The 1,086,105-nt window shown below is 42.1% G+C and overlaps 1 protein-coding gene and 1 non-coding gene across 13 annotated transcripts; one reads left to right on the forward strand and one right to left on the reverse strand.

The window, feature by feature from the left end:
- Positions 1-144,434: 144,434 nt before the first annotated feature.
- On the reverse strand, positions 144,435-144,590 carry LOC144602468 (U1 spliceosomal RNA). Its single transcript, XR_013548447.1, has one exon. It is a non-coding gene; the product is annotated as a U1 spliceosomal RNA (small nuclear RNA).
- A 66,089-nt stretch (positions 144,591-210,679) lies between these two features.
- LOC144602325 (leucine-rich repeat-containing protein 4C-like) lies at positions 210,680-934,529 on the forward strand. 12 transcript variants are annotated; one of them, XM_078415291.1, is made up of 11 exons: positions 210,680-211,467; positions 338,943-339,032; positions 480,588-480,678; positions 535,216-535,291; positions 613,094-613,145; positions 660,929-661,148; positions 661,903-661,966; positions 685,123-685,179; positions 693,152-693,266; positions 770,460-770,605; positions 931,937-934,529. In XM_078415291.1, exon 11 carries the CDS (start codon positions 931,987-931,989, stop codon positions 933,907-933,909), a length of 1,923 nt encoding a protein of 640 aa, XP_078271417.1. In that variant the 5' UTR covers positions 210,680-211,467; positions 338,943-339,032; positions 480,588-480,678; positions 535,216-535,291; positions 613,094-613,145; positions 660,929-661,148; positions 661,903-661,966; positions 685,123-685,179; positions 693,152-693,266; positions 770,460-770,605; positions 931,937-931,986; the 3' UTR covers positions 933,910-934,529. The 12 variants fall into 12 exon arrangements, with proteins under 12 accessions (XP_078271417.1, XP_078271414.1, XP_078271418.1 ...); XM_078415288.1 differs by lacking the exon at positions 693,152-693,266; XM_078415292.1 differs by lacking the exon at positions 693,152-693,266 and having other exon boundaries at positions 210,680-211,119.
- Positions 934,530-1,086,105: the final 151,576 nt, after the last annotated feature.

Below are 1,086,105 nucleotides of genomic sequence, written 5' to 3' on the forward strand. Positions count from 1 at the left end.
TCAGTCATAATCACAATGAATGGCGGTGCTGGCTCGAAGGGCCGAATGGCCTCCTCCTGCACCTATTTTCTATGTTTCTATATAAGAAAATAGAATAGTGTACACCATATTTTGTTTTGTTCATTTTGGTTTGCTTTTGTAGAAAGCTAAGATGATTTTGAAAGAATGTATTGCAAGCATGCCGGTGAATTGTATTTATGGGTTTAACTAGAACAAGCACTTGCACTCGGTGAAATTTACAAAAATAAGATGAAGCCAGATTTTAAGTGAGCACCAAAGTTGTGAAATTAAGGCTTGATACAACAAATGTTTATTTATTACAGAAAGATTGGCAAAGTGGGAAAAGATGAGGGGGCCTTAAATCCCACATATATGTCCCTGGCAAAGTAATGTATGAACTGAACGTAACTGCAAGCTCAGGAATCCAACAAAGAATATAGGAAAGTCAAACCAAGAGGTGATAATGCATGTATGAAGTAAAATAGAATTTCCTTCCTTCCAACCTTTTCATTACTGATATCTCTTCTTTGTATTCTCTTTGACCTTAAAATGAAGTGAACTGAGCCAAGTTGTATCTAATGTTACAGGAAAGAACTGCAGATGCTGGTTTAAACCAAAGATAGACAAGAAATGCTGGAATAACTCAGCAGGACAGGCAGCATCTCTGAAGAAGGGTCTCGAGCATGAGATAAAAACAGAGGTAATGAATGATATTATTGGCAATTTCAATAACAGATTAGATACAACTTGAAGATAGACACAAAATGCTGGAGTAACTCAGCGGGGCAGGCAGCATGTCTGGATAGAAGGAATGGACAGCACCCTTGGTCAGGATTGAACCCGGGTCTCTGGCACTGTAAGGCAGCAACTCTACCACTGCACCACCCTAAGATTTTATATTTATATTTTTATTTATTTCATATTTATATATTTGCGCATTCCTTATGGAGGAAGTAAAACAATGACTTTCATAGGCCCTTAATTTTAAATGAGGCCATTCTTGGAAAATTTGCAAAGAACTTGAGGAAAGATGCCATCAAATTACATTACATTAAAAGTCACTCAGAAATGTCAGAGTATGAGTAGGATTTATAAATCAGCCCAATTTTTAGGTTATTGAAATTTCCCTCTGCAGTTGGAACATTAATGTTCCAGCAACATTGTCCCTATTTTTGATATAAAGAAAACATGAACATCGACATAAGAAGGGTAAGGACTATAGATTATTTTAATATGCTAATTAGAGGTTTCTCAAGATGTTTAATGATAACTTGTAAAAGTAGACAGCGCAATCAGATTTAAATGAATTTTTAGAGGAACAAAGCCATGAGGATTTTGTGACAACCCGAATTCCATTATAAATGTAAGCAAAATCATCCTACTCATATCTATCAAATCATTAAAGCAAAACAATAACTTAAGGAAGAAAAGGAAATTTGAAAAATTATTGCACACATTTGGAGAGAATTAAAACAGTGTACACAAAGGTAAAAATGTGGACAAAATTGAAAATTACATTGGCACCTTTCATTTATCCTTTTGCCCTACTTCCATAACTTGTCCTACTTCCATAATAACTGCATTCATCTTCACTCCAGTGACTCATGCTCTTGTTTCACCTACTCCTTGTTCTCTGGTGGAATGATTTCAAGATGATCGTGCAGATTTTTGCAGTATTAACTTAAGCTATTTGAGCGTCGCATCTCCAGCTATTATCTTCTTCCATTTTAGATCGAAAGAAAGGGAAAAATGAACTCTCATATATCTCACATATCTCACATCTTCAGGCCGAAACAATGAGGGTCTCAGCCAACAAATTAGATTGTAACACAAATTAAAAGAACAACCAAACTGACAACAGGATTCCATGGAAAACAATGAGATGAATGGCAAGTTAATTTGTTTTGGTGAAGTAACTGAAGGGATTTCTTTAGTGGAGGCAGCAGTAATAATCTCATGCTCTTCTTCAAATATAGCCATGGAGTCTTTTATATTTTTCAACTCCAGTCTTTAACCTAGTTACTTCAATTGTCAATGTCAAGGCTTTTGAACGTTAGTCTTTGTAACGTCTAATGAATTATTTTGGTTGGAAGCAGTACAATTCATGGAAATAGTGTGTGGATATTTCATCTGGTAGTTGGTTTTCCAAGCACTGTAGGAAATAAAATGGTTCTATTATCAGGAGGTTGAATATTACATTTAATTGATTCAATCACAAAAATACATTGAAGTATATGATTGCACAACAACACCCAAGATCATTGTAACAGTAGGATGCTATCATTTTCATTACATTAAGATCAGATCTTCGAGACAGGAACAGAACCGGCAGGCAATTGTTAGAGTTCTTATGAAGGTTTGATTCTAAGTAAACAATTATAATTGAGAGATAAAATAGGATTGAATGCCTGATAGGATCAATATAGCATGTATGCAATGTTATTCTAATTTGTAATCATCTAAGTATAATGTATTGATAGAAAATATTCATGATTTATTGATAATTAATGAGTTCTGACTGAGATGATGAATTGTATGAAACAAATTCCCTCTTCAGCAGCAATTGTGGCATTGCAACACTAGTGTCTGAATCTGTGGCATGAAACAGTCACGGTGCATCATAAACGGACGATAAATAATTAGCTAAGAATAAGATCAGTGGCAATAGAGTTAAGTCCTGTTGTCACTAACTCAATACCTGTTGAGGCATAAATGATCATATATTTCATGGTACAATCGTATAGACTACAGTGCTAAGCATTGTAAGAGGTTTTATGCAGTCTTTTCTTGAGGAGATTAAACGACTTTGAAGAAACGATAAAAGAACACTTTATACATTCTCAGAGAAAGGAAAAAGAATGACTGCTTAAATGCTTTATTCCTGTTCACCGTTCTCTTAGTTACAGCTCATTAAATATCTTCAATAGTAAATCTATTGACTACATCCTAATCAAGGTCAATAACATTGATGCGTGTAGGAAGGAACTGCAGATGCTGGTTTACACCGAAGATAGACACAAAATGCTGAAGTAACTCAGCGGGACAGGGAGCATCTACATTGACATAGTTACTTGAATAGCTTGATGGGTAAGAGCACCAACAAAAATGATACAAAACTGAAAACATTCAGGGGCATGAATGAATGAATAAGTGTATTGGCCAAGTATGTGCATATACAAGGAATGTGCCTTGGTGCTCCGCTCACAAATGACAACACAAACATACAGTTAACAATTAAGAATAATTGCAGCTCAAAATTCAATTACTAGTGCTTATTTCCAGAAACTGTGCATGCACGTTATTCAAGTTTTTGTCCCCCAAATCAATTGCATTGGTTAATGATTCATTTTCAGTAAAGGAGTCATTATTTTTGTTAGATTTATAAGGGTAATGGAGTCCAGATGTTGAATGTGGAGACATCAGTCTATAAGTGCATCACCAATCTTTTCATCATTCCCTTTGTTACTCTAACAAATGGTGCTGACCTAGTTAATTTGCCTGTTTGGACTCCATGCAACTAAATTGATTTTAAACATTATTTCTCTCCGTTCATTCGTAAAATGTGGATGAAGGAGAGAATTAGACTAGATTCCACCATTCACGAATGCAAAATATGTGTCAAATCCCAAACCATTTGCAGTACATTCTCCATGTTTCCCTTGCATTCCCAGTCTAGCAGCGGAGGAGGTCCAGGACACAAAGGTCAGTATGGGAATGGGAAGAGAAGTGAAAATAGCTGGCAACCAAGAGTTACAGTAGGCCTTGGCAGACCAAGCGCAATTGTTTGTCGAAATGATCGCCAAGTCTACGCTTCCCTTTCCTGTCATTTCATGGGAAAGTCATGAGATTAGCGCAATTTGCAAAACCCTTCCTCCACAATAATTCTCAACACCCTGCCGGGATGCGTTCTTAGTTCCCTACTATACTCCCTATTCACCTCATAAATTTACCTCGAACTCCATCTAAATGTTGGCTGATGATACCACTGCAGTGAGTTGAATGATCAGACAAAGTACAGGAAAGAGATCGGGGGCTTAGAAATGTCGCACAAGGACTACTCCTCAATGTCAGCAAAATGAAAGAGCTAGCTATTGACTTCAAGAAGCATGGTGGAGTACATGCCTCAATCAGCATCAATGGTTCTCAAGCGAAATGGTTTAGAGCTTCAATTTTCTTAATATTAATAATACCAATGATCCTCCATGGATGGCAAAATTGATGTGACAGCCAAGAAGGCACACAAATGCCTCCACAAGACTGAGGAAATTTGGCCTATCTCCAATGATTCTTACAAACTTCTACAGATGCACCTTAGAAAGCATACAGTTGGGTTAATTCACAGCTTCATTTAGGAACAGCTCTGCCCAAAACTGCAAGAAATTGCAGAGAGTTGTAGGCTACACCTACAACTCTCTGCAATTTCTTGCAGTTTTGGAAAAGCAGTCAACATAATCAACGACTTGTCCCAGTCCGGTCATTCCTTCGTCAGAAGGAATGGCGCTTGAAAGCAAGCACTGCCAGACAGGAACAACTTCTTCCCCTCTGTTACCAGACTTCTGAACTGGCCCTCCATAAGCTAGGGCACCATATGATTTACCTCTACCCCATTGTGGATATTGGATGTTGTCTATGGAACTGCTACAAAGCTGAGAACTATATTTTATTTTCTATATTTTCCCCTTTGCTATATCTATAGTACTTGATTTTGACTTGATTGTGTTTATGTATAGTATTACCTGATCTGATTGAGATTGAAACAATGTTTTTCACTGGACCTTGGTGAATGTGATAATAATAAACCTAAACCTAAATATCCCGCAGGTTGGCAGATGACGATTTGCCTGATATTCAGTCACTCGATTTTACAGATATTGGTTATTGTTGTCACATGTACTGAGATACAGTGTAAAGCCTTGTTTTGAATGCTCTCCAGGCAGATTATACGCGAGACGAGTGCAAACCTACTATACATGAGCACAACAGGTAGTGCAAAATGAGAATTGAAACAGAGTGCCGAATATAATGCTACAGCTACAAAGAAAATGCAGGTTACCAAATAAAACTCTTGGAGAAAAAGTACCTGATTGGACAGGTACATGGATAGGAAGGGTTAAGAGGGATATGGGCCAAACCTGGGCAGGTGGTGTAGATGAGGCATCTTGGTCAGCATGGGCAAGTTGGGTCGAAAGGCCTGTTTCCATGCTGTATTACTCTATGACTCTATGTTTCAGATTCACAACCATATTGTGCAGTTTGGTGCACTGGTTCCAGCAGCTGAATAAGCGAGTAGTCTCAACATTGTCAGTGACAAAGATGATAGCTGCTTCAAATTTCAGTTTCAGGAGGGTTATTATAAGCATCAACCAGACTGAAGAAGCCATTACATTTAATGTCTTGTTCAACCAAGGGAGAAGGAGAAAAGTGTAGAGGGAAACAAAATGTAAAATGCTGGAGGAACACAATGGGTCAAGCAGCATTTGGGGAGGGGATTGACAGGCAATGTTTCCAGCCGAGACCCTTCTTCAGACTGAAGAGCTTATCCTGTTAATCAACCTTAAGCAGCCGTCTCCACCTTCCCCGTCCCCTTACCTGTCCCCATTTGTTTGTTTTTTAAATCAGTTATTAGCCTCTATTACCCACCTGCCTCATTTTTCCTCTTTCACCTCTCTATCTTCCATTTGCTCAATGTATCTGTTGTCCTCCTCAGTCCACCTGTCAACTCCTGCCTCCTGTCCCATCACTCTCCCTCCCCTCTTTATACCTGCTATCTCCTATCTCCTGTACCCCCTATCTCAGTCTGAAGAAGGGTCTTGACCAGATACGTCACCTATTTGTTTTCTCCAGAGATGCTGCCTGACCCGCTGATTTACTCCAGCATTTTGTGTCTATCTCCCCTATCCACTTTTGTCTTGATGCAAGGTTTGAACCCGAAACATTGACAATACTTTTGCCCCACTCTTGCTGTTCATCCCATGGAGATCCTCCAGCAGATGGACTACATTAAGTTTTAAACTGAAGATGGTACAGGTGAATGGTGAGAAGTACAATTTATAGATTGCCTGCATGGACATGGGATTGATGCATCTCAGGTTCTCTGGCCAAAAGGACGCTCCCATTTTTTTGCCTCATCTTTAATCAATCCCATCCATTGAAAATGTTATTGACACAACACCTTTTAACCTCTCTAATGCACTATACACTTGACCTGGTCTGTAAGTGGATCTGTGTTTAATAGTGTAAATGAGTAAATAGGATTGCTGTTAAAATAACACCACTCAGATAAATTTGCAACAATGTTTTATTACTTTCAAGACAATTTTGACTAAATAAGGAAAATTACCCCCAGAGTAATTTCTGCACCATTAGTTCTAACACAACCTGAGAAAAAGCTAATTCCAGCATGAAATTTTAGCTGAATGTTCTTCATTTATGTTTCATGGACATTAAGGATTAGATTTTATTGTTATTGTTATTGCTAAACCTGAATGCATTGGATTGATTGAACGCAAAGAATAGAAAAACAAAGACACAAGTGACTGCAGCAAAAAAAATTAACCGCTGGAAGAACACTAATTCTATGTTATCCCATTTTCCCACTCCCAACGCAAGGGGGACAATTTACAGAGGTCATTTAACCTGCAAACCCACACGTCTTTGGGATGTGGGAGGAAAGCGGAGCACCTGGAGAGAGTCCATGAGGTGACATGGAGAACGTGCAAGCTCCATACAGACAGTAGCTGATGTCAGGATCAAACTCAGGTCTCTTGTGCAGTGAGGCAGCACCTCTACCAGCTGCTCCACTGTGTCGTCCTAATTATCTTCTAATGTCAAATAGGGCAACACGGTATGTTAGAGCGGCATGGTGGCGCAGCGGTAGTCTTGCTGCCTTACAGCACCAGAGCCCCAGGCCCGGGTTCGATCCTGACTACGGGTGCTGTCTGCATGGAGTTTGTATGTTCTCCCCATAACCTGCGTGGGTTTTCTCCGAGCTCTTCGGTTTCCTCCCACACTACAAAGACGCACAAGTTTGTAGGCTAATTGGCCTGGTACAAATGTAAATTGTCCCGAGTGTGTGTAGGATAGTGTTAATGTGCAGGGGTCACTGGTCGGTGCGGACTCGATGGGCTGAAGGGCCTGATTTGTGGAGGTAAAGGAATAGTTGATGTTTCAGGTCAAGACCCTGCAACAAGACTGAGAGGGTAGAGGGAAGACAACAGTTTGTAGCAGTGCATGGAAGGGGTGAGATAGAGACTGGTTGGTTGGACTGTCGTATGAGGAAAGATTGCAAAGACTGGGCTTGTATTCACTGGAGTTTAGAAAGATGAGAGGGGATCTTATAGAAACATATAAAATTATAAAAGGACTGGACAAGCTAGATGCAGGAAAAATGTTCCCAATGCTGGGGGAGTCCAGAACCAGAGGCCACAGTCTAAGAATAAAGGGGAGGTCATTAAAAACTGAGATGAGAAAAAACTTTTTCACCCAGAGAGTTGTGAATTTGTGGAATTCTATGCCAATTAAGGCAGTGGAGGCCAATTCACTGGATGCATTTAAAAGAGAGTTCGATAGAGCTCTTGGGGCTAGCGGAATCAAGGGGTATGGGGAGAAGGCAGGCAGGGGTTACTGATTGTGGATGATCACCCATGATCACAATAGGTGGCGGTGCTGGCTCGAAGGGCCAAATGGCCTCCTGCACCTATTTTTTTTAATGTTTTCTATGTTTCTATGGTAGGCATCAGGTGAAACCAGAAGAGGAGGTGGGGGAATGATGGGAAAACTGAGACAGATAGGGGATGGATAGGAAGAGGAGAGGATTGAGTCAAAGGCTGCTAGATAGGAAGAAATATTGTAGATAAATCACAGGTGGAAATGTTAAATGTAGGAAAAGAAGAAAAAATAGACAGATGGAGCCAAGTGGGAGAGAAGAGGGAAACGGTGGAAACTGAGATGAAAGGTGAAATTAGACAAGGGAATGATGCTTGGCAAATGGAACTAGATGGGGAAGGTATAGAAATGGTAAAATAAGAGAGAAGAAACACAGATAGATAAGTATGTGGGAGTTGGACAGGTAGAATAAGATGAGGTAGGATGATCAGTTCAGGGAACAAGGGGTGTGGGAAGGAATGGGGAAGGTGAACAAATAGAGAGAGAACCTGAATGGTCTGGTGGGAGTGGGAAAATAACACCTTGGAGATGGGGATGGAGGGTTACTTAAAATGGGAAAGCTCAACGTTGGCTACCCAAGCGGAATATGAGGGGCCATTCTTCTGGTTTGCATTTGGTCTCACTATTGCATTGGAGAAGGTCAAACACAGGTCAGTGTAGGACGGGAAGGAGAGTGGACATGCAAATGGAAGCTGAGAGTGGCCATTGTGGAAATGTATTACTCGGTCTACGAAACGCTTGGTCTTGCCAATGTAGAGAAAGTTACTTTGTGAGCACCGAGTGTAATAGACCAGGTGCTGAAAGGAGGCAAAGATTAATATATACCTCTCCAACCTGAGTAATAATGGAGATTGTGACAACAGAAACTTACTGCTGCTTATCAATCATATGGTGGAAATTAATGATTGATTAGTATAAAGGCGACTTTAATTAATTACCTTCTATGCTTTTCCACCTACCCAACTAAAAGATAATTTGAATTGCAGGGGATCTTGGTTGAGCTGATTTATCCTACAGAAGATTTTTTTCTGTCAAAGCCTAGTAGGCCACCATACCAAGTGTTTTTCGATTGGTAGGAACCTGATGGTGGGCACTGACATGGTGAGCCAAAGGGCCTGTTTCTTCACTGAATGACTCTAAAACTGAATAATGTTTCTTGATACATTACGTATTGCTGAACCATGCATTGCAGAAAATCTAGAGGTTTACCAATTTTCCACCAACTTCCATCATTGATCAAAGTTTGCCATCTCATGTGGTATAAAATAAGCATTCATATGCACTTTGAATTCCTGGACTACCAGGAAAGATTAAAGTATCTTACCACAATGAAAAACGGTAAGTGCTAGAGATCGAACAACTGAACTAAATGGTCAAATCTCCACCTCCACAGCGGGAAATTATAGTAGCAGGGAAAAGATTCTCTTGCTTTCTATCCTGATAGAATACGAAGGAGACCCAGTCACCTGCCAGAAATCCTGCTAATGCTTGGTTTATTATCTCTCATGAAGCACGGTCATGAACATCTGTTTTCTAATAGCAAGGAATCACAGATTGCAGTTAGAAAAGTGGTTGTGAAATGTTCAAAACTTTGAGACATTTAGACAGAGCATGTAATGGCTCCCCATCATGTGGTAGTTAACAACGTTTCTGGTGCCTGCAAAGCTGGCACCTGTGACTTCATGCAGAGCATAACACGTCTGAGAACGGCCCCATCTCCTGAATTTAGGATGGAGTCAAGGCCATAGCAAGCTGGCAGCATGAAATCCTGACCTGGCACACTTCCATCTATAGTTTAGTTTAGTTTAGTTTAGTTTAGTTTAGTTTAGTTTAGTTTAGTTTAGTTTAGTTTAGTTTAGTTTAGTTTAGTTTAGTTTAGTTTAGTTTAGTTTAGTTTATTTTAGTTTAGTTTAGTTTAGTTTAGTTTAATTTAGTTTAATTTAGGTTAGTTTAGTGATGCAGTGTGGAAACAAGCCCTTTGGCCCACCGAGTCCACACAGACCAGCGATCCCCTTACACTAGCACTTACCCTACACACTAGGGACACTTTACAATTTTTACCAAAGCCAATTAACCTACAAACCTGTACGTCTTTGGAATGTGGGATGAAACCAGAGCACTTAGTGAAACCCCATACTGTCATGCGGGGAATGCACAAACTCTGTACAGACAGCACCCGTACACAGGATTGATCCCGGCTCTCTGGTGCTGTAAGGCAGCAAATCTACTGCTGTGCCACCGTGCTGCTGGGCTTTCAGGTCAGGTCAATTTCAGGTCTAATGATCGCATATTTGCACGTTAGATTTCAAATCCTTTTTAATGTGTGCGCTGTCAATTTTTTTCCCATGTGCTGGAGAATCTTCAGTAAACACTCATAATGCCCATTAACAATTAACGTCTCACTTCATTTCTTCCAGCATCTTTACATGCTCGCTGTGGCCCTCTCAACCTAGAATTCCCTAAACCTCTTTGAACTCTATTAAAGTCAAAATCAGCCAGCAAGGATGATTTCTGCTTTCAGACATGGCTTCTCCCTTTCAATGAACGGAGACACACAAGGATTAAAATTGTAGAAGACATACTTAAATAAATTAGGCGCTGGCATGTCTGAAATTCACGACATGCAATGCTCAATATTGAAATTGTAGCTGATTAGAATAAAGATGCCAAATGTTAATTAAAATACTTCTTTATTGCCAATGGATGTGAAGGGTCATGTCCAATGATTTGCAGCAGGCAGCACTTAGGTATTAGCTTTAACTAGTTTGTAAATCACGTACCAGTTAGAAAATGAGAATTGCTGTTTCTGGAAAAATAGAAGTAAATTTGAAGCAAGGTATTCTATCAGTTTTAAAATATTTGATAGTTCATCTTTCTGTATATCATTTTGTAAAATTTCATTCATATCCCATAAATTAGATGGGTAGGCTGGATTATTTTGGACCTGGTCCAAGTTGCTGTCTGTGATACTTATCTAGCGGCAGCTTCTTTAATCAGGTATGAAGAGGTGGATAGGTAGACATTTTGCCTCCAGAACTGACAGGTGGTACACAGAAAAGGAAATAGATGACATTTTGGGTCGGGACTGTGCATTCTCAGGCTTCAAACTCAGAGTGCCCCGAAAGCCTTCAGCAGCCTACCAGAAGTCAAAGGTGCATAAAAATTATTCCAATGTTTAAATAATTGAGAAAGTTTAAAAAATACAGTTGGTAAAATATATTCGGGAACAGATTCCCCCTCTCCTTTATGAGGAGTCTGAACAGTCCTTCCATAAGCTCTCTCTCCCCTACCTTATTGTGAACTTTGGACTTTGTTTCTGAAACTGGAGTGTTTATAATAATAATAATAATAATAATAAGCATTTATTTTATATAGCGCCTTTCCAGAAGCTCAAAGCGCTTTACATACACAATCATAACATAAAAACAAACAGACAAACTATCCTAACGGAGAAGCGGCGAATAAACAACGCCAGCGTCCTCTCACGTCAGGGTCCGGCAGTAGACAACAAAAAGCACAGGACACACAGATACAATTTTTACACAAACAGCCATCACAGTGATTGCTCTAGGCACACCCTCACTGTGATGGAAGGCAAAGTCTTATCTCCTCCTCATTTCTTCTCCCGTGGTGCCACGAGGTGATCGAGGCTCCCAACTTTTTGAAGCTGATCTTATATAGGTGTATATAATCATGAGAGGAATAGATTAGGTAGACACGCAGAGTCTCTTGGCCAGAGTAGGTGAATCGAGAACCAGAGGACATAGGTTTAAGGTGAAGGGATAAGGATATAATAGGAATGTCAGGGGTAACTTTTTCACATAAAGGGTAGTGGGTGTATGGAACGAGCTGCCAGAGGAGGTAGTTGAGGCAGGGACTATTGCAACGTTTAAGTAACAATTAGACAGGTACATCGATAGGACAGGTTTAGAGGGATATAGGCCAAACGCAGGCAGGTGGGACTAGTGTAGATGACATGTTGGTCGGTGTGGGCAAGTTGGGTGAAGGGCCTGTTTCCACGTTATATGACTCTATGACTAACTATATTATACTCTGTTTCTTTCTCTTCCCTGTACCAATGGTATTTGATTATATTTATGTGGAAGGCATGCAAAACAAAGCTTTTCACTGTACCTCGGTACATGTTACAATAATAAACCTAACATAATTAAATCACTAAAATGAAGTCACGTAATTAAGGCACTTATGTTTGACCTCAGGGCCCAAGCAACCGGATGTCTCCCATTTGTTTGCCAGCCATCCTGAAATATAGCTGAAACAAGGTTAAAGTCCATCTGGACTTCCTCTTCGCCAAACCACTATTCCGTTGTAGGCTCAATTATGTGTTTAATGGCCAATTGTGCTGATATCAAGACATCCTTGATATTTAGCTGCACAAGATGTCCTGTAGCCTTCAACATAATTTGGCCCCATATCCAGCAACAGTTGCTTAATGGACAGTGCACCTACTCTTAAAGCAATTTGATTTTTTGGATCATCTCAAATTGATCTGCAGCAGGGCAACAGATACTTGTATATTCTGATGATACTTTTATACATTTGGCGATGGTACAATGGTGGAGCTGGGGGAACTGCTGACTCACAACTCAAATGATCTGGGCTCAATCATGACCTCCAATACTACTGAATTTACACACTCTCCCCATAAAAGCATGGGTTTCTCCTTATCTTAGTTACATTTCATGATGGCTGGCAAACAGATTTGTAGACATCCGATCGCTTGGGCCCTGAGGTCAAAAGTGAGTGCCTTAATTACGTGACTTCATTTTAGTGATTTGATTATTTTAGGTTTAGGCTTATTATGGTAACATGTACAGTGAACAGCTTGTGTTGGTAACATGTACAGTGAACAGCTTGTGTTGGTAACATGTACAGTGAACAGCTTGTGTTGCATGCTATCCAACCAGTTCTTCCCACATCCCAGGGATGTGCAGCTAGCAGGTTAAGTAGCCACTGTAAACTGTCTGAAGGGTATAAGTGAGTGGGAGAATCTCGTTAAAGTTGATGAGAGGATAAAATGGACTCAAACCCAAAGTGCTGGAGTAACCCAACGGGTCAGGCAGCATCTCAAGATAACATGGATAGGTGATGATTCGGGTCAGGACCCTTCTACAGACTGTTAACCAACATCTGGTTCCTTGTGTGTCTTTTATGGTAGACCAGCACCTGCAGTTCTTTGGGCATGTCACCTATCCAATGTTCTACAGAGATACTGCCTGACCCGCTGAGTTAATCCAGCACTTTATGTCTATTTTTGCAAACCAGCATCTGCAGTTCTTTGTGTCAACAAAATGGAATCAGTGCAGGATTACTGTACCTGGGTTCTTGATTGTCATTGCCAAATTGGAGGACTAAAATTCGTTCCCATGTTGTGTGACTCTACAATTCTAAAAGTATATATATGACAAAATTTGAAGTGCAACAAAAGATTAAATAAACAAATTTCTGGGTTGATGAGCTTGAGATATAAAGAGTGATTGAGTAAATGTATTATGCATTCTCTGGAGCTTAGAAGAAAGAGTATGAGTTAATCTTATGGAAACTTCCAAATGTTAAAGGGGTTCAACAGGGTGGATGCAACAAAAATGTTTCCCTTAGTTATACCGTCTCGGTCCACAGACTACAAACTACAGTCTAAGGATATGTGACATGCTACTTAGGAATATGACATGAGAAATTTCTTCACACATCGTATAGTCGATTTTTTTAATCATCTAACCCAGTGGCTGTCGACAGTGGGTTATTTTGGGATATTAAAATATCATCTTGGGATATTAAAATAATCATGAGATATGGATTACAGCAGGATAAGAGGCCTGAGGTAAAAGATCAGTTATGATTTCAACGAATGGCAGAGCAGACTCAGAGAACCCAAGCCCCTGCTCCTGTTCATAATTCTTACGTTGCAGTTATACAGGCAGAGCTTGAGGAGTTTTGGCAGCTTGGGATTATACATTTTATTGAAGTACCCACATAGATATTTGGACAAAGCATCAAGCAGATCATATCCAGTCCACCCGTCTGCTCATCAGCTTGCTCACAATCATCATAGCAGCAGAAAAATATTTCATCAGGCGACAATGTTTTTGCCACGGATGCTCTGTTTGGTATTCAACTTCCTAGTCAGTTCCCTCCAGACCTCTGTGGCACCTTCATCTAGATATGAACAGTATAGCTGAACATTAGAATTGAGACAAGTAACTGCCCAAGACTTAGAAAAATATATAATTTGGCAATATTCCAATTAACATTGAATTCAATGGGAAAAGAGATGAAGAAACTTTAGGGCCAGGAGCCACATATGGCACAAGAGAAGGTGGCTGTGGTTTGGGTGGATTAATTAACTCAGTGCACGGCTATTGCAATGGGATTTTCATAGCCTCAAATACATTTGGCTGATCATTTTCCCTGCGTGAGGTCAGAAACAGGGAGCTCAAGAATTATAGCAGGGGGGTTGAATTGTAGCCCCTCAGTGAATGAAGGACTTTATGTTGATATGAGCCAAGATCTAGGAAACATCCAGACTTGGACTGAAATAAGGCATAACATTTATGCCACAATCACACGAGACTCGCCAACTACATCCATGAATAAGCAACAGATTCAATAGTTGAAAATTAAATAATCAACATTGATTGGAAATTTTACTGGTCGAGAGTGTTTTATTGACATATGTCCCAAAACGGACAATGAAATTCTTACTTGCAGCAGCGCAATGGGTCCGCCACAATATAAACATTGTACTCTGTAAACACCATACTGAACAAGTGTGTGTGTGTGTACACATTTAGATTAATCAAAGCAATTAAAAGATGTAAATTAACTGGAACATACATTTTATGCCTCTGTCTTTTATCTCCATTCAAATGAATGGAGAAACTTATTAGTACAGAGGCCTCAACACAACACTGAATAGTCAAGAGCAATTTTAAGATGTTTGAGTTAATTGTTTCCCTGGATTTTCGAGTTACTCTATTCCTGTTGTACGTTTGTGCAGTGAAAGTATTATCCTTCCATCATGACTTCCGCTCACAGGTTGTGTTCACCTCTTACTGCACAGCTGACAAATGTTAGTGACTCAGTGGGTCAGCCAGCATCTATGGATGGAAGGAATGAGTGACGAGACCCTTCTTCAGACCTGAAACATCAGCCATTCCTTCTATCCAGAGATGCTGCCTGTCCCGCTGAGTTGCTCCAGCATTTTGTGTCTATCTTATTGAGCATCCTGAATGCCAGTAAGTTTGCAATGACTCCTCCTGATTAGTGTGTAGGAAGGAACTGCGGATGCTGGTTTAAACCGAAGATAGACACAAAGCTGGATAGAGCTCTTAAGGGTAGCGGAGTGAGGGGGTATGGGGAGAAGGCAGGAATGGGGTACTGATTGAGAGTGATCAGCCATGATCGCATTGAATGGCGGTGCTGGCTCGAAGGGCTGAATGGCCTACGCCTGCACCTATTGTCTATTGTCTATTGCCTCAGATGGCAGTGGAGGCCAATTCTCTGAATGCATTCAAGAGAGAGCTAGATAGAGCTCTTAAGGATAGCGGAGTCAGGGGGTTATGGAGAGAAGGCAGGAACAGGGTGTAGATCAGTGCATGTTCCTTTAACATAGTGACCTCACCACTACTAACCACTCCCCATTGTCTTTGGTATAATTGTAACTTCCCCACCTCCAGCTCGCTCTCTAGTGCCAGTGATGACCACGGACAGCTAGGGCATAATGTATGTGCAGTGTTATGAATAAACTTATATATAGTAAAAGACTCTGCCTACGAGTGGCATCCTTTTACATGGTGTCAGATCGGTAGACTTGCGCCTCCTGTTTATCGGTTTTTTATTTTATTATTTGTTTCTCCCAATTGTGTCCCCTCCTTCCACTTTGCCATGTCTTCCTCGTGTCGTCGTCCGGACACGCTCGTTTTCGATGAGGACATCGTGCACCGCTGGACTGTCTTCCAGCGGGACTACGAACACTATATAGCCATTGCCCATCCTGATGCGACTGCTGCGATAAAAGCCCACCTGCTCCTCAACCTGGCTGGTCCGGAGGCAATGGAACGCTATGCGTCGTTCCAATTCGTCCCTCCAGAGGACCGCTACGACCCGGTATGTCTCATTGCTAAGTTCACTGCCCTGTGCGACATACCCACCAACAATATCATCGAACGTTTTAAATTTTTCTCGCGGCGTCAGACTCCAGGGGAGCACGTTGACGCCTTTATTGCATCTTTAAGACATATGGCTCGGCGGTGCCGCCTTCAAACGATTACACCCGACGAGATGATCAGGGACGTCCTGGTCAACGGTCTCCTAAACTCCAGGCTGCGGGATGAGCTCCTAATGAAGCCTGACCTGTCGCTTACGGACGCAATACATGCCGCACGAATGGCCTCTGCTGTTGGCTCAGTATCCCGGCAGGCCCCCCAGGACATAAATTTCACCAGCCGCCGGCGATTGAATGACCCACAGCCCAGGGTCGCCCCCTCCGCGCCCACTATGGCCACCCCTCGCAGATGCCCAAACTGCAACTTCTCGTCACACAGGTATAACATTTGCCCAGCGCAGGGCAAAACTTGTAATTCATGTGGGAAGCAGAACCATTTTTCTGCAGCCTGTCGTTCTCGTGGGAGACCTGTCCCTGCTCCTAGAGGGAGTCTAAACAACCTTGCAAGCGATAACGCAACCGGTTCCCGGTACCAACATGAGGTCCTCGATGGCTCAGATACGACTTCCTCCCATGGAGACTCTCTGGTGTTTTCGCTCTTGGGAGCACCTGCATTGATAACGGATCCATCCGTGCAAGTTACAGTCAATGGACACTCCTTCCCTGCCAAGGTCGACACTGGGGCGTTTGCCAATGTTATGTCTGTGGGCCTCTTCGAGCAGATAAATTCGGGGGAGAGGGTTACTCCTGACAACTCCCGCCTCCATGCCTATGGGGGAGGCGTTCTGATTGCCGTGGGAAAGGCAACGGTTGTCTGTACTGTTCTGGATACCTCTCGGCCCCTCACGTTCCTCCTGCTAGCATCTGAAAACGTCACCCTGCTGGGCGCCCGTGCATGCCAGGACTTTGGTTTGGTCTCATTTCACCGCGACATCCACCTGGTGCAGGCCCCCATGGACCCCCTGGTCGAGTACCCTGACCGATTTGATGACGTCCTGGGGAAGCTGCCCTGTGCCTACAAGATCGTTGTGGACCCGGGGGTCGACCCAGTGGTCAGACCGGCCCACCGTGTGTCTTTTGCCATGAAGGGCCGCGTGGAGTCCACACTACGTGGCATGGTGGACTTGGGCATCCTCAAGGAGGTGAGTGCCCCCACCCAGTGGGTCTCCACCATGGTGGTCGCTGCCAAGAAGGACGCGAGCGAGATCAGGATCTGCATCAACCCCAAGGACCTGAACCTGGCTATCAAGCGCCCGCACTACCCCATGCGGACGGTGGAGGACGTCGCGGCACAGGTCGGTCCAGCCACAGTTTTCTCGGTCCTGGATGCCAAGAGCTCCTTTTGGCAGATCCCGCTGGACGCACGTTCCTCCTTCCTGACCACCTTCAGCACACCGTTCGGCAGGTTCCGTTTCCTCCGCATGCCTTTTGGTATCAACTCGGCAAGCGAGGTTTTTCAGCGTACGATGGAGCAGCTGTTTGCTGGGTTGCCGTGCGCCATCATCGTGGATGACATCCTGGTGTATGGGAGGGACATTGCTGAGCATGACCGACACCTCCGCCAAGTCCTGGACAAGGCTCGTGAGATAAACCTCAAGCTTAATCGAAGGAAGTGTCGGTTCCGCGTTGCGGAAGTCACCTACGTAGGCCACGTTTTCACGGCGGGGGGCCTGAAGCCAGACCCCGAGAAGACGGCGGCGATCACCGAAATGCCCGCTCCCACTGACGTGCCCGGCCTGCAGCGCTTCCTGGGCATGGTCAACTACCTGGGTAAGTTCATACCCGACCTCAGCGAACTAAGTGCCCCCCTGAGAGAGCTGACCAAGAAGGACAATGCCTGGGTCTGGCTCCCTCACCACCAATCGGCCTTCGTAGCCCTGAGGTCCAGACTCGCGCGGACCCCGACTTTGCGGTTTTTCGACTTAAACAGGCCAATTGTCCTCACCTGCGATGCATCTCGGTTCGGCCTGGGTGCTGCCTGCCTGCAGCTCTACGACGACCGACAGCTGCCCGTCTCCTATGCCTCTCGAACAATGACCCCTGCTGAACAGCGCTACGCGCAGATTGAGAAGGAGCTCCTTGCCGTGGTGTTCGCTTGCTCCAAGTTCAGAGACTACGTTCTGGGAAAAACTTTCACCATCGAAACTGACCACCAGCCGCTGGTCTCGATTTTAAACAAGCCCATCCACGCAGCATCGTCCCGCCTGCAGCGAATGATGCTGCAGCTGCAGCGTTTTCAATTCGAAATCGTGTACCGCAAAGGTAAGGAGATGTTCGTGGCAGACACTCTGTCCCGCGCCCCACTACCTTCCATTTCCCGCCATCCGTACGAATCGGCGGACCTGATGGTGTTGAACGTCAACATTGTTCCATCTTGGCAGCTGCAGTCCCTGGTCACACACACTGCCGCGGATCCGGACCTCCAACAGCTTGCGGGCGTCATCCGCCGTGGCTGGCCTGAACGACGGTCTTCCCTGCCGGCTGGTGCCGTGCCCTACTTCCTGGTTCGGGATGAACTGGTGCTGCACGCGGGTGTGGTGGTGAAGGGTCACAAGGTTGTGGTGCCGGCTGCGCTGCGCGATCACTACTTCCACACCGCCCACAACGGACACCCAGGGGTGGAGGCCACGTTGTCCCAGGCCCAAGCACAGTTTTACTGGCCTGGCATGGTCAAGGAGATCCGGGACAGGGTCTCCGCCTGCGCTGCCTGCAACAGCCTATTACCTCATCAGCAGCGCCAGCCTCTCCTGCAGCAGCCGGCTCCCGAGTTGCCGTGGACGGCTGTTGCCGCCGATATTTTCGAGTGGCGTGGCAAACACTACCTGGTCCTGGTGGACTCCTACTCAAGCTGGTTCGAGGTGGACCTGCTGCCGTCCCTCACGTCTGCTGCCGTCATCGGGAAGCTTCGCCGCCACTTCTCGACCTTTGGTTCCCCGGCATCTCTCCAGTCCGACAACGGCAGCCAGTTTACCAGCGCGGAGTTTGCTGTTTTTGCAAATCGCTGGAACTTCCGCCACATCACCAGCAGCCCCGAGTACCCGCAAAGCAATGGACTTGCAGAGCGCGCTGTCCGCAGCGCTAAGGAGCTGATGGAACGTTGCCGGCTTGACAGTTCGGACTTGTACCTTGCCCTCCTCAACCTCCGCAACATCTCCCGGGACCCCGCGCTCGGTTCCCCTGCGCAGCGCCTCCTGTCCCGCACCACTAGACCCCCCATCCCCGTCTCCCAGCAATCCCTGAAACCCACGGCTCGGAGCCCTGCCGCTGTCAGGGAGCGCATCACTGAGAAGCAGCTCATTCGGAAGCGCTCCTTTGACAAATCGTCCCGTCCCCTTCCACCTTTGTTCGCTGGTCAGGTTGTCCGGATGGAGTCGTCCTCCGGCCACCACCGGCTGGCCGTGGTCGTCGGCAATGCTGACTCTCCACGCTCGTACCTGGTCAACTACGAGGGCACCGTGTACCGTCGTACCCGCCAGCACCTGATGCTGGTAAACGAACCTGCACCGCCCCCCGCGATCCCGTATTCGCCTCCCGTCCACTACAAGGTGCCTGATGTGCCTCCTGCTCCGGCACATCCGCAGTCGCCCCGGCTACCTACCCCTCCCTCGCCTGTGCGTGCATCGCTTCCCAGTCCTCCTCCTTCCCCTGGTTCCCCGGCCTCTGTACCCGCACCCGTTCATGCTGCTCCTTCGACCGGCGGGGATGGTGGGTTGCGCACCCGCTCTGGGAGAGTGGTCAGGCCGCCTGTCCGGTACGGTGTGTACGAGTAGTCTGCTTGTAGTTTGAGCCTAGCGCATGAGCCGTGGTCACTTTGTTTCCAAGAGGAAGGATGTAGATCAGTGCATGTTCCTTTAACATAGTGACCTCACCACTACTAACCACTCCCCATTGTCTTTGGTATAATTGTAACTTCCCCACCTCCAGCTCGCTCTCTAGTGCCAGTGATGACCACGGACAGCTAGGGCATAATGTATGTGCAGTGTTATGAATAAACTTATATATAGTAAAAGACTCTGCCTACGAGTGGCATCCTTTTACACAGGGTACTGATTGAGAATGATCAGCCATGATCACATTGAATGGCGGTGCTGGCTCGAAGGGCCGAATGGCCTCCTCCTGCACCTATTGTCTATTGTCTATTGTCTAAAAAGCTGGAGTACCTCAGCGGGACAGGCAGCATCTCTGGAGAGAAGGAATGGGTGATTGTTTGGGTCCAGATAATTCTTCAGACCCATCTGAAGAAGGGTCTAACCCCGAAACGTCAACCTTTCCTTCTCTCCAGAGATGCTGCCTGTCCCGCTGAGTTACTCCGGCTTTTGGTGCCTACCCTCGTGATTAGTCGGTGATTTATGCAAATTATCTCAACACCCAAAATTACATCTATTATTTAAATTTAACATGATGACACACTACACAAGTTTAGTTTAGTTTAGTTTATTTATTATCAAATGTACCGAGGTATAGTGAAAAGCTTTTGTTGCATGTTAACCAGTCAGTCAGCAGAAAGACAATTCATAGGGCGGCACGGTAGCGCAGCGGTAGAGTTGCTGCTTTACAGCGAATGCAGCGCCGGAGACTCAGGTTCGATCCTGACTACGGGTGCTGCACTGTAAGGAGTTTGTACGTTCTCCCCGTGACCTGCGTGGGTTTTCTCCGAGATCTTCGGTTTCCTCCCACACTCCAAAGACGTACAGGTATGTAGGTTAATTGGCTGGGTAAATGTAAAAATTGTCCCTAGTGGGTGTAGGATAGTGTTAATGTACGGGGATCGCTGGGCGGCACGGACTTGGTGGGCCGAAAAGGCCTGTTTCCGGCTGTATATATATGATATATGATATGACTACAATCAAGCCATTCACAGTGGACAGATGCATGATAAAGGCAATAACGTGAATAATGTTTAGTGTAAGATAAAGCCAGTAAAGTCCGATCAAAGTCCGAGGGACTCCAATGAGGTATGGTAGTTCAGGATTGCTCTCTAGTTGTGGTAGGATGATTCAGTTGCCTGATAACAGTGGACAATAAGGGGCTGGTAATCTATAACTGAGGTGCATTGAAATTTCCACTCTCAGAACTAGAATTCTCTGCTCTTGAGTGTAGTAGAGACTAGATCATTAGATATATTTAAGGTCGAGATGTCTAACTATTTGAAAGAAAGATTGAGGATATGGGGAACTGGCACAGAAGGGAAATTGTGGCCAGTTATGATCATATTAAATGTTGGAACAAGGTCGAGGCGCCTGCTGGACTACCTCTGTTCCTATTCTTTGTGCTTTTTGTTTATTATGTTGCAAATTAAATCTTGTCCAAACACCGCTAAATTACAGCATCAAAATTGAAATGAAATGAATGAATATGTGCAAAGGTTGGATGCAAAAATTGGAGTATGATATGGAGATCTAGACGATGTAACACATTTAAATAACGTGTTCATCCCTACTTAAAATTAGAATCTAGCAGTAACATAGGAATAAAAGAATGATTACTTCCCAAAGCAATTAGAAAATCTAACTCCAGTGTGATTCATGATCTGTTTAATATAATATTGATGTAAGTTTGTACATACAGAAAACTATCGACAGCAAATAATAGGCAAACAGGCAAATGTTGGCTGTTATGGGCATGTTGGGCTGAAGGGCCTGTTTCCACGCAGTATCACTCTATGACTATGACTAAATGAGCAGATGATGTAAACAAGTTATTTTTTTTTAAAAAATTGACCCAGATTTGAAGAGGCTGGCTATAGATTAATTGGAATCCATATCTCCTACGGAACCAGTCTCTCGGGTGTTGGTAGGGGGAGGTGGTTGTAGCGGGGAAGTAAGCTACAATATTTCAGTTCTGGTTCCAGATCAGATCAAAAGGGGCCGAGAGTCTGGTAGAAGAGTAACGAGGAGGAAAAATGTATCTATCATGCCAAGGAAACCTTTGTGAGCCAATATATTTTTCTTGAAGTTCAGTGTCCAAGACTGATGTTAATACAGATGGGATCAGGCCTGGGCTCTACAATTTTCCTGGTTTTGAATTCCAGCTCCCTTGAGTAACCATGCACTAGTTTCTGCTCATTTGTGCACATGAACAGCTGAATCCCTTTGCCCTTTGACAGCACTTGTTCTCTCAATATTTGCCATGTATTTGTCCACTCGTAGTTTTTTTGCCTTTGCAATTTTCTGTTCTCATCGTTACAACTGTATATCTTCATTTTTAACATCACCGGAACATTTGGATGACAATTGCATAAATGTGCATGGCGAGAGATAAAAATCATTGGGCAATATCATTCTCATGAACCTTCAATAAAAGGAATTTTCTCTTATTCCTCATTTCTCTGTCTCTACCTTCCAGGCAACTGCAGCACGCTGTGAGGCCTCTCTCTGCACAGCAGGCCTTTTTTTAGCTTTTCAAAAGTACTTTGTAGTTATTGTTTTTCCTGCACATTGCTCTCGACCTTTTTTTCAGTTTCTTTCCCAAATATCTATATTTTGTTCTTATGAGCTATGACAGATTCTATTGCACGATTTTCTGGAAAGCCATCCATATTCTAACAACCATTTATTGATGCAAAAACAAATCCTCCTTGCAACATTGTTTCCTGTTGACTATCTTACATTTTATTTCAGCCTTTAAACCCCTTCAGCTGCTGCACAGGGAGGAACCACTGTCGCCACAAATGCATATCCAGAATCAACAACCCAGTCAATACAAGAAGAAAATCAGAAGCAGCACTAGTGTTTATTCCTTCATCCCAATCTTTGATGCCTCGACTTCCACTTCTCTTCAAATTTCTGATGATCATTCGCTTGTACATGAAATAATGGAACAAATTTCCCATATCAATGTTCTAATATAAAGTCTCAATTAATTAATCCATTATTTTTAACCGGCAGCTCGTGTATTTTTAAGAACAAAAAGTTCCATATAGAGTCATAGAGGGATACAGTGTGGAAACAGGCCCTTCGACCCAACTTGCCCACACCGGCCGACATGTCCCAGCTACACCAGTCCCACCTGCTTGCGTTAGGTCCACATCTCTACAAACTTATCCTATCCATGTACCTGTCTAACTGTTTCTTAAACAGTGGGATAGTCCCAGCCTCAACTACCTCCTCCGGCAGCTTGTTCCATACACCCACCACCCTTTGTGTGAACCCCTCAGATTCTTACTAAATATTTTCCCCTTCACCTTGAACATATGTCCTCTGGCCCTCGATTCCCCTGCTCTGGGCAAGAGATTATGTGCATCTACCCAATCTATTCCTCTCTTGATTTTATACACCTCGATAAGATCACCCCTCATCCTCCTGCACTCCAAGGAATGGAGACCCAGCCATATATTTACTACTTGTAATTTGCCTTTACCATTCATTTCCATACTGTTGGTTCTTTTACATAATTACATTCCTAAGGACAGGTGTATTAGGAGCAGCCGAAAGATCTATTAAGAAACCACTGTCTGGGACTCTTTTGTTAACACATTTTCATAAAAATCTGACATCAGTCTGAAGAAGGGTCTCAACCCGAAACGTCACCCATCCCTTCTCTCCTGAGAAGCTGCCTGACTCGCTGAGTTACTCCAGCATTTTGTGATACCTTCGATTTGTACCAGCATCTACAGTTATTTTCCTACATAATATTATTATACATATCATCACAGCCGCGCTTACACCAAGGGAATTCATAAATTAAATCTAATCGGGATGATTTAATTTTGGTTCTGTGTATTCTGACCTTTAACTGATTATGCCAAATAATTCATTTGCTAATCATATCTATTTTGCTGAAGTCCACATTCAAATTGGCCCGTACAGTGAATATACTATCTGGCATTTTCTCATGATTGAAATATACAATTCACTCAACACCAGAGTGGTAAGGAAGGTAACAATGAATGATGTGCATACAAACCAGACAAGGAATGCCAATGAAGGAAGGGTTTAATGTAAATGATGGAAGAAAGGAAAGGCCACTGCAATGCAAAACGGTGTGGATGCCATTTACTCAAAATTCTGTACAAGGAGACAAAATAATCCTGAGTAGAGATAAGGAGGAAAATGGTTGTTGGGGAGCAGGGGAAGGTGGGGTGGGATTATGGGGAAAGGGTTGGTTAGGTGATATTTTAGAAATTGGATAACTCAATCCTCGTACCATTAGGTTGGAAGCTACCTAACTACAATTTGAGATAATTGGGCTAGCCTAGAAGATTAACGGCAGTGGTTCATTTTATAGATGCTCATCTGTGTTTTTCACTGAGTACCCTAATTTGCTGTCTGAAGATGGGTCCTGACCAGGAACGTCACCAATCAATATTCTGCAGAGATGCTGCCTGACTCATTTAGTTACTCCAGCACTTTGTGTCTTTTTGTGTAAACCAGCATATGCAGTTCCTTATATCTCGAAGGTTTTAAACCTTTTACTAGAAAGGTTCATAATCTTGCACGTTCCAAGAAACACACTCCTAACCTCCACTCTCTTCCAATTATTGATATCTCCTCCCTGCTAAATTTTCGCTGCAGTCTTTTTAAGGCCTTTCCTGATGTGTTGAACCCAGAATTGTCTACCATATTTTACCAAAAGGCCGAACACAGATTCAGAATAGCTTGACATGATCTCTCTTCATTAATATTCAATGGTATTTATGCACCAAGAAGCTCTTGTGCATTTTCAATCACTTTGTCAGATGACCCAGTCAGTTTAAGTGATCTGTACATTAACAAAAATATTGTCTGATTGTTGCACTATACTTCCCAAATTGGAACCAATTACAACCTCATCTAATGCAGATGAAAAACAAAAATGCTGAAGTATTTTAGCATCTCTGGAGAGAAGAAATGGGTCGAGACACTTCTTCAGACAGGGAGTCAGGGGAGGGGGAGACATAGAGATATAGAAGGGTACAAAGAAAAGGTAAGGTGTGAAAAGGACAGATCAAAGCAGGCGATGCTCAAGGAAATGGACCATGGTCCATTGTTGGCTGACAACGAGGTGACAACGAGGCATACAAACAGTAAAATTAATCAGGAGAACAATGCAAATGCAGTGCACAAGCCATGGCAACATCCTCGTAAACCTTCTCTGCACTTTTTCCAGCTTGAGGGCGTGCAGCGTAGGTTTACTAGGTTAATTCCCGGAATGGCGGGACTATCCTATGTTGAAAGACTGGAGTGACTAGGCTTGTATACACTGGAATTTAGAAGGATGAGAGGGGATCTTATCGAAACGTATAAGATTATTAAGGGGTTGGACATGCTAGAGGCAGGAAACATGTTCCCAATGTTGGGGGAGTCCAGAACCAGGGGCCACAGTTTAAGAATAAGGGGTAGGCCATTTAGAACAGAGATGAGGAAAAACGTTTTTAGTCAGAGAGTTGTGAATCTGTGGAATTCTCTGCCTCAGAGGGCAGTGGAGGCCAATTCTCTGAATACATTCAAGAGAGAGCTAGATAGAGCTCTTAAGGATAGCGGAGTCAGGGGTTATGGGGAGAAAGCAGGAACGGGGTACTGATTGAGAATGATCAGCCATGATCACATTGAATGGCGGTGCTGGCTCGAAGGGCCGAATGGCCTACTCCTGCACCTATTGTCTATTGTCTATTAATGACATCGTTCCTCTACCAGTGTGACCAAACGTGAACACAATACGCCAAGTGTGGCCTTACCAACGTCTTGTACAACTGTAACATAACATCCCAACTTTTATACTCAATGCCCTGACTGATGAAGACCAGTGTTCCAAAGCCTTCTTGACTACCCTATTTACAAATGGTGCAATTTCAGGAAATTATGTGCCTGTACTCGTAGATACCTCTACTCTGCAACACTCCACAAGGCCCTACCATTCACTGTGAAGGTCCTGCACTAGTTTGACTTGCCAAAATGCAACACCTCCAACTATTCAGCATTAAATTCCATTAGCTGTTTCTCAGCCCACTTGCCAAGCTGATCAAAAGCCTGGTGCAATTTTTATCAAAACCTCTTTATATGTTACGCTCATAAAGATGTTTTGTATGTTTGACCCCAAGTCTCACACTCTGAGTAAATATACACAATGAATGGGCTGTTTGCAGATGGACATTTTCCCATTTTAGATGACATCTAAAGAGGTCTGAAACTCAAAAATAAAATTTATTTTACTAGGTTTATATCTTGGTTAAATATTGGGCATTTCAAAATAGTGACATTGCTTCTAAAGTTTTTTTCCAAATGTTCTTAAACCCACTATTTTTACAACTTGCCATTCATTATTCAGTCTGAAGAAGGGTCTTGGCCTGAAACATCATCTATTCCTTGTCTCCAGAGATGTGCCTGATATGCTGAGTTACTCCAGCATTTTGTGTCTATCTTCGGTGTAAACCAGCATCTGCAGTTCCTTCCTACACATTTCCATTTTTTTTAACCTGCAATAACTTGGCTCGGCTTGGTTCATCTTTTCCATGAATCTTCTTTAAGCTTCGGCCGAGGTGGTGACATACAGGGTAAAGGAAACTGCAGGAGATTCCTCATCCATTTATTTGATATTGGCATACATATCAATTCAATAGGGGGTCACTGGATAGTAGTCAAAAACAGGAACCTTGCATGATTTCTTTTTCCCTTGCCCAATGTAGCCAGAGTGAATTGCAGTGATCCCTGATGCAGAAATTAGCTAATTCCTCACTGACTAAATCTTGGCCTTTCAATGGGGAAACATTCTCTGGTTCTCGTCTTTACATGTAAACCTTTTTCAATTACTGTCATTTCAGTAATTCTCAAACCTTCCATCAATCTATTTAAATGTGGCTTAAACTGAAAGTGAACAGTTGATTCATGCAATGAGAACATATTCAGATGCTGGGTCAGAAAAAAAAAAATGATTACAACTATTATTACAAAACTGCTTTCACCCCTTTAATTTCAGGTTGTTGTTATTTGTGGATGTGCCATCTGGCATTGAACTGTGTTTCATCAGATAATCTATTTATTTCCTGGTGGGTCCATTTCTGAAATCAGCCTGATACACTGTGATCATTCCATGGTAGTTGTTGAATATATGAAACAGAGATGGAATTAAATTGGGGAAAAACACATATAATTCAGCCGTTTGTGTTGAAGGTCAATGCTTCCAATAAATTGATAAAAAAATACTTACGTCTATGTTTACACAAACACAGACCTACAAAATATTTTCCTGCACAAAGAATTCTAGCTGCAAATCTTCGAGATTACTTGGAGTTAATAATGCTAACAGAAAAAATGTAATTTACTTTGAATTGTAAAATTATTTTAATGGTTGTACCTAAAATGTTTTGAATACACATTTAGTTAAAAAGGCTAATTTATGTGTTGCAGGCAATTTGTTTCATTAAAAGTCTCACTGAATAATAAGACTCCGCATGTACATCTTTCATGAACAAGTATAAGTATCAAAATAATTGCATGACTTCATTCAGTGGCAGTTAATGCCGACAAACCTCAGCTCCACCACGTCTGCCATTTGCATGATCTCATTAAAAAGTATTCTATCTTTCCGAGTCCTTACCGGGATAACAAGAGCAAGATTTCTTTCATTCACTCCACTCTTCAAATTTTTTTTTGACTGAAGCAAATTGATGGCAATTTTATATTTCTGTTTGCAGTTCCAATTTCACAGCTCAGTGCAATCTGGGACTGCAGAATGATTCTGATGCAGCTGTGGAAGCATTTAACAAAATGAATGGCAGATGGTAAAACAGTTTGTGGCAAACCAGTAATTCTAATTATTCCAACAAGACATGGCATGATGTTTCATCATGACGCAGCTGTAGTTAAATTCAGCTAAAACACTTGCACATGTAAAGGTATCAGAATAATGATTTTCTTTTTAGTGTAAAATCAAATTTAAGCAATTTCAAAAACCATTGTTTCAAGTGCAGAATTCACCCTGAGCCTGAAACATTTAAGACAATGCTCTAATACTCCAGAAGATTACTAGCTAAATTGTGTTATGGTAACAACTTCGGGAAACATATTTTCCTACATCAATGCACTTCTTAATATTTATGAAAGTACCATTGTATCCTCCGATAAATAACTTGCAGCTTATTATGGGGAATTGCAAAGCAATTATTTGCGAGTGAAAATGATGCACAAGAGGCTGCAGATACTGGAACCTGGAGCAAAAATCAAACTAATGGTGGATAGGCACAAAATGCTGGAGTAACTCAGCGGGTCAGGCAGCATCTCTGGAGAAAAGGAATTGGTCGCGTTTCGGGTCGAGTCAGGGAGGGGGACACTGGAGGTACGGCAATAATGGTGGAACGCGGCGTTAGTACCTGTGGGGGGGGGGGGGGGGGAAGCAATTGTTGATGTTTTGAGTCGAGACACTGCATCAGGACTGAGCGTGGAGTTATCCAGCACAAAGAGAGGAGGGAGACAGTGGCTTGTAGGTTATTGATGGACCAAGGAGGGATGATGGGCAGAGGAAGAGGCAAATGCATCATAGCAATATCGTCCATTAGCTTGAAGAAATACCATTTCTATTCAGCACTTTATCACATACATTAATTTCTATTTATTATGTGTAGTAGCTCACCGCACAGAGTGCGATGAGAATATTTAGAGACGAGATATTTAGTAAGGCACTTGAGAATATCCTTTGTAGTAGCATGGATAGGATGTAGTAGGTTAAGATGTATAGGATCCAAGGTGAACAGGCTAATTGGATACAAAACTGGTTTTAATCTAGGAAAAACACAAAATGCTTGAGTAACTCAACAAGTCAGGCAGTATCACTGGAGAACGTGGACAGGTGATGTTTTGGGTCGGGACCCTTCTTCAGACCGATTTGGAGGGGGTGAAGCTTTAATCTGATCCATTAACTCATAAGATCAAAATATCTGATTAAAATCTAGATTAAAATCTCTGATCTTAATCTCTGATTTTAATCTAACCCATTCTGAGGAAACAGGGAAGTTTCATGTTTGAATCAGGCACTCATTTCATACCTCACTCAGTTTTCAGGTTCTTCAAAGTTGATAAAAAAAACAATTGGTTCATGAAGTGGCAATTTGAACTTTCGCTTTCAATATTTACATAAAGTTTCCTCGTACTTGCAGACCCTCATTGGAGACCCACGGACATTGGATAACCCCTGGACTATCTTTGATTGGAACTCATTCGAGGCCTTCGGACTATCTTTGATCGGGCTTTACTGAACTTTAGCTTGCTCTAAACGTTATTCATGTTAGTCCCTTTATCATGTATCTGTACGCCGTGAATGGCTTGTTTGTAATAATGTATTGTCTTCCTGTTGACTGGTCAGCACACAACAAAAGCTTCCACTGCATCTCAGTACACGTGACAATAAACTAAACCCAAACTAGTCCTATGATTATTACCATCCTTGCTAGAATATTGAATTGGACAATCTAGAATTTATCAGAACAAAATCCAAGCCCCAGTAAAAAGTATCGATCACTTAATTAAATTGGCCAATTAATCAAATTGATCTGAAAGCATCAGTCCAGTTTCCTCCAGGCTTATATTATTGATATATTCACAGCCTATTCAATGGACAAATGACCATGTTCTACCCCCAATTTCAGAATGTTAACTTGTCACTAGCTGGCTGAGTAACTAAGGTTTAAAATAGCTTGGATGACAATGAGCACACCCTGACCTCAGTATAAGAAGGAGAACAGAACAATTATAGGATACGTCACCTGCCTATTGACAACAACCCTAAAGCTTGGATTTATGGCCATAAACAGAAATGCAGTGGCAGTCAGTGTCGGCCAATAGTCTGTCTCCCGTGATGACTGACATCTACTACAAACCTACTGCCTCCCATAGCTATCTTGACTACACCTCTTTCCACCCTGTTTCCTGTGAAGACTCTATCCCCTACTCCCAATTCCTCTGTCTACGCTGCATCTGTTCCCAGGATGAGGTTTTCCATATCAGGGCATCGGAGATGTCCTCATTCCTTGGGAAACGGGGGTTTCCCTCTTCCATTATAGATGAGGCTCCCACAAGGGTCTCCTCAATATCCCACAGCTCCTCTCTTGCTCTCCTTCCCCCATTTATAACAAGGACAGTCCCCCTTGTCCTCACCTTTCAGCCCATCAGCCGTTGCATACAACATATAATCCTCCAACATTTTCGCCACCTCCAATGGGAACCCATTACTGGCCACATCTTCCCATCTCCTCCCCTTTCTGCTTTCCGTTCCCTCCGTAACTCCCTGGTCCACTCGTCCCTTCCCACCCAAACCACCCCCTCCCCAGACACTTTCCCCTGCAACCGCAGGAGATGCAACACCTGTCCCTTTACCTCCCCCCTCGACTCCATCCAAGGATCCAAACAGTCTTTCCAGGTGAGGCAGAGATTCACCTGCACCTCCTCTAAACTCATCTACTGTATCCGCTGTTCCAGGTGTCAACTTCTCTACATCGGCTAGACCAAGCGCAGGCTCGGCGATCGTTTCGCTGTACACCTCCGCTCAGTCCGTCTTAACCTACCTGATCTCCCAGAGGCTCAGCATTCAACTCCCCCTCCCACTCCCAATCTGACCTTTCTGCCCTGGGCCTCCTCCATTGTCAGAGTGAGGCCCAGCACAAATTGGAGGAACAGCACTTCATATTTCGCTTGGGTAGTTTGCACCCCAGCGGTATGAACATTGACTTCTCTAATTTCAGATAGTCCCTGCTTTCCCTCTCTATCTCCTCCCCTTCCCAGTTCTCCCACGAGTCTCCCTGCCTCTGACTGCATTCTATCTTTGTCCCACCCCCTCCCCTGACATCAGTCTGAAGAAGGGTCTCGACCCGAAACATCACCCGTTCCTTCTCTCCAGAGATGCTGCCTGACAATAGACAATAGACAATAGACAATAGACAATAGACAATAGACAATAGACAATAGACAATAGACAATAGGTGCAGGAGGAGGCTATTCGGCCCTTCGAGCCAGCACCACCATTCAATGTGATCATGGCTGATCATTCTCAATCAGTACCCCGTTCCTGCCTTCTCCCCTTACCTCCTGACTCCGGTACTTAGCGACAAGTCGGTAAGTACTTGAGAGTTTTGAACTATAACACCTTGTATGGGTTACTTAAAAACCAAGCTTCACTGTAACAAGGAATAAACCGGATTTACTTCCAGTTTACTAATAGCTGTAATGCCTACTAGATCAGCGGCAGGCTCTTCAACCTCACCTGCCTCCGAGCCAAAACAAAAGTACATGAAGCTCTCATCAGAGACATGTTGTTTGCCGATGATGCAGCAGTTGTGTCCCACACCCAGCAGGAACTACAGTCACTGATGGACCGCTTCTATCCGGCTTGCAAGGACTTTGGGCTGACCATCAGCCTGAAGAAGACGAACGTCCTGGGACAAGATACAGAGGCTCCGCCTGTCATCACCATCGACGACTACAAACTCGATGCCGTCCATCAGTTCACGTACCTCGGCTTCACCATCACCGACAACCTCTCCTTGGACACAGAGATTGACAAGAGGATCGGGAAGGCAGCTACAACTCTCGCTCGCCTCACAACTCGAGTGTGGACCAATCCAAAGCTGACAGTGAAGACAAAGATAGCAGTCTACAACGCCTGTGTTAACAGCACGCTGCTGTACAGAAGTGAGACATGGACTACATATGCCAGACTGGAGAGAAGACTCAACACCTTCCACCTTAGAAGCATCCGCCGTATCCTGGGTATATCCTGGCAAGACAGAGTGTCCAACGCCGAGATTCTGTCTCACGCTGGCCTTCCCAGTATGTACACTCTACTCAGGCAATAGACAATAGACAATAGACAATAGGTGCAGGAGTTACTCCAGCATTTTGCATCTACCTTCGACTATATCTGGATATTGTTAGTTTAAACAGCTTACTGATTTTTTGTCAGATCACACATTTATAATGACAGATTATGTAAAGACACGCCTGCATTATTGAAAATGGCTCTGAAAAAGTACTTGTCTCCACTCAATTTTCTGATTGACTTTGTGGCTAACTCTAGGTTATGAAAGTGGAAATGAACCCAAATAATACGTGTTAATCAACTTGAATGGTTTAATCACCTTGAGAATCAAGATTTCTTTTGAAGTATACATGATTCTGGTACAACCAGCCAATACTGCAGTACAAGTTCCTTATTTCTCAATTCAGTGACAGCTCCTCTGAACAGAACTTAACATTAGGAATCGGCCACACATTCCCTTAAGCCTCCTTTGTATTAATCAACATCTTAGCCGATCTGATTTTGCTTCAGCTCCTGTTCTGTTTCTTTAACCCACCTCTCCCTTTCGTTCTTCCATAGAAAAAAAAAAGAACTGCCTCAGCTCTGAATTTATTCAATGATTCATTTTCTACAGCTCTCTGGGGTGGAGAATTCCAGAGATTAATGATCCTCAGAGAACATGGGTTAGCTCTGAGATCTTCGATTTCCTCCCACACTCCAAAGACATACAGGTTTGTAGGCTAATTGGCTTGGTAAATGTCAAAATTGTCCCTAGTGGGTGTAGGATAGTGTTAATGTGCGGGGATCGCTGGCCGGCACGGACCCGGTGGGCCGAAAGGCCTGCTTCTGCGCTGTATCTCTAAACTAAACTAAACTAAAAGAGGGTTTTATTGTCTGACTAGTTATGGGAATAAGAGATCGAGCATCTCGTTACCCTGTAGAGATGGCATTATTTTCTCCATTAGAGAACAATTGCCTCAAAATTGGATTTCACCCATTATTGGTGCAGTAAATGGACGCTATATTTTGCCCTCGTATCGGATTCACAAATGCCTACCACACACGAAAAAGATACAAATAGGGATAACTTTACTTTGAAAACAAAATGATCATGGCTTCCTTTATTTAACCCCAGCTGCATGATCATAGACTTAAAGCTTGCAACTTTTGATTCATTCACAAGCTGCCCACTAGATAATGTGTCAGTGCTCATATAATCATCTTCCTTTGGTAGCCCAGCTGGTTGTCATGGAAATAAGAACAGTGGAGGGGAGAGGAAGTGGATGGAAAGCTGAGCAAATACTGTGGGCAGGAAGCAAAAGTGATGATTAGATCTCCAAATGGAGACATTTCCAACACTTGGAGCATGCGACATTGTGGCGCAGCGGTAGAGTTGCTGCCTTACAATGCTTACAGCGCCAGAGAACCAGGTTTGATTCCAACTACAGGTGCTGTCTGTACGGAGTCTGTACATTCCCCCCCGTGACCGCGTAGGTTTTCTCCGAGATCTTCTATTTCCTCTCACAATCCAAAGACGTACAGGTTAATTGGCTTGGTATGAAAGTAAAATTGTCCCTAGTGTATGTAGGATAGTGTTAATGCGTGGGGATCGCTGGTCGATGCGGACTTAGTGGGCCAAAGGGCCTGCTTCCGCGCTGTATCTCTAAACTAAACTAAACTCTAAATATACTATGCACAAAGGAACTGCAGATCCTGGTGTATACCGAAGATAGACACAAAGTGCTGGAGCAACTCAGCGGGTCAGGCAACATCTCTGGAGAACAAGGAAGGGTGACGTTTTGGGTTGGCACTGAAGATGGGTACTTTTTTCTCCAGAGATGCTGCCTGACCCGCTGAGTTACTCCAGCACTTAGTGTCTATCTTCTAAATACACCTTTGCCCTACTTGGTGTGCGGGGTGATTGGAACTATTATTTCCAAATACAAATGTAGCTTCTCTTAAATTAGACGAGTTGCGCGCACGGATCGAACACCATTGGGACATTAAGAAATGCTGTGTTCTGGCCTACACGGAGACATGGCTGGAGACCAGTGTACCCGACTGTGCCGTCACTCCGGAGAGTTTTTCCGTCTACCGACAAGACAGAACGAAGGACTCAGGCAAGTCGAGAGGAGGGGGAGTGTGCTTTATGGTTAACTCTTCGTGGGCCATGGATGTCTGCGTTTTAACTATACACTGCTCCCCGGTTCTGGAGCTGTTGACCATTAAAGCTAGACCTTTCTACCTCCCCAGAGAGTTCAGTTCAGTCCTCCTTACTGCTGCTCACATCCCCCCAAAGGCTGATCAATCTCTAGCCCTGGACGAACTGTATGGGATTGTAAATGAGCTGGAGAACTCCCATCCTGAGGCTGCGTTCATTGTTCTGGGAGACTTCAACAAAGCCAATATGAAGAAGGTTCTCCCCAAATACTTCCAACACATCACTTTTCCCACTAGGGGAGAGCAGACCCTGGACCATTGTTACACCCCATTCGGAGACTGTTATAAGCCCCTCCCTCGCCCTGCTTTTGGTAAGGCAGATCACTGTTCCATTCTACTGCTGCCTGCATACAGGCAGAAACTTAAACAGGAAAAACCGGTTTCCAGGGTCATATATAAATGGAACAATGAGGTTGATGGGGCCTTACAGGAATACTTTGACACAATTGACTGGCAAACGTTTGAAGACGCAGCAGAAGGCAATATTAACGAATACACAGACTCTGTCTTAGGCTACATAAGTAAGTGCATCGATGATGTGGTTCCAAAAGCCACCATCTGCACTTACCCAAATCAGAAACCCTGGGTCGGACGGGAAATTCGTGCTAAACTTAAAGCACGGATTACTGCATTCAACTCAGGCGACCTCAACGCCTACAAGGTAGCCAGATATGACCTCTGGAAGTCCATCAGGAAAGCCAAGAGAGATTACAGAAACAAAGTGGAATCTAACTACTTCAGGCGCATGTGGAGTGGATTACGCTGTGTCACAGACTACAAAGGGAAAAACAGGAGCACTGTTCAGTCTACCGCATCGCTCTCGGACGAGCTTAACACCTTTTACGCCCGGTTCGATGCAGGCAACACAGTGCCCACCATGAGTCCACAGGTGTGCAGGGGGACTACCACACTGTCCTTACAAATGGTAGACGTGAGGCAGTCCTTCAAAAAGGTCAACAACCGCAAAGCTCCAGGGCCGGATGGTATTCCAGGGCGGGCCCTCAGAGCGTGTGCTGATCAACTGGCAGAGGTGTTCAGCAACATCTTCAACCTCTCTCTGAGTCAGTCTGTGGTTTCCACCTCCTTCAGAGCATCCATCATCGTTCCTGTTCCTAAGAAACCAGTAACCTCCTGTTTAAATGACTACCGTCCTGTCGCACTGACATCAGTCATCATAAAGTGCTTCGAGCGACTAGTCAAAACTCACATCTGCTCCTCTCTCCCTGACACCTTGGATCCTCTTCAGTTTGCATATAGACTAAACAGGGCCACGGACGATGCCATCGGAAGTGGCGGCGCCTAACGGCAGCGGCTCGCTAGCAGTCTGTTCGTCTTTTTTCCTTTTTTTTTTTGTTGTGTGTCGGTGTTGGGATGGTTTTTATATATTTTTTTGGTTGTGTATGTGTGGGAGGGGGTGGTGGTGTGGGGGGGGGGAACTTTTCTCTTCCTCACGGCGCGGGGTGCGGCTCGGCTGCGGGGCCTAACATCGCCCGGTGCGGCTTGGCCGCTGGACTTTACATCGCCCGGTGCGGCTTGGCCGCTGGACTTAACAGTGCCCGGTGCAGCTCGGCCGCGGGACTTAACATCGCCCGGTGCGGCTCGGCCGCGGGACTTTACATCGCTGGTGCGGCTCGACTGCGGGACTTAACATCGCCCGGTGCAGCTCGGCTGCGGGACTTAACATCGCCCGGTGCGGCTCGGCTGCGGGTCTTTTCATCGCTGGTGCGGCTCGACTGCGGGACTTAACATCGCCCGGTGCGGCTCGACCACGGGACTTAACATCGCCCGGTGCGGCTCGGCCACGGGACTTAACATCGCTGGTGCGGCTCGACCACGGGGCTTTACATCGCCCGTTGCGGCTCGGCCACGGGACTTAGCTGCCCAAGGCTTGGTCGCGGGCCTTTCATCGCCCGGTTCGGCTGCGGGACGTTTCAGCGCCCGGTGCAGGGACTGTGCGGGTCGGTCGGGGACGAGCTGTCTGTCCGTGGGCATGGGGAAGAGAGTGGAAGTTTTGTTGCCTCCATCACAGTGAGGGGGTGTTTGGAGTCACTGTGATGGACGTTTGTGTTGGGGTTATGTGTCTTGTGTTCTTTTTTTCTATGACTGCTATGTAGTTTCGTTCGGTACTTCGGTGCCGAACGACAAATAAAGCTCTGTTATACCTGTTATACCTGTTATATATATATATCGCCATGGCAATACATACTGCGCTCACCCACCTGGACAAAGGAAATACATATGTGAGAATGCTCTTTATTGACTACAGCTCGGCATTCAACACTATTATTCCCTCAAAACTTGTCCCCAAGCTCCTTGATCTTGGACTGGAGACTCCCATCTGCGGATGGCTATTCGATTTCCTGACGGGCAGGCCCCAGGTGGTGAGAATTGGCAGCCACACCTCGTCCTCACTGATCCTCAACACAGGCACACCACAGGGCTGTGTGGTCAGTCCTCTCCTGTACTCCCTGTTCACGCACGACTGTACTGCTAAGCACAGCTCAAACATCATCCTAACGTTTGCTGATGACACAACCATCTTGGGTCTCATCACAGACAACAATGAGACGGCCTACAGAGAGGAGTTAAAGGCACTAAACAGCTGGTGCCAGGAAAATAACATCTCTCAATGTCAGCAAAACTAAAGAGATGATGGTGGACTACAGGAGACAGTGGGGGAGTGGACACCTCCCCATCCACATCAGTGATGCTGAGGTTGAAAGGGTCAGCAGCTTTAAGTTCCTCGGTGTGCACATCACTGAGGACCTTTCCTGGACACTGCACACGGACACAATAACAAAGAAGGCCCACCAGCGGCTCTTTTTCCTGAGAAGACTGAGGAAGTTTGGCATGAACGCCAGCATCCTCACAAACATCTACAGATGCACCATCGAGAGCCTGCTGACGGGCTGCATTACAGTCTGGTACAGGAACTGATCTGCCCACAGCCACAAATCACTACAGAGAGTGGTGAAGACGGCACAGCACATCACTGGCAACTGTCTCCCGGCCATTCAGGACATTTTCTACCGGCGGTGCCTGCGGAAGGCACGCAGCATCATCAAGAACCACAGCCACCCAGCACGCAGGCTGTTCTCCTTGTTACCGTCAGGCAGACGATACAGGAGTATGGCTGCGTGTACCTCCAGACTGAAGAACAGTTTCTACCACCAGGCCATCAGGCTTCTGAACTCATAAACACATTTCACATCATATATGTTGATTATTTTAATATTGTCTTTTTACCTTACTAATGTCATTTTTATCTTATTTATCCTTGGAATATTACTGCTGAGGTGACCCGTTGTCGTGTCAAATACATTTCATTGTATCGTTGACCCTGTAAAATTATTATTATTATTTACGGCTGTGTCCATTTCACCCTATTTTGGCACTTACTGTTTTCCATCATGTGTTGTTTGTATTATTTTATTGGATAAATGATCCCTTGCTCGACACTGCCATTTTTATGTTCACTACCTGGAATGCTTTTCTCGAGTCTTCTTCACACTATGTTTGAAGCATTCTCTACTGTTTCTGTCTGTGTGGACATTGTGTAACTTTGCCTCTGCAATCTTTGTCACAGTTATCCAATCTCTGCCTCACTGCTAAATGACCAGCACAGGCTTTAGCTGTTCCTGCAGCATTCAGAAGACAGCTTTTAAATCACTATCCTCCTGAAAGAGCCTATTATTTTCTTCCCATTCGCTACCAACCGCCTCCCATAATTTACTGCTCCCATGTTGTAACTCAGATGCCTCTGCTCTGAAGTAACTGCAGACATCTCCAGTCTTTTCCTTTCATCTTCTTGTTCCTGTCTAATCAATGAGAAACGTTCTAGCCATCTCTCAGTAAGCTCATCTTTTCCCTTTGGTATTTTACCTCTTTAAGTTAACACTGTAACTTGTTTCTTTAATTGCTCTTCAACACACTTGAAAGTTTCACCTGCCCTTTCTGGTAGCGTTTCAATTTTATTTCATACCTGCGGTAATTCGAGTTATTGTACCGAAATGTTAAAAACGGCACAGCTTGTGCTGTGCTTGTTATTTTTTTCTTCGTTTGGGAATTTCCTCAGCTTGTCTGACAGGTTAGACACAGCCACATTGATTTTGGAATGGAATGGAATACTTTATTGCCACATGTGACAAGGCACAGTGAAATTCTTTGCTTGCATACCCAAGGTGTGCAAATAGCAGCCATCTACGGCACAGGCAAAGTTACACAGTATGCCGGCTCCTCCTTTGTTGTCCCCCCCTCTCCCAAAGCAGTCCCCCCGCGCCGGTTCCCCATTGTCCACTGTTCTCCCCCCTCTCTCCCCATTGACCCATTGTTCTTCCCCCTCCCTCACAGTGGTTTCCCACAAGCCGGGTCCTCCATCGCTCCTCCCCTCCCCTCCTCACGGCGGTCCCCCCACGCTCTCATCGACCGCTGACCGAGGCCCCATTGCTGCCGAGGCTCCGCTACCGCCGAGGCTTCACCGCCGAGGCTTCACCGCCACTGCCAAGGCTCTACTGCCGGCACCATGGCCCCGTTGCAGCCACCGAAGCCCCACCGCTGCCGACGCCCCACCGCCATGAGGCTTCACCGCTGCCGCTGCCGCTGCCACCGCCGCTTAACGACTGCTGAGGCTTCACCGTTGCCAAGGCCCCACCGCCGTCAATTTGTACCTATTCTTTCAAAAGACCCCTCTGTCAAACAGGGTTTCACAATACCTTACATTGGCCCCCTACTATTGCTGCACATTGGTTTTGATTTGTAAGTTGTATCGTCCATGATATCTTTCACTGTGCTCAGCCCTGAACCCTCCTAGATGCACAGAGCTGTACAATTCAGAACTTTTTTAGAAAGTTTATTGAAACTTAGTCACCAATATCGTGTAAAGTAACACACATACCGTAGCACATGTAGAAACTGCAAACAAAGTTATATGTCGAGAGATGCTACAAATGAAAATAAAATACCATGTGATGCTACACTTTTGTGTTGCTGTAACTTACAACATTAGTTAAGAGTTAATAAAGCTAACATCAACTCCCAGCTAGTTAGCCCCAACACTAATTCTGAACACAACTCACTCCATTGATCAAAAAAAGTAGTTTCTCCCTCGAAATCTCTGTTAAAAGGAATAGAGAGAAAGTTGCCATTGTATGTGATTAATTGTACAGAATGCTCAATATTGACAGGGAAGGATTGGCTCTGGAGCTGGCACTTGACTTGCCCTTTGTCTGCACTTAGTGGAACGTGAAACATAGGACTCATAACTATCTGATATTTAGTGTGCATACATGGTTATCTGCCTGCAACAAGCTATCAATAAGAACACAAAGTGCTGAAGAAACTCAACAGATCAGGCAGCACCTCTAGACTTTACCAAAGGTCGCAAAGTGCTGGAGCAACTCAGTGGATCAGGCTACTCAAAAGGACATAAAGTGCTTGTGTAACTCAGCGGGTCAGGCATCTGCAGTTCCTTGTTTTCACAACCTACCATTAAGTCAGCCCCCAAAGATTTTTCAATCAATAGTGGATAAAATACTCCAAGAAGTACCAAGGTCTTGTGTTAATCAGGATGATATCTTTCTCAACCTTTGAAAGTCCTGGATACTTGGCAGATTAGTAAAGCACATGTATGGTTGGCATCAGATAACTATTCATTTAGGTAGTCCATTCAGGATTCAGAATTGATGAGAATAAACAAAGATTAATCCAGGAATAGGTGGTGCCTATCTTGAATGCAAGATCTCCATCAGGGTGCTTCCACGCTACTTGACTTTTTATGTGTTTGGGCACCATTTTGAGTCCATTTTCCGGGTTTCTACATAAAGATTAGCTCAGACTCTGGGGTAAGGAGAAGCAAAGGGCATAAAAGCCATTTGAGGGAAAAAAAACTACAATTGAATCTTTTTCTGTTCATTATAATTGGGAGAACCCTTCATGACTGCCATATGAAGCCTCCAGTTCTGAGGTGGGCACAGTAACTACCCGTACTATGGAATCGGGCCGTTTAGTTCAGTTCAGAGTTAAAGCATGGAAACAGGCCGTTCGGCCCACCGTCCACGCTGACCATTGATTACCCATTCACACTAGTTATAGACAATAGACAATAGGTGCAGGAGTAAGCCATTCGGCCCTTCGAGCCAGCACCACCATTCAATGTGATCATGGCTAATCATTCTCATTCAGTACCCTGTTCCTGCCTTCTCCTCATACCCCCTGACTCCGCTATCCTTGAGCTCTATCTAGCTCTCTCTTGAATGCATTCAGAGAATTGGCCTCCACTGTCTTCTGAGGCAGTGAATTTTACAGATTTACAACTCTCTGACTGAAAACGTTTTTCCTCATCTCCGTTCTAAATGGCCTACTCCTTATTTTTAAACTGTGGCCTCTTGTTCTCGACTCCCCCAACATTGGGAACATGTTTCCTGCTTCTAACGTGTCCAACCCCTTAATAATCTTATATGTTTCGATAAGATCCCCTCTCATCCTTCTAAATTCCAGTGTATACAAGCCTAGCCGCTCTAGTCTTTCAACATATGACAGTCCCGCCATTCCGGGAATTAACCTAGTAAACCTACGCTGCACGCCCTCAATAGCAAGAATATCCTTCCTCAAATTTGGAGACCAAAACTGCACACAGTACTCCAGGTGTGGTCTCACTAGGGCCCTGTACAACTGCAGAAGGACCTCTTTGCTCCTATGTCATTCTAACTAGTTCTATGTCGTTCTCACTTTCGCATCTATTCCTTACACAATAGTGGCAATTTACAGAGGCCAATTAACCCACCAACCTGCACGTCTTTTGGATATGTGAAGAAACCAAAGCACCTGCAGGAAACCCACGCAGTCGCAGGGAGAACCTGTGAACACCACACAGACAGAATCGGAGTCAGGATTGAACCTGCTCGAGCAGCTGCCCCATCGTGCCATCCCAACTGCACCTGTTTTCCACACCCTCATCTTCATTAACCTCAGAGGTTCCTCATTACAAGCATTTCAATCTCAGGAAGAATTGTAAAATACAATTTTTGAACTAAAGCAGGTCATATCGTCAATGGCAACTGTATAGATGCACTGATGGGATATGCTGGAATCACGCCTGGACTGCTCTATTGAGTACTGCACAATGAAGCTGAACCACACAGTCAACACACCATCACTGTTGCATCATGGAAAAGGTAAAAACTAACTTGGATCAGGACATTTTATATTTGCTAATACTTGATAATGATTTTCCAATTACACTCAAAGACAGTCATGCATAGAGATGCTTCCTTATAGAGCCATAGAGCAGTACAGTACAGAAATAGGCCCTTCGGACCAATTCACCCATGCCAACCAAGTTATTTAACCAAACAAGTCCCGTTTGCCTGCACCTGGCCAATATTCCTGTTGTGGCTATACAACATATTGGTTGGACACACTTGGAATATTTTGTGCAGTTGCGGTCACCACACCACAGAAAGGATGTGGCAGTGCTTGAAAGAGTGCAGAAGAAATTCACTAGGACGGAGGGCTTTAGTTATAACTAGAAAAGGTAGACCTATTGGGCCCAAACCTCTCCTGCATTGGTCTAGCACCCTCCCCTCCCCCACTCCCCACATCCCCCCTTCCCCTACCCCCTACTACCCGCTTCCCCTCCCTCCCCCCACTCACCCACTCACCCACTCCATTCCCCCTCAACTCCCCTTATCCCCCTTCTTCCCCTCCCCCCCCCACTCACCCACTCCATCCCCCCTCAATCCCACTTATTCCCCCCTCCCCCTCCCCCCCACTCACTCACTCCATCCCCCCTCAACCCCCCTTATTTCCTCCTCTTCTCCATTTGTAATTCATTAAATTGAAAATGAATGTGTACATATCTATGTAAATAGTTAATTGGGCAATTTTATATGCTGGAACAATTACTTGACAATACAATTTATGTATATAAATAATGCATTGTTTCCATGGGTTTACTACTCTTTTCAAGGTGAAGGGGACTGATTTATATGGAGAGCTGTTGTGCCTTCAAGAACTGAGTGTTCTATGGGGTATGACTGTGATACTTTATTGTACCAGCCATGTGTCATTGAGCAGTTGACTGATTAAAAAAAATGTTTTGTTTGTAACTCAGTTGCCTTGTCCTTATTGATCTTGTTAAATGGTCGCACTAAAATGAGACAGTGCAGTCTTGGCTGGAATGGTCTCATTGGGATATAAAACATTGTTCTCTGCCTTGACTTTACTTTAGAGATACAGCGCAGAAAAAAGCCCTTCAGTCCATTGAGTCCACAGTGACCAGCGATCACCCCGTACACTAACAATGTCCTCACACGAGGGAAATTTACAATTTTACCAAAGCCAATAAACCAACAAACCTGCACATCTTTGGAGTGTGGGAAGAAAATTCTAACACTATTTGCATCAACAGCGCCCCGTGATCGTGAATCCAATATTCTCACCACTTTGGCATTTAAAAAAAGATTCTTCTAAATTCCCAGATGGATTTCTTGCCGACTATCCTCTATTGATGGCTCCTTGTTATGCGTTCCTTGCAAATAGAATCATTATCTCTATCATTCCATCAAAACCTCTCGCTATTTTGTACATTCCCAATAGGTTATTCCCAGCTTTCTTTTCTCAAGGAAAAATAACTGAGGTCTGTTCATCCTATCTTGAAATGTATTGTTTCCACACATTTGTTATCATCCTCATAAATCTTAGCAAATTTCATTGTTTTGCTTAATTTTCAAATTTCCTGTTTAATTTCTTTAGTTGCAAAATTTTAGTTTCCTTGGGATTATAAACACTTGTTCATTAAACTTTTTTAATGTTTATAAAGTAATTAAACTAAGCATGTATTGATAATTCATATTGAGAAATGACAGAATCATTGAATCAGAGGAGCTTATGTTTTATATCCCAATGAGTCCAAGAGGGATCTGTCTAACCCGTCTCTACCACAGCTCTTGGATTCCAGACTTGACTATTACGTCAGTATACTTCTAAATGTAAAAACGATTCCCATTTCTTTCATTGATGCACTATTTGAGTTTTAAAACCATACCCTTAAATCCAAGCTCGCCAGTTACTGAACTCCCTGAAAAAAAGGATTTTGTGCAGGCCCCTCCATTTTATTCATGCAATTTAAATCCCTTTCAACCTATTTTATTCCAATGAATACAATACTAGCTAATCCAATTTTTTCTCAGAACAAATCTTCAATCCTGCCAACATCCTCATAATGTATGGTGTCTATAATGTTGTCACATCTATCCTATAATGTGGTAATCAGAACTATGAATAGTAATACTCCTGTTGTGGCCTATTGTTTTATGCAATCTGAACAAAAAACTGCCCTTGCTACCTCGAGATATGTTTTCATGCATTATAAAGATGCCTCAGTATATTTTAGAATCCTATCATTTATTCCATATTATCATGTTGTGCTACTTTTCATTAATTGAGCCTGCTATAGTTGTATATAATAATTTCAACTTGCATATTTCTATCCATTTATATCTTCCTTCTCTTATTGTTTTCTTTCTCACTAACCATAACATCTTTTCTGATAGTATCTGCCATCCTATTACATTCGCCCAAAGTAATAACATAGAAGATCTTTGGGTCAACTTGATTTTATTTGCCAGTAATTTTGTTCTCTCTCTTTGATGTTCTCATTTCCTTCTTTATTTCCTTTCCATTTTCCCTTGCTAAGTTCAAGATAGGGCGGCACAGTGGTGCAGCGGTAGAGTTGATGCTTTACAGTGCCAGAGACCTGGGATCGATCCTGACTATGTGTGGTGTCTGAACAGAGTTTGTACATTCTCCCCGTGACCTGCATGAGTTTCCTCTGGGTACTCCTGTTTCCTCCCACACTACAAAGATGTACAGGTTTGCAGGCTAATTGGCTTGGTAAAATTGTGAATTGTCCCGAGTGTGTAGGATAGTGTTAGTGTGCATGGATTGCTGTTTGGCGTGGATTCTGTGGGCTGAAGGGCTTTTTCTGCACTGTATCTCTAAACTAAATTAAAACTAAATGAATAATTGATACTGTCTACCCTTTTCAGTTTCATTCACCACTGATTGATACTAGTCATCCAAGAGTTCTAAGTTCCATAGTGCTTTTCTGGTCTTGGGATGGCAGCATTCTGAAACCTCACTATCTCCTGTTCGAATGCTTCTGAGTACTCTGAAAAAAATAAACAAAATGCCGGAGTAACTCAGTGGGTCAGGCAGCATCCCTGGAGAACAGGTGATGTTTCAGGTCAGGACCACCATTCCTCTGAAGACACGTTCTGACCCAACATGTCAAATATGCTGCCTGTTTGCTGAGTTACTCCAGCACTTCACACTTTTTTTTTGTAAACCAGCATCTGCAGTTCCTTGTTTCTACATTCAACTGCTCTGACATTGATTTCTCTTCAACTAGCTTTCTCTAGTCACCTTTTACTAAATCATAAGTTCATAAGTTCAGAAATGATAGGAGCAGAATTAGGCCATTTGGCCCATTGTCTACTCTGCCATTCAATCATGGTTGATCTATCTTTCCCTCTGAACCCCATTCTCCTGCCCTCTCCCCATAACCCAACCCCTGCCATCCATACTAATCAAGAATCTATCTATCTCCGCCTTAAAAATATCCATTGACTTGGCCTCCACAGCCTTCTGTGGCAATGAATTCCGCAGATTCACCACCCTCTGACTAAAGAAAATTTTCCTCATTCCTTCCTAAAGGAACGTCCTTTAATTCTGAAGCTATGACCTGTTTAGTTTAGAGATACAGCGCGGAAACAGGCCCTTTGGCTCACCGGGCCCGCGCCAACCAGCTATCCCCGCACATTAACACTATCCTACACACACTAGGGACATTTTTTACATTTACCAAGCCAATTAACCTACATACCTGCACGTCTTTGGAGTGTGGGAAGAAAACGAAAATCTCGGAGTAAATCCACGCAGGTCACGGGGAGAACGTACAAACTCCGTACAGACGGGTCTCCGGCGCTGCATTCGCTGTAAGGCAGCAACTCTACCACTGCGCCACCGTGCCGCCCTAGGTTCTAGACTCTCTCACTAGTGCAAATCACAACTCAACCTGTTAAAATACTCAATTCCTCAATTTAGAATGTACTTCCTGGCTTACCTTTGTTTTTTTTTCCAAACCAATGTTAAAATATAATGGACTTGAATGATGACTATTCCTGCCTATGCATAAAACAGCTTCATGTTTGAAATCAAATTTCAGAACGGCTCCCACTCCTGTTGGATTTGGTATGCTAAGTTTTCACGAATGCTGTTGAATGCACATTCAAAGTAAAGTGTTTGCAAAATGTGGGTATTTTTTTTGTACAAGTTAATCATTCATAATAATAATAATAATAATATTCATTTATTGTCATTGCAACGAGTACAACGAAATAAAAAAATAGCCAATCCTGACGGTGCGTACAAACATATATGCAATAAATGCAAAAACAAATAAATACATAAATACAATTATATTAAGTACAAGATTTTTTAACGGTGTTGCCTAGTGCAAAGGTAGTGTTCAGTTCTCGTATGGCCCTGGGGTAAAAACTGTTCTTAAGTCTGTTTGTTCGGGATTTGATCGACCTGAAACGTCGACCAGAGGGCAGATGAACAAACAGACGGTGGCCGGGGTGGGATGGATCTTTTATTATTTTGCCTGCTCTACTGAGGCAGCTTAGGCTGAACAGGTGCTCCAGGGAGGGCAGTGAGCAGCCGATGATCTTCTGGGCCGTCGTGATGACCCTCTGAAGGGCCTTCCTGTCCTTTTCTGAGCAGCTGGCATACCATGTGGTTATACAGTATGCCAGCACACTCTCGATGGAGCAGCGATAGAAGGACAACATGAGCTTCTCCTGCAGGTTGGTTTTCCTGAGGATCCTCAGGAAGTGGAGTCTCTGCTGCGCCTTCTTTACTGTGGTGATGGTGTTGGTAGACCAGGTAAGATCCTCTGCGATGTGCGTACCCAGGAACCTGAAAGCGGGTACCCTTTCCACACAGACCCCATTGATGTAGAGTGGGTCGTATTCTACACTGGTTTTTCTAAAGTCAATTATAAGTTCCTTTGTTTTGGAGGAGTTCAGGACCAGATTGTTCACTGAACACCATGCTGCCAGCCTTTGGATTTCATCCCTATAGGCTGTCTCATCTCCTCCTGAGATGAGTCCAACCACAGTCGTGTCATCCGCGAACTTGATGATGGTATTGGTGGGATGGGTGGGGGCGCAGTCGTGAGTGTAGAGGGAGTAAAGGATGGGGCTCAACACACAGCCCTGTGGTGAGCCGGTGCTCAGTGTAATGGTGGAGGAGAGGTGAGGGCCTATTTTGACGGTCTGGGGGCGGTTGGTCAGGAAGTCCTTGATGCATTGGCAGATGGTTTGGGAAAATCCAAGGTCGGAAAGTTTGGTGACCAGTCTGCTCGGGATGACCGTGTTAAAGGCAGAGCTGAAGTCGAGGAAGAGCATCCTCACATAGCTCCCCTGGTGTTCAAGGTGGGTCAGTGCAGTGTGAAGAGCAGTGTCGATGGCATCCCCTGTAGACCTATTTGCTCTGTAGGCAAACTGGTGTGGGTCGAAGGTGGGTGGGAGGCTGGCTTTGATGTGCTGCAGGACCAGTCTCTCGAAGCACTTTGTGATGACCGGTGTGAGTGCTACCGGACGGTAGTCGTTAAGGCCGCTGATGACAGACTTTTTCGGCAGTGGGATGATTGTGGCGGACTTCAGGCAGGGAGGGATGGTGGATTTTAAAAGGGACAGGTTGAAGATTTTTGTGAAGACCTCAGATAATTGGTCTGCACATTCCCTCAGCACTCTGCCCGTCACACAATCGGGGCCTGCAGCTTTCCTGGGATTCACTGCTCTGAGCACGCGCTTAACATCATACTCCTGCACAGTGAAGGTGTTGCTGTCAGGTGCTGGAGAGGGTGTTATGTCTGCCACTATACTTCAATATACTTCAATGTCTGGCAATGACTTTGCAGAATTAGAAGCAAGGGCTTTGAATGTATCAGTTCTTATGCAATGCCAAGAACATTTTCATGTGAGCCAATGTCTTGGCCAAGTGATTTTATTTTAGAGAAGATTAATCTGTTCAGAGTTTTCAGATTTAATTTAAGTTCATTTTCTAAAACTGTCCCTCCGATAGATTTAGAATAATGATGCACCATTGCATTTATATGACTCAGACCTTTCAAAAGGTGTTCTGGATGTATGAGTCAGTATCAGCGATAGAACAATGTTTAAATATTCATTGTGTTTGCGTTTAAATTAATACTGAGTGAGCCCCAAAGCCAATGTGATTTGCAGCTAAAAATCTGTAAAGAATGTAGGCATGTAGATCAGAGTTTAATGCTGCACTTCAATAGCTGAAATATTCATCTTCAAAAACAGCTACTTAAAAAGTTACAGCAAAGAAGATTGACACCATAAATAATGCTATTTCCATTTTTAAAATGCAGAATATATGTAAAATAATGACAAAATCCTGTAATATTAAAAATTGCATAATGCACCATGTTATTGATCTCAAAGTCACTGAATATTTTACATTATTCCACATGACTAATATACCCCAGTGGAAAAAGCTAATTCAACTTTAGCTCACACTGGGAAGAGAGGCAAGAGAAATCTCCGGAAGACATTCACATGGCAATCGATTCCTCTGAGCAGCTCCCACCAGGTTCCGACCAACCGTGGATAACCTGGCGCACTCTCAACAGACTGCGGACAGGCATGGGGAGGAGCAAATCGAACATGCTGAAGTGGGGATACACTGAAGATGCGGCAGACTGCGAGTGCGGACGGGGCCTCCAGACGATGGAACATCTCCTGAGCTGTGACATGCTGCATGACACATGCACGGTAAAGGATCTTGCAGAGGCCAACGACGTGGTACTAAAATTTGCTCGCTATTGGCAAACAGTTGTGTGATAACACAAAATAATAATAGCTCACATTCAAGGTAATAAGGTGCACTGATAAAATGTGCAATGTTATTTCAGAACTGAAGAAAATTGCATACAACGTATTATACACTTCTACACCCAAAGTTAATTATTTCAGTCAAGTCAAATGGTGGCACGGTCGTAAAGTTGCTGCCTCACACTGCTGGAGACCTGGCCACATTCCTAACCTGACGAGTGTTGTCTGTGTGGAGTTTGCACGTTACTGTTACTGCTTTGGTGTTTCCTCTTACATCCCAAATATGTGCAGTTTTGTAGAATAATTAGCCTCTGTAAATTGCTCCTAATGGGATAACATAGAACAAGTGCGAATGGGTGATCATGAGTTAGCACAGACATGGTGGGCCAAAGGGCCTGTTTCCATACTGTATAATTCAAGTTAAACTCAGCAAGGCATAGTTTTTTTGGCAAAATGTTTAGTTCCAAACCTCAAAGCTCTGGTTGTATCCTTAAATTAATCTGCAGTGCAGTTCTTGTGAGGCTAACTCATATCCAAATAATTTGAAACCACCTTTACCATGAGATTGTTTCATGACACATTGCAAGAAGATCCTGTTCAGTGAAGTTAATGAGAGTTACTTGTATCCACATGTAATTATTGGAAGATATATTGCAATTTAGGAAATGGCAAAATTAAAATGAGCTATCAGCGATGTCAAATATAGTCCTTTAATATAACGTTATTCAAAACCATCTGAACTCGGCATTGAATAATGTCAAGTTATTGTTAATTAAAAGGATATTCTAAAATGCAGTCATTTTGTGTATTAAGGATCTATTTACATCACTCAGGCCACAAAGCGTATAGCCAGTACAGATCTCAAAGATCTCATGACCCAACAGACTGCTTGTATATGGTTAGTGCTAAAATATTCTATACACACTATGTTTAATTTAACAAATCTGGTAGCTCAGCTTGCTCAATCAAAGAGTCGAACAGATGTTTCTTACAAATTAAATTATGGAAATATGTCAGATGTTATTTTAACAACATATCTGTGTGTAACGCTTTACTTTAGTGGATGTATTCCGCTTATATTTATTTCCCTTGAGGATGAGTCCTCAATATCAGAACAAGTGTAGATATTAGGGCATTGGGCCAAGCAAATTTTTAGGTTTGATTTTGTAATAACTAGTGCAATTGTTTTGTGCTTTTACACACAAAATAAATCAAGTATTTTGAAAACTGATGTGCATGCATTATGACTGATTTTTATATTCTTTTGTTGAAAGGATATACAAGCGAAGGTGCTGAAAGTTACGAATCTAACATGTAAAAGAGAAGACGTGGAATTTTCACCATTTGCTCACAATTGCCATTTCATGAATAAGACCAATAGTTTGAAATCTTTTTCAAAGTTAACTAATGAAATCATAAAAGTTATATTTATCAGAAAATGTTTTACCTTATTCTGGAATTATATGTTTTAAGCAATCAAGAATGATTTTGAATGTTTTGATTGCATTATTACCAGTCATAAGGTCATAAGTCATAAGTGATAGGAGCAGAATTATGCCATTTGGTCCATCAAATCTACTCTGCCATTCGATTATGGCTGATCTATCTCTCCCTCCTAACCCCATTATCTTGCCTTCTACCCATAACCCTTGACACCTGTACTAAGCAAGAATCTATCTATTTCTGTCTTAAAAATATCCATTGATGGCCTCCACAGCCTTCTGTGGCATAGAATTTCACAGATTCACCACCCTCTGACTAAAGAAATTCCTCCTCGTCTCCTTCCTAAAGGAACGTTCTTTAATTCTGAGGCTATGACCCCTGGTCCTAGACACTACCACTAGTGGAAACATCCTCTCCACATCCTCTTTATCAAAGCCTTTCACTATTCAATAAGTTTCAAAATCTCATTCTTCTAAACTCCAGTGAGCATAGGCCCAGTGCCGTCAAACGCTAATCATATGTTAACCCACTCATTCCTCGGATCATTCTTATAAACCTCGTCTAGACCCTCTCCAGAGCCAGCACATCCTTCCTCAAATACGGGGCCCAAAATTCCTCCCAATACTCCAAATGCAGCCTGACCAGCGCCTTTGTCTTTCTGCATCATTCATAGCATCTCTCATTCTTTGAAATGAATAATTCTAAGAAGATAAATTTCAGAAAACTCTTGTAAGCTCTCAACATCTAGCACATAGAGCAATTACTTTTCCCAGCCTAATCAAATATGCCCTTCGGCATTTTAGCTTGAACATGTGAGCTCCCTCAACAGCACATGGTTTACTAAATAATGTCCAAATCATGTCAGCAACACCAAAAATTCAGAATACATAATTCAGTGTTTATTTAACTTTGTAGTTAAACTACAAAGAAGGGTGCTGTGGCACAACTGGTAGAGCTAATGTCTTACAGCACCAGAGACCCAGGTTTGAGACCCACCTTGCATTCTATCTGTGTGGAGTTTGCACATTCTGACCATGTGTGTTTTCTTCGGAAGCACTGGTTTCCTCCCACATCCCAAAGACATGCGAGTTTGTAGGTATTCGTCCATAGTGAGTCGGGAGTTGACGAGAAAGTAAGATAACATAGAACTAGTGTGAGTGGGCAATCTGTGGTTGTCATGGACACAGTGAGCCAAAGGGCCCATTTCCTGTATCTCTAAACTAAACTAGTGAATTCATTTTAACGATACCCAAAGAAAAGATCACCTTACAAGTAAACCCACGTGGTTCAACCTAAATGCTGTTTGGAAGCCTCCATTAGTCAAACGAGAAACATAGAAAAATACTTGAGGAAATCAAACTATTTAATTAGCATGTTCCAGCATTCTGCGAAAAGGTTCTATATCCCCCAATGGCAACACATTGAATTTAAGATATTTTCCAATGTGCTTGATCTGCAAATATTTCCATGTGTAAAATATCTTGGCAATCCCTGAACCAGTCAAAATGTTAATATTTTCATTATATTTACGTTGATATTGAAACCTCCAATTTTCCATTTACAAACTTGAATTGTCCATGCACACAATTTACTGATGTGTTTTTGACTCGTTTTTTGAAAACCCTTAACATTACAAAAAATCAAACTAAATCTATCATTTATCATCTGAAGTGAATTCAAACCATTTTTTAGGGGTAACAATATTTAGAATGTCGGTATTTTGTAACAAGATGTATAGTTTCAGACATAACTGGGAATAGTTGGTCATTGTTGATTGAATCTTGTCTCTGGCACTGTCTATGTAGCCAGGAGAGCATTTGAATCATCTTCACAGAAGATGGATTAATGTTGGACTCTATTGAATGGAATAAGATCTTTTGGAAGCATGCAAGGTAGGCTGGGCCACAATGTAGCCTTTCAAATTTCACTATAATAAAACATCCACGCAAGAGTAATCCAAGTTGAAGCATGATCCATTTCAATATAGCAGCTTATTTTCAAGTCTACCACAAATTCCAGATCACAGAAGTGCTGGGGGCACTCAATGTGCCAATGTACTAACAACTTCAATTGCATACAGAGTGATCACAGAAAGTAAAAGATGAAGTAGGAGAGCAGAATGACTCATTTTTTTCATTAGAATTGATTTATTGGGTCTGAATGCAACACCCACTCTGGGAGCTGGCACATCATGAGAGAGAGAGCCTGCTCAGCAGAACAGTATTGGTGTTCCAGCATGAAACGTGTACTCTGGCCCAGGCTTTGGAACAAGAGGATAAAATCCAATTAACTTGCAAAAGAGCCATGCATTGTAAGACAAGAAACTTTGCTGGGTACGGTGGGTGGAAAGTCCAAAAGCTCATGATACACCCAAACAATATCAATTATAGAACTGCTTTCAAGATTCCATCCTTCTCCCCTGCTTTGGGATCAGAGAAGGTAGAATACTCTTGGTGATTTCTTACTTGACTTTACCCACTTTTGCACACAATAAGCAAATCATCAGAGAGAAATGCTAATTAAAAAACATTTATTCCAAAACAGATGAAACGGTGCCGTTCTACAAAATTGATGATGACACCACAAGAAGTTATTTTGTCTTTCGGGTTAAGCTGAAGAGTACATAAACCTTAATATTTTTAAATTTCATTTCATTTCTTACTTTATTTTAAACTTCCATGAAGATAGATTGTTTTACATTTTACCAATAACCTGGACTACTTTCCGACAAAGAACAATTTTCTGCTTAATGGCCATAAAACTTAAATAATGAAATAATCAATATTACACGCTTATGATGATATTTTGAATCATTTTGACCTTTGCTAATATTGAATCTGTCAATACAGCAATGCAAAATACATAGTCATAAAGGAAAATTAATCAGAAATTACAATGGTAATCATAATGGTACTTGTATTTTTAAGTTTTCAAGCAATTTAGGAAATTAGTATCAGAAAGGCCACCAAAGCTATTAAGCACAACTCCTTCAGCCATTAACATTCATATAAATCACTAAACCAGGTTTGAAAGACACAGCCTTCAGGAGAGGTTAAAATTCAAAGGTTTAATGGTTGAATGATTTCTTTATTGTCACGTGTAGCGGGTACAGTGACATTTTTTTTGTATGCAGCTCAACAACTATCCCCGTACACAAGTACAATCCCTCTGCTGGTACAGAATGTACAGAACGGCCCACTGAGTTCATTTGCAAGAGGTGCCATTTTGGTGCTATTTTGCCATCCCTGCTGCAGCTGGCCACAGAGGCCCATAGCAGACGTCGCCTCCATCCTGTGAACCGATATCCCTCCCCACGCCTGGCCCTCTTCAGCCCTTGTACCATGGTGGGTGTCCTGCAGCCGAACTCGAGGGCACAGAAGGCAAGTCCCCCTCCCCCCCACTGTTCTTCTTACCAGGCCCTTTGTGCAGTATCCATCCAAAGAACAGAGACTTTTCGTACAACCTCTCTTGAAAAATGAATCCATTCGCTGGAGCTGAGCTCCTGTAAGTGCTGGTGAGGGATTAGTATCTGATTTGGCCGCTTGATATCGAAGCCCGAGTGAAAGGATTGAAGCAATTTCAGGTCTGACAGTTTTCAGATGTGAAATGACCAAGTACTTCTTTTCTCTTAGTGAATTCTACAAAGATTTGTATCAGATCAGTGTGTTTTCAATTATCTTTGCAATGTAAGACATAGGACCATGAATTTTGGGATCATCCAGTCTATTTTATACATATAATATGGCCTCAGGATAAATATCTATTTTGAGATACATACCAATTCTTCCAGTTCCCAGAGAGTCTGGTAAGTGTTTACCAGATGATTTGGGCGCAGAAGTGAAATGGCCAAAAATTGATGCCAATGTCTTGCATTGTGCTTATAAGATCATAAGATCATAAGACATAGCAGCAGAGTAGGCCATCTGGCCCTTTAAGTCTGCTCCGCCATTTGATTATGGCTGATATATTTTTCCCTCTCAACACCATTCTCCTGCCTTTTCCCCATAACCTTTGCACCCTTACTAGTCAAGGACCTATCAATCTCTGCTTTAAAAATACCCCATGGAATGGCTTGGTTCCACAGCTGTCTATGGCAATGAATTCCACAGATTCACCATCCTCTCGCTGAAGAAATTCCTCCTTTTCTCCATTCTAAAGGTACGTCTTTTATTCTGAGGACTTAAAATGTTCCCTCAACAGGAAACATCCTCTCCACATCCACTCTATCAAGACCTACCATATCAATACCTCTCATAATTTTATATAAACATAGCACAAAAAGTAAGGAAATTTGTGTTTGGTAGATTATTTCTTTGTTGTAACAATGCTTCTTGGCAATAAATCTTATACCGTTGGAAAGCCTGCTTATTTCCCTTTTAAATGGTGCCACATTTGTAAGGAACATGCATTTGTGGGATGAGCAGCAGAGCTGTATGTGGGTTGCGCCCATGAAAAATCTGCCAAATCTTCTCTGCCAATGCCAAACAGCTTATTCTGCCATTGACTTGTTCGGTGTTGTTTGGTGGATTGGATGATTGAAGTCTGAAGAAACAAGACATATTGGCAATTTAACAATTTATTCATTTAATAAACAGGAGCCTCAGTAGTGTGTGGAAGAACCATACACAGCCACAACAGCCTGGCACCTCCTCCTCATGCTGGTCACCAGCCTGGTCACACACTGTTGCGGGATGGCATCCCATTCTTCAACCAGCATTTGTCGCAAGTCAGCCAACGTGGCTGTGTTTTGGTCACTCTGGCACGGACAGCACGCCCAAGCTGATCCCACAAGTGTTCAATGGGGTTGAGGTCAGGACTGCTGGCAGGCCATTCCATCCTCTCCACTCCCAAATTCTGGAGGTAGTCTCTGAGAAACCCTGCTCTGTGGGGGCGAGCATTGTCATCTTGGAGGATAGAGTTCGGTCCCAGACTGTGGAGATATGGGATTGCCACTGGTTGCAGAATCTCATCTCGATATCTCTCTGCATTGAGATTGCCTCCAATGATGACAAGCCTCGTTTATCCAGTGAGGGAGATGCCGCCCCACACCATCACACTGCCTCCACCAAAAGATGTTACTCTATCGGTGCAGCAATCAGCATAGCGTTCTCCGCGTCTTCTCCACACTTTGACCCTATGATCCAAATGCCGTAGGCAGAATCTGGAATCATCGCTGAACATAACGTTCCTCCACATGTTCAGGTTCCAGTGCACGTGTTGCCGACACCAGCGCAAACGGGCCTGACGGTGAAGGGCAGTCATGGCAGGCCTCCTGGCAGTCCTATGAGACCGGAGATCGGCTGCGTGCAGTCTGTTCCGAATTGTCTGTGCAGAGAGCCGTCGGCCATATCGTCCTGCAAACCTTGACTGCAAATCTGTAGAATACAGCCTACGGTTCCTAAGTGCTGACAGGGTGAGGAAACGGTCTTCTTCGGGTGTCGTCTTCTTGAGACGCCCACTTCGCGGCCTGTCTCTGACATACCCCGTTATATGGAACTTGGCCTTCACTTTGGAGATGGTACTAGGGCTCACTCCAAATAATGCCGCAACTTGGTTTTGCGGAACACCAGCTTGAAGTTGCCCTATCGCATGGGCCCTATCCAGATCAGCCAAACGTGGCATGCCGATTATTGGAGCAGACACCTACTGACCACTGTAGCAGGGCCCATGCTCACAGATGCTGCCAATCAGGTGCCAATCAGGCACCTGATTGTCAGCACCTGGGGGTACCAGAAGCTCAAAACAAGAGTCAATAGCAACAGCAGAATAAGCTGTTTGGCATTGGCAGAGAAGATTTGGCAAATTTTTCATGGGCGCAACCCATATACTCAGCTCTGCTGCTCATCCCACAAATGCATGTTCCTTACAAATGTGGCACCATTTAAAAGGGAAATAAACAGGCTTTCCAATGGTATAAGATTTATTGCCAAGAAGCATTGTTACAACAAAGAAATAATCTACCAAACACAAATTTCCTTACTTTTTGTGCTATGATTTTTACATGCACTTGTGAAGAGAGCTGACAGATACTTAAAACTGTTCATTAAAGAGACTGCATGACACTTTGATAACTACAAATTGCTCTAACTGCCTCTTCTATCTATCAATCAATTAAACAGGAGTAAACATACATTAATGCCAATTTTAAACACTGCATAAATGCACCATTTCATTTCCATTACTTTGGGAGGTGTGAAAAGGATTAGGAAACATAGACTTTTAAGGGTACCTTGTCAAAATGTTAACAATATGCAAAGAGCAATTATCCTGCAGATTCTTTGAGGGTTCAGTATGTGGTGAAATCCTTTTTATTCCATTAGTATGAGTCACCAGGAGAAAGAGAGTACAGAAAACTTTTGTTTTAACAGACTTTTTATGAGGGAGTTTGGTTATATGGTAGCCATCCGAGCTACCAATGGCTATCCGTGGGCCATAACTATTAACTCCGCTGATTCTCACCTCTCCCCTGGCCACCAGCAGGCCAGGCTGTCAGCTCACCTAGATTTCAGGCTCAGTTCCGGACCAAGAGTCTGACAAAGGGTCTCTACCCAAAACGTCACCTATCCATGTTCTCCAGAGATGCTGCCTGACCAGCTGAGTTACTCCAGCACTTTGTGTCCTTTGCGTATTAACCAGCAATCACATTTGTTTGTTTCTCCTACTAATACAATGATAAAATCATACAATGATAGACAGTGTATAAAATCATGAATGGAACACATCAGGTAGATGCACAGTCTCTTGCCCAGATTAGGGGAATCGAGAACCAAAGGGCATAGGTTTAAGGTGAAGGGTGAAAGATTTTATAGGAATCTGAGGGGTAACTTTTTCACACAAAAAGTGGTGGATGTATGGAATGAGCTGCTGGAGGAAGTAGTTGAGGCTGGGACTACTGCAATGTTTAAGAAACAATTAGGCAAGTACATGGATAGGACAGATTTGGAGGGATATGGGCCTAATGCAGGCGTCGAACTAGTGTAGATGGGACATGTTGGTTGGTGTGGGCAAGTTGTGCCGAAGGGCCTATTTCCCCACTGCATGACTCTATGAGTGTAATACCTTACTCGGTTATAACGGACAATCAGGAAAAAAGCGGACATCATTTCCCCCCCCGCACCATGGTCAGTTATAACAAGAGTTTAATGTACTTCCTCACAACCATTATGCTGTGAGTTCCTTGATCTGTGTGCATAATGCATGAGACACCAGAACAGCTGCTACAGGAAGTAAGGACAAGATTGTTAGGTGAACTTGCATCTTTCCTCTCCGCTACCCAGGACATCCCATCCCCACTCCACCTTCTCCGTGAGGACCTCAATAATCACTTGCAAGAAAGTGTGTCCATTCAATAGCTTGTCACGGCTTTTCAGACAGAAAACATAACACTTTCAGTAAAAAATGGCTGTGAGGAGCCCAAAGATACTGTTTCCCAAAAATATATGTCATCAGACCATACTTACGAGTGCCCAACCCATAGATTTCTTTTACGACTGCATTCTCAAATATTGGTGATCAAAAAATTAGGATGAAAGTGGGCAGTCAATCCAGTCTTTCAAATGGAGTAGTTGTATCACCATCCATTTCACAAGTCCCTTGGAGCACAGGAGAATGAGGGGTGATCTGTATTAGGCCATGAGGGGAGCAGACAGGGTAGATGTACATTTTTTTGCCCAGTATAGGGGAATCATGAACCAGAAGCTATTAAGCACCTCAAAGTTTAAGATGAGAGGGGAAAAAATTAATAGGATGCTGAGGGACATTTTCACACAGAGGGTGGTGGGTGTATGGAAGAGTTGCCAGAGGGAGTAGTTGAATCAGTTACTATAAAGGGGTCAAGGAAAGAGCGTTCACGTCACGGCCCTGTTTCCACCAATCTTTCCACCACTACGCACAAGAAGTACAAGAAGCGCAAGACGCCATTGTATGCAGATGCCGAGAAGTGTGTTCAGATCTGGCTGAACAATTTCTAATCTTGTGATATGGACTCGATAAGAAGGAACTATAACAACATTTAGACAGGTACATGCATCGGAAAGAATTAGGAGGAAATAAGACAAACGCAGGCAGGTGGGACGAATCTATATGGGGCACCTTGGTAGGTTTGGGCAAGTTGGGCTGAAGGGCCTGTTTCCATGCTGTATTGCTCTATTTCATTGCTATTACCTGGGCTAATATCAATTCCATTCCGTTTCTTTGTATCTTTCTTCGAGAGGAAACTTTCTACAAGTCTGACTGTTACCTTGGGAATTATTTTAAATCATTTTAATTGCATTTTTCAGGATTGATCTTGGTGTGACAAGGGCAGGAAAGTAAAACAAATAGAATTATAACCAATTATCTTACAGGTTGCAAATACAAGGATGCAACATAAATTGCACCGTTGTCAGATGGCTGTCAATGAAAACATAGCTACTTGATTTGTCCATCAGAGCTATAATTGTTTGTTCTGTTTTCCATGGAACCCATTGGTTTCCTATAATGGAAAAGCATCATTCTGTCAATCATATGTTCAGTCCTTCAGCAATTGAAATCGTTAAATTAGTGCAGCTGATGAACTAATGTTCACTTGGTTAGTCTGCACAGAACCCACCGATGCCAAAGTACATCTTCATCGAATAGAACCTATTGTTCTCAATAGGGCTTCATAGTGCAAAATATATTTTTCAACTTGTCATTTAACAAGGTGGTTGTATGATAGTTTCCATTTCATTTTGGAAGTGCATTGTGCCAGCAAATATTTCACAATTTTGTTTCATCCTCTTGATTGGCTTTATCTCTTCAATTTAAAAAAAAAATCTTTTGAAGTGAAAGATACTTTCAAAAAAGTGAAGTTGATCTTTAGAGCATTGTACATACAACAATATAGCATAGGAACAGGCACCTTCAGTCACAATGTCTGTGCCGAACATGATGCCAAGACCAACTCACATCTGCCTGCACAGAATCTATTCCCAACATATCAATGTGCCCATCCAGAAGTCTCATCAATGCCATTATTGTACCTGCATCCACACCTGGGCAGCACTTTCCTGGCACTCACCACCCTCTGTGTAAAAAAACATGCACTGCACATCTCCTTTCAATGAAATGATATGATACGATACAATACGATAGAACTTTATTTATCCCAGGAGGGAAATTGGTCTGCCAACAGTCATGAAACACAACAAGATACATGAAACATGAAATCAAAGTGACGAGTGGTAAGGATTAGGGATGTGAAAAGATTGAGGAGTGGTGGGTGGGAGGGTGGAGGGAAGGGGAGTCAGTATATCCCACGACAGAAGGAGGAGGAGTTGTACAGTTTGATAGCCACAGGGAAAAAGGATCTCCTGTGGTGTTCGGTACTGCATCTGGGTGGAAGCAGTCTGTTGCTGAAGGTACTCCTCAGGTTGACCAGTGTGTCAACTTTGCCCCTCTCGCCTTAAACTATACCCTCTAGTATTTGATATTTTCATCCTGGGGTAAAGGTTGTAACTGTCTACCCTATCTGTGCCTCCCATGATTTTATATAATTCTATCAGGTCACCCATCAACCTCAGCCACTTGTGCGTAAACAATCCAAATTGGCCCAACCTCACCCTGTAGCTAGTACCCACTAACCCAAACATTATTTTGGTAGACATCTTCTGCACCATTTCCAAAACCTCTATATCCTTGGGATGACCAGAACTGCACACAATACTTCAAATGCGACACACCCAAAGTTCTATAAAGCTGCATCATGACTACCTGACTCTTATACTCAATTCCCCAAACAATGGAGGCAAGTATACCATATGCCTCTTTACATTTCTATCTACTATATTGCCACTTCCAGGGAGTTATGGACTTGGACCCCAAGGTCCATCTGTACATCAATGCTATCGAAGATCTTGCCTTTAATTGTATATTTTCCCCTTACATCCAAGAAGAAGAGATAATTTAGAGATGAACCTGATGTCAAAATATTTGGAGTTATATTAGGGCATCTAGAGTTAGGGCGGCATGGTGGCGCAGCGGTAGAGTTGCTGCCTTACAGCGCCGGAGCGCCAGAGACCCGTATTCTATCCTGACTATGGGTGCTGCCTGTACGGAGTTTGTACATTCCCCCCGTGATCGTTTGTACGTTCTCCCCGAAACCAAGATCTTTGGTTTCCTCCTGTGCTATAAAATGTACTGGTTGGTAGATTATTTGGCTTTGTATATGTGTAAATTGTCCCTAGTGTGTAAGATAGTGTTAATGTGCGGGGATTGCTGGTCGGTGCATACTTGGTGGGCCGAAGGGCCTGTTTCCATGCTGTATCTCTAAGCTACACTAAATGAGGAGTTTAATTAGAGTTTTGAGTTTCTCCGCTCCTGTTTCTTACCGTAATGTGTTTGTGAATTATATTAACTTTAAAATTTTAGACTTGCTATTAAACATTGAGTAAGTGAACTTTGAACCATTTCTCTTGCTGGACTTCCTTGGATGCAATTTTTAAATAGTTCATAGAGGCTCAATTTGCAGCACTCTTTTCTATGTCTGCACTGGAAACATGTGCACAGAAAATCTGGGCCAACACTCCAGTGCAGTGCTTTGGACTTTGGACTTTAGAGATACAGCGTGGAAACAGGCCCTTCGGCCCCTGGGTCCACGCCGACCAGTGATAACCCCATACACTAGCACTATCCTATACACTAGGGAAAATTTACAACTTTTCCAAGGTCTATTCATCGAAAAACCTGTGCGTTTTTGGCGTGTGGAAGGATACTGAGACACACGGAGAAAAGCGGTCACAGGGAGAACGTGCAAACTCCGTGCAGGCAGCACCCATAGTCAGGATCGAAACCGGGTCTCTGGCACTGTAAGGCAGCAACTCTACTGCTGTGCCACTGTGCTGCCCTAAAAATGAAAGGGAACAAAGGGAATGCTGCACTGTTGAAGGTGCTGTGGTGTGGATGAGGCCCATTCTCTCAGGTTTGCCTCTGTGATAGGAATTAAAAATGAAAGGTTGAGCATGCTACAGTGCACCATAGGATGAGGGATGGATGATTAAGCTGATGGACGGAATGGCAATTTACTAGATCACTTTGTGCAGCATGTTTCACCTTTCTTAGTAGTTGCAGCAGGTGAGCTCAGCTTGGAAAGTGGAAATAATCCACAATATTTTTCGTTATAATTTGTTGGTCGTTGCAGATAGATTTTGGAGAATTGTCATATTGATCACTATCAACCAATTAGCTAGGTTTTGACCTGCACTTGTAACCCCTATTGCAATGAACTTTCTGATCAATGGTAAACCAAGATGTTGAAAGTAGAGGATGGTGAACATTGGTACAGGTCTTAATTCATGATTATCCCATGTGCTGCGATGCAGTGAGAAACTTTGTTTTTCATGCTATCCAGGCAGATCACACCATGCACGAGTACGACAGAGTAGTGCAAAAGAGAAAATAAATGGGATGTAGGGTTAGAATTACTGTGAAAATGCAGCTAAAAAAAGTGCAAGGAAATTATGAGGTGCATTGGAAGACCACAATGCATCCTTAGTAAATGAGAGGGTGCTGAAGAGTCTGACAACAGTGCGGATGAAGCTGTCCTTGAATCTACCTCAAGCTATTGTATTCATTGACTAACGTAATAGGTGAGACTGGAGAATGGCTGGGGTGTGAGTGGTCCCTCATAATTGAACTGAATACTTTATTGTCACATGTGACAAGTCGTAGTAAATTCTATGCTTGCGTGCCCAAGGTATGCAATAGTCACCACATAAAGGCCACTGACAAAGTTACAAAGTATCCCGCGCCAGGTCCACCCTTGCTCTCCCCCCCCCCCCACGGTGATCCCCCCTCACCGGGCTCTCCTTCGTCCCTGCTAATGTTGGCTGCTTTGCTGAGGCAGTATGAAGTGTAGATAGCGAGGTGAGGTGGGGGGAGGCTGGTTTGCTTGATGGCCTGGGCTGCATCCACGACTCTCTCCGGTTTCTTGTAGTCATGGACAAAACTGTTGCCGTACCAAACAGCGATGGAACCTGATAATCCCATTGAATATCAAAGGGAGTTGATGGCTGCTGCATCTTATTTCCCTGTCTTGAGTATTACTTGCCAATTCTCAGCCTAAGCCTAGATGTTATAAAGTTTAGTTTAGTTTAGTTTAGTTTAGTTTAGTTTAGTTTAGTTTAGTTCAGTTTAATTTAGTTTCGAGATACAGCATGGAAACAGGCCCTTTGTCCCACTGAGTCCATGCCGACCAGCAATCCCCACACATTAATACTATCCGACACACGGGACAATTTTACATTTCATACCAAGCCAATTAACCTAAAAACCTGTATGTCTTTTGTAGTGCGAGAGGAAACTGAAGATCTCAGATAAAACACACGCAGGTCATGGGGAGAAAGTGCAAACCCCGTACAGACAAGCACCCGTAGTCAGGATCGAACCTGGGTCCCTGGTGCTGTAAGGCAGTAACTCTACCACTGCGTCAACATGCCACCCTCCAAGTTTTTGCTGTTCAACGACCCACACTATACCATAATCTGAGAACTTTGAGAGGAAGCTTGGTAAAGTGCAGACATCAAGATTTACAAAGTCCCATTCTGACCTGTGCTTGAGGAAAAGACACCAATGACATTACTGATGATGGCTGGGTCCAGGATATTGCCCTGGCCTACTCCTGTGGTGTATTATTGGAGAGTACAAGTCATTTGCCAGAACTGCTGAACAATGTTCAATGATTAACACCAAGATAATAGAACTCTTTTTGGATTCTTACAATTTTCTTATGTTTCTTGTTTCCTTCAAGTCCTTGCTTCCTTGCTGGTGGACAAGCAAGGAGTTGAAGAAAGTGCTTCCCTCTAAAAGTACATTTCCTGGTAATTTCCATGTGTGAGTCAACCATAGGCCTATGTAGACCATCACGGTTCAGCCTTGTCGCTCTAACATTTATACTTGTATTTACATTTTAACCTTGAAAGATATAATTGTAAATCTTCTTTGGCACACTAACAACCATCTTCCATCTAATACCTTGTGGCTTTATTTACTCATTCTGCATGTAAAATTACTTTATGGCCGTGGAAAAAATAAACATCTCTTACGTCTTACTCTGGCTTCTGATTAATTGAGCTGCTTCTTGTAAATGGTATAAAACTCTGTGATTTCACGTTTCCACATTTGGTTGGCCAACTCTAACCCATCTTTTCTTTACCTTCCATTTTAACAGAGTGCTTCGTCCTGAGTTCCAGTCATGACAGCTGAATATGTGCTTTATGCCACCGCTTGCAAAGCCATGAATTACCAGTGTTGTGAAGTTCTTCCCTGACCTTTTCAATCCCTAGCTCCTTCTGATTAAACTCAATGTATTCTCCTTCTGCACATGCTGCCTGACTAGTTGGGCTTTCCCGGTATTCTATTTCACAATTGGCAGTAATTATTATCTTGCAATTCCATGATTTTTATTTCCTTTTTTGTTTACTCCCGTCTCCTCTGCCCTACATTTATTTGTAACTCCTCCATGTCCAGAACATGGTGCATTTACCTTGATCAGGAAAGGGATTTGACTGAAAGTAATTGTCCTCGATAGACTATGAACCTCAGTATTAGCACTCTCTGAAGAGCTTACTTGGATATGCGAGTCCTTTATTTTCCCCTTCCTTTGCAATATCTGAAACTATAGAACTATAGAACTGTATAGGGTGGCACGGTGGCACAGCGGTGGAGCTGTTGCCTTACAGCACTTACAGCGCCAGAGACCCGGGTTCGATCCCGACTACAGGTGCCTGTCTGTATGGAGTTTTGTACGTTCTCCCTGTGAGCTGCGTGGGTTTTCTCCGAGAACGTTGGTCTCCTCCCACACTCCAAAGTCGTACAGGTTTATAGGTTGGCTTGGTATAAATGTAAAAAATAAATTGTCCCTAGCGTGTGGAGGATAGTGTTAATGTGCGAGGATCGCTAGTCAGTGTGGACCCGATGGGCCGAAGGGCCTGTTTCCGCACTGTATCTCCAAACTAAACTAAAACTCTATCTCTCCAAAGTTGTAGCATTTATCACTTTTAACCACCTCAGCTTCATTTGTTTTACAACAGTAAACACTTGCTCTAGCAATGAAGCATCTCTCATTTCGGAGGTGCTAACTAGCTTGAAACTGTGTAGGTGAGCTGCATATGGTGCCAACTCTGATATTTGTCCCCTGCTGATGTATCTAGTCAACTGAAAGTGAAGCTACTGTATAATGAGAGAGCAGCATGTAAATGCTGTGCCTCCTGCAGAGCAATCAACCAGCACAGGTCCATGTTGATGGCTTCATCTGCATTCAGGGGTGATTAAACTTCGCCCCTGGTGGGTCTATATAAATCAGCATTCCTTACCTAGTAAGGCTTGTCAGTCATCTATGAAAAATAAAAGTAAGTAAAACAAGGTGGGCAGCCACGGTGGCACAGCGGTAGAGTTGCTGCCTTACAGCGCTTGCAGCGCCGGAGACCCGGGTTCAATCCCGACTATGGGTGCTAGTCTGTACGGAGTTCGTAAGTTATCCTTGTGACCTGCATGAATTTTCTCCGATATCTTCGGTTTCCTCCCACACTCCAAAGACGTACAGGTTTGTAGGTTAATCGGTTTGGTGTAAGTGTAAATTGTCCTGAGTGTGTGTAGAGTAGTGTTAATGTGCGGGGATCACTGGTTGGAGCGGACTCGGTGGGCTGAAGGGCCTGTTTCCATGCTGTATCTCTGAGCTAAAAATACTAAAACTAAAATAAAATCAATGAAAATGCATTGGATAAGTAGAATAGACAAACACAAATCAATGTTGCTTTGTCAGCCTAGCCACATCGATTCTACTTTTGTATTCAATGTAAGAATCGCAAATGCTCTGTCAATTCAGTCTAAGGCACATGGGCATAAATGGAAGCTTGAATTGGAAGTGGAAATTTGAGCTAATTTTTCGAACAATTCCAAAGAGAAAAGAAGAGAGAGCAGTGAGAACAGTTTGCAAATATCCTTGTGCTTCTGATAAGAAGTATCTGAAAGATGGCATAATCATATACTGATTGGAGAACGATATGTTAAGTTTAGTTTAGTTTAGAGATACAGCATGGAAACAGGCCCTTCGGCCCACCGAGTCTGCGCAAACCAGCGACCCCCGCCTACTAGCACTATCCTACATATACGAGGGACAATTTACAATTTTTAACAAACCACTTAGCCTGCAAACCTGTACGTCTTTGGAGTGTGGAAGAAAACCGGAGCACCCAGGGAAAATACACGCAGGTCACGAAGAAAATGTGCAAATTCCATACAGACAGCACCCGTAGTCAGGATTGAACCCGGGTCTCTGGCGCTGTAAGGCAGCAAATCATGTCACCTCTATTTCCCTCACCCCAGTTCCCTTCCCTCCATCTGGTTTTACATTTCACTCCACACTTTCCTCTCTTCTCAGATTCTACCATCTGTGGCCCTTCCACTTCTTCACTTGTCACCTCCATCCTACTCTGTCTCAGCTGATTCATCTACCATTCCACCCCTCCTTACCTGGACCATTCTATCACTTGCCAGCTCTGTTCCATCCCTTCCCCTCACCTCTTTCTATCAGTGATCCCCCCTCTACTCCAGTCTTGATTAGTATAGTTGTCAGAGGTTATGGGGAGAAGGCAGGATGAAGGAGAGATAGATCAGCCATGATCGAATGGTGGAGTAGACGATGGGCTGAATGGCCTAATTCTACTCCTATCACATGACCTTATGAAGAGGGAATCTGACACATGACCTCATCAGTCCATTTCCCTCCACAGACACTGCCTGGCCAATTGTCTTCCTTCAGCAGTTTGCTTTTTACTCTTCTAGACTGCTTTGAGAGGACAGTTGAAGACAACTTTGTAACACTATGATTTTGGTCTTAAAAAATACATTGCAATTCATTTGAAGGCCTATCACAGAAGATAGACACAAAAAGCTGGAGTAACTCAGCGGGACAAGCAGCATCTCTGGAGAGAAGAAATGGGTGATGATTCGGGTTGAGATCCTTCTTCAGACCAGACCTGAGTTACTCCAGCTTTTTGTGTCTATCTTCGGTTTAAACCAACATCTGCAGTTCCTTCTTACACCTATCACAGAAGAAATTATTAAGCCACACATGCTTTCTAAGGTCTGAATTTAACACAGTTTTTACATTTGGTTCATTATTTACTGTATGTACTAAGAATATGGTTTATTTCGAGAATGGTATATGTTTTTTAGCTGAGATTATCAACAATTTAAGTAAACCTTTCAGGAAAAGTGTAGGCTCTGCAACCTGTGAATGGACAACTAACATCATTCATTTTTGTTCATTATCTTCCTGAAAATTATAAATATGTTGTAACTTTTTTGAAGGTAATCAATCAATCAATCAATGTATCTTACTAAAATACAAGAAATTATGTAACTGAAAAGCTTGGGCAAAATCCATTGTAAAGGAAAATTCCAATATTTGCATATGAGCGATGAGAAGAGATCTGCTCAGGATGCACCACTGCTTGGTTTGGGAACAGCTCCATCCATGACCGCAAGAAATTGCAGCGAATTGTGGACATAACCCAGCCCATCACACAAACCAAACTCCTTTCTATTGATTCAATTTATACCTCACGCTGCCTCGGCAAGGCCAGCAGCACAATCAAGGATGAGTTGCACCTTGGCCACTCTCTCTTCACCCCTCTCCCATCAGGCAAGAGGTACAGAAGTGTGAAAATGCACACCACCAGATTTAGGGACAGTTTCTTCCCAGCTGTTATCAGGCAACTGAACCATCCTACCACAACCAGAGAGCAGTGCTAAACTACTATCTACCTCTTTGGTGATCCTCAGGCTATCCTTGATCGGGCTTTGCTGGCTTTCCATCGCGCTAAACGTATTCCCTTATCGCGTATCTATACAATGTTCAATGGATTGATTGTAATCATGTATTGTCTTTCGGCTGAATGGTTAGCATGCAGCAAAAGCTTTTCACTGTACCTCGATACACGTGACAATAAACTAAGCTGAGGTTCAATTCAATTTTGGTGATTATTTATTTTCAATGCATTACTCATTATTATTTTCCAATAAGGCACTTTGGCTTACCCACATTACAAGATTTCGCCATTTTCTTATGATACCTTCAGATTTCTTTTTGTTACATTGCCAAATTTACCATTTGAATGGTGAACATCAGTTATAGGTTCATAGGGACATATATCATGAAAAAAGCCCCTTCATCCCACCACATCAATTTGACCAGTGGGCATCTATCTGTACTAACCCCATCTCCCTGCGCCCAGTCCATCCCCTTCTCTGCTTAAGTGAATTAACTGATCCTTTGCTGGATTCTTCAATGCTCTCAGCCACCCTGCTTCAACTACTCTTGCAGGTAGGGAATTCCAGTTATTCATCCCTTCCTGGGTGAAAATGGTCCTTCTCTTATCTGTATACTAAAAATCTCGTTTGTTTGTTTGTTTGTTCCTGAACTACAGCCAAAACGGTACACGATAGCGCAACAATTTTAAGCCCACCTTACTCACCACCATCCCTTTGGTGCTAATGGAAGACGTTTCATTGAAATCGGTGTTATGTTTTTAGTTATTCATATTTTAAAGTTTAAATCTATCTCCTAGGGAGGGAGGAAAGGGGGGATGGAGTGGGGGGGAGGGGAAGGGGGAGGGGAAGGGGAGGGGAAGGGGGGAGTGGAGGGGAGGGGAGAGGGAGGGCGGGCGGATGGGGGAGAGGGGGAGAAGAGGAGGGAGGGGGGGCGGAGGGGGAAGGGAGGGGAGGAGAGGAAGGGGAGGGGTGGAGGGGGAGGGGGGAGAGGGGAGGGGGAGGGGGGCGGATGGGGGAGGGAGAGGGGGAGGGGGAGAGGAGGTGGGAGGGGGGTGGAGGGGGAGGGGAGGGGGAGGGGAGGGGGAGGAGAGGGTGCTGCACCAAAGCAGGAGAAGTTTGGGCCCCTCTGAATCTCTTCCCAATTTCCCCAAATCTGTCCTCTAATTTTGTTTACCTCTGATATGGGGAAACATTTCCTGCAGTCAATGCAGTAAATGATTAAAATAAAAGTAGAAAATGCTGGAAGCACTCTTTAGGCTAGGCAGCCACAATTGTAAATAAATAGAGTTAATTCCTAAAGTCAAAAATCCCTCTTGAGAACTGTTTCTCTCTCTCTCTCCAATCTGCTGCCTGGCCTGCTGAATGTTTCAAGCTTTTTCTATGCTTAATTTCAGATTTCCACAATTTCACTTTTTTTCTGTTTACAGTAAGTGATTAGCCAATCTGCTGTTGATGATCGAAAAATAAATTGGTAAAAGTAACTTAAAGATAAGACTGAAAAAAGGTCCTGATCTGAAACGTCACCTATCCATTCCCTTCACAGATGCTTCCTAACGAACTGAGTCCCTCTAGCACATTGTCTTTCCATCAAGATTCCAGCATTTGCAATTCCTTCAATGCTTCAATGGTTGTTCATCATCATATGTACATGCGTATCGTGTAATTCTTTTTTTGCATCCAGTTTAGTAAAATATTGCCATACCTAAGCACAATCCCCAATTAAACAAAGTGTATAGAAACAGTCCACTGAGACAGCAGCAAGAGGCGACATTTTCAAAGTCCAGTTCACGTGCTTGGTCTTGTGGAGTGGCACTTGATCCAGGCGAGGCCCAGGCTGCTGTTGGGCCTCCTACCGTTCCTTATGTCTATTATCGACGAAGTTGATTAACCGAAAAATGCTTTGCAAGTTTTTGTTCTTTTATGTTCTATAAATTCTTGAATGGATAAACAAGCTTTCAACTTAAAAATGTGTCCTGAACACAGGATTGCAGCACACTCCCTCAGTGCAGAGCAGGCTTGTCAGTGAAAATTACCTGCTCGAGTTCTAATATGCAGAATGAATCTATGATTTTTACCTTCAGTGGGAAAGAACTATCAAGTCAGCCAAGCTGATGTGTAAAATTAAGAAGACAATTTGAAAGTGATCAAATAAAACACATTATGCAAAACCACAAAGGATAACTCCCATTTAGGGTTCCACTCTATAGCTTTTAAGTGAAGTTTGATACTGAGACAATGATCTGCTTGCTTGTACCAAATGGCAGAAGTGAACTAATAAAGAATGGATTCTCAAATCTTCATTGTTTATCGATAAAGTCCCTGGAAGATAATTGGGAAAGTAGACATTATTCAGAACTACTCCCACTTGTGAAATGAGAAATAGTACGCTACTGTACATTATTTTATTTAGACATTGTCTCTTGCCTTTACTTAAGATCTTATCTTTAGAACCGAGAGTTAAACTAAAGTTTTCATTCTTATTAGTTTCTTCATTGGAACCTGTAAATGTTACCTAGCTATATTTAAATAGGAATTTTAAAATGGTGAAATGCAAACTAATTATAAAACATAGAAGCATAGAAAATAGGTGCAGAAGCCAGCACCGCCATTCAACATGATCACGGTTGATCATCCAAAATCAGTACACTGGTCCTGCTTTCTCCCCATATCCCTTGATTCGGTTAGCCCTAAGAGCTATATCTAACTCTCTCTTGAATATATCCAGTGAATTGGCCTCCACTGCCTTTTGTGGCAGACACACCATACTGAAGCACACTAAATCTTATCTGAGAATCTGTTGCACCATATTACCCATATGATGCAATTAGCATAGTTGTTTTCTATGCTGAACTGACAGTGTTTTGTGTTGCTCTAGCGTGCTGTGATATCGAATCACTTCCTCTGTTCCGCAGAATGCTTCAGCCTCCAATGAGTAAGAGCATGTTTCAGTGCCTTCAATTAAACATGAGGATGATCAAAACCATTGTTTTCTCCCGCATCAACCCAAACACAAACACAATCTGAGTCACTTGCTCAGCATGAATGAATTGTATAATTTCACTTTACTATTCCATCACAAGCCTAGCATCTAGATCAATTGATAGCAGCCTCGCCAACGGTCTGTCTGTCTTTTCATCTTTTTTATTATTTTTAGTGTGTTTTAAAAAGTTTGTGTCAATGTTCTCTGGTTTGTTTTATGTGGGAGGTGGGGGAGGGGTTGGGGGGGGCTTTTTTTCAATCCCTTACCTTGCTGGAGATGCGATTGTTTTCCTGATCGTATCTCCGGTCGCTCTGCGGCCTAACATCATGGAGCTGGCGGCCTTGCTCGAGCCTGACTTTGAGCCCCACCCGCGGGGCCGTGGACTTACCATCAGAGCCTGCGATCCCTCAATGCGGATTTCAACATCGAGGAGCTCGCAGTCTTGGTAGAGTCTGATGTCGGGAAGCTCCAAAGTCGCAAGAGGTTCGACTAGCCCACAATAATCTCAGTCATCCTAGAATCATGCAAGGTGAATGCACAGTAGGAAACTATAACAAACGTGTTTCATCTAAACCATGTAGATTCAGAAAGCAGTGGATACTTTTCAGGTATAGGAGAGAGAGACATACAGGCAGAGAAAGACAGGAGCAGCCAGAGATAGATACATGCAACCAGAGAAAGCTGTGTGGAAATCCTTAATGCAGCAAGTAACACTACATTGCGATGCCTATGAAGAAATATAATACAAAGAAAGTCATGACCATGCTGGGCAGTGAAAGTTCTCCTTTCTCACTCCTCCAACTCTCTTGCCACTCTCTCAATTGCAGTTCTGCATAAATGCATGAATCATTGAAACTATTTTTCAAAAAATATATTCTATCCTCGTCTTCTCACAGAATTTAATGAGGAAGTCCAGAATTATGACAATTCCCAACCACTAATGGAATGGAATTAACACAGACATCTTTCACAAGGTTGGACTTGCTGCAAGGACTGTGAGAAGCCCAACATTATCATGCAATCGGGAAATTGTAGTCGGAGACTGGTTGGCAGTTTGGGAGCTTTTGTGGTTTTTCTAGAAGTCCTGAGCTTCCTGATACCCACAGTGTAAATGCCAATAATTCTGCACTGTTAAACCTATAAGGTCCAGCTCACTGAAGGTAAGAAGACCCACTTATTTGTTCAAAAATGGTGCATCTCCAAAGAGAAAAACACTACAATTAAGACCAGTTAAATGGTGTAAACAATTCCCTGTCTGCCATTTGATAAATGTACGGGAAAAAAAGCACTTTGCTTACTATATATAGTTCCTTTATTACTCATGATCGCGAGCTTGATGCTAGATTTAAGGTCTTCTCTTTGTACATTTAGCTGAAGGCAAAAATGAATTGATCATAAATATCAGCCTTTTTCGAAACAAATGGAAGGTTTTCCAGAATTCCTGGAATCTCGGTGAAGAATCTAAGACATTGAAGTACAGAGTTGTGAGGCGGGATCAGACAGAGTATCTTTCTCTCAGTATGTTTATGCCTACCACTTTAAGTTGCTTTTCAGTGCAAGATTCATTGATTACATAAATTCCCTCACTCCTTTGGAGACCTGGGAAACATTCAAAAGATAATTTAGAACGATGGAGAAGTACCACTTCAGCTATTTCTGCTAAATCCTATGCCCAGAGGCTAGGTCGGAGAACCAATGTTAATCTCTTCAGCCAACATCTCCAGCATCGAGTCTCTGACCTTGTACAATGTTCCCAGTGTCTAGCTCTGATGTGTGGACTCATCACTCACATGCCTCAGACCAGACTCCAGAAACAAACGCTCTGCTCTGATCTCTGTCACAGGAAGAGACTTATAACACAACAGAGAAAAAGCTTCAAGGATGATCTTAACCTCTCCTTGGGAAAAAAAGAAAGCTTAACTTCTTCTCAGGTTCACGAGAAGCCAAGGCCCAAGACCACTCATAATGGAGGAGCAGCATCTGAGAGTCCAGTGAACACTTTAGGTTTCTGCATTGTGAGCAAGCAGAGGCCAGGACAAAATTAGAGGGTGTGCACAGTAGCCCAAACAACCCTTCCACCCAACCAAAGGAAACTTTCCTTTTTAATCTCTCAAGTAGACATATTCAACATGTGAAAAGTAGAATGCTCCTTGAATTTGTTTTGCCATTCAAAAGGATTATTCCTAATACATGCTCTATACTGCATTTTACGTTTCAGAGTCATCTTCATCTCAAACGTTAAGTTGCATTGTGATTTTAAAAAACCTGCCTTATGTGCATCAACATGTTATTAGTTTTTATTTTCTAAAAATATTGCCATTGATGCCCTTTTACACTGTAATATTAAAATAGCTCAAAGAGCCCTGGACCTCTGTCTCTGCACAACGTTTGGTTATGTTATTATTTTTAGCAGTTTGGACAATTGTCCAGCGATATGGATCTTTAAACTATGCAAGGTTATTACAAGATTATTATTGTTAATTCCTCGTGGAAGTACTCAATATTTCAGCTACTTTCTCGAATTGAATTGGAAATGACGTGAGCAATTTGTGGAAATTTGTATTCATTTATTTGTTCGGTATTGTTTAACTTTCCATGCAACATGTTCACCTAAATAAATCAGAGGAATCAGTCTTCCGTGAATAAGCAGAATTATGTCCAAATTACAATGCTAAATATATTCTGCTCTGCAAAAATAATTGTGCTTTAAATATGTGGACAGAAAAGAAAAAAAACTATTTCTATTTATGTTTGTGAAAGTTTTTAATGATATATAACTATTTGCCTCACTATATAACAAATTGCCTCAGCCACAACACCCACTGCGTGTCAAAGGAGAGCAGGAGAAAACATTTCTAACCCCAGTCCCATGTAATTAAAATGTTAGAATGCATCCAAAACATGAATCTCAGAAAAAGATAATGCTGTACCTGTAAAATAATTGCATTTCCAAAAAGCCTTTTAGAAGGCACTCTATGGTAGAATTATGTCTGGGATCAGAATAAACGGTGTGTGGGGACAAATAAGCAAAAGATGGGAAGGCCAGTTAAAGACAGAAAATGGGAATGGAGATAATCAGGTTAGAAAAAAAATGGAGGAGATATTCCACAGCAATTGGTCCTTGGTGATTTGTTGAAGATATGTAGTTAATGCGAGGAACAATGATAATAGATACAATGAAGTGTTCTGGTCTCCATATCATAAATCATGCTATGGAAATGGACAAAGAAATCAATTGAACTGAGATGCAACGGCATGGAGTTTGTGAGGAAGCACAGGCATTACCTTTCTGAATGTACCAACTTCTGATAACATGCACATGCATCGCTGAAGTCTCACCTGTTCAGTACTGCCTTCAACCACTGAAGGTCACCTCATCTTCTGTCTCCTTTCTCTGTTCGTTTACTTATTTACTTATTTATCTATTTATTCATTTCCCTATGTTCTCTAAATCTCTGTAAAGCGTCTTTGAGTATATGAAAAGCGCTATATAAATAAAATGCATTATTATTAACATAGAATTACTAACCCTCTGCCACCTATTTTCTATCTGCAGTCCTCTTCAGCCCAACAATGGAACGCAAGGTAATGCCAATTCCCCAACACCTCTGCTGGAATACAGTTGAAGGGCATGCGCCAGGTAAGACCTAGAATGGGAACAATGTCTCCATTCACTAGGTAAGGACCGACAGCCTGGGTAAGGTATTAAATGATTCACATATTGCTCAATTAATCATGTTTAGTTAATACATTCAGTTGTTTTTCAATATTTTATGACTGTTTTAAGTATTTTATCTGTTTTCTAATTTGCAGTAACATTTGCCACTTTTGTTTGAGTTTCAATGATTTTTTAATTGTTTGTACGATGCATTCAGAAAAAAATCTTAACTTTTGATAGGTTTGACAGCTGGATAAGCTGGTACATGGCTAACCAAGTTTTCTTCAGTGTTTTGAGAACACGGTTTGTTTGAGCTTCCTCAGCTAACATTTGTATGTGCTCTGGATATTGGCTACCAGGAATCTGCAATGAGTAAGTTTGGACTAATTACCCAGCTCAACTATGAGCAGCTTACCACTTGCAGGGGATTCTCGTCCAATACCAATACAGGAATGAACAGGCCAGATCATTCACGGGGTGGCACGGTGCAGTGTTAGAGTTGCAGCCTGGCACCGTACATGGCAGCCGCTCCAACAGCCTGTCTCGTCGTTTTCTTCTTTTGCCGTTTTGGTCAGTGTTTACTGTGTTTACTTGTATGTTTTTAGTGTACCTTTAGTTTTTGTATTATGTGAGTGTGGGGGGGGGGGGGGGGGGGGGGGGGAGGGGGGGGGGGAGGGGTGGAGGTTGGCGGAACCTTTTTTATCTCTTTCCTCGACAGAGACGCAACCTTTTCATCGTATCCCCGTCTGCATTACGGTTTTAACGTCGTGGAGCTGGCGGTCCCTTTCTAAGGGATCGACTGAGGGAGCTCCAACCGCAGGAGCTTCGACCGCCCCAATCGCAGGAGCTTTGATCGCCCCGATGTGGGAGCTTCGATCGCTGACTGCAGGAGATTCAATCGCCTCGACTATGGAAGTTTAGATTGTCTCGACCACGGGAGAAAAGGAGGAAAAAAGGGATGTTATTTGCCTTCCATTACGGTGGAGAACGTGAGTTCGCCGAAAAAACAAGATGGATGTGCTGCTTGGACTGGTGTTTTGTGGGGGCATGGCTACTTGAGGACATCACGGAGTCTACTGTGAGTGTGGACGGCTTTCTAACTGTTCGGGCGGACAGTGTTTGCAGAGAGAGTGATAGCGGTCGGCACAACTCTGGTCACATCACCGTGAAGGAGCGCTTGTGTGGCCCGGACATTGAACTGATGGCTGATCCTCTCCGCTTATGCTGTGTGCCCTGGGGATTCTCACACGCCGTTGTGGTGGCTGTTTAAGTCTATGTTTAATTTTTATGTGGTTATGTATCTTGTTACTTTATTTTGTATGTTTACATACTTGGCTCATAAATTAATTACAATTACAAATGAATTACAATTACAAATTAATTACAATTACATCGCTTGCAGTGTGGGAAACCCGGTTTTAATCCCGAGTACGGGTGCTGACTAAATGGAGTTTTTACATTCTCCTCGTGACCGCGTGGTTTTTCTCTGAGATCTTCGGTTTCCTCCCACATTCCAAAGACGTACAGGTTTGTAGGTTAATTGTCTCGGTGTATGCGTAAATTGTCCCTAGTGTGTGCAGGATAGTGTTAATGTGCGGGGTGATCACTGGTCGGTGCGGACTTGGTGGGCCGAAAGGCCTGTTTCCACGCTATATCTCTGTATCTCTAAACTAAACTAAACCTATCAATTTTACATTTAGCTCAAGATGATTGGGGGGTGTCCGAACAGAAGTTAGAAATGGAGTCATGTTACAGCATGAAAATTGGAGATGATACTTCCACAAATATGGGAGACCAGAACTTGGGCCCTCAATGTAAAATAGTCTGGAATAAATCCCAACAGAGAATGGTCAGAATGTGGAATTTGCACCACACGATGGTGTTAAAGTTATGAACACAGATTCACTTAAAAAACAGTTACATAAACAGATGAGTGAGAAAGGAACTGAAAGGTTTTAGAAGATATGGGATAATCTCAGCCAAATGGGACAAGCTGAGTTAGGCAACACAGGTAGGCCTGTTTCCATACTATGTAACTTTCTGACTATGTGATAGCAATAGGACTATATGAAGAAGGATGTTGTGTGGAATATATACAACATGCTGGATATGCCCTTTGCACCATAAATCCTGCTTCTGTGCTGCAAATACTTAAGGGGGGGGGGTCACCAAGACAACTAAAATAACAATGCAATGGGCACTCCTCATGACTTTGGGCACATCATGGCATCAAACAGCATAATAAGTGATATGGGCCAGACGAGGGCAGGTGGGACTAATGTAGGTCAGCAAGGGCAAGTTGGGCCAAAGGACCTGTTTCGGTGCTCTATGACTTAGCTTGCAATGTTTATTTGACTCTCATTTTGGCTCTCCAACCTTTGGCCACGTTTAGTCTTAAATAGGGGACTAAAAGGAACCTGTGGCAATTTTTAACAATTGCATCCATTTCACCAAATGCACATTGACTTTAGAGTTTACATTTTAGACTTTAGAGATGCAATGCGCAAACAGGCCCTTCGGCCCACCATGTCCGAGCCGACCATTATTCATCCCTGTACACTAGCATTATCCTAGACACTAGGGACAATTTACAATGTTACCAAACCCAATTAACCTACAAACTTGTACGTCTTTGGAGTGTGGAAGAAAGCTGGAGCACCCGGTGAAAACCCACCCAGTCACAGGGATTACTTACAAACTCCGTAGACAGCACTGTAAGGGAACAACTCTACCGCTGCGCCACCATGCAGCTTATTCAGTTACAAATAAATTTGATAAAACTACTCTTGTTTTTCATATTGTTCCTTGGATTCTGATAAAAAATTGTACCTAAACTCATCATTAGCTCGATTCCCTGAATCACCATCGTCACTGAAAGGCAATTGATATACTGTGGTCTTGGAGGCAATCAGAATGATGTGCTTAATTAACCAGATGTTTAAATATGTATTATCTAATAACAATATTATTACTCTGCAAATTTGCAGCGAGGAAGAAAGTGGCATACAAGTTGTACAGGTTGTTCCCATGACTCCGTAGTTATCTGTTCCAACTCCCCAGGATGCCTGTTCAACCATGGACTTTCAAATGTCCTGAGATTCCTGACTTTCAAGGGGGGAAAGTCTCAGTCTTTTGAGTATTTGACCGCCTCAGGGCTTTACTTTGAACATTCACAAGATGAACTCCACAAACCTGGCATGGATCATTATACTCCATATTTGCATGACTTTCTGCAGCATGGGATATTGCTCTCACACACATTGCCCCCCTGAGGACTCACAGCAGAAATACCCAACCTCCCTCAAGTGGCACACTCATTAGCAGTGGCATCAGATGTGAGAAGTGAAGTTCTCCAAGGACCCGTACAGCAGGCTCATCCCCTCACTATGTATATTAATGACTTGGAAGAAGTGAGAGGACGTTACACATTCAAGCCTGAAGATAACACAGTAAAATACAATGTACTTCTGCAGTGCAAATGGGAGCAGGACATAACCATAGGGACATGGACAGATTAACTAAGTGCAAAGTATGGCAAATAGACTTCATCGTCTGTTTATCTACTTAGGGAACAAGGAAGACAATTTGGAAAAGAACAATACTAAGGATGCGGGAAATCTGAAATAATTACAGGATGTGGCAGAAATATCTTGGAGTTTCTACAAACTCTGTGAAACGAGAAATAGAATTAACCTTGTAACTCTTTGTTTTTTCATCACAATTGAAGAAAGGTAGAGTTAAAATAACTTTTGAGATACAAGGCGGGGAAGGAGAGGAGAGATCAAAATCAGAGGCTTATGATTTAATGCAAGACAAGAATGATTAATTGATAAAGGAAGTGATCATGGACCAAATTAAGAATTAAGAAGATACGTCGAGAGATGGTATAAATCAAACTAGCAAAATCATTACTGGAAATTTTGGGAAGTGTCAAGTCTTGAGGGCAGCAAAAGATGAGTCATTGTCCTTGGGACTTACAAGAGTTTCGCCAGAAAAGTGCGGGAACATCTGGGCAGCAGTGGGAGCTAAAGTGGCAAATTAACTTAAGGTGGGAGTGTGGCGGATCAGGCCACTCCTTGGGTCAGCCCCCTCGTTACGTGTCGGACAGAGGAAAGGGGTTAAAAGCCAGACCAAGGGAAGGCGTATCTTATCCCTAGGAGAACTACGCTGTGGGCAGGAGCTCACAGCCTAATAAAAGAATCTTATTAAACACTGCCTGGCGTCTTGCCTTTTCTCTGGCCTCCGCCAGCCCACTACATTGGTGACCTCGACGGACATCACACGTAGTGATGTCAAACGATAATGTGCAACCCGGTCCTGCCGACCTCGTGCAACCCGGTCCTGCCGCCCTCGGTCCTGCCGACCTCGAGGCCGTCTCCCTCAAACTCCCTCAAATTCGTTGGGATGGTCTCGTTCTATCACCGCTTCCTGCCGTCGGTGGCCAGAACTATGCGCCCACTCTTCCACCTCATGGCTGGTCGCCGCAAGGAGGTCGAGTGGGACGACGAAGCAGGAGCGGCCTTTGAGCAGGCTAAGGAGGCCCTAGCCAGGGCCACGATGCTCGTCCATCCTAAGGAGGATGCCCCAACCGCCCTGACCATGGACGCTTCTGAGGTGGCGGTCGGTGCGGTGCTAGAGCAGCACATCGACGGGTGTTGGCGGCCACTCGCCTTCTTTAGCAGGCACTCAGCGGGGCCCAACGGCATTACAGCGCGTTCGACCGGGAGCTCCTCGCCCTCTACCTCGCGGTACGCCACTTTCGGTACTTCCTAGAGGGGAGACCCTTCACCGCGTTCACAGACCACAAGCCACTCACCTTTGCGTTCGCCAAGGTTTCGGATCCGTGGTCTGCGCGGCAACAGAGACAATTGGCTTATGTGTCGGAATACACCACCTCAATTCGGTTCGTGGAGGGAAAAAACAACAGGGTGTCCGACGCCCTGTCTAGACCCGCGATCCACGCCGTCCTACAAATGGCCGGGGGGATCGACTATTCCGCCCTAGCAGCCGCACAGCTGGGGGACGAGGAGATGGCCGCCTATCGTACAGCCGTGTCCGGCCTGCAGCTGGAGGACATTGTCTGTGGCCCCGGGGATACAACACTGTTATGCGACACCTCCACTGGCCTGCCTCGGCCCATCGTCCCTGTCGTCTGGCGTCGCAGGGTATTCGAGGTGCTCCACGGGCTGTCTCACCCCTCCATTCGGGCGACGGTGGCCCTTGTATCCTCCCGTTTCATGTGGCACGGGCTGCGTAAGCAGGTCGCACACTGGGCATGCACCTGCATCCCGTGCCAAACTTCAAAAATCCAGCGACACGTGCGTGCGCCTCTGCAAGAGTTTCGTGTCCCTCGGCAGCGCTTCGACCACATTCATGTGGACATCGTGGGGCCCCTGCCGCCGTCCCGGGGCATGACCCACCTCTTCACTGTGGTAGATCGCTTCACGCGGTGGCCGGAGGCCATTCCGCTGGCAGACACCTCGACGGCCACCTGCGCGCGGGCCTTGGCGGCGCACTGGATCGCCCGGTTCGGGGTGCCACTGGACATTACATCCGACCGGGGGCCACAGTTCACTTCGGAACTGTGGTCGGCCATGGCAAGACTCTTGGGTGTCAGCCTACACCACACTACGGCGTACCATCCACAGTCGAACGGGTTGGTGGAACGCTTTCACCGCCAGCTGAAAGCTGCCCTGAAGGCTCGGCTCACGGGCCCAGACTGGGTGGACGCCCTGCCGTGGGTTTTGCTGGGGATCCGCACCGCACCCAAGGAAGACTTGGCCTCCTCCTCCGCCGAGTTGGTGTACGGGGCCCCCTTGACGGTTCCCGGGGAGTTCATCCCACCAGCGCAGGGTCGAGTGGAGCAGCCTTCTGACGCCCTGCAACGTCTTCGGCAGACGGTGGGCAGGCTGGCACCTGTGCCCACGTCACGTCATGGGACATTCCAGCCACACGTCCCTGCCGCTCTGGAGGACTGCCAGTTCGTGTTCCTGCGCAGGGACGCACACCGATCACTTCTGCAGCGGCCGTACGAGGGCCCCTTCCGGGTCCTGCAACACGGCTCGGCCACATTCGTTCTGGACATGGGGGGTCGCAGAGAGACTGTTTCGGTCGCACGGCTGAAGCCGGCACACGTGGACATTGATCGGCCGGTGCCGGTTGCACAGCCCCGCCCGCGCGGTCGCCCCCCGTCCAAGCTACCCCCTCCAGTGTCTGCTACGACCCCTCCACCTGTCGGTCAGTCGCCGGTCCCTGCGCCGGTCATGGTGCGCACCCGGGCTGGTCGCCTCGTGCGCCCTCCTGTCCGTTTTGTACCTCCGGTTCTTGGGGGGGGTCCTGTGGCGGATCAGGCCACTCCTTGGGTCAGCCCCCTCGTTACGTGACGGACAGAGGAAAGGGGTTAAAAGCCAGACCAAGGGAAGGCGTATCTTATCCCTAGGAGAACTACGCTGTGGGCAGGAGCTCACAGCCTAATAAAAGAATCTTATTAAACACTGCCTGGCGTCTTGCCTTTTCTCTGGCCTCCGCCAGCCCACTACAGGAGTCACTTTACTAAAGTGCAGTCACCCTGCTGCATTTGGTTTCACCAGTGCAATCTGAAGGGATTCCATGCATGGTTCCTTAAAATGCTGCCTTTCTCACCACCCATCACACAAAACACTGACCACAGAGAAGATAGTAATTTCTTCCCACCCGGTCCCCTGCAAAAAGCCTATCCCCCTACTCCCAATTCCTCCGTCTACGCCGCATCTGTGCCCGGGATGAGGTGTTTCAGACTAGGGCTTCCGAGATGTCCTCGTTCTTCAGAAAACGGGGCTTCCCCTCCTCCATTATAGAGTAGGCTCACACTAGGGTCTCTTCTACATCCCGCAGCTCCGCTCTTGCTCCCCCTCCCCCCACTCGCAACAAGGACAGGATCCCCCTCGTTCTCACCTTCCACCCCACCAGCCAGCGGATCCAACATATCATCCACCAACATTTCCGTCACCTACAACGGGACCCCACCACTGGCCATATCTTCCCATCCCCTCCCCTCTCTGCGTTCCGCAGAGACCGTTCCCTCCGTAACTCCCTGGTCCACTCGTCCCTTCCTACCCAAACCACCCCAACCCCGGGCACTTTCCCTTGCAACCGCACGAGATGCAACACCTGTCCCTTTACCTCCCCCCTCAACTCCATCAAAGGACCCAAACAGTCTTTCCAGGTGAGACAGAGGTTCACCTGCACCTCCTCCAACCTCATCTATTGCATCCGCTGCTCTAGATGTCAACTTATTTATATCGGCGAAACCAAGCGCAGGCTCAGCGATCGCTTCGCTGAACACCTGCGCTCGGTCCGCATTAACGCAACTGATCTCCCGGTGGCCCAGCACTTTGACTCCCCCTCCCATTCCCAGTCTGACCTCTCTGTCATGGGCCTCCTCCAGTGCCATAGTGAGGCCCACCGGAAATTGGAGGAGCAGCACCTCATATTTCGCCTGGGCAGTTTGCAGCCCGGTGGTATGAATGTCGACTTCTCCAAATTCAGATAGCTCCTCTGTCCCTCCCTTCCCCTCCTCCTTCCCAGATCTCCCTCTATCTTCCTGTCTCCACCTATATCCTTCCTTTGTCCCACCCCCGACATCAGTGTGAAGAAGGGTCTCGACCCGAAACGTCACCCATTCCTTCTTTCCCGAGATGCTGCCTGACCTGCTGAGTTACTCCAGCATTTTGTGAATAAATCGATTTGTACCAGCATCTGCAGTTATTTTCTTATAATACTGAAAATAGTAATTTACTAAAAACATAGCACAAAAAGTAAGGAAATTTGTGTTTAGTAGATTATTTCTTTGTTGTAACAATGCTTCTTTGCAATAAATCTTATACCGTTGGAAAGCCTGTTTATTTCCCTTTTAAATGGTGCCACATTTGTAAGGAACATGCATTTGTGGGATGAGCAGCAGAGCTGAGTATGTGGGTTGCGCCCATGAAAAATCTGCCAAATCTTCTCTGCCAATGCCAAACAGCTTATTCTGCCATTGACTCTTGTTCGGTGTTGTTTGGTGGATTGGATGATTGAAGTCTGAAGAAACAAGACATATTGGAAATTTAACAATTTATTAATTTAATAAACAGGAGCCTCAGTAGCGTGTGGAAGAACCATACACAGCCACAACAGCCTGGCACCTCCTCCTCCTCATGCTGGTCACCAGCCTGGTCACACACTGTTGTGGGATGGCATCCCATTCTTCAACCAGCATTTGTCGCAAGTCAGCCAACTTGGTTGTGTTGGTCACTCTGGCACGAACAGCACGCCCAAGCTGATCCCACAAGTGTTCAATGGGGTTGAGGTCAGGACTGCTGGCAGGCCATTCCATCCTCTCCACTCCCAAATTCTGGAGGTAGTCTCTGAGAAACCCTGCTCTGTGGGGGCGAGCATTGTCATCTTGGAGGATAGAGTTCGGTCCCAGACTGTGGAGATATGGGATTGCCACTGGTTGCAGAATCTCATCTCAATATCTCTCTGCATTGAGATTGCCTCCAATGATGATAAGCCTCATTTTTCCAGTGAGGGAGATGCCGCCCCACACCATCACACTGCCTCCACCAAAAGATGTTACTCTATCGGTGCAGCAATCAGCATAGCGTTCTCCGCGTCTTCTCCACACTTTGACCCTATGATCCAACTGCCGTAGGCAGAATCTGGACTCATCGCTGAACATAACGTTCCTCCACATGTTCAGGTTCCAGTGCACGTGTTGCCGACACCAGCGCAAACGGGCCTGACGGTGAAGGGCAGTCATGGCAGGCCTTCTGGCAGACCGGAGATCGGAGATCTGCTGCGTGCAGTCTGTTCCGAATTGTCTGGGCAGAGAGCCGTCGACCATATCGTCCTGCAAACCTTGACTGCAAATCTGTAGAAGACAGCCTACGGTTCCTAAGTGCTGACAGGGTGAGGAAACGGTCTTCTTCGGGTGTCGTCTTCTTGGGACGCCCACTTCGCGGCCTGTCTCTGACATCCCCCGTTATATGGAACTTGGCCTTCACTTTGGAGATGGTACTAGGGCTCACTCCAAATAATGCCGCAACTTGGTTTTGCGGAACACCAGCTTGAAGTTGCCCTATCGCACGGGCCCTATCCAGATCAGTCAAACGTGGCATGCCGATTCTTGGAGCAGACACCTACTGACCACTGTAGCAGGGCCCATGCTCACAGATGCTGCCAATCAGGGGCTAATCAGGCACCTGATTGTCAGCACCTGGGGGTACCAGAAGCTCAAAACAAGAGTCAATAGCAACAGCAGAATAAGCTGTTTGGCATTGGCAAAGAAGATTTGGCAAATTTTTCATGGGCGCAACCCATATACTCAGCTCTGCTGCTCATCCCACAAATGCATGTTCCTTACAAATGTGGCACCATTTAAAAGGGAAATAAACAGGCTTTCCAACGGTATAAGATTTATTGCCAAGAAGCATTGTTACAACAAAGAAATAATCTACCAAACACAAATTTCCTTACTTTTTGTGCTATGTTTAGTATTTTCAATTTAGGTTATTGTTAGATTTTACTGACAACTTTACATTTGCACAGGGGAGATCAGAAAAGTCCCTTTTTGTCTGCTTGAGAACAATTCCAATTGTATATCAGGAGCTCAAGGCATCCCAGACAATAAATACCACATGGTTGACTCCACACGAAATGATCCACTCACCAAGGCTAACATCACCTGCTAAATCCACAAACCCTGCCACCAGGAAAGGCAAGGGCAGCAGGACCAATGAAATGGCACTAATTCCAACTCGAGCAATCAGCACTGTACTAGTGACTCCCTGGTTCCTGGCCTTGGGAACGTGTTACTTTGCCTGACTATCTCAGCATGATCACTTTGCCTGACTAGTGTAAGAAAATAACTGCAGATGCTGGCACAAATCGAAAGTATTTATTCACAAAATGCTGGAGTAACTCAGCAGGTCAGGCAGCATCTTAGGAGAGAAGGAATGGGTGACGTTTCGCGTCGAGACCCTTCTTCAGACTGATGTCAGGGGGGCGGGACAAAGGAAGGATATAGGTGGAGACAGGAAGACAGTGGGAGATCTGGGAAGGGGGAGGGGAAGAGAGGGACAGAGGAACTATCTAAAGTTGGCTGCAAGCTGCCCAGGCGAAATATGAGGTGCTGTTCCTCCAATTTCCAGTGGGCATCACTATGGCACTGGAGGAGGCCCATGACAGAAAGGTCAGTCTGGGAGTGGGAGGGGGAGTTGAAGTGCTTGGCCACCGGGAGATCAGGTTAGTTAAGGCGGGCTGAGTGAAGGTGTTGAGCGAAGCGATCGCCGAGCCTGCGTTTGGTTTCGCCGATGTAAAGAAGTTGACATCTAGAGCAGCGGATGCAATAGATGAGGTTGGAGGAGGTGCAGGTGAACCTTTGTCTCACCTGGAAAGACTGTTTGGGTCCTTGGATGGAGTTGAGGAGGGAGGTAAAGGGACAGGTGTTGCATCTCCTGTGTAGAGCAGGAGGGCAGGAGAAATCACAGAGGGGGAGCAGCAAGAGAGCATATTGCTAAACTCTCGTCGAAGAGAGGAGGAGAACTTCTTCAAAGTGGACATACCTTGAGGAGAAATCGCAGTGGAGCAACAAGTAGTGTAAGAAAATAACTGCAGATGCTGGTACAAATCGAAGGTATTTATTCACAAAATGCTGGAGTAACTCAGCAGGTCAGGCAGCATCTCACAAAATGCTGGAGTAACTTTGCCTAACTATCTCAGCATGATCACTTTGCCTATCACAGCATGATCACTTTGCCTGACTATCTCAACATTATCACTTTGCCTGACAATCTCAGCATGTTTCAGCAAGATAGATCATATCATTTTACCAGCTCATCATACACTTTTAAATTGCAATTTCAACAATTAATTGATTTACATAACTGCGAATCATACAATTCAATAGACAATAGACAATAGGTGCACGAGTAGGCCATTTGGCCCTTCGTGCCAGCACCGCCGTTCAATGTGATCATGGCTGATCATTCTCAATCAGTACCCCGTTCCTGCCTTCTCCCCATACCCCCTGACTCCACTATCCTTAAGAGCTCTATCTAGCTCTCTCTTGAATGCATTCAGAGAATTGGCCTCCATTGCCTTCTGAGGCAGAGAATTCCACAGATTCTCAACTCTCTGACTGAAAAAGTTTTTCCTCATCTCCGTTCTAAATGGCCTACCCCTTATTCTTAAACTGTGGCCCCGGTCCTCTCATCCTTCTAAATTCCAGTGTATACAAGCCTAGTCGCTCCAGTCTTTCAACATATGACAGTCCCGCCATTCCGGGAATTAACCTAGTAAATCTACGCTGCACTAGCACTGCAATAGCAAGAATATCCTTCCTCAAATCTAGAGACCAAAACTGCACACAGTACTCCCGATGCGGTCTCACTAGGGCCCTGTATAACTGCAGAAGGACCTCTTTGCTTCTATACTCAACTCCTCTTGTTATGAAGGCCAACATTCCATTGGCTTTCTTCACTGCCTTGCTGTACCTGCATGCTTCCTTTCAGTGACTGATGCACTAAGACACCCAGATCTCGTTGTACGTCCCCTTTTCCTAACTTGACACCATTCAGATAATACTCTGCCTTCCTATTCTGACCACCAAAGTGGATAACCTCACACTTATCCACATTAAACTGCATCAATTCATAGTGAATCTATACACTGAAGTCATAGTGAATCTATACACTGAAGTCATTCGACAATAATGGTTAACATATAATAAGGTCATAAGGTCATAAGGAATAGGGATAGAAATAGGCCATCACGTCAACTCCGCCATTCAATCAGTGCTCATCTATCTCTCCCTCATCACCCCGTTCTCCTGCCTTCTCCCCATAACCTCTGACACCTATACTAATCAAGAATACAAAGAATATTGGAGGCTGGTATGTATGAATGTTTCTGAAATCTACCTGTTTACTAACCTGTACCCTGCGCTTCACACTAAAAGGCTCAAGGAATCCATGGACCAACATGTTTCAAGGGGAATTAACAACAAGAAATAAATGCTCGCTTTGACAGCATCTCCCCACATCCTAGAATTCATAAAAATATATCTTGCATGAGAATAAATTCTGCACAGAAAGTAACTTGATGGATTCATTACATCCCGTCACTTCCACCCATCAGTGCACAAATCCAATTGGTGATATTATATTGTAACAAGAGAATTACTAAACCTCAAAACATTATTCAGATAAATTGCCATTTGTGTCACCCAGTACTTTATTACAATACAATGAATTGCAACAGTATTGCTTCCAAACTTCATTACAACATGTAATTTCAAATAGAATATAAAGTATGTAACGAATGCCTCACTGATAGCTTGAGTTTCCTTCAGGTTTCTTAGTTGCATGTCAATGCCGACTTCAGGGAAATAAAACCTCTCGTACAAGCTATATGCATGACATTGTTCAATGTTTATCTTTTCCCTGTCAAACTTCGTGTTGAGTTATGGTCCTGATCTGGTGAAAAATACATATCATTGTTACAACTCACAGAATGTGGTGGATTATAAATGATCATCACTATTAGTAGGTTGTGAAAATGTTCTGATGGATATTGTGAGACATTAGACAATTGAGATATTACACTGACAACAGAAATTAATTTTGCATGAAAGACAGAAGGGCTGGAACCTGAATTTCTCTTTGGAGGTCAGAGATTGTTTAACAGGCATGATGGAACAGCCTTGGATAAAATTTAAAAGCTCAACTAAAATCACAAAATGTTGAGGTCAAGCTTTGGTGACTAGGGTGAGTCGTGACATGGCAAGCCTTTTTTTTCCTCTGTATCTTACTGTCTTAATCAAAGGGAATTTTTTTTTTTAAAGTATCGAGACTACGGCAGCTCCTCCTGCAGGATTTGTGTGTGATCGGAGATATTTCCAATTCCCTGATGACTATGCCGTAGGAAGGAACTGCAGATAATAATAATAATAATAATAATAATAATATTCATTTATTGTCATTGCAACGAGTACAACGAAATTAAAAAATAGCCAATCCTGACGGTGCATACAAACATATATGCAATAAATGCAAAACAAATAAATACATAAATACAATTAAATACAATTATATTAAGTACAAGATTTTTTAACGGTGTTGCCTAGTGCAAAGGTAGTGTTCAGTTCTCGTATGGCCCTGGGGTAAAAACTGTTCTTAAGTCTGTTTGTTCGGGATTTGATCGACCTGAAACGTTGACCAGAGGGCAGATGAACAAACAGACGGTGGCCGGGGTGGGATGGATCTTTTATTATTTTGCCTGCTCTACTGAGGCAGCGTAGGCTGAACAGGTGCTCCAGGGAGGGCAGTGAGCAGCCGATGATCTTCTGGGCCGTCGTGATGACCCTCTGAAGGGCCTTCCTGTCCTTTTCTGAGCAGCTGGCATACCATGTGGTTATACAGTATGCCAGCACACTCTCGATGGAGCAGCGATAGAAGGACAACATGAGCTTCTCCTGCAGGTTGGTTTTCCTGAGGATCCTCAGGAAGTGGAGTCTCTGCTGTGCCTTCTTTACTGTGGTGACGGTGTTGGTAGACCAGGTAAGATCCTCTGCGATGTGCGTACCCAGGAACCTGAAAGCTGGTACCCTTTCCACACAGACCCCATTGATGTAGAGTGGGTCGTAATCTCCACTGGTTTTTCTAAAGTCAATTATAAGTTCCTTTGTTTTGGAGGAGTTCAGGACCAGATTGTTCACTGAACACCATGCTGCCAGCCTTTGGATTTCATCCCTATAGGCTGTCTCATCTCCTTCTGAGATGAGTCCAACCACAGTCGTGTCATCCGCGAACTTGATGATGGTGTTGGTGGGATGGGTGGGGGCGCAGTCGTGAGTGTAGAGGGAGTAAAGGATGGGGCTCAACACACAGCCCTGTGGTGAGCCGGTGCTCAGTGTAATGGTGGAGGAGAGGTGAGGGCCTATTTTGACGGTCTGGGGGCGGTTGGTCCGGAAGTCCTTGATCCATTGGCAGATGGTTTGGGAAAATCCAAGGTCGGAAAGTTTGGTGACCAGTCTGCTCGGGATGACCGTGTTAAAGGCAGAGCTGAAGTCGAGGAAGAGCATCCTCACATAGCTCCCCTGGTGTTCAAGGTGGGTCAGTGCAGTGTGAAGAGCAGTGTCGATGGCATCCCCTGTAGACCTATTTGCTCTGTAGGCAAACTGGTGTGGGTCGAAGGTGGGTGGGAGGCTGGCTTTGATGTGCTGCAGGACCAGTCTCTCGAAGCACTTTGTGATGACCGGTGTGAGTGCTACCGGACGGTAGTCGTTAAGACCGCTGATGACAGACTTTTTCGGCAGTGGGATGATTATGGCGGACTTCAGGCAGGGAGGGATGGTGGATTTTAAAAGGGACAGGTTGAAGATTTTTGTGAAGACCTCAGATAATTGGTCTGCACATTCCCTCAGCACTCTGCCCGTCACACCATCGGGGCCTGCAGCTTTCCTGGGATTCACTGCTCTGAGCACGCGCTTAACATCATACTCCTGCACAGTGAAGGTGTTGCTGTCAGGTGCTGGAGAGGGTGTTATGTCTGCCACTGTAGCTTTCACCTCGAAACGAGCAAAGAAACAGTTAAGTTCCTCTGCCAGCGAGGCGTCGCCGTCGGCAGTCGTGCGGTTGCTGGTCTTGTAGTTGGTGATGTGCTGGATGCCTTGCCATACCCGCCGTGGGTCATTGTTGGAAAAGTGGTCCTCAATCTTCCTCTTGTAGGACGCTTTGGCATCCTTGATGCGTCTCTTCAGGTTGGTTCTAGCAGCACTGTATAGAGCTCTATCACTAGACCTGAAGGCGGTGTTACGGTCCTTGAGGAGAGACCTGACATCCTTTGTCATCCGGGGTTTTTGATTGGGATACAACCGGATGCGTTTGTCGACGGTGACATTGTCAACACAGTTTTTGATGTAGCAAAGAACAGTTGATGTGTACTCCTCCAAGTCCTGATCCTCAAAAATATCCCAGTTGGTCCTTTCAAAGCAATCCTGCAGCTGCGAGGAAGCTCCTTCAGGCCATGTCTTAACAGTCTTTATGGTGACTGGAGCTTTCCTCCTGAGTGGGGTGTATGCTGGAGTTAGGAATATGGACAGGTGATCTGACTGCCCCAGGTGTGGTAGTGGTGCTGACCTGAAACCCTTCTTAATATTTGAGTAAACCTTGTCTAGTGTGTTGATGCTGATTTAAACTGAAGATAGACACAAAATGCTGTAGTAACTCAGCGGGACAGGCTGCATCTCTGGATAGAAGGAATGGGTGACTTTTTGGGTCGAGACCCTTCTTCAGACTGAAGAAGTCTGAGGAAGGGTCTCGACCCGAAACGTTACCCATTCCTTCTATCCAGAGATGCTGCCTGTCCTGCTGAGTTACTCCAACATTTTGTGTACTGCATATCCCTGATGACTACACTTGCGTGATGGGTCTGGTTGCAGCTCCTGATGGACAACCTGGAGCAGTTGGAGCCTTGGATGGACTTGTTCTGGGAGATCCAAGTTATGGAGAATGAACTAGACAATACCTTTAGTGAGCTGGTCAATCCGCAGGTGCAGAAAGAGAGAAGATGGGTGACCACCAGAAAAGACAGTCAGGACAAGCAAGTTATCCAGGAGTCCAGTGGTCATTCCCATTGCTAACAAGTGGACCATGTTGGATATTATGGGGGAGGGGAGTGTCTGGGGAATTGACTCAGAGTGGAGAACTAGTGAAACAGCCCAGTTTGTTGCACTATGATCAGTGCTGCTGTGAGGATGGTGGGGATTCAAGACTAGGTGAGTGATAGTGGAAGGGCATTCTATTGTAAAGGGATCAGATATGTGTTTCTGTGCTCACAAAAAAGACTCCTGGTTTGTATATTGCTGCCCTGCTGCTAGGGACCAGGATATCTTAGAGGTCCTTCTGAAAGGGTAGGGTGAAGACCCTGAGATGGTATTACATGTAGGCACCAAAAACATAGGATAAGGTCATGCAACATGAGTTTAAGGAGCTTGGTAACATCTTAAACAGCAGCACCATAAAGGTTGTCATCTCTGGATTGCTTTGGGTGCTATGAGGTAGCGGGTTTAGGAAGAATAGGATAAACGTGTGGCTGAAGGGTTGCATAGATGTGGACTTTAAGATCTTGGATCATTGGGACCATTTTTGGGGAAGATGGAACATCCACAAGCAGGATGATTTGCTCCTTAACCAGAGTGGGATTTATACCCTGGTAGGAAGGAACTGAAGATGTTGGTTTAAACCAAAGATAGAGACAAAAAGCTGGAGTAACTCAACGGGACAGGCAACAACTCTGGAGAGAAGGAATGGGTGATGTTATGGGTCGAGTCGTCTGAAGAAGGGTATCGACCCGAAACGTCACCCATTCCTTCTCTCCAGAGAGACTGCCTATCCCGCTGAGTTACTCCAGCTTTTTGTGTCTATCATGGGACTTCATCTCGGGCAGTGATCCCACACTGGTGCCAGGATCCACAGACTTTAAGACACCACTGTTGTAAGGAGGTGATCTGTGCAAGTTTGTGCAACAAGCTTTCGTGAGCTTTTGCAATTGAAGTACAAGTGAGGCTCGGGTCTTTATTTGCTGCTTTGCTGCTGTTTAGTTGTACTTTTAGTTGTCGTTTTTGTTGTAGTTTTAATGTTTTTTCCAACAACTTTTATGTTGCTTGCGTGTTCTTTTTCCATCATTGATCCGAATCCTCGAAAGCTGTTCATTTATCGTAACGGGGTGATGGGCCAATTGTTGGTTAATGGGATGAATACAGAAGGGTGCTCAATGGTCACTGTGGAGAATTTGGGCTGAATTTCTTACTCCACAAAATGCTGGAGTAACTCAGCGGGACAGGCAGCATCTCTGGAGAACATGGATCCAGCATCTGCAGTTCATTGTCATTAGAGAAAGATCCAATATCTCCATTAATCAATTATGGGCACTACTGGCATAAATGCCTGGTGAATTCATTGCCCTTCAATTTCTCGAATAGTCTCATTTGCCTGCAATTGGCCCATATTCTTCTAAATCTTTCCCATCCACGTACCTGTACAAATGTCTTTTACATGTTGTTATTGTACCTGCCTCAATTACCTCCTCTGGCAGTTCGTTCCATCTACCTGCTGCCCTCTGTGTGAAATAGTTGTCCCCTCAGTTTCCTTTAAATGTTTCCCCTCTCACCTTCAACCTATGTCCTTGATTCCCTACTCTCGGTAAAAGATTCTGGCTCAAAAATTCTGAGTAACAGTTGATTAACACGTCTTCTATATATGAATTGGATTTGTCACAAGATGTTAGTTCTCAGCATTTTGCTACGAGGGATATCATAATAGCTAATTACAGTCAACAATATCTCTGGCGCTAAAAGGTAATTTTCTTACTTTTTAATTCTAGTCAGACATTTACCAGTCCAGTGCTCTTCATGTTGATGTTAACCTCTTAGTTGACCTCTTCATGTTGAAGTTGACCTATAAGTGCGACATTTTGTTTGATAATTGTGATTTTACCAGTCAATGCAAATATTGAATATACATCAGGAATATCAATTTTTTTAATCAAATTTCCTAATTGTCTGTTAGAGGCCAGAACTGTATTACAGCTATCTTAGTTATATTTGATTAAACACTCATCATATTAATGACTACTGCAATAAACATTGTGAACCTACGTATTTTTCAGCTTTAAAAATGCAAACCATTTAAGTTTGTTCTGGACAAATTGAAGTTCTTTATATTGACCTAATATGTTTTTCACAATATTTTCCCAAATGTTAATGGAAATTATACGCTGTTCTCAGGCAATGGGTAACCTTTAATGGTTAACATGTGCATAATAATCTTTAGGTGATGCAAATATTTTAATACTTGCTGAATGTGCAATAGTATTAGCTGTGTCTTAAAAGTAGGTGTCGAACATTTAACTTTAAAGTAATCTAACATCACGTTTGTCTGGAGAATGTCCAATTATGAAGAACAGTTTGTAAACAGTTTCATGCTGCAGAAAGAGGTAGGAGGTTATTAAACAGTACGAGGAAACAATATAAAACAGTAGACACAAAATGCTGGAGTAACTCAGCGGGACAGGCAAGATCTCTGGATAGAGGTAATGGGTGACATTTCGGGTCGAGACCCTTCTTCAGACTGAGAGCCTGGGGGAGACAGAGACAAGAGATATGAAAGGGTACATTATGATGGATATTTTCCACATTACAAAAGAAAATCCAAACGTCTCCGAACAAGCAGATAAACACAATGGCTTGTTTTACGAACAAAGAAAAGTAGTATCTCACAGACCTATCTGCTTTCATACAGAAGACTTAAAGGTGTTTTACTAATCTTAAAAATAAGTCAGTAGAGAGAGTCGTGCACTGACAAAATTGTATATTCCAAATGCACCGTGCCATTATTGGGTAATTAAGGCAAATGGACTGAATAGAGAGAGAGCCAATGAAAGAAATGCTGGGGAAGCTCAGCATCTCTGGAGTACATGGATCCAGCATCTGCATTTTGTCGTCATTAGAGAAAGAGCCAATATCTCCATTAATTAAGTATGGGCATTACTGACATAAATGCCTGGTAAATTCTCAGGACAAGAAATATATATATATATATATATTTGCAGGTCTGTAGAAATCACAAATCAATGACCTTTACTTTTATCAATAATGGAATGGAATACTAACAGTACAGAGGGGTAATTGATTAATAGGAATTCAGTTCATTAAAGAGTACAAAAGGATAGAGGCAAGTTGCCATTTTAGATTCATTTGCATAGATCATCTGGAAGAAAATTAATGACACTAAACGCAAATCCAGGATGATTAGGAATTAGAAACATCCACTTAATTTGTTGATCTTGCATTGTTTCTATCGAGCTCATAAACAAGCATTTATATATCTCAGGCTAACTATAGTAACAACTCAGCCTGAAGAAGGGTCTCGACCCGAAATGTTACCTATTCCTTTTCTCCAGAGATGCTGCCTGAGCCACTGAGTTACTCCAGCGTTTTGTGTCTATCTTAATTATAGTAACAAGTACGTTACAAGCACAAATGTGCCACACTAATTAGTAATAAGGCTTTTGTATTTCTATGAGTAGTTGAAAAGTATAAAGTTGCTCATAGTTTCAGTTTCAGTTTAATTTATTGTCACGTGTACTGAGGTACAGTGAAAAGCTTTTGTTGCGTGCTAACCATTCAGCAGAAAGATAATACATGATTACAATCGAGCCATTCACACTGCATAGATACATGAAAAGGGAATAACATTTAGTGCAAGGTAAAGCCAGTAAGGTTCCAATCAAAGATAATCCGAGTTATTCACAAAATGCTGGAGTAACTCAGCAGGTCAGGCAGCATCTCGGGAGAGAAGGAATGGGTGACGTTTCGGGTCGAGACCCTTCTTCAGACTGATGTCGGGGGTGGGACAAAGGAAGGATATAGGTGGAGACAGGAAGATCACAGAGGGGGAGCAGCGAGAGAGCATGTTGCTAAACTCTCGTCGAAGAGAGGAGGAGAACTTCTTCAAAGTGGACATACCTCGAAGAGAAATCGCAGTGGAGCAACCAGTAGTATAAGAAAATAACTGCAGATGCTGGTACAAATCGATTTATTCACAAAATGCTGGAGTAACTCAGCAGGTCAGGCAGCATCTCGGGAGAGAAGGAATGGGTGACGTTTCGGGTCGAGACCCTTCTTCAGACTGATATCGGAGGTGGGACAAAGGAAGGATAATCCGAGGGTCACCAATGAGATAGATAGTAGTTCAGGACTGCTCTTTAATTGGGGTAGGATGATTCAGTTGCTTGACAACAGCTGGGAAGAAACGATCCTTGAATCTGGAGGTGTGGGTTTTCACTAATTTGGTTTGTAGATGCATGGGCACCAAAGGATAAAATCATGTCCTTTTATATGGTACAATTTAGGTAAATAATTGATCAAAATAAAGAGTGCAAATAATTAAGGTATTGTATCTGATTGTACCTATTAAATGATTGATGTGAAAGTTAATATTAAAATAAAAATATCTTCCACTTCCATCCAATAAAATTGATTAGAATAATCCATAATATAACCCATCTGTGACTTGATGTGTACCGTTCTATAGAATGTTAACATTTGTTTATTTATTGCATACTTCTGAGATCAGAGGTGAAACAATACAACAAAATGGTTACACTAAATTGCTTCCTATCTATAAACAAATGATTCATTAATCTTAAGGAGCAACTAATTAAAAGGCAAATTAATGCAGAAAGTAATCAGCAAAGAACTAATTGAAAAAATATTAAATTAATCAGAAATGCCAAAATAATGTGGGTTCAGCAAAATATGTAAAATTAGGTTTACACATTATTTCATGCACTGAAGTTATACACATTGGAAAAAAAACACTGATGCGATTGGACTCTTTAACCTGTTGGAAAAATATAGATAATGGTTTTCAAATACATGAAGAGGAAACGGAAACTATTCACCTCAGTTCAAAACTACTTGATTGGCCATTAGGAATGCTTTTGTTTTCATGAAAGAAAAATTGCCAGATGTTACTGACCTTGTCCCCTCAGTCACTGCCTGCAATCTCTCCACATCCATTTACTGCCTGGTCAGAGTAAGGGGAGCCTACTTATTGTGGCTCAAAATATCTTAGACTTCAACGATGTGATCTGAATGGTGTTCAGAGAGCGGAGAGAGAGAGAGCGCGGCGAGAGAGAGAGAGAGTGGCGAGGGAGAGAGAGATTGGAGAGAGAGAGAGAGATTGGAGAGAGAGAGAGCGGCGAGAGAGAGAGAGAGTGGTGAGGGAGAGAGAGCGGAGAGAGAGAGAGCGCGGCGAGAGAGAGAGAGAGTGGCGAGGGAGAGAGAGATTGGAGAGAGAGAGAGAGATTGGAGAGAGAGAGAGCGGAGAGAGAGAGAGAGCGGCGAGAGAGAGAGGGAGATCGACGAGAGGGAGATGCTGCCTTACAGATACATAATAAATGGTCTCAAATATACTTTTTTTTTCCAAATCATCCGGCGGGCCGGATTGGATCCCTTCGTGGGCCGTGAGCCGGTACTTTGACACCCCTGATCTACATTGTCTTACATTCCACCAGCTGCAGTCTAGTTGTTGCACATTGTGTGCTGCACCTCGTGGAATAAATAAAGGAGACACCAAAACACCGTGAGTGTGCAGCTGCGATAAGTAAATGCAACTGTAGGATGTGGCGTTGAAGAAGACACCGGGTTGACAATGACTGCACCGACACACCTGTAGTAGCAGAAACTCACATGAAAAGGTTTGTTTATAGTAAAGGAGGATGGTGATGAACAGGACCAGGTCCATGTGGGGGTGCAGTCCCTCACCCTCCGTGGGCAGCTGAGGAGGTGGTGGCAATCTCGGGGTTGTCACAGCAGCTCAGTCTTGGTCTCAGAGGAGGTGCTGGCGGTCTCATGATTGTCCAGTGGCTCAAACTTGGCCTCAAAGAGAAGGCACTGGCGGTCACGGGATTGTCCCAGCAGCTCAGTCGTGGCCTCGGAGAGGCAGTCTCAGGTTTGCTCGGTGGCTCAGACTTCTTTTGTCAGAAGATTGAGAGGAGCAACTGGATTTTAAGCAGATGCAGTTATTAAGTAAATGTGATAGAGTGAATCAACATTTATATTTATTCCCAAAAGGGGTGCAAATATTTAAATACACATACTTCATTTTCTCTTCTAAATGTTCTGGTGTTTGCCCACTGTACGTGCACAGATATTTCTAAATTTAAAACTGTATTTACTTAAGTAGCTGGGAAATGTTTAATATTGTCCCAATGTTAGAAAAAGCGACAGGTAAATAGAAATTTGGGGGAGGCACAGTGGCACAGCAGTAGAGTTGCTGCCTTACAACGGGTTTATCAGGGCTGCCCTTAACCTTACCAGGATTCAATCTTGACTTCGGGGTGCTGCCCGTACAGAGTTTGCACATGTTCCCTGTGACCGCATGGGTTTTCTCTGTGGGCTCCACTTTTCCCTCCCACATTTCCTCCTCCTCCCACATTTCCAAAGACATACGTATTTGTAGGTTAATTGACCTCTGTAAATTACCCTTAGTGGGTAGGATGCAAAACCGGGATAACATGGAAATAGCTTACGAGTGATCGTTGGTCGACGCAGAGAAGGTGGGCCGAAGGGCCTGTTTCCAAGCTGTTTCCCTAAACTAAGAAATCTTTCCTTAACAGGTGCAAATAATAATTCATTTCTGGAAAATGAATGTAAAATTTTGAATGGAAACCACACTTTGCAATGTTATCATCTTGCAGCTATAACAATCCTCAACTTTCATAAACACTCTCTGTCAGTCATGTTCTGTGAAAGGTGACTTCCATATTTAATCACATTGGCCATAAATGATATACAAAGATTCATTGAACAAAAGGTTTTATAGAAGAATCAATGTGAATGTCAAGTTACAAAATGTTACAGGAAATCTTTCTCCTAATTGATAGCAAATAAGGAAGCTTTAAAAAATGGATGTTCAAAAGCCAGAGAGCGTTTTGAAATCAGATCTCATCCAAAAATCTTGGTGTAACATCTCGTTCAAAACCTCCAACTGTATCACTCTGCAGAGTCAGTTTGAACTCTTGCAGTCCAGTCTCTTAAACCCAGTCTTCTTAATTGTAATAAAACATACTACTAACTACAGATAGAAATCTATTTATTATCCACTTGAAATACTGCACGAATTTTAGATGTTTTCCATCCAATTACTATATTGGATACAGCACGGAAACAGACTCTTCGGCCCACTGAGTTCGTGCTGACCAACAATCCCCAAACACTAGCACTATCCTACGCACTATGGAAGATTTACAATTTTACTGAAGCCAATTAACCTACAAACTTGTATGTCTTTGGAGCGTAGGAGGATACTGGAGCACCTGCAGTAAACCCACCTAGTTACAGGGAGAACGTATAAACTCCGTACAGACAACACCCATAGTCAGGATCGAACCTGAGTCTCTGGCACTCTAAGGCAGCAACTCTACCGTTGCGCCACCGTGCCACCCAGTTCTGCTTCAAACTGAAATAAGAGATCATAATTTCATTTTTTAAATTTTACATCTAATGAAGTTATTGAAATCTTGGCCATTTATCTCCATGATCGGTGGATCCAGGTAAGGATAGCTAGATTGATAGATGAGTCAATGAGTAGAAAGAAGGGTGGAGATAGTCACAAAGAATGGAGGGACAAGTGAAGTGAAAGTGAGGAGTAAAATCTCGAACCAGAGAGAGGGATGGTGGGTAGATGGGAACGGGGGGGGGGGGGGGGGGGGGAGGGGGAAGAGAATGGTGGAAATAGTCGACCTGGAGGGAGTAAAGTTCAGTAATGAGCAGAAGGAGGAGGTGGAGGTTGGGAAAGGAACTAAAGATGGAGGCCAGAGGGAGTGGAAAGAGAAATATGTATGAGAGGGCCGAGGTAGATCCAAAGGAGAGAGGGGATGGAGTGGGGGATGCTGTTCGCCTGAAACAGGACAATTGAATGTTCTTGTTGCTGGGTTGTAGGCTGCCCAAGCAGAATGTGAGGTGACGTTCTTCCAACACGCGAGTAATCTCACTCTGGTACTAGAGGCCGAGGAGAGACTGCCTGGTATGGGAATGGGAAGAGGAATTGAAGTGGTTTAAACCCAGATCTCCAGCGGTCTGGCGAACAGAGCGCAGGCTGTATGGTGAAGTAATTAACTGCTCCACGCTTGGTCTCATCAATATGGTAGAGACCATATTGAGAGCACCAAATGCAATGAACCAGCTTGAATCCTTACATTGTTTCACCCAGCTATCTCCCCTCTACTCCATTCTTGTTAAAGGACCCTGACTCAAAATGTTGTCTGTCCATTTCCCTCCACAGATGCTGCCGGACCAAACTTCCAACAGTTTGTTTTTTGCTCAGAGTTCCAGTGACTGCAGTCTCTTGTGCCCCCTGATAATTACTTAATATTGATGTTGCAGTGATCAATGGTATTCATAAGATCATAAGATCATACAAAGCTGGGTGGCAGTGTGAACTGTGAGGAAGATGCTATGAGGTTGCAGGGTGACTTGGACAGGTTGTGTGAGTGGGCGGATGCTTGGCAGATGCAGTTTAATGTGGATAAGTGTGAGGTTATCCACTTTGGTGGTAAGAATAGGAAGGCAGATTATTATCTGAATGGTGTCAAGTTAGGAAAAGGGGACGTACAACGTGATCTGGGTGTCCTAGTACATCAGTCACTGAAAGGAAGCATGCAGGTACAGAAGGCAGTGAAGAAAGCCAATGGAATGTTGGCCTTCATAACAAGAGGAGTTGAGTATAGGAGCAAAGAGGTCCTTCTGCAGTTGTACAGGGCGCTAGTGAGAACGCACCTGGAGTACTGTGTGCAGTTTTGGTCTCCAAATTTGAGGAAGGATATTCTTGCTATTGAGGGCGTGCAGCGTAGGTTTACTAGGTTAATTCCCGGAATGGCGGGACTGTCATATGTTGAAAGACTGGAGCGACTAGGCTTGTATACACTGCAGCTTAGAAGGATGAGAGGGGATCTTATCGAAACGTATAAGATTATTAAGAGGTTGGACACATTAGAGGCAGGAAACATGTTCCCAATGTTGGGGGAGTCCAGAACCAAGGGCCACAGTTTAAGAATAAGGGGTAGGCCATTTAGAACAGAGATGAGGAAAAACTTTTTCAGTCAGAGAGTTGTGAATCTGTGGAATTCTCTGCCTCAGAGGGCAGTGGAGGCCAATTCTCTGAATACATTCAAGAGAGAGCTAGACAGAGCTCTTAAGGATAGCAGAGTCAGGGGGTATGGGGAGAAAGCAGGAACGGGGTACTGATTGAGAATGATCAGCCATGATCACATTGAATGGCGGTGCTGGCTCGAAGGGCCGAATGGCCTACTCCTGCACCTATTGTCTATTGTCTATTGTCTATCATGTGAGAGGAGCAGAATGAGGCCATTCGGCCCATCAAGTCTATTCCGCCATTCAAACATGGCTAATCTATCTCTCCCTCCTAACCCCTTCTACCCATAACCTCTGACACCCGTGTTAATCAAGAATCTACAGTATCTATCTCTGCCTTAAATATATCCACTGTCTTTGCCTCCACAGCCTTCTGTGGCAAAGAATCCCACAGATTTACCACCATCACATTGATTCATGGTATTTGCATTGAATTATGTGTCTACTTTCTAATCATAGATTCTGTGTGGAAAGCGTTAAAAAGCTTCATTTTATTTCTTTAAAATTAGTCTTATGTTTGTTTCCTGACTTGACCTGAGCTAATGGACAGGAACCTGGACAGCAGTTCTTATCAAATTGGAGTGGACTAGGGAGTTGAAACCATTCAAACCCCAATTAAAATCTAATAAAGAAAACATCACACAATTTGCTGAGTGCCTTGCAAATTGTTATCAAATTTGTACAGAAAATGCTGGAGGCAAATATAGTGCTGTTTCCAAGTAAATCCTGATTAACATGTACAATTGATGCTGAGTTAGGAAAGGATCTGATTCAGGCGTGAGTCGTGCAATTCTGATATAAAGATTCACAGCTATTTTTGTTTTAATGAATTGAAAAAAAGGGCTCCAGAAAAATCACAGGGAAGGGATGTAGTGAAATGAAATGAAATAACATATTCACTATTCCTGATTTAGATGTTGAAAATTCATTCATTCTTGTAAGTCCTTTGATGAGTCCTGTTGTCCAGCTGCATAGGGGAGGGGGGGGGGGGAGGGGGAGGTCGGATGTGTTAGCGTCAGGCTTTTAGCTTCAGTCCAACTTCCAAGTCGCAAATGCAGAAGCCAGAGAGAAGCTGGCTCACTAGATAGTCAAAAGAGTCTTGTGTGTTTATTTGTCATACGCACCGGATAGGAACTAGGATATGCAATTCTTACTTGCTGTAACTTTATAGGCGGCAACAACGATGACGACAATAAATACTGAATCATCTTTTCAGTTATTCCAATAGACAATAGACAATAGGTGCAGGAAGAGGCCATTCGGCCCTTCGAGCCAGCAACACCATTCAATGTGATCATGGCTGATCATTCTCAATCAGTACCCCATTCCTGCCTTCTCCCCATACCATGCAATTCCGCAATAGTTGTGCAAAAACTAAATGGAGCAATCATAGTTGTGCAATGTCTAGTGTGGGTCAGTGCTGAGGTGGGTTTGTGGTTGGGGCTGTGAAGCATCGTTCAAGAGCCTGATGATTGATGGAGAGAAGCTGTTCTTGACCCAGGAAGTAATGGTTCTCGAGCTTCCGTACCCCCTTCCCGATAGTAGCAGCGAGAAAAAAACGGGTGCTGTAGGTGTTTGATGAAGAGGCGTTGATGATCTTTCTTTGTGGTTGAATCTATGAGCCAGGACCAGGAAAGATCATCAGAGATGTGTATGCCCTGGAACCTGAAGATGTTAACTCTCTCCAACGCTATCCCGTCAACGAAGACAGGTCCATGGTCCCTGTTAAAGTTAATAGTAAACTTCCTGGTCTTGCACGTGTTAGGAGAAAGTTTGCCGTTCCAGCAGCAGTTAACCAAATTATCGATCTCAGTCCCGTATTCCGACTCGTTGATTCCCGTTATCCATCCAATAACATTGGTACTGTCAGCTTATTTAGCAATAGTGTTGAAACTGTGTCTGTCTCCCACAGTCATGGGTATAGAGAGAGAGAGAGAGAGAGAGAGTGGAGCAGGGGACTGAATTTGCAGCCCTGATGAGCCCCTGTGCTAATGGTCAGTGAGGAGGTGCAATGATTGAGATCTGCCATTGAGCACGTAAAGGATCCATTGCATGGGGTGGATCAGAGGGTGATTTTGGAAGGCATGATGGTGTTGAACTGTGAGTTGTAATCAATGAAACAACAGTCTGATATACATGATTCTGTTGTCTAGGTGGTTCAGAGTAGAGTGAAGAGCCAGCAAGATCACATCCCCTCTTGATCTGTTGTAGAGGGAGGTAAATTGTAGTGGGTCACAAGCAACCTCTTGAATCACTTCATCACAATTTGAGTGTCACCAAATAGTTGTCATCGGGGCATGTCACCTTTCTTTACTCATGCAAGGGATTATGTCCCTTTACAGCAGGTGAGGAACTTGGACCATAGTGGTCAGAGGTTGAAGATGTCCACAACAACTCCAGCGGTTGGTTCATGCAAGTCTTCGTCAGGCCCAGACTCTCTCTGAAAATTCATCCTCAAACAGAATGATCTGAAGTCAGCCTTGGAGGATGAGATCATAAGTTTATCAGGGCCGATTTGGGCCCAAGAAGGTACATTGTTGTTCTCTCTTTCGAAGCGAACATTGGAAACTTTGAGTTCACCCGGGAATGAGGTGTTTGCTGTTACTTCAACTGCTTGGTTTCACCTTGTAGGAAGTGATGGAATGGAAGCCCTGCCACAGTTACCATGGGTGGGGGGGGGGGGGGGGAGTAGGGGGGTTTGTAGGAACAGGAGTTGGCCAAGACTTCCACCTCCAAGCACCACTAAGAGTTTACCATGAGGTAGACCACCATCTCTCTCTTGTCCTGATGACACCACGCAATGGATTAAGAAACCTTTGGGTTGGAGAACTGGGTCATTAGGGTACATTTGATTCATATGCCTCAAATTTGTTAGAAATTAAGGTATTTCACAGTTCCAAGATCTGTAGTATTTTGTTTCTTAATACCAGGCAATCTGGTCAATATTTATTCTTCAGTCACTTCCATAAAAACAATATAACTGTGTTGCTGGAGACGGGGATGGAGGTAGATATGATAGTGGCATTTAAGAGACTTTTGAATCGGTATATGGATATGCAGGGAATGGAGGGATATGGATTATATGCAGACAGATAAGAAATAAGGTCGCGGCATGGGTTTCGGCACAGACATGGTGAGCTGAAAGACCTGTTCCTGTGCTGTGCTGCATTATGTTCTATGTTATTCTGTGAGCATATCATGTGTTTATGTGTTTCCTACCTTACAATAATGAGTGCTGTTTGCAAAGCACCCTTGCACTTTGTAAAGTTGTGCGGGTCTCCATGAAATTAAAAAATTTCCTTCACAGTAGAATATTATTCCATGCTTTCTTGTTTGCTTGTATCTCGACTGAAAAGAGACCTGGCGTAGTCATGGTTACATCATATGGTTATGATTGATATTTAGAATTAAAATGCTGAATTTTTATTATATTTACGTTTGAATGATTAAGTTAAAATAAATTAGAGCTGCCACGATCAATGGGAGGAATTGTTTCTGCCTAGGTAAAGGCTCCAGTAGGTTACTTTAGAAATAAAATGAAAAGAATTTCAAGCACCAATGCAATAAACCAGGGAATTCTTGAATATTCAGCATCTCATATAGAAACAATACTATGGACCGAAAGTTCATAAAGTAGGGCATCTTGCCACATGTTCCATGTTTTGGAAGCTTCTTTTTGTGATTTCTTTGGTGTTATGTGGTGTTATGTGCTGCTGGAAATCTTTGGTAATTAAGCTGTGACTGCATCTGAGCCCTGGCCAAGCCATGAATAATCTGTTTCCTGAACAACTGACATTTAAAACTAGAGAATGAATTAAAACCAAATTAGATGTGGAAAGAGAAAAAACAAAGATATTGAAGGAAAATTGGATTAAGAAAGAGTGGAGCAAGAAAGAAAATTCAAAACCAATCTAGGAACAAGCTACCACCTGCATTCATCTCCCTGCAATTTGTTCCTTTCATACGCTTCCAAGTTTCAACAGTTTCCAGGTTTTAAAGAACGTTGTTTCTCCAATAAAATTGCCCACAAATCATGGAATGTGTGTTCTCTTTTTTTCTACAAGTTCAACTCATATTCATTTTATTTAAATTTAGTCTGAAGAAAGGTCCTGACACAAAACATTGCCTACACATGTCCTCCAGACATGCTGCCTGACCCATTGAGTTACCCAGCGTTTTGCGTTCTACGCAAGATTCCAGCATCTGCAATTCCTCAATGCTCAATTCATATTTATGGTGCAAATCCAGTCATGTCTTGAGATAATAGGGTAAATTTGATCGTGAGATCCAATTTTTGCAAGATTAACAATAGAGTGGTGCAAATAATCCAGCAATATAAGGATTCACAAATTGAAACATATTATTGGCTGAAAAAAAATCTTGAGAAAGTCACCGGGTCAGACAGCATCTGTGGAAAAAATGGTTCCTTGACATTTCGAGTCAGAACCTTTCTTAATCTAGCATCTGCAGTTTCAATGTTCCAATGCCTGTTTCCTTTATCATTGTTACTTTTTTTTGCATATCTTTTATTCATATCTCTCTATATCACTGTCTATTTTTCTGATTTCCCTTTTCCCTGAGTCTCAGTCTGAAGAAGGGTCTCGACTCGAAATGTCACTATTCGTTTTCTCCAGAGATGCTGAGTTACTCCAGCTTTTTGTGTCTATCTCCGGTTTAAACCAGCATCTGCAGTTCCTTCCTACACAGTTCGTCTGCAGTTTCTTATGTTAACATACCACTCACTGGATTTTCTAAACCAAGTAGTCACAGCATACATTTTTGAATTAATATTATTTTGCCAGAACATTTTAGCTCTGCATATATGGCGGCATGGTGGCGCAGCGGTAGAGTTGCTGCCTTACAGCGAATGCAGCGCCGGAGACTCAGGTTCGATCCTGACTACGGGTGCTGTACTGTACGGAGTTTGTACGTTCTCCCCGTGACCTGCGTGGGTTTTCTCCGAGATGTTCGGTTTCCTCCCACACTCCAAAGACGTACAGGTATGTAGGTTAATTGACTGGGTAAAATGTAAAAATTGTCCCTAGTGTGTGTAGGATAGCGTTAATGTGCGGGGATCGCTGGGCGGTGCGGACTTGGTGGGCCGAAAAGGCCTGTTTCCGCGCTGTATCTGAAATATGAAAAAAAAAAAAAAAGAAACTTATGAGTGAGAGCAAATAGTCTGTACATCAGAGATGTAGGCCGTTATTATGTTTAGTATAAATACAGTTATCTACAAATGTAGGCACTTTAATGAGTACTTGTAACTTTGTCGGTGCCAGATACATGCGACCCTTTGCGTACTTTGGGTATTGTGTGCAAAAACAAAGAATTTCACCGTACCTAGGTACGTGTGACAATGGAGTATAGTTGAATCATTGAATTGAAATAAGCAGCAAGAATTCAAGTGTCCATCCAACTTTATAGCCATTAACTTTATGTTCCTGTTGAGTCAAAATGTTATCGTGCTATGAAATCTATATCAGTAGCAGAGAGTGACATTTGCTCTTTGAGCTATTCTGGTGTTTGCTACTTGTACTAAGTGGCTTTTGTACTGAGAAGCAACACCTCTGCACATGATGGGATCACAATGCACGAAACCTTTGGAGATGTCCATGAGTGAGTTTCTTGAAGTGAAGACAGAATCAGCTTTAACCCTACAATCAGTGACGACAACATTGTCTCCCATGAACAGCCTTTCAATCTTCATATGAAGATCTTGACAATCAATATATTCTACAGTGTTTTATTAATGCAATGAACAAAGATTACAAGTACACAGAAGGAACTGCAGATGCTGGTTTACGAAGAAAAGAAACAAAATGCTGGAATAATTCAAGATTCAAGATTCAAGATTCAAGATAGCTTTATTGTCATCCAAATTGGACGAAATTCAGTCACCCACAGTCCAACAACAAAAGCATCAAAATAGGCATTAAAATTACACAAACCCCAAAACACACAAAAGAAACATCCATCAAGAAAACATCCATCACAGTGAGTCTCCTCCAGTCCTCTCCTCACTGTGATGGAAGGCCACAATGTCTTTTCCCTTCTCCTGCCATCCTCTCCCGCGGTCAGGTTGTTGTGGTTGCAGGCCGCGCCGGACGGTCCGCAGCGGGCCGAGCCTAAGGCGAGTCGCAGCCACTCCCGCAGCCTCCGAAGACGGCCGGCTCCGCCGATGATAAGTCCGATCCGGGGCGGGCGAACACGCTGTCGCTGCCGCTGTTGCTGCACATCGGGGCGGTCGTGGTTCCCGACATTGAAGCCCCCGCCCAGCAGAGAAATATCCCGCGGCCTATCTTAGGCCGCGCCGGACGGTGAAATGTCCGCGACCCAAGCCCCGCGATCCGGGGCGGACGAACACGCTGCCGGAGCTCCCGATGTCGGCATCCACGCGGCCCGAGCCTAAGGCGAGTCGCAGCCGCTCCCGCAGCCTCCGAAGACGGCCGGCTCCGGTGATGGTAAGTCCGGTCCGCGGGCTCAGCGAACCAGAGCCCTGGAGGCCGCCAGCTCCAGGAGTTGGGCCGATGGTAGGCCGCAGCAGGAACGGAGACAACACCCAGAAAACAAAGGTCGGGTCTCCGTTCAGAAGGGACACATATTTACAATTTTACAGTTCCCCCCTCCCCCCCACATACACACATAGTACACAAACACAAAAACACGACATCACATCGACAATTAAGACAAAAAAAACAACAAAAACACAAAGACAAATGGACCGCAGGTAAGCCGCAGCTGCTATGGCAGCGCCGCCAGCATCTCGAGTCAGGCAGCATCTCTGGAGAACATGGATAGGTAACATTTCAGATGGGGGCCCTTCTTCAGACCGTGAAATGAAGAAGGGTCCCGACCTGAATCATCACCTGTCCATGTTTTCCAGAGATGCCCAATAAAGATTACATAGCAAGTGGATGGAAAGACAGACTAGGATATTCTTGGAGGGAAAATATAATGTATTAAACTGCTGTCAATGTGTTTTTTTAAACCCAACATAGTCAGTTATTTCACTGTCGTGTTTCTGATTCCTGGCAGGTAGAGAGAACATGATGGGTTCCAGATTAAACTACATGTCATGGTAAAGGATTATGGAACAATCAGAGATAGATAGAGTCTTGATCGGTACAGGTGTCAGAGGTTTCGGGGAGAAGACAGGAGAATGGGGTTAGGAGGGAGAGATAGATCAGCCATGATTGAATGGCAGAGAAGACTTGATGGGCCGAATGGCCTAATTCTACTCCTGTTCCATATGACTTTATGGTCCTACACAATGGAAGCCATTTTGGCTTTCACACCAGTAGCCACGTTCTGGTGAAGGCTTCAGTCTTGTGGTTGGCCTTTTCAACGATGCTCACTATGCAAAGAAAACCTCGTAGTACATGATGGTTATGTTCAGACATTTGACCAAAGGAATTAATCGTTGTTCAGCTTGTTTCAAAATGTTCTGTATTCTATAGCAAAGCTGAACATATTACTTATTCCTTGTTAACAACATGAATCTCAGATCTCATTAGGAAAATTTCTAACAAGACCGATCAGCTCATAGTTCCCTTCCGTCTGAATTCCCTGCAGACAATAAACAATTCTCCTTGGGCTCCGTCAGCTGTTGAGAACCCACGCAGAGCTACATAAAATCTCTCGCTATGCTGACTAAGTGTCACAACTAATTACGTATCAACTTCTGTTCCGAAATGATACTTGACTTTCCTGTTCCAAAAAAATGTTTAATGCATCCTTTTTTTTACACAGAGATTTGAATCAGAGTATTTGTTTATCTAAGAATGCAGAAAGTGCTGGAAGCACTCACAAGTCAGACAGCAACTGTGGAAAGAGAAATAATTAACATTTTTAATTAACGTTTCAAACAGCGGTATTGCTGCCTTACAGCGCTTACAGTCCCAGGAACCCGGATTCGATCCTGACTATGGGTGCTGTCTGTACGGATTTGGTAAGTTCTCCCTGTGACTGCGTGGGTTTTCTCCAGGTTCCTCCCGCACTCCAAAGACGTACAGGTTTGTAGGTTAATTGGCTTTGGTGTAATTGTAACATTGTTCCTCGTGTAGGGTAGTGTTAACGTGAGGGTATCGCTGGTCGGCGCGGACTCGGTGGGTCGAAGGGCCTACTTCCACGCTGTATCTCAAAACTAAACTAAACTAAATCAACGACCTTCAGAGCTGGAGCTAAAAGACTCAGAAATGGAGAGAGAGGCAGAGAGGAAAAAGGGAATGGTATGTGATAATTTGGAGGACAGGGAAGATTAAATGACAATACAAAGCGAAAAAAAGTTGTAAGATAAAGGTAAATTTCAGTGCAACTTTATTCCATTATTCACTTCAGCTATTCTCAGTGGAAATGATTTCCACAATTGATCCATTTTCAGGGGAAAGACTTTTCTCATGAATCACAGAATTACTCATGGCATAGAAGACATCAATTCCCTGCTGGCTCTTGATAGAACAACCTCATCTCACTTTCCTAGTAGCCCTACAAATAACTTACCCGCTATCCTTGTGAGTGACTCCATTTCCACCACTCTTACAGGTGACGAGTACCAGATCAATATCTCCCTCCATGTGAAGATAGATCTTCCTCATAATCCTGAGGAATTCGCCAGAGCGTGGTGCTGGTTCGATGGCTAGCAGGGTCTCCATTGTGTAGGATTGTTCTCTGATATCTTTCCCATCACTTTGAATATATGTTGTCTGATTCTGCTAATGGGATCTGGTTTAGTTTATCTTATTGAAACACGACATGATCTTGTCAAACTATCAACATTTCTCTAATCATTTTTGCTCCAAGGTGAACGACTCAGCCTCCCCATTCTAATTTTGTAGCTAAAATCCATCATCGTTGGAACTATTAATTTCCTAATGGATTTATATGCATATTTACATGAGGTATTTGGTAAGAAAACTGTATCGAACTTTGTGAGTTCATAAGTCATAGAAACAGAAAAATAGGCCTTTCAGCCCATCGAGTCTACCCCGCCATTCAACCATGGTTGATCTCTCTTTTCCTCTCAACCCCATTCTCCTGCCTTCTCCCCATAACCTTTGACACCCTTACGAAACAAGAACCTGTCAATCTCCACTTTAAAAATATCCAATCACAGCTTCCACAGCCATCTGTGGCAATGAAATCCACAGATTCACCACCCTCTGACCAAAGGAATTCCTCCTCATCTTCTTTCCATAGTGAAGGGCCTGTCCCACTTAGGCGATTTTAAGGCGACTGCCGGCGACTAGGCTGTCATCGGCAGTTCACCGGGGTGTCATGAGCATGATCGTGAGGAGTCTTCCAAGAATCGTAGCGTCGCTGAGAAATCATCCGGAGTGAAATTTCTCAGCGACAGCTGGCTTGTCGCCAGGTATCGTAGCTTATTGCGGGCGCTGTCGCATGCTGTCCCCTGGTTTGCTAGTTTCTCTTAGATGCATTTAGAAGAACATAATATTAAAATAAGTAAAGTCATTTCAAGATACCATAAAATACTTGTGTTTAACCAATTTATTTACCGTCAGGACATTTGACAGGTAGATTGGAGGCGACAGTTTGAAGGTCAGGTAAGCGTGGGGATTTTTGCGATGTCTATGGCCATCAGCGATCACATTTAAAGTAGGCTCCCAACCCAGATATGCAACCCAGAAACGAGATATGCATCTCCCGTACATTTTCAAAGAATGCCCACACACTTTTCACAAAAATCCATTTAACCACTTTTTAAATTAAATTTCTTAATACTCCAATTAGTAAACTGGAAGTCAATCCAGTTTATGCCTTGTTACCGTGAAGTTTGGTTTTTAAGTAACGCATACAAGATGTTATTGTTCAAAACTCTCAAGTACTTACCGACTTGTCAGTGATTTCAGTGAAAACTAGGACGTCGGAGAAGCATTGACAGCGTGGGAATTTTGCGATGTTTCCGAAGACGCTGTAATCTCGACCTGACTCGGCATTGTCGTGGTCATTGTCGTCGGGTAAAAGAAAATTTGGGCGATCTGCTACGACTTTGACAGTCGCCGGCAGTCGACTTTGATTAGGGCCTAAAAAATCGTGTAACAGGCCCTTTACATCCTTTTATTCTGAGGATGCGCCCTCTGGTCTTTGACTCTCTCAGAAGTGGAAACATCCTCTGCACTCTATCCAGGTCTTTCGTTATTTGGTAAATTGTAATGTGGTCCTCCCCTCATCCTCCTAAACTCTCGCGTGTACAGGACAAGACCCGTCATATGTTAACATACGTGTGGAACACCACGTTACTGGCAGCCAACCAGAAAAAGCTGCCTTTATTCCCACTCTTTGCTTTCTGCTATTCAGCCAACCTTCTATCCATGCGAGACACAAAAATGCTGGAGTAACTCAGCAGGACAGGCAGCATCTCTGGAGAGAAGGATGGGTGACATTTTGTGTTGAGACCCTTCTTCAGATTCAGAGTCAGGGGAGGGGCAAGGTAATATACAGAGATAAGAAAGTGTCAAATGTGAGAACGAAACATCATAAGGGATGGAAATCAAGAAGAGTCTCGACTTGAAACGTCACCCATTCCTTCTCTCCAGAGTTGCTGCCTGTCCCATTGAGTTACTCCAGCATTTTGTGTCTATCTTCGGTTTAAAGCAGCATCTGCAGTTCATTCCTACACATTTTATCTATGCTAGTAACTTCACTCTAATACCATGGGCTCTCGTCTTGTTTAGCAGCCTCACGCATGGCACCTTATCAAATGCCTTCTGAAAATCCAAGTCAACAACATCCATTGATCCTCCTTTGTCTATCCTGCTATTTACTCCCTCAAAGAATTCCAACAGATTTGTCAGGCAAGATCTTGTCTTCACAAAACCATGCTGACCTTGTCTATTTTATCATGTGCTTCTGTAAACCTCATCCTTAATAATGGGCTCCAAACTTTTACCAATCACTGAAGTCAGGCTGTAGTCTCCAATCTTTTGCCTCGTGCCCTTCTTGAAGTAACATTTGCAATTTACCAAGCTTCTGGGACCATTCCTGACTCCAGTGAATTTACTCCAGCATTTTGTGATATATTTTCCAGCAGTCCAATGTCCACCATAGCCTCACTTTTACTTTTTATATATCTGAAGAAACTTTTGCAATCCTCTTTTATATTATTGGCTAGCTTACCTTCATATATCATCTTTTCTCCCCTTATTGTTCTTTTACTTACCTTCTGTTGGTTTTTAAAAGCTTCCTAATCCTCTGGCTTCTCACTCATCCTTGCAAAGTTATGTGCCTTCTCTTTCAGATTTATGTTGTCTTTGAATTCCTTTGTCAGCCACAGTTGCCTCATTCTCCCATGAGAACCTTTCTTCCTCCTTGGGATGAAAAGATCCTGCATTTTCTGAATTAATCTCCAAACCTCCTGCCATTGCTGCTGCACCATCATTCCTCTATAGTTTACTCAACAGTAATACCGACACATCTGATTTAATCTCCCTTTCAAACTGCAGGTTGAATTTTATCATATTATGGTTACTACCTCCTAGGGGTTCCTTTACCTTAAGCTCCCTAATCAAGTCTGGTTTGTTGCACAGCAGCAAATCCAGAATTGCCTTTTCCCTAATATGCTCGATCGCAAGCTGTTCTAAGAAACCATCTTGTAGGCACTCTCCAGTTTCCTTCTCTTGGGATCCAGTACCAACCTGATTTTCCCAGTCTACCTGCATATTGAAATCCCCCTTGACTACTGTAACATTGCTTTTCTTACATGCCGATCCAATCTCCTGATGTAATTTGTACCCTACATCCTGCATACTATTCAGAGGACTGTAATCTCCCATCAGGATCTTCTTACTCTTTCAATTTCTTAACTCTACTCGCAAGGGATTCTACATCTTGTGATCCTTTATCATCTCTTGCTCAGGATTGAATTTCATTCCTTTTCAGCAGAATCACCCCACCTCCTTCGCCCACCTGTCTGTCTTTTCGATAGGAAGGGAATCCTTGGATGTTCTGTTCCCAGCTCTGATCCACTTTCACCCATATCTCCATGATGCCCACAACATCGTACCTACCAATTTCTAACTGCACTAGAAGCTCATCCACCTTGTTCCGTACATCTACCGTGTGCATTCAAATATAACACCTTTAGTTCAGTATTCACCATTCCCCTTCTCGAATCGGTCCCCATTTTGCCTGACCTCACACAGGCTCTTATCCCTCTTTAAACGTTCTAAACTATTCTCTCCTTCTGAACACTTCAGTAATCTCTCCTGCACTCTCCTCTTTAACTTCAACCATGCATTTACAGTTTGTTGAAACCCCTCCTCCCACCACTATTTAATTGACCACATGTTCTTTGAAGAATAGGAATGTACTGTACGAATTGTTGAATGTTGGCACTGCCGATCCAAACTGCTGAACAGAAGAAGACATGGAGACACTGCTGGACAGTCTTCTTTAAGGTGAGAATGTATCACATCACCTGAAAACAATCTAATAGTTAATTATAGATATATGTAGCATCTTTGGCATCATTTTCATAAGGTTTCAGAGCTTATTCCTCCCATTTTGTTTTTGAGTTCTGTAGGTTTAATAAAATGCGCCATCCCTTTATCAGAAAAGCGAGTGACCAAACTTTGTAAAATTTGAAATAGATCTGTGTCCATCCACCAGGAGGTGTAGCAGAGTTATCTGTGATTGTAATTTTATGTTCAGAGATACACCATGGAAATGCACCCTTCATCCCACCGAGCTGACCATTGTAGATCATTGTAGATCAGCAGACCATTGTAGATCCCTCATTCACACTAGATCCACAATATCCCACTTTCTCATCCACTTCCTACACACTAGGGGCAATTTTCCATGAACCAATTAACCTCCAAACCTACACGTCCTTGTGAAGTAGGAGGAAACCGGAAAGGCATGCGGTCACAAGGAGAACGAGCAAACGCCACACAGACAGCACCCGAGGTCAGGATCGTACCTGGGACGCTGTGATCAGCGGCTCTACCAGCTGCCCCGATGTTCGATCATTTAGGTTTGCAGGTAGACTGTCTCTGCAACAGCCCAGTCAAGGTTAGTAGATCTGATTGCTGCAGATGTAGGAAGTGCATCCTAGTAGTAAATGATTAAAGATGTCACAAATCATTCTCAGATTCAACCCCTCATGAACTTGAAAAGTGATTGAAATATCTGGCAGGTTAGATGGCATTTTAACCTATCTGATTTTTAAAAAACTTTTAGTAAATGCTATCCAACCTGCTGAATATTTCTAGCATTTTCAGTTTTTAGTCTCTAGCAGTTGAGTATTTTGATTCCTTACAACCTAGTTCCTACTATTCATGAGTGGCCAGGCTGGACTTTATTTCAGAATGTTTAATGTTTAAATGTTTAATGTTTCAGTATCTTTTCCTAATGGATGATAATTGGCATCTCTAGATGTGATAGAATTTTTACTCACAGTTTTTGAAGAGGACCAGGGTAGGTGAATCAACGACCAGAGGACATAGTTTTAAGGTGAATGCAAAAAGATTTAATAAGAATCTGAGGGGTAATTTTTTCCAAGTTTAAGAAACTGTTAAAAGGGTTCATGGATGGGACAGGTTCGGAGGGATATGGGCCAAACATGGGCAGGTGGGACTAGTGTAGCTGGGACACATTGGCCAGTGTGGGCAAATTTGGCCGACAGGCCTGTTTCCACGCTGTATCACTCTATGACTATAACTTTACGACTAAGTGTCATAGCTTTGCTGTCTGAGGATGAAATGTCATGGGGCACAGGCCAATAATCCCAGTGAGCAGGTAAAATTGGGAATGGATAGGAACATTTAAAGTGCCGTATCTACAAGGAATCCATCTCAGCTTGGAAAATCAAACTTACCAAAACTGTACACGATACTTGTTCGACTCTATACCTGGAGTACAGTGTACAGTTTTGGTCTCCTTACCACTGGTGACACTGTGGTGCAGCGGTAAAGTTGCTATCTTACAGCGCCAGAGACCCGGGTTCGATCCTGACCGTGGATGCTGTCTGTTTGTACGTTTGTAAGTTCTCCCCGTGATCGTGTGGGTTTTCTCCAGATGCTCTGGTTTCCTCTCACATTCCAAAGATGTGCAGGTTTGTAGGTTAATTGGCTTCTGTAAATTGGCCCTAGAGTGTAGGATAAAGCTAGTTTAGTTTAGTTTAGTTTAGTTTAGAGATACAGTGTGGAAACATGCCCTTCGGCCCACCGGGTCCACGCCGACCAGCGATCCCTGCACATTAACACTATCCTACACCCACTAGGAACAATTTTTACATTTACCAAGTCAATTAACCTACAAACCTATACGTTTTTGGAGTGTGGGAGGAAACCGAAGATCTTGGAGAAAGTCCACGCAGGTCACGGGGAGAACGTACAAACTCCATACAGACAGCACCCTTAGTCGGGATCGAACCTGGGCCTCCGGCGCTGCATTCGCTATAAGGCAGCAACTCTACCGCTATGCCAGTGTACGGGTGATCGTTGGTTAATGCAAAATTCATAGATTTCTTTGTTAGAGAATGTTGAGAATACCAGGGTGGGGCAGGAAAATGACATGGGAGTACAAGATCACCCATAATATTGTTGAGTGCTAGAGGAGTCTTGGTGAGTAGCCTATACTTGCTCCTTCTTTGTATGTTCTTTTGCCAATGACTGGGCAACTTTTACATTTCACTTAAGTAGGGAAGCCACGTGAAGGTTTTTTAGAAGATGTGGTAAACCAATACAGTAACCCTTCATGGAAAGCACTATGGATTGATGCTTGAGATTTAGACTCAATGTGGTTGGTGTTCCTGAACGTTCTAGAATGCTCCGGTGAAATTAAAACGAGGTTACAATTACATCAGACAAGACCTGGTTGTATTTTATTGCGAAAATCCATTCCATTCCTCCATTTTCTCATCAACTTAAAGCAGGCTTAACATCCAACTATTCAAATATCTGATGTTAAATCCAGTTCTCTCTCAACAGATGCCTCCTGAGCTGTTGAGTAGTTTCTGTCCCTATTTCAAATGTCCAGCTTTGCAGGTTTATGGTTTCTTAAGGAACTCTGTGAAATATTTTCTTCAAAGGGATTATGCCGGGATAGGATTTAGCAGACCTAGAAGAAGGTGTTCTTAACGTTTGAGTGAAGTTTGTAGACTTTGCTGTTCACTTTACAAACCCAGCTGGTGCCAACTCATTAATCACACTTTGCAGATGTCTGGGGCCGTGCCAGCTCAAGTGATCCTTTGGCAGCAATAGAGTGTGACCTGGAGTAAGATTACTAAAGCAGCAGCCACTGGAACAGCAGCATGTTCTTCACAAACCTTACCCCCCCCCCCCCCCGAGGGTCTCAGATTCTCAGGCGGTCTTCTGAATTAAAAGCAATTCCTTGGGTAATTGAGGTGGCAACCGCAATAGAATAGTTACTCAGCATGTATGTGAAATGATACGGTGGCCTCACATCAGATACACATGATATCCTCAACTGGTTCTTTTGTCATCTCTTCTCTGCTACCACTTACAGATCAGTTCAGTCTGTACAGTGGCAGGAGTGGTGTATCTCATTTGCTTTCACTGGTCAGTTCAGTTCAGTTAAGTTTATTGTCTCGTGTACTGAGGTACAGTGAAAGGCTTTTGTTGCGTGCTATCCAGTCAAAAGACTTTAGATTGAAGAACACATTATTCTCTCTCGTTTTCTCTTGCTCCCTTTCTCTTTTACTCTCTCTTTCCCAAATCATTCATTAGCTAATTACACCCCACAACTCAATGATCCAATTATGGGGAGATGGTTACACCAGACCTCTCCTGGATTCTTTTCAGCCAGATGCGAATCTCGGTTAGAAGATAGACACAAAGTGCTGGATAACGCAACGGGTCAGGCAGCTTCTCTGGAGAAAATAGATGGGTGACGTTTTGGTTCGGGACCCTTCCTCAGATTGAAAGTAGAGGGGAGGGAACTGGAGGTAAGAAAGAGCCAGAACAAAGCAGGGACGGCAATCAATGACCAAGGAAGGGTGGAGGCCATAATGGCCCATTGTTGACTGGTGAAGAGGTGATAATGAAGGGGCACAAGGATGTTCATTGCCTTTTATTAATATTGGCAAAAGACCTGCAATACATCCTTTGAGGTTTAACATTTAATAGCTAGTCAATGAATCTAATGGCAGCAATGGTAACCATTATTCTGCATCCTGGCTGTGATGCAGCCAGTCCTTGAGCCTTCGAATGTCATGGTTGCAATTTGCAATTGAGAAGCATTGCTGAAGTTTCATCACACGTATTATTATTATCATACCTGGGTGGCACAGTGGCGGAGCGGTAGAGTTGCTGCCTTACAGCGGCAGGAACCCGGGTTCGATCCCAGCTACGGGTGCTGTCTGTACAGAGTTTACGAGTTTTCCCTGTGACCACGTGGGTTTCCTCCAGGTTCTCCGGTTTCCTTCCACATTCCAAAGACGCACAGGTTTGTAGGTTAATTGACTTCAGTAAAATTGTATATTGTCCCAATGGTGTAGGATGTTGCTAGTGTACAGGATGATCGCTGGGCGGTGCAGGCTCAGTGGGCCGAAGGGTGGTTTCTGTGCTATATCAATAAAGTTTAAAGTCTAAAGTCTAAACCTGCTTAGTAACTGGTCATTTCACCTGCAAATTATAATATAATGACATTGTTGCTGACAATGACAATGTATGGTGACTGCAGATCAATTTTTAATGTTAACCAATAATAACATTGTGCACTCTACCCTTCACCACACTAGGGTGGCAAAGTGGCACAGTGGTACAGTTGCTGCCTCACAGTGGCAGAGTCCCGGGTTCGATCTTGGTTATGGGGTCTGTCTGTACAGAGTTTCCATGTTCTCCCTGTGGGTATCCTCTGGGTGCTACAGTTTCCTTCAACATTCCAAAGACATGCAGGTTTGTAGGTTAATTTGGCCTGTGTAAATTGCCCCTAGTATTTAGGACAGAACTGGTGTATGGATGATTGTCGGTCAGTGCGGACTCGGTGGGTCGAAGGGCCTGTCTCCATGGTGTATCTCTAAACTACACTAAAACCAAACTCACCTTGCCACAACTCTCTCTTCCACCCATCCCTAATCCTTCCCTGCTTCATCTGCTCCCACCATTGTGAGAAATTAAAATTCAGCACTAAATCTCAGTATGACTGCTTGTCAAAAGCCCTCAATAGAAATTCCAACTTGTACGTGGCCTGGAGCCTTATGAATATCTTTCTGTTCTTTTAATATCAGGTGCTCCAAGTGGTAAACAAGCTGAAGAGTGTCATGTTCCCTCTCAGCTGTGAGCCAGAATTCTGCAAACTATCTCCTCCTGTTGAGATTCTATTTATATCTTATTATTATTAGCATTTGTGTATGAATAATTGGAATAAATTGATGTTTCTTATTAAAGTTTCATGCAGGTTGCAAACCTTATCCATCATATTCTAAATCGTCAAACAGCGTTGCATTGTCAATAAATTCAAATAAAACTGAGCAGCTAATACAGAGACCAAACTGTGATTTTGTTCCTGAAGAGTGTAGCCAATCTTTCAGCCCCAGAAGTTCAAACAATGATAGATGGATTGCGAGTCATATTCTGAAGGCAATTTACCAATTGATTTAAACATCAACCAATAATTTTGTTTATATAAAGAGATACAGAGACACTTTTCTGTTTAAATTCTTTCAACCATTTTAAATTTGGTGTGTGGTGACAGAAGGATGAAGACTTTGATCCCATTATCTGCATTGAGATGCAGGGTGGTTGTGTGACAATGGCCAGGAACTCAAATGGTTGTAACACATCTAATACAGCCTCCTCGGAATGTTTTCCATTAATTCCCACCTGACATCTGGGTCGATAGGGAGAATTTTAAGTGCACCAAGTCAAATTTATTGTCGTATGCACAAGTACAGTGAGGTACAATGAAGTACAATGAAAATCTTGCTTGCAGCTGCACTAGAGGGATATAAAGTAGACTCGGGCCATGCACAAAACATAAATTATACAAGATTGAATATATATATATGTGTATATATATTTCTGTATGTGTGTGTGTGTGTGTATCTGTATATATCTATATATATATATATATGTGTGTGTGTGTGTATATGTGTGTGTGTGTGTGTGTGTGTGTATATGTGTGTGTATATGCTGTCTGTGTATATGTGTGTGTGTGTGTGTGTGTGTGTATAAATGTGTGTGTGCGTGTGTGTATGTATGTGTGTGTGTATATGTGCCTGTGTGCGTATATACGTGTGTGTGTGTGTGTGTGTGTGTGTGTGTGTGTGTGTGTGTGTGTGTGTGTGTGTGTGTGTGTAAAAAAACATATACTGTACATATATATGTACTTAAAAGGTTGCTCTGTGGCGACTCCTGAGCGTTAGGCCACTCCTTGGCCAAACCCTCGGCACTGAGACTGACAGGGTCTGGGCACTGCCAAGTCCACAGGGTTTCTCAGCAGGGATTGTGGAGAGAGAGGAGAGTGAACATGTGTGCTGGCAGCTTGTTGTGTTAATAAAGCATCCCGACTGGACTAACCTGGCATCTAGCCTTATTTCGGGCTGAACCGATCGCTCCCGCTACAAATAGTGTAAGAAAATAACTGCAGATGCTGGTACAAATCGAAGGTATTTATTCACAAAATGCTGGAGTAACTCAGCAGGTCAGGCAGCATCTCGGGAGAGAAGGAATGGGTGACGTTTTCTATATATATATACATATACTGAACTTTATTTCTGTTTATCATGGCGTTTACAGAGTACTTTGTTTACATATCTGTTGTGCTGCTGCAAGTAAGATTTTAATGACTATAAAACACTCTCATCGTGGGTGCGGTTAAAACATTTAAAAGACACCAGGACAGGTAAGGGTTGGAGAGATAAGGCCCAAAGAGGTAAGTGGCACTAGCTTGGTAAGCCAACTTGGTCTGCGTGAACAAGTTGGCCGAAGTTTTTATACTCAGTAACTCTATGACTCCAAGCCAGTTGAAACCGAAATGATCTAGTGAAGATAAATATACTAACACCTATCCTTTAAGTATGAACCAACCCTATCAGGTAGGAAAGACTTATCAAAGCTCTTAGAATAGCACAACTCAGCACTTTGCAGCATTTTGTGAAGTGCTGAGTTACTCCAACGATTTGTGCTGGCCAACAATCGGGCTATCAGGGAACCATCCGACCTGAGGTCATTGGTTGCTGGCCCTGATTTCACCTGGTCTTTCGTTGCTTCCATTCCCTGCCCCCCACGATTAGTCTGAAGAAGGGCCCCGTTCTGAAATGTCACCTATCAATTTTCTCCAGAGATGCTGAGTTGTTAAATTACTTCAGCACTTTGTGTCTATCTTTAGCACAATTCAGGACTCCTTTAAAATGTTTGTTAGAACAGATCAGATGCTACAAATAAACTAATATAAACACAATACTATAAGTAGCGGGATAAGATGTTATCAAACATGGCTCCATTTGCATGAGGGAACTGTGGACTATTTCTGTACACTTGCTAATTGTGTATTGCTTGGGTATGGCAATACTCTGCTGGACTGTTTATAAGAAATGAATTTCTCTGTGCATTTGCACTTTGCACAAGTAACAGTAAAAGCACCATTGAACCATTGAAACTGATGTAATTTTAGATAACTACTGTAATCTGTACTTGATACAGATTTAATCTTTGATACTTCAGCATTGGATATATATTCATAGGCACCTGCCACTCTCTCTTCACAAGCTGGCAATTCTGTTTATCGTTCCCTTGCAAGCACATATAACTCGCTAATTAACCACAGGTACTCTTCAACAGAAGTCTCCCTGGTGACCAAGCAAAATGTTGAATCCTTGCATGTTTCTCCTAACCTTCCCTGAACCCACTTTATATTCGAAGCATCAGTCGTGACCAATTGATTGATTGTACCATCTTCAACCTCTTTACTGCATGTGCTTCAAGACCATGCTGTAAAAATGACAGTTTCCCACCTGTTTGCACTGCAAAAGTGTTTCTAAGAAGGGGAGATATGAATTTGGCAGCATTCTAAAAGTTGTTAACAAGCTTCCCCCCCCCCCCCCAGCTGTTTACATTTGCAAATATTTGTGAAGAATAATGCATTCACAAAGTGAAAATCAAAAAGAAACTGCAGATGCAGGAAATCTAAAATTAAAAAAACCCAGAAAATGCTGGTGTGGTCAACATTTTAGACTGCATCAGTGGGAAGAGAAGCAAAGCTGTTGTTTCAGGTTGGAGACCTGACAGCAGAACTGGGAATGCTTAAGTTCTTTGAACTGAAACATTAGCTCTGTTTTACTTCCTGCAGATGTTACCTGACCAGCTGAATATTTCTAGTATTTTCTGTTTTTGTTACACATTCAGCCACCCCAGAATTACCTTGCAATCTATGTGTGACTTGCAACATTTTCACATGGGACATGTCCAAAAGCAATGCTTCAAGATTTCCTTTCGAGTTTGCAGTCAATTCGAAAAGTTCAGCATAGACTTCTCCACAGTATCTTGGGATCCGAATTTCATTGCTTCTTAGTACATTTTATTCTTGCTCGAGGCACAATTACAAAGAATCACCTGGCTAATGATGCTCAGCGGTGAGCCTCAACACTGCAAACTAAAATGAAAACTCCTTGAGCAAAAAAGTTTTTAGTTTAGATGCAGCTCTACACTGGTCACAAATGCCTAAAATTATTTGCTTTCAATTTCAAACTCAGAAAGAGAAAACGCTGCAGTTGTTGAGACCAAGCAAAGAGAACAACTTTTTTCAATTTCCAAATTTATACCAAAGAATTATTCCAAATTTTTTTTGTTGAAATTTGCAGGACAGCTTAATTTAGTTTAGTTTAGCGATACAGCGCGGAAACAAACCCTTCGGCTCACCGAGTTCGCACCAACCAGCATTCCCCGCACACTACACACACTAGGGACAATTTACACTTATACCAAGCCAATTAACCTACAAACCTGTACATCTTTGGAGTGTGGGAGGAAACAGAAATCTCTGCTGCTGCAATTGATGTAAGTCAGCAACTCTACCGCTGCACCACCCTAGAGTGTGAAGCTTTGTGAAGCCAGAGGGTGGAACTTTGCATACCTCCTACAATAAAATTAAGATTTTGGATATACAATAATATTTTCTTTTCATTTGCTTGAGCTGAAGAAAAGAAAACTAACCTGAAGAAAAAGCAACATCATGGTGTAATTTATTGATGAATGAAATGAAAGACGACCTGAATTAAGATTATATAATAATGAAAGAAGACCTGAATTAAGATTATATAATAAATCATAATGACCTGAATTTCAAAAGAGTCCTGTGCAATTTTGGTGTTGTAAAATATGTGAAAGTCTTTAATTTCAAACATGGCATGACTCGGTGGGCGGCAGGGAGTAGCCGCCGAGCTGGTCAATGATCGGAGGACCCATGGCCTGGAATGGGCAAGGCCGCCAAGCCACCACTGCTCGTCCCTTGAAGACCAGAGACCTGGAGGATGGAGCCGGCGATGACCATGGATGTGACGGGAGAGCAGTTACACCAGCAGGAGAGGAAAGGAATCCAGGGTCTGGCCTGTCGCGCCCTCGTGAACGGCTGTGGGAGGCTCTCCTGGGGAGAAAAGGTGGTCGGGCTCGGAGAGGACATTGGCTGCTGGTTGAAAACGGGTAGGCGATGGCTGGAGGCCTGCAGCAGCGTCGGGCTTGCCCGAATGGAGCACCGCTCTTAACAACTGGAGCGCGGACTGGGCTTGCAAAATGGCGCCTCTTGAATGAGGGCTCAGTAGACCATTTCTGTACAACTGCTCATCGGGGGTGGTATGGTAATATTCTACTGTTTGTGTGAAAATAATTTCACTGTGCGTTTGCACTTTGCACATGTGACAATAAAGCACCTTTGAACATGAGGTGATCTTCTGTTAAATATTTTGAAACCTTTAAAAGTTCTGAATAATTTGATTTGGATTTCAAGAAATTTCAAGTATTTTTTGATTAATTGCTATATATTCTTGAAGAATGATCACGCTTTGATTTCAAAAGTTGGCTTCGTTTTCAAGCATATTTATTTGTTAATTTTGCCACTGACTAATTTTTGTTTCCAAGCTAAACCATGAGTAACTTGTTATAATTATAGAAACATTAAAAGTTATAAAGTGAATTAATTAAAAATACAGTGTTCAATACTGTTCCATCATTGAGTGGAGCAATTCAGATGTAATGCAGAAAATGATTTACTCACATGCAAGTAACATGAATGAAAGGGATCACCGTAAATTACAGCAGTTAAATGGTGGATCCCAAAAGGAAATCTCAACAGAGATGGGATGCATGCAATATAACTGAGGGACTAAACAGTATTTTGCTTAGTTCAGAGATACAGCGCGGAAACAGGCCCTTCGGCCTATCGATCCTCACCGACCAGCAATCCCTGCACGTTAACACGATCCTACACACACTAGGGATAATTTATAATTATACCAAGCCAATTAACCTACAAACCTGTACGTCTTTGGAGTGTAGGACAAATCCGAAGATCTTGGAGAAAACACACGCAGGTCATGGGGAGAACGTACAAACTCCATACAGACAGCACCCATGGTGGGGATCGAACCCAGGTCTCTGGCGCTGTAAGGCAACAACTCTACCACTGTGCCACCAGGCTGCCCAACAGTGGAATCAACAGAGAATCTCTCTGAAAACATCTTGAACATAATAGTGATGTCAGAGAACTTGAAGAGATCATGAAGATGATAAATCAGTTTAAAAATGGAAGTAGATAGCAGTAAACCCTATATCTAACAAGCTAATGAGCACAAATTTAATGCAAGAAAATGGTGCGTTGGAGTAGGTTAAATGGCTCCTTCAGCTTATTCCTTTAATAAATAAGAATAAGACAGGCTTGATCAGGCCATACCTGATGATTCTTAGTTGTCATAAATAACAGGATTCTTTGAAAGCACATGGATTTTATTAGATTGTTCTAGGAATGCTTTCCCATCAGTATTTAGACAGTTCCATCATCTGCAGTGACTATTCTGGAGCTTCTCAAAGATGGATTGTCAAATTAGTGCAGGCTGCATGCAGGTTTGTTCCACTGTTTTGATATCTGCTGAGAACAAATTTGAAATAGACGGAACAGATATCCCGTGCCTATTATTCCATTGTTTAAGAATTGCAATCCTTGAGCAGTGTAGAAATTAGTTATGATATTTCAGTTTTAGTTTGAGTTTAGTTAATTGTCGTGTGTACTGAGGTACAGTGAAAGTACAGGGAAGAAACTATCCCTAAATCTTGAGGTGTGCTTTTTCATACTTCTATACCTTTTGCCCAGAGAGGGGAGAAGATGGAGTGGCCAGGGTGCAACTCATCCTTAATTATGATGGTGTCTTTGCCGAGGCATCGTGAGGTGTAAATGGAGGTATGTTTGTGTGATGGTCTGGGATGCGTTCATAATTCTCTGCAATTTCTTGCGGTCTTGGGTGGAGGTGTCCCCAAGCCAAGCTGTGATGCATTCTGATAAAATCCTTTCTACGGCGCATCTGTAGAAGTTGGTGAGAGTTGTTGGGAGGCATGCTGAACTTCTTAAGCCTTCTAGAGATGGCTCTTTTTAGAGATGTCTGTGTGCATTAGCAATGTAGTAATTGAGCATAAGTCAATTGTTTCAAAACCTCCTGTATGTATAAGAAAAATTGTCAACAGAATATTTTGTTGGGTGTCTATGTCGGTAACTTTGCAAAATACGATTTACTACAGCCTAAGGTTTTCCCATCCTATTAGTGCCTGATATTTTATTCCTTGATCTTGCCATAACAATCATTCCAGATAGGTAGGTAAAATTGCAGCCACCTTACTGCACTTTTAAAATTGCCACACAGTGGAGATATGCTTACATGATAAGCAATGAACACAGTACAATTGCTGGACAGAGATTTAGACACCTAGTCAGTAGTGATTAAGGTTTGTATCTGTACCAATTTGCTTGTCCTCCTTTTGATTGTACTCCAGGTGAAAAATGGTGAAAGCCTATGCGATTAATATGTTTGAATCGAAAGATCGGCTTAGTTTTGTTAAAGAAGGGTTTAATGTTGAAGACAGAATGTAATTGAATTTGTAAATGGAAAAAAATAACCATATACGTAGCATAAAAGTAAATTGATCTTCCTGACATAACAATAATTACAGAAGATAGAATCACTACAAAGATAGAAACTATAAGACCCCTGTTTCTCTCATTTTCTATGTGCTGTATCTTTCTGACTGTGGTTAATGGTTTCAAATGGAACCATGAGTGTTCAAACATTCAAAATTAAGTAAAGATAATCAATTCATAGAATCCTTTAATAATTTTCTAATTTTCGATATTGTATGCTCTCCGCCTTTTCTTTTTGAGAGAACAGTCCCCAGGTAGATATTGTTTCCCTCCATAGATTCTTTGATCAACTACATGGGCTTTCATTCCATCACCAATCTGTCCCAAACACATTAGACTGCAACCCTTCTCATTTCACCACCTCACAAGCATTGGCACCCTGTCTCCAACTTGGAACCATCAATTGAGATCCATGCTGAGATCCTTGTCAGCACAAATCACTTACATTTCATAAGGGCAGTCAACAATAATTAAATTCATTAAGTTGTCCAGCGTACCAGAAACATCTTTGGCTAATTGAGAGAAAGGATGTTGTAAGATCAAGATTGAAATGTTGCTCTGAAGGTATATGATTCTCTTCATATCATCATATCATATATATACAGCGCGGAAACGGGCCCTTTCGGCCCACCAAGTCCGCGCCGCCCAGCGATCCCCGTACATTAACACCATCCTACACCCACTAGGGACAATTTTTACATTTACCCAGTCAATTAACCTACATACCTGTACGTCTTTGGAGACTTAACCTACATACCTGTACGTCTTGTTCTATAATCCTATGATTGTGTTTTTTTTAAATAATGCAGCCTATGGACAGTGGATTGATACCTTTAATGGCCTAGTTAGGGACTTCATGGAAATAGGCCCTTCGGCCCAACTTGCCCTTGCTGATCAACATGTGGCACAAACACTACTCCCCCCCCTGCCTCCATTTGGCCTATATCCCTCTGACTCTATCCTATCCAAATGGATATTGGTATCTGTCCAAATGTTTTTTAAACAATGTGATAATACCTGCCTCAACTACCTCATCTGGCAACTCATTCCACATACCGACCATCCTTTGTGTAAAAAAAGTTGCCCCTTAAGTACCTATTAATTCTTTTGTCCCTCACCTTAAACCTATGTTCTTTGGTTCTTGATTCCCCGAGTCTGAGAAAATACTCTGTGCATTAACCCTCTCTATTCCTCTCATGATCTTATACACCTCTCTATAAGATCACCCTCATCCTCCTGCACTCCAAGGAACAAAGTCCTAGCCTGCTTATCATCTCCCTAAAGCTTAGGCCCTCAAGTCCTGGCAACATCCACACAAATCTTCTCTGCGCCCTTTCCAGCTTAACTACATCTTTCCTATAACAAGCTGGCCAAAGCTGAACACTAAAGTCAAAATTTGGCCTCACCAATACCTTGGACAACTGTAACATGACCTCCCACTTCCCATGCTCAATACTCTGACTGATGAAGTCCAATGTGCCGAAAGCCTTCGTGACTACCCTATCTACCTGCAACACTACTTTCAAGGAACTAAGTACACTTGCACTCCAAGATCCCTCTGCTCTCCAAAACTCCCCAGAGCCCTGCCATTCACTGCATCGGTCCTGCCCTGGTTAGACGTCCCAAAATACAACACCTTGTACATCTCTGTATTAAATTCCATCACCATTCCTCTGCCCATCTGCCCAGCCGATCAAGATCCTGCTGCAATTTTTGACAACCATCTTCATTATCTATAACACTACCCACTTCAGTATCTTTTATAAAAGCCTTTTGTTTCTACAGGACAGTCAAGTGGATTTGAGTTTATCAAACAATGTCTATCATCTATTTCTATGTCAAATTTCATAACTTTGTTTCCCATACACTAAATTTCATCTGCGATGTATCCACCTACTGAACTGAAATTATTAAGTTTCTTTTGATCCTTTGTGCGTTAAAATATTCACTATTTTGTATTTTGACATGGATAGAAAATTGGTTGGCAGACAGGAAGCAAAGAGTAGGAGTAAACGGGTCCTTTTCAGAATGGCAGGCAGTGGCGAGTGGAGTGCCGCAAGGCTCGCTGTTGGGGCCGCAACTGTTCACCATATATATTAATGATTTGGAAGAGGGATTTAGAAGCAATACTAGCAAGTTTGCGGATGACACTAAGCTGGATGGCAGTGTAAACTGTGAAGAGGATGTTAGGAGGTTGCAGGGTGACCTGGACAGGTTGAGTGAGTGGGCAGATGTGTGGCAGATGCAGTATAATATAGATAAATGTGAGGTTATCCACTTTGGCGGCAAAAACAAGGAGGCAGATTATTTTCTCAATGGAGTTAGGTTAGGTAAGGGGGAGGTGCAGCAAGAACTGGGTGTCCTTGTACACCAATCACTGAAGGTTGGCGTGCAGGTACAGCAGGCAATGAAGAAAGCTAATGGAATGTTAGCCTTCATAACAAGAGGATTTCAGTATAGGAGTAAAGAGGTTCTGCAGTTGTATAGGGCCCTGGTAAGACCACATCTGGAGTATTGTGTACAGTTTTGGTCTCCTAATTTGAGGAAGGACATCCTTGTAATTGAGGCAGTGCAGCGTAGGTTCATGAGATTGATCCCTGGGATTGCGGGACTGTCATATGGGGAAAGATTGAAAAGACTAAGCTTGTATTCACTGGAGTTTAGAAGGATGAGAGGGGATCTTGTAGAAACATATAAAATTATAAAAGGACTGAACAAGTTAGATGCAGGAAAAATGTTCCCAATGTTGGGCGAGTCCAGAACCAGGGGACACAGTCTTAGAATAAAGGGGAGGCCATTTAAAACTGAGGTGAGAAAAAACTTTTTCACCCAGAGAGTAGTGAATTTGTGGAATTCTCTGCCACAGAGGGCAGTGGAAGCCAAATCACTGGATGGATTTAAGAGAGAGTTAGATAGAGCTCTAGGTGCTAGTGGAATCGAGGGATATGGAGAGAAGGCAGGCACGGGTTATTGATTGGGGACGATCACCATGATCACAATGAATGGCAGTGCTGGCTCGAAGGGCAGAATGGCCTCCTGCTGCACCTATTTTCTATGTATGTTTCTATCTATGTTTCTATGTATTGTTTCCAATTTAGCATTAAACAAGGATCTTGACATTTTAGCCAACATTCCTTTCCCTATGGCTTTTATATGAAATAAATAGAAGCAACAACAGCACAAATTATGATTATCAAGGTCTTCAGCCAACATCTGCCTATTAATAGTCTTGCCTCTGCACCATTTCTCACCATTGGCTACACCTATCTGAGTCCAGTCTATTTTAATGATTTCCAGCCGATTATATGGGTATGCATATCACTGCAGTGCAGATATTTATTATGTAGTGGTTTAATGTTAATTTAAGAATACTGTCTGTAATTAGTTTTGTAATTAGAGATGAAACGCAGAAACAGGCCCTTCAGCCCACCGAGTCCACGCCAACCAGCGATCCCCACACACTAACACTATCCTATACACTCTAGGGACAATTTACAATTTTACTGAAGTCAATTAGTCTACAAACCTGTACGTCTTTGCAGTGTGTGAGGAAACTGGAACACCCGGAGAAAACCCATGCAAGTCACGGGAAGAATGTAGAAAGTACATACAGGCAGCATCCTTGGTCAGGATCAATCCTGGGTCTCTTGCGCTGTAAGGCAGCAACTCTGCCGCTACGCCCCAAAGTTCTATTTCCGTCACACAGTGAAATGTATAGAGACCCTGTCAGAAGTGGAGAGTCAGTACATTGATAATTACTTTAAAGGCATTGAAATATCAGAGATTTATGGAATTGTGGCTTTGTTCTCTGGAATTGCATTGACAGCTGTTGGAGGAACTCAGTAGGTCAGGCAGCAACTATGGAGGGTAATAGACATATGTTGTTTCGGGTTAGGACCTTTCTTCAATTCTGGAGAAGAGGGGAGATAGCCAGAAGAAAATGATGAGGAGAAGGGACAGGGTAAGAACTAGCAAGTGATGGGTGGATTCAGATAAGGAGGGGTTGATTGGTAGATGAGCCTGGTGGGGAGGGGAGGGTGGAGTAAGTCCTAAAGGCTGGAAGTGATGTGGAGAAGATAAAGGCAGCAGATGGTGAAAATCTGATAAGAAAGGAAAGTGAGGAGTGAAATGTAGAACCAGTAGGAGGGATGTGGGTAGATTGGAACAGGGGAGAGGTGGGATGTAAGGGACTCAAAGGGTGTAAAAGTCAGTGACGAACAGAAGGAGATGGAAGAGGGGAAAGGAACTGGAGACAGGGAATAATGGAGTGGAAAGAAAGGAGTGCATGAGAGGATCTGGGTAGATGGAGGTTGGAGTGATTACTTGAAATTGGACAATTCAATATAATGCCTTTAGGTTGTAGCGAGGTGCTGTTCTTCCCTCCATAGATGCTTCCTAACCCAATGAGTTGCTCCATCAGTTTGTACGCTGCCAAAGGGATGGTTCCTTACTGTTTTCTGCTTATCCTAATTAGGTCTTCTCATATTTTTATTCATCTCCCTGACAGTTCACTTCAATCTCCTCAAAGAAACAAACTCCAACCTACTTTCTCCGCATTGCTATAATTTTCTAGTCCTGGCACCATCCTCGTAAATCTTCTCCACATCCAGTCTAGAGCAGAGCTCCTTCTTAAAGTATGGTGACCACAACCGATATATTGTTCTCTGGATGGAGCTTGTGTTATAGAGTTACAACATAAATTCCCTAATCTTATTTTCTATGCCTCAGCCAACAAAAACAAGTATTCCAATTGCCTGCATAAAAAACTTTTATTTATTCTGCCTGCATCCTTCAAGGATTTCTGTATTTACACTCTAAGATCCTTCTGACTCTCTGAGCCTCTCCCCCGTTTATTGTCTTGCTTCTCTTGCTCTTCTCAAGTGGCATTACTTCAGAATTCTCCAGAATGAGTTCTATTTGCCATATTTCTGCTCCACTATTCAATCCACTGATATGTTCCTTTAGCCCAAAACATCCTCCTACATTATCAGTAACACGCTCCAAACGAACTCTAATCTAAACCCGCACCTCTAAACTACACGAAACATGCTCAGTTTTGGTATCGGCAGTAAGCGACCTGTTGTGCTTCCTACACCGAATGGCCTAGCGTTGCACCTGTTTTCCATGTTTCTATGTTTCTGTGTATTGTCTTTCCGCTGAGTGGCTAGCACACGACAAAAGCTTTTCACAGCACCTCAGTACACGTGAAAATAAACTAAACTGAACTGCACTGGAATGGTCCATACATATCAAAACAGCAGCTTCGTGTGATAAGACGACCTAAAAGAAATTAATTGGCTTTAATAAAAAACAGATATTTATCAAATTACTTGTTGGGCCAAATGATAACATTTTGCATCGTCTTATTCAGAATGGGTTGAGCGGACTATTTAAGTTGCTTTAACCTTCCCTGTGAAATATCCTCATTATCAATACTCCTCGATGTTCCTCGCCAGCAGAATCCCACACATAATCATGCAGTGACAATAGTAAAGGGTAGAATTTGATATTTATGTCCCTTAGAACAAGTTATCCCCATAGTATCAAATTCATCTGGGGGTTTCAATCACGATCAGCAGTCAGCTGCTGCTTGTTACTGGATCATCATCTACAAAAATCTTTGGTTTTATCGATTTATTTTTAATTTTTGTAGGCAAAATTACTTGAGAACGCTTAACAATTCAATGACTGCATTATGCCCTGTTTCGTCATCTGAAAATTATGGGAATTTACATTAAAAAATTACAAGGTTACATTAAAAAACTTGAAGAAAGAGGTGGAGGTGTGTGTGAGACTTTAATTTTGTCCTGTGATTTCTGTGGGGATAAGAGATATATGTGACAACTAGCTCTCCAGTAATCTGTCTGTGGTACACTGGGATCTGCAAGTCACATGGAGAGTCATTTCTGCTATTTACAAAAGCTTTATAGTCTTGCTGCTGAATATTTTCATCAAAAAAGCTTAGGCTTTCAGTTACATAATCGATATGTGAAGGTTTTAATGGAGGACACCCAATAAGGTATTTAGGGCTAGAGACTCCATCGGCACTATATTTTTCCCCCACTGATAGAAATTGATCTGAAAATTGATTGCTTGCCGAAGCAATTGGCAACACCATGCACACATGGGTAAATCATTTTAGATATATACAAAATGTTGGAGTAACTCCGCAGGACAGGCAGCATCTCTGGAGAGAAGGAATGAGTGATGTTTCGGGTCAAGACTTCTTCAGACTGAGAGTTGGGTGGTGGGGAGGGGGGGATAACTAGAGAAATGGAAGGGTACAAAGAGCATGTAAGGTGTGAAAAGGACAGATCAAAGCAGACAGTGATCAAGGAAATGTACAATGGTTCATTGTTGGCTGAGGGGAAGGTGACAACGAGGTGTATACAAAGTGAGAGTAGAGAAAGGGGCGAGGCAGCAGTCCTGGGGTGCACCTGTGTTGATGATCAGTGAGGAGGAGATGTTGCTGTCGAACTGGAAGATGAGGAAGTCAAGGATGCAGTTGCAAATGGAGATACAGAGACCCAAGTCTTGGAGCTTGGTGAGGAGTTTGTGGGGGATGATTGTGTTCATCGCTGAGCTGTAGTCGATGAACAGCAGCCTGAAAAACGTGGTCCAGTTACCCAGATGGTCCACAGCTGAATGGAGAGCCAGTGACTGGTGTTGACCTGTTGTAGCGATAGGCAAATTGAAGCTGATCCAGGTCATTTCTGAGACAGGAATTGATTTTCGCTGTAACCAACCTCTCAAAGCACTTAATGACGGTGGGCATAAGTCCTATCAGATGGTAATCATTGTAACACGTTACTATGCACTTCTTGGTTACCATCACAATAGATGGCAGTCTGAGGAAGGGTCTCAATCCAAAATGTCACGCATTCCTTCTCTTCAGAGACGCTGTCTGTCCCGCTGAGTTACTCTAGCTTTTTGTGTCTTCGGTTTATACCGGCATCTGCAGTTCCTTCCTGCACAATAGATGGCTTTTTGATTCAGGTGGGATCCTCCCTCCGCAGAGGATTACAGCACATAATCGAGCCATTTGGACCACTCACTAGAGTCAAACAGGGTACCCTATCTAAGCTAGTCCCATTTGTCTGCATTTGAACCATATATCTGAAAAGGAACAAGGAAAGACTTCTATTTTAGGAGGAAGAATGAAGAGAGGCAGTGTTATGCAGAGAACACAATTAATTGCAATATTAAGATATGGGTGCATATGTACATAGTTCACTGAAAGTGTTTGGGCAGGTTGAGGAAGCAGTTAATGATGCATGGTGAACCCTGGGCATAATGAGCCGAGGCAAACAGTGCAAGAGGAAGGAAGTCAGATGAACCTTGATGAAACACTGAAGTACTGAAGTAATGTTCCAAGTGAAGTATTGTGCATGGATTGCACAGTCAGTGGGTGTACTGGCAACAGATTCAATTATCATGTTCCAAAGGTAACCGAGTAAGCATTAAAAAGGAGTGAACTGGAGAAAGGGGAGGGAAGAGTAACTAGCGAGATTACATTTGAATGGAGTAGGCATGGACTCCGAGGACTTCCTTGCCCCCTTCTATGGATGACTTTTATGTGATTCTGTAATCTCTATAAGACTAATTAGGGGCCTGTCCCACTTAGGCGTATTTTTAGGCGACTGGACCCCCCCCTACAACAATGACTACGACAAGCTACAACAACCTACCACCTAGTCAACGTCAAGCTACGGCAAGCTACCGACAACTGGTGACCTAACCATCGCGTACACCTATGACCGCACCTATGACAACCTAAGACCACACAGATGGCAACGTACGACAACCAAAGTCAACCTACATCTACCCACGACAAGCTACAACCGTGTCGGCGACAACAGAAGACAATTCACATCATTTTGGACACCGGTTTTGACGCCGGTACCTGTCGCCAGTTCACGTAGGTAGTCGCCAATGGAATTCAACGAGGTCAGCACCGGCGACAACCTACATCGCCTGGCGACAACCTGGGGACAACCTACGACAGCGTCTACATCAGGAGAGGTCAAGCTACGATCATTGGCGTCAAACCAACAGCCGCCAATTTTTTTTTAACATTTCAAAATCCAGCGATGACCAGAAAAGCGCTACGACTCTTTGGAGACTACTCACGGCTCCATACAGGCGACACTCCAGCGACCCCAGTGTGGCGACAGCCTAGTTGCCTGTAGTTGCCTAAAAAAGCACCTAAGTTGGACAGGGGTTTAACACAACCCCACTTCCACACCACACAATGACTTTTTCCCCCAAGATATTTTCCTGTGGTGCTTAATCCGTTTCCTTCCTCTCAGCCCAATTATTCACTAAACCAGAGTCAACCTGAGGGTCAAGCTGTTTTATTCCTCTGCTCGCTACACCCTAGAATCCTTTCAACTCTCCTCCATCTCATCTGCAATAAAATGCAAAGTGCTCACGGGCATTTCAAATGAGTTTGAGATGTTGTTCAGCAGCCCCTCCTCACACCATCCAGCACCACATGGTACTCTCGCAGTCAGCATCACAATTATCCACAAGCATCCACTTCGATCCTGACACCTGCCTCCTTTTCCGGTTTCTCTTCTCCCTCCTCTTCCTTCTCTGAATTTATTGTGCCCATAAAATGTCCCACTTCCATCCTTGCCTTGGCCTTTCTGTTACCTTCATCACCATGTACTTAATACCAACAGCCTTAATTAATCCCATTTTTTCTGGGGTGATTTCTCATCCTCCCTATATTTATCACATTGAGCTGCACAGTGGTGCAGCTGGTAGACCTGCTGCCTCACAGTGCCAGAGGCCTGGGTTCGATCTTAACCTCAGGTGCAGTCTGTGACGAGTTGGCACATTCTCTCTGTGACCACTTTGGTTTTCTCTGGGAGCTCCATTTTCCTCCCTACCTTAAAGATGTGCGAGTTTATAGGTTAATCGGCCTTTGTAAAAGTAAAATGCCCCTAATATGTAGAGAATGAATGGGAAAGCGGGATAACATAGCACTAGTGTGAACCAGCTGTCCGCCCCAAATGCTTCCATCCCTCCAAACACACTATCTGTGATGGACTATATGACATTTTTAAGGCTCCTCTGAAGTGGAGTGGAAACAAGTTGCCCTTGGCACAGGGGAATGCCGAAGAAGAAGAGAAAGCATTGTTATCTACCAGACTTGACATCGATCAGATAAGTTTTCTTTGTGCTTGAAAACTCTTTGAAAGGCAGGTTCAGCTTTTTTGAAAACTTGAACAAGTTTTGCTAGTTCCGACAGAGATTTGCCGTATCTCCACACCATTGTGCCAACTCTGCCATTTCACTGCAATTGGCATGTGCACATCCATTCTATTTTGCCAACTAATGTATCTGATTTGGTCTTCATCGACTCCACGGGCATTAGTTAAGGAATGTAGGTTGGGTCATTGGGTGACTTGCAGCCCTAAAGGAACTATCAGCCCTAGACGAACTCTCAGCCCTGAAAGTTAAAGCCAATATCTTGCAGATTAAATTACCAACATTATTTTGTAAAGACATGGCAAGTGTAGCTGCCAGAATGAGTCAAATCATTTCCTCAGAAGCAACACTAAATCTTCTGTTGCCTGTATTATACAGCACTGTGAAGTGTTACAGGTGTTTCGGATATAAATACCAAAAAGGCTATGTAAAACAGCAAAGCTACTGTATAAAATTACACATGCCTTCTGTAATATTTTTTCTTCGTGTTTCAATTTGTTAATCTTCCAGTCATTTTGTGAGGTATATTTTGTTTTCAGTTATTTTGCGAAGGTGTACTGTTGTAGCTTTAATCGTGATAATTAATTGGTAACTAAAATAACTTAGGTCTTCTCCTTGAAAGTAATCCAGCCACCAGCTGACAGTAATGTATTCTGAGGCTAGCACAATGTAAATCCACTCTTGTCTTTGTCTGTTTCCTCAAAGTTCAGAGATTTCTTCGTTATGAGTTGGATTCAATTTTTCCATTTCTTTTTTTTTTCCATTTTGTAGAATAAGAATTTATTTAAATGCAAATAAGTTCTTCAATTCCACAGGCAAATTCTTCGGTTCCAAGTTTATGATATATTCAAACAAGATTTTAGACACACAGTGATTCGAGCTTTTAACTTTATATATCTGATAAGTGATGATAATCGTAACACTCTCACAAAAGTACTGGATCAAAGCTTTGCAGCAGAACAGAGAAAAACATGATTAGATGTCAGACTTGAATAAATTGATGCCACAAAGCAAAGATTTTGAAATGTCTTTATTCTCCTATTTTCAGTTTTAAGCTCACACTATCAATTTTTACCTCTATTAGGTAGAAAATTGCCAATGTTTCATGGCTTTGTTTTCTCTTTTGTGTCTGTTCCAATGTCCCTCTCCCACTCCCACTCAAAATGTTACCCATTATTTTGTGTAACGCAGATCACCAGCATGTAGTGCCACAATGTACAAAACAGCCAACAGTAATTTTCATCTTAGTGAGTTGATATTCTTCTCTAACTCATCTTTCAACCCCTTTCTTTAAGTGTTATCCTTTTTTCAATAACTGTTCATTTATATTTCTCTTATATGTCTTTTATCTTTGTAGCTACATTTCATATACAGGATATGCACCACTATGCATCCACAGTATAAGAAAATAACTGCAGACGCTGGTACAAATCGATTTATTCACAAAATGCTGGAGTAATTCAGCAGCATCTCGGGAGAGAAGGAATGGGTGACGTTTTCGGGTCGAGACCCTTCCTCAGACCCTTCCTATGCATCCACATATTTGTATAGGGATGAATGACAATGAATGACTTGCATTGTTTTCCTAACAACAGGATGCCAAAGTGCTTCACAGCTAATTAAACTTTTAAAGGCCATAGACTTACGTGGACCCATTGGGTCCAATCTCTCCTGCAGGCCTCTCCTGTGGCAACCCTCCCCCCACTCACCCACTCCATCCCCCTCAACCCCCCTTATCCCCCCTCCTCCACTACCCACTCACCCACTCCATCCCCCTCAACCCCCCTTATCCCCCTTCCTCCCCTCCCCACTCCATCCCCCCTTATCCCCCCTCCTCCTCCCCCCCCACTCACCCACTCCATCCCCCATGAACCCCTCTCCTCCCCTCCCCCCTCACCCACTCAGCCACTCCATCCCCCCTGAAACTCCCTTCTCCCCTCCCCCCCACTCACCCACTAAGTCGGGGAGCATCTGTATTAAGATCGACGGGCCCCAACTGCGCACGTGCGGACTGATGTTAAAAACGCTGCTTGTCCTCCCAGTGGGGGGAGGGGAGCACATCTATTGCTGGGCAGGGCGTGTCCCTCGGGGCCATGGGCGGGCAAGGGGGGACAGGGAAGGGGAGAGGGAGACACTCACCTCGGCCCGTGCCTCCAGTGCTGCAGCCAGAGCAAGCCATGGACCCGCGGCGAAGCGTGGCGAACGGTGGCGACGACCATCTTGGTGGACCCTCTGCCATTGTGCTGGAGGAAGGTCAGGCAGGGTATGCCGGGACAGGCGCCGGTCCTCCCGGCGGGGGTGGGGGGGGGGGGGGGAAGGAGTGTCAATTAAAGTTAGCGGAAGCCCGTCGGCTCAGCAGCGCCGCCCCCCCGTTGTTGGCCGCCAATCCCATCACGCTGGCGGTCATCGTGAGCCCCCCTCCCTCATTGGCCTCCACTCCCGTCACTCAGGCTGGTCCCATTGTGACGTGAACGCAGAAGACGGGCAAAGTAAGTTGGAGAGTGAATTTTTTTACTTAATTTTTTTACTTTAAAATGTCAATAGCTTCAAAAATATAAGACCAATTTGAATGAAACGGGCTAAACACACCCCAGGACGATGGTGAGTAAGGTGGGCCTAAAATTGTCGCGCTCTCGTGTACCGTTTTTTTTTTCCGGATCAAAACCACACAAAGAAACATGGGACAAACAAACGGGAGAACAAACATACAGGAAGTGAGGAACAAACAAGATGAGAGCTTTAGTAATATACTAGACCAAGTGGACCCGTTGGGCCCTAACCTCTCCTACATTGGTGTAGCACCCTCTCCTCCCCCACTCCTCTCTGCCCCTCCTCCCCCTCCCCCCTCCTCCCCCTCCCTCCTCCCCCCTCCCTCCCCTCCCCCCACCTCCCTCCTCCCCCTCCCTCCCCTCCTCCCACCTCCCCTTCCCCCCTCCCTCCCCTTCCCCCATTCCCCTCCCCATCTTCAACCCCCCCTTATTCTCCCTCCTCCCCCCCTCCCCTCCCCCCCTCACTCCCAAGGAGATACACTTTAAACTTTAAAATGTGAATAACTTTTAAAATACAACACCGATCGCTATGAAACTTCTTCCATTAGCATCAAAGGGACGATGGTGAGTAAGGTGGGCCTATAATTGCCGTGCTATCGTGTACCATTTTGGCTGTAGTTCAGGAACAAACAAACAAACAAACAAACGAGAGTTTTACTATATAGATAGATTCATTCTTGTAATGTAACAATCAATCTGCACATAGCAGGCTACCAAAGATGGTGATAAAAAATAAATTATTTGTTGTCTTTTAGGTTGAGGGATACATGTTTATTTGGATTTCTGGAGACATTTATTACTCAACTTCAAATGGTCATCTTTACAAAGGAGATACATTCATATAATCTTCTATACTTCCAACATTATAGCCTTTCAGTGTTATCACAATGTTAACCCAGGTTTTATCTAAAGCAGCTAAATGGAAGTGGGAAAGGTAAAAAACGTAAGTTCCTTAACCGCACTGATCCTGTGCCAAGAGAAACTTAGAAACATAGAACATAGAAAAATAGATGCAGGAGTAGGCCATCTGGCCCTCCGAGCCAGCACCACCATTCAATATGATCATGGCTGATCATCTAAAATCAATACCCCGTTCCTGCTTTTTCCCCACATCCCTTGATTCCTTTAGCTCTAAGAGCTAAATCTAATGAGCTAGAGAAGTAGGGTTTCCCCACATATCCTGCTGTCTGGCCCTCTTTCACTTCCCATCCTTTGCCATAGAAGGCTGTGGAGGCCAAGTCAGTAGATATTTTTAAGACAGTGATAGATAGATTCTTGATTAGTACAGGTGTCAGAGGTTATGGGGAGAAGGCAGGAGAATGGAGTTAGGAGGGAGAGATAGATCAGCCATGATTGAATGGCGGAATAGACTTGATGGGCCGATTGGCTGAATTCTGCTCCTACCCCTCATGACCTTATGACCCATCCCGAGCACCACTATGACTTGACAAGTTAATCATCGCGCAGCACATGGTGTGACTTGTCCACTCTATTACTGATCAGTATCAGTTCATCTCCATTCTCTTATCATCAGTGTACACTACAAAATCAAATGCATGATTTTACTTCCAGCTATCAAAACAGGTGAAGATGCAGTGGTTTTTACAAGAACAATTTTCTGGCATGCATTCCTAATGATGAATCTACTGTAAGCAAGCTGATAAAGTAGGAAAAAATAAGGCGGCTGTTGATGTATGGCAGGGAGCAGTTTTGCATGTGTATCATCAAATGGGTTGAGTCAATTGAATTCCTTCAGCTATTTGTGAATGCATCACCTTAGTCAAAATTACCAATTAGCCTACATCTTGACATTTCATTCAGGAATGAATAAAGATCATAGAACAGTGCAACATAGGACCAGGCCCTTCATGCCACAATGTCTGTGCCAAACATGATGCCAGGTTAAACTACCCCTTTTGCTTACACATGATCATTATCACTCAATCCTCTGTACACCTATGCACGTATCTGAAAGCCTCTTACACACCACTATCATATCTGCTTTCATTACTATCTCTCTAACAGTGCGTTTCAGGCTCCAACCATTCTCTATGTAAAAAGGTTGGTCCCCAATCTCCTTTAAACTTCCCCCTCTCACAAGCTTTGCCCTGTAAAATTTGACATTTCCACCTTGGGAGAAAGATTCTGACTGTCTGCCTCTCAAAATGTTATATACTTCCATCAAATTTTCGCTCAGCCTCCAGCACTCCAGAGAAAACAATCCAAGTTTTTCCAATCTCTCCTTATGTCCTGGTAAAACCCTTCTGAACCCTTTCCAAACCCTCCACATCCTTCCGGTAATGGGATAGCAGAATTGACCGACACGGTGGCGCAGTGGTAAAGTTGCTGCCTTACAGCACTTGCAGCGCCGGAAACCCGGGTTCGATCCTGACTATGGGTGCTGTCTGTACGGAGTTTGTACGTTCTACCCATGACATGCGTGGGTTTTCTCCGAGATATTCGGTTTCCTCCCACACTCCAAAGACATACAGGTTTGTCGGTTAATTGGCTTGATAAAATATCTTTTTAAAATTGTCCCTAGTGTGTGTAGAATAGTGTTAATGTGTGGGGATCGCTGATCTGCGCGAGCCCGGTGGGCTGAAGGACCTGTTTCCGCGCTGTATCTCTAAACTAAACTAAACTAAACTGAACACAATAGTTCAAATATGGCCTAACCAATGTTTGTTAAAGCTACAAAATGACTACCTGACTCTTATACTGAATACCAAAGAAGGTGAGCATACCATTCACCTTCTTTACTGCTCTAGGGGTTGCTATCTTCAGGGAGCTATTGACTTATACCTCAAGATCCCACTGTACATCAGTGGTGTTACGGGTTCTGCTATTAACTACATAGGTTCAACTTACCCGAAATGCAATATTCCACATTATCCTCAAATTAAATCCATCTGTCATTTCAAGGTTTCAATGTCTCAAGGTCAGTTTAATGTCACATATACCAATTAAGGTACAATTAAATTCGAACTGTAACTCTGTAACTGATCTGTATTGTGCTGTATCCTTTGATATCTATGTCACTGATCATAACTTAACCATTTTTTGTGTTGGCTGCAACTCCATCTACATTTTCATCCAAGTGATTTATATCACAATCCACAGAGAATCTGGCATTAATCCCTTTGGAAGCCCACTGAACACATGCTTCCAGCCAAATAGCACCATTCCACCAATACCTTCTGCATTCTGTGGCTAAGCCAGTTCTGATTCTAAACTATCAAATCATCATGGATCCCATGCATCTTAATCTTCTGTATCAACATGCCATGAGGGACCTTGTCAAATACTTTTCTAAAGTCCATGTAGACAGCATGAATTGTTCTACCCTTATCAATCATCTTCACACCTCCTCAAAAGACTAAAATCAAGTTTGTAAGACATAACCTGCGCGGGAAATAAGCCATGTTAAATGTCCCTCAATTGACCATTCTCTCAATTGAAGACGAACTGCTGATAACACATGTGTATATTGCATGATGATATCAATATGTTACATGCATGTAATTAGTTTAGTTTAGTTTAGTATACTGTGATGTCTTAAGAGGTCGGGAGCTTTTCTCTTGAAGGTTGGGAGGTGTGGGTGCCGGAAATGATGACAGAAACGTTCTTGTTTTCAAACTTAAATTCCATATATTTAGTCTTTTCCAAAAACAGGTAAACTTAATTGTTTGCAGACAGGTACACAAAACCAAAACAGGTAGTTAAATCAAAACTGTAGCTTGCTGCCTTCTTACAAAATATAACTCAAACACTGCTTCTCTCACTGTCTGCTCCAGTCATTGTCTCTCTTCTTAAATACACTGCTTCCCTTCCCTTTTAGCTCTCTCACTGAGGCAATCAGCTCATCTGGTTCAGCTGGGCAGCAATCAGTGTCAGCAGCAATCAGTATCAGCAGCAATCAGTGTCAGCAGCAATCAGTGTCAGCAGCAATCAGTGTCAGCAGCAATCAGTATCAGCAGCAATCAGTGTCAGCAGCAATCAGTGTCAGCAGCAATCAGTGTCAGCAGCAATCAGTGTCAGCAGGGCCGGCAGCCCTGCTGACTATGGATTTTGTAGTCTTTTGCTGGCAGCCATGATGGTTTGTAGTCCTTGTTGCATCCACAGGGAGGAAATGTATCTCCCCTCTATGACTCTACCTCTCATGATATCACAATACATACAGTGTGGAAACAGGCTCTTCAGGCCACTGTATCCGTGCTGACCAGCGATCTCCGTACATTAGCACTATCCTACACACACTAGGGATAATTTATACCAAGCCAATTAACTTACAAACCTGTAGGTCTTTGGAGTGTGGGAGGAAACCAAAGATCTTGGAGAAAACCCACGTGGATACGGGGAGAACGTACAAACTCTGTACAGACAGCACCCGTAGTCGGGATCGAGCTGGGGACCTGGGTCTCTGGCGCTCTAAGGCAGTAACTCTACCGCTGAGTCTCCGTGCCGGCCATTAATTTAGATACTAATATACCACAGCCTTCCCCTTGCATTACTTACCTCAATTGATTCCTGTGGCAACAAGTTACACATTTTCACCACTCTCTGGGTGACATTCTTCTTTAAAATTCTCCATTTGGTTTCCTGGTGACTATATTATATTAATGATTACTAATGTTCACCTTTGCTACTCTCTCTGAATCAACCATATCAAAAAAACGTGCAAAATTAAAAAAACTCTACCAATATTTTTCTTTCCAAATACAAGTAATTTGGCCTATCGATAATTTTCTGGTAGGTTTAACCAAATAAATCTGTTTTCTTCTTTGCAAATTGTTTTTGCATATCTCAATTGCCTCTCTACCCTTTTTACAAATTAGTAATATATTCCTTTATTCGTCCCACACCAGTGACTAAAACTGTTTTGTTTTCCATTAATGCTCAACCCAAGATTCAGTATATGTTTCCAATATATTATTTTCATATGTAATTATTACCTCTTAATTTGTTTTGTTGTCTCCCATATTAACCTGCATTGCAACTTTTAGTGAAGTACATATTTGTACTCCTAAATCCCTTTTGTTCGTCTGGCTCACTTATTTTACAGGTATTGTGTAATCTTCTTATTTTTTCCTATCAAACTTTTAATGACAAAATATATTTGCCAGTTCTATCCACATCCTGCAGATTTATCTCTGTCTTTGCAGTTATAATCTTGTTAACTTGTTCTTCTTAGCTATATTGTGCCACAGTCGTTCTACAAATTATGTCCACCAGACAGGAACGGGGTACTGAATGTGAATGATCAGGCATGATCACATTGAATGGCGGTGCTGGCTCGAAGGGCTGAATGGCCTACTCCTGCACCTATTGTCTATTGTCTATTGTCCATTCAGTACATTTCCAGCATTTGTTGCCTCGGATTATCGGCACTGCCAGATTTCTGCTATGTGCTTTCCTCTTGCTTGATTAACCTTCAGGTTCTCAGGGATTATTTATGTAATTAAATTGGTATGGTGGATTGTGCACGGTTGGTGGAAGAAATCAACTTAAGAACATAAGTGCGCACAAAAAAATATTTACTGATAGGTACACTTGATTTGTTGAGTCACTTGTTTATTCTTCTTCATATATTCTTAGTACAGAATTTCATCTGCTTTTGCAACCATGTCTAATACTTCCTAATACAGCAACTGATAAAGAGGTTAACTGGAAGGTTTGGTACAACCCGACACTAGTTGCACAAAACAAAAGACAAACTTTCAGCTATTTATTTAAAAATTTCTACGTGAATATTTAAATGTTTTAAATTGATACCTCGAATAAAACTAGTGACTGAATATAAAGTAATTTCTATATTACTGGAACGTAAGTCCACGATGGTAAACACACATTGCAGCCACTGTCTTTGTTAGCCTATACACCTCTGAAGGCTTAATATGAACCTTGATCTGTATATGTTACAGTGTAAAATTAAAACAATGAGTAAATGTTTTATAGTATAAAGTAGAGAATGTGGTGGTGGAAGCCTTTGTCTTTGGTGGTATGTTTATCATGCCTTGGTTAACCAAAATTTCATATATGAAACAATAGGGATATGAAGGGTATGTATGGGCAAATTGTAAATAACAGTCTAAACAGTAGTATTATTCCAATGAGAACAAAAGGGCAGTGATTTTATCCCACTTGCTTTCTGCATTTGATTCTCTGTTCTGTTTAACAAGAACTCCGCCAGCCAAACAGATGATTTCTCTGGAACAGCATCACAATTATCTGTCATTGACTTTTGTGATCATCGCATTACTCTTTGCCATGAGGCAACTCTGGCTTTGAGGTGGCTAATTATTGAAGATCATTGGTCACCAAGCCATTGAAGAAGAGACGCCATTAGGAGAATGTGAATTGATTTGTATTTGACTAACTCAATGTGGACAAGAAGTGTGAGTCCCACTGTAACTTTCCAAATCCTGTCCTCGGAAACATTGCCTGGCTAGGACACCGGAAGGGACCTGCAGATAATTTCTCCAGTGGTAGAGTGGAGGGTGGCAGTAAGGAAGGTTAAGTCAGCTTGGCTGTTGTTGCTGGTATCTTTGTGGCCCCAGTTTTACCAAATCTATGCAGCCTGCAGTGGTACATCTTAAGATTCCAGTCAAGATGTTAACTGTGTCTTGTTGAAACGTTGTATGGAATGGTGATAAGTCCTTGTGAAATTTGTGGTGGGCTCATAATGGTAATTAGAAGCACAGCAAGGTTAGTACATTATTTCTGGTGAATGATGTTTACTTAAGACATTAACTCAGTTTTGTTCTCCACAAATGCTGTTCAGCCAGCTGAATATTTCCGGCATACCTGGAGAAGGGATGTACCTTTAGAAAGAAGAGGAGGAATTTCTTAAGTCAGAGGGTGGTGAACCTGTGGAATTAATTGCCACAAAAGGCTGTGGAGGCTAAGTCAATGGATATATTTAAGGTAGAGATCGATAGATTCTTGATTAGTACTGGTGTCAGAGGTTATGGGGAGAAGGCAGGAGAATGTGGTTAGGAGGGAAAGAGAGATCAGCCATGATTGAATGGCGGAGTAGACTCGATGGGCGAAATAGCCTAATTCTGCTCCTCTCACTTATGGACTTATGAACCCCATTGTTAGGCAAAAAATGTCACTGTTAAAATCAGTCACTTGGTTTGTTTTGACTTCGTGGACCTCCATTAAATGATAAGAACAAAGGTAGGAAATATGTTTCAGTCACTCGTTCCAAAGGTATTGGCCACTAGCTGATCTCATCGGCATGCAATGTTCCATTAGAGATGACAGAAGCAATTCTCTGGTTCTCAGTTGTACTCTCAATGGCTAGTGTTCACGCACATTTTTAATGCTAACAAGCTTTAATTTAAATAGCTTAATCCCCATAACCAAAATAAAATTAACCTTAATTTTGCTAACATCTTTCTATCTCCATTATAAATATTGTGTTTTTGACTAGCACATGAATATTATTAAAGCATTCAGCCAGGTTTTAACATGAACCATGTCCACAGCGACAATTTAATGTGTTAAAGAATATTGTTCACGTTCCATCTATGTAGAATATTAATACTGTCTGCGAGCACTTGTTTTTTTTGTTGCAAAACCTTGCTTCCTCCTGTCAGCTTTTCATATTATAAAATCCCCTGTCCACGTTTCTAATGGAAGCTGCCAATGTGAAGTTGTCAGGCTATAATTATACCTTTCTAAATCCTTTGCTTGCACAGTGACAAGGGATAATCAATTTAAAATTGTCACCAGGAGACTGAGGTGTGAGGTTAAGAGGGTCAGAGAAGCGTTGAATGCTTAGCCATGGGGCATCGTTAAAAAAGTGACCACATTTTTGGAAAATAAAATTAGATTGATACTTTAGGCAGAGAAAGCTTCAAGACTGTGGGCTGAGTAGAATAAAGGATCTAGTTCTGGAGTGATCAAGCAAAGAGCTGGACATCTTTAATGGGAGAGTGCGATCATCATTAAATCTCAACTCACTTCTGTTTAGTTTAGTTTAGTTTAGTTTCGTTGTAGTTTAGTTTCATTTAGTTTCATTTAGTTTAGCTTAGTCCGCACTGACCAGTAATTACCCATACACTCATACTATCCGACACTTGGGACAATTTACAGTAGCCAATTAACCAGCAAACCTGCATATCTTTGGAGTGTGGGAGGAAACCACAGGACCCGGAGAAAATCCATGTTGTCGCAGAGAGAACGATCAAACTCTATAGAGACAGACATCGTAGTCAGGATCAGACCCGGTTCTCCGGCATTGTAAGGCAACAACTCTACCACTGTTCCACTGCGCCACCACTGACGGCAATAATTTCTGTGATCAAGGATACTGCAGTCAGAAGTGAGATCAGGAAGCACTAATAATAATAATAATACATTACATTTGTATAGCGCTTTTCTAGACACTCAAAGACGCTTTACATGGTAAATAAGACATAAAAATAAATAAATAAACGAACAGAAAAGGAAGAATAAGGTGAAGCGACGGTCAGTCGTTGAAGGAAGTGTTGAACAGGTGAGACTTCAGTGATGTTTTGAATGTGGTGAGTGAGGAGGAGTCTCTGATGGTTTGAGGTAGTGAGTTCCAGAGGGTGGGAGCAGCGATGGAGAAAGCCCTGTCCCCCCAGGATCTGAGTTTGGTCCGGATGGGGGGGGACAGGAGGTTAGCAGCAGCAGAGCGGAGGGTACGGGTGGGAGTGTGCCTGTGGAGGAAGTCGCTAGATGATGTCATGCTTTGTTTGTCACCCATTTAATGAATTCTACAAAAGTGCTGTTATGCTCACACCCCAATTACACAGCCCACACAAGTCAAATCCAATGCACTTAAAGATGTCCACGCTGAACTCTGCTGCTTGTACTAAATCACCAGGCCATGAAGGAATTATGGAAGCAGGAACCATTATGGGTTAGCAAGGACAAGAGAGTTGAGTGAGCAGGAGTTTCAGATAAAGTGAAGCATGCTAATCAGGGAAAATAGGAAGCCAGCTAAGAGTGCAATGCAATATTTGGCCCGGATTGTAGCGCAGAAAGAATTTTAGTGCCAGGTCGAGGAAACGCTTCTGAGGCAAGAAATGAATTTCCCAAATGATATCTATTAATTGTCCTTTAATTTTTTTTCATTGCCTTCTTACTGAGACCTAGCTTAATTGATAAGCTGAAGACCAGTCCCCTCTTTCCCCATCTTTCCTCGCTCACCTTAGATTGTTGTCCTCTGGTTCTTGATTCCCCTACTCTGGGTAAAATACTCTGTTCATTCACCCTATCTATCCCTTTCATGAGCCTATGCACCTCAAAAAGATCACCCTTCAGCATCCCAGAAGAGTAAAAGTGCTCCTCTCATTTGACCATTCTGCCTGCTGCGTTCTAGAAGAGAATGAAAGGCAAGAGGTTTAAAAACAGATAATCAAACTGCTCCCGACAAGTGAGTTAGCAACGTCCCACCTCTGTTAAAACTGTAAGTGAATAGGCTCAATACGGGCTTGGGTTCCTCTTTCATGTTTTCTATTACAATGCTAGCCCATTCATTTTTTGGGATTCGCCCCCATATCTTTCAAACATAATAAAAGAAATAAGAGCGCAGAAATAAATTGGTTAAGTCACAGGCAAGGATTGGTGATATTAGAGACAGGTGGAGATGGTATCTGTGATTAAGGATAACTGTAGGTTGAAGAGAATTCAACAAGAAATAAAGCACCCAGGTCACAAATAGCCCAAGGCAGTGGCTGTAAAAGATGCTGAATTGCATGATAAAGGTTCTGAGTTTGTGAGAAAATTGAAGATAACAGATTTGATCTTACCAATGCCAATTGACACATTGGGAGACACCAAAAATTGTGTTATTAAGGAATCATAACGAAACATTACCTGTGCAGGAGAGTGGTGCTAAAGAATAAGATTAGCCACTAGTAAATTACAGAGCAGGCATGGGAGATGAAATTTCTTGCTGTTGGTCCCATTATGGTTCATCCAAATCTTATATTCTGGACTAGTATAGGTGGATGTTATTTCATACGAGAAAATCCTCGTTCAAATTGAAAAATAAATATATATTGCTGAATATCTACTTTAGAAATATAAGGTATTCTACACAATGTGCCATTCATTTTGAAGAACAAGACCAAAAATATTACCACTAGAAAAATATTATGTTTAAGTTACATTTGTCTATCTATTTAGCACCAATGCCGATATCACAGAACATTCTCAGACTATTTTGTGACACAGAAGTAGATAACTGTTTAGTTATCTGACTATATGAAAATAACTGCAGATGCTGGTACAAATCGATTTATTCACAAAATGCTGGAGTAACTCAGCAGGTCAGGCAGCATCTCGGGAGAGAAGGAATGGGTGACGTTTCGGGTCGAGACCCTTCTTCAGACTGATGTCAGGGGGGCGGGACAAAGGAAGGATATAGGTGGAGACAGGAAGATAGAGGGAGATCTGGGAAGGAGGAGGGGAAGGGAGGGATAGAGGAGCTATCTGAAGTTGGAGAAGTCGACGTTCATACCACCGGGCTGCAAACTGCCCAGGCGAAATATGAGGTGCTGCTCCTCCAATTTCCGGCGGGCCTCACTATGACACTGGAGGAGGCCCATGACAGAGGTCAGACTGGGAATGGGAGGGGGAGTTAAAGTGCTGGGCCACCGGGAGATCAGTTTTGTTAATGCGGACCGAGCGCAGGTGTTCAGCGAAGCGATCGCCGAGCCTGCGCTTGGTTTCGCCGATATAAATAAGTTGACATCTAGAGCAGCGGATGTAATAGATGAGGTTGGAGGAGGTGCAGGTGAACCTCTGTCTAACCTCTGAAGAATCTGACTATTCTTTTAATAAGATGCTTTGAGCAAAGGTCGAAAGGGATCAAACCGTCGGAATCAGTTCAAAAGGTGACTATGGCAGAATTAATTCCACCTCTCATTCTTTAAACCAAAATTATGGGTAGTAGGTTTACTTTAATTTAGTTTAGAGGTACAACGTGGAATCAGGGCCTTCAGTTTACCTTGAGGGCGCTGACCAGTGATCCCTGCACACTAGCACTATCCTACGCACATAAGGGACAATTTCAAATTTTACCAAAGCCAATTAACCTACAAACCTCTATGTCTTTGGAGTGTGGGCAGAAACTGGAGATCCCAGAGAAAACCCACGCAGGTCACGGGGAGAACATACAAATTCCATGCAGACAGCACCTACAGTCAGGATCAAACCCAGGTTTCTGGCAGTATAAGGCCGAATGTTTACCGCTGCACTATCGTGCCGTCCTCTAAAAAGAAGAAATCAGTCCCCCACCACCACAAATTTTGCAGTCGAGTATCCTGCATTTGGGGACATTGCATGTGTCAGCACACCCAAAGTGCAATGGGATAGCCACGTCCTGGGAGAGCGGCTATCGTGACCACCGATCCTTCCCTTCCCTGCCAGTGTTTGGAATGGAATTAGGTTGCCGATGAATTCACTGCTCTAAATTATTGGAGATCAGTGAGGAGCTCAATCTAAGGCAGATTCATGGCAGCAGAACTCAACCCTGTGGCATGCACGTGGTCCGCTAACAAGATGTATAAGAAGCACTGGCTGATTATACAGTGCAGCTGGGGCCGCCAGTGGGGATTAACTGCAGAGCATCTGTGATGCTGTGTTTTTTAGTTTTAGTTTTAGAGATACAGCTCGGAAACAAACCCTTTCGGCCTACCGGCTTCGTGCCGCCCAGCGATCCCCGCACATTAACACTATCCTACACCCACTGGGGACAATTTTTACATTTACCAAGCCAATTAACCTACAACCTGTACGTCTTTGGAGTGTGGGAGGAAACCGAAGATCTCAGAGAAAACCCACGCAGGTCATGGGGAGAACGTACAAACTCCGTACAGACAGCGCCCATAGTCGGGATCGAACCCGGGTCTCCAGAGCCGCATTCGCTGTATGGCAGCAACTCTACCAGTGCGCCACTGTGCCGCCCACTTAGACCAAATGTCCTACTCTTCTCCTATTTACCGTGTTTCTATCCTTCTACTCACAAACAGAAATGAAAGCTAAATCAAAACATGTCTTATTTCCTTTGTGTAGGAAAGAACTGCAGACGCTGGTTTAGACCGAAGACAGACACAAAATACCGGAGTAACTCAACAGTTCAACAGTTCAACAGAGCTTTATTTGTCATTCGGTACCAAGGTACCGAACGAAATTACATAGCAGTCATACACAAAAAAAACACAAGACACATGACCCCAACACAAACGTCCATCACAGTGACTCCAAACACCCCCTCACTGTGATGGAGGCAACAAAACTTCCACTCTCTTCCCCACGCCCACGGACAGACAGCTCGTCTCTGACCGACTCGCACAGTCCCCGCAAGGGGATGGAAGTCCCCGCGGCCGAGCCGCACCGGGCGCTGAAACATCCCGCGGCCGAGCCAGGCGACGGAAGGCCCCGCGGCCGTACTCAGGGTGACAGTCAGCATCTCCAGAAATGCTACCAATGCTACCTGGTAAGTTAGTCCAGCATTTTGTGTCTTGTTTCCTTTGTTGGGTATTGCACTACCAATAGATTTTTTCTTGATTGTTCCACTGGAATTATCCCGTGAAAAACTGACACAGTCAACTATGATGGAGGAGTTTTATGAAAAACTAACGTCAGGATAGAATATTACACAAGGGAAAAGTCTCTGCTTGCCTGCACTCTATTATATTCTGCAGAATTTATTGGACCCATTGCAAATCTATAATGCAGTGAAGAGTGAAGGAAGATAAAACAAAAAGAAATAAGAGTAGGATTAGGTCTGATGATCCTTTAAGCCTATTTTGAACTCAGCTCCACTTCCTTATCTGTTCCCCACAACACTTGGCTTCCTTTTAGACCAAAACTCTGTCCATTTCAACTGTGAATATATGAAATAACTCCAGCTCCTCAACTTATTGCAATAGAGAATTGCGACGTTGAACATCCCTCTGACAGAAGAGTCCTCCTCATATGAATCTTAAATGGACAATCACCAATTCAGGAAACTACAGCCCCCTGTTCCAGGTCCCTCAGTTTCTATCTCTGGAAGCCCCCTCAGATTTAAAAACCTTAATAAGATCTACTTTCATTCATCTAAACTCTAACGACTCTTAACCTAATCGACATTTCATTATAAGAGTCAATCTACTGAACCTTCTGTGAACTGTCATGTATTCAAGTAAATGATTGTAATAAGGAGGCCAAAGCTATATGTATGTATTATTCCCGGGTTTCACCAGTGAAAGATGTTACCAGTTACCAGTTGTAGTAAGATGTTCTTCCATACAAACTCAAACGTCTTTTCAATACACTGATAATATATTTGCCTTGCTGATTATTTGTTGTACCTGCATTCATGTTTTGTCTACAAGGACACTCAGATTCCTGTAGTTTCTCTCCATTTAAAGTTCTTCCAACAAAAGTGGAAAACTTCACATTTACTGTACCTTTAACTTTGTCAGTCAACTGTATCATCAACAAAATTGATGATAATAATCTCTGTCCCTTCATCCAATTCATTAGTAGAGATGTAAATTATTGACCACTATCACCAAACCCTTTGACCCCACTATTGTAGCTTGCCAACTTGAAAATAACCTATTTATCTCAACTGTCTCCTTACTGTTTACCAATCCTCTATCTATGCTAATAAATTACTCTCGGTCCCATGGAGCTCATACACTATGCAATTTATAACTTATCTGGATACTAATCTACTGCATTTATGTTATCCACCTTTACCAAAACATCCTTAAAGAATGCCGATAAATTTATTGAACTTTATTTTCAGCACAAATCAAGGGAGAAAGAGGGAAACTACAATAGGAAGTGTAAAATAAACGCATTTATTTTATTCATATTGGTGAACAAGAATATATCAACCCCATGTAATCAGGCAATTTGTTCTGCTGTTAGTCCATGTTATTTATAGCTAGTCGTTATTCTCTTCCAAGGTTTATTTTTCTTTAGACGTTAGACTTTAGAGATACAATGTGGAAACAGATCCTTCGGCCCACCAAGTCAGTGCCGTCTAGCAATCACCCCATACATTAACACTATCATACACAATAGGGACAATTAAATTTTTTATTGAAGCCAATTAAACTACAAACCTGTACATCTATGGAGTGTGGGAGGAAACCGGAGCTTCTAAAGAAAACCCACGTGGTCACAGGGATTGAACCTGGGTCTCAGGCGCCATAAGACAGCATCTCGACCGTTACGTCACTGTGCCTCCCTGATATATACACTAAATTGCACTAAACATTAAAGCAGCAGGCAAAAGGTTAAATGCTTACTGACACAAGAAACAATCACTTCCTCATCGACACTGAATTCCCATCCCCACGCATTATTTTACTTAAATAGACAAGTCCTTTAAAATTAAGATGAATTTCCCATGTAATTTCTCATGTGCACAACTCCCCCCATTTTCATTGAAGGAAGTATTTGCTGATCAATTATAATTTGTGCAAATATTTAACTTGATATTTTTCATAAGCATGCACATAATATTTATCCAAATAGAATATAATTTACACATTTCACAACAGCATTGCAGGAAAATAGTCTTCAATGAATTGCCTGATAAGATGAATGGAAATTTAAGAGTTTTCGTCAGGTGGGATTTCAGAGGCGATGAGGAAATGATTGTTTCGTGTGTCAGTAAGCATTTAACCTTTTGCCTGCTGCTTTAATGTTTAGTACAAATTACTGCTTCTGAAAAATAAACATAGGAAGAGAATAAATAACTAGAGATAAATAACATAGACTGAGCGTGGACAAATTGCAAATTGTCTCCCAAACAAGACAGGTATCCCAAGCCTTGAACAATAATGTTAATTCTGCCTCTTTTTCCACAGATGCAGCCTGACCCCTAATGAGCATTTCCACATTTTCTGCTTGTATTTATATTTTATCCCATGTAGATACCACTGACAAAAACCAAAAACATGCAGTAAGGGAAGGGGAATGGGAAAAGAACAATGGAGGAGCCAGCGGGGATAATTTGTAACTATATCAGCGCCGTTTATGTGGCGAGTATCTGCATTCTGTGGGTGTGCATCAAAGAATTTCACTGTGCCCTGCCAATAAAGTATTCCATTCCATTCTATTCCATTCCAAACTCATGGATGGACTGAGAGCATTCCTGCAACTCTTCCCTGTCTGAGTAGTTGTACATTAATTACCAAGCAAATCAGCTTCAGGAATGCTGAATGAGCTGCAATTCTCTGAGCTCACATAAAACTAAAGGAGAGAAAATTTACTTCTCATTTAAGACACAGTTTGAGCACACCAGAAGCAAATTAAACCCCACTGTGAACAATTACAGGGGATAATTTTTGGCACAGCTTTCTGTGGTACAACAGGTCTGTAAAATAAACATGATAGCTGATGCAGCATGTTATCATTTAAGTATTCTTTTACTATAGAAACAACATAAATGACATTTTTGAAAAGGTAATTTCAAGCTATACTTTCTTTTGATGTGATACTTTTAAAACTGTATTCCCGATAACTTTCATCAAGTTTTTATTTTGCAGACAAGGATTTTGTAAATCAAATGACAAACTAGTTTTTTTTCAATCGCCATTCTGCATTAACTTTGCAGTGTTTTCATTTTTTGGATGTTTTCAATTTTCCATACTCATAACTCTATTGATTTCAAGTAGCACCGTTAAATCTTCAATGTGACAGTGATGAATATCACAGAATAAGCCAAACTGCACAAATGGCTCAATACAAACATTGAATTAAAATGAAAACCCTGGGCTATTAAACTTACTTGAACAGAAGTTTATTTTCAAGTTTAATAAGATAATTTTACCTTTTATCAAAAAGGGATGCTGCCTGACCTGTTGAGTTACTTCTGTATTTTCTGTCTATCTATGCTGCCTGACCTGCTGAGTTACTCCAGCACTTTGTATTCTTTTTCTGTAAACCAGCATCTGCAGCTTCTTGTTTCTCCATTAAAAATCAGCACTTCCTATTATAATTCACCCTCATGCAAAATGATTCTATAATTTATATTTATGTAAAACTTTATTGCTGTCACCCCTTGGTGCAGGTTGGTGGATCTATGAACTGCTAACTACACTTTGGTGATACCTCATTTTCTGACTTGAATGTTGTGGATCAAAGGAGCTCAAAAACCACCCATGCCCGACACATTTGGCCCTTTCCATGTAGAGGCAGTATCTCCCCTGCTTTTACATCTCTCCTCAAAATATTGTCCTCTACCACTCCTCTTCTGAAAGACGGCCTGGCCCCATCAATATTCTTTAAACCCATTTCATCAATATTGCTGGATGCCTTTGCAATTAATCTCTTCAATACTTGGTATTTAACAATGTAAATTTGTGAAAGACACAAAACACTGGAGTAGCTCAGCGAGGCAGGCAGAATCTCTGGATAGAAGGAATGCCCATTCCTTCTCTCCAGAGATGCTGCCTGTCCCGCTGAGTTACTCCAGCGTTTTGTGTCCATCTTTGGTGTAAACCAGCATCTGCAGTTCCTTCCTAGAATGTAGATTTGTGGTAGAGTGTGCAAGTCTAACAAGATATTAACAAATCTGCTCTGCCTGTCGCAACATTATAACAAGATCATATTTCAAAAACTACAACAAAGATAAACAGATGGAGAATTGTGGTACAATTAAAAAATTAAATAATCTTTTATTTTGTTTCTTAGTGATTGTTCTCAAACCCAAGGTTTTTATGACTGCCTAATACTTGGTAAGCACCTGGTGGGACAATTCATTGTAAATAACAAAATGTCCCAACCCTGGAGGATGATCACAGAGGTAATGGATTGCATGCTTCCTCAAAGTCAGATCCAGCATCTGGATGTCAGCCACACCTTGATGAGAAGAACTGCTTCATTCCAATGGTTTCAACACCAATTGGTCTGAAGTCATTCAATTGGCTAAGTTTCTGTACATCAACAGCAAGAGGCATTTCAGTGCAGCCCAGCAAGTTATTGAAAGGACGTAAGTGATGTTTCTGTGATAAATGTACCCAGTCATTCAAAACAGCATATGCTGTTGCAGTGTTCTTCACATCCTGCAAGAGGAAAAAAACCCTTTCGCTTGCGCTAGAGAAGTGTAAAATTGTTAACGATCGTTTGAAATATATTGGCTTGGTCTGCACAATTTTGGGATTATATCACCAAATCACAAGACCGCATCATGCTGTGGTTCAAACTAATTAGAACTTTGTATGGGAAGGAACTGCAGACGCTGGTTTACACCGCCGATAGACACAAAATTGCTGGAGTAACTGAACGGGACAGGCAGCATCTCTGGAGAGAAGGAATGGGTGATGTTCTGGGTCGAGACCCTTCTTCAGATCTTTGTCAGCTTCTAACCACAACTAAATATTGCTCTCCTTTTATTTACAGTTTAGGTGGCATTAAAATTGCCATTGTGAAAACATCAAGTGAATGTTAGTGCCATCAAGGAGGAAGATAAACATGCCCTTGCCTTTCTTTAGGTCAAGTGGTTATTCTCCATTCTCCATTCTTTATGAAATAGCTTACTTTGAAACTATTGGGCCAGCAAAGATCTATGGCGTAACCTTAGAAATCATCCTAATGAAAGTAGTGTTCTTGATGCAGCTGAAACAAGTTAATATACAGTATGCCAGAAGTTCATTCAGTTCTGCATGGGAATGCTGCAGTCTGACTGTTGTATAGTTTGTGTAGCAAGTACACCCATACCGCTATCACCTAAAACATTGTTATTACAGATCACTGGTATATGTTCATTATATTCTCTAAATATAAAACTTATTCTCAAATCTGTTGCTGATTGCTGATATCAGTTTATATTGGCTGGTTTCTTTTTAAACTGCCATCCTGAACAGAGATAACAAATCTACTTATTCCGCAGATTATCACTTATAAACATGGTGGTCAGCGGTAGGGGTGGTGCCTTATAACACCAGGGACCCTGGTTTGATCCTGACCACGGGTGCTGTCTGTATGGAGTTTGTACATTCTCCCCATGACCTGCGTGGGTTTTCTCCGTGTGCTCTAGTTTCCTCCCACACTCCAAAGCTGTACAGGTTTGTAGGCTAATTGGCTCGCTAAAATTGTAAATTGTCCTTGGTGTTGTAGGATAGTGTTATTGTGCGGGGATCACTTGCCGGTGTGGTCTCGGTTGGCCGAAGAGCCTGTTTCCGTGCTATATTCTTACAGTAAACGAAACGAAACTAAACAGTTGGTGCATGTGTAGGAAGAAACTGCAGATGCTGGATTAAACCAAAGATAGACACAAAGTGCTGGAGTAACTCAGCGGGACAGGCAACATCTCTGGAGAGAAGGAATGGATGACGTTTCAGGTCGAGACCCTTCTTCAGACCTTTTGAAATGCATACTTCTGAAGTGGCTTCTTCTGAAATGTATACTCCTTTTCAATTATAACTGGAAATGCAGGAGATACTCAGGAAGTCAGACTGTATCTGTGGGAAGAGAAAGGAAGTTCATGTCTGAGGTAGCAGTTTCTCCCAGCATCTGCAATGGTTTCAATTATTCATTTTGTGCCTGGCATTTTACTGCCCGGGCAAGTGATGACACACACAGGTACAGTAAACCAAAATCAGCGATTATGCTCAAACTAAATTAAAATAATAAAACAATGTACCTTTAGAAAGGAGATGATGTGGAATTTCTTTAGTCAGAGGGTGATGAATCTGTGGAACTCATTGCCACAACTGGCTTTGGAGGCCAAGTTATTGGGTATTTTTAAAGTGGAGATTGAAAGGTTCTTGATTAGTAAGGATGTCAAAAGTTATGGGGAGAAGGCAGGAGAATGGGGTTGAGAGGGAAAGACAGGTCAGCCATGATTGAATGGCAGAATAGACTCAATGGGCTGAATGGGCCTAATTCTGCTCCGATGACTTATGAAGTTAAAAAATGGCGCAGGTTAACAGCAGATAACCAGCAGTTATAGCTGGTAGGGCCACAGGTAGTTGAGTAAGAGGATTGAATCAATTGAACCTGGGTTGATCAAAATATCATAGGGGCAGAACTTACTATTTCCACCAATTCTGCAATGTATATACTGAATCTAGATGTGGTTAAGCAAGGTTGTATTCCTCATTTACATTACTTTTAAACTGGAGAAAAGAGAATGGAATATGCCAGTTAGATGTTCTGAATGAGTAGAATGTGTGCCTTGCAGTTTTCTGATTCATTCCTGGAGGTTTGAATTGAGGATGTGAGGAAAAGCCACAATGACTTGTTATATAGAGACAAGCACAGAAATCTGGGTATCTTGAGATTAATTGTTAGAACTTCCCATCACTCTTGCTAAATCAATTAACTTGTGATATGCTTTCCCTTACATTCATCATTCCACCGTCATCACCAGTCATTGTTTATTGTCATCTTGCTTCCAGACAATTATATGACTGATCTTTCATTTAGTTCAAAGATACAATATGAAAATAGGCTCTTTAGCCCACCAAGTCCATGCCAACCATTGATTATCTGTTCATGCTAGTTCAAAGTTATCCCTCTTTCTCAACCACTCCCAAAACACCAGAGGCTAATTGACCAACCTGCATGTCTTTGGGATGTGGGAGGAAACCAAGAGCACCCGGAGGAAACCCACGCGGTCACAAGGACAATAGACAATAAACAATAGACAATAGACAATAGGTGCAGGAGTAGGCCATTCAGCCCTTCGAGCCAGCACCGCCATTCAATGCGATCATGGCTGATCACTCTCAATCAGTACCCCGTTCCTGCCTTCTCCCCATACCCCTCAATCCGCTATCCTTAAGAGCTCTATCCAGCTCTCTCTTGAAAGCATCCAACGAACTGGCCTCCACTGCCTTCTGAGGCAGAGAATTCCACACCTTCACCACTCTCTGACTGAAAAAGTTCTTCCTCATCTCCGTTCTAAATGGCCTACCCCTCATTCTTAAACTGTGGCCCCTTGTTCTGGACTCCCCCAACATTGGGAACATGTTTCCTGCCTCTAATGTGTCCAATCCCCTAATTATCTTATATGTTTCAATAAGATCCCCCCTCATCCTTCTAAATTCCAGTGTATACAAGCCCAATCGCTCCAGCCTTTCAACATACGACAGTCCCGCCATTCCGGGAATTAACCTAGTGAACCTACGCTGCATGCCCTCCATAGCAAGAATATCCTTCCTCAAATTTGGAGACCAAAACTGCACACAGTACTCCAGGTGCGGTCTCACCAGGGCCCGGTACAACTGTAGAAGGACCTCTTTGCTCCTATACTCAACTCCTCTTGTTACGAAGGCCAACATTCCATTGGCTTTCTTCACTGCCTGCTGTACCTGCATGCTTCCTTTCATTGACTGATGCACTAGGACACCCAGATCTCGTTGAACTCCCCCTCCTCCTAACTTGACACCATTCAGATAATAATCTGCCTTTCTATTCTTACTTCCAAAGTGAATAACCTCACACTTATCTACATTAAACTGCATCTGCCATGTATCCGCCCACTCACACAACCTGTCCAAGTCACCCTGCAGCCTTATTGCATCTTCTTCACAATTCACACTACCCCCCAGCTTAGTATCATCTGCAAATTTGCTAATGGTACTTTTAATCCCTTCGTCTAAGTCATTAATGTATATCGTAAATAGCTGGGGTTCCAGCACCGAACCTTGCGGTACCCCACTGGTCACTGCCTCCCATTCCGAAAGGGACCCATTTATCCCCACTCTTTGCTTTCTGTCTGTCAACCAATTTTCTATCCATGTCAGTACCCTACCCCCAATACCATGTGCCATAATTTTGCCCACTAATCTCCTATGTGGGACCTTGTCGAAGGCTTTCTGAAAGTCGAGGTACACCACATCCACTGACTCTCCCCTGTCAATTTTCCTAGTTACATCCTCAAAAAATTCCAGTAGATTTGTCAAGCATGATTTCCCCTTCGTAAATCCATGCTGACTCGGAATGATCCCGTTACTGCTATCCAAATGCTCAGCAATTTCATCTTTTATAATTGACTCCAGCATCTTCCCCACCACTGATGTCAGACTAACTGGTCTATAATTACCCGTTTTCTCTCTCCCTCCTTTCTTAAAAAGTGGGATAACATTTGCTATCCTCCAATCCACAGGAACTGATCCTGAATCTATAGAACATTGAAAAATGATCTCCAATGCTTCCACTATTTCTAGAGCCACCTCCTTAAGTACCCTGGGATGCAGACCATCAGGCCCTGGGGATTTATCAGCCTTCAGTCCCATCAGTCTACCCAAAACCATTTCCTGCCTAATGTGGATTTCCTTCAGTTCCTCCATCACCCTAGGTTCTCCGGCCCCTAGAACATTTGGGAGATTGTGTGTATCTTCCTCAGTGAAGACAGATCCAAAGTAACGGTTTAACTCATCTGCCATTTCTTTGTTCCCCATAATAAATTCCCCTGTTTCTGTCTTCAAGGGACCCACATTTGCCTTGACTATTTTTTTTCTCTTCACGTAACTAAAAAAACTTTTGCTATCCTCCTTTATATTATTGGCTAGTTTACCCTCGTACCTCATCTTTTCTCCCCGTATTGCCTTTTTAGTTAACCTTTGTTGCTCTTTAAAACAGTCCCAATCCTCTGTCTTCCCACTCTTCTTTGCTATGTTATACTTCCTCTCCTTAATTTTTATGCTGTCCCTGACTTCCCTTGTCAGCCACAGGTGTCTTTTACTCCCCTTAGAGTCTTTCCGCCTCTTTGGAATAAATTGATCCTGCAACCTCTGCATTATTCCCAGGAATACCTGCCATTGCTGTTCTACCGTCTTCCCTGCTAGGGCCTCCTTCCAGTCAATTTTGGCCAGCTCCCGCCTCATGCCTCTGTAATCCCCTTTGCTATACTGTAATACCGACACTTCCGATTTTCCCTTCTGCCTTTCCATTTGCAGAGTAAAACTTATCATGTTGTAATCACTGCCTCCTAATGGCTCTTTTACCTCTAGTCCCCTTATCAGATCAGTATCATTACACAACACTAAATCCAGAATTGCCTTCTCCCTGGTAGGCTCCAGTACAAGCTGTTCTAAGAATCCATCTCGAAGGCACTCTACAAACTCTCTTTCCTGGGGTCCATTTCCAACCTGATTTTCCCAGTCTACCTGCATGTTGAAATCTCCCATAACCACCATAGCATTACATTTTTGACACGCCAATTTTATCTCCTGATTCAACTTGCACCCTATGTCGAGGCTACTGTTTGGAGGCCTATAGATAACTCCCATTAGGGTCTTTTTACCCTTACAATTTCTCATTTCTATCCATACTGATTCAACATCTCCTGATTCTATGTCACCCCTTGCAAGGGAATGAATATCATTCCTTACCATCAGAGCAACCCCACCCCCTCTGCCCTCCTGTCTGTCTTTTCTATACGTTGTGTACCCCTGAATATTCAGTTCCTAGCCCTGGTCCTCTTGTAGCCATGTCTCAGTGATCCCTACAACATCATACTTGCCCATGACTAACTGAGCCTCAAGCTCATCCACTTTATTTTTTATACTACGCGCATTTAAGTACAACACTTTAACTTCTGTATTTACCTCCCCTCTCACATCGGTCACAATTGGCCCTGCCCTTAATTTCTTTTCCCCTCTAGAACTTCTGTTCCCCTTCTTCCGAGAGTCTTTTGCAATATCTCCTGTATTCCCTTTTTTTTACCTCATCTTCATATTCACAATTTGTCAACCCCTCCCCCCCACTACTTAGTTTAAAGCCACTAAGGAGAACATGGAAAATCTACACGCAGCTGAGGTCAGAATCGAACCCAGGTGTCTGACGCCAAGAGACAGTGGCTCTACCATCTGCATTTCTGTGCTGCAATGCAAGTCCTTTGTTTGGGCGTCCAATAGTCATCACAATGATATTTCAGGTGGCAATATGATCTTGTTGTAGGCTGGTGGATAAAGTACTGTGGGCAAGAATCAGTTCAAGGGATAATCTTCAAGCATAATAACCACATATTAGATTGTAGTGAAATCAGGACTCAGGAACAGCTTCATCCCCAGGGCCATTGCTGCTATGAATCGGTCCTGCTGAGTCGGATGGTCACATCGCACAGTGAACCGGCACAGATCTACTTGCACTTTATTCTGTTTTAAAACTGTTCCAATTTGTTTCATTGGGTTGTTTAAATTAATACTGACTAGCTAATTAATTTATTGCATTGTATGGGAGGCGCATTCCCAATCTCGTTGTACCCCTGTACAATGACAATAAAGATATATTGTATTGTATTGTATTGTATATTGTATTGAAAGCTTAAATATTGATAGCGCAAGGGATTATCACAAAAACATGCCTCATTATTGATGCCTGAATGCAGACCTGACCAGATGATATGTGGTGTATGGTCATATACAGGGTAGAGATTGGACAAGGTAAAACCCTTCTAAATTGCGATAGGTCTTGAAATTGATTGAGTCAACAGGTACTGATCACTGGTTAGCGGTGTGTAGAGAACCATTGGCAAAGTATTCCTTACACATTAGTTGGTCTTTTATTTCTACATCTAAATATCATAAAACAGATGTCAAATGTAAGCTGGAAATGAGTCCCATAGTAACCCACAAGCTGACAATCAGGATTACAATGAATGGTAGCAGTAGAGCCAGAGACTTGGGTTCAATCCTGACTATGGGTGCAGTCTGTACAGAATTTGTACGTGCTCTCCGTGGCCTGCATGGGCCTCCGCCGAGATCTTCAGATTCCTCCCACACTCCAAAGATGTACAGGTTTGTAGGTTAATTAGCTTGTTGTAAATGTAAAAATTGTTCCTAGTGTTTGGAGGGTGGTGTTAATGTGCAGGGATTGCTGGTCAGTGTGGACTCGGTGGGACGAAGGGCCTGTTTCAGCACTGGATCTCTAAACCAAACTAAACTAAATATCTGAAGAAGGGTCTCGACCCGAAATGTCACCCATTCCTTCTCTCCCGAGATGCTGCCTGACCTGCTGAGTTACTCCAGCATTTTGTGAATAAATCGATTTGTATCAGCATCTGCAGTTATTTTCTTAAACTAAATGTCATACCTAGCTCCTTTGCTTCACAGCAACAATGACCTATATATGTAATCTGGCCCGATTGATTTGAACGGGTCACTCACCTTAATTAAAAAGGAAAGTGATTTATTTATTTCTCCCCACGTTACTTAACATTTATACTTCTGATGGTTGAAAGGTCATTTCAAGTAAATTAATGTTTATGTGTGTGTTCATTTTCAAAATGTAGCAATATTTAAATGTTTTAGATTTTTAGAATTAGTCAATCCCGACTCCGGGTGCTTTCTGCACGGAGTTTGTACATTCTCCCTGTGACCGTGTGGGTTTTCACACACAATCACAATAACACTTTTTTAGCCAAGTATGTTTTACAACATACGAGGAACTTCATTTGCCATACAATCATAACAATAAAAAGCAAGGACACACAGCATACATTTTAACAGGAACATCCACCACAGTGACTCCTCCACATTCCTCACTGTCATGGAAGGTGAAGAAAAGTTCAATCTCTCCCTTCTTTGTTCTCCCGAGGTCGGGGGCCTCTAACCTTTCGTTGATGGGACGATCTTGACTCAGCCGATGGCGGGCCTTCCTCGTCGGGGCGATCAAGCTCCTGCATCGGAGGGTGGGGGGATAGGGGATCTCAGCTCCCCCGTGACAGCGATCTACCCCGGGTCTGGACCAGTCGAACCTCGTGCAGCTTTGAGCTCTTGACCGGTCTCAACCCGAGACTGCGAGCTCCTCGATGTTAAGTCCGCAGGCCGCATTGGAGCGTCGATCCCAGGCACGGAATCGACTCAGATGGCTCAAGATCAGTCCCGGGCAAGACCTCCAGCTTCACGATGTTAGGCCGCAGAGCGACCGGAGATACGATCCGGATAACAATTGCATCTCTAGCAAGGTAAAAGATTGCAAAAAAGCTTTGTCCGACCCCCTCCCCCACCCCCCACTTAAAACAAACCAGAGAACATTTACAAACTTTTAAAACTTACCACAAATAACAAAAAGAGTATGAAAAGGACAGACAGTCTGTAGGTGAGGCAGCCATCGTGCGGCGCCCACTGGTGGCGAGATCTTCGGTTCTTCGGAAGATCTCCGAGATCTACGGTTTCCTCCCACACTCCAAAGACGTACAGGTTTGTAGGTTAATTGGCTTGGTATAATTGTAAATTGTCCCTAGTGTGTGTAGGATTGTGTGATAATGTGCGGGGATCACTGGTTGGTGCAGTCTCGGTGGGCTGAAGGGCCTGTTTCCGCGCTGCATCTCTAAAAAAAATGTTTTAACTCTTTGAAAGTGTATCTGATCGTCACAGGCATTTATATATATTTAAAAAAACACTCAGAGGCCTTTGACAGCAGTAAGCATTCAAAAGTCCACCAGTGTTCTGCGGGTGGAGTCTCAGGGATTAGTGGCCAAATGTACCTCACACAATGACCAGACCAATCAAGCCCAGAGGTGAATTGGTATTACAGTCACCTCCTTAGAAAAGAAACCAAGGGATAGTTAGGTATTGGCAGACAGTGGACCAGACTAATCGCAATCTGACCCCCACATTGTCAAACGGATGTGTCTAAGCAGGTTCCCGAACTGAAACGTCACCCATCCTTTTCCTCCAGAGATGCTGCCTGACCTGTTGTGGTACTCCAGCATTTTGTGTCTATCTTTGGTTTCCTACAAGATTGGAAAGTCATGTGGACACCAATAAAGCCATATACATAACTCCACTAATGCTCTCTGGCAAAGGAAAATATGATTTATCTAAATATAATATAATTATCTAAAAATATAATTGATCTAGTTTGTAACAGAGAAACTCTGTGCCCTACTTTAAGCAACAAGGAAGAGAAAAACAGATACATTGCAGTTACTTCCAACGCCACCCCTGGAGGATCCAAATGTACAGAAATTGTTGGGAATGTTTTCCTTAACAACCATTACCGATTCTTTATGGTGGCAGTGTGCCTGTAGAATGTTTCACTAAGGTTTCCCTTAGAGAATTATAGCTGCCTCATGCATTATTCCTTCTTGGGGTAGACAGGGGAAGAACATTACCAAATGCTCCTTGATGAATATGACCACTTATTAAGGAATCTTCTCCCTCAATTTTCCTCATTGCTCTGGTATATTCTTCTGCTTTATCTGTATCTTTTCTCCCCCCCTCCCCCCCCCATATTTCATTACAATATGGAAGGGGGCCATTTCAGCCCATCAACTCTATGGTGATTCACAGAATAATTGAAATCACTGGGGGCAACTTGAAGATGATGGAGTGGGGAATTAGCTCAAATGGTAAAGTGCTTGCTTAGCATGTGAGAGGTAGTGAGATTGATGCCTGCAGTCTCCAGTAGACCTTTTACTCAAGAACCAATCTCATCTCATCTACTCCCCTCTCCCATCAGGCAAGAGGTACACAAGTTTGAAAGCGCATACCTCCAGAATCAGAGACAGATTCTTCCCATCTATTATTAAGTAACTGAACCGTCCTCTCACCAGCTAGCATGCAGTTCTACCTCCTATCTACCTCACAGGAGACATTTAAACTATCTTTAATCGGACATTATCAGACTTTATCTTGCACAAAATCATACATCCTTTATTGTGTATCTGTACACTGTAGATGGCTTAATCACGTATAGTCTTCTCATTGACTGAATAGCATGCAATAATAAAAGGCTTTGCACTGTAACTCAGTATAGGTGACAATAATTAACTAAACTAAAAGTGGCCAAATAACCTACGGATTGCAGGAATCCCACACTCTCGGGGAGAATGTGCAAAATCCAGACAGATGGGCGGCACGGTAGCGCAGCGGTAGAGTTGCTGCTTTACAGCGAATGCAGCGCCGGAGACTCAGGTTCGATCCTGACTACGGGTGCTGCACTGTAAGGAGTTTGTACGTTCTCCCCGTGACCTGCGTGGGTTTTCTCCGAGATCTTCGGTTTCCTCCCACACTCCAAAGACGTACAGGTATGTAGGTTAATTGGCTGGGTAAATGTAAAAATTGTCCCTAGTGGGTGTAGGATAGTGTTAATGTACGGGGATCGCTGGGCGGCACGGACTTGGTGGGCCGAAAAGGCCTGTTTCCGGCTGTATATATATGATATGATATGATGATATGATAGCAATGGAGGTTGAACCTTGGTAACTAGAGCTATGAGGCTGCAGCTCTGTGAGCTTTGCAACTGCACTATCATCTCTGCATCTTTCCTTTCACATGGCATTTTAGAGGAATGATTCTAAATAATACATGCTTGGTTGCAAATGAGGAAATCTGGACGTTTTTATTTTAGCACAAACTTTCAAGCTGCAAACTTTTTGGCTCCAAAGTAGTCTGAAAAAACAGACGTTACTTCACTGAAACAAAAACCTTATTGGAAATCAGCCACTGAACCACAACTAATTGTGATCTCTTTAAACAATGCCAGGGGGTGGTTTCTGCATGCAAGATTAACTGGAGACTAGAATTTTTTCTTTCAACAAAAACAAAATCGGCTTAATCCAGAGTCAAGCAATATCACACTCATTTCCAGGTTTCGTAATGCCTGACTGAAAATTCAGGCATTAAGTTTCCCATGGGATCTTGTTTGTTCCAGAAATGTGTTCATGTGTATACCTTCCCCAAAAGATGTCCACAACAATGCATGGTCTACATTTTCTGACAAAATGGTCTACATTTTCAACAGTCTACATTTTCTGACAAAATATCCAGCTTTCACTAAATTGTTTCCATTGAAACTGTACCGTTCAAAATGTCAAACTGCATTCTTTGTCAGACTGCTTATCAATACTTCGCTTTCAATATTAATCACAGAAAATGCTCTCTTTACTAGTGTCCATTATCAGCCCTCTCTACCCTGTGGCCCACCAGGTTTCTACCTTTTGCCTTCCCCCCCATCCCCTTCCACCTCTGGCTTCACATTTCAAGCTTCTTCTGTCCTTAACCCCATATCTCAAGAGCTTTAGTTTTTTTCATCTCTGGCCTTTGTCCAATCATTTGCTAATCAAATCCTCCCTCACTAATGTCGACCTATCTCTTGCCAGGCTTTGTTCCCGCCAAAAAATTTCTTCCAGCTATCTCCCCCTACTACAATCAGTCTGAAGAACGGTCTAGACCTGAAACGTCACCTATCCATGTTCTCCAGAGCTGCTGCCTGACCCACTGAGTCACTCCAGTACTCCAGCACCTTGTGTCTTTTTTTTCTGAAACAGCATCTGCAGTTCCTTGTTTCTCCATTATCAACAAAATTGATTTCAAAATGCATTATCATCCAAAACTGAGCAAAATAACAGTGCTAAAAAAAGACACAAAGTACTGGAGTAACTCAGTGTCTTGTTTTTACATTTTCACAACCAGCATTTGATTTTCATTATTTCTACATTTTGACAAGTCTGAAAAAGGCTTTAAACATCACCTATCCATGTTAAACTCAGCGTTAAACATCACCTATCCATGTTCTCCAGGGATGCTGCCTGTCTTGCTGAGTTACTCCAGCACTATGTGTCTTTTTTATGTAAACCAGCATCTGCAGTTCCTTGTTTCTACAAAAGAACAGCGCATATTTACACACAACACAGAGGAGCTCGACAGTGAACTTGTGGTAATCTTACTTTCGAAGACCAGAAGATATTACAAATAGTCAGAGAATTCTAGGTCAGGGAGTTAACTACATTTTTGATTTTTACTTTAGCGACACTAGCCCAAGTCAGTGTTAGATATGAAACAATGTCATGATCGGCCAACTCTGCATGCATTAGCATAATATTACAATTTTGGGGATCAAAGTGACCTCACTCTAAGTAAATACACACAGTGTCTCCACCTTATTGCGTTTATCTCCGATTTAAACCAGCATCTGCAGTTCCTTCCCTCACACACACCTGGATCAGCTGCCATATTGTAATGAATTCAGTCAGAAAAGACAAAATGTTGGAGTAACTTGGTGGGTCAGGCAACATCTGTAGAGGGAATGGATCGGCAATGTTTCCTATCAGGACCCTTCTTCAGTCTGAACCCTTCTGGTCTTAGTCTGCCGAACCAGAGTAGACTTCCTCCCAACCCGGCACGGTAGCGCAGCGGTAGAGTTGCTGCTTTACAGCGAATGCAGCGCCGGAGACTCAGGTTCGATCCTGACTACGGGTGCTGCACTGTAAGGAGTTTGTACGTTCTCCCCGTGACCTGCGTGGGTTTACTCCGAGATCTTCGGTTTCCTCCCACACTCCAAAGACGTACAGGTATGTAGGTTAATTGGCTGGGTAAATGTAAAAATTGTCCCTAATGGGTGTAGGATAGTGTTAATGTACGGGGATCACTGGGCGGCACGGACTTGGAGGGCCGAAAAGGCCTGTTTCCGCCTGTATGTATATGATATGATATGATATGATAACCCATCATGGGATCTTGTATATTTTAATTACATGCCCGATTGTTCTTCCAAATTTCAGAGGGTAATAGTTCAATTTCCACTTGTAGTTTTCTCAAGCTCAGAATCAATTCAGTGAACTGTGTGGCTCTGTCTCTTTAGGGAGAGTGACCAAAACAGCGTTCTCTGTTTTTTTCTTTTGAAGGTCAGGTGCTGTTTCGAATTTTTGTGTAGCACAAAAACACACCAGTGACCTTTCGACTGGTATTTTTCATACAGCCGAGAGACTTGTAATTTAGTTTGTCTCAGTCTTCCTGCAAAGACTCTAATTGCACTGACACCCAATGGACGACAGCTTCAAAATGTGAACAATGAGGTACTAGCGGAGCTCAACACAATGATGCAAGAAGCTGCATCAGAGAGCACAGCGGGCGTTCCATTTGCGCACCGCAGCTGTGAAGCTTTGAACAGAAATGTTGCTGCCGCACTTATGATCCAACTGTGCACTGAGGCTCTTAAATTCTGCATGCAAGAAGTAAGAGAGTGACCATCCAGTTGATTAAAACATAACCTAAATGCTTTCTTGTGGACAACTAGCGAGCAGTTTTATTAGCATTAACAAGGCTCTGTGCCGAACAACTGGCACCGATCTACACAGACATTTTCAACCAGTCCCTGCAAACCTGCACTGTCTCTGCCTGCTTCAATGTCTCCACTATTGTCCCTGTACCCAAAATACAAGGATCACTGGTCTTAATGACTACAGGCCTGTCGCACTTACCTCTGTAATCATGAAGACCTTTGAAAGACGTGCTGGCCCAGCTGAAAAACATCACAAACCCCCTGCTGGACCCCCTGCAGTTTGCATATAGGGCCAATAGATCGGTAGATGACACAGTCAATCTAGGCCTGCACTTTATCCTCCAGCAAGGGGACCTATGCCAGGATTCTGTTTGTGGTCTTTAACTCTGCTTTTAACACCATTGTGCCAGAGCTACTACACTCCAAACTCTCCCAGCTGACTGTGCCTGAACCCCTCTGTCAGGGGATCATCAACTTCCTGACGGACAGGAAGCAGCATGTGAGGCTGGGAAAGCACATCTCGGACCCACAGACCCTCAGCGTAGGAGCTCCACAAGGCTGCGTACTCTCCCCTCTCCTTTAATCTCTCTACACCAACGACTGCACCTCCACAGACTCCTCTGTCAAGCTCCTCAAGTTTGCGGATGACACTACCCTGATTGGACTGATCCAGGATGGGGAGGAATCTGCCTACAGAGGGGAAGTGACACAGCTGGCGTCCTGGTGCCATCGCAACAACCTGGAGCTCAATGCTCTTAAGAAAGTGGAGCTAATTGTAGACTTTCGAAGAGATCCCCCTCCCCTCCCCCCACTCACCATCAACAACACCATAGTCACATCTGTGGAGTCATTTAAGTTCCTTGGAATCATCATCTCCAGGGTCCTTAATTGGTGGGGCCACCATCGACTCCACAGTCAAAAAGGCCCAACAGAGGATGTACTTCCTGCGGCAACTGAAGAAACACAATCTGCCACAGGCAATGATGGTCCAATTCTATACTGCTATCATGGAGTCCGTCCTCACCTTCTCCATCATGGTCTGATTTGGCTCAGCCACCAAGCACGACATCCGGAGGCTGCAACGGATCGTTCGCACAGCTGAGAAGGTTGTTGGCTGCAACCTTCCCCCCCATTGACGAACTGTACACTGCAAGGGCCAGGAAGCAAGTGGGCAAGATCATCTCTGACCCCTCTCACCCTGGCCACAAACTCTTCGAAGCACTTCCCTCTGGAAGGCGACTCTGGACTGTCAAAGCAGCCACAGCCAGACATAAAAATAGTTTTTTTCCACGAGTGATAGTTCTACTCAATAACCAAAGTCTGTAGTCTCTTTTTTGCCCTGGTTTATTTTCACCCACATGTTTAGACCGTAATGTTGTATCCTTATTGTTTTGATGTGGTTATGCTTTATTCTTAATTGTTAACTGTATGTTTGTGTTGTCATTTGTGAGCGGAACACCAAGGCACATTCCTTGTATATGCACATACTTGGCCAATAAACTTATTCATTCATTCATTCATTCATTCATTCATTCATTCATTCATTCATTCAAGAACATGTGGGTTGTCTTCGCTGTTGCAAAACTCAATTCTACATCTTATGAATCCCTTCACTTGTGTTTTCCACGCACAATGCTTTCAGCCAATTCTCACTTGAATACTTTTAATATTAATATCAAACACTAGTTTTAATATTAATATTACAAAAATGCTCAAATAGCAAGTGTCTGCTAGCAGCAACCTTGATTTCAGAATGCATTTACTTATGAAATAATATTTCCATAAAACAAAGTTTACGATAAGGAGGCGGTCTTTGCACAAAGGATTTCTTTCAAATAGATGAATTTCCATTAAGAAAGTTAAAACAGAACACCAGAGCACATGATGTATGGAATATCAAATTTATATTGTAAGCAATATTGATCTAATAAATTCCTTGATTTGTCTGACCCATGTTTATAATGTTTATGAAAACTATTTACATCATGACACATAGACCTTGTAAATACCATTCCAAATATTGCAGAATGAGAATTAGTGTAGATTGTCCTCATTGTGCTCTGTGTACCAATTGGGAAGAACAATCAGAAAAGACTTGGAAGAACATATTACTCACTTAGTGTAAGAAAATAACTGCAGATGCTGGTACAAATCAAAGGTATTTATTCACAAAATGCTGGAGTAACTCAGCAGGTCAGGCAGCATCTCAGGAGAGAAGGAATGGGTGACGTTTCGGGTCGAGACCCTTCTTCAGACTGATGTCAGGGGGGCGGGACAAAGGAAGGATATAGGTGGAGACAGGAAGTTAGAGGGAGAACTGGGAAGGGGAGGGGGCGGGGGGAAAGAGAGGGACAGAGGAACTATCTAAAGTTGGAGAAGTCAATGTTCATACCGCTGGGCTGCAAGCTGCCCAAGCGAAATATGAGGTGCTGTTCCTCCAATTTCCGGTGGGCCTCACTATGGCACTGGAGGAGGCCCATGACAGAAAGGTCTGACTGGGAGTGGGAGGGGGAGTTGAAGTGATCAGCCACCGGGAGATCAGGTTGGTTAAGGTGGACTGAGCGAAGGTGTTAACTTAAATTCCCCACCTGCTTTCATAGTATTTGAATGCAGATCTACAGATTGTTCTGATCTCCGGATTACTGGTCCAGTGATTTAACCTCTGCACCATCAGCACACCCTCATTCACCATGTGCGATGAACTATATCCACTACTATTCCCTGGAGCAAAACACAAAACATTGCAGTAACTCAGCAGTTCAGGCAGCATCTATGGAGAGAATGGATAGGCAACATTACGGGTCGGGACCTCCTCTAAACAGACTGAAGAAACATCGCCTATCCATTCCCTCTACATATGTTGCCTGGCCCACCAAGTTACTCCAGCATTTTGTCTTTTTCTCAAGATTCCAGCAACTGCAGTTCCTTCTCTAGTGCTTGCACTCACCCTGGAATGTCAGCTCCACCATCTCACTTGCCCACCATGTTGGTTCCCATGCAGACGGACTACCCAGGTTCGGTCTTCAGACAGTCGGTTTCTCTCACTAATGATGATGAGAAGATCCATGTTTCTTTTCTTTTCACTGTAATAGTTGGGCAATAGTATGTTCATACATGATTTCCCATTGTACCATCTGAGCATGCACGACGAATGAATGAATATTTATTGGCCAAGTATGTACACATACAAGTAATGTGGCTTGGTGCTCCGCTCACAAGTAACAACATGAACATACTGTAACTATTAAGAATAAAGTATAAAACATTAAAACATTAAGAATACAATATTATGGTTTAGAGTGAAATAAACTAGAGCAAAAAGAGACGACAGATTTTTGGTTATTGAGTAGAGCTAATACTCGCGGGAAAAAAGCTGTTTTTATGTCTGGCTGTGGCTGCTTTGACAGTCCAGGGTCACCTTCCAGAGGGAAGTACTTCAAAGATTTTGTGGCCAGGGTGAGAGGGGTCAGAAATGATCTTACCTGCTCGCTTCCTGGCCCTTGCAGTGTACAGTTCGTCAATGGGGGGAAGGTTGCAGCTAACAACCTTCTCAGCTGATCGAACGATTCGTTGCAGCCTTCGGATGTTGTGCTTGGTGGCTGAGCCAAACCAGACCATGATGGAGCAGGTGAGGATGGACTCAACAATGGCAATATAGAATTGGACATCATTGCCTGTGGCAGATTGTGTTTCCTCAGCTGCCGCAGGAAGTACATCCTCTGTTGGGCCTTTTTGACTATGGAGTCGATGATGCCCTCCGCATTTAAGGTCCTTGGAGATAATGGTTCCAAGGAACCTAAATGACTCCACATAAGTGACTGTGGTGTTGTTTATGGTGAATGGGGGGAGGGGAGAGGGAGCTATCCTAAAGTCTACAATTAGTTCCACTATCTTAAGAGCATTGAACTCCAGGTTGTTGCGGTGGCACCAGGATGCCAGCTGTGTCACTTCCTGTCTGTAGGCAGTTCCTCCCCATCCTGGATCAATCCAATCAGGGTTGTGTCGTTTGCAAACTTGAGAAGCTTGACAGAGGAGTCTGTGGAGGTGCAGTCGTTGGTGTAGAGAGAGTAAAGGAGAGGGGAGAGTACGCAGCCTTGTGGTGCTCCTATGCTGAGGGTCTGCGGGTCTGTAATGTGCTTTCTCAGACTCACATACCGCTTCCTGTCTGTTAGGAAGTTGATGATCCACTGACAGAGGGGTTCAGGCACAGTCAACTGGGAGAGTTTGGAGTGTAGTAGCTCTGGCACAATGGTGTTAAATGCAGAGATAAAGTCCACAAACAAAATCCTTGCAGAGGTCCCCTTGTAGTCTAGGTGCTGGAGGATGAAGTGCAGGCCTAGGTTGACTGCGTCATCTACCTATTTATTGGCCCAGTATGCAAACTGCAGAGGGTCCAGCAGTGGGTTTGTGATGTTTTTCAGCTAGGCCAGCACAAGTCTTTCAAAGGTCTTCATGACTACAGAGGCCAGTGTGACCGGCCTGTAGTCATTTAAACCAGTGATCCTTGTCTTTTGGGGTACAGGGACAATAGTGGAGACTTTGAAGCAGGCAGGGACAATACAGGTTTGCAGGGCCTCGTTGAAAATGTCTGTGTAGACTAATGCCAGTTGTTCGGCACAGAGCTTAATGGTATAGGAGGAAACATTGTTTGGTCCTGAAGATTTCCAGCTTTTCTGTTTCCTGAATAGCCTCTCCTCCTCCTCGATTTCTATTGTTGGAGATGGAGAAGTGGCCAGACTGAGCAGCAAGGAGGGGGTGTGTAGTGGACGAAGGCCCAGTCTTTGCAGACTGGAGTCAGGCTGTAAGTGGGTGTGAAGTGGTGATTGCAGTGTTTGGGAAGGGGCCAGTCTTTGCAGACTGGAGTCAGTCTGTGAGTAGGTGTGAAGTGGTGATGGGAGGGGGGAGGGGGGGAGTGGAGGGGGTCCCAGGGTTATGTTTCTGTTTCTCAAACCTGCCGTGGAACTCGTTCAGGTCATTGGTCAGCCGATGATTGTCCAAGGATCGGGGGTTTTTCCTCTTGTAGCTGGTGATTTCTTGCAAGCCCTTCCAAACTGAAGAGGAGTCATTAGCTGAGAACTTGCTCCTCAGCTTCTCAGAGTACCTTTCCTTGGCAGCTCTGATTCCTCTTCTCAGCTTGTACTTGGCCTGCCTGTCGAGGTCTGCATCCCCGCTCCTGTAGGACTCATCTTTTGAATGGCGGGGGTGTCTGAGTTCTGCTGTGAACCAGTGCTTGTTATTGTTGAACCAGGGCTTGTCATTGTTGAACCAGGTCCGGGTCTTAGGTGCTGGTGGGAATGCAAAAGCTGACATAGGATGTCACAGTGTCTGTATACTCATCGAGGCTTGTGGTTGCTTCCCTGAACACATTCCAATCGGTGCAGTCAAAAGCAGGACTGTAGTTTTTCAATGCCCTCGCTTGTCCACCTTTTCGTTGTTCTGACCAAATGCTTAGCAGATTTTAGTTTCTGCCTGTAGGTTGGAATAAGGTGAACTAAACAATGATCAGAGAGACCCAGAGCCACCCGGGGAACAGAATGATATGTGATACTATGGGGCTTATCAGTGGAGAAAGTATTCCTTAACCTGTTCACTGCAAAATGTTTGTTTTCACTATTGGCCTTGACCTGAATTTACTCGAGGGTGGCACTGAACAGGTTAATGTCTTCATTTGACAGTCATTTCTTAAACAAATATTGAAGCAGCAAGTGAAACTGGGCTGGTTATAATGGCCAATATTACTTAACTATAATTGATGAAACAATGATACAGAGAGTGGTGAAGGTGTGGAATTCTCTGCCTCAGAAGGCAGTGGAGGCCAGTTCGTTGGATGCTTTCAAGAGAGAGCTGGATAGAGCTCTTAAGGATAGCGGAGTGAGGGGGTATGGGGAGAAGGCAGGAACGGGGTACTGATTGAGAGTGATCAGCCATGATCGCATTGAATGGCGGTGCTGCCTCCTCCTGCACCTATTGTCTATTGTCTATTGTCTATTGTCTATTGTCTATTGTCTATTGTCTATTGTCTATTGTCTATATGCACTGTACTCTTGCTTCACCAAAGAAAATCTTGAGTCACTTTATTGCTGATAAGAATTAGTTCAGCTGACATGAAAGAAACTCGGTCATAATTCAAAAGCTTTTAGTTTCAAGCCACATGACAGAAAATGAGCACATAGGCACGGAAAAAAAGAACAGAAGGAAAACTTGTGCTCACTTAATGCCAATCACATGTCATTTCAGGATATCCCAAAATGCATTATTGCTAAAGAGATTTGAGTTGTAGTCATCAGTAACTAATCTATTCACCACTACAGACCCCCCTACAACCAGTAACATGATAATGACAAGATAATACTGTTTATTTTATAAGGTTAAGTCAGGGATAAATATTTGTCATGATATCGGAGCTGTGGGGTTATATTGGCCCATACTTTCTAGATATGTATTAGAGTAATCTCAATGGGCAGCATAGCAGCACAGCGGTAAAGTTGCTGCCTTACAGTGCCAGAGACCCTGGTTCAATCCTGACTGTCCGGAGATTGGATGTTCTCCCTGTGACCTGTGTGGGTTTTCTTTGGAACCTCTGGTTTCCACCCACACTCCAAAGACATACAGGTTTGTAGGCCAATTGGCTTGGTATAATTGTAAATTGTCCCTAGTATGTGTAGGATCGCGTTAGTGTGCGGGGATCGCTGGTTGGCGCAGACTCGATGGGCCAAGTGGCCTGTTTCCACACTGTATCTCGAAACTAAACTCAACCAAACTAAATCAGGTAGAACCTTGATCTAGCACTTATTCCAAAGTTGAGTTAATATTTCAGGACAGTGATCTCAACAAATCCTAGTCATGATTTCAGAAATGAAGGATTTCATTCAGGTGTTGCCTATTGCCAATGACCATCTTACCAGAGAGAACAGGCAGTAGCTTCGTTTCATTGACTATCTGAAAGAAGGCACATCGGAGAACGCATGTTGGTACATACATTCTGCTTCTTTCTTTGCAGATACTTTCTGACCTGCTGAGTATTGCCAGCATTTTCTTTTATGTATCATTGATAACAGATTGGTTTAGCAGCAATGGATTTGCAGAACAGCTGATTTACTTACCTGAATAAACTTTCAATCCACTCCAAGTGAAAATAATTGTATTTGAAGTGGGTTGTGATGTTTCAAACACACACACAAAAAAAAAACATTATACCAACAACCTCTCCTTTCCAACTTTGTGGCATAATGGTAGCATTATCCACTTAGGTTTACCCCTCTGTTGCGACCAGCTTATTTTAATATACTATTATTTCCAAGTCATTGCTGCCTGTAAGCTTTTTTGCCTGCACACTGCATCATCAATCATCCAATAGTAGCTGTTTGAAATCTTAATAACCAGTCCTTTGGATGTGTGCTGATATAACAATTGATTGTAGTTGCATTTATTATGATTAGACTCTTGCACATATGATGCTCAGGTGTAGTGGAGGTAATTGTGACTTTGAACAACAATGCAGTCGATAGCCAAGCAGACGCCAACTTTAAATCACCTTATTTTTGTTTCCATTACATTGGTGAAAATCAAAATCAACAGAAGTAAATTGGGTTGATTTTATATCATTGCACAATCAAAATTGCATTGATGTCTCCATCTCCCAGTTCACACCCTGTGACCCAATAAAGATTGATTTAATTTCAGAATATGGCGCCACAGTACTTACGGTTTGCAACTTAATCAAATTAGCCAAATAGCTCAAATAAGACATTCCTAATATGCGGTAACTATCCCCAACATTGGAAATTCAAAGTCTCTGCAGTATAAATTCATGGTTGTGCATTAGGCATTATTTAAACTTAACATTGAATCTCATCTTGATGTGATTGATAAAGAAAACCACACCCATGTCACAAAAGCTGTTGATTGTTGTCACGCTGGCTTTTCCATCTCTTCATGCTGCCATCATACCTTCTAATCATAGAATCATAAAATCATGCAGCATGGAAATGGGCCATAGGGCACCATACTGGCCAGTATTAATTCTAACATCCAGCATTTCCCCCTTGCCCTCATTGCCTTCTTCGTTTAGTTTAGTTTAGTTTAGTTTAGTTTAGTTTAGAAATAGAGCGCGGAAACTGGCCCTTTGGCCCACGGAGTCCCCACCGACCAGCCATACACTAGGGACAATTTAATTTTTTTCCGAAACCAATTAACCTACAAACCTGGATGGCTTTAGAATGTGGGAGGAAACCGGAGCACCCGGGGAAAACCCACATGGTCACGGGGAGAACATACAAACTCCGTACCGAGAGCACTCGTAGTCAGAATTGAACCCGGGTCTCTGACACTGTTAGGCAGCAACTCTACCATTGCGCCACCATGCCGCCACCGTTCTCTTGTACTTCTTCTTGTCAGCTGTTTCTTCATGAAGAAACTATTACGAAGCTGCAGAGTAATAAAGGTAGCTACAAATCTGGATGGGGTCCCATTGAGAGTTTTTCCAGGCATGTGCATGTAACCTTTAGCACTCTGTTTGTGTGGTGGTTAACTTTTCTCCTGGCAGCATTGTTGTTGTTGTCGATCTGATCCACAGTGGTTACTAGGTTCCATCAGGTATTATATTCCATGCCTGAAGGAGAATAGTCCATGTTGCAGGGGAGTCAAGATATAACTGGGTAGGCTGGCTGAGGTGGAGGTGGGGAAAATGATGAAGCAGGTGATGAATGCATCGTGACAGCTTTTAATAAACCAGGCACAACAGTGAGTGATGCACTATTCATAACTACACGCTGAGCAAATGTGGAGATTTAGAAAAATAGGGAGTACATAGGGCAATATGAGATGAGGCACTGCTGAAAAGTCCATGTTATGCATTGATGAGGTAGTTAATCTGTGGAACTCATTGCCACGGAGGGCTGTGGAGGCCAAGTCAGTGGATATTTTTAAGGCAGAGATAGACAAACTCTTGATTAGAACGGGTGTCAAGGGTTACGGGGATAAGGCAGGAAAATGGGATTAGGAGGCAGCGATCAGGCATGATTAAATGGCAGAGTGAACTCTATGGGCCAAATGTCCTAATTCTACTCCTATAACTTGTGAACTTGTGAGCTTGTGAACTTGTGATGAGTACGTTTGCCTGGGTAATGAGTCAACATAAGTGGAGTCCAGTTTCAAACAAGATGAGCATGTAACAAGCTGAACAGGCTGTGTTTTACGTGCTCCAGCACACACCCTGGACTCTTATGGAGAAACCTAATCCATTTGATAGACGTACCCCACTATCTTAGATGCAAGTGTATATGGCACCCTCAATCTGAGGTTAATTTAGGGTTGGCAGATTAATTGACAATTTAGAATTGCCCCTAGTGTGTAAGTGACTGATAGAGTCTGGTGATGGAGATGGTGGGGGGAGGGGAGTGGGGGTTGGGGGATGCAGGGGGTTAATTGGAGTTAAAGTTGATGGGAGTGTAGAAACAATAGGTTACGGGAGAAATGAATGGGAATGGGTTTGCTCTGTGAGCCATCATCGATTTGACGGGGCAAAATAGCTTTTTTCTAAGTCAAAATGAAATGTGTTAGATTTTCATTTCACTCTTGTCTTCTCTTGGCATATTGCTAATTCGTGAACTTCTAAATTTGAACTCTTCCCACTCACTTCCCAGTCAGAAGAAATAGGGGTTGAAAATGGATATAGGATTATTAGATGAAAGTACCATTGAGGTGAAAGATCAGCCATGAACTATTAAATAACAGGACAGGCATATGGGACCACATGGTTTTTAGCTTGCTTCTGTTTCTGTGTTCATAAGGCCTAAGTAGTTAGTAATCCAAGGTCAAAATTAAATTGTCTGAAAAAGGATCTCGACCCAAAACGTCACCTGTCCATTTTCTCCAGAGATGGAAATGCCTGAAGCATTGAGTTACTCCATTACTTTATGTCTATCTTTAACAATCCAAGGTCTTTTCTACCATGTGTGAAGCTTGGACCTCACACCAGAATTTTGCTGCAGCAGATTCTCAGCAATGTTTGGGCCAGCCCGTGCCAACTATCCAATTTGCCTTTCCAAGCACAGAAGAATCTCCAGGTCAGCATTGTTACCATCCTACAACTAAGTTACCACCCCATCAAATCTTCATGTTACAAGCCTGGATTATAGTTCCCTTTATGACATTTCTATTCCAAAGTAAATAATATCATGTCTTATAACTTTTGTTATTTCCACAGTTTCCCATTAATTGACTTACTATGCAGACTTTAAGCTGAATACTACCAGTAATATTTATGTCCTTTCTAAAATGAGACACCGAAGGGCTGTGGACAGAACATCAATTTATGGCCTTATCAGTTGCTTGTACTAGTTTATCTTTACTCTTGGGCTCTATGCCATTATTTTTGAAGTACATGTCAACACAGATATTCATTGTCACTTTATACAACTATCCCAAATGTTCAGAGCTTTCTCATCTTTACTCTGAAGTGCCTTTCTTTTAATTTCTTACTCATGTTCCTTTCTTAAAATATTCAGAACTCCATTAATTCACTCTTTTTAATATCATATTATGCACCCAACCCTCTGCCATTTTGCTAACCTGCACATATCTCAAAGTATTTCTTATTCTCCCTAATGTCTGCCTAGTAATCGACTTTTAGGTCCAAGCATCGAGCATATAAAGAGTTGGATTCCAGAGATGAGGAGAGAGTGACTACTCTTGACATCAGGGCAGTGGTTGGCCAAGTGTTGCATAAAAGGCACCCTGATCCAATAGCTGCAATCATTGCAATCATACCTCACACAAAGTAATATAGTTGTGGCTTTTGATGCTCAATCATCCCGTCCCATTTACATCACCGTGCACATTTTCTGACCAAATACCCTAGCTTCAGCCGGCAGCAATTGTTTCATCAATAATCTTACAGCGGGGATGTTCACTGATGATTGTGCAATGTCCAATTTCATTTGTAACATTTCATGGCAGTGTGGAGCAAGACATGGTCAACATGTAGACATGGACTGATATGTGGCAGGTAATATACATGGAACTGATACATAACCTTAAACACACAAAACATAAGTTATACAAAAATTCTATAGGATACTGAAAACAAGACTGCAAAAATTACATTATTGCCAAGCACAATTAGAAAACAAGTCCATGGCTGTGCAATAGGTCCATAATGCTCTGAGCCCGAGGTCTGAATCAATTTCAGAAATTATATTTAACCTGTTATACAAGCCAAAGGACTTGCCAAAGCAGAAGTCAAGCACCTTGCTCCAATTTATTTGTGTAAGAACTTGGTCGGCGTGGTGGCACAACGATATGTTGCTGCCTTACAGCACCAGAGACCCGGGTTCGATCCTGACTACGGGTGCTGTCCGCACGGAGTTTGAACCTTCTCCCCGTGACCTGTATGGGTTTTCTCTGGGATCTCCGGTTTCTTCCCACGCTCCAAAGACGTACAGGTTTGTTGGCTAATTGGCTTGGTATAATGCTAAATTGTCCCTAGTGTGTGTGTACGATAGAGTTAGTGTGTGGGGATCGCTGGTCGGCATGGACTCGGTGAGTCAAAGGGCCTGTTTCTGATCTGCATCTCTAAACTAAACTAAACTAAATAATGCATCATTTACACTGAAATAATACTAGTTGAATGATTGAACTAGTTCACATTGAATGGTATCTGTTTAGGAACATTCATGAATGGTGTGTTGTAGGCTAGCAGAGGTTATGCTTGTTTTAACAAAGTTCAGTAAAGCATGTAGACTTTTGTCATGTCTAACCTATTTTTTAAAAGGTTAGATATGATTAAAAAAAAACATCTTTCATAGGTTAGGCAGGATATAAGATATTTCATTATTGCAGTTTGCAACATACAGAACAAAGTTTGATTTTTTTAAATTTTACATTAAAAAAGGGGGTAACTAGGGAGAAGGTAGGACTGCTCAAGGGTAAAGAAGGGAACTTGTGCTTGGAGCCTGGTTATCTAGGCAAGATGCTAAACCAGTACAAATGTCTTTTTCTGTAATCAGTCTGAACTGAGCTGATTTAAGATAAGGTTCATAAACATTCCACGTCTATAAACTCACCGACTTTGTAAAGAGACAAGAACAGTTCACGTAACCGTTAGAATTGCAAGCTAAAGTCAGGCGAAATTCTGGTTATGAATGGAATTTCTGAGACTGGTGGTCCCTTGATTTTAACATTTATGGTTTTTTGCCATGTTAGGGTCTGGAATGCTAAGTTCTAATTCCGAATTCCAGCAGGATATAGCATGTGCATCAGAAAGGCTGCAACCCTGATGTATATGGCTCAGTTGCAAATTCCCAGTCCCCCATGTCTGCGCCAAACTAAAATAATAGCTTTTTCTTTCTAGAAATATAGATGTTCTTTATTTCTTGACAATTCGAAATATAGTCTATTAGGAATTTTAAGCTTAAATGCAGATATCTTGGGACATTACCTTTTAATTAATAGAAAGTCTGCTATCAAATCATTTCTTTCCCACAGAGGAAATATCATATTGAGGCATAATTTGAGTCTAACTAAATTGCTTTTGCTCGGAGCAAGAAAATTCTGTCTCAGATCTGCAGTTTAACATGCAGTTCGTGCATTAGCTAAAATTAATTGTTCATTTGTTACAATCTCAGGTGACTGCAGTAGATATATCTCAGTTACTTAGACATCAGAAATATGTTTACCTCAGTTAATGGGCAACATGGCTGGCTCCACTGTTATCTATTAGGGAGCAATTAAACTATGCACCTTTCCAGAATCCTCCAGAGACTGTTCATCACAAAGTACCACAAGATTAACATTTTGGCTGCCGTGCACAGAGCAAGAAATTAAACAGTTATCTCATGTGTAGCCATACAAATAACGACAATACAGCAAATTAATTTTTCATAATGTTTACTGAGAAGACAGGATAAATGACAAATTCTGGTAACAATTTAAATAAATGTTTTAAAGATACTATTTTTGACCAAATTGAACTTGACGTGTCACCTCAAACTTGGTCAAATGTAATATTTGCTTTCAGGACTGTAAGTATAATTAAAGTGAATTAAAACAGAATCAGTGTGAAGGATATTAGTTTATTTTAGCTTAGAGATGCAGTGCGGAAACAGACCCTCCAGCCCACCGACTCTGCGTCGACCAGCGATCCTCACACACTAACTCTTAAGGATAGCGGAGTCAGGGGGTATGGGGGAAAAGCAGGGGTACTGATTGAGAATGATCAGCCATGATCACATTGAATGGCGGTGCTGGCTCATAGGACCGAATGGCCTACTCCTGCACCTATTGTCTATTGTCTATTGTCTAACTCTATCCTACACATACTAGGGACAATTTATAATATTACCAAAGTCAATTAACCAACAAACCTGTGCATCTTTGGGGTGTGTGAGGAAACTGGAGCTCCCTAGTGGTGAATGCACAAAGTGAATGCACAAACATCCGTACAGGCACCACATGTAGTCAGCATTGAACCCAGGTCCTCTGGTGCTGCAAGGCAGCAACTCTATTGCTGGGCTACCGTGCCTCGTTGCCATTTATGATTATTTTGTATTTTGCTTCTTTTCACACTTCTATATCGAATTATTTACAAATGTAGTCTCACCTCGAGGACTGCGTTATCACAGAGCTGTAGATTGCATCATTTCTGTGAGCACTGTTTCAGTTTATGCCTAAGAAACTTCAGTTCAGTTCCTAAGAAACTCAACATCTATGAATCTCATTCCCAGACAACCCGATGAGAAAATATATTTATAATATATTGTTCCGGAGAGAACATTGTCTGCAGAATTTGAAACGTTCCTACTTTATGAGAACAAAAAAATTTGTATAATGGGATGGAGATTTGGATAGAAACTGGGTAGCATTCAAATCACAATGCGCAGGTTGTACATAATGTTTGGCCTCCCATTACAGTGTCAGAACTGTACCGTGTACCCTGTTATGTGCTGAACACCACATTAGGTCACATTCACTGGGAGTGATTTCTCATCAGTGGCCACCAGCAGATGAAGCTAACTGCTGATGACTGAAGCCATTCCTGAACCTCTTAAAGAGCAAATGTGCATTACTTTGAACCACTGCTGACTGGAGGAGAAAACACATTAACTTTCTAACGATTTTGGATGACAATACAGACAGGCGAAACATAGAAACATAGAAACATAGAAAACATAGAAAATAGATGCAGGAGTAGGCCATTCGGCCCTTCGAGCCAGCACCGCCATTCAATCTGATCATGGCTGAGCATCCAAAATCAGTACCCCGTTCCTGCATTTTCCCCATATCCCCTGATTCCGTTAGCCCTAAGAGCTAAATATATTGGTTGGAAAGTCCAATTTTTTTGCAGCACCCCAGGATGTATATCTGCTTCCTAATAAAGGGACCACAGGAGGTTAATGTCAAGAGATATGTGCACAAGGAATGGATGCAATACCAGAACAAAAAAACTTTGCAACCCCACCCAGCGAGTCAATTCCATTGTCGTCACCAAAAATTCTCAGTCTTCCCATTAGCCTGAGAAATTGGTCCAAATTATATCTCACCATCATCCACCTAACAGAAGTCTCTGTCGGCATTCATGCCTAATATTCATAAGCCTCTCCAAAAACTTATACTTGGTTGCTCCAAGCCTCACACCCATATTTCAGCATATTTCAGTGTGCTGGCTGGTAGGAAATAGTGAAAGTGGGATCCATATTTCTAAATGAAGCTAATGTGGTGCAAGCACAATTGCTGCCGTTGTTCTCTTAGATATTAACATTCATTAATTAATCTGAGTTTGCAGACCATTTCCTTCCTTTCTTCAACAGAAGAAACTCCTAACTTAGTTTAGTTTAGTTAAGAGATATAGACATAGACATAGACATAGAAAATAGGTGCAGGAGGAGGCCATTCGGCCCTTCGAGCCAGCACCGCCATTCATTGTGATCATGGCTGATCGTCCCCAATCAATAACCCGTGCCTGCCTTCTCCTCATATCCCTTGATTCTACTAGTCCCTAGAGCTCTATCTAACTCTCTCTTAAATCCATACGGTGATTTGGCTTCCACTGCCCTCTGTGGTAGAGAACTCCACAAATTCACAACTCTCTGGGTGAAAACGTTTTTTCTCACCTCAGTTTTAAATGGATACAGCACAGAAACAGGTCCTTTGGCCCACTGAGTCCCCGCCGACCAGCAATCTCCATTCACTAGCACACATGACACACGAGGGCCAATTTATCATTTTTACCAAAGCCAATAAAACCTACAAACACTTTGTAGTGTCGGAGGAAACTGGAGCGCCCGGGGAAAACTCACGTGGTCACGGGGGGAATGTACAAATTCCATACAGACAGCACCCGCAGTCAGGATTGATCCCGGTTGTATGGCGCTGTAAGGCACCAACTCTACCGCCTTGCCACCGTGCTGCCCAACTTCCCAGCAATTCATGCCATAGACCTTTGGCCACAAAATGCATCATATCGTATGGGTATCTCACTTCCATCAACATTCTCAATCAGTACAGGTGCATGTTCTGAATTTACATCTCATTGAAATGAACAGCTCGTCATTGAGAATCAAGGATCTACAGATATTGAAATCTTAAGCAAAATGCAGGATGAAAGCACTCCAAAGATGTATAGGTCTGTAAGTAAATTGGCTTGGTAAATGTCAAACATTATCCCTCGTGCGTGTAGGATAATATTAATATGCAGGGACCGCAGGTCGGCGCGGACCCAGTGGGCCACCAGGTGCTGACCTGACCCACTGAGTTCCCCCAGCACTTTGTGCTATTTGGTAAGTCACTGGAGATTACTTAAGAATCTTAAGTAACACACACATTGACATAGTTTGTGAAGGAATAGCAGAGATGGGTGGTCTTACAACTAATATTCTCCATGCATTCTATGTCCATTGTAGTTGTAGTATGCGTGCTGTTTTATTTGGCTGGTGTGTTAAATCAGCATTATACAAGCATTGAACTCACCACCTACCAAATCCTCATATCTTTGGCATGATGCATATGTTATTAGATTTGGCTCGTTCTGCTAAAAAATATCTTCAAACAATCCACATCCTAAATCGCAAGCATTGTAGTAAAAATTTTGCAGGTAGAATCTTGAACCTTGAAATTGACTGATGGTTTACAAAGGGTGAGGTATACTTTTGAAAGATGGTAAGCTTATGAAATGTAAATCACCTTTCGTCTTGCAATTTCTTAGATTTCAAAAATCCACTTTAAAAATGTGTATGCTAATAGATAAATGATGGTATTTTGGAAGAACTTCTGCATTAATAACTATTGTATATTATACCAATTAAGCAGAGTTGTACTTGATCAATCAGGCATGTTTCATAAATCATATTATACTGTCACATTTAGTTCAGTTGGTAATGCATAATGAAAATGGAAATTGATATATTTTAACCATGATGATAAAGGGAACAGCATGGTATTCAATCAACTCTCCTCAATAATAGTAAACATCTTATGAAAATACACTTTTGAATCCAAACGGCAGAAAGAATATCTATATTGACTAAATTCATGTTATTTTTATTTAAAAACAAGTATAAATGGTGATAAATGAAACAAAATTAATTGACAGGCAGTGGTTAATGACCAATTAAAAAAAAATGTTATTGTGTGGAACCGAATCTCTGTTGGAACCCATTTTGTGACTGTCCCTGCCACCAATTGTCTGAGGTAGTTTGGCATAGAACAGGGAAGGTAATAACCCAGAATAATTTGAAACATAATACATTGCAAATTGGATTGTAAAAAATAACCTTCTGGAAGAACTCAAGGGACTTGAAGGAAGCAAAGGGTGGTTGATATTTTGGGTTGAGACCCTACATCAGAAATTATACAGCTTTGACCCAAAACATTGACCATGTCTTTGCCTCTGTAGATGCTACTCAACCTGCTGAGTAAAAGAATCAAGAGTCAAGAGACAAGAGTACTTTATTGTCATATGTCCCAAAACGGGCCCTGGTGAGACCGCACCTGGAGTACTGTGTGCAGTTTTGGTCTCCAAATTTGAGGAAGGATATTCTTGCTATGGAGGGCGTGCTTGGGAACTGTCGGGGCAGAAGACGTTTCCAGTCCGAGTGGCGGACCTGTTGGCAAGGATACACGACAGGGGAGACCGAAGTCTGGAAGAGCCGTAGTGGTCGGTGACTCCATAGTCCGAGGGACGGACAGAAGATTCTGTGGCAGCAGGAGGGACTTGAGGATGGTCTGTTGCCTCCCTGGTGCCAGGGTTCAACACATCACAGACCGGCTTCAGAAAATCCTAGCGAGGGAAGGCGATCAACCTGAAGTCGTTGTGCACGTGGGCACGAATGACGTCGGGCGGAAGAGGAAGGAGGTGCTACAGCGGGAGTTTAGAGAGTTGGGAAAAACGCTGAGAAGTAGGACGTCGAAGGTAGTTATCTCTGGACTGCTACCGGTACCTCGTGCTGGTGAGGCCAGGAACAGAGAGATAGAGGGTATGAATTTATGGCTGAGGGACTGGTGCAGAGAGCAGGGATTTAGATTTCTGGACCACTGGGATCTCTTCTGGGCTAGGGGTGACTTGTACAAAAGGGACGGGTTGCATCTTAACAGCAGGGGGACAAACATTCTGGCAGGCAGGTTTGCTAGTGTGACACCTGTGGCTTTAAACTAAGTAGTGGGGGGGAGGGGTTAACAAATTGTGAATATGAAGATGAGGTAAAAGGGAATACAGGAGATATTGCAAAAGACTCTCGGAAGAATGGGAACAGAAGTTCTAGAGCGGAAAAGAAATTAAGGGCAGGGCCAATTGTGAACGATGTGAGAGGGGAGGTAAATACAGAAGTTAAAGTGTTGTACTTAAATGCGCGTAGTATAAAAAATAAAGTGGATGAGCTTGAGGCTCAGTTAGTCATGGGCAAGTATGATGTTGTAGGGATCACTGAGACATGGCTACAAGAGGACCAGGGCTGGGAACTGAATATTCAGGGGTACACAACGTATAGAAAAGACAGACAGGTGGGCAGAGGGGGTGGGGTTGCTCTGATGGTAAGGAATGATATTCATTCCCTTGCAAGGGGTGACATAGAATCAGGAGATGTTGAATCAGTATGGATAGAAATGAGAAATTGTAAGGGTAAAAAGACCCTAATGGGAGTTATCTATAGGCCCCCAAACAGTAGCCTCGACTTAGGGTGCAAGTTAAATCAGGAGATAAAATTGGCGTGTCAAAAATGTAATGCTACGGTGGTTATGGGAGATTTCAACATGCAGGTAGACTGGGAAAATCAGGTTGGAAACGGACCCCAGGAAAGAGAGTTTGTAGAGTGCCTTCGAGATGGATTCTTAGAACAGCTTGTACTGGAGCCTACCAGGGAGAAGGCAATTCTGGATTTAGTGTTGTGTAATGATCCTGATCTGATAAGGGGACTAGAGGTAAAAGAGCCATTAGGAGGCAGTGATCACAACATGATAAGTTTTACTCTGCAAATGGAAAGGCAGAAGGGAAAATCGGAAGTGTCGGTATTACAGTATAGCAAAGGGGATTACAGAGGCATGAGGCGGGAGCTGGCCAAAATTGATTGGAAGGAGGCCCTAGCAGGGAAGACGGTAGAACAGCAATGGCAGGTATTCCTGGGAATAATGCAGAGGTTGCAGGATCAATTTATTCCAAAGAGGTGGAAAGACTCTAAGGGGAGTAAGAGACACCTGTGGCTGACAAGGGAAGTCAGGGACAGCATAAAAATTAAGGAGAGGAAGTATAACATAGCAAAGAAGAGTGGGAAGACAGAGGATTGGGACTCTTTTAAAGAGCAACAAAAGTTAACTAAAAAGGCAATACGAGGAGAAAAGATGAGGTACGAGGGTAAACTAGCCAATAATATAAAGGAGGATAGCAAAAGTTTTTTTAGGTACGTGAAGAGGAAAAAAATAGTCAAGGCAAATGTGGGTCCCTTGAAGACAGAAGCAGGGGAATTTATTATGGGGAACAAAGAAATGGCAGACGAGTTAAACCGTTACTTTGGATCTGTCTTCACTGAGGAAGATACACACAATCTCCCAAATGTTCTAGGGGCTGGAGAACCTAGGGTGATGGAGGAACTGAAGGAAATCCACATTAGGCAGGAAATGGTTTTGGGTAGACTGATGGGACTGAAGGCTGATAAATCCCCAGGGCCTGATGGTCTGCATCCCAGAGTACTTAAGGAGGTGGCTCTAGAAATAGTGGAAGCATTGGAGATCATTTTTCAATGTTCTATAGATTCAGGATCAGTTCCTGTGGATTGGAGAATAGCAAATGTTATCCCACTTTTTAAGAAAGGAGGGAGAGAGAAAACGGGTAATTATAGACCAGTTAGTCTGACATCAGTGGTGGGGAAAATGCTGGAGTCAATTATAAAAGACGAAATTGCTGAACATTTGGATAGCAGTAACGGGATCGTTCCGAGTCAGCATGGATTTACGAAGGGGAAATCATGCTTGACAAATCTACTGGAATTTTTTGAGGATGTAACTAGGAAAATTGACAAGGGAGAGTCAGTGGATGTGGTGTACCTCGACTTTCAGAAAGCCTTCGACAAGGTCCCACATAGGAGATTAGTGGGCAAAATTAGGGCACATGGTATTGGGGGTAGGGTACTGACATGGATAGAAAATTGGTTAACAGACAGAAAGCAAAGAGTGGGGATAAATGGGTCCCTTTCGGAATGGCAGGCAGTGACCAGTGGGGTACCGCAAGGTTCGGTGCTGGGACCCCAGCTATTTACGATATACATTAATGACTTAGACGAAGGGATTAAAAGTACCATTAGCAAATTTGCAGATGATACTAAGTTGGGGGGTAGTGTGAATTGTGAGGAAGATGCAATAAGGCTGCAGGGTGACCTGGACAGGTTGTGTGAGTGGGCGGATACATGGCAGATGCAGTTTAATGTAGATAAGTGTGAGGTTATTCACTTTGGAAGTAAGAATAGAAAGGCAGATTATTATCTGAATGGTGTCAAGTTAGGAGGAGGGGGAGTTCAACGAGATCTGGGTGTCCTAGTGCATCAGTCAATGAAAGGAAGCATGCAGGTTCAGCAGGCAGTGAAGAAAGCCAATGGAATGTTGGCCTTCGTAACAAGAGGAGTTGAGTATAGGAGCAAAGAGGTCCTTCTACAGTTGTACCGGGCCCTGGTGAGACCGCACCTGGAGTACTGTGTGCAGTTTTGGTCTCCAAATTTGAGGAAGGATATTCTTGCTATGGAGGGCGTGCAGCGTAGGTTCACTAGATTAATTCCCGGAATGGCGGGACTGTCGTATGTTGAAAGGCTGGAGCGATTGGGCTTGTATACACTGGAATTTAGAAGGATGAGGGGGGATCTTATTGAAACATATAAGATAATTAGGGGATTGGACACATTAGAGGCAGATAACATGTTCCCAATGTTGGGGGAGTCCAGAACAAGGGGCCACAGTTTGAGAATAAGGGGTAGGCCATTTAGAACGGAGATGAGGAAGAACTTTTTCAGTCAGAGGGTGGTGAAGGTGTGGAATTCTCTGCCTCAGAAGGCAGTGGAGGCCAGTTCGTTGGATGCTTTCAAGAGAGAGCTGGATAGAGCTCTTAAGGATAGCGGAGTGAGGGGGTATGGGGAGAAGGCAGGAACGGGGTACTGATTGATAGTGATCAGCCATGATCGCATTGAATGGCGGTGCTGGCTCGAAGGGCTGAATGGCCTACTCCTGCACCTATTGTCTATTGTCTATTGTCTATTGTCTATTGCAGCGTAGGTTCACTAGGTTAATTCCCGGAATGGCGGGACTGTCGTATGTTGAAAGGCTGGAGCGATTGGGCTTGTATACACTGGAATTTAGAAGGATGAGGGGGGATCTTATTGAAACATATAAGATAATTAGGGGATTGGACACATTAGAGGCAGATAACATGTTCCCAATGTTGGGGGAGTCCAGAACAAGGGGCCACAGTTTAAGAATAAGGGGTAGGCCATTTAGAACGGAGATGAGGAAGAACTTTTTCAGTCAGAGGGTGGTGAAGGTGTGGAATTCTCTGCCTCAGAAGGCAGTGGAGGCCAGTTCGTTGGATGCTTTCAAGAGAGAGCTGGATAGAGCTCTTAAGGATAACGGAGTGAGGGGGTATGGGGAGAAGGCAGGAACGGGGTACTGATTGAGAGTGATCAGCCATGATCGCATTGAATGGCGGTGCTGGCTCGAAGGGCTGAATGGCCTACTCCTGCACCTATTGTCTATTGTCTATTGTCTATAATGAAATTCTTAATTGCAGCCGTGCAATAGATATGTAAACATAGAATATATCTGTGTGTGTGTGTGTGTGTGTGTGTGTGGGGGGGGTGTGTGAGTGTGGGAGGGTGGGGGGGGATGTCTGTGTGTATACTATATATATATATATATATACACACACACAATATATAAAAAAACAATAATAGTGCAAAGACATAAACAATCCCCGCAAATCTATATGGTTCGGAGCTTACCTGGAGGTTGTAGTGTTTAATAGTCTGATAGTTGAATAGTTGAAGGGAAGAAGCTACTCCTGAACCTGAACGTTACAGCTTTTAGCCTCCTACACCTTCTTCTCGATGGCAGGAGTGAAATTATAGTGTGGCCAGGGTGGTGTGGGTCTCTGATGATGCTGGCTGCCTTTGTGAGGCAGCGACACCTGTAGAACCCTTCAGTGATGGGGAGATCAGAACCTGTGTTGGACCTGGCACTGTTTACCACTTATTGCCATCTTCTTAATTCCTGAGCTTTCGAGTTGCCGTGATGCAACCAGTCAATATGTTCTCTACTGTACACCTGTAGAAGTTCAAGAGGGTATTTATTGACATACCAAATATCCTCAATCTTCTAAGGTCAGGGAAACATTGAGGGGTTTCTTTATGATTGCATCAAAATGCTAGGCCCAGGTCAGATCTACAGAGATATGCATGCCCAGGAATTTGAAGTATTTGATTCTCTCCACCACCGTCTCTTCAATGAAGACAGGTTTGTGGATCTTCAACCTTCCTCTTCCAAAGTCAACAATCAGTTCCTTGGTTTTACTGACGTTGAGAGCAAGGTTGTTGTTCTGCTACCATTTGGTCAGTTGATCGATCTTCCTCTTATAATCTGACTCATCATCATCTGTAAATCATCCAACAATGTTGGTGTCAATTTGAAGATGGAGTTTGGAACTGGCGACACAGTCCGGCTACACAATCATATGTACAGAGTCTGTAGAGCAGGGGGCTGTGCACGCAGCCTTAAGATGCTCCTGTGCTGATGGTGTCGAGGAGTTTATCAAGGAGGTTCTGGCCATTATTTTTTGTTCCAGATCCCATCACCTGCAGTCTCTTGATCTCCACGTTGGGTTATAATATTTTTTTAGAAGAGTAAACAAAACCAGGCCAATTAGCCATTATCTATATATATCTCAACTAACCCATTCTTTTGATTGTGCTGCACTTACAAAGAACATTGTTACAAATCAGCAAAGCGTAACTTTGCAAAGGAAATGGTATCCTTCAATCCCATATCAATTAAACTTTATTTTAATTAGAGCAATGGAGAATACTAAATTTTGAATTACTAATTAACAAAGATTAAAAATCCTTTCTTCACACTACCATTTTTGTCCTCCATCTTCTCATGGAGGTGAATTTCTATCACATGATGAAGTGCATTGATGTAATAACCATAAATGAAAGTCTGGAAAATTTGAACTTTGCTACCTGCTAATATGGAACTGATGTAACAAATTCAATTTCTTGTTAAAGGTACATAGATATCCCAAACAAAAAAATCATTCATTTATATATATGCTTGGCGGTTTCAATCTATTTGTATGCCCCCAATCTATAAAACTGCATTAAAAATAAATAGCTCCTAAAAATATCTGAAATCCCACCAAAGTAAATCAATTTAGTAGAAGCAATACCCATTATATTTCTGATTTACATATAATCTTAATCTTCTCTGCAAGCTTCGTTCCAATCAAGCAAGTATTTTGATCCAAACTGCATCTTCCCAGTGTGAATTTCCAATTAACATCCAGTTTTTGATCTAGCTGGAGTAAAGAATGGTTTATTTAAAAATAAAGGCATTCCAATTAATTTGCATCATTGTATATTTCTGAGGCAGTTATCACTACCCCACCCAGTAAATATGTGCAGGCATATTATTCAGTGAATCAATTGCTTCTGCTAATGGGTTTTCTGGAGATGACTATATTTTATTCATACCTTTAGCCTTCATCGTAAGAGACTCTGCTCGAATCTGGATCTTACATTTTTGTCAGGCCAATGATGCAAAATGGTGCATCCTTTTATCTATAAGCAACGCCATGATAGATCTATTTGAATATCTAAATTTTACTGAAGGGTAGGCAAGGTAGACAGGCAGAAACATAGAAATAAGGAACTGCTGATGCTGGTTTGCCAAGTAAAGACACAAAATGTCGGAATAACTCAGCGGGTCAGGCAACATCCCTGGAGAACATGGATAGGTGACATTTCGGGTCAGGATTGGTCGGGTCCAGCATTTTGTGTCTTTCCATAGACATGTGAATACTGCCCAATGCTTAACAATTCCATTCTCTTCAGCAATAGCAAGAAAGTAATAGAAAATAGTAATGGCCTCAGGAAGAGAGTGTACTCACATTGCTTCTTCAATATAGTAATGGAAAAGATTAAGAGACAGTGGGAAATTTTAAGGAGGGAGGAGGATGTGCAGAGAGAAAGCTATAATTGTAGAGCATAATCAGCTAAAGACATAAATGATGGGCTTGCAGAATGCACAGAGATGATGAGGGGAAATGTAGAGAAAGGATCTTGATTGAGCCCGGCATGAAGGAGGATTGGTCACATTAAAGGCAGACACAGAAGATGCCTTTTCAGTAGCCTAAGGAATGAGTCCTCTCAAATAGGCATTAGTGGCACTATGATCCATCGATTCATGTAGGGATACTGCGGACGTAATTTAGGCCAGTTGAAATCATCCTTTTAAGATTACAAATGTTTAAATTTTTTGACTCAGTGCGTAAAAACTACTTCAGCTGAGAACCACATACGTTTGAGTGAGGATATTTGCGTCAAATAGCAAATTATGAGTTGGCCGTGTGTTAATACATCACCCAGCATGTAGGCAGCCTATGGGCTTATTGAAAAATAATGGAAAAATAACAGAATACTCAATTTTCCTCAAGGCACGTTCCATTTGTCAACAACTACATTCGTGTTGGGACTTGAGAGCAATTACCATTGCTCTCACTGTGCTGGCTTGCTTGACGTCAGTAATTTCCTCTTCATTTCTCAATGGTTCTTGGTGCTTTTCAGCACATTTGCAGACTCGCTGCCCAACTCCCTGACATGCACAAAGTCAGAGGAGGTAAGTTGTGAAGCTGCCAGGCTGAATATTTGTTGCAAATTTACATGTCATCCGCGTCCAGTTACTCTGTGGTCAGGCAACAGTTGCTTGACTGTGCCGGGCAGCTACGACACTGTGCATTGTTGCTCTGCTTTGTTTCAGTGAGCACAGCTGCTCATATCACAATGATTAGGCCATGAATAGGTGTATAATAGACTTGTGGTGGTGTTGGCAACCAATGTGACAATGATGGTGAGGTGAAATAGCATCCAAATGGAGAGTTTGGGCCAAGTCTAGACATTGATGCCAGCTGTTAATTAAATACGTCCGCCTTATCCAAAGAAGGGTTTTGAATTGTTGCCTCTCCTCCGCCACCAACCTCTTCTCTTGCCAGTCCAAAGGCTCTAAGGCAAATTGTAGAGCTCTAAATGAAGTGGGATAAATTTGCACAGATTGATAAGCAGAATTCTAACCTTGTATTTGTTATTGGATTGATTCAATAACCCATTGGAAAGAATATGAACATTGATGTTTTTAAAGATAAAGTTCTTTGTAGATTAATGTGAACTGGTAAATAGGCACTCTGAAAAAGCAGCAGAGAACGTCAAGAGATATAGTTTAGTTCAGTTCAGTTTAGTTTAATTTAGTTGAGAGATAAAGTGTGAAACCGGGCACTTCGGCCCATCGAGTCCGCACCGACTGGCAATCAACCATTCACACTAGTTCTATCCTACACACACTGGGGACAATTTACAGAGGCCAATTAACCTACATGTCATTGGAATGTGGGAGGACACCGGAGCACCCGGAGAAAACCCATGATGTCACAATGGGAGAACGTACAAACTCCATACAGACTGCGCCCAGAATCAGAATTGAACCCGGGTTTCTGGCGCTGTAAGGCAGCAACTCTACCATTCTGGCTGTAGGATTTTTCCAAGACAGAACTTCTTCACCAAACAGAGTTATATTTTTCATATATTCATTGGACTGCTCAGGGTAAAGCTCAGGATAAATGCTCTACTAAAATTTCCTTTTGTCTTCCCAAAGTTAGCAAGATCACAGATAATAAGTGAAGATAATTCACTGATTTTTTATGTTGCAATAAATTCCAGAGAGGAAAATATTTTTATAGTTTTGGATAGTGGGTTTTAAACAGGAGATTTAATCCTGATTGTTTATATATCATCTATTTGAAGAAGAAAATTAAATCCAGTGTAATGTACTTGCTTCGATTAAAAAATATCTGATTTTTAGGAATGGTAGTTATGAAATGGGCTCTGACATTTACTGGGAGGTTTGTGATTTCCAAGGTACATAATTTTATCTTTATGCTTTTATTTTTACAGGCTCTCCAACGTGGCTCATTGCCAGCCATGAATACTTCCAAGGAGGAGGTAGATTTTGTGCTGCCATCAACATCTGTGCAATTTGCTCACCGGAAAAAGGTCTGTTTCTGTTGATTTTCTGTTTCTTCTGAGCTAGTCAATCTTCTGTCTATCTCAATATATAACCTTCTCTACTAAGTGGTTTCATTTTGCCCAATAACCTTTCTTATGCCACCTTATCAAATGTTTTCTGGAAATCTTAGCACAGCATATACTTTGGTTCCCCTTTATTCATAGCACATTGTAGCCCTTCAAAGAGGTCCAATAAATAAGTAAAACATTATTTCTCTTTCACAAAAGCTTGTTGATTCTGTCTGAATACGTTGAATTTTTCAAAGTGCCTTTCTATAAAATCTTAAATAATAGCTTCTAACTTTTTCCCTGTGACAGATGTTAAATTATTGGGCCTATAGTTTCCTGTTTCTTGTTTCTCCAAATGTGCTTCATTTTTTCATCTCACAGATCTTTCCCCAAATCAAGGAAATGATGGAAATTTTAAACCAGTGCTTCCCCTGTCTCAACAACCAATTATTTTAAAACCTTAGGATGAGTCCACCAGGGCTCAAAAACTTGTAAGTCAACAGCAAATTTGAAGAAGGGCCCCGACCCGAAATGTCACCTCTCCATTACCTCTAGAGATGTGCAGGAAGAAACTACAGATGCTGGTTTAACACCAAAGATAGACACAAAATGCTGGAGTAACTCAGCAGGACAGACATCATCTCTGGAGAAAAGGAGTAGGTGACGTTTTGGGTCAAGACCCTTCTTCAGACTGAGAGTCAGGGGAGAGGGAAACTAGAGGTATGGAAATGTGCAAAGAACAAATGAATGAAATGTGTGAAGAGAAGAATGATCAAGGAAAGATGGAGCCGACAATGGTCTATTGTTGGCTGTGGACGAGGTGAAAATGAAGAGATATGAACAGTGTAACTCGCAGGACAACTAGTGTGGGAGAGGGACACAGAGAGAGGGAATGCAAGGGTTACTTGAAATTAGAGGAATCAATATTCATGCCGCTGGGTTGTCAGCTGTCCAAGCGAAATATGAGGTGCTGTTCCTCCAATTTGCATTTGGTCTCACTCTGACAGTGGAGAAGGCCCAGGACAGAAATGGGAAGGGGAGTTAAAATGTTTGGCAACCGGGAGATCGTGTAGGCCAAGGCGGATTGATCGTGGGTGTTCTGCGAAACAATCGGCAAGTCTGCACTTGATGCTGCCTGACCCACAGAGTTACTCCAGCACTTTGAGTTTTGCTAAAGATTCAACCATCTGCAGTTCCTTGTGTCACCAACAATTTGTTCAATACCACTTCTGGATTAACTGTAATTTTCCTGAGTTTCTCTTTTCCTTCCCAATTTATAGTTTTTTCTGGGATGTTACTTATATCCTCCACAGTGAAGCCCTATGTTAAATATTGTTTTACTTTATTTGACATCTCCTAATCTTCAATTAATTAATTCAATTCACTTTCTATAGAATTAATACTGATTTTCTTAACTAGTTTAATTTTTAAAGAAATAATTTATTATTAATTAATTTATTATATTTCTTAGCTAAATTTTTGCCTTGTGCTTTCACTTTTCATTATTGCTATTCTTAGCTAATCCATACTGTTTTATACTTAGTCCAGTCTTATAACCTACCATCAGTCTTTGTACAATGTCATGATTTACTTTAAGTTTATTACATTTAGCTTATTTTGTTAACCACAGATGGTTATTGATTTGTTTTTATTATTCAAGGGAAGGTATCTATCACGCTATTCTGAAAGATCTCCTTGATTACCTTACATCACATCTTAACCTTATTGTTGATTTAAGTCGCTTTATTTCACAGTGTGTCAGGCAATAACATTCACGCTTATGTTTACATTCAGCACTGAGGAAGGAGAGTGACTGAATGGACAAGAGTTTGTGTACCAAGTGATTTACAGTTGTAAGTCGCACACCACAGGTATCAGATTGTTAAAGACAGCTTCATTACAAGAGGGCCATCTTTCATGTCCTTCAAATGGAACTGTTCAATCAGTGCAAGACAGATACAAAGCAAATTCCTATATTTTATGTTGCAATGTGACTGTCTTCTGTTAACAATGCTCCATAGTAGAAACAAGGAACAACAGATGCTGTTTTTTTACCAAAGATTGACACAAAGTGCTGGAGTAGCTCAGCGGGTCAGGCAGCATCTCTGGAGAAAAAGGATCTCTATAGTATACAAGCTCCATAGTATATCTTTACACATAATTGATTTCATTTGCAGGTATTTATGAATCTTATAATTTGGTGGCACTAAACTGCAATATTTTTTGGAATATCCATACCTTCAGATTCATTATTTATTAAGTGTTTTTTTTTTCTTTACTCTCATTTTGATCATTCTGTAATCAATTAAACCTCAATGTTGCATAGGAAGGAACTGGAGATGCTGGTTTGCACTGAAGGTAGACACAAAATGCTGGAGCAACCCAACAGGTCAGGCAGCATCACTGGAGAAAAGGAGGAGGTGACTATTCCTTTTCTCCAGAGGTGCCACCTGACACGCTGAGTTACTCCAGTATTTTGTGTCTATCTTGGGCCTCAATGTTAGTCAAGTATTCAATTTTTTAGGTGATTGCACATTGAGAGGTCGATTATAGTGGGAAGTTATGTTAACAGCTGAGGTAGAGAGGTATCTTGGGGTCCAAGTGCATAGCTCCCTCAAAGTGGAGTGTTTAGATATAGTGGTAAAGTAGGTATATGCATGCTTTCCTTCATTGTTCAGAGCATTGAGTATGAGAGTCAGAGAGTTATGATGCAGCTCCGCAAGACTTTGGCTTGGCTGCATTTGGAGTATTGCATGCAGTCCTGGTCATCCCATTATAGGAATGATGTGGTGGCTCTGGAGCGGATGCAGGAGGTTTACCAGAATGCTGCCTAGATTAGGGGCTTTTAGGTACAAGGAGAGGTTGGACGTCTTGGATGGTTTTCTCTGGAGCGCTGGAGATTGAGGGAAGACTAAATAGAAGTATATATAATGTTGAGAGGCATAGATAGGGCAGACAGTCAGAAGCTTTTTTTCCCAGATGGAAATGTTAAAAGACTAGAAGGCAAAGCTGTTAGGTCAGAGGGGAAAGGTTTAAAGGAGATTTGCAGGGCAAGATTTTGACATTATGGTGGTGAGAATGGAGGGATATGGATAATGTGCAGGCACATGAGATTACTTTATCTTGGCATCATGTTCTGCCCAGGCATTGTGGGCCCAAGGGCCTGTTCCTGTGCCTTTCAATGATTAATATGTATGGAATCACAGATTCTCTGAATACCAAGGCATTTCAATGTCCCACATTTAAAAATACTTCACCTTTCCATTTCTGTTTGCCAAAGAAGACATGGCGACATTTTTCCATCTGCCAAGTCCTTGTCCTTCCACTTAGCCTGCCTATATCTCCCCGTAGACTCTCTGGATCCTCCTCACAACACACTGCTACCCACCATAACCTCACCAGAAAATGTTGATGTATTAAATTGGTCCCTTCATGAAGACTGTAAACAGCTGGGGTTCTGTATAAATCCCCAAGACATCTCAACCCAAAAATAGCCCATTTATTTTTATTTTGTTTTCCAATTAACCAATTGGAAATCCATCCTAAAATGTTACCATGAACTGTTTTTTTCCCCCATTTATTTGTGTCCTTGTACTGTTCATTTATACTGTCACACAAGCTCTCAATATGTTTAATGCTTTTTAAATACCTCTGTTCAGATTGTTCCAAGCACAATCAGTGCTTCCAAAGCATTAGGTAGTTATCCAGGCATTAGATAGCAATAAACACACCACATCGTGCCAAATGGATGTTGTGTTCAAATCCTCAAACATCAGGTTGATTGTCACAATAAAATTAACGATAATAGTATATGAGGAGGTCTGGTTCCCAAAATGGTGATGGTTTCTTCAGAAATGCCCCCATCAGAACATTAGAAATAGAGTTTGATAAGAACTTGGAACTTGCAACTATTTCAATATGATGATAACTACCACAGGTTTATTATCCTCCTCAATCCCCAGATCTCTTAGTGCTCTAAACTCCAGTGAGTACAGGCCCAGTGCTGTGAAACGCTCATCATATGTTATACATCCTTCTATCTTCCAACACCCTCTGACCTTAAAATGCCAGATGCTCGCATCTATAGTGCCATTAAATGCCCTCAGAGATGACCATATTGCTAACATTGCACCTTTTATGAATATTCTGGTTTCAACATTCAACACAACATAGTCCATACTTCCCAGGTTCCAATAAACCTACAGAGGTTTGCTAAGGTATTAATGTCCATGCAATTTAAACTATCATTTAGCAGAAACTGCTTTGCTTTCAGTATAACATTTCAACAGTTTTTCCTATCCAACAATGTGTGTATAAATGTGCTCCAGCAGAAAGTCCAAAAGATATTACAGTTGGCGAACAGTTCTTCTGCATCAATTCATTACTGGCTTTTGTTGATTCGACCCTGGCTGAGCTCCACAGTTCTTGTTCTGTAGTAGGGTTTGCAATGCATCCTCTGTTAGCTCATTCTTCCCCGTATGCTCACCTCCCATCCCCGAGTGCCACATGTTCCTTTTATCCCACCTCTTTCCCCTCAGCACTGACCCCTTCTAGCTATATCCCTCCCTCTGGCTTTACCTTTCATACCTCCTCTTCTTTCTTGATCCCACACCCTTTCGTCCCCTTTTCACCACCAGCCTTTGTCACTTACTCCACCCACCTACCAATCAACCCCTGTCACCTGTATCCACCTATTACTTACCAAGTTTTGCCCCACCCCCACCTCTCTTTTACAGCTTGCCCCCCCCCCCCCACCCCATCAGCCTGAAGACCCAAAACATCCACTCCCGAGATGCTGCCTGAGTTCCAGCAGTTTGGTTTTTGCTCACGATTCCAACCTCTGCACTTTCTTGTGTCTCTGTTAACTCAATATTGGATGGAGAATTCTGAATGTCTTCCTCTAGTTTTTAACCCCTTGCTCTTGTTGAATGTGGCCCTTCATTGAATATCTCATGGGAACAAGGCTGTGAAAGCTCTCTGATGTCTATGGCTTTCCATTATCTTTATTGTTGGTATCATGGATGAATTTGTATCACTTCACCTGGTTTAAGGGATGGCACAGATGACATTTTCACATGAAACCTACTTCTATATTCAGTGTTGAAACAGGCCCTTCGGTCCAACTTGCCCACTCCAACCAACATGTTGCATCTACATGTCCCAACCTGCCCGTATCCCTTTAAATCTATCTTATTCATGTACCTGTCTAAAAGATTCTTAAACGTTCCAATAGTTTCTTAAAAGTTCCCGCCTCAACTATGTGCTTCATCAGCTCTTTCCATAGACTCAACACCCTTTGAGTAAAAAAGTTACCCCTTGGGTTCCTATTAAATCTTTTCCTCCTCACCTTAAACCTACAGTACATCCTCTGATTCTTGATTCACCTACTCTGGGCAAGAGAGTAGGTGAATCAAGAACCAGATCTGTTTACCTGATCTATTTCTCTCATGATTTGGTACACCTCTATAAGATCACCCCTCACCCTTCTGCATTCCAAGGCATGGGATCCTAGCCTGCTCAACCTCTCACTATGGCTCAGGCCCTTGAGTCCTGGCGACATCCTTGTAAATCATCTCTGCACCCTTCCCAACTTGACAACACCTTTCCATGCCCTTATTTCTTTCCTTGTAAGCTATTCTCCTCCACAAGCACATTCACTCCCCCTCAATTTTCGTGCCACCCACTGACATCGGGAGTAATTTACCTTCCCACCAGCATCTCTTGGGATACGAGAGGAAACCGGAACCCACGAGATTATGGGGAGAAGTTACAAACGCCACACCATCAGTACAAGAGGTTGAGATTGAATCTGGGACATTGAAGCTTTGAAGCAGCAACTCTGCCTGGCATATTTCTGTCTATCTTCAAAATCATATGAAGATAATATAGATCATATGACATTCATGAAATGTTTGATGCTTCTATACTGTGATTATCATCCTTTGTTTGATTCTTGAATTGCACAAACATTTTAGCAACATATTTTTCAGACAAATATACTCAGCATGTTATAGGGGACATTATTCTGTCTGTGGAAGTGCTTAATAACATTTCACATAAATTGTTAGGTGTGAAGGCCGTGAGAAAATGGACCTCTTGGTGGGAGCTTAATTTTTTTGACCAAAAAGGCCGATATTTCTCAACATATTTTTCGTTTTAGTTTAGAGATTCAGCATGGAAACAGGCCTTTTGCCCACCAAGTCCATGCCGACCAGTGGCACTAGCTCTGTGTAATCCCACTTTCTCATCCACTCCTTGGACACCAGGGCCAATGAACCTATAAACCTGCACATCATTGTGATGTGGGAGGAAACCGGAGCACCTGGAGGAAACCCAGGGAGAACATGCAAACTCCCACACAGAAAGCACCCAAGGTCAGGATCGAACCCAGGTCTCTGGCACTGTGAGGCAGCAACTCTCCTCGCTGCGCCACTGTGCCGCCTCAATATTGAGGATAGAAAATGGTAATTTTAGGGAAAAAAAGAAAGATGTACAATTTTTGTCCTTTTATTGACAGAGAAAACAAACCAAAACAAATGTTCTCAAGTGTGAGGGATATTCAATTGTCCCTACTGAATAAATATAATGAACAAGTAATTTATTTACTTCACTACTAATGTAATCTGTTCACCCATCCATGTCAGTCCATGGATCTGCAGTCTAAATGGTTGACTCCAGAGTTGAATGTCATTAGGACTTCAGAAATGATGGAAACATTTGAAGGAATTATTAACCATTAATGTAATTGTTTGCATTAGTAGACAATGATGGCACTGTTAGATGATGATGGATATGAAATCTTCAAAACTATTTAATGAATAATGATGCATGTATCGTGAAGTATACATTTCATTGGTCACACATAGCATCTGGTTTATGGTCTTGGTTGTTTCATTACAGTTGGATAATATTCTTTCGAAGGAAGACTTAATCTCTGTACTTTTGAATTTTAGATATTAAAAAAGCACAGTATGTTCTTTATCAAAATTCTGACCAAACTCTATTTCATATTGCTTTGACATAGTACATTAATTCATATAATACACTTTTTTAAGCTCCATGCTAACAAAGGGAAAAAGTAATTGTATTCTGATGTAAGTTAAAGAGAAAATTTGTTGCACAATGTTCTCAATATATACACAAGAATACAATTTGAAGAAGCTATTCATTGACTGATTGCTGATTTTGGAAGAGGAAGGTCGAGGATCCATAAACCTGTCTTCATCGACAGGACGATGGTGGAGAGAGTCAAAAACTTCAAATTCCCAGGTGGGCAAATCTCAGACAATCTGTCCTGGACCCAAAAACATTGTTGCATTCACAAAGAACTCTCATCAGTTTCCCTACTTCCTCAGAAGAATGAGGAGATTCGAAATGTCAACAAACACTCTCTTGAACTTCTGCAGATGGACAGGAACGATCATATTGACTGGCTGCATCATGGCCCAGTTCAGCAACTCGAATGTCCAACAATGAAGGAGATTGCAAAAAGTGGAGAAAACTGCCCAGCCCATCACAGGTACTGACCTCCTCTCCGTCGAAGGGGTCTCCAAGAGTCACTGCCTCAAAAGCGCAGCCAGCATCATCAGAGGCCACACTCTCATTTCACTCCTACCATTGGGAAAAAGGTATAGGAAAAGATATAGAAGGTATAAACCCTCATTATAATGGGCCAATGGAGAGGATGTCCGTTATTGCCGATTGTCCGCTATAACCGAGTAAGGTATTATCATTGTAAAAGTTGTAGAAACCAACAACTGCAATTGCTGCTTAATACGTAATAAGGACACAAATTGCTGGAGGAACCCAGCAGGTCAGGCAGTATCATTGAAGAACATGGACAGGCAATGTTTTGGGTCAAGACCCTTCTTCAGAGACTTTGTCCAGAACTGGGCCTGGAATCTAGGTGAGTTGACATATGACAATAAAAATACTCTTGATTCTTCAGTACTAACTAAATTGTGACTCAGCAAAACAAAGGTTTTCAATCATTAAGGCACATCATGCAATCAAAATAAATGTGTAAAAATGTGGAGAAATTACAAGCCACAAACAGGGCACCAGTTCACGGTGAGGCTTACTTCACACAAATAAATCGTTTTAATCTTATTATCTTTCTCCATCTTTCTGCATCCTTTGATATAGTGAATCTTATCATCTCCGTCCAATACCTCTCCACAGCTGGATCAGGTGGTTACATTCATTTCATAGAAACATGGAAACATAGAAAATAGATGCAGAAGTAGGCTATTCGGCACTTCGAGCCAGCAACGCCATTCAATATGATCATGGCTGATCATCTAAAATCAGTATCCCGTTCCTGCTTTCTCCCCATATCCCTTGATTCCAGTGATGTTTCCAACTGCTTTCTGTGGTATAGAATTTCCACCTGGTTGCAACATGAGAACCATCAGTAGCGGTTTTTCATTACATGGCTACAACTTTAAGGAAGGTATTTCCAAAGAATTTATTTTTCGTTGCCTCCCACTACACATCTGCAACCTTCAAACCCAGCATTATTTTCTGAACTATCATTGGTGATGCCTGGTTTTCGTTCTCCACCTCTGCTCTCGGCCATTCACTCTCTCCAAGTTCTCAGATTGTTTATCTGATATTGTTATCGAGCAGACATTCCCTTTTAGTTTAGTTTAGTGTAGAGATACAGTGTGGAAACAGGCCATTCCGCTCACCAAATCCGCACCGACCAGTGAACCCTGCACACTTACACAATCCTACAGGGGACAATTTACAATGATACCAAGCCAATTAACCTACAAACATTTACGTATTTGGAGTGTGGGAGGAAACCGGAGATCCTGGAGAAAACCCCCGCAGGTCACGGGGAGAACGTACAAACTCCGTACAGACAGCACCATCATGAACACCAATCTTCAGTCACTGACTCCATAAACCATCCGGGGTACAGTCTGAAATTGAACCAAACTTTTTGTAACCTCATGTGTATTATCTGGTTATCAGCTGAGTTTGGATCCCTCACACTTACGCTATCAGAGTAACGTCACTTAATCCTAGTCTTACCTCAGTTCATCTGCTGCTGAAATCGTCACCATGTCTCTTACAGCACATTTTTACTGGGTTCTCTCATTCTATTATCTGTACATTTGAGAAGGTCCAACATTCTGTTTCCTTTGTTCTGAATGTAGAAAGTCCTCTCCACCTGTCATCTCTGTATTTACTGACCTAAACTAGTTTCCACCAAGGCAATACTTCAGTTCTGACATGAAGTCTGAAACATTAATTCTGCTTCTCGTTCACAGATGGTGCCAGACCTGCTGTGTGTTTCCAGCATTTTCTATTTTTATCTCGACAGTAAATTTCCCAGACTTTTGCTTTCATATTTTTCTCTGACCTTATCTTTCCCTCTGTTTGTAATTCCTCCCAGCCCTATAAGCCACTGTGTTATCCGATCTCCAATTGTGCACCTCTGAGTTCAATCACCTCACCAGTTATAGAGTCATGGAGTTATGGTCCATGCTGACCAAGTTGCCCCATTTAATCTGGTCCCATTTGCCCACGTTTGGCCCACATCCTTCTAAGCCTTTCCTATCTGTGTACTAATCCAAGTGTCTTCAAAATGCTATTCTTGCCTTCTTTGACCATTCTTTCTGCTGCCGACCCTACATTATGAAATTCCCTGACACAATCATAGCGAGGGGATTTGAGTATAGGAGCAGGGAGGTTCTGCTGCAGTTGTACAGGGCATTGGTGAGACCACACCTGGAGTATTGCGTACAGTTTTGGTCTCCTAATCTGAGGAAAGACATTCTTGCCATAGAGGGAGTACAGAGAAGGTTCACCAGATTGATTCCTGGGATGGCAGGACTTTCATATGAAGAAAGACTGGATAGACTCGGTTTGTACTCGCTGGAATTTAGAAGATTGAGGGGGGATCTTATAGAAACTTACAAAATTCTTAAGGGTTTGGACAGGCTAGATGCAGGAAGATTGTTCCCGATGTTGGGGAAGTCCAGAACAAGGGGTCACAGTTTAAGGATAAGGGGGAAGTCTTTTAGGACCGAGATGAGAACGTTTTTTTTCACACAGAGAGTGGTGAATCTGTGGAATTCTCTGCCACAGAAGGTAGTTGAGGCCAGTTCATTGGCTATATTTAAGATGGAGTTAGATGTGGCCCTTGTGGCTAAAGGGATCAGGGGGTATGGAGAGAAGGCAGGTACGGGATACTGAGTTGGATGATCAGCCATGATCATATTGAATGGCGATGCAGGCTCGAAGGGCCGAATGGCCTACTCCTGCACCTATTTTCTATGTTTCTATGTTTCTACAACCCAGTTATCCATCAACCTCTTTTTCCTCTTTCAAAATATTCATTAAGAATGTATCTTTTTGGCTCACTCCTTTATGTGGATTGGGGGTCATTTTTTTCCTGTCTGTTTGACAATGCTACTGTGAATCTTGCTAGAATGCTTTTGCTAGGTTAAAAGCATGTCATAAATTGAATGCGTTGCTATTGAATTTTTCTGAGAAGACATCCCCAGCTCCCAGCATTATAAATGGAACAAGCAAATGGAACATTTGTAGCCCATGAGAATAAACCCCTGGAATATTTGTTCACATTCAGATGCTTTTTACTTGAGTTATCATTTCCCCACCTACAGGAAGATGTCATACTTCGAGATACAGAGTGGAAACAGGGCCTTCGGCCCACCAGGTCCATGCTGACCAACGATCACCCATGCACTAATTCAATGGTATCTCAGTTTCGCATCCTACGCACTAGGGACAATTGACAGAAGCACCAATTAACCTACAAACCTGCATGTCTTTGGAATGTGGCAGGAAACTGGAGCACCTGGAGAAAAACACACACAGTCACAGGGAGAACGTGCAAACAATTTTGAGGAAATTCTCTTTTGTTTGTATGATGTAAACTATATTCTAGTTGTGATACATGACTGTTGCAGTGAAAAAAATTGTTGCTATACACCAGCATGCGTTTTGCATGTGATAGTTCTCACTGTAATAGTCAAGATGCTGCACAACCTGGGTTGGTGGCAGGTTGAAGTATCCCTGACCATACTGTGTAACCCCACCACCTGGTGGCTGCAAATGTAAACTGCAGATCCGAGACCCCCAATACCAATCCAGACTTCTCGGTTCGGTCTTGGAGGCAAAGATTTAGTGGTGCTCAAGGGGAACTAAAATGAGAGTCATAATCTATTATATTTTCTGCCGCTTCTGCTCCGTGCTACCCTGCCTCACACATCTACACAGGGCATGTAAGAAGCCTTGAAGAAATCACATATGACAGAAAACTGCCAGACCAAGTTAACTTCAATTGGTAGAATGGTCTTTGAGTCAGAAAAAAAGGTGCTGTCTGAAACCCCATAACATTTAAAGGAATTGTACAGCTATAGCAGTGATGTTAGAATTATTAAAAGCCAAACACATATTTTATCACCGGTTAAATGTTCCCAATGTCTTTGTCACGTTTTACACAAGGCAAGGGATTACTACCTTAAATATTTAGCTAATGGCTTCCTCTTGCTATGTAGATTGGATGAGAAAATATCAGCAGTAGAACTGATTGACATCAGAATGATATTGGGGAGCCTGACTATGTCATTAAGACAGATGAAGCAAAAGAATATCTTCCTCCTTGCCAACCTGTCATTCTTGTTGCTTTACTTTTGATATTTTTACAGCACACTTTCTGTATTTTCAATCCTGTTTTATTAAGGCAGAGCCCACTGCAGCATTTTCCACCCCGGGATGTTATCAGTCATCTCTCAGGTGAAAAGTAAAATGAGGGTTAGAAGTAGCTTTTAGGGTAGATGGGGATGGGAAGAGAAGTATGGAATATCTATGACAGTGGATATCTGTACCAGTCGAATGTCAACCCTTGGTTCCATCCAACACCAATAGTAGCAAATGTACCAATCCTCAGGAATATGTACATCAAGTAACAGTGACAGGTTATTTATTATATCCAATATGGTACTTTTGTTATCCCACTTTTATTCCTCGGCACGGTGGCACAGAGTTGCTGCCTTACAGCGCCAGAGACCCCGGTTCGATCCTGACTTGGGGTGCTTGGGGTGCTGTACGGAGGTTGTGCGTTCTCCCCGTGACCTGCAGGGTTTTCTCCAGTTTCCACCCACCCTCCAAAGACGTATAGGTTTGTACACGAATTGGCTCGGGTAAAATTGTAAGTTGTCGCTGGTGTGTAGGATAGTGCTAGTGTCCAGGGATCATTGGTCAGCATGGACTCAGTGGGCCGAAAGGCCTGTTCCTGCGTTGTATCACGAAACTAAACTTACTTATCGTGGCGTCATAAAATACCTCCGCAGTTTGGCTTGCACGACAGAAGAATGGAAATGAATAAGTGCTTTATTGTATATGATGCATTGTTGACAGTTACTCTCATTGTAAAAAAGGATGGATGATAATATGAACTTTTCAAGTTACAGAGAACAGGCCCTACATCTTGTATCCTATAATAACATAAAAATAAATAACCTGCAGTTTTATAATTGTATTCATAACCGAAACGACACCTTATAGCACTGAATATCAATGAAGTGTTCTGGAGAGTAATCACAGATATAAAGTAAAGACATATGACAGTCAGTTTGCTCATAATATGTTCCCTCAGGAAGAGTGTGGCCTAGATAATATTTAACAGAAATATTGGCTAAATTTTTAATATCTACTCGAATAGTCAAATTCCCATTTACATTGAATCATGCCATTATTTGGCCAGATCCATCTGAAAAGATTTAGAATCACTGAAGTTGAAATTATCAACTGAAGGGCAGCACCTCTGACAATGTAACTCTTCCAACAATCACCCCATACAATAGTATTATCCTACATACTAAAGGACAATTTATAATTCACAGAAGCCAATTAATCTACAAACCTGCGCGTCTTTGGAGTGAGGGAGGAAACCGGAGCACCCGGAGAAAACCCGCATGGTCACGGGGAGAATGTGCAAACACCATACAGACAGCACCTGCAGTAGAATCGAACCCGGGTCTCTGATGCTGTAAGGCAGCAACTCTAACACTGGGCCAGTGTGCCATGGCGTAATGTATTACACTAGTTCAGATGCTGTTATGATTGTAGAACCTGTTAGCCCATAAATGCTACTGTGCCTAGAGTGAGAAGGGTTGGATATTCCACCGGAATGTGGTTGGGTTGTGAGATCCAACAGCTGGCATAACCCATTCACTTAATATTCTTGGGTCCGCAATCTGTTGCATGAAAGTGGAATTTCCCAGCAGTTTACTTATTCATAAATGAGTAAGACATAGTGTGCGGTAGTAGATGGTTCCTGCGATAGAACATGGCCAATGTTAGCAGGAGCCAAGAATCCAACTTAAAAAATGTTACAATGGAGAGGGAAAGTGGACTGGATAGGGACAGAGAAGGGAAGGGAGAGAGAGAGGTGGAGGGAATGGGGAAGGAAACGGTGTGGGGGTAGGGGTAGGTAGGAGAAGAGGGAGGGAAAGGGAGAGGGAGAGGGATAGAGGGAGAACTTACCCTTTAACGCCTGCCTACCAGGCTCCAAATTGGGTGGAGAAGCAAAGGGACTGGGATTAAACTAAATAAAGCATTTGAAGAAGCACCAACATTAAAAAGTTATATTTCTCACCTAGGGAACAAAAGACCTGAACTAATAACTCATGGTTTGTAAAGTAAAATCAAATCAAGCTTGAAAATGTAATTTCAGTTTTTTTAAATTAAGAGAACATTCTTCATTTTGATAGGATCCCATTTTGATTATACTGCACACAGCATCCATTCTACAAAATGGAAACAGAATTACTTGAGGAAGTGCAAAGAAGACTTTCAAGGTACCAGGCTCAGAGATTACAACAAACAAAACAAAAAAATGAACAAGCTGAGACAGGTTTTTCCTTTAGAAAAGAAACTTACCTTTGATGGAGTTCTTTCCAATCGAAAATGGGTTGGGTTGAGACAAACAGAGAAGAATGCATGCATTTGTGAGGGGCTTCAGAAACCGAAGAAATAATACATTAATAAACAAAACATGTTCTAAATAGTCAACAGGTTAAGCAGCACCCGTGGAGAGGGAAATTCAGTTAACATTTCATACTGATGACCTCTCAGCAGAAATGTGAAAATTTAGATACCATGCATGTTTTAAGGTACACAGAATTAAGAGGAGAGGGGAAAAACCATGGCTTGGTTTGTGGTAGAGTGGGGATTAAGGGAAAATTTATGTCACTGATTGGTGTGATATGACGGGGTGGGGGGTGGGAGAGATACCTATTTCATAACAGCTAATTTATCTGGGGGATATGTGAATCAACAGAGAACATAGAAGGAAAAAAATAAAAACAAACTTGAGAAAATTGGCGCAAATGTGAAATGCAGGTCACCATAGCTGCTGGGAATTTAAATCCAGACCATACCATACAGACCATCATGCAAACCAACCTGCCTTCCATTGACTCCATCTACACTACATGCTGTCTCGCTAAGCCCCACCAGCATAATCAAAGATGTGTCTCACCCATGTCATTCCCTCTTCTCCCCTCTCCCATCTGGCATGAGGTACAGAAGTGTGAAAACGCATACCTCCAGATTCAAGGACAGTTTCTTCCCAGCTGTTATCAGGCAACTGAACCATCCTATCACCAATTAGAGAGTGGTCCTGACCTACCATCTACCTCATTTGATACCCTCGGACTACCTTTAATCGGACTTTACCAAACATTATTTTGCACAATGTTATTTCCTGTATCCTGTATCTGTAAGCTGTGGATGGCTTGATTGTAATCACATATAGTCTTTTCGCTGACTCTATAGCATGCAACAAAACAGCTTTTCACTGTGCCTCAGTACATGTGACAATAATAAACCACGCTAAAACTAACATTTGAAATACTGAAATAGGTTTGGAAAGCCACAGCTGGAAATGAAAAATGTTGGAAATACTCAGCACACCAGGCTGCATCTGCAGAGGGGGAAATGGAGCTATAGGATAATAACTCCCCATTCCCTATAATTAAAGCTCATTGATCAATAGACCAACCTGTGCACGCTCCCTCTCGCTGATTCCATCTACTGAACACTGCAGTATTTCCTGCTCTTATCCCAATTCTGACATAAACTGGAAAGAGCAACCAACAAAGTGCAGGTTGGACTCAATGGGTCAGGCAGCATCTGTGTGAGGAATGGACAGATGCTATTTCATAAACTGGAATGGCTCGTTGTCTGAAACTGCTGAATCCAAGATAGGCTTCCAAGATGGCGCTCAACCCAGGTGACAATTTGCGCACTAGCCACAGAAGCAGATCCATAATTACATATTACAACCGCTCCACACTCTTTCATCTTTATCCCTGCAGCAAAAATGGCACGATTGTAATCATGTACTGTCTTTCTGCTGACTGGATAGCACGCAAGATAAAGCTTTTCACTGTACCTCTGTGCATGTGACAATAAACTAATCTAAACTGAAGTTGAGGCCTGAGAGCTGCAGCAGGCCTAGATAAAAGACAAGACATTTTCTCTTGAGCTTACATTGGGCTTTGTTGGGATAGTTTAAGAGGAAAAAGACAGAGAGGTTGCAATGGGATTGTGCTAGAGCTTAAGTGACTGGCCATAGGAAGCACTGGCTGATCCTTTTGAACCAAAGGTTAATAAACCTGGATCAACTCTGTTTCTCTCTCACACACAGATGCTGCCAGAACTGCTGAATAGTTCTAGGCATTTCTTCTTTATAATTCAGGCTTAAAGCATCTGCAATCTGTTTTTGCTTTAGCCATGATTTGAACCATTTGAGAAATAAGAAGAACTTCTGAGGCTGGCTAAAATGCAAAATTGACCATGACAGCAGGGGGAAATGAGCAAGTACTCAAGAGAATAAAAGACAGGGAAGAAATATGGATAAACATGCTGAAAGCTTGAGATGAGACAGGAGGAGACTTGTATGGAATATGAAGAAAAATACAGACAAGGAGGGATTAAACATATAAGCATATAAAATTCTTAAGGGATTGAGCAGGCTAGATGCAGGAAAATGTTCCCCATGTTGGGGGAGTCCAGAACGGGGGTCACGGTTTAAGAATAAGTGGTAGGCCATTTAGGACTGAGATGAGGAAAAACTCTTTCAGCATTGTGAATCTGTGGAATTATCTGCCACAGAAGGCAGTGGAGGCCAATTCACTGGATGTATTCAAGAGAGAGTTAGATATAGCTCTTAGGGCTAATGGAATCAAGGGATATGGGGAGAAAGCAGGAATAGGGTACTTACTGATTATGGATGATCAGCCATGATCATATTGAATGGCGGTGCTGGCTCAAAGGGCCAAGGCCTACTCCTGCACCTATTTTCTAAGTTTCTATGTTTCTAATTGTCTGTTTCTACATTGTACATACATTATTGTAAAAATGTAACTGTTAATATCTGCTGGAGATGGGAACCAACTGAACTTAGCTAGTCTGGTTATATATTTTCATTTTATCTTAAGGATCTGAGCAAGTCACTGGCAAGGCCTGCACTTACTATCCATCACTAATTGTCCTTGAGAAGGTACCGATGAGCTGCTATTGTGAACCACGCTAGTCCTTCCCAATGGAGTCACTGCTGTTGAGTAGGGAGTTGCAGAATTTAAACCCAGTGACAATTGGGGACAGCATGATATTTGGAGAGGAGGTTTCAGATGGAGCTGTTCCCATAAGCCTGCCACCTTTCTCCTCCTTGGTGTTAGACATTTGAAAAGTGCTGTCAACATAGTTTGAAAGAGCAATTGTAGTGCATTCTGTAGATGGCACACTTTGTTGCCACTGTGGAGCAAATGGAGGTTTAGTATGGTGGATGGCATTGAAATCAAACAGCTGGCTTTGTCCCGGATAGCATTGAGCTTCTGGAGAGCTACTGGACCTATATTCAACCAGGCAAGTAGAGAATATTTTGTCATGCACCTCACTCTGTGCCACAGAGGGCTGTGGAGGCCAAGTCAGTGGATATTTTTAAGGCAGAGATAGACAAGTTCTTGATTAGAATGGGTGGCAAGGGTTATGAGGAGAAGACAGGAAAATGGGATTCTGTGGCATAGCCATGATTGAATGGTGGAGTTGACTTGATGGGCCGATTGGCCTAATTCTACTCCTATAACTTATGAACTTGTGCTTTGCAGAGTCTGGCTTTGAAGTGTCAGGTGGTGAGTTATTTATCACATGATACTCAGCCTCAAACATCAAGCAACCAGAATATATTTTTGTTTGATCCAATTGCATTTTTAGTCAATGGTCAACCTTAGTGGGGCTCATCATAGTTATGCTGTTGAATTTCAAGAGTTGGTGGTTAGACTGTGTCTTGTTGGAAATGGTCATTGCTTGGCACTATTGTAGCATAAAACAACTTACCATTTATCAGTCCATGCCTGAATGTTATCTTGGTCTTGCTGCAAGCATCATGGATTGCTTAATTTGTGGAGCATTGCAAATGGAATAGCACCTTGTATAATCATCAGCACACCTGCTGCTTCTCACCTTATGATGGAGGGAAGGTCATTGATGAAGCAGCTGAAAATGGTTGAGTGAACAACACTGTCCTGAAATCATGGGTGACACCTAACCCATTTTTTGATAGCCGCACGGTTGAATTTCACCGCTTCAAGTAATACTGGTTGCATTGAATCCAGAGACTTCTGTCACCTCCTCAAGATAATTATAGATGGGTAATACATGCTGACCTTGCCACTGGAAGTTCAGATCCTGAGAATAAATATAGAAGTGGCACTCATTTCCAGATCCCTAGGTGTTATCAGTTGAAAAAAGTGCACGCAGTCGTATAACTTTCTTTTATTACAAAGTAATAACTTTACATTATCAAGACTGAACAATCATAATACGGAAGTCTTAATTTATGAAATATGAGGAAGGGTTAATTCTCATAATAAAGATTCTAATATTTCTGTGCACTTAGACTGTATAGATAATGTTTTTGGTTTAGTGATTTGTGTACCCATTCAAAACAAAACACAAGAGAAGAGATTGTTCATACTACATAATGATAACTACTTGTCACATAAATATTACATCATTCCAGTCTCAGATGCAATCTTTATTTCTTCCTTATGCCTGCTGGGGGCAATTAAAGGAATTGAATCAAGCAAAAATATATTCTTGAATGCTCATTTGTTTAAATATGTTGTATTCATTAGGGATCATTTGTACCTGGTGCTGGTAACTTAGCTCGCAATCAAAACTAGAAAATGTCTTTATAAATGAGGACAGGAATTCCAAAAAAATCACACTGGATTGTCTGAGGAGAACATTTCTGCAGATAGACACAAAATGCTGGAGTAACTCAGCGGGTCAGGCAGTATCTCTGGAGAAACGTAATAGGTGATGTTTCGGGTCAGACCCCTTCTTCAGAATATTACTGATATTACTTTGGGAAGTAAGGTGATCAGCAAGATAACTGAAGTCTGTTATGCCTAACTTTCTGGGTGCTATGATATCTCTCAGGTTACTAAAACCATATATTTTCCTCTGACTTGCTGATGTGAACCAGATTAAGTTTAGTTTAGTTTATTTTCACATATAGCGAGGTACAGTGAAAAGCTTCTGTTGCATGCTAACCGGTCAGCAGAAAGACTATCAAGCCATTCGCAGCGTACAGATACATGATGAAGGTAATAACATGAATAATGTTTAGTGCAAGATAGTCCAGTAAAGTCTGGTCTCCATTGAAGTAGATAGTAGCTCAGGACTGCTTTCTAGTTGCTGGTTGTTGGTAGGATGGTTCAGTTGCCTGATAATAGCAGGGAAGAAACTGTCCCTGAATCTGGAGGTGTGCATTTTCGCACTTCTATAAATAGTGCCTGATAGGAGAGGGGAGAAGTGTTACATATTAACTTTTGCTACATGTGCAACAGAAATTCACGGGGAGTGCGCAGAATAAGCAAGGTTTCTATAGTGCACTTTTTATTATTCCCCTAAAATTTATTCACAAAACAAGCCAAGAAACAGCGACATGCTTCAATAGAATTGCCACTATAAAATGAAAAAAAACATCTTGGATAGATGAGATGTTCTTCATTGCCTTGCAGGTTGGAGGTGAGAACAATTTAGGGAGCTGGTAGAATAAGTAACTGAAAATTACAGCAACCAAAATGCAGTATCGCGTAAGAAAAATATATAAGTACAGAAGAGCAGAGACAGATAGGTCTGGGTGGGAGTAGGATGGAGAATTTAAATGCCTGGATGGTGGGAAGGGAAGAGATAACAGGAGAGGTGTTGTATCCCCTGCAGCTGCAGTGGAAAGTGCCGTGAGAAGAGTATGGATGGTGGTGATGGAGGAGCAGATCAAGGAGTGAGTAACTGGATGGGCCCTTTGGAAAGGGGAAGAGTTGGGGATGGGGTGGAGATGCGCTCTTGTTGAAGGTCCCAGAAGATCACATAGAATCTTACGGCATGGAAACAGGCCCTTCTGCCCAACTTGCCCATGGTGACCACAATGCCTTGCCTTCACTAGACCCACCTGCCCACCCGACGCTTATCCCTCTGAACTTTTCCTATCCATTTTATCCCATTGATATATCTTGCAAATGTTGTTAAAGTGCCTGCCTCAACTGCCCCCTCTGAGACTTCATTTCTTATATCCATCACCCTCTGAATGAAAACATTGCCCCTCAGGTTCCTACTAAATCTTTCCCCTCTCACCTTAAACCTATGTCTTCTGGTTCTTGATTCACCTGCTCTGCCTAAAATATACTGTCCATCTACACTATCAATTTCCCTCATGATTTTATACACCTCTGCAAGATCACCCTTCAGCCTCATGCGCTCCGAGGAATAAAGTCCTGGTCTGCCCAACCTCTTCCAGTAGCTCAGGCCCTCAAGTCCTGGCAACATCGTTATGGATCTTCTCTGACCTCTTTCCAGCTCAACAACATCTTTCCTATGTCAGGGTGACCAAAACTGAACACAATACTCCAAAGATGTTTCTCTTTCCAAAGATGCTGCTTGGCCTGTGGAATTTCTGCCTATTTTAAATGAAATTATAATAAGTAAGTTTTTTTTCCATTTAATTTGTTCATGACTTATTTATCAGTCACATTGGCAGAACAGGATCTCTTTGGTGTGAAATGACTTTGACAGTCAAACAACCAATTGTAAGAACTCTGCAACAAAAATTACATGCAACTTATGATTATACAATGACAGGCATTGACAATGAATCTACATAATAAAAATAAATGACTGCATTCTTCTGAACATAAATGTGTCCCAGTGGCTTAATCCAAGACATACACCTTCTTTGCCACTTCTTCAAAAAGCCCAATCAAATTCATGAGAAATGAATTCCCATGCACAAGCCTATCCTTGAAAAGTCTCTGTCTTTCCAAATGCATGCAGATCCTATCTCTCAGAATCACACCCTATAATTTACCCACCACTGTGGTAGAAGTGTGGAGTTTCACATTCTTGCTGTGACCGCATGGTTTAACCCCACCTCCTCCCCCCCACCATCGACCCCCCCACCCCCATGCTCCTTCCACATCCCAAAGATGCAGCAGTAGGTTAATGAGTGTTAAATGTAGCAGGGTGGCAGGGAATATTGGCATTGATGTGTGATGGTGTCTGAGTGAACGTGAGCAGATTATAAAAACGATAAGTGGAGTAATTGGATTGTTGGGAATGCTCTGATATTCTGCATGGATTTGGATGGGCCAAACACCCTCCATCGCTGTCCCGAAAAAAATGTGTATATCCTTGCAGTCGTCAAAGATGCAACATTAAACCATTGATTAACATGAATTACTTAATGAACACCAGGCTCATTAAAATGGACGAAAAAGAAAGACCTGGTTTGAAGGGGTTTAATTTGATTATCAAGTTATAATTGGTAGTGGACAATCTCTCTAACATGAAAAATAAAAAGGGGTTTCTTCTTGTGGAAGTGCCACAGCTCCTGAACATCCCTAAACAGCGTCAACATGAAGGTTATCAAAGGGCTATCTTACAAAATTGTTGCCTTAATTGGTGGGTGGCCATGCGCTTTAATAGAGTGATGGGTGTCCATACTAATCTCAACGTCTCAAGAAGCGGATGTAAGGGAGCTCTGTTGATGTGTGGAATGAGCAAACTTCACGTTCGGAGGTTTTGTTGAATATCAGACGGAAGTTCCAGATGTTTGCGAGTCCGTCCGTATGAGAGAATGCTGCTTCAATCTGTAGACTCGCCTTGCTTTTAGGCTTTGCCTCAGCGCGGAGCAACGTTCATTGCCCGGTTTCTCAAATTAAAAAAAGCTCCTTGCGACGTACTCAGAACCAAGTGACTGCAGCGAGTGGGGTTGAACGTTGCGGTGGGAGAAACAGGTTTAACTGATCAGTGATCATCCGGTGGGCTAATTATCCGGCGAGGCAAAGGGGTCAATTCTTCTCTGCGCTGGAATGACTATTTGTATTAAAATGGAATGAAACCAGACTGGTGCACTGCGATGTGAAATAAATGGCATCAACTCCCTCTCCTTCAAAATACCTGTGACTCAACCATTGCTCAGATTTACTGAATTAAAACCTGTCCTACAAATCAGGCTCGAATAGGCATTTACAGGCGCAAAAATAATCTTCATTTCATTTGCAAATACAAAACGACATGGTGTAAGTCCATTTGCAGCCTGGGGTTTGATGTTTCTTTTTTAAGGAGGGGGGAGGAGGAGAGAGGGGGGGGGGGGGGGGGAATGTGTAAGGCAGACGAATCTGCTCCAGGTTGCGAGGCTGCTGAATGATTGAAACGGGCAAGAAATCACGCTGCTTGTAATTACCCAGTGATTTCATCTCCAGCGCGCAAGCGTCCAGTCCAGAAGCCGGGACGAAGTGTTGGGGGCCGCGCAGTGAAAAGGGTCAGGTTTGGCCGGGCGAGTGGCCCTTTCATTTGCTATATATATATATTTTTTCCGCCCTCCCGTCGCCCACGTGAAGTTTTTTTTGCGAGGAGAGCTGAACTGAAGGCAGCGCCGCAGTACGCGACCCAAAGGCAACAGCAACAACACCAGTACCTGGCTGGATGTGGTGCCGGTGTGAATGTGAATCCACGCTTACCACAGCGGTCCCAAGGCAGAGAGAGTGGAGAGAGAGAGAGGGAGAGAGGGGACACCAGGCGCGATTGTACCACCGCCAACACCTCCTCGCTACTCGTGCAGGGGAATGATGACTCTGCTGGTAAGGAGCATGGGATGAGCTTGGATTGGGATGCAAAGGTTGGGAACCATTTGATTTTCTGAAACACTCCTCCAATCCCCCCTCCTCCCATCCATCCCCGTGAGAGGGAGAGAGAGATAGAGAGAGAGGGAACAGCGGTCTTCTGCAACAGCGGACGGCAAAACTGGACGCTTCCAGCTCCCACTTAAACCTGCCAACAAACAAACAGCATCGGTGACTTAACTTCGTGTGTCCTGCCGACAATAAATGACCATTTAAAGCATCATCGTGAAGTGGCAAATACGACTATCCTTTGGGCTTTGCGTGTGTGTGTCTGAGGGTGGAAAAACCAGGATCATTCCCTTGATGGTAAGTTAGCGAGTTTTACTTTTTTTCTGCAGTAAGTGGGACTGATTTTAATAAGTAAATATTATCACGTTTTACACGATGCTTCAAAATGAGGATTCGGCGCTGTCCTTTTTTTTGTTAAAAGCAAGTGTTTTGCAGCCAAATTGAATATTACTGTCGAATAAGATCCATGCTGATTCATGGATAGGATGGCGTTACACACCATGAAACTTTTTTCCCCCCGTGTATATGGAAGTACGAGGTTTTATATTAAATTACTCGGATCAATCACCCGCCCGGCTCTACTCTGCTCTGGGAGATTGGCGTGGGGTTTTGATTTACCCGGAGTAGTTTAGCGGCTGCTGAGAAAGTGGAACTGTAAAGACTCGGGAGAGGAGAGGACAAGTTGTAAAACGAATCGTATAAGAAAATAACTGCAGATGCTGGTACAAATCGATTTATTCACAAAATGCTGGAGTAACTCAGCAGGTCAGGCAGCATCTCAGGAGAGAAGGAATGGGTGACGTTTCGGGTCGAGACCCTTCTTCAGACTGTTGTAAATCTGACTGCATCCTTTCACTGCCTCGGCTGCGTTTGATCTGCGGTTTGATTGCGTGGACTTTGCAGCTTTCGGCTCTACAAGGTAACGATTCAGTCAAAAAATAACCCAGCCCCGCATCATTTCCCCTTCTTCAGCAGGCACGGCTTTGTACCGCAGGTCTGCGTCGCCGGTCACTGGCACTCACACAGGGGACGCGTATAATAAACTCTGTGGTGTGATTGCAGCATGTTGCTCTGTCGTATTCTGGTGCCGCCTGCCTGTTAGTTCGGCGAGCCGTTGCGCTGCTGTCTGCCTCGGCGGTGCTGAAACGTCTTTGTAAAGAGCTCGGGAGACCCTGGTGGTGGAATGTGCGTGAAGCAAGTCGCACTTCGCATTTCTTCCCACTGGTGAGTCTGTGTGGGGAGACCCTTTTAAACATAGTTTTGGATTCGAGCTGACCTAACCTAACCAGTCTGAAGAAGGGTCTCGACCCGAAACGTCACCCATTCCTTCTCTCCTGAGATGCTGCCTGACCTGCTGAGTTACTCCAGCATTTTATGAATAAATACCTTCGATTTGTACCAGCATCTGCAGTTATTTTCTTATATTATATGACCTAACCACCTAACTGTTGGTCTCGGTTTCGAATTGCCTACTCCGTAGTTTATACGATTCTATCTGGACATGGGTACACTTGCTCATAGATCCCCTGATGTACGGTATAGAATAACGCAGTACAAAACCGGCCATTCGACCATCTAATCGCTGCTTGCTCTTTGGCTGCGCTTTTCAATGAATAACACCCCTCTTTCTTTGTCGCAATGTAGTTTCTCACCTTGAGGTATTAATCTATTTATCTCTTGAATATTATCATTTAATCTGTTTCCATCACAGTTCCAGTCAATTTTACCGACTGATCCAACTTGTGAGTTAAAGTAAATAATCGTCACCTCTGATTTTGTTTCTAGCCTGTGGCACCAGATTACTAGACCCTACGATATTGGAGTTGTGATCTGATATATTGGTTCCTAGTATATTTAAATGAATTAAAATTGAATAGACTTCATGCTCTATGTGGAAAGAAAACTGAGATGAAAATGGAATTAACATTGTGAAATTGGTACTGATTTAGAGATTTACCTGAAATGAATAAATCTAATAATTTTCTTTGACAATATTGTGTGTCAGAGTTAAGATTTTCTAACTGAAATCTTAACTATTGCTTGATCATGTGTGTCTTCGAAGGAAGTAATGTCATTGTTACTTTGTAGATTAACAAAGATAATAAAAATGGTTAACACTGACAGAAAATACAAAATTGCAATTGTGACCAAAGTAAGTTTTGATTTAACATGCCACTCAGTGTGGGAGTTGATAGCAAAGTTTAGTGTCAATACTAATTAATTATCATTACACTTCACAAGCCATTCATTATATGAAGCTCAAGCATTTTCAATATGATGCACAAAATAAATAGTTCCTGCTATTATGGTCACGTTGGCATATTTTCCCTCTGAATTGCATTCATCTGTCAAATGTATTAATTATTTCCATTTAAAATGCATCTTTTTCCTAACATTTCAAACTGCTGTAAATCAAAAGTTATAGAATAGCATGTGATATCACATGACAGTTTATGTTGTAACTAAGCCTCTAGGTCTCTATTATTTTTCTATTGTTATGTCAAATTGTTTATAAACAACTATCGGCATGTATTCCTATGAATTGCAAACAGCATAAAATAAACCAATTGAGTGCCTTATTGTCCACTTCTAGTTGAAGCACTCTACTCAAGAATGCATGCAGTTACACTGGGGTGAAACTTCTTTCCCTGTAACAGTCTTCCATCACAAGCACTGTCGGTGGGAACAAGTGCAGGAAGTCTAGGGAGTGGCCAACCTTATTCCCTACTCCTCTTGGGCACCATAGAGCTGGCAGATGCACACACTTTGGAATAACGTTCACCCTCCACAAGCAGGAAAAACTTGCTCAACTGAATTTCTGTGCATCCTTTACATTACCTGTCAGCATTTCTGCTCTTCCTGAATATAACAACGATTCTAATCCAAAAGGCTGATAAGGGCAACCAGCGAAGAGCATCAATGTGTGGTTTATCTGTAGTTTACCACCATTCCAGCTAGTGCCAACAGGTTAATGATTACCATTACAATGGTGCAGGGTTGCACATCAGGATATGTTAAAAGTCACGGTGAACACATGACTGGCATGATGATTTGGAAGCCTAGTAAATGTGATTGCATCAACCTAAACAGCAGAAAAGCAATTCTTAACGGAAGTGATTCCATATCAAACCCATCATCAGGATTGTAAGAAAAAAGCCATGTTTTTATTTTACCAATACTGGCTTGCGAATGAATCATTTAACCACTGTTTAAATCACACATTGTAGATTTTTAATTCCCATTTAACGCAATGTTGCCATTGCCAAAAAATAATTAAAAAAATAACAGTCCCCAGTGATTCATCCTGACAGTACTGTTCTGCAATGTCGGTATCAGAACTGCTTCTGGCTTCAGACTAATTTTAGGTTGTTTTCAGCTAGCATTTTTCATTTTGTGTGACTGTAAATGATGCTATTAAATAACAGAGCTTTATTATACATGGCAACAAGCATAAAAATTTAATTTCTTAATTTTCAGATGAAATAAACTGCTTGAGATTTCCCATGATTGATGTTACTTGAAACATTGTTTAGTCTATTTCATTCTGCCTCTCCAGAACTTCATTTATAATTGCATACTTCAAAAGTGGGAAAGTGTTTTGAGCATGCAAGAGCTGTACTGTACTCTATAAACATGATCACAAATTGGTCTATTTGGTGTCAACTTAATTGTCAGCAGAATATTACAAACAGCCACATTTAGTTAACTTGGGTCTAGAATTTAAAATATAAAATAGTCCTCCAGCTACAATTAAATTAACTACATCAAACTATGGTGCTTTACCAATCCAATGCTACTTGGTTGAAGGGCAATAATTCAGCAGGATTTCACATTATGACAAATGGGATGTTTGGATATTATATTTAATATTTTATGTGTGTTGTTTCTGAAGTTCATTTTTCAGGGTTGCCTGTTGTTTTGGAAGTATTGCATTTTCATTTAACAAGTTGGTCTTGGATCATGAACAGATGCAGAGCATGAATCAAATATCGGAACTAAATCTAAATTCATCCTAAATGTATGCACAATCATGCAAATGTACATGCAGATATACAGAGACTACACATTACTCCGTCTCTGCACTAGAAGGCTGTCAATAAACCAATCTTCAATCTTTGTGTAGCCACACATTACTGAGTTGCTGCCTGGGTGCAAAATTCCTAACCCAGCTGTATGCAAATTGCTTGGAATGGTTTTAAGTGCATAGCTATATAACTACAAACTGAAGAAAAAGGAATGGGTTGTACATTTTAGCACTTTATCCAATTCATCCTAGAATTGAGTGAAATAATTGTTCAACGGTTTTTTGCCAGGGTAAATTAATTAATCTGAATAGTAGTTATGCAGCTAAGTGTGAAACGACTAAGGGGAATCATTATGACGAACAATTTTGTGACCAGTAAAACCCAATTTTATTTTTAATTTTGCACAATAATGTCCAGTAGGTCGGATTCGTGTTCGTACTCCATTTACAATAGAATGACAGGAAGGTCAGATGGATTGCCGCCAGTATGTCCTTGGTTTCAGAAACGCCAATAGCCTGAATAATCACAGCATCTGGGACATAAAACAACATCCAGCAGCATTCCCAGTAAGCCCTGTTGAGGGAGGTAGAATAGTGCTTGCCAGATGCAGACATGGATCATAATATGATGCAGCTTGTGGAGCAGAAAAGTGCACCAAATCCACCTTCTTCATCATTGTTTGTCTTTTTTTTAATACTGAAAATTAATTGTACCCATCCAAAGCCCATTTTGCAACATATAGGTGGAAATTTTAAGTGTAGTGCAGTTGGAAGGCATCGAGATAAGGCTTAACACTGGTAATACCAAGTCCTGATTGAAAATGGTAGGACATAAGTCTAAAATCAATGCAGCCTCAAGCTTTGTTAGAAGTTTTAGATTTTTCACAGTTGGGTGGGGTTTCTTTTTTAAGCTTTCAAGCACAAAAAATGCCCTCTACTCTTGTATTTCTCTCTGAAACTTTTTTTCCACTCCAGCTGTGGGCCAAAAATACCTGTCCTTTCCACGTCTGTTATGACTATCTGGTTGGAAAGGAGACTTGGTAGGTTGAATCATCACATTTTTTTCCCTTTCGTTCCTCAAGATAATTTTTTCTCTTTTGTCTGGTGTTAATACTCCATCTAGTGGAAAACTGACAGAAATCATCAATTGCGTGTCCAGGATTAAGTGACAGAGAGGGGTTGGAGCTTAGAGCTATCAGGTTAGGAGATAAGATTCAACAGGTTAAACTAATTGTCTGCTGATTGCATTCTCTTGAGATGAATTGCCAAGGACTGAAGAAATTGATATGAGGAAATATATCTGACTTGGTGATATACATATTAGAGAGGCCAAGTCAATGGATATTTTTAAGTTGGAGATAAATAGATTCTCGATTAGTTAGATGTCGGGGGTTATGGAGGGAAGGCAGGGGAATGATAGCGAGGGAAAGATAGATCAGCCTTGACTGAATGGTGGAGTGGACATGATGGGCCGAATGGGCTAATTCGGCTCCTACAACTTATGAACTTATGAGGAAGACAAAATAATGTATTCACTTGTCAGATGTAGAGCGGAAACAATACATGTTTGCAATCATGTCCAGAAATTGTGATTGTAATGATGGTGAAACCATCAGCAATTGTTGTCAATATTGTCATATTCAATGGTGCAAAATCAACATCGACCTCTTGGCCTTGCATGTGGGTGAATGCAGAAATATGGAAGCTGCTGTAAGGGCCTCTTTGTTCCTCCATAGGGTGTACTGATGCAATCATTAAAGCACTCAACCTATACCTTGAAAATCACATCAAATTTGTGGTTGCTATTCTCTTTATAGAAAATCATAATTACAAAGTTAAGTTACTTTTGATCAGGATTAGATGTGTTTTTAGTGTTATTCCAAGTTATATTACGGATTATAATAGCAACCTCTCTAGTCCTGATAAAACTAATATTATAATTCTGATATCTTATCCTCTTAAAAGAACATTGAAGAAACGTTCATATACTTTCAATAATATAGAGCTATGTAAATCTACAATTTGAAGAAAAATAAATGGGTTCTACATTTTAGCATGTTATAAAAATATAAAGTTTGTTACTTCAGATTCTTCTCCCTTAATCCCAACTTTATGTTTCATTCTCTATTTCATTTCTTGTATGATAACAACCTAACATTTTTTTTATTTTTACCATCTGATTTCTATAGTTTAGTATAGAGGTACAGCATGGAAACAGCCCCTTCGGCCCACCGGGCCTACATCGACCATTGATCCCCGTACCCTAGTTCTATCCTACACATTAGAGACAATTTACTATCTTTAACCTACGAGCCTGTATGTCTTTGGAGCGTGGGAGGAAACCGGAGCACCCGGGGAAAAGCCGCGCGGTCATGGGGAGAACGTACAAACTTCATACAGACAGCACCCATAATCATGATCGAACCTGGGTATTTGGCACAGTAAGATAGCAACACTAGTGCTGCACCACTGATTTGCTTTTTTCTGGCGAACCTAATTGAATTTTTGTGATGGTGCGATATTTATACTATTCCTTGTAATTATAGAGCTTCCAGCTAAAGCCTCAAATTCAATGTAACATGGGATTGGAATGAATCAAAAAATATAATCTTTTTATAAATTTCTCCTCATCCTGAAGATGGTTTAAAATAAATCACTTAACTATTTCAAATATTTCAGTATTTAATACTTTGTGAGAAGTAATCACAACAACTGGGTAAGAAGTCTTGCACAGTTTGGCATCTCTAGTTTGTTCTGCAGTTATATTTTGTAAATGTTTTTGTATGAGTACACAGAACAAAACGGAGAATTATAATGAGAATTGATTTTAGAAACATAGAAAATATGTGCAGGAGGAGGCCATTTGGCCCTTGGAGCCAGCACCACCATTCATTGTGATCATGGCGGATCATCCATAATCAGTAACCCGGGCCTGCCTTCTCCCCATATCCTTTGATTCTGCTAGCTCTGAAAGCTCTATCTAACTCTCTTTTAAATTCTTCCAGTGAATTGGCCTCTACTGCCATTATTGGTCTCTATTGCTACTAAATGTGCAAAGATTTATGATTGAACTTTTCAAGTAAGCATGGATGGTGTGTGTACACAGATCCATATGTAAAATTAAATGGGGAGATTCTATTCGGGTTGGGGATAATGAAAGTTTTCCTCCTTTTTTAAAGCTGCATAGCATTTCAGCCCAGGGAAGCCATCTTCTCTCGTCTTCATCAAGTTTATAGATCCTTCCATTGTTAGCAATGGCACCATGTTTTTTTAATTAATGATAATAGTTCATAGTTTGTAATGTTCTCAGGAATGCGGCATGGATTTTCTTGCTTCATCTCTGTCTAAGATTATGAACAATCAGCAAACTGATACTGAAATCTAGTGTAGGAAGGAACTATGGATGCTGGTTTAAACTGAAGATAGACACTAAAAGCTCAGTGGGCCAGGCAGCATCTCTAAAGAAAAGGAATAGGTGACGCTTCGGGTCGAGACCAATTCTTCAGTGGGTGATTTTGTGACATGGGAGAGCATGAAATTCCAGTGTATTTGGCTAAATATATGGCTGTCGTGCCATATTCATCCTACAATGAGCCATACAGTCACCAAAGCTTATTGGAAAGAGGATCCAATTTATTTTTGTATGTTCAAGTCAGCCTTTTTAAACAAAATATATAGGAAAGTCAGATGGTATAGTACATTTGCAATGTGATAGATATATGAAAAAACTTTCCTCTAACCTATACCTTAATGGTAGGATTATCTGAGAGATGGTATTAAAATGAAATAATTAAAAAATAAAAGTGGCTTCTTTTAAGTTGTTGGAAATGTGTTTTTTGTGAACACAATCATTATTGTGATGAACAGTTAAAGCAAGAGCAAATGCCCAAGGGCGGCACAATGGTAGAGTTGCTCCCTTATAGTGCCAGAGATCCAGGTTCAATCCTGATCATTGGTTGCTCTGTGTACGGAATTTGTATGTTCTCCCTGAAACCGCCTGGGTTTTCTCTGGGTTTCCTCTCACACTCCAAACATGTAGGTAATTGGCTTTGGTACAATTGTCAGTTGTCCCCAGTTCTTAGGATAGTGCTAGTGCAAGGGGTGATCGCTGGTTGGTGCGGACTCACTTGAGGATGGGAGAAATGCCAAGCTTTTAGTCATAGAGTCATAGTGGAAACAGGCCCTTCGGCCCAACTTGCCAACATGTCCCTTCTACACGAATCCCACCTGCCTGCATTTGACCCATATTCATCTAAACCTGTCCTATCCATGTACTTGTCTAAATGTTTCTTAAATGTTGCAATAGTACCTGTTTCAGCGACCTACTCCGGTAGCTCATTCCATACACTCACCACACTTTATGTGAGAAAGTTACCCCTCGGGTTGTTATTAAATCGTTTCCCCTTCACCTTAAACCTATGTCCCCAGGCTCTCAATTCCCCCTACTCTGGGCAAGAGACTCTGTGCATCTCCCCTATCTATCCTTTAATTTTCTCTTTAAAAAATCTTTATTCTTCACCTGTATGCATTACCTAATTAAAACTGCACAATAAAATGCTTGTTGAATTTTGTTTATAACCATTTCCTGCATATTTCTATTGCCTGGAAGATATTAATCATAATCCATCATTTTTATATCGGTATGTTTAATACTTGCATGCATTGTGATCAAAGCATGTTTGTGGGACTGATTATTCTTACAACTGTTCTTACAGAAGATCTGGTAGATTTTGAATAACAATGTTCATGATCTCAGGACATTTTAGGATGCTTTACGTCTTCTGGACTAATTATGGGACTCTTGCTACCACCATAATGTAGGGAACTAGGTGCTCAATTTTCACACAACAGGATCCCTCACATTATAATGTGATAATCCCTTGATTACCTGCTGATTGAATAATAACCACTACCCAAAACACCAGGGCTAATTGGTTTGCTCTTCAAATTAGAGCCATGGGATTTTCTGATCTCACCTGATGGGATTGGAATTGGTTTGGCGTTTCACTCAAGTAACAGGCCTTCTGACACCGCAGGGTTACCTCGTTTCTCTGCTGGTCAGCCTGCATTATGTACTCAAAGCCCTGGAGTGCCATTTGAAACCACAACCTTCTGAGTTCGAGCCTGCAACTGAGTCCTGGCTGAGACATAATGAGCAGCTTTCTGGTGGAAAACAAAATAATGTAAACTCTGAGTTCATGGTTGACATGTAACCACAGAAATAGGCAGGCACCCGGTCAAAGGTTTACAAAAATGATTTCCGTGAGCTCTCCTTAGGGCATTGGACGCGAAAAACCTACAAAAAGTCATTGGTGTGGATATATTGGCTATTGCATTGCAGAAAACAAGTCCATCAGAATACTGCTTTCAAAGTAAAGTATATGTTTCCACTTGGGAATTGAATGGTATAATTTAGAAATAAAGAACCTTTCTAATCTCTTGGCAAATTTAATATATTTAGAACCAATGGACGAAGATCTGGTTGTTAAATTAATTAAATTTAGGAGCTGTCAACAAAATAACCCAGCGGATGAGATTTCTGCAGCTCCTTTAGCTGTCTTAACATTTATGTTGGGTCTGATATCAGATGTATGGAGAAGTCGGTACTCCAGAACGAATTGCTGTTCAAAAGAGATTTAATTGAAGGGTTGTGTAGAAGAAATACTTGGTAGAGATACTGTATTTTTGTGGTTGGTTGGAAATGTTATCTCGGTGTCAGTGGAAAGGTTAAGGAGATGGGTGGTGGAGAAGGACTAAGTGGGTTTTGTTAACCAACTATTCTCACCTTTAACATGGCTTAGTGATAATATGCCCTGGCAGATTCTGCAAGTGGAACTTTGACTATTAAGGGGTTGGACATGTTAGAGGCAGGAAACATGTTCCCAATGTTGGGGGAGTCCGGAACCAGGGGCCACAGTTTAAGAGTAAGGGGTAGGCCATTTAGAACGGAGATGAGGAAAAACCTTTTCAGTCAGAGAGTTGTAAATCTGTGGAATTCTCTGCCTCAGAAGGCAGTGGAGCCCAATTCTCTGAATGCATTCAAGATAGAGCTTGATAGAGCTCTTAAGGATAGCGGAGTCCGGGGGTATGGGGAGAAGGCAGGAACGGGGTGCTGATTGAGAATGGTCAACCATGATCACATTGAATGGTAGTGCTGACTCGAGGGGCCGAATGGCCTACTCCTGCTCCTATTGTCTATTGACCTTGTTAGTATCTGCTGAACATGCGGTTTGATAGAGTATATGCAATATATCACAGTTCCATAAATCTGTTCTATGAACTTGAAAAAAGGTGAATTTTGGGTGTTACGTTCAGTGTACAAACATTATTATATTCTGCAATTGATGATGAAACATATATATATATATATGATTTTTTTTCCAAATAATTTCCTGTGAACTGTTACAAAGCCCCCCCATATTTTTGTTAAATTTCATTTACGAGAGAGGAGCACTAAAAGACTTTCTTTTTTGTCTGTACGAAGAAATCTTCACAAAACTGGAATCCTCTTTGAAAGCAGCACGTGTCAGAAACTTTTTCAGCCTCTTGCAGTATCAGAAGAATAATTGAAAGTGCATTTTAGATTTCTGTTATCTCCTTCAATTCGGGGAGATTAGTATAAGGTTGGTAGGCTTCCTTGCTGAGATATCTGTGGACACAATTATGCATCTGCTCCTAGATTATGGAATCATGGCCACTTTGCTCTTAAATTCCTGATGTGCCTCCTGACTGGCAGTTTAAATGAGTCATGTCATTTAGTGCTTTTATTAAGTGTGAATGCAGCAATTCTATTATCTGATGGGTTTTCAAGTAAGCTAATTAATTATATTCAGTTGTGTTCTTCTGCAGACAGAAGAGTCGTGGTGGTGCATTTTTTCTGGAAGTGAGGATTATAATGTGATTGGTAATATTCTCCACCCTCTCCAAAGGTATCTGAAGGAAATGGGCTGTGGAATCTAAAATGGTGGTGCCATAGAGAGGAATATTAATGAAACTACTGCTGATGATTCTTTTAACTGGTTGAATTGTATGCTATATGAATGACTGGATAATTTGCTGCACATTTCCTCTTGAAGATTATGACTTTTTAAAATATTTGATTTTATGGTTTTATTGTACATATATGAATTTTACTTCTAGTTGCTATTGTTGTGAAGAATACCAGTTGTCAAGTCTTCATCAATGCTAAATGCCAAGATTATCCTGAAAATCTCTTTTATTACCATTATTTCCAAAATTATGTTTTGTTGAAACATTTTGCTATAGATAAATTGCTTCAGATTAGATAAAATTATACTTATGCTGCAAATGTACAAGGCAGATGCTGAGGTGAAATAAATAGCATTCTGGCAGGTTTCTAATCGTGAACTCAAAACAAAATCTAAGTATCAAATTGGATCATTGTACAACAAGGATCAAACTAATCTATGAATTAAGGGGTGCTTGAAGAATGGTGACCCTTTGCTAAGCGGAGATTCACATTCTCTAAAGTGTAGCACAAAGGATTGGTTATGGATGGCAAACAACAAAAAGCTTCTCACTGTACCTTAGTGGACGTGACAATAATAAAATAAACAAAACTACTAAACTGAAGGATTGGCTGGATCATTAAACTGGGTTGGATCATTTTGTTATTGGCTTTGGTGCTCCACAAGTTATTTTGTTTTCTGTATGGTTTGTAATGATTTTGCAAAGCATGTATGTACCAAAGGAGAAAGTGGTTTATTTGGAAGGGAGAGGTCTTGACCCACTATTTATGTAAGTCTTCAAGCATCTTGAAAAGGCATGCATACCATGTGACTTGCCTGTTCAATGGAATCAAAGTATTTTGACACTCAGTCAAGCATGTACGCACATGCACTCAATCACAGTATGTCTATGAACAGTAGTGTATGGAGTTGTTCTGTACCTAGAAAAATATTGTCCAAATTGGTTTTGAATGTCCCTGCAACCCAAACAGCTTAAGAGTTTCATTAACCATTCTGGCTGAGTTTTTGACTGCTCCATTTGAAGCTATATGATATCATGGAAAGAGACTATGCCTGACATTAGTTTTGCTTCATAAATATTGCAAACCGAGTGGTTGAAACTGAAGGCTGTTGACAGAAACAAGCTCTTCAGTTAAATCTCGGTGTACAAAAAAACCCCAGATCTTAGCACATCTCTAGTATGTTCGGTATTAGTAAGGAACCCTTTTCTTTCACATCAATTCACTTTAGGTCACCATTGATTAGCACATCATATTATTTCTCTATTTTCATAATAGACACCATGGACTTTGAATGTTTGAATTGACTGTGACTCTGACAGATATGAAACTTTGATAGATTGTTCCTATAATTTTGTCAAAACTGCATTAGTTTATCAATGATTCAAGTTCAACAGGGCAAGTAATAGACAATAGACCATAGGTGCAGGAGCAGGCCATTCGGCCCTTCGAGCCAGCACCGCCATTCACTGATCATCGCTGATCATCCACATATGTAGCCCGTTCCTGCCTTCTCCCCATATCCCTTGACTCTGCTATCATTAAGTAAACCAAGCTGCTTGTGATAACTTTCACACAAACCATTCTTGTGTGTTCAGGAAGATGTTTGGCTAAAGTCTCATCTCTTAGTAATGTTGCATGTTTTGGACTGCAGCAATAGACTACAGCCAGGCACTGGTGGTGAATGAAGTTCACCAGCATCCATGGATACCATTTCCACTGACACAGCAATTTTACATGCAAGTTAAATTGACCAGAATTTACACGCTGAACAACCAAAATTGAGTTTGGTCGACACATAAAACTATCAGGTAAGGCTTGGTTTTTAAAAAAAGCACCCACATTTCAATATAAGGATTAGTTCTTTAAATAAATAGTGTTGTCATTAATTGTCTTACGAACTTTCCGCTTGCTAAAATGGTTGCATTCAGCAACATCTAATGGCTTTGGATTAAAGTAATTTTCATGTTTCTGTGTGACTTTTAAAAAATGTGGTAGCACTAGAAACTTTGTCATCTTGCTTATGTTTCAGTTTTGATTTTATTGCTGTTGCGTATCACATTGTACTTGTTATTCCCAATATCTATTGTCAAGCCTCTAGGATATTGTCCCTTTAATAAAAGCATGCATCTATTAATGTACAAACTGGATTATATTAGCACTGTCATAATAACAAACAAAAAAATTACAGTTTGGCTTTCAGGAGCAGGAGTAAAAGCAATGAGTTCTGTGAACTGCTCTTTTCGGTCACAGCTGATCAGATATTGGCCTCAACATCATTTTCCCATATGTAGGAAGGAACTCTAGATGCTGGTTTAAACCGAAGGTAGATACAAAAAGCTGAGTAACTCAGCAGGTCAGACAGCATCTCTGGAGAAAAGGAATAGGTGATGTTTTGGGTTGAGACCCTTCTTCTGAAGGCTTTTCATATCTATCTACCACTTGTCCATGCTTTCTCCATACCCCTTCACTCCCTGGCAGTTCAAATCTATATGTTGAGTGGAGTTGAGTTTAGTTTGTTGTCAACTCAATAAATTAAGTTTATTCACTGAGGTACAGTGAAAAGCTTTTGTTGAGTGCTCACCGGCCAGCGGAAAGACAACACATGATTACAATCGAGCCATCCACAGTGAATGCCAAGAATTGCCAGAATCCATATGCCGTTTCCCAATGTAGCCAGTCAAACTGCACCATAACCCATTCCTTTTCAACAGTGACACAGCTAAATCTGGTACATCCACACCTTTGATTATTTGTTGTGCTATATACTTGAATCGTTGCTCAGTCCGCCTGGACCCGACGTGATCTCCCGGTTGCTAAACACTTTAATTCTCCTTCCCATTCCCACACTGACCTTTCTGTCCTGGGTCTCCTCCATTGTCAGAGTGAGGCTAAATTAGAGGACCAGCACCTCATATTTCGCCTTGGGCAGCTTACAGCCCAGTGGTATGATTATTGATTTCTCCAACATCAAGTAACCCCGGCAATACCTATCTCTCTCTATCCCTCTCCCACCCAAGTCACATTAGCTTCTCGTTTTCACCCAACAGTTAACAATGGCCTGGTACCTTTTTGCATATCTTTCATTCATTGTTCTTTATTTCTCTACATCGTTGTCTATATCTCTCGTTTCTCTTTCCCCTGATTAGTCGGTTTAAAGCAGCATCTGCAGTTCCTTCCTGCACAGGTAGATGGTAGTTTATATTTGCCATTGGCTGCTACACTTTACATTGGCCACTAAAATAGATTATGAGCAACCCTCAGTAAATGACAATGTCACTACTTGAAATAGAAGGGAGGAAAATACAAACTGTATTTCTTGAAGCACCGATTGGATTTTGGATGTTCCACTGTCAAAATTATTCTGTCATGTTTTTCTCCATTGCCCTTATTGAGTTTCCACAGGAATGGTTTAGGCTGCATGATGACTGGCTGCAAAAGACATCAGTTGGTCACACTGATGACAAAAGTGGGTGCTGAATGCATTGGGTGCCAAAACCAATTGGCTGACATTACTGAGAGATAAAATGGTATCATTGTTTCAAAATGTATAGTGATCTGAAGCATTGCCTCTGCCCCTCACTCTCTTTCCACTCATACTATCTGATCTAAGTGGGGGTTTACAGCATTTTCCTCTTACACTTCAGGTTTTCTGTATCAGTAGGATTTTGCCACTCTAGATCTATCCCCTCATAATTTCTGTCAGTGCGCAGAACACTGGAGAGCGGGAAGATACTAGTGGGGTGCTGCAAGGGTCGGCGCTGGGACCCTAGATATTTACAAATATATCTGTGATGATGCTATGAGGCTGCAGGGTGACTTGGATAGGTTGGGTGAGTGGGCAGATGCATGACAGATGCAGTATAATTTTGATAAATGCAAGGTTATCCACTTTGGTGGCTATAACAGGAAGGCAGATTATTTTCTGAATGGTGTCAGATGAGGAAAAGGGGAGGTGCAATGAGACCTGGGTGTGCTTATACATCAGCTACTGAAAGTAAGTATGGAGGTACAGCAGGCAGTGAAGAAAGCTGATGGCATGTTGGCCTTCATTGCGAGAGGATTTGAGTTCAGGAGCAAAAGGGTCCTACTGTAGATGTACAAATGGTAGAGGAAAGTATAAATCTTAGTGTTGCAGGAATTGTCAATCTCTAAATGAAATTGGCAGTAAAAAGGTCGCATTGGAAATATGAAATGAGCAGTGTGCCAGGTGTAGGACTTGTTTGAATCTCTGCAGACTAATGGATAACGATTAATTGTGATTGCCTTAAAAATATTATATGATATTGTGGTATGTGCCATTAATTCCTATGACAATGTATTTATGTGATTATCATAGAAACATAAAAAAATAGATGCAGGAGTAGGTCATTCGGCCCTTCGAGTCAGCACCGCCATTCAATGTGATCATGGACGATCATCCAAAATCAGTACCCCGTTCCTGCTTTCTCCCCATATCTCCTGATTCCGTTAGACTTAAGTGCCTGTCGTGCATGCCTTAAGAGCATGTGTTCTTTACCTCTAATACAATCGTGATAATGCTTGTGGTGAAGGAAATGTCCTTTTCAACTATGCTATTTCAATCTAAATATATCTGCATAAGGAATGGAGCCATTTTAAACGTGCATTGAACTGATAACATCCTCGGCTGGTATCTGGCAATAAGTTCCTGTTATGAAACCAGGGCCAATACATATGCTTTCAAAAAACATTGCATCACATAAAGATTACTGCACCCAGGGTTGTATGCAGGAACTACTGGAATGTTACAGATTTGATTGGAAAGGGTGAGATACACTGTTCAGTGATACAACAGTCTCTGGAGGTACTCCATGCTGTCAATTAGTAGAATGAAGTTTGAAGTGACTTGGATCATTAAATGAGTGTACAACCCTGAAAGAAAAGATTGAAGGCATGACATGGAGCAAACAATGAGGGTGGAAGGCAGGGAATGGAGATGAATCTAGGAAAACCTGATAAAGTGGCTTGAAACAGTTTGAGAAGACCATTATTCAGGTGTATTCAGAGTGGCTCTGGTGAGAGAATGTGCAAATAAGTTCTAGCTATATTGAGGGAAGAGAATGGAGTTCTGAAAATAAGTCTTGCCAGGAGAGGGGAAGAAGGAACTAAATTGAAGCCAGGTAAAACAGCAGAACATAGACACACAATACTGGAATAACTCAACGCGTCAGGCAGCATCTCCTGAGAGAAGGAATGGGTGATGTTTTGGGTCATGACCCTTCTTCATGCTGAGCGTCCGGGAGAGGGAAACTCGAGATATGGAAGGACACGGTGTGAAAATGACAGGTCAAAACAGATGAAGCTCAAGGAAATGTAGAATGGTTGATTGTTGGCTGAGGGGAAGGTGACAATGAGGCATACCAACAGTAGAATTAATCAGGAGGACTGTGAAACTAGTAGGTGAAATAGGGTTGGGGAGGGACGGCGAGAGAAGGAAAGCAAGGGTTACTTGAAGTTAGAGAAAACAATATTCATACTGCTGGGGTTGTAAGCTGCCCAAGCGAACAAGTGCTTCTGATGGTGAGGGGGAGGTGAGGGCTGGTGGTTGCTGTAGGAAGTGGTGTTAAGGACGAGGACATGACTGGAAAGAGTGCTGAGTTTAGGCAGATTGCATAAATGCTTGGATTAGAGGATTTCACAGGGAAATGGACAATGGGGGACTATTGTGGTGGGCTGAAAACAATTTTCCTAATGACCTGATTGATTTGGTGTAGTTAATAGAATGAATAGAAACCAACATGTTGTCTCACATTGTTAATGTGGAACAATTTAAAAATTAAGACTCTTATGGATAATACAGATAATAGATTTGTTATGATATAGGAGTTGAAAATATGTCATCAATTTTATTTTTAAATACACCAGAACAAATTGGACAGTAAATTGTGCCACTAATGCTACTGCAGGAGATACCAGCAGTAAAGTGGCTTTTAGCTAATGAAAGTCATTATATTGATAAAGCTATGTAGGTGCTTTTACATGGTTCTGGAAAAGTGCTACAATTGCAGCATTTGGAAGTGATGGTCTTGCATAGTTAAACTAGCATATAATTGCCTTTCAGAGCCTACTCTGTCCCGTATACACTATGCCACTCCACCGGGTGGCGCCATCAGCGATGGCAGCCTCGCCAACTGTCTGTATGCCTTTTCATATTTTTTGTTATTTTTAGTGTGTTTTAAAAAATTTGTGTAAATGTTCTCTGGTTTGTTTTGTGGGGGGTGGGGGAGGGGGTCAGCGCGGAAACTTTTTTCAATCTCTTACCTTGCCAGAGATGCGATTGTTTTCCGGATCGTATCTCTGTTCGCTCTGCGGCCTAACATCGTGGAGCTGGCGGCCTTGCTCGAGACTGACTTTGAGCCCCAACGTGGTGTCGTGGACTTGCCAATCCCTTGCATGGGATCGATGCTCCAACCATGGCCTGCGGATTTCAACATCGAGGAGCTCGCAGTCTCGGGTAGAAACCGGTCGGGAAGCTCCAAAGTCGCAGAAGGTTCGACCAGCCCCAACCGGATCACTGAGGAACTGACATCCCCCGATGCAGGAGCTTGATCGCCCCGACGAGGAGGCCCCCTCCCCTGACATCAGTCTGAAGAAGGGTCTCGACCCGAAACGTCACCATTCCTTCTCTCCTGAGGTGCTGCCTGACCCGCTGAGTTACTCCAGCATTTTGTGTCTACCTTCGATTTAAACCAGCATCTGTCGTTATTTTCTACACATAGTTCAAATAGAGGTGCAGCTGGTAGCGTTTAGTTTTAGTTTAATTTACTTTAGTTTATTGTTGTCACGTGTACTGAAGTACAGTGAAAAACTGTAAAAAGTACAATCAAGCCATCCACAGTGCACAGATAAAGGATAAAGGGTACAACATTTAGTGCAGGATAAATTTCAGTTGAAGATATTTCAAAGGTCTCCAATGAGGTAGTTGGGGGGTCAGGACCACGCGCTATATGATGAGAGGACTGCTCATTCACCTGATAACAGCTGGGAAGAATCTATTCCTGAATCTGGAGGTAGGTGTTTTGAAACTTGTGTACCTCTTTCCTGATGGGAGAGGGGAGAAGGAGTGACTGGAGTGAGTCAATATTATCATGTTGGCGGTCTTGCTGAGGCAGAGTGAAGCGTAGATGGAGTCAATGGAACGGAGGCTTGTTTGTGTCTGGGCTACGTCCACAACTCTCTACATTTCCTTGGATTCTTGGATGGAGCTGTTCCCAGATGCATCCCGATAAGACGCTTTCCCCGACGCCTCTGTAGAAGTTGGTGAGGGTTGTTGGGGACATGTCAAACTTCCTAAGCTTGTTAAGGAAGAACTGCGCCAGAGACCGAGGTTTGATCCTGACCTCAGGTGCTGTTTGTGTGCAGTTTGCAGCTTTTCCCTGTGACCACATAGGTTTCCTCTGGATGATCTGGTTTCCTCCCACATCCTAACAACAATGTGGATTTGTAGGTTAATTGGCCTCTGGTAAATTGCCCCGATATAGGAAGTGGATGAAAAACATGGATAACATGGAACTAGTGTGAACCAGATAGTTTTCATGGACTCGGTGAACCAAAGGGACTGTTTTCACTCTTTAGTTTAGTTTAGAGATACAGCGCAGAAATAAGCCCTTTGGACAACCAAGTCCGCACCGACCAGCGATCCCCGTACATTAACACTATCCTACACACACTAGGGACAATTTACCCATACACCAAGCCAATTAATCTACATACCTGCATGTCATTGGAGTGTGGGAGAAAACCGAAGATCTCTGAGAAAGCCCACGCGATCACGGGGAGAACGTACAAACTCCGTACACAGCAACCGTTGTCGGGATCGAACCCGTGTCTCCGGCGCTGCAAGTGCTGTAAGGCAGCAACTCTACTGCTGCTCCACCATGGCCGTATTTCTAACGAAACAAAATAATTGAATTGGAAGCAAATGTAGAGAACTGGAGGTAACACTCTGGAATAGGACTTATGAAATAGCAGCAACACATTACATGGGCAAAGAAACATAATTTGATCTGAACTGCTCTTCCTGCTGCCAAATGACATATTTAGACTCTACGAGAGAGATTCCTTTTGTTGTTCAATACTTATTCAATGCAGCCTGTGTAGTGGTGAATATATTCTGAAGAAACTGATTACTTCAGAAGAAATATCACCCAGCTGCTCTCAATTTTGTTTTCATTGAAATTACAGAATTAATACATTGCAAATTTTTGGTTTTGGTCTGCAGTTCCTTGATCAGTAATCCCATTCATCCAAAGTAGCTAAAAAAAGGTTTGTGGAATTACCATTAATCTTGTATAATGTTCCACTTTTGTTGTCTGCTTAAATGTAAACTAGTTACTGCAAGTGCAATGACACAACAGGGACAAAACTGCAGTATTAGCTTTTCAAATTCAAATTAGTTTATAGTCGTATACACCAGGGTGCAATGACATTTTTTGTTCGCATGATGTTCACAGAGTAAACAATATGCATATAGTAGTGATAAATGGAACAATAAATACAACCATGAGTGTCAAATAGAGCAATGGGGTATGATTGTTGTGCAATGTGAAGTAGTGCAAAAATGTGATTGCTTTTGGCTCTATCACTTCCTCTGACAGGACATTCTATATATCCACCATATTTAATGAAAAATCTTCCCCTCAGATCCCTTTAATTTCATTATAAACCTATAACCTCTTTTTTTGACTCCTTAAATCTGGGGAAAAAGACTGTCTACCTACCTTGTCTATGCCCCTTATAATTTTATAAACCTCTTTAAGATCGTCACGGTGGCATAGAGGTTGAGCTACTTCCTTACAGCACCACAGACCCAGGTTCATTCCTGACTATGGGTGCTTCTCTCTACAGAGTTTGTACGTTCTCCCAATGACTGGCGTGAGTTTTCTCAGAGATCTTCGGTTTCCTCCCACTGTCCAAAGGCGTACAGGTTTGTGGGTTAGTTGTCATGGTATAAATGTAAATTATTCCTAGTGTGTGTTGGATAGTGTTAGGGTGCGGGGATTGCGGGTCAGTGCAGACTCGATGAGCCAAAAGGGCGTGTTTCTGTGCTGTATCTCTGAACTAAACCAAACCAAACCAAACTAAAGGTCATCCATTAACCTCCTGTGCTCCAGGGAAAACCGTTACCTCCAGTTCTTTACATCAGCTCCCAGCAACTTTCCACCACTGATGTAAGGCTCACGATCTAATAGTTCTTTGACTTGTCCGAGCAATCCTTCCTAAATAAATTGTAATTGTAATTAATTTATTAGCCAAGTATGTAAACATGCAAGGAATTTGATTTGCCAACAGTCATACAAAAAAGCATCAAGATACATAGCCACATAAAAATTAAACATTGACTTAAACAGCCACCACAACGGCATGTGAGAATCCCCAGTGCACACAGCATAAGTGGATACCCACAGTCATCAGTTCAATGTCCGGACCACACACACACGCTCCTTCACGGTGATGTGACCAGAGTTGTGCCGACCGCTGTCACTCTCTGCAGTCTGAACAGTCAGAAAGCCGTCCACACTCTCACTAATAGAGGCACTACTTTAGCAATCCTCCATTCTCCAGTACATTACCTGGGGCTAATGAGGATACAAACATCACCCAGTAATCCCTCTCAATTTACAATTTTACTGAAGTCAATTAAGCTACAAACTTGTACGTCTCTGGAGTGTGGGAGGAAACCAGAGCTCTCAGAGAAAACACATGCAGGTCACGGGGAGAACGAACAAACTCCGAGCAGACAGCACCCGTAGTCAGGATCGAACACGTGTCTCTGACGCTATAAGGCAGCAACTCTCTCGCTGCGCCTCCGTGCTGCCCAGATGTAACCGAGTATTTCAGCAGCTTCAACATTTGAAGTGCGAAGTAACCGCAGGAAGGAATAAATGTTTGCATGTGACTTTAAACTCAAAGGCTTGGAACGTTAACTGTGTAACAGTTGGGCAGCTATGTTGAACTATGCCATCCGTACCATTATTATTTAAATCGCTGTTCTTAGGTTTTGCCATGTCATTTATTCTTAGACCCAAACAAAATGATAACTGATGCATAAAACCAATGTAATACCAAGTGCATCCAAGTGTTTAATTAAAATGAAACTTTTACATCACAGGACCAAGGTTTGGAAGATCACTGTGTTCTGATGGCCAAACTACCTTGCTTATATTTACTACAAGCCCACCGACTCGCACAGCTATCTGGACTACACTTCTTCCCACCCGGTCCCCTGCAAAAAGTCTATCCCCCTACTCCCAATTCCTCCGTCTACGCCGCATCTGCGCCCGGGATGAGGTGTTTCAGACTAGGACTTCCGAGATGTCCTCGTTCTTCAGAAAACGGGGCTTCCCCTCCTCCGTTATAGATGAGGCTCTCACTAGGGTCTCTTCTACATCCCGCAGCTCCGCTCTTGCTCCCCCTCCCCCCACTCGCAACAAGGACAGGATCCCCCTCGTTCTCACCTTCCACCCCACCAGCCAGCGGATCCAACATATCATCCACCAACATTTCCGTCACCTACAACGGGACCCCACCACTGGCCATATCTTCCCATCCCCTCCCCTCTCTGCGTTCCGCAGAGACCGTTCCCTCCATAACTCCCTGGTCCACTCGTCCCTTCCTACCCAAACCACCCCAACCCCGGGCACTTTCCCTTGCAACCGCACGAGATGCAACACCTGTCCCTTTACCTCCCCCCTCAACTCCATCAAAGGACCCAAACAGTCTTTCCAGGTGAGACAGAGGTTCACCTGCACCTCCTCCAACCTCATCTATTGCATCCGCTGCTCTAGATGTCAACTTATGTATATCGGCGAAACCAAGCGCAGGCTCAGCGATCGCTTCGCTGAACACTTGCGCTCGGTCCGCATTAATGCAACTGATCTCCCGGTGGCCCAGCACTTTAACTCCCCCTCCCATTCCCAGTCTGACCTCTCTGTCATGGGCCTCCTCCAGTGCCATAGTGAGGCCCGCCGGAAATTGGAGGAGCAGCACCTCATATTTCGCCTGGGCAGTTTGCAGCCCGGTGGTATGAACGTCGACTTCTCCAACTTCAGATAGCTCCTCTGTCCCTCCCTTCCCCTCCTCCTTCCCAGATCTCCCTCTATCTTCCTGTCTCCACCTATATCCTTCCTTTGTCCCACCCCCGACATCAGTCTGAAGAAGGGTCTCGACCCGAAACGTCACCCATTCCTTCTCTCCCGAGATGCTGTCTGACCTGCTGAGTTACTCCAGCATTTTGTGAATAAATTGCTTATATTTACAACAGGTGTCAGTTTCCATTACACACCAAAGAAATCAAACAATAAAAAAAGGGTAGATTACAATGAAATGCAACTCTGATGTTGTTGGATCAAATTATGTTGTTCAATATTTCTAATCGCTGGCAATGGAGGAACAAACCTTTGCCACTGGCTATGGTATTTTTCAACTTTATTAGTCCTTTAAATGTGCTGTGAAGCCGAAGGATTGGATGGCAACATTAGTTAATCTAATTTTAATGTAACATTCTAAACTATTGCAAATATTGCAAATTTAAAGAAGAATTAATGGCTCTGCCCTCTGCTGAATAAAGTGATCCAATGCTCACATTGGAAGCAAGGAATTGAAAGGAGGCAATCAATAAAATCTTGCCTGCAATATTAAGTGATGCAATAAATAGAATAACTTGGAGGTGAATAGGAGTTATGTGAGTTACAGAAACAGTTGCTTGCGTAAATTGTTTCATAATTTTGCACTGCACAGGTCCAAAATCTAACATCTCATGAGGTCCTACATCACACAGCCAGCCGGATGTAGAAGTAGCACTAAAATATTAAATATTGTATTAAAGTAAGGGAGAATGCACATTGCAAAGAAATTTTGCATTTAACTCTTTGTTCATACTCCACGTGTTGAAATTACTTAGTGGCGTTTGAAAACAAATTTGGGCAGATTTGCTGTTATTTCAGATAGTATTCATTGTACATTTAATTTTTGTCATGTTCACTTTATCTTACAAGGGACTAATCATTCGTATACATAGTCTTCTGCAAGGCTCCTGGCATCCAAGGAGTACCGATAACCATCCACAAACCTGTTAAAACAATCCAAGATTTACAGTCATTTTGAAACAATCTGTTATAGTCTGTTTGATACAATTCAGGTATAAACTACTGAATTTATGATTACATTTTCAAATTTTTTTTTTGATAAATATTTTTATTAAACATAAGTACATATTAATAAAATATACTTATCACATACATTCGTAATATTATTAATAATTAATATTAATAATATTATTAATATTAACAATTATGTCTTATATATTTCTATACTTTTTTTCCCAGAGAGGGAAAGATAGAGAAAAATAAAATAAAAATAAGAAATCCAAATTGGAGAAATGAATGGAGTATTAAAAAAGTTATCTATCATTGGAGATATATCCATGATTTATTATACATAATTCTTCCTCCATTCCATTATTCAGGCCACAGTCAGGTCCTCGCACCAAGCCATTTTGACCCTTTAAATATGCAATAAATGGAGACCATTTTCAATTTTGCCACTGATTGTTAATGAATCAGGTGATTCAAGGACTCAGTAAGGCTAAGTGGTATTTGATCGTGCTGATAGCTAGCTAGCTAGCATGTCTGTGGATGAAATTGCAATATGCATTGCTGAAGACCAAGTCGCCATCTGCGGTTTGGTCCGCTTCATGGACAGCAAACACTGAAGATTGTTGGGGAGCTCTACAGGCACCGAGAGTGAATGCAGCTGAGGGGCTGGCACGAGTAGGTGACCACTCGGCACAGGCCAAGTCCAGCTTGACTCGGCCCATTGTTTTATGCAAGATCAAAGATCAAGATCAAATGTAAGTATAGAATTTGAATCTAAAATTAAAAGCACTAAATGGATGCCTAGATTTTGCTCCCATTAAGGTTTCCTCAGGTCCTCGGAAATATTCACAATAAATTAGAAACATTCCATCTAATACTCGAGACGTTCGGTTTTAGAGCTCCAGCGCGGAAACAGTCTCTTCAGCCCACCAAGTCCATGCCGACCAGCGATCACCCCCTACACTAGCACTATCCTACAATATTACAACTTACCAAAGCCAATTATCCTACAAACATAAACGTCTTTGAGGAATCCAGAGCACTCGGAGAAAACACACGGGGTCACAGGGAGAATGTACAAACTCTATACAGACAACACTCGTAGTCAGGATCGAATCTGGGTTTCTGAACTGTAAGGCAGCATCTTTACCTCTGCATCACTGTGCCACCCTGATACTTGAAGAAATTTCATATAATGCCTCTGAAGTGGAACACAGCAATGAAGTCTTACTATGCAGTTCCACTAATTATGAAATTAATGCAATTGATAATCACATTGCACATTAATGCTGTGCAATAATTCACTGCATAAGCATTATTGCCATTGGCCTCATTTCATTTCAAGTGATTTTGTGCACTTTCTGGCTTATATGCTAATCTACTAATGGATGTATATAAAAACAGGAACCCTTTCATTACCATTGAGCCTTATGGCTTCAGCCATATATTAAATACACACTTATCCATCACAAATCATGATGGATAAGAAAATGCTTAACTGATGAGATAGTCTGTGCAATTTAATCAAGCATTTATCGTGGACATTTGTAGCATGACTTCAAAGTATGGGTCATGCCTTTCTAATTTGTTTTCATTAGGCAATTATTCAAGTTTGGTGTTTTGAAGCTTGCAAGTAAAATTGACTGAAAGAATTGATCGCAAATCATCTTGAAAATTAGAAAATGCAGAGTAAGGCTGAAAATGAGAAGAGAGTAAGTGGAGGTAGTTCTATATGTACTAGTTCTGGGTATAGAAATTTCAGTTGATGCGAAGATCTGATTTAAAATTCACAGCTTTAGGTTCAAAAGTTTGCACTTGCCAGGTCCATTTCGGTCTTTCAAATTTCTTCCAGCATTGCAAATCCCATGCTCAAACGTTGCCACTCTTTGGTCGAAGCATTTGTGTTGCTTCCTCCTTCGAACCATTGTTTGCTTTAACACATCTAAGTTCCATCCCTCCTCTGGTAAGCTTTTAATCACCTCTACCCCTTTAAACTCCTTCCAATGGAGTGCATACCATATCAGTTCATACCTTTGTGAAGCCCCTTGTGTATAATTCTAAAGTTATGGTACCATACAAAGATAAGTAATTTTTGAACTGCTGTACATAATAAGGGAGAATTTCTAAAAAGAAACAATGGCATACCTCACTTACCTCCAACTGCTGTAGCTGTTTTGGGATCCCAGGTGAACTATTGACCCACTATCCATAAATATTATGGAAGATGTTCTTTTGATATATTTGTGGTACATGGTTTAGTGCAAAAAAATAACTTTTTAATGTTATTACTGTTGACGCTTACTGGATTTGTAGGAAGGTGACTTGCGATGGTGGTCATGTGTGGACAGATAAAACAGAATAGAATTTTACTGTCTTGAGTTTAAGAGAATTAGATTTTGTTGAATGGCAGAGCAGGTACAAGGGGTCAAATGGCCTACTTTGGTTTATATTTCCAGCATTCATCTTAAAAACATGAGAATAAGTATGCACGGCAGCCTTTGGCGAAAAAGACCAGGGAGAAGAAACAGTAGAAATGAAATCTATCTTGGAGGAGAAACATCAAGATTTGCAAAGCTAAATCTTACTTTTATGACTGAAAACATGCACAATTGATTCCAAACTGCAAAGGTTTATTTATCACCCCACCTGGATAAGCTTATTAGTGAACCGGATACAGCAAACTCATTGCCCCAGATTTATGATAATGCCTTTCATAGCTTATTGGACAATGGAGAGTGTATTTTTTTTCTAATCCTTTAAAGAATAAACAGTGAAGTAGATTAGACCTTATTGCCTTCCATCACAGTGAGGAATGTGGGGAATCCACTGTGGTGGTTGTTTATGTTAACTTTTATGTAATTGTGTGTTTTGTTGCTTTTTATAGTATGATTATGGTAAGTCGAGTTTCACGGTACCTCAATTGGTACACGTGATAATAAAATACCCTTTGAACCTTTCAGGATATTTCTGGCAAGACTGGTAAAAGGCATCCTTAGCTTAAGTACACCCAATTTTTGGACAGATTTGTACGTGAACTTCAATTCAAAAGTTGAATGTATATACATACGCCCATTCCTATGAAAGGCAGAATTAGTTTCTCCATCTACTTTTAGTAATTGTTCTTTCTTATCAGCTATGCATGCTTTTCATGCCATTCATTACAATATTGTGGATGTACAGTTATCATATCAAGCGATTTTATGCTTCTCTGGCTCATACACTAATCTACTAAGGGACGTATAAAATCAGGAACCCATTCATTATCAAATTTTTGTTGGTAAAACATGCAAACTGGATGAAACGTGGAGATAGCGGTGCTCCCATATGCCTAATGTTCTTGTACTTCTTGAGATGTTGCTGAAGACGTTGCTAAGTTGTTGTCGTGTGTCCTCTCAGTGGTACGCAGGGGTAATAGGATGGTATCAATGGCAGTGGATGGGATGTTTGAGCTGGTTGTGGGGAAGGTGATTGTTTAGCCTTCTTGGTCTAAAATGGTGCTAAGCTGCCGAAGAATTATTGCAGGTAGACACAAAATGCTGGAGTAACTCAGCGGGTCAGGCAGCATCTCTGGAGAGAAGGAATGGGTGGCGTTTCGAGTCAAGACCCTCCTTCAGACTAAATTATTGCAATTGGCCTCATCCAGACATGTAAAAACCAATCCAACGTGCTTTCTGATGGATGAGCCATTGGTCACAGCAATAACAGCCTCTGGTGGACACAATAATTAAGTGTTGGTCCAGTTATTTTCTGGCTCGTGGGGATTCTGTCCCCACCCTTGTCTCCTGCACCTCATCCCCCTCAATCACCTCACTCCCCATGACGTTGGTAATAGAGCACGTGGCAATGAATAATAGTACATATAAGAATATGAAGCCTTTTTGCAGTTGAATACTTGGGTATACTTCCCAAGAAAACATTTTTTAGCACCTTATAAATAATGCAACAATGTTAATGTGTACTTTGTTCCTTTACTGCCAGTGTGTATTTTGCAAATGTCAGGTGCAATAGTTCATAAGGTCATAAGTGACAGGAGCAGAATAAAGGGCCTGTCCCAGTTTGGCGATTTTTAAGGTGACGGCCGGCGACTAGACTGTCGCCGCACGGTCGCCGGGGTGTCGCGGGCACGGTCGTGAGTCGTCTCCAATGAGTCGTAGCTGTTCTCGGGTCGTCGCGGAAATTTCTCTCTACTCGAAAATTTTCGGCGACATCTGGCTTGACGCCAACGATTGTAGCTTGTCATAACCTGTTGTGGGCGCTGTTGTAGTTTGTCGCCAGGTTGTCGCCAGGTGACTTTGGTTGTCGCCGGTGCTGATCCACCTTTTATAAAAATTGTTTGTCTGAATAAAGTAAATTTTGGACATTTTAACCAAAGATTGTTGCTTGAAGTTATTGTATTTTCAGAGTAGTTTCTCATGGCATCTCTTTCAAATATTTTCATTTCATTTATTTTGACCAATAACACAAACACAAACACAAGCATTGCACTGCATTGAAAAGCAAACTCTTTTCATTTATTTGACATTGCACTGCATTGGGTCTCTTCAGGGACAAGGACTTCAACCACACAGACCTCTTCTTGGGCTTCTTCTTCCCCATTCTTCTTGTCCTGTCTTGCAGAATTTTCAGCATGAGGGCCACTGCAAGCAGGGCTTGCATTTGATGTAAGAGCAATGCCATCATATGTTGCTTCCTGCCAGTCATGATGCTGAATGATCGGAGACCCTACCCGAACCCATTTTTGCGCCAAAATTATGTGAAATAGCTACCCCCGTTGTCATCAGTTGTGACCTGACAGGGTCGTAGCTTGTAGAGGGTGGAGGTAGGTTGCCTTCAGTTGTCGTAGCTTGTCGTAGCCCCTGCCGTAGGTGGATGTCCTAGGTCGCGACGACTGGGTCACCGGTTGTCGGCAGCTTACCGTCGCCTAGATGGTAGGTTGTCGTAGCTTGTCGTAAGCATTGTCGTAGGGAGAGTCGTAGATATTGTCGTAGGGTTAAAAAAAATCTAAGGTTTATCGGCGATCTGCTACGACTTTGACAGTCGCCGACAGTCGCCGGCAGTCGCCTTAAAAATCGCAGAAGTGGGGCAGGCCCTTTAGGCCATTCAGCCCATCAGGTCCAGTCTGCCATCCAATCATGGCTGATCTATCTCTCCCTTCTAACCTCATTCTCCTGCGTTCTCCCCATAACCGCTGACACCCATACTAATCAAGAATCTATCTATGTCTGCCTTAAAGATATCCATCGGTGGCCTCCACAGCCTCCGGTGGCAATGAATTCCACATTCATTACCCTCCGACTAAAGTAATTCCTCCTCGTCTCCTTCCTAAAGGAACGTCCTTTAATTCTGAGGCTGTGCCCTCTGGTCCTAGACTCTCCCATTGGTGGAAACATCCCCTCTACATCCACTCTATCCTGGCCTTTCACTATTCAATAAGTTTCAATTTCCACCTGCTGAAATGGTTAGAGTGAATAATTTCTGACTCTATGGCTGTGACAGGCTGCTAACGTGTTTCTGGCCAGAATATCTGCTGTCAGCGACTAGACAGAAAATGAATTTGCTTGCAATGCCGAAACATATCTCAATCACAGATAGAAATACACTTTTTTTGATAAGGGACCAAATGAGATTGACTTTTTAGTCAAATAATTTTTGTATATATTTCAAACTGTTTTTATTAGTTTCATGCAATCACATTGTTGAAAAGAGGATTTGTATGTTAGAAACAATTGGTTAACGATTGGCACGCTGTTTATAATTTATAAATAAATATTACAATTCTTCCTATATGTTGAACATTGTTGATATATATTCCATTATATTTGAGGAAGAAATTCATTTGAATGGTAACAAAATTAATAAATGTCCCTATTTATTTCACAAATATTAACTTTCGATTTGATGCCACACATTGTTTCCAAAAGGGTTCGAATCAATTTCAGACTGCATAGGAAAAGTTCAGTCTCCATGACCGGAGGACATGGACCGCACATGCAATAAGGTGAAACTTATTTGTTCTAATTTAGCAGTACAAGTCCTGTGTGGTGTTTCATCATTTTGCAGCTGTAATTGATATCAAAAATATAGATTGGGCAAGCACCAGCATAGATCAATGACTGTACTGCTCTACTCCATTCTACCCAATACATCATTCGGTACATGTAATGTCAATCGTTTTTTTAAATCATTGCCTAATTTTGTATGGGGTTTACAGAAAATGCTCCAAGGCTTGGAAAGTTAATCTATATCAACTTGTGTGCATCCAGTTCATAATTCTTATTACGGCGATTATAAATAAGGCACATTTCATTGATATCCATTGATGTGGAATAATAGTTTCACAGTTACCAATGGATGAGCAAGTTGGATTATTTTCTTGGAACATTTATAAGAGCCAATTATGTGCAAGGCCCATTGCAACCTGACTGCAATTCTGTTCAGAACATTATCATGTCATCTACTACGACATGATAATGTTTCAAATATGGGCAGCATACGTCCGCAGATTCCATTCAAAATGGAGCACAGTCACCTCACAGTAAGGGAAAGTCTCCATGTCATGTTCTTGCCCCAGCCTTCTCGAAGGGCAGTTCAAAAGCATGAGATAGAAAGTGCTTCAGAAGAATCATGGGGCCTCTTGGAGAACACTATTTTAGTCGTGTTATGTGATTTTGTCATGTAGTGTGATCTATGAAAATGTTTAGTTTTGGTACAGTTTAGAGATACAGCGCGGAAACAGACACTTCAACCCACCGAATCCACACTGACTCGCGATCCCCGCATACTTGCACTATCCTACACGCACCAGGGATAATTTACATTTATACCAAGCCAATTAACCCACAAACCTGTACGTCTTTGGAGTGTGGGAGGAAACCAAAGATCTCGGGGGGAAAAACCACGAAAAAACATTATTTTCATCCTTTAAATTTGAACTGGAACAAAATGGTACCATTCATTGAAACAAACATTATAGATGCTGGAAATCTGAAATAAGCACAGAAAAAGCTAATCACATTGAGCAGGTCAGCCAGCAAATGAATTTTGAATTGTACAGCATACAGAAACGCCCTTCTGTGCCTATCATCATGCCTATCTACACTAATTCAACTTGCCTGCCTTAATTCCCTACCCCTTTTCTACCTTGTTAATTCATGTTCCTTTCCAGGTTCCTCTTAACTGTTGGAAAATACATTTTGGAGGGACTGTAAGGGAAACAGCTGCTAGATAATGGGCGGCCACAGTGGTGCAGCAGTAGATTGCTGCCTTACAGTGCTTGCAGCGCCGAAGACCCGGGTTCGATCCCGACTGCGGGTGCTGTCTGTAGGGAGTTTGTACGTTCTCCCCGTGACCTGCGTGGGTTTTCTCCAAGATCTTTGGTTTCCTCCCACACTCCATCGGTGTACATGTCTGTAGGTTAATTAGCTTACTGTATGTGTAAATGTCCCTGGTGTGTGTAGGATGGTGTTAATGTGCGAAGATCGCTGGTCATAGCGGACAGTGGGCCGAAGGGCCTGTTTCCGCGCTGTATTTCTGAACTAAACTCTAGGCTATTTTGCTCTATTAGGAGGCAGGATGGACTTGGTGGGCCAAAGTGCTCAAGCCCTAATGTGTTTCTGATTCTTGAAAACCCCATTTCTGAGGTGTGATTTTTCTCATTCGGAGTTATTATATCTATGACGTGGCAGATTTTGTAGTAGAGATTCTTTAGTATTAAGATAGGTTGGGTAATCATGATGAAGAGTGCGAGTGACTGGCTTATTGTTTTGTTCTGGTTTCAGGAATGGATTTTATTAAAGTTGACCCCTACTATTTGAAGGGGCTGTTTAAAATTCTGCACACACAACTTTGTTTATAGCAACCAGGAGTGAATCAGTTTATACTTGACATTCTCGACGTTCATATCTTCGGATAATAAGCTGTACAAAATAACAAAAGGGAGCGATATTTCCGTTTCAGCTCTCCTCCACACCCTCACAATTCCGATCATCTATATACTAAAACCCTTGTTTGTTTGTTTGTTCCTGAACTACAGCCAAAACTGTACACGATAGCGCGACAATTTTAGGCCCACCTTACTCACCATCATCCCTTTGGTGCTAATGGAAGAAGTTTAATTGAAATTGGTGTTATATTCTTAAAGTTATTCACATTTTAAAGTTTTAATCTATCTCTTCTGGAGGGAGGGGGTGGGAGGGAGGGGGATGGGAGGGAGGGGGATGGGAGGGAGAGGGGAGGAGGGGGGAGGAGAGAGGGGGAGGAGCGGGTGCTGCACCAATGCAGGAGAGGTTTGGGCCCAACGGGTCCACTTGGTCAAGTACTTATTAAAAGTGCATCTTTGTGAAATGTTAAGAAATGTAAATGTAAAGAATAGAATATAAAGTGAATAAGTACTTAATACCAGAAGTATATAATACTGCATATTTACTGCAAAAAGGTACTGCATTTAATATGCAGCGTAGGTTCACGGTTAATTCCTGGGATGGAGGGGCTGTCATATGAGTCAAGAGTGGAAAGACTGGGCTTGTATTTACTGGAGTTTGGAAGGATGAGAGGGGATCTTATAGAGACGTATAAAATTTATGAAAGGACTGGTCAAGCTAGATGCAGGAAAAATGTTTCCAATGTTGGGGGAAGTCCAGAACCAGGGGCCACAGTCTAAGAATAAAGGGGAGGCCATTTAAAACGGAAGTGAGAAGAAACTTTTTCACCCAGAGAGTTGTGAATTTGTGGAATTCTCTGCCACAGAAGGCAGTGGAGGCCAATTCACTGGATGAATTTGAAAGGGAGTTCGAGCTCTGGGGGCTAGTGGAATCAAGGGATATGGGGAAAAGGCAGGCACGGGTTACTGATTGTGGATGATCAGCCATGATCACAATGAATGGCGGTGCTGGCTCGAAGGGCTAAATGGCCTCCTCCTGCACCTATTTTCTATGTTTCTAATCTGTGGATAGCAGGAACATTGCAGATGCATAGACGTGATATGTTTATCTGTAATTGTAGTGCATAGTGGATAAACTTATCTTTGGCTGATATTGGTCACAATTCTTTAGCAGAACAAAATTTACCCTATGATAATAATTGCCAGATTCATGCTCTCAGCTGAGGCAAGGTAACCCACAGCACTTCAGGAAGGATGTGACAGTCTAACAGAAGGCACAGGAGAGATGGGCTGAATGGGTGTGTGAACAGGCTGAGAAAGCTGACATTGTTCTACCTGTGAACGGAGGATGTTGGCTCAGTAGCAGTGTTCAAAATAATGACACGGCGATCTCTTCGGCTGAAGTGTTGCAGACCAGATGACACAGTTTTAAGGCAATTAGCAAAAGCAGCAAAGAAGATATGTGGGAAAAACCACCTTCATTTGCTGAGCAGCTAGAAACTGGAATCTGCTTGGTGACGATAAGGAGGGCCATCGGAGAGCGATGGGGGGCCCGCCCGCCGGAGAGTGAGGGGGTGGGCACCGGAGAGCGAGGGGGGGCCGCGGGAGAGCGAGGGGGGGGGACGGGAGAGCGAGGGGGGGCCCCGCTTTAGAGCGAGGGGGGGGCCGCGGGAGAGCGAGTGGGGCCCCGCCGTAGAGCGAGGGGGGGCCCCGCCGTAGAGCGAGGGGGGGGGCGTGGGAGAGAAGGGGGGGGGGCTGCCTGAGAGCTACTGAGCTGTCGGGGGCCGCCGACAACAGTGGGGATCCAGTGGTGGGGGGTCATATCATATATATACAGCCGGAAACAGGCCCTTTCGGCCCACCAAGCCCGTGCCGCCCAGCAATCCCCGTGCACTAGGGACAATTTTTTACATTTACCCAGCCAATTAACCTACATACCTGTACGTCTTTGGAGTGTGGGAGGAAACCGAAGATCTCGGAGAAAACCCACGCAGGTCACGGGGAGAATGTACAAACTCCTTACAGTGCAGCACCCGTAGTCAGGATCGAACCTGAGTCTCCGGCGCTGCATTCGCTGTAAAGCAGCAACTCTACCGCTGCGCTACCGTGCCTTCGTGCCGTCGAGAACAAAGGGGGACCCTGTGTGTGGAGGCTTGCTGCTACGTGCAGCGGCAGGCAGTTCGGTGAACTGTTCGGTGACTGTAAGATAGGAGTGTTCGGTGATCTTTGGCACCTTTTCCGTCATCAAAACGTGGCGGCACTTGTGTGCTGCTTACGTGAGGTCTGCGACATGATTTTACCGGGTTGTGTGCAAAACATAGCATTTCACTGTACATGGGACAATAAAGTATTATTGAACTAAATCATTGATTAGCTGTAACTTTCTAAAGGGTGTGGGTGAGCACCTTAAGAAAACCACCTACGCAGCATGTGCAGTAAAGAGCTGGGGGATGGATTACTTTTGCACAAAGCTGTGATGAACATAACGGGCCACAAAGCCACTTTGTATGGTGTCCGTAGAATGTGAAATCAGATCTCCTTTAACTGGCAGCAGTGTGACTTCATCGCCCAAGTACATCCTGCATGGTTGAATGACAGCAATCCTTCACATTCATTTATGCTATTGTGAAGTATGTTACCTATCCTCCTGAGGGAATTGCTGTCAACGCTGGTCTAATCTTTTTAGCAGCATTATCTCGAGAAACCATGTATTGTCGAGCCACTTAAATTCTGTTACTTGGGTCTGGTCCTTAAAACTACAAAGATTAAAATTGGTCTGGTGCATCTGCTGTTTTGAATTGTAGACTGTGGGTTTTAATGGGGACAGCCACGTTCCGTAACAATTGTTCAATGTATTGATTGGTGTATAAATAAACATTGATTTGATAATGGAAGTTTTTCTGATTTTAAAAATAAATAAATTCTGGCGTATTTATGCCAGATCGAAACACTGATGCATCATACAAACCTTGCCACAAACCCCATCTGTTGAAGTCAAGTCAAGTCAAGTCAATTTTATTTGTATAGCACATTTAAAAACAACCCATGTTGACCAAAGTGCTGTACATCTGATTAGGTACTAAGGAAAAAAATGAAACATACAGTAGCATGCAAACAGTTCACAGCGCCTCCTCAATGAGCCTCAAACGCTAGGGAGTAGAAATAGGTTTTGAGCCTGGACAAAGGAGTCGATGGAGGGGGCAGTTCTGATGGGGAGAGGGATGCTGTTCCACAGTCTAGGAGCTGCAACCGCAAAAGCGCGGTCACCCCTGAGCTTAAGCCTAGACCGCGGGATAGTGAGTAGCCCCAAGTCGGCCGACCTGAGGGATCTGGAGTTAGAGAGGGGGGTTAGAAGATTTTTGATGTAGGGGGGGGGAATGTCCATTTAGGGCTTTATACGTGAATAGGAGGAGCTTGAAGTTGATTCTGTACCGTACAGGGAGCCAGTGGAGAGAGAGGCCAGAATCGGGGTGATGTGGTCCCTTTTACGGGTACCCGTCAGGAGTCTCGCTGCGGCGAGATCGCTCGCTGCGGGTGGGATCAGAGAGGAGAGAATGCCTCACTGACCCCCCCAGTCTGTGCACATCCCTTCCCAGTTGTTCATCAGGGTGTCAAACCTGCTGATTGAGGTGGCACCAGACTGATATAATGGATCTATAATATTACGCACCCTTTAAATAGTGAAAATCCAAGGAGCAAAATGCTTGTATGTTAAATGCTTGCTTGAAATTTCTTTTGGAACTGACGCATTTTTACAATACATTGCGTACACATAATCTTTTTGCTTTAATTTACTTTGTGAAATTTGCAATGAGTATGCGACTCTCTAGTTTCCACTCTGTTATTTCTAAAGCACAGATGTAAGATCAAATTGTAAGGAAGAACAATTTTATTTTACCTAGGAAATCTAATAAAAAATGGGAACCTTTAGGCATCAGTTAGAAATAAAATGGTGAAGGGAAAAGGTACTCCAATCCAGTATTTCTCTCAGATATTTTTCCATTAAATTCATTGTCCATTCAAGTGCAAGCTCGTGTCAATTATTGTAAAGTTCACCGACCAAGATCCTATTCAGTTTGATGTCGTAGAAGTCTTCAGATTTTCATTTCTTGTATTGATGGTGGAATTGCTTATGTTGCTGATCCCAGCAGCTATGTTCTTGGATATCATACCTATTGATTGCCGTGGAGAGATTAGCCATAGTGCTTTGTTAGCAGATTATGCCATTGTTGGCTGGAGTTTGAAGCACAGGGGAAGACCAGAACTGTCAACATAGCTGTTTCTTAATTAGAAGATTGTATAAAAACAAGCTGTTATTAGTGATTACATAGAATAGATGTTTTATTTTTTTAAGCAGCTGTCGTCCATCTGAAAATATAGAGCAGAAAAACCTGGAAAATGAAAGGAATCTGGTTACAATCTCTCCACACTAATCAACAGCCACTCTTAATAAATGGTCAGACATGTGTCTGGATCGAATGATGATGATTAATGATACCAGATCTCAAAGAATCTAAATATAATCACAAATGGTGTGTTTAGAATTCTATTAATGTGTACTTGCTTGCAAGGATTACAACCATTTTGCTCTGTATCTTTAAAATCCACAGATATATTAGTCATTGAGTGATACATCATGGAAAACGAAGTCTGTGGTCCCTGTATGCTTCAAAAGATCCATTATTGTACCGGTGCCAAAGAATTCCTCTCCAGCTTGTTTGAATGACTACCGACCGGTGGCCCTCACCTCGGTTGTCATGAAATGCTTCAAGAGACTAATCAAGAAGCACATCTGTGCCCTCCTCCCTCGCAACATGGACCCACTGGAGTTTGCATACTGTCCGAACAGATCCACAGATGATGCCGTCTCCCAGGTTCTGCACACCGCTCTTTCTCATCTGGACAGCCAGGGGGGCTATGTGAGGATGCTGTTCATTGACTTTAATTTAGCTTTCAATACCATAGCCCCCACCAGACTTGCTGAGAAGCTGCTGGAACTGGGGCTTAACACTCCTCTGTGTGCCTGGGTCATGGACTTTCTCACTGCCAGGCCCCAAGTGGTCAGGATGGGGGAACGTACATCTAGCTCCCTCACCCTCAACACAGGATCCCCCCAGGGCTGCGTCCTTAGCCCCCTACTGTATTCCCTGTACACACATGACTGTGTGGCCAGGTTCAGCTCAAATTCCATCATCAAGTTTGCTGATGACACTGTGGTGGTTGGCCCAATCTCCGACAACGATGAGAAGGCCTACCGGGAGGAGGTGGCTGATCTGGCACTCTGGTGTCAGGACAATAGCCTCCTCTTGAAAGTCAAAAAAATGAAGGAGCTGATTGTGGACTTTAGAAGGGCTCAACATCCAAGGACATACACGCCACTGGAAATAAATGGGTCTACTGTGGATAGGGTGAGCAGCTTTAAATACCTGGGAGTCCACATCAAAGAGGATCTGACATGGACAACACACATTGCCGCACTGGTGGGTAAGGCAAAGCAGCGTCTTTACCACCTCAGACAGCTGAGGAAATTCAGAGTGTCTCTGAGGATCCTTCAATGCTTCTACTCTGGGGCTGTAGAGAGCATCCTGTCTGGCAACATCTCAATCTGGTTTGGAACAGCTCTGCCCAGGACACGAAGGCCCTGCAGAGAGTAGTGCGTTCGGCAGAACGTACCATGGGAACTACACTCACCCCCCTGCAGGACCTATACATCAGGAGGTGCAGATCAAGAGCAAGCAAGATTATGGGGGACACCTACCACCCCAGCAACGGACTGTTCCAGCTGCTACGGTCAGGCAAATGCCTCTGCTGTCATGCTGTGAAAACGGAGAGGATGAGACGGAGTTTCTCCCCACAGGCCATCAGGACTGTTAACTATTATATGTCCAGGGACTAAATTTTTTTTCTGTATTAATTTTATTTTGTATGCTGTAATTGTAATTTTTTTGCACAATCCGCAGGCATTGCCACTTTCATTTCACTGCACATCTTGTATGTGTATGTGACAAATAAACTTGACTTGACTTGACTTTGGCCCAACTTGCACACACCAGCCAACATGTCCCAGTTACACTAGTCCCACATGCCCACGTTTGGCCCATATCCCTCCAAACCTATCCTATCCATGTACCTGTCCAACTGTTTCTTAAACATTGGGATAGTCCCTGCCTCAACTACCTCCTCTGGCAGCTTGTTCCATTCCCCCACCACCCTTTACGTGAAAAAATCACCTTTCAGATTCCTGTTAAATCTTTTCTCCCTTCACCTTAAACCTATGAACCTTAAACCTAAAAAAAATTGGCATAATTTGCACCAATGGAAAGACAATCTAGTAATTATTTACCATTATAAACCAGCTCGTTCAATAACATGGGAATCTACTATGCTGATCAGGCAGGTGATTCATCATGGCAATCCTTTGACCCATTTAATGCTCCATTGGAAGTTGAATGTCCCATTCGATGGGTTGTCTAAATGATTTTTGTTTTAAAAAAAGCTTGAGAGTAATGTTACGTTCTAAATATGGAATTTAAAAAAAACCTATTGTTTAATCCACCCTCATTGCTTGCTATATTGCAGCCTGACTGCTGATTCTTTTTGGCATCGGGTTCAGATGAGCAGCAGAATATCTGGTTACGTTCGTTCTTCCAATTTGTACTCAAGAAATTTGCAACATTTATCACATTCATCGTACTTATGCACGGGTTCAGTCTTTGGTGACTCATTAGTCTCGTAGCACGAGTCCCCCCCCATCATTTCTAAAAATATATAAATCTTTGAGGAAATTGGTTGTTCTCGACTTTGAAAGTTTATTTTAAAAATCGTTATTGTGGCTTCACTATTCAAAAAAAATCTCTGTTGCAAAGTTATGTGATGAAATGTTGAGCAGGATTTCTACTGCTGAAATCCAACCTTCCTTAATTTCCTTGGCTGTAGATTCAGGTGATAGCCACAGACAAGCTAAAAACAGGCATTTGTTTCTATGTGGATTGTCACCTTGAGGTGGTGGAGAAGCTTGTGTGGTCCTGAGATCCTGAGAGCGATGCCGTCTGGAGCTATGCTCCTGGTAGGGTCACCCATGGCGGTAAGGTCGAGGGGGAGGTCCCTGACAAAGAGTAATCCAACCAAGACCTCAATGGTGAAACAGGCGGTGGATGATGGCTGATTTTAGTGGAGCGTCATAACTGCTGGGAAGGCGGATGAAGGCTGCAGTGGGCAGGTGCTAGAGACGAGAATGTAGACGCTCCCGCCCCCACGAGTCTCGGGCAGATGAGGCTCATCAGCCTGGGAAGGCAGTCCATCTAGGAGAGGGAAAACTCTGATCTAAAACCTCCACTGCCTTGTGGCCATATCCAGTCATGGAAAAGGCTCCAGGAGTAAATCTCAAGAAAAATCCGGAGTCGGAGTCCCTAAGGCAGTTTGTCGTTGTCTATAACCTCGTTCTGGCAGCTCCTGCAACGGCGCTGGTGCCAAACTGTAACGGCTCTGCTGTTCCTTTGGATTGATCAGCGACGTGGAGAGGGGGGACGTACTGCATGGGCAACAGCCTGTCCTTCATATGACATCGCCCAGGCTTGCATCCGACCACACATCGACGCTGCTCCAGCCAAGGTTTGGAGCAAGCAGCCAACAACCAGGATGCATCACCCATGGTCAGCCATGACCGAGAGGGCCTTGGAGTGATTCTACATTAGTTACTTCTTAGAAAAGAAACATCACCCGACATGTTGGTTTTGCTAAATTTCTACAAATGTCAGTGCTGTTTCGTGCAAATGATTCAGTGCACCATGCACATCATTGAATTTTCATGATGAAAAGAACATAGTTTTGTTTTATTTCTATCATTACCATAGGTAACAAGGAAAGTTTGCCTTGATTTATATGATGTAAATAGAGCCAATTCGTCCATTAACAGTCCAGAGAGATTTCACTGTGTTCAGTTGTGTAATATGCAGAGTACATGGTCAGTTCTAATTTGCAGGCAAGTAGTTAAATTCAAGTGAATGGAAGCATACAAACTGCATCTTGGATCCCATTTTCTCCAACATGCTCAAAAACACAGGGCAAGCTCCTTATTTACGCAGTATAACACAATCAGCCCATTATCAATAAGAAAGCAAAATGTTTTAATATGGATGCTGAGCAAAATGTCTCTTGCCAGTCTTTAGTTGGCATGATGTCAGATGGTTTGTTTTAGTTTATTTTCATTTTCAAGATACAACATTGAAACAGGCCCTTCGACTCACCGAGTCCGCACCATCCAGCGATTCATGCACACTAACACTATCACACACACACACACACACATACACACACACACACACACACTGAGGGCAATTTACAATGTTACCGAGCCAATTAACCTACAAACCTGTTTATCTTTGGAGTGTGGGAGGAAATTGAAGATCTCGGAGAAAACCCACGCAGGTCACGGGGAGAACATACAAACTTACAGACAAGCACACATAGTCAGGATGGAACCTGGGTCTCTGGGGCTGTAAGGTAGTAGCTCTACTGCTTCACCACTATGCCACCCTTCTGGTCTTCTGCTAGAGCATGGAAACAGGCACTTCAGCCCAACATGCCCACGCCCACCAAGAAGCCCCGTCTACAATAGACAATAGACAATAGACAATAGGTGCAGGAGTAGGCCATTCAGCCCTTCGAGCCAGCACCGCCATTCAATGCGATCATGGCTGATCACTATCAATCAGTACCCCGTTCCTGCCTTCTCCCCATACCCCCTCACTCCGCTATCCTTAAGAGCTCTATCCAGCTCTCTCTTGAAAGCATCCAACGAACTGGCCTCCACTGCCTTCTGAGGCAGAGAATTCCACACCTTCACCACCCTCTGACTGAAAAAGTTCTTCCTCATCTCCGTTCTAAATGGCCTACCCCTTATTCTCAAACTGTGGCCCCTTGTTCTGGACTCCCCCAACATTGGGAACATGTTATCTGCCTCTAATGTGTCCAATCCCCTAATTATCTTATATGTTTCAATAAGATCCCCCCTCATCCTTCTAAATTCCAGTGTATACAAGCCCAATCGCTCCAGCCTTTCAACATACGACAGTCCCGCCATTCCGGGAATTAATCTAGTGAACCTACGCTGCACGCCCTCCATAGCAAGAATATCCTTCCTCAAATTTGGAGACCAAAACTGCACACAGTACTCCAGGTGCGGTCTCACCAGGGCCCGGTACAACTGTAGAAGGACCTCTTTGCTCCTATACTCAACTCCTCTTGTTACGAAGGCCAACATTCCATTGGCTTTCTTCACTGCCTGCTGAACCTGCATGCTTCCTTTCATTGACTGATGCACTAGGACACCCAGATCTCGTTGAACTCCCCCTCCTCCTAACTTGACACCATTCAGATAATAATCTGCCTTTCTATTCTTACTTCCAAAGTGAATAACCTCACACTTATCTACATTAAACTGCATCTGCCATGTATCCGCCCACTCACACAACCTGTCCAGGTCACCCTGCAGCCTTATTGCATCTTCCTCACAATTCACACTACCCCCCAACTTAGTATCATCTGCAAATTTGCTAATGGTACTTTTAATCCCTTCGTCTAAGTCATTAATGTATATCGTAAATAGCTGGGGTCCCAGCACCGAACCTTGCGGTACCCCACTGGTCACTGCCTGCCATTCCGAAAGGGACCCATTTATCCCCACTCTTTGCTTTCTGTCTGTTAACCAATTTTCTATCCATGTCAGTACCCTACCCCCAATACCATGTGCCCTAATTTTGCCCACTAATCTCCTATGTGGGACCTTGTCGAAGGCTTTCTGAAAGTCGAGGTACACCACATCCACTGACTCTCCCTTGTCAATTTTCCTAGTTACATCCTCAAAAAATTCCAGTAGATTTGTCAAGCATGATTTCCCCTTCGTAAATCCATGCTGACTCGGAACGATCCCGTTACTGCTATCCAAATGCTCAGCAATTTCGTCTTTTATAATTGACTCCAGCATTTTCCCCACCACTGATGTCAGACTAACTGGTCTATAATTACCCGTTTTCTCTCTCCCTCCTTTCTTAAAAAGTGGGATAACATTTGCTATTCTCCAATCCACAGGAACTGATCCTGAATCTATAGAACATTGAAAAATGATCTCCAATGCTTCCACTATTTCTAGAGCCACCTCCTTAAGTACTCTGGGATGCAGACCATCAGGCCCTGGGGATTTATCAGCCTTCAGTCCCATCAGTCTACCCAAAACCATTTCCTGCCTAACGTGGATTTCCTTCAGTTCCTCCATCACCCTAGGTTCTCCAGCCCCTAGAACATTTGGGAGATTGTGTGTATCTTCCTCAGTGAAGACAGATCCAAAGTAACGGTTTAACTCGTCTGCCATTTCTTTGTTCCCCATAATAAATTCCCCTGCTTCTGTCTTCAAGGGACCCACATTTGCCTTGACTATTTTTTTCCTCTTCACGTACCTAAAAAAACTTTTGCTATCCTCCTTTATATTATTGGCTAGTTTACCCTCGTACCTCATCTTTTCTCCTCGTATTGCCTTTTTAGTTAACTTTTGTTGCTCTTTAAAAGAGTCCCAATCCTCTGTCTTCCCACTCTTCTTTGCTATGTTATACTTCCTCTCCTTAATTTTTATGCTGTCCCTGACTTCCCTTGTCAGCCACAGGTGTCTCTTACTCCCCTTAGAGTCTTTCCACCTCTTTGGAATAAATTGATCCTGCAACCTCTGCATTATTCCCAGGAATACCTGCCATTGCTGTTCTACCGTCTTCCCTGCTAGGGCCTCCTTCCAATCAATTTTGGCCAGCTCCCGCCTCATGCCTCTGTAATCCCCTTTGCTATACTGTAATACCGACCCTTCCGATTTTCCCTTCTGCCTTTCCATTTGCAGAGTAAAACTTATCATGTTGTGATCACTGCCTCCTAATGGCTCTTTTACCTCTAGTCCCCTTATCAGATCAGGATCATTACACAACACTAAATCCAGAATTGCCTTCTCCCTGGTAGGCTCCAGTACAAGCTGTTCTAAGAATCCATCTCGAAGGCACTCTACAAACTCTCTTTCCTGGGGTCCATTTCCAACCTGATTTTCCCAGTCTACCTGCATGTTGAAATCTCCCATAACCACCGTAGCATTACATTTTTGACACGCCAATTTTATCTCCTGATTTAACTTGCACCCTAAGTCGAGGCTACTGTTTGGGGGCCTATAGATAACTCCCATTAGGGTCTTTTTACCCTTACAATTTCTCATTTCTATCCATACTGATTCAACATCTCCTGATTCTATGTCACCCCTTGCAAGGGAATGAATATCATTCCTTACCATCAGAGCAACCCCACCCCCTCTGCCCACCTGTCTGTCTTTTCTATACGTTGTGTACCCCTGAATATTCAGTTCCCAGCCCTGGTCCTCTTGTAGCCATGTCTCAGTGATCCCTACAACATCATACTTGCCCATGACTAACTGAGCCTCAAGCTCATCCACTTTATTTTTTATACTACGCGCATTTAAGTACTGCCACCTTTCTGTGTTTGACTCCTATCTTTCTAAATCTTTCCTATCAAGTCAAGTCAAGTTTATTTGTCACATTCACATACACGATGTGCAGTGAAATGAAAGTGGCAATGCCTGCGGATTGTGCAAAAAAATTTACAATACAGCATATAAATTTAAATTAATACAGAAAAACAAAAATGTTGTCCCTGGAGTTATGATAATTAACAGTCCTGATGGCCTGTGGGAAGAAACTCCTTCTCATCCTCTCCGTTTTCACTGCCTGACAGCGAAGACATTTGCCTGACCGTAGCAGCTGGAACAGTCCGTTGCTGGGGTGGCAGGGGTCGCCCATAATCTTGCTTGCTCTTGATCTGCACCTCCTGATGTATAGGTCCTGCAGGGGGACGAGTGTAGTTCCCATGGTGCGTTCTGCCGAACGCACTACTCTCTGCAGGGCCATCCTGTCCTGGGCAGAGCTGTTCCCAAACCAGACTGTGATATTGCCGGACAGGATGCTCTCTACAGCCCCAGAGTAGAAGCATTGAAGGATCCTCAGAGACACTCTGAATGTCCTCGGCTGTCCGAGGTGGTAAAGGCGCTGCTTTGCCTTACCCACCACTGCGGCAATGTGTGTTGTCCATGTCAGATCCTCTTTGATGTGGACTCCTAGGTATTTAAAGCTTCTCACCCTATCGACAGTAGACCCATTTATTTTCAGTGGTATATACGTCCTTGCATGTTGAGCCCTTCTAAAGTCCGCAATCAACTCCTTAGTTTTTTTGACATTCAAGAGGAGGCTATTGTCCCGACACCAGAGTGCCAGTTCAGCCACCTCCTCCCGGTAGGCCTTCTCATCGTTGTCGGAGATCCGGCCCACCACCACAGTGTCATCAGCCAACTTGTTGATGGAGTTTGAGCTGAACCTGGCCACACGAGTCATGTATGTACAGGGAGTACAGTAGGGGGCTAAGGACACAACCCTGGGGGTTCCTGTGTTCTGGGTGAGGGGGCTAGATATGTGTTCCCCCATCCTGACCACTTGGGGCCTGGCGGTGAGAAAGTCCAGGACCCAGGCACACAGGGGAGTGTTAAGCCCCAGTTCCAGCAGCTTCTCAGCAAGTCTGGTGGGGACTATGGTATTGAAAGCTGAACTAAAGCTGAAATTTAAACACGTACCTGTCTAATTGTCTTTTACATGTTTTGCTAGTACCTGCCTCAACAATGTTATCTGGTAGCTCGTTCCATGTACCCACCGCCCTTTGTGTGAGAAAGTTGCCCCAAAGCGTCCTACTAAATCTTTCTCCGCTCACCTTAAACTTTTGTCCTCTGGTTCTTGATTCCCCGACACTGTATAAAAGATTTTATTAACTTACCCCAACTATTCCACCTTTAAATTTTGAGAGATTGGTTCCACAATATTGCAGCCCTTGCCAGAGTTTATCGTAGTAATTTCTTGCTTTCTAATAAATTACATTAGCTGTAACTTCCAAATTTGTTTTCTAAACTGCAGTAAATTTGCATTGGACCAGTTTGTGGAGATAAAAAAGTTAGTTGCATTTTGATATTAGTTTTTCATTTTATTAAAATGAGCCAGCAACATTGTGGAAGCTCTGCCAATATATTATTCACACTGCTGGGTAAAGTTAGTGTGTGCAGAATTTTTAATTTTGTAATTGCACACACAAATCTTGTTTTCACTGTGAATAATTGTATGATGGGGTCTGCATCAAAAGCTTCTGACCCTGTAAGTTTAGAGGCAGTGTCTTCCGCCCATGGACATTTTTTTAACAGTGTGTGGACAATCTAAAAATGGAAACCTGTCCTTTTTATAATAAATCATTGAGCTGGAGGTTTTTTTCCCCCTGTTGACAGTAACGGAGTGTCTTTGATAATGATTGCTTTGTTTGTGACCTGGTAGTACAGATGGCCAACTGTTTCGTATTTTGATATGTTGAACACTTCTGACTTTGGCAGTGTCAAAGCATTGCGACTGGCAGCTGAATCAAGCCCAATTAAGAGGCTCTCTCTTGTCAACCAACAACGGGTTTGTATATTAAACGGTTAGCACATCTCATTAGTTGCAGTAGCTGTTACAACCCATTAATTCCACTGGGGTTATATTTACATGTTAATTTATTTTGTATTGTTGTGTAGGAAAGTGATAGAATTGGGTTGCAGTAGATGTTTTGTTGCCAGTATTGTTAATAATAAGTCGCAAACGACTGTAGAAGAATCTAATCCTTTGAGCATTTTTGCCTTAAAATATGCAGGCTTTTATCCTTGCAAGTCCTTAGATAAAATATATATATTTAAAGTCTGCTAAGTTTAGCATCTTCTCCTTGAAGAATGATTTGAAACCAATTTGAAGGAAGGAATCATCAAGTGACTCGACTGAGATTAAAGGCAAGATTAAATCTTGCTGTTAAATGCGCTGAAGTGCAGCTACTTGCCATTATAAATGCAAAGAAAAGGTTGAGGACTATGAATCTGCACCCTATGATGGAAATCTTGAACTTATTGCCATTGGAGTCTGTGTTAGGCCCAGGCACAGCATGAGCAAACACAGTCAATATTAATAAAGATTTTATAACTGCCCTCTGTAAATTGCCTCCCAGTTTGTAGAGAATGGATGCGGGAGTGGGATAACATAGAACTAGTGTGAATGGGTGATCGATGGCTCGCACGGACTCCTGAAGAGCCTATTTCCAAGCTGCATCTTTCATTTAATCAATTCAATTCTCAGTCAGATGCAGAAAAATCGTGTAAGTTGAACTTCTGGAAATTAGATCAAATTTTGGAGGCAGATTTTGTAGCCTGACGTAATTATCTGGCACAAGCTAATGCTATTTTCTTTGCTGTGCAGAGTAATATTAGATATGAGTGATCATCAAATTATATTTTTATATTCTATTCAGTTAGAGTTTTTTGGTTTTGGAAACAATGATTAGAAACATCTATTAGTTTTGATTAATAGTAACATTTCTAAAGAACTGTGCATTATTCAAATACTGCCGTTATTTATCTAAAATTGTTCTCCAAATGGGTGATCGTTAATATTAAATTGGCTTCCCCTTAACATCTCTACAATCGCCTCCAATTTGATTAACTGTGTGCGATTCTAAGACATAGTTGGGAGCACTGGGCACAGCGAAACTATGGGACCAAATAACATCCCTGTCATAGTTCAGAAGATCTGCTCCAGAGGTGCCTGCATCTTCAACAGACCTGTTCCCGAACAGTTACCACACTGGCCTTGATCTAATACAGTAGAGAATTGCACAGATAGGTTTTGTTTGCAAGAAAGCAGAACACGTCCAATTTGGCCAATTCTTGCCGAATGAGTCCAGTTTCTGACATCAACAAAATGACAAAACAGTCATGGGTAATGCTGGCAACTCTTTAGATTTGTTTACTTTAGTTTAGAGATGCAGTGCGGAAGCAGGCCCTTCAGCCCACCGAGTCTGCTCTGATCAGCGATCGCCGCACACCGACATTATCCTACACACATTAGGAACACTTTACAATTTTACCGAGGCAAATGAACCAACAAACTGTACATCTTTGGAGTGTGGGAGGAAACTGAAGCAACCAGGGGAAACCCTATACGGTCACAGGGAGAGCGTACAAACTCTGTACAGCCAGCACCCGTGGTCGGGATCGAACCACGATCTCTGGCGCTGTAAGGCAGCAACTTTACCGCTGTGCCACCGTGCTGCCAAAGATATTGTCTGATGTCTCTTGTACATAATATATATTATTTTGCTTGATCAAGATTTTTTCATCTTTTTATATAACGTAGCTGAGTGCAGCTCAAGAAGCTTAAAGGGCCTGTCCCACTTAGGCGATTTTAAGGTGACTGCCTGTGACTAGGCTGTCGCCGACAGTTCGCCGGTGTGTCGCGGGCATGATCGTGAGGAGTCTTCAAAGAATCGTAGTGGATCACGGCGCGTCGCTGAGAAATTAACCGGATTTAAATTTCTCGGCGACAGCTGGCTTGTTGCTAGGTATCGTTGCTTATTGCGGGCGCTGTCGCATGCTGTCCCCAGGTTTGCTAGGTTGTCGCAGATGCATTTAGAAGCACGTAATATTAAATTAAGGAAAGTCGTTTGAAGAAACCATAAAATACTTGTGTTTAACCAATTTATTTACCGTCAGGACATTTGATAGGTAGATTGGAGGCGACAGTTTGACGGTCACGTAAGCGTGGGAATTTTGCGATGTTTATGGCCATCAGTGATTACTTTTAAAGTAGGTTCCCAACCCAGATATGCAACCCAGAAACCAGATATGCATCTCTCGTATATTTTCAAAGAATGCCCATACTCCGCACAAAAATCCGTTTAAAATTCAATTTCTTAATGCTGTTATTAGTAAACTGGAAGTCAATCCAGTTTATGCCTTGTTACCGTGAAGCTTGGTTTTCAAGTAACCCGGGCAGGATATTATATTTCAAAACTCTCAAGTAATTACAGACTTGTCAGTGATTTCAGCGAAAATTAGGACGCCGGAGAAGCATTGATAAGCGTAGGAATTTCACGATGTTTCCGAAGATGGTGTAATCTCTTAGCCTGGGGCATTGTCGTCATTGTAAAAGAAAATTTCGGCGATCTGCTACGACTTTGACAGTTGCCGGCAGTCACCAAAAAAATTGCCTAAGTGGGTCAGGCCCTTTATGCTGTTTGGGAAAAAATAACCCATCTGATTGCAGTTCATCTACCACTAGCAACATTTATATCCTCCACCACCAATACACTTTGTCAGTACAGGATAAAACACTGTTCCCTGTCCATGCTATTCCAATTGCACCCTTCAAACCACCAGAAAAAGAAAATGACTGCAAGTGCATGGGAAAACCGCCCAATGCTGGTTCACCTCAGACTTGGACATTGTCCAAATTTGGAAATATATCACTAGTCTTTCATTATTGCTGAGTCTAACCCCAGGAATTCCCTCCACAACAGCACCTTGAGGTGACCTTAACTAAATGTCAGCAGCAGTTTAAGGGGGTATCTCACCCCAAGGATAATTAAGGATGATGGGCTGTAACCAATGGCCTTATTGGTGATGCGAGATCTGGAAAACTGAATGAATAAGTAATGAACTTCAGCTCACGCTCTTTCTTTCAGAATTATCTGTGCTCAGTTCAGTCGCCATATTGACCTGTAAAATATGATTGATTATGCATCAATCAACCACTTCTCTCTCTCTCTCTCTCTCTCTCTCTCTCTCTCTCTCTCTCTCTCTCTCTCTCTCTCTCTTCTCTCTCTCTCTCTCTCTCTCTCTCTCTCTCTCTCTCTCTCTCTCTCTCTCTCATCTCTCTCTCTCTCTCTCTCTCTCTCTCTCTCTCTCTCTCTCTCTCTCTCTCTCTCTCTCTCTTTCTCTCTTCTCTCTCTTCTCTCTGTCTCTCTCTTCTCTCTCTCTTCTCCTCTTTCTCTCTTTCTCTCTTCTCTCTTTCTCTCTTTCTCTCTTTCTCTCTTTCTCTCTTTCTCTCTTTTCCCTTTCTCTTTCTCTTTCTCTTTCTCTTTCTTTCTCTCTTTCTCTCCCCTCCCCATTTATTAATACTAGAAGTTTGCTTAGACAGAGTGCACGGTTAATTAAGTTCCTCACATTACTGGTACAAAATGTGCATTGTTTTGCTTGGTGGTGGTTTCTCATCTATTTGTGCCAAAGTCAAATCAATACTAATTTCAGTCTGACAAACAGTTTTTATTGTGCTACTTTAGCTGTGTGGCATTGGCTGTACCTGTTTCTTGGGATATTTTATTTTTCTTATTAAAGGTTGTAACCACTGCACCCAATGTTTGGTAGAGCAGCTGTGGGTCGTGGTTCTGCTATTCCCATTTATACCTCCTATTAGATCCATCTGTTGTTTCCCTGCTTGTCACATTACCATTTCTTTTTGGCCTGCACCATTCTTCAATTAACCTCTCCTGCCAAAGGCCATTCATTCCTCTCCTTCTGACTTTCTCTCCCTCTATAATGCTTTGGGTCATCAATCTGAAATATTATCCCAATTTGTCTCTTTGCAAATTACCTTTTAATATTTCAACTGCTTTAATTCACTCTGATTTCCAGTATCTGCAATGCTTTTGTTTTGTTATTATTCATTACCCGTTTTGCTATTATTCATTACCCGTTTTGCTATTATATTTGCCAGCAGACTAGATGCTAGTTTTGGAAAGTATGATTAATATAAAAGATGACGGATTCTGGCAATGAATTCAGTTTAGTGCTTTAGAGCAAGTGAACTGAAATCTGTTAATTAGGTGAATTCTAAAAAATTCTGCTTTTCAGAACAACAAGTTATTTTTCTTGAATTCAGCTTCCGTAAGGATTTCAGTGAAGATAGACACACAATGCTCAGGGGGCAGGCAGCATCTCCGGAGAGAATAACGGGTGACGTTTCGGGTCGAGACTTTTCTTCACACTAAGGATTTTAGTTGCGGCTTTGAGAGATGTAACTTTCTCTTCACATTCTATCCGATGTCAGGGTTGTGTGAGATGTTTTTACTTTAATGACAGACCATTGTAACAATCTATAAGGGTTCTTTTGAAACAACATTCTTGTTACTGAAAAATGAGAGATATCTTGTGGATTGTAAGGACAGCAATTGCCCCTGCTTTTGTCTTCATTCACTTTGGTCAATTAAAGGTATTTATTCACAAAATGCTGGAGTAACTCAGCAGGTCAGGCAGCATCTCAGGAGAGAAGGAATGGGTGATGTTTCGGGTCGAGACCCTTCTTCAGTTTAAATGACTCAATTAAAGAGTCATTGAGCCCATGGACTTGTACACCACATAAATGAGCCCTTTGGAGCATCATGTCCATGCCATGCTTCTTGCCCATTACACTAAACCCATCCACTTGCATTAGGACTGTATCTTTATGTCTTGTCTATTTAAGTATTTGTCTAAATGGTTCTTAAGCATAGTAATTGTATATGATTCCATTATCTGCTCTGGCAAAATGCAACAGATATAATTTGTATTGTAAAAGATCCCGGTAAAACTCATTTATTTCCCCTTACACGTGTGCCCTCTTGTTTTTCCCTACCATGGGGGGGGGGGGGGGGGGGGGGAAGGGAATTGACTTTCTCCACACCTACTCCTCTCATAATATTATACCCTTCTAGTGGGTCATCCTTTGGTCTCCTTTGCTCCAGGAAAAACAAGCCTAGCCTTTCCAATATCATTGCATAACTGGTTAATTTCCTTTGTATTCTCTCCAGTGCAATCACATCATTCATGTAGTGTGGAAACCAGAATTGCACACACTACTCCAAGTATGCTCTAAGCAGTGTTTTATAAACTTGCAACATAATGTCCCAACTCGTAAATTCTATGCTCCAACCCAGAAAGTCAAGCATGCCATATGGCTTCTTCACCATCCCAATGACCTGTGTTGCCACTGTTGGGGAACTATGGATTTGGACTACAGGTCCCTCTGTTCATCAACACTGTTTGGTGCCTTAACTTTACAAAATATATCAGTTGGAGAAGAGTCCCACCATGTATTTAATAATTGATAATAGACCAGAATTACCTGTTCTACAATGATCTGACTTGACCTGAATTTGAATGTATGGTAATTTTAATATAATGCCGTTTGACAGTGATTCCCTATTGTTAACTCTCTCGTGAGCTTCTCCATGTACTCATAGCTGTCTTACAGATCAATATGTCAATGATCTGATATGCTTGGCAACTGGTGGGTGATGAGGTAATTCCTCTCTGACTGCTGTGATTGTGTAGTTCAAGGGCTGTACTACAAAGTCAAACTATCCTAATTGCTACTAGTTATCTCCCCAGTTTCCTCTGATCTTCACTGTAGATTTGTATGAGGCCGTCTCCATTGGACTTGGGCAAGCTGGAAATCAGCCCAAATTACCCCTTTTCTATCCCCATCTTGACTAGTATCAAATGTCGGCCAGAAATCTACCTTTGAGACAATTTTAAAATATTGTCCCTTTACAATTTTACCAGGTTTAGTTGAATGATACAGCATGAAAACAGGCACTTTGGCCCACCGAGTCCACGCCGACCAGCAACCCCTGTACACGAGCACTGTCCGACGCACTAGGGACTATTTGCAATGGTTACCAAAGCCAATTAACCAACCACCTTGCACGTCTTTGGAGTGTGGGAGGAAACCAGAAGACCGGGAGAAAATCCACGCAGGTCACGGGGAGAACGTACAAACTCCGTGCAGACAGTACCCATAGTCAGAATCGAACCCGGGTCTGGCGCTGTAAGGCAGCAACTCTACTGCTACACCACCATGCTGCCCACTACTTGTCCCACTAGGTCGGAAAATATTCTATTACTTCCTCGCATTCCTCCTTTGATTTTGCGTTTTTTGTTGCAACAGTATTTGTGACATTTTCTTGTCACAAAGAATGGCATACCATCAACCAATTGATCATTACCAAACAAAGTTGATTTAATAATAATAATAATAATATATTTATTTTATATAGCGCCTTAACACATGCACAAAGCGCTTTACAAATACAATTAACATAGAAACAAACAGACAAACAGACAAACTATCCTGACGGAAAAGCGGCGAATAATCAACGCCAGCGTCCTCTCACGTCAGGGTCCGGCAGTAGACATTAAAGAACACAAGACACACAGATACAATTTTTTACACAAAACAGCCATCACAGTGATTGCTCTAGGCATACCCTCACTGTGATGGAAGGCAAAGTCTTATCTCCTCCTCGTTCTTCTCCCGTGGCGCCACGAGGCGATCGAGGCTCCCAACCCCTTGAAGCCCCCACCGGGCGATGTAAAGTCCCAGGGCCGAGCCGAGCAGGCCGATGAAAGTTCTGAGCCCCCACCGGGCGATGGAAAATGCCGCGGCCGAGCCACGCAGGGCGATGAGAGTCCTGAGCCCCCACCGGGCGATGTAGGGCCTGCGGGCAGGGTGATGAAGGGCCTGCGGGCGGGTTGATCGTACCTCGTGCTTCGGGGCGGTCGAAGCTGCTGCGGCTGGAGCTCCCAAAAGCCGGTCGCCAGCCAGGGACCTGCGAACTCCCGATGTTGCGGTCTGCAGGGCCCACGGCCGAAGCCTCCGAGATGGTAAGTCCAGGCCCTGCGACCGGAGTCTTCGAGGTCGATCCCAGCTGGAGGCCGCCGACTCCACGATGTTAGGCCGTAGCGCGAACGGAGATACGACACGGTAAAGGTCGCATCTCCGTTGAGGAGGAGATTTAAAAAAAAGGTTTCCCCCAACCCCCCCACCACCCCCCTACATACACAGAATTAAAAATAAAACAAAACGTACATTTAACATCAACATTGACTAAAAAACACAAAAAAAAAACGGAGAGACTGCCGGTGAGCCGCAGCTGCAGAACACGATTTGACGATAATGGTCTGTCTATGTGGATGGAGAGGTGATTAAAGGGTTCCATTCTGCATCAATACGCCTGTTAACATTTCCCAAGACTTTGAGGATGAAGAAGAGTCACAACCTTAAACATCACCCATTCCTTTCTCCAAAGATGCTGCCTGTCTTGCTGAGTTACTCCAGCATTTTGTGTCTAACTTCGAGGATGGATCCAGATTTTGGAGCAGAGGTTATTTATGAGTTGCAAAGTGTGAGTCTTGCAGATGGCTAAAGTGAGAGGAGTTCAGAGAAGAAAAGGAATGGGTATATTTCAGCAAAAGACCCTCAGCCCTTTGCTCTGACAGCCAGAATGTTAGAGAGCCCCATGGGTCCTTGTGATACGCTGGGGTAGAAAACTTGGTCAATTTCTCTGCAAAGTGAGATTACGTTCACTTTAGTGCCATGCCTGATGCGAGGATAGCCTCTCATTCCTTCTCTGACACAAGATTAACACTGTGTGCTCAGAGGCATCTCAGAGATTAATCCACCTCGGATCTGATGAAGCCAAAGGAGAAATTAAAGATACCATTAAATCCTGGAAAGAGGGTTACAGATTTGGCAGAAATAGCAGTAAGCCTGTGATTTCGGAGCATTTTCGAGCTCCGCGACGGAGGATGAGAAAATTGAGAAGGAAAATTGAGAAGGTCGAGTATGAGAAAAATAGAATGGGCTGTTGGATCTAGTATTCGTCTGCAAAAGGCCTCTTGCTGAGAGAAACAAGAGAGCTTTCAGTGGGCAATTGGAAAATGGGAGCGGAATTAAACCTTCACAATTTCTACCAATTTCAACTAAATTCCACCAGCAAACATATCTTCCCACCCACCGTCCTACCCCTCCACTCCCCACCCTAATTCCACATCCTTTCAACATTTTGAGGCCATTCACATTGTTATTTCCTGGCCCATTCTTTCATTCTGACTCCTTCCGATAGCACTTTTCCAGGCAACCTTAGGTGGCATGGTGGCGCAGCGTAGAGTTGCTGCCTTACAGCGCCAGAGACCCGGGTACGATCCTGACTATGGGTGCTGTCTATACGGAGTTTGTGCGTTCTCCCCTTGACCTGCGTGGATTTTCACCAGGAGCTCCGGTTTCCTCCCACACTCCAAAGACGTACAGGCTAATTCTCTTGGTAAAATTGTTAATTGTCCCTGGTATGTAGGATAGTGAAATTGTTCGGTGATCGCTGGTCAGTGCAGACTTGGTGGGCTGAAGGGTCTGTTTCTGCTCTATATCTCTAAACTAAACTAAGCCAAAAGTAACACCAATCGTTTCACCTCTTCCCCATCCATCATGAAAGCAGTCCTTCCAAATGATGCAATACTTCACTTACAATTCTTTCATTCTAATACACTGCATTCAGCGTTGTCCTCTGTACTGCAGAAACCAAATTCACGTCGGCTGCCAGCTTTGCAGAGCACATGATTTTAGGTGCAACTCCGAGCTCTCAAATGTCTGTAACTTTAATTCACTATCCCATTCCACTCTGACCAATGGAGATGCAAGGAACTGCAGATGCTGGACACTTGAAAAAAGCACAGTGTGCAGGAGTAATTGTCTGAAGAAGGATCCTGACCTAAAACATCGCCCATGCATTCCCACCACAGATGCTGCCTGACCCGCTGAGTTACTCCAGCACTTTGTACTTTGTTACAAACAGTGCAGGAGGCCATAAATTGATTGGTCAGAGTGGAGCAAAATACAAAGAAGCAGGAGGAGCAGGAACCTGCCAATCCTATTTCAATTTATTGTGGGGCTGCCACAGATTTGGCTACAGTATTTTAAGGAAACATGTTTTCTCTAATCTAACTGGTAGTGGACATAACATGGCAAGGAAAGATGATCCAATTTAAATGTGCCTGATTAAATGACGATGTACTTGATGCATTCCTTGAGCCCTCTATTGCTTAACCTGCAACTTACAAAGTCCACCATTTCAATCAGGGGAGCTATCTGGGGGGGGGGGGGGGGGTGCTTTGGATAACAAATAATAGTTGAAATGGCACCTGTAATTCTGAAGCATTGGGCTCTTTAATATTGGCCAGCGAACTGCAAGATGTCAACCAGACACTTATCACAGGATGGTGAGGGGTAACACTCCTTTAATGTGGCTTCCTTTCCCTGAAGCTAAGGTGATAATTGTTAACCAGCTGTTAAAGTCCACCAGTAATAATTCACCACCCATCTTCATGTAAGAAACTAATATGTAATTTGCATCTTATACACAAAAGAACTACTCGTTTCAGGCTGTAAACCCAGTTTTTGATGAAGATAAGAAGCAGCAATTCTGTTTTTCGGTGTTCGTGCAGGAAAAGGTTAATGTTGAATCACTTCACTTGCCACAGTAAAATGAATTCAATCATGAATCTGGAAATGTGACTAAGCATCAGGGTCTTGTCATTGAGAGATTGTCCTGGCGTCTTATTTATTGGATCGCCATTAGCTTTGGTAGGTCATCTACAGATGTCTGATGTTGGTTCCCCTTGCACTTTCATATCAAAGTTTTTCAAAGCTTTTGCGCAGTGTGTATTGAAAGTGCAAGCTGATAAAATCATGGCGTCTGGAACATCAGTGATCCAGGCAAAAACATTCCTGCATCTCCCGAACCAAATCAGCCTGAGAGATTGTAATGATCAACACAAGGAATTGTGTAAACAGACAGAAAAAAGGATTGGATTATGGGAGGTAGAACACAGAAATTAAAACAAGAATTACAATAGAATGCCAGTCATGAAAAAGAGTCTTGACCCAAAACCTCACCCATTCCATCTCTACAGAGATGCTGCCTGTCCCGCTGAGTTACTCCAACATTTTGTGTCTCTTTGGTGTAAACGAGCATCTGCTGTTCCTTCTTACACATGGTGATGTTATTTTCTTAAAATAATGTCACACAACACATTCTGCGACTTATGAACGCGTATATTTAACTGTAGATCTGCCTCTGCCCAAAGTGGTTTTAGATTCATCACATGAATGACAAAAAATTGTAACTGCACCATTCTGTTAACAGGAAGTGAAAGACCATTGCGGTTTCCAGGAACACTGACAGGAGTCCCAGTTATTGGGATTTACTTGCATTGGGATTATTTTATGTCTCTGCATTGCACTTGGAACGCAGTTTTAGAAATCACCCGAAATTATGGCTATCGTTTCTGCTTTTGCATTCATTCAGCTGTGATTCCTCTTTCATTTGAATGGATGGGGAAATGTAAGTCGGCTAGTGTGTAAATAGATGAGAAATGGATGTTGTGCCAGAGTCCATGATAGGATGGAGACTTGCTGCAGCATGCTACATTAATTAGGGTATATTTTCTAATTGGCCATGGCAATTAACTTTAACAAAAAATAAACATAACTGACTGGAAAATTAACTAAAATCTTTTATGTTAGATTATTGTCCATTTAATGCCCAGCCTCATTTTTTTGTCAGACATAAGCAATTAATTATATTAAAATTGTTTCCACTTGACATAATTTGGATGTCTGCAAATGTCATAATGTCAAATCTCATTCAGGAGTTTTGGTGCTACTTTCTTACTCTCTGTTTAGTATTGTTATATTTGTTACTCTGTCTTTAGGGTCGTAGCATTTATCTCTGTGCTTTGCATCCTTTTTTATCCTTCGCAAGGCCTGGCATTAAACTATCGTCCAGGCTCCCTGAGTGCACAACTAAGTTATCTGTCTAAAGAAGGGTCTCGACCCAAAACATCATCCATTCCTTCTCTCCAGAGATACTGCCTGTCCCGCTGAGTTACTCCAGCAATTTGAGTCCATCTTCGGTTTGAACCCACCATCTGCAGTTCCTTGAGTAACTTTCAAAGAAATTGGAGGAACAGCACCTTATATTTTGCTTGGGAGATTACACCCCGGCGGTATGAACATTGCCCTCTCTAATTTCAAGTAAACCCTTGCTTTTCCTCACTCCTCATCCCTCCCCCTTCCCAGTTCTCTGACCAGTCTTACTGCCTCTGACTACATTGTATCTCTGTTTGCTTTGTTGTTACTTTCTCCCAGCGAACAATGATCTGGTCTACATTTTCCTTGATCTCCGTTCCCTTTGTCCTGTTTTCATATCAGTCTGAAGAAGGGTCTTGACCCGAAATGTCACTCATTCCTTCTCTCCAGGGATGCTGCCTGTCCCGCTGAGTTACTTCAGCATTTTGTGTCTATCCTCAGTTTAAACCAACATCTGCAGTTCCTTCCTACACATCTGCAGTTCCTTCCTACACATCTGCAGTTCCTTCCCACTCAGTTATCTGTTTGCCCACATAATAAAACCAAGGATTCTTTCACCTACTTTTCACATTGCTTCAGAAAGTAGAAAAAACCTCTGAAGCAATTTTAAAAACATTTTAGTATATCTTTCAGCTCAGCAACTTTATCTCATGCTATTAGTGTGTAATGGTAGAGGTGTGTTTTGCCATGACAATGCAGATCACAATGCTCCGTGCTGGAATGTTAAGTAGCTTTGTTAGTTTTGACTGTGCAGCAAGCACTTCAACACAACAGCTTTTAAAGCAGTGCTTTTCACGGTGATCCATTTCGAGAGCAACTGTTTCGGCTACTTTGGCTGAAAAAAAGTAGTGAAGGCAATGATGTGGAGATCCTCAGCAAAGAGGAACGCTTGGGAGGAAGGTGTTTTATTTGAGGAGTTGGGCTTGTGACAGTGGCACACAAAGAACCTTCAACCACAACAGCTGAGAGGCTGCCAGGAAAATGCCAACTGAGTTGTCCATCGGTAACAAAACTTGGCAAAAACATGGGCACATGCTTAAACAAGTACCACAGCCGCTCAAAATGTGGACTGGAAGCAGAACTTGCAAGGAGACTTCCAACAGGAGACATTGAAAAATTAGAGTTTAGGGCTAAAATACTCCTGTCATGCTGATGTATGCAAGAGAGGGTTGGATTTAGAACCTTAGGTCAATCAGAATCTAGGGATATGGGGAGAAAGCAGGCACGGGGTACTGATTCTGGATGATCAGCCATGATCATATTGAATGGCGGTGCTGGCTTGAAGGGCCAAGTGGCCAGCCCACCTATTTTCTATGTTTCTATGTAAGACCACAAAGCCTAAGAAACACTGGATGTCAAAGAATATCAAGGTGTAGTGAACTAAAAACAGATGAAGTCTTATTAAACGAATATAAAGAATGTGGAGTGTTCTAAAAAAATGTGATTGCGATGATAAAGATCCCTCTCTTTGTCCTCGGTTGCATTTTAAGAGCCTCACCATACATTCAACAGTTTTTCTGTAGCTTTGCAGTGTACTTAATGGTTAGTGTGAGATGGTACCTGTTGAGAGGGTAACTAAGGAGAAATTAGGGCTGTTAGGAAGCGAAGTGTCTAACTATGCACAGAGCCAGGAGATATAGGTAACATCTCAATGAATACCTGTTCACTAAAGAGAGGGACATTGGTGTTGGAGAATTCAAGGAGGGGAGGGACAATGGATTTCTAGAACAGAATTACCAATGGTAGGGAGTATATATTCTATTCCTTCATGGGTTAATAGAAGTCTAATGCTCTGGTGCTGGAAAATGGGATTATTATGCATCAATACTTTGCGGTTAATGTGGACATGGTGAGCCTAAGGGCCTGTTTTTGTGTAGTATTACCCACTGGACTGATGAAATAACATGAAGATCAGTGTCATCTGCAAACTTCTGAATATTGAATCATATTTTCAATCCAGATCATTCTATCAATGAGATAACAAATAAGGATCCAGCACCAGAAAGAGGTGTAATGGAGATTCACCAAAAGGTTGGCTGTTTCAGTTATGGATAGTTTGTGTTTGAGGAGTGTGAGGGCTGACCCAAACGAGTTGTACAAAATGTAATCTGAGGCTATAAATAGGGTAGATTGTCAAGCTTTCCCTACAGCAGAGGGTATAGGCTTAAGGTGAGGTGTAGGAGCTTTGGAGGGGACGTGAGGAATAACTTTTTTTCACCAGAAAGTGGGTGGAACTGGAGCACTCTATCCGCGAGATGGTGGAGATGGCTAATTTCACAGAATTTAGTTTTTAGAGAGATATACAGCGTGCAAACGGGCCCTTCGGCCTACCGGGCCCGTACCGACCAGCGATCCCCACATATTAACACTATTCTGCACACACCGATGTGGGAGCTTAGACCGCCCCGACGTGGGAGCTCGATTGCCGGTTGTGGATGGTTCGACTCCCCCGACCGTGGGAGGAAAGGAGGAAAGAAGATAAGACTTTATTGTCTTCCTTCATAGTGAGGAGCATGGAGGAGCCGCTGTGGTGGATGTTTATGTCAATTTTTATGTAGTTGTGTGTCTTGTTGCTTTTTCGTTATGACTGTATGGCAAACCAAATTCCTCGTATGTTGCAAAACATACTTGGCTAATAAATTATGATTATGATTATTGATTCTTTCTGCGTGGACATGATGGTCTGAAGGTCCTGTTTCTGCGTTATATTACTCTTTGACTGTATGATTCTGAGGCGTGTGATCTGACTCACAGCAGATCAGGAGCATGTTGTCTCCCCAATGAGAAGAAATTGGATGGTTTGTGTTTGAGGGGTGTTAAGGGCTACCTAAATGAGGTAGACAAAATGTAAGAGGGGGATCCTTGGCATACAAGGACATAAATCTGCCATCCTGCCTCAAGATGTCAGCATTTCACCTCCACGTACTCATTCTCAAACAGTGTCCTGGCCTTTGCTCTGCAGTCAAAATATCCAGACCAAGCATTCATTGCAAAATTCCTACTGGGTACTATACCCCCTCATCTCCTAACTGGAAGATTGTACCTTGGCAACTTGGCAGCAGAGAAATTGGTGTAATTTCTTTGTAACATTATGCTATCTACCTTGTTTTCTCTGGAGAATCGGAGACTGATTTGGTTTAGTTCAGAGACACAGCATGGAACCAGGTCCTTTGTCCCACTGGGTCTATACAAACCATCGATCACCCGTTCACACTAGTTCAATGTTAACCCAGTTTCTCATCCACTACCTACTCACGGGGGTGGGGGTTGGGAGTAAATCTGCAGACCAATTAACCTACAGATCTGCAATGGGACACAAAGTGCTGGAGTAATTCAGCAGGTCAGGCATCATCTCTGCAGAACATGGATAGGTGATGTTTCAGATTAAAACCACTCTTCAGACTCTAACCTCCAAAACTGCATGTCCTTGGAATGTGGGAGGAAACTGGAGCACATGAAGGAAACACACGTGGTCACTGGGCAAACATACAAAATCCACACACAAATTGCCTGAGGTCAAGATCGAACATGGGTCTCTGGCGCTGTGAGGCAGCAGCTCTACCAGCTGTGATACTGTGCTGTCCTTATGACCTGATAGAAGTTTATAAATGATGAGAGGCTGAGATAGTGTAGCGAGTCAGAATTGTTTTTTCTCAGTGTAAGATTGTCAGATACTGTCGGGCATAGGTTTAAGTTCAGAGGGGGAAAGTTTAAAAGAGATGTGCAGGGCTAGTGTTTTACATGGAGAGTGGTAGGTACCTAGAACACACTGCCAGGGTTGGTGGTGGAGGCAGAGTTAATAGTGATGTTTAAGAGGCCTTTATATACTTACATGGATAGGCAGGGAAAGCAGGGATATGGATCTAATGAAGAAAGGATTAGTTTAATTTGGCATAATTTTTGGCACTGACTTCATGGGCTGTTGGGCCTGTTCCTGTGTGGTATGTTTTGTGTTCATTGCATTCCAATGGTAGTACCAGGTAACACTGACTAGTGGTGTGCCTCAGGGTTCAGTGCTGGGCCCATTGCTGTTTGTCATCTATATCAATTATTTGGATGAGAATGTACAAGGCATGATTAGTAAGTTTGCAGATGATAATAAAGTGGGTGGTATTGTAGATAGTGAAGATCGCTGTCAAAAATTGCAGCAGGATCTTGATTGGCTGGACAGGTGGGCTGAGGTATGGTTGACGGGGTTTAATACAGAGAAATGTGACCCGTTGGATTTTGGTAAGTCAAACCAGGGCAGGGCTCTTGGGAATGTTGTAGAGCAGAGAGATCTTGGAGTGCAGGTACATTGTTCATTGAAAGTGGCATCACAAGTAGAAAAGGTGGACAAGAAGGCTTCGAGCACATTGGCCTTCATCAGTCAGAGTATTGAGTATAGCAGTTGGGAAGTCATGTTCAGTTGTACAAGATATTGGTGAGGCCACATTTAGAATATTGTGTTCAGTTTTGGTCACCCTGTTAGAGGAAAGATGTTGTTAAGTTGAAAAGGGAGCAGTAAAGATGTAGAAAGATGTTGGCAAGACTCAAGGGCCTGAGCAATAGGGAGAGGTTGAGCAGACTAGCAATTTATTCCTTGGAGCACAAGACGCTGAGGGGGTGATCTTATAATGATCACGAGAGGCATAGATGGGGCAAAGGAATAGATGGGGTAAAGGCATAGAGCCTTTTGTCCAGAGCAGGGGAATTGAGAACCAGAAGATTGGGTATTCACTGCTCAGTGTGGACTTAGTGGGCCAAAGGGCCTGTTTCCACGCTGTAAATCTAAAGTCTAAAGTAAAGTCTAAATACTGCCTCACCTGCTCGTGATTTCAATATGTTGTGTTTCTGTTTTCCAGCATCTGCAGTTTTTTTGCTTCTTCTGTGTGATTATAGAGTCATGTCAATGTATTAATGGCACTACGCCCAGGGATGGCTTATGTTGTAATTGAGGCTGGATTAACATAACTCAGAGCCATTGAGTTCCATGGAGGGCAATTCAAGGGCATAAGGTGTTCAAAGTGATGCCAGTAATGCAAATGGTACTGTACCAAAGGGAACCATTGCCGATTGCAGCTCTTTTTACATTTCAGCGTTGTTGTTGATTAGTTTGAAAATTATATTTGGTGCAGGGATGCAGACATTTAACTGGATCAGCTATTGACTGGTGTGTTTATATCTGGCAAAAACCCAGGAAATTAGTGTAATGGAATCTCATGATCTGCTGAAGTAGGAATAAACTGTGTTGGTCAATTGCTCTTGCACAGAAGTCAGTCTGACAAAGAGCCTCCAGGACTGAATAAGATTCCAATCAATTCTATTAAAGAATCCTTCGGGGCAACAATATAATTCTTCCCGAGGTATATTTGTAGACGAGGCACTGTCAAGTGAAGCACTTTTGAGAATAAGATATATTGTTTGTTTCCATCTTGGGATTTAATTTTGAGTCAAGGCTACAATACAATTTTTTTCCGTTTGGAACACTTGTCATCAAATAATGCAGGAATTTGTTTGGCTCAGTGTATGAGGCTCATGAGTGTTTCAGTGAAGCATGGCCACATCAGAGTATCCTGTTTCTAAGGTCCCTAGTCCATTGGTAATAAGTGGCTGCAGATTTTCACATGGACCAAAAGGATGCATGCAGTGCATGTGTGATGAGTTACTAGCTGGAGTTTAGAACGATGAGGGGGGGGGGGGGGGACCTCATTGAAACTTACCATAGCCTCAGAATACCTTTGGAAAGGAGAAGAAATGTATTTAGTCAGAGGGTGGTGCACCTACGGAATTCATTGCTACAGATGGCTTGGAGGCCAAGTCAATGGATATTTGTAAGGAAAAGACTTTTCATTAGTAAGGGTATCAGGGGTTATGGGATGAAGGCGGGAGAATGGTTGAGCAGATCTCCCCCTTTGTAATATTGGCTTTGCGCTCCCTATTTTGAGGGAGGGGAAGAACTATCATGTTAAGTATCCAGACAAATCCTTGGAGAACTGGTTCTAGTGAGGGAGAAGAGGGTTCAAGTGTGCTTTTGGTATGGCACAGGAACACTAATTTTTGAGAGCACATTGAACAAGAGAGTTTTTAAGTCCATGTCCAGTCACCTTCCATCAAATTCAGCAAACATATATGGATCGTTCGAGCTCATTAAGTTGCCCTACATTTTTCCAAGGAATATTAGACCAGATATTTCAGCAGCTTGAAAGAGAATCACGTGGATATTTTCTCCATCTGTATTTTCTGATGTGTTAGCTGATCCTTTTCTCTTAAGTGACAATAAATATCATGCGGCAGAGATCATCTACGTCCATTTGACAATCTTCTTCCACCTTCACTCGCTGTTCAACTTGACACTGATGTTGCCAGAGAGGTAAGATTTGAAGAATTTAACCTGCGAGGAAGCATAGAATTAAGATGAACTTTGCGATGGTACCTATCAGAGTTATTTTCAGGTATTTTTATCCAACCCCCTTTCAGCCATGTAGTTACTGTATACTTCACCCACCATTGAAAGTAAACCTGGCAAATCATGCTGAACTATTACTTGATCAAAGTCTCACCTTTGTCACACATTGTCCCACATTATATATTGTGACAGATCCTTAGCTTATGGCACATTTGTGTTCTTTTAACTTTGGCAATGACATGTACATTGAATAGATTGTGTTATTTCCAATAGAGACTTGCCTTTATCTTTTACCCATCTCATTTTTACTGAGCAAGTAATCACTTGATCTGGCTTGATGCAGGATTGCCAATGTAAATTAATGCCTGATTGGGTACTATTAACACATTGCCCCGTAAAATAACAGGTTAAATAATCTACACCGTATAATGCCTGGAATTCTACTGCAGATCCCAAAGTCGGAATAGGGTTTTTTGCCCACCTTCACCTGCACAAACCATTTGTTGCATATTGTGCATTATTGAGAGGGGACCATGGACAACGTATTCCTGCAGCTGTATTATGCAGTTCCCTTGTGTGATGCAGACATGGTCTGCCAAACTAGAGAGCGCATACTGAATATTAACACAACGTTCCAGCCACGTCTTGCTTTACTGCATATTTTCTGTCCCCATGGTTCCGTTGCTGGAGCAAATTTGTTTTCCGTTATAGTAAAAGGATTTATTAAGCACATATTGTTTTTCATGTGAAGGAATGGAATCTGATCATCATTTTGATACCACCACTAATTTTCAACGCAACGCCTTTTGTAATTTTCTTTTCTTTGATTATAATGTTGTAACAATTATTAGTACTATTAGTTCTAATATATCTTATAGAGGTGCAAAAAAAAACTCATGAGAGGAACAGAACAGGTAGACACATAGAGTCTCTTACCTAGTGTAGCGGAATTGAGAACCAGAGGACATAGGTTTACGGTGAAGGGGGAAAAATTTAATAGGAATCTGAGGGGCAACCTTTTCACGCAAAGGGTGGTGGGTGTATGGAATGAGCTGCCGGAGGAGGTAGTTGAGGAAGGGACTATTGCAACATTTAAGAAACAATTAGACAGATACATGGATAGGACAGGTTTAGAGGGATATGGACCAAACGCAGGCAGGTAGGACTAGTGTAGTGTAGATGGGACATGTTGGTCGGTGTGGGCATGTTGGGCTGAAGGGCCTGTTTCCATACTGTATGACTCTATGACATAAGTTCCTTTGTAAGCCCTTTGTTTTGAACGTAACTCAAGAAAGCACGTCAACCATTCCTTTTCTCAAGAGATGCTGCCTGTCCCGCTGAGTTACTCCAGCATTTTGTGTCTATATTCCAGAATCTTATTATTATTTGGAAAATCACAATCGGTGGCTGGCAAACACAATTGAATTCTTCATACTTTTGGATTAGATTGGCAATTTAAGGATTGACATTAAGAATTCTTTAAGTGTGGGGGGTTCTATAAAGTTAGGTGTGAATTTGGCTTACTTTTGGCGACAATTAGGAATGACCGACAAGAGTGTTGAAAGATTTGACAAATGTTTGTCGTTCACTGTGTTTTACCCATGATAATAATTGCCTGCCTCCTTTGAAAAATGTATTTCATAGGAAAGGGCCATTCTGTTAATGCTGAGCCAATTGCAGCACCCACTCCAAGCTCTACTTCAATTGAACTGACAGCGAAAAATAATTCAGTGCTCCAGAAAGATGTCAAATGACCTTGTTGCCACGAAGCACAAACACCGATCATTGCAAGGTTACATCAATCAGTAGCATTTCCATTTTTTCATTTGTATTTATTGCTTCTTACAACCTCTCCAAAGGAACACTTCTATTGTGCCAAAGTCATATGAATGTACACTGGGATTTCTTTATTGGCCCTTGAGATGGTTTATGATGGGGAAGTGATTAATTTACTTAAAGTGCACTGATAACGCTTTGAATACTGAATCCATTAGGATTTCTGCTTCTTCATGAGTATTCTATTTAATATGTATATTCCAAATGTCCAGTAATGGTTTTCAATCTGAATAATACCTTTTGGTGGTTTGAACCAATAGACAATAGACAATAGACAATAGACAATAGGTGCAGGAGTAGGCCATTCAGCCCTTCGAGCCAGCACCGCCATTCAATGCGATCATGGCTGATCACTATCAATCAGTACCCCGTTCCTGCCTTCTCCCCATACCCCCTCACTCCGCTATCCTTAAGAGCTCTATCCAGCTCTCTCTTGAAAGCATCCAACGAACTGGCCTCCACTGCCTTCTGAGGCAGAGAATTCCACACCTTCACCACCCTCTGACTGAAAAAGTTCTTCCTCATCTCCGTTCTAAATGGCCTACCCCTTATTCTCAAACTGTGGCCCCTTGTTCTGGACTCCCCCAACATTGGGAACATGTTATCTGCCTCTAATGTGTCCAATCCCCTAATTATCTTATATGTTTCAATAAGATCCCCCCTCATCCTTCTAAATTCCAGTGTATACAAGCCCAATCGCTCCAGCCTTTCAACATACGACAGTCCCGCCATTCCGGGAATTAATCTAGTGAACCTACGCTGCACGCCCTCCATAGCAAGAATATCCTTCCTCAAATTTGGAGACCAAAACTGCACACAGTACTCCAGGTGCGGTCTCACCAGGGCCCGGTACAACTGTAGAAGGACCTCTTTGCTCCTATACTCAACTCCTCTTGTTACGAAGGCCAACATTCCATTGGCTTTCTTCACTGCCTGCTGAACCTGCATGCTTCCTGCAAACCGAACTTATTCTTTGAATTTGAAGTGGAGTGTTATTCCTAATTAAGGGGCTGAGCCAAAGGTGGTTCAGCTGTGTCACAGTGTCAGAGACCTGGATTCAATCCTGACCTTGGGACCTGTCCATCTGGAGTTTGCAGGTTCTCCCTGTGATCTGCTGGACTTCCTTTGGGAACTCTGGTTTCCAGATTCCAAAGCTGTGCAGCTTTGTAGATTAGTTGGCCTTTGTAAACAGCCCTTGGTGTGCCGAGGAAATGTGTAGGCAGGAATTGCAGATGTTGGGTTTATACCAGATATAGACACAAAATGCCCGAGTAACTCAGCGGGACAGGCAGAATCTCTGCCATTCCTTCTATCCAGAGATGCTGCCTGTCCCGCTGATTTGCCACAGCATTTTGTGTCTATCTTTGTGTGCAGAGAGTGGATGAGAAAGTGGGATAGCATCGAATTAGTGTGAATGGGTGATCGATGGTCAGCGTGGGCCGAAGAGCTTGTTTCGATGTTGTCACTTTCCATCAATTCAATTTTCAGTCAATTTAATTTATATCTCAAACATCTTCAGTTAATATTCTGAAGTGGGACAAGACAGGAATGATTGGATGGAGGAGGGTGTAGAGGAACCATGGGTTCAGAGGCTAAGAGCAGCTTGATGAAACATAAGGATTTGGAAGTATGTCTGGGAAGGGCGTATGTGTATGGCATTTTGTGGAGGGTAGGCATGATTTCATCAGTGCTTGATGAGCATGCATTTCAGGTTCCACAGGCTGCACAGGAAAATTACCTTTTGCGTTAATGAGGCATAGGGGTGTGGGTGGTAGTGCTGCTGTCTCACTGGAACAGAGTCCTGGATCCAACCCTGACCTCGGGTGCTGTCTTGAGTCTGTGTGCTCTTCCTCTGACCACGTTGGTTTCCTCCAGGTGCTCTGGTTTCCTCCCACATCTCGAAAACATGCGGGCTTGTAAGATAATGGGCCTCTGTAGGTCGTCTCCAATGAGTTTCAAAAGGGGGAATAACATAGAACTTGTGTGAATGGGTGTGAACGGGTGATCAATTGCCGATATGGACTCGGTGGCCAAAGGGCCCGTTTCCATGTTGTATCTTTCGATCAATCAAAGATTGGACGGTGCTTTGCTCCTTCTCACTATCCATTGACATGCTTCAATGTTCTCCATCAAGGCTCTGATAAATTACCATTATGGGAGTCGACAGAAGTTGGAGCACCCTGATAAATATTCATCTGATCCGGTGTGAGATCAGGAGGAAAAGGAGTTACTCCTTTCTAATTGCTTACCCACTCTGTTCACACCAACTAGGACAGTAAACATAGAACGTAGAATGGAACACTACAGGAACAGGTCCTATGACCAAAAATGTCTGTGGCGAAACACAATGCCAAGATCTACCCTTATCTACCTGCTCATAATCTATATCCTTCCATTCCCTGCATATCCATATGATGCCTATCCAAAGGTCTCTTTCATGCCACTATTAATTCTGCCTCCACCACAGTGGAGTGTCACTGTGTCACTTCCTACACCCCGGCAGTGCGTTGTACTTACTGACGTTTAGAAGGATAAATAAATCGGGTTCTCATTGCAACCTACTGATGACAAAAGGCCTTGATAGAGTGGACGAGGAAAGGATGTTTCTAGTAACGGGAGAGTCTAGAACCAGATGGCACAGCCTCAGAATAAAAGGAAGTGCTTTCAAAACTGGAGACAAGGAGAAATTTATTTAGGCAGAGGGTGGTGAATCTGTGGAATACATTGCCTTTGACAGATGTGGAGGCCAAACCATTGGTTATTTTTAAGGCAGAGGTTGATTGGTTCTTGATTAGCAAAAGTGCCAAAGGGTATGGGGAAAAGGCAGGAGACTGGGGTTGAGGGGGAAAAATAGATCTGCTGTCATTAAATGGCAGAGTAGACTCGATGGGCTGATTGGCCTAATTCTGCTGCTATGTCTTATGGTTGCAGGCACTTACCATCGTCTGTGTAAAAGTAACGTGCCCCGCACCTCTCCTTTAAACTTTCCTTCTCTCATCGTAAAGCTCTGCCCTCGAGTATTTGTTATTTCCATCCTTGGAAATATGTTCAGACTGTCTACCCTTCATAAGCCTCTCATAATTTTATATACATCAATCATGTTTCCCCGTGACCCCCGGCGATCCAGAGAAAACAGTCCAAGTCCATCCAGCATCATTCCCGTAAATCTTCTCTGCACCTTCTCCAAAGCCTCCATATCCTTTCTGTAATCGGAGCGGCTAGAACTACATGCAATATTGTAAATGCAGCCGAACCAAAGTCTGACGAAAGTTGCATCCTGACTTCCTGACCCTTATACTCAAAGCCCCGACCAATAAAGGCAAGCATGCCATAAAGCCCCTTTACCACTCTGTCTACTGGTGGTGCCATTTTCAGGCAGGATCAAACATAGATAATAGCACTAATTATTTGTGGACAGTACAGATCCTGGTCAATTGCTGCACAATTCTGCATGCAGCCAAGCAATTAACCTTGTCCATCAGGGAGGATAAAGGCTTAAATGCTGATCCTTCCTTAGGACAGATTGGAGTCTATTACCAACACGAATTCTATTTACTCAGAGTGAATTTACTGCTCGCAAGCTTTTGATACTTCATTTAAATAAATGCATAGCAGATCCTTCATAGCATTGAAGGAATTTGTCCAGAATCATTTTGATTCGATTGACTGCCATCTTTAAAAATAAATAAGATCTAGTTGGATGTAGTCAAATATTTTTGAACAAAATAACTAAAGTTTAAAAAAAAAAAATTAACCTGTGTGTGTTGAAAGTAACTTAAGTAACTTAATAGCCTATTAAGCAATTGCTATTTTGGATGAAAATATGACTTGATCTTGAAACAAAAAAACACCTCTTCATCTCTCCTTTCAGGCTCTTGGAACAAATACCGTGTGTGTCAAGGTTTAAATCTTTTCCCCTTAGTGCCCTCAACACCTTGCAATTGAACATCTTGGTGCTAATTGGGATAATGTACTTTTGGATAGTTTTGTTTTGGTAAGCAGCGTCCATTCTAAACATACTTTGGCAATAATCATAAGTAGGACTGATTGGTATTTATGTTGAATTTAAGGATAATGTAGTTGTGTTATTTAGTTTAGTTTAAAGATTAAAATCAATAGAGCTGTATATAGGGAGGTATGTATGTTCAGAGGGAGATACTCATCAGTGTGGAAACAAATCCTTTGGCCCACGGAGTCCGCGCCAACCAGCGATCCCCGCACTCTAACACTATCCTGCACACACATTAGGGACAATTTACAATTTTACCAAAGCCAATTAACCTACAAATCTGTACATCTTTGGAGTGTGGGAGGAATCTGAAGCACCCAGAGGACACCCACGCAGGTCACAGGGTGAATGTACAAACTCCGTACGGACAGTACCTGCAGTCAGGATCGAACCCGGATTTCTGGCGCTGCAAGGCAGCAACTCTACTGCCAATGTGCCGCCCTTACTCCAAGTCCACATCTGATAATACTCTCCGTGAACCAACCTCTTCACCAGTTTCAATGTACAAATAGATTGAGTTATATCAAACGTATTTTGTTTGTCAAAAATTAAAGTGGCACAAAAGTCCTTTGTCTGCATCTGAGGGGCTATTTGATACCAACTGTTGATCCTTCCCGAGGTGTTGTGGGCCCAACTCAGCAAAACTCCATTGAAGGGAGGTGCCCACTTGATAACCCCGATGATTATACTTGCATCTAAACGATCAGTTTTTAATGTGCATGTTAACAAGTAGGTAGCTGTTTATTGCATATGGAGTCAGTTATTGTCCTTAGCATAAGTTTGCATACTCAGATTAGATGGTACTTTGGCTTTGGGCTTTTTCTTGGTTGAGCGCTTATTCTGGTTTATAGCTCGTACTTTGTGTTTCAATTGTAATTTATTGTCAAATGCCTTTCATGCATGTGGATGAAGAAAATATTCAATTTTCTTGGTGTTAAAACTCAAGAATCAATGTTCTTATTTCATGATTTAAGCTTTTTACCACAAAACTGTGGGTGATTGAGGAAAAAAACTTTGGTCAGTAGTTATTTATTGGCGCTGAGTTTTTCAAAACTAAATCTCTTTGTTCGCACCAACAAATAATCCCTTTATAAAATTGAACTTTGTGGGTTGTTAGAGTCCAGGCAAGATTCCTTCTGGATACAATAATAGTGGATCAAAGAAGGAGAAATCTCTTTCGTGATCAAATTGCATTGTGGACAATAGTGAGAAGTCGTGAGGATGAATGTGAAGGTGTAATTTATGATTTATTTATCTTAAAATGACTTGATTCCCCTTTCTCTCAACAAAAGGTCAAGGGGTATTATTCTGAAGATCATTTGATATTTGCCAAGGACATAGTAAAGGTGAAACACGGGAGCCTCTGAGAAGTAAGGCCACTCCGTGGTAGACTACCTCAAAACCAGAAATGTTATTCCTCACATCATGAGAGGAATAGATCGAAAAGATGCACAGAATCTCTTGCCCAGTGTAGGGGAATCAAGGACAAGAGGTTGTAGGTTCAAGGTGAAGGGGAAAAGATTTAATAGGAACCTGAGGGATAACTTTTTCACACAAAGAGTGGTGGGTGTATGGAACGAGCTGCCAGAGGAGGTAGTTGAGGCTGGGACTATCCCAATGTTTAAGAAACAGTTAGACAGGTACATTAATAGGACAAGTTTGGAGGGATATGGACCAAGCGCAAGCAGGTGGGACTAGTGTAGGTGGGACATGTTGGCCGGTGTGGGCAAGTTGGGCCAAAAGGCCTGTTTCCACACTGTATCACTCTATGACTATGACTATGACAATGTTTGTGTCCATTGTCATACCAGAAGAAGGACAGAAGTACCAATTGTACAGGGCCAGCTGACGATAAATCAAGGATTGGAGTTTAGTGTGTTTACCTTTACAAGTATTTTGGGAAAAAAATGTTGGGACAGAAATTTATCTTGTGTCCACCAGTGTGAAATACTTATATGTATTTCAGCCACTGTTTGTGCTCACTTAAACACATTTAGCTTTATTAAAATCAATAGAGCTGTATATAGGGAGGTATGTATGTTCAGAGGGAGATACTCATCAATGTTTCCAGTGCAGGTAACTGAAACTAATTGTTTCCCCATTTGTGCCTTGTTGATTCATTGCAAACAATTACAAGACTAATTGTATTTTGAGAAAGCTTGGAACAAAAATTTGTTGAATGAGAGTAATTTTCTGCACCAGATTAAGGATTGGTGGTGTTTCCATGAGCAGAATTTTGCTCTTGAGGGCTACTACCTACCATCTCTTATAAAGACCAGTGTTACAACCACTACTTTATCCTGTTGTAGATAGAGTTTGTATGTTTGGCCTGTATGGAGTTCATACGTTCTCCAATTGCTCACGTGAGTTCTCCATGGGTGCTCCAGTTTCCTCTCACACTCCAAAAACATACAGGTTTGTGGGTTAATTGGCTTTGGTAAGGATTGTAAATTGTTCCTAGTGTATAGGATAGTTCTAGTGTATGGAAACCGCTGGTCAGCGCAAACTTGGTGGGTCGATGGGCCTGTTTCCACGCTGTCTAAACTAAACTAAACAATTGTTATCAATGAACTAGATGAAGGTATTAGAGAAACAATTTGCTAGCACACAGATAAAAGGGGAGGAGAGAATTGTCTCCAAGCAGATGTAGATTGGAAGAACCAGCCAATCTCTGGGAAATGGAATATGGTCTAGATTGCATGTTGTGAACTTGAGAGAAGCGATGTTAGGCAAATTTACAATTTACATCAGACATGAAATTGGTTTGGAGAGAACATTATTTTTCTGTTTAAAAGATCGTGATTCTCCAAGGCTTTCATGAATTGCAAGAACCTGGCAGAGAATTAGATTGCAGTTTTCAATACGTGATGTAGAATACTATTTTGCCCTTGTACATGGCATTGGTTTGATTACATCCAGAACAGATGGGTAGAAATTATTGTTCATGCTAAATGCACAGTCAAGTGGTGGCTGGTTGTTATACTCTGCCACCCAAGTCTGGTTCTGTGTTTCCAATTATCTGGAGCAGAATTTCAGAAGCAGAACATAGTGTACAGCTTCTATTAAATTCTGCAGCCGATGGCCAAGGACAAATTTCTACTCCACTGTTTTTGATTTTCTTAGAAGTGATGGGAAGCCTTTGGCAAAAGTTGAGGTGAGTACCGCAAGCTTATTTATTTTCACAAATTTTAGTTATTTGTACAACAGCAGAATTGCTAGAAATACTCATCAGGTCATTCACATCTGTGGAGGGAGCAGCAGAAAAATGTCTTGGTATAGTTACTAGGAGGATGGGGGGTGATCTTATGGAAGTGTATAAAATCATGAGAGGAGTAGATCAGCAGTAGAGTCTCTTGCCCAGAGTGGGTGAATCGAGGACCAGAGGACATAGGTTTAAGGTAAAGGGGAAAAGATTTAATAGGAATCTAAAGGGTAGCCTTTTCACACAAAGGGTGTTGGGTGTATGGAACAAGGTGCCAGAGGAGATAGTTGAGGCAGGGACTATCCCAATGTTTAAGAAATAGTTAGACATGTTTTCTGAATAGAACAGTTTTGGTGGGATATGGGCCAAACACGGGCAGGTGGGACTAGTGTAGCTGGGACATGTTTGTTGGTGTGGGCAAGTGGGCTGAAGGGGGTCCTGTTTCCACACTCTATGACTCGACTAAATTTTCAGAATTAAAAAAAAATTCAGTCTTCCAATATTTTTAAGTTTAGCTTTTTTTTGAACTTTTAGTTACTTTTTGATGTTTTAATTTACTTCAAGAATGTATTGATTTGATAATAATTACAGTATAGATACAGACAAGATTCCTTTTGAAACCGGAATAATGGACTTAATCTTACAACTAAAACATCGTTAAAAAGTTAGGAAATCAATAAATCAAACTTTGCTGACAAAGGATAGTGGAAAGCTGCAATTCTCTTCTCTGTAGGCTGTGGAGCTTGGGAAATTAATACTTTGAAGACTGAATTTCCAGGCAATGAGAGACCAATGTGACATATTCGTTTTGAACCACGGAATGGTTAATGATGGGTAAAGTGATTGATCCGATCTTAATGAACCAACAACTCTTTCAATAGTGAATCGTTTAAGATTACTGCTTATCCAGGTGTCCATGTGTAACAAACTTTTTATGTGGATGTAGACACAAGGAACTGTCTGTCGATTTATTCACAAAATGCTGGAGTAACTCAGCAGGTCAGGCAGCATCTCGGGAGAGAAGGAATGGGTGACGTTCTGAAGGGTCTCGACCCGAAACGTCACCCATTGCTTCTCACCCGAGATGCTGCCTGACCTGCTGAGTTACTCCAGCATTTTGTGAATAAATCGATTTGTACCAGCATCTGCAGTTATTTTCTTATACTACTGGTTGCTCCCGAACTGTCTGTCGATGCTGGTTTACAAAAAAAAGACACAAAGCACCGTAAAAAGTCAGTGGGTCAGGCAGCATCTCTGGAGAACATGAATAGGCAACGACTCTCACAAGCTTCGACAGAGGTGCTGTAGAAAGTATTTGATCAGGGTGCATCACAACATGTTTTTGGGAACAGCTCCATCCAAGACAGCAAGAGATTGCAGAGAATTGTGGCCGCAGCCCAGATCATCACACAAGCCAACCTCCCTTCCATTTATTCCATTTACACCTCACTCTGACTAGGCAAGGCCGCCAGCAGAATCAAGGATGAGTTTCACCCCGGTTACATCCTCTTCTCCCCTCTCCCATCAGGCAAGAGATATAGAAGTGTGAAAATGCACACCTCCAGATTCACTGACATTCTTCCCAGCTGTTAATCAGGCAACTGAACCATTCTATCAACAACTAGACAGTGGTCCTGAGCCACCATCTATCTCATTGGAGATGCTTGGACTATATTTAATTGGACTGTACTGGATATTATTTTGCACTGAACATTATTCACTTTATCATGTATCTGTACCCTGGATGGCTGGATAGTAATCATATATTGTCTTTCTGCTGACTGGTTAGTGCGCAACAAACGTTTTGCACTGGACGTGGGTACATATGACAATAAACTAAACTAAATTAGGCAACATTTTAAGTCAGGACCCTTGAGACTGAACAAGGGTCCTGACCCAAAACGTTACCTATCTTTGTATTTGGATATGTTTATTTCAAATATTCCTTACTTAAGCAAAGTAAGTATGAATGCAGGAGTCAGTTGTGTTTTTAGCTACAAACCTCAGTGATAAAAGGATCTTAAAAGTGTAGACACAAAATGCTCGAGTAACTCAGCGGGTCAGGCAGCGTCTCGGAGAGAAGGAATGGGTGACGCTTCAGGTCGAGACCCTTCTTCAGCCTTGTATCAACCTGAAACGTCACCCATTCCTCTACTCCGGAGATGCTGCCTGATCCGCTGAGTTACTCCAGCATTTTGTGTCTACCTTCGATTTTAAACCAGCATCTGCAGTTTTTTTCTAACACATCTTAAAAGTGTGTTTCTTTTTTGATCCATTTGTCGCAAAGGGATAAAATAAAATGGAAAAGATACTATCCACAAACTTGCTTGTGAGATGTTTAGTAAACATCTATTACAATTGCAAGTGTAAAAATGTAATATTGGAAAGTTTCAGATGTTTGAAACAAGTTGTTTAATATTTTACATCATATCTGGAAGCTGGTAAGCCTGTGAGATTATGTTGCTGGATAATGCAGAAGGTTGAATAAATTTTAGAGATCCTCTATTCTCTGTGTAATTGTTTATGATGTGTGGTCACGTTCCAAGAGTGCTTCACAAGCACAGGGCAACGTTAGAGCATTCTACAAGATAGTGGACATCAACTACAGGAGAAAGAAGGGAAAGGTCAAGGAGCGAGATGAAAATGCAATCAAAAGAAAGGTCTCTTAGAAACATTACAAAGCACTGTCTATTCTACACAGGGATTTCTGGGGCACGAGATCATAATCACACATTGGTGGAATAAATGGATCAAGGTCATGCATCAGCCTAGTGCCAAAGTAGAAACTGGTCTAGTGGCACTTTCGACAATAATAGTCTGGAGCTTTGAAGAGAGCAGAGAAAAAACTTCCCTTGTTTTTGCCATTGTGGAGAACAATAAGAAACTTTTGTAAAGGAAGGATCTGCAGAGGCTGGTTTAAACCGAAGATAGACACAAAATGCTGGAGCAACTCAGTGGGACAGGCAGCATCTCTGGAGCGAAGGAATGGGTGATGTTTCGGGTTAAGACCCTTCCTCAGACGTCTGAAAGTGTCTCAACCTGAAACGTCACCCATTTCTTCTCTCATTGAGAAAATGTTGATGTGTTGAAAGTGTGAGGCAGATGTGGAAATAAGTTGATAGAGTAGAGGCCCAAAATTATCACACAACGATTGAGTGGTACAATTTATTTTTGAATGCAGTTACTACTATTTTGCACACTTTTTGGTACAAAGTATGGATACATTTCTTATCGTGGGGGGACCGCCGTGAGGGGGGGGGGGGAGAACAATGGAGAACCCGGGTGCCAGGGAGGGAGAGGGGGAGAACAAAGGAGGATCTGGTGTACTTTGTAACTTTGTACAAAGTATAACTTTGTACAAAGTACAACTTTGTCAGTTTGTCAGTCACAACTTTGTTGTAACTTTGTCAGCGCTCTCTGTGGCGACGATTTGCGTACCTTGGGTATGCAAGCAAAGATTTTCACCGTGCCTTGTCACGTGACAATAAAGTATTCTATTCCATTCCATTGGGTTATTTCTATACTTCAAATATGAACATCCACAGTGTATACCCTTTATCAATCATATGGATATACTGATTCTATGTAGGTAAAGTAACGTGTAACAACCTTTAGCAATAAGACAGTGATCAGATACTGTCACTAGAAAAACAAATGTGGATCAAGAGGATATCCTGCTCAGAATAACTAGGAATGTACAGCAATTATTCATTTGCCAGCATCGTCCAAATCTTAAGGTCAAATCAAAAAATATTAACATCTACTTTTCGACAGAGGGATGCACTGTATAACTGAGGGTAGGAATACAATTCTCTTCGTGACCTGGATGTATCTATTGGACCAAGACTTCCCAGATTCAAACCTTTAAAATAGTTAAAATGTAAATACCATTAATCATTCCAAAAGCTCTCTTAATTGATAAATGACCCTTGCACTAATTGCTTTCTCACAGCGATCCGAGTGCTAATTCATCCAGCAATGAGTTTATTTTTTTCTGAATTGACTTATGCAACCCTGTGAGTAATGCTGCTACACTAATCACTGAGTTTGAGGTCAATGTGAAGGCTGCTCTGAATTGCTCAGAGTGACAGTAGAGCCACTAAATCTGATGTTGCTGATGATTGGTAAGAGGGAAACCAGCCAGACGTTAAAAAAAGAAAGAATTTTGACTGAATGTATCGGGAAGCCTCAATGGAAAAGTAACCGCACAAGTTATTTGATAAACGTGGCTGCTACGGCCAGTGGACACTGTATGGTGCAGATGTGCCCTCTTGTCATCGATCAATAGTTATTTAACTTGGCTTTGAAAGCATTATGGATGAGGTGAACATAAGGTGTTTGAAGCACAGTCTGTTCTGAAAATATGACAGATTGTGCCTTCAGAGGTGTATAGGATTTGCTACTTTTACACTGCGCTACTGGCAATGAGCACCTTGATTTTGGCACCTTGTCTATAATGCCAGTGAAGCAGTTCATTCTCGCTGTGGGTGTGTTAAGCGTTGAAGCCAACAATATATTTTTGTTCGATTGTTGGCCCATGTAGACATTTTCTGGCCGACAAGGAATGTCTGTGGGCAGAAAATGAAAGTCTCATCTTGTTTTATTTTTGTTGTGTTTCTAAAAATAACTTGATATTTTCTCAGTAAATTCTGGAGTGCTGGCATCTAAGCCCAATGGGCATTGTTACGAGCAAGGAGAGCTAAATCAGCAGACCTGGTCTTATGATATAATACAATTGTTTCACCGTGCATGTTTCGTCAATTCCTGCCCAGTGTTCTTTCGTCCTCTGTTGGGTTGCTTCTTTTTGAGACACAGCGTGGAAACAGTCCCTGCGGCCCATCGAGTCCGCACCAGCCAGTGAGCACCTCGTACACTAACATTGTCCTACATACTGGGGACAATTTGCAATTTTATTTTTTACCAAAGCCAATTAACCTACAATTTGGAGTGTGGGAGGAAGCTGGAGCACCTGTAGAAAACCCATGAGGTCACAAGGAGAACATAGAAACTCCATACACACAGCACCCATAGTCAAGATCGAACCCGGCACTCAGGCGCTGTAAGGCTGCTCCATGGTGCTGCCCCAAGGTAAGAATGTGGTTATCTGGCAGCATCTTGTTCGCTGACATTTGTGCAATGCTTGCTTTATTTGTCATGGGTTGTGAATAATTGGTTGAATTAGGGGATTGCAGATGGAATTGGAGGCTGCCTTAAGCAACTCTGACCGAGAAAGCCTGCCCTAGACTCCGTCATCTCAAAACAAACAACATTGTTCTTATCTGCCTGGCAGATTGGGAATCCGTAGAATGTTAGTGGTGGAGCTGCAAGCACAAGAACAGGCCCTTCGGCCAACATGTCTGTGCTGAACATGATGCCAAATTAAATTAATCCATTCTTCCTGCAAGCGATCCACATCACTCCATTGCTTGTATATTCATACGCCTTTTCTGAAAGCCCCTTAAGAGCCGTCAGTGTATCTGCTTCCACCACCAGCCCTGGCAACCGGTTACACAGTCATGACTGGGGCGATGGATCGCTTCAGTTTCCGACATAATAGTTGCCAAATGATGCAGGATATTTGGAATGGAGATGATCACAACTTCCATACTGTAGAGCATTGCCTCCAGCTTCCACACAGTTAGCTGTGAAAAGATGGAAACAGATTTCCTTCATGTCCAACAAGTGGCGGCATGGTGGTGCAGCAGCAGAGCTACTGCCTGACAGCACCAGAGACCTGTGTTCGATCACGACTGCAGTTGTTATCTGTACAGCGTTTGTATGTTCTCCCTGGGACCATGTGGGTTTTCTTCGGGTGCTCTGATTTTCTCCCGTACTTCAAAGATTTGAAATGTTTGGCAGAATTTCCATACATTGGTGATTGTTTTGGTTAATGCCGTTTGTGTTGCCAACCAGTTTTTGATTATTGGTGTATTTTCCTCTGGAAAATATAGGATATAGGACTAATTGATGAGTCTTTAAATGAACCACCTCAAGCATGATGGATCGAATGGCCTCTCGGCTGGCACAATAATCTAATACTTTACATTAAACTTGAACAATTTTTTACCTTCAATTGTTTTCATCTTCTCTCGATGGGAGATGTTGTTTTAAGGCAGATGGCGTTGAAACATCGAACATAGAACAGGAGAGCACAAGAACAGGTCCTTTGGCCCACAATGTCTGTGCCAAACATGATGCCTAGACCGTCACTTCTCCACGTGCACATAACCCATATCCCTCCATTCCTTGCAGATCCATATGCCTATCCAAATACCAGTAACATCTGCTTCAACCTCCACCACTGCCAGTGTGTTCCAGGCACTCACCAGCCTCTGTGTAAAAAAACACGTCCTCCCTCCCAATCCCTTTTAACCTTTACCCCTCTCATCTTAAAGCTATGCCATCTTGCATTTCAAACCTGGAACATAGGTTCCAGGTGGAGCAGGTACTTTCATAACATTAAAGAGTTATTTAAGTTAGCACATGAAGTACCATGTCATAGATTACAATAGGACTGCTGAGAATGGGATAACTCAGATAGAAGCTTAATGGCTGAAATGGATACAGTAGACCAAAGGGCCTGATTCCATATTGAATTTCTTGCTCTTCTCTGACACTTAAAATGTTAACGAATGGAAAGTTGGCAGTTTTGGTAATGTCTGCAACTCCCATTTAGCCTTGAGCTATCTATATACGGGTAAGCTCAATGATGCTGGTGTTTGAACTGGGAAAGCTGCACTTCAAGGACATACAATATTAGAGAGATTGTCACGGTATTAAGAGTCCTAAGCCAACACACTCCTTTAGAGCCTAGTCCCCAATGAATGTATAGGAGCGCTTAACCTACTAACTCGAATCAAATCTCAGAGGTGCAGGCTGTCTTAATAAATCTCGTTGAGCCATAATCAACCCAAGGATTTGTTTTCACACAGTCCTCCGATTTTTAGTGATGCTTACTTTATTTTAGTTTAGTTTAGTTTACAGATACAGTGCAGAAACAGGCCCTTTGGCCAACTGTGTCCGCACCGACCAGTGATACCCACACATTAACGCTACCTATACACTCTAGGGACAATTTGCATTAATACCAAGCCAATTAACCTACTAACCTGTACGTCTTTGGAGTGTGGGAGGAAACCGAAGATCTCGGAGGAAACCCATGCGGTCACGAATGTCCAAGATCCATACAGACAGCACGCATAGTCGGGATCGAACCAGGGTCTCTGGTGCTTTAAGCAGCAACTCTACCGCCGTGCCACCATGCTGCCATGATGTGGGACACAATTTGGAATTTTCTTTTTCAGCAAAGGGAAGTCTCTTCGGAAAGCATGGAAACATTTTGTGAAAGACTAACCATCGCTGGATTTAACTCTTGATTTATGGTCAAAACAAAAGTCAGTTTTTCTCATCTGTTGCTTCGTGATGTTTTGATGTTATCATATTTATATTGTACATTCGGATTATTTTTGGTTTAAACTATTTTGCTGTTATTGTCTACTAATCATGGATGTCTAAGCATGGAGTTCAACAGGCTTTGGCAAACTATTTGGTTGCATTTCCGTGAAAAGTAAAGAACCAAGAACTGTTTAAAACAAAATGACATTCACTGAATATTTGGGGTATGAAAGAGGCAAAGGATGTTAATGGATATTCTTGAACTGAAATAATAATTTGGAGCATGATTGTCACCTGAAATAAAATCTGAAAATGCTGGAATGCTCAACAGGCCAGGCAATTCTATGGGGAGAGGAACAGTATTTGGGTTTCAATTTGATCTTGTATCAGAAGTAGAATCTTAAGGATAGCGGAGTCAGGGGGTATGGGGAGAAAGCAGGAACGGGGTACTGATTGAGAATGATCAGCCATGATCACATTGAATGGCCTACTCCTGCACCTATTGTCTATTGTTTAATATAATAAAATGTGCCTTTACTTGCCACTTGAAATGCCTGTATGCGAATGATAAGCAGCCCTCATGGCATTGCGGTGTTAATATTTCAGTATAAGCTCTTTCCTCATCTGTTCGTGAGGAAACAAAGCATTGAGGTTGACTAAGCATTCACTGCCCTCTGGGATAAACAATTCAAAAGCTGCATCACTATCTGAGTTAAGGAATTTTGTCTCATCCCAGTCCTCAACGATCTATTCTTAATTCCAATCTAATGTCCCCTGGACCTGTGCTCCTCAGTCAGGGGAAACATTCTTCCTGACTCCATCCAGAGAACCCTCTCATGCCCCAGATCACTCTGCAATCTTTCACACTCCTGCCCACATTGCATGTTTTTTCTCACTCATTGTTGTGTCTTTTTGGACGTTATGGTCCCATTGGCACATTGTTAACTCATTCACAAAAAGTTTTTACACATGTAAGGTGGCTCTTTGGCACATGAAATCCATGCCAGTTCGATTTAAAAGCAATCCAGATGATCCCACTCTCAAACCTCTCATCTTCCCCCCTCCATTTCCTTCCTTTCCTGGTACTTTTCCAGTTCCATTTCGAACATCATGATTGAATCTGTCCTTTACTTCCCCAACTTTATATCCGAACAGTAGTGCATGGTTGCTGCTTTGTTTCATCACAAACAGTGCCAGAGACCTGGGTTCAATCCTGACTACGGGTGCTGTCTGTCTGTATGGAGTTTGTATTTTCTCCCCATGACCATGTAGCTGTTTCCTCCCACACTCCAAAGACATCCAGGTTTGTAGGTTAATTGTCTTTGGTAAAAATTATAATTTGTCCCTAGTGTGTAGAATACTATTAGTGCACGGGGTGAACGCTGGTCGGCACGGACTCAGTGAGCTGAAGGGCCTGTTTCTGCGCTGTATTTCTAAACTAAACGAAACTCTTACCCCAGTAAGCTCCACAGCTTCAGGCAAAAAATATAACCCTGAGAAAAGTCTCCCTCTTAGTTAATGTTCGTTTGTCCTCTCTTGCCTATTCTCATTACAATATCTTTAAATGTCAGCAAATTTTGAGTGAAAATAACACCTGGAAATAAGTGGTGTTTAGCAGTGTACAAAGTCTGTTTGCTTTCTGTTGCCATCTTACCACAAGAGGGCATTGATATCCATGCAATAGTAAGATAACCTCAACAATTTCACAAAATAATTAGTGCACCTTTAATAATCCAATTTATTCAATCCTTTTTAGAAATAATGACAATGTTAGCTGCCCTCCAATCCTTTGGCTTCCCACAAGCATGATTAGAAATTGATGGTCGAGCCTATATTACTTCCTCTACTTTAACAGTCTAGAATATATTTCATCTGGATCTGGCGACTTACCTACTTTCAGATTTGCTTGACCTCTTCATTAGTACTCCCTGTTTTATTACGTTTCTCCCATTCAATATTTCATATACTTCCATTCTCACTACAATGTCGGCATCATTGCCTCGCTTGTGAAGATAGCATCAAACTGTTCCTTAAAAACCTTACCTACCTTGTCATTAGGGACTTGAAATTTTACATTTCTTACCATCTTTCTTTCTGGTAATATGTTTACCTGGAACCTCCTTAATCTGTTTTTGAATGCCTCCTTTTACCCCTCTACCTGTTTCCCTTTATTTAGCCTGTCTTGACATTTCACAGTTTAAAAAGTTCTCCCTCTCACCTGTTTCATTCCAAGCCTCTGTTTCACAAATCAATCTACATAATAAATGCCTTTCACCCATGGGCTCATTCTTGTCTATCTCATCTACATTCTTTCTAAGGTGTGAATATATATATAAAATGACCTAGACTGATGACACAAAAATTGAAAGAGATGCAGTCAGTGAGTAATGCGATCAGAAGATAGAGCCAGGATATTGACCAGCTGCAGAAATGGACAGAGCAGATGGAGGTTAACCTGAGCAAGTGTGTGGTGTTGCACTTTGGGAGAGAGTATACAGTTCAGGGCAAGACCCTTAACACCATTAATGTGCAGAGGGATCCTAGAGTCCAGGTTCATAGCTCACTAAAGGTGGCAGCACAAGTAGGTAGGGTGGTTAAAAAGATGTTTTGTATACTTGCCTTCATTGATAGGGGCATTGAATATAAGAGCCAGGAAGTCATGATGCAGCTCTATAGGACTTTGGTTAGGCCTTATTTGGAGCATGAGGGGAAGGGTTGGAGTTAAGTGAGCAAGATGCAGAAGACTCAGAGAAGGTTCCTGGAGCTGTTAATTTAGCAGGTTTCCGCAGATGAGGCAGGAACCCTTGGCCCTCTGAATTAGAATGACCTGAGACTCAAATTGGTGAGTTTGGTGGGACAGCACAGAACTTGACACATAGAGATATCATCCTGAGCTAGAATCAAGATGTATAGTAAACATTTTCTCAATACAGCTGGGAATATTTTTCTGGTAAAGTAAAACGATGTGTCAAGCCTGCTTGCTGTTAGGTAAACTAGCAGATGTCGGAGTTTTATTGATCTACCTGCAGGTGAAAGTGCTGTTTTTTTGTTCCCTTTGACATCAACATATTTTCAGCGGTTAGAAGGCTTCCTCTGAGCATTCCAGATAACTCCCTTTGCTCATTTTGAACTTGTCTTCTAAGAATTCACAAAAATAAAAAAAATAAAAATCTACAGGAACACTATTTATGATCCAATCTTCCTCAGAAAAATAAAGATACGGGGTATGCTATCAGTTACTGAAATTATTCAATTGAAAATATACATTCTCTATGGCTCACGGGCACAATATATAATGGGGAATAAACTGGGGACCGTTATATATTCAGTGAGCAAACCAAATCTTTAATATTCAGACAGAACTCCACTTATTCCTTAAATTAAAAGATAAACATCTCGTTTGTACAATAGTTCAATTAAGTACGCATTTTAATCAAGTAGGATAGTGTTCTTATTTTGAAAAAAAAGTCCTTTAATTTCAGTGCAGGAATAACATTCTCTCCCTGCTCTTCTTTTGCTCTTATATATTGAAAATGTTCTCTACACAAATGATATTCTGCATTCTTCTAACTGTTGAATTCACTTTAGCCAAGTTTCATGCCAAATGTATTCCAGTTCCCACACCACAAACAGTGCTCCATCTTTCAGATGTTAGATTGGGAATATTTTATTACCTTGCCAATCTCATAGTATATTATTTAAGCTTTAATGTGATCTGATGAACTTCCTTGCCCATTTATCATATAATAATAGTTTGTTAATAAATCAATATCCATTATGTAAACTAATTGCAAAATAGCATTCTTGATGGAATAGGCAGGTGGAAGAGGCAGATTAAGATACCTTAAAAATAAGTACACAAAATTGTGGAACTCGGTTAAAGAAACATTCTCCTCTCAACTTAAACTAGTGCTCTCTAGTTCTTGCTTCCCCTACCCTGGGAGAAATACTTTGTATATTCACTATATCTATTCCTCTCATGATTTTATACATCTCTTTAAGATCACCCATCAGCCTCCTGCATTCCAAGGAATAAAGTCCTGGCCTGCCCAGTCCCTCCCTATTGCTCAAGCTCTCAATCCCTGATAGTATCCTTGTAAACCTTCTCTACACCATTTAGAGATTGTGGAAGATTGTTGAACTTTCAAAAATCACTAGTGTTAGGAGTGGTTCCACAGAATTGGAAATCTGCAAATGTTACCCCACTGTTCAAGAAGGGAGCAAAGCAAAAGAGGGGAAATTTTAGGCTGGTTAGCCTGACTTCAGTAGTTGGTAAGATTTTAGAGGATGAGGAGAAAGGATGAGGTTTTGAGTACTTAGAAGCACATGATATAATAAGCTGAAGGGGAGATCATCGTTTTGTGAAGGGGAAATCTTGCCTGAAAAAACTATTCAAATCTTTTGGGGAAATTAACAGCAGGATAGGCAAAGAAGAGTTGTTTACCTGGATTCTCAAGAGGCACACGAGGCTGCTAAGAAGCTGAGAGCCCAAGGTATGAAAGGGAAGGTGCTGGCATGGATAGCAGGTTGGCTGAATGGCAGAAGGTAAAGAGTGGGAATAAAGGGCATTTTATCTGGTTGGCTGCCAGTGACCAGCGGAGTTCCGCAGTGGTTACTGCTGGGGCCATTACTCTTCAGGTTGTATATCAATGATTTGGATGAGTGAATTCAAGGCTTTGTGACCAAGTTTGAGGATAATACAAAGATAGGTGGAGGGGCAGGTAGTGCAGAGAAAGCAGGGACCCTGAAGAAGGACCTGGACAGGTTGGAAGAGTGGGTTAAGAAGTGGCAGATGGAATACAGTTCAGCAAAATGTGGAGTCATGCATTTTGGTGGTAGGAATAACGGAATATAGACTATTATAAATGGGGAGAGGATTGAGAAATCGGAGGTGCAAAGGGACTTGGGAGTGCTGGAGCAGGATTCCCAAAGGATTCATTTGCAAGTTGAATCGGTAGTAAGAAAGGCAAATGCAATGTTAGCATTTATTTTGGCAGGACTAGAATATAAAAACAGGGATCTAATGCTGAGGCTTTATAAGGCACTGGTCAGACCATATTTGGAGTATTGTGAGCACTTTTGGGCCTTATTTCTGAGGAAGAAGGTCTGGAGGAGGTTTACCAGAACATTCTAGGGGCCGATGGATTAACATATGTTGAGTGTTTGGTGGCACCCAACTTGTACTCACTGGAGTTGGGAAAGATGAGGGGAGACCTCAATGAAACTTACTGATTAGCGAAAGGCCTGCATAGAGTGGATGTTTCCACTAGTGGGAAAGTGTAGGACCAGAGGCCATAGCCTCAGAATAAAAGGACGCATAAAGAAGAATTTCTTTAGTCAGAGGGAGGTGAATCTGTGGCTGTGGAAGTCAAGTCATTTGGTATTTTTAAGGTGGAGATTGACAGATTCTTGATTAGTAAGGGTGTCAAGGGTGATGGGGAGAAGGCAGGAAGATGGTGTTGAGATGGAAAGATAGATCCACAATTCAATGGTGGAGTGGACTTGATGGGCCGAATGGCCCACTTCTGCTCCTATGACCTATCAACTTAATAATAATAGCAAGGTGACCAAAACTGAACAGAATATGCCAAGTGCTGCCTCATCAATGTCTTGTAAAAGCTGTAATATGACTTCCCAACTTCTGCACTCAATTCGTTGACTGATGAAGGCCAGAATGCCAAAAGCCTCTTCACCACCCTTTCTACCTGTGATGCCACTTCTAGGGGATTATGTATGTGTACTCCAAGATCCTTCGGCTCTACGACACTCCCCGGGGCCCTACTGTTCACTGTACAAGTCCTGCCCTTGTTCATCTTCCCGAAATTCAAAATCTCACACTTCTTTGATTTAAACTCCATTAGGCATTCCTCGGCCCACTAGCCCAACTGATGAAGACCCCGCTGTAATAACCTAATAGCTCCCTGCATTTGCTCTGCATGGCCTCATCCCTTTTCTAATTTTTGTCCTTTGAGCCAATGTGCATGATGACTTCTAGCTGCTCACCCTACCCTTTGAATGTTCTGCAGCCACTGCAAAACATCCTGGACCTTGGCACCAGGGCGGTCACATGCCATTTTGCAGTCCTGTTGCCATAGAATCTCTTGTCTGTCCTCCTAACTAATAAATCTATCACACTGGTCTGACTTCACCCTACCCATTGTGCCTCAGAGTCTGGTCTCGTGCCAGGCACCTGACCAATGCAAATACTCTCCTCTGAATGATCATCTCAGCCCTTCACCTCCCCAAAACAGTATCTAAAAGGGGTGTGTAATAAGGAACCGTAGATGCTGGTTGATACCAAAGTTAGACACAAATTGCTGGAGTAACTCAGGCGGCATCTCTGGATCCATTTTCTCCAGAGATGCTGCGTGACCTGCTGATTATCCAAAAGGTTATACTTATTTTGGAAGGAACAACCACTGGGGATTCCTGAGCTCTCCGTCTACTCCCTTTCCTGGTGATCACCCATCTACTTTCTGCCTGTACCTTAGGTGTGACCACCTCACTATAAACTCTGATCTATGACGCACTGAGGCAAATGTAACACTGTAAGGCCACAGACTTAGGTTATTACTCCTGTTGAGGATGAAAAAGGCAAGGCAAGTGCACAAACACTTTTTTGTTTTCTTTCAGTGATTTTTCAGCTCAATAAAGAGGGGGAATTTGTTAGATCCAATCTAAACAATCCTTGCAGACATTGGTGGGAGGCTGTTATCATCCATAATCAAAGCAGGCTGATGGCTGTTGTGGATCCTATGAATTAAAAGTCTGTTATGGATAATGGAAGGGATGGGAATTAATATTTCTCATGCAGGGAAATATTTTTGCTATTCACTTTAATAACTGGTAATACTTTGCATTCCAGCTTGTTAGCATTTGTCATTAGTGCCTTATCTGTGCGTTTGGATTTTTCACCATATTATAAAGGAAACAAGGAACTGTAAGACATTTCATTTGTGCATTTGTTTAAGTTTTCTGAGAAATCTCATTAAGAAATTGAAGTCCTTTAACCTCCAGTTCCTTTGATGATATTTCTCGTGTTTAGACCCATTGATAACTGTCCCAAACTAGGAATACATTTCATCAAGAGTCACACATGAGTTACATCATCTGTTTCAAGCTTGGTTTAGTATATAAGCATCAGTTAATGTTAAATCTGCTAGCAGCTGAATACACTAGCATATTAATCTAGATAACCAGGAGCAGCAGCAGGAGCATTTATTTGCAGTCACTGTTTTCATATGCATTGAGGCTCTTTTGCATGATGGGAGTCAACTTGAGCAGCTGTTTGTGAATGTTTGAAAATAGGACTGTCAGACAGATCTCTCTCTCAATTATGGAAGAACAAATGGTATCATACAAAGGGATGATCATAAGGGACTCAATGCAAAAATGGTAAAGAGCCCTTGTGATCAAACAGAAGGGGAAAATTAAATCTTATCCTATTGAGAATCGAAATATTTATCAAATTATGGAGGAACAACTTTGGAAATTATTTTTTTACTAAAAGTTGGGCTGGAATTTACTGGCTCGTAGCCTGCAATTCCAAAGGGAATTGTCAGCCATCAGCTTTATCTTGATTTCCACATATGTGCATTGAGGCCTGGAATTTTAGAACAAAGCTAGAGGTCACACAGAGAAGAAGGTAAACTATGCATCCTGCATATCAGGGTTAGTTTAGGGATGGTTGAAGTATGTGATGGAACTTCATTTGTGTGAGTAGGTTTAGTTTAGTTTAGTTTCGAAATACAGGGCAGAAACAGGGCCTTTTGATCATCAATTCGCAGCGACCAGCGATTCCCCCCCCCCACGCTAACACTATCCTATACACACTAGGGACAATTTATATTTATACCAAGCCAATTAGCCCACAAACCTGCACATCTTTGGAGTGTGGGAGGAAACCAAAGCTTACGGGAGAAAACCCACGCAGGGCACAGGTGAATGTACGAACTCCATACAGACAGAAGCTGCAGTCAGGATCAAACCCGGGACTCTGGCGCTTTAAGGCAGCAACTCTACCACTGCGCCACGGTGCCATGTATTGATTGAATAAGATTGACAATTTATTGAAAATGTTTGTTTTTGCTTCATCTTCAGTTTTTCTTTTACATCTTATCTTAGTTTAGTTTCGTTTTTAGTTTAGAGATACAGCACGGAAACAGGCCCTTCGGCCCACCAAGTCCACACCGACCAGCGATCCCCGCACATTAACACCATCTTACACACACTAGGGACAATTTACATTTATACCAAGCCAATTAACCTAAAAACCTGTACGTCTTTGGAGTGCGAGTGGAAACTGAAGATCTCGGAGAAAACCCACGCAGGTCATGGGGAGAACGTACAAACTCCGTACAGACAGCATCCATAGTCGGGATCAAACCCGCAAGCGCTGTAAGACAGCAACTCTACCACTGTGCCACCATGCCGCCACTATCTCTGAAAGATGTCTAATATATTATGGCACTTTCAAGTTTATATTTAAAAAATCATCCTTTTGAATAGTCTTAAGAATGTCTCAGGTTAACAGCCTTGTTCAAGGAGCTTTGACAACAAGGAGTTTGGGATCTGCACCTGAATCCTGGTCACCAATTGTACTTGCTCCTGTGTGGAAGATCACTGTTCAGTTCTTGTGTTGAGCTGCTACTTTGTGGGTGAATGTGATCTATGCCAATGAAATGAAAAGGGATCGCATTTAAACTGCAGCTCTTCCACTGAAGTGGATAATTACAAGGATTGTATTCAATATGAAGTAGGCTTCCGCCTCGCTATTCTTTACTTTGTTTGCAAACAGTTACCTTCTGAAGAAGGGTCTCGACCCAAAACATCACCATTCCTTCTCTCCAGAGATGCTGCCTCTCTCCAGAGATACCCCAGCATTTTGTGTATCTCTGTAATTTCACCTTCACTGGTTAAGCATCACTAAAACGCTGGAACAACTTCAGACCAATAAAATGAGAATATAAATCGGGTCAGAAAGACCTGGCTTACTTTACTGAGCTGTCATCTCGGCTTATGATTTTGGCTTTGTATTTAGTGCATCAGCACAAAGGGGACTTTGTGGTCAGGCACAGCAGTCACCACTGACCTTGAAGAAGCCTGCCCAGACATAATTAGTGAGCTCTGCAGTTTGGATTTCTCTTTCCTGTTGTCAGTGTAGTCCTGTGCCTTCTACAGTTAATTAGTGGTGTCTCGCAACAGTGCTATCAAGCTCACTGGGTAACTGTTCGGACTGGACAAGCCTGGCCGATCACAAACTTTGGAAATGAAGGTTCAATTCTCAACTGACCTATTTAACATTCTGCTAAATGTTGGGGCATATCCACGAGATCAAGGTTGGAACTAAGTTATCCTAAAGTGACCAACAAATCATCATGGAACTTGGAAATAACTAAACGGAGGAAACTAATTCTATAGTTATGGAGACACAAGCAACTGCAGATGCTGGTTTACCACAAAAGACTCCAAGTGCTGGGGTAATTCAACAGGAAAAGCAGCATCTGGAACATCAGCTGAGTTTATTGTCGTTTGTACTGAGATACAGTGTAAAGCTTTTGTTGTGGTGCTATCCAGTTTGCGGAATCTCTGTGTCTGGCAATGCTTAATGTGTGAATAATCCGTTTAAAAAAAAACCCAGGATCTTTTCAATAGATTTTCGTAACAAAAATACTATTGAAGTACAGGCCCTCCCCAGCTAGGGAACACCCCATTTATGGACAGCCTGTATGAGGCGGGATGGATTTGCTGGCTGCTGCAGGCAACTTCTACAATGTGGAAACTCAGTTTGCAGCATATCTGAATGGTTGAGTTAAAAGCAATGTTTAACTACATAGATACAAAGATAGTTACATAGACAATAGATGCAGGAGAAGGCCATTCGGCCCTTTGAGCCAGCACCGCCATTCAATGTGATCATGGCTGATCATCCACAATCAGCACTCTGTTCATATCATATATATACAGCCGGAAACAGGCCTTTACGGCCCACCAAGTCCGTGCCGCCCAGCGATCCCCGTACATTAACACTATCCTACACCCACTAGGGACAATTTTTACATTTTACCCAGCCAATTAACCTACATACCTGTACGTCTTTGGAGTGTGGGAGGAAACCGAAGATCTCGGAGGAAACCCACGCAGGTCACGGGGAGAACGTACAAACTCCTTACAGTGCAGCACCCGTAGTCAGGATCGAACCTGAGTCTCTGGCGCTGCATTCGCTGTAAAGCAGCAACTCTACCACTGTGCTACCGTGCCGCCCTGCCCTCTCCCCATACCCCTTGATTCCGCTGGCCCAAAGAGCTCTATCTAACTCTCTTTTGAATGCATTCAGTGAATCGGTCTCCACTGCCTTCTGAGGCAGAGAATTCCACAAATTTACAACTCTCTGTGTGAAAAAGTTTTTCCTTATCTCAGTCCTAAATGGCCTACCTCTTATCGTTAAACTGTGGCCCCTGGTTCTGGACTTCTCCAACATCGGGAACATGTTTCCTGCATCTAGCATGTCCAATCCATTAATAATTTTATATGTTTCTATAAGATCCCCTCTCATCCTGCTAAATTCCAGCGAATACAAGCCCAATCGCTCAATTCTTTCACCATATGACAGTTCCGCCATCCTGGGAATTAACCTTGTGTACCTACGCTGCACTCCCTCAATAGCAAGAATGTCCTTCCTCAAATTAGGAGACCAAAACTGCACACAATACTCCAGGTGTGGTCTCACCAGGGCCCTGTACAACTGCAGAAGGACCTCTTTGCTCCTATACTCAACTCCTCTCTTTATGAAGGCCAACATGCCATTAGCTTTCTTCGCTGCCTGCAGTACCTGCATGCTTACTTTCAGTGACTGATGTACCAGGACACCTAGGTCTCGTTGTACTTCCCCTTTTCCTAACCTGACACCATTCAGATTATAATCTGCCTTCCCGTTCTTGCTTCCAAAGTGAATAACCTTACATTTATCCACATTACAATTTAATTTCCTCCTCCTCCACAAGAAACTAGTGCACAGACATTTAGGCATCTGTGTCCATGTCCACAATTTGTTTTATCTTTTGATACATTCTTTAATGTTTCAATACATCTTGGATCTTTTGAACACTCTTTTGAACTCTTGCAGACTGCATCTTCAGCAGCAGTTAGTAACTGTGCCATAAAAGATCTGCAATATTTTGCCTTTTGTTTTTCTCTTCCTGATCAATATTTCAGATTTGAAAAGTTCAGTAGAAGCTTGTTAACTTTATGCTTGACATTTATCTCTGGCTTTTAAGCAAATCGGGACAAAGTATTATAGCTGGAGCAAATGGCTTTGTCAGCCTGATTCTCAAATATTAAACCACATATTTGCTGTATTATCTCAAAGTATAACTATACTGAATGGCAAAAGTGTTATGTCAAAGATTAGTGTTTGCCATGGTATTTTCTTACCATAAGGCTGTTCATTAACTATTCTATTCCAAAAACAATTTCTGCTCTCATAATAATAAGGTCAGAGTTAGAAATGTGTTTAATGTCCATGCTTAACATTAGTTCAGAGAATTAGTTTGGAGATACAGCGTGGAAGCAGGCCTGTCGGCCCACCAAGTCCGCACCGACCAGCGATCCCTGCACACAAACACTATCCTACGCACACTAAGGATAATTTGAAATTTTACCTAAACCAATCAACATACAAACCTGTACATCCTTGAAGTATGGGAGGAAACCGGAGCACCCGGAGCAAACCCACACAGGTCAAGGGGAGAAGGTACCAAATCTGTACGGACAGCACCCCTGGTCAGGATTGAACTTGGGTCTCTGGCGCTGTCAGGCAGCAACTCGACCGCTAAGCCACCGCGCTGACATCCAGATTAGTGATGTCATCTGTAAATTTGTCACACCAGATATGATATGCTTGGAATGAACCGGATAGGCAGAGTTTATTGCTTAATTGGTTGTGCAAGAAATTCACTGATGTTCTGTTAACTATTCACCTTCTGGATGGAGGAAACAAAATCCACAAAGCATTTTAAGAAGTGGACGTAACTGCAGTAGTTTTTTTACTGCTGTCCAACATTCGCTTTCATGATAAAACTAAAGATACTTTCAATGTTGGTAGCTGTTATGACTGGAACAGATTATGCCCATGTGATGTTAATGACTCCATATAGGAGCATCAAACAGCTCTGGAACAGAAATGTTTTATTTTAAGTCCACAAATTGTGACCATCCCCCAACATTGCAGATGATAAACATCATCAGCCTAGAGAACCTGTGTGGCACATTTATCGATATGCACCCCATCGTGCCTGCCGATTGTCAGCCACAATGCAGGACGAAAGGCTGCCTCAGGAGGGACTATCTTCTAAATTGCCATTCCTCACATTAGTTTTGTCCAAATGAGAGTCATGGAACTATGTGGAATGCTGTGGAGATGTCTCAAGCACAGATCCAAATGAACGGTACTATTCAGGGGGGCAGAGCATAATGCACCCGAGAGAGGATCTCCTGGTATATTGCCACCTGCTCCTACATCATAATCTGGCCATAACATAGATCCAGGTAGTGTCCGTGGCACCGCAACTAGAGGAAGAGGAATAAAGTTGGCCGAGAGAAGCAATGGGACACACTCTCTGGATGTGCAATTTGTGTGCAGGGATTCAGTCATTCAGTCGCCAGTGGTGCTGTGGGGTACTAAAGCACACATCATTCGGGAACTTTATTGAGCAAGATATAATCCAAGATATATTAACAGAATAAATTTAAGGCCAGGTGTTACTGAACTGGGAGCATTGCCCAGAAATGCCACTCAAATTCAAAACCTTTATCTGTACTCCTGCCTTGCCTGGGTTGCAAAGGAAAGATTAATCATTCTGACCCTCCACACTATAAAGAGGTTCTGGTGGGAGGTGAGGCCAGAAGAATGACCGGGCCATGTGTGGTATCATTCTGAGGCCTCACATCCAAAATGTCTCTGAGAGGATTTGTCAGAAGGCAAAACTGGGCTCAGTGTGAAAGCTATACACTATTTTAACATTCAGAGACTTTAAAAATGAATAACATTGAAGAAAATAGCTGAATTAATGAAAAGCACAGAATTCGCCAAACGCATTAAACAAAAGCTGAATAGTTAAACAAGAAAATATACAGATCTTGCCCTTTGACTCCTACCCTGCAGGACTGGAGACTGATGGAATTTGCAGCAAAACAGGATCCCCAACACCCAATCCTTCACACTCCTGTTACTAAGGCCCATATCATGGATGAGTGCTTGCAAATTTGGTACAGTTTCCTGAAGAGCAGTACCTTTTTTCAGAACTACCCTTAATAATTTTGTCGATTGAAAGAAATTTATAGCGTTGCTTGATAAACACAATTCAAATTTGAAAAAGTGATGATGATAAATTTTGAGAATGTCATCCTTTCTTTTAGTTTGGATACAGATTTATTGTGCACAGCAAAGATGATTTCGCTGATTTAGACAATAATAAGCACCTCCTTGAACAAGGTTTTTTTTCCACTAAATAACGTGTCAGTCTTGAATTAAACACACTGCATAATTCCTTAACATCTTCTCCAAAACATGTTCATACCCACCTCAACAAAGTCTGCGGTATCACAAAATGCTGGTAACTCAATGGTTCAGGCAGCATCTCTGGAGAGAAGGAATGGGTGACGTTTCGGGTCGAGACCCTTCTTCACACTGATGTCAAGGGGGACGGGACAATGAAAGGTTATATGTGGAGCCAGGAAGACAGTGGGAGAACTGGGAAGGGGGAGGGGAAGAGAGGGACAGAGGAACGTGGTTGCAGAGTAGAAGGGCAGGATGAATCACAGAGGGAGAGCAGCGAGAGAGCATATTGCTAAACTCTCGTTGAAGAGAGGAGGAGAACTTCTTCAAAGTAGACATACCTTGAGGAGAAATCGCAGTGGAGCGGCAAGCTGTGTAGGAAAATAACTGCAGATGCTGGTACAAATCAAAGGTATCTGATACCTTCCCAGTTCTCCCACTGTCTTCCTGTCTCCACCTATATCCTTTCTTTGTCCTGCCCCCCCCCCCCCCGACATCAGTCTGAAGAAGGGTCTTGACCCGAAACGTCACCCATTCCTTCTCTCCAGAGATGCTGCCTGATCCGCTGAGGTACCCCAGCATTTTGTGATACCAGGTTTGTAGGTTAATTGGCTTGATAATATTGTAAATTGTCCCTAGTTTGTGTAGGGTAGTGTTAGCGAGCGGCGATCACTGGTCGGTGCGGACTCGGTGGGCCGAAGGGCCTGTTTCCACACTGTATCTCTCAACTAAACTAAATATAAGTCATGTACAAGGTAATAGCTAAATTGGTCATACAGTTAAAATAATCTACGATGATTTAGCCCTGGGCATGACATTTGGTTACTTTGATTGCTTGTAACATTTTCAGAAGTTTTTGTATCAACTGCTATTCTGAAACTCCACTTTCCTTTTCATTATGCACCATTTGATAGAAATCAAGCTGCCATTTTTCTGATGGCTTTGCTGGAAATCAGCCAGCTCCTGAGGGACTGAATGAATGTTTGTTAGATTTGAGGAACCAATAACAAGTTTTAATAGTCTGTAGCTTTAAATAGCAAGATTACATTGGATGTGCAATGTGCCCCTTCTCTAGAGTGCTGACATTACTTTTGAACGTAAGAGGCATGATTATTTTACATTATATTCAATCTCGGTAAATGATGCTGTTATGCGCCAGGGCTGTATATCAGTAAGCTATACAGAGATTCAGTAATTGTGCCAGTGCATGAGCACTCTGAAATATCAGCAATTAAGAGTTTATATGGCTGCAAAATGTGGCACAGTGATGCTAAAAGAGCTGTTGCCTCACATCTCCAACAGCCGACATTTAATCCTGACATATCTACCAGGCAGCACCTGCAGTCAGAATCGTACTCGGGTCTCTGGCAGCAACTCTACCGCTGCTTTAGAGATACAGCACGGAAACAGGCCCTTCAGCCCACCAAGACCACGCCAACCAGCGATCACCCTACACGCAAGGGACGATTTACAATTTTTACCAAAGCCAATTAACCTGCAAATCCGTACGTCTTTGGAATGTGGGAGGAAACCAGAGCACCCGAAGGAAACCCATGTGGTCACGGGGAGAACGTACAAACTCCGTACATGCAGCACCCATAGTCAGGATCGAACCCGGGTCTCTGGCGTTGTAACTCTACCGTTGGGCCACCGTGCAGCTTATGTTTACATTCTTGGTGCACAAAAGAACTGACAAAGTTTTACATCGATCTCTTTTATTATTGTTTCCTGGAAATAAATTTTGGCCCTACCAATTTGGATGATGTTAATTATCATTAAATAACCTTTGATTTTGTAAAACCTACTGTATAACACATGCAAATCTCGTTGGTACTGGTTGACCTCCTTTCATTTCTTAATGCACTTATTTGTTGTAATTTACACATTTATTCACAATATTCTTACCGGTATTGACCAGGCCTTTAATAAAGACAATAAGCAATGACAATGTCAAGTTTAATCATACACTGAAAACATGGCTGCACTACAAATACAAGGAATATTCATCAGTTTAAACAGGACGTGGAGAGAAAAGTGCTCTGGAAAGTGTTGTAGAGCAAGGGAGTTTAGGGGTGCAGGTACATTGTTTCTGGAAAGTGGCAGCGGCAGGTAGATAGGGTGTTCAAGAAGGCTTTCGGCACATTGGCCTTCATCAGTCAGGGTATTAACTATAGAAGTCGGGATGTTATATTACAGTTGTACAATACGACGGCTGCATTTGAAGTATTGGGTTCCATTTTGTTCACTCTGCTATAAATAATACATTGTTCAGCTGAAAAGAGAAGATTTATCAGCATGTTGCCAGGACTACAAGGCCTGAGCTAAAGGGAGAAGTTTGGCTAGGACTTTAAACCTTTAAGCGCAGGAGGATGAGGGATGACCTTAGGGAGGATGAGAGGTATATAACATCATGAGGGGTATAGATATGGTAGTTGCACAGAGTAGGTGAATCTAATGTTGACTAATGGTTTTCGCAAAGATGATAGTTTGTGGTGAATAAATATAAACCAAACCCATTAGCAATGAGGGGACAATAGGTCTTTCACCTTATAAGTTCACGTTCTAGGAGTAAAATTAGGCCATTCGGCCCATCAGGTCTGCTCAAAATGGCAGCTTGATTTCTATCAAATGATGCATAATGAAAAGGAAAGTGGAGTTTCAGAATAGCAGTTGTATCCAGACGATACAAAACTTCTGAAAATGTTACAAGCAATCAAAATAACCAAATGTCATGCCCAGGGCTAAATCATCGTAGGTTATTTTAACTGTATGACCAATTTAGCTGTTACCTTGTACATGACTTATTTTTAGTTTAGTTTAGAGATACAGTGTGGAAACAGGCCCTTCGTCCCACCGTGTCCACGCCAACCAGTGATTGCCGCACGCTAACACTATCCTACACACGCTAGGGACAATTCAATCATGGCTGATCTATCTCTCCCTCCGAACTCAATTCTCCTGCCTTCTCTCCATAACCCCTGACACCCGTACTAATCTAGAATCTATCCATCTCTGCCTTAAAAATATCCATTGACTTGGCCTTCAAGCCTTCTGTGGCAAAGAATTCCACAGATTCACCATCCTCTGACTAAATAAATTCCTCCTCATCTCCTTCCTAAAGGAACATCCTTTAATTAAGAGGCTATTACCTCCAGTCCTAGACTCTCCCACTAGAGGAAACATCCTCTCCACATCCACTCTAACCAAGCCTTTCACTATTCAGTAAGTTTCAATGAGGTCCTCCCACATCCTTTTAAAAATCAACAGGGAATCTGAGGTATTTTGATCTTTTTTAAAAAGTTATAAAATGCAAAGATGCTTCCCCATCACCTACACTCCTTGGCAAGAATAAATACAGATAAATGTGAACTAATAATTTGGCAGACTTATAAATAACAGTCTGTTATTCATGCCATGGTAGACTTTAGCGCATTGGTTTCTTAGTGGGGTTTGGAAAGTAAACAGATTTCTCTGGCTCTTTGTGTATAACTTCGGTGTGAACCAGCATCTGCAGTTCCTTCCTACACATGTTTCTCTGGGGCCTGTGATTAAGTTGGAAGGTGTATTGTAGCTCGTGCTTCTAACTATTGTTTCTCCTGGTGCCGGGGAAACAAATGCCTGTAGTGAAATGCAAGCTTACTCAGAATCTCTGCTCCAAGAGACTAATTATGATCTTAAAAGTCACTTAATCTTTTAGCATGGCTAATAAAGCTTTTGCTGTAAATATCACAATTTTACATACCTTCCTTTCCAAAATCTCTGTTGACATATAGACATTTTTTTAAAAAATCATCGCATGTAATACATTTATTTTTGCTTTTGTGAGTTAAATGACTTAGGTGTGCAGCATATCTTCAGTTTTAATCAGAGTTAACCTCTGTGCATTCTTGCTGAACCATAATTTGCGTAGACACCAAATGCTGGAGTAACTCAGCGGGATAGGCACCATCTCTGGAGAGAAGGAATGGGTGACGTTTTGGGTCGAGACTCTTCTTCAGACCAAGGGTCTTGACCCGAAACGTCACCTATTCCTTTTCTCCAGAGATGCTGCCTGTCCCGCTGAGTTACTCCAGCTTTTTGCGTCTATCTTCGGTTTAAACCAGCCTCTGCAGTTCCTTCCTACCCAAAATTTGATTAGACATGTATCCTCCCTAAACAATTTGAGAATATTTTTTACTGGAACCACTTTGTCCACAGCACTTAATTGTTTATTTTGTAATGTGGCCCAGTCAGCTGTTGTGCGATCTTCAGCTTGATTTAATGACTCCAATCTTTTCATTCATATTCTCGGAGTGCTATTACCATTTTAATAAATCTCTCCACCCTTGTGAAGTGTAGTAGACACAATTGGACGCAAACAACAGCTAAGGCTTAACCTGCAATTTAATAAGATTTAGTTAGACTTCAAAACTAAATTACTGTAGATGCTGGAAATTTAAAATAAAACAACCAATACAAGATATACCAATGTTAAATCCATCCAATCAATAAAATCACGTTTTACCTCAAATTTTTCCTGCTTTTGATGAAAGATTAAGTTCAAATGTTGACTTGCAAATGCTGCCTGAAATGTGGAGTATTTCTGATTTTGTTTTCTGTTTTATCAACAAAATTCCCTTTTTCTACTCTGCCTTTTTTTAAAAATCGTCTCACCTGTTGCTGTTCCTTTAGCCTTCTGTAGATCTGGAGCTTGGAATGGCTGAGAGAGTAAATGCCAAATTATGCTTTAACAACTCAGACTTGGAAGATTTGATAGATATGTAGTAACAATGAAGACAGGCCAAAACATAGCAATACAAAATATAGTGGTGGAGGAAGTAATAAACCTTGGGTCCCCTGAGCCACATAAAGGTCTCCTGAAAGAAAAGATGGAGAGTGTAAAATATATGTTGGTTTAATAAAAATAAAAGTATTGCATTGTTATCTTCCAAATGGATATAACGTGTGCATTGAGTGAGGCCAAAAATTCTTTCAGATTTCAATTTTAATTAAAAAATCAAGCAATATTATTGGCCAAATTATGTCCTTTGAAAGGATTATTATTCATGTATTTCTGCAGAATCTATGAATTAATCAGACAAATTAAATTGCTTTTGTAGAAATGACAATAAAGGAAACATGTTCTAGCCAACCGGGTATTTTGTGTGAGTGCTGAAATGGGTAAAGTGCCTTTTATAGAAAGACTTATATTTAAATTGCTGGACATTACATTCGAATCAAACAGGTAACATTCCCAATTATTGTGGGAGCCTCTGTGAAAGTTGCACTCTTATAATGCATACAGTAACAGAGTAACAATAATTTACCAATGTCACTCAGGAACATAAACAGCACATAAACAGGCCCTTCAGTACAACTTGCCCATGCTGACCAAGATGCCCCATCTGCACTAGTCACCTGTACTGTTCTTTGATTTAACATCAATGTTTGATTGCTGCATTACTTGCAACAGTCTCAGAAGGCAGTGGAGGCCAATTCTCTGGATGGTTTCAAGAGAGAGTTAGATATTCATAATGATAGCAGAGTCAGGGGGTATGGGGAGAGGGCAGGAACGGGGTACTGATTGTGAATAAAACTGAGTTGAGAAGGAACTTTTTCACTCAGAGAGTTGTGAATTTGTGGAATTCTCTGCCACAGAGGGCAGTGGAGGCCAAATCACTGGATGGATTTAAGAGAGTTAGATAGAGCTCTGGGGGCTGTTGGAACCAAGGGATATGGGGAGAAGTTGGGCAGGAGATAAAGATACAGGAGATAAACATAGGGGCAGAAAATCACCCTTGGTCACCAATACTAAATGTGATTTTAGAAACATGATATGCATATCCTGCTGTGTCAATTGTTTAATGAGAGGGCCATAGATCATATGCAGGAAATGGGACTACCCCAGTGTACCAACTTGGTCGGCATGGAGTGTAGGAAGGAACTGCAGATGCTGGTTTAAATCGAAGATAGATACAAAATGCTGGAGTAACTCAGTCTGAAGAAGGGTCTCGAGTGGACAAGCTATATGTTGAAAAATATTCCCAATGTTTGGGAGGGGGGGGGGGGGGTCCAGAACCAGGGTGCAGTCTAAGAATAAAGGGGAGGCCATTTAAAACTGAGATGAAAAAAAACTTTTTTTACCCAGAGAGTTGTGAATTTGTGGAATTCTCTGCCACAGAAGGCAGTAGAGGCCAATTCACTGGATGAATTTAAAAGAGAGTTATAATAATAATAATAATAATGCATTACATTTATATAGCGCTTTTCAAACACTCAAAGACGCTTTACAGGGATTTCTAGAACATAGAGAAGTGAATAAATAGATAAATAAGTAAACGAACAGAGAAAGGAGACAGAAGATGAGGTGACCTTCAGTGGTTGAAGGCAGTGCTGAAGAGGTGAGACTTCAGTGATGTTTTGAATGTGGTGAGTGAGGAGGAGTCTCTGACGGTTTGGGGTAGTGAGTTCCATAGGGTGGGAGCAGCGATGGAGAAAGCCCTGTCCCCCCAGGATCTGAGTTTGGTCCGGATGGGGGGGGACAGGAGATTGGCAGCAGCAGAGCGGAGGGTGCAGGTGGGAGTGTGCCTGTGGAGGAGGTCAGTCAGTCAGTTATGTAGAGCTCTAGGGGCTAGCGGAATCAAGGGATATGGGTAGAAGGCAGGCAAGGGTTACTGATTGTGGATGATCAGCCATGATCACAATGAATGGCAGTGCTGGCTCGAAGTTCCAAATGGCCTCCTCCTGCACCTATTTTCTATGTTTCTATTTTTCTATGACCTAAAACATCACCCATTCCTTCGCTCCAGAGATGCTGCCTGTCCCGTTGAGTTACTCCAGCATTTTGCATCTATCTTAGGTAGGCATGGACATAGAAAGATAGGAACATAGAAAATAGGTGCAGGAGTAGGCCATTCGGCCTTTCAAGCCAGCGCCGGCATTCAATATGACCGTGGCTGATCATCCAAAATCAGTACCCAGTTCCTGCTTTCTCCCTATATCTAAGATGGGCCGAAGTGCCTGTTTCTGTGCTGTAGATTTCCATGACACTAAAACTCCATGAATGTTGAATGATGAATGGGTGAATGAAAAATGATTGAATAAATGGCTTACTGGTGTCTTTCTCTCATTGTCCATGAATGTGCGTTGTTAAGATTTGTAAGGACATAAATTTTAGGCCTCCCACTCCCTGTGTTTGTTTTGCTGCCTTCCACAAAAGACAGTGAAACAGTTCTCTGATCTTGAAAACAGTAATCTGTATCTCAAAAACAGTACTCTGAATCTGTTTCTGAATGAACAAACCTGTCAGATTCTGCTAGAAGTTTTGAGTTTGCAGAAGTGGCCATTTTAGATAACAGCTGAAAGATTTATATTTCATCAAAAATCTGTGAAATTGTAAAAAAATAACTTTTGTGTACTGAGGCATGCGGTCTTTCCAGCAGCACCTCCCTCAGCTACCGTACCCCACTGCAGTATTAGATTGTCCATGTCACAGAGTAGACATAGCTTCCTTCCAGCCAGTTCCAGCCAAGTTGGAGAATTGGAAATTCTTTATTGCTTTTACTTTCAGTTGGTGCAATAATTTATTGTAAACATAATTTTACAAGGAAACCATCACTTTCAGAGCGGCAATTTTGTTGCATTTCAGATCAACGCACTGAACAAACATCCAATAGTAGTCTTATTCCAAGTTGCTGTTAATATTTAATCAGATCAAATCCAGAAGTTCCACATGTTGGCATTCCCTGAGCAGCAGAAGCCCAATGTTTGTAGCTCAATTGCTGTGGCCAGAGAATTTGATAGTTTATAAGATGAAATAAAATGGTTTGTGTAAACTGTTGAGATGCTACTCAGATACTCAGCCAAAGTGGAGACAACCTCCATTGTGTTTTGCCTTCCACGCATGTCATATTATCAAATGTAAATCAATCAGCTGAGAGCCTCATTAGATTTCCATAAAACAAATTGAACCAAATTTGTTGAGTTACAAAGGGGAAAACAAAACTTCTTTGTAGCACCACATAATGAAATGGAAAAGTAAATTCTGCATTACATTGTGGGGCCAGTGGTGCCACCAGACTCCAGTGAGCTTCTGCTTTCTTCAGCATTCCTAATCTCTACCCAAACCTGAACACACTAGCTCTGTGACTAATCATTAATCGAAGGTTCCCTCTTCAACTCCCTGGTAATACAGCAGATAATCCTCCAACATTTTCGCCACCCCCCAACGGGATCCCACTACTGGCCACATCTTCCCATCTCCATCCCTTTCTGCTTTCCACAGAGATCGTTCCCTCTGCAACTCCATGGTCAACTCGCCCCTTCCCACTCAAACCACCCCCTCGCCAGGTACTTTCCCCTGCAACCGCAGGAGATGCAACACATGTCCTTTTACCTTCCCCCTCGACTCCCCATCCAAGGGCCCCAACGGTCTTTTCAGGCGAGGCAGAGTTTCACTTGCACCTCCTCCAACCTCATCTACTGTATCCGCAGTTCCAGGTGTCATCTTCTGTACATTGGCAAGACCAGGCACAGGCTCGGCGATTGTTTCGCTGAGCACCTCCGCTCAGTCCACCTTAACCTACCTGATCTCCTGGTTGCTCAGCACTTTAACACCCCCTCCCATTCCCAATCTGACCTTTCTGTCCTGGGCCTCCTCCATTGTCAGAGTGAGGCCCAGCGCAAATTGGAGCAACAGTACATCATACTTTGCTTGGGTGGCTTACACCCCAGCGGTATGAACACTGACTTCTCTAACTTCAAATAGCCCTTGCACTCCCTTTCTCTCCATCCCCTCCCCCTTCCCAGTTCTCCCACCAGTCTTACTGTCTCCGACTACATTCTATCTCTGTCCTGCCCACTCCGTTGACATCAGTCTGAAGAAGGGTCTCGACCCGAAACGTCACCCATTCCTTCTCTCCAGAGATGCTGCCTGTCCCACTGAATTACTCCAGCATTTTGTGTCTACCTTCGATTTAAACCAGCATCTGCAGTTCTTTCCTCCAGCTCTGTGATTAATCATTGTTTTCAAGAATTGTTGGATCAACCCACGACCTTGCCGGCTCTTCTTTCAGGCCAGCAATGTTTTCATTGGATGGGCACTGGGGATTCACAGTTGGACGTTTGATTTACTTGCTACTTGGACTGGAGGATCATTTTTATCTTGGACAACCAAGCAGAAACAATAGCTCCAAAATAACCACGTTTTGCGTCCCATGCCTTTTGCAGTACTGATCCTGTCAAAGTAGATTTTCCTTCATCAATAACAAGAAGATTCCCATGAAATAAATGAGATCCCAATGCAATCTTGAGGAAAGGAGCACTGGAGTGAAGAACTCAAGTAGCTAAAAGCACAGACTCCAATCTTTAGAGCTATTAAATAAAGAAAAGTGGAAACAGAACTGCAGATGCTAGTTGGTCTGCAGTTTCTTGTGGTCTTGGATGGAGCTGTTCCCAAACCATGCTGTTATTTATTATTAAATCAAACCAAGAATGATTTGTGTTGAAAACAAACAGCAATTGATGAACAGCAGCCTGACGCATGTGTTCCTGTTACTCTGATGGTCCAGAGCAGAGTGGAGAGCCAGTGAGATGACATCTGCTGTTGACCTGTTGTGGCAGTTGTCAAATTGAAGCGGATTTTGGTCAGGAGTAAATTTGTGCGTTAACCTCTTGAAGCATTTCATTATGGTGGATATAAGTGCAACCAAGTGGTAGTCATTAAGGCAGGTCACTGTGCTCATCCTGGGCAGTGTGCTCATTGATGCCCTTTTGAAGCATATGGGAAACCAGGATACAAAAGTGAGAGGTTGACGATGTCCTTGATTTCTCCAGGCAGTTGGTCCACACAGGTCTTTAACACTATGCCAAGCTTCTGGGCCAGAAGCTTGGCATGTATTCACTCTCTTGAAGAATGTTCTGACATTTGCCTCAGAGACTGAGATTACACTGTGGCGGCTTTTGTAGGTGTGTCACTGTATTCCCTTTCAAAGTGTGCATTGAAGTTATTCAAATGTGATGCATCGTTGCCACTTATGCTCGTGGGTTCGCCTTGTCAATTATCGCCTGGATAATTGTTGGCAGCAAGCTTTTCTGTTTTCCTCTTGCCTAATCTTAGATTTCTTCTCAAATCATTACTTGACGTGTGCTCGAGGGAGGGAAAACATCATCAAGTAGAAGTCTAAAATTTCTCATCCTCTTAATATTCATATGATTACCGCTGTTTCGTGCAGCAGTGAAGCATGATGGGTGAATGTCCTGCATTCTTCAGGCCAAGCTTGTGCAGCTGCTTGGTGTTGGAAATGGCTGTGCACTCTCTATTTACAGCATGGTGAGTCAGAAAGAAGCTTCCCACACAGAACTGGTTAAGTCCTTTAATCTTTTAGAAGGAATCATTTTATTTCATGAGCTTAGGTGGGATGGCAGTTTTAACAGAACTGGTCAATGTGTTTGTTGTTTGAAGCCTCTTTCTGAGGCTTCAATAAACAACCCTTGGCTGTGTCATGCTCTTTTAAGATTCTTCGCAATAAGATTTCCCTTGAATTGATGCAAACGTTATTTTATCTAAGTCATTTGGCCGATTTCTTGAATAAAACTCCAGCTCAACACCAGCAATATTTTAATCAAGTCTGCATTGACTGAATCAGGACTACTGTTTAATTGCTGCTAGCAGGTACTATTGCAATGTTTAAGAAACATTTAGACAGGTAAATGAATAGGACAGGTTTAGAGGGACGAGTGTAGAAGGGACTCTATTTACCAAATGCAGGCAGGTGGGACGAGTGTAGAAGGGACATGTTGGTCGGTGTGGGCAAGTTGGGCCGAAGGGCCTGCTTCCGCACTGTATCACTCTACGACTCAATGACGGTATCCTCAAATTTGTTTCAGCTTGTGGAAAGGTCAGAACATTTGCAAGCCTGCATCTTGCTGTGCGGTCAGAAGAGAGGAGTGAATGGGATCTGGACAATTTGCTGGGAAAATGTGATCAAAGTTGCTATTGAAGTCATTCAGAGGAAACAAGGGCTGACGAAAGACAGATATGCGAATGGTAGTCTTCAAAAGTTCATTATGATGAGAATATAGAGAGGATTTGAGTGTAGGAGTAAAGAGGTCCTTCTGCAGTTGTACAGGGCCCTGGTGAGACCACATCTGGAGTATTATGTGCAGTTTTGGTCTCCTAATTTGAGGAACGACATTCATCCATGCTATTGGGGCCGTGCAGCATAGGTTCACGAGGTTAATCCCCAGGATGGGGGACTGTTATATGAGGAAAGATTGGAAAGACTGGGCTTGTATTCAGTGCAATTTAGAAGGATGAGAGGGGATCTTATAGAAACATATAAAATTATAAAAGGACTGGACAAGCTAGATGCAGGGAAAATGTTCCCAATGTTGGGGGAGTCCAGAAGCAGAGGCCACAGTCTAAGAATAAAGGGGAGGCCATTTAAAACTGAGATGAGAAAAAACTTTTTCACCCAGAGAGTTGTGAATTTGTGGAATTCTCTACCACAGAAGGCAGTAGAGGCCAATTCACTGGATGATTTTAAAAGAGAGATAGATAGAGCTCTAGGGGATCATGAAATCAAGGGATATGGGGAGAAGGCAGGCACAGGTTACTGATTGTGGATGATCAGCCATGATCACAATGAATGGCGGTGCTGGCTCAAAGGGCCAAATGGCCTCCTCCTGCACCTTTATTCTATGTTTCTATGTTGCTATAGGCCTGGAGTATCCATTAGTTTGTAAATGTTTTGCCAACAGAATTCACCAGCTTGCACCAAACAAAAGTAACATTTTAATCACAATTTACACTGAGTATAAATAAAAGGCAGTGTGTCTTTTTTAACAAAATATGGTTGCAAATTGAATTGATTGTCCTGACACATGCTCCACCCAATAAGCAGGTCAGACTCTGAAACTGGAATAACAAAATTGCTAACTTTCGGACAATTGCAGCTATTTAAGGAAGTTTTAACAAACAGGCCCTTTGGTCCAACTCATCCTAGCCGATCAAGATGTCCCTTCTAAGCAAGTCCCATTTATCTGCGTTTGGCCCATTTGTCTTGAAACCTTTCCAATCCATGTACCTGTCCAAATATCTTTCCCCACTCATCTTAAACTGATGTTCTCTGGTTTTTCATTCCCCAACCCTGGGAAAAAGACTATTTTGCTTTCATTTTATCTATTCCCCTCAGGTTTTTATACACCTTTATAAGACCACCACTCAGCTTCCTGTACTTCAAGAAATAAAGTCTGAGCCTGCTCAATCTCTCCCTATAATTCAGGCCTGAAGTCATGGCAACATCCTTGTAAATTTTCTCTGCATTCAATCCAGTTTAATGCATGTTTCCTATAGCATTTTAACTGTTTCTAATTTTGTTTCTCTGGGCTGTCTAAATTTCTGTTAATTAGCTAATTAATTTATTGCATCGAATGGAAGTCGCATTCCCAATCTCATTGTACCCCTGTACAATGACAATAAAGATATATTGTATTGTATTGTATTGCATGGTGACCAAAATTGAGCATAATACTCCAAGTACCGGCGCAGCAATATCTTTTACAACTGTGACATAACATCCCAACTTCCGTTCTCATTTCCCATATTGATGAAATCCAATGGGCTTTATTCACCACATTATCTACCTGTGACATCACTTTCAGAGAACTATGTATTGTTACTCCTTGATTGATCTGCTCTACATCTCTCCTAGGGGCCCTACCATTCACTGTGAAGCTACTGCCCCTGGTTTGACTTCCCAAAATGCAATACCTCACACTTACATGAATTAAACTCCATAGGCTTTTTTATAGCCCGCTTTCCCTCACACTCACAGTTATGAAATCTTTTCCGTTAAAGGCCCTTTTGTGCTTGAAGTTATCCCATATTATTACAGCTTCCCTCCAGCACTTGACCAGCACATTTGATTTAAATTGCATCTGTAGCTAAAAATACAAGCAAGTCCAAATACAAAAACACAAGACAAAAAATATGTTGTCCTGTATTACTATATAAATCCTATAATGGCCTGATGATTTTACTGGAATTCTCCACAATTGGTTTAACTATAATTGAACATTTAAAATACACATTGTTGTGGCCATAATGGAGGGCAGAGAACCACAGAGACTCAAAGAGTGAAAGTTTAGAATGTGTAGAGCTATGCATGTGCAAGGTGGTTTATTTTACCATCAGCTGTTGCTCAGATGTATTTCCAGGTTCTCTTTGAAATAACGGGAGAGAGAGACTGGGTATGACCGCCTGCTTTTTCATTCAACTGGCAATAAGCCAGCTTATGACTTATTGAACGAAGGCTCAAAGCCAATGGTTGACCAATTCAGTGCTCATTGGAGAGCAAAAATGTACAATACCATTAACTCTGTGGCTCAGGCCAGGGATCAGTGAAAGATATGCGTTGTTTGATCTCTGACAGGCAAAAGATGACCTGTTTGACAGGATAAAATAAACTATTAAATCATTGTTAACACTTTTGGAGCAGTGGCAGAAGTCACTGACGTTTTAAAGAATGGCTGCCCTCACAAAAGGAGCAAGAGATCAATCAATATTAGCAGTGAAATACAACTCTGCAGACCTGCAGATCCATCTCATAAAAAAAAGAAATCTCAGAGCAGTCTCCTGTCTGTTACCTTCATGTCCTCTCACCAGAGTATGGGACCGTAGAGTTGTTGAGCTACACAGCACAGAAACAGGCACTGTGGTCCAATTTGTCCTTGCTGGCCAAATTGGCATTCTGATTCAGTCTTATTTGTTGGCATTTAGCCCTTATTCCTCGAAACCCTAACCATCCATATATCCGTCCAAATGTCTACTGAACGTCGTAATTATTTCCGTTTCCATAGCTTCTTTTGGCAGATATGGACTGTGGTCTGAGTGAAAAAGTTGTTCCTGAGGCCCTGTTAAATCTCTCCTCTCCTACCTCAAGCCCATGTCCTCTAGTTTTAAAATCCTCTATTGTGGGGGAAAAAACCTGCAAGTCCAGGTAAAGTCCAAGTGAATCTCTTATGCAAGTTAATCTCTTTCCAAGTTAGTGACATCCTTCCTTTTGCTGGCTGTCATGTAGTTTGGTAAAAAAGTGGATTGTAATGGTCCATGCATTTCAGACTCTGACTAATGTGTAGGAAGGAACTTCAGACTCTGAAGAGGTCTGAAGAAGAGTCTCGACCTGAAATGTCACCCATTCCTTCTCTCCAGAGATGCTGCCTGTCCCGCTGAGTTACTCCAGCATTTTGCGTCTATCTTCATAGACCCTGACAAATATTGGCTGGTAAAGTTCCGTCGGATCTTGAAGGAGAACATGAACTTTGCGGTTTTTGTTTCTCCTCCAACAGATGTCTCTTCCTAAAAGTGGACATTGAAAGTTGCTGAATTACTACTTCATGTTCACCTTAAAGATCTCCATTGACAGATGTTCTCCAATCTCCCAGAAATTCACCTCCAGTCATCTGGAAACTCTTGCTAGACAGTATCATGAGCACCACATTTAATTGGTCCCAGTGCAGTGTGGCTGGAAGGGTGGTGAGGTCCGAATGCCAGGAGGAGCAGTGGCGAGCAGATCTAGCTTCCCCTTTGTTCCCATCGCAAAGCACAAGCTGCCTTGTAAAGTAAGGAGCCCGCCATCCAACTCTCTCTGGAGCTGCTCTGTTTCACTCTCCCAAATAGCATGGCAATTCAAAGATTTTTCTTTGTACCTGTACCACACCATGTGTGTGTGCATCGGACGATAAACTTGAACTCCGCCTCACTCTTCGATTTACTTGCCGCCTCGGAGTTTCATACCACCTAGCCCTCCCAGCTGTTGTGAGAAAGCCTCATGACTAGAATGTTTCCACTGCCGTGGAGGAAGAGGATAAAGGGAAGCATGGCCCTAATATCCTCTAACAAAAGCAGTGTTGGGCAGGTAATCTGGAAACACAAGAGTCTGCAAATCTGGAAGAGGCTGGAATCTTGAGCAAACAAAAAGTAAACAGCTGGAGGAACTCGGCTGGTCAGACAACATTTGTGGCGGGAAATGGCCAGGGCCCATTCTTTAGACTCAAAATGGCCACCCAATGCCATTGCTACCAGATCCCAACATCCCCTGGCTCCCTCCTGCCTGGGCCCCCAACAACAGTCTGACGAAGACCCGAAACATCATCTGTTCTTTTCCCTCCGCAGATCCTGTCAGGTCCACTGGGTTCCTCCAGCAGGTTGTTTTTTAAATTTTTATTTAGAGTAGGTAATCACCAGTTGTTACACACCACCCAGCTATCTCAAGGCCCAACAGCAGGTGACAATGCATTTTTCCAGGAAGAACCACTGCCATCTGCTCATAGTGGAGTCAAATCCTTCAGGATTATGCTGTCCATTTTGGTTGCGTGAACTCCTGACTGCTTTGAATGTTCCTACCCTGCAAAAAACACAAAGAATTAATTATCATGTGAGAAGTTTCAATGACCGAGAGTCATTCACATATCTAGGAGTCATAGAGCCTTACTGTGTGGAAACAGGCCCTTCGGCCCAACTTGCCCACATGTCCCATCTACACTAGTCCCACCTGCCTGTATTTGGCCCATACTCTTTAAAACTATCCTATCCATGTACCTGTCTAAATGTTTCTTAAACATTGCAATAGGACCTGCCTCTTTACCTCCACTGGCAGCTTGTTCCATACACCCGCCACCCTTTGCGTGAAAACTTTACCCCTCGGGTTCCGATTAATCCTCCCACCCACCTCTCCCCCTCTCCCTCATCTTCCCCTCTTCGCCTCAAACCTCAGGAAGTTTAATGCTTAAGCAAAATGTCATTTTCCCTGTGTGACAGTTTACTCCTGCCACTAAGTTGCTTACGGTGACTACTCTTGGTAATTACCATTACCCAACTGCCTTTGTCCCTCCAACCATGTCCCCTCTCAGCCAGAGGGGGTCATTATTAAGACAATACCACCTGGCTCCCACAATGCCTAGCAGCACAATATGCACAGGTTATCAACTCTCTTGGCAGAATCTCAAATTTATTTCTGGGAAACGGCAGGTGGGAAGCAAAATTAATAATGCCCTTAGACTATTTGACTCACTGTTCAGTATTTAAATCAATCAATGAGATGAATGCAGTTTCAACAGCAATGTGCACACTGCTCAGATTGGAACCGCTCACAGCTTTTAAAACTTTGGTTAGCTCACAATGAATTAGAATGAATAAATTAAATCCATCAACCATTGTGTCAGCCCTTTAAATTCACCCTGTTGTTAGGGGTAGCACAGGAACAGTTTTGGTGGCATCTGGACATTTTCTAACTAACTCCTCTGCGTATACGTTCCTGTCATTTATATTTATAACAGAGGTCTCAGCACAGATCCATGTGGAGCACCAGTGGTCACAAACCTCCAGCCAGAATAACATCCTTCCACCACCACCTCCCATAGTTTTCTCTGGGCAAGCCTGTTCTGAATCCAAACAACCAAGTCACAGTGAATCCCAGGCATCTTAATCTTCTGGACTTTGCTGGGCCTCATCTCCCTTCCTACTTGAGGCACCAATATTAGACCACATCCGGAGGCTGCCCGCTCCTCTCACTCCGAAGACATCCTTTCTCTGGCAGTCTCGGCTATCCCAGTCTCGGCTGTGACCACGGAAGCACCAGCCTGTACCCCAGACTCTGGTGTCCTCCATCACTATAGCCTGCCCAGACTGTCCCCTAACCTGCTGTTAAACAGAGCTCTCCTGGCTGCTGCTACTATTTGCCTTCGAGAGGCTATTACATCCAATATTGTACCACAGCTAATGGTAAACATGTTTGAGAAGGAGCAACTATAAGAGAATCTTACACTCTACTTGCCTCTTCTAGTAGTCACCCATCTGTCTGACTGAACCTTTGGTGTGATTGTCTCTCTTTAAATAGGGCATATAACCCTCTCTGCCTCCTGTATATGTCTCAGTCTGTCCAACAATGCATGTGGTCTGGGGGGAGTTGCAGTTGAACGTATGTGACTCCTCTTTGAATCTTATTGTTTTTTTGGTCGCTGTGGTTGGACTGCTTTTAGTTAGCTGTGATTGTGCTCCTGTCTTTTGTATTTTTAACACAGGCAACAATTTATGTCTATTCCAGTTATTGCATTTATTTCTTCAATGTTCTTCAGTGCCTATCCACAGTCATGCCTTTTAGTAAAACTCTTCCATGTGTCACGGCCAACTCACTTCTCAGTGTTTCTATGATTCATTATAACATTCTGTGATGTTATGGTCACTCTTCCCCAATGGAATCCATGTGACATGACTGTTAACTAACACTTTGTTGTTGCACATTACCCAATTTAGGATGGCCTATTCCCCCAGTTAGCAAACAGGTGAATAAGTACTCCAGAGTATTACAACTGATTTAGTTTAGTTGGTTTATATGTAGATTAAGTTCACCTACGGTTACTGTAGTTCTCTTCCTACAAGCATTTTAAATTTTCTGCTTCATGCCATTTATTTTTTGAGAGCCGTGCAGACAAGTCTCAATTATGTCTTTCCCAATTTTAGTTTCTTCTCTCCATGCAGACAGATCCCATATATTCGTGTTATGGTTGAACATTATCGCTTGCTCTAAATCTATCCTTTATTTTTAGTTCAGAGATACAGCTCAGAAACGGGCCCTTCAGCCCATCAAGTCCGTGCCGACCAGCATTTTAACACTATCCTACACACTAGGGACAATTTTTACATTTGCCAAGCCAATTTACCTACACACCTGTATGTCTTTGGAATGTGGGAAGAAACCAAAAATCTCGGGAAAAAAACCCCATACGGTCACGGGGAGAACGTACAAACTCCGTACAGATAGCACCCGCAACCAGGATCGAACCTGGGTCTCCGGCGCTGCAAGCGCTGTATGGCAGCAAATCTACTGCTGTGCAACCGTGCCACATTTTCTCTGCCTTTCCCTCTGAAATATAGAAAATTTCTCTCCCAGCCTTGGTCAACCTTGCAGTCATGTATTTGGAGTGGCGAACATATGCCCTGCAACTGCATCTATTTGCATTGCCAGTTTGTGGAAACAAGGAACTGGTTAATACACAACATGGCACAAAGTGCTGCAGTGAATCATCAGGTTAGGAAGTATCTGTGGATTACATCTTGACTCGAAATGTCGCCTATCCATGTTCTCCAGAGATGCTGCCTGACGTACTGAGCTACTCCAGTACTTTTTTGCATTGGCAGTTTGTTACAAATGCTTCATGTGTTCAGATATGGCATTTTTAGATGTTTTAAAACTTATTTTGCTATCTTACCATTTTAAATTTGTGCTGTTTTATTGCCATTTATTTCTTCCTTTCCCAATTCTCAATGCATGATTCTGCCACTCACATTTTCAAAACTACCGTTGGGAAGACCCACTGAGATATATATATGAGGCCCACAGCATTCACAGTTCAGTCATACAGGCTCCTCACATTGTACATGGAGGTATCGTTCCTGAAAGGTAATGTGTAATTCAAAAACGCGTATGAAACAGGTACATTTAAACGGCGTAAATTTGAGTGCGCTATTAAAAAATACAGCGCGCAAATTAGATTTTGGTGTTAATTAAACAAGCGCGTTATTCCAAAATGCACAAATCAAACGTGTAAAAAAGCAAGGTGCCTGTACTTGGAGAAATGGCGCTACATGGGCCTTGCATGTTAAATGATGTGGACACCTCCACACATTCACATGTTGTACACACGGAGGACAAAGTAGAAATTAGCAACCTTTGCACACTGTGCTGGAACCCATTTCACATTTAGTTCTCAATAAAATGTTATGGCATGGTACATAAACCTTGTGCTGTCCTCAGGCCCTGGAGATCTAATGGATGATAGGCACAGAGTGAGCAGCAGCAGCAAGTGAGATTCCAAAGATGTGCAGATTTGTAGGATAATAGCGTTCTGTAAATTGTCTGTAGTGAGTAGAATGCAAAGGTGGGATAACGTAGAACTGGTGTGAACAGGCGATGGATGGTTGGCGTGCACTCGGTGGGTCGTGTTTCCACACTGTATCTTAGTTTAGATTTAGTTTAGAGATACAGCGCGGAAACCGACCCTTCTGCTCACCGAGTCTGCACCGATCAGCGATCTCCGCGCATTAACATTATCCAACACACACAAGGGACAATTTACACATACACCAAGCCAATTAACCTACATACCTGTACGTCTTTGGAGTGTGGAGGAAACTGAAGATCTCGGAGAAAACCCAGCAGCTCACAGGAAGAACGTACAAACTTCGTACAGAAAAGCACCCGTAGTCAGGATCGAACCCGGGTCTCCGTCGCTGCAACTGCCGTAAGGCAGGAACTCTACCGCTGTGCCACCGTGCCATGCCTGGACTAAATTAAACTAAAACGAAAGCAATCAGATGGCCGCAAAGTAGTGATCATTCAGCAACATTCACAGCAGTGTGTGAAGTATAAACGATAGGTTAAATGCACCTATTTTCGATTGAAAGCTCCCAGGAGAGGAGTAGATAGCTGGAATTCAACCAGAAAAGAAAGTCAGGGGTTTGGATCAATGGGAATTCAGTAGAGAATGCGTGCCTGGAATTTTCTGCAAGGTTTGGCATTACTGCCATGCAAGTATATGGGATTGGAGTTTATTATAATAAAATAGATTTTTCTGCTGCATTTTTTGAAAGATCTAATTTAATTTAGTTTAGAGGGCGTGCAGTGTAGGTTCACTAGGTTAATTCCCGGAATGGCGGGACTGTCGTATGTTGAAAGGCTGGAACAATTAGGCTTGTATACACTGGAATTTAGAAGGATGAGGGGGGATCTTATTGAAAAATATAAGATAATTAGGGGATTGGACACATTAGAGGCAGGAAACATGTTCCCAATGTTGGGGGAGACCAGAACAAGGGGCCACAGTTTAAGAATAAGGGGTAGGCCATTTAGAACGGAGATGAGGAAGAACTTTTTCAGTCAGAGAGTGGTGGTGTGGAATTCTCTGCCTCAGAAGGCAGTGGAGGCCGGTTCGTTGGATGCTTTCAAGAGAGAGCTGGATAGAGCTCTTAAGGATAGCGGAGTGAGGGGGTATGGGGAGAAGGCAGGAACGAGGTACTGATTGAGAGATCAGCCATGATCGCATTGAATGGCGGTGCTGGCTCGAAGGGCTGAATGGCCTACTCCTGCACCTATTGTCTATTGTATATTGTCTATTATATTGTCTATTGTTTAGTTTAGTTTAGTTTAGTTTAGTTTAGTTTAGTTTAGAGATAGTGATTAATGTGCATCCACAGTATGGATGTCTGCTAAGTTCAATTCTTGGCACATCGGCATGATAGAAGAATGTAAGGAAGGCGGAAGGCATATGTTCTGCACCACATGAAGACCTGGACCACTCTGACTATTCCTGCTCATTTTATGCACTTTTCCATGATTATTTAAGATTCTTGGGTGACATTTTGGAAAGTAGACTTAAAATTTGGCCTTATTTCCACGTGGGTGTTATTCCGCAAATCCTGAGCCATAATCTGCACAGCAATTGTTGGAGATAGCAGAAGTCACAGCAAAGCATAGAAACCAGGGCTGTGGCCTTGGGGAGAGTGTTCTGCTATCAAAAACAGTGAAGCCGAGAGAATCCAAAGGGCCACATGAGTACAGTGCAGAAGACTCGGCAGAGTTGGGTAATGGCCACTTTAAACACGAGAACTAAAATGCAGCCTATGACCCTCTTAGTGTTACCCGTGGAATGCTGATTCATTTTAGTGTTAACACTATCCTAAAAATGCCAATTATTGTTCACAATTAGTTTTGCATGCACAATATATTTAGGACCTTTGACACGAGTGTGGGTGTCCAAAAGTACATTTAGACTTTAGAGATACAGCGAGGAAACAGGTCTCTCGGTCCACTGAGTCCTCGCCACCCAGAGACCTGCACACTTGGGACAATTTACAATTTATTGAAGACAATTAACCGACTAACCTGTACATCGTCAGAGTGTGGCACCCAGAGAAAACGCGAACGATCACAGGGAGAATGTACAAACTCCATACAGACAGCACCCAGAGTCAGGATCGAACCTGGGTCTCTGGCACTGTAAGGGCAGCAACTCTACTGCTGCTGCTACCGTGCCATGCATGATGCACACCTGGATTACACTTTTGTTATTCTTATTTCTCAATCTCAGCCTAATGAGGTCTTGGTGATTGGCTGAGTGGTCTCCAGTGACGAGACATTGTGACATAGGTCTTTGATGGTCTAATCATCTCTTTCTTCACTTGGCCTTCAACACATTACATAACAGAATTAATGTAAAAGGTCAATTAAAAGGGATGTTAGAGTCTGAAGAAGGATCCCAACCTCAAACATCGCCTTTCCATGTCCTCCAATGATGCTGCCCTACCCAGTAAATTACTCCAGCACTTTGTGCATTTTTTTAACCTTTAACCATAAGTTAGTTACGGAACATGCAGCAGGAAAAGAAGGCTGTTCCCTGATTAGACCATCAAGGTTATGTGGCAAAATGCCTCATCACTAGACCTCTCAACCAAGCAACAGGATCTCACTCAGCTGGTGGTGAGAGCGGCTCACTCTCCTGACCAGAGCATTTGTGCACAGCTGGAGTCTCAGCCCCACATTAAAGGGCCTGTCCCACTTAGGCAATTTTAAGGCGACTGCCGGCGATTGCCAGCGACTAGGCTGTCGCCGACTGTTCGCTGGGGTATCGCGGGCATGATCGTGAAGAGTCTTCAAAGAATCGTAGTGGATCTCGGCGGGTGTCGCTGAGAAATCAACCGGTTTGAAATTTCTCGGCGACAGCTGGCTTGTCGCCAGGTATCGTTGCTTATTGCGGGCGCTGTCGCATGCTGTCCCCAGGTTTACTAGGTTATCTTAGATGCATTTAAAAGCACGTAATATTAAATTAAGTAAAGTCATTTGAAGATACCATAAAATATTTGTGTTTAACCAATTTATTTACCGTCAGGACATTTGACAGGTAGATTGGAGGTGACAGTTTGATGGTCAGGTAAGCGTGGGAATTTTTGCGATGTTTATGGCCATCAGTGATTACATTTAAAGTGGGCTCCCAACCCAGATATGCAACCCAGAAATCAGATATGCATCTCCCATACATTTTCAAAGAATCCCCACACTCCGCACAAAAATCTATTTAACCACGTTTAAAATTAAATTTCTTTACTACTATTAGTAAACTGGAAGTCAATCCAGTTTTTGCCTTGTTACCGTGAAGCTTGGTTTTCAAGTAACCCAGGCAAGATGTTATATTTCAAAACTCTCAAGTAATTACAGACTTGTCAGTGATTTCAGCGAAAATTAGGACGCCGGAGAAGCATTGATAAGCATGGGAATTTCGCAATGTTTCTGAACACGGTGTAATCTCGACCTGACTCGGCATTGTCGTGGTCATTGTGGTAGGGTAAAAGAAAATTTTGGCGATCTGCTACGACTTTGACAGTCGCCGGCAGTCACATAAAAAATTGCCTAAGTGAGACAGGCCCTTAACACTGCCCTCAGAATGGCTGTGGTGTGGCTGGCAGGGCAATCCAACTCCCTGCGGAATGTCTTTACCAAGGAGATGTGGTCGTGTGCAGGGAGGAACTGCAGATGCTGATTTAAACCAAAGACAGACACAAAGGCTGGAGTAACTTAACGGGTCAGGCAGCATCTCTGGAGAAAATGAATGGGTGACGTTTTGGGTCGAGAGTGAGTCTGAAGAAGGGTCTCGACCCGAAACATCGCCTGGTCCTTTTCTTCAGAGATGCTGCCTGACCCGCTGAGTTACTCCAGCATTTTGCGTCTGTCTTCTGGAGATGTAGTAGTCTCTGTTGAGGTTCATCTCAAGCAAACACATAACACAGGACTCTGTGTTCTACGGGCTGATCCCTGAGAAGTGCAATGAGACAATGTTTACTGCTGCTAGAAGAATATTAATGCATTGAAAGGCACTGTGTGGTTTGCCTGAAGCCTGTTGTTCGACTAGTGCGAAGATTTGTCTGCAAGTAAATGCCACTGACTGCCACGTTGCAAGGTGCATGAGGACCTGCAGAAGAATGCACTGAAACACAGTCCTACAGTATCGGTCTTCTCACCACTGAATGTGAAAAAAGAATGTGAATGTGAGAAAGGAATGAATGAGCGGGGACCTCATTGAAACATACAGAATAGTGAAAGGCTTGGATAGAGTGGATGTGGTGAGGATGTTTCCACTAGTGGGAAAGTCTAGGACTAGAGGTCATAGCCTCAGAATTAAAGGAAGTTCTTTTAGGAAGGAGATGAGGAGAAATTTCTTTAGTCAGAGGGTGGTGAATCTGTGGAATTCTTTGCCACAGAAGGCTGTGGAGGCCAAGTCAGTGGATATTTTTAAGGCAGAGATAGATAGATTCTTGATTAGTACAGGTGTTAGAGGTTATGGGGAGAAGGCAGGAGAATGGGGGTTAGGAGAGATAGATCAGCCATAATTGAATGGCGATGTAGGCGATGGGCCAAATGGCTTCATTCTTCTCCTATCCCTTATGCCCTTCTGACCATTTCAATGATGCAATGTCTGGGTTTGCTGAATTATTGTAGGTGAGCATATAGACACATGAACTTGCAAAGAATGGAGAGATATGGATCATGCCCAGGCAGACGGGGTTAGTTTAATTTGTTATTATGGTCAACCCAGACCTCGTGGGCTGAAAGGATTGTTCCTGTGCTGCACTGTTAGAAACAGAACATTGAAACATAGAACGTAGGTGCAGGAGTACGCCCTTCAAGCCAGCACTGCCATTCAATATGATCATGCATTCAAGAGAGAGCAAGATAGAGCTCTTAAGGTTAGCGGAGTCAGGGGGTATGGGGAGAAGGCAGGAACGGGTTACTGATTGAGAATGATCAGCCATGATCACATTGAATGGCGGTGCTGGCTCGAAAGGCCGAATGGCCTCCTCCTGCACCTATTGTCTATTGTCTATTATCATCCAGAATCAGTACCCTGTTCCTGCTTTTTCCCCATATCCCTTGATTCGGCTAGCCCTAAGAGCTAAACCTAACTCTCTCTTGAATGCATCCAGTGAATTGGCCTCCACTGCCTTCTGTGGCAGAGAATGCCACAGATTCACAACTCTCTGGCTGAAAAAGTTTTTCTTCATCTCAGCCCTTAAACCGTGACCCACTGTTCTATAAACATAATGACTTTGAATGAAGATAATGCCAAGTCCTGTTTGTGTAACTGTATACTTTAAATGAAACAGAGCTAGTCAATGGCAGCTGAGTATTTCCAATTCTACTACCCATTTATTGATTCTGACACCTCTACCTATCCCTACCCCAATAGCAACGATCCATTGGTTTGTTTCGGCCACCATCTAATTGCGTTCTTCTTTGGATTTTTATTTACATGTATATCCAACGTACAGAAGAAAAATACTCCATTAACTCAGAAAGTGCGGGAGTAGTATGGGAAAATATTGGAGTAGATTTGGAGTCGATAGGGGTACTGATTTTGGATGATCAGCCATGATCATATTGAATGGCGGTGCTGTCTCAAAGGGCTGCATGGCCTAATCCTGCACCTATTTTCTATGTTTCTATGTTTCTATTTACAAGGTTGAGAAGGGACATGAAAATCATGTACCCAAGTGAGCCAAAAACAAGCAGAAATCGTTGCCTAAATGTTGTGTCATGTTTTATGTTGGCATTTCTTGAAGTGATTTATTATAAATGGCATGGATGCTGGTTATTGGATTTTGCCCCATTGGCTCAGAGGGCTTAACAAACTAATGAGCCCTGGAAACCTGATATGTCCCAATTCTCATTCCCAATCTCTGACTGAACCTTATCGGAACAAGGAATAATCCCAGGAATTTTGGATTAGGAAAGTGAAAATCTGTCCTCGTATCTGCTCACTCTGATACCTCAGAATGGAACTAAAAACTTCATGACTGGAAGAAAGAAGAAACACTGGGAAGGCAAACCTTGCGATGTGCAAAACACAAAGTGTTGGGTTAATTCTGTGGGTCAGGTAGCATCCTGCATTCAAGAGAGAGCTAGATAGAGTTCTTAAGGATAGCAGAGTCAGGGGGTATGGGGAGAAGGCAGGAACAGGGGACTGATTGAGAATGATCAGCCGTGATCACATTGAATGGCGGTGCTGGCTCGAAGGGCCGAATGGCCTCCTCCTGCACCTATTGTCTATTGTCTATTGTCTATTATCTCCTGAGAACATGGATAGGTGACTTTTTGGGTTGGGACACTTCTTCAGATTGAATAAAGGTCCTGAACTGAAACGTCACCTATCCACATTCTTCAGAAATGCTGCCTGATCGCTGAGTTACCCCAGCGCTTTGTCTTCTGCTCAAGATTCCAGCATTTAAGGTTCCTTTTTCCCCCCCAAACTTTGTGATGTATCATATTCAATTCATAATAGGTAAAATCAGTGTTTTCTCTTATAACTAAACAAAAATAGGCGCAAGAAGGATAAATCATTGCTAGGACAGGGAATGTCATTGTGATTAGGAGAAAGTGTTTGAATGTGACTTCAGATGCTTCCTGGACTTAGAAAGGATATATTATTCAGGACAAGGAGCAACCTGCAATTTTACTGCTTCAGTGCAACTCATACACTGTGACAAATCCCTTATCGCAAGTAGGAGGTGTTGATCATTATGCAGAACAGTCTTAGCTGACAGACAACATGTGCTATCCTTTTTCCCCGATGGTGGCATTTTAAGTGAGTTACCTGCTGCTTCTCCTTGAAGATTCAGTGCTAATCTCCAGTGTGTTCACACCAAGATTTATGCTTGACAAATCTCTGGAGCTCCGTTGTAAAAATTTAAAACATAAAATCTTAATCATTAAATAAAAGTACAGAGAACAGTGGAAACAGACCCTTAGGCCCACAGAATCTGTGTCACCATCCAGTCACATCAACACTGATCCTTGATCAAAGGGTGACAAGTATATCTTTGCATTGTGGGCAGAAACCAGAGTACCTGGAGGAAACCCACGTGGTCGCAGGGAGAAGATATAAATTCCACACTGACAGCACTGGAGTTTAGGACTGAACCCGGATTACTGGAGCTCCGAAGTAACTGCTCCACTAACTGCCTCAATAATGGTCTCACCAGTCTTCGCAGAACCCACAAAACTAGTGAGAGCAAACCATCCTTGAAACTAAGGGACTTCCTGTGACAGAGAAGTGAATGTATATGTGAATGTACATCGCAGTCCTGAACTACCGTCTACCTCATTGGAGACTCTCTGACTACCTTGGATCAGGCTTTATCTTGCAAAAAAACTTTATTCACAATATTTCCTTTATCATACAACTGTACACTGTGGATGGCTCGATTGTAATCATGCATTGTCTTTCCGCTGACTGCAGAACACGCAACAAAAGCTTTTCACTGTAGCTCAGTGCGTGTGACAATAAACTAAACTAAACTAAACTAAATTAATCTAACCTAATCTAAATTAAACTAAATTCAACTAAACTAAATTAAACTAAACTAAACTAAACTAAACTAAACAACAGCATGTTCCAATGATTGGAACATTGTGCATTTATTCTCTAATCTGGTTACTGAAATGTTTCACCTGTTGCTGTAAACAACACCGACTTTGAGTTTAATCAGTGCCTTGGGAGCTGAGTTAAACAGTAGATGTGCAGTCTGCCAATGATCCTTTGGCCATGTGCCTGCTGCTTGAACATTCAACAGCACCCTAATCCAAGCTTGCCAGCACGTAAAAATGAGGCATGCATAAAGCAAAGCCTTTCCTTTGCTTGTTCTTCATCGGCTCCATGCCACACATATAAAATGTACATCAGGAGCAGAAATTGATTGTTACCATTTCCAGGTTGAATTGCACCATTCTGGAAATTCAGCCAGGCATGTCCAGTTGTGATTCACCCTTGAGTCAGTGTATGAGTTATGCACAGGATGGTATTGGTTCCAATCACAATCCTCGGAGAAGCAACCACCATTATTCACTCCTGGAAACTGCTATCTAATCGAGAGCATCCTGGAGCAGGTCTCAGCCTAGGAACTGGGAACCTGAATCAGTTATTCCTTTTTACTTTTTAATTGACCTTCCTTCCTTTGATGCTTCACTGATTTCTCACTGTATCACTCTGCTGAACCTATGTGTAGGAAGGAACTGCAGATGATGGTTTACACCAAAGATAGACACAAAATGCTGGAGTAACTCAGTGGGGCAGGCAGCATCTCTGGACAGAAGGAATGGGTGACATTTCGGGTCAAGACCCTTCTTCAGACCCATCTCTCATGATCTCCTAAAGGCACACTCTGACATATCCCCATGCCCAGGGTCCAATTTGGCTTCTGATTTCCAGACTCATTTTCCCATCCACAATTCCCTGTCTAGGGCTCAACATGTGCTCTGGAGCATGTGAGGAAAAACATTGTGGTAACTACAAGAGGCAGAGTAAACCGCATGAGTAAAGCCTATAGATGCGGATGTTATAAATTTTACAGTAGTCAAATCATTAGCATACCTGTTATTGGCTGGCCATGCATGGATCCTGTTAACTCTACAAAACCAGTTTCATGTCTTGGAAGGAACTGCAGATGCTGGTTTACTCCGAAGATAGATGCAAACTGCTGGAGTAGCTCAGCAGGACAGGCAACATCTCTGGATAGAATGAATGGGTGACATTTTGGGTCGAGATGCTTCTTCAGGAGAGGGTGCTGCACCAATGCAGGAGAGGATTGGGCCCAACGGGTCCACTTGGTCTAGTACCTTTTACTTTACCAGTTTGCTTGAGTTTCTTTTACCCACATTTGGATACAACTTTGTGATTTTTAATGAAACTGACACTGAGATGTCCTACACTTATTCACACTTCACCAATCTCCTTCTGTGCTGCAATTATGGTTCCAAGTGACTTCAAGTTAATAATCAAAAGTGCCCTGGAGATTCCAAATTATACCTGAGAAAAATCTCGAGATATCACATGAGATATTGCAAGAAATCAACAGCAGGAGTTCACAGAAGTCCAATATATCAAGAACCTAACTAATTTATTTAAGGGCCTATTTTAAGTAATACATGTACACTTTGATGGGAAATCAAATATATATAAAATAATTTTTTGTAGTGTCAAAATTAATTCATAAGTTGTCTTAAGAGAAGGGGATGGGAGAAATGAATAAAAGAAAAAACACTAGATTTTGACAGGTTAACATCAATCCAAGAGTTATTTTCCTCAGGAAGACTTGTCCGCAATCCTTTTCTCTGCTTAATCAAGTTATGATAACATAACATAACATAACAACACTTTATTGTCACTCGGCACAACACCGAGCGAAATTTCAGCAGTCACACAAAATACAGCAAAAAGAAAAGAACACAGGACACCCGACCCCAACACAAACATCCATCACAGTGACTCCAAACACCCCCTCACTGTGATGGAGGCAACAAAACTTCCCCTCTCTTCCCCCCGCACCCACGGACAGGCAGCTCGACCCCTACCGAGGCAAACGACACGCACAGCCCCCGCAAGGGGATGGAAGGCCCCCCGGCCGAGCCGCCCCGGGCACCGAAACGTCCCGCGGCCACACCGGGCGATGTTAAGTCCAACGGCCGAGCCGCACTGGGCACTGAAACGTCCCGCGGCCGAACAGCGCTGACGATGTTAAGTCCAGCGGCCAAGCCGCACCGGGCACTGAAACGTCCCGCGGCCACACCGGGCGATGTTAAGTCCAGCGGCCAAGCCGCACCGGGCATTGAAACGTCCCGCGGCCGAGCCGCACCGGGCACTGAAACGTCCCGCGGCCACACCGGGCACTGAAACGTCCCGCGGCCACACCGGGCGATGTTAAGTCCAGCGGCCGAGCCGCACCGGGCACTGAAACGTCCCGCGGCCGAGCCGCACCGGGCACTGAAACGTCCCGCGGCCGCACCGGGCGATGTTAAGTCCAGCGGCCGAGCCGCACCGGGCACTGAAACGTCCCGCGGCCACACCGGGCACTGAAACGTCCCGCGGCCACACCGGGCGATGTTAAGTCCAGCGGCCGAGCCGCACCGGGCACTGAAACGTCCCGCGGCCGCACCGGGCGATGTTAAGTCCAGCGGCCGAGCCGCACCGGGCACTGAAACGTCCCGCGGCCGAGCTGCGCCGGCAATGTTAAGGCCCGCAGCCGAGCCGCACCGGGCACTGAAACGTCCCGCAGCCGAGCTGCGCCGGCAATGTTAAGGCCCGCAGCCGAGCCGCACCGGGCACTGAAACGTCCCGCAGCCGAGCTGCGCCGGCAATGTTAAGGCCCGCAGCCGAGCCGCACCGGGCACTGAAACGTCCCGCAGCCGAGCTGCGCCGGCAATGTTAAGGCCCGCAGCCGAGCCGCGCCCCGGGGAAGAGACCTAATAAAATAAAGGTTTCCCCCCGCCCCACCCCCCCACCCCACCCCACACCCCCACCACACACCCCCACCACACATACACAGCCAAAAACAGAAACAAAAACCATCCCAACACCGACACAAACAAAAAAAAAGAAAAAAAGAGGTTGTATCCAGTAGTTATGTTGTTTTGTTCAAAAATTGAAAGCCAAGTACAGCTGTCCTCCTCATCTTCCACGTTGTAAGTCGATATTGATGGCAAAGGTGCATAGAAATGCACAGCCTCCGCTGTCTCTCCTTATTGATGGAGAATGAATGACGATAGTGCCTTTAGACGAAGGATAAAAGCAACGGCTCGTTACACCCCCAATCCATCTATTTTGATGATCTGTTGCGGAGAATTTCTTGTCAGCCCTCAAACTGTTTGTCAGTCTCATGCTCTGTCAGCATCAAAAATTCCAACTCACTGGATTTTAACAAAAGTCTCAGTTTGAAACCTCCATTATCCTTTGCTGAGGATCCATTTTGACACTGCCCTATTCCACAGAGATTCCTACCTCTTTGTGGGCCTTGACCAAGGCTTATTGGTAGTAGACTTGCCTTTGCAACTTCATTCCAACGATTTTACATAATTCAGGGAGACACTACAGTGCAGTGCATAACGGCTAAGGCTGGACTGTCAGAGCTACTGTAAGTTTGAATAAGCTCTCAAACTAAGGCCTCTTCTGCACTCACAGTTGATAGAAAAGATTTCAAAATGCTAGTTGAAAAATATGATATGACATCTTAGATAGTTATCCCTGAAATGATTTACAAAATAAGTATGATTATTATTCCCATTACTATGCAATGTACTGCATCTACTGCCTGTGAATAGGTTTACAGGCTACATAGGCAATATCTTCTGAGTCATCACAACTGTTAAACGAGATTAGATTGTTGCAAAAGTTCAGGTAAGTTGAAGTATGAAGCCAGCATCTTCGTTATTGCATTCTGCGAGAGACCAGGGACAAAATGAAAGAGAGAGATTTTTCTATGAATGTTGTTGACCTGTTGTGGGCAGTTCTGTTTTGCTGCTGTCAACAGGAATTAATTTGTGTCCTACTTTGGTAATATAAATGGGGGAAGAAAATGAACAAAGAAGACCCTGAAACATCACTCCTAGAGTTTGAACGACCTGCTCTCATTCCTATTACCTTATCATTTTGTCCACCATTATGTGTTTGTTAATGTAAAAAATGGACATTTCCTTCTCGTGAACTGCAGACTAATTCTCAGTAATGTCACCACAGTTAATCTTATTCTGTGAATGCTGCGGAGCATCAAGGACATGAAACATGTTGACCTTTGGCCACTACACTGATAAAGGCTGCCAAAGCAAGGAAATAATCATGCTGGCTGCAGCAGATTCAACATCATTTCCTCAGATAATATTTGGAGATGACATCTTCCACAACAACCTCCAATTCTCTACTTTTTCTTCGGTCGTTGCCTTTAAAGGGATTTTTTTTTAACCCTTTTTCATTCCATGTGATTGCAATGCATTGCATTGGGTCAAATTACGCAATGTGCTTAAGTGTACAATGTCATGTTTGATGTCATGGGAATATCCTCAAAAAAACGGTCAGAGGAATCTGGTATTCCACCTGCAGTTCACAGTAACAGTAACCAATTATGTTCACTCCATTGTCATTCAATGAATTTGCAGGAAAATATTAGCAGTACACAAACCGCTTTGGGCCAGGTTATGTTTTGAAGGCAAGCATTCTGTTTAAAGTTAAAAAGATCTGTTAAAACATATGGTGAGTGTTTTGCTGTTGATCACCAAAGAAGTAAATGCCACGTACTGCCCTGTAATGAGATTCATGACTTGCCTGTGGAGCAGTTTATGCCGATACCATCGCACCTGTTCACAACAGCAGCAGCTAGAAAGCTGTGGAGTGGTGATGGATCAATTATTCATGCTCAAATATGTGCACAGAAATCTCACAAAATTGCATTATAAACAGATGGGATTAAAACGAAAGATGGTCGCACTCAAGGTATTTGGGTCCTTTTTTCTTGTTGCTTCATTTAATGTACTCAAAGTGTATAATTATTTTAAAATTATGTAAGGAGATAAAAACAAGTTTCATGCCTCCAAATTCAATACAATCCTTATTGCTCCAAGCAATAAGGATTGTATTGAATTTGGAGGCATGAAACTTGTTTTTATCTCCTTACATAATTTTTAATAATTATACAACTAACTTCCTTCCATATCTTGTGTTGTCCAAGGAGAACTCTGTGGACTCTTAGTTACCTATTGCTGCTTTATTAAACTGTCAGAATTTCTAGAAATCTACATTGAAGGTTTGGTTTACTGAAGAAACACTGCACTTGCAAGGTTATTTGGTCACTGTGGATGCAGTCAAATGTATAGCGATTGAGCTTGAACAAGAAACTTTGGTCTTGCTTACTTTTAGGCATCAGTATCTACACCTGCAACATAGCAGGACATGTTATTATTTACAGAAGTCCTGTTTAGAAAAGCAACTTCCCATCAGAAAATCGAGAAACTGCAGATGTTGGGCATCCCAAACTGAGTTGAACAAAAAATGCTGGACACATTCAATCGACTGGAAAAAACCCCCACACCTAATAATTTGGGGTTAGGATCCCTCATCAGAACAAGGAGAGAAAAACAAATTAGTGTTTGGATGCAGAGAAGGTAGGAGAGGGATGTAAACAACCCTCTCTGGTTGGATGAGACCAAATGGTTATATAGCGCGGAAACAGGCCCTTCGACCCATCGAGTCTGCGCTGACCAGCGATCCCCCCACACTTACGCTATCCGGCACACACACTAGGGACAGTTTTTACAATTATACCAAGCCAATTAACCTACAAAATCTGTACGTCTTTGGAGTGTGGGAAGAAAGCAGAGATCCCAGAGAAAACCCACACGATCACAGGGAGAATGAGCAAACTCCGTATAGACAGCACCCACAGTCACAATCGAACCCGGTCTCTGGCTCTGTAAGGCAGCAGCTCTACTGCTGCGCCACCATGCCGGCCCATTAAATTAACATTTACAATCACTTTATGCTTCTTTGTTTTAATGCATTTTTAATTACAATACGTTCTTTTTTTCGATTCATATAGTCCCACCTGCTTCAACTGGTGCTCCACAGAACATAACCGATAGAACAGTACAGCACAGCAACAGACCCCTTGGCTCATGGTGTCTGTGCCAAACATAATGCGAAATTAATCCAATCCCTACTAGGTCTGCACGTGATCTATATTACTATATTCTCTGCATATTCATGCACCTATTTAAAGCCTCTGAAACACCACTGTTGTATCTCCTTTAGTCACTGTACATGGCAGCAGAAAAGACTCAATAGACAATAGACAATAGGTGGAGGAGTAGGCCATTAGGCCCTTCGAGCCAGCACCACCATTCAATGTGATCATGGCTGATCATTCTCAATCAGTACCCCGTTCCTACCTTCTCCCCATACCCCCTGGCTCCGCTATCCTTAAGAGCTCTATCTCGCTCTCGCTTGAATGCATTCAGAGAATTGGCCTCCACTGCCTTCTGAGGTAGTGAATTCCACAGATTTACAACTCTCTGACTGAAAAAGTTTTTCCTCATCTCCGTTCTAAATGGCCTACCCCTTATTCTTAAACTGTGGCCCCTGGTTCTAGAACCAGAGCCCCTGGACTCACCAGGTTGTTACCTGAGTTTTCAGGCTTGAATTATAGGGAGAGGTTGGTTAGGTTGGAACTTTCTTCCTTTGCAGTGCAGGAGGCTGAGGGATGACCTTATTGGGGTCTGTAAGATCTTTCGGGGAATGGATGAAGTGAAAGCTCACAGTCTTTTCCCCAGGACAGAGGATTCTAAAACCAGAGGGTACAGACTTAGGGTGAGCGGGGAGAGATTTAAGAGGGACCTCAGGGGCATCTTTATTCACTCAAGAGGGTAGTCTGTGGAATGACCTGTCGGAGGAACCCATAGAAGCGGATATAATTATGACTTATAGTGGACATTTGGCGAGATATATGGATAGGAAGGATTTAGAGGGCTATGGGCCAAATGCAGGCAAATGGGACAAACCATGGATGCCAACTTGAATGGCATAGACAAAATAGGCCAAAGGGCCTGTTTCCATGCTCTATGTAACTCTATAACTCTATGACTCTAAGAGTTGCCATCATACTCTTGGACACCCTGAAGATAAGTAGGGAATGTTTCCTCGCTGGGCACCCAGATTTAAGAATAAATAAAGGAAAATCATATTCCTCGATCATATTTTCTGGAAAAAATTAAGTGTAAATCCTTTTGTAATTTGGGCACAGGTCATGTATCATATTCTAATTTGTATAATTAATGTTCTGAAAAATGTGCCCCATCAAAGCTCCAGATTTACCACATGTGTTCTACATTGGCAACACTCTCACTGGGGAAATTGAAAATTATTACAAATTCTCACCTATTCTAAATTTTCAAGCAATTTATCAGGTGTCATTCTATTTAAAAAAAAATCTTAATCATTGCTAAATAAATAGAGATTATTTTCTTCACAGTAGAAGTTAGTTTAGTTTTGAGTTTAGTTTTGAGATACAGCGCGGAAACAGGCCCTTCGGCCCACTGAGTGCAGCGACCAGCGATCCCCACACATTAACACTACCCTACGCACACTTGGGACGATTTACACTTATACCAAGCCAATTAACCTGCAAACCTGTACGTGGTTGGAATTCTATCCTACATTCTCGGGACAATTTATAGAAGCCAATTAACCTACAAACCCGCAATTATTTGGACTGTGGGAGAAAACCGGAGCACCGGAAAACCCACGTGGTCATAGTGAGAACACACAAACTCCGTACAGACAACATCCATAGTCAGGATGGGACCTGGGTCTCTTGCGCTGTATGGCAGCAACTCTACCGCTGCACCACTGTGCCTCCCAGTTCTCTCTTGTGTTTCTCCACTCCATAATACTTTTATGCTGGGCATAGATTTCCTTTTGCAAAATGGGCAAAAAAATCAATTTGATCTAAAGTCCAAGAACCTTGCTGATTCACCAACTTGTGAGAAAATAGAATTAATTAGCTAGTTTAGAAATAACCAAACTGTTTCAAAAAATATCATTGCGATTTCCTTGAACTGTCCCAGCTTATTAGGAGTTATTTAATTTAGTTATTTGCTTTTTAGCCCTGCAATATTTTATCCAGGAGCAGATTCCATCTCTTGTCTCCGATTTAATCAGAATGTTTGCAACCTCAGAATTGACCCTGATTTAAGCTTTGAAACCTGTGATTAATTTGCATCTCCAGAACATGGCCCAAGTCTTTCTCTATGTCATGCCATCCATCACTGAAATCATCTCGATACCTCTGCTTACAAATGTGACCATTTTAGTGCTCTTCTGGCTGGCTTCTTTCTCTCTAACCCCCATAAACTTAAATTAATCTGAAACAATGCTCTCTGTATCATTTATCATGCCATGTTGCTCCAGAGTTGGTCCCCTGTGCATGCACCTTTTTTGATCCATGGTCACGTCATAAAACTGATACTCCCTTAAAACCTTTGCTCCTGTCTTCTCGTTTATTATGCTCCTTTAGCCTATTTCTTTGGCCAAGCTATTAGTCATTCTTAATATCTCCCTGAATGGCAGAATGTTTATTGTTCAATGGCCAATTATACCTTTGTGGAGCATTTTAGGACATTTTTATACCTCTGATGGTGTGATATAAAATGTTAGACACTGTTGCCAACATATCATTTCCATCCATCTTCCAGCAAAAGAAAAAAATCTGCAGTACTTAATAGGGAATTGTTTCATTAGGTGAAAGTGTTTGATCTTAAAATTGTAGATCCTTTTGTACCAATGGAATTGCCATATGTGGCGTTATTTCTATTTACAGCTCAAGATCTCAATAAGGTATTTAACTGTATTTCTCAGCAGATGTCAAATGTGATCATTCTAATTTTATATGCTGACATTGGCAGCATGGTGGCACAGCGGTAGAGTTGCTGCCTTCCAGTGCCAGGGACCCGGGTTCGATCCTGACTACGGGTGCTGTCTCTACGGAGTTCGTACATTCTCCCCATGAACGCGTGGGTTTTCTCAGGATGCTCCGATTACCACCCACACTCGAAAGACGTACAGGTTTACAGGTTAATTGGCTTCGGTAAAAATTGTAAATTGTCCTTAGTGTGTAGGATGGTATTAGTGTACGGGGTGATCGCTGGTCAGCACAGACTCGGTGGGCCAAAGTGCCTGTTTCCGTGCTATATCTCCAAACTAAACTAAATTAATCTGGCAGTAAAATCGGTTTAGAGGTAGAAATAGCATACAAGGTAGCACATTGTTTACATGGAATGTGAATATTCATTAATTGATTTTTAATATTTGTTGAATATATTTAACTTCTTACAGATATGTATTTTAAAAATTACTATTCAGATTATACCGAGTGATGGTATCCTGGAGTAGATGTTCAAAGAGATCTTGTGAGTGATCGCATAGAGAATCAAACAGTTGAAAGCGACAAAGGTAATTACCTGATTTTTCCCATTTAATGTTCATATATTTATGGGTGGAGTGTGTGCGAAATAGCACAGAAAACATACTCAGTAAATATAACTGCAACCATAGGGAGGTAGACAGTGAATGTTCTTTCAGCATTAGTAAAAGTTAAAGACATCAATGTTTGAAGATGTAGAGAATGAAGTAAAGAAACGAGGGTATAGAAGGGAAAGTGAACGATGGAGCAGTTTACAGGAGAAATGAGCTGTCATATGGATGATGTTTCAAGGTACAGCTGTATAAAACCTTGGTTCGATCACATTTGGATTATTTGTACAGTTCTGATTGCTGCATTGCAGGAAGGAAAAGGTTAAAAGGAGATCTGTGAGGCTCGTGTTTTTACACAACTAGTAGATGCCTGAAACACACTGCCAGGTAAGTGGTGGAAACAGAAATGATGGCAACAGTTAAGAGGCATTCAGACCAGCAGAAGTATCAGCAGAGTGATATAGACCATGTGCAGTCTGGTGTGCACTTTTAATTGGCTTCATGGTCAGTTCAAATATTGTGGGCTGAAGGGCCTCTGTTGTGCGGTTCTATGTTCTGTGAGATAAAATAAGGTAGCAATGGGACCAGAAAAAACCCCAAACAATTTTAGAAAGGAGAGTTACAAGGAACTGCAGGTGCTGGTTTACAACAACAAAAAAGACACAAAGTACTGGAGTTACTCAGCGGGTTAGGCAGCATCTCAGGAGAATGTGGACAAGGGAAAGGTTCTGACTGGAATCGTCACCTATCCATGTTCTCCAGCGATGCGGCCTGATCCGAGTTACTCCAGCACTTTTGTGACTTAAAATTTTTTTTGTGATTAAACCGTTGACATTCTTTGTAGAGTTCATAACTGAGACCAGAAAAGCAAACTCAGTTAAAGATGAAGTGGTGCTCCTCAAACTTATTCTGAGGTTCTTTGGAGCCGAGATTCTTCTGGCAATTTAGAGGGAGAAGACTGGAAAGGAAATATGACGTGAGCAAATTGATTAGTAGGACTAGATGTTACAATCCCTAAGGTTTGCACTACAATTGACTGGTGTTGTTCTTGGGGGTGACCACTAGGTAATGTTGTTACCATTCAGACACATCTTCAGTTGTGTACCTCAACGTCACTGGGTGTTTCGGCCTTTTATCACAAGACACCCTCAGTCGAGGCAGGCCCACCACAGGGTGATCAGACCTGGGTGTGTGTCTTATGGTTAGCCTCTAGATGGTCACGTGGCAGCCCAGACAGTATCTTTTCTTTTCAGCCACAGCCAGTGACTGCTCCGTTCGGTGGCATTTGCAAGTTCTTTGATTGCCCTCCTTTGGGCCTGCCCTCTGACTCCCACTTCCCTCAGGAGCCTTGCAGTGGAACTGGCTACAAAGCCCCTGCACCCCACCTCCACTGGACGCACTCTTACACTCCAACCTCGCTCCTCTGCCTCTACTGCAAGGTTGGAATATCTCAGCCTTTTCCTTTCAAATGCCTCGTCCACAGCCTCCTCCTAGGGCACCATCAGCTCAATGATGTAAACACGCCGACAGGAGCTGGACCAGAGGACGAGGTCTGGTCACAGGTTGGTAGCTGCGATTTCAACTGGGAAGGAAAGCCTCTGGCCCAGGTCAACCCGCATTTCCCAGTCTCTGGCTGCGCTCAGTGGGCATGAGTTGAGAGGCGAGGTGGTAGTCTTCCGTTTCTCTCCTTCCCGGATGAACGATGGGATTTGCGGGAATGTTAGCTGTGCATTGATTGGCATGGCGTTGGTGGTAACTCTCTTGCACTCGAGTGCGGCTGCCAAACACCTCAGCACCTGGTTGTGTCGCCAGGTGTATTGCGTAAAGAGTAAATTGCTGGAGGAACTCAGCAGGTATATTTAAAGAATTCAGGGATCAGGAAATAGGAAAGGAAAGTGAATGTTGCGGTGGAGAATCAGCCATGAATGTGAATGGTCGCGCAGGGTCTAAGGCCCAGGTGGGCTATCTTTGCTCTCATTTAAAAAGCCATTTCTTTCATTCTTCTCATATTGTTGAGGACCAAGGAACTGACTGATTTCAGGACAGGAAACAAACATAGATTTCCACAATCTCTTGATGATTTCTTTGTCCTTGTTGACGCTAATGGTTTTCGCAAAGATGATAGTTTGTGGTGAATATATACAAACCAAACCCATTAGCAACGAGAGGACAATAGGTCTTTCATCATTGCAGGTTCACAAGTTCACAAGTTCCAAGAATAGAATTAGGCCATTCGGCCCATTGAGTCTACTCCACCATTCAATCATGGCAGATCTCTGTCTCCTAATCCCATTTCCTACCTTCTCCCCTCCTTTGCCCCTCTAATTTCTGAATCCTGAATCTCGGTTCAATCCTGACCTCAGGTGCTATATGTGTGGAGTTTGAATGTTTTCCCTGTTACTGTGTGGGTTTTCTCAGGGTGCACAGGTTTTCTCCCACATCCCAAACATGTGCATGTTTATAGTTTAATTGTCCTGTATGGAGTGGACATGAAAGTGGGGTAAACATCAAACCAGTGTGAATGGTGGCATGGACCCGATGAGCCGAAGGGTCTGTTTCCATGCTGTATCTCAGACCTCAACAATGTGCACATATTTCAGTTCAGAGTTCTATTGTCAGCTTCTCTCTGACCTGCAAAAGTCTATCTCACAGTTTTCTTTTTCCTTATGTCCCCTTAAGAAACTCATAGAGAGTTGTAGAATTATTCAGCCTGAAAACCGGCCCTTCAGCTTACCATGTCCATGCCAACCATCAAATTCCTAACTGTACCTGTTCCATTTTCAGCACATGGCCCCTTTGCTATGATGTTTCAAGAAATTAAACAAATACTTTTGAAATGTTGTGAGGCTATCTGCTTCCATCAGCTCCTCGGGCAATGTGCTCCAGATTTCAATCACCATTAAGTAAAGCAATCCTTTTAGTTTTAGTTTAGTATAGTTTTGTTTAGAGATACAGCGTGGAAACAGGTCCTTCATCCCACCGAGTCCGTGTCGACCAGTGATCCCCACACACGAATGCTATCCTGCACACACTAGGGACAATGTACAATTTTACCAAGTCAATTAACCTACAAACCTGTACGTCTTTGGAGTGTGGGAGGAAACTGGAGATCCCGAAGAAAACCCACGCAGGTCACGGGGAGAACGTACAAACTCCACAGCACCCACAGTCATGATCGAACTCGGATCTCTGGCGCTGTAAGGCAGCAACTCTACCGCTGCGCCACCATGCCCTTTTTTGGAAGAATTTGCCAGTTTTCATATTTGAGAAGGGATATGACCAATCTTTCACATGGTCAGAATAGTGCTACTTTGGGGTCGGAAATTAGTTTCATTCAACATAAATGATTATACTGTTTAAAAATCAAAGGAATTTTTTTTTTTTTGTTGGCAATGCCCTTTTAAATAATTTGACTCTAAAGAGATAACAACGGAGAATTACCAAGATCAAACTAAACTAACATTGATGGAGGCAGAGTTATTAACCCAGAGGGCATCGCACAGTTCATTATTTGAATAGCGATGAAAATAATTTGCATTTATACAGAGTTTATTTCATGAAAAGGGAGGTTTCTGAGAGCTCTGCAAGGCTGTTAGATGGACAGTAAGGAGTGAGCGGGGAGAATTAAATGAAACACTTGATAGACAAATACCAAATTGAAGATTATTTAGCAATGCATCATGAAGCAAAATGCGAAGTTGAAATTTCAAAGTATTTTTAGCTGAAAATTGTTATTGTGTGTGCAAGGAGGTTAAAACTGAAGGGACTTTAGAACAAGCAAGTAATGTTTTTATGTGTATAAAATCATAAGAGGAATAGAGTAAAACTCGTGAGAGGAATATTGTATAAAATCATGAGAGGAATAGATTGGGTAGATGCACAGAAGTAGGGGAAGAGAGAACCAGAGAACATGGTGAGGGGAGAAAGATTTAATGGGAATCCGAGGGGTAACTTTTTCACGCAAAGGATGGTAGGTGTATGGAATGAGCTGCCAGCGGAGGTGGTTGAGGCAGGTACTATCACAATGTCTAAGAAACATTCAGTGAGGTACATGGATAGGACATGTTTAGAGGGATATGGGCCAAGTGCTTTATGGGCCAAGTGCTTTAGAGGGATATGGGCCAAGAACTTTATTGACAATATGAGGTTCGATAAGCAAATAAACACATGTGCTTGTGCAAGTTCTTCCAATCAACCTTGAATTGTATAACCTCCATTATTCCTTTAATGTAACAATTTGCTTTTGATTTAATCAATAATATACAAAAAACAGCATAATATATTCCTTCATTTGTCCCACACCGGGGAAATTATCATGTGCTATTGAAATGTGGATTCCCAAGCAAAAAATAACTTCATTTATTTGGTGAAAAATCTGTTGCAGTGGAAAAAGTTAATATTAAGATAAATAATTATTGTTTTTCCTTAATACTCGGCATTTTCAATTAAATTGGTTTTAACTACAATAGGGCTTTATTACTTAGAGAGTAAGAGGCTGAAGGGTTATAGAAGTGTAAAAATGTGAGGGGAGTAGATAGGGTGAATGGACAATGTATTTTTCCCAGGACAGGATAATCAAGAACTTGGGGGCATGGTCTTAAGGTGAGAGGGGAATGATTTGAGAGGAGAGGCAGCCTTTTCATACAGAGAATGGTGGATATGTGGAATGAGTTGCCAGAGGAGGTAGTTGAGGCAGATACTGTTACATAATTTAAAAAGACACCTGGACAGCTATATGGATCGGGTAAGATTTAAACTGATATGGGCTAAACTCAGGCAAATGGGACTAGCTTAGATAGGGCATTTTGGTTGGCATGGACAAGTTAAGCTGAAGGACCCATTTTCCTGCTGTGGCTGTAAAGGGCAATTACATCAGAAATAATTTTAAAATGCACGGTTGCATTTGCCCTAGTGCTTGTACCATAGATAAAATGATTGCTGCAATTTTTTTTAAAAATTGCTGGAGGTGCTCAGCGGATCAATGGATTCACAAGAGATTGCAAAATTCCTCCAGCTTTTTGTTTTGTTCAAGATTACAGCACCTGCAGTCTCTTGTGCTTCCAATAGGACAATACAATCTTTCTGTGTCGGCGCTAAGAAACCCCCCTGGAATCTCTCAAGATCTCTCAATCTCTCACATTCCATACTGACATATATTTCACTGAATACAGGTCAACCCAATCATAAATTAAACCGCACATTACAGTAAACAATCTGGAAAATCTACTTGCACTGGCTCTCAGGGAATTATTATCATTCCTAGTGCAGAGATTAAAATTGCACAGAGTGCTTCATATGTCTTGTTCAATTGTGGCAAGGCAGCTTACTCATGCACTCCAGTCCCATCCTATTTGCATTCCTAACTGCTTACTCTCGCTACATATTGACTTGCAGTGAGCACCTACAGATCCGAGTACTGTGTTGCATTTGAATTATTCACAGGCTCATATTTGGCACTTAGCATTGCAGTGACAGCTCTTGAATATGTTCAAGCCCGCATCCTCCAGCCTGAATGCCAAGGTGGCGCAATGGCAAGATGGCACAGGGATGAATTATACCCCTCTCCACAACACCCTAGAGACAGAAAACCCTGATGCCCTGTTCATCAAGGCCGGCGACTTCATTGAATCTAATTTCAGGCATGTAGTGCTTCAGTACCATCAGCATGTCTCCTGCTGCAGAGGGAGAGCTAATGGGATCACTGCTACCCTACCATCAAATACGCATCTTCCTCCATCCCTCGCCATCATTTCGGCCAGTTTGATCATCTGTTGGTGCTGCCCCTGCCAGCTGACAGACAGAGACTGAAGTGTGAGGGGCCATTGCAAAGAGTAAAACAATAGTGGTCTGGGGATAAATACAAAAAGGTGGATTTACTCAGCGGGTCAGGCAGCATCTCTGGCGAAAAGGAATATGTGATGTTTCGGGTCAAGACCTTTCTTCAGACTGAGACTCAGGGGAAAAGGAAAGGACAGATATAGAAGGTACATTAGGACAATTATCCCGTTTAAACCAGCATCTGCAGTTCTTTCCTGCACAGTGCTCTGAGGATGTTGAAGGTCGATTGCAGGTCTGCCGAGTTGGTGGACTGGAAAATGTTCAAGATGATTTCACCAGTAGGAATAACTCAGTCGTCACTGCTTTAATCAGGAAATGTGTGAACGACTGCGTTCAAACAAAGATGATTGAGGTCTATCTGACAAGTAGCCTTGGATAAACAGGGGGATTCACTTTCTGTCAAAGGACAGACCCAAGGCTGACAAAAAGGATGACTGCATAAGAAGGCCATTTATGGTCTCCGCCAGGCAATAAGGGATTCCAAGAAACAAGCTTGAGGCTCATTCCAGTCAAGCGGACACATGGCAACTGGGGCCTGAATACCATCTCAAAAACTGGCTTCCATCTCAGGAACAAAATGCAACTTTCACAACACTCGACAGCGGAAAGTCCAAATACCTTCAAAAACAAGCTAATGGATTAATACCCAAGCCCAGAGTTTAAAAAAAGATTTAACTAAAGAAGCTGCAAGATTGTGAAGTGTGTGAATAGCAGGTGGTCACAGACAGCGGCTTCTGGATTCCTGCACAGCACAGCAACGGTGTGTAAACCAAAGGTCCGCCATTTTCACTACAAAATGATTGCAAATACTGGCTGTTTAAATTCCACTACTAACACGATACAGTGTTAATCTTTAAGACTAATACAAAGAGTTATGTTGAGTTATGGTTGACTGATTGATTGAAAAATACTTTGTGGAAATAGGCTCTTTGGCTCACGGAGTCCACGCCAACCATCGATCACCTGTTCACACCAGTTCTATAATATCCCACTTTTGCGTCCTCTTCTTACACACTAGGACAAGGGTTCCCAACCTGGGGTAAATGTACCCTCGGGGTAAATTTCACCTACCCAGGGGGTAAATTTGAACAAAATGATAATGTTAAAACCAGTATTTTTAAATTTCCCCTTTGTCGGTTGCTTTATTATGGTATTATGGTATTATGGCAAACTCAAATTACTGACCAAAACAGGGTAAATTTACTTTCGAAAAGTTGCCAGGGGTAAAAGGGACGATAAAGGGACCCCTGGACTTGGAGAATATTTACAGGGACCAATTAACCGACAAACCAGCGCATCTTTGGGAGGTGGGAGAAAACCAGCACACCCGGAGGAAACCCAGGGAGAACGTACAAATTTTCGCACAGACAGCTTCTGTGGTCAGGGCCAAACCTGACACTCTGGCGCTGTGAGGCAGCAGCTCTACCACCTATAACACTACAATCAATGCTATAAATCTGTAAGTAGACAGAAATTATTTTGATTTGTGCAAAATCGAAAACAGAAAGCTGGCAATGATAAAATAAATTTGCAATGCGGTACAAAGTCTTTACTCCTCTCTTTATTGGGGATGAGTCACCTAAATATTTGAATTCACTGATATTTGGTGTAGTAAAGTTGTCCCCTCTCGGGTCTTTTGAAAACATTCTCAAATCTGGCCAAAAATGAATTATTAGTAACACAGTAACTTTTTGTACACGGATTTGTGTGTTGAAACCAGACCTTGGTTGGTTTTCCTTGAACTTTAATGCAGAGCTAACATTTGCCACATCATTGCCAAAGTAGCCATTGGGAAGCAAGTCATTGGGGAGTCTCTACATTGCAGTTAAGTACATCAGCAGAAAAGTCTACTGCGGAGGTGAGAGTTGATTAAGGGACCATGATTGCAACTTGTAATTCACAAATGACTTCTTTAAAGTCGTAGGAGCGAACTGCAGGTGCTGGTTTAAACCAGAGATAGACACAAAATGCTGGAGTAACTCAGCGGGACAGGCAGCATCTCTCGATAGAAGGAATGGGTGATGTCCACATCGACTACATTCAGTCTGAAGAAGGGTCGCAACCCATTCCTTCTATCCAGAGATGCTGCCTGTCCTGCTGAGGTGCTCCAGCATTTTGTGTCTTTCTTTTAAAGTCTGCGGTTGATGCTGCTGGAAGGCACTACGGCTGAAAGATGCTGTGTGCGTGGAATCTCTGCCACCGTGCAGACCCTTTAATTGCCACTGTATTCCTGAAACTTGCACAGCGTGCTCCTACCTTTTTTTGGCAGGGAACTGTAAAAATTATATGTTTCCCCAACGGCTCCAATTTCTGCTGGCATCAGAGGAATTGTGTGCTGTGCACCATGTGATTTCATTTGTTGCACCATTGGCAGGCAAATGTTAACTGAGCTGAGGGGAATCATATGTGGAAATGCCCAGGCCAGTTTCCCAGTGGGTGCTAAGCGAAACAGAAAAGATAGTTTGTGCAGTCTTATGCGTGCAAATAATAAACACAAATGAGCTCAATTTATAGGCAAATGTTAAAAACAATTCGTTGGCACGGTGGCGCAGCGGTAAACCTGCTGCTTCACAGCGTTAGAGATCTGGGTTCGATCCTGACTTCGGGTGCTGTCTGTACGGAGTTTGTACGTTCTCTCCGTGACCTGCGTGGGTTTTCTCCAAGATCTTCGGTTTCCTCCCACGCTCCAAAGACGTACAGGTTTCGAGGCTAATTGGATTGGCGTAAACGTAAAATTGTCCCTACTGTGTAGGGTGGTGTTAATGTGCGGGAATCGCTAGTCGGTGCAGACTCGGTGAGCCGAAGGGCCTGTTTCCACGCTGTATTTCTAAACTAAACTAAACTAAACTAATTCGCCTGAAGGGGTAATGGGAGCAAAGCCGTGTAGAATGAGTTTGTATTGAAACAATTAAAAGTCACAATTTTTTTGACAAATGACTTTTGCTCATCCTCTCAATTTTCTTGTCATTCAAAAGAATGGGAATAAATGATAATTTGATGTAAGCAAGAGATGATATGGTATTTGGCCCCAGACTTGTAAATCAATACATTCTACACAAGCAAACAGCTGCTGACTTCAGTAACCTTATTCTGAATGTTATATGGATTTGTTTGCTTTTATGGATTTCCATCAGGGTTTAATTACGACTTGGGAAAAGTGTAAGAATTTGCAGCTACAGTGTGTTGTGTGTATCTTAAATAAATGGCGAGATTCTGCATCAACCACTTAGGTTTTCTGTTGAATTGAGTTGTTGAGTGGGAAATTAAGATTGTTCATTTTGGGCAAGTTATCGCAAAGGTGCCTTGACTAAACTGACATCAAATGTCAATGGGAGATAAGGTGTTGTCCCCATTGGGGAGGCTTGAAGGACAAGCCAACTTTAGCTGTGCATGCACCAGCCCCAACAGCTGCTCAAACGGGAGCATGGCACAGAGCCACATCATCTGCCTTTCCTTCTGCTCAGGAATGGTACATGGCTTTAGAGCACTTAGTAAAGGTCACTCAGACAACGAGATAAATGCACAATCTGGAATTAAACAGGATTAAGAAGATAGCTCTGCGAAAATCATGTTCATGGGGATGCATTGCAGAGGGAAGAAGCTCACTTTGAAGTTAATTGAAATGATCACAGGATTAGTGTGGTAAACTTGTTTTTCTCTTGTTTTTTCTCATATATGCGCTCACTATCTCTCCTTCCCGCACAAATGTGTGCATGTTACCTTTTTCTCTGCTCCCCAAGCCTACAAACGTGATTTTTAAGTAAAACAAAATTTACATACACTGAAAAATGCAATATTATGTCTGCTCAATAATAATTTTGGTTGTCTGATGCATGAAGTTCTCGAAAATATAACATTGAATATTAATTAGTTGGAATCATTTTGATTAAGCAATAAAATCAAACCGTTGCATTTTGCTGAGAATTATTATGGATCATCCTATCATCAAAGGGAACTGAAGTTTTTCAAGCAATCCTTTGCTTTGCTGTTATATTATTCATGTTTCCTATGAACTTGGGCCAAGAGACTGGTTGTAATTTAATTGCCATAATTGATTGAAAGTTGTAATAAATACACAATTGCAATTTGAATTGACTTTTGGTGCTGCGGAACAACTTTAAAGTAAAGAATGTTTGGCTGACAATCTATATGATGCAGCAGCAGAATATTACGTATGATAATGCCAAACTTGCATTAGAATGAATCAAAATGCAATGTTGTTGGAACGTACAATGGTATAGCACAGGAACAGGCCCACGTCCCATGTTGTTTGTGCTGAACATGTTCCAAATTAAATTAATCCCATTTGCCTGTGTATGAACCACATACCTCCATCTCCTAAATATTCATGTGCTTGCCTAAAAGGTTCTTAAACACCACCATCTCACCTGCTTCCAGCACCATCCCTGGCTGCACATTCCAGCTACTAACCACATCCTGTGTCAAAGAATCTTACCCACACATCTCCTTTAATTTTTCATCTCTTTGACCTTAAAGCTATGCCATCTAGTATTTGGCATTTACACTCCAGGAGGAAGATTCTGACTGTCTACCATATCCATGCATCTGATAATTTTATTAACTTCTGTCAGTTTTCCCCTCAGCACCTGATGTTCAAGCAAAAACAGGTTTGTGCAACCTCACTTTACAGCTAATACCCTCTAATCCAGGCAGCATCCTGGTAAACCTACATCCTCTTCAAAGCCTCCACATCCTTCCTGTAGTGGGGTGACCAGAACTGCACATAATAAAGTTATTTTAAAATATATGTTACTTTTAAACAGGTCAACAAAAAAACCCCATTTATATCTCATTATTCCCAATTTAGTATGTCTGCTGAAAATGAGAATTAATTATTCTTTCAAAAAAATTCCTATTCATTGCACTACTTCTTGAGGAGTGAGGAAATACAGCAGTTCTCCAGTGACTCTTAAAAACTTGTGCAGCTGCACCATTGAAAGCATACTGTCGGGTTGCATCAAAGCTTGGTTTGGGAACGACTCTGTCCATGACAGCAAGAAATTGCAGAGAGTTGTAGATGTAGCCCACTACACCCCACAGACCAGACTTCCTACCATTGACTCCATGTTTACTTCACACTGCCTCGCAAAAGCAGCCAACATAATCAAAGACTTGTCCCACCCCGGTCATTCTTTCAACTCCCTGCTCCCATTCAGCAGAAGGTTCAGAAGCTTGAATGCACACACCGCCAGTCTCAGGAATGGCTTTTTCCCTTCTGTTATCAGGCTTCTGAATAGTTCTTCCTTCAGCTACGGTATTGTCCGATTCACCTCCACCATGTTGAGGATATTGGACTTGGAACTGTCCATATCTATGGAACTGATGTGCTACAATTCTGAGAACTACTTTGTATTCTGCACTCTGTATCCCTATGCTCTATCTATTGTAGTCGAATTTGAACTGATTATATTTATATATGGTATAACCGATCTATTGGGATAGCATGCAAAACAAGCTTTGTTACACGTGATAATAATAAACCTAAACATAAACATTTTTGACTACCATTCATTGCTTAGTATGAAAAATTACATGGAACTTCAATACATACATGCTCACTCATTAAGTAGATACAACATGGGTAGATAGATGTTTTTGTGTTTTCAAAAGTAATCAGCTTGAATTAGTGTTGTAAGGAATTGCAATTGGGAGAAAATGGCAAGTATCTAATCCTGACTTATTGCAGGTGTCGAGTCCTGACCTCTTGTTTCTCCCGCCAATGTCCAGGATATGGCATGGACAGCAACCATACCATCAGGCTTTATTATCACCGGAGTCACCAAGCATGGAATGGTAGCATTAGTAGGGGATCAGCAGCATCATCTTGAAAGTTTATTATCAGAATTCTGGTAAATTATCAACTTCTGGTAAAAATAGCCTCCGAATAAAAGGACGTACCTTTAGAAACAAGATGAGGAGGAATTTCTTTAGTCAGAGTGTCATATTGAAGACCAGAAATGCCAATTCTGGTTGTGCACAGAGTCCTGAGTAAATTAACATGATCACATTTCAAAAAATGAAATGAATGCGCTGGAACGGTCACAGAAATGATGAACTAGCCTTTTTAAAGACCAACGTAAGCTGAATCATTTATGGAAGTACAAGGATCTGCAGATGCTGGTTTACAAAAAAGACACAAAGTGCTGGAGTAACATAGCGGGTCAGGCAGCATCTCTGGAGAACATGGATAGGTGATGTTTCGAGTCTGGAAAATGGTCGCGACTCGGAATGTCACCTATCCATGTTCGCAAGAGATGCTGCCTGACCCGCTGAGCTACTCCAGCACTTTGTGTCTTTTATATTCAATCAGTTGTGGACTCATCAAATTCGAAAGTTAACTGTTGATAACGTTTTGCCATTCTTTTCCATATCTACATCAGCTTGCCCTCTTTTATTTGATCAGTGATGGACATTACCTGGTCCATGTGGATACTGACTTCCCCACTGTAGAGGGATCTGATGGAAGCACTGCCTTTAGAAGGCAGTTAATATCATCAAAAACCCACACCACTCTCTCTTCTCACTGCTACCATCGGGAAGAAGGTACAGGAGCGAGAGCATCATTAACGTCAGTTTCACGAACAACACTGAACAACCCTAACCACAACCCTACCTCAACACTAAACGATTGTAGACTTTGCACAGCCATACCCATTGGGCAAAAGGTATGGTGTGAAAACGCACACCTCCAGATTCGGGGACAGTATCTTCCCGGCTCTTATCAACCAACTGAATCATCCTACCCTAACTGGAGAGCAGTCCTGAACTACTATCGACCTCATTAGTGACCCTCGGACTATTTTTGATCAGACTTGACTGTCTTTACCTTATTCTTACCTTACCTTACATTATTTCCTTATCATGTATCTATACACTGTAAATGGCTTCATTGTAATCATGTGTTGTTTTTCCACTGACTGGTTAGCACGCAACAATACCTTTTCACTGTACCTCGGCACACGTGACAATAAACTAAACTGAACATACGTACTTTGGTTTTGTACTTTCATGGTCCTGTTTACTAATATTTTTTGTTGTTGCATTCAATGTGCCTGGAAAGCTGCAACACATAAGAGTTTCATTGTTCTGGCTCATTTCCCTTGCTTATGACAAATAAATACTCTTGATTTTTCTCTGCCATAGATCAATAATATGGCTCATTTATCCTTCTGCAGTGCTGCCTGATTATTTGTTTCTGCACTCGACATTTTTTCAAGCAATGTGGGAATGTGGATTTGGCCCAAACTTCCCCCCATGTTTGTGCACAACCTATACTGGCATTTCCCAGCTTTAGATATTCCTTTTTATTTTTGTTGTTATTTTGTTTTAATAAGTTGCTGGAGATGTGTAAGAAAAAGAGATTCAGCATAAATGGATATTGTAGTGATGGATCTGATGTCAAATAGAGTAATGCTTCAGTTGTAAAGGTTAAGTAGTGTGCAACTCAGTGCAAGCATTTGCTTGTTGCCATCAAAAGATAGGATTAAGAAGCATCGAAGCGTTGAACATTTGAGCATATGGAGTGTGGAAGTGGAAAATGCTACACAATACATCAATACATGATATAAACAAAATGAGTTACCTTTAATTTCATATCTGCATTATGGAGGATAGTGAGTGTAATTTGGAATTAAAATGTGGTGAGACAATCTCCTGCTGCAGTATATATGCAGCTCAAATGAATTCTACTCAAAAGTAACACGGTGCATTAAATACACATGCAGTTCACCAATACATCTAAATAATCCAATTTTAATTACACACCAGAACAGAGAAGTCCATCTCTGAAATAGACATTATCAATTTTATTTTTGAAATTGTCATTTGACGTATTATATTTGAAAGATTAATCAATATTTATAAAAGGAATTGTTCATATATTAAAACCTAGCCTTTTTTGTTTCCAAAGTGACTTGATCTTGTAAATCATAGATTCGTAAATTAATGTAAATCTTAAAGGCATGTTTAATTTTCATTTCCTGATATACTGTGCATTTATTTTCTCCAGGCTCTGCCACAACATAAACTTGCATTCCTTATCATAGGGAACTGATTCGTTTCTTTGGTAAAATGAAGTTGACGTATCTCAAAAGGTGAGGGTTTTTAATGCCATTTTTTGACAGCATTGTGTCATTGAATAAGAATGGACACAAGGATGTCATCAGATGAGTTCTTGTAATATTCTCCACCTTTTGAAAATAAAATATGAAACTATCCCTGGAAGTATATTCCACAGGGAGTTACTTAGTCAATGTGTGAGCACTTTTTTAATAAATACAACCAAACCAGTGAAATGGACTCCTTTATTTGATGATTAGCACTTGTTCCTTCAATGGATTTCCTACGTCTTGTGCATGATGTAATCTGCAAATAGTGAAAGAAAATTATGAAAGAAAATTCTGAATGGTATATATATCCTTTTCATTCTCCAATGATTACATTTCCCTTCATTATTAACATTATTAAATGAGAGTTATGTAAAGTGAAACAACTATCATCAAGCATTCAGTCTCACACTCTGAAACGTTTATTTCTAGTACTGTTTTTATTTCAACTTCAGGCATTACATTACTACAACTTTGATCAGGATACGTTTGGAGTAGTGAGTGCAGTTTTGATTGTGCCATTAGAGGAAGGATATGAAGGCTTTGGAGAGGGTGCAGAAGAGTCTGACCAGGATTATTAGAGAGTATTAGATATAAGACGAGGATGTATAAACCAATTGTTTTCTCTGGAATATGGAGGCTGTGCGTGTTGGATTTGTTTTATTATCATCATGTAGACTGGAAATCTTTGCTTAGCGGGCTGCTCTGACAAATCATACCATACTTGAGTACATCAGGTAGTGCAAAAGAGAAAATAAACAAAGGGCAGAGTTACAGATCAATGCCTAAATTCTCAGAAAGGGACAAGGCAGCAAGCATCCACTGAAACCAAGTTTTTTTTTTAGTTTAAAAAAAAATTAAAAAATTAAATTTTAACAAAACAAATACATGTATGAACTCAAGTTTCCATCAGTTTTGGTTAAAGCACGGCACTTGAGTTGAATTTGTTAATGTAACGACAGCACCAAAGTGATTATTTGAAGCAAAACTTCTATGCTATCTTTCTATTTTGTTTTGTTATCGATTAAGCTAATTTCCAGGTCAACATAAGATCAATTGTTACTCATCTCCTGAAGAAATTTGTTTGAGCAGCCATAACTCTAACCTGAGAAGTGATTTCCAACTAAATACCTCATTGTTAGCCTTTCTAAATTAAATTGGGAAAAAATAAATCCTGAAATCCATTTAGAAAGGCTTCATTAATTTATAGCATTTTCTTATTAGTTGATTGAAGCCTAAAGTCAATGGCAAGAGAAATCACAGAACTCATTTTAATCATGTGTAAGAATATAAAGAAAAGCAATCATTTTTGTGTTAACAGTATAAATCCACCAAAAATGAAAATGAAATTGCATATTCTTGACAATTGGGAATTAAGCATTTTTTCAGTCCAAGTCTTACAGTTGGCCTTTAATGACAACTTTGGATGTTTCCCACATTATGTCCTTTCAGAATATTGCACTCCGAACCGCAAATCCATTGCAAACTGCATTTTCTGTGGGGAGTGATGAGGAAAGCATAGTCATTTTATTGGATCATTTAGTGAAGTAAATGCAAGTAATGAGAAACAAACATAAATACTTTTAGCTAGAAATCAGTCAATATACCAAGTAGCAGGGGTCAACCTGTAACTGCTACTTTGCTTAAAATTCTATGCAAGTTCATTGGTTGCAAACATTAATTCTCTCTCCACAGAGAGAATGACTGAGTATTAGAACCATCCATTATACATCAAATTTTCTTTATTTACAGTATTTGTTTTTGTATTACCAAACTTAAAACTCATTGCCATGAGAACAGAACAAACCATCCAGACTTCAGCTCTTGCAATTTCTCTTCAATTGGTTTTATACTAAAGAAGCAGAGCAGAGTTAAATGCGGATTAGAGTAATTCAGCGTGGAATCAGGCCCTTCAGCCCAACTTGCCCACTCCGACCATCATTTCCCATCTGCACTAGTCCTGGCATTTGGCCCATATTTATTATTAAATAAGTTAAATGAACTCTTGTACCTTTTGTGCTGAACTATTAGGTTTGATTTGAGGTGGTATACAATTTCAAACTAACCATGGAAATGGTGAAAGGTAGAAAAAAACTATTATACAATTTTTTTAAAATTGCTTAATTTTTTTAACAGATCCTGGTACGTGAATATGAAATAGAAGACCATTCTAATATACAAATATCATCTTTATTTGATCATTAAGTAATTTGGCAGAATTGTGAATTTTCATTTCGTCCTTGAAGTCTGCCATATGTGTCCTTGGGAGTTTCATTTGTGCATGTTGTAAATTGCTTTAAAACAAATTTGAAGAATACTAAGTGGATGAATTTATCCAGCGTGTTGATGAGATACTTATTAAATAGGTCGCTCGTCAGAGCTCAGTTATCTGTTTTTCCCTCTGTTATGTTTGTTTCAATAGCTGGAAAGGACAATTTGATGTTCTTCTTTATGAACTGTATCAACAATAGCTTTTGGTTCTTCCTTGTCTATCAACTGAAGACAAGATTTGTGCCACATGTGATGTCTTTCTACAGTCACATGGTTTCTATTGCTCTTTATTAAATAGATGATGGTTGCTTGTGTGCTGATAAATTCAATGAATGTTACCTTTCTATATCTTAACTCAAATGACAATGTTGGATCATCATAATTAGTGGAAATTTACCGACAATATGAAAGTCTTCATAATGGAAAATGCTTCTCTACATATTAAAAAAACGTACCCATTTTTTAAAGAATTCATAATTAACGATTAGAAACTATGTTTTTTTTCCCCCTCAATTGATGACATTGGTCAGGGAATGTTTGAGAATGCATGCTCTGTTGAGCATGTATTGTTGGGTAGGAAGGAACTGCAGATGTGTAGGAAAAAAAAGCGCAGATGCTGGTTTAAATCGAAGGTAGACACAAAATACTGGAGTAACTCAGCAGGTCAGTCAGCATCGCTGGAGATGTTTTGGGTCGAGATCCTTCTTCAGACTGAATCTGGGGAACAGGGAAAGAGAGATATAGACGGTACTGTGGACAAACAAATGGAAGATATGCAGAAAGCAACGATAATCAAGGAAATGTGGAACCCACAATGGGTGCATTGTTGGCTGTGGGATGGGTGATAATGAGTTAATACAGGCAGTGGATCTCAACAGGACGACGACTGGGGTGGGAGAAGGACAGAGAAAGAGGGGATGCAAGGCTTACTTGAAGTTAGAGAAATCAATATTCATACTGCTGGGTTGGAAGCTGCCCATGTTAATTATGAGGTGCTGTTCCTCCAATTTACATTTGGCCTCACTCTGACAATGGAGGAGGCCCAGGATAGAGAGGTCAGTATGGTAATGGGGAGGGGAGTTAAAGTGTTTGGCAACCGGGAGATCGCGCAGGCCGGAGCAGACTGAGCAAAGGTATTGCTGTTGGCGTACACAGTTTTGGTGCTTTGACAGATGTGCCAACAAACAAAATAACTGCATTTAATTGAAAGCTTAATGACATGGGGCATAATGATTTGATGATTTGGCCCAGTGAATATTTGGCTGCCATTAGATGATAGCAAATATGCTCCAAAGATATTCATCTTCAAGGCCCTGCAGCTGCCATCTGCTACTTGTGCAGCGATCCTGTCCTAGAAACTGCCAACTCATATGATCCTCCCACTACTTAATGGGGCATTTAAAGCAACTCCGTTTGTTCAGGGAATCAATTGGGATTGCGCTATCATAAGGGTGGGATGGTGGCGCAATGGTGAGCAACTGTAAATTGCCCCTCGTGTAAGTGGCTGGCAGGAGAATCAGAGGAGTTGATGGGATTTGGGGAAGAACAGTTTGCTGGGAAATGATTGGAACAATGTGACTGATGCAACTACTCTGGGAGCTGGCTTTGACTCTCCAGGCTGAGTTACCTCCTTTAATGTTGTAAGAAATATGAATGGCTCTTTGCCACACATTATACTGTAAATGGCTGTATCTGTTTGTGTCAATTGTTTGTTGGTTTCAGATCATTTGTGGCCATTGTGAACTTTGTATAGAATTCCACTGCACCTAGGTACATGTGCCTAACCCACTGAATTAATCCTGCATTTTGTATTTTTCTTTTGAAAGCAAGCCCCTGCAGTTACTTTTGTCTCCAAGGACTTCAAGATACCACATTTACCATAAATAAATACAGAGAAGAGGATTTGAAATTCCTCTATGCGTGTTACTTTCGTTGCTTACTCTGTTGATAGCAAAATGCCCAAATATTCCCAAGATTTTTTCAGCAAATGCCCAAGCATCAAATACTGGCACAAAACTAGTGGAAATCCGCATAAATAAAGCACAAAGAAAACAATGAACACCCGCCATCTATTACAGTAAATGTCTTTGCCAAATTCAGAAAATTAAGATTTGAAATCATGTAAGTAAATCATGCATGATAGGCAGAGAATGATTAAGAAGGTGCAGCTTTAGCAACCTTTCTCTTTCCAACGTAAAAGATTTAGCATCCATTTTAAAAAAAAGAAATGTATGGAAAATTAAGTGTACATCTCCAAGAAGAAATGTTGAAGAGTACCAATCAAATGTTACAAATTGTCTTCAACGTTAATGGGTTTCTGCTGGATAAATCCCAAGATTTACTTCAGATTCGTAGGGCGGCACAGTGGCGCAGAGGTAGAGTTGCTTCCTTACAGCACCAGAGACCCGAGTTCAATCCTGACGATGGGTGCTGTCTGTACAGAGCTTGTATGTTACCCCTCTAACGGCGTGGGTTTTTCCGGGCTCTCTGCTTTCCTCCCACATTCCAAAGATGTGCAGGTTTGTAGGTTAATTGGCTTCAGTAAAAATTGTGCCTAGTGTGCAGGATAGTGTTAGGGGAAGTTTGGCGTGATCGCTGGTCAGCACGGACTCGGCGGGCCGAAGGGCCTGTTTCCGCGCTGTAAAACGTTTTTATGGCTACCCATATAGTTAGAACTCGAGCAAGCATAATCGTCTTCCTTCCTTCAAGATATGACTCTAGCCACTAGAGTGTTTTCTCTTGCATTCAAGAGTCAAGAGTCAAAAGTGGTTTATGGTCATATGTTCCGAGATGGAACAATGAAACTCTTACCTGAAGCAGCAGCACAACAGATTTGTAAACACAATACCCAATAAACAACAGAACAAACAAACAAAAATGTTCAATAATTTTTTTAAAAAACTATATATTACAAAATAAAACAAATCCCTAGTGCAAACCAGGGAGTTTATAGTTTGGAGTTTAGTTAGAGTTCGTAATGTTCAATCGCCTTATGGTTGTTAGAAAGAAGCTGTTCCTGAACCTGGACACTATGATTTTCAGACTCCGATACCTTCTTTCCGATGGCAGGAGTGAAATGAGATAATTGCCAGCATTGTGTGGGTTCTTGATAATGCAGGCTGCCTTTTTGAGACAGTGCCTCCTCTTGAACCATTCAAAGATGAGGAGGTCAGTACCCGTGATGGACCGGGCAGTGTTCACCACTCTCTGTAATCTCCTTCATTCCTGGGTGTTCGAGTTGCAGCACCAGGCTGTGATGCAACCAGTCGAAATGCTCTCTACCGCTCACCTGCACGAGTTCAAGAGAGTATTCATCAGCATACCAAAAAATCCCCTCAATCTTTTAAGGAAATAGAGGTGTTGATGGGTGTGCTGGGTCCATTGACTTCAGTTTTAACAGAGCTCCTCAATGCCATGTTTAGTTAACTGCTACCTTGATGTCAAAGGCAGCCACTCTCACGTTATATCCTGAGGTTCAGTGCTTGGGTCCTTCTTTAGATTGATGCTATGATGAGTGATTCTGGAAAAAAACAAAATGGGGGAGTCGTTTGGTGAGTAAGTGTCGCTTAACAACACTGTCAATGACAATTTCCATAATTTAGCCTGTGGACTTAGTGGGCAGTAATTAACGATTGGATTAATTCCATTTTCTCCAGTGGATAATTTTCCATATTGTTGATTAGATCCCAGAGTTCTGACAGCACTGGAGCAACTTGTCCATAAGCCACAAGTCAGATGTGTGATAGGATATCAACACTTGACTAGTTTACTGCAGACCCAACTCCATCTAGGATAAAATAGGCCATTTGTTTTCATTTGTTTGGCATCCCATCCATTAACTTCCAGCTCATGTCGCACACTATCCTGACTTTGAAATATAAACTGTTAGTTTAGTTTATTGTCACGTGTAACTGCTCTCTAGCTGTTGGTAGGATGGTTCAGTTGTCTGATAACAACTGGGAAGAAACTGTCTCTGAATTTGGAGGTGTTTTCACACTTCTATAACTTGATTATGCTGGTGGTCTTGCCAAGGCACTGTTCTAATTAGACTCTTATTAGACTCAATATCAGTAAAACCAATGAACTGATTTTGGACTTTGCAAGAGGAAGGATGAGGACCCACAATCCTGTTTATATCAACGGAACGATGGCGGAGAGAGTCAAAAACTTCAAATTCCAGGGCGTGCATATTTCCGAAGATCTTTCCTGGACCCAGCACACTGATTCAATTATAAAGAGAGCATATCAACGGCTCTAATTCCTGAGAAGATTACGGAGATTCGGTACATCAGAGAGGATTCTCTTGAACCTTTACAGGAGTACAGTAGAGAGCATATTGACTGGTTGCATCACGGCCTGGTTCGGCAACTTGAATGCCCAGGAGCGTAAAAGACTGCAAAAACACTGTGAACACTGCCCAGTCCATCACCGGCTCTGACCTTCTCACCATTGAAGAGATTTACCGGAGTTGCTGCCTCAAAAAGGCAGCCAACATTATCAGAGACCCATACAACCCTGGCCACACACTCATTTCACTCCTGCCATCGAGAAGAAGGTACAGGAGCCTGAAAACTGTTACGTCCAGGTTCAGGAACAACTTCTTCCTTACAGCCATCATGCTATTAAACACTACAACCTCGAATAAGCTCTGAACTACAATATTATTGTTATAATTGCACTACTATTGTTTGTTTTTTGTATGTACGCATGTGTGCATGTGTGTGCGTGTGTGTGTATATATACACTAACCAACGAGCTTAACACCTTCTTTGCCCGCTTTGAAACTGGCAACACCACCATGAGGGGAAGAACCCCAGCCAAGGCGGAGGGACAGGTCTTAACATTGAGCACACAGGAAGTACAGCGCACTCTGTGAAGGGTCAACCCACACATGGATGCAGGCCCGGATGGAGTTCAAGGAAGGGTACTTAGGGACTGTGCTGAACAGCTGGCTGAGGTATTCACCGGGATCTTTAACCTGTCGTTATCTCTGGCTACGGTCCCCAAGTGCCTGAAGTCGGCTAACATAGTGCCGGTGCCGAAAAATCACCAACCTGAACGACTACCGCCCGGTTGCCCTAACTCCTATAGTCATGAAGTGCTTTGAAAGGCTGGTCCTCTCACATATCAAATCCAACATCCCTGCCTCACTGGACTCGCATCAATTTGCATACAGGGCAAACAGATCCACAGAGGACGCCATCTCTCTGGCTCTTCACACTGTCCTGGCTCACCTGGGGAGACAGGGCACGTACGTGAGGATGCTATTCATAGACTATAGTTCTGCCTTCAACACAGTCATCCCCACCAAGCTCATCACCAAACTCCACCAGCTAGGCCTCAGCTCATCATTATGCAACTGGATCCTGGATTTCGTCATGGAGTGACCGCAGGCAGTGAGAATGGGCCCGCACCTGTCCTCCATTATCACCCTGAGTACCGGCACACCACAGGGCTGTGTTTTGAGCCCCATGCTCTACTCCCTCTTCACACACGACTGTGTTCCTGCATTCGACACCAACACCATTGTCAAGTTTGCAGACGACACAATGGTGATCGGGCTGATCACCAACGGTGATGAAACACACTACAGAGCGGAGGTGCAAACCTGGCGGACTGGTGCTCAGATAACAACCTGTCCCTAAACACCTCCAAGACCAAGAAGCTGATCATCAACTTCCGAAGGTCACATAATGGGGAATGCACTCCGATTTTTATCAATGGGGACAGTGTGGAGAGAGTGTCCAGCTTCAAGTTTCTGGGCACTCACATTTCGGAGGACCTCACATGGTCCACTAACACTGCTGCGCTGGTCAAGAAGACGCAGCAACGACTGTTCTATCTGAGAACACTGAAAAATATAGGTCTGGCCCAACAGCTGCTGACGACCTTCTACCGCTGCATCATAGAGAGCATCCTAACGCATGGCATCCCTGTGTGGTATCTCAGCTGCATGGAGGCGGAGAGGAGAGCTCTTCAGCGGGTAGTCTACAGAGCTCAGAAGATTATCGGAACACAGCTACCAGCCTTGGAGGACATCTACAATACATGATGCCTCAGGAAAGACACCAGCATTCACAAAGACTCCTCACACCCTTGGAATAGTCTGTTCGAACTTCTACCATCTGGCAGACGCTACAAGGCCTTCTACGCCCGCACCTCCAGACTCAGGAACAGCTTCATTCCCAGGGCCATAGCTGCTCCGAACCGGTCCTGCTGAGTCAGATGGTCACGTCGCACAGCGAACCGGCACAGAGCTACTTGCACTTTATTCTGTTTTAAAACTGTTTCTAATTTTGTTTCTCTGGGTTGTCTAAATTTATCTTGATTAGCTAATTAATTTATTGCATCATATGGAAGTCGCATTCCCAATCTCATTGTACCCCAATACAATGACAATAAAGATATATTGTATTGTATTGTATGTGTGTGCATTTGTGAGTATGTGTATATATACACACTGAACTTTTTGTTGTCTCTCTCGTTTATTGTATTGTTTACAGTGTACTATGTTTACATATTCTGTTGTGCTGCTGCAAGTAAGAATTTCATTGTTCTATCTGGGACATATGACAATAAAACACTCTTGACTCTGTGAGTCTAAAGTTTTTCATTGTACTTCAGTACATGTGACAATAAACTAAACTGAATTAAGTCGTGGAATACCAGCTCTTGAGACTACTTTCACCAAAAATACTGCAGTGGTTCAAGAAGACAGCTCACCACCATCTTTTCAAGCATGATTAGGGATAAGTAGTCAATGCTGAACTTCCCAGCAAAGCCCAGATTACATATAATTTATAGATGTAAAAAGATTAGAGTAAGACTTGTTAGGAGTTAAGCTCAGAAGCGTAAGCATGGTTTCCGCTAGATTTCATATACAACATGAGATGTAGCCCATTCTGTGAACTTATTTTTTTCTTTCATCACGCATGCACTGTTGACCATGAATAATTAAAAAGATGTGAAGTCTATGCAGTTGTAAATATCAAAATGATCTGGCATAGAAGTGAGTAATAGCAACATTTTCCAACATAGAATCACCAAAGTATGAATAAAGTTCACATCATGCTCAGATTCATTCAGTTGTCCTTGGGAATTCCAAAGGATCGTTCACCAGAAAAAGCTCTTTGAGGTAGACTGCTCATCAGGTAATCGTGTGATGCAGCAGAACAGATGCCATTGTTGCAGTCTGGAAGAGCATGAAAAATGAGGAGGAGCGGAGCATCTCAAGATGAATTGTTTTGATCTCGCTGACTAAAATCAACTTGGCAAAGTGCCTAAACTGGAAACTTGATCTGATCCCATGTCAGGGCAACAGATCACTGAGTGTACATTCTTCATAAAATAAATAAATTGCAAGCGTTGCCAAAAGTGTACGTTGACTGAAGATTGGAGTTCTTTGACCTGCTTGTCGGGAGGAATGGACTGGTATCCCAATCAGTTGACCTGCCTGACTCTAAGAGCAATTTACTTTAATTTACAGCACTGTAAATGAGCTGCTTCTTATCACTAATTGAGCACGTTATTAATTCTATCCAGTAATCTCAAAAGAACATGATAATTGAGCATTTTATAATTATGTAGCCAAACCTTAAATCTGAGGCTTAGCCTTATAAATCAAAACTGTTGATTTCTGAATTAAAACCAGTGATTAAACATAATAGTCAAATTAATTTTAAAAAATAGAAGAAAATGGAATATTTAAAATATTGATAATTGTTGTAATTGTCATATTTGTGTCCAAGGCTTAGTTCAGAAAAAAAAGTTAATTTACTGGAAACATTGGGCGTGATCATGTTTCTTTTTTGGTGCATATTATTTGGGGAATGTTCACCCATTCATCTTCTGCAGTTCAGCACATCTTTGACTTTCACACTTGCATGCTTTACATGGGAATGTAAAATGCATTGGCGCTCAAATGCTAGCACACCGAACCTCTCACACTGCTAGTGAACCTGGATCTGTGTGTCAGTAGCACTAAGTGTTGTGTTACCAAGCTGCCCATAAATACATTTTATTATTTCCATATACTTTATTAATTTACTTGATCATTGGAGTCAAATCAGGGCAGAACCTTCACAATGATCACTGCTAGGGGAGTGTTGTGGAACAGAGGGACCTAGGAAAACAAGTACATTGTTCCCTGAAAATGGCATCACGGGTAGAAAGGTGGGGTGATGAAGGCTTTTGTTATGCTGGCCTTCAGTCGGTCAGGGAATTGAGTATAGAAGTTGGGACAATATGTTCCAGTTGTTCAAAACCTGGGTGGAAGAGACTGCACTTTGAGTATTGTGTTCAATTTTAATTTACCTGCTAAAGGAATGATGCCATTAAGCTGGAAAGAGTGCAGAGAAGATTTACAAGAAAGTTGCCAGCACTCAGGGGGCTGAGCTAAAGGGAGAGGTAAGGAAGGGTAGGAGTTTATTCCTTAAAGTGCAGGAGATTTAGGGGTGCTCTCATAAAGTCATCATTGGGCATAGATAGTGTAAATGCATGCAATCATTTGGTAGGCAAATCTAGAACTAGAGGACATAGGTTTAAGATTTAATAGATACCTGAAGGGCAGCTTTTTTCACAGAGGGTCATGAGAGTATGGAACTAGCTACCAGAGGACGTAGTTGAGGCAGGTACAAGAACAACCTGTCAGACACATTTGGACAGGTACATGAATAGGAAAGGTTTTAAGATGTCGTGGACAAATGTAGGCAAATGGAACAAGATTAGATGGGCATCATAATCACCATGAATGAATTGGGCCGAAGAGCCTTTTTCTAAGCTGTTTGACTCTGACTTAAATAATTAGAAAGCCATCAGGGCAATCAGTGGTTAGTTCCTGAGATTGTACTGCCCGAGGTCAAGTTGTTATTTGTGGACAACTCCACTTTGCAGAATGACTGTGACAGCAAGGCATCTGGTTCATTTATAGCAGTGGGACCATTAAGTTCGTGCAGTTCTGTTATACATTTGGTGGAGGGAAAACATGAGGCATAAACAGAATTGAACACAATCCAGACCAACACTTCGACCCCTGGCTGCAGCCAAGCTTGCTGAGAATTTCTAATGTTTTCTGTTCATTATGCCAGCCGTATGCAATGATTCCTCCTTAATGCCAGTGCTTAAATTTAGTGAACAAGTTTTATGTTCTCCTGTTTCAAAATATTGAGCAATATTCAATGACCGTTACAGTGTCAGGCAACTTTTCCATCTCAATGTTACCCTGCTTGATTCCTCAGAGATGAGCTTGATTTGTTATGCACAAATAATGAGAGACTATTAATAGGAATGCCTTAGAGATGATCAAAATTGACCATTCATCCAACTGTTCATAATAAACAGATGCCAATACAGTTTTGGATTGCTGGCCTGTAATCTATGTTGTGAATCATAAACCTGTTCCTAAGTGGTTTGTAATGGATACGAAGGAGGGGAAAGAACTAATCATCGGCTTGTTTAAGCTGGATATGCATATGCAAGGTCTGGTCACTCCAAGGTCATATGCACACTGGCAGAGAGAGCACGAAATGTTGATGGCCTTTCATTGTGCCAGAGGATATACAAACTGCATACACTTTCTGTTCTGCCATTTATTTACCTTTTATGGCATCCAGTTGATTAATCTTAATCTAATTCATCTGCTGTTGCGGGTTTGCACCAATTTTTTAATTTTTGTCCATTTTTGTTTGATTACATTCATGTGAAGTGGGTTGTCATCGGTTCTAAAAAATTGCAAATTGTTGCTATAAAGCCAAATGTGTCGTGAGATGTTCAAGTAATCTAAACATTAGATTAATAGTTATTTTTATCAGTGATTGGGAGTAGATGATTTATTTTTGTATTGGTTATTCTTAGAATCATAGTATCATGCAGCATAGAAAGAGGCCCTTCGGCCCACCATGCTCATGCTGATTTTTTGACCATCTACACTAATCCCACTTGCCTGTGTAAGGGATATTCAAGTGCCTGTCTAGTGTTTGTAACTATGATGAAATAGGTCTTCACTTATTCACCCTTATTGATGTTCAGTACAAGATCATCCCCACAAATACCGGTAATATATAATATTAGTCAATGGTTTTAGTAGCAAAATCCCATGCTGAATAAATACATGTGTTGGAGCTGCATCTCATATAGTGACCGGGATCAATTCCTCTCAAAGCATCTCAATCATCATTAAAAGCTGACTTTTTAAATGTTAATTGTTTAATGGTGTATTTCTTTGTCAAGTCCTAAAAAGAAATGTCAAGTAGAAATATGGGATAATTCAAAAGGCAGAATTTCGTGGAAGAGAGACTGAGAGAGGAACCTCAGATGGTGAGCTGTGTTGTTAACTATTGATAGAGAATCAGGTGACATGCGCAGCCATGATCTGGTGAAAGAGATCACTGAAGCAATGTAGATTGAACCTCATTGCAGTTGTGATGTTGTAATTTTGGTGCAATGGTTTCTTTATTGTCATGTGTACCAGGTAAAGTGAAATATAATCTTTACATACAGCTCAGCAAGACTATCCCTGTACATAAAGACATAAACACAATTGGCCCGGTCAGTACTTAATATACAGAACAGCCCAATTAATCTATATGCAAGAAGCACCATTTTGGAACCATTTTACAATCCCAACTGCAGCTGGCCTCAAAGGCCCATTGCAGCCGTCGCCTCCATTTCGGTCATCCCGCGAACCAGGGACTCTCCACGCCCGGCCCTCTTCAGGCCGTGTTCCCCGTGAGCGTCTCCCGCAACCGGCCTCGAGGGCACGGAAGGTAAGACTTCTCACAGAAGGAAGTTCTTCTCACTGGGCCCCTTGTCTAGAGTCATAGAATCATAGAGTGATACAGCATGGAAATAGGCCTCTCGGCCCAAATTGCGCGCACAGACCAACATGTCCCAGCTATACTAGTCCCACCTGCCTGCACTTGGTCCATATCCCTCCAAACCTGTCCTATCCATTTACCTGTCTAACTGTTTCTTAAATGTTGGGATAGTCCCAGCTTCAACTACCTCTTCTGGCAGCTTGTTCTATATATTCACTACCCTTTGTGTGAAAAAGTTACCCCTCAGATTCCTATTAAACCTTTTCCCCTTCACCTTAAACCTCTGTCCTCTGGTCCTCAATTCATCTACTCTGGACAAGGGACTCTGTGCATCTGCCCGATCTATTCCTCCCATTATTTTTATACACTGTTGCCCTTCACCTCCTCTCTGATTCTCGATCCATGGGACGAGCAGGGGCAGGGCATTGTGGTCTTCCCTCTCTGGACGAGCTGGGCCTGCGGTTGGGATACAGCTGCAGATGGCTGGATCACCAGAGGTGACCTTCTGCCATGTGGCCCATTGGGAGCGAACTTCTGCTGTGTGGTTCCGTTAAAATGACACTGTAGACAAATCTTCTCTCACCAGATTCTGCCCATGTCGAAAGCATGGTTGCATGCCTTTAAGAGCAACTCGAATGTTAATGTACAAATTCGGAACAAGCTTAAAATATGCAGTAGAATATCTCTGGCCCAATGTTTATAAAACGCTTGTGTAACAACAACTTGTTTGGGGGTTAGACAAGAGACTGCAGATACTGTAATCTTGAGCAAAAATCAAAACTGCCAGATCATCTCAGCTGGTCAGGCAGCATCTCTGGAGGGAAATGGACCAACAACATTTCGAGTCTAACCTTTCTTAAAACTAAAGTAGAGGAGAGATAGCTGGTTGAAAGAGGTGAGGGGAAGGGATGGGGCAAGAGTCAGCAAGTGAGAGATGGATCAGATAAGTCAGATGAGGGAGACATTCTCAAAGGCTGGAGGTGGTAAAATGAGGAGGTTTATAATTAATGTCGAAAGCACAGGGAAAAAAACTGCTTAATTACTACAATAACAAACTAACCTGATGCACCTAGGTAAAATGAATAATTTTGTAAGAAACTATACTTCCAATTAAAACTTAGTGAAAATTTAGCAACTGCTTTACATTTTTCTTTTTTAAATTGTATGACATATTTACATTAAGAATGAAAATCAATGCAGATTGTGGCCAATTTGTTTCAATTACTTTTCCCAATTACCGGACTGGTGATTTGTCCTGTCATTTTTATCTCAGATGACAGCAATAAAACTGTGCTCACGTTACCTTGGCTGAGAAATCATTATATGCTTTAAAATACTATGCAATTATTGTGCAGCATGGCAATGACTACATTCGTCGTGTGCCGATATGGAAAACTTCAGTTGTGCCTGAGATCAAGGTCTTGCACAGGGAAACATGTAGTTTGATGCTTGTTTGACTCAGATATTGCAGCAAATGCACAAAAGATTTCACAACCTGAAATCTTTTTTAGTTTGGAGATACAGCACGGAAACAGGCCCTTTGGCCCACCGAGTCCACACCGACCAGCGATCCTCGCATTGTAACACTATCCTACACACACTGGGGACAATTTTTACATTTACCAATTTACCAACATACCTGTACATACCTGTACATGTGGGAGGAAACCGAAGATCTCGGAGAAGACCCACACAGGTCACGGGGAGAAAAGACAGACTCCGTACAGACAGTGCCGTACTTAGGATCGAACCCGGTTCTCTGGCATAAGTCAGCAACTCAATCGCTGCGCCACTGTGCTACGGTACCGTGTCACTGTGACCAAATTTCTAGAGAAGAACGTTTCAACCTGATATTATCATAAATATGTTACAAAAGAAAAATTGATTTCAGACACATGACACCAAAAAGAAGGCAGCAGCATATAACTGAATTCCCCTGTTCTTCAACGTGATATCATTTACTTTCCACGTTAAGTTGTCCCTTGAGGATCACCTTGGGTCAATTGGAGGCTGATTGTTCTTGGCAAGGAAAGTTAGACAGACTGATGGACAGCTGCTGTGTTGCACTTGTGAAAGTGGTAACTCAGCGTGTCATCGAGGTAGGAAACCCTGGCTACTTATATTTTTCATTTAGCTTTTTAAGATATTTTTTAATTGTTGCTATAATATATACATTTTGACCAATGTGGACACTGCAAGAATGACATAAATCTGAAGTTGGACATATTACAGTAAAAGCAACAAAGCATAACAGAATAATATATAAAGCAAATGTTTAATTTGCTTCGCATTATTGCCTATCATCTATTATAAGTGAGCAATATTGGAGGGAAGAGAACATTTGCACCTTGCCATGCAGATCTAATTCAGTCATGTTAAAATTGGACATTTCATCTTAATTTTACCTCTAATTGAAAAATAAACATGCTAATAGAAAGAAGAAATGTCATAGAAATAATTTATTTTCGTTTTGGCTTCTGAAGACGTGTTAAGGAGTTAGGTACATAACTGTTGCTCTGAGGCCTGTGATTGGTGGCTGTTAATTGCAATGTCACACAATTATTAAGCAATTTCCATTATAAATAATGACGGATATTTTCTTATGTTGAGTGGATGAGTTGGTATATGTACGAAGACTACTGTAGGTGATCTTCAGGACAGGTAATCTTCAATTCTCAAGAGCAGCACAGTGGTAGAGTTGTTGCCTTACAGCCTTACACTGACCCGGGTTTGATCCTGACTACGGGTGCTGTCTGTATGGAGTTTGCATGTTCTCCCCGTGACCTGCATGGATTTTCTCCGGGTGCTCTGGCTTCCATTCACACTCCAAAGACATGCAGGTTTGGAGGTTAATTGGCTTGGTAACATTGTAAATTGACCCTAGTATGTGCAGGATAGTGTTAAGGTGCGGGTCGGCACAGACTTGGTGGGCTGAAGGGCCTGTTTCTGCGCTGTATCTCTAAACTAAACCAAACCAAAAAGAAAAAATTCAGTGTGATTGAACGTTCTGAAAAATATCTTTCATTTTTGCAGTGCTTCTAGTGCAAGTAACCGTCCAACTCGAAATTTGACTTGTTTTCAGAATTTCTTAAAATGTGTAATACACTTGTGCTACCTAGTCACAGGCAGTGTGGTGCCAAAAGCCATTTTGCTGATTGATTAAACAACATTTCAAGCGGTGGGGAGGGGGGGGGGGGGGGGGGGCTGTGGGTGTGAAGTAAGGAAAGGTCTGTATCAGTCACTGTGGTTCAGTTTGTCCAGGAATTCTGCATATTATGGATCTGGATGCACTTTGTACCCAGACCGTCAACTTTATCGTGGAGCTCGATGATGTTCAAAAGGTGACCTTGTTCATCCATGTGAGAAATCTGTCAGGACAGATGATTAATTAATCTGCTATATCTAATATTTTTAAATTATATTTTAGATCTTTTCATTGCCTTTTAATGGCATTTAATTTTAGTTTTAACTTCTTGCATAATCCTCCCGTACGAACCTGGTGATGCAGATTCCAACAGGAAGTACAGATATAATCTCGATAAGACCATCAAAAAAGCTAACAGACATTTTCACTCTAAATTGGAGGATGAGATACATGTACGGCAACTGTGGCAGGGCTTGCATGCCATCGTTTAATACGAGGGATATGAATCATGTACAGGCAGATGAGATCAGTTTGACTTGACATCATGTTTGGCACAAACGTTGTGGTGTACTGTACCGTTCTACGTACAGTATTCTGAAAGTTGTAACCCATTCATGAGAGAGCTAGACAGAGCTCTTCAGGATAGCGGAGTCAGGGGGTACGGGGAGAAGGCAGGAACGGGGTACTGATTGTGAATGATCAACCATGATCACATTGAATGGCGGTGCTGGCTCAAAGGGCCGAATGGCCTCCTCCTGCACCTATTGTCTATTGTCTATTGTCTATTGTCCATCAATCATCAGTCTCTTGCAGACTGCAAACACCAGCTAAACTCTGAACTATGAACAGTATTAGTTGCACTAACATTGGGGATTTTGAATTTATGGAGCTTTTTTTTATGTTACCTGTGAGCACTTTGTTGTTTGAGACCTGTTATACTGCTGAAAGTAAGAATTTCATCGTTCTGTTTTCAGTACTTATGACAAATACTCTTGACTCTCGACCAATGTGTGTCAATGAAATTGCAAGTGTGCCTCTCTTGATTGCCTTGGGCCAGAGACTAGACGCGGGTATTTTTATCATGGGAACAGAGCTTTAAAGGATGAGAACGCAACATTATGCAGTGGGTTTTAACCAAGGATGAACTGTGCAGCAACTTGGAGCGAGGATATCAGTGTCAAACGGATTGTACCAATCAAAGTATTTGGTGGCAAATAATTGGTTTTGATATATACAGATCCTCCCTGGGTTATGAACAAATGCTTAATTTATATGTACCTCATACATGTAAATGTGCTTTTGGGATACAGGTGTGATGGAGGGGAAGGATTTGCTGCCTGGTGAACTTCTCCCGGATGGGAACAAGGCATTTCTGGGTGCCTTCTCTTCACACCCCCCGAGCTGCTTCGATCGGAGGCTAGGAGCACTGAGCTGACTCACTCACTCGCTCACTCACAATCAGTGGAACCGGCTCACAGGCCTCTCTTCCCACACCTGCCCCCTCTCCTGTCAGAACTGTCGGCAGCTGGCGGCTGCTTTTCGTGTGCTGGTTCACTCTCCCATCACAGCTGTGCCTGTGATCCTCTCCCACATATTACTTTTGTTCATTTCCGACCTACTAACAGTTCGGGTTGCAAACAATTCTCAAGAGCAAACTCCTTGTTGTAACTTGGGGACTGCCTGTAGCATCGGACAATTTTAGCTGCCGAGTGTAGATTGTAGACCTACAACTTAAATAATATTTCAATACATTTTATTATAATTGGCTTGGTTGGATTTTTATGGAGCTGAAGCACAAAATGGATTACGCTATTTTGAAAGTACATTCACAAGGTACAAATATTTGTCTTCCTATTCCATTTTTATAAGAAACCATAACAATAAAATCTAAAAGTTAGGAGGTCAGGCTTTTATCTGTGGACAACATGTTAATGATATCAATGATACTGGAGTAGAACTTTCAGGTGATGGTCAAAATTTCACATGTTCACTGGGAGAATGTGCAAACTCCACACAAACAGCACCTGAGGTCAGGATTGATCTGGGTGCACTGGAGTAGTGAAGCAGCAGCTCTACTAGCTGTGCCTCTGTGCCAATTTTGAATGAAAATAATCATCCCAAATAGTATATTTTCATTTTAAGGTCATGAGGACATGAGGAATAGGAGTAGAATTAGGCCATTCGACCCATTAAGTCTACTACTCCATTCGATCATGGCTGATCCATCTCTCCCTCCTAATCTCCATCCTCTCTCTCCCTCCCAAACCCATTCTTCTACCTTCTCCCCATAACCTCTGACACCTGTACAAATCAAGAATTAAGATTGTTTAAGATGAATTAAGATTATTTAGTATTAATAAAGTTCCATGTAGTGCAGATAATGACTGCTAACATCTACCTGATTTATTGCCAAGCAGTAAGTTAATCAAATGGATCAACTAACTCTTTACCCACAGGGTCATATAGAATATGGGCCAAATGCAGGCAACTTGGCATGTGCATGTTGGGCCCAGGCACCATGACTATTTATAATTTATGTATTACAACACGTTCTGAATAACTTTTATCATTGTCATGCATATCGTGGCACACAGATCAGCAAAATACAGGCATAGGGTCATTGTAAATGTGGATAGCATTTACCTTAATTAGTTTGGATATTGTTGACTGAAGTTGCATATTTTTTGTTTTGTTTAAAATAAAGCATATTATATTGTTCCTGCACTGTGCTGGACATACAGATTTCTTTTTAAATTGGAATGCATATTGATCTGAAGTGAGCAATCAAAATATTGTGTGTAATCTGGAAGAAAATGTAGTTTCAGTCAAATATTTGGATGCAACCATGTATTAAACTAGATCAATCTACTCAGAGGAAATCACAAAGTAAAATTAGATGCAATTAATGTATAGATGGATAACAATTATAGCACAATCTCAGACTGTTTCAACAAACCAGGAGATTAAAACGGCTCCAGTTTAGTTGAGTTTTAGTTTTTGTTTTGAGGTATAGCACAGAAATAGGACCTTCAGCCCACTGAGTCCACGCCAACCAGCGATCCCCATACACTAACACTATCCTACACATTAGGGACAATTTACAATCTTTACCAAAGCCAATTAACCTACAAACCTGTACTTTGGAGTGTGGGAGGAAACCAGAGCACCCGGGGAAAACCCACGTGGACAAACTCCATACAGACAGTACCCATAGTCAGGATCGAACCCGGGTCTCTAGCGCTGTAAAGCAGCAACTCTACCGCTGCACCGACATGAAAATCTTAACCTTGAGTATTAAGGAGGAAGATATTCCACTGGCAATTAATTAGTGACCAATGCTGACTTATTTTTAAATCTACTTGTATACTTGTATCTGTATGCTTCTTATCTAAAACAATGCCGTGTAAAATAACATTCAAAGGATGACAGCTAATTACTGATCCTGAAAGGTCACGTTGAACTGAAATCTTCTGCTAATTTCCAGATCAGAATCCCAACCTTTTCACTGATATGAAGTCAACTGATGCTGGTGTGAATTCGCCATGGTATGGCAACTCTTGACACCATCTATATATTCTTGCTCCAAAACTAAGATCGTAATATTAATCCATGACAATTTCATCCTGTTTCCTGGAATATGACCGAGTCAATTTGCACTGCATCTGTGGCAGATAGTTGACTCTAGTTTTGTTACATTAGAAAAAACAAATTGAATGAAAAGGCTGACGGACACAAAATGCTGGAGTAGCTCAGCGGGTCAGTACAAATGCTTCCTGACCAGCTGAGTTACTCCAGCATTTTGTGTCTGTCTTCGGTACAGACCAGCATCTGAAGTTCCTTCCTATATATGAATCTGGCGAATGAATTAAAGGACTGCCTGTTCAATAAAAATTAACCAACAGGCCATTATCACAGTGATCCCAGCCTAAACTCCGTAGTTCAACTGTTGGACTCATGCTGAGGCCACACCAGATGTTTGAAGCTGTGCATTTGGCCTCGGGTAGCTGGTGTAAATGTCCCTGGGGCCTGACTATAAGAATCAGGGTCAGGCAACAATTGGGAGTAAACAGACTGTAAAATAAGGACGCACAATGCGCAGTGGTAGAACTGCTATTTCACAGTGCCAGAGACCCAGGTTCAATCCTGACTACAGTGCTGTCTGTGCGGAGTTTGCACATTCTCCCTGTGACCGCCTGTGTTTTCTCCGGGTGCTCCGGTTTCCTCCCACATTCCAAAGACCTGCGAGTTTGGAGGTTAATTGGCTTTTGTAAATGACCTCTAGTGTAGGTTGCAAAAGTGAGATAACACAGAACTAGCGTGAGGGCGATCGACGGTTAGCGTGGAATCGGTGGGTTGAAGGGCCTGATTCCCTGCTGTATCTCTAAACTAAACTAAAACTAAAATTATTTTTTAAATGTGATGAATGTCCTTGAAAAGAATGAAACTGCTTTTAATTAATACAACAACGTTGAAGCCCAAGGGCAGCCATGGTGGCGCAGCGGTAGAGTTGCTGTCTTACTTGCTGCCCCGGAGACCCGGGTTCTATCCCGACTACGGGTGCTGTCTGGGCAGAGTTTGTACGTTCTCCCCGTGAATTTTCTCCGAGATCTTTGGTTTCCTCCCACATTCCAAGGACGTGCAGGTATGTAGGTTAATTGGCTTTGTGTATGTGTAAATTGTCCCTAGTGTGATAGTGTTAATGTGCGGGGATTGCTGGTTGGTACGTACTCGGTGGGCCGAAGGGCCTGTTTCCGTGCTGTATCTCCAAACTAAACTCAAATAAACTAAAAACTAACCTGAGCATACTTTTTAAATGAAGATTTGTGACCCTATTCAAGTGAATGGGGTCACATGAAATGCATAAAGGTGAGAGGTTGCCTATAGGTTATATTTAGTCCCTTTATTCAGTGACATAAAATGCACCGAAATCTTCAGTGCTCTATTCTCCAGTGTTTTCATAACTTCCACCTGCAATCAAGCTCCTTTCACAATTCTCTGCAGACCTGCTAGTTTGACTTCTGTGGTTTCCATCCCAGTGCTGTAAATCTCTTGACTAGCATTCATATATATATGTATAAACTAATTGGTTGATGCAGTAATTGCTATTGGCGAATATCAATAAAAATGGAAAATGTGATCGGACCACCTGGTGATTAAATTCTTCTTATTAAATGAGCTGTCATTGTTAAATCTTGGCCTGGAAAATGAGGTTCAATTTTGCAGAAAGTTAATGAGGTTCATGTGGATGTAATTCTAGTCTGTGCCTTGGGTATTGGCACCCTTCCGTAGTTCGACGGAAAAATCAGAATTCTGGTCACAAAGCAGTATGATTAGAGCAACAGGCAAATCATTTATTAAAGTCATTTGACTGGTCAAGTAGGTTAATTAATTGTATAAGAAAATAACTGCAGATGCTGGTACAAATCGATTTATTCACAAAATGCTGGAGTAACTCAGCAGGTCAGGCAGCATCTCGGGAGAGAAGGAATGGGTGACGTTTCGGGTCGAGACCCTTCTTCAGAAGAAGGGTCTGAAGAAGGGTCTCGACCCGAAACGTCACCCATTCCTTCTCTCCCGAGATGCTGCCTGACCTGCTGAGTTACTCCAGCATTTTGTGAATAAATAGGTTAATTAATTAGTCTGTGAAATTAAAACAATAGTAGCAGAAATTGACGTAATGGTGATTTACTTTTGAATCTCTTTAGTTTGAGGTGAAATTACTTTATTTGCAATTGTGATATATTGAACATTTTATTCATCATTTTTACTGTAATTGGTTATTAACCTGGATGTCAATTCATGGTATAAGAAAATAACTGCAGATGCTGGTACAAATCGATTTATTCACAAAATGCTGGAGTAACTCAGCAGGTCAGGCAGCATCTCGGGAGAGAAGGAATGGGTGACGTTTCGGGTCGAGACCCTTCTGGTTATGGATAAGCCTCTGTGACATGTACAATGTGGGTGTGTTATTCAAGACTTATTTTGAAAAAAATCATTGCACTCAAGCATGTCTTGAAATATTTATAAATTTCCAGGTATTGAACCAAATGCTTTGTAAATTTCGGAAAAAGTAAATGAATCCCCGTTTTATGTAAGCCATGCATTTTTTTTCTCTGAGAGTTTTTTAAATGCACATTATTGTAGACACAAGGAACTGAAGATGCTGGTTTACCAAAAAGGACACAAATTGCTGATGCAACTCAGTGGGTCAGACAGCATCGCTGGAGAACATGGATAGGTGACATTTTGGGTCGGAACCCTTCCTCCGAACCTGCTTCACTGTTTTCTAAACGTTGTTTTATTAATTTAAATCAATTTTCATTCTTTTCAAGGTCATTTATCACATTTAAAAATTAATTTTAGTTTTAGCATAGTTTAGTTTGGCCTGATTCATGCTAAAATTCTATGGGGAGAAGTTTTCATTCTGGCACATTAAATTTGTTTATTTGATAAGACTAACCACAGTGATGTCGTCAGATATTTCAAACAAAGTTACTCACATTCAGTTATATGAGCTATCGTATTTCACTTACAACCTATTTTCCAATCAACCTTGAATTTACATTTGTTCTTTGTGGTTTATGAGTCCACTTGTGTTTGGCGAGAAGCTCTACTTTTAACATCGAAACGTACTTGATCGGCAGAAATGTAACAAAATTCCGACTTAAGAAATAATTAGTTGAGAAAACTCATGGAATAGCTTTGAATATTCTTTCACCTTCTCCTCCTGCATCCACGGTGCAATTTCTGTCTTAAGTATTATTTATAATTTATCTGCTATGACTTGCTCGAGACAGCATCTCTCAGCAGAACAATGCAGAAATCAGTGCAACTGAATGATTGATTGAACCTTTCTGTTATCATTGCTGAATTAGTTGTGGTGTTGCATATTGAAATTAGATAATTATGTTCCCATGGCTACAGCTCTCAGCAATTTAAAGCTTTATCTCCATACTTCATAAAGCAGGAAATTTGTATTGTTCCTCTAGATTTATAACATAAATTGAAGTAAATTTGAGCATAGGGAAATCTAACAGCAGGTTACCATAGCAATGCCCCTAATTGAGATTGATTTACTAAGTGCTTAATAAGAAACACAACAAACTTGAACAATGGGGGTTTGGGTTACGTTCAGGGGAAACCCGAACAGCTGGATTGTACTGATTTTAAGAAGCATTCATTTGAGATCTTTCCATATTATTAAAGTAATAAACTGGGCAGTTATATTTAAATTGTTTCACCAACTTATTTATCTCAGTCAAGAACTACTCTTGCTCCCAGTTAAAGCTCTGTCCCTACCTATTTGTTTAAGACACTTACATTTATCCCCCCTCGACTCCGTCCAAGGACCCCAACAGTCTTTTCAGGTGAGGCAGAGGTTCACTTGCACCTCCTCCAACATTATCTGCTGCATCCGCTGTTCCAAGTGTGGACTCCTGTATGTCGGCGAGATCAAGCGCAGGCTCGGCAATCATTTCGCAGAACACCTCCACTCAGTCCGCCTAAACCTACCTGATCGCCCGGTTGCTCAACTTTGTAACGCCCCCTCCCATTCCCACACTAGCCTTTCTGTTCTGGGTCCCCTCCATTGTCAGAGTGAGGCCCAGCGCAAATTGGAGGAATTTCCAATTTCCAATTTCCAATTTCGCTTGGGTAGCTTGCATCCCAGCGTTTTGAACATTGACTTCTCTAACTTCAAGTAGCCCTTGTTTTCCCTGTCTCTCTCTCCATCCCCTCCCCCTTCCCAGTTTTCCGACAAGTCTTCCTGTCTCCGACTTAACTCTGAACTGCCCATGCCCCTGATATCTGTCTGAAGAAGGGTCTCGACCCGAAACGTCACACATTCCTTCTCTCCAGAGATGCTGCCTGTCCTGCTGAGCTACAACAGCATTTCGTGACGATCTTCAATTTAAACCAGCATCTACAGTTCTGTCCTACACATACATCCCTGGTTCAGTGTTCTGTTTGTTCAGTAAGCAGAAGCAACTTGGCCTTAAAATCTGTAATAATGTGAGTTTTATAATTGGGAAAGTTACATTCTACCTCAGTTTCCATGCACAAATTCAAACCATGGAAATTAATTTCAAATAGTGATCAAGCTACCAAGCAGAGTTTTATCTCTTAAAAAATAGTAGGCTGAATGATACTGTCATGACCCATGATTCATGTTTTAAGCCACTGTGTATGGTGTAAAGCTAATTGGCATTGTCCTCTGATCGCTGCATGGTCAAAGACCATAAGAGGGGTCTCGACTGGAAACGTCACCCATTCCTTCTCTCCAGAGATGCTGCCTGTCCCGCTGAGTTACTCCAGCATTTTGTGTCCAAAACTCTTCAAAGAATGCTTATACCAATTGGAAGTATATGGCTTCAGAAGAAAATACTCGCTTCTTAGCAATTCATGAAGGTGAGCACCAGTATGTAGGAACAATTCCCTTATTTGGGGTTTCACGGCAGTTATTTAAAATGTAAGAGTTTACCTATATCAGTTTTCAAAGACATAAAATAGGCTACACCAACCATTTTGCTGATATATACATTAAAGTCCAGTGACATGACTACCCAGACTACCATCTCCGCCTGAGGCTGTCTCTTGGGACTGAGGATGAATTGCTTCCACTCTAGTTTTGTCAGTTCTAGGGTGACGGATGAAGGCAGTTTGCGTGCAGGTGTGCTTCTCTTGCCATTTACCCAAGTTTGCTTTAGTGTAGCTTAGAGATCCAGCGTGGAAACAGGCCTTTTGGCCCACCAAGTCTGCGCCAACCAGCAATCACCCATGCACTAGTTCCATCCAACACACTAGGGACTATTTACAGAAGCCAATTAACCTCCAAACCTGCACATCTTTGGAATGTGGGTGGAAACCGGAGCACCAGGAAAACACCTGCAAAGGTCACGGGGAGAACGTTGAGTTGGCATGGGCCAGAATTTCCGAGGAATTGGTGGGGATTCTTATTTTATTAATTCAATGGATAGAGGTTACATAGGCGAAGCCAGCATTTCATTGCCCATATCCAAATGTCTCTGAGACTGCAATGATATACAATATAGCACTATTTATTGTCCACATACATGCAAGTGATTTAATGTGTTGATAATGTTTAATATGGTCTTCATGAAGATTGTTAAAACCCTAGTTACTGAGAGAAGTACATTATATTGCCTAATCACGAAATGGTCACTCTTGTAACTATATGGAGCCAATGGAACTGTATGGAATAATGGCACTGAGTGAAGATGAAGAGGACATGTTTATTCACCACAAGAAACTGCCGATGCTGGAATCTTGAGCAAAACACGAAATGCTCACTTTACCACCGGCAGACAGAGGCAGCAATTCGAAGAGGGATCCCGACCCAAAACATCATCTCCACAGATGATGCCTGACCCCTGAATTGCTCCAGCACTTTGTTTTTTTTTGCTGTTTATTGACCAGTTGTTTGAGGATAATTGGATTTGTCAGGTGGCGGCTGGACAGATGCCAACATTGATGAAAGGAATAAGCAAGTGCACTTGTGGAATGTAACGTATAACCATTTGTGTGAAACTTGGCTCCACGGAGAGCTTGATAGCAAGAGACAGAGAGAGAAAATGCAGGCCCACCTGTTCGTTCGACTGTACAAGAAATTGCTAAAAATCCTGGAAGTCAGAGGGCTGGAGCATCGATCAATGTCAGTACCACACTCCATTGGAAACCTATGAACATTGGCCATTGAGGATTAGGTAATATCTGTATGAAGGGATATAGATCACGAGGAGATGGTTAAGAGTTGGTCTCAGCATCATGTTCGGCACAGACATTGTGGGCCAAAGGGCATGTTCCAGTGGTGTACAATGTTCTGTGTCCTTTACCACCAACTGCAATATTTTTATTATCTTTTGGATGGTTAGTCAAGTCTTCACATTTCACTTAGTAAATGAAATGAGGTCCTGTAACATAAATGCAGTTGGCAGCATTGGTAAACCTGAAGAAAAACTACATCTTTCCTTTTAGGTGAAGAAAATCAGGAGATGCCAGGCAGATGAGAAGATGTTAAGTAGATTGTTTTGCTTTCCATCCTGTGCCATGAAAATACAGGAGTGCTCTTCTAAACCTCCACTGGGGTCCCCTTCTTATACACCCCCTACACTCCTTCCCAATCCTCTTTGAATGAGGGCAGTAAATAGATGGATTGAGGCGCAGTGGAATGAGGCATGTAAGTTAAAATAGCCCAGACCTGATCTCTGCTGTAGAAGTGACAGGAGATTTTCTAACATGCCTTGCCAATTACCTTCCCAAATTGCAGCCCTGATTAAAATCAGTGTTCCTGCACCAAAGACTGCACCTAAGCTTATCTCAGTTGAACTGTTGAGCGCATTTCATTTCGGCAATACTTGAAAGCTTCATCTCTAATGATGCAGTGGAATTTGGTCCGGCTTTTCGAGAAGTGTAGACAGCTACACTTGGCTCAATTATGTGACAGACGTGGCACAGATTGCAAAATGTATCTGTGTCCCTGCCTGGCACTTGAACATTTGTGTTTTTCACATGCTCTTAGGGTGTCTTTCCATGCCATTTGTTTACACAGCAGTCTAGGAAAGAAGTAGAACGATGGAATTAATGGAAGGGATTTGCTGCTTTGTGTATGCTTGGCAAGTCAACATTGGTTTTCAATATTATTTTTAATTTGTTGAGTTTTGTTTTAAACCTGCACAAATGGAGATTTTTTTAAAAGAGTGTTACTTTGGTATTGTTCGATAAATACTGCCAAAAGTATCGGGATCCAGTTCAACACCTGGGAGAAACTTGAAGCAAATTGAACAAAATGACTTTAACAAGTATGATCATAAGATAACTTTAAGATGTATGAACAAATCATACTGTATCTTTTCATACCTCTCGTTTCCCTCTCCCTTGACTCTCAGTCTGTAGAAGTCTCAACCCCAAAATATCACCTATTCCTTTTCTCCAGAGATGCTGCCTGACCTGCTGAGTTGCTCCAGCATTTTATGTCTTTATTTGATCAAACCACTTAATAGTTTGTGATGTGCATTGTTCGGTTTCATGATAGGTTCTTTATTGTTCAATGGCAACGAGTGGCAAAAATAATGTCCTTGCAGCAAAAAAAAAAGATTTTTACAGGCCTAACCACAGGGTCAGAAATGGGAGTAGCTTTTGGAAACTTGGCACAGTGAACAATTCAAATTGGGAGTGTGGACATGGCAGAAACCAGGATCAAGAATATTTTGTGTTAATCCAATGTAAAGGTTCATGAAAACTCAATTTGCTCCAAATTGAGATGCCTTGTGCTTATTTGATCAGGTTTGGATGTTTTATACTGAACTAAAAAAACACAGTAGAACTCTCTCAGCCTAGAGGTTTTATCTTACAGATCTCAATGTTACATCTGCCTTCACCTTGGTTAAGAAATTCGATTGTGTTTATTAGTACGCACCAATGTATAGACCATCCATTTGCTAATTTATGGTTCTTTCTGACATTAATTCCATCTGCAGTTAAAAAAAAAATCTTTATTTATCTATAATTGCCATTTGTTTCTGCTGCTGAATAGTTCTGATTAAGTTCACGGATGTAGGTTGGGCACTATTTAAGTTCACTTTTCCCCCTTCTGTACGAAGCAGACATTTGGTGCCCATTGCAGGCTGGCTGCACAGGCTGAAAAACTGATCTGTAAATTAGAGGGAAAAAAACCCTAAATGTAGGAGTAATTGCAAGGCATTCAGTTTCAGGCATCTTATCGGATTTGCACTGCCCTTTACAATCAAGTGAAAATGAGGGATAAGTGAGCAGTTGTACGATGCCACTGTCACCTTCCATTATCGGAAGCCTAAAATCCAGCAATGATTGCAGATCTACACTTCCACTCTTCCCTTGTCAGGAGATAACCCTCCATGCAATTCACCTGTCCAATCACAATGCACATCAGTATTAATTTTAAGTGAGATAAGTCTTGTATAAGACTCCTAAGAAAATCCGTTTGCTCGTCTCTCAGGATATTCAATTAAGTCATTGTGGATAATCCATTATCTGATAGAACTCTCTTGTTCTTAATAAAACCCTGTTCATCACCAGTTCCTTCACTCTAGTTACCTCGTAGGATGTATTGATTGTCTTTCCTCACCTCGCAGATGAGATCAATTCAATTTAATCTGCTGCTGCGGCTGCTGTTAGCCTTTCGCATCCATTGTACAAAAGTAACGATCGATCAACCCTTCCGTTACCCACGCAGCACAAACTTGGTATTTGCTCCTGAGACGCAAAGGTGCTGCTGGTAATGGCGTCATGAAAGAGTCACAGCAATCACATTCAGAAAACTGAAGATAGACACAAAATGCTTGAGTAACTCAGCGGGGCAGGCAGCATCTCTGGAGAGAAGGAATGGGTGACGTTTCGGGTCAAGACCCTTCTTCAGTTTGAAGAATGGTCTCGACCCGGAATGTCACCCATTCCTTCTCTCCTGAGATGTGGCCTGACCCGCTGAGTTACTCCAGCATTTTGTGTCTACCTTCAATTTGAACCAGCATCTGCAGTTATTTTCCTACTGTAAAATATAAGAGTTATCCAGCAAAGAAGCCTGTAGAAAAAAATTGCACATTCGTATTGTGAAGCCTTTAACTAATGGGGTGCCACAGGGATTTCTGCCTCGGTCAAGCTAATAATAATGTATATCAATGATTTATGTAAGAGGTACTATATATCCAAGTCTACTGGCAATATGAAGCTTGGAAAGAATGTGTTATGAGATACAAAGAGGTTTTATGGGTACAGACAAGCTAAATAAACTGAGATAATACAGAGAACATAAAACAGTGCAGCAAAGGAACTTTGGGCCACAATGTCTATGCTGAACATGATGCCGTTAAACTAATCTCCTCTACCTGCATGTGATCCATCTCCATCCATTCACTCCACTCTCTGTGGAAGAAAAACATGCCCCGCACAGCATCTTTAATCTTTCCCCCTCTGACCTTAAAGATATGCCCTTTAGTCTTTAATCGTGGGCCAAATGGCAGATCATGGCTGATGGAATATAATCAGACCATTATAAAGTCATAAAGTTCAAAACAGGCCCTTCACTCTGTCATGTCCATGCTGATATTAAGAACAAATCTATACTAATCCCATTTACCAATACTTGGTCTGTAGCCTTCTGTGGATTGGCAATCAAGTGCTCTTCTGGACACTTTTTAAGTGCTGGACCCACAACCCACTCAGATAGCATGCTCCTAATCCCAGCCACCATCTATGCAACAGTTCTTCCTCAGATCCCCATTAACCTTGTTTCCCTTTACCCCAAACCTATGCCTTGTACTTTAAGATATGGGGAATATAACATAACATAACATAACATAACTTTATTGTCACTCGGCACAACACCGAGCGAAATTTCAGCAGTCACACAAAACACAGCAAAAAAGAAAAGAACACAGGACACCCGACCCCAACACAAACATCCATCACAGTGACTCCAAACGCCCCCTCACTGTGATGGAGGCAACAAAACTTCCCCTCTCCTCCCCCCGCACCCACGGACAGGCAGCTCGACCCCTACCGAGGCAAACGACACGCACAGCCCCCGCAAGGGGATGGAAGGCCCCCCGGCCGAGCCGCCCCGGGCACCGAAACGTCCCGCAGCCACACCGGGCGATGTTAAGTCCAACGGCCGAGCCACACCGGGCACTGATACGTCCCGCGGCCACACCGGGCGATGTTAAGTCCAGCGGCCAAGCCACACCGGGCACTGAAACGTCCCGCAGCCGAGCCGCACCGGGCACTGAAACGTCCCGCAGCCACACCGGGCACTGAAACGTCCCGCAGCCACACCGGGCACTGAAACGTCCCGCAGCCACACCGGGCGATGTTAAGTCCAGCGGCCAAGCCACACCGGGCACTGAAACGTCCCGCAGCCACACCGGGCGATGTTAAGTCCAGCGGCCGAGCCGCACCGGGCACTGAAATGTCCCGCGGCCGAGCCGAGCCTGCGATGTTAAGGCCCACAGCCGAGCCGCGCCCCGGGGAAGAGACCCAATAAAAGAAAGGTTTCCCCCCGCCCCCCCCACCCCACAACCCCCCACCCCCACCACACATACACAGCCAAAAACAGAAACAAAAACCATCCCAACACCGACACAAACAAAAAAAAAAGAAAAAAAGACAACAGACTGCCAGAGAGCCGCAGCCGTTAGGCGCAGCCAACTCCTCCTATCTCTGATTAATCACTGCCTTATATCGTCCGATTTACTACTATTCCTGCTGTTTTCCTACTATTTTCGCTCTCATTGCCCCTCATAATTGTGTGCTCCTCTGTCGGGTTATTCCTCAGCTTCCTCTGCTCCAAGGAAAACAAACTCAGATTATCCAGTCTCTTCTCATAACTGAAGCGTTTCATCATAGGTGGCGTCCTGGTGAATGTTTTCTGCACCTTCGCCAGTGAAATCATGTCCTTCCCATGGTGCGGCAACCAACTGTAGGCAGTACTCAAGCCCAATTTCATGTAGTTACTTTATAAACCTGCCTACTCTTATATTTTATGTCTTGGCAGGTATCCATGTTCCTTCTTAACCAACTTATCTATCTGTGCTCTCACCTTATATGCAAGGACAGCCAGGTCCCCTTAAATCTTTCAATCTCTAACCCAGACAAACTAAAAAATATCTTGCCTTTCTATTTATTCAACCAGCAAAGACGACGTACTGATTTTTGTTTCTCAACATTGGTCCCATTTTCCACATTCCACATACCAATTTCAAAGCAGGGTATATATTAGGGACAAAAGAATAATGATGGAAAGAGCAGGGCTCACGAGGTACAGAATTAACTTGCAATGGGTAAGGCAGTGATTAATCAGAGATAGTCAACAAGGCTTTGTTAGGAAGAAATTCTAACTGTCCAATTTGATGGAACTTTTTAAAGGCTTAACAAAATGCATTGCCGAGGGCCGTATGGTAGAAGTAGTCTATGGGGACTTTAGTGTGGCAATATTCTCGGTGGTTGACTGGTCCAAAGGTTTAGTGCCAGTGTGATCTACAACAAATGGGCAATTTGAACCCAATGGAGGCAGAGGATGATGGTGGCGAGTTGTCTTTTTGTGATTGAAAGCCCGTGACTAGTAAAGTGCCACAGAGCTGGGTGTCAGGACCCCTGCTGGTTGTCCAATACATTCACAACTTGGACATGAATATAGGAGGTATGATAGAAGTTTAGAGAAGACATGAAAAATGGTGGTAAACGAAGGACAGTTTTAAACTATGGAATTAGTGCAGAATTAGGCCATTCGGCCCATCAAATCTACTCTACCATTCAATCATCCAACTCTCCCCCTCAACCCCATTCTCCTGCCTTCTCCCCACAACCCCTGACACCAGTACAAATCAAGAATAATATTGATCTTTATAAGTGAGAGTGGATGCACTTTGGGCGATGTATAAGGGTGGCACCAACAACATGAATGGTAGGGCTCTAGGGAGTGCTGAGGATACAGTTGATGGTAAGACCCTTAACAGTGTTGATATTCAGAGGGATCCTGCGGTTCAAGTCCACATATTTTCCTCTCACATTCAACCTGCCAATGTACAACACCTCACGCTTGCATGGGCTAAACTCCATCTGCCATTTCTCCATCCATGTCTGATGTTGATCTAAATACCACTCTATCCTCAGACACCCTTCATCACTATCCACTTTTCCACCAATGTTGGTGTCATCTGTAAAGTTATTAACCAACCCATCTATATATAAATCCGTCATTTATATATATATCGCAAACAACAGAGGACCCAGGCCAGATCCTTGGCCACAGACCTTCAGGCAGAATAACATCCTTCCATCAGAACCATCTAGCCTCTATGAGTCATCCAGACTAAGTCATTTGGATCCTGTGCAACTTAAGCTTCTGAATCAGCCTACCTTGAGGGACGTTATCGATTGCCTTCCTAAAATCCATGTAGCCGACATCCACTGCCCCACTCTGGTCGATCACCTTCGTCACCTCCTCAATCAAGATTGTGAGCATTGAGCCATGCTGGCTGTCCCATATTAACCCATTCTCTTCCAAATATGTGTAAATTCTATCCTGAAGTATCCTTTCCTATAGCTTCCCTACGACTGACGTCAGGCTCACTAGCTTATAATTTCCTAGATTATCTCTACTTCCCTTCTTAGAAAATGGAACAACATTGACTACTCTTCAGTCCTCCGGACATTGCACATTTTTGGAATGACTACTCTTCTGTCCTCCTTGTACATTTTTGGAATTTTCTAGCTAAGAGGGCTGCACAGGCTTGCTGAACATATTTGCGACAAAAATCTCTAGATAATAAGGGAATCGGGGATACGCAATTACTGTAGAAGCATCGGTTCTAAGTAAAAGGTCAACAGTGTTCCCTTTGAATAGCGGAACAGGCACAAGATGCTGAATGGTCTGTTCCTCCATCTGCTTCTTATGGCCATTTTCCAGACCATGTCGACAAAGTGATAGTTTATGTTAACTCAGAAAGAAAGTGAAGTCATTGCCTGTGCCAAATGTGTGAAGGGCAAGCTGGTACGACTGCAAAAGTCCAGCCTGTGTTAGACCACAGTGAACTGGAAGGCCGACAATATGTTAGACATGGCCAACACCTCTGGCCTGAGGGCACTGGCAGAGGGATGGCTTTCTGTATGGAAGTCACTGGTGCACTGCAATGTTATACATTAATAACTTGGATGTGAATGTAGGATATAGGTTAAGTCTGTTTATGGATGACATGAAAATTCGTGGTGTTGCAGAAAACAAAGAAGGTTGTCAAAGGCTGCAGAGAGAAGTAGATCATTTTAGAGGCAGAGCAATGGCAAATGGAATTTAAACCCAACAAATGAGGGGTGATCCTTAATGGTAAATCAATTAAGGGAAGAGCATTGACAGTAAATGATAGACCGCTAAGGAGTGTTGATGAGCAGAGAGATGTCGGACTACATCCAGAGTTCCCTGAAGTCAGAAACAGAAATGGAGAGAGTGGTGAAGATGGCATATGGCATACTTCCCTTCATCAGGCAGGACATAGAATATAAGAGTTGGGACATCATGTTGTTACTTTCTAAAACTTCAGCTAGTCTGCACTTGGAGTATTGTATTTAGTTCCGGTCACCACACCATAGGAAGGATGTGATTGCACTGAAGAAGGTGCAGAGAGATTGAACAGAATGTGGTCTGGCTCAGCGGACTTTCATTATAAAGAGAGATTGAATGGGCTGGGTTTGCTTTACTTGAAATGTGAGTGAGCACACTGAGGTTTCTAACATTATAAGAATCATGGATAGACTAGATAATAAGAGTCTATTTCTCATGGTGGGAGTTACTGTAGGTTTAAATTGAGAGGGAGAAGGTTTGGAGAGGATTTGGGGTGAGAGTTTTTCACAAGGAGAGTGCTTGATATCTGGAAGACATTGCCAGTGGAGGTGTTGGAGGCTGATATAATCAGTTTCTAAAAGACATCTAGAGAAGCGCTTGAATAGCCAAGGTAGAGAAGACTATGGACATAATGCAGGCAAATGGAGTTAGTATAGATGGTCATCAAAGGCATGACAAGCTGAATGGCCTGTTTCTGTGCAACGTGACTCCATGTTGCTATAACTATGACTAGGTATTGAGAAAACAACTAAATAAAAATGTAAATGAATATGAATACTGTTTTCCACTAAATGAGTGATCAAGGAGGAGTAACTTCATATGATGATCACCCCATTCCCGAGATAAATTGGTAATCATTTATTGCACTCCCTGTATGCCAAATATATCATTCCTTGGGTAGTGAAATCGGGTCTGTACACAATAGTCCAATCATTTGTGGATGAGGGAGAAATGACAACTGGGAAATCAGTGATTGAAAGTCGGTGATTGAAGGACCTGACAACATCTTAAACAATTCATCACTCTATTTGATCAAAAGTCTGATCACTGAATCAAAAGGTATACGAGAGGATTTCAGTATAGGAGTAAAGAGGTTCTTCTGCAGTTGTATAGCGCCCTGGTAAGACCACATCTGGAGTATTTTGTACAGTTTAGGTCTCCAAAATTGAGGAAAGACATCCTTGTAATTGAGGCAGTGCAGCATAGGTTCACGAGATTGATCCCTGGGATGGCTGGACTGTCATATGAGGAAAGATTGAAAAGACTAGGCTTGTATTCACTGGAGTTTAGAAGGATGAGAGGGGCTCTGATAGAGACATATAAAATTATAAAAGGACTGGACAAGCTAGATGCAGGAAAAATGTTCCCAATGTTGGGGGAGCCCAGAACCAGGGGCCACAATCTTAGAGGAAAGGGGAGGCCATTTAAAACTGAGGTGAGAAGGAACTTTTTCACCCAGAGAGTTATGAATTTGTGGAATTCTCTGCCACAGAAGGCAGTGGAGACCAAATCGCTGGATGGATTTAAGAGAGAGTTAGATAGAGCTCTAGGGGCTAGTGGAAACAAGGGATATGGGGAGAAGGCAGGCACGGGTTATTGATTGGGGACGATCACCATGATCACAATGAATGGCAGTGCTGGCTCGAAGGGCCAAATGGCCTCCTCCTGCACCTATTTTCTATGTTTCTATGTTTCTATGTTTTCCAAAGCCTGAATAAAGGACTGAGTCTGCCTGTTATCAATTTCTTTACATGACTTAGAAAGATTTATATTACATTCAAATATGAGCAATTAGATTGCATTTATTTGGATCTGAACATGCCCATGCATGCACTTTGATGGGGAATGAGGGCCAGAGCACAGAGCACAGGAGGCCATGTGCAGACACATGAAACACTGACTGCTCAAGCAACCAATCCCCAAGTTTAAGTTCAGCTTTACTGAGGTAAACTGAGTGAAAAGCTATGTTTTGCATGTTGTCTAATCAGATCGGATATTGCGATCTGATACATAAGTACATTCAAGTCCAACTCAAGTGCAATGGGTAGAGTGAAGGGGGAGTTACAGAGTGCAGAATATAGTTCCCAGTCTTGTAAAACATCATCTCCGGAGACAAAGTGCAATGTCGGCAATGGGGTAAAGGTGAATGGGACAGTACCCTAGCCTGTGGAAGGGCCATCCAGTAGAAATACACTGTTTCTGAGTCTGGTGGTGTGTGCTTCCAAGCTTCTGGAGCTCCTGCCCAACAGGGATGTGGAGAAGAAGAAATGATCTGGAGATCCCAGGAGGATCAGGTTCTGGGAAAAGAAGTTGGAAGAGTGTTCTTCCCTGTTGACAACAATCTCATATAGATTTTATCATTCAGCAGCGTATGGCCTCTAGTCTGAAAATAAATAACAATGTATACCACAGATTAGAGTATTCAAATGTAATTAAGAAACTAAGCTCAAGGAATATGGTGTTACATGGTTGTTGCAAACTACTATGTTGCATTATTTATGCAATGATTTCTTCTAATTGTCTAACAATCTCATAGGATTGACAGTTCAGGAAAGCCATTAGGAAGTATAGTTTATAGTTTAGAGATACAGGCCGGAAACTGCGTCTCCGTCCGCACTGCGGCCTAACAACGAGGAGTTGGCGGCCTTTGCTGGAGGCCGACTTTTGAGAGCTTCACCGCCAGTGCCTACGGGACTTTAACATCGCGGAGCCCGCGATCCCTTTGCCAGGGATCGACCTCGGAACTCCAACCGTGGGTGCTTGCGGACTTACATCACGGAGCCTGCGGTCTCTGTTCAGAGACTGACATTGGGAACTCCAAGCCGCTGGAGTTTCGACCCTCCTGACGCGGGAGTTTTGATCGCCCCAACACAGGAGCTTCGACTGCCGGCTGCGGGAACGTTGATTGGCCCGATGGATGGTTCGACTGCCCTGACCGCAGAAGAAATAAAGAGGAAGAGATTGGACTTTTTTGCATTCCATCACAGTGAGGAATGTGGGGAATCTGCTGTGGTGGATGTTTATGTTAATTTTTATGTACTTATGTGTCTTGGTGCTTTTTTTTTTTCATATGGCTGTGTGGTAATTAGTACATCACTGTACCTTAATTGGTACATGTGACAATAAAAGACCTTTGAAACCTTTAAAACCTTTGTATCCTCATCATCAGAGATAGACATAAAATGCTGGAGTAACTCAGTGGGACAGGCAGCATCTCTGAATAGAAGGAATGGGTGACATTTCATGTCGAGACCCTTCTTCAGAAGTTTCCCCTTCGTCAAAAGAAGAGTCTTGACCCGAAATGTCACCCATTCCTTCTATCCAGAGATGCTGCCTGTCCCGTTGAGTCACTCCAGCATTGTGTGACGATCTTCTGTGTAAACCAGCACCTGTAGTTCCCTCCTACATAATCCTCATCATCAGTTCCAGTATCGTAGGCATTGGAACTGGTGATGATGATTCCATCACTTGCTTCTGTGGTGGACTCTCCAGCAACTGCTCGAACACCAGGTGTCAGAACAGATCTACAACCCCCTGAAAACTTTCTTCGTTCCATATGCATGTCATAGTGTTGTGGCAGTGACGTCAAGCACACTGCATATTGATTTGATGTCACTGCTGTTCCATTAGCCTCCATGTCATCTGTTCAACAGACTGTAATAAAATTCCTCAGTGTCAGCAATACACACATTTGCAGAACACTTTAAACGATCAATATTCTGTTTCAAAGCTATTCCATAACACAAAAGAACTATGAGCTGTGCCAAGATGCCTCGCCTGACATTTGTAACTAGAGAGGTACAGAATAGTGTTTAGTAATGGAGATGCATAACGGTAGTGATGCTTCGGTAATTTAAATGCATATTTCTTCATACCCATTGCTGGTGTTTGAAGAATTTTAACATCCTTACTCTTTGCGGCACAACAATCATGCAGTGCATATTTACACATGCGGCCAGACTAATCTTTTAAAACATTACTAGACCAAGTGGATCCGTTGGGCCCAAACCTCTCCTGCATTGGTGCAGCAGCCCAGGGCCGTTTTTACAGCATTATGTGCCCCCGAGCAAAGCAGTGTACTGGGGCCCCTACCGTTACTCTCCCCCACCCCCCTTTCCCTACCAGCCCCCCCCCCCCTGTCGTGCCGGCGAAAAGCACTTACCGAAAAGCACTTAGCGATGGACTTAGGGTGCTACATTGTTGCGAAAGCACTTACAGATCGCTGTGAGAAGCACTTAGTGACCGAAAATGTTGCGAAAAAAGCACTTATTGAACCTACATTTTTAAAGTAGTATTTATTTATTGCAAGTCACTTAACATACACAGATCATCATGGGGCCCCTATGCTCGTGGGCCCCCGGGCAAGTGCCCATCAGGCCCATGCGTTAAGAGGGCCCTGCAGCACCCTGTCCTCCCCCCCTCCCCTCTCTCCTCAACCCCACCCTCCCCTCTCCCTTCTCCCCCCTTCCTCCCTCCCTCCCTCCTCCCCTCCCCCTACCCTTCTTTTAAACTTAAAAATGTGAATAATTTTAAAAATATAACACCGATTTCATTAAAACTACTTGCATTATCACTAAAGTGACAATGGAGAGTAAGGTGGGCCTAAAATTGTCACGTTATCGTGTACCATTTTGGCTGAAGTTCAGTCACAAACAAGATAACAAATGAGAGTTTTAGTATATAGGTGAGTGATAAACCCCTGTTAAAATAACCTTGTGTTTCTTTACCTGATTCTTCCTGGCACCATGTTGGGGGTTTTTTGTCTTGAATTCCCATATTTGTCTTCTCCTTAATGTTGTGACTCAGTTGTGGCTTCATCTCAAATTTACTGATACATCAAGTCAAAGGTTAATGCCAAATAAGCTAGATGATTGTTCGACTAAATGAGAAGGTTTAATGGCTGAAAAAAAATAGCCAATGCAGGAAAAATTCAACACATCAGGCAGCGCCTGTGGAAAGAAAATCCGCACTGTTTCAGGTCTGTGACACTTTGTCAGAACTAGGAAAGAAAGTTTAATAGCTGAACTTGATTCTCTTTCCACTTGGCATTTGAAACCAAGTCTAGCAGAATAATGAATTGAAAATTTCACTAATTCTTCCTCTTACCTTGCCACTTGTAATAAATTGATTATTGCTGAAATAATTCAGTCATTATGTAGAAGATTGTTGCCTGTATCTTGTTCCTGTGCGACACTGTTCTGTGTCCCCACATATATTCTATCTTTAAAAAAAAATTATGCACATACTTTAATCTTTTCAAATTTAAACAAATAACACGTTTTGGTTAGTCGAAGCTCCCAAAGATCCTTCTCAAATTGGTTTCAAATATCTGTCACCATCCTTCATCTATTCTACAATTGCATTGAAATGATAATCCTCGCCAATGGATCCACCATAGACTCAATCCCGTTGCTAAATCCTTTCTTAATATTACTTGTTGAAGTACTTCACCTTATCTTCAAAAGGTTGTCTGATGGAATTGAGTTAATCTGCAGTATAAAATTTCATTGCATCCACTTCAAAAACAATGTCCGACCTCAGTAAATGAGTTACCATACACAGATGATGATTGTATATGCGCACATTGTCTCAGCTCTCTCTACACTGTTAATGATTCCTACCATGCAAGAGGTGATTGCTTTATGCTAAACACCCCAGCAATAAAAGTATTCAACTAATCCGTCCTACTACACAACTTAAGTAGGAAGAAAATGCAGATGCTGGTTTATACCGAACATTGGCTCAAAAGGCTGGAGTACCTCAGCGGGTCAGGCAGCATCTCTGGAGAAAAGGAAGAAGGAAGTCTGAAGAAAGGTTCTGACACAAAATATAACCTATTCCTTTTCTCACTGATGTTGCCTGACCCATTGAATGCCCAATTGAATCAAAATAATGGAGAGGCACAAGGAAACTTCAAGTCTTTCTGACTATTGCTTGGAAGGACCAAACACAAACAGTGATGGAGTAATGAACAATCCAAGCAACCACCAGATGACTTTGAAGCTAACCTACCTAACCTGTTGTAGTGGTTATGGATTTTGTATAGAATTCACCCATCACCTCAATTCCTTTGAAACAGTTAAAAAAAGCAATACATTTTTGAACCAGAGGAGGAAGGCTCTTGAGATGAAACACTGAACAATTACTATAGTATATTACTACAGCAATATTACTATTACTGCTCACCCTACCTCCCTTATTTGGTTCCATGTTTCTCCTTTCTTTCCTATAAGATTCCATCAACTTTGCTCTTTATTGTCTTGAAATTTCCCCAAAGTTGGGGGAGTCCAGAACCATGGGTCACAGTCTTAGAATAAAGGGGAGGCCATTTAAAACTGAGGTGAGAAGGAACTTTTTCACCCAGAGAGTTGTGAATTTGTGGATTTCTCTGCCACAGAAGACGGTGGAGGCCAATTTACTGGATGAATTTAAAAGAGAGTTAGATAGAGCTCTAGGGGCCAGCGGAATCAAGGGATATGGGGAGAAGGCAGGCACGGGTTACTGATTGTGGATGATCAGCAATGATCACAATGAATGGCGGTGCTGGCTCGAAGGGCTGAATGGCCTCCTCCTGCACCTATTTTCTATGTTTCTATGTATCAATGTAACTAATAATTCCCAGCCTCTGTCACTATTTTCACCTTTCCCTCTTCCACCTGACTCCATCCACGTATCAATCCTTCCTCAAATGGATCCACCTATCTGAAGAAGGGTCTCGACCCGAAACATCACCTATTCCTTTTCTCCAGAGATGCTACCTGACCCACTGAGTTACTCCGGCTTTTTGTGCCTATCTTTGGTTTAAACCAGCATCAGCAGTTCCTTCCCACACACTCCACCTATCACTTGCCGACTCTTGCCCCACTCCTCTCCCTCACCTCTTTAAACTGGCATATTCCCTCTACTCTTTCAGTCCAGTGAAGGGTCCCAATCCAAAACATCAATTGTCCATTTCCCTCCATAGTTGCTGTGTGACCGGCTGAGTTTCCCCAGCAAATTGTTTTATTTTTGCTCCAGATCCTAGCAGCTGCAGAATCTTGTGTCTCCATTACTTCTGAGGTTGTTGAGTTTCAGTTTCAGTTTAGTTTATGATCAGGTGCACCGAGGTACAGTGAAAATCTTTTGTTGCGTGCTAACCAGTCAACGGAAAGACAATACATGATTACATTTGAGCCATCCACAGTCTACAGATACATGAGAGTAAGAAATGTTGTTGTCGGCGTAGAGATTTAAAAGAGTGGAGCGATTGTAATGTGTGATTGCAGATCTGCTTCTGTGACGAGCACACAAAGAGTCACCTGGGTTCGGTGCCATCTTTGTCTGCTGGTTATGTGGACGTTATGATTAATTAATATGAATGAAAACAACATTTGAGAATTTTTCACTTGTAGTACATTCAATAGCACTCTGGTTGGATTAGGTATGAGGATTGTGTCTCTGGTAGGCATCTTTTTGAAAGTAGAGGAATTTATGGATTGGCTTTCTTGGAAGCATTGAAATGTCTGTGGTATTGCATTAAAGGAATGATCCAACAAAACTGTTGTTGTTATGGTAGAGTGTCAAGGGGATTACATCCATCCTCATAGATGTACTGAAAAAACCCAGAATACTCCAGTAATACACACAGCTTCACAGCGGCTCAGCTAAACCATCTAGTGGGAGTCTTGACAAATTAAAACAGTCTGAAGAGCAAGTCACTGGAGCCGCAGTTAAAATATGCTCCTAATTGAAACACGGTTTGTTAACTGAAGTCAGCCCCATCCTTCACGTTGCCTGAGCATGAATTATACGAATATATCTTAACTGTTTTTGCTTGAAATGCTCTGTAAATAATTTTCTTATTCAAATGGTGCGACTTAATATTTTTTGTCAAAATGCAGCATTGCCAACTTTAATGTTGAGATATGCCTAGAAAAGACGTGATAAATGAGGAAGACAAATGTTCATTTTTTAAATGCTGAATTGTACTTGTTTAGATGAACAACTGCTCAGGTTTACTATTCAATTCAAAAGACATGAAGTATTTTATGCTTTTGATTCAAGTCCATGGGCAAGTGGTTGAGATACTACGTTAACTCATGATGGTTTATTGGAAGATGATAATTTTATTGGAATGTCAGAACAACATGGAATAAGTGTGGAAAATTGGAAGAAAATCTTTCCATTTTCTAGTCCACCTACTACATTGAGCTTTCTCCAGCATTCATTTAATTCACGACCAATCTCGATCTTAACCCATTTAACTCCATCACCTTTGATGTATTTGCCCAGTTCTTTTTTTCTTTCAATGTGGAAACTTTAATTGTGCTGAGCAGTGTTCATATCACAAAATGTTCCTGATGTTGAAGGAGTCCAGAACCAGGGATCACAGTTTAAGAATAAGGGGTAGGCCATTTTGGACTGAGATGAGGAAAAACTTTTTCACCCAGAGAGTGTGTGGGAATTCTCTGCCACAGAAGTCAGTGGAGGCCAATTCACTGGATGTTTTCAAGGGAGAGTTAGATTTAGCTCTTCGGGGCAAACAGAATCAAGGCATATGGAGAGAAAGCAGGAATGGGGCACTGATTTTGGATGATCAGCCATGAGCCATGTTAGAAACATAGAAAATAGGTGCAGGAGTAGGCCATTCGGCCCTTCAAACCAGCACCCACATTCAATATGATCAGCCATGATCATATTGAATGGGGGTGCTGTTTTGAAGGGCCGAATGGCCTACTCCTGCACCTATTTTCTATGTTTCTATGTAAAATGCTGGAGGAAGTCAGTAGGTCAGGCAGCATCACTTTGGGGAATGGATCGGTAACTTTTTGGGTCTGGACCCTTCTTCAGTTATATATATTTTCTGGCTAATCTCTATGTTATCTTCAATAGTTAAAAGATGCTGCTGTTAGGTGCAAGATATGCCAGGATGCATAATACATATCATGAGAAAATGCATCGCTCATCACGTTAGACAATTTAAAAAGAGAAAAGAATTGTTGCAAATTGCAAGAAATTAATCTATTACAATTATGTATTTTAAGAGTTTGAATAGTGCTCTTACTTATCATTACATGCTTATCTTTACGTACAATATAAGCACTTTGTATCTTATGTTCATTTTCTGTAAAGTAAAAATATTAAGGTACATTACTATATCAAGCAACATTGTCAGGGGCGTCAGGGGTTGTGGGGAGAAGGCTGTCCTCAATGCTGTCCTCATTGTATATCATGAACCCTACAAACATTAAGACATTGTATATCTTAGCTTCCATAAAACATCAAGGTACAAAATTAACTCCTGACCAAATTCAGCAGTTCTGTAGAATACAATTATTTGTGTAGGAGCCATTTTGCAGTTATTAGTTATTTTTGCTTATTAATAACACTACCTTGTATTCTGCTGTAGTTTGGACATTATAGAGTTAATGCAATGCTTACGTAGGGGCTGGGCGGAGCCAGAGTACGGGCAGTTGGGTACGTGCGGGCATAGTGGGTGAGCTGGGAGGTGCTGACAGAGGGTCAGCTAGAAGCTCCGCCAAAAGATTTATCAGCCATGATGTAATCGCCTGTAAGTTTTATTAACTAGAAGATTAATACAAACTGTGTCGAAGTTATATCTGGCAATTCGTAACGATCGCATAGACTGTGGTAAGATATGGAATTTTACCTAGCAATTAATAACCAGTCAATGACAAGAGATATGCCAATATGTTTATTGCACCTTCAAACAAAGAAGACTAACTATTAAACGTCTGGGAGGATCTCTGTTATTAGTTGTTCGAGTTATTACGCTTATCGATGACCCGGTCTATGCAAGCGGCAGCTTGGAAGCTAATTGAGATAGATGAGAAGCTGGCCGCTACATCGCGTAAAATTCCTTCTTAGCTGAAGCGATCAGCTAACTTGCCTTCACTAGAGACGAAATGTGAGGTCTTATCTGAACTGGAGTGATTCATCGTGAAATCTGCCTAAGCTGGAACGATTTATTGGAATTTACTTTTTGGAAAGTTCAGAAAGCTTGTCTTCGCAGAAGGCGAAGGCTACGAGAGCTTCCTGACCAGTGAGAGATTTATTGCCAAAAGCAGATGCGTTATATCTGTCTCTAATAATTATTGAAGAGAATTAGCTCTTGAAAACTGACTGTGGGAAAAATCTGCAGAAATCGTAGTCCGCTTTAAATTGTTTTTACTGTATGGGAAAACAAAGGCTGTTTTCGAACCATCAAGAGCTTGGAATGCGGACAGCGTAGCAATGACCTTGGGAGTCCCTGGATACCCAGTCTTGTTTAAAAAATATTCAGGTGATAAGGAGAAAGAAAGCACATCTGGCTTATGTTACAAACTTCAGAATGTCTGAAATTAAATCCGATGTTCAGTCACAGGGTGGCGATAGTGGAACACGGCCTAAAGTGACCAAAAGGGTCAGTAAGCTTACTCAGATTGGCAAGCACATGGCTTATGAAAACAATGAGAAGCTGAAGAAACGTAAATATAAGATGGCTGGGAAGATCATAGAAAGCATCAAAGAGCTAATAAAATTAGGAAAGAGGTCAGAGGTGGAGCTCAATCTTAATCAACTTAACGACCTCAAAGACGAAATCAACAGCATCTATGAAGCGTTGAGAGAGCTACAGTTAGCACCAGAAGACCAGGATGCGCAAGATAATTGGATGCAGCAGGTGGTCGAACATTTAGATGGATTTATCCAAGATGTTGTTGAATGGCTAAGCAAAGAAGGTCATGAGGCCATACCCTCCAATATTGAGGGCGCCTTATCTGAGAGTGGCGATGACGCAGACTCCATCAAACCTGAAGATAGTGCTTCAAATATTTCGGCCTCTAAGGTGAGCATCAAATCTCGTGCATCTTCAACACTTTCTGTTCGTAAGGAGGCTGAGGTGGAACTGGCTGTTCTTGCTGAACAGGCTGCGTTCATGGCACAGAAGCACGAGATTGAGAAGCTAGAGGGCCAAATGGAAGAAGAACAACTGAGAGAAGAAAAAGAACGGAAGAGAAGACAACAGAAAGAAGAAAAAGAACGGAAGAGAAGATAACAGAAAGAAGAAGAAGAACAACTGAGAGAAGAAGTAGAACAACTGAGAGAAGAGGAAGAACAGAAGAGAAGACAATTAGATTACAAGAAGAGGAGTGATCAATTGAAAAGAGAGAAAGAACGATTGGAGCTGGAGTCTAAAATGGCAGCAGCCAAGACAAAACTAAGTGTACTTAGCACTCCAAGATCAAGAAGCAGCTCGATGATATCCGATAGGATGAGTTCTTATTCAGGACGAAGAGCTGTCCGAAGTCAGATGCCAGGTGGACGGGTACCACCCAGGACTGAATCCTGGCCTGAATTGGAGCCACAGGTTGTTAGACCAAAGCAAACAACTTGGAGACCATTGGTAAAAGCTAGTGGTACGGCACACTTTACACCACATCCTCATCAAGGAAGGAAGACAGGATTTCATGAACCGAGGGTTGAGCAGGGACGTGCTCGCACTAAATTCCCGGAACGTCATGATGGAGACCAACGTTATTTATGTGAGCTATTACGGAAGCAAAGTTTAGCGACCGAATTTCTGGCTAAACAAAATCTTTCTTCTACCCTGCCGGTAAGAGACATTCCCGTGTATGATGGTGATCCATTGCAATATCAACCTTTTATCAAGGCATTTGAGAGAGGAGTAGAAAGGAAGACGGACGATGAAAGTGATCGTTATCATTTTCTGGAACAACATACGAGAGGACTAGCCAGAGAATCAGTTCATAGCTGTCAACATTTGCATCCCGACCAGAGCTATAAGGAGGCAAGAAGATTGCTTGATGAACATTTTGGCCACGAGCAGAAGATTGCCGCTGCTTATATATCCAAAGCATTGGGCTGGCCAATTATTAAGCCAGGTGATATAAAGGCCTTACAAGCGTTCTCATTATTCCTCAAAGGTTGTTGTAATGCAATGCAGCAGCTTGAATACATGGATGAAATGAACGTTCATTCCAATCTGTTGATCATTCTTCGAAAGCTGCCTTACAAGCTCAGAGAAGGTTGGAGAGTTCGGTCATATGAAATTCTAAAATACGAGAAACGTTCGCCTACATTTCCGGACTTGGAAGACTTCATAAAGGTAGAAGTGGAAATACTGATGCATCCACTTTTTGGGAATATTGATGAAGCCAAAACACCAGCACCGGCAAAAACCCTACCTTTGGTAAGTCAAGAGAGACGCCGAGGACGAAGAAAAGCAGTTTTGCTATGGCAGCCGAACCCATGGAAAAGCAGGCCCAAGGGAACCTGACAACTAAAGGAGAGAAAGCTGACTCACCTATCAGCAAGCAGCAAGATCCTTGTCTGTTCTGCAAAATGAGGGGTCACACACTGGAGAAGTGTTGGCAGATCAAAAGGAAGGAACTAAAGGAGAGAAGAGAATTTGTTAAAGAGAACAGAATTTGTTTTGGATGTTTGAAAGAAGGTCATATGAGCAGAAATTGCAAGAATCGTTTGACTTGTGCTGTATGCAAAGGAGACCATCCTGAGATACTTCATTTTGAACAGAAGGACAAAGAAGGGAAACCTAATCAACCTACCAAGGACCAAGCGAGCCAGAGTGACGCCACTCCTCTTTTTCCGATGTGTGGACATATCGGGGCCGGTGAAGAAACTTGCATCTTCTCGATCGTACCAGTGCAAGTGAAGAGCTACAATGGGAGCATGGTGTTGCAAACATATGCTTTCTTGGATGGTGGAAGTTCAGTTACTTTCTGCACCGAAAGCCTGGTAAGAAGGCTGAAGGTCTCAGGACAAAGGAAGAAGTTTACCCTGTATACCATGAATCAAGAGAAGTCTATAACCAGTTGTGTTATTCCTGGTTTGGAAATATCTGGTCTGGACAGCAATAATTTTGTTCAACTACCAGACATGCTTACCAGTACGACCATTCCTGTTTCACGGTTAAGCATTCCTAGACAGGAAGACCTGGAGCAATGGCCTTATTTGAAGAATATCAAGATAACTGAAATAGACTCTGGTATTGACTTACTGATCGGAGCTAATGCTTCCAAGGTATTGGAACCTTGGGAAGTGGTCCACAGCAAAGAGGATGGACCATTCGCCACGAAAACCTTGTTGGGATGGGTTATTTGTGGTCTAAATAGAGAGGACCATGACATCGTCAAAGGCTTTCCTGCAGCGGTTGTTAATCGAATATCCGTTGTTAATCTGGAAGAACTTCTGGTCAAACAATACAACCATGACTTCAATGAAGAAACCAGCAAGGACAAGGAGGAAATGTCGAGGGAAGAGGTAAAGTTCATGGATATTATGAATTGTTCGGCAAGGATGACAGATGGACATTATTGTCTGGACTTACCTTTCAAGCAGGAGAATACCAACATGCCTAACAATCGGTGCATTGCAGAACAGCGTATCCAGAGCTTGAAACGCAAGTTTAATAAGGATGAAAAGTTTTGCAGTGAATACACATCTTTCCTCACGGAAATGATCAATAGTGATTATGCTGAAAGGGTATCAATGGACCAGCTGAACCGTAATGATGGGAAACTCTGGTACATCACTCATCACGGGGTGTATCACTCGAAGAAAGGAACCTTAAGAATGGTCTTTGACTGTGCGGCAGTCTTTAAAGGGACATCACTTAACTGCCAGCTGCTACAAGGTCCAGACCTAACTAATTCACTCATTGGAGTTCTCATCAGATTCAGGCAAGAGCCGGTTGCTTTGATGGCGGATATCAAAGCAATGTTTCATCAGGTCAAGGTATCAGAAAAGCATGTTGACTATCTGCGATTTCTGTGGTGGCCTGATGGTGATGTGCAGCAAGATCTTGTGGAATACCGCATGAAGGTACATCTTTTCTGCGCCGTGTCGTCACCAAGTTGTGCAAACTTTGCATTGAAAAAAACTGCTGAGGACAACGGAGCACACTTTTCGGAAGAGGTGGTAGACACGGTGAAGAACAACTTCTGTGTGGATGACTGTTTGAAGTCCATGCCTTCGGAACTAGAAACAGTCCGGATGGTAAAAAACCTGACTGACATCTGCCAAATGGGAGGATTTACGCTATCGAAGTGGATCAGTAATAGCCGTGCTGTACTAGCATCCATTCCTCAAGCAAGTAGGGCTAAAGAGATCAAGGAGTTGGACTTGGACCAGGACAATCTGCCGATGGAGAGAGCACTAGGATTGTATTGGTGCGTGGAAACCGATAGGTTCAAGTTCAAAATTGCTGTACAGGAACGACCATGCAACAGACGTGGCATCCTGTCAGTAGTTGGCTCTATTTATGATCCTCTAGGATTTCTGGCACCATTTACTCTGCCTGCTAAGTTGATTATGCAAGAACTCTGTAAGGAGAAGCTTGGTTGGGATGACGATATACCCCAAACTTTCCATCAGAAGTGGACAGGATGGCTGACGGATCTTGACAAGATTGCAGAGTTTGAGGTGGACCGGTGCATGAAGCCTACCGACTTTGGTCAAATCAGAAATGTACAGCTACACCACTTCTCAGATGCAAGTGAAAGTGGTTATGGCACTGTTTCATATCTGAGACTGGAAAGCCACAGTAGGAGAGTGCATGTTGCATTTGTAATGGGTAAGGCCAGAGTGGCACCATTGAAACAGATGACGATTCCCAGAATGGAACTTACAGCTGCAGTCTTAGCTGTTAAAGTCAATGTAATGCTGAAAAAGGAATTACAGCTTCAGCTAGACAAATCGGTTTTCTGGACTGATAGCACAACAGTGCTTAAATACATCAACAACGAAAACAAACGTTTTCAGACGTTTGTTGCTAACAGAATCGCTGTTGGGAGGGATGTTACTGACGTATCGCATTGGAGAAATGTTAGTACGAAAGAAAATCCCGCAGATGAAGCCAGAGGACTAACGACAGACCGCTTCTTAAACTGGAAAAGAAGGAGGCTGAAAACTCCTGGCTGATGGGCAAAATATTGGAGACCTTACCAGACGCACGTGGGCACGTGCGCACCGTTCGGCTGTAGACCAAGAACAATATCTTGGAAATACCGATAACCAAGATATGTCTGCTACTGGAAGCTGATAAGGGACTTAACATGGACTGATAATTTTGCTGATTAACTACTGTAATAGATTAGATGCCAATGTATAGTGCATGCTTGGATTATGTATGGAGGTTTTTTTTTGGCTCCTCCTCTTTTTTTGTATTGGTAATTGTTGCGCTATACACTTATAACAATTAGGGGCCGGTGTGTAGGAGCCATTTTGCAGTTATTAGTTATTTTTGCTTATTAATATCACTACCTTGTATTCTGCTGTAGTTTGGACACTATAGAGTTAATGCAATGCTTACGTAGGGGCTGGGCGGAGCCAGAGAACGGGCAGTTGGGTAGGTGCGGGCATAGTGGATGAGCTGGGAGGTGCTGACAGAGGGTCAGCTAGAAGCTCCGCCAAAAGATTTATCAGCCATGATGTAATCGCCTGTAAGTTTTATTAACTAGAAGATTAATACAAACTGTGTCGAAGTTATATCTGGCAATTCGTAATGATCGCATAGACTGTGGTAAGATATGGAATTTTACCTAGCAATTAATAACCAGTCGATGACAAGAGATATGCCAATATGTTTATTGCACCTTCAAATAAAGAAGACTAACTATTAAACGTCTGGGAGGATCTCTGTTATTAGTTGTTCGAGTTATTACGCTTATCGCTGACCCGGTCTATGCAAGTGGCAGCTTGGGAGCTAATTGAGATAGATGAGAAGCTGGCCGCTACAATTTGATTTAATCAGTATGGGTGTCAGAGGTTATGGAGAGAAGACAGGAGAATGGGGTTAGGAGGGAGAGATAGATGAGCCAATGATTGAATGGCGGAGTAGACTTGATGGGCCGAATGGCCTAATTCTAGTCTTATCACTTACGATCTTATGATCTAATGATCTAATTAATCCATGTGCATCAGTAGCTTTGGGGGTATTTCTGCTCTTCATGTTGAGTATTGAGAGCTCGTTGTCATATCCCTTCTACTTATAGTATCTGCTTTATAGTAGATCGCTGTGATGTGTATTGGTGTATATACATGGCCTGGAATTGATTCGGTGCCAAAATATGTGCAAGGGACCCTAAATCATTGAAGTAAATAATACGGATCGATCCTTCTGGCAGTCTGTAAAATGCAACATGCTAATGGTAATTTATCATTGATACTATTATGAGAAACATCACCTGACTGAGTTAACAGCAAGGATTGCAATGAGGAAGAGTGACTCAGGAGAACACTTAGTGCCCCTATTGCTATAAACATCCCGATTCAAGTATGTAAAGTACCTTGGATTTCTAGGAGGCACAAAGATGTTTCAATTATTGTGATTTTCTTTCAATAAATAATATGACTCATCCAGCATTGAGGACAGCCAGCCTTTTAAATGCAGTAATCTTTGTTCTGACTCATCACCACCACCTATAAATATAAAACCAATAATCTCACAGACGCTCTAAAGATAATAGCGTTCAATTTAGGCTGCCAGTTATTTAGCTACGAAATTGTACTTATAGTTTCACCCTTTACAAAAAGTTATAAAGTATTTAGGTTTTCTGCAGAGATCTGATTAGCCAAAATTCTGTTCCCCAAATGTCAACAGGACTATCTAATTACCGAGGAGTGATAATTCTGTGCTTATGCTTTATTTAGCTGGTTCGCACTTCATTTGTTCTGTTGTTAGCTTATAAACAGTGAAATCCTTTGGGTATCTGTCTGTTTACCTATCCTTCTAGGTGCTGTTCACAGAATTAGCACAGCTTGAATAAATGGGCCAAAAATAGTGAGGCTAAACGCAAATTGGAGGAACAGCATCTCATATTTCGCTTGGGAAGCTTACAGCCTAGCGGTATGAATATCGATTTCTCTAACTTCAAATAACTCTAGCATTCCCTTTCTCTCCATCCCTCCACCACCCAAGTCGCACCAGCTTCTTGTTTTCACCCAACAAACAACCTGTTTCCTTTATCATCGTTACTTTTTTTGCATATCTTTCATTCATTGTTCTCTATCTCTCTACATCGTCATCTATGTCTCTCGTTTCCCTTTCCCGTAACTTTCAGTCTGAAGAAGGGTCTCGACCCGAAACGTCACCTATTCCTTTTCTCCAGAGATGCTGCCTGTCCGGCTGAGTTACTCCAGCTTTTTTTGTGTCTATTTCAGAAATAATGTTGCTTGTTGGTATATTTTTACTCACACATAGGAGGACTGAGTTGCCATTCATGTTTTTTTATATAGTTGTTTTATGAGGAAAGGTTGGGTTTGAATCTGCCAGCATTTGGATGAGGGTTGAGTGAAACATGTAAGATCAGGGTAGCAGCACATATAGCTCAGCTTAGCTTCAAAACCATGCAATGGTAACAACATACATTAATTGTTGTCACTTTCCACTCTGAAGGATGTCTTCAACAATGCAGTTGCAAATAACATTCTGAATATACAATGTAACGAAACTTCCTGTGAATGGGAATGTGCTGCGGGGAAGAAGCATTATACAGCAATTGTGAGATTAGAAATGGGTAACACCACATGGTGTCATGTTAACTGACAATGCATTTCATTTCTTGACTTAATAATTCTTATTCTGCTGTGTCTGTTAAATCAAGTTGAAATTCCAAAGATTACAAATTACTATTATGTGCGAGACTTAACGGGATGATGTGGCTAAATCTCCTCAGTTTATCACATAAATGCCTTCATTCGCTAACTTCAGCCCTGCTGTTGTCTCCTCTTTATATCCTTCTGCTTTGACTTTAGATTGAAGATCGTTGTTTGCGACAAACTAAATAGGCTTTGTACAATGCCACCTGTCAATTGAGTGCCCCCCCCCCCCCCCCCAACACAAGAAAGATCAAGGTATTGGGGCAAAACCTGAGAACACATTATTAAAGTGTTTTTTAAACCCTAAATCACGTATTAAAAACATTTACCACAGTAGTTGCCTGCTGAGCTTGCAGCTGTCGCATCCTTTCTGAATTGCCAGAAAAAGAGTCACTTCTTAATGAATACACGCCACAGCGCAGCGGCAGGATTAAGGAAGCCTAGTTGGTGTCGGAGATGGGTGTGTTGGCAAGGGTGGTGAATAAAAATGGCAGAGGGGAGACATGCGGTTTCCTCCCCACGCCCCCATGTCTGGGTAGCACACATACTTGGCCCAGCTCCAAGTGACTCCCTTTCAATGAGAGAACCCCCTTCCTCCCCAGCTTGCAAGTTAAAGGCACATTAAGGGATGAATCCATATTTGCACACAGCATAGAGATGGTGCTAGCATTGACAGGTATCCTGGTGAAAAAATATGGAATGCAGAGTATGTGTTATGTGATGGGTAGAGGCTCGGGCTGATCCTTACGCTTAAGTGAACATGATTTAACTCTTTTTTTTGTCAATGCACTACAGGTTTTACTGGAGCAATAAACACAGGTAATGGGTGTAGGAATGAACTGCAGATGCTTGTTTAAACCAAAGATAGACACAAAAAGCAGGAGTAACTCAGCGGGATAGGCAGCATTTCTGGAAAAAAGGAATAGGTCGCCTTTCAGGTCGAGACCCTTCTTCAGAATGAGAGTCAAGGGAAAGGGAAATGAGAGATATAGAGGGTGATATAGAGAGATATAGAACAAATGAATGAAAGATATGCAAAAAGTAACGATGATGAAGGGAAGGTGGAGCCCACAAGGGTCCATTGTTGGCTGGTGATAATGAGTTATACAGACAGTGTTCCTTTAAGAATCGAGAGTTGATTCTTATCAGTAAACACAGAACCAGCTGCTGCAAGCCAGAAAAGACCAGAGGCTGCAGACTTCATGCCAGGGAAAGGTCTCTAAGGTGAATTGTACACAAAGTGCCCATGCCAAATTCTTGATTCACCAACCAATCCAGGAATGATTGCTAATGCATAAAGAATGCTTCAATCCATATTATTCCTTCTGCTATTAATCTTTGATTGACTGTTTCCAGATACATAAAGTTCACATTTTAATGAAGGCGTATATTTAAACTCCAGATTGTTTAAACTTTTGTAACCATTTCTAGTGAAACTTGTCACAAGATCAGAAATGTAATTTTGAGGCAATGATGATAAGAATTTGAGTTAAGTTTGAAGGTATCATATTTCCCGATCAAATGTTGTTGAACTATACTGAAGTAGAGGCAATTTCATCCATTTTAATTTTCTCTACTGAATAGTCACTCAGTGCAAATTGCAGCTTTTGTTATCATTCATGACAAACATTTAATGGTCTGGAAGATTATTTAGCAAATCCAATGTAAAGTCTGCATAATGTATTTTGCAGACGAATTGTCAAACATCCTGGCAATCAAACCTCAGTTTAGATAGTTTAGTTTAGAGTTACAGTGTAGAAACAGGGCCTTCAGCCCATCGAGTCAATGCTGACCATCGATCACCCTTACATTCTATGTAATCCCTCTTTCACTCGATACACATGAGGGGAAATTTACACAAGCCAATTAACCTACAAACCTACATGTCTTTGGAATGTGGGAGGGATCCAGAGCACCCGGAGAAAACCCACACGGTCACAGGGAGAATGTACAAACTCCAAACTGACAGCACCCAGAGTCAGGATCAAACCTAGGTCCCTGGCACAGTGAAGCAGCTGCTCCACCATTGTGCCACTGTGCCACTCCTAAAACTTTATAATCTATAACTATTAGTAACTAAATATAATGTTTTTCAAAATTGTACATATTCATTTTTAGAAACTGGATGTCACCTCCTTTAATCTGGACAAAATTATAAGAGCGCACTTGAAGTCCTCCAGAAAATGTGGCACCTAGACTGGACGGGGTGGCCAATCTCAACCTCATCGGGGCAGCCGATGGGCAGGTCGAATTTTCCCCCTCCAACCAGGGCTCTGGAACCTAGGCCTGGCTTGAGCCAGAAGATCCGTTCCCATAGCCGACTTCGGGTGCCAACTTTGAGGGCCAATATCTCAGCTCCTTGGTGGACCGTTCCACTACCGTTGGACTCTTCTCGGAGGCCGTGACCCCTGTTGGTCCGGCCAGATGGAAAATCCAGAAAGGCACTGGAACCAAGGATGCCGGAAAATCGGTGGTGGACCTATACCTATTACCCATCCTTAATTGCCTTTGAGAAAGCATTACCCTGAGGATCTCCTGCAGAGATGTCTTGGGGCTGGGCTGATTGAGCTCTGATGGTCATAAGCATCTTCTTTTGTGGAAACAATGCCTCCATCTATAGTGGGCCAAAGGGCCTTCCATGCTATATGACTTATTTTTAGGACTCACTGAAATATTTTCCTTTTTATTGCCCATTTACTTCAGTTTCTGCAGGGCTCCTTGATATTGCACTTGGTTGAATGCTGCCTTAATATCAGGGAAGTTGCTCTCATTTCATCTCAAGAATTTGGTCTTTTGTTCTACATTATGTCCAAGGCTGCAATGAGGCTCAGTGAACCCAAATTGGGCATTGTTGAGTAGGGTGTTAGTGGATAAATGCTGCTTGACATTTATCAAACTTAATGACAGTTTCTTTCACTTTGACGATGATTACGGGTCAATTGATTGGATGCTAGTTTGCATTTATCTAGATTGGACTCACCTGGGTAACTGTTGAGTAGATGTCAGTGATGCAACTATATGGGAACAGCTTGGAAAAACTTTTTCAGTCAGAGAGTTGTAAATCTGTGGAATTCTCTGCTGCGGAGGCCAATTCACTGCATGCATTCAAGAGAGCTAGATAGAGCCTCAAAGGGAGTCTGCAATTTTTACACTATAACTGTTGCAAGTACTCTTGTACTTAATTATGATTGTGCTTGTGCATAATGTGACTTTACTGGATTGTATGCAAAAACAAAAATCAGTGTATTTAGGGACGTGTGACAACAAAGTACTATTGACTTCTGACTATCCTATAACATTTGCTGTATTTAGTGCTGTCAAACATTTCTTGCTGTCATGTGAAGTGAATCAAATTGGCTGGCTTCTACAATGGTGGAATTTCAGGAGGGAGCGAAGATGGATCATCTATTTGGGACTTCTAGCTGCATATTGACGCTGGGTCCTGAAATTACTAAGGATCACAATGTTCTTGGTGCTGTCACCCCTTTTAGTGTTGAATTATCTATCATGATTCATGACCAGATGTGGAAAGGCAGCAGATCTTTGATCAGATCCATTGGTGATGAGATTGTCAATCTCTGGTGATTGTATGCTATCTTGGCTGTTTTACACATAAATAATCCTGTAAACAAGGCTAGCACCTCATCACCGGCTCTGATCTCGGCCTGCACTTCTCATTGAACCAGGGCTGATGGAGTCTGATGGTAATATTAAAGTGAAGGATATACCAGGTCATGGTTCTACAGATACTGGCAATGTAAGCTTCTGCTGCTTCTGATGGTTCACAGCACCCCACTGATACACCATATTGACTGGTCAGATCTGTTCTGGGATAATCCCATTTACCATATCGGCAGTCTACAAAGCACAACCAGAGGGTGTCTTTGGTGCAAGAACAGGATCTCGACAAATCTGTGCGCTGGCCACTTCTAACAGAGAGCTGCATCTGCAACAGGTAGATTAACAAGGATGAGATCAAATAGGTTTTTATCCACATTCATTTACAGCAGCATAGTCAATCCTGATTCACACTTTGGCCACTCCCTCTTCTCCCCTTTCACATTGGGCAAAAGGTATAGAAGTGTGAAAACACACACCTCCAGATTCTACCATCTCCTCATTGGTGACCCTCGGACTATCCTTGATCAGACTTTACCTTGCACTAAACATTCTTCCCTTATCATGTATCTATGCATGGTAAATGACTATTGTAACCATGTATTATCTTTCCGTTGACTGGTTAGCATGCAACGAATGTTTTCACTGCACCTCTGTACACGCGACAATAAACTGAACTGAACTGGATTTACTCGCCACAATCTTTCTCTGGCAGCTGTGCCTTTCCAGGCTCAGCTAGTTTGGTCTGTTACCTGACAGCACTTAACACAAGAGGACTAAAACTGTACTAAAATGCTGATGTCTTTTTCAACATCAGTCAAAACTTTGCTCTCTGGGATGGCAGCAATATACTGTTTAAATCCATAAAGAAAATTTGAAGTCTTGACTGCAAAATAATATTGAAAAAATATTATTCTTATTAGCTCAAGTGACACAGGGTTAAACTATGCAGCGACTTTTATTGTTAAAAACTGCTAAAAAAAGATTTTAAATTATTTTCCGAAATATCAATAGCTACAGAGCAGATCACATTCGATGCTCTGCTTCATAAGGACCCTTCTTATTTTCTCCTGACATTTCCTGAAGTATCATATGTACACTTTTGTGTGTAATAAATCCCTGTGAGGCCAGGCCCAGTGATGGACATTTAATTCCCTCAGTCAGAATTCATTTTGCATCCTTTTGACTCTCAATGTTTCTTCCAAGTGGTGTTCAACACTTCTTCTTCTTGCGTTTGAGGCAGCAGAAATTATGTAACGCCCTCCAGGCGCTGTAGCTACTGCAATGTGCTGTTGTCAAGGGCCGCGAGGTCTACCCCTCCACCAGGGGGACGGAGGACAGTGCAGTTGAAAATGACGTGCTGCGCTGTTTGCTGGTCTGCCCACACACGCAGGCTGCTGATGGACGCAACCCCCAACGATGCATCTTGGCATTGAACCGGCCGGCCCCTGTGCGGAGCCGGTTCAGGTCGACCCACTCTTTGCGGGGCATGTCGGAGCTGGGTGGGGCTGTGGTGTTCGGTGCGACAGTGAATTGAGGAGGTCGTGATGTCTGTTCCCAGCTGGTTCTCCATGCTCCTAGTATGTTGAAACCGGAGCCACAGAGGGTCGCTGCATGACGGGAGAAAGGGTGACGAGATGACAGGCGTTGAGGTCCCAGTTGCTGTGAATCCTGGGCGAGGTGGTGCAAAGGATCTTTGGCGTCCAATAGGGCCTTGCACACCAGCCTATGAGTGAAGAACTTTCTGTGAAGATTGGCGGGTGTGATACCTGCGAGCACCGGCAGAAGATCCGTCGAAGTAGGCCGTAGGCAGCCAGTGATGATCCGCATGGTGTCGTTGAGGGTGGCGTCTAGTTTGCTGGTATGAGCGCTGCGGTACCATGCTGTGGCGGCATACTCAGCGGCGCTGTACACAAGTGCAAGAGCACTGGTTCGAAGAGTAGATGTCCTGGCGCCCCATGACGATCCGGCCAAGCAACGCAGGAGGTTGTTCCGTGCCAAGACTTTAGCATGGAGAGCTTCAAGATGTTGCTTGTAGGTCAGCTGCCGATCTAGTATTGCGTGCAGTTCTGGTTGCCCCATTACAGAAGATGTGGAAGCTTTGGAAAGGGTGCAGAGCAGGTTTACCAGAATACTGCCTGGATTAGAGGGTTTCAATTACAGGGAGAGGTTGGGTAGACTTGGATTGTATACTCTGGAACGTCAGAGGTTGAGGGAAGACTTGGTAGAAGTATATGAAGAGAGGCATTGATGAGATAGACGGTCAGAACCTTTTTCCACAGGATGTTAATGTCCAACACTAGAGGGCATAGCTATAAGGTGAGAGAGGGAAATATAATAGAAATGTGTAGGGCAATTGTTTTACACACCGAGAGATGGGGGGCCTGGAATGCATTGCTAGGGATGGTGCTGAGGCAGATATGATAGTGGCATTTAAAAAGCTTTTGGATAGGCACATGGATTTGCAGGGAATTATCACTTGCAGGAAGATGAGATTAGTTCAGCTAAACAACATAGAAGATGGACACAAAATGCTGGAGTAACTCGGCGGGATAGGAAGCATCTCTGGACAGAAGAAATGGATGATGTTTTGGGTCGAGAACTTTGAGTTACGCCAGCATTTTGAGTCTATCTTCGGTGTAAACCACCATCTGCTGTTCCTTCATACACACTCAGTTAGACAACATGTTTGGCACAAACATTCCTGTTCTGTACTGTTCTATGAGATGGATAGTTAACGCTTCGGATGGAGACTCGACCCATTTGAATTGAAAGAGTCGAAGGGTAGTAGCTAATATAAAGAAGTGATGGAGAGGCTGTGGGGGCAGGGCTGCCAAATGATAGATAGACACAGTTGAGGAGGGGGTTGATTACCAGATTACAGTCAGGTGGTGGAGGGAAGGGTGGCGATAGTGAGGGAGGCCAAGAGCTGATAAGTGGAGAAAACCTACTGGTTCTCAAATTTGATAGGGAAGGAAGGTGAAGAGTGGAACTGAATAAGGAGGGAGGTTGGGAACAACAGCAGAAAAGGTTAATGTCTGGAACTATGAAGAATATGGCTGTACCAATGCGATATCAATGCGCACTGCCTAATGGGAAAGGACCCAGCTCTCCATGGCAAGTACCTGGTGTGATGGAGATGAAGGAAGAAGGGTGTTTAAGATTGCAACAGAGGGAGTTGTTGGAATCAGCAATGGAGAGAAGGATAATGCCACACCTGTGAATCCTCACCCTGCCATTGACACTTGGAACCACCTCCGGCAACAGCAGCCCTGGGGCCAAAGACTGAGTATAACCTGGAGATATTTGTGTTCGGATGCTTCGATGTGCATTCAACACAGCCAGCGGTTACGTTTTCACACAAGTGAGGATATTGGGTCTGAAAAGGAAGAGAAGAGTAAGGATTTGTAAAATGTAAAAGCAATGACCCACTGCTTTCAACATGATGTGTATGAAGGGACTGCAGATGCTGGTTTAAACCAAAGATAGACACAAAACGCTGGAGTAACTCAGCGGGACAGGCAGTATCTCTGGAGAGAAGGAATGGGTGACGTTTCGGGTTGAGACCCTTCTTCAGACTTTCAACATGATGTTCTCCTTGTTCAATTGAGAGCTAAAAAGAAAAGGAACACATTATGACCTGATACAATAGACAATAGACAATAGACAATAGGTGCAGGAGTAGGCCATTCAGCCCTTCGAGCCAGCACCGCCATTCAATGCGATCATGGCTGATCACTCTCAATCAGTACCCCGTTCCTGCCTTCTCCCCATCCCCCCTCACTCCGCTATCCTTAAGAGCTCTATCCAGCTCTCTCTTGAAAGCATCCAACGAACTGGCCTCCACTGCCTTCTGAGGCAGAGAATTCCACACCTTCACCACTCTCTGACTGATACAATTCCACTTAGTACATAATTAATGATTGCCATTTGTAATGATGTGATTAACTAACTTGAATATAAAACAAGTATGTACACATCAAAACTAATGCTTCTCTAGATACACCCTTAATGTTGGGTCCATTTTTTAGTAGATCCTGGATTGAATTATGTTTGAGGATTGAATAACTGAAAGAAGCGTTTTGGATGTCATGAAGAGATGGGATGAAATATCAATAAATTAATCATGTGGAATACTTATTAGCCTTTAAAGAGCATTAAGTTTCTACTTAAATTTTTTAATACAGCTCTTGTAATCTTGTATCATGTTGCAGCAATAACAAAGCAGTTGCAATATGTCTTCCATCATTTAACTCTAACTCTATTTCTAATTGGAAAGCCATTTGATTCATTTTGTAAGAATAAATGATAGAGTAGGTAATGAATTAATAATACTAAAGCTTTAATTTTGCCATTGACATATATATTCATTGTTATATCTCATGGATTCTGAACCCCCTGGGATTATTTGCAGTTTTCTCAGCTTTTAAAAAAATATATATAGTTGTTAAATATTTTTTACCTGTTTACATGTTTTAGTTACATCTATATACTAAAACTCTTGTTTGTTTGTTTGTTCCTGAACTACAGCCAAAACGGTACACGATAGCGCAACAATTTTAGGCCCACCTTACTGACCGTCATCCCTTTCATGCGAATGGAAGAAGTTTCAATGAAATCGGTGTTATATTTTTAACGTTATTCACATTTTAAAGTTTAAATCTGTCTCCAATGGAGGAAGGAGGGGGGGAAGAGGGAGGATAAGGGGGGTTGAAGCGGATGGAGTGGGGGGGGGAGGGGAAGAGTGGGAGGGGGTTGGGGGGGAGGGGGGAAGGAGGGTTGGAGGGGGAGGTGGGGGGAGGGGATTGGGGGGAGGGGAGAGTGGGGGAGGGAGAAGGGGTGGAGATGGGGGAGAGAGAGGGGGGTGGGAGGGGGGAGGAGAGGGGGAGGAGAGGGTGCTGCACCAATGCAGGACAGGTTTAGGCCTAACGGGTCCACTTGGTCTAGTTTGAAATAAATGCCAGTACACTTATTGCAGCCTGATGTGCTTCTAGTTGGGCTCCGACAACCTAAGACTTCAGGATTGTGTGGCATGTTTTCAGCAAACTTTCCATTGAAAGGCATCACCTTGCATATCTGTTAAACTGCATGCTGCCAGATTCAACTTTATATCCTGATGCAAATTATGTAGAATAAATAAAAGCAATGCTTTAACATTAATCTCTGAAGAATGCCACAATTCACATTCTTCCTCTCTGAGAAGCACCCATTCATCATAACACTTAGTTGTCCCTTATGTAGTGAGCTTCATAATCACTTTATCAATGTCCTTTCTATGCCTTGTGCTTCAACTTTTCTGAAAGATCTCTTCTGCAACAACATTATCACAAATGTAGAAACATAATGCTAAAAGACAGAATGATAAAATAATTTGAATTGTGCACCTTCAATTTAAAAGTTAACAGGCTTTGGAATCAATTCATAAATTCTGAGAATTTTGTTTTACGGATAATCTGACAGTTTTATCTGCTTCAAGAAGTACCGACATTCCAACAAGGATTAAAAGCAGCCACGAGTCGACACAACAAATATTTAATGCCAAAAGAATATATTCATTGAATGAGAAGCAAGAGATAATATGCATAAATTTGGATATATTTCAGCGTGTAGCATTCTAGTTTGTTATGAAAGCTATGAACCATAATTGTTCTAACTCCTCTCAGGAAGTTATGTAATTGAGAGCTGAAAGACACCCATAATTTTCATACAACTTTATTTTGTATATTCGACAGCAGAATTTTTTTACTGTGAGTGCAAACTAATGACTCTTGATGTTATTTATGTGTCAATGGTGCAGTGCATTTAGGTGGAGAGCAGATTTGATTAATTGTGTTTATCCATAAGTTTTTTTTCTGCAAATTGCTTTACTTGACCGGTTGGGCAAGAGGGTTAGGAATGGTTAGTGGAGTTTAATGTGGATAAATGCGAGGAGTTGCATTTTGGGAAGTCATACCAGGGCAGGACCTTCACAGTGAATGGCAGGTCTCTGGGGAGTATTGTACAGCTGATGGATCCAGGGGTACATTTCCTTGAATGTAGCATTAAAGGTAGATAGGGTGGTCAAGAATGCTTTTCGAACATTGGCCTTCATCAATCACGGTTTTGAGTATAGAAGTTGGGATAATATGTTACAGTTATTGGTGAGGCCACATTTGGAATATTATGTTCACACCTGGAACAGCGGATACAGTTGTGGTATTTTTGCAATGCTTCAAGTGTCATGAGATGGCTGTTGTAATAAATTATGGACCAATATCAACTCAGGATTTTTCTTTCTAGATCGTAACCTGTCGCTTGTAGCAGTACCTTGCACTTTACTGTGACATTGTCATCCTGTGACATTGTCATCTTTGCTAGTTTCATCAGTATTGATGTGGAATCGAAAGCCATCCAAATCCAAAATAGTGAGGCTTTTGCCATCCCAATGAACAGGCCCCGACTCCTTCATGTTAAGCAATTTTCTATCCAGACTGTAGCATTTCCTCTGAAACTTTCCATCTACTTTTTTTTTGTAGCACTTCTGGTGCAGAGTGATGCTCTACACACGAGTTCATCCAATTATCCAAAGTGATATTTTTCAAAAGGCAGAGATATTTTTGAGGTACTTTTAAATACAAATGTGACTTCTCATTCAATTAAATTGTTTTTTAGCAAGAGTGAGTTATAATTATGTGTCGTGTACATCCATCTGCTCAGCCCATTTCCTCATAATAACATAAGTTTGATCTACAATAATTTATATTCACTGGCATTTTGAAGCTGAGAAAACTAATAACTTGAAACTGATGTATAGATTGCCTGATGTTATGTCCCTGTAGGGGTAGCTGTGAATATCACTGATTTCAATTTGGATGCATATTGGTAAAAAGTGTTTCAAACGAGTTCATAGAATCATACAATAAGGTACAAAAGAAGTCCATTATTTAATGTGTAGGAAGGAACGGCAGATGCTGGCTTATAAGGAAGATAGACACAAAATGCTGTCTATCGCTTGGGTCCCTCATGTTATCGTACATTCCCCAGCAAACAATGGCCATTATGGGCTCCACCCTTCCTGAGGTCATCTATTGCCAGCCCTGATTTGTTCTGGCCTTTTCTCACTTCCAATTTATACCTTTTCCCGCCTCCCCTTCTACTTTCAGTCTGAATAAGGGTTCCAAACTGAAACATCACCTATTCCTTTTCTACAGAGATGATGCCTGACCTGCCTAGTTACTCCAGCAATTTGTATCTATCTCTATTATTTAATGTATTCAGATCCTGATTTGAAACAACTTTCCCAAAGTCACTGCCTGGTCTGCTGAGTTTTTGCTCAAGATTCCAGCAATCACAGTCTCTGTCTTTCCAATTCCCTTCTTAACCATTTCTAGTTAGTCCAAGGAGGGTAACCCCTTTTTGTTAAATTCTTCCAATCTTTTGGGCAGGATTATCGTGTACATCCATCTGCTCAGCCCATTTCCTCACAATGACATAAGTTTGATCTACAATTATTTGTATTCACTGGCATTGTGTCAGGATTATAGTGGCAATTTACCACAATATCCACCAGTAGGTTACACCTGACCTCCACATCAGATTGCTAATCCAGTCCTCTTTATCAGTGAGTCTGTTGTGCGGCTAACCTCATTTCCAGATTGGAAAGACCATGCGAGCAGTCTTTGCCCATTGATAACATCAGCCTTAAAAGCGAAGTTATCCAAGTAATTTTGTACCAGTGCATTTACTTTACTGTGGATGACTTTTGTTCCCAAACTGACACCACACGAGCAATCCCTTTTCCACCTGGCACAATGTTTATCTGAGCACTCACTTGTTCACTGAAGAAGTTCTTCAGACTTCGTTGGGTCTGAAGAAGGATCTTGACCCAAAAAGTCATCCATTCCTTCTCTGCAGAGATGCTGCCTATCCCGCTTACTCCAGCATTTTGTGTCTATCTTCGGTGTAAACCAGCATCTGCAGTTCCTTCCTACACCCCACTCAACATTCAACTTGCATCGACCGTTGCATTAGCACTTTTTTATTTGTAATATACTTTTGTAATTATATCTACAGTGCAGAGTGAAAATACCACACACATCTTCATGCCTAGTGCATTATTTAGTTGCGCTTTGCCTGCATCACTGCACTGGAATAAACAGATATTTCATTCTCATTTGACTGCATGGTATGGATAGCACCATTGGGAACCCTTGCATATGTAGCATAAAATAGAAATTGAACTGTTTGGCTATTAAATGCAGTAAATAATTGAGAGGTTTAAGTGTCAATTTGTGAGACTCTTTTGCAAGAGTGAGATTATTTTCCAGACAGAGGTGTGGTCCAATCATGAGTTAGCAATTCCAACTATCATTCTCATCCTGACCCCTACCAGAGTGGCCTGCACCACTCTGAACCCACAATCCCTTTATTGCTGTCCAACAAGATCCAGGTTGGAATAAAACATTACTAATTACTAATACTAAGGGGCAGCATGGCAGTGTAGCAGTAGAGCAACTGCCCTACAGCAACAGAAACCCAGGTTCGATCCTGACTACGGGTGCTTGTTTGTACGGAGTTTGTACATTCTACCTGTGACCATGTGGGTTTTCTCCAGGATCTCCGGTTTCCCCCCACACTCCAAAGACGTACAGGTTTGTAGGTTAATTGGCTTGGTATAAATGTAAAATTGTCCCTTGTGTGTGTAGGGTTGTGTTAATGTATGGGGATCGCTGGTCGGTGCAGACTCGGTGGGCTGAAGGTCCTGTTTCCGCGCTGCATCTCTAAACTAAACTAAACTAATTAACCCTAACAATGGTTTGAACACTCTCTGCTTTGAATGCTCTGAATTTCATTGAGATAATGCTCTGGTACTGAACATATTTAAATGAGCTCGGTTAGAGATTTCTGGTGGCCCTGGACACTTGGAATTAAAAAGAGGCCGCAGGATCTTGCATGATACCTGCCCAAGCATGCGATGAATTGCAGTCCAGCAGTCCACTCTATCGGAGAAAGCCTCAAATCTAGTTAGTTATGCTTGACCCTGGTCTCATGTGTTGTCTACATAGGGATTATGCATTCATACAGTGATGGTATGGATATTCGCAGGGTGCTCTGTGCCCTCCAATGTTTTAAAGTCATGCTGTTCATATTCTTGATGACTGTAGATGCTCCTTGTGTAGGTTGTTAACAGAGCAAGGGTCAAGGAGATGTTTGTCAGCATATTAGAGGGAATAAGATGCAGGGAAATAAGGAAAAGGGAAATGAGAATGTTGGAATTGCTCTACGAAGGATGACATGGACTGATGGACCAATAGATCTCCTTCTGTGTTATGGTAAATTAGTAAGTAAAATTACTCTCTCAAGCTGTAAGCATATGTGCAATTACAGCATGAAGAATAAGATGTATATTTAACACCATAACTGTTTTTATATGCCAGCCAGCTTATAATTTATTTAAAGTTTGGAAAAGAAACCATCACACAAACCACTGGTGAAAAACAAGTTTATTTGTGCAGATGCAGTTCAGACATTTTAACACCTTAGTTAGGAAAACTGTCACATCGTTGTAGATCTTTGGACCTATCGCCATTTATCATCAGTGCATGTGGCAACCGACCGGGGTTTAGATTTTATGGAATATTTTGTAAAGTAAGTTGGAGAAATGCATGTAACCTTGCATTGCACAAATAGCTAAAAGATTAGAACTTCACCATAGTGCAGCGGCTCTTGTTATAAAAGCAGTTGATGGAATGGTATCTTTGTTAAGCATTGATAGAATGCTTTTTGAGGCCAGGCAGTGTGAGCAGAATGCAATACTTGCTTTAGTTTCTGTTCCACTTTGCAGGCATCATTTCCTTTGCTTCATTGTGAAGCTCCAGCAGGCATCATTCAAAGGGTTAATATATCCTTCCTTTGGTCCTGTTATCAGTATTGAACCAAATGCTAATGGCTGCAGACAATGGCCCTGAAGGGGTCTTCTATCCTTCAGCCAATTGCGGGTTAATGTGGCAGAGTCCAGGGCAAGCTTTGTGACAAATTCTGGTACATCTGATGTTTTGCTCCTTTACTGGACTGCACATGGAGTAAACCAGCAGATTCTGATGCTGGGGGGAATCTGTTTCTGCAATCACACACAAGCCAGATCTAAAGTTGGCCCAGGGGTTGCGTTCATCTTAATGAAGGTTCCCAAGCTGGATATTAGAAAGGAACAAGATGGGGGAAAGTTATTCATGTTTTTTTAAATTTCACTTTCATTAATGTTTATTATATTTCTTGTGTTTTAAATTTTACTCCATTTTATCTTTTCTATTTTGTTTTAAGCATTTATTTCAATAAAGAGAAGGACATGGAAGCTAATGGTTTCAAGGGAGGGAACATAATATTCCAGAGCACATCGACATTGCAAAGAAAGAAGGGTTGGAGGTCTTAATACGCATAAAGGTGGATAACTCCCTGCTACTTAGACTGGTGTATCCTAGGATGTCATGGGAAGCAACGGTAGAGATTGCTCGACTCTTGGAAGAGATTTTTGAATCACTGTTTGCCATTGGCAAGTTACTGGAAAACTGGAGGTTGGCTAATGTTGCATCTTTATTTAAGAAGAGCAGCAGAGATAAGCATTGGAACTGCAGGCCAGGGCACTGCAGGCCAGGGCACTGCAGGCCTTCCATCAGTTAGAAACATAGAAAATAGGTGCAGGAGTAGGCCATTCGGCCCTTCAAGCCAACACTGCCATTCAATATGATCGTGGCTGATCATCCAAAATCAGTACCCCGTTCCTGCTTTTTCCCCATTTTCCTTGATTCCTTTAGCCCTAAGAGCTCTTGGAAGGGATTCTGAGAGATGAGAATTATTTGCCTTTGAAAAGGTAAAGTCTGGTTTGGGATTGTCAGCATGGAAGTATGGACATTTGACCAAGGGAACTGATGAGAGCAGGGCAATAAACATTGTTCACATGGGCTTTAGCAAGTCCATTGACAAGGTTCAGCATGGTAGGCTGGTATGGAAGGTTGCACCACCTGAGATGGATAAGTTCACAAATTGGATACAAAATTGGCTTGGTGAGGCAGAGGGTTGTTGTCCAGGGAAGTTTTTCATATTGGAGGCCTGTGACCAGTGGTGTGCCCAAGGGATCATTGCTGGGTCCTTTGTTGGTCTTGTATATTAATGTTTGTATGCGAATGTAGGTGGCATCAATAGTATATTTGCAGAAAACGTCATCCAAATTGGCTTCCAAATGGTTATTTCATATTTTGGGATTTTCCAAGTTGCTGAATTGGTTTCTATGGGGAATTAATTAGTAAACATCTCAATGAATCTTTTCTAAATGTCTAATTGCCCTTAAGTCAACAGAAAACAAAATGTGTAAAGTGCATCTGCAAATCTGCAAATAGAATGCAAGTTTGATTTCTGTGCTTGGAATAATTCTGATTATTGACATATTGGATGATTATATTGTGTTGTATTTGTAGTCTGACCAACCAGTTAAAATGTTAAGCAATTATCAGAAGGATTGTGTGATTCATGATTGCACCATCTGATCAAATAAGCTCGGGTGATTTTTAACTGTCATATTTACAAACAATACCTGACTTGCCTGATTAAATGACATGTCTACCAATGAATTTTGCAATACCAGTATTTAACTCCAGCACGACTTTCGGAACCTTTTAAATCAATTCAGTATATCAATATCAGCAAATCCATAAGCATGAACTTAATGCAAATCCATGAGCAGTTCACCTCGGCTTCTAACACTGATCTGACAGCGAGAGAAAAATAAAATTCACTCCAAGGAAGTATGTAAATGTGTGTATTACAGTATTATTTTCATTATACTGGAAGTTCATGATAGATATATCTGCTGTGCACAAGATTGCCATGAATTTCCCGTATAATAAGACATATGATGAAATGGTCACTTGGCAGGGCAATTGCAGATCCTGGGAGATGTCTCATCAGATGTGATGTCTCTGTGGAGATTAGGCCACAGGAGGCGCACTATTGAGATCTTGTCCCTGGAATGCCATTACAGCAAGGGAATTGGCTGCATTTGATTGTTATCTAAGTCCCAGAGAAATATAGACCTGTTATAAATCAAGGTCTTTCTGAATTATAGATGCCAGAGCATCTATCACCACACGGCATCCAGTGGTGGTGGAGCCTTACTGGGAGCCACATCACTGTTTCTACACAGTCTTCATTTTCAGTGCGTATAATAATTTTTTAAATACCAGAGAAATTAAAAAAATCTGAAAGGCTTTAATGGGAGACAGTGCTTCTGCTGCAGCTTTACTTTCTATCAAAGACTGTCTTCCTATTCTGGATATGAGGCCTCAGCAGTTAGGGTTGCCAACTGTCCGTATTTTGGGCTAAATTGGTTTGTCCCGTACGGGACCACCCTTGTCCTTTATTAGGCCCCGGGGGAGCTGTAGGCCCCTGGGGGCACAGTAGGCCCGGGGGCGCTGTAGGTCCAGTCAGTGTAGGCCTGGAGGCCCAGGCACCGCCTAACGGAGATTGCATAGCAACCCGCCTCCCGGCCCGGGTGGCCGCCATTGGTGGAGTGGAAGCACGTGGCCACTGGCTGGGTGAGGTCATGTGAGGCACGGGGTGGTGACGTAGCCTTGTTCCTTATTTGGGAGTGAGATAGTTGGCACCACTATCAGCAGTACACCACCCGAGGCCTACTCTTCAGCAAGACCTGATTGTAGTGGATCAGACACCTCCCAGGCCCTGCAATGGTCCTACCAAGTGACCCAGGTAAATCTGGTGGGGAACAAGTGGGGATGACTGGCTGCATTTTTTGGTTGAGGGTGAGAGCCATTTCCATTCCACCATTGCAATAAATGACAGCAATCCTTTAACATTTGCATCTTATGCTAAAATATGCCGACAAAGCAACATATTGGCTATTTGGTGGTATCAGTTGCTTAGTTTCGTTTATTTTAGTTTTGAGATACAGTGTGGAAAAAGGCCCATCGAGCTGCACCGACCAGCGATCCCTGCACATTAACACTACCCTGCACACACTAGGGACAAATTTACATTTACACCATTATGCCGATTAACCTACAAACCTGTAAGTCTTTGGAGTGTGGGAGGAAACCGAAGATCTCGGCAAAAAAACCCACGCAGGTCACAGGGGGAACGTACAGACTAGTACCCTTAGTCAGGATCGAACCCAGGTCTTTGACACTGTAAGGCAGTAGCTCTCTTGCTATGTTGCCGTGCTGCCCTCTAGGTCTATTAGAAACACAGGGTCAGTTTAAGATGCAAAATAATCAAGTTCTCTGGATAACATTTGGTCAGAGAACTTCTTGTGCATTTCTTAACCCATCTACCTGGAGTTTAAAGTTAGAAGAAAGTCAACATGATATTTTATTCATGCCGCAATAGCAAACACATGGTGGGCGTATGTGTGTGAGAATGACTTGAACAGCCTTGACTCATTGCCATGAATCTGAGCCCTGACAAGTCTGCTCATGCCATATTGAGCACAGTGTTACCATGGTGAGGATGTGACTAAACTAGTGTTTGTTCTTTCCCTTTTTCCTTCCAGTCCTCTCCCTGCCTTCTCTACTGAAGTGGCACATTTGCAGGAAATCATAAGATGTTCCGCAGGGTCATATTAACTTTTCGGCCCTCCAAGTCCGTGCCGCCCAGTGATCCCCGTACATTAACACTATCCTACACCCACTAGGGACAATTTTTACATTTACCCAGCCAATTAACCTACATACCTGTACGTCTTTGGAGACCTCACTATGATCACATCCTAACACAGCCAGAGAGCAGTACTGAACTACTATCTACCTCTTTGATGACAACTCGGACTAGCCTTGATCAGACTTTACTGGCTTTACCTTGCACTAAACCCTTATGTATCTATAGACTGTAAATGGCTCGATTGTAATCATGCATTGTCATTCTGCTGGCTGGTTAGCGCGCAACAAAGGTTATTCACTGAATCTCTGTACACACGTGACAATAAACGGAACTGATGGGTTTTCCCCAGGTGCTCTGGTTTCCTCCCACATCCAAAGAATGTGCAATTGGTAGCAAAAATATTAGAGCAGAGCAAGATAGACCACTTGACCCTAAAAACCGTAGTATGTCATGGTGCCTTTAGTAGCCAGAAACTTGCAGAAACATTTTAAAAAGAAAAAAAACAAAAATCTGTGAATTGATAGATGAGATATATTCTGCATTTTTATGGTATCATCACTAATACTTTCCCCCAAAACACTGATTACACTAAGAGAGGCATAACCAACGGCGGGTTTTGTTTACTAAAATGACGGACGTTCCGCTCCTCTGCGTACTACACTTCAGTATAGGCGATTTCAATGGTGGTTCATCATGTTCCTGTAGTATGGTTGGTAGGTTAATTCGCCTTGTTGGTGAGTGGTAGAATCCTTGATGATGGAGGGAGAATAAAGTGGGATTAATATAAAATTAGTTTCAATGGGCAGTTGTTGATGGTTGATGCAGACCCGTCGTGTTGAAACACCAGTTTCTGTGCTGTTTCTCTGTCTCATTTTGGTCACTGAAAGAAAATTTGGGGGAATTGAGGAGCTGCAAAATATGCTGCTGTAAAACAACAATGTTGGGAATATGAAGTCTGTGAACAGACAGTGCATGATTTAAAAAACAACAAGATGGCATTAATTTCTTATAAAATATCCTCATTTTACAGTCATGTAACTGATAGAAAATCAATTGAAAAAAGTAAGTTTAAGAAGTTTTAGGAAAAGCAGTGCTAGAATAGTTTAAACAATGAAGCGGTGAAGAGAAAGAGTTAAGTTATTAATGTATTATCTCGTTTATTTTGCAAGACCGGCTGAGTTTTCCCATCGTTTTCTGTTTTTATTTCATGAAACCCACTGTCTGTTCTTCCCCTGCTTCTGAGTTCCTTAGTACTTATGCAATGATAAATATTGTCCTTTGGTATTTACAATGCAGACCATATTCGATGGGAAGAGTTCCAGAATTGCCTATGGGTGTAAATTCCATATTCGCATGTTGCATTGATAATTGGATGGAAATAGAAGCAGTTTTGCAATAAATTTGCCTACACTTCTTCACATAATGTTAGCTCATCCAGAATTGCTGCAAGAACAATGACATTCCAACATTATATATCCATTCTTCATCGGGGTTTTATTTATGTTTCTCTCTTTCTGTGCCAACCTGCTGCTGTATCCCCCACTTATGATGGGAGAACCACCTTTATTCACGAGCTTAATTGAGAGGGTTATCGGGAGATGGCAGGAGAAAGGAGTTAGGAGGGAGAGATAGATCAGTTATGATTGAATGGCAGAGTAGATTTGGTGGGCCGAATGGCCTAATTCTGAAGAAGGGTCTCGACCCAAAACTTCACCCATTCCTTCTCTCCCGAGATGCTGCCTGACCCGTTGAGTTACTCCAGCATTTTGTGTCTACCTAATTCTGCTCCTATTCCTGATGACCTAATTTGTAGGTGGAAACGTGAGTCTACATTTTTCACTGGAGTGAGACAGTTACTTAAGTTAACAATGGGGGCAGCACGGTAGCGCAGCGGTAGAGTTGCTGCTTTACAGCGAATGCAGCGCCGGAGACTCAGGTTCGATCCTGACTACGGGTGCTGTACTGTAAGGAGTTTGTACGTCCTCCCCGTGACCTGCGTGGGTTTTCTCCGAGATCTTCGGTTTCCTCCCACACTCCAAAGACGTACAGGTATGTAGGTTAATTGACTGGGTAAATGTAAAAAATTGTCCCTAGTGGGTGTAGGATAGTGTTAATGTGCGGGGATCACTGGGCGGCGCGGACTTGGTGGGCCGAAAAGGCCTGTTTCCGCGCTGTATATATATGATATGATATGATATGATATTAGGTTACTTAATTTTTTTCATTTGAGTTCACTTGCAATTCCAATTATTTTGAACTATATCTCCATTGTGTTTAAGTGTTTTATTGTTTTAAATAATGAGCAATGGCCACAATGACAGGCGTCATCTTATGGTCCAGGACTCCAAAGTATCACTTGAACAACATACGTTAAATTTTCCTTGAAGGTGCACCATTTTATGAAAAGTGGCTTAGATTGGCAGTTTAATGACCATTAATTACATGATAGTCTCATGGAACAACCGGTATATTATGAAAAGCCATAGACTTAAAGAGATCTGGTCCGAAACTTATTTTAAAGTGGTCAGTTTATTTGAGTTGGGTAGGCAGGGGGAAGCAAGCAGGCAGCATGAAAAGTTATCGAACTATCAGGAAGGATTTGTGCAAATTGTCACCCTTCTCTGGAAAATTAGTGGTAGATTTGAAATTGCTGTAAATCTTTAAGTGATGGTTGAAGTTTGTTTTCACCTGAAAACAATAACCTTCAAATATTTATGCATTATACAATAATGACTTGGATGAAGGGATTAAAAGTACCATTAGCAAATTTGCAGATGATACAAAGCTGGGTGGTAGTGTGAACTGTGAGGAAGATGCTATGGGGTTGCAGGGTGACTTGGACAGGTTGTGTGAGTGGATGGATACATGGCAGATGTAGTTTAATGTGGATAAGTATGAGGTTATCCACTTTGGTGATAAGAATGGGAAGGCAGATTATTATCTGAATGGTGTCAAGTTAGGAACAGGGGACGTACAACGAGATCTGGGAGTCCTAGTGCATCAGTCACTGAAAGGAAGCATGCAGGTACAGCAGGCAGTGAAGAAAGCCAATGGAATGTTGGCCTTCATAACAAGAGGAATGGTTATGAAGTCTCCTTCACTTAGGAGTATAGGAGCAAAGGGGTCCTTCTGCAGTTGTACAGGGCCCTAGTGGAGACTGCACCTGGAGTACTCTGCAGTTTTAGTCTCCAAATTTGAGGAAGGATATTCTTGCTATTGAGGGCGTGCAGCGTAGGTTTACTAGGTTAATTCCCGGAATGGCAGGACAGTCCTATGTTGAAAGACTGGAGCGGCTTGGTTTGTATACACCGGAATTTAGGATGAGAGGGGATCTTATCGAAACGTATAAGATTATTAAGGGGTTGGACACGTTAGAGGCAGGAAACAAGTTCCCAATGTTGGGGGAGACCAGAACCAGGGGCCACAGTTTAAGAGTAAGGGGTAGGCCATTTAGAACGGAGATGAGGAAAAACATTTTCAGTCAGAGAGTTGTAAATCTGTGGAATTCTCTGCCTCAGAAGGCAGTGGAGGTCAATTCTCTGAATGCATTCAAGAGAGAGCTTGATGGAGCTCTTAAGGATAGCGGAGTCATGGGGTATGGGGAGAAGTCAGGAACGGGGCACTGATTGAGAATGATCAGCTATGATCACATTGAATGGTGGTGCTGGCTCGAAGGGCCGAATGGCCTACTCCTGCACCTATTGTCTATTGTCTATTTTGTGTCAACCTCCAAATATTGTTCTTGCACATTCTCTTTAATGTCAGGTGATGGTTTCTAATAATTTGTTTAGTTTCTATGGTGATCCATGTTCCATGCAAATTGCATAGAGCTGCCTCTTAACATTTACTGCAAGCAAGGGCTGATTAAAATGGCAGATTAGTAAGCCTTTTTTTGTGGGCCTATAATGTCAATGATTACTTGCAGTTGACGTTGTTTACAGCTTGGCATTCAGTCACACTAGACGCCATCAGCTCTGGTCCAGTAACCTTAAGTTTCTAATACCCATTGCAAATATATTTCCTTTCATATTGCTCCTGCACTCCATTAAGTAAAAAGAAAGACAAATTGGGCATGAATCAAGCATTTTTCAAATCTTCAAAATGTCTTAAAGTGCAGATGAAGGGCTTTTATTGGTGTTGTTACTGTGCTAGTCTAAGAAATATTGAATCCGGATTGCACATTGCAAAACTGCATAAACAGCAAAAAAGATTAAGCTGCTTCATTGATGATACTGCTTGATCAGGTGAGAAGGCAGGCAACTCTTATGTTGCTCTTCAAATTGTTCAAGAAGATTTCGTCAAAGTACATGAACAAGTACACAGCTTTATTTTTTAACACTTTATTCAAAAAGTACTACTCCAACAGTATATTCCCTTAATCGTCATTAGTCTTCAGACTGTATGTCAGAAGTCTGAAGAAGGGATTCGAGCCGAAACGATACCCATTCCTTCTATCCAGAGATGCTGCCTGTCTTGCTGAGTTACTCCAGCATTTTGCGTCTATCTTCGGTGTAAACCAGCATCTGCAGTTCCATCCTACACATCATGTGATTAGTTCTGACTGAGGGACAAGAGTGCTGACAAGAGTGCAGTAAGTAAGTGAAATCTAAATGTTGCAATGAGCAGTAGAATGCAAGTTTGTGAGTACTGTGCCCACAAATGATGTTTACATGTTTGAATGCTGCAAACTTCACTGTGACTAAATAACTACAATAATTGCAAGTTCCCGCACCCATTGTCCTGAGTCAACTAGGTTTGTAGGCAATTTCCCTGACTCTCAGTCTGAAGAAGGGTCTCCACCCGAAACATCACCTACTTCTTTTCTCCAGAGATGCTGCCTGACCCACTGAGTTACAATAGCATTTTGCGTCTATCTTAGTTTTGTATGCGCTTCGTTCAACACCACACTAGATTTACATTCCATGTCACACAGAAGCCATGTTGAGACCAAGTTGACCTCAATTGGCCTAAAAAAAAGTGATAGTGCTGGAATCACTTCATCAGCATGTCAAATATCAGTAGCAGAGAGAGAAAGAAAATGGTGAATCGTTCAAATCTTGTGACTCTTTAACAGAACCAGAGTGACTCCACCAGCAATCCCTGCACACTAACACTATTCCACACACAAGGGATAATTTACAATTTTTTACCAAAGCCAATTAACCTACGAACCTGTACGTCTTTGGAGTGTGGGAGAAAACTGCAGCACCCAGAGAAAACCCATGGCGGTCATGGGGAGAACGTGCAAGCTCCATACAGACAGCATCCATAGTCAAGATTGAACCCGGTTTTCTGGCTGTAGGCAACAACACTACTGCTGCGCCACCGTGCTGCCTGAATTTTACTTCTGAATCTTAAGTAAAAGCTACTGAAACTTTTTAGAACTTTTATTACATCTCTATCCTTAACCTTTGAGTTCACTACTCTGCCAAAATGATTGTCTCTTGTCCCATTGTCTATTATTGGATGCAACACAAAATTAATCCCATTACAGTTCAACAGTAAAGCAGCAGCTCATTAATTACCCAATTTAGGTCGCTGCATTGATGTGAGTAGACCGGAAATAGTTTATTCCCTGCCATTAATCCAAATATCCTGCTGAGTTTTTATATTTCAGAGGTGATTTAGCATTTTAGTTTCAAAGATACACACAAAGAGTGGTGATTTACATCTTGAGGCATGGCGAGATAGATTGACAAGTCCTGGTATTTTAAGAACAATATGAATTCTATCGAAAAGCTGGAAACTCGGATTATTTCTTTTTACATATATCAATATATTAGGTTTTTGGAAAGATAGCTCAGGAAATCTCAATGCAGTCTTTTGGTGTTTTCACCTTTTGTGCTCAAATTTATTAAGTCGTTTGCAGAAAAGCGAGAATGCAAAAAATGATCATAATCATACTTTATTAGCCAAGTATGTTTTGCAACATACGAGGAATTTGTTTTGCCATACAGTCATACCAATTAAAAGCAACAGACCCCACAAAATACATTTAACATAAGCATCCACCACAGCGACTCCTCCACATTCCTAACTGTGATGGAAGGCGAAAAAAAGTACAATCTCTTCCCTTCTTTGTTCTCCAGTGGTCGGGGGCCTCGAGCCTTCTGTTGATGGGACGATCTTGACTCCTGTAACCAGCGGCATTTGGGCCCTCCGCATCAGGGCTATCAAGCTCCTGCATTGGGGGGGGGGGGGGGGAAATCTCACTCCCCCGCACCGGGCGATGTGACCCCGGGTTGGGGCTGGTCGAAACCTTCTGCGCCTGGAGCTTCCCGACATCGGTCCCTACCCGAGACTGTGAGCTCCTCGATGTTGATGTCCGCAGGCCGCAGTTGGAAAGTCGATCCCAGGCAAGGGATCGTCTCCGACGGTAAGTCCACGGCCCTGCAGTGGGGTTCAAAGTCAGGCCTGAGCAAGGCCTCCAGCTCCATGATGTTAGGCCGCAGAGTGACTGGAGATACGATCCGGAAAACAAACACATCGCCAGCAAGGGAAGAGATTGAAAAACAGTTTCCCCCGATCCCCTCCCCGCCCCCCCCCCCCCCCCCACATAAAACAAACCAGAGAACATTAACACAAACTTTTAAAACACACTAAAAATAACAAAAAGAACGAAAAAAACAGACTGTTGGCGAGGTTGCCATCGTGGCGCCACCCGGTGGAATAAAATTTGTTTTGTTTTACTCAATCTCAACCAAAAAGTCAAAAATAAACTTCCCAAGAAGTTTAACCATTTTGAAAATTACAAGTATTTTATTTCAAAGATTTCTTTTATAAGCAACATTTTTTTCAGTACAGGGCTAGTTAAATCCCTGCACAGCTGAACATGTTGAAAACAACCAATGCATCATGTTTTGTTACATTCTTCATTTACGGATGAAGATTTCAACTGGTAGCTCATTGTTCTGGGGTTTCGATATTTCCGACGTGGGGGAGGGAGGCAAAAGAGTGGAGGAGATGTGCCATGAATCTGGGACACTATAATGGCGGCAGGCAGAGTGGACATACTGAACGGTTCATTTGCTGAGGCAATATGGGTAGACCTTAGAAATAAGAAAGGTGCAAGCCCTCTCATGGGGTTCCCCAATAGCAAGCTATCTCTTGCTTGCTATTAGCGGCCTATAGCAGAACCCCATTAGAGTACAGATGAACAGACAGATTACCAAAAGATGTCAACGCAACAGGATTGCCTTAGAGTGACTTTAACTTCCCCAATATTGACCACGACTTGCTTAGTGCTAAAGGCCTAGACGGGGCTGAATTTGTGAGGTGCAGCCAGGAGGGTTTCCTGAACTTGTATGTGGATGAGGGTAGGCTGGTGGATGTTGATGCAGAGGATTACCTGTGACTTGGCGGTATGGATTCGAAACCTGCTTACTCATAAATGACCCATGGTTGTTTTTTATAACAATAGGCAATAGACAATAGGTGCAGGAGTAGGCCATTCGGCCCTTTGAGTCAGCACCACCATTCAATGTGATCATGGCTGATCATTCTCAATCAGTACCCATTTCCTGCTTTCTCCCCATACCCCCTGACTCCCTTAAGAGCTCTATCTAGCTCTCTCTTGAATGCATTCAGAGAATTGGCCTCCACAGCCTTCTGAGGCAGAGAATTCCACAGATTTACAACTCTCTGACTGAAAAAGTTTTTCCTCATCTCTGTTCTAAATGGCCTACCCCTTATTCTTAAACTGTGGCCCCTGCTTCTGGACTCCCCCAACATTGGGAACATGTTTCCTGCCTCTAACGTGTCCAACCCCTTAATAATCGTATATGTTTCAATAGAATATTTAGGCTGGAGGCCTGTGACCAATTGACTGCTACAGGAATCTGTGCTGGGCCTGCTGGTGTTTGTGATATATATATAAATGACTTGGATGTAACATAGATGGGTTGGCCAGGAGGTTTGCAGATGACACCAAGGTTGCTGGGGTGGTAAAGACTGTCGAAGTATACTGTGGGATATGGATCAGCTACAGAAATGGGTGGAGAAATGGCAGATGAAGTTTAATCTGATCAAGTGTGAGATGTTGCACTTTGGGAGGTCGAATGTAAGGAAAATATACAATTAATGGCTGCTCCCTTCGTATGCCACGAGACAGACAAAGGACTGTCCAAAACCCCTCCAAGGAAACCCCGTAGCCTGGGGTCGTCCCAGACCTGTCCATCCACTGCCGAGGGGTCGACCCAGGGAGTGGCCTAATTCCCAGGAGTGATCCCTATTTTGAGCGAACATCGGTTCAACAATATAGAGGTCTTGCTGCAATAACACAGGCTCTGCTGAGATTGTTTGGAATATATGTAAAGGTTTATACATATAGCCCAAAATCCAACTGTCTGGAACTGCCTGTATCCAAGTTCTTCCAGTGCTGTTTTTTAATTGGTGTTTGCCTCATGATGTTCTGTTGACAAAATCATGACAAATCCAATCCATCTAATTAACACTGCTATCTGTCTTCTATCTGTCTTTACTGATGTAATGTTAAGGCTATCAACAGAACTGTTAAATCACATTTAACATAAACTGTTCACTCTTGGTCAGTTTATGCCAGAACCACTTGGCTTCATACCTTATTGCAGATTAGTTCCAAATGTGGACCTAAGAATTGAGTTTCGGAGATGAAGTGCCAGTGTCTGTCTGCCTTTGACTTCATTTGATAAATTGTGACATTAAAGAACCCTGGTAAAATGGAAGTCAATGGGAATTGAGTGAAAACTCTCCATTAATGGAGAAAACATCATATAAAGGAAGATGGTTGTGGTTATTGAAGGTCAGTCAACTCATCACAGAGGCGTCTGCTGCAAGAGTTCCTCAGGACAATGTCTTGGCCCCACACACTTCCAGCTGCTTCATCAATGACCTTCCTTCCATTATTTGATCGAAATGGCTTTAAACTGAGCAAAGCTCACACAGAAATTACAGAGCTCCTTCTTCATGAAATAGTATTATTGAATTGAATTTTCCTCTTCTGATTTCTTTCAGCAGAACGGGTTACAAGATATATTAAAACTGCAAGTGAAGTTGCAGGTGTATGAGTATCTGTGACCACTTTAAAATTTATTGCTGACTAGATCAGGTAGACACACAGAGTCTCTTGCCCAGAGTAGGGGAATCGAGAACCAGAGGACATAGATTTAAGGTGAGGGAGGGAAAGATTTAATAGGAACCTGAGGGGTAACATTTTCTCACAAAGGGTGGTGGGTGCATGGAATGAGCTGCTGAAGGAGGTAGTTGAGGCAAGTGCTATTGTGACTTTTAAGAAACTTTTAGACCAGTACATGGATAGGACAGGTTTAGAGGACTCTGGGCCAAACTTGGGCAGGTTGGATGAATGTAGATGGGACATGTTAGCCGGTATGAAGAAGTTGAGCTGGAGGGCCTGTTTCCAAGCTGTATCACTCTATGACTCTATGAAAATAACGATATGATTAAACATCCCAATCCAGATTTGAGAGCTGTTTGCTCACTGCGATAAGTGATAGGAAAACTCCATTCACCTCCAGTCTGTGATAATGTCATAAGTTTAACAAGCAATGTCAATGTTTCCATTCTTCAGCATTACTTAGGGAGTAGCTGAGGAGGTTACAGAAGGGCAACTGAGACAAGTAAATCAATTGCGGTACAATTAATTCCACTTAACATTGTGAAAGATTTAAGATAAATGAGAGGTATACGTGACTTTATATGACTTTATATGATGCCACATCTACAGTGGTGACCCACATGTGTTCTCTGGAGGTTGTCAAGGCTGCAGTTGGTAGTCATATTATATCATATATATACAGCCGGAAACAGGCCTTTTCGGCCCACCAAGTCCGTGCCGCCCAGCGATCCCTGTACATTAACACTATCCTACACCCACTAGGGACAATTTTTACATTTACCCAGCCAATTAACCCACATACCTGTACGTCTTTGGAGTGTGGGAGGAAACCGAAGATCTCGGAGAAAACCCACGCAGGTCATGGGGAGAACGTACAAACTCCATACAGTGCAGCACCCGTAGTCAGGATCGAACCTGAGTCTCCGGCGCTGCATTCGCTGTAAAGCAGCAACTCTACCGCTGCGCCACCGTGCACTTTCTTGTACACTTGTACAAGTGTGCACTTTCTTGTACACTAGCTGAACTGAACTGCAACTGAGTAAAATCTACATCTTTTTTGAGATCTTCAAAAATGTTGCAATTGTTGCTGGCACAATAATCTGGATTTTGAAAAAAAAAAGATTCTACTAATTTTTCAAGGTTCTGTATTCATAGATCCCAGCAGACACCCTGACAGCATCTGCAACTACTCGGCACCAATTGTCCATGTGGCATTTTACAAGCCTCAATAGACAATATAGTAATTAGAAAAGACAGAATTAATAATCTTTATAAATATTCACTTGGGGCACTCATTTTTAGATTAGTTTGGAGATTTAGCACGGAAACAGGCCCTTTGGCCTACCGAGTCTGCACCGACCAGTGATCCCTGCACCCGAACACCTATCCTACACACACTAAGGACAGTATTTACATTAATACCAAGCTAATTAGCCTACAAACCTGTACATCTTTGGAGTGTGAGAGAAAGCCAAAAATCTCAGAGAAATCCCATGTGGTCACTGGGAGAACGTACAACCACTGTACAGACAGCACCATAGTCGGGGTCGAGCCTGGGTCTCTGGTGCTGTAAGCACTGTAGGGCAGCAACTCTACCGCTGTGCCATCTAAAAGCAAATGGATAACAGTTCAGGTTATAGAACTGGTGTAAATAGACATGGTGATTAATACAGACTCCCAATTGATTTTTGCTCCATCATTGAATCAATGTTTGACCCTGGGGTTAAAGGTTCACCTGTCAGGGCAGATCAAAGGAGCTGTTTGATGTCCAACTCATTTAGAAATAGTCTTTTTCAGTATCTGTTGCTTTTATCTAGCATTCTACCGAAAAATTTGGGGATCCCGGAGAAAACCCACGTGGTCACGGGAAGAACATATAAGGCAGCAACTCTACCACTGCACCACCGTGCCGCACGAGATCTACATCTGATCTATTACTCACTCCTGACTGTTTTTATTGTATAAGTAAGAAAATAGGAGGAATTAATGTATTTACATAGTATCTTTCAATATCCTAGGGATTGCAAAATACTTCCCAGCAAACAAAATGCTTTTCTTTAAGTGTAGTTCTTGGTGTAATGGAAAGTGCATAAACATTTTTCACAAAGCATTATCCCATAATAAACTTTAATGAACTAAATGGTTCTCATGATGGAAATATATCCAGCAGGTTAGTATTGACTATAGAAGTTGGAGGCTATGTTGCAGTTGTATAAGACGTTGTTGAAACCACATTTAGAGTATTGTGTTTAGTTTTGGGCACCATGTTACAGGAAAGATGTTCACAAGTCATAGGAGTAGTGTTAGGCCATTCGGTCCATTGAGTCTACTCTCCCATTCAATCATGGCTGATCTCTGCCTCCTCATCCCATTTTCCTGCCTTCTCTCCATAACCCTTGACATGTGTTCTCATCAAGAATTTGTCAATCTTTGCCTTAAAAATATACACTGACGGCCTCCACCGCCCTCTGTGACAATGAGTTCCACAGATTAACTAATCTCTGACTAAAGAAGTTCCTCCTCACCTCCTTTCTAAAAGAGAGCCCTTTAATTCTGATGTAAAACTGAAAAGAGTGCAGGGAAGATTTATGAGGATGTTGCCAGGACTTAAGTGCGGGAGAGGTTGAGCAGGCTAGGACCCTATTCCTTGGATCGTAGGAGAATGTGGGGTGATCCTGCAGAGGTGCATAAAACAATGAGAGGAATAGATTGGGTAAAGGCAGGATAAAGAGTCTCTTGCCCAGAGTAGGGGAATCAAGAACCAGAGGACATAGGTTTAAGCTGAGTGGGGAAAGATTTAAGAGGAAGCTGAAGGGTAACTTTTACTCCACAAAGGGCGGTGGGTGCATGGAATGAGCTGCCAGAGGAGGTAGTTGAGGCAGGTATTATTTTTAACATTTTAAGAAACATTTTGTCAGGTACATGGACAGAATAGGTTCAGAGGGATATGGGCCAAATGCAGGCAGGTGGGACGAGATGGGACATGTTGGTCGGCATGAGCAAGTTGGGCCGAAGGGCCTGTTTCCATGTTGTTTGACTCTATACCACTAGGTTAGGTAGCAATGGGAGGGAGAGAGAGTTGATGCTTTAAGTCAATGACCTTTCATCATAATTGATTGTATGCCTTCTGTTATTTAAGATTTCTAGCATCTGCAGTCATTTGCTTGCAAATGTTTTCAGTGACGTTGGCTGAAGGATATGGATTGATCACAACACCAACTGTGTTCCCAAAAACTAAAAAGTATCACAGATCCTTTTATGTCATTCTGAAACCAGATGTGGGACATTACTTTAATCCCTTTCCTTAAAGAGGTTATTCCGAATTTCGCAAAAAAACTGGCAGATCTCCCTCGCCCTTACCAAATTGTACACGGATGATTGTGGAGTGAATCCAACATTCTGACCCAGGAGGAGAGTGTATAAATTGAGACACCAATGACATCAACAGTGATGTGATAAGTGGTTAAGTTTATGAAGGAATGATAACCGTTTCCATTCTCTGGGGTTTTCAGTTAATATATCAACCAGAAGCATGACTCAAACTTTGACTGAAACAGGTCAGTTTTCATGCATGATAATTAGTTAAGTGTAATTATCAGTCAGTCAAAGCAATCAATATCTTTGTGCACACAGTAGGACATCTTCCTCTTGTTAATTGATTTATTTTCTTTGTTTATCCTAAGTAAAAATTCTTATTGAAGTAAAAGTGTTGTATGTATTTCAGGAAATTAACTGATCACCTTCTACAAATCCACAAAAATGTGCCTCAATCTTAAGATTAAATTAAAAGAGTTTAAGGATGAGGTGCAATTTTTTTTGGAAATATCTGATCAGAATTTTGTCTACAACCATAGTGAAAGCCTACCTGATAAACAAGGTTGCAGATACAGGGTTAGAACGGTGAACAGTGAAGGAAGGGGTGAGGCATTGTTTGCTTGAGCGAAGATCTTTTTGGGCCCTACTTTGAGGAACGGTTTCAATCGCTGCCTGGATAAAATCATCAATAGACTTACGAAATTAGGCACAAAATGCTGGAGTAAAATGGCACGGTGGCGCAGCGGTAGAGTTGCTGCCTTACAGCGAATGCAGCGCCAGAGACTCGGGTTCAATCCTGACTACGGGCGCCGTCTGTACGGAGTTTGTAGGTTCTCCCCGTGACCTGCGTGGGTTTTCTCCGAGATCTTCGGTTTCCTCCCACACTCCAAAGACGTACAGGTATGTAGGTTAATTGGCTGGGCAAATGTAAAAATTGTCTCTAGTGGGTGTAGGATAATGTTAATGTGCTGGGCGGTGCGGACACGGTGGGCCGAAGGGCCTGTTTCTGCGCTGTATCTCTAAATCTAAATCTAACTCGGCAGGACAGGCAGCATCTCTGGAGAGAACTAATGGGTGACTTTTCAGGTCAAGACCCATCTTCAGACCGACCCGAAACATTTCGGGTCTCGACTGGAAACGTCATCCATTCCTTCTCTCTGGAGATGCGACTGTCCTGCTGAGTTACTCCAGAATTTTGTGTCTTTCTTCAGTTTAAACCAGCATCTGCAGTTCCTTCCTACACATCAATAGACTTCCATCGACTGATGTGCTGGAGACTAAGACCTGGGTTGCATTCCTATTGTCCACCCTTAAATCCTCCCTCATGACAGTTATCTCTACATATTCATATGGATAACTTTCCAATTAGCAATGCTGGAATTATGCTAAGGTTTGCTACCCGACTCGCGTTACTCTTGTCAGATATAGCGCCATTGACCCGTACAACATGGAAATAATCCCTTAAGCCCAATGCATCCATGCCAACCACTGTGCCTTTGTGAGAAAGGTTGACATTGATGGTATCATTTATGGATCTTTATCCTTGGTATGTGCATTTCAGTTTAGCTGACTCTGATACCACATCCATCTTAGCCACTGCGTGTTGCCAAGGTATGTGATTGACTACAGGCATATTGATACATTTATACAGGGGAAAACTGTATCAGTGGGCCTTCAATACTACTTCCACCAATATTGCAAATGATAGATAACTATTTGCTTTCTCAGCAGCCTTTCTTAATTAGTTTGGATTTGTTCATATAGGTTGATCAAAGAAAAGTGTGGGTAGAAAGAAGGTACTTCTGTTCCTCGCTTCTGATTTGTTTTGCCTTTAACTCTTCAGCTGATCGATCTGCAGCAAATTGATTAGAACCTGTTTATTTCTAGAAGCTGTGCACACTCACCACGGACCTTCATGCCATCTGCAAATTTCCGTGCACATCTCCTGATGTTAACTGTAGATACATTTCCCAATCCTAAGTGAAAAGGGCTTTGCAGGATGGCGAGGCTGTGTGAGGTGCCGTCATGTGGGATGGTCAGATCAAACTTGCCCACTAAATAGATGAAAAGTACCAGCAAAGCCAAATCCCCAGGCTTTGGCAGTAGGCCATTGAATGTTTCTGAATATTTCTTTAATTAGGATGATAACTGACATCTGGAAGAGGGATGCTAACCAGGCAATATTGCTGCATGGGAATTTGATGTTTGACATACATGAAGTTGAATTTATATGTTGTGCTCCAAAGGGAATAGTATACTATATAATATACAATTAGTATACTATATTTCAATGTCATTCTATGTCTCAGTCTCATGCACTATGAATGCACACATCATGAGAGGAGTAGATTGGGTAGGTGCACAGAGTCTCTTGCCCAGAGTAGGGGAATTGATGACCAGAGGTGAAGGGGAAAGCTTTAATAGGAGGGGTAACTTTTTCACACAAAGGGTGGTGGGTGTATGGAACAAGCTGCCAGAGGAGGTATTTGAGGCAGGGACTATCCCAACATTTAAGAAACAGTTAAACAGGTACATGGATGGGACAGGTTTGCAGGGATATGGACCAATTGCAGGAAGGTGGTACTAGTGCAGCTGGGGCATGTTGGCTAGTCTGGGTAAGTTGAGCAGAAGGGCCTGTTTCCACATGATATCACTCAATGACCATGCCACACGAGTTTGAAAAATAGTAGTGTAAATAGTAGGTGTTTCAGTAAATGAGCCACACTGCAGACGATGGAAAACCAGGTGGTTGTGTATGGTGTTTTCTATTTTATGTTGCTTTTTTTCTCATTTATAGATTACCGTCCAAATCTTTAAAATGTTTCTCTGACAAATGTGAAATTATTCGCAAGTAAAGAGAATAATATTTGGACGTGATATTTCATAAATTTTGCTTGACCCAAAAGTGATTTATTCCTTGTGATAGCATTTTTGATCTCCTTTCATGAATCATTCTAGGGAGAGAATAATGTTTAACATGTTTTAAATGAAAGTGAATTTCAAAGCATTGTTTTCCTTTCATCAAGCTTATTAAAGTCAGAACCATCAGTTTGTTTAATATCACCACTTGCAAACCTCTGATTTTAGCCCAAGGCCATTGGTCGAAATGGTGAATGTGCTGTTGTCTCATTTCAGTAAACAACAGGGTATTTGCCTCAATTGTTAGGAGATACCTTCTGTTCAAGAAGATATTAAACATGAGAAACTAATTTTAATATTGTCTGAAGGAAAGCAAGGCCACATTTAAATACATCCCATTGAAAGACAGAGCTCATGATTTACAATTTTTCAAGTGTTCACGGAGGTTTAAATGTGTACAAAATAAATTGAGTTTTCTTTGTTGTGTCAGATGTTCACTGACAGCTTGTTAAAGTGAGCCATTGTAACAGTTTGGCAGCTGATTTTTATCTCGGTGGTTTAGTTTAACCTTGGAAAACTTTTTCACACAAAGGGTGGTGGGTGTATGGAACAAGCTGCCAGAGGAGGTAGTTGAGGCAGGGACTATCCCAACATTAAAAAAAAAGTTAGACAGGTGCATGGATAGGACAGGTGTGGAGGGATATGGACCAAACACAGGCAGGTGGGACTAGTGCAGCTGGGAAGTGTTGGCCGGTGTGGTCAAGTCGGGCTGAAGGGCCTGTTTCACACTGTATCACTCTATGACTCGAACTAGGATTGTGAGAAAAGGCACGTGAGAGACTTTATTTCAGACCAACGAGAGTTTTAACACACCTCAGGTTACGTTGGAATTTGGGTTTGGTGGTTCAGAAACACTACGAAATGTGAAGAACAGTTCAAGGAGATACCTGCACCACTGTATCCGAGAAAATATGTCAGACTTGAAAAGATATAACTGTGCCCTGTCAAGCAATGACAGATGAACTTGCTGAGTTATTCCAGCACTTTGTGTCCTATGTATTCATGATTCATTGAAGTGTTGTGGGTTATCCTGGGAATGCTATCCATTTATGCCCATCCATGATTTTCCACTGAAGTGAAGATGCAATTCAGTCGAATGCCTGAAATATGGGAGAGTAACAGATTCCAGACATTAGTGACGAGTTTCACAGTTGCTGTTATTGAGACTTATTTTAGATCTCAATTTATTTAATTGAATCCACACTGCCCACCTGCCATGGCAAGAGTTGGAATTCGTGTCTCAGAATCAGTGGTCCAGAACACCGACTACTAATCCAATAACACCATCACCATGCCATAAGCCCTTGGATTCCTATTGAATATTTCCCCCCTCATCTTAAACATATGTACTCTGGTTATACTGTTGCTCAAATTTATACTGGAATTTTTTGTAACTATGTAAGATGCCAAAGAGAGAGAGGTCAGATTGGAAAGTGGAACGGAACATTAATTTGACAGGCAAATGCAAGATGAGGATTACTCATATGGAGTGAACAGACACACTTGCAAAGCAGTTAGATGCTCTATGTTTGTTGTTTCTGGAGCAGTAATCTATGACGTCCGGATACTAAATTGTGTACTTTACAGGTGCAAATGAAATGTTGTTTCATCTGAATGGTGGGAAGGGAAGAAGTGAAAAGCCAGGAGGTCCATTTCCACTACTTGTACTGTAAGGCAGTGTGAAAAGGGAAATGGGTGTGGCTGGAAAGACAAGAGTGAACTAGATAATCATAGTTTTCTTCAGAATGGGAAAGGCTGTTCAGGTGGCAGAATCCCTTTGATGTTTGAGGGAAGCACCTATTGTGACCTGTTGAATGTAAAGCTTGGTGTTTAGGGAGGAACTTCAGATGCTGGTTTAAACCGAAGATAGACACGAAAAGCTGGAGGAACTCAGCGGGACAAGTAGCTTCTCTGGCTGTTCAGCAGAGTCCTGCTGCCTGTCCTGCTGAGTTACTCCAGCTTTTTGTATAAATCTTGGTGTGTTGGATAGTGATGGACGAGAGACCTTATCCTTGCCCTCAGTGATAAAACGGGGCATGGGAGTTGAAATATGGAAAATGGAACAGATGTGGTTGAAAGGCCTGTTGACTAAGATGGAAGAAAAGCCACTACTAAGGAGAAAGGAAGACCTCTCGGAAGCAATGGTGTGGGAATTTTGGTCACCAGAATAGAAAGGATTGGACCTTGCAGGATGAAGGGTGGGAGATGGTGCAGTCAAGATGGCTATGTGAATCCAAGGCTTGTGATAGATATTGAATGCTAAAGTGGAAACGGAGAAGTCAGAAAAGGGAAGGGAACCATCAGTGTAATGTTTGGAGATTTTCTAGTCATGACTATGTATTTCTAGTCTTGTCTAACTTCTGCAGCGATCCAAATCCAGCAATTCGAAATGCAACCCAAATATTTGATACTTCGGACACTTTGGTTGTCATACACTCCTCAGCTATCTGTTTCTTTACAATAAAAGATTCATAAATGCATAAAATAATGAGAAGCACAATTACATAAGGAGTCTGGTTGGAAGTTTAGAGAAGCAAACTTCTTGAAATTTACTGAAATTTGCACAAGAAGAAAGTTCTGGTGGGAAGGACTGGATACCAATGAACCATCCACTAGAAATAACTGCATGCAAGATCCTTGATGTTTCAAACCATAATGTTAAAGGGAAGATGATACATTCAGTTTGCAGCCTTACACCATTTTCTTGGATAGATGTGCTGTGAAAACAACACATTTGATGTGAAGAATCTTGTTCTATATTTTTCACTGAAGTTACAATTCTAATGATAAAATTATTTTCTTTTGCTTAATATAAAATTATCCTTCTGGTCTATTTCTATATTGAAGCACCAAAAATAAACGAGGCAAAATAAAACCTTAACATTTGCATTGCGTTGGATAATCCTGAAAGATGATATGCCTCCACTTGTACATTAATACAGAACAAGAGGGAGTGCTGTCAATAAATCAAATGAAGAGATTCTGGTGAACATTTTATGCAGGAACTGATGGATATGTAAGTTTGGTTCCAATATGCAGTGGTTGAGGCAGATAGAACTGATATATTTAAGAACTGGCTTGATGGAAATGTGGTGATGAAGCAAATGCAAAGAAGCAGTACCAGGTTAGCAATAGCAATAGAATGGTTGAGAGTAATTCTGAAGAATAAATCCAACTAAGATCTGTTCCCATGCTGTTAATTCCTTCTGAAAAACATCATGGGGAATGGTGATTTTGAGAGCACTGTATTATGACACAATGCTTTGTACACACATAAGAAAATAGGAGCAGCAGTAGGCAGCTACCTTCCCTCTCCTTACCTTTCCCCCTCCCCCTTGCCCCAACCCTGCCATTCAAAATGATCCTGGCTGATCTGCCCCAGGCATGAACTCTTTTCCAAATCCAATGCTGAAGTGCTTGGGGAGATCAATTTCTCCCTCTGGAAGGCAGGATAAGATATTTACAAAATCTGCATTATATTCTCCATGGGTTTATTGATAGCTGCCAAGCTGGGATGTGTGTAGGAAGGAACTGCAGATGCTGGTTTAAACCGAAGATAGACACAAAATACTGGAGTAACTCAGCCGGTCTTGAACCCAAAACATCACCCATTCCTTCTCCCCAAGGTTGGGATGTGTTCCTTGATAATCCATAGCAACTGGTTCCTGTATTGGAGTGTGCTGGAAGGTTATGAGATGTTCATTCCACTCACTGGGGGAGTTACTGCATTGTGCGAGTAGTTCAGTCGTGAGGGAAGACCTCACTTAGAAAGATGACATTCCACGACCAGTTTGTTCCAAAGCATTATTCTTTGAGCTGGTCATTCCTTGCTTTTCCTCAGAATGGCTGGCAATGTACTGGCAAAATGCTCGAATTCCAGGTTATGATACCAGAGCAGCATTCAGGGTTGTTATCTTTGTGAAATGCCCCAACCTGAAGCATCATCTGTTCATTTCCCTCCATAGTGCTGGTTTTAACATTTTTCTCTGGCATCCTTCAGTAAAAAAATTCTAATGGCAGAAATTCAGTCAGATCTTGGCACCTCTGTACACATATGCAGTAATTATGCCATGCTGCATGTTATTTTTCTTACTTTAAATGGAAAGCATTATCATCAGTGCTCTCCAGCACCTGAATTAGTCTCAGATTGGCAAATTCTACACAGCTTGACAAACAATCACATTGCCCTGGTGACCATTAATGTAACAGTTCTTCGTTGAGCTGTTATTTTTAATATTGCCAAGGGAACTGAGCAATACATTGTGTAAGCACAGATGTCAGGCATATTACCCTAAATTATCAGCTGATGTTTGGAGCTATCTCGCTCATTGTTGCCACATGTTTTCGCTGCCCGGCTAAACAAATTAGTTGGAAATCAAGGGTCCAAGTACCTGCAAGGCTCATGGGGTGAGGTTGTCTTTTTGCTCAGAGCTTCTTCAAGTTGGTATGTTGGTAATTCAGTGCGGTGTTGGAAAACTGCCTAGATTTAGACATAACTCTTTCTGACAATATGATTGAAAATAAATTATCATCCTTCATGGAAAAATAGGAATGATTTTTAAAAACTCATTTTTACATATCTTGTTAATTTTATTATTATTTATTACGTTGCTTTGATTTGATATCATTCTATGCATGCGATCTAAATTCCTCTCCGCATTCTTATTATCTCCTCACCTTATCTGAGTTAAACTTTGATACATTTAAGCACCTTTACCAAACGCAACCTTCCACTAACTTAACAGTTACAGGAAGAATCACCCCCAAAAAAAGGACGTTAAAAATGGCTAGCTTTGATAAAGCCAGCATTCATTTGCAGCACAGTAGTCTCTGTGGGCTTGAGCGTTGACGGTTACAGTTAGATGAGTGATGCAATCGTATGCTCGAGGAACTTAGCAGGTCGAGCAGCATCAATAGAAGGAAAGGAATGGTTTAAAACCAGTCATCAAGACGAGTGAGCACAATGCTGGAGTAACTCAATTGGACAGGCAGCATCTCTGGTGAGAAGAATGGGTGACGTTTTGGGTCGAGACTCGTCTTCAGACTGATGGACTCATTCCTTCTCTCCAGAGATGCTGCCTGTCCCACTGAATTACTCCAACATTTTGTGTCCATCTTCGGTTTAAACCAGCATCTGCACTTCCTTCCAACACATCAAGATGGGTGGTGTGTGTTGTTAATGGTGACAACTGTCTCTTAGTCTATCTCAATCTTTTCTCCACAAAGTGGGAGGTATTAGTAAATATGTGTGTAAACCTGTGGAAGGAAGCCTCGGGTTTGGCATTGCTGCTCAGATATATGTAAAAGTATCCCAGAATGAATATATTATCGTTCTTTCGAGATAAATTACCTGCAGAATGACGTGCTATAATATTTGAAGACCAATTTAATTACTGGGTTGAAATAACCTACTGTTTTGCTTCTAATGACAATGTTTAACATAGCATTCACACTGGGAGTGAAATTCATTAATTGCAAAATTTCATTTGTTATTCTTTCTTACAAATAATCACATGGTTATCATTAATATAAAGTAAAAATGTCTAGAAGAAACAATTCAGCTGAGCTTAACACTATTTACCTTGCCTCCCCAATTGCCCTAGCATCTTAGCGTCTAAGCAGAGTGTTAAGAAATTTAACCCTAACTTTTGGAGCTATTGCTATTAAATTAAATCTACTCTGATACAGATTGGTCATCTGATATTTTTCTTAATACATAGGTGGTAATTAAAAAATATATATTCTCAATAATAAGCTAGTTTCACTCCACCTTTTATATTCCACAAGGGGAACCTTCCACCAGAATGACCAAAGTAGAAACAAAGATCGAAGGATAAGGCCTGTACTGCCTCTACCTTTATAGGCCAATCGGCCAATTGTATGATGTTAGTGGTGCTGAGTCCACCAATGCTGCTCAATCCAAATCAGCCAAGAGCTGTGGATTAAAGAATTGCTCATCAAAAGCATTGAAATGTAAATGCATAATTCAAAAAAGATGTTAACATCTACTTACACAGGCAAGCAATGCTAATTTGGAAAGAAATGTAGCCACAAATTGATGCTAAAGGAATTTGTCCGTGTTCAGTAATGCTAAATGTGCTGTTTTACACGACCATTCAAATCATTGGAATGAATGTCGGTGACAGAGTGCAGTGTTCTAACACCACTACACACAGGCCAATTAATGCTACCAACAGACATCTTTTTATGATGCCTTTAGAATAAGCTTGTGATAAGCTGTGATGAAAATGATCATACACAGTGTGTTTCTTTGATTATAACGCAATCTAGTTGTTAATGCCCAAGGCGATCTAGTTGTTGATTCTTATTGCAGTTATTCCAGGGAAGAGAAAGAAAAAGTTTCCAGGAACATACTCTGTTGACTAAACGCACAAAACAAATCTATGTCAATAAAAATCTGGTGAAGATTCTGGTGCATCAGTTAGTTTACAGTTCAGTGTAGTTTATTGTCACGTGTACCGAGGTACAGTGAAAAACATATGTTGCGTGCTAACCAGTCATCAGAAAGACAAAACATGAGCCATTTATAGTGTATAGATACATAATAAGGGAATAATGTTTATCATCATATCATATCATATATATACAGCCGGAAACAGGCCTTTTCGGCCCACCAAGTCCGTGCCGCCCAGCGATCCCCGCACATTAACACTATCCTACACCCACTAGGGACAATTTTTACCTTTACCCAGCCAATTAACCTACATACTTGTACGTCTTTGGAGTGTGGGAGGAAACCGAAGATCTCGGAGAAAACCCACGCAGGTCACGGGGAGAACGTACAAACTCCTTACAGTGCAGCACCCGTAGTCAGGATCGAACCTGAGTCTCCGGCGCTGCATTTGCTGTAAAGCAGCAACTCTACCGCTGAGCTACCGTGCCGCCAAGTGCAAGGTAAAGCCAGCAAAGTCCGCTCAAGGATAGTCCGAGGGTCACCAATGAGGTAGCTAGTAGTTCAGCACTGCTCTCTGGTTGCGGTAGGATGATTCATTTGCCTGATAACAGCCGGGAAGAAACTGTCCCTGAATCTGGTGGTGTGCGTTTTCACACTTCTATACCTTTTGCCTGATGGGAGAGAGGAGAAGAGGAAGGGTCCAGCGTGTAACTTGGCTGGCCTTGCTGAGCTGCTGGCTTTGCTGAGGCAGTGTGAGGTATAAATGGAGTCAATAGAAGGGAGCTTGGTTTGTGTGGCGGTCTGGGCTGCATGCACAATACGCAGCAATTTCTTGCTGTATTGGGTGGAGCTGTTCCTAAACCAAGCTATGATACATCCTGACAAAATGCTTTCTATGGTGCATCTGTAGAAGTGGGTGAGAGTTGTAGGGGACATGCCAAACTTCCTAAGCCATCTAAGGAAATGGTGTGCTTTCTTGGTCGTTGCTTCAATATGGATGGTCCAGGAGAAGTTGTTGGTGATATTGACTCCTAAAGTTTTCAACCATCTCTACTTCGGCACCATCAATGCAAACTGAGGTATGTGTACCGCTTCGCTTCCTGAAGTCAATCACTATCTCCCGTGTCTTGCCTACATTGAGAGAGGCTGTGTCTCGACACGAGGACACGAGGTTCTTGATCTCCTTCCTGTACTCCGCTACATCATTGTTTGATATCTGGCCCACGATGGTGGTGTCGTCTGTGAATGTGAAAATTGAATTAGATTTGTACATGGCTGCACAGTTGTAGGTGTACACGGAGTAAAGTAGGGGGCTGAGAACACATCCTTGTGGACTGAAAGAACAGAGGAATTTTTAATAGATTGGAATTAAAGCTCGTCTCAGTTGTAGTGATCATGAAACTAATGCATTAGTGTACAATACACTTGGTTCTCTCATGGCCTTCAGAGAAGGGAAGCCGCCATCCTTTTCAATTTGGCCGATACACAACTCCATATTCACCAACAATGTCTACTCTCATCTGCTCCCCTGTTCAGTAGCAATTAGGGAGACAATAAATGCAGGATTTTCTAGTGACATCCATATCCTTTGAATAAATAAAAATACAAAATACTCACTAGGATGCATATGTGAAAATAGAGTTAATGTTTTGGGTCAATGACCCTTGATCAAAAAAATAAGTATTTACAAGTGTCCTTTAAGTGAGATAATTTGTAAACATTGAAATATTTTGCCTTAAGATAAATCCAATTGTTCTGCCAATACAGAAAATTCTTCTGAGATTTATTTTCCTCTATTTGAGTGCCACTCACGCAAGATTTAATCTCCACATTTTATCGCAAAGATTTGTGTGGGCGTACTTTAAAATATATAAAGGTATTGCACAGATTAGTGGTGAGTACCTGCATTGAGATGTTTAAAGGACAACAAGTAACAAGAATTGAGGCAATTTGGATGATGGGTTTTCTGGAGGCTCGTTTAGTTATGTGTGCAAAGTTGTTAAACGATGAAGCCGCATATCTTAATAGCTCAATTTATGGAATTGGAAAAAAGGAAAGTTGAGAAATATGAGTAATGCTTTCAAGCGTGACTCTTGAAAACATGAATGTTTTGAAATTCATTTCAAAATTTACATCCTTTCCTTGTTTACCCATGCCAAGCAAAGTGTTCTGAAGGACATCAATGGGAGCATGAAAGTTGAATCAAACTGGAAACTATTTTGCAACTTGCTGTTTATGTAAGAGGAGGTATACCTTGTGATGATGAACTTTTAACACTTGCTCACATTGCAACAATTTGAATTATATTTAATATCTATATCCAAAAACTTGCTGATTTATTGTTGATTAAGTTAGTTAACCTTCTGCAACTGTTGTCCATTTCCTGTTATAACCCTTCATTGTCCTATATTTTGACTAATAATTTTTTTGAATCTGACATGTCCAATGTCAACAGCAAAATTGTAAGAAGAGACAAAGTTTCAACAAAGGAATTTGTTCACTAGAACATTAGCTGCTTAATCTCAAGGTTTAAAGAAGAATGAGGTTATGCATTCTTGAGAATCATTGGTGATTTTTTCAATAGAAGTATTTGACATTACCAAAGGCCACAAATAATCGACGTCGACTTGAAGGAACTGAACAATCCTGCAGTTCTTCAGTCTCATGAAAGGGTGGAAATGTCAAAGAATGGAGGGGCATAGCTTTACGGTGCGAGATGAAAGGTTTAAAGGATTTATTCACAAAATGCTGGAGTAACTCAGGAGTAACTGGAGTAATGCTGGAGTAACTCAGGTCAGGCAGCATCTCAGGAGAGATGGAATGGGCAACGTTTCGGGTCGAGACCCTTCTTCAGACTGATGTTAGGGGGGTGGGACAAAGGAAGGATATAGGTGGAGACAGGAAGATAGAGGGAGATCTGGGAAGGGGAGGGGAAGAGAGGGAAAGAGGAACTTCTAAAGTTGGAGAAGTCAATGTTCATACCACTGGGCTGCAAGCTGCGAAATATGAGGTGCTGTTCCTCCAATTTCCGGTGGGTCTCGCTATGGCACTGGAGGAGGCCCACGGAGGAGGTAAGAGGAGCAAATATTTCACACAGTGAGTGGCGTGTACCTGGAAAGTACCGCCAGGGGTAGTGGTGGTTGGATTTAAGAGGCTTTTAGATAAGCACATGGATATGCAGGGAGTGGAGGGCGGTGGATCATGTGCAAGCAAAGAGAATAATTTAAATTGGCGTCACGGACATTGTGGGCCAAACAGACTGTTCCTCTCCTATGTCCCAAATGTTCTAGTGGCCAGAGATCCTAGGGTGACGGAGGAACTGAAGGAAATTCACATTAGGCAGAAAATGGTGTTGGGTAGACTGATGGGACTGAAGGCTGATAAATCCCCAGGGCCTGATGGTCTGCATCCCAGGGTACTTAAGAAAGTGGCTCAATAAATCATGGACGCATTGGTCATCATTTTCCAATGTTCTATAGATTCAGGATCAGTTCCTGTGGATTGGAAGGTAGCTAATGTTATCCCACTTTTTAAGAAAGGAGGGAGAGAGAAAACAGGAAATTAGAGACCAGTTAGTCTGACATCAGTGGTGGGGAAGATGCTGGAGACGAAGACGAAATTGGGGAGCATTTGGATAGCAGTAACAGGATCTTTCCGAGTCAGCATGGATTTACGAAGGGGAAATCATGCTTGACTAATCTTCTGGAATTTTTTGAGGATGTAACTAGGAAAATGGACGGGGAGAGCCGGTGGATGTAGTGTACCTTGACTTTCAGAAAGCCTTCGACAAGGTCCCACATAGGAGATTAGTGGGCAAAATTAGAGCACATGGTATTGGGGGTAGGGTACTGACATGGATAGAAAATTGGTTGGCAGACAAAAAGCAAAGAGTGGGGATAAATGGGTCCCTTTCAGAATGGCAGGCAGTGACTAGTGGGGTACCGCAATGCTCGGTGCTGGGACCGCAGCTATTTACAATATAAATTAATGACTTGGATGAAGGGATTAAAAGTAACATTAACAAATTTGCAGATGACACAAAGCTTGGTGGCAGTGTGAACTGTGAGGAAGATGCTATGAGGTTGCAGGGTGACTTGGACAGGCTGTGTGAGTGGGCGGATGCATAACAGATGCAATTTAATGTGGATAAGTGTGAGGTTATCCACTTTGGTGGTAAGAATAGGAAGGCAGATTATTATCTGAATGGTGTCAAGTTAGGAGAAGAGGACGTACAACGAGATCTGGGTGTCCTAATGCATCAGTCACTGAAAGGAAGCATACAGGTACAGCAGGCAGTGAAGAAAGCCAATGGAATGTTGGCCTTCATAATAAGAGGAGTTGAGTATAGGAGCAAAGAGGTCCTTCTGCAGTTGTACAGGGCCCTGGTGAGACCACACCTGGAGTACTGTGTGCAGTTTTGGTCTCCAAATTTGAGGAAGGATATTCTTGCTATTGAGGGCACGCAGTGAAGGTTTACGAGGTTAATTCCCGGAATGGCGGGACTGTCGTATGTTGAAAGACTGGAGCGACTAGGCTTGTATACACTGGAATTTAGAAGGATGAGAGGGGATCTTATTGAAACATATAAGAATATTAAGGGATTGGACACGTTGGAGGCAGGAAACATGTTCCCAATGTTGGGAGAGTCCAGAACCAGGGGCCACAGTTTAAGAATAAGGGGTAGGTCATTTAGAACAGAGATGAGGAAAAAGCTTTTCAGTCAGAGAGTTCTAAATCTGTGGACTTCTCGGCCTCAGAAGGCAGTGGAGGCCAGTTCTCTGAATGCTTTCAAGAGAGAGCTAGATCGAGCTCTTAAGGATGGCGGAGTCAGGGGGTATGGGGAGAAGGGAGGAACGGGGTACTGATTGAGAATGATCAGCCATGATCACATTGAATGGTGGTGCTGGCTCGAAGGGCCGAATGGCCTACTCCTGCACCTATTGTTTATTGTCTATTGTTAGATGTTCTAAAATGGCACAGAATAGGAAACCATGTGACAGGTCTTGATTTCAAAACCACAAAGATGGAAGTAACAAAAGAAAATTACAAAGTGATCCGAAGAATCAGTTGATTTGTGTGCCACCTTTTACATCACAAAATATTGAAGGGACAATGAAGTACTTTAGGAAAACCGTGGTGCGGTTAGTCTCTTAAAAGTGTTAGTCTTTTGGCTTATCTTGCACTTTAAAATTAATAATTCTGAGCTTTCAGCTGAGATTTTTTTTTTTTTTTTTGCATTGTCTGACTTTTTTTAAATGGAGACTCCAGCAGGCTTCTTCCACTTACAGCTGTGTGGTTTAATGTAACAGTGTTCTTAAAGAATGGTTTTGAAGAATCAAGTACATTATCAGCTTCTTTAACTCCCAAAGGGCCACCTTCAAGTAAATCTACTTGTCCTCGCTTGTTCTTTTCCACAGCTCCTTGCTTGCCAAGGAAGTCTGACTACATGCCACCTGAATCTCCATTCCCAGAGGAGCCAAGACATCCTCAATATACACATGAATCTACAGAATGACATATGTGACCTGAAGCCAAATAGCAACATAACTTAATTTAGTGAAGTTGATATTTTTCTCAATGAACGGCGAAAATCAAACATAACATTTCCAAGTAATGCTATGCTTGGTTTTGCATCTTATTTCCTATGTTTTTTGCATTGCTTCAATTTGAGCTTCTCGCTTGACTCGGGCTGAAGAAGGGTCTTGACCCGAAATGCCCCCTACTGCTTTTCTCCAGAGATGCTGTCAGACCCGCTGAGTTACTCCTACTTTTTGTGTCTATCTTTAATGAAAACTGTGTTTGGAACACAATGCATCTTAGAATGAATGACATTCATTTAGTCAGAATCATGTTTAGTTAAGTGTGTGTAGTACCATTTGGGCAAGTTTCTGGCATCTCTCAGGAAGACCACAGATTTAAATGACTGATAAGTTAAAATGTAGAATGCAGCAAATTGGCAAAGACATAAATTTAAGGTGAGGGGAAAAAGATTTAATAGGAACCTGAGGGGTAACGATTTTACACAAACGGTGGTTGATATATGGAAGGGGCTGCCAGAGGTAGTCGTTGAGATGGGTACTATCAACATTTAAGAGATATTTGGACAGATACACAGGATAGATTTAAAGGGTTATGGGCCAAGGGTTATGGGATCTAGGAATGCAGGTACATAGTTCCTTGAAAGTGGCATCACAGGTAGATCGGGTGGTAAAAAAGGCTTTTGGCACATTAGCCTTCATCAGTCAGAGTATTGAGTAAAAACATTGGGAGGTTATGTTACAGTAGTACATTGGTGAGGCCTCATTTGGTGTCTTGTGTTCAGTTTTGATCCTCTATAGGAAAAATATTGTTAAGGTGGAAAGGGTGCAGAGACAATTTACGAGGATGTTGCCAGGACCCGAGGGCCTGAGCTACAGGGAGCGGTTAAGCAGGCTTGGATTTTAATCTTTGGAGTGCAGGAGGATGAAGGGTGATCTTATAGACGTGTATCAGATCATGAGGGAATTAGATAGGGTAAATGCACAGGGTATTTTACCTATTGTAGGGGAATCAAGAAAAAGAGGACATAGGTTTAAGATAAGGGGGCAAAGATTAAATAGGAACCTGAGTGGCAACCTTTTACACAAAGTAGAGAGCGTATTGACTGGTTGCATCACAGCTTGGTTTGGCAACTCGAACACCTAGAAATGAAGAAGTTTGCAAAAAATGGTGAACACAGCTCAGTCCATCACTGGTACTGATTTCTCCACCATTGAAGGGATCTACAAGAGTCTCTGCCTCAAAAAGCTAGCCAGCATCATTGGAGACCTATAACACCTTGGCCACACTCTCACTTCATTCCTGCCATGGGGAAAACGGTGCAAGAGGTTACAACTGTAAAAATCTAGGTTCAGGAAGGAACTCCAGGTACTGTTACCAGTGGAGGTCTGCAGGAATCTGTGCAGGGACCTCTGTTGTTTGCGATATATTGCATGGACAGAAATGTGGATGGGTTGATGAGTAACTTTGCAGGTGACACCAAGATTGCCGGTGTAGCAGACTGTGAGGAAGGATATCAAAGTATATAGCGGGATATACTACAGCTACAGAAATGGGTGGATAAATGGAAGATGGAGCTTAATCTGAGCAAGTGTGATGTGGTGCACTTTGGGAGTTCAAATGTAAGGGGAAAATATCCAATTAATGGCAAGATGTGGGGGAGGGGGCAAGTTTATTTAATTTTACACAGAGCACCTGAGTGCCTGGTATGTGCTGCCATGGCATGTTATGGAGACATACAATAATGACATTTTATGAAACCTTTGGATAGATACTTGACAACTGGGCTTGGCAGTTGAGGCAGATTTGCTAGTGGTATTTAAGAGACTTTTAGATTAGATCTGCAGGGAAAGGGGAGATACAGATAATATGCAGGCTGATAAGAGTTGGCCTTGTATCATGTTCAGCACATACATTGTAGGTCAAAGGGCCTGTTCTTGTGCTGTACTGATCAATGTTTTATGAATCAACCTTGATTGTTTTATTTTGACAATTGCTTTTAACATTTCACCATTAAAGATCAATCGACCTTATTAAATACTAAACACCCAACTGAATCTGCACTTAACAATAAAGCGTAGAAAATCTGAAAAGATAATAAGGACCTATCAGCAACTGTGAAGTGAGGGACAAATGATGTGCTTTCATCAGGGGAGGATGTCAAAGTTATTAATAGTTTTAAACAAACACATATGCAGGGGAAGGGAAGAATGAAAGGATTTGTGAAAGCAGGAGAGATTGAATTGCTGAAGGAAAGTGAAAAGACAAATAATATGAAACCGAAGACCTCTGAGGCTCTCCCCGATCGATAGCTGGCTCTTGGTCAAAATGTTGACAGCACCTCCAATTATGTGTGGTTTCCGCTAAACTTCCATAAAAGCAAACTCAATTCAGAAAAAAAACTCTTCAGGAAATTTATGGTGTGCTCAATCCATTTGTTGTTTCCCATCTTTTAAAAATGTAAATAATCATTTTCAATCTAATCATTTTAAATTTTCAATACTTTCCCAGATAAAAGATTATTTTTTGTCATCTGGGCTGGCATTCGCATGCCATGGCACAGCTTCCGAAAGTATTTGTAAAACCACTGCTCTCAGATTGAAGTCCAGAACTAAGTCATCAAGTCAAGTTCATATGCGCACAAGTATGCTGAGATGCAGATAGAATGAATATCGTGCTTGTAGACGCACAAAGCCTGCTTGCTTACAGAAAGTCTTGCCTACAGACTCAGAAAGCACACAGAAATCTAAATTAGATATTAATTACCTAAATTGTGTAAGGCTGTAGAAAGAAGAAGTGAAAATATCAAGACATAAGTTTAGTTTGGAGATACAGGGTGGAAATAGGCCCAAAGGCTCACCGAATCCACACCGACCAATAATCACCCCATACTATAGTTCTACCCCACACTTGAGGGACAATTTACAGAAGCTATTTATCCTGCAAACCCTCTTTGGCTTTGGAATGTGGGAAGAAATGGAGAAAACCCACGCAGTCCCAGGGAGAATGTGCACACTCTGTACAGGCAGCTGCCATAGTCAGGGTCGAACTTGGGTCTCTGGCATTGTAAGGCAGCAACTCTACTGCTGTCCCACTATGCCACCCATTAGTGTGAAGCCCAATCTGAAAACATAGGTTGTGTGGGGGGTGGGGGTGGGGTGGGGAGGGGAGTTGTGACTGAAGTAGGATTAGGGTGTGTGGGTCAGTTCAAGAACCTTATGGTTGTTGGAAAGTAGCTAGCAGTGTGGGTCTTCAGGCTTCTGGACCACCTGCCTCATGATAAGAGTGAGAAAAAGTCCCACATGTAGCAGCTGAAGATTGGGTCATTCTTCCCAGCCACCTGCAGTCCTCTTCTAATTGTGTTCAGCATGAGCATGTCCTTGCCCTGCTCCAGAAGATGCACTGAGGTAATTAAAAGAAGACAAAGTTTTAAATCTGACCTGCTGGACCCTGCCCTTTGATGTGACGGGCCTCAATAAATACACATGACGGTTTATTGCTGCTGCATAAGCAGTTATGTCTTGCACGCATTCTTTGCAAGAAGTTAATTTTGTTTCGAGTAAATCTTTTTGGAAGCAGTTACTCTAATCCACTGAAATATGGTCCCATTACAGGAATATCATGCTGTTTGTGTATCAGTTTCCTCCATGTATGGTATGACGCTCAAGTGACTTTGTCCTGTGAATTTCCATCAGTTCTGCAGGAGTTCTTGCGTTCGTTTTCACTTGCATATTTCTTATTTTCGTGCTTATTATCATTGATTGAACAACGATGACAAATTCAGAGAGATGAATGAAAACGTTAGTTCAGCAACAGAGAATAACCTGTTACCTCATAATCAGTTTAGCAGAATTCCCAGAACGGTCCAGTACTCACCATGTTTTATTGCTTTGTTTGAATTGAAGATCCTCGTTATCAATCCCCTGGACCTTAGGAGAATGGTATTTCATTTTTTCTCTCTGGTTATGATAGCAATGAGTTATTTAGTGAAGCTAGAGTAAAATCTCATGTGGGCAATTTATTGCACTGAAGAAGCATAATCAGGACTGCTCCTGTCCCCTTTTTTTGGAATGTAGTGTGCAGATCCCAATGTTGAAGGCTTTGAAAAACAGTATGAATTTGCCAGCAGTTGCCTCAAAATGGCTTTCAAACAGAGTCATTTATCAATTCCCCTTTTTGAATTCAATATAAAGCATACTAAACTAAGAACCACTGCCAATTGGGATCAATTTATTTTGGACCAGGACAGCATTACATTTTCTTTTGTAAATATTAGAACATAGAACACAGCACAGGCTCTTCGGCCCACAATATCCGTGCCAAAAACCATGCCAAGTTAAACTAATCTCCTCTGCCTGCCCATGATTCCTAACCCCTCCATTCCCTACATATCTGTGTGCTTATCTTAAAGCCTCTTAAATGTCAATATTGTATCTGCTTCCATCACCAACCCTGGAGGTGGATTCCAGGCACCCATTTCAGTCTGTCTAAAAAGACATTCATCACACAACTTTAAACTGTACCCCTCTCACCTTCAAGTTGGGCTCTCTAGTCATTGACATTTCCATCCTGGGAACATGGTTCTGACTGTCTACCCTATCTATGCCTCTCGTATGTTAGATACCTATATCAGGTCTCCCCTCATCATCTGATGTTCCAGAGAAAACAATCCAAGTTTGTCCAACCTCTCCTTATAGCTAATATATTGTAATCCAGGTAGTGTACAAGTAAATCGCTTCTGCACCCTTCTCCAAACCCTCCACATCCTTCCTGTCATGGGACGACCAGAAGTGCATACAATATTGCAAATGCAGTCAAACCAAGTCCTTTCAAGCTGCATCATGACCTCCTGACTCTTATCCTCAATATGCTGGCCGATGAAGGCAAGCATACCATATGCCTTATTTACCATTCTATCCTCATGTGTTGCCACTTCAGGGAACAATGGACTTGGATCCCAAAATCCTTCTGTACAGCAATGCTGTTATGGGTCTTGCCATTAACTGTATACTTTCCCCTTACATTCGACCTCTCAAAGTGCCATACCCCACACTTGTTCAAATTAAATTCTATTTGCCATTTCTCCACCCTTTTCTGTTGCAGATCCAACCCCACTGTATACTTTGACAACCTTCATCCCCTGACCCCTTTCCCACCAATTTTGGCATCATCTGCAACATTCGTAAGCAACTCATTGACATTTACATCCAAGTCATTTATATTTATATAACAAACAACAGAGGCCCCAGCACAAATCCCTGTGGAACATCCACTGGTCACAGATCTGCAACTAGAATAACATCCTTCCACCACTACCTTTTGTCTTCTATAACTAGGCCAGTCCTGAATCTAAAAGGCCAAGTCACCATTAATCCCAAACATAATCTTCTGGATCAGCCTAACGTGAGGAACTTTATCAAATGCTGTACTAAAATCTTTGTAGACAACCTCCACTGTCCTATCCTCATTGATCACCTTCGCCATCTTCTCCAAAACCTCAATCAATTCGTAAAACATGAACTGCCGTGAATAAAGCCATGCTGACTGTCCCCAATGACTTTATCTTCAAAATGAGAGTAATCCTCTCCAATACATTCCCAACCACTGACTGGAGGTTCACCAGCCTATAATTTCTTGGATGATCTCTACTTCCTTTTTTAAACAAAGGAACAACATTGGCTACTCTCCAGTCCCCCTGTAGGATTAAAATGGTGCAGTGCAGGTGCGGCCCTTGACAGATTTTCCTTATGCCATTAATATGTGAGTTCTGTGGATTGTTCAGAACATGTGCGATTAAGGGTTACCAAATTAATTATACCTGCCCTTCCCTCTCCTCCCTTTTCGTGTTCATTACACAGGAATACATTCAAGAGTCTACCTAAAGCTAACCTGTGCTATATCATGCCATCCCTCCACTTTAAAAAGGGATAATGAGCCCTGCCTCCAACTACTGCTGAATGTCATTATCACGGTCTCGGGAACAACCCCTCTTTTTTTCTGAAGCTGATATCATGGGCTTAATTGGAAGCAAGCAAATAAGATTTCTTATATCTTCTGAGCATTGGAAGCAATCAATTAATGAGGTGACATGCCAGTGGAACAAGTGGCCAGTATAATGCCTTGAGTACCTGATCACAATATGGAGGGGAAAAAAATGGTAATCATGTTTGGTCAAGGTCAATGGAAACGGCCATAAATTCCACCCATCAACGACTGCTTAATTGCATTTAACAATAGGCTATTGAAGCATCCGCACACATTTCAGTTTCCAGATTTCCAACCATTCAACATTGATAGGCATGACAGACATGAGGCATATCACTCGTGCACAAATCAACTGGCATTACAACGTGCATGTACGCACACGCGCATACACACACACTCATGCTCACGCGTACGCATGCACTCACACGCTCGCACACACTCGCGCACACACACACACACACACACACACACACGCTCACACACACACACACGCTCACACACACACACACGCTCACACACGCAGTCAAACAACATGAAAATAGGCCCTTTGGACCACCATTCCACAACGATCATCATACATATATTCTGGTTGTTGTGGATATTTTAAGACATACAGTTTCAGTCTAGGGCTATAATTTCTCTGGATTCTAGCATTACCAGGAGATTCAAGTGCTTCACAGCATGCCATATCTTAAGCCCCACGCCAGAGAGATGTCAATGGTTCCATTGAGTACGATTCTGCTGATATTCTCATAATGCCACGAAATATATATATTTTCTAAACTGGTACCCATTGATATTTCACTCACATAGCACTTGTACCTTTGAAGGAAACATTCTGAAACGACAAAAGATTTGCAAAAGCGCATAATGGCCCTCGCCATTCCTGGAGGGCACTAAAGATAATTTATACTGTAATAGGTTTATGCTACAAATAAGATGGAGTCTTCCAAAGCTGAAATTATTTCCGCAGCAGAGGTTTTAGGACTGAGCACAGCCTTGATCTCCCACTGCAGGTTAATAATTTCCCAGGTTAGAAATCCAACATAAGATTGAAATCGGATCAGTCACCTAATGTCACTGTTGAGGCATCCTGATGGCAGCATTGCAGCGAACATTTATAAATTCATAGAACAGTACAGCACAAGAACAGGTGATTCTGCCCACAGTGTCTGTGCCGAACATGATGCCAAGACCATCACTTATCTACCTGCACATAACCCATTTCCCTCCATTCCCTGCATGTCCATATACCTACCCCAAAATCTTCCAAATCACTAATGTATCGGCTTCAAATGATACGATACGATAGAACTTTGTTTATCCCAGGAGGGAAATTGATCTGCCAACAGTCATAAAACACAGGATACATGAAACATGAAATAAAAGTGACGGGTGGAAAGGATTAGGGATGTGCAAAGATTAGGTGGGTGGGGGAGTTGAGTGGAGTGGAGTCAGTCTACCCCACGACAGAAAGGGAACGAGTTGTACAGTTTGATAACCACAGGGAAGAAGGATCTCCTGTGGCGTTCTGTACTGCATCTTGGTGGAATCAGTCTGTTGCTGAAGGTGCTCCTCAGGTTGACCATCCTTGGCGCAGTGTTTCAGGCACTCACCACCTTCTGTGTAAAAAAAACAACTTGTCCCACACATCTCTGTTATACGTTGCCCCTTTCTCCTTAAAGCCATTCCGTGTAGTATTTGTTTTTTCCATCTTAGGATAAAAATTCTGATTGTCTACCATATCTATGCCTCTCATAATTCCATATACTTCCAGCAGGTCTCCCCATAACCTCCAGAGAAAATAATCCAAGTCTGTCCAACCACTCCCTGTAGCTAATACCCTAATCTAAGCATTATTCAGGTAAACCTCCTCTGCACCATTTCCAAATCACTGATCAGAAATGTTCCCTTTTGCCAAAGAGTTTACTTTCATTCTCTACTTATGATCATTCACCACATTCTTGCAATCTCGATGTTAACTCCAGAAGAATCTGAGCAATTTGCACTGGAAAATTTAATATTTGATAGGTTTTCCCACCATAAACATGGATCAAATCCGGGCGAGTTGGACTAGCTTAGATAAGGCATCTTGGTCGGCATGAATGAGTTTATTTTAGAGTTTACTTTAGAGTTGGGCCAAAGGGCCTGCTCTGTGCTGTATGACTCTATGACTCTATACTGGAGGAACTCAGTGTGGAGAAACAGATGACTTTTTGTGTCAGGACCCTTTTTCACCCTTTGAAAAAGTGTCAAGCATTTGGTCTACTATCGCTGCTGATTGGCCTCCCTTGCACCCCATGAGTTTCTCTCATTCTCTACTGCCTTGTGATTGGGATTTATACGTTTCTTTTGTTATTTACAGTAAAATTAGCCCATCTGTTATTTTAGAGACATTTGCAATGTTGCCCGTGGTGAAGACTAATGCAAAAAATTGATTTAACATATCTATAATTTCTTTGCTTCCAATTATTAATTCATCAGACTTGTTCCCTCGAGGTCCCACTCTTAACTTGGCTGCCTTTATCCTATTTATATGTCCTTAGAAACTCTTATTATTTGTTTTAATGTTGCAAGCAAGTTTTCTTTCTTGAAATCAATGTTCTTCTTCTTCTTATAAGCATTTTAACTTTTTGCCGTTGGATCTGAAAAAGCTGCCCAGAGCTGTAGCTGATAACCAGCTCTTGACATCTCTGCTTGTCAATTTAACATTATCCTGGTTCTCCTTTGTCAACTGAAGATTGTTTTTCTTTCTCATGCAATCGCTCTTTCTAATTGGGATAATTTCCTGCCGAGTTTTATGGACATATATTTTTGAACATCTCCCACTGTTCATCTACTGATCAGTCTTTTAGTTTGTTTTCCTAGTCAACCATAGACTACTCTACCTCCATGCCATTATAACTCAGGCAAGTGCCTCCGCTGTCACGCTGTGAAAACGGAGAGGATGAGACGGAGTTTCTTCCCACAGGCCATCAGGACTGTCAACTTTTATAACTCCAGAGACTAAATTTTGTCTACACTATAGTAACTTTATTAACTTTATTTATATGCTGTAAGTGTAATTCTTTTTTGTGCACAATCCGCAGGCATTGCCACTTTCATTTCACTGCACATCGTGTATGTGTATGTGACAAATAAACTTGACTTGACTTGACTTATTTAAGTTGAAGGCATTGGTGTTGGTGTTGGTATTGTTATGGCTTTTTGATTGTCACGATTATCACAATACAGTGAAAAATGTTACTCGTGTGCTATCCAGCCGAATCACAATGTGCATGAGTATAATCAAGCCATTACGTAAGCACAATAGATAATGCCAAGAAAAAAACAGCAGAATGTAGAATATAATGTTACAGTTACAGAGGAAGTGCAAGGGCCACAAGGAGGTAGTTTGGAAGACCAGTTGAATGGTTCCTTGTGCCATGGTGCTGAGAGCAGTTTTCAAACCCTCCCTGCAGTAACACTCTCGTCCACGCAGGGAATAAGAACCTTGCACAACAATGAGACACAAGTAAATGCAGATGCTGGATTCTTGAGGAAATCCAAAGTCCTGGAGGAACTCGATGGATCAAGCAGCATCTGTGGAGGGAGTGGTCAGACAATGTTTTGGATTGGGAACCTGCTTCAGACTGAACCTACTCTGTTGGTCAAGAGCCAGGGCTGAGATTCCTCTGGAACTGACCTTTGGATCCCTCGATCTGCCTCTTCTCCCATGGTACAAACTGGATCCACAATCCAGTCATAGAGACATGCAGCATGAAAACAGGCACGGTGGCAGAGCGGTAGAGTTGCTGCCTTACAGCACTTACCGTGCCAGACTACAGTTACAACTATAGTTGCTGCTTGTACGGAGTTTGTACGTTCTCCTCATGACAGCGTAGGTTTTCACTGAGATCTTCGGTTTCCATCCACACTCCAAAGACGTACAGGTTTGTAGTTTAATTGGCTTGTTATAAATGTAAATTTTGTCCCTAGTGTGTGTACGATGTGTGTTAATATGCGGGGATCGCTGGTCGGTGCTGACTCAGTGCTGTGAATGGTCTGTTTCCAAGCTGCATCTCTAAACTAAACTAAAAATCAGCCCAACTTGCCCACATCAACCAACATATCCCAATTCCACAAATCCCACCAGCCTGCATTGGTCCCATATATTCCTCTAAACTTATCCTATCTATGTACTTAAGTATGATCAAAAGTGGCAGAGAATAGACCTTTGGGTGCAATGAACACGCAAGGCCAATGAGCCCTATTGCACTTGATGACTTAGGTTCCATGCACAGTAAAATGTTCCAGCTATACCAAACATATTTATTAGCCTGCCGCACACCGCGTTTAACAAGCAATTCCAGGCGTGAACAATTCTGAACTACAGGTGATTTGTTTGAACATCTTCATTTGATAGGTGTTAATATGAGTCATTTTGCTGTGAGCAGTTCTCCACTTTGATACAGTTGTACTTGAATATTTATGTTTCTTGAGGCTTACGCTTTGTTGATGTGAATCATATCAACCGATCTCACCCTTTCTCTAGCCCGCTAGCATAAGTAATAATTTTAAAATGATCGAATTTGTTTCAGAATTGTGTTGATTTATATCTAAAAAATAATATTTAGTCTCCTGAAATGTGACCTATTACTTTTACTTCATATCATTTAGAAGTACAACGAGCAAGATTTTTCACTTTGGGGCACAATCAATAAGCAAATTACTTTAGCTTTGATTAGTTTTGATTAGTTTTGGTCGGCATTATATGCAAACTAACTTACATGTTGCAAAATGTAATATGTTCCTTAGACTAGCACTGTCAGTATGTAATTGGGGACTGAAAACATTGTTGATATGAGGAGAGAGACTTAGGAGCAGTAGCTAGATGGAATCAATGTTCATATTGCTGGGTTGTAAGTTGCCCAAGTGAAATATGAGGTGCTGTTCCTCCAATTTGTGTGATGCCTCTCTCGGACAGGGGAGGAGGCCCAGGGCAGAGAAGTCAGTATGGGAATGGGAAGGGGATTTAAAATGTTTGGAAACCGGGAGAACTCGTAGGTCAAGGCGGTCTGAGTCTAAGTGTTCAGCGAATTGATCGGCCGATATATAGGAACGCACACCGAGAACGACAGATACAGTGGCTGAGGTTGGAGGAGGTGCAAGTGAACCTCTGTCTCACCTGAAAGGACTGTCGGGGATTCTGGATGGCGTAATAGATGGAGAAATGAAAAATCATAGGAAAATACAAGACAATTCAATTAAAATGGTCTCAAAAATTACTTGGTTAATAAATTATTAAAAAAGTATATATTTTTAAAAGTATTAAACCCTGCCTCCTCATTTCACCTAGAAAAGGGCTTAAATTCAAGAGCTGCCTTGAAGACCTACAATTGTGTTTAATCAGTAGATAATTGCCGTGGTGCTTAACTTAATTTATGGCCCAGCCAATTTTGGAAGCAGGACCCGCTACTAACATACTGTTTTTAATTGAGTGCAAACATCAATCCTGCCAAAGAGCTCAGTTGGACAGAATGTAATTTGTGAACAAAATGACTAGATCTTGTGCACAGCTTTGGTTGACTTGGGTAGAATTGCACTGAAACTCCAACACAAGCAGATGTGAATCTGCTTCCACTACAGTGGAAACAGATCAATGCAGTCCTGATTATAACCATTGGCTTCATACAATGATTTTTCCTCATGTTACCATTGGGTTGTTGACCACATGTTTTCATTTATGTCACTTACGATAATGATTTCTCCCTGCCTTGCTAATCGATTGTTCAATGGCACTTCATTGTCATGTACTCCTAAGTTCAGTGAAATTCTTTTTTTGCATACAGTTCAATGACAATCCTACTATACATTACTAACCATAAGAGTGTAATACAGTAGACTACACTGAATCCGTACACATGAGTCATCATGTTTTAGGTGCCATCTTGTACCCTTTAAGGCCAAAATAATTTAAAAAACTGGTAGAGTCTTAACTTGGCTATAAAAGCCATTTGCCCTGGCGGTGGCACTGGGTCAGTGTGACAGGGGTTGGCACGGCCGGTGATGTGTCGATGCCTTCCACTGTTACTCTGTTGAATTGTGTCGCTGAAGGCCACATCTGCTCCGTGCTTGGTCACCCAGAGCAGCGCCTGATCTACTCGAGGCCCAGGCTGCTTCAGGGCCTCCAGTGGCCCACTTGGCCGATGCGACCACTCCAATGCATCCTTGACAATGACCCGTGAATGCGCCATCCCTGTCCTCCGATGGCCATCGATCAACAATCTCTGTGTATGAGATGATAGCATACACAGTGCTAAATCCATCGGTTCCCTGCCTGAGGAGAAGAACTTAATTTATCAGATCTATCCCATTACTATCGCAACGTTTAAGAAACATTTAGACAGGTATATGGATAGGACAGGTTTAGAAGGATATGGGCCAAATACAGGCTGGTGGGACTCGTGTAGATGGGACATGTTAGCCAAAGTTGGGCAAAAGGGCCTGTTTACATGGTGTATCGCTCTGTGACTATGACCAAAGTCCCTCATCCCTGCAATAATTTTGGTAAATCTCTTCTGCACCCTATTTAAAGCTTTTTCCTCTTTCCTTCAGTGTGGTGGCCAGGGAAGGCATGGTGGCGCAGTGGTTGAGTTGCTGCCTTACAGTGCCAGAGACCAGGGTTCGATCCTGACAATGGGTACTCACTGTATGCAGTTTGTATGTTCTCCCAGTGACCGAGTGAATTTTCCCCGGGTGCTCCAATTTCCTCCCACATTCCAAAGACGTACAGGCTCGTAGGTTAATTGGCCTCGGTAAAATTGTAAATTGCCCCTAGTGTGTTGGATGGTGTGGGCAGGATAGTGATAGTGTATGGAGATCGCTGGTCGATGCGGACTCAGCGGGCCGAAGGGGCTGTTTCCGCACTATATCTCTAAACTAAACTAAGAAATCTAAACATGGACTCAATACTCGAGTTGTCATCAAACACATTTTTGTGTTAAATGTTCAAGACTTCCCTACCATTCTGCTTCTATCTATAATTCCAACCTCCAGTGTGCCTTTCCCACAGCTTTTTCAACCTTCACTGAACAATGGTCGTATGCTTTCAGATCTCTCCCACCTCTACTCTGTTAAGAGTTATATCTTTCAGCTATTGTTGCCTCTTCTCATTCTTCCAACCAAAATGCATCACTTTGCATTTCTCAGCATTGAAGTCCACCTGACATCTATCCACCCATCCTATCATAGCCTGTCCATATCTCCTCTAGGCTAGTCAGTAGCTTCCTTATAGTTCACTATAGCATCAAGTTTTGTATATTTTGGAAATTTGGAAACTGCTCTGTACTTCTTAAGCCCAAGTCTTGATTTACACCAAGAAAAGCAGTGCCTCAGGTAGATATGATTTTACATAGGTTCTCTCCTCACTTTTCAAAATAAATAATTTATAAATCATTGGAGACTAGTTATCTGTTTTAATGTGAATTAATTATATTAATTTAAATATTAACATTTGGAACATATTGTATTCTAACTTGCAACCTGTAACATAGAGAAAAAAATAATCTTGAAATGACTTTCAGACTAAATCAAAAGTAACCATATTGAGTATTGGGAACGACATCATATGGAGTTACGTTTGCATGTACCGGTTCACGATGGAGATACAAGAAACTGCAGATGCTGGAATAAAAGTTTTAAAAAAAACAAATGCTGGAGGAACTCAGCAGATTAAGCAATATTTGTGGAGGGAAATGGATAGATAATGTTTCCCCAGCATTTTGTCTTTTGCTTCATGTTCGGGTTTATGCGTTAAGGTTGCTAATGATCAACCTTGATCTTGAAATATAGTCAAAGATTAGGCACACGTAGGCACCAAAGGCAGTGCTTTATCATCAGTGCTGAGAAAAGTCTCACCTTCTTGGCGTTTTGTCTACATAATAGCAATAGAAGCAGAAATAATGTGGGGAGAAGGGTAACAGTAGGTTGGGAAGCTAATTAGGCAGGTTAGGAAGGTTGAAACCTGGCAGAACACATCATTTTAAGTCTGGCAGCCAGCGAGAACAAGGTTGCAAATCAGTAATTGGATCGTAAAATATTGAGAACTGGCTGCTTCTCCTACTGAAACAGCTGATGTTTTTGATATGTATTCATCCCACAGCATTAGGTAAGTAAAGTTAGTGGTCCATGAAAGAGATTATTGAATATCATTGAATGTGTCACAGATGTTCCTTGTCCTCTCTTGTGTATTGTAATCACATTAAAACATGAAAGAGAAAGAAAACTGTTAGAATTTATCAGTAATGATGACACAGCGGAATACTGTTGGTAGCTTTCATTGCCTTGGAAACATTTTTCAGTGAAAGCTTTTTTTATTGTCTTATTCGTGCATTTCTCATCAGTGTGTTCTAATTATCTATTTACTGCTTATTTTCCTCCGATCGATAGCTGAAGATTTTTTTCCCCATGTTTAGTAATGCTCAAAGCCAGTAAATTAGCATGCTACACACAGTTAAAGATAAAGGGCATTTCAATGAAAATAAACTGTATAGCTCATCAAAGAAACCCCATAACCACAAATTAAGGAGGGAATATCTTGTAGCATATTCCAGTTATGCAATGTACAAACAACAATGTCGTAAGTTCGGTTCAAAATGATCAAATTCACATTGGGTTATTGATCGTTTACTGGCGTGAGCCTTTGGTTAAAACCTGTCCACTGGTGCTTTGAACTAACTGGCAGGTCCTTGAAAATATCAGCTGATAATGTCGCAATTAAGACATCTGGGGGGGAAAAAAGGATAGGTGACATTTTGGGTCAAGTCTGTAGAAGGGTCCCGACCCGAAAAGTCGCCCATCCTTTATCTCCAGAGATGCTGCCTGAGCCGCTGAGTTACTCCAGCACTTTGGGTCTTCGGTATAAACCAGCATCTACAGTTCCTTCCTATACATGTACACAAGTCAGTTTTGATTGCTGGGTTATCGTTAAGGTACGAGGAAACCTGAGTTTAAAGAGTAATGGAGGAGGCTGTAAAGTGCTGCAAAGGTTATGTTTTGGTCTTTAAATAGTGTGGTGTCACTCCAGTTACCCCAGCATTTTACACATGACGTCCTGTGTATTTGAAAACATGTCTCTTCATTATATACCAGCATCTGCAGTTCCTTTCTAAACAATTAAAACCTGAATAGATGAAATTCCACACAACTATTTAATTTTCTATCCAGTAATTAATATTTGTCATGTCACTTAAAAGGTTTTCACTGAAATGGATAAGACAATTACTGTGGCCAGTTTCAATTCCTATTTGCAGTGCAAATATAGCAACAACACAACATTAAATGAATTTCAGGCAGCAAAATGTCTTTCCCAGTGATGCAATGTAGATTACTGTGAATCACATAATGTTAGTGTGTGTGGCTGGTGTTTTACACTGGTAGAAATAGCTTTCCAAGAAAACTTCAGCTGTCATTTATGTTTGCTGCTTTGATTCCTACAAGACAATTGTTGTCTTGAAATTTACTGATATTGTGTAGTAAGCGGACCTCAGAAAGGAGTTAATGGTGATATTTTAGTGCTAACCATCAAATCTAGCAGGCAGATTTTTTTCTGCTTAGGGAAAAGTGATTCATGGAGTCGTAGAATCATACAGTGTGGAAACAGGCCCTTCGGCCCAACTTGCCCACACCGACCATCTGCGTTAGTCCCGCCTGTCTTCGTTTGGCCCATATCACTCTAAACCTGTCCTATCCATGTACCGGTCTAACTGTTTCTTAAATGTTGCAATAGTTCCTGTCTCAACTACCTCCTCTGGCAGCTCGTGCCATACACCAACCACCCTTTGTGTAAAAACGTTACCCCTCAGATTCCTATTAAATCTTTTCGCTTCACCTTAAACCTTATGTCCTCAATATTACCCAATATAATCATTCCAACATTAGCTTCAGGGTTTTAAATCACCTTCTAAGGCCCATTATAGACTTTGCTTTGCATATCAAAATCACATTTTAAGTTGACACCTCCTCCATATGCCTTTTGATGGACATAAACATGGTCATACAGTAGATTAATGCTACAGTTACTGTGAGAAAGGTGTAAGTAACATGGCCATAGATTGCTTTCACCATTTTTTTCCATGTCATTATTTGTATGTAGGCATGTATATATATATATATATATATATATATATATATATATATTATATATATAAAATACATATATATGGTATTATGAGTTAGCTTGTTAATCGTGACTGACAAATGGACAAAGCTAGAAACAAAGAACTGTAGATGGTGGTTTCTACCAAAGATAGACACAAAGTGCTGGCATAACTCAGTGGGTCAGACAGCATCTCTGGAGAAAAAGGAAGGATGCTGTACGTTTCGGGTCGGGACCCTTCTTCGAACTCTTCAGTATGGACAAAGCTGTTGGAAGAAAGTTTGAATGCCAGGTTGTCACATTGCAGCTGGGACACATTGGCCGGCGTGGGCAAGTTGGGCCGAAGGGACTGTTTCCACACTGTATCACTCTATGACTCTATGACATAAATAGAGGTTCTACATATCTACTTATTGATTCTAGCCCCATTGCATGGCCAATATTTTATTGGTCATGGTGAAATGGCCAACGTTTATTACCCATTCACAATTATCCTGAGATCTGTCAATGTTATTGTTAGATCTGTCAATGGGTGGCTCAATGCAAGCCACGCTAATGCGAGTGTGGTGTCAAACTTAGGAAAGTTTGGATAAGGTTGGCAGATCTCCTTCTTCGAAGGATTATTAAACTACTGTATTAAGATTAAAAAATCTGGTTTAATGATCTCCTTCGAAGAAGGAGATAATTAAACCAGATTTTTTCATCTTAATACAGTAGTTTAATAATTCCATGAATGACAGTAGCTTTTAATCTCATATTTATTGACATTCTGCTGCTGCTATTATGGGATTCGACAATACTTTGTTTAAATAAGTATATTTGAAGAGCCACAACCTGCAAGACTATGGACCCAGTGTGATAATATGGGTTCAACCAGGTTTTTCAGTTAGTATTAGAGGCAATGGGCTGAATGGCCTTCTGCACTGCAACTTTGCTCTGAATCCATATCAGTATAGTCCAGGATAGACACAAAAAAACTGGAGTAACTCAGTGGGACAGGCAGCATCTCTGGAGAGAAGGAATGGGTGACGTTTCGGGTCGAGGCCCTTCTTCAGAACTCTGAACTCAGAGTCCAGGTCTCTGGTTACTTGTCCACAACTTAACCACACGCCCCATCCATCTACTGCAGCCTCATTTGGCGTGTTGCTTGTGAAACATTTATTGAAACATTCTTCCTCCAGGCGATGCCTCCTGCTGTGCCTTTGGTAGAAACATTTCCTGTTTCCTCACTTGCCTTAAGGGAAGAAGCTGGCAACAATTTAAATGGTGGAAATAAATGTAATGTGCAAATGAAGTGGATCATGAATTAATTTGCACATTGAATGCTAATACGGGCTGAACAAGACATTGACAGGTCTGCAAATATCACCTCCCAAGAGCAATTTTAGGGACCTGGGATTTTTAAAAAACACCCATTATCTGTCAATGTTAAACACTGATTACTATTGCTTACACACTTGTACTAAATTTAATGTGAAAAAAAAACCTTTCCTGTGTTTAAGTTGGGACAACTATGCTGGCTCTTGTCTGGTTTTGAAGTACAATTTATGTTGGGGAAACAAGGGTTAAGTCAATTATTTTCAATATCAATGATGTACTGACACTACGAGTTTTTTTCAGCTGGTTGCACAGAAAGTATAGAGGCTTAAGTAGTTGGCTTGATGCCCACACTGTGTTAATGAGGGGCTTCTCACATTGTTTTTGAAAATTGTTTTTATTAATAAAAACAAAATCGGCAGTTTGCTTTTGGGGAATGTAGAGGTTGTATCGTTTGAATACTATGGTTCATTGGAAGGCATCAGAGCTCAAGATGGTGAGTGCCTGGGGCTGTGCAATATGAAGCATTGTAATTACTGCCACATCACAGGAATTTGTTTATCTGATGCAAACATCTGTATTTTATCACTGAAGATAGGCACAAAATGCCGGAGTAACTCAGCGGGACAGGCAGCATCTCTGGAGAGAAGGAGTGGGCAACGTTTCGGGTCGAGACCCTTTTTCAGACTGATGTCATGGGAGAGGGAGATACATAGATAAGGAAGTGTAAGGTGTGAAAATAAGATAAAGGGAAAGCGGATCAAGGAAAATGTAGAATCATTGTTCGCTGGGAGAAAATAACAAAGCAAACAGATAAAATGTAGTTGAAGACAGTAAGACTGACAATAGGTGCAGGAGTAGGCCATTCAGCCCTTCGAGCCAGCACCACCATTCAATGTGATCATGGCTGATCATTCTCAATCAGTACCCCGTTCCTGCCTTCTCCCCATACCCCCTGATTCTGCTAACCTTAAGAGCAGCTCTGACTGGAGAACTGGGTAGGGGGAGGGATAGAGAGAGGGGGAAAGCAAAGATTACTTGAAATTAGAGAAGTCAATGTTCATACCGTTGGGGTGTAAGCTGCCCACACATGTATTTGATCACTTATTTGTACCATCTGTGCTTTCAGCATACAGCTTTTGAAGCGCTGATGATAGCACTCTTGTCTCTAACTTAAAGAATTGGGGTTGGGTTTTATTCCTCAGACATAAGGGAAAGACACATGCCAGGGAAATGCAGTGCTGTGACAAGGGTGCATTGTAACGTCAGAGGTGCCATCTTTCAGATAAGCAGAAGAAACCTCAGGTGAGACCCAGTCTCTCCACTCAGCTGGGCTTAAAATAACATGGCAGTGGGCTCCACCTTTCTTTGATCATTGTTGCTGGCTTTGATTTGTCCTTTTCATACTTTTCATTCATATTTTCTTTGTACCTTTTCATGCCTCTAGTTTCCCTCTCCCTGACTCTCAGTCTGAAGAAGGGTCTTGACCCTAAACATCACCTATTCCTTTTCTCCAGAGATGCTGCCTGACCCGCTGAGTTACTCCAGCATTTTGAGTCTATCTTCGATGTAACCCAGCAGCTGCAGTTTCTTCCTTCAGATGGAAGTTTTCCAGTCTGGCTTAGCTAATGGCATTTAACGCCTTAATGCCTTAACCAATGGCATTTAAACCATTTACCTCAATCCTCATTGTGGAAAGTTGCTATATGCAAATCGACTGTTGTGATTCCCGCATTACAACTGTGACACGATTTTATAAGTATTTCAGTGGTTGCAAAATGTGTTGAGAATCACTAACATGGGGAAAGACTGGCTTTAAATGCAAGTTCTTGTATCCTTGCTGGTAGCTCAAAACTAAAATACAGAATTTTCAGTGATGTTCAACAGAGTGGTATGCATTTGATGACATTTCAGTGGAGCATGTTTCTTGATTACCTCTGTACTGCAATACACCTGTAATGGGAAAATAATATAAATGTTGTTACTACTGGAACTAGCCAAAAAGATTCATGACAGCATGTTGTGTCAGAAAAAAAAGTGGTTTAATAATGCTGAACTCTTAAGAAGCACTGCACACACTACTAATTTGTTTTATGGTGTTCAAGGTGTTACAACATTTATTTTCATTTGATATGGTATTATGGTACAAGTTTTCAATTTGATTGTCTTTTGCCATTGTCATTTCTCAATTGGAAATTGTTGAACAGAGGCCAATAAAGTATGGTATGTCAAATGTATTTAACTTCTTCTGGAAGATGAATTACAATTTTTCTTTAAATTTATGCTTGGATTATTTTCACTGTTATTGAATTATTTAAAGCATATGCCCTTCATATTACAAATAATAAAAATAGAAAATGCTGGAAATACTCAGCAGGTCAGGCAGCATCTGTAGAAACAGAAACAGACTCAATGTTTCATTACAAGACCCTTCATCGGAACTGCTTCAAATCTTCCTTCTGATAAAGGGTCTTTCACTCAAAATTTTAACACTGCTTCTCTTTCCACAGATTCTCTTTGACCTGCTGAATGTTTCCGACATTTTCTGTTTTTGTTTCAGATTTCCAGATTTTTTTTCGTTTTTGGTCCTAGACAATACTCTAGTTGCTAAAAATTGTTGTAATAGAATGGTGCCCGGAATAGAGGGTAGGTATTACCTATAAGGAGAGGTTGGACAAGCTTAGATTGTTTTCTCTGGAACATCGTAGGTTGAGGGGAGACATAATAGAAGCATATAAAATTATCAGAGTCATAGACAGGTTAGAGAGTAAAATGTCAAGGATTAGATGGCATAACCTTAAGATGAGAGGGGAAAAGTTTAAAAGAGTCGAGAGTGTTTAATTGCTATCTGTAGCATGACGGTGCAATGAAATGTTTGCTTGCTTTAAGGAGATGTGCAGAGCAAGTTATTTTGCAGAATGGTGTGTGCCTAGAAAACACTGCCAGGGTATGGTAATGGAGGCGGATAAGACAGGGGCATTTAAGAGGTATTAAGATAAGCACATGGATATACAGAGAATGGAGGGATATGGGGGCATGTGGTTAAGTTATGAACAAGTATCCAGAGTCCTGGATTATATTGATCTGGATTCAGAGCAGAGTTGCAGTGCAGAAGAAGGCCATTCAGCCCATTGTCTCTCTGCTAGCAGAAAAACCTGGTTAAACCCATATGTTCGCATTGGGTCCATAGTCTTGCAGGTCATGTGCATACAAATGACATTAGTTTAATGGCATCATGTTCAGCACAGATACTGTGGGCCAAAAGCCCCATTGCTATGTTCCATGAAGATACATGGCTGTCAGTTGTGCAGGATACTCTGAAGCGACTAGACAAAAATACACAAAGCATGCAGTGTAAAGCTTCCACACTACTGCAATTCAACACCAACCTGCTTTGAGAATGGCCCGACCTGCAGATAAACTTTTATCTAGCTCGTTCTAAGCAGAGTTCCAGGAACAATTTTATTGGACATGGAGTACAAAGTGAAGGAAATCAATGAGCCGAGGAATGACAGGGGATCAGGAAGAAAAACCATTGACTGAATATCTAAAATAACATAAAGCAAAGTGGAGGAGAAAAGAACAGATCTGTCAAAAAATGGCTAACATTAGAAAAGAAGAGAGAATAGCATTTGAAGAAATAGAAAAGACCAAATTCTGAAGGACCTTGACCCGAAACGTCAGCCATTCCTTCTCTCCAGAGATGCAGCCTATCCCGCTGAGTTACTCCAGATATACTTATCTTCAGATATACAACGATGTAGAAATGTCATTGGGCTTATACTCTGCGATTTTCCCTTACTGATTTCAAAGCAAATATATGCTCACCTTGAAGTACACAATTTGCTTGTGTAGTTGTTCATATATCCATTTTATGCATCATATTCCCTGGTGTGGGACGAATAAAGGAATATATTATATGCATCAACCCAGTTCAAACATGTTGAGCAAGAATCATGCTGGAAAATCATGCTGGAAAAGTCCTGTTGGACGTGTCAGATTTTCAGCTGGAGGCATTGAGGAATGAGATCCCTGTAAATTTTACTGGAGAGGAATCATGCAGGGAATTAAGTGATTTTCTGCAGGTGCTAACTGAGTTTAGTTCTCCATTTCCCAGTCTGATATCTACATACTAAAACTCTCGTAGGTTTGTTTGTTTGTTCCTGAACTACAGCCAAAACGGTACACGATAGCGCGACAATTTTAGGCCCACTTTATTCACCGTCATCCCTTTGGTGCTAATGGAAGAAGTTTCATTGAATTCGGTTTTACACTTTTAAAGTTATTCACATTTTAAAGTTTAAATCTTTCTCCTAGCGAGGGAGGGGGGAGGGAGGGGGGGAGGAGGGAGGATAAGAGGGGTTGAGGGGGATGGAGTGGGGGAGGGGGAGGGAGAGGTGAGGAGGGAGGGAGGGGGTGGGGATGGTGGGAGGGGAAGGGAGGGGGGAAGGAGGGGGAGGGGGGGAGGGGGGGAGGGGGGAGGGGGTGCTGCGCCAATGCAGGAGAGGTTTAGGCCCAACGGGTCCACTTGGTCTAGTGTCTATTTGTTCCAATTGTAGATTGTTTTTTTGGATTGAATGCAGGAAACCTGCTGTAGCACAGATTGAGTTTCAGTATACCCCTCAGAAATATGCGTGTCATCTTGCATAACTTTTGATTCTTTATTATAGCACCCATTGTTATTAGTTGAATGTTGGCCAACATCAATTAAAAAATGCTTGTTTGTAGCACAACCTCTCTTATTTGCCTCATTATGCACCAGTAGATAAACAATATGGATGCTGGTCCTATGCAGAATTAATGATTAAGTATATTGGATGGGGGTAATATTTTTCAATTGCAATGCACAATTCTTCTTGATTAATCTGGTGCCAAAAGATGCTTATGGTGCATTATAAAACATTGCTTCTTGACCCAGTATCTTACCGTATATTGATTTACTATATTTGGTCCCTGTAAACTCAAGTCTTGGGTGGCGCAGTGGTGCAATGGTAGGGTTGCTGCCTTACAGCTCCAGAGACCTGGGTTCGATTCTGATAACGGGTGCTGTCTGTATGGAATTTGTACATTCTCCCTGTGACCTCGTGGGCTTTCTCCAGGTGCTCCAATTTCCTCGCACATTTGTAGATTAATTGCTTTCAGTAAGTGGTAAAATTGGCCCTAGTGTGTGTAAGGTCGTGTTGGTATATGGGGTGATCACTGATCTGCAAGGACTTGATCGGCCATAAGGCCTGTTTCTGCGCTGTCTCTCTAAGGTATAAAGTCTAAAGTCAAATCACATGCAAAATAATTGATAACTATTGGAGTGCCAAAGGAACAAAAATGTTCATCCACACATATTTTTCCTATTTTCCAGTGGTCATGACATTATTTGAACTTAAACCAACAATGCCAAATTTCTGCAAATCGGTGTCCGAATCTTCATATTAAGCTAGTTTATTATCTAATTTAGTTTAGCTTAGTTTAGAGATACAGCGCGGAACCTGGCCCTTCGGCCCACCGGTTCCATGCCGAGCAGCGACCCCCACATACACACACTATCCTACACACACTATGGAAATTTTTTACATTTACCAAGCCAATTTTACCTACATACCTGTACGTCTTTGGTGTGTGGGAGGAAACCGAAGATCTAGGAGAAAACCCACGCAGTCACGGGGAGAATGTACAAACTCCGTAGAGTCAGCACCCATAGTCGGGATCGAACCCTGGTCTCTAAAGCTGTAAGGTAGCAACTATAATGCTGCACCGTCGTACTGCCCTAATCTATCTAGTTTGTTGTAAATGTCAACGCCAGGACCTGCAAAACCAATTCACTCCAGAACGAAACCCAAGATTCAGTTTTACATATTCTGCTGCTGAAACTGTAATGAATACTTAAAATTTTGGTATTTATTTTCAGTGACACATTATTAAGAAAACAAAAAAATGTGATGAACATCCTACTTATGTTTGCAATGTATAACACAATGTTGCAATGCGATGTTGCTAAGCAACGTTATATTAAAGCTCATTTGACATCATTGTAACATTTGTAACTGAGATCTCCAATTATTTTGAAGTACCTGTTTATTCCTTCTGGACTGTGAGCCATCACTGACTGGTAACTGAGTCGTGTTTGGTTGTAAGACCTCTGAGGCATATGAGTATGCCCAATCTTTAGCTAAAGTGTTTTAGTTAAAAAGAGTTAAATCTTTGTTCTTTAGCAACACATTCTCAACGCTTACGGCAGGTTAGCTCATCGGATTTATTTTGTTGCCACACAGTGCTCCTGTGTATGATTATACTGATGATGAATAGATTAATAACACAAGATCAGAAATTGCATATTACCTATATTTAGTGCACCACAGATTTTGTTTTTAGCCTGTGCCAGGGCTCCCAGGAAAACCATATAAATAGGATAATTTACCTTTAAATCACATGTATAATTAAAAAATTGCAGTTTTTTTTACTGATTGTTATATTAAAACATTATCTCACAGTTTGCAATGGCAATTTATTGCAAAGATCACAGTTGCTGATTCTTTGGAAAATATGTGAAGTAAGTCACAACCGTGCAAAACCCTTTCCTTCGTTCCTGTCAGACCATAAGATACAGGAGCTGAATCAGGCCATTTTGCCCATCGGGGCTACACAGCCATTCCAATCGTGGCTGATCGATCTGTCCCTCTCAACCCCATTCTCCTACCTTCTCCCTGTAACCTTTGATGCCCTTACTAATCAACATCCTATCAATCTGCTTTGAAAGTGCCGAATGTCTTGGGCTCCACAGACATCTGTGGCAACGAATTCATATCCACATGAATTATACAATGCAGAGTATGAAAAGGCTGCCACTGAGGTAAGGAAAAAAAAGAGTCAAGTTTCTTCAGTGTATTCAGTAGTCACACTAGTCCATCTCCTCGCAGAATGAATCCCATGTCACGAGTGACCACATGTCACTATGACGCAAGGCCCAACTCTCCTGTCCATGACTTGGAGACACGACAGGAAGAATTGTGAGACCCAGCAATGATGTTACAAGACTCACAACCTTGAAAAACGTAGGCAAGCATGTAGCAACAACACATCAATATCCCACTGGAATCCCTTTAATTCACATCTCCTTGCCAACCTGCTGTGAGATTTTATCCTTGTTTTACTAAGAGTTATAGATGCAGATCATGTTGATCATTATTGCTAGAAATTTAACGACAATTTCTGTGATTAAAATAGAATGGATTTCATGCAAGTTGACGAAGTAATCACAAGCTTGAAAGACTTAATGACAATGGGGGAATTATGCCAATGTGAATAGCACCCAGAGGTACATGATTCAGTCTTGTGATATAGAATATAGAACAGTATAGAGCTGGAACAGGCCATTTGGTCCACAATATCTATGCTAGCCATGATATCAAAATATTGCTCTATGTTATATATTGCCAGCCTGTATATGATCCATATCCCATCAATTCCTGCATGTCCATGTGCTTGTCTCAATGCTTCTTAAATGTCAACATTGTACCTGCAAACTGGGATGTTCACTGGTTGAACGTGTAGGAAGGAACTGCAGATGCTTGTTTAAATCGAAGATAGACAAAAAAAAGCTGGAATACCTCAGTGGGTCGGACAGCATCTCTGTAAAAAAGGAGAGAAACACTGGCTGGTTCTGCGGTCGAGGAAGAATCAGAGGGCTTTAAGGCCTTTCTGGTGGGGGATGGAGGTGGAGAGTGACTGTCTCAACCCGAAACATCACCTATACCGTTTCTCCATTATTATCATTATCAGTACTTCATGGGGAACTCTGCACTCCAGGAGGTAGAACATCACCCCTATTTGGGTATTGAACTGTCAGACAACCTCAGCTGGGCAAAACATAATAACCAAGCTGTCTCAAGCTCAAACAAAATCCTTGGACTCCTGCGACAAAATTTCTGGAACTGTACAAAATCCACAAAGGGCATTGCTTACAAAACGCCAGCACGTCCAAGACTGGAACACTGTCGTGCCACTTGGGATCCCTACCAAGTGATTCACATTAACAACCTTGAGAAGGTCCAGAAAAGAGCAGCCAGGTTTGTAACCGGTGACTATCGAGAGACCAGTAGTGTCACAAAAATGCTTCATGAACTCAAATGGGACACCCTCCAAAGACGCTGTGTAATATCCAGGCTTACTGCAGTGTACAAATAAACCCACTCATTAGCTCCATCCACCATTGCCGATCTTTCATACAGTTGGAACAACAGACTAGGAACTCGACTAAACCAATCCTTCAATTGTATAACCATCCAGACCAACAAAGACTGTTTCCGCTACTTGCTATACCCCAGAACCATCCCTGTTTGGAATCCTTAGCCACCGCATATAAAATCTGCTGCTGATAGTAAATCTTTGAAACTGTTGCTTGCAAACACTAAATTTTAAATCTGCAACTGCATGCATGAGGGACTGCACATTTATAGCCCAACAGCTGCAGTTGGTGCAGTATCGACAAGACAAGACAAGAAGAGATGCTGTCTGATCTGCTGAGTTACTCTCTGTCCTTTTGTGTATTAACCAGTATCTGCAGATCTTTGTTTCTACATGACACTATTTTAATGCTCCCAAATAAATAAAAATCTTAGATTAAAATGTTATTCCGGTTGCTTCCAGTATTTACTGGAGTGCTTTTCAGTCGTGAAGCTCAATGTAGCTGTTCCAATGGCACAATATTGGGAAGCTGTGGATGTTTTCTATTGTGAGATCTGCTTTGTGGAAGCTACCCAAAACAAGTCATTGCCAACCATAGGATTATCATGTGGCAGTAAAACCTATCTAGTTCACTGGAGGTACAAGGAACTTCAGATGCTGGTTTACAAAAAAAGGCACAAAGTGCGGGAGTAACACAACGGACCAGACAGCATCTCTGCAGAACTTGGATAGGTGATGAAGAAGGGTCCTGACCTGAAACATCACCTATCCATGTTCTCCAGAGATGCTGCCAGACCCACTGAGTTACTCCAACACTTTGTGTTGCTTTTTTTCTATCTAGTTCAATATCACAATTCAGGGAGGGAAATCTGTCAACCTTACCTGGTAGGACTTATTTGTGACTCTGCATCCACTATTGTAGTTGACTTTTAAAGGACTTAGTGAAATGCCATCTGCAAGCCACTCTGATCAAGGGCAGTTAGCGAAGAGTGCCAAATGCTGGCCTTGCTCGCAATACCCAGATCCCAAGATGTAAGTAAAAACAACAACAAAAATCCCCTTGATGAAACTAATATTGTACATGAATCAAATATTATCAGCTCGAGTTCAATCTCTGGAGTACTGTTGTGTAGACACTAATTATTTCAAATGAATACCAGTGTTCATATGCAAATATTACATTATCACAATTTTTACCTTAGAAATTCTTAAGTTAGGAATCTGCAGTTTGTACAAAGGAACAAAGACTTACATTCACATATCACCTTCCAGGACCTCAGCATGCTCCAAAGTGCTTTCCTGTGATTGAAGCCCTTTTGAAACATAGTCACTGCTTCAAGACGCTTCAAGATTCAAGATAATAGCTCAATGCTATTATTCTTCGGTGTATAATGCAGGCTGACATTTTGGTGTAAAAGAGTGGGGGATTTGGCACAGTTGGCAGTGCTATCTCTTGCCTGAGATTTTGAATCAAGGTCTCGGTTTAGTTTAGTTTAGAGATTTAATGTGGAAACAGGCCTTTTGGACCACTGAGCTGGGCATTCTTTTCATTCTGCTGTAAAATCTGTGAGAATTCTTCAATATGATTATCTGTTTAGCCAACTTTAAAGTTATCTCTGTTACCAGCCACCAAGTCCTCATTGTTGGCTAGTAATTCCCGGAATGGCGGGACTGTCATATGTTGAAAGACTGAAGCGACTAGGCTTGTATACACTGGAATTTAGAAGGATGAGAGGAGATCTTATTGAAACGTATAAGATTATTAAGTGGTTGGACATGTTAGAGGCAGGAAACATGATCCCAATGATCCCAATGTTGGGGGAGTCCAGAACAAGGGGCCACAGTTTAAGAATAAGGGGTAGGCCATATTTAGAACAGAGATGAGGAAAACAATTTTCAGTCAGAGAGTTGTAAATCTGTTCTATATCTATCTCTCTACATCATCGTCTACATCTCTCGTTTCCCATTCCCCTGACACTCGGCCTGAGGAAGGGTCTCGTCCCAAAACGTCACCCATTCCTTTTCTCCAGAGATGCTGTCTGACCCGCTGAGCTACTCCAGCTTTTTGTGTCTATCTTCGGTTTAAACCAGCATCTGCAGTTCCTTCCTACACATCAACATAACTACAGATGGATCATAATGCCATGTGTCATTTACATGTAATATTTAAATGTATACTTAAATTAATTAAATGCTGATTTTTCTGCCTTGAAATAACTTGAATGCAATAAATGTCAAAAGTGGCATGTAACCAAATTGTAAATAGTACAAATTATAGGTAATTTAGATTTAACTACATGTTGTTTCCTCCACTTACTGCTGTAATCGCTGAGCACATTTTAGAAAAATATCATTAATTATGGGCAACACTCAATGTAAATACGTCGTAGTGCAAGATTAATATTTGAATTCATTGCCTGCAGTCTCATTGTGTGAGATATTAATCCTTGCTACATTATGCCTGGAAACCTTGAATGTTATTCATTGAATAACACAAATGGCTTTCCAGAAGGCCTTCAGCCACATGGCACTTACCTTATAATCACCAGCACGTGGAAGTCTCTTGGGAACAATAAAGATGAATAGTGGGAACATTCTGCCACGTAACTAGATGCCTGAAGTCTGTAAACAAAAATTGCCATCCACTCGGATAAACGAATAATGGATTACTCTGTCCCTCCACCCTTGACCTTGTCTTGACAATAGCAAGGAGAGGGAATTAAAGGGATCCAGAAAAAATAATTGCTGCTGGCTCAACAAAAACAGGGAACCCCGCTTTTCCTTTCTAATGGAGATGTGAATGAAGAGAAAGACATGGTCCACATCAGTAATCTTTTAATCCCTATTAAATAATTAGGGTGGAATTGAAAGGGCACTTGTGAAACAAAAGGAAATCTGCTTGCTAATTTGCCAGCACTTCTTTGCAAATTTGTACAGCACAATAAAATATTCAATAGCTGAGAGGCAGTCTTTTTTCTTCTGGTGACATCATTAACACACACAATTAAAATGATTGCCAACAGAAAAGTGTGAACATCGAGCAGAACTTCTGCTGCTAATTGTTTTGCTTGCTGGCCTGCTGAGAGTTGCATTTTCAGTTCAACTGGATACTTGAATTACTTACCGTGATTCTTTAAAGCACATCAAAATTTGGGACTCCCCAAAGTAATTTCACTCACAGATAGACATAAAATGCTGGAGTAGCTCAGCGGGACAGGCAGCATCTCTGGGGAGAAGGCATGGGTGACGTTTCGGGTCGAGTTGCTTCCTACTAATTTCACTCAGATTTGATTTGCTGGATACAAATTCACTACTCACACACTTGTAAAATTACTGAACTGATTTATTGCTGGAGATTGCTCAAGGGGCAACTGTCTTTCTGCAGGCACTATTTTGAATTTTATTCCAACATTTATTTAACTACTAGCATTACCGTGCTAATAGCATAGCTGTCCGGTAGGCGGGAGTTAAAAAAAGCTATGGACATGTTTATATGAAATTCTTTTTCTTCCAATAGTGCAACAGCTTTCTAATGACAGACTAAAATGCAGAGGCAATTAGTAAGGAACCACAACCATTCCAAGTCAACGAGGAGGTTAATAATTAGTGATAGCCACACTTTGTGTTTGCCCATTATCAACCACTGGAAATACATATTTGGAAAGAAGATAAGCAAACAAAACTAACATCTTATTTAAATGGTGAGAGGATTTGGAATGCTGTGAACACATTATGTATAAAGCCACCCACTGAGATCTGGTGGGGTATCCTTGTACATCATGGTTAACATGCAGGGACAGCAAGTAATTAGGATGGAATGTTAATTGATATTATGATATTGATATGTGAGACCTAATACAGGACAGGCCACACCTGGAGTACTCTGTATAGTCTTTGCTTCTTTGTTTAGGGATAGATGTACTTGCACTGGAGATAATTCAGAGAAATTACACTTGGTTGCTTTTGTTTTCATAATGAAAGGTTGAATAGGCTGAGCCATTACTTGTTTCAGTTTAGAAGGATGAGAGATCAATTTATTGAAACAAGCAAGATTCTGGAAGGATTTGACAGGGTGGAAATGGTGAGGATATTGGTCATTGGCATATTGTCCACGTGTGACAAGCTTTTGTTGCAGTCAGCGTAGTGACAATACATGATTACAATCGAGCCATCCACAACGTACAGATGTACGATGAAGGGAATATCGTGACTAAAATTTAGTGCAAGATAAAGCCAGTAAAGTTCGATCAAAGATAGTCCGAGGGTCTCCAATGAAGTAGATAGAAGTTCAGGACGGCTCTGGAGTTGTTGGTAGGCTGGTTCAGTTGCCTGATAAAAGCTGGGAAGAAACTGTCCCTGAACTGTCCCAAGTGGAGAACCTAAAGCTGTTGCATTGTTTCAAAGAAGGGGTTGTTCATTTAGCAAGGAGATGTGAAGGAATTTATTCTCTCTGTGTTCTCTCCATTTGCAATTTTCAACTACAGAGAGCCCTGGAGGCTGAATTTTGAAGATATTCAAGGTTGAGATTGATTCTTGGATATCTAGAAGGGCCTTGGGAAACAGGGAGCTGCGAATAAGGTCAAACCAGCCATGATCTTATTGTATGGAGGAGCAGGCTTGAGATGCTCTATGGCCTGCTCCCATTATGCCTGGTCTTATGAAACGCAGCTACATAACAGTGCAACAACAACCGCAAACTCTCAATCTTTACTATATGGTTGAAACATATAGACACAAAATAAGCCACTCAGTTTTGACATGTAACTATTTCTTTATCAGGTATTTGGCTGATACAATCGGATTTTTAAGTCATTCTGAAGTCAAACAAGGTTATTAATATAAAGCCACAAAGTACAATAACTATTTTTTTTAAATTTGGTGCCATTGAATAACATCATTCTTTCCACTTTACAACAAAACTTCTTTCACATCTAATGCTCAGAGAACACTAAAGTAGCTGAGCAAATAAAACTCTTGAATTTTGTTGCCGGGAACGACATTTTAAATGGTGACTTTGATTGAGAAAGAGGATATTCGCCCCCCTCAAGACCATGCCACAGCAGCACAATCCCATCAGTCCCATCGTCCCCCTTTATTTCCCTTAACCTCTGCAACTACAGGTATTGTCTGTACTGAGTTTGTACGTTTGCCCCATGACCTGTATGGGTTTTCTCCAGGAGCTCCGGTTTCCTCCCACATTACAAAGACGTCCAAGTTTGTAGGTTAATTGGCTTCAGTAAAATTGTAAGTTGTGCCTCGTGTGTAGCGTGGTGTAATTGTGCGGGGATCGGTGGTTGGTGCGGACTCGGTGGGCCGAAGGCCTGTTTCTGTGCTGTATCTCTAAACTAAACTAAACTAAACTCCCCTTTCATGCCTCTTCACTTACTGAGTGAAGAGCTAACTTAATCGACCAGCCCAACTATGTTGTAGAAATTGGAGAAAATGGAACAGTACACTTATTAAGCAATATGTAAAATGAGGTGAATGTATTCTTCATTGTTGAATTTTTTCCTAAATCTGGAAAGATTGATTGGGCGATTATTATCTTTTTGGGTGACCAGATTGGAAAAAAAACAGTTTTATAGAGTCATTGAGTCAGACAGTGTGAAAACAGGACTTTCAGCCCAACTTGCCCACACTGACCAACATGTACCATCTACACTAGTCCCACTTGCCTGCGTTTGGCCCTTTTCCCTCTAAACCCGTCCTATCCATATTTTTATGTCAAGAGAAATGATCTCAGAGTTAGAATGAGGATTTACTTAGAAAATAGGTGCAGGAGGAGGCCATTCGGCCCTTCAAGCCAGCACCGCCATTCATTGTGATCATGGCTGATCGTCCACAATCAATAACCCGTGCATGCCTTCTCCACATATCACTTGATTCCACTAGCCCCTAGAGCTCTATCTAACTCTCTCTTACATCCATCCAATGACTTGGCCTCCACTGCCCTCAGTGGCAGAGAATTCCACAAATTCACAACTCTTTGGGTGAAAAAGTTCCTTCTCACCACAGTTTTAAATGGCCTCCCCTTTATTCTAAGACTGTGGCCCCTGGTTCTGGACTCCCCCAACATTGGGAACTTTTTTCCTGCATCTAGCTTGTCCAGTCCTTTTATAATTTTATATGTTTCTATAAGATCCCCTCACATCCTTCTAAATTCCAATGAATACAAGCCTAGTCTTTTAAATCTTTCCTCATATGACAGTCCCGCCATCCCAGGGATCAATCTCATGAACCTACGCTGCACTGCCTCAATTACAAGGATGTCCTTCCTCAAATTAGGAGACCAAAACTGTACACAATACTCCAGATGTGGTCTTACCAGGGCCCTATACAACTGCAGAAGAACCTCTTTACTCTATACGGAAATCCTCTCGTAATGAAGGCCAACATGCCATTAGCTTTCTTCACTGCCTGCTGTACCTGCACGCCAACATTCAGTGACTGGTGTACAAGGACACCCAGGTCTCGCTGCACCACCCCTTTACCGAACCTAACACCATTGAGATAATAATCTGCCTCCTTGTTTTTGCCGCCAAAGTGGATAACCTCACATTTATTTGATTCTAACTCCAAAGGGATTTTTATCAAAAGATTCAAATTGTGAATTTAATTCTTTAAGTTTCTAATTATATTCAATTTACTTTTAAGGTGCTGAGTCTCACTGACATTGGAAGACCACATCTGATCGTGTTGGCTGTTATTTGGAGTTGGTTTGATGCAGAAGAATTCAGAATGGCTTGTGAGTATACCGATTGAATAGTGGGATTCCCCCCCTCCCCCTCACCCCCCCCCCCCCCCCCCCCCACCCCCACGATGGAAAACTTTAAAAAGCTTGCTTTTGAGCTTTGACGTTTAAGTTATCATAGGGTATATTTATATTTTCACCACTGGATGGTAAATTCAGCATTGCGGATGTTCATGTGGTTATTTAAACTGCAGGCTTCAGTGGTCAGACTGTGTCATGGCTGATCGCTTTGCTATTGTCAATTTTCCAGTTAAAATCTTCCCCAGAATATTGTGGATTTATGGCACTGCACCTTGTGGGCTGCTTAATCAGAGTTACGACAGTTATTTTGCCTGAGCATTAATGTCACAATTTTTGCTGCACATTATTGCTTGAGGTAATATCACACGATTCGCGACCATTGGAAACAATTATTTGAATTCTGAAAAATGATCTGCCGAGCAATGCATGAGATAGATTCCAGGTAATCAACTAATGACAGACATATATCAAATCAATAGGTTACTACTTGAACAGCGAGTATTGAAAATTAGCTTTTGAGCTATTCTGTAATCTGTGCCCGACAAGTGAATTCTTGATCCAACCCATTGCATTTAAAGATAACGAAGAATGAGTGATATGAATTGAGTGATAAATTAACACTCAGTCATGATGTCATTGCCATTAACAGGCTCTGCATTCTTATAAATAAGAGTGTTGATAATTTATAAAATTTAATGTGTCCCTCAGATAATAATGTAAACTATGTACAATTTATCTTAACATATCATTTTGAATGTTTTGACTGTAATGATTAAGGACCAGCGCTGTATATATTGCATGAAACTGAGTGCGCTAAATTGTTAAAAAAGCAAAATAGACAATAGACAATAGGTGCAGGAGTAGGCCATTCGGTCCTTCAAGCCAGCACCACCATTCAATGTGATCATGGCTGATCATTCTCAATCAGTACCGCGTTCCTGCCTTCTCCCCATACCCCCTGACTCTGCTATCCTTAAGAGCTCTATCTAGCTCTCTCTTGAATGCATTCATTGACTTGGCCTCCACTGCCTTCTGAGGCAGTGAATTCCAAAGATTTACAACTCTCTGACTGAAAAAGTTTTTCCTCATCTCCGTTCTAAATGGCCTACCCCTTATTCTTAAACTGTGGACCCTGGTTCTGGACTCCCCCAACATTGGGAACATAACCCCAAAATAGATTTCAGGAATTACTCAGCAGATCAGTCGGGAAAGGTTGAAGGTTAACAAAGCTGACAAAGGTTTGTCTACAACGTGCCAGTCCTGTGGCTGGACCTACCTTCTGCAATTCTGTAGATCAAACAACCTGCAGGTCTGGATTCTGTGGATCTGGATACAGAGAGTGATAACAGAGTAGTCTCAGATACTAGATCCTGCGGTTCCAGCCCTAGAACACATAAATGATCTTATCATAGCTGTCCAAAAGCATGTTAACACTTTTGAACTGTCTCTGATAATCAGACACTTTGGGAAAAAATTGAAACAGACTTAAAAATGTTTCAAAAAATATTGAAAGAAAAGGAGATATATACTTAAGAAAAGACGGAAATGAATTAGGAACATTAAGACCAATGCGATTAATTGTTAGGATCTCAAAGTTTTAATTGTACAGAAAGATGGAAGTCATTCAATTCCATCTTGTGGAATGCTGGTGCCTTGCCTACTCATGAACCAAACTGGAATTTATAGCCACATGTATCCGTCCTCAAAGTCCTCTCTGGTTGTTTAATATGCAAGCAGGAACGTCAAAGAATTGACCTGTGAAATGGATGTAGCTGATGGATCTCTGTAGAACCATCAGCCAGAGTTAAGTACAAATTGGCCTGTTAACTTTCTTGACATATGATACCCGACCTACTGTGCAATTCCTGCAGTTCTCTTTTTTATTTTACAAAGTAACATTCCTAGTGGACCTGTTACTCATGCATTAATAGTTAATAACATTTGTGTAATAATTAATTGACACGAATAGTGTTTGCGGCTCCCTTTGATGCGAAAGCTGTGAGAACTCTTAGAATTAATGATATCACTGTGGATCCAGTCATCTGGTTTTCTTACATATGCATTAGCAACGAAACAAATGTAAAATCTGTTTGGGGTACAGACAAGAAACCGATTAGATAGATATTTCTTTTTTTTTAAAACACTTCAATCAAATATATTTTTTAATTCTTCCAATTTTTTAAGTTTTCATTTAATTATCGACAGTCCTTAAACTTTCTGAACGACATTGACTTTCGAGGAGATTTAAGTCCTTGTCTTTTATACCACTGGATATGGGATCATTTCAGAGGCACAACTTCTTTAGGTTGCCATTCAAGACATTGGTGCCGTTTAGACCAAAGTTTACAATGCTTAGGGCCAGTGAGGTGAACCATCCAAGACCAAACTTGGTAAGCTCTCGCACGAGTTTGGGGAGCTCCGGCAGCGGCAGTGGCAGCGTCTTCCCCCGCCCCGAATCGTGGGGCTTGGGTCGGCCCGCCGTGGACCTTTCACCGTCCGGCGCGGCCTGGAATAGGCCGCGGGATTTTCTCCGCCCGGCGGGGGCCTCAATGTCGGGAGCCCCGACCGCCCTGACGTGGCAACTTCAACAGCCTGACCACGGGAGAAGACGGCAGGGGAAGAGAAAAAGACATTCTGGCCTTCCATCACAGTGAGGAGGGGACTGGAGGAGACTCACTGTGATGGATGTTTCTTTTGTTTCTTTTGTTTGGTGTTAGTTTATGATTGTATGTGTTATTCCATTTTTATTGATTATTCTTATTGGTCTTATTGTTGAACTGTGGGTAATTTTTCATTTCACCACACATTTATGTGTATGTGACAAATAAACGACTATTGACTATATTGATTGACAGATGGAAGTTACAGGCAGTGGAGCCATACCAATAGATGTGGCTGGCCATCGACTGACCCAATATGTTATGCAATCTGAAGTAAGAATAAGTTTCTACAACTAGCCAACAAAGCAAACTTCTACTACTTAGATTTGACATTTCTTAATCAAAGCACACATGCAAATCCAGCTCATCCAGAACTTTAGTTTAGATTTAGTTTAGACTTACAGCACGGAAACAGGCCCTTCGGCCCACTGGGTCCGCGCCGACCAGAGATCCCTGCATATTAACACTATGCTATACAGATTAGGGACAATTTTTAAATTTACCAAGCCAATTTACCTACATACCTGTATGTCTTTGGAGGTAAACTCGAAGGTAGACACAAAATGCTGGGGTATCTCTGCGGGACAGGAAGCACCTCTGGAGAGAAGGAATGGGTGAAGTTTCGGTTCTTCAGACTGAGGGTCAGGTGACAGGGACACATAGAGAAATGGAAGGGTAAGGTGTGAAAACACAAATCAAAGTCAAGTCAAGTCAAGTCAAGTCAATTTTATTTGTATAGCACATTTAAAAACAACCCACGTTGACCAAAGTGCTGTACATTTGATTAGGTTCCAATAGAAAAAAAAATGAAAACATACAGTAGCACGCAAACAGTTCACAGCGCCTCCTCAATGAGCCTCAAACGCTAGGGAGTAGAAATATGTTTTGAGCCTGGACTTAAAGGAGTCGATGGAGGGGGCAGTTCTGATCGGGAGAGGGATGCTGTTCCACAGTCTAGGAGCTGCAACCGCAAAAGCGCGGTCACCCCTGAGTTTAAGCCTAGACCGTGGGATAGTGAATAGCCCCAAGTCGGCCGATCTGAGGGACCTGGAGTTAGAGAGGGGGGTTAGAAGATTTTTGATGTAGGGGGGGGAGTGTCCATTTAGGGCTTTATACGTGAATAGGGGATGCTCATCAAGGGAAATGTAGAATGGTTCATTGTTAGCTGCGGGGAAAATGACAACGAGGCATACAATCAGTAAAATTTAATCAGGAAGAGAATGAAACTAGTCGGAGAACTAGGATGGGGGGGGGGGGGGGGGGGGGGGAGAAGGAAAGCAAGGGTTACCTGAAGTTAGAGAAATCAAATACTGCTGGGTTGTAAGCTGCCTAAGCAAAATATGAGATTCTGTTCCTCCGATTTGCATTGGTCCAAATCTTTGCCATTTGTGCCATATCCTCTATTGTGTATTTCCATCCAGTTCAGCAATGGAAGCCATACCTGGGGAACTTCCCCTGTTGTCATATGCTGTCTGTGCTTGTGTGTTGTAAAACTGAGGAACAACATGAACTTGGAGTAACTCAGCGGGACAGGCAGCATCCGTGGATAGAAGGAATGGGTGACATTTCGGATCAAGACTCTTCTTCAGACTTCTCGACCTGAAACGCCAGTCTAAAGATGGATCTCAACCCAAAATGTCACCCATTCCTTCTATCGAGAGATGCTGCCTGTCCCGCTGAGTTACTCCAGCATTTTGTGTCTATCTTCAGTTTAAACCAGCATCTGCAGATCCTTCCTACACAAAGACAAGATCTTTCTGTTCTTAATCATGCATTACCCATGAAAATCTACCAAATCCCCAGCTGTGGTTAATGTAAATTGGGGCAAGAAAATGCAAATGTTATAGTGTACATAGCTCAACCACTCATTGTTTATTCTACTGATTGGGGATTATCTAGCTTCTGCCGTTTGGCAGAAATCAGCAACGTCTTGCCAACATGTTCGTGCAGTTTCACTGCAGCTCATTTTCATACATGCCACTCACCAAATCTGATGAAATCTCTCTGTATACCTATTCCTTATCTAATGTTAACCTACTTCCAGTTCCTTTCATTCAGACATCAAGCTGTCTGCTACTTTTAGCAAGTTGTCTGTATTGATCTCCCGTCTCTCAAATTCTGCTACAACCTGCTGTCTTAGTGATATTTTATCTGTTTGTCTTTTGTCATTCAGCTTCCCTATTGACCTTTGTCTCTCTCGCTCTCTCGCTCTCATGCTCTCTCTCTCGTTCTCGCACGCACTCTCTCTCTGCCTATCTTCCTGTCAGGCTACACTCAGCAATTCTTTATTTGCCTTTCTTCTGTATCAGTTTTCATTCTTTTTTTTTTACCTCTATGTCTTTTTTAATCTGTTAGCTTTTAGTGAGAATATCAAACAGTTACGTGGAAAAAATTGTTTAGTGGCCGTTGTGAGCATGGATCATTGGGCTATGTGCCATCAGCACATGAGCAGAGGGTGTTCATGAGAAAGGTACACCAAAGCTTTCTCATCACAGCAGAATATATCATGGTGGCTATGTTGAGAATGGATCTCAAACAGGAGACACAGAACCAGGGGCCACAGTCTCAGAATAAAGGGGAGGCCATTTAAAACTGAGGTGAGAAGAAACTTTTTCACCCAGGGAGTTGTGAATTTGTGGAATTCTCTGCCACAGAAGGCAGTGGAGGCCAATTCACTGGATGAATTTAAAAGAGAGTTAGATAGAGCTCTAGGGGCTAGTGGAATCAATGGATATGGGGAGAAGGCAGGCACAGGTTACTGATTGTGGATGATCAGCCATGATCACAATGAATGGCGGTGAATAGAAAAATAACTGATGTTAAAAATATCCATATTTTACCCTCGCAAAATCATTAAAACCCGTGAAATGCGGAAGAATGCTACCATTAGCAGATCCATCGACAATTCCATACCAGTAACTCCAAGTTCCATCAAGCAGTGCATTATCAAGTTGTGCTGAGGTGCATGCTTCATCTTGTACCATTTTTACCAGCAATAAAGACACTCTTTACCATCAGAGAGGGAAAATTATATAAAACAAGATGCACATAAATAAACACTTAGGAACCAGGGAAATCATATTCAAATCTTCTCAATGTCTTGACAATTAAAGTTTGAAGCCATAAAACTATTACTCATGTGCATTGATTAGCCAAGTTTAAAAAGTAATCATAGGGAAAAAATATATTTTAGTGCAACCTATTCAGAATGGTAATGGCCATGTTCCCAACAGTAGACGTAGGGAAAAAAAATACACTGTGAAACACTGGAAAAAAATAACTTTGCAGTCTTCTGAGTGTAAAATGTCTGGCATCGATTTCCTGTCCATTTAGAACCAATACCACTGTGTGAAATTCAAGTTCTGTGGCTTTTTGCCTGAGTAGCTGTTCCAAGTAATGATCTGCAATGTTACTCAGTTGATGGCTCCTGTGAGTGAGAAAATTTGCAATATTTTGACGAAAATACTTTGCAAGCCATTCGCTTTCTAAATCCTCTTCAGGACTAACAGGTTCCAGAGATAGACACAAAGTGCTAGATTAACTCAGTGGGATAGGCAGTACTCAGGAGAGAAGGAATGGGTGATGTTTCGGGTCAGACTGAGAGTCGGGGATAAGGGACAATAGACAATAGGTGCAGGAGGAGGCCATTCGGCCCTTCGAGCCAGCACTGCCATTCAATGTGATCATGGCTGATCATTCTCAATCAGTACCCTGTTCCTGCCTTCCCCCCATACCCCCTGACTTTGCTATCCTTAAGAGCTCTATCCAGCTCTCTCTTGAATGCATTCAGAGAATTGGCCTCCACTGCCGTCTGAGGCAGAGAATTCCACAGATTCACAACTCTCTGACTCTATGGAAGCGAGAGATATAGATGGTGATGTGGAGAGAATAGAAATGAATGAAAGATTTGTAAAAAAGTAACAATGATAAAGGAATCAGGCCATTGTTAGCTGTTTGCTAGGTGAGAATGAGAAGCTGGTGCAACTTCCATCGGGGAGGGGTGGAAAAAGAGGGAATGCAGGGGTTACTTGAAGTTAGCTAAATCAATATTCAAACCACTTGGTTGTAAGCTGCCCAAGCAAAATATGATATGCTGTTCCATCAATTTGTGTTTAGCCTCGCCCTGACAACTGAGGAGGGCTAGGACAGAAAGGTCAGTGGGAATGGGAAGGGAAATTAAAGTGTTTGGCAAGTGTTTGGCAACGGGGAGATTAGGTAGGTCCAGGGGGACTGAGCAAAGGTGTTCAGATTGAATAGCATAACAAAATCCCAGACCCATTAGTCATTGGTGACGGATAATTAATTGCTCCAAAGAAATTATCCTGCCGAAATGTTGAAAATAAATTTATTACTCATCCCTCAAGTTACTTGTCTCAAGTAGTTTGGAGAAAGATGACGAGAAAACAGTGCACTGTCCATGTTTTCAGGCAGTGCTGGCGCGAAGGGCCGAATGTTACTCCTGCACCTATTGTCCATTATCTATTGATAGACACAAAAATCTGGAGTAACTCAGCGGGTCAGACAGCATCTCTGGAGAGAAGGAATACGTCACGTTTCAGGTTGAGACCCTTCAGAATATCTGCTCAGCACCTTTGCTTGGTACCTTGCTGGGTGAAGAACATTGTTGTAGGCCATTGAATGGGCTATACTTGCCGTCAGGTTAGCTAACTACAACCTCACCAGATTACCTGCCAGGTGAAGCTTAGCATCCAAGCATTCAATAATTAACGCTATACTTTATAGAGTGGGCAAGGATATCAAGGTTGTCAGTAATTCTCATTTATTGCCACATAGAAGGATTCATCAAGAGTTTTGTGATAGACACTTCTATTTTGCATGAATGTCTGTTTTTCTCGCAATTTTTTTCATTTCACTGTCTTGTCGAATTTCTGTAAATTTATGTGTGATTTATATTTTTGTGTGTTGTTCGAATCTGAGTGCCAGTGATTCTGCAGCAAGTGAGATTACCATCGCACTTGTACTTCACCATACCTTCAATAAACTCAACTTGATGATTTAACGTAACAGGAATTTAACAGGAATGAGTGGGATATCATATGATGAGCATTTGACAGCACTGGCTGGCGTTTAGAAGGTTGAGGGGGGACCTCATTGAAACTTACAGAATAATGAAAGGCATTGTTAGAGTGGATGTGGAAAGGATGTTTCCACTGGTGGGAGAGTCTAGGACCAGAGGTCATAGCCTCAGAATTAAATAATTTAAAAAGGAGGTGAGGAAGAACTTCTTTAGTCAGAGGGTAGTTAATCTGTGGAACATTGCCACAGAAGGCTGCAGAGGTCAAGTCAGTGGATATTTTTAAGACAGGGATAGACGTTCTTGATTCGAGCAGGGTCAAGGGTTATGGGGAGAAGGCAGGAAAATGGGATTAGGTGGCAGAGATTAGCCATGATTGAATGGCAGAGTAGACGCGATGGGCCAAGTGGCCTAATTTGACTCCTATAACTTGTGAACTTGATCTATAACCATCAGTTTTGCTTACTTAACTGGGCACCTATAATTGAAGTATCTGACAGACATTGATTGTTCTTAGAGTTCCTGGTGGATTTGTTGTTAAATTACCAGGTGGACAGTAAACCTAGCTAACCTTGTCAGTTGTCAAATGAAGAGACACCACCAAATCTCACGCAACATTGCTAAATAATTTGCTTTCTCTTGGCTCAAGATGAATTTAAGATGAATTAAGACAAATGTACAAAGGAAAAATCAAATGGAAGCTAGAAATCCAAAATAATTAGTAAGGAAATTAAGCAAACAAAATGGGCATAAAGAAGGTGGTAAAAGAGAATAGTGGAAATACAGCCTGAAATTATTTAACTTATTACTGCCTGGAAGGCTATAATGTTCCTAATCAAAAGATACATTCAAGAGAGAGCTGGATAGAGCTCTTAAGGATAGCGGAGTCAGGGGGTATGGGGAGAAGGCAGGAACGGGGTACTGATTGAGAATGATCAGCCATGATGACATTGAATGGCGGTGCTGGCTCGAAGGGCCGAATGGCCTCCTCCTGCACCTATTGTCTATTGTCTATACGGAGCCACTGTTGAGTTTTATTGAAAGAAGGCCAAAGAAAGAGATCCAAAGAAGGATTAGAATGGAGAATTAGACTGACATGAGCTCAAAGCTTGAGGTTGTGCTTGTGGTGGAACAGTGGTGTGCTGCACAATAGTCTTCTCACCTGTATTAGGAATTCCTGTTGTTTCACGGGTTGCATCTGTGCAATCACAGATTACATGCAAAAAAAGTACATCAAATTGACAGAAGGACAAGTAAATTGTTAAAATAAAACAGAACATGGTGAAAATATTGAGAAAATCTGAACACATATGTAAACATGCACAATTGAAGCAGCTTGTCACTGTACCTCGGTCGGTACACGTGACATGAAACTAAACTGAAACAAGAGGTCGGGTTTACATTTCAGTTGAGTGATCGTGATGAAAATTTCTACCTCTTGCACCCTTTCAAACATTGGTTTCCACTCGCTGGATGAAAAATGTTTCCTTATTCTCTCCCTTAGGCTTTAGCCAATTACTTTAAATCTGTGACCCAAGTTTTTGATTACTCTGCTTAAGAATATAGGCCCTTCCTATTCTATCTACGTACCACTAACTTTTAGACACTTAAATTAAATATTTCTGCGGCTTCCAAAGAAAATAACCTCAGCCTGCCAAATCTTCCCTCACAGTTAAAATGTAATGTTGTCATTAATCTTCTGTACAGCCTTTCCAGTGCAATCACTGGCAATTCTTGTAATGCACTGACCAGAACTGTACACTATACATAACCACCATTATATACAGTTCAAATTAAACCTTCCTACTCTTAAATTCCTTTGTTCAACTAGTGAAGGGAAGCATTCTATTTTTACTTCTTTTCTGTTCTTCCTTTCAAGATCTCTTTGTACCTCCCACACCTCTTTGGGGCGGCATAGTGATACAGCGGTAGAGTTACACCCTCATAGCGCCAGAGACGCTGGTTCAATCCTGACCTCGGGTGCTCTCTGTGCGGAGTTTGCACATTCACCCTGTGAACGTACAAACTTGTTACATCTAAGTCTAAGTCATTAATATATAGGTTTTCTCCCGGTGCTCCGGTTTCCTCCCACACTCCAAAGGTGTGCAGGTTTGGTGGATAATTGGCTTCTGTAAATCGTAAATTGTCCTTAGTGTGTAGGATGGTGCTAGTGCATGGGGTGATCGTTGGTCACTATGCAGTCGGTGGGCTGAAGGACCTGTTTCCATGCTGTATCTCTGAAGTCTCTGAATATCCTCCCATTTGTTGTGTAGTTCGTTGCCTTGTTGTGTTTCCCCAAATACACTTCTCTGGACTGAATTCCATCTGCTACTCTTCTAAATGACCAACCTTTCCACAGTTTTCCTTCTTATGATCAACAACACGACCGATTTTCTGATCATTGCAAACTTCTTTATCACATCTTGTATTACTTGTTTCTCTCTTCGTCATGCTTCATACATCTAAGTCGAAGTCATTAATATGTACACTGATGAGCCAAAACATTATGGCCACTGACAGGTGAAGTGGATAACATTTAATATCTTATTACAATGGCACCTGTCAAGGGGTGGGATATATTAGGCAGCAAGTGAACAGTTATTTCTTGAAGTTGATGTGTTGGATGCAGGAGAAATTGGCAGGAGTAAAAACCTGAGTGACTTTGACAAGGGCCAAATTGTTATAGCCAGCAAACTGGGTCAGAGCATCTCTGAAATGGCAAGGCTTGTGGGGTGCTCCTGATCAGCAGCGGTGAGTACCTACCGACAGTGGTCTGAGGAGGGACAAACCACAAACTGGCGATAGGGTGATGGGCGCCCAAGGTTCATCGATACGTGAGGGCAGTGATGGCACCAGGATGCACTGTGGGAAGATGACAAGCCGGTGGAGGGAGTGTGATGCTCTGGGCAATGTTCTGCTGGGAAACCACGTGTCATCTACCTAAACATCGTTGCAGACCAGGTACACCCCTTCATGGCAATGGTATTCCATGATGGCAGTGGCCTCTTTCAGCAGGATAATGCACCCTGCCACACTGCACACATTGTTCCGGAATGGTTTGAGGAACATGATGAAGCATTCACGGTGTTGCCCTGGCCTCGAAATTCTCCTGATCTCAATCTGATTGAGCATCTGTGGGATGTGCTGGATCTTCAAGTCCGATCCACAGTGGCTCCACCTCCCAACTTACAGGACTTGAAGGATCCGCTGCTAATGTTTTGATGCCAGATACCATAGGACACCTTCAGGGGTCTTGTAGAATTCACGCCTCAGCGGGTCAGCGCTGTTTTGGCGGCACACGGAGGACCAACCGCATATTAGGCAGGTGGTCATAATGTTTTGGCTCATCGGTGTATTATGCCCAGCAAGGGGACAAGTACTGAGCCTTAGAGTTACAAACATATCCATCAGCCATCACTCTTTCCTTTTGGCCATGGAACAAAGATTGGCTCTTATTTGCTGCCCTCACTTCAAACCCACAGACTTTTCCCTTTTTGACATCTGGTCTTGTATGACTTTGTTAAAATCAGTCAGAGAGTTGTGAATCTGTGGAATTCTCTGCCTCAGAAGGCAGTGGAGGCCAATTCTCTGAATGCATTCAAGAGAGAGCTAGATAGAGCTCTTAAGGATAGCGGAGTCAGGGGGTATGGGGAGAAGGCAGGAACGGGGTACTGATTGAGAATGATCAGCCATGATCACATTGAATGGCGGTGCTGGCTTGAAGGGCCGAATGGCCTCCTCCTGCACCTATTGTCTATTTTCTAAAATCATTGACGACGTCCATGTGTACTACGTTAAAAGGCCACAACAACTCTCCCGAGCTACGTGCTCAAAATTATCTTCTTCCCTTTTCAAATGGACATTCAAATCAGTGGTGCTCAAATCCACTGGCATCACTTCTGTAAACTATGAAGATTGAGAAAAGATGTCTTCTTCTTTCTTCTTTTGTATGGCAACTACAACAATCAAAAGTGGCAATTGGTGCTTCAGAGTACCGTAGTTGTCGCTTTGCTGCAAATCCTGCCAGTTCTGTAGAGCTACCCAGGGTGGACATCGACGACGTAAAGCAGCTCCCACCCCAGAATAGATGTGGAGAGCCAACATACTTTCTTCCCTTTATCCCCTGGGATGAAGCTTACCCTGGTCTGGCAATGTATCTGGCTTCAAGAATGGCAAACTCCAATGTGCTTGCTCACTTACTGTGTTCATCCTATCCAATATTTCACCTACTTTCTGCACAACAAGAGCATCACTTTGCAGCCCCCTTTGTGAAGATAGCCATAAAGCATTCTATCAATTCTCTCCAGAGATGCTGCCTGTCCTGCTGAGTTACTCCAGCATTTTGTGCCTATCTTTGGTTTTTAACCAGCATCGTACACAGAACCTTACCCATGTCCCCACCATCATACGTGCATAACCTATTTATTAATAACTAATGGGACTCACTCTTTCTCTACTTATCCTTTTTACTATTTCTGACCTTGCATAACATTCCCCAAATTCTTTTCAAATTTTACCTGCTTTCTTCTTTCTTTTATAGAATAGACAATAGGTGCAGGAGTAGGCCATTCGGCCCTTCGAGCTAGCACCACCATTCAGTCTGAAGAAGGGTCTCGACCCGAAACGTCACCCATTCCTTCTCTCCTGACATGCTGCCTGACCTGCTGAGTTACTCCAGCACTTTGTGAATAAATACCTTCGATTTGTACCAGCATCTGCAGTTATTTTCTTATTCAATGTGATCATTGCTGATCATTCACAATCAGTACCCCGTTCCTGCCTTCTCCCCATACCCCCTTTTCATGTTCCCTTTCAATTTACACTCTACCTAAGCTGCTCTTTTCTCAGTTTCAAACGTATTAAACTCGCACTATCTTGCGTCTGTCACATCTTGTCTTCCGTGCATCCTTTCATCCAAAGGTCTCCAGAATTGGCAGACATCCCTTTTCTTTGACAGAATAGGTTTGCCCTGTACCACTGGCAACCCCTTCCTAAATAGATTCCATTGGTCTCACAGCGATTAACCTTTGACGCAGTGTTTCCAGTCCACAATTGCTCAAGCACTTCTCAGCTAAGTAAAATCGATTTGAAGCCCTGTTTAATGATGGGCTAAACGCTGCTGGAAATGGCAGCAGGGTTTCACTGGCCTCTCATCATCAAAAGGGAAAAAAAGAGTGACAATATTTTTTTATTTTTTCCATTTTCATGGCTGAAGAGTGCAGTAAATCGGATGTGCACAGATAGGAGCAGTAATGCTGCAATATTCTGTTAGTAGATTATGATGTTAAAAGTCCAATTGAATCTACTGAAACAGTAATAATTCAGTGGCTATTAATTCCACTGTGGTCCATGAGTAGGAAGTGTGACTAGCAGAAAATTTCCTGTCTTCAACCTATCCGTACAATCAATTAAAACTCTGCAAGCAATAGAATTAATTGCAATGGTAAGGGTGACTGCTTTGCGTCATTGCAATCACAGGGCCAGTATTCTGACTGCAAAGTATCTGCTTCAGTGACTGTTAAGGGCCAGACACACCTGCACTTTTGGCACAGTATGCCAATTAGTCATCTCTACATAGATATTATAGGCAACAAACTACTCAGGGGGAAATTCATCCTGAGAAAAAAGATAACCAACCCTGCAACAGATGAGAATTGGATTGCAATGAAGTAAGTTAGTTGGAATTTGGAGGCAGAGTGCATTTACCACACGCAACAGAGGATGAATGTGTGGGCACAAGCCTGTTAAAGGCAGACTTCAAATGCTCATTTTAATCTTCCTGGGAATGTTAAAACTACGGGCGGCACGGTGGCGCAGCGGTAGAGCTGCTGCCTTACAGCGCTTGCAGCGCCGGAGACCCGGGTTCAATCCTGACTATGGGTGCTGTCTGCACGGAGTTTGTACGTTCTCCCCGTGGCCTGCGTGAGATCTTTGGTTTCCTCCCACACTCCAAAGATGTACAGGTATGTAGGTTAATTGGCTTGCTATAAATGTAAATTGTCCCTCTTGTATGTAGGATAGTGTTAATGTGCAGGGAGCGCTGGTCGGCGTGGACTCGGTGGGTCGAAGGGCCTGTTTCTATGCGGTATCACAAAACTAACTAAAATAAACTACTTACTAATGCAATCCTGAGGGGCTCTTGCAGCTTCGTTTTAAGGTTATTTTCAATTTAATCTAGTGAAATCTAAAACAGGAGGGCAGAGGTATAAGATGGGGGCAAAGAGTTCTAAAGGGTAAGGTTTTGCATAGCAAGTGATTAATATCTGATTAATAGGCCTCTGCACCTCATGCATTCGGGCTGACTGTTGGCTGGGTCAGGTGGCCAAGCTTTGTCTGAGACAATGAAAGTCACTACGATGCTGAGATACTTTGCCACTGCCCATTTGCAGCCTTTGGTTTAGAACATCAACAGATTCAGTTGATCTCCCAGGCTGTTAAGAAAAGTGCTACGGAACGAGTAGAGGGACGACCACTGTCATCACAGTTTTGGGGGGAATAGACAATAGACAATAGACAATAGGTGCAGGAGTAGGCCATTCGGCCCTTCGAGCCAGCACCACCATTCTCAATCAGTACCCCGTTCCTGCCTTCTCCCCATACCCCCTGACTAAAAGTCACTATATTTCACAGAGTAGTGATATTGCAGATGTACTGTATGAAAATACAATCAAGTCAAACTCAAATACAACAGATAAAGCAAAGTGGAAGGTGAAGAGTATAGTAGACACAAAATGCTGGAGTAACTCAGCGGGTGAATAATATAGTTATCAGCTTTGTAGCTTATCAGTTCTTTCGAAAAAGTCCAATGTCCACAATGGGCTAGAGGTGAATCGGACAGTACCCTCGCATAAGGACGGTTCAGAAGCTTGATAACAGAGGGGAAGAAGCTGTTCCTAAGTCTGGCCATGCAGGCTTTCAAGTTTCTGTACCTGCTGCCGGGTGGGAACAGACAGAAGAATGAATAACTGGAGAGGGACAAATCTGAAATTATACTGGCTGCTTTTCTGGGACAGTGTGAAGTGTAGATAGAATCATTGGTGTGAAATTAGGTCTGCGTGATTGAATAGATGACATCTACAAGTCTCTGCAATGTATTGCACTCTTGGGTAAAGCTGTTTCCAAAACAAGCTGTAATGCAATCCAAGGGGTAGGCCATTTAGGACTGAGATGAGGAAAAACTTTTTCACCCAGAGTTGTGAATATGTGGAATTCTCTGCCACAGAATGTAGTGAAGGCCAATTCACTGGATGTTTTCAAGAGGGAGTTAGATTTAGCTCCTGGGCTAAAGGAATCAAGGGATCTTAGGAAAAACAGGAATGGGGTACTGATTTTAGATGATCAGCCATGATCATATTGAATGGCAGTACTAGCTCAAAGTGCCGAATGGCCTACTCCTGCACCTATTTTTCTATGTTTCTATGTTTCCAACAGTATGCTTTCTATGGTGGATCTGTACGTTTGCAAGAGTCATTAGAGACGTGTCAAATTTCCTCAGTATCCTGAGGAAGTAGTGGCATTGTGGTGCCCTCTGGGCTGATGCATCAACATGGGTGTCCATGACAGATGGTTTGTAATATTAATGCTCAGGAAGGTAAAACTCCATCAGATTTTCCACCTTAGCACCATTGATGCTGAATGGGCCATGTACTTCACCATGCTTCCTGCTGTCGATACCTGGTTCCTTCATCTTACTATTATTGAGGAAGAGGTTATTGTCCTGGCACCATGTTATGATATTCTCTATCTTTTTCCGGTAATCCGTCTTGTCATTGTTATGATCCGCTCCATCGCAGTGGTGTCACCTGCAAACTTGTCGATGGAGTTAGAGCTTAAATTGGCCGTGTGGCTACAAGTGAGACTAACTTAGATGGGCATCTTCATTAGCATGGACAAGATGAGCCAAGGGTCTCAACCCGAAATGTCACCCATTCCTTCTCTCCAGAGATGCTGCCTGTCCTGCTGAGTTATTCCAGCATTTTGTGTCTATCTTCAATGTAAACCAACATCCATAGTTCCTTTTTACAAATGAGCCAAAAGGGCCTGTTTCATTGCTGTATACTCTCTGTGCACCATAGGCCATTATCTTACCTTTTATTCAGCTGCTGTTATCCTCAGTGAAATAGTCAGCTGATTATGTGTTTTGTCACTTGTTTCATGTCCGATCAGTTAACCTCATAACATTGTTCATCGGAATGATTTACATGACAAAAACGATGCAACAGGACCTTGCTAATGTGATTGAATGCATCAATTGCAGATGTCGAATGCTTTAAAGTAAAAGATAGGCTCCATTACCTTCTTTAAAAGCGAGCATACATTCAGTAAAACTGCTCCCATGCTACCTGTCCAATCTGCTTAGTGGGCCTTGAGGATGCAGTTTGTTTGACTACTGCTTTGGATTTGAATCACCAAAAATTGAAACCACTGTCAACGTTTGGACTTTCTGATAAGATATGATGGAAATATATCAATGGCATTGATAGGATTCTGATGAATCAGAATTTAGGAATTCTAATATGCAGATAAAGGGCATTTGACCGACAATTGAATTTCAATAAGGTTCTCAGAGGAAATCTGAATCTGTACGGGACCTGAGCATAAAGTAGACAATATTTCACTTAATGGTGTTATCTTTGTTAAAAATCCAAATTTTCCATTTACTTCACAGTAACTCAGGATTTCCATTAAAAATGTTTCTTTTTTCTGATGGAAGCTACATTTATAATCGTTAATGCTTTCAGCGATGCTGAACAACCAGACATTGTTGGAATAGTTGGCCTTTTGGAGATATTTTTGGCTCTTGTATGAAGATGATTGGGGAAGTATTCATGTCTCAGACAAACAATACCAATGACTTTTTTTTTTTGTACTGTGCTTGGTATAAACCAAAAATAATACAGAGCCTATAGATCAAAATTTTCTGCTCGGTGTTTAGGATAATTATCGTGCTGCAACTGTACATGCCGTTATGGGGAGAAGGCAGGAGAATGGGGTTAGGAGGGAGAGATAGTTAGTCATAGAGTGATACAGTGTGGAAACAGGCCCTTCGGCCCAACTTGCCCACAATGTCCCAGCTACACTAGTCCCACCTGCCTGCGTTTGGTCCATATCATAGAAAATAGGAGCAGGGGTAGGCCATTCAGCCCTTCGAGCCAGCACCAGTATTGAGCTGATCATCCAAAATTAGTATCCCCGTTCTGGCTTTTTCCCCATATCCCTTGATTCCCATTGCCCTAGGAGCTAAATCTAACTATCTCTTGAAAACATCCAGTGAATTGGCTTTCACTGCTTTTTGTGGCAAAGAATTCCACAGATTCACAACTCTCTAGGTGAAAAAGTTTTTCCTCATCAAAGTCCTAAATGGCCTTCCCCTTATTCTTAAACTGTGATCCCTGGTTCTGGACTCCCCAACATTGGGACCATTTTTCCTGCATCTACTCTGTCCAATCCTCTAAGAATTTTATTTGTTGATATAAGATTCCCTCTCATCCTAAATTCCACCGAATACCAACCCATTCGACCCATTCTTTCATCATATGTCAGTCCCGCCATCCCGGGAATTAACCTGGTGAACCTACACTGCACTCCCTTAATAGCAATAATATCCCTCCAAACGTCATATCCATGTACCTGTCTATCTGTTTCTTAAACTTTGGGATAGTCCCAGCCACAACTACCCCCTGTGGCAGCTTGTTCCATACACCCACTATCCTTTGTGTGAAAAAGTTACCCCTCAGATCCCTGTTAAATCTTTTCCCCTTCACCTTGAACCTATGTCCGCTGGTCCTTGATTCCCCTACTCTGGGCAAGAGATTCTGTGCATCTACCCGATTTATTCCTCTCATGATTTTATACACCACTATATGAGCACCGGAGTTTCGAGCACAAATTCCAGGTCACCGTTACATAGTCCAATTGCAAAAAAAAAGCTAATATCGAATATCTATTCAGCAGCAGAAAACTTGTGTGCATTTTAACAACCTTGTCTTTGAAAAGCACAGTTTTACATCTTCAAAGAAAATGCATTTTAAGATGAATCTTAACATTCATTACATCCCTCAAGTGTCAGCCAAGCGATAATTTTGGAAGCTCATACCATCTGGGATTGGCAGTACTCGTTACAGTTCAGTCTCCCCCCTAACATTATTGCCTTGCCTTCATGGCAAAATGACAGTTGCAATAAGCGCACTGTCACATTTAAGAATTTTGTGGATTTTATTTGCCACAGCATGATTCTGAGTACAACGCCTTTGCAATTCATTTATAAGTTTCAACACAAGTTGCCATGCCAGGCAGGGTAGACAAAAATCACTTGGAGGTTCTGAGGTTCGATAGATTTTCAGATGCCACGTAATATTAGATCCCCAAAAGTGACAGCTAACCACCCACCACAATGATCAACGCAGCATAACCTTTTTAACTGAGATCCAGAATTAAAAAATAAAAACTGCACTCCCACCCACCCCGGTAATCTCCACTTCAGTTCCACCCACAATGCCTCTTGCAAAGCGCTATTCCCTCCTCTCATTTTCTTCGTCTCCAAGTTTATTTGTTGTCGAAAAGCACGTAGGTTGCTCTCTGGCTTACTTCGCCATCAGATGGGTTATTAGACTCTGAGGCAAATATTGGCACCGTTTACGAGACCAACCATCTGGGCTGGATTTAATGTTTAGTTTGGTTTAGCGATACAGCACGGAAACTGGCCCTTCGGTCCACTGATACCATGCCAAGCAGTGATCACCCATTCGCTCTAGTTCTCTGTTCACTCGCGTTCAAACCCTCTGATTGTCAGGAGCAGAGGCAGAGGAGTGAACGAGCTGACTCTTCACTCATGGAAACTGGGTGGAGAGGCATTGCAAGGCCTCAGTGACTGTTGGGGTGAGTCAACTCTGAAGCAAGACCACCGGCGGAGCCTAAAGTCAAAGCTGGGAGGTTTTTAACAGTCTGTTTTTGTCTGAGATGTTGAGAGACCTTTAAAATGATTTAAATCACCTTTTTTTTAAAAATGCCGTCACAGGGAGAAATCATACAAGCAGCACCTGAGATCCGGATGGAACCTGGGTTGCTGGGGAGGCAACAGATCATCTATCTGCACGATTACGCTGTCCGCCATCAGAAACACCCAGATATTTTCCTGTTATGTCAGTCCCACATAATGCCCATGGTCTGACCATATGCAAGCCAATTGTTAATTACAGAGCACGATGACAATCCTTCCACTGAATAGTCAAATAGCTTTGGTTTTCCCGAGTCAGAATGGCTACATCAAGTATATCAGTTGTGTTATCCAGAAGTCACCAACATTCTCTGCTGTAGCACTTTTAAAAAAAAATTTGATCCAAGGTCAATCAGGCATTTAGTGCACTAGTTTGTCATCGTTTTCCTGTTTCTCACTAATTGTTTCTTCTCATAATATTATTTTGAAAGAACAATGTCTGGATTTCTGTCAGACACGCTATTCTGTCAGAATAGTGAAAGGCTTGGATAGAGTGGATGTGGAGAGGATGTTTCCACTAGTGGGAGAGTCCAGGACTAGAGGTCATAGCCTCAGAATTTAAGGACGTTCTTTTAGGAAGATGAGGAGAAATTTCTTTAGACAGAGGGTAGTGAATCTGTTGAATTCTTTGCCACAGAAGGCTGTGGAGACCGTCAGTGGATATTTTTAAGGCAGAGATACAGGTAGATGGAGTTAGGAGGGAGAGAAAGATCAGCCTTGATTGGATGGCGGAGTAGACTTGATGGGCTGAATGGCCTAATTCTACTCTTATCACTTATGACCTTATGAAAGCCCATGGAATGTCATACCTTTCAAATGTATCATAATCCAAATGTTAGTGCGGCACGGTGGCGCAGCGGTAGAGTTGCTGCCTTACAGCGAATGCAGCGCCGGAGACTCAGGTTCTATCCTGACTACAGGCGCCGTCTGTACGGATAATAGAACTGTACGCTCTCCCCGTGACCTGCGTGGGTTTTGTCCGAGATCTTCGGTTTCCTCCCACACTCCAAAGACGTACAGGTATGTAGGTTAATTGACTGGGTAAAAAAAATTTTTTTTAATTGTCCCTAGTGTGTGTAGGATAGTGTTAATGTGCGGGGATCGCTGGGCGGCATGGACTCGGTGGGCCGAAGGGCCTGTTTCTGCGCTGTATCTCTAAAATATAATTTAAAAAAAAATGTTATGGCACTGAAAATTGAAACAATTTGCAGTGGACTAAAAATAAATAAAACAATGGTTGAAATAAGCATTTATCAGTTAAGTTTGATTCGTGATTTGTGCGTGATGCTGTGTTTCAATAAATCCGCTCTATTTCATTGATAGGTAAAGCATTGCCATGGTTACATTGTGGGAGGATCAGGATCAAATCAATGAAAATGTGAGAAAAGTCACAGTGTTATGGGGAAATGGAAAGCAAACTCATTTTTGGCGTGTATTATTCAATCCATACCATTGGAAAGAAGATGGCATCTCCGATAATTATATGAGTGTTAAGTCCTTGCCAGCCACTTGCTAGTATAGATCTAGAGCAAAGATTCTGTAAGTGATTGCACCATATGTCAGCTTTTTTTAAGTCAATAAGTGGATGAGAAATGACATTTCTAATTGTCAGAGTCAGAGGCTGTCTTCCAAAATTGAGACATAAGTCCATAGGTTCTCGGAGCAGAATAAGGCCATTCAGCCCATCGCGTCTACCCCACCATTCAATATGGCTGATCTATCTTTCCCTCTCAGCCCCATTCTCCTGCCTTCTCTCCATAACCCCTTGACACCCATACTAATCAAGACATATTGTAACGTTTTTCTTCCGGTTTGTATTGAACCTGCTCTAAGCCTGCTTGCTGGCACCATGTTTAGGGTTAAATCATGTTGAACTCTGTACTATGCTCAGAATCGCTGCCTGCATTCAAGACTTGCCCACTTTACCTAGAACAGAGACAACTCACTTGTGCATTCCTCACTTGTCCAGAGGCAAGGCCCAGAAAGCACTGAGACCATGATGATATTATCTGCAGTCGCCCCTCCCTGAAAGAATGTGAGGTTGGGAGTGGAGTCTGTTTTCTGTTGAAGCCATGATTTTTCTCCCCTCTGAATCTGCTGGTGAATCCCAAACTCACTTCATACACCATACACCATAGTCCCATACTCAGTGTGAAGAAGGGTCGCCACCCAAAATGTCACCCATTCCTTCTCTCCAGAGATGCTGCCTGTCCCGCTGAGTTACTCCATCATTTTATATTGAGACTCACCTTGGATTACTTCAGTTTAAACCACCTAATAAAGGTCACCTAAATAAATAGTACATTTTCATCAAGGAAAATAGTTTTTCATCTCTAAAACTCTCACTACCTCAACCTATTCAGGATATAACAGAAGGTGCAAAGATTTCACATCCATCCAGCTGTCTATGATGTGTATACGTGTATGTGTGTTTGTATCTTTAAGAACATGCTTGCGTGAAATGGTATGAGTCTTGAAACATTTAGTTGAGAGTTGCTGCCTTCAATAAAAGATAAAGTTCCATCTCTTTTAATTGACTAATATGACACAAAGGAGCACATACTTTCGCTGCCTGTTAGTTATATTGATTGCTTATAGTTAATTATTTCATGACGTTGGCTACGGGTATTAATTTTGATGATAGCTTGTATGATTGAACTCTGAAACCTAATTGTACTCATCAACCACTGGGAGCATGACTAGAAGCCAGAAGGTACACCTCTTCTCCATCACCAATAAATGACCAATGGATGAATTTTCAAAACCTTATCCAGATTAATCTAATTTCCCTGCTTCTACTGGTCCATCGAGGTACTCTTAATACTGAAAATGTTTATCAATTGTGGAGATGCATGCAATTGAACATTTTAGAAAACAAATCAATGCCTGAAGGGAAGTAGCCCTGTGACCTGTTATGAAAAGTCAGCAATTTGTTTAATTGGATTTCGTTCAAGATAAATTGGTGCTTCATGCTGTTTAACAAAGATAAATGCAGAAAAGTTCATTATTGTTTCTGCTAATCTTTTTTGATTCTCGTTCCTGATAGAAGCCGCATTACTCATTATGGAAATGATAAAGGTTAAATATAATTCATTTATATAAATGTGAAATAATGTCCAGAAAGAGGTGGTTCTGAGCTTTTCAATCCCCATACTTTTCTAATTGTGCCAATCTTATTGCATTTGTGGCATTGAAATATCAGAGGTATTGTTGGTAACTAATAAATGTTAGTTAGATGTTAATAAATTAGTTGAAGCAAATTTATAATTTTCAAAATTAAGCCAAATATATTAAGACAAGAATAGCCTACAACCCAGCAGTATGATTATTGATTTCTCCAATTTCATGTATCCCTTGCATTCCCTCTCTCTCCATCCCTCTCCCACTAGAGTCATCTTGCGAGTTTCACTGTTCTTATCTCTTCATTGTCACCTCCTCCACAGCCAACAATGAACCATTGTGCACTGCTTGGGCATCTTTAATTTGGTGATGGTTTGGATTTGTTCTGTACCTTTTCATACCTTTAGTTTCCATCTCCCCTGACTCTCAGTCTGCAGAAATGTCTCGATCCGAAACGTCACCTATTCCTTTTCTCCAGAGATTCTGCCTAACCCGCTAGTTGCTCCAGCATTTTGTGTCTATCTTCGGTGTAAATCAACATCTGCAGTGTCTTCCTACACATTTTGTCATCTTGTCATTTAAAATACCTTTACATCTGTTGCCTGTGAGATATACAATGCAAATTCCTTCCACTGTTCAGCCCGGAATATTTGGTCCGATATTTATCCAGGCAATGCCTGTGACTGTGCTAAATCTTCAATGGATTTGGAAGAAGTTGCAGACCCTAAGTGTTCCTCGGGGGCAGTAGAATGCTTTGAATTATTACTGTCTGATTAAGACAAGAATTAAGTTCTTAATTGAAAAATGCAGAAATAAATTCTTATAAATCCGAATAAGCAATTGATATTGTGCCTCTATCCTCTCTCAAACACATTCTTGGTTCTTTCTATAAACCCTTGAGTTAACCTCCCTGGTTTTATCTAAATGCTAATTAGTCCTTTAAGCAATAAAACCATATTTTATTGCTTAATTTATATAAAGCTTTTATTAATTATGTTTTTTTTTGGCTACATCTGTTTTCCTATCTGCTTTGCATTACTGTGGCCTTTTGTCGCAAATTTGAAAACTATAATAAATATATATAATATATATATTTCTTAATATATTTGCTATACTGAAAATGTTTATCAATTGTAGCGATGCATGCAATTGAACACTTTGGAAAACAAATCAATGCCTGAAGGGAAGTAGCACTGTGGCCAGTTATAAGTTAGCAATATGTAGAAAATATTTTCAATGACCATTTATATTTGTACCCAATGTTTTGAGCAATATTGTGGACTTGTTGTTCATCCTTAATAGACATCATTGTTTAATAGCTGATCACATCAGCTCCCACTGTTCGTTCAGACGGCAGACGGCATGCCACCCATGTATTGATGCACACCCTTTGTCTTCAACGCTGCACTGTAAAATTGTTCAACTGAATCAATATAATACAACACAGATCATAATTAATGATTGGGGTCATAGAACTGGGGTAATGGTATAGCAGAATACCAAATATAATTTATTGCTGGGTCAGATAGTTGAATAAACCTCTAAGATAATGGCCAACCTCATTCAATGCCAGGTCACAGAGGTGAACTAATTATACAGTGTAATCCATTAGTGCATTATAAACTCCATACAGACAGCACCCGTAGTCGGGATCAAACCCGGGTCCCCGGCACTGCAAACGCTGTAAGGCAGCAACTCTACCGCTGCACCACCGTGCCCGATGTCATCCAGAGGTTCCACTGATGAGTGCAGGGACAGGAAGGTGCCATCTATCATGGGTCTGTTGCAACGGTAGTGGATCATGGCTGTTTGGGAGGTTGGAGTTAATGTGTGTCTTGACAGGCATTGGTCTTATCTGAAACCTGTTTGTGCATCGTAGAATTTGATGTTAGTACATTCCTCATGGTTCACCAACATTTGTGAATAGGCGAGCACAATAAAAACTCCCAACGTGGTTTATTCCCATTTTCTATTCCGTAACAACATCTTTTTTACAACCTTTTAAATGACCTGAGCAACACACGTAACTGAAAATATACTTGATGTACTTTGAGCTTATTTTTTCAATCTATAACTTGCTAGTCTGTTAACACCACAAGTCAATAATCTAATATTTCATAACCAGCCTTGCAAATTACTTTCAATAACCAATATGAAAAGGACCTTCCAAAATGTTGTAAGCATTTCCTTGTGAACCACTTGGTAATTTTTACTTATTGGTTTGCTGTGTTGTTCGTATTGATGGCTTTATTTTTAGTGTCTTGATCCAGATATGAGTTATTTGTATTGAAAGTTTTGATTATTATTCAGGAAACGTGGGCGCTTTGCTCAAGAAAGTATAAATCATTTAAAAAAAAGATTTCCTTACTTGGATTTTGAAGAATAGTTGGAGGTAGGTACAATCACCATTCCAGAAGTAACTTGAAGTGGCGAGAAATTAATGAGCTTGATGATTGATGAAAATGTTTCCTTGTTACAGTCTGAAATATATTAAACCTTCAGCAAATCTATATTGTTTCATATTTGTTCACTAATGCTTTTGGCAGCATTACAGAGCCTTAACATAATGTGATCTGTTTTTTTTCTCCTGCCCTGTGACATTGTCTGTCTGTCTGTCTGTCTGTCTGTCTGTCTGTCTGTCTGTCTGTCTGTCTGTCTGTCTGTCTGTCTGTCTGTCTGTCTGTCTGTCTGTCTGTCTGTCTGTCTGTCTGTCTGTCTGTCTGTCTGTCTGTCTGTCTGTCTGTCTGTCTGTCTGTCTGTCTGTCTGTCTCTCTCTCTCTCTCTCTCTGTGTGTCTCTCTGTCTCTATGTCTCTCTGTCTCTCTGTCTCTCTGTCTCTCTGTCTCTCTGTCTCTCTGTCTCTCTGTCTCTCTGTCTCTCTGTCTCTCTGTCTCTCTGTCTCTCTGTGTCTCTGTCTCTGTCTCTCTCTCTGTCTCTGTCTCTGTCTCTGTCTCTGTCTCTGTCTCTGTCTCTGTCTCTGTCTCTGTCTCTGTCTCTGTCTCTGTCTCTGTCTCTGTCTCTGTCTCTGTCTCTGTCTCTGTCTCTGTCTCTGTCTCTGTCTCTGTCTCTGTCTCTGTCTCTGTCTCTGTCTCTGTCTCTGTCTCTGTCTCTGTCACTGTCTCTGTCTCTGTCTCTGTCTCTGTCTCTGTCTCTGTCTCTCTCTCTGTCTCTGTCTCTCTCTCTGTCTCTGTCTCTGTCTCTCTCTCTCTGTCTCTCCTGCATGTCAAAATCACGGTTCTTGTGCTCTTTTTTAATGCTCAATTAAAGCAACCCAGTATTTTTTTTCTCTGTTGCTCCAAAGCCATTTGCCCTGAAAATATGCAGCTCGGTTAGCGAAAGAACACCTTCAACGTTACTTAAAGAACGGCACGATATCCTCCAGACCTCAAATTTACATTGTTAAACATCACACAGGTCTAAAGCAAGATGTGCTCAATGTATCAGTTATTTGTCATGTGCTTCAACATAGATCTTGGTGATGTTCTAGATCAATTAAATCAAAGGTAATTTATTTGATAAATTGCCAAAATAAGGTGGAGGATTTAGTGGTTCTGTAACTTTGTTTTTAGTGTCAAATGGCAACTAAGAATCTTAACTGAAGGACCAATTGTCAATTCACATTAGTTTCTTTGCATTTAGAATGTACATTAAGTCTACAAAAAGTAGGAATATTGAAGATAACTGGTGGGGATAAGTATAGTCTTCAGTTTAGTCAAGCCATGGTAAAATGGTTGAAATGATGTAACCATAATGATTGTTAAACTCTTTCCTCCCCTTAGTAAAACTCCTGAATGTAAATGACGGCACGGTAGCGCAGCGGTAGAGTTGCTGCTTTACAGCGAATGCAGCGCCGGAGACTCAGGTTCGATCCTGACTACGGGTGCTGCACTGTAAGGAGTTTGTACGTTCTCCCCGTGACCTGCGTGGGTTTTCTCCGAGATCTTCGGTTTCCTCCCACACTCCAAAGACGTACAGGTATGTAGGTTAATTGGCTGGGTAAATGTAAAAATTGTCCCTAGTGTGTGTAGGATAGTGTTAGTGTGCGGGGATCGCTGGGCGGCACGGACTTGGTGGGCCGAAAAGGCCTGTTTCCGGCTGTATATATATGATGATGATGATGATGAAGATATGAAGAATTCACAGGTCTTAGAGATTAGAATAAATGAATGAAGCTAAACTGATAAAACTAGCTAATGTCCTTTATCCTTGTGGCACGATAATGATTTTGAAATGCTAAATTTGCATTCATACATAATGTTAGAGAGTTGTACAGCATCGAAACAGGTCCACAATGACCAGTGTACCTATATATATATTAATCTAATTTGCTGACATTTGGTCTATAGTTTAGTTAAGTTTAGTTTAGAGATACATTGCGGTAACAGGCCCTTCGGCCCACCGTGTCCGCACCGACCAGTGATCCCCGCACATTAACACTATCCGACACACAATAGGGACCATGTACATTTATACCAAGGCAATTAACATGTAGGTCTTTGGAGTCTTCTATCGTCTTCTATGGTCTAGTAATTAAAGTGTTCGTCCAGATGTTTCTTAAACGTTGCAAGTGTACCTGATTCCACCTGTGCAAGTGTACCTGCTCCACAGGTATCTCATTCCAAATTTTACCAACTCCCTTATATGAAAGAACCAGCTCAGATCCCCAGGTGAAAAGTTACTTCAGTTGGGTGTTAAAGGCACCACTGGCAATACTGGTACTGATTCCCCAACTTGCATTGTCACTGAGAAGGGGGTGATCAGTACTTTTGAAGTTTTGCTGCTCAGTGAGTGATGCTAATAATAAAGCAATGTGCAGTCACATAAGAAGTTGCTGGGGTTTGGTTCAGCATGAGCGATGAGTGACTAAATTGGGACAGTCTGCGGTACAAATATTATTTGAATCCGACAGGAACAGAATGCAATTTGCAGTGCAGACAAGGGTTGACATTATTCATCCTGGTATAAAGTGCTAGTGAAAGGTAAACACTAGCTTTTTCATTAAAATGGCCCGTTATTACATATTTTTCATAAACCAGTTGCTACGAAATTTATAAAACTCAATTTACATTCTCAACATGCAATTACTGACACAAAGACATACACAAAATATTGTTTGGAACGAATTATCAGCTCATATCCAATATCTGGTTGTGGCTATAAGGCTATTATTGACAATTTAGCATTCTTCGGAGAGTTAATGTATAATGCCATCTTTGACATATTTTCCTTTCATGTGTGGCTAAACCTCTGGACACGGGAGCAATTGCAGATCTTTGCTTGACAATTTGTCAGTGAAGCCACCCAACTACAAGGGATAAGCTGATGTACCAACATTAGGAAAGCTGCACCTGGAGTATCATCATGCCAACACCATTAAATTCAACTTTGTAACTAGGAACAATGTTTACTGTACCAGGCAGAAGCAGAGGGATACACAATGACATTTAACAAAAACACATGAATATTCAACATATGTTTTCTTACTAATTCTGAGTCAGAAGAAATTATTAACATTTGCCATTGTCATTTAATTTGTATAAAATAGATCTTTCTCATCGTAATTGATCCACTTTTCACCAAAAAATGGTTACTGGACTTTTCTGATGCACATTCGACTGGTTTGAAGGAGGAAGATAATTCAAACAATTTATCTGCCTCTGCAGACTAAAAATATCTTCCAGTGGAAAAATCAAATAAACATCAAATTTCAGTGTAAAATTTAGATTATAAAATTTGTAATTATAAAAACCAAACGTGAGTCACATGTTCAGATAGATTTGTAAAAAAAATCCAAGTAGAAAGGATAGAAATTAAAAGTGCTGCCTGCAGGAGTTATTTCATAGTTAAGATTACTGTAGGTCACGGGTCGTATCTGGGCATAGTTACTATGAGTAAATGGGTTTACCATTGGGATGAATGGAATGGTTGCTGGAATCTGCAGTCAGAAGCTTTTACGAAGCTTTCATGTGCCATGTTAAAAAAAATACAAACAGAAAAATGGACTCCTATGCGCGATAACCAAAAGTTATATCACAAATGTGTGGGGCATCAGTGAAAATAGTTACAAGTCCTTCCCGGGTTATGGCTGGGGTTCCGTTCCCAAAAAATTGTTTGTGATTCAAACAGTTTGCAAGTTGGATATGTGGCCAACTGGTAATATCGATAAACTAAAACTCTCGTTTGTTATCTTGTTTGTGACTGAACTTCAGCCAAAACGGTGCACGATAGCGCAACAATTTTAGGTCCACCTTACTCACCATTGTCACTTTAGTGATAATACAAGTAGTTTTATTGAAATCAGTGTTATATTTTTAAAGTTATTCACATTTTAAAGTTTAGAAGGAGGGGAGGGGAGGAGGGAGGGGGGAAGGGGTGAAGGGGGGAGTGGGGGAGAAGGGAGAGCGGAGGGGGGGATTTAGGAGGGAGGGGAGGGGGGGAGGACAGGGTGCTGCACCAATGCAGGAGAGGTTTGGGCCCAACAGGTCCACTTTGTCTAGTATTTAAACAAAAACATAGACAACAAAGGGCAAAGTGTAGTTAAATCAATGTGTTTAACCCAAACATTCAGATGTGGCCGCTATCTGAGTTCCCACATGGCAGAAGATGTCTGTAACCCCTGCATATTGGCTGCTTAGTTTATTTCATAGTTAGAGCGCAGCAATGGGCCCTTTGGCCCAGCGAGTCCACACTGACCGGCGAGCCCTGCATACTAACACTATCCTACACGCACTAGGGACAATTTTACCAAGCTAATCAACTTACAAACCTGTATGTCTTTGGAGTGTGGGAGGAAATCAGGGCTCCCGGGGGAAAACGTCTCTGACTATTTTCCAACCAATGAACTCGGAGGTTGTCAGGGTAATCTGGTGGCATGGTTTCAGGATATGTTGTTTGCTTGTTACTAAGAGTTTGCTCCCCCATGGTGGTACAACTCTTGGATGAAGTGCTTGCTCAGTTCTCCACACTCAGTAGTTTTTTCGGGTGGGCATTGCGGATGGTGAATATCAGTAGCAGGGCAGGCCCAGCATTCTCCTACTCATCAGCTAAGTGCAATAAATACTTAGATTGCAAAAATAGTCATAAGGTCATAAGTGATACAAGCAGAATTAGGCTATTTGGCCCATCACGTCTACTCCGTCATTCAATCATGGCTGATCCATCTCTCCCTCCTAACCCCATTCTCTTGCCTCCTCCACATAACCCCTGACACCCGTACTAATCAAGAATCTATCTATCTTTGCCTTTAAAAAAATCTGAATAGTGGAAAAAGTGGGAAAAATAAATAATATCAAGTTGCATATCATATTACTTTATGAAATTATTGTGATATCCTGATAGCAATACCCCAGGTTAACAACTGAACGGGTGATGGGTGGACAATTGATGTCAATTATGAGGTATTTTGGGTAATAGCAAGGGAGAGGGGAATGAGAGGGGTGACGTTACAGTGCATGGAACCTACAAATGAAGAGTCCAAATACATAGCCAACAGACCCCCACCAAAAAATGGGTTTTGTGCAATATATGAACAAGGAACTTGCAGGTATAACTTCTTTGACAATGCACTTGATTGGAAATCAATGGAAAATCATGAGACACTCGAAAGCTAATGATAAATATCAGAGTCGATGTAATATTAAAGTCAATCCACTGAAAGGTGTTGAAATCACTCTGTGCAAACAGAAATTTTCTGTCCTCGTTGGTGGAAAATTCTGGAAAACAATTTAAAATGGAATCTATCTATACTAGTTGTGCCTGCGAGCTACACTTCATTCAATATGAATAGGCTTACACTTGGACAGTTTCTTTGAGACAATTTTTATAGTGATTTGAAGCAGAGGCTATAAACTATTCTGTCTTCACAGTTGGAAGGTCAGCTGAGTTTAAAGTCAGCGCATTTCCCTTCACAGAAAAAGCAATTACTGGAAAAACTTCTCATTAAACATAATGTGGTGCGAAAGGATTAACTACTGCTCAGAAATTAATCAATTATGCTCATTTACTACAAAAAAAAGTGTTAATGCACGCACCAGTGATTTTTGTGTTAGCAGTTTTGTGAACCGTACTCAAACCATATTTTGATCCTTTGAATTTGCCATATGCTGCAATTAAAGTTCTTCACAGTTTCGGTAACAGGGAGAAAAACAGTACCGCAAACACCTTGAATAATTAGGAGATCAGAGCTAACCATAAATTTCCTCTGGTGCTGCGATGTCTTGCATGTGAAGATGAATCTTTCACCTTGAGGTCTTGACAGGGACCCAGGAAACGATGTTCTGTACAAAATGGTGTAGAACCAGCATGAAATTGTTCAGACATCTGGCCTTGCTATCACGAAAGGATAAAGCTGTTTTATTTTCTCATTACCGTCTAAATGTAGATAACACTCGTATGTCACACGTCCTTCGCTTTTTTCAAAGCAGAGTTTAGCAACAAAAACAAAATTAACTATCGTCGAAACCTATTACCATCAGTTTTGAATTTAAGAATCAATGTAGCATCTAAACTTACTTCCTGCTACCCTTTATAATTACCCAGTCTCTTGGAAGGTCGAATATTATTATTGAGCTGTTTATTAGATAAACAAAATGGGCAATTAATGCTTAATATTATGGAGACTTTTTTATTGTTAATAATAGTAAACTACAGGCACATTTCAGTTCAAATTTCAAACATGATCTCTCTATAGATAACATGAAATTGCCAGCACCCGATCCAGCTGATCCGCACCATTGTTTATGTTCTGTATCTTCCTACTCCATCCCCAGAACATCCTTCAACTTTTTGGAGTGCATCCACAGATTTCTGGTTGCATGCCTCTTATCTCAAATGTAGATACCTCATTGTTAACTGCTTCCTCAATTATCACCTGTAGTGTTCTTTTGGGTTGAACTTTCTTGTTATTGAAGTATGACTTTGTGTGTCTAATTTTTGGGAAGAGATGTACTTATACATCTCAGGTTGTCACAAGTCAGCTTTATTGCTTTCTGCTCACGATGCTCCCATCATGAAGGGAGCGCATTTGTATCGGACAATGTTACAAAAGAGAATTTGCTAGCACACATTTCATGGTGCTTACAGCCCAGAAAGACTTGATTTATTTCAGCCAAGGAGCTTAAGCTGTTGCTTAATGATAAGCTGTTGCTTAATTGTAGGATCTTTTCTCATCCTGCATTTCTTTCCTAATTCTCTTTGCTCTTCCCCAGCTTCTCCTTAAATTCTCCTGTATGCCTTATCTTCCTGGTAAACCGTAATTCTAATCAACCCTGGATAAGGAAGTTGTCCTTTAATAATTTATTCGATTTACCAATAACCATCCCATACTTTTGACAATAGACAATAGGTGCAGGAGTAGGCCATTCAGCCCTTTGAGCCAGCACTGCCATTCAATGTGATCATGGCTGACATTCTCAATCAGTACCCCGTTCCTGCCTTCTCCCCATACCCCGTGGTTATGACCCTTGGTTGTAGTCTTGCCCACCTACATCAACTTACATATCTTACTGACATTTACTCTATCCTTTGTACAATTTCACCATAATTTCTCTGCTTTTCCACTTTCCTCCATTGGAAAGACTAAATAATCCTACACCCCTCCCATCCCTGCCAAAGTAAAAATAAATCTATTCTACCCAGATATCACAATAGAAATAAAATGGGAGAATATTCTTATGAGGGAAGATTCTGAACCTTATGAGGAAAAGCATGAGTTTAGTCACCATTGAAGAAATTTGTAATGTCGTTGAAAAAGCCAAGTCTGAAAGTGAAAGTAATAATAGAAACAGCGTAAGAAGTTGCATTACGATCAAAGCATATTGGAACAAACACTCAATAGTATTGAAGGAAAAAGTGAGCCTAGCTAATAGCTTTCAGTTCTAATGGTGACATTCATCACCAAGTGCCGGCAAAATCTACGCTGCGTGAAAAGAGTAAGTTGAGGAACTCTGCATCTCAATGTGTGAGGTCACATTCTCACCAATCACTTTGAGGAAGTCACAGCAATTACTCTGACAATGTCAAAGTGGTGTCGCAAGTGTTGGATGTAAGTTGCACTAGAATGTCTCTGATATGATTCATAATAGAATTCCAAGCTTTTGTAAAAGAGGACTCCCAATGTTTCATACTGAATGGGAGTAGATGATTGTTAAATAAAAATATCATTGATCACTGATGTTGCTGTGATTGATATGATTTCTTGGACTGGTAGTGATTGCTTGGGAGACCAGAAACAAATTTCCCAAATACCCTGTTTTATTTTCCTTCTCCCATGTGTGAAGTACTTAGTCAAGGTGCTCCAAGTATTGAATATATGGCAGGCTTGATGGATCAGTTTGTCTTTTCTTAACCATTATTTCTGCATGATCATACACCGAGAATAAATGTTGCTGCATTGTAAAATGCATACATGACAACACCACCAAATTACCTTTGCTGTATTGAAACATCCCAAACTATTCTCATAAGAAATTGATCAGAAAATCCATGATATTGGAAAGAAACGTAATTGACCAAGTGCCTAGTTAAAGAAGCAGGTTTTAGGTCAGGATGTAAAAGAGAAGAGAGAGACAAAGAGATTTGAGGAAGAAATTCCAGATCCTTAATCCTATACACGTTGGATTATCCAATACACTCTACACATAATCCTATCCAGTGGCACAACAGTAGAGTTGCTGCGTCACAGGGTCAGAGACCCAGGTTCGACCCTGACATTGGGTGCTATCTGTATGGAGTTTGTATGTTCTCCCTGTGACCACATGAGTTTTCTCCGGGTGCTCCGGTTTCCTCCCAAACTCCAAAGACGTGCAGGTTTGTTGGTTAATTGACTTTCGTAAAATTGTAAATTGTTCATAGTATGTAGGATAGTGCTAGTGTATGGGGTGAACGCTGGTTGGCACGGACTCGGTGGGTCAAAGGGCCTGTTTCCGCACTGTATCTCAAAAGTAAAAGTAAAGTAAAACTATACTGTTGAAGTCATGGGCACCAATTTTGCTGCGCAGGGGTGTGGGTTCAAGGTGTGAAAGAACTAGGAGAAGCTCAAGATCTCAAGAAGGTTTAGGAGTGAGGCCATCAAAGGATTTGAATGAAAGTATGATCATCTTAAAATTGAGCCTTTGGTGTCTCATGATCTAAAGCAAACACAGAGGCAGTAGGACCCCAAAGCTTTTTTTTTTAAGCCAAAATGAAAATAATCTGTTACTATTCCTTTTAGAAACACAGAGACATGGAAAACAAGTGCAGGAGTAGGCCATTCAGCCCTTTGAGCCAGCACCGCCATTCAACATGATCATGGCTGATCATCCAAAATCAGTATATTGTTCCTGCTTTCTCCCCATATTCCCTTAGCCCCAAGAGCTATAACGAACTCTCCCTTGAATACATCCAGTGAATTGGCCTCCACTGACTTCTGCGGCAGAGAATTCCACAGATTCACTGGGTGAATTTTTTTTTCCTCATCTCAGTCCAAAATGGCTTACCCCTTATTCTTAAACTGTGACCCCTGGTTCTGGACTCCCCCAACATCGGGAACCAAATTAATCCAAATGCAATCTGGAGGCATGAAACCTCATATTTCTCCTAGGTAAGTAATCTACAACCAATAGATTGTAGCACCAATCTTGCACAACTGCAATGCACAATTAATGGCATAACTCAGGAAGTTTCTTATCATTGTGGCCAGTAGTTAAAATGCCAGAATGTTCAAGCCAGCCCAATATTTTTCCATTCTCCGTGTGCTAGAAATACCAAGTAATAAAATAGTTTAGTTTAGAGATATAGCGCGGAAACAGGCCCTTCAGCCTACTGGGTCCGTGCCGACCAGCAATCCTCACGCACTAACACTATCCTACACCCACTAGGGCCAATTTTTTCATTTTCCAAGCCAATTAACCTACAAACCTGTACGTCTTTGGAGTGTGGAGTGTGGAGTGTGGAGTGTGGAGTGTGGAGTGTGGAGTGTGGAGTGTGGAGTGTGGAGTGTGGATTGTGGACTTCGGAGAAAACCCACGGGGAGAACGTAGAAACTCCGTACAGACAGCGCTCGAAGTCCGGATCGAACCCGGGTCTCTGGCGCTGTATTCGCTGTAAGGCAGCAACTTGACCGCTGCACCACCATGACTGGTATTTAGTTGTCAAGAGTAAAGTCAAGAATGTTTAATTGTCATACGCACTGAGAAAGGAATTCGAACTTGCTGCAACTTTACAGGCACATTTACACATTCATGCAATTAAAAAAACCAATAATCAATAATACAACAGTTTATCAATAATACAACAGTTTATCAATAATACTAAGTAACTAGACAATATGCAAACCAAAGTATGTAGTACAAACAATACTCAGTACATAGATGATTGCTGCTGAGATAGGGTTGTGGTTAGGGCTGTGCATTGTGGTTCAAGAGCCTTATGGTCGATGGGAAGAAGCCGTCCCTGAACCTGGAGGTCATTGTTATTAAGCTCCTGTACTTTCTTCCTGATAGTAACAGTGAGATGAGAGTGATAATGAGGGTCTTTGATGACATGAGCTGTAAATTTAAATTTGTGGCAGCACTTTCAGCAGGTCCTGTCGCTTGTGGTGAGATCAATGTTGAAGATGGGCCGGTCAATTCAACCACTTTCTAATACATTTTCTTAACACGCATACAAAAATGCTGTAAATATCGAAAGAAAAAAATGATATAAAATTATATATTACCAAAAAAAGCTCCTGTTAATAAGAATTATATAGTTAAATATGACTATAACAGCAATGTAGTATGGATGCCCTTGTTATGGGCATATAAACATTCCTTGTAAGGTCAAAGTAATATGCATCAGAAACGATGATGATAGAGAGCATTTTTGTTCACATCTTTGGTTGTCAGGCTTTAAATTGGTTTGAAATTGTTTGAAATTGTTTATAATTCCTTTATTTAGTTTAACAATCCTCAGGAGGGTTTTATAACAAAGTGATAACCAAAGGACCAAAGTGGGATCTTTGCTGAAAATAAGGATCAGTGCACAAACTACTGTCATTCATTATTCTTTCTCCTATTTCTTTCACCTCAGAGTTGGATTACTATTCACAGTTTACTATCTTCACCTTTAAACCCCTCCCCCCCACCCCCCCCCCCCCCCCCCAATATATTTCATAATGTCATATTGTTATAAGTGATGGGAGCAGAATTAGGCCATTCAGCCCATCAAGTCTACTCCGCCATTCAATCATGGCTGATCTATCTCTCCCTTCCAACCCCATTCTCCTGCCTTCTCCCCATAACCCCTGACACCCTGTACTAATCAAGAATCTATCTATCTCTGCTTTAAAATTATCCATTGACTTGGCCTCCACAGTCTTCTGTGTCAAAGAATTCCACAGGGTTGACTTGAATGTTGAAGATTTTCAGAAAGTGAAGTTTCACCAGCCAAAGTGAATTTTCACCAGCAACAGTCCTTCCCAGTTACGTTCGAAGAATCTATTAGAAAATGTTGCAAAGTAATTGCTGGAGGTATATAAACACATTCATTGATTTGAAAATATGAACGTAGTGCGGCACGGTGGCGCAGCGGTAGAGTTGCTGCCTTACAGCGAATGCAGCGCTGGAGACTCGGGTTCGATCCTGACTACGGGTGCTGTCTGTACGGATTTTTTACGTTCTCCCCGTGACCTGCGTGGGTTTTCTCCGAGATCTTCGGTTTCCTCCCACACTCCAAAGACGTACAGGTTTGTAGGTTAATTGGCTGGGAAAATATAACAATTGTCCCTAGTGGGTGTAGGATAATGTTAATGTGCTGGGATCGCTGGGCGGCGCGGACCCAGTGGGCCGAAGGGCCTGTTTCTGCGCTGTATTTCTAAATCTAAAAATCTAAATCTAAATCTAAACTTACTCCACTCATTAATGAAAGAGAAATAGAGCCAACAAGTTCCATGTAAGCATAGAAAGTTCAATGGATACGTTAATGATCCGTCTTAAATAGCCCCAAGAAACTGTGATGTGCAGGCAATAACTGAAACGTGGCTTAACTGTGGTGAGAGCTGGCTGCTGAACATCCATGTGTAAGAAGTGATCAGAAATTATAGGAAAGGTGAAAAGCTAACAGAGTAGCAATATTAATCAGGGAAGGCATTGTTGTGTTGGAAGGGTAAGATGTCATGGAGTTGTGAAGTAAAAGGGCCTTTTGACCCACCACATCCATGCTGACCTTCTTGCCGATCTACTCTAATCACTGTTGCTCACGTGAGCACTGTATCCTTCAATGACTGCAGTCTTAAATGTCTTAAAATGACAATTGTATCTGATTTCATCACCTCGTCGGGAAACACATTCCAGATATCAATCTTGAAAAGCAAGGACAAAATCTATACAGTTGGAAGTATGGTGCCAAAAGGATATGATTGTACTCAAAGGCTTCTAATAAAGAAAAAATAAAAAAAAGAATAAAAGGGCAGCACAGTGGCACAGCTGTAGAGTTGCTGCCTTACAGTGCCAGAGGCCTGGGTTCGATCCTGACTACGGGTGCTTGTCTAGAGTTTATATGTCCTCCCTGTGATTGCGCTGGTTTTCTCTGGGTGCTCCGGTTTCCTCCCACATTCCAAAGACGTCCAGGTTTGTAGGTTAGACCCTCAGCATAGGAACTCCGCAAGGCTGCGTACTCTCCCCTCTCCTTTACCCTCTCTACACCAATGACTGCATCTTCACAGACTCCTCTGTCAAGCTCCTCAAGTTTGCGGATGACACTACCCTGATTGGACTGATCCAGGATGGGGAGGAATCTACCTACAGAGGGGAAGTGACACAGCTGGCGTCCTGGTGCCATCGCAACAGCCTGGAGCTCAATGCTCTCAAGACAGTGGAACTAATTGTAGACTTTCGAAGAGATCCCCCTCCCCTCCCCCCACTCACCATCAACAACACCATAGTCACATCTGTGGAGTCATTTAAGTTCCTTGGAACCATCATCTCCAGGGACCTTAAATGGGGGGGCACCATCAACTCCACAGTCAAAAAGGCCCAACAGAGGATGTACTTCCTGCGGCAACTGAAAAAACACAATCTGCCACAGGCAATGATGATCCAATTCTATACTGCTATCATTGAGTCCGTCCTCACCTTCTCCATCATGGTCTGGTTTGGCTCAGCCACCAGCACGATATCCAGAGGCTGCAACGGATCGTTCGCACAGCTGAGAAGGTTGTTGGCTGCAACCTTCCCCCCATTGACGAACTGTACACTGCAAGGGCCAGGAAGCGAGCGGGCAAGATCATTTCTGACCCCTCTCCACCTGGCCACAAACACTTCGAAGCACTTCCCTCTGGAAGGCGACTCCAGACTGTCAAAGCAGCCACAGCCAGACATAAAAACAGCTTTTTTTCCCACGAGTGATAGTTCTACTCACTAACCAAAGCCTGTAGTCTCTTTTTTGCTCTGGTTTATTTTCACCCACATGTTTAGACCGTAATGGTGTATCCTTATTGTTTTGATGTGTTTATGCTTTATTCTTAATTGTTAACTGTATGTTTGTGTTGTCATTTGTGAGCGGAGCACCAAGGCACATTCCTTGTATATGCACATACTTGGCCAATAAACTTATTCATTCATTCATTCATTCATTCATTCATTCATTCATTAGCTTCTGCAAATTGTCCTGAGCATGCAGGATAGAACTAGTTCAGTTCAGTTTAATTCAGAGATACAGCGGGGAAACAGGCACTTCAGCCCACTGAGACCGCGCCAACCGGGCATTCCTGCACATTAGCACTGTCCTATACACTAAGGGCAATTTACAATTTTTTTACCAAAACCAATTAACCTACAAACCTGTACGTCATTAGAGTGGTGGAAGGAACCTCAGCTCCCAGTGAAAATCCACGCGGTCATGGGGAGAACGTACAAACTCCATACAGACAGCACCCGTTGTCAGGATGAACCCGAGTCTCTGGCGCTGTAAGGCAGCAACTCTACCGCTGTGCAGACTCGGTGGGCTGAAGGGCTTGTTTCCACGCTATATCTCTAAAACTAAAACTAGGCTTCTAAACAGTGAGAGGGCCATAGAAGAACAAATCTGCAAGGATGTTACAAAGATGTGCAAAGCCTGGTACTGGAGGACTTTAGTGATGCAAATATCAATTGGGATAATGTTGGGAAAGGGAGGAATTTGCAAAATGTGTTCAGGATGTTTTTGATTCAACCAAAAAGTGGGATTGGTGAATTTGGAACTGGTGATTAAGTTTGATTAAGTCTGTGCTTGTAGGTGATGGGGCTGGGGATAGTTCGGCTGAGAGAACCTGTGTAGTGCGGAACTCTCTGCTGATGGTTAATCATAAAGAGTCCTTGAGTCTTATTAAATGGCTTATTAGATGTCCTCATTCTTCAGGAAACGGGGCTTCCCCTCTTCCATTATAGATGAGGCTCTCACTAGGGTCTCTTCTACATCCCGCAGCTCCGCTCTTGCTCCCCCTCTCCCCACTCGCAACAAGGACAGAATCCCCCTTATTCTCACCTTCCACCCCACAAGCCAGCGGATCCAACAAATCATCCGCCAACATTTCCGTCACCTACAACGGGACCCCACCACTGTCCATATCTTCCCATCACCTCCCCTCTCTGCGTTCTGCAGAGACCGTTCCCTCCGTAACTCCCTGGTCCACTCGTCCCTTCCTACCCAAACCACCCCAACCCCGGGCACTTTCCCCTGCAACCGCACGAGATGCAACTCGTCCCTTTACCTCCCCCCTCAACTCCATCCAAGGACCCAAACAGTATTTCCAGGTGAGACAGAGGTTCACCTGCACCTCCTCCAACCTCATCTATTGCATCCGCTGCTCTAGATGTCAACTTATTTACATCGGCGAAATCAAGCGCAGGCTCGGCGATTGCTTCGCTCAACACCTGCGCTCCGTCCGCGCTGGCCAAACTGATCTCCCGGTGGCCGAGCACTTCAACTCCCCCTCCCATTCCCAGTCTGACCTTTCTGTCATGGGCCTCCTCCAGTGCTATAGTGAGGCCCACCGGAAATTGGAGGAGCAGCACCTCATATTTCGCCTGGGCAGCTTGCAGCCCAGTGGTATGAACATCGACTTCTCCAACTTTAGATAGTTCCTCTGTCCCTCTCTTCCCCTCCTCCTTCCCAGATCTCCCTCTATCTTCCTGTCTCCACCTATATCCTTCCTTTGTCCCGCCCCCCTGACACCAGTTTGAAGAAGGGTCTCGACCCGAAAAGTCACCCATTCCTTCTCTCCTGAGATGCTGCCCGACCTGCTGAGTTACTCCAGCATTTTGCGAATAAAGGGCTGACTTCGTCAGTGGATCAGAAGAAGAAAGAAATGTGCACAGGGAGTCTGGTAAATTCTTTGTACATATCATTGGATTGTAGGCTACCCGGACAGAATATGAGATGTTGCTGTAAATGTGCTTACTGATGCTTTTCTAAAAACTGTTGGAGGTGTTTATTAATACATTAGTTCAAGTTGCCAGCTAGCATCTGCCATGAACTTCTTAATTTCCCTTGCCTTTGTACTCTGTTGCGCGCAGAGTCCAAAAGACGCCTGACAATATCTATAATTGTTCGTTCCACTATATCCCGGTTCTCGCAGACTCGCCATTAACACCTTCATTGACGCTACCTTTGTATCTTGTTACATGCGGAACCGAGAAGTCGAGACTTTTGTACAATGTAAGAGTAAAGCACAATTCCTGTAATTAACATATCAATCTACCTCACATCTGTACTTATTCACAAAATGCTGGAGTAACTCAGCAGGTCAGGCAGCATCTCAGGAGAGAAGGAATGGGTGACGTTTCGCGTCAAGACCCTTCTTCAGACTGATGTCAGGGGGGCGGGACAAAGGAAGGATATAGGTGGAGACAGGAAGATAGAGGGAGAACTGGGTAGGGGAAGGGGAAGAGAGGGACAGAGGAACTATGTAAAGTTGGAGAAGTCAATGTTCATACCGCTGGGCTGCAAGCTGCCCAAGCGAAATATGAGGTGCTGTTCCTCCAATTTCCGGTGGGCCTCACTATGGCACTGGTGGAGGCCCATGACAGAAAGGTCAGACTGGGAGTGGGAGGGGGAGTTGAAGTGCTCAGCCACCGGGAGATCAGATTGTTTAAGGCAGATTGAGCGAAACGATCGCCGAGTCTGTGTTTGGTTTCGCCGATGTAAAGAAGTTGACATCTAGAGCAGCGGATGCAATAGATGAGATTGGAGGAAGTGCAGGTGAACCTCTGTCTCACCTGGAAAGACCGTCGATAAATACCTTCGATTTGTACCAGCATCTGCAGTTATTTTCTTTCACATCTGCACTTCCTCAGTTGTTATCTTTTTTGGTGTTTAAATGTCCTGCTGTGTTGACTTAACTTTGGAGTTGTGATTACAGCCTTTGACTGAGCCACTTCTCCCCTTGTGTAAAGCTCACTGCGGATGGTTAATCATAAAGAGTCCTTGAGTCTTATTAAAGGGTCGACTTCGTCAGTGGATCAGAAGGGGAAAGAAAACTGCACATGGAGTGTGGTAAATTCATTGTTCATATCATTGGGTTATCGGCTACCTAGACAGAATATGAGATGTTGCTCTAAATGTGCTTACTGATGCTTTTCTAGTAACCATAGGCCAGTCAGCTTAATCTTTGTAGTGAGTAAAGTCTTAGAATCAATAATCAGAGACAAATATTAAGAGGTTATTTGAGTGGTTTGTGTTTAGCAATATAGAAATGACACAGTTTTAAAGTATCCAAGAATAAAGAAACTTAGGGCTTTATTAAAACTCTGAAGGCATAGAGTATTAAACACAGCATACAGAGCCTTGGCTTCATAAATTGAGGTTTCAAATAAATAAACTGCCAGAGGAACTCAGCAGGTCAAGCAGCATCTATGGGGAAAAGGAATTGTTGGTGTTTTGGGTTGAGATCCTACATCATGGATTTACGAAAGGGAAATCATGCTTGACAAATCTACTGGAATTTTTTGAGGATGTAACTAGGAAAATTGACAGGGGAGAGTCAGTGGATGTGGTGTACCTCGACTTTCAGAAAGCCTTCGACAAGGTCCCACATAGGAGATTAGTGGGCAAAATTAGAGCACATGGTATTGGGGGTAGGGTACTGACATGGATAGAAAATTGGTTGACAGACAGAAAGCAAAGAGTGGGGATAAATGGGTCCCTTTCGGAATGGCAGGCAGTGACCAGTGGGGTACCGCAAGATTCGGTGCTGGGACCCCAGCCATTTACGATATACTTTAATGACTTAGATGAAGGGATTAAAAGTACCATTAGCAAATTTGCAGATGATACTAAGCTGGGGGGTAGTGTGAATTGTGAGGAAGATGCAATAAGGCTGCAGGGTGACTTGGACAGGTTGTGTGAGTGGGCGGATACATGGCAGATGCAGTTTAATGTAGATAAGTGTGAGGTTATTCACTTTGGAAGTAAGAATAGAAAGGCAGATTATTATCTGAATGGTGTCAAGTTAGGAAGAGGGGATGTTCAACGAGATCTGGGTGTCCTAGTGCATCAGTCACTGAAAGGAATCATGCAGGTACAGCAGGCAGTGAAGAAAGCCAATGGAATGTTGGCCTTCATAACAAGATGTGTTGAGTATAGGAGCAAAGATGTCCTTCTACAGTTGTACCGGGCCCTGGTGAGACCGCACCTGGAGTACTGTGTGCAGTTTTGGTCTCCAAATTTGAGGAAGGATGTTCTTGCTATTGAGGGCGTGCAGCGTAGGTTCACTAGGTTAATTCCCGGAATGGCGGGACTGTCGTATGTTGAAAGGCTGGAGCAATTAGGTTTGTATACACTGGAATTTAGAAGGATGAGGGGGGATCTTATTGAAACATATAAGATAATTAGGGGATTGGACACATTAGAGGCAGGAAACATGTTCCCAATGTTGGGGGAGTCCAGAACAAGGGGCCACAGTTTAAGAATAAGGGGTAGGCCATTTAGAACGGAGATGAGGAAGAACTTTTTCAGTCAGAGAGTGGTGAAGGTGTGGAATTCTCTGCCTCAGAAGGCAGTGGAGGCCAGTTCGTTGGATGCTTTCAAGAGAGAGCTGGATAGAGCTCTTAAGGATAGCGGAGTGAGGGGGTATGGGGAGAAGGCAGGAACGGGGTACTGATTGAGAGTGATCAGCCATGATCGCATTGAATGGCGGTGCTGGCTCGAAGGGCTGAATGGCCTACTCCTGCACCTATTGTCTATTGTCTATTGTCTATCTGCCCTGGTGAACGGTCGTGATCCAAAATGTTGACAGGTCCTTTTCTCCCCAAAGACCCTGCTTGACCTCTGGGTTCCTCCAGAGTTTGGATTTTGCTACAGATTCCAGTATCTGCAATTTCTTATGCCTTCATAAATTGAGGCATCGCGTACAACAGAGAGGAGGTAATGCTAAACATTATGAAGCTTACTTTCAAAATTACATTTCTGCAGGTCTGGAAGCCAGTAGATTTAAGCTAAAAAGCCATGTCATCATTTGCAGAGCTTGATAGTTACTAAATAATCCAACCACGGCTTTAGAAATGTGTTTCTACCTCCATTATCTCATTGATTTTTGTAAGGAAATGACCAGAATGTGAAAATGATGCCACTCAAGAGGGATTTATAGACCTCGATTTCCTAATAAGCTCCCAATGTAGATGGCTATTGAAGGATTTCATTATGTGGGATTGACAGTTGGATATTAGATTTGATCGAAAACTGTTTGAAAGAACATAAGCAAGGGGCCATTATCACTGGATGTCGATCTTCACACACAAAGGCAAGTACTTTACAATTACCCAGCACGGTCCTTGAATGGAATTTCTGCACTTGCAATAAATGTGATGAAATAGCAAGTGTTGGTACTTAGAACTAAAATACTTTAGGATAATTTGGAGAGGAAAGAGAGCTTGTGCAACTTACACATTCCAAGCAGTGCCTGCAGAAAGAACATCTGTTACTTTTATTTGTTCATGTGAAGGATATATTTCTCTATGTCACTACTTTGGAGTTACATCGACAATCTCTTTATCTTCATTGGAATTCAGTCAGAAAATAAATAGTTTCTGCTCTTTTTTACACTAGTTCTGTTGTGTTGTTTCTCACATCCTCTGGAAGTTTATATTCAGACCAAAGATGTCACCTATCCATGTTCCCCAGAGAACATGTGCTCTGGGTGGCGCAGCGGTAGGGCTGCTGCCTCACAGCGCCAGAGATCCGGGTTCGATCCAGACTACGCGTGCTGTTTGTACGGAGTTTGTACATTGACCTGCGTGGGTTTTCTCCGGGTGCTCCGGTTTCCTCCCACACTCCAAAGACGTAGGTTAATTGGCTTTGGTAACAATGGTAAATTGTTCCAAGTATGTAAGATAGTGTTGGTGCGTGGGGATTGCTGGTCAGCATGGATTCAGTGGGCCGAAGGGTCTGTTTTCACGCTGAATCACTAAACTAAAGATGCTGCCTGACCCGCCGAGTTACTCCAGCACTTTGTGTCTTTTTTTAATATTCAGATAATTGTTTTCTATCATTTACATTATGAATCCCATCATGGTGGAAACCTGAGAGCGAAGGGAAGTAGGAATACAAAGTGGTTCTGTGTGAAGCTTCGTCTCTCAAACTGATGAATAAAACTGAATGCAAGGAACCCAATTCTAAACACTCAGTCTGAAGAAGGGTCTCGACCCGAAACGTCACCCATTCCTTCTCTCCTGAGATGCTGCTTGACCTGCTGAGTTACTCCAGCATTTTGTGAATAAATCGATTTGTACCAGCATCTGCAGTTATTTTCTTATACAAATGTTATTATACTTTGCATTTAGTCAGCACAAATAATAGTCATAGAACCATGATAGTGATTTGTTAGTGATTTGTTAGTGGCAATAATAGTCATAGAACTATGACTCTACAGAGGCTGTATGACTATAGATGTAAACAGGTCCCTCAGTCCGACCATGCCTACCAAATTAGTGCCAACCTGAGCTTGTCCTATTTGCTTGCATTTTAAACTCCCTATCCTGGGAAAGAGAATTGGACCGTTCACTTTTTCTATGTCCCTCATGGCTTTTTAAATTACAATAAGGTCTCCTCCTCCATTACTCCAGTATAAATTCAGCACAAAGAACTGAATGAAAGTACTGGGCAGATGGTTGAGTCAGAATTTAATCAAAATTCTTTCCCCTTTTGTTGCAGATGGTGATTCACTCATACTTATTTTATTTTATCCTTGGCATTTGGATAAAACCCTTCTCAAGTACTCTTGAGAAGGTGATGGCTGGTCTCCTCCTTGGAAACGTGTGGCCACTGGTGTGATGTAGCAACCACAAGGATATTGACTAGATAATTCTATCTTAACCCAGCAGTAGTGAAGTCACTTACATTTTATCCAGCTCAAGACAAATATGTGTCTTGGGGCAGGCATTTTGTGATGGTAAAATATTCATGACTCAGCTTTCATTTTTTTACGTTGGTCAAAATTGTGCGGATAGAAAATCTTGTCAAAATTAACTTGCTGAGTTGCATCTCGTGGAGTATTCATACTGTAGCAGAAGGCCGCTGGAAATTAAAGGAATAAATATTGAGTTCACTGGCAGGAGAACTCGTAAAGCATTCTGTGATGTCCTGCTTGGTGTAGTTGCGGCTGAATAGTTCAACAGTGAGAATAATTCCATCCAGGCCTGGCATGAGTTTGATGAACGGTGAAAAACTTTGGAAACATCAGAAGGTGAGACACTCATTGCAGGAAATATAATTCATACTTTGTTCTTGACGTGCTGTTCCCGTTCGTGGTGATCTGGCTAAGACTTTGGGTTATTGTGAATATTAAACATATTGAAAGTAGAAAAACTCAACAAAAATTGTGCATTTCATACTCGGGGACCATTAGCTGAGATGTTTCATTGTGTGTGCTTATTGATTAATACTTATGTGGGGCCTATTTTAATTTAGTTTTATCTTTCTGTGGCATGGGAATGAGATTGGTGAGGCCAGTATTTATTGCCTACACCTATGTATGCTTTTTGACAAGCTGGTGAGCATCCTTCTTGAACCTCTGCTGTTCAAAGGACATTACATTATATTATGTTGTTCGATATGGTGTGCCAAGATTTCAACACAACCACAATGAAGAATCAGAGATAAAGTATTAAGACAGGATGTGCAAAGGAACTTGGCTGTTTCCGTATTCAAGCTATTTTTCATGTATTGGGAGTACCAAAATAACCACGGTGGAATGCTACATCTTATTATGTGATTGGGGAAAGATTGAATGTTAAGGATGGGCAGTGACATGGGAATTAAGCATATTGTTTTACTTTGAATGCTTACTATTTCATTCGAACTCCATCTATTTTGAAAGATCATAAGGTCATAAATGATATAAGTAGAATTAGCAGAATCAGGCTGTTCGGCCCATCAAGTAACTCTGCCATTCAATCATGGCTGATTTATCTCTCCCTCCTAACCCCATTCTCCTGTCTTCTCCCCATAACCCCTGACACTATACAAATCAAGAATCTAACTGCCTTAAAAATATCCATTGATTTAGCCTCCACAGCCTTCTGTGGCAAACAATTCCATGGATTTACCACCCTCTGACTAAAGAAATTCCTCCTCATTTCCTTCCCAAAGGAATGTCTTTCAAATCTAAGGCTATTCTCTCTAGTGCTTGACTCTTCCGCTAGTGAAAACATCCTCTTCACATCCACTCAATCCAAGCCTTTCACTATTCGGTAAGTTTCAATAAGGTCACCTCCCCCCTCATCCAGGAAGGTGGAAAATACTCCATCTTGCTTTTGACTTGCATTTATAAAAATGTTTGTGAAGCAAAGGTTTGTAGATCGAAAAGGCTGGGAGAAATGCATTGTGCCTATTTTGAAGTTGAGTATTGCAATGGGTATAAAATTACATACACTTCACAAAAGGGAAAAATTGATTTATAAATTGAAGACATATATCCCGAAAAGTCAATGGTGTTTAGAAACATTTTGTAAGTAAATCGAATGTTCAAAATTGAGGAAGGGTGGCCCACTATTTTAAAATGTTTATATTATGACTGTATTTTAAAATGGCTATATTTTGACTCATTATCAAATTGTTTCATGGCATTGCACATTGAGATGTAACAGATGAGCCGATATCATGAGCTTCAAACTCCTGACTCAGAAGAGCAAATATTATGATAAAAAACACTAGATATTTCATAAAACATTTCATTAAAAAATTCATGAAATGTTGGCGTTGAAGACAAATTTAAAGATTCAAAGGTAGACACAAAATGCTGGCGTAACTCAACGGGTCAGGCAGCATCTTTGGAGAAAAGGAATGGGTGACATTCTGGGTTGAGACCCTTCTTCAGACCTGAACAAGGGTCTTAATCCATAACGTCATCCATCTCTTCTCTTAAGAGATGCTGCCAGTACCGCTGAGTTACTCCAGCATTTTGTGACTATCTCGGATTTACAGGTTGCATTAAACATATTAAAAAATCCCAAGACATTATCTATTAGGAATGACTTAAGAAGACCATATTAACCACACATTGATTACTAATGGGCTTCTTAACTCTTTCCTAATTGATAATGACAATAACAGAATGGGATACCTTCATGAATTTCTCATTCATTTGAACATAAGGCAGTTTACATTTCCTTGCATTCACCATAATTTGATATTGCCTGCCAGACTTTTGGACAGATCAGATGCGAGTTACTGTTCCTGCCCCTTCATCCGTGATGGAACAGTCCAACAATATGATTCCAGACATCTAATTGGAATTCTTCCTTCAGACAAACATTGATCCTCTGAAGGAAATCCAGTGATTTTCTCTCACAATCGACAGACTAATCATAGTACAGTAAAGAACAGGAAGGGATTAACCTTTGATTTCACCATGATACCAGTTTAAACTAATCTCATGTAACTGTCTAGAACATTGAACTTTGCACAGTACAGCTCAGGAACAGTCCCTTCATCTCACAATGTCCGTGCTGATTATGATGCCAAGTTAAATCTATCTCCTCTGCCTGCACATGATCCATATCCCTCCATTCCCTGCATATCCACATGCCTATCCAAAAGCTACTTTAAAAAAACGCTATCATCTCTGCCACCATCACCACCCCTCACCCCCTGTTCTAAGCATCCATCATTCTCTGTGTAAATAATTTGCCCTGCACATTTCCATGAAACTTTAGCCCTCTAACCTTAAAGCTAAGCCCTGTAGTCTTTGATATTTTCACCCTGGGATAAAGGTTCTGATGGTCTCTCTTATCCATGCCTCTCATCATTTTATATACTTCTGTCAGGTCTCTCCTCTGCCTCCGATGCTCCAGAGAAAACAATCCAAGTTTGTCCAATCTTTCCTTATAGCTAATACCCTCTCATCTTGACAGCATGCTGGTAAACCTCTTCCTTGCCTGTCTAAATGTCTACATATTGCTATTGTATCTGCTTCTACTACCTCCCTTAGCAGCATGTTCCAGGCACCACCACTCTCTAAGTAAACTTGCCTTGAAAATCTTCTTTAAACCTTTTGCCTCTCACTTTAAACATAAACCCTGGGAAAAAGACTATCTATCCTTTATATGTATCTCATCATTTTATACATTTACACCAAGTCACCTCTCCAAAGTTAAAGAGAAAATAATCCAGGCTTGTCCAACCTATCCTTATAGCTAATGCACTTTAATCCAGGAAATGCTCTGGTGAATATCTTCTGCACTCTCTGTAAAGCGTGGAAAACATTCCTATAGTATGGAGACTTGCACTGCATACAATATTCTAAAAGTGGTCTCATCAAAGTTTTATACAGCTGAAGCATGAATCCCCAACATTCAGATTCAACACAAAAAGCTGGAGTAACTCAGGCAGCACCCCTGGAGAGAAGGAATGGGTGATGTTTTGGGTCGAGACCCATCCAGCATCTGCAGTTTCTACACATTTAGATCCAACATCCTGATTGATGAAGTCATGTGTGCTCAATGCCTTCTTTACAACCCTATCCACTGTCATTGCCACTTTAAGGAATTATGGACTTGCCCCTCAAGATCGGTCTGTAATCAATGCCCGTAAGGGTCCTGGCATTTACTGTGTAGTTTTCTCTTGCATTTGACCTCCCGAATTGCACCATGTCACACCATTCCAGATTAAACTCTGCTTGCCATTCCTCTACCCAAATTCCCCAATCATCCCTGCATTGTTTGATTACCTGCCTCATTATCCACAGCACCACTCGTTTTCACATCATCTGCAATTTGGTCATCAGACCACCAACATTTTCATTCAAATCATTTATATATAAAAAACAAGAAAGATCGACTTCATCACTTTGTCAAAAAGCTCAATCAAGTTGAGACTTTAGATTAACAGGTCCTTCTGCCCGCCGTGATCATTATGTACTCTAGCACGAGGGACAATCCTCGCAATTTTACCATGTTAATTAACCTATAAGCCTGTACATCTTTGGAATGTGGGAGGAAACCGGAGCACCCGGAGAAAACCCATGCAGTCACAGGGAGAGCATACAAAATCCGTACAGACAGCACCCGTGGTCAGGATCGAACCCGGGTCTCTGGCGCTGTAAGCCATCAACTCTACCACTGTGCCACTGTGCTGCCTTTTTCTGGGACTAATTTTCCCACACAAAGCCATGCTAACTATCCCTAATAAGTTCATGTTTTTTGCAAATGTGACGAAATCTAGTTCCAAACAATCTTCTCCAATAATTACCGACTACTGATATAATATTGGTGGAAATGGTGTTGGGTAGACTGATGGGACTAAAGACTGATAAATCCCTAGGGCCTGATGGTCTGCATCCCGGGGTACTTAAGGATGTGGCTCTAGAAGTCGTGGACGCATTGGTGATCATTTTCCAATGTTCTATAGATTCAGGATCAGTTCCTGAACCTGAGGGTAGTTAATGTTATCCCACTTTTTAAGAAAGGAGGGAGAGAGAAAACGGGAAATTATAAACCAGTTCGACTGACATCAGTGGTGGGGAAGATGCTGGAGTCAATTATAAAAGACGAAATTGCGGAGCATTTGGATAGCAGTAACAGGATCCTTCCGAGTCAGCATGGATTTACGAAAGGGAAATCATGCTTGACTAATCTTCTGGAATTTTTTGAGGATGTAACTAGGAAAATTGACAGGGGAGAGCTGGTGGATGTGGTGTACCTTGACTTTCAGAAAGCCTTCGACAAGGTCCCACATAGGAGATTAGTGGGCAAAATTAGGGCACATGGTATTGGGGGTAGAGTACTGACATGGATAGAAAATTGGTTGGCAGTTAGAAAGCAAAGAGTGGGGATAAATAGGTCCCTTTCAGAATGGCAGGCAGTGACTATTGGGGTACCGCAAGGCTCGGTGCTGGGACCGCAGCTATTTACAATATACATTAATGACTTGGATGAAGGGATTAAAAGTACCATTAGCAAATTTGCAGATGATACAAAGCTGGGTGGCAATGTGAAATGTGAGGAAGATGCTATGAGGTTACAGGGTGACTTGCACAGGTTATGTGAGTGGGCGGATGCATGGCAGATGCAGTTTAATGTGGATAAGTGTGAGGTTATCCACTTTGGTGGTAAGAATAGGAAGGCAGATTATTCTCTGAATGGTGTCAAGTTAGGAAAAGGGGACGTACAACGAGATCTGGGTGTCCTAGTGCATCAGTCACTGAAAGGAAGCATGCAGGTACAGTAGGCAGTGAAGAAAGCCAATGGAATGTTGGCCTTCATAACAAGAGGAGTTGAGTATAGGAGCAAAGAGGTCCTTCTGCAGTTTTACAGGGCCCTAGTGAGACCGCATCTGGAGTACTGTGTGCAGTTTTGGTCTCCAAATTTAAGGAAGGATATTCTTGCTATTGAGGGCGTGCAGCGTAGGTTTACTAGGTTAATTCCTGGAATGGCGGGACTGTCATATGTTGAAAGACTGGAGCGGCTAGGCTTGTATACACTGGAATTTAGAAGGATGAGAGGGGATCTTATCGAAACATATAAGATTATTAAGGGGTTAGACACGTTAGAAGCAGGAAACTTGTTCCCAATGTTGGGGGCGTCCAGAACCAGGGGCCACAGTTTAAGAATAAGGGATAGGCCATTTAGAATGGAGATGAGGAAAAACTTTTTCAGTCAGAGAGTTGTAAATCTGTGGAATTCTCTCCCTCAGTAGGCAGTGGAGGCCAATTCTCTGAATGCATTCAGGAGAGAGTTAGATAGAGCTCTTGAGGATAGCGGAGTCATGGGGTATGGGGAGAAGGCAGGAACGGGTACTGATTGAGAATGATCAGCCATGATCACATTGAATGTTGGTGCTGGCTCAAAGGGCCGAATGGCCTACTCCTGCACCTATTGTCTATTGTCTATAAGGCTCACTGGCACATCTGGTTTATCCCTATTGCCCTTTATAAACAAAGGAGCAGCATCTCAAGTCTTCTGGCTAAGGAGGATACAAATGTCTCTATCAAGGCTCCAGAAATCATCTACCTTGCTTCAATCGGTATCATGAGATAGATCCCATCAGGACCAGATTCTGATATAATCTACCTTAATGTTTTTCAACATCTCCCCTTCAAAATATTGACATGCCCAAGAAAATCAACATACCCTTTCCTCATCATCCCCCATGTGCTTGTGAATGGTGAATATTGATGCAAAATACTTATCAAGGATCTCACTCACTTCCTTTGGCTCTGTACATATATTCCCTCCTTTGTCTTTAAGTGGACCTAGTCAATCCTGCACTACCCAGCATTTTGTGTCTGTCTTTGACGTAAAGCAAAGGCATCTGCAGTTCCTTCTTACAATTAGCATCCTAATAGCCCATCCACATTGTTTGAGTTTATAAAGCTAAGACTACATCAGTCCGAAGAAGGGTCTCGACCCGAAATGTCACCCATTCCTTCTCTCTAGAGAAGCTGCCCGTGTCCTGCTGAGTTACTCCATCATTTTGTGTTTATCTTGAGACTACAACATGCATTTTTTGCCATCTTCATGAGTGGATTTGTTTCTGCTGCTAAATTCAGCATGAAGTATTTTTCGGCAAAATTCCAAAATGATGAATCTTCCGGTTGGCGTGCTCCTTATTAGCGGATGATGTTTCAGTGTGGTTTGAGCAGCAGGGATGTCCAGGTGTTTGTCACAGTGTAAGTGGTGCCATCTGCCTGTCAGATATTAAAATGTCCTTCTCAACTCACTGTAATGTGTTTCTGTCAGCATGTGCAGTTATTTCTTAATGCTACAGGCATCCTGTCACAGCGATTGGATCTTATAAATGCATTCTTTGATGCAGTGGGATTTGCGATGAGTCGCTGGAGGAAAATGTGAGTGAAAGAGATGACGAGGAAACGTGTAGTTTTGCCTTTTGTTTTATTAAATTTGGAGCGACTGCACATTTTTCATATCTTCAAATGCCACTCTTAGATACTACTTATCTACAAACAAGTATTTAATTCAATTTAATCTTTTTATTAATTAATCTTGTACATACCAGCAGAATAGTAATTAAATTACATTGAAAACAAATTACTTTGAGACGAATCCTGCTCACCTTATCTTCACTTCATCACCAAGGGTCCTGTTGTAACAAGCTTAATAATTCTAATAGGTTTCTAGGATTTTGCTTGGATATGCAGTAAAATGTACTACGTAACACACAAAGGCATTGTTCTTCAGACATTATATGACCGTAGTGGATAAAGATTGTATGATATGAAAGGAAATGACAATGTGTTGGTGTGTTTCAGCCAGAAAGGTTCTTTTTTATATTGCTCTCAAAAACAGGGCTTATCAGTAGCAGATAAACCCTGAAAAACATTGCGACCAATAAGTAAATTTTTCTTTTCAATACTCATGAGTAGACAATTGCCTGTCATGCATTTCCTATTTATTCCACATAAACAACACAAATAGATATAAGGACCTGCAGATGCTGGAATCTTGTATGGAAAACAAAGTACTTGACTAACTCAATAAGTTATGCAGCATCTATGGAGAACCAAGGTCTGAAGATGGGTCCCAACCCGAAACATCGCCAAGCCATGTTCTTGAAAGATGCCGCCAGACCCACTGTTACTCCAACACTTTGCGTTCTAAGTATCCACAAAATCTGGACAGAATCCTGATTTTCCAGCTTGGTGTTGTTTTGCCGACAGCAGCAACCAACAAAGAAAACTAAGGTTGGACCGTAAAGTTACTTCAATAAATACTCAACTTACAGGGAGGAGTGGAGCTAATTGTGCCCTCCTTCAGTTCTATTCGGCCCAGAGACTATTCATTTTAAAGCAAACTTGGCTGGTCTTTCAATATATTCTTCGTGCAAGCTTTTACATGTGCCTTCAAGATGTAGTATCTCATTAGCCTCTGCAGTGTGCAGTGACTGCATCAGTGTGCTTTTATTCCATAGCAGTGGCAGTCTCTTTCCTAATGGTGAAGACCCACTGAGAGGGCACTTTGTATGACATGATGCACCCTGACTCAAGCAAATGTGTTAGGGTTACGGTGAAGTCAGTGGCAGAAGAAGGCTCATTCGCTGAGCTGCAACCAAATGAAGGATCTCAACCAGTGAGTCAAATTGCTGAAAGCAAACAACGCCTGAAATCAGGAAGAGTTTAACTGCAATTTTGTCGGGGAAGTTTGCAGATTAGAAAACATATTGAATATTTCAGTCTGGAATTTGAGGAAAAAAAATGTAATTTTCTTATTTGAGAGAGGGAAGGTAAAGAAGGGGCACACAGCACTATTTTTGAAATATAAACCTTTATATTTAATATAAGCCTTTATATTTAATATAAGCTTATATATTTCACATCTTTTTTTTGAGAATTCTGTATTATCTAAATTATCCCAAAATTACTTTTTTTGCATTTTGTACTTCCATTTCCAGCATTGGGCATGGACCCTTTTAATAGTTTGCAAAATATATAAAATATTAATTTGTATAAAAATGTTCATTAGTTTCTGAGTTAAGGATACCTTTGGGGTTTTTTTAACACAAAAGTGACTAAAATGTAGATCTTGGCTTCCTATGTTATTCCAACATTCTTGCTATTTTTGTTTAGCAATCTTTTGTTTTCATCTGCGAGAGATGGATTACTGCATCTTTAAAACCTGCACGTAGGTGGATTTGATATTAGCGTACCAGGAATGTGCAGCATAATTTCCATTTGTGATTATTTCCAAAATGCCTGATGATTGCATAAGATGTGCTCAGAAGCAAAAGTTGAACAACGGTTTTAAATATATCACATAATAGTGCAGCCATTGTGTCATCAAATGTATCATCTCACACATTTAAGTGGCTCCACAATATTTTGTGGGTAATGCTTATGTATTCTCCTCGCAAAAATAGATTGGATTCCACCATTTGCTTTCCACAAATTAGTTGCTTCCCCCTAGAAAAATGTACTGTTAGTCTGGACAAGTTTACATTACCAATGTGTGAGTCTTCTATCTAATTATGCTGCAGTTGTATAAAAATGCTTGTTGGTCTCTGATTTTTATCTTTTTACGTGACAACTGATGCTGAGTGTTCCTTCCTTCTCTCACTTAAATTGTAATTCAATCCGCATGCTGAATTTAGGCCTTTGCTCCTTTCTAATTGTGGTGCAAGATAACTTATCTCTTGGCAGTCAGGATATAGTGATAGAAACATGGAAAAAATAGGTGCAGGAGTAGGCCATTTGGCCCTTCGAGCCAGCCCCGCCATTCACTATGATCATGACTGATCATCTAAAATCAGTAGACACAAAATGCTGGAGTAACTCAGCGGGTCAGGCAGCATCCCAGGAAAGAAGGAACGGGTGACGTTTCGGGTCAAGACGCTTCTTCAGACTGGTGTCCCTGAGCCAATGCCAAGGCTTTGTGGGGGAGGGCCACAGTCTAGGGCTCTTCCGCTGCTGGACATGGGGGGGCAGGATGTGGTGGAGACGCCCCTCAAAATAAGGGAAGGGATTCCACGCATGAGTGGCAAGGTTGGGGGGGGGGGTAATTTTGTGTAATTGGTGTATTGAATATATGTACAGCCTCCGAGAATGGTGGATGGAGTTTTGTAAGGAACATGTTTTGCATATATTTATTTCTCAAATAAAGTATATTTTGAAATTTAAAAAAAAACAAACGAGGGCCTCAGTATGTTAGAAGGTGCACAGGAACCAGGGGTCTGCTTTGTTATCACAAGAGTGGGAATCAGCACCCGGTGAGCTGGGTACCAGACTGCCATTTAGAGGTTTACCGCATATGGACATTTCACCATCATTTGTGCACATTGCCAAAGCACCACTTTATAACGCACTGAAGCACCACCTAGCAATGCACAAGTCGCACGAAAGAAGAGCAAAACTCGATCGATTGATGATTGATTGATTGATACTTTATTATCACATGTGGCATGCCACTGTAAAATTATTTATTTTGCAAACCCATACATGAAGTACAGGGCACTGACAAAGTTATCGTCAAGTGTTCATTATAGTCCCCAATGGTCCTTGTTTGTTCTTGGCACCTCCACCTCCACAACCCCCCACCCCCCCACCCCCCCCCCCCCCCCCCACCCCCACCTCCCTCCCCTCCCTCATGCCGGGACTCTCTTTGTTCTCAGTGGTCCCACCCACGCTCGGTCCCCCTTTGTCCTGGACCAACCTCTGGCACCCACCGTGGAATACACAAAGGCGATGAATGAAAATTACAGCCGCTAATTTAACGCCTCAATCAGTAAGGCTAACATCTTCGTCCTATTTATTTATTCCAGGAATGTTTCATTTACCAGATGGATGGGAACTGAAGGGAAGAAGCAGCAACACCTGGATTTCACTGCAAGATTAATTGTAAGTTGCATCGACCTTTCTCCAGCATTGTAAATCTTCGAATGTGGTTTACTGGTATCTGATACTTGAATCTTCAACTTTAGCTGATTGATGTGCAAAAGTAGTAACTATATGCCACCCTGATATTAAACTCTCTATTTTATTGGTATTTGTGCACTTTCCCCCCTTCCCCCACCCCCCACTCTGCAATTTAGTCTTATGTCAGTAATCTGGTTACTTTTATAGACGGACTAGACCAAGTGGACCCGTTGGGCCTAAACCTCTCCTGCATTGGTGCAGCACCCTCTTCTCCTCCCTCCCCACTCTCCCCTTCCCCCCTTCCCCCCTCCCCCTTCCCCCCTCCCCCCTTCCCCCCTCCACTCCTCCACTCCTCCTTCCCTCCCCCCTCCCCCTCCCTCCACCCCCATCCCCTTCCCCTCCCCCTCTCCTCCCCCTTCACCTCCCCCCCACTCCATCCCCCTCAACCTACCCTTTCCTCCCTCCTCCTCCCCCTCCCCCCTCCCTCCCTAGGAGATAAATGTAAACTTTAAAATGTGAATAACTTAAAAAATATAACCGATTTCAATGAAACCTCTTCCATTAGCACCAAAGGGACGAGGGTGAGTAAGGTGAGCCTAAAATTGTCGCGCTATCGTGTACCGTTTTGGCTGTAGTTCAGGAACAAAAACAAACAAATGAGAGTTTTGATATATAGATAGTAATTAGATTTTTATCAACTATTTGGAAGCCCCTCTCTGTTAAAAGATCTGTTGGAATGTTTATGTAAATCAATGTTCTCAAGGAAATTGTCTGACTGCATCAATTAGCACATAGCACATGTTTCAAAAGAGGCAAGATTGGACATTGAAGGAAACTGTCATCTTCGTTCCTTATCAGGCAAGAGAGTCCTTAAATATGTTCCCTGTTCATATTTTCATTCTCATCATGCAATTCCTTTGAAAAGTTGCATTCTCTCTCTCCACCCTCCCCCACCCAATTCGGCCTGTCATCCTGCTTAGTTTTACTGTCTTCCTGCTTAGTTTTACTATTTTATCCACCCATCACCTTATCCACAGCCAACAATGGACCATTGTGGGCTCCAACTTTCCTTGATCATCTGGCTGGCTTTGATTTGTTCTTTGTATACCTTTTATTCATTTGTTCTTTGTACCTTTTCATATCTCTAGTTTCCCTCTCCCCTGACTCTCAGTCTGAAGAAGGGTCTCGACCCGAAACCTCATCTATTCTTTTTCTCCAGGGATGCAGACTGACCCACTGAGTTACTCCAACATTTTGTGTCTAACTTTAAAATGCAAATTAGGTCCATTCTTCCGTGTTCTTTTGAAAGGGTATAGTCTGAAATTGATTGTATAACCTATTGTAACTCTGTGAGAATTCATCTGGCAGAGAGAGGAATGGGCCTGAATCAAAAGGAAAATGGTCTCCTGTTCAGGATGATGAAAAAGATGGGAGTTGGGGAAATTAACATGGAATTGCAGATATATAATTCAAAAAAGCTTTCTACATTTGTTGTGCGTTTACAATTTGAACAGTCTTAAGAAGGGTCTCGACCAAAACGTCACCCATTCTCTCCAGAGATGCTGCCTGTCCCGCTGAGTTACTCTAGCATTCTATGCCTATCTTCGATTTAAACCAGCATCTGCAGTCCTTTCCTATGCAATTTGATCATTCTGACCTTGACAATAATTAAATTGACAGTTTAAATAAAATTGACATCTCCTTGATTAGTACGGGTGTCAGAGGTTCTGGGGAGAAGGCAGGAGAATGGGGTTAAGAAGGAGAGATAGATCAGCCATGATTGAATGGCAGAGCAGACTTGATGGGCCGAATGGCCTAATTCTGCTCCTATCACATATGATCGTATGAACTTATGATATTTTCACAAAAAACAGCCTTTTGTTCAATACTGGCATCTTAAAAATATAATTACTTGTAATAATGTGGAACACAGATTGTCTGGTGACACAATCACAAGTTTGTTAATTTATCATATCCATTTAAACTATCTCCTTAAGTGGAAGTTGAATTTAATTTGACTTTTTTTTATTAATGATGTATAGTTTGTAACATGTTGGAAACAAATTAACACAATGCTTGGATTTATGGTGCACTGTTCATATCCTGAGGACATTAAAAATATTTCACTTCAAATGAAGGGTGATGCAATGTTGGAAAAATTTTGCAAAGAACAATTAGGTGAATGATAGGGTAATGTTTTTGTTGACAATTATTGATTAGTACACTTGGATCTCACGTAGTCTGCTTCAAGAGTGCTGTATGGATCTTCAATCAAAGCATGAAGTCTTGGAAGAACTCAGGTGGCCAGGAAGGATCTGTGGATGGAATGAACAGGCGATAGTTGAGTGGAGAAAGCTGGAAAAGAGGTTGGGGCGGGTCAAAGCCTGCCAAGTGATACTGTGTAGGAAGGAACCGCAGATGCTGGTGCACAGAAGGGGAGCAGCAAGAGAGGATGTTGTGGAACTCTCGTCGGAGAGGGTCCCGACCCGAATCGCCAGGGATCACTGAGACATGGTTACAAGAGGACCAGGGCTGGGAACTGAATATCCAGGGGTACACAACGTATAGAAAAGACAGACAGGTGGGCAGAGGGGGTGGGGTTGCTCTGATGGTAAGGAATGATATTCATTCCCTTGCAAGGGGTGACTTAGAATCAGGAGATGTTGAATCAGTATGGATAGAAATGAGAAATTGTAAGGGTAAAAAGACCCTAATGGGAGTTATCTATAGGCCCCCAAACAGTAGCCTCGACATAGGGTGCAAGTTGAATCAGGAGATAAAATTGGCGTGTCAAAAATGTAATGCTACTGTGGTTATGGGAGATTTCAACATGCAGGTAGACTGGGAAAATCAGGTTGGAAATGGACCCCAGGAAAGAGAGTTTGTAGAGTGCCTTCGAGATGGATTCTTAGAACAGCTTGTACTGGAGCCTACCAGGGAGAAGGCAATTCTGGATTTAGTGTTGTGTAATGATCCTGATCTGATAAGGGGACTAGAGGTAAAAGAGCCATTAGGAGGCAGTGATCACAACATGATAAGTTTTACTCTGCAAATGGAAAGGCAGAAGGGAAAATCGGAAGTGTCGGTATTACAGTATAGCAAAGGGGATTACAGAGGCATGAGGTGGGAGCTGGCCAAAATTGATTGGAAGGAGGCCCTAGCAGGGAAGACGGTAGAACAGCAATGGCAGGTATTCCTGGGAATAATGCAGAGGTTGCAGGATCAATTTATTCCAAAGAGGTGGAAAGACTCTAAGGGGAGTAAGAGACGCCTGTGGCTGACGAGGGAAGTCAGGGACAGCATAAAAATTAAGGAGAGGAAGTATAACATAGCAAAGAAGAGTGGGAAGACAGAGGATTGGGACTCTTTTAAAGAGCAACAAAAGTTAACTAAAAAGGCAATACGGGGAGAAAAGATGAGGTACGAGGGTAAACTAGCCAATAATATAAAGGAGGATAGCAAAAGTTTTTTTAGGTACGTGAAGAGGAAAAAAATAGTCAAGGCAAATGTGGGTCCCTTGAAGACAGAAGCAGGGGAATTTATTATGGGGAACAAAGAAATGGCAGACGAGTTAAACCGTTACTTTGGATCTGTCTTCACTGAGGAAGATACACACAATCTCCCAAATGTTCTAGGGGCCGGAGAACCTAGGGTGATGGAGGAACTGAAGGAAATCCACATTAGGCAGGAAATGGTTTTGGGTAGACTGATGGGACTGAAGGCTGATAAATCCCCAGGGCCTGATGGTCTGCATCCCAGAGTACTTAAGGAGGTGGCTCTAGAAATAGTGGAAGCATTGGAGATCATTTTTCAATGTTCTATAGATTCAGGATCAGTTCCTGTGGATTGGAGGATAGCAAATGTTATCCCACTTTTTAAGAAAGGAGGGAGAGAGAAAACGGGGAATTATAGACCAGTTAGTCTGACATCAGTGGTGGGGAAGATGCTGGAGTCAATTATAAAAGACGAAATTGCTGAGCATTTGGATAGCAGTAACGGGATCATTCCGAGTCAGCATGGATTTACGAAGGGGAAATCATGCTTGACAAATCTACTGGAATTTTTTGAGGATGTAACTAGGAAAATTGACAAGGGAGAGTCAGTGGATGTGGTGTACCTCGACTTTCAGAAAGCCTTCGACAAGGTCCCACATAGGAGATTAGTGGGCAAAATTAGGGCACATGGTATTGGGGGTAGGGTACTGACATGGATAGAAAATTGGTTGACAGACAGAAAGCAAAGAGTGGGGATAAATGGGTCCCTTTCGGAATGGCAGGCAGTGACCAGTGGGGTACCGCAAGGTTCGGTGCTGGGACCCCAGCTATTTACGATATACATTAATGACTTAGACGAAGGGATTAAAAGTACCATTAGCAAATTTGCAGATGATACTAAGTTGGGGGGTAGTGTGAATTGTGAGGAAGATGCAATAAGGCTGCAGGGTGACTTGGACAGGTTGTGTGAGTGGGCGGATACATGGCAGATGCAGTTTAATGTAGATAAGTGTGAGGTTATTCACTTTGGAAGTAAGAATAGAAAGGCAGATTATTATCTGAATGGTGTCAAGTTAGGAGGAGGGGGAGTTCAACGAGATCTGGGTGTCCTAGTGCATCAGTCAATGAAAGGAAGCATGCAGGTACAGCAGGCAGTGAAGAAAGCCAATGGAATGTTGGCCTTCGTAACAAGAGGAGTTGAGTATAGGAGCAAAGAGGTCCTTCTACAGTTGTACCGGGCCCTGGTGAGACCGCACCTGGAGTACTGTGTGCAGTTTTGGTCTCCAAATTTGAGGAAGGATATTCTTGCTATGGAGGGCGTGCAGCGTAGGTTCACTAGGTTAATTCCCGGAATGGCGGGACTGTCGTATGTTGAAAGGCTGGAGCGATTGGGCTTGTATACACTGGAATTTAGAAGGATGAGGGGGGATCTTATTGAAACATATAAGATAATTAGGGGATTGGACACATTAGAGGCAGATAACATGTTCCCAATGTTAGGGGAGTCCAGAACAAGGGGCCACAGTTTGAGAATAAGGGGTAGGCCATTTAGAACGGAGATGAGGAAGAACTTTTTCAGTCAGAGGGTGGTGAAGGTGTGGAATTCTCTGCCTCAGAAGGCAGTGGAGGCCAGTTCGTTGGATGCTTTCAAGAGAGAGCTGGATAGAGCTCTTGAGGATAGCGGAGTGAGGGGGTATGGGGAGAAGGCAGGAACGGGGTACTGATTGAGTGATCAGCCATGATCGCATTGAATGGCGGTGCTGGCTCGAAGGGCTGAATGGCCTACTCCTGCACCTATTGTCTATTGTCTATTGTCTATTGTCCATTGCCACCTATTCCTTTTCTCCAGAAATGCTGCCTGACCTGCTGAGTTACTCCAGCTTTTTGTGTCTCTCCTGGCAAGTGATAGATGGATATAGCAGATTGATTGGCAGATGAATGGGAGTAAGTGACAAATGCTCAAGGTGAAACATTGACAACAAGGTGTCAAATAAGGAGAGAAGTGGGATGAAATGTAAAGCCAGAGGGTGGGATATCGGCAGAAGGGACCAGGAGAAGGGAAGAGGGTGCAGAATAGTGGGATAAATAGTGCACACTGTGGTGGGAGTGGTGGGGGTCACAGGATAGAGAGAGGTTAACTTAAAACTGGAAAATACAAATTTATACAATAGGGTCATAAACGATGCAAGCAAACATGAGGAGCTGTTCCTCAGTTTGCATGTTGCCTCACTCTGGCAATGGAGGAAGCCCAGGGCAGAATGGTCGGAATGAGAATGGGAAGGGGAGTTAAAATGGGGCCGTCAGCAGGACCTGGTGGACTGAGCGCAAGCTTTTGGCAAAACAGTCGCCCAGTCTACACTTGGTCTCGCCGATGAAAAGGAGGCCACATCAGGAAGATCAGATGCCATAAACCAGGTTTCAGAAGGTGCAAGTGAATCTCTGTCTCACCTAGACAGGTTGCTAGGGTCCCTGTGGCGATGAGGGAGGAGGTCACCTCCATCATCTCTATCCAGGTTCCCCAGAAATCTCCTCAGTCACCTCCAACCAGGGACCCAGGAATCCTTTCCAGGTGAGACAGAGGTTCACGTGCACCTCTTCAATCATCATCTAATGCATCTGATGATCTCGACATGGTCTCCTTTACATCGATGAGACCAAGTGCAAACCAGGCAACTGTTTTGCTGAACCCTTGCACTTGATCCACTAAGGCCACTTGGATCACTTGGTTGCTAACCATTTCAACTCCCATTTCCCATTCGTGAACCAACCCATCTGTCCTGAGTCTCCTCCATTGCCAGAGTGAGGCCACGAGCAACCTGGAGGACTAGCACCTCAGCAGCTTGGGTCACTTAGACTCAATCGTATGAAGATTGAAATCTGTGATTTTAAGTAGCCCCCTTCTTCCTCCCTTCTTTTCTCTGCCCAACCCCCCATCCCGCCTCCATCCACCTTTGCCTCTCTGTCCCCTTCCACCTCAATCCTACACCTCTGCTTTTATATTTCATTTTTCATCTCTCCTTATCTAACCGTTTTGTTTTATTTGTCACATACCCCACCCATTTGCCAATCAAACCAACCTCACCTGTATCTACCTATCACTTGCCAAGCTTTGTCGAGCTTATAGTTTTCTATCCCCAACTATAATCATTCTGAAGAAAGACTCCAACCCCAAATGTTACTTGTCCATCCCCACCACGAAGGCTGCCTGACACGCTGAGCTGCTCCAAGAATAAAGGCGTAGATTATTTTCTCAATGGAGAGAGAATCCAGAAATCGGAGGTGCAAAGGGACTTGAGAGTGCTGGTGCAGGACTCCCAAAAAATTAGTTTGCAAGTCGGATCGGTAGTCAGGAAGGCAAATTCATTTATGTCAAGAGGACTGGGATACAAAAACAGAGATGTAATGCTGGGCCTCTATAAGGTGCTGGCATTTGGAGTACTGTGAGCAAATTTGGGCCCCATATCTGAGGAAGGATATGCTGGCTCTGGAGAGGGTCCAGAGGAGGTTTACAAGAATGATTCAAGGAATGAGTGGGTTAGCATATGATGAGCGTTTGACAGCCCTGGGCCTCTACTCGCTGGATGTTTCCACTGGCGGGAGAGGCGAGGACCAGAATTAGTCAGAATTAAAGGGTGCTCCTTTAGAAAGGAGGTGAGGAGGAACTTCTTTAGTCAGAGGGCAGTTAATGTGTGGAACTCATTGCCACAGAGGGCTGTGGAGGCCAAGTCAGTGGATATTTTTAAGGCAGAAATAGACATTTTTTTTTATTAGAACAGGGTGTCAAGGGTTATGGGGAGAAGACAGGAAAATGGAATTTGGAGGCAGAGATCTAATTCTAGTCCAATAACTTGTGAACTTGTGAACTACTTTGTGTCTTGCTCAAGATTCCAGCATCTGCAGTTTCTTGTATCTCTGTGAATCTTTCTTTTCCATTTCTGAGAACAGGTAAATGCACAATCTCTTGCCCAAAGTAGGGGACTCGAGGACCAGAGGACAAAGGTTCAAGGTGAAGGGGAAAAGATTTAATAGGAATCTGAGGGGTAACTTTTTCACACAAAGGGTGGTGGGTGTATGGAACAAGAAGAGGTAGTTGAGGCTAGGGCTATCCCATCGTTTGAGAAACAGTTAGATAGGTACATGGATAGGACAGGTTTGGAGGGATATGGACCAAGCGCAGGCCAGTGGGACTAGTGTAGCTGGGACATTGTTAGCCAGTGTGGGCAAGTTGGGCCAAAGGGCCTGTTTCCACACTGTATCACTCTATGACTCTGTTTGAAAGGCATCACCAGCAATCTCTCTGCACCGCAATGAAATGTCTCTCGAGTCTGTACATTCAGTCTTCAGAGGCAATTATACTAACAGTAGGTCACGGCAAAATGCTGTGAAGGTAATCAACAAAAGAATGTGCAAGCTGGAAATGGTGGATTTATGATCTTTTGGAAAAAGAGAATTATCATTATCCGATATTGTTGTAACCAAAATCTAAAGTTGTAACAAATGATTTGTGAAAGATCAATTTCACGACAAATTTACAAATAAAACATTTATGTAATCTCACAATTAAACACATAACAAAATAAGACTGGTAATATTAGCCTCTCCTTAAAAATACACATGAATGCAATTTATAATTTGATTTTAATGGAGGAATCGGATGGGATTTTTGAAGAGATTTGTAATAATGAGATTTGTAATGAGGTTCCAAAGAAAGTTTCCCTGTATTTAATGCCAAAAATGTTTACTGCTGTTTTAGGCTCAGTGGTGCTTTAAATTTTTTACAATGCTTTAAATGATTGAAGAATTTTAGCTATAATGCCTGTTCTTAAAATAGTCAGTCGCGGATGGTGAGTGCTCATGCACATATATTTGTTATCAAGTCAGTTTTGCGCCTAGTATTGTTGGAGTCAACTAATGGATACTGTTAGTCCTTTTCCACACTTCGACAGATCTTGCAGAAGAGTGGGCAGAAAAATAAGAGGAGAAAGACTCCTCAGTGAGTGAGGTTATGGGTCAGCAAGAGGGTACTTTATTGCAACCGGTCAGGCAGCATCTCTGGAGATAATGAATATGTGAAGGTTTGGGTCGAGACCCCCACCTCAGTTTTAAATGGCCTCTCCTGTATTCTTAGACTGTGGCCCCTGGTTCTGGCTTACCCCAACATTGGGAACATTTTTCCTGCATCTACCTTTTCCAGTCCTTTTATAATTTTACACATAAGATCCCCTCTCACCCTTCTAAATTCCAGTGAACACAATTCCAGTCTTTCCAATCTTTCCTCATATGATAGTCCCGCCATCCTGGGGATAAACCTCATGAACCTACGCCGCACTGCCTCAATAGCAAGGATGTCCTTCCTCAAATTAGGAGACCAAAACTGTACACAGCACACCAGATGTTGTCTCACCAGTGCCCCGTACAACTAAAGGAGGGTCTCGACCCGAAATGTCACCTATTCCTTTTCTCCAGAGATGCTGTCTGACCCGCTGAGTTGCTCCAGCTTTTTGTGTCTATCTTTGCTGTATTTTAGTGATCAGATGTCAATGATGTGTATCTAAATGGATAGACGGTCTTTCCCAAGGTAAACTGAAATGTTGCAGGTCCATTTAGAGAGAGAGTTGAAGCATGACATTGCCCCCAACTCTCTCCATTACCTATTCCTTGGCCATACTTTGGTAGTAAATGCCTCCTGCTGTGGGGAAGAAGCATTTGCCTTGTCATTTTCTGAAGCAGCATTGCAGATGCAGTCAAAAAGATGTTTTATTATGATTGTGTTACACGCAGTCACTGTATCGATTTCCCCCTCAGGATTCTTTGTGGTGACAGCAGAGAGCCAAGGTCACCACAAGTGATTTCAAACCTTCACATGCTTGTCATTGTGAATCAATAGAAGTTCCTAGCTTCATGCATAAAAGTCTCAATTAAGTCCCTTAAAGGCAGAGAATGGTCTGGGGTTGGATGCATAATTAAGAAGGCAAAGAGTGGTTGCAATTCACGTTCACATAATGGCTGTACGGTGCGCTGTCCCACCCACCACAGCCTTGCAGCGCCGGAGACCTGGGTTCGATCCCGACCACGGGTGCTTGTCTGTACGGAGTTTGTATGTTCTCTCCGTGACCTGCGTTGGTTTTCTCTGAGATCTTTGGTTTCCCCCCACACTCCAAAGATGTACAGGTTTGTAGGTTAATTGGCATGGTATCATTGTATAAATGTAAGATTGTCCCTAGTGTGTGTAGCGTAGTGTTAATGTGTGGGGATCGCCGGTCGGTGCGGACTCGGTGGGCCGAAGGGTCTGTTTCCACCCTGTATCTCTAAACTAAACCACCTCCAGGCCATCCATTTTCCATTTATGTTTGTAGCTCCACAGAAGCAATTGATCTCCAGAGGCCACAGAGGCCGTGCCGTGAAACAGAGTAGACTGCAAACTGCAAACGCATGGGCAGATTCCCTGCCTTCATGCAATGTGACCTGATGCTCTTTTTGACAACTTCACCACCTTCAAAGGCAGTTTAACTTCTTTCCAAAATGTGTCTGTTCTTAAGCTGGAGAATGAGGACGCACATTTGCCTGGTCCCATCCTCCATCAAATCCTGCAAGCCCCCAGAAAGATGTTTGTAACTCATTTTAGATTCCAAACCATAGTTACATATTTTCAAACATATCTGGCTTAAATGACCAGAAATCATTTAAGTCATAATATCAAGAAAATGTATCAGATCACATACCTGCATTCATTTTTTGATCGAATTTTATGATCGATTTCAAATGAATGGATACATTTTGTCGAAGCTGAGGGGCGGGATGTGCTTTGCATCTCGGTCGTCAGCCCAGCACATTTTTGTTCTCCTTCTGGACTCGGACACTCTAGCAGGTCAGCTTCAGGTCATCTCTGGCTCCTTCACGGCAAGGTACTGAGATAAGAGTCGGAGGCAAAGTGACCTGTAAGGAGTACGTCTTCAGAATGACCAGGCACAGCTAAGTATGTGCCACCCATAGCACTGTGATCGTTTCTAAGAAAGAAGAGATGAGCCACATTTCTTTTAACCAAGGAAAATTTCGAGCCTGGCCAGATGTTGTATGTTAAGCAAGTAAAACAATTTGTGGGCAATTTCATAAGAATGTAGGAAGTAGTAGTGCGGCCCGGTGGCACAACGGTAGAGTTGCTGCCCTACAGTACCAGAGACCCGGGTGCGATCCTGACCACAGGTGTGGAGTTTGTACGTTTTCCCTGTGACGATGTTCTCTCTGGGTGCTCCGGTTTCCCCCCACACTCCAAAGACTTACAGGTTTGTAGGTTAATTGGCTTTGGTAAAATTTGTAAATTGTGTGTAGGATAGTGCTAGTGTTCGTGGATCGCCGGGCGCGGCAGACTCGGTGGGCGGAACGACCTGTTTCCACCTTGTATCTCTAAGCTAAAGTAAACCAGCAGCAGGATTAAGCCATTCAACCTTACATAACTGATTCATTATTCACTAAGTTCTTGGCTGATCTTTTCCTTCACTATGTTCCCAGTGTTGGGGGAGTCCAGAACCAGGGGCCACAGTCTTAGAATAAAGGGGAGGTCATTTAAAACTGAGGTGAGAAGGAACTTTTTCACCCAGAGAGTTGTGAATTTGTGGAATTCTCTGCCACAGAGGGCAGTGGAGGCCAATTAGCTGGATGAATTTAAAAGAGAGTTAGATAGAGCTCAAGGGGCTAGCAGAATCAAATGATATGGGGAGAAGGCAGGCACCGGTTACTGATTGTGGATGATCAGCAATGATCACAATAAATGGCGGTGCTGGCTCGAAGGGCCGAATGGCCTCCTCCTGCACCTATTTTCTATGTTTCTATGTTACTATTTTCCTTCTCTAATCCCTTGTCCCACGAATCTCCTAATGCCCTAACGAATTATGCACAACAATTTCCTGACTCCTTTCACTAATTATAATTATAATACTTTATATCTTTATTAGGAGTGAGATATGTTGTAATAGTCTTTTCTGTGAGCAGATAGTTACATTTCCACAGCATCAGAGATTGATTAATGGATATGCATATGTTCAGGTTGCCCATAGAGCCCATTGCATATATACAACACGAGAGAGTCTGTGACCACATCTCATCTATTTCCTGTATCAATGCCCTCTCCCTATTCCTTCTTAGGCAGATTCTGGATACCATACCATACACATACAGCCGGAAACAGGCCTTTTCGGCCCACCAAGTCCGTGCCGCCCAGCGATCCCCGCACATTAACACTATCCTACACACACTAGGGACAATTTTTACATTTACCCAGCCAATTAACCTACATACCTGTACGTCTTTGGAGTGTGGGAGGAAACCGAAGATCTCGGACAAAACCCACGCAGGTCACGGGGAGAACGTACAAACTCCATACAGTGCAGCACCCGTAGTCAGGATCGAACCTGAGTCTCCGGCGCTGCATTCACTGTAAAGCAGCAACTCTACCGCTGCGCTACCGCTACCTTAGTCCTCACTTCCATCCCACTAACTTCCACATTCAGTGGAGCATACCCAACAATATCCATACCTTTTAATGGGATTCCACCACCAGACATATCTTCCCTACCTTCCCATTCAGCATTCCAAAGGGCTAGCTCCCTTCATGATTCCCTGGCCTGTTCTTCCATCTCCACCAACCCTTTCCCTTTCCGTTGCACTTCCCCATGCAACTGCAGGAGATTCAACATCTGCATTTTTTCTTTATTCCTCTAAGGGAACCGAACAGAGCGATCAGGTGAAGCAGTAATTCACCTGCACTTCTTCCAATCAACAGATTTATGAAGAGCATTAAAATAAAAAAGGAAATGCTAGAAATGCTCAGCGGGTCACTCAGCAGTCGAAACAAAAAACAGAGCAAATGATTCAGGTTGAAGACATTTCATGGCATCTGGTGTTTAAGATGCAATCTCTGCATAGTTCACTGATTAGATGACAGGTTTGCCGAACAACCCTGTTTAGTCCACATGGGTGACCCTGGTCTTCCAATTATCAGTGACTCTAATTCTCCTTTCCACTCCCACTCTAATCTACCAGTGACCTCCTTAACTGTTCATGAACTTGAAAACAGGTCAGTTCTGATGCTTCTCAACTGTCCTCTAGCAATGAGCAATGAGTCAAAATACAGGACGGAGATGTAAACCTGATTGAATGGTGCCAGAACATCTCTACAATTCACCTACCACTACAATAAATCACGGGATGCAATCTCGCTGGCTCTCCACTCTGCACTGGCCACTTGGACAAGGAGAACACATACATCAAGGTGTTGTTCATCAACTACAGCTCGGCATTCAACACCATCATCCACTCCACACTTATTATCAGAGAATGGAGTCTCTGCTCATCCCTATGTAATTGGATCCTTGACTTCCTTGTCGGTAGATCACAATCAGTATGAATTAGCCACAACACTTCCTCCTTGATAACCATCAACACAAAAGCACCTCATGTCTGTGTGCTCCGTCCCCTATTCTCCTCTCTCCATACCCGTGTCTGTGTAGCCAGATATAGCACCAACGCCATCTTTAAATTTGCTGGCGATACTACTATTGTTAGATGTGTAATGGATAACAATGAGCCAGAGTACAGGAGGGAGATTTAAATCTGATTGTATGGTGCCCAAAACAATAATCTTGCTCTCTACATTAGCAAGACCAAGGAGCTGATTGTTGACTTCATGAAGGGTAAACCAAGGATCCATGAACCCGTCTTCATCGATGGGATGGCGAAGGAGAGAGTCAACAACTTTGAGTTTCCGAGTCTGCATATCTCCAAAGACCTGTCAGTACATTGATGCAATTGCAAAGAAAGCTCATCTATGCCACTACTTCCTTAGAAGGTTGAAGAGAGTTTCCTGACTCTGCATCAACAAAGAGATCAATAGGAGACACTACTTCAGAAAGGCAGCTAATACCATCAAAGACTCACTCTACCCTGCCCATGCTCCCATTTCATTACTCCCACCGGGAAGAATGTACAGGAGCCTGAAAACCATGACCACCGTATTCAAGAAAGGATTTTTCCTCAAAGACCAACAGGCTCTTGAACACTCAGCAACTATGATCTTCTATAGACTGTGTCTTTGTTTGCATTTCAGACTTCCGTTTTTGCACTATTATGGTTACTTGGGATGACAATGATTAATTTCTGGTATTTTTATTATCATAAATTATCAGTGTGTTACTGTGTTAACAGGACTGTTAAAATGCAACAAGCAAGGATTTTGTTGTTCCATTGTTGGTGCATATGATAAATAAACACTCTTGACTCTTGAGACCCTTATCTTTCAACTGGCCATGTTATAGCCTTATAGATTCAGATTTAAATATGACATGGGTATTGGCCAATTCCAATACAGTTCTTCTATCTGTAACATTAACTCCTCTATCGGTAACATTAACTCAGTATTTTTCTTTATTCATTGACACCGGCAGATTTGGAATTTGTTTCCAAAAGCCTTTTTTTTCCCCCCCCAGTATTTACCTGTTGCTTGTTTTTTTCTTTCTATCTTATTGTCCTTGTTATTCCATCAGTTAAACAACTTCATCAGCAGATATTGCAAATATTTCCCTGCCTCGTTAGAGATATTCCCTTTGTCCCATTCATCTGTCCCTCGTATTCTCTGCAAGTTAAAGGTCACTTGTTTTCTTTTTTTACCCAGTTCTGCTGAAGTGTCTTCAACCTGAATCATTTGCTCTGTTTTTTGTGTCCACTGCTAAGTGACCTGCTGAGCATTTCCAGCATTTTCTTTTTTTAAATTTTAATGCTCTTCATAAATCTGTTGAATGGAAGATGGGATTTATTCATTTCTTTTTCTCCCTTCTGCCATTGCTCTTTTGATGAAAAGCATGGCTTCATCGGAATTGTTAATCGTCGTCGTCATGGCTATCTCTCGAGGTCGAGGATGATGGTCTACGATCTGTCACAGAACGAAGACGCCTGTGCGTGTTTTTATTTAACATGTACTTGATGTTGCACTCCAAGAAGCACACGGTCCTTCACAAATCAATCAACGAATTCCAATGACAAGGGAACCAGGATGATTGGAGCTGATAGATCTGTTTCAAAAGTCCGGGAGCAGAGCAAGGACGCCCGTTGGCTGAGCACTAAAGTAAGTGCTAGTTTAAGTGAGAAGTCAGGTAAATTGGACAATCAGGCAATTTAATTGGTAATATAAGCAATACTTGCAAAAGGGTGCAGCCCTGTTCAGGTGCAGCCCAGTGAGAAAAGTGCGAGTCTTTGGCTGCGAGTCTTCGGCGAGGAGGCTGAGGTGAGGAGGATACGATTGTTTTAAGCCAGAGCTGGTTATAGGCACAAGGTGATGGCGGAAAAGTTGGTGCGGTGTGTTTCCTGCAGGATGTGGGAAGACAGGGACGTCGCTGGAGCTTCTGGGAGCTACACCTGCAAGAACTGTGTCCAGGTGCAGCTCCTGAAGGGACGTGTGGTGGAGTTGCAGAGGCAGTTGGATGACCTCAGGGCCATCCGAGAATGCGAGAGTTTCCTCGACAGGACCTATTGTGAGGCTGTCACGCCAAGGGTCCAGGTCGAGCGAAGGTGGGAGACTGTTTCAGGGGGGAGTGGACGTGGACTACAGGAGACCCCAGTGGCTGTGCCTATTGCAAATAGGTATACCCTCTTGGGAACTGTCGGGGCAGAAGACGTTTCCAGTCCGAGTGGCGGACCTGTTGGCAAGGATACTCGACAGGGGAGACCGAAGTCTGGAAGAGCCGTAGTGGTCGGTGACTCCATAGTCCGAGGGACGGACAGAAGATTCTGTGGCAGCAGGAGGGACTTGAGGATGGTCTGTTGCCTCCCTGGTGCCAGGGTTCAACACATCACAGACCGGCTTCAGAAAATCCTAGTGAGGGAAGGCGATCAACCTGAAGTCGTTGTGCACGTGGGCACGAATGACGTCGGGCGGAAGAGGAAGGAGGTGCTACAGCGGGAGTTTAGAGAGTTGGGAAAAGAACTGAGAAGTAGGACGTCGAAGGTGGTTATCTCTGGACTGCTACCGGTACCTCGTGCTGGTGAGGCCAGGAACAGAGAGATAGAGGGTATGAATTTATGGCTGAGGGGCTGGTGCAGAGAGCAGGGATTTCGATTTCTGGACCACTGGGATCTCTTCTGGGCTAGGGGTGACTTGTACAAAAGGGACGGGTTGCATCTTAACAGCAGGGGGACAAACATTCTGGCAGGCAGGTTTGCTAGTGTGACACCTGTGGCTTTAAACTAAGTAGTGGGGGGGAGGGGTTAACAAATTGTGAATATGAAGATGAGGTAAAAGGGAATACAGGAGATATTGCAAAAGACTCTCGGAAGAATGGGAACAGAAGTTCTAGAGCGGAAAAGAAATTAAGGGCAGGGCCAATTGTGAACGATGTGAGAGAGGAGGTAAATACAGAAGTTAAAGTGTTGTACTTAAATGCGCGTAGTATAAAAAATAAAGTGGATGAGCTTGAGGCTCAGTTAGTCATGGGCAAGTATGATGTTGTAGGGATCACTGAGACATGGTTACAAGAGGACCAGGGCTGGGAACTGAATATCCAGGGGTACACAACGTATAGAAAAGACAGACAGGTGGGCAGAGGGGGTGGGGTTGCTCTGATGGTAAGGAATGATATTCATTCCCTTGCAAGGGGTGACATAGAATCAGGAGATGTTGAATCAGTATGGATAGAAATGAGAAATTGTAAGGGTAAAAAGACCCTAATGGGAGTTATCTATAGGCCCCCAAACAGTAGCCTCGACATAGGGTGCAAGTTGAATCAGGAGATAAAATTGGCGTGTCAAAAATGTAATGCTACTGTGGTTATGGGAGATTTCAACATGCAGGTAGACTGGGAAAATCAGGTTGGAAATGGACCCCAGGAAAGAGAGTTTGTAGAGTGCCTTCGAGATGGATTCTTAGAACAGCTTGTACTGGAGCCTACCAGGGAGAAGGCAATTCTGGATTTAGTGTTGTGTAATGATCCTGATCTGATAAGGGGACTAGAGGTAAAAGAGCCATTAGGAGGCAGTGATCACAACATGATAAGTTTTACTCTGCAAATGGAAAGGCAGAAGGGAAAATCGGAAGTGTCGGTATTACAGTATAGCAAAGGGGATTACAGAGGCATGAGGCGGGAGCTGGCCAAAATTGATTGGAAGGAGGCCCTAGCAGGGAAGACGGTAGAACAGCAATGGCAGGTATTCCTGGGAATAATGCAGAGGTTGCAGGATCAATTTATTCCAAAGAGGTGGAAAGACTCTAAGGGGAGTAAGAGACACCTGTGGCTGACGAGGGAAGTCAGGGACAGCATAAAAATTAAGGAGAGGAAGTATAACATAGCAAAGAAGAGTGGGAAGACAGAGGATTGGGACTCTTTTAAAGAGCAACAAAAGTTAACTAAAAAGGCAATACGGGGAGAAAAGATGAGGTACGAGGGTAAACTAGCCAATAATATAAAGGAGGATAGCAAAAGTTTTTTTAGGTACGTGAAGAGGAAAAAAATAGTCAAGGCAAATGTGGGTCCCTTGAAGACAGAAGCAGGGGAATTTATTATAGGGAACAAAGAAATGGCAGACGAGTTAAACCGTTACTTTGGATCTGTCTTCACTGAGGAAGATACACACAATCTCCCAAATGTTCTAGGGGCCGGAGAACCTAGGGTGATGGAGGAACTGAAGGAAATCCACATTAGGCAGGAAATGGTTTTGGGTAGACTGATGGGACTGAAGGCTGATAAATCCCCAGGGCCTGATGGTCTGCATCCCAGAGTACTTAAGGAGGTGGCTCTAGAAATAGTGGAAGCATTGGAGATCATTTTTCAATGTTCTATAGATTCAGGATCAGTTCCTGTGGATTGGAGGATAGCAAATGTTATCCCACTTTTTAAGAAAGGAGGGAGAGAGAAAACGGGGAATTATAGACCAGTTAGTCTGACATCAGTGGTGGGGAAGATGCTGGAGTCAATTATAAAAGACGAAATTGCTGAGCATTTGGATAGCAGTAACGGGATCATTCCGAGTCAGCATGGATTTACGAAGGGGAAATCATGCTTGACAAATCTACTGGAATTTTTTGAGGATGTAACTAGGAAAATTGACAAGGGAGAGTCAGTGGATGTGGTGTACCTCGACTTTCAGAAAGCCTTCGACAAGGTCCCACATAGGAGATTAGTGGGCAAAATTAGGGCACATGGTGTTGGGGGTAGGGTACTGACATGGATAGAAAATTGGTTGACAGATAGAAAGCAAAGAGTGGGGATAAATGGGTCCCTTTCGGAATGGCAGGCAGTGACCAGTGGGGTACCGCAAGGTTCGGTGCTGGGACCCCAGCTATTTACGATATACATTAATGACTTAGACGAAGGGATTAAAAGTACCATTAGCAAATTTGCAGATGATACTAAGTTGGGGGGTAGTGTGAATTGTGAGGAAGATGCAATAAGGCTGCAGGGTGACTTGGACAGGTTGTGTGAGTGGGCGGATACATGGCAGATGCAGTTTAATGTAGATAAGTGTGAGGTTATTCACTTTGGAAGTAAGAATAGAAAGGCAGATTATTATCTGAATGGTGTCAAGTTAGGAGGAGGGGGAGTTCAACGAGATCTGGGTGTCCTAGTGCATCAGTCAATGAAAGGAAGCATGCAGGTACAGCAGGCAGTGAAGAAAGCCAATGGAATGTTGGCCTTCGTAACAAGAGGAGTTGAGTATAGGAGCAAAGAGGTCCTTCTACAGTTGTACCGGGCCCTGGTGAGACCGCACCTGGAGTACTGTGTGCAGTTTTGGTCTCCAAATTTGAGGAAGGATATTCTTGCTATGGAGGGCGTGCAGCGTAGGTTCACTAGGTTAATTCCCGGAATGGCGGGACTGTCGTATGTTGAAAGGCTGGAGCGATTGGGCTTGTATACACTGGAATTTAGAAGGATGAGGGGGGATCTTATTGAAACATATAAGATAATTAGGGGATTGGACACATTAGAGGCAGATAACATGTTCCCAATGTTAGGGGAGTCCAGAACAAGGGGCCACAGTTTGAGAATAAGGGGTAGGCCATTTAGAACGGAGATGAGGAAGAACTTTTTCAGTCAGAGGGTGGTGAAGGTGTGGAATTCTCTGCCTCAGAAGGCAGTGGAGGCCAGTTCGTTGGATGCTTTCAAGAGAGAGCTGGATAGAGCTCTTGAGGATAGCGGAGTGAGGGGGTATGGGGAGAAGGCAGGAACGGGGTACTGATTGAGTGATCAGCCATGATCGCATTGAATGGCGGTGCTGGCTCGAAGGGCTGAATGGCCTACTCCTGCACCTATTGTCTATTGTCTATTGTCTATTGTCTATTGTTGCAACCTTCAACTGCCTTCACAGCCGTTGAGTTCAAGATAACTTCATCCGCCTGGTCCGCCGTTGAGGTCTTGTAGGTTGGATCGTTCTTAGTCAGGACCCTCATCCTCGACCTTACCGCCATGGGTGGCCCTACCAGGAGCTAGTGCTTCCGACGGCATCGCTCTCGGAATCATGGGGGCACGCAAGCCTCTTCACCACAACAAGGTGAACGATCCGAAGAGGCATAGTAGTAACTTTCTTCTTGAGGCTCCTGGCGGCACGGTGGCGCAGCGGTAGAGTTGCTGCCTTACAGCGAATGCAGCGCCGGAGACTCAGGTTCGATCCTGACTACGGGTGCTGTACTGTAAGGAGTTTGTACGTTCTCCACGTGACCTGCGTGGGTTTTCTCCGAGATCTTCGGTTTCCTCCCACACTCCAAAGACGTGCAGGTATGTAGGTTAATTGACTGGGTAAATGTAAAAAAAATTGTCCCTAGTGTGTGTAGGATAGTGTTAATGTGCGGGGATCACTGGGCGGTGCGGACTTGGTGGGCCGAAAAGGCCTGTTTCCGCGCTGTATATGAAATATGAAAATATGAATTGTTAAAAGAGGTGAGGCAGTGGTGCAGCTGGTAGAGCTGCGACCTTTCTATGCCAGAGACCCGGGTTTGATCCTGACCTTGGGTGCTGTCTGTATGGAGTTTGCATGTTCTCCCTGTGACCATGTGGGTTCCGCCGAATGCTCTAGTCCCCTCCAACATCCCAAAGATGTGTGGGGTTGCTAGAGTAATTGGCCTCTGTAAATTATGGAGTGAATGCGAAAATAAGATAACATAGAACTAGTGTGAATAGATGATCGATGGTCAGCATGAAGTTGGAGGGCTGAAGGGTCTGTTTCCATGCTATATCTTTCAATCAATCAATAACATGCATCAGCACTATCGACTGCGGTTGTAAATGGCACTGCAGATGTACATCCTATACAAATGTATTCAGGTATTCTCCCTTCTCAATAAGCAATAGGAGTAAATCTGTTCTGCTCTGAACTCAAGATGTCATGGCTGAATCTAGGATCAGTTTCCCAGGGCCGGTTTTACAGCATTATGGGCCCCCGGGCAAAGCAGTGTACTGGGGGCCCCTACCATTACTCTCCCCCACCCCCCTTTCCCTACCAGCCCCCCCCTGTCGTGCCGACGAAAAGCACTTACCGAAAAGCTCTTAGCGATGGACTTAGGGTGCTACATTGTTGCGAAAAGCACTTACAGATCGCTGTGAGAAGCAAAATGTTGCGAAAAAAGCACTTATTGAACCTACATTTTTAAAGTAGTATTTATTTATTGCAAGTCACTTAACATACACAGATCAGCATGGGGCCCCTATGCTCGTGGGCCCCCGGGCAAGTGCCCATCAGGCCCATGCGTTAAGACGGCCCTGCAGTTTCCGTATATCGGTGACTTCCTCTATCCCTTAGTTCTTTTAGTGAAGTGAATGTATGAAAGCTTTCACTTCAGTGAAGCATGCTTCTAATTCTTTGATGACAAGCTGCTACCCAGTCTCCACAACCAGCAAAACTCGTTTTCAGGTCTTCTTACTACTTTGCCAACTCCAGTAATCACTGATTAACCTTGAAGATTTTAGGGAATGCAACCCTCATTTATATATTTGCTGATAATTTAACCTCTGAAGTCTAAGTATCATTATGCAAAATCAATGCAGTGTGCACTTCAAATCAAATTCATGATGTGATCCCCTAAACTATTCATAGAACTCCAAGTACTCTCTAACCAGGGCTTTGGGTAATTAGATCATAACTTTGACTCACTTGGAACATTCTATTAAGAAATTTGATTATTTTCTGTTGATGTTCATGACATTTTAATGGTCTGTGTAGATGACCTATTTTTAACTTCTTTTGATAGGGCTGTCTGGCCTGCAGGTTTGCCTGTCCTAGATATATTAAATCATGGAATACAATTTCCATTATAATTTTCGAAATGGTTCCTTTCATTAATCATAATATTTCCCTAAGCTTTTTTTGTAGCTTCGGTGCCATATCTTCCTTTTATAAGTCTGAAGACAAAAAAAAAATCTATTATTGAGAATGTCCTCCCTGAGTTTCACTTACTCAATCTCTACATATAAACATCTATTGCCTCTACTTGCGGATGAATATAGCCATTTAAGTCAAGTACCAAGAGGGTGTGTGGACTCTTACCTGAGCATGACATATAACCTACAAAGCCCTCCATAACCTGGCCCCATCCTACCTGACCGACCTCCTCCACAGGCACACTCCCACCTGCACCCTCCGCTCTGCCGCTGCCAATCTCCTATCCCCCCACATCCGGACTAAACTCAGATCCTGGGGGGACAGGGCTTTCTCCATCGCTGCTCCCACCCTATGGAACTCACTACCCCAAACCGTTAGAGACTCCCCCACACTCACCACATTCAAAACATCGCTGAAGTCTCACCTGTTCAATACTGCCTTCAACCACTGAAGGTCACCTCACCTTCTGTCTCCTTTCTCTGTTCATTTATTTATTTACTTATTTATCTATTTATTCATTTCCCTATGTTCTCAAAATCTCTGTAAAGCGTCTTTGAGTATATGAAAAGCGCTATATAAATAAAATGTATTATTATTATTATTATTATGAGTCACTAATTGTATTAGGTTAAAAGACTCAAATCAAAATTGAGACACAGTGTCACTGTTACTAAAGCCACTGCTTCACAGCTCCAATTATCTCATTCCAATCCTCATCTCTGGTGCCATCTATGTGTAGTTTGCATGTTCTCATGCGACCGTGTGGGTTTCCAAATCAAATCAACTCAACTTAAGTCAAGTATTTATTGTCATAATAAATTTGAAAGAGCCGTGGTTTTCCAGGGAAATTGGACACGGTTCGGAAAAAGAGGGAGATATACAATAAATATAAGCGGCAGGGAGTAAATAAGGTTCTTGAGGAATATAAAGAATGTAAAAGGAATCTTAAGAAGGAAATTAGAAAAGCGAAAAAAAGATATGAGGCTGCTTTGGCAAGTAATGTAAAAGTAAACCCCAAGGGGTTCTACAGATATGTCAATAGCAAAAGGATAGTGAGGGATAAAATTGGTCCATTAGAGAGTCAGAGTGGACAGCTATGTGCTGAGCCGGAAGAAATGGGGGAGATATTAAACAATTTCTTTTCTTCGGTATTCACCGAGGAGATGGATATTGAATTATGTGAGGTAAGCGAAACAAGTAGAGTAGTGATGGAAATTATGAGGATTAAAGAAGAGGAGGTACGGACACTCTGATTGAAAAATATAAAAATGGATAAGTCTCCAGGTCCTGATAGGATATTCCCTAGGACATTGAGGGAAGTTAGTGCAGAAATAGCAGGGGCTGTGACGGAAATATTTCAAACGTCATTAGAAACGGGGATGGTGCCGGAAGATTGGCGCATTGCGCATGTTGTGCCTTTGTTTAAAAAAGGTTCTAAAAGTAAACCTAGCAATTATAGACCTATTAGTTTGACGTCTGTGGTGGTAAAATTAATGGAAAAGATACTTAGGGACAACATATATAATTATTTGGACAAACAAGGCCTGATTAGAAACAGTCAACATGGATTTGTGCCTGGAAGGTCATGTTTGACTAATCTTCTTGAATTTTTTGAAGAGGTTACCAGGGAAATTGATAAGGGCAAGGCTGTGGATGTTGTCTATATGGACTTCAGTAAGGCATTTGACAAGGTTCCACATGGAAGGTTGATTAAGAAGGTTAAATCGTTGGGTATTAATAGTGAGGTTGCAAGATGGATTCAACAATGGCTGAATGGGAGATACCAGAGGGTAATGGTTGACAATTGTATGTCAGGTTGGAGGCCAGTGTCTAGTGGAGTGCCCCAGGGATCTGTGTTGGGTCCACTGTTGTTTGTCATTTACATTAATGATCTGGATGATGGTGTGGCAAATTGGATTAGTAAATATGCAGATGATACTAAGATAGGTGATGTAGTTAGTAATGAAGTAGAGTTTCAAAGTCTACAGAGAGACTTGGGCCTTTTGGAAGGGTGGGCTGAAAGATGGCAGATGGAGTTTAATGCTGATAAGTGTGAGGTGCTGCATTTTGGTAGGACAAATCAAAATAGGACGTACAGGGTAAATGGTAGGGAATTGAGGAATGCAGTGGAACAGAGGGATCTGGGAATAACTGTGCATTGTTCCCTGAAGGTGGAATCTCATGTGGATAGGGTGGTGAAGAAGGCATTTGATATGCTTGCCTTTATAAATCAGAGCATCGAATATAGAAGTTGGGATGTAATGTTAAAATTGTACAGGGCATTGGTGAGGCCGAATCTGGAGTATGGTGTGCAGTTCTGGTCGCCAAATTATAGGAAAGATGTCGACAAAATGGAGAGGGTACAGAGGAGATTTACTAGAATGTTGCCTGGGTTTCAGCACTTAAGCTACAGAGAGAGGTTGAACAGGTTGGGTCATTATTCTTTGGAGCGTAGAAGGTTGAGGGGGGACTTGATAGAGGTTTTTAAATTTTTGAGAGGGACGGGCAGAGTTGACGTGGGTAGGCTTTTCCCTTTGAGAGTGGGGAAGATTCCAACAAGGGGACATAGCTTCAGAATTGAGGGACAAAAGTTTAGGGGTAACATGAGGGGTAGCTTCTTTACTCAGAGGGTGGTGGCTGTATGGAATGGGCTTCCGGTGGAAGTGGTGGAGGCTGGCTCGATTTTATTATTTAAGAGTAAATTGGATAGGTATATGGATAAGAGGGGATTAGAGGGTTATGGTCTGAGTGCAGGTAGATGAGACTAGGTCAGGGAGAGTGGTCGGCGTGGACTGGAAGGGCCGAACGGGCCTGTTTCCGTGCTGTAGTTGTTAATGATTTACTGTCATAACGGTGAAGTACAGGTGTAAAGGAGGCCAGATTAGGAGCCATCAAATACGGTAGATGTACCAGGAGATACAGCTGGCCTTGGCAGACAGAGTGCAAGTACTTAGTGTAAATGTCGCCTAGCCGATGCTTGGTCTTGTCGATGTAAAGGATGCCACTTTGGGAGCACCAACTGCGGTAGACAAGTTTGGAAGATGTGCACGTGAACTTCTCTCTCACCTGCAAGGGCTTCTTGGGATTCTAGCACAGATGCTGTTCCATGTATCCCTTCAAGATGGGAGAAGGTATAAGGACGGTATGTACGTTAATTGGCTGGGTAAATGTAAAAATTGTCCCTAGTGGGTGTAGGATAGTGTTAATGTACGGGGATCACTGGGCGGCACGGACTTGGAGGGCCGAAAAGGCCTGTTTCCGGCTGTATGTATATGATATGATATGATATGATATGACAGTTGTTATATCTCCTTGGGTTACAGCGGAAAGTACCCGGGGAGGGGCTGGTTAAGTGGGAAGGGATGAGTGAATCAGAGTTATGGAGAGAGTTGTCTGTTGAAAGCGGAAATTGGTGGGGACAGAAAGATGTGACTGTTGATGGTATCACGTTGAAGGTGGGCGTTGGAAATGTAGGGGAATGATGTTCTGGACAAGGAGGCTTTGGTGGGTGAAAGGTGAGGACCAAGGGAATTATATCCTTGTTCTGAGGGAAGGACAACAGCGAGAGCAGCACTGTGGGACACAGAGGAGACATGGGTGAGAGCTTCGTCCAAACAGCGGGTGGGAAGCCACTTCTACTGAAGGAAGAGGAGATCTTCAATGTCTTTGTCTGCCTGACCCACTGACTTACCAGTCTTTTGGTTTTTGCTCATGGTTTTATAACCTGCATTTTCTTGTCTCTGAATTAATATGTTTCAATGGTTCTTTTTATTATCACATGTCCCAAGGTACAGTGAAATTAAATTGTTTTTGTATAAAGGTCAGTAAGGTTATTGCCATACATAAGTACAATCCCCAATTAAGTACCAAATACATAGAAACAGCCCACTGAGTCCATATGCAGAAGTCACCAAGTTTTGGTGCCATTTTCAAAGTCCCAGCTGCAGCTGGCCATAAAGGCTTTGAGACATCTGATTAAGAGTCGTGTGGAAAGTTTTTGTATCCAAAAATAAACTTGCCTTGGAGTCAGTGCAGCATAGATTGATTCCCAGAAGGAAGCAGTTAACTTATATGAGATAGTATACAATTGCACTCGATTTACTGGAGTTTGGCCATTCTCATTTTTCTCTTCAATCTTGTGGCAGAAGATGGAGGAGCTTGAAAGCTCAGATGCTCAGACTTAAGAACAGCTTCTTCTTCACTGCTAACCAACTCCCGGACAAATCACATCTTTCACACTCCTTTCTTAGCTGTGCTGCCATGTGCTCTTACTCTTAATTCAACTTCATCAGATTTTTCTATGTTTGTACTTTGATATTCTTTTGCATTACTCAGATTGTGCACAATATGCTAGTTTGTACTTGCCATCGAGTCATAGTCTTACAGTGCGGAAACAGGCCCCTCAGCCCAACTTCCCCACACTGGTCAACATATCCCATCTACATTAGTGCCACCTGTCTCCGCTTAGCCAATATCCCTCTAAACCTGTCCTATCCATGTACTGGTCTAAATTTTTCTTAAACATTGCCAGAGTACCTGCCTCAACTACCTCTTCTGGCTGCTCGTTGCATATACGCACCACCCTCTGTGTGAAAAAGTTACCTCTCAAGTTCCTATTAAATCTTTCCCCCCTCACCTTAAACCTATGTCGTCTGGTTCTTGATTCTCCTACTCTGGGCAAGAGACTCCGTGCGTCTGTCTGATCTATTCCTCTCATGATTATGTACATGCATTTGCCATTGTATTTATTGTTGCACTTATCGCCACTGTAGGTATACTGTTTACTCTGTGAGCTTCATGTGAAGAAAGAATTCCATTGCGCTCTGATGCATGTGACAATAAACTAATCAGTTTATTGTAATCTCCACCACAGATAAGTGTGGAAGCTTGATCAAGGGTACGATTGATAGATTTTTGGAACACAGAGAGAATGATGAAGAGGGAGGGTATGGGATCAACCATGAAATTACTGAATGCCGGAACAGGCATATCAATTATATAACATATATTATATTTATTCTTAATTCGCCATGTGAATAATCTTCGTAAATTAGACAATAAATCATGAACCATTAGAAGAATGCATGACAGATACAAATCATATGAGAATGAGAAGATTTGCAGAGTTCTATTGAAGCCTAATACAAGCTGATTCCTTTATAATTCTCAGCAATTCATTTAAAGTATTTGACATTTTTGACTTTTGGTTGATAAATATTCAATATTTAGATCGTGATTGAAAGGCGATAAAGCTGAATTTAGTCAAACTTCAGTTTAAATTGCTGTCCATCAAGTTTCTATCAACCCCCAGGATGATCAAATATAACAACCTGGAATGACTATTGGAGAGTTACCCTTAAAAAAGGTTGATATGTTTGACATTTGAGTTATTTTGGGATATAATTCAGAAAGTAAGAATACTTTCAGCTCATGCTGTAATTTAAAAAAAACCAATTTTCATCTCTGGGAATTAACTCAAGCAAGACTATATTCCCGTGAGGGTTCTTCTCTTGTCCAATCCCATTATTCAATGGGCTCGTCGGTAGTGTGAGTGTCAGCATTAAGTTTAAATTTTTTGGGCTCAATCTTACTGGGCCCAACCACAAACATATATCAAGGAGATTTTATTTGTAAAAATGTGGTTACTTTACTTTAGAGATACAGAGTGGAAACAGGCAATTCGGCCCACCAAGTACATGCCGACCAGCGATCACCCCGTACACTAACACGATCCTGCACACATTAGGGACAATTTGTACCAATTTTGTCGGTTTGTTTAACCGACAAACCTGCACTTCTCTGGAGTGTGGGAAGAAACGCACCTGAAGGAAATCCATGCCATCAAATTGAGAGCGTACAAACACCGTACAGACAGCACCTGGAGTCAGGATTGAACCCGGGCCTCTGGCACTGCAAGGCAGCAACTCTACCTCTGCACCACTGTGCCACCGCAAACATGTTTTTTCATCAACTCTCCTAATTTGCAAATAAACAATCTTTTATTCGTGGACAATGACGCTCTTTTAGTAATATAAATGATTATTCTCTCCCTTTGAATAATCATATCACCAAAATTAACCACAGCAAAAACATAAACTACTGGAAGAACTCAGTGGGTCAAGCAGCATCTGTGGAGGTAAAGGTATGACCATTTTTTCGGGTTGAATCCCTGCATCAGTCTTGATTGCCAGTAGGAGTGATGAGGTGTCTTCTATTTCTGTCTCCCGTGGCTCATCTTTTGAAGTTGAGCAAGGAAGAATTTCTGGTTTCTTAAATGTTAAAGGTACAAGATTGAAGCCCAAAGCAGTGAGTAGAGTTTAGGGGGGGTTGTATGGGGGAAGGTGTAGAATCATGAGGGATCTGTCTAAAGTAGTTGCTTGTTATAAGACCTAAGACATTGAGAGATGAGGAAAATTAGAATTTGACAAAAGAAGATTAGATACAAGGACATCATCATCATCACAAATCCTTGTCAGTTATGGATTCTTGTGATGGCTGAGCCCAAGAATATGAAACATTGTCATCAATATGAGTAAGTCTGTGGGAGAGGGAGCTCGCAGTGGCTGTGTTCCATTCCCTGCTGGAAGAAGGAAAGAGGCATGTTAGTATGTTGCAATGAGTCTCTGTGAAGTGCCTTCCTTGACTGAGGTACATGAAGGGTACAACATATTTGTGTGGGTGTTGTAATAGTGGCGAGTGTACGGCTTTAAGCATTGCTGATTGCAGAGATTTGTTGTACGATTAGGTGTGGAACGTGGCAACGTGTATTGAAGTTGTGTGTTGGACTTTGTTAACTGATGCTGAGCACTTACGCTCAGTCCGCCTTGGCATACGTGATTTCCCAGTTGCCAAACACTTTAATTCCCCTTCCCATTCCTACACCAACCTTTCTGACCTGGGCCTCCTCCACTGTCAGGGTGAGGCCACATGCAAATTGGAGGAACAGCACCTCATATTTCGCTTGGGCAGCTTACAACCTAGCGGTATGAATATTGATTTCTCTAATTTCAAGTAACCCCTGCATTCCCTCTCTTCCACCCTGCCCCACTCTCGTTGTCCTACTAGTTCCACTGTTTGCATCTCTATATCCCTTCGTTATCACCGCTTCCCTAGCCAACAATGGGCCATTATGGGATCTACCCTTCCCTGGTCATCTGCTGCCGGCCTGATTTGTCACCTCTATTTCACCGCCCCCCTCTACTTTCAGTCTGAAGACGGGTTCCGACCTGAAACATCACCTGGTCCTTTTCTCCAGAGATGCTGCCTGACCCGTTGAGTTGCTCCAGCAATTTGTGTCTATCTTCAGTATAACCTAGCATCTGCAGTACCCTTCTACACATGATTCCATTAAACAATTTTCTTCACTGGAGGCAGGGTCCAAGAAACATTTCTCCTTGTGTACCTAGCTGCCCACCTTTATCCACGGATATTTCATCTCAGACCTCTGTGCTTTCCAGTGGTCCCCCTCTCCAACCAGGATTCCAAGGACTTTGCTGCTGCTCATTTAACCTAGTTCACTATTTCTCTGAATATCACTCCACATCCCTCCAACAGAGTTTGCATTCATTGCATTCACGGGTGCTGCACTGTAAGGAGTTTGTATGTTCTCCCCGTGACCTGCGTGGGTTTTCTCCGAGATCTTCGGTTTCCTCCCACACTCCAAAGATGTACAGGTATGTAGGTTAATTGGCTGGGTAAAGATAAAAATTGTCCCTAGTGGGTGTAGGATAGTGTTAATGTACGGGGATCGCTGGGCGGCACGGACTTGGTGGGCCGAAAAGGCCTGTTCCGGCTGTATATATATGATATGATATGATATGATATGATCAACTTCCAATCAATTGACGCAAAATTGGTTTTAACTAGTTTGTCGGAACATAAATTTGTTTGCAATCGACAGGAAATGATTAAATAAAGCTCATGACTGCCGATGGTTAGGGCCTAAACCCTTGCCCAAGATATGCCCTCAGAAATTTTGTGTGAACCGCATTGGCAAAAACTCTCGCAAAGTAGCAAGTGGTTGTGCATTTTCATGCACAATTGAATTTCCAGGTGTCAGTGTTCCTTCTGCAATATTTTATTGCTAGTTATTAGCATGCGGTTTAAATTGTTTCTTGGCTTATTTTAAAGTGCCCTTGCCAGTGATTAAATAGCTATGATTCACTAGCCCCATTGACTAACTGAAAGCAGGCATGGCACTTTTAACTGAACGGTCATTAAAGTAACATTTATTTTGCCATTGAGAAATTGTTCATGGTGATGCATGCTATCTTACTTGAATGCGTATCATTGTTTATCACTAAAATACCATTCAATTACTCTTGCATGGATAAGTACCTTGATGATAGTCTCTCGGGAAGGCTATGAATGGAGACTTATGTAATATTAAGAGAATGAAGACGAACCGCATTGACCTTACACTAAAACGTAGCTTCACCGATCCTGATTTGCACTGTACTGGATCCAACCAGCACTGCTTCATTTGGTCAGCGGGCAGCCCAGAGAGAAAACTTTATTTTAGTTTAGTTTTGTTTCGTGATACAGCACGGAAACAGGTTATTCGGGCTACCAAGTCCGCGTTGACCAGCGATCCCTGAACACTAACACTAACCAACACACACTAGGGACAATTTTACAATTTTACCAAAGCCAATTAACCTACAAACCTATACTTCTTTGGAGTGTGGGAGGAAACCAGAGATTACATAGAAAACCCTTGCAGGTCACCAGGAGAACGTACAAACTCCGTACAGAAAGCACCCGTAGTCAGGATTGAACCCGGGCCTCTGGGGCTGTAAGGCAGCAACTCTACTGCTGCGCCACCTTCAACAATTAATCACAGTAAACTTAGGGGAGGACATCAGATTATCATCAATTTACAGATATTAGATAAAATTGTATGGTAAATTAAGTTAACATTTCAAAAGATCATCACCCTATTTGAAATTATATGTGGGAATCTCAGTGATGTTATCAATGGAACTACTTAGGGGCCATATTATAACACTATGATATCTGTGATTTATTTCAAGAAACACCTGAATCAAAATTAAATCATCATTACTATTGTTCTCGACAGACATTCATAAAGTAGAAAGGAGGTAATGATTGATCTTTTCTGCATTCTTCACAAAAAATAAATCCATTGATTTATGGAGAACACATAAAAACACAAATTCATCACAATGCCAGAAATGAGAAATTACACTTAAACTTAAGAGATTAAAAACACTACCTGTTTCCAGAGCAAACGGGAAAGTTAAGGTAGTTTCATCGATTTTTATTTCATTTTGCAGAGATTTGATAGACTAAAATTTGTTTTCTTTGGTTGTGGATATCAGTGAAAATGGGTCATCAATTTATAGGTGTCTCAAAATGTGCATGGAAGCAAGTTAGTTTTTTTTTGCATATGGCAAGTTGTTTGGAAATTAAATATTTTTGTTTGAGTAGATTAAATCTTAAGCCTAGATATGCAATGCAATGAAATTAGCAACTGCAAGTGCAATTAGTTTTAGGGAGGTCTATCTGGTACAACACCAAATAAAGCGAAATACGGGAAACACCGGCACAGGGCGGCACGGCGACGCAGCAGTAGAGTTGTTACCTTACAGAGACCAGGGTTTGATCCTGGCTACAGGTGCTGTCTGTACAGAATTTGTACGTTCTCACCATACAGAGTTTGTACGTTCTCTGGGTACTCCCGTTTCTTCCACATTCCAAAGACATACAGGTTTGTAGATTAATTGGCTTTGGTAAAAATTGTAAATTGTTCCTAGTGTGTCGGATAGTGTTAATGCACGAGGGTCGCCGATCAGCGTGGAATCGGTGGGCCGAAGGGCCTGCTTCCACGCTCTATCTCTAAACAAAACTAAGCTTAGCACTCAGGCAGCGACTGTGCAGAGAAAAGTATACTTTATGATTCACGTTGCGGACCTTTTGTTAGAACTGGGAAAGAAAGAAAGCAGAAATTGGATTCTATAATTCCATTTTTTTTCCCCCAAGTACTACATACCGAAATTCAATATTACCTGAACTAGATTGTGTTGGCGACCTGACTGGGCAACTTCAGAAGTGACTTTGGGTTTCTCAAACACCTCCCTAATTAAACACAGTGTGTTGCTGTCGATGGTGAATCCAGAGATACGCAATGAGTTGCTCAATAATGATACCATTGGAATCACTCCATTACAGAAGTCTCTGGGACAGGCAGGCAAAACCATGTCTATCAACAAGCAGCCTGCACCCATGGCTGTTCAGAAACACCATAAAAGGGCAATATATTCACAGACTTATGCTGCTGCAGGTGATATGTATTGAGTGGTGAGCTGTTGGGATCAAGGCTGGATGCTCAACTTTTTACAATTTATATTATTGATTTGGATGCAGGCACTGATGTTATTGTTGCTGGATTTGCTGATGACACAAAGCGACTCAGAAATATAGATAGGTTAAGTAAGTGAGCAAAGATTCCCTGATCGATTACTATGCGGGAACATGTGAAATTGTACATTTCAGCAGGCAAAATAAAGACGATAAATATTATCCAATTGGTGAGATATTGAAGGGGGGTGTGGATGTCCTGGTACATGATCAATGAATGCTATTATGTATTTAGGAAAAGTAACATGACGTTATTCAAAGGAGATTTTGTTTGACGTATGTAAGGCATTGGTGGGACAAATGTGGAGTATTGTGCACAGTATTGGTCTCCTTATTTAATGAAAGATGTGAATGCATTGGAAACAGTTCAGAGGATTACTGGACCCATATCTGGAATGGGCAGCTTGTCTAATGAGGAATGGATGAGCTGGTTAGGCTTGTACTCACTGCCATTCAGAAGAGTGAGAGGGAACTTGAATGGCTCATAAAATCCTGAAAGATTTTGACAGGGTAGAGAGGATGTTTCTCATGAAGGGAAACATCACTGCCCCAAACCTCCTCACCAGGTGTCCTCAGAGAAACTTTAACTTTGATTTTCATTCCTTTAATACTTTCAGATGTGATGTGCTTCCATCATTTACTATTTTTATTTCAGACCTAACAAGGCTAAGGTGCAACAAATTTGTGGCACTCAGACTATATCAATATTGTTTTAACCTCCAGACCAGAGCCAAGTTGACAGATCCCGTATCATTGCTCCCTGTTCTCTTCACTCTCCTCTTCTGTGTTAGTTCACTGCATAATCTGGACAAGGCTGCTTATGATGAAAAACGGTGTGAGTGGATCTTTGGTCCTGCAGAAGAGAGATAAATTCCCTGCAGCCATTTCTCGGCTTTGTGGGAGAATGATCCATAGAACCATAGAAAATAGTTGCAGGAATAGGCCATTCAGCCCTGCGAGCCAGCACCCTCATTCAATACGATCATGGATGATCATCCAAAATCAGTAGCCCTAAGAACTATATCTAACCCTCTCTTGAAAACATCCTGTGAATTGGCCTCCACTGCCTTCTGTGGCAGAGAATTCCACAGATTCACAATCTGGGTGAAAAAGCTTTTCCTCATTTCGGTCCTAAATGGCCTGCCCCTTATTCTTCAACCATGAATCTTGGTTCTGGACTCCCCCAACATCGGGAACATTTTTCCTGCATCTAGCTTGTCCAATCCTTTAAGAATTTAAAGAATTTTACATGTTTCTATAAGTCAAGTCAATTTTATTTGTATAGCACATTTAAAAACAACCCACGTTGACCAAAGTGCTGTACATCAGTTCAGGTACTAAGAAAACGAACAAACAATGGCACACAAACATAACAGCACATACATAAACAGTTCACAGCGCCCCCTCAGAGGGCCTCAAATGCTAGGGAGTAGAAATAGGTTTTGAGCCTGGACTTAAAGGAGTCGATGGAGGGGGCAGTTCTGATAAGATCCACACATGCATGGCATCTCTTTGTTTGTACCGGATAGCAGTCTTCAACCACACAGACTGTCTGTCCACAGCAAATAGCTGGCTGTCTCTCTTTATCCCCACAGAACCATGAGCTGTGTCCACCCTGAGCAGCAGTCATGTCACAAACGAGTATCTCGTTACTCACGAATAGCATTTCGCTGTTCAGGGAGGACTTCAAGCTGAAACCTGGTGACATGCTGCTTTTGCTCAAGAACTTCAAGCTGCTCCCATATGTCAGAGATCAGGCCTTCTGCAGTATTGTGGTGGGAGTGTATGAAAGCAGAAAGACCATGTTTCTCTCAGTGCCGATAGAGCATCCTGTAAGCATCATCTGACCACATTGTCACAGAGTACTTGCAGAAAAGCATGCATGATCTTCAGAGTGAAGATCTCCTGGTGCCATGCAACTTCGTATAAGATCATATGGACAGGCTCCACTGTGCCTTCACCTCTATTAGGTGCAGCAGATCTGACAGCACATTTACTATCGTTATGTATTTGTCTCAGCCTTGACATAAAAGGATCAATAATGTGGCTCTCATCAGAGACAATATGGGCAGTATGGATGTGTGTATGCATACATCCGAAGGTTCCCACAGTTGATTAAACGTATCTTAACATTAGTGCACTGCCTACTAAAGGCCTGGAATACTTTGCTTTGTTGTGTTTCTATAATCTATCTTTGAGGTGGGGATCATATCATCATATATATACAGCCGGAAACAGGCCTTTTCGGCCCACCAAGTCCGTGCCGCCCAGCGATCCCCGTACATTAACACTATCCTACACCCACTAGGGACAATTTTTACATTTACCCAGCCAATTAACCTACATACCTGTACGTCTTTGGAGGAAACCGAAGATCTCGGAGAAAACCCACGCAGGTCACGGGGAGAACGTACAAACTCCTTACAGTACAGCACCCGTAGTCAGGATCGAACCTGAGTCTCCGGCGCTGCATTCGCTGTAAAGCAGCAACTCTACCGCTGCGCTACCGTGCCGGGATGAGGGGAGTCAAGTACAATGGCTCACAGTGCTCATCATTTCATACATTTCAAATATTTTATTTCATATATTTCAACCATTTCATGTATCCTGCATGGATTAAATTCACATCAATGTGCTGAGTGCATAAGACAGCATGTCAGTGAGAGTGGGTCTCAGAAGAAGGTGGAGGTGGGAGTAGGATAAGAGAGAGGTCTGTACAGGCATGTGGATGCAGCAGCATTGTGCATGATTAACAATGTACGTGTTTCTGTGCTTGTGAGCGCAAGAGATTTTTTTTTGTGATATTGGTCCATTCTGTGGCAACTTTTCACTCTCAGATGGGCTAATGCTACCTATCCCTAGCCAGGTTCTCTGATATTGAGCTCCCTCCTTTCTTGCTGCACCTTCTGCTGTTGCATGGTGAGTATTACCACTGTCATCAAGAAGCTCATCAGGAAGGCTGGCTCTGTCCTGTCCCCTGTCTCCATCATTGGTGTGGATGTGCAGTTTACCAAGGAGTACAAACACCTTGGAGTGTACATGGACAGTAAGCTGGACTGGTCCAGTAACGCTGAAGCCCTGTACAAGAAGGGACAGAGCCGGCTGTACTTTTTGAGTAGACTCCGCTCCTTCAACGTCTGCAGTAAGATGTTGCAGATGTTCTACCAATCGGTGGTAGCCAGTGCCATCTTCTTCGCTGCCGTGTGCTGGGGCAGCAGGGCGAAGGCCGCGGACGCCAACAGAATCAACAAGCTCATCAGGAAGGCTGGCTCCATCCTGGGAGTGGAGTTGGATTCACTGGAGGTGGTCTTGGAGGGGAGGATGCTCCTGAAACTGCAGAGCATCTTGGACAATACCTCCTCCATGACACACTGGTCAACCTGAGGAGCACCTTCAGCAACAGACTGGTTCCACCAAGATGCAGCACAGAATGCCACAGGAGATCCTTTTTCACTGTGGCTCTCAAACTTTGCAACTCCTCCCCCTGATGTTGTGGGGTACACTGACTCCCATCCCCCCTCCCCTCTCCCTCCCCAATCTTTGCACATCCCCAATCCCGGACTTTCCACTCGTCACTTTAATTTCATGTATCATGCATCTTCTTGTGTTTTGTGACCGCTGGCAGACCAAATTCCCTCCTTCGATGAATCGCCGTGGCTGTCTCTCGAGGTTGAGGATGATGGTCTATGTTCTGTTGTTTTTATGATCTCTCAGGTGGCTTATGAGTCCAATCCTGGCTTTGAAAGTTCTTCGGCATTCAGGGCAGGTAATTCCAGATGTCAGATCGGGCTTTGGTTGTTGCTGCCTCTCTTTCCGTTTACTTCTCTTTTTTTCTAATTCTGCCCATCTGTTGGCTTCGAAGGTTCGCTGTTCCTTTTTGGATGATGGTTCGCCAGAGTTTCCTGTCCTCGGCATTGGTTTCCCAATTGTTGATGTCGATTTCACATTTCTTCATGCTGGCTTTTAAGGCGTCTTTGAATCTCTTCTTTTGTCCGCCTCTTTGCCTTCTTTAAGCTGGGAGTAGAAGGTTTGCTTTGGTAGACGCTCATCTTCCAGCCGAACAACATGACCGCTCCATCTTAGTTGGATCTTGATGACGGAGGCTTTGACGATTGATGTTTTCGCTTCATTCAGCACCCTGACCTTGGTTCTTCTGTTTCCCCAGCTGATATTTAAACTGCTTCGAAGACACCGTTGATGGAACTTTTCACGTGTTTTCAGGTGGCATCGGTATGTTGTCCAGGTTTCTGATGCACACAGGAGCATTGGAATCACCACTGCTTTGTACACTAATATTTTGTTATCTGTTCGGATGTCACGATTTTGAAAGACTCTCATATGAAGACATCCAAAAGCTGTTCCAGCGCACTTAAGACGATGTTGGATCTAGTTATCAAGGTCAACATTGGAGGAGAGGTGACTTCCAAGGAACGGAAAGTGATCCACATTTTCCAGGGTTGTTTCACCAAGATGAATTGACGGTTCTTTCCAATTTGTCTCAGTTGGTGACGATTGGTAGATAACCTGAGTCTTCTTGGATTTGATGGTAAGTCCAAATGAATAAAGTTTTATCGTATCGTCGGGTTCCCCTGGAAAGTATTTAATGGTTAATTTATGGTTACGTGTACCATTGTACAGTGAAATACTTTTTTTTTGCATATAGATTAGTGAGATCATTGCAATGCATAAAGGCAATTCCCAATTAAGTACCCCAGCCCACTGAGCCCATGTGCAATATTCGCCAGATTTGTGTGGCATTTTATGCAGGCCACTTTGAGCTGGCCATAAAGGCTCGTGGCAACCATCACCTCATTCGGATTGCCAGTCTGCTGTCCTTCTCTCCTTTCCGGGACTTCAGCCTTCGTGCCCTCCATTTCCTGAAGTGATGAGTTGAGTTAAGTTTAAGTGAGTTTAGTTTATCGTCACGTGTACCGAGGTACAGTGAAAAGCTTTTGTTGTGTGCTAACCAGTCAGCGGAAAGACAATACATGATTACAATCGAGCCATCCACCCTCGCCCCCTCTCCACCCACCCACTCACCCACTCACCTACTCCATCCCCCCTCAACCCCCGCCCTCTTCCCTCCCCTCCCCCTCCCCCACTCTTAGAGGCTTTCCAGCGGTGCCGCCATTCCCGCCCCACGGTTCCTCTCTTCATTGGGGGTTGGGAACCTTCCCCTCCGCCTCCTTTCGGTCCTGCCCCTTCCACTCCACTCCCCCACCTCTTATTGGCAGCCGCTCCCATCACTCTTGCGGGTCTCGCCCCCCTCCTTCTGGTCTTCTTACGCTCTCCTTACCCCCCCCCCCTCATTGGCCGCTGCTCCCGCCAATCAAATGGCAATATCAATATGGCGATCTCATATGTGACCCATTGGGTTCCCTTTGTGACGTCGTGCATGGAGGTATAACTGCGGCTGACGGGCATGGCAAGTGGAAAAGGGATTTATTAAAGTTTAAAATGTCAATAACATTTAAAATATAACAATCTGAACGGAACTTGCTACTGCACACCACCGGACAATGGTAAGTAAGGTGGATCAAAAATTGTTGCACTACCGTGTAACGTTTTGGCTGTATTTCGGGAACAAACAAACAAATATACAAGATGAGAGTTTTATTTATATAGATAGATAGAAGATAGATAATCTCACTAGGGCCTCCTCTATATCTAGCTGCTCTGCTCTTGCTCCCCCGCTCCCAGTTCATAAATATTTTCTTTCACAAATAGATAATCAGTGTTCATTCCATTCCCAGTTCAGTCAGAAGTTTTCTTATTATCGTCTGACTGGCTGAACTGTTATGACAAACTATTTGTTACATTATGTGTGTGCGTGCAGCAAGAAAACAATATAATGATAACTGTAAAGGTTTTTTTGTGTTTTGTAAGCTGAACCGGTCATATGTTTATGTGCTCAACATTACGTCCTCATGATCAAGTTAATCGAAATCCCCATTAAGCAGGCAAAGGAAGGCATTCTCTTTAAATTAGGAAAAAAATTAAATTCAATTAAAATTCATTTTAAAAAAAAGGTTCAAAAAATCTAACTGAAATTTTAAAAAAAAAGAAAACCCACATAAGACAATAAATAGCTAGGCCATGCTTATTCAAATCTTAAAGAAAGATTTTCCACAGTTGAGCTAAATGGTATATTCTCCCGCCGAGAAACAAAAAAAATGCACTTGAGAAGAAAAGATTCCTTTCCTTTCGATGTTTTCCACAGGGTCCTATTCAATTCACTTTTGCCCATTCAAACTATGGGATTGACTTATCTGTCTTTCTGTATTGTAAAAGCCTCTCATACATCCACCAAGACAAGAGACAGGCAATATAGCACAGTGATCTTATTTTAACTTGACTTTGTACATTAATGTCCAAATGAATAAGAGCTATCATTGATCTGACTACACTTCATAATGGTATCATTGTCCTTGTAAGACCACTCACGATGGACTATATTGCAATAAAATCAATTGAAAACAGCTTTCATCTTTGGCAGACACCTAATTTAGTGGAAACATGGCTTTATCCTCAACTCAGAAAAAGATGCGAATACTTGCTGGAAACACTCAGCCAGCCAAGCGGTATCTGTGGAAACGTAACCAGATATTGCTTCAGATCCAGGAAGCATTCCACTGATGCAGCCTGACCAGCTGAGTATTCTTTGCATTGTTTTGTATTTCATTTCAGATTTTGTATCACCTACAATCATTTTCAAAAATTTTGTTTTAATGTGAGCACTTCCATTGAATTAATCTGGCAAAGTTTGTCATGCTCAAAGGATAAACTGGACTCAACGGGGAAATAACATTATATCAGCTTTTCCAAATGATCTAGCTAGCAGAGCTGCAGCCTCACAACTCCAGCAACCTGGATTCATTTCTGACCTCCGACGCTGTCTGAGTGGAGCTTGCATGTTCTCCCTCTCATAGGTTTCCTCTCTGTTCTCCAGTTTCTTCCCACATCCAAAAAAATATGCAGTTTGGTCGGTTACTTGGCCGCTGTAATGTAGATAAGTAGTAGAGTCTGTGAGGAGCTGAGGGGAATGTGGAGAGAATAGAACAAGTTAGTCAAGTCAAGTCAAGTCAAGTCAAATTTATTTGTCACATACACATACACGATGTGCAGTGAAATGAAAGTGGCAATGCCTGCGGGTTGTGCACAAAACGAATTACAGTTACAGCATATAAATAAAGTTAATAAGTTATTATTAGTGTCGACAAAAATTTAGTCTCTGGGGTTATAAAAGTTGACAGTCCTGATGGCCTGTGGGAAGAAGCTCCGTCTCATCCTCTCCGTTTTCACAGCGTGGCAGCGGAGGCGTTTGCCTGATCGTAGCATCTGGAACAGTCCGTTACTGGGGTGGCAGGGGTCCCTCATGATCTTGCTTGCTCTGGATCTGCACCTCCTGATGTATAGGTCCTGCAGGGGGACGAGTGTGGTTCCCATGGTGCGTTCTGCCGAACGCACTACTCTGTGAGATTACTGTAAAAATGGGTGCATGCAGCTCAGTGCAAACTTGACATTTACACGCTGCATCTTAGTTTAGTTTAGTTTAGAGATACAGCGTAGAAACAGGCCCTTTGGCCCACTGAGTCAATGTTGACCAGCGGTCCCTGTCCCACACTCTAAGGACCATTTTTGTTTTACCAAAGCCAAATTAACCTACAAACCTGTAGGTCTTTGGAGTGTGGGAGGAAACCGGAGCACCCGTGGAAAACCCACGCGTTCACGGGGAGAACGTACAAACTCCATATAGACAGCACCCATAGTCAGGATTGAACACAGGTCTCTGGCGCTCTAAGGCAGCATCTCTCCTTCTGCATCAGAGTGCCGCCCTTTCTCTCTGACAGTAAGACCAGCGGCTCTTCAGAAACTCTGAAACTTGTCATACATGTTTGAAATGTATATTTTTACGCATTTAGACATGGAGGAAAAGTTGAAGAAACTTAGATTCAAACATGTCCATGGAAAACATGGACATGCATCATGTTTAATTATATTAAAATGTAATCTTCCTGTCCATCCTTTACTGCTGACATCATCACGGAATCATGGAAAATAACAACACTAAAGGAGATGGAGGCAGATACGATAGTGGAGTTTAAGAGGCTTTTGGATGGGGACATGGAAGTGCAGGGAACAGAGGGATAAGCGTCATGTACAGGCTGATGAAATCGGTTTAACTTGGCATCATGTTCAGCACAAACACGAGGCCAAAGGGACCATTCCTGTGCAGTGCTGTTCTGTGAGGACATTTGGCCCATCATATCTATGCAGGTCAAAAATAGACTTTGGGTGACAATCTCCACTTATTCAAGAATTCAGAAATAAATTACATATCCCCATTGGATACATTAAGCTGCAGATCATTGGACATGCACTTGTCGCAACCCATTTCACTAATTAAATCAGGAATTAATTCATCATTTTGTTTATGATCAGGACAGATGATGCTGTAGTGGTGGATGTGAGGGATTACTATTTGTGGTGTGGACTCCCACTAGTGATTATTGCTAAACAATTGGCATAGAGGTTTGGAATGTGCAGAGGACCACTTTATCTTCATTGGGGTCGATGATTCATAGAAATATAGAAACATAGAAAATAGGTGCAGACGCAGGCCATTTGGCCCTTCGAGCCAGCATTGCCATTTAATATGATCATGGCTGATCATCCGAAATCAGTACACTGTTCCTGCTTTCTCCCCATATCCCTTGATTCAGTTAGCCCTAAAAGCTATATCTAACTCTTTCTTGAAAACATCCCGTGAATTGGCCTCCACTTCCTTCTGCGGCAGAGAATTCCACGATTCAGCAGGTTACCGATGTGTCCCAATCAATGCAATCACTGCAAGCCTTTTCCAGTCAGCTGAGAGATGAGGTATTCATTCTGTTTGGATTTTCACCTGCAGTCATTCTTACTTTAGTGCCTGTGCCCTCAGTCTGTACATCATATCACTACAGCTCTCGGTCTACACGCTGCACTTTCCATGGATCCGTCTGTTGTCTGCAGCATACAGCCCATAATGGCAAAGTCTCCACACCTGCTGGGCAACGGCCCAAACTGTTGGAGGCACCAAAATCCCATTTCAAAACCATTATTTTTTGCATTGGATAAACAATGAACTGTAGATACCCGAGTCTTGGGGAAAACCGCAGAAGTGCTGGAGGAATTTAGTTGGTCAGAGAGCGGTTCAGTGAAGGGAATGAACGGGCGACCTGATGACCTTTGCTGCCACTGTTTCTTTGACATGACACAGATCTGTTGTGCCAGTTTGTGGCGAGGAATTTAAGGGTCAATGTGACCTTGCATTTCAGAGAGAGTGCTCCAGTTATGTTAGAGTGACAAAGATCTACACACACATGAGAGTGATGACTGCATTGGAAAACCAATGCCTTTAAACACATTGTTCATCTGCAAGTGATCCAAGCTAAAATGGAGTCTCAGAGGATTTTGTGGGAGTAGGTTCTTCACAAAGGGGCAAGTCTTTGTCTCCTGTCTTGAGTCCCTTATTGACCAGGCATGACTATAATGATAGACATAAAAGGTTGGAGTCTGAAGAAGGGTCTCGACCCGAAACGTCACCCATTCCTTCTCTCCAGAGATGCTGCCTGTCCCGCTGAGTTACTCCAACGTTTTGTGTCCATCTTCGAGTAACTCAGTGGGTCAGGCAGCATCTCTGGAGAAAAGGAATAGGTGACATTTTGGGTCAAGACCTTTCTTCACACTGAGAGTCAGGGGAAATGGGAACCTTGCCGAAGGCTTGTTGGTCGGCAGGATCAGGAACAACACCTAATATTCTGCTTGGGTAGCTTACAACCTAACAGTATGAACATTGAGTTCTCCAGTTTTAGGGAACTAACCTACAAACACCTCTCCCAAACCTTCCTCCTACCTTCCCCCCCCCCCCTCCCTTCCCGGTGCCCTACCTGAATGTGCACCCATTTCTCCCTTTGCTCTTCCCCCTGGCCCTTCCATCTTTAATCCTTCCTCTAGCTTCACATGTGATGCCTCTCCTGTCCTTATCTCCTTACCTCGCACCTTTTGTCTTTTCATCTGTGGCTTTTGTCTAACCTTCCACAAATCAAAAACTCCCCTCACCCCCTGTGTCCACTTGACATACTTGTCCTGCTCCCACCTCTCTTCCAGCTTTCTCCCCTCGACTATAATCCATCTGAAGAAGGATTCCGACCTGAAATGCATCCTATCTATTTTCTCCACAAATGCTGCCTGACCCACTGACTTATTGCGGAACATTGTGTCTATTTTAATCTTTTTTTTCTGTTTTGGACTTCCATTACTATTGGTTGATAAAGAGCAATTTTTACAACAAATATTATATTATAGTGACTCAGAATTGTGGCATGTCAAGCTGACCTGATGGCTCAGTGTACTGATTCAACTGTACTTTTTGCATGTCTTCTTTCACCACACGTAACTTCATTGTATGGGAGTCTATTAATACATTATGGCTGTAAGAAATGAAAATACTTATTAAATATAAATCAGCATTAGTTGATGTTCATGTAATCATATTTACTTGTGACAATATGCTTATAATGACTGCTGGGAACTGACGAGTTAATGATTTAAAAGCACTTATGGTTAGAAACAAAAACTTCTCAGTGGTTTGCTGAGGTGGTACTATTAAGATTTTCTTATATTAATTGTAGCTCATCTTCTGAAACTTGTTGGTTGGTTGCAATGTAGTAAGACAAAATGTCTGCAATATTTTCATGGTGTAATGTAATGCTTGAAATAATAACAATAAATCCTTTTTTTCACATTCGGACTGAGTAGGAAGTTAGCTGATGACTCAAAAACTGGGGGAGTAGTTTATTGCAAAGAAGGTTGTGAAAGGATAAAGAGAGACAAAGATCAGTTGGAAAATTGGATGGAGCATTGGCAGCTGGAATTTAATACAGAAAAGTGTGATGTAATACAATTTAGAATGTTAAAATGCAACAGGACATATTGATTAAATGGCAGAACTCAAGCATAGGATTCAAGAACTCAAGTTCATTGCCCCCTGAAAATGGCAATAAAGGTGAATTGGGTAGTGAAGAAGGCAATTTTCTTGCTTGCCTTCATAGGCTGAAGTATTGAGTATAAGAGTTACAATATTATGTTGCAGCTGTACAAGACATTGACCAGGTGTGCTAAAGCTATTGTGTACAGTTCTGGGCATCATATTATAGGAAACAAGTGGTAGTATTCAAAAGAGTAGAGAAGGGATTCACCAGGATGTTGCCTGGCATAGAGAGATTTAGTTATAAGGAAATATTGGGCTAGGGTGGGTTTATTTTCACTGGAACATAGGAGGTTGAGTGATGACCTTATTGAAGTTTATAAAATTATATGAGGAGCACAGATGGTTCAAGTAATCAGAGTTGTTTCTCTGGGGCAGAAGTGTCCAAAGCATAGAGGGCATAGGTTTATGGTGAGGGAAAATAAAGTTAAAAGGGACCTAAGCGACATGTTTTTTTCACACAGAGAGTTGTGACTGTATGGAATGAACTGCAGAGGAAGTGGTTGGATTGGAGTTTAAATAGCTTTTTGATAGGCACTTGCATTGGAAAGGAGCAGAGAAATGCAAGTCTAATACATGCAAATGGGATGAGCATAGATAGGCATTGGGGTTGGCATGGACGGGTTGGGCCAAAATACCCTTTGCTGTGTTGTACAACTCGATTAATTTGAGAGCTTGCAACTATAAAACAAGATGGCTGCTTCAGCAACAATGCAATTAACCTCTTCAGTACTTTGAATGCCTGTTCATTTTTTTGCGTTTGCTTCACACTTCATGGAAAATCTCCAAAATATTTTCCATTAACTGATAAGCAAATATGAACAGTGCGCACACCGTACAGGCAACCAGTTTGTGAGTCAGGAGGTTTCCTTTGTTTAAATCACTTTTAACGGCCTTGGAATATTTTATAATTAGCTTCACATCGGAGTCATCCCCTGGGGAGTTTTCGCAAAGATGTGATATTTGTTTTTGCTAAAGATTAATCCAATGTTTAGCAATTAGAATATATGTTACGTTGAATTATATTCATACTTGATTATGCTTTAAGCATTTTAAAAAGTAAATGTCATTCTTGACTGAGGAAGTTACTTTCTGGGAAATTATAAATGATCCCATCTCAAAGAAACTGATAGGACTGGCTACCTTGCTAGTTTTTATCTAATCATCCACTTTTGCAATCCATTGAACCTAGTGAGCATTAATGTTAGGTAGGGCCCAAAATCAGAATTTCAGTTGCCAAGGATGGTTAAAATAGACTACTAAGAGATTGAGGTACTGAGGTACTTGCAATATTTATGCTTCAATTAATCCAATGTTTAGCAATTAGAATATATGTTACGTTGAATTATATTCATACTTGATTATGCTTTAAGCATTTTAAAAAGTAAATGTCATTCTTGACTGAGGAAGTTACTTTCTGGGAAATTATAAATGATCCCATCTCAAAGAAACTGATAGGACTGGCTACCTTGCTAGTTTTTATCTAATCATCCACTTTTGCAATCCATTGAACCTAGTGAGCATTAATGTTAGGTAGGGCCCAAAATCAGAATTTCAGTTGCCAAGGATGTTTAAAATAGACTACTAAGAGATTGAGGTACTGAGGTACTTGCAATATTTATGCTTCAATGCACCAAATTTGCCACATAATAGAAAGTCAGTCCATTCATGTATCTCTCCAAGTGCACTGCTATTCCCTATTCTTTATTGGGGCCTTGGAATGCCAAGAGAAGGGATGTTGCATGCGGTCAAATACACATTTTCTGTCATTGTGTCTGTTTTGATTTGCAATTCTCCCTTCCATTAGGAGTGGGCAAAAAGTTAAGGTAGCTTCCATTGAAACATGATCGTTACAGAGTCAAAAACAGTTTAGCAAAAAATTGCTTTGCAATCTTATTTAGCACCAAGTTCTCAAAGAACACTGTATCTGAAACATTACTCAGTCCTTGAGTCATTGAGTCATATATCAGCGAAAGAACCCCTTCAGCCTACCATTTCGCAGCTGTCGAGCCACAAAGTTATCTGTAGTTTATCTGTAGAGCCACAAAGTTCTTCAGCATGGAAACAGGCCCTTCGGCCCCACTTATCCATGCCAACAAGGGTGTCGAAATGAGCCAGTCACATTTGGTATTGATATTGGTTTACTGTTATCTCGTGTACAGCAAATCATACCGTACGCAAGTATGGCAGATAGTGCAAAAAAGGAAAATAAATGAAGCGCAGCTACAGAGAAAGTGGAATAAAAAATGCAAGGGCTGTAACTATGTGGATGGAATATTAGGAATACCTTCTTAACAGATGGGAGATCTGTTCAAGAGTCTGCTAATAGCAGGGAAGAAGCTGTCTTGAATCTGGTGGTTTTATTCATTCTGCCTGACAGAGGGGAGAGAAGAGAGATAGACCAGGGAGTGAGATGTCCTTAATAATGGCCCACATCCCCCCATGTCCTTGGCCAAATATCATTTAAATGTTGTATTTCTATCTGACTTTATTAATTCCTTTGGCAGCTCATTACGTGGACACACCACCCTCTGTATGGAAAAATTGCCACTTTTTAACTCTTTCACCTCGCATCTTAAACCTTTCTCCTCTAATTTTAGATTCTCTACCCTTGGGAAAAGACTGTGGTTATTCACCTTATCTATGCCCATCATGAATTATATATCTCTAACGTCAACTTTCAGGCTCTTCTGCTGCATGAAAGAAAGTCAGTCTATCCAGCCTTATTACTTAAACCTTCCAGACCCAGAACATCTTTGTACATCTTTTTTAACACTCTTTTCAGCTTAATGACCGGAACTGTACACAATTCTCCAATGTCTTTTACTTCTGTAACATGATGTTTGTTTTTTTGTACTCCATATCTAGACCAATTAAGACAAGTGTGCCACATCCTTCTTCAATGCCTATGTCTACCTATGTCACCACTTCCATGGAAGCATGTACCTGCATTGCTGGGTCTCCCTGTTCAATAACCCTCACCAGACCCCTAGTATTTATTCTGTAAGTCCTGTTCTGTTTTGTTTGTTTTACCAAATGCAACACTTTCCATATATCTAAATTAAACTCTATCTGCCATTCCTTGGGCCATTGGCCCAGTTGATCAAGATCCCATTGTAAATGTACATTATACAGTGAACATTCTTCACCAATTGCTGAGAAATCAGCAAATGTACTAATCATGCAACTATTCACATCCAATTTTTTAATTATAAATAATAAACAGTTAACCCGGCATCGACCCTGTGGCATACAACCTGTTACTGTCTGTAAAATAGCCCTTTTCCACCACCCTCTATTTCCTGCCTCCAAGCCGATTTTCTATTAAAAAAATGACACAAAGTGCTGGAGTAACTCAGTGGGTCAAGTAGCAACTCTAGAGAAACCAGCATCATAGAAACATAGAAACATAGAAAACAGGTGCAGGAGTAGGCCATTCAGCCCTTCGAGCCTGCAATGCCATTCAATATGATCATGGCTGATCATCCAACTCAGTATCCTGTACCTGCCTTCTCTCCATATCCCCTGATCCCTTTAGCCACAAGGGCCACATATAACTCCCTCTTAGGTATAGCCAATGAACTGGCCTCAACTACCTTCTGTGGCAGAGAATTCCACAGATTCACCACTCTGTGTGTGAAAAAAAACTTTCTCATCTCGGTTCTAAAAGACTTCCCCCTTATCCTTAAACTGTGACCCCTTGTTCTGGACTTCCCCAACATCGGGAACAATCTTCCTGCATCTAGCCTGTCCAACCCCTTAAGAATTTTGTAAGTTTCTGCAGTTCTTTGTTTCTACAATTTTGTATTCAGCTGGCTAGCTTGCCTGAATCCCATAAAGCCATAGAGTCATAAAATATGGAAACAGGCCCATCACCCCAACTTACCCACATCAGTCACCTTGTCCCATCTACACAAGTCCCACCTGGCTGCGTTTGGCCCATGACCCTCTAAACCTGTTCTATCCATGTACCTGTCTAAATATTTCTAAAATATTTTGATACTACCTGCCTCAACTACCTCCTCCAAAAGTTTGTTCCATACACCCACCACCCTTGGTGTGAACAAGTTACCTCAGGTTCCTATTAAATTTTTGCCACCTCACCTTAAATCTATGTCCTCTGGTTCGCGATTCCACTACTCTCGGCAAGAGACTCTGTGCGTCTAACCAATCTATTTATCTTAAGATTTTGTACATCTCTATTAGATCACCCCTCATCCTCCTCCACTTCAAGAGATAGAGTCCGAGCTTGCTCAACTTCTCCCAGGCCTCTCGAGTCCTGGCAACATCCTCATAAATCTAATCTTTCAGATCTAACACCATGTGATATAACCTTTCAGATCAGCGTGTACTAATTACATTTACTGCCACTTGGTCCTTAACCTATTTGGAAATTCCTGTCCTTGTCTAGATGTTTGTTAAAGGTTGTGAGAGTTATCTGCCTCCGCCACTTACTCAGACAATTCACTCTACTTTGCAGTCATCTTCTGCAAGGAAAAAAGTATTTCATTTAATGAATTGTGGTTGAGTCTTTTGTTTACAATAATATTTAGGATCTTTACAAAGCTGTTGTACAACTTGTAGTTGGTACCACTCCAATACATAATCACCCACAACACTGCTGTCCAAACATGAAGCTAAGCTTTCATGTCTGATATTATTAGAAGTTGGCCATTGCACTGCTGGCTTCTAAATAAAACAAAAATCTGAGGTTTGCTTACACGAAGCCCACAAAGTCGTCAAAGCTTCCAGGTTTTCATAAACATATAATCACTGTCAGTGTGCATTAGTTGCTGGTGTTTTCCCCTTTAGTCAGAAGCATCACATCATACTGTGAGTTCATAATCCTGTGCGGTACTCAGTGTTGTTGAGGATGCTGTCATTTAGAGTTATAGAATCTTGCAGTGTGGAAACAGGCCTTTCATCCCAACTTGCCCACATCGACCAACATGCCCCATCAAGACAGGTTCTACCTACCTGCATTTGGCCCACATCCTTCTAAACCTGTCCTATCCATGTACCTGTCTAAATGTTTCTTATACGTTGTGATAATACCTGCCTCAACTACCTCCTCTGGCAGCTCGTTCCATACACCTACCGCACTTTGCATGAAAATGTTATTCTTCAGATTCCTATTAAATCTTTCTCCCCACACCTTAAACCTATGTCCTCTGGTTCTCGATTCCCCTTCTACCGGCAAGAGACTCGGTGCATCTCCCCGATCTATTCCTCCCATGATTTTGTACACCTCTATAAGATCATCCATCATCCTCTTGCGCACCAAGGAATAGAGTCCTAGCCTGCTCAAACTCTCCCTATAGCTCAGGCCCTCGAGTCCTGGCAACATCCTCGTAAATCTTGACTGACATGTTAAATTGAAGGTGTTGGTGGAGATTAATGTTTCGGTGAATATTGAATGGTCGTTGGGTGCTAGGCCTACACAGGAAGTGAGTGATGAACAACTGTCTCTTAACTTTTGTCTCTCAATTGAGCCTGGAATGAGGAGGTTCGAGGAACTAGCTTCCTGCGTGATTCTGGCCGCCTGCCCTTGTCCTCTTCTCATTCTGCTCTTTCCCACCTACTTTCCAGAACACATCTGCACCTGGCACAGTTTCAGGGCTGAGTAGTGATAGGAAGGCCCCAACAGTCATGGTATATCAGAACGTTTAGTGGAGATGAGCCCCAATTTGGACTGAGCTTCAGAACTCCAACTCGTGGTTCTGCCTTTCAGATGTGCCACCAACTTCATGTGGGTTCCTGATTCAAAACAAATTTCTAAAGACAACTTTAATTTCCTGCACCAAACAAAATCTACTGATTATTTCAGTGCTTTGATGTGGAAATTAGTTTCCTTGTTTCCCCCGACATTAATGGATGCATTTCAAAAGCTAAATTAATTGACTGTGAACTTGTTCTAAGTCAGTAAAAGGTGCAATTTGTTTTTTATCTGCGGAATCAGTTCGCACATCAATCTGATGACTAACATGGGCCAAATAATTGCTATTTCTGACAGTAAATAAAAATAGTAAGAACCTCACCATCGCACTTACAAAATGTTGATGAAAAACAAAACGGCTTAAAAAATCCACATCTGCTTTGAAGTATTGGTTACAATATCAATATGAACAAAATAACTATTTCGCTATGGGTGATCTGAATATGAAACAAAAATCAAAACTCAATGGATGTGTGGGGGGGATCCTTTCAACGGCGAGAGTTATGCCAAACACAGATGAAGATATTTACAGCTGTTTGAGGCCAATAAACATATTCCCAGGATTGGTGTTGGTACAAAGTTCCTCGGGGTCATGGCACAGGCTCCTCAATCTGCAGTAGCATCAACAAACATTTTCCTTCCATAATGAAGTCAGGAATGGGAACGGTTGTTGATGTCCATAAGTTCCAGGAGCAGAATAGGGCCATTCGGCCCATCAAGTCTACGCTGTCATTCAATGATGGCTGATCTATCATTTCCTCTCCTGCCTTCACCCCATAATCGCTGACACACTCTTACTAATCAAAAATCTGTCAATCTCTGCCTTAAAAATTTCCATTGATATTGCACAGTGCTCGATTCAATTCACCAAATCTTATCTGCAAATGAACTGGTTCACCTTACATTAAAGTCCCACCCCCTCCCCTGACATCAGTCTGAAGAAGGGTCTCAACCCAAAACGTCACCCATTCCTTCTCTCCCCGAGATGCTGCTTGACCCGCTGAGTTACTCCAGCATTTTGTGTCTACGTTCGATTTAAACCTGCATCTGCAGGGTTTTTTCCTGAAACATTTGCAGTTTGGGCGGCAGATTGACACAGCGGTAGAGCTGGTGCCTTACAGCGGTAGAGAACCGGGTTCGATCCTGACCTCGGGTGCTGTTTGTGTGGAGTTTGTTCATTTTCCTTAAGTGACCGTGGGTCCTCCAGTTTCCTCTCACATTCCAATGACTGCAGGTTTGTAAGTTAATTGCTGCTGTAAGCTGGTCCTAGTGTGCAGGATAGAACTAGTACACAGATGATTGTTGGTTGGCGCAGATTTGGTGGGTTGAAGGGTCTGTTTCCACGCTGCATCTCTGAACTAAACTGCCAGGCAATTCCCCCTAAGATAGAGTTGGGGTGGACCTTGCCATACTGAACTGACCACCATCACCATGCTGAGAATCGCCATCAATCCAGAAGATAATTGGTGTTCACATAAATGGGGGAGTCCAGAACCATGGGACACAGTCTAAGAATAAAGGGGAGGCCATTTAAAACTGAGGTGAAAAGAAACTTTTTCACACAGAGAGTTGTGAATTTGTGGAATTCTTTGCCACAGAAGGCAGTGGAGGCCAATTCACTGGATGAATTTAAAAGAGAGTTAGATAGAGCTCTAGGGGGTAGTGGAATCAAGGGATATGGGGAGAAGGCAGGCACAGGTTATTGATTGCAGATGATCAGCCATGATCACAATGAATGGCGGTGCTGGCTCGAAGGGCCTAATGGCCTCCCACTGCACCTATTTTCTATGTTTCTATGTTTCTATGTTTCTATGTTTCTATGTTTCTATGTCCATGTCACTGTCATTCCAGCTATCTTCAGAGACAATCAAAGACATTCAAGTTGTCAGGGAGAGGGACAGCTGCTCCAGGCTGAGGCAAGGGTTAAATGGCTGTCAAAGCATTTCTGTCAGGTTTATGATCAGAAAGCTTCCAACCGCATGGGTTTCTTGAAACAAGTCAATGCAGGCTTTGAAGAGGACGTATTTGCTGGCGATATACTCAAGCTAAGAGCGGGTTTATTGGGCAACATTCCACCCGGAATATCTAGGACCATATGTGGGAAGGAACTGCAGACAGTGGTTTAAACCGAAGATAGACCCAAAAACCTGGAGTAATTCAACGGGACAGACAGCTTCCATGGAGAAACGGAATAGGTGACGTTTCGGGTTTCGGCCCTTCGTCAGAAGGGTCCTGACCCGAAATGTCACCTATTCCTTTTCTCCAGATATGCTGCCTGACCTGCTGAGTTACTCCAGCTTTTTGTGTCTCATCTCTGGGACAATATTGTGGCCATATGGTATTGGATCAGAAGCTGGATAGTTGAGGAATGAAATGAGTCGCCTCCAGATACTTTGAGCACGTCAGACAGGTGAAAGAATATTTTCCACTGGTCTGGATGAGCACAGCTCCAAAGCTCCCAGAAGCTTCATTCACCTCACCCAGACTGCTGTATGTGTACCCCATCCGTCTTCATAAACATGGGAAGTTACTCTCTTGAACCGCAGCTGTTCCTGTGATGTTGCTTTGCCCAGTGTAATAATACAAAAGGAAGGTATTCCAAATTTCTGCCCCGATGATGCTGAAAGAATAGGAAAATATTTCCAGTCAAGATGATAAATGGCTTAGAGAGCAGTTCGAGGCTGGTGGTTCCCCTGTTCCCGTTTCTGTCCCTCTCAGTGGCAATGGCCATTAGTTTAACGTGAAGAGGCTTGATCGTGTTACAGCAAGATATCATGCAGCTGGCACTTTGGGCATCATGGTGTTCTGCTGGCATTGTAGTTAAGGTTCCTGGGGATTCCATAAGTGAGTCACTCATTACAGAATATGTTGATGCTGACCTGTGTTTATAACTACAGGGTTTATGTGGCTGGTGCAGCTCATTTTCTGGACAATGGTGTCTCCCATCTTCTCTAATGCGATTGTGAGCAATTTGACAATGCAGATAATGTTTAGTTTAGTTTAGTTCAGAGATGCAGAATGTGAAACAGCACTCTAACGCTACTTTACACACTCCAGGCACAATTTGTAATTATACCAAGCCAATTTGCCTAAAACCTGTACATCTTTGGAGTGTGGGAGGAAAACCGGAGCACCCGGAGAAAACCCACGCAGGTTACGGGGAGAGTGTGCAAATTCCGTACAGACAGCACCCGTAGCCAGGATCGAACCCAGGCCACTGGTACTGTAAGCAGCAACTCTACCGCTGTACCTTGAAGAATGTAAAGTCGGGGAGATCATCCCCTCACTTGTTGGAGATGGTCATTGTTTGGCACTTGTGGTGTGAATATTATTTGCCACTCAAGATCTAAAATCGTGCATGCGCATGTTTATTAACTGAGGGACTGCAAATTAAATTGTAAACCTGTCTGACCTTCTGATGGAGAGAATATCATGGATGAAGCAGCAGAAGATTTTAGCCTTGTTCTAATTGCTTGGTATTTACACTGTCAACGGTATGAAGCTAATTGAAATAATTTCTTTTAATTATTAGCCTGCTAATTCCAAACATCAGTCGTCTCCCTAGTTTTGCAGCATTAAAGCTGACATCGGTCAATTGGGAACGCTATACATTTCTCATGTTTTATAGCTTAATTCATATTTACAAGCTTGAATAGCACTGCTGAGAGATTCTTGCTGAATGCTGGACAACTACCTTTAATATACAGAAATGGAAAATGCAGGATGTCCTTAACAGTGGAGATGGAAACAGATGCAATGTTTCAAGTCAATGAAGCTAAGAAAATGTGAGCATCAAACATGTTTTACACTGCAAAACAAAAGGAGTGGGGTGGAGAATATAATACAAAAGTCTATTAAGAGACCAAGAGAAAATGAAAAAAGGACAAATGAAGGTAAAGGTGCTGGGTGTTATAGAAGATGTAAGTAGAAGGAGAATAAAAAAAGTAGATGGAAATATAGAAGAAAATAGCAACAGTGGGACAGTTGCATGTACTACAGAAGCAAAATACTGCAGGTACCGTAAATCTGCAATAAAACAGAATTTAGCTGGGAATTCTCAAGTCATCTGGCTGATCTGGGAGGGGGAAACTGAGTTGATGACCTTTCATTGGAAACAAAAAACAGAAAATGTTGGTAAAACCTGGCAAGTCAGGCAGCATATGTGGAAAGAGAAACAGTCACAGTTTTGGGTTTATGACCCTTGGTTAGATCTCATTTTGGGGCTTCATCCAACCTTGAGTGATTCTCTTTACAGTGTTGCTGTCTGACTTGAATAGTTTTTTCCAGCATTTTCTGTTTTTTCCCCAGATTTGCAAGATCTGCTGTTATTTGTTTTTCTTAAGCTTTTATTGGAATTGATTGCACAGCCACAAACTGGAAAGGCTAATTTTCTGAAATGGTTGAATTCTATGTTAAGTTCTGAGTCACAGGTAGATAAGGTGGTCAAGAAGGCTTTCAGCACATTGGTCTTTATCAGTCAGGTTATTGAGTATAGAAGTTGGGAGGTCAGGTTACAGTGATATAAGACGTGGGTGAGGCCGCATCTTGAGTATTGTGTTCTGATTTGGTCACCATGTTATCGGAAAGATGTCAAACTTGAAAGGGTTCAGAAAAAATTTGCCAAGATGTTGCCAGGTCTTGAGGGACTGAGCTATGGGGAGAGGTTAAGTAGGCTAGGGCTTTATTCCTTCGAGTGCAAGAGGATTACGGGTGATCTTATAGAGGTGTACAAAATCATGAGAGTAATCAATACTATAAACGCAGTATCGAATCCTTTGCACAGAATAGGGGAATCGAGAAACAGAAGACATATGATTAAGGTGAGCGGGAAAATATTTACTGGGAACCTGAGGGGTAACTTTGTTACACAAAGAGTGGTGGGTGTATATCTGCCAGAAGAGGTAGATGAGGCAGGTACGATCGCAATGTTTAAGAAACATTTAGGCAGCTACACGGATAGGACAGGTTCTGAGGGATATGGGCCAAAAGCAGGCAGGTGGGAGTAGTTTAGATAAGGCATGTTGGTCAGTGTGGACAAGTCGTGCCGAAGTGCCTATTTCCACGTTCTATGACTCCATGACTCTGTGCATAAATTGTGCCAAGTTGGAAGATAAGATGTTGTTTGCGGAATTTACATGAGTTTCATTGGAACAGAGGAAGAGACCAACGACAGAGAGATCACAGAGGAAAGCGGGACGGAGAATTAAAATCACAAGCAACTAAGCAAAGGGTCGCCCAGCAGGCGATGCTGACTGGATGAATAGCTAGGAGCCCACTCTGTTCATTTTTATTCTGTGGCTGCACTGAGTTTCAACTGAGCAACCTCCTTTAACTTTGAGTGTGTGACCCTGCTATCACAGAAGTAACTACTTTGGAAACTGTTGATAGAACATTCCTTCGACTGCTACAGCTCGGTAGCGTAATGTGTTTAAATGTTTTGTGTGGGAGGGGCAATTAAATGTAATCAGTCACACAGACTTTTAATGAAAAAATAGCTATTATGAGGCAAATTTTATCTGAAACTGTTCTGCTCCCCAACTGATGACAGACTTGTAGCTGAATGAGGGGGTTGAGCTGTCAGCAGAATAATTATATTTCAGACTGCTGTTGTCACCCTTCCACTACAGGAGAAATTCATTCCGATTTTATATGAACACAATCCCCATTCTTCATTTCATTTTAAATCGGAGCACCTCTTTCTACAAATGTTTTTGCTACAACCCTGCTTGAGGTTATTAAATGACCACTGGGTCCAATGAGGAAGTTATTAAAATTATCATTTGTAGCAAAGTAATCGCGATAAGTTCACAAGTTCATAGGTTATAGGAGCGGAATGAGGCCATTCGGCCCGTCATCTGCTCTGCAATTTAATCATGGCTGATCTATCTTTCCCTCTCAACCCCATTCTCCTGCCTTCTCCTCATAAATCCCTGACACCCTTACTAATCAAGAACCTGTCAATCTCCGCCTGAAAAATATCCATTGACTTGTCTCCACAGCCGTCTGTGGCAAAGAACCATGATAACATAAACCACAGCTCTATTATTTTCATGCAGCCAAATAACCCCAACATCCATCAGTTAGGCAGGTGAGAGGTAGAACCAGATGAGGTGGGGAGCAGATGGAACGAGATGGTGGAGGTGACAGTAACGCTGATCCAAGGGAAAGGAAACACAGGTGGATACTTACGTGGATCAGGGGTAGATGGAATGAGGTTGGGGATGAGTCTAGGTGATAATGGGGAGAGGAATGGAAAAGGTGAACAAATGGAGGGAGACCCTGAATGAACTGCTGGAGATGTGAAAGGTACGTGGGTGAGTGGGTTACCTGAAACTGGAAAATTCAATGGTCATACCACTGGGTATGTTCATGACATTGATGTGCTTTGTGTTTAGCCTTTCCCCCCTTCTTCTCCCCCACCTGGCTCCATCTACCCACTTATCACCAGCAGCCGCAGTCTCACCTCACCTGGAGGCTGGATAGAGTGGATGTGGAGAGGATGTTTCCACTAGTGTGAGAGTCTCGGACCAGAGGTCATAGCCTCAGAATTAAAGGACGTGGCTTTAGGAAGGAGATGAGGAGGAATTTCTTTGGTCAGGGAGTGGTGTATCTGTGGAATTCATTGCCACAGAAAGTTGTGGAGCCCAAGTCAATGGATATTTTTAAGGCAGAGATAGAAAGATTCTTGATTAAAACGGGTGTCAGGGGTTATGGTGAGAAAGCAGGAGAATGGGTTTAGGAGGGAGAGATAGATCAGCCATGATTGAATGACGTAGACTTGATGGGCTGAATGGCCTGATTCTACGTCTATCTCTTATGAACTCTCCCTCTCACTTATTATTATTTTTTTTCTCATATTTCAGATACAGCGCGGAAACAGGCCTTTTCGGCCCACCAAGTCCGCACCGCCCAGCGATCCCCGCACATTAACACTATCCTACACACACTAGGGACAATTTTTACATTTACCCAGTCAATTAACCTACATACCTGTACGTCTTTGGAGTGTGGGAGGAAACCGAAGATCTCGGAGAAAACCCACGCAGGTCACGGGGAGAACGTACAAACTCCTTACAGTACAGCACCCGTAGTCAGGATCGAACCTGAGTCTCCGGCGCTGCATTCGCTGTAAGGCAGCAACTCTACCGTTGCGCCACCGTGCCGCCCATTAGCATTCCATCTTCTCTCTATACTCTTAAATTCTGATGCAAGATCTTGTCCTGAAACGCCATCTATTCCCTTGCCTCCACAAACGTTGCTTGACCCACTGAGTTCTTCCAGCAGTTTATTTATTTATTTTGTGTCAATTTCTAACATCTGTGGTCTCTTGTGTCTCTTAACTATCTATGTGATTTTGGAGTGGGTTAGCCAGGAGACCATGGTGGGGTGGGGATGTGGGGCTGTGTGGTGGGAAGTACATCAGGCATTGTGACATATGCCAATGCAGAATGAATGAACGAATGAACAATACTTTATTGTTGCATAGTACATACGGCACCTCGGTACAGTGAAATGCTTTGTTTTGCATTCAAGCTGGCAAAGTACCGAACAGTGTTATCTAGAAGATAGACACAAAAAACTGGAGTAACTCAGCGGGACAGGCAGCATCTCTGGAGAGAAGGGATGGGTGACGTTTCGGGTGGAGACCCTTCTTCGCTGCACGTAGCAGCAGGCCCTTTCATGCCAGGTCCCTTTTTGTTCTCGGTGGCTCGCCCACGCTGGGTCCCTGCAATGACCTGGGCGGCCCCTCCAACCAAGCCAGGTTCCACCATTGTTCTCAGTGGCTCTCCGCCGAGTCCCCTCATTACTCTGGCCACACCACCTCCCTCTCGGTCACTCCTCGCTCTCGGCGGCACGTTGCCCGTCGACGCCAGTGGCTTGAGGCTGACTCAGAGTCTGCGGGGGTGAGACGGGTCCATCGGGTGGGACCTCCGTTGGCGGTCTTCCATCGCCGGTCCATGGCCTGCTTGTTGGAAGAGTCTTGGCGTGCAAAGACAAAGGTGGAAGGTTTGGTCTGAAGGAGGTCAGAAAACCTTCCCAGATCTGAAACAGTGACTCCTGTTTCTCTTCAGACTTTAGACTTTAGAGATGCAGCGTGGTAACAGGACCTTTGGTCCACCGAGTCTGTGCCAAAATGTAATAATGTGTAAGCAAATTTCAAGAAATGTAAATGTAAATATCTTTATATTTAGCATTCTGCTTCATGTAGCTATTGGAGACTTACAAGAAGGTTGGGTAGCTCCACTGGAGACCACTAGGAGCCCAACACTGAAGCACAGCTGGGAAGCTATCCAAGCTGCCCTGCCAGCAATTTCAAACCTTCTGTATTCACGCAGAGGTCCTAAACCCTCTGCACTGTTGGCAGCTGTGTTCCCAGCAAGAGATGCCTACCTACATTTTAATTTAAAGTACAGTTGAAGCATGCAATATATTTTGTAGCAGAAAATTATTCCTAGTTTTTCACGGCAAGCCTTCATGTCTGAAAAGAATAGATTTTATGTTTGAGCTCAACTTTTCCAAACTCTTATCAATCTTATATACATCTCACATTAGGCCGGCACAGTGTCGCAACGGTAGAGTTGCTGCCTTACAGCGGCAGAAACCCAGGTTCGATCCTGACTACGAGTATTTGTCTGTACGGAGTTTTTTACTTTCACCGGTTTCCTCCCACACTCTAAAGGCGTACAGGTTTGTAGGTTAACTGGCTTGGTATAATTGTAAATTGTCCCTAGTGTAGGATAGTTTAAGTGTGCGGGAATCGCTGGTCAGCGCGGACTCTGTGGGCCGAAGGGATTGTTTCTGCACTGCATCTCTAAATTAACTGTATTCGAAGATTCTTATCAGACGGCATAAGATGAAACTTTTGCAAATCCTTTCTACTGACTCAGAACCTCTTGGTGATTGGAATTGTATCCAATACTCAAGCTCTGTGATGCCAACATACTGGCATGGCAATGCAATCGCATTTTACTTTCACAATGTGTAATTGGCAATCCAATAGAAATAAATGACTGACTAAGAGGTCGTATATGTCGTTTAAATATTGGAGAGTGGTTCTGTTGGACTGTATTCCTGATATCTAGGGGGTATAACAGGGGTCTTCCAGATTGTTATCCTAGGTCTATCTGATTTCCAATCTGAAAGAAAATTCACACCGATTCTCTCAAAGTATTAGTCATATCCTTCACATTAATCCGTTTGGTTTGAGTTCACATTGTAAACAACGCACTAGAAGAAATTGAACTGATAGCTTGATGGATCTTTAGCATGTAGTATCAAGTCAGAGTATCATACAGCGTGGAAACGGGCCCTTTGGCCCAACTTGCCCACACCAACCAATATGTCCAATCTACACTAGTCCCACCTGCCTGCATTTGGCCCACATCCCTCTGAACCTATCCTATCCAGGTCCCTGTCCAAATGTTTCTTAAACATTGCGATAGTACCTGTCTCAACTACCTCCTCAGGAAACTCATTCCATACAGCCACCACCCTTTTTGCCTCTTTGTTTTATGGGATTTGTGTAGGGGGCAGACATGGCGAGTGCAATATAGATGTTCGGGGTGGTGGAGGGGGGCAAGTGAAGTTGAAATAAATGAAGTAAACAGGTAAAGGCAGCAAATGGTCTGAGATAGAATATTATTGTCCTATTCCCCAATTGTTAACATTTTCATCAATTTTTTAAAGTAGATCTACAAGTCACATAACAATTGGGTGGAGGCGTAAAAACTAGTGGGCACAGGTTTAAGGTGAGGGGAAAGATATAAAATGGATTTGAAGGGCAGACTTTTCAAACAGTGAATGATGGGTTTATGGAACAGTGGGGGTAGTAGAGGCAATTACTACATTTGAATGGAATATGAGCCAAACAAGCAAATGGGTTGAGCATAGATAGTCATCTTGGTTAGCATTGATCAGTTGGGCTGAATGGCCTGTTTCTGTGCTATATGACTCCATGAACCTAAATACTTGCTGCTGGACTTACACGAGTCTAAATACTGCATTACTGATTTCATTTGTTTTGCTTTTAGAAGGCTGAACTTCAAGTCCTAAAGATTGGGTTTGACAAGGACTTTGGATCATTAAATTTTAACCTGATGCCGATGATGAACTCTAAATGGTTTTTTTCTTTATTCCTCATTGGATGATTTCGCTCATAGCTGAGCACACTCCATGTGGCACCCGGAGGAAACCCATGCAGGCCATGGGGAGAACAAACAAACTCCGTACAGACAGCACCCATGGTCAAGTTTGAACCTGGGTCTCTGGCGCTGTTAGGCAGCATCTCTACCGCTGTGCCACCATGCCACATTTCTCTGTCTGCCTGATACTCATTATGTCTAGCAAGAAACAAAATTATCTTCACAATGTCACATCAATGTGTCGTTCACCACAGGCAAGTTCCTCACCATCAATCTTTAAGGTCTCACCATTGACCAGAAATATAACTGGATGAGCCACATGACTTGGAGAGCTTGGCTGTGTGTTACACATGTATTTAGATGGCCACAATTAGGCTGTTTCTGACCTATCCCCCTGTTTATTCCCTTCACCCCTTTAACACCATTACCAATTTATCGGCACGACCAAGCATAGGCTGAACACTGAAGCACTGAACACCTCCACTCAGTTCATCTAGGCCTAAACGATCTCCCGGTTGCTAAACACTTTATCTCCTCTTCCCATTCCCTTACTGACCTTTCTGTCCTGGGCCTCCCCCACTGTCAGAGTGAAGCCGAACACAAATTAGAAGAACAGCAGCTCATGTTTCACTTGGGCAGCTTACAACCCAGCGGTATGACTAATTATCTTACCTCTTACAACATTTTTTTACATTCTGGCCATCAACAACGGAAAATAATCTGAATGAACATTTGCAATCTGTGTCTTTAGACCGCTTGTAGAAGATTAGACTTGAGTTGATTTGTTTCTCACCAATGTCCTTACATATTTATAAACAGACAGTATGACAAAATACCTTCTTACATTTTGTGATCTACCAGTGATTGCTGAATCATCTGAATGAGTTTTGCTCATTTTGTTAACAGAGGTAAGTTATAAGGGATCACATATATCCCCTAGATGGAGATTGCCAGCATTGGATGTTACTTCAGTCGATGCCATGAGCAGATGTATTTGAGTTTGCAGATACCTGCTCAGAGGATAGTCCGGTGGTGAAATATGCTATTATTAGTCTCACATCCAGTGAGCGGAGCAGATGGCATGTTGAAAGGTAGAACCTAGTAGATGTGCGTTTTCTGACAGTTATGACTATTGAATTCCCTTGAGGATTGAGAATGCATCAGATGGAAAATGGAAATAGTCACCTGATCTGACAGTATGTTTCTACTCACTGAGAGAATTTGCCGTGATTGATGTTTTGAGTAAGATCCATCCAAGCCAGCTGCTGACCTGAAAATCTTCACCATATGAAGTTTGGAATAAGGAACCTATGTTACAGCAAAGAATAAGAAAGATTGGGATAGGAATTAAATGATAAACTGAGACATATTATGAGGCTACATATTATATCTAGCAATGGTATGAACACCCCAGTGTATGGCAAATTAATCATAATGTTTTCTGTGCCCACTTGCAAATACTCCTTATAGACCACGGGTGCTATCTGTGTGGAATTTGTACGGGCTGATAACTGGTCGGTGTGGACTTGGTGAGCCAGAGGGCCTGTTTACATGCTGTATCGCTAAACTAAACTAAACACAGTTTCAAAGTACAGGTAATCCCTGGGTTCTGACAGGGTTCTATTTCTGAGAACCGTTCATAATCTGAACTGTTTCACTGTGGTGAAACCTGTTCACCACAATATTTCAACTACAACAAGAATGTTTAACTCAAATTGAATGCTCCCTGTATCAGCAATAGGAAATAGAGGTTTGAATAAATTGTGAAATACATGCCCATTGGAGGCTCTCCATGTTGATTAAACTAGGATGACCAGGTATTCTTAATAGCTTTTGTTAATATCCTTGCCAGTCTTTTTCATTCAAGATAAATGTCATATCTTTAATCCTTCTTGGTCTATTGCCATAATTAATTATACTTAATAGCTTTGCAGGAATGGAGTTTAGAAGTTTTCTTAAGTTAAACATTGTAGTTTATGTTTACCTGTCTGTCAGGTAAGGGAGATTACTTACTTAAATAACTAATGCCTTGATCAGGAGAACTAAAAATCCTACTTGGAGAACTCTTCCATAAACCCCAGGCCTTATCTAATCCCTTGCCCAGGGGTAGAATTGGCATTTATTTGTCTAATGCCTATTTGCTAATCGATACTGTGGGATTTGTTTTCCTCTCATAATCTTTCATTGAGCTGTTGCCCAGATCAGGAGCTGAAGCTGACTTCAGTGATCTGTCCCATGAGCGTCCATCGTTGAGTATGCCTGGAACAATTTTATTTAATTAACACATGATACCCACATAAACTATGTCCTATTGCTTTTCTTTTGTACTCTGGGTTCCTTATGCATTAAGCTCTGACCCACTACTCACCGCAAACCTTCTCAATTACTTCTCTCCTCGGCACCAATCACCAAATTTACTAATTTGCTGATAACACTTGAACTCCATAAATCCCTGACTTTCTCTTGATTCTCTAGATGACGCACTGGTCAACCTTCAGCAAAAGACTGGTTCCACCAAGATGCAGTCCAGAATGCCACAGGAGATCCTTTTTCCCTATGGCTATTAAACTGTAGAACTCCTTCCCCCTCTGTTGCGGGGTAGACTGACTCCCCCCCGCCCCCCAATCTTTGCACATCCCCAATCCATTCCACTCATCACTCGTGTATCTTGTGTTTTAAGACTGTTGGCAGATCAATTTCCCTCCTGGGGTAAAGTTGTAACGTACTGTATGGCACTCTTAATTCACCAACTTCACAGCCTTCCAATCTTCAGTCAAGGGTTGGCAGTAAGCGTTCCACCTCGAACCAAAGCTCCTGTAAACTCAGATTAGACCCTTAATGTCCAAACGCTAAGGCTCTGCTAACCACTCTACATTCTTCTGAGATCCTAGCTGGGCATTCAAAGTCCAAACATCATCCTTCACTAAAAGTCACCCTCACACCCCAGGCCACGATCAGGTTTCTAAATGACTTAAAATACTATTGGCTTTTACAGCATTTGCAGCCTTGGGCTTACATTGAAAATTGTTGTGGGTGCACCCTTCAACAATAACATAATATCACATAATAAAAACACATAATAATTAGCCACAGCAACAACCATTCTAGCTAACTAGAGGAAGAGCTTGGGCAGGGTAGCATTTTAATGCTTGGAGAGCAGAAGGCTGTGGGGTGATCTTATAGAAGTGTATAAGAACATGAGGGGAATAGATAAGGTGAACCCAGAGGAGGGGAATCAAGATACTGAGTACATAGCTTTAAGGTGAGAGAGGAAAGATTTAATAGGAACCTGAGGGGATTTTTTCTCACACAAAGGGTGGTGGGTATCTGGAATGAGCTGCCAGAGGAGCTGCCAGAGGAGCTGCCAGAGGAGCTGCCAGAGGCAGGTACTATAACAACATTTAAAAGACATTTGAACAGGTATGTGGATAGGAAATGTTTAGAAGGATGTGGGCCAAATGTAGGCAGGTGAGATTAGTAATAGATGGGGCATATTGGTCAATGTGGGCAAGTTGGGTTGAGGGGCCTGTTTCCAAGTTATATGACTCTGTGGTTCTATTACACCAGTTTCTGATATATGATGTAGCAAACTTAACAAAGACTGAGCCTTAAACCAAAACACCGAGAGTGGTCGCTCTGGACAGTGCCTGATATGTACCATCCATGCGACAATCACAATAATAACAATTATCATTGAGGATGACAGCCATCGACATCTGAAGAGCAAGATGGCCTGATAATGAATGGAAAGTTTGCTTTACACCATGCCTGATGTTTATGTTTTATGAAAAATGTGGTGTAAAACAAACTGCTAATTTGCTATCCAACCAAAGCATAGTATTAGCTTTTGCCTAATTCCACTTTCACAGTGCTTACTAATTAACAGCAGAATATGAGTAGTCTTTTAAAGAACTGTGAACATTTCTCACCTTTGCATTCGAGAGATGAAATCTTAGGAGTAAACTTAAAATTTGGATTTATGGAAATATGTAGCATGCCTATTGTAGCTAGGAGATAAAAACCTTCCAAATACATTGTTGGATTAGAGCTCTTTGATCAAGTGGATCATGAGATTCATATTTATTCCTTATACCTTGGTTGTAACATGGCAATGGGATAGCAATAAGGAGGAAAACAATAGTTCATAACTTTGACCGTTTGATGTAGAAAGCAGCCACATCGGATCTCATGCCTGAATCGCCAAAAATATAGAAAGAGTTGACAAATGTGAAGCAATTCGCAAAAAGTCAATTTTGCTATTCTATGATGTGGATTTTTGGAACTTCAAAAGAAAATTAAAAGATCTTGCATTTCCTCTAGAATATCATATTGGAAGGGAAGAATGGCCATACATTGAAAATAGAGTTTGATAGCACAATGGTTAGGTTACTGGACTCGTATCAAGAGGCCAGTATTGTTGATCTGGAGATATAAGTTTGACGAGCACCTTGTTAACTGGGGAATTTCATTGAAATTAATTGAATAAATTTGAGCTAGATACCTGGTATCAGTAACAACAATCACAAAACTCTCAGACCAGCTTAAAATACAGTTCCTTTAGGGTAGGAAACCTGCCATCTTTACTTGGTCTGTCGTGAATGGGATTCCAGATTTACCAATGCAGTTGACTCAAAACATCATCTTGAAATGGTGGAAGACGTCACAGTTCAGGGGAAACTGGGTCTGGACAAAATATGTCCTTCCAACAATGCCAACTTTATATAAAGAAAATTTTAAAAGGAAATGAGAATTACTGAAGTAAATTTACAACTAGGTGGCAATAAAGTTTAGAATATATGTTACAAATTATGGGATAACATATTGCTGGTCCAAAAGTTATTTAACAGATCAAAAGTTTTAATCTAATAGTAAGAAGACGGTAAACTTCAGGACAAAATCTAATTGCACTAAATTCATAAATTCACAAAATTCTAATCGCGTTAAATTCACTTATTTAATACATTTTAACAAACGTGTTTAGTTAGATATCCACTTTTTTTTTAAAAGGCCTAATCAAAGTTTTATAAAGATGCAATGTGATTTCCTAATTCTTGTTCTCAATGCCCCGACCAATGAAAGCAAACATACCATATGCCTTCTTTACCACTCTAACTAATTGTGTGACCACTTTCTGGGAGCTATGGACTTGGACCCTAAGGTCCCTTTGCAATCAATGCTTTTAAGGGTCTGGCCATTAACTTTATATTTTCCCCTTGCATTCAATCTCCCAAAGTGCAACACCTCACACTCACTCGGATTAAACTTCCTGTGCTGTTTCCCTTTTTAAATCCTGTGCAATGATGAACATGCTGACATGATTTAAGTACTCGCATCTGTAAATTAGATTATCTGCAAGATGGATTGTTCCATTTTCATTTCTGAAATGAGCATATTTGTGAATAAAAAAGGAAATTGAAATCAGTGATCACTACTTGACATCAATGACAATAGACAATAGGTGCAGGAGTAGGCCATTCGGCCCTTCGAGCCAGCACCGCCATTAAATGTGATCATGGCGGATCATCCACAATCAGTAGCCCGTTCCTGCCTTCTCCCCATACCCCCTGCTATCAATAAGAGCTCTATCTAACTCTCTCTTGAAAGCATCCAGAGAATTGGCCTCCACAGCCTTCTGAGGCAGAGAATTCCACAGATTTACAACTCTCTGAGTGAAATAGTTTTTCCACATCTCCGATCTAAATAACCTACCCCTTATTCTTATACTGTGGCTCCTGGTTCTGGACTCCAGACTGGGCTTGTATTCACTGGAGTTTAGAAGGATGAGAGGGGATCTTATGGAAACATATAAAATTATAAAAGGACTGGACAAGCTAGATGCAGGAAAAATGTTCCCAATGTTGGGCGAGTCCAGAACCAGGGGCCACAGTCTTAAAATAAAGGGGAGGCCATTTAAAACTGAGGTGAGAAAAAACTTTTTCACCCAGAGAGTTGTGAATTTGTGGAATTCTCTGCCACAGAGGGCAGTGGAAGCCAAATCACTGGATGGATTTAAGAGAGAGTTAGATAGAGCTCTAGGGGCTTGTGGAATCAAGGGATATGGGGAGAAGGCAGGCACGGGTTATTGATTGGGGACGATCAGCCATGATTACAATGAATGGCGGTGCAGGCGCTCGAAGGGCTGAATGGCCTCCTCCTGCACCTATTTTCTATGTTTCTATGTTAACAACAAGCATAATTTAAAAAATTCCCTTTCCTCTTTGCAAATTCAGGGAACGACCTTGTGGCAGTCCCGTTCTACCTCAGCTGATTTGGATTGTAGGATATTGTAGGATGTAGGATATTCTACTGTATGTGGTTTTGTACGACAGAATGCAGTTCCCTAATTCATCACACTATTGGAAGGAGTCAGTCCAGTGTAGGAGTAATCACAATATATAACACAGCAGAGTTAGTAGTTACCTTCTTATCTCTAGCTTTACGATGTAATTGTTCTTCGTCCTATTATAATTTGTTTCGTCTTATACGAGGACCATTATAATGTGTAGTATTTGTACATCATTTTCAGTCGGTTACGGTGCTTCCATCAAAATCATGAAGGATACCAAACCAAATTTTCATTTCTTATTGCACATCCACTTTATACTGTGAAATTGTAGCGTACTTTGACGGTTTTTGTGGAAACCTATTGTGCATTGACTAGATATCTTCACAACTTTGATGATAGATGGTGTCACATATTGCCTCCTGTTTCTGATCCATGTAATGCAATAAGCATTCCTCTGGTGAGCCAGTGTACTTTTTCTCAGACAACGTTTCTATGTCTTTTGTGAAAGTTCTGCATTTGAGACAAAAACTTGGACCTTTCTACAAAAGTGCAATAGATTAGTTAGACATAAAACTCTGTTCCCTGTTCTGTCACGGCACGGTGGCGCAGCAGTAGAGTTGCTGCCTTACAGCGCTTGCAGCACCAGAGACTCTGTAGAGTTTGTACGTTCTCCCTGTGACCTGTGTGGGTTTTCTCCAAGATCTTTGGTTTTCCTCCCTCACTCAAAGATGTACAGGTTTGTAGGTTAATTGGCTTGGGTTTATGTACTTGGTAAAGGTGTAAATTGTCCCTAGTGTGTGTAGGCCTTTGTTGGTGTGCGGGGATCGCAGGTCGGCGTGGACTCGGTGGGCCGAAGGGCCTGTTATCTCTAAAAGGGCTTTGCATCTCTAAAACTAAAAACTAAAACTAAGCTGGTGTCTGCGGAAATTTTTCTCCTTTAAATTGCACCAAAGGCAAAGGTATCGGACAAATTGAATGCAGCAGTTGTCTTCAGTATAAGAATGCACAAGATTAACAATGTTAGTTGTAAAGTAATATCGGTGACAAAAGCATCGCTACATTAATAGTCATTAGAATCGAAAATTTGCCGGTGATATTACCATAAACCAAGCAGGAAGCAATTTTTTTCTTTGTTACAGAACATTTTTAGAAGCAATGTATGGCGAGCCCGAAACTTGCTAGTTGTAGACGAAGTTTATTGCAGCCGCAATACACGAATACAGAATCAAAACAACAAGTTACAGGACAACCAATATAAACTTACTGTCTTCCTTGAAGACTTCGCCGAACTGGCTAAAACGGGCGCCAAACGCGCACCTGACATCGCTGGCCAATCAGCGATGTCGTTTGCTGGACCAATCCTCATGGTCGCGTTCCCACGTGACCTCGCTGGCCAATCCGAGGGTTCGACGACCTGGACCATTCTCTATGGTCGCTACATGACCCCCCCCAGAACCCAAGGTGCGGAACCTAGCAGGGAGCCGGATTTCGCGACCATAACGAGTACGGAGAGGGACAGCCTGAACCACAGGAGCCGGAGGTTCCGGACTTGGTGGAACAGCCGGAACGGGAGGTTCTGGAGGAACTACCGGAACGGGGGGTCCTGGAGGAACTGCCGAAACGGGGGGTCCTAGGGGAACTGCCGAAACTGGAGGTCCCGGAGGAACTGTCGGAATGGGGGTTTGTGGACTGGGCGGAACTAACGGAGGTCGGCCTCTTCTAGGGGTTTGACCGACCAGGACTGGTTGATCTGGGTCCAAATGGGCAGGTTTGAGCCGGGACACCGAGACGAGTTCACTCTTGCCGCCCATGTCTAAGGTGAAAGTAGCCGTTCCCTTACGTAAAACCCGAAACGGCCCTTGATAGACCCTCTGCAACGGGGCGCGATGGGCATCTTTACGCAAAAAAACAAACTCACAGTCCTTCAGGGAAGACGGTTCATGTACCATGGGACACCCATGACGTGAAGTCGGCACTGGAGCCAGGGAGCCCACCCGTTCCCGGAGAGCTGCTAACGCTGATGGGACTGTAGGGAGCAGGGCTGAAGTGTCCGGAAACAGATCTCCAGGTACTCGAAGGGTCGAGCCATATACCAGCTCTGCGGACGACGCACCGAGATCTGGCTTAGGAGCCGTTCGGATGCCCAACAGAACCCAAGGGAGTTGGTCTACCCAGTCTGGGCCTTCAAGCCTTGCACAGAGGGACGCCTTAAGTTGGCGGTGGAACCTTTCTACGAGTCCATTTGCCTGGGGGTGATATGCAGTTGTGGGTTGCAATTTGGACCCGTACAGTTCCGCCAGCGCGGCCCAGAGGGACGAAGTGAACTGTGGTCCTCTGTCAGTTGTAATAACTGCCGGGACCCCGAAACGAGCTACCCAGTGAAGGGCCAAAGTCCTAGCACAAGACGCTGACGAGATATCACACAATGGGAAAGCCTCTGGCCACCTGGTGAAACGATCCACCACCGTGAGGAGGTGGGTGTAGCCCCGGGAGGAAGGCAAAGGCCCGACCAAATCCACGTGGATGTGGAAAAAACGAAAAGCCGGGACTTCGAAATCCTGTACGGGGGGCTGGACGTGGCGCTGGACCTTAGCGGTCTGACAGGGCACGCAGGAACGTGCCCATCCCGCTACCTGTTTCCGCAGGCCATGCCAGACAAACCTCGCTGCCACCAAGGCAGAGGTGGAGCGGATGGACGGGTGTGCCAGCCCATGAATAGCATCGAAAACCCGGCGCTGAAGGGAGGGCGGTACTACCGGCCTGGGGCGAGGAAGAGAAACATCGCACCAGACTTTCGTGCCCTCCGACCCACAAGCTACCTGGGCCAACTTCAATCCCGAAGTGGTGGACTGGTACGTCGAAACGGTATCCGCCAGGAGCTGTGCCTCCGCGAGCTCCTGGGGATCCACTTCGCAGTCCACCGCCGAAATAGGGGGAAAAGCAGGTCTAGACAGGGCATCAGCAACGGCATTCAGCTTACCCGCGATATGACGGACATCTGTGGTAAATTCTGAGATAGCAGTCAGGTGCCGCTGCTGGCGGGCCGACCATGGGTCAGACAATTTCAAAAAAGCAAATGTTAATGGCTTGTGGTCCGTAAATGCCACAAATGGGCGGCCCTCGAGGAAATACCTGAAATGACGGACAGCTAAATGGAGAGCTAGAAGCTCTCGGTCAAATGCGCTATATTTCAGCTCGGTCGAATTTAGTTGCCGGCTGAAAAACGCTAAAGGCTGCCAACGGCCACCAACCTGCTGCTCCAGAACCCCGCCCACCGCCACGTCAGAGGCGTCAACCGTCAGGGCCGTGGGGGCGGAGGGGCTCGGATGGACCAGCATGGTGGCGTCTGCCAAGGCTGCCTTAGCTGCCGTAAAAGCCGACTCTGCGGCCGGGGACCACAACAACTCTACCGGATTACCTGCAAGGCATTGGAAAAGTGGGCGCAGGACTCGCGCCGCTGCCGGAACGAATCTATGGTAGAAATTAACCATGCCTACGAACTCCTGCAGCCCTTTTACTGTGGTAGGCCTGGGGAAAGCCCGGATAGCCTCCACCTTCTCTGGCAAAGGGACAGCGCCGGCAGAGGTAATTCTGTGACCTAGAAAATCGAGAGCAGGCAGGCCGAATTGACATTTGGAGGGTTGAATAATGAGCCCGTGGTCTTGGAGCCGCTGGAACACGGTCCGCAAATGGGCCTGGTGTTCTTGCACTGAGGGGCTGGCTACCAGGATGTCGTCTAAATAAATAAACACAAAAGGTAAACCCCTGCCCACGCGGTCCATCAGTCGCTGGAAAGCCTGTGCCGCGTTCTTTAAACCGAAAGGCATACGCAACCATTCAAACAACCCGAACGGAGTAATAGTTGCAGTTTTTTGTATGTCCTCCGGTCGCACCGGAATCTGATGGTATCCTCGCACCAAATCGATTTTGGAAAACACCACCGCTCCTTCCAGTCCAGATGAAAAGTCCTGTAGGTGCGGTATGGGGTAGCGATCAGCCGTGGTGACAGCATTGAGACGCCGATAATCGCCACATGGCCTCCACCCCCCAGATGCCTTGGAGACCATGTGTAACGGCGAGGCCCACGGGCTGTCGGACTGACGAACAATTCCCATTTCCTCCATCTTCCTGAACTCCGCCCGTGCCACCACCAGTTTGTCTGGCGGTAGTCTCCTGGCCCGAGCGAAAACGGGAGGGCCTTCAGTGCGGATGTGATGGACTACACCGTGCTTAGCTGAAGGTGCGTCAAAACGTTGGACGAGCAGCTCTGGGAACTCTGCCAGAATCGCAGCATACGAGTCGGGGGCCGCGACGACGGCCTGGACAGTAGGGCTGGGCGAGGAGGCGATTGCCGGAGCGACGTGCTCGTCTTCAGCAGCGGGTCGGAGGTCGTTACCGCGGACATCAGGAACCAGTGAAAAAGCCCAGAGAAAATCTGCGCCCAGGATCGCTTGTTTGACGTCGGCTATGATGAATGGCCATTCGTACGTGCGGAGGCCTAAAGCAAGGGACATCTTCAGTGTGCCGAAAGTGCGAATTGGGCTGCCGTTAACCGCGATGAGGGTGGGACCTGTCTTACCCGATCTGGTTTCGAGGTCGGTCGGCGGCACTATGCTGACGATGGCTCCGGTGTCTACCAAAAATTCTGTGTCCGTGAATCGATCATGGACATAGAGGCGCCGGTTCTGGCCAATCGTAACTGCCCCTATGTACGATCGGCCGAGGCATTTCCCGCGAAGGTACAAGGCAAACGACAGTTGCGGGATTCGTTACCCCATCGTAGGTGATAATAGCACCAGCCGCGCTTGTGCGGATCTTTTTGGCGGGCTTTCGGGGAATTGGCGGGAGACGTGGCGCCATCTTTCCGTCGCTGTGGCGTGGTCACCGATGTCGAGACTTTGTTGATGGAATCACTGGCCTTGTTTTTTCCCGCTATGAGCGCGTCCGCTTTCGCTGCATATGCTTCGGGGTCCTTAAAAGAACAATCCGTAAGCAGCAGTCGGACATCCTCGGGAAGTTTCTCGCGGAATGCCTGTTCAAACATCGGGCAATCCGTATGCTCACCGGCTAGCACCATCATTTCAGCCATGCGGACGGAAGGCAGTTGGTCTCCAAGCTCCGGTAGGTGCAGAAGTTTTGCCGCACCACCATGCTTATTTAACCCGAAGGTTCGCAGTAATGCCTTCTTCATGGTTTCGTATTTGTCTTCCGCAGGTGAAGTTATGATAAACCGCATCATGCGCTTGGTTGTGTCCGGCGATAGAGCGCTGACGAGGTAGAAGTACTTCGTGGAATCGTCCGACACCTTCTTTATGTGGAATTGAGCCTCGGCGTGGATAAACCAAGCTTGCGGTGCGTACGTCCAAAATAACGGAAGATGAACGCCTGCCGCGCCTGACTCCGGTGTGCCCTGCTCGGTCATCGTCAACGAGGCGTCGGGTTCCTGCTCAGTTGGTGATCGTCCAGATCACGTTCGGGGTCACCAATATGGCGAGCCCGAAACTTGCTAGTTGTAGACGAAGTTTATTGCAGCCGCAATACACGAATACAGAATCAAAACAACAAGTTACAGGACAACCAATATAAACTTACTGTCTTCCTTGAAGACTTCGCCGAACTGGCTAAAACGGGCGCCAAACGCGCACCTGACATCGCTGGCCAATCAGCGATGTCGTTTGCTGGACCAATCCTCATGGTCGCGTTCCCACGTGACCTCGCTGGCCAATCCGAGGGTTCGACGACCTGGACCATTCTCTATGGTCGCTACAAATGGATGTATAACTTGAGCCAAGCAGAGATACAAAAACAGATCCTTGTATATTGTTTTGTGATGTAGTTGAATCTTCTGCCAAATAAAGTGCTAGAAGCAAGAATATAAAAATGCAGAGATGAAGCAGAAAGTATAACAAATTATTCGCAAAGCTGCAATAATACAGCACAACCATAAGACAATATTCAGTGTCAATATTGCTCCTCTCATTGTCCCCCCTGAAGGGATTTGCTCAAATCTTTTGGTTGTGGGACCTCATATCTTTTGTTATTGCATGCTGAGTTATTCCAGCATTTTCTATTACGCCTCGTTTCTTAGGAACACAACTCTCGCGCTACACCACAACTACCCGTACCTAAAAATATATATTGTCAGAGTTGAACATCTGAAACCAATGCTTTTTAAGTATCATGTCGATGACAACTCAAATGCAGAAGCACAAATAACTGGAAAATAAGGCTGTGTTTCCATCTATGGCGCTGCTTTCTAATGAACTTTCAGATTGTCTATGAATTTTAATTTGAATGTTTATCTCTTCACTTCAAACTAATTACCACAGGCTGTTCGTGTGGAGGATGAATTGGTGTGGCGACTAGCTGTGAATTTACAGCAAATTTGCATTTTTATCTATCCGTAAACAAGTTATTTAAATGGAATACACTTGAGGTTATGCGCAAACATTAATAAACAAAGTGGTCACAGAGATAACTAAAGGAATGTAAGGCTATATATAACTTAGGTTAATGTGTTGGGTTGCTGACAAGAGAGGATGGTTTTCAGTTTGCAATGCATAGGCTCGTTAGACGTATTAAGATTTTTTTACAGAAGAAACATTTTAACATGAGTTTGAGGTCCTTGCCCCCATTGTAAGGTTCCTGGTGTATGGTTCTTGAGTAACACAGTCATGTCTGAAGGATATGATTCTATGAGACCACCAGCTGGAAAAGAGGTGGGAGCGGGACAAAGCCAGACAGTAATAAATGGACAGGAAGGAACGGCAGATGCTGGTTTATACCGAAGATAGGCACAAAATGTTGGAGTAACTCAGCGGGTCAGGCAGCATCCTTGGAGAAAAGGAATAGATGTTGTTTCGGGTCGAGACCATTCTTCAGTCGGAATAAGCATCTCAACCCAAAACGTCACCTATTCCTTTTCTCCAGAGATGCTGCCTGACCTGGTAAGTTACTCCAGCATGTTGTGTCGATCTTAGGTAATAAATGGATACAGCTGAGGGGGGTTTGATGTGCAGATGGGTGGCAGGAAGGAGCGTCCCACTTTAGGGGTGAACCAAGGAATTGCAGAGAGAGTATCTCTATGGAAAGAAAAAAGGGATGGGGATGGGAAGATGTGGCTTGTGCTGGGATTGTATCGAAGCTGGCGGAAATGTCATAAAATTGTCTGTTGGATGCGGAGGCTGGTGGGGTGAAAGGTAAGGACCAGCGAAACTCTATCCTTGTTCCATCTGGGAGGAGAAAGAGTGAGAACAGAACTATGGGCCACAGGAGAAATATAGATGAAGGATTAATCCAGAACAACAGGGGGGAACCACATTTACTCAAGAGAGACATAACATACTGAAGTTACACAGCGGGTCAGGCAGCATCGCTGGAGAAAAAGAATATGTGACATTTCAGGTCAGAACCCTTCTTACTAAAGAGGACAATTGCACCAAATTAAATTGTTGAATGGTGGTGTAATTATATAACATTTTCTTTCGGTGGCAGGTGTGATATGAATGAGGCAAGATCAACATCTTTTAACATTCTAATCTATGATTTATTTTATAATGAAGCGGCAGTATAAATATTGAAAACAAACAATTGCCCAGATATTGGAATCATTTGCTCGTACATGAAAGTGGTTTTCTGCAGGTTATTTCATGTCACCAACCATTTCTAGGTCAATTTGCACCTATCAAGAAATAGGCTTAGAATAGTTGGCCATTAGCAGCTGATGCTTGGCCAGTATCAGTAACTCACCAATGTCATTATACATCGTACTGCCCACATTTCCACCACTGCCAGTAGAAAATGGATCTGGTAGAAATATGACCTTTGCTGTTTATTTATAAAGAAACTTGGAACAAGCTGGAAAGGGTACAGAGAAGATTTACAAGGATTTTGCCAGGATCAAAGGGTCTAAACTATAGGGAGAGGTTGAGTAGGCTGGGACTCTATTCTTTGGAGCGCAGGAAGATGAGTGGTGATCTCATAGAGGTGTATAAAATCATGAGAGGAATAGATCGGGTAGATGCACAGAGTCTCTTGCCCAGAGTAGGTGAATCGAGGACCAGAGACCATAGGTTTAAGGTGAAGGGGAAAAGATTTAATAGGAATCGGAGGGATAACTTTTTCACACAAAGGGTGGTAGGTGTATGGAACAAGCTGCCAGAGGAGGTAGTTGAGGCTGGGACTGTCCAAACATTTAAGAAACCGTTAGACAGGTACATGGATAAGACATGTTTGGTGAGATATGGACCAAACGCTGGCAGGTGGGACTTGTGTAGCTGGGATATGTTGGCCGGTGTGGGCAAGTTGGGCCGAAGGGCCTGTTTCCACACAGTATCACTCTATGACTCTATATGGCACTACATGCACAAATGACTTGTTAATTAAAGTATTTGCAACATATTCAAATGACTTGGACATAATATCTCCCAGTTTGTGGAAGCAAAAGCATCATGCAGGTTCTTGATCCGAAACATCGTCTTACCACCTTTTACCTCCACAGATGCTGATTGACCTGAGGATCACTTACAATGATCTGTTTTTCGGTCCAGGCTCTAACATCTGCAGCCTCATCTGTTTTCATGTCCCAGTCTCTGTCATGTAGTCAGCAATATAAAGAGTTCATCAGTGGTGTTGCCTTTACTGACTGCAGCTTTTATATCAATTGATGGTGAGCTGCCTGTTGTGATCACTGCTTCCTTGATCAGCACATATCTCCAGAGAACAGTGGTTGATTGAGTTAGTTTACTTCCCCCACCTTAACTCTCACCTCTCGAGTAACCTTTTCTGTTAATGTGGTGCCACAAAAGAAGTTCCTTTTAGAGCTTTCCATTGATCAGTACAGCTTGTAACTGGTCCTAACAGAAACCTTGCAGGTCCCATTTTAGCAGGTGAAGCACCATCGTGTTTCATCTGGGACATTTTCCCAGAGTTTGAGAATGTATTTGAGACATTTGAGCATTCGATGCAACAGGTCTCTATCACACCAGTCAAAGGTGAGCCCCAATCTCCAGGGAACTGAATTTTAAGCTGAAAACCAAAATGCAGAGCAGCAAAACGTTTGTGTAACTGTAAGCAACATTTTTCTGCAAATACTCTACTGTAGAACAAATGAAAGACATTCTCCACACAGGGATTATTTGTGATCATGTTTTTAAACTTTTGTTTTGGATTTTCTTCCGTTGAGATCCGTTAATTTTTAGTGTGATTTCAAAGAAACAGACTTGGAGAATAGGTATGAAGTGTAATTCTTATTTAGACCTGCAGGGGTGGTCACAATAGAATCACTTAGCGTCTTCAAAAGGGAAATGTCAAGAAACTCGACAGAAAATCATTTGCAGGGCAAAGAACAAAATAATTAAGATAATGGAAATGCTTTATCAGAAATCAGTATGGACTTGACAGGGAGAATGTTTTCTGTCCAGTAACAATTCTGCAATTCTAATTAAAACGACATATCTGGAAATTAAAGCTGGATAAATCTACTGGTAATTGGCCCTTGCAAGTGAATTAGGATAAAGTGTTTAATATGTTCTTTGATGAGTAGATTCAAAAGAGGACCAGAGCTTTGACTGGATAGGAAAGGCTTGAATGTCTATGTATGGAATGATTGTCATTGCTTGACCGAAGCAGCAGTAATTCAAATGCCATTATGCTAAAATAAATTATTGTCTGGTTAAAAAACAGTTTTAAGTTTATGTACTGACACTATCGTGAGATGTTGAAGGGTCAAGAGTGTTTAATTGCCAAATGTACCAGCGACAGAACAACAGAAATTCTTACTCGCTGCAGCTAACAGGTCCATAAATGCAATAACACTTTGATAAATATATATTAACCAATAATACAATAAATTAATAACCATAATACGAAGCAAGCATAATAGTTCCAAACCAGTCCATAGTGCAACCATAGCCTAGGTCCGTAGAAAATCATTGTTAATGAGATTAGTATTATGTAGTGTTCAAGAGCCTGATGGTTACTGGGAAGAAGCTGTTCTTGAACTTGATGGCCACGATTCCCGGGCTCCTACATCTTCTTCCCGAGGGTAGCAGCAAAATGAGAGTATGGCCAGGGTGGTGTGAGTCTTTGATGATATTGCCTACCTTTTAGAGGCAGAGCCTCCTATGTGTTCCATCGATGGTGAGATCAGTACCTGTGATGGATCAGCCAATGTCTCCCCCTTTCAGGTTGATGACCTTTGGTCAAAATCAGAAAAAGTTAAAAATCAACCATATTTTAAGTTACAGCAAAGAGGGGTGGATCTTTTGATCCGGAGGACCTGGCTGGAGCTTGCACAGCACCAGCTTCGGAGGTCTGGGCTGGATAATAACAGCAAGGACAGCGTTGGAGTGGGGGTCGGATGCTGACATGCTGAAGGAGAAGAACAAGTTATCTTCCAGTCGTTTGGGGCAGCAAACTAGTGATCTGCTAGAGGGCAGATTACGTGTTGACTATAACATCACGTAAACCACTCTGCAACGCAGGATGGCATCAACCTGGGCTTTCCTGACGCTCCCAAAAGTTAGATGTCTGCTGCTTGTATTGCAAAGGAAGCTGTGGCATGAAGCACTGAAGCTTTGGTCCATAAGTGTGCTTGTGCTTGACCACCAAGTGTGCTTGTGCTGAGGTCCACAATCGTGCACTGTGCTGACATCACAAGCCAACATCTTTCCTCATAAATTCATAAATGGTAGGAGCAGAATTAGGCCATTCGGCCCATCAAGTTTACTCCACCATTCAATCACCGCTGATCTATCTGTCCCTCTCAACCCCATTCTCCTGCCTTCTCCCTATAACCCCAGACACCCATACAAATCAAGATTCCATCAATCTCCACCTTAAAGATATCCATTGACGGGCTCCACGGCCGTCTGTGGCAATGAATTCCACAGATTCACCATATTCTGACTAGAGAAATTCCTCCTCATCTACATTCTAAAGACACGTCCTTTTATTCTGATGCTATGGCCTCTGGTCCAAGATTCTTGCACTCATGGAAACATCCTCTCCACATTCATTCTATCCAGGCCTTTCACTGTTCAGTAAGTTTCAATGAGCCCCCCCCCCCCTCTTGATGTTGCATGCAGGCTTTATACATCAAATATTTATTTGAACCTTTTCACCTTCCTTTTGTTCTGCAAAAGTACTCATCAGATTCCTCTGCAGCTGAATCGGTCTGTAGCCTTGTTCTCAGGCATTTGCTCTTGCTGCAGGTTGCTTATGCCCAATGTCTCATCCTGCAAATCTGTGTTATGCTCCAAGTTATATTTATTTCATGGGTGAGCTGGTAGCAACAAGTATCAAATTAAATCATGGTACATCTTCATCACCCTCCTCTTCTTACGCAGGCCTGAGAGTGTTGAAATTCATGGGTAGCTGAAATGAGAAACACAAAATGACTGTGATGACGGAAGAGAGGAGTGACTTGGCTTATGTTTCCATCATCTGCAGCGGGTAAATCAATAGGAAGTGTAGGTCGAGGGAGAACTGGGGTTTGCAGGTTTGAGTCTTAGGATGTGGCCATTGTCAGTGGCTTCACTCCCACTGGTAGCCCCACTCTCAGCATGAGTGTCCCAATGTTGGCAAACATTTGTCAACTCTTACGAGTATTGGGGCATAAGGATCTGCTTGGCTCCCTCAGGTTGACCGCTGCTGTTCCTATCATGGAGTGAGTGAGCGCTCTGTAGGTGGGTGTCATTTTGTACGTTTTGCTGCTGTCATTGTTGAATTACTGTGAGATGGGAATCGGAGTCGTGCAGCAATGCGAAGGGAATGAGAAAGGTGAGTCGCATGAATGTTGCGTACATGCTGAGATTGATAGTGAGAGGGATAGCTGAGCGGTGGGGATGTGGCAAAATGAAGTCACTGACTCAGCTGGTTGAGTCTACTATTTGAAGATGCATTCACAGATCATTGCAGTGCACAGTTGACATTGTTAACTTCTTTCAAAGCTACATTCATAAGGTCATAACTGATAGGGACAGAATTAGGCCATTCGGCCCATCAAGTGTACTCTGCCATTCAATCATGGCTGGACTATCGATTCCTTCCATTCCCCTGCTTTCCCCCCATAACCCCTGACACCCGTACTAATCAAAAATCTATCAGTCTCCACCTTAGAAGTATCCATTGATGGCCTCCACAGCCTTCTGTGGCAATAAATTCCACAGATTCACTACTCCCTAGAGAGTAGTGAATCTGTGGATTTCATTGCCACAGAATTCACAAGATATTCCTCCTTATTTCCTTGCTAAAGGTACATCCTTTATTCTGATTCTATGGCCTCTGGTCCTAGACTCCCTCACCAGTGGAAACATTCTCTCCACATCCACTCTATCCAGGCCTTTCACTATTCGGTAAGTTTCAATGCAGTCACCCCTTAATCTTCTAAACTCCAGTGAGTACAGGCCCAATGCCATCAAATGCTCATCATATGTGAACCCAAACATTCCTGAGATCATTCTCGTAAACCTCCTCTGGACCCTCTCCAACGCCAACACATCCTCAGCTATGGGGCCCAAAACTGCTTACACTACTCCAAATGCGGTCTGACCAGTGCCTAATAAAGCTTCTGCGTTACATCCCAGTTCGTCTATTCTAGTCCTCTCAAAATAAATGGAAATAAATGAAAATAAAGCTTCCTTACGACCGATTCGACTTGCAAATTAACTTCTTGGGAATCCTGCACCAGCACTCCCAAGTCCCTTTGCAGCTCTGATTTCTGAATTCTCACCCTATTATAAGCATAAACAGCATAAACATATATTAATAGGGTCGTTAGACATTATGGGTGATCCGGCAGCTGATTGAAGCATAGTTGTGCCCAGTATCGTTCAGTAAGTTTTGGACTTTCTTTGTGCGCGAGTGACATTTGCCAGGAAAATCCCGTGCATTATTTGGGGTGGTGTATCTTTGTATTTCTATGGTAGTGGTGGCTGTCACAAGGTGTTATTCGGCAAATTAACAAAAGAAATACAAAGAAGGTAGCCTTGGCATCATCAAAGCCATTGTTTCATTTTTCAGTTTTCTCAAGAACACACTTACTGTAAAGTGATCATGATGTAGAATGAACGAACCCCAGAGCATGTGTCTTCTCATTCTGCTGCTGCTGCTTTTTCTAGCTGGAAAATGACAAAAGGATCACCCTGATGAGCCTGAGTGATACATTCGAGCAGAACAGATTGATTGATGTTGCAAGGAACTTCCATGAATAACTTTGGATTAACGGAGGCAGAGAAATTGCCTCTGTGTGACCTTATCTGCCAGTGGCAGCATAATCCTAAAGCAAGGGTACTTTACCAAATAGCTATACTAAATGGTTGAAGTACATCACCACCTTTTTAATGAACTTTAGACCTTATCATTTAATCTGTTGCTTACAGGCCTAGGAACAGTTAACTCGAACTGACAGTTGGAAAGTTCCACCATTTAAAGGTAGGAAATCCCTTTGATTTAGTGTGCATCTTCTCAATTAACTTGAAGTTGGTTATTTGATCCTGCACTGTCCATGGGCTGTGTGGTTGCTGTTCATTCAGTCACATAAATGAGCATTCAACAAGCATCTTTTATTGATGTCAATGCATCGAATTCCATGGTACGTTGCTGAAGGCACACTCACATTCACATAAACTACAGATACTTAGAAGCAGAAAAGGACACAAAGTGCTGGAAAACTCAGTGTGCCAGGCAGCATCTCTGGAGAATATCGACAGGTAATGTTTTGGGTCGAGACCCTTCTTCAAAAGCGAGGTTCAGACTGAGCCTTTGCAGAAGTAACATTTGTGAATGAGGAGCAGGTCTGAAGAAATGTGTTCATAGTATCACGCTGTGCCATTTATTGTTATTTAGTATGGTTGCTGTGCTCCAATACGTTTGTCTAATTGGTGACTCTAAAATAAAGGAAGTCTCACATTTTTTGTCAGTGTAATAGTCTAATCAGGTTAAACATTTGTTTAATTTGGGCACTCCTGTGTAAATCTTGTTGGGTGTTGAATTTCCAAGGTAACCATTAACCATAAGTATGTATCAATGAATAATAGTGGAGATGGATCATGAGTCGAGAGTGTTTTATTGTCATATATCCTGAAATGGAACAATGAAATTCTTACTTACAGCAGCACAATGGATATATATATACAGTATACTGACAACAATAGTGAAACAAAAAAAATGCCCCAAAGTCCATGTAGTTTGGAGCTTATTTGAGGTTGTCGTGTTTAATAGCGTGACCGTTGTTAGGAAGAAGCTGCTCCTGAACCAAGATGTTCGTGTTTTCAGCTCCAATACCTTTTTTCCCGACAGCAGAAACGAAAATAGGGTGTGGCCAGGGTGGTGTGGGCCTCGGATGTAGCTGACTGCCTTTTTGAGGGAGTGACCTGTAGATCCCTTTGATGGTGGGAAGCTCAGTACCTGTGATGGGCTGGGCAGTGTTCACCATTTTTTGTAATCTACTTCATTCATGGGTGTTCGAGTTGCCGAATCAGGCAGTGATGCAACTAGTCAATACGCTCTCTACTGTACAGCTGTAGAGGTTTAAAGGAATATTTTCTGACCTCCCAAAACTCCTCAGTCTTCTCAGGAGGTAGAAACGTTGATGGGCTTTATTTTTGATTGCATTAATGTGCTGGGTCCAGGACAGATTTTCAGTGCTAGGAATTTGATGTTTTTGACTCTGGTCAGCACAATCCCGTCGATGAAGACATGTTTGTGAATCCTTGGCTTTCGTCTTCCAAAGCTAACAATCAGTTCTTTGGTTTTACTGATGTTGAGAGCAATGTTGTTCTGGCACTATTCGGTCAGTTGATCAATCTCTCTCCTATACTCTGACTCATTGACATCTGTAATGCATCCAACAATGGGGGTGGTGTCAGTGAATTTGTAGATGGGGTTGGAACTGTGTCTGGCTACACAGTCATGAGTATAGAGTGAGTAGAGCAGGGGCTGAGCACGCAGCCTTGAGGTGCACCTGTGCTGGTGGTTACCAAGGAAGAAGTGTCGCTGCCAATTCATACTGATTGTGGTCTGTTGATGAGGAAGTCAAGGATCCAAAGGTCGAGGGATGCGCAGAGACCCAATTTCCTGAGCTGAGTAGCTAGTTTGGAGGGGATGATGGTGCTGAACGGCAAGCTGTTGTCCATGAACAGCAATCTGATTTTTGTGTTTTTATTGTCCAAGTAGTCCAGTGCTGACTGGAGAGCCAGCGAGATTGTATCCTCTGTTGACCTATTGTGGGTCCAGGTTTTTCTTGAGGTAGGGGTTGATATGTGCTACAAAGTCCTCCAATGCAGTTAAACCTTTATAATGGTCTTGTATTCATCATTTATTCCCACCAAAGGCCAAGTATAGAAAAGCATGGAAGAATGGGCTTATGTTTGTAATTTTAGCTACAGCAATCATAATTTCAACATTATTTTTAGAAAATAAAATTATTTCCAGCCAAGTACAATTCTTTAACGGTAACCTTACAGAATCAAGCTACTCGGTCAATTGTCTTAATAGCAAAATAGTTCAGAGGTTGCTTTGACAAAGGGATTGAAAGAGCCATTAATTAGAAGGAATGGATATCTAGTGTGATTTTTTAATGATGGGTAAAGCAAATTAGTTAGTGCTTTTTTGATGCTGCCTTTTAATGTCCTTATGTTGTTAAATGCTGATTAATAATTCCTCTGCCAAAGGCAGAGGCTTTGAAATGGGGTTGCATTCTGAATCATATATGGTTTGATAAAGAGGGAATATTTATTTTAGTTGTTGCAATTTTACCCTTCAGCATTCTGTTTGCTGGGATCTGGGTTGTGCGGATTTGTTCTTAATTAAACTTGAAAGAATTTAATCTCAGGCACACGATAAATAACATCACATTATCCACGGACTGGACAATTCTGCTGGCAAAAAGTTGGCCCTTGTGGGGAGAAAAATAAAATAAAGTGTAGCTTCACGATTTTTTTGATTTGCATCAGGCATTAAGGATAATGTGATACACCTTTTAAGAATATAAATAATTGCCAGATTAATTATGAGGATAATTATATTCCACTTTAATTATTTATATTTTTAAATGTTTAATTTACTGCAATGTGGTGGGTTTTGGAACTCGAGGAACTGTTTATAAATCACTGCGTGATTTAACATATGGTAAATATGTTAAAGATGTTCTAAAAATATTGGCAAAATTCGTTTTTCTTTTGGAGATAGAAGTCCCTGCAGCAGCTGTTTCATGCATTGTTCTCTGTGACCATGTGGCACTGCCAGATCGGGTGCCTTGAACGTGTTCTCTGGGAAGCCTTCTGACACATGTTGTGTGACAGGACTCGACGATGTTTGTCGGCATGCCAATGATGTTGCAGTAATGAAGCAACAATTTATCCCGACTTAATGAGGAAAGATGGAGTTAATTGTCGAAAAGATACTGTTTTAATATTGGAACAGAAGCTTTTCACAGTATTTGCTCAAGCACAGACGCAGCACATGTAGATTTATTTTTGGGCTTTCAAACGTTCAGTCAGGCTTGGCAAAATTCAAAGTGCTATACCTTGATTATATACAAAGCCATTGTATGCCATCACATGCAAGACTTCAGGTTCAGCATCATCTTTTTTTATTAATCTATTAATGTGGTTTTGGGTTTTCCGTGTTTGAGTCTTATATTGTATGGGAGCAAAGAACTAAGACACTTCTAGTCAGAGGGATTAAATTCTATTAATGCAATATATCTAATATATTTGAATATATTTGAAATTTCATTTTGAGGGGTATGTTTAGAACATCCAGCCATATCCATTGTTGGAAAAGATATCCAGTATTGGTCTGAGATCATACAGTATTTCATCCATATTTGTTTCCTCAGGAGGGTTATTTTTAACACTTACGATATATATTTCATTCACTTTATCACATGTTATTGAAAAGCAAATTTAAAAAAATCTTCAGTTGTGGGAAATCTGATATAAAACAAAAAATGCCAGAAATATATGCATAACAACATTTAAATGACATCTATAACCAGATTTAAAAGGGATTTATAACAAGATGTAAAAGACATTTGAACAGATACATGGATATGAACTGCAGAGGGATACGAGCCAAACACTGGTAGGTGGTACTAGTGTAGATGAGGCATCTTGGTTGGCATGGGCAAGTTGGGCTGAAGGTCTGTATGACTCTATGACTCTCTGACTGTTTGGCTCTATGGTTGTAAGGCTCTATGTCTATACCTGTGCTGTTTGGCTCTATGACTATGTGACTCTAAATACTCAGCAGGTCCTGCAGCTTTTGAGGGGAAAGAAATGGTGTGAGGTTTTGGTTTGATGACTTTCCATCAAAATCGTTTTGCATTTTGTGTCTGTGCAATTTTGTCCTCCAGCCTCCTGAGTTTTACAGGTAACTGTAGCTATGGATCAATGAATGACAAAGAATACCTTTTGGGTTTCTCCAATGCAGTTGAACCTTCCAAACAGTTTTGCACTCATCACTTTCGCCCCTTCAAAACAGAATGAACTCAGGGTTAAATAGTTAATTAATTATAACAACGGCAACTCACTTCTGTAAAAAGAATCAATAAAAAGGAAGAATAATTATTTTGTCAACTTTACAGCATCAAATTAAATACATATCTAGTCTGGCAACATCAGTAGAGAAAGTAACAGAATTAACATTTCAGGTTGATGAACTGTTTCCTTTGTGTTTTAAACACCTGTCCCACTTAGGCGATTTTTTTAGGCGACCACAGGCGACTAGGCTGTCACCACACGATCTCCAGGGTGTCGCCTGGATGGTCGTGAATAGTCTCCAAAGAGTCGTAGCGTCTTTCTGGTCGCCGCTGGATTTTCAGAATGTTGAAAAATTTTCGCCGACAGTGGGTTTGACGCCAATAAGCTTAGCTTGACATCTTCTGACGTAGGTACTGGCATAGGTTGTCGCCAGATGACGTAGGTTGTCGCCGGTGCTGACTTCGATGAATTCCATTGGCGACTACCTACGTCAACCTACGTCAACTGGTGACAGGTACTGTGTCAAAACCGGAAGACAAAATGACGCGAATTGTCTTCAGTTGACTTCAGTTGTCGCCGACAGGGTGATAGCTTGTCGCGGGTGGACGTAGGTTGCTTCGGTCGTCGTGCCTTATTGCCCGTGTGGTTGTAGGGTGTCATAGGTGCGGTCGTAGGTGGACGTCCTACTCACGACGATTGGGTCGCCGGTTTTCGATAGCTTGCCGTAGCTTGACATCGACTAGGTGGTAGGTTGTTGTGGCTTGTCGTGGACATTGTTGTGGGGGGGGTCCCCGCCGGTATTTTGGCGATCTGCTACGGTTGTGACAGTCGCCGCCATTCACCAAATAAATCGCCTAAGTGGGACAGGTCTGTCGGGTCTGCTGAGTATTTACATTGTTTTCTGTCTTCAGTTGAATTAAAATTAGAATCACCAGTCTTTATTGAAACCGACACTCTGATTGTTGACCATAAGGTGACCATAAAACTGGATCCATAAGGCGACCTTTGTGAGTTATGTCATGAATTATGGCCGTAAAATGTACCTTTTATATAAAGATCAATAACAAGGCATTGTATTCCAGCAAGGCATTGTATTCCAAGGAGAAAAGCTGGTAAAGCAAATAAAAGGAAATAGAATTGAATTGAAAAAAGGATGTGTATAGGGCATTAGATTGCTGAATGGTGCAATGTTTTTTTTAATTCATTCTTTGGATTCGGCCAATATCTTTAATCAATTCTTAATTGACCCTGGCAGGGGAAAAGCCGTTTTGAAACACTGAACCTACTCTGGAGAAAGCAGTTGCACAGTGCTGTGACAGGCACATAGTTTGTTGAAAGCAGCATCACAGGTTGATAAAGGGGTCAAAAAGGCTTTTGGCACATTGGCCTTCATCAGTCAGAGCATTGAGTTTAGAAGTTAGGATGTCATGTTGCAGTTGTATAAGGCATTGGTGAGGCCTCATTGAGAGTGGTGTGTTCAGCATTGGGCACCATGTTATAGGAAAGTTGCTGTCAAGCTGGAAAAGGTGCAGAGAAGATTTACGAGCATATTGCCAGGACTCGAGGGCTTGAACCATAGGGAGAGGTTGGGCAGGCTAGGACACAATTCCTTGGAGCACAGGAAGATGAGCGGTGATCTTATAGAGGTGTACAAAATCATCAGAGAAATAGATCGGGTAGACACACAGATTCTCTTACCCAGAGTAGGGGAATTGAGATCAGAGGACAAATTTTAATGTGATGGGGACAGATTTAATAGGAACCCGAGGGTTAACTTTTTCATGAAAAGGGTGGTAGGTGTATGGAACGAGCTGCCAGCAGAGGTAGTAGAAGCAAGGACTGTTGCAACATTTATGAAACATTTAGACAGGTACAGGGGTAGGACAGGTTTAAAGGGATATGGGCTAAATGCAGGCAGGTGGGACTAGTGTAGATGGGACATTTTGGCTGGTGTGGACTAGTTGGGACGAAAGGCCCATTTCCATGCTGTAAGACTCTATGACTCTAAGTATTTTTCTGTAAAAGGAGAATCTATCCTGAACAGTCCCCCTTGCACATGCCTTAAAGTCCCGACACACCCCTCAAACCTCCCATTCCCCCTCAACCTTCCCTCACCGTAAAATGTACCGTTCACGTGTGGCGGCGCCTAACGGCTGCGGCTCGCTGGCAGTCTGTTCGTCTTTTTTCCTGTTTTGTTTGTTGTGTGTCGGTGTTGGGATGGTTTTTGTTTTTGTTTTTTGGCTGTGTATGTGTGGGGGGGGGGGGGGGGGGGGGGGTGGGGTGGGGTGGGGTGGGGTGGGGGAAACCTTTCCTTTTTAGGTCTCTTCCTCACGGCGCGGGGCGCGGCTCGGCCGCGGGCCTTCCATCGCCCGCGGGGCCTTCCATCGCCCAGTGCGGCTCGGCCGCTGGACTTTACATCGCTGGTGCGGCTCGGCCGCAGGACCTAACATCGCCCGGCGCGGCCGCGGGACTTAGCAGCGCACGGTACGGCCGCGGGGCCTTCTATCGCCCGGCTCGGTCACGGGACGTTTCAGTACCCAGTACGGCTCGGCCTCGGTACCGAACGACAAATAAAGCTCTGTATTCTGTATTCTCACCCCTCACTCTACCAACCCCTCACTCATAAACTCTACACCCTCACTTACCAACTCTACCCCTCACCCACAGAGCAATGTTTAAAAAGCTGTAGACGTGGATAGTGAGTTCCGATACCTTGTAAGCATCTGGGTTTTCATGCTAATGTCACCTTGGGTCAATTCTAGAGCTCTTGATTCTGACACAGAATATTGTGAATTTAGACCCCAAATGTGGACTAGTTGGGACGAAAGGCCCATTTCCATGCTGTAAGACTCTATGACTCTAAGTATTTTTCTGTAAAAGGAGAATCTATCCTGAACAGTCCCCCTTGCACATGCCTTAAAGTCCCGACACACCCCTCAAACCTCCCATTCCCCCTCAACCTTCCCTCACCGTAAAATGTACCGTTCACGTGTGGCGGCGCCTAACGGCTGCGGCTCGCTGGCAGTCTGTTCGTCTTTTTTCCTGTTTTGTTTGTTGTGTGTCGGTGTTGGGATGGTTTTTGTTTTTGTTTTTTGGCTGTGTATGTGTGGGGGGGGGGGGGGGGGGGGGGGTGGGGTGGGGTGGGGTGGGGTGGGGGAAACCTTTCCTTTTTAGGTCTCTTCCTCACGGCGCGGGGCGCGGCTCGGCCGCGGGCCTTCCATCGCCCGCGGGGCCTTCCATCGCCCAGTGCGGCTCGGCCGCTGGACTTTACATCGCTGGTGCGGCTCGGCCGCAGGACCTAACATCGCCCGGCGCGGCCGCGGGACGGTTCAGCGCCAGGTGCGGCTCGGCCGTGGGGCCTTCCATCGCCCGGCGCGGCTCGGCCGCGGGACCTTACTTCGCTGGTGCGGCTCGGCCGCGGGACCTAACATCGCCCGGCGCGGCTCGGCCGCGGGACTTAGCAGCGCACGGTACGGCCGCGGGGCCTTCTATCGCCCGGCTCGGTCACGGGACGTTTCAGTACCCAGTACGGCTCGGCCTCGGTACCGAACGACAAATAAAGCTCTGTATTCTGTATTCTCACCCCTCACTCTACCAACCCCTCACTCATAAACTCTACACCCTCACTTACCAACTCTACCCCTCACCCACAGAGCAATGTTTAAAAAGCTGTAGACGTGGATAGTGAGTTCCGATACCTTGTAAGCATCTGGGTTTTCATGCTAATGTCACCTTGGGTCAATTCTAGAGCTCTTGATTCTGACACAGAATATTGTGAATTTAGACCCCAAATCAATAAATCCAGGTGGACAAATCTGATCCAAAATCTGAAGAAGGGTCTCGACCCGAAACATCACCCATTCTCTCCAGAGATGCTGCCTGTCCCGCTGAGTTACTCCAGCTTTTTGTGTCTATCTTCGGTTTAAACCAGCATCTGCAGTTCCAGTTCTTAGGGCTAAGGGAATCAAGGGATATGGGGGGAAAAGCCAGAACGGGGTACTGAGTTTGGATGCTCAGCCATGATCATATTGAATAGCGGTGCTGGCTCGAAGGGCCGAATGGCCTACTCCTGCACCTATTTTCTCTGTTTCCTTACCCCATTCTCTTTTCTTCTCCCCATAACCTTTGACATCTGCACTGATCAAGAAGTGATCAGTAAAGACATCAGTACAGATACCTAATCAAAGATTGGACATCTGTGGTACGTTATTCGCTTCTTAGACTTAAAACTTTCTTTTAAGGTTCATCTTCTACAATAACGTTCAAAATGAATATGATGAAATATTGAAGCTTCTGAATGGAGGAAGCTGAACATAACTGATCGTTTCCAACATATCGTGCTATGTTTATGCAGTTGATATGACAAGAAATCCATTTCTCAATGTGTTGGCCTTTCAAATCTTGACCTGGGATTATTTTGCTGCTTTGTGCACTACAATCCCTGGCAGCACTTTAAGTCTCATGGGTATTGCAGCATTGTTTTGACTTACTCTTACATATGCTGTTGGGATTTCATTTTTGCTGTGTGTATAGAAATAAAAAATATATTTGCAGCACATATTTCACTGTAGAGGGAAAGAACCATTTACTGCAGTAAGCAACTCTGACGGGAATTTCATTATAAAAAGCTCATTAGAAACAATTATGACAATTATTACCTGCTGATTATTTGCATTCACTTTGAGGTCGATTAATTAGCACCTTGGGGTCTGAAAGAATTGATGTTTCTGAACCAGATCGGGTTTTACAATAGATATTTTATTCTGCTTTGAATTCAGAAGAATTAAATAGCACAGTATAAAAATAAAATTAAACCTTTGTTCATAATGCTAAAGAATATGGGGAATTAAAATCTTACATGTTTAATGCATTTCGGGGACCCCTGGGCGCGGCGGGAGTGTGTCCTGGGGAGTCCCGTTTTGCCTGATCCACCTGCCGAACCACCGCGCCGCTGCCGACCAGAACGACAACCGAAGATCGTAACGTGCCCCGGTAGGCCCGACACCCCACAGGCCTCCCAGGGGACTGTGGTGAAGCTGGGTGGTGAGGGGAACCTCGGCGGCGGCAGCGGGAGACTCAGCGGTGCAGCGGGTACCACAGTGGCAGCGGGTAACTCGGCGGCAGTGGGGCCTCGCGGTCGATGAGCATGAGGGGGAGGGGAAGAGAATGGGGACCCGGCCTGGGGGGGACCGCTGTGAAGAACAATGGGGACCCGGCGTGGGGGGGACGGTGGGAGAACAATGGGGACCCGGTCTGGGGGGACCGCTGTGATGGACGGTGGGAGAACAAAGAGGGACCAGGTGGGGGGGGGGGGCACTCTAGTTTAGAATCCTCTGCCCAGGGTTAAGTCTGTGTTTGTCTGTTCATTTTTTCCGGTGAAGGCGCTGTGCGCACGGCAGCCAGCCAACAGTCCCTTGTCTTTTTCTTTTTGTTTTCACTTTTAATTTCAAGTTTTTGTGTACCTTTTTTGTGTTCCTTGTGTGCTGTCACTGTCGGCAGACCAATCTCTCTCCGGGGATGAATAAAGTTTTATCGTATCGTATCGTAATTGCTGTTGATGCACTAACGATATTGATTGTAATATAGCTCAGCCAATAGAAACAAGGAACTGCAGATGCCAGTTTACCAAAAATATAAAGACACAAAACTGGTGTAATTCAATGGGTCAGATAGCGTCCCAGGAGAATAGTGAAGTTTTGGGTCGGGACCTGTCTTCGTTTTTTGGCACCTTGACAGAAATAAATTGCACAAAAAATATTAGACCATTGATCCATTGGTATTCAGTGTGGGGATTTTTTAAGGAGCTTTAGAAAGTGCTATGGGAAAACTGAGCCTTTATTGAGTTGATGCTTCAATTGGAGATACTTTTCGGCATGTCCTGTTCAAAGGAAGGGCAATACAAACATGGCAGGGAGGAGTGGCACAGTAAAGGTAGAAGACACCTTCCTACCATTACCTTGCTGGACCTGCCTGACCCGCTGAGTTACCTGCAATTTGTGTCTTTTTGGAGGGGATAGATAGGCCCATGAAGAAAGATCAGGGCAAAAAAATGAAATATATTATTGCACTTTTCATAAATCTAAGTGTTTTATTATGGTGCATGGAGGAAAAATAGTGGTGACATTATAGTTTGAGATATTAACATATATCTGGTTAAAAATGTCTCCGTAGTTTGGACTGTGTGAAAGCCAAATTTGTTCCTATATAACAAACAGTGTATGTACACACATTTATCAAGTAGGTTATGTCGGCCACTATATTGAGAAAGACATTTATGGAGTGAAACTACAGACTCGAGCAAGAATGCAAGTGGGTAGGTTTAGTCATGGAAAAAAACATGACCTTTAGTTTAGTTTAGGGCGGAAATAGGCCCTGAATCCGTATCGACCAGCGATCTCCGCACATTAATACTATCCTACACACACTAGGGAAAATGTAGATTGAAACCAAGCCAATTAACCTACAAACCTGCACGTCTTTGGAGCGTTGGAGGACATCGAAGATCTCGGAGAAAACCCACGCATGTCATGGGGAGAACGTACAAACTCCATACAGACAGCACCAGTAGTCGGGATCGAACCCGGGTCTCTGGCGCTGTAAGTGCTGTAAGGCAGCAACTCTACCGCTGCACCACCACTCCGGTTGCGATAGCAATCGGTATACTCCACTGTTCTAATGCTGGTAATGCCTCACTGGAACTTTGTTCTGCTTCCAATTCTGTCGGATACACTCACAGCACATTCAGTCACAGGAAGGCCTGCCCTCAGTGCTGCATGAAAGGTGTATCACAACGTTCAGCTTAGTTGCTGACAGTTTTTGACTGTCAGTTGCTGTCATTCCACAATGGTTTGATGGTTCCTGGAGTTGGTTAAAGTTACGATTGCTGATACTGAAGCATTGAAAGCATTCCCCTGGGAGAACTACCAGTGAGCATGAAGAACAGGGCAGGCTATCAGAAGAGGCACGAGGAGGTGGGGAGGAGGAATTTCTGGTAAGAGATCATATCCACACAATTGGAGGCACAATTTTCTAAGTGAACATCAACAAGACACAGAATGTGAGACATCTTCATGTCAGTAAGGAAATTCTCACAGAAAGAGCCAAATGTAGCCTGAAATGCTTTGCCATGCAGTCATGATCATGGTGGCCTTCAGCATCAATGTATTGGGATTGTGCCGAGTTTGAGCTGTTAATGTCTTCACCGTGACAAGTGGATGATCATTGATGCATTATATTCCGAGAAAGCAAACCAGATTTCATTCTCACTTGTCAGAAAGCAGCAGGCAGAGTAATTATCCTGCCTTACAATGATTTCAGGCTGCCCCTTTATGTGGGCTGCCATTGACTGTATGCACTTTCCAACGTGGACACCTGGTGTCAACCTGGGGATAAACCACAATGGAAGAGATAGCACTCTCATAATATGCAGGCTGATGCTCTGTAGCTTGGAAATAATCATTAAGCAGTCATTCTGAGGTTATCTGACATATCACCTGTGTTTAAAGCACCACCACTAATGAGTACATGATTATTTTGTGTCAATCTATGAATAGTCTCTCTCTTAACTCACAAATGGTCAACCACAAGTGCCCATGAAAAGTGATAGATTAGACAATTGACAAGGTGAAACCATGAGTCAGAACTTGCTTGCCTGGTTCACTGCCTGGAATTATCGACCTTCCATGCTACTGTTTCCCACAACCATACTTACTGTAGACCATAGATCCAAAGCCTCTGGGAGTCCAGTGACTCAGCTTGAGTGTTGGCAATACAATGAGGAATCCCTACCCCTGAATCAATCCTGAAACCTTTTACTACTGGTGAAGGCCTGCCAAGGACCTCCATCTTCTCAGGTGGCAGCAGAACTTTCTTGCTTCCAACTCTGACATCAAATTCAAGATTGCTCTGTTTGCCACTTTATGCAACTGACTTCCATTTTAATACCAGCAGTTTAGTTCAGACAAAAGCTGGACTTTTGGTATTGGGCTATTAGAGTTCTAGAGAGTTTAGAGTTTTAGAGATTTACAACGTAGAAACAGACCCTTCGACCCACAAAATCCGCACCGGCCAGCAATGCCAGTACCTGAGCACTATCCTACACACGAGGGACGATTTTAGAATTCTTGCCGAAACCTATTAACATACAAACCTGTACGTCTGTGGAATGTGGGAGGAAACTGGAGCTTCAGGAGAAAACCCACACGGTCACGGGGAGAACGTACAAACTCCGTACAGATAGCACCCATAGTTAGGATCGAACCCGGCTCTCTGGAGTTGTAAGGCAGCAACTCTACCACTGCGCCACCATGCCGTCCACATGTATTATTATCACGTTTACCAAAATGCAGTGAAAAGTTTTATTTTGCATGTTCTCCAAGCAAATCCTGCCATACATGAATACAATCAAACCATACACAAGTACAACAGGCAGTGCAAAGTGAAGAATAAAAATAAAGAGTGCAGGATACAGTGCTACAGTTAGAGAGAAAGCCCAGTTTAGAAAAAATGCAAGAACTGCAACAAGGTAAGTTGGGGGATCAGGACTACACCCCAGCCTATGAGAGATCTGTTCATTAGCCCAATACGCCCCAATTTTTATCAATGGGGACAGTTTGGAGAGAGTGTCCTGCTTCAGGTTTCTGGGCATACACATTTCGGAGGAGCTCACATGGTCCACTAACACCGCTGCGCTGGACATGAAGGCATAGCAACGACTGTTTTTCCTAAGAACACTGAAAAAGACTGGTCTGCCCCGACAGCTGCTGACGACCTCCCACTGCTGCACCACAGAGAGCATCCTAACACATGGCATCTCTGTGTGGTATCTCAGCTACACGGAGGCGGAGAGGAGAGCTCTTCAGCGGGCAGTCTACAGAGCTCAGAAGATTATCGGGATGCAGCTTCCAGCCTTGGAGGGCATCTACAATACACGATGCCTCAGGAAAGCCACCAGCATTCATAAAGACTCCTCACACCCTTGCAATAGTCTGTTCGAACTTCTACCAACCAGAAGACGTTACAAGGCCTTCTACGCCCGCACCTCCAGATTTAGGAACAGCTTCATCCCCAGAGCTTTAGCTGCTCTGAACCGGTCCGGCTGAGTGCCCCCCCCCCCCAATGAACTGTCTCCTTCGGATGGTCATGTCGCACAGCGACCCGGCACAGACCTATTTGCACGTTATACTGTTTTAACTGTTTCTAATTTTGTTTCTCTGGGCTGTCTAAATTTCTGTTGATTAGCTAATTAATTTATTGCATTGAATGGAAGTCGCATTCCCAATCTCGTTGTACCCCTATACAATGACAATAAAGATATATTGTATTGTATTGTCTTGTATTGTATTGTATTGTATTGTATTGTATTGTATTGTATTGTATTGTATTGTATTGTATTGTATTGTATTGTATTGTATGACAGCGGGGAAGATACTGCTGCTGAATCTGCCATTGATTCAGCTGCCTGCACAGCTGACATCTCACAAAGGTCCGGACCGAACCCGAATTGCAGGAACTATGAGACAACAGCCTTTCTAGTCAGTGCATCGGCATCCACAGCCCTCCAAATGGTTCAGTGGTTCAATGGTTCTTTGCACAATAAGTTGACATATTTTGGCGCCGTTTACAAAGGAAAAAACCCAACACAGCCCAAAGTCCATCGTCCAATGTTCCCATATGTTGGAAGCATGGAGCGCCCCTGATCCAGGAGAGCCCCAGGCTGCTGCAGGCCCATGACCTGACATCGCTGCCCTTGCCGTATAACATGCAAATGTCCAATCAGCCTTGCCGGCCTTCTGCGTGCCTTTGTGTAGGAAGGAACTGCAGATGCTGGTTTAAACCGAAGATGGACATAAAAAGCTGGAGTAACTCAGCGGGACAGGCAGCATTTCTGGAGAGAAGGAATGGGTGATGTTTTGGGTAGAGACCCTTCTTTAGACTTTGCATGCCCCACAGTTCATATGCAGTGCTGCGAAGGTTCTGTGGCGGTAAAAACTGTGCCTACTACAAGTTAGAACACAACCTAAGGTCTCTGCAGTGCAATTCATGAGGGGATTTACAGTCTTTTCTAATTGTTAACTCGAAGTCCATCAGGATAATGTGGTCAAGTCTCACGTGTCAGCGAGGCAGATTCCTTTATTTCGCTGGACACGTTGTCTGTTTTAAAGCCCTGTAACTGTGATTTTGTGTCACAGCACAGTGATGGATTCCTTCAGTCTGGGCCTGAGGGACATGTTAAAAGCTACCTATTTAACGTTACACTTGTATCACACCTCTGCTGACTCACCAGTAAGTGGCACTGGCAGCATCCCTTACAAATGCCAGGCTATTTACATCCCTGCCTTCTGGATCGAGGGGGATGTGAGGAGGCAAAAAAAAAACTATGGAGCGATATAAAGAAAACAAAAGCGGATCAAGGAGGAAGACTGACAGTATGGAAAAGAAAGAGCTTGCTTTATAATATGTAATTAAGCCACAAGCAGCAACAGATCGGCTCACTTTTCAGTGTCGACTCCCACATACTGTAACTGTGACATGGAAAGACCTATTATGTCACACCTAGTGGGTGGGAAAGGAAGAGGAGGGGAAGAGATGTGTGCAGGTATGAGAATATACTGCATCGCATGTCTGGTGTAAATCGGATTAAAAGTTCGATTCACAACTCTGCCTCATTTAGTTATACAATGGGCTGGTGCAGCGGTAGAGTTGCTACTTTGCAGCGCTGGCAACACGGGTTCGATCCCAGCCACGGGTGCTGGCTGCACGCGTTTGTACGTTCTCTCCATGGCTGCGTGAGTTTTCTCCAAGATCTTCGGTTTCCTCCCACGCTCCAAAGTGGTACAGGTTTGTAGGTTAATTGGCTTGGTGCCTGTGTAAATTGTCCCTAGCGTGCGTAGGATAGTGTTAATGTGTGCGGGGATCGTTGGTCGGCATGGATGCGGCAGGCGGAAGGGTCTGTTTCCGTGCTGTATCACTAAACTAAAGTAAAAGTCCTGTTTTTTCCATGCCTTCGTGATGACCGATTCCAACCATAGGTACCTCATAATCTTCCAATGTTCTTGATAAGTATGTCGATATTCAAAGGAAAAAGAAATTTCAGTTTTTATTGAGCTTCAGTGAGACCAGGCCTCGAGGAATCTGCACCATTTTGTGCAAGGACACACAGCATTGAGGAGTTCCAAAAAAGGTTCATTGGACTCATAATGTTAGGGAACAGCCTCATGAGGAGTGATTCTGGGTTGATATTCGTCAGCATTTAGAAAAATAAGATAAACTAATTGAAAAATAAGATACTTAAACCTTGCAAAGCAGATGCTTAGGCAATATTGCTTCTCGCTTGGGAATTTAAATCTTGGGGTCAGACTTTCCTAATATAAAGCTGAGGAGAAGAGTTGAAATTTCTCCTCATAAAAGTCCTCTCCCCCGAGGGCTGTGGATGCTCAGTTAATCTTTATATTCGGGAGAGATTGCTAAGACTTTGTGGAGACTAAGAGAATCAGTTATGTAACAGAAGTGCAGCAAGGTTTAAGTTAGCAGGCTGTGATCATATTAAATAGCTGAGCAGGTTCAAAGTACCAAACAACCACCGCCTGCTCATATCATCATATCATATCATATACATACAGCCGGAAACAGGCCTTTTCGGCCCACCAAGTCCGTGCCGCCCAGCGATCCCCGTACATTAACACTATCCTACACCCACTAGGGACAATTTTTACATTTACCCAGCCAATTAACCTACATACCTGTACGTCTTTGGAGTGTGGGAGGAAACCGAAGATCTCGGAGAAAACCCACGCAGGTCACGGGGAGAACGTACAAACTCCTTACAGTGCAGCACCCGTAGTCAGGATCGAACCTGAGTCTCCGGCGCTGCATTCGATGTAAAGCAGCAACTCTACCGCTGCGCTACCGTGCCGCCCGATATTGCTTGCGTTCATAGTTTATGAATGAGCATTCTTGCCAGACTTAAAATATGTGAAATTCCACTCACATGAAAACTTAATAAATGATTAGACAATGTTATGGAAACAGAAAACAACAATTATCATGGAAACTGATGTCTGAAAGTAAGAAACCAGGTTTTGTGATGAACAGAAAAAGATGGCTTAATTCATCCCAGTACATAGTTGGAGGAAAGTTTTGTCCATTTCTGGTTATGAGTGGACAGGATTAAAAGGGATAGAGATAAGATAAATGGTTGGGCCATTAGCATATATGAGGAGCAAGACCCGGCGGGCCTGTAGGGTGGAGGCCGCCAAGCTGGCTTCTGCTCGTCCCCCGAACACCAGAGACCGGGAGGATGGAGCCAGTGGCGACGAGGATGTGACGGGCGAGGTTCAAGTCGGTAGGAGAGGGATCGGGTCTGACCTACTGCACCCTCGAGGTCGGATAAGGAAGTGGCCCCGGGGCACAAAGGTTAACAGGCAAGGAGAGGAACGTCACTTCACTGGTTAATCCATGAAAGGAGATGACTGGAGGAACATAGCAGGATCAGGCACCGCTCATAAGACCAAGACCGTGCACTGGACCTCGAAAATGGCGCCAAGATGTGGCGCCTCTTGCATGCAGGCTCAGTGAATTATTTCTATACACTTTGCTAATTGGGGGATTGTGTTTAGGTCTGGTAATACGTTCTTGGACTGTATGAAAGAACTCCCCCTTAGTTTGGGGAGGGGTTGGCTCCATTCTCACAGTGACATAGAACGTAATTTGTGTTTTTGATAGGAGACACTTTGGTAGTATATATTGGGATAAATGAAGCCATTGTTTTCTGTCTCCATCGCATGCTTGGTTTCTTAATTTCTTACATCATCCCTCGACTATGTTACTGTACTGGCAATAATATCATAATCCTATCATAATCCTATGTGCATTTTCATTCTCTCGATACATCTGCCTTACCTATCAGTATGCTTGCATAAAGATAAATGTCAAACCTTCCATGCTCCCTGTGACGCCTCCTAAACCTGCTTGATTTAATTTCTACAGTGGCCTCCACTTCTTCAACTGCCACACTACTACTTTTGAGTCTTGAAATAATGTTCTCAATGTTACATTAGTTTAGTTTAGTTTAATTTATTGTCGTGTGTACCGAGGTACAGTGAAAAGACTTTATTGCGTGCTAACCAGTCAGCGGAAAGACAATACATGATTGCGTTGAGCTATCCACAGTGTACAGATACATGATGAAGAAATAACGTTTAGTGCAAGATATGGTCCTGTAAAATCCGATTGAATATAGTCTGATGGTATCCAATGAAAGTCCGAAGGTTTCCAATGAGACATATCTTTGAGTTGTTGGACAATTCTTTTAAGGATGAGTTGAAATTTTACTGGTTTTATGCTGGAAGAGTAGAAGCTACAAACCATGTACTTTTGTCACTAACTCAAACTCTCTCCATAGCTTTTACTTTAATTAGAATGGTTATAATTCCCTTGTCCCCAATTATTCCCGAGCTCAGTTGTTGAACTCATAATCACTTTCATTAGAAAGTACTTCTAACTGCACAATTCCTCCTTTTTATTGACCTTTCTCTTGACTGCCTGAACCTGCAGAGAGTGGTGAACACTGCCCAAACTGTCACTGACTTGTGACTTCCTTCCATCCAGTCCATCTTCATGATGTGTTGCATCAGGAAGACTGGAAGTATTGTCAAGAATGTCTGTCATGGGAGAAAATACAAGAGGTTGAGGGCTTGGACATTCAAACAGAGCAGTTCATAAGTCATAACAGTTCACAGGAGCAGAAGTAGGCCATTCAGCCCATCGAGTCTACTCCACATTCTTCCCAACTGTTATCCAACTCCTGAAAAAAATCACCTCTTCCACACCCCATACTCAGAGTTGCCCTTCAGGTACCTATTAAATTTTGCCCTTCTCACCTTAAACCTATATTCTCTACTTCTTGGTTCCCCTACTCGAGGTAAAAGACTATACATTCATCTTACCTATACCGTTCATGATCTTATATACCTCTATAAGATCACTCCTCAGCCTCCTGGGCTGTAAGGAATAAGGTCCTAGCCTGACCAGCCTTTTCCTGTAGCTCGCGCCATTAAGTCCTAGCAACATCCTCGTACAGCTTCTCTGCACTCTTTCCAGCTTAACAACATCCTTCCAAAAGCTGGGTGACCAAAACTGAACACAATACTCCAAATGAGCCTCACCATCACCTTGTACAACTGTAACACAATGTATTGTCAGTTTTGTCTGGAATTCCCAAAGTAGATATCTCTGCTGGCTTCTCCTTCGGAATTAGTTTTGAAAAACGCACTGCTGCAACCAAACTTTTATTTGCTCTGAAAATAGACACAAAATGCTGGAGTAACTCAGTGGGATTTGCAGTATCTCTGGATAGAAGGAACGGACTTTTCCTATTGTCAAAATTCCTCGACCATGTCTCAACTTTATATCTGTTTATATTCAGATGACTGCTTCCTCATGATTTTCTATATCAAAAGTACTGTATTAATGAAAGTTTTTGGACTGTCTTTGATGCCTAGATTATATTCTTGTCTGAAAACTTAATTCACTGCAAACAATGGTAATAATTCAAATCAATGTCCCACCAGATGGCATGGAATGGTCAGTGTAGACAGCAGTGCATAATAAATTAAACACTTCTGTCTTCTGGATAATAACTCTAAATTAACTATTATTGTCATGTCTCATATGGTTAATTTAGGATTTCATTCTGTTCTCTGTGAGCACCTACTTTCAGTGCCCATTAACTATATAATCCATTTATACTAATGAGCTCATTAATGTATGCCCTGACTTTGCCAAAGGTATTCAGTCTGGTTCAGTGATGTCAGTCACTTAAATTATGTTTGCATGCTTCTTTGCAGAATTAACCTCTACTCACCAAGAATTTGCTGACATTGCAGTGAGAAGCCACTTTAGTAATGTCCAGGTCTCAGAAGCAGTCATGAGGACAGTAATTACTGACTGACTGTGTGTTTTCCATTTCTGGAACGGTGCAGGTTTAAGGTGAGAGGGGAAAGATTTAAAAGGGGACCTGAGGGACGGGTTTTTCACACTCTGGGTTGTGATTGATGGAATGAGCTGCCAGAGGAGGTGGTAAGGGAAGTTACGATTATATTGAAAAGACTGTTGTACATGCACATGGATAGAAAAGGTTTAGGGGGATATGAGCCAAATGCAGGCAAATGGGATTAGTGTTGCTAGGAATGCTGGTCAGCATGGACGAGTTGGGCTAAAGGGGTATTTTTGTGTGTTGTAATGCTACAAATAGGGGTGCCTAACAGCACCAGAGTCCCGGGTTCGATCCTGACTAGGGGGGCTGTCTGTGTGGAGTTTGTATGTTCTCCCTGTGACTGCATGAGTTTTCTCCAGGTGCTCCGGTTTCCTCCCACACTCCAAAGATGGGCAGGTTTGTAGGTTAATTGGCTTTGGTAAACACTATAAATTGTCCCTAGTGTGTAGGATAGCGCTAGTGTACGGGGGTGATCACTGATCGGTGCGGACTCAGTATGCCAAAGATCCAGTTTGCATGCTTTATCTCTAAAATCTAAAGTCTAAAGAATCTATAAATCTAGTCCTCGAACCCAAGGGACTGCCTAAGTTGAAGGAAGTGGATTTCTGTGCAACCTTACACTAACAAACAGTATTCCTTTAAAGGATTTCACTCCAAAGACTGACCAAGTTAACACTCGGTATACTTTTAACTGTATCAGTTCATCAACTGTTATATTGTATGGTTCGTAACAGATCAAACACTTGGAATGATGAGATTCATCGCGCAATCAGTGTGATTTCTATTTTAACTAAGGATTGTTAAGTGGTTACCTTTTCACTAAATACATAACCTAAAATTTTCCCCAACCAAGAGGAGGTTTTATCTTTGATGCTTAGTACGGTGTGGCTTCCCTATGTCTTGTTGCATAGAAACCAAAGAGATCAAGAACCAAAGAGATCAAGAAATCACTCTGATAACCAGCCTTTGGTAAAGATGGCTAGAATTTGGAATTTATGTATAGCTAGACCACCCGTGGACCCGTTGGGTTCCCGTTGTTACTAAAGGTTCTTTAGTAACTTGTCAGTTTATTTGTTGAACTAAATTAAGGCGCATGTTGCAATCAAAAGCGCTTGAACAATTGGTTGGGCAGAAAGCAGCCAAAACGGTACACGACAGCACAACAAATTGAATGAAACACGACCCGTGAACCTGTTGGGTTCCCGTTGTGACAGCGGTTGATGAAAAAAAAGATACACCATTTTAATATTATTGAGTGGTCAAACTTTAACTTGAAGAAAATTTGAGCATTTACCTCAGGAGTCATCGTTCAATGAAGCAACCGTTTAATGACAACATTGAACACAGAAGTATTAGATCATAATGGCGATGTTTTATTTTATGGGGCATGTGACCGAAATACAACCAAAATGGTGCACGATAGCGCAACAATTTGAACAAAACTTGATACTGCACATCACAGGCGAATGGTGAGTAAGGTGCCCCTAAAATTGTTGCGCTATCGTGTACCGTTTTGGCTGTATTTAGGAACATACATGTATATATATGTATGACTGACTCCTACAGAATCAGTCAGCCCCCCCACATCCCCCTCCCCTGCAATGCACAGCAAGATCCCAGTTTATACTTAAATAACCCTTACATTTGAACCACAACCCCAATCGGCTCCAAACCTCTCCTGCATTGGTCTAGCACCCTCCCCTCCCCCACTCCAAAAGCGCACAGCAAGATCCCAGGATATATCGAAGGCTGTGGCGGCCGGGGAGTCTCCCCCGGGGCGGGTGAGGGGGGAGAGGAAAGGGGAGAGGGAGCCACTCATCCTGGCCCCGGGCGGCCATTGCGGCAGCCAGCAACAGGAGAGCGGCCGCAAGGCGCTGCCCCATCTTCGTCCTGCCGGCGGCCATCTTCTTTGATCTTCTCTCTGCCGCCGCACTGCACCACGGGAGGAAGGTCAGAAGCAGGGCCCGCCGGGACGCGTGCCGGTCCTCCCAGTGCTGCTGTGCATGTGTGCCGCTACCAGCCCCGACGACCCTCCCCCAAATGCACACAAGCAGATACCGGGCCTGGCAAACCTCTCCCAACTGCGCAGGAGTGGCTGCCGGTCCCGGCAAGTGGATCGCACTGCGCTATAATTGAATGAATAAGTTTATTGGCCAAGTATGTGCATATACAAGGAATGTGCCTTCGTGCTCCGCACACAAATTCTGTGGCCAGGGTGAGAGGGGTCAGAGATGATCTTACCCGCTCGCTTCCTGGCCCTTGCAGTGTACAGTTCGTCAATGGGGGGGAAGGTTGCAGCCAACAACCTTCTCAGCTGATCAAACGATCCGTTGCAGCCTCCGGATGTCGTGCTTGGTGGCTGAGCCAAACTAGACCATGATGGAGAAGGTGAGGACGGACTCAATCATAGCAGTATAGAATTGGACCATCATTGCCTGTGGCAGATTGTATTTCCTCAGCTGCCGCAGGAAGTACATCCTCTGTTGGGCCTTTTTGACTGTGGAGTCGATGGTGGCCCCCCATTTAAGGTCCCTGGAGATGATGGTTCCAAGGAACTTAAATGACTCCACAGATGTGACTGTGGTGTTGTTGATGGTGAGTGGGAGGAGGGGAGGGGGAGCTCTTTGAAAGTCTACAATTAGGGGAAAATTGGTGACTTAACCAAACGTGTGGTCGAAGTTGAGGAGGATTTAAACAAGAAGATTAAGCGGGTTGATAAGGATTGTAATAAAAAACTGGATGCAATGCTAAAATCTACTGAGGCGTCTATGGAAGGAATGGACAATACGATAATTGAGATGGCTAAGGAGATAAAGAGATTAAAAAAGGAACAAGAAAGTACTGGGAGGGAGCTTGCTAAAATGAAGTATAAATGTACGGACTTGGAAGCAAGATCAAGGAGACAAAATTTGAGGTTAATTGGAGTAAAAGAGGGAAAGGAGACTGGACAAAACTTTCAGGAGTTTGCTGCCAATTTACTCAAACAAGTACTTGATCTGTCTGAAGCCCCGAGAATAGATATGGTTCACCGGGTCCGACGTAAGGCTCAAGCAAGCTTAACTTCCCCCCCAAGACAGATTATTCTGAAATTCTATGACATTTCAACCCTGGAAGGAATTATGAAAAAGATTCCATATGGGGTGAATTTGATGTTTGGAGAAGACAAATTAAGATTCTTCCGTGATTTGCCAGCCGAAGTCATGGAAAAGAGGGACAAGTTTACAAACACGAGAAGGCTACTGAAAGAGGTTAAGGGAGTGAGATATGGGATAGTATATCCTGCAAAATTGCGAATTACTTATAACCATGTTGAACGTGCATTCACGGATCCAGAAGAGGCATTTAAATATGCACAAAGTATCACAAAGGAGGACTACTGATCATTATGAGTTGGTCTCCTACAATAACACCGAGGAGAAACGACAAAGAAAGGATTGTGTTTCTGTTTTTACTTTTTTTTAACATACAAAAAAGACTGCTCTTGTTAAAATGGTGATTCTTCCTCGAGGCATTGTCTAGACATTTTATCTTTGGAATGTTAATTCAAGGTCGGATTTTATGTTTCATTTTAATAAAGGATAGACGAGGACGAGAAACTGTGGCGGGGAAAATAAATTGAGAATTGAGAATAAATTGAGAATATAGTGTAATATAGAATACTATTAGTGGACTTGTATATAGAAAATTATGATTTAAGAAACATATAATTACATACTAACATACTAACATAGAATATAATTAATAAAACTGTAATATTAAGGCATAGCTTAACTATAGATGATGTATATTTCATGATGTTAATTATTTGCTAATAAGAATAACGCGTTAAATATGATTGATAAGTATTAATAACATGCTAACATATTTTATGGATATAGTAGATTTAGTCTAGATTGTGCGTAAAGGGGGGGAGGAGACTCAGATACTTGGAAGACATCCAAGGGTCTGAATCTGGTTAAACCCTTGGAACCCGCTGTTGTCTGATACAAAAGTTTGAGACTTAATGGTAATAAATCTAGGTATATTGATAGATATGGATATATAAATAATATAATTACTGTTATATCTAAGTATATACTCAATGTTGGAAACCTCTTTGAAGATACATTCTAATCTAGCTATTGGAGTGCGTTTTATTTTATATATATATTTTTGAACTTTGTATCGCTCTCTCTTCCAATTAATAATAATTGGTAAAGGGGGCAGAGCGAAACATATAAAAACATCTACGGAAGTCAACAAGAATTTTTCTACCACCTGTTGGTGGTCTGTTTTTAATTATAATATCTTTATTTTTGGATATTATAATATCACTTTTTGTTTGTTAATTATCTTTCCACGACTTTACACTTTCTGGTCTTTTTCAAGGTTTATTCTGAAGGGGAGATGCCAACAAAACGTAACAGTTGGGGATGACCATCCTTCATCTGGAGTTATAAGGTTTTTGGTTGCACCATATGAAGTAAAGGTATTAACATGATTCATAATACAAGACGATAAACAAAAGAAAACTGGAGGAATCACATTTTGTAGTTGGAATATAAGGGGTGCTAATGAACCAATTAAAAGGGGTAAGATCTTTGCCCAATTAAAAGCCTTAAACAGTGACATTATTTTTTTACAAGAGACGCATCTGAAATATCAAACACAGATAAGACTGAAGGCAAATTGGATTGGGCAAACATACTACTCTTCATTTACTTCTAAATCTAGAGGCACGGCTATTATCATTCGTAAAGGTATACCATTTAAATCAAAGAATACAATAGCAGATAAAGAGGGGAGGTATGTCATAGTTACGGGAGAAATTTATTCTACTTCGCTTACTTTGATAAATATTTACGCTCCTAATTTTGACAACCCCCAATTCTTTAGTAAAATTTTGGATATAATTTCAGAACTTAACCATCAAAATGTGATAATAGGGGGAGATTTGAATTGTGTTTTAGATCCATATTTGGATAAATCAGCAAAACAAAAAAGGACTAACATAAAATCTAAAACTAGTGAACTCCTAAATACATATATGAAAAATACTAATATAACAGATGTATGGAGGATCGCTAACCCAGTAGGTAGGGAATATTCATTTTATTCAACAGTACATAAAACATATTCACGTATAGATTATTTCTTAGTGGATACAAAACTAATTCCATATACATATAATTCTAAATATCATAATAGTATTATTTCTGATCATTCCCCGTTAACTTTTTCTTTAAAATTAGAAGGAATGCCTGATAAAAATTTGTTTTGGAGGTTTAACCCCCAAATTTTAAACAACACACAAGGTTGTACATATTTAAAAGAGCAGATGATATTCTTCTTTGAGACAAATGATACACCAGATATTTCACCCTCCTTATTATGGGAAACCTTTAAGGCATTTATTAGAGGAACTATAATCTCATATCAAGCTTTCCAAAATAAAAAGAATAATACTGAACAATCGCAGTTAGAACAAGAAATTAGACAACTAGATTTAGAAAATGCCAAAGAGCCAACTATAGATAAACATAATAAGATAACAATACTAAAATATAAATTAAATAAAATTTTATCGGCCAGAATAATAAGATTATTTCAAATTACAAAACAAGAAAATTTTGAATTTGGTGATAAACCACATAAACTCCTAGCACGCCAACTGAAAAAACGGGAAACAGAAAATACAATTACTAAAATTAAATCAGACAAAGGGGAATTACTAACATTACCTAAAGATATTAATAAAAGATTTGCTCAATTTTATCAAAACTTATACACATCGAAAACCTCTGCAAATAATACTCAAATTACAAATTTCTTAGACAATTGTAATCTTCCAAAATTAAATATGGTGGAACAAGAGGGATTAGGAGCTCAGATTACACTACAGGAAATAGAAGAAACAATAAGTTCGTTGAAAAATGGCAAAACGCCAGGACCAGATGGCTTTAGTAATGAATTCTATAAAAGATTCTACGAGATAATTTCTCCACGGTTGCAAGATTTATATATATATACGCTTTTAAAGAAAATAAACTACCAGAAACACTAACTGAGTCAACTATTATACTTATACCAAAAAAGGATAAAGATCTAGAAGACCCAGGCTCATATAGAGCTATTGCACTCCTAAATACAGACCAAAAAATATTAGCAAAGACCCTAGCGAGAAGATTGAGTAAATATATTAGTAAATTAATAAATCCGGACCAAACAGGGTTTATACCAAAGAGATACTCATTTAACAATTTGAGACGGCTGTTTAATATAATGTACTCACATAATACTGAAGAAGAACTAGCAATTATTTCATTGGATGCAGAAAAAGCTTTCGATCAAGTAGAATGGCAATATTTATTTAAAGTATTGGAAAAATTTAACACGGGAGATAATTTTATCTCATGGGTAAAATTATTATATGATAAGCCGACGGCTAGAATACTGACTAATAATATATTATCCCCGAAATTCCAATTAGCAAGGGGCAATAGGCAGGGGTGCATGTTATCGCCCCTGCTATTTGCACTAGTGATAGAGCCTTTAGCTGAAAGTATAAGAAGTCATCCGAATATTTATGGATATAATACCAAACACTCAAATAATAAAATTTCATTATATGCAGACGACATATTATTATATATTACAAATTCGCAAATTAGCATACCAAATATACTAAATTTAATAGAGGAATTTGGTTCTTTTTCAGGATATAGAATAAACTGGAACAAAAGCGAAATTATGACGATAAAACCTCAAGAGTCGACACATTTGCTGAAATTTCCTTTTAGAATTACAACAGAAAAATTTAAGTATTTGGGCATCCAAATTACTAGGAACTATAAATCATTACTTAACGCAAATTATATGCCTTTATTAACTAAATTAAATGGGTTGATTAAATTTTGGAAAACACTGCCAATGTCTCTAATAGGCAGAATAAACGCGATAAAAATGATCTTCTTACCACAAATATTGTACCTATTTCAATCAATACCAATATACTTACCTAAAAAATTCTTTAAAAAATTGGATTCTGATATTATAAATTTTATATGGGATTATAAATCACACAGAATTAAAAAAAAACACTTGTGTAAATCTAAAGAATCAGGGGGACTGACACTCCCTAACTTATTGTATTATTATTGGGCAGTGAATATTAAAAATATAATCTACTGGTTGGACAGTTCTGCCCAACAGGTAGATTGGATAAGAATGGAGAAAGAGGATTGTTCCCCTTACAATATAGGAGCGATCCTTCTTTCCCCGATAAAACTGAACAATATAATATATAAGAAGAATCCAATTATTCATAGTATAATACGAATTTGGAAACAAATAAAACTAACTTTAAAATTAAGAAAATTATCGTTTCTTTCTCCAATAGCTAATAATCCTTCATTCAAACCATCTATTATTGATACAACGTTTATCCATTGGGAAAGAATAGGAATCAAAACGATGGGAGATATGTATGAAATGGGAATTTTTTTACCATTCCAACAATTACAATTAAAATATAATTTGAAAAGTAATCAATATTTCAAATACCTTCAAATTCAAGATTATTTGAAAAAATATATACAAGGATATCAAACCTCAACCCCAGACTTATTGGAGGAAGGAATGAATAGAAAGGCAGAATCAAGCAATTTAATATCTTACTTATATAATATAATTCTAAATATAGAAACACCAACGACAGAGGCAATTAGAAGGGACTGGGAACAAGAGTTATTGATAAAAATTCCGAACGATAGATGGGATAAAAATTTATTATATGTAAATAAATGTTCAATGAATGTAAGACACAACCTAGTTCAATTTAAAATTTTACATAGATTATATTATTCGAAAACTAGACTGAATAAAATATTTTCAAATGTTTCCCCCATCTGCGACAAATGTCTAACTCAAAAAGCCACTATAGCACATTCCTTTGTCTATTGTACAAAACTGTATAAATTTTGGAATGAAATTTTTGGAATTTTTACAAAACTATTTAACACAAAATTGAACCCCAGTACAGAATTGATTATCTTTGGATCAATGGAAGAGGGAAGTAAACTAACTATATTCCAAGAAGCTTTTCTTAATTACGGTCTAATAACAGCAAAAAAACTAATACTCAAATTTTGGAAAAACGCACCTACGCCAACATTCAAAATGTGGATTTCAAGCATGTCTGAAACGTTACATTTTGAAGAAATGAGATTCCTCCTATTAGGCAAAGTAGACCAATTCTTAAAGATTTGGTCTCCTTTTATCAATTTTTTGCAAGCATATGGTGCAACATAACATAACCTTAGAAATTAAACGGTTTAGAACCGGGTGACGGATGGGCAAAAATACGAGATAGGTAGATCTCCCCTAATCTTTCTTTTCTTTACTGTCTTCTTTTCTTTCAATCTTTTAACTTTTCATCTCTATCCTTTATTTCTTTTGCTTTCTGTTTCTACTCGCTTGACTATCTATTCCGACACTCTTTATTTCTTATTTCTTTCTTCTCTCACTGTTCTTTTATTATTAAATCAAAAGTATGAAGTTGTACAAGAATGGAAATATGTATTTATGTATTAGGTACTCAAGTACCACACTATTGTACTTACTTCTAACAAAAATAAAAATAAAAAAAAATTTTTTTAAAAAGAAAGTCTACAATTAGTTCCACTGTCTTAAGAGCCTTGAGCTCCAGGTTGTTGCGATGGCACCAGGACGCCAGCTGTGTCACTTCCCATCTGTAGGCAGATTCCTCCCCATCCTGGATCATTCCAATCAGGGTTGTGTCATCCGCAAACTTGAGGAGCTTGACAGAGGAGTCTGTGGAGATGCAGTCGTTGGTGTAGAGAGAGTAAAGGGCCTGTCCCACAGGCAATTTTTTAGGCGACTGCCGGCGACAGTCAAAGTCGTAGCAGTGTCCACAACAATGACCACGACAATGCCCGCGACAAGCTAAGACAACCTACCACACAAACTGACGACAACCGGCGACTCAGTCTTCGCTACCTCGGACGTCCACTACGACAGGGACCATGGCAAGCAAGACAACCAACGAAAACCTGCACTGATGTGGAGGTGTCGCAAGCACAACTCACACGTGAACAAACTGACAGCAAGGTCTGTCCAGTGAAATTTCTAGGTATATTTTGCATTCGTGTGAAGTGTCCGTTTAAAAAAAAAGATTTTGACATGCAGTTATCCATCTTTCATGGGAATTATAAGAAGATAACTGCAGATGCTGGTACAAATCGAAGGTATTTATTCACAAAATGCTGGAGTAACTCAGCAGGTCAGGCAGCATCTCGGGAGAGAAGGAATGGTTGACGTTTCGGGTCGAGACCCTTCTTCAGACTGAATTCATGGGAATATATTGTTTTTGAATAATGTTGATTTTGGTGATTTTTTTAAAAATTGGAGTCGGAATTTTTAGAATTTTTAAGTACTTTATCTTGCCATCTCATTCAAAGATTCTAGTCGCATTCATTTTGACCATTAAAATCAAACGCTGACACACGCGCTGCGCTATGAGAACACTTTTCATTCATTTATTTAGATCAATGAGGCAAACACATACACAGGCATTTCACTATGTTTATTGAAGACCAAAGCTCACACATAGACAGACACGACTAACACAAAGATAAACTGAGTTTTACTGCTATGCTGTTTGTAGGGGATATGCACACCTGACCTTAAGGACAGCAAGGTCCGGCCAGACCATTTCACACGTCACTGTCCTTTTTGGGCCCAATGGGTCCACTTGGTCTAGTTGTAATTAAAGGCCTTTTGTAATTAAAGACATTTAGTTTGGTATAGTTTAGTTTAGAGATACAATGCAGAAACAGGCCCTTTGTCCCACTGAGTCCGCGCCGACCAGCGATCCCCACACATGAACACTATTCTACACACGTTAGGGACAATTTACAATTATACCAAGCCAATTAACCTACAAACCTGTACAGCTTTGGAGTGTGGGAGGAAACCGGAGATCCATGAGAAAACCCACCGGACTGGGGAGAATGCCCAAACTCTGTGCAGACAATCACCCATGGGCAGGATCAAACCCAGGTCTCTGGCGCAGTAAGGCAGCAACTCTACCACTGCGCCACCGTGCCACACGATCCGCAGAGAACCCTGGGAAAACTTTTTTTTTTCACTTACCAAATTGTTGATTTTCTATGTTAAGGTCAAGAATAACATTACACAATCTATCTCATTCACAGCTTCCCCAATAAAAGGGCAATCCCTGCCTCACAAGAGGCCTAGATAAGCTTCACATCCCTGTAATGCAACATGCCAGCATGAAAGTCACACAGGGGTAGCACATATACAGTGAACTAAAGCACGTTGAGGGATGTTGATGAATAAAAGGTCCTTAAGGTTCAAGTCAATAGTTCCCTGAATGTGACCGTACAGATAAGGTGGTAAAGAAGGCCGAAAGCATGGCAGAGAAAAGTTGTGACATTGGACTGTGCTTTTGAGAATTATGTGTAGTGCTCATCACCGCATTATAAGAAGTATCCCTGGTCCACTCGTCCCTTCCTACCCAAACCACCCTAACCCCGGGCACTTTCCCCTGCAACCGCACGAGATGCAACACCTGTCCCTTTACCTCCCCCCTCAACTCCATCAAAGGACCCAAACAGTCTTTCCAGGTGAGACAGAGGTTCACCTGCACCTCCTCCAACCTCATCTATTGCATCCGCTGCTCTAGATGTCAACTTATTTATATCGGCGAAACCAAGCGCAGGCTCGGCGATCGCTTCGCTGAACACCTGCGCTCGGTCCGCATTAACGCAACTGATCTCCCGGTGGCCCAGCACTTTAACTCCCCCTCCCATTCCCAGTCTGACCTCTCTGTCATGGGCCTCCTCCAGTGCCATAGTGAGGCCCGCCGGAAATTGGAGGAGCAGCACCTCATATTTCGCCTGGGCAGTTTGCGGCCCGGTGGTATGAACGTCGACTTCTCCAACTTCAGATAGCTCCTCTGTCCCTCCCTTCCCCTCCTCCTTCCCAGATCTCCCTCTGTCTTCCTGTCTCCACCTATGTCCTTCCTTTGTCCCACCCCCGACATCAGTCTGAAGAAGGGTCTCGACCCGAAACGTCACCCATTCCTTCTCTCCCGAGATGCTGCCTGACCTGCTGAGTTACTCCAGCATTTTGTGAATAAATCGATTTGTACCAGCATCTGCAGTTATTTTCTTATAAGAAGTATGCCGTTGCCCTAGAAGGAGTGCAAATGAGATTCATCAGGATGTTGTCGGGATTGGACGACTGTATTTATGGGGAGAGTCTGGATAAATTCAGTCTGTTTTCCCTGGAGAGAAAGAGGCCGAGGAATGATTTGATAGAGGTATATTAAATTAGTAAGAGGCATAGATGGGGCAGATCGTCAGAATACATTTTCCCTTGGCAGTGGTATCAAAAATAAGCGGTCATAGATTATGAGGTAAGGTGAGAAGAATGAATTTTAAAGGGAATTTGGGGGCAAAGTGTTTTTTTTAAACATTAGAATAGTTGCTATTTGGTACTCTCTGTCAGAGAAGGTGGAGGAGTCACACATGAAACAGGAGCTCTGCAGTACTGCTGTATGCTTATAAAAGGATGGCAGGTTTGCTTCTTTCTGATGGGGTTTCAGTGCCACATGGAAAACAGAGTTTTTGTTTTTAGGGTAATGGGTAGTGATTGTATTCATTTCAGACTTTCAGCATTGGCAGTGAAGCACAGGGCATTTTTGAGGTTATAATAAGGAAACAACTTTGTGGATCTCAAGAAGTTGTCTTGGGTCGGGAAACCTTCAACCCAAAGGTTTCAAATATTGGTGCAGAGAGACCAGTGCTTCGATCAACATCATGTTTGTTGATTGAAGTATGCCATAAAAGGGAGGGAGAGAGGGACAATAGACAATAGACAGTAGACAATAGACAATAGACAATAGGTGCAGGAGTAGGTCATTCGGCCCTTCGTGATCATTCACAATCAGTATCTCGTTCCTGCCTTCTCCCCATACCCACTGACTCCGCTATCTTAAGAGCTCTATCTAGCTCTCTCTTGAAAGCATCCAGAGAATTGGCCCCCACTGCGTTCTGAGGCAGAGAATTCCACAGATTTACAACTCTGACTGAAAACGTTTTTCCTCATCTCCGTTCTAAATGGCCTACCCCTTATTCTTACATTGTGGCCCTTGGTTCTGGACTCCCCCAACATTGGGAACATGTTTCCTGCCGCTAATGTGTTCAATCCCTTAATAATCATATGTTTCAATAAAATCTCCTCTCATGCACGGTAGCGCAGCGGTAGAGTTGCTGCTTTACAGCGAATGCAGCGCCGGAGACACAGGTTCGATCCTGACTACGGGTGCTGCACTGTAAGGAGTTTGTACGTTCTCCCCGTGACCTGCGTGGGTTTTCTCCGAGATCTTCGGTTTCCTCCCACACTCCAAAGACGTACAGGTATGTAGGTTAATTGGCTGGGTAAATGTAAAAATTGTCCCTAGTGGGTGTAGGATAGTGTTGATGTACGGGGATCACTGGGCGGCACGGACTTGGAGGGCCGAAAAGGCCTGTTTCCGGCTGTAGATATATGATATGATATGATATGATATGATATGATATCCTTCTAAATTCCAGCGTATACAAGCCTAGTCGCTCCAGTCTTTCAACATACGACAGTCCCGCCATTCCGGGAATTAACCGAGTGAACCTACGCTGCACGCCCTCAATAGCAAGAATATCCTTCCTCATATTTGGAGACCAAAATTTGAGATGAGGCGGAGAGGGAGAGAGAGAGTGAGAGAGAGAGAGAGAGAGAGAGAGAGAGAGAGAGAGAGAGAGAGAGAGAGAGAGAGAGAGAGAGAGAGAGAGAGAGAGAGAGAGAGAGAGAGAGAGAGAGAGAGAGAGAGAGAGAGAGAGAGAGAGAGAGAGAGAGAGAGAGAGAGAGAGAGAGAGAGAGAGAGAGAGACAAACTGCACACTGAACTCCATTCACACATTGAACAAGGTCTCCTTCAACTCCATTCACTTTTTCCAGATCAAAGGGTAACTATGGTAACACACAGAAACCCAGGTTGCATCTAGATAGATATAGGATATGTGGAACAGTCTTTGTTGAACTCCTGTTCAGGGATGATCCTTCATCTTTTTTTCTGATGTATCAATGACTTTATGAGTACTGGTTACTGTACTCAAAAAGAACATAAATTTCAATATTTTTGTGGTCAATTTGTGGACCAAGCGCAGGCAGGTGGGACTAGTGTAGCAGGGACATGTTGGTTGATGTGGGCAAGTTGGGCTGAAGGGCCTGTTTCCACACTGTATCACTCTATGACTCTAATTCAAACGTATTTCTTCTAATCTGGTGTATGACATTTTGTGCTCACAATGTAACACCCCTCCTACATTGGAGAACCCTACGCAAATTTGTTGACCACACTGTGGTCAGTGAGCACTCACATGAGCACCTGAATTCAGTCAGCAAGTCTGACCCAAGCCTTCCTATATTTTGTCTCACTGACTCTACCTTCCACTCTAATCTTTCCAACTGTGGCTTCTTTTACTTTTTTTTAAAACGGTTAAATGTAAACTTAAGGAACAACACCTCCTGTCTGGGTATGCTTCAGCCTTCTGGACTCAATATGGAACTCAACATCTTCAGGCAACTCACTCTCTCTGTATCAGAAGTGGGCAGTTTTACCATGTCTCATCTATCTGTAATATTGACCCAGTCTTCCCCTCTCCATTAACATGACCTGCTATGCATTCCTTGTTTTCTCAGCAATCACATTCCTTTGCTTGTGTTTTCTCTAATGACCATCACTTCTCCATTTAAAAACTATTCTGTTCTAATAATTTATCTCTAACTTTCCCAATTAACCCATCAAACAGATTACTTATGAACAGTTTATACCCATAGCAATGCTGAAATCACCAGAGATAAACTCTTTATCCTATCCACCCCCCCCCCCCCCCCCCAACCCCCCCCCCCCATCTTTGCAAATTAAAACTAACATGCTTTCTCTTTCGACACAAAATGCTGGAGTAACTCAGCAGGAGAAGCAGCATCTCTGGAGAGAGGGAATTGGTGATGATATGGCTCGAGTCCAGGGTCTCGACCCGAAACGTCACGCAATCCTTCTCTCCAGAGATGCTGCCTGCCCCGCTGAGTTACTCCAGCATTTTGTGTCTATCTTCGACTTAAACCAACATCTGCAGTTCCTTCCTACACATTGATTTCTCTATTAGCCAGTTCTGACAAAGGGTGTTCAATCTATGACATTGGCTCCGTTTCTCTTTCCCCAGGTTTCCATCATTTTCTGTTTTTATTTCTGACTTGTAGCAATGTTTTTGGTTGTTATTTTCACTGAATTGCACGATCTGAATGAGCAGCCACAAATTGCATGAACAATTATCTGGTCCATGAATCTTCTGACAAGACCACAGTAGCCGTAAATAAGTCCCCGAAAACCTAAGGAAACTCTAATAGTCACCTGCCATTCAAATGCACATTTTCAATGGGACAACCAACTTGAATGTGCTCTCTGGTGAGCAGTTGTCTAAGTAACCTACTTTATGCAGCTGTGCACTGTTCATCGATTGTTTCTGCTCATGTCCTGAGAATGCGAGAGATGTTTCTAATTTCAATGTTTTTTTAAATTGTCATTGCTACTGATGGCGATGTCCCCGTAGTCAATATTGTTAAACTCCTGCAGATGGTACAACTTAATTACAGTCTAATTGGAGAACTGCAGCTTTTGGAAACATTCATCCTCAGATGTCTCAAAGAGGAATGCCAAAGTCTGTGCCAACAGCTGGAGAAATAAGTTAGGCAGTGCAGCTCTGATGGAAATGTACCCTTCCACTTCCCTCCTTCTTTCTCCAAGTTCATCTTAAAATAAATCTAATCACAGAATAATTCTCTGCTAAATCTTTCAAAAAAAGATTGGAGCAATCAGGATCAAGGCTGTTACACTGGGCTTTATTACATTATTACACATGTTTTTTAGGTGAACTGATCACACAACTCATTGATAGCAAGACAGCCATTTTATTTTGGATTGGCCGAGACTTTATCGACAAGCTATTTTCCATTTGATTCCCATTAGCATCACTTTTGTTTTCTGGTTCCAATACTTGGTTGTGTTTACCTTAAGATCAACTGCAGCTATTCTTAACACTTAGTTCAAATGTTTTAAAATGTAGAGTAGATTGATTTAAAGGTCGTTGTTGTTATTAAGGTTTAAATTAAAAACTCAAACAATGTTTTGAGATTGCGTTCGATTTCTTGAATTGAAAATAGTTGTTTGCATTGTTCATTCCTGTTAAACGTTTGATATTCAAGGCCACACACTGCATCCTTGGATTTGTTGATGGCATAAGAACTTAAAATAGCCCATCACTGGCTCAAAATGATCTTTGTCTCCATATTCTGAATATTGCTACATTGATAGCAAAGCTCCAATTATAATTTTCTATTTATTTTGAACGTCTCTGCATTTTGTAGGGCTGATCAGAAGCCATGCTCTGCATACACAATGCTGCCAACAACCTGAATTTCTTCAAGAATAATCACTAAATGTTGCTGCAATATTATCTGCATTAAATCCTGGGATTTCAGGCTTCCCCAATGTCTCAGGCATTTTTTAACGCACGGTTCGCCAGGATCAAGATGGCTGAATAAGATACTGTTCGTGGAATTTGCTTCAGGAGAATTGTAGTTGTGCGTTTTGTACACCAGCGGATTGTGCTATCTTTTGGCAGGATGTCTTTCCCTACTTTTGAATTAAAGTTGGATGCATGGAATAGGGCTCGGAGGGGGACACACAGTGGGTAACCCAGAACTTTCCACCATTCCTGTGATAGAGGCAGAAGGAACAGCTGGAGGTTGTAAGGAGAGCCAGATAGATCTGGCAGCACCATTGGAAAGCCATACCAAACTGGCACTAGACGATCAGCAGGATCTTTAGACCCGGGCACAGTGCCCAACACCAACCCAGGAGCCCTATCGCAGGAAGCTGCGCCTCAGGGAGAAGGATTTGGATGAGCTTTCTTTCCAGCAGCAAGGAGGTCCTGATCTAAGGAGGTCCTGATCTAGTGATTTCATGCCATCAGTGTATTCTGGGCAGTAAGAGAGGACTTGCTGTCAAATTAATTTGCTGCGCACTCTTCAGTAAGCAAGTCACCAGTTTTGTTTGCTAGTTCAGCTTTATTTATCCAATTGTCAGATGGTATTCACCACTTATGTATGAATGCACCATTAATTAGTTTTGGTTTTAGTTTAGTATATTGTCACATGTACAGTGAAAAGCTTGTGTTGCATGCTAACCGGTCAGCGGAAAGACAATACATGAATACAATCGAGCCATCCACAGAGTACAGATACAAGATAAGGGAATTACATTTAGTGCAAGATAAAGCCATTAAAGTCCGATCAAAAGTAGTCTGAGGGTCACCAATGAGGTAGATAGTAGTTCAGGAATGAAGTACTCAAATTAGTGTATTCTTTAGGATTTAGGAAATGGAAGTGTATTTTATTGTCATGAGAAAAATACCACATTGGCAAATCTGACCTTGCTCCAATGCCATAATATGAAGTCCATATTTATATAAACCAGTAAGTCCTCTCTTTCTCAAGTGTGCTATTTATTTATTTATGGTGACATGGAAATTGTGTATGAACCCAATGGGTAATGCAAACCTCATACAGTGAAGCAGGCCCCTAGATTTACATCAATATGAATGAAAGCAAAGGATATCCTCACAAAGACTTTGCAGGTACAGACATTCTGATAGTTCCCTCCCCAACAGCCAAACCTAAATGGATAGACACAAAATGTTGCAGCCTCTCTGGAGTGAAGGGATAGGTGATGTTTCAGGTCGAGACCCTTCCTCAGTCTTGATCCAAAATGCCACCTTTTCTCCAGAGACGCTGCCTGACCCGCTGAGTGACTCCAACATTTTGTGTCTACCTTTGGTTTAAACTAGCATTTGCATTACTTTCCTACAAACCGAAATGGATCTCAGCTGTGGCCATTGCTTAATTATTAATGGGCTGCACGGTGGCACAGCGGTAGAGTTGCTGCCTTACAGCGCCAGAGACCCGGGTTTGATCCTGACCATGGGTGCTGCCTGTACAGAGTTTGTACGTTCTCATCGGGACCTGCGTGGGTTTTGTCCAGGTGCCCCAGTTTCCTCCCACAGTCCAAAGACGTACAGGTTTGTAGGTTAATTGGCTTTGGTAAAATTATAAATTGTCCCGAGTACATGGGATAGTGCTAGTGTGTGGGGATTGCTGGTCGGCATGGACTCGGTGGGCCGAAGGGCCTGTTTCTATGTATCCCTGAACTAAAACTAAACTAAATCTGTTGTTAAATGTGAAACATTGGCTTGGTCACCTTTGGTAACCTGCAAGGTTTTTTGCATCATTTCACATCTTATCTTGCAGCAGGAATGCATACAGACCCCAAACATCTTCAGGGTGTTTTATTTCCCCCATTTCCTCACTGTTTCCTTTGTCTGTTACTTTGAATCCATGTCATTGGTTTCCAACTCTATTGCTGATGGAAAGTGGTTGTACCTATTTCTTTCTGTTTGCTTCTCGTAATTGTATACTTCTCAGTTAAATATCTTCTCAGCCTCCTCCACCTCATGGAGAACAAACCATAGCGTATCCAATCAAAAAAAAAAATCACATTCAGATTATCATAGACAAAAGTCAGTCTGAACAAGGGTCTCGACTGAAAATGTCACCCATTCCTTCTCTCCTATATTCATAAGTCTAATTGATCAGTAGTTATCATGAACAGTAAGGACCTTTCCCTTAAATCCCCATGGATTTTTACAATTTTGATCAGCTTATTCACAATCCAAAAGTACGATTACATTCTTTTGGTATTCATAGTTTTTTCAAGCTAATATAAATCCTCTGGAAATGGACTGGCAGACATACCTTTAAACATAGACACAAAGAGCTGGAGTAACTCATTGGATCAGGCAACATCTCTGGAGATAGACCCAAAGAGCTGGAGTAACTCAGCGGGACAGGCAACATCCCTGGAGAGAAGGAATGGGTGACGTTTCAGGTCGAGACCCTAGACACCATCTCTGGGGAACATAGACAGGTGACGTTTCAGGTTGGAACCATCCAGGAAGGGTCCCGACCTGAAATGCCACCTCTACATGTTCTCCGGAGATGCTGCCTGACTGGCTGAGTTACTCCAGCGGTTTGGGCCTTATTTTGTAAAAAAGCATCTGCAGTTTCTTGTATCCACACCTGTAAAGATATTGGTCCTGGCCTTCCTGAGGTTCAGTTCATCTGCAGTTCCTACCTTCCCCACACCTGCTCCCTACCTCTAAGAACATAACGCATTCTATCCCTCACCATCCTCCCAAAACAGTTATCAAGACCATCCTCCTATTTTGTTCACACTGATGTGTGGCATTGGAAGAAATACAGAAATAACTATCTTGGAGATTCTCCTCCGTAACCTCTTTATTTAATTCCATAAAAGTTGCCTGCAGGACCACTTGCTGTTTTACACCCATGCTCTTATTCTTAGGTAATTCCCTTCGGTAATTGGCTGAGATTAGTTCCCCAATTCAACCTTTTTTTGCTCCTGGGGCTCCAAAAACCAACTCTGACACTAAATTAAGATTTAGATTCAACATTTTGCCCAGCGAACAAAGTAAGGGATTTATTAGCCGCCAAGGTATGAAAAAGAAGCTGGTAAATTAGGGATTTACCTTTAAGTCAATTGATTTGTCAAGCAATTGATGAAACAGACACTATTACAGCTGATGCCAGACATTACTGGCATTTCTTCAATCATGTGCAGATGTGTACTGTATTACACTAACTTTCTATAATATGACAGTTCATAGTAATAGTTTATATATATATATATATATATATTGTATAGATTGTTTCAAAACACACTGAAGTGTAATTGCTGTTAACTTTTGTATTTAATTTTCAATTCTGTAGCTTATGTTGACATGAATCTTCTCCTGCCTTCTTGTAACTTGTATTGAAAGGGCAGCACAGTGGCGCAATGGTAACGTTGATGCCTTATAGTGCCAGAGACCCACGTTCATTCCCGACCACGGGTGCTGTTTATACGGAGTTTGTACATTCTCCCCGTGACCGTGTGGGTTTTCTCCGGGAGCTCTGCTTTCCTCCCACAAGACATACAGGTTTGTAGGTTAATTGACTTTGGTAAGTTGTAAAATTGTCCCTAGTGTGTGTAGGTTAGTGTACAGTGTGATCGCTGGTAGGTATGGACTTGGTGGGCCGAGGGTCCTGTTTCTGCGCTGCATCGCTAAAGACTAAAGAAATGAAGTAAATGGGACTAGCGTTCTGTCCCATCTAATAGCGAGGCGGTCATTTTGTATGCATAAGCTGGAATCAGGAAGTTATTTGGTTCATTAGTCCAGAAATTCCTGGGAACAGCGAACCACACCATCACCACAACAGATTTTTCAGTCACGGGTTGGTTCATGAAGCTGGCTTCAGCCTGACCTATGAATTCCAATGTAAAATGAGGCCTTCTACCATAGGAAATCCACAGAAAAGCCTCAGGAGTCAGCTAAATGACAACATTTCAAAATTTGCGATGTATAGTGAGATAGTGAAAAAACAAGCCATTACTAGAAAATTTTGTTGGTAAAGGGTAGAAGGTTTAGAGTGGTATTGAGGAACATTTTAGTCACTCGAAGGGTAGTTAAATTCTGGAGGACTCTCTCGTAGGAGATGATGGAGGCAGGTATCCCACAATATCTCAGAAGTATCTAGATGAGTACTTAAGTGCCATGGAAGGTTATATCATATCATATATATCATATATATACAGCCGGAAACAGGCCTTTTCGGCCCTCCAAGTCCGTGCCGCCCAGCGATCCCCGTACATTAACACTATCCTACACCCACTAGGGACAATTTTTACATTTACCCAGCCAATTAACCTACATACCTGTACGTCTTTGGAGTGTGGGAGGAAACCGAAGATCTCGGAGAAAACCCACGCAGGTCACGGGGAGAACGTACAAACTCCTTACAGTGCAGCACCCGTAGTCAGGATCGAACCTGAGTCTCCGGCGCTGCATTCGCTGTAAAGCAGCAACTCTACCGCTGCGCTACCTTATGAGCAAAGTGTTGTAAAATGGACTTGGTACATTTTGTTTTCTTTTATTGCACTGCAACTTATATTGACTGAGGCCATTTAATTTAGTTTAGTTTAGTTCATTTTGGAGACACAACGCGGAAACAGGCTCTTCGTACCAAAGAGTTCGCTGGCCCTATACACACTTGGGGCAATTTACAATACTAAGCCAATTAACCGGCAAACCTGTACGTCATTGGAGTGTAGGAGGAAATCAAAGATCTCGGAGAAAACCCATGCAGGTCACGGGGAGAACGTAAAAACTCCATACAGACAAGCACCCATGGTCGGGATCGAACCCGGGTCTCTGATGCTCTAAGGCAGTAGCTCTACTGCTATGCCACCATGCTCCCCCCCCCCCCCCCCAAATTTCGTAAGCCCACATGGACTAACGTGGCTGCTGTATAGAGTCTGGCTTCAGAGAGTGACCGATGCTGCCAGTAGCACAGGGCTATTGCCAGGCTGCTTTTACAGCATGATGATGAAATGCTCATAATTGTGGCTCTTGTACCTCAACATTCAACATTTATACTGACGATAACAATGTTGATGCTCACAATAGAATAGGGTTTTCCTAGAATTTTACAAGAGTGTAGAATGACTCCGTGATGAGTCAGATCTAATTGGCAGAGCTAGCCGTCGATGATTTGATTCTGGAAGTATGAGGATGACATCAATATTGCAAGAAAACTGCAAGATACTGAATGCTGAAAGAGTGGGACTACTTTCAAGCCTTGCTAACTGACACATTTTTATCATTCAAAGATCATTCTTGTTTAAATTATCAGTGAAGAATAGAGATGGGGATTTCAACAAGAAGCAGATTGTTGCATGGCACCAATGCTGTAGAAACATAGAAATTAGGTGCAGGAGTAGGCCATTTGGCCCTTCGAGCCAGCACCGCCATTATATGATATATGATATATGATATGATATATGATCATGGCTGATCATCCAAAATCAGTATCCCGTTCCTGCTTTTTCCCCATATCCCTTGATTGCATTAGCCCGAAGAGTTAAATCTCTCTCTTGAAAACATCCAGTGAATTGGCCTCCACTGCCTTCTATGGCAGAGAATTCCACAGATTCACCACTCTCTGGGTGAAAACTATTTTCCTCATCTCAGTCCTAATGGCCGACCCATTTGCTCATGGTTCCCAATAACCTTTTTGAGGCACCCAGACCCAAACTGTGATTTTTTTTTTACACTGGATGGTGTGTGCTTGGAACGTGCTGCCAGGGGCTGGTGGAGGCATATGCAATAGTGGTTTTTCAGACGCCTTCACATAGGCACTTGCATATGCTGGGAACGGAGGGATATGAATCGTGCAGGCGGATGAGATTAGTTCATCTTGGTATTATGTTCAGCACAGAGATTATGGGCAGAAGGGTGTGTTCCTGTGCCTCAGATAAAGCAGAATCCTGCTTCCCTGGTGGGGTCTGTTTCCACTGCATTGTCCTTGCTGTCCAATTTCAAAGCTTTTCCTGGGATCTAAGGTTTACCCACACCTGCAAACATCACCTCCATTTCGGCTGGGGGAACCGCTGTGTGGAGGGGTGGGAGTGGGGATAGGGGGCAGGGGAGGGGGAGGGGAGAACAGAGGAGGACCTGGATCGGGATACTTTGTAACTTTGTAAGCACCGTTTACGTGGCGACTATTTGCATACCTTGGGTATGCAAGCAAAGAATTTCACTGTGACTTGTCATATGTGACAATAAGTATTCAATTCAATTCCTGCTTCAGAGGCTATAAAGTGCACTCCTGAGTTTGGCCTTCTCTTTGGCGTCAATGGAGAATAAGCAGAAAGTGGCTGAGCAGTCATGATACTGTGACGATGTTGGATGAATGAGTGGAGATGTCATAGAGTGAGAATGAATGAGAATGGTGTTGATGTGGGAGGAGTCATGAAGTGAGGAACAAAGTCTTCTGCTGAGTCAGTGTGAGTGAATAAGCTGGTACAGTGAGAGAGGGCATGGGGAATGTGTGTTTGTGGTAGAGAGAGAGAGAGAGAGAGAGAGAGAGAGAGATAGAGAGAGAGAGAGAGAGAAAACACAGACAACTATAAAGATGCTATGAAAAAGAGAATGCAGGAAGCAGTGGACAAACCTGAGATAGATACAAAATGCTGGAGTAACTCAGCAGGACAGGCAGCATCTCTGGATGGAAGGAATGGGTGACGTGTCAGCTCGAGACCCTTCTTTACACCGAGAAACCTGAACAGGGATAAAGTACAGGAACCCAGTTTAAGGCCCAGTTTATTTTCTCAAATATATTTTTGACTTGAAGAGGGGAGAGAGTTCTTACCAGCAAGGCAAGTTATTAATTTTGCACATGAAACAGAATAATAGAGAAACAAGAGATTGCAGGTGGTGGAAATTGGAACAATGAACAATCTGCTGGAGGAACTCGGAGCAACATCTGTCAGGGGAGAAAGGAAATGTGCATGAAGGAACGTTGTCCAAGGAACAGGTGCTGTAATATTTGAAGTAAGGCAGGTGACAATGATGAAAACAGAAGTCGCAAAGAAGTGAGCTTGTGGAGCTATTGAGTTGAGTTGTGCATAAACAGAACTAAATAACTTTTGATATGTATTTGTAATAACACAACTTAAAAAGGGTATTTCGGAACTAAAAGCTAGTCTTCTCCATTGATGTATATACCATGAGGGTTAACAACTGCTCATACAAGGAACAGGCATTAAACAAAAAAATGTGGGACAAGAACATAGTTTTAAGATTTTTTGGATTCATTTTTTGTTGTTTAAGATATAAAACATACTGTATGTATGTATGCCTTTTATTTTTTAAATGTTCAGTTGAAAATTAAGAGTCCGACCATAGAAATTGGAGCCTTTCCCCACCTTTTAAAAAAAATGCAAACCGCACATCATAGTAATTTTACATACGTTTCAGCACAACAGTGAGCCAGTTAAAATCCTGCCTGTTGTTTCGACAGATGGCACAGGTCACTGTAGCTCAGCAATAGACTTTTGAGATACAATGTAGAGACAGGCCCTTCATTCCACCGAGTCCATGCCGGCCAGCGATTACCCTGTACGTTTGCATTACCCTACACACTAGGGACAATTAACAATTTTACCAAAGCCAATTAACCTACAAACCTGTACGCCTTTAGAGTGTGGGAGGAAACCAGAGCACCCGGAGATAAACCCACGTGGTCACAGGGAGAAAATACAAACTCCATATAGACAGCACCCATCGTTAGGATCGAACACGGGTCTCTGGCGCTGTAAGCAGCAACTCTACTGCTGCGTCACTTCTACCGTGCCGTCCAAAAGATGATGTTTTGTGGCATTATTAATGTATATAATGACATCAAAATATGTGACAATCACCTCTGTAAAGCCAACAGAGGTTGAAGCAATACTGCGGGACATTTAGTTCAGTTTAGTTAAGTTTAGAGATACTGCGTGGAAACAGGCCACTCGGCCCACCGAGTCTGCGCTGACCAGCGATCCCTGCACCGTAACACTATCCCACACACACTAGGGACAATTTACAATTTTACCAAACCAATTAATCTACAAACCTGTACATCTTTGAAGTGTGGGAGGCAACCAAAGTTCCCGGAGAAAACACACGTAGGTCACGGTGAGAACATATAAACCCCATTCAGTCAGCGCCCGTAGTCAGGATCAAACCTGGGTCTCTAGCGCTGTAAGGCAGCAAATCTACCGCTACGCCACGGTGCCACCCTGTCTGTTGCTTTTAACTCCCAGTTCAATGAGGAGCAAACTGTGCAGCAGTCAGCAAGGAGAGTGAATGCATCAGTTCCCACCGGAGTGCCGATGTGTAGCCAGGTGCATCTGCCGGCCTGAATTTTGAATGCTCTACATATTTCACACATCATTATTGAGGCCCATAATGCTCATTGCAGCTATGCACACAGCAAAGATACATGCTGCGATTTCCGCAGAGTGATTAGCCCAGCCTTGCATGGCATCGGGCCACTCGTGACACTGGGTTTGATCTGCGTGCTCAAGGGAGGTGGGGGGGAACAGACACATATGGACCACTTCTCTCATTAATGTTTTCCAAGGATTCCAGTCCGGAGGTTAGATCATTCGGGGTATCTTTTTAAATTTAGTGTTCAGTGAAGAAGTTTGTCTCAGGTTGTAACAGGATCTAGATCAACTGGGACAATGGGCAAGAGAATGGCCAATGCAATTTAACCCAGACAAATATATTTTGGGAAGGCAATCCAGGCCAGTGCATATGTACAATGGTAGGACCCTAGGGAGTTTTACTGAACAGCAAGCTCTTAGGAAACAAGTACGAGATGCTGTCTGTACAGAGTTTGGTCATTTCCCCCGTGACCGCGTGGTTTTTTTCCACGTGCTGCGGTTTCCTCCCACACTCCAAAGACGTACTGGTTGTAGTTTAATTGATTTTGGTAAAATCTGTAAATTGTCCCTAGTGTGCAGGATGCTGCCAGTGTATGGGGATTGCTGGTTGAGGTGGACTCGGTGGACCGAAGGGCCTGGTTCCGTGCTGTAAACTAAACTAAACTCTAAACTAAACAAAAGCTAACCTGATGGTCTGCATCCCAGGGTACTTAAGGAGGTGGCTCTAGAAATTATGGACGGATTGGCGATCATTTTCCAATGTTCTATAGATTCAGGATCAGTTCCTATGGATTGGAGGGTAGCTAATGTTATCCCACTTTTTAAGAAAGGAGGGAGAGAGAAAACGGGAAATTATAGACCAGTTAGTCTGACATCAGTGGTGGGGAAGATGCTGGAGTCAATTATAAAAGACGAAATTGCGAAGCATTTGGATAGCAGTAACAGGATCGTTCCGAGTCAACATGGATTTACGAAGGGGAAATCATGCTTGACTAATCTTCTGGAATTTTTAGAGGATGTAACTAGGAAAATTGACTGGGGAGAGCCGGTGGATGTGGTGTACCTCGACTTTCAGAAAGCATTCGACAAGGTCCCACATAGGGGATTAGTGGGCAAAATTAGAGCACATGGTATTGGGGGTAGGGTACTGACCTAGATATAAAATTGGTTGGCAGACAGAAAGCAAAGAGTGGGGATAAATGGGTCCCTTTCAGAATGGCAGGCAGTGACTAGTGGGGTACCGCAAGGCTCGGTGCTGGGACCGCAGCTATTTACAATATACATTAATAACTTGGATGAAGTGATTAAAAGTACCATTAGCAAATTTGCAGATGACACAAAGCTGGGTGGCAGTGTGAACTGTGAGGAAGATGCTATGAGGTTGCAGGGTGACTTGGACAGGTTGTGTGAGTGGGCGGATGCATGGCCGATGCAGTTTAATGTGGATAAGTGTGAGGTTATCCACTTTGGTGGTAAGAATAGGAAGGCAGATTATTATCTGAATGGTGTCAATGGGTGGCCTAGTGTATCAGTCACTGAAAGGAAGCATGCAGGTACAGCAGGCAGTGAAGAAAGCCAATGGAATGTTGGCCTTCATAACAAGAGGAGTTGAGTATAGGAGCAGAGGTCCTTCTGCAGTTGTACAGGGCCGTAGTGAGACCGCACCTGGAGTACTGTGTGCAGTTTTAGTCTCCAAATTTGAGGAAGGATATTCTTGCTATTGAGGGCGTGCAGTGTAGGTTTACTAGGTTAGTTACTAGGTTAATTACTAGGTTAATTCCCGGAATGGCGGGACTGTCGTATGTTGAATGACTGGAGCGACTAGGCTTGTATACACTGCAATTTAGAAGGATGAGAGGGGATCTTATCGAAACATATAAGATTATTAAGGGGTTAGAGGCAGGAAACATGTTCCCAATGTCGGGGGAGTCCAGAACCAGGGGCCACAGTTTAAGAATAAGGGGTAGGCCATTTAGAACGGAGATGAGGAAAAACCTTTTTAGTCAGAGAGTTGTAAATCTGTGGAATTCTCTGCCTCAGAAGGCAGTGGAGGCCAATTCTCTGAATGCATTCAAGAGAGAGCTAGATAGAGCTCTTAAGGATAGCGGAGTCAGGGGGTATGGGGAGATGGCAGGAACGGGGTACTGATTGAGAATGATCAGCCATGATCACATTGAATGGTGGTGCTGGTTTGAAGGGCCGAATGGCCTACTCCTGCACCTATTGTCTATTGTCTGAACCAGATAGTTCCCTGAAAGGGGCGATTCTTGTTGACAGAGTGATGAAGAAGACATATGGGTATACTTATTTTCATTGGCTGAGGAACTGAGCATCGGAGTTGGAATATCATATTATAGATGTAAAGATGTTGGTGAGGCTGTACTTGTCGTATTGTGTGCAGTTCTGGTTGCTGTACTGCAGGATGGATATCATAAAGCTAGAGAGCATGCAGAAAATAGTCTCAGTAATATTGCCAGGGCTGGTGGGCTTGAATTATATGAGCAATTGGATTGACTGGGTTTGTTCTCCTGGACCAATTAGACTGAGGGTGAATTATAGAGGTATAAAATTCTAAGGGACATAGATAGGATGGATAGTTTCAGGAGTTTTTTTCTATGGGAGGTGAGTCTAAAACTAGAGAGCGTAGGTTTAAAATGGGAGGTGAAAGGTTCAAAGGAGATCTGAGAGGCAGGTTTTTCACACAAAGGTATGCGCAGATCTTAGTGCCCTTAGATGCAGATTATACAGTCCCAGGATTTCGGTCACATTGATCTCTCCAGCACTTTTCTTTTACTGATTTTCTTTAATTCCTCTTTTTTTGTGCTCTTTTCTGGGAAGTTATTCACACTTCTTTCTATGATGGCAGAAATAGCATATTTGTTTAATTACTCTGCCATTTCTTTGATCCCTGTTATAAATTCCCTGTTGTAAGGGACCCTATGTCTTTCTTCATTAATCTTTTACTTTTTTTGACATACTGGTGGAAGCTTTTACAGTCTGCTTTTATGATCCTCACAAATTACTCTCGTACTCTATTTTTACTCTCTCAATTAATCTCTTCATTTAAATAAAAATCTAACTACTCGCAGTCTACGGGTTTGCAATTTTTTTCTGGCAACTTTATATGAAGCCTCTCTGGATCTAATACTGTCCTTTAACTTCCGTTGTTGGCCATGGTTGATATGAAGCCTCTCTGGATGAAACCTCTTTATATGAAGCCTCTCTGGATCTAATACTGTCCTTTAACTTCCGTTGTTGGCCATGGTTGTGTCGTTGTGTCGCTTTTCCTTTGGGATTTTTGGAATCAGTGTGGAATTCTGACTATTAACTTTCTTGCAATATCACCAGCAACTTCTCCTGTACCACCCTTATTGAAACAACAACCAAGGAAGCACACCAACGCCTCTACTTCCTTGGAAGGCTTAGGAAGTTTCCCTTAGGTACGTCCCCAACAACTCTCACCAGATGCACCATAGATAGCATTTTATCAGGATGCATCACAGCTTGGTTTGGGAACAGCTCCATCCAACACCATAGGAAATTGCAGCGAATTGTGGACGCAGCCCAGACCATTACATAAATGAACCTCCCTTCCATTGACTCCATTTACACCTCACGCTCCCTCGGCTAGGCAAGCAGCATAATCAAGGACAAGTCGCACCCTGGCCACTCCCTCTTCTCTCCTCTCCCTTCAGGGAAGAGGTATAGAAGTCTGAAAACGCACACCTCCAGATTCAGAGACAGTTACTTCTCAGCTGTTATCAGGCAACTGAATCATCCTACCACCACCAGAGAGCAGTCCTGAACTACTATCTACCTCATTGGTGACTCTTGGACTATCCTTGTTTGGAATTTATTAGCTATACCTTTACTAAACATTATTCCCTTATCATGTACCTATACACTGTAAATAGGCTTGAATGTAATCATGTGTTGTCTTTCTGCTGACTGGTTAGCACGCAACAAAATGCTTTTCACTGTACCTCGGTACACGTAACAAAAACTAAACTGAAACTGAACTGAAACAGCATTCATCTTTTGCCCATCCATGATCACGTAGATCTCCGCTCTGTCATAACAGCCATTCTCATTTCTTCATGTGTTCTTGGTTTCTGTTTAAACTACTTAGCGAGAAATGTTGTCATGTTTTGATCACTTTTCCCATATGGAACCCTTTCCACAAAACTATTTACCAACGCTTCTCATCGCAATGTAGACAGCAGAACATGCCAGGGTTCCACAGTAAATGAAATATATATTTTTTAAAAGGCAGGTATTCTCTCAACATTTAAGAAACATTTAGACAGGTACATGGATAGGACATGTTTAGAAGTATATGGGCCAAATGCAGGCAGGTGGGACCAGTGTAGATGGGACATTTTTGCTGGTGTGGGCAAGTTGGGCTGAAGGGCCTGATTCCACACTGTAAGGCTCTATGACTTTATGGCTCTAACGCATACACAGTTACAAAGAACATCCAGTTGCAATGCATTAGTTGTGAGTCACCAAGAGGCTGCTGAAAATCCTACTGTGAATATTGGGAAACTAAGAGCTGGTGATGTGAAACCATAGGCCAATTATTCTCAACAAATGCAGTGTCAATCATTGCACCTTATTATGCCAATTTATTGATAAATTATCAATTATTGATACTTATTGGTTATCTATTGCATTGGAGATTTGCCCGAAACGGTTTGTGGAACTAATAAGTACCTCTCCTTAAACAGCTATTCCTGAGTCACGTAGACTACAAGTCAACATTCCACGGAAAATGAAACTGCAAATAATACGTTAGCCGAAGCCAACTCCGGATATAAATTGCCAGCAGCGACATGCACCAACTCTCCAGCACTTTGCCATCATTGAGGATAAGGCGTTTCCACTGACTGAAGGTGAATTAGAGAAGCCAGTGAAAGGGCTGAAGCTGAGCGGCCACGAAGACAGCAGGTGAGTGGAGAGGCCGGTTAGCACAGAAACAAGCCTCAGCCCACCAGGTCCGCACCAACCACGATACACCCATTTACAATAATCCCACTTTAATCCCATTTTCTATTCTCCCTGCATTCCCATTAACTTCCGCCAGGTTCTCCCACTTGCCAAAGAAAACCAGCAGGACTTTTGGAGTATGGGAGGAGACTGGAGCACCAAGCGGAAGCCTACCCAGGGCACAGAGTAAAATGCACAAAGCCAACACAGATAGCAGCCACCCAGGTTAAGGATTGATCTCTGAGTCTGGTGCGGGGAGGTAGTGGTATTTTAGCTGCACCAACTGTGCCGTGGAGGGCTGACAGATAAGTAGAAATTAGGACAAAAGAAAATTCTGAATTTAGGAGTAAAAATCTTAGAGGCAGTGATGTCCAACAAGAAGAGGGGTGTTGGGTGAATGGCACTAGTTGTGAGTTATAATGCCGGCAACAAAGTTTTGGTTGACCTCGAGTTTGCCCCGTGAAGGTACGCAAATTCCTTATATCGCAAATACTCAGATCAGATTCTCAGGTTTGTTTTCGAAGTAGAAAATTAAAATAAAAGCGACTTCTGTTTGAATATTCCGGAGTAGCCAATTACATTTTGATCACTGTCTGTTCAGACAATAACCCCATCCACTGCTCCCCATTTACATTGCACTACATGTAAAAGAACTTGCAGGAAAAGGTTTGACGTAAAGGGCACAGATCGAATGTTTTTCATCTGCTTTCAACAGAACACGGAAGGCAAAATGTCACCAAATGCAGACTGCACCTGACGATAGCGATTTTCTCCTTCAGGTCAGTATGTTTGATTGTTTTATCTGCTAAAGCTGGTACATGTTTAACCGTGGCTGACCATTTGTAATACCTAAAATGATAGCAATCTGCAAGGAAGTGACTTATTGATAGTCCAGTGAAAATTACATTGCAGCAATAGATTGGCCTTGGGGAAAAATACACAGAGATGTATGTCTGGCTGGAGGTTAACGCATTTCTCAGGCAAGACGATCAATTTCAGTAAAGAGCACAGTTAATCTGGCTTATTGAAAGACGTGAGCAGTGTAAAGGCAACCTCTTGATGTATATTTATTTAGACAATTTAGAAAAGATGCAGAGTGCATTTGGAGATACTGATTACATTATATTGTTGATGGATTCAGAGCTTCCCCTCTGGAGGAACACTTCTGTCATTAGTACAAACGATCTTCAGCCATTTTCTGATACGTCCTCATCGCATCTTTTCAAGTAAATAAGTGCCGATACATTTCATTGAAATTACATTTTCTATTTCACAGACTTGCTTTTAGGTCTTAAATTGAATGCTAAATGTGTGGCTCCTGAAACACCTCACCCAGTTGCTTCAGAGATTGTGACAACCTATCTCTGAGGAAAAGCTGATCAATGCTGCAATTCAAAATGCAAATTATAAAGTGTGAGCATTGTATCCTAAAGTCAAAAAAAGTATACAAAGAAAGAACTTTAAAAAAAATCTCTTGTATTTTGCTTTTATGGAAAGCATAACGAACAGATTCCTTAAAATTGTAAATTGTAAGCGAGTCTTGCCACAATCGATGTATGTCCATGTGGTTATCCTGGGATTCTAGCTTAGTCTGGGGTTTCCTCTTGGCATTGGTGATGATGTTGCAAAGTTCATAAATAAATTTATTGCATTACTCTGTATCATTTGAAGTCAGGAAGTTGAGGATGTATTTAGAGAGCAGGGTGCTGGCTCACAGAACCATGAGTTGAAGATGAGCGTCATAGAGATTATGGAGATGAAGGCAGAGCTGTAGTCAATAAATAGAAATCAGTTGAAGGTGTGCTCATCGTCCAGAATTCCAGCGATGAGTGTTGTGTAGGTAGATGCGTCCGCCATGGAACTATTGCGATGGTAGATGGACTTCAGTGGATCAAGGTTGTCTGTGAGGCTGGAGTTAATGTGCACCATGACCAGGCTCTCAAAGCACTTAAAGGACAAGATACACTAAGAAACATTACCTTGCTTTTCTTTAGCACCGGGATAATAATGGTCATCTTAAAGCAAGAGTGAATCTCAGAAAGGAGTAGTGAGAGATTAAAGATATGTGTGAATACTCCTGCCAGCTGACACACGCGGGTCTGATGATGTGGCCGGGAACTACATCCAGGCTATTTGCTTTCCGTGGGTTCACTCTCATGAAGGCTGCATTGACATATTTGAGAGTGACCGCCGATAAAGGCACATCCGAAGCTGTCGGGGCGGATGACATGACTCCAGCGACCTGTTGAGATTTATTGTGCCATCTAACCTCCATGATTGTGTTTATTGCATTCACAATGCATCAATGTATTGAACTAATCCGTGAGAGATGCATTGTTAAGGCTCATCTGAGGCGATCGGGGTGGACGACAATATTCCAGCGACCTTCTGTTTGCAGTGAGCACCAATGCATTGAACTCATCGGTGGGAGATGCATTACTGCCAGTGATACTGCCAGACTTCACTTGTAGTCCATTAGAGCAAGTTTGCTACAATCAAAGTGTGTCATAGAGTGATACAGTGTGGAAACAGGCCCTTCGGCCCCACTCGCCCACACCAGCCAACAATATCCCAGCTACACTAGTCCCACTTGCCTACGCTTGGTCCATATCCCTCCAAACCTGTCTTTTCCATGTACCTGCCTAACGATGGCATAGTCCCAGCCTCAACTTCGTCCTCTGGCAGCTTGTTCCATGCACCCACCACCCTTTGTGCGAAAACGTTACCCCTCGGATTCCTATTAAATCTTTTCCCCTTCACCTTGAACATATGTCCTCTGATCCTTAATTCCTCTACTCTGGGCAAAAGATTGTGTGCATCTACCCAATTTATTCCTCATGATTTTGTACGCCTCTATAAAAAATCACCTCATCCTCCTGGAATAGAGACCCAGCCTACTTAACCTCTCCCTATAGCTCACACCCTAGTCCTGTCCATATGGTTATCCTGGGACTAGCATAGAAACATAGAAAATAAGTGCAGGAGGAGGCCATTTGGCCCTTCGAGCCAGCACCGCCATTCACTGTGATCATGGCTGATCATCGACAATCAGTAACCTGTGCCTGCCTTCTCCCCATTTCCCTTGATTCCACTATCCCCTGGAGCTCTATCTAACTCTCTTTTAAATTCATCCAGTGAATTGGCCTCCACTGCCTTCTGTGGCAGAAAATTCCACAAATTCACAACTCTCTGGGTGAAAAAGTTTCTTCTCACCTCAGTTTTAAATGGCCTCCCCTTTATTCTTAGACTGTGGCCCCTGGTTCAGGACTCCCCCAACATTGGGAACATTTTTCCTGCATTTAGCTTGTCCAGTCCTTTTATAATTTTATAAGTCTCTATAAAATCCCCTTTCATCCTTCTAAACTCCAGTGAATACAAGCCCAGTCTTTCCAGTCTTTCCTCATATGACAGTCCCTCCATCACAGGGATCAACCTCGTGAACCTAGGCTGAATTGCCTCAATAGCAAGGACGTTCTTCCTCAAATTAGGAGACCAAAACTGCACACAATAGTCCAGATGTGGTCTCACCAGGGCCCGAAACAACTGCAGAAGGACCTCTTTGCTCCTATACTCAAATCCTCTCATTATGAAGGCCAACATGCCATTAGCTTTCTTCACTGCCTGCTGTACCTGCATGCTTACTTCAGTGACTGGTGTACAAGTAGCTTGGTCTCAGATTCCTTCTTAACATCCTTGATGAACTTGCAAAGTTCATAAAACGATTTATTATACTGCTCGGTATATTTTGACTTGAACACTGCAAATTTGAACTTTATCTGCGACTGGGCCTCAATGTTTATCCATAGTGTCTGGTTGGGGAACCAGTAAGGAGTATCTTCTTTGGCACTATTTCACTTTGAGTTGTCTAGTTAATATTCTTCATGATAGGTTTTGTTGTTTATGTGGAACTAGTTGAAGTTCTAACTCATTTACACTTACGGTTTCTGATTGACATACACATTTTAAGACTCCACATTTTCTGATTCCTGCTTTCATCTGAAATCTTAAAGGCACAATTTACACATTTGTGTGGGCATTGATATGCACGGGTACAGTGACTGTGCTTGGGAGGAGGCTCAAACCAATTTCATTGATATTCTTCATTTCCATTTGTTTGAAAATCAGCCAGCGTTGACTCATCACAGCAAAGTAGCTCGCCAGTCAAAGAGGGCAGGGAATTCAATGGCTCCCCTGCGGAGTGATGACAGATGTAACAAGATGTGTGTGTGTGTGTGTGTGTGTGTGTGTGTGTGTGTGTGTGTGTGTGTTTTGTGCACAAACGGAGGACATACGTAAGAGTGGGGTAAGGTGGAAACGTGGGGGGCCATGGTGAGGTTGCCAGTGGGTGTCAAGACATTGTTGGGGCCTGGAAATGTCATCCTAGCTCCACAATGGATTTTTATTTAAGGGACAGTGGTTCGAGTGCTCAACACCAGAAATTGTCTCTGTAAATTACAGAGAGCTAATACATGTCTCGTGCATCTGATCTGTTTGGTTAGCATGCAACACAAAGCTTTTCACTGCACCTTTACACTGTACCTTTACACTGCACAAAGCTTTTCACTGTACCTCAGTACATGTGCCAATAATAAACCTAAACCTTACACGACACTCAAATCGCATATTCCAAAGTGACCTTATGCTCAAAATAAACATAATAGCGTCCCTTTTCAGAACCCAATCTTACATAATAGCAGCTATGATGTAAAGTGAGCAATAATAAACCCAGATCATACTTAGGCCATGACAATCATGTTCATGGCAAGAAGGGGAGGGCATACATTTGTCTGATGGAAAAATAGACTGGTGCTGAATTATTGCATCAAATGACTTGTTTCTCGGCTGTAATAGTTTATGATTTGCCACAAAATCTGACCATGTGGCTGCTCAGAAAAAAAAGCACGACTAATATGTCAGAGCCAGTTTCAAGAAAGGCCAAACTCTTCAGTAGGAAACCTTTCATTGGGTCTCTTCTCCAAAATGTGCCTGGAGTTAAAAACAGCATTCTGTTTGGTCATAATAATGAACTGTCTATTATCGTTAGTTGAACTCAGAGAAGATATCTTTTCAGCAAACTGATCACATTGGCTGGTTTATTGTGCAATTTAGTGAACTGATGATCAAGCCATTGGATGGTTAAATGTGATGAGAATTAAGACCAAACAGGCGAGACTCCTCATCAGGTTAATGGCACCATCGTACAGATGAGGTCAATGTTATGACACGGGCTCAATTATGGTTATCAATTTTATTCACAGCTATAGATTTTTTAACAATATATAATTAATTGTAAATAAAATTATAAATAGGGCAAAATCCATTCCAATTAGGTCAGTCCTAAAATATTGAGACAGTTGAATTGATATTTTTAAAGGCTGCACTAACTGACAAGAAATACTGACTATTCCATTAACAGATCATAATAACAAGGTGGTTTTTTGTTCTCTGAAAATTATGCATATAGTTTATTTTGGCTTTGACCATGCATGCTTAACTAAACTGGATTTGATTACGACGTCTTAAAACTTGCAAAGATTTTAATGCCACATGCAAAATTATTGACTATTCTCCTAAAAACACAGCGAACTGTGGTTGATTGCTGGGGCAAACCATTAATCGCACTTTTACAATCTGAATTATATTAACCATGTACAATATTTTAGGTCTACATTTGGAGATATGCATGTAGCCAGTTCCACAAGATTTTTCTAAACCATTATCTCAACAACTTCTCCAAAGATAATTTTATTAAGGCATAATCTTTGCTTTGTAATGAAAACAGAAAATACTAAAAAAAAATAAGCAGCAGGTGTTATAATGTTTCAGTTCGATCATCTCATATCAGACATCTTCCCCGCTCCTGATGACAACATTAAGAGCCACATATTCGAGTCGCACACGCTGTGTCCTGTGTTGTACTCCTTTAATTCCCAGGCCTAGCCCGAGACGTCATATCCTCTCACAAGCACAGTAGCGCAGCGGTAGAGTTGCTCCTTAACAGTGAATGCAGCGCCGGAGACTCAGGTTCGATACTGACTACGGGTGCTGTACTGTAAGGAGTTTGTACGTTCTCCCCGTGACCTGCGTGGGTTTTCTCCGAGATCTTCGGTTTCCTCCCACACTCCAAAGACGTACAGGTATGTAGGTTAATTGACTGGGTAAATGTAAAAATTGTCCCTAGTGTGTGTAGGATAGTGTTAATGTGCGGGGATCACTGGGCGGTGCGGACTTGGTGGGCCGAAAAGGCCTGTTTCCGCGCTGTATATATGAGAAAAAAAAAAAAAAAAAAGCAAGTACGATGTCATTTCCTCTTACAAGCAGATACAATATCTTACATCTCCCTTCTTTCATTAAAAAAAACATCTATAAAACATAACGTATTATAACAAAGCACAACAACTTTGAATGGATTTCCGCACCTCAGACTTCCTGATCTGACACTTCTCCATGTTTAGCTTCAGGTTGTACAGCTTTGCCTGTTGCGCCACTTTCATTACTTCATCATGCTCTTTGCTGTCTTTTCCCGATATCAGGATGTCGTCCATGATCGCTCTTGCCCCATGGATCCCTTCCAACATTCCATCCATGATCCTCTGGAAGATTTCTGGGGTGCTCTTGATCCCAAATGGAAGGCGGAGCCAGCGGTAGCGTCCACGAGGCGTATTGAAGGTCGTCAGCAAACTCGACTAGTAATCAAGTTTGATCTGGCGAAATCCTGACATTGCATCTATGACGGAGAAGACTTTGGCATCTGGCATCGATGCAACTACCTCTTCTATGGTTGGTAGGGGTAGTGTTCTCATCTGATCGCTTTGTTGAGGTCTTTCGGGTCTTTCAGGTCTATGCAGATGCGTACCTTTCCGTTCTTCATTACCGTCACCGTTGAGTTGACCCAGTCTGTTGGCTCTTGCACACTGACAATGAGCCCATTTCTCTCCATCTCATGTAGCTTTGCTGAGACTTTCTTGGTCAAGGCTTGCAGTTGTCGCCTTGGTGCATGCACGACCGGTTGGTGAGTTGGGTCGATTTCCAATGTGTACGTCCCAGGGAGTGTGCCAGTAGTGTGCATCAATTCTGGATACTCATCGATGTTGTGGAGCCTTTGTATCAGGTTCAATCTGGCACTGTCTGCCCCTGACATCAGCACTGGCTTGCCATCAGCCTCGACCACATGATACTCAACGTCAAGGGTGCAGTCTTTATATGTTGTGGTCAATTTCACACACCCAATGTGTTCCTGTGTGTGGTTGGAGTAGGACACAAACCGCCTCTTTGCTTTGTGCAGTTTTGGTTTGTTCTCCATCTTTTTGAAGATATGCGCAGGCATTATTGAGTACGACCATCCTGTATCTATCTGTACTCTCATCTCCTGTCCATTGACGTGCAGAGTTTCATACCAGTCATCCCCTGACTGAGTGAATGACTTGCCATGTACAACATACATGTGTGCATATTCATAGCCATCCTCACTATCTTCATCTGCGGAAGAGTCTGGTGGATAGGAAGCTGCCGCTTTCTCCTCAATCATATTTGCTTGCTGCTTTCTCTGTCTGCAGACTGCTGCAAAATGGTTGAGCATCCAGTGTTAGTTCATCTCCTTTCTCAAGGCATTTCTCACATACTGCCTGGTGGCGGGAACGGAGCACAATTGCATCTCTGAGCATTCTCTCCTCCTCCTTATAGTGACAATCCTTGACCAGCAACTTCAGGTCAGTCACAAAGTTGTCAAACTTCTCGGTGTCCTGCTGCCGTCGTCTGTGAAAGTCGACAGTGGCCCTTATCTGATTCTTCTTGGGCTTGACATACATCTCATAGTGCTTGTACACTCCTTGCAGAGTCTCGTTCTCAAGGATTTCATCCACGTTTTGGAGAGTAATTGTGTTCCATCGGAAGGTTAGGTAAATCTCCCTCCCTTTATCGCCTATGTATGTCATCAGATAGTTCACCTTTTCTTTCTCAGACTTACTGACTAGTGGCCCCTCAAACGTAAAATGGCAGTGCTGTTTGAAACGTTTCTATTCCAGGTGCAGATCTTTTGCCTGCCAGTTCATCGACAGCCTATCACTCGCCAACATCATGCACTCAGGTCACTTCCACCACAATGTATACACGGGACTGTGGTCTAGCGTACTACCTGTGCCTTGAAACACTCGACGTTCGGCACTCGATTTGTCCCTTTTCAGCTTCACGATTGCTAATTCCTGTCAGGATTCTCCCTTCACGGACTTTCCTTTTCCCAATTCATATGTGAATTAAGGACACCGGGACTATTTCAGTGTTTCGTGTTCGAAACTTCTGACACCATGTCACATATTCGAGTCGCACACGCTGTGTCCTGTGTTGTACTCCTTTAATTCCCAGGCCTAGCCCGTGACGTCATATCCTCTTACAAACAGGTACGATGTCATTTCCCCTTACAAGCAGATACAATATCTTACAAAGTGTATTGCTCCTTCTACAGATGCTGCCTGATCTGTTTAGCCCTTTTTATTTCAGTTTTCCAACACCTGCATTATTTTGCTTCTAGATTACTAGCCTTTGGATGTCACGTTATGAATTTCTGCTGATCTCTTCCTGTTCTTCCGATCATAAATTGTTATGAACCCTTCTGATATCTTTCCGACAATAGATGTCAGACAGTTGTGCCATAGTTCCGAAGCTCCAGTTTGCCTTTGAAAGTTGTAATTGCATGATTCAGCTTCCAATTTAACAAAAGCATCACTAGCTCTGTGCAACCATAAAAGACCGAGCAAGGGATAACATTACATCTTTTTTTCCCCATCTCTTTAATCTTCATGTATGGTGATCATCCATATTAGTGTCCAATCAATATTGAGCTTAATTAATTTTGCAAATTGCATTATTATTTCTTAATTTAAACACAGTTTCATATGGAACAACACTCACTTGGAATATAGGCAACATTTACCAAGTGATACATAAACTGATGGAAAATAATAATTTAGCATCTTAGCATCTCTACTCTTTATCTGAAAATAATTTCAAATCTGTCTTGCTATATCCTGTATTACTCCTTATGGGTTTGAAGATCTTTTCTGACAAATTTCAAATTGCTACTACAATTTCTTTACTTCGATAGCTGTATTTTGCACCATTAGCTCACCATGGTATCTGATGAGTTAAAAAGCCACGTTTTGGATCCTGTTTCAGCCAGGCTTGTGTCTGTGGCAGCGCTGGTTTGTTCTGTTTTGCTATTAATCTTTTAAAATCCATGGTCAAAATACGCCTATTCTGTTTGTTATAATAATACAGTCCTTGATTTGTCTATCAATTATGTAGAATTACATATAAAATACAAGAATACGTCAGTGTTATCATGAACACAGATCTGCTAGTTCGTAACATTGCATACTGATCACATTGGATTAAATACAATATGTGCAGGAAGGAACTACAGATGCTAGTTTACACCAAAAATAGACACAAAATGCTGCAGTGACTCAACGGGACTGGCAGCATCTCTGGATAGAAGTAATGGGTGACGTTTCGGGTCGAGAACGTTCTTCAGACTTCAGTCTGAAGAACGGTCTCGACCCGAAAAGTCACCCATGCCTTCTATCCGAGATACTGCCTGTCCCGCTGAGTTACTCTAGCATTTTGTGTCTATCTTTGGATTAAATACAAAGCTGATATATCTGTCAAATGTATTGAGTCTTAAGCATATATTTTTGTTTTTACAATTAATTCTTTGAGAAATACCATTAGTTTAGAGCAGATGGGAAATTTAGTTTTGATGCTAAATTGGTCAGGATTGGAATTGTATGCTGTCTCTAAGGAGTAATTTTCATTAATAATGTAAAAGATGTTAAATGGACTATTGCCCAGTTTTGAAGCAGAACAGTCACGAGTTTGAAGTATAGAAATTGCTATTATGGTCATGCACTGAAGACCATCACATTCATGTTCATAAGTTGTAGGAGCAGAATTAGACCATTCAGTTCATCAAGTCCACTCCGAATTCAATTATGGCTGATCTACCTTTCCCTCTAAACCCCATTCTCCTGCATTTTTCCCATAACCCTTGACACCCGTACTAATCAAGAATCTATCAATCTCCACCTTAAAGATATCCATTGACTTGACCTCCACAGCCTTCTGTGGCAATGAATTCCACAGATTCGCCACCCTCTGACTAATTAAATTCCTCCTGATCTCTTTTCTAAAGATACATACTTTAATTCTGAGGCTATGGCCTCTGGTCCTAGACTCTCCCACTCAAGGAAACATCCTCTCCACATCCATTCTATTCAGGCTTTTCAAATGCCTGAGTCAGTGATTGAACTGTAATATATTTTCCTATTGTCTAATGTGTTCCAAAGCAGGCACAAAGTAAGGTTGTTTGGGGACAAATTTTCATTTAAATTAGTTGGCTTCGCTATAATGTGGCTGTAATATCCAAGAAGTGATCCAGACACATTTGGAATATAGTCACAATCCAAATGATGGATAAAAACTAAAACAAGGCCCTTCCACTATCTTGACAGTTGCTGCAAAAACAGTAATGGTGTTGATAGCTAATCACTGCAATCAATCTTTAACAATTAGTATACAATGCACAGCGTTCCAGGGTGAGGGCAGCCAACTTGTGAAAGCTCTGGGAACCACTGATAGAATGTTAGTTCCTCACAGGTTCCTCATCTAAGAATTTAGAGTTCACTAATGTTTGGCACATTAAAACATGGTAGTATTTTGTGCTAATGTTAGACCCAATGTTGGATAGTGTGAGGGTGGTTTACATCCATAAACAGCAGCTGAAACAGCACGTTTGTGATTCCTGACAGAACCACACACTCATTTCAACACAGCTCCTGATACTTTGCACCACAGCAATCAATGGGGCACTTCCCATGGCAACACACATTATGCTTTTAACAGAGAACACATAGAAACTTGGAGACACAAAAGTGCTGGTCAAAGAGATATGTATCAGAAGGTAGGACCTAAAAGACCCATCAAGTGCATCATAAGAAAAGTGGAGCAGAAAATAAGGAGCCCAGTAACAGGGAATGAGGATAGATTTGTGTTCATCAGACCTGAAGAACAAAGGAAGATTCACATTCTCGTGGGATATTAAGGTGATATGCATGTCATTATTTACAATTGCTTGTTGATTTAAATTGGAAAATGTATTTACTGTGAAAGTCAAGAATGAGTCAAGGAATATAGAGGAGGTGTAGCAATCAATTGAAATTATTGAAAAAAAGATTTATATATTGTTATCTGTACATGAGGGATTGTAATGCAGTATCTCAGGTTCCCTGCCTAATTATCGATGTAATGTATTGTTGGTACCATTAGAATATGAAGAGAGTTGGTTGTAGAAGTTACCTAAAATTAGAGAATTTAATGTTCATACTGCTGGGTTGTAATCTACCCAAGCAAAATATGCTGTTCTTCCAATTTACTTGTGGCCTCTGTCTGGCAATTGAAGAGGCCCAGGACAGAAAGGTCAGTATGAGAATGGGAAGGGGAGTTAAAATGGTTAGCGACCGGGAGATCCAGTAGGCCTTGGTGGACTGAGCATAAGTATTCAACGAAACGGTCGCCAAGTATAAGCTTGGGCTCGCCAATGTACAGGAGTCACATCAGGAACACTGGATGCAGTAGATGAGGTTAGAGAAGGTGCATATGAACATCTGTTTCACCTGGAAATGCTGGCAGGGTCCTGGATGGAGTCAAGAGAGTACTACCCGGAGTAGCAGCATGGACAACTTGGACCACAAGGCCTATTTCCATGCATGGTCAACATTTAAAAAATGGGCATTCCAAATTCTGGTCTGCTGTCCTTATCAGATTTCATATCTCAGATTATTCATGTAATCCACCCTTGAAAAAGATTTCCTGAGAGTAATTTTTAATTTACATTTGAATAAATCCATACTTCCTGGATCCCTATGGGCTAAGTCGCATTGATTTTTCACTTGCTCAGTGAAATAATATTTCCAGAGATTAATTTTGAATTGAACTTCCTTTGAGCACAAGTGATGCCCTCTGGATTTGCTGTTTTGTGCATGATGAAACTGAGTCTCATCATTCACTTTATTGAGGCTCCTTCTAAATACTAATCACGTCTGAACCTTGTATTTTCCATTATTAATCATCTATGCCTGTGTGGGTTGCTTCTAATCCAATCTCTCCATTTCCTGAACTTTCCAAATTGAACTTTTCTCTATCTAATTTCCCCCCACCTAATTGTTGCAATAACTTGTGCATCATGATGGCCGAAACTGTACAGGTTATTCCAAGCATGGTTATACATAGCTGGTTTATCAAGCGGTAGGATGGTTTCACTCAGTATTGGATGTTTTAATATTTGGCAAAGCTTTCAGCCGCCTCTGCTCAGTGTCCTTCACAGCACTTCACCCATAGATAGAAACATAGAAACATAGAAAATAGGTGCAGGAGTAGGCCATTCGGCCCTTCGAGCCTGCACCGCCATTCAATATGATCATGGCTGATCATCCAGCTCAGTAGCCTGTACCGGCCTTCTCTCCATACCCCCTGATCCCTTTAGCAAAAAGGGCCACATCTAACTCCCTCTTAAATACAGCCAATGAACTGGCCTCAACTACCTTCTGTGGCAGAGAATTCCACAGACTCACCACTCTCTGTGTGAAGAAATGTTTTCTCATCTCGGTCCTAAAAGACTTCCCCCTTATCCTTAAGCTGTGACCCCTGGTTCTGGACTCCCCCAACATCGGGAACAATCTTCCCGCATCTAGCCTCTCCAACCCCTTAAGAATTTTATATGTTTCTATAAGATCCCCCCTCAGTCTTCTAAATTCCAGCGAGTACAATCCCAGTCTATCCAGTCTTTCCTCATATGTAAGTCCCGCCATCCCAGGGATCAATCTGGTGAACCTTCTCTGTACTCCCTCTAAGGCAAGAACGTCTTTCCTCAGGTTAGGAGACCAAAACTGCACACAATACTCCAGGTGTGGTCTCACCAAGGCCCTGTACAACTGCAGCAGAACCTCCCTGCTCCTAAACTCAAATCCTCTTGCTATGAATGCCAACATACCATTCGCTTTCTTCACTGCCTGCTGCACCTGCATGCTTGCTTTCAATGACTGGTGCACCATGACACCCAGGTCACATTGCATTTCCCCTTCTCCCAATCGGTCACCATTCAGGTAATACTCTGCTTTCCTGTTCTTGCCGCCAAAGTGGATAACCTCACATTTATCCACATTATATTGCATCTGCCATGCATTTGCCCACTCGCCTAATCTATCCAAGTCACTCTGCAGCCTCCTAGCATCCTCCTCGCAGCTAACACTGCCACCCAGCTTCGTGTCATCCGCAAACTTAGAGATGTTGCATTCAATTCCCTCGTCCAAATCATTAATATACACTGTAAATAACTGGGGTCCCAGCACTGAGCCTTGCGGTACCCCACTAGTTACTGCCTGCCATTCCATAAAGGACCCGTTTATTCCTACTCTTTGCTTCCTGTCCGCCAACCAATTTTCTATCCACCTCAACACTGAACCCTCAATACCGTGTGCTTTAAGTTTGTACACCAATCTCCTATGTGGGACCTTGTCGAAGGCCTTCTGAATGTCCAGATATAACACATCGACTGGTTCTCCCTTATCCACTCTACTAGTTACATCCTCGAAAAATTTGCCTTTGGTAAATCCATGCTGACTTTGTCCGATGATTTCACCACTTTCCAAATGTAATGCTATCACTTCTTTAATAACTGACTCTAGCATTTTCCCCACTACCGATGTTAGGCTAACTGGTCTATAATTCCCCGTTTTCTCTCTCCCTCCCTTTTTAAAAAGTGGGGTTACATTAGCTACCCTCCAGTCCTCAGGAACTACTCCAGAATCTAAAGAGTTTTGAAAAATTATCACTAATGCATCCACTATTTCTGAGGCTACTTCCTTAAGCACTCTGGGATGCAGCCTATCTGGCCCTGGGGATTTATCTGCCTTTAATCCATTTAATTTACCAAACACCACTTCCCGACTAACCTGGATTTCCCTCAGTTCCTCCATCTCATTAGACCCCCGGTCCCCCGCTATTTCCGGCAGACGGTTAATGTCTTCCTTAGTGAAGACAGAACCAAAGTATTTGTTCAATTGGTCTGCCATCTCCTTGTTCCCTATGATCAATTCACCTGTTTCCGACTGCAAGGGACCTTGTCTTTGTCTTTTTCTCTTGACATATCTATAAAGGTTTTTGCAGTCTGTTTTTATGTTCCTTACCAGTTTTCCCTCATAATCTATTTTCCCTTTCCTAATTAAGCCCTTTGTCCTCCTCTGCTGGACTCTGAATTTCTCCCAGCCCTTGGTATGCTACTTTTTCTGGCTAATCTGTATGCTTCATCTTTTGTTTTAACATAACATAACATAACATAACAAAACTTTATTGTCACTCGGCACAACACCGAACGAAATTTCAGCAGTCACAGCAAAAAAAGAAAAGAACACAGGACACACGACCCCAACACAAACATCCATCACAGTGACTCCAAACACCCCCTCACTGTGATGGAGGCAACAAAACTTCCCCTCTCCTCCCCCCGCACCCACGGACAGACAGCTCGACCCCTACCGAGGCAACCGACGCGCACAGCCCCCGCAAGGGGATGGAAGGCCCCCCGGCCGAGCCGCCCCGGGCACCGAAACGTCCCGCGGCCGCACCGGGCGATGTTAAGTCCAGCGGCCGAGCCGCACCGGGCACCGAAACGTCCCGCGGCCGAGCCGCACCGGGCACTGAAACGTCCCGCTGCCGATCCGCGCCGGCGATGTTAAGTCCAGCGGCCGAGCCGTGCCGGGCGATGGAAGGCTCCGCGGGCGAGCTGCGCCCCGGGGAAGAGACCTAATAAAAGAAAGGTTTCCCCCGCCCCCCCCCCAACACACCCACCCCCCCCAACACACCCACCCCCCCCCAACACACCCACCCCCCCCCAACACACCCACCCCCCCCCAACACACCCACCCCCCCCCAACACACCCACCCCCCCCCCAACACACCCACCCCCCCCCCCCCCACACATACACAGCCAAAAACAGAAACAAAAACCATCCCAACACCGACACAAACAAAAAAAAGAAAAAAAGTCAAACAGACTGCCAGAGAGCCGCAGCCGTTAGGTGCAGCCAACTCCTCCGATTTCCCTTGTTAGCCACGGATGCACTACCTTTCCTGGTTTGTTCTTTTGCAAAACTGGGATGAACACTTGTTGTAGTTCATCCATGCGACCTTTAAATGCCTTCCATTGCATGTCCACCGTCAACCCTTTCAGCATCAATCGCCAGTCTATCTTGGACAATTCACGCCTCATACCCTCAAAGTTACCTTTCTTTAAGTTCAGAACACTTGTTTCTGTATCGACTTTGTCACTCTCCATCCTAATGAAGAACTCTACCATATTATGATCACTCTTGCCCAAGGGGCCTCGCATACTCCTGCACGGTTCTGTGTTTCACAGAGAATTGGGGGCGGCACGGTGGCACAGCAGTAGATTTGCTGCCTTTCAGCGCCAGAGACTGGGGTTTGATCCTGACCATGGGTGCTATCAGTTGGGGGTCTGTATGTTCTCCCTGAAAACCATGTGGTGCTCTGGTTTCCTCACACACTCCAATTGGTTAATTGGCTTCTGTAAATTGTCCTCAGTGTGTAGGAATATGTTATTGTGTGGGGTGATCGCTGGTTGGCACGGACTCGGTGGGCCGCAGAGCCCTATTTCCATGCTGAGTCTCTGAAGTCTAAAGTCTAATATCTAACTCATCAGGGAGTTGACTGCACTTTTCCGGCTGATGACTCCTGATATTTTCACGGTGGGGCTAATGTTTCTGGAGCATTAGAAAGACATGCCTTTAGCTTGCCTCATTATCCAGCAAGATTAGCTATTTTGTGTACTGGGAGCAGAGTACTGGTCCTTCCCAAGGGCATTTTACAGCCCTTAAAGGTAATTTAATATGCTCACTGATGTCCTTACTGTAATTAAAATTAATGTAAGTATACCATGCAAGAAATTTTGAAACTAAGTTCATCAATGTGGCTTTTAAAAAACTTTTATCTTACTCTTTGGTTAAAAGCTGATGATTAGGAGATAAAACAATTAGCGTACCATTTACTATATAGATGTAATACCTCATTCATGACAAACCAGACGATTGCTACCTAAAATAATGGGCCAGATTGCACTGAAGGCCATCTGGTGTGTGTGTAGGTAATCACTCGTTCGTTGGCATTAATATTGGTATTGGTTTATTATTGTCAGTTTCAGTTTCGTGTCGAGGTACAGTGAAACGTTTTTTTTGCGTGCTAACCAGTCAGCAGAAAGGCAAAACATGATTACCATCGAGCCATTTACAGTGTATAGATAGATACATGATAAGAGAATAACATTTAGTGCAAAGTAATGCCAGCAAAGCCCGATCAAGGATAGTCCGAGGATCACCAATGAGATAGATAGTAGTTCAGCACTGCTCTCTGGTTGCGGTAGGATGATTCAGTTGCCTGATAACAGCTGGAAATAAACTGTCCCTGAATCTGGAGGTGTACGTTTTCACACTTCTATAAACTTTGCCTGATGGGAGAGTGGAGAAGAGAGAGTGGCCAGGGTGCAACTCGTCCTTGATTATGCTGCTGGCCTTGCCGAGGCAGCGTGAAGTTTAAATGGAGTCAATAGAAGGGAGGTTGGTTTGTGTGACGGTCAGGGCTGCGTCCACATTTTGCTGCAATTTCTTGCCATTTATTACTTGCAATTTCTCGCAATTTATCAGGTGTACCGAGAAACAGTGAAAATCTTTGCAAAGTATGCAGCCATGCACCCCAGACCTTCACACCTGTGCTGTGCAGTGCAGTGCAGTAAAGAATATGCTGGAGTTCCAATGTATATGTATCAGTCACTCTCCCTGGACTCATCATTGAGTCGGGGTAGTCTGTACGTTGTTGGGCTGAGGACTAAATGCATTTTGTATCTGGCTCTTCAGCTTTATGCCAATCGTTGTTGGCACATCTAGTGGGACAATTCATTTGAACTCAGTTGCCAACTCCGATATAGCTCTTAGGGCTAACGGAATCAAGGGATATGGGGAAAAAGCAGGAACGGGGTACTGATTTTGGATGATCAGCCATGATCATATTGAATGGCGGTGCTGGCTCGAAGGGCCGAATGGCCTAATCCTGCACCTATTTTCTATGTTTCTATGTTTCTATGTTCTATGTTTCTAATATATTAAAAAAAATAAGATGAAGTAAGTTGTAATGCGTTGTGTTTTGATTTTTAATTAATTAGCTGGCAGGTTCATCTGCTTTAAAATACATTTATCATAATATTTTTAAATTTATATATTTTAAACAATATCTTACTTTAATGACATTTGGAAACAGTGACAGGGACTCCTGATGGCGCGAGCTGTGGGATGACCATCAGGATAGTCCAAGGCTGGGCTTTATTCTCCACTGTCTGTGGGCCTGATTTCGTAGGATCTAGTAACGCTGCAGAGAGTGAAGTTAGCCCCCTGGTGCAATCATGGACATGGATTGTAAGGTCAGGCCAGGATCAGGGACATCTGGTCCATTATTTTTCTGTTGAGTGACACTTCTTCGTCACTCTACCACTTCTTTACAAAAAAAACAGTTGTGATAAACTGCCACCTAGAAATTGGATGGAGAGGTGTTACTTTTGGCCTGGATAGAATGGATGTGGGAGGATATTTCCACTGGTGGGAGAATCTAGCACCAGAGCTACTGATCGGACACTAAAACATCAACAAGATCCAAAGCAGAATTTCCTACAAAATCACAACAATTCAGAAAGCATCAATGGAGACAAAAGATAATGTGTTCCAATATTTGTTTCATAGATGCTGACTAGGCCTGCTTGGAATTTGTATCAATATTTTTGTTCCAGATTTCCAGCGCCATCATATATTTTGTTTAACCTTGAAATTTGTCTTCAGAAAAATAATATGGAGTAATTCGGCAGTTGGTACCCAAGATAATTCAGCATCCTTTCAATATTGCACTGAAGTGCTTATCTGAATTGTGGCTTGGAGTAATACTTGAAACTCATAATTTTCTAATAGTGAAACGTTTGTGACTACCACTCAGTTAAGACAGTCATCTAATTATCAGGCGAGACTACCACTTGATATCTAAAGCAGCACCTCCCATATTACAAGTTGGACTTGAAGTATCAAAATTATGTTCTTTACTGGACTAAACCAATACCCCCACCCCACTGATTCCATTAAGCAAACTACTGAAATGTTTCACAAATGTTTCACATATTAGATATGAAAGCAGGTGACCATTTTAAATAATCAGAGCATTTGTTTTCTTTTTATTAATGATGTGTACAGAGGATATGATTATTGTGGTATTGCCAGCATTTATTGCCCATGCTTAATTATCCCTGAATCAAATAGGCAGTTTAATGCTAACCACATTGTTTTCTGATACCCTTATCATTTTCTCTGGCCAAAACAATGAATTGATTTTGCTTACCCAATTTCTATGCACAAATCGCCTTATCGTTGCACAAGACTATTCACTACAAATAATGACCTTGTGCAGCAACTACAGGATTTAACCGTGACAAATAATTTGCAGCACTGTTTTGCTGTTCATATTATTCATGTTTGTGTTCAAATTTAGTTCTGTTTAGCAATGCAATGATAATATAGGTAAACCTTTTTATCCATAGTGCCTTCAGGAAAATTATATTTCCACATTCTTAACCAAATCAGTGTCAGATTGATAAACGCTTTAGGTAATTAAAAATGGCTGGATAGAGTGATGTGGAGAGGATGAATCCACTAGTGGGAGAGTCTAGGACCAGAGGCTATAGTGTCAGAATAAAAGGATGTAGCTTTAGAAAGGAGATGGGGAAGAATTTATTTAGTCAGGGGATGGTGAATCTGTTGAATTCATTGCCACAGATGGCTGTGGCGGCCAAGGCAATGGATATCTCTAAGACGGAAATTGACAGCTTTTTGATTAGTGCGTGTGTCAGGGGTTATGGGGAGAAGGCAGGAGAATTGGGTTGAGAGAGAAAGATTGATGAGCCATGATTGAATGGTGGAGTAGATGGGTGAATGGCCTAATTCTGCTCCTATAACGTATGAACATGAAAAATGGGATGTCTATACAAGGTTACACGAAGGCTGAGGATTAAATTTGTGAAAGCATTTTTATATAAACTGTCGGCTTTAGAGACCAACATTTGATACAACATTATAACCTTATAAGACCACAAAAAGCGATTACAAGAAACCATCATTCAACTCCTCGAACCTACCCTGATATTCAATAGGATCACGGCTGATCTGATAATCCTGGCCTACTTTTCCCATTGCCCTTGATTTCATCCTTGATTAGAAATCTATTTCAACCTTAAAAATCCATAGGGAATCTGCTCCCAGACTGTCTATGCGATGTATTTTAAAGACACATAACTCTCTTAAATGAAGATATTATTCCTTGTCTCAGTGGTAAATGGGTGCCCCCTTATCTGAGATAATTTCCCCTGAGTATGGGCTTTCTCACAAAAGGAACTATCATCTCAGTATTTACTGTGTCAAGCCCCAAAGTATCTTATGTGTCTTAATGAGATGACTTCTCATTCTTCCAAACTCCAATGAGTGCCAAATACAGTTTATCATTAGAAAATCCAGCACTTGTGTTCTACGCAAGATTCCAGCATCTGCAATTCCTTGTGACTACAATTTATCATTATCCTGGAATTTTAAACTGCCAATGAAAAATAAACTTTAGTGCTACTTAAGTAAGTTCAGGCTCAAATGTAGATTGCAAAATGGCAAATTGAAAATCTTCCCAAAGGCAGTGTAACTGCACAGCAATTAGCAGAAGCTTGACACACTGATTAATTTGCTGTGGAGACATAGACAATGCCCTGGGTAAGGCCGGCTTGCAGAACAATGTTTTATGACTGTAATGGATTAGATACTCAGTTTATGACAGATGAAACTTGTATTCGAAAGTCCTTGATCTTTTCCACTGGTTTGGCCAAATGCAATGAATTGCACTGGGAAAAACCACAGTGTATAGTGCAAATTCTCCCTCACAATATGTGCTTGGGCCGATATTCCCGTGAGATCTACATGGATCTACTGGCATGTCCATCATTGGGTATTCCTGAATGGAGGCTGTAGTGAAGAAAGCTTGGCAGGGGACAATGGAACTGTACGAGTGGACTCCTCCTCGATTCAACAAGGCAATGCAAACTGCCGCAGATTTCCCAGCTGTTAGGCTGGGACAGACTAATTTAGATCAGGGCTCGGAGAGCTCTCAGGCTGGGAAACCGGGCTGCTGTGCCCCTGCCAGCTTAACCCTACGAGTATTCAGGGAGGCAGTTAAAATGAATGGGGGAAATAAGCAGCAGAGAGAAACATGTTTTTTTTTTTTTTAATTGGTTCAGTTTAAATGTTTGTAACTACTTTTGTGCACAAGCACGTTTTTAGATTATTCAAGTAATGTTCTTTTTTTTAATGCCTTATATTTACTATTTAACAGCCCTTGAGCGATTGTTAATGTTAGTGATTGAATTGCCTATCAGCATATCCAGCCACTTACTTAGCTACTGGGTCAGGCCTGTGACCGGGTTACCACCAAGGGCCAGTGGCTTGGAATGTGCTGGAAGAACTAACATGGACCTTGGGTGCAGGACAGCAGCAATGTCAGGCCGATCAAAGGTCTCGACCCAAAATGTCACCCATTCCTTCTTTCCAGAGATGCTGCCTGTCCTGTTGAGTAACTCCAGCATTTTGTGTCTGCCTTCGGTTTAAACCAGCATCTTCAGTTCCTTCCTACAAAAAAAATCACCTGGAATGTACAACAGATGTGCAAGGTATCAGTTATTAACTTTAGTGTGAGGCTGGGTCAGTTGGAGATTTGCACACCTGTCATTTATTCCTGAATGATGTGTTATGGCATAGAACATGGCAGATGTGCATTACTAAAACAAAAAAAAATCACAGAGACACCTTCAAACCTTCTGTGGCTAAAGACAGATCTGCACAGTGACAAGCTAATTACCATTCTTAAACAATGAGTCTGGGATTAATACCATTGCTCTTTGATGTGATGTGATGCGGCGGGGAGCTCTTGAAGGAGCTTCAACCAGAAACATTATTTCTTTTTCCTCTCACATAGAGTCATTGAGTCGTACAGAATGGAAACAGGCCCTTTGACCCAACCTATCCACACCAACTAACATGTCTCATCTACAGTAGTCCCACCTGCCTGCGTTTGGCCCACATCCCTCCAAACCCGTCCTATCCATGTACTTGTCTAAATGTTTCTTAAATGGTGCAATAGTACTTGCCTCAACTACCTCCTCTGGCAGCTGGATCCATGCACCCACCATCCTTTGTGTGAAGAAATTACCCTTTAGGTTCCTGTTAAATCTTTCCCCCCTCACCTTAAACTGTGTCCTCTGGTTCTCAATTCCCCTACTCTGTGCATCTACCTGATCTATTCCTCTCATGGTTTTGTACACCTCTATAAGATTAACTCTCATCCTCCTGTGCTCCAAGGAATAGAGTCCTAGCCTCCTCAACCTCTCCCTATGCTTAGGCTCTCGAGTCCTGGCAACATCCTCGTAAATCTTCTCTGCATCCTTTCCAGCTTGACAACATCTTTCCTATAACATGGTTCCCAGAACTGAACACAATACCATAACTACGACCTCACCAACGTTTTATATAACTAATCAAACTGTACAACTCTTCCCCCTTCTGTTGTGGGGTAGACTGATCCCCCTTCCCCCTCACCCCCTCCCCTCCCCTCCCCCCCTCCCCAATCCTTGCACATCCCCAATCCTAGAATTTCCACTCGTCACTTTAATTTCATGTTTCATTGTCTTGTTGTGTTTTATGATTGTTGGCAGAACAATTTCCCTCCTGGGATGAATAAAGTTCTATTGTATCGTATTGTGTCGTAACTGCAACATGACCCCCCAACTTCTATACACAACACTCTGACTGTTGAAGGCCAATGTTGCAAAAACCTTTTTAACCACCCAATCTACCTGTGGTGCCATTTTCAACAAACTATGTACCTACATTCCTAGATCCCTCTGCTCTACAACACTCCCCAGAGTCCCACCATTCACTATGTAGGTCTTGCCCACATTCGTCTTCCCAAAATGCAACACCTCACATTTCTCAGTATTAAATTCCATCAACCGTTCCTCAGCCCACTTGCCCAACCGATCAAGATACTGCTGCCATTTCTGACAACTATACAACTATCTTCACTATCTGCAACACCAACCACTTTAGTGTCATCTGCAAACTCTCCACAGATGCTGCCTGAGAAACTGACTATTTCTACCACTTTTTGTTTCCGCGTGCTCAATTCCCAAGAGACAACCATCTTATCTGATTTCCATTGTGCCTTGAGACCACTTTGAATTCTGTTTGTCCTGACAACCAATTCCAGTAATAGCTTGTCATCATTAATGCCAGAACAAATGTGCAGTTAATTAGCACAGTAGGAAATGGGTTGCTGAATTCATGCAGAAGGAGCACCAGACTTCAGGACAAGGTCCCATATGTCAATAAGTGGCCTGAAATCATGCCAAGACTGAGCAGATGGTGCAAGTCTCCCGACTTTCTAGTAACATCTTTGCTTTTGCCTTTCCAAGATTGAGAGGGAAGAAAAAAAAAAATCCACATGACGGGTCTCAATCCAAAGCCTCCATCCATTTCCTTCCACAGATGCTGCATGAGCCTCTGAGTTTCTCCAGCAGATTTTTTATTCTCTATTCCAGCATCCGCCGTCTCTTATTTTATTCATTTCTCAACTTTCAATTTCTTAACAAAACTAGCATACGACACGATAGGATACGATACGATAAAACTTTATTCATCCCCGGAGGGAAATTGGTCTGCCAACAGTCACAACACACAAAGTGCACAAAAAACTTGAAATTAAACGTGCCAAAGAAAAAGAAAAGGAAAAGTGACAAGCATATACTACCTAGCATCAGTGGCTGGAATTCATGGTTGTGATACACCTTGAGCTACTCTTTTCTGCCCCCCCAAAATAACCTTTATTCAGAATTATATATATATATATATATATATACAAGACAAAAATGGTGCAAAAATCCTTCACACATTCTCAGTGTTTATATATTGGACAGAGTCAAACACAGGAGTGTTTGCACCTCGTCTTTACACAAAACACTGTTGCCCCTCATGTGGCCCCATGGAGTGATATACCTTCCCTTTCTTGAGGGATACACCCAACATGACTCTGCCCCTCAATGTCCAGCAGTGGAAGGACTACTAATGTGTGTCTTGCCTGCCCACTTTACAATGCAGTTAAGATATAAATACATTGCCATGGGTCTGGTATCACATTTTCATCAGATTGAGTGAGGAAGGAAAATGGTCTTCCTAAATTGACATGATTGAACCAAATCAGATTTTAAAACAGTCATGTAGTTTCACAGTCACCATTATCAATGCTGTTTCTTATTCTGTATTCATTTCATTCCTTGAGTTTAAATGCCTTCACCACGGTGGAGAAATTTGAATTCATGTATCTAGATCATTAGTTCGGTTGCTATCCTATAACATAAACTTTACACTTCTTACAAATACAAGTATATATATAAATGCTCCAACAATATATAGATCATGATTCTGACCATGAATATGTTTGGGCAACTGGTAAAAATATTGCATGTTGTCTATAACCATTTTAAGAAAGGCATGGTCCTCTTTCATCATTTGGAGTTGTTGCACATTCTGTTTGCAACATAAATATTAAGAGCTGTGCCAACTTAAGAGTGTAGAAGATTGTATTTTGATAGACACGGAAAATGAGATATACTCAAAGGATTGCACAATTTTATTGTAGCAGAAGAAAGAGGGATTGAATTTTTTATTAATGTCGGTTTTGATTTTCCCTGCAGATTATCGTTTGTCCAGATTCCACAGGCCCGCACAATTTGTCTGGCGAAATAAACACGGTGAGTGAATCCTGCTTTGCTTATATGTTGTAATTTGCAAGAGCAGAAGGGATGTCTAGAAAAGACGAGCTTGCATAGGTGTGCTTTTCCTTATTCTTATAATCAAAATTACTGGTGAACAGAATATCCTTTGTCCCATTGGCAACCCTCACAAACCTTTTTGATGTTCTCTTGCTTAACATTGTATAACGCCCAATGAAAGTTGCGCTGTTCGGCGCCTGCAACCTTGTTCACGGTGATCTGGGCAGAACCTGTAGTGCAGAGAATATCTTATTAAATATCCATGAAGTCCTTCCTTATTTCCCATTTGCATTCTGGCAGAGTGTTGGTGTTGAGTGTCATAACAGGAAAATAGGTAGGTGCAGAAGAATTCACAAAGCAGCTGTACAGGCTTTGCCATTTCGCCGCCTTGCTCTCGTTTCTCCCAATAATTGCAAAGTGGCAACATTATACGGGGGCAGAGAGAGTGAATCTGTGCACGACTGGAGAAATGTATCCCTACATGAAACGAGATTGAAACCAGTATTCATTCGAAAATCATTGAAGTGGCAATTTCAGGACGGCCTCTCAATGCATGGAATTTGTGCGATTCAAATCATGTAAAATTCATCATGGAACAAATTATTCCACTGTGTGCACTCCCTGCCAGTTCATCTTAATTGCCCCGATCATAAATACAGCAGTAGAGCCAACATGTGTGGCTGGGGACAGTAACTTAGATAAAAATATGTGCTTCTTGGCATCAAATTACATTTTGTTGGAGTCATCTCATTTCTGAAGTTGTTTGCCAGCACGGGGCAGAAAGGTTATGTGTTTTCTCTTGGTTATTTTTAAAATGGGACTCAAAATGCCATCTAATATTCAGAATAAGTTATTTACATGATGCAGATCTCTCTAGATTAGAAGCATCTGTTTCCTGTCATTTTAGATATTTGAACAGATTACACAATCTACACATTGAAAAATGGAAAGTTTTTCTAAAGAGAAAGAAATATATAAATACCAATTTGACTTCAGAACTTCTCGAAGTACAAAACACGCAACAAAATAAATTTCCAGGTGTAATCACACAGGGAAATGCACCAAAACCCCTTAACTGGATCTAAATATCTGAATATTTTAAATACGATGTCTGAAGAATAAATATTAGTTTGCATTCTTTTAGTCAGTTTAGTTTAGAGATACAGCGCGGTAACAGGCCCTTCGGCCTACCGTGTCCGCACCGACCAGTGATCCCCACACACATTAACACCATCCCACACGCATACAGGACAATTTACACATACACCAAGCCAATTAACCTACATACCTGTACGTCGTTGGAGTGTGGAAGGAAACCGAAGATCTCGGAGAAAACCACGCGGTCACCGGGAGAAAGTACAAACTCCATACAGACAGTACCCATAGTCGGGATGAAACCCGGGTCTCCAGCACTGCAAGCGCTGTAAGGCAGTGACACTACCCCTGCACCACCGTGGCTGCCCTAGTTCCTTTCAATAATGTCATGTTAATCTCATATATCCAAGAGGGCAAATTAGACCACGATTTAACTCCACAATTGAACAACCCTTCTGCAACGCATTGGATCTTAGACTCATGACATTCTGATCAATATCGTGCTATTACTGAAACAAGACTGACACTTAACTTAATTATTGTTTAAAGTACTCATTAATAAACGCACAGATCATGTAATTCTTACTGCCGTGATTACTACAACATGGACAAATTTTACGAAACAGAAATATACATTTCCATGGCACTTTTCATGACTCCAAGACATCTCAAGTGCTTTACAGCTCTCTGAACCTTTTTAAGTGTGGGTCACTATTGTAGTACACCAGGCTATTTATTTCATTTCCACACTGTGTAGATAAGGCGAGAGGTTGAAGCTCACCCTTGTCTTCAACAGTTTCTTTCCTTACTATTGATGCCTGAAATCAGTCTGAATGATTGTTAGCTCTATTTTCTCTTTGACAATTTTCTTCCTGAAATGTTGTGTATAAAATTGCAAAAGTTTCGGAACACGGTGGTGCAGCGGTAGAGTTGCTGCCTTACAGCGCCGGAGACTCAGGTTCAATCCCGACTATGGGTGCTGTCTGTACAGAGTTTGTACATTCTCCCTGTGACCTGAGTGGGTTTGCACGGAAGTCTTCGGTTTCCTTCCAGATTCCAAAGACGTACAGGTTTGTAGGTTAATTAGCTTGGTAAATGTAAAAAAATGTTGCCCTTCGTTTGTGTAAGATAGTGTTAACGTGCAGGATCGCTGGTCGGCGCAGACCCGGTGGGCCGAAGGGCATGTTTCCGCACCGTATCTCTAAACTAAACTAAAAACTAAAATAAAATAGTTTGACATTGAGTTGAAAGTGTCTTGATATTTCAGATTACTTTTCATAGTTGATCCACATAGTTGATCCACATGATGCTATGTTGGACCATCCCTGAAACTATGATTCATGATATGTGATAAACAAACACCTATTGGAGCCAGTGTAGACCACTGTCCTAACACTTGCTGCCTGCTCATTTCACTTCATTTCTGTTCACTAGAATAACCCCGAGCTTCCAATCAACAATGACTTTTAAATCTTTTCTGTCTTCTAATCAGAAAGGTCAGGACAAATAAAATGACCATCACTGTATTTTCAGATGAGATGTTTACAACCTTCTGCATTCAAAACTTAGTTCTGTTATAAATTATAAAGTTGAGCAGGGACTCTATTCCCTGGAGCACAGGAGGATGAAGAGTGATCATATGGAGGTGTAAAGAATCATGAGAGGAATAGATCAGGTAGACACATAGAGTCTCTTGCCTAGAATGGGGGAATCGAGAACAAGAGGACATAGGTTTAAGGTGAAGAGGGAAACATTTTATAGGAATCTGGGGGTGATGTTTTCACAGAAAGTATTGTGGATATGTGGAACAAGCTGCCAGAGGAGATAGTTGAGGCAAGGACTATCTCGCAACATTTAAGAAGCAATTAGACAGGTATATGGGTAGGATACAAAAAGCTGGAGTAACTCAGCGGGACAGGCAGCATCTCTGGAGAGAAGGAATGGGTGACGTTTCAGATCGAGACCCTTTGTCAGACTGACCTGAAACATCACCCATTCGGTTTTGTTCCTTCCATTTTCATTGCACCTTAATCTTACTGCATCTCTGGGTCTTTTTGTGTTCTGATCAAAGGTCATTGACTTCAAGGATAACGCCATAGATGCTCCCCAATCTGTAGAGTTTCAGGTTTTATTTTGCCTTTCCATGCCTGGTTTAATATTGCAGATTCAGAGATATAAATTCCTGTGCCTTTTTCTTTAAGTTTGATGAGCACGCAAATGGAATGTCACAGAGATGACTACTTAAAAGAAGTTTTGAAAATTATCAGTACACCCATACCCACTGTAATTTTTTATAAGCAAATGAACACAAATTAATGTTGTCTTTCAACGTAGATAGAAAACGTACATAATGGGTGTATGATTTGTAATGACTAAGTCTGGTATTGGATGGTGGTAGCATGCACCACATTACATTAATATTCAGCATACAAACGACACGTTTTCCAAAAGGGTCAATAAAATCTGTGCACGCACACAGACTGAAAATTGCTACAGAAGCATGCTGATCTCACCAAAATAACTGTTTAGGTTTGTACGTTTTAGCATGGCAAACAAGTCTCGCTTTTTTCAAATATGCAATTGAATTTCAGCAAAATGTTTTATTATTTTCCCACCCAACACTGAGCTTACCAGTGAACTCTTAAATATCAATCACCTTAAATCACGTTCCACCACAGGGGAGCTATACATTTATCTTGCGCATGATTTGCCTCTGATTTGTGCCTCATTGGAAATGTTCTATAAATTATAGAAAGAAAAATCAATGTAAATGTGCGATATTACTTATCCTTTCTGAATTTATTGCAGCATTGCCGTGTTGCAGCACTAAGTGTAATTAAGTTTGCATTTTAATTTTTCCTCAGGCAAACTATAATAATGCCAAGACTGCAATGAGTTTATCCCACTGTCTATGGGAGCTGATATGCTGCATTCTGTGAAATCTAGAATGTTACAATAATTTTCCTGAAGTGATGTGTTTCATTCTGTGTCTGTTGCCTGAGGATATCATTTATACTTATAACTGATAAGGCCTGTCATTTTGATGATTAAAAAGTTTATGATTAATCTTGGTCCTTTACCAATTGTTCCATTTCCAACTTAGTTCATTTATTTATGGTTAAACAACAGTCTCTATGTGTGGGAACAGTATTTTTTTAATGCTGACCATCAACTCTTCACAAGTATTGAGGGTACAGGAACATTTATAATGAAGGCTATTATTGTACCGGCAATGTTGCATGATCTGCCTTGACATGTATGAGATATTTATTTTGCAATCTTCAGTGGACTTTCACTTTCTCTTTGCGAGAATTGTTGGTCTTGAATTCATAAAAAAGAACATCTTCATATCATATCATATCATCATATCATATATATACAGCCGGAAACAGGCCTTTTCGGCCCACCAAGTCCGTGCCGCCCAGCGATCCCCGTACATTAACACTATCCTACACCCACTAGGGACAATTTTTACATTTACCCAGCCAATTAACCTACATACCTGTACGTCTTTGGCAAACATGAAGCCTGTCAGTTCTAACGTTACCAATACGACTTGGTCATGGATTGAGCACCATGCTTCTTAAGATGGTGAATACAGGGATAGAAGCATCAATGTTTTTTTTGTTTAGAGATGTATTAACTAATAAATAAACCAATTTTCAGCTGATAAATAAACCCAATCATTCCTTGTAGTCATATTAGAATATGAACATTTGTCTTTTTGCTTCTAGTTACCCCAGAAGGCGGTTGTGACAGAAGGGAGCTTCGTTTTACATTTTAAAAGAAAAAAAAACTGGATAGCATATTTTGATTTTGTTAATTAATAACATATAAACACAAAAGGAAAAATAGAAATATACATCATCAAAGTTGTATTGCAGCTTAATCAAAAGATAGATGTCTTCCTTCATAAGATGTAACATGCCCAGGCAAAAAAAATCAAAGCTCATTATTATAAGTCTGAGACAATAGATCTGGTGATCATGGGAGAAATCGGGCAATGAAGAGAATCGCAATGTGGGATAGGATATCAGGTAGTAACGCAGCAATTGGGATACCAGTGAAAAGATGGTCTTGTTGTGGAGAAGGTTGGGGTGGGATGGCAAGATATTGGCGATTGTAGACAAGAGGCCAAGGGGAAGATCAGGGTGGAAGTAGGAAAGAGTTTGTGGACGAGAGACAAATATGGTGTTATCAGTGAGATGACCTTTGGGAACGGGCAGGGAAAATAATCAATGGGTTGAAGGAAAGTAGGAGGTTGTGAGTAATCTGAGGGTCTCTGAGGAAATATAAAAGGACAGTAAGGGTATAGTGTTATTGAGTAAGATAGAGGGAGCTGGGATGAGCATTAAGTTTATTAACATTATATGGGCGGCACAGTGGAGCAGCGGTAGAGTTGCTGCCTCACAGCGCCAGAGACCCGGGTTCGATCCTGTCTACGGGTGCTTGTCTGTATGGAGTTTGTACATTCTCCCCGTGACCTGCTTGGGGTTTCCCCTAGATCTCCGGTTTCCTCCCACACTCAAAAGACAAACAGGTTTGTAAGTTAATTGGCTTGGTAAAATTGTTAATTGTACCTAGTGTGTATAGGATAATGTAAGTGTGCAGGGATCGCTGGTCAGTGCAGACATGATGGGCCGAAGAGCCTGCTTCAACGCTGTATCTCCAAACTAAACAAAACTAAACTAAACTAAACAGACTGGCTAGTAATCTGCCTCAATGAAAAATGAACTATCCTATTTAAATCTTCACTGCCCAAATCCCTAATTCAATATCTATAAGTAATGCAAGGATGTGCATTGCCACTCTAGGTTAGACCTGTTCTTGCGTTCAAGAACCATATTATTCACAGGCTATAATGAAGGCATCGAGGACCTTCAGCTCTGAAATTCCAGAGCATACACAGGTCTTAGGCAGTGATTAATTATATGTGTAATCATCTGCATGCAGATTTTGTCAGTAATATCTGTTCAAGTTGGAAGTAGAATCACGGTGCTTTTGTTAATGCTGAATATTTTCAATTGCTTCTCCGCCTCAGAAATGTGTTTTATTATGCCATATGGATATAGAGTGTTCCATGCCCAGAGCTATATTGCTCGGTGTTCCTGATTTACTGGTCTGTCTGAAACATGTAGCAAATAAATCCCTGAGCGGCTTAAAGTACATATGTATGAATCAAAATGCAAACGGTGGCCAAGAAAATTTGGAGAGAGGCCTTCCAGCAAATATATGTGCTGGTGAAAAAGCCAAACTCTGTTACTGTTATAGGCCCCTGACATCTCCTGCAGTATCCTTGCCAATTTGACGGGAAGTTTATCTTAGTCATTGACGGTCTGTCTGTATAACATGAACTTCAAGGCCTGTATATTATTGCAAGAGAATGAGAGAAAATATTACACAATGGTGGTATTTTTACTTGATGTTCAGAAAATGTATTAAGCTGACAGGGACAAAGACATTGGGGCATCCTTGTCCTACATTTCACAATGAGAGATTTTAACTTATTTAGTTTGAATCTTCAATATTCAAAGCCTCCTGGGTTTGCTCACTTTTAGGCACGGTAGCGCAGCGGTAAAGTTGCTGCTTTACAGCGAATGCAGCGCCGGAGACTCGGGTTCGATCCTGACTACGGGTGCTGTAAGGAGTTTGTACGTTCTCCCCGTGACCTGCGTGGGTTTTCTCCGAGATCTTCGGTTTCCTCCCACACTCCAAAGACGTACAGGTATGTAGGTTAATTGGCTGGGTAAAATGTAAAAATTGTCCCTAAATTGTGTAGGATAGTGTTAATGTACGGGGATCGCTGGGCGGCACGGACTTGGAGGGCCGAAAAGGCCTGTTTCCGGCTGTATATATATGATATGATATGATAAGTGACAGGTGGAGAATTAGGCCATTCGGCCTATTTAGTCTACTCCGCCATTCACCCCATTTAGTCTACTCCGCCATTCACCCCATTTAGTCTACTCCGCCATTCACCCCATTTAGTCTACTCCGCCATTCAATCATGGGTGATCTATCTCTCCCTCCTAACCCCATTCTCCTGCCTTCTCCCCATAACCTCTGACACCTCCTTTTGGAAGCATGCAACATTATACCTTGTAAACTGGTACGGTATACGGAATTATTCATTCTCATGAGAAGGGAATTACATGAGGGGTGGAAAAGAAATGCAAAACTCACGAGAGATTTGATTGCCTTCTTTATTTTGGTTGCATTCTTTGCTCTGAGGTTGATTTTGGAGATTTAATGGTTCACCTTCAAATTTAAAACCTGCAGCTGTCCACCTCCCCTGTGCAGGAGGGATGACATTAAAGACAGGTTAATATTGAGACATGACAGGAGGAGCGTGGACAGCTGAAATCCAAGGTGTTACGATATTCTCCTTACATCTCTCCCAACTTTATTCCCACCATTAATGGTTGGAGGCGACTATACATATAATCAATGGCTAGACAGTTTATTAAGAAACAATGTCGCTCTTGGGGTAGTGGGAGATGGCTTTGTGCTTGGCACCAGATGCTTTGTGAAGTTGGATGAATAGCTGGTGAATCACCTGTGTGAAATGATAAATGATTAAACCTGGCAGTTGCAGCGATAGAGACAAAGGGAATGTTTAAGTCCCAGACCTGGCAGGAGGTATAACTATATTTGGCAATTCACGTACACAGTCAGGTACAGATACACTGTAATAATGGGCATACATTATTCACTTTCATGTGAGGGCCATATGTGTGTGCTTACAAGCCGTTGCTTCTATCTCCCACGGTTCATACCCTGAAAGTTACTTATAATCAGTCTTGCTGCTTTCCTCCATGTTGCTTTGGACAATTACTGCTGAGAATCACACACAAAGAATTGTACCGTGGGTAGCAGAGGTGTGGTAAAACAGAATACGTTGAATACCTTGCAGCAAGAACTTAGCAGGAAGGAACTTTCCAAAGATGATATTCTACAAACCATTTCACCAGGTAATACCTTTATTGTGCAAGTGTTTATTTCCCATTATCATTAAAGTAACTTTCTATGTCATTAGGGTGGAGCTTCATGGACATCGGGCTTACTCAGTGTGTATCAATGCAATTATTTTCCAACACATTAAAAGCTAAACTGAAAGATTAATTCTCCTGGTAGGAATATATGACCTCTGCCTAGTTCACATCTGCATGGAGCCAGCTGGGGATTTTGAAACAGCTGTGTTATCAGAGATAAATGAAGCACATCAACAAAGAATAAGGAATAAATCTATTACTCAATGAACAAATCCAGGCATCATTAGTCAACCCGCCATTTATTGTCCATGCTCAGTTGGACCTTAGAAGATAGCAGGGAGCAGGGAGCTACCTTCTTAACTTGCTGCAGTCTTTCTGGCTAATTACTCCCACAATGTTGCTGAGTGAGGACTGCTGGGAGTTAGATCCAGCCTCAATGATTTCCAAGTCAGGATGATACGTAATTTGGAGGGAAACCTGTAGGCAGTTATTTCCATAATGCCCACTGCCCTTGTTATTCTGGGTGGGTTAAGGTTTATCTTTGGTACATTATTGTCACGGAAATGGAGGTACAGTGAAAAACTTGTTGCATGTCATCCAAACAGCAGATATACTGTACAGAAATGCAATCGTCAAACACAAATACAATAAGTGGTGAAAAGGTGAGATACACAGTGTGGAATGTAATTCTCAGCGCTGCAGTGCACCAGTTCCATAGATTGATGTTAAAGGTTGTAGGTTTTGGAGGTGGCCAGAAATAATTTAAGTTCAAAGAAGCCATTTTACGTCTGAGAGGCTCAGAGGTTTTCAGTGAAGGGAGATTTGTTTATAATTTGTGTGAATGTGTTCACCACTTGGTTTTTGTGTGCAGGTAGATAGAGTGTCATGGAATATGGAAACAGGCCCTTCGGCCCAACTCCCCCGCACCGGCCAACATGTCACAGCTACACTAGTCCCACTAAATTGTACATCTTTGTATTGAGATTTCCTCTAATATATTCATTTTGATTGCTTGCTTGTCCCTGCAGATCAGTAACAAGAGTCGGCCAATATTTTAATTTGATATATATTGCATCAAATATGAAGTATATTAAAACCTCCACATCCAGTTTGTTTTTTTTGTTAAAGGAAATGGATTGTGATGAGGTTGGAGAGTGAAGTAGATTCATTTTGGCACAGGCATCCAAGTGTAATTGGTAAATGGGATTTATGGACTTACACCTGTATGAAATTCTTTTGAAAATAAGCTGTTGGTAAAGTTAGGCTTCCCCCACAGAGTATTACATGCATGCATGCAGGAAAAAAAGAAGACAAAAGCTACTATCCAAAATAGGTAAATAATTTATGGTACAATCCGAGAAGACATAACAGTCGCCTGCAGAGAATAACCAGGTTATACTATCTGTGAGGCTGTGCCAACCAGGAAGAGTTTGAATTTATGTGCAGGAAGGAACTGCAGATTCTGATTTACGCCAAAGATAGACACAAAATGCCGGAGTAACTCAGCGGGTCAGTCTGCATCTCTGGAGAGAAGGAATGGGTGGCGTTTTGGGTCGAGACCCTTCTTCAGACTGAGAGTCAGGGGAGAGTGAGTCTAGAGATGTGGAGGGGCAGGGTTTGAAAACGACAAATCAGACCAGTCGATGATCAGGAAATGTAGAATGGTTCATTGTTAGCTGAGGGGAAGGTGACAAGGAGGCATACAATCATTAAAATCAATCAGAAGGATTGACTAGTGAAACTAGTCAGAGAACTAGGATGGGAAAGATTCCACCCCTCTCACCCTAGGGAGAATGCAAGGGTTACTTGATGTTAGCGAAATCATTATTCATACCGCTGGGTTGTAAGCTGCCTAAGCAAAATATGAGGTGCTGTTCCTCCAATTTGCATTGGGCCTATCACCTTTGACTTCCCATAATATCCCATAATTTCCATTAAGATTAGAAACATCTATACTCAGCTCCACAGTCAAAAAAAGATTTCAAACTTTATAAAGGATAGGCCCACAGGCCTCCCTGAACTTTACTGCTCATTATTTTCGATTAACTGTCATTCTTGTTACCCTAGTTAACAGCTCCCTCCTGAACTGCCATTTTCTCTCTAAATGGAAGTAGATTTGGATTAAAAGTACCTTATGATGCACTTTCCATGATTTTATTGTAACCATTTGAGTCTTAGAACATAAAAGTGTGAGGTGCTGCATTTTGGTAGGACAAATCAAAATAGGACGTACAGGGTAAATGGTAGGGAATTGAGGAATGCAGTGGAACAGAGGGATCTGGGAATAACTGTGCATTGTTCCCTGAAGGTGGAATCTCATGTGGATAGGGTGGTGAAGAAGGCGTTTGGTATGCTTGCCTTTATAAATCAGAGCATCGAGTATAGAAGTTGGGATGTAATGTTGAAATTGTACAGGGCATTGGTGAGGCCGAATCTGGAGTATGGTGTGCAGTTCTGGTCGCCAAATTATAGGAAGGATGTCGACAAAATGGAGAGGGTACAGAGGAGATTTACTAGAATGTTGCCTGGGTTTCAGCACTTAGGCTACAGAGAGAGGTTGAATAGGTTGGGTCTTTATTCTTTGGAGCGTAGAAGGTTGAGGGGGGACTTGATAGAGGTTTTTAAAATTTTGAGAGGGACGGACAGAGTTGACGTGGGTAGGCTTTTCCCTTTGAGAGTGGGGAAGATTCCAACAAGGGGACATAGCTTCAGAATTGAGGGACAAAGGTTTAGGGGTAACATGAGGGGGAACTTCTTTACTCAGAGGGTTGTGGCTGTATGGAATGGGCTTCCGGTGGAAGTGGTGGAGGCTGGCTCGATTTTATTATTTAAGAGTAAATTGGATAGGTATATGGATAGGAGGGGATTGGAGGGTTATGGTCTGAGTGCAGGTAGATGAGACTAGGTCAGGGAGAATGGTCGGCGTGGACTGGTAGGGCCGGACAGGCCTGTTTCCATGCTGTAGTTGTTATATATGTTATAAAATACTGGATATTTTCACACCCACAGTGCATCTTTGCAGTTCTGCCTCAGTTCACAAATCAACACACTGCCCTGTGATCATGTATCCAGTGATGGGGTAATAATATTCTTAGATTTATGGACAATATTCAGTTTATCTTATTTGCCATTTTGTTTAATCCCAAAAATGAAAAATAATGTTTATTAGTTTGGAATGTAATTAGTTTGGAAAGTAAATTGTAAAGAAAGGCAGTTAATCCATCTTGCACTCATTTTATTTGTTGTTCATTGCTGAAATATTATCTTCCTGCACACCATCACCAACCACACTCCCACCTCCCCCCCCCCCCCCCCCCCCCCCCCCCCCCCCCCACCTTCACCCCCCCCCCCCCCCCACCACCTCAGAGTCACCCTGAGCAAGGTGCGTCATAACAGTTTTGTAACTTTCCCTCAACCTTGCAGCTGAAAATGAATAAGAAGGAACTGCAGGTTCAACCTAATTGAAAATTAATATTGATGACAGAATGATGGAAGTACTCGTTTCCGTCCAACTTGTTAACTACGTATCTCTCTGCTTTTATAGACTAGGTCCTGATTTGCTTTGATGAAATTAATTCCTTTAATTGTTAATTTGTGAATTTGTACTTGCATTGATTCCATAAGTGGAGAACATTCCAGCACAAAGGGCAGACAATGGTAGGAGATGCATACTCCGCTCAGTCCGCCTAGACCTACATGATCTCTCAATTGTTAAACACTTTAACTCCCTCTCCCATTCCCACACTGACTTTTCTGTCCTGGGCCTCTTCCACTGTCAGAGTGAGGCCCAATGCAAATTGGAGGAACAGCACCTCATATTTTGCTTGGGAACATTGACTCCTCTAACTTCAAGTATTCTTTGGTTTCCCTCTCTCTTCATCCCTCATGTATCTTTGTTCTCCAACTGTCCTTCTGATTACATTTTACTTTGTATGTCTCATTGTCATCTTCCCCAGTCAACAATAATCTATTCGACATTTTCCTTGAGCTTTGTCCTCTTTGATCTCTTGTTTTCACACCTTACCCTTCCATATCTCTGTCTCCCTCTCCCATGACTCTCAGTCTGAAGAAGGGTCTCGACCCGAAGGAACGTCACCTATTCCTTCCATCCAGAGATGCTGCCTGTCCCGCTGAGTTACTCCAGCATTTTGTGTCTATCTGCATGTCTCCTGTTGGCTGTGCTGCAGTGGTAATAATCTGCCTTACTTCTGGAACTGAGCATGCCAGAAAAAACATCTAAGCAAATGACAATGTCCTGTTAGCAAGTGACTTGACAGATTGTAATTAGGTACTGTGCAATTACAACAAAGAATCGGTCTTCAATCTGTGTATCCATTGTGACCTTGACAACATGTCACATACATGAAGGAAATTTAATGAAATGACAGAAAGTTATGCATGAAGCTTTTGAATTTTAGCCAGCCCTGACTTTGCGAATGACTGTCATAAAATCTTAAATATTATAGCCAGAGACTTGCACTGATATTTTGATGTTTCCAGTCTAATGGCCACAGGAAATTCAAAAGAATGAAGGCATGGTAATGTTTACTTGACTAACCAACGGAATTGATATGACACAAGCATTTGCTTAGGTGTAATGAGATATGTGATGGATTTATTTAATGGCAATGGGGTGGAACGGTTGCACAGCGGTAAAGTTGCTGCCTTGCAGCACCAGAGACCAGGGTTCGATCCTGCCTACGGGCACTGTCTGTATGTAATTTGTGTACGTTCTCCCTTTGACCGCGTGGGTTTTCTCTGGGTGCTCAGGTTTCCTCCCACACTCCAAAGCCATACAGGTTTGTAGGTTAATTGGTTCCGTTAAAATTGTAAAATTGTCCCGAGTGTGTATATCAGTGTACGATGTGATCGCTGGTCGGTGCGGACTCGGTGGGAGAATGGTCTAAATGATGACCCTCTCTTCTTGCAACATTCTAGTCACTGACCTGCTGTTACAAAAATACTCCACCAATCGAACAAGATTAGGACTTCGGAGGTGACGGATTTGTGAGCTATCATAATACTCTGCTGTTTTAATTCGCTATTTTTTAAACGATATTACAATTAAAATAAGCTGGTGGATTGAAACAGTGCAGGAGAGTCGGAAATCCGAACGTGGAAGTTTCAAAGGGAATTCTGTCAACAGAACTAGATGAGAGGGAGCGGGGGACCCTGAATCAGGACCCCATCGAGTGAGTGGGGAACATGACAACTGATGGCTTGGTGAGTGAGATGAGAGCTGGGGAAATGGGGCCCCAGCAAGTGATTGGGGAGCAAAGGAACTGATGAGCAGTAAAGAGCACGGGAACTGGTACCTCAGCAAGCAGTCTGGTTATGCCGCAACCCAAACCTTAACCATTCTTTGGGAACATGGATACCAAAGACCCACACAGTAGAAAGGAAGTGCAGGAACCATGGCCCCAGTGAGTGGAAATGGCAACCCCTTGAGATATCCAGCTGGTCAGGTAATGGATTATCAGAGTTTTACTGCCTAACATCACCATGCAGTGATCGGACTCCAGAAAGGTAGATGCAGAAGTTCCAACTTCCAAGCAGCCCATTTAAATGAAAATCATTGCAATGTTTCTCTTTGCCTGCAGTTGTGTTTAATTTAATTTTAGTATTTTATTTTCTGGCATCATTTTTTTTCCCAGCTTCCTCGATGTATGCATTCTGCAGGTGAGGACCAGTATAAAACATGTGATGCTGCTGTTGTTGATTTCCTACGGGAAAATTCATTGAGGCATTTTTGTATGCTGGTACAGAAATAAACTGGAAATTCATCCAACTAAAATAACTGGAGGAGAAGCACAAACAAGAGGTAGCATTGCATTTCCTTCAGGCACAACCTATTGCTGATGATAAAAAGAAATTTACTGACTGATATATTTGTCTCAGGCTTTTATTCATCGGCCAGACGGCCTTTATCATTTCTGAACATGTATCTTCACCACATCCAAGTATTCGGATGCTTTACCAATTAAGGATCAGTCAATGCAGTGTTTCAGATTCATGTTGAAACCTATCAACTGTGTAAAGGTCAAACTACTCTCAAACGTAAGAAATGCAGCTGTTGACCCATTTCAACTTCATGAGACTAAATTTAAGAATCTGCTCAAAGATATTCTCCGCATAGCCCGCAGATAGTTGTGGTGACACCCTCATTGAATCATGGGAGAGATTTAAGGATCACGTAGCACTGTGATATTTTCAGATTCTATGCACCCATTGGGATTTCACATATAGGGGGTTACCTTAAACTTTCTGCAGTTTATTTGCCAAAACACTAGCAGCTAGTTGTCTCACCTTCAGTCAGGTGTGAACTGCTCCACACAGATTTGACTGTAAATGCACTACCGTCTGCACTTTTGCAAAGATCGTAATGGTATTACAAGAATCTGACAAGATATTTATTGATTTGAATAACTCGCTGGTTGATAGTCTGGTTTTGATTGAAGTACTGATATTTGATGTTTCCAGTTTAATGACCATAGGAAAAATAAAGAATGAAGGACATGGTAATGTTTACTTGACTAACCAACGGAATTGATATGACACAAGCATTTGCTTAGGTGTAATGAGATACGTGATGGATTTATTTAATGGCAATGGGGCGGAACGGTTGCACAGCGGTAGAGTTGCTGCCTTACCGACAGTGCCCTCCATAACGTTTGGGACAAAGACCAATCATTTATTTATTTGCCTCTTTACTCCACAATTTGAGATTTGTTATAGAAAAAAATCACATGTGGTTGAAGTGCACATTATCAGATTTTAATAAAGGCCGTTTTTATACATTTTGGTTTCATCATGTAGAAATTACAGCAGTGTTTATACATAGTCTCCCCATTTCAGGGCACCAAAATGTTTGGGACACAGCAATGTCATGTAAATGAAAGTAGTCATGTTTAGTATTTTGTTGCATTTCCTTTGCATGCAATGACTGCTTGAAGTCTGCGATTCATAGACATCACCAGTTGCTGGGTGTCTTCTTTGGTGATGCTCTGCCAGGCCTGTATTGCAGCCATCTTTAGCTTATGCTTGTTTTGGGGGCTAGTCCCCTTCAGTTTTCTCTTCAGCATATAAAAGGGATGCTCAATTGGGTTCAGATCGGGTGATTGACTTGGCCACTCAAGAATTGCCCATTTTTTAACTTTGAAAAACTCCTTTGTTGCTTTAGCAGTATGTTTGGGATCATTGTCTTGCTGTAGAATGAACTTCCGGCCAATTAGTTTTGAGGCATTTGTTTGAACTTGGCCACTCAAGAATTGACCAATTTTTAACTTTGAAAAACTCCTTTGTTGCTTTAGCAGTACGTTTGGGATCATTGTCTTGCTGTAGAATGAACTTCCGGCCAATTAGTTTTGAGGCATTTGTTTGAACTTGAGCCGATAGGATATGTCTAAACACTTCAAAATTCATTATGTTACTACCATCAGCAGTTGTAACATCAATGAAGATAAGTGAGTCAGTTCCTTTAGCAGCCATACATGCCCAGGCCATAACACCCCCACCACCGTGTTTCACAGATGAGGTGATATACTTTAGATCTTGGGCAGTTCCTTCTCTCCTCCATACTTTGCTCTTGCCATCACTCTGATATAAGTTAATCTTCATCTTATCTGTCCACAAGACCTTTTTCCAGAACTGTGGTTGCTCTTTTAAGTGCTTCTTGGCAAACTGTAACCTGGCCATCCTATTTTTGCGGCTAACCAGTGATTTGCATCTTACAGCGTAGCCTCTGTATTTCTGTTCATGAAGTCTTTGGTGAATAGCGGTCATTGACAAATCCACACCTGACTCCTGAAGAGTGTTTCTGATCTGTCGGACAGGTGTTTGGGGATTTTTCTTTATTATAGAGCGAATTCTGTCATCAGCTGTGGAGATCTTCTTTGGCCTGCCAGTCCCTTTGCGATTAGTAAGCTCACCAGTGCTCTCTTTCTTCTTAATGATGTTCCAAACAGTTGATTTTGGTAAGCCCAAGGTTTGGCTGACGTCTCTAACAGTTTTATTCTTGTTTCTCAGTCTCATAACGGCTTCTTTGGCCTCATTGGGCCAACTTTGGTCCTCATGTTGATAAACAGCAATAAAAGTTTCCAAAGATGATGGAAAGACTGGAGGAAAGACTAGGTGCTGAGAGCTCTCTTTTGTGTGCATTGAGGCAATTAAACACACCTGAGCAATTACAAACACCCGTAAAGCCATGTGTCCCAAACATTATGGTGCCCTGAAATGGGGGGGACTATGTATAAACACAGCTGTAATTTCTACATGGTGAAACCAAAATGTATAAAAATACCCTTTAATAAAATCTGACAATGTGCACTTTAACCACATGTGATTTTTTCTATTACAAATCTCAAATTCTGGAGTACAGAGGCAAATAAATAAATGATGGGTCTTTGTCCCAAACATTATGGAGGCCACTGTAGTTGTTTGTTCAAGCAAATGGTCCCATTAATGAATGAGTTTGATATTTAAATGGAATTTTACGCTCACAAATCAATGCTGACCAATTCCAGCTCCTAATATGCAAGGTATAAATATACACATCAAAAAAGATCCCTCCTCTGTATTTGCTGAATTGCACAATAAAATTACATTGCAGCTTGACATCCAGTCACTGTTGTTCAGATGATGGTAAAAATCTGATGTAAGTTGGCATAACTGCCTCAGCAGTTGGTCTGTGCTGTATATTGTGTTGACAGTCTGTGACCTAACTTGAATATACCATATAATTTGACATTGCTTGTCTTCAGCTTACTGCTGTCTTCTTAAGAAACAGGATAGCTTCCATGTGCAAACTCATGGTCTCAAACAATGCCTTGTAATAATTGTACACTTTCCACAGCTTATGCTTGTTTTGGGGGCTAGTCCCCTTCAGTTTTCTCTTCAGCATATAAAAGGGATGCTCAATTGGGTTCAGATCGGGTGATTGACTTGGCCACTCAAGAATTGCCCATTTTTTTACTTTGAAAAACTCCTTTGTTGCTTTAGCAGTATGTTTGGGATCATTGTCTTGCTGTAGAATGAACTTCCGGCCAATTAGTTTTGAGGCATTTGTTTGAACTTGGCCACTCAAGAATTGACCAATTTTTAACTTTGAAAAACTCCTTTGTTGCTTTAGCAGTACGTTTGGGATCATTGTCTTGCTGTAGAATGAACTTCCGGCCAATTAGTTTTGAGGCATTTGTTTGAACTTGAGCCGATAGGATATGTCTAAACACTTCAAAATTCATTATGTTACTACCATCAGCAGTTGTAACATCAATGAAGATAAGTGAGTCAGTTCCTTTAGCAGCCATACATGCCCAGGCCATAACACCCCCACCACCGTGTTTCACAGATGAGGTGATATACTTTAGATCTTGGGCAGTTCCTTCTCTCCTCCATACTTTGCTCTTGCCATCACTCTGATATAAGTTAATCTTCATCTTATCTGTCCACAAGACCTTTTTCCAGAACTGTGGTTGCTCTTTTAAGTGCTTCTTGGCAAACTGTAACCTGGCCATCCTATTTTTGCGGCTAACCAGTGATTTGCATCTTACAGCGTAGCCTCTGTATTTCTGTTCATGAAGTCTTTGGTGAATAGCGGTCATTGACAAATCCACACCTGACTCCTGAAGAGTGTTTCTGATCTGTCGGACAGGTGTTTGGGGATTTTTCTTTATTATAGAGCGAATTCTGTCATCAGCTGTGGAGATCTTCTTTGGCCTGCCAGTCCCTTTGCGATTAGTAAGCTCACCAGTGCTCTCTTTCTTCTTAATGATGTTCCAAACAGTTGATTTTGGTAAGCCCAAGGTTTGGCTGATGTCTCTAACAGTTTTATTCTTGTTTCTCAGTCTCATAACGGCTTCTTTGGCCTCATTGGGCCAACTTTGGTCCTCATGTTGATAAACAGCAATAAAAGTTTCCAAAGATGATGGAAAGACTGGAGGAAAGACTAGGTGCTGAGAGCTCTCTTTTGTGTGCATTGAGGCAATTAAACACACCTGAGCAATTACAAACACCCGTAAAGCCATGTGTCCCAAACATTATGGTGCCCTGAAATGGGGGGGACTATGTATAAACACAGCTGTAATTTCTACATGGTGAAACCAAAATGTATAAAAATACCCTTTAATAAAATCTGACAATGTGCACTTTAACCACATGTGATTTTTTTCTATTACAAATCTCAAATTCTGGCGTACAGAGGCAAATAAATAAATGATGGGTCTTTGTCCCAAACATTATGGAGGCCACTGTAGTTGTTTGTTCAAGCAAATGGTCCCATTAATGAATGAGTTTGATATTTAAATGGAATTTTACGCTCACAAATCAATGCTGACCAATTCCAGCTCCTAATATGCAAGGTATAAATATACACATCAAAAAAGATCCCTCCTCTGTATTTGCTGAATTGCACAATAAAATTACATTGCAGCTTGACATCCAGTCACTGTTGTTCAGATGATGGTAAAAATCTGATGTAAGTTGGCATAACTGCCTCAGCAGTTGGTCTGTGCTGTATATTGTGTTGACAGTCTGTGACCTAACTTGAATATACCATATAATTTGACATTGCTTGTCTTCAGCTTACTGCTGTCTTCTTAAGAAACAGGACAGCTTCCATGTGCAAACTCATGGTCTCAAACAATGCCTTGTAATAATTGTACACTTTCCACAGCTTATGCTTGTTTTGGGGGCTAGTCCCCTTCAGTTTTCTCTTCAGCATATAAAAGGGATGCTCAATTGGGTTCAGATCGGGTGATTGACTTGGCCACTCAAGAATTGCCCATTTTTTTACTTTGAAAAACTCCTTTGTTGCTTTAGCAGTATGTTTGGGATCATTGTCTTGCTGTAGAATGAACTTCCGGCCAATTAGTTTTGAGGCATTTGTTTGAACTTGAGCCGATAGGATATGTCTAAACACTTCAAAATTCATTATGTTACTACCATCAGCAGTTGTAACATCAATGAAGATAAGTGAGCCAGTTCCTTTAGCAGCCATACATGCCCAGGCCATAACACCCCCACCACCATGTTTCACAGATGAGGTGGTATTCTTTAGATCTTGGGCAGTTCCTTCTCTCCTCCATGCTTTGCTTAAAGCGGCACAGAGGCACAGCGGTAAAGTTGCTGCCTTACAGCGCTTGAGGACCGGGTTTGATCCCGACTACGGGTGCCATCTGTACAGAGTTTGTCTGTTCTCCTGGTGGCTGCATGGATTTTCTCTGGGTTCTCCAGTTTTCTCCCATATCCCACATACATACATGTTTATAGGTTATTTGGCTTTGGTAAAATTGTAAAATTGTTCCAAGCATGTAGGACAGTGCTAGTGCGTGGGGTGATTGCTGGTCACCCCAGACTCACTGGGCCTGTTTCCATGCTATATGTCTAAAGTCATCTACGCAACATATTAAGTTAATATTAAGTGCATGCATGGATGTACAAGTATCTATTCTTTTATGCAGGTCATCATCAGTTTCTATCGTGAAAAGCTGAGTAACCATGACAGAACTTTGTAAAGATCACATGTTATATCCCACCACTCAATATATCCCACTCTTTACCTTGACTCTCAGTTGGCAAGACATCACAAGCTTATCATTAATTACAAATGTTGTAATAGATGATAAAACACTGATGTGTAGAATTATCAAACACCAGGTAGGGACATTTGTAAAATAACAACCAAAGATACTCCTCTCGCAATTTTGAGAAATCTTCAGCAAGATTTTTTTAGCTAAAACTCCACTCTTCAAAATTCCTTGCTGACTTGGAGCTGTCCATGTGAATGGTTCCTTCATCACAATGATAGATTGCATTAATTTCACAACAATGAATGGGGTTTAACATGTTTGCATTTGCTTCTTCATGCCCTCCTACTCTTAATCATTGCCCCACTAATTTCAATGTTACAATCCATGGGCGTAATTTCCAAACCTTTCTAAATTTCTATCCCTTTTGCGCTGCAATTTGCAATCCCCAGGCAAATATAGTGTGATTCCAGGTTGCCTTTAGATGCCAAAAATTGAAAGGTGCAGATTATTTCAGAAACTGCAACATACCCCAAACTACAGGCACGCTTACATCTTGACATGAATTATTTTTGCTCAGTTACAAAGAATGACATGAATAACATCATAAAATCATAAGACTCGTCGTCTACTCCGTCATTCAATCATGGCTGATCTATCTCTCCCTCCTAACCCCATTCCCCTGCCTTTTCCCCATAACATCTGACATCTGAACTAATCAAGAATCTATCTATCTCAGCCTTAAAAAAATCCATTGACTTGGTCTCCACAGCCCTCTGTGGCAAATAATTCCACAGATTCACCACTCTCTGACTAAATACATTTCTGCCCCCTGTGTTCAACACCAGCCACGCTTAAGCACATCCTCACTGGGTGTAGAGTAAGCCTCTCCCAAGGACGGTACACCTGGAGACATAATCAAGTGCTCAAATGCCTGGCAGCGACTCTGGAAAGCAGGAGAACAACCAACTATGCCCTGCCGCCCAGAACAACCAACCCAGTTATGCCAATTGCCTTTGTTCGGGAGGGGGTACAAAAGCAACGGAAAATTCCACCAATGACAAGGTTTGGACAGCTGGAGGCAGCCCGGGACTGGCTGATGTGGGTGGATGTGGACCAACGGCTTACAGTTCCACCAGAGATAGCCATCACCAACGTAAGGCCTGATCTTGTCCTCTGGTCCAACTCTCAGCGCATGGTGTATTTTGTGGAGCTCACAGTCCCTTGGGAGGATGCTGTGCAGGAAGCCTTTGAAAGAAAGAAACTGCGCTACATGGACCTTGCAGCGGAGGCAGAACAGCGGGGCTGGAGAGCAAAGATCTACCCGGTAGAAGTTGGATGTCAAGGATTTGTGGCAACATCTACCGTAAGACTGATGAAGGACCTGGGGATCAGCGGACGAGCCCTACGCCAGGCTATCAAGGAAACATCACAGGTGGCAGAGCGCAGTAGCCAGTGGCTCTGGCTGAAGAGCAAAGACCCCATCTGGTCTCCCAAGTAAGCCGGCTAGGCAGATGCAGAGGGGGGTGGTTCTGGGACGCCAGAATGCACTGCTGAGCCTACTGGAGACGTCGTGGGTCCAATCAGCGAAACGTCGATGAAAGTAGGTGCCCACTTGATAACCCCAATGACGTGTTTGCCTAGCCTTTCTCAACATCGGAGGAGCATAGGTGAGTGCATAAGCCTCCCATCACCACCGGGAGCAAGTTGACATTTGGCACTTTGGATTTCTAACATCTTGTCCTGTGTATTTGGAAACTCCTCATCTCCTTCCGAAAAGAAGGTCCTTTAATCCTGAGGCTATGACCTTGAGACCTAGACTTTCCAATAATCACCGTAAAAAATGTTGCGAGAAAAATCTATTGTATACAAAGAGACAATGTGATGAATAAGCAGGTACAACTATTGCACTTTTTAGCTCACCGAAATAATTATAGGATCATTGTGCACCAAAGAAGCCATTCAGCCTCTTTTGGCTCTGCTCGCACTTTGCAAGAACTATTCAGTTGGTTGTACTGTACTGTTTTTTAATTCCCCTGAAGCCCTATAATTGATTTTGAATTTTCATCCGTACATTCCTCCCCTTTTAGAAAACTATGACTCAATATGCTTCTCCTCCCTTTTGGCAGCAGATTCCAAATCATAGAAATTTGTTGTATAAAATAAATTCTCAGTGGGTTTGCCCTCAACTTTCTGTTCATCAACTTTATCTTATGCCTGGTACTTCTCCAAAGGATGATTTTTGGTTTAGTTTAGTTTTTAGAGATACAGAGCGAAAACAGGCCCTTCGGCCCACCGAGTCCGCGCCGACCAGCGATCCTCGAACACTAACACTATACTACACACAGAGGAACAACTTACTATGTTTTTATCGAAGCAAATTAACCTACAAACCTGTACGTCTTTGCAGTGTGGGAGGAAACCGGAGATTCCGGAGAAAACCCACACGGTCATGGGGAGAGCGTACAAAACTCTGTACAGACGGCACCTGTAGTCAGGATTGAACTTGGGTCTCTGGCACTGTAAGGCAGTAACTTTACCGCTGTGCCACCATGATTGCCTTCATTCGTTTAGATTCAGAGCTTTATTATCTCCACCGCTGACTTTAATATTAATTATCTGCCAGTAGAAATGTGTTGTCTTATTTACTCTTTCTAAACACCTCATGAATTAAATATCAGCACTTTATCTCTTATGAAGCATCTCTGCTGTGAGGAGAACAATCTCTCAACATGATTGAAGTTGCTTGTTTCACATAAATCTCTCCAGTACTCTTTCTAAGGCCTCAACATCTCACTACAGTATGGTGCCAGTTTTGGACACACTACTCCAAATTAGTTTTTTCAATATAATACAATTTCCTTACGTTTAAGCATCCTTACCTTTGTCCTCTAGTTCTAACTCAGGAGTCTGCATCCTTTCGTTTCTACGGCCTCTTCATTTTACTTTCCAAAGCACATCGACAGGAAGTTTTTATGCTATCTCGGTAGTTCGACCTTATCTTCCAAAACTTGAGAAATAGTCGGATGTATTGGATGTACATGGTTTTAAAAAATATTTTTCTCTTTAATATACAGAGATGTTCCACGACACTGAAAATTGCACTTGCTTGACATGATTAATACTTATAAAAAATGGATGCACCACAAAATGCATCAAATTCACTTGAGTTCTCAGATAGTTAGATTGAATGACTGAAAATGGTTCACTGGACCCTGTTGTATCTTTGGTAAACATCGTGAAGTAGAATGAAGATTTTAGTGTAAGATTTCTTGGTGACGATGAAGCTCAAATACCCAGCTAATTCCTAGTTTCAGGACTAGAGTCAGGGGAGAGTGAAATGAGAGATATGAAAAGGTAAATAGAATGAATGAATGAAAAGGTATTCAAAAGGACAAATCAAAGCCAGCAACGATGATGAAGGAAATGTGGAGCCTACAATGGTCCATTGTTGGCTGTGGAGAAGGTGATAACGAGTGAAGCAAACAGTGAAACTCAGCAGGATAACAGTGAAACTACTACGACAACTAGGGTGGAGGAGGAACATAGGGAGAGGGGATGCATGGGATGCAAATCAAGGTAAAGGAACCGCTTGGAGGTAGTGACCAGAAGATGATTAGTTTTAATCTGAAATTTGAGAGGGAGAAGGTTAAACCAGGAATGTCAGTGTTGCAGTTGAACAAAGGAGACTATGAAGGCATGAGAGAGGACCTGAACAAGGTCGAATGGAAAAGGATCCTATTAGGAATGATGGTGGAACAGCAATGGCAGAAATTTCTGGGCATAAACCAGAAGATGCAGGATCATTTCATTTCAAAGAGGAAGAAAGATTCTAAGGGGAGTAAGAGGCAACCGTGCCTGACAAGGGAAGTTAGAGATGGAATAAAACTAAAAGAAAAGATTTATAAGATAGCAAAGAGTAGCGGGAAGCCAGAGGAGTGGGCAACTTTCAAAGGACAACTGAAGATAGCAAAAAGGGCAATACAGGCTGAAAAGATAAGGTACGAAATGAAGCTGGCCAAGAATATAAGGAAGGACAATAAAAGCTTCTTTAGGTATGTTAAGAGAAAAAGATTAGTGAAGACAAATGTGTGTACCTTGAAGGCAGACATGGGTGAAATTATTATGGGTAACAAGGAAATGGCGGAAGAGTTGAACAGGCACTTCGGATCTGTCTTCACTAAGGAAGACAAACAATCTCCCAGATGTACTTGTGGATGGATGATCTAGGGAGACAGAGGAACTGAAAGAAATTTGCATCAGGCGAAAAATAGTATTGGGTAGACTGATGGGACTGAAGGCTGATAAATCCCCAGGGCCTGATGGTCTACATCCCAGAGTACTCAAGGAGGTGGCTTAAGAAATTGTGGACGCATTGGTGATCATTTTCCGGTGTTCAAAAGATTCAGGATCAGTTCCTGTGGATTGGAGGGTAGCTAATGTTATCCCACTTTTGAAGAAAGGAGCGAGAGAGAAAATGGGGAATTATAGACCAGTTAGCCTGACATCGGTGGTGGGGAAGATGCTGCAGTCAATTATTAGAGAGGTAATAACGGCGCATTTGGAGAGCAGTAAAAGGATTGGTCCAAATTAGCATGGATTTATGAATGGGAAATCCTGCTTGACTAATCCTCTGGATTCTTTTGCAGATGTGACAAATAAAATGGATGAAGGAGAGCCAGTGGATGTAGTGTGTCTAGACTTTTAGAAAGCTTTTGATAAGGTACCACACGGGAGGTTGGTGAACAAAATTAGAGCACATGGTATTGGGGGTAGAGTATTGACATGGATAGAGAATTGGTTGGCAGACAGGAAGCAAAGAGTAGGAATAAACGGGTCCTTTTCAGAATGGCAGGCAGTGGCGAGTGGAGTGGAGCAAGGCTCGGTGTTGGGGCCGCAACTATTTACAATATATATTAATGATTTGGATGATGGAATTAGAAGTAACACTAGCGGATGACATAAAGCTGGGTGTCAATGTGAACTGCGAAGAGGATGTTAGGAGGTTGCAGGGTGACTTGGACAGGTTGAATGAGTGGGCAGATGCATGGCAGATGCAGTATAATGTAGATAAATGTGAGGTTATCCACTTTGGCGGCAAAAATAAGGAGGCAGATTATTATCTCAATGGTGTCAGATTAGGTAATGGGGAAGTGCAACAAGACCTTGGTGTCCTTGTACACCAGGCACTGAAAGTAAGCGTGCAGGCAGTGAAGGAAGCAAATGACATGTTGGCCTTCATAAAAAGAGGATTTGAGTACAGGAGCAAAGAAGTCCTTCTGCAGTTGTATAGGGCACTGGTGAGACCACATCTGGAGTATTGTGTGCAGTTTTGGTCTCCTAATTTGAGGAAGGAGGTCCTTGCTATTGAGGCAGTGCAGCGGAGGTTCACGAGTTTAATCCCTGGGATGGAAGGACTGTCTTATGAGGAAATATTGGGAAGACTGGGCTTGTATTCACTGGAATTTAGAAGGATGAGAGAGGATTTTATAGAGACGTATAAAATTATAAATGGATTAGACAAGCTAGATGCAGGAAAAATGTTCCCAATTTTGGGGGAGTCCAGAACCATGGGACACAGTCTAAGAATAAAGGGGAGGCCATTTAAAACTGAGGTGAAAAGAAACTTTTTCACCCAGAGAGTTGTGAATTTGTGGAATTCTCAGCCACAGAAGGCAGTGGAGGCCAATTCACTGGATGAATTTAAAAACGAGTTAGAAAGAGCTCTAAGGGCTAGTGGAATCAAGGGATATGGGGAGAAGGTAGGCACAGGTTACTGATTGTAGATGATCAGCCATGATCACAATGAATGGTGGTGCTGGCTCGATGGGCCACATGGCCTCTATCTGCACCTATTTTCTATGTTTCTAAGCGCCCTTAATGGGCGACTCTTTGCATACTTTGGGTATGCAAGCAAAGAATTTCACTGCGACTTGTCACTTGTGACAATAAAGTATTCATTCATTCATTCATTCATTCATTCATACTGGCAAATCAATATGGGAAAAGTCAGAAAAATCAATATTCATACTGCTGGATTGTGAGCTGCCCAAATGAAATATGAGGTGCTGTTCCTCCAATTTGTGTTTGGCCTCAGTCTGACAGCGGACGAGGCACAGGACAGAAATGTCAGTATGGGAATGAGAAGGGGATTTAATGTAGGAAAATTAATGCAGATGCTGGTATAAATCGAAGGTATCACAAAAAGCTGGAGTAACTCAGCGGGTCAGGCAGCATCTCAGGAGAGAAGGAATGGGTGACGTTTCGGGATGACCCGAAACGTCACCCATTCCTTCTCTCCTGAGATGCTGCCTGACCCACTGAGTTACTCCAGCTTTTTGTGATACCAGGGGATTTAATGTCTTTGGCTTAACATCATCACATATGCGTTTGATTAAGCCTGCAACACTGAGCACAAAATAAGTGGGATCTCAATATCCACTGACAACGGCCTCCTTAAGTTTTAGGCTACCTTTAAGCCCATGAGAATGAATTGAGCCATTCATTATCATTACTTGGCTCAAGAGGATATCCTGCATAGGAATCACAATGATGGGTATCCACTGATTTTACATGTTATGCTTCAGTTCAATTGAAAGTTAACACAGGATTTATCTCTTATTGGAATTCAAGCTTGAAATGGCTGAAAAAATGTTGCTCAGTTTAAAGCATCTCTTCAAATTCTTGCTGTGTCATGTATGTCTGATAAAGAGGACATATTCTGTCCATTAAACTGTGCATCTCCTCGTCTTGCAGTCAGAATTGTATCTCTTGATCATAGGAACTGTGTTTCTTACTCAGCAACTCCTAAATCGACACCAATTTGATGAATAATAATATTAGTCTTGCATTCCCTGTGCTGGCTCAGTTGCTAAATTAGTTCCTAATTGCAGGTCAAAGCTGACTTAGAAAACTTGGCGGAGTTCTCTTTTAAAACAGCTGGTTAATTTATCAGAAGAACTCCCATATCCTTCCCAACTGACTGAAATGAGTGAAATCTATTTGACGTGAGTGTGACTTTTTGACATCCACATCCCCTCCCCGACCATCATCATTCTCAAACAAACGCACCCACACAAACAGACCATTTGAGCATAACTATCAAAATTTAGCATTATTATCTTAAGGACAGGCATCAAAGTTAGAAGCAAAATGACTCCATTCTTAATTTGTCTTTGCAGTCTAAAAGGCAAAACATATATTCAGCTGTTCTTGTGGATCCCGAAAATACCCAAGCGAACTCCTGTTGAATTTCTTACTGATTGATTTCTTAAGCTTGTACAATTCTCATGCCCCTCAGCAACGATACATTTTATTCATCGATGGAAACATTTTTTCCCCAGTGACTGTACTTTTGGTGCACATTTAACACCTATGTCAAACCATGCCCGTGAATGCAATACATCTTCAATTCAATGCAAACTTCATGATGAATTGTTGGATCTTGTCCCTTGTAAACTACACTATTAAGACAGTACTATTTTTAAAAATCTTGCAAACCTGAACGATTTTTGCTGAGCAAGCATTTTGTAACTGCTTGTTGTCAGTTGCTGATAATATTTCATGAATATTACCATCTACCTCGTCCAAGGGGGAGGCATTGGGTTTACTTGGTTGTTTGTGGTGTTGATGAAACATATTATGCATGATCTACCCCCGACAGCATTGCACTGAGGGAAACTCTTTTGGTGCTGTATCCTGAAAGCATGAAGACCATTGCCATGTACATTAGCAACCCTGACACAAGACCACTCTTTAGGCTGTTCCCTGTGTGATCCACCTATCCCTTGGATGAATCCATTAGCTTGTTTTTTTCCCCCCAGAACTAGACTACTACATACCAGTAATCACTGGTCTGGATGCACAGAGTGAAGCATTGCAGAGTGCAAGATTAGCATTTGGCAACGCAACTCTTTTTAAAAAAAAATATTTTATTTAAGTTTTAACAGAACCCATACGTTATGCATTTTACATTCCTTAGTAAACAATAGTCACTGACCTATAACTTCGATTATACACGTATTGTTCTGTATTTTCTCCCCTCCCCCCCCCACCCCCCCCCCCCCCCACCTCCCCACCCCCCAGTTCAAAAGAAGGAAAAAGAAAATGCAGAAGAAAGAAAGAAAAAGAAAAACCTGGAGTCCCGAGGGAGTCACTTCCGAGTAATTTCTTTTTAAATTCTTGTTAGGTATCAAAGCAATCTTGAATTTAACTACTTCCTATTCTTAATCCTAGCTTTGCCATGAATGGGTTCCACACCTTCAAAAAGAAGTCATATCCATTTCTCAGATTATACGTTGCTTTTTCTAATGGGATACAACTCCGCATTTCTGCATGCCATCTTTCAAATCTTATTTCATTTTGTTCTTTCCATGTGACCGCAACACATTTTTTTGCTACTGCTAATGATATTTTGAGAAATCTTTCCTGATGTTTCTCCAAACTTAGCTTTGGTATTATTCCTTTTGTATCTCCTAGCAAAAACAACCTTGAATCCATTGGTATGATCTTATTCATCAATTGATCTAAAAACTTTTTTAGGTCTTGCCAAAAAGGAATTACCTTCTGACATGCCCATGTAGAGCGTATAAAAGTGCCCACGTCTTGGTTGCATCTAAAACACCTTTCAGATGAGTTTGGTTTAAATTTATTTAATTTTTCCGGGGTTAAATATAGTTGCTGCAAAAAATTATACTGTACTAAGCTGTATCTCACATTAATAGTATTTTTCATACTATCTAAACACAGTCTTTCCCACCTTGGTTCATCAATAATAATATTAAGATCTGTTTCCCATCTTTGTCTTGCTTTATGAATTCCTATCTTTGGGCTAGATATCTGTAGTAGTTTATACATTGATGATATAAATTTTTTCATTCCCTTGCCCTGAATCAAGGATTCGATTCCTTTAATCTGAAATAGAGACATTGAATTACCTAACTTTTCCCTTAAAAAAGATTGTAATTGATAATAGAAAAAAATACTATTCCCTGGAATTTGATATTTATTTCTCAATTGCGAAAATGTCAAAAAGATATTCCCTTCATAGCAGTCTCCTATATTTTTAATACCCTTCTGTTCCCAGAGTTGTAGTATTTGATTATTCCAAGCAAACGGCAATAATCCATTTTTTACTAATGGAGTTTTAGCTGTTAAGAAAAATCTTTTATCCTTAACTTTAGCTGTTTTCAACAATGTATTAATTAAATGTTTTAGCAAAGGTGACTCTTTATCCTTAACTAATAGCTTAGCTTCCCATTTATATATAAATTCTTCTGGACAAGATTCTTTTATTTTATCCATTTCAATTTTAACCCATGCTGTTTTTCCACCCTCTTGATAAAAGGATGAAATAAAACTCATTTGTGCTGCCAGATAGTAATTTTTAAAATTTGGTAATTGCAATCCACCTAATTCAAATTTCCATGTTAATTTTTCCAGAGACACTCTTGGCATTTTACCTTTCCAAAGAAAATTCCTCACAGTTTTGTTCAATTCTTGAAAAAATTTATTTGGCAAAGGTATAGGCAGTGTTGAAAATAAATACTGTATCCTCGGAAAAATATTCATCTTAATACAATTCACTCTCCCTATCAATGTAATTGGAAGATTCATCCATTTCTTCAGGTCCTCATCTATTTTTTTTATTAGTGGTTTATAATTTAATTTATACAAATTATTTAACTTATTATCTACATTAACTCCTAAAAATTTAATGCCTTCTTTTTGCCATTTAAACTGACTTTCTCTTTTACATTGATCATAATTGCCTTCCACAAGAGGCATTATTTCAGTTTTATCTTTATTAATTTTATATCCTGATACTTTCCCATATTCTTCCACAACTCTAAGGCACCACCACGGGAATCAATTGACCGTAAATGACGGAAACTACAGTGGGGGGCTTAACTTCTGTCTGAGCTGCGAAGCAATTTGACGGTTTTTAAACATCTCGAACATTCAGTGATCATCATGAACTGTTAAAATTGAGGTAAATATATATATTTTTTTAAAAGACACATCTGCTGACAGGCCTATATTTTAGCCCAAAGTGGGAAGTGTGTCATGTGGTCTGCATCAGAGTGGAGGCATAGAATTAATCAACACAGCAACCTCTTCAAAGAAATAATCTTATTTTGTACGTGCGTGTGTGTAACAAGTTCCCAAGGTTTTAACTTGGCATCATGTTCGGCACAAACATTGTGGGCTGAACCTGTTCAATGTTCTCTGCTCGGCATGGTAGACTAGTCTGGAAGGTTACTTTGCATGGAATCCACGGGGAGCAGCGGTACAGTTGCGGCCTTGCAGCGCCAGACACCCGGGTCCCATCCTGACTATGGGGGCTGTCCATATGGAGTTGGTACCTGTCATTGCATGGGTTTTCTCTGGGTGCTCCACTTTCCTCCCACACTCCAAGGACATACAGGTTTGTACCAATTGGCTTTGGTAAAATTGTAAATTATCCCGAGTATGCAAGGTAGTGCTGGTGTACAGGGTAATCTCTGGTCGACGTGGACTCGGTGGGCCTAAGGGCCTGTTTCCACACTATCTCTAAAATCTAAAGTCTGAACTCTAAAAGTCTGCCAACCAATTGGATTCAAAATTGACCTGAAGGAAGTAGTCAAAGAGTAGTTGTGGAGGGGTGTTTTTGTTCTGAATGGAGGTCTGTGACCAGTGGTGTCTGTTTTAAAAAATTGGATGTAAATGTAGGTAACATTGTTACTAAATTTGCAGATAACACCAAAATTGGTGTGAGAGTTTACAGTGAGGATGGACGTCGAGTTTACAACAAGGTCTAGAACAGTTGGGAAGATGGGACAAGGAATGGCAAATGGAATTTAACTCTGATAAATGCGAGGTGTTGCACTTTGGCATGTCAAGTTAGGACAGGACTTACACAGTAAATGGTAGAGCCCTGGAGAGTATTACATAGCAGAGAGATCTGGGAGTATCTGTGCACGGTTCCCTGAAAATGGTGCATTAGGTGGAGGCAAATACGAAGGTGGTATTTAAGAGAGAGCCACATTCCTGGCAATGCAGGGAAGGGAGGGATATTGATCACGTGCAGACAGTGAAGATTAGTTTAGTTTAATTTAATTTAGTTTAGAAATACAGCACGGAAACAGGCCCTACGGCCCGAGTCTGCGCTGACCATCGATCCCCGCACACTATCCACTGTCGGAGAAAACCCACACACGTCACGGGGAGAACATACAAACTCTGTACAGATAAGCACCCGTAGTCAGGATCAAACATGGGTCTCTGACGCTGTAAGGCAGCAACTCTACCGCTGCGCCACAATGCCGCCCTTGGCTTTAAGTTGGCATTGTGTTCAGCACGGACATTTTGGGACAGAGGGCCTGTTCTAGTGCTGTACTGCTCGATGTTCTATGTTCCATGTAATGCAATTAATATTGATTTCAGGAAGATAGGGCTTGTATAGCTTAACCAAGGATGTTGCTACAGTGGTAGACACAAAGTGCTGGAGTAACTCAGCGGGACAGGCAGCATCTCGGGAGAGAAGGAATGGGTGACGTTTCGGGTCAAAACCCTTCTTCAGACTGTTAAAGTTCTTTCCTACACATGTTGCTACAGTTTATACCTGTCACCAAGACTCCGTATTTTGTCTGAAGAACCCAGCCATTATGTATTCCATTCTGTATTTTAATTCATAGGAAGACTGTTGTATAGCCAATAATGACAATAGAGTATAGATTTTTTTTTTAAATCGTTGCTTCCTTACATTATTTGATTAAAACTTTGGATTCAATTGCCGGTGACCTTTTTCATTGCATAAAATTCATCACTAATGAAACATCTTTGAGAATAGAAGTTTGTGGCGTGCCCAAGATTTGATACTTGATTGGGGAAAATTGAGCTCATGATCTTTCATCAAAGAAGTTGATACAAAGAAAGGTAGAATAATGAAATGTGAAGAGGGCAAAGTGTGGTTAACAAAGAGACAGAGAAGTTGAAACTATCCATTTTGGCAGGGATAATTGAAAACAATTATGATGAGAGATTGTGGACTCTAAGATGCAGAGGCATTTTGGGTGTCCTAGTGTTCGATTTACAAAAAGCCCATTTACAAGAACAGCAAGTATTATAAAAACTAAAAGATGTGGTTAAATTCTCTGAAAATTAAGGAAGTTAAATATCTTATAGAGGTGATCTTATAGAGGTGTTTAAAATCATGAGAGGAATAAATCGGGTAGAGTAGAGTAGGGGAATCGAGGGCCAGAGAACATAGGCTCAAGGTGAAGGGGAAAAGATTTAATTGGAATCTGAGGGGGTAACTTTTTCATGCAAAGGGTGGTGGGTGTATGGAACAAGCTGCCAGAGGAGGCAGTTGAGGCTGGGACTATTCCAACGTTTAAGAAACAGTTAGATAGGTACATGGATAGGACAAGTTTGGAGGGATATGGACCAAGCGCAGGCAGGTGGGACGAGTGTAGCTGGGACATGTTAAACCTTTTGGGCAAGTTGGGCCGAAGGGTCTATTTCCACACGGTATCACTCTATGACTCTATGACTCTACAATCTTGTTTAAAATGACTTTGTTGAGACCATATCTGGAGCATAATGTACAGTATTGGTCTCCATTAATTAAGAAATAATTTAGAAGAACGAGAATTGACTTGATGAAACCATATGAAAATCTGAGGGGTCTTGACTGGGTGGATGTGGAGAGGATGTTTCCACATGTAAAAGAATCAAAATTAGGATTCACTATTTTTTTTAAAAAGGGGATTGTGCATTTACGATGAAGCTGAGACATTTTATTTTGCTCTCTCAGAGGATCTTGAGTCTGAACATTTGCGAGGCAGTGATGGGTACCAAGAGATGAAAGTTTACTGCAGGTAGACTGAAATGTGGTGTTGAGGTTTAGTTTAGTTTATTATTGTTACGTGTACTGAGGTACAGTGAAAAGCTTTTTTTGGTGTGCTATCCAAACACCGAAAAAACTGTACAGTACATGATGACAATCAAGCTGTCCACAGTGTACAGATACAGGATAAAGAGAATAACATTTAGTTCAAGATAAAGTCCAGTAAAATCTGATTAAAAATAGTTGGAAGGTCTCCAATGTGGTAGATGGGAGGTCAGAACCCCTCTCTAGTTGGTGAGAGGATGGTTCAGTTGCCTGACAACAGCTGGGAACAAACTTAATCTCGAGGTATGTGTTTTCAAACTTCTGTACCTCTTGCCTGATGGGAGAAGGGAGAAGAGGGTGTAGCCAGGATGAGACTGGTCCTTGATTGTGATAGCAGTCTTGCTGAGGCAGCGTGGTGTCGATGGGGTCAAAGGAAGAGACGTTGGTTTGCATGATGGACTGGGCGACGTCCACAACGGTGTGCAATTTCTTGCAGACTTGTACGGAGCTGTTCCCAAACCATGCTGTGATGCATCCCGATAAAATCAGTCAGATCAGCAATGACTTATTAAATGGGAGGGCGGGCGTGAAAAACCGAGATGCCTGCTGTTTGCCCTCAATTTTTGTGTGGTGTTCTATTCAAATGACTTGACCGTTTTTGTATTTAGTTCACAGTGTGAAGGTTTAGCAAGGGGACTTGGCAGGAGAATATATCATGGCAGCATGATGAGTTTCATTGCTGAAAAACAAAGAATGCAACCAATAAAGCCATCATCTATGCGATTGATATTGGACATTGCATTAATATGATTGAAGTTGAGGGTGGAGGACGGAACAGCCACAAATCTTTGAAGCAGTACATATGTGAGTTAACGGAAATCTACCAGATATTCTTGAGATGTGATCCATTTATACCTCTCGACTTAATTTTCTCTGTTGTTTTATTGAAAGTGAATTGTGGTTAATGAAACATCTGAGATAAAGGTCCTGTCTGCTGCCATTAGATTGATGGCAGAGTGTCAGATTTATTCATCAGATTAAATAATAATACTTTCCCATTGGTGACCTTGGGAACTTTCTGTGATATCAAACAGAATCATAGAACTGCCTGATGACAGTCTTGGTTCTCTGATTGCATACTCATTTAATTCAATGAAAAGCCTTGGTGCAATAAATTGATATTTTAATATAATACCTTCTTGTTGAAATCAATTTTAGAAAGAAATAAGACCAGCAGGACTTGAATTAGAAGCTTTCGAAAAAAAAGGAAATCTGCGTTTGCGTTTCACTGGGAAGAATTTGGCCAGGTTAATCGAAAGTTAAGTCATAATTGTGGAAACCTGCACAAGGGAAGGACAGAGTAGGAAAATAAACTGCAGATGCTGGTTTAAATCGAAGGTAGACACAAAATGATGGGGTAACTCAGCGGGTCAGGCAGCATCTGAGGAGAGAAGGAATGGGTGATGTTTTGGGTCGAGGCAAAGCTTGACCTACTCTTAGGAAATTGGGAAGGGCAAGTGACCGAAGTGTCAGCAGACAAGCCTTTTGACACCAGTGACAACAGTTCTATTAGCTTTAAAATAGTTATGGAGGACAGAGCTGGTCCACAAGTTAAAGTTTTAAATTGCTTCAAAGCCAACTTTTGATGGTATTAGACAGGAACTTTCAGGATTGATTGGAGTAGGTTGTTTGCGTGCAAAGGGACATTCGGAAAGTGGTATGCTTTTAAAAATGTGACAGTGAGAGTTCAAGGAATGCATGTTCCTGTTAGAATGAAGGGCAAGGCAAGTAGGAGTAAACCCCCTCCCCCCCACCCCCACCCCCTCCCCCCCCCCCCCCGCCTGAAAATGTAGCACCTAGGGCGGATGAGGCGGCCGATCTCGACCTGATCCGGACCTCCGAGGCCCATCGGCGGATCGAATTTGTTCCGAGGACTGGAACTCTGACCCAGTCCTCTCCCACAGCCGACTTCCGTGGCCAGTATCTCAGCCCTCCGGAGGCCTAAGGGGTCCATTCCGATACCCTTTGTCCCCACTTGCCACTGTTGGTCCGGCAAAACAGATAGTCCAACAAGGCTCTGGAATCAAGGGTGCCGGAAAATCGGTGGTGGACCTGTACATAGTTCCCTGAAAGTGGAATCACAGGTTCACAGATAGAGTGGTGAGGAAGGCTTTTGGCATGTTTGGCATCATCAGTCATGGAATAGAGTATAGGAATTGGGATGTTATGTTACAGTTGTACAAGATGTTGGTGAGGCTGCACTTTGAGTATTGTGCTCAGCTTTGGTCACCCAGCTGTGGGAAAGTTGCAGTTAAACTGGGGAGAGTGCAGAGAAGACTAATAAGGAAGTTGTTTGGACTCATGGGCTTGAGTTACAGGGATAAGTTGGGCAGACTTTATTCTAGAAGCACAGGAGGCTGAATGATGATCTTACAGAGGTTTATTAAATCATGAGCGGAATAGATAGAGTGAGTGCGCAGAGCCTTTTTCCCAGGTTAGGGGGATCTAGGACCAGTGACATGGCTTTGAGGTGAGAGGGGAAAGATTTAATAGGAACCTGAGGGGCATTTCTTTCCACACTGAGTGTAATGGGTATATGGGATGAGCTGCCATTAAAAACATTTAAAAGACACTTGGACAGGAACACGGATAGGAAAGACTTATAGAGGAAAATGGACCAAAAGTAGGCAAATGGGAAAATCTTAGAAAGGGCATCTTGGTCAGCATGGATAAGTTGGGGTGAAGGGCCTATTTCCATGTTGTCTATGACTCTTTCCCTGGTGTGGGAACAAGTACCTACCTTAATGCAAATGCGAATGTAGGTTTTCATCAAGTTATTAATTATTTATATTTTTTGAATGATTTAAACATCTTCAGCTCTCTTTTCAGTGGCAAGGTAAGTCACGCTGGAAGGAAGCACCATTTCTATTTAAATGAAGATAGATTGCAGAATGCAGCAATATAAATGGGCAACACAGAAAGCCATTGCACATGACAGGGAAAACATATGGAATGCTGGCTTATATTTTAAGGGGTTGGTGTAAGGAAGTGTCACAGCAAGTGCACCAGGCTCTAGATAGACTAACCCCAGAATAATGTGTAGAGTTCCTAATTGAAGGCAAGATTTGCTATTTTTGGAGGCTGTTAGGGGAAGCTTCATTTAGTTTAGGTTAGTTTAGAGATAGAGCATGGAAGCCACACCAACCATTGATTGCTCTTTCACACTAGTTCTTGTTATCCCACTTTCTCATTCATTCCCTACACACTAGAGCCAATTTACGGAGACCATATGGCATATGGCAGGAAACTGGTGCACCCAACGAAAAGCCACGTGGGCACGGGAAGAACGTGCAAACTCCAAGTAGGAACTATCCGAGGTCAGGATCGAACCCAGGTCTCTGGCACTGTGAGGTAGCAGCTCCATTAGCTGCATCACTGTGCCGCACTCAATCCTACTTAAGGAGAGATTATCTTATAGGTACAGGTCACAATTTGGGTCTGAATATTGGAGTTTAAAAAAAAAAAATGAAAGACCCTCTCATTAGTAAATATAAAATTCTTTGTGATCTTGAGAGAGTGAATTTGTGAGGAATGATCCCCCTTGTGGGATTAATTCACAAAATGCTGGACTAACTCAGCAAGTCAGGCAGCATCTCAGGAGAGAAAGAATGGGTGACGTTTCGGGTCGAGACCCTTCTTCACGTCTCGACCTGAAACATCACCCATTCCTTCTGTCCTGAGATGCTGCCTGACCTGCTGAGTTACTCCAGCATTTTGTGAATAAATACCTTCAATTTGTACCAGCATCTGCAGTTATTTTCTTTACCCCTTGTGGGATAGTCCAGCACTGGTAGGCATGGTCTCAGAATCAGAATGTTGCCCATTTAATACCAAGCTGAGTGAAAATGTCTTCTCTCAAAGGGTTATGAATCTTTGCAATTCCTAACCCATAAAACTGTCAAGCCTAAATTCTTGAATATATTACATCTGAGATAGATAGATTTTAATCAAGAGGAGAGTCAAGGGTTACAGGGAGAGGGCAGGAAAATGGACCTGAGTACATTTTAAACAGTCATGATCTTGCTGAATGGAAAGCAGGTTCAAGGCAAATAGCCCAATCCTTTTTCTATTCCTTGTGGTTTTCTGCTTTTGGGCCACAAGAGTTCCTTTTTTTTCCAGTAATCGTGGAAAAACTAGAAACAGTGAAATAGGTATCTTCTTTCAGTTATTCACAATATTCTTCGCTATAGTGACATTCATAACATATTTCTTTAAGCAGTGCAGAGAAAGCAACTGCCACTGGAGTTTCCAATTTCAATCTACTTAATAATCAAATTCATTTTTGGATTAAAAAAAGTAATTTAGTTTATAAGTTTGAGATACAGTGTGAAAACAGGCCCTTTGGCCCATCCACTCCACACTGACCATCGATCACCCAGACACTAGTTCTATGTTATACCACTTTCTCATTATACAATCTAGGAGCAATTTACAGAAACTAATTAACCTGCAAACCTGCACGTCTTCCGAATGTGGGAGGAAACCGGAACACCCAAAGAAAACTCCCGCTGTCGTAGGGAGAATGTACAAAGACCGCACGGACAACACCTGAGGTCAGATCAAAGCCAGTCCTCTGGCAGTGTGAGACGGCAACTCTATCAGCTGTATCATTGTGCCACTCCGATTTATTGCGGGTGATACTGGAACCAAGATACCATTGTACATATCAGGGAAAACAATGCATCCTGTTATTTTTTTGTTAAGATTGGTGATTCAAAAGTAACCTGATAGAAGTTTCCAATGTAATGAAAAGATTTGAAATGGTAGAGGTAGAGGTGGATAGGATAGCATAATGAACAGTCACTTCATCAGGAGGTGCAACACTTGTTCTGACATCTCTTCCCTCACCACCCTCAGGGTACCTAAACAGCCCATCCAGGTAAAGCAAAGATTCATGTGCACCTCGTCTACTGTGTTTGGTCCTCCAGGTGCGGTCTTCTCTACATTGGCGAGACTAAGTGCAGACTGGATGACCAATTTGAAGACCACATGTATTCTATCCTTAATGGCAATCCTGGGCTCCCTTTTTTGGTGCCATTTTCACTCCCCTTCCCATTCCCACACCAACCTGTCCATTCTCCATCTTTCCCGCTGCCAGAGAGAGACACAATGCAAACTTGAGGAAAAACACCTGGTAGTCTACAACTAACGGCATGAATATTCAGTTCCCCCATTTCAAGTGGGTGAAGAACGCCCTCATATCGTCTTTAAATCTTTTATCCTTTACCCAAAATCTATGTCTTCTCATCTTAACAATCTCTGATATCGGAATTGTTTCCTGCAGTCTATCCGATCTGTACTCTTCATAATTTTATATACCTCAATCATGTCCCCTGTTACTTTGCTTCTCTCCAGAGAAGATCTCCAGTCGACCTTATAACTGAAGAAGGGTCTTGACCTAAAACTTCACCTATTCCTTTTCTCCAGAGATGCTGTCTGTCCCGCTGAGTTACTCCAGCTTTTTGTGTCTATCTTTGGTTTAAACCAGCGTCTGCAGTTCCTTCCTACACATTTTGCCTGCTCCACTGTGACATAATCACCCTGCTCTTGTATTCGATGCCCCAACTAACAACAAATGTATTGATGAAGTTACATAAAGAAGCATAGTAGGAAGCATTATGCTCTTGTGGAGCATAAACATTGACTCCTCTGTGGGTTCAGCAGTCTGTTTCTGCACGACAAATGTTACTATTGTTAACGTTAACTCTGGAACTCCTTATCTGATATCCTCAAGAAAATACTTTGTTTAATGAACTGTGTTAAATCAAGAGGGAAACTCACCATCACTTCTCAAGGGCAATTAGGGATGGGCAGTAATTGGCTTTGTCAACAATATTTACAGTTTGTAACTCATCCTGTAAACAAATGTCATTATGACCAAGTAATTGGCTTCTGGAAAGTGTCATTCCATTTATGTCAATATTATTAGAAGTTACTGTTCTAATGTTAACTACCATAACACAGCAGTGCCTCTCATCTGAAACTTCCTTTGTGAGAATATCCTTGGCAGGCGATGAGAGCAAGTCATAAGATGGGCACACTCCCTTGCAGTCATTATACACTATCACATTGCCACAGGCTGTTGAGGCCAACTCAATGGATGTTTTTTAAGGCAGAGGTAGATAGATTCTTGATTAGTACGGGTGTCAGGGGTTATGGGGAGAAGCAGGAGAATGGGGTTGAGGAAAAGATAGATCAGCCATGATTGATTGGTGGAGTAAACTTGATGGGCCAAATGGCCTAATTCTCCTCCTATCACTTATGAACTTATAAACTTATGAACACACCATGGAAGATAAATAATTAGTGGGGAACATTCTGCTGAATATCTCTGATCATAGAGTCATAGAATTATACAACATGAAAACAGACCCTTTGGCCCAACTCATCCATGGCAACCAAGATGTCTACCTGAGCTAGTCCCATTTGCCTGCATTTGGTCCTTATCCCTCTAAACTTATCTTATCCATAAACCTCGCCAAATATATTTTAAAAGATGTAAATGTGCCCACCTGTACCACCTCCTCAGACAGCTCAGGTCAAATCCCAACCACCCTCTGTGTGAAATACTTGCCTCTCCCTTTTACCTGTAAATTTTTCACTGCTTAACTTAAACCTAAGCCTTCTAGTTTTAGACTCTTTACCCTGGGATAGAAAACGTGACCATCACCTTGTCTTTGACTATCTATCAGGGCCTGAGGGTATGAATATTTACCTGGCTATCCGTTTTGTACAGTGGTGGCAATACTATTAAGACAAGTGGCAAAGTACGGAATGGCTTGAAGGCACAGGGCCACTTGAGACTGTTACGAGGAATGTGGACAAAAGAAGTAAAAAAAAACATCTGTGGGGATTTTAATGACGCAAACTGATACCGAACCATGTGTACAATGACAACACAAATGCGGTTAAACGTTTTCCTTTTTGTGAACCTGAACAGGTTATTGAAATCATTTCACATTTCTTCAGTACCTGACAAGTAAATATGTCAGAATTTATGTGTTGACACCACTGCACAGTCTGCTATGGTGGCAATATAGTTTTCGAATTGAGCTCCACAATTGGAATTACCTCTCTTGTTAGGAAAGATAGGCTTTTGCGAGCGGTCTCATTAAAAGCCATCAACCAGAAAAGTTAACTCTACCCCTCCCTCTGCAGTCGCTGCCTGACCTCCGAGCATCTCCAGCATTCTTTTGTTAATTCTACTTCTCATTTCAACCGTTCACAATACTTGGTTTTTGTGCTGGGAATTGTTGTTAGGTCCACTCAGCAGCTCATTCCGTTCAGTTACCAGTATGACTAATGGTGACAGCTCGACCATCAAATTTAAATGAGGAAGGCATGAGAAAACAAGTACAAAACGTTTTGTGCTTGCATTTAGCATTAGTTGAAAAGGTGTACCATCTAATGACGGTGTATGGCTTGCAATATTTAATTAAATATTTGTTTTATTGCTGAGGTGGAAAGAAAATATTCCATTTCAACAAGTTAAAATTGATATAAATCGTCATATATTCGGTGCTGGCATTTCATTTCTGTATTTATGTTTCAGTGCATTTTAATTCCAACCCCGCTGGATCATAAACCGCACATTAAAATCATGCTCAGATTTGGTATGTCTCAAGTGCGACCACATGTAATAAATAGGCAGCTCTCAAACACGGGATACAACATCATAAGCAGTGGTCTGTTCAAAATGCAAACTTCTATTATCCTTCTGATACAGATTTCTCAATTTCTCAAGGTCGTGGTTCAGGGAGTGCAGGACATGAATCACCTCGATCCTGCCAATATTTCATTTTTCATTACTCTGCCATTAGACCAGCTAATCGAATTCCGACAGCTCCCTCCTTCCAGACGTTGCATAGAGGCCCTGTTGTGCTGCTCCCATTCAGCATGATCCAAACCATTTCTGACAGATGCAGTGTATGATTTTGTGCAAGGCCATGCCATCCTGTCATTTAAGACTCTTTGTCATATAAATTCACTTGAAAGTTACTTTTTTTTTTTGCTGCTCCATCACTTTCTCATGGCCGTGATATGCTGATTTCACTAACGTCAGATGTGATTTTACTTAATGCTCCGGAACTTTCTCACGAGGCTCCCAGTGCGTGAGCTTTGTGATTTCAATACCGAAGGAAACACCTTTTGATTAAATAAGTAATAATAATAATAATAATAAATTTTATTTGTCATATGTAGGTTGGCACAGGGTCAATGGTACAATGGAATGTATTTGTCAAGACAACGGGTCATCTCAGCAGTAATATTCCAAGGATCAATAAGATTTTTTTAATGACATTAGTAAGGTAAAAAGACAATATTAAAAATAGGTAAAAAGACAATATTAAAAATAGGTAAAAAGACAATATTAAAAATAATCAACATATATGATTTGAAATGTGTTTATGAGTTCAGAAGCCTGATGGCCTGATGGTAGAAACTGTTCTTAAGTCTGGTGGTACGCACAGCCATACTCCTGTATCGTCTGCCTGACGGTAACAAGGAGAACAGCCTGTGTGCTGGGTGGCTGTGATCCTTGATGTTGCTGCGTGCCTTCCGCAGGCACCGCCAGTAGAAAATGTCCTGAATGGCCGGGAGGCAGTTGCCAGTGATGTGCTGTGTCGTCTTCACCACTCTCTGTAGTGATTTGTGGCTGTGGGCAGATCAGTTCCCGTACCAGACTGTAATGCAGACCGTCAGCAGGCTCTCGATGGTGCATCTGTAGAAGTTCATGCCAAACTTCCTCAGTCTTCTCAGGAAAAAGAGCTGTTGGTGGGCCTTCTTTGTTATTGTGTCCGTGTGCAGTGTCCAGGAAAGGTCCTCAGTGATGTGCACACCGAGGAACTTAAAGCTGCTGACCCTTTCAACCTCACCATCACTGATGTGGATGGGGAGGTGTCCACTCCCCCGCTGCCTCCTGTAGTCCACGATCATCTCTTTAGTTTTGCTGACATTGAGAGAGAGGTTATTTTCCTGGCACCAGCTGTTTGGTGCCTTTACCTCCTCTCTGTAGGCCGTCTCATTGTTGTCTGTGATGAGGCCCAAGATGGTCGTGTCATCAGCAAACTTTAGGATGATGTTTGAGCTGTGCTTAGCAGTACAGTCGTGCGTGAACAGGGAGTACAGGAGAGGACTGAGCACACAGCCCTGTGGTGTGCCTATGTTGAGAATCAGTGAGGAAGAGGTGTGGCTGCCAATTCTCACCACCTGGGGCCTGCCCGTCAGGAAATCGAATATCCATCCGCAGATGGAGGTCTCCAGTCCAAGATCAAGGAGCTTGGGGACGAGTTTTGAGGGAATAATAGTGTTGAATGCCGAGCTGTAGTCAATAAAGAGCATTCTCACATATGTATTTTCTTTGTCCAGGTGGGTGAGCGCAGTATGTATTGCCATGGCGATGGCATCGTCCGTGGCCCTGTTTGGTCTATATGCAAACTGCAGAGGGTCCAAGGTGTCAGGGAGAGAGGAGCAGATGTGAGTTTTGGCTAGTGGCTCGAAGCACTTCATGATGACTGATGTCAGTGCGACAGGACGGTAGTCATTTAAACAGGAGGTTACTGGTTTCTTTGGAACAGGAACGATGATGGATGCTTTGAAGGAGGTGGGAACCACAGACTGACTCAGAGAGATGTTGAAGATGTTGGTGAACACCTCTGCCAGTTGATCAGCACACGCTCTGAGGGCCTGCCCTGGCCCAAAATGGCGGCGCTGCTCTAACAGCTGCGGCTTACCTGCGGTCCGTTTGTCTCTGTGTTTTGTTGTTTTTTTTGTCTTAATTGTAGATGTGATGTCGTGTTTTTGTACTATGTGTGTGTGTGTGTGGGGGGGGGAGGGGGGGAACTGTAAAATTGTAAATGTGTCCCTTCCGAACGGAGACCCGACCTTTGTTTTCTGGGTCGGGTCTCCGTTCCTGCTGCGGCCTACCATCGGCCCAACTCCTGGAGCTGGCGGCCTCCAGGGCTCCGGTTCGCAGAGCCCGCGGACCGGACTCACCATCAGCGGAGCCGACCGGACTTGCCATCAGCGGAGCCGGCCGTCCTCGGAGGCTGCGGGTGCGGCTGCGACTCGCCTTAGGCTCGGGCCGCGTGGATGCCGACATCGCGAGCTCCGGCAGCGGCAGCGTGTTCGCCCGCCCTGGATCGCGGGGCCTGGGTCGGCCCGCCGCGGACATTTCACCGTCCGGCGCGGCCTGAAATAGGCCGCGCGATGTTTCTCTGCTCGGCGGGGGCTTCAGTTTCGGGAGCCATGACCGCCCCGACGTGCAGCAACAGCGGCAGCGACAGCGTTTTCGCTCGCCCCGGATCGCGGGGCTTGGGTTGGCCCGCTGCGGACTCTTCACCGTCCGGCGCGGCCTGGAACGTGGCAACGACACCAGCCTGGCCGCGGGAGAAGACGGCAGGGGAAGGGAATAGACATTCTGGCCTTCCATCACAGTGAGGAGGGGACTGGAGGAGACTCACTGTGATGGATGTTTCTTTTTTTTTGTGTGTTGGTTGGGGTTGTGTAATTTGCTTGTTTTATTGCTTTTATTATTGGACTGTGGGTGACTAAAGTTCGTCCAAAAAACTTGTTTTCGGATGACAAATAAAGATATCTTGAATCTTGAATACCATCTAGCCCTGGAGCTTTGCGGTCATTGACCTTTTTGAAATAAAAATGGCTTAGTGGCGGTATACTGTGGTGCGGCACGGTTGCACAGTGGTAGAGTTGCTACCCTACAGCGCCAGTGACCCGGGTTCATTCCTGACCACAGGTGCTGTCTGTACAGAGTTTGTACTTTAGCCCTGTGACCTTGTGGGTTTTCTCTGAGTATTCTGGTTTCCTCCCACACTCCAAAGCCATACAAGCTTCTAGATTAATTGGCTTCAGTAAAAAACGTTGTAAATTGTCCCTAGTTTGTAGCATAATGGTAGTGCATGGGTGATCACTGGTCGGCGTGGATTCGGTGAGCTGAAGGGCCTGTTTCTACACCAGTTTTCTCTAAAACTTTCCAAAGACACAAAATGCTGGAGTAACTCAGTGGGTGAGATATCATCTCTGGAGAACATGGATAGATGATGATTTGGGTCGGGACTCTTCTTCAGACTAGTGTGCAACTTGGAGGGAAACCTGCAGCTTGTTGTATTCTCAAGGCCCTTGTGCTTTCATAGTTAAGAGTTCACGTTTGTGAGGTGCTGTTGTTGTAGTCTGGTTTAGTAAATCCAGTGCATTTGGTAGATGGTGCATACTGCAGACGGCAGTAAAGAGAATGTATGAAAGATGCAATACCAATCTAGTGGTGCTTTGGAGAAACAAGGAATTGTAGATGCAGGTTTGCCCAATCAAGCGGTGCTTTCACCTAGATAATATCAAACATTTTCATGTTGTTGGACCTGTACTTATCCAGAAGAAGTGCCCAACTCAAAAAGTCATCTGTCGTTCACCTTCATGGATTCAGCTGACCAACTGAATTCCTCAAGCACTTTGATTTGGGTGTATGTTGCCTGACATGGGATCAATGTTAACTTTTGGCAATAGCAGAACAAGGGGGAAGATGCAACTCAACTACGCTGTGGCAGATGTCATGGTGTGGAGGTTTACTGTGGAGAGCTTAAACCAGCAGAGGATGCAAAAGAGCATAAAAGAGGCAAAAAAGGAATTTGGCAATTACTTAACAGGACTTGCTTGAACACAAAGCTCATAAGTTTAAGTCATAGTTAGACACTAGGATATATTGTCATGGGCATTAATGGGACATGACGTGAAAGTGCAGGAATGGTAACTCAGCATTTGTGGTGAAGGTTTTTTTGATGAATTAGGTGCGAGTTTAACAAGGTGGAGAGATAAAAAATATTGGTTCTGGAAACAAATACAACTGGCCGATGAGATGATGTGTTTGAATGATGAGAGAGAGGTCATATGGGCTTAATTGGAAAACAAATGCAAGACAATCGCTGGGCAGTTTCCCAAAAGATGGACCAGGAGTGAAGATTCCAGACTGCAGAAAATCCAGTGTACCTACCTTGGTTGAAATGGATTGCAAAGCAAAATCTGCTTTGGTCTATGGCTTGAATACTGCATACAGTTCTGCCTCCACTTTATATGAAGGGTTGGGCAGAAACAGACAAAACGCGGAGATCTGCAGAGAGATTTACGAAGTGTTGGCAAGTCTGAAAATGTTCAACAATAAGGAAAGATTAGCTGGGTTCCGATAAAGGATCATTGACCTGAAAGTTAAATTCTCTTTCTCTCTGCACTGATGCTATATCACATTTAAAAATGATAGGCTTGGCACTTGTAGTGCTGTGTCAAACGAGGCTACTGACCAAGAATTGAAAAGTGGGACTGAACTAGATTGTTCCTCTTCAGCCACCTTGTACAGCCTCCTTCTGTGTCACAGATGTCTATGATCTCAAAAATGTTGTTAATTAAAAAGCCACAAGTCTACTTAAATATTGTCACCGACATAAAAGAAAGGGTGGGCTAGTAGTCAAAAAATGTTTATCTTAAATTAGCATCGCCAAAAGTCTTGCTGTTCACATTTTCAAGAAGAATATCCAAAGTAGTTTCAAACGAATGCTATATGCATAAAGATGTGCAAGCTCCAGTTACAAATGGCATGAACTTTGTACATGCATCAGTATTTGTTAAGCAGATTTCTTTGTTCGAGTAAATAATAAATAAATAGTCAACTGACAACCAAGGATTTTTAATCCTTTTTGCAGCATCGCAAAGCAGAAAAGAGACCATTTTATGTCATGAGTGAAAAAAGATCCAATCTAGAGCTATAATTAAAAGTTTGGCAACTGGAACGTGTCCAAAATGTGTGATGCATACTAATTGAGTCAACTTTTGCAGAAAGCAATTAGGAAACCTATCTTTAATCCAGTGAATCTGGCTCTTGGCGCATTCATTCCTGTTTACAAATCTGATGCGTAACTCTGGTGCTAAAAGAGGCTCATTGTTGCTGTTTTATCTCTGCAGATTTTGAACTCTTATTTTTTATTTCACTAATGTGTTGCTATTTACTTAGTCAGGCATAGAAAGTTTGAATTATCACAAAAATAGTCTAGTTATAACACAATACGCTACAATAGAACTTTATCCCAGGAGGGAAATTGGTTAATTGGTTTGCCAACAGTCATAAAACACAAGAAGATACACGGATCATGAATTTAAAGTGATGAGTGGAAGGTCTGAAATTGGGGATGTGCAAAGGTTGGGGGGGGGGGGGGGGGGAGGGGAGACAGTCTACCCCACAACAGAAAAGGGAGGAGTTGTACAATTTGATAGCAACAGGAAAAAGGATTTGCTGGGGCATTTTGTTCTGCATCTTGGTGGAACCAGTCTGTTGCTGAAGGTGCTCCTCGGGTTGACCAGTGTGTCGTGGAGGGGGAGGGCTGTATTGTCCAAGATGCTCCACTGTTTGAGGAGCATCCTCCCCTTCAAGACCACCTCCAGTGAATCCAACTCCACCCCCAGCCTTCCTGATGAGCTTGGTAATTCTGTTGCCGTCTGCGTCCTTCCCCGCGGTTAACAATTCCCTGCCATTTAAGTTTGGATACTCAGATGAAGTTACTTAGCAGACTGATATGTATGAGCAATCTGACCTGGTCATCATGATGCATATACCGATTATGCTCTCTCAAGTTGTCAATGTCTATTAAGAGGAGCTAGGGCTACTGCACAACAGTAGACATGGACTGCATCCAGGCTGGTGGGAATGTGTAGGGGATTGGAAAAGGTTGTGTTGTCAATGGCAAGAGGCCATTAGCACTTGGGGTATGGAGCGAAGGTCGGAGAATGGGAGAGGGAAGGATAGATCCGCCATGATTGAATGGCAGAGTAGACTTGATGGGCCGAATGGCCTAATTCTGCTCCGAGACGGTATGAGCTTGTCAGGGACAGTTCCTCGGTAAAAGGATACCATGATCAGTTAATTGGAATTAAAGACAATGCCATGAATTTTGTACTCATGAAACAAAGTGCTTTTCACTGTTCACCTAATATTTACTTTCCCAGGGACATTTTTATGGGCCTAACCATGGAGAGCTCCAATTTGGCATCTGTTTCAGCATAATATCACTTCTGTGGGCTCCATAATTTTTTTGTAAAACAGGACCAGACATTATAGTGCTCTTCATCCAATATCATAAAATGTCTTCAATGAGGCATGCAGACTACAACACAGAATATAAAGTACAAAATACAATCAAGCAGATGAACCAAGATGAACATTGAGATACATAAATGGATTAAATGAAAAACACGACAAAAGTAGGCAATAAAAGCGAAAGAAAACACATTCATATATAAACTGCAACACAGTTTTTCTTAGTGGGTACAACATAAGCATTCATAAAATTAATTGTTCAGGGACAATTACGCATTACAATGTTTATAACATTCATTCTCGGCCCTCTAGTACACTCTCTACACACTTATATTTGTACATCCATAATTGGGGCTAACTCCATCTGTGAGCTTGTAGATGACACCACTGTGGTGGGCTGGAACATGAACGAAGATGGGGCAGAGCACAGGAAGGAGATAGAGAACTTAACAACATGGTGTCGGAATAATAAACTCTTCCTCAATGTCAGCAAGACAAAGGACCTAATTGTCGTCTTGAGACAATAGACAATAGACAATAGACAATAGGTGCAGGAGTAGGCCATTCGGCCCTTCGAGCCAGCACCGCCATTCAATGTGATCATGGCTGATCATTCTCAATCAGTACCCCGTTCCTGCTTTCTCCCCATACCCTCTGACTCCGCTATCCTTAAGAGCTCTATCCAGCTCTCTCTTGAATGTATTCAGAGAATTGGCCTCCACTGCCCTTCTGAGGCAGAGAATTCCACAGATTGAGGAGGCGTGGTGGAGTACATGCCCCAAGCAGCGTGAATGGTGCCAAAATGGAAATGATTGAGAGCTCCAGGTTCCTTGGAGTTAATATTACCAACGGTCTGCTGTGGACCAACTACATTGATGCGGCAGCCAGCAAGGCATGCGCGCCAATGCCTCTACTCCTTCAGCAGACTGAGGAAATTTGGCATGTCTCCAGTGACTCTTACAAACTTCTGCAGATGCACCATAGACAACATACTGCCAATTTGCATTACAGCTTGGGTTGGAAACAAAGATAGTCACAAAGTGCAGGAGTAACTCAGCAAGTCAAGCAGCATCTCTGGAGAAAAAGGATAAGTGACGTTTCGGGTTGGATCCTTCTTCAGACTGAAAGTAGGGGGTGAGGGGGGTGGTGGGGGGGGGGGGGGGCTGGAGGCTAGAAAAGACCAGGACCAATCAGGGCCAGAAACAAATGACCTCAGCCAAGGTTGTGCCCTGGTAGGCCAATGGTTGGCTAGGAGAGGTGTGATCTCAAAAGCGAGCTCTGGTGCGTAACAATGTTGTGGACTATATTCCACACTCTGTATCTCCCCATTTGTTTTATCTATTTTACTTGCGTTTGACTTGATTCTATTGATCTGTAGTATTTTCTGATTTGATTGGATTGGATCGCCTGCAAACCAAAAAATTTTCACTGTGCCTCAGCATACGTGGCAATAATAAACCTGAATCTAAACCTAAACCTACTCAGTACCCTGAATAATGAAGGCCAGCATGCCAAATAAGTTCATCAGTGCACTGTCTGTGGTGCCTATTTCAGGGAAGTATATGTTTGCACACCTTTGTCCCACTGATTTGCAACACTCTCCAGGGCCCTATCATTCACTGTGAGTTCGCAAAATGTAACTCCTCACGCTTATCTGAATTGAAAGCCATTTCCCATTTCTCAGCCCACTCACTTAGTTGCCAAGATCCTACTGTAATTTTTGAAACCCTTATTCATTGTCCACGACACCTCGATTTTAGAGTAATCTGCAAAATTAGTAACCATGTCTTGTACATTCTGACACAAATCATTGCAATAAATGATGAACAACAATGCCCAGCATTGATCCACATCTGTAGCTTCGGTATCCTGGAACATTGAGCTGCCAGTTCTACCGTTCTCTCTGCCATGCTTCTGCTATGATTGATATCCTAGTCCCCCAAGCCAATTCAGGCCCGGGGTTCATCTGCCCCATCTGTCAAGCCTCTTGCATTGAAATGAATGTAGTTTAACCCACCTGTTTCATTGCAGTGCTCCGGCTGTCCTGTCTACTAATCTTAATCTCATGAACTACAGTATTTGTTCCCAATGTATTTATTTGTTCTTATCTATCTCTTTACTGGTCGAGGGTTTACCTCCTGCCAATCTAGTTTAAATCCTCCCGAGTAGCTCTAGCAAATTTTCCTCCCGGGACATTGGTCCCCCTCCAGTTCAGGTGCAACCTGCCCTTCTTGTGCAGGTCTCCTCTGCCCCAGAAGAGATCCTAGTGATCCAAGACCCTGAATCCCTGCCCCCCTGTACCAGTTTCCTAGCCATGCATTCATCTGATCTATCCATCCATTCCTGCCCTCACTAGCACATGGCACCGGGAGTAATTCAGAGATAACTGCCCTTGAGATCCTGCTTTTTAACCTCTTTCCTAGCTCCCTACATTCACTCCACAGGACCTGCCCCTTTTTTTCAACCCATGTTGTTGGTACCAATGTGCACAATGACCTCTGGCTGCTCACCCTCCCTCTTGAGGAAGGTCTGGAACCACTCAGAGACATCTTTAACACTGGCTCCTGAGAAACAACACACCATCCTAGCACAATGTGCTGGAGTAACTCAGCAGGTCAGGCAGCATCTCTGGAGAAAAGGAATAGGTGACAATTTGGGTTGAGTCCCTTTCCCCTGATTCTCAGTCTGAAGAAGGGTCGCGACCTGAAACGTCATCTGTTCCTTTTCTCCAGAGATGCTGCCTGACCCGCTGAGTTACTCCAGTTTTTGTGTCTATCTTCAGTGTAAACCAGCATCTGCAGTTCTCTCCTACATATCATCCTGGCATCTCATTTGGGCTCAGCAGGGAAGTGTGAAGTCAGAAGATAGGAGGCTCAATAATTAGGGGGAACAACAATATATTTATGTGCCGCAAATGAGGGTGCTTTGTTTCAGTGGTCTTGTTAAGTGCCAACTAGTGTCAGTGGATGCTCGCCACATACAAATAAAGAACTTCATGGTCATGTTCTGTTGGGATTATCTCACTAAAGTGGAATAGATTTAAGCATATTCAACATCATGCCAAACTAAGAATGAGGGGCAGTCAGGGGGAGGGGGTGTGAAGATAGGCGCAAAAAGCCGGAGTAACTCAGCGGGTCAGTCAGCATTTCTGGAGAGAAGGAATAGGTGGCGTTTCGGGTCGAGACCTTTCTTTAGACCGAGAGTCAGGGGAGAGGAAAATGAGAAATATAGACGGGTGATGCAGTGAGATATAGAGCAAATGATTGAAAGATATGCAAAAAAGTAACGATGATAGTGGTTAATTGTGCATCACTTTCCCAAAGCAAGTTTTCCATTCCTGAGAAGTTCAATTATTCATGATCTTTGGCTTCTTCAAAAACAAAAGAACTGTCTATTTGTTTTTTCTTGTACCAGACAAAGCATCTCAATGACTGGGTGGCAAAAATGTAATGGTTAATTTGTGGTTTGAATACTCCCACTCAGACAGAGGCAGATATAGTTAGTACCTGCTGTCATGCAGGCGATAAGATGCTGGTTCCATGAACAAGCTTTCCACCAAAATTACTGCTCCTGTCTATCTGTAACACCCTAAAACTAGGAAAATCCAAAAGAGGATTAAATCTTGTTGAAATCAAGTCAGAATTCAGTTGTGAAATATGCTATTAAAGTCATAGAGTCATGCACTGTGGAAACAGGCCCTTCGGCCCAATTTGCCCACACCGACCAATAGGTCCCATCTATACTAGTCCCACCTACCTGCATTTGGCCCATCTATCATTTATCTATACACTAAAACTCTCATTTGTTTGTTCCTGAACTACAGACAAAACGGTACACGATAACGCGACAATTTTAGATCCACCTTACTCAGCATCATCCCCTTGGTGCTAATGGAAGTAGTTTCATTGAAATCGGTGTTATATTTTTAAAGTTATTCACATTTTAAAGTATAAATCTATCTCCTAGGGAGGGAGGGAGGGGGTGGAGAGAAGGGGGTAGGGAGGGGGGAAAGAGGGAGCATAAAGGGGGTTGAGGGGGATGGAGTGGGGGGAGGGGAAGTGGAGGGGGGAAGGGAGGATGGAGGGAGTGGGGAGGGGGGGAAGGGAGGGGGAGAGAGGGGGTAGGGGAGGAGGGAGGGAGGGAGGGGGAGGAGGGGGGAGGGGGGAGGGCAGGGGGGAGAAGGCAGGGGGAGGGGGAAAGGAGAGGGTGTTGCACCAATGCAGGAGAGGTTTGGGCCCAACTGGTCCACTTGGTCTAGTTTATATTACTAAAACTCTCATCTTGTATTTTTGTTTGTTTGGTTGATCCTGAAACACAACCAAAACGGTACCATGACAATTTTAGGCTTACATTACTCATCATTGTCCTGGGGTGTGCAGTGGCAAGTTTTGTTCAAATTGGTGTTATATTTTAAAAATTATTGTCATTTTAAAGTTTAAAAAATCACTTTTCCACTCCCCCTAGCCGTCCACCGCATTCGACGGCACAATGGGATCTGCCCGAGTGACGGGAGTGGCGGCTAATGAGGGGGGGTGCCCAAGATGGCCACAGGGGGCGTGACCCACCCGAGTGACGGGAGTGGCGGCCAATGAGGTGCGGGGGTACCCAGGATGGTCACCGGGGGTGGGACCTGCCCGAGTGAAGGGAGTGGCGGCCAATGAGGGGGTTCCGCGCATGCGCAGTTGGGGGAGGATTGACCATCCTCACGTGGTGCAGCGCGGCATCAGAGAGAAGGCGAAAGAAGATGGCCTTCTGCAGGCCGCTCTCCTGCTGCTCTCCTGCTGCTGGCCGCCGCGATGGCTGCCCAAGGCGGGGTGAGTGGCTCCCTCTCCCCTTTCCTCCCCCCATCACCCACCCCCAGCCCCGGGGCAGATTCCGAGCAGGCGGAAGATGGTTGTCGTCCCTGTTGTCTCATCGTTCCTATCAGTCTCCTCCAGTGCCCACTTCAACCGATGGTGTCGTCGACGACTCCAACAACAATGGCGGCCGCTCTCCTTCTTCTCCTCCTCTTCCTGCTCCGCCATATTGTTCGTGCCACCCGCCGCTGCACTGCAGGCCGGGAGGTGTAGTCCCCGCTCCGACCCGGTCCCAGTGCCCCGGACCATCACCGGACTACAACCCCCAGCAGGAGGCGCGGCACACACACACACCCCCACACACATACACACACATACACACACACACCTCCAGGATAATAATAAAAGTAATAATGATATATTATAATAATAATAATAATAATAATAATACTTAAAATTTAATAATGTAAGAATATATATTGTATATCTATTAATCTATCTATATATTACAAACTCATCTTGTATGTATATTTCCTAAGAGTGGAGGGGGGAGGGAGGTGGGGCGGATAAGGGGGGTTGAGGGGGAATGGAGTGGGTGAGGGGGGAGGGGAGGGGTGGGGATTGAGGGGATATGGAGTGGGTGAGTGGGGGGGAGTGCTGGAGAGCCCCTAAGAGTGAAGGGTGGGTGGGGGGGTGAGGGGAAATGGGGGGGGGGGGGGGGAAGGGGGGTTGAGGGAGGTTGGTGTGGGTGAGTGGGAGGGGGGGAGTGGAGGAGGGGAGGTTGCTACACAAATGCAGGAGAGCTTTGGGCCCAATGCGTCCACCCTGTTCTAATATCACTCTAAACCTATCCTATCCATGTACCTGTCTAAAAGTTTCTTAAACATTGTAATAGTACCTCCCTCAACTACTTCCTATGGCAGCTATTCATTTTGGAGGTAAATATCAATATACATTAGGGGCTAGGAGAAATGAAAAGTAGGTGAAGATCTCTCTCGCTGGTCATGTGGCTTTCTAACTGCTTAATAAGAGAATAGCCCAATGACATTCAAACCAGGGCATTTCTGTCATCAGTGTTGTTGGGTTCAGCATCTCCTTGCATTTTTCTGCATAGTGTTACCAATAATTGCCTCAAAACAGTTATCTGAAATTTTTTTCCCCACAAATTTTAATGATGGTTTTAGTTTTAAAGAGGACATGTTTGTGAAATAAACTCTCTCACATGACCAGTAATGCCATTTAACCTTGTCATGGCTTAACTCAGCTTTTGTTCATCACACCAAGCCTTTATTTATCACAATTGCCCTACATATATCCAGCATACTAACTTTGAAGTCATTTCTTCTTTTCTGCCCGAGGCGTTAGATTATACTGTTGCAATCACTTGTCTCAGTTGAATTGTATCTGCTGCAAATGGAGCAAAAGTGATTTTTGGTACATGGATGCAGGGAGCAATTTTGGATCAGTTGGCATCTCCCCTCTCAAGCCACAATTGAACTCTTGGCTTACAAGAGTAATCTTGATTTGTCGAGCTCTGATATAGTGGGTTCACCAAATGTGATGGTAAATATGTACTTGTTAAAATAGCTTTCCCATAGCTTTCCTTGATCTGCACAGCAAGGCACTTTATTCTTCATATTTGAAGTGTACTAGCAGATTGACACAGCACATGCATTCAGTCTGAAGAAGGGTCTCGACCGGAAACGTCACCCATTCCCTCTCACCAGAGATGCTGCCTGTCCCGCTGAGTTACTCCAGCACTTTGTGTCTACATACATTCATATCATATCATCATATCATATATATACAGCCGGAAACAGGCCTTTTCGGCCCACCAAGTCCGTGCCGCCCAGCGATCCCCGTACATTAACACTATCCTACACCCACTAGGGACAATTTTTTTTAATAACATTTTTACCCAGCCAATTAACCTACATACCTAATATTAACCTACATACCAATTAACCTACATATGTTGTTTATTAAAATGTTTCTGAAAGTTGTTTCAGAACAACCTGTTATTTCCAGGCAATTTTCACATTCACCTATGACACAGAAAGGCTATTCAGATACAATCTGCCAGTATCAAGTCCAGGCCAGATTTACAAGCAATTGAACCAGTCCCATTTTCCCATCTTATTTCCCCATGCCAACTTCTATCTCTCATGCGTAGGAAGGAACTGCAGATGCTGTTTTAAACTGAAGATAGACACAAAATGCTGGAGTAACTCAGCGGGACAGGCAGCATCTCTGGAGAGAAGGAACGGGTAACATTTCATTTCATTTAGAGATACAGCGCGGAAACAGGCCCTTCGGCCCACCGAGTCCGTGCCGCCCAGCAATCCCCGCACATTAACACTATCCTACACTATCCTACACACATTAGGGACAATTTTTACATTTTACCCAGTTAATTAACCTACATACCTGTACGTCTTTGGAGTGTGGGAGGAAACCGAAGATCTCAGAGAAAACCCACGCAGGTCACGGGGAGAACGTACAAACTCCGTTCAGACGGCGCCCGTAGTCAAGTTTCAAAACTCTACCGCTCCGCCACCGTGCCGCCCCAAGACCAAAGAAGAGTCTCGTCCCGAAACATCACAAATTCCTTCTCTCCAGAGACGCTGCCTGTCCCGCTGAGTTACTCCAGCATTTTTTGTCTATCTTCTATCTCTCTTCTATCTCTCATGCCCATCGGTTTCAATTATTCACTCACAGTGGGGGTGATTTACAGCACGTGATTAAACTAGCAAAACAGCATGTATTGGGGATGCACCAGGCAACCAGAACGCCCAGGGGATTCTCACAATGAAAATGCACAAGCCCCACACTAACAGTCAATAGTCAATAGTCGTTTATTTGTCACATACACATAAATGTGTAGTGAAATGAAACATTACCCGCAGTTAAACAATAAGACCAATAAGAATAATCAATAAAAATGCAATAACACATACAATCACAACTAACACCAAACAAAAAGAAACATCCATCACAGTGAGTCTCCTCCAGTCCCTCCTCACTGTGATGGAAGGCCAAAAATGTATTTTTCTCTTCCCTGCCGTCTTCTCCCGCGGTCAGGCTGTTGGATTTGCCACGTCGGGGCTCCCGATATTGAAGCCGCCGCTGGGCGGTGAAAGGTCAACGGCCTATTTCAGGCCGCGCCGGACGGTGAAAGGTCCGCGGCGGGCCGACCCAAGCCCCGCGATTCGGGGCGGGCGAACACGCTGCCTCTGCCGCTGCCGGAGCTCCCGATGTCGGCCCCCATCCAGGGGCCTGCGGGCTTCCGACGTCCACGCGGCCCGCGCCGGAGCCTCCGGAGACGAATCGCAGCCGCTCCCGTAGCATCCGCAGGCAGCCAGCGCCGCAGGTGGTGAGTCCGGGCCGCGGGCTCTGCGAACCAGAGCCCCAGGTGGTCCCAGGTGCATGGCCGGTGGTAGGCCGCAACGGGAACGGAGACACGACACAGAAACAAAGGTCGCGTCTCCGTTCGGGAGAGAGAATTTTACAGTTCCCGTTCCCTCCCACCCCCAAACATAACATACAAACACTACACCATATTAAAACTACAATTCATACAAAAATAACAAAAAACACAAAAGACAGACGGAGTGCAGGCAAGCCGCAGCTGCGACGGCAGCAACATCTAAGCTCAGGATTGAACCTGGGTCACGGAGGCTGTGGCAGGAGCAGCTGGGCCACTGTGCTACCTGGGTCAATTTCATGCTTTCCAAAAGGGAACCAACCGGTGAATTCAATGATTTGCTGATTTGAAAGCTGAGGTTCCAGGGCAACATTTTAAGAATGAAACAGAACAGGCAGCATTATTCCAGCCTCTTGTATAACTCCTCCTCAGGTGTTGCCTGATCCACTGGGTTCCACCAGCAGTTTCTTTTTGCTCAAGATTCATGAGTATAAAATTGTTAAAATATACAAATGATGGAACTAAATTGTTATTGAGGTATTGCAGCTGGGATCATCAACCACTACACAAATGACCTTCATACTGCTGTAAGAAATATATTTTCTGTAGCAGTCTATATGACAAAGATATAGCTGAGATATGAACAAATTTGATCAGAACACCAGTGGAAACGGGAACAGGAGTAGACTGTTTAGTATCTCAAGCCTGCTAGCCCATTCAATAGGATTGTGGCCAATCCAAATGTTCTCAAATCCACTTTTGTGCCCTAGTCCCATAATAAATGATTCCCTTACTAATTACAAACCCTTCTCTCTCAGTTTTGAAATTTTTCATGGAGTCTCCACTTGGGATGTGTGACAAGGAATTCCAAAGACTCTCAAGTCTTCAGAGAAGAAATATTCACTTATTTTAGTCTGAAATGTTTGCCCCATGTTCTAAGATAATGCCTCTAATCCTAGATTCTTCCATGAGGGGAACATCATCGAGATATTTAACTTGTCAGACCCCCAAAGAATCTTATATGTTTCAATAAGGTTGTCTCTTTTTCTTCTTAAATCCAGTCAATATAGACCTAATCTGTTCAACCTGTCCTCGTGTATTTTTTAGTTTGACTATGTACATGAATGACATAGAGGAAGAGGTAAAATGTAACATATCCAAGTTTGCTGTTGATAACAAAATAGGTGGAAGAGCACACTGAGGATATTATGACACTGCAACAGTATATATGTAGACAGAGTGATCAGAAAAAAAAGGCAAATATAGTTCAATGTGGGAAAATGTGAGACCATGCATTTCAATGAGAAGAAACGAGAGAGGCTGCAAATGAGTGAAATGCAAAAGGAACTAAGTATTCTAGAACTCAAAAAGTTGGCAAGCAAGGTTCAACAAGTAGTATAGAAGGCAAAGAGCATTTTTACCTTTGTTGCAAAGGATTTGGAGTCTTAATAATAGAGAGGTTTCATTACAGGTTAAAGGTGAGGCAACAAAATTTTGTTCCACGTCCCCAAAAGGGATATAATAGCATTGAAGGTTATCCAAAGGAGTGTTGCCAGGCTAATTTCCAGTTTCTGAGGGTTGAACTATCTGAACAGGCTGAAAAGTTTGAATGAGGGCTGACCTTATTGAGAAATACAAGATCTTAAGGGAGGATGATAGGGTAAATGTTGAGATGTTTGCATTGTGTAGAAAGACACATAAACGAAGGGACATAGTTACAAGATGAGGGGTCAGTCATTTAGAATGGAAGTGTACAGAAATTTATTTTCGCAGAGGGTGATGAATCCCTGCTAATTCTCTACCCCAGACAGTTGTGGAGTCTAGATTTAAGGAGTTAAATACAGTTTTGAATGATCTGTGAATTGAAGGCAATTGGGAACTTGCATAAAATAATAATTGAGTCCAGTATTCAGCAACTGTGATCATGTTGAATGGTAGGGTGAGCTTGAGGGGCCTGGCGGCCTCTTCCTGCTCCTATTTACTTGTGTACTTGTGTACACCCTCATACCTGGGCTCATTGTTGTAAACCTTCCCCATTCTGCATCCAATGGTGATTAAACTTTCTTTAAATAATGAAACAAGAACATCCACGGTTCTCTGCATGTGGCTTCATTAGAGCCTTCTATAGTTCCCTTCTTTAATGCTCCGGTCTTTAAGCAAAAGTTACTAGCTGGCAATTGCCTTCTTGATTATCTGCTGCACATAGCAGGACTCCTTTGTTCTGCAGCTTTCTGCAGTGTTTTACTGTGTAAATGATCATCTTTTTTTATCACTCCTCCTTCCAAAATGACCAACTTCACAATTTACCACGTTTTACTCCATTTGTCAAATGCACTATAAACACTTTATATCCTCCTATGCGGTTGTCTTCTCAGCTATTTTTGTATCATGTGCAAATCTGTCTGTAGTATATTCTCGTTGTTCCACTAAATCATTGATATATGTTGTAAACAGTTACAGTCCCAGCAATGATCACTAATGCTTGCAACAGCCCACAGATTGCCAACCTAAAAATGACCCTCTTTTCCAAACCGGAAATTTCCTGTTATTGGCCAATCCTCTCCCCACACTAATAAATTGCCCTCAACATAATGTTGTCTTATTCTGTAAACTAACTTTTTGTTTCGTAGATTTCCTTGCATCTACTGATTTCTTTCCATCTACTCTGGCTACAACATCCCCCAAAAATGTGCCAAAACTGTTTGATCAAATTATGACATTATAAAGTTTACTCAACGACCTCCTTAAAAAAAACCTGATCCTTATATTTTTGCAGAAGTAGACATTAGACTAACAGAATTACTTTTAACCACTTATTGTCTCCCACTCTTTTTCAAATAAAGAGGGGGGAGGGGTGTGTAAGTAGAAACCACTTAAAATTAGAGAATTCAATGTTCCTCTGGCAATGGAGGAGGCCCAGGCCAGAAAGGTCAGTACGAGAATGGGAAGGGGAATTGAAATTGTTGGCAACAGGGAGATCCTGTAGGCGGACCGAGCATAAGTGTTCAGCTAAATGGTTGCTGAATCTACGTTTGGCCACGCTGATGTACAGGAGCCCACATCGGGAACACCGGATGAAGTAGATGATGTTAGAGGAGGAACATGTAAACCTCAGTCTAACCTGAAAGGACTGTGGAAGACAATTGCACTTCCCCATTCTCAATCCTATCCATCAGCCCATATGAATGGCAGGCTCCTTCCCACCTTCCTTATTAATAGGAAATGCACAGACAGAAAGAAAGCAAAGTAAAGTGATTGGTGAAACAACATTCAAGGACTGGGGCAGCAGAGGAAAAGCACTATTTCTTGAAAAGTCTCCAGAATCGGAGAATCTCAAGAGTCCTTTTGATGGGTTCTTTAATTTATACTGCAGTGGTGCATTGTGCTCTGTGTTTTCACCCCTAGTTACTGTTGAATGTGGTTGGAGAAAGAGCAAAGAGGTGGAAAAAAGAATGGAGAATTAAGAAAAAAAATGGGAAACATAAATGAGGATGACCTACAAGAAACTATAAAAGGACTCAGTACCAAAATATATTTGGACTAGGTCCATGGAGGCAGACAGAAGGAGGAAGAACAGGAAACAAAGGGGTCAGAGATTTAACACAAAGGTGAAGAGAACAAAGGAATCAGCTGCAATGGATGAACAAGAGAACAATCAACAGTGCATTGCAGGATAAATAGAGCAAGGAAATGATAAATAGGCAAGGGACGTAACAACGAAAGTGTATGAAAATAAATAGAAATAGTTGTCTCAATTACCTTAACTCCAAGATAAATTTGTGAACACTTATCCCCAGAGGAAGCCTGTAGGAAAACAACTGCAGATGCTAGTACAAATTGAAGGTATCACAAAATGCTAGAGAACTCAGCGGGTCAGGCAGCATCTCAGATGCTGCCTGACCCGCTGAGTTACTCCAGCATTTTGTGATACCTCGAGGAAGCCTAATCGTTAGTGCAAGGATAAAACTTGTGTTGGAACTAAGGCAACATTTCCTGCGTGTGTGTGACAAAATGCAATATGCATCCCAAGAATAATGGAATGGTGATAAACCTATTGAGGGTCTCAGCAACCAAAACAGAAAGAAACTACTCTGGGGTATGGGTTGTTTTTTTTTTAATGATGTGCTGTAAATTTTGCAAGCACTTTTTTTCAGGTGGAGGCCATCAATATCATGTGACAGCCGCCGATCTGCTCCATGCTGTTGATGCATGATGACATTTGTCCTCCATGATTAATGATGGTGATGTTGGTGCTGGAGATATTACAAAAAACTGCAGCTGATTAATGGGAAATTCTACAGCCAGCATTTATTACATTATGTTATGACTTTGATCAAAATATTTGAGCATTTATGTTGTGTCCATACATTTATTTGGCTTTTTTGTTTGTGCAGCTGAGCTGGAATAAATGACATAAACTAGCTTCAGCTACAGAAAAAAAAACACGGTTGTGAATGAAACGGCTAAAAAAAAAACAATTTATAAGCATTATCTTTGTGTACAAGAATTATAAATCGCTCAGTCCTTCAGAATTGGGAGTCAGTGTCTAAAAGACTCATTTGTGATGCCAATTTTTTTGCTGAGTTTTCTGACCTCAACCATGGTAGTAATCAGACTACTACTACACAAGGTTCAGCTCTCCTGGGTTAAGAAAGGGAATAATGAGATCAGTTGAATTCAATGTGTAGAATGGAACTGCAGATGCTGGTATCTGATGAAGATAAGCACAAAGTGCTGGAGTAACTCGACGGGTCAGGCAGCATCTCTGGAGAAAAAGGATGGCTGACGTTTCAGGTCAGGACTCTTCTTCAGACTGAAAGTATAGGAGAGGGAACTGGAGGAAAGAAAGAACAAGTTTCAAAATGTAGTATGGAATCTGGATGCAGTTTACAACAGGAAATTCATTTCCAAGCCAACATTTGTCCCGACCTGCTCCCGACTATAAATCTGGCAGAAACGGTTTGAAAGATGTTCCTGTTCACTTTGTAATCTGCTCGCCTAGATTTTATTTTTCAAAAGCAACTGCATGTTGTTGATGGATGAAACAAAGAAAAAAAACTGTCTCGAGAGGGCCTGTATCATTAAAGTTACAGCTTTGGTTGTGATGGGAACACCCGGGTTAGTTGTCAAACAATCGAACGTTCATTGATCACAAATGATAAAAAAAATGTTTCATCGGCTGAAATATTTTATAATCTTTTAGGTCAACAAATAGATTTGTCGTTAACTCAATTCATACAGAGACTTTGTCAAAAATGATGTTTACCCATCACTTTGGTCAAATGTTTATTCTATATGATTGTTAGAATGAATACTTAATTTTTAGTTTAATTTAGTTTAGAGATACAGCGCAGAAACAGGCCATTCAGCCCACTGGCTCTGCGCCGACCAGCGATCCCTGCACAGTAACACTATCCTACACCCACTAGAGACAATCTTTTACATTTACCAAGCCAATTAACGTACATACCTGTACTTCTTCGTAATACTTTTTTTTCTGATTTGTGAACAGCATTACACTAATATCGATAAGCATATCAAATGTATCACTTAATTTGTAACTGCTGGAAGCTGAGAAATTCTGAGATATTGGAAATACGGTTTGCAGAAATTCTGGTCTGGAAATAGGGTACACATATGTGTAGGAAAGAACTGCAGATGCTGGTTTAAATCGAAGGTAGACACAGAATGCTGGAGTAACTCAGCGGGGTAAGGCAGCATCTCCGGAGAGAAGGAATGGGTAATGTTTTGTGTCGAGATCCTTCTTCAGGCTGATGTCAGGGGAGCGGGCGGGACAGAGAGAGAATATAGTCGGAGATAGTAAGACTGGTGGGAGAACTGGGAAGGGGGAGGAGATGAAGTGAGAGAGAAAGCAAGGGCTATTTGAAGTTAGAGAAGTCAATGTTCACACCGCTGGGGTGTAAGCTACCCAAGCAAAATATGAGGTGCTGTTTCTCCAATTTGTGCTGGGCCTCACTCTGACAATGGAGGAGGCCCAGGACAGAAAGGTCAGATTGGGAATGGGAGGGGGATTTGAAGTGCTGAGCCACCGGGAGATCAGGTAGGTTAAGGAGGAATGAGCAGAGGTGTTCAGCGAAATGATCACCGAGCCTGCGCTTGGTCTCGCCGATGTACAGAAGATGTAACAGACACGTTCTGTAATAACTGCAAGGGCTTTAAAACAGAATAGATCGGAATATACATATATATATATATATATTAATATATATATATTACCAAATGCAGTACAATAGGTACAAGAGATATAATAGATGCATGTTGCAAAACTCAAGTTATTTTGAGCAGAATCAGTAATGATTAAGAGTTTCAGAGGAAATGCTGACTCATCCATTTTCACTCTTTCTACTTGGGACAATGTAACATTTTTTTCACATAGAAGATGGTAAGATGTAGAATGCATGATAGTGGCATGAGTGAAGCAGAAATAATGTCAAGCATAGAGCAAAGGTCAGATTGATATGTGAAGGCAAGGGTCATACAACTGGTATTAGAGCCTCGTGTACACTCGGGATTAAGACCATTTCCTGCATGAAGGATTAATACCATCATAGCTTGGCTGGGCTGGATGACCCGTGTATTAATTTCTCTTTATGTTCAACAGTTCAACATTTCAACAGAGCTTTATTTGTCATTCGGTACCAAGGTACCGAACGAAACTACATAGCAGTCACACACAAAAAAGAACACAAGACACATGACCCCAACACAAACGTCCATCACAGTGACTCCAAACACCCCCTCACTGTGATGGAGGCAACAAAACTTCCACTCTCTTCCCCACGCCCACGGACAGACAGCTCGTCCCCGACCGACCCGCACAGTCCCCACAAGGGGATGGAAGTCCCCGCGGCCGAGTCGCACCGGGCGCTGAGACGTCTCGCGGCCGAACCGGGGGATGGAAGGCCCCGCGACCGAGCCGTGCGCAGCTAAGTCCCGCGGCCGAGCCGCACCAGCGATGTTAGGCCCCGCGGCCGAGCCGCACCGGGCGATGGAAGGCCCCGCGGTCAAGCCGCACCGGGCACTGTTAAGTCCAGCGGCCGAGCCGCGCCGGGCGATGTTAAGTCCAGCGGCCGAGCCGCACCGGGCGATGGAAGGCCCCGCGGCCGAGCCGCACCCCGCGCCGTGAGGAAGAGACCTAAAAGAGAAAGGTTTCCCCCACCCCCCCACCCACACCACCACCCCCCACACATACACAACCAAAAAAATACAAAAACCATCCCAACACCGACACACAACAAAAAAAAAGGAAAAAAGACGAACAGACTGCTAGCGAGCCGCAGCCGTTAGGCGCCGCCACATGGAACTTCCACTCTGAATAAAAAAGTATCTGCAAAATGTCACGGTGTTATTGAATGGAAAACAAAACTAATGGGAAATCTTCAATACTAAAATACTTTTTTTCGACCGCCAATGGGCATTTTCAACTCATGCTGCCTATGGCCAATGTTTTAATCAGACATTGATGGGATTCAGCATCTACCACTTGGTTCCCTGTGGAATCCACAACAGTACCTGATTTCTAACTCTCTACTTCTATATTCGTCAGGCAGCCCTGGGAAAAGTTTCTTTTGAATGGGGGTTCAAATAGAGATTAGGAGGAAAATGAACAGGTTTTTTTTTGTGCATGAAGGAACTGCAGATGTTGGTTTAAACCAAAGATAGACAAACAATGCTGAAGTAACTCAGCAGGACAGGCAGCATCTATGGAGAGAAGGAATGGGTGATGTTTCGGGTTGACTTTTTTTTTCTTAATGTTTTTTTTTGTTATTCTAATATTAATTAGTTTTTGATGGTTCAAAGAATTCCATGTGAATTCATGCAAAATGTTGAAAAAGTGCAAAAAATGCAAAAAGTGTTCAATTACAATTTTCTTTTTTGGCTTGGGAATATTTTTTCTATACAATTCACGATAACTGACAAATAAACAACACTAATTAATGGTAGATTTGGCTTGCAGTATACTTTTTAAGTATAATCAAGGTATGACTGGATTTTAAAAAGGCTGGTTTATTGTTTGTATTCCCATATCCAATTTTAACCAAAGTTCTGATGGAGGGTCTCGAGCTGAAATGTCACCTATTCCTTTTCTCCAGAGATGCTGCCTGACTTGCTGAGGTACTGCAGCATTTTGTGTCTATATTTGGTCTAAACCGGCATTTGCAGCTCCTTCCTGCCTGATGTATCCCATATATTTGCCTCAATGCTGAAATCTCATCAGAGGCAAAAACATAATTCATACTGGGAAATGATGCATTAAATGTTCAGAGTTGAGTAAATTGTTATGGGAATAGTTTTTAATCGGTCCAAATTGAGTGTCAATGAAACAAACTGTCATCGGACTGAATTTCTAGGCCAATATTCCTTCATTTGCAGGGCATGATTTAAAAATTTATGGAGATCTAAATAAGAGAATAAAGATTCTTGAACTTCGAGTAGAGGTGGACCTGGCTGCTTCATTAAATTGCGCTGCTATTGTTGCCAGTGGCCGCTTGGATGAACAGCTCGAACAAAATCAAGGATCTGTCATTATAATTGCCATGAAGTGAATTTTGCATTGCATATTTGCTGTATCCCTCTAGCTTGGCAGAACTTAAATTGAAAACAATGATGCAAGAATCCTAAAGGATGACGTTGGAAAAATATTACAAACGTAACTAAAAGATCAGTGATCAGTCCATTTAACTGAATTTAACTCGTCTAGAAATTGTATTTTTTAGATCTAATGAAAGTGTGTGGGATTTGGGCAGCATTTGCCAGCAATTATTGCCCATTCCTAATAGCTCCTGAGATGTTAGTGGTGCATGAATCACCTCTCAAGATTCCTGAATTACTGCAGAAAATGCATTGCCAGAGGAAGTGGTGGAATTAAGTACAATCAGTATGAGACTTGTTGAAAGGGCCTTGAATAGGTAAGGCATAGAAAGACAATAAAGACAAGTAGAATGAGTGAAGAATAGGCATAAGGTTTGGCATGGACATGGTGGGCCAGAGGGCCTATTTCAGAGCTTGACAACTCTATGACTTTAACAGCACAGCTAGTCTTTTTAGTTTAATTTAGTTTAGAGATACAACGCGAAAACAGGCCCTTCGGCCCACTGAGTCCTCGCCGACCACTGATCCCTGTACACTAACACTTTTCTACACACTCGGGAAAATTTCAATTTTTATTGAAGTCATTTAACCTACAAACTTTTGTTGGAGGAAATTGGTGAATCTGGAGAAAATCCACGCAGTCATGGAACTAAGGTACAAAGTCCATACAGATAGTACCTGTAGTCAGGATCGATCCTGGATCTCTGTTGCTGCGCCATCGTGCTGCCCCTTTCTTGTATTGTGAGACATCTGGTGCAGGTAATCTTGGGTTCAGAAGCATATATTAAAACAGCGATCTCTGCTGTCATTTACACTTTTAATTTTGTGACTTCTTGTGTGATCGTTAAAAATCCTTTTCTTCAATTAATCAAACACTGTTCTGCACATTGAATATGGTGATGAATTTCATCCTGGTATCAGTTTATTATTGTCTCGTACTCAAAAACAGCAAAAAACATTCTCTGTCTTTGCTAATTCCCAAGACATGGGAAGGGGACTACAATTTCCAGTGTCTCTCTTGTCAGAGGATAGTGTGGTGCAGGGAATGGGAGGGGGAGGGGATGGGTGCAGGTTACTTACAACTGCTATTCATCTTCTGTATCACTAATAGAAAAGATGCAAGGAACTGTCCTTCTCAATGGCATGTAGTATTCTTGCATTACTGTTTCATGCTTCTCTGCAGGCTTGATGGCTTGACCTGAAAACCATGGAAATCAACAAGGTAGATGTAAATGCACAGATGTTTCTATTTCATCCCCTTGATATCAACTGGCAGGTTAACATTATCAAAGGCGCAAATCTAATAGATAACCCCAGTTGTCCTCGTACTGCATCGATTTTGCCGCAGGAAGCCGTGATACATCTTGGAATGTGAAATATTGCTAGTTTTGGAATGCGGACCTCTTAGTTGACATTCCTGTTGTTGTCCACTTATGTTTTTGACCTTCAAATAAAAACAAAAAATGATGGAAATACTCAGGAGGTCTGCCAGCATCTGTGGAGAGGGAACAGTTGACATCTTTTGATGATGACCCTTGAATATTTTATATATATCTTTACAAAAGTAGGTTTTTTTCCTTATACATTCTCCCATTACTTATTGAATGAAAGAAAATACGTTAATACATAGAATAAAAAATATTGACCAAAAAATAAACGTGTACCTCTGTGTTGGCAGTTATTTTACATTGATTGTCATAGTGCATCTGGTTGAAAGGCCATCGATTTCAACCATTTCTCTCCCCACAATGGCTCTTTGACATGTTTAATTTAATTTAATTTAGTTTAGAGATACAGCATGGAAACAGGCCACCGAGTCTATGCTGAACTGTTACACACCTAAGTCATCCAACTTTCTCATTCACTCCCTACACATTAAGGGCAATTTTACAGAAGCCACTTGCCCTACAAATCCACACGTCTTTGGGATGTGGATTTCTTCTATGAAGCATGTGGGGAAAATCCACACGGTCAGAGGGGGAAAGTGAAAACTCCATGCAGACAGCACCTGGGGTCAGAATCAAGTCCATGTCTCTGGCACTGTGAGGCAGCAGCTCTACCTGCTGCACCACTGTCCTGTCCTAAATGTTGAGTTTTCCCGACATTTTTTGTCTTTATGTCAAGTTTCTAGCAGCTGTTGTTTGCTTTTTGATTTTATGGCCTTCAAGTTAGTCTGCTTTCAATCTAAATAAATTAGGTAACTGTTCGGTAGAATATAGTATATCTGAAGAGTACAACCATCTTATTCATTTATTGGTAAATGAGCAGAACTTTAGCCAAATCTGCAAGCTTTGAATTGTGGCCATAAAAAATCCTAAGAAACATTAAAATTAAATTTGGCTTATATGAGGCAATTATTTTATTTAAATTGCAATTGCATCTTTGTACATTAGATTCCTTCTGAAAATTGACTTCTCAGAATCGTGCAAAGAGGAATAAATTTGCCTTTAGTCACAATTACTAAATGCAAGAATGTCAGCTGTAGTTCCACTTGCTTTTGTATATTCAGATATTCAGCTCCGTTGAAGTCATTTGTACTGAATATGCAGGAGATGAGTAGAATTGGCTGATGATACTCCTGCACGTGTTTGGTGTGAGTAACCAAATTCAAAATTCTCAACGCAAAGTCAAACTCTTTGACATAATAGTTAAATTAAATCCTTGATTTAAAGGGGCCCATTTTGTCCACCCACTAATATGAAGTAAGTATTGGCTCATGTTTTTCTCTTGTCCCAGCCCTTCCTAACCCCTGCGGTCTTTAGACTACTTTACTTTAGAAATACAGTGCAGAAACAGGCCAATCCGCCCCGCAGAGTCTGTGCCGACCAGCAATCACCCCACACACTCGCACTATCTCAGACACTAGGGATAATTTACAATTCCAAGAAGCCAATTAACCTACAAACCTGTATGTCTTTGGAGTGTGGGAGGAATGCAGAGCACCCGGAGAAATCCCACGAGGTCACAGGGAGAACATACTAACTCTGTACAGACAGCACCCGTAGTCAGGATCAAACACGGGTCTCTCAGGCAACTCTACCACTGTGCCACCAATGTTTTGCAAACATTATCCTTACTAAAGTTCTGAGGCCCTGTAAATCCTGCCGACCCCCAGGCCCTTTGGCTATGGCTGTTCTGCCATGCACCAGGCCTCAGATGGCAGTTCTTTAGGCTCCGCCTCTGGACTACTGGCCTGGATAGAATGGATGTGGAGAGGATGTTGCCACTAGTGGGAGAGTCTAGGACCAGAGGTCATAGTCTCAGAATTAAAGGACGTTCCTTTGGGAAGGGGATGAGGAGGGAGAAATAGATCAGCTATGATTGAATGGCGGAGTAGACTTGATGGACCGAATGGCCTATTTCTGCTCCAATCACGTATGAACATGAACTTGTGAGCCACTGATGGCCTTTTGACAACTCATTCTTCAAATCTTCTCAACTGTTTCAGAATAACTGTGATGATCAGAATTGAAATACAAATAAATGTAAATAATATAAAAAGCATTAAAATATTTTTGAAAATAAAATAGTATTTACCCACTACATTTTAATTAAAATAATAATATTAATTAAACTGAAAAAAAATTGTTACCTTACAATTACCTTTTGCAATCCAGGTCAGTGTGAGTGGGGATGTGGAGAGGATGTGGGAGAGTCTAGGAGCACAGGCCATAACCTCAGAATAAAAGGATGTACCTTAGGTCAGCACAGCCGTGCAGCGGTAAAGTTGCTGTCTTAAGGCGAATGCAGCGTCGGAGACCCGGGTTCGATCCCGACTATGGGTGCTGTCTATACGGAGTTTGTACGTTCTCCCCGTGACCTATGTGTTTTTTTTCTGAGATCTTCGGTTTCCTCCCACACTCCAAAGACGTACAAGTATGTAGGTTAATTGGCTGGGTAAATGTATAAATTGTCCCTAGTGGATGTATGGTAGTGTTAATGTGCGGCGATCGCTGGTCGGCACGGACCCGGTGGCATATGTCCGCACTGTTTCTCTAAACTAAGCTAAACTAAACCTTTAGAAAGGAGATGAGGAGGAATTTATTTGATCACATGGTAGTGAGTCTGTGGAATTCATTGCCACAGAAGGCTGTTGAAGCCAAGTCAATGGATTTATTTAAGGCGGAGGTTGATAGATTCTTGATTTGTACAGGTGTCAGGGGTTGTGGGGAGAAGGTAGGAAAATGGGGCTGAGAGGGAAAGATAGATCAGCTATGATTGAATGATGGAGTAGACTTGATGGGCCAAATGGCCTAATTCTGTTCCTGTAACATATGAGCTTGAATGTACGAGACTGTACTGTGGTTGACATAAAGTTCAGTATCCATGTGCCAACTTCATCCAGTCCCACAGCTCAGCACAATGGAGCACTCACCCTGTTCTCAGTGCAGAGTCCATTGGTAGATTGGGAAGTACAGTCCTCCGTCTTCACATAGGTGAGGAGGTCAGACATGCGCTGAAAGAGGATATCAACAGCGATTCTCCTTTCAAATCATCTTCCAATTTATTTCTTCTTTCATGTGTACATAACTGCAATTTCAGTAACATTGTCTGTGATAAGTACTAAGAACTAGAGGCTGTTTACCTCAATCTGGATCAGATTGAATGGGGGTATTTGCAATTTTAACTCCAGTTATACATTTGGCAAACTTTAAACTCATCATGAAGCTGACTTCCAAAAACAGGACAAGCTCTGCTGGTGGATCGGAAGCCAACATGCATCTATCTTGTACATCATGTGGATACACTGTTGTAAAATGCATGCAGCACGGTATGATATAAATGATGTATTTATTGTAAACAGAACAAAATCAAAGGGCAACATGGTGGCACAGTGGTAGAGTTGCTGCCTGACAGCGCTTTCAGTGGCAGACACGAGGATTCGATTCCGACCACGGGTGCTTGTCTGTAGGGCGTTTGTAGGTACTCCCCGTGACCGCATGGGTTTTCTCCAAGATCTTCATTTTCCTCCCCCCTCTCCAAAGATGTACAGGTTCGTTGGTTAATTGGCTCAGTATAAATGTAAATTGTCCCTTGTGTGTGTAGGATAATGTTAATGTGCGGGGATCACTGGTCGGCGCGGACTCGGTGGGCAGCAGGACCTGTTTCCGTGCTGTATCTCTAAATTAAACTAAACTAAAATGCCATAAAATTCAATCCTGGTCAATAGTGCTGGTAATGATATCAGTACAATGAATTCTGCACCCAAAGTTCATTAAATTGCCATCAATGAAGTTTATTTAGGATACAAAGTGAAATACACTTTCTTCCCAAAAACCTGATTTTATCATATCATATCATATCATATATATACAGTCCGTGCCGCCCAGCGATCCTCGTACATTAACATTATCCTATACCCACTAGGGACAATTTTTTAAATTTTTTTTTACATTTACCCAGCCAATTAACCTACATACCTGTACGTCTTTGGAGTGTGGGAGGAAACCGAAGATCTCGGAGAAAACCCACGCAGGTCACGGGGAGAACGTACAAACTCCTTACAGTGCAGCACCCGTAGTCAGGATCGAACCTGAGTCTCCGGCGCTGCATTCGCTGTAAAGCAGCAACTCTACCGCTGCGCTACCGTGCCGCAGATTTTGTTTAACAAAAATCTTGTGATGTTTCTTAGGAATATCAGTGTGCTATTAGAGATCTGAAATATTTTATTGTGCTAATTTCAACTTATTATAATATATATATATATATATATATATATATATATATATATATAATAATATAAATACATAATATAAACTATTTATTTAGTGTTAGATCCATGGTTGAATCTGCAAAGTAAATCCCTCAAAAACAGGCAAAGCCATTTTATAATAAATTTACTTTGAAATACCAATACTACCTCTAATAGATCATTCCTCAGCCTCTTCTATTCTATAGAACAAAGTCCTAACTTGCCCAACCTCTCCCTGTAGCTCAGGCCTATGAGTCCTGACAGATTTCTCGTGAATCTTCTTTGCACTTTTTCCCCGCTTCATGGCATCTCTTCACAGCTGGGTACCCAAAACTGAACACAATACTCCAAGTGCGGTCTCACCAATGTCTTGTACATCTGTAACATAACATAGCAGCTTTTTATACAGAATTCCTTTACTGCTGAAGGCCAGTGTGCCAAAAGCCTTCTTCACCACCTTATTTACCTGTGGTACCACTTTCAGGGAACAATGTACTTGTATTCCTAGATCCCTCTGTTCGACAACACTCTCCAAGGTCCTACTTTTCACTGTGTAGATCCTGTCCTGGTTTGACTTCCCAAAAGGCAACACTTCACATTTATCTGAATGAAACTCCATTTGTCATCCAATTGTAGTCTTTCAAGGCAAAGAATTCAGACATTTAATTTAATCTACAATATGAGAGTAATTCAAAATGAAACTCCATAAAATCAGGTATTAAATAATATTTTCACCAGTTGTTGAATTACTGAATTGAGGGGTGGCAAAATGGCACAGTAGTAGATTTGCTGCCTTACTGTGTCAGAGATCTGGATTGTTGTCTATATAGAGTTTATACGTTCTCCTAGTGACCACGTGGGTTTTCTCCAGGTGCTCTGCTTTCCTCCCACAGTCCAAAGAAGTACAGGTTTGTATGTTAATTGGCTTTGGTAAAATTGTAAATGATCTCTAGTATGTAGGATACTGCTGCTCGGGGTGATCGCTGCTCGGCCCGGACTCGGTGAGCCAAAGGACCTGTTTCCGCACTGTATCTCACAAGTCTGAAGTCTAATGTCTAATAAAAGGTTTAAATTTCAAGATCAAATTGAATGAAGAGATGAGTCGCAACTATTTAGATTATGGCCATCTATTAGGACATGCAATGCTTCACCACAGCAAGGTGCCTTTCAGCCTTTAATGAAGAATTTGAGTAAATAATGGAAAATAAATATAAATTAAAAACATCACAGGAAAATCCAGGAGGGAAAAGAGTTATTAGGAAGAGCCTGAAGCTTCAGAGAATTGATACTGATGAAATGAGAAGAATGGTTTTCCTCTTAAGAAACCTTTGCTTCACAACATAAATAGAACTTAGCATAACCACTTAGATCAAAGGATACTGTGCTACTATAGATGTGTCTCTGAATTTAATAATTGTCTTGTAAGTCTTGTTAAAATCTTGTTTTGTCCTATGATGTGCAAAGTCATGCCTGGTAATAAACAATTTTACTCCTGGTTTTACTAAATATGTGAATGTGATTCCAATCAGAGATATTATTACTTCAGCCCAGAAATATTTTACCTACAATTATGTTGAACTCACAACACAAAATGAAGCCATTTATCCCAACTGGCCTGTGCAATATTTATACTACACACACCCCTTTACCTATTCCTACATTATTTAAACATTTTTACATAATGAGAAACACATAGTGAGGAGTAGATTGGGGAGATGCACAGAGTCTCTTGCCCAGAGTAGGAGAATTGAGGACCAGAGGACATAGGTTTAAGGTGAAGGGGAAAAGATGTAATAGAAATCTGAGTGGTAGTTTTTTTCACACAGACGTATGGAACGAGCTACCAGAGGAGGTAGTTGAGGCAGGGACTATTACCAACGTTTAAGAAACAGTTAAGACAGGTACATGGATAGGACAAGTTTGTAGGGATATCGGCCAAACGCAGGCAGGTGGGACGAGTGTAGTTGGGACATGTTGGCCGGTGTGGGCAAGTTGGGCCAGAGTGCCTGTTTCCACACTCTATGACTCTATGACTCTATAACTTGTTTCTTTCTCCTTCATGTACTTATCTGCTTTCCATTAAGTTAGAGCAATTTTGTTTGCTTCAACTCTGTGTCTTTGTGGCAGGGCAGTACCCACTTGAGAATCAGAGATCAAATTATTCTCTGGGTAAATAATTCACATGGGTTTAGTCTAAGCAGAGTGAGTTTCCAATCGTTTAGTTGAGGACAGAGGGATTATTCAGATGCTGTGTTAATGATGATTTCTTTCATCAACTCAAGGTCAGTCTTTATCTTACAAAAATCTGTTTGAGTGTATGGTTCATTTAAGAATAAAGGCAACATCAATTTTGAACTTTAAATGACACTTTTACAAGATGGGCCTGCAGTAGATTAAAACTCAATCAACAGTCAATTAAATAAATCAATTTTTAATAATCTTTCTGCTAATCTTCATTAATGAATACCATTTCTGTGATGCAAATTCATTGAAGCAAATTCCTTGAAAAATACTTGCAATTCAAACTTCATTCATTCATTCCATTTCCATATTTTTCTTAATCTAAGATTTAGCTTAATCAAAATCCGGAGCATATGGAAATTTGTTGTTCTGTTATCCGAGACACTAAAGATTGCTGTAGGAAGGAACTGCAGATGCTGGTTTACAGCGAAGATAGACACAAAATGCTGGAATAACTCAGCGGGTCAGGCAGCATCTCTGGAGAAAAGGGTCAGATGACGTTTGGGGTCGAGACCCTTCTTCAGACTGAGAGTCAGGGGAGAGGGAAACGACCCGAATTGTCACCTATTCCTTTTCTCCAGAGATGCTGCCTGACCTGCTGAGTTACTCCAGCACTTTGTGCTAGGATGGTGTGTTGTTTCTCAGGAGCCAGGGTCAAAGGTATTTCTGAGTGGTTCCAGACCTTCCTCAAGAGGGAGGGTGAGCAGCCAGAGGTCATTGTGCACATTGGCACCAACAACATGGGTGGAAAAAAGGGGCAGGTCCTGTGGAATGAATGTAGGGAGTTAGGAAAGAGGTTAAAAAGCAGGATCTCAAGGGTAGTTATCTCTGAATTACTCCCAGTGACATGTGCTAGTGAGGGCAGGAATAGATGGATAGATCAGATGAATGCATGGCTTGGAAACTGGTGCAGGGGGGCAGGGATTCAGGGTCTTGGATCACGCGGATCTCTTCTGGGGCAGAGGAGACCTGTACAAGAAGGGCAGGTTGCACTTGAACTGGAGGGGGACCAAAGTCCCAGGTGGAAGATTTACTAGTGCTACTCGGGAGGATTTAAACTAGATTGGCAGGAGGTAAACCCTCGACCAGTAAAGAGGTAGATAAGAACAAATAAATACATTGGGAACAAATACTATAGTCCATGAGAGTAAGATTAGTAGACAGGACAGCCGGGAGCACTGCAATGAAACAGGTGGGTTCCTTTCAATGCAAGATGCTTGACAGATGGGGCAGATGAACCCCGGGCCTGAATTGGCTTGGGGGACTAGGATATCAATCATAGCAGAAGCATGGCAGAGAGAACGGTAGAACTGGCAGCTCAATGTTCCAGGATACCGAAGCTACAGATGTGGATCAATGCTGGGCATTGTTGTTCATCATTTATTGCAATGATTTGTGTCAGAATGTACAAGACATGGTTACTAATTTTGCAGATTACTCTAAAATCGAGGTGTCGTAGACAATGAATAAGGGTTTCAAAAATTACAGTAGGATCTTGGCAACTAAGTGAGTGGGCTGAGAAATGGGAAATGGCTTTCAATTCAGATAAGCGTGAGGCGATACATTTTGCGAACTCACAGTGAATGATAGGGCCCTGGAGAGTGTTGCAAATCAGTGGGACAAAGGTGTGCAAACATATACTTCCCTGAAATAGGCACCACAGACAGTGCACTGATGAACTTATTTGGCATGCTGGCCTTCATTATTCAGGGTACTGAGTAGGTTTAGGTTTAGATTCAGGTTTATTATTGCCACGTATGCTGAGGCACAGTGAAAATGTTTTGGTTTGCAGGCGATCCAATCCAATCAAATCAGATAAAACTATAGATCTATAGAATCAAGTCAAACGTAAGTAAAATAGATAAAACAAATGGGAAGATACAGAGTGTGGAATATAGTCCACAACATTCTCACGCACCAGAGTTCACTCTTGAGATCACACTTCCCCAAGCCAACTATTGGCCTACCAGGGCACCACCTTGCCTGAGGTTATTTGTTTCTGGTCCTGATTGGTCCTGGTCTTTTCTAGCCTCTACCCCCCACCCCCACCCCCACCTCCCTCACCCCCTACTTTCAGTCTGAAGAAGGATTCCAACCCGAAACATCACCCAAGAGCCTGACCACCACCCGACAGCTGGACGCAGCCCAAGCGGTCACACAAACCTCCCTTCGATTGATAGACACAAAAAGCTGGAGTAACTCAGCGGGACAAGCAGCATCTCTGGATAGATGGAATAGGTTATCGTTTTGGGTCGAGACCCTTCTTCAGACCTTCATTAATGAATACCATTTCTATGACGAATTTCTCGACCCAAAATGTCACCCATTCCTTCAATCCAGAGATGCTGCCTGTCCCGCTGAGTTACTCCAGTATTTTGTGTTTGTCTTCGCTGTAAACCAGCATCTGCAGTTCCTTCCTAATCCACAGTAATCCATAGTGTCTCGGATAACAGAACAACAAATTTCCATATGCTCTGGATTTTGAAGAAGATAAATCTTTGATTAAGATAAATATGGAAATGGAAGTTATTCTGTCATAAGAATTCTGAGAGCCGTGTGGCTTCGCTGTAACCTGTCCTTCAACTCAAGGACTCTAGTTTTCCCGAGGAACATTTGCCACGATTTCTTTGAATATAAGATATATTGTTTATAGCTGTTGATCCATAGGGAAATCCAGACAAAACTTTTCTCTAATGGGTAAAATGGTTCAAAGGTATGATATTGTCTCATATACCGAGGTACAGTGAAATTATTTTTTTGAATACAGTTCAGTAAAACTATTGCTATACAAAAGCACAATCTTAGTTAGGTACAAGTGTGTCGGAAGTGTATCGGAGAGTCGCCATGTTTTGGCGCCATTTTTCATGATTCAAGTCTGAAAGAAGGGTCTCGACCCGAAATGTCAGCTATTCCTTTTCTGCAGAAATGCTGCCTGACCCGCTGTGTTACTCCAGCATTTTGTGGCGACTTTAGTTGTTACAAATGTAGACTTCTTGACTTGGCCGCAAAGTGGCGGTGGCGGTGGCCAAATGAAGTTGGAGGTGCCCTCCACCGCTGCTCCACCGCTCAGTGCTACTGCAGGCCGCGTCAGATCCCGGCCCTCAACCTCCTGTAGTCCAGGCTACTGCAGGGACTCCAGTGGCCCACTAAACCGCCCCCTAAATCCAGACATGTCGATCCACGAAGTGTCATACCTCAACTCACCCAGCCACCGCTCACTCCTCATAGGTAAGACTCCAATCCATTTACGGGCACCTTTGCTTCCCGGCGCCGCAGTTTTGACAACTTAACATTTGTGGTTGACCGGATCCATAGACATGCTGCCGGCCACTGTTGTCTCTTCACCCTCCTCTCCGACCCTCGGGTATGAGCAGAGATTGACGACTTCCCTCTTGGGAGCGGGTTTACCGGCTCTGTAGCGGCAGGCGAGCCAGGCGTGCTGCTGGGTGATGGCACAACACCACGGTCTGCCACGTAGCGTTAATCCATTGCAACACATTTTCAATTTCAATTGAGAGGGGAATGTTTCATGGAGATGTCCGGGGCAAGTTTTTTACACAGAGAGAACTGAGTGCTGGAACACATTGCCAGGGGCGGTGGTGGAGGCAGATACCATAGTGGCATTTAAGAGGCTTTTAGATCGGCACAAGGAAGTGCAGGGAATAGAGGGATGTGGATCATGCACACACAGATGAGATCAGTTTAACTTGGCATCAGGTCTAGGAAGGAATTGCAGATGGTGGTTTACACCGAAGATAGACACAACATGCTGGAGTAACTCAGCGGGGCAGACAGCAACTCTGGAGAGAAGAAGGAATGGGTGACATTTCGGGTCGAGGTCCTTCTTCAGACTAATAATGTTATATATGCTATAGAGCAGTGGTCTCCAAACTGTGGCCCGCGGGCCACATCCGGCCCACCACAAGACTTTATCCGGCCCGCAGCAAGCACGTTCCGTGCTGTGGGTTCTGTGGTCGCGTGGGAATCTTTTTTTTTTATAGCGGCCTATATGAACGGTGGTTTATTGTCACGAGTGCACTGCACAGTGGAATCTTTTTAGCGCAGATCACACGTGCACGAGTCACCGCCATATTTTGGTGCCGTTTACAAAAAGTCCAAAGTCGGGTCTGCATGCTGGATGTACTGGAGCGGCTCCCGATCCAGGCGAGTCCCAGGCTGCTGCAGGGCCTCCTCCGTCGCCCTCGACTGGCTCGGCCCGTCGATCGATGTCCCCTCTCCTCGCCCGACCTTCCGCCTCTGTGTCCTGGGGGAAACGCCTTCTGCAGCCGACCTTGCAGGCGCTGGAGGCATTACCCCTCTCCTCCTGGCCCACTCATCGTGTCCGTCGTCGCCAGCGGCTCCCTCCTCATCGGTTCTCCGGTCGTCAGGGCCGATCTTGGCAGTTTCCGAACATATAGGTCAGGTATGCTATCAATTTTAATGATTTCTTAGTGGAGTGCCCACCCATGAGTCACTGCAACGGTGACACAAATGTGGTCACTTCGCCATCAGATCATATATTTCAATACTGTCTGCATGCCCACAGGTGGTCACTGTATTTTTTCAGTTTTATAAATAATTGTATACCTACGGTATATATATATATATATATTCCAATATTTCAAGCTCTTTAAAAAAATTGAATATTATTTATTTGGTGCCATTTAAACCTCGTTAAATTTATAAAACTGTTATTTCTTTATTTTTTCCTACGGCCTGCAAAAATGTGCCAAATATATAATGTGGTCCTCATGCTGAAAATTCTGGAGGTCCCTGCTATAGAGTAATCCGGTTCTAATCAATGGAACTGTATTCTGGAGATAAATTGCATTGTGCTATGATATTGTACAACGCATTTAGTATTACCAACCAGGAATGTATTTCTTAGCAACCCATTTCTTACAGCAAATCTGAAAAACTGAGGAATAGTTGGTGTCAGCACACTAGGCAGAGGGTGAACAGATTGAGAATAGGACTTGCAAATTCTCAGTGTAATCAGCTATTATGTAGATCAGAAGGAACAAACCGTGCGTCATCTCCTGAGATGCCACACAACGCCAACACCAGAAACAGTAGTAATCTATGCTGAATATTGGGTGTGAATCATGTTGAAAGGTTGGATTGGAGGCACTCTGAGGAAGAAGTGTGCAATTGTAGACTGAGCAGATATCTGGCAGCAGGACCTATTTCACAGCAATAAATGCAGAGGGAGTTCTTATCTAGAGCACTGTCATCTGGTGCATGACCAGCTTCTGGAAGCTGTGAGATTACATTTCCAACCTCACTCAGGACCAAACTAAGAGGTATATAGCTTAGTTTAATTTAGTTTAGTTTGAAGATACAGTGTGAAAGCAGACCGTTCGGCCCAATGAGTCCGTGTCGACCAGTGATCCCCGCACACTAACACTGTGCTGCACACTCTAGCGACAATTTACAGTTTAAGAAGGAACTGCAGATGCTGGTTTAAATAGAAGTTAGACACAAAATGCTGGGGTAACTCAGCAGGACAGGCAACATCTCTGGAGAGAAGGAATGGGTGACGTTTCGGATCAACGCCCTTCTTCGGACTGACCATCAGTTTGAAGAAGGGTCTTGACCTGAAACATCACCCATCCCTTCTCTCCAGAGATGCTGCCTGCCCCGCTGAGTTACTCCAGCATTTAGTGTCTACCCAACGACAATTTACAATTACAAGCCAATTAACCTACAGACTTGTACGTCTTTCGAGTGTGGGAGGAAATCAGAGCTCCCGGAGAAAACCCACGCAGGTCAGGGGGAGAACGTACAAACTCTGTACAGACAGCACCCACAGTCAGGATCAAACCCGGGTTGCTGACGCTGTAAGGCAGCAACTCTACCACTGCGCCACTGTGCCGCATTTACTGTGTCACCAGTTGTGTAAAAATACTAAGACTTAAACCCTTCATGCCAGTTATTACCTCAGGATATCTCAAGTTTTACAGCCAATGGAATAGTTTTTGAAGTTATATCTCTGTGGTGATTTAAGAGATGCAGCAGCCGGAGTCTTAGTGATATTAACTGGGTAATTATAGATACCTCCCCAGCACCTCTTTGAAAGATTGCTAGGGATCTTTTATGTGCACCTACCATGGCAGATATCACTTTTATTTTTCATGTGAAATAAGGTATGTTCAACAGCCTTCAGAATAGCCATTTTATATCCCATCTGAAAAAAATCACAATCTTCCCAAGTTTATGTTCATAAGTTATAGAAGCAAAATTAGGCCATTCGACCCATCAAGTCGACTCCGTCATTCAATCATGGCTGATCCATCTTTCGCTCTCAGCCCATTCTCCTGCCTTCCCCCCCATAACCCCTGACACCCATACTAATCAAGACTCTTTCCACTCTTTCGACCTAATCTTTTGACTCAGAGGCAAAAGTGTGTCAATTGAGTCACAGCTGGCAATGAGTCCAGTGCTCCAAATCATGACCAGAGTGAGAAACGCAAATTTACAAGCCAAAGACTGATAGCCACACATGAGTTTCTGGCTCATCACTTGCGGTTTCAGGAGTACTGAAATTGATCAAAACCAACAAATTATATTTTTAGATAGACACAAATGCTGGTGTAACTCAACCAGTCAGCTGGCATCTCTGCAGAAAATTGTCTCCATGAATCTGTACACAGAAGACATCCGAGAGCAAACGTAAGCTCTATTTGTGCAGATAGTGGCGCTTATTTAATGTATTCCATTGTTGTGTTTTATTTGATGCTAGACCAAGTGGGCCCATTGGGCCCAAACCTCTACTACATTGGTGCAGCACCCTCTCCTCCCCCTCTCCTCCACCCTCGCCTCCACTCTCTCCTCCACCCTCCCCCCCTCCATCCTCCCCCCTCCCTCCTCCTTCCCCCCTCTCTCCCCCCTCCCCTCCCCCTCCCTCCCCCTCCCTCCTCCCTCCCCTACCCCACTCCCCTCCCCTCCCCCTCCCCCCCTCCCTTCCCCCTCCCCCCCTCCCCCCTTCCCCTCCCCCAAACTCCATCCTCCTCAATGCCCCTTATCCTCTCTCCTCCCCCTCCCTCCACCCCCCCCTCCATCCCTTCCCTCCCTCCCCCCTCCCTACCGAGGAGATAAATTCAAACTTTAAAATGTGAATGACTTTAAAAATATAACACCGATTTCAATGAAACTTCTTCCATTAGCACCAAACGGACGACGGTGAGTAAGGTGGGCCTAAAATTGTTGCGCTATCGTGTACCGTTTTGGCTGTAGTTCAGGAACAAACAAACAAACAAGTTTTAGTTTTAGATGAAGGTACCGAAGCAAAATAAAATTATTTCTCCTTTTCAGTGACTTGAACAACGTGATTGGAAAGCATGTTTGCCTTTTAATCCAGGCTTCTGCTCTTTTTGGGTAGATGGCTTTCTTCTGTCTGAAATCAGACTAATTTAATATAATGATGCTGTTAAGGAGGAGGCTGGTATATTGGGAAGACATGCATGAAGCCCCCTCTCCAGCATACACGCTGACACACAGACCGACAACTTTAACAAGCCACCCCCATTCTCCCAATTAAAAAACACATTCTATTTATTTAAGAAACCAGCTTGATCCCAACATGAGCTATCAGTACACAGTGTGTCGAATTAAATTATAAGATAGAAATTCATGTGAAATGAACTAGTTTAAAAAAATAGATGGGATTAAGATGGTTTAATTCGAACAGTTTGAAGCAATTTAAACTTGAAGGGAGAGTTTAGTTTGGAGATTCAGGGTGAAAATAGTTCCTTCGGCCTATTGAGTTTACACAGACTAGTGGTCACCCATACACTAGTTCTATCCTCTCACATAGGGAGAATTTTATTTAAATTAACCAGCAAACCTGCACGTCTTTGGAGCGTGGGAGGAAACTGAAATACCTGGAGAAAACTCACGAGGTCACAGGGAGTACGAACAAACTCCACACAGACAGTACCCCTAGTCAGGATCGAAACCGGGTCTCTGGCACTGTGTGGCAGCAACTTTACTGCAGTGCCACTTTGCCACCCTGCAACATAAGTGGAGAATGAACTAGTGGAAGGTGAGATATAACTTTAAAGTGTCAATTGAGACTCAAATCGGATTCTCATGCACCTTCTTTCAGAAAGGGGTCAAGTAATGACCCTATTGCCAGGAGGCATGGTTATCCTTTAGTATTTGTTGAGGCTTTTATTCAAAATGTATTTTTTGTTTTCCTATCCCATACTATGCTTGTGGGCTTTCCGAGTTTAAACAGAATCTATGCCTTGCTAAGATGTAGCCTGGGGTAAGAAATACTAATTTCATGCCCCTGAATCTTGCCCATAAACTCCCTCACCATTACACTCAAAAATTTGATGATTTGTCTCATTTCCCTTTGAAGTACAATTATGTTCTTAACCCCTGATGCCCATTAAACTTAGAGAGACTTGCAAGAAATGCTTTATAACAAAATCTGCTCAAGACTTCCTTCCCCTCACCGATCCCATTTCAGCTCTCCTGTTTCACTAGTTAGCTACACGTGGAAGGCACCAGATTTTCATGATTTTTATCCTCACTAAATGCTCAATGGTTTTTTTCAAATAAAATGTAAAAAGCTACAATTTTTTCAAGAACCTAAGACTGAGGAGCAAGAGGAGGCCTTACCCTATAACGACTCAATAGTCTGATTCCCATTGCCTTTCATTTCTTCATCATCCAGCCATCTTGAATATTACAGTGATCATGATGCAATGATCATTCACTAAGAAAACGTACTGTCGACTTTCATCACAACTTGGTTTGGGAACAGCTGTGCCCAAGACATTGCAGAGTTGTGGATGTAGCCCAGTCCATCACAGAGACCAGACTCCCTACTATTGACTCCATCTACATTTCATACTACCTTGGAAAAGTAGCCAACATAATCAAAGGGCTTGAACCACTTACTTCTCCTTGCTCCCAACGGGCAAAAGATACAGAAGCTTGAACGCACGCACCAGCCGAATTAGAAACAGCTTCTACTACTCTGTTATTAAGCTTTTGGACAGTCCTTCCCTGAGCTAAGGGGCTGTTTGATTAACCTAACAATAATAAACCTAAACCTAAGCCTAAGATGGTTGGACCTAAGGAACTCCTGAAGTGATATTATTGGGTTGAGTCAATTGATCTCCAACAGCTAACTCTAAGTAAGGTATTTTGTCAGGGAATGTTGCTGACTGCCCCATTCCAGACTGCAGGAGTAAGTGCTTAGGAATGCACTGAAGCTTGGTGCAGCCGACACAATGAAGGAGGACAACAGTCTAGTGTCCTTCCACTGCTGGACATTGAGAGGCAGAGTCTGGTGGGGACACCCCTCAAACAAGGGAAGGTTAATCTTGCCAGGGGGCCACGTGAGTGGCAAGATATGACACTATTGAACGTTTAACCGTTGTAAAGTTTTAAGAGATTTTGCACAGTTTTTGTTTTGTATCTATTTTTTATTCAGAATAACATTTATTTTTGAATTAAATTAAATTCCACTTGCAAACCCATCAGCTTCATTTTGGGAGAGGAAGTGCTCGTTTTCATTGGTGTGTCGGAGAGAGTTAGCAGCTTCAGTTCCTGGGCGTTATCGTCGTCGATGTAATCACGAAGAAGACCTTTACATTCTTAGAAGTTCAAAGTTTTGGCATGTGACCGAATATTGTAGCAAGCTTCTACAGATGCACGATAGAAAGTATCCTGACTGGTTGCATCATGGCCTGGTGTGGCACTTCCAACACACAGGGACAGGGGAGACTGCTGGTCTCAGCTCAGTCCATCGTGGCCACAAGCCTTGTCATCGTTGAAAGCATCTACATGAGGTGCTGCCTCAAGAAGGCGGCATCTATCATATCTCCACCATGCTCTCTTCTCACTGTTACCATCCAGCACAAGATACACGAGCCTGAAGTCCCACACCACCTGATTTAGGAGCAGCTATTTTACCACAACCATCAAGTTCTCGAACAGATTTACACACCCCTAATATTACCTTAGCAATGGAACGCTGTGGACTACCTCTTGTACCACCATGAGCTTGTTTTCTAATTATGTTTTTTGCACTATTGGCTTGTTTTTTTGTACAAACTTTTCACGATCTTGTTGGCATTAGCTATAATTTATATACAATTTATGTGTAATTTATGTTTTTGTATTGGCTGAATCAATATGCCTGTGATGCTGCTCCAAGCAAGATTTTCATTGTACCCATACTTCATCTACTTATGCACATGACAATAAACCCAACTTGATTTGACATATCTTGACTTGACTCGATACCACACTCACTAAAATGTCAATTTGATATTAAGAGCAGTCACATCACTGTTGTTGAAAGTCATGTTTAATTTAGTTCGGCGATACAGCGCGTAAAACAGATCCTTCTGCCCACCGAATCCACGCCGACCAGTGATCCCTGCACGCTTACACTATCCTACACACACTAGGGACAATTTATAATTATACTAAGCCAATTAGCCTACAAACTTGTATGTCTTTGAAGTGTGAGAGGACCCAGAGAAAGCCCTCGCTGGTCACAAGCAGAACATCCAAACTCCACACTGACAAGCACGTAGTCAGGATCGAACCCGGGTCTCTGGAGCTGTAAGGCAGCAACTCTACCGCTGTGCCACCATGCCGCCCTATATTAGGAAGCATTATATTTGACACTGCAAAATATATAAATCAGCTTATGATTGCATTTTTCTTTGCCATGTTGTTATTTGTTTCATAATCTGAATTTATATTAATTTTGCTTACCAACCAATCAGCAGACTGCCAAGCAGTGTTACATACAGTTTTATTTAACACACCACTGACTTCACCCCGGGTGTGTGGTGAAAGCCAGCCTTGCCTCAGTGGGAGGTTTCACACCTCTGAGTCATATTTATGGATTCACCTCCCACTCCCGAGACTGGTGCTCCTGTAAATTCATGCTGACACTTTGGTGAGGAGCTGCCAGACTGGGGCAGTTTGTTGCACATGTCTTATTTCCAATGGGTCTTCGAGTATTTTTTTTAGTTTGTCCACTCTGCTTTCAGCATCCTCTCTTAGCTCATTAATCTCCTCAGCCCTCCACCTTCCCTGGCGTTCTTTCTTCCTCTCCCCACCTTTCTCTACATGGTGACCTTTTTCAGATGAAAGCTGATATGTTAGCTCTTTTACCCCTTCGAACATCTCCCGTGTTTTCTGCTTGCATCTCAAATGTCTAGCATTTGTAATACTCTGGTCCCGTACCAATGTTGAGAATTGTTTCTAAACTGTTTTGTGGATAGGACAACAAGTGCTTTTACAGAAAATGTGTGCAATTCTTGTCACAAAGATAATAGTTGACTCTTTGTCTGTGAATACATTGAATATGTGTGCAATTTAATATTTCTCTAAAATATCCTCACACCACAGAAGGAGTCCATTTGGCCTATTGAGTTAATGCTGGCTCTCAGAGTATTCCCTCCAATTACATTCACCTACCTATTTTATGTCTCTCATGTTATCTCCCCCTCCTCCCCCCCACCCCACCCCACCTAACCCCTAAACTTCCGACTTTAGTTAGATTCTGCCACCTGACCTATCTTACCCCCCACTTCCCCTTTCATAATTTTCTAGCAACCATTCACTTCATGACTCCCTGCTCTGCTCTTCCGTCCCCATGAATCATGCCCTCCCCCAGCACAGCATCCCTGCTTTGAAATGACCGAGGATGCAACACCTGTTCATTCAACTAGTCCTTCACCTAGTCCTTCCCACTAGTCACCAAGTCCTTCCCACTACCTAGTGACCCAAGGATTCCTTGCAGCAAAGTTGTAATTCACTTTCACTTCTTCCAATCTAGTGCACTGCATTGGGTATTCTCAACAAGGTCTCCTCTCGACTGAGGAAAGCTAACACACATTAACGACGTTATTGTAAACCACCTGAATTCAGTTGAATGAATGAATGCATGAATGAATGAATACTTTATTGTCACATGTGACAAGTCACAGTGAAATCCTTTGCTTGCGTCCCCAAATAGTAGCCGCATAAAGAGCGCAGACAAAGTTACAAAGTTTCCCATGCTGGATCCTCTTTTGTTTTTCCCCCCTCCTCCTCTGCTCTCCCCCCCCCCCCCCTCTCCCCCTCCTCACAGTGGTCCCCCCACACTGGGTCCTCCATTGTTCTTCCCCCTCCTTCACGGCGGTCCCCCCCGCGCGGTCCTCCATTGTTCTTCCCCCTCCTTCACGGCGGTCCCTCTGTCAGGTCGTTCCCCCCACACTGGGTCCTCCATTGTTTTTCCCCCTCCTTCACGACGGTCCCTCCGTCATGGCGTTCCCCCCACACTGGGTCCTCCATTGTTCTTCCCCCTCCTTCACGGCAGTCCCCCCATGCCAGGTCCTCCATTGTTCTTCCCCCTCCTTCACGGTGGTCCCCCCAAACTGGGTCCTTATTTGTTCCTTCTCATGAGCAACACTGAACTTCCTGCTGCCTACCTCCTTAATTGTCCATTCCAGTCCCACTCTAATCAATCTGTCTGTTGCCTCCTGCATGGTTATAACAAGGGCCTACACAACAGCAAATCATCTGCTGTTTAGGCATCTTTCAGCCAGTAATATTGATTCCATGACCTCAATCAACTCACTTTTCCTCTCTGTCGCAGAAATGCAAGGTTTGTGATATTGCCTCAGTTTTTCTCTTACCATAACACAATACTATCTGCTGGATATGTCCACAACATTTCAGTTCACAACTTTTATGCCCCTTTGTTGTTATTCCAACTCTCTAACTGGCCCCATTAACCAATCAACTGGTTGACCTCTAATTTTTATCTCCAGAACAACCTTGCACTCTCTTCTCACAGATATTCCCCATATCCTATCCATTCACTCCCATCTTCTCTACAATTTAAGACTAACATCTTTTATTTTTTTCTCCTTTTTCTCTTTCCACAGATACTGCCTGACTTACTGAGTATTTCAACTTTCTTTTATCTTTCCAAAACTGATTAACTAGGTTATAATAATAACAACTTGCATTTAGATAACAAGTTTGAATGTAATAAATCATTCAAGGGCAATATCAGACAAAAAATCGGGGGTATATCAACAGGTATTAGGATATGTGACGAAATGCGTGTGAGCATTATTGAAGGAGAGATGGGGAGTAGTAATGATAGAATGAGCATTAATATTTAGATAATTGAAGAAAACAGCAAATTCACACAAGGGCTCAGTTGCAGGAATTCAGAGTTCCTCTTTGGTTGTAGGTCTGAATAATATAAGGCAGCAGAGGTACTGGAGTTACATCTTTATTAAGTTCCTCTGCAGTTTAAAATTTATTATTGTACATTGTTTTTCTCAACTTCTGTGAAGGAATGTGGTCAATTATTGTTGCATTTTCTTCCTCCACATAAGGAAAATTGTACCACGCATTCCCAGCAGTAAAGAACTGTCACTGAAAAGTCTAGCTTTCAACAGCAGTAACTTGCGGTCATTGTGTGTACGTTAGAAAAAAGTGCAATTGTTGTGGCAAAATTGCATTGCACATTGACATCGGTTTAGATTAGTTTGACCCACTTTCAACTAATGAAGCTGGCTTAGGATCCAACTTGTGAAAGGTGGTTAAATAAATTTAAATTGTAGCTTCACAGAAAAAAAAGGACCATTTCCATGGGAACAGCAAATCTAAAAATATATCGTTGGCTTCAGTCATTTGCAGTTCTCCAAACTTCATTATAAGGTGGCAGAGGTGATGTAGCTTCCATTTTTGGCTACAGAACTAACCCATACATTTTAATGACTTAAGCTCAGTAAAGAAATATTTTCTGCTTTCTTGTGGTATTGTTGAGTGAAAGGCATTGGATTGACATAATATTGGAGTCTTTATTCTTTACACTTAGGTCTTTCAACTGGCAGAGGATGCATTTAGTGTTGCTGTTATTTTAAGATGTTGTGGTAGTACCTTCCATTGAAAATCTGGAGTTCCCACCCACACTTCAAGGAAGCAGCTGCTACACATCGTGAAGGGGCTGAAAACATAAGAAAGGTATGAATCTCATTGAATTATACCGAGACTGCTTTTTGGACACACTGAGTGTCAGTTGAGTCTCCTAAGATGAGATAAATTATGAGAAACTGTATTCCTTGAAGCATAGATCAGTTCTCAACTCATGATGTTTATCAAGTTTTATCGTATCATTTCAAATCAGGAACATAGCTACGCAAAAGCATCTCAGTGAAATGCAAGTGAATTCTTGCTTACATACTGAAATCATTTGTCTCAAGCATGTTTGCTGTAATATTATAGTGAAGACATTAATTTGAAATGATGGCTATTTCTAGCTATCAGAAATAGCCCGCAGATTGGTTGTAGGGGTTTGTTTTACATTTTCCCTGAGGTTTTACTTGGAATCTATTGGCCTTCAAATGTGACAAGGAGTTGGTTGTGATAAATAATGCAATTACATTTTCAACAACATGAACTAACTTCTAGCTGGGAATGATGTAAAAGTGGTAACATACTCTCAGCAACTCAGGAATCACAACCAAGGAATCTTTCATTGTTTAAATGGAATAAAGATACCAGGCCGATAGAGCGTATGACAACCGTAGACCTTGCTTTATAACATTCACAACAATAAAGTCATTAGTACTCAGTAATAATAAGTTTACTGTTTGTGAAATATTGAGACAGGCTCGGAGACATTACTTATGCAGCTAATACCATGGGAAATGTAATTGTGCATTAAGAAAATTAAGAAAACTAAATCAATATATCTGTTACTGCGCAGGTTTCAAGAGGTGAAATGGCTGTATCATGTAAAATGTTTCTTTACAAACCCTTGCTAGGTTCCAATGCATGAAAGTCTACATTGCTCCGAAGTTTGTGATGCCAATTATATGAAATAAAACTTTCAGAGATGTCAGCAACAGTTTTATTTTTTGCCGGAAGCCCAGGGAGCAAAGCATTTTTATTTAAAAAAGGATAATTTATAATTATGGTTAAACAAGGGACGCTATAATAAACTTAATTAACCATGAGATGCCATTATGATACTGAGATGTTCAATGGAAAAAAATAATTTTGATTTAATTAAAAACCCATTTACATTTAGAAATGTAATACAGTGGAATGTAATCCTCCACCATGTGTGCTAAGCAGATGATGTGCAGAAGTAATGTACATAAGTTGGCCAGGCTCAGAAGGGAATCTCAGTATGTACATGTTAATAGTACATAGAATAGAGGATGAATATCAATTCCAGTTCCATTATAACATAATTCCACCGATCATTATTACCTGCACATTTTCACAATGCCTTTCTTCAGGCATGTACAAAGAATGTTCAGCAAAATCACCAATTCATTGTTGTCACCTCTTTAAATCCTAGTAATATAGTAAAATGGGTGACACCTTGAGCAGTTTAACAAAGGTTATTTGATTCAATTTTAAAATAATTTATTACCTGCGTCTTGATAACATTTGGTCAGCATAATCACATCCAACTGGTTGCCAGTTTCACATTTATTTACCTGTTATTCATTGCCAGTGGGTCTTGCTCAGCAATATTTTTAATATTTTCTGTATTTATTATGTTGCTTTAATGTGGCATTAATATTTAAGTGCTCAGTGGCACGGAACTGAGCTTCCAGGATAAATGAACTAATTAATGCTGTTGAGTCTAGTGCCCTGAGAGAGTATGTAGAATATTTTTTTAAAAAGCTATGTCTGATCTTGGTAGTATGTGATGTGGCAGTGGAAATGAAGAGTGGAAGAAAGATGGTATTGAAGATATCCTCCTCCTTGAATTATTCAGTGCTGCCAATTGTAATCTCCTTTCAGCATTTCAGTAAAAGACTCGATCCTCTCTTATGACATTTAATGGCATTGAGGAATGAAGGGTAATATATACACGAAAATGACTCTTTTGAGATAACAGAAAATGAGAGTGGATATTATACGAAGTCAATTTATCAATCTGTAATTCAAAGGGTGGGAATAATATCTGCCGGTGGGCGTGTGGCAGCCCACACCTGTTAAATGTGGGTTAGAATTAATAGAAAAGCAAAATACTGCGTGAGATTACAACTGAAAATGATGGAGGTCCTCAGAGAGTCAGGCAGGCGAGGTAGAGGGATAACTTTTTCGGCAAGTGAGTTCTGATCAGATCTGGGAGAGAATTATTGATAGAAGACATTTCAAGCAAACGAGGAAGAAAGGCTAAGTGGAGAGAGAGAAAAGATTAGCAGAAACATTGTGATAAGGTAAAAGATATAAAACAGGGATATTAATGATGAAACATACGACAGTAAAACAAACATTGCTAACAATATGTTGTATTTTAGCTTAAGATTTTTTTAAGTTCCTCATACAAAACATTCTTTGACAGATATGGGACTCAGGGCATATCTTTGCATGGAAAGCCACAGTAAGTGATTGGTGCAAGGTCAGCATTTATTGCCCATTGCTCTTGAGAAGGTCAAAGTGAGCCACTTTCTTAAAGTTCCACAGGCCTTGTGTAACGGTACTAACTTAATGCTGTTGTGTACGGACCTGCAGAATTTAGATTCATTGAGGATAAGGACTAGTGACATATTTCCAAGTCATAGTGATGTGTGACCTTGCAAAGGATGCCTGTTCTTCTTGTCCTTCTTGGGATAGGGGTCTCAGGTTTGATGGTGTTGTCAGAGTTTTTGAGGCATTTTGAAAATGGTGCACACTGCATGCACAGAGTGGACTAACAAGGAGTTTTTGGAGGTTCTAAAAAGCAAGGGGGCCTAAGATATCATGTGTCAGATGGCAGGGAATAACATTAGCCTTCTTACAGTGTTGAAGGTTCCATCATTTGTCTGTAAGAAAATTGGCTGGTCATTGGTTGAGGGTCATAGATTATGGATTTCAGCACAATATCACCAAGCTGAGATCTTTCAGAACAATCTCCTCTAAGTTATGAGAAACCAAGTTTCAGATACAGCACTGGTCTGCTTTTGTATGGGAACTGTACCATCTGTCATTGGACTCCATTATGCATATCCAGGCACCTCAAGAGTCAAGAGCATTTTATTGTCATATGTACTGAAACGGAACAATATGAGTTTTACTTGCAGCAGCACAATAGGTGTGTAAACGCAGTACCCAATAGATAATATCGTAAACACACAGAAAAAAAATATCCAATAAATAAAAATCCTAATATAGTGGAAAAAATAGAAGAAAGCCCAATGTCCCCAGTGCAACCAAGGTGGTTTGTAGTTTGGAGTTTAGTTAGAGTTTGTAGCACGATGGTTATTGGAAAGAAGGTGTTCCTGAACCTGGGCGTTACAGTTTTTAGACGCCTAAACCTTCTTCCGATGGCAGGAGTGAAGTTAGAGCATGGCAAGGATGTTGCAGGTCCTTGAAGATGCTGGCTGCCTTTTGAGACAGCACCTTCCGTAGATATTTTCCATGATGTGGAGATCAGTACCCATGGTAGGCCTGGCTGCGTATTATTATGCTATTATTCTGCTATAGGAGGCACTTGGTATTATTATGCTGAGTTGCAATTTTACTTACCAAACATCTTTCCTTAAAATTAATTTACTTATTGGACAGAAAATATATGCTGTGCAATATAATTTCAAGGTCTATGCTTGAATACCTGGACACAATCTGATCAAAATGACCATCATGTTACAGAGCAACCTTTCCTACTTGCAAATCATTGCATTATTATTATTAAAGGTTTGCACAAAACACTCTGAGTGTACTCGTACACGGAGTAGCAAAGTATAGTGATTTCCCTGAGTGGAGAATTTTTTAACGGAATTAATTCACCTGAAATCTGTCTCCATGTCATTTGAGAACTTCTTAACACCTTTAATTCATACTAAAAGATGTCTTCTTTACTCACTCTTCTTCAACAAATAATCAATCTCTTGTCCAATAGAGTCAGTTGGGCAATTGGTTAAAGAAAATGTTCTATTTGTAATAATTCTTCACTTTCTTAGTAAGATTATAGAATCATAGAAATTTGCGGCTCAAAAGGAGACCACTCAGCTCATCATGTCCATGCTTTGATAAATGGACTCTTCCATTCAATTATTCTTTCCAACTGACCTTTTAATTTATGGCTCTTCAAGCACTCAATGTTCTTGATCTTTCGGTGACCAGGTGAAGCCACTGCACTAGGTTTTTTCTTTAAACTGGCAGAATAATCTGGGTTTACAATTGAACTGCATTGAATGACATGAAATTGCAGTGATTATTTGGTAGACATGAACAAGACTTGCCAAATAAATTTAAGTCTTATCCAATTTCTATCCAAGTACATTTTAACAACATAATAATGTTAATTACTGTCAGTCAGTCAGTCCACACTGAAAACCTAAATATGAAGTTCAGATCATGCAAAAGGTTTATTTTGCTCTCCCACTTGAGCTTTTCTTGCTCTCACTCATTTTGCTGTCTGTATTTGATAAGGCAATGTACTCGCCTTCTTCATCTTTCCACTGTGAATCCAATATTGTAACTCAAGGCAATTGATTAAGGAGACAAAAAGTCACTTTCTTCCTTCACTTTCCTCTTGGTCTGCAAAAAGTTATCTGTAGATTAGGTACGATGACCGAAATATGACAGGACTTAGAACGGAGTCATGTGAGCTTGATAAGTTCTTAACATTGAGCACTGAGAAATAGGTTCATATGTTATAGGAGGAGAATTAGGCCATTTGGCCGATCAAATCTACACCACCTTTCAATCATGGCTGGTCTATCTTTCCCTCTCAACCATATTCTCCTGCCTTCTCTCCATAATCCCTCACACCTGTACTAATCAAGAATCTACCAATCTCTGCCTTAAAAATACCCATTGACTTGGCCTTCACCGTGGCAATGAATTCCACAGATACACCACTCTCTGACTAAATACATTTTCTCCTCATCTCCTTTCTAAAGGTACGTCCTTTTATTCTGATGCTATGGCCTCTGGCCTTAAACTCTCCCACGAGTGGAAACATCCTCCCCACATCCACTCTGTCCAGGCCTTTCACTATTCGGGAAGTTTCAATGAGAGTCCCCCATCATCTTTATAACTCCAGCGAGTACAGGCCCAGTGCCATCAAAAGCTCATCATATGTTAACCGATTAATTCCTGGGATCATTCTCGTAAACCTCCTCTGGACCCTCTCCAACGCCAGCACATATGCCTATCCACACTGCATAGTTGTGGAAGAACTGTGTGATTCATTTTGACAAGCAAAACCAGATTCGGTTTCAGGTTGCAATCACACATGGCAATTGACATTCTTTACAAATGGTGACTTAGAGTATTGAAAAATATGACCTTAATGTGAGGTCATTATTTCCAGCAAGTCTCTAATGGGAAGTTGACCATTGACCATATGTTGGTCTGGTAGATGTGGTAGGGGGGGGGGGGGGGGGGGGCACAATTATAGAAACAAATAGATTTGATTCAACAAGTACTCAGAATTGAAAATGGAGCCTGGGAGAGGTAGAACCCCAGGGTAAGAAAATTTCTTGAAAGTGAGGGACAGGGCGCAGCGGTAGAGTTTCTGCCTTATAGCGCTTGGGTTCGATCCCAATGGGTGCTGTCTGTATGGAGTTTGTACATTCTCCCCATGACCTGCATTTGTTTTCTCTGAGATCTTTGGTTTCCTCCCACACTCCAAAGACATACAGGTATTTGGTAAATTGGCTTGGTAAATGTAAAAATTGTCCCAAGTGTGTATAGGATGGTGTTACTTTGCGGGGATCGTTGGCCGGCGTGGACCCAGTGGGCCGAAGGGCCTGTTTCCACACTTTATCTCTAAAAATAATAATTTGATGTAACATATATATATTCAAAGGCCCATAAAATGGCCCTGTTTATTTTACCACCAAGTTATTAACACATTTTCTTACAAATTTATTTGTCTGTTAGAGTTGCAGGCAAAACTAATTCATAATGATGCATTAAGTTTTTGTACTTAATGCATAATATCTAAGAAAGTAAAGTAATTTCAAAGACAAGATTATCTAATTACTTTTTTACAAGAATATTTATTGAGCATGTGTTGAGATGAATTAGGAGCTGTGAAAAGGAGAACATTTTATTTTACACCATGTGTCAGCATCTAATACCCTTCGTGCTAGTTTTTTTTCGTATTCACTCATGCTTCAGTGTGGACTGCTTTATTTAATTCACAGAATGTCACTTTGGATGACTGCTATATAATGCACTCCCGAATCTGTGTGTCTCTTGTGTAATGCACTGTTGTACCCATGGAGTTCTCTTGTGTAATGCAAGGCTGAGTCAATGGAGAGCCCGTTGTGCTGCTGAATCCTGTACAGCTGTCCTTTGTAATAGTTGTCACAGAGCTCTCTTGTCTGAACATTTTCAATTCTTATTAATTTGCAGCAAACACCGCACTGCAGATGTCGACTCATAAGGAAATTACTAGAATGTGTAAGATCAATGGTTGACATAAAATGACATCTGAGGATGCTTTTTGATTTGAAAAGTTAATGGCAAAGAAACTCTTTGTGTCATCAGCGCAGTTCATATCACGAAAGAACATTACCACTCAATATTCATAGATGATCGTTATTTTAAGGTTGCTAACTTTTATTTCTTCGCCGCAGTATAAACACCTGTATAAAATTTTGGTGACTTAACAAGACCATTACTAGCAAAAGAGAAAATCAACAACACCTTGAAGCAGTTTCACTTATTTAAATTCAAAAGAAGCAAATCTATGCAGATTTAATATTCGCTCAGTGCATTTATGATTCCATCTAAAGACTCTTAGCTTCTGCAAGTTAATTCAGTGTGTTCTTGAATATTTATATGCTATGCATGTGGGAGGTTTTGCCATCAGAGCATTGAAGTTGTAACTGATCTTATTCAAAAGCATTTACGTTAGGACGAGAGTCAACCAGCTTCCCCAATGAATCCAATCAGTTTCATTTCTCATTAAATCAATACCGCAACTTAAATGTGGCTGCTTAATTTTATCTGACTTTCAGCTGTTGAAGAAAAAAAAGTCAACCCTTATTCCTGCAGAGTTTTTTTTTTACCTACTGTTAACTATTTTCAAGGGATTTAAACGATGTCTTGCTTGCAAGCTGAATTGTTGTGTGCAGTGTGTGGGCTACATCTAAAACTGCCTCTCACAATTAGTTTGATTTTTCCTCTCTCTGGATACCTAAATAAAATATTTATCTATTGATTGCTCTCCATGAGGGAAAACAACATTACAATAGCAGCAGCAGAAGACTCCTTGAACTTGCTCCACCATCAAGCAAGATTACAACTGATCTTTTCACTCAACATAATTTTCCTGTCCTCTCCCCATATCTTTTTATTTCCTCTCATGACCAAAAATCGATTGATTTCTATTTTGAATGCAATCAATGACTGTCTCCACAGACCTCCAGGATAGAGAATTCCAAAGATTTACTGACTGGCTGACTGAAGGAATTCTTCCTAATAACCTACCCCTCATTAGAGACTGGAAACCCTGCTCCTAAACTCCTCATCCAGGAGTGGCATCTTTGCTATATCCCCACAGTCATGCTGTTTAAGAGCTTATAAGTACTTATATACTTCCACTTATACTTATATATATATACTTCTAAGTACTTATTCTAAACTTGACAGAACAGAGTCAAGTCTATTCAGTCTCTCTTCATATGAAACATTTGCCATCTCAAGAATCATCTGATAACTCTTCACTGTGCATCCTCTATAATCCCTTTTAAATAAGATGACCAAAGTTAGACGCAATACTCCATGTGTGACCTCACAAGGTTCTGTATAATTGCAGTGAAGAATCTTTACTTGTGTACTTAAATCAGTTTCAGTTTAGTTTATTGTCACAAGTACCGAGGTACAGTGAGAAGCTTTTGTTGTGTGCTTACCAGTCAGTGTAAAGCCAATACATGATTACAATTGAGCCATTTACAGTGTATAGATCCTTTTGCAATGAAGACCAATGCAACATTTTCCTTCCTAACTGCCTACTGCACATGTACATTGAATGTCAGAGATTTATATGGAAAGGGGAGCTAGATTCCTTTGAAGGTCAATACCTCTCAATCTCTCATCGTTTAAAGAAATCAGCATTTTTTTCTACTAGAGTGGGTAACCTCACATTTTTCCACAATTTCTCCATGGCTTTGAGGCCATTTGGATATGCAAAAAGGCTTCAAGGTCTACATTACTTGATATTCCCAACCTTCCTAACATTCATACGTAGTTTTGTACAATCAGTAAACTTGAAAATGCTCTATTTGGCCTATTCAACCTCCTAAATTGCTGATAGTTTTTGAATGATTGGAGTCTAAGTTCTGCTCTATGTAGTATCACTCCAATCTCAACCAATCTCTCCAATCTCCTATGTAGTATCACTCCAATCTCAAGACGGATCTGTTTATACGTTCCTTTTGTCTTCGCTCTGTTAAATATGCTGGCATAAACCCACAATTCCACATGCTCTAGCTCGAAATGGATTAGACTTAATACAAGGAAATTTGTTAACTGTCAAACCTCTATAGCAATATGAAGTTTGCTTTATTATCCAACCACTGAATGCAGATTAAATTCAACAGCTGGATTTATATTTCAATGTTCAAATAAGTCATGTTAAGGTCACATATGCTCCTGTCCGATTTGCAGCCATTATTTCATAATCTGCAGGATTTTGGAAGATCTACTAACTCTACAGCTACCACTTTCAAAATTCTGCGTCATTGATCATCGGGTCTTTAGGATTAATCAGTTTTCAAGCTCATTGGTAGCATGTCTTTACTGATACTCTTTTGGGTTCTTGTTTCCAGAGGACTCGTGGGTCTCCAGTAATTCTGGTGGTTTTATTGTGTAACCTTCTGTGGAGACAGACACAAACTATTTACTTAATTCTGCAATTCTTCCTTTATCTGTAAGGAATACATGGCCCTTGGTGGCCATTTCCATGTTATGTTCATAGAAACTATTACACTATGCTTTTATGTTTCTTCCAGTTTACTCCCACGTTCTATTTTCCTTTTGCTTGTTAATTTCTTGATTGTTCTTTGCTGAATTCTAAAGCACTCCAAAATCTCCATTGATTTTTTGAGCAACTTTATAAATCTTTTCCTTAGATTTTATGTATTTTTTAACTTTTCCTATAATACATGGCAGACCACATTTCCTGCTGTATCTCTGTGCCTCAAAGAAACATGGGCAGGCACAGTGGCGTAACGGTAGAGCTCCTGCCTTACGGCGTCAGAGACCCAGGTTCGATTCTGACTATGGGTGCTGTTGTATGGAGTTTGTACATTCTCCCCGTGACCTGTGTGGGTTTTCTCCGAGATCCTCTTTTTCCTCCCGCACTCCAAGAGTTGTATACCTAAACTAAACGAAACAAAATATATTTCTTGCAAATTATGTATTATTTATTTAAATGGTTGATATCCTCTGCTGTGACTGAAGTTGGTTCACTGCTGCATTTGTGACTTGCAAGCTGTCTGAGTTACAAACTGTTCTCATAAATTCTTAAGTTTTAGGAGCAGAATTAGGCCATTCAGCCCATCAAGTCTACTCCACCATTCAATCATGGCTGATCTACCTTTTCCTCTCAACCCCATTCTCCTGCCTTCTCTGCATTCCCTCTGATGCCCTTACTAATCAAGAATCTGTTGATATCCATCTTGAAAATATCCATTGACTTGGCCTCCACAGCCATCTGTGGTAATGAATTCCACAGTTTCACCACTATCTGACCAAGTAAGTTCCTCCTCATCCCCTTTCTAAAGATACGTTCTTTTATTCTGAGGCTAAGACCTCTGATCCTAGACTCTCCCACTAGTGGAAACATCTTCTCCACATATATTCTATCCTATCCGAGCCCCATCCGCTTTCTCAAGAATAGAACCCTGCCTATGGAGTGCCATTAAAAGAAAGTAGAAGTTGCGAATTGCAAGGATGTCAAATATGTCCAACAGATCAGGCTTTGCTAATGGACTGGGGAAAATGGAGCCAGTATCATAGATGGTCTGCCACTTCCGATACAGACAGAGGAATCATGTTATCTGAAGTTGCAATATTTAATATTGAGCCCTGAGAGTTGCAATTTCCCCAGATGAAAAATGAGCCGCTGTTTTTCAAGTTGCTGTTCAGCCTTGTTGTAACAGAGTAAGAGGTCATAGACAGATAGGTCAGAGTGGGAATGAGATAGAGAATAAAACTGGCTGACTCACTGAGTGTTTCCAGTATTTATTACTTTTATTGCAGATTTTGCGTGGCTAGTATTTTGACTTCAATTCACTGTCAAATCTAAAGTGAAATTCGATCGTAATATGGTCAGTTTTCTAGTGGCTCCTTTGCAGCAATATTAGCTAATTGAACAACACTATTGGCTAATTGATCTAAAATAGCCTGTTCCATCTTTAATTCTTCAATATGTGGTTTTTAAAAATCTATCTCCTACGCTTTCTGAAAAAAATCTTTCTTTCCATTGTTAACAATAATTTAGTTTGCACCAAAATCTATTTTTTTTAGGTTAGTTTGTTTTAGTTTAGTTTTGTTTAAAGTTACATGCAAGGAACAGGCTCTTCGGCCCACTGAGTCCGCACCAACCAGCGATCCTTGCACATTAACACTATCCTACACACACTAGGGACAATTTACATTTTTACCATGCCAATTAACCGACAAACCTGTACTTATTTGGAGTGTGGGAGGAAACCGGAACTCCCGGGGAAAACCTATGCAGGTCATGGGGAGAATGTACAAACCCTGTACAGACAAGCACCCATGGTCAGAATCGAACCTGGGTCTGTCGCGCTGAAAGACAGCAACTCTACCGTTGCACTACCATGCCATCCGCTCTGACTACCTCTGACTACCACATTATCTCTGTAACAAACATATTTAATTTGCATATTAATATTATTTTTTATTAATTCTTACCATATTTGAGACCTTTAACCAACTCCCAACAATGTTTTCCAATCACTGTTGTTTCTTAGCTCCCATTTCAACCTGTACTAAATCTCCAACATGAACTGCTGAGCCAAGATCTCTCCTAACTACTTTACTGATGTTATTAACAAAACTATCCCACCTCCTTTTCTCTTTTCTCCGTTGTACCTGCATGTCGACTAACCCAGAATATGGAGATCACCAGCTTTGCTCATCGTGGAGCCATATTTTTACAGTGGCAATCAGATCATATTCATTTAAGACAATTTGTCCATTAATATCCAACACATTGCAGATGCAGTATGCATTTGGATAGGGAGGCCTTAAGTTTGGCCTTTCTAAGTACTAACCCTATTTGGTGCCTGCCTTTGTGTCTGCTGTGTATTTATTTCCCTTATTATGTTCCTAATTTCCATTTCAGGCAATGTTTCATTCATGTGTAGGAAGGAATTGCAGATGCTGGTTTACGGGGAAGATAGACACAAAATGCTGGAGTAACTCAGCGGGACAGGCAGCTTCTCTGCTACAGAAGGCAGTGGAGGCCAAGTCACTGGATGTTGTCAAGAGAGAGTTAGATTTAGTTCTTAGAGCTAACGGAATCAAGGGATATGGGGAAAAAGCAGGAACGGGGTAATGATTTTGGATGATCAGCCATGATCATATTGAATGGTGATGCTAGCTCAAAGGGCTAAATGGCCTACTCTGGCACCTATTTTCTATGTTTCCTTATGGGTGACATTCCTTCCCAACTCTCCTCTCAGGTTCCCATTTCATCACCAAGCTGGTTGGGTTGAGTGCTCTTGCTGGTGATGTTGTAAGGAAAATGGCAAAGAGGATGGAAGATATCAGAAGAAAGGGAAACAAGTCCATTTTCCCGCTTTCATAGATCTTTGCAGAGGTGCTCACCTTGGAGATGATGGTGAACAATTACTAGAAAAACACAGGTTTAGTTTTAGTTCAAATCTACAGCGCGGGAACAGGCCCTTTGGCCCACCGAGTCCATGTCGACCAGCGATCCCCGCACATTAACACTATCCTACACACACTAGGAACAATTTACACCAAGCCAATTAACCTACATAACTGTACGTCTTTGGAGTGTGGGAGGAAACCGAAGATCTCGGAGAAAACCCATGCAGTCACGGGCAGAAAGTACAAATTCGGTACAGACAGCACCCGTAGTTGGGATCGAACCTGTGTCTCCGGCGCTCCAAGCACTGTAAGGGAGCAGCTCTACCACTGGTCCGCCGTGCCTCCTGTGATTTCCTTCATGGGCAGGAAACCCAGTCCACAAGATTACTGCCTCAAATATGATAGAGTAAATTCACTTTTGAAGTGCTGTCAAGTGGCATCAGGTTTTGAAGATGCTGAATTTTTTTTTGTTCAATTAGAGGAGTTCCCTCTGAAACCTGCCTTGCATGACCGGTAAAGTAACTCATTTTAATCCATATGAGCTGGTTGACGAATGTGTACTTAAAACGTACTGTTCAGCCACCTAAATCTGAGTCTAGACAATGCGCCAAGTATTTTGAAAGATATCGCTGATGATTGTGATTGTGAAGGAACATGTCTGATCCAATTTCAACTTTGAATGTCAGAAAGTCGACAAGCTAAGGAAATTAAAATGTTGGTGAAAGGGCATGAAACTATCCACACGGTGATTACTGACACTGAATATTCTCTGTTACGGGTCATTACTCTTCTCAACAATATACTGGGTTGGAAAATGACAGAAGTTGTCAGACTGATAGCTTCTGGCATTTATTTTTTCAGTCTGCTGAGGTTCAGTCCTGCTGCAATCAAACCAGATTCTGTTTGTCCTTCTTTTCTCTCCCAACCCCATCGTTGATGTGCATTTCAAATCTTTTACGAATTTTTCAATCTCTTCCCTGAATCATGCAGTGCTTTCACGCTGTGGTGCCTTTAAAACCCAAGCAATTAAGCCATAGCATTTTTATGATGGCTGCAGTCTGACTGCTTCCTGCCAACTTCATGGATGCAAAGGTGGAGTCTGTTGGAGAATGGCATCAAGAAACTGCCCCTGGTGTTCCATTGTCTGTTTTGACGTTATAGCAATGCCAAGGAGAACACCAATAATTTTGAAGGGAAATGAATCTAATAGAAGTATCAGGCATTGCTTGGTTGTGTTTTGGGGGAGTAAAAACTCAAAGTTAAGGGAATCTTTAATGTATAATCTAGACTGAATTATTGATCGAGTATGCACTTAGCTACAGTAGTATGTTTTGGGTGAGAGCTGTGTAGGAAGAAACTGCAGATGCTTCACTGTCAACTTCTAGCTAACAATGATCTATTTCACATGTTCCTTGAATCTCTGCCCCTTTGTTGTCTCGTTTTCACACCTTACACATCCTTATCTCTGTGTCTCCCTCTCTCCACCGACTCTCAGTCTGAAGAAGGGTCTCGACCCGAAACGTCTACCTATTCCGTCTATCCAGAGATGCTGCCAGTCCCGCTGAGTTACTCCAGCATTTTGTGTCTATATCTTCTTGTGTGAAAGCTGTTGGTTATGAAAGAGCCTGTCCCACTTAGGTGATTTTCAGGCGACTGCCGGTGACTAGGCTGTCGCCGACAGTTCGCCGGTGTGTCATGGGCATGATCGTGAGGAGTCTTCCAAGAACCGTAATGGATCTCAGCGTGTCGCTGAGAAATCAACTGGAGTGAAATTTCTTGGCGACAGCTGGCTTGTTGCCAGATATCGTTGCTTATTGCGGGCGCTATCGCATGCTGTCCCCAGGTTTGCCAGGTTGTCTTAGATGCATTTAGAAGCACGTAATATTAAAATAAGTAAAGATACTATAAAATACTTGTGTTTAACCAATTTATTTACCGTCAGGACATTTGACAGGTAGATTGGAGGCCACAGTTTAATGGTCAGGTAAGCGTGGGTATTTTTGCGATGTTTATGACCATCAGCGATTACATTTAAAGTAAGCTCCCAACCCAGATAAGCAACCCAGAAACCAGATATGCATCTCCTGTACATTTTCAAAGAATGCCCACACTCCGCACAAAAATCCACTGAACCACTTTTAAAATTAAATTTCTTAATACTGCTATTAGTAAACTGGAAGTCAATCCAGTTTATGCCTTGTTACTGTGAAACTTGGTTTTCAAAACTCTCAAGTCCTTACCGACTTGTCAGTGATTTCAGCAAAAATGATGCCGCCGGAGAAGCATTGACAGTGTGGGAATTTCGCGATGTTTCCGAAGACGGTGTAATCTCGACCTGACTCGTGGTCATTGTCGTCGGGTAAAAGAAAATTTTGGCGATCTGCTACGACTTTGACGGTCGCCGGCAGTCGCCTAAAAAATCGCCTTAGTGGGACAGGCCCTTTAATTACACTCGTGGGTACACTTTTGATGGATCCTTTGAGTACAGAAAATCAACAGAAACAATTTGATGGTAATTCAATTGTCATGGTGACTGAAACTTTAAGAAAGAGTCCACCCTTCTTGACATTGGATGCCCCTAAGCTCTTGGCAATTAAAGAGGTTTGCATGTAGTCATTATTGTGATGTAAGAATATGCAGTGGGCAAATTGTGCACAGCAGTGTCTGTCAAAGATCAATAAGATAAATGACCCATTCCTCCTTTTTTAATAATGTTAGTTAGATTGAATTTGACTTTGATTGTCCACTGTAATAATAATGAGCTAGTTGCAATATGGCAAGCAGAAATTCAGTCTTGCAATTCCCCTGAAGTCTTGTGGGTTCCGAAGAAATTTGAGCCGAATATATAAACAGCACAAAGAAATCATGAAGCTCCCATGACTGTAACAATTTATGACTTTTTTGGGTTTCAGTGTTATTATTTCATTTAGTCCTGGCAAAAAAAAAAAAAAGCCCATTCAATATTGATGCAGTGATAACTTTCAAAATAATTATTTTAGTGAGCAAAATTTAGAATAGTAAAATGCAATAATAAATATCTATGAAAATTTGCAGTCTTACTGAGTTTTCACCAGAACCATTGAAACACATACATTTTGATTTCCATTGGTCCTCTTTTAGCTGCACAAATGTTTTAGATGTGAAGTGTCTATAAGGAACCAAAAATGAAGAGAATAACTGTGACTTAGCAAGAAGTAGTCAGGAATAAACATAAAGTGTGAGCAAGGAGTCATCGGGCAAGTTCAAAGCATTTTGACTACCTTAGCTACATTGTAAAACCATTGCAAGGGGATATTGACTGTAATGATTTTTTTTCCAAAATAAATAGAAGCCCACAATAGTTATACAGCTTTACTTTTGAATACACTGAAGGCACTGATGATATTTCAACATGACGGTGACTCAGAAAGCCAATTACACCGCTGACACTGTAATAATACGAATAAAACCATTAAAACATTAATAATAATCGTAAAAAGATATAAATGACATATTAGGACTTATCTGGAAAGGTGTACCTTCAAATAAGCAATCGTGAATCTCCTAAGAACTATTTATATTTTAATTTTCCTTTCTTTAATGATGACCTGCCATCTTGGATCACCACCCACATCTGGGAGCTTCTGTGCTACTGGAATGGCTTACTGACATATCTGCTTGCTGGCATCAGTAGACTTCATTCTGATGTCTTTGCAGAGCGGTGTAATGTGTCAGTCAGCAGGTGTTTGAGCTCGCAAAATTGCATTATTTCTATGCATATCATCTGCTCTGATGACTAAAAAAATTGTTTTCAATTAACTTCACTTATTTGAAAAAAAATCATGTGGATGGGTTTTGATATCGGGACTTGTCGGTGAGTGGGTGCATGGCTTACTACCATTAGTGTGGGATGTGTCTGACAATTTTAACGTTTAGACCAGCTATTTATTCAGTAAGTCACAGGTTGATCAATTTCCTGTTGGTTACAGAATCATACAGAGTGATACAGTGTGGAAACAGGTCCTTCGGCCCAACTTGCCCACCCCGGCCAACATGTTTACACTAGTTCCACCTGCCCGAGTTTGGACCATATCCCTCCAAACCTGTCCTATCCATGTACCTGTCTAACTGTTTCTTAAATGCTTGGATAGACCCTGCCTCAGCTACCTCCTCTGGCAGCTTGTTCCATACACCCACCACCCTTTCAGTGAAAAAATTACCCCTCAGATTCCTATTAAATCTTTACCCCTTCACCTTAAACCTATGTCCTCTGCTCCTCGATTCACCTACTCTGGGCAAGAGACTCTGTGCATCTACCCAATCTATTCCTCTCGTGATTTTATACACCTCTATAAGATCACTCCTCTTCCTTCTGCGCTCCAAGGAATAGACTCCCAACCTAATCAACCACTCCCTATAGCTCAGACCTTCTAGTTCTCTACCCTTTCAAGCTTGACACCATCTTTCCTATAACTTGGTGCCCAAAACTGAACACAATACTCTAAATGCGGCCTCACCAATGTCTTATACAATGACTACATGACCTCGCAACGTCTATACTCAATACTCTGACTGATGAAGATCAATGTGCCAAACGCCTTTTTGACCACCCTATCTACCTGCGACTCCACCTTCAAGGAACCTTGCACCTGCACTCCTAGATCCCTCTGCTCCACAACACTCCCTAGAGCACTACCATACACTGTGTAGGTCCTGACCATGTTAAACTTCCCAAAATGCAACACCTTTCATTTCTTTGTATTAAATTCCAATGGTTCCATCCTGCAGGGAATTTGTCTTTTGGGAGTGCAGCTTTGCAGGGGAAAGATTGAGATAGGTCCTGGTGCAATGACAAGTCCCAGTGAGCAAAAGAGACATTGATGGTAAAATTCACCACAGCTTTTAATCCCATTCTTTGACCTATTGAGAAAAGGGATATTTGAAGATCAAGATTTGAGAGCAGGTTTGACACTCATGGCCTACCTGACGACAAGGATCCTTGCTCTCCACTACGCTTTTGAGACCTGGACGACCGACTGCATGCATCTCAATGCACTGAAATGACACCATCACTATTGACCTCATAAAATCTACTAAATGGAAGGATGAGTAACCCAACATCAGTGACCTCTTCCAAACCAACATCTACACTATGAAGGCCTACCCTGAATCCATGCGCCATAACTCATTAATTAACCTTCACCATTCGAGAATAATGATGTGACTGAAGACTTATACGGGCCTTTAGCTTGTGACTTGCTTCTAATAATCACCCTTACCCTGAGACTTTCATGTTAAATGCAAGCAGAAATCAAAAGAATAAAACATGAACGACATTGCACTTGAATCCTAGATGAGATTATCAGAGAGAAAAAAATGGACTTTTGTGTCTCAGAATTGCAATTGAAATCATCAGTTGTAGTTGAATAAGAGTCACTGCTTTACACATGTTCAGTAAGTGTTACGAGGATCGAATGCTAATAATAACATCAAAGAAGTGATCTGATGAATATTATCTCGGCCTCTCTTCCCACAGATGCAGCCTCACCTGTTGAGCATTTCTACCAATTTTTTTTTTATTACAGAATGCTATTTGTTAGGATGGCAGCTGAGTTAATTAAATGTGATGTTCAAGTCATTGCCAAAATTCTATATCTTGAATATGTGATGATATTTTAAAGCATGGCTTCACCAGCTATGAGTTCTGAATGCTGAAGATCCAGTCTATAACGAACATTGAAAATCACTGTTGAGTGGATATTTCTGCCAAATGCCGATCGTTATCTCCAAATCAAGATTACACCAAAGGGGAACATGGTGGCACAGCAGTAGAGTTGTTGCCTTACAGTGCCAGAGCCCCGGGTCCCGGGTTCGATCCTGTCTATGGGTGCTTGTCTGTACAGAGTTTGTACGTTCTCCCCGTGACCTGCGTGGGTTTTCTCTGAGATCTTCGGTTTCCTCCCACATTCCAAAGACACACAGGTTTATAGGTTACTAAGACGGGCGTGGATCCGTTCGATCCAAATCTCTCCTGCGGGCACTCCCGCGGGTGCAAACCTCTCCTGCAGGCCTGGCAACTCTCCCCCAACTGATCCAAAACTCTCCAGCAGCAGGAGAGCTCTCCTCACCACCCCCCCCTCCCCTCATTGGCCGCCATTCCCATCACTCGTGTGGATCCTGCCCCCCTCTGATCGGCAACCCTCCCCCAACTGCGCATGTGTGGATGCGGCGGCTATCTTACGTAAGTATTATAGTTGAGAAAGTGATCGGCAACCATCTTACGTAAATATGAACATTTTAAAAGTGATTTTTAAAAATCTCCTGTGGGCCCGGCAACCCTCTGTGCAAACCTCTCCTGCATGAGCGGCAACCCCCGTTGGGTGCAAACCTCTCCTGCGGGGCCAGCAACCCTCCCCCAACTGATGATCCGTGGACCCATTGCCAGACGGGGAGTGTCCCCAGGGCCGTGCGCAGGCGAGGGGGGACAAGGAAGGGAAGAGGGAGCCACTCACCTCAGCCTCATGTGGCCAGCGCTGCAGCCAGAGCGAGCCGTGGACCCGAAACCTCTCCTACAGCTCGGCAGCAAACGGCAGCGACGGCCATCTTGTTGGACTCTCTACCGCCGCGCTGCACCATGGGAGGAAGGTCAGGCGCGGGGCACGCCAGGATGTGCGCCGGTTCTTCCGCTGGTCCTCCCTGGGTGGGGGGAGCGCATTTATTAAAGTTTATTAAGTAATTTATTTATTTTTTAAGTAACAAAACGTGATTTATTGAGACCGCGGGGGAATGGTGAGTAGGGTGGGCCTTCAATTGCTTTGCTGTCATGTGCCATTTTGGCTGTCTTTCCAGAACAAATATAAGCATAAATCCACATATAAGATTGGGCGGCACGGTAGCGCAGCGGTAGAGTTGCTGCTTTACAGCGAATGCAGCGCCGGAGACTCAGGTTCGATCCTGACTACGGGTGCTGCACTGTAAGGAGTTTGTACGTTCTCCCCGTGACCTGCGTGGGTTTTCTCCGGGATCTTCGGTTTCCTCCCACACTCCAAAGACGTACAGGTATGTAGGTTAATTGGCTGGGTAAAATGTAAAAATTGTCCCTGGTGGGTGTAGGATAGTGTTAATGTAAGGGGATCGCTGGGCGGCACGGACTTGGTGGGCCGAAAAGGCCTGTTTCCAGCTGTATATATATGATATATGATATGATAAGATGCGAGTTTATATATAGATTTGGCTTGGTATTAATGTAAATTGTTCTTAGTGTGTTGGGTAGTGTGAATGAGCGGGGATTGCTGGTCGGTGCGGACCTGGTGGGCCAAAGGGCCTGTTTCCGCGCTGTATCTCTAAACTAAACTAACTAAAGGTCCTTTATTTCATAAAATGCTGGAGTAACTCAGCAGGTCAGGCAGCATCTCAGATAGAAGGAATGGGTGACGTTTCGGGTCGAGACCCTTCTTCAGACTAACTAAAGGTCCTAAATGCTGAGGAATTCAATAAAACAGTAGCTTAAAATGTTGAACTAAATGTGGTTAATTTAGCTGATAACAAGTACTCTACACTGAAGGTCAGGCACAACCTTCTCACAATCTAACTCTCAAGAAATGGAGAATATAAATCATTGCCATATGAATGTCACAGTCGCTTGTACTTCCTTGAAAAAATACATTGTCAATGAGTTGATGTAGAAAATAATTTGAAAATTGGCCATGAGCACCATTCTTGGAATGGAAATTTTAAGTTTAATGAAGTATTGATCAAGTGTTGCATTGACACAGAGTGATGAAGACATTTGATCATTCATTTTACAAATATATTGGCAGGTGACATTTTGAACCACGTGCACACACTCATTCTGAGGAGAAGCACGTGTTAAAAGAGAAACCCGCAGGAGTACAAACGCCACTGTTCTTGCATGTGTCTTATCACCACCAACTCAAGGACAATTAGGGGTAGCAGCAGATGCTGGCTTTGACAGCCACACCCACACCCTGTAAATAAATAAGTCTAACAAAGATATTAAAGATGCTACTTGTCTTGCAAAGTCTGCAGCCCACACCAGGTTTGCTGTGTTCAATGAAATATTGTCCAAATGGATGTAGCCTGAAACAGCGAATGAAATAGGAGGTTTAGTAAGGGAGCATCTGTGGAGAGAGATGAGTTTCATCAGAACAACTTGACTATTGAAGGAGTTTTGATGAGTTGCTGCAGTGGATCGTGTGGATGGTACAAACTGCAGTTGCAGTGCATCGGTGGTTAAATAGAGTGACTTATTGTGGATGGATTGCCTCATCAAGCAGATGATATGTCCTGTATGGTGTCGAGCTTCTTGAGTGTTCTGAATCTGCACTTATCCAGTCTATTGTAGAGTGTATCATCATACTTGTGACTTGAGACATGGATGGCTGACATGCTTTCTGGAGTTATTAGGTGAGTCGTTCACCACAAGATTCCTAGCCACTGACTTGCTCTTGCAACACACTGTGTATGTGCCCAGTCCAGTTCAGTTTTTGGTCAACAATAACCCCAACAATATTGATAGTAGAGGATTCAGTTATGATATTGCCATTGAACATCAGGGGTTGATAATTCAACTTTATTTTGCTGGATATCATCACTGCCTGGCACTTGTGTGGCACTAATGTTACTTACCACTTAGTCGTGCAGGCGTAGATATTAGAGTCGTAGACTCTGTGGTTGTTTAGGTTTTGCTGCATTTGATTATGGACTCCTTCATTATCTGAAGAGTCATGAAAGGTGCTGAACATTGTGCAGTCATTAACAAACATCACTACTTCTCACCTTATAATTGAAGGAAGGTCATTGAAGAAGCAGCTGAAGATGGTTGCACCATGTCTATTACCCTAAGGAACTTCTGCAGATATGTTCTGCAGATTTGGCTGAGATAATTCCAAGCATCATAGTCAACTTCCTTTGTGCTAGGTATGATTCCAACCAGCGGAGGCTTAACCTCTTGATTTCCATTGACTCCAGTTTAGCCAGTGCCTGCTCAATCAAACGCAGCCATGATGTAAAGGGCAGTTTCTCTCAATTTACTGCTCGTGTTCAGCTCTTTTGTCTATGTTTGGACCAAGGTTGGAATGAAGTCATAAGCTGAGTGATTTTGGTAGAACACAAACTGATGTTCTGTGAGCAGAAAAAGAAATAACGTGCAGGAGTAACTCAGCGGGTCAGGCAGCATCCCTAGAGAAGAAGTATAGGTAACGTTTCAGGTCAGGACCTTTCTTTAGACCGATCTCTTCATTCTCTCCCAGATGCTCCCCTTCTGTGACCAGCATGTTGGCAAGCAAATGCCACTTGACAACAGTATTGATTATCCATTCCATCACCTTACTGATGATTGTGAATAAACCGATGTGTGATAATCGGTCAGGTTGGATTTGTTCTGATGCTTGTAGATAGGGAATACCTAGGCTTTTTATCATATTGTTGGGTATAACCAGTGTCATATATCATCTTGGCCCAGGGCATAACCCAGGTCATCAATACTATTGCTGGAATGTCATCAGGCCCTTTGGTCCAATGAGTCCGCACCGACTAGCGATCCCCGCACATTAACACTATCCTACACACTCCAGGGACAATTGACCTACTCCTGCACCGATTTTACATGTCTCTACATTTCTAACTTTTTCATTTATTCCAAGCCAATTAACCTACAAACCTGTATGTCTTTGGAGTGCGGGATCTCAGAGAAAACCCCGGGCATGGAGAGAATGTACAAACTCCATACAGACAGCACCCACAGTCAGGATCGAACCCGGGTCTTTGGCGCTGTAGGCACTGTAAGGCAAAAACTCTACCACTGCAACATCTTGCCACCATAATCGGGATCTCCAATTTCCTCCCACACTCCAAAGTGAATGATCAGCCATGATCACATTGAATGGTGGTGCTGGCTCGAAGGGCCGAATGGCGTACTCCTGCACCTATTGTCTATTGTCTATTGTCTATAAAGACGTATATGTATGTAGCCAAATTGGTGTGGTATAATTGAAAACTGTCACTAGTGTGTGTTAAGGATAGGATTAGTGTGCAGGGATCACTGGTCGGTGTGGACTCGGTGGACCGAAGGGCCTATATCCGTACTGTATCTTGGAACTAAGCTAAACCAAGTTGGCTGAGATGAATCATCTACTCGGCACTTCTGGCTGAAGATTCTTGCACATACTTACACATTCAGTTTTGCACTGATGCTCTTGGCTTCCTCATCATTGAGAATAGGGATATGTTTAGTGTCTTGTCTTCCAGTGAGTTGTTTAAATGTCCAATTCATTGTTAATTGTAATTCATGACAAGATGTTGCCGGACTGTAGACCTTTGATCTGATCTATTGCTTAGCTCTGTCTATTAATGCTGTTTATATTGTTTGGCATGCTCATAGTCCTGCCTTATAGCTTCAACAGATTTAGGGTTTGGAGAGATTAGAGAGTTGAGAGATACAAAGTGCAATAAAGGCCCTTTGGCCCACCAAGTTCATACCAACCATCGACCAAACGTTCTGTGCTATCCCACTTTCGCATCCTGCACACTAGGGGCTATTTAGAGAAGCAAATTAACTTGCAAACCTGCATGTCTTTGAAAGTGCAGCACGGTGGCGCAGCGGTAGAGTTGCTGCCATACAGCGAATGCAGCGCCGGAGACTCAGGTTCAATCCTGACCAAGGGCGCCATCTGTATGGAGTTTGTACGTTCTCCCCGTGACCTTCGTGGGTTTTCTCCGAGATCTTCGGTTTCCTCCCACATTCCAAAGACGTACAGGTATGTAGGTTAATTGGCTGGGCAAATGTAAAAATTGTTCCTGGTGGGTGTAGGATAGTGTTAGTGTGCGGGGATCGCTGGGCGGCGTGGACCCGGTGGGCCGAAGGGCCTGTTTCTGCGCTGTATCTCTAAATCTAAAAAAAAAATGTGGGAGGAAAATGGAGCACCCAAAAAAAAACCATGCAGTCAAAATGAAAATGTACAAACTCTGCACAGACAGCACCCATAGTCAGGATGGAACCTGGGTCGCTGGCTCCTTGAGGCAGCAGCTCTACCAATGCGCCACTGTGCCACCATTGATTCCTCATTGTAAGGTATGCCAGCTGCTGTTCCTGCCTTGCCATCCTGTACTCTTCAATGAACCAAGGGTGATCTCCTAGTTTGATGGCAATGGTAGAGTGGGAGATATACTGGGCCATGTGGTTGCAGATTGCTGTTAAGTACTATTCTGCTGCTCCTAATAATGGCCCACATTGCTTCATGGAGGACTGGTTGTAGTCTGCCCCATTAATGGAGTAAATCAGTGGGTCAGGGTAAAGATTGAGATTCTTCATCAGGCCTGAAACGTCAACTATTCCTTTTCTCCAGAGATGCTGTCTGACCCAGTGAGTTACTTCAGCATGTTGTGTCTATCTTCAGTGTAAACCAGCACCTGCAGTTCCTTTTTACACAATAATTGGCGCTACCACCAACTACTTTTGGAAAGTTCCCATTGCACTTTTTGAAGAAAAGCTAGGGAGTTCTCCAGCCTCCAACACTGAATAACTCTTCATTTACATCAACAGTGTTTAATGGACTCTTTCCATGTACTACGCAATTTCTAGATTTATCTTCAAAAGAGTCAATGGTTGTGCAGAACTTTGGGAAGTTCTGAAGATATAAATAGAGCTTCACTTGTATCTCTTCTGCAGCCATGCTGACATTGCAAAAATAAAGAATATGTTTCTGCCAATGACAGAAGTGAGTAAGTGTCCATGGCCTTCCTAATCTCTGTAGGTTAATGCGGGCACAGAGTGCACAATCAGTCTCCAAGTCTCTGAGAATGTCCGTTATTTTAATCTTTGCAACAAGCATACATTAACATCTTACCAGTTTATGAAATCATTAAGGTTCCAAAATGTTGAGTTAACGTGTATTTCACATTTTAGACGAAGACTTCATCAGTACAGAAAAGGGTTCAAGTTGAGATCAATTTGTTCAATGTAAAAATCACACATATCATAGAAAATACAAAATAATGGGCATGTGACCTTTTGATTAAACAGTGAATTGTTTTAATAATGCATAGACTTAATTGATATAATTACAGCCTTACAGTACAAATAATATAACAGCACAAAGATATAATTAGAACTGCAGAGAATAATTTGAGCTTACATTGCTGTTCTGAAATTAAGAAGTATCCCCTTAGCTGCAAGACTCCCATTACTTTCATTTAAAGCTTGAGGTAAGGGACCTTGTGTAATGTTACTTTTTTGTGCAGCTATCGCTAACTCACGCTGGGATACATACAGTGCAGTTGTTTAAAGTTATGTCTGCTGCACAGCAGGGGAAAATCTCAGCCTGTCAAAGATTTGCATTTATATAGCATCTTTCGCAATCAGTGAAGTAGAATATAGAACATATTAGAACAGTGCAGCACAAAAACAGACCTTTCGGCCCACAATGTCAGTGCAGAACATGATGCCAAAACGATTTCTTATTTACCCGCACGTAATCCATATTCTCTGCATTACCACATGCCTATCCAAATGTCTCTTGCATGCCTCTATCATATCTGTCTCAACCAACAATCCCAGCAGTCCCAGGCACTCACCACCTTCTGTGCAACAAACTTGCCCAGCACATCCCCTTTACATTTTGCTTTCTCATCTTAAAGCTATGCCCTCGAATATTTGTTGTTTTTTTTCATCCTGGGAATACAAGGTTTTGACTGTCTCACCTATGTACGCCTCTCATAATTTTATATAATTCTATCAGGTCTACCTGCAACCTTCGGCACTCTTGAGAAAACAATGCAAGGCTGTCCAACTTCTACCTGTAGCTAATACCTGCTAATAGTTTCATAGGTGCATACGTTCTAGGAGCAGAATTAGGCCATTTGGCCCACCTACTCATGGCTGATCTATCTTTCCCTCTCAACCCCATTCTTCTGCCTTCTCCCCATAACTCGTGACACCTTTACTAATCAGGAATCTGTCAATCTCTGCCTTAAAAATATCCATTGACTGGGCCTCCACAGCCTTCTGTGGTAATGAATTCCACAGACCCACCACCCTCTGACTAACGAAATTCCTCCTCATCTCCTTTCTAAAGGTATGTCATTTTATTCTGTGGCTATGGCCTCTGATCCTAGACTCTCCCACTTGTGGAAACATCCTCTCTGTATTCACTCTATGCAGGTATCATTATAGTAAACCTCCTTTGCACCCTTTCCAAAGCCTCCACATCTTTCCTGGAATAAAGTTATGAGAACTGCATGCGATACTCCAAGTAGTTTGTGATCTGTACACAGCACACAGCAACCAATTTCCATGCCAACAGTAATGTGATAATGAGCTAGTAATCTGTTTTAGTAACATCACTTGGGGGATGTTTATTGACTCTGACACTAGGATTGGCTCTACTGCACTTTTGCCATATCAGTAATAAATCTTATTGTTGGCTTAAATTGTTTTATTTTGCTTAAGTTTTGGAAGTGGAATTCAATCCCCAATCTACTGACTCAGAGAAAATAGTCCTGCCAAGTGAACTGTAATTGCAAGAAGTTGTATAAGAATAAAAGTGTGGTGCAGGAGGATGAATAGTAAAAAAAATCAGGAAGGAATACAAAGGAAAGTGATCACGAGAAAGAACAAAAACATAGCCATTCGTCCTGTAGTAGGAGGTGAATAAACCTCAAAATATAATGTTCACAACAATCCATTGAAAATAAACTATTGACACAATGTCCACAAGAATGTTATAATACTTTTCTGTTGCTAAATATTTAATCATGGACAATGCTCTGTCTTCAGTACTTTCATTCTTCAAGATATATTACTTGCAATATGAAAGGAAACAAAATAGCATGCCAAATCATCATGAATTATAAAAGATGAATCAATAAAAGCGAAAACCCACAGTTAGAATCATAAGAGAAAATAACCAGATATTGCTGGTGTTCATATTTATTTCTAGATTTTCACAGCTCAAAAATCTGCTCAAGTCAGGAATATCCCAGGAATATTTCCATAAACACTTTCTGTAGACTGTCAGGAGAATTACTTCATCTCTCAAATCCAGATTAGTTAAGGCGTATCTTACAAAACCTGTAAAATTTGTTCCAGGGGGAATCTTCAAGGAGTTCAGGATGATAGTTTATTTGATCTGAGCTCTGTGGCTTATCTAAGAAACCAAAGTATGAATCTTATGATATGCAAGGTACTGGTTTTGAAGAGCGGTGAAGAGTTCTTATTGAGCGATTATTTTGAAAGACAGTTGGTGTCATCTCTTCAATACAGAAAAGTTGTTTCCATAATTAAATGAAGAATGTTTATGTTAGATAGAGATGACAGTCTATCGGTTTGCAATGGAGAAGTTAGGTATTGATACAAAGAAATGAGAAATACATAAAATACTGGCAACAGATAGAGGAAAATTACAGACATTGACTATGATCATGGTGTTAAAATTGCGAATAAAATTGTTGAAGAAAACCCAGAGTCTTAATATATCCAGCCAAAACAGAGACTTGAACTATATTAAATTATTTGAGGCGTAGATAGCATAGATAGATTTTTTATCAGGATGAAAAAATCAAATACTATAAGGCATAACTTTAAGATGAGAAGGGCAAAGTTTAAAGGAGATAAAAGCAGGACATGTTTTTTACGCAGAGGGTAGTGAGTGGCTGGAACCTGCAACCAGGGGTGATGGTTGAGGCAGATACGACAGTGGCATTTCAGAGACTTTTGGATAGGGATATGGTTTCGCAGGGAATGGATGTATATTGATTATGTGCATGCACTTAAGAGGATCTTGGCACAAGCACCCAAAGGGCTTATTCTCACTAAGTACTGTTCTAAGTTCTACAATAATAATAATAAATAATAAGCATTTATTTTATATAGCGCATTACCAGGTGCTCAAAGCGCTTTACAAAAACAGTCATAACATAAAAACAAACAGACAAACATCAAGTTTTCTCCAGGGCGCAAATTTGGATAAAATGTTACAAGATTCTTTATACTTTATTTAAATCATTGATTTTTTTGTCAGTTTATATTTTATGAGGCAGTCAGGACTGGACCCTGCTAGCAAAGTTAGTAAAAGTTGGCTGAAGGATAATGGGTCTAATTTGATCAAATTTGCCTTTAGAAACATCTGCAGTAACTTTAAAAACCTAGATTTTTAACAATAAGTCTAAAGTAACCATAACATTTAAAAATTGTGAAATACTTTAATGCTTTGGGCAGCAAAGTGGTGCAGTGGTAAAGTTACTGCCTTACAGTGCCTGAGACCCGGGTTCGATCCTGACTGTGGGTGCTGTCAGTATGCAGTTTGTACGTTCTCCACATGACCTAGTGGGGTTTCTCTAGGAGCTCCGGTTTTCTCCCACACTCCAAAGATGTACAGGTTTGTAGGTTAATTAGCTTTGGTAAAAATTGTAAATTGTCCCTAGTGTGTAGGATAGTGCTAGTGAAAAGGGATCGCTGGTCGGCGTTGACTCGGTGGGCCACAGGTCCTGTTTCCGCACTGTATTTCTAAACTAAATGAAATGAAACTAGTCTTTCTAAATTAACCACTATAAAGTTTTTCAAAAGTATTTTTTGAAATATCTTCATCCTTCTGCAGTTGCACAGGGCCCTCGTGAGACCGCACCTGGAGTACTGTGCGCAGTTTTGGTCTTCAAATTTGAGGAAGGATATTCTTGCTATTGAGGCCGTGCAGCATAGGTTTACTAGGTTAATTCCCGGAATGGCGGGACTGTTGTATGTTGAAAGACTGGAGCGACTAGGCTTGTATACACTGGAATTTAGAAGGATGAGAAGGGATCTTATTGAAACATATAAGATTATTAAGGGGTTTGACACGTTAGAGGCAGGGAACATGTTCCCAATGTTGGGGGAGTCCAGAACCAGGGGGCACAGTTTAAGAATAAGGGGTAGGCTATTTAGAACGGAGATGAGGAAAAACTTTTTCAGTCAGAGAGTTGTAAATCTGTGGAATTCTCTGCCTCAGAAGGCAGTGGAGGCCAATTCTCTGAATGCTTTCAAGAGAGAGCTAGATGGAGCTCTTAAGGATAGCAGATTCAGGTACGGAGAGAAGGCAGGAACGGGGTACTGATTGAGAATGATCAGCCATGATCACATTGAATGGTGGTGCTGGCTCGAAGGGCCAAATGGCCTACTCCTGTACCTATTGTCTATTTTGTTAAAATTAGTGTGAAATCTGTGGTTTGTTGTAGGTATTGAAAACCTAACCCGGACTCATGTTTATTGCTGATCTTCATGTTGACTTTATCATTTGAATCATGTTCAATACAGCCTGCAGAATTGTGCTAAAATAAAGATGGGAGTTTTAGAATGTTTACAATTAAACCACACTGCTGATATCCCAGAGTTGGTATCAGCTTTGCGCATTAATGTAACTCCTACTACAACATCCAGTCTAAACAGTTAAAAGGCAAAATATAATACTGATGTTAGGTAAGCTAGTTGGAGGATACATTTTGTACTGAACTCAGTAAGTTTTTTCTTGATAAATAGTGACGAATATAAATATTAGATATCCAATTAATATGTTCAAGGCAAGAGCACTGGAATAATTTAAGAAACAGATCGAAATGTAGACTTTTTAGGAAGTTGAATCAGATGTTAATTAACCTTACTCAGTCTTATCTACAGATAGGTCAAACCATTCCTTGTTCAGTTTTTCCTGCTGAAAGATTTGGTTGGTCCAAGTCATTGGTAATTCCACTTCCGGAGTATTGACATTGCTCTTCAAAAAGACTTTCCTGATGAAAATATAACTGTGAAGTAATTCATAGGTTATTATTACATGCAAGAATGCTTCCAGATTGTGTAGGCTATGTATAATCAGCATACAAATGAGGAATTATTCAAACTTCTCAGGTGTAGTTCCACTTGATGAAACAGTGCTACCTAAATATTTCAAATATATATTAAACTTTTGCAAAATATTAAACAGAATAGCTCGTGGAGATTTGGTCTTTGTGATTGCATAACGAAAATCCTGAAGATCAAAGCTTTCAACTTTTCCATTTTCAGTTTTAAGAGGAGGAATAATTTGTGCAATTTTGGTACCAAATGGATTAGAAGTGACAAACAGTGTCGCTGCAAGCAAGAAGATAACCATTTCACTGAGGAAGGGATAGGATGTTTAGGTGAAGAAGGTGGCATATTGAGCATTACAAAATTTAAAAAAAACTAAAATCAGACTCCCTTCGCCTAAATAGCCTGCTTTTGGGCTGCACATTTATGTAATTTTGGTGGACCTGGGTCTTCAAGTAGGCAGTAGATTTCTAAAAGGAGAGGCTTGCAAATTTATCATTGAGTAAATCTTCTGTAAACTTCAAATTAATTTCTAAAAAGCCTACCTGCCTGTCTCACATGGTGAGATCTTTAATCACCTGGGTGCAATTTTTCCAGTGGTTATATATATATATTCCTTTATTCGTCCCACACCGGGGAAATTTACAGTGTTACAGCAGCAAAGTGTATGGCAAGAGAGCAAGAGATCATTCATTATAAATAAAAGATACATAAATTGTCATCAGTTTTCTGTGTGTTCTTAGCTGTTATTGTTGACTCGTCTGCTGGGAGCAGTGCTGGTTGTGGAGTCTCACAGCAGCGGGAAGGAAGGACCTCCTATGTCTCTCCTTCATGCACTTGGGGTGAAGAAGTCTGTCACTGAAGGAGTTACTCAGTGCAGTGACAGTGTCCTGCATGGGGTGGGAGTCGTTGTCCAGCAGCGATGTAAGCTTTGCCATCATCCTCTTCTCTCCCACCACCTGCACTGAGTTGAGGGGGCAACCCAGGATCAGCGGGTCAAGCAGCATCTCTGGAGAGAAGGAATGTGTGACGTTTCGGGTTGAGACCCTTCTTCAGTATTATATATATTATATATATATAATGAAGCATAAATACAAAGATTATATATATACATATATATATATATATAATCTTTGTAATTATGCTTCATTAGTGTGTATATGGATACATAGAACCATAGAAAATAGTTGCAGGAGTAGGCCATTCGGATCCAGCACTGCCATTCAATATGATCATGGCTGAACTTCCAAAGTCAGTACCCCATCCCTGCTTTCTGCCCATATCCCTTCATTCCGCTAGCTCTCAGAGCTATATGTAACTCTCTCTCTTGAAAACATCCAGTGAATTAGCCTTCATTACCTTCTGTGGCAGCGAATTCAACAGATTCATAACTCTCTGGGTGAAAAAGTTTTTCCTCATCTCAGTCCTAAATGGCCTACCCCTTATTCTTAAATTGTGACCCCTGGTTCTGTACTCCCCCAACATCAGGAACATTATTCCTGCATTCCCTAGGAAGTGAACCACCAGGGAAATTGGTTGAGGCAGGTACAAAAACAATATTTTACAGACATTTGGACAGGTACGTGAGTTGGGAAGGTTTAGTGAGATATTGGTCAAATGCTGGCATATGGGACTAGCATAGATGGGCATTTATGTTGGCATGGATGAGTTGGGCCGAAGGACCTGGTTCCATGCTAAATGACTATGATTCTATGATTCGATTTGAATTTATGAATTCTCCAATTGAGTAATTCTGGTGGAGAACATGGGAAATCAGTTTAAATTAATCAGAAGATACTGAAAACTCCATTCCAAAGGACAAGGTATTACGCAAGGCACAGTATCTGGAACATATTCTCTAACTAGGATACGCAAATGATTTACCAAAGTAGGCAAGCTATTATGGTTTTGAAGAAGGGAAATTAACCAAGGTGTTGGGAGATTCCTTAACTTTGTTAAACAACCCTATGCAGTACATTTTGGACTATCATTCCACGATACTCATTGATGCTGTTCTTCAGATAATCTGAAATTGAAAAGATACAAATGAGAGAAAAGAAAAACAAACTACATGAGGAAATAAAATGGGGAAAAGTCAATGCAATTAAATAACCCTCAATAAACATGCTCCTGCTGATGTCTCCTGTCTATCATCCCCACCCAAACACAAGGACCAGGAAAAAATCTCAACCATTTACACTTAATCTTGGAAAATAGCAAACATGGTTAGAGTACGATACGATACGATATGATAAAACTTTATTCATCCCCGGAGGGAAATTGGTCTGCCAACAGTCATAACACACAAGGTAAACAAAAACTTGTTTAAAGTGGAAACAAAAAGAAATAGACAAGTGACTGTTGGCTGGCTGCCGTGTGCACAGCACCTTCACCGGAACAAATGAACAAACAAATGACAGTCTTATCCCCTGGGCTGAGGATTCTAAATTGGAGTGCCCCCCACACTGGGTCCCCCTTTGTTTTCCCACCATCCTTCACGGCATTCCCCCTATTGTCCTTCACGGTGGTCCCCCCACGCTGTGTCGCCAATGTCTTACCCATCCCCCCTCACGCTCATTGACCACTGATCGCGGGTCAATCGCGAGGCCCCACCGCTGGCGTGTTTCCCAATGCCCCCGCTCCTGCCGAGGCTCCTGCTGCTGCCGAGGCTGCCACCATTGCCGGGGCTCCAGTACCTATTGAGGCTCACGCTGCCACCACCGAGGCTCCCATCGTCGCCACCGCTGAGTCACCTTCGGCCCAGACAGGCCTTGCCACCCGGCTTCACCGCAGTTCCCTGGGTCGCCTGTGGTGTGAGTTGGGCCTCCCAGGGGACTGCGGTGAAGCCGGGCGCCAGACCCGTTTGTAACAAACTATGTGTCAAGGTGGCGTTCCGGTCGGCGGCGCGGTTGTTCGGCGGGTGGATTGGGCCCGCGTGGCTCCCCAGGACACTCCCACCGCACGCGTGGCTCCCAGGGAGTAGCTTATATGGTTGGATGTAAACTCAAGGCTTTCCATAGTAGATAATTTCACGTGATACTCTGGAAGTATATTAACATCCTGACCTTGGCCCAATCTTAATCTTTAATTAAATACATCAAACTCCCTAATTGTAAGATTATTGGCTTAAAAGGATAATAGACAAAGAAAGCCAATTTAGATGAACAGTGTATAAATACTGAATATCAATAGAGGTCATATTAAATCTTAATTAAGCATACTGTCTGACAACACAGGAACACCATAGGCTTTTTCAGACTCGTTTGTAACAAACTATGTGTCAAGGTGGTATTATTTTGTGAAGGATTCATGATCCTAACTTCAAGACTAAGAATTTGAATTCAAAATCAAGAACCTCGGGGATCGTATTATTCATCTCCACCCCTCTGCAACATCATCAATAAAATTCTGTTTTAATCACGGTTTACTTGTAAGGTTTTAATTGAATAATGAGAACATCCCAATTTGAAGAACACATTTTTTTTTCATCAGATTCCTTTGTTGATCATTGCATTATTCTAGTTTCATTCTGAGTCTTTGAACCAAAGAAGGAAAATGAATAGATTAATTTATTTACATCTGTTTATTATTTGTACGGTTTAAACTTGCTGAGAAATGCTAATAGTTCTGCGCTGGCTTTTAGCAGCTTTAGGTCGGGGACTTCTGCATGAAATCTGGAGTGTTTACTTTGATGGGCAGAGTCTGCTAGTAATTTTCTAACTGTGTTGTACTCTTTGGTAAGTATGCCTGCAGTGAGCACAGAGAGTTCATTGTTTAGTTTTTAGTTTTGTTTAGAGATACATTGTGGAAACAGGCCTATCGGCCCACCAAGCCAATTAACCTGCAAACCTGTACGTCTTTGGAGTGTGGGAGGAAACCGGAGATCCCAGAAACAAAATCCATGCGGTAACAGGGAGAACGTACAAACTCCGTACAGACAGTACCTGTAGTCAGGATCGAACCCGGGACTCTCACGCTGTAAGGCAGCAACTCTACTGCTGCACCACCGTGCTGTCAAGCTTTGGATATTTAGGTCTCCTTTTGGCTGAAATGCAGAAACATGCACTGGGGTACAGAGGTGCCCTCACAATAAGTGAAAATGGATACGATTTTCTTCGGTCATACAGCCAATTAAAAAAAACAGGGTAAGTCTAATTTAATGTATTGGATATGATAAATCACTTCAGGAAATAATGGAATATAACTATAAATAAGTGAAGAAAGCTACTGGGTAACATGAACATACTAATCAGGCCCCAGCCCCTCAAACCTCCTTTGTCCTTTACTGCGATCTTACTTGATCTGACTGCAATCTTAACTCTATATAATCCATCTATCTGCAGTAAAGCTTTGTCCCCTTGTTATCAGGTGCCATCCTGACTCGGCCCTAAAAATATTTAATAATTTTTGCTCCCCTACCCCTTTGAGCAGGACAATTTCAAAGATGCATGACTCTGCAAAACAAAAGATTTCCCCTCAATTCTGTATTAAATGAGTGACTGCTTATTTGTAAACAGTGATCACTAACACAAGGGAGTCTCTCACAGGTGATAGAATTGCAAGTAGTTTGTTATTGCTTCTGAGTATAGGTGTACATGGATTCATAAATAAAAGATACTTGGATTATTGTTTGTGAACAATGTGTCCATAACAGGGGCAGATGAAATGTAATAAAACTGATATACTGCACATTAAAAGGCCAAATAAATAGACAGCAGATCCACTTCAGGAAGGATGTGTAGGAAGGGATTGCAGATGCTGGTTTACCCCTGAAGATAGACATAAAATGCTGGATTAACTCAGTGGGCCAGGCAGCATCTCTGCCAAAAAGGAATAGGTGATGTTTTGGGTTGAGACACTTCCTCAGACTCTGTCAGACTCAGAGTTTGAGGAAGGGTCTCGACCCGAAACATCACCTATTACTTTACTCTGGAAATGCCGCCTGACCCGCTGAGTTACTCCAGAATTCTGTCACACTTCAGGAAGGATAATGGATGAATTAAAGACAAAGTTTAAGGAAAGACAGAACTCCTCCTGGGGTTATAATGTCTTACCATGCAATATTACATTCCATAAAGTTAATAAAGCTTTGAATTACACCGCCAAAGCAATGGACTTCGAATCAGAAGAAGATGTAAGCAAACTGCACAGTGCTAAACATTGTATAATCTATCAAGTTCTCATCGATCCCATAGTGTTGCTGCAAAGAAGGACCATCACGTTAATCACGTCTTGGAAAGAATGGAAGAATTTGGAATTTACAAAGTCAGATGTCTAAGAAATTTGAAAGAGACATAGAAGACTTAATGAAGATGTATCCTGAAAATGAATTTATTTTGAAAAATAAGAAAGTAGGAACGAATGTCACAGTTTTAAAGTATCAAGTGGTAAATTTGCCCAACATTGGCAAATTATTCCTCAGCAAGGATGATCAATCATTTCATGAACTCTCAGAAGGGGCAAGTGAAACAAATATCCAATAATTACTTAAAAAAAACAATTGATTGTTTCAGTGGGAAGATTTTAGAATCATTTTGGATAGTTGAGCTAAGGTGGGTTCAATAATTATTGACATCCATAATTGTCATAAGATGAAAAAAAAGTTGGCGTTTAAAAGCACATGAAGGTACATGTGTTAAACCTCAAAAGTGAACTGTGAATGCTTTGTGAAGTGAGCCTCTAGTTCAATGTGTGGGTCTTACCTCATGTCTGAAGCTTAACAAAGGGGAAATAAGCTGTCAGTTCCTGATATTTTCCCAGTTTAAATCCCAAAGCTGTAAATGCTACGGTGCAGTGATGTTTCAGATATGGCATAGCAAAGTAAAATACCACACTTCCTTTGCGAATGTGTATTTGTATTCAGCTGGGATGACAGTGTTGAGACTATTCTCACTTTGATTGATATTAAAGGTCATGAAGGGATTCAATTCATAAAATCTGAGGCCTTCAGTAAAATGAAACCACATTTCAATAATTCAGCATTAACAAGTAGCAATGTGGCTTTCTCTAGGGTCAAACAGGAGGGATAGGAAATACATTGCCTTTATAATCCCTGCAGCAAATAATGGTAAATATGTGAAGTAGGCCAACTGCACAATATATAAATATATGAATCAGATGCTTCTGCCTCGGCACCTTCCTCGACATAAAACATAATACAATGACGCGATTTTGAATATCAAGAGTCAAGGGTGTTTAATTGTCAGATGTACCAACAATGGAACAACAACATTCTTTCTTGTAGCAGCATAACTACAAGAAAGAATGTTACTGTTCCATTATTGATACAGGCTCAAAACACAATACATATATGTAACATATAATAAACAAAAGTTCAATAAATTAATAACCCCAGTACTACTGCAAAAGAAGCCCAAAGTGCATTGTTCATCGGTTAATGTTGAGTAGTGTTCTAAAGTCTGATGTTTGTTGGGAAGAAGCTATTCTTGAACCCGATGGTCATGGTTTTCAGACTCCTATACCTTCTTCTCGATGGTAGGAGTGAATTGAGTGTGTGACCAGGGGCCTTTGATGATCCTGGCTTTCTTTATAAATCAAGTGCCTCCTATAAGGTTGGGAGGTTAATAACTGTGATGGACCGGGTAGTGTCCACCCCTTAGTGTAACCTCCTTTGTTCTTGTGAATTTGTTCCCGAACCAGGTGATGCTGCATCCAGTCAATATGCTCTCTACCATACTTTATTAACTTTGGCTTTCTGGAAGTATGCCTCCATTAAGGTGAATGCCATCTGTTTAACAGGACTCTAGCGAGCATCTAACCAGCAGTCCAGAGTAAAGAGATTTTTCTTTGGTAATTGCAGATCTGTCAGATCTTATGCTTGACTTGGTGGGAAATTGGTATCCTTAAAGTTTTAGGGTGTACTTTACTTGTTCCATAGCACCTGAGGTAGCTCTGTCAGTTTCTCAATCAACAGTGGGCTCCTCTTATTTGAAGACCTTTGCTGTTATAGCATCTTCTCCTGGGGCTTTTCCACAACTGACCTTCGGACGTCTACCAGCACTAGAGGCTCAGCAAGAGTGAGGTTTGTTGGCATGCGATCTATTGCTTCCTCACCAGCTGTAGATGACCTATTCAGGGCAGACTTGAAACGCTTAGCCCAGCTCTCTGTTCAGTTTCGTTTCAGCGAGGATTGACAGTCTATCTATCCTTAATATCAGTGAGACATCAGATTGTTGAGGACCATTTCCAGATTTTAGAGCAGTGTAGAAATGTTGAGAGACCTTCCAATCAAAATAGCTCTGTTTTATCTGCCTTCTTAATAAACTATTTTTGGACACATCTAGGAATGGTGGCAAATGCATCCTTTTTTGTAGGGTTGCTGTGTGGTAGTTTGTGTTTCTTTTCAAGCAAAGACTTGATTTGCCGCCATTTTCATCGTACCATTCTGGTTGGGCATGGATCAGTCGACACGATCTTTGCAGCAAGACAGCACCAAGAGAAATACCAAGGACAAAACTGCCGCTTGTCCACCACATTTGTCGATCTCTGAAGCATTTAAACATTGACACACACCACCGGGAAAAACAATCATTGGATCATCCTGTTTGGTGTATCTGCATCAAAAGTGGTCATTGCTCGTATGATGAAGATAGAATGGAGAAGCTGCGTAAAAAGAATTTACAAGCCCTGATTTATCAAATCAGCCACCCTGACAGGTGTCAGGGGTTATGAGAAGGCAGGAGAATGGAGTTAGGAGGGAGAGATAGATCAGCCATGATTGAATGACGGAGTAGACTTGATGGGCCGAATGGCCTAATTCTGCTCCTATCACTTATGAACTCTAAACACACTTCAACACTATAAACTAGATGTCATGGTCTTACTCGAGAAAGCTAAAATTTGTGTTGATCACTTTAAAGTTCATTGTCACAAGAAGCAAATACTGTATATACAAAAAATGCTTCCTTTACTGCAAGGAAAAGCACTAATATGTTGCATGCAAATTCACATATTATTTATGGGTATTTAAAAATAATTATCCCTCTGAAAAGGACAACTTTAGTTACATTTTGGTTAATGAGAGTGCTCAACGATTCCTTAAGTCATAATTACTGCTTTTGGCAAATTTGTTTGATCTTATTATGTCAGGATTAATTTCTGCTCATGAGCAAATGTTAATAATGTTTGATGATAGCATACTTTATCCAAAGATGTTTTCATTAAATCTTAAGAAATAAATAACCATCACATATTTTAAGCATTAATAAAATAGCTAAATATTCATTTAACTCTACAATTCAGCCGTTATGTTTTGAACATTATTGTTTCCTAATTTAACAGTTGCTTAAATATGATTGACAAGATTTCTATCTGATGTATTCAAGAGAGAGTTAGATCTAGCTCTTTGGGCTAACGGAATCAAGGGATACAGGGAGAATGCAGGAATGGATAATTGATTTTGGATGATCAGCCATGATCATATTGAATGGTGGTGCTGGCTCGAAGGGCCAAATGGCCTACTCCAGCACCTGTTTTCTATGTTTCTATCATCAGCACAAACTTTTCTTCATGGAGAATTGAATTGTCATGAGCATTTCTAAATTATCCCTTGCATAATTAGTTGATGATATTGAACCCAATCAACTTCAGATTGAAATAAACACAAGCAGATAATTGACCTCAGCTGAAATCTGCTGAATTGAGAAAAGGCACAGCACTGCCTCAGCATTCCCTGCATAAGTAAAGCATAACAACATTAATAATCTAAATCAGCTGAATGTATGCACAGTGAACTCAAATAACCTTGTCAGTCTGGTAAGCAATTTAAATTTTTATCTTATTAATTAAACTAATGAACGAGATTAAAGTTATGGCCTGAAGAATGTGTTGGATCAGACTATATCATCTGGGGTATTGCACCCGAAATTGGGTAAAGATCATAAAGTCATAAGTGATAGGAGCAGAATTAGGCCATTCGGCCTATTAAGTCTACTCTGCCATTCAATCATGGCTGATCTATCTCTCCCTGCTAACCCCATTCTCCTGCCTTCTCCCCATAACCCCTGACACCTGTGAAGCAGTATCACTGATTGGAGAATTCCAAAGTTTGGACAAACACAACTTGAGATTCTACAAAAATACTTGTGCTCAAGCCATGTGCATCTACAAAGGATCTTCTGACATCTTCAGATCACAAAGATAGACGCAACTCCAAGTTAAGACAGCATCTGGAATTCCTTCCTACACATCTTCAGATCTCAGTGGTCTGACGTTCTCGAGGCCATAGGCAGCAGATGCTCCCAGGAGGCCACAGCCCTTGAGAAGCCAGGAGGCATGTCCCTGCGGCCGGACTCGGGGTCGGAGATCGCAGCTTCTGGGGCAACCAGTCGCACTGAAGCTCCAGCTGGTTGTAGCTTCAGTCCCCCATGGCCGAACAAAAGACTCAACGGATCGCAGCCTGCAAGGGGAAGTCGCCGAGCCGGCCTCCCGTTCGTCAGACCTGCTGCAAGCGGCTCAGTAGATTATTCCTGTACACTTGCTAATTGAGGATGCTCTACTGGACTGTTTGAGAGGAAACATATTTCACAGTGTTAATAATCAACAAATGTGACAATAAAAAGCACATTACCTATTGAATATTGATTGAGATTACAGTGTCATCAGAGGCTGTGGGGGCCCACGAAGGTCGATGTTCTCCCTTTCAAAGCGAGTATAGAAAGCATTGAGCACATCCGTGAGTGATGCATCCCTTAACTTGAGCCACGGCTTGGCTTCACCTTGTAGGAAATAATGGCGTACAAGCCTTGCCACAGCTACCAAACGTCCATCTGACCCTCCAGTTTCAACCAAAAATGTCTCCTTGCTTTCCAAATGGCCACATTGAATCCAGACCTGAACGTCTTTTATGGCTCTGAATGCCCGATTACCTTTTAATGACTTAGATAACCATCAAACTGTCATCACTTGGGTCTCCTATTTATTGTCACACCATTAAAAATATCTCAACATCAACCATTGGCCGTTGGCTGGAACCAATTTCCCTACTCTATTCAAATATGCAATATTCTTCAAATAAACTTGAATATCATCATTTTTATGCTTTTCAAACCTTATGTATAAGTAAATATATTGTGAGTGTGTTATACTGAGTCATTAACAGATTCCATATATACTGTATGTTCTTTTTAAGAAGAGGGGCAACATGTAAGTATATTACCTTCAGATCACTTCAGTTTGATGGGCCACTCTGTGTCAAACTCATCACTCTTAACGTCCAAAGCAAAGCTGAAATATTCATCCAAAGCTGATTTAATTATTAAACCTTTAAAGACACTGCACATTCACTTTAATTCATATTGTGTGAGCATCAGCATGATTAAATCAATACATACATGCATTGTGTCCTTGAAAATCAGTAATATTTGCATTATGTCTGACTTTGATTTTTGAAAGGCAATATGATTTGACAGTCTGTGGAAAATGGAATCCTTGCATATATTTGCAGGAGTCCTTTCAAAGAACTGGTTGAAGTGCAAGCACAGTGGCGTAGCGGTAGAGCTACTTCCTTACAGCGCCAGAGACCAAGGGTTTAATCCTGACTCCAGGTGCTGTCTGAACGGAGTTTGCATGTTCTCCCCGTGACCTGCGTGGGTTTTCTCGGAGATCTTCGGTTTCCGACCAAACTCCAAAGACGTACAGGCTTATAGGTTAATTGGCTTGGTATAGATATTAAAAAATGTCCCTAATGTGTGTAGGATAGCATTAGTGTGCGGGGATCACTGGTTGGTGTGGACTCAGTGGGCCAAAGGGCCTGATTCTGCGCTGTAGCTCTAAACTAAACTAAATTTGAAAGGGACTATGGAAGGGCTCATTCTAAGCACAGGCTTTATAAACTTGCATTGCATATTCTTCAGCACAGGCAATTGAAAGGCAGTCTGTTTAAGATATACAGAGTGGCACAAAGATTAAGTAGGGTTGGTATGGAGAAAGTGTTTCGCCTGTGGGGGAATTAATAACTAGTTGTCAAGCGTTGAGATCCTTCTGAAGTGGCTGCCAGGGCAGCGTCTTGCCGGCACCGCACTGTTCCAGATGTGGACAACCAGCTGAGATGATCCTCAGCATCTGATGACATCCATTGCGGTGTAACATACTTTGTATTTTAAGCAGGCCTCATGTGGGATCCTGATGGTGCTCCCAGAAGCCAGGGAATAAATTTGACAGCTCATGTATGCTGGAGGCTTTTGGAGCCATTTTTATTAATATCTCTGGGGGACAGTGACATTTAAAACCTATTCAAATAATTGAGAAAGACATTAAACTGAAAAAAAAAGTAAATAATTGAAAACTGCTTAATACAGTAAAATAAATCAATTCAGTGTGAAATGCATCCGGACACTCCTCCAGGGATATCATCATATCATCATATATATACAGCCGGAAACAGGCCTTTTCGGCCCACCAAGTCCGTGCCGCCCAGCGATCCCCGCACATTAACACTATCCTACACCCACTAGGGACAATTTTTACATTTACCCAGCCAATTAACCTACATACCTGTACGTCTTTGGAGTGTGGGAGGAAACCGAAGATCTCGGAGAAAACCCACGCAGGTCACGGGGAGAACGTACAAACTCCTTACAGTGCAGCACCCGTAGTCAGGATCGAACCTGAGTCTCCGGCGCTGCATTCGCTGTAAAGCAGCAACTCTATCGCTGCGCTACCGTGCCGCCCGTTGGTATTCACTGCTCAGTTTGTGCTCTGCTGCCTAAGATAGTTTTCCAAGTAACTGCCAGCGACACATAAATTTATCTGGACATTGATATTAAAAGTAGTGGCAGGGAATCAAGAAGTAAGTCAGGCATAAGTTTCATCCGGCAATATCCCCCACTTTACCTAAGGTTCCGGACACTTGGAATTTTCAAGGCTTTGATTAATTGATTTCATTATGTAAGGGGTGTCAAGGAATACCATACAAAGGCCAGTAAATAATGTTGTACCGTGTGTCAGCCTTGACCTCATTGAATGGATGAGCAATCTTGCGGAGACTCCTGTGCCTCAGAGAGCTGAAGCTCCTCCATATCATTGCAGTTCAGTTACGTCTGGCTACATTGGGAAGACCACGTTGTTTGCTTCTCTAGCACCAAAACCCCTCCACAAAACAGTCACTCTATTCTGAGCTCTTCGCTGGAAGTGAATACCAAGACAACATAGGAAAAGATTCAAAGACATGCCCAAAGACTCCTTGAAGAAATGCGGCATCTCCACTGGCACCTGGGAATGCTTCAAAGTTAAGAAGGGCCATCTGGGATGACATTAAGAACTTCAAGTCCTGCTTCAAGAGTGAAAAGACTGCACCATCTCACAAACATTGGGCAGCATCTGTGCCATAGTCCGTGGATCTGACATGAGTCTCATCAGTGACCTCTGAACCCACAAAGCCAGAGTTGAACTAACTATTTTTTGACCCCAAGAGATTGCCTAAGGAGCGGCAATTGAGTTCTACATTTCAGTTTACTATTGGAAATTTCACTTCTATCGCTTTATGGTGTCCAAATTTGAATGTATTAATCTTGTCAGCCATTATGGGAACTTCTGGAGAAAACAGTCAAAAGGGCAAATGAAAGACAGATTGAGTTTGTGATTTCTAAATTAAACAAAGTATGGATAGTTTGAAAAAAAAGTGAGTTTTTACTATTAGTGTTTTTTATGAAGATCTGCTCTTCAAATCATTGAGGATTATATTTACTATAAAAACCACATCAGATTTGATCTGACTTTTGCCATATTTGATATCCGTCAGATGGTTTCTCAGCAGCAATCTCATGATTAAATTATATTTTTAGAAATGAAATATTTACCTTGTAAACCATAATGTCCAAGTGCAAAAAACATACATTAAGATTTTAGTGCCCATCTTCCTGTGATTGGACTTGCCAGGGAAGAATTCACAAATTTCTACATGGAATATGGTGTAATTAAATATATGTCAACAAAGCATGCCTGAATATATAGTTTTAATATTTATTTTTGATTCTCTCACTGGTCATTGTTTCCAGGACTATTCCCATTTCCATCTCAGTGTGACTGCTCTTTACTTTTATGTTACAAAGCACCTTAGGTATTTTTTTAATCGATAAATATCACAATCAAGTCTGCTTCACCAATATTTAAACACGATTTTTTTCCCAGATTATTGAATAGTGATCAGAAGAAAAATTCCTGGCTGATTTACCAACGTGACACACAGCTCTCAAACCCATTGCAAATATCTTGTGAGGATGAGTCCCTGACCCAAAATGCTAACTGCTTCTTCTTTCCACACATGCCGATCAGTCTGAAGCAGGTGTGTCGACCCGAAACGTCATTCCTTCTCTTCAGAGATGCTGCCTGTCCCGCTGTTTCTCCAGCATTTTGTCTCTATCTGCTGATTGACTGGATGAGTTCTTCCAACCTTTCTGTTTTTGTAGCTGATACATGCTGGGTTATATGAAACATACATTTCTGCCGAAGGGTGGCACAAAATGCGGGAGTAACTCAGCGGGACAGGCAGCACCTCTGGACAGAAGGAATGGGTGACGTTTTGGGTCGAAACACTAGTTTCGCTGAAATTTCTCGATAATTCACAAACATAGAACATAAAAGCCCACGTAAATTAAGATAGAATCTGGGAGCGGTGTAATGCGCATCTCTCCCTTCTTCAAATTTCTCTTTTGTCAACCAATGTCATGAAAATTATATTTTGTAACTAATTCTATCAGTTATGTGCATTAGGTGCAACGGGGGCTTCACTTTTTGCTTGGCTACTCTGTCATTTCAGACAAAATCAGCCACACTGGCACAAACATTTGTAGAGGTTGAATTTACATTCAAGTTTCTAAGATCGACTGCACACATACTAAAATATCGGCGATAAAAGCTAATTCCATCTGCGAGATTATCCAGGTCTCCAGATTGAATTAAAACCATTCTGAACTTCTAAATATATAGGTTCATGATTTGTTTAGGAGATTCTTAAAATTCAATATTTTAGGACCAACAGCACAAATAGATTGTGCTTATTTTGTTTACGAAGAAACTGACAACTGAAATATATGCACATTATTCCGTGTTTTGTTATTTTAAGTTATTTAACATTGAGTTACTCAAATTTTAGTGTCAACCCCATACTCTGCCACATTAAATAAAGGAAAGTAAGTTTTGTCTTAAATCTATAGTATTTGTTTTATTTTGGAGAACAAAAATTATTGCAATTGTTCAGAGCAGAGTTTGGTGTGTTAAAAGGCAAGTAGGTTTAACGTACCATCAAAACGAATATTTACAGCAGGGGCTGAAACTGAGTCATAACAAACTGTTGGAGGAACTCAGTGGAAGGTAATGGACAGACTTTCAGTAATGTGTATCATATCAGGATCCTTCTTCAGACTGATGGAGTAGAAGGGCCAGAGAGAGGTGAGAGGGTGTAGCAAGAGCTAACAAACGGTAGGTGGACACGTGAAGAGGACAGATTGAGAGAAGCATCAGGTGGGTTTTAATTGGTTTGGTGTAATATATTACACAGGTTACTGATTGTGGATGATCACTCATGATCACAATGAATGGCAGTGCTGGCTCGAAGGGCCGAATGGCCTCCTCCTGCACCTAATTTCAATCTTTCTATTATGTGCACGGAGATACAGTAAAATGCTTTGTATCCATCCTATCCAGTCAATCATACTATACTCCCCATGCACCCGTACTATCCGACACACTAGGGACAATTTACAATTTTACCAAAGCAAATTAACCTACACACCTGGAAGTCTTTGGAGTGTGAGAGGAAACCGGAGCACTGTACAAACTCCGTACAGGCAGCACCCGTAGTCAGGATTGTACCTGGTTCTCTGGCGCTGTAAGACAGCAACTCTACAGCTGCGCCACCGCACTGTGAAGAGAAAGTTGAAAAATATTTATAAGACAACATAAACACTGAATTTGTCCTGCGGTTTCTAAATTAAGGCTATGTTTAACCCCGTGTTCGTGTAACATGTTTTTTGTGCTCGCCAGACGTTTGCATGGAGATCAGAGCTATTTAATGAACGATTTGGGATTTCTGGAAACACAACTTGTGACTAATTCAAAAGGTCAAGAAAATTAATGAATGGTGATGTTTTAGCAAACATTAAATGAAATGTGGACATAAATCTCCTTGGGAAAAAAAGCAATGCAATAACGGATCTTAGCTGGCTGCTGTGACCAAATTTATGAAGACATTTCAGGCTGGAAAATACAATAGTATAATCATTAAAGCCACAGAGGAAAACAAATTGACATATAGTTTGCTTTCTATTATGAACCCAGTCTAATGTCAGAAACATGAGAAGGCAACTGCAAATTATCACTGCGGTGGAGAGATTTGTGATGATGCATGATTTTAATGTTCCATTAATTTGTTAATACCATATTATGATTTTGAAACAAATCCAATTATTTGACATGCAATGAATTATTCTGTGAACTGTTGTGATTGTTATTAAAAATCCGTAGCACCCAAATCTGTGCATAGCAGATAGAGAACAAACATTAAAGGAAAAGCTATCTAATTTATATTTGCTTATTTCTATTAAGTCTAGCACATTAGCTAGGGGATTATCTGGATCCTGAGAGAACTTCTTGTTCTTTGAACAGTCCCATGAAATATCTTCAATGCCAATGAGTGGCAGATGGGACTTTTGTTTACTGTCTCATTTGAAAGACCACTTCAGGGAATACCTGGTTAGTAGTAGTAAAAGAGGAGGTGTCACTGGTTTGCAACATGAATTAAGAAGTCGATTACTACAATAACGAAGGAGGACACTCTGGAGGAGTCTTCAAATGAGTCCACATAGCTTGCACTTAGAAACACGAAGGGGACAATCACTTTGCCAAGCTTGTATTGCAGGATCCCTCAATATTAGCAGTTGATAGAAAAACCGATAGATAGGTAAATCACAGAGAATAATAGAGTTAAAATAATAGGGGGTTTCAATTCCCATTATATTATCTGAGATTGTCTTTGTGTCAAACATTTAGAGGGGATGGGATTTTTGAAAGTATGTCTATATAAACGTTTTGAGCTACTATATAACTAGTCCGATGAGAAGGGGCAATACTGGGCCTTAACCTTGGGAATATAACTGAGTAGGTGGCTGGAGTGTCAGTGGGATATCAGTTTGGAGATGGTGATCAGTATACTATGATGTTAATTTCTATTCCATCCTTATCCTTTTTTTAATAACTACTAAATAAGTCCTATCTGAATGAATTTTCCAAAGAGGTCATAAAGTTTGCTTATGAGGGCAATGTAGTTGATGTAGTCTACATTGACTTCACCAAGACATTTGACAAAGCCCCTCGAAAGGTCCATAGTTTTGATCCCATTGGATTTACACCAAATTTTAAAATGGCTCGGTAACAGGAGACAGAGGTTGATGCTGGAGTAGTATTTTTGGGAGGTGCATCATCTGTTACGGCATTGAATATAAGAACAGTGAAGTTATGATACAAATGTATAAAATATTGGTTTGTACTGTGTACAGTTCTGGTCGCGACACTACTGGAAAAATGTTGTAGCGTAGGATAGAGGGCAGAGAAGGATCATCGGGATTTTGTCAATGATGAAGAGAGACCAGATTGACTGGGTTTGTTTTCCTTTGAGTGGAGAAGACTGAGGGGGAACCCAACAGAGGCAATTAAAATTATGAGGGGCATAGATAGCATAAATCATAGCCAACCTTAATCCAGGCAATTCAAGTACAAACGCATTTTCTCATGTAGTTGCACGGTCTGTATCAAACTAGAGGGCACAAGTTTTGTGGAAGAGGTAGGAGTTTTACAAAGAATCTCAGGAAGAAGTTTTTTTCACTTAGGACTGGACTTTGGAATGTATTGCCCATGTGAGTGATGGAGACAGCAATCTGCACAATATTTAACTATAACAAGCAATTGAATTATCAAAACACATAAGGCTATGGGGCCAGTAAACGTGGTTGATATAGACTGATGGTTGGCATGAATGTGATGGGCCAGACAGCCCCGTGATGCTATGATCTTGTTAGTGCCTCTGAAGCTCCATTGAAGTAGATGTACAATAGTTCATTTTTGTACTTCTGACCAAGTATGAATTTATAGTTGAAGATTAGCAATCTGTGGAATTCATCTGTGGAATTCTCTGCCCCAGAAGGCACTGGAGGTCAATTCTCTGGATGCTTTCAAGAGAGAGTTAGATAGAGCTTTTAAAGATAGCAGAGTCAAAGGATATGGGGAGAAAGCAGGAACAGGGTACTGATTGTGGATGATCAGCCATGATCACAGTGAATGGCGGTGCTGGCTCGGAGGGCCAAATGGCCTATTCCTGCACCTATTGTCTATTGTCTATTGTCTTTAATATAGCGTTCTGTCGGTGCAGCGCTTGGGATCTTTCACTCAAAGGTGAGAATGCTACCAACTGAGTCAGGTTGACACAACACCAAGCTGACACATTGTATTTGTGAAGAGAAAGGTCAGGAAACTTGCAATTTATGCAACATTTAAAGGTTTGGTATGTTTATTGTTCTGCGTCATGGAAGTGCTAGATTTACATTGAAAATCATGCTGGTGATCCAACGAGAATCTGAGGGGCCATCTGGAGAAAGGGCTCCTGTAGAAGAGATGACTAGCCCTGTGATGCTATAAGCTTCGAAAGTCCTCACAAGTTGGCGTCTACAGTGACAGAATAAAATAAACAGTGCACCAAAAAGTAGAAGAAAGTCTGAATTTAATACAAATCATCAGTGTGCTTACAGATGTTAACTGCAGATTGCTGAGGATAGCTTTCAGTTAAGTTTATAGAGTGTATTCAGGATGATTTCACAAAGCAAATCATTGAGGAATGAATCAGAGAGGATTTCTTATATCAGGTATTATGTATTAAGTCAAAACTAATTCATGATCTCATAGTAAAAGATGCCTGAACATGGTGAGGCAGAATTTCAAATTCAGTTTGAAGATGCAAAACTAGCATCAGAGTTGGAAACATGCACAGGTAAATCAGATTGAAGGGTAAGATCAGCAGTGGCAGATAGCTGAGGAGAGCTTCATCTTTTTCAACAATGGTATATTCCCGTGAGAAAGACAGGCTCCATGAGAAAAACGCACATCCTTGGTTGAGAAAGAAACTTAAGGGTGGTGTCAATTGGACAGCAATGGCAGGCCAGAGAATGGGAACATTAAAAAAAAGTCACTGACAGATGACTGAAAAAAGTTTGGATCATTTAAAAAAAGGAAATATATTTTGCATCTAAACCTTGCAAACTTGCTAACATTCCCCATTCATATACACAACTTTTCAAAATCCAGTCATTCTCCAGCTTTTCTATTGCCCAGCTTAAGATGCTTTCCATTGTTAAAAGGTGTCACATATTTCCAAATTCAATTGAAGGGGATGCCTGTGCATTCTTTGAGCAGTGCTTAATACTAGACTTTCAGTGAACAAAATTGGTGAAGATAATTACGGTTAACAATGAAAATAATGGTAATGTGATCAGGTGGTAATGGATTCATGGACTGAGACGTGAATGTTGATGTATGTGTCTAGGATTTTGGCCAGAATATATAATACTGTAAATATGACAGTCATTTCTGACATTTACCTTTCCCAATTTAGGTACAAGTTCTCAGATATTAGTAGAGTTATCTTTGTGGTGTGGTCAATGAAGATTTATGTCTATTATAATCTTCTGCAGAACTTTGATTATGTACGTCAATTAATGGTTGTTAGTGTCCACGATTCAGACAAGGGCTATTTAATGCATTAATACTCTCATTTGTTAAAAATTCAGCAAGTAAACAAAAAGAAACATAAATACAATTAACTTTGTAAATGTCATAATTGACAGTGTGATAAAAACTGAAGTTAACTCCTGATGTTTTTCTAAATTAAAACTGACATTTTTAAACTTTGAAACCGCTGGTTTTGAAACATTTGGGAGATCCTTTCAAATTACCTTTAATTGTAAGTTGGATTATTTTATGTCTTTGTATAGGAAAATAACTGCAGATGCTGGTTCAAATCGAAGGAAGACGCAAAATGCTAGAGTAACTCAGCGGGTCAGGCAGCATCTCAGGAAAGAAGGAATGGGTGACGTTTCGGGTCGAGACCCTTCTTCAGACTGATGAATTTATGTCTTTGGTCATATTTGGTCCTATCCCAGTAAGAACAGTTTACCTCTTTGAAGGGCATTAGTTAATAGTTAGATCATGAGAGTAATCCTGGTATTTAATGGGTATCATTGTTGATAGAAGTACCTTTATTTTAGATTAATTCAATTAATTGAAATTTACATTCCATATCTGCTGTGCTGGCATTTGAGGTCGCCTCCCTGGTTTTGGAGTTAGATCATTTATCTACTCCTTTACATTTTTGAGGGGATTGGGTCCAAGGCATCACAGGAGGGAGGGGAACAGTGCATTGTGTTTTGAGACTTTTTGCAAATCTTTCATTAATTTGTTTTATATCTCTGTATATCACCGTCTGTATCTCGTTTCCCTTTCCCCTGAATGTTTCATTGATCATTGTTACTTTTTGCATATTTTTCATTCATTTGTTCTATATCCCTCTATATCACCGTCTATATCCATCGTTTCCCTTTATTCCTGACTCTCAGTCTGAAGAAGGGTCTTGACCTCAAATGTTACCTATTCCTTTTCACCAGAGATGCTGCCAGACCTGCCAGGTTACTCCACCATTCTGTGTCTAACTTGGCAGAGGGTTTGGATGGGCAGTGGTTGTCCAGATATTTTGTGGAGGCATCACGAAGTGACATGGAAGACTGCAGTGGCATGTGATAAGAACATGTGACGTTGTAGGGAGTGTTTAGATTTGGTAGTCGGGAGTGCAGTTTGATCGTTGTTGCTTGGTTGGAGGTGGGGGTAAATGATAAGGAATGGTATTCGGGGATGAAGGGTGGAGTTGTTAGAGTCAGAGAGTGATACAGTGTGGAAACAGGCCCTTCGGCCCAACTTGCCTACACTGATCAACATGTCCCAGCTACACTAGTCCCACCTGCCAGCATTTGGTCCATATCTCTCCATCCATGTATCCTTGTTGATGATGAATGGAGGTGGGGAGGGATGTGATGAAGCCCTGGAAATTCTGGTGGACTCTCCTGGGATCACAAAGTTCTGACTAATTAGGTTTGCAATTTGATTGCATTGCACCCAGAATTATAGTAAAGCATGATCACATTTCTAAGCCTATGTGCTTTGGCGTATGTTTAATGAACTATCTGAAGAAGGGTCTCGACCCAAAACGTCACCCATTCCTTCTCTCCAGAGATGCTGCCTGACCTGCTGAGTTACTCCAGCATTTTGTGATACCTTTAACGAACTATCTGATCATTTTCTGCGTACCTTTCATTTGTTTTCCTTATTTTCACATGAAAATCAATGCTTTATCCAATATAAAGTAATCTCAGTGCACTGCTGTCTGACATTTCACTTTTGAACCATATAATTACCAAAACAACATAATTAATGTTTTGTGGGGGTGGAGTTGGGATTTCAATGCAAGACAATCCAGGATACATAAAAACTGGATATTTTGATCATTGCTGAACAGTGGAAAGCAGCTACTCAATGAGTGATAGCTTATGGTATTGGTTCATTAATGTGACATGTAATGAGATACTGTGAAAATCTTTATGTGCATGCATTTCAGTCAAATCATTACTGTACATGAGTACAGTCAACCCATACACAAGTACAACAGGTAGCACAAAGAGAACTGAAGAGAACCAGTCTGAAGAAGGGTCTCCATTCCTTCTCTCCAAAGATGCTTCCTGTCCCGTTGAATTACTGCAGCATTTTATGTCTATCTTCAGCACAAAGAGAAAAATGCCAGAGTGCAGAACATGGTGTTATAGGAATACAATTACAGAGAAATGCAGATACAAGAAAAGTGCAAGGGCCACAATGAGGAAGGTTAGAAGATCTGGACTTCGCCCTTAACTTATAAGAGGATAGTAGTCTGATAACAGCAGGGAAGAAACCGTTCCTGGATCTGGTGATAAGTGCTTTCAAGATTTTGTATCTTCTGCCTGATGAGACAGGGGAGAAGAGGGAATGACTAGGCTGTCAATGCTCCTGCATTATGTTGGCTGATTTCCAATGCAGTGTGACGTGTAAATAGAGTCGATGGTGGGGGAGGTTGGTTTGTCTGATGAACTGGGCTACAGATCCCTCCAAAGATGCTGCCTGACCTGCTGATTTCCTCCAACTGCTCGCTTTTTATTTTGTTAATGATTCCATCATCTGCAGGGTCTTGTGCCTGCATTTTTTAAACATTGGTGCTTTTAACTTCAAGTTCAATATTATTGATGATTTTGCCTGGACGTCATTTAATTGTCTGTGTGTAACAAAGCCCAAAATAAATCTGCAAAAGTTCCAGCTGTTCCATCTGTAATTGGTGGCATTTACCACTATGACTGTGAGAAAAGCATGGGGCTTTGGTACTAGTGGAAATATCCTGAACCTCTTCATAGCTGGTCACTGCTGTCATTCCATATGCACCATGGTGGTGGAGCAAGGATCTTCCAACATCTCCACTGTTACTTTGCCCATACTGTCTGTTAAACCTAAATCTGAGAAGAGCTCCTGTTTATTTCAATGGAAGGAAATATGCTGCAAGGTAGAGAGCTATGATTATGTCGCCTTTTTCTGATTTGGATCAATTACATCATTTGTAATTGTTTTATGCAGACGCAAATAATTGCAGATGCTGAAACCTTGTTGTAATTTTGTTTATATTTTAATTTAGAGATAAAGCAAGGAAACAGTCCATTTGGCCCACTGAGTCTGCACCGACCAGTGTAGAACCCAAAGTGCTGGAGTTGTCAGCGGTTCAGGCAAGCATCTCTGGAGGACATGGAGAGATGATGTTTCGGGTTGGGACCCTTCAAGTGTCCCATTCCGAAACGTCACCTATCCATGTCCCCTGAAAATTCGCCTTTCTGTGTTCTCCAAGGATGCTGCTTGACCTGCTGAGTTACTCCAGCATTTTGTCTTAAATTGTTTTATGATTCATGTTTCTTCTGGTCCCTGCTCCAACTTTATTTTTACCAAATGTTAATAAACGTAAAACATTTATCAAAGAGTGTTTAATTTAAATTCTTGGGAATGTCAGAGGTATTCAGAGTCAAAGGTCACATATAGTCAAAGAGAATTGCATGCCACTGGGAGATACACAATGTAAGCCATGGGAATGACTATATGTACGACACAGTGTTACAACATGCAAGTCACACTCTTCCCACATTCCCAAATTGCCACCTGATGGGAAAGCTGTAAATGTGACGTGGACAAATGACTCACCTGGTTTTACATACCATATAACTGCATTTTAAAAAAAATGTATCTGACCTTACAGATAGAGTCTGGAGTAGACCAATCAAAATATATTCATTTGCCTAAAGAACAACTGTTGTAACAACTCAAGGAGATGATTCATTGCATAATTTTGCTTCGAGGCATCTCAGTGTGAAAGGAATTTTCTCTGGGGAATTTCTACAAATGAATATCACTGCAGTCATAAAATGGGTAAAGGATCAGAGAACTCCAGCTCAGTGCCAACAGAAATATAGATTTGAGATGTGATTTGTAATCTCCCCAGAAATATACTTTGAGAAGGAAAAATTGTCAGATTGAACCAGATCTGCCTCATGAATTGCTGATAGCTGATACTTATGCATGTACCCATTTCCATGGTGAATGTCACAGCGTACTGCTAGCATTACAAATGTCCATTATTATTGGTGGAGTTTTTTTGTATAATTAGAAAAATGCACAATTTTGCTAATTTGTAATTTTATTTACTCAAAGAAGCCAGGGCCAATTTAAAATTGCATGTTGTGTATAGGTGACTGCATCTCATGATGGGCAGGACATTGTTTAAATCAGCCACATTTTGAGTGTGCAGGCATATGAACTTTCCGCCTTCCCGTGGATTTCTGCGTTTTTAAAATCCATTTTCCGCATTTTTGCATGATTTCCACTTTTTTCACTTTGCCAAAATCGCGTTTACCAACGGAGAAATCGGATCGAAAAAAAGAAACGAAAAAAAAGAGATGAAACGATGTGTAGACTTGTAATGACCATTTTCGTATGACTCTTTCTCTTGCAATGAATAACCTATCATATGCACTAGACAAAGCACGTGTAAAACTGCTGGTAAACAAGTCTAGTTGTACATTTGCTCTAGACTCGGTGAGCGTGTGCTTCATCAAAAAAGTATTGCTTTCCGCATTGCAGCCCCGTATTGGTTTTGTGCTGTAAATTATGATTCAGAAGTATTGAAGACTCGCGTGCGAGACGATCAAATCATGCGCTCTATCGGTGCGGTGTATGCTGGTGTGGTTACGAGTGTGTTTCGCCGCGTGTATCATGCATCATTGTCTTCGCATAGCGGTATCTGCGGTGCAGCAGGGCCTTTGCATGCCGAGTTTTGCAAAATCTTTCCTGTGTGTTTGTGCATGCTAGCTTTGCTTAGATTCTTGAAAGAAAGTCCTGATAGATTATGGCTGCCAGGGATCAGAATTTTGTAGAGGGAGGCTCAAGTTTAGACAAGTAATCAATCGATGCAGACAGGAGTGACCCACTCGTGAAAGATCACTGGAAGTGGGAATGGCTCGATTTTGTCCACCAAGAAAACTGGACAGAAATTATCGGACTGTATAAGGCTAATTAAAAAACCTGGCTTCACCGTGTGTATACTGTGTGACAAAGAAATTAAGTATGGAGGTCGGGGACGTGTAGCGGTGGTTGACCATGTTGGAAAAGAGTCACACAAGAAGGTACTGCAGCTCAGAAAAACAAACACATTGCTCCCAGGTAAGTTAAGGCTAAGCTTACATACATTTCCGCAGCATTATGATTATTTGAAAATATCAATCTGACAAACATGTAGATTATGACGTTGTACATCTTAAAACTAAAATACTGTTATTGTGAAGGATCTGCCAACTGATCCAGCAAAGGATCTAATAAGGCAGCTAAACGAAGGATACATCAAATGTGAAAAGAAGCTTCAAGCCAAAATGACTGTATTTTTTAGATGCATTTCTGCCATTGACCCCCAAATGCATAGGTCACACTACAACATTGCAACACCTTTTTCAACTACTTACCAATGTGTTTGCTAATGAAGACCAGTTCACAGAATATGAACAGGATGTTCCAACTTCAAACTCACCTCATTCCAAAGGAGGAAGTTAGGGCAGATACATTCTGGGTAAATATTAGTAAAACGAGGGACTATCCTAACCTCGGCAAGGTGGCACTGTCTTTACTTTCCTGTTTCCATGGCCTAGAAGTGGAAAGTTCATTTAGTATCATGGGAGGTATTTTGGATAAAAAAGGACAGATGCATATCTCAACATTATCATCCATACAAACCATCAAGTATCATCTGAAGAGTGAGAATACAAAACTGTCTGTCAGTACTTTGCATAGAATAATTTCTTGCCTGACCCAGTAGATCAAAGACTATGTAGGAACATGAAACGGGCACACATAGAATACCAAGCAGAGAAGGAAAAGGAAAAAGCTGTAGTAGAGAAAAAAAGAAAAGTTGTTGGGATTACAAAGCCCCCAAATTCAGCCCCCTCCTCTAAAGCCCAATTCAAGAAGGGTATGCCATTTAGGACCGAAATGAGGAGAAAAAAAATCACCCAGAGAGTTGTGAATCTGTGGAATTCTCTGCCACAGAAGATTGGAGGCCAATTCACTGGATGTTTTCAGGAGAGAGTTAGATTTAGATCTAAGGACTGAAGGAATCAAGGGATATGGGGAAAAAGCAGGAATTGGGTACTGATTTTAGATGATCAGCCATGATCATATTGAATGGCGGTTCTGGCTCAAAGGTCCGAATGGCCTATACCTGCACCTGTTTTTTTAATGTTTCTATGTCTGATAGACTAAACTGCATTTACATCACTGCAAGAAGCCACACAGGTAAGGCAGAGTATCGATTGGCACATGGGATTATGACATTACTGCTGTTATGGAAACGTAGTTGAGGGATGGGCAGGACTGGCAGCTCGGTGTTCAGGGGTATCCATGCTTCTGACATTGTAGAGGTAGAGGTAAGTGAGGAGGGGTGGGTTTGAACTATTTATTAGGGAAAATGTAAAGCCAGTACTTAGTGAGACTATCCTGTGGAGGTGATCTCGAAAGGCCATATAGGTAGAGCTTAGAAATTTTAAAAGGGGGGGAATTACTTTGATGTGATTATATTCCAGGCTTGCAGTGATCTTTGAGAATTAGAGGCGTATATATGTTGGGGAAATTAAATACAAGTCTAGGATTAATATAGTTGTAATAGCCGATTTTGACTTCACAAACATTAACCAGAAACCCCCCCCGTGCAAAGGATTAGATGGAGCAGAACTTGTTAAATGGATCCAGGGAGGTTTCCTGTAATGATATATATAGAGAGAGGTCCTGTGTAGAACAGAACTGCAGATGCTGCTTTAAACCCCAGATAGACACAAAACGTTGGAGTAACTCAGCGGGTCAGGCAGCATCTTTGAAGAAAACCAATAGGTGACATTTTGGGTTGAGCTTTTTGTGTCTATTATAGATGGTCCTACCTGACTAGGCACTACACTCAGCCCCTTCTTAGAAAACAAGGCTAGGCAGGTGGTTGACAAGTTACTGTGTGAACACTGGGACTGGTGACCATTATTATATTAGTTTCATGCTAGTGTTAGAGGAAAATAGGACTGGAACTCAAGGTAAAGTCGTAAATTAGGGGAAGGTTAATTTTGATGTCTCAGATAGGATCTCTCAAAAATTAATGGAGAGAAGCTAATTGCAGATAGAAGGACATCTTACAAGTGGGAGACATTTAAAAGTAATAGTGATGGCATATTACTGTCAGAGTGAAGGACAAGGCTGGCAGGATTAGGAAACCTCGTTTGATGAGGAATATTGAGGGTTTGGTCAAATAAAACATGAGGGGTACATTGGGAAAAAGCAGTTGGGATCAAGTGAGCCCCTTTAAGAGTATAAGAAATGTAGGAGTAAACATTGGACAGAAACCACAAGGGCAAAAATGTGATATCTCTGGCAGATAACATAAAGAAAATGACTAAAAGATTGTGTAAGAATGAAGGGGTAGATTGGGAGAAAGAAAATCATCTTAAGGATTAACATGGTATTCTGCGTGGATCCATATTAAATGGCCAAAGTTATAAATGAACAGTTCTTCTCTGTATTTACCATGGAGGGGAACATGGGAAGCTCATGAGTTCATTGGGGAGAACAGATGTTCTCATAGCGAATATCATGGAGGACAACTAATATTGTGTCTTTATTTTAAACATGGGCAGCAGGGGTAAGACAGGAAACTACAAGCCATTGAGTCTTACATCAGTGGTAAGAACGTTATTTGAAATGATGTGTAGGAAGGAACTGCAGATGCAGAGGACAGACACAAAAAGCTGGAGTAACTCAGCAGGACAGGCAACATCTCTGGATGGAAGAAATGGGTGACATTTTGGGTTGTGACCCTCTTCAGACTCTCTGCATTTGGAAAGGCAAGGACTGATTAAGAGTTTGTGTGGGAGAAATAATGTCTCATGAATGTCATTGGTTTTTTGAAGAATTAACCAACAAGATCAATGTGGGCAGTGTGGTAGACATTGTCTGCATGGACTTTAGCAAGGCCTTTGCCAAGATCCTGCTTGGTAGGCTGTTTGGATATGCAGGGAATGAACAGATATGTGATCTAGGGTGAGTTAGCCAATTTGATACAAAAATTGATTGGTGATAGGAGGCAGAGGGTTGTAATGAATGTTGTTTTTCAATCCAGAGGCCTGTGACTACTGGCGTGCCACGGGGATTGGTGCTGAGTCCACAGTTTATCGTTTTATGAGTTGGATGTGAACGTAAGTGATGTGATTAGCAAGTTTGCCGATGACACCAAAATTATGGTGGTATAGTGGAACATGAAAGAGGCTGTCTGAGTTTTCACCAGGATATTGATCAACTAAAAAAGTGGATGGAATTCAACTCAGACAAGTGTAGGATGATGCATTTCCGGAAGTGAAACGAGGGCCGGACGTACGCAATGAATGGCAAAATCCTGGTGAGTGTTGTTGGGCAGAGAGAGTAATGGACACAAGTACGTAGTTCCCTGAATGTGGCAACGCAGGAGGACAGAATGATGAAGTGGACATATAATGCAGTCTTGCATTCTTGGCTGAAACATTGAATAGAAGAGTTGGGACATTGTATTACAGTTGTAGTAAACATTAGTTTGGCTGCCTTTGCAGTGTTGCATGCTGTTCCAGTTGCCTTGCAACAGAAAAGATGTGATTAAGATAGAGTGTAGAAAATATTCTCAACAATGTTTAGTGGATTGGAGGGCTTGAGCTACAAGGATAGACTGAGTAGGTGGGTCTGCTTTCCCTGAAGCAAAGGAGGCGGGGGTCATGCGGGTGTCAGGGGTTATGGGGAGAAGGCAGGAGAATGCGGTTATGAGGGAGAGATAGATCAGCCATGATTGAATGGCAGAGTAGACTGGATGGGCTGAATGGCCTACTTCTGCTCCTATCATTTATGATCTTATGAGGCTAACAAATGATATGATGGAGGAATATAACATTATGAGAAGTACAGTCAGTGTCTGTTTCAAATGGTAGGTGCCTAAATATACATGACCTAGGTTTAAGGTGAGAGGGAAGAGATTTAAAGGGAATCTGGACGTTATATTTTCCACACAAAAAGTAGTTGGTATCTGGAATGAGTTGCCAGAAGATGTGGTAGGTGGCAGGAACTATAACAACACTTAAGAGGCATCTAGATAGTTACTTGAATGAGCAAGGCACAGAAGTTTATAGAAACAAAGCAGGGAAGAGGGATTAGTACAGATAAGCAAAATGGTGGGCGAAGCAAACTATTTCTTTGCTGCACAATTATGACTGTCCATTTTGTGATTTGCCTGTTATTTATCTAATTATTACCCCACATACAGATCACTTTTTTCCTTAACCTCTCATGACTAACCCTTGGATGTGGCTGGTTTACAACCACACAATAATGATTTCAGTCAGTGGTGAACTAAATTGGATAATGTGTAAAGTTGGCATTACACTCCATCTCATAATTTTCTCACTTGGTTCATTTAAAATGGCTCCCCATAATTTATCGGGAATGTATTTGGAGGAAAACATGTGGCAAATATATTGTATGTTGAAGTCAACGTGCCAATGCAGGCAAATGCTGCAGCCAATTTGTGCAGGAACATTGCAGGAGTGACTTATTCGTGTCATTCCTCATATGTTGGATGTTGGACAAGTGTTCATGGATTTGAACACTTCTGTTTTGACAGAAACACTCAGATCATGGTTCTTCACCAACATTTTCTTTATATGCAGATTAAATGAGAAACAAAGCACTTGAAAGTTCATCTTTAGTCAATTGTGCAAAATATGCCACAATATAGAGGCAGCATATTGTGCTCCACTTGCAAAGTTTAGTTGAGTCCGCACTGATCAGCAATCCCCACACACGAACACTATCCTACACACACATTTTACCAAGCCAAAGAAAACTACAAACCTGTCCGCCTTTGGAGTGTGGGAGGAAACCGAAGATCTCAGAGACAACCTACACAGGTCACGGGGAGAACGTACAAACTCCGTACAGGCAGCACCCGTAGTCAGGATCGAACCCGGATCCCTGGCACTGTAAGGCAACTCTACCGCTGTGCCACTGTGCCGTCCTTAAACTTTAGACAGGCAGAGAGCAATACTCTATTGCTGTTGTGTAACATCTTGCAAACTAACTGAGTTTGAATTTGTAAACAACCTGACCTGGATACTTCAAAATCCTCTTGGTCAAGCTAACCGTTACTTGACATTTCACTCCTCTTCCCATGAGACTCAGTCCCATGTCCATGCCATTCACAGATTTTGTTTCCAAGAATCGCAAGTTAATTTAAAAACCTTGTAAAAAAATTAAAATATGTGAATAAAGTTATTTTTTTAATAGAAAAGAAAGTAAAAGGATACACAAAAAGTGAGACAGAAATACAATAGATTATTTATGTATGATACAAACACAGATTAATGACATCTGGTAACAGTCACCCTTCTCCAAAAGCATTTGTTTAAATTGTCCTCTGGTCATCATCTATTACAGGTAGTTCTGCTAGAACACGATAGTTGCATCCATTAAAAACCTTGCATTACAGAAAGTTGTGTTACGTAAACAATTGTGACAATGAAGGGTGAGGAGGTAGAGAGTTTCAGTCTCTTAATAACAAAGTTACTTTTCCCTGAAGGATTTCCAAAAATGAACGTCTTTTAGTAGCTACAAGTTTATTTTTGTTGTTGCTTGCTAAAAATACAAAAGGTTGTGCGTTACATTGTTTTATCGTGTATCATCACACGCACAGTGCCCTCCATAATGTTTGGGACAAGGACCCATCATTTCTATATTTGTCTCTGCACTCCACAATTTGAGATTTGTAATAGAAAAAAAACACATTATGGTTAAAGTGCACATTGTCAGATTTTAATAAAGGCCATTTTAAAAATGTTGGTTTCGCCATATACACTTCAGAATTCATTACGCTACTACTATCAGCAGTTGTATCATCAATGAAGATAAGTTAGCCACTAACTTCAGCAACCATACATGCACAGGCCATAACACCCCCACCACCGTGTTTCACGGATGAGGTGGTATTCTTTGGATCTTGGGCAGTTCCTTCTCTCCTCCATACTTTGCTCTTGCCATCACTCTGATATAAGTTAATCTTCATCTCATCTGTCCACAAGACCTTTTTTTCCAGAACTGTGGTTGCTCTTTTAAGTACTTCTATTTTTGTGGCTAACCAGTGGTTTGCATCTTGCAGTGTAGCCTCTGTATTTCTGTTCATGAAGTCTTCTGCGGACAGTGGTCATTGCCAAACCCACACCTGACTCATGAAGAGTGTTTCTGATCTGTCGGACAGGTGTTTGGGGATTTTTCTTTATTATAGAGAGAATTCTTCTGTCATCAGCTGTGGAGATCTTCCTTGGCCTGCCAGTCCCTTTGCGATTAGTAAGCTCACCAGTGCTCTCTTCTTAATGATGTTCCAAACAGTTGATTTTGGTAAGGTTTGGCTGATGTCTCTAACAGTTTTATTCTTGTTCCTCAGTCTCATAATGGCTTCTTTGATTTTCATTGGCACAACTTTGGTCCTCATGTTGACAAACAGCAATAAAAGTTTCCAAAGGTGATGGAAAGACTGGAGGAAAGACTAGGTGCTGAGCGCTCTCTTTTACCTGCATTAAGAAGACAATTAAACACACCTGAGCAATTACAAACACCCGTGAAGCCATGTATCCCAAACATTATGGTGCCCTAAAATGGGGGGATTGTGTATAAACACAGCTGTAATTTCTACATGGTGAAACTAAAATGTATAAAAATGGTCTTTATTAAAATCTGACAATGTGCATTTTAACGACATGTGATTTTTTTTCTATTACAAATCTCAAATTGTGGAGTACAGAGGCAAATAAATAAATGATGGTTCTTTGTCCCAAACATTATGGAGGGCACTGTATGTCAATAGAAACAAATACTTAGAGCCAAGGAGTCGTACATCGTCTATGTCGAACAAGATGCCCCAACTAAAGTAATCCCATTTGCCTGCATTTGGCCCAAAAACCTCTAAACCCCTGCACCTATCCAAATATCATCTAAATGTTGTTAGTTAACCTGCCTCAACTACTTCTTCTGGCAGCATGTTCCAAATACCCACCACCCAGTGTGGAAAAACTCATCTCTCGGGTTTCTATTAAATCTTTCATTTCCCAGCTGTGGGAAAAAAAGATTGTTCATTTACCCTATCTATTCCTTAATTTCAATGGACTCCTGCGATGAAACTTTCAGACGCATTCTTAAGAATCAATGGTATTTTAATCACTGTGAGAAGGATACAGAGAAACATATTTTTTTTCCAAGGCTTTTTTTCCACTTGCCAATTTCCAAAATAACTTTTAAGTGGTTCTCTCATCCCCGATCAAAATTGTATTGGGGGGATCTTATTGAAACATATAAGATAATTAGGGGATTGGACACATTAGAGGCAGGAAACATGTTCCCAATGTTGGGGGAGTCCAGAACAAGGGGCCACAGTTTAAGAATAAGGGGTAGGCCATTTAGAACGGAGATGAGGAAGAACTTTTTCAGTCAGAGAGTGGTGAAGGTGTGGAATTCTCTGCCTCAGAAGGCAGTGGAGGCCAGTTCGTTGGATGCTTTCAAGAGAGAGCTGGATAGAGCTCTTAAGGATAGTGGAGTGAGGGGGTATGGGGAGAAGGCAGGAACGGGGTACTGATTGAGAGTGATCAGCCATGATCGCATTGAATGGCGGTGCTGGCTCGAAGGGCTGAATGGCCTACTCCTGCACCTATTGTCTATTGTCTATTGTCTTAAAATCAATTAGACCTGCATAATACAAATAATGTTCCCTAATTCATCAATCATATAACATCCAATTTGCATTGTGGAAACCCACGTTCTAGCGGGACCACCTTTATTGACTACTGAGGCCAACCCAACTGCAATGGCCAAGAAATATTAATTTCAAGGTTTCATTCTGCTCGTGACCATCAGCTAGAATTGTAGTTTTTCTTTGACCTAATGCTGAATTTTGCACACGTTTCCCCAAACATAATCAAACAGAACTTAAGCTTGATTTCCACCCCCTGTCTGATGTCAGTGCCAATTCTTTGAAGTAACTTTAAAGTCACATATGAATTTTATTCCAGGTGGTCAACAGTTATAATGGGTTTAAATTTACAGTCTAGGTAGTTCTCTGATGGTGGCGAGACAGGTAAACGGGATGGTGAAAAAGGCGTTTGGCACAAGTGACTGCAGATGCTGGGCCCTTCAGCAAAAATTCAAACCTCTGCAGAACTCAGTAGGTCAGAAAGCATCTGTGAAAGGAAACGGATAGAGACTTTTCATGTTGGGACCCTTCTGCAAAGTGGGTATTGTATGCTGTTCTGGTTGCCCAGGAAATATATCATTAAGCTGGAAAGGGTGCAGAAAATATTCACAAGAATTATACTTGGGCTGTAGACCTTGAATGGTAAGGAGAAATTGGAGAAGCCAAAACTTTTTTTTCCCCTGGAGCGTAGGAGGCTGAGGTAACCTTAAAGAGGTATGTAAAATTATGAGGGGTGTAGATAAGCCGGATTAGCAAATACCTTTTTCCCCATGGAGGGAGGAGAGAATGGATTCAAGCTAAGCTGGGAAAGATAGAAAAGGGACCTGAGGGACAAGTTTTTCAGACAGAGGGGAGGGCACATGGAACAAGCTGCCAGAGGAAGCTATAGAAGCACATACAATTACAATGTTTAAAATACAAGTGCGCAGATAGGAAAGCTTCAGAGGAATATGGGCCACATGCAGGCAAATGGTTTAGATTCCTTGGTCAGATGCACATCTTGGTCAGTATCTAGGAGTTGGGTTAAAAGGCCTGTTTTCCTGCTGTATAACTCTATGACTCTACAACTGGGTTTCATTTCAAATGAGAAGACGGTTACAAAATAATTACATATTTATGATGGGGTTACATTTCAGATTGGAAATGCAAATTCCAAGCTCTGGGTTCTTTTGAGTGTACTGTTTTTATGTCATATCTTTGTTGAAAGTCTGCGCTAACAATGTTGTTGAAATATAAAATGCTTTGGCACAGTGGAGTTTCGATTGTTGCCGCTGTTTCTTTGTTTGGATAGCTGAGTGCACTTCTGATAGTTGTCACCCACATAACCTTAGACCATTTCACTTTTCCAAAGGATTTGCGCACAGAACCAACTTTTTGGTGCTCTTCCTCGTTCTATTTTGCAAATGTTGTAGTTTCATGGATGGCCAAAACCATGGGAGGTCAGAGAAGAAGGGTTAATTATCACGAGTAAATTCACTTTTCCCCCCCACAACTCGTACATTTACAGAGCCCCATATTTTCTCAAGGCATGCTGCTCGGTATATTGGCTATTGATTGCTTTAGTGAACAGCCATCCAGCCCTGTAAACCTGGTACAATTTCTCACACTTTTCCCGTAACACAAATAAAAATATTAAAATAGTCACAGCTAATGTGGGAGATATATAGGAATTTGTTTCATCCTTCAAGCTATTTTTATATGTTGTTTCTGTATTTGACTCATCGGGTTGTCCTACACTAGCTTAAATAATATTTTTCTGACAATCATGACTGCAATGAGTCATTGTTTAAAACTTTTTTTAACTATATATTTACCAGTTATCAAAATGTAAACCCTTTAAAGTTACTGATCTGGTACAATTTCGAAATAAGTAAGTGCTTTCTTGGCGATGCAATGACACGGCGATAGAGTTGCTGCCTTACAGTGCCAGAGACCCGTGTTCAATTCTGACTAAGCATGCTGTTTGTACGGAGTCTGTACGTTCTCCCCGTGACTGGCATGGGTTTTCTCCGGGTGCTCTGGTCTCCTTCCACACTCCAAAGACATACAAGTTTGTAGGTTAATTGGCTTTGGTAAGTATTGAAAATGATCCCTAATGTATGCTTGTAAAAAATGGGGATCGCTGGTCGGCTTGGACTCGGTGGGCCGAAGAGCCTTTTTCCACGCTGTATCTCTAAACAAAGCAGTATTAAAAGAGCATTTGCCTGTTTACGCCAATTACAATGATTTCTACTTTGAAATCAAACTAAAATAAATGATCCTTTCTGAGAACGGTGACCTGATTGTGTTTGTAAGGAGTTTCCATCACTCAAAGATTAGAATAAGTGTTTTTATTCAACATGGACAATGATCCCTTCTTTGTTCTCATTCTGCATATGTGGATGTGTAATAAAGCCTTAAAATAGATTTTTGTCCTTCATTATTGTTCCCACTGATTAGATTTCCAGATGTCTAATTATAATAACACTTCTACTTTCATTCTTCGCCTTTTATTTCAAAACTATTGTTTTTCTTAGCAAAAGATTACCATGGATGCGGAATTCATAAACAACATTATATTTCCATTTCACTTTGTACTTGACGGCAATAATGAAGCAAACAATGGAATTGCTATAAATTGAGGGAAACAAGCAGATTATACCCAAATCTTCAGATCCATAACTTGAAAGTGTACTTTAATGCCCATAATATCCTAAGTACAGCATTGAACTGTGCTGGCAGCTTACAATTTGACCCTGAGGTTGATCAGATCATCGTGTACAGAAGAGAGATAAAAACCTGAGTTGAGCTGGTCAACAAGACCAAGGAACTGATTGTTGACTTCAGAAAAGGGAAGTTCTGAGATGATGCACCAGTTTTTATTAGTGGGTCGATGGTGGACACAGTTAGCAATTTCAAATTTGTGGCTGTTAACATCTCAGATGACCTATTTTGGGCCCAGCATTTAGATGCAATCATGACAAAGGCACACCAGCACCTCTCCTTTCTTAGAGGTTGAAAGAGATTTGGCATGTCTCCGAAAACTCTAACAACCGTTCACAGATGCACTGTAGAAAGTGTCCTGACTGGTAGCATCATGGCCTAAAAGGGCAATTCCAACACACAGGAACACAAGAGGTTTACAGAGGGTGGTGGAGTCTGCCTATTCTTTCATGGGCACAGCTCTCCCCTCCATTGAAACATCTATACAAGGCGCTGCCTCAAGAAGATGACATCTATCATCAAGGATACCCACCATCCGGGCCATGCCATCTTCTCACTGCTATCATCAGGCAGGAGGTACAGAAAGCTGAAATCTCACACCACTAGGTTCAGGAACAGCTCTTTTCTCCAACTATCAGGTTCTTGAGTCAACCGACACATCATTAATCCTATCTCAAAAACAGAACACTATGGCCCACTTTTTGCACTACTGTGGACTTGTTTTTTGTTCTAATTATGTTCTTTCCATTCATGTCTTTTTTGCAGTCTTTTCAAAATATGTGTAATTTATGTATGTTTTGTTTGTTTGCCTGGCTATATGCCTTCGATGCTCATGCAAGCACGATTTTTCATTGTAGCTATACCTCACCAGACCCATGCAAATAGCAATAAACTTGAATTTGAACAAAATGTATTCTTGAATGCTATTGTCCATACTATTTATAGTCTTAGAGTCTTACTGCTTGGAAACACGCCCTTCGACCCAACTTGCCCACACCAGCCAACATGTCCCATCTCTACTAGTCCCACCTGCCTGCATTTGGCCCATATCCCTCTCAACCTATGCAATCCATGTACCTGTCTAAATGTCCCTTAAACATTGCAATAGTACCTGCCTCAACTACCTCCATACTCATTCTTATTCCATATACCTATCATCCTTTGTGTGAAAATGTAATCCCTCAGATTCCTACCTTAAATCTCTGTCTAGTTCTCAATTTCCCTAATCTGGGCAAGAGGCTCTACCCGATCTATTCCTCTCATGATTTAGTATACCTCTATAAGATCATCCCTCATCCTCCTGTGCTCCAAGGAATAGAGTCCTAGCCTGCTCAACATTTCCCTATAGTTCAGGCCCTCGAGTCAGATATGTATAACATGGCAAAATTGACATTCATGTTCCTGAATGGTGGAAAAGATCATTGACATCAGCCTTGACATCACCTTTGACTCATTCAGTAATAGGAGTCGGATAAGTTCTTGCCTATTCAAGTACTGAGAATTTCTCCCACTTCACTGTGTGAAGAAATTTCCCAACCTATGATTCATGATTTAACCAATTTCATGGATGAGTCTTCACTGGTAAGTTAATGAATGATTTCATGAAAAGAATTGCACATTAACAAAGTCAAAGGAATATTCTAGACTTTGCAGTTAGCAGTAAAGTACTGGTGTCGATGAAAGTTGCCCTTGTACTTCGTAATATTGCTCACCCCATTCAAATGTATTCTCAATCTGGTGCCAGCAGTTATAACCCAGAACAATGAATTTACCAAGTTGGGGTATGGAGACAATCAGAATCTCTGAAAGCAAAAAAAGCAGGTAAAACAGTAAAGTAAAAGATATTTTAAAATAAAACAGAAGACCAGAATTTAAACACCGTATTAAGAGAAAAGCTGAAAAATAAAAAAGTGATTTTCTCATGCTTCAGAAATATACGATTAGAGATTCAGAGTCAAAGAGGACAGTGGAGCATAAACGACTACCCTTCATTCGAGACAGTTTAATATTTTCTTTGGTTTTCTCAATAAGAAAATGCATAAAATGTCAAAGCCCATCAAATCACGGTTCCTCACTGATTGTATCTGCAAAATACCATATCATGTGTGGAAGTAGAGTCTCAGAAGGTATCTTTTGTATTTCTGTGCTCATTTTCAAATATGTTGCAAGAATTAGCTGCTATTTTTCCACACGGTTCTGCATTGAGTTTTACCATCAATTAGACTGCACTTCCCATGTCACTGTATTTAATGTTCTATAATTTCATGTTCACAAACCCAAGGCACTAAAAACAAAAAATATCAACTGAAAAACAAAAATAACAAATTAAAAAACTAAACTAAAAGTGATTTTTTGGGACGGCGGCCAAGAAATTGCAGAGTTGTGAAAGCTGCCCAGTCCATCATGCAGACCAGCCGCCCCTCCATTAACTCTGTCGACAATTCCCTCTGCCTCGGAAAGGCAACCAACACATTCAAGGAGTTCCCACCCTCGCCATACTCTTCTTCTCTTTCCTGTCATGCAGAAGGCACTAACGTTTGAAAGCACGTACCAATAGACTCAAAAAGTGCGTCTTTCCTGCAGTTATCAGGCTCTTGAAAGGTCCTCCCACGCTCCAAGATGAATTCTTGATCTTCCAACCTACCTTTTTGCGGCAATTGCATTTTTATTATCTACACTTTCTCTGGTGTTTCTATGTAAAACTATATACTACATTCAGTCTTTTTTTGCACAACCTTGATGTATGCCTATATGTATGGCATGCTCTGCCTGGATAGAATGCAAAATCAAGTTTTTCAGTTTATTATGGTACACGTAATGATAATAAATGTAATGTAAAGAAAGTCATCCCAGCCAGTAGTGCTGTAAATATGGTATACTTGTGCCCAGTGCAGTCATGTCACAGCAATTAATTTGGGAGGCCAAGTACAATGCACTGATGCCAATATATGATTTGTATAACATTACTTACCAAGGTTAATTTCCTAGGCATCTTTGCGTTGTTCTGTCCCTTTCCTTTCTCAATAGTCAATAGTCAATTTATTTGTCACATACACATAAATGTGCAGTGAAATGAAAGATTACCCACAGTCCAACAATAAGACTAATAAGAATAAGCAATACAAATATGCAGTAACACACAATCTTAAACCAACACCAAACAAAAAGAAACATCCATCACAGTGAGTCTCCTCCAGTCACCTCCTCACTGTAATGGAAGGCCAGAGTGTCTTTTCTCTTTCCCTACCGTCTTCTCCCGCGGTCTCTTGCCTCCTCCACCACCAACACACTCACAAAGTTTACTGTTACTATAAAGCAAACAAAAATCTGCAAACCCAAGAAAGCTGAAATAAAGACAAAAAAAATCTGGCAGATTAAGCAGCATTTGTGGACAGCGAAACATATTTCGCTGGTTACTGATCTTTCATCAGGACTGATGTCACCTGACTTATTGTTAATAACTTATACTTAGTTCACATGCATCTTAAGAATGTAAGTTTTTTTGTAATGTCTTGGAAATGAAGGATTCCAATTTCCGCCCAATCCTGACTGCATCCAGTTCTAAAGTAACAAATCTCACAGATTGCCCCAATGCCCCTGTTTCCCCCCTCCCTGATTCTCAGTCTGATGAAAGGTCTCGATCCGATACGCCACCTGTTCCTTTTCTCCAGGGATGTCGCCTGACCCTGTGAGTTACTCCAGCACTTTGTGTCTGTCTTCTGCCCTGTGCACCCACTTCGACCAATCTATACACGCAGCCGTGCCAGCAATCAGCAAGGGGCTAGTCCAAGCAGCAACGTGTATTTCTGGTCGATAACTGCGCTGAAAAAATAATCGGAGGGACCTCACCACACTTGGAATCTCCTGCTGGAGACTGCAAAAAAAATGTTCGGCTGGCGCTAAGGTTTAGTGTGTTCGCTTGTGGTCTTGATCTGCTGTGATTGTCCGCACGGTGGCAGTGGTGGCTTGATGTTCGTCAGCCAACTCGCTGCTCGGCCGACGTCAAGGATCAACACTGTTGCCCAATGAGTGCTAAAATGATGGGAGGTAATTGGGTAATTGCATTTTTCCCCATCAGGAGAGGAGAGAGAGAGAGAGGGAGGGAGAGAGAGAGAGAGAAAGAGAAAGAGAAAAGGCATTAAAGAGTGTTAGCTGGCAGCTGGGCAAAGTGCATGAGGACTTTAGACCAGAGCATACAAGATCAACCTGGATGTTGATAAATAAGTGGAGGACACTGTGGGCTGGAATTTCATCCACTTGGCATGGTTTTAAAGCAGTGCACGATTTGATCTGAAACTCTACGATTCCTCCACCCACGCCCCCCCCCCCCCCCCCTCTCTCCCATCCTCCCTGGGAAAAAAAAACCTAATTGACATTTTAAAGGTGTCAGCCAATGTGTTGATGTACAGACGAGAGATTAACTTGTAGATTGCGATCTGGGAGATGGTACCGTGACTCAAGAGCCGCAAAAGGGAGGGGGTTGAGGTTGGGGGGGAGGAGGAGGAGGAGGAGGAGGTGGGAAGGAAAGGAAAGGAAGTAAGACGGATTGAAAAACGAAAAGAAAGAGAGTCTGGTCCTCGCCTCTCGTGGTGCCAAGGCGGAGAGAATGCGAGGAGGCAAGTCGGCAGGTGGGCTGTTCTTCTGTAGCTGGAGGAGAGAACAGAGAGGGGGCGAAGGAAACGAGACGCTCCGCAGTGCCAGTGTGGCTGGGGTTTGAACGCTGTTCCCTGCTGGAGGCTTGAGAGCCGAAGAAGGAGAAGGAGGAGGAGAGGAGGGAGGGTGGGTGGGGGGTGGGAGTGAAAAAACCATGACATCGAGGATTGCACCGGCCGATGTGAGATGAGAGCAAGTAAAGGAGGAGAATTTTAAAAAAAGGCTACAGGAAAGCGAGAGAGAGAGAGAGAGGAGAGGAGAAAAACAACCCCTTACCGCACTGCCTTGTGATTGGAAAATATAATCAGCTCACAGACGAGGAAAGAAAGTTGTCCTGGGAGCAACGTATGTATATTTAAAGAAAAACAAACAGAGGCTTGTTGGGCATTGTGAAGCGGACGAGCGAGTGGCCGGGACAAGACGCCAAGAGATCGGGGGGAGAGAGAGAGAAAGAAAGAGAGAGAAACACAAAAAGATATCTAGTTGGATGATGATGATGATGATGATGATGCCTTTTTTTTTGTTTGAGTTTGGGAAGAAGGAACGGGGATGCTTCTGCTTGAAAGGAGAATAGGCTCAGAGGGGGCGGGGGGGGGGGGGGGGGGGGAGAGAAGAAATGTACCGAAGGACGGAGTGAACGAAGAGACGTGCCGTTTGGATATTTCTGCGGGGCGAAGGGGGAATGAATGGCATCTCGGAAATTGATTTGAAATCGCAGATGTGCACATTTCTGCTGAGAGGAGAGGAAAAGCTTTGGGAAGTAAAAACGCAAAAAAGGACCGAGAAACGAGAGCAAGGAAGGGGGAATTAACCTGTGAGTTCTGCACGATCTTTCCGTTTATATATATATATCTATCTATCTATACATATGTGTGTGTGTTTGTGCATTTGTCCATTTGTGCATCCAAATTAACCCCGCAAACACATAGAGAAGAGGGGAGGGGGGGGAGATTGGAAATGCATATAAAAGGGGAGCTCTTTCTTTATCCAAGCTTTTTTGTGCTTCGTTTTGGGCTGAGAGCTGAAGGAGGGAGGGGAGAGAGAGAGAGAGAGAGAGAGAGAGAGAGGGGGGGGGGTGTGGATGGGTTTATTTTTTTTTCTCTCTCTCCGGGAAGCCGCTGGTTTCGCTGCAGTTTCCTAATGAGCTGCAGATAATGAGACGGTCGGCTGTGCGGAACCCGCTTTTAAGTCCCTTGTCGCTGTCACCTCTCTGGGCCGCCGACGCCAAGCCCCATGTCATTTCTTACCGCTGTGCCATTTCAGCCAGAGAGATTATTTGAAATTTAAAATAAAAAATAAAAAACCATTGTAAATCTCTGGCTTTCCACTCAATGACAAATTGCTGATTAAGGGGAAGGGGGTCACTTCTCTTCGCGGCTAATGTTTTGGAAGGTTTTTCCAATGCGCTTGGGGGATTGTGCCGTAGAGAATTCCACACCAGTCAGTCTCCTGTGTGATATGAATTATTACAAGGTGTTTGTAGGCGTATTTGGCGGGTGAACTGCGATAAAGGGTGGGATTCCGAAATACCATTACAAGCATCCAGCTTCCTCCCAGCATTTTCTGATTCAGATTTGAAAAAAAAAATTGAATGCTAGGTCTTTTTTATCGCACCTATCTATTTTCGGTGCTCGCACACTAGTTGTACTGAGTGTGAAACGATTGCTGGACAATAATCCCATTATATTGACGCTCTCTGTTCAGTGTCACTGGCCACCGAGGCTTCTCATCCCTACTGCCCACGAATCAGAGTGCTAGACCAGTCTGGGAGACTCATTGAGTAGAAATTCTCAAAAGAGGACTTCATTAGCACTGGGCATGCTGATGCTCTCTGGTTGATTGAGAACGCATCAGCCACAGAGAAAACTGACCATTTTGTCTAAACTCCCGGCCAGGAGGAATAATGTGGTGCTTCCGCGGTTGTGCCGAGAGCGAGGAAATGAACAGGACTAGAATATTAGCTGCCCATTTTGGAAATCTTTTTTTCTCCAACTTTGGAAGGGCCGTTCTGATCGAGGATGGGATTAACACTTTGTGGGGATGTAACGTGTATCTCCTAAACTGTGACTTGTAACTAAATTAAAATATGTGGGGGGAAAATGCACCATTGATCAGAATTATTCATATTATACTGGGATTCCATAGCAATATGTACAGTATCTTCATTTTAATATGCTGTATAAGAAGAAGCATTCAAAGTAGTTTTAGTTTGGTACCCGTTTTGTTTTAAATACTTGACTTTAAAAAAATAGCTATTTCTGTGTAACATTATGGAGTGGGCATGATGGAGTTCGTTTGAATCTATTTTTGAAGGGAATAATTTTACCTTAATTATTTTAGGTTTAAAAATCTGTTCCTTCCTTTTAGTCCATTATCCTGATCAAGTTTTAACTTCATTGCATGTAATCTTCTTAATGTCAGCCTGAATCTGCACTATTTCACAATGATGTATAAAAGGAGATTATGGAAGTGTTAAACTCCAAGGTTATAAATAATCTGTATTTTTCCTTAATTATTCTTGGTATTGTTTGGCTGCAAAGTGCTGTTGGATTCTTTCTCTGCAACTGGTTTATCTCCTATCTGTTAAATAAATGACCAGAGCTCTATTCAGACGTGTAATTAAAATCATTGTTTTTTTAGCTCCAAGGCTAATGAACCTAACTTTTGGTTATTTTGCACATGAGCTCTCAACACTGTATTACGCAATTCAGTCTTATAAGAAGATAATTTTTTTTGTCTCCTCCCCCCCTTATGGTGTTAATGTGTTCAGCAATTAAGTGAACTGTTTCTTTTTATATTGAGGTGAATAGATGTGTGCTTAATCTGAAGAATCTGCAAGCCTAAATGATCAAAATCTTGAATGCAGACACTCACCGAAAGGGAAGTTCTGTCGCTGAAATTATGTGATTTTTTTCATTTCGGATGTTTTCATGGTAATGTCTGCAAAGAAATCTGTGGGATGTCAAAGCAAGAGGGGAATGCAGATTGTATATTGATCAGTGCTCACTTAAGACTTGTGGGAGACTATTTGTTTTCAGAGAAACAGTTTGTGGCAGGTATATGTTTATTGGATAACGTCAATAAATCCATGAGGGTTTCAGGAGAGGCTTTACTCAGAGTGTCAGTAGATTGTGGAATTTGCTTTCACAGTACAGTTGAGGTAAATTGCTCGGCTACGTTTAAAGAAAAGATATATAAACACTTTTCTACGGAGAAAATGGGTGGATAAAAAAAAAAAATCTTACACCTAACGAGGAAGGAATTGGGAGTAGGAAACCAAATGGATGCTAAAAATCTGAATTAAAGCTTAAAAAAAAGATGGCAAGTCAGGCAAAATCCTTGGGGAGAAAGACAGTTAACATTTCAGGTTGGTGACTTTTTGCCATTTCCGTTATTGGAAGCATTTGCTGTAATTGGCATGGCTGATCCCATTCAATCTGAAGAAGAGTCTCGACCTGAAACATCACTCATTCTTTCTCTCCAGAGATGCTGCCTGTCCCGCTGAGTTACTCCAGCTTTTTGTATCTGTGGTTTAAACCAGCATCTGCAGTTCTTTCCTACCCATACTACTTGTGATCAATGAACTTTCCTTTACCGTGCGAATGTGCAACCACGTGATAGTGCATCTCGAGTCTCCAACAATGAAAGCTCTGTGTTTTATATCAAGTGAATGCCAGAATTCTGCATGTGTGTGCAGCAACTTGCACTTTTCCAGGCTTATTAAAGGCAGCTTGATTAACAATTTATTGAGGCAAGATCTTGTGTGAATCATCAAACTGCAGTACTTTAGATTCAGTAGGTGGACATGAAATTAACAGCAATAATGTTAATTGCCTTCTCGGTATCCTGTTAAAAGAACAAAGCACTCTTCACACGCCATGTTGACAGCCTTAATAACACAACCTTAGTTAATCTCCGATGATCTCCCTCTGATTCTGACCTGTTCGGACAGAGTGAGTTAAGCTCCTCTATCAGTCAGGTTGCCTGCCCCAACTAAACCAAACTGTCCCAGTTTCATTGTGCCCACATGACCTTGTGCTTTCTACTCTGACTTAATATTGCCACTTTCTTTACTCACTTGCTCGCAGTCCACTGATGGCAATTAAACTAGTTAGGGTTTCCTGCCAATCAACCCTGCTGAGCGCAAATAAGCAGGGCTATCCTAAGTGATATGGATGTTGGAAATCACAGGACTGTTAAATGAATTTCCGACATCTCAAGCAGTCTGGTTTGCTTCATCTGATTTTCAAATCACAACTCCCAGTGCTGCTGTTCACAGTTTAACCCTCTTAGAGAAACATTTAACTTGCTATTAATATTTTAGTATAAATTATTTCAAACTCCAGACAAAAAGACCAAAATTCTCAAAGCACAGCTTAATGTAATCGAGAAAGTGCTGCGGGCAGAATATGATTGAGTTTAGTGGTTTTGGGATCAATTGGAATGCAAAGTTTTCAGGCTGTATAAAGTTTTCATTCCTGCAGTAAACTGGTCACCTATGTTGAAAAGTGTGCCAGTTTTTTTTTGTCAAAGTAGGAGTTAATTTGTGGCAAGAAAAATCAAAGTATAAATGCATAATCTATGCATAATCCTGACTATGGGCTCGGTCAAAATGGAGTTGGTACATTCTCCCCGTGACCTGCATGGGTTTTCTCCGGGAGCTCTGGTTTTATCCCACATTTCAACAATGTGTTTCCTACCCTCCAAAGGTTAATTGGCTTGGTAAAATTGTAAATTGTCCCTAGTGTGTGCAGGATAGTGTTAGTGTGCGGGGATCGCTGGTCAGCAGGCCAAAGGGTCTGTTTCTGTGCAGTATCCACAAAACTAAACTAAAAAAAAACGAAAATTGTAAAAGAGCGATCGCAGGATAAATCACGTTGGAATAATGCTGAGCACTATGAACAAAACTTTGCTAACATAATAGAATGGCAACATGAAGCCAGGATAAGAGATAATATTAGAAGAATAAGAGATAATATTAGAAATATATCAACTTTATGGAGAGATGTTATTTTAGTAGTAGAAATGTTATTTTGAGCAAAGCACCCTGACATCTTGGCACTAAGTATAATTATTGTTTCAATTATGTGGCTTAGATTGCTCGCATTTTAAGAATGCTACACGTGTAATGGTGGGTTGGGGGGATGTGCATTAATGAGACCAATCTTTAACAAAAATATTTCGAGAACATTTTCTAGAACGCTTAAAAAAATTATTGTAACATATAATTTAGATTAAACTAGCTGGCATATCACACATTCTAAAAACAAGATTTTTTTTTTTACCAGGAATAGTATCTTGAAAAATTTACCAAGGAATATGGTGGTTGTGAATTTGGCTTAGTATTTAATCATAGACAATAGACAATAGACAATAGATGCAGGAGTAGGCCATTCGACCCTTCGAGCTAGCACCACCATTCAATGTGATCATGGCTGATCATTCTCAATCAGTACCCCGTTCCTGCCTTCTCCCCATACCCCCTGACTCCGCTATCCTTAAGAGCTCTATCTAGCTCTCTCTTGAATGCATTCAGAAAACTGGCCGAGAATTCTCTTCTGAGGCAGAGAATTCCACAGATAAATTCCTCAGATCATGAGGAGCAGGGATTCACTCAGCAACCTCTGGATTTCTGCATTTTACCATGGATGTATTTTCTTTATATTTATCGTGTATTCTTTAAGATTATCTCTACATGGCTCATTGTTATTCCCCTAAAAATTCCAGGGCAATAAATTAAAATGTGGGAATCAATCGTCTATTAATTCTTCCAAAAAAAAGGTCTAGGTAATTTTGCACAATCAGTGGGAAAGGGTGTCAGGGGTTATTGGGCGAAGACAATAGCATGAGGCTGTGAGGGAAAGGCAGATCCGCCATGATTGAATATAGACTTGATGAGCCGAAGGGCCTAAACTCTTTTCCTAGAACTTATGAACTGTGAACGTTTCCACAAGACACAAAATGGACGATGTGCTGAAGTAGTTGAAATGTAGATATTGGCAGTTAAATTAATGTAAGTAAACTTCAACTTTTGTGCCTGGGCGTGAAGGGAAGATATGTTTTTTTTTTACCCTAGACAGTAATGAAAAAGAGAGACATCCTTCCTTCCAAAAGTCCTCAAAAATTTCCCCCAAGATTTAAACTCAAGAGAAACTCAGAGTTGATTGATGGCTTCCAATTACGCAGGCATATGCTCCAAATGAAGAGAAATAGCATAGCCTGCTAAAATAACCCGCCATTTTCTCTTGGGTTTCTAAGAACTTATCACTGATGAATAGAAAGCTTTTGGACACCTAGAAAAATATCTTTAGGTAGCTCTCAAAATTGTAGGAGATTACTTTTGTAGTTAATATGACCTTGGCATTGCACATATTGGGGAATTGCAAATCTGATGTTCTGTTTTTGAATGTGATATTCATTAGAAACAAAAGACATAATTCCCGGTGTTACTAATCATATAATACTATCACAGGAAGCATGGGCAAACAAACACTATTAAATATAAATATAAATGTATAAAATGAAATAAGATAACCAGTACCTTGAACATCTTGTGCCTTCTCTACGGCTTCCACCAATAATGCTATCACTGATATTTTCACGTACTCAACAAAAGGAAGTTGAGAGTCTGAAAAAAATTACCAGGATGAGGGTGGGGGTTGGTGATGGAAGGGATGATGGGCATTATCAACAGGAGAAGCTCTAAAGGCAGAGGTCAAAAGTGGAGGAGAAAAGCAGGAAGGTGAAGTGTTTGGCTAGGAATTCCAAGTGGCAAGACCTCTGTATGTTTGAGGAGCAAGTAATAATCATGAAGAGAGCTAATGCTGACTCCCTTTGGCTATACTTGCGTATCGGGCTAATAATTTTGGAAGTTAAATTAATGTAAGTAAACTTTAACTTTTGTGCCTCAGCGTGAAGGAAAGATACGTTTTTTTTAACCTGGACAATAATGAAAAAGGAAGATATCTTTCCTTCCAAAAGTCTGCAATAATTTCCTCCAAGATTTCAACTCAAGAGAAACTCGGAGTTGATTGATGGCTTCCAATTATTTGATTTTGGAGTTAATTTATAGAGTCATTAATAAATTTATAAAGCATGGAAACAAGCCATCAGACCAACTCCCCCATGCTGACCAAGATGACCCATCTATGCTGGTCCCATTTGCCGATATGGGACAAATGAATTTTTCCTATCCATGCACCCGTGCAAAAAACTATTTAAATGTTGTTATGTAAGGGGTTAATGAAACATTTGGACCTGGCAGTGTCATCGAATTCTGGATTCTGGAGTGGAAAAGCCAAATCAAAAATAGTATACAAAGGTGTCAGACTCCCAGTTGCGAACACTGAAACATAACATTGGCCTTGCATTGGTAACTGTATCATTACGAATAATTGGCTTAATATGTTTTTTCTTAAACCATGACAAGAAAGTTCAGCTCTGTGGTGTCCACTATTTGGGTTTCATTGTTCATTGAAGAGTAATAATACATGTCTCAAGCCCACCAACAGAATCAACTGTACTGCTGAAATGGACCATGGCGATGTGTTCCTAACTCCATGTGGTAATCATTGGACACTGGATCCAATGCCTCCGACACAGAGTTAGTAGCAGGTTTGGCTCTCCTACCTGTCAATGCAAAGTTTATTTTTTATTAGTTTAGAGATACAGCGCAGAATCAGACCATTGCGCCCACCAAGACGGGGCCGACCAGTGATTCCTACACACCAACACTATCCTACACACACTAGGGACAATTTTCAGTATTTCCAAGCCAATTAGCCTACAAATCTGTATGTTTCTGGAGTGTGGGAGGAAACCGGAGCTCCCGGAGAAAACCCAAGCAGGTCACGACTAGAACGTACAAACACTGTACAGACAGCACCCATAGACAGCATCAAACCCAGGTCTCTGACGCTGTAAGGCAGCAACTCTACCACTGCGCCACTGTGCAGCCCTTAAAGGTGTACCACATCCTGCAGCCACTGAGCAGGGAGAGAACAATGTTTTCAGTGAATTTTACAATACTGGTGCGCAGCAATTGTTATGCATCTGTATGTTTCCAGGCCAGGACAGTTTCATCCGCAATATATTTCATTTTTTGATGTCTGTTGAAGATCGCAGATGGTTTAAACTCCCTGTGTGTTGAGAATATCATCTCCTGCCTCAGCAGAGAGAATGAACACATGAATTCACCATCATTGCAGTCTTCCTAGCGGAGCAGGGTGCTTTTAAATGCACTTAGACCAGCATATTTGACTGCAAAATGAGCTGCATTGGCAAGCAGTGTAAATCTGCAGTTTTTCTGGAATGTACCCAATGTTTGATTGGCAAGTATTGTGCAGTGTATTCTGGTGCTTTGCCTTTATTGACTGAAGAGCTGGCAGTGTGTGCAAGCTCTGAGATGTGGCCTGGTAGCTTGGAGAATTAGTAAGTGCGTGAGAGTGTGTGGACCATTTGTAGGATTAGTCCAAGTCCAAACAGGATGTGCTAATGGGTGGCACAGTGGCACACTGGTAGAGTTGCTGCCTTACAGCTCCAAAGACCTGGGTTCCATCCTGACCTCGGGTGCTGTCTGTATGAAGCATGTACGCTTTCCCTGTGACCACGTGAAACATAGAAACATAGAAAATAGGTGCAGGAGGAGGCCATTCGGCCCTTTGAGCCAGCACCGCCATTCATTGTGATCATGGCTGATCATCCACAACAGTAACCCATGCCTGCCTTCTCCCCATACCCTTTGATTCCGCTAGCCCCATGAGCTCTATTGACGTCTCTTTTAAATGCATCCAATGAATTGGCCTCCATTGCCTTCTGTGGCAGAGAATGCCACAAACTCACAACTCTCTGGGTGAAAAAGATTTTTCTCATCTCACTTTTAAATGGCCTCCCCTTTATTCGTAGACTATGGCCCCTGGTTCTGCAATCCCCCAACATTGGGAACATTTTTCCTGCATTTAGCTTGTCCAGTCCTTTTATAATTTTATATGTTTCTCTCAGATCCCTTCTCATCCTTCTAAATTCCAGTGAATACTGGATTTTAGTTTAAAGGTAGACACAAAATGCTGGAGTAACTCAGTGGGACAAGCAGCATCTCTGGAGAAGATCATGGACAATAGACAATAGACAATAGACAATAGGTGCAGGAGTAGGCCATTCAGCCCTTCGAGCCAGCACCGCCATTCAATGCGATCATGGCTGATCACTCAATCAGTACCCCGTTCCTGCCTTCTCCCCATACCCCCTCACTCCGCTATCCTCAAGAGCTCTATCCAGCTCTCTCTTGAAAGCATCCAACGAACTGGCCTCCACTGCCTTCTGAGGCAGAGAATTCCACACCTTCACCACCCTCTGACTGAAAAAGTTCTTCCTCATCTCCGTTCTAAATGGCCTACCCCTTATTCTCAAACTGTGGCCCCTTGTTCTGGACTCCCCTAACATTGGGAACATGTTATCTGCCTCTAATGTGTCCAATCCCCTAATTATCTTATATGTTTCAATAAGATCCCCCCTCATCCTTCTAAATTCCAGTGTATACAAGCCCAATCGCTCCAGCCTTTCAACATACGACAGTCCCGCCATTCCGGGAATTAACCTAGTGAACCTACGCTGCACGCCCTCCATAGCAAGAATATCCTTCCTCAAATTTGGAGACCAAAACTGCACACAGTACTCCAGGTGCGGTCTCACCAGGGCCCGGTACAACTGTAGAAGGACCTCTTTGCTCCTATACTCAACTCCTCTTGTTACGAAGGCCAACATTCCATTGGCTTTCTTCACTGCCTGCTGTACCTGCATGCTTCCTTTCATTGACTGATGCACTAGGACACCCAGATCTCGTTGAACTCCCCCTCCTCCTAACTTGACACCATTCAGATAATAATCTGCCTTTCTATTCTTACTTCCAAAGTGAATAACCTCACACTTATCTACATTAAACTGCATCTGCCATGTATCCGCCCACTCACACAACCTGTCCAAGTCACCTTGCAGCCTTATTGCATCTTCCTCACAATTCACACTACCCCCCAACTTAGTATCATCTGCAAATTTGCTAATGGTACTTTTAATCCCTTCGTCTAAGTCATTAATGTATATCGTAAATAGCTGGGGTCCCAGCACCGAACCTTGCGGTACCCCACTGGTCACTGCCTGCCATTCCGAAAGGGACCCATTTATCCCCACTCTTTGCTTTCTGTCTGTCAACCAATTTTCTATCCATGTCAGTACCCTACCCCCAATACCATGTGCCCTAATTTTGCCCACTAATCTCCTATGTGGGACCTTGTCGAAGGCTTTCTGAAAGTCGAGGTACACCACATCCACTGACTCTCCCTTGTCAATTTTCCTAGTTACTTCCTCAAAAAATTCCAGTAGATTTGTCAAGCATGATTTCCCCTTCGTAAATCCATGCTGACTCGGAATGATCCCGTTACTGCTATCCAAATGCTCAGCAATTTCGTCTTTTATAATTGACTCCAGCATCTTCCCCACCACTGATGTCAGACTAACTGGTCTATAATTCCCCGTTTTCTCTCTCCCTCCTTTCTTAAAAAGTGGGATAACATTTGCTATCCTCCAATCCACAGGAACTGATCCTGAATCTATAGAACATTGAAAAATGATCTCCAATGCTTCCACTATTTCTAGAGCCACCTCCTTAAGTACTCTGGGATGCAGACCATCAGGCCCTGGGGATTTATCAGCCTTCAGTCCCATCAGTCTACCCAAAACCATTTCCTGCCTAATGTGGATTTCCTTCAGTTCCTCCATCACCCTAGGTTCTCCGGCCCCTAGAACATTTGGGAGATTGTGTGTATCTTCCTCAGTGAAGACAGATCCAAAGTAACGGTTTAACTCGTCTGCCATTTCTTTGTTCCCCATAATAAATTCCCCTGCTTCTGTCTTCAAGGGACCCACATTTGCCTTGACTATTTTTTTCCTCTTCACGTACCTAAAAAAACTTTTGCTATCCTCCTTTATATTATTGGCTAGTTTACCCTCGTACCTCATCTTTTCTCCCCGTATTGCCTTTTTAGTTAACTTTTGTTGCTCTTTAAAAGAGTCCCAATCCTCTGTCTTCCCACTCTTCTTTGCTATGTTATACTTCCTCTCCTTAATTTTTATGCTGTCCCTGACTTCCCTCGTCAGCCACAGGTGTCTCTTACTCCCCTTAGAGTCTTTCCACCTCTTTGGAATAAATTGATCCTGCAACCTCTGCATTATTCCCAGGAATACCTGCCATTGCTGTTCTACCGTCTTCCCTGCTAGGGCCTCCTTCCAATCAATTTTGGCCAGCTCCCGCCTCATGCCTCTGTAATCCCCTTTGCTATACTGTAATACCGACACTTCCGATTTTCCCTTCTGCCTTTCCATTTGCAGAGTAAAACTTATCATGTTGTGATCACTGCCTCCTAATGGCTCTTTTACCTCTAGTCCCCTTATCAGATCAGGATCATTACACAACACTAAATCCAGAATTGCCTTCTCCCTGGTAGGCTCCAGTACAAGCTGTTCTAAGAATCCATCTCGAAGGCACTCTACAAACTCTCTTTCCTGGGGTCCATTTCCAATCTGATTTTCCCAGTCTACCTGCATGTTGAAATCTCCCATAACCACAGTAGCATTACATTTTTGACACGCCAATTTTATCTCCTGATTCAACTTGCACCCTATGTCGAGGCTACTGTTTGGGGGCCTATAGATAACTCCCATTAGGGTCTTTTTACCCTTACAATTTCTCATTTCTATCCATACTGATTCAACATCTCCTGATTCTATGTCACCCCTTGCAAGGGAATGAATATCATTCCTTACCATCAGAGCAACCCCACCCCCTCTGCCCACCTGTCTGTCTTTTCTATACGTTGTGTACCCCTGGATATTCAGTTCCCAGCCCTGGTCCTCTTGTAACCATGTCTCAGTGATCCCTACAACATCATACTTGCCCATGACTAACTGAGCCTCAAGCTCATCCACTTTATTTTTTATACTACGCGCATTTAAGTACAACACTTTAACTTCTGTATTTACCTCCTCTCTCACATCGTTCACAATTGGCCCTGCCCTTAATTTCTTTTCCGCTCTAGAACTTCTGTTCCCATTCTTCCGAGAGTCTTTTGCAATATCTCCTGTATTCCCTTTTACCTCATCTTCATATTCACAATTTGTTAACCCCTCCCCCCCACTACTTAGTTTAAAGCCACAGGTGTCACACTAGCAAACCTGCCTGCCAGAATGTTTGTCCCCCTGCTGTTAAGATGCAACCCGTCCCTTTTGTACAAGTCACCCCTAGCCCAGAAGAGATCCCAGTGGTCCAGAAATCGAAATCCCTGCTCTCTGCACCAGCCCCTCAGCCATAAATTCATACCCTCTATCTCTCTGTTCCTGGCCTCACCAGCACGAGGTACCGGTAGCAGTCCAGAGATAACCACCTTCGACGTCCTACTTCTCAGTGCTTTTCCCAACTCTCTAAACTCCCGCTGTAGCACCTCCTTCCTCTTCCGCCCGACGTCATTCGTGCCCACGTGCACAACGACTTCAGGTTGATCGCCTTCCCTCACTAGGATTTTCTGAAGCCGGTCTGTGATGTGTTGAACCCTGGCACCAGGGAGGCAACAGACCATCCTCAAGTCCCTCCTGCTGCCACAGAATCTTCTGTCCGTCCCTCGGACTATGGAGTCACCGACCACTACGGCTCTTCCAGACTTCGGTCTCCCCTGTCGAGTATCCTTGCCAACAGGTCCGCCACTCGGACTGGAAACGTCTTCTGCCCCGACAGTTCCCAAGAGGGTATACCTATTTGCAATAGGCACAGCCACTGGGGTCTCCTGTAGTCCACGTCCACTCCCCCCTGAAACAGTCTCCCACCTTCGCTCGACCTGGACCCTTGGCGTGACAGCCTCACAATAGGTCCTGTCGAGGAAACTCTCGCATTCTCGGATGGCCCTGAGGTCATCCAACTGCCTCTGCAACTCCACCACACGTCCCTTCAGGAGCTGCACCTGGACACAGTTCTTGCAGGTGTAGCTCCCAGAAGCTCCAGCGACGTCCCTGTCTTCCCACATCCTGCAGGAAACACACTGCACCAACTTTTCCGCCATCACCTTGTGCCTATAACCAGCTCTGGCTTAAAACAATCGTATCCTCCTCACCTCAGCCTCCTCGCCGAAGACTCGCAGCCAAAGACTCGCACTTTTCTCACTGGGCTGCACCTGAACAGGGCTGCACCCTTTTGCCTCCAGAGATGTTGTCTCCAGAGATGCTGCCTGTCCCGCTGAGTTACTCCAGCATTTTGTGTCGGCCTTCAATTTAAACCAGCATCTGCAGTTCTTTCCTACACATTTGAGTTTTAGTTTAGTTTACTTTAGAGGTACAGCGCGGAAACAGGCCCTTTGACCCACCGAGTCCGCACCGACTAGCGATACCCGCACATTAACACAAGCCTACACACACTAGGGACAATTTACACTGAGACCAAATATACAAACCCAAGCCAGTTAACCCACAAACCTGTACATCTTTGGAGTGTGGGAGGAAACCGAAGATCTCAGAGAAAACCCACGCGGTCTGAGAGAACTTTCAAACTCCGTGCAGACACCTCCCGTAGTCGGGATCGAACCCGGGTCTCCGGCGATGTAAGACAGCAACTCTACCACTGCGCCACCGTGCTGCACCGTTTTCTCTGGGTGTTCCAGTTCCCTCCCACATTCCAGAGATATGCAGGTTTGTGGCTTAATTGGCCCCTGTAAATTGTCCCTGATGTCTCGGATAGAAGTAGTATAAGGGTGATTGTTGGTCAGCGTGGGCTCGGTAGGCTGGAGTGCCTGTTTCCACATTGTATCTCTAAATTAATCTAAACTAAACTGACCAAAATTGTAATGGTGTGGTGCATTAAACAGTCTGGTGCGGTTGCTTAGGGATATATTCTGAAAGTGCCTGAATTGCTGTCTCCTTCTTCTGCCACTCTAGCATCTACTTAGATAGCTCCTTCGCCTGCTGTGAATGAAGGAACTCCCTCCAACAACTGTATCACAGAGAAGTTCATGACTACTCTCACCTGCATTCGGCCAATAATTCTACAGAGTTGCTGAGACCTCAGGACCAACTCGTACCACTGGTTCTAGTCACATTGCTCCTTCCCTGTTATAAATTTACCTGCATTCATTCAATCGTGGCAAGCCAGTTGAACCAATATGAGACCCTCAGGAAACTGATGTGGTGAGGCAGCCTACAGTGTGGTCATTGCCAGCTGATCACTGAAACCTTGCCAATGAGTTGGCCACACGTATTTCATCTGTGGCTTACATCCAACAGAATGTGCATGAGCTGATAATCCATTGCCATGTCACTGCGCATATTCTACCGGTGTATCTCCCCACTTGAAAGAAGGCAATCATAAATGTAATTCCTGAAAATTAACTATAAGATTAGTGAATCGACTTTCGTCACCTTATGAAGTTGAGTATCGTTTGGAGTGTGTTAGGCCTAAATAAATCTAATAAAGAAACTGCACGTGGTAGAACAAAAGCATGCAGATTGACTGTTCCCAAGTAATCAATTCCCACACACTGTTAACTGGTCTGAAGGAGAGAGATGAGACTTTTTGTAGTATTGGCGTCGGGTCCATTAAAAATCTTATTGGATCCAACTCCTGAATGATGATGTTTGGTATGAACTTAGGAAATACAAGTTTGCCTCTGAGGTAAATTGATTCTGTTTTGACCATTCCAATACAAAATGTGTGAAAATTAAGGGATGTAAATACATTAATGCTTTGAGACCCTATTTCACCGTGGTTGGAACTAGTTTTGGATGTTTAAGTGTTTTAATTTGTTAACATTTTGCGAGTATTTTAAAAATTATCTTTAGAATAAGAGGGTACCCATTTAAGACAGACAAAGAGGAACTTCTGTCTGAGAGCAGTAAAGTTTTAGAATTCTCTCCCTCAGGGAGCTGGCAGGAGAATGGGGTTGAGAGGTAAAGATAGATCAGCCATGATTGAATGCTGGAGCAGACTTGATGGACTGAATGGCCTAATTCTGCTCCTAGAACTTATGAACTTATGAGGTGTAGAAGATAACTCATTGCATATATTCAGGGCTGAGATACGTTTTTGGAATTAACCAGTTACGGTGAACAGGCAGGAAGGTATCCAAGATCAAAATTGGTCATGATCCTATTGGATTGTAAAGTGAGCTCGAAGGAGCATAGGCATCGTTCTACTATTAGTTTTTTTGTTCTTATATAGAGTGATACAGTGTGGAAACAGGCCCTTCGACCCAACTTGCCTACACCAGCCAACATGTCCCAGCTACACTAGTCCCACCTGTCCGCGTTTGGACCGTATCCCTCTAAACCTGTCCAACTGTTTCTTAACTGTTGGAATCGTCCCTGCCTCAATTACCTTCCTCTGGCAGTTGTTCCATACATCCACCACCCTTTGTTTAAAAAAAAAATTACCGCTCAGATTGCTATTAAATCATTTCTCCTTCACCTTAAACCTGTGTCCCCTGGTCCTCGATTCATCTACTCTGAGCAATATGACTGCAAGATTTGAGTCAAAAATACCTCTTCATTAATATTAAATCACACCAATGGGAATAACTTTCCAAGGAGGCTCTGGCAATAATAGAAGCTGTCTTCTACCAACATGGATCAGAAAATCACAGCAAATTTCTTATGTACAAGGTTATATGCTGCCATCCATCGTCGAATTGTTATTGTGCAAATCTGATTAATTTAATTGTGGTGAAAAAATATAGTGCACCACTGACCAATAAATCTTCTCAACAGTTGTGCATAATTTAATTGGTATGAGATTTTAATTATAGCCTGTTTTTATATTAATTCTCATAATACGTGGTGGATGATGCAAATATCCAGTCAAGTAAATGAGTGCACATTCTGGAGAAGGCTAATCATGGAATACTCTTTCAACAGGTATTACTCCAGGCAAAGTGTACTTCCAGATGCAAGCATACTGTATATGATATAAAACTGCTGATTAATTGATATCACACAACCCAGCAGCTAAATGTAAATAATTCATGGCCAGTTTGGACCTTGCCGTTAGTTTAGTTTAAAGATCCAGCGCGGAAACAGGCCCTTCAGCCCACCGAGTCCATACCGACCAGCGATCCCCGCACTTTAAGATTATCTGAAACCCACTGAACACAATTTTTTCCATTTTATACCAAGCCAATTGACCTACAAACCTGTACGTCTTTGTTCTGTGGGAGGAAACCGAAGATCTTGGCAAAAACCTACGCGGGTCACGGGGAGAATGTACAAACTCTGTACAGGCAAATACCCCTAATCAGGATCGAACCCGGGTCTCTGGCGCTATAAGGCGGTAGCTCTACCGTCACGCCACCGTGCTGCCCATGGGACACTTTATAATCTATCAATCAATGCATTTAATATTAAGTACAGAGTTGATTGTTATTTTCCCAATAGTAACAGAACTAGTTTTCAGTCCTACACCCTAAGTTATTGGAAGAAATCTGAGCTAATTTAAACGGGGAATACATGTACTAATTTGTAATATAAATAGACCATAAGTCATTGTGAGAGTAACAATTAAATTAATACAGAACAAGCTGCAAAACTGGTATAGCTCATTCTAAATTCGATATATTATTGTGGTCTAATGGTAATGTGAATCGAATAACAATTCTTGCTGAGATTTGTAATCTAAAGGAAATGTCTTCACCCAGTGGGAAGTCAATCTTTGGAATTATCAACCAAAGAAGGCTGCAGAGACTCAGTTGTTGTATATACTCCCGACAAAGGTCGATAGACTTTAAGAGTATCAAGGGATTTTAGGTTAGTGCAGGATTGTTATCCCACTTTCACAGCCACATACACTTTAGGGGCAATATCACAGAGGCCGATTAATCCACAAACCTGCATGTCTTTGGAATGTCGGAGGGAAACAGGGCACCTGGAGGAAACCCATGCGGCCGCAGAGAGACCTCCACACAGACAGAACCTGAGGTCAGGATTGAACCCCAGTCTCTGACATTGTGGGGCAGCAGCTCTACCAGCTGCACCACTTTGCCACCCTAATATTTCTTGCTATCATTATAGAGGACTTGTGTGAGAACACACCTGAGCCATTGCATTTAATTTTGATCTCCTTACCTGAAAAGAGGCATATTTGCTAAGGTTCATCAAACTGGTTCGTGAGATGCCAATCTGTCATGTTCGGAGGGACAGAATTTGCTCATCCTCTACTCTCCTGAGTTTGGAAGAATGAGACCTTATTGAAACATGCACAATTCTTCAAAGGTTGACGAGGTAGAACTGGACAGGTATTTCCCAGGCTGAGGAATCAAGAATGAAGGGTCACCTTTTCATAAGCAGAGAACAATTGGGAATGAAGTAAGGAAAAAATCTTCACTCTGAGGTTGAAGCAGTGTTGCAGTGCTAATTTTTTCGGTGCCGGAGCTGTCACTTGTGCCGGAGCGGCCGCTGTTAAATTCCCCGCTGGTTAAAATTCCCCGCTGTTTATTTTGACTTTTTTTTACAGAGGTGCCGGAGTGGCGCTCTGGTGATCTCCGGTGAGCTCCGGCAGCACTGCTCCCCTGGGTTAAAGAATCTTTGGAATTCCCAACTCCATGGGTCATGGAGATTCCGTCATTTACCTATTCATAAATCTAAGAGATATCTCCGCTCAAATCATTTCCTAATTTTTGAAGTGGCCTGGCATCACATCCATTATAATCAATCACAACACGTTTTAGCTAACAGGTCGGTAGTTCCCTGCATTCAATCTCCTTCCTTGCTCAAATATTGGTGTCGCATTTGTTATCCACAATCTGCAAGAATCATTGCAGAATCTATAGAATAACGAAACAATTGCAGTTGAAACTTTTTGCTCTGAGAAATGTTTCTGCAACTAAAAAAATAAGTTGCCAACAAGCATTAGCTCACCAGGCAGATGTTATGAAGCTATTTGAGGATCATTATAGAGGACTTGTGTAACATATAAGATTATTAAGGGGTTGGACACATTAGAGGCAGGAAACATGTTCCCAATGTTGGGGGAGTCCAGAACCAGGGGCCAAGAATAAGGGGTACGCCATTTAGAACGGAGATGAGGAAAAACCTTTTCAGTCAGAGAGTTGTGAATCTGTGGAATTCTCTGCCTCAGAAGGCAGTGGAGGCCAATACTCTGAATGCATTCAAGAGAGAGCTAGATAGAGCTCTTAAGGATAGCAGATAGAGGATGGGGAGAAGGCAGGAACGGGGTACTGATTGAGATTGATCAGCCATGATCACATTGAATGGTGGTGCTGGCTCGAAGGGCCGAATGGCCTACTCCTGCACCTATTGTCTATTGTCTAAAAGTGAAAGGACTGAGAGAAACGGGAGAGCAGCAGGACTCAGGTTTGTGGCACCAGGTCTTGGCCTGAGACACAGCAGAGAGGATGAAGTTAGACAGGTCTATGTGATAGGAGACTCCTTAGTTAGGAGAACAGACAGGAGATTCTGTGGCCACAAACAGGAGTTCAGGATCATGTATTGCCTCCCTGGTGTCAAGGTCCAGGATGTGTCAGAGTGCCATTCTCAAGGGAGATGGAGCTACCAGAAGTTGATATGCACATTGAGACAAATAACATAGGTAGAAAAAGGATGAGATCGTGCAGCGTGAATATAGGGTGTCAGACCAAAGGTTTAGAAGCAGGACTTCACGGGTAGTGATCTCCAGACTACTGGTGCCACTTGCCCTCAAATTGTCAATGGGAATTAGAGGAACAAATTTGCTGGGAGATTACAGGTAGGTGCAAGACGAACAGGATTGCCATTGTGGGGGATTTAAAATTTCCCAGTATAGACTGGGAATGCCATTCGCCAAGGGCCTAGATTGGTGGAATTTGTCATGTGTGTTCAGGACTGTTTCCTCAGGCAACATGTAAAGGGGCCGACAAGAGACAGAGCAAAGCTTGACCGATTCTTCGGGAATTGGCCTGGGCAAGTGACTTGAAGTGTCAGTTAGAAAGGCCCTTTGGGACCAACAACTACAGCTCGATGAGCTTTAAAATAGTTATAGATTAGTACAGGGCTGGTGCATTAGTCAAAGTTTAATGGCATTGGACAGAAACTTGTAAAGGATGACTGGAATAGACTCTTTGTGAGCAAAGGGATGTCTGGAAAACGGATGCTTTTCGAAGTCTGACAGTGAGGACTCAAGGTATCCATGTCTCTGTTGGATTGAACGGGAAGGCAGATAGGAGTAAAATAACTACGGATTAACTCTGTACGGTTTGTACATTCTCCCCGTGACCCTGTGGGTTTTCTCCAAGATCTTCAGTTTCCTCCCACACTCCAAAGGCATAGAGGTTTGTAGGCTGATTGGCTTGGTATAAATGTAAATTGTCCCGAGTGTTTGTAGGATAGTGTTAATGTGCTTGGATCGCTGGTCGGTGCAGACTCAGTGGGCCAAAGGGCCTGTTTCCATGCTGTATCTCTAAACTAAAAACTAAACTAAACTAAACTTGTGCAAGTTAATGGCAATGCTTTGAGGACAGTCCATATTATAGTCGAGGAGGTGGTGTATGTCCTGAAACTTATGACGGTCGATAAATCTCCTAGGCTTGATCAGGTATATTAAAGGACAGTGTAGGAGGCTAGAGAAGAAATTGCTTGAGACAGACAAGTCATTGTTAGACATGGGTGAGGTGCCGGAAGACTGGAGTGTAGCTAATGTTCTGTTTCATTTTTTAAGAGGTTGCAAAAAAACCTGGGAACTATAGACCAGTAAGCTCAAGTCTGCAGTAGGAAACAATGACTGGAGAGGACTCTGAGGTATAAGATTTACATGCATTTGGAAAGGCAGGGTTGATTTGGGATGGTCAGCAATGTTTTGTGGATGGGAGATTGTTTCTCATGAATTTCATTTGAGTTTTTTGATGAAGAAACCAAGAAGATTAATGAGAGCAAGGCAATAGACATTGTCTATATAGACATCAGCAAGTTTCCGGATGGTAGGTTGTTCTGGATGTTTTGGGCTCTAAGCGAGAGTTGGCTAAATGGATAGGGAATTGACATAATGATGAGAACCAGAGGATGATGTTCGAAGTTTGGTTTTTTGAACTCAAGGCTTGCAACCAACACTGTGCCTCAGGGATTGGTGCTGGTCCTTTTGCTGTTTGCCATCTTTCAACGATTTGGGCGAGAATGTGCAAGGCATGATAAATAAGTTTACAGATGACTCTAAAATAGGTGATATCATAGACTGTGAAGATAGTTATCAAGAATGATGGTGGGATCATGATTAGCTGAGCAAGTAGGCAAAGTAATGGCAAATTAAGTCCAATTCAGATAAGTGTGAGGTATTGTAGTTTGGGAAGTCAAACCAGGACATGTCCTTAACAGTGGATGGGAAGTGTTGTGGAGAAGAGCGATTGAAGAGTAATAGTACATACTTCCCTCAAAGTTGCGTCGCAGGTAGATTGGGTGTGAAGAAGGCTTTTGGCGTAAGATAGGCACAAAGATAGACGCTGGAGTAACTCAGCGGCTTAGGCAGCATCTCTGGAGAAAAAGGATGGATGACGTTACGGGTCAGGACCCTTCTTCAGACTGAAAGTAAGGGGTGGGGGCTTTCATTAGATTGGGAATTGTGCAGAGAAGTTGGGACATTATGTTTCAGATGTACAAGACGTTGTGTGCTTCCCTCCATCAGCATCTGGTTCTCAACCCCAGCAAGATGAAATCCTACAATTGAATGTGTAGACACAGTATCAGAGCACCTTTTGTCTATTGATGAGAATGAGACGTTGAGCAATTATAAACGCAGCTTCGAACAGCTATTATCAGAGCTGAACCTTGGTCTGACCTGGAAAAGAATGTGAGTCCATCTCAATTTTTAAAAGGGTTTTGAAACATTTAACAGGAGTTACTTCAGAGAAAAAAAAATGCTGCATAGCAATTGGATTGGCTAGCTCCATGATTTTGTGTGCAACATGTTTCAATTCCAATAAAAAATCAATTGTAATGGAAAATAATGGACTTAATATAAGACACCCGTGGCTGGTGAATCTCACACCAGACCTACTAACAGACACAGGATGGTGCTCAGGGATTTATAATTGTTTGCAATGCATTCTTGAACTCCACTTCTAGGGCTTCTCTGTGTTTTGAATTAACACTCCCAGTAAGTTAGAATCCATCTAATTAGAATTAATCCATCCCTAGCTGTCAAAGGCCAATTAACCACCAACCAATTCTTCCGTTCCCCAGCCATCCGATCCCCGACAGCTCTCATCATGACTCCCAGGTTTCTATCCTGTGAGACCACCTTAGCACTCCCCATCCCCCTCCCATAAACCGCCTGTGATCCACAACTTAATCCAGCAATTTTTCATACTTCACGACTGTGACTGAAAAGATATCATCTTGTTTAGTAGTATAGACAATCTCAGAATTATGCACCATTGAATTTTGCGTCAGTGGCTCCTCAACAAAATGCACTTTGGACGACTGCACAGCAACCCTTTAATACACGGTACAGTGCATTAATACACGGGCCAGCACGGTGGTGCAGCGGTAGAGTTGCTACCTGACAGGGCCAGAGACCCGGGTTCGATCCTGACTATGGGTGCTGTCTGTACTTTTTTTATCACCCAAATATATTTTTATCACCCAAACGGTGTGTATTTCTCTCATTTCCATCACTTCATTATAGGGACTCTTCCTTCAATCACCTAATATTAAACAGCATAACTCCTTAAATCAAGAGAGGGAGAGAGATTCATGTTTTATGTTTTCTTAAGTGGTTGTAAATTAAGATTTTTTTTCACTTTTAATTATTACACAGAAAGGTGGCTGTATTAGTTGTGCACTTGCCTGTGAGACAGGATGTTGGTGCATAACAATGAAGTTCAGTACTGAGGTGCTGCAGTTCAGGTGAGATGTTAAACCTAGCATCTTCCTGATTATTCATCTTGATATTAGTGTAGTATCGCGGAGAATGCTATTTAAAGAATAGCAGGGGAATTATTCCCAATGTCCTGGCCAATATTTATCACCGAACCAAATATATAAATGGATTATGTGCTTATTTTCACTCTGCTGCATGGAGATATTCTGTGTACTCTTTAGTTGCCGCATTTCCTCCTTGATACAAAATTAAGTTGCAGGCAAAACGGGAATGTAAGATTATAAGGCTTAGGCAGATCAGTGGAGTTAAGACCAAAAATCAGATCAGTCATGATGTTATCAAAATCCAAACAGCCTGTGGAAATATTTTAACAGACAAGGTTATGTTTTGAAATGTTACGATTTTGTTATGGGCTCCCTCTATTGGCCAGATAATCATGCAAAATAAAATGGCTTCACATAAAAACACACAGGGTTGAATGCTGGTTACCTGAAATAAGTTATTTTCCGAAATGTTTGCAGAGACAGAATGGTGCAGTAATGATTATTGATAACAAGGAGGAGATTAAAATGATTAACTTGATTGTTTGCAGGAGTAAGGTCAGCTAGCGTTTCATGAAACTAAACATAGCACAAAAAGTAAGGCAATTTGTGTTTGGTAGATTATTTCTTTGTTGTAACAATGCTTCTTGGCAATAAATCTTATACCGTTGGAAAGCCTGTTTATTCCCCTTTTAAATGGTGCCACATTTGTAAGGAACATGCATTTGTGGGATGAGCAGCAGAGCTGAGTATGTGGGTTGCGCCCATGAAAAATCTGCCAAATCTTCTCTGCCAATGCCAAACAGCTTATTCTGCCATTGACTCTTGTTCGGTGTTGTTTGGTGGATTGGATGATTGAAGTCTGAAGAAACAAGACATATTGGCAATTTAACAATTTATTCATTTAATAAACAGGAGCCTCAGTAGCGTGTGGAAGAACCATACACAGCCACAACAGCCTGGCACCTCCTCCTCATGCTGGTCACCAGCCTGGTCACACACTGTTGTGGGATGGCATCCCATTCTTCAACCAGCATTTGTCGCAAGTCAGCCAACGTGGTTGTGTTGGTCACTCTGGCACGAACAGCACGCCCAAGCTGATCCCACAAGTGTTCAATGGGGTTGAGGTCAGGACATTCCATCCTCTCCACTCCCAAATTCTGGAGGTAGTCTCTGAGAAACCCTGCTCTGTGGGGGCGAGCATTGTCATCTTGGAGGATAGAGTTCGGTCCCAGACTGTGGAGATATGGGATTGCCACTGGTTGCAGAATCTCATCTCAATATCTCTCTGCATTGAGATTGCCTCCAATGATGACAAGCCTCGTTTTTCCAGTGAGGGAGATGCCGCCCCACACCATCACACTGCCTCCACCAAAAGATGTTACTCTATCGGTGCAGCAATCAGCATAGCGTTCTCCGCATCTTCTCCACACTTTGACCCTATGATCCAACTGCCGTAGGCAGAATCTGGACTCATCGCTGAACATAACGTTCCTCCACATGTTCAGGTTCCAGTGCACGTGTTGCCGACAGCAGCGCAAACGGGCCTGATGGTGAAGGGCAGTCATGGCAGGCCTCCTGGCAGCCCTATGAGACCGGAGATCGGCTGCGTGCAGTCTGTTCCGAATTGTCTGGGCAGAGAGCCGTCGGCCATATCGTCCTGCAAACCTTGACTGCAAATCTGTAGAAGACAGCCTACGGTTCCTAAGTGCTGACAGGGTGAGGAAACGGTCTTCTTCGGGTGTCGTCTTCTTGGGACGCCCACTTCGCGGCCTGCCTCTGACATCCCCCGTTATATGGAACTTGGCCTTCACTTTGGAGATGGTACTAGGGCTCACTCCAAATAATGCCGCAACTTGGTTTTGCGGAACACCAGCTTGAAGTTGCCCTATCGCACGGGCCCTATCCAGGTCAGTCAAACGTGGCATGCCGATTCTTGGAGCAGACACCTACTGACCACTGTAGCAGGGCCCATGCTCATAGATGCTGCCAATCAGGTGCCAATCAGGCACCTGATTGTCAGCACCTGGGGGTACCAGAAGCTCAAAACAAGAGTCAATAGCAACAGCAGAATAAGCTGTTTGGCATTGGCAGAGAAGATTTGGAAAATAAAATCATGGGCACAACGCATATACTCAGCTCTGCTGCTCATCCCACAAATGCATGTTCCTTACAAATGTGGCACCATTTAAAAGGGAAATAAACAGGCTTTCCAACGGTATAAGATTTATTGCCAAGAAGCATTGTTACAACAAAGAAATAATCTACCAAACACAAATGTCCTTACTTTTTGTGCTATGTTTATATGTCTTACAGGCAAGCTCTCCTTACCATCTCTGTATTCATTCTCTGCGTTTTCAGAGCTGTTGGTTTATTGAAACTGAGTTATATTTCACTAATTCAGTTTTTCTCAACTTCTATCAGTTGAGTAAAACCATTATGCAGGTTATGATAACCAAAGGTAGTATTTTTGATTCTGTTCATCCAGTCAAGTCTTGGCGTAGATATTTGTAAAGGATGGAACACTTTTTCACTGAAAACGTAGAAAGGAAGAAGTCCATTTTGATTGAGGCCATAGGTGTTAAGACCGACAAGCTGATTAAAATACGTGCTGGCTCCAGCCAAGTTGGAAGATATTTGAAGAGATGGTTAAACTAATTGAATGAGTTACAGAGTCTGTTTGCCAAATTCGTAATGCCAAAGGACTTGTTCAGCAAGTCCTGAACATGGCTTGTTCAGCAATCTGAGCAGCGGAAAGCTTATTGAGAAGGGCTGTAAATGCACAAACTAGCTGAAGAATGCGATGGACTAACTGCACGAATCATATAGACCTGCCCATGTTACGTCAGAATTTGCCTGAAGCTTCCTTAAGACTCTGGAGATTACATTGAAGGAAAGAGTGCCTTTCGCTGGAAATAGATACTGCTGCTGCAATACTGTTAATGCGTGACCAGGAATTTAAACCAAATGATGAAGTGTGAGGAATTACCTTTGTATCTACATTAGAAAACGAATCTGAAGAAGGGTCTTGATCTGAAACGTCACCCATTCCTTCTCTCCAGAGATGCTGCCTGTCCCGCTGAGTTACTCCGGCACTTTGTGTCCATCTTAGGAAAATAATCAGGGAGTTGGGAACGTGTGAGCAAGTGAGAACCAATGGAAATGGATCACATCGTCATCCTCTGATTGTTCTTGGTTCTAGAAATACCTAGAAATACCTACCAAGGATAAAAATTTAAATGGAAAATGTTGGGCATTTTCAGCTGGCAAGGGGGCATCAGTGAAGAATGAAAATGGTTTAAAGTTTCAGGTTGGTGTCCTTTGGGAATGGTTACAAATGAAACAAGCTGACCGTTTACTTGCAGATTTATTTCATTTCTAACCACCCTCAGTTCAAACGAAAGGCCATCAATCTGTGACATTAACTTTATACCTCTGTCTCCACAGATGTTAATTGACCTGCTGAGCATTTCCAGCATTTTCTGCTTTAATTTCTGATCTCCACATCTGCAGATTTTGCTTTTGGGAATGATAAAGTGTGATCAGAATAGGAAGAACCTGTCTACTTCCAGTGTGCTCAGTGGAGTTTAGTGATGAACTTGAAAGCATTCAAGACATGAAAGTTAAGATTCACCTGCTGCATCTCAATTCTTCAAGGCAAAAACTGCACCTTGCAATTTGAGGAGAAAAACTGCGAGAAGCTTAAGAGCCTCCAGGAAGCAGGTGTCAGTAAATTGGTTGTAATGTCTGGTTGTGCTGCAATCCTGTAAAGAAGGCAGATGGTACCATTAGGATCTGTGGAGATTACAAGATAACAATCAATAGGAAGCAGAGGTAGGCTGATATCACTTAGGTCTGATTGATGATTTGTCTGGTCTGAAAGAGGAGAACAGGTCACCACAACCTTTGCTATGTCACATGCTCAACAGCAAGTTTCAGTGGAGTACTCAGTAATAACTGCTGATTGTGAACTGTTCTGATATAATAGGTTTCCATTTGGGATAACACTGGCTCAAGGCTTTTTCCAAAGAACAATGAACATTTGATATGTAGGAAGGAACTGCAGATGCTGGTTCACACCGATGATAGCCACAAAATGCTGGAGTAACACAGAGGGATAGGCAGCATCTCTGGATAGAAGGAATGGGTCGAGACCCTTTTTTAATTTGAAGGAACGGATAGAAGGAATGGGTGACCTTTCGAGCCGAGACCCTTCTTCTGATTAAAGAAGGGTCTCGACCCAAAACGTCACCCATTCCTTCTATCCAGAGATACTGCCTGTCCCGCTGAGGGACTCCAGCATTTTGCGTCTATCTTCAATTAATATTTGATCCTGTGTGTGCCAGTTGTTCTGCTTTCCGTGCTGATATATGCCTGCCTGGCAGACTAGAGCAGGAACATAAGGAAAACCTGGAATGAGTGTTAAGAATCTGAGAAGCAGGAGATGGTTGAAGAAAGGCGAGTATTCTTTTGCTGCTTCAGAACTTGGTCACCTTGGGCACAAGATGGATGCTGATGAAGTTTACATAATTGGGGAAACGTGAAAACAGGATTGTGTGCACCTACTCTGACCAACCTGACAGAAATGAAGGCATGGTTTAGACTTCTGAATGACTCAGGACATTCCCTGCTATCATTATGCAACATGTCAGTACCTGTACATGCATTAATGAATCACAAAATAAAATTGAATTGGCCACAAATACAAGGAAATCCATTCTGAGACATAGGATTTGCTGCTGAGTTCCAGACTGTGGCTTGTCATGATCTGGTGCAGCTGTTATTGTTATTCTGGGTTGAATTGCATTATGACATTGACATAGTTCTGGCACAACATCTGGAGAATGGAGAAGAGAAGCAGATTGACTTTGCCACAAAGTTTACATTCAGCGTAGAAAAACATTGCATCTCGACAGAGAAACTTAACTAACATCTACAGACGAAGAAGAATTCCTAGGTACTTGCCAGGTTAGTCATAAATTAGTTCTGGCAGGTAAAATTGTAATTCCCCATTCTGTGAAATCAAATTCGCAATTTTGAACCCTTCCATTAAATATTGCCTTAACTTCCACAATCTTACAAACAGTCCAAATTTCTTGCCACAAAAATAAAGAGAATGGAGACTAATGGGAACAAAGCAAGAACAGGGGGAAATTTGTCAAAAAGTTGCAAAATAAAGTATTTATGAATGAGACAATAATTTATCCCTTCATCTGGTGCCTGAAGATAAAGACTCCTATAATTTTAGCACAGTTTGAACTGCAAGATCTTCCCTTTGACCATGCACGGTGTGAATAATTTCTGCTGAGTGTCAATTACCTGACACCAGCTTTCTGTTGGAAAACAGAAGGAATTAGTTGGTGCACTGAGGGATTTTCTTAGACTAACGTATTGAGTCAGTATTATGTCTATATTTTTAACAGCAATGACCAGATCTTACTTACTGTCAATGGAGAATGATGGATCATGGTTCCTTGCAGTTTTCTGTTTTGATAAATTGTCTCACTTCAAAAGAAAATGCCACCCAGAGCTTTGTAAATTGTTGCACAAGGAAACAAAAGATGATCTTTGACTGCAGTTTTCTGAGATTCACCCATAAAATCAGATAAACCATATTTTTAAAATACCAGACCTTCAACAAGCAGTAATACCGTTCTGACTAGAATAGAGCAAAAGACAAAATGCTGGAGGAACTTAGTGGATCAAGCAGCATCTGTGGAGGCAAAGGGATGGTCAATGTTTCAGGTCCTGATGCAGGATCACAACCCAAAATGTCGATCATCTTTTTACCTCCATCTATGTTTAGTTTAATTTAGTTTAGAGTTACAGCAGGGAAACAGGCCTTTCAGTCATGTCATAAGTGATAGGAGTAGAATTAGGCCATTCAGCCCATCAAGTCTACTCCACCATTCCATCATGGCTGGCCTATCTTTCCCTCCTAACACCATTCTCCTGCTTTCTCCCCATAACGTCTGATACCTGTACTAATCAAAAATCTATCTATCTCTGCCTAAAAATATCCACTGACTTGGCCTCTACAGTCTTCTTTGGCAAAGAATTCCACAGATTCACCACCCTTTGACTAAAGAAACATCTCCTCATCTTCCTAATAGAACGTCCTTTAATTCTGAGGTTATGATCTCTAGTCCTAGACTCTCCCACTAGTGGAAACACTCTCTCCATATCCACTCTATTCAAACCTTTCACTATTCTGTACATTTCAATTAGGTCCCCCCTCATTCCTGAGATCCTCCGAGACCAACGATCACCCATCCACCAGTTCTATCCTACACACTAGGGACAATTTGCAGAAGCCAATCAACCTACAAACCTGCATGTCTGGAATGTGGGAGAAAACTGGAGCACCTGGAGACAACCCACATGGTCACGAAGTGAATGTACAAAACTCTGTACAGACAGCGCCCATAGTCAGGATTGAACCCGGGTCCCTGACGCTGTAAGATAACAATTGCACCGCTGTGCCACTGTGCCTCCTGTGATGCTCGACCCATTCCTCCAAAGAATGTTTTTTTGCTCCAGACTCCAGCATCTGCAGTCTGTCGAGGTCTCCATCTCACTGGAACTGTATTGGGAGGAGGTGAAGACTGGAGTTTCATGTTCATTAAACAGTGCCATAAGAATTTGAGTTGACTCCTCACGTGGTACATTTTACAAGGGATATTTTCACTTTGACACCAACATCATGATGCAATGAGTAAGAAAATAACCAGAAAATCAGTGGATATATTTAAGGCAGTGATTGATAGATTCTTGATTAGTCAGGCGTTATGGGGAATAAGCAGGAGAATGGGGTTAGGAGGGCGAGATAGATCAGCCATGATTGAATGGTGAAGTAGACCTGATGGGCCAAATGGCCTTAATCTACTCTGATCACATATGACCTGTGAGCCACATATCACGACAAATGATTCAGCTATAATTGGAGTACTTACACCAGTTTTGATAAACCCAAACCATATGCCCCATCTGACCATGGCCCTGTTGACATAGAAGCATCCATTAAAGACATGCACCTAATATCCATCACTTGGGTTTTCTGTCAGTAGTTCAGAAGAAAATCTCATTATGTTGAATCTTTAACAGGTTCTCCCATTTTTAAAAGCTTATTAATACTTCATATTTATTTTTATCTGGTGCATGTCTTTAAATTCTATTTTCAGAATGCAAATGTATTTACTTCCAATAAATATATGTGTTCTTATTATAAATGCATGGCATGCCAGAAATATAGTGAATCATCAATAGACACAGAGAATTTAAACTGTGTGCATCTTGGAATTCTCTGCCACAGAAGGCAGTGGAGGCCAATTCACTGGATATTTTCAAGAGAGAGTTAGATTTAGCTCTTGGGCTAAAGGAATCAAGGGATATGGGGGAAAAAGCAGGTTCGGGGTTCTGATTTTGGATGATCAGCCATGATCATATTGAATGGCGGTGCTGGCTCGATGGGCTGAATGGCCTACTCCTGCACCTATTTTCTATGTTTCTTTGGTATTCCCCTCACTCTAACTACAGAGTGCATACATTTTGCATATGTCATCCATTAACCGATATTGCATTTATTTCCCCTCTTTGAAATGGAAAAGAGATTCATATATTCGCATTATTTTCAGATTTAACGTGTACAGGTCTGTTTGATCTCTTCTAAACAAATTTTGCCATGGATATTGACTTGGAGAAACTGTTACTTCAGTCCTCTGTTCCGCTGAGTGCAAAGAGGGACCTGGCAAGGGGCTCCCAAGAACAAAGGGGGACACATTGAGGAGGGGCCAAGAACAAACGGGGCAAGGGGCAGCAAGAACAAAGAAGGATCTCCAAGAGCAAAGAGCGACCTGGTGAGGGGTCGCTGAGAGAAGATAGGACTGTACAAAGAATCTTTGTAGCTGTCGGCGCCAGAAACGTGGCGACTCTTTGCGCACTGCCGAGGTGAAGTCTACTGTACCAGATTGTGTGCGAAAACAAAGCATTTCAATGAACCTAGGTACATGTGACAATATAGTATCATTGAATCATGGGATTGAATCATTGAGATTTTGTCAGCCTTCTCCCCCATGCCCACACTGGTTATTGCTCACCCAACAGTGCTGCCAGTACCTCCGATTATTGCTACGGTCACCAATTGTTTTACTCTTCGGACAACATTCCTGAGTTGACTCACCAAATCGTTTTCTCATTCTAATCATTATTCTTTATACTTTCATCACCAATTTCCAAGATATGTTTGGATTCTTATTCTCACGGCCTGTCGGGCTAAATATATAATGCATCACTGAGAGACATGGAGTATCATCGGAATCCATATGCCTTGTTACAGCATTCTTTACAGCTGCACTGTTTTATTTCAGCATTTGTTATGTGCATCCCACACATTCTCACACAAGACAATTCTGATACATTATTTTATCAAACTCAGCTATTTATATTTCTTGAGCATATCATATCATATCATATATATACAGCCGGAAACAGGCCTTTTCGGCCCTCCAAGTCCGTGCCGCCCAGTGATCCCCGTACATTAACACTATCCTACACCCACTAGGGACAATTTTTTACATTTACCCAGCCAATTAACCTACATACCTGTACGTCTTTGGAGTGTGGGAGGAAACCGAAGATCTCGGAGAAAACCCACGCAGGTCACGGGGAGAACGTACAAATTCCTTACAGTGCAGCACCCGTAGTCAGGATCGAACCTGAGTCTCCGGCGCTGCATTCGCTGTAAAGCAGCAACTCTACCGCTGCGCTACCGTGCCGCCCGTAGGATTGTTGTATCAGAACTGTTTGGATCTAAACGGTCAGTCTGAAGAAGGGTCTTGACCCAGAAACGTCACCCATTCCTACTCTCCAGAGATGCTGCCTGTCCCGCTAAGTTAATCCAGCGTTTTGTGTCTACCTTTGATTGGATCTAAAGTTGGTTATGGGCAGGGATGCAGTGCTGCGGAGCTCACCGGAGCGCTGCTCCGGCACCTCTGTGTAAAAAGAAAGCCGAAATAAACAGCGGGGAATTTTAACTAGCGGAGAATTGAACAGCGGCCGCCCCAGCACCTAAACAATTAGCACTGCAACGCTGGTTGTGGGTACACTATGGTAGTAGTTTAACTGGAATACCTCGACTGAAAAAGGTTTCGACCCGAAACGTCACCCGTTCCTTCCATCCAGAGAGGCTGTCTGTCCCGCTGAGTTAATCCAGCATTTTGTGTCTGTCTCATCTCAGAACTCCACTCAGTGCGTACAAGCTGTTCCTCCTAAATATATTCATAGAATTTCCTCCATATCCTAATGACTTTGGTTTTCATTAATGATCTTTATCAAAGAATAATTAATTGTCTGCCCCAAGCCTTTTTAAGTGATATGTGCAACGCAAAGCTTTTATTGAACACAAGATCAAATCCATTACTTTAAATTAAAATAGTACCACTCGCCGTGAACAAGAATTAGATTACTTCTAAAAGTGGCCACAAATTAATAATTTTATTTCATGATCTGATGTAAATGCCTTGAATCGCTGTGGTCTATAACCCAATACTTATCTGTCTGAAGATATATTCTTACTGTTAAGTGCGCCAATGATTATTTACCAAACTGTCAAGCTGTGTTGAGGAATCTCTTGAGTGCCTTTTAAATGAAAAACTTATTTTATTACTCTTTAGCAAATCACATTATCCAGTCCTGCCGTTCAAGAGACTATGAAAGAATCTGTGGGTTAGTTTAGCTTATTGTCACGTGTCCCGAGGTACAGTGAAAAGCTTTTGTTGCGTGCTATTCAGTCAGCAGAAAGACAATGCATGATTACAATTGAGCCATTTACAGTGTATAAATATATGATAAGGGAACAACATTTAGTTCCAGGCACTTGTAAAGCCAGCAAAGTACAATCAAGGATAGTCCGAGGGTCACCAAAGAGGTAGATAGTAGTTCAGCACTGCTCTCTGATTGTGGTAGGACGATTCAGTTGCCTGATAACAGCTGGTATCTGTGTTAAACAAAATTTGACACAATTTTAGAAATCGTCATTGCTTTTCAAAGTTTTTCACTGTACTTTAGTACACGTGATAAATAAACTGCTATGAGACCGGTACAAAGATTGTCGTGGTTATAAGTCAAGTCAAGTCAATTTTATTTGTATAGCACATTTAAAAACAACCCACTTTGACCAAAGTGCTGCACATCTGATTAGGAAAGATATTTTGCCTGCATATTTGATGTTTTTAGAGCAATGGTAATGGATCAAATGGCATGAAAGTATATTTCTTTTGCTTTGACATTAGCTTTGATATTAATAATTTAGCACAAAACTGTGGGAGCTGAGAGAAGGGTTGTGAATTTTTAACTCTCTTGGTATGGCCATGTGGTGTAAGAGTCCTTTCCTCTTATGATCACCTTCTCATTATTTCATCTTAGCCACGGGTGGAGTCCTGCAATCACAGTGGCTTGACATGTATGCAGTCACGTGTTCAAACAACATTGAGGAAGTTCTGTTGCAAAGAAAGAAATTGTCAAGAAATTGAACACATTGCATCTGTTTTTTTAAATGTGATCGTTACTGTGTAAAAAATCACCCATTGAAGAACGGGCTGGATACTTTAGGTGTTATTCCCCTTGGCACATTGACCCTTATCCTGCATCCGTGCTACATCTAATGCCATCACTGTTTCACGCCAAGTTCAGCCTAAGGAATTATGCTGCTGGAGTTTTAGGAAAGGAATGTAGTTGAGATTCATGGGTTAAACAATTGATAAAGATGAATTACCTGGTTCAACTCGGCTTGCTGTGGGAAGTAAGGAAGGGATTAGCTGAGGCACTATCCATCCTCTTCCAAACTTCTGTAGATTCATTACGATACATAATGGGACATAATGTAGATTCTGTAGATAGTGTTTGAGCACAAGAAGATTTACACCTGTGTTGAAAAGACGCAGCGGGGACAAAATCGGCAATGGGAGATCAGTGATGGGGAATGTTGTAGAAACAATGTCATGGGCAGAAGTGACACTGACCCTCCCACGTGTGAATTGATCCGAGAAATCAGTAAATTATGTCTACCTAGCTTGGTAGAGCATTTTTGAAAATCTGACAAGGGGGAAGAGGGAAGGTTGGCAAGGGGGAGAATATAGTCGGACTACCAGAACACATTTGATAAAGTGCTGCATAATATGTGTCCCATAAGTTCCGGAGGCCGTGGAGTTAAAGGGATTGTGTGAAATAGAGCTAAAGGATACTGTGCTGTTGAGTTCCAAGGATCACCGTTTTTCTTAATACTTACTAAGGATAGCAAATTGGCTTCATAAAGCAAAGAGTGGTGGTGGTAGGTTGTTTCTCGGACTGGAGGCCTGTGACTAGTGGTGTGCCTCAAGGATCGGTGCTAAGCACATTGCTGTATGTGGTTCATATCAATGGTTTGGATGAGAACGTACACGGCAGGATTAGAAAGTTTGCAGGTGACACTAAAGTGGCTGGTATTGTAGACAGCAAAGATGGTTATCAAAGGTTACAGCAGGATCTTGATCCATTGGGCAAGTGGGCAGAGGAATGGTTAATGGAGTTTAACACAGATTTAACTTGTGTACAGGACATTTTGGGAAGTCTAATCAGGGCAGAACCTTCACAGTAAATGGCAGGGTTCATGGGAGTGTCGTGGAACTGTGGGATCTAGGAGAGCAGAGATATCGTTCCTTGAAAGAGACATTGCAGGTGGATAAGGTGATGAAGAAGGCTTTTTGCCATTTTGGCATTCATCAGTCAGTATGTTGAGTATAGAAGTTGTTCTATACTCAACTTATAGAAGAGACCCAATGTTATAGCTGTACAAGGTACTGGTGAAACCACAGTCAGAGTGTTGTGTTCAGTTCTGGTCATCCTGCTATAGGAAAGATGTTATTACACAGTGTGGAAACAGGCCCTTCGGCCCATCGAGACCGTGCCGACCAGCGATCCCTGTACACAAGCACCACCCTACGCACCAGAAACAATGTTCATTGGCTTTCGTAAGAATTGTAAATTGTTAAACTTATACACCGTGCCGCCCGAGAGGATGCAGCCAAATGAGGCACTAAAAATTGATGCAACATATACGTGTGCATGCCTTATTAAGTGGAAAAGGCTCTAGGTATTTTTAATGATATAATGATTTGCATTGTAATTTTTTTGCATTCCCGTCCTCCACTTATTTCCCTGTAACCTACGCTCTCACATTGGCCCGTTAAATTCTAAGAGACTGAGCAGAGCTCATGACGAGTCAATTTCTGGTCTTCATAAGGATGCTGCCAATTTCCCACTCAAGGCTGTTGTTGATGCTTTCCAGTGGGGTTTAGATTCCTTTGCTTAAAGCCCAGTCAATAATTCATGAGAGAGTGTCCCACTGCAGAGCCGGCAAATGTCAGCAAAGTTTTGCAGCATTTATTCATTCTTCAGATACTCTAGATTGAAAGCTTGTTCTAGCCTAAGGTGCTCTCAAGGTCGCTCATGAAAGTAGTGACTTTCTGAAGTTTTAATTCATCTGGTGATTTTATGTAGATAATCCATCGGATTGATGTCTTCTTCTGCCAACCCTCGTTTGCAACAGACAGATAATAGGATTACCACCTGTGCGCAAAAGCCTTTACTGGGGAATTAATAAATAATGAGAGACCAGTGTTCTTTATTCTCTAGTGATATGTCTTTACTGAGTTTGTGAGATTACAATAACCCTGATGGTATGATCCCCTTCCCTTTCACTCGACCCACCTGTGCTACAAGATGAGCCCCATGTATTCGCGGACATCTGAGGGGTCACTCTGTAGATGATCTAATGAGGTTTGACTTCTGGTGACTGACTAGTCTGATTTCCCCTACTGCAGCCTTTAGCTCAGTCGTTCACAAGCTGACTTTTATTGATAACTGACTAGGAATCCCTTCCTTGACAGCACCATCCTCATAGCTGAGAGGTTTTGCCTCTGAGGTAGAAATCTGTTCATTATAAACAGCTGCTAGTACCCACTTCCCCTTTTATCTAAGATTGGCACACCCCTTATGACCATAAGACACAGGAACAGAATTAGGCCATTCAGCCCATCCTGTCTACTCCGCCATTCTATCATGGCTGATCCCAATTATCCCTCTCAACCCCATTCCTCTTCACTCTGTAACTGTTGACACCATTCCAAATCAAGAATATATCAATCTCTGCCTTAAAACTACCCAATGTCTTGGACTCCACTGCAATCTGTTGCAATGCATTCCACAGAATCACCACCCTCTGACTAAAGAAATTCCTCCTCGTCTCCATTTTGAAACATATTGGTTGGGAAAATACAAATGTTGAGATTTCCCAATACCTGTGCTGTTTCCGTGTTGTTGAAATAAACTAGGCACATATTGACATGAATCGCATTTGTAAACAAACCAGGCATTCAACCATAATGGACATGTTGTTGGGGCAACCTGTTAGTTGTGTTCTCCTAATATTGTTACGTCAGTGGCATCTGACTATTTCTATGGATTATGGATACAGAATCCATACATTTGGAGACCTATTTATTGCTCTATTGAGAATATTATGGACATGTGTATAGTCAAAATCTGTTTATTTGTACCCTGGCAACCTGACCTATGGCATTGATAGATAGTAGGTTGGAATGAAAAACTTGGATTCTCAAGCTCAGGCTAAGTTGAGTTAGCTGTTTATTGGATCATATTTGGGCCAGGTTTTACATGCGAGCAGATGTCTGCATAAGTCTTGGACCAAGTGTAGCATTTACTTCTATACATAGCCACATGCAAGGTTTTGAAGCTGGATTCTCCTCCTTCTCACTCCTTCCCCAACTGCTTAGTTTAGTTTAGTTTAGTTTAGAGACACAGTGCGGAAACAGGCCCTGCGGCCCACTGAGTCTGCACCGACTAGCGATCCCCGCACACTAACACTAACCTGCACGCACTGGGGACAATTTTATATTTACACCAAGCCAATTAACCTACAAACCTGCACGTCTTTGGAATTGTGGGAGGAAACTGAAGATCTCGAAGATAACCGACGCAGGTCACGGGGAGAACGTACAAACTCTGTACAATACAGCAGCAGTAGTTCAGATTGAACATGGTGTCAGGCAGGCAGGCTGATGTTCCAATCATGCCACTATCCTTGTGTTAGTCCAACCTGTTAGTTGATCCATCAAAGCTATCATCTATGTGCTCTGAAGGACATGTACAACCTAACTCTCCAAGGGGCTGGCAACGAGACTACCTGTTCCCCTGCACTGGCTACAAGCCAGATATCCTGAGTCACTACGTACAGATGCCACACATTACTAATTGATGAGCTGGAGACTCTTGGTATTAAGCAGCTAAGATGATGGACAAAGGAAGAATTCTTGGCTATCTGAAAAGAAAGAAAAGACTTGAGGGAAGGTTATATTGAGGATACGGGTAAGGGCGTGTAAATGTTAATGTCTTGCGTGCAGCTAATAAATGCTGTGAGGAGTAGGATTGGTTATGAATAATCTAACTTCTTCAAATGATTCAATCCTTTTGCTATCTACATACTAATAGCAGCTATATAAGAAACTCTTCAGCACTCTCGAAGTCTGTGAGCCAATGAACTAGGTCATGCCCTGTGCAGATTATGCTATCTAGCACTGGTAATGCACCATTTATTCCTGTAAGAGGGCAAAGTGTTAGTGAGTGTATTCCATTATAAGTGGGTGATGTGTCTTTGAGACATGGGGTGCGCATTTAAGCTTTTAGATGGTTGTGCGAAACTTGGTGTAAGGGAATGTGCGCACGTGAATGGAAAGTAGAGGCCTAAGTAGAAAGTAGAGAAATAGTGATGGTTGTTGGCTGAATGGTATTTCCTTCCAGCAGTGTGTGAGGCTCTAAGTGCATTTGATGGCGGATGGTATTTGTCATTGCCTTTGTTGACCTTGACCACATGCGATGTCAATAAGCGTCCTGCATCCATGCCCTTGGCCTTTTAATCCTAACATTAATCTTAGCTTTCTGCTGCTTCACTACAGATCTGCAGGGCTTCTGGAAATATTGCAAATATAACCGGATCCCAAAAAAAATCAGAAATCATTCCACAGTATTGAGAAGACTAAAGGCCCTGTCTCACTTAGGCGATTTTTTAGCCGACTGCCGATGACTGCCATAGTCGTAGCAGGCCGCCGAAAAACCGGCAACTGGACCTCCCTATGACAATGTCTACGACAAGCTCCAACAACCTACCTCCTAGTCGACGTCAAGCTAAGGCAAGCTACCGGCGACCCAATCGTCGAAAGTAGGACGTCCACCTACGACTGTACTTACGACACCTACGACAACCTACGACCACACAAGTGACGACTGAAGTCAACCAACATCCACCCGCGACAAATTACGACAAACTACGACTCTGAAGACTGAAGACAATTGAAGACAATTCACGTTTCACCCAGTTTCCCTATAAAAGGGGGTGTATGATAGGGTTTCCAATCATTCTGCATCATGACCATTTGAAAGTGATGCCATGAGAAACTACTTTGAAATACAATAACTTCATACATCAATTTTCCGTCAAAATGTCAAGAATTTCCTTTATTGATATTGAAACGAACAATTTTTTTTTAAAGGATGATAAGAACATACAACAGTGCATACAAAAATATTGTAATAAATTTCAATAAATTTCAATAAACGTCAAACTTTAAACTTTAACATTCAAACTTAAAACAGAATACAAGTGCAAAAACATACAAAACCTAATATCATTTATGGACACATTACACTGATGGGTGGTCAGATCAAGTCCACACTTGGAATTCACCGAAGTCAGCACTGGCAATAACCTACGTCACCCGGCGACAACCTATGATAGCACCTACATCAGGATACGTTGCTACGTTCATTGGAGTCAAACACACTGTCGTCGAAAATGTTCAAAATTCTGAAAATCCAGTGGCGACCAGAAAGACGCTACGACTCTTTGGAGACTAGTCACGACCATATGGCGACAGCCCGGCGACCGTGTGGCAACAGCCTAGTTGCTGTAGTTGCCTAAAAAATCGAAGTGGGACAGGCCCGATACAGCAAATGCTTTCCATCAGCACCAACTGTAGCAAACCATTAAACCCAATGCATTCATATTACATCAACAACCAGTGCATTTAACACTACCAGGATGCTTACACCCTGATAACAATACAGGAGCATGAATTCTGTACGTGCCCATGGCAGGTTAAATAGACACGGGTTGATCACACATTTTAATCCTTGCATCTTCAATAGCATTCATTTAGACTCCTTCATAGCAGTCTCTAAAAAACTTTCAGGGTTGTTCCGATGCCTTGTATCATTATATCAATCTGGAGGTTGCTGTGGGAAATGCATTTTGTGTATTTAATGATGCCACCCAGGTTTACTACTGAAGCAGTTTTATGAGTTATATAAATGGAATTATAGTTTATTGGGAATGTCACCTAATGACAGCTCGGATAACCTCATAAAAACATTGATTGGTGTACGATCACCTTAAGAACCCAGACATGAAAAGCGGATGATATTCTTTCCTGACCGTGCATTGTTTTTGGACATATGGCATCCCTTTCATTTTAATAATATAATGCTTGGGAACTGTGCCTGTACATGAGAGCTTAAATACAGGGAAACTGTAGCGAGATCCTTCCCACTTGCTATTTTTGCAATGTGGATCATGTAATCCTTTCAGTAGTTAATTTCAAATGGGAGCTGCTTCAAACATCATCTGTTGCTGTTGGTATTTATGGCCCTGTTAATCTAGAACTTCATGCTGATAATTGGATGCTTCTAGGTATTTCTAGGTGCATTTAAAAGTGAAAACCATGCGAACTCCACAATGTACCTTTTCAAAATGCTCCATTAAAAATAAAAACCTGGAAAGCACCATGTGAATACCCGGTTTAGTAATTTAGGCCAAAAAACACATCTTAGCACATGAATTTCACTACTGCATTTATCAAATGCAAGGAAATTAAAAGTTAATGTGTGATACATATATGAGTTGACATCCTTTCTTTTAATAAATGACCCTTTCAGTTTACAATCAAAATTTAATTCATTTAACCAGAGCATTTATTATTTGCTGCTTAATAATCTGCTATTTTAAATAATTTACTGTTTGCAAAGAATCTGGCCTAGATTTTCTTTTGTGAATTATTTTTTTATGCAGAGAGTGGTGGTTGCCTGTCGCGTGCTGCCAGAGGTGGTGCTGGAGGTAGATAGGAACAGTAGCATGTAAGAAGCTTTTAGATGGGCACGTGGATATTCAACAAATGGAGAGAAATGGATCGTGTGCAAGCCGAGGAGAATAGTTTAACTTAGCATCACATCCAGTGCGGCACAGTGGCGCAGCGGTCGAGTTGCTGCCTTAAAGTGCTTGCAGCGCCGGAGACCCGGGTGCTGTCTGTGCGGAGTTTGTACGTTCTCCCCGTGACCATGTGGGTTTTCTCCGAGATCTTCGATTTCCTCCCACACTCCAAAGACGTAGGTTGATTGGCTTGGTATAAGTGTAAATTGTCCCTGGTGTGTGTAGGATAGTGTTAATGTGCGTAGGTTGCTGACCGGTGCGGACTCAGTGGGCCAAAGGGCCTGTTTCTGCGCTGTATCCCTAAACTAAACAAAAAAAATTGGCACAGTCCTTGTGGGCCAATGGGCCTGTTCCTGTGCTGTACTGTTCTGTGTTCTAAATGTAGTGACCAGTGAGTACTGAGATGAATGGGTCACTTTGCTGCACCTGGACAATGAGACCGCAAAGCATTGAGCTTGATGGCAAGAGTCATGCATTTGGGATGTTAATTTAGCAAAGGCCCACAAACAGCACAGACGACTGAAAAGATGAGGTCTGGAAAGACCCATCCCACCGCTTGTCTCACCATGCAGTTGCAAACAAGGTTTACTGGAATAGTACTTTGGATAAGGTCTTTTGATGTCAACCATTGGAAGCACATGATTTACATTACAGTGACGAGGGGGATTTAATGGATGCATACAAGATCAGAAGTAAGTTAAAGTGGATAAACATAAATACGCTCTTTTCTCCAGCAGATGATCAAAGGTCATAACTGGCAGGATCACTGGCTCACAACTTCTACCTCTGACACAGCTCTCATTCTCTGGAACCTGGCCCAATTGTATGTCTGCCATAAGTCAATCCAAACCACCGGATTGTGTTATAGACCTGCTGTGTGATTCTTGCCTCGTATATTGTCCTGTAAATTATTATTTCCCAAGAACCTAACTAAATCTCTATTGAATCCCCTGATTTACTCCATTTCTGTCCTTAAAGAGAGAGTCATCATATCATAACTATTTCTTGTGCAAATATTTTTGTGTCTTACATTTATTTTATTAGTTTGTTAAAAAAAACTTAAAATGTGTAGATCTTGGACCTTTGATCATCTGCTGGTGAATAGAGCATATTTGTGTTTATCCACTTTAACTTCTGATCTTGTATGCATCCGTTAAATCCCCCACAAACATTGTCCAGAGATGCTGCCTGACTTGCTGAGTTACTCCAGCACTTGGTGTCTTTTTTGGTAAACCAGCATCTGCAATTCCTTGTGTCTATTCTTTCCAGCCACACCTGAGCAACTCTACCAAAAATAAAATATGTTTCTAAACTTTAGTAAAGTGTAGTTACTTATTCGTGTTACCTATAAAGCCACAAATTCAAATTTATCTGGCTCTTTCTGAAAATTGTTCACAAGAGTGCTTTATATTAATCTAAAGCCCAGGCTTTAGATAGTCAGAAAAGTATTGAAATATGCTCGCTTTCATTTTGCTTCCTTTGTAGGCCAGCTTAGAAGCACTAATGTTTTCTTGCTGAAAGTAAAGATATTACAGATTCAGAAAAGTGACCCTTACAAGAAAATAACCTGCAGCAAAAAAAATAAAGTGCTGAAGGAAATCAGCAGTTCAGGCAGCTCTTGAGTCTGAAGGGTCCTGACCCGAGATGTTGTCTGTCCGTTCCCTCCACAGACGCTGCCTGACCCAACACCTTATGTAGGAAGGAACTGCAGAATCTGGTTTAAAACGAAGATAGACACAAAAAACTGCAGTAAACTCAGCGGGACAGGCAGCATCTCTGGAGCGAAAGAATGGGTGACTTTTTGGGTCAAGAAAAAAAGGTCTCGACTGTAAACTTCGCCCATTCCTTCTCGCCAGAGATGCTGCATGTCCCGCTGAGTTACTCTAGCTTTTTATTTCTATCCTCCAACAGTTTGTCGTTTTTGCTCAAGATTGCGGCATAGGCAGTCCCATGTCTGAAAAAATTACCTGCACCACAGGTTCTGTGTAATAAATATAAAATATTCCCATGTTACAATGCCCTGCTCAACTCAGCAGGCAGAAGTAAGAACAATGGATTAATTTCCTTCCTGTGGCCCAGTCTCTTATGCAGGTGATGTGTTGTGTCGCACTCTGTTTAGCTGCTCAGCCCAGAATTGCTCGATTACTGACCTCTCAGAATCAGAAACAGAATCAGAATAACCTTTATTGTCATCCAAAAAAAACAAGTCTTTTGGACGAAATTCCATTACCCACAGTCCAACAATAAGAGCAATAAAAATAAGCAATAAAACACACAATCACAAAACAACAAAAAAGAAACATCCATCACAGTGAGTCTCCTCCAGTCACCTCCTCACTGTGATGGAAGGCCAGAATGTCTTTTCTCTGCCGACTTCTCCCGCGGTCAGGCTGTTGAAGTTGCCACATCGGGGCGGTCGGGGCACCCGACATTGAAGCCCCCGCCGGGCGGAAAAAATCCCGCGGCCGGTTCCGGGCCGCGCCGGACGGTGAAAGGCCTGCAGCGGGCAGACCCAAGCCCCGCGATTCGGGGCGGGCGAAGACGCTGCCGCTGCCGGAGCTCCCGATGTCGGCCCCCACCCAGGGGCCTGCGAGCTTCCGATATACACGCGGCCCGCGGCCGAAGCCTCCGAAGGCGAGTCGCAGCCGCACTCGCAGCGCCACCACAGCCTCCGAAGGCAGCCAGCTCCGCTGGTGGTGGGTACAGTCCTCGGGCTCTGCGAACCAGAGCCCCAGGTGGTCCCAGCTGGAGGCCGCCAGCTCCAGGTGTTTGGCCGATGGTAGGCCGCAGCGGGAACGGAGACACGACCCAGAAAGAAAAGGTCGGGTCTCCGTTCGGAAGAGACAATTTTTCAGTTCCCCCCCCCCACCCCACACATAGTACACAACCACAAAAAACACTACATCACATTTAAACACTACAATTAAGACAAAAAATACCAAAAAACACAAAAGACAAACGGACTGCAGGTGAGCCGCAGCTGCTGCGCAGCGCCGCCACTTCCTCTCCCTCTCACTGTGTACTTCAATACTGCAAGGATTTAGAATATCAATGAAAGATAAATAGAGCGCAGAGAGAAGCTACAGTCTGGGAAGTAATTAATGACATTGACAGCCGGATGCATAAAGAACACACAGAGAGCAAACTTCCTGCTAACTTGCATTCTGGTAATCCTCGACAATCTTTTTCACAGTTTACAGAAAGTGACAGGAAATATTGCTTGAACGTTTCAAAAAAAGAAGCTGTATTTTATAAAAAAATATTTGAGCAAGGCTCAAGCATTGATGTTTCTTTGACTAATTATCTAACATAAAATAAAGCACCCCCTCTTTCTTCACCCACTACCCATTCACTGGTATTTCCTGGGTCTATGCCAATGTAAAATATGCTGCATGTTTTCTATGTCCAGAACTTCTCCCTCCCCCAAGTTCCTAAATGTCCACCGTTCTACATTTCATTCCTCAACGTCTTCTCGTCTGAAACCCACCTTTCCCCTTCTGGCCCTCCTTGCCGCCTACCTTCCTACTCCCATGTACACAACATCCCTCCCTGTGGGTCTGTATTTCATGCCTCACCTTCCTATCTTATCACCATCATCCACCATCTGTAGCTGCTTGTGGTCTCCACTTATCACCTCCAGCCACTGTCTCTACCCCTCGCTTCTCCACTTGTCCTATCTGCCCCATTACCCGGATCCACCTAAACCATCCCACTTCTTGCACCACTCCTTCCTTTCTTATCCCCTCTCATGATAGCATGGGTCGACTGCACCTGTATTCACTGGAATTTAGACGGATTTAGAGGGGATCTTATAGAAACATATCACATTCTTAAGGGATTGGACAGGCTAGATGCAGGAAAAATGTTTCCCATGTTGGGGGTGTCCAGAACCAGGGGTCACAGTTTAAGGATAAGGGGTGGGCCATTTAGGACTGGGTGAGGAAAAACTTTTTCACTCAGAGAGTTGAGAATCTGTGGAATTCAGTGGAGTCCCATTCAGTGGATGTTTTCAATAGAGTTAGATTTAGCTCTTAGGGCAAACGGAATCAAGGGATATGGGGAAAAAGCAGGAACGGTGTACTGGTTTTGGATGATCAGCCATGATCATATTGACTGGCGGTGCTGGCTTGAAGGGCGAAATCGCCTACTCCTGCACCTATTTTCCATGTTTCTATGTTTCTACCACCTATCTCCCTTCTATTCCAGTCGTGAAGAAGGGTCCCAACTCGAAATGTTGTTTGTCCCTCCACAGATGCTTCCTAACCAGTTGATATCCTCCAGCGGTTTGTTTGTTTTTTCGCTCGTACCTTGTCCGTGCCTGGCCTTCCCTCCATGCAAGTAGTTCCATTGCTTGATCCCTCTTCAATCCTGTTACAAGTCAAATCCCCGTTCTTGAGGTGTGAAAGTGCCTGTTGAGCACCCATTTCCAGTGGTCACTTATCTGGCATTTCTCAGCTGTTGCCGTAAAATGCCGACATATTCAACTGTTCATAAGTTCTAGGAGCAGAACTAGGCCATTCAACCCATCAAGTCTACTCTGCCATTCAATCATGGCTGATCTATTGTTCCTTCTCAACCCCATTGTCCTGCCTTATTCCCATAACCCCTGATATCTGTACCAATCAAGAAGCAGTTAATCTCTGCCTTAAAAATATCCATTGACTTGGCCTCCAAAATCATCTGTGGCAATGAATTGTATAGATTCACCATCCTGTAACTAAAGAAATTCCTTCTCATCTCCTTCCTAAAGGTACGTTCTTTTATTCTGAGGCTGTGGCTTCTGGTCCTCGACTCTCCAACTAGTGGAAACATCCTCACCACATCCACTCTATCCAGTTCTATCCTTATTGTCTGGTCTATGATGTGTTTGGGTTTTCTTGCTGAGGTGTATAAAACAGCAAATAAAAAACAACTTCCAATATCAGTAAAAGAACATTGGAAAGAGGCATATAAACCATGGGGAAGCAATGAGGGGGAGACAGAGGGAAGGAAAACAAAGGTTAATAAACAAGGAATGTGACCCAAAATGGTTTGGAGAACACCTGAAAAGAATTTGGAGATGAAAGTAAAATAGGAGCAACAGATATACTGGGATGGAAAGAACTGCAACAGAGGATTGAAACCCTGAGCTTTGTTGGGAAATGATACCTTTTCCCTTTAATTGTTCTTAGCCATTATGGAATTTGATGACTGTTAACAGAAATCCAATGATTTTAACATATCCATATGCTCGAGTAACTCACAGTAGTCAATTTTTAAATTGAGTTTCACCATTAATTGCTTGCGACGTGATAAATATGATAAGGTTATAATTAAAACTTGGCGATAGGGCAAGTAGAAATCACATCTCAAACATTTGCCTTCTATAAAAGATCCCTTGGCACAATTTGATGAGCGGTGGTTATTCTGGGATTCTGATAAGTTCTCACCGTGCCTTCCGAAATGGCTCTTAAACACCACTATCATATCTGCCTCCATTACCACCACTAAAATAAACTTGTCCCACACATCTCTGTTAAACTCTGCCCCTTTCTCCTTAAAGATATGCCTTCTGGTCTTTGACATTTCCACCCTAGGAGGAAGGATCTGACCTCATCATTTTATGTACTGCTCTCAGATCTCCCTTCAACCTCTGGCATTCCAGAAAAATAAATAATTCAAGTTTGTCCAACGTCTCCTTGTAGCTAATATCTTCTGATCCAGGCAGCATTCTGGTAAACGTCTTCTACGCCTTCTTCAAAAGCTCCATATCCTTCCTGCAATAGGGCAACCAGAAATGCACATAGTATTGCAAATGCAGCCTAAACAAAATCCTATAGGGCATCATGTCTTCCTGACTCTTATATTCAGTGTCTCGATCAATGAAGGCAAGCATGCCATGCACCTCTTTACCACTCTGTCTACCTGTGCTGCCACTTTCAGGGAACTATGGAGTTATACCCCAAGATCCCTCTGCATATCAATGCTGTTAAAGGTCTTGCCATCAACTGTATACCTTCCTCTTACATTTGACGTTACAAAGTGCAACTCCTCACATTTGCTCGTATTAAATTATATCTCCCATTTCTCTGCCTAGTCTCTGTGGCTGATCTATATCCTGCCATATACTTTGACAACCTCCCTCAATGTTTTCAACTCCAGCAATCTTGGTATCATCTGCAAACCTACTAACCAACCCATCTATATTTATGTCCAAGTCATTTATATATATCACAAGCAACAGAGCCCCATTACTCTATGATGGGACTACAACATTTATTATTTCGGAGATTCTTTTTTAGAGTTTTCTGTGTTCAAATTTGCTGCCTCAGTCATACATTCCAGAAAGGTTTACACTTCAAACACATTTAATTGGTTGGCCTTAATGTTGCAAAAAGATAAATGCATTTTTAAATTATTGCTATTACAGTATAAAGGAGAAACAAAGACATTCTATTTGTGATACTAATTAACCAGTTAGATAGGTTGGCGTGAGGTTATTACATTTATGATTAAATTATTTTTTCATTTCACTTGTGATCAAATGGAAATGACCTAAATGTACGATGAGTGCCAAAGAATTCTGAAATACTTCATCCTCCTCAGGAAGCAGTTTGGCTTCAAATGGTTTCAAGATGATCAAATGCAGTTCAAACTGTAATGGTTCATCAGCAATGTGACATTGGAAATGACTGGTTGCAGAAGGCAGCTAGAGCTGAATTGCAAACAAGAGCAAGGTGCATTGAATATTCCGGAGCTTTGTTTTAACTTGACTATAGAATTGGGGAGAAATTGGGGGTTTTTTCTCACATGAATGAGATTGAAACTAGTTATGAAGATTAAAAATAAATAAATACTTCAGTAATTATGGATAATGTCCCTGTGTTTATTACCTCAGCAACATTGGTCACAATGTGAATATATGGTTCATCAGATTGATTCCTGGGATGGCAGGACTTTCATATGAAGAAAGACTGGATAGATTCGGTTTGTACTCGCTGGAATTTAGAAGATTGAGGGGGGATCTTATAGAAACTTACAAAATTCTTAAGGGGTTGGACAGGCTAGATGCAGGAAGATTGTTCCCGATGTTGGGAAAGTCCAGAACAAGGGGTCACAGTTTAAGGATAAGGGGGAAGTCCTTTAGGACCGAGACGAGAAAGGTTTTTTTCACACAGAGAGTGGTGAATCTGTGGAATTCTCTGCCACAGAGGGTAGTTGAGGCCGGTTCATTGGCTATATTTAGGAGGGAGTTAGATGTGGCCCTTGTGGCTAAAGGGATCAGGGGGTATGGAGAGAAGGCAGGTACGGGATACTGAGTTGGATGATCAGCCATGATCATATTGAATGGCGGTGCAGGCTCGAAGGGCCGAATGGCCTACTCCTGCACCTATTTGCTATGTTTCTATGTAGTTCCAGTGTCATCAAGTCATTCAGCACGGAAACGGGCCCTTCAGCCCAACTTGCCCGTGCTGACCAAGATTCTCATCTAAGATAGTCCCATTTGACCATGTTCGACCCACATGTCTCTAACCCTTTCCTATCCACATATCTATCCAATGTCTTATAAATGTCGCCATCGTGCCTGCCTGGATTACTTCCTCCGAAGTAGACTGCGAAAAAGACTGCATGCATTCACTCTATCGATGTTCCTTGTGAGTTTATACACCTCTAAAAGATCACCCCTGAGTCCCCATTTTTATAATGGGATAAAAGCATATTAATCAAGCTGATTCAATCCCACTGTATGAATTGGGTGTCAATTTGGAGAAAAAGATTCATAACCTGCCGTTTTCTTTGGTCAGATATGTTATATTGTTGCAGTAATCAATATAAGTACCTTTGTAGAAAAGGTCTTGGAAAACAGATAGCCTGGTCATTTTCATGAGCACTTCAGTGCTGTAGAAGTGGGCGATACATAAACAAAATCATAAATAAGTCTCAGCCCCTAGCAAATACATATTTCTTTTAAATTGGCTCACCCTTACGAATTATTCCTGAGATTTCTCAAACTTTAATGTTCTTCTCCTGCCGCCCACTCTCAGCTTGCTACCATGACAAGTTTTAAAACTAGAACAAGATGTAGAGACCTCCTGAAAGATCTGAAGTATTTCCTTGAATATTCTTTTATCCTGCTGTACAAGCTAAATGTTACCGACTTTAAACAAATAGTAATACTAGTAAAATAAGTAATTGTTTAAAAAAATCATGAAAATACAAAAAAAAATGCTGAAATATTCAATTATATAAAATGTTGATTTATATTTTATAAATCTAAAGTGCCTTATTCTTAACTGTTCCTCTCCGTTAAACTAATTGGGAAGAATGTCCAGGTTTAACCTGGCATAGGTTGGTTAAGTGATGGCAGAAAAGTCCTGAGCTACTATCTACCTTATTGGAGACGCTCGGCCTATCTTTGATCGGACTTTACTGGGCTTTATCTTGCACTGAACGTTATTCACATTATTCACATTATTCCCTTATCATGTATCTGTACACTGCGAATGGCTCGATTGTAATCATGTATTGTCTTTCCGCTGACTGGTTAACAAGCAACAAAAGCTTCTCACTGTACCTCGGTACGGTGCGGCACGGTGGCGCAGCGGTAGAGTTGCTGCTTTACAGCGAATGCAGCGCCGGAGACTCAGGTTCGATCCTGACTACGGGTGCTGCACTGTAAGGAGTTTGTACGTTCTCCCCGTGACCTGCGTGGGTTTTCTCCGAGATCTTCGGTTTCCTCCCACACTCCAAAGACGTACAGGTATGTAGGTTAATTGGCTGGGTAAATGTAAAAATTGTCCCTAGTGGGTGTAGGATAGTGTTAATGTACGGGGATCATTGGGCGGCGCGGACTTGGTGGGCCGAGAAGGCCTGTTTCCGGCTGTATATATATGATGATGGTACACGTAGCAATAAACTAAACTTGGGCAGTGGGCAGGTGCTATAGACCTGCACGGGAAGGTAGACGCTCCTGCCCCCACTAGCCTTGGGCACATGAGGCTCGTCAGCCTGGGAAGGCAGTCCATCTAGGAGAGGGAAAACTCTGATCTAAAACCTCCACTGCCTTGTGGCCATATCTAGTCATGGAAAAGGTTCCAGGAGTAAACCTCACGAAAATCCGGAGCCGGAGTCCCGAAGGCAGTTCGTCGTTGTCTACAACCTCATTCTGGCAGCTCCTGCGACGGCGCTGGTGCCAAACTGTAACGGCTCTGCTGTTCCTTTGGACAATCAGCGACGTGGAGAGGGGGGTCGTGCTGCATGGGCAACAGCCTGTCCTTCATATGACATCGTCCAGGCTTGCATCCGACCACACATCACTGCAAACCTCCACCTGCTCTAGCCGAGGTTTGGAGCAAGCAGCCAACCAGGATGCATCACCCATGGTCAGCCATGACCGAGGGGGGACCTAAGAAACTAAACTAATGTAAAATCTCTTCATCTTTGTGCTTCAATGCCATCAAGCAGCTCTGCAACGTAGGGACCTCTATGTCCATGATGTCACATACAGAAATCGTACATTTGCTGGCACATTTACAGAGGCCTTTCCTAGGATTATGGATGACCGGACATGCAAAAATCTGACTATGAAAATTCTCCCATCCATTTCTAAAGCATTTCCAAGCTGATAGTCATTATAATAAAATATTTAATGGTATGTATTACTGATGAAATAATGTATATATTCTATTAGTTTTAATACAGTAAACCCTCATTTTAACGGACCCTTTATAATGGATTTTGGATACAGCCAACCCACCAACCGGACCTGCCAACCCACCCCCGGCTCGCACCATCTCCCCGGCCGAGTAAGCTTCCGACCCCACTCCCGACTCACAATGTGCACCAAGCCTCCTTCACCCACCGCCCAGCCTGGTTGATGCAGCTGTTGTTGCGGCTCAAGTTGTGGCCCCTGGGGACAGCGCGTTCGTCAGGTCAACGCTACTGACAGGATGCGCTCAGTCACCATGGGGCTCCCTCCCCCTTCACCTTCTGCTGCTTCTTGCTGTCACAGGTGACGTTGTATGCTCCCCGCTTGATTGCCATTGCCTCCTCCTCCCATCACTCTGTTCCCTCGGCCTCTTTCCCCCCTCCACCGCCACCTCCTCATCCTTCTTCCCCGGAGTTGCTGGAAGCGGCAGCAGGTGAGAGGGGAGGGAGCCCCATGGTGACCAAGCTCATCTTGTTGTTGGCAACAGGCCTGAAGAAAGCTTGTCCTGTCATGGCTACAGTGTGAGCTACAGCATAAGCCGAGTAAAGCTGTGAAGAAGGGCTGATTGGTGCAGACCAATGGCATCTCCGCCTAGTTTTAAGGTGAAACGATACAAAGTACTGAGATACTCAGCAGACTTAATCGCTCTGAAGAAGGATCTCGATGTCACCTATCCATGTTCTCCAGAAATGTTGCCTGACCCGCTGAGTTACTCCAGCACTTTGTGTCTCTTATGTTTATTAACCATCATCTGCAGCTCTTTGTCTTAACTACAACGGACAATTGGCAATAAAGGACACCTTTCCCCCTCATGGTCCATTATAATATGGGTTTACAATGTATTGCATTAGGGTGATTATTTCATTGAAGTGAAAGTGAGAGCAAATATTTGTACAAATTTGTACCATCTGGATACAATATAGACAGCTATAGATGTCTCTGATTTACATGAATTCAGATTAAGGATAGTTCTCAGGAACAGAACCATTATTTAAACAGGGCACTACCTGTAAGGGCAAATGCCAATTGTTATGCATAGAGCAGTCTGAATTTTACATCAAATATGGCCCAGTCCCTTCAACAGATAAAACACATCTTTAAATGACAGTCAATGCCCTAGGTCTTGGTTGTTTTGATTTCAGTCAAAAATTCCTTAGATGCAACAACTTAAAAAAGCATTTGATAAATCCTTTGTGCATTATTAATGGAAGGTCTGGTTTCAGATCTCCTTTTATGTGGAGGATCTATATAAATGGTCAGCATATTGTTCATTGATCGAACTAGATTAGATGAATCTATTGAAGATCCTCTGTGTCTGTGACTCTTTTTATTCTCTCCCTCTCTCTCTCCCTCTCTCTCCCCCACTCTCTCTCCCTCTCTCTTCCCCACTCTCTCCCCCTCTTTCTCCCCCTCTCTCTTTCCCTCTTTCTCCCCTTCTCTCTCCCCCTCTCTCTCCCCTTCTCTCTCCCCTTCTCCCCTTCTCTCTCCCCCTCTCTCTCTCCCGATCCCTCCCCCTCTTTCTCCCCCTCTCTCTTCCCCTCTCTCCCCCTCTCCCCCTCTCTCTCTCCCCTTCTCCCCTTCTCTCTCCCCCTCTCTCTCCCCTCTTTCTCCCACTCTCTTTCCCCCTCTCTCCCTCTCTCTCCCCCTCTCTTTCTCCCCCCTCTCTCTTCCCCTCTCTCTCTCCCCACCCCTCTCTCCCCCCCTCTCACTCTCCCTCCCCCATCTCTCCCCCTCTACCTTCCCCTCCGTCTCTCTCTATCTCTGTCTCCTTGTTTCGGCCTCTCTTTTTTTCTCTTTCTCTTTTTAGTCTGCTGGCATGCACAGCGTAATTCTACCCATAATTGGTTAAATATGAACATACTATAAGTTTAGCAAATCAAATCTTATTTTTTGTAAGGGACTAAAGTAGAGCTGAATTCTCTTTGTGACGAGGGCTTTGCCAGGATTGGCGACTTGGAAACCACACAACGTATACACAAATACTCCACAGGAAAGGTTACAGATGGAGCACAACCACAAATCTTTTGCTCTTTTTCCATCTGAAGGGAGGAGGTAGCATTTGAAGCCTCTTTTCTAACTGCACAAAATTAGTATGTTGACGACATTGTACTTTTTATCTTCCTTGGATGAATAAATATGACGTGATTGATGAATTGATGTCTGTGTTCATCATTTGTGGTCAAGCAATGTTGAAATAATGGAGAAACAAAAGTAGGTTGGGATCTAGAGTAGAATAATAGTAGATCGGGTAGATGCACAGAGTCTCTTGCCCAGAGTAGGTGAATCGAGGACCTGGGGACATAGGTTTAAGGTGACGGGGAAAAGATTTAATAGGAGTCTGAGGGGTAACCTTTACACACAAAGGGTGGTGGGTGTATGGAACAAGCTGCCAGAAGAGGTAGTTGAGGCAGGGACTATCCAACATTTAAGAAACAACTGGACAGCTACATGAATAGGACTGGTTTGGAGGTGGGACTAGTGTAGCTGGGACATGTTGGCCGGTGTGGACAAGTTGGGCTGAAGGGCCTGTTTCCACAACATATCACTATGACTCTATCTGCTGCGGTATAAGTATTATTTACTTTTGCTTGTATTCACTCTCGGGTTGTGGGACAAGCTAGAGATCATGTCACCAATGGTTGGGTTCTGGTGATGCAATCTCATGAAATGCCAACTGTAGGTTGTTGAAAGTATGTTGTTATTTCACTGAGATGGCTTTGTCCCAGATTTCTCGAGCTCGAACGTTCCTTATCAGCCAAGCCCAAGCCTGAGTATGATCCAGGTTTATTTCAGCAGTCACAACATGTTTCATCCATTGGTATCGGTGAATGGGGACAGATCCTTAAATGTGAACAAGGAGCTCTTGAAAGGAGCTCTTCCTCCTTCAGCTCCCTCCCTTGCTGTGCAGCTGTGTCCAAAACCTGAGGTGACAAGATGAGAAAGTTTAGGGCATGCAGCAAATCAACTAAAAAACGAGATCTTCACAGAAATGTACTGCAGTGCCTCCCCAGAGCAGAGCAGATAGCAAATTTGTTACTTCACATCAAAGGTATGCTCAATCAATTACAGGAGGCTGCATCTCAGTCATCTCTGTAAGTGTATTCTGTGTTAAAACATAGTAGTCTCAATGGAGTCAGAAGCCAAGTGTACAGCAGCAGTGTTCTCTCCTCCAACATGGATAAGGTACTCTTCAAAAAATTTCTATTGGGATTAACAAATTAAATAGTTTTCAATGGAAGATCAGAAATGATGGCATTTAAATACAAAAACAGCAAATGTGTGTGTAAAGGGGAATTTAAAATATGCCACCAGAAAAATTGTTACGTTTAACTGGAAAATTATTTTTAAAAACGTGTACCATTAGAACTCTTATGTTTGGGTATAGTCCCCTTATTTGTAATCTGCACATTCTGCAATTTGTATTAAGCATTTGGTATTTGAGTGTTTATTCTGTCTTCATTTAATGTGTTTCATGCAGGATGTGTCGCAATTGAATTATTTAAATATTTATTTTGTTGCAATAAGCTTTAAAAATATGAACATAGTTTTGCCTCTCCTTATTTCTTTGATCTATACCGGTTCTATTAATGCCATAAATGAAAAAAAATAACAGCAGATATTGGAAATTTAAAATAAAACCAGAAAATGCTGGGAACATTCAGCAGGTCCAGCGCTGGAGACCCGGGTTCGATCTTGACTACGGATGCTGCTTGCACGGAGTTTGTACATTCTTCCTGTGATCATGGAGGTTTTCTCCTGGGTACTCCAGTTCCCTCCCACACTCCAAGGATGTACAGATTTGTAGGTTAATTGGTTTCTGTATTTTGTAAATTGTCTCTAGTGGCTCGGATAGTTTAGGTGATCACTGGTCAACACAGACTGGGTGGGGCCGAAGGTCATGTTTCCACTGTGTATCTCTACAGTGTAAAGTGAAGCCTAAAGATTAGGTTGTACATAAGGGAGGAGAAACAGAGTTAGCCTTTCAGGTCCGAACTCCTTCATCAGTTCTGACTTGACTTGGTGAGTATTCCCAACATTTCCTGTTTTTTTGCTTTTCTGGTCTTATGAATGTCTGGAAATGTAATAGTCCTATCATTGCAACCATACCTTCAGCTGTCAAGATCCTAAGCTCGGATGTTTTCTTCCCCACACACTTCTGTCTCCCTATCTTTCTTTCCTCCCGTGATATGTTCCTTAAACGACCATCTGCCCTAATATCTCCTGATATAGCTTGGCACCAATATTTGTTTTGTTTGATACTCCTACCACATTAGAATTGAAGTGGTGATTGTTGTTTTGACTTGCGCGAGAGCCTGTTTTCACTCGTTCCCTGCTGCAGTGTTTACGAGTTGCACATTTCTTCACAGTACCATCGAAAGTGTTGTAGTTAGTCACCTCTTTATGTGCTAAAACTAATGATGTCCAACTGTCATAACACATTAATGGTAAAAATCACAAACTCAGGAAATGACAGTGTGCTGCAAAACATGAGATGTCTGTTGATGGTAATTTCAGAACACAAGCATAAGTTGATCATCAAACGAGAAGCTCCCCCACCCCATCTCTAAAGACATATTTGTTGTTCACAGAAGCATAATGAACAGCATCGTTAATCTTTATACCACTGACTGTGACAGCATTCAATTACAAACCGCTTAATCACAGAACATGCCTGCTGTTGTAGGAGAAAGAAAGAATATTCATGGCGGATTACTACATATTTGTGGTCAGAAAGCCTCGTTTACCTATACGCCCAGAGAACAAAGAGTTTCAATGGAGAATTTTAGTTTAGTTTAGAGATACAGCGCTGAAACAGGTCCTTCAGCCCACTGGATCCGTGCCGACCAGCGGTCCCTGCACTCTTACACTATCCTACACACTCTAGGGACAATTTACAATTACACCAAGCCAATTAGCCTACAAACCTGGACGTCTTTAGAGTGTGGGGGAAAACTGGAGCACCCGGAGAAAACCCACACAGGTCACGGGGAGAACATACAAACTGCTTAAAGACAGCACCCTTGGTCTGGATCGTACCCGAGTCTCTGGCGCTATAAGACAGCAACTCTACCGCTGCAATACTGTGCACCTTTTATGTCAAAAGGATTACTCTTGTGTCCAGGTTTGAAAGTAAATACATTTCCTGCAATAATCAGAGGTTTTAAATCTTTAGTAACCTTTTTAAGTCCTGCTTTTATCAGAGGCATGAAATTAGCTGGGGAAACTCAAATATATGTCTAAAATATCTGACAGACATTTGATTTTGCAAAAAAATGTTTAAGAAAATAAAATTTACTTCATAAATGTACCAATTCTGAAGAAGTGATTTCAACCCGAGATATTAATTCAGTTTTGCTTTTCATGGATGTTGCTAGATCTGCTGAGAATTTCCAGCGTTTTCTATTTTTACGTACGAAAATAACATTTGTTGACTTTTAGACTAAAACATTGAACTATGCAAAGATTTTAATATCTTCTGCATCTCAGAGAGGGAACCTACAAATCTAGGTGACTGTGCTATGTCAACATTTGATGGGAGCCCAGTATTTTGTATGTTGATCAGTAGCAATTATCAGGATGGAATATAGTTGTGACCAAAGAGTAAAATATTAGCAGGAAAGGTTGTAAAGGAATGCTAGCTTTTGGAGCCATTAGTCAAATAAATTTTACAGTTTACAATTTCCTTCGAGAGTTGTGTTGAAAAATGATTATGTGGACGAACAAATGTCACGGATGCCTAGTGTTGCAGCATGACGTAATAATGACATATCCAGTTATTAGTCACATATTATGACATATTAGTCACAATTTAGAATAGAACATGAGACAGGCTTATGGAAAATTTTCACACTAATGATAAAAGGCCCTAATTGTTATTAGAAATTTAAAAAAACAGATTCGAATTATGTGAATACACTATTTATATTGTCTCAGCCGCGGATACACAATGGTCAAAGTACTGCTTCCATCAATAGCAGAAAAAAAGAGTTCAATATCACATACAGGTAGTTCTGCTATAAATCATATTTCCACTATGTAAATTGGATGCGATGCAGTTGATGAACTGGGAAGTATTATGCAGGCCAAATTACTTATAATGTGTTTTTGATCAGAAACAAACCGCACTATTCACACACAGGCTACCAAGAGTTTCACTGGACCTTGGCACACAACAATAAGCTAAACTAATCTTTAAAAAAGCTGTCTTTGAAAGAAACAGTATTGGAAAAACAATCCTGTTTATACATAACTTCTCTGGAATAATCGGACACTATTGACTCTCAACATAGTTTGTCAGTTTCACCATCGGAAGCCATTTAAGAGTTACTTTAGAAGTGTAACCTCTAATATTTTTGGCTTGCAGTTATTGCACATGTGAAACTCTCTAGAACCTAACCTACATTTTTTCCTATTGATACAATTGTTTTTATAACAGTATTTTTTTTACTACACTACACCTATTAGGACTGCAACTGCCTCATTACAGTTGCCCTAACTTAATATTGGTTCTGATTTTCCTGGCAACGTCAGCCATTGTGAGGAGTCATAAACCATGAACGGTGTAGCAGAACAAGAAAATAATGGAATGTGTAGGAAGAAACTGCAGATTGCAGAAAATAATGGAATGTGTAGCAGGAACTGCTGGTTTAAACCAAAGATAGACACAAAATGCTGGAGGAACTCGTTTCAGACTGGCTGAAGAAGGGTCATGACCCTAAAAGTTATCCCGATCGTTCTCGCCAGAGATGCTGCCTGTCCCGCTGAGTTACTCAAGGAAACAATGGAATGTTGGCTTCAGTAATAAATTAGGCCATTCCACGTTTTCTGGGACTTTTGTGCCACCCTGCTCTGACCCTGACTGAAAATCTATTAGAAAATTATTGTCATAGCTCCACCCCAATAACATCAATGACAAGAGCAACTTTCCTGTCATGAAACAAATTTTCATACAGCTGATCTAAGTGACCTGGTAGTGACTTAATTCATTTATGTTCTTCTGTGGCCAAGGTTAAATATCCAGTAGTTAAAAGTGTACAACTGCTGAAAGGAAAGTACAATTAAAATCGTTACGTATCCCCTTTCACTACCCAGGATTTTCAATTTTAACACAGTCACGCATACAGTTTGTTTGTACTCCATTAAATTTACGACACTGTTCTGAATTTAAATCCACTGTTTGCCCTGCACTTTTCAATTTCATTAAATCCATTATTTATCTTAAAATATTTATTTTTTCGCATTAATCACTTCTGCTTTTTAATCATTTTTGGGTGTGTTGATGTACAGAGAGCTTAAAAGCATTTCAAGAACAAGTAACAAATCAACCTGCCATTTTCTTTGCTGTGAGATTATTCACTTTTTCCCAACTCGAACATTTACAGTGGAATAGATTTTCCATTTAATCCTATTTGTCTTATTAGTAATTACAAAAATAATACCTATTGATTAGATGCCATACAACAATTTATAATAACCTAAAGGTCATCATCAGAAACCATATGAATGGAGAATTTGCGTTACTAAACTTAAATTGGTGTGCATAAATTAAATTCATGTTTCTACTTTCCATTAATCCAGGACATGGAATTGGTTTATGTGAATTATAAATGTGGTCTCTAGATCCAGGTACAAATATGCAGAAAAGATTGTACCTGCATTTTGTGTTAGGGATAATCATTTTTACCAGAGTAACTCAAGCATAGCAGTGGGCAATGGTATGCTATATTTTACCAAGACAGTAATTGAGATTTTTCTCACTGATCGAAGACCACCCTTTGCTTGTAATTGCAGCAGCAATTTGCAAAACACATTATGTGCAGAAACACGTGCATCATTTTATCTTCTCTGCACATCTTTTTAGTTTAGTTTAGTTTTGAGATACAATGTGGAAACAGGCTCATCGGCCCACTGGGTCCGTGCCAACCAGCGATCACAGCAAACTAACACTGCTCTACACGCACTAGGGACAATTTACGGTTTTATCAAGCCAATTAACCAACAAACCTGTAAGTCTTTGGAGTGTGGGAGGAAACCGGAGCACCCGGAGGAAACCCACGCTGATTACGGGGAGAACATATAAAGTCCGTACAGGCAGCACCTGTAGTCAGGATCATAAGGCAGTGTAAGGCAGCGACTCTACTGCTACACCACCATGCTGTGCCTGAGAGAAAAAAATTATAAAGCTAATCAATTTAAATGTGGATAATAGACTGTGTGACATTTGGTTTTTTTTGGATAAGAAGGTAACTGTTAGTAAGATATTATTTCCAATAGCTTTTACTGCACTGCATCACAGCAGGTGTGAAATTGTAAGAATTACAGGCAGTGATAAAATGAAGCATGTATTTAAAAATATTTCTATCAGTACTTTCCATGAGAAATTCTGGCATTTCACTGGGAACTACCACATGGTTACTACCACAAAGCCAGTGATCTCCATCAATCTTTCTTTACAATATGGCTTTGTAAACTCTTTATTATGGTGAGGCAGAGAGCAGAAATAGAAGACTACAAAGTTCATTGAATATCAATCATTGAATCCCATGCAGAAGTTCAATAAAGCACTTCTCTGTCCGCTCAATTACATAACATTGGGTGAAATCTTTTTATTTTCATGTAGAACTGGCCAGGTTATTTAGTTTAGAGATACAATGTGGAAACCTTTGTCCCACCGAGTCTGCACCGGCCAGCGATTCCTGCATATTAACACTACCCTACACACACACACAAACACACGGGTAATTTTACTTTTATACCAAGCCAATTAAGCTAGAAACCTGTACGTCTTTGGAGTGTGGGAGGAAACCGAAGATCTCGTAGAAAACACACACAGGTCATGCGGAGAACTCCGTACAGACAAGCTCCTGTAGTCAGAATCGAAACTGGGTCTCTGGCGCTTTAGAGCTACCGCTTTGCCACCATGCTGCCCAAAATGCCACTGGCATTTGGGGTAAAGATGCCAGCGGAGTGGGGCAATCATGAAGAGGTGAATGTGGGCTATGTTTGTTTTCTCTTTGAATTTCACCTCTTGAAGAATAGTTAGAATTTGAATGTTTCAGAAAAAATGAAATATTTTCCTAATTTATTTCATATCAGAGGATCGTGTGCTCTGATCATTCTCATCATTGACAGTGTCAGGAAATAGATTTCAGAATACAGTAGATTGTGACCGATGGATATTTTACAACAGGTAATTGCACGAAGTAGAAACATGAAATCAGAGCGTCACACAGCAAGGAAAAAGGCCTTTCACTCCAACGTGTCCATGCCAACCAAAATGCCACATCTAAGCTAGTCCTGTTTGACCACATTTGTTCCATATCCCTTTCTACCATTCATATCCATGTACCTGTCAAAATGTATTTTAACTGTTTTATTGCAAGAAAATCTTCCGATGTGTTTGCCTAAGTTTACTCTTTTTTCTGAGCCTTTCTGAGACAACAAATTCTTAGCGAATGAGTCAAGTCAAGTCAAGTCAATTTTATTTGTATAGCACATTTAAAAACACCCACGTTGACCAAAGTGCTGTACATCTGATTAGGTTCCAATGGAAAAAAAATGAAACATACAGTAGCACGCAAACAGTTCACAGCGCCTCCTCAATGAGCCTCAAACGCTAGGGAGTAGACAATGTTTTTTCAGCCAAACCATCAAACCCCATGGTCATTTGACACAGACTCGCTACCACAGCCACATCTGCTTTGACCCAAACCCCATGGTCAGATCAGCCCATTGATAAGGTAATGACTTCCTCTACCTTGAATAATGTGTGCCATTTCAGCATATGGATCATGGTCATCTTGGTCATTCACAGAATGAAAGCCGACTTACTATTGTTTAACATTTATGTTAAAGTTATTTCAAATTGACTACATTAACTTTCCAAACCTGATAAAATATAGTTGGCAATGTAGCAAAACAAAATGTGTTGTTCAATGCGGAAATATATAAAACTATATATAAAACTACATTCAACCTCACCAAACACTGAGTCAGTAGCATTAACGCCAAGCATAAAATTACTATTTAATACATTTTAGAAAAGACTTCTCCAAGTTCATAATTAATTGACTGGAGTCAATTAGTCAATTGTATGTTCTCCACGTGACCTGTGAATGGACTTCAATGGATATTTTTAAGGCAGAGATAGATTTTTGATTAGCACAGGTGTCAAAAGTTATGGGGAGAAGGCAGGAGAATGGGGTTAGGAGGGAGAGATAGATCAATCATGATTGAACGATGGAGTAAACATGATGGGTCAAATGGCCTAATTCTACTCCTATCACCTATGACGTTTTGACCTTATGAGGCAAAGGTCACAGCTGAGATTATCGCGAGGTGAATCATTGAGGACCTCTTTGCCGAGCCCAATGAAGTTCAGTGACCTCATGTGTGGTGTCAATATTTTATGAAACAATATTAAATCCTAACCATGAGCTGCACTACCACCCTCAAACACTTGTTCACAATGCACATCCTTTCGCTGGTCTCATGACAAATTATGACTCTGGTAATCAATTACCAGATTGATTGGTAATCAATCTGGTAATTGGACCAGAACCAGAATTCGATCATTTCCAAAATGTATCCTCTGTGACACAGCAACCACTCACTACAGACCTCACACCCACCATGCATCTTATGCACTTGCCAACAGTTGAACTGTGGCAGGCATACCACACGGACTCTAATGCACTCTGCTCCCTCTCGCAGCAGAAGACAGCCCACACTGAGAGATATTCAAGCAGACTGGTGGAGACAAGCCATGTCCAGAGGACCGTGCAAAGGTTGCTGCAGAGCTAGTGGCCAGTCGTGACATGCTCTTGTAGGTGCCCTCTACTCACATCCAATTCTTCTCAAATATAATTTATTCTTCAACCCACAATATCACCAGTGTTTCACATAGGAGGAGTAAGTGGGAATCTCTGATTTGCCCCCTCCCCTCACTTTGATCATATCCACCTGCCTACCTTCTTTCAGCTGGTCAAAAACTGTCAAATGCTGAGGTAAAAAAGGTGCTAAATGTAAAAGGCACTCAATCTGAAAGTCCCACTCAGTAGCTTGATTACCAGAGTCATAAAATGTTCCCTTTTCACCTCAAACCTGTACACTATTGTCTTTGAAACCACGATCCATTGCAAAAGAAAATAAATTAGACTATCTATCCTATCTATCAGATGCCGTTGGTATTCTTGTGTTGGTGCACAAGAAGCTTACAGAATTTTGGACACAGCAACAATAAAGGAATAAAGAAATACTGAGGTGATACTTGCCTTGCCAGGGTGCGTGTTCCTGTGACATCGCCGATCTTGCCCACATTGGTGGTAGTCACTGTGTCAAATGACGTTTTATGAAATTGAATCTTGTAAACCTATTAGAGTGGAAAATTGGACTGTTTTATCAGGAACCCCTGAATGTTGCAGATAATGGGTATGGTGTTTCTTGCATATGTTAACAAAATTGCTGATGCTTGTTTTAGAAACTATTCTATAAACTTGTTGCTGTTGAGTGAGCCACTGAGGTAATAATATATTTCATTGCAATTCCCTATTAAGGAAACAAAATCATATTTAAACAAAGAGAGGATGTCATTCAGGAGATATTAATTACTGATAGTAATTACCCTTCAAGGCGATACATTTTATCTCATTTATGGCGGCCACGGTGGCGCAGCTCACAGCGCTGGAGACCCAGGTTCGATCCCGACTACGGGTGCTGTCTGTACCGAGTTTGTGCGTTCTCCACATGACCGCGTGGGTTTTCTCCGAGATCTTCGGTTTCCTCCCACACTCCAAAAACGTACAGGTTTGTAGGTTAATTGGCTTGGTGTATGTGTAAATTGTCCCTCATGTGTGTAGGATTGTGTTAAGGTGCGGGGATCGCTGGTCGGTGTGGGCCGAAGGGTCTATTTCCTTGCTGTATCTCAAAACGAAACTAAACTAAATTTAAAATAGTCTGTTAGAAGAATTCTTCTTGTTGACATTGTCATGAAACAATAGGCTACCAGAAGTACATTTTAAAATGTACTTTTGCCATCTATTAAAATAATCGCAGACAACCTACGAACGCCATTTACTTTGACCTACTGATCCCGCACTTTATTCAACCAGTGGGACTGGACGGAAAATCTTCATTATAGCCGCTGGCACAGCTGGTGACCCACATTTCAGCAGCAATATTTCTTGTTCTTCGGCGAATCAGTATTTTTAAAGGAGCTGCATTAGTGTTTGAAGGACAATGTATGCAATGTGATTGATGATCCCAAAATCCTTCCAGTCGCATTACACTCTTCACACACTCATTGTTTAGAATTAGCTGCTATGTCTTTTAACTTTGCTTGTAGGCTTGAGTTAATTCCAATTTACTTGTAAGATATTTTACAAAGTGGTGGATTGCTAATTTAAATTGGTATGGTTGAAAGGGCAGAAGACTTAAATTTGCGCATGGTATTTATTGTTGACTACAACTGAACTCTGTTCAATTCTCCATTATGCTTCAGATGTTATTAGTGAATTCTCAGTCAATGGTTCTGCTCTGTGTCTTTTTAATGCATTATATAATTATTTGCAATCATTCATAACTGTGGGAACTTCCACCATGCCAACAACTGATGCCCTTTCATTATTTTAAGTCGTTAAAACATTCCAGTTGCCATGTTTCAGTTCTTCTTTTGGCTAATTTAATTATATTTATTGGCAGGAATTGAGAGGATCAAGGACAAACATCGATGGTGATGGTGGAGTTGCAAAAATATTGTGTTAAATGTGTTATTGCCCCAATGGTGTGGTGGATTTTTTTAATTGACAGCTGTATTTGGAAAGGACAAAAGTAAAATGTTTACAAAATTTAAAACAAATTTCAAATAAAACCTAAATGTTCAAAATTGTCTCACACCTTGACAACATTGCTGGAATTAATGAATCATTTGCTGAGATGTGCAAACAGTGTTCTCATCCATTTGCAAACATTATTGGAGGGAGCGCAGTATGGCTGATTTACAAATGGTAAATAAGGCAACAGGGGGGAGCAATTTTCCAAGTCCATGATTCAGACTAGGAATGTGTGGCTGGAAATTAACAAATTAGGAAGTCGCATGTTAGCTGCCATGATTTTCCAGCCATTAGTTTTAATTACTGGCAGTGCAACTGTGTGCCCCAATTTGCAGAGCCAATCGATCTTGGCTCTCCATTACTAACAAAAATCACGACATTATCCCCAAAGCTCTTAATCGTAAATCTAAAAATAACTAATTTGTGAACTTGATGTGGCTGGTTGACGTGCACTAATCAGATACTGTCTGCTTTTTCTTATTACTCAATATGGGTTTAAACTATTAAAACTTTGATTTTTCTTCAGTCAGATCTTTGTCGTAGTTTTAGATGAAACCTCAGTTGTATGCTGAGGGAAAGCTGGAGGAGCCTTTTTGAATTTGCCTCTTATTTGCCACAGTGATGTATGCCCTTCTTTATCTGAGTTCATGTAAGCAGCATTTTACGTTTGATTGTTCAAAAAATCAGTCCAGCAGCAGTTTTATTACAGAGACATGAGGAACTGCAAACATACTGGAATCTGGAGCAAAACACAAAGTGTTCAGCGGGTCAGTCAGCATCTGTGGAGGGAATGGACAGTTCACATTGGGTCTTCAGAGTAATTGTAGTAGGGGGAAGAAAGCTGGAAAAGAGCTGGGTGCAGGAAAAACCTTGGGAAGTGATAGGTGGATACAGGTGAGGAAGGGAGGGGATTGACTGGCTAATTATCCTTGAATTTTTACCCTTTGTCTACCCATCTGCTAATCAAAAACCCCAACACCTGTATCCGCCTCTCACATGCCACATTTTGTCCCGTCCACTCGTTACTTCCTGCTCTCTCTCCCCGACTACAATGAGTATGAAGATCTAAAATGTCTTCTATCCATTCCCTCCACAGATGCTGTCTGACCCATTGAGTTACTCCAGCGCTTTGTGATTCGCAGCTGTTTTATTAGTATTGTTTTCCCCTGCAGAGGTGGGAAGAGGAAGCCAATGGACAATAAACAATAACAGAAGTATATTAGAGAAATTATGTTGGAATCAAAATAAAAATGGCAGAGAGAATGGGATTACTGCCATAACCTCTTGTATTTTTGTAGAAGATGCAGCAGAGCAAAACATTGGAAGGAGGGTTCACTGAGGGAGGAAGTCTAACAAATGTAACCAAGCCAGATAAGACATTGAACAGGGCGACAAATGGATTGATTTAATGGTAGGTTTTAAGGAGTAGCTTATAGGAGGATTGAATGGCCAGCAGATGGACGGTTTAAAGGGAGCAATTTTAGAACTGTGTGGCTAGGCAACTGAACACATGATGACTACTGGTGCAGTAACGAAAGTCATGGATGTGCAAAGGTACAGGAATTGGAGGAGCACATGACCCAGATGTTGTAGGACTTGAAAAGAATGTACAAGCAGTAGATTTTTTATAAAACTCATAAAAAGCTTTAAAAACTTAAAATGACCCTTTTAGAAACCTAATTATTCCTGATAATTGAATGTTCTCAAGAGTCAAGAGTGTTTTATTGTCATATGTCCCACATAGAACAATGAAGTTCTTACTTGCAGCAGCATACCAGGATATGTGAACATAGCACACTGTAAACAATATAACAAAAGAGAAAAAAATAAGTTATTTTCATTTATTTCAGTGATTGTAGTGTGTTGGAAGCTTATAAAATGGTCGGTTCATGGACAATTATCCTGCAACCTACCAACAGTCTATCAGTTTTATATGTAGGTACACTGAGTCTGAAAGCTATGAGGCCCGCAGCAGCCTGGGGCTTGCCTGGAACGGGCACTGCTCATAACAACTCGAGTGAGCCTTTTGCATGTGGGATCAGTGGACTATTTCTGTACCCTTGCTAATCTGGGATGTGTTAGGTGTGGCTACACTGTACTGGACTATGTAAGAAAATAATTTAACTCTGTGTTTGTACTTTGCTCAGGTGACAATAAAAGCACCATTGAACTACTGAAGCTCAGTAGTTTGGAAATAATTATTGATTTCTCGGTGTTCTCACTGGATGTTCATACTTTGAACAAAACCCAGCCCTTTTATCTCACGTTTTATCCAGATGGGGGAAAAAATGGTTTATATGACCCTGTGCATGTAACATTACAACAAAGTTGGTCAATTAGGAGGTTTAAGGCAGCACAGCAAATGGTGCTGACAACAAATGAAGTCAAACAGTTGCAGTCTTTTGATGTATCGGCATCTATGCCTATTGAGCTTGTCTGGATGGAGAATCTTTGATTAATTGACAGCTTAAAATAAAGTACTCCTAAGACACAACTACCTTGCAGAACTTTTGGTGAATATCTAAATGCCAGCCTTTATTAAAAGTCCTCCCTGTGGTAGTAGTAATACAATGTTCCTGCATTTTCTGTCTTCATAGTCTTTTTGGGGCTGACTGAAGTGAATATCATTGAGTACTGACACGTTCGGTGATTTTATGGTTGTGAAGTGCAGGCTCTGAACTGACTTTAGATAGTTTGCCAAAGTTTTTGTCATATAGATTTGAATTATCTTGATAATGACTCATGTTTAATCAGGATCGCCTCTGCAATAATTTACCGGATTTAACAAGCTTCGAGCAGCAGTGCGGATCATTATTAATTTAATGGGGAATTGGTATTAAATAGTTAGCTCCTGCTGAGAGCTGGAACAACCGTCATGGGCTGATGACTGTCCACCATGATTCATTCAGTACCGCAAAGGAATGAGCAGACAGCAGTGACCATACTTGCACTTGTGGAGAGGCATAACTAACTCCACAAATGTTGCTTAGGATAGATCCCATTGTAAATAGATTGTCATGGCTAAACCTCCAGGTAGTCAATAGCGGAATTTATTTCATTTATATCTGAAATGTGATAACAAGATGAAGGAAATGAAAAATAATCTGTGGCTAAATTTTGCTTCCATTGGTGTTGCCAAACAATTTTGTATGTGGCAGCTTCAGCTTTACAGCTCGATTATCATCACATCTCCAGAGGCAATCTCTCTGTAAAGTGATTTGAACTGGCAGAGTGGAATAGATATTCTCTGCACATTGGTTTGAAGGTTGAGCTTGCAGCAAGCAGCTTTCATTAAAATATATTAATTTTACTTCACACTATTCAATCCTTAAAGCAACAGGGTGCTGACATACCTATAGTCAATGAGGAGTCTGGAAAAAAATTAACAAGTGCCTTTGCAGAGACCAATGATAACTTTTGTATTTTGATATTAAGGACAGTTGGTAACAAATCAGGATTTTAAAGAGTCAAAAGTGTTTCATTGTCGCAATTACTGACAAAGGAACAATGAAATTCTTACTTGCAGCAATGTACCTGTAAACACAATACACATAGATAATAAATTCAACAAATTCCACCCTCAGGATGCAACAGCAGGGTGTCAACAACCTTTCCAAAAAAATCAGTTATGTCTGTAGTTTTGGACCTTATAGACTTGATTTGGCTAGAATAATGCAGTTGAATGTCTAGACATTTTACGTTTATAAACACACACAAACATACATACACACACACACACACACACACACATGTATATGTATATATATTTGTGTGTGCACGTGTGTGTTTATAAACAAAATATATACACACACACACACATACACACACACATATATATCTATCTATCTATCTTCTATCTTATATAATACTAAAACTCAGATCTTGTGTATATATTTTTTTGTGGTTTGGCCTGATATATTCGTAACAGCGATTGCAGCAAAACGGCGGACCCTAGCACGACGGTTTTCGCACCGCCTCAATCGCCAATCTCGCGCTCGCTCGGCCGTGATATTTTCATTTAATTTGGTCGCGTGTTTTTTAAGTTACAGAGGTTTTAAAGCGCTGCCCCCCCCCCTTTTTCAGGGGGGCGCTGCGGTGCAGATTTAGTTTTCAGCTTGTGACGGCTACATTGTTTCGAAAAGTTTCCAGAAAAGGATTTAGTTTTCAGCTTGTGACGGCTACATTGTTTCGAAAAGTTTCCAGAAAAGCACTGATTGGTTTGTTATTGCAAGTCAAGTCAAGTCAAGTCAAGTCAAGTCAATTATATTTGTATAGCACATTTAAAAACAACCCATGTTGACCAAAGTGCTGCACATCTGATTAGGAAAAAAAAAAAAAAAGAGGGTTATAGTGGTCACTTGACATACACAGATCAGGAGGACGGGCCCAACGGGCACACTTGGAGAGTAAGAGTGGGGCTGGGGGAGGAGAGAATGGGGGGTGTGGGGACGGGCCCAACGGGCCCGCTTTGAACGGGCACACTTGTTCTAGTTAGCCAATAAAACCATGCATGTATGTTGAGTGCAACCAATGCCTGATACATCCTTATCAAAGTATAACCATAACTGAGATATTTTCTCCATTCCTTCTCGCTGTCTCTGCAACTTAAAGCTCACTTTTCTGTTTTTCCCCAGTTCTGATCTGGTTCTCTTTCTAAAGATGCCATCTAACCCGCTGAGCGTTTCCAACATTTTCTGCTGCTGTTTCCATGACAGACATTCTGACATGCATTTAGCTCTGGAGAGGGGGTGTGGGGACGGGCCCAACGGGCCCGCTTTGAACGGGCACACTTGTTCCAGTATACTACTAAAACTCAGATCTTGTATGGTAATATATATGTATGTATATTTGATTTCGCTGATTTCTACAAAACGGTAAACCGTAGCGCCAAGATTTTTGCGCAGCCTTAATCACCAAGGGGACATCTGCTGGAAAATGATGTTTTTATTTAATTCGGTCGTATATTTTTTAAGTTACAGAGGTTTTAAAGCACTGCCCCCCCCCCTCATTAATTATTGATGGTCCTATAGGGGGCGCTGCGGTGCGGATTTAGTCTTCAGCGTGTGACGTCACAATGGACAAGCAGCTGCTATTGGGTGTCTGCTCTTTACAAATTTACATCTTTTTATTTTTAACCTTTTTTTTCAAGGTCTTCAGCTTGTGACGTCACAATGCTTGTGTGAGATGGTTGCAACATTGTTGCGAAAGGCAACTGATTGTTTTTTAAAGTTGTGTTTTTTATTGCAAGTCATTTAACATACACAGATCAGCATGGGGCCCCTATGCTCGTGGGCCACCGGGGCAAGTGTTTCGAAAAAAGAAAGGGGAGGTCCCCCTTCCCCCCTCAACCCCTTCCTCCACACTCCTTCCTACCTCCATCCCCACTCCCTCCCCCCCTCCTCCCCAACACCCTCCCCATCCCTCCCCACCTCCCTCACCCCTCGGGGACGGGCCCAACGGGGAAAGAGGGGTACTGGGAAAAGGGGAGGTCCCCTCCCTCCCCCCTTCCCCCCTCCCTCCCTCCACCTCCCCCCCTTCCCCCCTACCCCCCTTCCCTCCTCCCTCCCTCCCCCCTCCCTCCCAGCCTCCCGGTTACAATGAAAACCCTACGAGGACGGGCCCAACGGGGAAAGAGGGGTACTGGGAAAAGGGGAGGTCCCCCTCCCTCCCCCCTTTCCCCCTCCCTCCCCCTCCCTCCTTCCACCTCCCCCCCTTCCCCTGTCCCCCACCTTCCCTCCCACCCCTTCCCACCTCCCATCCCCCCCTCCATCCCCCTCCCCTCCTCCCTCCCTCCCCCCTCCCTCCTCGCCTCCCGGTTACAATGAAAACCCTACGAGGACGGGCCCAACGGGGAAAGAGGGGTACTGGGAAAACGGGTGGTCCCCTCCCCCTTCCCCCTACCCCCTCCCTCCCCTCTCCCTCCCCCCTCCCCCCCCTTCCCCCCTCCCCCCCTCACTCCCCCTCCCTTAACCCTCCACACCTCCCTCCTCCCTCCTCCCTTCCCTCCCCCCCACTCCCCTCCCGGTTACAATGGAAACCTTACGAGGACGGGCCCAACGGGGAAAGAGGGGTACTGGGAAAAGGGGAGGTCCCCCTCCCTCCCCCTTCCCCCCTCCCTCCCCCTTCCCCCCTCCCTCCCCCTTCCCCCCTCCCTCCCCCCCTACCCCTCTCCCCCCCCTTCCCCCTCCCCTCCCCCTCCACACCTCCCTCCTCCTTCCTTCCCCCTTCCCTCCCTCCCCTCCTCCCGGTTACAATGGAAACCCTATGAGGACGGGCCCAACGGGGAAAGAGGGGTACTGGGAAAAGGGGAGGTCCCTCTTCCCCCCTCCCATCCAAGTCACACTAGCTTCTCATTTTCACCCCACAAACAGTTAACAAAGGCCTGTTTCGTTTATCATAGTTACTTTTTTTGCCTATCTTTCATTCATTGTTTATTATCTCTCCACATCACCGTCTATATCTCTTGTTTCCCTTATCCCTAACTAGTCTGAAGAAGGGTCTCGACCCAAAACCTCACCCATTCCTTTTCTCCAGAGATGCTGCCTGAACCGCTGAGTTACTCCAGCTTTTTGTGTCAACGGTTTAAACCAGAAACTGCAGTTTCTTCTTACACAAGTGAAGTAACCTGACAGTATGTTTTCTATGGTGTATCTGTAGAAATCTGTGAGAGTCATTGGAGACATGCCCAATTTCTTCAGTCTCCTGAGAAAGTAGAGGCATTGATGTGCCTTCTTGGCTGTCACTTCAATGCGCCAGTCCACGATAGATCAATGGTGAAATTTACTCCAAGGAACTTGAAGCTCTCAACCATTTCCAGTTCAACACCATTGATGCTGATAGGTCATGTACTCCACAACACTTCCTAAAGTCAATAACTAGCTCCTTCATCTTACTGACATTGAGGGAGAGGTTGTTTTCCTGATGCCATATTACTAAGTTACTAAGTTCTCTATCTCTTTTCTGCACTAAAAAAAATGAAGTGGCAAGAAAGCTATTTGATTGCCTTCATATATTTTCTCCAGAACTGTTGCTTTGACCATTAATCCTGAATTCTTGGAGTTCCAGTTTAATCCTGCAGTCCTGCTGAACCTACTTGTAATTTGTTTGATGGTTTTGAGTCCTGTCTGTGATGCACACTTGCTCATCATTTTGATGATATTGCGGACTTTTAACCTTAGACCTTGATATGTGGCCATTGGAGTAAGTGGTAAAATTCCTGCAAAATGCTGGTTTAAAGGAGATGAATGGGGCACGTTTTTGACAAAGGGGGTAGTGAGTCCCTGGAATTTGCTGTTGAAGGTGGTGGTCGAGGCAGATGCTAAAATGGCATTTTAAAGGAATTTTGGATAGGCATATAGATATGCAGGGAATAGAGGATTATGAATTATGTGCAGGAGATAAGAGTTTGGAACAGACATTGTGGACCGAAGAGTCTGTTCCTGTGCTGTACTGTTCTATTTTCTATCACTACATGACTGTTAACAGCAAAAGGGCGGCACAGTGGCGCAGTGGTAGAGCTACTGCCTTGCAGTGCCAGAGACCCGGGGTTGATCCTGACTATGAGTGCTTATCTGTACAGAGTTTGTACATTCTCCCCATAGAACATAGAAACATAGAAAATAGGTGGAGGAGGAGGCCATTTGACCCTTCGAGCCAGCACCGCCATTCATTGTGATCATGGCTGATCATCTACAATCAGTAACCTGTGCCTGCCTTCTCCCCATATCCCTTGATTCCACTTGCCCCTAGAGCTCTATCTAACTCTTTTAAATTCATCCAGTGAATTGGCTTCCACTGCTGTGGTAGAGAATTCCACAAATTCACAACTCTCTGAGTGAAAAAGTTCTTCTCACTTCAGTTTTAAACGGCCTCCCCTTTATTCTTAGACTGTGTCCCCTGGTTCTGGACTCCCCCAACATTGGGAAATTTTTTCCTGCATCTAGCTTGTGTAGTCCTTTTATAATTTTATACGTCTTCATAAGATCCCCTCTCACACAATACTCCAGATGTGGCCTCACCAGGGCCCTATACAAATGCAGAAGGACTTCTTTGCTCCTGTACTCAAATCATCTCTTTGTGAAGGCCAACATGCCATTAGCTTTCTTCACTGCCTGCTGTACCTGCACGCTTACTTTCATTGCACTTTCCCTTTACCTAATCTGACACCATTGAGATAATAATCTGCCTCCTTATTTTTGTCGCCAAAATAGATAACCTCACATTTATCTACATTATACTGCATCTGCCATGCATCTGCCCACTCGCTCAACCTGTCCAAGACACCCTGCAACCTTCTAACATCCTCTTTGCAGTTCACACTGCCACCCAGCTTTGTGTCATCCGCAAACTTGCTAGTGTTACTTTTAATTCCATCATCCAAATGGGTGATGCGGATTTGACCTATGTGGGTTTTCTCTGAGATCTTCGGTTTCCTCCCACACTCCAAAGTCATACAGATTTGTAGGTTAACTGGCTTGGTATGAATATATAAATGTAAAATGGTCCCTAGTGTGTGTAGGGTTGTGTTCATGTGCGGGGATCTCTGGTCGGTGCGGAATTGGTGGGCCGGAGAGCTTGTTTCCGCCTGTTTAATCTCTAAATTAAACTTAAGGAAAATGGACAAATTATCAACATATAGTGATATAATTGCATGCATTCAGTAGAGTCGCTCATGAATGTTGTTCGAAGCTTGGAGAAACAATGGGCAAGTTGGCAAATGTGCAAAGAGGGCAGAAGAATACTGCATTACTCTCTGAGTTCCCTTAGCAACCAAGGCAAGTCTTTTTAGAGTCTTGAAAACTGCAAGAGATCCCTTCTAATGCTGCAAGTCAATACGGAGTACTATGTCAAGAAATATCATATCATATCATATACATACAGCCGGAAACAGGCCTTTTCGGCCCTCCAAGTCCGTGCCGCCCAGTGATCCCCGTACATTAACACTATCCTACACCCACTAGGGACAATTTTTACATTTACCCAGCCAATTAACCTACATACCTGTACGTCTTTGGAGTGTGGGAGGAAACCGAAGATCTCGGAGTAAACCCACGCAGGTCACGGGGAGAACGTACAAACTCCTTACAGTGCAGCACCCGTAGTCAGGATCGAACCTGAGTCTCCGGCGCTGCATTCGCTGTAAAGCAGCAACTCTACCGCTGCGCTACCGTGCCGATGTTTGCTTAACATTTCAATCGTATAATTTTGGCTGTACTTTTATATTTTAAAATATGCTGCATCAAATTGTGGAGTTTAAGCTTCTATTTGAATAAACATGATGCAGTGTGAGACTGGTGACCTTGGTATATCTGTAATGGTATTATGTGCAGGATGAGAAAGTTGTCAGGATAAGAATGGAGAGAGTCAACAGCTGAAATTTATTTAGTCTGCTGTCCTTACCAAAATAGATTCGGATAGTGGACTCCAGCTATTTGGATGGCTGCACATATGTTTTCGAAATGGACTTTATCATGGGCAAGAATATTTCAACAACATTGGCCTTGTAAGACCAGTGTTAGTGCTTGCAGCAATGTGAAATAAAAGCCCAATTTCCTTTTTGTTTTATTGATGGGAAGCTCGAAGATATTACACCTTGCAAGGGTTAATTCAAAAGACATCCATTTATACATGAACATTATCCTTATGAATTGATCAGCAAATTGAAAAAGATTAATTTAGAGCCTGTGATGGATAGTATGGTTTATTTGGATTAATGATGGATACAAGTCGTACAGCAATTATTGCTGGTAAAGGTGACCACGGCATTATGGTTGGGTGTGTTTCCAGAAAATCGTCTGTATTGCAATTTTCCATGGAGTGAAACCATGATGTTTCGATGCACGTGCATCGAGAATTGCCAACTGGAAATAAAATTTAAATTGTCACATTAATTCTTGAAAATTATTTTGTTAATTCTCTGTACCAGATTTTTTGGTATGAATGGAATCTGTTAGGATTTTGCTTTATATTTATATTATTTTTGAAGATCCAAGGTCTCTGACCTGCACTTGCTATTTAACTGATATGATCTTTGATGACATGGTACTGCTGTCTTCTCAATGCCAAAAAGGATTTTATTGTCACCTTCGAGCCTTACCAGAAGCCTTATTCATGACCGAAAACAACACAGAATCCATTACAATTAGATGTACCCTGACTTTTTTATTTTGATTATTAACAGTCTATATTACAATACCACATAAAGCACTGAGTGCATTTTATTTTGCAATGGCACCATTGCAAATGCTATATCTGTGTTCAGGAAATCGTGCAAGTTTATAGCAATATTTGCCAAAAGATTGAAAACATTGTTGAGTTGAACGAAAGTAAAATGCAAAAAGGACACAAAGTGCTGGAGTAACTCACAAAAGGACACTAAGTGCCGGAGTAACTCAGCAGGTCAACCAGCAGCCTTGAAGAACATGAAGAGGTGATGTTTCAGGTCGAGACCCTTCTGCACCTAGGGGTGGAGAAGAAAGCTGGAAAAGAGGAGAGGCAGGACAAAGTGTGGCAAGTAATAAATCGACACAGATGAATTGAAGGGTTTGACAGGCAGATGGTTGGAACAAAGTCCAGCATTAAGAACAGTAGGTGTGAGACAGGTTTGAAGAGTGGCAGATTGTGAAGCCAGAAGGAGGAAAGTAAGAGGAGGGGGGTAGGGGTGATGGAGGGAAGAAATAGGTGGGAGTCCAGGTGGGGGGGGTAGGGGGGGGGAGCAGGGGAGGTGAAGGGGTGAAATAGATGAAAGTCTAGGTGTGTTAACTAAATTTGGAGAATTCAACCAATTAGAATGCAATATTTGGTATGTGTGCCCCATCCACGTAATAACATCCCTTGTTATTTTTTTTGTTCTGGAGACAGAATGTAAACATTCAGTCTATGCATTGTCTCCCTAATTTGTCAACATTAGTTTACTCTCGTAACTTGTTGAGAAGTTCTGATGTTGTGGATTGAAATAGAAATCATGATATAATGGACAGAAAAGATTTAGAGGGATATGGGCCAACCACAAGCAGCTGGTACAAGTGTACAAGTGACATCTTGGTCGGCATGGGCAAATTGGGCCGTTGGGCCTGTTTCTGTGCTGTTTCACTCTATGGCTATCTATATCTAATATTTACTTACAAATGAGGACTATACAGTATAACCATAATTATCTATGATTTATTTCCAACTGATGAAAGATATTGAGGTATATCAGCAGGCCTTGTGAGTTCTGTGTTAATTTGTATTACAATCTACTATAAATATAACTGATTAACTCAGGGGAAAATCACAGTTCTAAATAAATCAACCCAATGCCTTTTTTTAATGTACTATTTGATTGAATGTGGAGCTGTTTGATGCAGAGTGTTTATATCTCTTGGGATCAAATATGAGTTTATTAGAAGTTGGCTGCTTGCAAAATACAGCAAAGCCGATTTTAAGAATGTGGGAAATGAAGGGGAATATGTGATGATGGAATCTTGTTGGAAATGGCAGAAATGTCTTCACTATTTTGGTCTTGCCTATAGTTTAGTTTAGTTTAGTTTAGAGCACCCATAGTCAGAATCGAACCCGGGTCTTTGGCAGTAGCTCTACTGCTAGGCCACCATGCCGCCCATGAAAGGTATAGGTGAAAAGATTTTCCATTTGCTTGCTCTGTTAAATTCTGCTATGATCTGGAAGGTTTCCAACAAATCCCATTTAACCACTTTTCCAGAGAAGTAAGCCCCATCTTAGTCAATCTTTTCTGATGAATATAAACTCTCAGGTACACATTTTCTCTCTAGTCTCTGTAACCAGAATTGTGTACAGCACCACCAGAATAAATCAATTAAGTTTGTAGATAATTCCTAATTTAAAATTCTTTATCTCTAGAAACAAATCATATTTCTGTCATCTGATGTTAATTCTCTTGTTTTAGTGCATAAAGTCTTTGTACCTCTGGATCATTCTGTTCCTCAATGGAGGGTCTATTTTTTGCAAGGAGATAATGCCTCCCTTTTCTTCCAACCAATATTATTTGCACCATCTCACATTGTAAATCCCTGATGTGAAGTTATGAACTTAAACTATATGTTGATGTGTATACTGCAAAAAGGTGAATAAATATGTCTCAATATCATGTGATTTATTGTGTTTAGGTGAATATGCCAGAGTTTTTATAATTTACAGAATTTGAAGTTTACTGCATGCAAAATTTAAATTGATCTTTTAATTGTTTGGTTTATTTATTGTCGCGTATACCGAGGTACAGTGTTGAGCGCTAACCAGTCAGCGGAAAGACAATGCATGATTACAATCAAGCCATCCACAGTGTACAGATATAAGATACAGGGAATAAATAACGTGGATAACGTTTAGTGCAAGATAAAGTCCAGTAAAGTCCGAACAAAGATAGTCCGAGGGTCTCCAATGAGGTAGATAGTAGCTCAGGATTGCTCTCTAGTTGTTGGTAGGATGGTCCAGTTGCCCGATCGCAGCAATGTAATTTGTAATTCAGTGTTATTACATTTGAAATATCAAGATATCAGTCTGTGTCCCTTTATTTCCTGGGGAAAATAAATGCATTAAAATTTGAAATGTATTATGAACGATTCCAGCTTCCCTTGGCAACTCCCCCACTTTATGATAAAACATTATGATTAAAACTTAAAAAACAGGTGATAATCCAACTCAATATTTTGTACCAGGCTGGTAAAGAAGAAAGCCTGATTCCAGAGCACGACTTTAGGAAGTTGCAATCCTCTTGGCATCTAGTACATTATTTTTGTATTTGTCAAGGCAAATTGAATCTAACAGGAAACTGCCAGCTGATGAAGGACAAAGTTAATCTGTTTTTAATGGTGTTGGCTGAAGGAAGAACATTGGCCTGGACAGTGGTAGAATTCCCTGTTCTATTTAGTGGCGTGATGACTTTTAACTATATTGGAATGGACAGAAGGACTTCTGTTCATCACTCATTTGTACGTTGGCACAATCAACAATGCAGTACTTACTTATTCCTCGACTGAAGTCTAACCTTCAGTGGTGAGGGAGTCAGCCATCAAAGGAACTGAGCCAATCTGACATGTTAGGATAAAAATGCAAATGGGCATTGACATTTCAAACATCTCAGAATTGTAAAATTCTCCAGCAACGTTGTAGTGAATGCGGGCAACATTTTAGTAGAATTACTTTTCCATTGTTCTCGAAAAAAATTGTGAAAAGATCTCCATCCAACAATTCAATTGCCCGATGTTTTGTCAGTGTTATGCAATTTCGAAACTATTTATTTCGCAATGTGATAATAAGCATTTTGGAACCATTTCCCTTTGATTTTTATGTTGTTGACCTTGAGTATTCTGGTACCCTGATTTTGCTTCTGTGTCAGGGGACATTTGAGATGACATCTCAAATTGGATTGTTGGATTGCTTCTGGGAAACTTGGATCATGCTATCCCCGGAGAGGACATTGTTGAACACTGTCAATAAAATAATGTGTTCCAAAGAGACAGGGATACCACCCAAATAGGCCAATTAACTTTCATGAGCAAGAAAGATTTAGAGGGAAATGGGCCAATTAATTTACACGGAAAGGAAAAGTTTAGAGGGCTATGGGTCAAACGTGGGCAGATGGGACCAGTGTAGATGGGACAGCCTGATCGTCATGGGCAAGTTGGGCCAAAGGGCCTGTTTCTGTGCTTTATGATTCTATGACTCCAACTTTCATACTGTAGGGTCTCTTGATCAGCTGTCGCACTAAGACTTTGACTCCTTGATCTATGACCTCCAACCTGGTTCCTCCATTAATCCACTTTGATGTAATCCCAGTTTTCCTATGCCTGACCACTCAAGAATACCATTACGTATCACCTCCATCCCTCCCCACCAATGCTGACCATCCTTTACAGCGCTGCTATCTAATTCTTTCCCCCCTGTCCCAAACATCCATACATCCATTATATGGCCAATATGTCCTCCATATCCCCTTCAACCGTCACTACTGTGCCTGGGTTCCAATGTAATGTGTATCCCCACGACCAACCATGATCCTGCCATTATTCTGATCCTTACTCGCTCACTCAGTCTATGCGTTAGTGCCAGGCTCTGATGCAATTTACCTTCCCAGCCATTTGGGACCAACCTTGAACACTGGTTCAAAATAGTCCCTTGGATTGGTGTCAGTCATTGAGCCCCACCGCTAAACACCACCAATGCGGATATTACAGTGCACAAGAATTTCTAGTCCATCAAGTTCATGGTTTTAGTTTCCGTTTCAGTTTAGTTTATTGTCACGTGTACCGAGGTACAGTGAAAAACTTGTGTTGCATGCTAACCAGTCAGCGGAAAGACAATACAGCGTATAGATATGTGATAAGGGAAATAACATTTACTGCAAGGTAAAGCCAGTAAAGTCTGGTCAAAGATAGTCCAAGAGTCACCAATGAGATAGATAGTAGTTCAGGACTGTTCTCTTTTTGTGGTAGGATGATTCAGTTGCCTGATAACAGCTGGGAAGATACTGTCCCTGAATCTGGAGGTGTAGGTTTTCACACCTATACCTTTTGGCCGATGGGAGAGGGGAGAAGTGGGAGTGGCTAGGGGAAGGTCTAAATTCAGAATTCAATGTTATTCCAGCCTGATTTCACTAAGCAGACTACTTTCTGGTTTTCATCTCATTTTGTTTAACTTCCTTATTGTAAGCATAGAAGCATTTGACTGAGGTTAGGCTGCCATGAACTCGATGGATTACAGAAAATTTTGATTGGAAGTAAAAACATAATTTAGAAAGTTGATGAGAAAGCATGAAGAAAGACAGGGAATAAACGTAAAAGATGTCCAAAAATATTCAGTAGACATTTGAGCAGGCAAAGGTACTGTAGAGGAAGGGGTGGGCTGCTTGTGGACCAAAAAGTAATCTTTATATGGAGACAGAGGGCCAGGCTACGACATTAAATGGATATACCTGTGTCAAGTAAGCCCAGTGCATCTCCAGTTCTGTACTCCCCACCATCGAAGGGATTTAAGAAATCGCTGCCTCAAAAAGGCAGCCAATATCATCAGAGACCCACACCACCCTGGCCACACACTCATTTCACCCCTGCCATCGGGAAGAAGGTACAGCAGCCTGAAAACTATAGCATCCAGGTTCAGGAATAGCTTCTTCCCTACAGCCATCAGGCTATTAAACACCACAACCTCAAATAAGCTCTGAACTACATAGACTATTATTGTTATTAATGCACTATTATCGTTTGGGTTTTTTTGTGTGTACATATGTGGCTGTGTGTGTGTGTGTATATATAAATAAATAAATATATATATATATATATATAAATATATATATATATATGATATATGCTGTATAGGTGTATTTGTGAGTGTGTATATGCACACATGAACTTTTTGTTCACTCTTGTTTATCATATTGTTTACAGTGTACTATGTTTACATACTCCGTCATGCTGCTGCAAGTAAGAATTCCATTGTTCTATCTGAGACATATGACAATAAAACAGCACTCTTGAAGAGGCTGCTGGAGTCCTAGGAAAGGAGATGTGATTGAGATTCTAGAAGTGCTAAAAATTGTAGAATCCTAGCTTCACTTGCGGGGCACAAATCACCTCGTTTAGATGGAATGCTTCCATGGTCACGTCTAGATAAGCAACAACCTGTCACCTGAAATATTTCGTGTATGAAGGAACTGCAGAAGCTGATTTAAACCGACGATAGACACAAAAAGCTGGAGTAACTAAGCAGCATCTCTGGAGAGAAGGAATGGGTGACGTTTCTGGTCTCGACCCGAAACCCTTCTTCAGAAACGTCACTCATTCCTTCTTTCCAGAGGTACTGCCTATCCCACTGAGTTACTCCAGCTTTTTGTGTCTATCTTCACCTGAAATACTTTGTTCTTCTATGTGTGATAAAAGGCCAAAAGATAACAAGGCAGTTTACAGACACAGATTCAAGGTCACAACTCAAGCAATATGAGATTGATCTTGACGTCTGGAGCTATCTGCGTGGATTTTGCACTTTTTCCCCGACCATATGCGTTCCCCATGTGCTGCAGTTTCTTTTCACATCTCAGAAATACGCAGAGTTGTCAGTTCATTGACCCTGTAGATGAGCGTTAGAATCATAGCGAGACACAGGACAGAAGCAGCCCTTTTGACCCACCAAGTCCGTGTTGACCATCAACTACCCATTGACACCAATCTGACGTTAATCCAATTTTTATTATTTGACAATTCTCATAAACTGCCCTCAGGTTCTACCACTCAACTACACTCCAGGGGGAATTTACAGTGGCCAATTAACCTTCCAACCTGCATGTATTTGTGATGTTGGAGGAAACAGGTACACCCAAAGGAAATCCCTGAGGTCACATGAAAAATATGTAAACTCCATGCAGACAGCATCTGAGGACATGAAGATAGACATAAAAAGCTGGAGTAACTCAGCGTGTCAGACAGCATCTCTGGAGAAAAGGAATAGGTAACGTTTCGGGTCGAGTCTGAAGAAGGGTCTCGACCCGAAACGTCACCTATTCCTTTTCTCCAGAGATACTGTCTGACCTGCTGAGTTACTCCAGATTTTAGTGTCTATCTTCCGTTTAAACCAGCATCTGCAGGTCTTTCCTACGCATCCGGGGACATCATTGATCCCAGGTGTCTGGTGTTGTGGGACAGTGGTTCCACTAGCTGTGCTGCAGCGTCACCCGATCTGGAGATAGTTGATGGCAATATGGGGAGAATTCATGTAAAAATGAGTACTTAATGGGCAGTATGGACATGAAGGACCCATTCCCCTGCTGTTTCTCTCTACGACTCTGTGCTGCACAGCTCTCTGTAAAACAAACCTCAGGTAGGTAGACCTCTCCTTGGTGCAGTCACCACCTCAAGTGAATTCAGCAAGTTCCTTTCAAAATGTGAAAATGCCAGAAGAAATCTTTTTTATCAAAATAAAAGAGTTTCCTTGGCCATCAGAAAGAAACTTGGCCTTGAGAAAGTCATCTGATGCAAGAGATGGCAAAATATTGCAGGGTATTTCGGTAAAGGCAGGAACTGCCTTTTATAAATTGGGAACCTTGAAGTGTAATCAAATACTGCTTCCAGGTATAAATATTGAGGTCACATCTGTCAAAAGTTTTCCTCTCTTTGCCTGGAGAAGTTTTCTTGACTATAGCATAGTGTCATCTGTGGCATTTCCCAGCAGAGAGACAGACGACTAAATCCTGAGGCTGGTATTCAGACCCTAACCTTGACGGTGAAAGCTGTGTGAGAACACTTCTATCTGTGTGCTACGTGAGGTTTGTCTCGCAAACAAACACAAGTGACTGCCAGGCATGCATGCACTGTGTGACTGACACTGCTTACGCTTAGAATTCTCACTTGAACATATCAGCATTACGGGGAATCTGAACAAAAATAATAAACTTTGCTCAACTTGCATTGTCCCCAATCTCCAATTTGAAAACAGATTTTATAATTCACTGAGGTTAGATCATGTATCACACAAAAACACAGTGCTCCATTTTACCACTTTCCAGCCCCTTCTAACTCAAGTCGGAATCTATCTTTCTAGACCTCAGTATAAAGAAGAAGGGTCTCGACCCGAAACGTCGCCCATTCCTTCTCTCCTGAGATGCTGCCTGACCTGCTGAGTTACTCCAGCATTTTGTGAATAAATACCTTCGATTTGTACCAGCATCTTAAGTGTCTGCTGTTATTTTCTTACACTCAGTATAAAGGAACATTGTTCAATCAGATACAAATGTATTATATTCAGCGAACAATGAAATGATCAGTAATTTAATATAGGGGTATCCTTAAACATTGGTCCAAGTCGAATTGAAAATAATGTCTGAGCCAGCGTTGAATGTACATGGAGTAGAGTTGCCGCACAAAATCTCAAGATGGCTACATCCATGTGTTGTTTTGAACAATAATACAGAATTGCAAAACTAATGGCACTTCAGTTCAAACTGAGCCATAGGCTGGTTGTAATTCCAATTTAGTATGCATGAGAAGCACCATACTTGAGGTGAAATGAGAGAATCCAAATATTTGAAGTGTTTCACTTGAAATTCCTGTCGATTATATTCATTGAAGCGTTAGTCCATTTTAAATGCTTTTGAGAGCAAAAGAAATCGTACAGGGATTATCAGGAAATTAAAAGATTAGCTATTTGCAGATAAAGTAGTGTCTGGCAAGAGGCAAAATCTAAAAAGTGAGATACGAAGGGTTCAGGGCAGTACCTTCCCATTGGAATGAAGGATAAGGCTGGCAAGATTTGGGAACCTGAGGGGTATTGAGAGTCTGGTCAGGGAAAAGAAGGAGACATGTGTCAGGAAGAGGCAGCTGGGATAAAGCGAGTCTCTTGAAGAGTATAAGGGATGTAGGAGTACCCTTAAGAAGGAAATTAAGAGGCAAAAGGGGACTTTGGGATATTCCTGGTGGAAAAGATAAAAGAGAATCCTAAAAGATTTATATTAACATTAAGAATAGAAGGGCGGCACAGTGGCGCAGCATTAGAGTTGCTGCCTTACAGTGCCACAGCACAGGTTCGATCCTGACTACGGGTCCTGTCTGTACGGACTTGTACGTTCTCCCAGTGGTCACGTGGGCTTTCTCTGGGTGCTGTGGTTTCCTCCCACACTCCAAAGATGTGCAAGTTTGTAGGTTAATTGGCTACGGGAGCATTGCAAAGTGTCCCTAGTGTGCAGGATAGTGCTTGTGTACGGGGTGATTGCTGGTAGGCGCGGACTCGGAGGGCTGAACGGCCGGTTTCTGCACCGTATCTCTGAAGTCTAAAGTAAAGGGGAGCTGGAGAGAGGGGAGGTCCCTTACAGATTAGCAACTTGCACTCAGTCTGGTGTAAATGAAATGAACACATTTGGTAAAACTGGGTGCTGGGAAACAGCAGGTAGTTGGCAGCCATTGCTGGACTCCGTAAGGATTCAAAGACAAAACCATAATCACTGAGCCAAGTTGACAATAGGCTCTTCACAGCCTCACTGACATCACTGTCAGTGGAGGTATTTATTCACAAAATGCTGGAGTAACTCAGCAGGTCAGGCAGCCTCTCAGGAGAGAAGGAATGGGTGACGTTTTGGGTCAAGACCCTTCTTCAGACTGGAGTCTGAAGAAGGGTCTCGACCTGAAACGTCACCCATTCCTTCTCTCCTGAGATGCTGCCTGACCTGCTGAGTTACTCCAGCATTTTGTGAATAAATAAATACCTTCGATTTGTACCAGCATCTGCAGTTATTTTCTTATACTCACTGTCAGTGGAGATTTGTATGAGACCAAGTGATAAGCTCATGGAAGGGAGATTGGATAAGAAGGAATCCATCATCAACAGTATTTTAATGCATCAGTAACACATAGCACACAGTTCTGGACATTTTGCAGTGTTTGCGAACAGTTCCTGGTTCCCGCAAATCATACAAGGATTATCAGGAAATTAAAAGATTAGCTATTTGCAGATAAAGTAGTGTCTGGCAAGAGACAAAGTCTCTTTTTTTTTTTCCACAAGTACAATTCACCCTGACATTCGTGTCACTTTTTGTCATTTTATCTTGTGTTTGTGGCCATGTCATCCACACGCATGAGAAACTGGGTCATCAGGGCCAGCTTTACATTCTGCATTATGAGCACATATTTCAACAAAGTGCACATCACACTAAAAGTAATGAAATCTGCATGATAGAACGTGACAGTGTATAGGAAGGAACTGCAGATGCTGGTTTACACAGAAGAAAGACACAAAATGCTGGAGTAACTCAGCAGATCAGGTGGCATCTCTGGAGAAAAGGAATGGGTGATATTTCGGGTTGAAACCCTTCTTCAGACTGTAATGTAGCTACTGGTTTGTCAGTTCAGTTCAGTTCAGTTTCTTTTTTTTAAATTGTCACGTATACCAAGATACAGTGAAAAGCTGTTGGCGTGTGCTATCCAGTCAGTGGAAAGACAATACTGCACATGATTGCAATCGAGCCACTACAGTGGAAAGATACATGATAAGGGAATAACGTTTGGGACAAGGTTAAGCCAGCAAAGTCCAATCAAGGATAGTCCGAGGGTCACCAATGAGGTAGATAGTTTAGCATTGCTCTCTAGTTGTGATAGGATGATTCAGTTGCCTGATAACAGCTGGGAAGAAACTGTCCCTGAATCTGAAGATGAGTGTTTTCACATTTCTATACCTTTTGGCTGATGGGAGAGGGGAGAAGAGGGAGTGGTCACGGTGTGACTCGTCCTTGATTTTGCTGCTGGCCTTGACGCATTATAATCAGTGGAAAATTGTCTCGTAATTTTTAGCCATTGATATAAACCAGGCCCAGGGACACTTTGTGCAGCCCCTCCCCTCCCCTCATCCCTGTCACCACCCCACCTCTCATTCCTATGTTTCCCTCGATATATCTTCTGGTCTCTTTGACCCCCATCTCCAAAGCAGCCACATACTAGATCACTTTAAAAACATTGATCCACTTCCCATAAATCAGCACACAAATCACAATCCAATCAGTTGAGGAATTGGCAGTGTGTGTGAACCGCACAAATTGAATTTTAGCATTTCTTAAAATATGTGAATCACAGTCATTCTTAAAACAAGTGCGTCCCAAGTTTATGAATTTTTGGTGACATTAATATTGGCATTGGCAAAGTCTTAGTGTGCATATTTAGTGCAACAAAATGGATGGAACCTGACTTCTAGATACATGAATGTTAACTTGCTAGGTTGTCCAATCTGCTTCTATATCATTTATTTGTTAACAGGAGATTTTGACAATACTGAAAGATTTGTTTTGTTGGTTTATTTGTAATTTTACTTTGGTGTCTCTGGGCACCTGGGATCACCTTAAATTAGTGTAAATAATGGAGAACTCCAACTGGTGAGAATTACATCTCATTCAGTAATTTCCAAGTTTAACAAATGACTTATTTAGCATGGATCCAGGGGATGTGTGACTATTGTGACAAGGAATAATGAGAGTTTCATCTCAGGGGATATTATTACAGCTAATAAACTATTTAAAACAATTAATTCCGATAAATTCTGCAAGTGATGTTATTAACTCCAACTGCGGAAAGAAGTATATAAATAGTCAATGGTTGATGAAATGTGCAGCAATGATTATAATTTGGGACAATACTTCATGGGCTTTGATCTCAAAATTCCTGTCAGATCAGGTCTTCTGATGGTACCATTGAATATGTCGTGGGTTGAAGGTGATTTGTCTGACATAGATCTTAAGGGAAGAGGTTGGTGGTTCTCTGCATAACTGTTATAACTTTGGAATATCCATGAGAATGTGCATGTCCTTAAATGACAGTCAGTATGCACCAATGCCTTCTTGACTTTTTCTCTGATGGTGGATTCCTGGTGGAGGCAAGCTTGGGAGTAGCAATGCAGAGGCTTGCATTGCAAACTGTGGAGCTAACAGGTTCACTCACGTTCAAGTGTATTGCCATTTGCATGTGTACGGTGAGGTGCTGGTACTATGAAGAATCTTGCTTACAGCAGCATCACGGGGACATACTCAGGCAAACACACAGCGACAAATTACGCATAAATTACCCGCAAAGTACACATAAAATTTTAAAAGAAAGAGGCCATGCAAAAGAAAAGGACACGAGTGTAAAAACATAACTAGAGGGAAAAAACACGTCCATGGTTTTGCAAAAGGTGGGCTGTAGTGTCCTATTGTTGAGATATGGTTAGGGTTATGTAGGTTATGCAGGGTTAGGGTTATGTAGGTTATTATGTAGGATAGGGTTAGGGTTATGTAGGTTGGTTCAAGAGCCTGATAATGTAGCTATTCTTGAACCTGATGTGTGGGACTTCAGGCGTCTCTGCTCCTGATGGTAGCAGTGAGAAGAGGGCATGGCTTGGATGGTGGGAATCCTTGATGATAGATGCAGCCTTCTTGAGGCAGAACTTCTTGCAGGTGCTTTTGGTGGAGGGGGAGGTCTATGCCCGTGATGGATTGGGTTGAGTCCTCCATTCTCTGCAGCTGCTTGTATTCATAAGATCACAAGTTATAGGAGCAGAATTAGGCCATTTGCCCATCAAATCTACTCTGCCATTCAATCATGGCTGATCTATCTTTCCCTCTCAACCACATTGTCCTGCCTTCTCCCCACAACCCATGACATCCATACTAATCAAGAATCTGCCAATCTCCACCTTAAAATATCCATTGACTTGGTGTCAACAGGGTACCTTCCACAGCATATCGGTCGGTAAAGGTTTGAAAGAATAATCATGGACATCCCGAATAGCCTTAAACTGCTATGGAGAGCCACTGGCATGCCTTTTTCATGACTGCATCTGTGTGTTGGACCCAGGACAGGTCATCCAAGATGTAATGCCCAGGAATTTGAAGCTGCCAACTGTCTCCACCACTGACCCACCCATTAAAAACTGCTGCATAGTTCTCCCCACTTCTCCTTTCTGAAGTAAACAGTGAGCTTCTAGGTCTTGTTGACATTGAGTGAGGGGTTGTTCTTGAGGCGCCACTCAACTAGGTGTTCTACCTTGCTCCTGTACACTGACTCATCTCTGCCGATGATTCAGCCAACCACAGTATCATTGGCAAGTTTATAGAATGCATTATAGCTGTGCTCAGCCAGATAGTCAAGGGTGTAAAGTGAGTAGAGCAGGGGGGTCTATGCATGCAGCCTTGAGTGTAGCTGTGTGGATGGTCAATGTGGAGATGTTGTTATCGGTCAGCACTGATTGAGGTCTACAGATGTGTAAGTCAAGGATCAGGTTGCAAAGGGAAGAACAGAGGCCAGGTCTTGGGGTCTTGTGATGAGTTTGGAGGGGATGATAGTTTTGAACATTGAGCCTGATGTATCCAGATGATCCAGAGCAGACTAGAGAGCAAGTGAGATAGCATCTGCTGTTCACCTGTTACCTGTTGGAGAGATAGGCAAATCGAAATGGATCTAGATCATTTCTGGGGCAGGTGTTAATTCTCACCATAACCATTCTCTCGAAGCACTTCATTACAATGGTTTTTCAGTGCTTCTGGACATTGTCATTGAGGCATGTTATTGTGCTCTTCTTGGACATTGGTATAATAGATGGGAACATCAGTCCACAAAGGTTTAAGATGTCCTTGACTACTTCAGCCAGTATGTCTGCTCAGGTCTTTAGTATTCACAACCTCGCCATAAAATGCCTCTGTGGAATGTCAATTGTCTTGAGCTAATTTGGTAATGTTTAATCACTCAAGTATTTTTTTTAGATTATTTTATGTTTTTTTTAAAACCTTTCTAAGGAATTAAAGGATGTTTCAGAATGATTCTGTGCGTCTCGGCCATTCAGAAACATTCATCATTTATGACAGCTTTGTGTTTGTGACTAAACTGGCGAATTTATGTCAGAAAAAAAGTACTCCGAAGATTGTAATATTCAGCAAAAATAGAACTGTTTGAAAGAGACTTATTAATCAAGATTATTACATGACTTATTTATCTTTTTGCTCTGCAGAAGTATTTCTGGAATGAGAGATGGTGAAATATTAGTTAAGGAGAGGACTGTTGAAGGTTTGTATTTTACCTTTTAACAGTTGGTTTCCAAAAATAAAATTTTAATTTATCCCTTCGATGAGAGACTTGTTCTGGGAGAATGTTAGATGTGGATGTCAATGAATGCATTCAAGGCAGAGATCATTAGACTGTTGGGAACTGAGAGAATCAAGGGATTTGGGAATTGGCAGGAATGTAGAATTGAGGGAACCTGTGAAAGGAAAGAGCTGGTGGGAAAGGATGACTGGCCTACTTGTGCTGCTCTTTCTTTTAATTAAAACTGAAGACGCTAGAAATCCTCAATGGGTGAGGTGGCATCTGTAGAGAGAGAAAAACTGAATTAATTTTTCAGGTCAAAGACTTTTTGTCAGAACTGTGCTATTTCTTTTGTTCTAAAATTAGAGAGCAGCTTGGCTGGCTGTCAATCTTTTTTAACCTCTTTTGTGGTCAGGGTCACAACTTCCTTGCCCCAATCCCCCAACATGACATACACGCACACACACACACACATGCACATGCACAAACACACAAGCATACGCAGACACACACACATACACAAACACACAAGTGAACACAAAAACACAGACACACACACACACACACACACACACACACACACACACACACACACACACACACACACACACACACACACACATACTCACACACACACACACCATTGATAGCAATGTTGTGAATGCCTTGCTGCATCTTGTGTATGTCAGGATCATTCAGGCATGCTTGAAGTATATTCAGCGGTCAACAGTTTGGTCAGCGCACTGTTGTCCACTAATTTTGTCCCAATGTGCTCAATATCCAGCCCTGCATTTATTTTCCATGTAATATCTTTCTACAGTTATCCCAGGGATGTTATCAATTTAACGTCTCAATTATGACTTGCTTGTTGCTGGCAGGTGCACTGTGCCTTTGGCTCAAAGTCTAGCGCCAATGCAGACACTTAAATCTTTTTTTTCTCTGACAAAATTAATCCCCATGAAACATTATTTCAAATGGAACCCTGATGAATTGCTGCATGTCACAGCCTGAATTGCTGACAGTATTCCAGCATGTTCAGGTTTCTTTCTCCGATTTCCAGAATCTATGGTATTTTGCACTTGTTTTTAACTATCCCCCTAGCTTCCAATCCTTGACCTGTCATATTTTGACAACCATCCTTTCTGAAGAACCTATGGGGACCTTTCCCATTCAAAACTCATAACTCAAGTTTGAATCTTTCATTAATGCTGCCAGATTTCTTAAAAGTAATGTTGTTACTCCCGAGAATTAGCTGGGCAACTATTTTTATTTATCTGGCTGTGCTGAATCTTTTCATGGAATTATAATGGGAGAATAGACTTAAAATAGCAATGGTTGTTGTGACACAATTTTCCTGGGTTATTTTAGTCATTTGGGAGGAAGGGGAAGGATGATTTTTACTGTACATCTTGAGAGAGAAAATTTGCTCGGTTTATAAAAAATCTGTTTAAAAACAGAAGAGCTCAATGAATGCTAAGTATGAGGACTTGAAGGTGGTCGAATCTAACCAACACAAAGCAGAATGAAGTGGCATTAGTAGCTTATTCTGGCACAGATTTACCTGTCATTGTCACAGAAGAAAAACAACACAGGAATTGCCCTAAACCCAAATATATGTTAGGCCAGAGCAGCATGGTGGCGCAGCAGTAGAGTTGTTGCCTTACAGCGCCAGGGACCCGGGTTCCATCTTGACAACAGGTGCTGTCTGTACGGAGTTTGTACGTTCTCCCCGTGATCTGTGCGGGCTTTCTCTGGCATCTCCGGTTTTCTCCCACACTCCTCCCAACGTTCAGATTTATAGGCTAATTTGCTTTTTTAAATTGTAAATTGTCACGAGTGTGTGTAAGATAGTGTTAGTGTGCAGGGATCGCTGGTCGGCGCCGTCTAGGTGGGCCGAAGGGCCTGTTTCCGCACTGTATCTCTAAACGAAACTAAAATAAGACTGAAGAAGGGTCCTGACCCAAAATGTCACCTATCCATGTTCTCCAGGGATACCGCCTGACCTGCTGAGTTACTTCAGCACATTTTTTGTAGTAAACCAGCATCTGCAGTATGTAGTTTCTACATATATGTTATGTATCTGTGTTCTTAAACCTTGACTACCCATCATGGACATCAATTGGAATTGTGAAGAGACTACAAATGCTACTTGCATTAATAAACACCAAATTCATTGTAGTATATATAGATCAACATTGATGTCCTATCCCACGCCAGTGTCCTTAGTATTTAGATTTTTTCTAGATTTAGAGATACAGCGCGGAAACAGACCCTTCGGCCCACCAAGTCCGCGCCGCCCAGCGATCCCCGCACACTAACACTATCCTACACACACTAGGGACAATTTGTTTTACATTTACCCAGTCAATTAACCTACATACCTGTACGTCTTTGGAGTGTGGGAGGAAACCGAAGATCTCGGAGAAAACCCACGCAGGTCACGGGGAGAATGTACAAACTCCGTACAGACGGCGCCTGTAGTCAGGATCGAACCTGAGTCTCCGGCGCTGCATTCGCTGTAAGGCAGCAACTCTACCGCTGTGCCACCATGCCGTCCTGTTGAGGCCTAGTTAATCTCCGTAGCTCTGTTGGGCAGATCACTTCACATCCCAAAACATATTCCCAAATCAGACACACTATTTGAAGCTCTGTCATGTGGAGAAATTACCAGATGAATAAAGGAAAAGGTTCAAGGATGTTGTATAGAGGGTCTGTGAGGAAATGTAAAATCCCCGCTGATATTTAGGAATTCCTTCCTCATGACCACTCGCAATGTAGAAGGGGCATTCAGAATGGTGCAGAGGATCTCAAATCCAGTTATTGGGAGCATCCACAAGCCCTGGGTAGATGATGGAAGAAGCACACCACTTCTCAAACTATCCGCCCAACTGAGCCATCTCCTGTCCCATCTGTGGAAGAGTCCACTGACCACACACTAGCCGCATTAGCCTCAGAACGGCCCCCAAAAAAAGCATTCTTGATTCCAAAATACTGCTTTAGAAGAAATTATTAGAAATAAACAACAGAGCCACTTTGGAAAACAAGCATGGGCTACCAATTTGTCTCAACACTTGATGACTACAGCAGATCCTTGGATGATAATAGGCTTTACAATGTAAATGTGCTGAATACCAAAACGTGATCGTGTACCAAAGGCAACTTGTCATTTGCCTTAAATTTAAATATTTTCTGATGTGAATGTTCTTTCAGCTTTGAAGTTCAAAGAGGATCCTTCTTGAGCTACTCATCACTGGAAGGGGATCAGTATTCTTATACCACCGGTTCTGCATCTTTTACCAAGATTAACATAAATTTTATTTTCTGAATCTAATTTGATGCACTGATCTGATTGTGAATTGATGGCTTATAAGATTGCTTCATACCCCTGCCTGCTTTTGTTTTTAAAATGTAGAAGTTCCATTAGATACATAACTTAATTACAGGTCTGTAAAGTGACAAATTGAGAATGCAGTTCTGGCAGTGAATGTAGCACATTGCCTTGTCAACCATGATATTTCATAAATTATTTTGTTAAATATATTTCATATCAGCAAATATTTTGACCTCATCAGGCAGACCAAATGAATTTAAAGTACGTTCAGTTTCCTTTGCTGAACATACTTTGCTCCTGACAGAGGTGTCTCCCGAGGTAACACTTCACATAAGACCAACAATTCCTTTTATTTTATGGACATTACGTTGAATAAATGTCTCATTATTTGAAAGGGAATGATTATTACTAATCTTAAATTGCCATTGAAAAGGTGGTGCAAGGCTCCAAGTTACCATCATGAACCTCTACTTTACTTTTAATAAAGATACTCCCTCAGTGCCTTTGGTTAAGGTGTTTCAGAATTTATATCCATGATAATGAAATGCTGGTAATATATTCCTCAAGCAGAATAGTTCTTGGCTTGGAAGAAATCTGCAGGTGGTAGTGTTACCACGTGTGGAAGAGATCATGGGATTTGTGAAACGCTGTTGGAATAGCCTTGGGAAATAGCAGAGCTGCACCTTGTAGATGGTACACATTGCAGCCACAGTATGCTGGTGTTCGAGGGAATGATTGTTTTGAATGATGGAGAGTGCATCAATCGAGTGGACGACTTCATCTTGGATGGTGTAGAATTTCCTCAGAGCTGATGGAGCTGCTGTAATTCAAGCAAGTGGAGAATATTCCATCACACTTCTGATTTGTGCTTGGTATCTGACTGAGAGGCCTTGAGATGCTTGGAGATGAGTGATTTACTTCTCAGATGCCCAGTCGCTGATCTGTTTCTATGATCAGATTGCTTATGTGGTTCTCCACTTGAGCTTCTGATGAATGATGCCCCTTAGGATGGTAATGGGATTGAATCATAGAATCATTGTGTCACAGCACAGAAACATGCCCTTCATGTCCATCATGTCCATGCTGACCATTAAATATCTATGCCAATCCCATTTTCCAGCATTTTGACCTACAGCCTTCTATGCCATGAGAATTCAAGGAATTACTTGGAAGGGATGGCTGTGGTGCCAAGAGAACAAAGAGGGACCCAGCATGGGGGGAGGGGGGGGGGGTCACCGATAACAAAGAGGGACGATTGGGAACTATAATAAATGCATTGTAACTTTGTCAGCACCCTATACGTGGTGACTCTTTGCATTCCTTGTGTATGGTGCGCAGAACAAAGAATTGCACTGTAAAGTATCATTCAATCAATCAAAATTCTTAAACATTATGAGGCAATGTATTCCAAATGCCAACCACCCTCCGGGCGAAAAGAAAACATCCTCAGATCCTTTCTAAATCTCATCCAATTCTAGGTTTCTTTCAATCCTACCTATGCATCTCACAATTTGTAAACCTCCACCACCCCTCGTTCGCTTCCAGTCTTCATCTAACCCAGTCTCTCCTTGCAGCTGAAGCACCATCCCATGCAATGTCCTTTTCACCCTCTCCCTTGCAATCATGTCCTTCCTACTCGAACTGTGAACTGTCCGCCAGTTATGGTCCAACTGATGGTGTATTACCATAACCTGGAGACTGCAGATGCTGGAATCTGAATCAAAAACAACCTGTTGTGAGTCAAGCAACATCTGCACTAGTCCTGATGCTGGAACTCAAACCAAGACTTTGCCTATCCCTTTGCCTCCATAGATACTGCTTGGCCTGCTGAGATCTTCCAGCAGTTCATTTTTATACCATAACCTCCTTGTTCTTAAATTCTGATAGTCGAATAGTTCCTCTTATTTTACAGTTGTCTTCAGATTTTGTAAACTGTTTTTGTAGATGTTGAACATGTTGAATCACACCTACATGTTAGGAACAGGTTTATTTCAATTTAAACCTTCCATCAAACCGAACCTCCAGCAATATGAATCCAGACAAATAAACACATGTAAATTGATGCTTTTACTGTCACTCCAGTAAAACAAGCAGCCATTTTCAATGTTTGTTCCATCACCGAGTATCTGCTGCTGCACCATATTTAGTGTTACATCTCAGTGATGGTGGCTTCGATGAAGTACTGGAGAGCACTAGTACTGGTGCAGGGATCACTGGGCGGCACGGACTTGGAGGGCCGAAAATGCCTGTTTCCGGCTGTATATATATGATATGATATGGACAAAACTACAACAAAGTAGCAGCACAGAAAAAGATATGTCATTGCTGCTAATTATGATCCACAGCCTGATTCATCTAATCTGCAAAGCGTACCCTTTAATTCACCGTCATATATTTAGCCAACTTTTCCTTAAAGGCATCAATGCCATTTGCCCCAAATTGCCCCATGACAGAACAACCCGTTCTGGGGAAAGCTGAATCACCAGCATTTTGCATGAATTGATTATTGATTCTCATCTATTTATTCATGGTGGTCATGGACGACCCCACAAACTGAAAGTATCTGCTCTGTGTCCACCTGAATAATATTTGATCAGCAAAGAGACAGTATTTTGAAGAGGTGGACAACAGTTGACAATAGTGTGCTTTTTTCAAAACAGGATTCATAAATTTCAATATGGATTACTTAATGGTTGGTATGGATACCTTTACAGCTGTAAATGTTTAATTAATGTTTTGGTAGACCTGATATTAAGTAATCGTTATGATCGGAATTCACCCATAGAAGCCTCAATATATATTTTTGACTTCATTTATTTCCAGACCTTTGGAATATGTTTGGTGCTAAACTCGTAAACCAGGAACGTGGTCCGTTGCAATGATTAAAGTTATAAAATGGAAAGATATAAGGGAATGTATTTGGTTTTAAAATATTCCAGGAATGGTAACCACAATTCTACCATCGATTTGAATAGATCATATGTAGGTTCAGGAAAGAAAAGGAATAATAGAATCAAATAACGGAACGTTTGCCTGTAATACCTTTCTTAATTTTTAACTATTATTTAGGATTTAGTTGCAAAGAATAATTTACACTTAGCAAGTGTTATGTAAAAAGTAAAAGGACAATAAATTTCTGCCTCAAGCATCTAAGTTTCAAAATCTATACATGTGGTGCAATCCACGTCTGTTAAGTTGGTTGGTGATGAGCAGCGTAAATGATAAAGAGGAATTTTAAACAAATTCAAACTGGATTGTACATTTCTCAGAACATTGAAAGGTACTCAAATGAAATGTATGAAGTTATTGGGGGGGGGGGGGGGGCAAAATTTCTCAGGGCAACTTGTCTTTGCCGGGAGAAATATTAGGAAATCCTATTTCTCAAAATGCTGGAATAATTCAGCAAGTCAGGCAGCATCTCAGGAGAGAAGGAATGGGTGACGTTTCGGGTCGAGACCCTTCTTCAGACTGATGTCAGGTGGGCGGGACAAAGGAAGGATTATAGGTAGAGACAGGAAGATAGAGGGAGAACTGGGAAGGGGAGGGGGAAGAGAGGTACAGAGGAACTATCTAAAGCTGGAGAAGTCAATGTTCACACCGCTGGGCTGCAAGCTGCCCAAGCGAAATAAGAGGTGCTGTTCCTCCAATTTCCAGTGGGCCTCACTATGGGCCTCACAGTTTTGAGATGCTGCTTGACCTGCTGAGTTACTCCAGCATTTTGAGTACCTTTGATTTGTACCAGCATCTGCAGTTATTTTCTTACACTATTAGGAAATCCTAGTTGCTTTTGGTTCTTACTGTATACATTTATCTTATTACCTGTATTTGCTGGTACTTGAATTTCGAACAATTCTACTCATTCACCTAAAAATAAATTCCTAATATATGCAATATAAAAGTCTGTTTTCTCATGATGTAAACTATTTTGAAATCATTGCAAAAATTATGCCCTAACAATACATTTTTAAAAATATGTTAATAAAATTTCAATTTATTTAATTGAAAAATACATGCTAAGCTTTCAGGACATATTGTATTGTCTGTTATGTAGGAAGGAACTGCAGATGTTGGTTTAAACCGATGATAGACACAAAAAGCTGGAGTAACTCAGCGGGTCAGACACCATCTCTGGAGAAAAGAAATAGGTGACGTTTCGGGTCGAGACCCTTCTTCAGACTGAGTCAGCCTCAGTCTGAAGAAATTGTCTCGACACAAAACGTCACCTATTCCTTTTAGATACATTTCTTTACAGTCCACTCTACCACTAATTGTCATGTGCAGGTATCGCTGGTCGACGTGAACTCGGTGGGCCAAAGGGTCTGTTTCCGCACTGTATCTCTAAACTAAACTGAATTTAAAAGGATGGGACTTCATGTTACAGCTATACAAGATGTTGTGAATGACACATTTGGAGTGCTGCATACAGTATTAGTTACCCTGCTATGGGAAGAATGGCATTAAACTGGAAAGAGTGTAAAAAATATTTAGGTGGATCTGGAGGGTTTGTCTCTCTTTGCCAATTTCTCTTTTATTGTTACAGAAGCAATTCATGCAAATTCTGAAAATATCTAACTAAATACTTTCCAATATTGTGTTATTTATTTGCAGTTTGAATACCTTGAAGTTATTGGACTGTGACTTTTACGTGATTGAAACTGTTGTGGGTCTAATATTAAATATATGGTATTTAATGGTTGGAACAATTCAACTCATTGTTGGGAATAATTTCTGAGTCTGTATTTCTCAGGTAGAAGTCATGTTTTTTGAAATTGAGATTACATTGAAAGAGCAACCAGAGGTACAGATGTTAGTCGTTTAAACTTACTGAACATGCAATATGGCAAGGGCTGCATGCATGCCTTTGGAGACAATCTAACCCAACTTTGGATGTGGAGTAGTATGAGCAGTTGCAACATTGCATGCTTAGGACAAAGGTTCCATGGGCAATTTTTAATTCAAGAATATTCAAGGTTTATTTGGAGGTATGATCACCCTGTTAGTATATAAGTGGCATTAAGGCAATCAGCATTTGCCAGTGGGGGAACTTCACGGAAACAGGCCCGTTGACCCACAATGTCTGTGCCCAACATGATGTCAAGTTAAACTAAGCTCTGCATGCACGTGATCCATGTCCCTCCATTCATTGCATATCAATGTCACAGGTTATTGCATGCATTAAATAGCTGAGCAGGGAATATAACTTGAGTTTACAAAGTAATCTAGTTTTACACTGGTTCACAGCATTAATTCTATCTTTTCTTTGTTTTTCAGATTACACTAATAACTTGAACTCAAGAAAACTAACATCCAGTAAATTATGAATGTTGAACAAGATGACATTTCATCCACAGCAGATGATGATAGGTCCAAGGTTTAACAGGTCCATACTCGACCCCTTATTTGTGCTGCTGTTGGCTCTGCAACTTCTTGTGGTGGCTGGTTTGGCCAGAGCCCAGACCTGCCCTTCTGTGTGCTCCTGTAGTAATCAGTTCAGTAAAGTGATCTGTACCCGGCGGAACCTGAGGGAAGTGCCGGATAGCATCTCTATCAACACACGCTACCTGAACCTCCAAGAAAACAGGATCCAAGTGATCAAAGCTGACAGCTTCAAACATTTACGGCACCTGGAGATTCTACAGTTAAGTAAGAACCACATCCGGCAGATTGAAGTTGGGGCCTTTAATGGCCTGACGAATCTCAACACCCTGGAGCTATTTGACAACCGCCTTTCCACCATTCCCAGTGGAGCTTTTGAGTACCTATCCAAACTGAAGGAGCTGTGGCTGAGGAATAATCCAATTGAAAGCATACCAGCGTACGCTTTCAATCGAATTCCTTCTCTAAGGAGATTAGACTTAGGCGAGCTTAAAAGACTTGAATATATCTCGGACAGAGCCTTTGAAGGTCTGTCAAATTTAAGATATCTGAACCTTGGTATGTGTAATCTTCGGGAAATCCCAAACCTCATGCCTCTGATAAAACTGGAGGAACTGGAACTATCAGGGAATCGGCTTTCATTAATTCGACCAGGCTCCTTTCAGGGTTTAACTAACCTGCAAAAACTGTGGATGATGCATGCTCAGATCCAGGTGATTGAGAGGAATGCCTTTGACGACCTTCAGTCGCTCATAGAGCTTAACTTGGCACATAATAACCTGACTCTGCTGCCTCATGACCTGTTCACACCCCTTCACCACCTCGAGCGGGTCCACCTGCATCACAACCCCTGGAACTGCAATTGCGATATCTTGTGGCTGAGCTGGTGGCTGAAGGAGATTGTCCCCTCCAATACCACATGTTGCGCACGTTGTCACACGCCCCCGAGTTTAAAAGGGAATTACATCGGAGAACTTGACCAGAACAAATTCAACTGCTACGCTCCGGTGATTGTCGAGGCTCCCACCGATCTCAACCTGACCGAGGGTATGGCAGCGGAGTTGAAATGTCGGGCGTCGACCTCCATGACCTCAGTGAGCTGGATTACTCCCAACGGCACAATTATGACTCATGGAGCATACAAGGTTCGTATTTCCGTGCTGAACGACGGCACATTAAATTTCACAAATGTGACCGCCGAGGACACGGGATTGTATACTTGTTTGGTGAGCAATTCTGCAGGGAACACCACGGCTTCAGCCACGCTGAACGTGACCGCCACGGAGAACAGCACTTTCACTTATTTTACCACCGTGACGGTGGAGACGATGGAGCCGTCTGTGCAGGTACACACAACGGATGATAAATTTAGGCCTACGCCTTTCAGCGAGTGGGATACAACGTTTGTAACGACCTCCTTGACTCCTCGGAGCACAAAATCGACGGAAAAGACAATCACAGTCGCCATTACGGAGGCAGGAGAAAATGTCATGCCTGGCCTGGACGAGGTGATGAAAACCACAAAGATTATTATTGGTTGCTTTGTGGCCATCACGCTTATGGCAGCGGTGATGTTAATCATTTTTTACAAAATGCGCAAACAGCATCAGCACCAGAATCACCATGCTCCCACCCGGACCATCGAGATCATCAACGCAGAAGATGACATCGCAGGCAGTACTGCTGTGGAGAGTCACCTGACCATGCCCACTATAGAGCATGAGTATATGAACCATTTTAACTCTTATAAAGCTCCATTCAGTCACACCACCACAGTAAACGCGATTAACTCACTACACAGCTCCGTGCATGAACCATTATTGATGCCAATGAACTCTAAGGACAATGTGCAAGAGACACAAATATGAGTGGGGGGGGGGATAAAATACACAAATTTACAAATGACAAACAGGACAAGGCTGATTCCACTGTTTAAAAGAAGTGTCTTTAAAGAGGTTTATTTATTAAAAATAATTCTATTGTGATCTAAAAACAGAGACAATTATGTGTATTCTAAACACTGATTTGACATGATGCTGCGCCTAATAATTTAGTCATCACCATGTTTTTCATAGGAGATTTTGATTCTCCAAGGGACTATTCAGATATTTTGTAAGGATTATGTTTCACATGGGGTTTTTATGGTGAATTCTAGTGGTGAGATTCAGTCTGTTTTGTCTCTTTCTGTTATTTCATGACTCTTACAACCGGTAATGACAGAGAATGCAGTATTAGAGGTAGATTTATATTAAATCTTTTATTTTCCATGTATCATCTTGTTCTATATTTACAAACAGAATCATTCTGTGAAGATTGCTTGTAAAAAAAACAAAAAAAAACACATACCCATGATCTTTTAAACAATTCTAGATCCAGAATTTGTAGTTAAGTACTAAATAAGATTATAAATAAACTATTGTTGGTTTTCAGTACCTTCAGATATCAAAATTAATGGTTCTGAAGTTGGAATTTGACACTGTATTTGCAGTATTCTGTAACATATTAACCCAAGGAATCAGTACTTCAATTTGGTTAGCTTAAATCTAATTTAATTTGTACAATAACTGCATTATCTTTTTCTCATTCTGTCATGTTAACATAGCACAAGGTTATGGAGGTATGGCAAGTGACCATTTTAAAAACAACATGTTTTGGACCAAAAGGCTGCAAAGACAAATGTGATTTCCTGTCAATACCTACTCCATGTTCAATGCATGGGGACTCAACACATAATTATTGCCAGGTATTTTGCGAAGAGCATTCAGCAGATGAAGCGGGTGAGACACTTGAAGGTTATGAAGCTTACTTCACAGTAAAGGGTATTCCACTTGAGACCTGTCAGCTGGATAAACTGTGCATTTTCTCATATCCAGAGGTGAAGATTATACAAAGAATCTATTTATCAAGGGATTAGAAATATATAGGTTTGCAAGTAATGTTAAAAACAGCACACTATTTATCACATTATATCTGGATTGGTGTCTCGATTTCTCTATTCTGATGGATTGATAAAGGTTTGTATCTTTATATCCCATTGCACTGCATAATGATCTTTCAAATAAGACCTCTGATCTTTTTGGTTTGGAAATAATATGGGTTTCCACATTGTTACTGGATCAAATTCCTATTTATCAGCATCGTGTGATGTCATGAGGACACAAGAGATTGCAGATGCTGAAATGTTGAACAACAAAGAAAATGCTGGAGGAACAGGCAGCATCTGTGGAGGGAAATGGACGGACGATGTTTCTTGTCGGGACCCCTCTTCAGATTAATGGTGTGGAGGACAAATATCTGGGAGAAAGATGTGAGGGGAAGGGGTGTGGCAAAAACTGGCAAGTGAGAGTGGTATCATCATATCATATCATATATATACTGCCGGAAACAGGCCTTTTCGGCCCACCAAGTCCGTGCCGCCCAGTGATCCCCGTACATTAACACTATCCTACACCCACTAGGGACAATTTTTACATTTACCCAGCCAATTAACCTACATACCTGTACGTCTTTGGAGTGTGGGAGGAAACCGAAGATCTCGGAGAAAACCCACGCAGGTCACGGGGAGAACGTACAAACTCCTTACAGTGCAGCACCCGTAGTCAGGATCGAACCTGAATCTCCGGCGCTGCATTCGCTGTAAAGCAGCAACTCTACCGCTGCGCTACCGTGTCGCAGGACCAGGTGAGGAAGCATTGCTTGTCAAATGAAGGAGGTAGGGGAGAAAAATGTGGAGATAAAATCAAAGAGCACTGAAACAGGCCCTTAGGCCCAATTTGATAAGAACGGAAGGTGTGGAGTGTAATGTAGAATGAGAGGCTGGAGAGAGGGATGGTGGGTTGACGGGAATTGGTGGGGGGTGAGGGGGTGGCAATGGTGAATCCAGAATTCGTAGGGGGTTGCAATGAGCAGGTAGAGGAGGTGGAGGAGGGCAAATGAACTAGGTAGTGGAAAGGTAGTTATGCACAGTAGGGTGGGGGCAAAGCCGGGTACATTAGGAGGATTGTTTTTACCTGAAATTGGAGGACGCAATATCCAGGCAGTTGGGCTGAAGCCTACCCAACTGGAAAAAAGATGCTGGCCTTTTGGTTTGCTTGTGTCCTCTGGCAATAGGGAAGCCAAGAACAGGCAGGTCAGTTTAGGAATAGGAAGGAATATTGAAGGGGCTTTCTCCATGAAAACCTGGTTCTTTCATCTCTCCGCACCTGCCCTTACCCATTCACAGTCACGTTATGCTGCAACTGGAGGAGGTGCAATGCCTGTTCCTACACCTCCACCCTGACATCACACCCTTCCAGGTGGGACAAAGTGAGACGTACCTTTTCCAACCTCATTTATTGTATTTGGTGCTCTCGATTGGGGTCTGCTCTGCATTGATGAGACTAGGCATAAACTAGGTGATCGTTTCACCGAATACGTGCACTTTGTCTGCCAGGGCCTGCTGAAGCTCCTGGTTACATCACTTTGACATCACTTCCCATTCCCATACCTACCTGTCTTTTCTTTCCTCCATCCATTCATCCCAACTCTGAGGCCCCATTTTTCTTTTTTCCCTTTTCCCCATTAACCCACCATCCCTCCCTCTGGTGCTACATTTCACATCCTACCTATCTTTCAGATTCCACCATTTACAATGCTTTATCTTCTCCTCTCAACACCTCCAGCCTTTAGGACTATCTCTACCCTTCCCCCCCCCCCCCCCCCCCCCCCGACTTATACGCCAATCAACCCCTCCTTACTTGAATTCATCCATCACTTACCAACTCCTGTCCCAACCCTTCCCCTCAACTCGTTTGATCAGCTATCTCCACTCGATCCCATCTGAAGGGTCCCAACCCAAAAAGGCATCTGTACATTTCCCTCTACAGATGCTCTCTGGCCTATTGAGTTCCTCCAGCATTTTTTTGTTTTGCTCATCTGATGTGATGTTTCACAGAGGTTGTCAAGTGATATAAAATAAACATTATTGTGCCATCAATGCCCACATGCAGTGAACAAAATAATTAAAAGCAAATCCATCTGTTCTAGTTCACACCATCATAAACGGTGACCACCAACCCTGGGGACTAGAAATTGAGCCTTGTAAAAGTTACCTTGATCATTTTGCATAAAAATGAGGAAAACCAATTTTCACCTTGTATGAAATGAAGGTATTGGTGGCCAGACATGCATTTCTCCCATCCTTCCCCCTCACTGAATGAAGATTATTTTAGTTACATTGTTTACAATATTTTAAAAACATCTGGTGCCCTTAATGGAATAAAATTACATCTTTGCCTTTGAAGAATATCATTTCATGCGAATAGATTTACATTAATATTTACAGTTCCATTTTAAGATATTATGATGAATGGTTCGAAGCTTCCAAGATTTAATTAAAAAATCTTAACACCTCATTTAAAAATCATTTGTAATGCAACCAATTAACCTCATTTGCCAATACTCCTGGGAAGAACATTACATAATTTTACGATGTAACAGTTGTATGGAATTGTGAATTTTTATGTTCCTATTTTATGTTCCTATTGGGCGGCACGGACTTGGTGGGCCGAAAAGGCCTGTTTCCGGCTGTATATATATGATATGATATGATATTTAGAGGGAGTGCCTTGCACATGCATCCTGACATTTTTGACAGCTTAGCAAGTTTTAATGCAAGAGAGTTGAGTATCCAAATGATCTCTGTCTTCACTCTCCACGTATGGACCCAACTTACACCACAACCCAAGAGTTTAAAAGTGCTAGTTGAGGTAATCTAGAACTTGTAATTTAAATTAAATGACCTTTTTTTTTTTTTTGGCAATAAGGCCTTTGGAATATTCTTGGTATTTGATTTCAATATTTAAACAAGGTAAAAAGCCTGTTCAGGTATTCTGAGAACCAGGACACGTTTGCAGATCAGACCTGAAGATCATAGGAATTACAAAGGTCAGGGCCATATTAGGTGGATTCAGGCATATTAAGCGTATTACTTTGAATTAATATGGAATCAGCTTGAGCGCAAGAGCAGAGGATGATGATATCCTGGTAGAATGAATATCGCAACATTTAAGAAACATTTAGACAGGTACATGGATAGGACAGGGTTAGAGGGATATGGGTCAAATGCTGGCAGGTCGGAATAGTGGAAATGGGACATGTTGGTCGGTGTGGGCAAGTTGGGCCGAGGGGCTTGTTTCCATGTTGTATGCTCCTATAACTCCAATTCATTTGGAGGAGTAAGAGAAGAAAAATTTAAAATGAATGTTTGAATATATATATATATGTGTGTGTATATATATATATATATATATATATATATATACACACACATATATATATATATTCAAACATTCATTTAAAATTCTTCTTCTCTTACCTCATTTGCCAATACTCCTGGGAGTATTTATATATATATATATAAATACAATGCCTAGGTTTCCAGGAAAACATACACTGAAATTCTGTTTGTTTATTTCATAAAATTAATCCTTTGAAAAAACAGTTAAAAGCAGGACAGTCAGACCCCACAAAAATATGTATATTGTTTTGTTAAAAAAAAGAAAATGCGTCAGGTCCAGGAGGCCTATTCATGCAATATACCGTCAGTATTTGACACAATCTGCATCCCCAAGTGAAACCTCGTACAGAAACAACTAAGCAGTTTCTCCATGGTAACAGTGGCCCTCGAGTACTGCAACTTGAGACATTATTCAAAGGTACGGCTAATTAATGCAAAATAACAGAGTGTGTAGATTTCAGAAAATAAAAACAATCACAGCTGAAGTGGGAGAGCTCAGAACGTAATAATTGAAAAAGGTAAAGGCACTGACATGATGGCCTGAAGGAAAGCTGTACAACCGACAGACGTGCTTATTCGTAAAAAATGGCAGAATATTTTCAAAGGATTACTGGCAAAGATAATTCCTGGAGATAATAATATAAGAACTAATTTTCCCTATTATAAATCACCTTTTCTGTCTACCAGGAACTTCATAGGGCCATAATTCTGTGTTCATTCAAATTCAGACTGAAGCAATAGAATTCTAACTAGTCTAAAAAACGAGAAAGGTGAAATATGTTATCAAAGGCTATAACCAAGTGTTCACAGCCTTGGGATATGGGGTATGTCATTTAGTGTCGAGATCAGGAGAAAAGTCATCACACGAAGGGTGGTGAACCTATAGGATTCTTTACCATCAATGTCAATGGGTCTGGAAGGGGGTTGGGGTGGGTGTGGGTGGACCAACAAGTCATCGAATATAGACGCAAAAAGCTGGTGTAACTCAGCGGGACAGGCAGCATCTCTGGAGAGAAGGAATGGGTGAGGTTTCGGGTCGAGACCCTTCATCTGAAGAAAGGTCTCGACCCGAAACGTCACCCATTCCTTCTCTCCAGACATGTTGCCTGTCCCACTGAGTTACGCCAGCTTTTTATGTCTATCTTCGGTTTAAACCAGCATCTGCAGTTCCTTCTTATACAAGTCATCGAATGTGTTCAAGAAGGAGATAGATAGATATTTCTTAATGCTAATGAAATTAAGAGGTACGGGGGAAGGCAGAAATAGGGGATGTAATGTGGCTAATCAGCAATGATTGTGTTGAAGATTAGGGCAGACCCAGAGGACATAATTGATTATTCCACTGTTTTAAGTAGATAGTTAGTCTAAACATAATTGAAACAAGTTCGCTATCAGTCTCACTAACTCCATGATGAAAAAGTGTCATTCATGACATTGACCTTATCAGAAAATGTGCAACTTCTGTTCTGACTAAAATGCACAGTTATGATCATGAAATTTGCTCTCATTATTTAAGAGCTCATTGTCCAACTTTGCTCCACCCTTCCACCACAATACTATTTCCTGGAATAAGGTTGTTCAAATTGGGGCCAAAAGCTTAAGAGCATCAAGCCTTTCCTATTTGTAAAACACGATGGCGCAGATTTGCTGCCTTAAAGCGCCAGAGAACCGGGTTCGATCCTGACTATGGGTGCTGTCTGTACAGAGTGTGTACGTTCTCCTCGTGCTCCAGTTTCATCCCACACTCCAAAGACGTACAGGTTTGTAGGTTATTTGGCTCGGTATAATTGTAAAATTGGCCCTCGTGTGTGTATGATCGTGTTAGTGTCTGGGAGTCACAGGTCGGCACAGATTTGGTGGACCGAAGGGCCTGTTTTATCTCTGTTTCTCTAAACTAAACTAAAAATATACTTGAAGATACTTTACTTGGAATGTTCTGGTTCACTAGGGGATCTCAGTCAATTATGGAACACATTTTGATGTGTGCATACACAAGACGGGCCCTTGATAAATCGAGCCAAATCAGCTTTGAGGCTCAAATGAGTTATTTAATTTTTGAACCGGTCCCAATACACACTTAGAAACAATATGGGACCATGAGGCAATAAGCAAACATTGAACGAACATGTTTGAATTATGAGTGATAAAATAAAGACAGAATACAAAACACAATCTAGAAATATACACGTTGCACATTTCAGGTGTCTGTTCGAAGCTCCACTCAAACAAAAATAGCCAAATGTTCTCAATCAAAAATAGGGAGAAACCTACCTTACTCAAAGATATCTTGTATGTTACAGTGGAATCTACAGAAGCAGGTAAGAAAGTCAAAGGTATGATTCCTTTTATCATATATGGTGAGTGGACTGGTATGTTTGAGAATTCTCGCTCTCTGAAAGTGGAATAAAAAAAGCTAGCTAAACATGAGAAGACCGATATTTAGGTTGCTGAGAAACCCCTTTGTAAATATTACAAAATGCTGGAGTAACTCAGCAGGTCAGGCAGCATCTAGGAGAGGGAATGGGTGACATTTCGGGTCGAGACCCTTCTTCAGACTACCCGAAACGTCACCCATTCCCTCTCTCCTTGATGCTGCCTGACCTGCTGAGTTACTCCAGCATATGTGATACCTTCGATTTGCACCAGCATCTGCAGTTATTTTCCTACACTAAACCCCTTTGTAAAGGTCATTAATGACAGAATTATTCAGTATTTCACAGCTGAAGTGAAACGTGAAAGTAATTTATAACTGAAGCAAGTTGCCTGCAATTTCAGCAGCAGTTCTTACCCAACCTCGCCTGCACAGACCCGCCATCTGCCACATGTACAAGCAGCGAGGAGGAAAAGCCACCGCGTCTCTACTAACAGCATGGTAAAACTGAAACCGTTTCACTTGCTGGAATGAGTTATGTGCAGAACAAGTGAGAGCACCAAAAATAAAAGCTGCTTTGCATCACTGCTGCGAATTGCCAGCTGAGGTCACTTACAGGACAGCGATTTAATGGCAATGATATAATGGATTTTTATTGCACTGAAAAACAATGTGAAGTTGAACACACATCGAACAGTAGACCAACTTGTTCTCATCAGCAAAACAGCAGAATAAAAAGATTACCCGCAAACTGAGATTCACCTATCCACGTGATTTCTAAAATCATTTTCACTGGAGGTACTTTTCACAACATGTTGCTATCATGCACAACATAATAAGCTAATCGGGTATGGCGTGCCTATAGCACCAGCTTTCCTCCCTTGCTTTATCCTTCGACAATTCCAAGATCTACCAGTTTCCTTCCCAAATAATTTGTGAAAGCTTCGCTGCGAAGAGTGAGCTGTTTAATGTCAGGGGCTCCTTGATATGAATACTGTAATTTGCACAACCCTGCTGTTCCTCCTTCCAGTCTATTGCTAGCTATATCTTTGCTAAGTTTTCTTTGTGCCTCAACGGTATCTTTAATTACTGCTTTTCGCAGGGATTACAAAAGGAGTACCGCTGCTGTTCAACCAGCTGCAACGCATCTCTTGTGAAATTAGGTTTTTTCGTCATAGTTTGGTTTGTTATCGGCTCGTTAGCAGCACAGCCTGGGTTTAACCTCTCTTCTGAAAGATGGCAGCTTACAAACGCTATGCTCCAGACCAACACATTGGAATGCCAGCCTAGATCTTTGTGTTCAAATCACCGTGGTGGATCTTGACCATGAAACTTCTGGTCAGAGGTAACAAAGGGCAGCTGACATAGCGAGGTTATAACTCTGTGGTTCCAATTGGGTACATGTGCTGTGACATCCAATATATCCGCAAAGATATGAGTTTGGGGTGGCACGATGGCATAACGGTAGAGCTGCTGCCTTACAGCGCCAGAGACCAGGGTTCGATCCTGACTACGGGTGTTGCCTGTACGGAGTTTGTACGTTCTCCCCGTGACCTGCGTGGGTTTGCTCCGAGATCGTCGGTTTCCTCCCACACTCCAAAGACGTACAGGTCTCTAGGTTAATTGACTTGGTATAAATGTTTTAAAAAAGTGGCCCTAGTGTGTGTAGGGTAGTGTTAATGGGCAGGGATTGCTGGTCGATGTGGGCTCGGTGGGCCAAGGGGCCTGTTTACACGATGTATCTCCAAACTAAACCAATCTAAAGGAAGATTGGAGGTAAATAGATGATCCAAACCTGCATTCCAAACATCAGCACAATGGAGGGTCTACATATCACAATCCAGTCTCTCCATCAACCTAGAAGATTCAGTCAGACAGTGCAAGGCAGAACAATCAACAGTGCTGAAATCCCTCACTAAACCAGTGCTGCATAGCCTAAGTACACGTATTCAATAAAACAGTCTTTGCATTGTACTAACATGAGGGCAAGACAAAGTGATGTAGAGGAGAGAAGCAAATTAGGTAGATGGTCAAAAGGACTTCCTTAGTTAAACCAGCCTCCATTCCATGGACTCCATCCACACCTCACGCTGCCTCAACAAGGCCGACAATATAATCAAACACAAGTCTCACCCGTACTCTCCCTTTTCTCCCCTCTCCCATCAGGCAAGGGGTACAGAAGTGTGAAAATAAAAACCTCCAGATTAAGGAACAGTTTCTGTCCTGTAAACAGGCAACTGAACCATCCTATCACCAACTAGAGAGCAATCCTGACCTACCATCTACCTGGCATCGCCAACTTCCTCTCTCCCAAATAAGGGACAAGGTGATGTCACCGCTCCGCGCCACACCGTGACCTCACTCAGCCAGCGGCCAAGTGCTCCCCCTCCACTAAAGGTGGCTGCCCGGGCTGGGAGGCGGGTTGCTATGCAATTTCCGTCAGGCGGCGTCCGGGCCTACACTGTCTGGGATTACAGCAGCCCCCGGGCTACAGTGGGCCTACAGTGCCCAGGCCTACAGTGTCCGGGCCTCCAGTGCCCAGGCATAGAGTGTCCGGGCCTGCAGCGCCTTCCGGACCTAATACGAGACAAGGGCGGTCCCATACGGGACAAACAACTTTAGCCTAAAATACAGGATGTTCCGGTTAATACGGGACAGTTGACAACCCAATATCTACCTCATGGGGAACACTTGGCCTATCTTTAAATTGACTTTATGGAATTGATTTTGCACTAAAAGTAATTCCCTTTTTCCTGTAACTGTATACTGTGGACGGCTTGATTGGAATCATGTACAGCCTTTCCGCCAACTGGATAGCACGCAACAAAAAACGATTTTCACTGGACCTCGGTACATGTGACACTAAACTAAACTAAACTAAACTAAAGGATGACAACATCTAGGGTGGAGGTGGACATCTGGGAGGGTTGCTATTGCTCACAGTCACAAGAGTGTCGCCAGGGTGGCTTGAATGAAGCTCAGGTATGTTGGTGAGGAGTGCAAATGGCCGATTAGTCTGGTTTCAAATGCTGGACTCCAGAAGCTCACTCCTGATCTGACGATTCTTCATATTTCACCAAAGAAAACCTCACATTCGTTGGGAAGTCTTTCTTCTGTGTGAGTGGCACATATCTAATTCACGCCAAGGGTATGTCAATGAATTTTGTGGTAGTGCCTTACACTGTATTTGGAAACCACTGGATCTTTCCAGGTGCTTTGTGCATAACTCAACTGGATGCACAAAAGACACAGAGGCAATTCTACAATTTTTTGGATGATAGAGGATAATTCACCCCCCCCCCCCTTTCTCTCCCACCCCACTTATTCCTCTCCAACCCCAGCGCCTCACCTGGACTCCCACCTATTTCTTCCCTCCACTACCCCCTTCCCCCCTTCTATACTTTCCCTTCTAGCTTCACAATCTGCAACTCTTCCAACCTGTTTCACACCTTCTGCTCTTATCTCTGGCCTTTGTTCTAACCATCTGCCTATCAAAATTCCCCCTTTGCCTGTGTCCACCTGCAATGCTTTGTCCCGCCTCTCCCCTTTTCCAGCTTTCTTCTCCCCCGCTACAATCAGTCTGGAGAAGGGTCATGACCCAAAATGTCACCTATCCATGTTCTCCAGAGATTCTGTCTGACCTGCTGAGTTACTCCAGCACTTTGTGCCCTTTTGGATACCTTGTGCAGCACAATAACATTTCTAAGGTCATGATTTAGGGTCTGCATTTGTTAACGATCACCAGTTCTCCGAATCTATCCCAGGAATAGGAGAAAATATTATCTTTTCAATCAGTGGAAGAGTTAGCACCACCCACCTATCTCAGTCAGGAGAGTGTTAGTTACCTTCAGTTCATTAATTTGCTTTTGGTGGACAGTAATTCCATTCCACAGATGGAATAACACGGCTTTTAATAATCTCTTCTGAGATATGCTAATACGTTTGGAATCAATTAAGATGAACGTTAATGGATGAATGGTTTATACTTTTGTTACTAACATAACATGGCATTCTCAGCAGGCTCCAAAAGCTGCCTAATTTGTCATGTTTTTGTCAGTTTGTTGCCAATGTGAAAGAAAAGTCAATTAATGTTCTGCGTTCCAATACTAACATGCACAAGACTAACCAAAAGATGAATGAAAGCGTTTTGGATAAAATATTTTTTCTTCTGGTTTGGCATTGCACATTTGGCACATTGGCAGATGGTGGCTATTGTACCCTGGAAGGTGAATTACTAGCCTGGTGACCAGCCTTCCCCTCTTGCCATGATCATCAGCAGTATCAAAGCCCAGTGAAATTGAGCATAATTTTCCCATATTATTCATGCTAACTTCTGTCTGACCTTCCTCTTGGAACTTGCGGGCGCTTCTGTTGGTGACAACTATGCACCTAACCCAATACAACTCCAGGGTTCTTTGGTTTAGAATTAGTTCAATGACAAACGATCGCCTGCTAAGAAATCGAAAGGTCGTGGAGCTGGTTGGTAGATTTAGCTCTTGGAGCTAAAGGAATCAAGGGATACGGAGAACGATCACCAGGCAAAAAGTAGACCGCACTGCAGAACTGGAGTTGACATTTAATCTTACACATGGAAACATTGGCTCGTGTCTGGAGTTGTGCCTAGCTAAGAGGAAGAACTAAACTAGCATGCATGTAGAGAGGCACCCAGCACAATTGGGCAGGTGCAAGGGAACAGTGTATATTTAGAATGGTTGTGAATGCAGCATAACTCTTCGGGCTAACAGAATCAAGGGGTATGGGGAGAAAGCAGGAACGGGGTACTGATTTTGGATGATCAGCCATGATCATATTGAATGGCGGTGCTGCCTCATCCTGCACCTATTTTCTATGTTTCTATGTGACGACAACATCATAACTGGATTGGGCTTCAAGCATCCATTTTTTAAATAACTCTCCAGCATATATTGATCTCCTTCAAACATCTTTTCTGCCTCTTTGAAGGGAGGATGATTCCTTTGTAAGTACTCTACCATCCGCACAGATGAATTTAGGCAACCTGATCATGGACGTCATTGTTTAATTTCCACCTGGTTTTGTCTGCTGTGTGGCTGCAGATTTTGCAGTCATTCAGTCCGCAGGTAATGAGAGTGATGAGGGTAGATCGCTGAGCCTCTTGCAGAGTTTCTGCAGCAATGATTTCCACCGTCCGCCATCAAAACGAAAAGAGATGCCATTGCATGATGCTTTAATTTGTATTGAAAGCCAGTTTCTACATGGCTTGTTAGTGACAGCAACTGCTCACTTTAGTTTTGCTCATTTTAAAACTTCCTTCCTTCTTCGTGATCAAAGGATGAAGAAGCATTGCCATGCCACCAGTTTCAAGGCAGGATCTGAGCAAGGATATAGATTGTTATATGTAGGGAGAACTGCAGATTAAATGTGCAGGAAGGAACTGCAGATGCTGGTTTAAACCAAAGATAGACAAACACAAAATGCTGGTGTAACTCAGCGGGACAGGCGGCATCTCTGGAGAGAAGGAATGGGTGACATTTCGGGTCGAGACCCTTCTTCAGACAGAAAGTCATGGGAAAGGGAAATGAGAGATATAGAGATGATGTAGAGAGATAAAGAACAATGAATGAAATACAACAATACAATGCAATACAATATATCATTATTGTCATTGTACAGGGGTACAACGAGATTGGGAATGTGCCTCCCATACGATGCAATAATATAATTAGCTATGCATATCTTAGCTAAAAGATATGCAAAAATCTAATGATGATAAAGGAAACAGGTCATTGTTTCTCTGACTTTCAATATGAAGAAGGTATCGACCCGAAACGTCACCCATTCCTTCTCTCCAGAGATGCTACATGTCCTGCTGAGTTACACCAGCATTTTGTGTCTATAGATTGTTACACTTTTGAGTCATCAGCCTGATTGAGAAAAGCTAGAACTCTGGATTCCTTCCACTCCTTTGCTATTTCAAAGTCCATTGGCAAAGTATTCCATGAGATCTTTAGGAGCTCTGATAAAAGGTTTTGCAGACCTGCTTTATTCACAATTTTGATACCCTCTGGATTTAGTTTACCTTCTACTGAACATGACTCTAAGAGGATGGCATTGATCTGAATGTGGCTGGATACTTTACACACTGCCTAATCTTCTTTTCAACTGGAATTTTTTTTATTCATAGAGTGTACATTGAGAGAGTTGACACTGAATTGTAGTAGCACAATCAAATAGAATAGAGGAACCGGCAAATATCCCAGATCGATCCTGTGATATTTGAGCTCCAAACATAATTATTCCATCTTTCTTTCTTTACTGATATTCGGCTCATTGATGCAATCATAAAGAAAGCCCATCAATGCCTCTACTTCCTGAGAAGATTGGGGAGATTCGGTATATCAGCCAATACTCTCTTGAACTTCGACAAGCGTACCGTTTCCTGGTTGTATCACAGCCTAGCATGGCAACTCGAACACCCAGGAATGAAGTTGATTGCAAAAGGGGGTGAACACTGCCCAGTCCATCACAGGTATTGACCTCCCCACCATCAAAGGGATCTACAGGAGTCGCTGCCTTAAAAAAACTGATTTGCATACTGGTTTGCATGTATCCTGCAGCCTCTCAGGTTGGTGGCAGGGTAAGTATCTAACAAATTTAGAGGGGTGGCATAGAGTCATGGCATTACTCTGCCAGTTACCTGCTTTGATCCTGACTACGGGCACTGTCTGTATGGAGTTTGTACATTCTCCCCGTAACTGCGCGGGATTTATTTGGGTGCTCCAGTTTCCTCCCACACTCCAAAGACGTACAGGTTTTTTAGGCTAATTGGCTTTGATAAAGATTGTAATTTGTCCCTAGTGCGTAGGAGAGTGCTAGTGTGCGGGATCGCTGGTCAGCACGGACTCGGTGGGCCGAAGGTCATGTTTCTGTCCTGTATCTCTAAACTAAACTAAACTAAACAACATTTATGTTTATCTTTACAACCAGATTGGTTACATGAGTCAAAAACGTACCGGTAAAGATTAGCAAAGTTTCATCGGCAATTAAACAGATAATTGTAGAACTTTGTTTGCAGGAATGAATAGCAGTAAACTTCATAATGGAAAACTGTCCAAAATGAAGATGATTTAATTTGTCTAATGAATAAGACATTTTATTTAAAATGTTCTCCAATGATTGAATTTCACCTCGGTAATCTAGGTTAATATAATCTATTGCCTGTCAATAATTTGATTAGCATTAAGGAAAATAATTAAGATATTTTGTCTATATTGATCACCGTATTAGCAGCTACTAGGTCAAATTTCTTACCCATAGACTGGCTGTTACAGTCTCATATCACATGAAAATTCATAATTGTTAAGAGAAAGCCATCCTTCCATGACCTTCACCTTACCTTGGTGGTCACAAGTTTAATAGAAATAACATTTGTTACTTTTCTTATCATTTTGCTCCCTTTAACAAGGGTAGTGAGTTCAGGGAGATTGGAAGGAAGTAGAGGTGGTGTGGCTGAGTATGGTGCTAGCGGAGGCCATTAGGTGTGGTTCCTCCCAAAAGGGGAAGGTGACAATTTGGAGATTACAGCAAGACCAATGGGACACCTGAGAGGTAACTGAATTATTATAGATGACAGGAGAGTGAGAGAGGCCCAATGGACCAACCAACTATTGTACGGCAGTAGCTCAACCATAGCGGTAGAGCTACTGCCTGACAGCACCAGAGACCCGAGTTTGATCCCGACTAACGGTGCTTGTCTGTACGCAGTTTGTACGTTCTCCCCATGATCTGCGTAGGTTTTCTCTGAGATCTTCGGTTTCCTCCCACACTCCAAAGACGTACAGGTTTGTAGGTTAATTGGCTTGGTATAAATGTATAAATGTAAAATTGTCTCTAATGTGTATATGGTAGTGTTAATGGGCAGGGATCACTGGTCGATGCCCACTCGGTGGGCCGAAGGGCCTGTTTCTGTGCTTTATCTCTAAACTGAACTAAACTAAACTAAACTAAACATTAGAAATAAAGTGTCCATATTGTATGCCAGCAGAGTGATTGGACAATATAAAAACAAAATAATAAGACTGGTTTCTATGTGAAATTCACTTTTGGAAATGTGCTATTCTTTAAGAATGAAGCTGATGTTAGATTGTGATAGATTAGATATTACAGAAACCCTTCTTTGAGGGTCACCAACTTGTCCTGGTGGAGAAGCTTGCGTGTGCCTAAGATTCTGAAAGCTAAACGGTCTGGAGCCATGCTGCTGGTAGGGTCACCCATGCTGGGCAGGTCGAGGGGGAGGATCCTGACAAAGCACGGTACAAGATGATTGTCCTCTAGGTGGGTCATGTCTGGGGATCGAGAGATGGCTGAAGAGGCCGATCTTGGAGCCATAGAGTTCGATATGTCCGTCCAGGTGGATGTCTGTGGGTGACTTATTGTATTATGGGGAGACTAGTGCACAGACAGCCACCACATGGTGTTTGACAGAGACAGACCTGGGTCCAATGGCATGGGCTCCATGATGGTTGGGAGTTTCTCCCTGTTGCAGCCTTCCTCCTTCTCTGAAGGAAGGTGTATTATGGTGGTTGGCTAGCAGGAGGTCCACTGAAATGGCAGAGAAGGCGGAAGAAGGCAGACGTCCACCTGGGTGGACATACTAAACTCTGTGGCTCCAAGATCAGCCTCTTCAGCCATCTCAAGATCCACAGGCAGGACCCACCTCGAGGACAATCATACTCAACTTTGGGTGATCACCAATGGTGAAGATGATGATTAAAGAAATGCCACAGTATTCTTTCAATGGCCTCATTTATTAACCATCATTATGCAAGTCATGTGAATGAAACTATGGTTCTCAGAACTTAGTGTGTTGATTATTCCAAAAATGTATTTTAGATGTGATTCCGGAAGTGACAAATTAAGTGAAATCTTGAAATCGTATGAGGAAGGTAACCAAAATGAAGAGCTGTGTCTAGTTACTTTGTGTTCAGTTCATGATGTTGAATATTTGATATTACAAAGTACTTACATGAGCAGCATACTTTATAGAACCCTAAATGGTGTGTTTTAGCAAGTTTTAGTTATGAGAAGGAAATCAAAAAGGATTAGAACTTTTCCCAGAACAGTGTTGTGCCTCACTTATTTCTTGGAATTCTTCAGGGAAATAATCTCGTTAGTATTTACTTGCTGTTAAATGATATGTTATAATTTGCTTAAGTTCACAACAAAGTGATGAAATAAGGTGTTTAAATAATGCAACGGAGTGTAGAAGCTCACTGTATTTAAAGCCTGATAATGGATAAAGGAAAGGAAAAAAATAGATTTATGTCCTTTCCAAAAAGACTTTCGTGGCTAGGAAAGTTTAGATAGACATGGGGTAAATGTAGGAAAATGGATCTAGCTGAGGAAGGCAACTTGGTCAGCATGGGTGTGTTGGGCCGAAAGGCCTGCTTCCATGCTGTGCAACTGTGTGACTCTTTGACTTTTATCTATGAAGTGGCAAAAATATATGATAACAGCTGTAGACCGGGAGCAGGACAGATGTGGGAAGAATGGTTCTTATGAAAAACTGTTTAATGAGACCGTGAGGGCTAATTCTATAAGGCTCATTTTCTCAGTGGCCAAACTAAAATTAGAGTCATGGAGTCGTAGAGTCATACAGCATGGAAACAGGTCCTTTGCCCAACTCATCAAGGCCAAGTAGTTATCTCATCTAAGCTAGTCCCATTTGTCTACAGTCGCTTCCAGACCATGCGTCTTTTGCAAGCTGTTATAAAACCTGCCTCAAGTACCTCCTCTAACAGCTCATTCCATACACCACCACACTCTCATGGGTGAAAATTCTGGGCTCAGAGTGTGACACCATGTAAGTAACCCCTCCCTGAACTTGTTGAAGAAGGCAACCTGTTTGATTAATACAAACATGCTGATTTTTGTGAGGAAACGTTGGGTCTCATCTGACTCAAAATGATGTAAAACTCATTTTAACTTGTTCTCCTTCCCACAGTTAAAATAAACCACTATGCTGGATTAACTTTCACAGTTTCCTTGGTAATTTTGAATCCCTGCAAAACATACCTTTCAGAAGTATCCTTCACATGTTAAAATGTTTGCATTCATTCAGCTTTTTATTTTGGCTTACAAACCAAAACAATAGAGATCAGTCCATGAGCAGATAGACACAAAATGCTGGAGTAACTCAGCGGGTCAGGCAGCATCTCTGGAGAAAAGGTATAGGTGACGTTTCGGGTCGTGACCCTTCATCAGACTGTGAGTCAGGGAGGGGTAAAATTGGGTTATGGGAAGGTACAGAACAAAGCAGAGCCTGCATCGATGACTCAGGACTAAAACTCTGGGGATTTAGTCCACTCACATTTCCCTCTATCACCTCCATTGTCACTCATGAATCTTAGATTTCTGAACTGGACCTAAAATTGGGTTGGGGTTGTGGTGTGTCTCGGTTATTATAAAGTTTGATTGTTACCTTCTCCAACATTAAATACGACTGTTTTAGGTCATAAGGGCATAAATGATAGGAACAGAATTAGGCCATTCAACCCATCAAGTCTACTCCAACATTCAATCATGGCTGATCTATCTCCTAACCCCATTATCCTGCCTTTTCCCCATAATCCCTGACACCCGTACTAATCAAACTACACTATATTGATTGAATCTGCTGAGCAGCCAATCTATTATGATTTTACTATTTTTACAAATTCAGGTGCTGTAAAATGACAATATCTTTCAACTGCCTGCCCACTGAGAGTGGATTACTGCTTGAAAAACGCTCCCAAAGATGGACTATGCTTTTGTTCTATTGTTTGGCCTTAGGAACATGGATAGGTTGCTGAAAGTTAATTTTGGATCATCCACCCATGAGCTGTTTTTCCTTCAACATAATGTTGTCATGTTGTCTATCTCACTTAAATAAACATGAAGTTTAGTCCCAAATAATACCTGTAATTATATGCTTTAAGTACTCCATTATCTGTTCACAAAAGTCTGTGTAAAGGCAGTACATAATACCGTGAAATAAAACCCTTTTTAATAGCCTAACTTAAGTGAATCCTTTTTATTTTCACAGATTAGCCCCAACTGACTGTTGTGCAGAGGACATTTGCACTGGAATCCATGTAGACATCCAGCACAAGTTTCTCATGCACCCAGTTCACAGATATGTGCTCAAAATAAGGGCAGAAGTACAGATCAATTTTGCATGATAAAAGGGGAGGTAATTGAGGAGGAGGCATCTCCAGATTGATCATGTACTCAGGGAGTACTCAGGTCCAGGAAGGCTCGTCAAATTTGGCTACATGATCAGAACTTGGAAATGCGAAAGGGCAATCACTTTGCTTGGGGTTTGCTGCAGGCACCTCATCATCAGCAGGAGATTGACAGGAAGGGGCAAGGGCAATCGAGTACGATAAGGGAGGATTTTAACTTCCCAATACAATAGAGATCAGTCCACTTGCAGATAGACACAAAGTGGTGGAGTAACTCAGCGGGTCATTTTTTTCGGGAGAGTTTTTCGATCAGCAATCCCAATACTATAGACTGGGATGATATTAGTTAGAGGAGTTTAGAATAGGATAGGATTAGTACAGTGGATCAAGAGGAGTTATTTTTTAGCCAATACATAGATAGATAATCCTCACTGTGTAGTTGGGGCTGCACTGTGCCCAATCTTGGCAAATGAGACTGTGAAAATGGTGGAAGTATCAGAGGGGAAGCATTTTGTGGACAGTGATCATAATTCTGTAAGTTTCAATGTATGGAAATGGATAAGGATTGTCCGGAAGTTAAGGTTTTAAATTTTAGTGAAAAGACTATTTGAATAACCATGAGACAGAACACGGCAAAAGTAGAATGGGAGCAGTTGCTTGCAGGTAGAACAACATGAAACAAGTGCAAGTCATTTAAAAGTGAGATGGTCACCATTCAGGTTCACTCTGTTCCCTGACCTGTTGAACACCGATATGGTGAAAGGGAGATTATGCCAATTCTGCACAGGCAGCACTGGAGATGAGGATTAAATGCAAGACCCAGGAGCTGAGAGGCAGAAGCACTAACCGCTGCATCAGTGTGCAGTATCTACAGCATTTACTTAGATTAACCCAGCCAGTTACTTTGCTAAAGTTGTGTTCTCTCTTTTCCACAGATATGCATGAGTCAAATTGATCTTGCAATCGTAGTGTCCTTTGGGGCTATTAAGTGATCACAACATTTAACATGATTAAGAAACGTTCAGCAAAATAATAAAGCATGTTAGCATGAAATACCAAGCATCATTCAATACATGTAATACAGTACATACTTAACATACATACAGAAACTAGAGATTTCACATTAAATTGACTGCATTATTTTGATAAAGCTCCACAGGTGATTCTCTTCCTTAGCCAGAGGTTTGATATGATTTTTCTGTTTGTTTGCTAGTTTGCTCATTGTCTTTCAGCTGTGTTTATTTATGCCCTGATATAACTTGAATTCAACAGAAATGTTAAAATATGGTGAATTAACTATTTGGAAACTGTGACATAGAATGTTGGTGAATTGGGTTCAGAATTGCAAGATACAGTGCGGACCCAGGCAGGCCCTTTGGACCACTGAGTCCGCACCGACCAGCGATCTCCGCACACTAACACTATTCTACCAATACTAGGGACAATTTTCAATTTTACCAAGCCAATTAATCTTCAATCTTCGTACGTCTTTGAGGGAGTGTGAGCGGAAACCGGAGTTCCCAGAATAAACCCATGCAGGACACGGGGAGAAAGTACAAACTCCGTACAGACAGCACCCATAGTCAGGATTGAACCGGGGACTCTGGAGCTGTAAGACAGCAACTCTACTACTGCTGTGCCACCGTGCTGCCCTTAATAGGTGCAGTATTTAAATTACTGGATTAGTATCCAGCAGCCAGGGCTATTGATCAAGACATATAACTTTGAATCACAGCATAGCAGGTGGGGAATACAAATTAAACCATTTATATTTTTTAAAACTTGTATGAGGAAAGTCGACCATAAAATTACAGGATTATAAAAATGATCTGGCTCAGCAAATATTCTTTGCGGGAGGAAATCCACCACTCTTGCTCACTCTGGCCTTTTATTGTGAATACAAACAACCAAAGTGATTAATGATAATTCAGTTTAAGAAATAACCTCATGAGCCATTGGGTTCAATGGCCAATAAATGTTGGGATTCTTAGCGATGTCCAGTGAACTAATAAAAAGGAATTGAATGTTCATTCAATAACAGTTTTAATGTTACTTTCATTCTATTAGCAGTAAACTGTTACCACCATTTTCAACCCATATCAATAAGTGGAAAGTAACTCAAATGAGACTTGATAACATTGTGGACTTAAGCAGCAAAGCTTGGCTGCGCTAAGCACAGAACTGGAGGACCAAAGTACGAACACGCCTCAAGCAAAAGCAGAATAGATATATGGAAAAGCAATTAATCCCTTGCACATTAACGTCTACAAGATTAAAAAAAGAGTAATTATGGCTTCTCAGTTGTTGGAGTGAAGACATGTCATTGGTAAAAGAAGCACAAGTCCAGCTAGAACTGCAGGAATGTAATTATAGACATTTGATCAATCTGAAGATTTGCTTGGTTAACTTGGTGAGGGAACACACTACAATTCTAAAGCTCGCATTTAATTGTATGATATTACAGACTGCATATGGTCCAATAATTCCAGAATGGCACGTTGCTCATTATATTATTGACTATAGAGTGGGGTTTTTGTGTGGGGAGGGGGGTGGTGAGAGGGGGGGGGGGGAGTGAGTTCAAAATTATGAGAGTAGATACTTCAAAATGCTTTCCAAAAGTATTTTAAAATAACAAATTCAAATCAGCGATTCAGGTGAAACAATTTTTTTGAGATTGTTTAGAAAATTGAGTTCTTCACCCGAGAAATAGTTGAGGTGAAGGGTTATGATCTGTTTTGGGGAAAGCCAGGTAAGTGCACAAGTAAAGAAGGGACTGAAGATAACGCTGAACAGATTAAATGAAGTGATCTGACAGAAAGCTAGTGTAGTAGGTAGCTGTTAAGCCAAATCATCCAATTTTTATTTTAGTAATACTTTGTCTACAAAATTGTGAGTTTTGTGTCTACAAAACTGTGACAATACCTACTCATTAACCCTTTTCTTTCATTTATAAAGATAATGTTAACATGATACATGTAGCTATATGAGAGAAAAAGGTTTTTAAAAATAAAGAATGATTATGATCCAGAACTCATAGCCAGCAAGGTTGATGGAACAAAAAATTACAGGGTTATGGGGAAAGACTTTCGGAATAGATTTAACTGCATTGTTGTACAAGGGAATAATTACTGGTCCCAATGACATCCTTACGACATACGAGGATCCATAGACTACTTAATGAGATGGAGAAGGCTGATGTCTGTACATAGGTTTGGAATATAGATACCAAAGCCACTGATTACAAACAGTACCTGCTAATTATAAAGGGCAGACAATATAGTGAATTTTATTCAGTTATTCAAAATAATTATACTGAAACTTGAAAAGTTCATTTTCAAAAACAAATGTTCCTTTACATTTGGTAAACATCATAGTAAACATGAGCTGTTTCACTGATGGAGGATATGGGGAATCTTGGGGACTGGTGGCATTTATTTTTCTGCTTGACCTTGGCAATAGGAGATCATGATGATTTTAACTAGCAAATTCACATTGATGTTTCCACTCGTGGAAGAGTATTAGGACTAGAGGTCATTGCCTCAGAATTACAGGTCGTTCACTTAGGAAGGAAATGAGAAATTTCTTTAGTCAGAGGGTGGTGAATCTGTGGATTTTTTTTGCCACAGAAGGTTGTGGAGGCTGAGTCAGTGGATATTTTTAAGGCAGAGATAGATTTTTAATTAGTACAGGTGTCAGAGGTTACGGGGAGAAGGCAGGAGAATGAGGCTAGGAGGGAGAGATAGATCAGCCATGATTGAATGGTAGAGTAGACTTGATGGGCCAAATGGCCTAATTCTACTCCTATCACTTGTGACCTTCTGACCTCAAGAGTCCAGTGCTTGCTCATATCAGATGGAGCATAAACTCATCCTCCAGGGTAGATGGGCCATCGTGGAAATGGGTTCCGGGACATGCATGGGTTGGAAAGTTAAAGAGGGAAAGGGCAGGGGGGATTTATGTTGGGCCTAATCCTTCTACTCTTCCTGTTACCATGCATGGTTAAATGGTGCTTTTTTTAATCAATGGTGTTTTTTATTGTCACATGTGCCAACGCACTGTGAAATTATTTTCTTACATATAGTCCAGTAGAGTATTGCCATACCTAAGCACATCCCTGATTAGCAAATTGCACAGAAATAGTCTACTGATCCCACATCAAGAAACACCAGGTTTTGGCGCCCTTTTTCAACGTCCAGTCTGGGTCTTATGAGCGATGCCCATCCCAGGCGAGTCCCAGGCTGCTTCAGGGCATCCAGCTGTTGCCTTCCTTGGACACGTGGATTTAAGTAAATTCTCCAGAGGATGTCTTCTCTCTAATCCTCCACACTGGCATATACCTGACAGGAAGACTGCATCTCAAAGATGGACACAAAAACTTGGAGTAACTCAGTGGGACAGGCAGCATTCCAGAGAAGGAATGGGTGACGTTTCGGGTCGAGACCCTTCTTCAGACCTACTTTTTTGTGTCTATCTTTGGTTTAAACCAGCAGCTGCAGTTCCTTCCTACACACTGCATCTCAAAGGCCAAGGTTAAAAGTGATTTGGGCTCAGTGAAATCAATGGATTAAAACTTAGGCATGCTCACCGATAAGTTTTGAGATTTCGCAATTTGAGAGAAATGTGATTTCAAGGGATTCATAAAAAAACTCTGATGCCAAAAGAAGAAACTTAGGAAAGGTAGCTTTTTACCAAATTAATAATACAATTATATTAATTCTCCTGAAAAATGTTAAATCATCGTTAAAAGACGTGTTGAAAATTGGAGGTAGATAAGAAATCAAAACCTAAATTATATACCAGGGCCAAATCAGCTTTAGGCAGGCAGGAAGTCTGTGTTCCCATTAAAAAGTGCAGGATCCAGGCCAGTTTAGAAAGACTGAATAAGACAAGTTGTATACCGTTCAATTGATGGATGGTTAAGATCTTCCATTAGTATTTTATTATAAGAACAGCAACAAATCAACAAGGACATGTTCACCTACAGGTGATGAGATTTTGCATTTCGAGATTTTGAATGTGATGCTTAAATAGCAGCGTAAACGCAGAATTATTTAACCTAACCTTTTTCCAAGACAATTACGGTGCATTCATCCATGAAGAAAACAGAATCATATTGTTCTTGAAAATCATTTCCTCAGGGGCAACTTTGTCCATTCAGAGCATCACCCATATCTGGAATGAGCTGCCAGAAGAAGCTTTCGAAGCAGATACAATTATGACTTTTAAAAAGGCATTTGGACAGACAAATGGGTCGGAAGTGTTTAGATGACCATGGGCCAAATGCAGGCAAATTGGACTATATGCCAACTTGGTCAGCATGGATAAAGTAGGGCCAGAGGACGAATCTCCATGCTGTATAACTCTGCAGTATAACTCTAAAGATTGTTGTTTCTTTAGGAATCAACGTTTCTTATGTAACAATGTTCAAGTATCAATGGGACAAGTTTAAATGAATTGAAATTGATGTGATTGCTTCTCACTGAAAAACAACATTCCTTGCATGATACTCGTTCAAGAATGCATTAATTCTGTGAGTAAACATCAAGGATTGTTCAGTGCTTGTGCAGAATACAATAAGCTATGAGCTATCGAGTACCATTCATTGTGAGTCTCTCCAATGCAGTCAGAGTTAGTACATTTGATTAAAGAATGGGCCAATGTATAAATTATTTCAATGGACATTGGATTAAAAATGGTTTGAACAATGTAAAGAAGAAACTTGGAAAAGGTACCTATTAACAAGGCCATTTTGTTAAATTAATAATAAAACTATGTTAATTCTCACAAAAAAAAAGTCAAATCATTATTAAAGCACCTTTTGAAAGTTAGACGTGGATATGAATTCTAGGCCTAAATTATATAACCCTGAGTTTCCTTTAGTGTTTTTGCCCAGATACATATAATCTCACCACATTCCAATGATGATAAATATATTTAAGGCTAAAGAGAAAGACCAAGGAATGGCATAAGGTGCTGGAGTAACTTAATGGGACAGGCAGCATCTCTGGAGAACATGGATGTGTGACTGTTTGGATCGGGACCTTCTTCAAATATGTTGTGGTGGGGGGAGAAAGCTGGAAGAGACGAGGGGCAAAGCCTAGCGAGTGATAGGTGGATAGAAGTAAGGGGTGAGAGTTTGACAGGCAGATGGTTGGACAAAGCCCAGAGGTGAAGAGACAAAAGTTGTGAGATAAGGATAGAAAACGCAAAACGGGGGAACAACACCTCATATTACACTTGGGAAGCATAAAACCCAATTATATGAACATTGAATTTTTCAAATTTAGGTAACTAACTTACAAATCGACCCCCCCCCCCCTCCTCCCTCCCCTCCCCCCTTTTATTCTCCCCTCCCTTCCCTGTGCGCCACCTGGACTTGCTCCATTTTGTCGCTACTCCCTCCCATTCCACCCAGATTCCTTCTTCTAGCTTCACAATTCAGACCTTTTTTATCCATATTTCACACCTTTTGTATTTTCTTTTCTAGCTTTTGTCTCACCATCTGCATATTAATCACCTCACCTCACCTGTGTCCTCTTGTCCTCTCCAGGTTTTTCCCATCTCGTTCTCTTTTCCAGCTTTATCCCTCCCACCTCCACAATCAATCTGAAGAATGATTCCAAGCCGAAACGTCACCTATCCGTGTTCTCCTGAGATGCTGCCTAACATGCTGAGTTACTCCATCACTTTGTGTCTTTTTTGCCTAAACCAGCATCTGCAGTTTCTTGTGTCTATGCTTTCCAACCACACCTGAGCAACTCTACCACAAGTAAAATATAATTTTTAACTGTCTCTAGACAACCAAGGAAGTTTGAGCGAGAAAGTTATTTCTATCATCTCAATGCTCCAAGTTTCCTTGAATTTTTTTAAAAGTCATCTTTCGAGCCTTCAAACCTTCTGTCCAAAGAAGTATCTGTGCAGCACTTGCCATGCCCTCAGATTTACCATGCAAGTACTTTTAGAAGTTTCCATCACTTTGCCACATGGTTTTCAGGTACAGCAAGAAGAACTTCATCAACAGGATGGCACGGTGGCGTAGCACTGGAGCTACTGCCTTACAGCACAAGAGGCCCGGGTTCAATCCTGACTATGGGTGCTTGTCTGTACGGAGTTTCTACATTCTCCCCGTGACCTGAGTGGGTTATCTCCAAGATCTTTGGTTTCCTCCCACACTCCAAAGACGTACAGGTTTGTAAGTTAATTGGCCTGGTGTGAATGTAAAATTGTCCCGAGTGTTTGTACGATCATGTTAATACTGTAAGTGGGGGTCGGTCGCTGGTCGGTGCAGACTCGGTGGGCCGAAGGGCCTGTTTCTGCGTTGAATCTCTAAACTAAAACTTAAACAGCACTTTTATTCTAACTTATTCATTTATTTTAAAGCTTTAACTTGTTTTATTTAAATCAATTTGAGCATCATCGATGCGAGCTAAATAGGCATTTGATTCATTATTTTTCCAATTGCAGGGTCTTATGAATAAATAATTGTTAAACATATTGAAACCCTCTTTCTCAATGCAATAATTTTGAATATTCTTCAGCCAGCTGTAGTAGATAGTTTTTTAAGGGGTGATAAACGACCAGGGGTAGATTAGAATATAAGGGTGAGGTTAGAATCAGTTCATCATGATCTCATTAAACGACGGAGCAGGCCAGAGGGAACAAATGGTTCGTTGCTTTGTTCGCAATGACTTTAGACTTAAATTTTCATACTCAGTGAAACAAAAAATTGTAGAAATTGGCTTTTGCCCATTTTTGGTATACTAAGTAGATGCAGCATTTTGTACCATTCAAGGAATCTACAAATCAGAAATGTCAAAAATACTTCAAAAAATCAAAAGAGTGATTCTGGCGCACTTATGCACAACCTACACACTTCCTTATGTAACTGCCTACAGAGATCACAACGGCTGTATCAACCTGACAGGGGATGATTGGAAGTTGGCATCAGCTGTATTGTGCAGGCTTTGTTCAGTTCAGCCTAGTTTATTGTCACATGTACCGAGGTACAGTGAAAAGCTTTTGTTGCGTGCTAACCAGCCTTGTGGAAGTTACAGCAATTGTACACGAAGAAAAGAGAAAATCCAGGGGAGGCGAGGTGCATTTAATCCTGTGTGGCACAGGCACACATCAGAACAGAGCTCTCTGCTGTGACAAACTGTGGCAAACAGTCAGATCTGGTCACGAGCAAACCAGTGATCACTCAGGTGGGATAATGCAGAAGCAAAGCACTAATGTTCCAGTTGAGACAATTTAATGCACATATGTCTGATGACTTTTTGCAGGGTTTGCTCCCTATCTCACACTGAATGTAGAATGCAAGATGTTGTTTTGCACATTTTGAACATTTTTGCACCAGCTTTGATCATTCATGAAGAAATAAACACCATGCACATTTCATGTCCAAATAATTCAGAGGAAATGGCACCTGGTGCTGGGATGAATTGCTTCTGTCCATCTGACCAACATGTCATCGACATGCATAGAACATTTGTAATATTTCATATCTAACTTTTGAGTTCCGTCCATAAATGAAATTCCAAGCTTGAAATTCGCAGTCTGTGGAAGAGTCTCAATCTGAAACGTCATCGGTTGAAAAAAGGGTCTTGCCTCGAAATGTCAGCAGTCTGAAGAGGGGTCTCGACCAGAAACCTTACTCATCCATGCTCTCTGGAGATGCTGTGTGATCTGGTGAGTTACTCTAGCACTTTGTGTCCCTTCATGTTTGAACCAGCATTTGCAGTTCTTTATTTCTACATTCAGGCTTGTGTATCTTCTTAACTGCTGCATAAAGCATGGCTATCTTCCATATACAAATACATCCTTTTTAAATAGATCAATAGAATATAAGAATTATGAACTCCAAATGTGAATGCATTCTACAATAAGCTGACAGGTTATTTTTCACTCACTGACTACTGCTTCAGGTGCCACCAGGAATGACCATATGTCACACAGCTATCAAAAATTACATAGCATATATTGTAAGTTTTGCTTGCCATGTGTAATATTTGGGACCAAAATGAAATACCTTTGATTATGTCTTAGTCCACAATTAGTACAGTTGTAGCGGTAATGGACAACCACTTGGTGGTATTATTGTTATTCCTATTATTCCTATTGCTATTATTGATGGCTTCAACTGGAGGTCATCCAAATAAATGCAAACAAATAATATTGTTAAACCTTAATTGCTTGGACTGATATTACAACGATTGAAGAAATAATTACCCATATCCAATGTTGCTCTAAATTTCTAATCCTACCAGCCCTAACCAGTCTGAAGAAGGGTCTCAACACGAAATGTCACCCATTCCTTCTCTCTGGAGATTCTGCCTGTCCTGCTGAGTTACTCCAGCTTTTTGTGTCTATCTTCATTCTTAATTTCTAGATGCTTCCCCTCTTCTGAATTTCAATACAAAACAGGATAATTTTGTGATCAGGCACAATCCATCTCTGGTGGTCTTAAAAAATTGTAGAGTGGCCATTCAACACAGACCTGGAAAAATCTCCCAGTTCAGCTCAAGGATATTGTTTGCATACGTTTCCTAATTACAGGGAGAAAAATCTCACCCTGGTGAGCAGAAAATACAGGGTATCTATCGCTTGTGTCGAATCTCTTAAAGGGATGTTGCAATTTCTTTGGAGGCTAACTGCCTGAAGGAGCTTCAAAACTGTTGTCTTCGCACAAAGCCAAGCCCTCGGGTTTTACAGCATGAAGTGGTCTAGAGGAAAGATATACAGTGCAGTCAGAAATTATTCAGACCCCTTCACTTTTTTCACATTTTGCTACTTTACAGCCTTATTTTAAAATGGATTAAATTCCTTTTTTTTTAATCATCAATTTACACACAACACCCCATAATAAAAAAGTGAAAACAGGTGTTTAGAAATTTTTGCAAAGTAATTAAAAAGAAATAACTGAAATATCACATTTACATAAGTATACAGACCCTTTGCTATGACACTCAAAATTGAGTTTATGTTCACCCTGTTTCCATTGATTATCCTTGAGATGTTTCTACAACTTGACTGGAGTCCACCAGTGGTAAATTAAATTGATTGGACATGATTTGGAAAGGCGCACACCCGTCTATATAAGGTTCCAGTGCATGTCAGAGCAAAAACCAAGCCTTGAAGATGAAAGAACTGTCCGTAGATCTCCGAGACAGGATTGTGTCGAGACATAGATCTGGGGAAGGGTATAAAACAATTTCTGCAGCATTGCAGATCCCGAAGAGCACAGTGGCCTCCGTCATTCTTAAATGGAAGAACTTTGGAACCACCAGGACTCTTCATAGAGCTGGCCGCCCGGCCAAACTGAGCAATTGGGGGAGAAGGGCCTTGGTCAGGGAGGTGACCAAGAACCCGATGGTCACTCTGACAGAGCTCCAGAGTTCCTCTGTGAAGATGGGAGAATTTTCCAGAAGGACAACTATATCTGCAGCACTCCACCAATCAGGCCTTTATGGTAGAGTGGCCAGACAGAAGCCACTCCTCAGTAAAAGACACATGACAGCCCACTTGAAGTTTGCCAAAAGGGACCTAAAGGACTCTCAGACCATGAGAAACAAGATTCTCTGGTCTGATGAAACCAAGATTGAAATCTTTGGCCTGAATGCCAAGTGGCACCACTCATCACTTGGCCAATAACATACCTACGGTAAAGCATGGTGGTGGCAGCATCATGCTGTGGGGATGTTTTTCAGCGGCAGGAACTGGGAGACTAGTCAGGATTGAGGGAAAGATGAACGGAGTAAAGTACAGAGAGATCCTTGATGAAAACCTGCTCTAGAGCATTCTGGACCTCAGACTGGGGCGGAGGTTCACCTTCCAACAGGACAATGACCCCAAGCACACAGCCAAGACAACGCAGGAGTGGCTTCGTGACAAGTCTGTGAATGTCCTTGAGTGGCCCAGCCAGAGCCCGGACTTGAACCCGGTCGAACATCTCTGGAGGGACATGAAAATAGCTGTGCATCGACGCTCCCCATCCAACCTGACAGAGCTTGAGAGGATCTGCAGAGAAGAATTGGAGAAATTACCCAAATACAGGTGTGCCAAGCTTGTAGCGTCATACCCAAGAAGACTTGAGGCTGTAATCACTGCCAAAGGTGCCTTAACAAAGTACTGAGTAAAGGGTCTGAATACTTATGTAAATGTGATATTTCAATTATTTATTTTTAATTACTTTGCAAAAATTTCTAAACACCTGTTTTCGCTTTTGTTATCATGGGATATTGTGTGTAGATTTATGATAAAAAAATGAATTTAATCCATTTTAAAATAAGGTTGTAACATAACAAAATGTGAAAAAAGTGAAGGGGTCTGTCTGAAAACTTTCTGAATTCACTGTACATTTGTCAAAGACTAGTTCGCATAGATTTAAGGTGAGAGGGGGCAAAGTTAATGGAGATGGACAAGGCAAGAATATTTTTACGCAGTGAATGGAGGGGGTGGGGCGTGGGGGTACCTGGAACGTGCTATCAGGGTTGGTGGCTATTAAGGTTTTTAGGTAGGCACATGGAAGTGCAGGGAATAGAGGGATATGGATCATGTATAGGCAGATGGGATTAGCACATGTCTGGCACAAAGAATGTGAGCTGTGGGGCTGTTCCCGTCTTGTTCTAATTCACACGGAGATAGATAAAAATGGTTAACTGTTCAGGTAGATAAATCTTCACCTGAAGTGGAAGAAGTTGGAGTTGAACTGTTTTAAATCAATGCAGAGCCTCGGAAAGAACAAAGGAAGTGTCTTTAATGGGGTGGATAAAAGGTTTTCTTTGCATCTTATTTTATTTTTTTCCCTGCATATCTGACATTGCACCTACAAATTGGTGATTGTAAAAACAACATGGGTTTCTTTTGCTCACATAACAATGGATTGTTTTCTCACCCACTCATTAAATGTCCCTTTGAATTTTCGTGTGATAATTGCTTCGCCTCAGGTTGAATGTCGGAGGCTCAGCGGGAAGCTATTAATCTTACAACCCCAATTTTCAAATTGCCTCAGTGTTCTTTTCAAAAGTGAAGACAATAAATGATCAGTTTGTACTGATTATAAACCAACCAAGCTGCTGTGAAGATCAAGCTCAGCAAAGCGTCGAGTTGGCGTGAGACTTACACATTTCTATGGCTAATACGGGATGGGGCTTTTTTAACCTTTGCTTCTCGTTTGTTCACTGCACTTAAATGGTGTTAACAGGCAGCAACCTGCTCCTCTGGGAAATGCACTCAAAATTTAATTAGCTTCATATCCTATGAGTTTAAATTTCTCAAGGAATATCCCAGGATAAGATCAGAGGAAACACACAATTGGATCACGTTCAACAGGATCATACTGGCTGTGGCTATTGATTCTGAACTGCGCTCAGGGCACAGTCAAGGTGCTAAAGTAACCCAGTGGGCCAGACAGCATCCCTGGAGAACATGAACAGGTGAGGGAAGGACCTGCATATGCTGGTTTACATTGAAGATAGACACAGAATGCTGGAGTCACTCAGCGGGACAGGCAGCATCTCTGGAGAGAAGGAATGGGTGCCATTTCGGGTTGGAACCCTTCTTTAGACTTTTCGAACTGAAGAACACACTGTAACAATGGTAGACAAGTGGCATGGACCTGCCAGTCTATTCAATTGTTGGACTTCAGTGGCTAGGACCAATATTTTTAGGCCTTTCCCATCAGTAAATTGTGGAATCACCACTTGGTGCCTGTGTTGGGTTGACCCTTGCAAATCCCATTAGGTTTAAAAATCCCATTGATTTCAATTAATATTCTAGGCTTGTAGATTGGGTGATTTTTAACCGTCTATATTTAATTACTTCTAAATGCTTTGAATGAACTTTTTTTAAAGGATTAGTTGAATTTCTCTTAAGGGAATTTCTCACATTTTTAACAATGTAGAAGGAAGCCATTCAGTCCATCGAGTCTATGGTGGCTCCCAGAGAAATCCTTTAAATGCCATTCCTCCACATTCTTTCACATGCTTACACTGGGGATAATTTACAGTGGTCAACTAATTTATCATTCAACGCATCTTTGGGATGTGGGAGGAAACCAAAGAACGTGGGAGAGAGCATTGAACTGACTTACAGCCACAGCATATCAAATGTAGCTACCATCTATTGTGGTTAACAGTTCTATGAAGCAAGAAGCACAAGGCAATAGAGGAAGGAAGTAATAGTTTAGAGATACAGTGTGGAGACAGGTCCTTCGGCTCACTGAGTCCAAGCCGACCAGCTAGCACTCGTACACTAGTTCTATCTTACCCACTAAGGACACTTTACAGATGCCAATTAACCTACAAGCCTACACTTCTATGGAATGTAGGAACAAATTGGTACACCCAGAGGAAACCCACGTGGACATAGGGAGAACTTATAAACTACATACAGACAGCACCCGTAGTCATGATCAAACATGGGTGTCTGGCGCTGTAAGGCAGCAACTCTACCGCTGTCCCACTGTGCCACCCAAGTTGAATACGGTGCTGCTGGGTAAACATTAATCCCTGACTAAAATGGTCCCAGATTTTTATTTGTCCATATAGATGCATTACTGTTAAAATCAAGGTGAGGTTAGGTTTAGGTTTAGGTTTATTATTGTCACATGTACCGAGGTACAAAGAAAAGCTTTCTGAACGCTATCTGAATTGATCAGATAGATATATTGTACATAAATACAATCAAGTCAAATTCTAGTACAATAGGTAGAGCAAAAGGGAAGATGCAGAGTGCAGAAGATAGTTCTCAACATTGTTGTGCATCAATTCTTCAGGCAAAGTACAATGTCCGTAATGGGATAGAGATGAATCGGATTGCATCCTAGCTTATGGAAGGACAATTTGGAAGACTGATAACAGAGGGGAAAAAGACTCAAAAGTCAAAAGAGTTTTCTTCTCATATGTACTGAAAATGAACAATGAGTCTGAAAAAGGGTATCGACCCGAAACGTCGCCCATTCCTTCTCTTCAGAGATGCTGCCTGTCCCGCTGAGTTACTCCGGCATTTTGTGTCTATCTTCGGTTTAAACCAGCCATCTGAAGTTCCTTCCTACACAATGGCATTCTTACTTGCAGCAGCACAACAGATTTGTAAACGTAATACTTAATAGATAATACCATAAACAAACAAAAATAAGAAAGTTAATAAATTTTATATATATATATATATATATATAGTGCAATAGCAAAATAAAGCCGAAAGTCCCTAGCGCAACCAGATTAGTTCATAGTTCGGAGTTTAGTTGGAGTTCATAGTCTGGTGGATTGGGAAATAAGATTGAGGAAAGCCGCTGCAGGAGAGGTAGCTTGCTGGAAGAGAGCTCAGACAATTGATGACACCTCCTTCAGCCCACCCTCAAAATGGTTTTGTGATCATGAACCAGTGGAGCCAAGAACAATTGCACACACACATCTTCACGGAATGTGCTCAGTATAACCTCAACAACCTTTTTTTCACACAAAGGGTGGTGTGTGTATGGAACAAGCTGCCAAGGGAGATAGTTGAGGCTGGGACTATCCCAACGTTTAAGAAACAGTTAGATAGGTGCCTGGATAGGACAAGTTTGGAGGGATATGAACCAAAGAAAAGGCAGGTGGGACAAGTGTAGCTGGGACATGTTGGCCGGTGTGGGCAAGTTGGGCTGAACAGCCTGTTTCCACATTGTATCACTCTATGAGTGTGACTAACCTTCAGGCAATGTGCATTCTCACATCACCAAATCAGCACCAAATCACCTTCCCATCTGGCAGCCCCATGGCCTGGTAAAAACAAACCTATCCCCCATCCGCTTTCCCACTTCCCCGCTGTTCTGAAAAGACACGACCTGCTTGAATTGCACAGTAGAGAATCAAACACCAAGCTACAGTTAGAATAAGAAAATAACTGCAGATGCTGGTACAAATCGATTTATTCACAAAATGCTGGAGTAACTCAGCAGGTCAGGCAGCATCTCGGGAGAGAAGGAATGGGTGACGTTTCGGGTCGAGACCCTTCTTCAGACTGAATAAACCAAGCTACAGTTACTAGTTATATGGGCGCAGGGATCCAACACATCCATCAAGGTTTCAGCATTTTGATTGCTCAATTACAATTTGAATTGTTCCAATGTGTTTAATTTACTAAGGCTGCAGGGGGTATTTCTGTTATTCAATTAACCATTCTGATAGAATGTTTTGTGTCATTAGAACAAGATGGCTATTGCATACTACCTGACAATTATTTCCAGATTATGAAATTGGGTTGGGAGGGGGGGGGGGGGGAGAAACAACCTCAGACATGATGGAAATAGACTTAAAATGACTGCTGACTTGATTTACTTTGTGGATTTTGAAGAGGATGTGATTAATTGAGACATCAACTAGAACTAAAAATCCACGATGCACAGCTGACTGACTGCTGTGACTGAATTCACCTAAGGCAGCCTGCAATAACCCAGTTGCATGACAATTTAAAACCGTGTTCACAGGTACAGCCACTTGATAAGATTGTATTATTTGTACAAAGGGCAGAAAACTGCAGTGCTTTCACTTCAGAATCAAGCTCACACCAACCGAGCTCACACCAACACTCGATTTTGTATCATAAGGTCATGGAATAAGAAATAGGAGTAGAATTAGGCCATTCGGCCCATCAAGTCTACTCCACCATTCAATCATGGCTGATCTATCTCCCCCTCCTAACCCCATTCTCCTGCCTTCTTCCCATAAACTCTGACACCTGTACTAATCAAGAAAAATAGCAAAAATAACAGGATGTGTGCAGAGAACATTTCAGAGACTGAGCACCAAATATTGATTACTTTATTGAAGGACACAAGAAAATTGGGCCTGAGAATAACCATCCTGACAATAGTCCATCAGTAACAAATGCCTACTTCTCAGCACACCCCACGAACCCCGAGCAGTCAAGATTCATGTCAACTCCTAAAGTCATGGAGTCATTCAGCACGGAAACGGGCCCTTTGGCCCAAATCATCCATGCTGACCCAGATGCCGCATTTAAGTTAGTCCCATTTGCCTACGTTTGGTAAAATATACCTCAAAGTCCCTGATCAATGTCGATTGTTTCCTACATTTTGGGAGCCGGTGAGTGGAGACATTAATGACAATATCTCCCTCTGCCTCCAGTGCACTAGCAGAGGCAGTGAGGAACGACTGTGCCTTTTTGGCTGCCTGAGGAAAAAGTGTCTGAAGTCAAAACTTCAAACCTGGCAGCAGCCTCATAATTTAATGATCAATAGTGATTCTGGCCCACCTGAATCCATTAGAAACCTGAACAACTTTGTGAAGTGGTTCACTATTTCCGCTGCTTGTGTAGAGTCTCTGTCCGCTCCCAAAGGATGGGCCTGGGTTCATTATCTCTCCTGAACGCTCCTATTTTATTCTGAGAGGTAATGGCCAGACATTTCCAGGAGTCTGTCGGGATGTTACATTTCCATAACAAGGCTTTGAACACATCGTTGGATCTTTTCTTCTGTCCACTTAATTTTTTTTTCAATGAGAGTTCTTGGAATAGCATATCTGTCTCAGGAGTCTAGTGTTGGGCATGCAGATGTATTTGTCAGCTCAACATAGTTGAATGAGTACAATAGGATCTCAATACTGGACCTGGAAGAAAGCATTGATATTTTGTTTGTATTTCCTTGGAAGATTTTACAGAGATCTTGCATTGGTCTGATTGGTCATCTCAAAATGTAGCAAGAGTAACTCAGCAAAATAAAAACAAGGAACTGCTTAGGAAGAAGAATATGACTCATTGTTGCTATGGATTGAATAAGTTTGAGGACAGTTCGCTCTCCAATACAGTTAATAGCAAGAACTTAGCAATGATATACAGAGGGATCTTGGAGTCCAAGCCCATATCTCCCTGAAAATGGCAACACAGTAGATCGAATGGTGAAATGGGTATATGATATGCATGCCTTCATTGGTCGGGACATTGAATATAAGAGTCAAGAAGTTATGTTGCAGCTCAATAAGAATTTGGTTTAGCCACAATTGGAGTATTTGTACAGTTCTTGTTGGCCCATTACAGGATGGAAGTGGAGGCTTTGGGGAGGGTGCGGAGGAGGTTTACCAGAATGATGCTGGAATTGTGGGGGGGGGGGGGGGGGGGGGGCGGGTCGGTTTAAGGTGAGAGAGGCAAAGTTTAAAGGAGATTTGTGAGGCAGGTTTTTGTGCCACCCCAATTCTGACTACGAGTGCTGTCTATGTGGAGTTTGTATGTTCTCCCTGTGAATGCATGGATTTTCTCTGGATGCTCCAGTTTCGTCCAACACTCTAAAGACGTACAGGTTTGAAGGTAAATTAGCTTCGGTAAAATTGTACATTATCCCTAGTGCCTAGGATAGTGTTAGCGCACAGGGATCGCTGGTCGGTGCAGACTCAGAGGGACGAAGGGCCTGTTTCCTTGCTGTATCTCTAATGTCTAAATTCTAAAGTGGTGAATGCCTGGAACATGCTGCCAGGGATGGTGGTTGAGGAAGATATAATGGTGGAATTTAAGAGGCTTTTGGATAGGGACATGGAGATGTAGTGAATGGAGGGATATGGACCCCTGCAGACAGAGGAGATTAGTTTAACTTGGCATCATGTTCAGCACTAACATTATGGGCCAAAGGACCTGTTCCTGTGCTGTACTGGTCTATCATATCATATCATATATATACAGCCGGAAACAGGCCTTTTCGGCCCTCCAAGTCCGTGCCGCCCAGCGATCCCCGTACATTAACACTATCCTACACCCACTAGGGACAATTTTTACATTTACCCAGCCAATTAACCTACATACCTGTACGTCTTTGGAGTGTGGGAGGAAACCGAAGATCTCGGAGAAAACCCACGCGGGTCACGGGGAGAACGTACAAATCCTTACAGTGCAGCACCCGTAGTCAGGATCGAACCTGAGTCTCTGGCGCTGCATTCGCTGTAAAGCAGCAACTCTACCGCTGCGCTACCGTGCCGCCGTGCACTCTATGTTCTAGAGTGCAGAGGGAAAGGGGGAGAACCTTTATCCATGAAGTCAAGGATTCCTTCCAAGGATATTAAACTCATGTTGGTTCAAACTTAGAGAGTGGATGGTCCATTCTATGACGCCTTATCTTTTTTCCCAATCTAAGGTGCTCTCTATTATCATCAACCTTCCTGTTAGAATTCACATCTAGTGCTAAATATATAAACTGTGGGAGTGAGAAGGTGATAGAAGGCTAGTTGTGGCATAGAAGTTAAATTGTCAGCAGGCATACAAAAATACTGAATGATCATCCAGATATGAATTCAAGTCCCAATGTGACATTGGTGAATGCAGCTTCAGTGAATTAAATATATTCTAAATTGGCACTGCACCACTATGTGTATGAACCAACCCATTTATTTTTTTAAAGCCATCAGATTTACTAATTCCCTTTACGGCAAGATGTCAGTTAATCTGGCCCAGCCTGCCCTTTACACCATTACTATAAGGTGGAGGGTTTTTAAATTATACTTTATTATAATTATAGTTAATTATTCTTTTAGTTCAAGGCCAGTGAGGAATGACCATTAAATGCCGGCTTGGCCAATGACCCACAGATCCTGAATTGAATTGAATAAGGGGTAGGCCATTTAGAACTGAGATGAGGAAAAACTTTTTCAGTCAAAGAGTTGTGAATCTGTGGAATTCTCTGCCTCAGAAGGCAGTGGAGGCCAATTCTCTGAATGCATTCAAGAGAGAGCTGGATAAAGCTCTTAAGGATAGCGGAGTCAGGGGGTATGGGGAGAAGGCATGAACGGGGTACTGATTGAGAATGATCAGCCATGATCACATTGAATGGCGGTGCTGGCTCGAAGGGCCGAATGGCCTCCTCCTGCACCTATTGTCTATTGTCTATTGAATAGTCATTGAATCATTGAATCAAGAATAAAAAGATGTAATGGGAGATGAATGGCTATCAAAGAGTGCCGAAAAATAGATGCCTCATCCCACAGTGGATGTGTTCCCCTTTAAGAATTAAAACTTGTCATGAATAGCTTACTGTACACATTGCAACAATGTGGACTAGCTGCCCATTTGCGTCTGTGGAGAAAATATACAGCGGATGAAAGGATCCATGTACCTCTGTCAATTCTTTTTTTTAATGAAGCACTTTGTTAGCTTAACCTGCCGACTATCCTCCAGTATCACAGAATGTGAAAGTGATATACTGTACTGCAGAAATGAAAGGCAGAAGCAGAAACATATGTCTTGTGGGAGATGTCAGCTTGATAAAGCTTGGGAAAGTCAGACTCAATGTAAAAATCGGGACGGCAAGCAGAATTAAGAGACCAAAGAAGCAATATGAAATTAAATTGTCGATTGAAATAAAAGGAAACAAAAATGCTCTGAAGGCAAATGTAGGAGCCATTTGTGTTTACTAGCTGTCTTAGCTTATTATGTTATTTTGTATCTTGCTGTATTATTTTTTGGGCACTTAGGAGTTGTCGTGAAATTAATACATATATGGGCATATGGGCATATGTGGACTGGGAGGAGCCAGAATTATGAGTATAATTGGGAATGCAGTGATGTGATGGGCAGACACGAAGGAGCTATGGCTAGATACAGTTCTTAACAAATCTATGACGGGGGAAATACTAATCTGTTTGTATTACTACTTCAATAAATGACTAATTAAACTGAAACGTCGTGAAGATCTCTCTGTTGTTGTTTGCGTCAAGAATGATCACCTCACTCCTCCGTGAAGTGGTGACTAGAGGAGACGACACGATGGGAAGGATCGAAGTTGCCACTATATTGTAAGAATGACCTCAGCCGGAGTGAATAAACTAAGAAATGACCACGGTGATTGAAGATTAATGCAAGACCTGTCTCTATTAGTGAGACTGGAGCTTGCGAATCGACTGGAAGGTACAGGAATTGTTTTATCTGGCAAGCCTATACCGAATACTACAGATGATCAGGGTCATTACCTGCATTAATCTGACTACGGAGATTGAAAACTTCAAAAGCCAGTGAGTACAGCATTAAGCTTTATTGGAAAAGGTGTTTTTCAGAAGTTGTATTGGAAAGCTGCTACTGAAAATTTTTGAAATACTTGCGGCACGGTAGCGCAGCGGTAGAGTTGCTGCTTTACAGCGAATGCAGCGCCGGAGACTCAGGTTCGATCCTAACTACGGGTGCTGCACTGTAAGGAGTTTGTACGTTCTCCCCGTGACCTGCGTGGGTTTTCTCCGAGATCTTCGGTTTCCTCCCACACTCCAAAGACGTACAGGTATGTAGGTTAATTGGCTGGGTAAATGTAAAAATTGTCCCTAGTGGGTGTAGGATAGTGTTAATGTGCGGGGATCGCTGAGCGGCACGGACTTGGAGGGCCGAAAAGGCCTGTTTCCGGCTGTATATATATGATATGATATGATAACAAAGAAGTGACCTTGAGCATCGCAAGATATCAGTTTGTTTTTTAATTCCTTTGAAGATACGACATTACGTCAACACGTCTTAAAGGGGTAGTGACGTTAAAGTATGTCTGTGGTTAGATCAGATGTTCAGCCACAAGGTGGCGACATCAGAATGGATTCCGTAGTGGAAAATGGTTTTTCTTCATTTTGTGGACCTTCAAAGTTCTCTTACGTCTTGAAATAGGGGGGGGGGGGAGGAGGAGGAGGAGGAGGAGGAGGAGGAGGAGGAGGGGGAGGAGGGGGAGGGGGGGAGGGGGGGAGGGGGGGAGGGGGGGGGGGGGAGGAGGGGGAGGAGGACCTTTCCCCAAGACAACAAATTCTTTTGATAATGGATTACACTTATCAATTTATAGCAGCATTTAAACAGCTGGATAAATTTGTGATAGCAGCTTGGATATAACACTGACCAAGAATAGCAAACAAAGAATCAAGATAAATTACTCTTTCTTTCTATTGAATTGAGGTGAACAATTTAATTGCATAAGGGACTTTAATTTAGTTTAGTTTAGAGCATGGATACAGGCCCTTCGGCCCACTGAGTCCCACCGACTAACGATCCCCGCACATTAACACTATCCTACACACACTAGGGGCAATTTACACTTATACCAAGCCAATTAACCCACAAAGCTGTAGTTCTTTGGAATGTGGGAGGAAAGCGAAGATCTCGTAGAAAACCCATGCAGTCACTGAGAGAACATACACACTCCGTACAAACAGCACCCGTAGTCGGGGTCAAACCCGGGTCTCTGGCGCTTTTTAATGACTATTGTAGCTTTAATAGGAACATTGCAGCTTTTGGATATTCATGTGATATTATAAAATGTGAAAATGTAAGAAGTCCTGATCACATTAATGGACATGAATAGATATAGGTGGTTATATAGGTGGTCAGACGGATCAAAATCCATGGAAAAAAATATAGAAGGAATGAAGGAAGACTTTAAAAGATAGTCTTTTAGTGAGCAAGTAGAGGTTCTTTGTACACAAATCTTAGAAGCGGACAGGAATAATTAACAAGACACTTAATAAATATATTGGTGATCTAACAAAAGATGCAGAGTAAAATGAACAAATTATCAAGCACTGTCCCATTGTGTCTAATTTTAAGCATAAGATGACAAGAAGCACTTGAGTCCTTCAGAGAGAGTATAGGAAAGCCAAGGAATCACAGTTGTAGAGGTAGAATGGGAAAACTGACATTGTGTTTCTTATAGCAAAGATCATTAGGGGATTTGACATTTAATCAGGTCATAAGGTTATAAGTGATAGAAACAAAATTAGGCCATTCGGCCCATCAGGGCTACTCCGCCATTTAATCACGGCTGATCTATCTCTCCCTCCTAACTCCATTCTCCTGCCTTCTCCCCATAACCTCTGGTTTCCTGGTGTTTCAGACGAATATAAAGAAAGGAATGCAAAGGAAAAAAATTGACTTGAGGGCTAACCAGAGGGCATAAGAATAATATGATTTTGTGGAGGTATCAGAGCCAGAGTATGGATGTTTTATTATTTTCACAAATGGTAGGGATTTGCAATGCACTGCTCGATGAAGTGTAAGTTCTTGAAAGAAAAAATATATATTGTGGAAGTATGTGGAAAGCAGATGAATTCAACGAATTGGTTATTTCAGTGGTGTCCAAACTTTTTTCAAAGAGGGCCAGATTTGATAATGTGAAAATACCCAAGGGCCAATGGAAATGCATTAGGTAACTTATCATGGGAAATTAGATGTTGTCTGTTAACTAATGCGCTCCCCCCCCCCCCGGACCTTTAACTAATGCGCTCCCACCCCCCTCCCCCGCACGCTCTCAACCCCGCCGCCGGGAAGTGTAGTCGCCATCGCCGCCGCCTCTCCCGCTCGGGGCACGGGGGGGGCGGGGAGGTCGGGCAGCGCTGACCGCCGGGAGGTGTAGTCGCCCTCTCCCCTCCCCTCTCCCCTCCCCTCTCCCCTCTCCCCTCCCCTCTCCCCCTCCCCTCTCCCCTCTCCCCTCCCCTCTCCCCCTCGCCCTACCTTCATTCTGTAGACAGTGCTGCCGGGCCATAAATAATATATTTAAAGACGGAAGCTGCAGGCCGTATAAAATCTGAACTTGGGCCGCGATTGGCCCCCGGGCCGGACTTTGGACATGTCTGGGTTATTTCTTTAACATAGCTTCCGAAGTCCGATGGGATGAACAGCATCCTTCCACGCTGAATGATTCTGTGAGCATCAGAATAGCAACCAAAGGTAGGAAAAAGAGAAAAGGAAATAGGAAACAAAAACACAAATAAAAACCTGCAAGGTCAATGCAGAACCAGTGAATAAATTGCAGTTTTAGCGAGTGATGGAAAGAATACAGGATCAGCTTCATTTAGGTTGTACAGTACATTATCTCAAGACATCACATCAAAATGCACAATGTGTGGTGCAGTTACTTTTTTTGTGAACTAACAAAACCCTGTGTATGGCACTCAACAATGAACTAACAAAACCCCATGTATGGCACGCAACAATGAAATGAAAGACCAGGAATTCTGTTTTGGAGCACAAGGACTCAATGGGAACTATTCTGATTTTCCTAAAAAATGTGTAACGGTCATTTTCATTGTTATCCTTATGGCAGATCGATTCTTGTTTTCAAGTCTTTATCAAGGGCAGCACATTATCTATTTTGGAAAGGGACTTGAATTTACAGTCTTCTGACGGAGATGAGAATGGTGTTATCGAGGCAAGATAATATTTAATCCTGCATTGTGAATAGTACAGAGATCTTGTCACTCACCCATGTAAGTATTCTCTTATGTCCAGAATTTGCTTTTCATAAATTTTTATGACCTTATTAAATTGTTCTTCCTTCAAGTTGCCTCCATCAAAGGATTTTAGATGATACGTGTTTTTGTTTTATAGTTGCCATTCACCACAATTTCTTCCAGCTGTTGCTCCTGAGAATGAAAGGTGAGGAAACTGTTATTAATGTTTCCTCAAAATGTCAAACAATCTCAAAGGATTTGAAAATGCATTCTTATTCCAGCTTCCCGTGAAAAAATTCTGTGTGTACAGAGAAAGCAAATTTGAATGTATATATAAATCTTTTAATTTCTTTTTCAGAACATTCTAAAGCTTTTAGGAAGAGGATGAGGAGAAATTTATTTAGTCAGAGGGTGGTGATTCTGTGGAATTCTTTGCCACAAAAGGCCGTGGAGGCCAAGTCAGTGGATATTTTTAAGGCAGAGATAGACAGATTCTTGATTGGTACAGGTATCAGAGGTTATGGGGAGAAGGCAGGAGAATGGGGTTAGGAGGGAGAGATAAATCAGCCATGATTGAATGACGGAGTAGACGTGATGGGCCGAATGGCCTCATTCTACTCCTATCACTTATGACCTCATGACCTTATGACCTTAAAGCACTGATGGCCACCAATGGGCTCTTAAAATGCACTCACATTGTAAGGGGAATACAAGGCTGTTTGTCCACAACAATGTCCAACAAACAGAAATGTAGTGATGTCCAGCTAAGTAATACTAACTGTGAGATAATTATTGTCAATGATACCGGACATAAATCCCTCCCTCTTTTTCAAATACAGTTGTGGGACGCTGAAGTTTAGAAGGATGAGGGTGGACCTGAATAAAACTTACCGAATAGTAAAAGGCCTGGATAGAGGGGATGTGGAGAGGATGTTTTCACTAGTGGGAGTGTCTAGGACCAGAGGCCATAGCCTCAGAATAAAAGGACGTACCTTTAGAAATAAGATGAGGAGGAATTTATTTTATCAGAGGATGGTGAATCTGTGGAATTCATTGCCATCAAGACTATGGAGGCCGTCAATGTATATTTTTAAGGCAGAGATTGATAGATGCTTCATTAGTATGGGTGTCATGGGTTATGGGGAGAAGGCAGGAGAATGGGGTTGAGAGGGAAAGATAGATCCGCCATGATTGAATGGTGGAGTAGACATGATGGGCTGAATGGCCTAATTTTGCTCCTATAGCTTATGAACTTGTGAACTTACATACACATAAGAAGAGGAAAATTGGATCTGGGTTTATTGTCACATAAAAAAAGCCATATCATGCAGTGTAGAATGCATTTGTACTGCTGTAGAGTGTCTGCTCAGTTTACCTAAATTCCTTGCATGGTGTCTGAATCCCCAACCTTCTGGCAAGAAGACTCTCAGCCAAGTACAAGCTTTAAAATGCATGATAATTGGATCCATTCCCTCAACTAATAGCCCCAGGTGGCAAGTCAATCCACATAAAGCCGTTGAATTTTATTTTCTTAACTGTTTATCGTTTTCTTGTAATTGTCAAAATGGACGTTCTCTAACCCTCTATTAACATGCACAAAATCAAATGAATAACATATTTAGTTGAGAGCCTGGCTCAGAAGCAGTTGCATGGCAATTTTGCAGGGTTGTAGATGAGGATGCTTCTTTGTAGGTTAAGGGACATCATTTTACGACGTAGAAGGACCTTTGCTCTGTGATTAACACAATTTAGGTCTGAGCTGGAAATTTTTGATGTTTCCGGCAGAAAGCAGAAAATGAAAGAAAAATCTAATTTCCCAGTGTCAGCCTTCACCCCCTGAGGAAAAGGAACTGATGGAAAAATTCAATTAAAAGTGTCATGAGAGCGAACGTTCTTGAATCAAAGAATTTTCAGTTTTTAAAGCTATATATGAAAAAGAAATAGACAAGCCAATATCCATTGTAAGTTCGGGACTATGAAATTCACCCTCATATTTGTTGCTTTAACACTACTTGCCACATGCATAATATGGAATATCCTTTAAATGATCTTTGGGAACTACATAAGGAATAGTCAGTTATTTTGAGAAATACTTGAGTATGACCTAGGTAATCTATTTTCATTGATTAAAAGTGATCTCTATTCCTTTTGTATTTTCTGCCTTTGTGTGGCAAGTGGGACATGGCGGAAGATATTTTATTTTTATCCAGAGAAGCTCTTCTTTTTTAGTTTAGCACATATATAGATTGTCTTTTTTGATTTTCTAAATCAGTATTTTTCTTTTCAACTTTGTACTGAGCTGTTCCAATCTATAACAGAAATGGATGCAAAGGCCAGATACTTTGGAGCTGAAAGCTGAAAGGAAACTTGGAAAATATATTTTTTTACTTTCTTTTTTCCCCACTTTCTTTGAGGCATATTATTCCATTCATTTACAGAGTGCTGCAGTAAATCTATGAATAAAGCAAAAGTTGTTTCCAAGTGTGATTAAGCGGTGACATAAACAAATGCAGCTCTGTATTCAACCATGCATTTTACTTCAAAATGTTAATATCTGCAGTTCTTATGCAGAGAAATAAGCCTGTGCATGACAAGAAATTCTGGAGAGCAAGCCAAATAAAAATTAGCTGAGGAATACACTACAGTACTTGGAAAATACTGGGATCCTAATAAACAACCCAACAGCGTTTCATGGTGGAGGCAGAAGCACAGTCAATAGATGTTCATATTCTGACACATAAATAAGTATACTTTTTTTTGCATTCATAAATATTTCATTTTCCTCCACAATGCAGTGCATTAAAAGAACCAAATTAATGAGCTTTGACAGGGGAGTGGACTTATCAAGTGAAACATGAATAAGTCAAAAGCTATTTCCTTTTGAAAATACCCATCAAAATATTTTTTTCACAAATGCAGGGTACAAAGATATTTTTACTCAAGAGTTATTCACATGTAATTTGTTCCCAAGGTGACATTTCATTTCTCATTTGAATTGGTTTTAGTCTCTTTTATTGTGCGGGTTACAAGATGACATTTAACAAAGGATTATTTCTAGAGACTGTTGTATAGCACAACGGTATTTGCTTTATCTGTTTGTGCACCACATCATTTTGTTTTAGGTCTTGTAATATAGCAATATGACAGGAAGTAAATGTTCCAAAGAAGTCTGGAAATGAAATTTAAAAAAAATTGGTTTGTAAATATATATTACCCTCTAAGGTATTCTTATTTATTTCCCCCAAGCTGTTAATAGATTTTGTTCTACTTAAGATGGTGCATCACTTGGCTGTTGATTTACTTGCATTTCACACTTAATCTTAATTGTCTGGTTATGAAGGACAAGATGTGATGAAGAAAACACATTGCCAATTTTACTCACATTTGAACCTTGTTTAATATAAGATATTGGAGGGGTGCAGTTGAGATATCTCCCCAAAGGCTAATATTTCAGTTCTGGTCTTATTCTCTCATCAGAACCTGCTGTATTCCACGTTTTATCCCTTTTTATGAAGAGTCTGAATGATCTCTTGAATACTAATTTTGTGACGATCAGAAAGTACTGAATCAGTTGCCATTTTTATCATTCAATGTAAAGCAATACCAAGGGATCAAATGGATAATGCTGAAAGTGTGCATCCATTTATGCTGGAGCAGGACCCAGAAGAACTTACTGCTGCCAGTTCATTAACATGATTTCAGTGGTTGCCTGGTATAAACTATAAACTATGCTGTATATTGCTTTCACACAGTTTTGTGAATGACTGGCACTAATTCAAACTACATTATAACTGATCTGTACTTCTTAAAGACATAGTGCATTGTGACTGCAATTGGTGCTGCCAGCAGTTTGCTAGAAAATTCGGTAGAACACAAAGGAAAGGAAAATGTTCTCCCTCAATTTTTTTTAAGCAAGACTGCATTGTCGATGAGATGCACTGAAGGAAAAGGGAGATGTTTCGTACTTTCAGAGGGTACTGCAGGCATGGACTGAAGTGGCAGTGCAACAAACTGGCGAATGCAAGAACAAGCACATCGAATAAATTGAATATAGTGATGGAAAATGTTCATTAAACACTCACATGAGCCAATGCTAGCAAATTCATCTCACAAGGTATACGTCACCAATGCAGACAAACTGCATGGCACCCATAACACACCTTCTTCTCTTTTGCAGGATTTGGGTACACATAATCATTGTCAGTGCTAACAAACTAATGAGGAACATAGGTGGCCGCAAGGTCTTATTCATTAAAAGGATTGAGTACTGGCTCTCAATGGAGATGCCAATAATGCTGAGACAAATGAGGATGTTGTTATGCACACAACTCCTACCTCTCTCAAATCCTGCAACCTACATATTGTAGATGACTAATGCGTGCACTTCTTATGTCTGTCTTTCCCGTTTATTTGTTATTCATTTATGCACCATTTAAAGGAACACTCTGTTGACAGCTATTTAGTTCATTCTACCTTTTCCAGCCTCTCAGTTTATATGTGCTATTCCTCAGTCAGGATAGGAGGAAAGCCCAAAGCTCAAGTGATAATTGAACAAATAAACTACAAGAGGAAGGTATAGTATCACTCCATCTGCAGTATCAGCTCAGATAATAGCAGATGATTCAGGTGTATCTGTTGATGGAATAGCTTATTTGCTGTTTTTTTGTAGTACACGGTAATCCAAAAACAGAAAATCAATTTACCCTGGAGTAAAGAACCTCAGCTAGTGGAAAAAAAAGTGACAACTGAAAAATTGGACCAGACATTTCTAGCTGCATGGTCCCGAGATGCTCATGAACCCTGTGCCCATTCAGAACCACAAACTGCTAAAGAAGGAGATGTTGCTACCAAGTGAGGCCAGTGATCTGCTCACATGTGGCGTCCTTCTGTTCAAAGGGAACTTGATGCTGCTACCTTCTGATATGTTGCTTGTCCTGAAGAGTTTCAAACTGCACCAAAATGGCAATTAGAAAAGAAATAGACCCAAAGAGCTGGCGTAACTCAGTGGGTCAGGCATCATGTGCAGAGAAAAAGAGTGGGTGACGTTTTGGGTCGGAACCTTTCTTCAGACTGAAAGTAGAGGAGAAGGAACTAGAAATAGGAAAATAGGTAGGCATGAGACAAGAGCTTTGCTTCCAGGTGAGACACAGGTTCACCTGCACCTCCTCCAACCTCATCTATTGCATCCGCTGCTCCAGATGTCAACTTATTTACAACATTTTTGCTGCATCTAGCTTGTCCAGTCCTTTTATAATTTTATATGTCTCTATGACATCCCCTCTCATCCTTCTAAACTCCAGTGAATACAAGCCTAGTCTTTTCAATCTTTCCTCATATGACAGTGCTGCTATCCCAGGGATCAATCTCATGAACCTACGCTGCACTGCCTCAATTACAAGGATGTCCGTCCTCAAGTTAGGAGACCAAAACTGTACACAATACTCCAGATGTGGTCTTACCAGGGCCCTATATAACTGCAGAAGAACCTCTTTACTCCTATACTCAAATCCTCTCATTATGAAGGCCAACATGCCATTAGCTTTCTTCACTGCCTGCTGTACCTGTACGCCAACTTTCAGTGACTGGTGAATAAGGACACCCAGGTCTCGCTGCACTTCCCCCTTATCTAAGCTGACACCATTGAGATAATAATCTGCCTCCTTGTTTTTGCTGCCAAAGTGGATAACCTCACATATATCTACAGTATACTGCATCTGCCATGCATCTGCCCACTCATTCAACCTGTCCAGTTCACCCTGCAACCTCCTAACATCCCCTTCACAGTTCACACTGCCACCCAGTTTTGTGTCATCTGCAAACTTGCTAGTGTTACTTCTAATTCCTTCATCCAAATCATTAATATATATGGTAAATAGTCCATGATCATACTCTTCCTACTCCTCCTCCTCTACTGTACTCTACCTTGTTCTCCTCTTCACAGTTGGTATCTTGAGCTGGTGGTGAGGGGATACTGGAAGCCTCTCTTTGTCCCTTCCCAGATCCAGAATAATGTAAATGGAAGGAATTTGATCTAAGGAAACTTTATTTGACTGTCACCTGTGCAATCAGGTACATACTGATTGCAGTACAATGGAGGCAGTGCAGCGTTGGTTCATGAGAGGTAAATGCACAGCATTGTGAGCGTTACATTTTCAGATGCATGAATCCTGTGTCCCTATTGAGAAGCCTTTATCGATATAATGGGTTGATGACAGAATGAGTTGGCATAAACAGCTCATTCTGGACCCTCAGTGCAGGGCCGTCTTAACGCATGGGCTTGATGGGCACTTGCCCGGGGGCCCACGAGCATAGGGGCCCCATGCTGATCTGTGTATGTTAAGTGACTTGCAATAAATAAATACTACTTTAAAAATGTAGGTTCAATAAGTGCTTTTTTCACAACATTTTCGGTCCCTAAGTGCTTCTCACAGCGATCTGTTTCGCAACAATTAGCTCCCTAAGTGCTTTGCTTTTCCATCCCTAAGTGCTTCTCACAGCGATCTGTAAGTGCTTTTCGCAACAATGTAGCACCCTAAGTCCATCACTAAGTGCTTTTCGGTAAGTGCTTTTCACCGGCACGACAGGGGGGGACTGGTAGGGAAAGGGGGGTGGGGGAGAGTAACGGTAGGGGCCCCAGTACACTGCTTTGCCCGGGGGCCCATAATGCTGTAAAAACAGCCCTGCCTCAGTGTATAAAATAGGAAATAGAACCATTGACTGAACCAATTACAACACATTAGCATCTTATATGATTGATCACCACCTCATGCTCCAGTTGAAATGATAACAAAGTGCTGGAACCAGCATGTAAATTAGGACACAACTTTCAGGATAGCCGGGTCAAGAAAAGCTTCATCTTGCTTGGAAATACCCTTTTTGTACAAATATAAGTCCATACGTGTAAATGCATGTTTAATGTTTAACTTTAATTTTCCAATTCTTTTCCACTTACACGTTAATTTCCTACTCAAGCAACTTATAGGTCTATCTACTCAAACTGCACAAGAACATGGAAACTGATGTTGGAAAATCCTATTATGAAAGATAGAATAACTGAGCTACAGGGTTCCATTGTTGGTATAGATCCCCTGTGTATCTGATTTTACAAATAGAACTGAGATGTGACTTTTGAGATTCAGTGATGAGACAATACTGACGACATGCTTGTGCTAGATCCATGATCAATGACTTTTGAGGAATCTAGATTTATTTAAACCATTCCCATTTGTTGAAGAATCAAAGGGGTGCTATCTAAAAATAAGAGCAAAGCCCATCATGAAGAAAGTTAGGAGAATGTTTTATCTTGAAAGGGTGATAGAAAGGTCCAAGTTCTTCTACAAACAGAAGAAGGGGTGGCACAGTGGTGCAATGGTAGAGTTGCTGCCTGACAGCACCAAAGACCCGGGTTCAATCCTGATTATGGGTGCCTTCTGTAAAGAGTTTCTACGTCCAATCCGTAACCCCATGGGTTTATTCCCACACTCCAAAGACATACAAGTTTGTAGGTTGATTTGGCTTCGGTAAAAATTGTAAATTGTCCATGGTCTTTAGGATAGTATTAGTGTGCGGGGATCACTGGTCAGTGCAGACTCGGTGGGCTGAAGGGCCTGTACCTGCACTACATCTCTAAACTAAACAGTAATTGAAGCAATTTAAACTCTAAAATTTAGAGATAAATGCCAACTAAAGGTATAAAACAATATAGGGAAATATTATGAATGAAAGTGTACTACCGATGAATTATGATTGCATTGTGTGCAGGAATAGGCACAAGGGATTAAATAGATTGCTCCAGTTCCTGTGTTTACTGGTGTGGACAATTACAATGTAGTTTCCATGGTTGATTAATCTGACTGGGACTCTGTAAGTGTGGGTCACTGAAATTGTAGATTTTAAAGTATGGGTGCCAAATATTCAAAGCAAGTTAACAAATTAACAGGCTGGCCTTAACATGCAAAGTCAATTAGATCTGGCATGTAAAATGTCCTTAATTGAACTCATTCAACATCAGGAATTCACGACTTCATTGCTGCTAATTAATTTGAAATTGGAGTACATTGATAAATTGCCACTTAAGCTATGTCTTCATTGCCAACTATAACATAATATCCATCAAATTTGATTATGAAATCTGTTGCTATCATGTCACTGCTTTGAGAAAAATATTAATTAATTGTTCCATACCCATTCTAAAATTGTTTAGCATATATTTAAAAAAATGTATTTCAGGTAAATAGCAAGTTTTTTAACCTTCATGTCCCAAAGCACTTAGCTCAATATTCCAAACTGCACTTGCAGTACAGCAACAGAAAAAGAGAACATATGAATTCCTTAGTTTATGATGTTTGCTATGCTATTGACTCATTAGGGTACCTTGTTTATTTATAAATCCACTTTATTGAACGCGTTATTGTTCAGCCACAGCAATAAACTGGTTGAAATAGTACGTAAGAAAATAACTGCAGATGCTGGTACAAATCGAAGGTATTTATTCACAAAATGCTGGAGTAACTCAGCAGGTCAGGCAGCATCTCAGGAAAGAAGGAATGGGTGATGTTTCGGGTCGAGACCCTTCTTCGGACTGATCAGTCTGAAGAAGGGTCTCGACCCGAAACGTCACCCATTCCTTCTCTCCTGAGATGCTGCCTGATCAGCTGAGTTACTCCAGCATTTTGTGAATAAATACCTTCGGTTGAAATAGTACAGTAACTCTCTCTTGAAAACATCCCATGAATTGGCCTCCACTGCCTTCTGTGGCAGAGAATTCCACAGATTCACAACTCTTTGGGTGAAAAGGTTTTTCCTCTTCTTAGTCCTAAATACAATACAATACAATATATCTTTATTGTCATTGTACAGGGGTACAACGAGTTTGGGAATGCGCCTCCCATACGATGCAATAAATTAATTAGCTGGTCAGTATTAATTTAAACAATCCAATGAAACAAATTACAACAGTTTTAAAACAGAATAAAGTGCAGGGCCTACCCCTTATTCTTAAACTGTGACCCCTGGTTCTGGACTCCCCCAACATCGGGAACATCTAGCCTGTCCAATCCCTTAAGAATTTTATACGTTTCTGTAAGATCCCATCTCCTCCTTCTAAATTCCAGTGAATACAAGCCCAGCCGATCCATTCTTATCTCACACGTTTGTCTTTTCATCTCTTACCTTTGTCCAACCATCTGCCAATCAAAAACACTCCTCACCTGTATCTATCTATCAATTGGCAGACTTTGTCCCATCTCCATCTCTCTTCCAGCTTTCTCCTACTTATTACAATCAGTCTGAAGAAGAGTTCCGACCCAAAACATTGCCTATTGTTGTTCTCCAGAGATGCTGCCTGACCCGTTGATTTCTCCAGCACTTTGTGTCGTTATTTTGTAAACCAGCAGTTCCTTGTGTCTGTAATAATTACTCATCTGTTCAGAAGTTGAAAAGCTAAAGTGGTTTGCTTTATCTGTGACATGCACATCTGTGACATGAAGTATGTGTTCTGCGTGGGTTTCCCGAGTCTGATCCTTTGCCACTGGCTTTGATTCAGTTGCTCGTGTAAAATCAATTTAAATGGATACAGGTGGTTAATTTACTTGGAAACTCCAGCACAAGTTTTAGAGATGCACTTCATTCGGCACTTTTCAACAGATGATGGGTTCAAAACAAGTCAGGAAGACACAATCATACCCCTTTCAACTTCACATCAAGTAACTTTACACCAGTGTCTCAGCAATATAGATTTGCAGAAAAAAGAAAAGAAATATAGAGCCAATATATTGCAGGGTGCAGCATCATCAACAGTGCTTAAAGGTTTAAGCAGATTTGCTGAAAACATGTCCTGCAACTTGGAAAATGCAGCACTGGGCTGATTTACAAATTCACTCACCTTCAAATGCAGAACAATACTGCGGAACACCAGGATGGCAAAGGTAATGGACTTTGTTTTTCCTTCCTTGTACCTCTGAGAGCCAGTGCACCCTTCACTCCATTATGATAATACATTAATCCCTTAATGGGTATACTGACTTATCCTGCTCATTAATACAACCTCCGTGTTGTTAATTGCTTACTAGCACGACACAGAAAACTCTTCTAGCAATTTAGCAGACTTCTACTCCTGTACTTTTCTCTTTATTTCATCTGGACAGTTTGGCTACACAACTCAAATGCTCATCTTTATGTCTATTTGTTTTAGCTTCTTTTCGGAAGAGACTAGCAGAGTTCCAATCAAAAAACAGTCATTAGAAAGGACAACTTCACCTTTAAAATCCTTTGACAATAAGTCCATGAAGTTAATTCCATTCCATTTCTCTGTTTCCTTAGACTTCCGAAAATAATTCTGCACAATACTTAAATCCTTTGCTTGATTTCTTTGAATCCACTAAAGTAATTGAAGTCGCCAGAGGAGTGGCATGATACAGGTGGAGAGGATAGAGCAATCCTTTTCTCCCTCCTTGCTGAACAGAATGATCAACTTCCCCCTTTTAATCTGCCTATCCTTGGGTTTCCCAACATACCAGTGCACCATCTGTTGCCACCCTCCCAGTACAAATGCAGTCCAGAATATCACACAAACCAACTTCCCTTCCATTGACTCCTACACACTGCCTCCACAAGGCCACCAGCATAATCAAGGATAAGCCGCAGCCTGGTCTCTCCCTTTTCTCCCCTCTCCCATCGGGCGAAATGTATAGAAGTGTTAAAACGCATACTTCCAGATTCAGGGACAGATTCTTCCCAGCTGTTATCAGGTAACTGAACCATCCTACCAACAACTAGAAAGCAATCCTGAGCTACTATCTACCTCATTGGAAACTCTCAGACTATCTTTGATTGGACTTTACTGGCTTTATCTTGCACGAGTTAATCATTTTATCATGTATCTGCACACTGTGCTTGGCTCAATTGTAATCATGCAATGTATTTCCGCTGACTGGTAATGCACAACGAAAGCTTTTCACTGTACCTCGGCACATGTGACAATAAACTAAACTCAAACTCATACTGAAAACGAAACCATCGATCATTTTGCCACGCTGGAATTGGACAGCAGTAATCAGGAAGAGATGGTGGGTGATTCACGGAGCATATGAGAATGGGAAGAATGAGTAGAGGGTGAGAGTGTGCCTTACACTTTGCGCATGACTTAAAGGTCCACCAAAGACGTCAAGAAATATGAATGCAGAACCGAAAAGGAGTGAAGAATATTATACTTGCAAAGGAAACACAGGTACTAAATCTTGAGGATGTGCAGCTGTCACTTTAGATTCCAGTACTGACTTGGAAATGAAGGCTTTTATAAGAGCAGTAATCATGAAAACTATTGAATTGCTTTCAAAATCCATCCCATTCATCAATACCATTCAGGGAAGGAAACCTGCCACCTTTACTCGGTTGCACATATGTGACTTCAGATTTGTTAGCACCGTAAACTCTCAAATGAAAGGACCTAGCAAACTGTTTCAGAACAATGAAGGGTGAGGATACATGGTGGACTGGCCAGCAATGCTCACTGCCTGTAAATTAATACATTAAAACAAGATGACAATTGAAAGATGCGGCTTTCAATAAAACATCATATTTTAACACAATACCTTGTTTAAAAGCTGGTTGGAGATAAAAGCTGTGTCTACCTCCTTGGAAGTATAGTCAGATGATTTGGACACATTAGGAAACAGATTAGAGCACAATATGAACGGTGGGTTTGAAACTGCGGCCACCTCACTGCCTCAGGGCTTTGAGGACCAGACAGCTGGCATTAGATTGCAATGCCACTAATCCAAAGGTCATAGTTCCAGCATAGTTCCCCTTTAATTCTCATCACATTCTTAAGATGTTCCAACATTTTACGAATGTTGCACTAATTCAGAAGTGAACTGTTCTTATCCACGCACAATGTTACATCAATGTTCTTTAAATAAAACCATAATTAAGCTCCTTGATTTTATATTTGAATTGGTTGAAGACAGGTTTCTCTTTCCTTCCTTCTGATTGCTGTCTATGTGATTGATACTTTGAATAGTTTATTTTCTTGTTCCTGGGACAAATGGGTTATTTAAAAAAATTCAAAGATATACTTTTTAAAGAGAAATATATTCATGAAAGACAATTGATGTACACATTAATTGTGCAATCAAACTAATACATTCTCTTAGAAAGCACCAATATCACTCATGTTTCCACCTAGCAATACACCCTTGAAGTGGTACACTGAACCAGCCCATCGGTCTGGAGTAGCTGTGAAGGGCTGAATGGCCTCTTCCTGCTCCTATTTCCCATGCGTCTATGAGTCAGAACTTTGTGTAGGAAAATAACTGCAGATGCTGGTACAAATCGAAGGTATCACAAAATGCTGGAGTAACTCAGCGGGTTAGGCAGCATCTCTGGAGAGAAGGAATGGGTGACCTTTCGGGTCGAGACTCTTCTTCAGACTCAAACTTCAGTCAGAACTTTGGTAGTTGAAGCTCCACTTCACTGTTTTTAATGTATGATCCAAGCTGACACCTCTATACTGAGAAAGTGGAGAACCCTTTCAGAGGTTATCTTTCAAATGAAACATTAAAACAGGTCTGTCCCATCTATCGTCTCAGATGAGCATAAACTACAGCTTTGCACAATTCAAGGAAGAACAAGGGAATAATCCCCAATGTCTCGTCTGAATATTTAACCTCAGTCACCTTGTAGAACAGATTATCTAGTCATTTTCACAGTGTTGTCTAAGGCATACTGTAGAGTGTAAATTGGCTGCTATGTTTCCTACATTACACCAGTGAGTGCACTTTAAAAATATTTAATTGGCTACAAAATGATTTAGAATGCCTTAGGTCACGGATGATGCTATATAAAATATAAAGCTAGCTTCATTTCAATTTGTTCCCATACCTTTCTATGTATCTAATGACTATATTAATAATACTTTATCATGCATTCTATATTTAAATGCATGACATTGAACAGAAATATTCAGGAGCGCATCATTTCAAAATCAGAATCAGTTTATTGATAATTAATTGCTGAGGACTCTGTTAGGGTGGTTAAATTTCATAACTTGAGAGCTAAATATAATTTTACTCTGGTCTTGATCCCCATTTTCTTCTTGGCTAGCAAGCTGGATATTGCGTCTCATATTAAAGATGACAGATATGACATTCATAAAGGCATCAAATTAACTTCCACATACTATCAAATCCAAATGAAAAGATTAAATCAATTGTATTTCATGGGAAATAAAGGCTCGAGGACAGAGACTGGCGAATCTGGTAATGACTGGAGGTGTAATTAGTGAGCCGGGGTCCTGGTGCACTGATTCAGGACGTGCCCAATAAAACATCTGTTTTGATCAGTAGTACTCGACTAAATCTGGAAGCTATGTAATGTGCTTATTTAATAATGCCGTTCTGCTGATTTGTAGTGATTGAACAGTGATTTGTTATTATGAGCTTGTGTTAAGAGCACTGCTACTTCAGGGAGAATAGCTGAGGCATTTGCTCCAGTTCCAATGCTATAAGTGGCCCACCGAAGCTCAGTTCATTCCTGAAAAGATCACAAAAAAAAGATCATTTATCAAACAAAAATCCCCAATATAGTTTTCTTTCCTGTCCTTTCAGTGGATGAGGGCTAATTTTGCCTTGGGATGCACTCACGGCATTTCTTTTAAACAGAGGATTTGTTTCCAAGCACTGAATGGCGATGTCCAATGCTGCAATAAACATTATGAATATTATTTCCTGATAACACACACCACCCTGTTTTTCTTTCATTCTTCAAAAAGCCATCTGCAATTTATTAATTCTCATGGCACTTTTATTTTAAAAAACTGTATGTTTTTTGGCTCTCAATCTCTTTAACTCCCTGTGATTGTAAGTGCAATGACCTTGGGTTAAAAATGCACCATTATCTAGATCAAGTGTTCCCAACCTGGGGTAAATGTACCCCCAGGGGGTAAATCTCGCCTGCCCAGGGGGTAAATTTGAACAAAATAATAATGTTAAAAACAGTATTTTTTAATTTCCCCTTTGTCGGCTGCTTTATTTGTGGTAGACTCAAATTACTGAACAAAACAAGATGGGGGTAGATTTACTTTCGAAAAGTTGCCAGGGGTAAACGGGACAAAAAAGGTTGGGAACCCCTGATCTAGATAGAGTCACACCGTCATACAGTGGGGAAACAGGCCCTTCAACCCAACTTGCCCATGCCGACCAACATGCCCCAACTTCAGTACTCCCACCTGCCTGCATTTGGCCCATATCCCTCTTAACCTATCCTATCCATGTACCGGTCTAAATATTTCTTAAATATTACGATAGTACCTGCTTGAACTACGTCATCCGGCAGCATGTTCCATACACCTACCACCCTTTGTGTTATACAAAGTTACCCCTCAGGTTCCTATTAAATCTTTCTCCCCTCACCTTAAACCTATGCTCTCCGGTTCTCGATTCCTCTATACTGGGCAAAAGACTGTGTATTTACCCAATCTATTCCTCTCATGAGTTTGTGCACCTCTCTAAGATCACACCCCAATCCTCCTGCGATCCAAGGACTAAAGTCCCAGCCCACTCGACCTCTCCCTATAGCACAGGCCCTCAAGTCCTGGCAACATCCTTGTAAATCTTCTCTGCACCTTTTCCAGCTTGTCAACATATTTCCTATAATATGGGACCAAAACTCAGCACAATACTCTAAATGTGGCCTCACCAATGTCCTTTATAACTATAATAAGACCTCCCAACTTCTATACTCAATACTCTGACTGATGAAGGCCAATGTGCCTAAAGTCTTTTTGACCACCCTATCTACTTGTGACACCACTTTTAAGGAACTATGTACCTGCATTTCGATATCCCTTTGCTCTACAACACCCCCCCCCCCCCCCCCATGCCATATCATTCACTGTAGGTCCTGCCTGCCTTGTTAGACTTCGCAAAATGCAACATCTCATATTTCTCTGTATTAAATTCCATTAAAGATCCTGTCCCACTTAGGTGATTTTTTAGGCAACTGTCAAAGTCGTAGCAGATCGCCGAAATTTTCTTTTACCCTACGACAATGACCACGACAACGCCGAGTCAGGTCGAGATTACACTGTCTTCGGAAACATCGCAAAATTCCCATGCTTATCAATGCTTCTCCGGCGTCCTACTTTTCGCTGAAATCACTGACAAGTCGGTAATTAGTTGAGAGTTTTGAAATATAACATCTTGCCTGGGTTCCTTGAAAGCCAAGCTTCACGGTAACAAGGCATAAACTGGATTGACTTCCAGTTTACTAATAGCAGTATTAAGAAATTTAATTTTAAAAGTGGTTGAATAAATTTTTGTGCGAAGTGTGGGCATTTTTTGAAAATGTACGGGAGATGCATATCTGGTTTCTGGGTTGCATATCTGGGTTGGAAGCCTACTTTAAATGTAATCGCTGATGGCCATAAACATCGCAAAAATTCCCACGCTTACCTGACCGTCAAACTGTCGCCTCCAATCTACTTGTCAAATGTCCTAAATAAATTGGTTAAACACAAGTATTTTACAAGCCAGCTGTCGCAGAGAAATTTCATACCGGTTGATTTCTCAGCGACGCGCCGAGATCCACTACGATTCTTTGAAGACTCCTCACGATCTTGCCCGCCACACCCCGGCGATCTTGCCCGCCACACCTAGTCGCAGGCAGTCGCCTTAAAATCACCTAAGTGGGACAGGCCCTTAACCATTTCTCAGCCCACCTGCCCAACCGATAACGATCCGGCTGCAATTTTTGACAACCATAATGCACTATAATGTCATCAGCAAGGCCCAGCACTGGCCCCTGAGGCCTCCAGTCTGACAAACAACCTTCCACCATCACCCTCTGCTTCCTTCCATGAAGCCAATTTTCTATCCATTCAGTGATCTTTCCTTGGATCCCATGCAATCGAACCTTCCAGAACAGCCTACCATGTGAAACTTTGTCAAATGTCTTGCTGAAATCCATGTTTGCAATGTCAACAGTCTGCCCTCATCAACCTTTTTGGTCACATCTTTGCATCTTTAATAGAATCTACAGTAAAGCTCTGTTAATCCAGCACACTTGATGACTTTAATGCTGGAATCTCAGATTTTCTGGACTACGGAGGTTAGCATAATTTTATTTAACTTTTTTTTAAAATGCTACACGATGGAATAATAAACTTTCTTGTGTGCAAGACAAGTTTAAAGTGAGTGCAAGATACAAGATCCCGATGAATTGAAATGAAGCACTGAATCTAAGATCCTGATATATGTACCAGGACCCGGTGAGCCCAATGCTGAACTAGTAGGATTTCCACAAGATCGGATAGTGGATTATTGGAGTTTAATTCTGTTCTGATTCAGTTAAAAAGTGACAAATTACTAGTCTTTCAATTTGAGCATTGAAGTGCAATCTCTTTCCTTCTCAAGAGGAATGTTGCCCATTATATTTTCACATCATTCATCATTCATTAGCAAAATTTCAATTTAGCTGTTAAAACAGTTTGGGGGGGTTTCAAGTGATCTTTTCCATCCTGTTCTTTAACTAGAATTTGTGTTCAAGTTTGGTTATATGCTTGTTGTATATGTTCAGTGTTGTCTGCTTGTACCGCAAACACTTTCCACTTTATTGGCCCGGGAAGACTTTTATGGTGCTCACTATCTTTTAAACCTGAAGCATAACCTGAAGGAATAAAATGATGTGTTGTTGTTGACACATGGACTAGATATATATTTTGGAAGAGCTCCTCCTGTCAGCTGTGGAGCATCTGGCTGCACTTTGCCTCTGTGTCTGGAGGTTGTGTTTTCATGAGTCATTTGAGATTTGAACAACGGCAGCAACAAATAATTCACTTGAAACAGCAAAATGTCCCAAGCTGCTTCACAGCAAGCTATGCAAGAAGAGAGTAGAGTAGGGCAGAAGGCCAAAAGCTTGAAGGGGGAAGGTTTAAGTAATGAATTCCAAAATTCAGAATTTCCTTGTACATGAAGGCACTTTTGCTAATGATGGAATGATTAACTTGCGGGTTAATGAAGAGACAAGATTTGAATGAGTGTGAATGTGTTGGAAGATTTGTACGACTGGAGGGGATGTCAGAAATGCAGAGGGATCTGAAAGACAATTAAGATATTATTTTATTCAGGAGCCAACTAATTCAGCCAACACAGGAACGATAAATGAATTAGGTTTGGTATGAGTTACGATACTTGATAAACTTAAGAGTAGATTGAATGGGGAGAGGTAGGAGTGAGTTGCACTAATCAAGCTAAGAGATAACAAAGGTGTAAATTAGGATATCAGCAGCGGATGATCTGATGCGGGGATGTTGTTCAATGATTTACTGCTGGAAATAGGCAGTTCTATTTCCATCGTAGGAAATGGGCAGCGTAGGAACTAGACAGTGGTGATATGCATTTGAGATACGAAGCTCAACTTAGTCAAACATGACACCACAGCTGAGAAGATCATAAGTGATCGGAGCAGACTTAGGCCATTCGGCCTATCAAGTCTACTCCGCCATTCAATCATGGCTGATCTCTCTCCCCCTCCTAACCCTATTCTCCTGCCTTCTCCCCATAACCTCTGACACCCGTACTAATCAAGAATCTATCTATCTCTGCCTGACGGTCTCCACAGCCTTCTGTGGCAACGAATTCCACAGATTCACCACTCTCTGACTAAAGAAATTCCTCCTCATCTCCTTCTTAAAAGAACGTGCTTTAAATCTGAGGCTATGACCTCGTCCTAGACTCTCCCACAAGTGGAAACATCCAGAAGTCCAGATTGTTGAGGATAAAGTGATTGAGTTGCTTGCTGAAGAATGTGGTACAAACTGAAGGTCAATCTATGGACTTCACATATTCAGTTGGAGACCATTTATATCAATCTCCTACTGCACGTTGGACAAGCTGATTCTTAATTTAGAAATAATGTAGAATTTAAGGACAAGTAGCCATGAAGAGAGCTGTGTGCTGTCAGTTTGCATGAGGACATTGCAAAGTGAGTTTACAATGATTTTGGTGTGGTGCAGCATTTACTTAAAACTGGGACAGGGCCAACCAGAGATTCTTGGGGCAGTTCCTTGTATCTATAGATAGACAATAGACAATAGGTGCAGGAGTAAGCCATTCGGCCCTTCGAGCCAGCACCGCCATTCACCGTGATCATGGCTGATCATCCACAATCAGTTCCCCGTTCCTGCTGTCTCCCCATATCCCTTGACTCCACTATCATTATGAGCTCTATCTAACTCGCTCTTGGAAGCATCCAGGGAATTGGTCTCCACTGCCTTCGGAGGCAGAGAGTTCCATAGCTTCACAACTCTCTGAGTGAAAAAGTTTTTCCTCATCTCCTAAATCTTCTAAATGGCCTATCCCTTTTTCTTAAACTGTGGCCTCTGGTTCGGGACTCCCTCAACATCGGGAACATGTTTCCTGCCTATAGCGTGTCCAATCCCTTAATAATCTTATATGTTTCAATAAGATCCACTCTCATCCTTCTAAATTCCAGAGTATACTAGCCCAGTCACTCCAGTCTTCCCGCCATTCCGGGAATTAACCTCGTGAACCTACGCTGCACTCCCTCAATAGTAAGAATGTGATCCTTGGGGGATATCAGCAGTGATGATTTATGTATAGTTATTGTCATATTTATACAGTATGGAAACAGGTCCTTCAGCCCAACTTATCCATGCACAGAATTCTGGCTGCATTACTTCCAGAATCAGTCTCATTTAGTTAATGTTGGTGAGCTGTCAGATCTGGAAATACAATTTATTGGAACATGCCCATTTGCAAGAAGGGAAAAGAAAATCAAATTTAGGCCCCTTTTTGCCACATGATTTAGGCAACAATCTGTGACTTAATATTTGAACAGAGCCAGCTCCCGTTTGTCGTGTCATTCCCCACTCTTTTTGAATTGCAATCATGTTGTTTCTTTTGAAACAACATTTTTCCATGTCTCTTCCCTCTTAAAGCAATGCTTCCCAAACTTTCTGAATAAATGCCGATCACTACAAAAACTAACGGCAGTGTATCATGTTTCTCACCACAATCAATTTTATCAGTTAAACGAGGAATTAAGTTCAACCATTTTTATGCTCCAGGCCTTACACTATTTGGGGTTGAGAGGGAGAGATAGATCTGCCATGATAGAATCGCGGAGTAGACTTGATGGGCTGAATGTCCTTATTCTGGTCCGATAGTTTATGAACATATGAGCTATTTCTCAAATGCAATAACTCAATTCCAATCTATCACACATTCCCTTAGATGACACCAACTGTAGATGGGCTATTGTATGCTAGCCAATTGTAGTGCTTGTTAGGAGTAGTCCCGCCTAGTATGTGCTTTATAATATTAAGAACTCGCCTACGTCAGGCAGTAGATGTAGCAGCTCGGAGCTGTAATGTACTGCAGGTCCTATGATGTAAGTGCTTCAATAAAATGATGCGTTGTATCTTAGCGTGTACTTAAGCAATTTATTACATGGTGTCAGAAGTGGGATTCAAACCCACGCCTCGAATTGGAGACCAAACAGTCAAACACCCCGCCTGAGATACGCCCCTACTTCCTGGTTCGCGACGAACTAGTGCTCCAGGACGGAATCATAGTCAAGGGCCACAAGGCGGTGGTCCCAGCCGCACTCCGGGATGAATACTACAACCACATCCACAGGGGTCACCCCGGCGCTGAGGCAACCCTTTAACAGGCGCAAAGCATGTTTTACTGATCCGGGATGACTAAATACATACGTGGAAGAACCGAAACGTGCGCTGTCTGCAACAGCTTGGCACCACGTCAGCAGAAGCAGCCCCTACGGCCCCAACCTGTCCCGCCTCTTCGAATGGCACGGGAAACACTACCTGGTTCTGGTTGACTCTTACTTGGGCTGGTTCAAGATAGACCTTCTGCAGACCATTTGCTCAGAGGCTGTGATCGAGAAGCTGCAACGGCACCTCTCCACACATGGATCCCCTGCACGTATTCAGTCTGACAACGGCAGGCAATTCACCAGCCAAGCATTTAAGAACTTTGCTAAACGATGGGACTTCCAACACATTACCAGCAGCCCCAAATTCCCGCAGTCCAATGGGCTCGCCGAACGCGCCGTCCGGAGTGCGAAACAACCCATGGAATGAGCCTACCTTGCCAAATCCGTCGTATACCTGGACTTACTCAATCGACGGAACATTGCACGGGATCCTGTCCTAGGCTCGCCAGCCCAGCGACTAATGTCTCGCCAAACCCGTGCTCCTCTGCCTGTCTCTCAGCAGCTACTCCAGCCGCACGTTCGGTCCCCGCCCGTGGTGGAAGCAACTACAACGTCAACGGGACACACAGAAGCGGTTCTTCGACAAGTCCAGTAAGCCACTCACACCTCTTGCACGTGGACAAGTGGTTCGTCTGCAAACCGACAAGGGCCATGCACGACTGGGACACATTTACGGCCCTTCCAAGGAGCCACGTTCATACCTGGTCGAAGTGGATGGGGTCATCTACAGATGCAACCGTCAACACATCCTTCCGGTGAAGGAACCGTGTCCCGCGACTCCGAGTCCTGACGCCCCGCATCTCGTGTTCGCTCCCACAGTTGATTCACCACCAACCGTTGTTCCTGCCGTGGGTTCCCCGCGTCGGTCGGTGCCTGGCGCGCCCATGTCGTCTCCCACTAGTCCTGTCAAGTCGCCTGTTGCGTCCCCACTCTCCTCCCCCGTCTGTTCTCCCACGAAAGGAGGTCCGGCGGTCTCTTACCGCACGAGGGCTGGACGGGTTTGTAGGCCACCCATTAGATATGGCGATTTTGTGTAACTTTGCTAGTATATTCTTCACATTTTTGTTTTTTCATTGCTTAAGCTACCGTTGTTCCTTTATTTCTACAAGAAGAGATGTAGATGGGCTATTGCATGCTAGCCAATCGTAGTGCTTGTTAGTAGTAGTCCCGCCTAGTATGTGCTTTACAATATTAAGAACTCACCTACGTCAGGCAGTAGATGTAGCAGCTCGGAGCTGTAATGTACTGCAGGTCCTATGATGTAAGTGCTTCAATAAAATGATGCGTTGTAGTTAAGCACTTTATTACACCAACCTCCTTCACCAAGTCCCATTTCTAAATAAAGGGATATTTTTCTTTCAACCCTGAGTAATTTGATGTCCAAAGTACCTCAGACATGCTTCCATATCCCTGCACAGGTAGGCCCATAGCACCTCTTGTGTTGTGTTGCTGGGGATAGAGGCAATGACGTAGGAGGAAGTTAATTTTACACCCTGACGTATTACAGAGAAGATAGGGGGCAGCAAGAGATATATTATTTAGCATCACTGCAAAACTTAGTCAAAACTTCTTCAACTTTCTCAGGGTTATTTTAACAATCTGTTCAACACCCACTGTTTACAGCACAGCAATTTAATGGCTTGGTGCATCAGTGAATCAAATGTTTGCTGCACATCTGTTCTGAAGTCTGGAGCACTCTCTCGTTAACATTTCTCTGGTCAGCTTTATTTAAATTATATTAACTAGGCCCCCAACAACTTCAATTGGTGGTTTTCCATTTGGGTTTCACCTCAAGAGATCAATTAAATAACTTGTGTTTTCTTCCGATTGTTTTCCCCTCTGACAAAGTGACAATGCTTTATATGTTCTTCATACTTTACCAAGGTGATGTGCTTGTAATTGAGAATTTTCCACTTGGGAAATCATGGGAATAGAAACATAGAAACTTAGAAAAATAGGTACAGGAGTAGGCCATTCGGCCCTTCGAGCCAGCACCACCATTCAATATGATCATAGTTGATCATCTAAAATCAGTACCTGCTTTTTCTCCATATCCCTTGATTCCTTTCGCCCTAAGAGCTAAATCTAAATCTTTCTTGAAAACATCCAGTGAATTGGCCTCCACTGCCTTCTGTGGCAGAGAATGCAACATATTCACAACTCTGGGTGAAGAAGTTTCTCCTCATCTCAGTCCTAAATGGCCTACCCCTTATTCTTAAACTGTGACCCCTGGTTCTGGACTCCCCTAAAATCGGGAACATTTTTGCTGCATTTAGCTTGTCCAATCCTTTAAGAATTTTATATGTTTCTATAAGATCCCCTCTCATCCTAAATTTCAGTGAATACAAGCCCAGTCGACCCATTCTTTCAATGGAAGCTCTTTCCTCACAATAATGGAACATATGTACATCAAACACTTGATTTAGTGCTACGTAAAACGTTTTAATTACTGCGCTGCAAACACCAGGTAATGGATAGTAATAAATAATAACTCAATGAAAATAAGTTAACACAGTTTTCATAAATTGACCTTGATTTGCAATGCTTTCTAGGCCAATATTTCCAACATTTTTGTTCTCAGAATATTTCCTATCCAGTTGCCGCTAGTTTGATTTGTGCTATCTTTCATTCTGAGTTAAGGCATGATTTTTTTGACTGAATTGATGTTCAAAATTACCTGGCTCCATAATTGCCTCTAATGGCGCAATGAGCAATGATTGGAAGAGAATAATAACATCCATTGTCATATTTACAATTACTTGTTATTTACCTCTAAGAGCTTGATTACATGTTTATGTTGGCAATTATATTGATCTATTCATTAAGTGCCTGCTTATAAGAGCAGTTGAGGGAGAATTTTTAATTGACTACTCGTCGTTGGATAATTAGGTTTTCTGAAGCAAGAAGACTTTCGAGCAGGAAGCAAGCAAGGAAGGAATTCTTTAATTTTACTACCTCTTCTACTTATCATCTTGCTGGGAGACCTTTGTGGGAAATATCTTCCAAACCTTGATTTGCAGCAGAATAAACAGCACTGCCTCACAAAAACAGCAGAGAGAATCACCGGCTGCCCACTGCCCTCTATGGAGGATATTGCCATCCCACGCCACCTCAGCAGAGCCACTAACATCATTAGAGACTCCACGCACCCCGGTCACCACCTGCCCTCTGGCAGGTGTTATAGGTCAGCCAAAATACGCACCTCCAGACTAAGAGACAGTTTCTTCCCCAATATGAAAAGCTACTGAGTGTTACTCATGCTGCACTCTTCCATGCTGCTACCTATCTCGCATTTTACCTTACTATCACCATTGTTTACTGATATATTGCAATATTGATTATTTATTTATCATAAGCCCTAGTTAAATAACATTGTTTTTAAATTGTGTCCTGTGCTTTTATGTTAGTATATTATGCACCAATGGAATGGCAATAATAATTTTGTTGTATGCAGTGCTTTCAACAACAAATAAAGGCATTCATTCATTCTATGTTCTATCAATATGCTTACCTCAGTTGAATTTGTACAAACCCATCTTTCTTGGGATCTGGCATTTGTCTACCTATGCCCTCCGCTCTGTAGCTGTAATCTAATCATCCCTCATGTCTCTATTGATTGTAAATCCTGCCTTTGACTTGGCCTCTTAATTACAACGTCAGAATCTGGGCCAGTCTTCTTGCTCTTCCAATTGCTTGTCCACGTTGTATCATACACAGTAAGATAGTGACACAAGAGTAGGACTGTGGTTAAGTGGGAAGCAGAAACTACCAGTTGTATATTCTGCAGATTGTAAATCAGAAAAACAAAATGTGATGAAGATTGCATTCTGAAATTTCCTATTGTCTCAGGCTTCCAAAGGCCGCAGATCTGTGTTAGTTGCCTCTGTGAGTGAATGGTCATGGACCCATGGTCAGCTCATACCTCTGATCATAGAACCGCTTGTAGCATTGCATCTAGACCTTCTAGGCCTGATTCAATAGCATCTTTCAATAAGTCCCAGGGGCAGTATGTATGCCAGAACATTTGCCAGACCTACTGCAAGCCATTAGATCTATCCACCTAAACAGAAAATACCTTAAATGTTCAGCATCTGTGTAGAAAGAAAATATTAACAAGTAATGATCTGTTTGCTGAGGTGTGTCAACTAGTTAGTTTAGTTTAGTCCACTATTGTCATGCAAACCGAGGTACAGTGAAAAGCATTTTTGTTGTGTGCAATCCAGCCAACGAAAAGACTAGACATGACTACAGTTAAGCTGCCCACGATGTACAAATACAGGATTAAGAGAATAATGTTTAGTGCAAGATAAAGTGCAATAAGGTCCGATTAAAGGTAGTCCAAAGGTCTCCAATGAGATAGATGGTAGGTAAGGACCACACTCTAGTTCGTGATGGGTTGGTTCAGTTGCCTGATAACAGCTGTGACGAAACTGTCCCTGAATCTGGAAGTTTGAGTTTTCACACTTCTGCATCTCTTGCTTGATGGGAGATGGGAGAAGAAGGAGTGATTAGGGTGAGACTGATTCTTGATTCTGCTGGTGGCCTTGTCGAGGCAACCAGAAGTGTAGATGGAGCGAATCGAAAGGAGGTTGGTTTGGGTGAAGATCTGGGCTGCGTCCATAATTCTCTGCAATTTCTTGCAGTCTTGCATGGAGCTGTTCCCAAACCATGCTGTAATACATCTCGATAAAATGGTTTCTACGGGCATCTTTCGGAGTTGGTGAGAGTTGTTGGGGTCATGCCAAACTTCCCAAGTCTTCTGAGGAAGAAGAGGCGTTTGTGTGCTTTCTTGGCCATTGCTTCGATATGGCTGGTCCAAGACAATGTGTGGGCGATATTTACTCCTAAGAACTAGTTACATACTTCAGTCACACAAGTGAATATGCACCTACACTAAGACTCCTGCATTGGAACAAACAGGTCCAAAGATTTGGTTGGTCACCAAAAGAAAATAGGTTTCTTGTTAATAACCTGATGATTCATCAATTTTCAAATACATATCAGTGCAAATTTTGGAATATTTTATACTGATATTTATCCTTCAGACTGTGAAAATCAAATTTCTTTAATTGCCAAAGACATTCTGCTCCATGGATGCAGATGAACACAGTTCATTTTACAGCTAAACACATTGAATTTGTAATTTGAATGCCTATTTAATACTTTTATTGTTGGACTGTGTTTTGGGGGTTTTTTGGGGTTGTGTAATTTTAATGCTTATTTAATGCTTTTATTGTTGGACTGTGGGTGACTGAATTTCGTCCAATATTGGATGACAAATAAAGCTATCTTGAATCTTGAATCTTGAATCTTGACAATGATCAGTTACAACGCCTAACCCTCACACTTTCCAAAAACAGATTTAAAAAAATTGATCCATGAGTCCAAATTTCTTCTATATTCAGCAACTCAATAGTATATTGTTATCATGTATCAATAATTGGTGCACAACTTATGATAGAACACAGACTGAGAGTCAGGGGAGAGGGAATCTAGAGGTATGAAAAGCTATAGAAACAAATCAGAGCCGGCACCGATGACCCAGGAAAGGTGGAGCCCACAATGTTCCATTGTAGGCTGTGGAAGAGGTGATAATGAAGGGATACGAACAGTGAAACTAGCTGGACAACTGGGGTGGGGGAGGGACGGTGAGTATAGTAATACTGTTACTGAACCCTGTGCGAAAAAGACTTTAATTTTACCTCGGTACATGTGACAATAAAGTACCATTGAACAATTGAGGTCTTCCCACAATTCTCTGCAGCAATTCCCAGGAAAAGGTGAATGATACACAATGAGATGTTCAGTGCATTGGCAAATCTGCAGAGAATATCCCTGCAATGGCAGGAAGCAAGGCCAGGATACCATTCCATCCATTGGGAAAGCTGTAGGCATCTCTATTAACACACTTGTGAACCCAGATACACTTCAACAAATGACAGCTGCTGCCTCAGCTGCCATTCCAGCACAAGCACGATCCACTCAACCTTTGTATTCCGCAGCAGAAGCCCAGATGTCACTTCCAGCTCGACAGTCTGCCAAAGCTGCTAAGCTTTTGGAATGCATGAGAGTAACCCTATCATTTAGAAATCCAGAAGCATTTGAAAACTATTAGTAATGAAATGTAAATTTAAAATATTGAAACTATTAATAGAAATAAAGGGATACAATTACTTGCTTAGAAACTCTTAAAGCTCATCACTGAAGTACAAACAACTAAAGAAAAATGCATTGTCTTGTTGCTACGCTTCCTCGTCACAGCTGTGCAATCCCCATTGATGACAATGATGATGATGATGATATTTTATTGTCACTTGTACCTAGGTACAGTGAAATTCTTTGTGTTTGCGTACAAAGTACACAAAAGGGTCGCCACAAATGTGCCGACAAAGTTACAAAAAGTACCCATCCTTTCTTCAACCCACCCTCCCCCTCCGCGCGTCCCTCTTAGTTCTATGCGCCCCTCCCTCCCACTCCGTGGGTCTCCCTTAGTTTGTGATGGACCCCCTTTGTTCTCAGAGGCGTGGCCCGTTGGCCCGACTTCAAATGAACTAGTTCATCTAGGTCTATTCTTGGTCTAACTTGGCGCAGGATCCTTGAATGGATTCTCCGAATTCGGGTTCCATTGTACAAGGACTTGGCGGGCTGTGTGGCTGGATGCACAAGGACCCGGCAGGCCGTGGCCTGTAGCCGCACCTACCAAGTCACCAAGAGCGGTGATGATGGACGTGAGGAGCAAGGCCGATAGCGGTGTGAATCGCTGTCTAACCTTCCGCGCCCTCAAGGTCGGCTGTGGGAGGCGCCCCCAGGGCACAAAGGTGGACGGGTGAGGAGAGGGACGTCGGTTCACTGGATGATCCAGACGTCCACTGAAGGCAACAGCTGGATGCCCTGCAGCAGCCTGGGACTAGCCTGGATTAGCCACTGCTCATAAGGCCTAGAGCGTGGACTGGACTTTGAAAATGACATCAAAACTTGGAACCTCTTGCATGTGGTCTCCGTGGACTATTTCCGTACACTTTGCTAACCGGGGATTGTGCTTAGGTGCGGTAATACTTTACTGATGACAATAAACCACCATTGGCCATTGACTATTAACCATTGTTAGACTTAACATGTATTAACCTGCATGACACACTGCATGTTGTCCTAATAGCTGGATGAAACATAGACATAGAAAATAGGTGCAGGAGGAGGCCATTCCGCCCTTCGAGCCAGCACCGCCATTCAATATGATCCTGGTGAAAGAGCAGAATCTTTCCTGGTTGAGGATAAACTGAGAGTGAGAATGGTGAAGTTATTTGCAACCTTCAGCCTTGAGAAACTGCATTCTCACTTAATCTCTCACACTCTTACAAGATTGAGATGGACTTGGGACTTCTCAAATGGAGAGTGCCAGTAAACTCTCTTTCGTAACAGGATGGGCAACCTCATTACTATATCTCCAGCTGGGAAGCAGCCTTGGAAATAAACCTTTATGCACAAGTTGAAAACAGCATAATTGATGGTTATATCATGGTAAAAGAGATAAACCATCAGTGAATTAAAAAAAAAAGAGAACTTTTGAAAAGGTGGCTATTGGTGTTCATACAACTCAAACAAATATTTAGAATCCTTTTTGCAGGTCTACAAATGGCCACAATAACCTTCAAAAGAATTAATCTGACCAAGCTACGGGACTAGTTTTGTGAACAGAGAGCTTCCAAAGATGTTTAAAATTAACAAGTACAAAAGATTAAAGAAACTAATTTTGTGCTCAGTGTATTTGCCCTTGAAATTCTGTGATTTATTCATGTTGTTGATTTGGATAATTTCAGGATAATTGCACTGAAATCAACCCACGCTTGAAAACTTGCACAAAACTCCCAAAATCAATTGCTGTGCCACTACGAGGACTGAGTGCCTGTTCCTGGATCAGTATTTTGGCAGCATGGATTAATAATTCACAATTATCAACATAGCAGACAAGAATTTTATTTCAATTTTAAACATTCAAAAAGGAACCCCATAGTGACCTTGAAGCTGTTCGGTTTTTGTAAGAAACTAACTGGTTTAACATCTGATCGGAAAGGAAATCTGCTACCCTTACTCGTTGGTCTATTTGTGGCTGGAGGTACAGACCAATATGATTGAGTCTTGCCTATCCATTATGTAGCAAAGGAAAACATGATCAATAATGGTTCAAAAGGAAGCGACCTTCACAAAGGCATGCAGCAGTGAGGATAAATGTTAACCTTGATCTTTGTACAGTATTTATTTTGACCTAAGTTACCGAAGCAAGTCTAAGAGCTGAATTTAATCAATGCAGATATGCTTCATTCAGTGCTGTGTGTAACCATTTCAGATTGCATCTGATCTGAGAATTGAGCTGTGTAAAATAGTGCTTGTGGAGACAATTGTGTCTATGCAATTGTATACGAATATGATGGAAATAACTTTCAGCTTAGTTCAAAGAGTATTCAGTTGAACAAATATGATCTTCATACGACAGAGCTGTCAACTTCAGTTTTCTTCTTGGTTGTGAAGTCTTTCACTGGCTTATTCAGAATTCAGTGTCAAATAATAGGAGATTGGTTTCGTTGTTAAATTTTTGCTGTCTTTCAAAAGTGTTTGCTTATATGAATTTCACCTTGGATTACTGAGCTAATGCTTTCCAGATGTTCAGATGCCTGAGTTAATTAGTTCTCATTTAATAATTGCAGGTCAATATGTGAATCTTTCCTTTTGAAGATGATTGGCTTCATATTAGCCAAAAATAATTTCAAGTTAATATTGAGTGAAGTATTAATGTTACACATATTGGATGTACATCTACATGATGTAGATCATGTAATATCTACAATAAAGGTAAAGTGGCACCATAGTGGCAAATATAGCTGAGAGTCACAAAGTGGAGGCTTCTGATGAATGTTTTCCTTCAGATGAATATGCCACTGTGCAGTTGGCATTAGGCCAACAGATTTCCTTAATACATATTAATTTAGTTTTGTTTAGTTTAGAGATACAGCACGGAAACAAGGCCTACGGCCCACTGAGACTGCGGCGACCAGCAATCCCGTACACAAGCACTATCCTACACACTCGGGACAATTTACAATCTTTACCAAAGCCAATTAACTTAGAAACCTGTACAAACCGGTACATCTTTGGAATATGGGAAGAAACCAGAGCGCCCAGAGAAAACGTGTCATGGGCAACAGACAACACCCGCAGTCAGGATCGAACCTGGGTCTCTGGCGCTGTGAGGCAGCAACTCTACCGCTGGGCCACCGTGCCACCCACTAATCTCAAAGCTTGTTGATAAAGCAGAAATTTAATACGTGCAAACACTGAAACAATAGAGTTTTTGGGAGGTAAACGTGTATAATTTGGTAAAGAACAATAAATCTGACCATGGAAAGGCAGTAACTCTTTCGTATATCAAGCATAAATATGCTTAGTGTCCTTCCATGCTCCGTGATTGAATGTTCCCGATGTACGAGTACTTTTAAAACAACGTGGAAGGAAGTTTATTTTCATGACCAGTTCGACTTCCTCAAATATTGAATTTTCACTGGAGTGAAATTTATTGAAACAATAATTGCAAAACGCGTTTATACTGTCCATCTAGCAGATATCACGTTAGAGTTCTGAAAGTTCTCACATAGATTGCCAAGCAATTTAACAAACGCAGAACTGAATTTCAGTTCAGTTTAGTTCAGTTTGGTTTGTTGTCACGTGTACCGAGGTATGGTGAAAAGCTTTTGTTGCATGCTAACCGGTCATTCTAGCTTTCCTATTGCAAATGGGATGAAATACTTAAAACCACACAATGTATTCATCTTGGTCCAATTTGTGCTCCTTCCCCAAATTCGTGAGTTACATATTAAAGAAATCCAGACTCGGAGAGTTAATAGGATGTTAGAACGTATCTTTTTTTCAAGGATGTTTGGAGTCCAGTGGTCAGTTTCAAGGGTTCTTTATTCACAGCTTACAGTTGTTACATATCCGGGAAAGTGGAGATGAATGAACCAAGGCAAACTTGAAAAGATGTTTTCAAGAGAGAGTTAGATTTAGTTCTTAGGGCTAAAAGAATCAAGGAATATGGGGAAAAAGCAGGAACGGGGTACTGATTTTAGATGATCAGCCAAGATCATATTGAATGGCTGTGTTGGCTCGAAGGGCCGAATGGCCTACTCCTGCACCAATTTTTCTATGTTTCTAAAAATCTAAAAATCAGTGCTGTACTTCCTTACTTTTTCTACACAAATAATTAGACTTTCTATCTCTGCACTTTTCGCTGGCTTATAACCAATCAGCCAGGTTGCGTCCTTCCGTACTTGTCCTGATCCCAGGTGACCTGTTGGCTTTACCTCATTATCTATGTCCTTATAAGGGGTTGTTCTTCTCAATTCTGACTTAGTTTTTGTCAATCCTAACCGGTTCAGGTTTATGGCTGGACTCAGTGTCTATCTTGAGTTTACAGACTGTTCTTTTCAAGGAGTCAGCAGTTTCGAACAGATTCACTCCAGCAATTCTCTGCAAACTCCCAGACAGGATGAAAACTTGAAGCTCCAGGGGACAGAATATAAACCACAATAAATTAGGTTCAGAATCAAAGTACAAAGGAGAGTAAAGAAGTGGGATTCGATGGCACTTGATTGGCAAATGAAAGAGGAAGTGAAGAGTGCAGAAACATACTGTCCTTTCACGGCATTTGTTCACAAATCTGAGAGGAGAAAATATTCTCGTTATAGATTTTTAATTTATATTATCCAGCGCAAAATGTTAATAGCCCTTAATAACATGCCAGAAGGTAGAATTCAATGCTTAATTGCACAGTAACACAGGAGAATGTTGTGTTGTGTAGGTAGAAATGGCATTTGGAAATGACATGCCTTTAGTTTTGAGTAATCACATAGTCCCTGGATCCTCCACCCTGTATTCCGGTTGTATTTTTAGTACCAATATCTTGCCATTGTCACGTTGGAGTGTGTGTCAGCAAAGACCTCAGGATAATATGCTTCTCCATGCTTATTGATAGAGCAATTAATATCCAGTTTATTTGAATGGTTGACTGTAAACCAATGATTTGTGTTACATATCGACAAATCTGAATGGATGTATAGACTCACGCCTGTTTAAATGCCAGAGAATCGAAGACTGCCATACAGATAGTTGAACACAAAGGGTCTGGCTGGTGTGTGATGTGAAAATCGACTCCCTGATCATTTGGCTGCTTAGTATAGTTTTTAGTTTTTCTTACAGATACAGCACAAAAACAGGCCCTTCGGCTTACTGAGTTTGCGCCAACCAGCGGTCATTGCAATCTTACACTATCCTATGCACACTAGGGAAAATTTATAATTGTACAAAGCCAATTAACTTACAAACATGTACATCTTTTGAGTGTGGGAGGAAACCGGAGATCCAGAATGAGGGGGGACCTCATGAGAATTAAAGGACGTTCTTTTAGGAAGGAGATGAGGAGGAATTTCTTTAGTCAGAGGGTGGTGATTCTGTGGAATTCATTGCCACAGAAGTCTGTGCAGGCCAAGTCAATGGATAGATTTAAGGCAGAGATAGATAACTTCTTGATTAGTACAGGTGTCAGAAGTAATGGGTAGAAGGCAGGACAATGGGGTTACAATATACATTAAAGACTTACATGAAGGGATTAAAAGTAACATTAGCAAATTTACAGATGACACAAAGCTGGGTGGCAGTGTGAACTGTAAGGAGGATGCTATGAGGATGCAGGGTGACTTGAAAAGGTTGTGTGAGTGGGCAGATGCATAGCAGATGCAGTTTAATTTGGATAAATGTGAGGTTATCCACTTTGGTGGAAAGAACAGGAAGGCGGATTATTATCTGAATGGTGTCAATTTAGGAAATGGGGAAGTACAAAGAGATCTGGGTGTCCTTGTTCGTCAGTCACTTAAAGTTAGCATGCAGGTGCAGCAGGCAGTGAAGAAAGCTAATGGCATGTTGTTCTTTATGACAAGAGGAGTTGAGTATAGGAGCAAAGAGGTCATTCTGCAGTTGTACAGGGCCCTAGTGAGACTGCACCTGGAGTACTGTGTGCAGTTTCGGTCTCCAAATTTGAGGAAGGATATTCTTACTATTGAGGGCGTGCAGCATAGGTTAATTCCCGGAATGGCGGGACTGTCATATGTTGAAAGACTGGAGCGACTAGGCTTGTATACACTGGAATTTAGAAGGATGAGAGGGGATTTTATTGAAACATATAAGATTATTTAGGGATTGGACACATTAGAGACAGGAAACATGTTCCCAATGTTGGGGGAGTCCAGAACCAGGGGCCACAGTTTAAGAATACGGGGTAGGCCATTTAGAATGGAGATGAGGAAAAACTTTTTCAGTCAGAGAGTTGTAAATCTGTGGAATTCTCTGCCTCAGAAGACAGTGGAGGCCAATTCTCTGGATGCTTTCTATAGAGAGCTAGATAGAGCTCTTAAAGATAGCGGAGTCAGGGGGTATGGGGAGAAGGCAGGAATGGGGTACTGATTGAGAATGATCAGCCATGATCACATTGAATGGCGGTGCTGGCTTCAAGGGGCGAATGGCCTACTCCTACACCTATTGTCTATTGTCTATTGTCTATTGGTTAGGAAGGAGAGATAGATCAGCCATGATTGAATGGCAGAGTTGACTTGTTGGGCCAAATGCCCTAATTCTGCTCCTATCACTTCTGATCTAATGATCCCGGAGAAAACCCACGCAGGTCACAGAGAGAATGTACAAACTCCATAGTCAGGATCGAGCCTGGGTCTCTGACGCTATAAAGCAGCAAATCTACCGCTGTGCCACCTTGCCTTATAAACACAATAGAATCCAACTCCCTGTTTAATTTTCCATGCACATTGTAGGACTGCAGGGGAAAGCAAAGGAGTTCCTTTTAAACATCATTCTATTTTAATATTTTAAATTATGTGTTTTAAGGGATTACTGTTGGGAAATACGTAATTATATTTTTACTGTTCTAATTTTTCTGAATTTGATTTGGAAACTTTAAAGAATTTGACAGCTAAAAAAGCCAGTGCAGAGCTGGGCTTCTCCATTCTTCTTCTGGAGGCCTTATTTCTGAACCCATCAACAGTTCAGACCAGGAACGTCAGTGCAATAGGCATGGAGTGGCCGCAGATGACAATTGTGGGCCCGGTAAATAATAGTCACAGAACTATTCAGCATGGACCAGGTCCTTCTGCCTAACATGTCCATGCTGACAAAGGCACCCACATGAGCTAGCCCTGTTTCCCTGTGTTTTACCCATATCCATATAAAACTTTCCTATCCATGTATCCATGTACTAATCTAAATGTCTTTCAAACTTTGTAATGAAACTAACCTCTACCACTATCTTTGGCAGCTCGTTTTATATACCCACCGCCATCTGTGTTGCATGGTGGCATGGTGGCGCAGCAGTAGAGTTGCTGCCTTACAGCGCTTGTATCACCAGAGCCCTGGGTTCGATCCCGACTATGGGTGTTGTCTGTACAGAGTTTGTACATTCTCCTCATGACCGCATGGGTTTTCTCTGAGATCTTCGTTTTTCTCCCACACTCCAACGGCATACAGGTTTGTAGGTTAATTGGCTTGGTATAAGTGTAAATTGTCCCTTGTGTGTATAGGATAGTATTAATGTGTGGGGATCGCTGGTCGGTGCGGACTTTTTGGGCCAAAGGGCCTGTTTCCGTGTTGTATCTCTAAAACTAAAACTAAAAACTAAACGCCGGACCCTGACGTGAGAGGACGCTGGCGCTATTTGTTCGCCGCTTCTCCGTCAGGACAGTTCGTTTGTTTGTTTTTATGTCTTGACTGTATTGTAAAGCGTCTTTGAGCATTTGGAAAAGCGCTATAAAAAATAAATATTTATTATTATTATTATTATTATTATTAAACTAAAAGCCTGCCTGCCCCTCAAAACTTTTCCTTCTCATCTTGTGATTATACCCCCTAACTTTAGATTTCCCTATTCTGGGGAAAAAGACTGTGACTATCTACCTTATCTATGCCCCTCATGATTTTATAATCCTCCATGGGGTCACCCCTCAGCTTCCTTCACTCCTGGGCAAAACATATCCAGTCTCTCCTTCTAGCTCAATCTCTCCAGTTACAGCAACATCTTTATCAGGCACTAAGGGATACACCTTGCATTGTTACAAAAAATATTCCACTTATTCTGTATGCTGATTGCATTGATAATAGGTCTCAAATGTAATAATGTTTCTTAAAAATAGATTAAACATTCAGATTGAAAAGCAGTATTGTTAGTGTCTGCATTTTAGCTGAGGTGTTCTGCTGTGCAAGCTTATGCCAACAGTTTTAATGCTGTGGTTAGAGCTGACTCGTGCAAGAATGGAGAAGCAAATTACTCAAATAAAGTTAAAGCTTCTGATGAGTGTACAAAATTGACAAAAATTATGTGGCAGCATTTATCTTAGACCACTGCATCTTATCAAAGTGTAAGTTGGCTTATAACCAGAAAGTAATTTTGTTTCATTTGTGTAGTGGAGACATTATTTTTGAATACTCACGAGGGATGCATTCGCCTCAGAAAGAGGACAGAGATGAACTTTTGCACAGGTTTAAAGGTTTCCAGATTCGATTCATTTTTGCTATGCAACAGGAGGAAGAGCTCTGATTCAGGAATTGCAAATGGTTAAAGGTTTTGACAATGCAAACACAGAGAAAATATTGGCATAATTAAACTTGTTCATGTATTGTGGAACATAGAACATAGAACGGTACAGGCCCTTCGGTCCACAATCTCTGTGCCAAGACCCAACTCTTATCTGCCTACACATAATCTATATCCCTCCATTCCCTGCATATCCATGTGCCTATCCCAAAGGCTCTTAAAGTCTCTACAGGACTTTATCTTGCACTAAACGTTATCCCCTTTATCCCGTATCTGTACACTGTGGACAACTTGCTTATAATAATATATGGTCTTTTTGCTGAATGCACGCAACATAAAAACTTTCACTCTACCTTGGTACGCAGGACATTAACAATAATCAACTAAATGAACTATTATTATACTGGCCTTCACCACCACACCTGGCAGCGTGTTCCAGGCACTAATCACCCTCGGTGTAAGAAACGTGCTGTGCACATCTCCATTAAACTTTGCCCCTCTCACCATAAAGCTATGCTCTCTAGCATTTGATATTTCCATCCTGCACAAAAGATCTACCCTATTACATATACTTCTATCAGGAGCGTCCCCAACCTATAAGGGTGTATGAGTATTTTTGTATTAATATCTGACTTATTATACGGGTGGGTGACTATATTTGTATTTATATTTTGTATGTAAATGGTCGGGTATATGTATATATATGATTGGCTTAATGTATGTATATATATCAGATGTAGTTAATATAGACATTATTGTGTAAATGGGTATATTCATATGATTGTAGGGGTGAGTGAGTATATATGTAGTTATATATGTATTTTAGGTATTAGTTATTATAGATAATACTTGATAAATATTGATTAGGGAATGGGGGTAGGTTTAAATAAGTTCACACTTCTTCCTACTCCTTTTCGCACATGTAAAGACGTTAAGTAATGGATGAAATTCTTTGTATTTCTTCTGTTTTTTTGTTTATTTTGTTTTTTAATTGATGTCTTTTAACATGTACGAATTAAAATGATAGAAAGAAAGAAAGAAAGAAAACCTCTGGCATTCTGGAGAAAACAATCTGAGTCTGTCTATCTCTCCCTGTACGTAACACCCCCTAGTCCAGGCATAATTCTGCTATCCCTCCTCTGCCCCTTTTCCAAAGCCTCCACAAGCTTCCTGGAATGGGGCACCCAGTACTGAACATATTACTCCAAATGTGTCCTAACCAAGAGCATATGAAGTTGCATTATGACTTCCTGACCATTATACTCAATGCCCTGAACAATGAAGGCAAGCATACGATGTGCCTTCTTTACCACTCTATTTACTTGTGTTGTCACTTTCAGGGAGTATATAGACTTGGACCACTAGATCGCTCTGTACATCAATGCTGTTAATTGTATACTCTTTCCCTTACATTTGACCTTCCAAAGTGCACACCTCACACTTGCATGGATTAAACTCCATTCGCCATTTCTCTGCCCATTTCTGCAGCTGATCTATAACCCATTGTATAACATAACAGCCTACCTTATAGTCTGGAAATCTTGGTGTCATCCACAAACTTACTAACCAACTCAGCCACATTTACATCTTTGTTATTTTTATATATCACAAACAACAAAGGTCCCAGCACAGATCCCCACAGAACTCTACTAATCACTGACCTCCAGCCTGAATCTTGTCCTACTACTACAACACTCTGTCTTCTATCAGTAAGCCCGTTTTCAATCCATATGACCAAGTCACTGTTAATCCCTTATATCTTAATCTTCTGGATCAGCCTACCATGGGGATCATCATCAAGTGCCTTACTAAAATCCATGTAGCCAACTTCTAATGCTCTACCCTCATCGATCACCTTTACAACCTTCTCATAATAGTGACTATTCAAATTTCAGTTTCTGGATGATTTCTTCATGTTGTTTGGTTCTAGCCTGTCATAGTATTATACAGCACTGAAATACACACTATGGCCCACCATGCCGATGCTGACCATCAAGAATCCGCCATGGGGCGGCACAGTGGCACAGCGGCAGAGTTGCTGCCTTACAGTGAATGCAGCGCCGGAGACTCAGGTTCGATCTTGACTACGGCACCGTCTGTACGGTGTTTGTACATTCTCCCCGTGACCTGCGTGGGTTTCCTCCGAGATCTTCGGTTTCCTCCCACACTCTAAAGACGTACAGGTATGTAGGTTAATTGGCTGGGCAAATGTAAAAATTGTCCCTAGTGGGTGTAGGATAGTGTTAGTGAGCAGGGATCGCTGGGTGGCATGGACCCGGTGGGCCGAAGGGCCTGTTTCTACGCTGTATCTCTAAATCTAAAAATCTAAGAAACTAATCCATTTTACCAGCACTTAATCTATAGCCTTCTGCACCTTAGCAATTCAAGCACTTATATAAATACTCCTTAAATGTTGTTCTTGTCTCCATTAGCTACTCAGTCAGTGCATTCCAAATTCCAACCACTCTCTAGGTGATAAAGTTCTTTCATAGAGCATGTCAACACCTTTTACTCTGTAACCTAAACCTATGGATTCCGGTTTTAAGTGTCTCTGATGTAGGGAAAGATTTCCTATTATTCCTGCAACTTCCTCCACTCCAGGGAAGCCAAACCAAGCTATCCATTCTCTTCTCTCTCCCCTGAAATGCTTTATCCCAGGAAATATTCTAGTGAATCTCCACTGCATCCTCTCCAGTGCAGTCACATTTTCTTATGATGTGGGGTTACCAGAATGTACACAACAATCCACTTGTGGCATAACTATTGCTTTGTATGTTTGTTCCATAATCTCCTTGCTCTATATTCTGTGCTGTGTTTAATGAAGGTAAATATTTAATTGCCTGCTTTACCACCTTATCTGCCGATGCTATCACCGAAAGTGCATCTTCATCGGCGTTATTTCCTCCATGTTCTTTCACTCAACCAGCTACAGTTCTGGGGCATCTCGACAAAGACACGACATTGTATGGGTGGGTTGATTCTTCAGTGTTAACTGAGTGGAAATCATGAATTGGGGGGAACTTGGTGGTGTAGGATCTGAGAAGAAAGATGAAGTACGGGGATACTATCATCTTCCATGTTTCCCAGCCTATGCTGGCCAAAGCCTTACCAATGGCTCTTCTTTTAACTATCTGCCCTACATTGTAGTTTCCGTGAATTATTTCTGCCCCATTTGGTTGTCAGTGCTGCACGCCACACTGTCAGTGGTTCAATAGTACATCATTGTCACATGTATCTAGGTACAGTGAAATTCTTTGTTTTGTTTCAATAAAATCTTATTAAACAGTGTTGCACAAGAGAGAGAAATGTGTCCTTCAATATATTTGTAACAGCCATATTCGCTAGCTCTCTAAGTTATAGATATAGCAGGCACAACAATATTATTTGGGAGTGATGCTATAGTGAATATAAACATTAGATCTGGATGCTGATTAGGATGAGAATGAAATTAATTGAACAGTATTTGATGCAGGTGAGGCAATTGACATTTGTACAAAGTGAGCCTGAGTGCAATGTGATATTTGAAGATGTATTAAGTATGATCTTGACTGTTTACAAAAGATCATTGATCGTCTTAGTGTTGCTCCTTGGTCCAAAAGGATGATCCAGGTATTAGTCTCCACGTCTATCTGCTCCCTTTGCAATCGGAGCATTTATCCATCATGTGTCCTGCACCCTAATCATCTTTCCATCTTCTCCACCAGCAGCCTCCACTGCAATTAACAAACTGTTCGTTCTCCTCTCTCCTTTGTTGTCCAAGTCTATTTAAATTGCTGAATTCCTGGTCCATCCACACTGCACCTTCCTTTTAAGTGATGTGAGGTAGCATTAAGCAAGACTGTACTGGCTTTAACTGACATAAACTATTCATGTTTTTGACTCCTTGTTGAAGCATTAGTCAATGATGGGTGCAGACCTGAAGGGCTAAATGGCCTGTTGCCATCTGTACAACTCTAAGACTCTTTAAAAATAAAGACGCTGCAATCATTCAAAGGGTGGCACAGTGGCACAGAGACCCAGGTTCGACCAGAGACCCAGGTTCGTTCTTGACTACAGGTGCTATCAGTACGGACTTTGTATGTTCTCCCTGTGACTGTGTGGTTTTTCTCTCAGGGGGTGCTTTGGTTTCCTCCCACACTCCAAAGACATACAGGTTTGTCGGTTAATTGGCTTTGGTAAGATTGTAAATTGTCCCTAGTGTGTAGGATAATGATAATGTACAGGGTGATCGCTGCTTAGTGCGGACTCGGTGGGCCAAAACGCCTATTTCCACGCTGTATCTCTAAAGTCTAAAGTCTAAAGCACAGAGTCAGCATGATGCATACCTTACATTCAACATTCAGGGGTTAATCCTTTGTGTCAAGCCCCATTCCCCTTTTTGGAGATTATTATCTTACTATTTTTTTCTAATAGTAAATTAAAACAAGGTAACAAAATCCTACGATTAGAGATAGGAGATATGTGAAGACAATTTCACACTGAAGTAGATTTCAATTCAAAATTCACTTTCCCGGTAGGTTATGAATGGTAAAATAACTGAGGTTCTTCAAACCGAGATTGATGTATTTTTGTGAATTGAGTGCATCAAGTAAAATGCATTTCAGTCACAGTTTAGCCAAGATGTAACTGCAAAAGGAGAAGATTCAAGAGACTGAACGACCTGCCCACGTCTCTTTATTCCAGAACAATATCCTTCCAAAATGGAAAGCGTGCAAGGCCACCGTACTGTGTCACCTGCTATCAGATGTAATATATTTCAGGTATATTGAAGAATTTCTGGCAGACATGGAGATATTCAGAAGCTAATTTATCACAATCCTTCGCTTCTGCTTGTTAATGTATTTTGAAAGAGACTGCGAGTTCAATCGGTGAATCCAGGTTTTGTCAGTTATCTTAATTAATTAAATATCCTTCATTTGAGCGGAAAATTCTTTCAAGAGCTTCCAGTGCACTTATTAAGTGCAGATTTATTCAGGGTGTCTAATTTAATGAGTGGATTTGATCAGTCTGAGGATAGCGTGACATATTTTAGATTACAAAATTGTGGCTCAAAAAAAAGTTTAAATTTCATTGTCTCACTGATTCGTATGTAATCACTGAACTTATCACTCACTTTAAAGTTTGTTGTTTCATAGCAAAAGCCAAATTTCAATTAAATAAAATCAATAAAAATTAGTATGTTGCTGCAAATGAGTGAAAATTGTGTGTTTGTAAAATCCCAGTCATAGAAAGAAATGATATTTCAAAATATCGTCACAGAATTAAAAATGTTTAAAATGTTTGAAAATTTTTAATCAGAGTTACCCACATTCCAACATAATTTATTTCAAATTTGGAAGAATGTTCCAAAATAAAGTGATTTTGTCTCTATTACTCTCATTAGCACCATCCATTTCTCTGGGAAATATTACTGTAAAAAGCATTCAGCTTAATTGTTTAACATCCCTTTTCTTTGTGATCAATTGGAAGCTATTAAAATAAAACGCAAGAGAATAAGATTACCATGCTGAAATAGTTTAGAGTAGCTGCTTTTCTCAATAGGCAACCCAATGACAGACTATAATTTTTCTTTTTCAGCGGGAGTTCTTTATGTATTTCTGCACCTTGAAATGGCGCCTTTCATTTTGTTGATAACCACTTGGTCCAAAATAATTTTAGAGTTGAGTTATGTCACAAGCCTGAAGTATCATTTTAATTGTGAAGGGCCAACTCCCATAGAGATTAGCTACAAAATTCAACATCATATCACATAAATAGAATAAACATACATACAAAATGGTGGAGTAACTCAGCGGGTCCAGCAGCATCTCTGGGGGAAAGGAATAGGTGATGTTTTGGGTCAAGACCTTTCTTCAGATGGTTTTGACTCGAAACATCATATGTTTCTTTTCACCAAAGATGCTGCCTGACCTGTTGAGTTACTCCATAATTTTCTGCCTATCTTCAGTGTAAACCAGCATCTGTGTTCCTTCCTACATATAAAAATACATACATTATTTCGAAAGTTGGTTTTGCCTAATTATTTTAAAATAGAAGCCATTATATGCAAACAGCATCGTGACGTAAGTGAGGCCAAATTCCATACTGTTGAGGATTGTAAGTGAGGACAAATTCCATACTGTTGAGGCTTGTTTTAACACACAAGGTTCATTGTGACAACAATCAGTATGTTTTATGTATCTAATATTGCTGCTGTGATGTTGGAGTTCACCCTCGTAACCTTGCTTAACTGCAAAACCATTCAGCAACAATATCTCCATGATTCCATCCTGACACTTTTCGTGGTCACCGAGCCCTTTTCTGTGACCAGCCTGCAACCTGTCAGCTTCTCTCACTCATTCCCCATGAATCGTTCGACCATTCTCTACCATCCCACATGTTCCTTGGCTGCGTCCATTTCCAAATCCAACCCTCTCATTCAGGGAAGGGTCTCGACCCGAAACGGCATCCATTCCTTCTCTCCAGATATGCTGCCTGTCCTGCCGAGTTGCTGCAGCATTTTGTGTCTATATTCAGGATGACCTACTGGTAGGAAAACCTGACGGTCGAAGCATGCTAACCTTTTTGAGTCCACCCACCCTGGGTTGAGAGAAAACAACTGTGGTCTGTAAAACAGTGGCAACTGAAGCTCTTGGGTGTAGGATCATTCCCCACTGACCATAATGCAAAACCACTTACTCTATTGCTGCACCCAAGGAATCGGGCTTGCTCAAAAACATACAGTATTGAAGCAGAGCATTTAATTTGTTTGTTTATGTTCTCATATTATGCTATCAAAAGATAAAAGCTGGGCAGAAAATAGTTAGAGAAACAAAGGCAAAGGCAAAATGCAACAAGAATGAGTCAACAGACTCGGAGGAAGTCAGTGATACATTTTGTTATTTCAGTCCATTTGTAATGCCTTTTGTGGGGATCACTGAATATATAATTACATTAAAGAAAAACGTACAATAGTCAATTTTCCCAGATTATTACTGGGAATGATCAAATATATTTTAAGTTGGTTGTACAATAGAGCACAACCCTTAGCATTATTTAATAGCCTCCTGACTCACCGCGAGTAAAACTAATCCTTTGTTGTGTGCTTATTTAAATTTCCCAGGAGTTCTTGAAGAATGATTTCACACTCTATGTTTAACTTCAGACTATATGAATGGTACATCAAGCGCTACCCATTAATGTATTCATAGAAATGTCCCTTGCGTTGCGTTCATGTTGGTTGGGTGCGCCGTAATAATTGCCACCACTGACTGTGATGTAAAGTGCCATTTTTGATACAAATAGCTTCCAGCTGCGACATGTCTGAAAGAAACACATAAGTAATCAGATAATGCTTAACTCGTCAAAGGTTTTGTGCGGCAACCTAGTTGCTCATTAATAGCATCAAAGAACATAGCAACCCCAACAGAACAAGCATGCATTAGAAGATAAAGGTTGATGGGGTCTATTGAATCCCGTGCAGATACCTGGTTGGGTGGGCATTCAATCATCAATCAATGGGTACCGAGGAGGACACTGAAGAGAAAATTGCAAGTCGAAAGGCTTTCCATGCCCACTGTCTTGCACACTGGATGCTTTCAGACTTCAAGAGAGAGCTAGATGGAGCTCTTAAAGATAGCGAAGTCAGGGGGTATGGGGAGAAGGCAGGAACGGAGTTCTGATTGTGAATGATCAGCCATGATCACATTGAATGGTGGTGCTGGCTCGAAGGGCCGAATGACCTACTCCTGCACCTATTGTCTATTGTCTATTGTCTATTGTCTATTAACATCTGCTGAGCAAAATAAAAGCCAGGTGACCTGTGTAATTCTTAGCAATGATAAAAAAATTAGATGTAGACAAAAAATGCCGGAGTAAACTCGGTGGAGTAATTTCATATCTCATGGTCTGAAGAAGGGTCCCGACACAAAATGTCACATACCCATTTTCTCCAGAGATGCAGCCTGACGTGCTGAGTTACTCCAGCATTTTGTGTCTATGTTTGATATAGAACTGCATTTGCAGTTCTTTGTTATAACAAAACTGAGGGGCAGGTTCAATGCAGTTAGTGACCAAGAGTTCTGTCATTAGTCACCAAAAGCTGGAGTAACTCAGCGGGTCAGGGAGCATCTCTGGAGAAAAGGAATAGGTGATATTTTGTGTCATTGTGGACTCCATCTTTCCTTAATCATCGTTGTTGGCTTTGATCTGTCTTTTTGCATATCTTTCAATAATTTCTTCTACGTAACTTTTCATATCTCTCAGTTCTCTCGCCCCTGACTCTCAGTCTGAAGGAGGGTCTTGACCTGAAACATCATCTATTCCTTCATCTCTAACTGCAGAGATGCTGCCTGACCCGCTGAGTTACTCCAACGTTTTGTGTCTATCTTTGGTGTAAACCAACAACTGCAGTTCCTTCCTGCACAAGAGTTCTATCAAATTCATTTCAATAGGTAGGAAAGTAATTAAATACAGAGTTCCTTGCTATTGGTTTGTGCAGTGAAATTCTAAATGATGCGTGCCTCTTCTGTGCATTACATAGGCCAGAGGTACTTTCATTTTCCATCATGAAATTTGATTTTTTTTAACTTCAATTCAGGAGGTCTGGAGTTATTCCTTTCGGGGTGTTTTCAAATCTTACCGAGTGAATGGACAATGTGATTTAAATATGAACAAATGGGGTAAGGTGGCATGGAAGTCATATTCAGATGCAGTGTCATATAGGCAAAACTAGTTTATCATTTCATTGATCTTACTGTATTTTCAGAGCAGAAAACAAAATGCTTTTATGTTATTGTTCAGGACTCAGGAGAGTGGCACTCAAATAAAGACCTATCACCTTTGTGTGCTGCTCCTCTCAGTTTACTTTGAGCTTTGTCATTGCTTGCATTTATAGTTATTTTCTCAGCATTGTATATATCCATCATTTTAATGTTTACCAATGTCTGAGTTTGGAAGCATCATGACTCAGGTTGATGCATGATGTACACCCAGGCTAGACTTGGAATCAAAACATGATTGTACAGATCCATGGCATCATATCTGCTCAAAGGATGTACACAGCTCATCTGAAGAAGAGTCTTGACCCAAAATGTCACCCATTCCTTGGCTCCAGAGATGCTGCCTGTCCCGGTGAGTTACTCCAGCTTTTTGTGTCTACACACAGCTTATCTCAATGGATTTACCATTAGCTCAAGTGGTAACATTTTAACCTTTGGAAGGTTGAATGAAGGGGAACCAATTCTGATTCAAGCAACTTGAGAATAATCTAAGATCTCATTTTCATAGATGATACTGACAAATCTCAAATGTGAATCTGTTAATGCTGCTTGCCCATAACAACGTTACAGCTCTTTATTTTCCCCTTAACCTTTCAGTTCAAAAAATGCTTACAATCACCAAGTAAAAAGTAGACAGCACTGCAGAACCAGAATTGACATTTAATCTTACACGTGGAAACACTGGCTTGTGTCTGGAATTGTGCCTAGCTAAGAGGAAAAACTAAAGTAGTTTGCATGTAGAGAGGCACACAGCATAATTGGGTAGGTGCAAGGGAAAGGTTTTTACATAGAATATTTGAGAGTGCAGCACACTGGATGGGGAATTTGTATCCTAGGCTGCTGAATAGGTTAGCATTATGGCCATAGACATTTGTAAGTTCTCTTTGTTCTTATAACGTCACTGGGCCAACCGTTAAAAAACTGGTCTTAATTTGCATTATTATTTTCATTTTATAAATTATCTCATGTCATGCAAGAAAATTATGTGTCTGCAGAGATCTTGCAAAGGGAGAATATTCCTGATTCTTTTCCTCCTTAAAAATGCTTTTCATACATCATAAACCTATACCCTTGACCTTCTTTATTTCCATGAGCACACAAAGCTGTCAGATCGTCTGAAAGGAGCAGGAGCCCAAAGCCCTTTGATCTCCACAGTGTTTACTATATGTCCAAGTGTGCAGCTCCAATCCTTACTGTTGGACAAGTACATTATGCCAAGAACAACAAGGATGGTGCCAGGAATTGAAGCCCTGAGCTAGAGGTTGGGCAGGCTAGGTCTCTATTAGTTTAGTTTTGTTTAGAGATACAGTGCGGAAACAGGCCATTTGGCCTACTGGTCCGTACCGACCAGTGATTCCCGCACATTAACACTACTCTATAGTCAATAGGGACAAGGTTTACATTTATACATTTATACCAAGCCAATTAATCTACAAACCTGTAAGTCTTTGGAGTGTGGGAGGAAACTGAAGATCTTGGAGAAAACCCACACAGGTACAAACTCCGTACAGGCAATCACCCGTATTCATAATCAAACCTGGGTCACTGGTGCAGTAAGGCAGTAGCTCTACCACTATACCTCCATGCCACCCATATGGGTTATTTGCCCAGAGTTGGGGAATCGAGAACCAGAGGACATAGATTTAAGGTGAGGGGGGAAAGATTTAAGAGGAACCTGAGGGGTAACTTCTTTACACAAAGAGTAGTGGGTGTATGGATCGAGCTGCCAGACGAGGTAGTTGAGGCAGATTCTATCACAATATTTAAGAGACATTTAGACAGATACAATGGATAGGATAGGATTAGCGGGATATGGGCCAAACAGGTAGGACTAGTGTAGATGGGAGATGTTGGTCGGTCTCAGCAAGTTGGACCAATGGGCCTGTTTTCACTCTGTATGACTATGACTATGACTATGACTCTAACCACAGATTTTCAATGGCTATCTTTATTCCCTTCTACATAGCTGCTTAGACAAGTTTTTTTTTATAGACGATCACCATCCTAGCTTTCTGCACCTTCACCGACACTTTCCCCCATCTGCTCCATCTGTCTCTCTCTTTGCCTGCTTCCATCCACCATCCACCTATCACTGCCTCCCAATCCACCTCTCCCACTCTACCTGGCTCGATCTGCAAGCCTATTTAAGTTAATAATAGGGAAAACAGGAGCACAAAGGGAAATTGGCCCTTTTTTTGTTTTTACGGGAAGGAAATAAATTTGTGGGACGGGATGCACCATTAAATTTTACGTTCAAGCAGCTAGGGCAGTGAGCCTACTCCTATATGCAGCATTGTGAATGCATATAATCTTTGACATTGAGCATGTATTAAAGAGATTGAGGTTGCTGCAGTCATCTGTTTCCAGCTACTATGATGACAATGTGCTGATTCATTTTACGTTCGTGGAACAGGCCCAAAATTTGCAGAGTGACCATTGGGATGTCAAAATGATTGTTTGGTGTTCGCTCCTGAAGACAGTTTAATAAATCAAAAGAATGGAAACGTGCTTCCGACATAACAACAATAACCAGTTTTAGTATTTCTTTTTCGAAAACCTAGTGGTTTTACTGTACTTCAGAGTTTTAATTGATCAAATGGCAAAATGTTACTTTCTAAATATCAAGACGGAGTGCTTGAGATGTGCTCAGAAGTTGGATTTGCTTCAATGAGCGTGAACAAATGTCTGTCTCTTATGGCTTCACAGAGGCCTCACGATGAATGCTAAAATGTTGGCAGGATTTCCTGCCACATATTTTAAAGGGACAGTGCTCCCTTTGTGACAGTTTGTGCCACATCAAGTGAAGGTGCCAAGCCCACTTTTTGTTGGAATGTCCCTCATGATTCCCTGCTTTGATCATCCTTCCTGATATTTGCCAACAATTGATAGCTGAAATGCTTAGTCACTATTTTGGAAACTCTTGAATATCAACTCACGCCAATGATCATGAGTACGTTCTGACTACAAAAGAAAGTACGTTGAAGCAGCAAAGCCTTCATTGTTTTGTTTTCCTGTTGGGAAAAGTGTGTTGTAATGAGTTCAAGCAGTTACAACTGTAAGCACCTGCTCCATTGAGGCTTTGTCAAATCTCTTTGATTAGAACACAGCATTGAAAATACTATTAATTGTCACGAGTGGTTTATTACTAATTGAAGAACTGAAACATACTCTCTCTGTAAACTTGAGCATGTAGAACTTAATGGTCATGTTCACATGTGGAAATGCACAGTGAAATTCTTTTTTTTTTTGCATACAGTTCAGTGAAGTATTGCCACTGAAGCACAATATAGCAAAATATACAGAAATACCACATGTCAGGCGCCAGGTATTGGTGCTAGTTTCAAAGTCTAGTACGCGCTCTTGGTCTTATGGAGCAGTGCCTAATCCAGGCGAGCCCCAGGCTGCTGCAGGGCCTAAATCGATGACTTCATGGATTGATTTTGATATCATACGAGCCAAGAGATAAGATTTTAGAGGACAAAACACCTAATTTCCAGAGGTCCTAAGGGCAAATATATTCTATTAAAAACAAATCCTACTCTGTTACTTTGAGAAACTAGTGGGCAGGGGATAAAGCATTGAGCTTCTTTGCAAAATTGACCCCAATGCAAGTTCAGTTCTCGGTTCACAGAGGATGTAACAATTGTGCTGTTGACAAATGATTTTGAAGCATCTGCTGGCACAAAGCAGTCAGTGGCTTTTTTACTGCCTCAAATGGGGCTCAATTTGTGAAGTCATAATATCATTTCCAGCCAGCCTAATACAAACTTGTGCCCCTCAAAGTGAAGCTGCTTTATAATTGCAGCTGGTCATCGTCATTAGATTGCAAATGATCAAATATCCTGTGGTATAATATATACCACAGGGAGAGAATGAGTGAAACACATTTCCGACTGTACCCGAGCTGTTAGGTAGTGGGAGGGAAAAAAACATTCTCTTCATCCTTAGAGGTTGAGAAAGACATAAAAGGCAGTGGGAGGAGAGAACTGTGGATGTCAATGTGGGTGGAGGGCCACTGAGGACCTGACACACATTAAGAATGGTGAGATTGTTTTCCAATGATATATCCCACTAACTGTAGCACTATCCTCAGACATTGCTGAGTTCACCAATTTTCACCAATCCATAGCTTACATCATGAATCTGTGGCCATCAGTGGGGCTGAGACCATTTTGTTGTTTGCTCTTTGGTGCATTAGCAAGTCTGGCAGCAACTATGAAAAGGCATCTGTGCAGTCTCATCCTTTTCCACATTACATGACTTATGCTCATAGGCTGACAAAATCATAGTGTGGCACTGGGCCCTGTGGCACATGCTGAAGATACCCAATATATGGTGGAAGCTCAGGCTACTGCTGAATAAAATTAAATTGCTACCATCCTGGCTCTGCTATTTTCAAAGGGTATCTGAACAATTTAACCTTCAGCAGATTACAGAGATTGCTGAGGAACCATCACAGAGCTCTGGGACATTCGAGGGGGCACCTCATTGAAACTTGCTGATTAGTGAAAGCCCTGGATAGAGAGAATGTGGCGAGGATGTTTTCGCTAGTAGGAGTGCCTACAATCAGAACAATAAGATTTATTCTGACGTCCCTATCAGAATAAAAGGACATACCTTTAGAAAGGAGATGTGGAGGAATTTCTTTAGTCAGAGGGTGGTGAATCAATGGAAATCATTGCCATTGGACGGCTGTGGAGGCCACGTCAATGGATATTTTTAAAGCAGAGATTAGTATGGGTGTCAGGGGTTATGGGGAGAAGGCAGGAGAATGGGGTTGAGAGTGAGAGACAGAGCAGCCTTAATTGAATGGCTCTCAATGTCAGTAAGACCAAGGAACTGATTATGGACTTTAGAAGAGGAAGGATGAGGATCCGTAAACCTGCCTAAATCAATTGGTGGAGGGAGTCAAATGCCTCAAATTCCTGGGCGTGCATATTTCTGAAGATCTTATCTGGACTTTTATTTCCAGGATGATATATCCTGATGCAATTATAAAGAAAACCCATCAATGCCTCTACTTCCTGAGAAGGAGATTCAGCATGTCAGAGAGGATTCTCTTGAACTTCTACAGGTGTGCCGGAGAGAGCGTATTGACAGGTTGCATCACGGCCTGAATCGGAAACTTGAATGCCCAGGAGTGAAAAAGACTGCAGAAAGTGATGAACACTGCCCAGTCCATCATGGGGATTTGCAGGAGTTGCTGCCTCAAAAAGGCAGCCAGCATCATCAGAGACCCACACCACCCTGGCCACACATTAATTTCACCCCTGTTATCGGGAAGAAGGTACAGGAGCCTGAAAACTGTAATGTCCAGGTTCAGGAACAGCTTCTTCCCAACACCCATCAGCCTATTAAACACCACAACCTCCAAATAAGCTCTGAACTACATACAATTGGGGGGTTTGGTTTTATCTTTTTGCACGATTATTGATTGTTTTTTATGTGTACATATGTGCGTGTATGTATATATACACACACATGTGTGTATGTTTATATATATATATATATATATATATATATGTATGTGTGTGTGTGTGCATGTACATGTATACACACTGAACTTTTTTCCTTGTTTATTATATTGTTTAAAGTGTACAATGTTTGCATATTCTGTTGTGTTGCTACAAGTAAGAATTACATTGATCTATCTGGGACATATCCCAATAAAACACTCTTGAGTCTTGACTCTTGAGAAAGCAGTAGTCTCAATTCCCTTCCCGATCCTGCTGATGTGCTTATCGTTGCAGACTTCAACAGAACTCCAAAAGCAACAAATCTTTGTAGTATTATAGCCGGGAGAAATCGTTCAGCAAAAAATTTGCAAGTAGTTAACAAACACTTTAAAACTGCTGAATGCATCCAAGATTAAGAGATTAAGAACATTGATTTCCAATTCGGCAATGCTGTTTGTAAAACAGGATTGCACATTGAATGATTTCTTGGTTGATTCATTTTGTATACTTCTTGTTGTGGGGGGAATGGCAAGTGCACTGAAGTCCTCCCTGAAACAACTGTGACACATCCCACACCACCAAGGTTCCCATACAATTGTTTGCCAAGTTGGAAACAATTTAGCTTCCATAGTGTCCAACCCGCAATGTCTTAATACTTTAATGCCATTTTGTCTTTGTGTTTGCTGAAGCAAATGTCAAACTGAGCCAAATGATTGTTATAACTGTCATGCATACTATTGTCAAATTTCAGTAGGCCACCACAATGGTGGATTTTCAAGATAATTCATCAGATGTCAGTCTTTAGCTTCTTTTACAGATGGAACTTTGCCTCCAGAGAAATGGACTTTAAGCATCTTGCACTCCTGCAATTGTCTGTCTCTGTTCCAAGGACCTGTACTGTATCTCTAAAGTCTAAAGTAAAGTCTAAAGTAACTTACCATTTAAATCTTTACCAGCCTCATATCTAATGTATTACAAGGATGAACTCACAATAATCTTATGTCCAAGGATATTATCTCAATTATATTACAGAAATGCTTATGAAACAAATAATGTAATTTAACCACCATAGATCAACTTTTAACTTGGATTAAAATTCCAAAACTGCTGCAGATGCTGAAAACGCTCAACAGATCAGGGAAGATAAATAGAGTTAATATTTCAGGTTAAAAACCCATGACTAGGGATCTGACCAAAGGTCTACTACCTGAAACATTAAGTCTGTATGTCTTTCCACAAAGGCTGGCTGATGTGTTGAGTGCTTCCAGCATTTCCTGTTTCTATCATGGAGTGTTATCATTCTCTGTTCAAAATGCAATGATGTATTGTTTCCCTGTTCTTCCATTTGCCTCACAACACAAAATAAAATGTATAATTGTAGGGCGGCATGGTGGCACAACAGTAGAGTTGCTGGCTTACAGCACCAGAGACCAGGTTCAATCCTGACTATAACTGTTAACTCTCGGTGTCAGGGGGTATGGGGAGAAAGCAGGAACGGGGTACTGATTGAGAATGATCAGCCATGATCACATTGAATGGCGGTGCTGGCTCGAAGGGCCGAATGGCCTACTCCTGCACCTATTGTCTATTGTCTATTGTCTAACTGGTGTCTGTATGGCATTTGTGCGTTCCCCCCGTGACCTGCGTGGGTTTTCTCCAGGTGCTCCAGTTTCCTCCCACACTCCAAAGACGTGCAGGTTTGTATGTTATTTGGCCTGATAAAATTGTAAATTTTCCTTAGTGTGTGTAGGATAGTGTTAATGTGCGGGGATCACTGGTTGGCATGGACAAGTGGGCCAAAGGATAATATTTTCACGTTGCATCTCTAAACTTAGTAGATCAGTATGATATAAATCAAATGGCATTAATCCCACAGTGGTTCAGTAATTTACCACCCCAAGTCATTGGGGCTGATTGCTGTTTGGTGCAGAGTTGGTAGGCCAAAGGGCCTGTTTCAAAGGTTCAGTCAGTTTATTGTCACTTGTACCTATTAAGGTACAGTGAAACTCGAATTATATTACAGCCATACTAAAAAAAAGCAACAAGACACACAACTACAAAAAAGTTAACATAAACATCCACCACAGTGGATTCCCCACATTCCTCACTGTGATTGAAGGCATTAAAGTCCAATCTACTTCCTGTTTATTCTCCCGCGGTCGGGGCAGTTGAACCATCTGCAGTCGGGGCAATCGAAGCTCCCACGTCGGGACAGTCAAAGCTCTTGCGGCTTGGAGCTCCTGAAGTCGGTCTCTAACCAGGGACCATGAGCTCGACGATGCTAAAGTCCGTGACTCCTGCAGTTGGAGCTCCAAAGTCGATCCCCGACAGGGACCGCCAGCTCCACAATGTTAAGCCCTGCAGGCTCCCGCGGTTCGAGTTCCAAAAGTTGGTCTCCAGAAAAGGCCGCCAACTCCACGATGTTAGGCCGCAGTGCAGACGGAGATACTTTCCTTGCTGTATCTCTAAAATCTAGTCTAAAGTAACTTACCATTTAAATCGTTACCAGTCACACATCTAATGTATTACAAGGATGAACTCACAATAATCTTATGTTAAACACAAAATGCTGGAGTAACTCAGCGGGACATGTAGCATGTCTGGAGAGGAGGAATAGATGACGTTTTGGGTCGAGATCCTTCTTCAGAAAAGTCACCCATTCCTTCTCTCCAGAGATGCTGCCTGTCCCGCTGAGTTATTCCAGTATTTTGTGTCTATCTTCGATTTAAACAAGCATCTGCAGTTCATCCCTACACAATAATCCTATGTTAAATGGCAAAACAAATTAGAATTAGCACATCACTGTGTTTGTTATTCAAATCAAAAATAAAAGTGTTCTTAAATTGTATTGGAGAAATTCTCAACAACGCATAATTGAAATTATGGATTTAAATATCCTGGATGTAAAAGTAGTTATTATTATTCAACATGTCATTTTCCAGTATTTGCATTTCAGAAATTGGATGGGTCGTTCAATCCTATCAGCTCATTTGAAGGAAACAAATGGCTCTTGATTGCTAATTATATTGCTTAGATTGGATTATTGGCTGTGGTGTGCTGACGTCAATTCCCACGGTAACTCCAATTATCCATTTCCCAAACGAGGGGAAAGAAACATAAGCATCATCAGTTAACATGAGCTTCAGACATTAGTAAGTATTGTATACTCTAACCAGAGTTTAGCTAATTTTGTTGATAGTTACACAATGCTGTGTTCAGTTCTGGGCACCAGGTTCCAGGAAAGATATTGTCAAGCAGGAAAGGGTACAGAGAAGATTTACGAAGATATTGCCAGGACTCGAGAGCCTGAGCTATAGAGGGAGGTTGAGTAAGCTGGGACTCTATTCCTTGGAGCACAGGAGGATGAAGGGTGATCTTACAGAGGTGTATATAATCATGAGAGGAATAGCTTGGGTAGATGCCCAGAGTCGTTTGCCCAGAGTAGGTGTATTGAGGACCAGAGGACATAGGTTTAAGGTGAAAGGGAAAAAATGTAATAGCAATCTGAAGGCTAACGTTTTCACACAAAGGACGTTGGGTGTATGGAACAAGCTGTCAGAGGAGGGTGTTTAGGCAGGGACTCGGGGATGCATTGTGAGTGTTTATTGGACTGTTTCCAGATTTGGTTGTAGGTGGACAGGGTGGTCGGGTGATGCTGTATTTAATTTGCTTGGAGAAGCCATGAGTTCCACTACAGCACCCTGACAGCATCACACGATCATCTGCCACGTCCTTCTCATGGCATAACATGTTGTTATTTGTCTGTTGCAGGAAGGAATTGCAGATGCTGATTTAAACCCGAAGATAGACAAAAAAAAGCAGGAATACCTCAGCGGGTCAGGCAGCATAAAAAAGGAATAGATGACGTTTCGGGTTGAGAATCAGGGGAAAGGGAAACGAGAGATATAGACGGTGATATAGAGAGATATAGGAAAAAATGAATGAAAGATATACAAAAGGTATTCTATGGCATAAAATATCAATAAATTGGGAAGCAAGATGGTAGTTCATAGCTCACATTACAGTGGAGGAGGTTGCAGATGAGCATGAAGGATGACAGTGTGTGCTAAAAACACAGGAAGTCAAGCAGCACCTTGAGGGAATGAAAAGTGGTTAGCATTAAATTTTGATGACCTTTCATCAAGAGGAACTAAATACATCCTTTGTTAAATTGGTAAAACAGCTGTTTTATGAATGAATTGCACACCTTTTCCTACTGTAATGTAGATGATGGGGCACAATGAAAATCATTATTCTGAAATGTTAATTCGTCATCTCTGTGCAGATTCTGCTTGACCTGTTGAACGTTTCTAATATGCTGTATTTTATTTAATCTTAATAAGTTTGCTAGGAATCAATAAAATAATTGCTGATGGGCATAATCTTGGTGTAATTGTGAGGTCTCTGGCAACCTAATCTTGAAGTCCTCGTTTTGATAAGATCAAAGGCTACCGATTTGTCGACATCTCTCATGGTTTTGAAAGGAAAATAAGTCTTTTCAATTTGGGTCCTTGAACGTCAGTTGGGGAATCAAGATATCACTGTTTGCAGGTAGTAAAAAGGCATTATTCACACTGTCTTGCAAAATTCATTTTTATTACACAATTAATTAATTCTATTAATCATAATGCAATGCATTTAATCAGCTGTTAATTACATACTGCCAAACAAATATATTGATCTACCAAATCTTAATTCTCTTCAAAAAAGCTAGCTATTTTGCATATGAAAACCGTACATAAATTGTATGAATAATTAAGTGTATTAAGTTTTTGTGTGTCTTTGAACCAACTTTAATGAGTTCTCTTCCCTTGAAGTTGTATTTGAGTACGTGTTGTCATATGAAAATGTGTACAGCATGTTTTTCTTCAGAAATTACGTAGCCTGCTATCTTGTAAAGGCATCATTTTAAAATTTGTAATGATAATTAATTAGTTAACATTTGGACCAGAAGTAAGTTGTCATTTGTAGCAGATGAATTATTTTCAATTATCGGTCTTGCAGAGTGAACTATAAAGCTTTCTCAATAGCACATCACTGCCAACGTTATAATTGGTCGGCTTCTGGAATATTATCTATGCTTGCTGATATGCAAATTTGCATAACCACTTAATTTTAGAGAACTGATTTTAGCCTAGGACAGTTCCGTTGGAAGAATATGATACTTGGCTTCTCATTAGTCTGAATGATAATTAGTGATGGTCGATAAATACTGATCTCCCAGCAATGCTCATCGACCATGAGTTATTACCAGTGAGGAGAAACAAGAGTCCCTATTGTAAAGCAGTTTAAAAATGTTACTTCCCCTCTGTTATTGATCATCTCACATTCACGAGCACAAATCACCAGAGTCAGAGAAAAACAAATCAATATCCCAAACATTTTTATACATCTAATCAAGTTTAAAAACCTTGATTACATTTGTGCAAACCTTTGTCTTCAAAGTGCTTTTGCCCATCAACTACTTATTAAATCATAAAATCATTATGGCAATGCAGAACATTGAGTTTATGCCAACTCTTTGTAGAGATATCCAGGGAATCCCATTCTTCTCCTCTTTCTCCATTGCTCTGCAAAAATATATTTTATTCTTACGTATTTAAGCATTTCCTTACTGACTTTCTTTTCACCACCCGTACAGGTATTGAGTTCCAGATCTCCGCAGAAGAAAGTGTTTTCCCTCTGGTATATCTACGGACTTCCGCAATCATTTTAAAATTGTGTCTAATGGTCCTTTAAGCGTTAGCTTCTCACTCTTTATCAAACTAAATTGTTGTGAGAAATAACTACGAACACCATTTGTACCTCATGAAAAGCATTTATTTTAGTCAACCTTAATGTTGCAATTAGTTCCTATAAGATAATTAGGATAAGGTAGTTCATGCTTTCTTCCTGACTGGGAGCATGGCATTTTTATACATAATTTTATACATAATTATATGTAATTAAAGACATGGAACGACAACTTCCATAATCTTTACCTATGGAACAATCATTCCCTTATCAGCATTGAGCCAATCCCATTAAAGTAAGCCTGGTGGTCTTGTTTTTAAAGTTTGGGGGACCTCCTAGTTTAAATCTCTTTAAACTTGCAGAGGTGTTGGCACACCTTCTTCATGATTGCATTTATGTTCTGTGTCCTTACACCTTTTCATTTTGCCTCCACAGTGATCTTGTGCACCAATCAATTATCTTTCCAGCTTCAAAGATCAGGCCCCAATTCTCAAGTCTAACTTTTCAGCTGAAATATCTTTAGAACCATTCTAATAAATCTTTTCCACATCCCCCAAATCCTTCCAAAAGTGTGATGACTTGAATTGGACATGATATTCCTGTTGTGGCCAAAATCAATGGTTTATCTAGGATCAAAATGTTATGCTGCTTTACAGGCTGCAGAAAATATAGTGGACTGGTGCTCAATTTACAGTGGAGGAAATTGAGGTTGAGCATGAAGGATGACTATGAACATTTTTTCTCCTAGATAGCCTGGCTTCCCTCTACATCGTTTGACTATGACACACAACAATTCACCAAGGGTGGTGAATCTGTGAAATTCATTGCCACAGAAGGCTGCGGAGGGCAAGTCAATCGATATTTTTAAATCAAAGTTAGATAGATTCTTGATTAGTACGGGTGTCATGGGGTTATGGGGAGAAAGCAGGAGAATGGGTTAGGAGGGAGAGATAGATCAGCCATGATTGAATGGTGGAGTGTACTTGATGGGCCGAATGGCCTAATTCTGCTCCAATCACTTATGAACTTATGAAGAGTGTGTGCTAGCTGGTTAATTGGCAACAGTGAGGATTACTAGTTGTGAGAGCACAAATACTGTTTTCTTATTGTTAGTGGTTGGGATTTCTGACATCTCATTTAGACCTTGACCGCAAATGCAATGTTATTTTTTTCCATCATCACTTGAACAATATCCGAGGGGCAGGCCTCAATAAATAGATCTCCCTAATGCCCTCCATGTATTACTTCTAGATTTCTGTTCTGAGGGTTCAAGAATGGAGCTTCCAAAAGGTCATCAGTTCAGATGACAAAATCAGTGTCAGAGAGGTTATATGTTCATTTCTGTGTTGGCTCTACAGTAAATGGTTCACTCTACATTAAGCAATGTCTTCCACATGGAGTTGCAGGCACATGTAAGTACATATAGTTAGGAGGAGGAGTAGTCATTCAATCCCTTGAGCAGATCATCATTTAATGATGCTGATCCATAATTTAATAAGATCGTACTTGATACGACTGCAACCTCAACTCCTCATTGCTTCCACTGCCTTGAAAATATCCACCGACTCTGCTTTCAGGAAGAGAATTCCAAAGACTCACAACACATGGGAGTTTAGTTTAGTTAAGATTAGAGATACAGCGCGGAATGAATTAGTGCAGAATTATTAGATGTTCTAATGCCATTTGGCCCATCAACATTTCAAAGGTACTTTGATGGGTACAGTGTGAGCCCTTCGGCCCACTGAGTCCGCACCGACCAGCGATCTCCTCACACTAACACTATCCCACACGCGCTAAGGACAATTTCCAATTTTACCAAGTCATTTAACCTACAAACGTGTACATCTTTGGAGAGCGGGAGAAAACCGGAGCACCCGGAAAAAAACCACGCAGGTCATGGGGAAAACGTGCAAACTACGTACAGACAGCAGCCTTAAACAGGATCAAACCCGTACCTCCGGTTCTCTCAAGGAGAAACTCTACTGCTGCATCACCATGCCGAGAGAAATTATAATCTCATCTGCCTTCAATGGGCAAGCCCTTATTTTTTAACAATGATCTCTAGTTCATCATTTTCCCCCCCAAAAAAATTATCTTCCCCACATTCATCCTGTCAGGATCTTGCGTGCTTCAATCAAACCTCCTCCCACTCTTCTCAATCAACTAATGAAAGCAATGTTGTACATGGTCCTCCAGATGGGGACTCATCAATGTCCTATATAACTGAAGCACAACCTACTTTTGAATTCAATGCAACTTGCAATAATCGATAATATTCCGAAGACACAACGGATTGCGGATGCTGGAATCTTAAGCAAAAAAAAAAAACTGCCGGAGGAATATAGTGTCTGTGGATGGAAATGGACAGATAACATTTTGGGTCAGGACCCTTCTTCGGACAATAATATTCCGTTTATTGTCCTAATTACCTGTAACATATACATATTAATCTTCTGCAAATTAGACATGAGGACCATCTGATCCTTTTCTATCCCAATTTGCAATTTGTATTCACTAATTTGGAAATTGGCCAGTGATCACAGTTTAAGGAGTACAGGCATGATTTCTATTAGTACCAATGAGATTTGGCTGGTGCCAAGATCTCCTTAAATCACATGTGTTGCTGCACATTAAAGTGAAAAAGACGAGAAGATGGTGCCACTCAAAGACACTAATCCTGGAGTAAATGGCTCTAAGACATGTTGTTGCAGGTTATTGCACAATATTTTACTTGGTGTTTTAAGGCATGATTGAATTTCAAGGCTTCCAAGCCTACACATTTGAAATACATTTCTGTGCATGCTTCACCTCTCTTGATGCTGGCCATCATATTCACATCTGTCTTTTGCGTTATTTCCCAGGTTTGAGATGCTGAACCTGTTGACTCTAAAATGCATTTCAAATTATCCTGGGGTAGCAGTTAAGCAGACATGTCAGAATTTCCAACATGGTAGTCCATACTGCTCAAGATTATAAAATGTAGCGGAAAACTTGCCCCGTTGCCAATAAAGTTCACTTAATGAGTAATCTGTTCACCCTGAAGAAGGGTCTCGACCCAAAATGTCACCTGTCCATGTTCTCCCGGGATGCTGCCTGACCTGCTGAGTAGTTCTAGCACTTTGAGTCCTTTTTTTACTGAATGAAACTTGATTGAAGTGATTGCAATGTGCAAAATGAGTTGATTTTGACACAGTTGCACACTCCACCATGGAACAGGTTGCATCTGCAATAGATGTCGTCTATCTGCGATAGATGTCTGTTCAATCATCCAGTACTGGTATTGCCACTGGTGTACATTAAGATACTGTCGTTTCTTGATGGTGAACTGGAATTATATAAATCCATTATTTTGATTGTCACATGAAAAAGCTAATACATTGGTGAACAATGCAATTCTGTAAGAGTAAATTGTAAAAATATAGCCTTCTGAATTTACCGAGACAAAAGTCCTGAAAGACATTGCCATGCATATTTTTTTACTAATTATATGATAGCGGAGACACTCTTGATTAATATCAAATGAACAAATATCATTAATCATGCTGGTTTACAATGCAATCCATATTCATTCCAAAAACTCTACAACCAGGTGTATCCTTGCTGTTGAAATCATGTAGCTATCATGTAGTATAGCTCCATTTCTTTCTGACAAGGTAAAAATGGCCTCTGTTGATACCAGAGTCAAATCTCCTGAGAAATGTGGAAAAGCATGTTAGAGAAGCAGGTCGCCGTTGGTACCATCTGTCACATGTGACAGTTTTAAAGCCTGTGACCTGATGTTTTATTATCCCTTTGTCTGCTTATTGGAGAAAATAGACAAGTGAGGGCAAAGGTTTAATCAACAACATGCATCACCTCTATACAACTGTATTACATTCTTCCTTGCTGATGGATACAAATAGAACATTTTGTAGTACAGTACAGACTATAACCAGGCCAAATTGGACACAATGGGGTTGAAATTGAGCTATGATAGTAGTTTGAACTTATACATAGTCAACCAGGGCCTAGTTATAGACCACCACCGACTTACCATCTCCAATACCCTAGGGGAAAGGCAAATTATCAATGCAATACTATTGAACAATACACAGGTAAGCCAATTTTACTCTTAATAAACCACATTCAAATTCATGTTTGTCAGAACTAATGTAAATCCATTTCAAGCTGGTTTAGTTTAATTTAGAGATACAGCACGGAAACAGGTCCTTCAGCCCGTGCCGACCAGCGATCCCCATGCACTGCACTATCCTACACACTAGGGACAATTTACATCATTTACCAAAGCCAAATTAACCTGCAAATCTGTATGTCTTTGTGAGGAAACCAGAGCACCCGGAGAAAACCCAAACGATCACAGCACGAAAGTACAAACTGCGTACCGACAGCACCCGTAGTCAGGATCAAACCCGGGTCTCTGGCGTTGTAAGGCTCCACCATTGCGCCACCTTGCCGCATACATCTTGAATCTGTTACTCCACCCTACTCGTCTTGGTATTCAATAGCTATGTGTATTCTATACAGTGTAAAATAATGGCGCTATAAATGGAATATCTGTCACCACTCTATCCTATTTGCAATACAACAATTCACATTTCATATATGAAGCCAGTGCAGTACTAAAAGTAAGAACTTTCTCAAAACAATGAACTCACAGTAGGCATATCCATTGCTGATTCAGAATCACAGCATAATTTCCTCTCTGTCATTATTGTGGATTTTCATTAGGATTATTGAATTGCTCTTACATTTAGAATTGATTAATGATGGGAACATCTCTTCATCTTGACTTTTAATATCAGGTTTAATTTTAAATTTTTCGAATGCATTGGGAGCTGAATTGGATGGTCTCCAAAATTCGTCATAATGGTTCATGACGTAGGATGAACTATGTTTTTATGAGCCATGCTGTTCATTGGCTGCAAATATCAGCTGGGGGAAAATGCCATCAGCAGTTAGTTTATACATAGAGAAATAGAGCATTATTGTTGGAGCATATAGGGGGCAGTTATGGAAGAAGAAATCCTGATCTGGAAAATATCAAGGTTCAGCACAACATGAGAGAGATGATGCTCTGATTTCAGACAATGCACAGAACAGAAAGCGTTGGTGGAGAGAAATGAAGGAAAAGCTTTTCTGTATAAATTTGGAGAGGTCGACTACAAATAGACACAAACTACTGGAATAACTCAGCAGGTCAGGCAACATCTCTGGAGAATATAGATGGGTGTAGGAAGGAGCTGTAGATGCTGGTTTAAGCCGAAGATAGACACAAAAAGCAGGAGTAACTCAGCGGAACAGACAGCAACTCAGGAAAGAAGGAATGGGTGACATTTCGGGTTGAGACCCTTCTTCATTCTCTGAGGCTGTGGAAGGCAGACAGCCAGAAGTGATGAAATCAGAACTAGACAGGTGATGTTTCAGGTCTAGACCCTTCTTCCGGCTCTACAAATGTGACTCAAAAGGCAGTGGGAGCGTATAACTATGAAAGTAAAATTGTCCTTTAACAAAGACTCATATTCATAAAGCACTGAAACAGTCCTTTTCGTCCACCAGGTCAGTGTAGACCATCAAGCACCTATTTATATGATCTCATAATTTATTCTCTCCATATTCCCATCGCCTCTTCTAGATTCAACCACTCCCCTACGGTACAGTAAATACCAACCTGCACATTTTTGGGATGGGGAAGGAAAAAAAAGAGAGTATTAGGCCAAAAGCCCTCCTGGTCACAGGGAGAATGTGCATACAACACCCAGACAGCATTAGAGGCCAAGATTGAACCTGATTTGTGCGGCAATGACCCTGCAAGCTGCGCCATTGAGAAACTTATTGAACGCAGCAGTGCAAGTTCTATTATCTCGCAGAACTGAATAAATATTTGAAATCTCATATAATGCCAATTTCACCAATGGTTCCGGTCTCATACAATGCACCATTTCCCAATCACCAGCACTTCCATTCATCCCTAATCGTCTTAAGCTCATTTTGGTACAAATGGTACAGTTTAATTTAGTTTAGAGATACAGCATGGAAACAGGCCCTTTGGCTCACCAGGTCCATGTCAACCAGCGATCCCCGCATATTAACACTATCCTACACCCACGAGGGACAATTTTTACATTTACCAAGCCAATTAACCTAAAAATCCATACGTCTTTGGAATGTGGAAGGAAACTAAAGATCTCGGAGGAAACCCACACAGGTCATGGGGAGAACGTACAAACTCTGTACAGAAAGCACCTGTAGTCGGGATTGAACCCGGGTCTCCGGCGCTGTTTATTCGCTGTAAGGCATCAACTCTACTGCTGTGCCACCGTGCCGCCCTAACAACATAACTATTAGTTACTGGTGCAACATTCATGACTTGTACACACTGCCAGCTATTCAATCATGATTGCCATATTATTTAACAAGTTACATGACACACAACATACCCATTGCTGGCCAACAAACAGACCGGCATGAAGTAAGCACAGTGCAGCTGCCTTCCGGCTGTTATGACTGAGTTGTGCTGCAGGATAAACAAGGATGTCAGTTGGGTTGATTTACTGAAAAATTTGCCTGTATAATGAAATGATGGTTAAGTCAGTAAACCTGCCAGCAAGTCTTGCACTAAATGTGGTACCCTTTATCTGCATACTGTGGACAGCTTAATTATAATCATGTGTTGTCTTTTCTTTGACTGGATAGCACACACACGTTTTTGCACTGTATAATTGGTACACATGGCAATAGGAAGCTAAATTAAAGTTATCTAATTTATGTTGGAGGGGAAATCACAATTGAGGAAATAAAGAAACACTTTTCAGAAGCAACACTGTAATGTAATAAATATCAAATAAATACAAGAAAGCAGGAACAACTGAGAGAAGGGAGCAGGGATCTTGTGTGAAGCATGAGATGTATTCTTTAAATAACTAGGAGTCAATAACTTCACTACCAATTTAGATCCTACTCTCACTTTCATATGGTCCATCTAGCATATTGGTTGGCAGCCAATTTATGTTCATCATGGTGATAGCTTAGGAAAGAGTATATGAAAGTGACAGCAGGGTGCAAGTTGGTAGTAAAGCTGCTGAATGTTTTTTAGTTCTGTATGAGGGCTGGAGACGGCACAAATATTCTACCAATGTACCACAAACATGTTGAAACAAATCAGAACTTTGAATTTCCAAATTTTCCAGGTTTAGGCGGAAGGATATTAACCGAAAAAATGAATTATGTTTCTCTCTCAACATATGCTATCTCATCTGCTGAGTATTTTTGTTATTTTCTATTTTTACTTCAGATTTTGAGCATCTATGCTATTTTGTGTTTCAATAACCCCATCAGCATTGTTAACACACATTTTGGCCAATTTGGTTTCTAAAGTTTATTTGCTATAAAATATCACATCTTCTAATGACAATACTCTGATCTCATTGGGGGGGACAGGAGGGTCATGCTCAGATGCACATTATTCATGTCGTATTGCAGAACCTTAAGGTCATTAAGGTCAACCATCATGGGTTCTGAGGAATAGTCTTGACGGAAGTATGTGGCAGATACATGAACTTCCTGGCGAGACTCCAAGAATCTGGAAATTCATGAAAGTTGGAAGAAATAACAACAAATTATGTTTATAGACTAATTACATTTGAATGTCATCTTTGAGACTGATTTTTTAGCACTCAATGCAAGATGAAGTTCAAACATGATTGAAGTGCTTCAAATGATTCATGTTGATTGCGATAAGGCAATATGTTGTTTTCATCACAAAGTTGTCTTAAGGCCCTGTCCCACTTAGGCGTTTTTTAAGGCGACTGCTGGCAACTGTCATAGTCGTAGCAGGTCGCCAAAAAACTGGTGACTGGACCCCCCCTACGACAATGTCTACGACAAGCTATAACAACCTACCACCTAGTCGACGTCAAGCTACGGCAAGCTACCGAAAACCGGCGACACAATCATCGTAAGTACTACGTCCACCTACGACCGCACCTATGACAACCTACCACCATAGAGGCGTCAACCTCCGACAACTGAAGTCAACCTACGTCCACCCGCGGCAAGCTCCCAACCCAGATATGCAACCCAGAAACCAGATATGCATCTTCCGTACATTTTCAAAGAATGCCCACACACTTTTTACAAAAATCCACTTAACCACTTAAAAAAAAATTTTTTTAATACAGCTGTTAGTAAACTGGAAGTAAATCCAGTTTATGCCTTGATACAGTGAAGCTTGTTTTTTTAGTGACCCATACAAGATGTTATAGTTCAAAACTCTCAAGTACTTACCGACTTGTCAGTGATTTCAGCGAAAATTAGGACGCCGGAGAAGCATTGACAGCGTGGGATTTTCGCGATGTTTCCGAAGACGGTGTAATCTCAACCTGACTTGGCATTGTCGTGGTCATTGTCGTTGGGTAAAAGAGAATTTGGCGATCTGCTACGACTTTAACAGTCGCCGGCAGTCGCCAAAAATCACCTAAGTGGAACAGTCCCTTTTGGTGCTCAGAAACGTTATAATGTAAGGTGCTTCTATTCTCCCATGTGGGGATGATCACTCTTCTGCCATTCCATGGTTCACATTTTGCATTCCATGTATCAGCCCAATGCTGTCTCAATCGTGTTGCATGCAAACATGGCTTGAAGAGTTGTGAATGAAATTAAATGTTGTGCAATCTGCAATGAACTTACCCACCTCTGATCTCAAGGCGATTAATAATGCAACTATGCCTAACTCACAGCCCAGGTGAGCCCCTGCTGTGATGCCTTGGAGCTGATGTTAATAATCATATCCAACCATGCCCTTTTATCAATGACGTATGACTGCTACTTTATAGCATTGTTGACAATGACTTCAAGAATAACTCGAGTATTAAGACCTTTCAATCTCTCACCATTTAAAACGATGCTACGTTTCCAATTTTCCATCAGCATTGATGTCCTTTCCCTTTCATTTGTTTATTTACTTTTCTGATCTCTTTTGACTATTCAATGATTCATTGATTCAATGATACTTTATCTTCACCTGTACCTAGCGGCAGTGAAATGCTTTATTTGGCAGACAATCCGGTAAAATCATGTAGCACACCTCACCTAGGGCGGCACGGTGGCATAGCGGTAGAGTTGCTGCCTTACCGCGCCAGAGGACCCGGGTTCGATCCTGACTACAGATGCTGTCTGTAAGGAGTTTGTACGTTCTGCCCATGTGAGTATTCTCCTGGTACCCCGGTTTCCTCCCACACTCCAAAGGTTTACAGGTTTGTAGGATTGTCCAAAGAACAGTCCTATGTACTACCTGCTACAGCATGTGGCAGCAGGTCCCCCCCCACTCCCTGCCGGGTCATAAGATCACATGAGATAGGAGTAGAATTACTCTGGCATTCAATCATGGCTGATCTATCTCTCCCTCCTAACCCCATTCTCCTGCCTTCTCCCCATCACCTCTGACACACCCATACTAATCAAGAAATTCTCAGTGGCCACCCCCGCCCCCCCTATTAAACTATACTCTGTTAGTAAGTCTTAGATTAAAAACGTGACTTTTAGAGAATTACTTGTTTCACATGGAGCATAATAATGCAACATTCCTTTAAATGAAACACTTTGCCCTTTTTACGCCTTGTAAATCTTTCGAGAGCCTATTCCACTGAATGGATGAATGGGGGAAGATTGCTACAAAATTAGCTAACTGCATTTACAAAATTGCTAATAGAGTTATATATGAGACAAGCAACCGTTTATCTATAATCTGGCATTACAAATGTCCCTTTCATTTTTATTGGGTAGATCCACCCACATACTGAGTTATCCCAGCTGGCTGGAGACGGAATAGGCAGTGGTAGTTCTGCTCAATTTATTATGAATGCTCCACGGAGTGTTTATTCCAGCAATGAAGAGCAATACAGTTTTAGAGGCCTCATAGATGAGGCACATAGGAGCTTGCAGATAACGGTGCACAGTCCAGTCTCTCTGGGCAAGACCCCTCTCTTTACACAACCTGACAGTATTAATTGGTTTAGAATCAGTTTGCTGGCTTCTCCGAGTCACTGTAGATCAAGAATCCATTTAATGGCTCATCTTACAACTCCTTGAAAATTTGTAGAGGACATTTGCCTTTACCAACCAATCAGTAATTTTATTAGCTGCTGCTGAAAGCGATGATAAAGCCAATGTAATGAGTACAGCAGAAATCTTCCGGAGAGGCAGCATTGAGGAGCTGTAACCAGCAGTTTTAATTCCACATACTTTTAGGCCAATAATCTTTATGCGCTCTGAACCATTTATTTCTTGGGCCTCAATTGTTCAGCAATCTATACAAGAGTCAAGGGTCAAGATTGTTTTGTTGTCATATGTCCCGAAGCGGAACAATTAAATTCCTACTTGCAGCGGTACAAAAGATATGTGAACATAGTGCTCCGTAAAACCCATCATAAACAGCAATAAAAAGTTCAGTAAGTATAACAAAAAAACAAGCAGGCAAATACATAGACAATAATAGGGCAAAGTCAAAAGTTATACCCCCAAGTCTTTCTAGTTCAGAGCCAATTTGGAAACTCAGATGTTTAATAGAATTATCGTTGTAGGGAAGAAGTTAGAGAGTCATAGAATTATAGGGTCATACAGCATGGAAACAGGCCCTCTGGCTCAGCTTGTCCACACCGGCCAACATGTCCCATCTACACTGGTCCCACCTACCTGCATTTGGCCCATATCCCTCTAAACCTGTCCTATTCATGTACCTGCCTAAATGTTTCTTAAATATTGCAAATGTTTCTTAAACATTCTGAAATGTTTCTTAAAAGTTGCTCCTGAACCTGAACTTTACAGTTTTCAGGTTCCTGTGCCTTCTTCCCGATGGCAGGAGTGAAATGGGAGTGTGGCCATGGTGGCGTGGGTCTCTGATGATGCTGGCTGCCTTTTTGAGGCAGTGACTCTTGTAGATCCCTTGAAGGGTGGGGAGGTCAGTACCTGTGATGGACTGGGCAGTGTTCACAACTTTTTGTAAGCTTCTTCGTTCCTGGGCATTCAAATTATTGAACCAGGCTGTGATGCAACCAGTCAATATGCTCACTACTGTACCCCTGTAGAAAATCACGAGAGTGTTCGTTGATATACCAAATCTCCTCGATCTTCTAAGGAAGTAGAGGCGTTGATGAGCTTTCTTTATAATTGCATCAATGTGCTGGATCCAGGACAGATCTTCAGAGATATGCATGACCAGGAATTTGAAGCTTTTGACTCTCTCCACCACCATCCTGTCGATGAAGACAGATTTGTGGATCCTCGTTCTTCCTCTTCCAAAGTTCACAATCAGTTCCTTGGTCTCACCGACGTTGAGAGCAAGATTGTTGTTCTGGCACCTATTGGTCAGTCAATCAATATCCCTCCTAGAATCCGACATCTTAGTCTATAATTCATCCATCAATGATGGTGTCGTCAGCAATCTTGAAGATGGAGTTTGAACTATGTCCGGCTACATGGTCGTGTGTAGATAGAGTGAGTAGAGCAGGGGGCTGAGCACGCAGCCTTGAGGCGCTCCCCTGCTGATGGTTATCAAGGAAGAAGCGTTGCTGCCAATTCGTACATATTGTGGTCATTCATGAACTGGAGAAGAAACAGAGAACAAAAAAGAGGATTTAGGAAAATAATAAAATGCACAAGATTACTCCGGAAATACAGCGGATCAAAGGATAACTTCTATATTGTGGTAGTCTGGAATATTATTTTAAATGCATTTAATACTAATCCAATAGATTGCAGGGACCTTTGCTCTGGTGTGGCTGGTTTCTGATGACTGCTTGGAACAATTCTAGTTTCACAATTATGAAAATGACATACAGACAAAATGAAGATAAGGTTGTTTTCTCCAGAGTAACAATGAGTTGTTTGTGTAGTGATTGTCTGATCTTGTTTCAAATATGTGGCCTATTTCGCCAGGTTTAATTGAATTTTAGGGGGAATCATTCTGAATGAGATCTAATTAGTCTAAATGACAGAAACGAATGGTGCTTTTTTCATGTTTCTTCTGTCTTCCGTTGCTTATAGGTATGTGAAGAGAGAGTTAGATATAGCTCTTAGGGCTAACAGAATCAAGGGATATGAGGAGAAAGCAGGAACGGGGTACTGATTTTGGATGATCAGCCATGATCATATTGAATGGTGGTGCTGACTCAAAGGACCGAATGGCCTACTCCTGCATCTATTTTCTATGTTTCTATGAAGGCAGAAAGACTTGACACAAGGAAGGCTGGTCAGAAATGCCTCTCTGAAAGGAATCACTGAAGGTAGTTTAAAAGTTGTGATATTGTGTTGAAAACAGAATGTAAAGCTTATGCCAGGTATTATTGCACATAGATATTAGCTTGAAATGTCACATTTAGATCACAAATATATCACAGATTGGGTCTACAGTAACAACTTGACAATAATGTAATACCATGTAAACACACCATTGAGATCATTAACACCTTGTTTCAAAGTGTATGAGTTGTGAGGCTGTGCAACAGGATGACAAGGTAACCAAATCTTCATAAATGCGTTTGCAATGTGTTTCCTTTGAGTTAGGACTGCAAGTCAGGTTCACTGAATAAATAATAGAAAGTGCAATAAATATGTGAAGTTGGCCTCTGTGCATTATTGGAATATACCAGTTCCTGAAGTAGCAAACTTTGTCTTACACCCTGCGCAATTCCAACCATGTTCCCCATTGATCACCACTTGGTCCTCATCCACTAATATATTGAATTTCAAAAATCTGATTTTCGTGTAAAATGGTATCACACTCTCACCTTTTCTTTCAATGTCTCATTCTTTTTTACTCTTCTTTCTGACAATGAACACATGCATTTTCTTCCATCCCCTATTCCACAAATCTTACCTCAGCTTCTGGAATGGTATCTTGAAATTACCTGAACCATGTATTTCTCACAGTTTACTTATAAAAGCTTTCTGAAAAGCCAATTTTCTCAACTGTGTGTTTTTGATCACATTTAGAAACTTTTCCTCTTGGTATCTCTTTCTTTCTTCTAAGACATTTCTTGGATACCCTTTCACTACTTTTGAACTACCCTATAAATATAAATCAATGTCATATCAAAAAGAACCTTTGAACAATTTCTGATAACGGACATAAAATGGAGTTGAAATGGAGTGAATCTGAATTTTCAAGTGCCATCTGAGCTATATAGATGAGTGAGATTCTGGGTCTTTAATTTATTCTCCTTTATTTTAGTTGAAGAATGCTTCTGATTTGCTTTTAAATTAAATTGATACACCTGATTTAAAAGATGAAGTAGAACTTATTTTCATGTTAAAAATTATATTCAGGCTTCATTTCCAAATGCACAAGTGTGGTTAGATAATATTGAAATTTATTGGACATGCCTTGCTGAAACTTTTTTAATGGTTTTAATGAGAAGTGTAATTATTTAGCTTTTCATACCTATATGTTACTTCATTCAACATTGAAACTAATGTCCAGTCTTCTAACTTTAGTTCTTCAATATCCATCTTTTTCATTAATCTAATCCATTAAAGAAGTATGTTGTCATAATGTTATAATACAATTACAGTCACATAATTATAAACAATATTTGTGTGACCCATGGTTACCAACAGAAACATTTTGAAAATAATGATTTTAGTTATGCTTAAAACAATGACAATTCTACTAAAGTGACCAGGCACATTACATCTCTATACTGTATTTTTTTTAAATTGCACATATTTTCTAGCTTTGAAACGTCAATTACCAAGTCAAGTTTTCAGATTTTTTTGTTAAAAATAAACATTTTTTTCGTGACCATGTTAATTTTTATTATCGTTCATAGTTTTCAAGACAAATTATCCTGTTCTTTGGCCATCAACATTGGAGGAATTTTGGTCTGGTTCATTCATTCCTTATTCCTTCATATCTGATTTGTGGTCTGGATTATGAGAGCAGATCGTTAACATGTCTCTGGACAACATGCCCACGTTATCAACAGCAGGTGAAATTTCACATTAATTTAGTAGTTTCAAGATCATATTGCAAACCCTAGTCAAGTAGTTACTCGATACTTCCATATTTATTTAATTGACTGATTTATATTCCCTAGTTGCCATGTTCACATTTGAATTCAGCTCTCCAAGTTATTCAAGCAGGCTGCTGGATTGCTAAAATAATGACAATTCTATTATACACTGATTGCCAACTCATAGCCCTGTAGTTTACAGCAGTTCATGTGCTCATCTGGTAAGCATATTCAATGCGGTTGGGGGTTTCTGCCTGTGCCAACATTTCAGGTAGTAAGATTCCATCACACTATGTGGAGAAAATGTCTTCAACTTTCCTCTAACTCTTCAATGCATTTGCTGAAGACTTTTGTCTCCAAGTCTTGGCTCAGTGATGCGGATCTATCTTCTTCACCAAGAGTGGGACATGCAATGGAATAATTTGATTCAATCTCTCTCAGTCTATGTTGTTCCAAAATAAAAATATCCTATCCTCGCCATTCTCCTCCCATAACTAATATTCTCCATTTTCGGTAAATTGCTCCTATATTTCCTTCATACCCCTCTGAAATTATGACATCTTTCCTGTCAGGCATTGAAGATTCTGATCTCATATAAGATTGTAAAAGGGCTGCAAATCTTTGTAATGTTTTTGTCCCAGAGTGCTGTGGATGTTGAGTTGTCAAGCGAGTCAAGAGCATTTTATTGTCATCTGTCCCGAAATGAACCATGACATTCTTACTTGCAACAGCACAACAAGAATGTAAACATGGTACTCAATAGATACCATAATAAACAACAAAATGTTCAACATTTAAAAATATATATTACTAGCAAAGCGGGCCCGTTGGGCCCGTCCCCACACCCCCCCATTCTCTCCTCCCCCAGCCCCACTCTTACTCTCCAAGTGTGCCCGTTGGGCCTGTCCTCCTGATCTGTGTATGTCAAGTGACCACAATAACTTCCTTCTTTTTTTTTTTCCTAATCAGATGTGCAGCACTTTGGTCAACGTGGGTTGTTTTTAAATGTGCTATACAAATATAATTGACTTGACTTGACTTGCAATAACAAAAAATGCTACTTTAAAACAATCATTGCTTTTCTGGAAACTTTTCGAAACAAAGTAACCGTCACAAGCTGAAGACTAAATCTGCACCGCAGCGCCCCCCTGAAAAGGGGGGGGGGGCAGCGCTTTAAAACCTCTGTAACTTAAAAAATCCGCGACCAAAGTAAATGAAAATATCACAGCCGAGCGAGCGCGAGATTGGCGATTGAGGCGGTGCGAAAACCGTCGCGCTACGGTTCCCCTTTTTTCCGCAATCGATGTTACGTACGGTTCAGGTCATTCCCAAAAATATATACATACATAACACAAGATCTGAGTTTTAGTAGTATACTAGAACAAGTGTGCCCGTTCAAAGCGGGCCCGTTGGGCCCGTCCCCACACCCCCCATTCTCTCCTCCCCCAGCCCCACTCTTACCCGTTGGGCCCGTCCTCCTGATCTGTGTATGTCAAGTGACCACTATATTTCCTAATCAGATGTGCAGCACTTTGGTCAACGTGGGTTGTTTTTAAATGTGCTATACAAATATAATTGACTTGACTTGACTTGACTTGACTTGACTTGACTTGCAATAACAAAAAACAGCACTTTAAAACAATCCTGGAAACTTTTCGAAACAATGTTGGAAACAATGTAGCCGTCACAAGCTGAAGACCAAATCTGCACTGCAGCGCCCCCCTGAAAAGGGGGGGGGCAGCGCTTTAAAACCTCTGTAACTTAAAAATCACGCGACCAAAGTAAATGAAAATATCACGGCCGAGCGAGCGCGAGATTGGCGATTGAGGCGGTGCAAAAACCGTCGTGCTACGGTCCGCCGTTTTGCTGCAATCGCTGTTACGTATAAATATACGATATATTCAGGTCAAACCCAAAAAAAATATATAAACAAGATCTGAGTTTTAATAGTATATAGATAAGATAAGATAGATAGATAGATTGATAGAAGATAGTGCAAAAACATGAAAAAGCCCAAAGTCCTTAGTGTAATCAAGGCAGTTCGTAGTTTGGAGTTTAGTTGGAGTCCATAGTGTTTACTAGCCTGATGGTTGTATGGAAAAAGCTGTTCCTGAACCTGGACGCTGCAGTTTTAATGCTCCTGTACCTTGGCAGGAGTGAACCTGATGGCAGGAGATATTAAGCATATTCAGGATCAAGATAGAAATATTAAGGATATTCAAAATCAAAATTGATAGATGATTTACCTCTTGGGCACACGTATTATAGGGATTGGGCAATTGAGTGGATTTGAAGCAATGATCAGGTGTGATCCAATTGAATGGCAGAGCAGGTTTAAATTATCTGTTACTCCTATTTCTAACATTCACGTACCATCCTGCTGAAAGACAATCTGCAATAAGATGCAATTTGCTAGCTGGTATGAGAATGTATTAGAGGTTCCATTATAAATTTATAGCTGCATAATAACAAGATTATTCAGTCCAGAACTGTCACTTTGTAAGAAGTAAGAGATAGTGAGGAACATATAGAAAAGGCTTAGAAGTATTTTAATGCTTTGGTAACTTTCCTAAACTGATGACACATCCGTTTTGAAATTCAATTATCTTGATAAGGTTACAGTTTTGAATATTCTGTCAATTTTATTCAATATAAAGTCACCCATTTGTCACAAAGGATAAATAAAGGAACTTCAGCATTTTTCTTTTCACCCTCCAGAACTGCTATCAGACAATACATATATGATGGTGTTAATTGAGTACTCTAACTTATCAGTGCTGTTGGAAGTAAACAATCAACAATGAACAATAAAACATGGCATCTGTCAATGACTTCATACTCAATAATCCTTCAGTAAATGCATCCATCAATCTCACCCAGAATTTGCAGATGCCACACCAATTTATATTACATGAACATGGTTTGAAAACCAAAAGATGTTCAATTGAAACAAGGGGGCGTTTTTGTTAATACATTAAGATGCAGCACAAGTAAATCCCCAAGAGGCTGGTCAGTAATTGTGGACATTTATAAAGCTGCAAAGGCAACAGTTTATTTTATTTTATTGATGCAAGATGATTTATTGCTTGAGTCAGTTTTAATTAGAACTCTGCTGATGTGTTGGGCTGTTAATCATAGAGCAATAAATGGTATCCATAAAAGTTCCATTACATTAATATATCATACCACTCCTCATATATCATTCCAATAATTTATCTCCTAGAAATTAATTCCAATATTAACCAAGGTAGGTTTTTTTTCTATAATCCTTGCAGAGTCAGTTATCAGTAAAAACTGTAATCAACTCTTTTCTGCACTGTTATGAAATGAAAGGGGGGGGATGATGTACTTTAAACAAATGAAAAATCACATCTCACTGTGCAGTCAATTTTCTGACCAGTTAAACAACGAATGAAAAACATACACTAAAATATTATACAGTCAATCGTCACAACCAAAAGGTGCAGCGGTAGAGTTGCTGCCCTCTAATGCCAGGGACCCGGGTTCGATCCTGACTACAAGTGCTGTCTGTAAGGAGTTTGTACGTTCCGCCCATGTGAGTATTCCTGGTACCCCGGTTTCCTCCCACACTCCAAAGATTTACAGGTTTGTAGGTTAATTGTAAATTGTCCATAGTGTATTGTCGGCGTGGTCTCGGTGTGTTGTATCTCTGAACTAAACTAAACTAAAAGCTAGAAAATTAAAATATTTCAAAATTTTAAGAGCAATTTTACACTAAGAAAACTAATTTTGGTGGGGATGTGGGGCCATAAATGTATGGCATTACCAAAAAGAATTTGCATCATGTTCATTTTAGGGTGATGCATTATCCGAAGTGAGGATGGTAGCTTTTCTTAATTATGGCCAATTATACATGAGATCCAGCAGCTAATTTGGGAGTAGTAAACTCCCACAAAAGGCAAAATGGCAATGACCTAGCAAACAGTTCCGATCAATTTGTTTCAAGTATTGTTGTTTTCCAGAGTACTGGGATAAATCTCCTTTTTGGAGCTGTGCCACAGAATCTTTTACAACTTACTTAGAGCGCAAACAAAGCCTCGTCTAAGAAACACACCTCCATGAGTGAAGCACTCATGCAGTACTTACTGCACTGGAGTACCTACCTGCATTCTGTACTCAAAGTTCTTGAATGGGATTTGATTCTGCAACCATCTGACTCAAATGCGAGAGTATTCCTAATTCGATAACCCATTCTATTCAAGAAGTTGAGCTAAATTCATTTTCAAAATAGAGCTGTAAAGAAAGGTATGTAAAATGCCTACTGTAGGCCAGTGAGTGCCCACTCATGTTGTCCTACACATCCTTTCACCATCCTTATTGCTGCCATTTTATATCTCAGGCTTTATAAGGAGCTGGTAACGCCGCATTTGGAGTATTGACTGGGTTAATGACTGGGTAACACGAGGGAGGGCATTGACCCACCTGCTGACAGGGACCCCAGGCGGCACAGTAGCACAGCAGTAGAGATGCTGCCCTACAGCACCAGAGACCCAAGAACAATCCTGACTACAGACACTGTCTGTACGGAGTTTGTACGTTCTCCCCGTGATCTGCGTGGGTTTTCTTCGAGATACCCAGTTTCCACACACACTCCAAAGACGTAGATGTCTGTAGGTTAATTGGCTTGATATAATTGTAAACTTGCCCCTAGTGTGTATGGGATAGCGTTAGTGTGCGGGGATCGCTGGTCAGCTCAGACTCGGTGGACCGAAGGGTCTGTTTCCGCGCTGCATTTCAAAACTAAGCTAAACTCTTGCACAAGTGTAACTATAGCTTAGATCACCAATAATAGGTGAAACCCAACATCGAGGCACTGGCGTTTGGAGTAGTCCAGGCAAATCTGACGGTGAAAGTATTTCAAGTATTTGAAAAGCAGTGAATGATTTAGTAGAGAAATAAAATGAAAAAGGTACAAAACACCTGAAATGTTTTGTCTCATTTGTCACTATTCCTCGTCCCATCACACCTCCTTGGATAATTCATACAACTGTCAGTATTGTCTCTGATTTACAAGACAGGCTTGTGTACAGTTGCCGCAGGCTGGCTTGAATAGAACATTTAGAATGGGGACACTTCTTCACCTCCAGTGAAAATTATCTCATTATTAAGTAATGGATGCATCCACAATAGGCCATGTGTCACTTGCACTATCAGTCCACATCCAAAGCAGGCATCAAGAAATGAGCTATTTCACAATCTTCTGAAGGGATATGCATATCAGGGTAGAAGAGATAGATAGAAAACCTGGTCAAGTGGTACCTCAACAATATCCCCTCACTTAATGTCAACAAACCCAACTTAATGTTGATGGTAATATCCTTACCATCTGGGCCAGTCCCTCTTCTCGCTGCTACCACTTTGGACAGAAGGTTTAGAAGTCTGAAGTCACACACTCCCCAGTTGAAGAACACAGCCCTAACCTACCTCTGCATCTCTTGCCTTACCAGACTCGTTTTGTAATTGTGTTTTTGTACCAATGTCTTGTATTATTTTAGTGCAGTAGTTTTCTTTGGCTGCCTTGGATCACCTATGTACAATTTACGATATCTATCTGTTATCTGAGTCTATATGCCTGTGATGCTGCTGGAAATGAGATTTTCTTTGTCCCTGTAACTCATACGTGCACATGACAATAAATACTTGACTTAACTTGAAGATCAACAGTTAATGCCCATCCCTAATTGTCCTTGAACTGAGAGGTTGCAATGTCTGTGGGGGTTAGCAGATTTATCACTTTCCCTCTGGATAAGAACTCAACTGGATTCAGAGCTTTCACAGGATGGCAGGAATTCTAAAAAAAAATGGTTGCTACATACATAGCTATCAGAACTCTAACAATCCCATGCTTCTTGCAACTCATTAGGGCCTGCACTCTGTTAATATTCAGATGGTATCTGACAACAGCACCATTTCAAAATGCACATGTTGCCACTGTCTAGAAATGTTGTCCACAACACCATCCTTATTCCAAATAGTGTAACTCAGCAGGACAGGCAGCATCACCTGCAGTTTCATCTGCCGTTTCTTCCTACACCTTCCTTATTCCACTGTTCAAGTGTATATGTTGGTTGATGGCTCATGTATTCTGACATGTTATCTTTCCCCAGGCTGTCAGCTATAAAACGAATGAGGGATCATGTCCTTGAAATTGGACAGCATCTTTGAATCAGCTGGATTCTTGCCTGTGTGGTTATATTCTTATTGTGGCCATAAGTGTCTTACTCCCGGAAGCACTGACAAGCTGGGAGAGATATTCATTAGCTGACCAGCTAGGTAGGCAGCTCTCACCTGCCCTTGTAGAATTGCAGAAGAGTGTGGCACTCCTCACATTCCAGATGAGAGTACCAATTGTTAGTAAAGTATTTTCAGCACAGCTCCATTACAGATTGAGTTAAACGTTTACCAGCACATCATGCTTACAGGTGGTCTGCAATAATACAGGAAGAAGGTTATTTCTGTGAGTACCTATCCCATTCTGAAGGATCTTAAAGCACATAGTTTTGTTTCTAACTTGCATCATCCTGTGTGCATCGTCCTTGGCTTTGTTTGCTATTAATAATGCGCGACAAGGTAGATAAGCTTAATGTGGTCACTAGCACAGAACCAAAAATTTGTCAACAGAAACAAAAATTGCAACAAAAAGCTTCAGCTGAATCCAGTGCAGTCAGGCTTCAACCACCTGGATGGGGGAATGATTCGATATTGAGGGAAGCAGGGAGGAAACAAATGAGGGAGGGAAGGATAGTACGGAGATACAGAAGGAAGAAAAGAATAAAAGCAGGTGCAGCCAACGCCTGTAGAATATGTGTCAGTGATTGAGTTGAAATTTGGGAGCTGGGAAGAAATGGTGAGCAGCAGATCAGCCATCCATGAACCACCTCGAGTGAGTTAGATGGATCTATGCTGAGATATAAAACTGGGAAGGGGGAGGGGAAGAGAGGGACAGAGGAACTATCTAAAGTTGGTGAAGTCAAAAGCTGCCCAAACGAAATATGAGGTGCTGTTCCTCCAATTTCCGGTGGGCCTCACTATGGCACTGGAAGAGGCCCATGACAGAAAGGTCAGACTGGGAGTGGGAGGGGGAGTTGACAACACCTGTCCCTTTACCTCCTCCCTCAACTCCATCCAAGGACCCAAACAGTCTTTCCAGGTGAGACAGAGGTTCACCTGCACCTCCTCCAACCTCATCTATTGTATCCGCTGCTCTAGATGTCAACTTCTTTACATCGGCGAAACCAAACGCAGGCTCGGCGATCGCTTCGCTCAACACCTTCGCTCAGTCCGCCTTAACCAACCTGATCTCCCAGTGGCTAAGCACTTCAACTCCCCCTCCCACTCCCAGTTTGACCTTTCTGTCATGGGCCTCCTCCAGTGCCATAGTGAGGCCCACCGGAAATTGGAGGGACAGCACCTCATATTTTGCTTGGGCACCTTGCAGCCCAGCGGTATGAACATTGACTTCTCCAACTTTAGATAGTTCCTCTGTCCCGCACTTCCCCTCCCCTTCCCAGTTCTCCCTCTATCTTCCTGTCTCCACCTATATCCTTCCTTTGTCCCGCCCCCCTGACATCAGTCTGAAGAAGGGTCTCGACCCGAAACGTCACCCATTCCTTCTCTCCTGAGATACTGCCTGACTTGCTGAGTTACTCCAGCATTTTGTGAATAAGTACCTTAGATATAAATTTAAGTCGTTTATGCAAACAGACTCATTGTGGCAAGGTTGCTCTCTGGACATTGGGCCTTGGGTTCGCTGAGTTATCTGTGACAAAGATGAATTTCACACCCAATGATAAATTGTAGGATAGTAATTGATCACTAGGCTGCTGGATCAGGAGAGCACACCCTTTGTCCCTGACTCACATATAGTACAATTTTCAACATATAAGCCCACAGACCTCATAATATATTTACAAGTGCTAACGTGTACTTTTGCTGTCTCTGTGGACAACAAAATGATAGTTCTCCTGAAGACAGGCTATCTCACAGCTATGTTGTTATACCTTTCCTCTGTGTTGCTCCATGTAAAATGACCAGAGTGTAAACCATTTTCCACTTCATTGTATTAATTAAAGCCCCCTTGCTACTATCAATGAGAGAAAAGAAAGAGAGGTAGAGAAAAAAACTTTTCATCATTTTTGAACACCCAAGTGCTCATTAATCAGGTTCTTGCTCACGTAAAATAGATTGTTTGAAACAAGCAGGGGGAGAGTCAAAAATGGGAAAACACACAAAATATTCTTGAAATTACTGTTTTGAAATGGGTCAACATCTCTTCTAAGAGAATATTTCCCAAATCTTTACACAGTCACTTCAACACATCTTGAGATTTGAGTTAGATTTTGAGTTTATAGCTGGTCATGTATGTGCAGGGAAATATATGCTGTGATTTAATGCCATCATAAGTGATAGGAGCAGAATTTGGCCCATCTACTCCGTCACTCAATCATGGCTGATCTAACTCTCCCTCTCTCAACCCCATTCCCCTGCCTTCTCCCCATAATCTCTGACATTAATCAAAAATATATCTACAGTGTATCTCTGCCTTAAAAATATCTATTGACTTGGCCTCCACAGCTTTCTGTGGCAATGAATTCGACAGATTCATCACCTTCTAACTAAAGAAATTCCTCCTCATCTCCTTCCTAAAGGAATGTCCTTTTATTCTGAGGCTATGACCTCTCCACATCCACTCTATCCAAGCCTTTCACAGTGAGTAGAGGCCTAGCGCGGTCAAACGTCATCATGTGTTAACCCACTCATTCCTGGGATTATAACCCTCCTCTGGACCCCTCTCCAGTGCCAGCACATCCTTCCTCAGATATGGTGCCCAAAATTGTTCACAAATACTCCAAATGCGGCGTTACCAGCTCCTTATGAAGCCTCAGCAATACATTCCTGTTTATTGTATTCTAGTCGTCTCGAAATAAATGCTAGCATTACGTTTGCCTTCCTTACTTCGACTTGCAAATGAACTTTTTGGGAATCCTGTAGCAGCACTCCCTTTGCACCTCCGATTTCTGAATTCTCTCCCCATTTAGAAAATAGTCTACGCCTTCATTCCTACCACCAAAATGCATGACTCCACACTTTGCTACACTGTATTCCATCTACCACTTCGCTGGCCACTCTCCCAACCTGTCTAAGTCCTTCTGCAGAGTCCCTGCTTTTCTATATTCTACCTGGTCTTTCACCTATCTTCGCATCATCTGCAAACTTGGCCACAAGACCTTCAATCCCCTCATCCAAATCATTCAATGTGAAGATTAGTGGCCCCAGCATCGACCACTGCTGAACTCCTCGAGACACTGGCAGCCAACCAGAAAAAGCCCATCATTTCTGCTCGTTTTGTATTATCATTAAATGTTCGAAAAAAACTGCATGTTCTCCGCACCAGCACCCAATCAGAGAAGGAGCGGAAGTGCAGCGTAGGATCACGAGGTTAATTCCCGGGATGGCAGGACTGTCATATGATGAAAGAATGGAATGACTGGGCTTGTATTCACTGGAATTTAGAAGGATGAGAGTGGATCTTATAGAAACATATAAAATTATTAAGGGATTGGACACGCTAGATGCAGGAAACATGTTCCCGATGTTGGGGGAGTCCAGAACCAGGGGCCATAGTTTAAGAATAAGGGATAGGCCATTCAGAACTGCGATGAAGAAAAACTTTTCACCCAGACAGTTGTGAATTTGTGGAATTCTCTGCCTCAGAAGGCAGTGGAGGCCGATTCACTGGATGCATTCAAATGAAAGTTAGATAGAGCTCTTAGGGCTAGCGGAATCAAGGGATATGGGGAGATGGCAGGAACGGGGTACTGATTGTGGATGATCAGCCATGATCACATTGAATGGCGGTGCTGGCTCAAAGGGCTGAATGGCCTACTCCTGCACCCATTTTCCATGTATCTATGTAAGACGATTGAATGTGGTGAATTTCTTATTGCTCCCCTTCCACACACTTTTGTATCATAATATTTGACAATAGTTTTTGCAGTAATTGCTGTTGTCCATGAATTTACTTTTATTCCTGCAGTGTTTCTTGTATTCACTGGAATTTAGAAGGATGAGAGGGGATCTTATAGAAACATATAAAATTCTTAAAGGGTTGGACAGGCTAGATGCAGGATTTATTTTTCCCCGATGTTGGAGGAGTTCAGAACCAGAACCAGGGGTCACAGTTTAAGAATAGGGGTAGGCCATTTAGCACTGAGATGAGGAAAAACATTTTCACCCAGAGAGTTGTGAATCTGTGGAATTCTCTGCCACAGAAGGCAGTGGAGGCCAATTCACTATGTTTTGAAGCGAGAGTTAGATTTAGCTCTTAGGGCTAACGGAATCAAGGGATATGGGGAGAAAGCAGGAACGGGTTATTGATTTTAGATGATCAACCATGATCATATTGAATGGCGGTGCTGGCTCGAAGGGTCGAATTTTTGACCTATTTTTCTATGTTTCTCTGTTTCTATGTTACTGGACATACATTTACAAAATGATAAGAGAACAGATACTCACACATTTGACTGAATACACACTCGAAACAGCGATATGGATCACATTGTCAAGACAACGGACTTATTTCCCACCATCTCCATTCTTGGATTATGAAACACTTCCATAATCAACAGGGTTTAATATTAAACTCGTGTATGATCGAACCATGAAAAGAAAAACAATTACTGATTTTGAACTGAAACCTTCGAGTCCGTGGGAACCTTTTATGAAACTAAATCATATCCTTGAATACATCGCGACATTTTTATTCATTGTATTAGGAAAATCGTATGTAGTATGGGTAACCTACCATCAAAGAATGATGGATGCCTTGAAAATGATTCAGAACGGCAATGACAAATGTGGCAGCTGCCATTAGGGTGCTTATCTCTGAGTTATACATAATATTATAAATTAGCTTTCTTGTGATAAAAGATATAATGCACGTCTTTAAAGAGTGATGGTAATGTTCAGTGGGAGATGGAGGATGAATGTCACATTCAAAGTGGATCAATGAGAGGTAGGTTCTGCTATCGTTTTCACATGGGTTTTGGGGGAAGCTTGACTGATCTGCCTGGCTCCATGTTCAGGTAAGCACTTGCAATATATTTATCATTTTGGTGGCAGTCTGAGCGAGTTCCTGTAAAGATTTTCATGCCTCCCTGATGTGAATTGACTTTAGCTGACTCAAGGCAGATGAACATTGTAGGACAGTCAGATTGCACCTATTCCCCGTCTTGTCCATTGGCCCGTTGTGTCTCCTTTCAGGGCTATGTTAATGTAGCTGGATGTGTGATTCTCACTCTGAATGGCCATAAGCTTCAAGTTTCACACTTCAGAATAATAGCACGGCAATGAAGCATCTTGAAATGCGGCCCTTGTGACAACTGGCTGAAGAATGTTTAAATCATTAATTATTGTGTCTACAACTCATTGTGAGAATCCTTAAATAATCATGTAGGCATGCTCAATGGAGTTTTGTGGTGAAACTTGGAGAAAATTTATAATCCTCCTGACTCTTGGGAAATATGCCATATAATAGAATTGTTGTCAGTTGCCCATGGGATTGGGGATGAATAGTATGGTTCCAGGAAAGAATGTGCGTTGCTGCACAAATCCTCCGCATGGTCGATTAATGGCCTTTCCAGGGGGAACCGGAAAAGACCGCAGCACACAAAAATCTGAGTGTGTTTGTGATCTTTTGCGCCTTCTGACAACGAGTGCCACTGTGGGAATTTAGCTGCAGGTGGGAAAGCACCACAGGGCACCATTCTGTCAGAGCTTCCCTCATCAGTTTACAAGGACTAAAGAAAAGGCTAAGTGGTCAGGTTAAGCCACCCGAGGACACTAAGAATAGAATGCCGCTGGTGTATTATAGCACTGACCCTTCGCTTCTTCCTCCAAGTGATCCCTTACAGGCACATTCCCAGGTTGGAACCAGTGCCTGTAAATCCTTAGATGTTTCAAGAGATTCCATAACAAGATTTTAGATTTTAGATTTTTAGATTTAGATTTAGATTTAGATTTAGATTTAGAGATACAGCGCAGAAACATGCCCTTCAGCCCACCGGGTCCACGCCGCCCCGCGATCCCCGCACACTAACACTATCCAACACCTACTAGGGACAATTTTTACATTTGCCCAGCCAATTAACCTACATACTTGTACGTCTTTGGAGTGTGGGAGGAAACCGAAGATCTCGGAGAAAACCCACACAGGTCATGGGGATGGGTGGTCAAACTCCGTACAGACGGCACCCATAGTCAGGATCGAACCTGAGTCTCCGGCGCGGCATTCGCTGTAAGGCAGCAACTCTACCGCTGTGCCACCGTGCCGCCCTGCTGGTACAAAGCAAAGATAGTCACAGACTGCTGGAGTAACTCAGCGGCTCAGGTAGCATCTCTGGAGAAAAGGTATGGATGACGTTTCGGGTCGGGACCACCCATCCTTTTTCTCCAGAGATGCTGAGTCAGAAGAATGGTCCCGACTGGAAACGTCACCCATCATTTTTCTACAGAGATGCTGCCTTACCCGCTGAGTTACTTCAGCACTCTGTGTCTATCTTCGGTGGAAAATATCCTGCATCATGGCCTAGAATTTCAACGCTCAGGACGCAAGAGACACCAGGATGCAGTGGACTCGGCCCAGACCATCACAGGCACAGCACCCCAACCCCAACCTCCCACACCCACCCCCCATTGAAAGCACCTATATGACTCACAGCCTCAACAAAGAGGCATCTATCACATCTATCGTCAACGATCTCTACCGTCCAGGCCAAACCCTCTTCTTATTGGTGCCATTGGGCAGCAGGTTTACAAGCCTGAAGTTCCACACCACCAGGTTTAGGAACAACTATTTTCTTACAAGCATCAGGATTTTGCACCAACCTACACAACCCTCACTCTACCTTGACCACAGAATTCTATGGCCCATCTCTTACATTACGATGGTCTTGTTTTTTTTTTGCTAATTATATTTTTGCATTAATGTCTTGCCTTTTTTCCAATCTTTCTTTTTTGAATTTTATGTGTAATTTGTAGAAATTATATATATTTTATTGTTGTGCATTTGTCTGAGTCTATGTGCTTGTGATACTGCAGCATGCAAGATTTTTTCATGGTAATTGTACCCCACTGTACTCATACATATAGTAATAAACTCGAATGTGAGGAACAATGGTTTGTAAAATTAAGTTATAGTATAACCTAAGAAAAAAACTTCATCACTATCTTTCTAACCTTCTGTAAATAAGAATAACAACAAATGACTGGAACATACTGTATAAATTGGTGCAAAGGCATGGTCCTTTACTGTAATATCCACATTATACTACCTCTACTCTACACTCCCAATCAGCACCATGATCACATTCAACCAAGGTATTTTCTGGGAGGGGCATCAAGAGAAATTACTCCAATTGTCAATAGTCAATGGTCCTTTATTTGTCACGTATGCAACTGCACAGTGAAATCCTTTTGTACACATATTACACCTGCGGGCGCCATCATTTTTGGCAGCATTATTCAATGTTCAAAGTCCAGTCGGCCCACACGCTCAAGGTTCTGGAGCAGTTCCCGTGAACCTACGTCGCTCCCGTCTCCTCGTCCGGCCATCTTTGCATCCTGGGAGTGCCTCCCACACCCTACCTGAAGGCGCTGGATGTATTGCCCCGGTTCTTCTCTTCTACCAGTCCTTGTTCCTTGCATCCAACTTCTCCAACTCCCTCCGGCTATACCGAATGTCGAGCCTTTGGGCGGATTCCCGATCCCGTCGAACGGCGAGCCTTTGGCCGAGGTCCCGCCAATCGTGAGCCTGTGGGCGGGATCCTCGGCTGATTTAGGACATATCACCATGACATTTCTATCATTAAAAGGTGGATGAAAAGATCAGTAAAAGGTGCTGTGATTTAAACTGGACCCTTCAAAAAATCTTTTTTTTAATTGCTAATGTGTAGCGACCATGGAGAATGGTCTAGGTCGTCGAACCCTCGGATTGGCCAGCGAGGTCACGTGGGAACGCGACCATGGGGATTGGTCCAGGGAAGGACATCGCTGATTGGTCAGCGATGTCATGGGTGCGTTTGGCGCCCGATTTAGTTAGTTCGTCTGAGTCTTCAAGGAAGACAGTAAGTTTATATTGGTTGTCCTGCGACTTGTTGTTTTGATTCTGTATTCGTGTATTGCGGTTGCAATAAACTTCATCTACAACTACAAGTCTCGGACTCGCCATATTGGTGACCCCGAACGTGATCTGGACGATCACCGACTGAGAAAAACCCGACGCCTCGTTGACGATGACTGAGCAGGGCACACCGGAGTCAAGCGCGGCGGACGTTCATCTTCCGTTATTTTGGACGTACGCACCGCAAGCTTGGTTTATCCACGCCGAGGCCCAATTCCATATAAAGAAGGTGTCGGATGATTCCACGAAGTACTTCTACCTCGTCAGCGCGCTATCGCCGGACACAACCAAGCGCGTGATGCGGTTCATAATAAATTCACCTGCGGAAGACAAGTATGAAACCATGAAGAAGGTATTACTGCGGACCTTCGGGTTAAAAAAGCATGGTGGTGCGGCAAAACTTCTGCACCTACCGGAGCTTGGAGACAAACTGCCTTCCGTCCTCATGGCCGAAATGATGGTGCTAGCCGGTGAGCATACGGATTGCCCGATGTTTGAGCAGGCATTCCGCGAAAAACTCCCCGAGGATGTCCGATTGCTGCTTACGGATTGTTCTTTTAAGGACCCCGAAGCATATGCAGCGAAAGCAGACGCGCTCATAGCGGCAAAAAACAAGGCAGGGGATTCCATCAACAAAGTCTCGACATCGGTGACCACGCCACAGCGACGGCAAGATGGCGCCACGTCTCCCGCCAATTCTCCGAAAGCCCGCCAAAAAGATCCGCACAAGCGCGGCTGGTGCTATTATCACCTACGATGGGGTAACGAATCCCGCAACTGCCGCTTGCCTTGTACCTTCGCGGGAAATGCCTCGGCCGATCGTACATAGGGGCAGTTACGATTGGCCAGAACCGGCGCCTCTATGTCCATGATCGATTCACGGACACAGAATTTTTGGTAGACACGGGAGCCATCGTCAGCATAGTGCCGCCGACCGACCTCGAAACCAGATCGGGTAAGACAGGTCCCACCCTCATCGCGGTGAACGGCAGCCCAATTCGCACTTTCGGTACACGGAAAATGTCCCTGGGTTTAGGCCTCCGCACGTACGAATGGCCATTCATCATAGCCGACGTCAAACAAGCGATCCTGGGCGCAGATTTTCTCTGGGCTTTTTCACTGGTTCCTGATGTCCGCGGTAACGACCTCCGACCTTCCGCCGAAGACGAGCATGTCGCTCCGACAATCGCCTCCTCGCTCAGCCCTACTGTCCAGGCCGTCGTCGCGGCCCCCGACTCGTATGCTGCGATTCTGGCCGAGTTCCCAGAGCTGCTCGTTCAACGTTTCGACGCACCTTCGGCTAAACACGGTGTGGTCCATCACATCCGCACCGAAGGCCCTCCCGTTTTCGCTCGGGCCAGGAGACTGCCGCCAGACAAACTGGTGGTGGCAAAGGAGGAGTTCAGGAAGATGGAGGAAATGGGAATTGTCCGTCAGTCTGACAGCCCGTGGGCCTCGCCGTTACACATGGTCTCCAAGGCATCTGGGGGGTGGAGGCCATGTGGCGATTATCGGCGTCTCAATGCTGTCACCACGGCTGATCGCTACCCCATACCGCACCTACAGGACTTTTCATCTGGGCTGGAAGGTGCGGTAGTGTTTTCCAAAATCGATTTGGTGCGAGGATATCATCAGATTCCGGTGCGACCGGAGGACATACAAAAAACTGCAACTATAACTCCGTTCGGGTTGTTTGAATGGTTGCGTATGCCTTTCGGTTTAAAGAACGCGGCACAGGCTTTCCAGCGACTGATGGACCGCGTGGGCCGGGGTTTACCCTTTTTGTTTATCTATCTAGACGACATCCTGGTAGCCAGCCCCTCCGTGCTGGAACACCAGGCCCATTTGAGGACCGTGTTCCAGCGGCTCCAAGACCACGGGCTCATTATCCAACCCTCCAAATGTCAATTCGGCCTGCCTGCCCTTGATTTTCTAGGGCACAGAATTACTCCTGCCGGTGCCGCCCCTTTACCCGAGAAGGTGGAAGCTATCCGGGCTTTTCCCAGGCCCACCACTGTAAAAGGGCTGCAGGAGTTCGTCGGTATGGTTAATTTCTACCATAGATTCGTTCCGGCAGCGGCGCGAGTCCTGCGCCCGCTTTTCCAATGCCTTGCAGGGAACCCGGTAGAGTTGTTGTGGTCCCCGGCCGCAGAGTCGGCTTTTACGGCAGCTAAGGCAGCCCTGGCAGACGCCACCATGTTGGTCCATCCGAGCCCCTCCGCCCCCACGGCCCTGACGGTTGACGCCTCTGACGTGGCGGTGGGTGGGGTTCTGGAGCAGCAGGTTGGTGGCCATTGGCAGCCTTTAGCCTTTTTCAGCCGGCAACTAAATTCGGCCGAGCTGAAATATAGTGCATTTGACCGAGAGCTTCTAGCTCTCTATTTAGCTGTCCGTCATTTTAGGTATTTCCTCGAGGGCCGCCCATTTGTGGCATTTACGGACCACAAGCCATTAACATTTGCGTTTTTGAAATTGTCTGACCCATGGTCGGCCCGCCAGCAGCGGCACCTGACTGCTATCTCCGAATTTACAACAGATGTCCGTCATATCGCGGGTAAGCTTAATGCCGTTGCTGACGCCCTGTCTAGACCTGCTTTTCCCCCTATTTCGGCGGTGGACTGCGAGGTGGATCCCCAGGAGCTCGCGGAGGCGCAGCTTCTGGCGGATACCGTTTCGGCTTACCGGTCCACCACTTCGGGATTAAAGTTGGCCCAGGTGGCTTGTGGGTCGGAGGGCACGAAAGTCTGGTGCGATATTTCTCTTCCTCGTCCCAGGCCGGTAGTGCCGCCTTCCCTTCAGCGCCGAGTTTTCGATGCCATTCATGGGTTGGCGCACCCGTCCATCCGCTCCACCTCTGCCTTGGTAGCAGCGAGGTTTGTCTGGCATGGCCTGAGAAAACAGGTAGCGGGGTGGGCACGTTCCTGCGTGCCCTGTCAGACCGCTAAAGTCCCCCCGTACAGGATTTCGAGGTCCCGGCTTTTCGTTTTTTTCACATCCACGTGGATTTGGTCGGACCTTTGCCTTCCTCCCGGGGCTACACCCACCTCCTCACGGTGGTGGATCGGTTCACCCGGTGGCCAGAGGCTTTCCCATTGTTTGATATTTCGTCAGCGTCTTGTGCTAGGACTTTGGCCCTCCATTGGGTAGCTCGTTTTGGGGTCCCGGCAGTTATTACCACTGACAGAGGGCCACAGTTCACTTCGTCCCTCTGGGCCGCGCTGGCGGAACTGTACGGGTCCAAGTTACAACCCACAACTGCATATCACCCCCAGGCAAATGGACTCGTAGAAAGGTTCCACCGCCAACTTAAGGCATCCCTCAGTGCAAGGCTTGAAGGCCCGGACTGGGTGGACCAACTCCCTTGGGTTCTTTTGGGCATCCGGACTGCTCCTAAGCCAGATCTCGGTGCGTCGTCTGCAGAGCTAGTATATGGCTCGACACTTCGAGTACCCGGAGACCTTTTTTCGGACCCTTCAGCCCTGCTCCCTTCGGTCCCATCAGCGTTAGCATCTCTCCGGGAACGGGTGGGCTCCCTGGCTCCAGTGCCGACTTCATGCCATGGGTGTTCCATGGTGCATGAACCGGCTGCCCTGAAAGACTGTGAGTTTGTTTTTCTGCGTAAGGATGCCCATCGCGCCCCGTTGCAGAAGGTCTATCAAGGGCCGTTCCGGGTGTTACGTAAGGGAACGGCTACTTTCACCTTAGACATGGGCGGCAAGAGCGAACTCGTCTCGGTGTCCCGGCTCAAACCTGCCCATTTGGACCCGGATCAACCAGTTTTGGTCGGTCAAACCCCTCGGAGAGGCCGACCTCCGTTAGTTCCGCCCAGTCCAGAAACCCCCGTTCTGACAGTTCCTTCAGGACCTCCCATTTCGGCAGTTCCTCCAGAGCCCCCCGTGCCGGTAGTTCCTCCAGAACCTCTCGTTCCGGCTGTTCCACCAAGTCCGGAACCTCCGGCTCCTGTGGTTCAGGCTGTCCCTCTCCGTACTCGTTGTGGTCGCGAAATCAGGCTCCCAGCTAGGTTCCGCACCTCGGGTTCTGGGGGGGGTCATGTAGCGACCATGGAGAATGGTCTAGGTCGTCGAACCCTCGGATTGGCCAGCGAGGTCACGTGGGAACGCGACCATGGGGATTGGTCCAGGGAAGGACATCGCTGATTGGTCAGCGATGTCATGGGTGCGTTTGGCGCCCGATTTAGTTAGTTCGTCTGAGTCTTCAAGGAAGACAGTAAGTTTATATTGGTTGTCCTGCGACTTGTTGTTTTGATTCTGTATTCGTGTATTGCGGTTGCAATAAACTTCATCTACAACTACAAGTCTCGGACTCGCCATAAATGCACTGAAGTTAGAATTACTTCTTGATCACAAGCAGGTCATTTCTTTATGTTGTGGCATTGAATTTTATTTTGTAAAGGTTACATATTGGGACTGAATGCCAAATTAACCGCACAGCAGCTGACAGGTTTTCAATCAGGGTTTCCACACTGCCATAACAACTGCAAATATTTCAGATGAGTTTTGTTGTGATTCCAAGAAATAAGCTATGTAAATGTGTGTTATAAGTGCAAGGAAATCATAACCCTTTTATCTTTTATTTTCTGTATCTTCATGTTAATTTGCTAAAGAAATGTCTCAAGATAGGCAATGTGGAAAAGTTAATTGTGAATGCAATTTTCAGTTAAATTTGTGCTTTCAAGTGCTCATTGATCTGCGGAATATATTGCTTTAAGTTTGTTCCTGTCTAACATTTTTTTAAACAAATAGTAAGTCTCAAGTTATGCCACAAGCAACATTTCTACCAAATGCTCATATACTTAATACTTTGGCTCACTAATGAATCCAAGCTCTTGGTTTCTGCATAAAGGGCTGAATTCTTGTTGAATAGCCCGGGAGCACATACTAATTTTAAATAGGTACTCACTCTAGAAGCTATTGCTTGAGGTAAAGAAAAAGAGCCTCATATAAAGCAGTAATCTTAAGAAAAGATACACTCATGCAAATGGTGGAAGGTGTGAGAGAAATGTAGAATATGCAAAAGTGGTTTGACCTTTGTAATGAATCTATTTAGGGTTAATTTTGGTCTTAGCATACATAAATATTCACTGTTAAATAGAAAATGGAAATGTGGCAAAGGTGTGATTCCAAGCTAAGTCATTCTCAGATATGTTGATCAGGGCAGCAGAGTAGCACAGTAGCACAGTGTTGCTGCCTCACAGTGCCAGAGACCCGGCTTCCATCCTATCTACAGGTGCTGTCTCTGTGAAGTTTGTACCTTCTCCCATCAATGTGTGGGTTTTCTCCGCATGTTTGTAGGTTAATTGGCCTCTGTAAATTGGCCCTGGTGTGCTGGACGTGAAAGTGGGATAACATGGAACAGTGTACGGGTGATCGAAGGGCGGCATGACTTGGTGGGCCAAAGGACGTGTTTCTACGCTGTATCTCTGAATTAATCTAAACCAAACTAATAATTTAATCAATAACTCTCTGCACTTGCGGCTCTGGAAGTGAAATCACTGTGTAGAATTTCACCATGAAATTGTTGGTATCTGAATGAGGAGGCCTGTGTTTATCCAATTGACCCAATTGACCGAAATGGGTCTCTCCATCCCTTTCATATTCATGTGGCTTTCTAAAAGCCCTTTAAATGCCACTATCATATCTGCTTCCACCATCAGCCCTAGTAGTACATTCCAAACATCCACCACTGTGTGTATAAAAAGAAATGGCCTTTCAGCTACCCGCTTTTGATCTTAAAGCTATGCCCGATGGTCTTTCACATTTTCACCCTGAAAAAAAAAGTTCAGGCTCTCTACTTGGTCTATGACTCTTATGGTTTAATACACTTCTGACAGGTCTCTCCTCAGCATCCAACACTTGAGAGAAAACAGTCCTAGTTTGTCCAACTTCTCCATATAATTATGGAGAAGTTGGACAATTAATTAGTGGGAACTAATTGGGAACTATCAGGAAGCATCCTGATACATCTATGCACCCACTACAAAGCCTCCACAACCTTCTTGTAACAAATTTGACCAGATCTGTACACAGTACTCCTCATATGGTCTAATAGAAGTTACATAAAGCTGCAACATGACTTGCTAACTTATACTGAATACTCCAACTGATGAAGTCAAATACCATATGCTTTCTTTGCCACTCTATCTACTTGTGTTGCCATGTTTGGGGATCTATGAATGTGGACTCCATGTTCCCACTGAACATCAAACAAAGATCTCCATATATAGCAAACAGAAGGACTAGGTAGGCTGGATTAGTTTTCCTTGGAGCAGAGGATGCTGCCAGCAACAATCCTACTCTGTAAGTATTAATATCAATCGTGTTGCCAGCTATTAGATCTGGGGAAGGCAACTAAATTAAAATAAATTGCAGCATTTCCCAAGCCATTTGAAACCTTGAATAGTTGATATTGGTATGTTTTCCCCCATATATAAGTTTACCTGTTCAACCACATTGCTAGTATTGGGTGTAAAATACGTTTTAGATTAACTAGAATTGAAAAAACTCAGATAACGTGATTGTGACAAACTTAGTTTCTGCCCCAATGACCTACATTACTCTGAATCTTATTATGGTGTTTCTGAGACTGTCAGAACCCTTTTCCCATGGTGGAAATGTCAAAGTCTGAAGGGTATAACTTTAAGGTGAGAGGAGCAAAATTGAAAGAAGATGAGCGGGGCAAGTTTGTTACACAGAGGGTGATGGGTGCTTGGAAGTTTGTTACACAGAGGGTGAGGGGTGGTGGTGAAGGCAGATGTGCCAGTGATGTTTAAGAGTGATGTTTAAAAGGCTTTTAGATAGACACATGGATGTGCAGAGAATGGATGGATATTGATCAAGTGTAGGTAGGTGAGATCAGTTTATCTTGGCATTGTGTTGGGCACTGATATTATGGGCTGAATGGCCTCTTTCACTGCTGTACATTTCTACGTTCTATGTATAGGAAAATAACTGCAGATGCTGGTTCAAATTGAAGGTAGACACAAAATGCTGGAGTAACTCAGCGGGTCAGGCAGCATTTCAGGAGAGAAGGAATTGGTGATGTTTCGGGTCGAGACTCTTCTTCAGACATTCTACGTTCTATGTAATTAGTTTGGTTAAACATTAGATCTGTATTGATATACACACACTGAACTTTTTTCTTCTTTATTATATTGATAACAGTACTATGTTTACATATTCTGTTGAGCTGCTGCAAGTAAGAATTTCATTTTTCTATCTGGGACATATGGCAATAAAACACTATTGACTCTTGATATTACTAGCAAATAAATACACAGGATCTCCAATGGAGGCTGGAGAATTGTTGGTGCAGCACAACTAAAGGTTGCGATGTTAAATAAAGTTCCTTTACATCTCTGGTGTGGAAGTCCCAAAGTGATAGCAATAGTCCAGTGAAAGTTTTGACAAAATCGCTTGGATCAAAAGCTGGATCAAAAGCATCTCCTGAGATGCTGCCTGACCTGCTGAGTTACTCCAGGATTTTGTAAATAAATACCTTCGGATCAAAAGTTGTGATCAGTCATGAGGGATTAATGCCTGATCTAAAATGTGCAGTTGAATATCCAGTAAAATTCTTCTTGTGAAATTGCTACACTTTTCATTAAGATTTTTGTACTTCACAGTGCCACTCCAAACAAAGTAGAGCCAATTAGTGGAGCATTATGTTCAAATAACATTCTTATTCACAATTTCATCTTCGCTATTTTAGTTTACTTGGATTAAATGGTAATGCCATGAGAGGTTGTCACAATCAACTGTGTTATTTCCTCTAGTATGAAGCTACTCCTGAAATGTAATCAACTCCATTCACAATTGAATAGCTCATAATAGATGAGATGGCAATGCAAGTGCTGACATCATGACCAGAGGTTGTCAATGTTAATATAGAAGAACTTCTATACAACATCTAACCAAGCTGAAACATGAAAGCTGTTTATTGACCTTAACATTTTGTGTTTTGGTCTTGCAGCCATCACCATTAAATACTGAATGTTTAGACAACTTTGATTGCGAGCAAATGTGAATCATTCTGAAAAAATATTTTGATTTGAACATTTTTTATTCAATTTCAATCATTGAGTTATCTCAGTTTATCATTAATGTTTCCTGTGGTTCCCAAGAACATTTCAGCTTCAGGGCTCCCTCCTGTATTGCAGTCAACCAGTGGCACCATAGCAGAAGCGTCCACGTCACGGGGCTGGAAACTGGAAGTGTCCTGAGCTACTTCTGCTACCACTATCATCTAGTGTAACAAGTGATGGCTCCCACTGATTGTCGCCGGAAGATTGCGTCCTTTTCAGGACGGACGATGACAGTGATGTCAACATTTGAAACATAGATGATGGACACGAAAGAAGAAGAAGTCAACCAGTTACCTAGCTAAGCTGCTCCAACACTTCTGGAATCAAATCAACAAAGTGCATTGTGTCCCTCAGAAGGTGGGCATATCCACCAAAGCCAGTTACTGCCCTTCAACCTAAGATCAATCGCAAGCAAAATGATAGAAAGAAATGTTAATAGTGTTAGCACTAACTATCTCCCACATGCTTTTCTTGTTTGTTTATTGTAAATTACAGGAAGCAAAGGGGCATTAAGTCACCTTGGGTGCAAGAAAATATCAATCATGAAGTGGAACTTGGAATTTATATTATTCCCAGTAAAAGTAGAGTGGATTTCTCCCAAAGAGAAAACACATCTGGACATAACCAGAATCGACAATATGTGTTTGTCTGCACCACCTTGTTAAGTAAAGGTGCAGAAGCTGATTACATTATTTCTATAACCCAGTTATTTTCATAGGTTTACTATTAGCAAACACAAAGGGTATGCCAGAATGTACATATTACTCTTTATACCAACCCACAATATTGTGAATTGCACAATTGGAATTTAATTTCAATGCTGTGAATGGCTCGTTAGTGTGTTATTAACAGCACTGCAGAGTCACACCAGATAATCGGCTTTGCCTTGCTATTTCAAAACATAAATTAAACTGGATGCATGCAAAATAGCTCTTGGTTTCCTGATTTATTTCCATTAAATTGTTATCTCTGCAATAAGGTGGTGAAAATAGATAATCAAAAGTTAAAGGGCAGGGCAACGAAAGACTGAGAATTATCTACTCTCAAGATAAAATATGATGGTGTTGGGGGTGGTTTTGCTGTGCTCCAAAATGTGCCTAGGATATGCTTGGAAACATTCTGCTATTTTCAAATTTAACTTAAAATTAATCTGGCATGCTTAGATATTAGATCTGTTGCAGATAACTTTGAAAAAAAAACAGAACTCCATTTATAATACTAATCTCTAGTTTGGCAGACTGAAAACCAAACATATATAATATCAGTTATTATAACTGATTGCGCCAAAGAATTTTCTAAAAGGCAAGATTTAAAAAAAAAATTACATTGAGTTAATCATGTTTGTTTTATTATTATATTAATTAAGTTAAATTATCATTTTATGGAAATGCAACTTTCATGAATAAAGTAAATGAAAATAATTTACATATGATCATTGCACCACGAGCAGCAAAAGATAAATATTTATGAAATGTGCAGTATATCAAAAGGGATATTTATTTACTTGTTCGTGTGAGGAGCTTGCATTTTGTCCCTGACAACATATTTTATTCCTGATTTGATATTGCTATAGTCCATTTCACAGCAGTTACTGGAGGAAATTTGGTAGGGAACTGTCACTTTAGAAAACATTATTCAAATGGAAATAGCTTTTAGTTTCCTGGTCTATTACCCGACTCAGCGATGACCACCAGTAAATACAATCACTGCTGCGCTATTCTCCATGACTTTTCAAAAATGTCAACTGTCACTGAATTTTTTTTCTTAAGTATGCACCGGACCAAATCAGTCCAGTCCCATAACGCAATGAAGCACTCATGATATGAAAGCAAAATGTTGTCACTAACCCACTGTGAGCCCAGTGAGAAATGTTAACTGTTTCTTGGCTATATCCATGAATAATGTATGTATTTGTCACAAGAGATGACCTACTTCAAGGTTTCTGTAATATGAAATTGGCATCTGGAATGTGGCCAAGACTTGGTTTGGTTAACGTGCCTTCAGAATGTGCTTTGCTGATTTAAAGCACGTACCCAACTTCCCCTGCTAATGCTCACCAATGATGGAGTTTGGGAACTTTCCCAGTCGAGACTGGAAGAGATGGTAAACAAGTATTCTGCCAACCCGTGGTACTAATCAGCTGAATGGGCCAAAGAAAGGAAATTTCACCTTCAATTAAATGAAGAATACTTGGGTATTTATGCTTTTTTCTAGAAAATTGAGCAGGCAATCTGGATTGACACTTTATTTTAATTCTGAGGGAATAATACACCATTAGAGGCATCACTTTCAAAACCAGACATTATCTGTCTGGTCAAGTGAATGTACAGCATCTCATGGCCACAATCCAAAGAACAGCTTGAATATTCCCTGTATGTCTTCTCAGTGAAATTATTTTTTGCGATGAACTTACTGGCACATTTTTTGCTGAGATCTTCTAATTAATAATATTTATCTGCTACGAATTATACACAGATTTTCTTTGAGAATTTCCTGTTCTGATGCTGTCACCACATTAAATCAAAATTCCAGCAGGGCTACACTCCCAGTGAAGTTATTCTGAAAGAATGTGAAGGTTCCTTGCTGAAAATGCTGTCCTTTTTATTAGAAATTCAACACCTATAGGTTTAACCATTTTTCACTTTTAATTTGTAGGACAGGTGTTATGAATGCTTTTAAAACTGTTTTTACTTGAAGAAAAAGTGAAAGTGTGTACTCACCCTGGTGCTTTGGCAGTGTACCAGTTGGCTGGGAGATTTATTTACAAGAGCAATTTTTAAACGATGGCTTCTTTTTAGCACGGGTATGTCGGATCGGAAATTGTAGTAATCCCCGTAAACTGAGTATGGTGGTTGCTGTGCATATAAAGCAGGACTGTGGGTCTTTTGCTGCTTCCTCTGCTTATGATCTCCATGGTGACCACTGCACAAGGGGTTTGCTTAACAATGTATTGAAAGATGCCTGAACTCATGGGGTCAGCTAGTGACAGGCTCTTGTTTTGCAGTTTGGCAAATGAAACGTAATATTGCTTTGTGCATTCTGCTTTCGTTAAATACACCTTTTATCATGTGCATCCGGCGACGTATTTAAAAATCCATCATCAATCGTTATTGCTGTTTACATTTGATGCTGAGTACAAAACGTGCTTTCCACTAACAGGGGAGGCATCGTTTAAGGTTATGGATTGGCCATTTACTAAATATATGAGATATCTGTGTATATTACATATGTTGTTCAGAAAGCCATTGTAAAAGAGAATTATATAAAAGTTGAGCTTCTGGGGTTCAGGGTGAATTATTGTCTTGAGTACAACATGTGCAATGTGTAGGATAAAGAGAGTAGGGATAATAAACAGATTTTCTAATTCGTGAAAATAATTGACTAGCCACGGTCCCCACTGATTTATAGAAATAGACAAATGAACAGAGTCAGGTCAAAGGCTAGCCCTGATCTGATTGAGAATAAGAACTTGGAAAGTGGCTGAAGAACCAACTCTTATTTCCATGTCCCTCGGGATGAAATTGCTCTTGGGTCATGGTGTACAAATGGTAATACTGAAATTGATGTCCTTCTGCCTGTATTTTCTTTCTCCATTTAAACAATATTCTGCTTTTCTGCTCTTCCCTTCAACAAATGAATAACAATATACCATTTTCCCACATCTGTTTAATTTTTCACCAGTCCCTTTACTTACCTATCATCATCATCTTCATCATCATCATCATCAATGATCAGTTTAGATCGAATATCGAGCATGTATCGATGGGAAATTTGGGCAAAGGGCCTGTTTCCACGTTGTATGTCTCTATGTCTCTATGGTTGTCCTCTTCTCCGTTCCCTCGAGATGGACGCCTCAGGTGACATCTTTTAAAGTGGGCATGGACAATCACCACATAATCCTTAACACAGACAGACCTGGGTCTAAAGGCACTGACTCCACGACGGTTGCAATCTTCTTCCTCAATCTCAGCCATAATGGCATTCAACCTACTGGTCAGCCACCATTCTCCACCTGTTTCATCATTGAGGTCTTCTTCTTGGGCCACATTTTTCAGGCCCAAGACCTTGACCTGCCCATGATGGGTGACCCTGGCAGAACCATAGCACCAGGCAGTTTAGCTGTCGGGATCCTAGCTAGGCACATGAAAGCTTCTTCACCACAATAACATGGTGACCCTCGGAGAAGTCTACATCCCATTGCTGACACAAAGCTTTCTGATAACCTGAAATAATCGTAACACCAGCAAGTCTGGAGACACTGAAAATGATCTTCAAAAGGGCAAGACAGTATTAATGTGAAACATTCAATAGAACAATTTGGTTACGTGGGCAAGCTGCCATAGCTAATGTTATTTTATTCATTTTATTTCATTTCCAATATTTAGTTCATTAATTTTCTTGACATGTTCTTATTACTTATTATTTTTATCATTTAAATTGTATTAATTTGTGCCTATTTCTCTCAATTTGTCAGAAAGCTTCTTCCAATTTACGATATCCACAGTGATTAGTCAATTAATTCCACTATTTTGGCAAACTGCTAATGATATCCAATTAATTTATTAATTTTTGATTAAATGGACTTTATCTGCCTTTGATACATAAAATTTCATTTTTAGGGCCCCTTTTAATGCTTATTGTCCAAGTATTTAATTTATTTAGCTAATCTCATGCCCCATTTAATTTTTCTTAACTCTGTCCCAATTCTGTGAATACCAATATTCCATTGCTAAGTTTTGTTAATTAATTATTTTTATGCTATTTACACAAATCTCTCAAAATCTGCTTGGTAATCATATTAATTTTCATTAGATAATGCCCAAGAGATAGGTAAGTTTACCGAACACACAACTACCTTTTTGTTTAAATTTATCTCTCGCTGTTAGCTTTATTTAGTTTGTTTATTTACTGTTGATAGTTTTGCCATTTATTTTCTACCTTCCTTTATTTAATCTGGCAATTTCTTTGCATGCACAATAAAATAACCTCTGGTTTATGAAACCCACCTATTTACAGGGAGACTATGTCTGCCATGTTCTTTGGAAGTAATCTTTTTTGCGACATCCTTCTCCATCCATCTGCTCTATCGCTCTCTTTGTCTGTGGTTAGCCATCTCAGGTCCATAGTCTCCCTGTAAGTGTCTGAACGCTTCATAATATAACAAACAGCTGGTAGTACTCAGTGGGTTTTACATTTAGTTTTACTTTCTGAGATCTTTATGGAAATAGGCCACGCTGACCATTGATCACCCATTCATGCTAATTCTATGTAATCCCACTTTCGCTTCCATTCTCTGCACATTAGGGGCAATTTAGAGTGGCCAATTAACCTACAAATCCGCACGTCTTCGGGATGTAGGAGGAATTATGGAGTACTCAGAGGAAACCCTCGTAGTCACAGGAGGAATGTGCAAACTCCACACGGACAGCGCCCATAGTCAGGATCAAACCTAGTTTCTGGCACTGTGAAGTAGCAGCTCTACCAGCTGCACCACTCTGCTGCCGCAGATCAGATATTTCCCTCCACATATGTTGCCCAACCAGCTGAGTCCCTCCAGCAGTTTGACTGTTGCTCATAACTCCAGCATCTGCAGTCTCTTACCCTTCTACTGAACTCTTCACGCCTCTTCGATTCATCAGCGGTCCTCTGTCAGAAATATCCCTTACCTGACTCATTTTTACTTTCAATATAAGTGGTCCTCTGTCTCATGGAATGTAGCTGGTAACCTAACAACGCCATTCATAGCTTGATGGCGCAGCAATATCCCATTTAACATGGTTTCCAAATTATTGGATTATGGCTAGAAGGTTTGCATTTGCTAATATCTATCTATATCTACTTCTATATCTATAATCTATATCTAATCTATATCTATATCTATATCTATATCTATATCTATATCTATATCTATATCTATATCTATATCTATATCTATATCTATATCTATATCTATATCTATATCTATATCTATATCTATACCTATATCTATATCTATATCTATAAGAACCAGATCTGGTTCAACAATGACAAGCTCTGGTTCACAGCAGAACTCAGACAGCTCCACCAGTCAAAAGATGAGACCGTACAGGAGCGGGGATGCAGACCTCTACAGGCAGGCCAAGTACAAGCTGAGAAGTGGAATCAGAGCTGCCATGGAAAGGTACTCTGAGAAGCTGAGGAGCAAGTTCTCAGCTAATGACTCTTCAGTTTGGAAGGGCTTGCGAGAAATCACCAGCTACAAGAGGAAAACCCTCCGCTCCTTGGACAATCGTCAGCTGACAAACAACCTGAACAAGTTCTACTGCAGGTTCGAGAAACAGAAACATAACCCTTCAATCTGAAGAAGGGCCTCGACCCGAAACGTCACCCATTCCTTCTCTCCTGAGATGCTGCCTGATCTGCTGAGTTACTCCAGCATTTTGTGAATAAATACCTTTGAGGAGGTGGAGAGCCTATCCAGGAGTCAGAAAAGCCGGAAATCTCCAGGATCGGATAATGTTTCCCCCTCTATCCTCAAGCTCTGTGCCGAACAACTGGCACCAGTCTATACAGACATTTTCACCCAGTCCCTGCAAACCTGTACTGTCCCTGCCTGCTTCAAAGTCTCCACTATTGTCCCTGTACCCAAAAAGACAAGGATCACTGGTCTTAATGACTACAGGCCTGTCACACTGACCTCTGTAGTCATGAAGACCTTTGAAAGAGTTGTGCTGGCCCAGCTGAAAAACATCACAAACCGCCTGCTGGACCCTCTGCAGTTTGCATACTGGGCCAATAGATCGGTGGATGACGCAGTCAACCTAGGCCTGCACTTCATCCTCCGGCACCCAGACCGCCAGGGGACTTTTGCAAGGATTTGGTTTGTGGACTTTAGATCTGCATTTAACACCATTGTGCCAGAGCTACTACACTACAAACTCTCCCAGTTGACTGTGTCTGAATCCCTCTGTCAGTGGATCATCAACTTTCTGACAGACAGGAAGCAGCATGTGAGGCTGGGAAAGCACATCTCGGATTCGCAGACCCTCAGCATTGGAGCACCGCATGGCTGCGTACTCTCCCCTCTCCTTTACTCTCTCTACACCAATGACTGCACCTCCCCTCCCCCCACTCACGATCAACAACACCACAGTCACATCTGTGGAGTCATTTAAGTTCCTTGGAACCATCATCTCCAAGGACCTGAAATGGGGGGCCACCATCGACTCCACAGTCAAAAAGGCCCAACAGAGGATGTACTTCCTGCCGCAGCTGAGGAAACACAATCTACCACAGGCAATGATGATCCAATTCTATACTGCTATCATTGAGTCCGTCCTCACCTTCTCCATCATGGTCTGGTTTGGCTCAGCCACCAAGCACGTCATCCGGAGGCTGCAACGAATCGTTCACACAGCTGAGAAGGTTGTTGGCTGCAACCTTCCCCCCATTGACGAACTGTACAATGCAAGGGCCAGGAAGTGAGCGGGCAAGATCATCTCTGACACCTCTCACCCTGGCCACAAACTCTTTGAAGCACTTCCCTCTGGAAGGCGATTCCGCACTGTCAAAGCAGCCACAGCCAGACATAAAAACAGCTTTTTTCCGCGAGTAGTAGCTCTACTCAATAACCAAAAGTCTGTAGTCTCTTTTTGCTCTGGTTTATTTCACTCACAAGCTTAAACTGTAATGTTGTATTCTTAATGTTTTAATGTTTTATGCTTTAATCTTAATTGTTTACTGTATGTTCGTGTTGTTACTTGCGAGCGGAGCACCAAGGCACATTCCTTGTATGTGTACATACTTGGCCAATAAACTTATTCATTCATTCATTCATTCATTCATTCATTCATTCATTCATTCATTCATTCATATCTATATCTATATCTATATCTATATCTATATCTATATCTATATCTATATCTATATCTATATCTATATCTATATCTATATCTATATCTATATCTTTATCCATATCTATGTCTACGTCTACGTCTAGTCTATGTCTATAATCGATATCTATATCTCTCTCTCTCTCTCTCTCTCTCTCTCTCTCTCTCTCTCTCTCTCTCTCTCTCTCTCTCTCTCTCTCTCTCTCTCTCTCTCTCTCTCTCTCTCTCTCTCTCTCTCTCTCTCTCTCTCTCTCTCTCTCTCTCTCTATATATATATATATATATCTATTACTAAAACTCTCATCTTGTTTGTGGGTTTGTGTGTTTGTGGGTTTGTGGATATATTGGATCTGAAATTGGATCAACAATTGGATCAACAATTTTAGGCCCACCCTACTCACCATTCCTCCACGGTCTCAATAAATAAAGCTTTGTTACTTTTTAAAAACAATTCACTTAATAAACTTAAATAGATGCGCTCCCCCCCCCCCCCACGCCGGGAGGACCAGCGGGAGGACTGGCGCCCATCCTGGCGTGCCCTGTGCCTGAACCTCCTATGGTGCAGCGCGGCGGCAGAGGGTCAAACAAGATGGCTGTCGCCGTCGAGCTGCAGGAGAGGTTTCGGGTCCACGGCTCACTCTGGCAGCAGCGCTGGCCGCACGGTCCCAGGTGAGTGGCTCCCTCTCCCCTTCCCTGTCCCCCCTCTCCCGCCCAGGGGGACACTCCCCACCCAGCAACCGGGTCTACGGATCATCAGTTGGGGGAGGAAAGGCCGCACCCGTAGGAGTGCCCGCAGGAGAGATTTGGACTCAAGGGGTCCACGCCTGTCTAGTACTATATTAGGATGCAACAACCAAGCATACCAGAATTTAACAAAGAAATAATAATGAAGTTCTCAGCTCACCAGATAATATCTACGGAGGGAGAAACAGATAATATTACTGGTCAAAAGTTTTTCATTGTATTAGACGAAGGGAATACAATCGTTCTCTCCAAAGATGCTGCCTGTCTCGCTGAGTTACTCCAGCTTTTTGTGTCTATCTTCGGCTTAAACCAGCATCTGCAGTTCCTTCCTACTCCATTCCTTTTAAGTGTTTAACATTCAGTTGTTTTTTAACTGAAACAAAATAGCATGAAACATGATGAGTGGCTTGAATGAACAAAAAACAAAAATGTCACAGGATTCCTGATTCTAATGAATGAATAAAGGCTGCAGTAAATAGAAAAAAAACCAAAGCATTGACTATTAGTTTCATGGAGGGCCAAACCTGGTGTGCAATGATGAATAGTTAGAGTGACTCAGTGATATCTTGATGGAGAGAGACGTTTTCACTTTTGCATTTGATGTGTTACAAAGAATAATGTAGAGTGGAGCAGCCCACAGTCTGAAGAAAATGTTGCTTGCTGATAGATCAGAAGAGACATAAATCTTCGTGTGAAGCAATATCTGAAGCAATATTGTTTTGAGTGAAATCTGGTGAATGCCTTGCCAGTTATTCCATTGTACCAATCATTATGAAGCATTTCCTGTTCTCTCTGCGCCTGAACACAAATCTCGTTGCAGTATGTTCACATTTTTATATTGTATTTCCTCCAAATGGGTTTGTGCATGGGCCACATGAGTTGCAGTTCCGCAAGTCTCATCACCCCATGTCTGAGGGCACAGTGCCTTTACTGTACTGGTTATTCCTTTTGCATCATGACAAGAGTGAAATACTGCGCGCCTTCTGTATGTGAAAAATACCACATCACTGCAGTCATAAAACGACCAGATATAGATTTAAAATTGCCTGTGCAATATCTCTGGCTTTACTTGATGATCATGATATAATAATATTGTTGTTCATTGAGTCCTGTTCAGAAGGTCTATCACTGTAACTAACCATCTTCTCTTTTTTCCTCAATTCCAGTCCTATGTCTGACACCTTTCAAGTTCTCTCATTTTGAAAGCTGCCCCAGGTCAGAAAGATTTATTTTCTTTACATGGAAGGCAATTGTTTCATTTTTGAAACAAACGTAGAAGATTGACGTGGATGAAAACTGCTAAAATATTGAATATTTAATATTTAAACATTGCACAGTTATATATGAAGATTGTGTTTGGAAAATAAATGATCATTGCTTTAAACACGTCTGAGATCATCATGACCCCAAGCAACTATAATTTTAACCCATTACACTGCTTGGATGTATATCATTCATTATCTAATTTATAAATGGATGGTTGGATTAAAACGTATTCTCACTCCTCCACAGAGTTTGCAATATAATCAATTCCTGCCCTTGCTCAAAAATCAAAATGCATTCAAAAATGTAGTATAAAAAACATGGTATTCACCACATTAAAGACAATCCTATTGATTAGCCTCCACATCCAACACATTTGGCCACATTCTGGCAAAGGAGGCAGCCCAGGGCAGAAAGGTCAGTATGAGAATGGGAGGGGGAGTTAAAATGGTTAGCAACTAAGAGATCCAATAGGCCTATGCGGACCCAGCACGTGTTCGACTAAATGATTACGTCTAAATGTGTTCTGACATGTGTTCTAGATACACTAAGCGCGTTCTGACATTTCTGCCACCTGCAACATGATCCCACCCACTCGTCACATCTTCCCATTCCCAACTCTTTCTGCTTTCCGTAAATAATTCTTCCTCTGCAACTCCTTGGTTTATTCATCCTTTCCCACACAAACCATTTCTACCTCAGTTATTTGCCCTACAACTGCAGGCAATGTAACACCTGCCCCTATACCTCCTCCCTTGCTTCCATCCAAGGACCCAGGCAGCCCTTGCAGATGAGTTAGAGGATGACTTACACCTCCTCCATCCTCATCTACTGTATTTGGTGTTCCTTTGCATTGTCGAGACCCAGGATAGACGACGTAATTATTTAGTCGAACACTTGCTGGGTTCGCCTAGGCCTATTGGATCTCTTGTTTGCTAACCATTGTAACTCCCCCTCCCTTTCTCATACTGACCTTACTGCACTGGGCTGCCTCCTTTGCCAGAATGTGGCCACATGCAAAATGGAGGATTTTGAAGAAAGGCAGGAACGTGAAGAGACTTGAAAATGAAATTTCAGAGATCAAGAATTAGATGGCCAAAGGTCCAGCTGAGAAGACTAAGGATTACACCAGAGTTGGATAACAGAGTCTAGAAAGATGGTGTGGGTGAAATAAGCCTCAAAGATGGGATGCAGGCAGTAATTGATGGAGTTTGGTATCAGAGATTATAAGAGAATTTACCGTAAACATGAGGATAATGATAAATAGGATGAGTTCTAGGTGCGAGTGGTGATTTATGAAATTCATTGAACTCAAATAATGGAGGGTACAGGTTTGGGTTTATTATTGTCACGTGTACCGAGGCACGGTGAAGAGCTTTGTTTTGGATGTCATCCAAAGAGAACGGATATATTACACATAAATACAATTGTCAAATTCAAGTGCAATAGATAGAGCAAAAGGGAAGATACAGACTGAAGAAGGAAACACAATCTGCCAAAGGCAATGATGGTCCAATTCTATACTGCTATCATTGAGTCCATCCTCACCTTCTCCATCATGGTCTGGTTTGGCTCAGCCACCAATCACGACATCCGGAGGCTGCAACGGATCGTTCGCACAGCTGAGAAGGTTGTTGGCTGCAACCTTCCCCCCATTGACGAAGTGTACACTACAAGGGCCAGGAAGCGAGCGGGCAAGATCATCTCTGACCCCTCTCACCCTGGCCACAAACTCTTTGAAGCACTTCCCTATGGAAGGCGATTCCGGACTCTCAAAGCAGCCACAGCCAGACATAAAAACAGCTATTTTTCCACGAGTGATTGTTCTACTCAATAACCAAAGCCTGTAGTCTCTTTTTTGCTCTGGTTTATTTTCACCCACATGGTTAGACCGTAATGGTGTATCCTTATTGTTTTGATGCGTTGATGCTTTATTCTTAATTGTTAACTGTAAGTTTGTGTTGTCATTTGTGAGCGGAACACCAAGGCACATTCCTTGTATCTGCATACCTGGCCAATAAACCTATTCATTCATTCATTCATATAGTTCTCAGCATTGTTGTGCATCAGTTCCATAGACAATGTCAGTTGTCCACAGTGGGATAAAGGTGAATCATACAGTACCCAGGCTTGATAACAGAGGGGAAGAAGAGGACGGGCCACATTTGCGTCGTACAGCAGTCTCGAGAGCACCTTGCACCCGATGAACCAATTTTTCCTCATTATTGAGAAGGAACGCTACTTCCATAGATCCAGTTCTTTCCTGACCTTGCCTATTCTCTCCAGCAAATTTTTGTCACACTCCCTGCCCCCCCCCCCCCCCCCCGAACCAGATCCACAGTACATTTGAGAACAAACTTGATAATGAAGGGGATGGAAGATCGGGTGGGCCAGTTGCCAAAGATCATTGTCCTGCTCTTCCTGCGGTTGACTCTGGATCTTGATGCCAACTCAAACTGGTCGCAGATGCTGATCAATCTGCAACCGACCCTGGATCTGAGCAAAAGACGGTGACATCCTCCAATCAGGAAGGCTTTGATCAGAGTGCCCCAATGACATCACCTGGCAATGTCACCCCACTTATGTTTTCTTCCTTCCTGAAGGATTCGGCAAATTATTTTATACACTACACTAACAAGATTGGGGAGAGTGGGCAACCTGCCTGACTTCAGACATGACAGGGAAGCTATCCAATTCCCAATGATTGATTTGGACTGCACTACAGATATCAGTGCAGAGAAATTGGATCAGTTCTTGATTCTCTTCTCAAACCCCCTTTTTGGAGAGCATATCCATCATGTATGTGCACGATATCCCGTTGAAGTCTTTCTCCTGGTTCAAGCTGACCTGATAGGCATCCACCCCTTTGTTCTGCACAAAGGCGATGGTATCCCTGAACAGCGCCAGGCTGCCCCAGATTTTCCTGCTCAGTACAGCACAGGTTTGGTCCGGGTGGATCACCTGTCCTAGTGCAGACTTGACCCGTTTTCCCATGGTCTTGGACAGGATATTATAATTCACATTTAGCAGCGAAATGGGTCTCTAATTCCTCACATCAACCTTCTCCCCCTTCTGCTTGTAGATTGGAGTAATGCTGCCTTTCCTCATGGTGTCTGACATATTGCTGGGCAGAAGCATAACATTGTACACTTCCAGCCGATCCGGGTCCACCTGGTCCCACAGAGCCGTGTACAACTCAGCTGGTAAGACATCACCTCCGGGAAGTTTATTTGAAGGAAGGGATGAAGCCAGTCAGCTCCTCCACAGTCAGTGGTTCATCCAGATTCTCCCACTGGCCTTCCGCTTAGAAGTGCATCTACCTTCGAGGGAAACCTGAAGACGGTGTTGTTCCCACGCACCTGCTGTCCTGACCCTCTGAGCGGTTCGAGGTTGAGGCTTTGGGAGGTGCTAAACGAGAAGTCTTGGTAGCTAGCTGCAGTGCATTTTGAAAATTCTTCCAGTCAATTCCTTATCTTCCTACACCAGAAGAAGTAAGACATGAATTATTTTCAAACTGTCTGGCTCCATAAAATAAGCTAAACTAAGCCTCTTGAAATTAGCCAATTATTTGACATCGCTGTGTAAATGTCAGCATGTGGAAGCTTTCAATGCCTTAAATGATCTGCAGCAATAGACATAATTATTTAATTTGGCTTTTGTTCTACTGACAAGTTCCTTCAATGCGCAATAACTGCTTGGTTTTAATTATTTGCCTCTATTTGTTCACTTCTGTGCCAACAGGAGGCCATTTTGCTCCTTTAAATGCACTCCTTTAAAAAAGTCATATATATTCTCTTTTAAATGGGAAATATCTCAGAGTAGGTAATCAGTAATCATTTCATGGTTATCGAATTCAGGCAATTTTCATAAATTATTTAATAGATTATTTTTAAAAGAAGTTGCAAAATGTTTTAATAATGGATGTTTTGAATCTATAATTTTTTAAAAATGGTATCCCAATATTCAATTGAGCTCTTAAAATATAGACTTGAGTGAAGACAGGCAACCATCAAATTCATCTAAATTATTTTTTAAAAGAAGCTGTGCAGTGTTTTAATAATGGATGTTTTAAATCGTATATGATTATTTTCATGTGAGGTTTGTTTAACATCTGTTGCATTAATTTGCAATGAGGAAGTTATTTTTGCTGTGTAAGAGCAAAATAAATGTGTATTAATTAAACTTATCCATCGACCACTCAGAGATTCCAAAACTTAAAGCATTTTACATTCAGTTTTTCCAACCAGCCCCTTTCTATTTTACAACTAAACAGAATTCAATGCGCAAAGAACTCAGTTTGTGTCAAAGTAATTTAGCCATTAGCATTTGAAACTTTTTACTCACTACATTAGCATATCAACTGTTTGACCTTTGAGATATTATTTAATCCTCACTCTTTTGCATCCATTTCTTCACATACATTTGTTTCTCTTTCCAGCTTCACGAACGCATCAATTAGGTTTTAATTTAGGTCATATTTTTAATGCTGTGGCTTGGTAATGAAATGGATCATTCTATCCAGAACTAGTACGGCTAATATCAAGTACTTGATGGTTCAGTTTACGAACTGTGTTCACATGTCAGATTACTGCTGTGCTCAAGACATGAACTTCATTATTTTCTAACAAGTATGTTGGAACCTGACTGTCCAATTGTTATGCATTTTATCCTCTGCTTTGTTTAATTAAAACTAGTAGACCTCGTGGTTATTGAAAGATACTCCAAAGACGTACAGGTATGTAGGTTAATTGGCTGGGTAAATGTAAAAATTGTCCCTAGTGGGTGTAGGATAGTGTTAATGTGCGGGGATCACTGGGCGGCACGGACTTGGAGGGCCGAAAAGGCCTGTTTCCGGCTGTATATATATGATATGATATGATGATACATGGAAAATTGCCTCACAATGTCAGTAACCACGACAAACATCTGTTCATCACCGCGACACAGCAAAATTGCAAGAGCAATAGATCACGTTAACATTTTAAACGAAGCAAGGGAGCAGAGGATCTCGTTGGGCAGAAATATGGGTCATTAAAATTGCAATGCAATAGACCATAGCTGTGAACGTGTGATCAGACCTAGGGGTGAGGATGAGAGAACACCAAGAAGTACAGTATTGAAGTTACAAAGCAATGAACAGGCAGTTGATAAGATAATGGAATAGAAGACCCAATTATAGGAAGAATAAAAAATGCATGGGAAAGAGAAAGCACTGATTTATTAGAATGTTAACAAAGTGCAGTTTACAGTTAAGGATAGAGACTTGCTTGTAAGGTTGACTGCATTTTTAGAAGTAGAATATGTCACATTTTTAATGGGAATGCATGACACAGGTTGTGGATGGATGATAAATGTTATACACACCTCACTGATCTGTATTCAACACTGTGTTCCTCAAGACATGCACACTTACCTGGAAATAATCTTTTCTTTCAAACAGGCACAATGTGAGTGAGATCCTTGTTGATTTCATTCTGCTGGGCGGATAATCTTCTTTCTCAGACAGTGAGTCCATCACAGTGGCATTCCCACAAGTTCTGAACAGGTCTGCATCTGCGTAACTGATCCATTGGTCTCCAGGGAAATAATGTTACATGGTTTAGGCTCTCAGACAGTTTCCACTTACTAAAAAGACATCTGATAACCATAATAGTCAGTCATAGCCTGAAGTATGTCTTCTCATCTGGGTTTGTTTTCTGAAAGAGCACAGGTGGAAATCCTCCTTCAAATATCTTGGGCAAAAATCTCGATAAAACCAGGTTAGTTTAGTTTAGTTTCAAAATACAACGCGGTAAAAGGCCCTTTGGACCACCGAGTCTGCAACAACCAGCGATCCCTGCACATTAACACTATCCTACACACACAGGCGACATTTTTTTTCATTAATACCAAGCCAATTAACCTACAAACCTGTGCGTCTTTGGAGTGTGGGCGGAAACAGAAGATCTCAGAGAAAACCCACAGGGTCTTGTGGAGAACGTACAAACTCTGTACAGACAGCACCCATAGTCAGGATCAAAGCAGCAACTCTACCACTGCGCCACCAAGTCACAAGGGAAGAACAACAGAGGCTGATACTCCAGCACTCATTTAGCAGTAGAAACCAAGTAAAATGTCCTAGACTTCTGTTGCTTTAGTGCCCATCAAAAATGATTTGAATACTTTGTTGCGATAAAACAACTTCCCAAATGTACTTAGTTTGTTTATTTTATTTTATTGATTCATGAAATGAGGAAAGCACTAAAAAACAGCATTTACCCCTGGATCAAATAGTTTTTTTTACATTACTTCAGATGTCATTTAAGAGCCCACTGCATAAATGAGGCTGAACTCATGTACTGGCTACAGTAGGGAAGGCTGGCAGATTTATTTTTCTCAATGACAATAGTAAACCAGGCAGTTTAAGGCAAACTAATAGCTTCAAGCTCACCATTGTTGATTTTGTTTAATTATTTGAATTTAAATCATTGAACCGCCTTGTTGGGATTTGATCTTCTGACTACCGGGTCTGTATACAACCATTCTGTTTCTGGACCTTATGGCGTTATGGATAACACTGGGCTTGGCAATGCCCACGCTGACACTTGCAGGAGGGTGAACTCATGTAATATGTTTTACTTACAGTGACACGAAAGAACTAGTCCACATGGGGGCACTGTCCCTTGTCATCAGGGCACATGTGATATAGCGTGGTGATCTCGGGCTGTCCTGGCAGCTCAGTCCTGGTCTCCAAAGAGGAGATGTGGCGATCTCCGGCTTCATCCTGCAGTTCACACTTGCCTCGAGAGGAGGTGCTGCCAGTCTCTGGCTTATCCTGGTAGTTCAGCTTTGTGCTTGAAGAGGTGGCACTGACAGTCTCAGGCTTATCCTGGTTGCTTGGTCTTTGCCTCTATATGTAGGCGCAGTCCCTCATTATCTGTGGGCAGGCAAGAAGCACTGGCAGTTTCAGTCTTGCCCCGGCCACTCATTCTTGGCCTCAATACAGGCACTGGCTGTCTAGAGCTTCTTCTGCAGCTCAGTCTTGACCACACAATGGCACTGGTGGTCCTGGGTTTATCCCAGTGGCTCAGCCTTCCCCGAAACTGCAACAGGGGAATACAGCTAACAGGAAGGCTCCCCACTTTTTCTCCTTTCCCCTCTCTCTTCTTTCTTCATCTTTCTCTCAGTGAATTGAACCAAGCTGTTACCACTGATGCTGGGGATTGGTCTCTCATGGCCTGTCAATGACTGGTAGACATTGTAGAGGTATCAGAGGGAGGGGGTGCTATCACAACATGCAGAATGACAAAATAAACCTGTATCACTTGTTCAATGCATTCACATGAACTGCCATTTTCTACCTAATTTCAAAAGATGTCAGATGCTGTGCTTTGTGGCTGACGTTGAACTCCATGCTGTAAACTATAAACACTTCTATTTTCTTGGCTCTTTAATGATTTTTGGCTGTCTTAATGATATTTACAGCCATACCTGTACAGTTTATTGGAGTAATTTTATTGTTGTTATGTAAGCACTATAACACCATATAACCCAGCCTGGCAGTGATGTTATTTAAGGGATAAATAAGAAGCAAGACACACTTCTGATAAACGGCAATTGTTCTGAAAATTTTACTCTGTTCCTTTTATCACATAAAACCTGTTTAATATTTATAGCATTTTCTGTTTATATTTCAGATTTTCAGTGTCAAACTTTTACTTTGAGACACCAAGGTATGTTCTCTGCCCTATTGAAATGGTGCTTTTGGTTTTTTTTATGTTCAGATATTTCATTGATTTGTATTCAACACTGTAGCCATAAGCCATGCACACTTGCACGGTTATGATCTTTTTTTCCCCCTCGCATAACAGGAAGATTCTTATTGAATTCATTCTGATTGTTGGATCATCTTCTTCCTCAGACATGCAGTTTATCACCCTGTATGCCTGGGGACATCCCTTACAAATTCATGTTCAGATTCCAATTCAGCGTAGGTTTAGTTTATTGTCATATCCACCACCAAGATGAAATGAAATTCCTTGTTCATATGAAGATCGCAGAATAAACACTGTACATACAGTAACGATCAATGCAACAATAAATACAATGATGAGTGCAAAACAGCAGAATGGTGCGTTCTTCGACTGGATAGCATGCAGGTTTTCCACGTGACAATACTAAACTAAACTAAAAACAAACTAGATATTATAGTGCAATTCAATGCAGAGAAAAAAATATTAAAGTACAATAATGGAATAATAAGGTAGTGCTAAGAGTAAGAGTGCCTTTTGGGAATGGGGTGTGAAAGAAGTGATTAGTTCAGGAGTCTGACAGTGGTGGGGAAGAAACTGTTCTTGTCTGCTCATCTGAGCTTTCAAGCTCCTGTTTCTTTCCCAGATGTTAGATATGAGAAAAGGAAATGGCCAGGGTGGCAGGCCTCTTTGAAAATATTTCCAGCCTTCCTGATGCATTGCACATTGTGAAGATGGTCTGGATAGAGGGAAATAATGAGCCTGTGAAAGACTGGGCTGTGTTCACCACACACTGCAGACTCGGGTGGACAAGAGCAGAGAAGTCCATGCCATGCCCGGCTGACATGCATCCCATTGCAATACTTTCTATAGTACATTTATAGAAGCTCAAAAGAATCCTTGTGGACTTACTGAATCTTCTCAGACAGGGCGGCCACGGTGGCGCAGTGGTAGAATTGCTGCCTTACAGCGCTTGCAACGCCGGAGACCCGTGTTCGATCACGACTACGAGTGCTGTCTGCACGGAGTTTGTACTTTCTCCCCGTGACTGCCTGGGTTTTCTCCGAGATCTTCGGTTTCCTCCCACACTCCAGACGTACAGGTATGTAGGTTAATTGGCTTTATGTATGTGTAAATTGTCCCTGGTGTGTTAATGCGCGGGGATCGCTGGTCGGTGCAGACTCGGTGGGCCGGAGGACCTGTTTTTGCGCTGTATCTCTAAACTAAACTCAGTTAAGAAAGTTAGTTTAGTTTAGTTTATTGTCACGTGTGCCAAGGTACAGTGAAAAGCTTTTGTTGCCTGCTCTCCAGTCAGCAGAAAGACAATACATGACGAGTAAATATGCTGATGTGCTTTCCTGAGCACTGCATTGGTGTGAAGGTACCAGTTTCGGTTGCTGGTGATACGGATGCCTTGGAATCTGAAACTGTTGGCCATCTCTACAGTAGTTCTGTTGATGAGGAGAGGTTTGTGTACACCATCTTGCTGCCTTAGGTCTCAACAGAGATAAATTTGTGCCAAATTTCCCCAATTTACAATAATAACTATTGAAATGGCTATAGTGTTTGACATGTCCTGAAACAATATCCATATTTCCTCACTTCTCTCGTTCAGTTCTGTGTCATGCACTGTTTACCTGTACAATTCTAAGTCTGGTGAAGGACATTTAAAAAAAATAATACCCTGTTATTTCTCTCATCATATTCTAATTGACTGGCTGTTGTGTTCTGTATTTCTTTGTTGTTAATATATTAGTGTTGCTACTTTATCACTACCTTGATCTATAAAAATTAGATCATACATAGAGGTGTATAAATGGACTGAATGTTGGCAAGTAAAGCTCAATGATTACAAGCAATGAACACCATGAATGAATGAATGAATAAGTTTATTGGCCAAGTATGCAGATACAAGGAATGTGCCTTGGTGCTCCGCTCACAAATGACAACACAAACGTACAGTTAACAATTAAGAATAAAGCATAAACACATCAAAACAATAAGGATACACCATTACGGTCTAAACATGTGGGTGAAAATAAACCAGAACAAAAAAGAGACTACATACTTTGGTTATTGAGTAGAACTATCACTTGTTGAAAAAAAGCTGTTTTTATGTCTGGCTGTGGCTGCTTTGACAGTCTGGAGTCGCCTTCCAGAAGGAAGTGCTTCGAAGAGTTTGTGGCCAGGGTGAGAGGGGTCAGAGATGATCTTGCCCGCTCGCTTCCTGGTCCTTGCAGTGTACAGTTCATCAATGGGGGGAAGGTTGCAGCCAACAACCTTCTCAGCTGTGTGAACGATCCGTTGCAACCTCTGGATATCGTGCTTGGTGGCTGAGGCAAACCAGACCATGATGGAGAAGGTGAGGACGGACTCAATGATAGCAGTATAGAATTGGACCATCATTGCCTGTGGCAGATTGTGTTTCTTCAGTTGCCACAGGAAGTACATCCTCTGTTGGACCTTTTTGACTGTGGGGTCGATGGTGTCCCCCCATTTAAGGTCCCTGGAGATGATGGTTCCAAGGAACTTAAATGACTCCACAGATGTGATTATGGTGTTGTTGATGGTGAGTGGGGGGAGGTGAGGGGGATCTCTTTGAAAGTCTACAATTAGTTCCACTGTCTTGAGAGCATTGAGCTCCAGGCTGTTGCGATGGCACCAGGATGCCAGCTGTGTCACTTCCCATCTGTAGGCAGATTCCTCCCCATCCTGGATCAGTCCAATCAGGGTAGTGTCATCCGCAAACTTGAGGAGCTTGACAGAGGAGTCTGTGGAGGTGCAGTTGTTG

Source organism: Rhinoraja longicauda, chromosome 18 (genome assembly GCF_053455715.1).
Source record: "Rhinoraja longicauda isolate Sanriku21f chromosome 18, sRhiLon1.1, whole genome shotgun sequence".
NCBI lineage: Eukaryota > Metazoa > Chordata > Chondrichthyes > Rajiformes > Arhynchobatidae > Rhinoraja > Rhinoraja longicauda.

What these genes read in the sequence shown, in the direction of transcription:
- LOC144602325 (XM_078415291.1), top strand. Translation starts at nt 931,987, where the DNA reads ATGTTGAACAAGATGACATTTCATCCACAGCAGATGATGATAGGTCCA.